The sequence below is a fragment of the Vulpes vulpes genome, chromosome 1 (genome assembly GCF_048418805.1).
Source record: "Vulpes vulpes isolate BD-2025 chromosome 1, VulVul3, whole genome shotgun sequence".
Lineage (NCBI taxonomy): Eukaryota > Metazoa > Chordata > Mammalia > Carnivora > Canidae > Vulpes > Vulpes vulpes.
In genome coordinates, this window is record NC_132780.1 from 53,336,423 (window position 1) to 54,489,855 (window position 1,153,433).

Sequence of the window (1,153,433 nt, forward strand, 5' to 3'; positions counted from 1 at the left end):
GGACAAGCTCGCTGGCAGGTGTCACCTGCAGGACAAGGGGGAGGGGCAGCTGCGCCCGCCTGGGCCCACCTTCCTGGAAGGTGACCTCCAAACCCCCGCGGAGGCCCATGGCGTTCTGGAGGTGCCCGAGGCTGGCCAGAGGGAAGGAGCTCCTCTTCTTGCGTGGGCTGGCAGCGGGCAGAGTGGGCCCCAGGGCCCTGGAACGGCTCCCCAAGTCGGCGCCCCCCGAGTCCCCTCGGCCACCGTGCATCCTTGAGCTGCGAGCTGCGCTTAGGGTTTCGCTCTGGGGGCTCCGCTCTCCAGCGTCAACCAGGATGCTCTGTACTTGTGACTTTTTTCTTTTTAATGTGTAAAAGTATATATTAAAAGGCCCACAGGTGGGCAGCCCGGGTGGCTCAGCGGTTTAGCACCGCCTTCAGCCCAGGGCGTGATCCTGAGGACCCGAGCCCCGCGGACCAGGCAGGAGTCCCGGGCATCCTGGCCCAGCACCCCATCCCCCCCAAGCTGCCCGCCCCGCACAACCCCTCGCATGCCGCGTCCCCCCTACATTGCCCCCCCGCACTCAGACCCCCAGCACGCCAACACCCCCCCACATCGCACCCCAGCACACCCCCCTCCCCCTGCATGCTGCCCCCCAGCACGCCATCCCCCCAGCACGCCGTCCTCCCTCCCCCCTGCACGCTGCCCCCAGCACGCCACACACACACACCCCCGCACGCACGTCCCCCCCGCTGCCCCCCAGCACGCTGTCCCCCCTCTCCCCTGCACGCTGCCCCCCCATGCCACCCCCAGCACCCACCTGCGGAGGGCGCAGGGCCACACCCGGGGCGCTGGAGGGTGGAACCCCACCCCACTAGCCGCGGCAGGGGGAGCGGGGGGCGGGGGTCAGGGGCGCCCCCCTCTCCTGGGCACCCTCGCCTCGCCCGCAGCCCCGGAGGCTTGGCCAGACCAGGAGGAGGAGGGCGGCGGCTCCGCCCAGGCGCAGGGACAGCCCAACGGCCCCGGGGGGGGGGGGGGACTGGGGGGCCCCCGTCCCGCACCGCGCCGGGGACCTTGGAGGGACCCTAACAGGACTGGGGGCGAAGCCGCGGCAGGGGGAACGGGGCGCGGGAAGGCGCCGCACCTGCGGGACACACCGCCCCCTACGGCAGCCGAGGGTCGCCCTGGGCAGGGTGCGTGCGCCCCGCGACTCCCCAGGCCCTCTCGCGGGCTCCAGGTGGTTCTAGGCAGACACGCTTGAGGCCGCTTAGGCCGCTTAGGGACGCAAGGGTGGGGAGGGCGGGGCCTGGAGGGGGCGGAGCCTGGGCGGAGCGAGAGGGGCGTGGCCCGGCCTGGAGGCGGGGCCGGGAGGGGGCGGAGCCTGGGGAGCAGAAGGCAGAGCGGGAGGGGGCGGGTCCGGGCCTGGAGGCGGGTCCGGGGGCGGGCGGGTCCGAGAGGGGCGGGGCCTGGGGAAGCCGGGGCGGAGCTGGGAGGCAGAGCGGGAGGGGGCGGGGTCAGGGGGCGGGGCCGGGAGGGCGCGGGCGGCGGTGAGCATCACCTTAGGGAGATCCTGGGCGGGTGGGCTGCCGCCCGGCGGGGGTCAACAGCCTGGCCTCCCTCGGGTCCGCGCTGGTCCCCGTGCCCCCGCTGACCCGACCCCCGGGGGCCGCCGGGCAGGGAGCGCCAGTTAGACGGCCCCCCGGGTCAGCTCCCAGACACCCAGACCCGGGGAGGGCGCCAGTGCATCCGGGTAGACCAGCGGGAATCCGCCCTCGTTACCTCGCTTGCCTCCTCCCCCCATCCTTTGGGGGTTCCCCTGCGGCCCTGCGGACAGCCCCGCCTCTCAGGGATTAGCCACTGCACCTTGTGGGGTCGGGCCCAGCCTGTCTGGGGCGCAGGGGGCCCCCGAGTGCCTCTGGGACCTCCAGGTGACTAGGTCCATGGGAAGCGACATCAGCCCAACAGAGGCAGGCCCGCGGATGGGCTAGACCCTTAGGAAGGAAGGTTAGAGTCGCCACCAGGGAAGGAACCATGAGATGCCCGCCGAGGGCAGGATGAGGCGGCTCCCCGTCGGGCTCGGCAGGGCCTCCAGCTGCACAAAGACGGGACTGGCATTAAGTACCTCTTTGCTTTAATGCCCCCCACCCCCTGCCAGTTCCATAGCATCTAAAATAAAATGCATTGGTGGTGATTAACTTGACAAGCATTAGATTACAAGGCTTCGAAGGAAGGGTGGGCCTCAGCGGGCGAGAAGAGGCATAAATGTCACCCAGAGACAGACAGAGGGCTTTGCACTAACTTCTGGGAAAGAGGCCAGGTATCTTGTTGCACAGGGAACACTTGCATCAGCTCAGGCCGAAGCACTGCCTCGTTACGGTCTACATGGGTAGGATGAATCTGGTCAAACGAGGAGTGTCTGAATGCCCCCTTGGCAAAGACTAGATCCTTGGTGGCTCTGTGCGCTTGACCTTAGTTAAGTTGGGACTACGTTTCTCAGAATTCTCTTTGCAGCCTGGTGCTGACTTACCCTTGTACCTTAGAGACACACGCATGAGCTCTGGTGGGCAGAGGTGAAGCTGTGGCCACCTGTGACACTCCGGAGGTCGGGGTGGCGTCCCGGCCACGGTGGCCATCCACACACACTGTCCCTGCTCTGCCAGGTAGTAGGTAAGGGACAAGCCCTAAGCCCGCTGCCCCTCCCGCTCCTGCCCACTGTCCCCCTCTGACTGCTCCAGGGCCCGTGCAGCTCGGTGGGGAAGGGGTGACCTCCTCTTGCAGGCCTCCCACCAGCCCGAGGATGGGGATGGGGAGAAGCGCACTCCTGTGCTGCTTTGTCTTTGCTGCATCCACATCCATTCTTTGCTGGCGGCTAGACTGGCTGACCTAAAGCAGCCTTGGGCCGGCCACTCCACCCAGAGAGCCTGGCCTGCGTAGACCACTCCATCAGCTAACAGAATTGCAGAAGACCAGCCCCCACGGTAAATCACTCATACTGGTCTGCTTCTCTGGTCAAGCCCAGAACTGGATACCCTATGTGCCGGGGCATTTTTTGAGAAACCCAGAAACAATCTAGGATCGTGCAATGTGCTGAGTGGTCACGAGTCTTGTCTCATTAAGGTGAAGGCAGTTCATTGTCCTCCTCCCCATCCTTCTGTCTTTCATGGCATTGATATTTTTGAATTCGACCTTTTGAAGATGCTGGGCCAATTGTTTTACAAATCCTCACCTTAGATAGGTTATTGTTTCCTTGAAATTAGATTTTGGTTAAAGTTTTTGGCGATACTGTGGGAGAGGTGATGTTTTCCCCCCCTCAGTGTTCACCTCAGAACACACCTGATTCAACATCTCATTATTGCTGGGGCCAAGTCTGATCTCTTCTTTAAGGTGATGTCTGCCAGATTTCACCTTTGAGAAGGTAACTTTTCCTTTGAAATTAATAAATAAACTGAATAACATTATTAAATTGTATGCATATCCTATTCCCCGGTAATTTTTCACCTAATGATTTTGGCATCTATTAATGATCAATTATTACTATGGAGGGTACAAAACAGTGACAGGAAATTCCATCACTTAAAAAAAATTAGGTGGCATTCTTTTATAAAGAAGAGCTTTCCATTCTTCTCACTCTTCTTTTCTAACATTTTCGCTATCAGCATTAACTTATAGATTCTGTTCCTAATGCCATCCATTATAGTCTATATGTCATTTTTCATTTTGTGCTCAAAATTGTTGAAACAGCAACCAGAAGGTGTTCCTTCCAACAAGCAACTGTGTTCAATAGTATTCTATAAATTTCCTGGAGAGAATGTATACATCTTTTAATATATTTACTTCTAACTTCCTACAGTTTTGTATTTAATTTATATCTTTTAATTTCATTTTATATGATTATTGCAGATATGTAGTTGTATAGCATACATTTTTTTAAATTATATTTTTTATTTATTTATTAGAGACAGAGAGAGAGACAGGCAGAGGGAGAAGCAGGCTCCATGCAGGGAGCCCGACGTGGGACTCAATCCAGGGACCCCAGGATCACGCCCTGGGCTGAAGGCGGCACTAAACCACTGAGCCACCCGGGCTGCCCCAATTTTGTATATTTAGATTATATTCATCACCCTTGTTACATTCTTATTAATTTTAATAAAGTATATCTAGATTATTTTAAACTTTCTGTTTAGTCAAGTGTGTTGTCTGAAAATAATGACAGTGGCATTAGTTCTTTTTAATATTTATAGATTATCTTCAATTTTTTGTCTACTTGCACTGGTTGATATCTCCACCAAAATGTTAAATACAAGTAGTGCTAGCAGGCATTCTCATCTCATTCCCAATTTTAAAGAGAAAGATATTAATATTTCATCATTAGAAATTTTTGCTGTAGGGTTTGGTAGATACCTTCCACTGGATTAATGAATTCCACTTTTACTACTAGTTTGTTGAGTGGTATTAAAAAAATATATATATATATATGAATGCTGAAAGTAATTAAACATTTTTAAATCTATTGAAATACTCATGTGATTATCCTTCAACCTGTTATTTCTGATAAATTATATTTACTTATTTTCTAGTGTTAGATAAATATAACTTTAGTGGCTTAAACTTCACTTATTTATGATTTATTATCTTTTTAAAGATTTTTCTCACTATGTTCATGAGTTGGATTGACCTTTAACTTTTCTTTCTGGCAGTATGCTGGTCAGGTTTTTCTATGAAGGTTATGTTAGTCTACTAAACTGATTTGGAGGATCTTTTTTATATGTTTTAAACTATGTGTAAGATGAAAATGATTTATTCTTTGAATATTTGATAGAATTTACAATAAAAGTCATACGGATCTGGATTTTTTTGTGTGTGAATGTGAAAAGGTCTTTACTGATTCATATTTCTTAGAACTGTATAGGAGAACTATTTAAGTTTTCTATTTCTTCCCTAGTCAATTTTAGTAAGATGTATTTTTTCCTAGTAGTTTTCTATTTGTCTAAAATGTTAAATATATTGGTATAATTTACAACATTTACTTGTTAACTTTTTAATATGTCTAGTAATGTCTCCCTCTTCATTCCTCCTAGTAATAATTTCTTAATTCTTTCTCTCTCTCTCTCTCTCTCTCTCTCTCACACACACACACACACACACATATGCTCACATTGACTGTTTCATTAAACTTTTTAAAGAACCAGCTATTGGTTAAGTTGATCCTCTTTATTGTATGTTTTATACTTAATTAATTTCTATTCCTATCTTTATTATTTTTGTTCTAATCCCTTTTATGAATTTATTTTGCTGCATTGTGCTAACATCTTATAAGAGATACTTAGGTCATTAAATTTTAGCTCCTGTTTTGCTAATATACACATTTAAGGTTATAAATTTTCTTCTAAGAACAAGTTTAATTACATTCTACAAGAGTTAGTTAGAAGTGACCTATGTGTTGGTATATTTCTTAATTTATAAGCATAGGAATGTTTTACATACACTTTTGAAGAAATAATGTTTAGTAGTGTGTGATCATAAAATATTAGAATAATATGCTTTCTATTATTTCAATCCTTTGAAATGTGATGAAATTTGTTCATGGCTCCATATATTATCAATTTTGAAAATGTTTCATTTGTGCTTTAAAAAACTGTGTGTTCAATAGTACTTGAATTTGTCCCTTAGGTCAATCTTACTAATCTTATTTTTCAAATCTTACATAATCTTACTTGTTTCTTTTATCCATTGTCAGGAAGTATATTAAAATCGTGCCCTATAATTATTGATTTTTCTTTTTATTTCATTTAATTATTGTTTTGAAAAATGGAGTCTGAGTTCAATTATTAGTTGAAGACAAATACAAAATTGTTGTATCATCCTGGCAAATGAAACCTCATGATAAATATGAAGTAGTCATCTTTTCTCTAATAATGCATTTTGCTTTAAACTTTGCAGTTTAAATACTTCTGTGGTATTTCTTTTTTTAATCTCCTCATTTTCAATCTTTTTTTATATATATTTCTGAATTATGTTTGTTGCAAATATCATGCAGTTGTATTTTATATTTTTCTGACAATCTTTGTCTTTTGGCTCATTTAGTACAGTTCTGTTTAATATAATTCCTGATGGTAAACCTGGTGTAAACTCAGCATCTTATTTTGTGCTTTCTACTTGTTTTACCTATTCTGTTTACTTTTTCTTTTTCGCTGTTTGCCTTGGGATTGACTGTGTGAGAGTGTGTATGTCTAAATCACTGTGCATTCTTTTTAATTACTTGTTTGGAATTTATTTACTCTTTTCTTCTTTTGGTGGTTGAGAAATTTTAAACTGTGTTCTTGAAATAAACAAACAAGGTAAGGACCACTTTTACCTTCTTTCAGATAATCCACGATCTTTAGAACATTTTAACTCAGTTTACCCCATCCTGATTCACATATTTTAGCTGTCATTTTTTTACTTTTATTTTTTTTAAATTCCACTATTATTACTATCATTATTATTTTACATTGTTAGTGTTCATATAGATTTACATATTTACCGTTATCTATATTCTTCATTCTTTTCAGTACCTAGGCCTGTTTTCCTTCTTCCTGGAGTATACCCTTTAGAATTTTCTTTAACAAAAGTCTACTGAAAAAAAAAAAAAAAAAAGTCTACTGATAGCAGACTTGCCCAGCTTTTTGTCTGAAAATGACTCTTTTGCTTTTGTTTTTAAAATATATTTTCACTGGGCTTAAGCTGAAAATTACTCTTTCAGCATACTGAAAATATAATTTCATATTTTTTAGCTTCCATTATTACTGTTGGAAATCAGTCTATTATTGCTCTTTTGAAGGTAACCTAACTGTATTGGGCTGAATGGTGGCCCCCCAAATCTCATGTCTATCGAGAACCTCAGAATGTGACCTTATTTGGAAATACAGTCTTTGCAGATGTAATAAGTTCAGAATCTCAAGACAAAATCATCCTGGATTTAGGATAGTTCCTAAATTGAATGACTTTAATCTTTAGAAAAAGAGGAGAGGACACATGGAGATACAGACAGGAGGATGTCATGCGAAGTAAGAGGCAAAGATGGAAATGATGCAGTTGTGAGCTAAGGAATGCCAGCAGCCCCCAAAAGCTAGGAGAGAGGCACAGAACAGATTCTCCCATGGGGCTCCCAAGAAGAATTAACCCTGCCAACACACGGATTTCAGACTTCTGGTCTTCAGAATATGAGAGAATAAATTTCTATTGTTTTAAGCCGCCCAGTTTATGGCAATTTGTTATGACAGCCCTAAGAAAACTAATATGCGTTTATTTGTCTGACTGCTTTAAGAATTGCTTTTCCTTGTTTTTGGTGTTCTGCGGTTTCACCATGATAAACTGAACTATGGGTTTCTTTTAATGTATCTTGCTTGGAATGCATTGGGTTCCTTGAACAGAGTTCCCATTTTTGGTTTTGGTCTGGAGGTTCTTTACTCATATATTGTCTTTTCAGTATTTTAAATAAACTTTTTTGGAGTAATTTTTCCAGAAGTTTTGATTGTTTTTAGTGGGGGAGTTGTACAATTAGCCCAGCTTGGCTTTTTACCAGGAAAAGATGTCTGCCAGAGTAATCTTCTAATAACCAAATCAGATCATGTCAATATTCTGCTTAATATTCTCTAATGGCTATTAATTATCCTTAGGATCAAGTCCCAAATCTCTTATCTGACCCTGGTGATCATGGGTGTATGCAGCTCTTTGTTCTTCTCTTAGAACATTCTCTCCCTACGATGTTGTTGCAGAGATTGTTCCCATTACAGTGATTTCTCTCCTCTCTGTTATATGATTTTCTCAGCTAAATCTTTGCCATATTTCATTTTTTAGTATTAGGATTCCAGGAGATGCAAAAAGCTTTATCAGAGGAATTAAAAATAACTGGTAGAGTTAATATTTCAGGGCAGAAGAGTTTTATCTGTATTTCTCACATCACACCATGCAAATATAATTATTTCTACCTCATTTGGTGCAGTTCTTTTCAATATGCATTTATTGAGAACCTCTATATAACAAGCACTGTGCAGGAATTGGGGTTCAAAGATGAATATGACATGATCCTTTCACCTCAGGGACTTCACAATTGGATGGGGAAAACAGATAAGAAGAAAATGATTTTAGTTTCTTGTTAGATAAAGATCTGCAAAGAGAATTACGGATGGATACCCAGAACAGGGGAACTTTGACAAGCCTGAGATTTCAAGGAAGGCTTTCTTAATACCTTTCCACCTGGTTCTGAGCAATTCAGTGTCCCTAGAATCTAGAGAAGAGTTTGCTCTGATTAAACAGCATAGCAGGAAAGGTAATTTTAGAACTAAAGATGGCTTTGTCCTTTGGCAAGACTGTGATCATTTATATGACTTAATTTAGCCAAGAGCTTTCTTTTTACGCACAATAACTAATGAGTTGTCCATTCTGTCTCAGAAGAGCAACTCGTAAAATAATGATATTAAGCCTATTGACTGGGAAGTAGACTTTGATAAACTTCTAACGCAAAGCCCTCTTCATCTATCTCAGGAAAGAACCCTCTCCTGACAATAGAGCAGTAATCTTCAAATTGGGGTTGTGTACACCTGGGAGCGCCTGGAAACTTTCCAAGACCTATATAAAATCCTGTGATTTTAAGGAAATCAACTTCCAGATCTTCAACTTTATACGTATGCTCCCATAACCTGTCAGAATTTCTTCTGTGCCTTCCCATTTGCCGGTTTCCTTTCGTAATCCCCCATGACGCACCTTTCCTGAACTGAATTGTACTGTATTATATTTTCCTTGGTTGAAAAAACTTGAACAATAAAAAAGAAAGAGGACAATTTCAAATATCGGTGATGGTGTTGAAAAGGTGAATAATTCAAATGATTGGGTAGCAAATCCTTCTAAAAGAAAGATTTCCTTTTAATTTTTTTTTAATCAGAATTCAATGAGAATCTGAGTTCTTAACCAATAGATCATTACAAACTAATTTTGGATGATAGATCACTATGGATTTGTTTTTATGTAACTCAAAAGGGGTTCAAAGAATTAAATAGCAGGGCCATAACAAATTCCTTTCAAGTTCCATCTACTTATTGAGGTGAACTGTGTTTCTCAGTGTTTACATCTCTAACAATGAAAACTGGAAATATTTTTTATTTTAATAAGTAATATTCATACATAGATATAGGCTCATTTATCTCATTAAAAGATGTATTTCCAAAATTTTGTTTGTGTTGAATGCATATTTATCAAAGTTAATAATAAATGCTGTTTGGATCAGTTATACACCCAAAATCATAATGATAACTCAATACAGGTGGAATTTTTAACAGGGCCTCTGTTTATAGAATTTTAAAATTCAAATTATATACATAAAGTGCTAAAGACTAATACAAGACCTTCAAGCATAAATATGCATCTTAAATATATGTGTTAAAATTCTCAAGAATTAGAAATACATTTTGAAAGAGAAAAGAGAAAGATTTAAAATGTCTTACATTTTAGGGGTGCCTGGCTGGCTCAGTCAGTGGAGCATGTGACTTTTTTTTTTTTTTTAGAACTGAATGATGTTTAAAATTTATGTATTTATTGTTTCAAGTTTTTATCTAAATTCCAGTTGGTTAACATAGAGTATAATATTTGTTTTGGGAATAGAATTTACTGATTCATCGCTTACATATAACACCGAGTGCTCATCCCAACAAGGGCCCTCCTTAATACCCATCACCCTGTGAGCCCATTCACCCCCCCACCTCCTTTCCAGCAACCCTGTTTGTTCCCTATAGTTAAGAGTCTGTTTTATGGTTTCCCTCTCTCTCCCCCCACCCTACATTCATCTGTTTCATTTCTTACATTCCACTTATGAGTGAAATCATATGGTGTTTGTCCTTCTCTGCCTAACTTAGTTCACTTAGCATAATACACTCTAGCTCTATCCCTCTTGTTGCAAATGGTAAGATTTCATTCTTTTTTATGGCTGAGCAATATTCTTTATATATATATGTAATTATATGTATATCATATATTATATATAATTCCACTTTACAATTATATAAATATATATTCATTTTACATATATACACATATACATATGTATGTATACACACACACACATCGTATCTTCCTTATCAATTCATCAGTTGATGGACATTTGGGCTTTTTCTATAATTTGGCTATTGTTGATAATGCTGCTATAAACGTCAGAGTGCATATGCCTTTGGGTAAATACCTAGTACTGCAATCGTTGAATTGTAGGGTAGTTCTATTTTTAACTTTTTGAGGAACCTCCACATTGTTCTCCAGAGTGGCAAGCACATGACTCTTGATCGCAGGGTTGTGAGTTTGAGTACCATGCTGGGTGTGGAGCCTACTTTAAAAAAATAATAATAAAATAAAATAAAATAAGACAATTTAAGAAAAATAAAATGTATTACCTCTTAAGAAAGAGTGTGTTTATATTTTTTTACATTTATATGGGTAGATGAAATTGCTTTGATAAAAAATTATATTGAATAGAATTGAAAGAATAAAGTAATTGTTTTATTTTAAAATGCCAATATTCTCAATATATGAATATTATACTCTGCATTTAAAAAAAACTTATAACATTTTTAAAATATTTGAGGAAAAAAAAATATTTGAGGGCAGCCCCGGTGGGTTAGCGGTTTAGCACCGCCTTCAGTCTGGGGCGTGATCCTGGAGACCTGGGATCGAGCCCAGGTCAGGCTCCCTACATGGAGCCTGCTTCTCCCTCTGCCTGTGTCTCTGCCTCTCTCTCCTTCTGTGTCTCTCATGAATAAATAAATAAAAAATCTTTTACATAAACAAAAATATTTGAAAAGATAATGTACAGTGTGATGATTAGAATTAATAATACTATATTACATATTTTAAAGTTACTAGAAAAGTGTATCTTAGAAGTTGTCATCACAAAGAAAAAAATTCTAACTGTATGGTGATGGATGTTAACTAGATTTATTGTGGTGATCATTTCATGATATATACAAATATCAAATCATTATGCCGTACGCATGAAACCAATATAATGCTATGTGTCTATTATATCTCAATTTAAATAAATGAAATAAGAATAAATGGAATAAAAAAATTTTTAAAAGACAGGAGAAAACATTTGAGAGTGGTCAATATGCTCAGTCTCTTTTTTATTTGGCCGTTGTTTTTTTTTTTATTAAGCTTTTATTTTAATACCAGTATGATTAACATAATATGCTCAGTCTCTTGATAGTGTTGCTGAATCTCAATGAAGAAAATACGGAACAGTTTCATTTTTGAAGTCACGTGATGAATCTTACATGGACTCACACTACATCAACTCAAAGATGCCTACTCATTGTGCACAGGAGGACCTGGTTATGACATTTGTATTTTCAGATTAGTTGTCAACTGCAATCCAGAAGTGTCAAATGAGAAAGTTTTTAATTTCAATAAAAAATAGCTTAACTTCAGCTATATCATAGTCCTGCCTTTATCTGCAAAGGAGAGGTTTCAAGACTCCCAGTAAATGCCTGAAACCATGGATAGTATTGAACCCTAAATATTGTATGCTTTTTCACATACATATATACCTATGATAAAACTAATTTGTAAAGTAGGCACAGTAAGAGATCAACAATAATAACTAATAATAAAACAGAACAATTGCAACAATATACTGTAATATAAGTTATGTGGCTGTGGTCTCTCTCAAAATACCATACTGGACTGTCCTCATCCTTCTTGTGATGATGCGATATGATAGCACGCCTAAGTGAGGACCAGAGTGGGGCGAATGACACAGATATAGTAAGGTAGTGTTCGGCACCTACGACCCTCCGGCGGTTCATCAGAATGATGTAGGCATTGTGACGCAGCATTAGGCTTCTGTTGACCTTCTGACGATTCGTCAGATGAAGATCATCTGCTCCAGGACAGTGGCTGATGGGGTGACTGAAACCCCTGGAAGTGAAACTGCAGATAAGGGGCAGAGGATCTACCATAACTCTACAGGATAAATTGTTGGATTTGGCTTCTGATGAAATATAAATTCTAAATACACTGCATCATTTGCTTCATTTTTGATTAAAGTTAGAAATAAATATCCTGAAATTGCCTTAATATCTCTTCTTCCATTCCCATCAACACAGGTCTGTGAGACTTGTGACTCTACTGAGTGTTATTAAAACAAAAGTAGATTCGATTAGCTAACAAATAAGGAGCAAGCTTATTTGTCATATTAGAAACTGTGTGTAGTTTAAAGTACCTTTATAGATGTTTATTTTGGGAAATTGCTTTCCATTCATAATTTTTGTTTAGTTACAACTATGAAATGGTAAAAAAAAAATCAGGAGTAAAATAGTAATTTTCCATTAGTCATAGATATGCATATTCTCACTGAGTAATGTGGCTAGTTTTTGAGATTTTAAAAATTATTGCTTGTTTTAATGATATTAATTAAAATGTAATTTTATATTTATTGAATCTTTTTTTTTATATTTATTGAATCTAATAATAAAATTGGAATTCTGTTTTGTATGTCTTTTTAAATTTTTTAATTTCATTGCATTTTTCTAATAGCTAATTTTTGTTGTATTTTCTAAAAGTATAAGTCTGTGACTAGAGGGGAAAAAACCACACCCCATAATTAGTCCTTAGCCACAAACAAATGGATAATCATTGAATTAAGAGGTCTTTCTGAGCCTCAGTTTCTTCTTCTATAAAATAAGAATGTCAATACTTTAGGGGCACCTGAGTGGCTCAGTCAGTTAAGTGTCTGAATCTTGGTTTTGGCTGAGGTCATGATCTCAGGATCATGAGATTGAGCCTCACATCAGGCTCTGCACTCAGCATAGCGTCTTCTTGTCCCTCTCCCTCTCTTTCTGCCCTACCCCCTCCGCCCCTATCTTCCCTACCCACCCCCTCTCACATGTGCGCTCTCTCTCTTTAAAATAAATAAAACCTTTTTTTAAAAAAGAATGTCAATACTTTAGAAAGGTATTATATAATTAAATAAAATCATGAGTAAAACATTCCTAGACTATAATAGTCATTCAATAAATGAAAGCTCTTATTGCATACACATTTAGACTATTTAAATAAAGATATGTATCCACTATGATGCAATTTATTATTCTATATTCTTATATGTGTTAGCTTATTCAATCCCCCAAGGCCAGTGAGATGAATAATATTATCAGCTCCATTTTATAGGTGAAGAAACTAACCCAAAGTCATTGTAATAGTTTTCACTAGGTTATGCTGTGATTAAAAATAAATAACCTCAAAATTCCAATAGCTTATAATAATGTATACTTATTTTAAGTCATGTTATATTTTGTACTTGCATGTCATTTTCCTTAGTTCTTATTTATGACTCTTCTCCCTCCAGACGTTAGGCTGAAGAAGTAGCCAACTCTTAGTAGGTACACCCCATTTTCTTGGTCTAGAGAGAGAGAGCTAGAGAGACGATGGGAACCTACAGCAACTCTTAAAACCACTTGCTGGATACGATATACGTTGTGTTTCCTCATCTACCACTGGTGAAAGCACACACACAGTCAAGCCTAGAGCAATAGGGTGAGGAACATACCATCCTCTTACAAGAAGGAAAAAGTATTATTTGAGAGGAATAAATACTACAATCTACCACAGTTACACAATTTGAGGTATTGTGCTAACATTCAAACATGGTAGTCTAGCACCAGAGTCTACATTCTTCACCATAACATCCTACTTTTCCCATTTCCAAGATGGTTGAATCAAATGGTGAGGGAAAAATCCCAACAGTACTTCTCTCCTTCTCCATCCAACATGATATCAAAACTGATAACTGTATAGAAACCAGACAAGAAGCCCTAGGACAAGTTCAAGGTCACTCAGGGCCATAGTGTTTCATCATCAATGTATCTTCAACCACAAAGAGATGTCTTACTTTGAGAGTAAAGATGAGATAAATGATAAAAGTCCATGTGCCCGTTCCACATTAAGGATAAATGTTAGATGTAAGGCTAAAGATGTGCTATTCTAATTCTCTTAAAAAACTGTTTTTTTTTCATTTAATTTTTTACAATATGTTTGTTACTCTTTGCACCATTATGCCTATGTTTCCGGTGGTGTTATGATTAACAATACATAGAAGATACTGTATTAACTATGTATTTTTTCACTGTCTAGTATAATATGCATATATGGTAGTGTATTTATAATTTTCTCTTTTGTATAATTCTATGTGTAGATTGTTTGCCACCTAGTGGCAGTTGTTTTCAACTCAAACATTAATATTCATGACCAATTTTAATTAGTTCGACAATGTGGTTTTTTTTTTTTTTAAGGAAAGATTCCAAAGTCATAAAGTGTTTAAAAGTGTTGACAATCACATTATTCTGCTCTAGCAAACTTAAAAAAAAATACCTTGCAAATTTGGTTCATATTTAATCCTTGACAATGACAGATGAGGCAGTATGTTCAGAAGTCATTTCCTGTTACAAAAAGAATGTAGAGAATGATAAAATGAACATTTCAATTTTTATCAAATAATACCAGGGTGTTCTTTGGATGTGGTGGTTTTCTGTTTTTCATTCAATATCGCTTAGCAAAATATACACACAGAGTTGCAACACTCATTGATTTATCATATGCACATTTTGGCCTGTGCTACTCAAAGAATTTCATAGTTGTTCCTTGACTGTTTCAGACAGTCGAAAAAAAAAATCTCGTAAAATCCTGGGCAGCGGAGTCGGAATAATTCTCACAAAACTGCGAATAAAAGTGAGGTATTAATTTATGTCAATGAGACTGGCAAAAATTAGAGTCTGACCAATGAAAAATTTTGGAAAGACTGTGGTATCAGGGGCGCCTGGCTGGCTCAGTCGGCAGAGCCTGTGACTCTTGATCTCTGGGCCATGAGTTAGAGCCCCACGTTAGGGGTAGAGATTATTAAAAAATAAATAAATAAATAAATACAAATTAAAGAAAAGAGAATGTGGTATCATAGAAAGGCTCCCCCGTGACTGTAGGAATGTGCGCTGGCACAGTCATCCAGGCCAGTGATACAACAACACGTAAGCATCTGCTTAATCTGTGACACAGGACATGCCTCCCCCTTGGTGGACACTCCAAAACCTCACAGGTCCACAGGGACGCACGAGATGACCGTCACTGTACTGTCTGTGTGGTAGGAGGCTGGAGGACTTGCAGGTGTCGATTCCTGGGGAGGCGCACAGACAAGGACGAATCAATTTTCACCAGGACCTGCACGCGGCAGTTACAGGTAGCAGCTACGTGCATTCAGCACCATGGGGAGTCTCCAAAACATAGGCAGAGGGGAAAAGTTTAGTCAGAAATTATGTGACATATGCCATTTTGTGAATTAAAATACTCAGTATAAAAGAACCCACTTTTTTTTTAAGATTTTATTTATTTATTCATGAGAAACAGAGAGAGAGGCAGAGACACAGGCAGAAGGGGAAGCAGGCTCCATGCAGGGAGCCCGATGCGGGACTCGATCCCAGGTCTCCAGGATCATCACCTGGGCCAAAGGCAGGTTCTAAACTGCTGAGCCACCCAGGCTGCCCAAGAACCCACATTTTACACAAACGTAAAATCCTCCAAATTTGTATTTCACGTAAATACATCAGAGTGGCTGTTGGACGAGGGAGCTGGAATTGGGGGATGGATATAAAAGGGAACAAGGGAAGGAATGAATGAATGAGCAACCTGATGAGAAAGGGCTCGTGGGGCCCCGGCCAGGAGGGCCCTGATGCCCAGGACTCCTGCTGATGGTCAGTTCCGTCTCTGAGGCCCAGTAGTAAGGACGATGGGGCCCAATCTAAGAATCAATTGTAAAAGTGATTAAAAAAAAAAACAAAAGAAAAGAAAAATTTGTCTCCTAAGCAAAGGAGCTGTTTCCCCCAGTGAGAGGGGAGGACTTGCCCTGGTGGGATGATTTTGTTCGGGGCCCCGCAGCTGCCTGTCGGGAGGGGATGGCTCAGGGCGCACACGGGGGGCGTGGAGGACGGAGAAAAACAGGGACACCTAAGGAGAGAAGTGGCCTAGTTCATCATTTCTCAAATTTCGGGGTTCCCTCTGTCACGTGGAGTCACCAGCTCTGCCCCACGAGACTCTGAGGAAGTGCTTAGGCACCTGCTGTTCTCCCACCGGCCACAGGCCCTCTGCTCGCTGGGTCACCAGGGTCTCGCGTGAGATTCCACCCATTTCTTTAAAAGGACACCCCCCGAGAGTCGGGGAGTCGGGGGTCGGGCCTCCTCGGGAGGTCTGAACAATAGGGAAGCAGGGGCCGGAGCCCGCGGGCCACCCTGCACCCCACTTGGTCCTCAGTAAAGCCACCTCGGCCAGGGGACACCCGCCCACTCACTTCTTTTTTAAAAAGCCACAGAGTGTTCGAGAGCAGGCTGCACGCGAGGCCCGAGGGGAAGGGCAAGGTGGCCCAGCGGGCAGGCCGGAGGGGCCACAGGGCTCCCAGGCCGGGGGTCCCGAGTCTGTGTCCGCCCAAGGTCGTGTTTACTCATCCATGAGGGATCCCGACACAGGCAGCGACGCGGGCTCAGGGAGGAGCAGGCTCCCGGGGCACCCGATGGGGACTCAATCCCACGACCCGGGTCATGCCCTGAACCCCTGGGCGCCCCGAGAGGCAGGTTTGAGCCCACGTAGGGTGGGGGGGGGCGCAGAAAGGGAAATAGAGTGAGAAGCATGGATATTAGGGAAAGACCACGAGGAAGGTGCTGTGTGGGGGGGCAGAACCCCGTTAAATACCGTTTTTGACCGTGTGTCACACGCCAGGCCGCAGTCTGAACGCCTGACGTGTAGTTTCCCTTTAACTTTCACCACGTGCACACCCTGTGAGGAGCATCGGCATCTCTACAGCTGTGTGAGAGGAGGACGAGGCAGCACAGCAGGTGGGCAGAGGCCCTGCCGGAGGAGGGCCAGGCAGGCCCACCCCCACGCCAGGGCCTGCGACCCGGCCAGCGATAGCGTCCTCGGCAGGCCCGGTGATCACATCATCGGCCCCGGTGATCAGGCCCCAGTGATCACGTCCTTGGCCCCGCGACCAGGCCCCGTGATCGCGTCCTCGGCCCCAGCGAGGCCAAGAGGACCGTGACCGCCCTTACCTGGGGCCTGGCTCTGAGGCCGGACAAGCTCTCTCCACGGGCACGGGCATCTTCAGCCGCGTGGCGGCCGGAGGATGTCAGCATCAAGACGGAAGGTGCCCCAGGCCCGGGCCTTTCTACCCGCAGGCGACGGCTGTTTTCTCGACACCGTCCTGCTAACCTTAGCTGCTGAGGAAACCACAGCGCCATGTGGCCTGAGATCCTTCTAGAACTTCCATTCTCCTGGTGTCTTCTCTACCCTTCCTTGGCAGCTTCCCTGCTTTCTCAAATCCTATCCACCGCCCCTCCCGCGACGCCGCCTTGGGGAAGGACCTGGCGGCCCTGTCCTTCCCAGAGGCCGCTCCTGGGCCGGGCCGCACCTCGCCCCACGCGGGTCCCATCTCATTCAAGGGGGAGGCCAGGCGTGCGCAGGCAGGGCTGCCCCTCGGGGCCGGGGCAGCTAGCGGCATGTGGGGGACTCAGCAGTGCTTGTGCAACGGGTGATGACAAAGCCGATCCCTTTCCAGGGTGGAGAGGGGCGGCTGGGCCAGGCGCACAGACTCAGTTTCCCCAGGGACCCACACACGCGGAGGCCAATCAGTGTGAATGGACAGAAGGCTGAGGTGGCCCTCCACGGAAGTCGCTGGAAGGTGCCCGGCTCGCTGTGCAAAGGCCCTAGCTCTCAGCAGGTCGGGTACAAAGTGAGAGTCCGACCACGTGCATGCATGTGCAGGCCCGAGCGTGTCACGTACACAGCACACTCACCGTCCTGCACATGTAGCATCCGTGGCAAACAGCGGCCTAACCTGCACCCGCGCCCCCCTGAGGAAGCTGTTTCTGGCGTCGGCAGGTACAGTCGTTGACAAATCACGGTTGTATTTTACCAAAGTCTCCATCATAAATTAGTCCTCCCCATGTGGAGGGAGCATTTCCAGAATGAAAAGTTCTCCCAATAGAGATGTGGGTGAGTCACCCCGTCTTGGTGACGCACGCTACTTTGGTTTTAGGAGCTTTTCAGTAATATGGTAACAGTGATGCTGAATCCGGGCGCATCTCCTCAGGCCTGCGGAGGCCACGCAGCCACGGATCCCAGCTGGGCTACCCTGGGGGGTGGGCGCTGCAGCAGCCCGGGAACCTGCCACCTTTCGGTGTGCAAGGCGTTTAACTGGAGCAGCTCTTTGGTGGGTGACGAAGGTGATCCACCCAGGAACCGAAGTCATATTAGGAAATTGCGGGCTACATGTTTCTGTCCGCACCTCTCTGTCCCCCGCCATGGGTGGGCCATAGGCACACTGGGTGTTGACATTTGGGAGGTCAGGCCATAAGCGTACACACCTCCTCCTCGGTGGCGCTGAGCAAAGTGGCCACGTTGCCCCCCAGGCGGTTGCATCGAAGGCAAGACCTGAAGATGTCGGGGGGCGAGTGTTGGATGCGCTGACGACCCTGACGTCCAAGCCTCCCCGCGGGTGACGGGGGGACAGGAAGAGCGCAGGAAGCCCAGGAGGGCACGCTGTGGGCAAGGACTTCGTGCCGCGTCTTTGTGGGTCGATCATTTCATGTGGATAAAAGTGAGGCCCAGAGATGCTGGGTTCACGTGCCCAGGGGGTCCAGGAGGCGGGAAGCCTGGGTGGACATGATGCAAGAATCGGTGTTTTCTATTCCAGAAGGCTCTGATGTTTCCTGTTGTCGCTGCGACTTGTTTGGCTTCCCACGGTCTGCCCCTGTTGTGAGGGGCAGCAAGGAGGGAAGACGTACTGGAGGCCCAGGACACTCGCCGAGTCCAAACTGCACGTGGCCACTGTGCCCGCCTCCCCGCCCCCCCCACTCTCCTCGCTGGTCACTGACGATCCACCACTGAGATGAAATCTCCCGACTAATGGTTTGTTCCTTGTCAAAAGGCAGAGTTGTGGGGTTTTCTTTTTTCCTATCAGTATCAGGGTTTTCCCCCCACCCTACTAGTAATTTTTGCTTTACAGTGAGTTACCTTGCCAGAGCCTTGCTGCATTTTTAAGATGACGGGGAAGGAACGTCACAGGACAGTAAAAAATGAAAAAAAGAAGGCTGCGCGGATCCATCGTGCAGGTCACAGGACTCCCCGACTTGATTCTCTGCTTCACAAGGCCCTTAAACCAGTCAGGAGAGGTTGTGGTACACACACATGGTAGGACATTGTACGGTTGTTAAAATCCTATTTTTTTTAAAGATTTTATTTATTTATTCATGAGACACACACAGAGAGAGAGGCAGAGCCACAGGCAGAGGGAGAAGCAGGCTCCATGCAGGGAGCCCAACGTGGGACTCGATCCCGAGACTCCAGGATCACGCCCTGGGCCGAAGGCGGTGCTAAACTGCTGAGCCACCCGGGCTGCCCCAAATCCTTTTTTTTTTTTTTTTTAATTTTTATTTACTTATGATAGTCACACACACACAGAGAGAGAGAGGCAGAGACACAGGCAGAGGGAGAAGCAGGCTCCATGCACCGGGAGCCCGACGTGGGATTCGATCCCGGGTCTCCAGGATCGCGCCCTGGGCCAAAGGCAGGCACCAAACCGCTGCGCCACCCAGGGATCCCCCAAATCCTATTTTTGGAGAAAATTTGATATCATTGATTAAAAACAAGAACAAAGATTGTACTTATTTCATCATCTCAGTTCCGTAACACATGTCCATGGGTGTGAGTGTATGTGAATGAGTGTGTGGAACAGGCAGAGGTAGTCTTTTGATCAAGTCTGTGCGTGTGTGCATGTGCACACGTGTGTGAGAGAGAGACGGAGACAGCGGCAGAGACGGAGAGACAGAGAGTATTTTAGCTGAGTGACGATGTGAGCGTGGTGAGGCATCCAGCCTGCCCCCCTGCAGACATCCTTTGTGAGCTCAGGGCAAAGCAGCCTTCGGCCTTTCCAAACCTTCCAGGAGCTGTTGCTGCTGTCTCTTTTATTTCCTGACAAAATAGAAATAGAAGCACTTCAAAGTGTACAGAGGTTGAAAATAAAAGGGCTCTGAGATCATCTACTTCCCGTCCGTGTCACAGGAGTAAACTCAACATTTCTTGCTGTGGTTTCCAGAAATGCCGCGTTCTCATGTGAACACGTAACCCACCTCCATCAGGTTTTTTTTTTTTTAGATGTATGGAATTATGTTGTCCTGGGTCATTTCACTTTTTACATCACGTACTTTAAATAACTTTCCATACCAGTATTTCTTTTAGTTAAAAAAAAAAATTATATAATGCTCTCTACTCCTCTCTACTCTCAAAGGGCGAAGCTGCCCTCCAAGCCCCTTTGCAAACACTGGCTTGTTTGATCCTCGTCACCATCATGAGTGTTGTTCTTGTGTCCACTTTGCAGATAAGCAGAGCGAGTCATACAGAGATCATGATACTTGCTCTTAGGACATCCCAGCTCTACGTGGTGAGGCCAGAATTCAAACCCAGGTAAGGCTCCAGAGTCTACACTACGGCTCCAGAAGCTGCTCCTCATCACTGAGCTACGCTGCTGCTTGGCGCGTGCAGTGCATGTAAATCTTGGTGTAGATATAGAGATGTCATCCTTCTCAACAACTGAGCAATATTTCATTGTATGAATGACCACAATCTATAAATCTGATCTCCTATGTATAAGTAGTGAGGTGGTTTTCAGATTTTTATTATAAAAATTGTTATGAAAATCATGTATCTTCTATCTCTGTGTAAATGTGCAATGTAGACGCAGCCTAAGTGCTTAGCAGTGCTGTTTCAAGATCAAAAGGCAAATCCTTTAAATATTTAATAAATTATGCCAAATTATTTCACAAATTTGCACCACTGTTTCTCTTGTTAACGGCATATGAGAATGCTTATTTCCCTTATACCCAAGTGCTTTTGCTCACCAATTTATCAATAGGAGAGGGAGGAAACTGAGATTGGTTTCTCACTTTTTATTTTATTTTTTTTCTCTCATTATTTTAAAAATCAAAAATGAGACTGGGCATATTTTTATATATTTATCGAACAGTAATATTTTCTAAAAACTAGCTTTTATTTTCTGCCTCTTTCTTGTCCTTTATCAATTTTTCTAGCGAGTCTTTTTTTTTCTTATTGATTACCAAGTGCTTTTTGTTTTTTAAGTTTATTAGTCCTTATCTTTCATATGCAGTGAATATGTATTCCTCAGACTGGAAGAAGTCAGCGTCAGCTAAGTGAGCATTATCGCATCAGGGGTCTGGAAACTCCTAGCAGCTGGACACCAGCATGAGCAGGAATACACAACAAGGGAGTACATCGTGGTGACCTTACGGTGTAGACGTATAGCCAACAGCAGGCGCTCAGTGTGCACCATGCATCATGCTGAATCTACCTAGAGGGACCCGCCATGAGGCTCATCTCGAAACAAACTGAGCCTCCAACTAATAAAGTGCATCAAAGGAGGCTCAGTACACTGGATTTGAAGGGCATATATTTTTTAATAGGCTCCTCACCCACCATGGAGCGGGACGCAGGGCCTAACTTTACAATCCTGAGATCCAAACCTGAGCTGAGATCAAGAGCTCAACATTTCCCTGACTGAGCCACCCAAGTGCCCCTGAACTCAGAAGGAGGTTTAATAAAAATTCCATTTGTTCTCAATGACAGCACAGAACAGTGGTGAGGCACAGATTTCCGGGTTAGTTGGCCTGCACCCAAACTGAATGTTAATGTAACGAACTCAGAGCCAATTATACAGTCTCCTTGTGTCTCAGTTTCTTCACTGATGGTTGGTGGCAAGAAGACAGTACCTGGCCACACTGTGACGATGATGGGGTGTCCTACATGAACGGCCTAGGCCAAGAGCTTGCACATAGTGAGTGCTCGTCAGAGGCAAATCCTGTGCGGAGACCAAATACCGAGGAGATCTATGCTGAAATGTCAACAGCGGATGTCTCTAGCAGGTGACGTTGTGGAAATTTTATTTTCCTCTTTAACTTGTCTGCATTTTCATTAACCAATGTATACTTTTACCATCTGCATAAAATATTACTTTTAATAACCATTCCTTCCTTGTTTATAAACCTCAGCCAACTAGGATTCCTCTCATGTTCCTCAGATCTATCAATCATGTCTAGCTAGCTATCCAGCCATGACCTTTTTCCTCAAAGAATTTAAAGCAGCATACAGAAAATATTTAGAGAAAATTAGGAATTATAAATACTAAGGTAAAAACAGGTCCAGAGGCTGCCAGAAAAACATGATGTGAAAAGACATGTAAGCATGTCCTAAGATCCAACAGAGCTGTTACATTTGGAGAACGGCTTTGGCCAAGAGCTTCCAGGAAGACACAGCAAAAAAAGAAATTTTAAAAAATCTCCTTTTCTTTAGAGGGGGAAAAAAGGTGCCCAAGGGAGAAGAGCTTTCCCCACCTGAAGAGGCAGTAGGAGATAAGGCCAGCAGCACTTTCAGAAACAGTCTTTCATACTAGCATTTCTTGAAATGACTCTCAGTGAAAAGCATGGTAATAATGTGGGTCAATAAAAGAGAATGGCCCGATCACCTGGCTTTAGGACAGATATGACCAGAATCAGACTATGTAGCGAAATGGAGACATTGCTTGGTCTTCAAAGGAACCCCTGTATTGCAGGAAATTCAGAAATGCTTTACTATCAAAAATCGGGATTGGAAGTTCCTTCAATTTATGGCTTCCAATCACTTTGCATATTTAGAAAACACTTCAAATTGATGAGGTGCTATCCTCATCAGACTGTTTGATGTTAAAATTTAGTTATTGCTCTGATTTCCCTACATTGTGTGTTTTAAATCTGAAATTTAAAATAACCCCCAAACTTACCTCGGTATGTTAAAACGGGAGCTAAAACACACAAAGTCACCCCCTTTTACATTTGGATTGAAGCAGATAATCATAAATTACAAGCACTTCAATAACTCATCTTAAAAAATGAGCATCACAATGCTTTGAAGAAAAATCTCTAACAAGTAAGGGCAAGGAGGATCGACTTTTTTCAAGAATGGTTTTGTGTCTTTATCTTGTTGATACAAACCCAAGAAGAACTGCAACTTCCTAAAATATCACAAGTTTGAGGTAGTGACAGATTTATCTTTGTATCTCTGGTATGATAAGTAGGAAGGTAGACAGACAGAGAGATAGGGAGAGAACGTAGATTTCTTTTGCATCTATTTTATTACTTGTCACCCTTTCATGAACTGAAATCATGGAGCCTTTTAATATCTTGTACGCTTTGCCATATTTCCTCCTGATGGAAGGCTCTCCCACCATCAGAACACTATAGCCTGTGCAAGGCCATAGCTGAATTTGTGTTGGTAGTTTATTTAATTTTGCTTTTATCACGTGAGAACTGAAGTAATTTAATATGTGGCATATTAAATTTTGGATACTAATAAAAATTCTTTTTACATTAATAAAAATTCTTTTTATGCCAAAGCCTTGCTTGTTAGTCAATTGGCCTCTGGGAACAGCTGAAGGGCCTCTTCAGGGTAAATCATGTTGTAATGAGGTTTTTCTGCTTCTCTACTCTAATAACGACCCTCCCTTAGAGGAGGACCCAAATGAAGACCCACAATGATGAATTTCGACACTGCGGTACATTGCCCCGTCTAAATTTTTATTCAACAGAATGATTGACGTGACCCAAAATAACTTTTAAAAGCCAAGGTACAAATATGAGGCTCTCCTGACATTGGCAGCATATTTTAAGAGCTTACTGAATATAATTAAATCATCAATACATACAACTCTTTCCGTGTTTTTCTGAAAGCAGGTCCAAAATGAGAAGATAAAGAGGAAATGAAGGCCTCTGTAAGTAGAAAAATGTTATTTAGAAAATGAAGGAGACCGAGCCGTGAGACGTGGAGACAGATCATTACGGCCAGAGAGACACCGAGCTGCATGAGGGCCGGAGTAGATGCAATAAAGAGATTGATCTGCAAGGATTCCTAAGCCAAGGGAGTGGAGGGTCTCCTGTAAGAAGTTTCTGCTGCGTTACGATGAGTACATGTTATTGGCAGCCCACGGTCCACAGGTGCTTAGCACAGGACAGACAGGAAGCGTATTATTGAATGCTCACGTGAACTGTCGGCCGTAGGTGCTATTACTACTCATGTTTTACAGATGAGGACACGGACACGCAGAGGGGTTCAGCAAATCTCCCAAAGTTATGTGGTTATTAAGTGGTACTCAGCCAGGATTTGAACCTGTAATCAGGCTTCATAGTCAAATACCTTAATCACCATATAGGCTAAGCTGGCTCCTACCTACACTCATTAGTGGTCTCTGCTTATTATACATATAAGTTACTACATGACAATTAAGGAACTGCGGACCAGAAAGGGTAAGGGAATGATCCCAAGTCTTTCGGTTAGTTAGTAGCAAAGCCAAGAATCTTGGCTCCCCTGCCCAGTGTGCAACTCAAAACTCTGCCGCCTCCCAGTTAGATGATATATGAAGAAAGCCAGAAAGTAAATTTAGAAAGATAATCTGTGGTGAACCAACCGCAGAATAATTAAGCATGACCAAATTGATTTAATCATTTCAACTTACATTGCCTGTGTGAGTGCTTCCGCCCTGCCACACCACCTCCCCCCACCGGGTTACTATTCATCAGGACATTTAAAAAAAGTCTCAAGATATTGACTTAAATTTCGTAGACACATATAATCCTGCCAACATCCTGAGTTATGGCCTTGGAGAGGACACAGTTTTAGCTCACTTGTGAATGATGCTATTAGACGCGTGCTATTGTTTGGATCATAGATTAAGAAGGTAGGAATCTTCTGAGCTATTCATCTGACATCTCTTATTAATTTTAAATTAACCTAGAAATTAAACTGAGTTACTTTTATTAGGAAAAAAATTGGTTTGATAATTATCTGAATAGTCACTAGTCTGTGGTTTATTCTTAGGTCATGTCTTGAGTTGCTTGTATAACCTTCAAAAAGTCTATAAATCTCTCCCAGTCTTAAGATAAAAATTACGAAGCTTAATTTTATCCTGCTTTTTGCCTCTTAGCACTGCCCAACGGTGCTTCTGTGTGTAATGTGTTCTCCTAAGACGAAAAGTTTTCTCACAGCAAGGGAAACATTCGACAAAACCAAAAGACAACCGACAGAATGGAAGGAGATATTTGGAAATGCCTTATCAGATAAGGGGTTAATATCCAAAACCTATAAAGAACTTATCAAACTCAACACCCAAAGAACAAATAATTCCATCAAGAAATGAGCAGAAGACATTTCTCCAAAGAAGACGTACAAATGGCCAACAGACACAGAAAAAATGGTCAACATTACTCGGCATCAGGGAAATACAAATCAAAACCACAATGAGAAACCACCTCACACTGGTCAGAAGGATTAAGACTAATAAGTCAGGAAATGACAGATGTTGGGGAGGGTGTGGAGAAAGGGGACCCCTCTTACACTGTTGGTAGGAATGCAAACTGGTACAGCTACTCTGGAAAACTGTGGAAGTTCCTCCAAAAGTTGAAAATAGAGCTACCCTCTGACCCAGCAATTGTACTACTAGGTCTTTACCCCAAAGATACAAGTGGTGAACCCAAAGGGGCACCTACACCCCAATATTTATATCAGAAATGTCCACAATAGGCAAACTATGGAAGGAGCCCAGAGGTCCATCAACAGATGAATGGATTGGATAAAGAAGATGTGGGATATACATACACACACAATGGAATACTACTCAGCCATCAAAAAATGGAATCTTGCCATTTGCAACGATGTGGATGGAATTAGAGGATCAAAATGAGTCAATCAGAAAGACAATTATCATATGATCTCACTCATATGTGGAATTTAAGAAACAAAACAGAGTCACAGGGGAAGGGAGAGAAAAATATAATAAGATGAAATCAGAAAGGGAGAGAAACCATAAAAATTCTTAATTCTAGGAGAGAAATTGAGGGTCGCTGGAAGGGAGAGTGGTGGTGGGGATGGGGTAACTGGGGGATGGGTATTGAGGAGGACACGTGATGCTATGGGCACTGGGTGCTCTATGGCTGATGAATCACTGGACACTGCCTCTGAAACTAATATAATGCACTACATGTTAATTGAATTTAAATTTTTAAAAAAGATGGCATGAAATAAGCAGAAAAAGCTGACAAAGCATGGTTGCACCCAAGTTTAACTGAGCTTTCCCCTCTCCCTCTCAAATTCTGGGTCCCAGGTACTGTCCCTGTAAAACCCACTGATGCACACTTGCAAGAATTGGGTCTGAAGACTTGAAAAGAGCCTCACCTTGCCTACACCATTAGTTATCAGTTTTATAATATTTCTAGAGGACCACTTGATACTCCACAGATGCCTGGAAAATGTCCAAACCCATAGGCCCAGAGGTTCCACTGTTAGCTATCTACCATATGCAAAGATTTATTCATAATCACAAAAGAATCCACAACACAGCATCATTTTAAATAGTACAAGAGCAGCGATTCCAACCGCAACCGTACATGGCCAATCCAGCAGCAAGGGATTTGTTGAGTAGAATGAGACTCCCCTACCGGGTGGTAATTCATAGCAATCTAAACACGGATTCGCTATTGGCACATGGAAACGTCAGGAAGTAGTTTACCGAACTTGAGTTCGTGTGTGAACTTCAGTCATAAAGTACATGACTCGTGGGGACGTGATATTCATTCGTGATATACGAATGTATATCGTATGTTAAGAGGATTGTATTGCAGCTCGGGAAGTTGCTGAGAGGGTGGATCTGAAAAGTCCTCATCGCAAGAAAAAATATTCGTTTGTAGCTGTGCGTGTGATGGATGTTGATTAGACGTATGGTAGTGGTCATTTCCCAATATGTACGATTATCAGCTCCCCGTGCAGTACACCCGAAACGACTGTGATATGTGTCAGTTACACCTTAATAAATGAAAGGTCACAAAATATGATCTCAATTCTTTTTAGAAAAAACAACAAAAGCCGTCCTATTAATACTGGGAAATTCAATCAAGATTATATCCGAGGCGTGACATTTTCTGTAGATTTTACATTCTTCTTTGTGAACTTCCAAATTCCCCCAATTTCCTAAATGGATTCGACACAATTCCTGGTCTTATTTATTTCTATGTACTGACTCTGGGTTACCATTCAGTTTGGCTTATGTCCCACCTGGATCCACATCCCAGCCGGGACCGCTGCCGCGGTACCTGCGGAGGCAATGGTGACTCATCCCTCTCTTTCCTGCTCTCAGTTTGATCTGTTTTGCTTGGGTTTAGTTTTGGTTTCTGTTGTTTCATCGTTTTTCTGTTGGTAAGGTCAAGGGGAAGTCCTGATAGAAGTTTTTTTTTTCTTTTCAGTAATCCTCGAGCATCTTATCACTGTGAGTTAAGTGATTAATGATTTATTCAAAGCAAAACTGTGGAGCAACTGAAAAATAGGAGAAATCTTTCTCAAGTCATTTGTACTAAGGCTCCGGAATGCCAGGGTACATCAAGTCACGGGGACGGCAGGTCTGTGAACGAACCTTTACATGAACACTAAGAGGCTGCTATGTCTCATAATAAGACTTTCCCCGAAATCTCTTTCTTACATAATAAATGTGCTCCTCCAAACGGACAGGCAGAAAGAACAAATTGTGACCTTGCCACTGAAAGAAGGACAAAAAGCTTCTTAAAAAGCAAGTATTTATTTTTAAATATTCTGCTGGGTAAGTTTAGATCCCATAGGTAGTCCTGAACATTCACTGTCTCAGAGAAGAGCCCTGGAGCGCTTCCTTGGAGGAAATTTTGTTTATCTGAACAGCTTCAGTTTTGCGTGGGTTCAGTTTCATGCAATCGGGTTTCACTTCCTGTAATCATTATTTTTTTACCCCATGATGAAGAAACTATGTGAATTTATATCAGAGCAATTCCTTCAAGCTAGCCTAATTTAATTAATTTATCAAGTGTTACCTCACCTGAGGTTTTTATGCAAAACTTCCTATTTTCCAGGAACGTCGCTGCTATCTTCAAACACGAATATCCCGCGTTGGCACAAAATGTTCTGTGTCAGTCTGTATGGGTTCAACTATGCTGTGCTGAGCTGTTGGATTCAAGAGCCAGTATGGTTGAGTTTGCAAGAACACTGGGCTAGAAATGTAAGCACAGAGCGTGTAGACTTATTTATGGGGCAGCTGTCTGCAGCGTGGCAGCCGCAAATGCTGCTATTCGGTGGTTCTGTTCATGGATTTTGAATATGCTCACCTCCGTAACGTACTGTGTGTTGTATATCCAGGCGTGCTTTGGGCTCATCTATTTCCAGGTAGCTTTCAAATGCCTTGGGTTTGGTAAACTCAAAAGAAACACCCTCGTCCTCCCACCTGTTTGGAGCTGTTCATCCGTCCTGGGGTAACTGAGGCCTTCTGTACCTGCACGCTGTCGTCACTCTCGGGTCATCAGGTGCTGCTTTGTCTTCACCGTTCAATTTCTAAGTTTGCAGAACTTATTTCAGGAACCGCTGCTGCTGTGTCTTCTCCTCCCCTCCTTCTTTTACTGGAAAGGCACCCTCCCTAGTGCTAGGCAGAGCAAAACCCAGAGAGATTTGGAAAACTTGGTTTATTTAAGCATGGATTCCATGGGGCTTTGAGTGGTTCTAAATTTGGTGAAACCTGTTCTGTCATTCTTACGGGCAGCTTTTTTTTGGAGTCATCTGGACTTGATTTGCAGAAGGAAGAACCTGAAGTTCAAAATTCAGCTGCACGACTTAATGTCAGGCCAACACTGTGGGGATGTGCCTGTACGGGGGGTGCATGTGTGTGTGGGCATGTGCACGTCTGTGTGCACATGCAAGTATGTGTCTTTAAATAAGAAACAAACTATACCTAAAACATAGTGATTATTCAAATCTTGTTTTATGGCTCCCACCCCACCTCCCCACATGGACTGTGGGTTTGCCCTGGAAGGAATAGTGGAAAACTATTAGGAAATGGATATAAATGTTCCAAAACTTTTTTTTGGAATTATTTTTTTAAGGCAGCAATCTATGCAGAGAATCATTCCTTTCTGTAATTTCTTGGTCAAAGCACCAATACCTCTGTTGGCCTAAGTTGCTTTAAAAAAAAAAAAAATCATTCTTGGGTACCTGGGTGGCTCAGTTGGTTCAGCGTCTGCCTTCGGCTCAGGCCATGATCTCAGGGTCCTGGGATCCAGCCCTACATTGGGCTCCCTCCTCAGTGGGGAGCCTGCTTCTCCCTCTGCCTCTGTCTCTGCCCCTCCTCACTGCTCAAGCTCTCTCTCTCTCTCTCAAATTAATAAATAACAAATCTTAAATATATATACGTATATAAATCATTCTTTCATTGCTGCTTCCATAGGACTATGTATATACCAGTTATTCAATAAACTTTAGTAAAATGAATGTTTGGATGAATGAATGAATGATGATGTTTGCCTCCAAAGATATCTGGAATTTTCTATGATTCGTACAATTTTGCATTCTCAAAGACAATTATGCATTTTAATTTTAAACTAAAATCCTATTTCAAATTTTTTATTTTAAATTTTAAAAATATACCAAATAGTTACAAATTTTATTACTAATTGCTACAATTAATTTTTTCTTAACTTTAGTCATAGAAACAATTCTCTTTTGGTCCTTGGGCATTCTGTAATCATATTATGCACCATACCCCATGTTAACATTTGCGGTATTCACATTCTGGTGTTGTCCCCTGCCGTAGTGAATCCCAGCTGACTGGTGTGGCCGTTAGAGCACAGAAGTGACAGTGGTGACAGTCAAAGTTGTGAAAGACATTGTACCTTCCACCTGGACCTCTTGGATTACTCACTCTGGAGGAAGCTAGTCACCACACACGGGGACACACAAGTGTACCCTCGGAGAGGCCCACCGGGAGAAGAGCTGGGCATCTGATTCTTTTGCCATACCCGTGAGGGAAATCCCCTTGGAAGTGGATTCTTAAACCCTTAAACCCTGGTCAAGCCTTCAGATGACTGCTGCCCCAACCAAAATCTGATGTAACTACAAGAGAGTCCTAAGGGAGAACTAACCAAGAAGGCCTTTCTTGAATTTTCAAGCACAATACTTTATTATTTTATGGCATGAATTCTTGGGAGTTCTTCATACACAGTCATGGTAAGCAAAGCAATATCTAACTGTTGATGTATTTGGCAAATTTATGGATTTAATTCTCACCTTTAAGGACACAGAAGTCCATAGTGAGTCTAAGATCAAGCACACACTCAGACCCTCCAACTGTCTTCTGTCAAGTTTATTTTCTTAGGAAAGTTTGTCTGGTGAGTGTTCTCAGTTCTGGGCCATTAAGTTCCTTGCCACCGTTGATATTACCTGATATTGAGAGCTGCAGCGCAGCCAGTTCTAGGCCCAACTTCTCTACCTTTCAACTGCTTTAATGGATTTACTTCTTCTCCGTCTCTGAAGACGTGTCCCTTTTACAATCAGTACCTGCTGGTGTGGTGAACTGCATCTAGTGAGTGAATGAATAAAGGGATTAGTGAATAATGGGTGAAAAGTATATGAACCAATGAACATTTGGTACCATGTTGAATGTTTCTGGGTTATGCCCCCTGTGTCCACTCCCATCCCTCCTTCTGTAAGTGCAGTGCACTTTACGTGCATCTAGTCTTCCCAATAACCCACTGCACTCAGGGAGGAAGTAATCTCATGGACAAAGGGAGTTTGTTGGCATTTAGAATCTTCCTGACATGATTTTCTTCTGGAATTACCTTCTGGTTTGTGGAAAGAAAATGTGAGCACTACCCATTAACCAGTAGCTTCAACTTCTCCAGGAGACATAGGCTCCTGTTCCCAAAGAGCTTCACTCTGGAGGGGAAACTGATAATCATCAAAAAAGAAAACAAAAGAAAGAAAATTACTACAGAGCAGTGACTTCTACACAGAGATGCAAAATAGGATCGGATGCCGGAGTCCTCAGGGCTGCTTTAAAGGACAGTTAGCGTGAGATCTGGGGGGAAAAAAAGGAACAAAAAAGGGCACAAATGAAAGAAAACCTGGGCAGAAGGAGCAGAGTATATAGGCCACAAGGTGGGAAAGAGCTTGGTGTATTGAAGATGAAATGAAGGCCGGTGGGCAGGGAAGAGTACACGGGGTGGCACGAGATGGGGTCAGAGAGATAGACCAGCCCAGCTGGAGAGGCTTTTGTGCACGAGAATAAGAAATCGGAAGCTTTTTCTAAAAGCCACGAGAAGCCAAGGAGGATTTTAAACCAGTGATTTGACTTCCATTTCTACAGGATCCTTCCTGCTGCTCTGTGAAAACTGGGGTACTGTCTGGGGCAAAAGTAATAGCAGGGAGTTGTTAGGAGACGGGTCGGGGGGTGGGGGGCCGCCGGCCGCGAGGTCCAGAGCCAGGGAAGTTGATATATGCGCGGCGAGCTCCTGCTGATGGATTGCAGGTGGGGGGCTCGCGCCTGCCAAGCCTCAGCTGTTCTGGCACCGACCCTCTTCGGGCCCGTCCAGCACTGTCTGAACAGCCATTTTAATCTGCACTGGCCTATCCCTTATTATTTTATCAAACAACAAAATCGGGAAAAGTGAAAATGTTGGTATTAGTGATAAACAGGATGGGTCTCTTGGATGTGCTACCTTAGGACGAAGCTGCCTATCCTTAGCATATGTCAAAAGTGGCGAGTTTTAGTGTCCACTGGTTTGTCAATGAAATCTAAGGGGTCGGGATCCCCGGGTGGCGAAGCGGTTTGGCACCTGCCTTTGGCCCAGGGCGCGATCCTGGAGACCCGGGATCGAATCCCACATCGGGCTCCCAGTGCATGGAGCCTGCTTTTCCCTCTGCCTGTGTCTCTGCCTCTCTCTCTGTGTGACTATCATAAATTTAAAAAAAAAAAATCTAAGGGGTCACGGGGTCTTTAATATTGGGGAACAGAAGGAAATTACATCGTGTAAAACAGGTTACTGTATTGATGAAAATTGTTTTTTTAAAGGAAATGGTACACTTTTAATTTAAAAAAATATATCTTTAGTCTGGAAACCTTTGTATCATGTTTAACTCTCTTGTTCAACTTTTGCACATTCTTGATATTATTCGTGTTTTCATGATTTCAAATGTACATAGACCTTCAGCAAATATCACATTTTATTGAAGGGCTGTACAAATTTGAATGTAACTCAGTAGGTATGACGGGCACATTGAGTTACTGCTATGTCCTGGGAGCTTGTCTGTGTGCTTTGGTGATGAAAACGAACAGACCAGGTCAGCCGTGGTACTTGCCTTCCCAGGCTCACAGCCGAGTGGGTATAAAAATAAGTCAACAAGTCATCACGTTGGAGAGTGGCAGGAGCTATCACGGCAATGGTCGGTGTACCACGGGAGCACACACAGGAGGACTAGGAGGCGGGGTGGCTGGCAGTAGGCCTTGGAACCCCCCGCAGGAGGTGGTCTCCAGGCTGAGGCCCCAGTTTGAGCTGCGGGTGCTCTGGAGCTCATCCGTAAGCGCTGGCCACTGGCTAAGGTGTCAGCCAGCCACTCATTCAGCGGCCGCACCTCCACGCAGCATCTTTTCTCGCTCTCACACGACACGTGCCAGAAGTCTGGCAGAAAGACAGGAACTCTGTCTGCGTCTTTAAAAATGCCCTGGGAAAAAAATTAAAAAATTAAAAAATTAAAAATTAAAAAATTAAAAAATAAAAAATAAAATAAAATAATTAAAAATAAAAATAAATAAAAAGGCCCTGGGGCAGGGGGACAGTGATCGTGAAGGCCAATGACGGAAATGAAAATGAAGCTGTTGTGAGAAATTAATGACTTTTAGCCAGAAAAATAGAAATCTCTGGTTTCTGTTGAACAGCGGCATATTGGGGTTCACAATGGCTCGGCTCTGTGGGGCCACCGAGTTTCCCGTGGGTCCTACGTGGAAACAAGTAAAAGCAAACTGTAGGGGTAATTCAGAAAGTGCCAGAAATAGTAAAAATGTGTTCATTGAGTAAGAAAGAGAAATCACGGGTCAGAAGAGGTTTTATTTGCGGTCTTGTTTTGTTCTGCGGGACAACAGTATCTCAGGGTGGGATTCACAAATCTGGACGTTCACGAAGGGGTTGGGACCTCTCCTCTGGGAACGTAAAGGTCCCTAACCCTCTGGAGGGCTAGGATATTGTCTGTGAAAATACAAACCCAGCATCTGCATCTTGGGGCTCTCTCGACATCTTCCGACTAATTGCACCCATTTTTTGCTTTGCTGCTGGCTCTTTCAAAGTTCCCCTTCCCTGCAGATGAGATTGCCCGAGTTGAGAAGCCAGAGGGATCGACTCTCACCTGTTTCGCCTTTTTTTTACACAACCAGTTCGGTTTGCTCAGGTAATCGTGGACACACCCAGCGAGCTCTGCCCGGGGAGTGACGCCCCAGTTCATCTTGGCTTTGGCTTCAAAACTGCCCCCGTCACTAGCTCATTTGCCAGAGAGCGGAGGGCTTATGGCAGGTCTTGTGATGGTAGAAACCTTCCTTCTAGGGAGCTGGAGCCCACCTGCCGAGTAAGGAGACGGTGACCCCCCCCCCCCCCGTCAGGTGCAAACCTGTGGCAAGTGCCCGCTGCTGACAGCCCTGCTCGCGTCCGGGGTCTCCGCTGGTGTTAGGGGATGGGATGCCTCAGGGATGCTGCGCTCCTGGTCTCGACCTCTACAAAAGCTCTCACTGTACACTGTGTTCCTCTCACTCTTTTCTCAACTGAACTGTGAATATTTGGAAAATGTCTGTATCTGCACGGCCACGGCCTAAGCTATTACACGAAAGAAGTTAACAAACTGGGTCTTATAGGAATGTTATGTTATTATTTGATCCACCAGAAAAAGACACTGGGCGGGGGGCAGGGGGGAATACAAACCTTACACTGAGAACTCTTCTAAGGCTGAAAAATATTTAGCACAATGAAGACAATAGAACTGAGGTTTTTTTTTTTAAACATATTTTTCTCATAAATCATTTGTAGATGACTTTGTTAATGCTTATAAAGCAACTTGAAGCTTATTTTGACTTGCTAAAGTGCCAAAGTTTGGATAAATCTGGCTGTCTTACCTGATATTAGATATACCAGAAGGCCTTTACAGCAGCCTCAACCCAAGAGTGTCAGCTCTTGACATGCTGTGGACACAAAGAAAAAAAAATCACCCAAAAAAGCTGCTAATGCATACAGATAAGCACTACCATGTGTTTTTCTTAAACTCGTACTTTATTTAATTTTCATTGTTGATTTTAATTTCGTGTAGGTGAGGGAGAAAAACGGCCAGCAAATAAAACATTCTCTCGCCAGCATCAGGTGTACTCCCCTCGCGTCTGGGGGCGTCGTGCATTTGTCGTCTGCGGAGCCCCTATCCCCCCGATTGATCGAGATTTGCTCTTGGAAAGCTCGCGCTTATCTGTAGAACTTGCTGCTTTACAAACACTACTCCATGTCTTCATTAAATTACAATTAGGTCATTTTTATTCCTTTTTTTATGGCAGTGCAGTTTATAAAAATGAAAGGATTTGGCACAGTTTTGCATCCACCAAAGCACCTCACAGTATTTCTCCAATGTTTTCGGTTGGGTAAAATCTCAAATGCATCTTGCCAAGTGCCCTTTTCTCCATGACTTCCAAATCCATGCAAATTCAGGGAAAATTTAATCCGTATGTTTCTGATTCATTCACTCTTAACTCATCATATTGTTGTTTTCAAAAAACAATTTTATATTCCAAGAAACCCTAGGGGCATTTTTTTAATATAATCTGTTTTTAGTCCAATTTTTCCCCAGTTGGAGGATGAAGTTGTGCATTTTCAAGTATTAAGCATTGAATTTGAACTTCCTCCCACCCCCATTCTAACTTCAAATTATTCCTGTAAGAGGTAAGTTCCAGGCAGAAGACGGAGCATGTGAAATGCCTGCACATTTCTGCCAGCAGCCGCCTTGCCAGGACCAGGGCTGAGTCAGCCTGCGCCTGCAGAACAAAGCCAAGCGCACCCCTTAATCGCCCTCAGCGCTCTCAGGTCTCAGATGAACTTCCCTCCTCTGAGTCACCGTGAAAAAAAAAAAAAAGTTGCGTTTGTGAATGTGAATCTGCCATTTTGCAAGCAGTGCAAGCTGGTGCACATCTGAAGTCTTCTGGAACAATGGAGCGTCACACTTTGTAATCATTACCTTTGAAAAGGGCCGGCGGGGGGTGTGGGGGGAGCATCTCTGTAGTTCCCTGCATCTACCCTAATATTAATTTTTTTAGACATCATCCTAGGGTCATCAGAGCACATCACAGAGGACTTCAGGTTCCTGCAAAGTGACCACAATACGTGAAGACGCCGAGCACATTAACCAGTAAATAACAAATACATGTTTATGCATTGGCTTCTAGTTGAAGCAATCTGGTTGGCATTTTCTCAAGGGAGTTATTTAAATTTTAAATGGAACAACATCTCATTTAGATTTCTGCAAATATGCTAGGGCGCAGAAGTAATTTATATGTACATGCAACTCTTCACTGAAGCACCTGGGTACTTGACAATAATTAAAATACAAAGTAGACTTATTAACTTTCCTTTCCAACTTTCTGCCGTTTTGCTTCCTCACGGAGAGTGAGGGGACGTTTCCGCAGCCGACTTCAGGCACCCAGAGGTCCCTTTTCCTCCCTCTCCAAAATGCCCCATAGCAATTTGCCCCGGAATCCCTTTCTGTCGCGTCCTTTAGTAGCGATGCTCGGATCTTCCCTTAGCGCTCCTTGTCGACTTTCAGGAGGAATGTTTTTATTTCTCTAACTTTGAGTCCCTTTTATTCCAGCTGCCAAAGACTGAACACTTGTTTCACTTTAATGCTAGCAATATAATTAAGGAAACAGATGATAGAGAGCATAAAAATGATGGAAGCTGCTGTAAATCAGAAATCCCCATCACATGACCGGGGTGCGGATGGTCCCCCCCAGCTAGGCCGCAGGCCACAGCCCTCTGTCCTCGCCTCCACCGCCATGTCTGGGAGCACACGATTTGTTTGTTGATTTTTAAAGATTTCTTTATTTTAGAGCCCAAGGGAGCACACAAAGGGGGTTGGGGAGCCAAGGGAGAGGGAGAGCAGCTCCAGCAGCCTGCGGCTGAGCGGCAGGGCCTGGAGCACCCCAGCACCCTGGGACCACGGCCGAGGCAGCATCAGGTGGGTGACTCCCAGACCAGGGTCCTGCAGGCACCCGGAGGGCAGGCCTGGGGCGACCCCAAACCCAACCCCGGGTAGGCGGCTCCCAGGCCCGGGTCCTGCAGGCACTCGGGGGTCCAGGGCTGGGTGCGACCCAGACCCCAGGTGGGTGGCTTGGAGGCAGGGCCCTGCAGGCACCCTGAGTGCAGACCTGACTGCGACCCCAACCCTGGGTGGGTGACTCCCAGGCTGGGATCCTGCAGGCACCCTGAGTGCAGGCCTGGGTGGGACCCCCGCCCACCTGTGCTCCTCCCACCTGCACCCCGGGCCCAGCCGGCAGCCTCCAGGCCCTCGGCCCTCCACTCCCTCCATCCCCCGCAGCCCCGCAGCTGGGACTCGGGACTCCAAGGTCCCATTCAGTAGTTATTTTAACTCTGTGGTCACGTCTAGAATTTGCCCCAAGTGGTAGGTGTCAGGTTGACCCAGGGTGTGCCCCTGCGGTCTTGCAGTGAGCTCCTACTGTCATGTCCCTCTAGGCCCAGCTCTGTGGTCAACAGGCTTAAAAGGAGGGAAGTAAGAGCCCCTGGGGGCTCAGGTGTGACCCTGGGTCCTGGAATCAAGTCCCGTCAGGCCCTGCAGGGAGCCTGCTTCTCCCTCTGCCTGGGTCTCTGCCTCTCTCCTTCTGTGTCTCTCATGAATAAATAAAATCTTTAAAAATAAGTAAATAAAAATAAAATAAAATTGTATTTGGAGTTCTATCATCAATAGCAGTCTTTGGATTTTTTTTTTCAAAAATTTTATTTTAGGTAATCTCCACACCCTGTAGGGAGCCTGAACTCATGACCCTGAGATCAAGAGTCACACCATCTATGGACTGAGCCACCCAGGCACCTATCAGACTTCAGATTCTTATGATTAAACTGGAACATGCCCACAATTTGTTATCTATGAACCTTAGACCTAAAAAGCTCTGAAAACTATTTTTGTAAGTCTTAGGGGGCCAGACTATTACCTGACCCGATCTAATTTGCTGTCAAAACCTGATGTAAACCGACCCAAAATTATTTACAGTTTTTGTTTATCCCACTTGGGGTGAATACTCATACATTTAGCTGCTCAAACAATGGGTTGGAACACAGAATGAAGTTCCAGACCCCTTGGGCATAGGATGTAATATATTATACAGATTTATTATCTACTTAGAATTTAAAATTTTCTGGGGCAGCCCTGGTGGCTCAGCAGTTTAGTGTTGCCTTCAGCCCAGGGTGTGATCCTGGAGACCTGGGATCGAATCCTGCGTAGGGCTCCCTGCAGGGAGCTTGCTTCTCCCTCTGCCTGTGTCTCTGCCTCTCTCTTTCTCTATGTCTCTCATGCATAAATAAATAAAATCTTTATTAAAAAAAAGAATTTAAAATTTTCTGAATTTGGAACCATATCTGGCCCGGAAGACTGTGGATCATGGACCTGAACACATTTCCTCCTCTGACTTTACCAGAAAGCGGTTCTCAATTAGGTACTATTGTCTCGAAAATATGTATTTAACACCTGGATGTTCCTGATCGTCTCTACTATGAAGGAAAACCGCGAAGTCAGCTTTCAGCCACAGACTCTGAATACAAGTTGCACAAAGGGACTGAAAATGGTTTAAAACATGATGAAATGCCAAGGGGCACACGTCTGACTGCAAGAATGTGAGGAGACTTCCGCGTTATTCCTTGATTTCCGTGTGGATATGCTGAGTGCAAAGGAAGCACACAGCATAGACTCTTAGTACATACACTTGTGTGTATTTTATCAATCTAATGGCAAACTTGGAAAACACAGTTAGCACTATTGCGTGTGTGCATGTCTCTGCGTCCTACTCTGTACTCACAATAGCACAGTAGAGGTTCAAGTAAGAGATCTTTGTCGTTGTAGAGGCAACTACACACACAGACACACAGTGTCTACACAAACACTTCACTGGCCACCATCTTTTCTAGTGTAATTATAGAAGATTTGTACTTTTCAATATTTTATGCAGTGGAGGGGGGACACTTTGGTAGCTCAGTGGTTGAGCACCTGCCTTCTGCCCAGGGCGTGACCCCAGGGTGCCGGGATCAAGTCCCACGTCGGGCTCCCTGCATGGAGCGTGCTTCCCCTTCTGCCTGTGTCTCTGCCTCTGTCTCTGTGTGTCTCTCATGAATAAATAAATACAATCTTTTTTTAAAAAGTTGCAATAATATGCAGTGGAGTGGTTATTTTGGCGTTAGGGTTGGCTCCCGATGTGTGATGCCAACCTAGTGAGAGGGAGGGTAGGTTTGATGTGATTGCTGCTGACCTGACGGTTCTGCTGGAATACGAGCTGTACACGGGACACCCTGAAGGAGTCAGGGGCACAGATCTTTGCTCTGCGCTGGGCCGTGGCTCCCAGGAAGCTCTCCGGGGGCCCTTTCGGGGTAAAGGCTGGCTCGCCACTGTCACCAACGGGGCAAAGCGCAGGACTGGACTGGCCAAGCGTTGCCTGGGGGCTCGCCACGTGCCAACCGCGGAAGCCAACTCTGGGAGTCACAGGCAGGCCAAAGGGCCCTGCCTCCGCAAGAACGCACGGCGCGAGCGGAGATGCAGGACGCCCACCAACTAACTGAGTGATCAGAGCTCTGTTAATGCACGAGCATCGACAATATTATCAATGTGCATGATGAAAGTCAAATCTAAAAACATTTCTCTAAGACAGATACCAAACCCTGGGCTTTCTGGGATAATCTTTTCCCTTTTACCAAGGCCACGCTCTTCGGTGGGAGGGCAGGTGCTGCGGCCTGGGATCCATAGGAAGTGGAAAAGGTGCTATGATTGGAAACGGACCAGAAAAGCAAGGGAATTCCCGTGTCCGCGTGGAAGCTGTGCCAGCTGCAAGACGTGGCCGTGAGACGGGTGCATGGAGCCCTGGATCTGGAGCCTGGGGGCCCAGAGAGACGCAGAGCACCAGCGCTGAGCGTGTCCTGCTGGTCCTTAGAGACGCGTCCTGACTGTGTACAGGCCTTTATCTTAGGACAGGAGAGCCTGTCTCTCCCAACCCCATACCAGGATTTTTGCATTGCTTTGGCCTGACGCGAAGGGGCTGCCGCTGTCCTTGCCCAGCAGGCTGGCCCGGGCAGCCTCGGACACCGGCCGGGACCTCCTAACCGTCACCCGTGTCTCTGACTTAAGTCCCAGGCAGTCATCAATCTTAGGGCCGGAGAGAATTTTGCGTCCCTGCCTATCCGCAGGGCTGTCTAAACACAATCAGCTCCCCTGTGGAGCCTGACCAAAGGACAAAGGGAAGGGGCACGCGGTCGCCTGCCCGGGTACTGTCCTGGCAGCCCGCAGCCTACATGTGGCCCGCAGCCGGCTCGGGGCTCCCATTGGCCTGCGCCTCCCGCTCCCACAGTAGTTGCAGAGCCTGCAGCAACACTGGTCTCCTCTTGCAGATGTCGCCGGGGTGGAGACAGCAGGCTGTCGGGGGTGCCACGACCAGGACAGTGTGGGGCTGCAGGCAGCTGCTGCCAGCCGCCTGGAGGCCGCCCTCTGGGAGCCAGGCCCTGCCGGCCGCGCAGGTGCTGAGGGCGGCCACGCAGAGGCACGGTGCCCGGGGTGGCCCGCCTGCCCCGCCGCTGCAGGACACACCTCCCCGCCCAGGCCTGGGCATTAGCACCCGCACCTCTGCTGTCAGGCCCCGATCCCCCCAGTTTGTCCTTAGTCACTTCGGGCAGGGGATCCTTTAATTCTTCCAACTTCTAAGGGATGTGCAAGATTTTTAAAGGGAAAGTATTGAAACATTTTTAAGCTGTAGGTTTGTTAGTTTCTTTTTCCCTTGAGACTGGTGTTAATAGTTGTGTTTTATTTCGGTATAAAAATACCCCTTTTAAAAAAAAAAATCAAAGCACCTAAAATAAGGAAATATGCAAAGCCTCAAAGCAGCTGTGTAAATTCACTCAGGCTTTGGGCCTATAAAGATCTAGCCTTGAGGGAATGACACGCTGCAAAGTTAGATTTTTACTTAAAAATTAAATTATGTTTTATGAATTAGTGCTACATTCGTGTTAGTGCAATCGCAGCACTGTGTGTGTTTCCCCAAGCTTTTTCTGCTCGCTGCCATCATCACAACATACATCATCAGTTAGAAATGTTAAGTATGGCAACAGCGAGGAAAAATTTTCTAGGTCAGTGAAAACATTAATATCAGGGAAAATATTTTTTAAAAACTTATTTTTAAGAGCATTTGAAATGATTCACAATTTATCTATAGTTTTGGGGACTGAACGAGCAATAATAACTCTTACTAGAGAGTAAAAAATTAAAAGATAATATCCTTTTCCTTAAGTAGCTTACATAAAGAATGGGGACTCTATATGCAGTTTGGGCTTACACACACACACACACACACACACACACACACACACACTCCTTCCAGGGTAAATATTCAGGTAATTGCTGCAGGTCTTCACATTTTTTTAGAACCTCAGAGCTTTCTGTGTAGAATCACAGCCATAGAACTTTAGACCAACAGTGAATGCATTCAGAATAGGTGAGTTGCTGAAAATCTGGTCTCATGATGCCTCCTCGGAAGTTCCTGAGTTAACTTTCCACAAGCCCTTGTTCACTGTCAATATCATCATCACAGGAACCATTCAGACGCTCGTAAATTAATAGTAATAGCAAAAGTGACCTTTATCCAAAGAGAATCCCAAGACTTAACAAACATTTATTGAGTGTATGCGATGTGCCAGGCATTGGGCTAATTAAATCCCCCCTGTCTCTGTACTTTAAACGAGAGAAAAGCTGACTCAAGGAAAAGAGCCATGGCCAAAGGCCATTTAATTAATTTGCTGTCTGGGGAAAGAGCGCAGGAACTGGGAAGAAAGCCCAGGTATGAGGACTGCTAAATTGTTGTTCGGAATACAATGTGTTGTCGTTCACAACTCCAGTAGGATACACAGTTCATAACTACGTGGAACTGATGCAAAGCTATGATTGTAAAACGAACGTTGCATTTAAAAATGGCAGAGACGCACTGCATTCATGTGGTTGCCGACATGAACTGGAGGATTTCATCCATCCAGACACCTGCAGAGGGGGCCGCCACCTGAAGCCGGGAGCGTGACTGTGGTCCTACAGGTGAGAGAGCCGCATTTCATGATTTCTCTGGAATCGCCCAAAGAACTAAGAAGTAAGCTTTCTCGTGGGGAGTAATAGGGCACGTTGAGCCCATACGGTACTTAATGCTAAGGAGTTTTATACCTGTTCTGAATACAAAACTCCTATGGGATTTTCCTATATTTTATAGGCAAGTGAAACAAAGCACAGAGTAACTGAGCCGCGTCATGGGCTTGCCAGTGAGAAGCTGGGGGGGAAACCCCAAAGTATCTGACCCGGAGTCTAACTGTCCTATGAATAGACTATGGTTCATAGTCCAATTTCACTATTATTTTTACTTCTCTTCACTCATCAGTATTCAAAATGTATTTCTTGCCCACTTACCAAGAACCAAGCAATAGTTTTGCAGCTGGAGAATTAAACATGATTGAATCCGTGTCTCTCTCTTTGAAAGTCTAGAGAGAAGGGAACCTCTATAAATACATGTGCTACAAGCAGTGTGATCAGACTCGTAAGAAATACGCACAGGGCTATGGATGCCGAGGAAATAAGAAAGGATTGAATGTGTCCTACGACAGGGATGGGGTGGTGATAATGATAGATGAACTAGACCTTGAAGAATATACATATACGTGCTCTGCAGTAAAGGGTAAAGCTCTTCTAGTTAATGGGGCCATTGTGCTCTGCAAAATCACATAAAGATTTCCAGTTTTCATAGAATAAATAAAGTTATTATAAAAGGACTAGACCCAGAATTCCCATAAGGGAATTCTATAACTCCAAAGATCATATACTCCTAATGCTCCTTAAATTATTTCTGAGTATAGAAAAAAAAGCCACAGATATTTTTATGAAACAAGCATTATGTTGTCATCTAAACCTTAAAAAGATAGTACAAAAAATAAACTACGGCTCCATCTTACTTATGAATATAAAACTAAAGATCTAAATAATATACATTACAAGCAAGCAATGTTTATTCCAAAAATGTAAGGCTGCTTCAAAACTAGGTAATCCGGTTTGTAGATCTAAGTAGAAAATTGTAGAATCATCTTCATAGATGCTGAAACGGCCGTTGGCCAAAGGTAACAACCATTCCTGATTAAACACTGATAAAATAGGAACTGATTATTTCATCTTTAGTGATAAAATATATCTATAACACATACACACAAACGCACACATTGTGGTCCTAAAACCAGTGTATTTCTCGACGCAGGGCGTGAGAAGCATTCACAGCAAGGCCAAGAATGAGGATACTCACTAACTCCACTACTATTTGAAAATAAACTAGAGGTGCCAGCCAATGCAATCTGATTACAATAAACAATGGAGCTATAAGAATTGGAGTAGAAGAAGTGAAACTATATTTACAAATGATATTGTAGCATATTTGGGGAATCCAGGGGGATCAATAAAAACACTAACATAATAAAAACGATTTTCTGTAAAGTGACGGAATGTTAGATTAAAAACAAACCCCAGAAGTCATTATGTACATAAACAATAGCTAGTTAGATGATACCACAAGATAAACCTTCAGTCACACGAGTAGCAAAACCAGGATTTAATTAAGAATAACCTGAACAGGAAGTGTGTAAAAGGTATATGAGGAAGAATTAAAATACTTTTGAAAGATATAAAAATAAATTTGAATAAACTTGGGGATTCTGTTTGTTTCTTGGATAGCAGGAGTAAACATTATAAAGGTATCATTTATCCCATCTCAATAGTACATTTAACATTATCCCAATTAAAATAACATAAAGTTGTTTTACGGAGCTATTCAAGTAGATTTTGAAGTTTATTTAGAAACAAACATAAACGTAAACCACAGCTATGGCGTCACTAACAAAGAACAATGAGGGGTGCCTCTATTAAAACATACTACAAAGCTTCTATAATTAAAACACTGTGATATTGATCTGTGAATAGATAGGAAGAGGAAGAGGATAGAATGGAAGATTGAATGGAAGAGGATAGAAAGCTCACAAACAGACAAAAATGCATCTAGAAATGTAGTAATTAAAAAGGCAGGATCTCATTGGAACGACAGGTTGTGAAACAGGACCTACAAAGGCAAGGGCGTACAAAGAAAATGATGGGGATTTGTAAAGGACATGGGAGGTATACTGTAGGTGCTCAGACTGCTCAAATTTGGGGCAATTCTAGCATCATCCCCAAGAATCATGACTTCAGTGTGTTATGACACATGGAAAATAAACACCACAAGTTGCCAAAAAAAAAAAAAAGATAAATCAATAATAAACATGGGTTCAAGGTAAGAAGGGAAATCCCTCTCTGAAAAAAAAATGTATATTAACACATAGAAGAAAAAATAAATTGAGAAACTGACCGCTTTCTAACACCGTTATAAATAATTGATTCAGACAAGGTATATCAATGGGTGCTAACGCCAGTAAGTAGGGAAGTTTTGGGGAAACAGGACATTCATGTCATGTCAAGTGTCACTGCACAGCTTACTTATTAATCACAGAGGATAAAGGCTACGATCAAAATAGATCCGTCCCCAGTAATGAGACAAAATGACATCATTATATGTCTCCTCATGAGATAAAATGGGGAATACACAAGATTACCCATTAGAGTCCTTCCCTGAGAGTCTAGTCCTGAGGAAACCATCGCGCAGATCGAGTACACCGTACTAAAGAGATGCAGCAATCAAAAGTAATGGGAAATTTAACAGATTCTGGATTTTGAGGATGATTGGAGACATTTGATGATGAACTCTGTATAAATGATATTGTGTACCTGTGTAAAATTTCTTGTTAATATTTTGAAGTTTATATAGGAAATATCCTTGCTCTTTTGAGAGATTGGGGAAGAAATACCTAAGGTCATTGAAAATTTTGTTTTTACTTTCTGCCCTTGAGAAATAAATGTGTTACAATTTCACATTACCTTTTCACAGTACACCTGCTCGTTGTTCTTAAAGATTTTTTATTTTTTCATGAGAGACACAGAGAGAGAGGCGGAGACACAGGCAGAGGGAGAAGCAGGCTCCATGCAGGGAGCTCGAAGTGGGACTCGATCTGGGGACCCCGGTACCCCGGGGTCATGCCCTGAGCTGAAGGCAGATGCTCAACCACTGAGCCACTCAGGTGTCCCTCATTTTTTTTCTTTTGCAAAGTCTGTAGTGAAATGTTAAGCCAGGCAAAATGGGGCAAACGTGGATATTAACATACAAAGATCTATTTTGAAAATACATATTTCATGTAAAATATTTTGGTAAAACAAGTGGGAGACGTGTGCAGAGGTGGCGCAGGTACATTCCAGGAGCTGGTGGCTGCGTCCGAAATCCCCCCCCACCAGGAAGGCACACGGCGGAGCTTCTCAGGTCGCTGCCCCGCGAGTTTGTCCATGAACACAGAAAGGAGGGGCCTCGTGCTGACGGAGTGAGCATCAATTCAAAATCTGCCAAACTGAATAGGCCTCGCACTGCTCGCGTGAGCCCCATCTCAGAATCGGGGAGCTCGGCTGCCGAAACCCCACCAGGGGAGCACCCCAGATCTAGAGCCCGCTCCCCCAACACACACACCCCAGGAGCAAATCTGTGGACCCATCTGGCCAACACGGCTGACCCGCCTTCAGGATCCAGTGGCAGCCACGGCCTCAGAGCAAACCTGCAGCACCGAGTGTTGGTCAGAGTGCTGAGGGACGCGGTGGGAAGGCCCTGCACACTCAGGAGCAGATTGTACAAATACCTTGGAGTTTAGCTTCCAATAAACTTTTGTATATTTGGCACAATTTTAGGAATGACTTGCTATGATTGTAACGTACAACCTGGAAACCTGGTCTTTTCTTTTTCTCATTAGAAATTTATAAAATACAGAAAAGGAAGAAGGAAATACCCATGATTTCAGCAGCTAAAGACAAACACTCCTAAGACATTAAGATTTCCTGGGGCATCCGGGGGGCTCAGCGGTTGAGCGTAGGCCTTCGGCTCAGGTCGTGACCCTGGGTCCTGGGATCGAGCCCCGGGTCGGGCTCCCTGCTCAGCAGACAGCCTGCTTCTCCTTGTCTTCCCTGCTCACGCTCCCTCGCTATCCCTGTCACAATCTCTGTCTCTCTCTGATAAGTAAATACAATCTTAAAAAAAAAAAAAAAGACATTTATATTTCCTATCAGATTTACAGTTTTTAGATACTGAATCGAGGATATGGGAGAGAGATGTAAAAGCCCCCACTTACTTCCAGTCTCTGGAAGCTAGAGAAAAAGAACCCAATGGCTCTGAACAGCAATTTAACTTAGATTTGTTTGAATAACGGATTAGGGTGATTTTCACTTTTTTTGGTACTTTCTATGTTTTCCAAAATTTCTGCAAGGACTATTAGGTTCAAAGTCATATATGTGTCTATCTTTAGCTTTAAAAAAAAAAAAAAGAACATTTTATTTACTTATTTCAGAGAGAGAAAGAAAGAGCACAAGCATGCATGGCGGGGGCGGGGGGGGGAGGTGTGGCAGAGGGAGAAGCCAGCTCCCTGCGGAGCAGGGACCCTAGGATCATGGCCTGAGCCCAAGACGATGCTTCGTCCACTGAGCCACCCAGGTGCCCCTGAATTATTATCTTCTTTGTACTAAATATTTGGGGACTGGACTAATGGACGTATATTACTTTAGTAATAGCTGGAATTTAGAAGATCAAGAAGGCAAAGGGGGCCGAGAGTCCTTTAGATCCCTCTGAACTTCAGAGACCAGAGAAGAAGTATCGAAGACCTGCAGTGACGCAGAAACTGACACCAGGCCCCAAGGACACTCTTCCCCCGGCCCCAGAACAACCCTAGCCTCGCAACGGGCCAACGCTGTCGCACTGGCTTGCTAGAGCTCTCTGGCTGGACAACCCTGCCGTCGGGGCCCGGAGGGTCTAACGCACAGCCAGGCCGCAGCCTGGTCTCAGGGGTGTCCTGACCTGGGCCTTCCCTGTGTCCCGCCTGCGCAGCACCTCCGGCCTAGGCCACCGTGCCTGGTGTGGGGTGACTTCTCCAGCTGCTGTCCCTGGGGCTTTGGAGAGCTCGCTTGACCCAAAGCCAGCACCCGGGAACCAGGCTGCCACCCAGGTGCCTGCCCCTGCTTTAGCTGGTCGGGTTCTCCTTCCCTAATCCCGCAGACAGCAAGGCTCACAGCATCTGCCATGGCCGCGGATATGGTGGCTGGATCCAGGGCCTCTAGTTCTTCTAATGGGGACGGGGGTGCTCCCTCCCCCACAGGATTTGAGGTGCACTTACCTGTAATTGGAATTATCCTTCAAGACTACAGATCCTTGACCTGGGACCTATGCGTGGCCTTCAGGGTCTCCACGAAAACACTGAAATTGCACACTTGTGCGCGTATCTACATGTTTTTACATAGTTTACAGTTTACATTAGACACCCTACAAAATGATGAGCCCTGAAGGGTTAAAAACACCTCTGCCTTATTGTACAGATAAAAACATTGCTCAGAATAACTTGCCTACAATCATACAAGTTGTGATGGCTAGAAACTAGGCCTCTTTCTTTAATTAAAAATTTATGGAATACAGAAAAAGGGGAGAAATCACCAATGATTTTCACCACGTAAAGGCAGCCACCTTTAAGACTTTTTCTATTTCCTACCAGAAATATGTACTTAGTTTTAGAATCAGACTTTGGAAAACTACAGATGGATATATTGCTTCCTATTAGACTTGTACTCCATTCTATTCACAGCAGCACAATCTAGAACAATGTCTATTATATTCACCAGAACAAGCAATTCTTTTAAAAAAAATATATCTTGCCTATAGGAGAACAATAGTGTCTTATTGTTTCAGGGCACATTTCTGTATTATCAGTGAAGTAAAAGATTATATTTGTTCATTCTCGTTGGAAATGTCTCATCCATCTTGCACATTTTGCTCAGGACTCCGTCCTCCCAGCTCTCTATCCAATTCTCATTTAGAAATTCTAGCTGAGGGGAACCTGGGTGGCTCAGCGGGTTAGGCGACTGCCTTCAGCTCAGATCATGATCCCGCGTCCTAGGATCGAGCCCCAAGTGGGGGTCCCTGCTCCTCCCTCCACCTGCTGCTCCCCATGCCTGTGCTCTCTCTCTCAAATAAATAAAAAAAATCTTAAAAAAAAAAAACTCTACCCACAGAGGAAACTGTAGGAGAAACCTATATTCTGGGCAGCTCTGGTGGCGCAGCAGTTTAGTGCTGCCTGCAACCTGGGGTGTGATCCTGGAGACCTGGGATCGAGTCCCACGTCGGGCTCCCTGCATGGAGCCTGCTTCTCCCTCTGCCTGTGTGTGTGTGTGTGTGTGTGTGTGTGTGTGTGTCTGTCTCTCATGAATAAATAAATAAAATCTTTAAAAAAAAAAAAAAAGGAGAAACCTATATTCTGTGAATCCCTGGACTTGTTCCTATGTCCTCAGTTGATCTTTGCATTGGAATCATCTGAGAGACTCATTAAAATGCAGATACCTGGGGTCTACCCAATGTCTATAGAATCCTAGTATCTAGATATAGGGTGTGAGGAATTTGCACGTTTCTCATGTAAACACTTGGTATTTCTTAAGATTAATACAATTTGAGAACCACTTACAGGTCACATGAGCTGGCTTGACTATGGAGAGTGTAGACCATTATGATTCTTACTAAGGTAAAACCCAGGTCATCTCCCTTCTTTGAGGTGGTTTTGCCTCATACCCAGAACCACAAGATTTGCTTTCTGACATGGAGTTAAGGAACTTGATATAAAATTGCAACTTTTCCATTGATCAGTTTTGTGAATATCACTTCATTTCTCCGAACCTCTGTTTCTTCACCTGAAAAGAAGTGATCATCATCCTGGCTCAATCTTAGTGTTTATTTTGAAGGGTAAGCTAATCCATACAGGCATACCTTAAACAGACATGTAAATATTGGTTATATTTATTTGTTCTAAGTGTTTACCGAGGGATCACTTCAGGCACAATGTCAACATGCGGTAACTATCTGGTGACTGATGACTATCTCATTGTTCAGCAAAGATTACTTTTATGTTGTGGTGTTGCATGCAGCCTGGGCTCTGATCTCCCATAACAGATACTCGTGTGCAGGCTGAAAACCAGCCATGCTCCTCTAATCCTAAAACTGTAATGAGTCAGCCGACTCCTAGTCACCAAGAACCTACTGTGTGCCAGGAAGCAGGCCAGACACGGTGAACACATCAGTGAGCATAGAGGACACATCCCATTCCTCCTCTAGATAAAAGGGGGTGAGAGTCACAGAAAAATTAGATCCCATATCTTTTTAGCCAATTGCTTGAAGAAATATCATAAAATATGTGGAAGACATTGCTCTGGAACATTATGAAATGATACAACAGGAAAAATTCAAAAGACAAATGAAGAGAAGGATGAAAGGTAGCTGATTGACTCCAGAAGAATGGAACGAATATGAGCTCTTCCTTTTTTGAATTATACCCAGAGTTAGAAGGTGGAGGAGGGACAGGGGAGTCTCTTGCAGACCAAGAAGTCACGTGGAGACTGACAAACAAAGCAAGCCTCTCTATACCACCTGCCCAGAGTTTTATTCAGGGTGACTTACAGGCGGTGGGGATCGGTGGATCACCATCCAGACGCCGCACTGCTGTTCTCTGCCGAGTCCGGACCTCAACCCACAGAGTCTATAGATCAAGGGTAGTGATCTAAAGTGGAGCCGTTTGTGCTCCCGAGGGGAGATTTGAATGAGCTTTCCCGCCCTCTGGTCAGACCACGCATGAGCCTCCATAGGGCCTGGAACACATCGCCCTGACGGGGGGGGGGGGGGGGGGTCATTGTGTGGGCCACGAGCAAGACGGAGAGCCAAAGACGGAGTCAGGATTGTCCACACTCCTACACCAGTCAAACCAGTTTGGAAACTTGTAGGAGAGTTGAATGACTTGTGCGGCTGGGGCACTCAAGCTCCACTTGGGCTCCGAAACCTGAGAGACACCACCTGAGTAAAGGAGTCCTGGTTTGGGGGATTCTGAGACCTCAAACTATAAGAATTTTGTTCTCTTTTTGGAGGTGTAGTTCTTCCTTAATTTCAACTCATTAAATAAATGCTTTGTTGTTTAGGGCCGTGGATGGAAAGCTGGCATCACAATAGCTTGCCTCAAAAATGATGACAGTGTAAGACCACTTTTAGCAGACAGTTTTTTTGAAAGCAACTTACACAGTATTTACCATATCCTAAATCTGCACATTTTGCAGACTTGTGCATATATATTCTATTCTCAAAATAGGTTTGCTATTATGCACAAATAAAACAACATGGGAGATTTTTTAATAAAGAAATTGCACTTATAATGATCTGCATTTGCATATGATAAATCTCCAATCATTAGAACATCCTAGAATATTAACCGTAATTCTTTAACATCGTGAAATATCCAGTCAAATTCAAATAGCGAAATGTCATAAATGCCATACTTTTTTTATACTTTCTTTGGTTCAGGACCCAAATATTTTTTTTAAGAAGTAATAAAAATTTTGGCAGTTGCTAAATATCTAGATGGCTACAAATTCTGATTCTTATATATCGTTTTTTCCTAAAGTACAATAATAATTGTATCATAATGAAGCTATATATTCAGCCATTTCAGTAGCATTATTAAGTGTCTTTCTTTTGGTAATTAAATATAATTTTTTTTCTGTCTCTGCCACTAAATTAAGGTATGACCTTGGGCCATTCACTCAACCTAGTCAAGAATCAGTTTTCATCATTTTCAAAAGAAAATGTTGAACTAGAATTGACTATTCAGCATTCTTCTATCGAGATCCTCCCAGGTGGGAGGCAGGACAGCACAACGGAAAGAAGAGCTTTGACATCCAGCAGCTCTGGACCGGAGCCCTGCCACACACAGGCCACTTGAGCTAAGTTTAACTTCTCTTTGCTTCAGTTTCCAAATCTATGAAATGCAGATGATAGTTACTCATACCCAGAAAGTTTTTCATGTGTGCACATAATGGTGGGGTATGGGGAAAGGGATAAAATGAGAAATTACAGTTATAGTACCTGACCCATAGTAATCCAGCAACAAATAGTAAATATAATTCAGGCCATCAACCGTTTGGGGCAGAACTGAGGGGATGGGGATGGAAGGAAAGGCAATGGCAGTGGTTAGAACTGCCTTGTCTTATAATGTGGCCATTGGCCACACAAGGCTACTGAGTACTTGAAAGGTGGCTAGTCCAAATTGAGATGTAAGTAAGTACTCTGGGTTTCTAAGATGTCGTATGAACAAAAACCATAAACTATCTCATTAATAATTTTTAATCTTTAATATGCATTGAAATTATAATATGTTGGGTGCATTGGGCTAAATATGTTATTAAAACAGCACTCCGTACACTCTTTAACCAGAGTTCTCTCTGTGTAGTGGCTGTTTACTCATCATTCTTGCCTCCAGATCAGTGGTCCTCAAAGTGTGGTCATAGAAAGAGAAGACCCAGCATCCCCTGGGAACTTGTCAGGAACACAAATTTCTGGGTCCCAACTCAGACCTACTGAATCAGAAATTCTGGGACTGGGGCCCAGAAATCTGTGTCTTAACAAGCCCTCAAGGTGAGTCTGATACTTATACACTTGAGAAACACTGCTAGACTGAGTTTCTGTGCTGGGGACCACATCCAATTCCCTCTGCATTGCCACTCAGCCCAGTGACTATTTGTCAAGTGAAAAAATGGATGAATGAATCCTGATGATTGTGGGGCCATCGGAGGATATCCAGCAGGGGAATGTCATGGTCTGATTGCCTTTTAGAAAGTTACTTTTGCAAGCTGTGCAGAGTATAAATTATAGGAAGAAGCTATAGAGGCAACTGTATTTGCTTATAGGAAAATTATTATTTGAAAACCTAAATATATATTATTCAGGTAGAAAAAATGGTAATTATTTTTAAAAATGATGCCTTGCTTTTCAAAAATATTTCTTTTTAAATGTATAATTCTATTTACATATTTATATATAGTGTTGTGTAGATTTGGGGAGAAAGTAGACATACACATGTAAAATTTGTCAATAAATATGTATCCCCATAAATTATGATTTCATTTTTAAAAAAGTAGTTCAAATGTCTTAGATTTATTAGTATTTGTGTGTTTTCTAAGGATGAATGACATCCCCTGTTGAAATTACAGAAGTAAAATTTGATAGGAAGTTAATATATTCAAAAATTATTTAAATTTTAATATTAACATAGAAATAAAAATAGTTTTATGTTTGAGTATATATTACTATAGGGACTATATATTGTATATCTTATTTTGGATTGAGTTGAAATAAAGCAATCATCTAGAAAATTTCAGCTAGGGCCTCTTAGTGCTCAAATTAAAGGAAAAACAGATATTAAAATATAGAAAAAAGAGTAAAGCAATTCCAAAGACACATGGCCCTGAAGAAAATTTTAAGTCTGCAGAAGCACCAATATTGTTCCCTATTACAGATCCATCTTCCATCAGCAGATTCTTAACACGACAGTTGGGAAGAAATTCAACCAACTTAAATGTGGGCATAGTAGTTGGACCTTCAACTCAGGCAGAGCATTCACATGTTCTCTTGACCTCTAAAGAATCTTCTCTACAAATTAGTTTTTCCATATTGATTCCACCACTTGGAAGACACTGTTAGTTGCCTACCTCGTAGCAGGCCCCACTCCCCTTTTTCCTTCCTTGCTAATAATTGCTAACAATTTTCATTTTATTACAGTAGTAGGTGCCCTTTTCTGGGAGCAAAGTCCCAATGTTCTTTCTAGACCTATCCTGATAGATCCCTTTACTCTCTGCAATTGTTCAGGAAGTGAGCACAGGACTCAAGTGGTGGTCAATGAGACATAATGGGACATCTGATGGCAGTTTCTAAGAAAGACTTTTATTCTCTCACAAAAGAAAGAGAGCCATGAGAAGGTCTCATCTTTTTGCTTTTTCCCTTAAAAAGGATTGTGTCAGCCATCATGACACGATAGAGCTATCCATGTCTTAAAGAAAGATTAAAGTGTGAAGGGTACAAACTTGCAGGGTGTAGTAAGTCCTAGAGATCGAATGCACGGGATAGAGAATATAGACAACAATATTATGTTATAATCATCAAACTTGCTGACAGACTAGATCTTAATTGTTCCAGCCACAAAAAAGAAATGATCATTATGAGACAGGCCAAAGCGCTAACTATCATTACCAGGGCACTCATATTACAGCATATGAATGTAGCAAATCAACATGTTGTGGCCCTTAAATTTATACAATATTATATGTCAAATATATTTCACCTGAAAATAAGGGTGGGGGATTAGGCAGCAAGGAGTGGGAGATACTGAAGGACAAAGGGGGGTTGAGAACGATGGGCAGAGGCAGAAGAGATTTGCCAATGGGGAGTCTACAGGCAAAGAGTAGGAGGGGCTAGGGATGGCATTGGTGTGGGCAGGGCAGGGGGACAGATCCTGAAGGTGCTAGAACCCTTTAGTCCTGATTTCCTATAGTTCTCTTATGCCAGACCGTTCACCTATTTTTAGATACTTGAAAGAAATAAGCTCTTGGTAGAGCTGTAAACTTGGCCCACTCAGCCAAACAGTGGTGATGTGCTCTCTGCTGACTCTATTCTCTTGTATCCAGTGGAGGCTCCTCTTCCCAGGCCAATTAAAAGATGTGTTAGATTTGGCGGATTGGTCATTTAGAGAAAATGAACATTGCTCAAGTGTTGAGGTGTTGACCAAACAAAAAGACTTTTAAAAAGATAAAAAGGGAAAAGAATAAACTGGAAAATTTCCATGTGAAATGCTGACATCTTTACTATATTCATAAGAATATATTTCAAAAGATTAATAGTGAGGTTCAGACATTTTCGATTGTTTATTGGCTTTTTAAATGTTTATTCATGTGAACTGCCTATTTATATACTTTGTCCATTTTTCTCTTGGTTTGTTTGTCTTTTTTTATTTGTATGTGTTTATGTATTGTGGATATCAATCCTCTGCTCATAATATATATTGCAAATATTTTCTCCCATTTTATTTCTTGGCATTTAAGCCCTTAATCCATTTCAAGTTTATTTTGGTGTCTGGTACAAGACTGGAATCTAATGGGATTTTTCTGTCTAGAAGTTAGACAATTTTCACAACACTGTTTATTGAGTAATCCATCTGGTCCCCATTAATCTGCAGTGCTTCCTTCAAGTCTCAAATGCAGTAGAGGCCATTTTAGGACTGTCTGTTGTGTTTTCACCAATTGCTCTGTAAATTCTTGCACACAGGTTTAATTATTACCGTGTTACTGTGTACTTTTGTGTTCATACTTCTCAAAATTTCTCAGCTGTTCTCATATTTTGACTATCATGATGGCTGAGATTGAAGATCATTTTGTCAAATTAAACTATAAGTGTTAGCATGTAGGACGTGTGTTGTAGGAGAAGGAAGGTAAGTGACATGGATTTTCATACTGCACCAATCCTGGTGCAGATGCGGACTACGCCAGCCTTTCCAGTCAGAAAAACTTGCACCGTGGACTTTGAAGTCCTTCCCGCCCCGTGGGTCTCCAAGAAAAACAAAGTTAGCCAACACTATCTAGGGGTCATCCATCGTCTTTTGTTTGTCAGACTCCTTACCAACAACCATGTGAAAAAGCCCAGGCTCTTGGAGCTCACGTCTGTGTTCTCTGCAGGTTGTTTTGCAGAATCTTCTTATATGTGTCATCCTCTTCCACACTGTGTACTACGAGGTCCTGGGCATGTGCTGCATGATGCTCAGGAAAGCTGCCTTCAAACAGAATTTAAAAGCTAAGATTGAATATGAAAGGAGTCTATATTTAGTAATTGGCATGCCTTTATGGAATAGGGGATACAATGTTTTAAAAATGATATATTTCTGCACCTTTTTAAAGGAAAAATAGCAAATGTGCCATCTTCAAAAATGATCAAAGCAACAATCATGAAATGATGTGGGTAGACAGGACCAGACAAGACTGTTACTCTTTCTTCTTTGGAAGATGGTGAAAGAAAGAAAGTGAACCTATTACTCCCTGGGCTGGTATTGAATCAGAGCAGATTTGAATTAGAAGGGAATGTAGAGATAATCTGCATCGGATTTAAATATTTTCTGATACATACTGGAAATCTCTCTTGGACTCAAGTCAGGAGACCTAAATTCTGGCCTAGGTTCTTACTAACTTTTTGGAAAATCTTAACTAAGCCATAGAGCTTCTCTTGTCTTCATTTGTCAAATGGAAGTAATTAATCAAAAGAGGGTTATTATGAGGACAAGGTAAAATGTGTATTTTCAGTGATATTGCTATGGCACTGTGAGGCTTTTTTTGGGGGGGGGGGTAATTTTTTTTTTTTGACTTGCCATGGGTGAATTTTGTCTCTACAAATCAAGGTTGCCAATATATTGATTGCTTTGAAATACCTGAATGTAGCTTTACAAATAATTTCTAAGAAGTAGAGTGTTTACATAATTTAATTTTATTGTGCAAGCAAGGAGTTAGGACCCTTTGATTTCAATATGCAAATTAGTAACCAAAAATAATTATACCAACTTTTGCAATGGGAATAATGTTATTCAGCATGCTTGCAGGCAAACCCACTGAGGAAGCATCTGCTGCTCACATACAGTCTCAGCTGTTCCTGGGACGAGAGATGGTGAGGCCATGCCTGGAGCAGGGAAGAGCTAAGAATCTTCAAGGCTCTCTGAGCCTGATTTCAGGGATTTGTAGTTAATGTGAGTCAGAGGAGAGGAATTTTAAGTTCTTGGGCCTTAAAGCTCCAGGAGGCAGCTAACTGATTGACCAGCTGCACACAACTACAACAGGCACAGTAGAGGGTGTATATTTATAGACTCCGATTTTACAACAGGAAGAGATCTCAGAGATTAACCTTTTCAATTTACAGAAGAGACACTAAAGTTCCACTCCAAATGGAACGGACTTACCCAAATTCACAGTTTCACAACACCATTGGGTTAGAGCCTGGGTCTTGTGGATTTCCATGCCTAGGCTCTTGCCACAGAATTAGGTTAAGTTCTCCTCCCATATTTAATAGAAAAGACTTTCAAGATTACAGCAGAGACCTAAAATACAATGAAACCCACTAGGTGGACTTAACTGGACAAATAAGACAATGTGGATAAAAAGATTATTTGGCTGCCATGCAAGTCAGCCAGCTCCTAAATGTGCCACAATGTGGGTAAAACTAATAACTTATGTGAAGAGCAATATTCAAAGCCTTGATATGCGAAGTTAGGAGGAACTGCGGCCCCCGGAGAAAACTATTTTCATTTGTAACATCTTCAGGGCATGTGAGTTGGATGTCCTGGCACCATTGGATTTCAAAACAAATCCCTTATGGCTCAACACAAATTTAAAGGTAATTGGTTTTAATTTCCAATCTTTGTCAATTAGTGAATTAAATGCGTCAAAAAACAAAATAGTTTTTGTTTTATAAAAATTTGTAAGATATCAGGCCTTCCACTCAGCCATCTGTATCTTATATCTGACTTCAAAAATTAATGTGGAAAAATGCCATCACAAATTTTAAAGTGGCTATTCCTAAAAGGTGGGATAGGATGGAATAGTGGAATAAACAAATAGAATTATTATAGGAATTTTTATTTGATGATCTTGTAGGCAAATATTTTGCACATTAAACATCTTTCAAGGAAGAGAAAGAAGACTGATTTAATATGTTGATGTAGAGAAATGCTCATGAGATATGGCATGGAAAATAAGGACGACAATAGTGTTTGTGTAGTGTAATTATTCATTTTTGTAGAACAGAGTAAAATACATGGTGTCAGTGGTAAGAAATCTGGAGAATTATGCAACAAACTGTTATCTCCCAGCTGGGATGACAGAGGACTTTCATTTTCTGCTTTGTACATTTCTGCTTAGTTTGATTTTTCTTTCCAAAATAGGGGTGGGGGGGAACACATTGCGAAGGAAAAGTGGTATGTGAGAGTATACTAAGGAAAAATGTATCTTTTTTAAATTCATTATTTCAGTTGAAAAAATAATTATTAATTGATATCTACTACATTCATAAGCCTCATATGTGTTAATAATAACAGCTACTTGCATTGAATACATGTCAAACATACTTGTTTTGGGGGGGATTCATGGTTTGTCCCATCTTTAGAAAAATGAGATTCTAATGTTATTTCCATTATAAAATAATACACATAAATTAATGAAAGCTTATAAAATACCTACAAGTAGAAAGGAGAAAAAGAAGAAATTCAATCATAAACTTACTTTCTAAATATAATTATTCATAACAGTCTGTTAAATTTCATCCTACTTTTTTTTTTTTAATGAATTGTGGATTTTTTAAGCATTACGATTCTTTAGAAAACCACTGGACATGTTTTTTTTGGAACAAATATGCAGATCTACAAAAATTGCCTGAAGACAAAGAAACCAGATTTTGAATATGACTTGTACAGGAGGCTTGGTCAGTTAGAATTACTGACTTCGAATTAAAAAGCTTTAGAACAACGTCCTCGAATGGGTGACCTTGTTTGGTGCTTTTATCGATTCAATTTTGAATAGACGAAGAATATGTTAGGAAAAAGACTCTCATTCTAATGAGACGCAAGAGGCCTAACACTCTACACTAACTTTCTCTTTATGTGCTTCCCTATTGAATGTAGAATTAACTTATTTTCTATCAAAACTGTCCACAATTGATAAGGAAATAGTCACAGTTAAGAGTTAAGTAAGGGCTGTGTATGTCGGGTTTTTTTTGGAAGGGGATTTAAAACTCAACTGTTAGTATTTAATTCTTGCCTTTGGGTTAGTCAATGAAAGATAGGAATGACACAGCTTATTGGAAAGGCTGTGTTTTTACATAGCAGAGATTAGTAAAGATCCCCAGGATGCCTGGCACAGTTTATATCATTCTCTCCTCTCACAAAACACTAACATTTATACAAAGATATCAATAAAACCTTAGCCTATTAGATCTTTAATTCTGGGCTTGGGGAGATAACTGCCCTAACTCCTCAAAGTTGTTACTTTGAGAATTTAGACTTTAATCTCAGAGATAAAGTGGGAGAGTAATCGCAGAGCCTGGGGCATGGAGTTAGGGTCAAGTTTCTCATCTGTTTCAATGATTTTGTCACCCAGGGGAGTAGGTTTAGCAAGGACACTGGAAAGTTTAAGTCTAGTTAAAACATTTTGATTACTAATATCTTTCCTTTGCATAGCAGAGAATAGGTTACAAATTGCTTTCATTTTAAATTAAAATCCTCCTAACAATTTTTTGAGGTGGAAAAGATAGCACTCCATTTCCTAATTAAAGAGAAACAGACTGACCCAGACGTTAAAATTGTACTCAAGGTTTTATACCTCCTAAGCTAAAAAGCAAGACTATCACATTGGTATCCTGATTTTAAATTTTGTATTACTTTTTAAAAATCATGCTTTCTTTCATATTATAAACAAAGCATAAGCCTTTTTTGTAAATCAATATATGCAAATACAGCTTGTTCAAGACTAAAATCAATGACTCCAAGTAGCTGCAAGTTAACCTATAAAATCTATAAATGCTGATAAAAGAGGTCTCTCCATTTCCCTCTAATAATCTGGAGGCTGCGTGAGCCACTGATAGAGGTAGAAGTGGAAACGTGCTGGGAAGAGGTGCTGTCAATATGATCCATCAATGTACTTCCTTCCTCAGATTTTAGGGAACAGGACATGCTGAACTAAAAAATTTATTCCCGTATAATAGAAAAGGAGTCGGTATGAATTCTCCCCTCAACTTTTTGAAACCTGTTAAGTGAAATTAAATATAATTGAGGAGAAATCAGTGTAAGGCCTTTCAAAAGGGTGGCACTTGGGACTTGCTCACTTGGCTAGTGCCTCGCTCACCACAAAACAATCGCTGGCTTGCTGGTTAATAAATTACTTCTGCACAAGGGATATAACGTGATTATTTTACCTTTTGCTTTGAAAAATGGAGAGTTTGCCCATCTAGATTCATTGATTCCTGAATTATTAGAACATCTCAATCATTTGCTGCATTTTTGTTTTAAAAAAAAGGTGATTTTTACTGAAAATGACATCATTATAAAGGGACCTTGATGGTAGGTCACATATATTTGTCACATATGTTTGATGGATCTCTCCTTCGAAAGCACTATAGTCTTAAATATCCATATCAAAGACAAGGCGCAAAAGGTTGACCCTTCACATGTTCAAGGCTCTTAGAGATTTGTGGTCCTGACCTGTAAATAACTAGCTCTTTATATGTGTTCAGGGAGACGACTCTGAGACAATCGGGTGGTTTAGAAGAGTGCCTCCATCCACACAAGTCATTCATGAGGCTTCCTTTCATCCAGGGTCCCTGGTTATGTGTCCCCGAGGACTATGGGAACTGCCACTTCATTACAAAGATGCGAAGGAACTCATTTCCAAGAAAGGCAGTGATTGGTACCAAAGGAATGTCATAAGTCAATGAACTCTTACATTTCTTTTTTTTCATTTTTGAAAACTCAGACCTGTATTTCTCATTAGTTTTTAATATATCTTAATTGGACAGCTGCAGTCGAACTATAGATCAACGTGTATTGATTACATGGTAAACCTTTCTTCATTGTATTTACCTTTAAAGTGATGAGCACAAAGAACGTGAAACAAATTATTTTCTAAAAGTCAAGGGATTATTAAGAGGCAGAATATGTTAAAAAGCTCTTACCCAAATTTGAGGACTGTTAAGAGATGGAATATTTTGAAAATTCTTACCAAAATTTCCTCGCAGAGTAAGTTGTAATGGTTCTGTTAACTAACCGTGTTTCAGAACTGTTAGTTTCTCTAGTTCCAAAAATTATAGTCTTCATTCTATTTGCAGTTCTTCTAGTCTCAACGCAGGTCACCTACTTTGCGGATTGCTTTTCGTTCTGGTTGTAGAAGAACGGGTCTGGGATTATGCTATTTCAGTAACTATTTTTCATGCTGTCATCACTTCGGCTGGTAAACAAAATAAACAAGAAAATATATTAGATCTGAATTTGTACCTAGATCGCTTCACAATAAATAAATAAATAAATAAATAAATAAATAAATAAATCGCTTCACAAGAGTAAAATTTTGCTATACGCATATTGTCCTCTGATGGCTTAATATTAAAAACTGATGGTGCCATGCTAGTTCTCCACCCCTCCCTTCCCTTCTCCTCCCCCACTAAGTCCTTCTAGCACTTCCTGGGAGAGGTTTCCATTGGCTGCATCTTCTGATTCAAAACTGCACTGAAATGTAGATGTTTCCTATTCTCCTCTCAAGTTTAACTTGTCATCGGCTTGTACAGGGTTTGCCTCCATTCGGAATACTCTTCTCCCAAAACCCTTCCTTGAGGAAGAAATTGACCAAAGCCTGGGAGTGGGGACCTAAGGAAACCCACACTGCCAGGCGTGCAAACTTCCCAATGATAGTTATTTTACCAAGAATACTACTTTCTGAAACTAAGGGGTTTTATTTCTACCTGTGATCTTTGGAGTCAAAAGAAAATGGATTCAAATTCCAATCCTACCTCTTTATGAGGTGTATAGTCCTTAAGGGAAGTCACAATACCGTTCACATTAGTTGCCTCCTCTATGGAGCGGGGACACCTAGGACATTTCAAGGAGGGTGAGAAATTGTCTGAAATAGTGTCTGAGCATATAATAATTACTCAGTAAATGAGTTCATCCATTTTTTTCATCCATCCATTCAAAATTTACTCTTCTTTTTTTTATTGAAATTCAATTAGCCAGCATATAGTACATTCTTAATTTCTGATGGACTGTTGAGTAATTCATCACTTGAGTGTAACACCCAGTGCTCACGACATCATGTGCTTCTATTGTAACTTCTCTCCCTTTCTATTTTCCATTAAAAAAAAAAAAAAAGGATACAAGTCAAAGGATGGGTGGTAATCAACCACAAGTTATAATTCAAAGTTATTATTATTTATTAGCAACTTAACTCACTCATTTTTTTTCAGTGCTGTGATCTATTAATGGCTTCATCATTCTCCAACTTAAGAGTACACAATTTCCAAATGAGTGGTTACGTCCTAGCATCACCATTATCAGAGAATGCTGGTATATCAATCCCCTTGACGCCAGACCCACACCTTCCCTTCGTAGCTTTCAGAACCACTAAGCCCCATTATCTCAAGTTCTTTATCTTACTTTAAGGCTTACGTTTACGTGGAAGACAGCCATGGGATATTTGCCAAAGGGTTCTGGGGCATAGGGTGGCTCAGTCTTCAAGGTTGAGATGGGCCATAGGTTCCAGACCCAGAAAAGTTACAAGGCAATTGTCTAACACATGGCACATCAAAAATACTTAAGAAACACAGTTGAATAGAATTGAGTGCAGAATGAAATGGCTTAGAACTCCAGAGAAAGTCAGGTATGGAGGCTCCAGGATGACCTTAGGACTACCTGTGGTACCTAGCACTCGATCCACTCTGTGAGCTGACCCAAGAACCTGACAATCCATATCGTCTTTTCTAGAAGAGGAGTTTCAGGTGTCTGATTTAATAAGTGACTTTTTAAACTATGATCTCAGGTACAGCTTAGGGGCTACTTGATTTCATGAATGTGAATAAAATTTCCCCTGTCATATGGATGTGATCTGACCAAACAGAAGTGTTTCTTCATGTGTAAAAAATAATGCATATTTGAAAAATGAACAACACCTTTTTTTTTCTTTTTCAGTTATGTTGGAATTCCCTTTGACATCACATTGGTGGGCTGCTTTAGGTATATACATGCGGTACCCATATATATTGTACACATAGGTGTAGGTATGGTATTCAATATAAATATTCATATATAAAGTGGAGGCATCAAAATATTTTTATGTAGGGCAGGTAATTGGACTAGAAGAGAGCTCAGTTTCATCATTCTCGAATTACATGGGAATAAACATCGAATATATATTTGTGACATACTCTTTCTGTTCTCTTTCAACATGAGTGGCATCCCTCCTTTTATAGTAGCACTGTGTCATTTCATTTATTTTTTCCTTCTCACAAATGGGAACAACCTAATTTGTCAATTATACATCTGGTAAGAAAATTGACGAAGTTCCAGTGGACCTTTCTAAAGCTTTTTCTCTAGCTTAAGCCAGGTGTGGACCACAAATATTTTTGCATTTCCCCTTTTCAGTAAATTTGGCAATGGTTTTTATCTAGGTACTGTCAGGCGTAATGATAAGAAATGGAAATGCAGCATTTTACCACACTATTGTCCCCAAAGCCAAGTTATCTGTTTATAGTATCAATATAATTTACATTACCCATTTGCTCCCTTCACTACAGTGTAATTTTCCACTCCCCCTACATATTTGTACGTCTTACTGTATACGCTTCTGTAATATTGTTTGGTTCCCACAGGAAACACATGCAGAAGGTACTGATGTTTTATTTCACATGAGGCTTTCAAAAATGCACATTTTTAAATGAATCAGAAAGAAGATACCGGAAAGACATGCTATCAGTATACGTAGAAATGATCTTTTCTCTCTATGAAAAACAAGAACTTATCTCCTGGATTTTCTTCACAAAACCACAAGATTTACTAAGCCCTAGGCAATTCCATCACATGCCACCTGGATGACAGGGAGAGTCGCTGTTGGCAAACTGGAATGGCTAGCCACAATTTGCTAAAATAGCTGGGTCGCGCTTTCAGTTTTAAGAACCGGGGTTGGGTTAACGCAGGGAACAATGGCCAAATGATGTCTGAGGTCAACTTCTGTGATTTTCTTTGAGTTAAAAATTAGAAATTAGAAGAACAGTGGATAATCATCTTGGAAACTCTACCTCAGGGTTTCCCCCTGGCTGCGTGTCTTGGGTGAAGACGTCGTGCAGTCCTGCCAAGCCTCTGGTCCACGGAGGGCTCTTACCTCAGGGACCTTCCAATGGGAGTTATACTGTTACTGCCGTACGAGGAGGAGCAGATTTATGAGAGCCCTGCTAGGCTGGATTAATATTTTAAAACAAACAAGAATCATTGGGCCAATGAAGTCAGAACTAGAGGCATCCTCAACTAACCAAATAGCTCAGGTAGGTAGACTTGTGTTTTCAAAGTCTTTTCTATACTAAAAAATAGTTTCCAAGGTAGAGGAGAGCCTATCTTCCTTTTATAATTCGAGAGAAAATACCTTAAATAGCAGCAACACAAACAAATGGCAGGTCTGAGGAGCTAACAGAATTGAGAATTGTAAAATCCTTGGCATGTGCTTTGACTTCATTGCCTTTGAATTTCTGAGTTTTAAGGGCTCCTTACTATTAATTTGACAGAACCACGCATCTATTCCCTGAAGGAAGTTTTGAATTTCAACAATTTATCAGCACAGAGTATATACCTACTGTCTCTTAGCTGAATCTATAAACTGCCCTATTTCAAATGCTATGTCAGTTTCAGGAACATTATTTTAGTCATGACAATTGTTCTTATTCATAATCTCATCAATGAATTATTCATTATTGGTAGTTAACCAAAACTTCCCTTTCATTACTTGCAGGATCCAGCTTAATTTCAAAGATATGTGGAGGCCAGGCTTTCACATGCTGTTTGTTCAAAGACCACTTTATCTATCCAGATCTGGATGGGTTTTAACGAAACAGCTGAATTAATTTGCCTCAGACTTCCTATATTTTATATACATTGTGTCAGAGCTAAATTGTATTTTTTTGTTCACACCTATATTCAAAGTTGAATTTATTCTAGATACTTTATAAAAAAGGAGAAAGAGATGTTAATGGAAAGCAGAAGGATCCAAGTAAGGTATTCATGAGCAAAATGTTGCCAACTCATAAAATGCATGTTTGCCAAAGTGTGTTCCACAGAACTCTAGTTCTGGAGTATTTTAATGGTACCACGCAAGGCAAGAAAGTTGCATGTTTAAGTATATTTGTGGATTCCTGGGTTTATGTAAAACAGACGCGACTTTTAGGACTTCTCAGAATCTTTCACGTGCTTTTGGGAACAAGGCATCTCTAAGCAGTGGTATAGATCATGCACCATTTCTCAGGTGTATTTGACCCAGAGACACAGTTTAGAAAATGCTGATGTGTCATGTGGAAAGTGTAGCATAGAAGAGAGTGGAGTTAAAACCATTACAAGTCTCTATAAGCGGAATTAGATTCTATTACTGTCTGCAGTATTTGTTTCTGAGGTAGCACATTTCTTATAAAATTATTGCCTTAAAAAAAAAAAGCTAGTGTCTGTTTCTTTGCTTAGACTATGTTCTTCGAACATAGTGCTTCTCAAAATTTAGTATGCGTTTGAATCACCTGGAAATCTTGTTGCAATGTAGATTTTGGTTTCCAAGGGCTGGGATGGAGCCTAAAATTCTGCATATCTTTTTTTCTTTTTTAAGATTTATTTATTTTAGAAAGAGAGCACAGGGCGAGGGGCAGAGGAAAAAGGAGAGAATCCTCAAGCCGACTCTACGCTAAGCATGGAGCCTGGTGCGGGGCTGGATCCCAGGATCCTGAGGTCATGACCTGAGCCCAAAGCAAGAGCTGGCGCTTAACCAGCTGAGCCACCCAGGTGCCCCTAAAATTCTGTATATCTAACAATTCCTAGAAAATGCCTGTGCTGCTTGTCCATGGACCACAGTTTGAGTAATAAGGTCTAAGGGGTTAGGACCAGATTTTTTTTAAGGTTACGTATCTCTCTACTGCCAGGCTTATGTTTATTCAATAAATGTTTGTTGAATTAGATTAAAACTGAGGCCAGTTACACTTACATAATTGTCTTAAATATTTACCACTTTTAAATATAGTTAAGATATCTTTTGATATAAAAAAAGTATATACCATGGTTACAACTAAAATCTAAATATAGGGAAAAAGACAGGAAAGTAACATACACCACTTCCCCTCCACCCATATAGTCCCACACACAAACATTTTGGGAAGCAATTAGACACTAAATTAAACCAGCTATAGAATTTCTTCCTGGATGACTCTTTTTTGCTCTAAAAATCTATTGCTTTTGGGGCGCCTGGCTGGCTCATTCGGTGGAGTATGCGACTCTTCATCTTGGGGTGGTGGGTTCGAGCCCCACGTTGGGTGTTGGGTGTAGGGGTTACTTAAAATAAAATCTTAAAAAAAAAATCTCTGTCTTCCATAATGACTTGCATCCAAGCACCAAGAAATGTCATGCTAATTATATGTATTCCAGGTAAACTTCCAAAAATATTTTATGTTGATCAATTACTGGTTAGGTAATTCAAACTCCTCATGCACTGGTAAATATGAAAATATGATACTTTCTTCCTGGCTTCTTTCTCACACTTACTTATTTCGACAAACTTCTGCCTTCCATATATCATTTTCCATCTTCCCATTACTTTCCTCCAAAATAGTCATGGAAGTAGCAAAATCAATAACTCATCTAAATCAGTCCAAGAATTGCAAATTCCAATTATTAATAAAGACTTCCTTTCATCTTTAAAGGAAGGCAGCATAGGATAGCTGTGAACAGGTCAGCATTATGATCTTTAATTCCCTAACTAAAATCTCACTGACAGCAGACAGAAGAGTGTCTTCTTAGATACATAACAAAACTCAATCCTGCTCTATGAAAAATACAAATATGAAACAAGCCGTGAATCACTGGTGAGAAAGTCTGCCCCTATAGAAGAAACACATGGAAGAAATTTACAGAAACATTAAAACTGCCTAAATAAGTTTGATAATTAAAAAAAGATTTGGTTGATTAAGTACTTTTTAATATATTGAGAATTAAGTTACATTAGTAAATTAGAATAACAATCTCTCCAGACTCAGAAGACCATAATATCTTGTCATTCTGTAGTGTAGCTTAATTAGCATGTTTATTTCTAGGATTAGGAATCCATCTGCTCAGGTAATTACTATTGTGTGAATCCTTCTCTTTATTTTTTTTTTTCTTGATCACAAATATAATCTGTGATTTTCTTCCCTTATTAAAATGATTATCGTTATTGATTTGATGATACCACTTGATGCAAAAATTAAAAATACAACTAGAGTGCATATTTTAGCTTAAATATATTATATATCAGACATATCAACTAAATATTCACTTTAGCTGTTATTGCCTTGAACTGTATATAAACTCAAAGACCAAGAGTCATGCCCACTTAACATGCTTCTCCAGTGTCCCTCACAGAATCATAAGAAGATGGAATCCTACCCAGTATTTTGATGCAGATTTTTCAAGCAGGACTGAAATTATTTACATAATTTTTAAAAAGGTAATACTTTTTTTTTACCGTAAATATCCTTTAAAGTTATCATATCATTGTGGTATAATGTAAATCAATTTGCATATTCCTTTAGTAACGTTTTACTTAAAATAATTATTTCCCAAATGAATAAACAATATCTTTACTTTTGCTGACAATGATTCCCCCCCCCCAAAAAATATATATGAACTATTTTCATAGCTCTAGTGTAAAGACTAGACTCCTATCTAAAATTTAATGGGCTTTGTTAAGCCAATGTAACCCAGTAGCTGAATTGATCGTTTCAAAAGCTGTTTGGATTATTCTATAGTAATGTAGGGATTATTCTATAGTAATACGAACAGGGCCACCTGAGTGTCTGTCTCAGTTGGTTAAGCATCTGAATCTTTCTTTTTTTTTTTTTTTAAGCATCTGAATCTTGATTTCAGTTCAGGCCATGATTTCAGGGTCATTATCTCAGGGTTGTGAGATCAAGTCCCATGTTGGGCTCTGCACTGGCGGAACCTGCTTAAGATTCTCTCCCTCCTTCTGCCCTTCCTCTTCTCTCCCCTTCTCCCTCCCTAAAAGTAAGTAAGTAAGCAAATAAAAATAAACAAACAAAGAAACAAACAAACAAATAAATAAGTTCATTTATTTATAAGAAATGCGAACATGTATACTATGGAACAGAGAATTTTGTGACAAACACCCTAAGGAAAAACAAAGGCATTTCCTAAAGTGGTTGCTCCATAAACGTCAGAAACTTGAATTGCTAGGTAAATAAATCTGTAACAAGAGCATCTACAGATATGGCTGTGGCAAAAATCTCAGAAAAGAGAGCAAATACAATTTGGTTCATGTGAAGATAATGTAATTCTTCTATAGAAATTTTCTACCGCAGGGAAAAGCTTCATAAAAGATGTAAAAACTTGAGAATGTTTCACATTTTTAATAGAGGACAATAAAGTTACAACTTTTCCAAGTATTAAGCTTTTCTTACCTTAGCAGTTTCTTTTAGATTTTCTTTTATTCTATATAAATGTTCTGGTAGTTCAGTAACAAGAGGACCAAAGCATCTTTAAAAACAGTCAATTACCAACTGACTCTCTTCTTGATGAAGAATATTCAACTCTCTCTCATATGACCAATAACTCAAACAGGAAGAAATTAAAAATATTACCCCAATAATTACTTTAAGCAAAACCTGCACAAAATATCAGTTTGTTGATCTAGGCGGTATCACACTTATTTAAAACTGAGCTCATATCTCTTACTATTCCTGTATATCTCTTATACATTAACGTTCCTAGAAGTTATCACAATAATATATTATTCATTGTTCAAAATAGAGTAATATAAAAGGTTTGAAGAAGAAAATAAAGATGATTCATAATCTTGATCCAACATTTGTGTTTGTGTGTGTGCAATATAAGTGAATAAAAGCTTACATAGCCACTTCTTTTTTTTAAATGTTATTTTTTTATTTGAGAGAGAGAGAGAGAGAGCACATGAGTGCGGCGGCATGCAGAGGGAGAGGGAGAAGCAGGCTCCCCCCTGAGCAGGGAGCCCGGTGCACCTTGATCCCAGGACCTCGGGGTCATGACCAGAGTTGAAGGCAGACACTTAACCCACTGAGCCACCCGGGTGTCCCGATAGCCATTTCTTTATTATTGATGCTTACATTCTTTATCATTCTTTCTCAGGTTAAGAAAATAGGTATCCCTTCAGTTGTATTCACAGGTATTTCTTTAAATTGGGTCACTAGAAATAAAATTATTAGGTCATATGTCATGAATGTCTTTGATTTACAGAAAAATATTTCCAGGTTGCCTTTCAGTAAGTTTGAACCTATTTATTCTCCTGCCAGAAGACAGAGACTCCCTATTTTATAATACTCCTCCAACACACAAAAAAATTATCATTTTTACACTATAAATGTGTGTCTATTAAAATGTTATTTTGGGGATCCGTGCATGGCTCGGCGGTCTAGGGCCTGCCTTCAGCCCAGGGCGTGATCCCGGAGACCCAGGATCGAGTCCCACGTCGGGCTCCCTGCATGGAGCCTGCTTCTCCATCTGCCTGTGTCTCTGCCTCTCTCTGTGTCTCTCATGAATAAATAAATAAAATATTTTTTAAAAATAAAACATAATAAAATGCTATTTTTACAATGCATATCAATGCTTCAGTTACAAAAATGATTTCTGTAATTGAGACCTAAATTAAGATGGTCAGAAAGCCAATTCTAACTTAAAGGAATTTAATTTCATTCTACTTCTGGAGGAGCCTTTAACAACAAATATAGATCAAATGCCTACTGTGTACAGGACACTGATTACCCAGCCATCTATCCTCTATCCTTTCATTTAACCAGCCAACAAATATTTTGCCAGGTTCTCAGACTCTCATGCTTGGCACTGGAAATGATCAAACGCAGCAGAGGCAAAGCAACATACTTAGTCCTTGTTAGATCTTTAACTGTTGTTGGGTAGATGACAGGACATAAAAGGAGAAGAGATTTAAGCTCGATGATGGCAGGGGTATGGTTTGCTCAATGTCCTACAGCCAGCTCCTGGAAGAGTGTTTGGGACGTATCAGACGTATCATGTGCCCATAAATGTTTGTAAATGAGGGGAAAAACCAAGTTCATTTTTCCTTGTTCAGTTGGCGACCATCCATCAATTTGTTGCATGTTGGAGGCCTCTGGGAACATGTCAAACACTGGCCCATCTGGGGCATGGGGCGGGGTTGGTCCTTGTGCTGATCCCGCCAACGGAAAAGACATGCACAGATTGCCCTCGGAGAAAGAGGATCCCCCGTAGCAAGGGGATAAAATGGTTAAGTTGAACATAATTGGACACATTACACCTTCCCCATACTCGTGTTAGAGCAGATGCAGAAAAACAACATTTTCAACTCCCAAGGTATCCATGAGTACTGTGTACTTTATAGGAGATTTTTCGGGGGGAGGAAATGGGGAAGAGTGCTGTATCACACCCACCACAGCACACCTACTGGGCTCCTCGTTGCACACCTCTGCTCTCCTCCTCTCTGTGACCAGTGACCAGGTCTCTCTTTTCTTCCTCTCCTCCCCCCCACTGGCCTCTAAAAATGCCTTCTACATTCTGAGCCGGCAAGTTCCAACCACAGCTCACGTGTATCAGTGTTCAAAGTAAAATCCTTATTGTTACTTGAAAAACAACCATTCCTTTGTTTTCCTGACATGTTCCTAAACGTTATCACCCTAAATGATCCCAAATGACTTTGCAAACTTGTCACCACATCAGAAGACATCTAATCTCTTCTCGGGGCCAAATTTCGCTGCTGGAAAGGACACACTCTATGTATGTTTTAGAGTAGACAACAACTTCCTGCAGTGACAAACGATTCCATTTTCATGTTCTATGAACGTTTCTAGATCGGTGTCGTCCTGTACTAGCCACTAGCTACCTGTGGCTCCTGAGCTCTCAAACATTCCTACCACGATTTAGGAACTGAATTTTTTATTCAATTTGAATTATTTATATTTAAACTAGTGGCTTCTGTACCAGACGATGTAGGTCTAGGGCTCTCCTTCCCATCTACAAGGTGGAAATAGTGTCATCTGCAGACATTATAAGTCCCGATCAGGCTGACCTTTTTTTTTGTTTTAAGATTTATTTATCTACTTGAGAGAGAGAACGTGTGCACAAGTGAGAGGAGGGACAGAGGGAGAGGGGAAGTAGGCTTCTCAATGAGTGTGGAGCCCACGTGGGGCTGATCTCAGGACGCGGAGACCCTGACCCGAGCCAGCCTCCAGAGTCATGCTTACCCGGCCGAGCCTCCCAGGGGCCCCAATCAAGTTGAGTTGTAAGTCTTAAGCTGTTGTGAAGGGTAGAAAGATCCATTCACTAAAGAAATAGTAGAGGTCAAGGACAAGGTTCCCTCCACAGTCATGGCTAGATCTGATGCCCCAGGTCTCCAATAATCGACTGTTCCATGGGACCGGGAAACCAAGAGGATCCCAAAAACCATCAGTTTGCTAGTAACAGACAGAGCTGTGCAATCCGGGCACCCTCTGCTGGGCTCTGGCCTGGCACCAGCACCCCAGCGCCTGGCGGTCCTGGAGCGGCTGGCGGGGAGTCCTTCTCCACCACACACCATACCCCTCAGAGGACTGTAAGAGGAGCAAAGCCTCGGTGCGGAGAGGAATGGAGCCCAGCGCGGTGGCTGGATCCCAGGATGAAGGAAAAGGTGGAGGGAGAACCCAGAGACGCATCCAGGCCAGCCTGCACGAGGCCTGGGTGGACATTGTTCGGGAATATACGATTTAGTGGTGTCTTTATTTTCTTTCGCATAAAAAAAATGTAACTTCTCTCTTGGGCCTATGACTGAAATTTAATTTTTTTTTCCTTTCATGAGTGTCTAGTATCAACAATTCTTAAATGTGGACCTCTGCGGGCCATGCATTAAAAAAAAAAAAAAATAGCAGAAATTTGTAATCTGAAAACTGAGCTCCTCCTTCCCTTCTTTGTAAAGGTGTCTGGATGCTCCCCCGGATACCTAATACCACGGTTTCAGACTGGGAGGAGCACGGTAGTAGTAGAGGACTAGGAACTATCAGCTTCCAGGGGGATTAATAGAACCACACAGGAATTGGAGGAGGGGTCGCCTACCATATTATGTGACTATTTTTATGGTCACAGTGGCTTTCACCGCCGTGTATCATTCTATATCGTGAATGGTTAGGATTTAAATTAGCTCTGAGAATGATTTAGGTTTTAACTGGTTGTTTCCAGAAGAGACTGTCGAAATGTATCTGATCCCATTGTAATAGCTGCCCTCTTTGTTTTCCCCCAAAATGTTTTATAACATTTTCTTCATTTGCTGCTCTTACAGTGTTTTTAGATGAGGTACTTTCAGTCCTTTATTTGACACTAAAACATAATTTTAGCAAATTAAGACTTATATAGGAGCTATCAAGTTGGACTTGCAGTTTCTTTTCTAGCAATCCCAAATAGTCAGCAAGTCTTCTAATGAGTGTGTCTGGGGTACCTGGCTGTAAATTATAGGCATTTCTTTCTAGGAAAGTACTATAATAAGATGACTCAGACGCTTACAGAATGAGGGCTGGCACAAGGCAGAAAAATTTGTATTTGGTGCCTTTTAAAACTTCTGGAAAACACTGAGGTTTTTCTGATTACTGCAGTATGGCACAGCGTGTTAAGCGCTGCATACAACATACCGTTGACAGGTGTACTGACTCAGGTACTCGTTTACAGACAGACCCAAGGAGCAAGGTGGGCTTGCTGACCCTTCGGTGAGCATCCTTCCACTGTGGAATTGTCATATTTATTTGATCAGTGAGATGACTGCTGCTCTCCCCTTCTTTATTCCATCCTTCTGTACTATGTTTTTGGGCAAGATTATTCTTTTGCAAGTAGATTAATGCCTGCTTCTGGTCATGGCAAATGCCAGGAAGCTTTGTGCCAGAGCCAGAAGCAGATCTCAGCCACTGTGGAAAATTCCAGTCATAAAGGAGGATTAACACCAAGAGCAGAGCTTTGAACATGCTGCCTCTGACAGTGTAGATTGGCAAAGTCAGGGCAAGATTTGACACAAATATAATGGCCTTCCATATCAACAGCCTCAGCTCACTTAGAACGGGCAGTCATTGTAGGTGTTTCTGTAGGCTCAGGACCTCCTAAAGTCCTTGGCTTGCCTCCCTGTCTCAGTCACATGAAAGGGAAAAATCTACCTCCTCCCATTCCAATCACCCTAGGTGTCATTTGGGATATCCTCAAGAACCTGAAGTGAGTGAAGAGATTTTCATTTTTAGCAGCCACAGAGTTCCATTAGAACCATTGAAAGAATATAGCAAAGTTGTAAGAAACAAGATAAACATAAAAAAAATCATAGTATCCCTCTGCAAGAGCCAATTAGGAAATATCTCAAATAAAGATCTTATTTAAACTAGCAACAAAATCAGGGTGTCTGGGCAGCTTAGTCGGTTAAGCGTCTGACCCTTGACTTCACTTAGCAGAATGCCCTCTAGTTCCATTCACATTGTTGCAAATGGCAAGACTTCATTCTTTTTTGGTGGTTGAGTAATAATCCATTGTGTATATATACTACATATTTATCCATTTACCAGTGGATGGACATTTGGGCTTTTTTCCTGTTTTGGTCATAGTGGACATTGTCGCTATGAACATTGGGGTGCAGTGCCCCTCCAAGTCACTATTTTTGTATCCTTTGGATAAATACCTAACAGTGTAATTACTGAGTCATAGGGTAGTTATATTTTTAACTTTTTGAGGAATATCCATACTGTTTTCTAGAGTGGCTGCACCAGTTTGCATTCCCACCAACGGTGTAAGAAGTTTCCCTGTTCTCCACATCCTCTGTTGTTTCCTGAATTTTTCATTGTAGCCATTCTGCCTAGCGTGAGTGATGAGAATTGACCACAATGAGAATTGTGGTTTTGATTTGAATTTCCCTAATGATGAGAGATATTGAGTATTTTTTCATGTGTCTGTTGGCTATTTGTATGTTTTCTTTGGAGAAATGTCTGCTCATGTCTTCTGCCCATTTCTTAACTGGATTTTTTATTTTGGGGGTTTTGAGTTTGATAAGTTCTTTATAGATCTTGGATATTAGCCTTTTATCAGATATGTCATCTGCAAATATCTTCTCCCATTCCATGGGTTGCCTTTTAGTTTTGTTGACTGTTCCCTATGCTGTGCAGAAGCTTTTTATCTTGATGAGGTCCCAATAGTTCATTTTTGCTTTTGTTTTCCTTACCTCTGGAGACATGTCTAGTGAGATAAATAATACAATGTGAAGTTTCTTGCAGTTTATATAAATACAAAAGAATACTATCCTGAATATAGAAAGCATTTGTACATTAAGTAAGAAAATACAAGTAACTCAGGGGCACGTGGGTAACCTTGGTTAAGCATCTGACTCATGAGCTCAGCTCAGGCCAAGTCGTGATCTCAGAATCGTGAGTTCAAGCCCCATACTGGGCTCCACACAGGACATGGAGCCTACTTAAAAAAAAAAGAAAAAGGAAAATACAAGTAATCCAACAACAAAAAAATGACGATATAAACTGGAAGTTAAGAAAAAGTAAAGAAAGTCAATATACCTGTGAAAAGATGGCCAATCATATTAGAAATCAAGAAAAATTAATTTTAGGTAGTTATAACACATAACTTCTTACTAAATGAGTAAACTCCTAAAATAAAACTTTGATGTAATCAAAGTCTATTTTCAATTTTACTTGATGTGGCCAAATGGCACATTAAAGTCAATTTGCACTTCCATTAGCAATACGTAAGAGTGACTGTGCCCCCACATCCTGGCCAACACTTACTCCTCTCCATATTCCTGTTAATCGTACTCCATGGAGAACGGTGTTGAGAGCCTGCACAAGACATTGCACATGCTTAATTGAAGTTCTTTAATGACTAAATTTATGAGGTTGATGAAAATAGGATTTTTAAATGGGAATACTTGGTGACTGGGCATATGAAGGTAAGTCTCAGATAGCCTATTTCAAAGAGCATTTCTAATGTTGCTTATGAATCTAAAGTTAATAGTGAATGATCAAACTATTATAATAAAAAAGACAATTTGCAGAGGTCTATCATAATTTGAAAACTTACTAATGTTATAAGCTCACTAAAGATTCTAACCCTTAGGAATTTCTGTTCCACATGTAGCTTCAAAATATCACAGCACAAACGAGATAGATTATATATCATACTGTTTAAAATAAACAGGTGAAATTCACCGTTGTCATGTGAAGCTCAGTCACCATGATGTGATTCCTTTTTGCTGTGAGGACAAATATGTTGTCTACTGATGTGCTTGGTCCAGTGAAGCCAGGCTTAAACATACTTCGACTTTTACAGGATGTATTTGTATAAATGAAATATAATGGTGTATAAAGACTTGGGTAATTTTCCTATCACTTATAAAATCCAAACTGAATCTGTTTTGATAATTTTATGAAAGTTTAAATTAAAATGTTCATTTTTCTTCTTTGTCCTCCTAATTATATAGTGAAAAGGATTGGAGAAGTGGTACAAAGTTTTGGCTTTGTCATTTGGACTAGTCATGTGCATTCATCTTCATGGTTATTAATTGATACTTTTCCTACAAATGAGTTCTCCCAATCACAAAGGAAATTGTCATTTATTGACTTATATGTTTGAAAAGTCTAGAACTGTGCTGTCTTCAGGTGAGGCTTATAATTGTAGCTCAATATTTGATCTATTGTTCTCTATTTTCTAATCTGCTTCCTCATAGGGGCTCCATTCTTGGCAGGTTTCATCTCATGTTTTCCACTGGGTTGTTCCTCTTCCTTGTTAGACACAGTGGGAAAGAGCAAGGATATTTCTTTCTCAGAAATTTCTGGTCTTATTGGCTCACATTGTGTCCTGAGCCAATGACTGTGGCCAGAGCAATGGGATATATTGTTTGGCATAAGACAATCTGAGCTCACCTATGGAGAATAGGGATATTGAAGAGAGTGTCAGCTTCCCTTGAAACCCATGGGTGACTTGACGGGAGTAAAGTACAAGAATGAAAACAGGGTTTTTGTAAATAAGAAGTTTAAACAGCAAATGTGTAGCCTACCTATTAAAGGGAGCTACAGTTTCATTGTAAATATAACATAAACATAAATGAAACAATGAATGGACAATATGATATTATAAAACAATACTACATATTGGTAATAATTGTTTAGTTATAAAATACACAGTAATAGAGGAACAGAGGGAAGTACAAAAAAAACCCAAATATTCTATTGTAGTTTTGTATTATCAGAAAATGCCCCCAAATATTTATCAAATACCCACTCTGTGCCAGGACCTGTGCTAGGTCCTGTCACTCATAAAGTCATTGCCCTCTGTGACCTTAAGATCGAGATAATACTCACCCTACCTCTCACTTAGAATCAAAGAAACTAATATATGTAAAAAGTGTCAGCTATTATATCACTACTGTATATCACAAACTTGGTGAATTTTAGTCATAAGCCTCAATGTCTTTACTTCTGCTCTTTCTTTTCTTTTAATTTTTATTTATTTATGATAGTCACAGAGAGAGAGAGAGGCAGAGACACAGGCAGAGGGAGAAGCAGGCTCCATGCACTGGGAGCCCGACGTGGGATTCGATCCCGGGTCTCCAGGATCGCGCCCTGGGCCAAAGGCAGGAGCCAAACCGCTGCGCCACCCAGGGATCTCCTCTGCTCTTTCTTTTACCTAAAATATTTACTTCTCAGCTCCACGAAATCCTATTCCTCATTCAAAACTGAACTAAGAGATAATTTCTATGAAACCTTCTTAAGTATCTACCTCTTTCCCAACTGAAGCAGATTCGATTGCCCATTCTACATTACACTTTGTTCTTACCCATGTTATAATAATTAACATATGGCTAGGGATGTGATATTTTGTAAAGCATTTCCAAGTTCATCAAAACAATTTATTTCATAACTCCCTGGAAGGAAATATTATAGCGGATCTCACTTAGTGCTAGAAAGCTCAAAGACACTACCGAACCTTCAGAGATCATGTAGTCTCATTGCTCCATAGTTACATGTTATAGAGCATTGGAAGTGAAGGAAAACATCCTAATTTTTGTTATGAAGCAAGTATAACATTAACACTTAACCCTGTACTGTCCAGTACAAAAAGAGAAAATTGCAACCCAATATGACTTATGAATATTGATGCACAACATTTTTGCTAGATATTAGCAGAGAGAATCCAAAGCCCTATTTAAAAAATACAACACAATCAAGTAAAATTTGTCTCAGGAATACAGAGTTGTTTCAAAAATAGAAAATTTATTAGTATAATATGCCATTCGAAATTTTTAAGAAAAGGCATAACTGGGTAGCTCAGCAGTTAAGCATCTGCCTTTGGCTCAGGTCGTGATCCCAGGATCCAAGATCAAATCCCACATGGGGCTCCCTGCATGGGGCCTGCTTCTCCCTCTGCCTGTGTCTCTGCCTCTCTCTATATCTCTCCTGAATAAATAAATAAAAATTTTTAAAAGTTTTAAGAAGAAAAATTGTATCATTATCTCCATACATGTAAAAAAAAAAAAAAAAAAGCTTTTGAAAAACATCAACACCTTTTCCTGATTAAAAAAAGTAAAAAAATAGGATTTGATAAATACCTTCTTAAGATGACAAAATATGCATTCCTTAGTCCCAAAGCCAGCATCTTACTTAATGGGAAACACCAAAGAAGAGGAACAACATGAAATTGGCTACTGTTCCCACTGTCATCAACATTGTGCCGGCAATGTTAGTCAAGCAATTAGATGAGAGAAATCAGAGGTATAGGAATTGGAAAAGAAATGAAATTATCTCTATTTGCAGATGTTACTATCTCATACCCAGAAAACCCTAGACAACTAATGATAAACTTAAACAATCAAAGAACTTAGTAATATAGCAGGCTATAAAATTAACACATAGAAATCAATAGCAATTATTTATAAAAATGATAATCGGGTAGAGAACACATTATTAGGAAAACCTCATTTACAATAGCAACAAAGAAGATAAAATACTCAGGAATATATTTAACAATACATGTTCAAAACCTATATGAGCAAAACTTTAAACACTCCTGAAAGACATAAATGTCGACTTGAACAAGTGGAAAAACATTCCTATTCTTGGATGGGAAGGCTCACCATCATGAAAATGTCAGTCCTGTAAGCAAATTTATAAATCAAACTCAATCTCAATAAAATAAAATAAAATATATCAACAAACCTCATGTGTAAAAATAAGTATGCAAGCTATTAGACTCTAAGTAGTGGCCAGAGTGGCTTCTTTTTCCCCCAGAAACACAGGTTAGTCATTCTGAAATTACTTTTTATATATTCTAGGATTGAACAAATACAGACATATATTTTTGATAGTCAAAGCCAGATTTCTCCCTGTTGTAGATGATAATAATAATTATAAAAGGGAAATGAGAAAATAAGCTCTGGTGTGTGGGACTGGAGCTATAGATATGAGCGTGGACTCATGGGGACAGGAATAGACAGATCTGAATGGATATAGCTATGCTCGGACCTGTGCATGCATACGTGCATGTAGAAGCGCACTGGGTGCATACATGGTATACAGACCCGAGCGTGCATGGCCATGCGTGATGTGTGTGTGTGTCTCCCAGTTCTGTCCTCTAAGAGAACTAGGAGCAATGAAACTACAATAGAAATAGCACCAGATCTTGTTTTCTAAATACTATTCTTCACTAAAAGAAAACAGTGTTTCCTGGGAAAGTAGTTGACTACAAGTTGGATCAGGGAAAGAATAAGGAAAGTCTAAAATGTGGTGCCAAAATGTCAGAAAGTAACCAAAAGAGGATGGGGACATCAAACAGACACAGGAGCCACCCTGAGGGGCTCCCAACGTCAAAATCCAGGACAATTTGAGTATCAAAATAAAGGCAGTAAATCTAAGGATTATACACTATTAATAAAATAAGATTCCATGAGTAAAATCGACAAACAAGCAAGCAAACTGGGGAAAAAGCTAAACTCTTCCTTATAGGAGAAAGCTAACTCATAAATCCAGAAGGATTGATGGAATTTTTAAATTGCCATTTGCCTGTCTCATAAAAATAATGGACTCATCTAGTTTAAGGAGAAATAGATATCCCCCCACAAGATCTTTCTTTAATTGCAAAGGGTGCAATAGAGTAGAGAATACTGGCAGATACCACCTTAGACAAATGACCCAAGTTAACAAGGCTAGAAATGGGACTAATTAATAGCATGTACCTCCTTCATGATGCACTAGAGAGAACCCAGCATCACTTCTGTGGCATTCGTGCCACAAGCAAACAATCTGAATCTGATTGTAAGGTTATAAGAGACAACCCCAAGGTTTAGGTACATCCTTCAAAATAACTGAGCCGTATTTTTCAAAAGTGCCAATTTCATAAAATTCAAAGAAATACCCACAAATGTTTCCAGAGTGAAGGAAATTTAAAAGACATGGTGTGTGGAGCACCTGGGTGGCTAAGTTGGTTGAGCGCCTGCCTTCAGCTGGGGTCATGGTCTCAGGATCCTGGGCCCAGCTCCTCATTGGGCTCTCTGCTCAGCAAGGAGTCTGCTTCTCCTTCTCCTTCTGTGCACATTCTCTCTCTCTCTCAAATAAGTAAAAATTAAATCTTAAAAAAAAAAAAAGGGCATCATGTGGGCGATTTGGCAGGGAAAAGAAACAAAAGGGATCTAAATAGAAAAGGAAGAAGTAAAGTTATCACTCTTTGTGGAGACATGATTTTAAATCTAGAAAACCCTAAGGACTTCACCAAAAAAATGGTTAGAACTAATTAATGAATTCAGTAAAGTTGTAGGGTACAAAATAAATATACAAAAATCGATTGTATTTCTATACCCTAACAATGAACCATCAGAAGGAGAACTTAAGAAAACAGTTCCCTTTATAATTGCATCAAAAAGAATAAAATACCCAGGAATAAATTTAACCAAGTTGGTGTAAGACCTGTACACTGAAAGACTGGTACCCTACAAGACCCTGGTGAGAGAATTTTAAAACACACATAAATGGAAAGATATGTCATTCTCATGAATTAATATTGCTAAAACATTGATATTGCCTAAAACGATCTACAGATTCAATGCAATTCCTATCAAAATTCCAATGGTATTTCTCACAGGAATGTAACAATCTAAAATTTGTATGGAACCACAGTATATCCAAGATGATGAAAGAAATCCTGAGGAAAAAACAAACAAAGCTCAAGGAATCATACTTGCTGGTTTAAAACTACACTAAAAAGCTGTGGTAATCTAAACAGTATGGTATTGGCATGAAAACAGAGACATAGATTAATGCAACAGAAAAGGAAGCCCAGAAATAAACCCATGCATTAATAAACCCATGCCAATTAATTTACAACAAAGGAGCGAAGAATATACAACAGGGAAAGGATGGTCTCTTTAATAAGTGGTTTTGAAAAAAATTGGACAGTCGCATGCAAAAGAATGACACTGGACCCTTGTCTAACACTTTACACAAAAATTAACTCAAAATGGATTAAAGATTTGAATGTAAGACCTGAAACCATACACCTCCTGGAAGAAAACATAGGGTAATCTCCTTGACATTGGTCTTAGGATATTTGGTTGAATCTGGCTCGAGAAAAAGCAGGAATAAACAAATGGGACTACATCAAACCAAAAAATTTCTTCGCAGAGGAGGAAACGATCAACAAAATAAAAAGGCAACCTACCAAATAGGAAAAGATACCTGCGAATCATATATCTAACAAGGGAGGGGTTAGTATTCAAAATACATAAAGAACTCATACAACTCGATATTTTTTTTAAAAAAGCAATTTAATTTAAAAATGGGCAGAGGATCTGAATAGACATTTTCCCAGAGAAGACATCCAGATGGTCGACAGACACATGAAAAAATGCTCAAGATCACTCATCATCAGGGAGATGCAGATCGAAACCACATGAGCTATGACCTCACACCTGGAATGGCTGTTAGCAAAAAGACAAGAAACAACAAGTGACAGTGAGGACACAGAGAGGGGAACATTCGCGTGTCGTTGATGGGAATATGAATTGATGTGGCCTCTCTGGAAAATAGGATGGAGTTTCCTCAAAATACTCAAAATAGAAATAACACATGGTCTAGCAATTCCACGTTTGGGCATTTATTTGAAGAAAACGAAAACGGTACTTTCAGATCCGCGCACTCCATGCTTCCTGCTGTACTGACACAAGAGCCGAGACATCGAAGCGATCCCGGGGTCCAGCAAGAGGCCAGGGGTTAGGAGGATGGGGTGCACATACACGAGGAAGTGTGGCTCAGCTGCACGAAGGATGAGATCTTTCCATTTGTGACCACATGGACGGGCTTGAGGTCACTCTGCCAAGGCAACTAAGTCAAAGAAAGACAAGGACCATGTGATTTAACTCCTAAGCAGAATCTAAAAAAACAGAACAAATGAGCCAACAAAACCAAAGCCAACGCCGCCACGCAGAGAACAGACTGCCTGTTGCCAGAGGGCAGGGGCGTTCAGGGGGCAGGAGGTCAGGACGTTCAGGCTTAGGAGTTAGGAGTTCCGTCAGCCATGGAGGCGTGATGAATGTACAACCTGCTAAGTACAGCCGATAATGTTGTATCATAAATGTGGAAGCTTCCATGAAAATAAATCTTAAAAGTTCTCATCACAAGAAAAAGATGCTGTAAACGTGTGGGGCGACAGATGGTAAATAGAGTTAATGTGGTGAATGTTCCACAACATACGCAAGTGTCGAGTCGTTATGTTGTACACCTGAAGCGACTCCCCTGATGTGTCTCAGTTATACCTCACTTTTAAAAAAATAAGTAAACGAGATGATCTGGGGACATTCCTGGGGTAATTGACAAAACCCCAATAAAGTCCGGAGACTACATCATACTAGTGGTTCGATGTTGACTTCCGGATTCTGATCGTTGTGCTCTAATTAAAGAATTCCTTGTTTGAAAACCAACAAAAGAATTCCTCGTTTGTAGAAAATATTCGCTAACGTACTCTTGCGAAGGAGTGCGTTGCATCTGCAACGTATTCTTGACTGTTTCAGAAAAAAATCGATGTGGATGGTGTGCGCACACACAAGTACACACAAAGATTGAGGAAAGGGGAAAGCACTGGAAATTGTTGACATTTAGAGAACCTGGATAAGGGGTATATGGAAACGCTTTGTACTATTTTTGCGACTTTTCTGTGAATCTGATATGTCAAAATAGAGAAAACTGTGGGGCACCTGTGTGGCTCAGTCAGTAGAGCGCGTGACTCTTGGTCTCAGGGTTGTGGGCTTGAGCCATGAGCCATGCTGGGTGTAGAGATTTAAAAATAAAACCTTTTTTAAAATAGAGGGAAATTTAAAAAGGAAAGCGAGAGAGAGAATCAGAGAATGTAAGTGACTTGTCCAAAATCACGTAAGAGAAACAAAGAAGCTGGCGGGGCTCAGGGATGCTCTTCCCCCCGGAGCTCCCCCTGACTCCCTGGGGAGACGTTTCTGGTCATAGTGATGCATCTGAGAAGGGCATGGTCTGGGCTGGCAGCCCGGGTGCTGGTTGCTGGAGAACTTGCCTGAACAGCCTGGGTCCACCTGGATTGCCAGGCAGCCAGCACGGCCGGAGGGCAGCCAGGCCTGGGGACGCCGTCTGGGGGCTCGTCTAGCTGCTCCGGGGACAAGGTGCTGTTGGGATGCTACATGCCCTGTAGGCCCCATGAGCTGCTGGCGTGATCCCCCCTCTCGTTGGGAGCAGCGGCCCCAATGGCCGAGACGGTGCAGCGCTTGGCTGGACAAGGGGCCCAGCCGCGGGTGTGGGACAGAAGGACACAGCTCCGCCGGACAGGTGGCCAAGAATGGCAGACGCAGGCAGGTTCTCAGGCGGACTTGGGATCGGGCGGGCCTCGGGCGCTGGTTGGATTGAGCCCTGGGCCTGCAGGTGCCCCCGTCTGTGCTCGCCGTGGCCAGGGTCCGCTTGCACTGCAGACTCAGCAACCTACAGCGCTGTCATCCGCTGAACAAATATTCATTGAGACTCTCGTTGCACCAGGTACTGTTTTACCTGCTGGAAATACACCGTGAACTGATTGCAGACAAAATCTGTGTCCTCCTGAGCGTGCGCTCACCATCATACGTTCAGCACCTGACGGTGCCTGGAGCGTGGCACCTGCTCTGCAGCAAATGGGAAGGCGCTCAGTTGTACCAGGCAGAGCTGGGGATTCGGGGGTGAGGCTGCAGTGTCACGGCCACCCGGGGACCAGACACGTCGGAGGCGGGGACCTGGTCTGCGATACTTGGACGCCGAGTCTACAGGGTGGAGTTGCTGCAGCTGGCCGGTGCTCGAGTGCAAAGGAATTGGGAGGCGACGCGCGGTACCTAGCAGGCCACTGCGGTCACGGAGTCGAAGGTCCGGGTAGAGGAGAATATTAGAACTATGTGCTTAATCCTTCTCCTCTCCCCTTACCCTCCATTTTATTCTTTACTCTTTCTCACAGCAGCTATTGTCTCCACTTCAATGACACAGGTGACCAAGAACTGACAATTTACTGACCGAAGCATTCCTTTTTGAGTGTCTACAATTATTGGCAAGCTCCTCCCTTGTTTCCTCACTCATCCTGTCTCCGTCCTAGGAGACAACCCAAGAGGTCTAACCGCTTTTTCTCATCACGCAGGTATCAGAAAATCATTCTCTAATATTTGAAGACATGCCTACATTTTCTCTTTATGAAAACACAAATGCATCCATCTTTTCTTCCTTTTTTTTTTTTTTTCGTTTGCAGTGGGACATGTTTTCTTCCTTCATCTGAGGTTCCTCCTCCTACCTGTGTTCACAATGTCATGTCTTCCTACCAGCGCCGAGTTCCCAGTCACTTTTCAGTCTATGGCAGTCACCACACCACTGAACTAGTCTAACGGAGCTCTAGACCTTCCTCCATAGTGTGATCAACAGACACTTTTAGCGACAATTTTGCTTGCGCCCCCACAGCATTGGGTTGGCTCAGCTGACCACCTCCTCACACCGGGTTACTTTTCCTTCTCCCTCCCTGGCAGCTCCTCTTCAGCCTCTTGCTGGACTTCTCTTCCTTCGTTCCTTGCTTAAGATCTGTTGTCCTCTGAGTCCTGTCCTAAACCTTCTTCCCATCTCATACCTTCTCCCTGGGAGATTTTATTAACTCCCTTCACTTTGCTTGACACTTAACAAGTATAAGCTAATAACTCATAAATCTCTCTCTTTCCCCCAAATTACCTTCTGGGGCTCCAGATCTATTGATGCACCTGTTTACTAGGCCTCTCCAAGAGGAAACCTTATTGGTCCTCAAATTCAGTACTAACAGGATGGCAGGCTCCTGGTTCCTCGTCAAGCCAGGAATCTGGGTAACTTTCTGCAATCCTCTCTCTTCTTGCCACATCTCTGACATATCCACCCATCACCAGGCCCTGTCGAGCCTGTGACCTAAATATCTCAGGTTGCTCTCCTAGGCCTATGCCCACCACCACCATGGCTCTGGCCCTGATGCCTGCCGTAGCTTCCAAAGTTGTGCCTTCTCTTCTGTCCCCCACATTCTGACCAGGGTAAGTCTTCTAAATTTGGATGGACCTCCACCCTAGACCTATTGAGATGGCTCTGCCAGGACAAGAGATTGATGTGGAAATACCTTTCTGGTAACAGCAAGGCCCCTCAAGAGCTTCATCCTCACTTCTGTCCATTTTTCCATGGCTTTCTGTGCTTCAGCCATGCTGAACTACCTGTCCTTTCCCAAATTTACCCTACGCTCTGACTTTTATATCTTTAGAGATGCTGTGCCTTCTACCAGAACAATTTTCCACATGCCATGTCTCTTATCCTTATCCCACCCCTTCCTCTGCAGCTACACAGGCTCATCCTTTGCCCAGGTAACTCTTCTTGGTCTTAGCTTCTTTGTCCCTTCCCCATATGCTAGAGCCCCCTTGTATCAGACTACTGACAGCACCTCTTCTGTACATCCACACAGCTCCCTAGTCTTTCCCCATCAAAAAATTTGTCACATTGCATTGAAGTTGGCTACCTTCATTACTGTGCGTAACCTGTGTGTAACTGTGCGTAACCTGTGTAGGTCTGTCTTGTTTAGAGCTGTGTCCTGTAGTCTAGCCCAGTACCTACTATAAAATACATGCCAATAAGTACTTACTAATTGAAAAATACATGTTTTTAAGATATGATTTATATAAACACTCTCAAATCATGGAGGAAAGCTTATTGAATCCTTTAAGGGAGTAGCTTTTAAGCTGTATCTTGGAACACTGGGTACTCCATGGAGATGCTTAGGGGCAATGCCATGGTAGGACAGGTGAAGTGGAGTAGCCAGCTCAAGTTTTTACTGCTTTGTGTACTAAAGGATTTCGTTTTCTAAAGCTATGCTCTCGTATATTCCAATACAGCAAGTTCACGTGTAGCTGGAGCTTTATCTGGGACATGTGTATGGTGTATTAGTTTCGAACTGCTGCTGTAACAACTGACCACGAACAGCAGCTTACCACAACACGAACTCAGTATCTTTGTCAGGCATGTCAAAAGTCTGAGATGCGTACCATTAGGCTAAAATCAAGGATAAGGATATGGTCAACTTCGGAGCTACTGTTCAGCCGACTGTAGATGGGCTTCCTCCAAACCTGCGCATGTGCACATCAGCAAGATGGGAGGCCATATGTTTCCAGAATTATCAAAAAGAGTCATGAACCCTCCTAAACCATGAACCGTATCCCCAGTACAGTTAGTTTTGAAAATCTATTTATTAAAAATCTATTTCAAACAATGTAGTTACAGACATGTTTCCAAGACCCTATCCAAATGCATAAAATACCAATAAAGTAAATTAGTGTTAAGATGCCAATAAAGCAAATCAGTGCAAACGTTTTGGGAGGGTAGTTCAGCAAAATACATGTAAGTAACAAACACACAGAGACTAATTCAGAAATTCTACTGCTGGGACTTTTCCTTACAAACATAATTGCAAAAACAGAAACTGCAAAAGAGATCCGTTATATGACTCACAGTACATTTACAGAACGGAACATGACACGGTGTTTATAAAGAACGAGGGGCATGTAGAGGTGTGCATGGAGAGAGGCATTCGAGATAAAATATCAAGTGACCAAAGTACAAGATAGGGTTTGAAGTCTGCTCTCTCTGTGCAGTTTTAGAAAGGACTGTGTGTATGCTGGTTCCCAGACTAATTTTTGGGCAGGACACATGAGAAACTCTGGGTGGAGTGGGGGATGGTGAAGGCAAGGGAAGAAGACAGTTTTAGGCTTCTCTACCACCTGCATTTTCTACTGTAGGAAGGTACTCCTTTATTTTATAAAAGAAGGTCAGATGCAGCTCGCAGAGTTCTCAGCACTTTACACAGATGATTTTACTTAATTCTCACATCTTTCTGAGATAGGAACATCATTATACCCACTTGGCGGGATGAGAAAATTCCGGCCTCTGAAGGTTAAGCCAACATTCAATGTCACACAAGTTGAGTTCTACTTGACCTAAACCAATGGTCTCCACAGATGCTGTTATTTTGTTTTCTTGCTTTTATCTTTTTTTATGTTGAAACAAAAGTCCTTATCGGTATTATCACACGTGTTTTAATACTGGTAAAAACTTCCTCAGATGTCAGAACTAAAAGCATCCTTTCCCCAAACATGTAAATCCAAACAGAAGTTACAATATCACAAGGACCCCAAATTTTTGAGGTTCTCATGTGTTCAAAATGTGAAGAATATTTTTAAATGTTTAATGAGAAGTATTATTCAAAATGACAGCATGGATAAACACTCACAAGAAGAACAATAAAAAGAAATAAAGAAGAGGGGAAATGTAAATAGGGAGAAGAACAGAAAAGGAACGAGAAGGAAATTTATGAGATTGTGCTAACGCTGGTGATTTACAGCTTTAAGGAAATGCTTTATAAAAGTGGTCTAGGCTATCATTTCTGACAGCTGTAATTTTTTTCCATTATAGGCACTAAAGAAATGCTCTATTTCCATTACAGATAGGACGAGGTTGGGGTATTTTTCAATGAGAAGATGATGCCACTAAGCCACATCTAGCATGCTCTACAGCAATCGCTTCCACATACTAGCGCCACTCCTTTCTTGTTTTCTGTAGGGAAAACAATAACAAAAATAAATAAGCAACTTACTGCCACAACAGATTTGCATATAATCTAAAAATAATTTGCCCAAACCTTTTGCAGGTAAAAATTGTAATGTGTCCTGTCAACTTAACTCAATGTTTCATGAAGGTTCTGATCTGAGCCAGTGATTGCGAGATCATCTTACCTGCATCCTTCCGTTCTGATTTCTTTTACTTTAGCCGAACCTCAGGGTAATTTGCTCGCGCTGGTGCTTTCCAGATGATCCCAGTGCGGTACGAAGGGCGGTTATCAGGTGGTTCTTCGGATTCCCTGGGTTAACTTAATGATGGTTAAATAAATATGGTTAAGTTAATGGATTGTGATTTAATTACTCTTGACCGGTCTCTAGTCCAAGGCTTACTATTCAACTATCTGTGGAAATAGTGCAAATGAAGACCCACATACGATGCAACTAAACATTTAGATATTAAAGTCAAGCTATCAAACTATTAAGCACAGTATTTATTCCCTATATTGACAAAAATACCTTAACAATAAAATTTTTAAGAATATGTAAAACATGACTCTTATATAAATAAAAGAGAGCATGCTTTCAAGGAAATGTAATTTTGTTATTATCGTACAAGATTGGGTGCTTTGTTGGTTGCAAGTGATATTTGAGTCACAATATATAGACACTACATTTTTCATAAATCATTGTTAAATATTCCATATAATTTATTTCTTGCCTTCATTTCAGGAAAAAAATGCTAGTTTGGTTATTAAAATCAGGATCTTCTCATAATTTGTGTTCTATTAACAATAATGCCATATCAGGTCACTGTAGATTTTAGACTATTTTTAATCAGAAACTGCTCAGCTTAGGAACAGCCAATAAAATTATTACTAAAATGTTCAATATATATGCTTGGTAATAAAACAAAAATCTTACAAAATTAAAGCATTATTAAAGAAAATGTTCTGATATATTTTATTTTCATTGTATAAGTATCCCTTACGTAGTGATTTTTCATTATCTCATAAAGTAATATTCTCATAAATCTATATAAAATTGAAGGGATTTCATTTGATTTGTTCAAGTTGTTTAATAAAAATAATTTTAGTTCATTTGCATTGTTTTGGTCAATAATTAAACCTAAATCTAATACAGAATTTATAATGTCCTGTTTGCAAATTTTAAATGGGTCATGATCAATATAAATTTCACTTTTGTGATTTCCAGTTTTTAAAAACATAAGCAAGGGACTGCCTGGGTGGCTCAGCGGTTAAGCAACTGCCCTTGGCTCAGGTCATGACCCCCGGAGTCCCGGGATCGAGTCCCACGTCGGGCTCCCCGCAGGAAGCCTGCTTCTCCCTCTGCCTGGGTCTCTGCCTCTCTCTCTCTCTCTCTCTCTCTCTGTGTCTCATGAATAAATAAATAAAATCTCTAAAAAAAAATTTGAGCAAGCTGTCTCTTTGAACATTTTCTATTTCTTTATGCTTTTCAGCTTTTTTCCCCTGAGCTCTACTTTGGTATTTTTTTATTTTTTTGGTATTTTCATGCTATGATCTCAGCATGAACTCATTCTCACTAACCTAAAGGATTAAGAAATAAAATGCAATTATGTTCAAAGTGAACTTAATTTTAATGTATTTTCGTTAAAGATGTAAAATAAAATTTTGTTTATCTGGGGGCCCCTGGGTGGCTCAGCTGGTTAAGCGCCCAGCTCTTGATTTCAGCCCACGTCAGGATCTCAGGGCACCAAGACTGGGCCCTATCTGGGGCTCCGAGCCCAGCGGGGAGCCTGCTTCTCTCTCTCCCCCTTCCTCTCTCTCCACCCCTGCTCACGGATGCGCGCACGCTCTCAAGTATCTCTCAAGTCTTTAAAGAATGTTATGTTCTAAAATCCCCAGAATGCTATACAAAAATTAAACTGCAGAACAAAATCGTAACAATACAGATTGTACTGTAAGTCACTTAAAGGAGCGTGCAATCATTTATTTGGGGGAAACTAATAAACTCTCATTAAATACTTTCACAGAAACAAAATATTGGCAATTCTAGCATTTAACGCCCACCTAGTCATCATTTAGGAAACGTAGGTTATGCTTTACTCGTGTCTAGACCGATGAATTTGTAGATGCAGGTATATGGGCTCATGACCGGAGAGTCCTATAAACTATCCAATGCTTACAAAGTATCACCTTGATGCCACTGCAACCATGACTTGCAGGCTGCCCGTGGACGTGGAGGCCAGGAGAGAGGATCTCGGATTTTTGATGCCCCTTCGTGTTCCGTCTGTGAGGAAGGATTGCACGAACTGGTTCATTTGTCTCTCCTGCTTCCTCAGGGCTCCCAGCTGGCCAACCTTCTCTGCACTGAGGAGCAGTGTCCGCGGCACCCTGCCCGGCCTCGGTGGCACCCAGCGGTGGCACATCCACCCAGAGGACGCACACACAGCCGTGCACAGGGCTCGGCCAGGGCTGGAGGGTGGCCGTCCCCAGAGCGGGTTTAGGACACTGTGTCGTGCGTGTCAGCTCTGAGTGCTGCTCAGACCCCAAGGGCTGAGGGGGGCAGGCCATGTCGCAGAAGCCTGTAGGTGCCAGGCCCAAGTGCCCCGTTCATGGCGGTGTCCCCAGAGCCTTGGCCAGGCACCTTCCCGAGGGGTCCCGGTGGGTCCTGGTGTTGGAGAGCCACCGTGGGGCAGGGGCCTCGGTCCTGGCTCACACAGGCCCCTGACACCAGACAGCTGCTTCCCCACTAGGGTGCTGTTTTCCTGCTGAGAGACTTTGGGCAAGCTTCTGATCCTCTCAGTCTTGATTTCTTCAGCCACAAATTGGGTTCAAGAAAACCACTTTCTAAAGAGTTGTGATAAAGATTAAACGAGTTGATGAATCATGAAATAATTGTACGTTGCCCGATAGATACCTATTTTCATTATTCCTGGCATAAAATTTACCCTTCTGGGGATCCCTGGGTGGCTCAGCAGTTTGGTGCCTGCCTTCAGCCCAGGCTGTGATCCTGGAGACCCTAGATCGAGTCCCGCGTCGGGCTCCCTGCACGGAGCCTGCTTCTCCCTCTGCCAGTGTCTCTGCCTCTCCCTCTCTCTGTGTCTCTCATGAATAAAAAAAAAAAAAAAGACCTTGAAGAGCTATCTTTCAGGTCTCATTTAAAAAAAAAAAAATTACCTTTCTGCTCTCTATCCCCCCTAGTCAAGCAATACACTCCATCAAGTCTCCCTGACATACCCCCGGGTTCAAAAACAAAAAGGCTAGGTAGGTTGTTTCCTAAAGAAATTCCCCGCCCAAGGAAGTCATTCTGCTTCCCCCTAACTGTAGGAAACCACGACTGCAATCTGTCAACTTTGGGCAACAGCTTTCCCCTTCCCCTTGCTGCCCCCTGTCCCCAAGGGAGCAACCTCTTCAACTCTGTGCGACCTACTTCTTGAAACTCATGGTGCAACCTCTCGAGGCCCAGTCCCACCCAACGATCCTGCCAATGGCCCCTGTTCCTTCAGTGGCTATCTGAGATCTTGTCTGCCGCAGTCAAATGCTCTAACCTGCCCGATTCTCTGCAGCTAACCCCACCTCACCTCGCGGAGAAAACCAATTCCTGCGATAGGAACCTTCTAAAGGAACTTCATCGTAGCCATCCATGCCTTGACCTTGTCACTTCTTATCCAAGCGCCCCCTTCTGCTTCTGCTTCTGATCGCACTTGTCCTCATGTCTCACGGATTTCTCATCATAAACTATTAGATCCCTTTACTTCAACTTCTCTCTTTTCATTCACTCTTTCCCACCAATATTTAATTATATTCCTGCCCCTCTCTTCTTGAAACAAAAAAAACAACAACAAAAAGAAACACTCCCTAGGCCCAGCACCTGCTAGCACCTAGGCTCTCTCTCTTCTACAAATCCACTTCTTGAGGGAGTTGCCTCTATTCATTGCCTCAATTTCTCCATCTCCCACACATTCCTCAAGCCATTTCCATCAGGTTCCACTTCACCAAAACGGCCCCACATCAACATCCTCAAGGGCAGCTCGTTGGTGCCCAAGTGCATTTTTCAAGGTGTTGATTTGACCTTGGGCAGCATTTAATACTGTTGATCCCTCTCTGCTTCTCAAACCACTGTCCTCTCTGGGGCACCTAGGTGGCTCGATCTAACTTCAGCTCAGGTCATGACTGCGGGATCCTGGGATTGAGGCCCAAGTCTGGCTCCACACTCAGCGGGGAGTCTGCTTGTCTGTCTCCCTCTCTCATGGCCCCCCTCCCTGTTTGTGCTCTCTCTCAAATAAATAAATAAATAAATAAATAAATAAATAAATAAATACATACATACATACATACATACATAAAATCATTTTTAAAAACCCAACACTGGGATGCCCGGGTGGCTCAGTGGTTGTCCATCTGCCTTTGGCTCAGGTCATGATCCCAGGGTCCTGGGGTCAAGTATTGCCTCAGGTTTCCTGCATGGAGCCTGCTTCTCCCTCTGCCTGTGTCTCTGCCTCTCTCTCTGTGTCTCCCATGAATAAAATCTTTTTAAAAAATTAAAAATAAGTAAAAATTTAAAAACCCAATACCATCTTCTCACGATTCTCATGGAATCACCTTACCTTTCTGTGTCTATCTACTCTGCAGTGACTCTTCAAACACCCCTGACAGCTCTTCCTCTACTCATTCCAAGGCTTTAGGGTGCTCTTCTAGATACTACTTCTACTCAACTACTTCTACTCAGCCCCCGCATTCTCACATGGCAACCTTGTCTACTCCCACCCCCAAGGCAAGACACTGCCAGGGGCAACCCAAACCATTGTAAAAAGGAAATTACCAGCTCACATGCACGGGGACGTCAAAGGATGCAAGTTAGCTCTACCCAGGAGGGTGACTAGTGATAATAAGAAGCAGTCCTGTTTTCTCTGTACTTGAGCCCTGCTTTCCAGTGTTGTCTTCATTCTCAGCCAGGTTTTCTCTCTTAATAGCCAAGAGTCGCTGGCAGCTCCAGACTTACATGGCCCACTGGCGTTCTAGAAGGCAAGAGACCAACATTCTTCTCATATCTATTCCCACTCTTTGTAAGAGGGTTCTGATGAAGTCACCTCGGTACATGTTCATCCTGCACCAGCACCGTGGCCAGAGTGACGGAGTACTTGGAGAAGCAGCCCGGGTCCCACCCCTGTGGCAGGACCAGCCAGGGCACCTGAGCATCCTCACCTCTGAGGAAGGGAAAGGGATACTAGTTCAGAAAACAAAATACACACCTACGGCCTTATTGGTCATTTTTCATCAGTAATTTTCCTGCCTCTATTTCTAGCTTAATTATGGGTCTTGAACTCTAGAACTTCAAATCCAACAAATTTCCAGCCCAACCTTTTTGTTGTTTTTTTTTTTGTTTGAAAACATATAGGCAAATTAAACAGTTCAAGAAACAAGCTTATTATTTTCTCCTCTAAAAATTGATTCCGCCCTTCAAACCTCTCCCTCAGCAAATGGCACCTCCAGCCACCCAGCGACTCAAGTCAGCTACCTCGTAGTCATCCTGGACGCTTCCTCCTCCACAGCTAGCTATCCATATTTAGCGGATTTTCAGGTGCTGTTACTTTTAAATAGTTATCTGTCGAAATCATATCAAGCATCTTTCCTGATCATATAGTATGAAATTTAGAAACCAATTGATAACCTCATCTCTCCATTTTAAAAAAAATTAATTATTTATTTGAGAGAGAGAGCATGTGAGCACAAGCAGGGGAGGGGCAGAGGAAGAGGGAGAAGCAGGCTACGGGTTGAGCTGGGAGCACAACGCCGGGCTCGATCCCGGGACCTTGGGGTAAGGAGCTGGGCCGAAGGCAGATGTTTCACTGACTGAACCACCCCAGCACCATTCATCTGTCCATATGTGAAATGTCCTCCAGCGTGATGTTAATTTAAGCCTACGTCATTTTTGCATAGACTTTTAAAAACATTTTCTTACTAATAAGTAACTTTTGGCTCTTATTTATTCTCTTTTCCCTCTATTTTTAATTTTTTAAAAATGTTGAAAAAATAAATAAATAAATGTTGAAGCCATACAGGTACATAAAGTGACAAAAAGGTCTCAACAAAGTTTGTTATGAAGACGAATACCAAAAAAAAAAAAAAGAAGAAGACGAATACCTGCCCTCTATTCACCATTCCATCATTTCCCTAAAGGCAGCTACCCTCACCAATGTTAGCTGATTATTTAGGTAGGTATCTCCTAAATAATATGCTGTATTGCTACTTTTTGATATTTTTCGATTTTAGGCATCTCTTATTGACTTCCCACCGCTGGAAGAGATGAGGACTTAATTTTCTTTCTCTGCTCCCTACTCAATATATATATATTTCACTTCTTTTACCCCAAAACAGTTGTATCATAATTTTGACTTGATAGTCAGTGTTGAACATTAAAACTACATAAAAGCTGTTCACAGCTGAAGATACTAGTGTTAGGTGTTTGTCTTCCTATTTAATATACGTGTCTCTTAAGTGACTTCAGTTTTTCTTTTTTCTTTCCTTTCTTACTTCCTTTGTCTGTATCTTTCATATCAGATTTCTTAACGCTTGTCTGTGTGCGTCAGCGAGAGAGGGGATGATCAGAGGCTCCGGGTCCATGTGTGAGTCTGGCGAATGGTGAGCTTTGTGGTCATGTGGTCTGACTGTGCCATTGAAGGATGGAGTCTACGACACGGGTGCTCTTAGGACTTTCCCCCGAGCCAGGCAGTTTTCCCGAAGGAGGCATCGCACCTCCTGCCTACAAACAAAGGCCTGGCCTTCCACACCCCAGGAGTGGAGGATCAAGTCACCAGCTCTTAGAATCCAGTCTCTTCTATCTTCTAGTTGGCCTGTTTTTAGCAGGTCACCCCTTCTTCTTTGCTGTGCTGAGATGTCTCCAGTCCAGAAACCTGGTCTCCAGAGACCAAGCCTCCAGTCTTTGTCTAGGACGGATGAGAGACAGCTGTGTAGCCATGCGGAATGGAGGAGCACATAGGACCGCTTCGTAAACAGATAGGAGACTGGTCCTCCAGTTTACTGAATGAGCAAAAATACAGCAAAGGGCTGGCCTGAGCTGGAAGGGTCATTGAGGAGAGCCTGTTATGACACCAGGATGTGAAGGTGTGCCAGCATTCGGAGTCAGGAGAGAGGAAACTGGCAGAAAAGCACAGGGACAAAGTTCCAGAACGAACAGCAAGTTGGTTATATGGTGGCAGGGAATGTAATAAGACTCGATGTAGAATGGATGAAGTGTTTGTATTCTGCTGCGGGAAGGTCATTTGTCTACTTTGTAGGGACGTTGTGATGGTTACAGGTTGTGTATGTAGCCTATTTTACATTTTAGGTTCCTAATAAATGGTAGTATTATATCATTTTTAGTTAAGATGTTACCCCATTCACATTTTTTTTTGAAATGGGCATATTTTAGATTATGACCAAGAGGAACCACCTGGAAAATATTTACGAAGGGAGATATATGCTTCTGCAAACAGATTCTGCAAACATTTTAGCAGGAACTCATGGTCATCAGCATCTGAAGTGACTCATTGTGCTTTCTTTCCTACCTGTTGTATCTCCGCCGCAGATTCAAACACCAACTAAGGGGAGTCTAGTTAGCTTGGATCTTCGTGCCCAACTGAAAAGGGTAGTTTCCCAAATGATGATGATGGTGAAGGTGATGACGATGATGATGATACAGTGATAATAATATGCAATGCAATGTTTCATATAAAGATTCACACCTAAGAAAGGTAACATCAATGAAAAGTACCCAAAAAATGTTACAATTACGGTTTTTTCTTAAATGGTAATTCTTTTAATTATTAGAAAATCTGAGTCATCTTAACCTAGTGGGTTTTTATGGTTTTGTTTTATGGTTTTTTTGTTTTGTTTTGTTTTGTTTTGTTTTTTTGTGGTATTAACCCAGTGTTTTGATGCTTTATTTACATGTCACATTCTAGATAATGGTTCTCAAGGAACTGAAGAGAATATGCCCCAAATGCCCTTGTGAAATTCACTCTCCTTCTCTGACGTAACATAAGACATGAGACAGAATAAAGACACCCTAAACTGTTGTGTAAGCTACCCACCCATAACCTCCATCTCTAGAAGTTGCAGCCTCAGTGCAGAAAAATTCTTGACTGAAGACCTTAGGTCACTCCTATTTTGAGGACAATAAAGCATAGGTTGTTATTTTTTTATGTTACTCTATTTCTCATGACAATCCAATGCCTTGTTTATATTTCAGTATATAACACTTTATTGAAATAATTATCTCATTTCACTAAGAGAATTTAAAAAAAAAACCACTGTTGATGAGTAATTAGAGAAATTTGCTTATTTTGTAAGTGTCCAAAAATCAGTTATAATATTTATGTTATCATTTCAGCCAAACAAAAAAAAGATGGAGAAGAAATCAGATTACATACTTAAAAAATAAAATAGCAGGTGATGGTGATGTTGAGGGCCAGTATATTATCTCCTGTCTTGATTTAGCTATCATCTATATTTAAGTTCTACTGATTTAAAAATTACATCAATTTTATTAACAAAAATAATTGTGTTCTACCAAATTCTATGAGCCCTTACTGTACTTAGTATATATTTCTGCTTTTTACACAAACACTATTGGACATTTTATGCCATGCGGAAGACTGCCAGTTTTATCCCAAAACATTCCATTTCATCCCCCAAATAAAAGGCATAACAGCGGTTTAAAATGAAGAATTTCTTGGTGTATATAAATGAAAAAAACAAAAAAAAATAAGTGACAGAATTATGTTCCATATAGAACGTGATAATTGATATAAGTGATAGTAAAATACTTATACCAGAAATGTCAAAGGAAGAAATTGATGCTCTTATTCTGCTTTGTTTTTAGTTTGTTAATGTGGTGACAAAGAGTTTTGAATGATAAACCAAACTTGCATTTTAGGGATGAACTCAACTTGGGTCGTGATGGCCTTCTTAAATATTGCTGGATTCTTTTTTAAGTATTCTGCTCATGTTCCTGAGGGATATTAAAATGTAGTCTTCCTTTTGCGTAATGTCTTTGTCTAATTTTAGTATCAGGATAATGATGGTATGACAAAATGAGTTAGGAAGCATTCCCTCTTCTTTTAACTTCTGGAAGTGTTTGTGTATAATCAAGATTTTTGTATGTCTTAAATGCTTGATGAAATTCACCAAGGAAACTTCTGAGACTGTAGTTTTCTTTGTGGGGACATTGTCGACTATGAATTTTATTCCTTCCACACCTGTAGAGCTTTTCATTGTAATCTATGTTTTCCTTAGTTTCCTTAGTTTCCTTAGTTTCCTTAGTTTCGTTAGCTTGTGTCTTTCAAGGAATAAATTTACTTCATCTTAGTTATCAAATTTATTGGTGTTACATTTTCCATAATATTTCCTTACTGCCTCTTTAATATTTGTAGCACATGTATTGGTGTCTCTCATTCTGAATATTGGCAATTTATGTTGTCTTTCTTTTCTTTTCCTAAACAATGAATCTAGAAGTTTCTCAACTCTATTGATCTTTTTACAAATCATAGTTTCATTGATTTTCTGTGTTGTCTTCATTTTTATTTTATTGACTTCTGTTTTTATCCGTATTGTTTCTTTACTTCTTTTTATTTTAGGTTTAATTTGCTCTTCCCTTTCTAGTTTTTTAAGGTGGAGTTTAGATAATTGACTTGAGATCTTTCTATTCTTCCACTGTAAACATGTAATATCCTGAGTTTTCTTCTAAGCACTACTTTTGCTACTTTCTATAAATTTTGTTGTTGATTGTAATTTTTAATCTTTTGGAAAATTTTTCTCATTTTCCTTGTGATTTTTGTTTCGTGTGTTATTAGAGGTTAAGAAATGTGTTTTTAAATTCTACTGGTGTCTTTTAGTTATTGATTTCCAGTTTAGTATCTTTGATTTTAGATACCATAATTTGTGCAATTTCAATCTTTTAAAATTTATTGAAACTTGTTATATGGCCCAATATACAGCCTATTTTGGTAACTGTCCCATTGAAAAGAAGGTGTATTCTTTTTTTAAAAAGGATTTTATTTATTTATTCATGACAGACACAAAGAGAGACAGAGGCAGAGACACAGGCAGAGGGAGAAGCAGGCTCCATGAAGGGAGCCCGGTGTGACACTCGATCCCGGGTCTCCAGGACCAGGCCCTGGGCTGACAGTGGTGCTAAACCGCTAAGCCCCCGGGGCTGCCCAAGAATGTGTATTCTATTTGTTGGTTGTAGTTGGGTGATAGCATTGTTCAACTATTCTGTGTCTTTTAGGTGTATCCAGTTAGGTGCAGTTGCCTGATAGCATTGTTCAAGTTTTCCATATCCTGATGACCATCTGTCTATGTACTCTCAGTTACGAGGAGAGAAATATAGTTGTGGTATTATCTATTTTTTCTTTGAGGTTTATCAATTTTTGTGTATTTCAAAGTTCTGTGTTTAGATGGATAAATCAAAAAATTTCATATATTCTTGATGAGCATATAAATGTTTATTTTTATCATTAGGAAATGTCCTTCTTTATTCTTGGTAATATTCCACGCTCTGAAATCTACCTAATAGAAAAAGATCTATTCTACCTTTTGAATAATGTCAGCATGATATATTTCTCTTCATCATTTCACTTTTCACCTTTTAGAAGTGTCATTTGTGGGGCCCCTAGGTAGCTCAGTCAATTAAGTGGTTGCCTTTGGTTCAGGTCATGATCTCAGGGTCCTGGGATCAAGCCCCAGGCCAGGCTGCTTGCTCAGCAGGGAGTATGCTTCTCCTTCTGCCCCTCTCCTCAATTTGTGCTCTCTCTCTCTCTCAAATAAGGAAATAAAATCTTAATTTTAAAAAAGAGCCATTTGTCTTTATATTTAAAGCAAACTTTTCTTGTACTTGGCATATAATGGTCCCTGTTTTATATTCAATCAAATAATATCTGTTTTTTAATGGAGTGTTAGGCCATTTACATTTATGAAATTGTCAACACCATTTTGCCATTTGTTTTCTATTTGTCTTATCTGATCTTTGTTTCTTTTTACCTCTTTTCCTACCTTATGAGATTAATTTAATTTTCAAGATTCCATTTAATCTTTTCTATTGTTTTATTAGCACTAATATATTTTAAGTATTTGTTCTAGAGTTTACAATGTATTAAATTAGTCCCAGTATACCTTCAAATAACACTTTACTATAACACACTTCCATCTTGCCTTTTTAGCCTTTGTCGGAAACTACTGGTACATACATTTTACTTCTACATATATTATTAATCTCACAATATGTTTTTTTTTTTTTTGCTCTAGATCACCAATTACTTTTTAGATTTTTTTAATGGGGAAATATGTTTTATATTTACCCAAATATTTACAATTTCTAGTGTTCTTCATTCCTTTGTATAAATCCAAATTTCTATCTGGTATTATTCTCCTTATACTTGAAAAACTTCCTGCAACATTTTTTTGTAATGAAAGTCTGCAGGCAATAAATTCTCTTAGCTTTTGTTCATCTAAAAAAAGACTTTACCTTGCCTTTATTTTTGAAAGATATTTTTGATGATATTTTGATGACATATCATTTTCTCCTCCTGCTCTTTAAGATGTCCCTCCATCATCTTCTGATTTACATTGTGTTTAGACAAGAAATCTGCAAAAATTCTCATCATCATTCGTTTGTATGTAACATACCTTTTTTCCTCTGGCTGCTTTTAAGATTTTCTCTTTATCATTCGTTCTTTGCAAGTTAATTATGTGACATGGTGTAATTTTCTTTGTTTTTTTCTACTTGGACTTTGTTGGATTTTTTAGATGTGTGGATTTAAAGTTTTCATCAAATCTGGAAATTTTTGTTAATTTTTTTGCTTCTCCTGCTCTTTCTAGGACTCAAATTGCATAGTCATTAGATTAACAGCTTTCTTCATACCATTGTGCTCTGTTTATTATTTTCTGTCTTATATCTTTCCATATTTCATTTCCTTGCCCTCCTCCCCACTCCAGTACTTCATTTTGGATAGATCCTGTCACTAGGTCCCTAAGCTTTCATTTTTGCAAAGTCAAATACGCTGTTCATTCCCTCTGTATTTTCAATTCAGAGATTGTGTTTTTCATCTTTAGGAATTTCATTGCTTTTTTACACTTTCAATTTCTCTCCTCATCATGATCCTACTTTCTTTTACATATTTGAGCGTTTGTATCACATTTGCAATAATGCTTCAATATCATTTTCTGCAAATTTTGTCATCTTTGCCATTTCTTTTCTATTTCTAGTGACTGATTTTTTCATGGATATGGATTACATTTTCCTTCTTCACATCTAGTGAATTTTGAGAGAATGCTGAATGCCATGAATTTTATATCATTGACTGCTGGACTTGTGTTTTTCAAAAAAATATTTGAGTAGTCTCTGAAAAGCAGTCAAATTTCAATTAGATTAGTCTATTCCTTGTGGGACTTGTTTTTAGGCTCCTAAGTGGGATCTAGAGCAACCTTTATTCTAGGAACAATTTTGCTCTCCTTGTAAGGTGTGCCCCTTCTAGTTTCATGGTTTCAATGAGATCTCTCTACTCAGTACTTCAACAATTCTATGTGGGCTCTGAAGATTGTTTGCCTTTGAAAATCTCAGTAATTGCTCCTTCCTTGAAAGCTTTTTTTGTCTGGCCTTATGGGGGATTCTCCCTATGTTATGAACACTTTGTTATTCAGATAAAGATTCAAGGGTTCCCTATTATAGGTTTTGGAGATTTTTCTCTGTGAACCTTCCTTCTTTAGGGTAATCTGTTCCATGAATTCTATTTGATTCATCTTCTTAGACCATCGACCTTGGTCTACCCAACTGAGAATGTTTGTCAGACTATTAAGTTTCCTCTACCTATGCTACAGAGAATTACCTCTGGGCAGAAAGTATAGGTGATGGTAGATTTAATATCAATTTTTTCACCTTGGAATTTACAGTCCTATGTTGGCAGTTTTCCAATGCTTAAAAATAGTTTTCCCCTATAATTTTCAACTATTTAGATATTTATGGCTGGAAGTTAATTTGACTTTATTACTCCCTCATGGAAGAAACAGAATTCCACATATTCATTATTCATGTTGTTATTGTATTTCTTTGCATTGATGTTGGAGGCGCTTCTACAGAAAAAAATTTTGCTGTTATAAATTACCAAGCTTTTAATATCTTTGTATATAATGCATCTCCATGGGGGCAGGGTATGAGTGTAAAGGTAGGAGATGAAATCTGTTAGATAATTAGGCCTGTAGTTTCTCAAGGGAAAGAATCATGTCTAGATTATCATTCTACTTACAGAATAATCATAATACTTTGCACATAATTGACTCCCTAAACACTATTGGCCAATGAACAAAGGAAGAAAGCAATGAATGGATGAAATGGAAGCTATATAATCAGAAGTAGCATTCTTTTGTCAAATAATATAAATATATTTTTAAGATCTTGTTACATATTGCCCTTTTGCTCTTTGAAAAAATGATACCCATTTATATTACCATCAGTCATAAAAGCATTTACTCATTTCCTTGCAGCCCTGCCAACAATTTAACTAAATCATTTTTATGTCTCTAAGAATGGATGCACAGCAAACATCCAGAACCATTAATTTGCACACTAGGCTTTAAATTTTTTATGCCAATTTTCTTACTAGAATTAGGATCTCTTAATAAAAAATTTTGCCTGAGAAGAATTCAATTTATTATACAACTATCCCTTCCTAATCATTTCTGTATTCACAGTTTTCTTTAAAAGAAATCAGCTGCAAAAATTTTAGATTACCATTTTGTTTATTAACCTAATGTCAGCATTTTAGTCTTTTAACATGAACCATTTATTGGTCATGTTGTATAATTTCATCCTGCTTTGAAGCTATTAAAAATATCTTCAAAATTAATGCCAAAATATTTTGAAGAGTTTGAAAGATATGAGCCAACTAATGTATTTTAACAAGTAAAAAAAAGGCCTCCTGAAAATTAGAGTAGCAAAGATAAACTGAAAATATGTCCTATAAATAAAATATAGTGAAAATGATAAATAAAAGATAGCAAACATTATTTTGATACATACAACTATACTCACAAGAAAGAGGAAAATCTCCAGAGGATAAAAATATGAAGGAAACTGAACACAAAAAGAATAAATTTAAGTTGATATTTAAGGTTTCTTAGAGGAGTATCCACATACCCTTTACACCCTTGATAAACTAGAGGCTTCAAAATTAACTGAGCATGAATTCATGCTGAAATAACATGTAGGGAATTGGTCCTACAGAAGGATAAGGAGTTAGAATGTATATCCATATGGGGAAGGATATACTAAAAATTGTTTATCCCCATCACAAGTAGGTGACCAGAAAAAAAAGACCCCAGTTGAAAAAAATGAGCATTCTCTTACAAAATTTTAATCATGAACTGATCACACAAGTTTGAGATTTGAATTACTACCCTCTCTGTAGTGTAGTAACTATATACTAATAAATCAACATAAGCTTTAGTTATAGGCTAGTTATAATCCTAAAATATGTCAAGTCACATCACAAAAGATTACTATACATAAAGTCCTGGCAAGATAAGCTCACAACCTAAAATTATAAAACATGCATGGAAACAATCTACTGTGAAAGAGATCAGCAGAGATAAAGATATGATTGGACCCTACCCCCAAGAATAGGATTATCAGGCACATAGTATAAAGTAAGTATGTTTAAATGATTATGATATTATAAGCTAAGCAAATAAGGACACGAGAAACCTGTAAGTCACTACGAAAATTGCCAGGTCAACTTTATAAAGAAAAAATCAGTTTGTAGAAAAGAAATAGTCACTGGGATTTAACAATTACCACATGTATGAAACATAAGATTTATGAATATAGAAAGAGACTTGGTGAATTGATAGATTCTGCTCAGAAAACTATTCCCAAGGCAACACAGTCAAAAAAGAGATGATGTAAAGAGCAGTGAATAGACATAGAGGAGAGAATGAGAAAGTTTAACATATATGTAGCTGGTATTCCAGGAGAAGACACTATAGGGAATAAGAGAGCCAAATTTTTAAATAATATATTTAAGGAAGCTTTCCAAATTTAGTACAGATAGGAATCCATGATTTGTAAGTCAAATAAGTAATCAGTAGGATAACAACACTACATACTTAGATAAACTACTAAATGTCAGAAACAAAAAGATGTTAAGCACTGAGGCACAAAAACAGCCTTATAAACAGCATCATTAGAAGCAAAAAGATAGTGGAATAATGTATTAAAAATGTTCAGAGAAAAATAATTGAGGAGCTAGATTTAATCTATTATTCAAATGTGAGGTCAAAATGAAGGGCTATTAAGATAAATAAAACCCAAGGGAATTTACCGTTAACAAAACTTGCTAAATGAATTATTAAGAGAAGTACTTAATAACTGCAGAAGGTAATGAGATGTGAGAAGCAAAAAATAACTTTTTTATATTTTGGTAAATCTTAAATAAAGGGGATTGAGTATATAAAACAATAAATATGATTTGTAACTAGAAAAACAAGGTGATATGAACATTCTGGATAATATTGTAAGATAGGTGGTGGATCATTAAAGTCAAACTATTTTTCAGGAAGAGAAAACAGAGCAATTTTTAAGAAATGTTTTTAATATTTATTTTTTAATTTACAAAATGTGAATTCACTCAATTTACTATACAGTTCTGCGCTTTGGCAAATGCATAGAATCCTATAGTCCCACCACTATCAAGACACAGACAATTTCTCAAAAAATTCCATTGTACCCCTCCTTTGTAGAGAATCCCTCCCCCTTACTCCTGACGACCACTGACAACCACTGATCTGTTCACCATCCCCATGGTTTTGCCCTTTCCAGACTTCCATATAAATGGGATCACTCATGGGACACCGGGGTGGCTCAGTGGTTGAGTGTCTGTCTTCAGCTCAGAGTGTGACCCCAGGGTCCTGTGATCAAGCTCCCCATTGGGCTCCCCTCATGGAGCCTGCTTCTCCCTCTGCCTGTGACTCTGCCTCTCTCTGTGTGTCTCAGGAATAAATAAATAAAAATTAAAAAATAAAAATAAATAATTGGGATCACACAGGTCCTGCTCTGTTGAATCTGGCTTATTTCATTTAACATATGCAATTGAGATTCCTCTACATTTCATACTTCACTATTCTTGTCTGTTTTATTCCTGAGTAGTAGCCTTTGTCCAATAATTCCTGTATCTCATTGTCCCAGGGTTGGCATCTGATGACTATCTTTTACGTATCTTTTCCTTTATGTATCCTTTACATATTATCCTTTATGTATCTTTTCCTGGTACATTTTATAAATTTGTTTTAGATCACGGGTATTTTGAATATTTCGCTGTGCGACTCCGGGTCCTCTAAAAATCCTGTGGACAACGTCAACTGGAATCGGTCAACATCAGACTGAAAGCTTCATTGCAAACGCAGGCTGTGGATCCATGCTCAGCTCAGGTTTCAAACCCACCCTATGCCATGTGGTCTGCTCTATGCACACACCACTCATGGCCGGGGCACTGTGTGGTATCAGAGGTCAGTTCTCCAGGATCTATGTTATCTGTTTTGTGACATAGATCAGGTGTGAGCTTGTGGGCAGGTTTGTGTCAGGTTAGACACGTCCTTAGGGAGGCCCATTTCCCAGCTGGGCCATTTCAGGGATTTCTCTGTATTCTCAGATGCCTACGGCCTTTCTCAGTCCTTTGGCCAGAAAAAAAACAAAAAACAAAAAACAGTCCCACTAAGCTTTTACTAAGATCATCATTCTTTTTATCATTTGACCTACTAATGGGATTAAACATATTTTCTGCTATTGTATTCACCCAAAGAACTCCACTTGGTTATATTTTACACCACTAGTGTTGTTAAAGTCTATATATTAATATTTTGTATAGGATTTTTGCATTAATATTTTCTGTCTCTCTCTCACCTCCCTCCACACCTGTTGCTATGACTGAATTGTATGCCCCCTCCCCCCCAAACCCTCAATATGGTGGTATTTGGAGATGGGGCTTCCCAGAAGTAATTGGGTTTATGTGAGGTCATGAGGATAGGGCCCTCATAATGAGATTAGTGGCCTTACAGGAAGGGACATCAAGGAGTTTGCTCTCTCCATCATCTCTTTCCATTGTAGGAGAACACAGCAAGGAGGTAGCAAGCTACCTGTGAGTCAGGGGGAGGGCTCTCACCAGCACCTGACCATGCTTGTACCCCTAGCTCTGATTTCCAGGCTCCAGTTGGCTAAATCATCCAGCCTATGGTATTTTGTCATAGCAGCCTGAGCCGACCAAGACACCTTGTTGATTCTATTTCTGTAGAGAACCCTGAATAATGCAGAGGACTTCCTTCTTTCTCTGTGCTCTGGGGCAGTTTAAATAACATTGAAGTTCTCTGCACACTGAAAATGTGAAGGATATTATACACGAGGCCATTTTTTGTTTGGAGTGTATCTGATTACTTTCTGAGTTTCTTATGTGGTTGTTCATCTATTAGGTTTTCTATATTTTCTGCAGTCAATTATTATTTTTTAACCTTTCTAGAAAATCATCTATTTCAAGTTCTCACATTTGTTTGCATAGCTCTGGAGACTACTGCCATATATTTTATGCTTCTTTTTCAATTGTGGTTATTCCTGTCATTATTTTTCCTTCAAACTTGAATGTATCAAAGTGAGATTTCAAAACAATTTCAGTTTGCACCTCTGTTCCTATTAGTTCTTGATATCTTTGGTTCACCCTCAGGTGACATCTTTCAAACATTAACGAATGATCTTATAGCCTACTCCTCCATATTGGTGTACTTTTTGCTGTTGTTAGATAATTTTTGTCTTTCAAGTTAAATTTTGTACCCCTGCTTCTAGTCAGCTATATATTTTAAAGAAATTTCTGATTTTTTTGACTTATTGTTTTAATGTGCTTGTTTATTTCTTGGTCCATTATTACCAATTTATTTTGTAAAAGTGAATGGGTTATATTTTTTTAGTGGCCTGTATATTAATTTAATGAAACAAGGCTGACGTCAATTCCCTAGCCATTTAACATATTCAGAATAGGAGGATCCCTGGGTGGCTCAGAGGTTTGGTGCCTGCCTTTGGCCCAGAGCGTGATCCTGGAGTCCCAGGATCAAGTCCCATGTCGGGCTCCTGGCATGGAGCCTGCTTCTCCCTCTGCCTGTGTCTCTGCCTCTCTCTCTCTCTCTCTCTCTCTCTCTGTGTGTGTGTCTATCATGAATAAATGAATAAATCTTTAAAAAAACAATATTCAGAATAGTTAACATTATTTTTCAGTTCATCAACTAATATTATAGAATTTAAGTATTCAGCGTGTTTCTAAAATGAGAAGTAGTTAAAACCAAGCAACAGTTTTAATATCAGAATAAAGATCTTTGTGTAGTGGAGGCTGCTAACTTTTTTTCCCCCTCCTGCCTTCCCTTTTAAAGCAAACCCCAATCCAGTTAGAGGCCACATTTCCCATCCTAACTTGCAGAGTTCAGACCACGTGACTATGTTCCAGCCCAAGGGAATTAAGTGAAAGTGCAGCATCAACATGTCCTTTCTCTCCAAGGGAATTACTTATCCTCTCTGTTCTTTCTTTCCTCTTTCATGTGGGCTAGAACCAAGAGCGGCTGCTCAAGACAATATGAGCACACAGGGTAACTTTGCTCAAATTTTTAAAAAGTGACCACTCTGGGAAAATAAAGCTGTCCTTGTTTTGCCGTCGAACCGAATAAAAATATTCACCTTGCAGAGATGATTCACAAACAGGCGCCTTTTTTTGGATGGACTGATGAAAACCAGCTGTGGGTTTTCCCACTTAGCCCTCAGCTGATATGATAGCAAAGCAGGGTCTTTTGCTACTGAGCCGCCTTCCACCCTGGGGGCAAGACCACACCCTAAGGAACGTTCAAGCAACAGGAAAGAGGGGATCTGAGTCCTGGAAGACTTTCTGGAGCAGAGCCTACTCCCAGTCTGTAACACGAGAAAGACCTTGATTCATACTTTTCCTGAGTCCTTGTATGTTGGGCTTCCATTACCGCGGCAGCCAAGCCTGTACCTCGGCTCTACCCTGATCCCTATTCTGTAGGAGGCACTGATTTATTTTTTTTCATTTGATTTTATTGAAGTTCGATTCACCAACATAGTATAACAGCCAGTGCTCATCCCATGAAGAGGAGGCACTGATTTAATACTTGATGCTGGGCAGCCCCGGTGGCTCAGCGGTTTAGCGCTGCCTTCAGCCCAGGGCGTGATCCCCGAGGTCCGGGGATGGAATCCCACATCGGGTTCCCTACAGGGAGCCTGCTGCTCCCTCTGCCTGTGTCTCTGCCTCTCTCTCTATGTCTCTCATGCATAAATAAATAAAATCTTTAAAAAAAATAATACTTGATGCCGGCTATATAAATTCATCTCTCAGTTCAACTCCCAGACATACTGAGTGCCGATGGTATCGCCAACACTAGATGAGATTACTCTTTCAGTGAGAACGACACCAAAAGAAGATCCTGTTTTTGTTTTTGTTTTTGTTTTTGTTTTTTAAGAAGATCCTGTTGGTGCATAGCTACGCGCAATGAGCTTCTCTTCTATATTTGAATCATTTTATTTTTATTTTTCCATATTCCTAGAGTCTATGCAAGGTGGACGTCATTCCGCTTACCAGTATGATCACTTTTCTCATTCTCTCCGTAAATTTCTGCCTTGGATAATCTGCCTCTAAAGAGGAGAGGCTCCTTTCTCTCTAGTGATTCACGGGGGATCTCCAGTCAGCCAGTCGCAACCGAAATTCCTAGGGACAACAGAAATCCCATTTGCAGAAAACGGTGACTTTAGGTACGCGGAGCCGTCAACCACTGCTATAGCAGATTCCCAAACGCTGCAGTAGTGTCTCCTGGGCGCCAACCTCGTTCTCGTCAGACCAGAGCAGGACGTGACATGGAAACACACCAACCGCAGTTTGACAAATGTTTATGCAACACCTGCTATGTCCCAGGCACTTTGCACCAAACATAAAGACCGTCCTGACCTCTGAGACACCTCGCCATCAGCCACTGGTGGGAGAGAGAAACGAATAAAGAGATCATCCCAACGTACAGTGGTGATCATCTGGCCCCGCTGGCCTCCGTCGGCTGAGGCTGCTGGCGGGCCTCCGGGCTCAGCCTCCCTGCCTCCTGTGGCCTCCTCCGGGCAGGCCCAGCAGCAGCCCCCCAGGCGGGTCCTCCGAACTCCTCCCAGCTCCAGGCCGCAGCCTCGGCTGACTTCTGCAGCCCCTCCAGCTGGCTTCGGGGCAACAAATTCTGCGGCACCCCGTGCCCCTGGGTTCAGGTGTGTCCTGCAGATGCCTAGGAGTTCGACAACACCTCTTACAGGTGACTTTTCTGGGGCAACCGCTTCAACACGGGCTCTGGAGGAGGCCTCCCAGCAGATCTCCTCAGCATCCCAGGGGCCAACTCCTGTTAGGGAGGCATTGCTGCAGGAAGCTTCCAGCCTGTGAGCCCCAGCCCCGACCCTCCCTGTCCACCAGCCTCAGCTCGCTGATTGTGGCCGAACCGGGCCTGGGAAAACCAGCAAACTTGCCCCCATCCAGTGGGCAACAACCACCCCCGAGGAGGCTGAGTCCCAGGCTTGGGCAGGGCCTCCTTCCTTGGGTAGCCCCTGGGCCTGGGGGTTGTCAGGAAGAAGACCGTCCTCTGCCCCATGGTCCTTCTAGCTGGATTTACTATCAAATTAACCTAAAACATATTAACAGGAAAAAATCAAATTTAAGAGGTGTACATACGGGGAAGCCACATGCGTGAAATTCCAGAGACAATGAGGCAACAGGAAGATCGGTGCGTAAAGAGTGGGGCAGGGCCCTGAGAACAGAGAGGGCAGAAAGCTCATTAGCAGGAAGGTGAAAGGGGATGTCTGGAAAGCAAGGTGATCCTATGATGCAGAGAAGTTTCTTAGATAAAGGAGAGTCTGGCAATAGCTTCTCCCCGGTACAGGCCCTACTTCCCTGTGTAAGTTTAGGCAGATGAGAGGGAGGCAGAGAGCTTTTCCTGCATCTGCAGGGTTTTGATTACTTTTATTTTTTTAAGGGTTCTATTTATTTATTTATTTGAGAGAGACTATGTGCACACAGGCACACAAAGCACGAGTTTGGGGGAGCACCCGAGGGAGGGGAGCGGCAGGCCCCTCGCTGAGCAGGGAGCCCAATGCCAGTGCCCCGGGGTCAGCTCGATCCCGGGCCCCGGGGGTCATGACCTGAGCCAAACGCAGAGGCTTTATTGACCGAGCCACCCAGGTGCCCCATTTTGATTATTTTTAACTCAAAATGGACTTTATGCCAAAGTGGCCCATCTTGGGGCCAGCTTGCCCTGGGCCTCTACAGGGTATTCTTTAAAGCTCTTTATTCCCTTTTAATAGTTTTCTTTGGAAATAATTATTTATATTCAGCTCTCTTTTTTCAAATTGCTGAGGTTTCTGTCTCCTTACTGGATCCTGATTAATAAGCATATTATTATTTTATTATTCTTATTTTATAATAAGCATATTATTATTTTATTATTCTATCTTAATCATAAACAAATTGGCTGACCCCACATGAGCGGTGGTATGTAGAATGCATTTCTTTTTTTTTTTTTTTTAACATAGAATGCATTTCTATGGCGAGCAATCCTATGCCGGCATACCTCTACTTACATGTGTTTCCTCTTTGCCTAATAATAATACTTAATTACCTTAAGTGATCACAGATTTTCCTAATCTCTTTTTCCCTCTTAGGGAATCACTTTTAACTGATTTTTATCCAGAAAATGTACCTGAAAGATCCATATTCATATCACCTAAAAAATAAATGCCAAGGAAATAGTACAAAACGTTAACATGCCAGAGAAATTTATTTTCCCAGTCAAGAACCCGAGTGTGTTATAAATCTAACCCAGAAGTTCAGGAATCCACTGGCCTTGGGAGTCTGTGAAAACTAGGGTGTAAACCAGCCAGTACTCAACTACACCGCCTCGTGGACCCTAAATATCAGAATAGAACTTGTGTGGGGACTCACTGACCTGTAGGAGTTTAGTAGCCAGGGAAGTGAGGCTGTTCGTTCTTTGTAAAGATATTAATCATGGAATAGTATTTGATATCTTCTGGAAGCAAGTTCTCATGGACTTTAGGGGGGCACTCTCCCTTCTACTTTTGCAAGGAGTTATTAATACAGAAGTTTGAGGTCACCTATTCTAGAACTCGGCTCAAGTAACAGAGTAACAATATGCTGGGATCCTACTCTACCAGGATGGGGACAAAGATGGGCCCAATGCCTGCCCTTAAGAAGCTTATAATCTAGTGAAAAAGAGACTCGTATATATGACATAGAATGTAGGACGAGATTGAATGAGTGATAAACGAGAGGCAGGGCAGCCGTGGGAACGTGCCTCCTACCCTTCCAGCTGCTGGGAGCATCGCTAAGGCCACAGCTCCCGTGCCCTTAACAATCGTATGCTTTTTGTGTCGAAGCCACACATCCCACAGGCTTCTCCTAGGCTACCACTGACAGTGGCAGAGAGATGAAAGTAGCTCATTTCTGGGAGAAGCTGGACCCCTCCAATGGAAGTCTTTGGTTTGGGGATTTATCAACAGCCTCACCCAACTGCACTCAGGGTCAGATTTGATTCTAGTCTGATGGCTCCCAGCCTCGCCCAGCTGCCTACCCATTTTTTTTTTTATTTAGAAATTTTCCTTGATAAGCTTGTTGTGCAGCTAATCTCATCTTGGCTCAGCTTCTTGGAGAGACCCAGACTTACACGCAGAGGTACAGGCAACACACATGGGAATAGAGAAGGTTGAAATATTGATTCTGAAACTCTACTTCAGAGAAAGTAGCTTTTAATCTGGACCTTGAAGGAAGAGTTGGATTTTGGGGGGAGAAAATGCAGGATGAAGACAGACTGGGTGATGGCATAGCGAATGACATGGTTAGAGCAAGTGGCCCGGCATGGCTAAAATGTAAGACGCCTCGCAGAATGTAATGGGAAACAAACGTGCAAACGCAAAGGGGCCTGGAGAATGTTCTCAAATGCTATGCTAAGGAATTTAGTTATTTCTTAATCATTTTAGCATTTTGAATAAGAAATTGAAAAAAAAAAAAAAAGCCTATCTCAGGTAGGAGGCTTTTGACTACAAGGAAAACCCAGGTTAACATGCCTCTAAACAGGCTTTATTGGCTCACGTTCCAAGAGGTAAGGTAGGCGTTTGGGTAAGTGGATCAATGTAATGATGTTCACCAAGGACCTGGAGTTTCCCTCTCTTTCTGCTGGTACAACGTTGGCTTCTTTACAAGGCTGATCTTTTTAAGGTAGAAAGATAGTTCCCAGTAGCATTAGGGGCTGCATGTTTAAAATGAGACATTAAAAAATAATAATAATAAAATTAATAAAATGAGACATTAGTGGTTTTCCATAATTCTCACTTATGAAAAAGAACCTTCCTGACATGTGATGCAAACTTTCTCAGCCTCTTTATGAGTTAAAATTGGGCCACATACCCATTCCTTAACCAATGAATGGCGAAGGTATGGAAAATTAGGCCAATCAGACCAGTCAAGGGATTATTAGGCAAATAGACTATTTGAAAATTGAATAAATAACCATAATTGGGGATCTACCAGGAGAAAGTTGGGAGGACTCTGCCAAGACAACCAACAGAGTTCACCTGTAACGATAATAGGATTTTAGGAAGAGACTTTTAGGGGAAGTATGGAAAAGGAATTGGAGAATAAGAGATTATAACAGAGTTGCCAGTTGGAAAGATTTTGAGAACCAGATTTGCTGCAATCTGATGAACAGCAAAAAGTAAAAAAATGTAGGAGGTTAATGAGGGAGATGATACAAGGAATCTTTGCCATGAAATAAAATGTGTGTGTCCCTAGGACCCACAGTAAGGGTAGATGTGCCTCCACCTCTACTTCTATTTGGGATAGAGAAGCAGGAATTAAAGACCAGACTGTTGTACCCTATTTATGAGTCTATACACATAGGCCTGCATCTTCCTTTCCAGCCATGAAATCTTTGATCGGATGGAAAAAATTAATAATCCTTCTGGAATCACTTCTAGGAAATATCCCTACATTAACTCCACCAATTTTGCAATTGATCTGTACAATTAGAAGGACTCCCTACTGTGCCTCAGTTAATCTGAAAACGTGGGAAGACCGGTAATTGTGGAAATGCATACAATTGTACCTATGCAGATATGCCAGCATTGTCTCGGGCCTTCAAAAATTCACAGCTGGTGACTGTGGTGGGTAAGACACGGTTTGGCTGAGGACTATCCAGGAAGTGTGGTTATGAAAGTATGCACTGAAGAGGCATGGAAGAAGGGGGTAGGGAAGGTTCTGGACTTCAGAAACACTCAGGAGGCACCTGAGACTTAGGTGGAGCATAGGAGGTGGTCAGAGGATGGAGGAAGAGGGAGTGGAACAGGAATTTTCCTGCCTAAAGGATTGGATCAATGGGCCGCGGCAACACCTGGTAAGGATTCCAGAACCACTTGACTCCCAGCTCGCAGATTGTTCTGTATGGATTCTCACAGGCCCAGCTTTCAGCCATGAACTCTCCCGGGCGCCCCCTCCACAGACTTGGAAGAAATGATGGCTTGAAGTTTTTCACAATGACATAATTCTGTTATCTGCAAACCATGGGGAGTCCATGTCCCTGGTTTCAACAGTAGCGAAGAGGACGCACTCTGGGTTTGGCTCGGCTCGCCAAGGAGTGTCTTAGAGGGCGGCAAACAGAAGAAAAGGGGACACACGCACAAAACCGCACGAAAATGAGAACCATATTTAAAGACGAATTTGCTGGACGCCTGGGGGGCTCAGCGGTTGAGCACCTGCCCCGGCTCAGGGTATGACCCCGAGGTCCCGGGATCGAGTCCCACATCAGGCTCTCCGCAGGGAGCCTGCTTCTCCCTCCGCCTGTGTCTCTGCCTCTCTCTGGGTCTGTCATGGATAAATAAATAAAATCTTACTTTAAAAATAATTTGTTTATGCATCGGACACTTATTCGACAAAAGTTAAGTGTATTCCTATAATCAGACACTTGGCCAGCCCCAAACACAAAGCTGAGAGGGTCCAGAGTTCATATCGAGCTCAAGAACTTCAGCCTTCCTGGGCCGCCTACAGGCAATGGCCAGTCACTGTCAAGCCCGCATCTCGGAGCCCTGGCCGCCTTCGGAGCGCTGGCCAAGGATTGGGATTTCCGTCCTGAGTAAGCAACATGCGGGCCGTGCGCCCCTTGCCATCTGACGGATTTAAACTTCAAGTGTAGTTACGATGAAATACATTAACAAATCTCAAAAATTGCACACTTTATACATTTGTTTTTGTCTTTAGGCAGATTTCATGGCGTAGATTGTCAGTCGACTCAGGACACGGTTCTTACTCGGACCTTCAAATATAGGCAGTTTCTACGGTCGCTGAGTGATGGGTTTTTCTAGGGTTAAAATCCTTTCGGTGCCTCCACTACAGCTGGACCCCAGAGACAACTTAATTGGGCAGAGAAAGACTACACACTGCGGGCCAGACAGCTCTGTCACCCTCGCCATCAACACCCGCTACCTACCACCCAGTAGGTCCTTTTTCTTCCGTTGTGGTTGGGGGGTGGGGGCTGGGGGAAGCCCACCTGCCAGCTGAGGACAGCCACTCCCCTGGGTCTCCCAGTCCGCACACCCCCCTTCCTGCTTCTCAATCCAGCCCTAGAAGGGAGGTCGGGAGCCGGGAGCTTGCAGCATGCTCAGGAGCAGGGGGCCACTGGCCGGGCTTGGGGGCTTGGGGTGGCGGGGGACTCAGGGTGGCAGGGGGCTCGGGGGGCTCAGGGCGCTCCAGGGACTCAGGGGCTTGGGGTGGCGGGGCCTCCAGGGGCTCGGAGTGGTGGGGGCTCGAGGGGTTCTGGGGGCTCGAGGGGCTCCAGGGGCTCAGGGGGCTCTGGGGACCATGTGGCAGCAGGGCCCTCGCTCTGGAACCCGCAGTTTTTGGATTGTCAGCTGCGGCCGCGCAGCCCTGGCCATGGATGGACTCCACCGGCTCGACCCCCAAGGTGCGCACCCTGCACTGTGTGCCTCCAGCACCTGCACCGTGTGCCTCCAGCACCTGCTCCTGGTGCACACCCTGCACCGTGTGCCTCCAGCACCTGCTCCTGATGCACACCCTGCACCGTGTGCCTCCAGCACCTGCACCATGTGTCTGCAGCACCTGCTCTAGGTGCACACCCTGCACCGTGTGCCTCCAGCACCTGCTCCTGGTGCACACCCTGCACTGTGTGCCTCCAGCACCTGCACCATGTGTCTGCAGCACCTGCTCTAGGTGCACACCCTGCACTGTGTGCCACCAGCACCTGCTCCGGGCCACAACTGGCGGGCCAGTGCTCAGCCCTGGGGGGTGAGGGGCAGCCGTCGGCTTTCTGAGCCGCAGAAAGGAGGTATATCCCGGGAAGATGCTCACAGCAGCTCCAACCTTGGCCCCCTCCTTCACCTCCTGTCGCCCCGGCATCTGGCTTGGCCTGGCTCTGAGGCGAGAAGAGCGTCTGGGTGGCGCCTGCACAGCAGGTAAGGACAGCTCGCGCCTGCTGCTCCCCTTTGCTGGGCCTCAAAGCCACAGCGAGGAAGCGAGCGGACCCCTGGGCCTGTTCTCGGGGCGCCAGGCGGCCTTCAGTGAAGGCTGAGTCACGAGACTCTCCATGTGGTTGGGACGTCCCTACAGGATACTGATGCGCGTGAGGGGTCTTTGCGGCGTCTCTTACCCTGCACCCCGGCCCCAACCTGCCCGACCTGCCGGGTATAAGTCGGGTCTCTGTTCAGGAGCTGAGGTTAAAAGCACTTGGGGGAAAAAAAAAAGAAATTCCCAGCATAATCCAGGGAAAGGTACTTTATGCCGTATAGGCAAATGTTTATCGTAATCGGCAGCCTTTTCAAAGATGATCATGATTTCACTTACAGCCAAGAGAGATTATTAAAACTCAACATCCACCCTGCACAGCATTGAACTTCAGCCGACCAGAAAGGAAATGTTCATTTGACAGTCACCTGGTTATTTGTAGAAGCAAAATATTCGGGGTTTTCCCCCTGAGAGATCAATAGGAGCCCACATATTTAAAGAAAAATAAAAAATTAGCCGCCCTCACATTCTCGGGGTCTTGAGCAGGATAGCTTATCCGCAGAGGCATCAGTTTAAAACTAAAGAACACGGGAATCCTCTCTGTCATTGCATATTAGTATTTCTGAGAAAGGTGGAGTCAACATCTTCAGATGGATCTTCGTGGAAAGAGAACAGAAAGAAAGGGGCTTTTCAGAACATAAACAGGGAGCGTTCCAATAAATGTAAACTCCGCAGTCCCGAAGAGACTGTCCAGAGTGTCCCCTAATAGTGGCTGCAGTTGTCATTACTGTTCATTCAGCTGGAGGTTTTGAGAGAAAGGATCACTTTTCCAGGGAAACCACCACCTAGTAAGCGAGCGGGGGTCTAGGAGCGTTCCCTCGCCTTGGGCCATTGCCACCAAATGGTGCAGAAAAGTGTGGGCCTTCCTAATCTACTATTAGATTTCTTCATTTCCCCGGTAATTTAAAGATAAATTTGTCAGTAACAAGTCACTTGAAACAGTACGTTGTTTCTCGAGAGGCGGGGACCAAAACTGAAACAAACAAAATGCAAAACTTGCGGCAATAGAGGAAGGAAAAAGATAAGGAAATATTTCGTGGAAAAACTCAACTGGACGGAAAAAAAAGAATTTCTGGACAGATTACTGCTTTTAAGACCTTTTTGTTTTAGTTAATGGGGGGGGTGGATGTTTAGTCGTTTAAGTTTTTACGTTCAAGTACGAGAAAGTTATATTAGTTTCAGGTGAACAATGTAATGACCCCACGATTCCCTGCGTTACCCCGTGCGCCTCACAGGAAGCGCGTCTTAACCTCCCGCCTGCGCCTCCCGCTCCTCCTCCCCCGAAGCCTTCTATAGTAGCCTGACAGGTGTTTGTGCCGCCTTCCCCTGTGGGCGCATGTACCATGTACAGGTGAAGAACCTCTAGTATGAAAGGCTGAGGGATCAGGTTTGCCCCGACCTAAGAATTCCTATTTCTAATTTATTTTGTAGGGATCAGACCCAGCTGCCTCGAGTGCCACAGGCTTTGTTCCACGGAGGGGATGCAGTGCTTTAAAGGTGCATTTCTGGGGATCCCTGGGTGGCACAGCGGTTTAGCGCCTGCCTTTGGCCCAGGGCACGATCCTGGAGACCTGGGATCGAATCCCACATCGGGCTCCCGGTGCATGGAGCCTGCTTCTCCCTCTGCCTGTGTCTCTGCCTCTCTCTCTCTCTCTCTCTCTCTCTCTCTGTGTGTGTGTGTGTGTGTGTGTGTGTGTGACTATCATAAATAAATAAATAAAATAAAAACAAAAAAAAAATAAAAGTGCATTTCTGGCCCAGGGCCTGGAGAAATCCCTTCCCCGCTTCCTGTCCTGGGGTGACTATCCTGGCGCCACCGTCCACACCCCAGTGTGCGTTCTCAGGCGGGGCCTCCGAGGCTGGTGGCCTGACCCCTGACCTCGGCCTGCTGATGGGGCACCCGCCTCGGGTGCCCGGAGCACAGGTGGGCTTGCAGTGGCCTGTCGGGAGGCTCGGGGGACCCGGGCTTCAGCCAGGAAAGCCGGCCCCCAGGCCTGCCTTCGCCCGCCGCGGCCTCCTGCAAGGGGTGCTGCTGCCTGTCCCCCCGCAGCGGGCGGGCACCTGCCCCGTCGGTTTGCTCTGACACTCAGCACTGCCGGTGGCCACCAGCGCCGTGTCCCAATGAGCCATTGGCAGAAGAAGAAAATGGGACAGGAAGTCGCTGTACTTCCGGCTCTCAGGTAGGCCAGTGGGTCCCCCCATCGCCCAGCTGTGTCCCGCGGGGAGGATTCGCGTGCAGGTCATTCTGTGTCCCCGAGAGGGGCTGCTGGTGGCCGAGGGGCCGTGCCACCCCTGTGCCCGCTCCCCACTGTCCCCGTCTCTCCCGCATCAGACAGAAAACAGGTGGGGGGGGCGGAATTTCACAAACTGCCTCAGGCTGTGAAGGAAACACTTGGCACAGAATGGATTTCTTTTTTCCTCTTAGCAATCAAAGCTTCCTAGTGCCTGGTCCTAGAGGCGTGTTTTCTGGTCTTTTCCTTCTTCATTCAATGAGAACTGACATCTGCTTCTCTACTTCTGCCACTGCTTTGCAGACAGGCTCAAGTAGTGTTTAGGATTCGAACTCAGTTCGGCTGCAATATGCTTATTCTCAAAACCCAGATCAGGATAAAGCCCACATACTTTCAGTAGAGGAACCGCATGATCAGAAATCTTCATTTTGGGGCCCCTGGGGGGCTCAGGAGTTGAGCGTCTGCCTTCAGCCCAGGGCGTGACCCTGGGGTCCTGAGATGGAGTTCCGCATCTGGCTCCCCACAGGGAGCCTGCTTCTCCCTCTGCCTGGGTCTCTGCCTCTCCTTGGGTCTCTCATGAATAACTAAATAAAATCCTAAAAGAAATGTTTTAATTTTAATAATTATATAGAACGTTCTCAGCTATCCCTTCCATCAGAAGCTGTCTAAAAAGAGCTAATCAACTCTCTTTGTATGGCATGAAAGGTGTTAATCAGTCACTGATTGCCTTTGATTTGATAAATGAGTTTTCCATTATTTAGGACAACTCTTAGCTTTGGTTGTGGCAATGTAGGGAAGGGATCGCTGTGCCCCTATGAACTAGAAATACTCAAGTAGTAGCTGGACTCTAGGCCAGAAGCCAGATCAAGCTGGTTCTGGAGTCGATGTATTTATGTCCACAGTCCCAGGGATCCTGGGTCATCTTCAAGGGCACAGTTAGCGTTTAGCCCCGCCAGCAACTTTCAGATTGTCACTGCTGGGGATTTAAGTGGGGACACAATCCCATCCTAAGGTCTGAGGATAAGCCTGGCGTCGTTTCCCCGACGTTGTTTGCTGCTGAAGAGCTCAGCAACGGGAGGCGGGAGGACAGATCCAGTTTGAATCTACCTGCCTTTTGGGCTACGTGGGCCTCTACGTTCTGTTCCCTCCTTCATCTTGCGGTGTCTCGTATTACCGTGGTTTAATGTCTTATATCACACGTAAAAAAAAAAAAAATCATAAGCCAAAAAATGTAAGCATGCAGAGGGAAGCCGGCGAATGGCTTAGCGGCATCCAGTTCCAAGTGGCCTTTGGTAAAGGCATCGAGAGCACCCCCCGAGCTAAAGCCTCTTCTCTGCTTCTGCCCCAGTACATCGGGCAGCCGGGCCGTGGCGATGTTGCGGCCTGACCAGAGGGAGAGGCCCGGTCTCACTTCCTCGAGCACAACGTACACCTGCAGCCAACGTGCAGGTAAGGTGTTGCCGGCTGATGACCCCCGGCCGGTGGGAGTCGCGGTGTGTCTGTGTGTGGCGGGCTCTGCTGTGATCTTCAGGACGGACGTGTGAGCGAGAGGAGTGTGGGCCCTGCTCTCGGGGGGCGAGGACAGTGTTTGAAACTGGGAAGGAGACCAAATACTGTGGGGCCCTCGTGAGTGCCGGGAGGCAGCCGGAACGCACCGTCGGGTGGGCCCTCGGGAGCCCTGCGTGATCCGGGACCAGCATGGGGGGAGGAGGAGGCCTGAGGCCCGGTGGCTGGTTTGTTCTTGGAGCCGATGAGAAGCAGCGTGGCTGGCTGCAGGGAGCCCTGGGCGGGGGAAGGGGGGACAGGGAATGTGTGTCGGGGTGGGGGGGCCAGGGCAGGTGGGGGAGCCCTAGGCCAGGCCCAGGAGGGCACCCTCGTCGAGGCTGGGTTCCGTAGGTCTCTCCGGGGAGCACTTGGCTGCACCACGTGGGGCAGAGAGAAAGCAGAGGACGTGCTGTGACAGGTGTTGTACCCTGGACCAAGGCCACGGAGGGGGCCGAAGGAGACCCCGTCGCTCCTCTGCCAACTCCGTTTTGTTTCTGATGACAGAACTAATGTATTTTTCTTCTAGAAAACCCATAAAAAGTACACAGACGTGTCCCTGGAGATTTTAAATCGTGATCCTACCCCCACGCTGACGCCCCGTAATAATATTTTTGGTAGCTGTCCTCTAGAAGACTTACAAAATACGCGGACCTGTTCCCAAAAGAAATGAAATATCCCCCAATCTTACCGCTCAGTTTTACATGTAATGAATATTCTTGGTCTCTAACCCCTGAATCCCTTTTGAAGCCAATGTATTATTTTTAGGAAACTAGTTTATTCTGGATATTCTGATAAGACCCCTTGTGGTTCAAATAAACTAGAAAATGTCTCCCCTGAGTCTGGATGAGAACATTCGTTCATGTGCCATAGAGTCCCTTCAGTTTTTGTTAAATCTTTTACTATGCGCCCCAGGTGCCAGGGCTCTGTGATCTGTGGCCAAGGCGGTCCCAATACACCATCCCCTCCCAGTGTGCAGGTGGCTCCGTCGGTAGTGGCTGACTCTTGGTTTCGGCTCAAGTCGCGACCTCAGGGTCATGAGGTCAAGCCCCGTGTCAGGCTCCGCGCTCAGTGGGGAGCGTACTGGACATTCTCTCTCTCTCTCTCTCTCTCAAATAAATAATCTTATAAACTAAAGTCACCCCCTCCCATGTCCCACATCAACAACACAACATCCCTTGGGGTTGGGAAGGCTGGATTTGACCCCAAATCCCTGCGGATTTGACCCTGTTGCCGTTGCCGGAATCTTTACACTAATGACGGCGGTGCGGGGAGTTTGGTCGGCCAGGCCGGCCGCAGCTGGAGCAAGGCTCATCTGGAGGCTGAGAGGACCAGATATTTATTTTTCTGGGTTTTTGTTGATAGGCCTTCACCTCCTGGGGGAGAAATCTGGCGGTAATCCTCAATGGCTCCCTAAAAACGTGACCACTTTACCTCCTGCTCCGGTTTCAACGTGCCTTACATGTCACAGTGTGTCATGTATTGGCCACTGTTAAGAATACTCGTAGTTTGCACTGTGTTTTCAAGCTTTCAGAGTGACTTCGTATGACTTACACTACTAGACATTTGGGGCTCCACTTTGTCCTCTCCCGAATATCTGAAGTTCAACGTCTCCACGACACATTAGGGTCTATCTCCGTTTTCCAGGTCGGCTTGCTTCTCCTGCTGTAGTTCCTGACTCCACTAAGAGTCTTGCCTGTTCTAAAGTCTCCCAAATGAGAACGGGCATAATCTTCCTTAGCTCCTTCTTCCTAATCTAATAGAAAAGGAGATCTTTGCAAATTCAGAAAAGCCTCTCCATCTCCGTCCCCCCCACCCCCCCATCCATTCTGCTGGTTACTACGTTGGTCATGAAGCTCTTTCGCTGGGTGCAGGTGCACTAAGCATGCTCCTCTCCTGCAGGACTACGGGCCTCTGCGCCACAGCCAGAGTGATTTATGGGGGCTTCTTATTTTTACGTGTTTGATCCAATTATATGGTACAATGTTTGGATAATCTCTGAACTTCTCAGATGTAAGGTACATTTCAGTTTGCCTTCATTTTTTTTTTTGTTTTTTGTAGATCTTCTTTTTCCTCACCATTGCACCCTATGGCCCAGCTATGTTGATTTTCTCTGTTTCCTAAATGTTTAGTCTTGAACTTTGTGCCTCTGCACCTGTTGTTTCCTCTACCTGCAATTTCTTTCTTTCTTTTTTTTTTTTTTCCTGCAATATCTTTCTCTTTGTTCTCCAAGTGGCATCATCCTGTTCATTCCTAGAGGTCCAGACCTAGTGGCTTCCTCAGGGGTTGCCAGTCTTCTATATTCCCAAAGCAATTTGATCAATTTTATTTTATTTTTTTTAAGATTTTTATTTATTTATTCATGGGAGACATAGAGAGAGGCAGAGACCTAGGCAGAAGGAGAAGCAGGCTCCATGCAGGGAGCCTGACACGGGACTTGATCCCGGGTCTCCAGGATCAGGCCCCGGGCTGAAGGCAGCGCTAAACCGCTGAGTTACCTGGGCTGCCCAATTTGATCAATTTTAAAGCATTTTTTTGTTTTTAGTGGCTGCTCGATACATGGCAATTTATTCATTTCATGTTATGATATGCTATTTATTGTGTGCCTTCCGTGTGCCTGATACTATATTAGTTCTTGCAGATAAAAGGATGAATACAATACGGGGTTGCCCTCTTTGAATGTACAGCCTAATAGCAAGACCCCAACCAAGGGGCCCTGATGGGAGAGAAGAAGAATGCTGTTTGGGGTCATTATTACTGTTATGACAGAGTTGGGCCCCCCTTGGGGCCAGGCCTCTTCCTTCAGCCTTGTGGGCTCCTAAAGCAATTAGTTCACTTACCCCTGAAACCATGAGCTGAGGGTCATGAATTAATGCATCAGGAGGTGTAACTTATTCGAATAAAACTGTCATGATTGGACCAAGAGTATCAGCCGTCTCACTGGCATTATTTTTCCACTCTAATATCCCTCTACTACTAGTCCTAGCAGATCTCTTCTTCACTCTGTGCTTTGGGAATATTGGTGTTTTAAAAGGATTTTATTTTCAGGGTACTTCTAAATTCAAAACATGATTGAGATCATCGGGGACATTTCCCATGTACTCCCTGCCCCCACACACACATAGGCTCTCCCATTATTAACATCCCTCACCAGGGTAGGACATTTGTCACAATGGCCGAACCTCCATGGACACATTGTCCTCACCTAGAGTCCATGGTTTACTTTCCGGTTCACTCTTCATTTCCTACATGCTATGGGTTTGGACAAATCTATAATGCACGGATCTCCCAGGATCGTATCATACACAGAAGTCTCACTGTCTAAAAGTCCTTTGTTGTCTGTTGACTCATCTCTCCCCTAATCCCTGGTAACACTGATGGTTTTACTGACCCCATCATTTTGGCTTTTCCAGAACATCCCATACGTAGAATCCCACAGTCTGCAGTCTTTCCAGATCGGCCTCATTTCATTTAGTAATATGCATTTGTTTTCCCGTTGCCTTTCCATGACATAATAGCTCATTCTTTGGAGTGCTGAATAATATTTCGTTGTCTGGCTGTGTCACAGAACATTGTTTTCAACTTTTATTTTTGTCTTCTGTTGGACTTGGGTTTATGGGGGTAGGACTTTGATGTTTGGTTCCAGGCACATAGAATGCACCTGATTAGTATTTCTGTGTGAATAAGTTATAAATGGATAAATGAGACACACGGCTTTTTCTCTTTCTCCTTATCTTTATCATGTGTTCTCCTTCACCTGGAAGCAGCTTCCAGACTGGGGAAGTCTGTGCTCCTGGGAGAATGTGCCTTCACGGGTCAGGGATGGGATTTCATTCCTCTCCACCCCCACCCCAACCAGTGGCCGTTATTTCTTAAACGCAGGACTCAGCAAACTACAGCTCTTGGGCCAAATCTGGCGCGACTGCTGTTTTTGTGAATAAAGTTTTATTGATTGGAACACAGCCACACCCATCATTTATGGTCCGTGAATGGCAGACTTGAGTGGCTGTGATAGAGACCACATGGCCTGCTGGGCTGAAAACACTTACTACCTGGGTCTTTATAGCAAAAGTTTGTTGACCTCTGTCCTAACCCAGGGAGGGACCTGGAGGCTGAGCTCAAGGAGGCCAGAGCGACTGCTTATAGAAACGTGTCCAAAGTAGCAGCTGTTAGGTCCTTTGAGGGAGAAATAAATTTCTGAGGTTTATTTTGATTTGTGTGTTGAATAAAGAAACTATAAGAGAAAATCTGGTGAGAGGTCTGGATGCTTCGTTTTACTAATTACAAGACAAAGGAATTTGGCCTAATTCGTTTTTGAATTAAACAGCTAGTCTCAGACTTTACCATGACCCAGAATCACGGCCCCTCCTCCAGGGGGTTCTAATCCAGGTCTGGGTGGTGATCCGGAAGTGCTGTCACCACCAGTTCCCAGATGCTGCCTATGCGGCTGGTCTGGAGGCCACACTTTGAGAACGATGCCTTTAGAACAGTGGTTCGAAGACTTAGCAATCTGAGTCTCAGAGCTGCCTGGTGAGTTTAAAAATATTTTATTTAAACAAACATGCATGGGTCTTGCCCCAATCTTACCAAGTCAAATTCCCCAGGCTTGCTGCCTTCGGCCCAGGGTGTGACCCCAGGGTCCCAGGATCGAGTCCTGCATCGGGCTCCCTGCAGGGAGCCTGCTTCTCCCTCTGCCTGTGTCTCTGCCGATCTCTCTCTATATTTTTTAAAATAAATAAAATCTTTTTTAAAAAAAGTAAAAAGAATGATGGTGAAGAAACCTTATTTAGTTGAAATGCTTTGGAAACTATCCTATGGGCTTTGCTGAGTAAGGCGCGTAGAAGATGTTTTGACTAGTAAGTTTGAAGTAACAGATACCAATTTTCTTACAGTCTGTTTTGTTTTTTTGTTTTGTTTTGTTTTGTTTTTTTACAGTCTCAGTTTTAAGAAAAACTCTACACTGGGATCTTGTTTAGTGGATGTACATTACATCTATCTATCAATAGACTTCAAAAAAAAAAAAAAAACAGTCCAAAAAGGACCCTGTGTTCAATTTGGCAGAAATATTTTTCTTTTCCTTAGAAAACTTGGTATGTTTGTAAATTTTCTTTCACTTACTATAAGTAATCTTAAATCTGTACATGTGATTCCCTTTTCCTTTTTTCTCAAAACTGAGGTTTTTACATAGGACAGGGGCATGAACAGGTCATGTTCCACCGCCTTTCCATGGTTTTCAGGGGAGCAAATTTAAATGCACAAGCGCCTGCTGGAAATGGCACCGGGATGTCTCCTTTCCTGGCTCTTCCTCCTCTGTGTGCAGGGAGGAAACATTCTTTAGCATCTGGGCAGGTGTTTTTAAAACACTACAGAGCCCTGGTGCCCCATATGTGCTTCTGCTCGGAGAACGCGCTTCCCTTCTACCACAATTTCGCACAGTGAAACTGTGTTCATTTTAATTTTGTTGATTGCTATCTGTGATGTTCTGAAGCTGAGTATTATGTCAGAATGCAAATAAGGCCAAGCAGCCATGAAATAGTAAATGTACCAAATGCACCCAAAAGAACCAAATCTTTGGCACTTTGGCAGCTAATGTCATGACCCCAACCATCACGAGCCACACGGAGAACTCGTAAGCACCGTGTTACCAAAGGACAAGCGTTCCGGTCATGCTTTGGGTCTGTGCTCTTTTCTCCTCCTCTTTGGCCCTAAAAGGATACAGATAAACACCAAGATTTGGGTTTACAGATCCCTCAAATCCATACGACTGAACAGTCATCCGTGTCTCAAATTACATATTATGAAGTCATGATGGTTACTAACGTGAAACGTCAGAATAGGAGTCTGACAAATGGCTTAACAAGAATAATGTTCTGAAGTACGGAAGAGCTCATTTATTTAGCACATTTGGATTAATTCAGGTTTCAAGCTGGCTGGCTTCAATGAAAATCTTCACACTTTTTTCCTCTTTTCTTTCTTCTTTCCTTTTTTTTTTTTTTTTTTTTCATTTCCTTAGAAGATTAGAAAGGATGTTAGGAAGGTATTGTGAGTAAAGTAGAAATGTAGACTTATTTTTCCCTTTTCATGAACTCGTAGATGTCACTTGCTTATGCCTGTGCCTATGCTTTTATTCCTGAGGATTAATTTTTATAGCTTCTAGAAAGCCGTAGCACCCAGGGAGATCCCCAAGTAATTGGAGAATGGTAATTCGTTGGTCTGTGGCGGTGGTGGTTTGAAGCTTCCTCACTGGAAGTGTTGGGACCAGTTACTTACCTAGAAGAACCGACTGCAACGGAGACTCTTGCTTAATGATAAGGGTCTCGGTTGCCTATTTGGACACCAGTTCTCAGTGGAAATGTTCTAGGCTCCGCTTGTACACACAGCAAGGCCAGTGTCATGGGCAGAGCTGCGAGTTCTCATTTCGAGAGCAAGATGAAGCCCTTCCCGCAGTGCTCTGGGGACGCCCTTTCTGTCCCCGGGTTCCCGCTGTGGACATGCCTGGCCCGGGTCCACAAGGGACCTGTGCCTGGTTTAATGCTCGGCCGTCATTGTCTCGAAATGCTTACTACTTTTGGAACAAGGGGCCCTGCCTTTTTATTTTGTCCTTGACCCCACAGCCACGTCGCTAGCCCTGCCCACGGACACTGTATCTCATTCATCTTTATTTTCCTGCAGATTTTTATCATCATGCCTGATGCACAAATGAGTGAGTGAATGAACGAGAGATTGAGAGAGAGAGAGAGAGAGAGCAAAATGACTTAGTTATTGTTGCTTTGGGAATTGCTCGTAGGAGTGTGGTTTAGTTTAGTCAGTGGATTCCCAAAACGAATGTTCTTCAGATGTCGTGGGGGCGGGTGTTTGAGGGGCTGGGTAGAAGTGCTGGTAGTGAATAACCTTTGAAAGAGCACGGGTTCTCTGGCTCCACGTCACTTTGCCTGAATCAAAATTTTCTGAGATGATGGATCAGGAATCTGTGATTTAAGAAGCCTCTTAAAAAAATAAAAAATAATAAATAATAAATAAAAAAAATAAGAAGCCTCTTAGGCACTCTCATCCCTGTGCGTGGAGTATGGACCCTCCCATAGATAGAGCTCCGGAAGTTCTGTAGGTCTCTTCTGCTGTGACCATGGGTTTCTGGTTTGTCTACGTTGACAAAATAAAAAAGGGCCTGATTCAAGTGACATCAAGTGCAATTTAGGAGACAACCGAGCATGGCCAGGCGACGAATGGGTACAACATGCCCAGGTCCCCAGTGATACTTCTGTGGTACCGACAAGGCTACAGTTTGCCTGACTGTATGTGCCTCCTTTGGAAGGGATCGCTTTCTTTGCGCAGCTTATGCTCACCAACTCCCAAAGCATGAGATGAGGGTTGGCCTTACGGTCCACACTAAAGCGTAAAGTACCTGTGGCCTGCTGCAGTCACTGCCCTCTCCTTAGACTTGGCACCGTGAGATCTACTTCCCAGTGGAGGTACCAGGAGGGCCGTGGAGTATGGAAAGGCCCGATGATGGGCCTGTTGCCCTCACATGTGGTTTGGATGTGAGCCTTGCCTGAACTCTGCAGATTGGGGAGGCCTAGGAGTGGAGTAGACCGCGTCCGAGGGTAGCTGTGCATTTAGGAAGCGGTGATTCGGTGCAGGCACATCCCTTTCCTAAGTCATGGGTCAGAATGGTGGACATTATATGCATCCCTTAATGAAAGATGATGCTTCTAAGATGCAAGTCTTTCAGTAGCAGAAGAACCTTGTAACTCTAGACATGGCGGGGAGCACAAAACTCACGTTCCCGAGTGAGAGCGTGTAGTCTACGACGAACACTGCAGAGTGTCACCAGGGGAGGTGGAGCCATCCTGAAGTACCTCTCACCCACAAGGAAAGTTGTGTCCTTCAAGTGTAGGGTGTAGGGGGTCCTCAGAGCCCACGAGCAGACTGCTGACGGCTCAACACTGAACAACCCCTGGCTGTCCTCGGCTCTGAAGAGTTTTCAGATTGAGGCCTAGGAGTTAACCAAGCAAGAGGAAATTGCCTATAATGGGTGGAGCCACAGACAGGACAGTAACTTAGAGCAAGGGGGTAGGTAGGGACTAAAAAAACAAAATACTTAGAAACAGAAGGTCATGGTTTACCCACTTGCTTGATTTCATTCATTACTCAGTAACGGTGTTCCGAGCATCTTTCCTGTGTTGGGCACTAGTATAGGTACTAGGCTACAGGAGTGAGAAGACAGGGTAATTCCTGAGGTCAGGACCCTGACTTTTGAGGGGAAAGAGACCCAATAAGTAAGCACGTCCGAGTTATGAGTGCCGTGAAGAGGATGCAAAGAGTATTTTGTGAAAGATCCTAGAGCTCGCAGTGGGAGGTCAGGGATGGGGGGAATCCTCCTCTTCTTCCTTCTACACCAGATATAATTATTATATCATGTTAACTTGTTGTAGGTGCAAGTCCCTTATCTTACCAGCTCTACCAATTTCACATGCTTGGCCCAGCCATTGAGTAGGCTCAGCTCTATAGGATGATTTATGGGGCCTTGGACTGGGTTTAGTGCTACTACGTCAGCACTATAATAGCAGGTAGGCCCTTTCCAATTATTTGATATGTATTAATTGAGTGTTAAAGAATACAAGGCTTTGGGGCATTTGGCTGGCTCAGTAGGTAAAGCATGTGAGTCTTTTTTTTTTTTTTTTTTAGATTTTATTTATTTATTCATGAGAGACACAGAGAGGGAGGCAGAGACACAGGCAGAGGGAGAAGCAGGTTCCCTGCAGGAAGCCCGATGCAGGTAAGACTCGATCCCACAACCCCAGGGCCACAACCTGAGCCAAAGGGAAATGCTCAACCACCGAGCCACCCAGGCACCCCAGCACGTGACTCTTGATCTCGGGGTCATGAGGTAAAGCTTCACATTGGGCATGGAGCTTACTTAAATTTTAAAAAATAGGGCAGCCCGGGTGGCTCAGTGATTTAGCACCGCCTTCAGCCCAGAGAGTAATCATGGAGGCCCAGGATCTAGTCCCACGTTGGGCTCCCTGCTTGGAGCCTGCTTCTCCTTCTGCCTGTGTCTCTGCCCCCCTCTCTCTCTGGGTCTCTCATGATTGGATGAATGAAATGTTTAAACAAAAAAAAAAAAGAAAGAAAGAAAGAAAGAAACATAGAAATTGAGAAAAAAAAACACTAGGAGAAAATGTTAAAAAATAATTAAAATAAATAAAAAATAAATGAAAAAAATGTAAAGTTTCACTAACATTTTTTATTGTTTCTATTATAAACGTTTGGCTGACTTGACAATAAAAACAAAATTCCAACAGGTAATGTTTTCTTTTGCTAATATTCAGGTTGATTTGTGCAGATTTCCCTATTGTTTTGCGTCTACCAAAATAAAGAAATTGAGACTGGCTGATGATTGATTAAACAACGTAAGAGGTGACATTTTTGCCATTAAATAAAGTGAGTGAGTATGTGGAATAAATCAATAAGTGAGTTTTATCATATAGATTTTTCTTAGACATTTAATACATTGTAGATTTTAACAAGTTAGACCATGTGGGTATTGGTGTTTTAAATATCTAGGCTTATAGAAAACTCGGGCATTATTAAAACGACCAAATACAGAGTTAATATGCTATCTGCACAAGAACAGATATTCTTATACTTTTTAAATTCTGAGTTAGATAATATCAAATATCAATTTTTGTTGGACCAATATTTGTAACTGATAACTTTTAGAACACCTATTAATTAGAGAATGCAATAGAGAAATCACGAGCAAAAAAAAAATCATGAGCAGGTGTATTTTTAAATATCAAGTAAATACATTTCTAGATTCACCAGCCAGGTTTATAAAGTGAAACACCGGAATTTAAAGCATGTATTTTTCAGCATTCTGGATTGCCTGACCCCATCACTGTCATTATCTATGTGAGGAAAACGGAGACTTAGAGAAGGGAAGCAATTTGCTTTAGGATCCGGGATTTTCACTTTGAAGTATCTAGAGAAACTGGCTTCCACCATTTATCGGCAGGAAGGCCGTGTTGCACAGTGGTTATACACGGGGCTGGACGGCGATTCGGGTTGGGTTTCTTTGCTTGTTTTGTTTTGTTGGTTTTCCATACACATCAGCTCTGTCCACTTGGGTAAGTCACTACATTTCTCTAAAGGATTTATTTCTTCATCAATCCAGTCTGGAGAACGGTCCCGCCCATCCCCCTGAAAGCACTGTCCCGGGGACTGAGCCACCCCATAACCACAGGCATTTGGTAGAACACACACATACAGAAAGAAATCAGGGGAAATCATTATTATTTAAAACAGAAATCCTTCAAAAAACAACAACAAAAAAAAACTCACCCGAAAACCCCAGAAATCCTTCTATCAAACAGATCTTTCAAAAAGATGACATTTTTCTAAACAATATAAAATATAGTAGTTCCTAGTTATTTCAGATGAAGGAAATCAACCCCTTTGTTAATTTTTTTCTTGAAAGTTGAGGTTTAAATATCAGTTCTACGACAGCGTTGTTAGCACTTGTACCAAGGTAAGTGACTGGTTTTGTGTCCATACAGGAACACGGTCCTCACCCCGAAAATTTGATAGCGGTTACCCTCCCCAGGTGACAGGTGCTAAGCTTCAGCACAGAGAGGTCAGATGCAAGGTTCCAGGTCCCTCGGCGGGTAGGGGAGGGAGGGTGGGGGTGGGTGAGGTGAGTGGGTGAGGGTGGAGGAGGGAGGGTGGGTGAGTGAGGGTGGGTGGCGGTGGGTTTGGACCTACCGAACACCCACGGGAGGAGGGGTGCTGGTGAAGAGCGGGTCCCCGGTTGCCGTACAGGCCCGGGATTTGCCTTGCGGGCCTGGGTGCGCGCCACCCCACGCGGCTGCCGAGGCCCGGGTTACGGGGCGCTCACACCCCTGAGGACGGCTGCCCCGGGGCGCCGGGGGGCTCAGCGGGTCCCCGGGGGACTCGGGGTCTGGGCTCAGCTTGTGAGGTCAGGGCTGTGGGATCGAGGCCCCCCGGGCTCTGTGGGCAGCACAGGGGCGGCTTGACCTCCTCCCCATCCTCCTCCCCATCCTCCTCCTCCTCCCCCTCCTCCCCCTCCTCCTTTCCCTCCTCATGCTCTCCCTCCTCCCCTCCTGCTCCCCCTCCTCCTTCCCCTCTCCTCCTCCCCCTCCTCCTCCCCATCCTCCCCCTCCTCCTCCTGTCTCCTCTTCCCCTCACCTCCCCCTCCTGCTCCCCCTCCTCCTGCTCCCCCTCCTCCCACTCCTCCTCCCCCCTCCTCCTCCTCTCTCTCTCTCTAATAAATACGTCTAAATAATAATAATTAAAAAACAAAAAAGGCGGCCACGATTTGAGTGCTCCGGCGAATCAAAGTGTCCTAGGACCTCAGCGCGCTCCTTCCTCCGCAGCAGCCCCCGCTCTGGGACGGGCGGCAGGACGGGGTGGGGGGGCCGGGTCGGGGCAGGGGGCGCCGCGGTCCCCTCCCCCCCCCCCCGGCCGCCGTGGCATCCAGCGTGTGCGCTGCGCCCACGGACCGGACCAGGAGGCGGGACGCGGGCCCGCGGGTGCGGCGGCAGGTGCCGGAAGCGGGGGTCGACCCCGGGCACAGGCGTCCTAGGCCCCCGCGCCCCGCGCCCCCCCGAAGCCGCGGCTCCGCGCCGCCGGCCTGGGCGCAGGTGCCCCCCGGGACGCTAGGTGGCGCCCGAGAGCCGGGCGGCCGCGGGTGGGGGGGCGGTCCCGAGGCTTCAGGTCCCGGAGCCGCGGCGGTGAGGACCTCGCGGCCCCACGTCCCGGGGGTGGGGGGGGGTGCAGGGGCTTCTCCTCCTCTTAGTCCTGTCTCGGGGCAGCAGGACGCGCGTGTGCAGCTGTGAGCCGCCTGCTCCCGGGACCCAGGGCCGATGGGGACGCGCCCCGGGACCCGCCCTCGGGTGGGAAAGTGCTCAGGGGCGGGGGGGCGGGGGTGCCGAGCGCTCCGAGGAGCCCCCCCCCGTCCCCCGCCCCGGGGCCGCCCGCCGAGGCCCGGCTCTGCTGCAGGATCCTGGTCCCGTCCTGCCCCGGGAGGCCCCGCTCTGCTGCAGGATCCTGGTCCCGTCCTGCCCCGACGCGCTCCGCACCCGCATCTCCGGCGCCTCCGCGTCGTGGTCCGTGTGGCCGCGGGTCTGCGGGGTCCTGGGGGGGGACCCCAGGCCGAGGACGCGGGGGGGCGGGGCGAGCCCGAGCCTGGCACCTGCGGACGGACGGCGGGACGGGCCACGCTGGCCTGGGGTGCGGGGCGGGCGCCGTCCTGGGGGCCGAGGGGGCTGGTTCACCGGCTGACTCTGGGGGGCTCAAAGCCTCCCCCGCGGGTGGGGGTGGGGGGGCTGGTTCACAGACTGACTCTGGGGGGGCTCAGAGCCTCCCCCGGGGGTTGGGGTGGGGGTGGGAGGCTGGTTCACAGACTGACTCTGGGGGGGCTCAGAGCCTCCCCTGGGGGTGGGGGTGGGGGGGGCTGGTTCACAGACTGACTCTGGGGGGGCTCAGAGCCTCCCCTGGGGGTGGGGGTGGGGCTGGTTCACCGGCTGACTCTGGGGGGCTCAAAGCCTCCCCTGGGGGTGGGGGTGGGGGGGCTGGTTCACAGACTGACTCTGGGGGGGCTCAAAGCCTCCCCCGGGGGTTGGGGTGGGGGTGGGGGGCTGGTTCACAGACTGACTCTGGGGGGGCTCAGAGCCTCCCCTGGGGGTGGGGGTGGGGCTGGTTCACAGACTGACTCTGGGGGGGCTCAGAGCCTCCCCTGGGGGTGGGGGTGGGGCTGGTTCACAGACTGACTCTGGGGGGACTCAGAGCCTCCCCTGGGGGTGGGGGGGGGCTGGTTCACAGACTGACTCTGGGGGGGCTCAGAGCCTCCCCTGGGGGTGGGGGTGGGGCTGGTTCACAGACTGACTCTGGGGGGGCTCAGAGCCTCCCCCGGGGGTTGGGGTGGGGGTGGGAGGCTGGTTCACAGACTGACTCTGGGGGGCTCAGAGCCTCCCCCGCGGGTGGGGGTGGGGGTGGGGGGCTGCTTCACAGACTGACTCTGGGGGGGCTCAGAGCCTCCCCCGCGGGTGGGGGTGGGGGTGGGGGGCTGGTTCACAGACTGACTCTGGGGGGCTCAGAGCCTCCCCCGGGGGTTGGGGTGGGGGTGGGGGGGCTGGTTCACTGACTCTGGGGGGGCTCAGAGCCTCCCCCGGGGGTGGGGCTGGGGGCACTGGTTCACCGACTGACTCTGGGGGGGCTCAGAGCCTCCCCGGGGGTGGGGGTGGGGGCCTCCCCTCGAGCCCCAGGCGGCTCCGCGCAGCACCAAGCCTGCGGGGGCTCCTCTCCTTCTCCCTCGCCCCCGCTCCCCTCGCCCCACTCTGTCTTCTTATCTTTCTCGTATAAATAAACAGAATCTTTAAAAAGAGAAGACGAGGAGTAGCCCTGGGGTGGGGGGGGGGGCTGTGCCCTGGGCCCAGGACGCAGGAGCCCAGGCCCGCGCTGCGGGGGGCCCAGGTGCTCCGCAGCAGGTGTACAGGTGTCGGGGCGCCCGAGGACTTCCTGCCGCTCGCCTGCCTCCGGCCCTTCTCTGGCCTTCTCTCCTCTCGCTCTCCGGTAGTTCTGTGGGATGTCCAGCCATCATCCCGCCCCGCAGGTGAGAAGGTGGAGGCTCGCCGAGACCGAGTGTCCCGGTCCTGCGGGCCCAGCTGGAGGAAGCGGCTCTCTGACCTAGTGTCCAGCTTGGGAGGCCTGTAGGGTGGCCGTGGAGATGAGTGTGCCACTTGAGCCTCAGACGTCATGGCACCTGGTGGATGGATGGGGACACACATAGATGTTGTAGAGTTGACCTCTTGGAGAGGGAGTGAGCAAGCGTGGCCGCGAGGGGAGCGGGAAGGACAAGCCGCCTCTGCTCTGGCCGCCGAGCTCAGTTTGGGGCAAGATCCCATCACCCTGAGATCATGAGCTGAGGCAAAATCCAGAGTTGGACGCCTCACCGACGGAGCCCCCCAGGCGCCCCGGTAACTGGAACACTTCTTGGGTGACTCTTTCAGGGTTGCCCTCGGTCTTTCTCAGTTATACTCCAGCATCCTCACGTCCACCCTGGGGGGCCCCTCTCTCCCAGAGAACCTTGGGCACCATAGATCGCTTTAGATAAAACCAAAACTGCGTCCCCAGTTATTGTGACCCCAACAGGTAACCTGATGCTCGAACCAGGTTCCAACGTTGCTAGCCAAAGTAGATCTTCTGACGTATGGAGGCCGCTGTCTTGGGCGTAAGCGCAGTCTGGCTCCTCCGACTCCCCAGGTGTGTGCCACTCATCACATGGAGACGACTCACCTGATGTTCACTGCCCTCGTCTTGAGAGGATAAGACAGATACCAAACCTCTCGGGAAGGAAAATCTGTCTCGTTGGAGCTCCCAGACCGTTGCCACCTGCCTGCTGGCCTGGGCCCTGAGAGTCCTCTATCAGTTCATCTCTTCCGTACTTTGGGTGGATAGGTAAAAGATTATTATGAAATATATTATTTTGGCACAAGTTTAAGTGAGGCCTTGGAGAACAGGATGTGGTCTACCGTGCGTGAAGCCGGCTTCGAGGCTAACTCGGGGAAACACGGCACGTCCCTTCACTTGGGGCTTGATGGGTGTTAACATGTGTCCAAGCTCTCACCTTCTTCTAATGATTCTTTTTTTTTTTTTTTGTAAGCTTCCCACCTGAAGAGAGCCACCAAATCTAGGGCATGTGATTTTAATCACAGCCCCAAATTATTTTAGGACAGTGTTGTTATAATTAATATTCAAAAGTTCTTAGAGATATTTAGATGAAAACTCAAAAGGAAAAATGATCATGGCTTAGAAAATTCAATGAGTAATTAATTGCAGATGACTGAGGCTCTTCCTCCTGCTTCAGGAATAGGACAAGCCATAAAAGCGGCTCACGCAGTCTTCCTGGCAGGCCTGAAAGAGCCGAAGGAAATTTCTGATGTGATTTCGCACGCTTAGTTTTCTACCCTTGTTAATTATTGTGAAACGGAATCTGTTTAATATCAAACAGTACTTCTAACCTCATTTGTAATTCTAAATAGTCTAATAACATCCTTTATCAACAGTATCAACTCACCACAAATTTCATTTCACGCAGAAGTCGGTCCTGCTCCATCGTTCCTCCCTCCTCGGTTCTGTTTCTTTATTGCACCTGTATGATTTCTCTTACACAAGAATCCTTTAAAAATAAATAAATAAATATAAAAGGAATTCATAGAAACAGAACAGGTGGTTTCTGGGGGTGGGGGACATGGGTGGAGGTAGTCAGAAGGTACAGACGTCCAGGTATAAGGTAGATTGGACTTGGAATTGAAGGTAGAGCATGGCGACCATCATTGGCAACACTGTACGGTCCATTGGGAGGTTGCTAAGAGAGTAAATCTTGTTAAGTTCCCATCACCAGAAAAAAAATAATCGTAACTGTGAGGTGATGCACGTTAACTAAATCTGTGGTAATGACCTCACAATACATGCATCTATCAAATCATTATATTGTGTGCCCTAAACTCCTATAATATTGCGTATTGATTACATCAGTAAAACAGGGAAAAACTAACTAGAGCAGATGTTTGATCAGTCTTGTAACAGAGTGGTCTTTCTTTTTTTTTTTTCCTAATCATGCTAGGCAGCGATAACAAAAATTCATACTTAGCCCAACTAAAGGTGTAAAATAGGAAAAAAAAAAAGCTGAAAGTAGGAAAGTGCTGTCCAGGGCTGGTCGGCGTGCTGGAATTGCGGGGGACTAGGCCGGAGGAGCTCTTGAGGTTCCTCGCTCCTCTTCTGGCCCTTTGCACAGGTGAGAGACCGAGGAGAGGAGAGCGGCCCCTGGCCCTGGCCATCTGGTGGGTCAGCAGCAGAGCCAGGACTGGAACCCAGCGCTCGGGGCCCAAGTCCAGAATCCCTCCCCCACATCACGTCTCCTGTGTTTGTGGTCATTTGACATGGGATGGGGGGAATGGGAAGTGGGTCGTTTGCGAGCAGGTAATCCTGGCACCTGGTCGACCTTTGGGTTTGACCTCTTCTGCTTTTGGCACCGCGGGTTCTGGCTGCCTGCGCTGCCCACTGCACAGCACCTGACTAATCCAGTTACTACTGCCCGGAGGAAAGGGTCGGGGAATTAACCATATTTTCTTCCCAGGGAGAAATGATTGCATTTTTTTGATGGGCTTGGGATGCATGCTCTTGGCATTCGTATCAAATACGGCAGCAAAACACACGGTCACACCTGTGGGGTGCGCGTGTGTGTGCGTGCCAGTGAGTCAAACAGGACAAGGGCCTGAGCCGGGGTGAGGAGGGCGGCGAGGCCGGGCCAGGCATGGAGGGTGGCTTCTGGCATAAGCCACAGGTGAGGAAAGTGGCTTTTTTTTTTTTTTTTTTTTTTTTTTTTTTTAGCACTTAAGTCTAAGGGTTGAGATTTACTGGAAAAGGGAAAATGTTAGCAAAAAGTATTCAAGAATGCATGAATGGTCACTTCCCGAGAACAGACCATAGAAGACCGGATTCCTCTCTCTGGTCCCCGACCTTGTTGGATTATTAGTCCGCATGGTAGCCAAGTTTTGATTTTTTGAATTCATTTAATTAACACAGTATTGCATTAGTTTCGGGTGTACAATATACGGATTCAACGACTCACTTTTACCTTTCTCGGCGCTCATCCAGATGAACGTGCCCTTGTTTATCCCCTTTATCTGTTTTCTCCTCAGCTCTCCCACTTCCCCTCTGGCAACCACCAGTTCTCTGTATTTAAACAAACTGATTTTTTTTTTTTGTCTCTTTTTCTCTCTTGGTTCATTTGATTCTACAATTTCACATAGGAGTGTAATCAGATGGTATTTGTCCTTCTCTACAAAGTTACAATTTTTCTTTTAGAATTTGTTCCCTATTACATTTTTTTTCTAAGTGAACTTTAAAAAAAAACAAGATTTGCTTAGGTGGCGGCACCTGGGTGGCTCAGTCAGTTAAGCGTCTGCATTCTGCGGGTCACGATGGTGGGATCAAGTCCCGCCTCGGGCCCCTTGCAAGGTGGGGGAGCCTGCTTCTCCCTCTCCTCCTGCCTCCTTTGCCCTCCTATGCTCTCTTCTTGCTCGCTCTCTTTCTCTCAAATAAATAAAATCTTTAAAAACAATTGTTTAAGCATTTTTTCTTTTCTGTACATGGGAACTGACATTGGAATTTAAAGTCCCCTAAACCCTTGCAGTTAACACCTTCCTACCTGACCTTCCCCATCTGTGGGCCGGGCTAATGCATCGCTCTTACAGACAAACTATAACACGTGACACACATTGCTCGGAGGAAATACTGGCTCGGAGTTAAACCCTGAAAATCCACCAGAAGGCAAGCTGACTTGGAAATCACAAGCAGACCTCGGAGAGATCTACACGCAGATATATATAGTCATTGTTAGAAAGTGTGGAGCTGAGCCCGAGTGTTGCCAACGGAGAATGTTACAGGTTTGAAACAACGGATCTTTTGGTTCCTTGAAGAACGGATTTTTGGTGATGGGAATTGGGTGATAGAGGGGATTTACTGCAATCCTTCCCTCTTGTGTAAGAGTAGGTCAGCAAGGACCAAAAGTAATTTTCATGCAATGTGTAGTTATTGATTTTTCTTTCCCCTTAAGTTAGTCTTATGGTCTCCTCTGTGGTGTGTGTGTGGGCTTTTTTTTTTTTTTTTTTTGTAGTAAAAAAATTTTTATTTACTACAAAAAAAAATCCAAAATGAGAAATTGCTTCATTTTTCTTGTGACTATGTAAAATGCTCATAAAATATTTAAACATAAATGCTTGAAAGCTAAAATTGTTCCAAGATAACTACTATTAATAACTTAAGGACCACCCTTTCATGACTTTTTCTCTGTTATGTTATTTATTGTGTAACTTTTTCTCGGTCTTTTTTTTTTTCCTCCACATGCTCCCATGACTGCATTCAAAAACACTAAGAAAACAGGAAATCCCTATTTACAACCTGGTGTCTAATCATACAGAAACATACGGTGTAATGTATTTTGAGGTGTGTCTTATAAAAATAAGAATCTTATAATACTAAGGCTTAAAACCTCTTCTGAGTGTAGAATTCTAGATCTCTGCCCATTTCCCTCTAAATTTTTTTTATAGCCGTCTCACTCTCCCCTAATCCGACGGCATGTGTCTTGGCATCCCACCTTCGTAAATAAAGGGTTCCCAAGGCACTCAACTTGGTTTTCATAGAAACCATACTTTCTGAACTTCTGTTTCATCAGTTTGAATAATATAGAATTAAATTCCTTAATTAAAATAATAGGTCAAATTAGCCTGAATAGCTCACTAACTTGGTAATCCTATATGACTTCAAAGGTAAGAGGAGGGCTTCACCGACCCAGACAGAAGCCTGCAGGTCTGCAGCATTCTACGTCTGCTGGGAGGTTGTAGAGGGGGTTGGAGAAGCATTGTATACGTGTTTGGTGTCTATTAAAATAGGGGAGACTGTTAAGTCTGCCTTCGGCTCAGGTCACGATCCCAGGGCCCTGGGATGGAGCCCCCACATTGGGTGCCCTGCTCAGCGGGGCGTCTGCTCCTCCCTCTGCTCATTCCCTCTCTCTCTCTCTCTCTCTCTCTCTCTCTCTCCCTTTCAAATAAATAAAATCTTTAAAAATAAATGAATGGCAGAGACTATCCATGCCACTCCGTGACCACCATCACCTCTGGATGTGTACTATCCAGAGATTATTTTAAATTTGTGATAAGGGATCCCTGGGTGGCGCAGCGGTTTGGCGCCTGCCTTTGGCCCAGGGCGCGATCCTGGAGACCCAGGATCGAATCCCACATCGGGCTCCCGGTGCATGGAGCCTGCTTCTCCCTCTGCCTGTGTCTCTGCCTCTCTCTCTCTCTCTGTGACTATCATAAATAAATAAAAATTAAAAAAAATAAATAAATAAATTTGTGATAAGAAGGAGAAAACAAAAAGCTTTGCTGAGGATGATCCAACTTGCACCCTATTCACCAGTTTTGTACGCCCTAAATAACGCACAGTGTTCTGATACCCGTGCCCAGTTTGTCTTCACCGATACTTTGATGATCAATCTTATTTGGTTTGTCTAACCCCAGAGTCTAGCCAACCTCCTGCACGGTTCACATTTTGCTAAGTGGGTGCAGGTTTTCCCTTGATATGGGTCACTTCTGGAATCAGGGTCCTTGTTAGGAAGGCCGCGTCTCCGGTTCCCTCTTCTCGCAGCTGCCCAGGTAGCTGGGAGCATCGCTGCCGCAGAGCTTCATGCTCGTCGTCTCATGGGGTGTCCAGTCTGGAAGTCGCACTGTGAGTGGCAGGCCAGGGGTGCCAGGCTCGTAACTGTCAGCTTAGAAGGCAGGCTGGCTGGCATCCCCAGTGTGGCTTGTCAGGAGTCAAAGCTCGGCCGGGTTGCCCCAGCGGTGAGGGGGCCAGGGGCGCGGTCCAGCGAGCACACTGTCCACTGCAGGCGATCCACGGGGAGGAGTCCAAGATTGCAGCCTAGAAGCCTGGGAAGAGGGAACCCTGGGGGGCTCAGCGGTTTAGCACCTACCTTCGGCCCAGGGCGTGACCCCAGGTCCCGGGATCGAGTCCCACTTCGGGATCCCTGCATGGAGCCTGCTTCTCCCTCTGACTGTGTCTCTGCCTCTCTGTGTGTGTGTGTGTCTCTCACGAATGGATGAATGAAATCTTTAAAAAGGAAAAAAAAAAAGAAGCCTGGGAAGGGAAGGGACGGGCAGCAGGCAGCGAGTTTCGCGGGGAGGAGGATGGGAGAGGCCCTAAGGAGGCCCCAGCCTGGCATCTGATGCCCTGGTGCCTGAGTCACTTGGGGAGAGGGGATGAGCAGGGATGCCCCATGCTTACCACTCCGGTGTCGCCTTACAAGGGGTCAGAAGCAAGAAACAGAAGTGAGAGGCGGGATGATGGGGCGGGTGGCTGTCCCTGGAGCTCCCCTGCGCCTGCACTGCTCGGTGGGGACGAGGGGAGCTGCCGGCCAGCCCTGCCCCTACCCCCCTCCTGAGCCGCCTCCTTCCAGGTCCCCAGGCTGGGTGGTGAATCCTCGGGTGACAAAGACCCCTCGCTGGCTGCGTGGGCCTGCAGGGCCCGGGGCGGGGGGGAGGGCACAGCTGCACCGCACAGGTCCTTGGCATGAGTGTCGATGACAATGAGGACACAGAATCATGGAAGTAAATGGAAAATACTTCCTTCTTTGTCTTTTCACATCTGATTGAGGAAAGGACAGCTACAAACTGTGAACGGAGGAAAAGGTGTTGATTGTTGGTGTTGTGCACCGTTGTCCCTCCCACGGTGGCCCGGCCGCGCTCACTGCTCCCGGGCTCGAGCCTGGCCGTGGAGGCCCAGATGACGGGCTGGCCCCTACCTCGTCACCCATCACCTTTCCTCATCCGTCACGACATGTCTCTTGTAAGCGAGACCAGGAAGGTCCCGGGGTGGCCAGTGCAAAAGCGCTCTCTTTCTGAGGAGAGCAGACGAGAATCGCCCAGAGCGAGTGTGATCCGTGTGTTTCTAAGTCTAGTGGGTAACGGATCAAAGTTTAAGTGCAGTTGATTTTTCTGCATCCCTTATAAACACTGGAGCTTTTGATAAAGGTTCTAGAATAAAGAAGCAGCTCACCCATAAAGTTACTATGGATTATTCTAAAACACACTAGAAGCGTTGTCCCCTTTGAAGAAATTTTATGAGAAAATGCCTTGGGGACCTGTTATTACGAGCATGTCATGGATCAAAGTACTCCAGCAACCCCTCGACTGGAATATCTTCTGGAATTGGCTTATGAGCCACATAAAAATCTCTCCATAGACAGTCCTTCTGCGGTGTTGGAATGCGTTTTTTTGTAAAACCAGCCGACTGACTTTATAGTCACTAAGGGCTGTAGGTCGCCCCCTGCAACACAAGCAGTACTAACGGGGTCGTCATCTGCACTCGTGCTTCTTCGTTGTCTCTAGTCAAGGGGCTCTTTGTGTTTTAATTACATAATGAAAACATGTATTTTCACTTGTATAATCTTTTCACTTCTGGTTTTGTTTGTTCTTACCCCAAGTGTCGTTTTCAATTTCAGTTCAGCACATTTTGAAGTTGCTGGTTCATCCAAAGAAGTCTTTTTTTTTTTTTAATGTGGTTACAGCATTATTCGACTGTGTTCCTCTCCTGACAATCAAAAAAAAAAAAAGCTAAATTGAACACCAATAAAAAATAAATTTATATTTAAAAAAAGCTTATAAATACTTGACATTTCGATGTACTTTTTAAGGATTGTGGCAAGTTATATAGGGTATAAAACTGATTGGGTTTTTTTAACCATTTTTAAGGATACAAGTTAGTAGCATTAAGACCATTTACATTCCCACCAGATAACACACAGAGGGATCTGGAGCCCTTCAGAAATATACTTTTGGTAGGAATTCTGCCTCCACCAATTAGTTGATGAAATAAGAATATGGATACCTTAATCTAACAGTTTTTTCATTTCGATTCCCCTCTGTGAGAAGAGCTGGTGTCATAACTTAGCTATTCAATGACCATTCATTTAACTGACATTTGTAAAGAAACTACGTGCCCGTCCCCCTTAATAAAAGAAAAGCTCTGGCATTGAGGGATCTCACTGAGATTTATAGGGAATCATAAGAAGACAGCCAGTTATAATCTATTGTGGAAAGGACTGTACTGATGCAAATCGCACTGAGGATGGGAATCTAGAAGGAGGATGGGAGTGTAGAGGGAGGATGGGAGTGTAGAGGGAGGATGAGAGTCTAGAAGGAGGATGGGAGTGTAGAGGGAGGATGAAAGTCTAGAAGGAGGATGGGAGCCTAGAGGCAGGATGGAAGTGTGGAAGCAGGTGTGCTCCTGCCCTCTAGCAGGCAGATTGCTGGGCAGCGTAGGTTTTCCTTCACGTGAAGGATGAGTGGACATTGAGCAGCTGGCGAGGCTGAAGGAGTTGTGTGTCCACGCTGTGGAAATGGCATGTCCCAAGGGGTGGCTTCTGTGAGGCCCCAGGGGGTCTACAGGGAGCCGCCCTGGCCTTGCTTTGGTGGGAGGCTGGTGTGCCTGGGACGATGTGGAGGAGAAGGTGGAAGGCCGATGGGACCGTTATGAGGAACCGACAATGCTGGTGTCCAAGGTGCCACCTTCCTCTGAGATGTGCTTAGTTCCTAGTTGTGGTGACAGGGGAGAAGGTGGCTTAGGGAGCCATGTAAGGTTGGGAAATGTTTAGTGCAAAAGACCTTCTGCTTCCCGCTGTAGGATTTCAGGGACAGTCACTCTACTGTGCAAATTTTCTTAGGGTGAGAAACGGCATAGCCTGTTTCCTAATTTTATTGATTGATTGATTGATTGATTGGGGGAAGGGGCAGAGAGGGGAGAGAGAGAATCTTCAGCAGGCTCCACACCCAGCACGGAGCCTGAGGCAGGACTCCATCTCAGAAGCCTGTGGTCATTACCTGAGCCTAAATCAAGAGTTGGACACTTAACCAACCACGCCCTCGACCCCCACCCCCCATCCCCCGGGTGGTCCTGCCCTGTTTCCTAAAGACACTGAGCACAGAATGCCTGACTCTGTCCCAGCCTGACTGGGAGCTGCGGCTGCCACAGGCCATGGGGACCCATGTAAACATTTTATTCTTAAAGCCAACTCTGTTTTTTCACCCCATTTTCTCTATAAGGTTGGATGTGGAACCTTTACATATTAAAAATTTCCTAAACCAGTGACTAAAATCTAGGATCTCCAAGCCAAAAAAAAAGTTTCATCCAACCTCATGTATTTTTTAATGTGATTGAAGTTTATTTTGTAAATATGGCACAGATCCTTGTGCCCTTTATTGTGGAAACTGTACATGAAACCTGTCCCAGTTGAGTTTCTTGTTTAGTCATTTGTTGTTTTTAATGAGAGATGAACTGATGAGAATGGAATATTTTCAGTGTTAAAGGGATCCTGTAATTTATGGTTAGAAGCTCCTCGTTAACTTGCACAGAGCCCATAGTAGAACAAATAATTAATTTAGTCATTATAAAAAAATAATCTCTGTGGCAGGATTATGGATAATTAATTTTCTTTATGCTTATTTGGAATTTCTTTTCTGCAATGAGCATTTACTAATCGCATATGAAGAAAATGTACTAATAAAGACATGAAGCTGTAATAAAAATAGGAAATCAACAAGGACTGCTTCTGAAAGGTGGGCATCCAAGTTACGTCATTAGCTGGGTATTTTGCTCTTGTCAAAAGAGTTTAAAATCATAATATATTATTAGTTTTTCTTTATCACACGGTTTTGGTTACTGCTCTCCAATGCATGGACTAGTGCCTAGCAGATTTTCTTACAAATGCTACAGATTTTTTCCTTTTAACTGTTGAGGTGTAACGTACCAATGGCAGGATGGAAGCACGGTAAGTATGCAGCTTCTGTAGAACCATCAGCCCAGATCAAGGTAAAGTTAAACACGTCATCCCAAAAGGTGCCCTATTCTCTTTCCAGTCAAATCCCACTGTTCTGATTTCAGTCACCATGGACTATTTTTGTCTTTTAATGAACTTCATTTAAAATGAAATACAAAAAAATAAAATAAAATGAAATGAAAATAATACGCCTTTGTGTCTATTTTTGGGGGGTATCTGGCTTTTTTTCTTAATATGATGCTTTGAAATTCAGCTGTATTGTCTCATGTATCAGAGAAATAATTTTAGGGATGCCTGGGTGGCTCAGCAGTTGAGCACCTGCCTTTGGCTCGGGACACGATCCTAAAGCCTGCAATCTTTAAAAATAATAATAATAGTTTTTAAAATGTTGATTATATGAAAATACCACAGTTTTTCCATTTTTCTGTAAATGGGCATTTGGATAGTTTCCAGGTTTGGATGATATAAATAAAATCAGGAGCATATCTAGATTTAGGTCAATCAAGAAAGAAATGGGACCACAAAAAGGCAATAATTGGAGGCAGTGTTTTTTTTTTTTTTTTTCATTTACTCAGTTGGTGTCTAAAGATGCAAAAATTTTTTAGAAGGTAAGGTTTTGTTTTTCTTTTTAAGATTTTATTCATTCATGAGAAACACAGAAAGAGAGGTAGAGACACAGGCAGAGAGAGAAGCAGACTCCCTGAGGTGAGCCCGATACAGAACTCAATCCCAGGACCCCAGGGTCACGCCCTGAACCAAAGGCAGACGGTCAACCACTGAGCCCCCCGGGTGCCCCCAGTAAAGCTTTTTTGGATACAAAGTATACAAACACTTATTGAGTGCCTATTCATATTGCATGAAATACAAAGATAAGTAAATCTCTATGCAAATTTATCATTTAGTAATGTAGGATTATGCATTTTTATTGTAAACTGAAGAATGAGAAAGCAAGAGCAAAGAAGGGGGGAAGAAAATAGAAAAACGAGAATTAAATAGGAGTTTATGCAACTCTTAGGTTGCTTCTATATTCTGGCTATTTTAAACTGCGATAAACAGAGGGGTGTTTATGGCTCTTTGATTTAGTGATTTTGCTTTCTTTGGGTAAATATGCAGTCATGGAATTAATGGATGGGATGATATTTCTATTTTTAATTTTTTTGAGAACCCTCCACACTGTCTTCCGCAGTGGTTGCACCAATTTACATTCCCACCAACAGTGCACAAGGCTTCCCCTTTTCTGCACATCCTCATCGACACTTGTTAACTTCTGTCTTTTTGGCACTGGCCTTCTGACCAGTAGGAGGTAATATTGTGGTTTGGATTTGCATTTCCCTGACTGTGTGTGATGCTGAGCATCTTTTCAGGCCTCCGTTAGCCATCTGGTTGTCCTCTCTGGAATAATGTCTGTTCAGATCCTCTGCTAATTTTTAAGTTAGATGACTTGGTTTTTTGGGTTTTGTTTTTTGTTTTTTGGGATTTTTTTTGATGTTGAGTTGTATAAGTTCTTTATATTAACACCCAGCAGGATATCCCATTTGCAAATGCCTTGTCCTATTCAGTAGGTTTGCCTTTTCATTTTGTTAGTTGTTTCCTTTGCTGTGCAAGTTTTTTATTTTGGTACAGTCCCAATAGTTTATTGTTGCTTTTGGGGTTTTTTTTGGCCTGAGGAGACCTACCCATAAAAATGTTGCTAGGACCGATGTCTATGAGGCTTCTGCCTATGCTTTTCAGAGTTTTACGGTTTCAGGTGTCATATTTAGATCTTTAATCCATGTTGAGGTAATTTCGGTGTATGATATAAGAAAGTGGTCCAGTTTCATTTTTTTTTTTTGCATGTAGCTGTCCAGTTTCCCCAACACCCTTTATTGGGGAGACTGTTTCTTCCCCATTATATATTCTGCCTCCTTTGTTGTAGGGTGACCATATAAACATGGGTTAATTTCTGGGATACCTACCCTGTTTCGGTGATCAATCTATTTTTGTACTAGCACTGTGGTATTTTAATTACTATAGCGTCATAATATATCTTAAAATCTGACACTGTGATACCTCCAACTTTATTCCTCCTTCTCAAGACTGCTTTGGCTATTTGGAGCCACCCGGGCTGCCCAGTATTTTATTCTTTTGAGTGTAATCGTAAATGAGATTGTTTCTCAATTCTCTTTCTAGTACTTTGTTATTAGTGTATGGAAACACAACAGATTTCTTTCTTTTAAAAATTTATTGCTATGGGGGATCCCCGGATGGCTCAGTGGTTTGGCGTGCCTTCAGCCCAGGGTATGATCCTGGAGCCCTGGGATCGAGTCCCACGTCAGGCTCCCTGCATGGAGCCTGCTTCTCCCTCTGCCTGGGTCTCTGCCTCTCTCTCTCTGTGTGTCTCTCATGAATAAATAAATAAAATCTTTTAAAAATTTTTTATTGCTATGTATTCATTTATTTTTAAATTTCCAGTATAATTGGCATTTGGTGTTATAGTAGTTTCAGGTGTACTATATGGTGATTCAGCAATTCTACACATTACTCAGTGCTCATCACAATAAATGTACTCCTAATCCCCTTCACCTGTTTCCCCCATCCCTCCCATTCACCTGCCCTCTCGTAATCATCTATTTGTTTTTTATATTTAATAATCTAGGTGTTTTTTGTCTCTTTTTTTTGTCTCTTAAATTCCACATATGAGTGAAGTCGTGGTGTTTGTCTTTCTCTGGATCATTTCACTTAGCATTATATCCTCTAGATCCATCCATGTTGTTGCAAATGACAAGGTTTCATCCTTTTTCTTTTTTCTTTCTTTTTTTTTTTTTTTTTTGTGGCTGGATAATATTCCGTTGTGCACATACCACATCTTCTTTACCCAGTCATCTATCAATGGACGCTTGGGTTGTTTCCATACTTTGGCTATTGTAACTAAGGCTGCAATAAGCATAGGGATGTATATACTTTTTTTGAATTAGTGCTTTCATATTCTTTAAGCAAATACCTAATAGTAGAATTACTGCATCATAGGGAGGGCAGCTCTATTTTTAATTTATTGAGGAACCTCCGTACTCTTTTCCATGGTGGCTGCACCAGTTTGCATCCCACCAACAGTCAATGAGTGTTTCTTTTTCTCCACATCCTTGCCAACACTGATTCTTGTGTTTTTTATTTTAACCATTCTGACAGGTGTGAGGTGATATCACCTTGAGGTTTTGATTTGCATTTCCCTGATGATTAATGGTGTCAAGCCTGTTTTCGTGTATGTTAGCCATCTGTATGTCTTTAGAGAAATGTCTATTCATGTCTTCTGCCCATTTTGAGTTGGATTATTTGTTTTGTTTTGGTGTTGAGTTGCAGAAGTTCTTTATATATTTTGTACACTGACCCTTTATCAAATATTTAAATATCTTTTCCCATTCAGGAGGTTGTCTTTTTTTTTATTGTTTCCTTTGCTGTGCAGAAGCTTTTAATTTTGATGTAGCACCAACTGTTTATTTTTGCTTTTGTTTCTCTTGCCTCAGGAGACCTACCTAGAGTTTAAAAATGTTGCTACAGGGATCCCTGGGTGGCGCAGTGGTTTAGCGCCTGCCTTTGGCCCAGGGTGAGATCCTGGAGACCAGGGATCGAGTCCCATGTTGTGCTCCCGGTGCATGGAGCCTGCTTCTCCCTCTGCCTATGTCTCTGCGCCTCTCTCTCTCTCTCTCTCTCTCTGTGTGACTATCATAAGTAAATTAAAAAAAAAAAAAACTTTAAAATAAAAATAAAAATGTTGCTACAGCCAATGTCAGAGAAATTTTTTCCTATGTTCTTTTCTAGGATTTTTATGGTCTCAGATCTCACAGTTAGGTCCGTAAACTATTTTGAGTTTATTTTTATGTAACGTGTAAGAAAGTGGTCCAGTTTTATTCTTTTGCATGTGACTGTCCAGTTTTCCCAGCACCATTTGTTGAAGAGACTTTTTCTCACTGCACATTCTTGCCTCCTTTATTGAAGACTAATTGACTATGAAGCATGGTTTTATTTCTGGACTTTCCATTCTGTTCCATTGATCAATGTATATATTTTTGTGCCAGTTCCATGCTGTTTTGATTACTACAGTTTTATAATATAATTTGAAGTCCTAAATTGTGATACCTCCGTTTTTGTGTGTATGTACTTAATTGTTTTGGCTATTTGGAGTCCTTCATGGTTTCATACAAATCTTAGGATAATATGTTCTAGTTCTGCAAAAACTGCACTTGGCATTTTGATAGGGATTGCTTTAATTTGTAGATTGATTTGAATAGTATGGACATTTAACATAGATTGCTCTCCCAATCTATGAGCAAAGATTATTTTTCCATTAGTTTATATCATCTTCAGTTTCTTTCTTCTGTGTTTTATTCTTTTGTATAATTTTCAAAGTACACGTCATTCACTTCCCTGGTTAAGTTTATTTCTAGGTATTTTATTATTTTTGGCGCAATTGTAAATGAAATTTTGTCTTAATGTCTCTGTTATTTCATTATTAGCATACAGGAATGCAACTGATTTCTGGATATTCATTTGTGGATCCTGTGACCTTACTGAATTCCTTTATCAGTTCTAGTAGGTTTTTTGGTAGAGTCTTTAGTTTTTCCTTTATATACTACCATGTCATCTGTAAGCAGTGAAAGTTTAACTACTCCCTTATCAATTTGAATGCCTTTTATTTATTTTTCTTATCTGATTGCTGTGGCTAGGATGTCCAGTATTGTGTTAAATAAAAGTGAGGGTGGACATCCTGGTCTTGTTCCTGATCTTAGTGGAAAAGCTTTTAGCTTTTCACCATTGGGTATGATGTTAGTTGTGGGTTTTTCATATACAGCCTTTATTATATTGAGTTATATTTCCTCTAAACCTGTTTGGTTGAGAGTTTTTATTATGATTGGATGTTGTACTTCTCAAATTTTTTTTTAACATCTGTTGAAATGATCACATGGCTTCTATCCTTTCTCTTATTGATGTGATATATCACATTGATTGATTGGCAAATATTGAACCAACTATTGAACCAGCATCCCAGGAATAAATTCTACTAGATTGGGTTACCAATTTTTTTAGTGTATTGTTGGATTTGGTTTGCTAATATTTTGTTGAGGATTTTTGCATCTATGTTCATGAGATATAGTGACATGTGCTTTTCTTTTTTGTAGTGTCAGGGCAATGCTGGCCTCATAGAATGAATTTGGAAGCTTTCCTTACTCTTCTGTTTTTGGAATAGTTTGAGAAGAATAGGTATTAACCCTTTAAATATTTGGCAGAATTCACCTATGGAGCCATCTGGTTTTGGACTTTTGTTTGTTGGGAGTTTTTTGATTACTAATTCAATTTCATTGCTGGTAATTAGTCTGTAGAAATTTTATTTTTTCCGCTTTCAGTTTTGGGAAGTTAGATATTTCTGGGGATTTAACCATTTTTTTTAGGTTGTCCAATTTTTTGGTGTATAATTTTTCATAATATTCTCTTTCAATTCTTTGTATTTCTATGGTGTCAGTTGTTATTTCTCTTTCATTTCTGATTTTGAATTCTTTCTCTCTCTCTCTCTCTTTTTGATGAGTCTGACCAATGGATTATCAATTTGTTCATCTTTTCAAATAACTAGCTCCTGGTTTCACTGATCTGTTTTACTGTTTGTTTTTTTAGTTTCTATTTTGAGTATTTCTGCTCTAATCTTTATTATTTCCTTCCTTCTACTAGCTTTGGTTTTGCTTATTCTTTTTCTAACCTCCTTTAGGTATAAGATTAGGTTGTTTATTTGAGGCTTTTTGTTTTTTTCTTCTTGAGACAGGCCTGTATTGCTATAAGCTTCCCTCTTAGAACCTCTTTTGCTGCATCTCAAAGATTTTGGACCATTGAGTTTTTATTTTTATTTGTCTCCGTGTATTTTTTGATTTCCTATTTGACTTCTTGATTGACCCATTCTTTGTTTAGTAACATGATAATTAGCCTTCATGTATTTGTGGTCTTTTTTAGATTTTTACTTGTTGATTTCTAAACTCATGGCATTGTGGCTGGAAAAGATGCATGGAAGGATTTCAATCTTGAATTTGTTGAGACTTGTTTTGTGGCCTAACATGTGATGTTCCATGTGTACTTGAAAAGAATGTATATCTCATGCATACTTGAAAAAAGATGGAATGTTTGGAATATATCTGTTAGATCCATCTGGCCCAATGTGTTATTCATAGCCACCGTTTCCTTGTTGATTTTCTGTGTGTATGATCTACCCATTGATGTAAGTAGGGTGTTAAAATTTGCTACTATCGTTGCAAAGTAATTATTCATAGTAATTATCGAATACTTCTTTTATGTTTGTTGTTAGCTGCTTTATGTATTGGGTGCTCCCATGTTGGGTATATAAATATTTACAGTTGTTATATGTTCTTGTATTTTCTTTATGAATATATGTGTTGTCCTTTGTCCCTCATTACAATCTTTATTTTACAGTCTATTTTATCTGATATAGGTATTGTTTCTTAGGCTTTCTTTTCAATGTCAGTTGTATAATAAATGCTTTTCTAAATAAATAAATAAATAAATAAATAAATAAATGCTTTCTATGTCTTTACTTTCAAACTGCATGTGTCTTTAGGTCTGAAATGAGTCCCCTGTAGGTAGCCTATACATAGGTCTTGCTTTTTTAAAAAACATATTTTATTTTTAAAGTAATCTCTCCGATGTGGAGCTCCAACTCATGACCCCGTGATCAAGAGTCATATGCTCTACCACCTGAGCCAAATAGGCACCCCAAGTGTACTTTTTTTTTTAATCCATTTCATCACCCTATGTCTTTTTATTGGAGTGTTTAGTCCATTTACATTCAAAGTGATTATTGGTAGGTATGTACTTATTGACATTTTGTGTTATGGTTGTTTTTGTAGTTCTCTGGTCCTTTCTTGCTCTTCTCTCACAGTTTACTGGTTTTCTTGAGTGATATATGTGGATTCCTTTCTCCTTATTTTTTGTATATCTATACTGGTGTTTGAATTGTTGTTACCATTAGATTTATATGTGATATCTTATGCATATAACAGACTATATTAAGTTGATGGTTACCTAAGTTTGAACCCATTCTAAAAGAATTAAATTTTTACTCCTCTCCCCACTCCTCTATGTTTTAGGTATATGTTGTTATATTTTACATCTGTGTGTCCGTGTGTGTGTGTGTGTGTGTGTGTATCCCTTGATCAATTTTCATAGATATACTTAATTTTCCTGCTTTTGTGCTTCCCACTTTTCTTCTATTTACGGTCTTTCCTTTCCACTCAAGGAGTCCCCTTTAACATTTCGTGTAAGGTTCATTTAGTGGTGATGAATTCCTTTAGCTTTTGTTTGCCTGAGAAACTCTATCTTTCCTTCTATTCTAAATGTTAGGCTTGCTGTATAAGGTATTCTTGGTTACAGGTTTTTTTCTCTCAGCACTTTGAATATACCCTGCCACTCTCTCCTACTCTGCAAAGTTTCTGGTGAAAAATCTGATAATAGCCTTATGTGCTTTCTCTTGTATGTAACTATTTTCTTTTCTCATACTGCTTTTAAAATTCTGTATCAGTAGTTTTTGCCATTTTAATTACCATGTATCTTGGTGTAGATCGCTTTGGGTTGATTGTGTTGGGAGCTGTCAATCTGGATTTCTGTTTCCTTCCCCAGATTTGGGATGTTTTTAGCTACTATTTCCTTAAATGTATTTTGTGACCCCTTTTCTCTCTCTTCTGAGATCTCTATACTGTGAATGTTATTATGTTTGATGTTGTTTGAGTTCTATTAATCTGTTCTTATTTTGTATTCTCTTTTCTTTCTCCTGTTTAGCTTGATTGCTTTCCACTACTCTCTTTCAGGTCTCTCTCCATTCTTCTGCTTCCTCTAGTCTGCTACTTATTCTATCTTGTGTATTTTTAATTTCAGTTGTTGAGTTCTTCATCTCTCATTGGTTGTTTTTTGTTTTCTATCTCTCTGTTGAGGGTCTCACTAAAGTCCTCTGCTCTTTTCTGAAATCCATTGAGTATCTTTATGGCCATTACTTTAAATTCTCTATCAGGCATGTTAGTTATCTCCATTTCATTTAGCTCTCTTGCTCTGATTTTGTCCTGTTCTTTCATTTTGGGATGTATTCCTCTGTCTCCTCATTTTGTTTCTCTGTGTCTGTTTCTATGTTAGGAAAGTCAGTTACATCTCCTGCTCTTGAAGGTAGTGGCCTTATGAAGGAGAAGTCCTGTAGTGCCCTGCAATGCAGTGTTCCCTGCTTCCCAGGTCCTGGAGCTTCACGGGTATCTCCTGTGGTGTGTTGTGTGCTCTACTATTGCAGTTCTGCCACTCTTGTCTTCAGTCTAGTTGTCTGGAATGGGTCTCTTTACCTGTTGTGAGCACATTTTGGTCCCTGTGTTGTGAGCACACCACTCTGGGGCCACCTTGGGCTTGAGTTGGGTCAGACTGGGTGTTTGCTAGAGATGCAGGACCGCCAAACTACAGGGCACTCTCCCTGCATTGTCACTGAGAAGCTTTTATTGGTGGGTAGGCCCTGTAGTCCGAACAAATGTAGCCCCAGCCCACTGGACTTTTCTCATTGACTAAATGGAAAGGTGTTTGAAAGATCCAACTGTAAGAGGAGTTTGTGAGGTCTGTTCTTAAATACACATTGTGCCTATGCTTCTCTACAGTCACTTGAGACAGAGCAGAGAGATTTCAGTAGTAACTGACTTTCCAGAGCATTCCTTGTTTCTTACCTTGAGAACATAGAATTCTTGATTCTCTGTTTTAGACAGTTGCTAAATTTTATAATTTCAGGCTCATAGGCTCACAGGGAAATTTTAAGCTTTATATTTTGTTCTAGTGTTGGGGGTCTTGGATATTTTGAATTTTAACTCCTCTGATGTATTACAGTAACCTCTTTTTTGAACTTCCTGTGCTTTAGTTCTCTGTCTCTGTCCAACAACCGGAATTTATGAGATGTGACTAATATAAATTATATGCAGTCTAACTAGTATATGTGGTTATCTTTCTATCTTCCTGGAGCAAGACTCAATTCAGGGTAGCGCTGACCCCCGTCAGGCCTACTTGCACCCTGCCACGCTTGTGGCACCACTTTGGATGGACTCTTGCCAACGTTGTTTTTGGGAGGGTGAGTCCACAGGAGAATGCGGGTGTAGGCTGCACAGTGTTAGCAAGCTTTGTGCCAGTCTGCTGTGGGAGGAGGCTGATTGGGAGGAACTGGTTCACAGGAGAAGGTGGGTTGGGGCACATGGCATTAGCAAGTTTTGCACAGGTCTGCCATAGGGGAAGGACTTGGAGCCGAGGCTGGTATGGAGGGAGCTGGTCTGGTGAATTGTGCAGGGGTTGGCAGGGGTTAGCATGCTGTTAGCAAGGGTCCTGGGGAGTGCTCACACTGTGCTTGTTCCCACAGATGTCGGACACAGAGGAGGGGAATGGCACTCACTAGCTCCTTTGTCCTTAAAGTCTCCCAAAGATCCCTACCCCTCCAGCATAGGCACTGAGATTAGCAAGCCAATCTCCCTCCTCTGTACCCCAAGGATCTTTTAAACTGCTGCTTCTGTACTGTGTCTCACTGATGCTGTTTATTGTGCTATCTCTTCAGGGGTAGAGACTCAGTTTCCCATTGTCCTCTGGATCTCCTAGAGCGAAGCTCATTGATTTTGAAAATTCCAGGTCCTGAGTCCCAAGAATTGTAGGAACTTGGGAAATTAAGCCCCTCTGGTTTTCATAGCCAAATGTCATAAGGATTTGTCTTCCCGTGCGGGTCCCCCATGTGTGCGGTGCCTCGTGTGGGATCCTCTCCCCTCCCAGCACCACAGCATCCCTCCCTCCTGTAGACAGTCCTGCAGTCAGTTTGGCTCCCAGCTTCATGTCTGTCCTCCCTACCCACTTTGATGTAGTCTCTTCTCGACATTTAGCTGAGAGGAGTCCATTCTGCTGTCTTCAGGTCATTTTCTGGGTTATTTACGCTGATGTGGGTGTCATCTCGGTATATCTGTGCAATGAGGTAAGCCCAGGATCTTCCTACTCCACCATCTTCCCTGTAAGTCCAGATTTCTGTATATTAATTATCCTGCAAATTTATTGAATTCATTTATTCAAAATTTTTCATGAAGTCTTTAGGGTTTCCATATATATTCAGTATGCCATCTGAAAGCAGTGAAAGTTTTACTTCTTCCTTACCAATTTTTAAAAAGATTTTATTTCAGAGAGAGAGAGTGTGTGTATGTGTGGGTGGGTGGGGGCGAGGAACACAAGGAGAGGGATAAGCACAACCCTGAGATCATGACATGAGCTGAAATCAAGCGTTGGGTGCTTAACCAACTGAGCCACCAGGTGCTCTTCTTCCTTACCAGTTTGAATGCCTCTTACGTCTTGTCTGATTGCTGTGGGTGGGAATTCCGGTATTATGTTGAATAAAAGTGGTGAGAGTGGACATCCTTGTCTTGTACCGATCTTAGAGGAAAAGCTCTCAGTTTTTCACCATTGAGTATGATGTTTGATTTGGGTTTTTCATATATGGCCTTCATTATGTTGAAGTATGTTCCCTCTAATCCTACTTTGCTAAGAATTTTTTTATTGTGAATGGATGTAGAATTTTATCATGTGTTTTCTGCATCTATTAGATGGTTATATGGTTCTTATCATTTGTTTAGTTAATGTGATATCTCATGTTGATTGATTTGTGTTTATTGATTTGCTGATCCTTGCACCCCTGGGACAAATTCCACTTGATTATGGTGAATGGTCCTCTAAATATATTTTTGTACTTCCATTTACTAATATTTTGTTGAGAAATTTTGAATCTCTTTCATCAGGAAAACCTATAGTTTTCTTCTTCCTTTTTTTTTCACAGTGTCTTTATCTGATTTTGGTAACATGGTAATACTGGCCTTGTAGGATGAATTTGAAAGTTTTCTTTCCTTTTCTGTTTTGGAATGATTTGAGAAGAATAGAGACCGACTCTTCTTTAAATGTTTGTAGATTTTGCCTATGAAGCTAACTAGTCTGTGTTTGTTGGTAGTCTCTTGATAACTGATCCAATTTCTTGCTAGTAATCGTATGCTTAAATGTTCTATTTCTTCCTAGTTTTGGTAGGTTATATGTTTTGAGGAATTTATCCACCTCCTCTATGTTGTCCATTTTGTTGGCATATAATTTTTTGTAATAGTAGCTTGTCCTTTATTTTTCTGTAGCGTTGGTTATTCTCCTCTTTCGTTTCTGATTTTATTTGAGTACTCTTTTTTTATGTTGATGAATCTGGCAAAAGCTTTCTGAATTTTATCTTCATAGAACCAGCTCTTGCTTTCATTGGTCTTTTTTAATGTTTTTGTTTTTTCATTTTTGTTTTTTTAGTCTCTATTTCTTCTCTGATCTTTATTATTTCCTTCCTCTACTAATATTGTTCCTTTTTTCTGTTCCTTTTTTCTGTTTTTTTTTTCCTAATTCCTTTATTGTGCTTGTTCCTTTTTTCTGTTTTTTTTTTTTTTCCTAATTCCTTTATTTGTAAGGTTATATTTTTGGTAACTTCTTGCTTCTTAAGATAGATCTACACTGCTGTAAACTTTTCTCTTAAAACTGCTTTTGCTATGTCCCCCAAATTTATTTTTTAACAGTTAACTAAGTGATAGATACATTTTAAAGTAATTTCATTTGTTTTCCTGTTTATTTAATACATTTAAAAACATTATTCTGAGACAATCCTCACAGATTTCACTAGACTGACATTAGGGTCCAGGGCACAATGGTTGAGAACCCTTGACTCTTATGGGTACTTGGGCCATTTAAGACCTTGAATCACTCTACCCAAATAACACTCATGGAAGGCTAAAGTAAAGATCAGAATGCCAGTTCATTAATTTGCAATAAGAAATAACTGCCACATAAAATTTACAGAACTACAATGAAAAATGCATAACCCACAACCATAGTGGTGATTTTAACATATCTCTCTGAGTCATAAAATAAGCAGGGAGATTAAAACACACACACACACACACACACACACACACAATAGTAAAGATGTAGAAAGTTTGAACAATATGATTAGCAAACCTGACTTAATAAGAATATATGGATCCCAACAGCTGCAGCATAGACCTTCTTTTCACTAAAGCAAAACATTAAAATTGGCTGTATATTGGATCAAGAACAGTTACCTAAAATTTCAGAGGATTAAAATCCTACTCATTATGTTCTCTGATTATAATATAAATAAGCTGGAAATCAACAACAACAAATACTAGCAAAATCCTTTATGGTTGGAAATAAATACACTTAGTAATTCTTGGATCTAATCTAAAATTAGATAATATTTTGCACTGGATGATAAAAATATAATACTGTATATTGTTTATTTGTAAAATACAGGTGAATGTAACTCTTATTTATAAGGAAATGTTTAGCTTGATATGCATATGTTAGAATAGAAGAATTCTGAAAATCAGTGAGGTAGGCTGGCAAATTTAGCCTAAAAACAGGAAAAAAAAGGTAATAATGTAAATTAATGACACACACAATAAAGTACAATCACATATCCTAAAATAGATCCTTTGAAAGGACAAATGAAATGTAATATCTTCTTTGCAATACTAATATTAAGAAAAGAGATGGCACAAAAACCAATATCAAGAAAAAAACCAACTGATAACCATAAATTGTAAAGACATTAGATAAAAGGATATCATGAATAACTTTATGTAAATATATTTGAAAATTTAGCCACAATAAATTTCTGCTAAATATAACTAAGAAAACTAGCCTAGAACATTGGAGTCTCCCTATAACTACTAAGTGTATTGAATTTGTGATTAAAACCTTTACACAATGGGTGTGGGGCTGGCTTAGTCAGTGGAACGTGCAAGTCTTGATCTTTGGGTCATGAGTTCAAACCCTATATTGGATGTAAAACTTACTTAAAAAACAAAGCAAAACAAACAAAACCTCCACATAAAGAACACCCTTGGCCCAGATAGCTTCACTGATGAATTTTATACAACACTTAAGAAAAAACGAGTATTTTTCAAACTCTTGGAGATAGGTGAAAAAGAGGGAATGTTTGCCATGTTGTATGAGATCACAAGAACCTTGATATCAAACACTGAGAAGGTTATTACAAGAAACTAATATGATAATATGATTATTTGCTTTTCTTTGTGGAATCCCACCTAAGCTCATGTAGTAGTTTTCTGTGGCAGCTTTAACAAATTACAATAAACTTTGTGTTTTAAAACAAATGAACTTATTACATTATAGTTTTTAGGTTAGAAACCCAATACTGATCTCACTGGGCTGAAATTGTGTGAGCAGGGCTGCCTTTCTTTTCTGAAGTTCTGAGGAGGACCTTGTGTTTTCTAGCATCCAGAGGTCTGCCAGCATTCTTGGCTCTTGGCCCCCTCCGCCATCTTGGGAGCCTACAATAGAAGTTGCATTCTTATCACATTGCATCATCCTGACCCCCTGTTAGGTCTCCTTCTTCCACTTTTAAGGACCTTTATCATTCCAGTGGGCCCACCTAGATAATTTGGGATATACTCCCTATTTTAAGGTCAGCTGACTAGCAACCGTAATTCCATCTATAACTTTAATTTCCCTTTGCTGTGTAAGGTAACATATTCACAGATGGCAAGGAATAGACTTTGGACATCTTTGGGAAGAGGGCATTATTCTGCCTACCACAGCATATACTGCTTTTTAAATTTTTGGCACTAGATGCAAAAGTCCTTAACAAAATGCCAGCACATCAAATTCAGCAATACATGAAAAGGATAATATGTAAAAACAAAGTTGGGCCTACTCAAGAATGGTAACATTGATTTAACATTAAAAAATTCAATTACTATAACAGAAAAAGGGGAATTATTTGTTTGATAAAATTCAACTCTTTTTATGATTACAAACATTTTTCTACCCAACAAATTGACCAAAATGCAAAAGGCACACCAAGGGTTGACAATGGTGTGAACAGTAGGAACTCTCCTATACTGCTGAGCCAGTGTGTGGGTGTGCACCCTTCGGAGAACTGTTTGGCATAATCTGCTAAGGTTGAAGATGTGCACTTAGCAGCTCTGCTCCTGGGTAAATACGTCAACTGAAATGTGTTCACATATGTAACAGGAGACATACAATTATTTTCACAGCATGTTGTTTGTATGGATAAAAACTAGAAGCAGCCTTACCTTCTAGTCATAGTAAAGTGGATAAAGTTTGATCTATCCATGCAGTGGAGTACTATATAGTAATGACAATCAGTAAGCTACAGTTATTTGAGCATTGTGAATGAATCGATGAGCATGAATTCTTATTATTTTTAAAGATTTTATTTATTTGAGAGAGAGCACATGCCCGCACAAGTTGGGGGAGGGAGGAGAAGGAGATGGAGAAGCAGACTCGGGACTTGATCCCATGGACCCCGAGATCATGAACTGATCCAAAGGCAGATGCTTAACTGACTGAGCCACCCAGGTGTCTCTGATGAACATAAATTATAGACAAAAAAAGCCAGGCAGTAAAGAATGCATCTTTATATTCATATACAGTTCAAAAAAAGAGGTAAAACTAAATCACATGGTTTTAGGATGTATGCTTAGGTGGCAATTTTCCAAAGGAAAAAAAAAAAGACAAGGAATTAATTATCATATAAGTTCGGATAGTAGGGGGTAGTGAGGGAAATAAAGGGCATGGAAGGAAGGGGCACATGGTTTCTGGGGGCTAGAAATACCCTATTTCTTTTTTTTAATACCCTATTTCTTAAATGGGGTAGTGGCTACTTGAGTGTTTGCATTGTGACAAGTCAAAAAGATATATTTGCATATTTTTCTTTATGTATATTTGTCTCATCACAAGGCTAGAGTATTTAGACATGGCCAATTCATACTCTATGTAAAGTCAAGTCAGTTAGAAGCCATGTTACTGACATGTTATTAGGGATCAGTGGCCATATAGAAACGGGAAATTCTTAAGAATTTGTTTGAGTAGCATAGTATCCCCTAGGCCGACCAAGACGTGAAGCCATGCCATTAAAAAAAGATTTTGTCAGTGAAAACAAGAGGTGTTAGATGCATTAGACTTGAGAGGTGTCTCTCTGTGACAAAGTCTAGCTGGTTTCCACATCCAGTTGGTAAGGCTCTTGGCCTCCTGGACATCATTTGCATAGGTGATGTCATTTCCTGCAATTCATTGCCATTTAGATGCATCTGTCCGCTTTACTTGCCTGACCCAAGTCTCTCCTCCCTCACCCTTTAGACCTTTGTTTATATATGTTCACACAATAAGATCATAAACTTGTTTCACTGGCATGGTCTTGCTATCTTTAGAGTTGATTGGTCTTTCACATTACTTGGATCAGTAGACTCAGGACTGCTCATTACAGTCATTTAAAAGATATATATTTTTTTTCTCTCTCTCTCTATCTATCTATCTATCTATCTATCATCTATCTATCATCAGATTTCATTCATTCACAAGAGACACAGAGAGAGGCAGAGACACAGGCAGAGGGAGAAACAGGCTCCCTGCAGGGAGCCCAATACAGGACTCAATCCCAGGACCCCGGGGTCACATCCTGAGCCAAAGGCAGTCACTCAACTGCTGAGCCACCCAGGCATCCTTAAAAAAGAGATTTACTTATTTATTTGAGAGAGAGAGAGAGCATGAGCAGGAGGGGCAGAGGGAGAGGGAGGACAGAATTTCAAGCAGACTCTGTGCTGAGTGTGGAGCCCTACCAGGGCTTGATCTCACAACCCTGAGATCATGACCTGAGCTGAAATCAAGAGTCAGTCACTTAAGTGACTCTGCGACCCAGGTGCCATTCTTCATTGCAGTCATTTTTAAAAGTTCTTTTGGGGAGAAGCAGGTGGCTGTCTCAGTCTGTAATGCGCTTGCGGCTCTTGATCTCAGGGTCATGCATTCAAGTTCTGCACTGAGCATGGAGCCTACTTAAAAAAAAAAAGTCTTTGGAGCATTTATCTATATTCTCCATAGACCAACAACGTGGGCATATATGAAGTTCAGATAGTGAAGGGACAATATCCAGCAGGTTGTGGAAGCCAAGACTCCAAGTAGAGAGTATGAGAATAGAAATCAAGAACACAAGTCATCTTCAGAGAAGTGATGATTTTTAGAGGAGAATGGCTGTATAACATGGATTTCTTATCAGTCTCAATTTTTTTTTACCATAACCTTAGTTTGATAGGAAAATAAATTTGTCACCTAAAATCTTTTAAGAATGGATTGTTCCAATAAATACTCAACATGAAGTTTTTTTTTTTTTATTTTTTTAAAGATTTATTTATTTATTTATTCATGAGAGACACAGAGAGAGGAGAGAGAGGCAGAGACACAGGCAGAGGGAGAAGCAGGCTCCATGCCGGGAGCCCGACGTGGAACCCGATTCCAGGACTCCAGGATCGCGCCCTGGGCCAAAGGCAGGCGTCAAACCGCTGAACCACCCAGGGATCCCCATTTTTGTTGTTGATTATGGATGTTTTAAAACATTTTTCGTCAGCACTATCAAATCATATATCTAAACTATTTCAAATTATGGAATATTTCAGCATTTAGGGGATTCAGAATTTGTCTAGGTTTTTTGAAAGACACTGCCTTGAGGGGGCTTGGGACACCTGGCTTGCTCAGTCATCGGAGCATGGGACAGTTGATGTTGGGGTTGTGAGTTCAAGCCCCACACTGGGTGTAAAAACTACTTAAAAAATAAAATCTTAAAAGGAAAAAGACACTGCCTTGAATAGAGTGAAAAAAAGATAACAGGTAAAAGGTACACAGAATATAATTTATAATTATTTTATAAATGATTTTAGATTTATAATGATTTGTAAATGATTTTAGAATTTTAGAATTTTATAATAGTTGAATTTCAGGTCTACTTTTAGTTCTACTTTACCATTGCTAGGAAATCAAAATACTGTACTGCCTAAATGTGAATGTACTCAACATTGAGTAAGTTTGAGATTTATATTTTCATTTACATATTTTCTCATTCGGAGTTTTTCCATTTTATTCATGAGTAGCGCCAGAAACACCCAGATACCTAGGCAGTCGCTGAGTCATCCCATTCATTCCACTTCTGCCATTTAGACCGACACAACATTTGCTCTCTGTTCAATGCACTTTCCAATATTTGGAGTTACGGAATTTGAGCTGTGAGACCTTAGCAATCATCCCAACTCTTGCAGATGACAGATCAGCCCTGTATTGAGGTGATGATTCACCTGGAGTCGTATCTCCCAGATGGTGGCAGCAGTGGTACCAGAACCACATCCTCTATGAAACCAGCTGGGTCATTGTCTCTTGCAGTGGTGTCATTATGGCAGATGGAATGGGTTGTTAGGTTTTAATGTGAGGCAGACCTACAGAGAGGGTTTACCTTCCCCATTTGTCAGCTTGTGATCTGGGGTGAGTATTTCCAATCCTGTTTCCTTGTAAAACATACCTAGTATGGTAGCTGTAGGGAATAAATGAGATGATGCACATAAGCAATTAGCGCAATGTCTGATCTATAACACACACATATTTAAAAATGTTTGCTATTATTATCTCTGATTATCTTTTCCTTTTGAGGACAAGCATCCCTACTTTCTTTTTCTCATATATTTTGGGATTTTTTAAAATACCATCCCAATCATCATCTCTAGTTACATATTTTTCATGAAATGTGGCAATAGTGCTTAAAACAAATACAGCTTATTTAGCTCAGGGCCAGAGCACGATGTATGTATCTTTAAGCTATTGGCAATGATTATAAAAAAATTTTAGAACAGTGAAAATTATTAACTCACTTGCAAAATTCTCCATGGAATCACCTACATATACCAGCATATGTTGTTCCTTCTCCACTTGCATTTTTCTTTTCCTTCCTCCTATAGCCCTCATAAAGGAAAACAGATCATTCTATGGTGGTGTGTGTGGGAAGAAAACATGGGGGGTGGGGAAGAAAACATGGAGCCATATACGCATTAATGCCTTGAGAAATTGGATAAAAAGAATCAAAGAAGAGGAGTGCCTGGCTGGCTCAGTTGGGCCTGGAGCCTACTTAAAAAGAAAGGAATCACAGAAGAAACATCCATCAAATTCCTTTAGGTCTCCTCATCAATGACCATTAGCCTTGACCTTGTCTTTCCAGTACTGTACAGATGACTTCCCAGATTTGTCTGTCTGTGTATCTCATTATACACATTCTTGCCTTCAGTGTCGATATTTTGGTGGGTGGTAAATACTGATTAAAACTGTATCTTCCAATTATAGCAGTATTGCGAGAAGTAGCTATTAAATAATGCCATTCCTTCCAAAACTCCTAAGTAAAATTTCATCCGAGAATAATGATTTTGTGTAGACGTTACTTCTGGAGTGATGTTTGGAGTAGACTGTAATTCTCATACTTTTCCAACTGACTCTAGCATGTAAAGCTACTCTTTAAATTTGCCCTCAAAGTTGGTGATCATTGCAATTCGATAACGTGGAAATGGGATGTCACATGTTCCTCAAAGCACAGGGTCTACCCGAGAGGTCTGGGTAATCATTTCTCCCCGTAGGATGTTACGCTGGGTCCGGCCCTTCCAGGCTTCCAAGGTAGAGGAGGAGTTCACGGCCTTGTGGGTCCTCAGTCGTGGCCTCCAAGCAGTCTTGCATGGATAGGCCCACCCCGTAGTCATCACTGCTGCAGGGTCCCTTCCCAGCACCTAACTGCTATAACTGCTAGGTGATGTGCAAGAACATTCTCCATCCTTGGAGGGTCGTTAGCCTTATTGTCAGGAGAACGTGATGGTGGTAGTTGAGAACGGGACCAGTGGTTGGAGAGCAAGTTCCACTTGTGACTGCCTAACTGTGCACCATCTGACGCATCCCCCAAATGTTACATTCCTGTTCTTGAACCCGGGATGATCCTACTTCTCCTGGGGGCTGCATATTCTAGTCTGTATAAACCATGGCGCCGAATGCCTGGGTTTGAACCCCGTTCTGTTACTTAAGAGATCTGTGTGATTGTGGGCCAATTGCTCCCTCACATCAGTAAAAGAGAGGTTCTCACACGATTCTATGAAGATTCAGTTGGTTAAGGTAGGTGAAGTTAGAGCAGTGCCTACAAGCAGCACTCGAACACCAGCCATTGCTGTCTTCAAAAACAAGGCCCGGGCCCTTCCTGGAGGAATGAGATGGGACCGAGGGACGGTCTTGGAAGGCAGACGCTCTCGGTATGTCAGTGTTTGGCCAACTGGTCGGTTCGTGGGCTCCTCGCGGCTGGGAGCTAGGCTGCGTGTGTGTCACATGGTACCCGGAACAGGCGGTCATGAGGAGATGGATGTGCAGGTCAGTGCTTCTTAAGAAGGTGAATGAAAAATAGCCAATCCTCCTTTTTTCCAATTTTTTTTGCTGAAGGATTGAATATTTGAAATTATAATTTAGAATTCATTATTTTCGGGGGCACCTGGCTGGCTCAGTCGGTAGAGCATGAGACTCTTGATCTCAGGGTTGAGTTCAAGCCCCACTTTGGGTGTAGAGATGACTTAAAAATGAAATCATTAAAAAAAAAATAAATAAATAATTTTTTTTTTTCCTTTCTGACTCCCTGAAATTGCTTTTATCGATGGCTCTCCCAGGATGGTCGCTCTACCTTTGACTAATCATGTTGGGTCTCCCTGGCAAATTCACAAAATGTGTATCTGGCTTATCTGTTCTCAACCTGTGAAACCGCATGAAGGTTTCACAACTCTAGCCGTGAGGTGTAGCTCCATCTCTAAGCCTCAACTCATCGGAATTTCCTTTAGCTTAGGATCACTTGGATGGACCACCGGACCACCGTGGAGGAGCATCACAGAGCAATGCGAGGAGCATGGGTGGGTGAAGAAAAGGTGATGTCTGAGGGAGACCTGGTTTTACCTTCATTAGCACTCCTTGGTCGTGCAACCTGAAGTCCTTTGTTCTCTGAAAATAGTGGCATTGGTACTGAGCTGAGCCACACAGCTGGGGCTGGCTGGTGGTATTTCCTAGCATCTCGAGCACCGTGGACACATGAGGATTAGCAGCCTTTCAGAAGACGGTCTGATGTCACCCGCACTCGCTTTGCTGACAACCGAGGACTCGTCTGCTTCCACCTGTCCTCAGTCACCACACTGGTTTTGCTGCAGAGGGAAGATTTCATCTTTTAGCCAGCAGGTGGCAACCAAATGAAAGCTAAAAGTTCATTTCGTTATGATAACTGGTGAAAATACTGTCTTTTCCTATATTAATGCGTGATGGAAATGACAGGTGGATGGGAGTAAAAGCATTTCACTCGGAAGCGGAGTCACCTCTGGCTACGGCATTTTTAACACTGAGCCCCAGATACAGATTAGTTTCTGTAAGGCCGCTTTGGATCTCAGAACCAGAGTCGCACAGCCGTGTAGCTTTTTAGGAGTTTGTCAGAGGAATCATCGAGATTTATGCAACCTTGTGTTTAAAACAATGAATCCATTCATTCGATTTGGCAGTTTGGAAAGCTGAGTGAAAAGTAAAGCCATCAACTGATAAAATAGAGTGGTTATAAGAACACTACTTCATTTTCTTTTCGGTCTGGTTGTATGTGATTTTGTGGTTTACCCTCTGAATTTGTGCATGATTTTTAAGCAAGTACACTTTTTAACTAAAAAAACTTTATTTATTTTTAAAGATTTGTATTTATTTATGCATGAGAGACACACACACAGAGAGAGGCAGAGACACAGGTAGAGGGAGAAGCAGGCTCCATCCATGCAGGGAGCCAACGTGGGACTCAGTCCCGGGTCTCCAGGATCACGCCCCAGGCTGAAGGTGGCGCTAAACCTCTGAGCTATCTGGGCTGCACCTAAAAAAGACTTTAAAAAGGTATTGGCAAGACAGGATCCTTGGTAAACTCTGAGTCTTAGTATTTTTTTTTTAATCTATAAGGTGGGGACAATATTATGTACTGTTGTAAAAGAAGAAGAAGAAAGAAGAAGAAGAGCAAGAAGAAGAAGGAAAAAGAAGAAAAAGAAGAAAAGAAGGAAGAAGAAGAACAAAAGGAAGAAGAAGAAAAGAAGGAAGACGAGGATGAAGAAAGAAGAAAGAAGGTGTTGGATGAAGAGCACTTCGGGTGGGGGTGCCTGGCACCCCAAGGGACATAACAAATGGGACTGTTAGAGGATTTATGTTATGGAGAATCGCTAGAGGTGGGAGGGGTCCAAGAGCCTCTGCTCCCTAACTAACCCCTTCCCTACACCAGGTGCCCTGAAGCCACTGCTCTCCTTAACACAGGTCCCCCTGGATTAATCCTTCGAGCAGGCTGGAGGTAGAGGGCAGAGAAGGCGGCTGCTGAGGGTTGGCTTCCCCTTTTCCAGGGACTGTGGGCGGTCCCCCTCGTGGGACTGGCAGGTACTGTGACAGCTGCATCTACCAGACACGTCAGGATCCAACCACAGCCACACGGTAGGCGCTGCTCCGCTTCGAGAAAATTCAACTCTAAACAGTAAGATGAACCCCTAATACTAGAGGACTTGGGTTTTCCACACTCCCTGCGACGATTTGTATCAAAAATCACTCCGTGACCACCAGGGATCAAGGTCAAGCAAAAGAAAATCTAAAACCCAAAGGGATGTTTTAGGCATACGTGGGACCGGCACCCGGCTGGTGTCCCAGGGTAAGCCTCCCAGAGGTGCTGCGTCCCCGCCAACAGTCGCTGCCCCTGACCCGTAAGGCCGAGGAGAGGATGCCAATTCCAGGCCTGGTTCTGGGCCTGGGATCCTTGCAGGCAGCGGAGGCAGTAGCGTCTCTGACGTCCGGGCTGTATAAAGCAAAGCGCGTCTGCAGTTAGATCCTTGTAATTTATAATCAGGCCTGATGATGGTTGTTGATGAGCAATGCTGCGGGAATCACAGGTTTGTGTTCTCCGTGCCTTCTTACCACGTTTCCTGAAGCTCAGTAAGACAAAGAGCCGGGGAGGCTACTGACGGGTTAGTCCCTTTGGGTGTGCTAGGGCTCTGGTCTCCCAAGGGAAGGGCAGGTTGAAGGACAGGGTGCGATGACCTTTCCTTCCCTTCCTACTTCACGATGCGTGCCGGGCCGGCCCGCGGGTGACACAGGGCTTACTGCCGGGAGCTGAGTCAACAGAAGCATCTGTTCCTACTGGAGACTCGGGGCGCTTACCCCCAAGAAACCGTCCTGGCGGGGACCCAGCCGTGCAGGGCTCTGGGGCCGCTTGCGGGTTCACCCTGACACGTGCACCCCATCTGTGGGGCAGCCGGACTCGCGGGGCCTGCGTCCTTGGCCAAGCGGTGGCCCTCACGCGGGGCCTTGGCATATGCAGGCAGCGAGGACCACGGAGTGACCGTGTCCAAATGTGGAGAGTCGCCCAGGAAGCCAGGATGGCACGGAGTGTGCAGGCGCACACGCACGTACAAAGGGGAGCCGTCGGGAAGGGAAAGAGCCTGAGTGGGATGGGCTGGGTGCAGACCAGAGGCCAGACCCCCCTGTGGGAGGAGCTTCGGGGTGCAGGGTGCAGTCCCCCCTCATGTGGCCTCCGGGGGGGCAGCCTCTGCCCCAGTGTCCAGGGCACATCTAAGTACCTCGTTCTTCCCCATCAAAATACGGGGCTTTTGCTTTTTTTAAAAAAAATGCTCGGCTGTGGGTATATCTCCGGTCCACATTTGACTCAAATGGAACACATGCCTGTGGACAATAAACACGTGGCCTGACGGTATTTATGCCGCGAGTGACTGTCTAGGGCCAGTCTAGTGACCCTCGCGTTAATCCGGGAAGTGGAGAAGAGAGAATTTCACAGACTCTCAAGAGATATTAGGAACTTTCCTCTTCTATTAACAAATTTAAAGTTTAATGGGACAGGTGAGTGGCTTTGGTGTTGAAAAATGAATGTTTATATCGGAAATCTATCGAGCTACCATAAGTTCACTGTGGCGTGAAACAGCAGCCCGAAAGGCAGTAAGGCCTGGCCTCTCCGCGTGACCCCAGGGCACCTCAGGCGGCGTGGGAGGCTCCCTGGCAGGCTCACGCTCACTCCTCGAGAACCCAGAATCTCATCCACTAGGTTGGCTCAGTAAAAATGTTGAAGTAGAAGTCAGCCTAAGGGGGACCCCCAGGGGGGCTGAGAGGTAGAGCATCTGCCTTGGGCTCAGGTCATGACCTCGGGGTCCTGGGATTGAGTCCCATGTCAGGCTCCCCACAGGGAGCCTGCTTCTCCCTCTGCCTGGGTCTCTGCCTCTCTCTCTCTCTCTCTCTCTCTCTCTGGGTCTCTCATGAATAAACAAATAAAATCTTTAAAAGGGGGGGAGGGGCGGTCAACCAAAGGGTGGGCCCAGAGACTTCCCAGGAGCCAAAACCCAAGCCAGGGAATGTGATGGGTATAGGTGGGGACATGTGAAGTCTGCAAGAATCCAGGCCTGGGCCGGTTCCCATGACACTGGTCCCCACTGCAAGGACTTCTGTGTCATTCTGGAAGGCCACAAGCCTTTCTAAAGATGAAGAAGGACAAAGAGATAACCAAATAAATCCAGAGAGGGGCTGTCTTATCACAGATGGGAACTTTGCCCCCAAAGCCAGCTGTTTTCAGACATGAGAAGGTAGCCACTTGCAAGCAGCTTAGCCCTTGTGTCCTCCGTGAAGAGACGGAGGACGCGTGTTATCCCCGGACAAGCTGACTAGGCCCGTGCTCCGTGTTCCCGTCTACCTTTGCCATCTTCCGCTCCCATACCCTGAACACGTACTTGGCGGCTATTGTAGGCGACATGGCTATTTCCTGATCACATTTGGCAGCTTGGTTGTGATTTGTTGGTAATGGGTCTTTGAGGGCTGAGACGGTGCTAAGCACAAGGTAGTTAAATACATGTATAAATGAATGACTATTCATTTATTCAAATGACTATCTCGGAATCGTTTATTAAAACTTTGAAATACCTGGCAAATCTTTAAAGAACCAGGTTTGTGACCTTTTGGTGAAATTTAAAAAATTGGTTCTACTTGATTATTCTATTTCTGTATTTCGTCGATTCTAAGATGTGTATTTATCTCAGACATTTAAACATCTCTGAAATTGGGATGCAGCTTACAATTGCTCATGTTTTTTTTTTTTAATTTTTTTTTTATTTATTTATGATAGTCACACACACAGAGAGAGAGAGAGGCAGAGACACAGGCAGAGGGAGAAGCAGGCTCCATGCACCGGGAGCCCGAAGTGGGACTCGATCCCGGGTCTCCAGGATCGCGCCCTGGGCCAAAGGCGGGCGCTAAACCGCTGCGCCACCCAGGGTTCCCCTGCTCGTGTTTATAATATTATCAGTAGCACTTTTTAACCAACAGTTTGCAAATTAATGAATGGTGAGTATAAAAAGGGATAGGTTTCTTAGATATGATAAACTATTTTATATATATACGCATCTCACCTTCGTACTGCATATGCTGCTTTTACAAGGATAGGATAATGGGGAAAGCATGGCTTTTTATATCAGAGGGATTTTATTGTGAATCCTGGCTCTGTGTTTTTTCTGTTGTTGTTTAAATCTGAGCAAAGAGCTTGCTCTGACATTATTCTGTAGGTTGCAGGGTTCTCATTTGTGTGATGGGAATAAAGCATTCCCTTTTTTTTTTTTTTTTTTTGGAATAAAGCATTCCTATTAAGGTTTTGCACTAAAGACCTTCAAATCTTCAAAGAAGAAATTTAGCCGAACTCCTTTCCTTTTTTTCTCTCTACCTTTTCCATCAGCCTAGTTGTATCTTAGAACAGCTCTATCAGTTAAGAATATGTAATTTCCATTTTACAGGTTTAGAAACAGAGGCTTCTCAGCATGAGTGAGTAAAGAGAAAGACCTTCCCACTATTCTTCTAGCTCTATTAGGCTTCTCACAGGTGACTGTTGACGTAGGTGAGAGTTTAGCTACTTTTTGGTTGATAAATTTCCGCAGGCAGCGTGTGTAACAGTCTTACACAATACCTTAATAATAATGTCACATACTACATCCTTTTTGGAAAGGAATTTACCTCTTGCCCTCATCCTGTAAACAAGGATGGGCTTCTATTTAAAGAAGAGGAAAAGGAAGAGGGAAGAGGATGTTATATCACCTGGCCTCGCATTTTTGGGAACAGATGTTTTCCTCATCTCATTGTTCACAGAAAATTGGTTCAAGACAGTAGAAACCAAATGTTCAAAACTACTGTAATCCATAAATCAATTCATGCTATTCTTTTGTTTGTCTAGAACAAAATTATGCACTGAAACTAAAGATCAATCCTAAACCTCAGGGCTTGGTGCAAAACCAAAAGCAAGTTATCATTTCTGTCCTGTGATGGACCAACAGGCAGTGGATGCGAGACCTGCAGGCTGAATCCAGGGGGGATTCGCAGAGGAGTGGTGGAAATCGCATTTATATTTTCTCAGTTTTGCCTGAAAATTTTTAATTATGGAATTTTCTTTTCTTCGCCTCGACATTTCTTTTTCCTGTTTGGCAATCACATTTGTAATTAGGTTGCAAATGGATCAGATAACGAGCAAGCGGTCTCATCTCAGGAATAAAATATCAAATTTAAGTGAAGAGGAGATGAGTGGATGCCTGTTGTTTGAAATTGCAGTTGGGTTTCTGATGGAGCCTGGGCTGCTTCCAGCCCCGGGGGCGCTGGCTAGTGGCGGCAGACAGTGCACCCCGCATCTGAAGAGCTGAGGGTCCCTGAATGGAAGATGTGCGATTGAGAGAGAGAAGCAAATTTAAAGAGTTTAGCCAGTGTCTGAGCTTTTTAGGTGCTCGATAAATTCACCTTTGGCATCGTTCGTTTCCTTTCCTTTTCAGTCCTTTACCCAGATTAAAACTATTTATTGTCTGAAACAGTTTTGAAGCTTCAGGGATCCCAGGGTGGACTTCGGGCGGGAGTTGAGCATCCCTGAGAAATGGGGGAGCGCCACACTCATCAAGGAGGCAAGCAGAGGAAGGCAGTCGCGGGGTGCTAGTACTCGGGGGAGGGCTGCCCGGGGCCCCATGCTTTAAGTATGGGAGGAGAGTTTCCCTCATTTTTTCTTTTCTTTTTTTTTATAATTTTTAAAAGATGTATTTATTTATTTATGTATTCATGATAGATAGATATATATATAGAGAGAGAGGCAGAGACACAGGAGGAGGGAGACGCAGGCTCCATGCTGGGAGCTCGCAGCAGGACTCAATCCCGGGTCTCTAGGATCGCCCTGGGCCAAAGGCAGGTGCCAAACCACTGAGCCACCCAGGGATCCCCTCCGTCATTTTTTTTCTTAACCAGCAGGCCGTCTCCGGGCGCTTTGTGGCCAAATCTGGCCCAACGTTTTCCCATTGTGAGAACACAGCCTAGCCTGTCCTTGAGTTGTTTTATTTTATTTCAATTAATTAATTTACAATGAATGAACGCATGAACCTATGGATGAGAGCGTGCAGGTGAGTGAGTGCATGGGGGAAGGGGGAAGGATGGGGGGAGGAGGGAGAGGGGGGAGGAGGGTGATCCAGAGGGAAGGAAGGGAGAGGGGGAGAGGGAGGAGCTGCCCTGCGGGAGCACAGGCCACCAGCCGGGCTCTCCCGTGACCCCCGTGACCCCCGTGCTCCTCGTCGTTTGTACCCATTTGTTGGCCCCTTCAACCACGCGGGCTAGACACAGGGTAGCTGTGGACCCCACCTGCCCGCACCTACCAGTTCTTACAGGTTCTGTAGTGCGGGCCTGTGTGCGTCCCCCCCCCACCCCGCGGCAGGCTGCATGGCCTCGATGTGGATGCCATGTGGGTGCGATGTGGGTGCGATGTGGGTGCGATGTGCCTGTGAGGTGGCTGTGATATGGCCGCGATGCCGTTGTGATGTGGCCGCGATGTGTCTGCGATGTGTCTGCGATGCGGCCCTGATGTAGATACAATGTGGCCGCGATGTGGATGCGATGTGGATGCGATGTGATACCATGTGGCCGCCATGCGGCCGCGATGTGGATGCCATGTGGATGCGATGTGGCCGCGATGTGGATGCGATGTGGCCGCGATGTGGATGCGATGTGGCCACGATGTGGATGCGATGCGGATGCGCGCCAGGCCGGCGGCTGCCCTGGGGAGGCCTGGGCCCTCTCCAGCTTTCCCCCCTTCCCGCTATTCCCAGCCACTGCAGTGTCCTTCCCCGTGGGGCCAGTCGTGTTAACATCCTGCTCAGCATCTGAGCATCCCTTGCTGTGTGGGGAACACACGTGCAAGGCCCTGGCCATCCTTCAACACCCGGCAGGCATCGCTGATTCTTTGTGCTGCTCCTCCCAGCCCATCCCCCCCACCCTTCGTGTCCCCCCACACCCTGGCCCAGTGCCAGCACCCCCCCCCCCCCCCCCGCCCGGCAAAGTCCTGCTCTTCCCACACTCGTTCAACACCTGCTGGGCTGTGTCGGTTGAGGTGTGCTGCCCCCAAACGGCCCCACCTGCACAACAGGCAGTGTTTACTGGAGAAAGCTTGGGGGAGAGTCACCCATGTGCGTTACCTTCATCCTGGCATCTTCCCTGAAATCCTAAAGGACCTTGGAGTTCTGTACCTCCTTTTAGTGCCTGTTCCCTTCACATTTGTGTGTGTGTGCGTGCATGTGTGGGTGTGTGCAGGTGCTCACTTTTGCATTTATCATACAATGCTTCCTGTTAGGATACGCATACATGTGTCTGTCCTGCCTGGAAGGCACCTGCTGGGGTTGGGCGGGCTCAGCTGCATGGCCCTCGGGTGTGTGCGAGGTGAGCCTGGGGCCCTGGGGCCTAACCCGGCAGGTGGCTTCAGTGCTGAATCCGTGGCTTGCTGGGGAACCTGCTCTTCCCAGGAGGACCCTCCCGTGTCCTTCGAGAACCCAGCACGCCCTCCCTTCCTGGTGCCTGGCTAGTGCCCGGCTGGTGCCCTTGGGACATTTGAGGAATCTCCAGGGGACCCCTCTCATGCCCGAAGATCGCCTCAAGGTGGTCGGGTGTTCACTCTGGACTGAAATCTTTGCAAGTATTTTTGTTATGTTTGATGGCGAGTGTCCAGGCTTCCCTTTCCGTCCCCCTGCCAGGGGCATGCCTGTGCACGCAGCCCACAGCCCACAGTATCTCCCCTGGGGAGGTCTTTCTCTGTTCGGGACTTCAGAAGTCTCTTCGAAGGAACCAAACCCTAGAGGGCTCTGCCCGTTTCACTTAGTTTTCTCTACGGGCTTTATCCATTTGTGCGCCACGGCTCTATTTTGATGATCTTTGCAGGTGAGACCAGCATTGTGTGTCACAGGGGCAGGCGCACAGTAAGGAATATTCTGATATATGTCTCGTTTTCAGGACCAGAAATGTGGATCCACTGCCTTGACTCAAATCCTCGATAATTTATGGTGATATAAATTTCCAGAACATCAGAGTGTGATTTAAACTCAAAAGCTCGGAAAGTCATAGTCACCTTCTGGAAACATTTTTAAAGACTAATTTTGTTTAAGACGAAGCGGCAATGTGATAGACCTTGTGTGTGGAAACTCTAAATGATCGACTCTTGTCACACCGAGGCACTTCTCTTCCTGCTCTTCTTCTCTCTCATGCCGATTTGTGATAAAAGCTTTTCCTTAGGAATATTTCTAGTCTGCACTGTTTGTATTTCATGTGGAAGAATGATGATGGGAAGAACTTTTATTATGCTCACTATTACTTATCCTTACCTGAATGAATGTGACATCTGAGAGTAAACATATAATTTTATTATTGGGAAAGGAAAACAGGTATCTTACATATCTTGAAAGAAAAAAACCAAACTATAGTTGGTGGGAAAATGGGTTAATAGAAAATAATATATTTTCTACTCTAGTGAAATTCAATTGTTTTTTCCACTAAAATTGAATTATAGAGAACCTTATGGTTTTTTTGGGGGGGGGGTGAGTGGGGAGGATAGATATTTTGAAGACATTATTTAGGAGTGATTCATAAGAGCTAGACACCAGTTCTTACAATAGACACTTTGAGCCAGTGACTGTGTGTTGAGGCTGTCTCTGAACTTGAGCAATTTGAACTGTAAGGAAGTATCCTTGTGCCAGGATACAGTGTTTTCCTCAAATCTTTGAGTCGTGGCTCTATTACCGTCTGCCTGGCCACCTTTTGCGTAACTTTTCTTTCCTTAGAGCAGCTGCTTCTACAAAAGAAGTCATTTGGATGAGATATAGATAACCTTTAGACAACATCAACCCTATAATCTTGAGTTTTAAAATTTCGGGAGGCCACAGTTCTCAGGTCTATAACTATGTTCTTTTGTAACAAACCGGCTAGCCAAATTTTTAAATAGAATGAAGACAAACAAACTCCTGGAAACTCTCAGAAAATATTTCAGGAGCACCTGCACTTTGGAGTTAGGATCTCCTATTGGGAGATCTTTCTCAGTTAGAGTGAGGTCTGGGGCATTGGGGTGAAAATGGTTCTTTGTTTTTTTCTGGACACATATTGAGAATCTGTTGAAACTTACTCTAGCTCAATAAAATCAGTATAAACAATTATACTCAAAATTTTGGAGTAAATTTACTTCTTTCACTAGAAATTTATTCTTTCCCAGAGAAATTTCCAATGAAATAAGTAAATTGTACCCAACCAATGAAGCAAATCCAATGAAGTAAGTATTTTGTACTTTTTTTTTTACAGAGTCTGAGTATTTTCATGATACTAGATTATAAAACAAGGTTAATAGAAGTTTTGGGAAATAAAAGTGTTGCCACCATGTCAAATAGATTGATTTCCAAAATGTTGAAGTCTGCGTCTTAGAATTGAGGGAATATGATATAATTTTTTTAAAAAACAGGACCTGTGACTCACTTGTTTGAAAAATATATTAATGATTATTTCCAAGAAACAAAACCCCAAATGTTAAAACAAGAAACAGAGTAAGTTCTTCCCAACATAATTTTAACAAAAGTCTGTTTTCCCACCAAGAAATATGCATAGTTTCTTAATGTGTATAGTTTATTTTTATTTCATTTTGAGATTCCTGAAAATGCTGATCCCCGGAGGTATGTAGTCGTAGTAGCAGAGAAAGTTAGAATTCGTATAATTTGCTAGATACTGGAGTATGTTAAGGCAGGCCTATCTAGAATCTTCTAAGGCCCCGAGTTGAAGTCTTGTCAGGAAGTCAAGGACTGTTCCTTTCCCATTCATCTGGGTAGAAGTAAACTTGAGAAAGGGTTCTGAGAATTTTGCATGCAGCAAAATTGAGAAGTAGTAGATCCTCTCTACATCAGAATTCATTTATGGCATTCAAAACTTAGTATTTCAATTTCTGACCTCTGCCAGCATGATGGCTGTTCGTCTAAAACAACTGCTTATTCTGCATCTTTAAAAATGAAAAGATTTACTCAGTCAACTGACCAGCTGTAATTATCACTAAATGAGCCAAACTCCCTGATTAAATGCCTCTTTGGAATTATTTTGAGGGTTATTCTTTTCTCTTAAAAACTAAAACTTCTCCAGAAAATAGGGTTAGACATATGTCAACATCCTCTGGAAAACTAGGGAAGCTCTGTGTAGTCAAAGGCATACTGATATTTTTCTATTATTGCTTCACATTCCTTTCTAAAAAGATAGTGCTTAAGGCCCAGACTCCTACCATGATAACTTGCATGCTTCTAGAGTAGTTGCTTTTTCCATCAGGTGTGCACTTGCAGAAAGAACGTAAATCTCATTTCTATCATTACATTTGAATCCAATTTCTTCACCAGAGAAGCAAAACCCAGGGGTGTTGCTGAACATTTTAGGGTGTCAGGGTTTTTGCTTTTTTTTCCCCTCAGTAAAATTATGCTTCATCATTCTTAAAGTCATTTCTAGCCTTAGCAATTTCCCAAAGGGCTCACAAAATAGAAATTCTTCTTTGATGGCATATCCCTGTGCAGTCATATCAAGTATTTTGGTCAAGAAGAATAATGTAACTACTCTAGGAACTCCTCTAAAACATTGGAAGAACCACCCTCATTCTGGAGTTGGATAACCGCCATTTTTTTTTTCAGTAGAACTACCACTTCTATTTCCTCATTTTTCTCCAAAGAGAAAACATTTCCTCATTTTTCTCCACAAATCAACTGAGCCCTTTCCTTAGATACTCAGCTTTATCAAGTCTTCCCCAGTCGCACTGGCTTCTTTTACTTTATGAGAAAATAATTGTTCTTCATTATCTGCTTCAGGAAGGCTTTCGTATTATGGCAAGTCTGGGTATGGATACAATTCCAGATGTTTCACACGAGCCTTTATTCTTAATAAAAAAAAATCCATTTCCAGAACACACCTCCCTCCAGAGAATACACTTCAATCTTCTCAACTTCATACTTCCAGTTGGAGGTGTATGCCGTGTGGGTCTTACTATATTCAGCGTTGATGAGAAAACCAAAGGAAAAGTTAGAGTCATTGTACTTTTCTTTCCTTGGTTAATTTCCAGGTCAGGCTAGTTTTGATACGAGGTGGATTTATCATGAAGCTCGGTGAAGTTAAACTCTGAGTACTGTTCTTGCAAGTCCCTCTCCACAACCCTGTATCTAACAGATTCTGTAAACCTCAGGTCTATAAACAAAAATCTGTCTTTGCCTAATAATGAAAAAAAAAGATGTTTATAATCCTAATGACCAGGGTACTCTTCTTTAATTTCTATCAGTAATAAATAACTTCAGGTAAGACGGTAGAGTGATGATGATGGCCTACAGTAGTACAAGTACTGAGTCATGTTTCCCCAGTAACTTGACGTAAGAAAGAGGTTTGAGTGCCCGGAAAGAAACTATTGTGTGCGCCTGCGGCGTGTGAATGTCGCAGCCCTGCTTCTACTCACTGCTTCATCTGGTTAAGCAAGTTTAGATTCACTGTGGCTTCTTTGGCCTCCTTAATTATTCATGTGCGTGTTTTCATAAGCAAAACAGAGTCAGTTCCAGGGCCACCGCAGCCTTTCCAGCGTCTAAGAGCCCAGGCCCCATGGTCACAGCAACCCAGACCTACATGTCCCGGTTCCGGGGCCTCCTGGCCTCATGACCTCACCTTGCTTATCTCTGAAGTGGGCGTGATTTCAATCTCTCAGTTTTCGAGATGATAAAATGAGACTGTGTACACCTTGTCTAGCAAAGAATAAGCACTCAAACATTCACTATTCTTACTTACTGGTGATAAACTCTTTAACTGTGAGCAAGGCCTTTTCTAGATATTTCCCAAGAAGCCTATACCAGCCTCTGGCAGCAGCAGTTATAGGTTCTCCCAGGCATGGCTAGTATTCTCTCCTCGGAGAAACAGTTAAGGAAAGAACTTGGAGGGAATCCCTGGGTGGCTCACTGGTTTGGCGCCTGCCTTCGGCCCAGGGCGTGATCCTGAGGTCCCAGGATTGAGTCCTGCATCAGGCTCCCAGCAGTGAGCCTGCTTCTCCCTCTGCCTGTGTCTCTGTCTGTCTGTCTGTCTCTCTCTGTGTCTCTCATGAATGAATAAATAAAATCTAAAAAAAAAAAAGAAAGAAAGAAAGAAAGAACTTGGAGAATACAGAAAGTTTTAGAGCTGCCTGGAAAGAGGCATAAGGCTTTTTTCCCCTTAATGCTCCAGAGGCAGAATTAGTAAAAATGAATGCAATTTCCAAGGAGGTAGGTTTAGATTCTGTACATGCAATAATTTTCAGTAACGACTCCCCAGTACAGAATTGGCTTGCTTGCAAGCTCGCAAGAACTATTCGTATGAAGGCTTGATAAAACTTCAGGCAGGGGAGACTGGAACACTCTCTTAGTCAGTGCTACTGTGTAAACCTAGCTTTTATCACTTATGTAAAACTTTAACTTCACAGTTGATTAATTTATTCAACTTCTTAGTATATTATTGTAAATTGAGTCTTACCTTGCCAATGAAAGGTCAGTTTTCACATGGCCTTGTGTCTGTTCACAAGGCTTTCAATAATTCTACAGGGGTTGAGTGTACACATCCTCCTTAGCTAATTCCATTTAAAGCAATAGAAACAGATTGAGAAAAATTTGATGAATATGTTGATTCTATTTCAATTTTAATTCCATACTCCTCAAAAGGCTCCTAAATTAAAATGTGAAAACGAGTTAGTAAAACTCTTTGATAATGCAAGCACTGAATGTATTATTTTTTTTTCATCATTTTTTAACATGATTGTCAAATTGTCCAAGGCTGCAGTACTGTCTCCATTCTATTTTTAACAACCTATTTGGGTACAAAAGTTACAGTTTCCTTTTTCCTCTCTAAGTTATCTAGTAGGTCCCATTTAAAGAGAATGAATGAAATGAATGTTTAAACTATCTTAATGTTATTAATTACTTGGTAAGATGTTTCATAACAGGAAAGTGTTTGGCATGCAATCAATAGCCTGGAATATTAACATCTTCAAGGACATTAGGTTCTCAGTGTTTGTTTAAAGTGATTGCAGAAAAAAAAAAAGTGATTGCAGAAGAGAGTTAAAATAATATTTTTTTTTCATAAAATATGCTCCTAGCAAGAAAGGTGATGGGGCATAAGGGAGGACTCTAGTTAAATCTTGGTAGGATTTAGAGTGTGAAATAAGAATAGCATTTCAGGGGAGCATATTGGTAGTGATATTTGTTTCTGTGATGGTCATTAAGAAAGTTCTGAAAATCATCTTTTATCTACTTGAGACTATATTTGAGGCAGCATGCACCAGGGCACGGTGCATGTGCAGAGTCCTACCACTTGCTGCCTGTGACAAGCAATATCCTCAGACCAGTAACAACAGGGCTTAGTGGGATGAAAAAGCAAAAGGATTTCCAAGTCCCTGGGAGTTAAATTAATAGGATTCAAGTTTTATGTACTAAGCTAGGTAAATCAACTTGTGCCATGTTTTCTGCCTCACGAAAATTTTAAAAAGCCATGGTTATTGTGAACCCAAATATTATTCTGAACTTATGGTTATATTTTAAAGCATATATATCGTGATTTATTTGTAATTAAACAAGTGAAGAGATTATAATTAGGCAAAGATACAACGTAATCATCATTTTGGTCAAAACCGGGCAAAGTTTCTATCATGATTTGTTTCATGAGAGAAGGCAGTGCCTGTGGCTGTCGGTGGGTATGTGTGACACTGGCAGCTTGAGGATATAGTAAAGGAAGAAGGAAAAATAGAAAAATAAGGAAAAATATAAAAGGAGGCCCAGGGAATTAAGGGCTGGAATGGAGTGGAATGGCAAGGAAAACAGTGAAGAAAAGCATATCCGAAAGATAGAATGTACGGCCTACCGTCAATGATGTTAGAAGGTAGTGATTCCCACGTCTTTGCATTTGAGAGCAGACACATAAAAAAAGTAAGGCTGACTCTGGAGGGTATGAGTCATCATTATACATTTTATGCTTTGTTTTATATACATAAAGGCATTAAATAGACAAAACTCACATATTCCAATTGACTTGCCTTTCCCCTCTCTTCCTGTAGTTTTCATTTTGCCTGAGCTCTTGCATATTTCATCACAGGTATGAAATACTGTTTAATATTACCATTATTACCATTACCAATCAACTGTTTAATGTTACCTTTTTTTTTTTTTTAAAGTAGGTTCCATACTCAGCTGGCTTGAACTCATGACTCTGAGATCAAGACCTGAGCTGAGATCAAGAGTTGGAGGCTTATCAGACTGAGCCACCCAGGTGTCCCAATATTACCAAATTTGGCTAAAAATTTAGTGATTTCTTTTTTAAAAAAAAATTATTTGAGAGAAATAGAGAGAGAGAAAGAATACCAAGCAGATTCCCTGCTGAGTGCAGTCTGATGCAGAGCTGCATCCCACAACCCTGAGACCACGACGTGAGCTGAAATCAATAACCAAATGCTCAACCAACTAAGCCACCCAAGTGCCCAGTAACCTTTTTAAGGACACATGAAGCTCATTCAGGTTTTTTTTTTTTTTTTTTTTTTTTAATTCAGTCAACATTCATTCAAGGCCCATTGTGTGGAAACAGTTAGATGTGAAAGGAAGAGAAAGGAATGACAGTGAGACCAGAGGGAATGGTGTCTGGCAAATGAGATGGGAAGGCGTGGGTGTGTGGATAAGGTAGCAAGAATGTTCAGTGGTTCTCTCAAAAAGTTTGAAACTGGTTCCATTAGCCATGGGGAGCCAGTGGAAGTTTTTAAGTAAGGAGAGACACCATTAGGGCAGTTGAGCCTTGAACAGCTAGGGGCGGCGGAGGTGGGGTGGTTAGGGGCACTGATCCAGCACTCTCCCCTATGCAGTCAGAAATTCATTTATAATTTTGACTTGTCTAAAACTTAACTACTACAGCCTACTGTTGACTGGAAGCCTTACCAATAACATAGTTGATTCACACATATTTTATGTTCTATGTATTATATACTATATTCTTATAATAAAGTAAGCCAGGAAAAATAAAATTAAGAAAAATCATAAGGAAGGGGCACCTGGGTGGCTGTCAGTTAAGCGACCTACTCTTGGTTTCAGTTTAGATCATGATCTCAGGGTGGTGAGAGCAAGTCCCTCTTGGGCTCTGTGCTGAGCATGGAGTCTGATTAAGATGATCTCTCTCCTTCTTCTATGCCTCACCTTCCTACACTCTTGGTTGCTCTCTCTCTCTCTCTAAAAAACAAAAACAAAAAACAAAAAACAAACAAAAAAAACTAGAAAAAAAATAAAGAAGAACCAACTATACTTCAATAGAAAAGACTAAAAAAGATCATAAGAGAAAATGCATTTACCATACTTATTTATTGAAAAGAATCCACTTGTAAGTAGACCTTTGCAGTTCAAACCTGTGTTGTTCAAGCGTCAACTGTAATATGCAAAATAATTAAAAAGAGAAGGCAAAGAAGGAGCTAAAAGGGCTATTGTAATATTGGAACTAAGACCTAACTAACTATACGGGGCCCAAAGGGACTCAGGCAAACAGATAGAAGGTAGCAGGTAGAGCCAATGGAGGTGGAAATGCAAAGGTTGAACAATTGTGGAAGGAGATGGAGGCAGATAAGATATCTTTTTTTTAAGAAAGACTTTTTTAAAAAAGATTTTGAGAGAAAGTGCATGCGCAAGAGCAGGGGGGAGGGGTAAAGGGAGAGGGAGAAGCAGGCTCCCTGCTGAGCAGGGAGCCCAGTGCAAGAAGGAGATGCCAGGCTTGATGGATCCCAGGGCCCCGGGATCATGACCTGAGCAAAAGGCAGATGCTTAACCTGCTGAGCCTCCCCCCCCCTCCGGCACCCTAAGAAGACTTCTGTAAGCGACAGTTCACTGTAGACAGGGAAGAGAAAACTTTAAAAAATTTAAAAAATATTTTAAGAGTATGTAAGGACAGATAAGGTACTTATTTCTCGTGATTATTTTAAATAACAAAGTGTAAACAGAATGTTTATGGAATGATGAAGGTGAGAACTTGCTTAGGAATTTTGCGATCATTGAGGTCAACCGCAGCAACAAAAACTCACTTCAGTTCAGACTTCTTAAGTATATAGAAGAGAGTAAAACTCTCTTGATGGGGGAGAAAGAACAGAAAGATCTCTTCTATTTGAGCTTGTTTCCTAATCTATCAGCATGCTGGTTAAAAAGAAAGGATTTTAGTCTAGAATTCTGTTCAAATGCAGCTTCTGGCATAGAACAAATGTGTTTTCTTAGCCAAGACAATTAAACCTGATTTCTCAGCTTTACTTAGGTGATAGTGATGCCTATCTTGTAGTGTGTGTGTGTGTGTAAGAGAGAAAGTATTTGAAATGAATTGAAGGGATAATACATGTGAAACACTTGTCACAGAGGGCCTGGCATATAGTAGGTGCTCAACAAATGGTAAGCACCTCTTGTGTTCCCAGCAGTAACAGAGTAGTGGTAGATGCTTCTAGTACTGAAGGGTGTTGTGACAAAAGCAAGAGGTTAAATTTGGCATTGGCTTTTATGTGAAAGAAGATGACATTGTAGGATGCACAATCATTTTATGGAGACATTTTAAGGCAAACACAGAGGTAAAGCCTTTCTTGTTACCCGTATTACACGCTTTTGCTCCACGTTCACTGGTTCTTGCTTTGGTTAATTTTAACGCTGAGCCTGCAGGGGTTAAGAAATGCCCTTACTCATGTTACATGAAGTAGCAGAAATTATCAGATGGAAACAGGAACTGGAAAGGGGAAAAAAAAAAAAAGCTCTGTAGTAACTCATTGTTTTCTGACTCAGACGGCTGGTACCTGTCCTTGCATCCATGAGGAGAGTCCACAACCTGGCAGTTTAATCAGAATCGTTCAGGGCTGGGGGTAATCCACCCACCCTCCCGCCTCCCGCGGTAGAGCGCCCCCCCCCCCACTTGTGCCCCGGGGTTGGAACAATGCTGAGCCCCGCCCTCCCCATTGGAGGCCCCGCCCCCCAGCGAGGCCCCGCCCTCCTGTACTTCCGCGGCTGCAACCCCGCCGTTCGCGTAGGGGGCCCCGCCCCCCGGAAGGCCCCGCCCCTCCTGTGCTTCCGCGGCCGCAACCCCGCCGTCCGCGTAGGAGGCCCCGCCCCCGCCGCGAGGCCCCGCCCCTTCTGTGCCTCCGCGTAGGAGGCCCCGCCCCCCATCGAGGCCCCGCCCCTCTTCTGCCTCCGCGCGGCCGCAGCCCCGCCGTCCGCGTAGGAGGCCCCGCCCCTGCCGCGAGGCCCCGCCCCTCCTGTGCCTCCGCGGCCCGGGGAGGAGGAGCCGGCCGCTGCCGGGGAGCCGAGTGCCGGGGCAGCTTCATTCCCTTCTCCGCGGCGGGCTCGCAGAAGTTATGCCCCTTCTGTCGCCATGAGCTGGCTGTCCAGTTCCCAGGGAGTGGTCCTAACGGCCTACCACCCCAGCGGCAAGGACCAGGCCGTGGGGGGGCCGCGCGGCAAGGGGCGGGAGGAGGCCACGTCCAGGTAAGCCCTGGCCCCGCAGCCCGAGCGCAAAGCCAAGCCTCCGACCTGCTGCGGGAGGAGCGGGGGCGGGGGAGCCGGTGCGGGGCACGCGGAGGGCACCGCGGCGGCCGGGGCTGCTCTGGCCCGGGTGGCGACCGCTGCAGGTGGCCGGGGGCCGCGGGGCTTGGGCTCGGCAGGTGCGTGTGCAGGTGCGTGTGCAGGTGCGTGTGCGAGGCCGGAAGGTCGGCTGGCTGTAGGGGAGACGCTCCCTCGGGGCCGGGCCGGCCGGCGGGGGACGTGCCCTTGGCCTCGCGGGGAGCAGGCTTCGGGGCAGCAAGCCCAGGACCCCGGCGGTGGACGCGCTCGCACGGCCCCGCGCCCCGGGTTCAAGCTCGCAGTCAGGCCGGAGCGCGGGGCGTTTGGCGCTCAACCCCCTTGCAGGCGGACGGGGCACGTGTGTTGCGGACCGCTCAGCCTGCAAGTCGGCCTGTTTCTGCGTGTACTGCTTGTTTTTTTTTTTTTTTTTTTCTCCTTTTTCACTTCTTAATGACCTTTTTTACTAAGCTGAACCTTCTTGCCTCCGGTGTTAGATATACATTGCAAATGTTGGCTTAGAAGCCTGCAAAAAGCCAGTGCTTGCCCTGCGACTCTGCATGACCTAAATTAGTTATCAGTAAGCATATTTCCTCCTTGATGTTTAATGGGATAATAAAACCTCCTTTGTTCTTATATGACTTATGCTTATGCCTAAAGCTGACATAATGCCTTCTTTCATTGGTTTTTAAGATCCTCCACCGTGGGGGAGGGGAGTTTAAAAATAAAAAAGAAAATCAGAGGAAGGGCTATAGCTCTCTGTGAGACTCTCAGGCTGACCAGAACTCTTCCGTAGCCACCGCTGTATGTAGTCCCTTGGATGAATTCATTTCCAGAGATAAAAGGGGAATTGCTACTTGTGCTTTAGACGTGTTGCTCTTTTAAGTATTTTCTGTGCGGAATCATGAAGCGTTTTTTGTTTTTCTTTTTTTTTTCTGTAGCTCACTAATGCGTTAGTGACGTTTGAGCAGTCAGCAGCCTGTTACACCAGCCTCACGTCATTCCCCATCGTGGAGTCCACATCAGAGTCAAAATTGCCAGAATTGTGCAAACCCAGTCCGTTCTTTATGCGACTTTCCTCTGGAGGGGCCTGGGGATCTGAGCTGAAAATTGGATCTTGCTTGTGAGCGTGGAGAGAACGTTAGGGACATAGAATCCAAACCTCTCCTTCTCCCCTTGAGTCCTCAAACCCTAGAAATTATTGGGGCGCTGCAAGGCCTGTGGTGATAGGCCTGTGCCAGGCGGCTGCATATTCAGTTCTGGACGCTTGATCCCTGTATTTGCAGATTTGCAGCCTGTTGCTGGTGGCCTGCACCTGAGAGGGTTGAGAGCACAAAAGAGGACAGATCACCCCCAGTCTATGCTAGAGTAGAATCAAGAGGTGCTAAGGCAGCAGGGCGGCAGCTGACCATGCGGCGGGTGCTCTCCCTGTGGCCACAGCACCAGGTCTGTTCCCGCCTGCTTTCCCTGCTGGCTGTCATGTTGCATGTCCACACTGGCCCCAAATTCCTACCACTGATTTAGAGTGCTAGGGACTTTCTTTTTTTTTTTCTTTTGTAGACTCCATGGCCAATGTAGGGCTCGAACTCATGACCCTGAAATCCAGAGTTGCTTGCTCTACTGACTGAGCCAGCCAGGCACCCTGGAGCAGTCCTTTGTATTGGCTGGAGAAGATGGGAATCTTGGTTTTGAGGGCTGGTCGAAAAGGCAGGAAACAGGGAGAAGGAACAGTCCCTAATGGTTTTGTTTGTTTGTTTGTTTTTTTAATTTTACTTATTTATTCAGGAGAGACACAGAGAGAGAGGCAGAGACACAGGCAGGGGGGAAGCAGGCTTCCTGCAGGGAGCCCGATGTGGGACTGGATCCCAGGTCTCCAGGATCACACCCTGGGCTGAAGGCAGGCACTAAACCACTGAGCCACCCCAGGGATCCCCCCTAATGGCTTTTTCACTTAGTGTTATTTTGGGAGGGACCCTCTTTTGCCTGGAAGGGTTGAGATACTATTACAAGGGGCTTAGGAGGGGGTTGGATGGAGGGAGGAGGGATTTGAGGGTGGAATGGGGTCTGGAGGGACCCCCTCAAGATGGGGGAACTGAGTGCACGGGGCCTTCACTCTGCTGGATTGGTTGCCTGGTGCTTTAAGCACAGGGAAGCTGCTCTGAGGTGCAAGGTTGACGGCTATTTTAAAAAGCTCTTCAAATGCAAACCAAACCAAAACAAACAAAGCTCAAAAAGAGGCAGAGTTAGACTGTTCTCTCCCACCCATTGAGCAGTTGGTGGAGGGAGCACAGAAGTCTAACCTTGCTTATTTCAAGATTATGTCTTTTCCAAATAATGTGCACTTTGAACTCTTTAGTCAAACGTTTGGTTCAATAAGATGAACTCCTACATGTCGTTTGAAAAGCATAAAGGGGTATGTATAGGATTTAGGGTATTTATGGATCCTGCTTGATTTTAGCTTTGCCCGAGTCCTCTTTTGCTTTTATTTTGGTCTTTGGAGAAGCTGGGGTAGTAGGGAATTAATATTTTCGCAAGTAATCTGTTGGTCTAGAATTCCTTCCATTCCATTCCATTATCCCTCTTTATCAGGACATTCACTGGATGACTGATTAAGGAATTCCTCCTCCTCCTTCTCCTCCTCCTCCTTCTCCTCCTCCTCCTTCTCCTTCCTCCTCCCTCCTCCTCCTCCTCCTCCTGGTTAGAGCCTCTCAAATATTTAGAGTCCTGTTTTCATTTTTTCGTCCTATTTCTTCCTTAAAACATTAAGATTTGAAGAAATATGCTAACATTAGTTGTTCTGACTTACCCACAGTCAGATATTTCCAAAGGAAACCACTTTTTATGACTAGCTATATTTATGAGTATTTACTTGTTAATTTTCAAGCAGGCTTCTTACTGTTTGCTTTTTAGCAAAGCAGCTTTTCAAAGAATACTGCAGTTTGTCCATTTTTACTCTTTTCCTTTGACTTTTTACGAAAAACTTATTTTTGCTTCATATCTGTTTTTGTCAATATTTGATAAATATGTATGTTTATCACGGTGACATAGGCTCTGAAATTCTCTGTTCAGGGGCCGAGGTGCCTGGGTCCACATCCCAGCTCTCCCGCTCATGAGCAGTGTGGCCCTGGAGGGTTTGTTTCACCCCCTGCTTGACGTGGAGCTTGATCCTACCTGCTTCACTGGGGGGATTAAGTGGGCTGTCCCCTGTGAATCCCACCGAGCAGTGTCTGCTTTGTAGCTGCTGCTACTCACTGTAACATGAGGTCAAGCACTTACTGAGCTTTGCAGCATAGGAAGTATTCTTTCTCATTTTAGAACATTTTCATAAATATCACTTCGTCATGTGTTAAAACATGGGTGCGATTTGTGGGCTTAACTCAAATTGGTGTAACTGAAAATTAACCATAATGTAAAAGTTCAGGCCTTTGACATTTGAAAAGACCTTGGAGTTGTCCTTTTGACCCACAGCAATATTTAGAATTTGAACCAGCGGCAGCTGCTTTTAGAGAACCTGCCTTGGGGCACCCAGGGGCCCCGGGGAGGTCTGTAAGCACTGCCTTTTATGGCAAGATGGGATGTGGGTGGATCTTCCTCGCAGCTGGACTCCTTGCTGTCCCAAATGTCCCTCTTCCTCCTTTAAGAACTACTTACTGCCAGCTGTGCCAAATGCAAGGGGGTAGCCATCTTCATAAGTTTTGTTTAATTCTAGACTTTTTCAAATCCTGTCCATTTTTCATGGTTCTGTACAATCCCGTCGTAAGCATAACCATTTGGTCACTCAGTCGTTCCTTGTGTATTCACTAAGCTCTTGATGTGTGTCTGGCAGTTGTCCAGGAGCTGGGGTTGTAATGGGGGAAAAAACCAGACAAACTGCATATGGGGGCAGTGGTTGCGGGGGGGGGGGGTGTCACAGAGTAGAAAGTGGAGGCCTGAGCAGGTGAGCTTGGCAGGTCTCTCGGGACAAGAGTTAGGGGAAGAGCTGTCAAGGCAGAGCTGGGTAGGGAGCATGGAAGCCCTCAGTTTAGAGTAAGCCCTAGAGCCAGCACCCCAGGGAGCCAGGGGCTCTGCTTGGTGGGGGTGGTTGCGAGTAAGTGGCTCTGAGGACGAGAAAACTAGACGGGATGGGTAGATAGATTGGATGGTTTTGTAGCCCACTCGAGGAATTTAAATTTTTTTAGAGATTTTATTTATTGATTCATGAGAGACCCAGAGAGAGAGGCAGAGACACAGGCAGAGGGAGAAGCAGGCTCCACGCAGGGAGCCCGGCGTGGGACTGGATCCCGCGACCCCAAGGCAGACGCTCAACCACTGAGTCCCCCGGGGCCCCTTGACAAATTTAATTTTTGCACGAAGTGAGATGGGAAGCCAGAGGCTAGGGAGGATCTTGAACGCTGGAGGAACAAGGCATGTTTTGGTTTCAAGGAGTGTCTCCGGCTATTGTGTAGGTTGTAGACTATAGTCCTCGCAAGGGTAGGGTGATGGTGGCTTTGGCACTTTGGCCAGAGTTTCAGTTGTTTGTGCGGGTGGTGGGTGCTGAAGTATTCTGAATACTGGATTTCCTGATGGTTTTAGTGTTTGAGCCAATGGGAATAAAGATAGTTGCAAGGTTTGGCCTATGCAGCTCCATTTTATTTCGCTGGAGAAGGCTTCCAGAGTGAAAGGAGGATGGGCTGGCTAAGATCTGAAGCTGAATTTTGTACCAACCACTCAGAAATATCTTTTTCAAAGAAACGTCAAGGGAAGGACGTGGTTATCTTTCCTGATGAGTTCAGAGTTTTTGCATGAATACACAGCTTAAAAAAAAAAAACTACCTACTATATTGTGAATAGAATTTTTTCCCTCTGAATTTGTGTATTATGTGAAATTGTGTATTTTTTGGTGACGAAAAGGATGGTCAAGTGTTTTTATAGTGTAGTTATGTAGTAAAGCAAAGTAACATTTCTTTATACTTTTCCCAACCCTTGCTTTTAAGGCATTCCAAATGCATTTTTAACCTGACCATATGGATAACTGCTTCTAGATCAATCAAGTTCTCCATTTCATGGCGTAAGAGCACTTGCTGAAAACTTCTTTACTGTGTAGTTTAGAAGCCTTATCCATAATTTTCTCTTGAATCGTTGGAAGACGCACCCATTATTCCAACTGGGCGGGTCTCACCTTTTTTTAGAGTAATGTGATATTTGTCTTTTAACTGCCCTCATCTGTGAAGTTTGTGATTTCTGTGGGTTGTTTATTTTATTTATTTTTTAAAGATTTTATTTATTTATTCATGAGTGACACCCACAGAGAGAGGCAGAGACACAGGCAGAGGGAGAAGCCTTGCAGGGAGCCCGATGCTGCTAGACTCGAACCCAGGACCCAAGGATCATGCCCTGGGCTGCAGGCAGATGCTAAATCGCTGGGCCACCCGGGCACCCCTCTGTGGCTGTTTAAAGTTCTCTTCATGGGACTTATACTAGGTTTATGCCTTTCTTTCTTTCTTTCTTTCTTTCTTTATTTATTTATTTATTTATTTATTTATTTATTTATGATAGTCACAGAGAGAGAGAGAGAGGCAGAGACACAGGCGGAGGGAGAAGCAGGCTCCATGCACCGGGAGCCTGATGTGGGATTCGATCCCGGGTCTCCAGGATCGCGCCCTGGGCCAAAGGCAGGCGCCAAACCGCTGCGCCACCCAGGGATCCCGGTTTATGCCTTTCTAATATGAGGATTTATAAATCTCAAGAACTGTTCCACCAACCACTTGCAAAACAAGAACAGCAACAACAACAAAAAAACAAAACAAAAACCCAAAACCCTGCCAAAAACCTTTGATTTTCCGTGGTCCATCTATTTCACTGTCACCAGCACCATCTACCTTATGTTCTTGGGGCACCCGGGGGGACTCAGTTAAGCGTCCAACTGTGTTTCAGCTCAGGTCATGATCTCAGGGTCCGGGGATTGAGCCCCTCCGAGGCTCTCGGCACAGAGTCTGCGTGTCCCTCTCCCTCTGCTCCCCCCTCGCTCCTTCTCTCTCTCTCTCTCCCCCAAATAAATCTTAAAAAAGAAATAAGAGCTCATGTTCTCTTTATGTGTTAAGTCCCTGGTCGCTGTCATGCTTTAGAAGTGTCGCCCCACAGTGAACTCACAAACAGGAAGCCTCTGTTGCACTTGGTGGCCACCTGCGTGCGTGCCAGGCTTCGGTGGCTTTTCTAGGTTGGACCCTGAAGGAGCTCTGGCCCTGTGTTTGAGAGGTGAGGCTGCGCGTGCCCTCGGGGGGTGCCCTGTGCCCCAGGGCATGAGCTTGTGCCATCTCACTTGGTCCCTGCCCCGCTGTTCCCCTCCCGCCTCTGCCCAGGGGTCCCGAGAGGCCCTTCCTCCGGGCGCCCTGGTGGGGCGGTGGGGGGCGGGGGTCACCAGCACCCTGGTCTTGGCGCCGGGCTGGTGGGACGGCAGGCGGCCCCCAGCTGTCCGGGGCTGCCCGTGGAGGTCTCTTGGGCACGGAGAGTACTGAGGTCTGCGGCCTTGCTCCTCCTGCCCGAGGGCGTGGGTCGCAGGGAGCGTGGGCTGCCGCGGGGGCGGGGGGGCTGCCTGGGGACCTGCCAGCTGGCCAGGGTGGGCCTGCTTGCCACACGTGGACAGGATCCGTGGGGCCCGCTGTGGCCGGAGCATCTGGAGGCCCCTCCAGGGACATTGGCGGACAGCGGGGCGCGGCCCCTCCTCTTCCCTCCAGGCGGCCAGCGTGACCCCGGCTGTGACCCCGGTGTCCCGGGGCTTTGTAGGCGCCTCCTGGTGCGGGCCCTGCCTTGCGGGACAAACGGGCCATGGGCCTGCGTGGACCCTGGAGCCTCTGAGCGGCTCCCTCCTGAGGCGGCCTGGCTCGGGCCACCAGGCAGATAAGCGTGTTACTATGAATCCCCCGAGGGATACTCCCCCCCCCCCATCTCCCCCATTAGAAGGGGCGCACGGGACTTTGTGGATTACTTTGCATTTTGCTTCTTTTACTGTGTAGTAGAGTGTGAGTTCCTTGGGGTTGGAGACCCTGGCGGGGTTTTTTTTGTTGTTGTTGTTTTGTCCCTGTACACCTGGGCGTGTGCAAGAGTGCCTCAGGCGGGTAATAACAGTTTTATTGAATGAGGGTGAGCGAATAAAGTCTAGTGATGACACACACAGACTTTGGAGCTACGGGGTCTGGGCACAATCCCCGTTCTCGTTTAATAGCTGAGAGACCTTGGGCAAGTTGCTAAATGTCATAGGGCCTCAGTTTTTTTTTCTTTCGGCAAACAGGAGGAAACAATAGCTAACTCAAGAGTTGTTAGGAGGATTGAATGAGTTAATATATGTGAGGTACTTAGAAGAGTACTTTTAATTGTGTAAAAACGCAACAGTTTTTCTATGATGATGCAGGGCAGTCAGAGGCGATGATTACCTATTGGTGAATTAATTGGGAAATACTCAGCATTTTGGACAATGATTTGTGAATGACTCAGGGAAAAGAATGTTTGCTTTCTTTCTTTTTTTTTTTAAGATTTTACTTATTTATTCATGAGAGACACACACACAGAGAGAGAGAGAGAGAGAGGCAGAGACACAGGCAGGGGGAGAAGCAGGCTCCATGCAGGGAGCCCGACATGGGGCTCAATCCCTGGACCCCGGGGTCACGGCCTGAGCTGAAGGCAGATACTCAACCACTGAGCCACCCAGGCACCCCAGAATATTTGCTTTGAGAGGCATGATAACTTCTTGATTTTAAAAATAATTGTGAAAAATAAAATAAAATGAATAAGTTATAAAAATAGCTCAGATTATATTTATTTTAATAACTGCTAAGACTACAAAAGTATCTTTTTTTTTTTTTTTTTTTTTACAAAACGCATCTTAAGGGTCTAAAGGTATTGAACCCTTGTGAGGCTCAGGTGACTGTTTTGAGTGGTTTTTTTTTATAGTTTGGGCAGATGTACATTTCCAAATCATTTGTTATTCTTAATGTATGAAATCGTCTGACACGGAACAAGGAAGAATTATTGGTTCATGTTCCTCAGAGAGCAAATTGAGCTCCCATTATTTGCATGCTTGCAGGTAAATGTACTGCCGTGTTACTATTAACTAAAGCAAAGTATTTGAGTGAAGAATACTTTTTACTTTGTTTCCCCTTAAAATGTATGTATGTGCTTTATGAACAACTGTTGATTCCGTAACTAAGAAATGGTGGAGCACCAAGTGGCCCAGTTGGTTATGCACCTGACTCTTGGTTTCGGCTCCGGTCATGAGGTCATGATCTCAGGGTGGTGACATCCAGCCCCGCGTGGGATTCCACACTGAGTGCGGAGTCTGCTTGAGTTTCTGTCTCCACCTCCCTCTGTCCCTCTATACCCTATGTGCGCGCTCTCTATCTGAACTAATAAACCTTAAAAAAAAGAAAAGAAAAGAAAAGAAAAGAAGTCCTTTTCCATGGAGCAGATCTCTCTCATGGTGTGATATTATCCATGGCACAGATCTGGGGATGTGATCCCTCCCCACCCCAGCCTCGTGCCCCATCGCTGCTTCCATTTAGCACGCACATTCACATTTGAAAGCTGTACTGCTGATTTTTCTCTTCATCTGTATGGCACATAATGCCTTTACTTTAAATGCCTCCTGGGCCCTGGGGCCTAGGCCAGAAACTCTGTCCCCATCCTCTAGGCAGGTCTCCACTCTCTCTCTGCACCTGCATTTCGAGTTGCCAAGGGCTCTGCAGCTCCTGCTTACAAAAGGCTCAGAAGAGCGGGCGGGTTTGCCTCCACCTCTAAGAGCCTGGGGCCTTTTTGGTGGAAGTAGAAGCAGTGGAGGAAGAAATGAGGTGGTGAGCTGGCGGGAGGGGAGGGTGGCTGCCCGTCAGAAGGGCAGAAGCTGTTCTCCGTGGAGAAGACCGTAGCCTAGATGATGTTTAAATTTCGCAGGGCTGCAGGTCCTCCAGTTGCGCCACGTGACGCTTCAGGAGACTACTCTTCGCCAGCCTCACAACTCAAACGCTGCTTATGTGTCGCCCCGTTGCCATGAGGGAGCGTGCTCTGAGCTCCCCGCAGCAGGTTCCTGGATGCGTGTTTCAAATTCAATGAAATCTTCAACCAAGTTGGAGGTTACCATTCAGTGTTTCCCTGTGGCCTCTCAGGACTGTCCTGCGTTGAGAAGCGAAGGCCGCTGCCTTTGCGGGTCTCTCTTTCTGCCTGTAGTTTCCCCTCCCCGGAGTGCAGGCTGCACAGCCCCCAGCAGGACTTCCCCCCACTAGGGATGTGCACGAGTTCACATCCCTCATTTATTTTGAGGAGTGAGGAAGGTGGAAACTGAACCATGCTCCTGTGATGGTGGTTGAATCACATGAGAAGAAAATGTGATTAAGGGGAAATGGTTCAGCATCATGCGGCTATGAAACCGGAACTGTCTGGAGGGATATTGGATCCCCGTTAACCAGTATGTTTTGGTTGGGGTGGTTTGGCTGTAGAGATCTGGATGGTTTCTGAGCGCTACTCTCTTATCAGATAGCATCCTCATTTTGAGGAAGATCATAGGAATGATATTGGTAGGCAGCATAAAATGGAAATCTTACCTAGAAAGATTCGGGTAACTTAGAAAGCCATTAGGATATGCTAATATGGAATACCTATCTGAAATTTTAAATTACTTAAAAAATTTTAATATGTATTTTAACTAAACCTGGAAGGTCCTTTTTGGGTGTAAATGATAAGCCTTGAATAGAATAGGTGTAAGAATTCCTGCTCTGAGGGAACTTAAAATGTAATTCAAGTGGATTCTGAAATAATTTTTTTTTTCAGTATCCTATTTAGACAGTCCTGGCACAAGGTATAAAACTTTAAAATAATGTATTGTTGAATAATTGAAATTTGGTTTGAGTAAGAAAAGGTAAGTTGGCATCTGAAAGTTGAAAGGAACTTTGGCTATTTATAGGTGGTCTAGAAACATGTAACTCGATCAACTTATTTTATAATTAATGTTTTTACTAGAGTTACTGAGTGTGTGTCTGTTATTTCCCTCTGATCCAAATAATACAGCCAAACGTGCAGTCTGTCATCTGATAGAAGTTGTTTGGGTCAATGTAGAAGTAAATTTATATGGTGTTTAATTTTTTGAAACCAATCACTGTTAGTTTTTTAAATTTATTATTGAAAAGGGATATATCTATCTATCTATCTATATATAAATGTATATTTTCATATTTGCAGACTAAAAATCTTTTGAATCCTAGCATTTTGGGTCATTATTATTATAGTATAATTGCACATATCATCACACTGGATGTATTTAGGTAATTCTGTAAATGTTAATCCTTTGCTCTGGATTATTTATTTATTTGCTCTGCACTTTTTAGATTAAGGTTTATATACTTAAGAATCAGTAGAGGGGGGGACCTGGGTGGCTCAGCTGGTTAAATGTCCGGCTCTTGATTTTGGCCCAGGTCATGATCTCAGGGTTGTAGGATTGAACCCCTAGTCAGGCTCTGTGCTCAGCTTGAAGTCCGCTTATCCCTCTCTCCCTGCCCAATCAATCCATCCATCAATCAATCAAATCTTATCTTAAAAAAAAAAAAGAACCAATAGAGGGATGGCAGGCTATATAACAACTGAAGGAAGTAGATGCCTGGAAAGCGCAGGCCTCAGAAAAATGTGGGTTTTGGTAGAAAATTTAACTAGAATTTAAAAAATTCTGAGCCCCCCCCCCCCCCCCCCCAAATCCTGCTACAGGTTGGCTCTGACTCCGGCACCACTGGTTTGTGACCTCTGTCCTAAAGATCCAAGTGGTTGCTTCAGTTGCCTGGTACTCTGTAGTAGACCACCCCAAAATTTAGTGGCTTAAAATAGTAGTTTTCTATCATGATTCTAGAGCACCAGAATCCAGTTCTTTCTTGGGGTCTGTCAAGCAGGATGGGCTGAGGGTGGGGTCACCAGAGGCTTCTTCACATACAGATCTGGCACCTGGGCCGCTGGGTCATCTCTTTTCGGGCAGCGTCTCCACGTGAGTAGCATGGGCTTCCTCTCCTGGCGTGGCAGTAGCAGGACGGTGGGACTTCCTACGCCCTGGCTGGCTCACCCAGAGTGAGCATGGCAAGAAGTGAAGGTGCAACCTGCCAGGCTTCTTGGGGTTTAGTCTCAGAAACTACCCAGTGCCACGTGGCCTCATTCTATTGACCAGTTAATCCCAGGCCAGTGCAGTTTCAAGAGTATGGAAGAGCAAGCTTCCCCTCTTAGACGGAGAATGGCTTGCGCCCAGGGAGCCATGACCACGCCGGTACCATTCCCTGCCTCTTCGGCTATAGAAATCTGTTCCCTGGAGCTTGACTTTAAAATTCTGCACTAGTATATACACATTCTGTGTGTATTTATACACCTGCCTTGCTTTGTTGGGTAAGCTTACTTTAGAGAATTTTTTATATTCATAGACTGTGAATGCCTTAAGTAGGGACTTAATTTTTTTTTTTTTTTGTGGGGACAATTTTTCTTCGTATTAGCACTAGATGGATTCCGTGCCCTGTGCATGATAGGACTTGACGGCTTTTGATATTTTGGAAGGGTTAGATTTTATTGTGTGCAGGACAGTTTATTATATAGCCTTTCCTTTCCTTCCATCAAAAAAAGAAAGAAAAGACTTGATTCTCGAAAATGATCTTCCAAAAAAGATTCAAATTTGATTTTAGGCACAAGGGAGTTTGAATTTGAGAAGTAGACTGCTGGGAAATGAGCTACTCCTCGCAGAAGACACTCGCCCGCCCTCCCGTGGCGCCAAAGTTGCCAAAGGCCGGTGTTTGTTTACACCCAGTGCTATTTTCCTCCAAGGGGCTGTTGGGCACAGACGTAGGGTTTTGGAGTCCGTAATATTTTTGAGATCACATAGTCCATATGGAAATCATCCCAGAGGCCACATAGAAATTAATTGCTAGCGTTAGAGCCACTGGTTTTTCCTACTCCCAGCACGTTAGATCCATTTAACCATCCAGCAGCTCCCGTTGCTGAGCCTTAACGTGACCGAAACAGCATCACTGCAGGATTTCCTTCCCTCTTTAGACACTTTTGCTTTACTGATGTATTACTAACCCCCCTTGGCCTCTTGCCACACTTTCTTCAAAGCAAGGCGGAAGGTAAAGTGGCTAGGACACCCTCTGAACTCAGGGGGTGGAGTGCATTTCTCTCAAGGAAAAAATTTTTTAAGCAGTACTTTCAGATTAGATTATGTTTGTATTTCTTTAAAAATACTTCATATCCCCAGCTTAGGGCGGCCATCGTTTCTGGGAGAACCTATTGTGTAAATTCAAATTATTTGTCTATAGAAATGATGGTAATGGCCCATGTGTCAGATCACGGAATTCCTAAGATCCTAGGGCCCTTTGGAGAAATTCACCCGATTTCCCGTCCCTATGCTGTGGATTGAAATGGTATCCTCTCCATTTCTCAGGCTAAAGAAAGAGACTAATCCCCTTTTAGCTTACTTTGCAGCTTGGGACTTGAAAGCAGAGTCCATGTTAGGTGTCCTTCAAACGAAAAGCCTGTTCTAATAGCTTTTTACACGTTTCACTGGAGACTAATACTTTGTTAATCTGCTTAAAGCAAAATTTCTTCAATAAATAAGCCAAAGCGTTAGGTCTCTGTTTTTGAAATTGCGTGCGGAATACTGACACTAGGTGTTCCGTGTAGAAAGGGTTTGCGGAGGGGCCCCGGGGTGGCTCAGCCAGTCGAGCATCTGGCTCTCGGTTCCATCTCAGGCTGGGATCCCGGGTTGTGGATTGAGCCCCAGGTCGGGCTGTGCCCTGGGTCGGGGTCGGGGTGGGGGGCTGCTAGGATTGTCTCTCTCCTCTTCCCTCTCCCTCTGCCCGGCTGCCCACTCATGCTCTCTCTCTAAATACGAAAATCTTAAAAATAAGGGTTTGTGGCAATAATATTTTGGCATAAGCAGAGTTTACCATAGGGTGTCTTGTAGCATATAATATCTAAGCATGCATTATGAATTCCTGAAAAGTTTTTAGCAAGAAGTATATTCCAAATTTATTCAACCTAGAAGCTCTTTTGCACAACACTTATTACCAGTGTTCAGGGATCATAATTTGTGAAGTTGCAAAATACTGCTACCACTTTATATGTAGAAAAGTGTTAAAAATTGTATATTTTGGAATTAGCAATATGAAATAATTTCTTTATTTTTCATTTTTTAAGTAGGCTCCACACCCAGCAAGGAACCCAGTGCAAGGGCTTAAACTCATGACCCTGAGATCAAGAATCTGACACTTAACCAATTGAACCCCTGGAACCAAGAATATATTTTGGGTTTTTTTGTAGGAGAAGTACGATTCTTTAAATCACCCTTCTTCTATGGCCACAGTTCATTTTACCAACACAGTTAATACCCTCTAGAATCTCTCCTTGGTGAAGATGTTTCCATAGTAAGAATGTTCCTTGTGTTTTTTTTTTTTAGGATTTTATTTATTCACTCATTCATTCATTTATTCATTCATTCATTCATTTATTTATGAGAGACAGAGAGACAGAGACAAAGACACAGGCAGAGGGAGGAGCAGGATCCATGCAGGAAGCCCGACGTGAGACTCCATCCCGGGTCTCCAGGATCACGCCCTGGGCCGAAGGGGCACTAAACCGCTGAGCCACCCGGGCTGCCCTGTTCCTTGTGTTTTACTTAATACCCAAGCTACACAGAACACAAGTGTTTTCATACACCACTTTTTAGTTTATGTGTGTATAGGTAAAGTGTATACCTCCAAACCCAGGATGGCATTTTAAACACAAATGTTGGGGGAGTATCTCTAGTTACATTTGTAGTATGATGTGGACATCTTGAGAAACATATCCAGCGTCACCCAAGATGATGGGTCCCGTGTCACTGCCTAGAAACGGCACTTAACCTTACTACTACTCCTTTGATCTTCGTTGCGCAGCGCTTTAAGCATTTTACGTTGAACACAATGGTTTGTTACTTATGTATTGGACTTTCACTGTGTGTTATGTTTTAGAAAACCAATTGAGGGTCTTGGATAGACCTCATATGTTGCTTTTTTCCATTCAGAATAGTGTGACAGTCGCGGTGTTTTCTTGCACAACATTGCATTTTCAGGTAAGGATGACTACCAGTGAGTTAGAGAGGCTGTCTTAATTCATGTGCTCCCCGCAGCATCCCAAGCAGTAGGTGGTATTAGCCCTCCCGTGTACATGTCGGAGATAAGGGCATGGAATGATAAAGGAGCTTTCTTGAGCTCCTACAGCCCGTAAGTGGTGGGTAAGTGGGATTTGGACCCAGGCAGGCCGCCGTCGGGGTCTTCACCACTAGGCCACTCGTAGGAATTCCTTGTCTCCAACTTCTGTAAACTGAATGTGGTTTCTAGAAGGATATAGAGAGTAAGTTAAATTCCAGTAGAACACTTGATGAGTAGTTTGTGTGCGTGTTTATGGTAAAGACTCGTTTCTTTTTTGTATTGAGACAAGGTGATGCCAATCGGGATTCGAAGCAATTACACTGGTGATAACATAGGTACTTTTTGGGGAGGTCATTTTCACTACTTTCAGGCCCTCAGATACCCCTTTACTGCAGCGGAGTAGTAAATAGTTCTACTAAATTCTTCCACTTAGTAAATAATTTTGTGTGGCCTTGAGGTGTCTCCTGGCATTTTGTGGTCAGCTATTCATGTAACTGGGGCAAATTAAATCACAGAGGAAAAGAAAAACAAATATTTATTGAGTCCTCTATGCGCACAGCCCTTTAAAATGGAATTTGTTAAATCCTCATAAGGTGAGAATTATTATCCTTTTCTTAAAAATAATAATAAAAAAAAAGAGACAGCTCTTGTACGTGGGATAACGAACGAGTGTCCGGCCGCACAGCTTGTGTCCAGGCCAGGTGGGATGTGGAGCTGGGCCAGGGTCTTTCTGCTGGCGGGCCCAGAATAAAGGCAGCTCTGCTTTTTCTCCCTTCAAGGCACGGGTGTCCGAATGACAGCAAGGCCTCCGTTCACGGGAAGGATGAGACATGGCAGGCCTCGGGCTGGGTCTTTGCGAGCCGCATGGGGCATGGCGTGGAAGTGGTGGGGCCACAGGAGCTTGTGGGGAAGACGTGGTTCCTGGAGATAGAGGACAGAGCCCCGGGAGGGGTGGGGGTTTCTTTTCTCTCTCTCCATCAGGAGGTGTTGACAAACTTGAGACCCTCTTCAGATGCATTGAGAATCTCCCGGAAACAGCAGGACACAGTGACAAGATAGGCCTTTAAAGCACCACCCCGCCCCTGCCACCACCACCACCACCACCACCACCACCACCACCACCGTCTTTGCCACTAGGTGGTTGTGTTCTTCTGTAAAGGCCGAGTGATCCGTCTTTCCTTAGCCTTGGAAATAGGACAGTAAGACAGCCGTGAGTCTGTGGCCTGTAGGTCTTGCCCAGCAATCTAGATGGCCTTGGGGCCCTTTCTGTAGCCTGGGACCTCGCCGCTGAAATCCAAACAAGCCTGCTCCTTAGCTGTGCAAGTGTGACATTCTCACAGCTGCTAAGAAACAACGCAAGGCCTTCAGATAATTAGGGGGCTGCAAGGACATTAAAGCCTTGACCTCCCACAGACTCAAAAGTCTCAAAATAAAATGTCCTGTTTGGTGTCTCAAAAGCACTTTTGATTCAATTACGGAGGATATTTAAGACGGTGGTGACTGAGGGCCGGCTGGCTGGGGAGCATTTACTTGTACCTGTCTTTCTGCCATGGATAGTTTTCATAGCAAATAGGTTTTCTTAGTTTATGACTGTTAACCAAGTGATCACCTCCCCACAGCCCTTTCTGGAGCTTCTCATTTGTAGGCAAAGTCATTTGAAAGTCGACAGAAAGCTGAAGGTTTGGGGCTGCCTTATTTTTGGTCTTAGACCTAGACCTGTTTTATAAATAGCTGATGTCCAGGCCAAGGTGTCCCCGCATGACATGTTCCCATAAATGTCCCGCTGCCACAAGTTGCTAATCTATTTTATTTTATTTTATTTTATTTTATTTTATTTTATTTTATTTTATTTTATTTTATTTTATTATTTTTATTTATTTTATTGTATTTTTATTTTATTTATTTTATTATTAAAAAAAATTTTTTTTTTACAAGTTGCTAATCTGAGCAAAAACAGAGTTCTGTGTGCACCCAGAGAACTCCCTGAGTGGGAGCCATCTAGGATGCCGTCCCTGTGTCACTTTACAGGAGAGTTCCTTGAAGGCTGTCTGCCGGCGATCCTCTTCGTCTACCCGTGTTCTGTGCCTTTTTACGCTCCGGGACATTGTATCCTTCCTTCTCTGCACCCAGGCAGGTGGTTCACACGGAGCAGTGTCCCCCACCTCCCGGCGGGCACAGCCAGTGCAGGGGCACTCGGAAGGGAAGGGGAGATGGGATCGTACGCTGCTGAGGAGCCCAGGCAGCTGAGTGGCCCCCAGAGGGGCCGCACCTTGGCTCCCGGGTCTCCTGCCTCCGGGAAGGGAGGAAGCAAGCACCCACTCTGTGGAGACTAGGACATTTCACGACATGAAAACCAAACCGACGAAACAGCCGAGGCAGCCCGGCCCTGCCGTGGGGCCAGCGGCCCCGGGGGGCTCAGTCCAGGGCGGGCGGCTGGGCCCCAGGCTCCGGGGTCACACACACAACCGTTGGCAGAGCCTGGAGGAGGGCGGCTGTGGAGGCCAGGGGCGTGGCGGGACAGCCTCCGAGGTGGCTCCCTGCCCAGGAGTTCCGGGGGCCTCGGCAGTGGGTGCAGGCCTTACCGAGCCCGTGGCTGCAGGGACGCGTGGCCCGAGCTGGGCCGCCGGCGGGGACCGGGGACCTGAGCACAGATTATGGGTGGAGAGTAGCCTCACCCCATGGATGAGCTGCTTGCTGCCGTTTGGGAGCCAGTTCACGCCCTTCCATTGGGCCTCCGGGGTACCTGGGCAGGGACGCATCTGAGCGCAGGCCCCTCTTCTTTTTTTTTTTAAGATTTTATTTATTCATGAGAGACACAGACAGAGGGGCAGAGACACAGGCAGAGGGAGAAGCAGGCTCCATGCAGGGAGCCCGACGCGGGACCTGATCCCAGATCCTAGGACCATGACCTGAGCTGAAGGCAGGCACCCAGCCGCTGAGCCAGACCCCTTTCATTCTTTAATTGGTAGCACCCACATGAAAGTGTCTCTTACTGGATTTTGTCCCGGGCCCCCGGCCGGTGGGTCGCAAGCCGGGAGGAAGCCAGTTTTCACGTTTCCAGGCTCCCCGGGGAGCTACTGGGAGAGCGGGTTCCTCAGGAAGCACCGGCTTGTGGGGCGGTGGTGGGGCCCCCAGACCTGCCTCGGCGCAGAGGCTCTGTAAGGGGGTCCCCGGGGTGCCCGGGCCTCGCGCTGGCAGGGCCTGGCCGCAGTCCGCGTAGCCCCTCGCCTGCTGGGGAGGGGGGTGCTGCTGCGTCTGTGCTGCAGGGGCCCCTGGGGCCGCCCCCCACCTTCCCCACCTCGTTTCCTCTAATGGAACTAGAGTGACGCTGGAGAGCCCATGGATGTGGGGCTTTGTGCGGGGTGATGCCCCCACCTCATGTCCCCCATCAAAGGACAGCTCTTGCGGAGGGAGGCCACGCACAGTGGGGAGGGCAGAGCGACAGTCACACTGTGCTGCTTGCACACCACAGGCGTCTTTTTTTTTTTTTTTTTCCTATAACTCCAAAGTGGTTGGAGTCGGATTAAATGATGACAGCACTGAAGGGAATTTACAGTTTCGGACATTTTAAGAGGATGCCCAGATGTGGTGAGGGCCTATAAGATTGATCGGACCCCTGATGAATCTTCCACATTGTGGCCTGTATGAAATCACAGTAGGGGGCAGCCGGTGGCTCAGGGGTTTAGCGCCGCCTGCAGCCTGGGGCGTGATCCTAGAGACCCGGGATCGAGTCTGGCGTTGGGCTCTCTGATGCCTGCTTCTCCCTCTGCCTGTGTCTCTGCCTCTCTCTCTGTGTCTCTCGTGAATAAAAATATATAAAATCTTTAAAAAAGATTTTTTAATCTTTTAAATGTTCCCCTCCCTTTCTGAGAGGACGGTAAATGCTGCACGTCCACCTGGTGCTGAATTGGAGATACGCATCCTTTTCTCCACGCATCTGGATTTTCTTTTCTTTTCTTTCTTTTTCTTTTTCTTTTTCTTTTTTTTTTAGATTTTATTTATTCGTGAGAGAGAGAGAGAGAGAGAGAGAGAGAGAGGCAGAGATGGGCAGAGGGAGAAGCAGGCTCCATGCAGGGAGCCTGATGTGGGACTCAATCTGGAGTCTCCAGGATCATGCCCTGGGCTAAAGGCGGCGTTAAACTGCTGAGCCACCTGGGCTGCCTGCATCTGGATTTTCAAAGCGAATTGACACGGTTTAATGTTTTATTCGCGTGACATCTCAGATAAAAAGTAAACAAGGACAATATTAATGATTTGTTTGGAAAAAAATGAACCTTATCTACAGGTTCTAAAATTAGACTTGGAAGCAAACAATCAGCTGTTTACTTTCTGATTTGTCATCATGTTTTATTATATTTGAAACATGGATCATTGTCTATTTGGGGAATTTATGTGTTGTACGTAGGGATAGATGACTTGAGAGCAGGGTAAAAACCTCCCATTTTGGCACAAGCGACATCAGATACTTAGGACTTCTCTGTTGTAAGAATGTATCACCTTTGTTAGGAATATATGTCATAAGCATGCACTTAGCTCAGCAGGGGTTTTATTCGTTTTAATGGCATGTGCCACGTAAGGCACTGTACATATGGGGGATTAACATTTGTACTTTATGAATAAGTCATTCCGTTTATTTTCACTTATAATCTCCATGCAAATCATGTTGTATACACACACTTACATATGGATTTACATGGGCAGGAAATTCGTCTTGACTTCTTGATGAATAAAATGTCACAAATGGATGGTTGAGCCAAAAGCAATCGTGTTTTCTGGTTATTAGCATTAGGTTCATAATTTAAATTTAGGTTTTTTTGTTTGTTTCTTTGTTCAAAGTAAGCTCTCGGCCCAACGTAGGGCTTGAATTCAGGACCTCGAGATCAAGAGTCCCATACTCTACCAATGGAGCCAGATGGGTGCCCCAATTTATGTAATTATTTTATTTTTTATTTTTTTATATTTTTAAGTTTTTATTTATGCATGAGAGAGACACACAGAGAGAGAGAGAGAGGAACAGACACAGGCAGAGGGGGAAGCAGGCTCCGTGCAGGGAGCCCGATGTAGGACTCGATCCCGGGTTTCCAGGATCTTGCCCTGGGCTGAAGGCAGCGCTAAACTGCCGAGCCCCCCACCCCCGGGCTGCCCTATTTATTTATTTATTTGTTTTTAAAGATTTTATTTATTTATGAGAGACACACAGAGAGAGAGAGAGAGAGAGAGGAACAGACCCAGGCAGAGGGAGAAGCAGGCTCTAGGCAGGGAGCCTGATGCAAGACTCGATTCCGGGTCTCCAGGATCACGCCCCGTGCTGAAGGCAGATGCTAAACCGCTGAGCCACCCAGGGATCCCCCAAAACAGAAATTAACTGGTCAAGTTTACTTAGATGGTCAAACCTCTGCTGGTTCCAGAATTCAGAATGGAAATTTGAAGGCTGGGATGTGGGGGGTGAGGGAGGTATGGCAAGAATCGTTTTTCTAGGGATTTTCTTTTCTCAAGTCCCCAGGAGAAGCAAGTGGAAAAATATCTGATTTTTCCGAGGGACGAAAGGCCCCGAAAGATGTCTGTGTGTGTGTGTGTGTGTGTGTGTGTGTGCTTTGCCCCCACACTTTCAGTGGTTTCTGAAGCTATTGCCAAAGGCACATCGTCTGCAAAATAATGTGCATGTGGATTATCCCTCCTGTATCTTTCCTCGAAGTCCTCTGGTGAAGTTTTAAAATACAAGAGCATCATCCTGCCCATTCCTGCTTCCTGGGGCAGCTCCCATCATTGGAGAGGAGAACCTTTGCCTTTCAGCTGCCAGATTTCTCCCTTTCAGGCCTGAGACGGATGAGTTCGTCCCCACGCTGCCGAAGAGGCCCGGCTGCGAGGTGGTTAGTAGTAGAAATTTAGCATCAGCCCCTCTGCTTCTGCTCGTTCAGTGAATTCCAGGCAAAGAAGAAAAGCAGAACATACATTTTTTGGATATTATACAATTACTTGGAATCTGCCTCTTTTTGGTCTTCTGACATTGAGCTCCTCAAGGAGGTGGAAAGAAAAGAGATTTTTAGGGACGCCCGGAGGGCTCAGCAGTTTAAGCGCTGCCTTTAGCTCAGGGCGTGACCCTGGGGTCCCAGGATAGAGTCCCGTGTCAGGCTCCCTGCAGGGAGTCTGCTTCTCCCTCTGCCTGTGTCTCTCCCTCTCTCTCTGGGTCTCATGGATAAATAAATAATATTTAAAAAAAAAAGAAAATAGAGATTTTTATATCAGAGTATTGAGATGTAGTGCACTTAGACGGAGCCTGCTGACTCCCCGCCCCCAGTAGTGGCTATGTTTGTGCTTGGTCCCCAGGGCCCCAGCGTGTATGGGGGCGTCTTAGACGACCAGACGAACGATGCCATCCTCCCTCCTTGAAGTGTGTTGAACCGGGGCTCCATGCTCTGCCCTGTTCAGAGGTGAACGCCGTACGGAGTTTTCAGATTTCTACCGAGGAGGATGTGCAGTGCCACGTCTCTGTGACGCAGGACACAAAGCCACAGTCGCTATGATGAGGTTAAAAAAAAAATAACCCTCAACCCCATTATGGGTATTTGCAGAGGAAGGACAGGTTACCTTCAACTAAGAGGATCAGAGCAAGTTTCAAGCGTCCTCTTGTTGGAGCGGTTTAGGGAGGGTTTGGTCTCGGGGGAGGAGGGTGATGCAGTCTGAGGAGAGGGAGATCCGTGAAGGCCATGGGCAGCCTGCCCCGAGATGGGACACGTGGGCCGGAAGAGGTAACCCAAGCCCTGCAGATGCTAGAAGAGCTCCCTGCCCCCCCGCGCACCTCAACTGCTCACATATACGTTGGAGAGAAGAGCCCGGACCAGGACGGACTCCCCGTCTCCCGGGGAGCTCATGTGCATCATGGGGCAGCCGTGCTTCCCGAACATCTCCTGCCGCCTTCCCGCTAAGGGCTTTCTCCCTTTGTATCCTCAGGCCCTAACCCTGTGCTTGCTCCTCTAAGCTTCCTGCCCTGCACTGTCCCCAGACCTTCAGGCCCCTGTGGGTTCCACGCGCATATGAATATCAAGTTTGATTTTCTCTTAATTTCTGTGTCCTGTGACTTGTGATTCTGAGTCCAGCTGGAAGGACCGTTGGGTAGAGGAAGACCTTGGGGAGGGGGGTGCGTTGCTGGAGGATGGTGATTTGGCTGGGGAGCAGGGTGTGGGCGGGAGGTGGGAGGGGAGGCCGGTTTGTGGCCGACCTTCAAGCTCAGTGTTGGCTGAAGGATGGGGATTTCTCTCCATCAGTGTTCGCTCGTGACCTTCCCGCCTCCAAGAATGCCCAGACTCCGTCATGATCCTGGGAGCTGCTGGCCGGGGCGGGGACCCTGGGGTTGAGAGAGGGAGCCCTGGGTTTTGAGACAGCAGGGTGTCAAATCCTGAACCCGTCGCTTCTCAGCTCTGTGACCTCGGACACGTTGCTGACCTCTCTGCCTCTGCCGTGGTACGAAGGTTAAACGAGGTAAAGCCCAGAGGTACTGCTGCTAGGGAAACACGTCTGGTCCCCGCCGGGCTCCTGGAGCTGAGCCCCCCACCCCCATGGGTCCTCGCAGGAGTGTGCCCGGGAGCATCTGTGAGCTGCAGCGAAGGGGATGAGCTAGGGTGGTCCACGGCAGGGGTGCCGTTCGCCAAGCTGGGTCCTCGGCGGCGCCCGCTGCCTTCCCCTTCCCGTGGGCCAGCCCAGGCGTCAGCGGTTCCCAGCGCAGGTGCACGGGTGCGCAGGTGGGCGGCCCTGCGGGACCCCGCTCAGCAGACAGGTGGGGGGGCCCAGGGGGCTGGGGCTGCAGGCCGGGGGCCCCGCTGATTCCCTCAGGCGCACACTGCTTAATAGTACGGCGAGTCAGCTTGCGTGGGATTTGAGAGGTTGTCCACACGCCGGATCTTTGGGTGGAGGCGGTGTGGTGGCGCCCGGGGCCGGGAGCCTGGGGACGGGGCCACCCGCACCTCTTGCTCTCGGGCTGCCATTCTGTTTGAGGGGCTCGGGGATCAGCTAGGGTGGCGATGGTTGGGCCCGGGGGGTGGGGGAGAGTCAGGAGGTGGAAGGAAAAAGGGCAACAGCATATCAAGTGCCCACCCGCGTGATTTGCAGTCTTGGGTGGCGCTCAGGTGCGACTTTGGGGGGCGCTGAGGGTTTTCCAACACCTCCCCTCAGGGGGACAGGAACTCTGGCTGGCGTGCGTCCCAAGCCCCGCAGATGCACACTGACTCCGGCGTGTTCCCGGTATCCTGGGGGTACGGGTGACCGCACTCTGCCTACAGTTGGGGAAACTGAGGCATGCAGAGTCAGAAACGCGCTCCAGGCAACACGCTCGGGAAACAGTAGCGCCGGGCTCTGAAGCCTGGCAGCCTGGCTCCCGGAGTCCGGGGCAGTGACGGCCGCTCCTGGTGGTCGTGCGTGGGACCTGCGTGGCGGGCCGTCCCCGTACCCGGTGCGCTTCACCGCCGCCCCGGGGGCCTTACTGCCGGGACACTAGGTGTCCATGTCTTGTGTAGGTCTACCAGGGATTTCTCCAGATGGCGACGACAACTCTGTGGCTTAGGTCCTGGCGGCGGGGGCCGCTGGGTGGGCTGCGGGCTCTCGGCCTGTGCCTTGACGGCAGCCGCGGGACGGCCACCCTGCGTCCTCAGGACAGCGACCAGACGGCTGGCTCCCAGCAGGGCTGCATGTCCGCGGCATGGGCCCCCCGCTGCCCTGAGCTTCACCCCCACCCCCACCCCAACCTCATGAGTCTCAGGCCCGCACTTGGGTTTCGGGCAGCCCCCGCCCTCCCCGGAGCCCAGCTGTCCCTGGCGCCCAGGTCTGCTGCCCGCGTTGCCCTCGGCCTCTAAACGCCCGCGCCCCCGCTGCGGCCTCGTGGGGACACGTGCCACCACCCAAAGCTGTCACACATGGAGTGCGTCTGGCGTCCCCAGCCCTGTGCTTCCCTGCATTTCTGGGCTGGGGCGCCCTCCTCTCCCATCTGTTACTTGGTGTCTACTTGCTCTATAGGTTACACTTTTTTCTTTTGTATTTTTTTTATTTTATTTTGTTTTGTTTTAAAGATTAGGTTGAGAGCGAGCGAGTGAGAAGGTGGGCGGGCAGGGGCGGGAGGGGGAATGTGGAGGCTGGAGGCGCGCCCCCCCCCCCCCCCCCCCCCGCGCCTGCGAGGGGCAGGCCCTGGTGGCTTAGGCCTAACCCAACATGGTCCCGCTTCTGGACGCGGTCGGGCGTCTTCACTGAGCGGGGACACTTGGTTTCTCAATAAAAAACCAAAATGTTGTTCTTTGGCAAAGAAGAAGTTTGCAGCTCTACGTTGATTCCCTCCACCCCAAGGCCTTTTTTTGGTTTTTCCTGGTGCAAGTAAGTGTGGGAATAGACACTTTAAACCACAGGAAAGGAGACAGAGATGTGGGGGAGGGGGGGAGGAATAGGAGCCAATAGGACACAGTAGTAGTGCCCGAACCATGTCCTTGGACAAAAGTGTGTTATGACGTCTGTGGTTTCCTTTGATAAAATGCTTCATGGGCACAAGTTTTTAAGAGCACATTCCCTGTGTGTTTGTGCCGTGCCCCATTCTGTCCAGCTGCCTATATGCACTTGTTCCTGGACGATCAGCCAGGAAGGTATTGGACATGCTGCGGTCTTTGTCCTTGAACCTCTGCAGCTCGTTAACGTGAGGCAGGCCCCGTACCCTCCGCATGTGACTGCTGCTCAGGTGACGGGTTGGCGGTATAGTCCTCCTCCTTTGCATCCCAAGGGTGTCAGCTTGATGTGTTACCCAAATACGCAAGAACTTGACCCCTTAACGGCAGCGTCCACCATCCGGGTGTCGACAGCCACCCACAGGTAGTGACCCCTGTCCAGGAGATTTCCTTCGCACCCTGTGTTGGCCGCGGATCTGGTTTGGTTCCTTTTGTGCTGCTGCTTGGTTCTGAGGCCTCGACTGAGGCTCTGGGGACTGAGCCAGCAAGGGAGGTAGCCCAAGGCCACATGGAAATGAGGCAAGTGTGCTCCAGTGGTCACGTCCGTATTCTGACTTGGCAAAGAGAAACGGCACAGGTTGTCCTGTGTTCCAAAGCTGGCGTTATCTCATCGGTGACCCTGGCCCGCCTTCATCCTTAGGCCAATGTCGTCCTTGCTTTGCCGCAACCAAAACTGGGGAGGGGACGGACACACAGGAGTTTAGTCTAGAAAGTATGACATGGACTGATGGCGTGTCTACTTTCCTATGCTCTCCAGTGACCCTGCCTTTTGAAAATTCTATGATTCAGGGAACACCTGGGGGCTCAACGGTTGAGCATCTGCCTTGGGCTCAAGGCGTGACCCCAGGGTCCTGGGATCGAGTCCCACATCAGGCTCCCTGCGTGGAGCCTGCTTCTCTGCCTCTCATGAATAAATAAATAAAATAAAAAAAATAAAAAAAAAATAAAAATTCTATGATTCTGTAGTATGAGCATGTTATATTGGCACAATCATTGCATTTTTATTTTATTTATTTATTTATTTATTTATTTATTTAGATTTAATTATTCACGAGAGAAAGAGAGGCAGAGACAGAAGCAGGCTCCATGCAGGGAGCCTGACGTGGGACTTGATCCTAGGTGTCCAGGATCACACCCTGGGCCGAAGGCAGGCTCCAAACTGCTGAGCCCCCCGGGCTGCCTGCATTTTTATTTTAATAAGTAATAGTTCTATAAGAGAATACAAGTTTTTCACTGCAGTGGAAAGACTCTGTGTGATGAGATAGCAGAGGGGACACGGTACGTGTACCAGGGACCTGCCAGTCACATCTGCTCCCTGAGGCAAGCCGATAAATGATCATGTATTATCATTTATAGATTACGTAACCCATGAGATTGCTCGTCATGCTCTTGGAAAACAAGAAGGTGAAATGCAGTTTTTTGTTTTTTAATTTTTTTTTTTATGTCTTTGGACTGTCCCATGGTGCTTGCCCTACATGAGATGGATGACCCTTGAGTAATACGTGGATTCTAGGTTATTATCCATGTTGCCTTTGCTTTCACGTTGCTGTATTTTAAGTCAATGCAACAATGACATGTGTTTTACTTATTCTGTTCATGAAGCAAAAAATGTCAATAGTTCAAATAAAATGGAAATATGCTTGTAATGACGTCGTTGGCGAGGAGGTGGTATCTTAATTCTTGCTTTAGAGGCTGAGAATTGAGTTTCTGTGCTGGTGCGGGTCTGGACTGGGAAGAGGGTGGGTGCAGCCTGTATACAGGCCGTTATCAATTCATGTCAAATACCGTATATCGGGGTGTGTTCATTGTTAGGGTCCAACCTTATGCATTAACGGTATTAAATACTTATGAGAGCTTTAGCGGGGTCCCCGGCATAGTGGGTTCTACAGTAGCAGAATTTCTCCAGATAATGAGGCAAAGCAGGATTAAGATGGTCTCTGTTAGGGTTCTAGTCAAGTGGCCTGGCCTGCAGGTGCTGAGGTACAAAAGGCATAATGGCCCTTACGTGATTTGACTGGAGAGATATCTGGACATATATCTCATGTAGGTGTTTTTTTTTTTTTTTTTTGGACTGTAAATCGGGAGGTTTCTCTCTGCCACTCTTCTTGTCCATACAATTTGGCCTTAGACTTTTTTTTTTTCTTTTTAACGTAATCTACGTGATCCTAACGTGATCCTAAGCTTGGATATCCAGCGTCTGGAATTACGAGAGAATGGATTGGAAGCCACCAGGCTGGTAGTTTGCTGCCGCTCGGAACTGCTGCAGCAGCGAGAAGCAGTAGCAGTGAGGTGGAAAGCGACTTGGTCGGGAGGACCGCACCCTTACGGATCTCCTCTTACCTCCTTGTGTACGCGCGGCACTTGAGGTGCAAGCCCACTCGGGTTTATTTGAGTTCTGATCATCGTAGGGGCTTCTCAAAACCACACTCTGATCCGTCACACGTGCTCGTCCACGTTCCCCACGTGACTGTACCTTTGGGATCCCGTCTGGCGTGTTCGCGATTGTGTCCACGCTGCGTGGTGCGTAGTGGGTTCTTAGCAGATACTGCCCAGTTGAGTACGTGCTTATGTGTGACTCAGATCGGGGCTCCACTCTGCTTTTCCAGCCATGTCTCTCACTATTGCTTTTTATGTTTCTGCCAGAAAAAAAAAATCAGGTCGGTAAGTTATAAATAATGAATAATGCCTACACTTTCCCTTCTGGCTAATAAGTGTTCAGATAATAGACGGCCCTGGAATATACTATTAATTGGGATATTTTGTGACATCTTTAGGAGAAAGAGGCAAAATAGGACAAATCAAATGTATATTAGAGATTTAAAAATGTACTTTATTATTTTTTTTAAAGATTTTATTTATTTATTCATGAAAGACACAGACAGAGAGAGGCAGAGACACAGGCAGAGGGAGAAGCAGGCTCCATGCAGGGAGCCCGATGTGGGACTCGATCCCGGGTCTCCAGGATCACGCCCTGGGCTGCAGGCAGCGCTAAACCACTGAGCCACCCAGGGATTCCCTAAAAATGTACTTTAAGCTGTGTTTTAGGATCAGTATGGCTAATATCCAGACGTATTCCACGCCTGCAGTATCGTGCAGAAGCAGTTGACACTCCGAGAACGTCGGTGACGGACTCTTCTTTCAAAGGTGGGATGGTCTTCAACTAACAGTTTTATTAAAGACATTTTAAAATAAGCAACCGAAACAAAAGGAGTTTACGGGAAAATGATTGTGGTAAGCTCAGATGAAGAAATCTGAAATCCAGAACGGCTCCCGTCCCCTGAAAGCAGTTTTCTGCTAGCGAGTCGCTGACTTTTGTCCTGAAGATGATAATCCTCCCCGAGACCATCTCGTGAACAAGATGATGGAGTCCTTCCCCTGACTTCTCTTGTGAAGAATTTAAGCCCTTCGAAGTGCTTTGAGCTGGGACGTGAATACCCATAAATCTTACATTTGCATCCAAAGTTTTAATTTAAAGAAGTTTGAGATTCGGACGCTCAGGCCACACGCCAGGCTCATCAAACCCCAACTCCCAGAGAGGTCAGTGGCTTCAGGGTTGACTGACGCTCTGATGGCTGGACGCTCACTGCGGTGGCAACCGTGCCACCAGCCCGCCAGAGACACGTGTGCCCTCAGGGTGCGACCTGCACCCGGGTTCGCCATGTTCCCCTGGGGACCTTGTCCAGCATGCGGGATCCCCGAGGTTGGTGGTTTCCGTCGTGCTCCCTGCTGCGTCCCCGCGGCCCGGACGAGGGACGAGTGCGCAGCCGGCCACCACGCCATAGCTCCCGCGTTTGCGGGACACCTGCGGAGTGGGGTGGCTGTGTCCGAACAGCACCCCTACCTCAACGGTTGCCTGCAGCGCAGGTGTGTCGCCCTGGACATAGAAGAAGGTAGATGGAGGACGGCGGCTTCTTGGACCCGATGCCTTGGGGTGCGGACGAGACCCGGCATCTGGCTGCGGGGTCCGTGGGGCGCCCTCCCCGTGGGGAGCCGGGTGCATGTGCACAGGTGGCTCCGTCCCTTGGGGACCCGAGAAGCGCGGCTGGTGTGCGGACCACCGACAGGCCTCGCCTTATTCCTGCGTTGCTGCCGCCCTGCCCTTGGCCACTACCCTCACGCGTTGGGTCCCTGCGGGTGCTGCCCCAGGGCCTTGGTCTCGGCCAAGCCCCCTCAGGGTGGCGCCTTTGCTCACAAGGCCCGGGCCTGGAGACCAACCTAACCGGAGGCTCTGGGGGCTGCGGTTCTTCTTCCTTCTCCCCTCCCTTTCCCAAGTGCTTTAAACCCATTGCGCCTTATTTCTGTTGGAGCTGGAATTTTTAAGTTGTTCTCTCTCTTTTTTTTTTTTTAAAGATTTTATTTATTTATTCATAAGAGACACAGAGAGAGAGAGAGAGAGAGAGAGAGAGAGGCAGAGACACAGGCAGAGAGAGAAGCAGGCTCCACGCAGGGAGCCCGATGGGGGACTTGATCCCAGGTCTCCAGGGTCACAGCCCAGGCCGAAGGTGGTGCTAAACCGCCGAGCCCCCCGGGCTGCCCTTAAGTTGTTCTGTTAATGAGAGTAAGAGTTGGCCAAAGCGGCTGAAACGAACTACTTATAACTGAGCACGATTTTTATGAGCAAAAAAAAAAAAAAAAAAAACCAAAAACAAAAACCGGTGAAGAATACATCAGCAATGAAAGTGCTTCCGCTTGACCTTCGGCCCCAGGGCTGTGACAATCTCCTAACTCACAGTTTCAAATCTGGCCTGTGAGTTGCTTATCTGGGTGCAGCGATAACAGAATCAGGGGTGCTGGGGTTGGGCAGGTGTCGGCCTGGGGCGGGCGTCGTGGTCCCGGGCCCTGGGATCCAGCCTTGCTCTGGCTCCGCTCAGCGTCGGGTCTGCTTCTCCCTCCCTGGCTCTTGCTCTCCCTCTCTGCCCGCACCCCCACTGCTGTTCTCTCCCTCTCCCAAATAAATAAATGAAATCTTTGAAAAATTCAATGGTTTGATTGTCCCTGAATATTCTAGTTTCCTTCTCTTTTTTTTTTTTTTTGGTAGGCTCTACACCCAGCGTGGAGCTCAACAGGGGCCTGAACTCACCATCCCAAGAGCGAGACTTGAGCTGAGATTGAGTGGGATACCCAACTGATGGAGCCCTCCCTGGGCCCCGCCCCCCCCGCTTTTTAACTGAAAACTGTACAAGTAGTTCTTCATCTCTTTTCAGATAAAATCAGTTTCTTTTTCTTTTCTTTTTTTTTAAAGTTCTTGACTTTCTTTTTAAGATTTTATTTATTTATTCATAGAGACACACAGAGAGAGAGAGAGGCAGAGACACAGGCAGAGGGAGAAGCAGGCTCCATGCAGGGAGCCTGATGCAGGACTCGATCCTGGGTTTCCAGGATCATGCCCTGGACTGAAGGTGGTGCTAAACTGCTGAGCCACCCCGGGATCCCCCCAAATCATTGTTTCTTAAGTAATTTTCATGGATAATACTTTTACGTGTGAGCACTGGGACTTCCAGTGTCATTTGGCTCAACTGCTTCTTTCGCGCGAGGAGGCAGGGTGGGACAGCTAACCCGGCGTGGAGGTGGCCTGCAGCCAGCTGGGGACAGAGCCCAGGAGAGTCTACGATGGCTGCGTAATGGCTGCTCGGGGTTAGTGCACAGCTGGTGATGGAAGGACCGGTACCCCCTCCCTGATGGATGTTGTCGCAGGAAGCACCTGCTGCGTGCCTCGTGTTTTCCAGGCAACAATCTAATATTGAAATTCTGCGAAGTGTGGTACTTTTTGAACCTCACAGACGAGTAGAGTGTTTCTACTCCGTCTTCATAAGAGATTGTAAGGGAAGGAATGTTTTCAGCGTGACCTCTAACTTTGGAGACGCTACGGGTGTGTGAGCTCACCGACAGGGCGTGGCGCGCAGGTTCCCGGCATGCACACTTTCTAGAGAGCCACCGGCTGATTTGGGGTAGTTTGGTGGTTCCACGCACCTGTGAAGATCCGAGGAGGAGGACCGCATGCCATGCTTGACGGATGGCCCAGTGATGTAGGTTCGAGGGCTGGAACTTGACCCGTTGGCCCCTTTGCAGCTCGTGGGGGGTCATTTAACCCTTACCGGTGGTCAGAAAGCAAACCTAACAGTACCCAGCACTGTCACATGTGATGAGAAGACATTGACCGCACTTGCCGCAGCTTCATGACGCTCCCACCTGCCACAGGAACGCTGCCCGGTGCTGTCAGACGTGGGGAAGCTTGGCCTCCTTGCCCCCCGCATCCTCTCCCCCATCCCTCAGCTTCAGCGGCCCCTTCTGGAGTATAGCCGGGAAAGGGTCAGGCCTGAGGTTTGAGAGGCCACATCCAGTGCCTGACGTCAGCGATGCTCACCAGGCTTTGTGGGGTGGATCTGTTTTATACTTTTAGCAGAAATCAGAGCTGCCATTTAAAATGATCTCTGGCGGGGCACCTGGGTGGCTCAACCTGTTAAGCATCCAACTAGTTTTCCGGCTCAGGCCATGACCCTCAGGGTTATGAGATCGAGCCCTGAGTTGGGCTCCGTGATGGATGTGGAGCCTGCCTCAGATTCTCTTTCTTCCCTCGCTTACCCACGTGCTTTCTCTCACACAAACCAATCAATCGACCAGTCAGTCTGTGGCCACTCACTGGTCAGACCTTAGATGGGATGCAGCGGCTTCTCCAGTGTTGGGCCAGCACGAGCAGGGTGGGCTGCAGTAGAGTGGTGTGGGGGGCCATGGTTGAGCCTGGACGGAGAGCTGCGCTGACCTTGAGAGCGCTTTGTTAGGCAGCCCGGGCACGTTAGCCCTAGGGACCTAGGGAGGGGGCTCGATTGCAGATACGTAAGGAACGAGAGGTGCGGAAAAACCAAGTTTCTGTTTCTTATTCCCCCCAAATACTCTTCATACGTCCCAGGGCTGGGAACCGAGGCTGTCTCCTGGGTTATAGACTCATTTATTCAAAGGGAGGCCAAGGGCAGCAGGTGGCTGTGCTGTAAGAGCTGCTCCTGAGAGAAATGCTCATCTCTTAGATGTCTGCGGTAAATACGTGCGTTTTGGGCAGCCCGGGTGGCTCAGTGGTTAGCGCCGCCTTCGGCCCAGGGCGTGACCCCGGGATCCTGGGATCGAGTCCCACATCGGGCTTCCTGCATGGGGCCTGCTTCTCTCTCTGCCTGTGTCTCTGCCTCTCTCTCTCTCATATGAATAAATAGATAAAATCTTAAAGAAAAACCCCGCCCACGTTTCCCAGGTCACCATCTGGGTAGTGGCAGGCTAGCGCTGCTCCAGCACCCGCCCTCCTTGTAGACGCCACGTAGACGCCGGGTAGACAGGGCCGCTCCGCCCCGCGGGTCAGAGGCTATAGGGTGATGGGGTTGGCCCCCCAGTGAGCACGGCGAGGGTGCCCTGCCCAATCCAGAGCCCCGCTTACGGCAGAGCCCTGTCGAGCTTCTTAATCCCTTTGGCCTCTGTTTCTCAGCTGGCAAATCGGAATATTAAGGTGGTTGTGAGGAGGAGGAAACGTTCACCCCAGTTCTGGGCCCAGGGCGGAAGCTCACCAGGGGCGAGCCGCTGGCACCTTGGTGATTGTTATTCCCTCTTGGCTATTTTGCTCTTTTACTAGCAATTTTGTCAGCATCTAAAAAAAACAAAAAGTAGAAGTGACACCTTATGAAAACAAAACTTGTGAATTATGTATAGATTCGGTTGGCCACACTTAATATGAAATGATGGGCTGATATAAGTAAGAGTCATAGTTTAGCTCTCACGAGAGGCCAACTGAGGATGTGTGTGCGACTGTGTACCTCTATATTTAAGAATGTATCTTCTTTTCTTTTCTTTTTTTTTTTTTTAAGATTTATTTATTTATTCATGAGAGAGAGAGAGAGGCAGAGACACAGGAGGAGGGAGAAGCAGGCTCCGTGCTGGGAGCCCGATGTGGGACTCGATCCCAGGACCCCAGGATTGCACCCTGGGCCAAAGGCAGGTGCTAAACCGCTGAGCCACCCAGGGATTCCCCAAGAACATATTTTCTTTATTTAGGTGTGTAATAGAAAAATGCAGATTTTTTTTTTGTGATTTCCTAGAACCATAGAGTTTTGAAGCTCAAGTAAAAATTATGTTCATATTCGCTACTCCCATGATTTATAAGGAAGGAAGTAGGCCCGAGAGGTAAGGAGCATACTCAAGACAACCTGGTTAATAGCGCGAGGTGAGCAGCCGGTGGCCTCGCTCCTTTGTGTCACGGACGCGTAGTACAGGTTTTCCTGAGTCGCACCTGCCTCGCTAGCATCTGACACTGGTTTGCTTCAATATCACATGGTTGTAATGAGAATTTCCCTGAATGCCTCTCATGCCGATAAAAATAGTTGATTGAAGTTTTTAGACAGTTTATAAAATACTTCAATAAGGTGTATTGCCTAATGATGGAGAGATTAAAAGCTTGCAGCAGAGTTGGGAAGAAGCTAAAAACAGATCAGTGACTCAAAACCTCCTTTTTTTTTTTTTTTTTTTTCCAAAACCTCCTTTCAAAGAGGAGTGAATATATGTGTGTGAATCACTCTGTGGGTCTAGAGATTGAGAAAATGAAAATGAAATTTGAGCCAGGATCTTTGAAGCCTTTTCCTATTTTGTCGTTCATTCGGGAGGCTTTGGGAGACCGTCACGTTCCCTTTCCACATTTTGATTGTGTTTACAATAGAGCAAAAAATAACTTCGAAGGATAGAAGTTCTTCAAAGGATAGAAACATCAGATTTTTTAAGGCTGATGAAGCAAAGTAATCTGTCTCTGCAGGTCTGAAATGAGTTGGTGTTCTGGGTTTTGGCTGTGGTTTTCTGATTCATTAATGAATCAGTTGATTCATTTTAACGGTAAAATGAATGAAGAATATCATTAAAATGAACCAACTGATTCATTAATGAACTGATTCGTTAATTTAACAAAAGCAAATGATGAACAGAACTTTTTGAAAAGAACGGAAATAATCTTACGGTTCAAGGGACTTACCACCTAGATGGCAGAGGGCTGAGAATTTGCAAGGAGGCAGCTATCCTGAGCTGAACGCCTGTGAATCGTTGCTGACTAATTTAAACAGCGGCTAAGGCACGCGAGCCATGCTGCAGAACTTGAAGACGTGATTTCGGATGAAATATTGTGATTTTCTTTATTTCATCCTTCCCATGTAGCTATGAAATAAAGAGGAAAAACAACTGTAAAATAAACCCGGTTTGAAACCAAAATGCTTTAAAACTAAAAAAATAAATAAATAAAAAAGAAAAGCTTCATTTGGGCTGGTTATTTGGTATCTCCATTTACAATTGTTTGGCATGGCTATATTACCCTCGAAGACAAACTGGAGGTGGTTTTTGACTTAAAAAAAAAATCAAAATGAACAAGGGAAATAGGAACTGGATGTTTGCATTAAATTTCCATGTAGTATGAAAATACGTAGCAAATAAAAACATTTCCATTTTAAGTACTTGAATGAACGACAGTACGAAGCAAAGTAGAATTATCTTAAGTTTTTCCCAAACCATGTTTTTAAACAAAACATTCTTTTCTGATGCAAACGTTACTCATTGGCCTACTTGAAAGAAAGTGGGCAGGAAGGCAGAGAAGGGAGCCTTGGCCTGTGTGAACACCACCAGCTCTGTGACCAGAGACGGTTTCCTCACCTCCCTGGGTCCCAGCTCCTTCATCTGAAAAATCAAATGATTTGACTAAGGTCACGTGAAGATGTCTTTCATCTCTGCAAATCTGTCAGTATGATCGTGGGAGAATTCGGACACCAACCCAGGCCACGGGCCTGAGAGCTTCACTCGGGATATTAAGGAGAACGAGATTCGGAAGGACGTCTGAAACTTGCTTTTTCAGAGGGAGGGTGTTTCTCTTGGACCCAGAGCAGGAGCCTGCACTGGCAGCGGGCGTCCTCGGAACTGTTGCCTGGGGATCGCGGGGGCAGCAGTAGCCGGGGTGTGGTGCGGAGTGAAGTGGGCCGGTCGAGAAGGACGGTCATCCCACGGTCTCACCCTACGGGGAGTGCAAGACGTAGTGACAGGGCTGATAGGGGAAGGGGGAGCTGAGTGGGGAAATCAGGTGGGGAGACAAACCCTGAGAGGCTCCGGACTCTGGGAAATGAACAAGGGGCGGTGGGAGGGGAGGTGGGCGGGGGACAGGGCGACTGGGTGACAGGCCCTGAGGGGGGCACTGGACAGGATGAGCACTGGGGGTTAGACTATGTTGGCAAACCAAACAATAAAAACAATAATAAAAACAAAGCAAAACAAAGAGAATAAATTGTAAAAAAAAAAAAAAAAAAGGAAAAAAGAGAGAGAGCAGTCATCCTGGACTCTGCAGGTGCATCTGGCCAGGGAGGACCCCCGCAGATTTGGGGTGGCCCTTGACAGGCATTTTCCAGCAGTCGGAGAGGGAACCCCTGCAAGCAGAGGCGCATTGGGGTGGAGGAGGGCGAAGGGTCACAGGTCTGCTTCCCTGTGGACTTCGACCTGCTTGACATTTGCACGAAGCAGGGAAACCCAGCGGCAGGCATCGCAGACTCCAGGTCTGTGCACAGTGGGGCCGGCGCAGGGGGGGGGGCCTCGGAGATCCTGGGGTTAGGCTGGCGGCCACGGGGGTGGGGGGCACCACCCGGGGAGCGTGTCCCAGACCGGCTGCTCCCTGTCCCCTGCGGTGCGCGTAAGCAGGTGACCTCAGGGCCGCCGGTCCTCGGGCACAGGCGGGCGGGGCGGGTGCGCCCTGTCCCCGCGTGGGGCAGCGCTGGGGCTTGGGGGCTGCCCGGTGCCCCCTCAACGGGGCAGCCTGCATTGGATGCCTGCCCTTTCGGGACATCCTGCCCACCAGTGTCTGTGGCCCTGGTGCCTGTACAGCGACCCAGGTGGCATTCCTAATGCCCCGTAAGAATGGTTCATTTCTGCTGTTTTTTTTTAAGACTATTCATTTGCGAGAGAGAGAGGGAGAGCGTGCATCTCGAGGGGGGCCGAGCAGAGCAACAGGACAGGGGGCCCCGCACTGCACAGAGCCCCTCGCCGGGCTCCAGCCACCACCCCAAGCTCACGACCAACTGGAGCTGAAAGTCGGGTTTGGATGCTCACCTGCCTGAGCCACGCAGGCACCCCTCCTTTCTGCTCAACTTCATTCAAGTGCTTAACTCCGCGTGCCGTCCATCCCTTTGATCTCTTATTTTCTTTTTTTTTTTAAAGGAATTTTTTTTCTGGTCTTGTTTTTTCCCTCCCAAATCTAAACTCACTCGTTATTAAGTAGATATAAGCACTTGACCACTTCCTTATTATGTCTTTTTAGTATCTAAACGTTCACTTAACTGACATACAGGATGTTTTAAATTTCATGATTTTTTCCTTAATCTCAGGATAAAAGGGCAGATGCACACACATATCTTATTCAAATTACATAGAGATGAGTGATCCGAATTTCACTCCACTTTGGTAAAGGCGGAGGTGATAAAATATGCATTCTCATAAGAGCCAGACTGTTAAGGTTGAGGGCCACTTAACTGGAGAGGCTTCAAGGTTTCTGGCTCCCGACACCTGTCAAATACACTGTGGCTCCCTGAAAGTGCTGATTTGAAGAGGAGGAAGGTTCTCGACCCTGGGAAAGGTTGAAAAGCGACAGCATCAGGATGGGCTTCGGATGGAAAGCAGCCAGGACCTGTGGATCCAGGAAGGCCCGAAGAGGTTGCGGCCTACCTGGAGGGGAGGTGTAGGTCCTGGGGGGAGGCAGACGGGGCGGGCAGGAGATCAGGGTGTTGGTTGGCAGCCCGCGGAGCAGGGAGCACGGGGGCACGAGGGCACGAGCATTAAAGAAGGTAGGAGTTATGACTTCACACCGTTTTATTATTATTTTCTAAGCTTCATCTAGATGGTTCTCCCTTTGATATGAAGTTAGGCGGTGTAAGAAGTTTTTCAGGTAATTTAGCTACCCACTAGTGTGTATATCCCTTTCTTCTGGAAGTTTGTTTTTTTACCCTGTGACATGGTACCTTCATGCATCCTTAGCATGCAGGTCCCCTCCTGGAATGCAGGAAGAAAGTTCCCCGTGGTATGCAGTCTTCCTTTCCATTTCAATAGGCCCACTATTGCCGCTTCACTTTTATTTTTTTATTTTATTTATTTATTTTTATTTATTTATTCATGAGAGACCCAGAGAGAGAGGCAGAGACACAGGCAGAGGGAGAAGCAGGCTCCATGCAGGGAGCCCGACGGGGGACTCGATCCCGGGACCCCGGGGTCACGCCCTGGGCTGAAGGCAGGTGCCAAACCGCTGAGCCACCCGGGGATCCCCTCCGCTTCACTTTTAAAGGGGAGAGTTTCTCTATCTTCTGCTTGGAAACTTCAATAATATATTAAAGAACATCTAAAATAAGAAAGCTGCACGTGACTATGGATACCCTGCCGTGAGAAAAATCATAAATGTCAAAGCAGTGAGACATCCTTTAAAATGCAGTGTGGGATTTCTCAGGTTTATTTCCTTTTCCTTAAAATTTATTTATTTTGTAAAGAGTTTTTATCGGTTTATTTGAGAGAGGGAGGGAGAGCATGAGACGGAGTGGGGAGGGGTCAGAGGGACCCTCCCTGCCAAGCAGGGAGCCCCATGCAGGGCTTCACCCGGGGACCCTGGGATCATGACCTGAGCTAAAGGCAGATGTTTGACTGCTGAGCCACTCTGGTGACCCTCAATTTATTTATTCTTTAAAAATTTATGTATTTAAGCGAGAGCATGAGGGAGGGGCAGAGGGAGAGAAGATCTCAAGCCGACTCCACAGTGAGCACGGGGCCCGATGTAGGGCTTGATCCCATGAGCGCGAGGTCATGACCTGAACTGAAATCAGCAGCTGGCCCCCTGACTGACTTGGCCACCCAGGCACCTCGTTAATGTATGTTTTTTATTTTAATTCCAGTATCAGTAAGACACAGTGTTCTCTTATTTTTGGGTGTACAATGCAGTGATGCAGGCACTCCACGGATAACCCGTGCTTGCCAAAACACACGGGTGCTCTCCCTCCCCTCACGTAGTCTGCCCATCTGTCCTAACCCACCTCCTCTCAGGTTGTTCTCTATAGTTAAGAGTCTGGGTTTTTGTTTTTTGTTTTTATTTTTTTATTTTTTTGTTGATTTGTGTCTCTTCTCTCCCCACCCACCCCCCTTTGTTCATTGGTTTAGTTTCTTAAATTCCTCAAATGAATGAAATCGTACGGTATTTGTGTTTTGGTGCCTGGCTTCCTTGGCTGAGGATTTTACTATCTTGATCTGTCCACAGTGTTGCAAGTGACAGGATTTTATCATTATTATTTTTGATGGCTGAGTAATATTCCATTGTATGGGTCAGCCATGTGTCTTTTACCTGCTGGCCGGTTGATGGGCCGCTGCCCTGGTTCAGCGGTCGAGATGATGCTGCCATAATACACTGTAGATGATGCTGCCATAATACACCGCGGTGCACGTATGCTCTGGAACCACGTTTTCCTTTTCTTTGGGTGAACGCCCAGTAGTGAGATTGCTAGACTGTACGGTTGTTCTTTTTGTATGTTTTTGAGGCCCCTCCGTCCTGTATGTCTGTGAGGCTGGCCCAGCGTGCGTTCCCACCGACAGCGCACGGGGGCTCGGGCACACGATACAGTGATTCGGCTCCTCCCGCGGCACCCAGTGCCCGTCACCAGGACCCTTCTCAACCCCCATCGCTCATCCCCGCCTGCCTCCCCTCTGATAACCATCGTTTTGTTCTCTATACAAGGGGTTTGTTTTTTGGTTTGTCTCTTTTTTTTCCTGTTTGTTTCTTTAATCCCACACCTAAGAGGAATCACGGCATTTGTCTCTCTCTGGCTGACTTCCCTCCTTTAGCATCATCTTAGCTTTGTACTCTCCGGAGCCACCCACGTTGTTGCAGATGGCAAGATTTCATCCCTTTTTGGCTAAGTAGTAGTCCGTGGTGTATGTATTCACACCGTATCTTTTTTTATCCATTCACTGATTGATAGACGATGGGCTTTCTTTTAAAAGTCAGTTTTAAACCAGAGGCAGTTTGAACTTGGTATCCAACATTAATGCTCACGATGGTTAGAAATGAAATTCCGAGGGGATATTTTAGGGTCAAACTTTTTTTTTTTTTAAGATTTTATTTATTTGAGAGAAAGAGGTATAGAGAGCACAAGTCGGTGAGGAGGGGGGCTGAGGGACCCTGAGATCGTGACCTGAGCCAAAGGCAGACACTTAACTGCCTGAGCCACCTGGGCACCCCTGGACTCAAATTTAAGGAGATTTTAATAACAACTGTTCCAATCCAGTTGTTTTATGTAAGCATAAGCGCTTGAGAAAAATTGGATGAAGTTTGAAAGGATGGCTAGCTTTAAAATGAAGTGAAAACGGAAACAGTTGTTGATATACCTTCTGTTTGCAAGGTCTAATTTAGGGATTGGGGCACCAAACTTAGGCTGCGATCCTGAACACACTGAGCATAGCTTTATATTTAGCAAACTGAGTTAATAAAGAAAAGCACAAATTAAAAAAAAATGCCCATAATGCTAGTGCCTGAAGATATGTTAGCGTTTTGGTGCATATTACTGCATCATCTTTTTCTGTTCCTTGTTAAATGTGAAGCACAGTGGATGGCACCCTGAGTTCACGGAGAGAAAGCCGCCGGCCCCACTCTCCAGGAGCCAATGGCTCCTACCAGGGCCTCTTGTGTGGCTTTATTTCGCTGCACTTAAGGCACTCCCAGTGTTGCTTCCTTTTTTTTTTTTTTTTTTAAAGATTTTTATTTATTTATTCATGATAGGCATAGAGAGATAGAGAGAGAGAGAGGCAGAGACACGGGCAGAGGGAGATGTTGCTTCCTTTTTGAATCATGACCTTGGTTTACTTTTTTTTTTTTAATTAAAGATTTATCTTTATTTTGGAGAGAGCGCAAGCATGAGCTGGGGGTGCTGAGGGGGAGGGAGACGGAGTCTCAAGCAGGCTCCCTGCTGAGCACAGAGCCCCATGCGGGGCTTGATCTCACAACCCTGAGGCCATGATCCAGCCCCAACCAGGAATCGGACACTTCACCGACTGCACCATCCAGGGACCCCTTGGGTCTCTTGTGTAATATTTGGCCTTTTGTATTTGTTAGTTCCTGTCTTCATGAGCCATGCAAGGGAGGTATTTGTATTTGATTTTACAAATAAGGAAAGGGATGCTCCCAGAGGGTAGACAGCTTGCCCACGGTGCTCCACGCAGAGAGCAATGGGGCTGTTGGGCTGAAGCCTGCCCTTGTCCAAGTGGCACTGGACTCTCTCGGGACAGCACTCCCGTCAGAATCTGGAGTTATACAAGGCACTCTTGGTGGAAGTCAGGGAGCGTAGGGAGAGCGTGGCACAGGATGGGGACTGTGTGGACGAGGTGCCGGGGAAGGAAAGGTGCCTGAGTCAGATGATGGCAGACCAAAGGGTCCCGAGACCCAACGAGCCCAACGGCTCCTGTCCAGACTGGTCTTAGGGTTTACAAAGAGCACTGGAAGAGAATTTGGAGATGATGAAACTTGTTGTATCTGTAAAATGTGTTTACATAGTATTGGTGAATATTTGGGTAAACCGATGGTTTGAGGCTGAGTGCTGGAGGATGCTACGTTGATCCCGCGCACGTCGTCCTCTATCCTGCAGTGATGACTTTGTTCAATAAGAAAAAGGTTGTTCTTAAATAAATGGCCAGAAGCAGTGGGTTGCTATCACGTCCTGGCCTGAGACGTGTGATTCCCTCTTCCTTTAGAAAAGGACTGTTTGGGGAAAAATGATTATAAGCAATCCCCGAGAAACTTGTATGATAATTCCAAAGGATAGTAGGTGGTGACTGGGGTACTTTGAACATCGGTGGTGTCTGTAAGTGGCAGCCTTGCTCAAATTCCAGGCGGGCGGCCTTTGAAAGACGGCAGGAGAAGGGAGATGGGGACGTTCTTGGCCTCTCGCCTCAGTCTCTGTTTCTATCTCTTTTGGATCGATATGCATGTCCTTTCTCCCCCCGGGTGAGAGGATGTCCATGATGCATCCTCCTCTTGCTTTGCCAACGTTCCATTGTCTCTCCACCCTCTGCTCCCTACTCTTTTCGGCTGTTTTGCACACACGTATTTCAGGATGCCCCGTGACCTTCCTCCTCTTGGCCGGGAGCCCAGGCAGACGTTATCAGCCTCCAGTCCTTGGCCGGGAGCCTGCTGGGAGCCACTGGGCTCCTGTCGGCTTCTCTTTGCCCTTCACAGAGATATATGGCCTTCTGCTTGGCAGACCCTGGCCTGAGGATAGTAGCCAGTTCTGTGAAGCCACTCTGGATCTCAGTAGACATTTCCTGAATGGGTTTATTACTCTCAGGAGAAGAGAATTCTCCGACGAGAAGAAGGCTTCCTCCTTGGGTAACTGTGGATCCCAATATCTATTTCTTTTTCCATAGACCCGGTTGATGTCTGACTCAGTATTGCAGGTTTTCAGTCATTTTAAATTCATAAGCGCTTGGTGCAGAAAGCATTTATTAAAGACATAGGGAACATCTGGCGTATGGACCACATAGGGGCTGTAGTTTAATTTTATTTACCCCTGAAAAGGATTGAGATGTTGCAGTTCTGAAGATCCCACCATGATTCTTGGAAACATTGAACAATTGTGCCCACAAGATGGGGATGTTAGTCCATGGGAAAAAAAAAATAAAAACAAAAACAAAAAACGAAAAAAAAAAACTGCTCTTTTTTCTTTTTCTCTCTTGGTAAAATTGGGGCAAGTGTGGGATTCCCCACTTTTCAGAGTGGGAAGATAGTGGTTTTCTAAGAATCTGAAAATAAGGAGCAAAAATGATCTCGTAAAATGATCATGATAATTTGTGTTTCAGTATTTTTGTGAAATTTATTGACACTGATAAATTTCTCCATTCTATATGGGAGCTTGAACCTATTTTTCTTTTTTTCTGATTTTGAATCTATTTTTCTTAACAAAAAGATTATTTGTATATAAAGTAGATATTTGACCCTCAGTATAAAAACTGTGTCTCATCTCAGATTTCAGGGAGGAGGTATTCAGCATGGCAAAGAACAGAAAATGGACTCCCAACAGGTACGGGAGAGAAGGATGGTGTCGGCAAGGAGTTACAGCCTCATTTGTGCATCGAGCTACACGCACACGGGATGACTAGTGAGCCAGCTAGCGTTATTTATAACTGCACGTGCGTTTGTTTTTCATCTCCACCCCGTGTATTCCCAAAAGGATTTGTGTCTGTTTGTATATGAGTATTTATAGTCCAGGTGTAGACCAGTTTTTAATGAGGTACCTTGTGAGAGGATGCGCTGGGGGGAGAGGGAGCAGGAAGCCGGTGGGAAGGCCTCCTGGAGCAGAGGGCCTCCAGGCCGGGGATGGGGGGCGGCCGGGGGGGAGCCAGTGCGTGCTCCTAAGGGGGCTCAGTGAGAACGGGGTTGGACACCTGTCGTTCTTGAGGCTGCTCAACGTGGGAGCATCCGTTCTGATTTGCGGTATTGCTCTCTGAGCTTTCCTGGGAGGCAGGGCTCTCCTTTCACTGCAAGCCGGGACAGTGTCGGGTGCGGTGGGTGTCGGTGGCCCTTGCTGGCATCACCCGCTGCCCCACGGCATCCTCGGGCCACTCCGGGGCCTGGTTTGGGGACATTCTTCCCGGGGGCTGGACCTCCCAGCAGGTTTCTTGTGAAATTCTCCTCTTGATCAGAATGGATATCTGTCACTTCACAATCTGAAGCTCCGATAGACGTGGCTACGCGTTGTGGAGCCCTGTTCTTTAAGTTCCGTGTGTTTCGTGGACATCAGCTCATCCACATCGCACTCTGACCCTGAAAGGCGGTGGTGGTTTTGGGACCCAATCTACAGGTGAAAGAACGTGAGATCCAGGGAGGCCGAGTCACATGACCGAGGCCATGAAGGTAGCAAACCGAGAGCTGGGATGTGACCCAGGCTTTTGTGACACAGAGACCGTGCTCTCAACCTCCACACGCTGCTGCCTGCCCTCCCGGGAGAGCCCAGCATACACATGCATCCCCGTTGGGGGGCGGGGGGGGATACACCTGATTATGAAAGAGTTTTCCTCCGAGCGCAGTTGAGGAATGATGTGGCTCTCCCGCGTGGCTGTCATCGATTACACAGAATCAGACATGAGGCGTCCCCACCTTGGCCTGCTTTGCTTTCGTAAGTTTGGCGCCGCTACAAAGGCCGACAGCAGCTCCCCATGACGTTGCGGCTCAGGAGGGGAAGGGACAGAGGAAGAAACGAGCTTATCGTTGCTCCGTTAGGAGCTCTGCTTGTCGCGTCACTGAATTTTAATAACCCCTGGGTGTGTTGTCTGGAGCGGTCTGTTCCAAGTCCCTCACGGCTACACCTACCCCTCTGTAGAGGCCTGTGCTCAGGGTCTCCCCAGGGAGTCTTGCCTCACTGTCTCCAACCCTGCACCCTCCCGCCGCCCCCACCCTCTTCATCTATTTGCATAGCGTCCCTCCCTCCCCCCCACCCCCACCGACAGGTTATAAATGTTTTGTCTTCTTTTCCGTCTCCTCAACACTAGAATGCGAACTTTGTGGGAGAGGAGACTCGGTTTTGTTCACTGCGGGATCCCCGGCATTTAGAAGGTGCCTCATGTGTAACTGATGCTCAGCAAATCGTTTTGAGTAAATGAGTGAACGGAAGGAAACAGCGGCTCTCGGAGTTTTAGGGAACCTGCCTCAGATCTCATGGAAGATGATGGCACCACGTATTGAGCTCTAGTCCATGCGGCCCCCTAAAGTCTCTCATGTTCCCCTTTTTGGTAATATCCCTCTGTCTGGGAAAATCCACATGTTTGTACACGGTCAGAGCAAGAGACCTCTCGCAGGACCTTTTGGGGTGGGGAGTGCGGGGAATCCTAGTAGGCGTCCCAACTTGCCTGCTCCTACAAATGAGGAAATAACCCGGATCCACTGAGGTCAGGTGATCAAAGTACCTGTGCGCCTCCTGATGGAGGAAGGACCAGAGTTACCAGCGCCCCTCCCTGAACCGCTGCTTTCCCTTCCTTCTCAACAGAAGGAGGGTTATTCTCACACGGTGGCCAGTGGTGGCTTTGAGGTCGGGGGTCATGCTAGTTCAGGGCCTTGACACCCATGCAGTCCGGTGGAGGCCGCCCCCCAGGGGCCCGCTACGGAGCGCGACACGCAGGGGCCTTGGCACCTGGGAGCGTGTCCGTGATCGCAGGGCCAGCCCGGAACACAGGTCTAGAGAGAAAGATGCGGACCTACAAGCGTGCGCGACACCCTGCTGGCCAAACACAACATTTTTGCCAGCCGGACGTGGCCCCGCGGGTGCCCGGCCAAGTTCTAGTCTCAACGGCTTTTCTTTTCTTTCTTCCTGTCCGGCGGTGGCCGCGCTGGAGGATGTGTGCCGGGCCGTCCTAGCTTGGTTGCCCTCTAGACCTGCCCGGATCGGTGGGTTGGGCTGTCAAAGTTCACGGAGGGAAAAAATAAGTATCGATAAAAGAGTATCTGTTGCCTATCTTTATTGCCCTGCTGATAAAGTGGAAGAGTAATGTGCGTTCAGTGTTCAGTGGAGGGTGCTCGGTTAGGCCGCCCGCCCGCCCCATGGCCCCGCCACCCGAGTTCCTGCCCTGCGCATGCCGGGCCCTGAGGCTGGGGGCAGGGCGGCGAGGTCTCTGTGGGGCTTGAACCCGCGTCTTTGTCTGCGTGCTACACGGGCGGTGGGTTGTGCGCCTCCTCGGCCTGTGAGCGTGGCGACCTTTAGCAGGCCTTGCTGCTGCTCCTCCTGTGTGGCTGGGCCCCGCGGCCAGCGTGGGACCCCGCCCCCCCCTCCCCCCCGACCTGGGGACCCCAGGGTCACCCCAGCTCTGATTCCGCTACTGTTCGCATCACACTTTCCCAGGACAGGTTTCAAAAGCTTCAGCACATGGAGACCAAGAGCCCAGGACGGGGGCTGCGGCCTGGCGTCACTTCGCCAGCCCGACGGTGGTGAGGACAGTGGGGAGCACCTCGTCTTACTGTGGAGGTTATTGTTCCTGGTGAACAAGCCGAGCTGCGTTTCTTCCCCCCACGGAGCGAGTGTGCGGCAGGACGGTGGAGGCTTCCCTGCCGTTTCCAGTCGGGGTGCAGCGGCGTCTCCCTGTCCGGCCACCATGGGCCCCTCGCTCTCTGTCGGACCCGGCTGGGCTGGCATTGAAGGCCGGCGCCAGGCACAGGCGGGTGAGTCCTGTCTCCAGGTGGATGCATGGCAGCATCCCGGTGTGTCCCAGTGACCTTCCCCGCAGGTCGCCACCCAATGTCCCCGGCGGGTCGGGGCTCGCCCTGGAGCGGAACACCCCGACACCCGGCTGGAGTCCCATGGAAGGGGGAAGCCCACGGACTCGCAGGGTGCCCACATCCTGGTGAGCAGAGTGTGTCTCGGGGAGCAGGCGCCATCCCCACGTCCCCCAGCGGCCTGTCCCCGTGGGCTGTGCATTCACCACCTGCCCGCTGGTGCTCATGGGCCCCGTCTCCCATGGAACAGCTCGGCTTGCTTCTGTGACCCGCGGGAAGACCACGTTTTGAAAAACAAACAAACATAATCTAAGGCTTTTACGTGGGATGGAAATGACACACGGTCCATATTGGTCATTTGGCATCTGCATGAAGCGTTTGGAGGGTCCCAGGCCTCAGGGAGCCCCAGCTCACACAGGTCTTTGGGGCAGGGTCTGGGCCTTCCAGGCGTGTGTGGGGCAAGGCCTGGGCCCTCTGGGCGAGTGTGGGGTGAGCCCTGGGCCCTCTGGGTGAGTGTGGGGTGACCCCCGGGAACTCTGGGCGAGTGTGGGGAAGGCCTAGGCCCTCTGGGCGAGTGTGGGGTGAGCCCTGGGCCCTCTGGGTGAGTGTGGGGTGACCCCCGGGCCCTCTGGGCGAGTGTAGGGAAGGCCTAGGCCCTCTGGGTGGGTGTGGGGTGAGCCCTGGGCCCTCTGGGTGAGTTTTGGGTGAGCCCTGGGCCCTCTGAGCCAGTGTGGGGAAGGCCTAGGCCCTCTGAGCATGTGTGGGGTGAGCCCCGGGCCCTCTGGGGGAGTTGTGGGGCAGCAGCGGCAGTGTCACCTGGGAAATAAGATACACAGGCGCACTTGGTGGCCTTGAAATCAGCTGTGCAGAGCTGTGGGGTCTTAGCAAACCTTCAGGAAAGTCCTTTGCGGGTGAGACAGGCTGAAGTACTGGGGATGGGCTGAGGGTGGGGAAGGAACATTCTTCATGCTCCTGTTCTGGGAGGGTTTGGAAGCAATAATCAGCCTGAGCTCACTCCCAATTTGAACCGTAGGCGGTGGCAGCCGGAAATCTCCTAAGGGGAGCAGGTCTGGTTCCCAAGCCCCCGTTACCCAGCGTGGACAGAGGCGTGTGGAGGTACAGTGGGATCTGGGGAGGCCAGCCTGGATCCCGGCCTTTGGGTTCTAGAACTCACTCCGTCCGGTCCCCTCTATCGCAGCAAATAGCGACCGTAACGTTGCCATTTAATTCTGTCTCCACTCACATCATATTTGCTTTTCCACAAATTCTTTCAGTATTTTAGAATATTAAGGGACATTAGTATGATTTTATTTTCTTAATTGTAAATAGAGATCTTCATAGCTTTCATGGGGCTTCACCATTGTGGTTCTTTATTTTTAAAGGTTTTGTTTCCTTTTTCTCTTCTTCCTCGTCTTCGTGCAGGTTCAGTTTTTATTAAATGGACTTAACAAGAGGGAACCATTGTTTGCTTTTATGTCGATTATTTTAATTCCAAACTTGTGACCACTTCCTCAGCACACGGCTTCTCTTACCCTATTTAAAGTTCTGTTTTCTGTACACGTCCACCCCCTTAGTTTTAAGTCACGTATATCCTGTGGACATCTAAATTCATCCTCCCTTGGTCAGTGGTCAGTACCTCTTTTTTTTTTTTTTTTTGGTCAGTACCTCTTTTGGGAGTTCCTGATCTCAATTTTTCTCTCTCTCTCTCTCTTTTTTTTTTTTTTTTTTTAGATTTTATTTATTTGAGAGAGGGTACATGCATAGGGGGAGGAGCAGAGGGAGGGGGACATGCAGGGTCCCTGCTGAGCATAGAGCATGTTGGGTTCCAAGTGGGGCTCCATCCCAGGACCGTGAGGTCATGACCTGTGCTGAAGTCAGACACTTCACCAGCCACCCGGGCGTCCTTCAATTTTCAAATATCCCAGCAGTTCTTCTCTAACTTGTTGTGCATGGAAGTTACCTGGGAATCGCAGTAAAATGCAGACTGGGGTTCAGCAGGCCTGGGGGCCGGAGACTCTGCCTTCCTGAGCTCGGTGCCACTGCTGCTGGCGCAGGGAGCATACTTTGTGACCAAGGACCTCTGAGTAGGGTATACAGGTGAAGCCAGAGAACGTCCTGTGAGCCGTGGGCAGCCTGATGTCGCACAGGGGTCTCTGATGGGTCAGACTCAGCAGGTGTTCCCCGCAAGCCTGCCCTTTGCCCTGTAATCTCTGTCTCAGGGACAGCGTCCGCCTGCCCGTTGAAGAACAAACTATGCAGTTATCTTGCTTTCTTCTGTTTCCTTCATCCACTTGGTGTAACTCGGAGTTTGCTTGGCAAAGGCTTCTCGACTTTGTCCTCTCACTTCTTTTCTACCCATGCCCTCGGGATTCAAACCCGAACCCGGGTCTCAGGGATCCCCTGGCTCCAGAGCGCTGTAGCCCTAGGCTATCTCCGTATTTCACTTCTCGAACTTCATTTCCTAGACACTGATTTGGTAGTGACATGTCCTTGTTGACGAACCTTCCATGGTTGCATTCCGAGCGTCTTGGTGGGACATGCAACATCCAGCACAATTGGCTGTGGGCTTTTTGCCCCCAGTGCCTAACACACCGCTCCCCCTGCTCCAACCCTTCCAACTGGTTGTTCCTCCCTTGAAGCCAGGGCAGTCTGTCTACATCAGTTTACTCAGTTTCCCTGGGCTCACTCTATAGGCTTCTGTTGCTCTGTTTTATGGTTTCCACTGCCCTGGACGCCTTTCTTGTCATATTTTACCAAATGAAGTACCAAAGTACCATTTGGCCTTTAAGATCCCGCCCCTGTGACTGTTGGGTGAAGCCTTTACCAAGTCCTCAGCCTCCAGCTTGCACCTTCCTCAGCCTGTGCTTCCACAGCAATTACCACTCGCGATTGGGAGTTCCTGTTGCATAAGTCTTTGTTGCCTACTAAATTCTAGGATCCACCGTGTCTCAACTACACCTGAATTCTATAGTTTTGTGGAGTGTGAAGTCGCTTTTTGCTAAATATTTTGAGTCAATGAAAAAAATGAACATTCTGTAGACAAACAGGCATGAGCTTTTGCATGTTGGAAGTAGGAGGAGTTACGTCATCTGCATATATGGGGCTATAGGAAGAGAACCTGCCTCCTGCCTCGTTCATTCTGCAGCTGCCCTGGTGATAAGGTAGCCACCCGCCACCTGTGACTAGTGGGCGCTTGAAATACGGCTAGTCCAGACTGAACGTGAACAGAAGTTACAGGAGTTTGAAGACTTAGAATGAGAAAAAGAATAAAAGATCTCAATAATTCTAATATGGATCACATGTTGTGATGATAGTATTTCGGGGTATATTCCGTTAAACCAAGTGTGCTATTACAATTACCTGGTTCTTTTTACTTTTGTTTTTAAAGGTTTTATTTATTTCAGAGAGAGAGCAGGAGAGGGAGCAGAGGGACAAGCAGACTCTGTGCTGAGCCCAGGACCTGTTGTGAGGCTCGACCCACGACCCTGAGATCATAACCTGAGCTGAAATCGAGTCTGGTGCTTAACCGACTAACCCACCCAGGCACCCCTTTTTCCTTCTTTAATAGGCCACCAAAAAATGTTTAAATTAAATTTGAGGCCTGCCTTTTCTTTCTTTCTTTCTCTTTCTTTCTTTCTTTCTTTCTTTCTTTCTTTCTTTCTTTCTTTCTTTTTATTTATTTATTCATGATAGAGAGAGGGAGGCAGAGACCCAGGCAGAGGGAGAAGCAGGCTTCATGCTGGGAGCCCGATGCAGGACTCGATCCCAGGACTCCAGGACCGCGCCCTGGGCCAAAGGCAGGCGCTAAACCGCTGAGCCACCCAGGGATTCCCCTGCCTTTTATTTCACATGGATAGCATGTGTCACATTCAAAGTAATACAAGGGAGGTTTCTTACCACGTTCCAATTGTGCTTTCTAAGATTTAGTCAATTATTTAATGTTTTCAGTCAAATTTTCAATCATTATGAGTTAGTTAGTTAAAAATAAGATGACTTGTGGGTACGTGATTGGCTTCGTTGGTAGAACACGTGACTCTTGATCTCAGGGATTTGAGTTTAAGCCCCATGTTGTGCCTAGAGCTTATGTCAAAAAAAAATCATTTGTTTGAAGATACCACCACCGAACTCAGTTTTCAGGTTATACTGTCTTTTGAGAGGGTTCTCTTTATTCTTTAGTGAACTGCCAAGCAAAATCTTAGGGACTTTACCAAATTTCATCTATATACGAATGTCACCTATCTATACAAACTCAATGCCTTTTTTTTTTTTTGACCGTTGTTTATGCAGTGATAATAAATGGAAAGTGAAAAATTTTATTATAAAATTTGCACTCCACATCCTCATCTCTACTGCCAGCGTAGTTTCTCACTACTTGTGCTGGGTCAAAACCCTATGTGTTGCGTACTGTCATTAATACCTTCTGCCTAATTAATTCTTCAGCATTTAACGCTTAAGGATTCTATAACTTTTTTTTTTTTTTAAACTTGAGATGCTTAAAGCAGTTGTTTTTCTGATTTTCTGCAGTCACAAAGTACTTTTTCCAGTGCGTTCTTAAGTGGATTTCAAGTCAAATCAAAGTGAAGCCTCTAAGGTTGAGGGGTGAGTGGGGGACGTCGAGAGGCCCTTCCTCACCGCCTCAGTTGGCCCTGCTTTGGAAAATGGAACACTACAGCAAAGTGGCAGGTTCAATTAAAGCTGTGTATGTGCAAAATCAGTGTGAACAGATTAGAGTTACATAATTCTTAAAATTGAAAGAAACTTGAGGTATTATTCTTCATGATGTAGAGTGACTTGTCTGTGACGCTCACACAAGAATGGCAGAGCTGGAGTTGGACCAACTTCTGTCTTCCAGTAGAATCTTCTTTCCTGAACTATCCTATGATAATAATCTAAGAAATATTCTTTCTTGGGACATTGCTATGGCCTAGGAGTGATGACATCCCTTCAGGGGGGCAGTAAGAGCCTCTGGGCGTAAGATGAAGTGTGTGTACACACTCACACACACGCTACGATTCGTGGGGCCGTGTCCCAAAGTGAGGGGTGAGTGAATGCTCAGGACGTAGCCAGGGAACGTGTTTCTCTTCTCCACTCTCTTCATAGCTTATTGCAAGTCACTGATTAGGGTTTAAAATGGCACGATGAATTATGCAGAAGCTGTTTCTGCAGGAGGGGCTGTCTTGCAGCCCTAATGTGGTGCAGATGGAAAGATCTTCTTTTAATCATTGTTCTCACGGTACTTGGAAGCTTTTTGAGGAATAAGCAGTCAGAAGTGGAAGTGAATGGCCTTCAACAGTGAATGAATTCCTTCTGCAGAGAGGAACTGAAACGTATTTATGATGCAGATGGTTGCTCTGTGTTTGAAGGCTCATCCTTGTCATCTGATATTCATGCTTAGAAGCAGAATGTATCCTGAAATACTTGGTTTTAGATGGTTCCACCTGAGAAATTACTTCTGCTCAGGCTGGCCCAACATGTATTATTATTTCTCTTCAAAAGTGGTTACGAGTATTTAAATGCTAGTTCGCTCCAATCATGAAAATATGCAAATTACCTTTCTCTCTCCCTCTCTCTCTCTTTCTGATCCTTAGTTACTACTAAAGAGACTGAATTAGTTAGCATTCCCTTACTTTTATTAGCATAATATTAATGCAAATGATCAGCAAAGGCTTTTTAAAAAAGAAAGCAGAGCCATGGAAAGCAATTAATAACAGTGCTCACTTGCCTCGGCCAGGAAGAGAAAACATTTATGATTAGGTTTCCAACTCTGGTATCTGTGCCAAGGACCACCCACATGGGCCTACAAGGGGTCTTGTTTCTAAAATCAACATCAGCTTGGGGGTTTCAGTTGCAGGGCAAGAAGCCAATCTGAAAAAGGCCGAAAGGGAAATTTTTAGGAGGATATGCAGTTACCTGTAGGTAGTTCTTCACAATTCAGATGCTCTTTAAGCGTGCGTGCTATAGGGTGTATTTCTAAGATGTTGATGTTTAAGCTATAGGCGGAGAAAGTAAAGGAATGGTATTCATGGGCCACCCCAATGTATGTAGATGTAGGAAGGACTAAAAACTGTTCCCAACAAAGGGGTTAATATAAAGAGGACACTGATTAATTCTTTATTTGCTCAGAGGAAATGGGCTTAAGTTGGAAGTAAATTTGAATCAAATAACAGGAAGACATGGTTGGCTCTGGGGAGAGCTTTATAGAATTAGAATGAGGTATAGCAAGAGACTGGAATCTCCCTGCCTACCTACTCTCACTGTGCTGCAGCAATTTCTTAACACTTTCTGGCATCTGTGTGTCTGTCTTTGTTTAACTAGAAGTGAGCCCTGCAAACACCTGCTGCTGCCCTCCTCAGAGCACGGGGCCGACGCTGCCTTGTATTGTTATTTTTCCACATGTTTTATCTGCACTGTTAGGACATGTGTACTCTCCAGGATCAGAGGTGAAGTCTTGTGTTTCTTTGGAAACCCACAGGTTTAGGACCTTACAGTTAATGTGGAGTCGGTATTTGTTGACCGAATGCGTGAATCACAGTGATGCGATCTGTTTATTATTAATAAACAAGAATCCAAGCTCTAGAGCATCATTCCACCAAAACACTGGGGTATTGACTTCATTCCAGTCGCACTGTTCTTTTTAGTATCTACTACTTGAAATGGAAAATATATTTCATTGTGTGGATTAATTTCATGATTAAATCATAATCACAGTTTTTAAGAAATAAAGCTTAAATACAGAATTCTGACTGAGATCCATAATGAAGGAAGACCAATGAATAAATGTACGCATTGTTGTTCAATGGAACTTTTTATTCATAAAGCTCTCTGGTTAAGAAATTAACATTCTTGTATTAGAGTGGTTGGCATATGCTTAGAGCTTCACAAGTACTTCTTATAAAAGCTACACATTTTACTTCATGGAACCTGCTTCAGCAAATAACTCAAGTCTATTATGAGGTGGGAAACACCCTTCCTTTTTTTAAAGATTTATATATTTTTAGAGAGAGAACGTGTGCACAAGTAGGAGGGGGGGAGGAGAGAGAATCTCGAGCATACTCCGTTCTGAGTGCAGAGCTCGACATGGGGCCAGGTCTCATGACCCTGATATCATGACTTGAGCCCAAACCAAGAGTCGGTTTCCCTGAAACTGTCACCCAGGCGCCCCAAGGTAGGACTCCTTAGTAGTTGGCCCTCAAACACCTGAGTGGGGGGAAAAAAAGGCAAAGGAAACAAAGAACCAGAAAACAATTCTGAGTCTTCAATCTTCCCTGTAAATTATGTGACAACTTGAGTCTCTGAAGACTAACCCTGGCAAGATAGTAAGGAAGCTCGTCTTGGATGCCATCGCTCATCCTCACTGTTTTGGTGAACACTGCACAGAAACTGCAGTCCCGGTGGGACCCACACCCTCTTAATCCTTTCATAGTCTCCCTTTAGAACCTACTCAGACTCCATCCTGGTCTCTAAAGGCTCTTTTCTCTGTTCTGTAGCCTGTCGGCCAATCTCGTCCACTCTTAGTCTCCTAAGAGACTATGGTTGGTTCTTCTACTCTCTTTTTTCTGGCAAGGAGGGTTGTCGGTACAAGACCTAGCTGGGATGTGAGGTCCTGAGAGCCTTGGCCAGTGCAGATTGCAGGGCTCATGAAGGTGATCCAGCAGCTGGCCTTTTGGAAAAAAAAGCAGAAATCAATCAACCTGGATGGTTTCTTTGTGGGGAATGTGTGCAGAAAGGAGAATCCAGGTGTCGAACGATGGGGACAGGAGAGGAGAGCAGGAGAGATGGCAACGGGGACCAGAGCTGGGAATCCTTGAGCTGAACGTTGATTTCGTACCAGTTCTCTACAGAGTGCCAGCAGCCCCGGCCAGGTCCAGGAAGGGAACTCTCAAGGGCATCAGCTTCTGGTGGACTTCCTGGCCTGTTCCAAACTCCAGTGTGAAATGACATTTTAGACCCAGATGCCATATTGCTTTTGGTCAAGTGGGCATTTTGCCACCCACGTGAGCAGCAAGTAAACAGTAGGCCAGCATGAGCCTGGTGACAGCGGGAGACTCTGAAGTGCCTTGTTCATATACTTCCAGTTTGGAGGATTTAATCCTCCGAGAATTTGATGTGCCTCTGGGGGGCATTTGTACCAGAGCTCAGCGTGCCCATAATTCTGCTGGAGGATGTGATAAGGCTAGGAATAGCTTTAGTCATGTTTTCTTATTGAATTATTTTTTTTTTCTTTGCCTTCTGCATTTCCTCTGCTCACCCTCCCAGGGTTCCCTTCATTTCTTCCCATAAAACCCTTAACCCATCCCTCATGGTCACATCAGGTCTCACTGCCCCCTGAGCCCTGTTCCTGAACTCCAAACAGAGCTCAGTGGCTTTTATTGAAAACACATATGGTGGTGGGATTTTTCTTTTGTTTTGTTTCCCTTCAAATGTTAGGCTTACGGTCCGTTGCCCCCCCCCCCCCCCCCCCCGAAAGTATTTTACAATTAGAAATGACCTTGAGTTCCCCGTGTTCTTATTTTTAGTGTATCATTCGGGTCTAACCTGCATTCACGTATCTTGTGTTGGGTCAGCTGAAATTCTAAAACATACTAGGGAAAAAAAGAGGTCTTAGATAATCTCATTTAAAGAGAAAGAAATTGCTCTCCAATAGTCACATATTCTACTTTGTAACTGAAGAGCGGAAGAGACATGCCGTGAAAACATAATGGATGAATTGTTTCTAAGCTTGGCTAAATTATTTGATTAGCTGAAAATTTTTTCTCCACCCCCTCTATCTCCTCGGCAGAGCTGACTTTCAGCACCTGGCTTATAAAAACACTTCCTGGCCTTCAGTACTTATGGGTGGAACGTTATGGTATTTGAAGGTCATTTGGAGCTCTCCATAAAATTACACTTTGCAGCCGAAGCGGAGCAGGTTTCTTCTTTCTTATCCCAGTAGTTGCCATGCTGCTGCTGCTGCTGCTGCTGTTTTCAGTTGTTTCATTACTATTCGTTAGTGTCCTTTTGAAATAATGTATGAATATCCTCTTCCTATTTATTGTATGGAGCATAAACACGGAGATCCTTCCACTTTGAACGTGTTCTTCCAGTGTCTGTGGCCTTTCTTCCGCTGGCTGGTGGAAGGTGGATGCATACTTCCGTGGCCCCCCTGACACATGAGGTGATCTCTCAACCTTATGTCAGCAAATAATCACAACGGGGCACCTGGGTGGCTGAATCCATGAAGTGTCCAACTCTTGATTTCTGCTCAGGTCATGATCTCAGGGTTATGAGAGCGCGCCCTGCCTCCGGCCCTGTGCCAGGCATGGAGCCGGCTTGATGTTCTCTCTCATCCTGTGCATCTGCCCCCACCTGGGCTCATGCTCCTGTTTTCTCTCTCTCTCTCTCAATAAATAAATAAATAAATAAATAAATAAATAAATAAATAAATAAACAGAAAGAGGCAAGAAGAGTTTAATAATAATGCCCACATTTCTTCCAGATTATGCCAATGTCTTTAATTATTATCAAAAGGGCTTTCTTTTTTTTCTTTTTTTTTAAATCCAACTATGCCTTGGGCCCCTGTTTTTATTAGCTTAGGAAAGTCCATGTGAATATGTATGTGAAAGCCTTACGGTGGGCAAGAGGTCTGCCCACGGGCAGTAAGTAAAACCAGTATCCTATCCAGTACTATTAAACTAAAAGATATTAGTGTTCACAGTCTGGCGTTGTATTAACAGAGATTTCGTTAGTACCTGTCCGAGGAGAGGCGTCGTGTATCAATAGCAGCCGCCTCCATGACATGGCCTGCCAGCCCCGGGGCCCCAGGGCTCAGTGCTCTGGGGCCCCAGGGCTCAGTGTTCCAGCGCCCGCACCACCCGGACCTGCAGGGGGGGGGGGTGCGGTGCGGGGGACACTGTCCCCAGGGGACAGAAGGGCCCAGGTGCCCTCTGCTGCTTCCGTTTGTTTTGTTGTTGTTTTGAGTCTTTAACTTTTTTTTAAACCAAGAGAACACAGAGGAGGGAGGAGCGGAGCGAGTTGACCTCCTGGGAGCTCCCCAACCTCTTCCAGCCGAGGTCCAAGGACAGGTGTCCCCGCTCTGCGCCTCCTGCGCTGGGATTGATGCGGCCTGATTGCCAATCGTGACTTTCCCTGCACAGTGTCGGATCACCTGGAATCGTGAATTATAGAACCCGTCGTCAACGCCACTCTTGGTTTCGCTACGTGCAATGCAAACTGAGGAAGATCGGGGTGTCTGAGGGAAAAAAAAAAGTAAATTCTACGCTTTCGAGTCTATTTGGTATAATAAAATGACTACTGAAGAAGAAGTGAGGACACTAATCTTGGTTCTACCAAGACTTTAGGAAAATTCAACCCTCGGGCCTCATTACCTCATCTAGAAAATGATGGGATAGCTTTGAGTCCCTGGGGTCCAAAACCCTTCTAAAGTGCCTGCTTCGGTAAATATGGCTTTATCTAAAATACACTTGGTCATTATGGTTGAGGGTGAGTTATGGCATAAGAACTTATTTGGGGATTTTTTTTTTTTTTTTTTGGTGCATTACAAACAGAACAAGAAAGAAAACAAAAATAGACCTTACTCTGTTTGTCTCCCAACCGACTGGGCTTCTTTCTATGCACTGGAAGTGAACTTTGGGATAAGGAGCATGCCAGAAAGTGTAGCTCTTTTAGAGAGAATCTTGTGAAAAAAATAGAGCAAGACCAAATCCCAGCATCCAAAGGACTTCAAAAAAGCAGACTTTAGTCCACACTGGTGCCTCTAGAAGGTGCAGAATGAGCGACACACTGATGCGTATAGCAGCAGGACTCTTGACAGGGTGAGGTCCAGAAGGTAGAGATTGGACCACATAGGTAAATTTGAGTTCAAAGATAAGGTCCTCATTCCAAGTAAATTTGCCTTAAGATGGTTGAAGAAGAGAGAGATGCATGAGAAAGGAGTGTTAAGGAAAATGCGCATTTTCAGATACCCTGGTCCACAGGGGGGCTCAGCCTCTTAAACATGATAAATAAAAGCAAATGATGAAAGACATTGGCAAGGCAGGGGTTTTAGAATGACGTTCTATCCTTTGTCATTGAAGGATAAATTAAATATGGTTATATCATTGGAACAAGTCCCAGTTTTGATGAAAGGCTGTAAAACTAAACTAAAATAAACAAAGAAGTAGGTCAAGAGTCACCGGGAAGGCATGGCTGTGTCTTTCAGTAAGGCTTTCTGGAGCGTTGCCCGTAGAATTGAGAAGGGCTTTTTGAGATCCATTAGGTGTTGTTTTTGAGAAATCCTAGAACAGTGGTTTTCAAAGTGTCGTCCTGGAACACCTGCGGGGGAGGGGGGGCTGTCTCAAGACCCTTTTAGGAGTCCAGGAGATCACAACTGTTTTCATAGGAACACAAAGACGTTATTGGCTTTTTCAGTCTCATTCTCTCATGAGAACACAGCAGAGTTTCCCAGAGACGACACGATGTGCAGTATCACAAAAGATTGAATGCAGAGGCAGATGTGAGAACCCACATGTCTTCTATTAGGCCAGGCTTTAAAGACAGTTTCAAAAAATGTAAAACAATGCTACTCATCTCACTACTTTTTTCTTTTTTTTTTTTGTATGGAAAATAGGTCCCCGCCCCCCCCAAAGTAACTCATATTAAGATGTTGATTATTCTTTTTAAATAATTAGTATTTTAATTTTTCTTTCCAATTATAATAGCTAATAGCGTACATATCAATAGATATAACCTACTTAAGCAAAAGCTCTTTGGGAGTCCTTGAAAATTCTTAAGCGCAGAACAGGTCTTGAGAGCAGCATGTTCAAGCATGGCTGTCCTACAGGTCAAGTATTTTTTCTGAACCTTAGAAGAGGCCAAAGGTGACCTTATTCCAGTGTGGGAGGGGCAGTTATTTATAGTTAGCAGTTTTACAGGTCACAGTGATACTAAGTGGTGTGCCCTCTTGGGGGTTACCCAGGAGGCATTCCTGGAGGCATTCCCGGTTGGTAACTCACAGCACACAAAGCAGTCGAGGCTATTGGTATTTTTCCCATTTTATAGGTAGGAAAAGTCAGAGAAGTCAAATGATTTCTCCAAAATCAAAGAGATAGTTCAGGAGATCCTGAATCCTTTGGTCCTTATGGCGCCCAGCCCCAGGTATCTGCATGTCATTTCTCTGCATTGGTCCTGGGATAAGTCACCTGTCAGCATGTTTCCTTCTAGCAGACCCGGCACCGTCCACCTCCCTGGGAAGAACCGATCGTGTCAGACCAATTTACCGTTCTCTAAGCCAGTATAACTAAGAGGCATGAATGATACCAGTGCATTTGAGATTCACTGACCAGGGGGAAAAAATACCAGTGAACGGGATAAAATATACCTGGGGAAAATAGGACAAAGCCCCGCTTTTTGTAAACACAGCATAAGAACCTGCTCGCTAGAAGAAGAAGAAGGGATGTTCCCTGAAGGCCCATAAGGGTCTGTGAAGTTACTATTTGCTGATGAGGTTGGCACCCAGGAGGGCAGGCCCAGCCATGACACGGGGGCACGTGGGCCGTATGGGGGCATGGGCCCACGGAAGCCACTTCTTTCGGAGGACAGGGTCCAGTTCTGTTGTCACAGAGCTGTACAAGGTGAGAAACGTGATGGTTCCCGCAGAGCGGCCCTGGGATGACTGGCATGTGGGATTCTGGGGGGCACATAAGAAAAACATAGAACAGTTGTTTGCCGGTGAGTCAGGTGGGATAATTGATAGTTGCCTGGGGGGACAGACCCTGGCGTTTCTTTGATTTCAGCACCGTGTGTTGGCTCGGTCTTCTGGAAATCTAAAATATTTCTGCCGCGTGCGTCATCGTTATGTCTAGCAGATGTTACTTTATGCTCCGAAACCCAATTTGCAGAACGAACGTGGTATCGGATAACACACCCCTGAGAACAGAAGAGAGGGACTGGTTAACTGGCCTCCTCCCGGGACAGTTGTAAGAGGGACCACACTTCCAGCCCTGCCTGCCCAGAGTTCACAAGTAGAGTGTATTCTAAGAAAAGAAGTGACAAAACACATTTATTGATGTAAACTGTAATCGAAAAATGTTCAGCTACATATTTAGAGAAAATGCAGCATCCACGGATCCACGATGCCGGGGAGGACAATCAACCACCGAATGGCTGCCTCCTCCCGCTTCCGTGCTCTGATGTTTAAAAAAAGAAAACCTTTCTTCGAACATTTACCGATAATCCAAAAAAAGAAAAAAAAAAAAAAAACAAAACCCTCCATTCCATGACTCCATATCATCAGGTCATTATAAGAAAAAAAAACAGACCTATTCAGCTTTGAATCTTATTAAAGTAAAAATATTGAGTCTATTCATTAGCACTAGGCGATTAGACTTTTGCTTTATGCCTATTTTGAAAGCAGGGCTTGATATAGAAGGTATTTACGTAACAATGCTGTTGCTCAATGCCCTTATGGTTTTTCTGCACCCGCTATCTTAATGGAAATTTACTGGAAAATTCTTGCCAGAATAAACACATTCCTTCAGAAGTGAAAAGCTTAACGTGCTTTAATTCAACTGCACCTCTTTTCTGCAAGCAGATAAGCCAAGGTATTGGGCACCGGTCGTGAGGCCTCCGCAGGACCCTGGCGTCTCCCAGCGCTGGGGGCGTGGGCAGCAGCTCAAGCTGCAGGGCATCCAGGGCACGAGCACGGCCCGGGGCGTCTGCGCTTTTGCTGAGGAACCCGCCTGAATCCTGGGTGTTCTGCAGAAGGCCTTGAAGACGTGAGCCCCTGGCGAGGACAGGCCGCGTGCGTGGGTTGGGCTGCTGGTCCAGGCTACAGCCACAGTTCAGGGTTTTGAGGAGAGCGCTTTCTGTTCACATTTTACTTTAAGCATCAGGAGTATGGACTCCAAAGCGAGAGGCCTGAAGGCAGGGCCAGGGCCAAGGGTAGGGGCCGATGGGCCACGGACGACGTGGGAACAGGATGGCTGGCTGCCTCCCCAGGGACGGGGGACAGCTCCTGGCCTTAGGGCGGGGAGGCGACCAGTGGACAGTGGAGGCCCGAGGAGGGGAATCACGCAAACCTGCCCGGCCTCCCCCTGCCAGCCCTGCCCCGCACGTGCAGCGGCGCTGTTGAAGGGCGAGCGTCCCTGATGGAGGGAAACTGGCCCAGCTTATGACGCCAAGGAGTCGGTCGTGCTGTGTTTACTTGTAGCAACAGGCAGCGAAGTGTTGTGACTTGGCACCTGTGTTGGAATTGGGGCCCCTTGGTGGCTCAGTGGCTAAGCGGGTGCCTTCGGCCCAGGGCGTGACCCCGGGGTCCCGGGATCCAGTCCCGCTTGAGCTCCCCGCAGGGGCCTGCTTCTCCCTCGGCCTGGGTCTGCCTCTCTCTTTGTGTCTCATGAATAAGTAAATACAATCTTTAAAAAAAAAACAAAAACCAAAACGGTTGGAATTAAACTGCTAGGTCAAATTGACCGGACTTTAGTGACCTTCTCCCTTATGTAGTATTACATCCTGCTGTTTGAATGATTACGGGAAAGGCCAGTTTAAATGTGAAAATGTTCACAAACCATTAAAGAATTTACGCTTATGGTATTTCTAAATTTTCTTATGTGTAGTGAGAAAACCAATGTAGCAAAAATATTACCTCCTAACATCCTCCTGGGAGATAAAAGAGCAATTTGAAATTAGAATAACAAAAGACTAGTTCCCCAACCATTGTCCCCACTCAAATTATGTTTTTTTTGTTTTTGTTTTTTAAAGATTTATTTATTTATTTATTTATTTATTTATTTATTTATTTATTTATTCATGAGAGAGAGAGAGAGAGAGAGGGGCAGAGACACAGGCAGAGGGAGAAGCAGGCTCCATGCAGGGAGCCCGATGTGGGACTTGATCCCAGGACCCCAGGATCACACCCTGGGCAGAAGGCAGATGCTCAACCACTGAGCCACCCAGGCGGAGCCCTCATCAAGATTTAATCTGTTGCTTTTTAGGAACAGTTTTAGGTTTAGAAGAAGTCTTGCAATAACTTACATGAAATGGAAAGGAAAAATGGTTTATCACACCCTATTTTTTTTTTTTTTTTACCGGTATTTGTTTTTTGACAGTGAAATTCCTACTCATCCTACAAACATATAATCACTGGTATGTCAAGTTAAATAGCTTCAAAACACACATCTCTTTGGTTCTTTTTTAAGAGGAACTTACAGAGTTTCCAAATTGTTCACTCAGTACTGTGTTGTTTTAGAAATTGTGCTACTTCCTCATGTATTAAAATGAATCATGTTTTCTTTTGACTTTATAGCCGTAAATATGGCCAGTGCACGATGAACCAGGAGATCACCAAAGTCACCGAAAAGCCTCCATTTGACCGATCAGGTTCTCAGGATTCTCTGGATGAACTCTCTATGGACGACTACTGGACAGAAGTAGAAAATATCAAGAAATCTAGTGAGAACAGACAAGATCAAGAGGTGGTGGTTGTCAATGAGCCTGATGGTAATAACTCACTGAATAAAACTTCTGTCTGTTTGTATCCGTGTTTGTGGGAGATGACTCCCTGGGAAGGAAGAGGACAGCCGCAACAATGAAAATTAAGGATAGGACAACCGAGATAGGATAATGCTCGTTGGCCTTTCAGGTTGAAAAGTACTTGTTGGCGGCGTATTCCTGGATGCAGCTGCCACATTTCGGTAGCATGAGTTAAGTTCACCGAGTCTGAGATGGGGTTAGAACCTTGTTGGCTAGGCTTAGTGTCATGGACTCCTAGGATGAGACGTGATCTTTGAAGTGATCTAACCTTCCTTCTGTGGTAGCCACATGGCTCTTGTGATCACTGCTTTGCAGTGATGCCATGTTTCCATGGGTCAGTCAGCTTGAGCTGTCTGGATGTTCTTCATTTTATTGATTTGAAATCTGCCGTCGTCTACCTTGGACATGGTTTTTGCCTTTTGGAAGAACACAGCAAGGCTACTCTACATTTACGGGTTAACCTTTCAGATGTTTGAAGATGCTTGTCTTGTTCCTCACCGTGTTCTTCTGGAAAGAAAAAATGATTTACCTAAGCCAGTCCTCGTGGTGGTTTTCAGACCTACCTCAGCCCTGGTCTTCTCCGTGCGAGTATACGAGGCTGGATAGCTGGCCTGGGGGTATGGATTTGGACAGTGTAGGATGGCATTAGTGTTTTCAGCCTCCATATTTGCTTCTTTCTTATATTTGGTCCATAATTTGTCTCCAGTTTCTTTCCAGCTATATATACTTCCCCACACTGTGTATTGTTATAGTTGATATTATAGAAGAAACATTTTTTTTTACCTTCAAATTAATACTGTCTCTTTCCATCTCATAAATTCAAGCAGTCACCAAGTTTTTGATGACCAATTCTGGCATCTATATATTAGCTTCTTTTCTTTCTTCTTCTTCTTCTTATTAAAAATTACATTTAAAAAATTCCAAGTAGGCTCCATGCCCAGAGTGGGCCTTGATCAAGAGTCACATGCTCTGCTGACTGAGCCAGCCAGGTTCCCCATTTTAACTCTCTCTGCCTTGTGCCATCCATAGATTTGTAAGTACGTTTTGGGGATGTCAAATGATCCGGATGCTGAAAGAATAATGACAGTCAGTGCCTCCTGACCCACTAATACTGATCTCCTTCCCAACAGAGGACTTCTTAAGGCAATGACTTGGCCCTGTGCTGTTAAACGGCAGAATCTACGTAGGTTTTTTTTCCCCCTTGCTATGACGTTTTTTGAAAAATCTACCAATAATACTTTAAAGAGAAAAACTGGAGATTTTTCTTAACGTTTCTTAGATTTGTAAGATTAACACGAACTCGTTCTTTTGTTTGTCCTCCTTTATTTTGCTCACGTTACCAGTAAATTTATTTTCTCACGTTACCAGTAAAATCGGGCTTGCTTGTGAAAATCAGTGTACGGCCCATATTTCCTGTCTCAGTGTTTCAAGATGGAAGCAGCAGACCAGTGGTCCTGCTGAATGAGAAGATACTTGTCAGAAAATAGCGTTCAAGCCTGATCCGTAGCCACGTGTCATTATCTATTTCATAATTTTCCAAGACTAAAATGAGTTCATAGATAGTCGCTCCTAATGTGATTATGGAGAAGAACTGAGAAGGTTCCTAACATGCCCACGTCTGTTCTTTGGCTTTAAGCGGTTTGAGGTTCACCCCCACTTTTTAGTGGATCGAGCGACTCTGTTTTCAGATATTGTTTACTTATCGTGTCAATATCTGCTTCTTTTCCCTGGGAAATTGGTTTTCTACACGTATGTGGAGTCCTACCTTAACAGCATTGATAGTAAGGGCAGACTTTTTATGTCAGTAAACAGGTTTTATGGCCCAACATGCAGAGTGCCTGGCACTACTTTATGTTTCTTAAAACTGAGGATATTAATACTAGATTTCTGCCGTCGAGGAGCTTATACAATGTGGAAGGATACGCAGGCTCTTCCCATGTGGCCTTCCCTCATGCAGAGCAGCCAGGACAGCTCTGCTCTACGTTATGGATGAGAAAACGGAGTAGGCTTGAGGCCAAGTGACTGGTCCAACGGGCGGGGGCTGTCAAGGAAGAGAAACGAAGTGTTGACCAAGGGTTTTTGGGTCTCAAGTCATCGGTCTTTCACTTTCCTCTATAAACTTACTGCTTGGAGGGAATCGATTCTTGTTATCTTTCTGTTTTTCTGTAATTTTCATAGAACTTACACAATATTTGCCTTACTGTTTACTTTGTACTTCTAGCATTTTGAATTGATATTATGCAATTAATTTCCTATAATAAATTTTTTTTAATTGTAGAAAACATGAAAGGGGGTTGAAAACTTAATTTGCAGTTGGTTAGTTCTTGATGCCTGGATGCTCTTTATCCTTTGCCATACTCCGTGGCAGCTATGGTGAACGGAGAAAACAAGCCTTTCCATCAGTTAGTGTTGGACTCTGGGGCACAGATGAAGTTAAGCCAAGAAACGGGTCTTTAGGTCCAGTGTTAACTTCCTTCTGTAACTTGATGGAAGTAAGTTATCTTTTCGTTGCTTGCTCATCTCGAGAAAGGGACCAGTACTATCTTCCCCTAGTTAACCTGCAGGGACGTTATCGAGGTTAATCACATGTGCAGTCATTTAAAGTTTTTAATTGCGTTTATATGAAATGGATCTAAAATTTGATATCTTTGTGGCTGGAGTTTATGGCAGTTGTCCAAGTTCCAGATAATGACTTAGCACAGCAGTTTGATTTCGGTAGAAGAATGTCAGTAAGCGTGTTTGAAATGCTGGAAAAAAAATGCAAAAGTTTTCGTATTTTGTGATCCTTCAACTCCATTTTTCTCTACTGTTTCAGAGGGAGAACTGGAAGAAGAATGGCTCAAGGAGGCTGGTTTGTCCAATCTCTTTGGAGAATCTGCTGGAGATCCCCAAGAAAGCATGGTGTTTTTGTCAACATTGACCCGGACCCAGGCAGCAGCTGTTCAGAAACGGGTAGAGACAGTCTCCCAGACCTTGAGGAAAAAAAACAAACAGTACCAGATTCCTGACGTCAGAGACATATTTGCTCAACAGAGAGAGTCCAAAGAAAAAGTAGGTTTTCTTCTTTTTTTGATGTTAAAGCAACGGAATGATTGCCTTGAATTGATTGGACCAATCTAGCTTATTAATTCAGATCATTAAAATCCCAACGAGCACTTGTATACCAGCCACTAAAGCCTGGTGCTGGCAGGGATCCAGACAGACCCAGTCCCTGTCCTTCTAGAACCTATACCGCAGGGGCAGAAAATAAAACAAGTTAGAATTCAGTGTGATAATCTCTGTGTTAGGTTTCCTTGCAGCGTTAGGCATGGCCCTGACCCTCAGAACATGTGACTCCCAGTTGTTACTTACAGAAAAGTGGGAGGTAAGAGATTCTTCTGCATTTATTAACTTCTGCAGGAATATTCGCTTTTCCTGAGGCTCATTTGGGGATGAATCGAAGTAGGGGGAGTGAGATGAGGGAGCTAGCCGCAGTATAATTAGAAACCAGGAACCCTGAAATATGAAATAACTTCCCCTTTGTGTCTAGTGCTTAACACAGTGCCTAGCACATAGAAGATTTGAGTAAATATTTGTCAAGATGATTAATTAATTATGAAAGCTGTTGGAATCTGGGAGAGACGGTGGGACTGGAGGATCAAGGGATAGCAGGGTAGGTGTGGTGAAAGTGAGAGACCTCTGCGGCCTCGAACACCCCCATGGTGGGCTGCTTGTTACTCATCCATGAGGACAGAAGGAGCTTGCGCGAAACGTAGATTAATATGGTCTCTTCCTCTATCAGGAAGATCTTGCTTCTGAAAAAAAAAAAGTTGGCTGAACTAAATGGCATTCTTAGGGTTAAAGTTGATTTACATTCTGGATTATTCTCAGGTGTACTGAGTAGTCCTGGCCTAGAAGGCCCAGGAGGGTTGTTGGGACGAGAACAAACCAACGGAATCCTGAACAGTGACGACGGTAGTGATAATCACTGCCACCACTGATGAACGCTTACTGTGCTAACTACTTTCCCTGCGTTATCTCATTTAATCCTTGCAGCTGTCCTATGAGTGAGGAGGTATTACCATTTCCATTCTATGGCTGAGGCTCATAGACTTTAAGTAACTTGCTCAATGTCCCGTAGACCGTAAACCCAAATTTGTGTGACTTCGAAGTATGTGCTTTTAACCACGATGTATTCCGCTATATTTGGGTTTCCATGTAAGATTCTGATGCTAAGTGATCCGAACATGAGATTCCGTATTGATCATGACTGAAGGGTAGCAAAAATCCTCTGATTCCAAAAAAAAAAAAAAAGAAAAAGAGAGCAAGAGAGAGAGAGATAGAGATAGATACCTTGTATTTAAGGTATCTTTCTATCATGTAGAGGTTTTTTTCTGTGTGTGTGTGTGTGTGTGTGTGTTATAGACATTTTATTCTTCCGAGAAATCCTTAATAGCTTCAGATTGCTACTCTATTTGCGTGGGCAACTGTGGATCAAATCCAGTCTATTTGATGGGAGTTTTAGGGTCACTGGATTGCTGCGGGCAGGTCTCTTGCTGCTGTGAGGCAGTTAAACCTTGCTTACCACCCAGTGGTTATTTGGGACAGCCACTGAAGTCGAAGGCCTGGACTAGGTTTCCAGATCAGATGTAGGAAAATGAATGGTGAGGAAATACAGTATTATGACATTTCCTTCCCAATTAAAGAACTCTCCCTGAGAGAGTTAAGAGGAAGTAAGATGGGGGAGGGGGAGGAACTGAGCCTAAGCAAAATATCTACTGTGGGACTCCTGCCAGGCTCCAAGAGGATGTTGCTGCTCAGTGCAAGCAGCAGCATTTTCCAGCGAATCCTTGGTAATATCTAAGCCACATGGTTTGATTCCAAGGTAATCGGTGGATTGTATCATCTGATGGCACCATTAACAGAGAACTAGCACAAGCAAATTAGAATAGCGTTAGCTTGCTTACACTGCATGCCTTTAATTGGAACCCCGCCACCCATTAGAAATACGTCCCCCGTACCTCAAGGGATCATGGAGCAGCAGCCACTTCACTTGCAGTTCTTTTGTCCTCAAACAAGTACAGATTCGGCTCTTGCATTTTAAATGCTTCCTGACGAAGCCCTCGCTGACTCTGGGCAACACGATACAGACACGAGTACCACCTGCATGGTTATCGTCACTTGCTAAGGAAAACAGTTCTGACCACGGGCCCCCAGATGTGTGTTTGTGTGGAAGATCAGCGCGGCTCAGTGTGCCCATGGTTCGGGGGAGGGCTAGCTCATGGGTGAGGAGACCCCCGTGCGCTTCCGTGATTGAGTAGTCACTCTGCACTGTCCTGAGCTGTCTGCCTCTAGGGGCTGCACCGGTGGCCTCTGTGTCTGCTCCAGGGCCTTCTGGACCCTTCCTAGCCTGCAGGTGAAGGGGAGAGCCCTTCTGGCTAAAGGCATGAGGTCAGAGGTGGGATTTGTCATCCTTTCAAACACTTTATTTGAATAGAGATGAAAAGCCAATAGAGTATGATTTAAAAAAAAAAAAGATTCTTTCAGACCCCTGTGTATGATTGATCGAGGCTCCCCTTCCTGATTCCTAAATTCCTTCCGAAGACTTCCTCGGAAGGAGGAAGTGTTACCTGGCCACTTACTGGGTTCTACTATGTTCTACTATGTCTATAAACCCGCGGAGGACTACAGGTTTTACAGTTTTCAGGTGTCCCTGCCCCCCACCCGCCTCCCCCAAACCTCTTGGAAAGAGAGTTCCTTTGAATATCTGAGCTCATAGTACCTGCTTGGTCATTTAGTTTTAATTTATCTCACATTTATTACTAAGGGCTTTTTTTTTTTTTAATTTGAGAATTTTGATTTTATTACCTACATGTCAGCTTGTAATTTTGTTTTATAACAGTGTTATCGAAATATAATTCACATCCCATCTCATTCACCCATTTAAAGTCTACAATTCAGTGATTTTTAGTATATTCACAGATTTATCACCATCACTGCAGTCAGTTTTGGCACATTTTCATTATCCCCCAAAGGAAGCCCATTAGCTCTCGTTCCTGTATTCCCCTCCTCTCCCCCAGCAACCACCAGTCCAGTTTGTGTCTGTCTAGGATTTGCCTATTCTGGACATTTCATAGTAAGGAAGGAATCCTATCCTGTGACTCGTTCCTTTGACTTAGTATAACGTGTTCAAGGTTCATGCACGTTGTAGTCTGTACCCAGGACTCAGTTCTTTTTATTGCTGAGTAATATTTCATTGTGTGGATAGACCACATTTCGTGTATCTACCCTGTTACTGGATAGTACCAGTTTTTTGTAAGTTTGTCTTTACCCCTCAACTAAATAGTGGTGTACTTGATGGCAAGGACCCCCCCCCCTTTTTTTAAGAATTATTTATAAAAAAAAAATGCATTTCTTAGAGAGAGAGTGGGGGGAAGGGCCGAGGGAGATGGTGAAAGTATCCTCAAGCAGACGCCCCGCTGAGCACAGGGCCGGACAGCCTGACCCAGGGGGCTCCGTGGACCCCAGGACCCTGAGGTCATGACCTGAGTGGAAATCCAGAGTCAGGCACTTAGCCAGCTAAGCCACCTAGGGTTGCCGGATGGCAACCCCACAGGGCTGAGTATTGTGTCTTACACGCCGGGCAGCAATCCGATATTTGTGGGATGATTACTTATTTGTTGATTATAGCTGCAGTACTTCTTTTCTGTGGTGGTTGTAATTCTGCGTGTGTTTCTTGTACTCTGAAGGTTAGTAATGGAATTATTTACAATATCATTTCTCCGGTTGTGAGTTGGAGATGACTCAATGGCCCACTTTCTATCTTTAGGCTCCAGATGGCACCGACTTACAGTCAGTCAGAACAGATGAAAACAAACATCAAGGAAAAGATGGTATGTTGGACCTGTTCTCTTGTGTTTCCCTGTATATTAGCACCGCAAACAGATACAACCTTTTAAAACATTCACCTTCAATTCTAGTAAGCCAATGATTAAGACGCCGATAGAAAGTGCCCAAGTAGATAATTACATAAGGCTGGGAATATCGTGGGTCTTTTTTTTGTCGTTGTTGTTAATGATTGTGTTTCTCTGTCCTAACATCTCTGTGCATGGTCCGTTTCCCCAAATGTTTACCTAATTTAATTTACTCAGGAACTGTACATAGGAGCTACTGTTTGGAACCCATTTTACAGATGAGAATACAGAGGTTTACAGAGAGGAAGTCACCTGCCCAGGGCCGTACAGCTGCTAAGTGGAGCCAGAGATTTTGGAACTTCATTCTGAAATCATAAGTTCTTAATTCAGAAATGGATTCTTTTTCAGAAAGCCTGTAAAGGCGTAAAAACTCGGGGTCTTGGGGGGAGCAATTCATTATAATTCTTTTCATCCTTTTTCTCCTCTATACCTGTTACTTCAGAAATGGATTAGAAATTCAGGGCACGGAATGAAAATAAGTATTAAGGCTTCATTAGCACTTAATCAAGAAAGAATTTATAGCTTTTTTTCCTTATTTACAAAAAGGAAAAAATACTCCAAATGAAGCTTAAAAATCTAATCCTTACTGTTGTTATTTAAAAACCGTAGCAGGGGTGGTCTGTGGCTGCCTGATTCCAGCTCAGAACTTGTCCCTTTGTTTTGTTTATGTTCTTAAGACCCGGCACCTGTGGGGCTCCTGCCATTAATAGTGTTGCATTAGGAATGGAAGCCCTGGGGGGAGTAAGAGGCCGCGAGTGGGGGGCTGGGGAGCATTTCCACCTTCTCATCACAGTCCTGCTAGTCCAAGGTTACCTGTGAGGTCTTGGAGTCTCGGGACATCGGTGCGTCTATTTTTCCTCCCATCCTTCTCTGGGAACCTTTGTCCTGCGCCCCTGCCTTTATAAATGCGTAAGTGGGTGCCTAGCGCGTATGGACACGCGCACGTCTGTAATTCCTACCCACGGAAGCACCTGCCTCTGTGTCGAGGCTTCTTGAGTTATATATGCAGTTTTCTATCAGAATGAAATGAGGGCTTGCGCCTCTGCGGACGGCGAGCACGGGGTGGCACATGGCAGGGCCCGCAGGGCTGTCACAGGGGACAGACGAGCCTTCTGAGCCCTGGCAGTGGCTCAGTGAAGACTGAGGAGCCCAGCGTCCCCCCTGCCGGTTCCCTCCCTCACCAGGGGGCTGCAGGCCCTGTAAAGGAATTCTGGAAGGCAGGGTCATTGAGGAGCCCTTTCCAGGCCCGGTGCCACCGCGCGGAACCGGAACCCAGCCTCCGGGCACCAGGCCTTACCTGGCCTTACCTCAGGCCTTACTGGCGCCCGTGGCGGGCAGCGCCGTAGCCCGATAGCGACTTAGCCGCTGCCACCTAAACACTGGTGGCTCGGGGGGCGCGGGAAAGCCTCGTCTGGGGTTCTGAGCTGAGCGCTGCCCAGTGGCACCCGAGGGTGCGGCTGCCTCGCCTCTTAGGTGTTTTCCTGCACTTGGGTTTTTATGTATGTTCAACGGAAGGTATTTATCCTAAATGAAAAAGTCACAAAAGTCCTAACATTGCAAGGGCTGTCGTATCTCACATTAATTAATCTGCCAGTTATTGCTCTTTTCATCAAATTATAAAACTATGGATGTCAATGACCCATCACTTTTTATGAAAACACTTAGAAACGTTAATAATGCCCACATAATTTTTAAGACTTTCATGTTAATATGCATATTTACTTAATTTTTCTTGATTTCTGTGGAAGAGGGATAATTCTTTTTAAAAATAATGGCACTTTGTGGGTATTTTGAACAGCTGAAAACCTTTAAGGAGTTGTGTAAAATATTTATGACGCAGTGCCGTTGTTCACCTCAAAACCAAAGGAGAATTATGCTATTTAGAACAAAGATATTATGCTCTTTACACTTCAGGATTTTAAGAGTCAAAAAGGGTTATTTCAGAATTCCCTGTTAGCTTTTTGCTATGAGGATAGATCATTGATTCATAGATATTTTCATGAGCCAATTAACCACCCATTTCTTGTAGCAGCGCCTCTCTATCTCCCCTGAAACTGTTTTTCCTACTATCTACCTTAATTGACTTACCATTTGAACTCTTAGGTTGTATGCTCCAGGTTTTTACAATTTTTGCCACATTTTGGAAGAATTTAATGTATTTTAAATATATTGTGACTTAATTATAATTCCTCAGCTTTGAAATCAGTACAGAACCTTTTTTTTTTTTTTTTTTTAATGTGGGATGGTTGTAAGAGAATGTTGGGGGGGGGGAAGAGTAGTTTTAAAATTCTTGTCCATAAACACTCTGCTTCTGTAAAGGTAGCATCTAATTTAAGAAAACAGCTAATCATTTTTCCCCCCCTCTCAGAATGGTTTCCTAGGAAACTAACATACACATTCACAGTAAAACATAACAGTGGAACCCAGTGGGAAAGGAAAACTAAAATTGTGCTTTGACATTTAAGTTAATACTTGAAAAGTTAATTGTAAAGCGGTTTAGTTATTCTAATGAAAAAAATGGTCATAGGCTGTTGGAGGAGCAACATAAATAACATAGAAATGTGCCATGGATGGCAGCAGATAAGCACCATCAAGGAGCTTCAAGTTTTTTCTTATTTTCGGAATTGGCATAGGTCAGTGTTTACTTACTTTTTTAACTGGGTGAGGCTACCAGGCCCACTGATGTAGTTTGCAGGGCCCGGTGCAAACTGAGAATGTGGGGCAATTTGTTGAGATGCCAGGGTGGCAACAGCAGAGCATTCAACCCATAGTGGGGGCCCTGCTGAATGCACAGGGCCCTGAGCGCGCAGGTCACACACCTGGAAGCCTGCCCAGCTTATCTGAAGGAAGTAATGAGGCCGGAGTTCTCTTTAGTCCTAATTTTCTATTGGGTGAAGCAAAAAATTATTTTTTAACTTAAATGACAATGGACTTTTTTTTTTTCTGAAGGCAGCAGTGTTCATAACATGTTTACATGTGGCATGCCTTTGTTAAATTTTTAAAGATATTATTTATTTGACAGAGGGGGGTGCACAAGCAGGGGGAGCAGGAGAGGGAGAAGCAGGCTCCCCGCTGAGCAGGGTGCTGATGCTGGGCTGGATCCCAGGACCCTGGGACCTTGGCCTGTGCCGACGATTAACCCATGGAGCCACCCAGGCACCCTAAGCTTTGTTAAATTTTGAAATTAACTGTCTCTCTTGTCACCTTGATGTGTTAGTATTTAAGCATATACATGCACTCTGTACATTTATTTTGTAATTCAGAGCTGCTCACCCTGAATTCTAAGTCTCCAATGGGGGAAAAAACAAACCAACCAACCAGTAATCCTGTCATCGGTTCCAGGTTTTTCTAATGTGAGTTGTGTTTAAAACAAAAACTTACCAAATCATCAATGCGAACTGTTTTCCCCAAAGCTCTAAAGCTAGTGTTTTCAACGAAGAGGTTTTCGAATGTTAATTCTTTCTAGAAGATTAACAACAGACAGACAAAAAAAAAATGTTAAACTTATTAGATACCCTTGAAATGTTGATGTAAGTATCCAGAATTTGACTGGGTTTGTAGTTGTCAGAACCTTAGTATATAATTGGGTGCAACCCCTGCTGGTTCCTGTAGCAGGTGCCTCCAGACCCGACTCCCACTGTGCTAAGTTTTTGGCATCAACTCTTGTTTTGAAATTCTTCCCATGATAGGTAGGTAACATTCTAGAAAGGAGGTGCAGGTGCAGGTGCGGAAGGGGTCTGCTCCAGGAGTCTATTTCACTGTGAGAAAATGAAATGGTAAATCACTAGTTCTAAAGTAAAACCAGCCTCTTTCAACTCCCCTCCCCCCACTTCTTGTTTATTCATTTTTTTAAAGATTTACTTATTTATTTATTCATGAGAGAGAGAGAGAGAGAGAGAGAGACAGAGACCCAGGCAGAGGGAGAAGCAGGCTCCTTGCAGGGAGCCCCATGTGGGACTTGATCCTGGATCCCAGGATCACGACCTGAGCCGATAGCAGGTGCCCAACTGCTGAGCCACGCAGGTGTCCCATTTATTCTTTTTTTTCTTTTTTTCTTTTTTTACTTTTGATCTCCCACTGTAAACTAAGCTTTTGTGAGGCTTCTCATTCAGAGTTTGAGATCATCCTCAGTGTTAGGCTGACCCAGTCGCAGTATTGTGACCTCAGAGAAGGATTCCACAACTGGGCTACGGGTTCTAGTCTCCACCTCCCCTCCTACACCCTCCATCCACCATTGGTAGGATTCGTGGAGTAAACTTTTTTCTTTTAAACTGTCCATTAATTATTGACTATAGTAAATAATCCTTGCCCCAAAGGGTTTTATGTAGTTGATGTAAAGAAGTAAAAAAATACTTAAAATATATTAATTGATTCCCCCCCCCCCCCCCCCCCCCGCAGACCAGGCATCGAGCCTAGTTGTTGGTGAAAAAGAGCTGATTCCACTGGTTCCTGAGGAGGCACCTGCCTCTGAAACAGATATCAATCTGGAGGTATCATTTGCAGAGCAAGCGGTCAATCAGGAGAACTCCAAGGAGAAGCCCCAGAAGAGCAAAGGCAATGATGCTTCGTTACCTGTACGTGGTACTATTCCGGTTTCACTAAAATAGAGGAGTCTATTTTTCATCAGCTTTTTATTTTGGAAATTTCAGATCCATAGAGAAGTTGGAAGAAAAGTATAGCAAACACCTCCATGGGGTTCATGTAGATCCATTTGACAGCATTTTACAACGTTTGCTTTTCCTCTTTTGATATCTGTCTCTTGATATGTTGTGTTACCAGCTGCACACTCGCTTTTTTTTTTTTTTAAGGTTGATTTATTTATTTAGTGGAGAAAGAGACCATGAGGAGGGGAGCAGAGGGAGAAGGAGAGAGAGAATCTCAAATTCCCTACTGAGTGCGGAGCTCTTGGCGCTCAGTCCCCTGACCCTGAGATCGTGACCTGAGCCAAAGTGAGAATCACACACTCAGCTGACTGAGCCACCCAGGCGCCCCTCACGGGTTTTTTGTGTTGTTTTGTTTGTTTGTTTTTTTGTTTTTTAAATAGGCTTGATGCACAATGTGGGGCTTGATCTCATGGCCCCAAGATCAAGAGTCACATGCTGTACCCCCTGAGCCAGCCAGGCGCCTGGCCCCAACTTTTTTTTTTTTAGCTTAACAAAGACATACAAACACAGGTATCATACTTAAGGAATTGCACACACTAAAAATAATAATTATACTTAACATATGGTTATATTAAAATGTTCCCAACTGTCACAATATTGTCCTTTCTAGCTTCCACCTTCCCCACCTCATATGGGTCATATGTTGCATTTGATGTCCTATCTTTTTGGTATCCTTGACTCTAAATCACCTCCCCTGCTTTTTAATATTTTTGAAGAGTTGAAATCAAATTTCTGACTTTGTCTGTTCTTCAAGACTAGATTCAAGTTAAACATTTTTGGCCTAACTATCGCATAGATGAAGGCTAGGCCTCTGGTGGCATCATGAGAAGAGGGGTGTGGCGTCATGTGGTCCCCTAATGGGTGATGGAAGTGTGACCCTTGGTTGGGGAGATGTTCACCAGGTCTCCCTGTTATGAAGATACTTTCCCCCGTGCGGTTAATACTAACGTGTGATCCTCGAAACTGGGTGACTGTCCTATTTGTCACAAACAACCTGTCACCTACCCGCTTCACCAGCCATTTGTGATCCTTGCTACTATACTACTATTTGAGAAATGGTGATTTTCTATTTTTTTTTCCCTCCCATTATGATTTCTTGGCAATCTTCTGTGATACTTGCTTGCCCTCCCTCTCCTTTTTTTGTTTCTGAATATCATCATGGACTGGTGACTTCCTTTTTTCAGTGTTTTATAAACCATTATTATTATTATTATTTTTTTCAAATTTACCCAGACTTAACTAGTGGAAACCCTTGACACTGGTTCCTGTGTCATTTTAATGTGCCCTATTCTTTTACTGCTTTGCTTTCTTTCTTTCTTTCTTTCTTTTTTTTTTTTTTGCTTTGCTTTCTTGTATAAGATGCCCTAGGCTTGCTTTGTACTTTTTTCCTCTCTGACTTGAAAGGATCCCCTCTTCAAGGATCCCTAGTTTCCTTTAGTAGCAGATAGTATTTAGAGACCAAGCTCCGTGTACTAAGTTGTTTGTTGCTCCTGAATGTCTTATATTTAAAAAATATATATATTATTTATTTTGTGGAAATTCACATCTGCGAAAGCTAAAAAGAATTGTATAATGAACTTCCCAGTACTTCCCCACTTGCCCATTAATCTGTGGCTAGTCCTCACCTATTCATACCCCCAACCAGTGCTCTGTTCTTTTTTTTTTTTTTTTTTAAGATTTTACTTATTTGACAGAGAGCACGAGCAGGGACAGATGCAGAGGCAGAGGGAGAAGCAGGCCCCCCACCCCCCCCGAAAAGGGAGCCCAATACTGGGCTCCATCCCAGGACACGAGATCATGACCTGAGCCAAAGGCAGGTGCTCAGCCGACTGAGCACCCCAGTGCTCCATTCTGTGTTCCTTTGCAACACATCTTTGAATATATCATCACCTATAAATATTTCAATATGTAGTTCTAAAAGAGGGGTTTTTAAAGACATGCCCAGATTCCCATTACTGTACCTAAGAAGTACTAACAATTAATTTCCCATAGCTGATCGGTGTTCAAATTTCAAATTGTATCTCAGATTTTGTTATTATTATTTTTTTCAGGTTTGTTTGAATCTGGATTTAAATAAGGTTTATGCATATGGCAGTTGGTTGCTGTGTCTTGAGACCTGTAATCTCTCCCTCCGTCTCCATTCCTCCTTTCCCCTCTTTGTCCTCCAGAATTTCTTTGTTGAAGGAACCTGGTTATTAAGTTGTAGAGAATATCCCCCTCTGTCTGACTAATTCCTCATGTTTTCCTATTTCTTATAAATTGACCATAGATTTATCCCATTCAGTGTGTGTTTCTGTCTTTTTTTGGGGGTGGGGGTCAAAATTACTTCATATATGATTATGTATCAAGAGACACAGAATAGCTGCTTGTCTTTCTCTTTTTGTGCCATTAGCAGCTAATCAGTCCTTGATCCATTAATTTATTAATGTTGACAAGATGATGTTTTCACTTCTTTTATCCATTTATTAACTTGAATGCTTTTAAGGAAAAGTTTCTCAAAATGGTTACTTTTCATGCTCCAGTTTTCACTGTTTTGGTCCCGTAGCGTCTTTCAGGAGGGACCAGTTAGTGTCATTGTATTTTAATTTTCTTGTAAAAATAGAATTTGACTCATAGGTGTAGACATATCTATGATCCTAGACAAAATTTCCTATGTATATCTGCCGTCATTTCTGCTCTAAATGTAGAATTCTCTGTTTCTGCCGGAAACCATGGCTCCATTTAGTAGAAGTAATAGTTCTGTAACTATGATCAGGACACCAGGACTGTTCCCTTCTAGGGGCTGGTCATGCCTAAAGTGCTTTCAGAGGCCAGAAGTACTTCTGTATCTTCTTTCTTCCCTGCCAAGAATAGTCATCTCAGGGCAATATAATTAGAACACATATAATTTACTTGTTTGTTGTGTCTTCAGTTAATGCCTGGCATTCTCAGAATAACAGTACTACCTCTGCTATCAACAATATGATTACTAGAAAACAATATAAACTTGTTTTTCTTTTCTTCAGTTTGTATCCCTGAGATATATCCTCAAAACACTATAATAATAAAATTACTGTGCTTTAGATTGTGTAGGATAGTTAGTTATTCTCCAGATGGTTAAGCCATCAACTGCATACCTGTTTGGGTTAATGGTTTCGTTTCATTTTCAATTTTTAGGGGTTGCTTCTTTTGGAATTTAATTTTTTTTTGTAAGCACGTAAAATATTTACATGATCCAGAAGTCAGATTTAAAGCCTACATGTGTTAAAAGTCTGTCGTCATTCTGTTTTCTTCCTCCTCTTGGATAAATTTACCTTCTGGGTAAATTCCTTTTCATTTTATCTTTATGGTTTATCCTTCCATTCTTAGATAATTGGTAGCCCACCACACACACTTTTCTCAATCTTGATTTTTTTTTTTTGACTTAGTATATTCTGGAGATCACCTCATAGTAATATATAGGATATTCAGAAATGGTTCTCATTCTTTTTTGTAGATACATCATATTCCATTGTGAAAATGCATCATAATTTACTCAATCATTTTCCTAATGGTGGACATCTAGGTAGTTTCCAGGTTTTATCATATATTTTTAAGAATCTGGAGTTTTAAGTGAAGGACGGTAGAGTCTAATTAAAAAAAAAATGACGTTGACTTTTAAGTTGTGAATTCAAAAGTGGAATAAAATATAAATTAGTATCTATTGCAGAGACTTAAAACTTCCTCTCTTATCTCATTCTCTGCTTAACATTTGTGCTCCTGTACCTTCTTCACTTTCTTCAGGTTGTACCCCAAGCTTGAAATGACCTTCCCATTTCTACCTTCCTGTTTTTCCCTGTTGACCAAGGAAGTGTTACCCTATCCTTTGGGGACTAGTTTAGTATCTAACTTTGTTATTAAGTCTTTCCTGATTGTGAATTATATTAGATAAAAATCTATAAAATCCTTTAAGCTATTAAGAGGCCATGCTTTTGATAATTACTGTCAATATATTCTTGTATTTATTTATTTATGCATATATGCATCTGTTCATCTATACAACCATTTATCCACATGTCTTCTGGAAGGCATGGGCGTGTAAGCTTTTCACAAGCCCTCAGCATGGTTGATGGAATGAATATTTATATTCATCACTCCGAGGCAGGTGTCTAAGCAGATAAACCTTAAACTCCATTTCTACTCCATGCTCCTCTGCTTCTGTAAATAAGCAGTAAGCTTTATGTAATACATTGTTCTCTGCTGACTTCATTTTTAAATTCGTTTCCTTTTTCTTACAGCATCGGGTAGTTTTTGTTAATTCTTTATGATCTCTCACAGCAGATTCGAATTTCTTCTCTTAAATTTGGAGATCAGGTTTCATAACCTTTAATGGGCTACAGTTTGAAAATGGAGCTACTACTTACTGTGTTTTGTGTACCCTCTGTATCTCAGAAAATATGCCCGGTAATTATTTATTTCTCAAATGATCTCTGTAAGGTAGATACTATGATTCCCGTTTCTCATACAAGGAACAGGTTAGATCATATATGGCATGCTAAGGCTTGGCTTCGGTGACTCAACTTTTGGAGCTGGACTTTTTTCTGGAAGACCACGTTGACTCCACGTAATGTGCCCTGAAGGTATACATGCATTTAATTTAGGTGTGCGTGTAAGTGGCTCTGTATTGGTGCTGCTGACAACTTGTTCAGGACAGCCTGAGATATTGTATAAATAAGATTCTGGCTTGTTGGGTCCATCATATACAATATAAATTTAATAATACTCCTTCATCCTGTTTTGGAGACTGAAACATTAAGGACATATGCAGAAATTTTTAAGATCATAGTTTTAAAATTATAACTGATAAAGCCTTTATCTTAGGTGCACACCTAAATTTAGTCCTTAGGTCTTTATTTAGTGCCCTTTGGATTCTTATTGACTTATGTTTCATTCAAGCAAATTCTTGTTTTGTAATGACTTTGGTTGTCTGGTAACATAGCTCTGTGGATACTAAAGGCTGAAAACTAGTCATGGAGGCCCCTATTGGCAGTTGGCTGGAGAACAGAACGCCTCTAGAGGAAGCTGAAGGATAGTGGAAGAAGTGTTTCAGGATTGAGTGAGAACACTGAAAATCTATAGCAGACACATACTTGTACACAATGCAGAAAGAGGTGTTTAGGGTTATGGTCCTAATTGTCTAGAAAAGGTTACATCATGGCTCTTTGCTCTCCATTTATTTATTTAATTTAATTTTTTTAAAGGATTTTATTCATTTATTCATGAGCAACACACAGAAAGAGGCAGAGACACAGGCAGAGGGAGAAGCAGGCTCCATGCAGGGAGCCCTATGTGGGACTTGATCCTAGGACCCTGGGGTCACGCCCTGGGCTGAGGGCAGATGCTCCACCACTGAGCTACCCATTAAAAAAAAAAAAATTAGGAAATATAGAAAAACTAAATTCAAAAGTTCATTTGTTTAGAAAAGTGTTCATTCTCTGGAAATGACAATGAATGAAATATTGTAATAAAATCACATTTCACACATAGAAAAACATTAGGTAAGAATTGCGTTTCCTAGCAGACCCGAAAAAAAGTCATCTGTGCAAATTGACCAGGTGAGGATAGATTCTCTTGCTTCCCAAGTTGAGGCTAGAGTGACTTAATGTACTAAAGTCAAGTCCATCAAAGTCCATCATCACTGGTGAAGTGCCTAAGGGGCCCTTTGTATTGTGAGGGCTGCAAAAAAGAGGGGTGCGGTCTGAGAGAGCTACCGGATTAATTCACGGTAACACACGGGAACCAATGACCTTATAGTCTTTGAAAAATTTTATTTCTCTTCATTCTTGAAGCATGTTTTTCAAAAGGCAAAGAGCTTTCTTTTGCTGAAATTGCATTGCCTTCTCTTATCCAACGAACTGAACCATCCAGTGTATTACTAAACAAAAATGACAGGAAACTTCATAAATATTTAAAGCTGCTGCCATGAATTAAACATTGGGATAAAGAACTAACTCCTTTCATTAAAGCACAATGTTAAATAAATAAATAAATAAAGCTCACGACATATTTTGCTAGGTAAATCAAATGTTTGAACTAATAATATTTCAGGTTTCTCTAAACATTTACCTTAGCTAATGCTTTGAATAATTGTGTTATATATGTTTGGCTTATTAGATCAATAACAACTGCTTTTAATGAAACATTTAGAACTTAAAAAAAAAAAAAAAAGGTTGATAAATAGGATTGGTTCAGCCCTGCAGGAAACAATGCGATTAGCAGAACTGTGGGGCCAGGCCAGAAGATAATGAAAAGTTTTGTGTGATTTTGAAAGTGGAGCTCAGTATGAATCACAGGACAATGAGGAAGCTTCCAGCCAGTGGCCCTGCACCTCCCGGAGCTTGATGCTCTGCTCGTCTCCCTGTAGCATGTGTGTCTTCATTCATCGACTAGACTGGAACAGGACACCTCCAGTGTGCCAGGCCTATGGTACGGTGGGAGAGACCGAGGGGCTCACAGTCCTATATCAGTACTGACCAACCTAGACTCCTCTATTCACGCTGTGCTGGGAAAATGGAACAGAGCAGAATGGGGTTATTCCTGAATTTAGGATCTAGAAGATCTAAATTTGCATCCTTACTTTGTCACTGGCTATGTGGCCATATTTACTCTTACTAGTAATAGTAAGCCTCATTTCCCTGCTATAATAATTCTTACCAAAGGGGACTTTTGCAGAATAGGATAAAAAACCATTTATCAAATAAGAGTATTAGCCTTACCATTTCCCCCCTTACCTTACAGTAATATTTAGGAGAAAGGGAAAGGCATGAAATCTTGAGATTATTGAAAAGGCTCCATGAGAGAAATGTAGTAATACCACTTAACATTTCCTGAGCAGGTTCTGCTCTTATTCCCATTTTACAGATGAAGTGGCTGAGGCAGTGCAGAGAGAATGTAATTTGCCGAAGGTCACATAGCTAGTAAGTGATGGAGACAAGACTGGCCACCTGCAGTCTGGCTGTCAGTTCTCAACCCCCATGTGCTGCACCGTTTAACACTTACCCTGGAAATTCACTTAGCATATTTAATGATATCTATTGCTGTTTCATTTTGTGTTCTCATAAGGAAAAAATGTATTGTGAAAAGTTAAGGACCTGTTTTGTCCTATAGTGGACTCTTCTTAAAACTATAGCAGATTCTATAGAGGAAGCTTCTGTGAAGAACTGTGGGATATTCTCCTTGAAGTTGAGTTTGCTTGAGAGGATTGAGCTGCTCAGTTGCCCGAAGTTGTAGTTTTGGGAAATGCTCTAAGACAATGATGCTTAAACAGTGTAGTCTCATAACGCCTTCAGGCTCTTAAAAAGCATTGAGGACTTCAAAAAGCCTTTGTTGAACCAGGCAAGAAGGATGTTGGGATTGAGAACAGTAACTACCATGGCTTTCAGCACTTTGAAAAAACCCCAGACACAAGGCTTTCTGGCCAAAAAATCTGTGATTTCCTGTTTTGGGGGCATTTGTTGTCTCCCTGGACTTTGCAGCTCTGTGGAAGTACGCTGTGGCTGAACCAAGAAAGAAGACCTACACATAGTTGTACAGAAATTATGATTTCACGAAAGATTTTGAGGAGATGAACAAGACCACTGTAGATGATTTTTGAAAGTGAAGAATTTCTTAATTTGAATTTCATGGAAGTTTGTCACTGGCCTATGTTCTTGAACTATGTAACATGAATATGGAGACTACAGAATAATTTATCTTGATAAGTAAACCACGAAGACTGTGGGAGTAGAGGTTTTGTTTATGTCAGTTATGCCTATGGATATGTACCATATTAGAAATTAAAAGCGAGAAATTTAAAAATTAAAGCACTTTAAGTAAAATATTATGATTAACATAAATATTAGTTTTCTGAGAAATAGCCATATTTTCTAAAAATTAGTAAGAAGTGTGTTATGATCTTTCATTTCAGCAACTCCAGTGTCTCACTTTAGTAGAAGTCAGTTGGATGCTCACACCTACATCTGTATTCAATCTGTTGCAAAAGCACCTATCTTATACTTTTGGAAAACTCCACTGTACTATCATGAGAGAATGGGAGTGAAAAAGGCAAATAATGTCTTAGGATTAATTATTAAACAGTTTTGACCTCATAGGCTCCTTGAAAGTGTGTTAGGTAACTTCGTGGTTCCCTGGGCCTTGCTTTGAGAACTGCTCTAAGACATGTCTTTTACACTGAATTTTACACCAGGAAGTGTTAACGATATGGTAAAAAAAAAAAAAAAAGAAAGAAAGAAAAAGAAAAAGCAGCAAAGTAAAGGGAAATAAAAGGGAACCAGCTGAACATCCTTGGCCATTAAATGAGGAAGTCAGGGGTAAACTCAAAAGATAAAACCTCTATAACCTTTTTTTTTTTTTTTTAATCAAACCATTGGAGAATGATCATAGTTTTAGTAGTCAGTAAATACAGTGGGACTATAATTTGTGTTCAATATATTAGAGAAATTCATGTTTTTGCTTTCTGGTTTGTTTTCTTATATTTAATGTATTTAATATTAAAAGTGGCTGAGTAGGTAGTAGATAATATTTGCAAAAGGCAGAAAACAACAAAATACCACTTACTTGCCTGTGATGGTAGGATCTTTAAGTCTTTTTATTCAATGGTGAAAGTGATAACAATAGCAACCATATATGGGTGCTTGGGAAGTGCCAGGCATTTACACCCCACAGCAGCCCTCTGAATTAGGTGGCCTTCCTCCCCGTCCTCTCCTCGTCACCCCCTCCCTGCTCCACCTGTTCCTCCTTCCTCCCGCCTCGAGCTATGCTGACCTCCTTCCTCTTTTCCCATCCTCCTTCCCTTCTCCTCCGCTCTTTCCGTCTGCCATTTACAGAACGAGTAGTTAAACAATTGCCCGATTATTACGAGATGCCTGGTAGGCCTTCAGGCTTCAGGCTGCTGGTACCCCATGCTCCCTGTCACCCCAGTGCTGTACTCACTCATGGCTATTAGTCTGCTTTCTCTTCCTCCTCTTCTTCCTCCTAGTTTCTCTTGACTTCTAATCTTCCTTTGTTCTGGAAGCTCAGTAACTAGAGTTCTCTTTCTCCTTCAGCTCTACTGTCCTCTTAGCTCCTGGGATCAGTGTGCCTACTACATAGTGTGGTCGCATTGTCTGTGGGACTCCACGTACTGACTCCCCGCAGGTGTGAGGGTCATCATCATGACAAGATGGCTCTTCATTCTGACTGGAGAAATTTTGTCACAGCTTTCACTGTTGCTACCCTGAGTACAGCTGCTTTCTATAGTTACGATTTTGTTGTCTTTCACTAAAAATGGGCATAGACACTCTAAACCTTTACTCTGTTAATGGTGTTTATTTTAGAATTTCAGATTGCCAAAAGACAAAACAGGCACCACCAGGATTGGTGACCTAGCACCCCAGGATATGAAGAAAGTTTGCCGCTTAGCCCTGATTGAGCTGACTGCCCTCTATGATGTATTGGGTGTTGAATTGAAGCAACAAAAAGCTGTGAAAATAAAAACAAAAGGTAATTTTGAAATTAAAAACAAAACAGTTGGATTTAGTTCAAAAGTAGCAAAGATGGATTTGGCTTCTTTGCAGTATTCTCAGAGGGGGAAACACAAACACTTGAATATATCTAAAATTCAGATTCTAAAATACTGCCTTCAAAATTTTGTAACTTAAAAACCGTGTGCTACTCTCCAGACTATAGAAAATAAGGAGATAATCAAATATTTAATTGCATTGGAAGGAAATTCTGAATTAAGGAATTTTTTTTTTTTTTGAATCGAGGAATCTTAAATGCTGTCTCCTTTGAAAACTACGTTTAAAAATACATTTGGGGGGCACCTGGGGAGCTCAGTGGTTGAGTCTGCTTTCAGCTCAGGTCATTATCCTAGGGTCCTGGGATCAAGTCCCACATCAGGCTCCCCACAGGGAGCCTGCTTCTCCCTCTGCCTGTGTCTCTGCCTCTCTTTGTATCTCTCATGAATAACTAAATAAAATCTTAAAAAAAAAAAAAAGTAAAAATACATTCGGTGGACAGCCTGGGTGGCTCAGCAGTTTAGCACCACCTTCAGCCCAGGGTGTGACCCCGGGGTCCCAGGATCAAGTCCCACGTTGGCCTCCCTGCATGGAGCCTACTTCTCCCTCTGCCTGTTTCTCTGCCTCTCTCTCTTTCTCTCTGTGTCTCTTATGAATAAATAAAATCTCTAAAAAAATAAAAATACATTTGGTACATAAACTTCTTTATTTCTAAAATCAGATCTTGAAAAATGACTTTAAGATTGTTGCTACTGATCAATGACTTTTTGCTTATTTATTTGATAGGAAATACATAGGATAGTTAGCGGCCTGTCCCTGTGCTCATTTTTATTCTACTTTTAACTGTTTTGCAAAAACAGTCTTTATGAAGAAAATCATGCCATGTGACCCATAATACCACTAAATTATACTCATTGTGGAGATATGCAGTTTTCCTTTTGTAAGCTTTGTGCTTTACCCATCATATAAGCGGACTTTATTTTTTATAATGTGATAGAGAACAGACACCTCCTTGGTTTTTATCTAAGATTTTATTGATCTGGAAATGCAGATAATTCTCTATTAACAAAGTTTAACTGTTTAGGAATCTCTGACCTCTTCTCTAACTTTTAAGTTCTCTCCTAAAGAGATACCAAGAATGAGGATTCTCAAGTTGCTATGGTAACATTAATAAAGACACGTCTTCACCTGATTTACGTTTTAGAGGCAATTTCTCTGTAGGACTGAAGTATACCTTCCCTCAAGGTCCTCTCTCCCATGCTGGGCCCCAGAAGAGCTCATTCTGTGCTGAGTTCCACTGAGTATTATAGCTTAAGGCTTGGGATGGTGAATTTCTGAGTTAAATGGTGCTTCTGATTTTTCGCAAGGCCATTATGGATAATGAAAGACTTTAGATGTTTTTTCAGAAGCTTGTCACAAAGCCTTTGCCAAATATAAAATAGAAATATAATTTAAATAGCTGTGACTCAGTGCTTAGGACTTTTAAAATGGCTTAGAGAGGCTTTTTTATGTTTTAGAATTGCTTCCTAGCAGAGAGAGAAATATTCAGCTATTCTCATTAAGAGTACAGCTATTAACAGAATAGATTTTCTTTCCGTTTCTTAAATATTTTTGCATCTCATCTAATAAATTCATCAACTGGACTCTTAACATTTTTGAAGGTTACTTTTTTTCATGATTCTTTTTAGGATTGAACGAGCACAAGTGGTGGGGGGACAGGGAGAGGGAGAAGCAGACTCCCCACTGAGCAGGGATCCCTGTGCAGGTGATCCTAGGACTCCAGGATCACGTTGAGCCAACGGCAGACATTTAACTGACTGAGCCACCCAGGCACCCTTTTTTCATAATTCTTAAGCTACAAGTTATAAGGTTACTGGTATTCTCTTGAATGGCATCTCTATTGAGTGTCAGTTTCCAGTGTCCTCACTCCCCAATACAATTCCCCCTTTTCTTTGTTCACAAATGATCTATATCTCCCCTGATGATGTGTATTGCACTTCATTTAGTGATGGGGGTGGGGTGGGAGGTGCTATGCAGGAACTATGCTCACACCAGACTGAAGGCCTGTGATTTTAACATAGAAAAATTATAAACTATTACCTTTCATTTTTTCTGGAGTTATCCCCAAATATATGCAACTATAAATTTCAATTTAAGACTACCGAGTGTCTCTATTTCCTAAAGATTTTAAAAAACATTTGTAGAACAAGATCATAATGTTGACTGAATTCTCAAAAAACAAACATTTATATTTTTCTGTATTGTAGAATGTTGAATGTTAATTAACTATGGAAGAGATGAGTAATATTTGCTTTAGCTAAAACTTTTAATTTGGTTACCTGTAATAAATTAATTGCATATTTCACAGACTCCATGGCACTATTTCTCTTATAGGACAGTTTAACTTTTCTAATTATTTTGGTGATCATTTGCCTTCATTTGCTTAGCTGTCTTTCCCTGCTAGATTGCTATATAAGACCAAGACTTTCCTATTAAAATGTGTATACCTAATGGCTGGACAATGGCGTCCACTTATTAGGGGCCCAATAAATAGTTGTTTGTTCGAATGACAATATCAAGAAATCTGATGCCTTTAATATTTTTGTATTAGTATTTTATAGATGGATGAAAGAAGAAATTTTATTTTTTGTTGCAGATTCTGGCCTTTTTTGTATTCCACTGACAGTGTTGTTGGAACACGATCAGAGGAAAGTACCAGGAACTCGAATACCCTTGATATTTCAAAAAGTAAGTAGGCCTAAGTGGGTCAGCCTGGAGAGAACATACTTAAACTAATAGAAGTTTTTTTTTCTCTTTAGGCATCTATAATATTTATAATACAGTTTTCCAATTGATGTGCTTTTTATTTTGTACTTTGATTTCCTATTCAGGAAACAAATTTGTTTCAAGGGCTTATAATTTTTATTTCATGGTGATGTTTTCTGTGGTATTACTCTAACTGTGATTACCTGGCATCGTTTTCCTGTCTTATATTAGTTAGCTTTGTATAATTGAGATTTCGCTTCTATAATACACAGGAGTGGGAACTGCTTATAAATTTCTAGGGAATTGCATCCTCATGAATATTTCATGCCTTTATGTATTTCCCAAGCTTTCCTATTTACAGTGAGGATGTCCAACTTAATTTACCAATGCCTACTTCCAAAGTAAGCAAAGAAACCATAAAGCAGAATCAGAAAGTGATTGCTAAACTATCAAGTCACTGGTGTCATCAACACTCAGTTATTCATAAGGGGATTATCTATGGCAATATAAAAATTTCAGTCTAATCTCTGAGCCATCATTGTTCAGAAACGTGATAAAAGGCAAGAATGCACAGGGAGGAAGGTAGGTAGGTCAGATCCATTACGGACTACCCAAGCCCCTGGTTACAGACTATGCGGCCCCAGCGCATCACAATTTCTGAACGTTCTGGGCATAGCAGAGAGTGGCAGTGGGAACGTTCATGACTGACTGGCTCAACAAACTCATTCAATACTGAATAAAGCTCTGTGTACTTGGCACTGATGCCTCCGTTATTCCAAACCGGTCATTAGCTATCATACCTACTAAACTCTGATTCCATTATTTCTCATGGTCCCCATCACATCCATCTATGTCTCTCATCGTTTCTCCTGAAGAACGTTGCTCTACTCTGCAGCCTCTGCCAGCCACTGCCTACAGAGCTTGTATCTGTGTGGAGAGTGCTCAACAGGGCCTGTGATTAGCTGGGAGGCGCTGACAAATGTGGGCCAGATATTCATATTAATTTGAGTAAAAGGTGCATGTTACCACCACAGATGACTGTGCAAGGCAAGGATCTCAGCGGTATCCTTTCCTGGTAGACATGGGTTCTCCAACAAAACAACCAATAACGTGTGCGTGCGAGCACACATATGCTCAGCCATGTTCGTATAGAGAGATTTCTTTTAGAGAATTGGCTTACGTGAGAGCGGGGGCTGGCAAGTGTGAAATAGAGCTGTCCAGAGGCTGGAAACTTCGGCAAGAGTTGATGTTACAATGTTGAGTCCAACATGTGTAGGTTGGAAACTCCTGTAGGCTTTCCATGTTGCAGTCTTGAGGCAGAAGTGCTGTTTCTTTGGGAAACCTCAGTCCTTGCTGTTAGGTCCCCCAACTGACTGGATGAAGACTGCTCACATTATGTAGAGTACTTCGCTGTACTCAAAATGTACTGCTTTAAATGTTCATTACATCTACAAAAATACCTTCACAGTAACGTCTAGATTGGTGTTTGACCAAAAAAAAAAAGAAAAAAAAACCAGTGATGTGTCCCTCTTGACTTTATCAAATTCATCATCACATTAGTGAAGAGTAAGTTTTGGTCTTCACAAAAATTTAGGGAGGTCTCCTAATCAGGCTGAGGTTTGCATGCAGTTCCGTATCATTTTCTCTGGAAATTGTTTTCTTATTTGTTTAGTCATTTTACATTTCTGGTCTCTTCGATATTCTGAAGACTCAGGTTTCCAACCAGTTTGAAGTTGTTAGGTAACAGCCTTAAAGATTTTTTTGTTCACATGAAAAATAAAAGAGAGTCTAAAGAGTTTACTGTTAGATAACACTCCTCTATTTGCATCCCCTCTGAATTATAAGCAAAAAAAATCACAGTGATCTATCATTGAAAGATATTTTTTTTGATTGATCAACTGTCACCTCAATTAGGTTTTTCCTCAATTTTGTACAAAGGAAATAATTGGAAATCACTAACTTGCAAAAAGGTTTATTACTAGATTTTAAAGGATTATACTTTCTTATTTATTAAGAGTTATACCCCCAAAAAGAGCTTTAACAAAGCTTATCTAGTACCTGTGAATTTTACCTATTTTCTTGTTTGTCTCGTTTTTGTTCAGAGGCACATTGTTTAAACCATATTCTCAGAATAAGTTAGGGAAATAAAATACTCTTAATTTTTACCTGTAGAGAAATTCTCGACAAATTAGCAAATTCTGTTCTCACTGTCAAACTATTGAGCCAAATCAAAGATAATTTGTGTCCAAAACTTCTGACTTCATTTTCAATTCATAAATTCATATAAGTATGGAATCTTAGGAAATGCTGTGAATATTACTGATAAATTATGCAATGTCCCTTGTGAGACAAATTACTAAAAAAGAGCATGATTAAAATATATAGATCAATATTTTCCATCTTTAAGTCTTGAAAATAAAAGGAGAGCTATAAAGTATTTATTATTTATATTTTAATAATGCAATATAACGTGGCTAAAAATGTTAAAATGAGAAATATGAAAAAACACATGACATCGTTTCAGGTAATATATATATATATATATATATATATATATATATATATATATATACATACATACATACACACACACGTATTTATGGAATGCTAGTATTCCAGATAAGAGAGTAATAAAAAGAAATATAAAAATTCAGAACTCACTCTTTTTCAGTTATTTAGAAGTCATCCATTTTCCCTGTATATTTAATGAAAATTTGAAAGTCATATACTATTGCTAAAAACTAATTTGCTCTAGCAGCTGGCATAGCATTTTATTTTTTGCTAATAGATCATTTTAAACATTTTATAAGATGAAATAAAAATGAAGATTGTTCAAACACTGAATAAGTTTGGTTTTAAATCCTTTATTGAATAATGCCTATCTAATCTAAAATAATTCGTGTAAAGTTTTTCTGCCTCGGTTTATTATCTAGAGTAACTTGAAAAATGTGGTCTTGGGAAACATTCTAGTTGAATTTTTAAAAATCATGCACTGCTTTGACTGGCCAGAGATGGTTCTTTCTTTAGCTAATAATAAATCCTTAGGGGAATTTTCGAAACTACTCTTTGCTTTATTCCTACCTGACTCCCTGAAGATCAGTGCATTCTTTGGCTGTAATCCAGGGATAGGAGAGATGAGGTCATTAAAGAAAAATTGCCTCCCTTCCAGTGTCTACATGCTACAATCTATCTGATTTCAGAGCATCTAGACAAAGGTCAAAAGACCTCAGTTTATGATACCTTGGTTTGCTCCTAATAGACACTTTTATAAGCAAGGGAGAAACGGTAAGCTTTATGTAGTTTATAGAGCCTTGGTAAATCATTAAAGGAAGTTTCCCTGGAAAAAAATAAAATTTTACATCCTTTGGCACTCTGGAAGATTTTATGCCTTTAAGGGTGTGTGGAGAGATCATAGCAAATTTGGGGATGAGTGAAGAGTAGGTCTGTCTTTTGTTCTGGGGCTGGGGTGCGTGGTGGGAGGAACAGCTATGTGAGGCTAGGTAATTGCCTTATATTTAACTTGAGGACAAGGAGATTGATTTCCCTAAAATAGCAGAGTTTCCCCTAAAGCCTTTGAGCCCCGCCCAGGGAATACATATTTCAGTTGGAAGATTACTCTGCCAAGAATTAACCATTTTTTAATCCTCTTCCTACCTTCCAACAGTGTCGTTGTCATTTCTCTGTTTGCCTTTTTTCTTGTGGGTTCCTGCAAAAATCTTTCTTTCTTTTTTTTAAATGGGGTTCTGGAGCTAGATCCGTGTGCACTTGCTGGGTATCAGGTGTGATTTAGAAGCCCTCTAAGGGAACTGATTTTTATCTTGGGTTACGACTAAAAGCTGAAAAGCTTAAAAATGAGTATTTGCAAATAGGGTGTTTTGTTTCGTTTTGTTCTTGTTTTTTCCTTCAGACCATAAATAATCCTTTCAAACAAACCAAAAAGGAGATGTAAGTGTGCAAATCCTGGAATTTCCTAAGAGTTATTTGACTGCAGGATGTATGTTTCTGGAAAAGCAGAAGCACGGGTGGTCGTGGTGGCTCTTAAACCATGGGCATCTCCAGTCTCGGCCCGGGGAGGGCAGTGGGGGGACCTAGGAGTCCTCCCGCTTTTCCAAGTTCCACCTGGAGCTTTGGGGCTGTGGCTGTGGTAGCGGCGGCTCCCAGGGCGGCCGTGCGGGTGTTTGTGTGGGACGAGCCCGTGTCAGGGTGGAAACAGGTGGAAACGGGTGGAAACGGGTGGAAACGAGTTGCCGAGTGAGAACGTTCTTCTGTTTATTCGCAGCTGATTGCTCGAATCGAGGAGGGAGGCTTGGAAACGGAAGGCCTGCTGAGGATCCCCGGGGCCGCCACGAGAATCCGGGTAAGCGCGGTCCTCCAGACCACGGCTGCCCCACGAGACACCGCCTGCGGGGAGGCCTCCAGGCCCAGGGCCGGGTACACTCCGGGAGCCCCTGCCGACCTCTGTGGGGAGTCAATGTCCTTCAGAGTGGCCGGGTAGCGGGAGTAAGGCTCTGGTGAGCAAAGAGGCCAAGGGGCCCAGCGGCCTTGCTGGGCTCCCCGAGGTGCCAATGCGGGACCTGCAGAGCCGCCGCTGCTCCCTCCTGACCAAGACAGAACAGGAGTCAACATGTGACGGGCTGAGGCTGGGCGTGGAGAGCCGGGGGGGCGGGGGCTGCGACGGAGGGACAAGCCGGAGGGACAGGCTGCCGGCCTCCTCAGGTGGGGAGCAGGTCCCGAGGGGCCTCCTCAGTGGGGAGCGGGGCCGAGGGGCCTCCTCAGGTGGGGAGTGGGGCCCGGGGGGCCTCCTCAGGTGAGGAGTGGGCCCGGGGGGGTGCCTCAGGTGGGGAGCGGGGCCGAGGGGCCTCCTCAGCCTCGGAACCGGAGGCTGGAACCGGAGGCCGCAGGGCTCCCACCACACAGTCGCGTCAGAGCCCCGGGTTTGAGCAGCCGACGGCCCCGCTCACACACTCACTGCTCTGGTGCCCGGGTTGGCCGCCTGCCCCTGCGAGGTCCCTGAGGCCGTGCTGCGGCCCGTGGAGCTTTGCTAAGGCGCCGCGTGTCAGCCCTCCGCGGACACCTAGGGCAGCGAGAGACTGTGGGTGAGCCCCGGTGAGGAGCGTGTTGTCCTGCAGAGAACCGGAGTCTGAGAGGGACGAGGCACGATCTGCGTCCCCACGGGCCGGAACCCTCGGGTCCTGCGGCTGCAGCACTGACTCCCGCAGCGTACCGCCCCCCTGGGCCTGCACCTGCCGCCCCGCGGTCTGAACACAGGCGCGCTAGTGGCGGGACACGGCCGCCGAGCTCAGCTCCCGGGACTCCTCAGAAGGTGGCTCAGTGGACTCGGCAGTGCCCATTGCCTCAGCCCCGTCAGGCCGCAGCGGCTCCTTATACATAATTTAAACCCTCCCCCAATTTTTTGTACTCTCCTCTCTTCTCCCCCCTCCCGTCCTCCTCCTTACGCTCTACATCCCTTCCTCCTTCCCTTCCGTCGCCGTCCCGCTATCCCCCTCTGGACTGTCCCTTCACCATCCCCCATCTGGGCTCACCTCTGTTGGTCGGGCTGTGCCGGGTGGAGGAGAGGATGGAGCTGCGTAGGGAAGAGCAGAGCGTAATAGGTTTCCACCTCACCAGAAAAACGAAGAACCTTCTTCGGGAGAACAGTTAAAATCATCAAGGACGTGACAGGAGCTTGGAAGGATTTCTAACCTAATAGGATTTATGCCACAGCCAAGAGGCCTGTGGGAAACAGTCACTGTGAAGCTAAAGTGACTGCTAATAGCTTGGCAGACCTGCATCCTCGGTAGAGCCACTGCCTCTCATTCCTCTGCGCCGAGGCAGGCACCCTGAGGGGTTTTCAGGCCTCACCTGCTGTGGAATCTGGCCTCTTCCATTTCCCAGGTGACCGGTCGGAAGCGGCCTCCTGCACTAGGCCCTGAGACTGAGGACCCATATTGTCACGGAATGTGCTCCTGAGCGATTTAAAACAGAGTTTTTAAAAGTGATTTTTAATGATTGAATGAAAAATTGGAGTATCTTAAGCCAAGCCCCCACATGCAGGGGCCGTCTTAAGGAATCTTCTAGTTAGACTTTGCTGCGTGAGGTCTGTCGTGCCCTCAGGAAAATGTCTACGGTCTCGGGTTTTGCGGCCTGGGGTGGAAGGTTTCGATGGTCAAGTACACCTGGCAGGGTCGTATTTTTCTGAGTGACAGGGAACTGTTGACCTCTTAGTTCTTCCAGGTTCTTCTCCGAAGAGTAGAATCTCTTGTAAAGCGGGAAGAGTAGCATCATGGGCTCAGCAGGAGGAAAGAAAAAACCCTGCACTTACTGGTAGCTTCTTCTTTTTTTTTTTTCCTTCTGCCTTTCAGAATCTTTGCCAAGAACTAGAAGCAAAGTTCTACGAAGGGACTTTTAATTGGGAAAGTGTCAAGCAGCACGACGCAGCCAGCCTGCTGAAGCTCTTCATCCGGGAGCTGCCCCAGCCGCTGCTCAGCGTAGAGTACCTCAGGGCCTTCCAGGCTGTCCAGGGTAAGCGCCCTCTCCCGCCGCCCACACCGACCACCCCGCAGCACAGAGAGCAGAACCTCGTCCACTGGTCCACCCTGGTGGGCAGCGACCTCAGCCTCCTCGAATGCGCATCTCCCCCTACAGGGATGACAGGCCGCTCCCCTCAGGGGCAGGTTGATTGCACGCCCAGTCAGCAATACAATGCATTTTCTTGTTAAGCCTGGAACTTCACATTTCTTGTGTAATAGGATGAGTCATGTCAGATCTGATACGTTTTTCTTGCCAAGTGTTAAAAGCAACACTTACTGGAGAAGCTGCGGATTAACAGTTATCATAAGAGCACAGGAGATGTGGCACAGGCAGTGATTATTTTCCTGAAAAATTAAGTTCTGAGATTGCCATGCAGAAACATGGAACAAACTACTTGGCTGCCTCCGCGGAGGGGGGCTGCAGACTTCGTACATTTTGCCATTTTGTGGTCCTGGGCAAGCTCCAAGTTAACGTCTCCATCGGTTCTTGATTCTTTTCCGGTGAACACAGAGATCTTAGGAGGTTTACATACTGCTGTCGTTATTCCCTTGAGTCCTGGAGGGCATCAAAAAAAGGAAAAATGCCATCAACATATTCTAATGACCATATTTTTAACTTCCAACCTGGGACACCATGAGAGGGAAAGGGCGTCACTGCTGATGATTACGGCGAGCGACAGTGTCCACCAGAACTGTTCCAGGCTGTTCCATTTTTTTTTTTAATGGAGATATAATTGACCTACATTGTTTTTTTTTTTTTAATTTATTTATTCATAGAGACAGAGAGAGACAGAGAGAGAGAGAGAGAGAGAGAGAGTCAGAGACACAGGCAGAGGGAGAAGCAGGCTCCATGCAGGGAGCCCGATGTGGGACTCGATCCCGGGTCCCCAGGATCACGCCCCAGGCTGCAGGCGGCGCCAAACCCCTGCGGCACTGGGGCTGCCCGACCTACATTCTTAATGTACAAATAATGGTTCAGTATTTGTGTATATCGTGAAAGGATCGTCACAGTACATCAAGTCAACACCCATCACCGCACGCTCTTGCAGAATTTTTTTTCTTGTGATGAGAACTTTTAAGATCAACTTTCTTAGCAACTTTCAAATGTGCAATATGTTGTTATCAACTGTAGTCACCGTGCTGTACATTGTGTCCCCATAACCTAGCTATTTTATAACTGAAAGGTGTACCTTTTGACCCCCTTCCCACCCCCCTCCCTGCAGCTTCCACCAATTGTTCTCTGTATCTATGATCTTAGTTTTTGTTGTTTGTTTTCTAAGATCCCACATAGAACTGAAATCATCTGTATTTGTCTTTGTCTTATTTTACTTAGTATAATGCCCTCAAGGTCCATTCATGTTGTTGCAAATGGCAAGATTTCATTCATTGTTTTTGTTTTTTTTTTAACAGCTGAATAATATTCTATTGTTTTCCAGGCTATTCTTAAGGCATGTATTGTTGAGATGATTCCCAGGTATCATCTCATATCATATTCCTTCAGAATTTCGAGGGGAGACATGACTGAAATCACATTGTGTTTAAAATATTTTTAATGGTTAAGTTATGCTATTTGGCATACACTCTTTGATTATTGGTTCAAGGACAAATTGATTCCTAAAGAGCAAAGTACCAGAATGACTCCAGATATCCAGGTGTATTACTTACAGGGGTTAAGGGCTACTAAAAATGATCAATATCCATGATAATAATGTACCTCTTGGACTCAGTCATTGTGAGTTGGTTTTCCGATTCATTCCACAGACATTTATTGAGCATTTACTGTGTTCCGGGCTCAGTGTTACATATTCCTCTTGGAATCGATGGGCCCTTACCATGGGATTTGTCCACTCACCAGTGAAGAAACAAACTTCACTGTTGCAGATGCCCCCTGACCCCATACCATGGGAGGTCCAACTTTCTGTGTCTCTTCATTGGGAAATAATTATCACACAGAAGTTGAAATGATTTCCAAAGCACTGTTGTGTGTCTGCAAACATAAGGCCGCTCATCATATGATCACAGTTGGAAGTGAGCATTCGGAGAGAGAGAAAGCTCTAACGCAGCAGCTGCTTGTCCTCATCTCTCTCGAACACACTCTCAAGAATGCTCGCTGCTCGGTTGTTATGTCTTACATTTCATAGTCATGTTTGTGCCAAATAACTTTTTTCTTACAAAATGAAAAAAGGATATTAAAAAAAAGGTTTGGTAAAGAGTTCAGATTTATTTAATCTGTCTGCAGATCTTCCAACCAGGAAGCAACAACTCCAGGCTTTGAACCTTCTTGTCATCCTCCTGCCTGATGCAAACAGAGACACACTTAAGGTCAGTGGATTCATTTACATTAAATATCCCTCAGAAAAGCAGAGGAATTTCTCATTATTTGTCGCAAAACAATGTGGTGTTTTCATGGACATGTTTGCAGTAGGCTACAAAGAAAAGACCAACTTTTAAAGATAGATGGTGGAAGTGTTTTAACTCTTTATTACCATATTTACTAGGCTAATCCTGTTAAAAGTATTATCAAGTATTTAATTTTTGCTGTAACACTTCTACCAAAACCAATGAACAAGGTTCATTTTTTTTTATTTGATGGAAACATGGGTGCTTTTGGTTTTTCCTTTTTATTTTCCTACATTTTCCAAATTTATTTAATGAACATGTAGTAAGTAAAAAAATGGATGTTTAAAAAGGAAGTAATAAGACTCGTCAGATATAACCTACTGTTCAGCCTAAAGATGTTGTATTTGTAGTTCTAGGCAGTATAGTTTGAAGTAAGTCGTAATGATGATTTTCAAGTGTTTGGTTAGCCAAAAGATAGACCGACTCAAATAAATTCTAATTATTTCTCTAAGGGCTTACCCTGAGGTTTTGATTTACATCATCATTTCAAAGTGACTTGGTCTATATGATTTAATACCATTTATAATAAGCATTGTCAGAGGCTTTTAGAATAACCAGTGGATTATTCCTACTGATTTATTTTCTTAACAGCAAAAGTTTATAGAGTAGTTGCGCAGGTTAATTATAAACTTATGAAAGAGAAAGGAAACTTCTAAAATATAGTTTAAAAACAGTATTGGCTTTAAGTTTTGCCATTGCCTTAATAAATTGTTTTTATATGGCTAACGGCAGAACCCTTGCCCTTTGGCTCCCCACATTTCTTTCTATTTAAAATGAAAAATCATGCCAAGAAATTTCATGTCAAGAAAACAAAACCAGTTGGTAAATCTTGAGAGTTTTTGCTGTACCTCATTAAGACTCCTTGAACTGAAGCTGGGTGGTAGTTCTTTCATGCCCATGGAATGAATGTTAATAGTCAACTTTTCTGGATGAAAGAGTTTACGAGGATTACTGGAGTAAAATCCCTGCTTCTCTACGGGAGAACTTCCAAAGACTTACTCCCTTTACTAATAAGTCAGGAGGAAAAAAAAAATCTCTTGCTTCACTGATGGTCACATGCTGAGAAGGCAGCATTAGATGTTGGTTTTTTTTGGGGACAGAGGCCAACTCCAGAAAGGGTCACATTTGAACATTGTGTGACCAGGGTTGCTGGGTAAGTGTAGATTGTGGTCGAAGTAGAAATGGCGTGGGGACTTATTTCCAGCCTACTTGTCAGCTATGCCCTGACACAGAGCCCTGAAAGAGAAATTTAATCCATCTTTTTCTCCTTCACATAGAGATACCTGTGTGCAAAGGCCCTGTGAATGACAGTATAAGGCGGGCATTGAAAGACACAGGATTTCCTTAAAACATGTCTGCATTCAACTGAGTTCAAATAATTGTGAGAGGAGACACTTATTCCAGTATGGTTACTGTTGGGAAAAGGTGGTCTACAATGCAATTTCAGAATTTGCCTTCAGAATTCCAGGCGGTGTACTGTTTTGAAAATTGTTTGAAAAAATAGTTTTTAAAATTTTAGAATAGTTTTAATTTTTGTTTATAAGGTTACTGGAAGTACAGTTTCATTTTTTTTAAATTTTATTTATTTATTCATGAGAGACACAGAGAAAGAGAGAGAGAGGCAGAGACACAGGCAGAGGGAGAAGCAGGCTCCATACAGGGAGCCCTACGTGGGACTCGATCCCGGGACTCCAGGATCATGCCCTGGGCTGAAGGCGGCACTAACCCGCTGAGCCACCCGGGCTGCCCGGGAGTACAGTTTTATAAATAAAGTGGGAAATACTTTTTTGGGATAACAAAATTGGAAAATGTCAAAAAAGTGTAAATTTAATAATTAACCTTTATTTAAAATCTTAATTTTAGCTAGTCTTGATGAATGTTTCAAACAAGAATTCTAATAATAGAAACATTGAACCAAGAATGCCATAGGCACGAGAAAATAAGCCATTTACATTTAGTTCAAAGTGAAGGAAAACTCTATCACAAGGTAATTTCAAGAAGCTTAATGCAAAATTCCCCAATTTTTACAAGCCTAGTAAAAAGTCAGTTCCTATCTGGAGGAACATGATCATGGGTGTGACCTTTGCAGACTATTACTAGAGCACATCGAAGGGTTAGGAGGCACTGCATTAAGCACCATGTCCTACTTTAAGCCTAAAGAGACAGGTGTTTGGGAAAACTGCTTGACCAGGATTTGTTGTTGTTGTTGTTTTTGACCTTGGATTATTGTATTTTTGGATCAGTGATCATAACTACTTTTAACTTGGAGGAAGAAAGGATTGATGTTAAGATATCAGTGGGGGATCTGTGTTAATATAATTATTGGTGTTTATTTACTCATTTATTTGTATTTATCTTTAGGAAGTTAGCTCTGTAACATTGTCCTGCTCAATCCTGGCAGGCTGGGAGATTAGTATTCCTGTTTTATGAATACGAAGACGTTAAAGGGCACATATGTTGGAAGTTTACCCTAAGATCTCACACAGCTAATAACTAATTGTGCTGGAACTCAAACTGGTTTTCAGGGAGTGAGACCAGTGAGGCTGTGTGACACCAGACTAGTGATGCTTTTCAAAATTTTTTTTAGAGTGAGGGGAGGGGCAGAGGGAGAGAGAGCATCTTAAGCAGGCTCCATGCCCCTCGAGGAACCTGACAGGGGAGCTGAGATCAACAGTGGGAGGCTTAACTGTCTGAGGCACCCAGCTGCCTCTGATACTTTTTTAGCAAGGTCACTTCTTCTGTGTCAGGTAAGAAAAAATATGTCTGGGGATCCCTGGGTGGCGCAGCGGTTTGGCGCCTGCCTTTGGCCCGGGGCGTGATCCTGGAGACCCGGGATTGAGTCCCACGTCAGGCTCCCGGTGCATGGAGCCTGCTTCTCCATCTGCCTGTGTCTCTGCCTCTCCCTCTCTCTCTCTCTGACTATCATAAATAAATAAAAATTAAAAATTAAAAAAAAAAATTAAAAAAAAAAGAAAAAATATGTCTGAAGATGAAGTGCTTTTGGCAAGGGCCAGGCTAACATTTTATTAATTTCATATCGGCACACATGCATATTCTAATATTCTGATAGTAATAGTTTGGATAGTCTTATTGCATATGCACACCACAATTAAAGTGGTTTATTACCTAATCTCTATCATTTACACTTTGTAAAGAAAGAGATACACTGGTCCCTGAATAATTATTCTGGTCTCTGGTGCAAAATAAAATTTTTTTCCCCTGGACCTCACCAATTAATCTTTTGTCCTCATTTGAGAAGGTATTGTTACTGTATAACCTTATGCTTAGATTACAATTTAACTTTCTGAGCACTGTACCAGAAATTAGATACATAAATCTTATTGTTAGATATTGAGGCTGTGCCTTTAGTTTGTTTCAATTTTTTGAAGTCTATATAGCAGCTAAACTTGATTTAAGATCCACCTGTTAACACAGGAATTCTTTTTCCCCCTAAATCTTCTGAGAAATGAACGCTGTTTCTTTTTTTTTCCCCCACTTCGATAGAGTTTATTTCACCTTTCAGGGATTTTAAGCTAAATATGAAAACACGGTTCTTTTTGTAGTTAAGTGTAGTTAAGAATTCCAAAACAAAAGCCAGGTAGACCCTGTCCTCCATCTGCCAGCTTGATGACCTGTGGTAGCATCACTTACATACCTCATTTCCTCATCCACAGAAACCAGCCTGTTCTGGTGAAAAGTTCCTTTTTATTTACTCAGTTTTTAAAGACTCTTTCCTTGGTCTCTTTTCACGCTCCCTTCCTCCACATGGCAGTCTCCATTCTTCTAGGTTTCTTGTCAACTGGCTGTCGAGTACCTGAGATTAAATGAGCCTAAGAGAGCTTTCCTTTCCTCTCCTCTCCTCTCCTCTCCTCTCCTCTCCTCTCCTCTCCTCTCCTCTCCTCTCCTCTCCTCTCCTCTCCTCTCTCCTCTCCTCTCCTCTCCTCTCCTCTCCTCTCCTCTCCTCCCCTCCCCTCCCCTCCCCTCCCCTCCCTTCCCCTCCCCTCCTCTCCTTTTTTTTCTTTTTCTTTTTCTTTTTCTTTTTCTTTTTCTTTTTCTTTTTTCTTTTTCTTCTTTTCTTTTTTCTTTTCTTTCTTTTTCTTCTCTTCTGTCTCTTCTCTTCTCTTTTCTTTCTTTTCTGTTTTTTTAATTACTAAAGATAAAAGTTAAGTACTTCGTGAAGCAAGTGAATATTTGTATGAAATATGAAATATGAATATTTGTATGAAAAGCAGCTTTTCAGTGCTGCGTGGCTCCCGTGGGCCCTATGTCTGAGCGCCTCCATCCATGCCTGGTTCCGACGGTGTCCTGTCTGTCCCAGGCCCAGTGCCACGTTGAGGTGCTAACCAGACAGAGAAGCTTTGATGGCAGGGCCCTTCGCATGCCCTTAGCCAACTGTGGTGATTATGCACAACTTATTTTTTAACTAAGTAAAAATCCCATACGTTAACAATGCTTTTAAATCTCTTTTATCTTCATGAAAACACAAATCTCAAAGAGTCATTTCTGTTTCAGGCCCTGCTTGAATTTCTCCAAAGAGTAATAGACAATAGAGAGAAAAATAAGATGACAACCATGAATGTAGCAATGGTCATGGCCCCGAATCTCTTCATGTGTCATGCGTTAGGCTTGAAGTCCAATGAACAGCGAGAATTCATAATGGCAGCTGGGACAGCGAACATCATGCATTTATTGATTAAGTATCAGCAACTTCTGTGGACAGTAAGTATATATCTTTAAGTTCTGTTAATGAGTAGTGATATCTAGATTCTAAAGTCTTTTTATGGTTATATTTTCTCTAAAAAGCAAACCAGTAGAAGTGATTCCAATGTGACTTTAAAAAAAAACTGATGTTCATACACCTGACACTAATATAACACTGGGTTAATTACACTGGAATTAAAATAAAAAAACCAATGTCCATTTATTAAATCTCAGTTTTTAAAATGCCAGCATTATTTCATTGTTTCAGTTTGGAAACTTCTAAAATATTTTATTTTTGCTCATGTAATTTCTGAGAATCGATTTTTCCTAGAAAAAAGGTATTATTGCTAGATACCTGTCAGCTTTTATTGATGAGTTTTTCTTTCTCTTTTGAGGCGAGGCTAGCTGGTTATTAGAAGGGACTGCAAGTTAGCTAAAGGCTGGGTTGTTCACAGGTGGCTGCGAAAGGGACCAACCTTCTACGTAGTGGTCCCTAAGGCCAGTCTCCTCAGGCAGTCTCTAATCCTGGCATGTAAGGCATAGAAGATGGACACTATGTCCTTGAACTTTACCAAGCCTCTTTTTGAACCCAACCTACACAATGGGGATAAATTACTTCTTATGCATGCTCTGTCCTCATGATGAATGAATAATACGATACATTTTTTTCATATTTAATGAATAGTGCATGTATAAAATAGCATGGTCTTATGGGTCTGATGAAATGGTCAAAACCTTTACTTGTCTCCACATTTAAAATATAAAGATAAAACCTTTTCTAGAGCTCAAAAGTCATGCCACTTCTTTTTCCTCCCCAAACTTAATTCTATTTCTCCATAGATTCCCAAGTTTATTGTCAACCAAGTGAGGAAGCAGAACACTGAAAATCATAAAAAAGATAAAAAAGCCATGAAGAAACTGCTGAAGAAAATGGCTTATGACCGAGAAAAATATGAAAAGCAGGATAAGAACACAAACGATGTAAGAGAAACTTGCCGATACGTGTTTATGCAGATGTCAGTATTGTTCTTACTTTCACACGCACCAGAAGGAGTTTCATATGTTTCTGTGTTAGCAGGACCTTCCACACACTTACTGGGCCCAGTTGCTATGGACGAGTTCAAGGCCCACTAAGGGCAACTGTGCTCCTAGTAATGATCATACTAGCAGTTGCTTGGGTGTTGGTGACTCAGCATATGAGCTGTTAGTGGGGAACAAAGGAAAATAAGAGGAATGTCTTGACACACACCCGCTCATCCCCCCCCACACACAGAGGACTCTGGAGACGCCATTGTCCACCGAATGTGTAATCTACTGAGTAAGGCGTCCCTGTGTGAACCACTGATCTTTTTTTTTTTTTTTTTTTTTTTTCCATTTTCTCATCTGTCAGATGGGGAAAAATAACGGAGTCAGATAAACAGACCAATGGTTGGTTATGCCTAGGATCCTTCTTGGGTTTCAGTAAGTTCTTCATTGGGTCACTCGCCGAATCCGGGGAGATGTATGCTGCAATAAAGAAAATTAAAATGTTTTAAAAAGAAATACCTAAATAGCATTTAGAAACTGCCGTAAGAATGTATTAAGAATCAGGTTTAAAATAGTAAAATATACATGAAGACACATTTATGAAGTGAGTTACCAAAGCTCTAAGTTAAGATCAGGAAACGGAAGGGTTTCTATTGTTCTGTTTATGGTGGAGACACCCCCACCACCAGCACCGCCACCTTTGAGGTTATTCAGTTACATGCTGACATCTTGTGGAATAATGTGGAAATGCAATTATCAGGCTGTGATCCCCCCCCCCCCCTTTTTTTTTTTGGCCTTGGCTTTGGCTTTGGCCTACTTAAGGATCTAGTAATTATAAAATATACGTATATATAAGCACACACACATATATATTCTATATTGTGCCTCTCGCCATCAAAAAAATAACATTGTTTGGCATGAAATATTTTTGGTCAATTTTTAAGTATTTTTAAGGACATAAAATGTAGTAAAAGGGAATTGTCGATACTGTTTTATTATTTTGAGAAAGGGCTTGCTCTTGTCACAGGTTAGAAAGGATTTTTGACATACCATTTTCATTTAACTTAGAACATTTCATTTCCCCTAAAATCATTACAAATACATGAATATCATTTTGTTCTGTAGCTCTGCTTATTCGTATTAACTTAGATGGTTTTATAGCCCTGCCTTTTTTATAAGGTAGTACAATGTGAGGTATGTCATACATCCAAGGAAACATTTATGCTGTACCTTTTAAATAATAAAACCCTGGACAAAAAATTTAAAAGTTAGGTTTTAGAGATGAAATGTTTACATCATGTTGTTATTTCTAGAGAATTTGTATTAAATTAGATTTCTTTAGTTCGTACTTTGGATTAACAAGGTGAGATGGTCTGAGAATGATCTCCGTACTACGTAGAAGCCATCTTGTCATTTTAAGCCTTGGGATTCAAACGTGGATTTAAGTCTCCGTTTTATCATGTATTAGCTGTTACTCAGTCTCTCTGAGTGTTGCTTTTCTCTTCTGAGAAACTCAGTTCTTTTACCAGAATGCTGCTAACTGTTGCTTGGTGCTGAGCCCCCACTCCCTGTTAGGTATTCAGAGGAAGATGGCAAGGCTGGTGCTCACCCTCAGGGAGCTGGAGGGGCTGCGGGTCCAGAAGGGTCGAGCTTACAGGTGCCACAGGTGTGGGACTGAAAGCCTGATCAGGGTTCCCGGGGCTGTGGAACAGGAAGTGGGCCTCTGAGAGGCTTCCTGGGAAGGAGAGCTGGGTGTGAAAAGCACGTAGGTGTTTAGGCAGCAAATTGCATAAAGAGCTCTCACTAGCAGAGGAAGCCTCTGGCAGAGGCGTGGCCCAGAGGTAGTCAGGACCCGAGGTGGAGGTTCATTGGGTCCGTCATCTTGACTAAAATTTTCAAGCAGTTGCCAGAGTTTTTTGTTCAAGGTGCTGCCATTTTATTAGCGAGAACGACAACACACAGAGAACGATGACAGAACAACACTCAAGTTACTGGATGGAACATGGGCCAGCTATTTTGTGGTTAGCTGCCCAGTCACATTCTTAGTAATTTGTGTTTCCTTACTTTTCCCCAAATCACTTGAATGTGTAGCATGAGATTACGGAGCCTAAAACTGGCCAGGGTATTTTATTCATCTGCTAAGCAGCTGTTTACTGTATGGCTGTCATGTGCCAGGCACTGTTCTAGGCACCTGAAATACGGGCAGAGACTGCTGTTGTGCAGCTTAAATTCTGTAACTAAGAATTAGTAAGTGAATTACATCGTATGTTACTACGTGAGAAGGGCTCTAAAAATAATAAAAATAGCACAGAAAAAGGGAGTCAAAGAAAGGAGGAAGGCCCTTGCGATACTAAGGTGGGTGGTCTAGGTATTGTTCATTTGTGTGAAGATGTGAAGGAGGGACGGGGTGCCAAGGTGCATGTCTCTCTCAGGAAGAACAGAAGGAATAGTCTGTCAAAAGCCTCTTGGTAGGAACTTGCTTGAGGGTATTTGAGGACCAGCAAGCAGTGCTTGTGACTGGAGTGGGCTGGCAAGGGGGACAGCAGTAGGAGATGGGATCACAGGGACCACAGGACCAGGAGATGACGTAGGGCCTTGTAGGCCATCTTCAGGAATTTGGACGTATCTTGAGTGAAGTGGGGTCGTTGCAGGGTTTGAGCTAAGGCTTGAACCTCTATGTCCTAAGATGTGCCCTTGGATTGTTGTGTTGAGGATAGACTGTGGGAGAGCCACATCGATGGGGAGACCACATCAGAGGGAGAAGTTCATGTCTCGGTGCAAGCAGGACACCAGGATACTAGTGCCTGAGGTGACACGGTCACATTCTGTGTCTTTTGATGTCAGAGTCCTTGGGATTTCTTCAAGTTGAAATGATACGAATTTTAAGAGAAAGAAATAACAAGTGACTCCAAGGTTTTTGGCCGGAGAAATTGGAAAGATGGAATTGCCCCTTCAGCAGGGAAGATCACGGTTTCCAGTCAGGGCGTGTTGAGGGTGAGACTCATGTTAGAAAAAGAAGTAGGGATGTTTGAGGGTGTTTGGTGGGAAAATTAGGTCCTAGGGGCCAGTGAGGCACGTGGAGGAGCAGGGGCAGAAGGAAGGCCAGGCGGGGTCTCTGGGAGGAGCCTGACCTCCACTCGGGCAAATCTTGACCCCAGGAGTCACAGGGTTACACTTGCATGTTCAAATCATTGCTGCGATGTCAGGTGAAGGAAAGTTTGGAGCAGTGAAACACAGGAGGTTGGGTAGGTGGTGCCCCTAATTTCATCGCCATTGGGGGCACATAATTTGGTGGACTCTCCCCGGAGAGTCATGAGCATATGGCAGAGGCCTGAAGACTGTACTTTTCATTGTGTTCAGAAATTCCTTCAAAGGGAGTAGTAAGACGAGCATGCAAAGACTTATGCTTAAGTTCCTTGCCGTATTCTTTATGCTGGCCAGAACCAGAAATAGCCCGAAAGGGTACGAGGAGTTCCATACCTTATGGCGCATTTACGTAGCGAAATATCACGGAAATACAAGGGTGTATATTGACGTTGGAAGATATTCATAATATGTTGGAGAAAACTTGCAAATTAGCGAAGGCAGCCATACTTGCAAGGGGTAATAAGTGTCATTATTTTGAGTGCTTGCCAGAGGTCAGGCATGCTGCTAAACATTTTCTGCAAACATCATCTCATTTAATATTTACAGGAGTTTAATTGAAGTGTACGGTATTATTGTCTCATTTCTTATAGATGAGGAAAGTGAGGGTCAGCAATCTCAAGTAACTTGCTTAAGGTTATCTGGATAGGAAGTGGTGGGGCTGGACTCTGAAACCAAATCTGTATGATCTTAAATCTGAGTCTCTTTACTCATATCCCCTATTTCCTTAGAGGTCACAGAAAAACTCTGAGAGAGTTGTGTTCCTGGGTCCCAGCTCGTGGGTAGTAATACAGTGAACACGTAGGACTGCCATTATTAACGTGTGTTCTATGTATAGCTTTTAACCACAGTCCTGGGCCGTGCCAAGACCCAGCGATGGGAATGGAAAGAAGTGTTAAGTGTGAGCTGGGGGGACCGACAAGATGTGGAAACTAACTGGATACGAGGAATGTAGAATGAGGAGGAATCTAGAATGACTCGCTGGTTTTGCCGTGGGTGATTTTATCATTGATAGAAAGCACTCAGCAAAAGGAACGGACTCTTAATTGAGGTAGTCAGTTCTTGACACGGATAGTTGACCCTCTGTGTGAAAGCACTTTGGCTCCACGGGGCTGTAGCTCAGAAGGCCCAGAGCTGGAGGTGTGCCTTTGGGATCAGCACAGAGATTGCCGTGGAAGCCAAAGATGCCAGTGTTTTAGTGGTGAGCCATGGGAGAGGAGCTGGTCAAAGAGGCCAAGAAATAGTAGGAAGTCAGAGGAAGTGGAAGATTACAGCACTTGGAGGCCCAGGGACGAAGATGGGTAGGGAAAGGAGCTTGGTTAGTGTACCACGTGCTAGAGAGAGGCTGGAGAAGGCTAACTTTGGGCAGAGGTCAGTGCATTCTGCATTGAAAGGTCACTCCTGACTTTCTCCAAAGTCAGTAACTACGGTTGGAAGAAGCCGGATTGCCAGGGATTGAGGAAGGAAAGACAAGAGACTGTAGATCATGAAAAGTCATCAGGGCAATATATATATATTTTTAAAGCATTCTGTATGCTATTAATGCTGACCATATGTACTCAGGGTTCATGTTATTGAGATTTGCTTGACTAGATAAATTAATAGTTTGAACCAGATTGTAAGGGACACAGTATCTACTTAATATGACAAATGTTTTTAAATGAGTACAGCACATAAGTTGTTTGATACAAATGTGACTTTCTTGAATACTAAGGACACATCATTTGCACCAGAAGGAAACACTTAGTGAAAAACAACAAAATGGTAGACCATTAAAAATAACCATTTTTTTGACAGCCTTCAAAGTGTGGTTGGGACTGATATCTCACACACACACACACACACGGGTATATACACTCTATATCACGTACTGGAAGTTGTGGCTTGAGGATATAGCTCTAGCTCTGCCATCACTGGGACATTAATAGCAAATCATTTTATCTCTCTGCGCCTTACTTTCCGCTATAAAATGAGGGGTAGGGCCAGATTGATGCTATCTTATCCAGAGTATGCAATAGGGTTGTCTGTAGTAGCATTCTTTATAAAACATGACTGGGCTGCTCCCTGGACCCACTGAGTCAGAACCTCTCAGAGCAGGACCTTGGCATGTGTACTGTATAAAAACTGTGAGTATGATTCTCCCCACTGGGTACGTATGTGTGTGTATTTATATTTAATTGTATTACGGATTTTTTCTTACCTAGATACAAAAAACAGAGTAGTATATGAACCCCATAAACCTATCACCAGTGATCACACCTATTTTTCTAATCTCATTCCATCCTGTCTCCCACACCTTGTTTCCTTCTAGTACTTATAAGGAAATCATAGATATCCTGTCATTTCACACATAATTTCTTCACATTGCATCTCTGCCTTATAAGGGCCTGGGGCCGCTTTGATGAGCATCTGGTTATGAATTGCTGAATCATGTGGGTCTCAAGTCCATTGAGGACTTTGATCTGTGATTTTTCTACTATCATTCAAGCTCACCTTTCAGCGTAAAGGGAGGCTGTACTTTTTGTTGTTGTTAAGATTCATTTATTAGAGAGGGAGCACGAGCAGGAGGGGCAAAGGGAGACAGGGAGAGGATCCCAAGCAGACTCCGCACTGAGCTCGGAGCCAGACTTGGGCCTCAGTCTCACCCACCATGCGATCAAGATCATGACCCGAGCCAAAAACAAGAGTTGGATGCTCAACGTACTGCACCACCCAGGCACCCTCGGAAGCTGTACATTTATGAGAAAGAGATTTTGCCAAATAAGCTGAGCTCCTCACATCTTCCCTCCTTGGTAGAGGGAATATTCCCTCTGTGGTTAACTTCAGTGTTAGCTCAGGATGATCTCATGTCACACCCTAAATTTATAATTGAGGAACCCATATTTAGAGAGCTTACCTGACTTGCTAAAAGGTCCAAGATGATCTTATAAGATTTAACATTTAGGGGCGGCCCGGGTGGCTCAGAGGTTTAGCGCCACCTTTAGCCCAGGGTATGATCCTGGGGTCCTGGGATCGAGTCCCAAGTCAGGCTCCCTGCATGGAGCCTCCTTCTCCCTCTGCCTGTGTCTCTGCCTCTCTCTCTCTCTCTCTTTCTCTCATGAATAAATAAATAAATAAAAATCTTAAAAATTTTTTTTTAACATTTAGGATTTTGGGCTTGGAAAAGAAATCTGTTGCTGCTACTTTCTGCCATTCTCTTCTAGAAAATCTTGGAGTTGGCAGCAGTGTGGTGTGGATTCTGGGTTGTTTATAGCCAGGGCTGCATGTCTGGTCACAACCCTGTTTAGAATTCCATTTCTGGTTTCATTTAACAGCTCTGACCCAGAGCATCATTGCAGATACTGTTTTAAGCATCTGCTTTAGGTCTGGAAACAGTGTCTGGATCTACCTGGGGACTTACGGGGAAAATCACAGTATAGTATCAAGCGCAGAATCTTGTTTTTTTTTTTTTTTTTTGAAGACGTTTGTGATTTTTATTATAGTGCATAAAGAATACCATATTAGAGGAGAAAAACTTAGTTTTGTTGTAAATTAAATGCATATTCCTATAGAAGCTATTTCAGGTTCTTTAAAAGTCTCTGAATCTGATTTAGATAAAAGTTTAAGCATTTGGATAATAGAGGGTCTATTATAGTCAGGACTTAGGCAGTTCAAGATGGCAGAGAATGCTTCCATGTCTCACTTCCAGTCGGACTAAGGTGATAAATATGCCATTTTAGTTTAAGGCACCTTGCTAAAATGTCCTTGTTTAATTTCCTAAAATATGTGTTATATTCTCTTTCTTAAGAAAGTTGTTTTTTCACTTTGCCCTGTTGAAGATAAAATATTTTTTTCTGTAGCATTAAAAATGTCAGCTTACATTTAACTTAGCTTTTAATGAAAAAAAGAAATTAATATTTTTTAAAGGTCTGACACTGAATTTCTAATCTAGAGTGCAAAAATATGAGCAATGCAGTGTTTATCTACATGTTATGAAGAAATGCTGAAGTCATTTTCTATTTAACCAAATAGGAAATAATAAGAAATGAAATATATTAAAAAAATTTTTATGTTTATTTATTCATGAGAGACACAGAGAGGCAGAGACACAGGCAGAGGGAGAAGCAGGCTCCCCGTAAGGAGCCTGACATGGGACTCGATCCCAGGACCCTGGGGTCACGCCCTGAGCCAAAGGCAGATGCTTAACCACTGAGCCACCCGGGCTGCCCTAAAATCTTGTTTTTAAAAATATTCTTTTGTTCAATATATAAAACATGTGAGGACCATATGAGATGATTTTCTCCATTGTAACAGTTTTTATATGCATAAGAAATTATTTTGTAAGTTGTAAAATCCTTTGTGACTAAATTTTAAGGTTGTGTTAGTGAAATACTGTTCTCCAGTCTTGCCGTACATCACATAACTTCAGCTCACCAGCACACCAAAAATAAACATTAAAAAAATAAGAGAGTCACAGCTGTTAAGACACACACACAAAAAATGTGAAAGTTACAAAGATTATACTATTCACAGGTTCAGTTATTACTGTGGTTCAAGTTAAAAACAGACTATTTGGCTTAATGATCATGCCTGTTGTATCTGTTCAAAGCTTGGCAGCTCAATGTAATTAGTGCACTAATAGCTTGAGTATTTGATGTAGCATGATTTTGGAGCTTAATAGAAGTTGTCATACACCATTTAAACTAGAGCCTTGGCATCATTTATTGTTTATAGTCTTTAGCAAATATCATTTGGCCACCCTTGTCAAGATATCTGGGGAAAAAAAGGTTTCCAGAACCAGCTTCTAAACTCTCCATCTTTAACCATTATGCCTGCCAGTTACATGCATTTTTTTCTCCAATAGTGAAGGGCATGGCAGCTTCAAAGTGAGTCAGACTCTTCTATGTACTTGTTATTGTGAGAATTTGGATGGAATGTATCACTACAGAGGGAAACACTTAAGAACTGTTCCTGTCTTAGACACTCATGTGCGCATGCACACACACAGCTTCCCTGCTAGAGCAGTCTTCTTAGTTGTCAAAGAACGTGACCAGTCGACCTAGGAAGGTACTGTGAGCCGTTGTCGGCCAAAAAAAGGTTTAGACAGGTGCTCATATCCCAGTCCTCCAGCCCTTCCTTCCTTCCTTCCTTCCTTCCTTCCTTCCTTCCTTCCTTCCTTCCTTCCTTCCTTCCTTCCTGGAGGAGGGTCAGAAGGAGAAGTAGACTCTCCACTGAGCAGGGAGCCTGACTCAGGGCTCGATTGTGAGACTTTGGGATCATGACCTGAGCTGAAGGTAGACGCTTAACCCACTGAGCCACCCAGGTGCCCCAGTTCTATGTGAAAGGAGTCAAAATAGTATGGTTAGTGGTTCGGGAAGGGCTAAAGCTGATCCAGAACTGGCCTAGCTCCACCCTCTGCTCACTAGGGGGAAGGTTCCATGAGGCACCTGGACCCATGCCACTCCCCATCTGCTCCAGAGCCAGGATACGGCGATTCCTTGACATTCCACATACACATGAGAACTCCTGAGTGTCCTCAGTAGCTTGGCCCTGAGTCTCTTCCTTCCAAACTCTATCAGAGAGACTCTGGATTCCCATGTGTGTCACATGTGCTGCTCTTGGGTGTGACCCCCAACACCACACTGACCTGACTGCTGTATTTTATAAGGGAGCAGGGTTATACTGTCTCTGGCACCGCCTCTGAACACACGTAGAAAGCGTAGGTCATGCCAACGTATTAGAGGAGTCTTGTAGGAAGAGTGGCCGCATCCACGAGCAGCTGCACGCCAACGTCGGTGACTCCCTGCAGAAGTAAATGACTGGAGGGTCTCTCGTAACACCTTGAATTCCTTCCTTCCTCTCTTTCCCTGCCTGTCTTTTCTCACTCATGGAGGAAATACCATGTGATAGATGGACGCAATTTGTTTCTTTTAGAAAATGTTCCTAAGACAGTCTTTTTGCTATTTAGGAAATACATGTCAGTGTACGTTATTTTATTCTCGAGAAATACAATAATGTTAGCATAGCATTCTTAGAGATGTTTTTGAGTGATTCATGCCATCAATAAGTATTCGATAGCTGGCTACAGATGTGACGCAGTCATGTGGCATGTAGCTAGAACACAGGTATCCTATAGTGGAACCCCATCATAAAAGAGTCTCTTGGACCCTGTGGATCAGGAAGGTTCCTTGGAGTTGGATATATTTGAGTTGGGCCTTGAAATATTGATAGCAGGAGATATTACAGAAGAGGAGGAGAACGAACTTCGACATAGGAAAGCCTGGGTGTTTGTAGCACATGTTGGTTGGCTTTTTTGGCCCAAACAATAGAATGTACCATGGGAATAGTGGAGAGAAAAGCCGGGAGCAGAGGAAGGTTGTCCTGTCCCTGAATTCTATGGCAGGAAATTATTTTTCTGGATCGTTTTGGTATTGTAACTCATTTTTTGGTGGATCTCCTATATGTAAAGGCTTATTGTCATCTTCACTTTAAAAGTCGGCATAGATTTGCCAGCCTTCTTGATATTTTACAGTTGGATGGGATATAATTATGGGAACAATTGTTGCCACTATTATTTTTGCCAAAGAAGAACCTGTACGTAAGGATATGTGGCACTGTGACTTGAGCAGATTTCCTGACTTTCTTGAATGGGCATAAAGTATTCGGGTGTCTGCAAACCCTAGCCCCCTATTCAGGGCCCTCCATACTAATAGTAGATGGACGGAGAATCCAAAATACCGATATTTATTGCTTAATTGAGTGGACAAGGTGGATTAGGATTTTATGAACACAGACTCTGTGCTTTGACTGTTGCTATTACGATTTTAATCCAACATTTGTGTTCTGTGCCAGCTTCTTGTTTTCCACCCCCTATAAGGAAGCAGGTGAGGCCGGGCCAGCAGGTAGAATGACCACGGTGGGACATAGGCTAGTGATGAAACCCAAGGGAAGAGTGTGTGCAGCACAATCCCTGAGTTAGAAGGTACCCCATTGATTTCATAGCTGCTGTGAAAGGAAAAAAAAATGCACATAACCAAATAAAAGGCCCTATCCATTGGAAGAAGCCACTCATTTTCCAAATGTTACAAATGAAAACAAATTGCCACAGAATCCAGGAAAAAGGTAACTTAGATTTGCATCCTAGGGGGAAGGCGGGGGTCAGAGACCAGACTACTTTGTCGGACCAAAATCTGCACCCTGAAAATTGAAAGTCAGCAAACCAAGCCAAGGGGCCAGGCCGACCGGATGGCAGCAGGAGTTGAGGGCTCTGGGAATGGGTTGGGATTGGGTGTCCTTCAGGGGTGGGGTTGAGCCTCTTCCCCAGGGACAGAAGTTAAAGGACCCTGGGAACACGGAGGCTCTTCCAGCTGGCCCGCGTTGTTTGGCTGGAGTGTTCTCCACGAGGTCAGGTGAGGGAGCAGGGTTCCCAGGTTGGCCTGGGGCCTCTGCAGTGTCCCCACAGCTGAAACATGTGCCTGCGGCCCTCTGGGGGAGAATGCCGTGGTCCTGCACAATCCCACACTTCCGTGTCCGGCCTCGCCCGAGCCTCTCCCCTTGGCGCTTCTCGCACAACAATTCGCAGGTTACTGAGAAGCACGTGCAAGTCTCATGCAGGCACCTGCACTGTGATGTAGCCTCATTCTCTAAAGCCATGTTATTTTGGTTGAAATTTGAAAGAAGTCACATTAATTCCATTCCTGGTGTATCCAATGCTTTACGTTGGTGTGGGGGAGGGGGAATGAAAGCAATCCAAGACCATGGTCATTACAAAAAGATGATATTGTGAGCACAAAAAAATACTAAAAGGCGTGTGTCTCATTACCTGCTAGGTGAGTAGACTTAGAACAGTGCCTGGTACGCAGTCCATGCTTAGTGAGTTTTAGCTTAATTAAACAGGGTTTTGTAGGAAGTCCTTTGTAAAGCCTTTGCGCGTGCTGCTTGTCCTAAGGACGTGACATATAGTTATAAATACTAAATTACTATTTATTGTGGTGGAACAACCAGGAATTAATTAAGCCAGATATTTTGAATGTCCTAGCTCATATTTTGCTGGTCCTCACAATCTTTGATAGTCCCCAACATAGAGACAGTTCTTAACACCTATCGGCAGAGCACTTAGAATCGGTCACCCGGGGTCAGAGCATGCGGGTCGCCATGTGAACCCACTCGCCAAGCGAGGAACGGGCATGATACAAACGTATAGAAATGTATGTTTCTTTTGTTTTGATTTTTTAAATGCTCTCAGGAGCAAGAATTTCTGTGAGATTTTGTCAATGTGCAGGAAGATTTTTAAAATGCATACATTGCGAGAGCACACAAAGTAACTTCTTTCTGATTCAATTTCATAAATTGCTACATGAAGAAGTGCTCTCTAGTAGATAATACTCAGAAATCAGCACTTAATATGGCAGTAATGGTTATTGCTGTCATTCTTTACATCTTTAAAAATAATTAAGCATTACTGCATCGGCATTATAAAGTTCCCCTATCACCATTAAGAGGATATTTGAGGTTTGATGTAATTTAGCAAATTACATTATACAGTAGTTAAGGTTTTTATGTAGTGAAGTAAAATGCGTCGTAGTTGAGCAGACTTACCATGTAATGCATTGTACAGAGTTCCACGTTGCAGCTGCTGCCAGCTTCGTTCCAATGTCATTATTGCTTTGCAGGCTGATGTTCCTCAGGGAGTGATTCGAGTGCAAGCTCCCCATCTCTCGAAAGTTTCCATGGCAATACAGCTAACTGAAGAACTAAAAGCCAGTGATGTGCTTGCCAGGTTTCTCAGCCAAGAAAGGTAGAGGCCTGTTTTGTTTTAATCATTCCGTGGCATAACTCACACACGTGCTCTCTCCCTCCCTCCCCCCACCTTCCTTAAAAAAAAAAAACAAGTACGGGTGATGTGAAGTGCTTCAAAATTTGGTCTTCCCAGCAGAAAAGAAGAGCCAACTTGACAACTAGACTGTGGGAATGAGTCTAGTGCATTGGAGGTTGTTTATGTGCGAGTCGAGGCTGTTTGGAGCAGGATGTGTGAACATTCCTTCACGGTGCCTGCAGCGGGCTCGGCCCCCGAGACCACTCAGTAGGCTTTCTAGAATATGTTGATCGGAGGTTAATCACCACATGTAGGCTGTTAGGAAAATGGCCAGATAAGATACAGTGGGATTAAAACAAACAATACAAAATACAACTTTTTCTATGAGCTATGACGAATAAAAAGAAATGCCGAAATTTAAAACCAGGAATTGAGGGAGGACATGCAGCGCCTGGAGCTCTGAGGTCTCCTACACACCCGGCACGCTGCCCTGGGGAGCCGCAGGGGGGCCGCAGCCCAGCAGTCTCCACTGCGCTGGGGCTGGTGGGCGTGGGAGGCGGCCTGTGGGAGCCCTTGGCATCCCTCTGATAATATCAGAGCATCTGCTTCTTGAGACATTGTATTTTTTTTTTTTCTGGAATTTTAGAGCTTTAACAGGTAGGTTGGGTTTTTAGTTCTTGACCTTTTAATTATTTTTAGCTAAAGTTATTATTTTAATGATTTCGCCCTCATTTCCACTCATTGAAAATTACTCTAAATGTCTTAAAAGGGAGATCCGGGGCCCGGGCGTCTTGGCTTAGGAATTCTGTGTGCTGGTCTTCCACGGAGCATCCTCTCCGCGTGGTGCTGTCCAAGGGCAGCCCCGGAGGTTTGTGCCAAAACCTCTCTGGAGTTAATACAGCACCTTGAATACTTGACAGGCCTCTGCTCTGGTTAAGGTTGTCACAGGTCAGAAGGGGATACAGATACACTGTAAAGTGTCTTCACTCCCGGTTCATAAACTGGGGAAAGAGCCAAGCCTGAGCAGTGAGGACGGCAGCGAGCGACGTAGACGACGGGCATGTGGGTAAGGCCCGGGCCCTTGGGGAGCCAGCCCCGCTCCCCTGGCAGCACCACGACACATGCATGGCTATTGCTTCTGTTTAACTGATGAGAAAATCAAGACTTTGCAGGGTCACACCTTGCATAGGTGGTGGTGGTGAACTCTGAATGCACGGTTTCCTCCTGCAAAGGCTGCCCTTTCCACACTGTCCATACAAGCCAGGTTCCAGAAGCCATCCTGGACCTGGGGCCAGCGGTGCAGAGCCCCGGAGCAGCTGGATGCATCGGTTCCCTGGAGGGTTTCTGCTTCATGAAATCAGCCCCCGTCCTCCCCACTCCCTGCTGTGGCCTGGGACATACCAGTCCTTGCCGCTGTGCGCACCGGGGACGAGTGCCCGCCTACCCGCTCCCAGGGGGGTGCCCGAAGGACATCTGGCCACACGTCAGATCTAAGCAGCCCTTTCGGGCCAGACACAGCTATTGACACAGCGTCTACGCCGAGGACCCAAGCATCCAGTTCAGTCTGTGCTGTGGTTGCTGTACTTGCAGGTGACAGAAGACGAGACTGTCAGGCCAACCGTGACTTTAGTATTTAGGGTACAGCATGCTAGTCCCGGGCATATCATTATAGAGAGCATGAGGTTTGTGACAATTATCCTCCGCATACTGGGATTTTCTGCTTGGGGTGCTTTTGTAAAACGAGCATTTGCTGCCCCCCTGCAGTGGGATCCGTTTTTGTTTTGTTTTTTTTCTTTTTAAAGATGTTATTTATTTACTCATGAGAGACACAGAGAGAGGCAGAGACACAGGCAGAGGGAGAAGCAGGCTCCATGCAGGGAGCCCGATGCGGGACTCGATCCCGGGACTCCGGGGTCATGACCTGAGCTGAAGGCAGATGCTCCACCGCTGAGCCCCGCCCAGGGGCCCCAAATCCATTTTTTTCCTGCCTCTTCCCTCATGCCCATCCTGCTCCACCTACGTGAAAGTCTGGTAAACATCTCTGCCCATTGCTTACCCCCGGCCCCAGCTATTCCTCAGCTCCCTTCTTTACGTCTGGGGGTGCTGAAGGCAGATGATCTGGATCCAAATGCCATCTTTTCCTATTTCATTTTAAGCTAGATTTGTAACCTCCTTAAGCCTCAAGCTTTTCGTTTATGAGTAGACCCTAATAGGACCGGCCTTGTCCTGCCATAATGAGCTGGGGAAGTGACTGTGAAGCACATAGCACTACTTGTTCGGACCATACAAGTGAAACCCTCAGTGTTTATAAATATGTTCTCTTCTGCCACATTCCCCTCCCCTCCCCTTTGCATTCCTCCTGTGTAGGGACCATTGGAAACCCTACCTCCCCCATCCTTTTCCTCCCGTACTTTCTCCACCAAAGACAAGAACACACACTTTATTTACATAAAGTAAATATACAATAAATTTCACATTGACTCACCAGCCTTGATAAAGGCCCTTGCCTTTTCCTTAATTTTGGATTTCTTGATGAGCATGACCCAAAGCTTGCATTTACCAGGAAGTCCAGTTGAGGTTTCTTTAAAGTAGAACAAGAACCCAGATCCTGGAGAAATGGTCTTATCAAGTCTCCCAAGACATTCAGCTTGGTTTTCATAGAAATAATGACTTCTTATGATGATAGTTTATTGCATCATAGTCTATATTATAAGTAAAGATAATTATTTAATTTTAAAAACAAGCATACACTGGTTTGGAATAAAACGAGCTGTCTCTTGGCTAGGGCATGAGTCAGCAGGTGGATCTTAAGTGTGGGTGTATGTAAAGCTCCGAGTGTCTGTCATGTTGCAGACAACAGAGTAGCTGGAGTTGGATAACCCGGACGAGTCACCGGACGACAGGTTGGGGACGCTGCTTCCCAACACGATGGTTCGAATGAAAGTCGGGTCTCCTCTTCCCTCTGCAGTTCCGGGGAGTGTGTCTTCAGGGCCTTACAGGAGTGGTCCGCAAAGCCTTCCAGGCTTTGGCTTGGCTTCACAATCCATTAGAGAGCTTCACAATCCATTAGAGAGCTTTTGAGAAACAAGTTCTTTGGTTTGATCCAGATGTGCGAGATCAGCTTCTAGAGCTCTGGGTCTGAATTTTTAGCAGGTTTCTTGTATACAGAGTTATGAAAAACTGCTGAATTTTATTTGAACCGAATACTCTGGAAGAGTTTATTCTTTGAAGAGCACAAATCTGCAAAGGCATCTTCTACTTCTGAGGCCGTCATAATGACTATTTGCTTCTGCTTCGAGCGTATGTAACTCCCGTACCTGAACAGTCAGCATGGGAAGGTTATGAACCGGGTCTTACGCTTGAAGTTCACCTTGTGTACTGTGAGCTGTCAGCACAGCAAACATGTGGTGGATACTTACTGACTAAATGCAGTGTAAGAACTAAGGTGGAAACATTTCTTCTTATAGTTTTAAGAGGACCTTCCTGGCCCCTTTGCCAATTGGCAAAGCAGTTGGTCATATTGATGATTTTATTGGCCACAAAGATGTTACTTTTCTTCTTAATTTTACAAATTTAGATGCTGATTTATTATTTTGCCTTCAGATGTATGAGTCCATTTGTTTATTTTAATTTACAGGTATGACATTTTTATTACCTATTTGGCACACTTAACAGATGGGAAAATACGAATGTTAGATAATTACAGTGTGTCAAGTTATGAATTTCCCATACAAGCCCGAATTCCCCAAGCACATTAAAGTGATTTACTTGCAAGCTGTTTGATGATACAACTAATCAGTTTGTTTTGTCCCTAATAGTGGGATTGCCCAGACTCTTAAGAAAGGGGAAGTTTTTTTGTATGAAATTGGAGGAAATATTGGTAAGCACATTTTGTTTCTCTCTGTGTTACATATGCTGATTTGACATTGCCGGTGGTTATTATTTGTATCTTTGGGGGGTGAAATCAGAAGTTACATGTAGAAGTTGATGATGAATATTGTGGATTTGTTCAGTGGTCTTTTTCTCTTCAGGCTCTATTTGAGCTCCTCCCTGCAAAGGCCCATCTGCGTTGAACCTCAGCAAGGACGAGTTCCCTTAAAATAGTAGCTGCTTCTAGGACGTTAATGAACTTTTTCAAAACAACTTTCTTTTTTATATGCTTACATCACATCTTAATAAAGGAAGTAGCCGAGCTAATTTAAGGCCAGGATTACGTTTTTTATTATGGCTCAGTACGGATATTTTTAGTGAAAGCAGAAGTTATTTTTGCCATTGTTGATTGCCTTCTAAATAAATAATGCGCACACACGCACGAAGGCAAACACAAAAATGCACAAGTACGCATACAAGCACATTGGTAACTTCAGAAATAGAAATAGAATGAATGGATTAATTTTGACTGTGCCTTATATTTTATATGCCCGTTTTTAGTTATCAGTGGGTTGTACTCATCCCTATTAAAAGTTAAAGTGACATTTTTCTCTTTATTTGACCCTCGAAAATGGCACAGGGTGAAATTATTAACAAATAAAGAGTGTTTAATTCAAAGTAATAATTGAAATATTTTAAGATAAGTTTTATGGAATTATTTTCCTGGGACACAAAAGGATTAGTAAATATTGAAAGTTTAACGTGGGAATATGAGGGCATGCTCTTAAAATTTGAATAAACTGCAACTGTTAGAAGCCTGGAATTGTTAACTTATTAGCAAGGCTTATTTAAATATTCATATATTTGGTCTTGCATTTTTACTCCTAGAAATTGGGAATGAAGTGGTGTTTCTTACTTGGGTAGACCCAAAGCTGTTGCCACTCATGATAAAGGTGAATGAGCCATTTCAGAGCCCTTCACGCAAAGTATCTTCAACTCCTTAAATTAATCTGAAACCCATTCCTTTGGAGAAAGCCTCCTAAATTGACTTCAGTATTTTGGCCAAGTCTTATAATGTTACGGGAGGTAAAGGATGGAGGGATATTTTGAAATTTTGTAAGAGTTCAGAGTTAAACCATGAGGAATAAGCTTAACATTACATCCCGGCCCCTGCACCATATTCAACTGACCCAGTGTCTCTTTGGTAGGAGAACGCTGCCTTGATGACGACGCGTACATGAAGGACTTGTTCCAGCTCAACCCCAGCGCCGAGTGGGTCATAAAGTCAAAGCCATCCTAGGAGGTGGAGGCTGCAGATCCACCACGACTTCCTGAGACTACTTGCTGGGGCGAGCGTGCAAATGGCAGGACTTTCCTATTGTTCAAATGTCCCCCACCATTGAATAGTGACACCATGAAGCCTTAAAAAGTTACAGATTTGTGCTGCTGCCAGAATTATGTTAATTGTTAACAATATGATGAGCAAACCAGCATCTCTGGAGCGAGAGGAAAGGGAGTTTGGTAGCTTGGTGGCCATCACCCTCTGGGAGAGGTGCCCAGAGGCAACAGTGAGTTTAATGTGAGAACATGCTCTCTCCCCTCTCCCTCTTTTTCTCTCCTAAAACCATATCCATAGAAATATGTGCTGCTGCTCTTTTTTCTCCCCCTCATGTCTGCCTTCCCCCAACTAGGTTTGCTTTTTAAAACCGAGAAGATCGCCAATACCAGGTATTTGGCGAGTCGTGAAGACAGTCCATCCGAAAACAGACCAAACTCAACAGTATTCCTGTCACTATCGAACGTTGATGTTCTTCCCTTTGAATCATTTGTTCCAACGGGAACATCCCACTGCTTCTTGCTGTATCACACGAAGTGATTTGCATTGTCTTCAGTTTGTCTGACACGTGCACAGAACCATATCCACTATCAAGAAAATAAAACTGTCAGAGACTGCCAATTATTACTCAACTATTAAATACGTCCATCCTAAGAATAGATAAAATATATCCATGTGGAATAACTGGATTACAGATAACAAGCGAGTGAAAGCCAAATCACTTCATGTATGCTATGTTCTTCTAAGTGAGATTTACGAAGTCTTAGCTGGCTTTGCCTATTGTCCTATTAGCATAAACACTAAACACGCGTGATGGTATTGATCCACTAATGGTTAAGAATGTATTGTACTGAAACAGGGAATTATTATTTTTTTTAAGCTCATAAATAAGGCTGCAGGAAGAATTATTTTTTTTCTGGGTATGACACAGTCCTGTGAACAAGCTTTTATTTCTGTACTTTAAATAATCAGAGTAAATTTATTAAAATGCTGCAGGAAGTACTATTCCCAGGGAGTTTAATGCACAAACCATATTGTGACAAGAGATGAGCCTCTGAACTGTAAATAAGAGGAATGAAGTGAGAAACTTTCAATATTTTATGAGCTTAGAGTGTAGTAAATAAAAGGTGATGTAAATGAATGTTGCACACACTGCGTTTATGATACTTTTAGTATTTTAGGGAAAATTACACATTCTCAGAAGCTCTTGATGTCACTCCAGTTAGGAGGGAAAATGCTGTTAATGAGAACAGTCATAAATTTTTAGCATGTAATTATAAGAGCAGCCTGTGGATATGATCATTTAAATAACATTGTGGTGATTTGTGCCATTGCTTTTTTATTTAAAAATTTTTTATAATTAAATGCATTTTTCTAAATTATCTTCTCTTGGAATTATTACTTTTAATCCTATGTGTTTATGAATGTACTATATTTTTGTTTTGTTTTTGTTTTGGTTAAAATCCACTTTTATTGCCCTGTTGCTCCTGTATAAATTGGGAAGACATGTAGAAGATAGAAAATTGTTTCCCACCTTAGTTTTTTCCTTATGCAAACTTCTGTTCTTAAGGATTTTTCAAAAACACATTGTATCCTGTTTCTAGTTTTGATGATATATATTAATTCTCCGAAATGTTTTAATAGTTTTAAGCTAATGGAAGCAGTTAATGATACAAACTCAAATTTTAGTGCTCAATACATTTTAGGAGTCCACAATTCCGAACAAAGACTGGAGTGAACGTAATAATTTAGATAAATGGCTTCATAAACATATATCAACTAGCTTTTTACCACATTTACTATTCCCCAGAATGTGTATTGGTGGGGGAAAGAGGGACACAAGAGGGTTTTGATAATGAGAAGAACGCCAGATCATGGTAAACGCATACGAAGATGCCATGGCATGTCGGGTCCTTGGAACTCATGACTCCTGTTCCTTGATATTTAACGATAGCACCTTTACATAATCAAGAAAGATGAAGATGTTTGTCTACTTCTGAAGAGGAAGAGCTTAGTAGTGTAGAGCCTCAAATATAAATGGCCTAGAATTAACCCAAATGTTTTTTCTATGATTTTTTTTTTCCCCGTAGTGAACTTTAAATCTTGTGGTAGGTGAGTTTTTGTTTGTACGTGAGGGGACATTGGAAACAACAAATATATTTGTTATGAATCTCAAACAGCTTAATCCTTAAGGGAGTTGCTGTTGAAAACTTAAGAGCTGGTTTTTAGAGAAGACTCGTTGTTGCCCTGTTAATATTTCAGAGATGTTTCCTCTCTTCTGAAGTGGGTTACTGTAATTATTTACAGTCTTTGCTTACGGCTGCTGTTGCATTCAGCATAAACTTCTTGCTGGTGCTCTTTGGGAAAAGCAGCTTATTTGACCGACTTCCTGAAATGTCTTATTATTGCCTTTTCCTGATTTTTGTTTGACTGGATTTCATGTTCTACTTCATCCTACTGATCTCTTGGCCTCTTGATCAGTAGGTGGCAGTATTGGTCAGGGATTCCAGAGTTCCCGAGTTCCCTTTTATTGGCTGACTTTTACCCTTAACCTGTTGAGTGGGGAGGGAGAGGGGTGAGAGGGTTTTTTTGAGCCAAGATGAGACATTTTGACAATGTCTATTTCAAGCAGAAGGATCAGGACAAGAGGAAAGACAGTGAACCAGGAAGGTGAAAAGAAGGATGCCTAAGGAGGCACTAAGGACATCCGTCTTTCGTGTCTATGTGGTTTCTTCGTTCCACAGATACTTACTGGGCATCTACTGACACGTGCCAAGCATGTCCTACCCTTGAGATACATCAGTGAGCAAAATAATAAGTTAAATAAAAATTAACAAGTAAAATCACCTCATATGTTGAAAAGCATGTTAAGTGCAGTGAACATAGAAAAGAGATGAGTAGGATAAGTGGGATGAAGGGTGGAGGGATAGGTTCCCTGCAGTAGCAAACAGTCTCTCATTGAATATCTAATAACAAAGACTTGAAGGAACTGAGAAAATTGCCAGGTGTGTGCATGGAATAATTAGAACACAGGCCCCAAAGCAGTAGTGTGCCTGGCTTCCCAAAGATTAGCAAGGGTAGCAGCAGAGCTGGGGGGGAGGGGAGTGTGTTAAATGGAGGGGGTCAGAGAGGTAACACTGGGATGGGGATGAGGACGGGGGAAAGAACATCGTGGTCTTGTTCTAGGACAACTATAATTCATTGTTTCAGACGTTTTTGAGAGCAAAACGGTGCTGTTGGCAAGGGCAGTAGCTATGGAGTGATACGAAGTGGTCAGAATCCGGATGTGAAGTCAGAGGTCTATAGGGTTCCCGCTATGAGGGAGAGAGAATGCATTTTTAATCAAGACTAATTACAAGATTTTTTGCTTGAGCAATGGGAAGACGGAGCTTCCAACAACGGAAATAGAGACGGCGAAGACAAATCAGGTATTGTGAGGGAGGAGGGATCGAGGTGCCCATTGGGCATCCAAGTGGCCATGGCGACTAGGCGGTTATCTGTGCCGATGGAAGGACCGAGGCCTGGGCCGGGGTCAGTGGCATGTGCGTGGGTTAACTGTGAGCTTGCCTGCGATCCCCAAGGGAGTGATGTGCATGTGGTAGAGAAAGTGCCCAGTGGTAGAGGTTGGGGAGGAGAGAAGGAACCAGCAAAGACCCTGAGAAGGAGCCGCCTTCGAGGTGACGAGGAGACTGTGATGTAGCCAAAGGCCGGACACTGCAGCCTCCCGTACCCTTGGAGGTCACTGCTGACAGCCGAGCAGCCGGCCGAGCGCGTGGGAGAAGGCTCCAAGCGTGAGTACCCGCAGCTTATGCAGTTCTCTGCAGCGGAGCCAGCCCCAGCCGTCAGCCAGCGGGAGCCCGGGACATCCTGCGGGCCTTGAACGCCCGACTGGGTCGCTTCTGGAGTGTGTGCCATCATGGTACCCTCGAGGCGACAGAGGTCCCGGAGCCGGGCGGCCTGGTTAATGAGGGCGACGGCTGTATTTTCTCCTTTGTGTAGCGGGGATGCCAGGAGCCCACGTGGTGGCTGCTGACGGCTCGTTCCTGGACAAGGCTCAGCGGCCCGCGGGGTCAGCCCACGGCAGCGCTGTCTCTCAGGCGCCGCCTTGGACCGAGAGCGCGGGCAGGCGTCCTTCGGAAGGGCGCAGGAAGGGTTCGGTGACAGCCCTCCCCTCCTCCGGGGTCAGTGTCATTTCCGATAGGACGCGTTGCCTTCCCGATGAAGCGGCAGAGGGGCCGGGAGCCCGGGGGAGGCGGTCGGCCCGAGGCGCCCGCAGGCCCATCCCCCATGCCAGGCCCAGAAGGGGGTGGGCGCGTCGCCAGTGGCCCCCTATACCCGACAAGCGCCTTCTCGAAGGCGGCTCCGCAGGCCCTCCCGCCCTGGCTCTCTGGGTTCTGGCTTCTCTGACTTCATCCCTAGCGGGCAGGTGACCGGATACCCCACCTCGCCTGGCCTCGCGGCCCAGCTGCACTGGCCCAGCTCCTCCCTCTCCCAGCACCCGAGTCGACTCTCACAGACGGATGATCCAACACAGGAGCCCCTGCCCCCGGGGGACTGTTTCCTAAACTCTTTAAGATTTCTATTTAAAAAAAAAAAATGATTTTATCTATTCATGAGAGACACAGAGGCAGGGACACAGGCCGAGGGAGAAGCAGGTTCCCCACAGGCCCGACGCGATCCCGGGACCCGGGGTCACGGCCTGGGCCCAAGGCAGACACTCCGCCCTGAGCCCCCCAGGGGGCCCTAAACTCGTTAGAGCTCTGAGGGTTTGCATGAGCTACTCTCCCTCGTCGACCCGCGCTGGGTGCCGAACAGCCGCGTTGCCAGCAGAGCTGCTGCTGGGGTTGCACAGCCAGAGCCAACGGCATGGCCTGGGTCGGGGGAGCTTCTCACCTCCAGATGCCACGTCGCGGTGCCTCCACCAGGGGACTTCCATCAGCCTCAGAGAGAGCTGTGCGCCCGTCTACACTGTCTACACCGTGGCCCGGCTTCTCCCTCGGCCTCCGGGGCCTGGGCTTCTGTGTGGCTGCAGCCACCGCCCCCCCAGGCCCCCTACCTGAGCTGCAGGCCCCCCACACCCCCGGGCGCAGCCTGAGCTGCAGCCCACCTCCCCAGGCCCTGGCCTGAGCTGCAGCCCACTCCCCCACCCCAGGCCGCGGTGAGCTGCGGGTCCCCAGCCATCAGCGCAGGTGGCCACGGCCTGAACAGTAGTTTTCCTGCACCTGACCGTGGTCCTCTACAGAAAGGAAGTGACTTAATCCTGTGTCTTCAAAACTCCCGCTTCGGTGTGAGAAGGCAGGGTGTCGTAGCTTTGGTTGTTTGTGTCACCCGGTTTGTATCAGGCCAGAGAAAATTCTGAGAAGAGGAAGGATTAACTAGTAAGTGACTACACATCACTTTTGTTCCAAAAATCTGGAAACACGTCGTAGGCCATGCCTCTTTCCTCCTCAAGCTTATCTTCATGTTAAAAATGGGGAAGGGATTAACATTCTTTATTCTTAAGAAATTACTAGGCATCACTAGAGAATGCCTTACGGTGCACTGTGAGTTCCTCGGAAAATATCACCAGGAGTACTTGAAAGGTCCAGAAGAAAACATGGTTCTCCGCTCGTTGTCCGGTTCCTCCTTTTCTTTCCAAACGTCTCAGTGCTTGATACGTGCTGCACTGTGCTGTATATTTTGGTGATGTGAAAATCGGTCACTTGCGCATCTCCACAGAACACCAGATTTAGATTTGGGGACACCGTTAATGTGGGCTGGCCATAGGGAATGTGTTCTCAGCAAATGGACTCTGATTGGAGGGAGGCGGAAATGGGTGCAGCTAATGATAGATTAAAGTTTAGTGGGAGTACAGGGAAAGGATGGTGTTGATTGGGTAATTGTTTTTTTTTTTAAATTTTTTATTTATTTATGATAGTCACACACACAGAGAGAGAGAAAGAGGCAGAGACACAGGCAGAGGGAGAAGCAGGCTCCATGCACCGGGAGCCCGACGTGGGATTCGATCCCGGGTCTCCAGGATTGTGCCCTGGGCCAAAGGCAGGCGCCAAACCGCTGCGCCACCCAGGGATCCCTGATTGGGTAATTGTTAAAAGAGGCTGTGGCATTTCAGCTGGAAGCCCTGTTAGGATGCCACAGACTAGACTGGGCCAGAAAGGACGACACTCAGAATAAAAATGAGTGTGAATGGCTCATCCTCATGTTCCGGAGTTGGGGTTAAAAAGACTTTATGATTCTACAGGATCGAGAGGACTGACGGAGATGCTCGGTGGGGAGTCTGCTTCTCCTTCTTGCTCAGCCCCTCCCCCTACTCATGCTCTTGTGCTCTGTCTCTCAAATAAATAAAGTCTTAAAAAAAGAAAGACTCCTGGGAAAAGATGATGGTGTTTTGCATTGCACTCTAGAATGGGATGATGGGATTGGGGCAAGAGAGAAGGGAGTATTACAAGTGTGGTCGGGAGAGACAATGAGATTGTCAAACTTGAGATGCATGAAGAACTTAAACAGAAATGAGATCTCTCAAGAAAGATTTCTTTGAAAGATGTATATTTGCAACGTATTTGCTTGGAGGTAATGGGTAAAGCCAACGGAGCCAAAAGAATCCTCTCGTGAGCACGTAGAGACGGGAGAGGGCCAGAAACAGCCTTGACGTACCCGACCATTCAGGGATGCCAAGAAGAGTTGGAACCAGTAAAGAGCAAAAATCGTACATGTCCAGGAAGACAGCAGATTTTGCAAGAAATGGTCAACCATGTCAAATAATTGAGAGCAGTGGACCAGACAGAGACCAAGTAGAAACCACTGAAGCTCAAGCTGACACGTTCAGCGCTGGCTGACCCTCTGGAGAGCGAGCGGCTTTGGAGTTTGGGGAACAGAGGCCTGCTGCGAGGGGGCCAAGACGTTCACAGGAGCTGGAAGCTGGGAATTTAGTTGGGGCTGTTGGGGGGGGGGGGCAAAAAAATAAGGTTTATTGCAGTTTTCTTTTTTTTTTCTTTAATTTGATATTTTGCTAAGGGAAGGAAGCTTGACCACAAAATAGTTTTCACCCATGATTCCTAATACCTGATATGCCTGTATTTATTTCTTTAGTGAATTCAAGAGCACCCTGGCTCCTGTTATCTAAAATATCACTCAAAATAACTGAGTAGCTTTTGAAGAAAATTAACCATGATGAAGGTGAAAAAATCCCTAAGAATGTTGTTTGTCCGTAAGAGATGATTTTTGTGATTTTTAAATTTAAACACTCTTTCCTAACTTTAAGGCCAATGACTTTATTTCACTTTGTTTTTCAGTACAGTTGATCCACACTGCTCCATTTGTTTCAGGTGTGCAACAGAGGGATTCAGCATCTCAGCACCTTACAGCTCTGCTCACCGTAACTCTGGCCAACACCTGTCACCTTGGGTGCTGTTGGAATACCCCTGCCTATTTTCTCTGTGCTGCATCTTTTGTTCCCAGGACTTCTTCATTTTGAACTTGGAAGCCGGTATCTCCCAGCCCCTCACCCATTTTGCCTGTCTTCTGCCTCCGCATCCCCTCTGGTAACCATGAGTTTGTTCTCTGTGTCAATCGATCTGATTATAAGCTCGTTTGGAAGCTGATGTTAAAGAGGCTGATAATTTATATAGAAGTCTGTTCCACATTAGCAGCTCTTCGAAAATACCCTGGATTGGGAGATAGCATTCTGTCTCTCACGGCTCTTCTGCATTGCTGTGCGTAGAGTCATTGCTCTGCCCACTATAATGTGTATGGCGAAGCCTGGGAAACATATAATAGGAAATTATATATATATATATATATATTATATATATATTATACATACACATATATAACAAAATCTGGGAAATATAGGAATTTGGAAAATACAATGCTATATGAAGCAAGATTAAGACACATGTTATAAACTTAATTTCCAAATCTTAATTTCAAAAGGTAAACAGTGCACTGAAGTGCTATGTGATTCTGTTCAAGTTTTTTTCTCACCCTCTAAAATGATTTTTACAAAGCACTGCCTGTTTTTAAGTGGAAATCTAACATTTTTATTATAAGCTTAACTAATTGCAAAGGGATTCTAATACTTTAACATTTTTCAGGTGAAATTTAATGCCGTAGTGATTTGCTACTATTATCTTTTTTTAAAAAAAATGCATGAAAGCTCTTTGTTCATAGCAAGAAATTTTATACTGTTGCTTTTTTCCTATTTCCATTGTACTTCCTCCTTAGAAATTTATCCTAATGTAATATATTCAGTGACACAGGTTGATTACATTTCTCTGCAGCACGATAAATATATATTGAAGTAATAGTTGATAAAACAAAATATATTATAAATCTTAATAAAGTTAATACACATTTTCAATTTTATTAAAAATGGAGTTCTTCCCTTCTATTCCCTTTCACAATTATTTATATTCCCCAAATGAATGAGACCATATAATGTTTGTCCTTCTCTGATTGACTTATTTCACTCAGCATCATACCCTCCAGGTCCATCCACGTTGAAGCAAATGGTAGGTATTTGTCATTTCTAATGGCGGACTAATATTCCATTGTATACATAGGAAATATAAGAAAGGGAGACAGAACATGAGAGACTCCTAACTCTGGGAAGGAGTGGTGGAAGGGGAGGAGGGCGGGGGGGTGGGGGTGAATGGGTGATGGGCACCGAGGGGGGCACTTGATGGGATGAGCACTGGGTGTTATTCTGTATGTTGGCAAATTGAACGCCAATAAAAAATAAATTTATTATTTAAAAAAATAAACACTAATAGACCACTAAAAAAAAATGGAGTTCTTAGTGAGATAGGGTTTTTTTTTTTTAAAATTTTTATTTATTTATTATAGTCACAGAGAGATAGAGAGAGGCAGAGACACAACACAGGCAGAGGGAGAAGCAGGCTCCATGCACCGGGAGCCCGACGTGGGATTCGATCTCGGGTCTCCAGGATCGCGCCCTGGGCCAAAGGCAGGCGCCAAACCGCTGCGCCACCCAGGGATCCCGAGATAGGGTTTTTAGTTTTTTCTAAACTACCAATGGATAGATATAACTTATTCCTAATAAATCTAGCCTCAATTCTACTTCTATTTTTTAATTTTATTTATGTGTGTATATATACACATGACATATATAAATATGTAGACACTGAAAAACTTGTAAACATATGCATGTAAATCAGAATTTCAAAACTTAGTTATAGCAGTGATACAGTTCTTTAAACTCCTTTAAAGTTCATCATATGCCAAAAATCACTGTGATCTATGACCAAAATTGTTTGTGATCTACCAGCTAATTGGTCCTTCTTCATGACTGTTGAAAGCAAACAATTTGAGACAATTTGACTCATATACAGACTTGTTAACTCAGCTGCTACAGTAATTCATTTTGTCATTTTCTGAGAAGTGTGCTGGAAAATGATTACTGACTCAAAGAGGAGTATAAAAATATTTGAAGTTCTTGTACAGATTGTCAAATAGCTTTTTAGGAAACTTGTACTTATTTATACTCCTATCAATGCAATTTTGTGATAATGTCTTCTCAGTGTCACCATTTTCTTTGACATTCATTGATTTCATGGGTGAAGAAATTATACTTTTCTGCTTTAATTTAAATTTTGTGGTTGATTATGATTCTAATTATGTTTCATATGTTGTGAATTCACAAAATCAGGAAAGGTAGCTCCATAGTCTTTGTTTATTACAAAGATAGTTGTGTGTATATTGATATTTAACCTACTTACTTAGGATATTTAGATATCATATTTCTGTATTGAATGAGTATAAATGTGTGGTAAATATTTAATATCAATGCCATAGAAGGGCACCGGGCCCATGGTAAGTAATATGAATGTCAATCGGCATTGGCATCATCATTATCACCAATGGAAGATGTTTTCCTTAGTTTGGCTTTAAATAATTTATTTTTTTATTATTTTTTTATTTTTTTATTTTTTAGCTTTTTTTAAAAAAATTTTTATTTATGATAGTCACACAAAGAGAGAGAGAGAGGCAGAGACACAGGCAGAGGGAGAAGCAGGCTTCATGCACTGGGAGCCTGACGTGGGACTCGATCCCAGGTCTCCAGGATCGTGCCCCGGGCCAAAGGCAGGCACTAAACCGCTGCACCACTCAGGGATCCCCAATAATTTGATTTTTTTAAACATAAAACTTCTTTTTTTCCATTTTGTTTTATCTAGGTGTTCTTGAGTTCTTCTGAATGGGCGGGTATTATTTAATAAAGAAGGCTTCCTTAGAAACATGGACCATCCATCCTTAGGAAGATAGTGTTTAGAATAATGTTATTCTCACCGTCTCATTTAACTTGTTGACTTGAATGTAGGAACTGCTAGAGATGAGAAATTCCCTTTCAGCCAATTTTCATTTAACTTGAGGTTTCCTATCTGTTGTTTTCTACAAAGTTAGACAATATTTAAAACTGAGGCATCCTATGTCAAAAATATATCCAAATAAACTTGTGGGCCGAGGAGTGATAGTCAGATTTTAACCACCGCTGTGGCATGGACCCTGACCTGGCCAAATGGAATTTCACTGCAGATCTGGTCTTGCCCTGGACCAGTGTGTATCCACAGAAAATTGCACCCAACAAGGATTAGGAGGCATTTGAGTATTTGGAAACTGGAATATATATTTGAGATGTAAAAGTGGTTTCTTCAATTTTTATACCAACATGTATTTAAGTACAAGGTTTATCTAAGTGCAATTTTTTATGGAGCTGTCAGTTATTTGGTTAGGGAACAGAGGCAGCCAGTAATAAGGAATAAGGAAAATGAACTTCTCTAGATAAATACAATCACTAAGATTCCAGAGATATAGGGTTAGCGAATAAAAAATTAGCAAAACACACAAACACCAAAAAAACCTTTCAGTTCCAGGACATCTGATCATTCTGGAACGAGGATCCTTTGGCATCTGACCTCAGACTGTAAGAAGAACTTGCACATCCCTGAAAGGACGCAGAGGTAGCCACTGACCTCCAAGGATGGTACGTACGACAATGAAGATTTGGGAGAAACATTAGTTCAAGTTTAAAATGTAAAATGTATCATCCTTGGCCTGAACCTGACGTAGGAACTTAGCAGATGCTACGTAGATTGTTCCGTGAAGACAAAGACCCAGTGATCTGTTGTGGCCAAAAGCAAACTGAGCAGTTGGGCTTATCCAGTACAAAAAACCCCGGTGGAGACTATAGACCATGGAGCTGTGGTAGGACCAACCCTACGTGGCGTCTGGGTGCAGAAAATGTGACCATTGGTACGACTGTGCTTTGCAAACTGTGCACACTATCTGGACTATTAGCTCTGCTGGTGGCTGTGGTGATGATGCTGTTGCAGTGTGACCAGCGCACGTCTACACTGGGGTTTGCGGTGATGGCATCCTCCATGGAAAAGGTCATGATTCTCCAGCTCAAGAATATGAAGACCAAGGGGTGCAAGCATCACGAATCATCAGGCGGTGTGAACTGTGTCCTGGTGCATGTGGAGTGAGCAGTGAGAGTTGGAGGACGTAACGCATCCAAGAAGGAGACTGTCAGCACGTTCGCGCAGAAGCTGCTGCTTGTCACCCGGTGTCTGCAGCGTTCAACGTGGTGACTGGCAAATGGAAGGCGACCCGTGAAGGTCTGTGACTCCTGGAGCCCTGGGGCTTACGCACACGAGATGTGGGGAGGATTCTGAAAAGGATTCACGGAAGGCAGGCGGGCTTGGCCGCAGCAGAGGCGTAATTCGCTTCAAGAAGCTGGCGTCTTGGGGGATCCCTGGGTGGCTCAGCGGTTTGGCGCCTGCCTTTGGCCCAGGGCGTGATTCTGGAGACCCGGGATCGAGTCCCACGTCGGGCCCCTGGCATGGAGCCTGCTTCTTCCTCCTCCTGTGTTTCTGCCTCTGTCTCTCTCTCTCTATGTCTACCATAAATCAATAAATAAATCTTAAAAAAAAAAAAAAAGAAGGTGGCGTCTTTGCCAGGTTTAAAGCTGCCATCGGGGAAGATGCCCGGATGGGCCCTTCAGGTGTCTGCAGGGCTCTGGGCCACGTAAGGGGAGGCGTTGTCCCGGGGTGGCCGTGTTCATGGTTTCGGTGCTCAGGGACAGGCAATGTGCTAAAGCATCAGCAAGATCCAGAGGATGTTAGTGGCGCCCCCTGGGTGCTGACTGCACCAGGCCATGCGCCGCGGGTTTTACACACATCGCTGTGTCAGCGCTGTGCCGCATCTGGGCGGTGGACACTTCTATCTCCTGTTTTCTCCGTGAGGAGCCTTCTCCCACCAGGTCAACTAAGGGGCTGCAGCAGGCTCACCGACCACAAAGCACACCCCGCTCCCCACAGGCCCGCACGTCCACAAACCAACCCAGGAGGTAAAGCCCAAGCGCCGAGGACTGCGTGGCTTTGGGGATGGAGGGGGCCGTCCCCAGGAGACGGTGCGTGGCAGGCCACGACCATGGGGCCCGGGGCTCCGAGGGCCTGAGTCACTGTCACCCTGTGACTCCACGTAGGGGTTGGTGCATCAGCCGCCACTAACGCAACGATGAAGCCCTGGTGATGTTTCTAAGGTAGTAGTGCTGGGACTTCAGGTGCCTGGCTGGGGTTCAGAGACTCACGCACCCAGGTCCGGGCCCGCGGCCTTCCTGCCCTGTCCACACGTTTCCTGGTGAGGAAGCGGCCTGTGCCAGAGAAGCCTCACCCTGGATGTCCCCAGCCCGGCATCACCTTGTAAACCTGCTAGGCTGCCACCCCTTAAGCTTACTGCCGCAGAGGACTTGCCATCTGGGAGTCTGACCATGCGGCCTGACCAGCTCCCACGCCGGGGCCTAGAGGGCCGTGTCTGGTTTCTTCGTCCAACAGGTAGACCGCAGAAAAAGGGCATCCCAGCCCGAGGAGATGGTGAGGAGGCCAGGAGTAGGGACATGGCAGGCAGGAGTGGTGTGGTGTGGGGAGCAGGGGGCAGGAGGGCAGAGGGCGCTGGGCACTCAGGGACCCTACTGAATCTCCAGTTTCCCGTCACCCAGGCTGTTGGTGGTGGGAGCCTTGCCACGCACATCTCAGGGGACCAAGAGGTGACACTTGAGATGGACTTGGATGGAGTTTATCCTTGGGTTTTGGAATTTAGACCAACTATCCTCTCGTTAGTCTCCACACCAGATTGGGGTTGTGTCTGGGACACCTTGATCCCGCCATGGGGACTGAGCAGAGAGAGGGAAGGATTTTCAAAACCAGAGCAGTCGATGGGGAGCTGCAATCTTTTCCGTAGAAGGATGACACCTAATCAACCCTGTCTAGTCTGCCCGAGACATGCCGTCCTTCTTCGTTGTCAAAGTTGCTAAATCCCTCTTCCGTCGGCCACTCCAGGGGCTGCTCCAAGGTCCTTGGCTGGGCTGAGGCCACAGGACTTCTTTCCCATGGGAGCCAAAGCCCTGGATCCAGCCAGGGGTCAGGGGCCTCAGAAGAGGAGAAGGACAGGCCAGTGACTCTTCCGTCCCCGACCTCCGATGCTGCCGGGTCTTGGGGACATCATGTTCTTTGTCTCATCCTTGACTGACACTTACCCCTTGGCTTCCAGGGACTTAGATTATCTTTTAATTCTGCGTTCCTGACCCCCGGCCACCTGAAAGCCGCCAGCCGGGCTCTCCGAGCCTGGGTAGCATCCGCCTGGCGTCCGCAGGATTCCGCCGCTGGACGATGGCAGGTGGGCTGCGTTCAGGTGCAGCTTGTCGCGCCCCACCGAAGCCCTGGAGGAGCTTCCTGGCGGGTCCCTGTAGGGGGTGAGCGCACCTGCGGCTCCACGGGGGGCGGGGGCTGCAGCCCCGTGGGCCCAGCCGCTGTGGCCTCCTACCCTCCCGCGCGTGTCGCGTGTCACATTCCCGGTGACCGCGGCTGACCCCCAGGAGCTGAGCTTCCCAGCGCAACGGCCGGGCCACTGACCCTAGGCTCCCCCCCAACCCCCACCCCCCGCACCTGCTTGCCCTTGGCTAACACACCTGGGCCGCACCGGCTCCGCCCTCCTTGCTGGCGCCGCAGGCCAGCCGGCTGGGTCTCGGGTGCAGACGACCCGGCCTGGCCCCCAGCCCTCGCGGCGCTGCCCTCGCTGCCGCCTCCCTAACCTTCCCGGATGCTCTGCGGTCCCTGGAAAGGTCCCGAACTGACAGACGCGAAAGGAAAGAGGTGACAGCCGCACCTGTGGGCGCTTCCCCCGGAACGTGCTGCAGGGCCCGGGGGTCTGCACCTTCGCTACGAGCCCCTCGGCTCCCCGACAGGTCCACCCGGAGCCCGCGAGCGACGGAGGCCCGACCGAAGCCCCGCGTGCCCCGCCCACGCTGCTGCATGCCACACGGCCGTCGCTCGTTGCGTGGGGACGTGACAAGAAACACCGGAGAACCCTTCACCTTGTTCGTTCTCGTAACATCTATTGTTCGCCAGCCAAGCGGCCCTGCGGCATCTGTGCCTCCTCGTGGTCTCCTTCCGCGGAGCTGTGCGCACGGCCCCGACGCACGACGACGCACGGATGCCCCCAACGCCCCTGTTGGCTGCGCCGTCCCGCGTGGTCTCCTTCCGGGGAGCTGTGTGCACGGCCCGACCCACGGGGATGCACAGACCCCCCCCCCACCCCCCCTTGGCCACGCCGTCCTGCGTGGTCTCCTTCCGTAGAGCTGCGCACACGGCCCCGACGCACGAGGACGCACAGAAGTTCCCCCCCGCCCCCCTCGGCTGCGCCGTCCCACATGGTCTCCTTCCGGGGAGCTGCGCGCACTGCCGACCCACGGGAACGCACGGATGCCCCCTCCGCCCCTGTCGGCCGCGACGTCCTGCATTGTCTCCTTCCGCGGAGCTGCGTGCACGGCCCGACCCACGGGGATGCACAGACCCCCCCCGCCCCCCCTTGGCCACGCCGTCCCACGTGGTCTCCTTCCGTGGAGCTGCGTGCATGGCCCGACCAACGGAGACACACAGAAGCCCCCCCCCTCGTCCCCCCTCGGCCGCGCCGTCCCGCGTGGTCTCCTTCCCGGGAGCTGTGCGTACGGTCCGATGCACGAGGACCCACGGATGCCAGCCCCCCCGCCCCCGGCCTGCGCCCCTGCTTTGCTGCTCTGTAGTCCCTCATGCCGGCTGCGACCGAGCGTATGTCCTGTTCAGGAGCGTCTTCACTCTCCGTGTCGGGGCCTCGGTGCTGATGTCGACGCAGCGTCACGACGCGAGGCGACAGGTGAGCCTAGCCCGGCCTTGTGCGGCCCGCGGTGGGTCCCTGCGGTCGGCAGCCGCTGCCCCCTGGGCCCTGCGCCTCTCCCCGCTGGTCGCCTCGCGTGCTCACGCCCTCCCCACATCATCACGGGAGTGAGGTGCTTTGAAGGGTAAATGTGATCATGCTACTTCCCGGGGGGGGGGTCCCCTCAGTGGGGTCCCCCCTCCCGTGGAACCCAGTCCGCGATCCCCGCTGCGGCCTTGGGACTCCCCAGGTGTCCGCCCTGACCCCTGGCCCAGTCCCCAGCTCCGGGGCGCCTCTCCCGCCTCCAGCGCGTGCGTCCCCGCAGGCAGCCCACCGTGCGCGTGTCGCGGTACCTGGACAAGCGCCTGGGCTCCTGCGTGGCCCCGGCCACCCCTCGTCCCCCCGCGATGCTCCCCACGCCAACCCGTCCTCGTGTTGAGGCTGAGCTACAGCTCCAAAGATGGACGCGAGAACGTTGCTTCAGACAACAGCAGCAACAACAAAGATTTGCAGAGGGATCCCTGGGTGGCGCAGCGGTTTAGCGCCTGCCTTTGGCCCAGGGCGCGATCCTGGAGACCGGGGATCGAATCCCACGTCGGGCTCCCGGTGCATGGAGCCTGCTTCTCCCTCTGCCTGTGTCTCTGCCTCTCTCTCTCTCACTGTGTGCCTATCATAAATAATAAATAAAATTAAAAAAAAAAGACTTTGCAGAGATGGTTAAGGATCTTGACGTGGGGAGATTCTCGGGGACCACCTGGCTTGGCCCTGATGCATCACAAGACTCTACGAGAGGAAGCCGGAGACGGAAGCAAGTGGTAGAAGATGTGACAAGACAAGCAAGAGGTTGCAGTGACAAGGAAGGGGCCAGGAACCAAAAATAGGCCCGGAGACTTCTCCCCGAACCTTCTAGAAGGAGCATCCATGCTGGCACCTTGACTTTAAACTTCTGAGCTCCGGTGCTGTAAGAGAATGAACTCGTGTTGTCCTGTGCTACGAAGCTTATGGAAGTTAGAGTAGCACACCACACGCACGACCTTCAAAGGCCTTCATAAGCCAGCCACACAAGCCATTCATTCCATGAATGATGGAGGACTCCTTAGGATGTTGCCCTTATGGCCTTTATATTAAAATAGAAGGAGACGGAATGTAAACAGTACATGTGAGAATTGTAAATGCTGTGTACTTAGAGGAAAACAGGAACAGGAGAGGAATTGTAATTTTGAATAAGGTGGTCAACGTGGGGACTCAGTGAGAAAATGAGTAACGGGAAGGGACTAGATGCATGGACACAGGGAAGGGCGTCTTCCAGGGAGGGAGACAGGCCAGTGCCAGAGCTGTGAAAAGAGAGATACCTGGTGTGTTTGTGGAACGCTGAGAAGCCAGTGTGGCTGAGACAAGGTGAGCCCGAGTGGGGAGTAGTAGGGTCGTGGGGTCAGAGAATAATAGCCGAGCCAATTATGTAAGCCATTTCCTGCATAAAGTGGGTTAGTCTTGAAGAGTTTTGAATAGAGCCGTAAGATGCACTGAAGGGGTACCTGGGTGGCCCAGCCTGTTGGGCGACGGACTCTTGATTTCAGCTTAGGGTCTCAGCTCAGATCTCGCAGTTGTGAGTTCAAGCTCTGCGTCAAGCTCCATGCTGGATGTGGAGACTACTTGTAAAAAAATGCACTGAGGGAGATTTTTGAAAGAATTCCTCTGTTGCTCTTTTGAAAATAAATCCGGAGTTGGGGTAGGGATGGCGATAAGGATGAAAGCAGAGATATGAGTGAGAAGGCTGTTGTAACAACCCAGGCAAGAGATACTGTTGGCTCAGACCCAAATGGTGCCTGTGGGGTCAGTGAGCAGAGAGAAGATTCTAGATACACTTTAAAAGGTGAGGCCAACAAGATTCCCTGCCAGAATGGATGTGGAAGTCTAACGCCAAAGTATTTTGTCTCGCGAAGGGGGAGTAGTAGGCTTAGCATGGATGGGGAAAGCTGAGTAATAGGACTGGGGCCAAAGATCAGGAGTTCAGCTTGGGGCTTGCTAAATTTGGGTCCAGTTAGACATCCGAGTGAGGAGCAGTTGGATATTAAAGTCTGTCCATCAAGAGTGTCTGGACGGTCATTGACAGTGTCGATGGCGTTTAAATGATCAAGCGAATGAGAGACATACAGATGGAAGCAAGCCAGGGGCTACCCCGTGCCGATGAGAGTACAAGAAATGAGGGGTGACTGGCAAGCCTAAGTCAGAAATACTGCAACATGTGTAGGAAAATAACAGTTTACCTTAGAAAATCAGGTGTCTAGGGCTTTGGGTGGTGCAATTGGTTAAGCCTCCAACTCTTGGTTTTGGCTCAGGTTGTGATCTCAGGGTCATGAGATCAAGCCCCACACAGTGCTCTGCACTCAGCTCAGAGTCTGCCTCAGATTCTCTCCCTTTCCCGTTGCCCCTCTCCCTCTCTAAAATAAAATAAATAAATCTTAAAAAAAGGAAAATTTTCTCTTTTTACATGGAGGAAAATATTAATTTTCTGTAAAAAAAATCCACATTTTTACCTCAAATTTTCCAGGTTTTCTTTTTTTCCCAGTTAACTCTAACAAAATGCAATATAATGAGTCTAAGTATCAGTATTTGCATTTGTTTTTCTTGTACTTAGAGCAGCAGTATCATTTTCCAGAGCCCCGTAAATCTCCACACATTGTCACTGAAGATATCTCTTCCTTAAGAAGTGAAGAATTGGGGGCACCTGGCTGGCTCAGTCAGTAGAGCATGTGGCTTTTGATCTGGGCTTGAGCCCTTTGGTTGTAGAGCTGACGTTTAAAAAAGGGGTGAAAAATCAATATGGTGACTAGAAACAATTTTTTGGGTTAGGAAATGGGATTCCCAAACGCATGTGTTGTAGTCTCCTCCCTCAGCTGACAGGTTGTCCTACTCTGCTCTTTTTGCTGGAATTGGATGACAGACTTAACAGGCATTTGCCCCGTTGTATTTTTTGAAATCCTTTCATATAGGATCTCATTTACTCCTTACAATAGTCTTAGGAAGCAGATAATGTTATTCTCATTTACAGATAAGGAAACTCAAGGAGGAAAAGCAATTTATTCATAGTCACTAGCAAATTTTGGACTTGACTCAAACTTAGAACCCCTACTCTTTTCCTAGTTAATTAGGATGCACAAGAACCTTTAAATTATTAAGTTTTTTTTTAAAAAATATCATTTCAGGGTTAGAAAGAAGGTAAAGAACATTTTCTGGGCTTATTAGAAATGGTTTACTAGCTATTAAGCTGTGTAAGGTTGTATAAAATCTAAAGAAAATGGAGGTATTATAAATTTCTCATAAGAAATTGCTCTTTCTTAGTTCTTGTGTGCTTCTTTCTTGCAAAGATTACTTAACCTATAGGGCCTAACTCTTTTTTGATTGTTCCAAAGCTGCCTTGAGATTGGTCCTAATCAGAAAGCACCATGTAATGGCCATCGAAGACTGGTTATGTGCCCTGGCTTACTAAAATGAGGCTGGCAATCATCCCCATTTTTCCATTTTATCTGAACGTTCCTGGCACTCTTCTCTCTCCTGTTTTCTGAAGTCAGTACCATGTGACTGTGAATTGAAAAGCAGTATCTTAGGAATTCTCGGATAGATTATACAAGTACTGTGAGAAGGAGAGTAAGCGTACTGGAAGTGGGTGATACCATTGTTGTTATAAACAAGTTAGCATGGGGGTTGATTATTTGCTGCCATTGATGAAAAGTTTGGCTTTAGGAGGATGAAGAGACTGCCTTAGAGTATTGAAAGAAAGGGGAGGCTCTGGGGAGTAAAAGGGACAGACAGATAAAGGAGGCCTAATGGCTGGGAACCCAATATATGGAAAGGTAAAGAGTGACTCCAGAAGGTGGTGGGGATATGGAAATTATGCTTATCAGTAAGATAAATACGTGAGTGGAGATGAACTACTATACCCCACGTGACAGCATCTAGGGATATTTAGTTAGATGCTTCCATGTGAAAGGAACAAGACGTCAGAGTTTGGTGACCGTGTGACTCAGGAATAACCATTAAAGAGAACAATTTGGTAGCAGTTAGCTGGTGGGGGGGGGGCACTTGGAAACTCAGAGGGCTAAGATGGAATGTTTTCTGACTCCTGTTCTGACGTCCACTGCCCAAATATATAGCGTTATATCCAGGGTATGTGTTTTCAGAGATACCATTGCTTTAGGATAATCAATGTGCCCAACCTAAATAAAATAGTATATTCTTGAAAGCACTAAATGGACACTTTAGGACACTTTCAGTCACCAAGGAGCCTATACCACTTTTATTGTTTTTCTTAGGTTTATCTATGACTGAAAATAATAGAAAACTGAGATTTGCTCAGGTTAGGCTGGAAGGTAGTGGAAGAACATAATAGTAGGCTATTCTAATTTCTATTAAAAGTGTACTCGAAGGGGCAGGGAACCAAACTTTTAAGAAGCTTTAAATCTAATATTTGGGAGAACACTGATTTAGGAATTAGAAGGCAGCTTACTACTGATCATTAGTTCGATGATGATGCTGAGCAAGTCATTGATTTTATTTTTTCCATCTGTAAAATGTGGCTAATAAGCCTAGGTCGACGAGTGCACGCATTCAACAGACGTTTCTTGGGCAGCTACCCGGTGCCGGGCCCACGCTCGCCTTTAGTCTCTGCCCACACTGACTTCAGGGCTGGCTGAAGGATGGCACTGTTGTCAAGAGTAAACAGGTTTACAAGAGGCCCGTTGGACGCCCCTGCACACGGTAGGGCACCAGGTGAGTGTGAGGTAGTAGTATTTCTGTCCGTGAGCACTCACCGGGCCCCGACTGTGGCGGGCCCTGCACACAGCAGAGTGTTAAGCCGTTGCGCACGATCTGTAGTTTTACTCTGCTTCTAATTTTTCTTTCTGTGAAGTGTTTGTGTTTCTAGGCATAACTTCCTTGAAAACAAAGACATGCTAACAAGCAATTAGAATTTCACACCCACACCGTGCCCTTTTATTCATTAGCTTTTCTTTCTTTTTCTATTATTTTGAAAATACTGGAGCTGAAGGAGAGGAACTGCCAGGAGGAAGTTCCAGGCAGGCACTGCAGCTGCCACGTGCAGAAGGGCAGAAGTGCACAAGCCACACGCAACTGTGGGTAGATTTTGAAGGTACAACAAATAGGGTTTTCTGATGGGCTGAATATGAAGTGGGGGAGAAACAGAAAGATTTAAGAACGGCTCCAGAGATTTTTGGCTTGGAATCTGGGAGGATGTGTTTGCTATCGTTTAACACAGGGAAGCCTTCAGGGAGAGAAGGTTGGGAATAGATTAGTAGAAATCCTATTTGAGTCTGGAATATGCTATGTTGGAGACGTCCGTGATCTTCCAGGTGGAGATAGTACTTAGGCAGTGAAGACCTGCGAATCTGAAATTCGGGAGAGAGGTCTGGGTTGAGGGTGAATGTGAGTCACCAGCATTTGTACAGCCAGGAGGCGGAGTGTGATCACCCAGGGGACAGGAAAGCATTGAGAAGACAGGAGAGCCAAAGACAGGCCCAGAGCGCTCCCGCTTTTAGGAAGCCAAGGAGAAAAGAAAGGGAGACAGGAAGGAAATCCAGGGGGAGGCTCCCTACAGCCAGACGGAGAAGTCTGTCTACTGTCTACCCTGTTATGTCACCTACCAAATGCTGTTGACAGGAGGGACTGACAGTTGATCATCGAACTTCAACTTATGGACAGGGAGCTCTTAGGTGATCCTGGTGCAGGGGATGCAGTGGGATGGCAGGGCGGGTGCAGCTCTACGGGTAAGCGGGGAAGCGCTGGAGGTGTGTGGAAACACTCCTGGGGCCCAGGGGCACCGCTGGGAGGAGAAGCCCTGGCCAGCAAAGTCTTTGGTTTTAGACACGCGAGAAGTAACAAAGGAAATGACCCAGGGGAGGGAAACGGAAGCCCCAGGTGGGGAGAATCATGGGCAGCGTATTCCTGGGCAACAACGGGAGAAGTGATGCGGGGGCCAGGGGAGGAGGCCGCGAGCTCCTGGGGAGGAGGAGGGGGAGGGGGGACCTGTGCACCTGCAGCTGCGCCAGTGGGACGCCTCCCCTTGGGCCCTTGAGCAGGAGAGAAAGGTGAAGAACCTCGTGGCCGGAGGTGAGGTGAATTGGGGGCCGACGGGAATCTAATGGGCAGGAAAGTGAAGCTTGTGTTTGTAGCACTGCCAAGGCCAAGGCCAGGGCTCAGTGCAGATCCTGTGGAGACTGGAGGAGCCAGGTGCTGTTCCATGCTCCCGAATGAATGAATTTCAAGTAGAGAAACACAGCTGCGCTCTGCACCTTTGGTGGCTGCTGGTGAAACCGAATCCCGGCAGGCATTTCTGCTCTTGGACAAAAGTCCACCGGTTGCTACATATTTTATGCTCAGATTTTAATTTTTCAGACAAATTACTCTTTCTTTTTAGCCGAGATTAAAGTTATTTGACACAACCATGAGGAGACCTATATGCACCTCCACGTTTATCGCAGGATGCTGTGCAATAGCCGAGATTCGGGAGGAACCGACATGCCCGTGAGTGGAAGGACAGATGAAGATGTGGTGTAGACACACCACGGACTATCACCCAGGCATAAAAAAAGAATGAAATCTTGCTATTTGTGACAACATAAATGGCCCTAAAGAAAGACAAATCCCGTATTAGTTCACATACATGTGAAATCTAAAACAAATGTGAAGACAAGACAGAAACAGACTCCAAAGATATAGGCAACAAACTGTTGGCCGCCCAAGTGGAGAAGAGTTGGGAGGCAGGCAAAGTAGGTGAAGCAGATGAAGAGGTACAAAGTTCCAGTTATAAAATCAATAAGTCGTAGGGATGTGATGTTAGAGCCAGGGGAATACAGTCAATAACACGGTAATAACTTTGTGTGGCGACAGATGGTAACTAGACTTACTGTGGGACTCCCTCTGTAATGTATACAAATATCAAGTCACGATGATGTACACCTGAGGCTAAACAAAAGTTACCCACGACTATGGGAATAATTAGAGCATCTTTTTATTTGGGCCAAGGAGATAAAGGCTGCGAGGGGAATCAGATCAGATACAATCGGGGTATTTCTTCAGAACCTCTAGCTGTAATGTCTTACTTACCTACGGGCTATTAGTCTAGAGTCTTACTGTGCATTTCTTTTATTTATAGTCATCACGGGAAGTCAATTTGTCACTCCTCCGGTCAGCCAGTGGAAGATTACATAAGGAGCGCCGGCTTGCTGTGTGCTGGCCAAGAGATGGATTATCGTGTCAAAATCAGGCTACCGCGGTTGTGATGCTGTCCAGTGCAATTCAGAAATTCCTGACTGACCTTCACATTACAAACAGATTTCTGCTGTTTCTCAGCATGACTTTCCAGGACTTTCACTAACTTGGCAATTTGCACTATTGATCAAGTCGGAGTTCTAGTCAAGTATGTGCTACAAAATACCAAGTTGTGGGTTTTTTTTTTTTAAAGGTCAACGAACAGGTTGTACCTTAGTACATTTCATATAGAAATTAAAGTGATTCTTCTTACTCACCTGCCTTAGGTGTGTCTAAGATAGGCAGGGATGTAGGGCAACTCGGGAGTGAGGAAGGTAGGAGTCGTCGGGGCCCAGCATTCAGTGGGTTTAAACCAGTGATCACCGTTTACTGAGAGCAGCTGATGGACGCGAGGATGTTGTTAGGAAGGAGGTTGGGCATGTGGGGCAGAAATGCCCCGGGTGAGGCAGCTCTTCTTTCCGTAAAGCACTGAGGTCCCTCTCTGCTCCCTCCCACAGAGGGATTGTATCAGTCAGTGTCCAACAGGAAACAGAAAATACCAACAAATTGAATAAAGTTCAACATAAAAAACTAACGGGATTTCAGTCATGGGGGATTGGCAAATGCAAGCCAAAAGAATTTAGACAAACACAAGACTAGCGATATAGGCGGAGCCATCAGCCCTGGCCCTGAAGTGGAGATGCGGACCCTCCAGGAGAGGGCACAGCAGAGTCTCACTGGATATGCGAGGTGCACAAGAAATATTCCCCTGGAGTGCTGGGAGACGCCATCCTCATGGAGGTGCCTCGGGACTCTGCAGATTGAAGTGGTCTGGGAAGGCTGGTTGAGGGGAGAAGCCATGTCCACCAGCCCTCTTCTCTGAAGTCTACCCAGGGGTGTGTGGAGGGGAACTGTTTATGGAGAGGTGCTAAGCAGTGGCTCCCCCTGGGACACTGCTCCAGGGGAGGGGGTTGCTGAGAGTCCAGTCCCAGTGAAACACACTATCATGGATGCTACTGAAAGGGGTGTGCGGGGCAAGCTGCCATAAATAGGGGTCACGTGCCGCTGGCCGAGAGGCGTTGCTGAGAAAATCGCACACTCTGCAGGGGCCCTACAAGCTCAGTACTGCAGGCCAGGCAGAGAGACCTCTCGCTCATCCGAGGTCCCTCTCTGGGCCATCAGATGTTGGGCCAACTGGCAATGGAGAGAGATTTGCAGAACTTAGCTCTGTTATTGCAGAGCATGGAAGGACACGTGGATTTGGAGCTGAGAGGTAATAAATCGATAACTCACATTGTGCTCTAGATGTCTCCCTATCACCTCTCATTCTCTGAATGAGGGAGACCCTGTGCTCCTTGCTTTCTGGAGAAAATCCTATTTAGACTAAAAACGTTTGCTGCATGGTGCCCTCTCTTGTGCTTTGAGCCTACTATGAGATTCAAAGTCTCTTAATGAAGAAAAAGACTTAGTGCACAGCCCACCATGCCCTGCACATAAAACAATTACAGCTCTGTGCCAGGTGTCATTACTTTGGACAAGCCCTCACAACAATGCCTGGAGACTGATCTGAGACTCTGGTAGAGAGCGGTGAGAAAGCAATTTAGAAAAGCAATAATAAAATGGATGGTGGCAGCCAAAGTCTATTCACAGGGAATTACCTTAAATATACTTGCCATTTTAGCTTTCTGGAGTGTTTCCTTTGTAATTACATGGAGGCCTCTCAGGGACTCTAGTTTCTTTATCAGCTCCTTCAAATTACATCTGAGAAGACGAGGCGGGTAGTTATTTAGGTCAGCACAGTTTTCTTATTTATTTGTCTTCTGCGTATATTTCTTAACAAACAACACAAAAGAAAAAGGCACTCAGCGTTGACACAGAAAACCTGAAATCTAGCCTTTTTAAGAGGACTCTCGTCAATTGGAATCAAACCAGAACCTGTACTTCTTCATCTACTTGAGGAAGAGACTACTTCTTTGGCAGATGTGGTGGATTTGCTGGGTCGTCATTTTCTGAGCTGAAGAGCCTCCTCTCTGTGCTCCTGCTCCAGTATATTCATATGCCCGCAGGACAGGGCACAACAGTAGTTACCACCCCGATAAGAAACCTGCATGGGCAGATGTTGGCTACAGCAGGAGGCCCCATGGCTCAGGCACCAGGTAACACCATGCCCTGGGAGGGCTCAGTAGGGGGCTGTCAGAACTGGAGCTGCTCGAGCCATGTGAATTGGGATCCTCTGGTCTGCACACGATGATTGACTTGTTCGGCCCCTTTGCTTGCACTACTTACTCCTGAAGAGGATGACGAAGATAACCCAGAACGACGGCAGAAGAAGTAATTTCCTTTTTGCTTAGAAGAGAACTTGACTGGCACCTTTCAAACATGAACGAGAACCCATAAGGGAGTCGTGCAAAAATAATCAGCACATAGCAATGGAAAAATGGTGGTCTTTAGCACTGAAAAGCATGATAAATTTTAATTTATATATAGATTCTATGAAAAAAGGCAATCAAAATGAAGAAAACAACAACGACAAAAAATGACCTTGTTGCCAGTTAATAGTAATTTTATTTTCTGATGTTTGTGGCTTTGTGAGCATTCTTTAAACCTGTAATGATTTCTTTTCTCATTCTGAAACAACAAATTTTCCTTATATGAATAAATGAATGTGAAATGAAAAGGAAATGAAAGGAAAGCGTGGAAGAGGGAAGGTTTTGGAGACATGGAAGGGACATCCACAGGAGTAAAGACAACAAAAAGAGGACTCTGGTAGGTTTTATAGCTATTTTTTTATTTAGAGCAATTATGTAATAGGAAGTATGACTAATTATAGAGTTTAAATGTACACACAGGAGACCTTAAAGTCTCGAGAAAAAAAAATCATTGCATAAAAAAAATGAAGTCTTTAGCACCTGTTCAGCTCATCTCTAGGGAGATAATTCATTTAACAGAAACTGTAATCTCAGATATCCAGCAGGATAACGCTAATCCTCAAGAGCTTTTGAGTGATGAGTAATCTGATACTGTATCCCTTATCACATTTTATTTTGCTACGAATTAGAATGTGCTGATTTTTAAAAAGCTTACTGTATGCAACACTCGAAATTATTATTATTACTACTATTATTATTTAGCAGGATGGGTTCAGGGACTAAGAATCAGCTGAGTTATTTTTAAAATTGCCTGGTACACATAGTCCCCGGCTGGTAGTGACCAAAGTCCATTACTATCGGACAGTCGTACAATAGACCATTGTATTTATGTTTCCCTAGACTCAAGGCTACACAGGAAGCGTTTTCTGCCTTAGGAGCCGCGTCTCTCCGATCCTTGACTTTTCCATAACTGTTTGCTCTCCCTAGCTACCTCTGATAGTTGTTTGTTCAAGTCCCGCTGTGATATCATTACATGTTCCATGAAACTCGATCCCTTAGCAGAGTTGGTTATAGCACACCCTGTACCAGGAGAGGACGCAGAATCAGAAATGGACTGGCTCAGCTTCTCCTGCTGCATGAGCTGCTCCCCCAAAGGGAGGTAGGCTCACTGGGAGCTTGTAATAATCCAGGCCCCCAGGCTACTACTTCATAAATTACTATTTCTTCATGGTAAGCTTTTCTCTTCAGTTGCAGTTTTCTCGGCTACTAGTGGTGACTACTTTTAATAACCAAAAAAAAAAAAAAAAGTAAATAAATAAATAAATAAAAGAGAGAGAGAGAGAAAGTGGGGCAATGACAGGGAAATAATAGAAGCAGGATCCAGAGCTTGAAATAATTTTAGGACAGCATTGCTGACTGTAAAACATGGTCTACTGAGTGGAGTAATGTTAGATGTTTTATCCATCCATCCATCTGTTCACCCAGATGGCAGAATGAATATTCTAAAAAAAAAAAAAACCTCCGTGGATATTATGTAGAGAAGGTTGTAAGATTAAATGTAAAAAGAATACATATAAACCTGAAATTTAGCTATGAAAGATGGATCCTACAAGTGCAGTATGGAGGGGCCGGCCTTTGAGTGCTATGTACCTGTGTAAAAACTGCACTAAGTGCTTAAAATGTCAACATCAGCTAAATAGCTGCTAAAAATCTCTGCAATCGTGTAAACGGAATTAGAATGTCTATCTCGGTGGTTGAGAATCCTGTTTTCCTTGATTATGTTTCCTCCTATCGGGCCATTTGGTTCTGCACACCATGATTAAGAGGAGCACTGGACATCGGAACTCTTGGGCTGAAAGTGGTCGGGGTGCTGGTGGAGTGGGGTCCTAGGGGCTGCCGATGACCACCTTTCCAGGCACTTTGCTGCAATTTGGAGACTACAGTCAATGCACGCAGAGAACCGATGTGGTTTGTCGGAATTTGAAGCACCTTCATCCAGAATCCATACTGTTCCAGGCGGGTGCTTAGCATTTCAAATATTATCAGAGTCTTCACCAGAAGGATTATTAGTTTAAGCGACGTTAGAGACAATTTCTTAATTGGCAAAATGAATCATGTTCCAGGTAGATGTGTTTGCTTAGGAACATTGTGCAGGGACAAAGTGCAAGACTCCGGGCGGCCCAGGAGACTTCTGCGGTCATCGCAGTGTTGGAAGCCAGTGACCCATCAGTCTTGGGGAAGCCCACCCACCGCCCTGCTCATGGGGGTCCAGTTGTCTCACGTGACTGAGTCTAGGTACTTCTGCCATGAAAATATTGTCTCTAAGTTGCAGCAAGCTTTTCGTGCAGGAGCCGTAGGCGGAGACCACAAGCACGTAACTACTTTTGTACTTGGTTGTTAGCAAACGTGTGCTGCCGCCTTTGTGGGGAGGCTGGGGAGCAGAATTTGGTTCAAGACTTGCTTTCTTGTGCTGGGCCGTCTGCCCTCGAGGTTACATGCATGAGGCGAGCACATGCTTGTGTCCACGTGTGGTGTCGGTGGCCACGTGTCCCAGCCCGCTGGAAGATGGCCACCTTCACCCCCCAACTGGCGATTTGCTAAAATGATCCAATTGTGCCGCATTCACCTGCAACAAGGTGGGGGGGGGGGTTCCAGTACCAGCGCAGAGGTGGCCCTTGAGGCTCTAGGCCCCGTAGGTGGTCGCGTGAGCCCTGAGCTCTGTTCGCAGACGTTAACAGAACCGCCTCCCAGGGAGGCCTCCACAAGCCAGGGCACAGGAGCCTATCATGTGAGAGTTTGACACACAGTCAAGAACCACAGAGCACACCAGGTGCCCCACTGTCCTGAGATTGTTCAGTGGCACAAAAATTGGGAGCATTCCCTCTCGAGGAATTAGAGATGATAGAGAAATTTAGAATAAATTAAGATGTAAGTATCTTTAAATGCTTAGAGATACAGAAGAAGAAATTAAATGCATAAGACAACCATAAGGTATTATTATTATTTTAAATTAGGAAAATGGGGCACTTGGGTGATTCAGTTAAGTGTCTGATTCGGTTTCAGCTCAGGTCATGATCTCAGGGTGGTGAGATCCAGCCCCATGTCAGGCTCCTGAGGTCAGCTTGGAGTCTACTTCAGATTCTCTCTAATTCCCTCTCTCTCCTCTCATGTTCTCTCTTCTCTCTCTTAAATAAATAAATAAATAAATAAATAAATAAATAAATAAATAAATAAATCTTTTAAAAAATAAAATTAGGGGGAGGCATAAAAACAAAATAGAAATTTTAGAAATGGAAGTAGTATCATTGAAATGAAAAAGTGGAGGGATGGGATAACTCCAATGAACAGATAACTGATGAAATGCAAAATAGAAGTGAAGAAATCAGAATACGGTGGGAGGAGATAAAGAAACAGGAAACACGTGGACTCTCAGATTTATACCGAAACAACGATGTGTAGGCCCTTTCCTTGCACAGAAGAACCAGGTCTCCTGTGAGTAATGTATTCATATTGTCATAAGTTTCTATAAAATTTGTAAAAGCAGGATTTTAAACTACCGTTGGTTGACCACTGTCTCCATTCCTCTGGGTCCCTGTCACATAGTCCTTGGGGTGGGGAGACTTGGGATGGCTGTGCATCTCCTTGGGAAAGTTGGCCTGGAGGTATTTCGGTTTGTGTCAAGTGGGATGTTGGGGGGCGTGTTCAGTAAGTCACCCGTGTAGCTCGGTTACCATGGGTGCCCTACGCTGGGAACAGCTCCCAGGAATACTTTCCTACCACTGACAAAATATCCAGCATCGCGTCACAGAAGGGCAAGGCCAGGGGTTGTTTCATGAGAGGAAAATACTCTATAGCCCTCGCTGTAGAGGGAGTAAAACACGCTTTCCCGTTTGCCTGTAGTTCTTATTCAAGCATCGCTAGCGCGCAGCGTTCTGGAAGCTTCCAGGGCACAGTATGATTTAACAATTCTACGCATTGCACAATGCTCTTCGTGGGAAGTATCCTCTCAACCCCCTTGACCTGCCTCACCCCCAGCTCCCCTCTGACAATCATTTCTCTGTATTTAAGAGTCTGGGATTTTGGGGTTTTCTTTCTTTCTTAAATATTCCCCATCTGAGGTGAAATCATCCGGGATCTCTGTCTCTGACCTGGTTACCGAAGCTCTGTGACATGCGGTGGAGCGATGCCTCCAGCTCTGTGCTTTGGCTACCGGGGTCTTCTGCGGTTTCATACAAATTTTAGAATTGTTTTAGATCTGTGAAAAATGCTGCTGGTATTTTGATAGGGATTGCATGAAATCTGTAGGTTGCGTTGGGAAGTATGGACATTTTAACAATATTTGTTTGCCTAATCCATGAGCATGGGACATCTTTGCATTTCTTCTTGTCATCTTCAGTTTCTTTCATCAATATTTTATAGTTTCTGGAGTCCAGGTCTTCTTCCTCCTGGGTGAAGTTATTCCTAGGCATTTTATTATTTTTGGTGCACTTGTAACTGGGCCTGTTTCTTACTTTCTCTTTTGGATACTTCAGTTTTAGTGGGTAGGAATGCAAGGGATTTCTGTACATTGATTTTTGTATCCTGCAGCCTTACTGGATTCCTTTATCAGCTCTAGTAGTTTTTTGTTGGTCTTTTGGGTTTGTTCATTTCCTTCCTTCCGATTTTCTGTATGAAATAACATGTCATCCACATGAAGTGAAAGTTTTACTTCTTCCTTATAAACTTGGATGTCTTTTATTCCTCTTTCTCGTCTGATTGTTGTGGTCTAAGACTTCCAGTACTATGTAGAGTAGAAGTGGTGAGAGTGGACATCCTGTCTTCCTCCTGACCTTAGTGGAAAAGTTATCAGCTTTTCACCATTGAGTTTATCATTAGATGTGGGTTTTTCTTTCTTTCTTTTTTTTTTTTTTTTAAAGATTTTTATTTTATTTGTTCATGAGAGAGAGAGACAGAGACAGAGAGAGAGGCAGAGACACAGGCAGAGTTCGGAGAAGCAGGCTCCACGCAGGGAGCCTGACATGGGACTTGATCTTGGGACCCCAGGATCACGCCCTGGGCCAAAGGTGGCGCTAAACCGCTGAGCCACCCAGGGATCCCAGATGTGGGTTTTTCATATACGGCCTTTATTCTGTTGAGGTATATTCCCTCTAAAACTTTGTTGAGAATTTTTATCATGAATGGAAGTTGTACTTCATCAAGTGCTTTTTCTGCATCTACTGAAATGATCATATGGTTTTTATCCTTTCTCTTTGATGTGATGTGTCATGTTGATTGATTTGTGAATATTGAACCACCCTACATCCCAAGAATAAATCCCTCTTAATTGCGGTGAGTGATTTTTTTTTTAATGTATTGTTGGTTTGGGTTGCTAATATTTGGTTGAGGATTTTTGTGTCTATGTTCATCAGAGAAACAGGCCTACAGTTCTCTTTTTTTGTGGTATCTTTATCTGGTTTTGGTATCAGGGTAATGTTGGCTTCATAGAATGAATTTGGAAGTTTTCATGAACTCTTCTTTAAATGGTTGGTAGAATTTACCTGTGAAGCCATCTGGTCCTGAACTTTTGTTTTGTTGGGATTTTTTGGATTAATAATTCAATTTCATTGCTGTTAGTCTATTTAAATTTCTATTTCTTTCTGATTTCAGTTTTGGTAGGATGTATGTTTTTAGGAATTTATCCATTTCTTCTAGGTTGTTCAATTTGTTGTCATATAATTTTCATAATATCCTTTTAAAATCATGTATATTTCTGTGGTGTCAGTTGTTATTTCTCTTCTTTCATTTCTGAGTTTATTTCAGTCCTCTCTCTCTCTCTCTCTCTCTCTCTCTTTGATGAATCTGGCTAGAGATTTATCAACTTTGTTGATCCTTTCGAAGAACCACCTCTTGGTTTCATTGATCTGTTCTATTATTTTTCAAGTTTCTATATGATTTATTTCTGCTCTAATCTTATTATTTTCTTCCTTTTTTATTTTTTTTATTTTCTTCCTTCTACTAGCTCTAGGTTTTGTTTATTCTTTTCCTAGCTCCTTTAGGTGTAAGGTTAGGTTGTTTATTTGAGATTTTTCTCATTTCTTGAAGTAGGCCTGATTGTTACAAAGTTCCCTCTTAGAACTACTTTTGCTGCATCCAAAGATTTTGGACTGTTGTGTTTTCATTTTCATTTGTCTTCATGTATTTTTTGATTTCATGTTTGATTTTTTTGGTTGACCCATTCATTGGTTAGTAGCATTTATTTAACCTCTGTGTATTTGTACTCTTCCCAGATTTTTTTCTTCTAATTGATTTCTAGTTCCATATCATTGTGGTTGGAAAAAGCGCATGCCATAATTTCAGTCTGTTTGAATTTGTTGAGAGTTGTTTTGTGGCCTAACCGATGATCTGTTTTGGAGACTGTTCCATGTGCACTTGAAAAGAATGTGTATTCATTCTAATGTGTTGGGATGAAATGTTCTGAATATATTTATTAGATCCATCTGGTCCAATGTGTCATTCAACGTCACTGTTTCCTTGTTGATCTTCTAGCTACATGACCTATCCATTGATGTAAGTGGGTTGTTAAATCCTCCAGTATTATTGTATTACTACTGATTTCTTCCTTTATGTCCATTAATACTTGCTTTATGTATTTGGGTGTTTGTATGTTGGGTGCATAAATATTTATAATTGTTATGTTTTCTTATTGGATTGTTCCCTTTATAATTGCGTGGTTTACTGCTTTGTCTCATTACAACCTGTGTTTTATAATCTATTTTTTCTGATGTAATTATTGCCATCTGGCTTTCTTTTCATTTCCATTTGCATGATAAATGTTTCTCCATTCCCTCACTTTCAATCTGCAGGTGTCTTTAGTTCTAAAATGAGTCTCTTGTAGGCAGCATATAAACGGGTCTTGGGGCACCTGAGTGGCTCAGTTGGTTAAGCGTCTGCCTTTGGCTTAGATCATGATCCCAGGATCCTGTGATCCAGTCCTGCATTGGGCTCCCTGCTCAGCAGGGGATTCACTACTCTCTCTCCCTCTGCCCCTCCCCTGGCTTGTACTCTCTTTCTCTCAAATAAATAAAATCTTTTAAAAAAATAAATGAGTCTTGCCTTTTAGCCATCAAGTCACCCTATGTCTTTTGATTAGAGAATTTAGTCCACTTACATTCAAAGTAATTACTGATAGGTATATAGTTACTACTATTTTGTTACTTATTAGTTGTTTTGTTTTTTGGGGGGGGTATTTTTTGTCAGTGACAATTGATACAGGAGGACAGTGAAATTTTATCTTCCATGTGCTAAGGAAAAATATTAATTTAGACTTCTAGCATTCCATACCAAGAGGGAAACAAATGCATTTCTAGACATTTAAAAGTGAAAAGGTTGATTCTCAGTATATGAGCTACTTAAATAATACTTCTTGGCAAGAAAAACAGAAGAATTCAGAAGGAAGAGATAGAATCCAGGAAGAAATGGTAAGCAAGAAAAGTTTTTAAGCTGAAAACAGGAATTAAAAAGAAAAAAATCAACCCGGGGGCACCTGAGTGTTTCAGTTGATTGAGTGTGGGACTCTTGGTTTCGGCTCAGGTTGTGATCTCTGGGTTGTGGGATCGAACCATGGGTTGGGCTTCGCACTCAGCAGGGATTCTGTTTGGGATTCCCTCTGTCCCTCTCCCAACTCGTGTGCACGTGTGCACACTCTCTCTTCTCTCAAAGAAATAAATATTTTAAAAAATAAAAAATTTTAAAAATCCCACAAAACAACGAAAAACCCAATTTGGGTGTGTTTGGAAGCAAAGTGGAACTTGAACACAATATAAAAATAACATATAAGAAGGAAAGGATAAGGGTGAAGCATTTTAAGTTTGTTGATACTTTTTAAAAAAAATCAAATCGAATTTAGAGTTTAAGCTGAATATCTTTAAGGTTAAGGAATTAATCTTTCTCAAGATCATGAGATCAAGCCGACATCGGGCTCTGCAGTGGGTGTGCAACCTGCTTAAAATTCTCTCTCTTCTCCCTCTGTCCCTCCCCAGCTCTGCTCACGTGGGCTCTCTCTCTCTGTAAAAAAATAAAAAATAAAAAATAAAAAATTAAAAAAGAATCTTAAATTAAAAAAAAATTAAGAGAATAAAAGTAGGAAGTATAACTGTAGAATCAGTGGGGAAAAAAGGGCAGAGTTACTTGTTCAATATAATGTAGGAAAAAAAAGGGAAAAGATGAAAAAAATCTAAGGCTATGGGTGGCACAGAAGAGGGGTATTATTATTATTATTATTATTAACGAATGAGGCAAAGGAGGCTCAAAGAGTTTACATGATTTACCTGAAATCAGACATCTAAGTGAAGGAAAGCAAACTCTGGTTTTCAGCCTTTTAGGTAGGTTATTTTTTCTATCTCAATAAGCTCTAGTGTCTCCTTCATTTCTAAAAGGAACCCTGAAATATCTTTGACACCTGGTTATATTTGAATAATTCCGAAATATTCCTGAAGCAGATACTTCCATCCAAATGTCTTGTTTCCACCCCCTCCTCTAATCTCAGGCTCCTGGGTCACGGTGGATGCGGCCCTCCTGATGCTGCACATCAGGTACAAATGGACTTTGTCCATTTCCCTGGCCCCTGATGCCCCAACACACACATCCACTCACGGCCTGCCCTTGGGTCAACACCCTGCCTTTGAAGTAAAACAAGGAGCTGAAATGATGGCAAAAAAGGCCTGTGCTTATACATTAAATTTTATTTATGGTTTCTGAGGTTAGCCAAGGAGATTTTTTGTTGGATTTTGAGGAAAACAGTTGGAGTTTCCTAAGAATGGAACCCCCTCCCCAGCCTCAACTGTCAGATGATTTTTCCAGGAGAAGCTCAACAGCCACTTTGTCTTAAAGGGCCTTGCTCACTGTGCGTGCTGTGGGGAGAGGCGGAAGGGGTGCTGCGGCTAGCAGGGCTGGTGCTTGCACTTCACTCACCTTTCTTTTTGTCTGCTAGGTTCTTGTGTGTGTGTGTGCTAGATTCTATTCGATTATCTATCTTTTTATGTTGTGTTTGATGTTTTATCTTGCTTATTTTCTCTACTAAGTGTATACGGTTTTAGTACTTACTGAATGAGAGGGATTCATTTTAACTGAATTATTTAAGCTCTAGAAATCTGGAAGCATTCTTCCTTAAAATCCCACGTCGGAATCTGGCTAAGAGTGCTTGGGTAGGAGGCCTTGGTAATCTGATTTGTTGGTGACCTCAGTTCCTGGAACTGCACCTCTCGGAGAACCAGGGCCTTTTATGGCGTGTTAGAAGCTTGGCCAGTGTGCCAGCGTCTTTTATCAGAGTTGTGTTGGCATACATATGCTCACATAACTTACTCTTCTTGTTTTATTTTACTCCTTTGGTGACTGGGACAAATTTGTATGCAAGACACTAGGTTGACACAAAATAATCCCTTTACAGAAAAATAGGAAAAATTTAATTCACTAGAATTCTCCCTTTAATTTCTGGTTTTCCATTCACTGTTCAAACCTGTTTTTCCTCCACCAATTTATAGAAGCAGCACTTGTCAAGGTCACCATGTTGTCAACACAGTTTGTATTTGAAAAACACATCAACACTACCTGTATCTTGAAATACTCTCCTCTCTTGTATTTCCTGATACCACGTTTTCCTGGAAATCCCATTTTCTGCTCCTTCTCCTTTGTTGACATCAGCTCCTTTATGTCCAACCTCTAAATATGCTGATTCTTCAGATCTGGTCCTGGGACCCCCCCCCCCCCGCCGCTTCCTCTCCCTAGATCTTCTGGATCTCCATGGATTCCTGAGTCCTTGCCTCCCAGCTTCATACATCTTGCCCATATCTTTCCTTTAATTGTCAGAGGTACACGTCCAACCGTCACTTAACATATTCATGTGATGCTTCACATCTCAAATTCAGTATGTTTGAAAAAGAACATGACTTCTTTTTTTTTTTTTTATTTATGATAGTCACACAGAGAGAGAGAGAGGCAGAGACACAGGCAGAGGGAGAAGCAGGCTCCATGCACTGGGAGCCCAATGTGGGATTCGATCCTGGGTCTCCAGGATCGCGCCCTGGGCCAAAGGCACGCGCCGAACCGCTGCGCCACCCAGGAATCCCTAGAACATGAGTTCTTTCCACCATCAATTGTAGACACTATTAGCCACTCGTACAACTCTCCTCATCTTATATTTGTTGCTGGCAAAACTCTGATTTTCTTTTGCTAGCCATTTTTTTCAAGTAGTTTTAGGGTTAGAGAAAGACTAAGTGGGAAGTACGGAGAGTTCCCATATCATCCCTCTCTAGTCCCCCACTTACCCACAGTTTTCCCTGGTATTAACATCTTGCATTAGTGTGGTATATTTACCAATATTGGACCAATGTTGATAAGTCATTATTAATTGAAATCCATAGTTGGCATCAATGTTTACATTTGTGTTGTACACAGTCAGCTTTAACCAGTGGATGACGTCATGTATCCACTGTAATACTATCAGATGAATAGTTTTGCTGCACCTCAATCCCCAGCATTCCACCCCCTGGCAACAACCACTGATCATTTTTTTAAGTATTTATCTAAATTCCAGTGAGTTAACATACAGTGTAATAGTTTCAGGTGAACGATATAGTGATCCAACGCTTCATTACAAGGCCTGGTGCTCCTCACAACTGCACTCCTTAATCCCCTTCGCCTATTTACCTTCCCCCTCCCCCTACCTTCCCTCTGGTAACCACCAGTTTATTCTCTATACTTAAGAGTTGCTTCTTAATTTGCTTCTCTCTCTCTCTTTTTTCTCCCCTTTGCTCATTTGTTTTGTTTCTTAAATTCCACATATAAGTAAAATCATATGGGGTTTGTCTTTCTCTGACTGACTTATTTTGTGTAGCATAATACTCTCCAGCAAGATTTCATTCTATTTTATGGATAAGTAGTGTGTGTGTGTGTATGTGTGTGTGTGCGTGCGTGGTCACCACATCTTCTTTAACCATTCATCAATCAATAGACACTTGGGCTGTTTCCATGTCTCGGCTATTGTAGATAGCGCTGCTATAAACATTGGAGTGCGTGTATGCCTTTGAATTAGTATTTTTGTATTCTTTGGTTAAATACCTGGTAGTGTAATAGCTGGATCCTAAAACTTGTATGGAACCCCCAAAAGACTCCATATAGCCAGAGTAACCTTGAAAAAGAAAAATCTGGAAGCATCACAGTCCAGATGTCAAGTTATATTACAAAACTGTAAAGTTATCATGACAGCATGGTATTGGCACAAAAATAGATACATAGATTGATAGAACAGAATAGAAAACCCAGAAATGAACCCACAATTATATGGTCAAATAATCTTTGACAAAACAAGAAATAATATCCAATGGGGAAAAAGACAGTCTCTTTGATAAAGGTGCTGGGGAAACTGGACAGCAACATGCAAAAAAGAAAAAAAGAAAGGAAAAAAGAAACTGGACCACTTTTTTGCACCATACACAAAAGTAAATTCAAAATGGATTAAAGACCTAAATGGGAGACCTGAAACCATAAAAATCCTAAAAGAGAAACAGGCAGTACCCTTTTTGACATCGGCCATAGCAACTAGCTATGTCTAGATATGTCTCTTTTGACAAGGGAAATGAAAGCAAAAATAACTATTGGGACTTCATCACAACAAAAAGTTTCTGCACAGTAAGGGAAATAATCAAGAAAACTAAAAGGCAACGTACAGAATGGGAGAAGGTATTTGCAAATGATGTATCTGATAAAAGATAGTTTCCAAACATATAAAGAGCCTACAAAACTCAACACCCCAACAACAAATAATCCAATTTAAAAAAGGGTAGAAGACACGAACAGACATTTCTCCAGAGAAGGGATACTGATGACCAACAGACACATGGAAAGTGCTCATCGTCACGGATCCTCAGGGAAATACGGGTCAAACCTACAGCGAGGTATTGCCTCACGCCTGTCAGAGTGGCGAACATCAACCACACAGGAAACAGTAGGGTACAGTGTGGGCGAGGGTGTGGAGAGAGGGGAGCCCTTTTGCCCTGTTGGTGGGGATGCAAACTGGTGCAGCCACTGTGGGAGACAGTGTGGAGGGTCCTCAAAGAGCTAAAAATAGAACCACTGATCTATTTAATGTCTATGCAGTTTTTTTCCAGGATGTCCCATTGTTACAATCATATACTCAGATTGGCTTCTTTCACCAAAAAATATTAAGCACGTAGGGTTCCTTCAGGTCTTTCCATAGCTTGAGCTCCCGTTTTCTTCATTGATGAATAAGGTTTCAGTGTGCGACTGTGCCACCGTTTATGACCCATTTATGTATCAAAAGATACCTTGATGGCTTCTAATTTTTGACAGTTATGAATAAAGCAGGTATGAACATTCTTATGTAGGTTTTTGGGTGAACATACATTTTTATTTGCACCTTCCTCACTTACTTTGGAGACAGGATTGTGTCTCCAGTATCAGGGAAATATCCTGATGGATACAGAACAATACAGAGGTCCCTTTCTCCTTGCATGCAGCTGGGTTAAGGTGGTCATTCTGCCGGTAACACCTGACTAGGGACTTCTGCGGGACTTCTAGAAAAATCTTTCTTCACTTCTAGGAAGGAGACAGTGGTTGGGATGGACACTCCCATCTCTAGACATGCTCATGCCTAAAACCGCTGCACCCTGTGGCCGAGGATAGTCCTATGTAAGGAACCGAGCGCTAAGAGGACTGCAGAGGAGCGAAGCCAGCGCTCGGGAGGGCAGCACCTGGACCCCTCCTGCTCACTTCTTGGTTGTATCAGCTAACACGTTGTCAAAAGATCTAATACAAATTAACTGGAGCAGTGGGAAGGAGAGGAGGCGAGAACGAGCCCCGGACCGGCCAAAGCCCGCGGGCCCCTGCATCCCCCCCATGGCCCCATGCCCAAGAGAAGGGCTGAAGGGGATGCTAAAGGAGATAAAGGCAAGGTGAAGGATGAGCCACAGAGAAGAGCTGCAAGGCTGTCTGCTAAACCTGCTCCTCCCAAGCCAGAGCCCAAGCCTAAAAAGGCCCCTGCAAAGAAGGGAGAGAAGGTACCCAAAAGGCAAAAGGGGAAAGCTGATGCTGGCAAGGATGGAAATAGCCCTGCAGAAAGGGGAGATGCCAAAATGGACCAGGCACAGAAGCTGAAGGTGCTGGAGATGCCAAGTGAAGTGTGTGCATTTTTGATAACTGTGTGCTTCTGGTGACTGTACAGTTTGAAATACTATTTTTTTTATCAAGTTTTATAAAAATGCAGAATTTTGTTTTACTTTTTTTTTTTTTTGAGCTATGTTGTTAGCACACGGAACACTTCATTTTTGTTTTGGGGGAAGGGCACATGTCACTAATAGAATATCTCCAAAGCTAGATGGATAACAAGAGGGAAAAACACCTTCCCCTTCTAGTTTTGAGAAACTTCCTCTTGGCTCCTAGGAGGAGGGATTCCTTGATGTTGACACACAGGAGCCACCTTGGTGGTGTGGAAAAACTAAAATTCATTTTTTTATGTCCTCTTCTTCCTCTCTGCCTTCAACATAGACTTGACACCCTTAAATCCAGAGACCTGTTGGAACCTGACCCCATGAAATGGTTCCCAGTATGTCAGGCAATCTGGACTTGACAGGGTTGCCACTGAGATGGCGTCCCTCAAAAGAGTTCCCTTTTTAAGCTTGTGGATCTTCAGATTGATAATTCTGCCATTTTCATTTCATTTCCTGAAAGTCAGGGTCAGCTTGTGAAAAGTTGTTAAACAACATGCTACAGGTGAACTGTCAACTCTAAACTTTCCCCATTCAGAGCATCACGTGAAGACTTCCTTGGGTTTCACAGTGGCTTCCTGATTTTGGTGGTCCGCTGAAGAAGGGAGTTTGAAGGTTGTTGTATACTGTGAGCAATCGTCCGCCCATGTCCTGCCTGAAATACCATGATTGTTTATGAAAAGTATCTTTAATAAAGCTGGATACAGTCTGGCTTGGGAAAAAAAAATAAAGCAAATGAGTTTTCTGTTAGCCAACAGCAATCTAATTGGCTCCCCCTCCCCCACCATCTATCTTCCTTATTTCAGTAAATGGCATCACGGTTGTCTACATGGTCATTCAAATCCGAAATTTATTTATTTATTTATTTTTTAAAGACTTGATTTATTTATTTTTGAGAGATAGAAGGAGAGACAGAGCCAGAGACACAGGCAGAGACAGAGCCAGAGACACAGGCAGAGGGAGAAGCAGGCTCCATGCACCGGGAGCCCGACGTGGGATTCGATCCCGGGTCTCCAGGATCGCGCCCTGGGCCAAAGGCAGGCGCCAAACCGCTGCGCCACCCAGGGATCCCCAAATCCGAAATTTAAAAGCTGTCTCTAGATGCCCCCTCCCTCCCTCTCCCTCAGGCACCTCCCGTGCACCCAATCCATCTGCAGGTCCAACTGCTTCTTCGAGACCTCCTACAGCTTATCCTCTTCGCTCTTTCTACAAACACACCTGAGTCCACGCCGTCATTATCTTTTTGCCAGAATTGCTGCGGATCCGCTTTCATCTACTCCAAGACCCCTCTGGCTGGGTCTCTAGTTGTGCAGCAACAGAAATGGAATCAGGCCCTTCGTCCAATGTCCTTCCATGGCTTCTCATGGTTCCTAGACCGGTAGCCAAATTCAGCCCCCGGCCTGTAGCACCCCGCTGATGTGGCTCTGTCACCGTCCAGACTCGGGGCTTGCTGTCCCCTGGTCACACTGGTTTGCTTCTCACCCCTGGCGGACATCCGTCCAGCGTCAGCGTCTTTGCACTGTCTAGTCCCTCTGCATGCACTGCCTTCCAGGATGATGCGGCCCCCCCTCCCCATGCACATCCAGTTCACCTAATTGTCTCTCCACATTTTTATGCGTCAGCATAAGGATCACCTGCTCAGGGAGCCTTCCCTGGACACCTATGTTGAGGCTGCGGCCCATCGTTTCTCTCTGGCGTGGTCTCTTGTTTGTCTCCTTTGAGGCACTTACTGCAAAAGGTTGGTCGGTCGGTTATTTCACTGCTCCCCCTACTTCTCTCTCCCACAATAATGGAAGAGATGAAGGATTCCCCTTGTCCTGCTAGCCGCGGGGTCCCCAGCACCCGGCCAACACCTGCGTATAAGGGGCACTCCATAGGAGGTGCCAGATGAAGAAGGAGCAACAAACTCCTCTTTTATGTAATTCCAGTGTGATTCACAGTTAAATTAGCTTCCGGCCTTCAGCATAGTGGTTCGCCAATCCTGTGTGTTACTCAGTGCTCATCACTGAAGTGTGCCCCAATCCTCTTCACCTCTCTTACCCATTCCGCCCACCTCCCAACTGGTAACCATCCGTTTGCTCTTTAGGAGTCTGTTTTCTCTCTTTTGTTGTGGTTGTTGTTGATTTGTTTCTTTTCTTATTTTTAATAACCATGTCTGTTGATCTTAATCTGGCATTCATCAAGTTTTTTTTTTTTTAAGATTTTATGTATTTATTCATGAGAGACACAGAGAGAGGCAGAGACACAGGCAGAGGGAGAAGATGCTCGACCACTGAGCCACCCAGGTGCCCCTGAATTTTTTTTTTTTAAACAAGAGAATGGCACAGTGGAAAGGCAGAGGAAAGGGAGAAGACAGTTAAAAATAAAAGGTAGAAGAGGCATTTTATAATTTATTAATCTATGAATATTAGTATCTCATTTTAGAATTTGAAAATTCTCACTTCCGAGACATCTGATTTAGAGAGCATAAAAAAAGTTCATTGTATAAATTTTACAATTTTTATTCCACTTGAGTGGGAAAACAATCTAGTTTAGTTCAGTAGAAATGACTGTGAATCCAGTGACCAAATTCCACTTATATGAGTTTATAAAGGGTTTGCAGATAATGAGAAAGAGGTCACTGGGATTACTGTTCACTCTTGAGAGATGTTTTTATTTAATGTCTGTCTTACTGCCATGAGGAAAAGTAGCTTTATTAATCTTTCAGAACTACATTAGATTGAGTCAATTATAGCCCTTCCATTAAGAAAATTAGATTTTTTTTTCATATTTGCACTATGTGGACTGCAATAAGCACAGAAACCAAACATTTTGAGTAGACACTAGGCCTTTAAATTATGGAGCAATTTAGATTGATTTATCAAGCAGATAAGGTTGTTTAGAAGCAGGGGAAGAAAGAAGAAGGATTTAAAAAACTCATTATCATTTAATCAATGACTAAATATTTTTTAGTTGTGGTGATAAAACTTTCATTTCAAAACCAGTACCTAGTTTAGAAATTCATTTATCAGCTGTCTTTTTGGAAGGATTCTAAGAGACACCGCATAATTCTTAAAAATCTCTCTGGGAATATCAGAAAAGCTCTAGTTTCAACATGTCAGTTCACTTCTTTTCAATGTGTGTTTCTGTTGATAAATATTTTATTAAAATATGATATAGGTTTCAGCTTTCCCTATTAGTATTACCTTCCCTTCTCCTTCCCAAATCCCTTATGGCCAAGTTCAAATCTGTGATATTGTGTTTTATAATAAGAAATATATATTTGGTGTTCTTCGGATTTCTGGCACAGAGCTCCTGAAACCACTGGAATTTCCTAAGTATTAGGGACAAGAAAGGTATCTTTATTATGTTAATGAAATGACTTTTGGAAAACACAGTAGGTAACTAACAACAGGGTTGTTTGTCTGGAGACACAACCCTGTGCTTAGAAGATCAGAACTTCAGTTCAGTCCCCTATCCCTGCCCCTGAATTCCCAGGAAGGAGGGAAGGGCTGGAGGTCGAATCAGTCACCAATGACTGGTGATTTAATCAATCGTGCCTCTGTAACGTCATCATGTTCAGAGAGCCCCCGGGTTGGTGATCACTTGGAGATTGGGGGAGGGAGGCCCACTTAGAGAAGACATAAGAGCTCTGCAACCTTTCCCCATACCTTGATCTCCGTATCTCATCCATCTGGATATTCCCGAGTTACATTTTTTCATAATAAACCAGTAATCTAGTAAGCAAAATGTTTCTCTGAGCAGCTCTAGTAAATTAAGCAAACTCAAGGAGAGGGTCATTGGAATCTTTGATCTATATCAGAAGCACAGGTGACACCCTGGACTTCCGATTACATGTGAAGTTGGAGGGGCGGGTCACTGTCTAAGGACCGAGCCCTTGGCCTGCGGGATCTCATGCTACCTCCAGGTAGACAAAGTCAAAGTTGCATTAAGTCATAGAGGAGCCAACTGGCGTCTGAGAATTGCTTGCTGAGGGCGGGAAACCCTCACACACTGGAATTGGGTGCGGAATCATAGCTGGTGATCAGAAACGGGATGAGGGTCAGGATCTTAAAGTCCTGCCAGGAACTCAAAGCCTCTCCAGATGGCCCCACAGAGTCCCTTCTCTCCTGAACTTCTATGCACCCTAGATTTAGCACCGACTTTTTCTGGTTTTGTCTTGCTTGTATGCTACCGTGGAACAGATTTTCGAGTTTCTGGTGTAATCCTACCCTCCAGATTGCTCCCACCTCTGGGCCACCAGGGAGGGGTGTTACTGTATAGGTGGGTTTGGACTACCCGATGTTTCCCGGCTGCCATATTGATTTGATCAATCAGGGAGGCTTAACTTGGAGAGTGTGTGTGTAAGGTAGCGTAGAGTTAGCATGTCTGTCAGTAAGAATTGAATGTTCCAAGGCAGAGAAAAACTCTAATATTGGCTTTAACAATAAAAAAAAATTATCCTGGTGCCCATAACTGACTAGGCCAGAGTTGTGACAGGCTTCAGCTGAAGTTAGCTCACCGGAGATGCGATTTCTCTCCTCTGCCTTTTGCAGTATCAGCTTCATCCTTGGGTTCCATCCTGAGGTCCCTTGGCAGATGTGGGCGCTCCCCACTTAGTGACAAGCTGGATGCAACCATCCCAGCTGTCACCTCCTTATGCACACTCTGCAGTAGCTTGGATGATGGCACGTCTTTTCACACAGGCCTTCCAGAAAACTCATCGGTTCTAATCGGATCCCTTAGTATGCGAGTCACTGCAGGTCAGAGGATGGGATGGGATTCACCGATTGAATTGTCAGCACCCATTTCTGGTGTAGGAATAGTGGGAGGGACAGGTCCCTGAAGGAAATGTAGGGAATTCTTCTCAGAAGCAAGAGGAACTAATTTGGAATATGTGTCTTTCATAGCTCAATCAGTTCAATAAATGTACCTTTTTCTTACCTTTGAAAGGATTTTAAAAAACCTACACAAGATAGAATATATTACTTTCCCCAATATTTTATTACATATGAGCTCTTACAACTGTTGCATAAACTGAGTTTATCTCAATGTGATTTTTAGAAATGGATGCTAAGAAATGATTTGTTCTTTTTTAAAAAAAACTTTTCTTTTTTTATAAAAGTGTAGTCAACATAGTGTCACGTTAGTTTCTGGTGTCCCACACAGTGATTGGACAACTCTGTATGTAATGCTTACCACGACTGCAGCTCCCATCCGTCACTGTACGAGGCTCTTACAACACCATTGGTTCTATTCTCTATGCTGGGCCTTTTATCCCTGTGACTTATCGTTCCATAACTGGAAGCCAGTATCTCCCACTCCCCTTCACCCATCCCTCCCCTGACAGCCATAGTTTGTTCTCTGTATTTATGGATCTGTTTCTGCCTTTTGTTTCATTTTTTTATCCATTTGTTTTGTTTTTTAGGTTCCACATATAAGTGAAATTATATAATATTATAATTATATAGTATTTGTCTTTCTCTGACTTATTCCATTCAACGTAATGCCCTCTAGGTCCATCCAAGTTGTCACAGATGAAGATCTCATATTTTTAATAGATGAGTAATATCCTATTATGTGTATATATATATATATATATACATATGTGTATAGATATATGTGTGTGTGTATATATGTGTATATATACATATGTGTATATATATTTATTATATATATAATAAATATATATTTATTTATTTATACTTATAAATACACACACACACACACACACCCCACCTTCCCCATCTTTTTTATCCATTCTTCTATTGATGGGCACTTGGGCTGCTTCCACACCTTGGCTATTGTAAATAATGCTGCAGTAAACATAGACGTGCATATATCTTTTCTAGTGTTTTCTTTTCCTTTGGGTAAATACTCAGTAGTGGAATTACTGGATCATACAGTATTTCTAACTTCTTGAGGAACCTCCATACTCTCCACAGTGGCCGCACCAATGTATGTTCCCACCAACAGTGCATAAGGATTCCTTTTTCTCCACATTCTTGCCAACACTTGTTATTTTTTGTCTTTTTTTTTTTTTTTTTGATTATAGCCATTCTTACAGGTGTAAGGTGATACCTCACTGTGACTTTGATTTGCATTTCCCTGGTGATTAGTGATGTTGAGCATATTTCCACGTGTCTGTTGGCTATGTGTGTGTCTTTTATTGGAAGTGTGTCTATTCAGGTTCTGTGCCCAATTTTTAATTGGGTTATTTGGGTTTTTATCTGCTGTCGAGTTGTAGAAGTTCTTTATATATTTAACCCTTTATTGGATATAAGCATTTGCAAAGATCTTCTCTGATTCAGTAGGTTGCCCTTTTTTTTTCTTGATGATTTCCTTCTCTGTGCAAGAGCGTTTTTATTTTGGCAGAATCCCAGGAGTTTTTTTTTTTTTTTCCTTTTGTTTCCCTTGCCTGAGGAAACATAACTAGAAAAATGTTGCTGATGTCAAATAAATTCCTGCCTATTTTTTCTTCTTGAGTTTTATGGTTTCAGGCCTTACTTTTAGGTCTTTATTCCATTTTGAGTTTTATTTTTGTGTATGGTGTGAGAAAGTGGTCCAGTTTCATTCTTTTGCATGTAGCTGCCCAGTTTTCCTGACACCATCTATTAAGAGACTGTATCTTCCCCACTGTGTATCCTTGCCTCCTTTGTCATAGATTAATGACTATATAGAATGGCTTTATTTTGGGGTTTTCTAGTCTCCTCCATTGATCTCTGTGTCTGTTTTTGTGCAGGTACCACACTGTTTTGATGATGATAGGTTTGTAGTAGATCTTGAAATCTGAGATTGTGAGACCTCCAGCCTTGCCCTTCCTTCTCAAGATAACTTTAGCTATTCGGAGTCTTTCGGGGTTCCATACAGTAAATTTTAGGATTGTTTGTTCTATTTCTGTGAAAAAATGCTTTTGGTAACTTCATAGGGATTGCTTAAAAATCTGTAGGTTGCTTTGGGTAGAATGGACATTTAAATAATATTACTTTTTCCAATCCATGAGCATGAAAATAATTCATTCTTAATTGAAAGGTTGATTTAAACAAATAGTTGTCTTTTTATTTATTTATTTTTCTTTTTATAAGGTTTTGACTTTTCATAGTCTTCTAAGGAAAAGGGATTTTGGCAATCTTTTAATTCAAAGAGTCTCCTTTGATTTCAATATCTGGTTTCTGATATCTTCAGTTCCTGTTGTATTTCTTTCCAGTTATCCCCTTAATTAAGAACTTTGTTCTCCCATGACTCTTATTACTACTGGACTTTTTCAGAGATGAAGCTCTGGACCCACTTGAACCCATTTGTACCTGGTAGATTCAGAACATTTGGGAAGCTATTTATTAACCTATACTTTTAAACATAATATTCTAGCATAGTTTATGAATTCAGTTTAATTATATATGTTGTATTGGTTCAAACCTATATTATTTGGATCATTACACAATTTTTTACAAACTTGCTATTTGTTATATCCCCCTGAAAAAATTCCGCATTAATCCCCTTTTAGTGTTTCTGATAATCCCTACCTCAAGTTTTCAGTTATTTAGTAGGTTTACCAGCCCATAGAGAGATGCTGAGATGCTGGGCACCTTGATGTTGTGACTATGATGGAGTTAATTTCTGCAAATTTTCCTCATCAGATTCCTAATTTATGCATCTGATAAAAAATTATATGCGATGTATCATAATTATCTCTAATACATTAGAAACTAATTTAAAAGAAAATAAGTTGTTAAATTATATTTAGTTAACTATTTATTCACTGGTATTAAATTATTTACAGTAATAATATGTTGTTTTTGAGAACTGCCTGCATGTGGTAGTGGAAAACTTTTTCTTTTAATTGTAATTGAGAAATAAAAAATGAAAAATGTTAAGCTAAACCAATTGATGTTTTATAGTACAAAAATATAAAAACTGCGAACATTAGATTATATAGCTTTGATCCATTTTTGATGCCACAACACACTGCTAAAATTTTAATCGAAATATTAATATGAATTCTTATATTAAATTGATATAAATTCTGTATATTTACTATATTACTATATATTTAAAGTGGGCATTGCCTTTAAAAAGAGAAAAGTCTCAATCTTTCTCTTTTTTTTCCTCCCTTTCTTCTTCCATCTCCATCTGTTTATACAGAAAGAGGTTGGCTGGCTTTATTTGATACCTCTTGGAAGACTCATGAACCATCATTTATTTAATTAAGTAAATCACGACAGTTTTAACCCTGGAATATGCCCTATAGAGTTTCTACTGCAAAATACATCTCAGTGAAACATTGTCACCTAAAATTTGTAGCATCTGTTTGGTGAGTGTTGATTTGGGGCTCATACTGGATATTATGTTTTTCTTGTTCATCCTGTCTTAGTCCATACGGCATGCCTTTCTCCATCTGCAGTGAGCAGTCTTTCATGTTGATATTTCAGTTTTTTAAAAAAGATTTATTTATTTATTCAAGAGAGAGCATGTGTGCGTGTGAGAGAGAGCATGCAAGCAGGGGGAAGGGCAGAGGCAGAGGCGAGGGAGAGAGAGAATCTTAAGCAAACCCCTTGCTGAGAATGGAGCCCAACACAGGGCTCACTCTCATGACATGAGCCAAAACCAAGAGCTGGACACTTAATTCATAAGTGAACAAAATGTGTGACTTGATTTTTGGTTTTTATTTAAGCTGGACTCCCCTTCTGCCCTGCTAAAGTATAATTTTCAAAAGGCTGAATATTTATGACTCTCAGGCAAATATACTATGAACACATGTCAAAGATTTTATTTACTCAATTAAGGAGGGAAGAAATAAGGTGATAAACTGGTCTAAAGAGCATTTGAGGGACGCCTGGGTGTCTCAGTGGTGGACCGTCTGCCTTTAGCTCAGGTCATGAACCCGGGGTCCTGGGATTGAGTCCCACATCAGGCTTCCTGCAGGGAGCCTGCTTCTCCCTTTGCCTGTGTCTCTGCCTCTCTCTCTGTGTCTCTCATGAATATATAAAATCTTTATTTATTTGTTTCTATTTATTTTATTTTATTTTTAAAGATTTTATTTATTTATTTATTTATTTATTTATTTATTCGCTGGACTCGATCCCCGGTCTCCAGGATCACACCCCAGGCTGAAGGCGGCACTAAACTGCTGCGCCACCTGGGCTGCCCTATATAAAATCTTAAAAAAAAAAAAAAAAGCATTTGAGAATCTATATACACACAGACATACACATAAAGGGATTTTAGGACAAGATTTCTCAGATAAAAAATTCTTACCTTCAACCAGAAAATTTGTTTACGTTTCTGAGACAGAAATCTACAAGATACCTTTGCCCCTATAGGGTTGTAAACTAGCCCAGTCGATAGAAAGTCAAGCCCAGTACTGCATTGAGAGAAAACCCTGGGGATCCCGGGTGGCTCAGCAGTTTAGTGCTGCCTTCAGCCCAGGGTGTGATCCTGGAGTCCTGGGATCGAGTCCCGTGTCGGGCTTCCTGCATGGAGCCTGCTTCTCCCTCTGCCTGTGTCTCTGCCTCTCTCTCTCTCTTTCTCTCTGTGTCTCTCATGAATAAATAAATAAAATCTTAAAAAAAAAAGAAAACCCTGCAATTTCTTTTTCCTGTTTTCAAGTTCTAATTTTTGTGATACCCATACTCTTAATGCTCTTCATTTTGGTGTGTCCATATTCCCCTGCCTACTCTCACTCCCTTGGTGATCTCGTTCTCCTATAGTGTGGCTATAAATATCATCAATATTCTGATAACTCCTGTATTTATATCTATAGCTTAGACCTGTTTTCTGAACTTTGACTCATTATCCACCTGCCTATGGTACTGTGTCCTTAGATACCTAATGGGTAGTTTATTTATTTTTTTAATATATTTTTAAATTTTTCTTTATTTATGATAGTCACACAGATAGAGAGAGAGAGAGGCAGAGACACAGGCAGAGGGAGAAGCAGGTTCCATGCACCGGGAGCCCAACGTGGGATTCGATCCGGGGTCTCCGGGATCGCGCCCTGGGCCAAAGGCAGGCGCCAAACCGCTGCGCCACCCAGGGATGCCCCCTAATGGGTAGTTTAAAACTAATACATCTAAAACAAATCATCTGGTTTTCCTTTTTGTAAAAAGCTCACTTCAAGTACAACCCCCATCTCTGAATAATGGCTGCTCTGTTCTTCCATATGATCAGAAGTTATCAGCACCTTATTTTCTCATACTCCACAGGCAATTCTGCAGGAAACACTAATCCATCTCCAAAATATATCAGAATCTAATTACATCTTACCACCTCCACTGCTACCACCTTTTATATTATTAGGTATGTCCCTGCAGAGGGCTGAGCTCCAGAGACACAACTTGCCCAAATAAAGCAGAGCTTTGATTTATCCAAGGGTAAATTAGTAGTTCTCTAAACCTGAATATACAAACCAGAAAAACTCTCCAGAGAATCCATTCTGCTGAAAAGTTCAATAAGTGGTGTTATTGAACATCATTTCTTTGATTTATAATTACTATGTAGCTATTCCTAATATCCCCAAGCACATATGAAAACAACTTCCTCTATTTAAGTATGTTGTGAATATTCTTTTTTTTTCAATTTTTTTCTATTCATTTATGTAAATTATAATGCTCACTGTTCAAAATAATTGATTTCTCTGATATACATGTCATTCTCAAGGAACCTGAAATATGCTGATGCTGTATATACGTATGTATGTATGTTGAAAGGCTCTGCATTTGTTTGCTGGGACTGCCATAGCCACGTACCACCAAGTAGGTAGCTTAAACAATGGAAACTTATTTTCTCACAATTCTGGAGGCTAGATATCTCAGTTTAAGGTGTTGGCAGGGTTGGTTTCTTCTAGAGGCCTCTCTCCTGGGCTTCGATGGCCATCTTCTCTCTGTGTCTTCACCTAGTCTTGTCCCTATGTCTGTCTGTGTCTTAATCTCTTCTTATAAGGACATCCATCATGTTGGATTAGGGCCTACCCACATGACTTCATTTTTATCATAACTAAATTGGGGCTCCTTAAAGCCCCATCTGCAAATTTTCAGGTACCGTGGGCTAGAACTTCAGCAGATGAATTTGTAGAGGGGAAAGCACAGTTCATGTCATAACACTCTTGCTTTGACAATGGGCACAAATTTCATGCTCACTTAGGTATCTGACACAAACGTCAGTGAGTTTGAATCACTAACCTGAATTATCAAGATTCTAAAATAAGAGAACTCAGGCCCAGCCTGAGGGTACCCTTCCCTTGGGGTACCCTTTGGGTCTGAGGCATGTGCTACTCTCAGTCAAGCAAATGAGTACAGTACATTGGTTTGTATCTTTCTCTTGATTCAAGAGAGATTAAAAGATATTGAAAAATAGAAATAAAATGGCATCAGCAAGAAGTCATCTCTCGCAAGTGGTGGTGAAGGACTACACCTTGCACTTGTGAAAACTATTGCATTTTGTTTCCATGATATATTGTAGATACCAATTTTATTCCCAAATAATTCAGCAAATAATTAACATAAAATTGAGATTTTCCATTTTATAGTCTTTTTCTGTTAAGCAGAAAATCTAGAAGAGTTCTGTAGTTAGAGATAATAGGCTAAATCAAAGAAGAAGAAAGTAGTTATGATTTTTGAAATCACTAATTGAAGCTTTAAGTGTCTGGCAGTGTTCTAGTGCTTTGGGGTTGAAATCTGCTCAGTTCCTTATTTTCCTTTGTCAGCTGTGTTCACCATGGTAACTTTAGTAAAACTCCCCTCCTAAATGTTTTCCCTCTGAGGTGCAAAGCACCTTCTTAAAGAAGGCTGACAACCTGGTAGGAGTGGGTGTTTGAAAAATAAATGGAAAGTATTCTGCTTTCTTCATAATTGCTGTGGGTGGAAGGAGGTGAGGAAATTATTGAGGGGATAAGGTTGGATGAAGGAAATGCTTTGTTTTGGGCTAAGAATCTGATTGTTGAGGTAGAAAATTAATTTAAAATATGTGAGGGAAACTTTTCCTATTCACAAAATTTCCTTATTTCTCATCTCAGAATTTGGACAAACTTTGTCCATACAAATTCATGATCCATTTTGGAATATGGATTTTGTATGGGACAAATTTAGCCAGTACCCGATGCAGTGAATCCTGCTTGGGTCCAGTTTCTCCATAAAATATGGGGGCAGTAGAAATGCAAGTTCTCAGCCTTAGTCATACATTGGAATCAGCTGGAGATGTTTAGAAAATGCCAATGCCAGAGCCCTATCTGGAGATTATTTAAGGTCTAGGCTGATATCCAGATATGATTCTTATGTACTCAAGGCAATTTCAATGTCTAGTAAGAATTGAGAATCACTGTATTTATGGATTTCAAAGGGCCCTTCCAACTCAAACACTTTTTTTTTTAATTAAAGAGAGAGCAAGTGAGTGGACAGGTTTATGCAGGGGTAGGGGCAGAGGAAGAGGGAGAGAAACCCCAGAAGACTCCATGATGAGCACAGATTGTAACACAGGGCCCAATCCCAAGATTCTGAGGCCACCACTCGAGCTGAAACCAACAGCAGGTCACCCAACCAACGGCCCCCCAGGTGCCCCTCCGACTCCACCATTCTAAGGCACTCACATACAAATTGACTTCAACAGGGCTTGACTCTGATAGGACTGTTAATTAGGTACCTTTGCTTTCAAATTGGTAATATTTCTTTCTGTTCAGGCTTCAGGAAAGAAAGGCCTTTTAATTTAGGAACTTAGCATCTTTATTTTTGTTTATCCACTTTTTTTCAGATAAGCCCAAGTCTTATCAGTGTTCAGTGCAGAAGTAACATCTTCACTTTTGAAACACATTGGTTTTCAAAGAGTTCTATTGCTTAAAGATGGCTCAAAAAGCATTAACTTGATTCAATATAATTTTTGTGTGTGAGGGGGTAGCCAAGACAAAGTCAACCACAGATTCTCAGATGACTCTAAACTTGCGGCATAGTGGATAATTTTCCTCTTTAGGAACAGTGGTTCTTGTTCCTGATGGCACTTTAGGATTGCCTGGGAAGCTTTTTAAAAACCCTCATGCCCAGACTGCATCCTAGACCAAGTCAATCTTCTCAGATAATTCCAAAGTGGAGCCCTGATTGAGAATCCCTTGCTCTGGAATGAGGCTGTGTAGGCAAATGGTAACAAGCAACCAACCAATGATAGAATGCTGAGCGTGTTACCATCTCCTTTATTAGCAACAGCACCTTCTTGTCCCTTGTGGGATGATTCTTCTTCTGCTAAAATCACCATGCGATCTCTTCTTTTAAATGTTCGGCATTATTAGATTTAACGATTTCTACTGAAGATGGCAATGGAAACACTCCCTTCCTAAGTTGATGAATAAAATCTAGGCCAGTCTTCTCACAGAGCCCTTTGAATAGGATTTAAATAGTGGATAAAAGAAAAATAAACACATTTTTTAGGAAATGAATTTGTTAGGTCAAATTACGACTCAAAAAGACTCAGCGATGTACTTTTATTAAGTTTTTGGTTTATTGTTTCCTGGTAAGTAAAAATGCATTTCAGCATTACTCCCCTGTGATTATGAATATTGTGATTTTCACTGCAAAATGAAGGAGCCCAGAGTGTCGATACTGTGGTATCAAATGTGTGCTTAATTGTCATTCTGGAACTTGGTTCTGGTGTCTCCCCAAAGCCTATAAATCATTATCAAACAGAAAAATCAAGTAATTAAGCTCTCTGGCCTGAATCTCATCTATACTCTCTAAATATATGCTCAGCATAAAAAAATATTCACTCATATGGCTATTTAAACCCCCTAATAATGAACTTGCATCAGGGAAATGATTTGCTAATGCTTTCTCAAACAGAGGGAGTAAAGGAGCTGATTTCTTCCCAATCAAACATGCCAAATCCACTGTTGTTTTCAGTGGCCTGAACAGAAAGCCAAGGCTGATGTATGTGGAAGAGGGTGATAAAAGTATTAGTAGGAGTTAGTAAAAACAAACAAGAAAGTTGCCTTCACAAATTACATCTGAGATCTTCTTGAGATGAGTCCAAGGCATGTTGCAAATTCATTAGTTTATCAGTTGTCTTTCATCTTTAAAATCACACAAAACAAGCAATTATTTAGAATGAAATAACTGGTTTAATATTCATGAACTTGAGAAAACTTGAATTTAAATTCAGGCTGGGATCTGAATTAGCACCAACCGAATACAGAAAGAAGTCAATATACATGCACAAATTAGTTTTAATAACATATATGGTTAAGATATATTTGTTTTACTTGATATACTTGAAGGACCACTCTTGGAGTTAAAACTTATTTGTATTAGTTGGCTGGGCATGATACAGGCTGGACGCCCCGTAGCTCCAGGGCCTTGGCAAAATTGACCTCCAGTGGCTTGCCCGTGCCTTTGGTGAGCCTCAGAGACCGGATGCAACCTCGAAACCTAACGTTGGTTGTCAGACCAAACTGGTTGAGGCCATCTGAAAAACAAAGCAAAAAGCGCTCAGCTTTGACATGCAGCTTCTGTGTTAAAGGAATTTAAAAAATTTTAATTGTAGTGTAGTACTTGACAGTCAGTGTTATATTATTTTCTGGTGTACAATACGGCGATTCAGGAATTCCGGTCTATAACTCAGTGCTCATCAAGGTAAGTGCGCTCCTCATCCTGTTCCTCTATTTCACCCATCCCACCCACCTCCTCTCTGATAACCATCCGTTTAATCTCTAGAGATAAGAGTCTGAATTTTTGGTTTTTGGTCCCCGCCCCTTCGTGCATTTGTTTTGTTGTTTCTTAAATTCCACATATGAGTGAAGTCATATGGTTGTCTTTCTCTGACTGGCTTATTTTGTTTAGCATTATACAATCTCCATCTATTTATGTTGCCACAAATGGCAGGATTTCATTCTTTTTTAATGGCGGAATAATATTCCATTGTATGTATAACCACATGTTTATCCATGCATCTATTTATGGACACAGGCTGCTGCCTATCTTGGCTACTGTAAATAATGCTGCAACAAACATAGGGATGCATGTATCCCTTCAAATTACTGTTTCATATCCTTTGTGTATATACCCAGGAGTGATTATTGGATGTAGGGTTCTATTTTTAATTTTTTGAAGAACTTCTCTACCCTCTCACAGCAGCTACAGCTACACCAGCTCGCATTCCCACCAAGAGTGCACGAGGGCTCCTTTTACTCTGCATCTTCACCAACACTTGTTGTTTCTTGTGTTTTTGGATTTTAGCCCTTTTGACAGGTGTGAGGTGATACCTCCTTTTAGTTTTGATTTGCATTTCCCTGATGATGAGTGATGTTGAGCATCTTTTCATGTGTCTGTTGGCCATCTGGATGTCTTCCTTGGAGGAATGTGTGTTATGTCTTCTGCCCATTTTTTATTGGATTGTTTGTTTCTGGGGTGTTGAGTTGTCCTACTTTTTTTAAAAATATATATTTCAGATACTAACCCTTTATTGGGTATGCCATTTGTAAATATCTTTTCCCATTCAGTAGGTTGTCTTTTAGTTTTGTTGGTTGTTTCCTTTGCTGTGCAGAGCTCTTTATTTTGATATAGTCTCAATAGTTTATTTTTGCTGTTGTTTACCTTGACTCAGGAGACACAGACTTTTAGAAAAATGTTGTTACGGCCAAAGTCAGAGAAATTACTGCCTGTGCTGTCTTCTGGGATTTAATGGTTTCAAACCTTACATTTAGGTCCTTAATCCATTTTGAAGGTTTTGTTGGTGTAAGAAAGTGGTCTGGTTTCATTCTTTTGCATGTTGTTGCCCAGTTTTCCCAACACCATTTGTTGAAGAGTCTGTCTTTTTCCCATTACATATTCTGGCCTCCTTTATTAAATAGTATTTGACCTTAAAGTGGGATTATTTTCTAAGCTTTCTATTCTGTTCCACTGATCAATGGGTCTATTTTTGTGCCAATAGCATATTGTTTGTACAAATCAACTTTGTAATTATGACTTGAAATTTGAAATTGTGATGCCTTCAGCTTTGTGTTTCTTTTTCAAGATTGCTTTGGCCATTTGAAATCTTATGTAGTTTTATACAAATTTTAGGACTGTTTGAGTTCTTTGAAAAATACAGTTGGAATTTTGATAGGGATTGCATTAAACCTGAAGTTTGATTTGGGTAGTATGGACATTTTAAAGCCTTCATGTTTGTTTGTGACATTTTCAATTTCCTTTGTTAATGTTTTATAGTTTTCAGACTATAGGTCTTTCATCTCTTTGGCTAAATTTATTTGAAGGTGTTTTATTTTTTATACAATTATAAATTGGGTTGTTTTCTTTCTCTTTTGGCCACTTCATCATGAGTGTATAGAAATGCAGTGGATTTCTGTACATTGGTTTTCTATTGTGACCTTACTGAATGCCTTATCAGTTCTAGTAGTTTTTTGGTGGAATTTAGGGTTTTCCATATATAGGTATCATGTCATCTGCAAATAGTGAAAATTGTGCTTCTTCCTTACCAATCTGGATGGTGTTCATTGCTTTTATCTTACCTGATGGCTATGGCCAGAACTTTTAGCACCATACTGAGTAAAAGTGGTAAGAGTGGACATTCTTGTATTGTTTTTGACCTTAGTGAAAAAGCTCTCAGTTTTTTACCATTGAGTGTGATGTTAGCTGTGGGTTTTTCTCATATGGCCTTTATTATGTTGAGGTATGTTCCCTCTAAACCTACTTAGTTGAGGTTTTTTTCATGAATGGATGTTGTACTTTGTCAACATTCTATGAAGCCAGGATTACCAAAACCAGAATAAGACTCTACAAAAAAAGAGAACTACAGGCCAATTTCTCTGATGATTCCATCAGAATGATTCTATCATGAATGGATGTTGTACTTTGTCAAATGCTTTTTCTGCATGTATTGAAATGATTCTATGATTTTTATCCTTTCTCTTGTGATGTGATGTAATATGCTGATTGGTTTGTGATTGGTTTGCGATTATTATACCACCCTTGCATCCAAGGATTAAATTCTACTTGATCATGGTGATTTTTTTGTTAATGTATTGTGGATTCAGTTTGCTAGTATTTTGTTGAGGATTTTTATACTTACTTACATCAGAGAAATTGGCCTGTGGTTCTCTTTTTTGGTAGAGTCTTATTCTAGTTTTGGTAATCCTGGCTTCATAGAATGAATTTGGAAGTTTTCCTTCCTCTTCTATTTTTTGAACAGCTTGAGGAGAATATGTATTGATTCTTCTTTAAATGTTTGGTAGAATTCACCTATGAAGCCATCTGGTCCTAGACTTTTGTTTGTTGTGGATCTTTTGATAACAGATTCAATTTCATTCTCAGTAATTGGTCTGTTCAAATTTTCTCTTTCTTCCTGATTCAGTTTTGTTATATTTGTTAGGTTACATGTTTCTAAGAATTTAGCACTGGGTGTTATGCTATATGTTGGCAAACTGAACTCCAATAAAAAAAATATACAAAAAAGGAAAAAGAAAGAAATAGAGAAAGAAAGAAAAAAAAGAATTTATTTATTCTACGTTGTCCAGTTTGTTGGCATATATTTTTCATAATATAATATAAGTTGTTTTTTCTCCTTTCATTTCTGATTTTTAGTTCTCTCTCTCTCCCTCTCTCTCTCTGTGTGTCTCTCTTTTAAATCTGACTGGAGGTTTATCAGTTTTGTTCATCTTTTCAAAGAATCAGTTCCTGGTTTCATTAATCTGTTCTATTGTTTTTTTAAATTTAAGCTTCTATTTCATTTATTTCAGTGTTAATCTTTATCACTTCTTCTGATGGTTTCAGGTTTGTTGTTCTTTTTCTAGTTCCTTTAGGTGTAAGATTTATGTTGTTTATTTAAAATTTTTCTTGATTCTTGAAGTAGACCTCTATTGCTCTCTACCTCCTCCTTAGGACCACTTTTGCTATATTGAAAAGATTCGGGAACATTGTGTTTTCATTTTCATTTATCCCAGTATTTTCTGATTTCCTTTTTGATCTCTTGGTTGACCCATTCATTGTTTATTAGCATGTTATTTAATCTCCATGTATTTATAGTCTTTCCAGACTTTTTCTTGTAGTTGATTTCCAGTTTCAGTGCATTTTGGTCAGAAAATATGCATGGCATGGCTGGGCTCTTTTTAAATTTGTTGAGGCTTGTTTGGTGGGCTAATATGTGATCTCTATTCTAGAGAATGATCCATGTGCTCTTGAAAAGAATGTGTATCCTGCTTTCTGGGGTGGAATGTTCTGAATGGATCTGTTTAATCCATCTTATCTAGTATGGCATATAAAGACACTCTTTCCTTGTTGATTTTCTGCTTAGATTATCCATCCATTGACGTAAGTGGGGTGTTGAAGTCCCCCACTGTTATTGCATTATTATTGATTAGTTCCTTTATATTTGTTACTAAATTTTAAATTTGGTGGAATTTAGGGTTTTCCATATATAGGTATCACATATAGGTATCTGGTTGCATAAATATTTACCATTGTTATATCTTCTTGTTGAATTGTCCCTTTAGTATCATATACTGTCCTTGTCTCCTGTTACAATCTTTTGTTTTAAAGTCTATTTTGTCTGATATAAGTATTGCTGCCCTGGCTTCCTTTTCCCATCTATTTGCATGACAAATGTTTCTCCATCCCCTCACTTTTGATCTGCAGGTGTCCTCACTTCTCAGATAAGTCTCTTGTAGGCAGCATTTGTCTGGGTCTTGTTTTGTTATCCATTCTGTCACCTGATGTCTTTTGATTGGAACATTTAGTCCATTTACATTCAAAGTAATAACTGATAGGTACGTATTTATTGACATTTTGTTATTTGCTTTGTGGTTATTTTAGAGATCTTCTCTGTTCATTTCTTCCCTTGCTCTCTTCTCTCACCATAAGTTGGCTTTCTTTAGTGATATACTTGGAATCCTTTCTTTTTATATTTTGCAGATCTATTATTGGTTTTTGTTCTGCAGTTACTTAGGTTTGTATATAACATCTTCTTCATACAGCAGCCTATGTTAAATTGATGGTCACTTAAATTTAAATCCATTTTTCACTCCTCTCCTCTCCACATTTTAGCTAGATGGTGTCATACTTTACATCCTCTCATTTTGTGAATCCCTTGACTAATTTTTACAGATACACTTATTTTTACTTTGTGCTTCCTACTTTTCTCACTCTTACTGATGGTCTTTCCTTTCCACCCAAAGAGTTCCACTTAACATTTCTTGGGGGGCTGGTTTTCTGGTCATAAACTCCTTTAACTTTTGTTTGTCTGGGAAACTCTTTATCTCTCCTATTCTGAATAATAGGAGAGATTTTTATTATTAATTATTAATAATAGAAGAGATGATCTTACCAGATAGAATATTCTTAGATGAAGATTTTTTTTCCCTTTTAGTGCTTTGAATATATTATTCTCTACCTTCTGGCTTGCCAAGTTCCTGCTGAAAAATTTGCTGAGAGCCTAAAGGGTTTCCCTTGTATGTAACTGTGTTCTTTTCTCACAGTGCTTTTAAATTTCTTTTTGTATCACTACTTTTTGCCATTTTGATTATTGTGTGTTTTGATGTGAACTCCTTTGGTTGATTTTGTTGGGGATCTTTGTGTCTCCTGGATCTGAATTTCTGTTTCCTTCCCCAATCTCGGGACGTTTTTAGCTAGTATTTCTTCAAATAAATGTTCTGCCTCATTTTCTCTCTATTCTTCTGGGATCCCTATAATGTGAATATCATTACACTTGATGGAGTCACTGAGTTCTCCAAGTCTGTTCTCCTTTTGCATAATTTTTTCCCTCTCCTCCGCTCAAGTTGATTACTTTCCATTACTCTGTACTCCAGGTTACTGATTTGTTCTTCTGCTTCCTCTACTCTGCTATTTATTTCATCTAGTTTATTTTTAGTTTCAATTGTTGTGTTCTTCATGTCTGATTGGTTCTTTTTTTTTTTTATCTTTTTGTTAAGAGTCTTATTGATGTTCTCTACTCTTTTCCACTCTTTTCTCAAGGCCAATGAGTATCTTTATGATCATTACTTTAAATTCTCTATCAGGCATATTTAGCTATGATTTGCTTAGTTCTCTTGCTATAATTTTGTCCTGTTCTTTTACTTGAGACGTTTTCCTCTGTTTCCTCATTTTGTCTAACTCTATGCATTTGGTTCTCTGTGTTAAAGTCTCTTGCTCTTAAAAGTAGTGAGTGGGTGTGCACTTTTTACAAGGTAGAGCTGGTCATCTGCCAGAAGGATTGTGCCACTGTCACTGAGACCAGGCCAATCTGCAAAATTCACATGAGCAGCATGCACAGTTTTAACAAGGTGCACATGCTGTCTGTGAGAGATGACCAGCTGCTGCTACTGGAATAGAGGCCCTCCAAAGCACAAGGTTGGGAGATGCAGTGTTGGCAAGGTTTGTGCTGGTCTTGTGCAGGACTAGAGTGGGCCAAGCTGGAAGGGGTGGGGCTTGGTGTAAGCAAGTCAGGTAATGAATGTTGGGACTGCACTGGTTCCTGCAGGTGACCGTGTGTTTGTGCTGGGAGGTAGAGGAGGGAAACAGTAGTTGCTGGCTTCTTTGCTCCTGGAGGAGTCTCCTAGGAATCTCTGTCTCTCTGGGACAGTAATTAACTCCCTCCTATATGCCCCAGGTATTTTTCAAATTGTGCTTCTCTGCTGTTTGTCCACAGGCTGTTTGTTGTGCTCTGTCTTTACAGATGGGGACACAGTTTCTTATCATCATTCTGGCTCTCTTAGAGCCAAGTCTGCTGATTTTTAATGTTCTAGGCTTTAAGTCCTGCTGGTTGTAAGAACTCCCAAATTTGGCCCCTCTGCTTTTCAAAGCCAAATGTTATAGAGACCTGTCTTCCGCATGCATTCTGATCCCATTATGATCGTCTATTTCTCTCCTCTTTCCACACCCCTGGCTGTTTCATTTCTGTCAATCGCCTGTGGTCCTTTAGCTCCTCACTGCATCTGAGCCCTTCCTACCCTCTCCTCTACATTTAGTTGTGGAGTTTTTTCTTCCTGTCTTCAGGTCATTTTCTGGGTTATTTACGCTGATGAGTGTGTTATCTAGTTGTGTCTTTGGGAGGAGGTAAGCTTAGAGTCCTCTCTGCCATCTTCCCTGAAAGTGTTCGAAGAGCATGTTTTCAAGTCAGCCGTTACCTTGAGGTTAAATCGGAAGGCTGTTTTAAGTAAAGTTCGTGATTTTGTTCTTAGCCTTGCTGACAATTAAACTTGTAGCATTTCTATTGTTATATATCCTGAAATTTGGAGTCATGTAGAATGATACATTTTAAGATAGGAATTTGGTTTGGAATGAACAAATTTACAGCTGTGTTATATTATGGAATTTAATGAAAGAATTCAATTGATCAAATACTTTACTGAATTAGGGCATGGATGTTTAATGGTGACTTTACTTTTTTACATTGTAAAAATACATCTTAAAAGATTAAGCTGGTTAAAAACTCATACAAAATTTTTGTTGTTGTTGTTAAGGAGACTCCATTCTTTCAGCAGGCCTAGGAGGTGCTAGCTATGATCTCATTTCATAGACTGTGAGTGGGGAAATAGGATATCTCCAGAGCATCTTGGGGGTTATCCTTATTGAAGCAGAAATAGGTCCTTTTCAAACTCAGAAGCAACTTTGGAAAGAGGAGCTGTGAATTGGTCCCCATTGCTCCTATATGTTTTCCTCCATTAACCACTGCTGAATATATATTTTGCTTGTTTTGTTAGGCAGAGGAGCTTTACATAAATGGGAATGACAGTTTCTCTTGCCAACATGCTGAAAGACCATTCCAAGTGTGTGTTATTACAGTATTTATAAAGAGGCAGTTGGGCTATTTCTCAAGTTGGGCACTCTTGTTTATGGGCACTTTAGGTAACTGTGGTTTACGTGCTACACTTAATGTGCTGGACAGGGATTCTGAATGCAGATTTATTGCTTGGGTTTCTTTGTAATATAAATATAAACTCCATAATAACCTAAGGGGGAAATTAGCTTGTTTAACCCAATGATTTCCAGAACTTGAGGAAATAAGTTCCATTACATTTTATGATTCCTCTGGTATATTAATTTTCAAAAAATCAGAAAGAACACCAATGCTGGCCTTCATTGCTGTTAAATGCCTCATATCTTTTATAAGCCAAATTCATTTCCTCTAGCCTCCATCTCCCCAGGAATGAAACTTTGGGGGCTACCCTGTAAAGTTCTGTCCCAGTTGGTTTATATAAGTAATATGCTCATTTTACACACTGGAAGTTTCAGGTAAGGTGTTATTTATGGGAGTAGATGTTAAAGCTAGGAAGTATACTTATGCACACATTCATGGACATAGTTATACAAATAAATTTAAATACACTAACAACAAAGAAATTCTTATGGAGTAGATAAGGCTCACCTGGGAAACCTCCAACAAACACAGGGTCATTTGTATCAGCCGATGTGGATGCTTGGTTTGGGCTCTGGGCTTCCACCTGCTTCCCATCTACTGTCAGCTCAATGCGGTGTTTGATCTTGTTGGCTGTGACTTTATGCCACTGTCCGTCACACAGATGCCCCGGGATCCCAGCATCATAGACAGCAGTGAATCGGCCAGCACCATTGTCCACATGAAACATAAGCTAGAAAGTAGGAAGTGGAACAGTCACAGATGGTTTCATTAGACAGGTATCATGATGGTTCACATAGCAAAAAATGTTATGTTTGTAGGAAGGGCATCAGCTGGAATGGTTTAGAAATGAACATATCTGGGGCATTTTAAAAATTAAAAAGAGTCTGCAGAAATTAAAATACAAATTTAATAACCAGGAGTCACAAAGTATGTTCTTTGCTTCTGGGCATTGTTGAGAGCATGAGACAAGGTGTGTGAAACTAGTAATAATTCCGTGTTCAGAAAATGCGATATATAATTTGAGGCTGGCTGACCAAAAAGGTACCTCATATACACCGGGACAAACCCTAGCATGGATCTTTATAGAGTGTGAGAGTCCTTAGTGAACCCTATAAAATTTCTTAAAAGATGTTTGGAGTGATTCATTAATTCGATTCACAAATTCATTTTAGAGGATTATTGTTTTTTTTTTAAATGTAAGCTTTTGATATTTTAATTGTACGTATTCTTTTTTTTTTTTCCTTCATGGATTCCATTTTATATGCAGGATGGAGAATAACATAAATTACTTTCTTGGGCAGGCTTGATGTGTCACAGGTGCCAAAGACTCTGAGCCAGAAGGCCAGTTAAATTCTTAACAATGAAGAACTTAGATTGGAAGTTCATGTCTAAATGAGAAAAATCTGTTTTCAGTAACATGGAACAGTCCCTGAAATTTGAGATGACAGAGTTCTTTTTGAAGCTGATGAAGGAAAGAAACATATTGAAACATTAAAAACAGTCAGTCTGGCAACACATTTGACAAGGGAATAGGAGAGACGTAGGGGTTTTGAAAAGAAGATGAAACACTGCAATAGGTAAAAAGTTTGTAAACTAAATGGTGATGTGAGTACTAAGATTTTACTATATTGGGTGGAGTTTGTAAGAGCAGGACTTGGGGAGAAATACAATGCATTGTAATGGAACTTGATCCTCAGCAAACTGATAGTAGTGGTTATTCGCAGGTGATGGGGCGAGGCTGACTCTGACGCTGTGTAGTGAACATGTCTGAAAACGCGGCAAAGCCATGAGCTGCTGCCGATCTGTTTCCCCCTTTTGCCTCCGTACTCCTGGAGCTTTTTGCTTCATTGCCTTTGGTGATGGTTTGAAGGCCAGAGGGAGAGACGAGACAACAGAAAGCATATTTGAGGTCACTACATGGTCTTCCCCCTTGGGAGGCCACAGCACCGTAGAGCGGACACAGGCCCAGAGATGGAGTGGGATTCCTACTGAAGAGCCAGAGGGAAAACCTCGGTAACTTCTTGCTTTGCCTGCCTCTTTCCCTGCTGCCTGTAGTTCATAGGCTATTCACGGGTCATCTCAGTGCAGGATGCTGCTCCTGGGCAGGCAGGGACTGGATGGGTGTTTATTTTTTTATTTTTATTTTTTTATTTTTTGGATGGGTGTTTAGAATTAGCTTGTCCATGGTAAGCCAACGGACACAATTTATTATACTAATATAAATTTATTATGAATCGGCACTTTTTTGGAAATGGTAGCAGGATGTTTTTAAATCAACATCTAGAACTGACACGTTAGCTAGCCACCTTGACTTCGGAGAAGTGCCTACTGTATGAGAAGAGGCAAAGGCTGAGTTTAGACAGTCCAGGCCCCCCTCCTCTTTTTCCATTGGGATCTATAGTTTTACATACAGCGTATTCACAAAGAGAGAATATCAGTGTACTTTTAGCAACACAGTGAGAGCTTGAGATCTAAAATCATTTGGCCCATCCTTTGTCAATACAATTGGCTGACTGTAGAATCAGCACATTTAAAGTTTACCCTGGTCTACAGAGTAATTGTGCTGAAAACACACAGTAGAGACAATCTAGAAGGATGAAAAGATGCAATCTAGTTTCTCCCAACACAGTATCGGCAGGGCTTCATAACAGCAGTTCTTACGTATGGACAACATAAGGCAATCTGAAGTATTTAGACTGCTGGCACTCACCTTTTCATCAATCATTTCAATACCCATTCCATCCATTTTCTGGCTGCTGATTCCCAGGAGAACTCCAGTGGTTCTAGTTGTACGAAATTCAAATTCTACAAGAAGGTCCAATCCCACCTTGAACCCACCAACTGTAAAATGAAGATTTTTTTTAAATCATAGATTAGAGCTGATGGATTGTGAATTCAAATTTGTACAGTATAATGGATTTAGATTTCAGCTCAGATATTAATCAATTATAATAAGTTCCAGACTCTCTTATGGCCTATACTTCCAACAGTGTATCATATAACACATTTCATAGTTTTTGCTTATTTTTTGGTAGCCTTCCCTCCTAGCATGTAAGTTCTGCGAGGAAAATTTTTATTCCAGCACCTACCAAAATATCTGGCACCCAGGGAGGTTTAATAAATAGTTTTTGAATAAATAAATGGATGAAAAAAAACACACACAGAGATTAACTCAAAGAATCTCACAGCAATGTATAGTTGTGTTGGAATTCTTACTGTTGGATTAAGTCAGGCATTTCAGTGATTATTCAGTAAGATTTTACGAGGCCACTCGAAGATTATTGTGCCACAGTGATCTGAAAGGGTTCAGAAGTTCCCATTTTATTAATAAAGAAAGGAATTGCAAGTGCAATTTCGAAGGAAAAGATCCTGGGACATAAACAGATTTTCCCAGTTCATCTAGGGAGGTTTCTTCTATAATTTCTTATATTGGGTACATTGATTTATTTAATCTTTTAGAGAGTATTTAAGATATGCCTCTCAGAAACAAAGCCATTTGTTAAGAGTGGGTTAGATCACGAATCAGTGGCATGGAGTATTAGGGAAGAACTCATGGAAATTTTCTGCATGTCTTCTATTTACTAGGCAAGAAATAAATGCTCTGTGTAACTGTGATTGTCTCCAATGAATGGTAGTATCTGTTATGTGAAAAACTTCTTGTTCTACAGAGAACCTTGGTGGGTTTGGATGTGCAAAGGTGGGTTTGGAACAGATTTTAAGAGAAAAAAAAAAGCTGAATTGTTCTGCAAAATAAAACAGAAAGTGTGTGTTTTTGTCTCTGAAAGGGAGAGGTAAGGAGGAGAAAGGAACAACATGGGGGCCCCCGGGGGGCTCAGGGTCTGAGCGTCTGCTTTCGGCCCAGGGTGTGATCCTGGGGTACTGGGATTGAGTTCCGTATCGGGCTACCCGTAGGGAGCCTGCTTCTCCCTTTGCCTGGTTCTCTGCCTCTCTCTGTGTGTCTCTCAGTAATAAATAAATACAATCATTAAAAAGAACAACACGAAGCAGTTCAGCTGAAGACAGAGGTGACCAGCAAAAGCCACAGTGATCTGATGGCTGAAAAGTTTTTAAGGACAAAGATGTAAAAGGTTTAAATGAAGCTGTGTGTTTCCAGTGATGTGACCTCCTGTAAGTGTCCACGTATTGTGTAGACTGTATTACAGGCTCCGGAGGGGCTGGCAGGACTTGTGGGCAGCTGGGGACGTGGCTAAGTTTCTGGTCCGGTTTGATCCAGAACCAGAGAGCCCGGGCAGAAAGGACTGAACAGTCCGTCTCAAGGTATGATAATGTCTATTCTTGTTATTATATAGAAGATACTTCATATTTTTCTTTCCAAATCATACATTTGGAAAGAAAATGTGATCCAGGCCTGCTCTGGAGATGTTCACTGGGAAGGTGCACATGCGTGAGGTCAGGGAACTGCTACTCTTTCATCGATGAGAAACGGGTGCCGGGACGTGTGCACTGGATGAATGTGTGGGAGGTCGTGGCATGAAGCCTTGCAAGGAATTGAAGAGGGGAAGAAAGAAAAATGGTACCTCATCTCCAGAAAGGTACACAAGGAAAACTGGAAAGTAGATCAATTATGTGCATAAACATATGGACTTTTTAAAAAAATATTTAATTAATTAATTTATTAGAGAGAGAGAGTGAGACCTCGAATGGGGGCAGGCAGAGAGAAGTAGACCCTCGGCTGAGCAGGGAGCCCGACGCAGGGCTTGGTCCCAGGACCCTGAGATCACGACCTGAGCTGAAGGAATGACTGAGCCCCCTGGGTGCCCCAACATACGGCCCTTCTTGTAGGATTAAATTCATTTTGCTGTTATTGATCTCTAGGGAAGGAGATGGAATAAGCTCTCCAAATAGCCTTTTACTTTATTTTCTCTATTCATTTGCCTCAGAATCAGGTACATTAATCTTTGAAGTTTGTGGTTTTACTTCTATACATTTTTATTTCTAGTTTAAACTAATTTAAGAAATCCAGGACTTTTATTTTCCAATAACAGCAAGAAGTTAATGTCTGTACCTGTTAATATTCAACAAGAAAAAAGTGGGAGTGCCTCACCTGCTTTGGCAAAACCTGTTCCATCAAAGTATGTTCCTCTCTGAGCACGAGCAAAACATGTTCCAACGTGGAAGCTGGAGGTTGGCTGTTCAAGATCGGCGGGGGCCTCCGCCATCTGAAAATTCCTGATGCAGCCTTCAATGCTGTAGGTCACCTACATATTCAGGGCAGAAAAAAAAAAAATCAAATATCAGGGTTTACCAGAATTTTGCCTTGATATGGAATTCATGATTTGTGGGGATGCTCTGTGCTTGTAATCATCACCCAGTCGTCTTAAGACAGCCCGCGACCTCCCGGGACCTCCTATCACACCAGGCTTCACACAGTGGGTGCAGAGCATCCTGCATGGGGCTTTTCAACAAGGATGCCTGTAGCCTGTACCTAGCCTGCTCTGATAGTGTGAATAGTGTACACTGTGTCTCGGGGGGTGGGGGGAACCACTGGTTTTGCAGAAACCACGTGCTCCAGATGAACATCATGACCTTTAATGAGTTCCTTAGGTATGTTCTGGTCCAAGATGGTGATGGAAGGAAGGTCCCGAACTCATCTCCATCGCACACCAAATCTATACCTGTTTATAAAGCAATTCCTCCTGAAGAAGAATCGAAGGCTGACTGAACACCACCAACAAAAGATAAAGAGAACGGCAAGAGACAAGGCAACAGTGGGAACCTCTGCCCCCAACACTATGAACAGCCATGTGCAGGGACAGTAGAGGCACCAAGGGCAGATGTGTCTGGTATAGAAAATATATGAAAGGTTCAGGCCCAGAACCCTGCTAAACGGCAGGGATGCTGCTGGAACTCTGTGAGTCAGATGGGCCGGTGGGAGCCATGACTTGATCCACCTTGATCGCATGGACCACAGCAGGGTCCAGGTGCCCTTGCTGGGCTATTGCCTCAGTAAGCCCAGGCCCCTAGCTCACATCAGCCCCAACTGTCCCACCAGGGTGACCCCAGGGTGGTACACACTGAGCCACCCTGGGTCATGCTCCCTATAGCTCCAGCCATCATACCAAGGTGACACATGAGCAAAGCATGCTGGAACACCCCAGGCCTGCATTCTTCAGCTCTAGATGGCATGCCAGGGTGATGCCGATGCAGAGCACTCCAAATCCTCCTGACTGATGAGTGACTGAGCACCACCAGGATGCTCCCTGCACTGAGTACCCCAGGAACCTCCAGGGCCCTGCCTCCATTCCAGTTGTCTCATGAGGGTACCCCCTATGGGGAGCACCGCAGAACTGTCCAGCCTGCATCCCAGTTTAGCTCTCAGAAGGGCATTGTCTACAAGAAGAGTCCTAGCTTCTACCCACTTCAGCTGTCCTGCCAGGGTGCCCTCTGTGTGGATAGCCCTTGGAACCCCTGAACTGTACATACCTGTGCTTCAGCTGTCCTATCAGAGTACCCTTTCTGCAGGGACCTTCAGGACCACTCAGCACATGCCCAGTTCATCTCCATCCATCTCACCAGAGCAGCCCCAGCACGGAGTGCCCTATGACCCCTAGCCCATGCCAGCCAGCAAGTGTCAGCAGGCACATGCAGTCTGCACAGGGGATGACCATACATAAGACCACTTCTTAAAGTTCAGAAGTAGCTGTTCCAAAATACAGAAAATCAAGCAAAATGGGGAGACTGAGAAATACATTCCAAACAAAAGAACAAGACAAAACTTCAGAAAAAGAACTAAATGAAACAGAGATAGGCGAAATGCCTAATAAAGATTTTTAAATCATGACTGTAAAGATACTCCTAGAGTGAAGAGTGAAAGAACTCAGTGAAAACTTCAACAAAGAGAAGATATAAAAAGGACCAAATCCGTTTTGAAGACTACAGTAACTGAAATGAAAAAATACACTAGAGGGCTCAACAGTAGATTAGCAGATGCAGAAGAACAGATCGGTAGCCGGGAAGATGGTAATGGAAAGCACCCAAGCTGAGCAGCAGAAAGGAAAAAGAATTCTTAAAAAATGAGGCTCTTGGACAACAGTAAGCAAATAAACACTTGTGTGATAGGAGATTGTAGAAAACTTTTCATGACTTAGGAAAGGAAACCAACTTCCAGGTTCTAGAAGCGCAGATAGTTCTAAACAAGATGAGCTCATGGAGGTCTACACAGTGACACATAATAATTAAAATGCCAAAGATTAAAGATAAAGGGAGGATTTTTAACAACAACAAGACAGAAGCCAAATTATGACTAGCAAAACCCCGTAAAGCTATCTATTGATTTTGTAGCAGAAACTTCATAAGCCAGCAGAAAGGGGCATGATATAGCCACAGTGTGGAAAGAAAAAGAAAACTTACAACCAATAATATCCAACACAGTAAGGTTATCATTCAGAATTGAAGGAGAGATAAAGGAGTTCATCATCACCGAAGTGGCTTTACAAGAAAGGTTAAAGGGACTTCTTTAAATGGGCAAGGCCATAATTAGATATAAGAAAACCATGAATAAAAAGATGTAAAATATGATAACATATACATAAAATGTGGAGGAGGGAGTACATACGTTCTTTTAGAAAGTATTTGAATTTAAATGGTGATCAACAGAGACTGCTATGTACTTAGATGTTACATGTGAACCTCATGGTAACCACAAACCCCAAACATATAATAGATACACGAGAGATGAAGAAAAAGCAAGCCAACTATGACACGACAAAGAGTTATCAACCACAAGGAGAGCCAAAGAACAGAACAGAGAAATACCAAAACAACCAGGAAGCAATTAACAAAATGGTATTAAGTACATACTTATCAATAATTACGTTAAACATAAATGGTCTAAATGCTCCAATCTAAAGACACTGAGTGGTAGAATGGTTACAAAAACAAGATCCATCTATATGCTACATCAAAAATACTCACTTCAGACCTAAAGACACTCACAGACTGAAAGTGAAGGGATGGAAAGGGCTATAGAGTGCAAATGGAAGAGAAGAAAAAGCTAGGGTAGCAGTATCTATATTAGACAAAATAGACTTTAAAACAAAGACTGTAACAGGAGACAAAGAAAGGCATTACACAATGATAAGGGATCAACCAACAAAAGGATATAACACTTGTAAATATCAACGTGCCCAACACCGCAGCACCTGAGTACATAAAGCAGATATTAGCAGACCTAAGAGGAGAAATTGACAGCAATACATGCCCCACTTACATCAATGAATACATCATCCAAGATGAAAATCAATAGGAAAATAGTTTCTTTGAATGACACACTAGGCCAGAAGGACATTGCACCTCAAAATAATAGAATACACATTCTTTTTAAGCACACATGGAATATACTCCAGTGTAGATCCCAAGTTAGGCCATGAAATATGACTGAATAAATTGAAGAAGACTGAGATCATATGCATCTCTTCTGGCTACCTGGAATAAAACTAAGAATCAGTCACAAGAAAAAAACTGGAAAAAATACAAATGTGGCTGCTAAACGGCATGCTACTAAACAACCAATGAGTCACTGAAGAAATTAAAAAATACATGGAGACAGATGAAAATGAAAACACAATGGGCACAGAGAAATTGGTGCAAAGGGGGAAATTTATAACAATTCGTAGGCCCACCTCAAGAAACAAGAAGAATCTTAAGTAAACAATCTAACTAGAAACATAAAGGAACTAGAAAAAGAACAAACAAGAACAAATGTGAATAGAGGAAAGGAAATAATAAAGATCTGAGCAGAAATAAATGAGACAATAGAAAAGAGCAATAAAACCAAGAGCTAGTTCTTTGAAAAGATAAGCAAAACTGATAAACCTTTAGCTGGACTCATCAAAAAAAGAAAAAGATAGGACCCAAATAAAATAAAAAATGAAAGAGAACAATTGACGTCACAGAAATACAAAGGATTATAAGAGAGTACTATGAAAAATTATATGCCAACAAGTTGGCATATAATCTAGAGAAATGGATAAATATCTAGAAATGTACAATATTCTGAAACTGAATTAAGAAGAAATAGAAAATCTGGAGAGACAAATTGCTAGTAAGAAAATTTAATGTGCAATCAGAAAACTACCAACAAACAAAAGTCTTAGACCAGATAGCTTCACAGGTGAATTCTACGAAACATTTAAAGAAGAGTGAATACCTATTCTCCTCAAAGTATTCTAAAAAAGTAGAAGAGGAAGGAAAGTTTTCAAATGCATTCTCTGAGGCCAGCATTACCTTGATACCCAAGCCAAAGATATCACACAAAAAGAGAACTATAGGCCAATATCTCTGATGAACACAAATGCAAAAATAATCCTTAACAAGATATTAACAAACCACATTCTGTAATATATGGAAAATACAGTCAAGTAGGACTTATTCTGGGGGTGCAAGAATGGCCCAATATTAAAAAATCGACAGTATACATCACATTTAACACAGTGGAAAATAGAAATAATATAATCCTCTCAACAGATGCAGAAAAAAAATTTGGTAAAATTCAACATCTGTCAATAAAAACTGTCAAAAAGGTGGGGTTTAGAGGGAACATAGTAAAGACCATATCTGAAAAGCCTGGAGCTAACAATATACATAATGGTGAAAAACTGAGAGCTTTCTTCTAAGATCAGGAATATGACAAGGATGTCCACTCTTGACACTTAAAAAAAGAAAAGGTTTTATTCACTTACTTGACAGAGAGAGAGAGAGAGAGAGAGAGAGAGAGAGAGAGAGAGAGCACAAGCAGAGCAGCAGGCAGAGGGAGAGGGAGAAACTGACTCCCTGCCAAGCAGAGAGTCTGACGTGGGGATCAATCCCAAGACCTTGGGATCATGACCTAAACTGAAGGCAGACACTTAACCGACTGAGCCACCCAGGCGCTCCCACTCTTGACACTTTTATTCGACATAGTACTGAAAATTCTAGCCACAGTAATCAGACAAGAAATAAAAGATGTCTCAATTGGTAAGGAAGAAGTTAAACTTTTAAACTGTCATTATTTGCAAATCATGTAGCATACATAGAAAAACCTTAAGGACTCCACCAGAAGAAATGAATTCAGTAAAATTGCAGGATACAAAATTAATACCCAGAGATCGATTGCATTTCTATGTACTGTTAACAAAGTAGCAGAAAGAGAATTTAGAAAACAATTCCACTTATGATTGCACCAAAAAGAATAAAATACCACGGAATAAACTTAATGGAGGGGGTGGAAGAGCTGTACTCTAAAAACTGTAATGCACTGATGAAAGAAACTGAAGATGGCACAAACGGAAAGATATTCCACGCTCATGGATGGAAGAATTAGTATTGTTAAATAAATATTGTTAAAGCAATCTACAGATTCAGTGCAACCCCTGTCAAAATACCAGGAGCATTTTTCACAAAACTATGACAAATAATACTAAAATGTACCACATGGGATCACAAAAGACCTTAAAGAGCCAGAGCATTCTTAAGAAGGAAGAACAAAGCTAGAGATATCACAGTTCTAGACTTCAAGGATGCTACAAAGCTTTAGTTAATCCAAACAGTATGAGACTGGCGCAAAAAGAGACATGTAGATCAATGGAACAGAATAGAGATCCCGGAAATAAACCCACACTTACATGATCATTTAATCTACAACAAACAACATAAGAATATACCATGGGGAAAAGACTGTCTCTTAAATGGTGCTGGGAAAGCTTGGCAGCTCCATGTAAAAGAATGAAACTAGACCACTTTCTTAGTACCACTCACATGAATAAACTCAAAATGGATTACAGACCTAAATATAAGACCAGAAACCATAGGACTCCTAGAAGAAAACAAAGGCAGTTATTTCTTTGACGTTGGCCTTAGCAACATTTTTCTAGATATGTCTCCTTAGCAAGGGAAACAAAAGCAAAATTAAACTATTGGGACTACACCAAAAACAAAACAAAACAAAACAAAACCCCAAAAAACAAAAAAAAACAACAACACATTTGCTCAGCAAAAGAAACCATTAAGAAAATGACAAGGCAACCTACTGGTTGGGAGAAGGTTCTGTAAATGACTGTCTAATAAGGGGGTTGTATCCAAAATGTATCATGAAGTTATGCAACTCAAACCAAAAATAGCCCAATTAAAAAAATGGACAGAGGATATGAATATTCTTCTATAGAGGATGTACAGATGGCAAATACAGACACGAAAGGATGCTGAACAGTATTAGTCAGTAGGGAAAATATAAATCAAAACGATGAGATATCCTCGTACAGTCTCAGAAAGGCTAGAATCAAGGAGACAAGAAGGAACAAGTTTCTGTGAGGATGTGGAGAAAAAGGAACCCTTGCGCACTACTGGCAGGAATGTAAATTGGTGCAACCCCTGTGGAAAATAGTATGGAAGTTCTCGAAAAAATTAAAAATAGAACTACCATGTGATCCAGTAATTCCACTCCTGGGTATTTTCCCAAAGAAAACGAAAACACTCATTTGAAAAGATACATGTTCCCCTGTGTTTATTGGAGAATTATTTACAGCTGCCAAGACAGGGAATAAAGGAAATACCTACTATAGATGAATGGGCAAAGAAGATGGTATGAATATTACTGAGCCACGAAAAAGAAGGAGATCTTGCCATTGGGGGGCAAGCATGGACCTAGAGGGTATTATGTTAAACGAAATAAAGTAGAGACGACAAATACTATATGATTTCACTTATAAATAAAATCTAAAAAAACCAACAAACAAATGGATGAATGATTGAACGAACAAACAAAAACCAGAAACAGACCCAAAATTACAGAGAACAAATTGATGGTTGCCAGAGGGCTGGGGGTGAGGGATGGGCAGAATGGATGAAGAGGACCAAGTACAGACTTGCAGGTATGGAATGAATAAAAGGGAATAAAAGGTAGAGCACAGGGAATCTAGTCAGTGATAGTGTGATAATACTGTACGGTGACCAGTGGTAGTAAACGTGCAGCGAGCGCAGCATAACGTATAAATTTGTCCAACTACACTACATAAATTTGTCCAACTACTTTCACTGGTTGAGTGAAACCAATGTAACGTGTCAACTCTATGATTAAACAGATATTTAATTAGTCCCTATGTTCGTTGTAAAAAACTTCATGTTTTTATCAATCGTGTAGTAACCTCATTATATACACATTCTGTCCTAATCTCATTCTATCTGAAGAGAATCAAGTCTGGCTTAGTGCTTCTTCCTCATGCAAACCTAAGGGAAGCGGTGGAGTCCTTCCTGGGAAAATGCACATACACCTAGACCTAGAAAGTTGGCACAGAGCATTTACAGTGTAGGGACCATAAAAATAAATCATTCTCTGCTCCGCTGTATTTCATCCGGTTTTAGGGGCACCCGTTACTCGCTCTTGTGATGAACTTCATACACTCTCATTTTGATCGGCCGAGGTAGCGTGTCCAAAAGCTACGAAAGGAACACAACACTGCCCCAACCACAAGGGGAGCCCAAAGCTGAAGATTGCAACTGTGCTGACCGGTCGTCTGTGACGAAGGACGGCTCTGCACCATCACATGCTCTGGGTCCAGAAATGCAATACGGTCCTTTGTAATACGCTCTCTAAAAACACTGATCCCTTCTGCTCCTTAAAGTCATGTTTTCCAAAGGAAACCAGGACACATGGTCTGATGAAGCATTATTTCGTGAATACTGGTTTATAAGTCCTCACGATTGAGGACTTTACATTTTGGATCCCGTACTGTCCCCTAAATGCCACAGTACAGTGTTGGACGACTGTAGTCTAAATACTGCCTCTCTCAGTATTTGCGAAATCTCTAGCCCTGAAACAATACCATTGACATCATCTTCCTTATATCCCCGTGCTTTCTATATGCTTAGTACTCGTCCAAGCTCCTTCGCTATATCACCTCACTTAATCTTTACAGTGACCTTGTTTCTGTTTGGTGCTCTGATCCTATTTTACAAAATAGGGGATTTTGTCAAACAAAGATTAAGCAGCCTGCTCCAGACCACACAGCTAGTTACCAGGTAGGTAGGTATTTAAGCCAAGGGCGTCCGCTCCAGGGTCCATACTCTGTTTGGTAATATTGCCTCTCCGGGTCAAATCTGCCTAGAAAACCTGTCACTTTTCAGAAAAGATGATCTCTTGGCCACACCTATAAGTGGCCGGGTCCCCATGTGAACTAGTAACTCAACGTACATACAGGACTGAGGCAATTATTTAAGCCACACACGTAAAAAGTAAATTGGATCCTTACCGGACCAATTCTTCGAGTGGTGTAGTTGATGGGTAGCCCGCCAACATACAGCATTCCCACGACATCCAGGATATCTGCTTTCTTGGGACTGGTGGTTCTGTTGGATGCATCATCTACATAAAGAATTCCTTCTTGCTTAATTCGCACAATCTTAATCTATGAAAAGAAGACGACTCATTAAAGCCAATCACGGATAAATTTCCAATAGGCCGAGCGTACGACATGAGAACTTTTTGGATCTTCGTCAGGGGAAAAAATGGAATAACTTATTTAGGGCCTAAGCGGGCCCAGAAGGGAAATTGAACCCATCTTTACAGTTTCCCTCACACCCTGCCTCTTCCATGACTCCAGCTTCTCCAAAAGGGTGCAAAATCATCCTGGGTGAGTTTTAGATTAAGGCCTTTTTTTTTTTTCCTATAGATTGGCAAGGGAGCGCATGGATCAAGAGGTCTGCTGTCGGCAGGATCCTCGCCAGTCGGGAGCCCCCGTCATGAATTAAGTGGGCTGCGGGATCCGTGCCCCACGATCTCAGATAGGCTGTGTTCCTCTGCTCAACAGGCACTTGTGGTGCAGAATGGAAGGAAGGGCAGCGTGCGAGGGCGCATGGCCGTTTCCACGGCTGCTGGTGGGTACACAGGGCGCGAGGAAGACAGACGGCCACCTGATGCTGAGATTTCGGCCGTGGGGAGGATTATCTTTCGGGGTGGAGCAAAATCAGGGGTGTCAAGACTGGCTTGGGCCTAAGAAACACCGGGAGCCTGCGTTTAGGAAAAGGAGTGGGTGACCCCACTTGGTTTAAAATGAGTCTACGTCAGGATTAGAATGATCAGGACCTTGTTTTACACTTGTCTGTTCTGGTTTGGGAGGCAGTGGGGATGCGTCTTCAAAACTAAACGCCTCCCTAACTTTGCTGCTTATAGCAAACTTTCTTTCTTAATCCCATCCGCATTGTGGACCCACAATAGGTCTGTTTTTCAAATGTCATGTTTATTCTGTTAGCCTGGAGAGGAGAATAGGCCTTAACGAGGGCTCCTGCTCCTTCGGGAAGATCGGTACTTGCTGCTCATGAGCTCTCAGGCAAGCACGGAGGTTCCGTTTCTTATATCCAGGATAACGAGTTGATTGACTTTGCATTTTTTTATGGTATTTTTTCAGGTTCTCTGGCTTCCTATAGGATATGCCAAGTCGACGTTTGTTAATAGAGGAAACCCACCACCTCGCGATACCAAATCCGCAAAATGAAACATTCTATTAGTCTAGCGAGGGAAGCTATGCTGAATAGGCGACCACAGGCGCAGAGACTGGTTCTGCGTGTGCACTTTAACCAGGCGATGCGGTAGCGACCTGCAGCCCGGCCAAGGAGGGCAGTAAGCTGGCAGGTGAGCCTTCGGTTCCCATCATGGGCCCAGTTTCTGGGTGGAAGGCCAGTGTTTCCAAAGTTGTTCCAAATGGCTATCGGTGGGGACGCTGCCCGAGAGCACGTTGCACATGATCTAGCAGCTTCCCAGACTCTTGGTTTCCACAGAGCAGGAAGGGGTTGATGGGGAGTGGGGGGGAGAGGAAGCCTCAGGGCCCGCGTTAGTTCCCTGTCTTTTAGTTTGTCAAATATGATTTCATAAACGAGAGGCTGTATGAGCACCTTAAGAGGAGGAAAAGGCCATCTCAGAACCCGTATTATTCCTCTACGTTGAATATGTAGAGTGTTAAGATGAATTCGCTCCCTTGCCCCACGTTCCTCACCGAGAATAGCACACACGCCCCTGGCCCTGGTTTGTACCCAGCCGTTGGGGGACCGCAGCTGTAGGGCAAGAATGGGGTCCACCCGGGTCTGATTACGCTTCCCAGGGGTGGGCGCTTGCAGGCGGCACTTGCTTTATTTGCACAACCCGCTGGCTGCAGAGTCAGGATGTACACTGGGAGCACAGCAGGTGCACTGGGAGCACAGCAGGTGCCCCGGGGACAGTGGCAATGCCGCCACCGGTTCCCCCTCGAGGACGCTGCCACCACCATCACCACCACCATCCCGGGGCCTTTTACCTTGTGCCACTGGCCATCGTTGATCTTGGTGGGGATCATGGTGTTGGTGTCACCGCTTCCCAGGTCGTAACTGAAGTAGGGCAACCCATGTCTCAGCTGAACGGTGGCGAAGTCTGCGTGGTTGATCCGAGCCATGTAGAAGAGCAGGCCCGATGCCGCTTCTGTCCGCACTTCGAACTCAATCGTGAGCCTGGGGAAGAGACGCGTGCAAAGCAGAGAACCACAGCGTGTTCTTACTCTCGGGCTCTGGGCGAGTGTCCCCGGGGGACAGCAGGAGGACCCCTGCGACCTGGCTCTCCAGGTGCGCCCGACCCCGGCTGAGCTCCATGCAGCTGCTTAGGCCGCAGGAGGAGCGACCGCTCAGGACCTCACGCGGCCCTCCTTCCCTGTGTCGCGGGGCACCACGTACCGGTTTTTGACTTTGGTGTCATCAAACGCAATTGCAACGTGGCTGTTTCTCGAAAGCCCGAACTGCTTGCTCCCGACCAAAAGAGCTGGCTCTGGATCTGCCGCGCAAGGACCCTGTAAAACACCCATGGGACAAAGAGGGGCTGAGGGCCTCTGCTCCCGAAGATGTGATCCTGCTCTCTAATGGTTCCTCCCCTGTCGCCTCATGTTCGCACGTGGTCCCGCTCGAGGTCCTTAGCAAGAGCCACGGAGTCTGCCTATCTGTGCCCTCAGCCACACGGCGCGTCTCCCGACTGAGCGAGCCGAAAGCGGGAATCCTGTACGTCGCGCCCTTGACTTGCCAAATCGATGTGCCCCCAAGTATTTATTGATCCGTTCCTGTTTTCATTACCCTCGATGGGAAAAAAAAATTGTGGATGTTTCTGAGAAAACTGGGATTTCCTTTCCATGTTTACTTCCCTGGGGAAGAGTTATCTTCCAAGAAGCCAGGCCAGGGACGGTGACAAGCTGGCCACTGGGCTACACAAGTAGAGGGTGTGTGTTCCCCCCGTGTCCCCCCCCCCATCTCCCGCTGCATCACTTTCTCTCCAGAACCATCGCCCCCGAGCAGGCTTCCACGAATTTCGACTTTCAGGAGGCTGTGTCTACACTTGTTGGACCACTCGGTCCCTGAGCTGGCTGCTGGGCAACGCGGCGCCTTTTCACTGGAACCAACCGTGTCCCAGGCCAGCTGTCACCGTGCGGGGACCCAGACCTGGTGCTGGGGCAGGAGAGCTTGCACAGGCCAGCCTGCGTGTCTCTGCGCTCTGCTGTCACCGTCCTGTCACCTTTTTGGAAAAAGGGGCCCCGTATTTCCATTTGGCTCCAGCCCTGCCAGTGACCGGGCCCGTATGTGGCAGCGTGACCCTCGGCTCTGTAGAGCACTTAGGCCCCGGAGGGGACCCAGGTCACGACCCAGCCTCTGGCCCCAAGCACAGGCTACAGAAGGTTCTTCCCAGGCAAGGGCAGCTGACTCCTCAGCACCAGGCTGTGGCCCCAGGACGAGGACGGCGTCGCAGTCCCTTGTCCACAGAGCGTGTGCCTTGGCAAGGGAGAGGTTGGGAGGGTGTGAGCCGCCAGGACGCTGCTCCGCGGGGGCAGATGGCGGCCCCTGTGCCCACGGAGGGCTCACCCCGGCGGGCAGAACAGGGACGCACTCTCTGTTCATGTGGCCCCAGGGTGCCCCCCATCTCGCAGGACAGGCCCCAGGGGCTTGGAGGCCTCGTGGCTCAGTAGCAACCCCCAGGCCGCAGTCGCTGCCCATAGACACCCCGAGGCCCGAGTCCGGTGGCGGCTGTGGGTCACGGGGCACCTGCCGAGGCCCACCTGCCGCCCCGAGCCGCTCTCCATGCTTTGCTCCGCACCCCCGGGCCTTCCAGAGGCCACAGAGCCCACCTCGGCATTGGAGGGGAGCCTCTGCCACAGGAGCGCAGGGGCTTCATGAGCAGTCTCATAAGAAGCTGTAGGGGGTAGCCCGGGGGGGCCCCCACGGTTTAGCACCACCTTCGGCCCAGGTAATGACCCCAGGGTCCCGGGATCGAGTCCCGTGTCGGACTCCCTGCATGCACCCTGCTTCTCCCTCTGCCTGGGTCTCTGCCTCTCTCTCTGGGTCTCTCATTAATAAATAAATAAAAAATATTTTTTTTTAAAAAAAAACCTTCCATCACCTTCCTTTCTAAAACTGGCAGCTGGAAGAGAACCGAGAAGTGCTGGCAGAGGAGAATTTTTATACGTATGTATTTTTGGATTTAAATGGGAAGCCAATTTGCCAGCCTGTGCTCTGCACTGATTCTGGGGCAAGTGTAGACCTGTCCTCTCCGTTGGCTAAAGGCACGTGGGACTGGATGTTTGCTGTGCCTCACCTCCCCCTGGGGAGTCCGCAAGCCGGCCTGGCGTGGGATGTGTGCAGGAGGGTGCAGACCCTGGAGGCTCGGCCCTACTCCCGGGGCCCCTCCGAGGGTCTAGCTGCTCCTCCTGCTGCCCAAGCGCTTTCCCCCTCTAACATTTTAAAGGGAATTTATGAGATGGAACAGAAAGTGCCTCATGGTCTGCACACAAATAAGGTCGTCTTATTTTTCAACCTGCTTCCTGTAGAAATCCAAGTTAAGGAAGAGGATTAAGAGAAAGGGTCTTCTCATGGGGTAATTCCAAGGATGCTTTAAACAATTTTTTTTGAAGATTTTATCTATTTGAGAGAGAACGCAAGCAGGGGGAGGAAGAGGGACAAGCAGACTAGGCCGAGCGAGCGAGCGAGGAGCATGAGTGTGGCAGATGGGGCGGGGACGGGGGCTCATGGCCCCGAGATCACAATCTGAGCCAAAATCAGGAACCTGATGCTGAAGCAGCTGAGCCACACAGGTGCCCCCTCCAAGGAAGCATCAAAAAAGAATGAGGGTTGCAAGACAGCTTCCTCCTCCAAGCCGACGTGAGCTTGAGAGGAGGCATCATCTTTATGGATGTGATACTTTACCTGTATTATTTTGGAAACACTTATCTTTGAAATGTGTTAAAACAACAATGATAAAAAGGAAAAAAAAATCCACAGACTCATCAATCTGAATGCGTTACAACCCTGCCACCTTGTGGGGACGCGCTGAAGTACTGAGGTGCGCGCAGGGGGCCGTGAGCTTGCTCCTTCTCCTCCTCCTCCCCCTCCTGTTCCCCCTCTTTCTCATCTCCTGCTCCCCCACTCCTCCTCATCTCCCCCTCCCCATCCTCCTCCTTCCCTCCTCCTCCTCCTCCTCCTCCTCCTCCTCCTCCTCTACGCTGGCAGGTGCAGGTGGCGGCGCCCTGCTGCCTGGCACGGTGGCACAGCTACAGAGGGTGGTGGCCGGAGCCCTGCTCCCCAGGCCGCGATAACGCATAACGCGGTTCAGGTTCAGATAACGCGCAGCAGGTTAGCAACGGGGAAAACTTTGTCACCTCAGCTCCTCCGTTTCAGGTCAGAATACAGCGGCGGCCGTGCCCACGGCTGGTCGTTGGCGGACACCTGGAAATGACTTATCGGACTCGGGGCAGCCCACGGTCGGTAGGCCAGCCTCCTGGAACTGAGATTGCTGCAGAGCAGACATTCAAATTGCATTTATCAAAACCGGCCTCTTTGTTCTTGAAAGCACCAAGTGATGAATGATCATGAAAACTGCATCGTTTTCCTCTTTCATGAGTCAGTAACCCCACTAACAAATGGGGGCTCAAATCGCATCTGAGAAGTTGCACGCTTCTTTGTGATGCTCTGTTTTACGGACGCATACTAAGTGGGAGATACTTTTCACAGCACTGACTTTAATGTTCCAAAATATAAAATCCCTACTCAAGCTGTTTATTGAGAAAGTGAATGATGTGACCACCCTGCCCACGAGCTCCTTTGGTAGGTCCTGGGCACCTGGTAATATTTACACGCTAACGCCTGGACAGAGGTTCCTTGTGCTATGGAAAATAGTTTTTTCCCCCCTTTAAACGCATATCGGGGTTGACCTGATTCGTCCTTTGGCATGGACCATACTTAGCTTTTAAAGTTGTAGCACTGAAGTTGCGAGAGAAATGGCTTTCTTTCGGCCTATTCTTTCCCTTTCCGCCCGCTTCTCTTCCCCAACTCCCCAAAGCCCTTAATGACATGCGGATTCTTCACGGCTATTTGTGTCACTCTTCTTAGCATTCACATTTCAAAGTTCAACTTTCCAATAAGCTTCAAGTAAAAAAAAAAATGCAGCCAGTTCATTGTATACAAAGGTGCACGGCCATGCTGGTTATAAAGACTCGGTACAAACCCCGTGTAGACCTGCCGGTGGTCATAGACATCTACAGTCTGACCCCCCCCACCCACCATCTTCATGAGGGATCTCTACAGATGAGACATGTAGAAATATTTAATCAGCTCAAAGTGGGCTGGAACACATGGAACAAGAGAAAAACGTAATGGGAAGCTGGGCTCTTACACTATCAAACGCGATAATACACGTAGAGTGACCTCTGCTGTGTGACGTCCCAGCAAGTCCGAATGATGGGACCGACACAGTCCTCAGGGCAGGGCTTTCCCAGGATCCTCTGAACCCGCGCTGGAGCCCGGTGAACAGCATCCTCATGGTGTGAGATGCTGGCGGGGAGGGGACCCACCATAGGGGACGGCCCCTTCGGGCTCTGCGAGAACAGAGGGCGGTTCCTCCACCAGGAATTAACCTACAGGCCTTAGCTCTTAATGACCTTCTTACAATCTAAATTCTGGTGTGAAAAGGGAAGGGGATGGTGAGAATGGAAAATGATGCGAGACTCGAGCTATGACCTCCATATCCTACTGGAGTTTGCAATTGTTGAACGTGGAATGCCTGCCACTCCCTTTCTTTCCTGGCACTCGCTCTCCCCCTGAAAGCGTGAAAGGCTAATGATTCCCACGGAAGAATTTTGGGGTGTTTCTGAGCGCCAGGCACCGTGCTGGGTGCTTTGCATACAGCATATAATTTACTTCCTCATGATAATCCTTGGCTGGGTAGATGGCACCGTCCTTATTTTTCAAAGGGTCATTTTACATTTAGGGAGGACAAGTCACTCGCCCGAGGCCACTGAGTGGAAGTAGGCGGGCAGGCCCGGGTCCCAGATCACTGGAAAAGGCCCAGTAGGCGTCCTCAGCGGCCCCCAACATGGAGGGGGGGGGCCCAGAGGAGAAACGAGCTCTTAATGTGATGTTGCAGAGGAATAAAGAGAGATTGAAAGCCACCGCTTTCAATGTATCTTTTAGAAAAAGTTATGAAAGCAAAACACACGTAAGAATATATATATATATATATATATATATATATATTAAATGATGAAAATCATCTCTAGTCCATAATACATCTGCTGTTAGCTTCTGATATATTTTTTTTGCAAGGATTTTTTTTTAATGTGTTTTTACCCATCTATTGATGTAGATGTGATTATGCAGTATGTATGCTTTTATGTCCTGTTTCATCCACTTCACATAATGTCCTAAGTATGTCATCATTTTGTATTGTTTCAACTGAAAGATTTTATGTACAAGAGTGTGATGATATATTAAAATTTGCATTTTATAGACTTGTTTTTACACTTTTAGATGCCACTAATCATTTGGTTTGGATGCAGTTTCAGGGACACCCTGCCATGTTTCCAGTTTTCAGTCTTGAAAGCCAGCGGGCTGTGTGTGTGGCCCACACTCCGCTCTTAGCCACACTGACCTCCACACATACTGGCTTTGTCATTTATATGAGCGTCTTATTCCTCAAATCTTCCACTCTCTGTCTCTCCCCCTCTCCCTTGCTAGCAATGATGATATTGTATTAATTTTTGCATGTAGTAGGCTCTCGACAAATATTCGTTATAAATTGTCGAACGTTTAACTTTTGGTCACCTTCTCTCCACTGAAGCAGAACTTCTCTCCACACAAAGAATGAAAATAAGAGAATTATTAAGAGAAATAAGGAAATTATTCTTATTTCTTAAACATAATATATGTATTTCTTAAATAATTTAAGAAAATAAGAGAATAATTAATTATTATTAAGATCAAATGGAAAGATGTGTATGGTCCCATGATCTGAAACTGTAAAAATATAACCCCATAGGGATGGAGGTTCTAAGAAATGTAATTATGCCCACATGGCATAAGGGGAGATAGCTGATGGAATTGAGATATCTGGGTTTTAGTGCCAACTGTCAGTAATGTGCGTGATGACAGGCCCTGAGCTAAGTTCTAGGGCTTTGTTAAGAGTCTATTGAGGGTCAGGATCTTTAAGGTCTCTTCTAGCTCTGGTGTTCTGTGAGTCTTTGTATACCAGTCCACAGGATTGCCACTCAACTTCTCTTTTGCTTTTGTCTTATCTCAGTGGAATGCTCTGTTTCTGAAAAGTTAAAACACATACTGCTGAGAGAAAATGGAAATTGGAACTAGAACAGAAGGTTACAAGAAAACTTAAATGAGTTAAAAAATCTCCAGTCCCAGATGGGAAAGTATCTTTATTTTCAGAAAAAAAAGGGGGGAAAAATGTGATCTCCAGAAACCATAGAGGGATATGCTGGAGACTCCCTATAAAATACAGTTTGTGCAGGCACTGAGCAAAGAGAGGTGATGACTGGGGACCAGCGGGCTTCTCCACCAGTGAACTGGACCAAGTCAAGACGGGCTGGCTGAGAGACCTGACCCAAGAGAAGGTTGAGTGGTAGACAGGCTCTCCAGATTGTGGTTGACTGAATATGGCACTGAGGATAAGCCAGCAGATTGACTCAGTTAAAATACCAAAGTATTCTCAGGTGTATACTTAATAAAATATGAGGACAGACCAATGGAAGGAGAGGTACTGCTGTCCCCTGACCTGGGCACTTTGAGTAATATTGTCTATTCCAGGGGCCACGTTTTGAAGGGGACATTTCAAACTTCAGAATATTGATCTATTGAAAAATAAATACATAAAAAATAAAAAAATAAAAAAAGAATATTGATCTGTTGAAGTAAAGGAATAAGAAATTAGGTCACATGGAGAATGCTTGAGGTTATAGACTATTTACCCTGGGAGAAAAGCTTTTGCTATATTTTCCTTTTTAATTGAAGTATCACCGACACACAATGTTACGTTAGTTCCAGGTGTACGACATAGCAATTCCACAAGTCTATTCGCTATGCTCACTGCAAGCATAAGGACTTTGCTCTTCCCAAATCCTGGAAGGGATGCTAGAAAGATGCAAACTCAAAAATATCTCTAGTGATTAGCAGCAGATCGCTCTACAGAACAACCCTTTCCATCGTGGAAACTAAGGAAGAAAATGAAATGAACAAGAGTTTTCAAAATCCGTGCTCAAGACAGCGTGTTGCGCCCATCAGTTGGCAAGCATTATAAATATGACGCGTACGCTGTAGAGTATAGTGAGATCCACCCTCTTGGATACATTGGTGGTGAGAATGGAAACTGATGAGACCTTTGGAAAAAGCAATTAATGGGTACGTTTTGAGAACCTTCGGGATAGTCTTCATTTAATCTGACATTTATCCATCTAAGAATCTGTCTTGAGACAATAAAGAAGAAAGTTTGGTAAAAAGAGGCGCTCATCAGAATATATTTCCTAACAGTGAAAAACTAGCAGCACTCTAAATGGCCTATGATGAGGAAAAAGTAGAATTACAAAGACAGAGCGTTGCAGTGATAAGGAGCCCGGCTGTGTAGTCGGGCCTCCTGGATGAAAATTCCTATTCTGCCATTTACTGGGCGACTGAGGCTAGACAATTCTTATTAACTCAAACCAAAAATGGGATGATGTATCGTTTACAGAGCCATGATGAAAATTACATATGAGGCTGAATGGCAATCATTTAGGCAGCGGCTGGCGCAGCGTCAGCACTCGGAGGCAGTCATTATGATCACGACGATAGAGCAGTTAGGCCATTTATTAAATGTTTAGTTTGCACTAGGCATTTAAGAAACGTTTTTTTTTTAAGTCCTCATGTTAACTCTTGGACTTACGTGCCATAAATACACTCACTGTACAGATGAGGAAACTGAGGCCTAGATTGGCTAAGTAGCTTTCCCAGATTCATACGCAAGGTAGACGGGAGTGTATGCATTGCAACCCTGGCTGTCTACTCGGGAAGCCATGCTCTAATCAATGGAATGATTACCCCCCACACAAGGGAACATTCTACGTGTCTCTGTGTGTCACACACACGCACACACGCACATACTCATCAAGACAGGGAAACAGAAGGACTCCACAAAAATCTGCGTTTTGGCTCCTCTGTTCTTGCCAGCATGGCACCCCACCCCCCTTCACTCACGCCTCAGAATGCAAAGAGTGTACGTCCTCCTTGTAAGGGCAAGGGGCTGATGAAGGCTTTAGCACAGGTGACATTTAAGGCAGGCCCAGGTGAGAATGACCGACAGAGCTAGCCTATGCGTGTTCCAGATCTCCAGCCTAGGCATCTTGCCACCCAGGTCCCCGGGCCCCAAACGATCACACGTGGGCCCTAGTCTCTGTTCTAATCAGTCCGAGGATCACGGTTCTCGATAAAAGCCCGAGGCCCAAGCAAAGACAAGACTCGTGCTCCTTTGCTTTGTGAGTCTCCCAGCGGCTCCGAATGTGTCTGCTCCACCCTCACCTCAAGCTGATTCACGTCTGATTTCCATCCTGTGCGAAGCCCCGACCTCTCGGCGGGGCCGTGAGCCTCCCTCTGGGCCCCGGACAGGGCCTGTGGGCCTCGTAGTCGGGCAGCCACGTCTGCGTGATGTTTAGTCGCGGATTACCGGTCTTAAAACGGAGGCCACCACATTATACACAGGATGCACCGTCTACTACTTGAAACACAACTAAAAGGGGCTGAAAACGGATACGGTTGCGTGTGTGTGGCGATGTTACAGGTGGGTCTTGTTTTTGGTTCTGTAGACGCATCTGTGCTATGCTGGCTGTTCACCGGAAAACACTGCTGTTTCACGAGAAAGAAGCTCAAAGCGGAACATAGAAGTAAAAGTAATCAGAGGAAGGCGTACGGGGAATGGGCTTCCGTAGACGCTGCCCTCCCTCGGATTCCAGGAGTAGGATGTACTAGATCTCCTGAATTATTTTCTCTCGGGAAACAGCTGAAAAGACAGGTTCCAATGGGAAAGCGCTAGGATGGAAACACTCACGTGGGCCCCAACGGGGGTGGGCGCGGGGAGGGCAGGCGTGGGCACGGGCCCTGGCTGGGTAACTGCTTCGGCTGGGACCGCTGCATCCTCGTCCTCGCGGGGTTTCTGGTGGGCACACCGACCGATGTCTGCGTTTTTGAAGGACACGGGCTGCGCAAAGTCCATGGGGCTGATGGATGGGATTGCAATTAAATACTCTGCATTAGCTGTCAAGGTGCTGCCTCCCAACAGTCCAGCCCCCCCTCCTCAGGCTAAGGGCTTGACCCTTCCAGTCGAGAGGGCAGCTCCTCCTGTTGCCTCTCCGCCCGCCGCCTGGGTCTGCGGTGGCCCCGCGTGGTCCCCTTAAGAGAGCAGAGTTGCCTACTTACACTGAGTTGATGACCACATTCCACACGCAGCCTTGGAAAGGAGGGATGTTCCTGAGGGGGGGCGGCTGGAACTCCGGCGGGGCGCCCCCCACGAAGAGCCTGTGGACCTGGATAGCCTGCTCCGCCGGCAGGGCCTGCGTGTGCCTTCCGTCTTCATCCACTTGCACAGTGAAGACGCTGGAGAAACAGCCGCAACCCAGGGCTCAGCGCCCGGCCCGCGGGTGGGCCTCAGGCCGGGGCACCCCTCGCCTCACAGGAGCCACAGGAGTCAGCGGGCCCCTGGGAGGCCACGGGCACCGCCCCCCGACAGGTGGCTCAGAGCAGTGGCGGCCCAGGGGGATGCGGGGACCGAGCCCGGGGCCTTGATCTCTCCAGGTGCCTCGTGTCCCTGCGGGGGACAGGTTGTGCACCTGGGCAGAGAGCCTTCCGGGCGCTCTGGGAAGAACCAGGCTGACGAGCCCGCGGGCGCCCTCGGCCTGTCCGTGGGGTCCCCTGCCAGTGGGGGCCCTGCTCCTTAGTCACAACAGCCCTGGGGCCCTGGGCAGGGACTCCAAGGGGGCGGAGTCCCAATGATGACGGTCACCAAAGGCATTGCCTCTCTTGTTCTAGAAGCAGGCTTTGAATTTCAGTTCAGATCAGGGGGTGGGAGGCTACTAGTCACTGGCCTGAGGACCATGAATGAATTCCTGGAAGCTTCCTATATATCCGGGGAGAAAACCAAAGCACTTAGGGGGGAAACTCAGTCCTAAAATGCCATCTGACTTGACTTTATAAAGAATAAGAACCAGGGAGGCCTGGGGGGCTCAGTGGAGCATCTGCCCTAGGCTCAGGTCGTGACCCCAGGCTCCTGGGATCGAGTCCCACGTTGGGCTCCCTGCAGGAAGCCTGCTTTTCCCTCTGCCTGCGTCTCTGCTTCTCTCCCTGTGTCTCTCATGAGTAAATAAATAAATATATATATTTTTAAAAAGAATAAAAACCACATGCGGAACTAGAAATAACAAACCAGGGCAAAGATGGTCTGAAATGGCCCTGAGCAATTGGTCGACGTTGAGACAGTTCAGATGTAAGAGAATGAAAGAAAAATGGATTTCATTGGTGCTCAAAATGTCAGTGTTCAAGGGGTGGAGAGGGAGCACATTGGATTTATTTTCAAAAGGAACATGAAGGGGAAATGACATATTGTTTTTTTTTTTCTTACCAAACTCTGGAAGAGCATGTTGGCAAAATTCAAGAAGTTCCACATTATTGCTAAGGATGCCGGTGGTTTTATGAGACTTTTAGGAAAACACTTCTGGGCATCTGTGACTCACTGAGCAGCCCCCCCGCCCCCATGCACACACCTTTTTTTTTTCTTGCTAAAAGCAAACTCTTCCTAACACAACATGGCGATGTTCTTAACAGTTTTAATGAGGGATTTAAACCGCTATTAAGGATTGTCTGAAGGGAGCAAATCTCTGCTCTCGAGCAGGGTTTTCAAAGAGCCAGAGGCCCTCATGCTTCCGATGTCGTGTCTGATCTGGTTCTGCCCCAAGGACCATTCCAGTGGTCCTGTCCTAGTAGACCCCAGGGTGGAGACACAGGATGAACGTGAGCTTTCGGGAAGAACCGACTGGAATGGAGTATTAGTGTAGAGGCTTACCGACAGTGTGACCAGGGCCAGGTACTTAATCTTGCTCAATCTCATTTCATTCACTTATAAAATGAGGATAAAAATACCTACGTTAAGCCATGGAAAACACTAATTAAGGGATTGTACTGAGGCTGTGTTACTTAATGAAGGCATTGCTCGAAGACGATAGCTAAATCTTGCTTGTGTTTTACATTCTAGGATCATCAGATCTAGATCATTTATTTCATTCTTTGGTAAAAGAGGAACATTACCAATATGCCCACTATGATTCTGCTGTATTTCCTCTTTTAAAAATATGTACTCAGTGCCCCTTCATGGAGGACCTGTTATAGGCAAAAAGCGCTATAATAGACATTATCAACAAGTCAGCTGTATTTGCCTACAAGTTGCTTCTTGGAGTTTCATAATAAAGCATTTCATTACTTATATACGATTACTTGTTTGTTGGGAATATTGGTCTAAGCTTTTGTTTTCGAATGACCACCAAATGGGTTGTATACGTGCAAGAAGAAATTAAGAGAAGTAGGTGCCCTGACATTTGCAATTTACATGAAGAACAAAGTCTGCCATTTTATTTATCATTTTTTAAAAGATTTACTTATTTATTTGAGGGAGGGAGGGAGAGAGAGAGCACAACACCTGCGCCCGTGCACGAAGGAGGCAGGAGTCAGGGAGAGAGGAAGGGAAGATTCCACGCGGACTCCCCACTGAGCATGGAGCCCTACACCCCAGGACCCTGACATCACGACCTGAGCCAAAATCAAGAGTCAGATGCTCAACCGACTGAGCCACCCAGGCGGCCCTGCAATTTTATTTTGATGGAACATATTTTGAATGGTAAGAAATATTTGGGTTGCAGGGTCCAAATCATGATTCCACTCTGGATACCGGAGATCCCAGATTATTCCTGAAAGAGCTGGTCTAACTTTGTGCCCTTCAGCCTAAATCTGTGCCTGTATGGAAAATGTTCTGACAGAGGAGGAAACTCCTCGCCTACGCATCTACTCCAGGCTCTTGGGGTTTCGCGCTTTTGTCCAGTTAGGGGTACTGGCCACTTACGCGGAGTCCGGGAGAAGGTTCAGAGGGCTAATGGAAGGTTATGGAGGGCAGGGAGCCCTGGAGTCCCCGGAATTAGACACCAAAGTGACTCAAGTGAGATTTTTGCAGAGGGAGGGGTAGAAAAAGAGAGAGGGTAAGGGAGGAAGGAGAAAGAGAGGCAGACGGGGAGAGGATAGGGCAAGAGCACCTTGGGAAGTTTGCCTCTCAGTTTGGTAAAAATCCAGTGATTCTGTGCGGTGGCATTACGATTATCATCTTATCCAGGGCTTCAGGAAAAGAAGTGACAACGGACATTGATGATCTGTATGGTGTTGGGGGAAGGCAAATACTCCCAAATTAGCAAGGGCATCATACTCGACGTGAAATGGCACAATCTTTGAGGTGACACAGAAGGGTAAGAGCAAATAGTTGGCGAGCACAGATGGAGGCATTAGAAGTGTCCAGCATTTGACACAGAGCATGCCGTGGAATAGGTATAAAGCATTGAAAGATGTTTCTGGGTGAAGTTCTTAGGGTCATTAGCCATCTCCGGTTAATCAGTTAATTGAGGCACTTGCTGAAAGGATAGGCGGTGATTGTGTTTGGCCCACAGAGGCCTGACTGAGGCATTACAGCAGCAAATGTGTTCTTGCTTCGCCGCAGAATTCACCGACTACCCACTAATACGGCCCATACATTATCTTCTAATTAACAGCGAATGGCGAAACTGTTTGTTTATATGGCCAATTAGCCGAATGACCAGTTTTCAGCGATGTACTATACACTGAACTTAATCAAATAAAGGCTGGATTAACGGCCGACAGCTGTGAAGTTGGCATAATAAAATGCCCTTCCTGAAGAGACACCTGTTAAAAGGACACCTGAGCGCAACGTCGTAACGCACCGGGGACCCTCAGAATCCTTTCTCGACCAAAATACATATTCGGGATGATTTTTTTGGTCAACTTGTCAAACCTGCATTTGTTTGTTGAGATTCTTTCAAGTTCAAAGACGTTAAAAAAGCCCTTCCCACCATGAGAAGGGTTAATGTTTGCCAAAGAACCTGAAGTCTTATCTGGAAGGTTGTAAACTAGTATTTTAGAGCAGTCGCTAAGATTCAAATGAGAAAATTCAGTTTTCACTCCGCCTCAGGGACAGGCCCACAACGTGTGGCTCTCAGGTTCGTGAAAGTTCTCAGTTTGTCCAAATACGGATCCCTCATTTGTCTTAATCATGGTTTCCAAACATCGCAGCGAGTAGATATCCTGCAAGAACGCTCAGTAGTAATTCGGCCCACAATCTAATGTTCTATATAACAATAAAAAAAATGAGCCAAGGAAAGCTTTGTCATTTACTTGGAAAACATTCTTATTACTTATCTACACTGTTATCCCCACAAGAGGATAATTAGAAAACGCAGGTCTGTACAGAGTAGCTCCTGCTCACCTGAACTAGTGCTACACCATCATCCTGCTGTATTTAAAAAATATGCTCTGTGCCCTGAGGGTTCCTCACAGTTGATTTCCAGGTCTTTTCTACGTCTCCAGTCTAATTAAATGGCCTGCTGGTTGGGGGTCTGAAGTCTCGGGGCTTCTGTCTTCCTTTTGTCTAATTGTCCTTCTAAACTAATTCCCCGCATTGTCAGACATCACTGTGAGGACAATGCAGACGACTTTCCCAGTGCAGGGAATACCCGGTGCCCAGCACTCTGGTGACAGACGTGTCAGCTCAGGGGACCGTGGCTGCCCTTCGGGAATCAGGGCTGGGAAGCAGTTCTTTTGGGTCGTCCCCGAGGCAGCCTTTCCCCCGTGTCCTTCACCTCTGTTCCCCCCTGTAGCCACTCTGCAGGGGCCTGGTCCAGCTCAGGTGGTGGGGTGCGGGGGTGGAGGTGCAGGGGCAGTGGGGGGCATGGGGGTGCCGGGCGGGGGTGCAGGGGCTGTAGGGGCGGTGGGGTGCAGGGCTGGAGGTGCAGTGGCGGGGGGTGAGGGGTGCAGGGTGGAGGGTGCAGAGGCTGTGGGGGGTGGTGGGTTGCAGGGCGGGGGTGCAGGGCTGGGGGTGCAGCGGGGGGACGAGAGGTGCAGGGCGGGGGTGCAGGGAACCTCCACGGCCCACACACAGGTTAGGGCCGCTCGCCAGCAGCTTCTGTTACCCTTTAGTTCTCTCCACGTGGACGGAATGTTCTCTCCCATCGTGGAACCCGCTCGGCCCCGGCCTGATGACAATTTTCCTCATGGTCCGTGTCCCCGTGGACAGGTGCACCTCCAGGCGGCCCTTGCTCAGGAAGACGGCGTAGTAGGCCTGCGGGGGCGAGAGGTCATGGAGGGTCACGGCGGCCCCTTGGCCCGAGCCCCCACCTGAGAACCAAGGACTCAACACGCCCGTGGGCCATGGACCAAGCGGGAATCGGCATCTGGGTCCCGGCCCAAGGCTCTGCTGTTGGGGGCCGTGCAGTCTGGGCGCAGCAGAAGCACCGGGCCCTAACCCACGGGCCAGGAAGCAAAGGTGTCCAGAAACTCCCTGTCCCCAGAGTCACGGGTGGACAGTGAGTTCCTGGAAATCAGGTCCGACTCCCAGCCTCATGGCCTTTGCGGTGTCGGGCTCCCCTGGGCCCCGTGGGCTGCTGGAGCAGACGCTACCGCCAGCACCCAACTGGTCTCCCACACGCAGAAAGAAGGCAGACAATTTTTCATCCACAAACATGACTGCTTTCTTCTGGCTACTGTTTCCATAGCAACCAGTGTGGTTTTGAGATGAGATTAGGAACCCCAGGGAGCCCGAATGCAGTCCTCGCCCCAAAGCTGAGGCCACGCGTGTTCCCCTGCCTGTGGAGCAGAGGGCACCTGCTGCTCCATCGTCACCCAGCCCTCCGTGAGTCACCTGGGGCGGTGACGGTTGCAATCACACATCGTGGAGTCTCCGATGATTTGCCAAATTGTCCAGGCAGCTGTGTGTCCAACACAGAACATCCAGAGGATCTGAACAAGTGCTCACCATCCGTCAAAGGGGCAACTGCAAACTACCCACTCAATTAAAACGTTCTCAGCTACATTGATTGTTTGGGGTAAGAAACTAACTTTAATAGAACAGAGTCAAAAACAACCCTATGGCTTCAAAATGTCAGCTTTGGAAAATCAAGTACGTCAGTTTAACCAGCCTTGGTTCTACACCAGATGTAAACTATTTAACATTGTTTCCTCTTTCAAAGAGGACTTTACTATGAGATTTTTAAAGATGAATATTATCATTAAAATGTTGAAACATTAACACGTTATTTCCAATTTACTCTGCATTGTAGTACTTAATATTTTCTCATTTTAATTGTTTTAATGGGCGCAGGTTCTAATTCTAAGAACGATCCTGAAAGCTGGTGATTTAAGTCCATTTATTTAGTCTTGATGAGGATAAAAGACAAGGAATTTAGGAGGAAATTTAAATATTAGATGTATCTAGCACTTATTATGTGCATTAAGAAATGAGAGGGAATGACACGTTTTCCTCCCTCTATTCTTTAAAGATTATTTCTATTACAACTATTTGATGCATTCCTCAACATTTAAGAGACATACATGTAAATAATGAAGCCACGTTCACAACTGTACAATTGAATGAATACCAATAAAACTACAATTAAATGAGTGCCACCCAGTTTAAGAATTCCTCCATTGGTATTATGCTGAGTGAAATAAGTCAATCGGAGAAGGACAAACATTATATGGTCTCATTCATTTGGGGAATATAAAAAATGAGTGGGAAGTATCAGGGAGGGAGACAGAACATGAGAGACTCCTAACTCTGGGAAACGAACAAGGGGTGGTGGAAGGGGAGGTGGGCCGGGGGTGGGGGTGACTGGGTGACGAACACTGAGGGGGGCACTTGACAGGATGAGCACTGGGTGTTATGCTACATGTTGGCAAATTTAACACCAATAAAAAAAAAATTTACAAAAAAAAAAAATAAAAGAATACCTCCATCGCCCAGCTTCACCATCTTAGAGGGGACCACTAACACGGATTGTAGTTTTATCAGTGCCTTGCTTTTTAAAAATTATTTTTGAAAATTCACACACACACACACACATATGTATATCTGTAAACAATATGTTTAGTGTTACTTAAATAAATAAATAAATAAATAAATAAATAAATACATACATACATACAATAAATTATTTTTAAGTAATCTCTGCACCCAGCATGGGGTTCAAACTTACAACCCTGAGATTAAGAGTCACCTGATCTACCAACTGAGCCAGCCAGTAGCTCCTGCTTCATGTTACTTGTATTAGAAATCTGTGAAAATGGCATCATACAGTATGTGGTGCATCTTTTTAAATTTCTTTTCAGTTTCTAATATCCATCCATATTGTTAGGTTGCATGGTTTGTTTTTAAAATCAGGAATGGGGATCCCCGGGTGGCGCAGCGGTTTAGCGCCTGCCTTTGGCCCAGGGCGTGATCCTGGAGACCCAGGATCTAATCCCAGTCGGGCTCCCGGTGCATGGAGCCTGCTTCTCCCTCTGCCTATGTCTCTGCCTCTCTCTCTCTCTCTGTGACTATCATAAATAAATAAAAATTAAAAAAAAATCAGGAATGGGTATTAAATTTTGCCAAATGGTTTCTCTGCATCTATTGAGATGATTATATAATTTTTAGGTTTTCTGATATTAAAATACTCTTGTATTCCTGAGATAACCCAAGTTACTCATGGTTTCATATCTTTGAATTTATATTGTTCGGTCTTTATTTTTCATCAGGAAGAGAATAAGATTTATTATATAATAACATCCATGGATAATAGGGATTTGAACCGTGTGGATCTACTTACATGTGGATTTTTTTTAAGATACTGTATTCTCTTCCTTATGATGTTGTTAATAACATTTTTTCTGTAGCTTACTTTCAGAATACAGCGAATAATATACATAACATACAAGTATGTGTTAATTGAGTGACTACATTATGGGTAAGGCTTCCAGTCAGTAGCACACTGTCTTTGGGAAGTGAAGAGTTATATGTGGAATTTTGACTGAGTGGGGGGGTTGGTGTCCCTCACTCCCATGTTGTTCAAGGGTCAACCGTATTACCGACTACTCAATTTTAAATTATAAATGTGACTTTAAAAACACCTAAAATCACAACCACCGCAATCTGGTTGATAAGGATGCATCCATATTTGAGGGCATATTTGTAAAGCGTTCCTTCCATTCTTTGGCAATGGTAGACTAGATAATTCCTATGACCTCTTTCACTAAGAAAAACAAGATTAAATGGAAAAATGTATATATTTAAAAACATAAGATGGAAAGTCCGGGAGGAATATCAAGGCAGGAAAGAGTTATGACACCTAAGAGATCGCTTTTAACAGAATCGTACGGGTGTAGGGTATGAAACTGAGGTTCACACCTGACAATGCAGCTACTCTGTGGGCTTTCTCTCCATGTCAAGAATGAACCTGGGCATAGGCCACTGCCCATGCATGGGTGCGTTAGGCTCTACTTGCTTTCTCCTATCCCATGCCCATTCCCTGCCTTCTCTGTGTCCAGAGAGGGTGGGGTGGTCAGACTTGAAGAGACTGCATCATGTAGGCTAGCAAAACTGGGAAATTGATCCGAGAAGGGATCTAAATTTGAATTTAAGAGACCCTAGTGGGATATCTACAGATGCGGTAAGTAATCAGACTTAGAGATAAGGGGATATTATTGTAATCTGAATACATTGTAAGCTTTCTCCCTTTAAACACACACATGCCGAGCCCATATGAAATACGGGTGCAAATACAAGGGCCCGTGCATCTAGAGCTGACCAACAAGGAAAATCCTTGTGGAGATAACTGTCTTAAAAAAATATGAGAGTGGAAATAAGTGATGCAAATCTAAAACCACAAAGGCAATGTATAAAGCCTAAATGTCTTGCCAGGCTCCTTATAAAATAACTGTCTTCTATAAGCGCAAAGGAAAATGCCCTGCCAACCAGGTAGGAGGGTACCTGTCCAGTTTGCCTTCGTTTCCTCCGGGGTTGGGCTGGCGTCCCTCCACTTCCCAAGAGGATGATCCCAGACTCATTCTTGGTGCTGAAGGACAGGTTGATTTCTGTCCCTACATCAATTGGCACAGGGGGCAGCTCCAGGAAACCAGGCTTGGGGAAGCTGACTGTGTAAACGTTCTGTGGGCAAAAGGGAAAAAAAGAGAAGAAAGCATCAGAAATGAAAATTTAGGGGCACCTGGGTGGCTCAGGTGGATGAGCATCTGCCTTTGGCTCAGGTCAGGATCCTGGGGTCAGGGACTGAGTCCCGCATCGGGCTCTCTGCCCAGCAGAGAGTCTGCTTCTCTCTGTGTGTGTGTTTCTCCCCCTGCTCGTGCCCACTGTCTCTCGAGTGCACTCTCAAATAAATAAAACCTTAAAACAAAAAGAAGTGAAAATGTCGAAATTTCTGTCTCACTCACCCTCCTCCGGGCACTCGGCATCACCATGAAATACATTGTTTTAGAAAGCATGAGACTCAGTTATGTGGAGAGCTTGCAGTAACTGAAGAAATACTATTTCCAGGCATGACTGAACTTTCTGAGCAGTTTGGGTTAAAATAAAAAAATCTGGCCTCTGTTTTTTTTTTTTAAAGGTTTATTTATTTTAGAGAGAGAGCAAGCAGGGGGAGGGGCAGAAGGAGAGGGAGAAAACCCCCCAGCAGACTCCCCACTGAGCATGGAGCCCAATGTGGTCCTGACCTGAGCTGAAACCAAGAGTTGGATGCTCAACCCACTGCGCCACCCAGGTGCCTCTGGCCTCTGCTTTTATTTGAGCACTTTTGATTTAAAATACACACAATTATGACCGACAGATGACATTTTCTTTTGGTGTAGATCTATCTTGCTAAATCGCCCTGGAAAACACTCTGATAATCCCTTGAATACCCTCTATCAACTAATTGTTTCTGTTTTACAGAGGAGTCTGACCATGGTCTATGTCTGCATTTTTCTCCATGATGAGCCCAAGGGAAGATGTCCATGGCTATCAAATGTATAAATACATTCTAGAAGAATAAAAAGTTAGGTGAAAGCTCAATCTGAAAAGTAAACAAACCAAACATTCCAAAGCCCAATTCTCAAAATGAAAATAGTACCATTGTCCCTAATAATAAATTTAAAGCAATAACATTTTAGACAGTAGCAAAGTACAAAAGAGAGAAAGCAAAAATCACCCCCATCTCAAAGCTGATAAAAGCATGGAGCTTTTATCATTCATCCATCTGTTTATCGTGCATGCATGCATTCATTTATTTATTTTTCACAACAAATTGCCCTCTTCCTCTCTCCTCCTCTCTGTATTTAAACGAAACCCCGGTAGGCACATTCTTCTGTAAATTCTTTTTTTCACCACATATGTGGGAGATACCTCTCTCAGAACACAGATCTTATCATCACTTTTAATGGCAGGAGGATTCCACTGCATGAAGGTGCTAGGAAGCAAACCCATGTAGTCGGGCATTTTGAGTGCTTAAAATGCTCATTTTACAAGTGCCGGATTTTGCTGGAGTAAAAGCAAGGCATCCTCTAACGCGGAATATTTTTTCCCCACTGTGTTTCGGGCCCAGTTAAGTGACATAAGTGTTGTAAAATGTATCATCTATTTTCTTTTCCAATTTTCAAATCATAGACTTTTGGATAGTTCAGATAAAAGTACTGCGCAGACTTTTCAATATTTATTTTCACATCATTTCTGCCTCGTATTTCAGTTGTAAAATAATTCCTGGTGACTGAAAAGTACCTTTACAGAATTAGCATTTTCACACATACAGGTTATTCATTTTCTGGACAGTTTTCCATCCTCATGTATATATCTTTTGGACATGGATGAGAGTTAGGCTTTGGAAGATTAAAACTCTCAGTAAAACTTTCTTAAAGAAGTCAGCATGGATCCTTCGAGTTTCCATGCTGTATTTCCCTTATTCCCAAGCATCTCATGATGGATATCTATGGCTAATTCCAAATTGGAGCCTCTAATGATGAAGACCCTAAAAGTTCTGTTCCAGTCTTTAAATCTCATGTCGCAGGGATGGATTCGCTTTTTCTTTCTCCTCCTCCTCCCTTCACTTCCCTGAATCCTACAACCATGCCTTAGAATTATTACAGTGGAGAAAACAGCTAAAATGAACAGTTGTATCATATCAGTGTAATCAAAATTTTATAAGCATGATGCATTTAGCATTGTTTTTTTTTTATAAACCCAAACTTATTGCTTTTAGGATGCCCGTAAACTTCTTGCTACTATTTCCTAATGACTGTTGACTCTTCCTTATAGACATTTTAAGAGAGCAGAGCTGGACCTGTGTTCTGTCTCCTATGAGTCAGCCCCTAGTGAAGAGTCGGGGCAGAGGGGTTCAATGGGACAAGGGGGCTGCTTCTGCAACAAAGAAAAGGTCTGAAGACGCCCAGTAGCAGGGGACTTCGCAGTCCTGCCAAAGATGGTCTTGGTGGACGGTTCCTAATCGGTGCCATTTTCAAAGACACGGAGGTTTGACTTTCAAACGATAGACAAGATGCTAAGCACTAATGTTTATGGTGTACGTGGTTGCTTGTTATTTGTGTAAATTCCTAGTATATTCTGGAAAAAAAAACTTAGGGCTGCTGCACAAAGCTATATGTAATACCTGAAGAGGACGTAAGTCTAAAATAGATGACAAGAACGAGGAAAGGGGAAAAGTAGTACTGGAAAGGAGGAGAGAACCAGAAAAGAGATTAATATTAAAAATACATGTTATGAAGTGTTACACACATGGGGAATTGGTTGACAATTTTGAGTGTTCAATCATACCGTTGCCTACGTTTATGTGACTATGGTGATTTATGGACGTGCTTCAACATCGCTTTGTTATTTAAGCATAGCTAAGACTAGGGTCCCTGGGAATCTAAAATAGGTTAACAAGAGCACCAAAACTACGTAAGTGAAATCAGGTATGGAAGCATTTAGGGAGCCATTAAAAAACCAAACTAACCTCTAGTGAACACCCCTTGGTAACACCAACATAATCAGGACTGCTGAGGATGTTATATGGAGTTCTGGAAATTTCGATATCCTTGAGGCAGCCGGAATATCTCTTCAAATTTACTTCTGGTCTGTTGAAAAGTTACATGGAAAACAAAAAAGTGTGACCTTCAGGGAAATGGCAGTACAGTGTTTGTGATTACAGGGTGCAAGCCACGTGGGGCAGGCTGACACACGGGCAGGCAGGTGTCCCTCAAACCGTCACAGGTGCACACACGTGCTCAACAGACTCTGCCTCCACTACCTCCTGGTTGGGTTACATGGATATTACCCTAATCCTGCAGAAAGAATCTTTATGCAGTTTTTCTTGCTCTCTTTTAAATTAATCTCACCACAGCCTTTAAATTCAAGGTCCAGGAATTAACTGATTTCTTAAGGGCTTCATATATGTAGTGGAATGTGGTTTTTTTTTTTTTTTTTTTGGTACCAAAGAGTAGACAAATGTGTAGGCAGCATGATAAAACTATATACCAAAAAAAGTAAAAAAAAAAAAAGTTGCTCAAAATTTAGGGGGAAGATATCTGTACTCATTTATTTTGAGAAGACAACATTTTTTTCATTGAGGCTTTTTTGCGGGGGGATTAAGGGTAGCCAAAGATTAAGAAAATATTGTATGCTCTTTAAAGCTTTTAACAGAAACAAAGCCAAAGAAACATTCTTTTGGATTACATAGTCATAAAAAAAAATACTGCAACGCTGGATTTACAGATTGACCCCAAAGTCCTTATTGTATTTTGGAGCAATAACAAAATAAAGCGGCCAAAGGTAAAAAACGTACATTTTTTCCAATAAGGTTGAAGATGGCTTCTATACCCTCAAAATAGCATTTGAATGTTTACTTTTTATTCATTACTTCTTAGAAAAATACGAAGATGCTAGCACTCAGTAGGTGCTCAATAAACAGAAGCTGGTAAAATGTCAGTGAGAGTAATTGTTTATTTAGTTGATAGCAGCGCCGTCCAATAGAACTTTCCACAGAGATGGAAATATTCTGTCCAAATCGATAGTTATGTGTCACATGTTGCTACTGACCCTTGAAATGAAGCTCAGGCCAATGAGAAGCTGAACATTGTCATTTTATGTAATTAAAAGTTAACTATTCACTGTGCCTAATGGCTACCATATGGAACAGTCCAGGTCTATTGGGTTAAAAAATCATAATACTTTTTTTGGTGTTAATAAGCATCGGTAATACCTGTCTAATCAACACCAAAATACTATTAGGATAGTGATTAATTCTCTCCTCCTGGTCCCATGATGCCCGGATTCCACTTTTTTGCCTCAATAAAACACATGGAAAGAGGAAAAAGAGGTGGGAACAGAAATCAGATCCTGGTATGTGTATCAGGTGATGTATGTCATGCCAAGTATTTATTCCTTTCTCTCTCTCTCTCTGGAGCCACTTCATTTCTTTGATCATTTCCCCTTATTCCCAATGTCTTCTTCTTCTCTTCAGTCAGTTGGTTATTACGAAGGATGTACCCAACTGGAGGGTGAGGATCTTGCTTATAATATTGTTTATAAAGTGAAGGGAACGGGTGGATTTCCTTCCGAGTATTCATCTTCCTTTAGAGGAGGATGGATTTAGCGCCATTTCTTCAGAGGTCTTATCAATGAAGTAAATCACCTCTAGAAGTCATGTACTTCACTGTTTCATGGACATACAGTGAACTATCTCAAAACACAATGCTGTAGCAGGCTCAACACGAGGAAGAGCATGGGCGATAAGCAATCACGTATGGTGATCAGACTCCTGATGGTAACCACAAGTCCCTGCTTCCTCTATTGGCCTCAAAGGCAGCATTACGAAGCCACACAGTGTCACTCCAGGGGTCTATACATTTCCACCAAAAGCCAGCCTTTGCCTTTGAGCCGTCTCAGCAAATAACACGACTCGGCTCATCACTCCATTGTGACAAAACAACTCGGATTTTGCTTTTTGTATATACTTTCATTTCCATATATTCCACTTTCTGCTATTAGGAGTCTGGCCTTTGCTTTAAAAATGCCTTGGATAAGTTCAGCCATAGTAGCTCCTTTCCAGAAAGACGGCCTAGCTAGGCTCTGCGATACCAAAGCACCAGGCTCTGGCCAGAGTGTGCCAGGCTGCGCACGTCTCTGGGGTATCATCAGCCGCGTACAGAGACCTGCTGCTCATAGCTCTCATGCTGATGCCTTTCTGCAAATGGCATTTAAAACGCTTCTGGGAAGCGAGGGAGGCTGTTCACAAGCTTCTTCACCATTAAGGCAAACACTTGTTTTTAAATATAGTATTTCCAGAGGTGTCTTTTATCTGGCTTCACAGATAATTCTATATCAACATAATGATAATAAGCAGCTTTGCAAAGAGGTGCAAGGGCCCTGTACACGCTTGCGTATCTGCAGGCTTGCAAAAAGCAGCAAGGCAGTGGTGAGCATTCGGGAGCACAGGGCGATGGTTCAGCAGACAGCATGGTGCTACGGAGATCGGAGTCCAGGGTTCAACCCTTCAGACTGTTTTGCTCTGTTCCCCAGACCTACAGGGGCCCCTGAGCCTGACCGGCTTCCCTTGGCGTGTGTGCTGCTGTGTATGTGCACCAGGGGCCACTGTGCGTGGGCAGCTGGAAAAATAAGCAGAGCCAATCTGTCCTCATGGCGGGTGAAATAAGGGAAATCGCAGCCCAGTTCCCGGTGGGTGAGCAGCAGCATCTTTGTAAGTAAGGGACAGCATGAGAACTCAGAATGCAGCCGTACTTGCTCATGAAATGTATGAATAAAGCCGCGTAGGTGCTGCTCTGCTTCTGCACCACCGCTTTATCTAAGAAGCCACGCTTACCCAACCCATGCACTCGAAGAAGACATGCATAATGCATAATTTAAATTTTACCTTGCTTTCATACTAGGTCAAAGGGAAGAGAAAAAACAAACACAATTTACTTATAATTGCATTTTCATTTAGTAAAACAATAAACTTTATTCCTAAGTCTTCTTAAAAAGTATCTCACAGGGATCTTAGGAGGAAGGGAATGTAGCAAAACCCACAGAACAGAAAACAGACATATGCCCTTGGCCACAGTGAAATTAGAATCCAAAGATGACCATTTTCCACACTGCTCTCTTGGGACATTTTTATTTTGATGTCTAAATTTAAAATACTAATTTTAATCTATCTTATGAATGGGAAAATGCACAAACATTACTATGCCATAGTATTCATGAGTAGCTGATAAATATTGCCTCTCAATGAGCTTGCATTTAACACATGTAAAAATACTTTACCTCATCGCTTGAACTTTATCATATTAAGATCCTGTCTGTGGGCAAAATAACAGCCAACTATGAATGCGTGGCTCCTTGCTTAGTCACAGATATGTGTCTAAAGATTATATTGGAATATGTGCCATAGAAATATTGTAGAATGCTGTACTGTGCAAGTAAAAGCATCTTAGCAATACAGACTCATTAGGTATGTAGTCTGAAAACTAATACATAAACCCGTCTCAACTTGGTTAACATACATACTTTTGCAGATAATTCCTAAAAATCACTTTATGATCATTAAAAGAGAGTCATCGCTAGAATAGATAAAGCCATGCCTCCATAGCCTTGCTTTGGCTATATTCAATTCACTTGTAGGGAATTTACTTAATGATCTTGCAAAACAAATCCTAGACTTAAGCAACCATTGGATCCTTAGTATTTCTATGGTGTCTGACACAGAGTAGGTGCTCAACAGACACTTGTTGACTGAATAAATAGATTTTTGAGTCATCACTACATTACTATTCAAATGCATTTGATCTGCAATGATTTTTCTGACCAGATACTTTAGGTTTACATTCCTGCCACAAGTCCATTATAACGTGGATGAATGCAGAGCTGGTTTATGTGCCCCATGAAACGTATTAACTTAAACCCTTGAAAGACTGGAAGTTAGTTGCCTGGTCTATGGGTTTAGGTACATGGAGAAGAGTAAAACCCAGTCTGTATGCTAGCTATCCTAAAATGAGGTATGTGCACTCCACTCATCTGGAAAATAGGAGAACAACTAACTACCATGCTTTTCAATTATTCTGAGATTACCTCCAATCGTGGTGTGTCTTTTTAGAGTAGAAACAACCGAGATAGGACATTTCTAACAACTAAAAACTAACTCAACGAAACTCTAAAACATAGTAGTCTGTATTTGTAGTAAACTCTCATGGTTTAACCAAATCGATTCATTCCATTCTAGTTAAATTCAATTAACATTTATTGAGCATCAAGTGCTTTATAACTTTTATTTCTTACGAGATGTTTTACAACAAGCAGTACATTAATTAAATACCATATGAAATATTTTCTGAGATTTTTTTGGTTGCTGGCATTTATTTTTTGAACTAAACTATGAGCTAATTATATCTCCCCATCCTGCTATCTAAAAAAACATATGTGAAATCTAAAAAAAATGTTGGCACAGGCACGAGAATTCCTAATATAGCTTTAGCATTAGGCATATGGAAAAGCTCCAACATACCATTAACACGCTAATGCTTAGCAATAAACTAGGTTATCCTCACAGTATCCTGGAACACTGACTGATTTTTAGAACACTAAGCAGTGTCAGCCTGCCATTATCTCCAGTTACTATGCAAGAAAAAGGCAATTACAAGATGCACATGCAACTCTAGTCTCTACCTTTAATTACTTTTATGATTCTTTTCATCAGGTGAATATGAGAGAAATAGTGATTTCCATCCATCCCTTCAACAGAGATATCAAATTAATCCTTGGGTTTCTAAATCCAGGTGTTGTTCTAACATGTAACATGATTTTTTTTTTAATTAAGCCTTTCTGCAACTAAAGGTTATGTGACATTCCTGTTGTAATTAAACTTCAGAACTCGAGTGAGCAGAGTGGCCATTTAATTAAAACTTAATCCTTAGCTCTAAATACACACTGAGTTACCTCAAGTTCCTCAGTGTTGGCAGACCACCAAAATATATTTTGTCATCTGCTTTCAAGTCAAGGCCAAAGTTGTTTCCAGAAGATGAAGTCGCTATGTTCTCCTCCTGGTTAGTATCTATATCTACGATTGATATGTTGGCTGTAAAGGAAAGAAAAGGCTTAGATGAGCAAGACCAGCCACATCCGTATCACTGCTGTTACTTCAATATAAACTTACTCTCATTCTCAAATTAACATTGACTTTCTCAAGCGTCTGTACTACACACGTCTATTTAATAACTGCAGAAGCAGCGACACTGATAAAATAAATTATTATCTACAAAAAGGGCATAAAAATAACAGCCAGACAAAGGAAAGGAGAGGCTCTTCTCTGTTTAAACTGTTTTGTACAGAAAGCCGACAGGAACCCCTTATCTCATTGATTTTCTCCCCTTCATTTTGAAGAGCCAGGCTGGGCTCTTTCTGAATTATGTGCTTCTCACCATTATTATTTGTTTAGGCCTAGCCTTCAACCGCTTCCCATATTTTGGACCCTCGATGCACATTGAGGCATCAGTTTATTATCATGAGAGATTTGGCCTCTGAATCTTTGCCTGATAGCGGATCTGAATTAGCAAGGATCTGAAAATGGCTAATTGAACTCATGGATTATACGGGTATTTCTAAAGGTTTATTCTTTGGAATGCTAGTTTCCTGGATATTCCTGGTTCAAATAAATATGACAAACATTGGGTTAAGCAAAATTAAACATATATTTTAATTTTATGACTGCCCAGATCTTTCAACATACTAATATTCAATGTAATGTTCCCACAGGGGGACATAGAGCAAAAAAAAGTATTTCCCAAATTTATTTAACCACGGAGCATTATTATTTTCCCTTAACACATCATCTTTTAGAATAGTGTTCTTTGAGAAACAAAGAAAAATATCAAACTCAAAAAAATTCCACCATAATCGGTAGAAAGTTTCTTAAACATAATTAGCTTATTAAAAAATGACCAAAATAAAATACCAAAGCAATGAATACCTCAAATCCTCAAAGTAGAGCTTTGTAAAAATAAAAAAGAAACACCTGTTAAATAATCATCCTATTAAAAATACTTAGCAAGTCAAGATTTAAAAAATTAATTACTTTCATACGGGCATTAATTTTACATGCACATATCTTATTGACTGGACTGGTGGCTAAAATTAAAAAAAAATTATAAAACCATTTTCAAGACTTTTTCATTCATATTCCTTTTTATCCAGATCAGCAAAGAAGTTTTCATAAGGAGCTGTTGACTGGAACATGGAAATAGCCTCTTTCTACCGATCCGGTACAGATTTTAATGGTGTCTGTGAAAATGAGATGTTGCTTTTCTCTTGCAGGCAAGCCAGCGACTGGAGGTAGTTTTCTCCCTTTTCCCTGAGCGAATATATGCATTTTTAGAAACCATTCTAAGAAAAACTTATTAAAGAGCAGAAATACGTTGAATTGAAACTCACTGGCCCAAGTGTTAACTCCAGTGGTGAGACACAGGGTGGCATATTTTTACTGAGTTAAAGGAAGGGCTTTTCTCTCCCCTTCCTGAGTGATAGCAGTGAAGTGGGTTCTGCTAGGAAATGCTAACACTTGCTTTTATTTCCTGCCCTATTTCTTTCCCTTCCAGAATAGCTATTCACATAAAATTTCAGAGTTGATGAGTTCAGACATCATTTATGGGTAAGCAGGGAAATAAGGGTCTTAGTAAATGCTAGACCAAGAGTAGGGGCTTGGGAAGTCTTTTATAATCAATGCTGAGTTCTTGTAAATGAATTGTTACTTGGTGATTCCTTTATTCTCTTGTTTGGTGAAAATCGAAATGACTGTTCTCCACCTTGTGTCTCTAGCGGTGCACTTGAGGGGAATGGCACATCTCTGGAGGTGGCTGTGGTTCTTCTAACTGAACTCACACAAAACAGCTAATCTGGTCACGGAAAGGAAGGCCTATTTGCATCTGTCTCCCGCTACTCCGTGGAGTCTCATCTTGCTCAAATCCACAGGGACCTCCCCGTGTCCAAACCCGGTGGGGGCTTTTGGTCCTTATCTTAATCCATGTCTATGCAGTATTTGAGGTTGTGAACATTCCCTTCTTTCTAGGAAATATCCTCTTTTGGCTTTCATAATGCCAGCCTCTCTGTCTTGTACCTTAAAGCAACCTCATCCTCAATCTCCTTCTCTGTGACTTATCTCTTTGAGCACTTCTGAAGTGTTATGTTCCCTAATGTGTCTTCATTTGGCTACTTCTTGGATTTTAGCTATCCAGGCAACCTCCCAGTTTATATCTACTTACTATATGTTGACAACTCAGAAATATATATGCCTGGACCTGATTGTTGCCTGGAAACCCACATCCAACAGGTGAGACACCATCATCGGTATATCTTCTCAGATAAAATTCAAACAAAATATATTCCAGATTGAAATGGTTATCTTTCTATACCCAAATCCACATTATTTATTTGGTGGCACCATGATCCCCCCACCCAATCTCCTAAATTAGAGACTCATCTTGACTGTCCTTTCACCGTTCCACATCTCATCAGTCAACAGCCCTGATAATTTTATCTCCTAAACAACACTAATATCTACCCTATCTTCTTAAAATGTTTTTTACCAAACTATAATTGACATAGTTTAAGTCGCCTATGTTGAAAGGATACAATTTAACGATTTTTTACATATGTGTACATCTGTGAAACCATCACCGCATTCAAAAAAACCAAACATATCCAGCACCCTAAAAGTTCCCCTATGCCTCTTCGATATCCCTCGTCCTTGTGCCTCCCTACACAACCTCATTCTCCATTGCCTCCGTCTGCTCTATCAGTTCATTTGTATTTTCTATATACTTGACATAAACGTATTCCTTTACATCTGCCTTCTTTCACTAAGAATATTTGATACTCATCCGTTTTGTGTGCATATTAATAGTCATTATTTTGTATTGCTACATAGTATTCCATTGTGAGCATACACAACAATCTGCATATCTGTCAACCTGTTAATAGATGTTCTAGTTTTGTTTTTTTTTTTGAGCGTCACCTATAAAGGTGCTGTGGACACTCTGGTACAAGGTCTTTGTATGGATATATGCTTCAGGTGTCTGGGGTGAATGCGTGGGAGTGGAAGGGCTGGTTCACATCATAGGCACATATTTAACCTGTTAAGAAACTGCGAGCCTGCTTTCCAGTGCGGCTGTACATTTTCCATCCTTATCGGCAGGTGTGTAAGAATTCCACTTGCTCCACATCCTTGCCAGCCCTGGGTATGCTCAGTCTTTTTAACTGCTGGTGTTCTGATAACTGTGTGGTGCTATCATGCTGTGGATTTCTTCTGCATTTCCCTAGCATCAAAGCCCACGGTAACTCTTATTTCAAGCCATCATTCATCTCCCGCCTGGACTATTCTTGAACCTAACTGGTCACTCTGCCTTCAGTTTGATCTTCTGAAAAATTTATCTTCCTCATTTCTCCTTTCTCCAAATATTTCTTTTCAGCCTCCTTTGTGGGCTTTGCCTCTACTATGCCCCCTTCAATACTGCTGTTTGCTCTAGGGCTTTGCATCATCTCACTTGAGAGATGACTGCTTGGTTTTTCTCATCTCTGTTCAGCTACAACTATTAATGGCATAATAATGATTCCAAGCTGTCCATCTCCCCTATGGCTCCGCTGAAGCTCAGGTACACATAACTGATTGCCTGCCAATTACACAACTTCCCTAGGCTGCTAAAGAGAGTAAGAGTGCCTTTTATACAATATGTCCAAAATAAAGCTCAGCATCTCTAGAAAACCTATTCTCTTTTTATATCCAATAGCTTGGTAAAAGGCACTAAAACGTTGTTGTTATTTAAGGAAAAAAAAAGAAATTATTCTTGATACCCCTCCCTTTTAAAACACTTATCCTTCACATTGAATATATCACAAAGCTCCTTGATTGTAAAATGCTTAATATCTTTCAATTCTACTCCTTCCTCTCCATTCTCATGATTTCCTTCTCCTCACTCTTCACTTGGTTTACTACAAACTTCAGCAGCCCCTGAAATGGTCATAAATCTACCCTCCAAAGTTATCTAAGGGAACTTTACTAAAGCATAAATCTGATGGTGTCACAGCCTTGGCTAAAACTCTTAGTAGTTCCCTACAGCTTTCAGGATAAAGTTGAAACTCATTAGCTTTGTTCACAAGGCCTTTCATGAACTGGCTCTGTTACCTCTCTAGCCTCATCGGATAATTTTTTGCCAACATTCATCTATGTTAGCAATGGATTTACTTGCAGTTACTGGGGGCTAAGGGCAGGCTACCCCCAGGTGGGCCACTCTGACAAGATGAGTTTGAATTAAAAAATAATCACAACCATTTGCAACAACGTGGATGGAGCTAGAGAGGATTGTGCTAAGTGAAATGAGTCAGAGAAAGATGAATAGCGTATGATTTCACTTATACCTGGAATTCAAGAAACAAAATGAACATGGGGTGGGGGGCAGGGGCAGGGAAAGAGGCAAACCAAGAAACAGATTTTTAACTATAGAGAATAATCTGATGGTTCCTGGAGAGGAGGTGTGTGTAGGGGTATGGATGGGTTAAAAAGGTGATGGGGATTAAGGTGGGCACTTGCTGTAACGAACCCCAGGTCTTGTAGGTAAGTGATGAATCACTGAGTCCTACCCCTGAAACTAATACGCACTACCTGTTAAATAGTTAGGTTTAAATAAAAACTTGGGGGGAAAAACGGGCAATAAAAAGGCCAGTAGATTCAGGAAGAGCCCTTTAACCTCCCCCCACAAATGCCTAAGAATTTAGAGAGAAGACCTGCTCAAGGAAGAGCGTGATCACGATATGGTGAACCAGGGGTGGCACATGGGAGGAACCTGGCAAGGCCTGTGTGATCAAAGTCCCCTTTGTCCATTGTTTCTGAGTGACTCGACACAAACTTATTTACCATTTACTTTTTTTGTTGTTTTTATCTTCCTATAAATTGCATTCTTCCCTTTGAAGTCTCAGACTACTCCCCTCTTCTGAGTTCAAAACAACCTGGATACCTCATTTTGCCTGACTGATTTTGGAATTCTCGTGTGTGTGTGTGTGTGTGTGTGTGTGTGTGTGTGTGTCTATTCCCTGCATGTACAAAATTTGATTTTGTCCTGTTTTTCTAGTCCTATGTCAACTTGATTCTTAATCAGGCTAGAAGCTAGAAGGATGAAGAAAGGGATGGGAAATTTCTTGCTCCTGGACATTAACTAAAGCATTTCCCAAAATGTGTTCAGCAGACTTTTAGCCTTATAGGAATGGAAAGATTTTGGTGATTGTAGAAGTTTGGGAAATGTTGGGTCAAACAGGGTTAAATGTTTTTCTTAAGTACTACACAAATGCACGTGCGCCTCCCTTACAAGGTGATGTGTAACACAGCACTGTGACTCACGTAGCACTAACCAGTGTTGGTTCAAACCGAAGGGTTTCTCAAGGCCTCCATGTTCAAGGAGGAGCAAGTGGAAAATGGTGTACAATGATGTGTGATGTATGATGCTCTCTGAGGCCTCCCGGCTTTCACACAACTTTCACCTCCTTGTCTATCTAGTGAAGTCCTCACCTTCTGCTGATGCCTCAGGCCCTTCCCTGGGAGCTGACCTCTCTGAGTGACTTCAGCATCTCTCTCCTGATGTTCCCAACCTACCATACCTATCTTGATGCAGCCACTAGCTTTCTATCCTCTCACCGTTGATTGATTTACTTGTCTATCTCCCCCACTAGACTGCACGTTCCTTGAAGGCAAGGACCTGCCCCAGGCCTCACTCAGATGTGGCGCAGCGCTTAGTGGGTGCTTGCTAGCTGTGTTCAAGGCAGGAAGTGAAGGGTGGTGCAAAGTTAAACCGAAATTCTCATCAATTGTCACACCGGCATGGTCAAAAGTAATTAGGTTTAATTTTACAAACGGGAGTATCAAATTTCATTTGCAGATACTGGTAATCCTATCGTGCACAGAACTAGGGGAACTTCACTGAAATGACAGTAGCAGCACTAAGACCCAACAGACTTGGATTTCTGCCATGGTCATGAGATCTTATGTATATTCCCTGTAGACCACAGGTAAGCTTGAGCCCACGTTTGAGCCCACATTTCCCTTTCGCTAACACCAGAACAAACACCTGCTTATCTCGGCAAATGAAATAGTGTTTGTGAGTATATTTTTCGAGAGCTCCTGGACTATAAAAATGTTACATGATTATTTTTCAATTCCTTACCTGCACACGTACATGTTTGGCATTTTTAAAAAGCAAAGACCTGGCTGCTGCGCTCTTCTGCCCCCACAAATTCCACGGTGGGTCACACTAACGGCCACATCTTGGTAAAACAAGAAGGAAAGAAAAGCAAAGCACCCAACCTTTTCAGACCTGGTACAGGATTTAATTTTTACAAGTTGGAAGACAGTGTTATGCTTTCAAATTAAGCTCTCAGTTTCCAAAGAAATGACAGAGAACCATTTGGCTCTTCAATCAGTCATGTGTAAACCAAGTCACCTATAATCTAAGCCAAAGAAATGACTATCTGCATTTTTCACAGAATTTGTGAGTACCTAAAATTACAGACGGTCCTCCACATGATTAGGGACACAGGAGTGCTGGATAGCATGATCAAGGCTCACAGTCCATTATTATGATAGAAACTCACCTTGTTTCTGAATTCTTGACAGGGTGAAGGATTTCCATTTCCCGTCATTATGGTTTTGATTGCTGACCACGGAAGCCATTCCTGAGCCCAGATCATAGCTGACTTTTACATGCCCATCAGTCAGCTCTACACTCATGAAATCTTTCTATCAATAGAGTAAAAATACACCAGTGATTCAGTACACAGAGAAATAGTGTATTTCTCTGTGTATTTACTTTTTTTGTGAGTGGGGGTTTATAACAGGGCCTATGGCTAAGTCACTGCGTGTGTTGATGTGTAAGTGACATCCACTTGGGAAATCGAACTGGTGTTACCACTTTGCGAATGTTTGTGGGTGTGATGTTATGGTACAAGTAGTCACAACCAAATTACTAGGACATCTCCTTGGACAGGAGAATAAAGGAGATTCCTTTGAAAGGATATTAATCCAACTAAAAGGTAGTTCCCTGGAAGAATTTACTGAGACATATTAACCTGGAAGAAACAATGAGGACATTTAGAGCCACTTTTCAACTTAGATCTTTAGAAGAAGACTAGGGACTAGTTTTGCTGCCACATGATTCCATCCTGGAGGAATCTTTACTGGATGCTTCTCTTAAGGGATTATATGGGGAGTGTATTGATAATAAATAATAATAAAATTGCATCTGTAATTGAATTTATCAATGAAAATATGTAAGTACTATCTGCATCATTTACTTCTGGCTATCACACTGCCATCCCAGAATCTTTTGAATAATAATTGATAATCTAACAATAACTGATAATTGTATTGGAATCCTATGGAAAAGAGGCAAACAAACTTTTAATCATGGAAGATCAGCGGGCACGTCTTTACCAGGTCTCGTGTAGCAAGGTACATCAGGAGAGCACTTGAAGAAAATGTCCTGAACTTGAACATGACCGTTGAGATGTTGGGGTACCAGCGAATGGGGCGGCTGACCAGGGCGTACCCTTCTCCGTCAAACTGAATAGTCCCTTCACTATCTTCTACCTGAGGACTGAAGAGAGACATTTCACAGGAATTAATGTCTGTTTTGTCCATCAGCATTCAGTACAGCAAATTATCTTCTGAGACTAGATGGTGAGCCATTATAGGACAGGAACCATCCCAAATAGATCTTTCATCCTTCCATTTTTCTCTATCTTTAGTGCCAAGTAGCAATCACTCATTAATTGGACTTTATTTGGAGTTCAATAACTGTCACTGATATTTTAAATGCTTTATGTTCTACTAAAATACTTGGTAGATTAAGTATGTCTTAGTGGTGTGAACAGGTGGGTTTTTTTTGGGGGGGGTTTGAATGGACTGAGATGAGAATGCGTTATTACATGTCTCACATAGCATAATAAGAGGGGCGTGGGTGCAATGAGTGAAGGTGGTCAAAAGATACAAATTTAGAGTTATAAGGAAAAAAAGCCATAAGGAGAAAAAAGGGCCCTACTATGTGAATGCTTGCTGTCCAATAGATTTTTCTGGGACAAATTAAATTAAGATGTCAAAGGATGGCTCTATCTATTTCGGTGGTTATCTGTGTTCTTCAAGTAGATTGCAAGCTCTGTGAGGCCAACCAGAGATTACGGGCCAGGCTCTATGCCAGGCCCAAACACAGCACCTAGCACAGTACATGGCTCATAGTAGAATACAGTATATGTAGAGTGAAGGAGATTTTAGTATAGAAAATTTTTCCACAGAGACCATATGGTCAATCAATGTTGGTTGAATAATTAAGAAATATCAAAGATAAATCTTGTTTACAAGATTATAACATTTAAAAGCATTTCTTTTTCAAATGAGGTTATCTATCATCTATCAATCAATTTATCTAATGATGTTGTTACAGAGTAAGTCTCAAGTTGTGGAGGCTTTTTAAAACTCTAAATATCTGCATATTAGCATATATTTAAATTGCTGAAATTGGAGTGTTGCATTAACTTGAGGGTAGAAAGGAGATATGGAGAAATACTACAGTAATATCATTGTAGAATAATAAGAGCCTAGAATATTATTTGCATGAAATCTTGGCTAAGTGAGGAAAGTAACAGCCTACAAACATTAACAAGTTCTTGAAGGAAGAACTGTTCCACGTTTTAGACAAGTTGGCCTTTTTTCTGACCCTGGACCAGAGAGAGATAAAACTGAAGACAAAAAGAAGAGAAGAGTCTTATTCTGTGTCTAGCATAGTCAGATCTTTGTAATTATAAGTTATATCTAATTTGGAATAAGATCAGATGATGTCATAATTTTTTTTTTTCTAATGTAGACTTAAAAGATGCTTTTCAATGTTCCTGCAAAGTGCTAACTGAAAGTCTGAGGAACTAAGTCAGACTATTAGCTGTATAACTGATAGTGAATAAATTGGCTATGACTTGGCCTTTCTTCATCATTACGACAAATCCATTAATTTCTGGATCACCGCCTTAGAGATAAGAGAATGTTGTGTAGAGTCTACCAAGAAGAAGTCCTTTCAAGTTCTCAAATACTAGGATTTGCATTATATGCTGTCACAGTATTATGGACAAACCCGGAAAGGCTTGTGGGAATTGCTGTTAACAGTTTCCTGGATGCTCTGACCCAATACATCTTGTTACTTGTGACCCCATGACCCAATGTTACTTATAATTTAAACAAACAAACACAAAAATCTCACTACACAAAATAAGTATTGGAATAAAAAAAGATATCACTTTTTTTTTTTAATGAGAACTCTGGGGTATTTATACCTGATGTTTTTTATGTTCTTAATCTATCAATTCTTTCAACATGAATAAAAGAAATAGCAGAGTAGACGTCAGGTATCCTGGAGTCTGATGTGAAATCTCACTGAAGCCCTGCTGCAAGTCAACTAACCCTTCGGGTGTCACCTTGAGATGAAAGGGTTTAGCTCAGTGAATGATTTCTAAGCCCTGTTCCTACTCCAGCCCTTTAGAAGGTTCTCCCATTCAAGCAAAAGGCAAATCTGCAGGGAAGGGTTTTGTGCTGAGAACAGTGAAACACACAGATGTAGATCAACCTACTTCCCTTAACTCATCGGCCGAACCCTGGTAAGTCCGACTTTAAACTGGTGACTTTGAGATTGGGGAAAAATGAATCCTTCCAGGGATACTCTATAATATTTCAACATCTAACAGTATACCAGAGTGTTCTCATTCATGTCTGAGTACCTTTACCAGGAATAGAAACTATTTTTTAAAAATAATTAACATTTGCTAAGCTTCTTAACTTGCTTTTTGTTTCTCTTTTGAATCTTGATGTCTGGTCAAGTTCTTCAGGATTCATTATGTGATCTGGAATAGCCACACTCGTCCACAAGTAACTTGTTCATTACAGAACTAGATGGATATTGGGGTTTACTTAGTACATTAACACTTCATCATTGTGTCTGTGTTGAGCTGAATACATTAAACTTCAGCAGTGTTTCTATTTTAGTTTTAATGTGATTTTTAGAAATTTAAGAAATTTAAGAAAAATAAGATACGCTTCTTTTCTGATAGCCTCGGCAGTAACTCTTTCTAAAGAATAACAACAATTATATCCTTTCTGCTGACTTCTGAATAAATGCACATTTCTAAAATGGACATTCTAGGATCTACAGCACATCCTTGGTCTATGTCTCACCACCTCATCTTTTACATCTCTTTATAAGATATTTTATAAACTTTTATAAAAGTTACATGCAACTTTATAAACAGAGCACTCACAAAAACAATAACAATCTTGATTGAAATATTAGCATAATTCAAAAAGGTATGCTATAGAATTTAAATAAGATTTTTTTCCCCCAGTAAATATAGAACTTTTACCTTAAAAGGGATAGGTGAAGGGAACTTGGTAGCAAGGAGCTTAAGGAAGGGGTGGCAGTGCTGAGTGACAGATGTGGTAAAAATGCACAGTGACTGTGGGAGAGCTGAGCAGTGAGCACTCGGATGCTTGGCCCAACGCAGGGCAAGCTCGCTGGCGGAGAGGCACCACGTGCAGACTGCGTTGTGAATCCAGGGGCCTCGAGCTTCATTCACTCAGCGATGCTGGTGGACTTTACACTCAGCTGCCTCTACTTAGTGGAGCAAGACCTTTATGCATTGAGAAGAACCGTGTAGGGATCTAAGTGACTTCCGCACCTTAACCACGTCGTTCTCCCCTTTGCCTCAGCGAATTCACACGTGTGAAGCAGGGCAGACTTTTTTGTCCCTTCCTAAAGACGCTTTGGCTTTCCAGCTTTCCTACCTTTGCTCTCACAGGTCCCTGAGACTAGAAAGCGCTTCACCTTCCACCTGCCAGCTCCTCCTCTGGAGTCTCACCCCATAGCAAGGCCGCCCTCAAGTGTCCCCTCCACCATGAAGCAGCTCTCACCCTATGTGAATAATCAGAGCACACTCCGAGTGTGTCTTTAAAGGGATTTCTTATTCTCCCTCACATTTTGACTATTTCAGGGTTTGTCTTTTCCTCCCTTCCTGCCTGTAAGTTGCTTGATGGCCAGCACTGGACTGCATACATCTCAGTATCAGGAAGTTCTGAGTGTGACTCTCTAACACCAGAAAAGCATCCTACAAATGTGTGTGTATGTGTTTGTATCTACACACCCACACGCACTATTGTAACCATATTAATTCATATAATACTTTATATACTAACGTGCAAGATCTTTGCAGGATTTATAATTAGCCTGTTGTAGTCTTAACACATTATAGGCACTGCTGCATGGATATTTAAATCTTGAGGTGTTTTGTTGATGACAGGCTTTTGAAAATCCTTTTTATAAATTTATCATATAGATATTGAGCGAAAAGTTGGTGTTAATCCATGAGTAGAAGAATTTTAATGTGAACCTCCTTGTTCCTGTTGTATTGAGAACATTTTACAGAAAATATTCCATATTAGATTTTGTTGAAGATTATTCACCAAACCATGCTAAACTATGAATGGGTTGGTCTTCTATTTTATTTTATTTTTTTAATTTAATTTTTTTTGGGGTTGGTCTTTTAAACGGTCCTCAATGCTGCACTGACAGGTCCATGATGACAGAAATGAATAAAGAGCTGGAGGTGACAACCGGAAGTCAAGTGCACTCTGCTACACTGATGGGGAATTTGGGTCCTGGCAATGTGCATGTGGCTCCTTAACCTGGAAATAAAAAATATGAACCACTTAGCACCTAATGATTTGGAGTTGTTATGTGTGTATATTAAGCTTCCATGTATTTAATTTAAATTTTTATAGTTTTAATAGGCTCAGTTAATTAGTTGAACTCAAGTTTCATATGCTGAGAAATCCTGCACTTCTAGCTAATTGTTTTATGTCCTCTATTCAGGTTTCTAGAAGCATATTGATTCTTTATCTATGCTCTGTCTGCTTGTTAGCTATTTCTAGAGTCCCACACTCTAAGCTCTATACAGTAATTGATGATGTGTATTACGGCACTTTCTCCTGGTCTATCACAGTCCCTTCTTACCCTTCTCCACGTAAGCAGAATCTTCAAGTCCAGTGTGTTTCCACTTGAAACACATGCGGTACCCTATGTGTCATTTGGAAAATCCTGTCAGAGATAAAACCTGCACTAGGGTTCTATATTTTGTTACAAACAGGTGGATTGAGTCTGGGCTCTGTGACACATGAAACTTAATCAACTCAGGGAGAACTCTCTTTAAGAAAACAAGAAATTAGGTTGACAGCAGAGTCACAGACATGAAAAACCTCCTGGTTCTGGACATGAAGGAGAGTGAGAGTGGGGAGAGAGAGCAATCTCACCTGGTTGAGGAGAAATACCTTTCCCTGCAGATTTTACCAAAATGTGTAAAGTGCCGCCAGGGCACCTCCTGGAGAGGTGCCTGTACAGATGGGTGAAAGGGTCTGACCTTTTATCAGCTTCATGGTAAATCACCTCCAGACGTAACCCCGTCCAACCAGCTCCATCTCATCCACATGATAATTGAATATTGTGCAAAAAAAAAAAAAAAAAAAAAAAAAAAGAAAGGTTTTTGTAACGCACAGGCCAGACCTTCGGGGAGTCCTCATCTCAGCTCACCTGACAGTACATCCTTTGCAGTCACCTTCTTTTTCTCGGAAATTCCACAACCCTATAGGTTTGCTGTCAAAGTATGTTTCTCCCATACACCCTGTGAATGTAATCACACGTACAGCATCGGCCTTCTGCAGAGAGAGGCATGGTATTTGTTAGAATTTGGAATTTCACAAGAAGTCTCAGCATACCCATGAGAGTTATTACCAGTAAAGTCTGGAGTAGTTATTATCCACTCTGATATTCTTGGTTTGCACATATACATCTTTTCACCATATCACATCCTTGCAGAGATCCTGGTTATTTTGTGCTACACTAGTTTATCACCATGAATAAAGAAGCCCTTCCTAATATCTGACTTTAGGTGAGTTGCTTATCCACTTTGAGATTCTATCTTCTTGTCTCTAGGTTGGGATTATTAGGATGAAATTGGGCAATTTATTTATGGTACCACATTCAGTGCCTGGCACAGAGGGGTACTGGGTTCATGTTAGTGCTCGTACACCACTAAGGAGACATCTCTCCAAAGCTCTTGAGAAGGGGCACACACTGTCCATAGAGAGGGGGACCCCTCACACATAGATTGCTTAATGATAGTGCTGTCTCCACTTTTTCATTTCCTTCTAGACCCAAGCAGGTTTCCAACATAGGAGACTGAAGGGAAGCAGCGAATTTGTACAAGAAGGGACCGTAGCATGATTGTCTGCTGGTGAACGCTGCACAGAGCCTATTGGGGCTCGATAAATATTTGTTGAATGGCAAACCCATGTTGTTTTCACGGGGAAAGGTCTTAAGCTTGATAGAGAACAGCGTCATGGAGGAGGGGAATGAGCTGAGAGACTTGCTGTAATTTAAACAACCATTTATTTTGGTTTTTGGCAGTGCCACATGACAGACAGCTTCTATATCCTGGTGCCCAGAACTTTGGAAATGCTATGCCAAAGGCTCACCCAATTATCTGAGTGATCTAGGGCTAAAAGTGACTTGATAGGTTTGGATTCTAGAACAAATGTAAGAAGAGGATCCCTGAGTGGCTAAACGTTTGTAGTTAGAGATTTCGGTCAGACTCCGGCGAACCTCTTTGTGTTGCCGTGGGGGGGCGGCCCGTGGCCACGTGGAGGGACCGCTTCTCGCAGCTACTCACGTCCACACCAGAAAGGCCCCTGGAATTCTCCATTACTACTTGGAGTCTCTTTTAATTTTCCGGCAGTTGATTACCCTACTTGTGAATTCTAACAGCCTTTTGCTTTTCCTTCTTGCGTCCTACAAGCTAGACTTGGGGTATTTTTCCTACCTCTTCGCATTTTCATGAGCATGTTGATTTAGTTACTTGTTTTCAGCTTTTAGTTCATATTCTGATAGAGCAGGAGCCTTAGAAACTCTTGGCCAAACTGATTAAGATTTTCTGTAGATTCCAGTCATTTGCTTTCTTTCACCCTGAGTCAGGCAGAAGAAAGTTTCTTTATGCTTGGTGACATCTGAGTAATAATGAGAATTATTTAAGATGCGATTTAACATGTGACTACCACGTCTTAGGCATTTGTTGTAAATTTTATGCGCCTAATCGCTCACTGTTCATGGTAGCGGTGAAATGGGCTGATGAAGAATGGGGGCTTTTGTGCCTGTTAACCTGGTTCCAATTCCAGCTCTGCCACTACCTGCTGTGAGACCTTGGCCAAGTAATTTAACCCTTCTCTGTCTCAGATTCCTTAACTATAAAATGAGGAGGATATTATCTCCTTTTGGGGTTGTAAACTGATACATGTAAATTACTTAGATTATTACTTAGCATATCAGAGGGGGCTATACTATGTTATAAAAGTTTATTATTGTATCCTTCACCATGCAAACAAGGTAGATTTTTAAAAAAGTTTTAAAATATTTTATTTATTTATTTGAGAGAAAGAGGGATAGAGAGTCCACCAGAAGGGGAAGGGGCAGAGGGACAAACAGACTCCCTGCTGACACAGAGCCTGCTGCTATGGGGCTCCATCTCAGGACCCTGAGATGGGGATCTGAGCTGATATCAAGAGTCGATGCTCAAGATGCTCAACCAACTGAGCCACCCAGGTGCCCCAAGCAAGGCTGACATTTTATCTCCCTTTTTCAGTTGAGAAAACTGAAGCCCAAGTGGCTAAGTGACTTGCCTAAGGTCATGTTTTAGTAAGTGAAGAGAACAGGGAATCTAACTTGAATTTGGTTTCAAAATTCAAGGTTTTTATACTACTCTGTGCTACCCCTATATTTATCTTCCTAGGGAGGAGAGAAGGTTGGCAATATGACTATATATTACTAGGTACCATGTACATTTATGTGCGGTTCTAAGAAATGAGGATGGTTTTAGTGTGTAGTTTTAGAATCAATTCCAATACTTTAGAGTCACATCTCATACACAAAGCAAATCAAACAACCTCACTCATAAATTTGGGGTCACCCTGGCTTTTCACTTTTTCTGACTAATCTCATCCCAGGATGATTCTGACAAGCCCAGGATTATCCATCGTATTTGGCTGCACTCTCGTATCTCACCTACAGGTCGTTTTCCAACACCTAATTTCATTTAATCAACATGAGCTTCTTTAAAATGCAGGCACTTTGCAATTTGAAATGCACAAGGACCTGTCATGAAGCAATTATGAATATTAAGTGCATTGCTCTAGAAGAATGAGGAGAAGAGCAACTTGAAAACTTTAAAAATCAGACCATGATTTGAAAGCTTATGGCTCCTGTGATATTTCCCCAGGTATTCATAAATCTTTTAATTAGATGTGAGTTTGAACTTTATAGCACTTCATATCAATAAATCATAAACTGATTCAGAAAATGGGGTATATTTAAAAAACACTTTGCTCTCGAGGCAACTAAAACAAGACTATAAAAAAAAATCGGTGCCACAGATAAGGGCAAAACAACTGTTTAAGTAAACACACACGGGCTTAAAAACATGGTGTTTCCAGATTGGATATTCAAAGGAGGAAAAATTCCTACTCAAAATAAATTTATGTTTTCATGAACAAATTAAGTAAAACATCATCGAGTTTTTGCAGAGCTTTATCATGCCTTCCTCCAGAGCAATCATGTCAGGAGTTATATATGGAGATGGAACGAACAGCATGGGAAAGAACATGCTACCTTTAGTTTCCCAGTCAGGCCACCGACGAACAGCATTGCGTTTGCATCCACATCAAGAATAGTATAACCTGGAGGAGATGCTGCATGGTAGGTACTGGGCATGATGCTTGCTTTGGGTCCATCCAGAGCTCTCACGGAAATAGTCCCATTCCTCCCAGTCCTTGAGGGAGGGGTACATATTGAGGTGAAGTGAAAGAAAATACAGAACATAAAATATGTAGCGCCTTGACAGGAACTTACATTTTAAAAGGTATGCCATGGAGGGACTTGTTTTGGAATATTTAAGGGATAACTGGGTGCTGAGCTTCGAAAGACCCAGATTCATTAAGCTGTAAATCAAGACCAAGTGTCTGATCTTTGCTGGACGTTGGCTGTCAGATTCGACCAGGACTGGTGAGCAATGTACCCTGATGGCCACGTGAGGGCTGATGCAAAAGGACACGGCTGCAATCAGCGGACGGAACTGCCACTGTGTAAGTGGAAAGCCTGCTTCCCGTTGCCTTATGAAACCATTTATTGTTGACCAGCCCCTACTATTTAAACAAGTGGATACTACATTTAGCATTTTGTCTAACTTAATTCAGCAAGTGAACCCAAATGAACCACCCTCCCGCACTATAAGCTGCATCATTTCTCCTAAAATCCCTTATTATATCTTGGATCCAAATTTGCTCATGTAGTCTTCCTGGAATCATGCACTTTTATTGTTTGGCGTGCCATCGTAACGTACATAGCATGATGTCTCGTCTTCAGAGCTGTGTATGCAAAGCGTATGGAAGACCTTTGCTTTTAAATCCAATGAATGGAATTTTGGAAGCTATTATTATTTCATTTCATTTTCTTAAGTGACTGATGTATATGAACTATTAAATATGAAAAGCTGGTCTCTCTTCTGAGACAAGCGGTCATAACAAAACTTGTGTGTCTCCGTCTATCCCCACTGCCTCCTTCAGGTAGGTAAGCTTTCTCTCTCTGATGACGCAGTATTAACTGAGGCCCATGGAGATGACCGAATGGATTTATCACATAAGGTACTTCCCCATCTTACTGGAAGCATCTCTTCTAATAGAAGAACTGAGTTTTGTGAATATAAATGTTCTTAAGGTCATGAAAGTACTTAGTCCCTCCCCCACTTGCATATATGCAAGCAGTGGGCTGCTGCTCTTTCTCTCTGTATACACACCCACACTCACACCCACACTCACACACTCACCTTCCTTTGCTGAAGATCTTAAAAAAGAATTAAAAGTATTGCTTCTCATTAAGTTTTCTTTTAAGCTTTTATTATGGAAAAATGTAAGCATCTACAAACACAGAGTGAAACTCTATGTACCCATCATCTGTATCCAACAATTGTTGTACCCATCTCTAGACCAGGCCCTTACCTATAGCTCTCAACCGTTACCTGCTTGGGGTTTCATGGGCATTAAGAATTAGGAATAGGAGAAGAGGAAATGAGGGGAAAGGACTGAGGACAGGAATGGGTTTTCTACGTTATCTATAGATGGCTAGAATTTAATTGAATGAAGGCTTCAGGGAGAATGAATCAATGTCCTGTTACTCACTATTTTAAGTAGCGTGGAGGTGACACGTTATACATTTGTACCAGCATTTAGCTACTGCACCTGCCTGTGGGCCGAGTTGGCAGGTAGACCAGAAGAGCTAAGCACGCTGAAGACAGGCACCAGTGGCAGCCCTCGCCCCCTGGCTTGTACGGAATTAGGGCCAATCTCAGTCTCCCTTCTTCGGGGGAGATTGTGTGACTAAAAGTGTGATAGCATGCTGATGAGACAACCAGATGAACTGTCCAAAATGTACTGACGCTGGTCAATACGTGGAAGGCGTATTGGTTCCAAACAGGTGCTACAGAGACACTCATGCACACACATTTGCACATGTACATATAATATATAAACTATATCTATGCATATATAGTTATCTCCTTGACATGGAAAGAGGAGTGTTCTTATACACTGGGAAACTACTTCCAAATTCTGTCATTTAATTGTTTTAATCTTCATTGAGTTAGTTACCTTGATGCCTCAATACGGTACCAGTAAGAATCATCAATGGTCAAATCTGGATACTCTACACGTCCAACTCCAGATCCAACATCCCAGAGAAAGCTTACTTTGCCTTTACGCATTTCTATAGCCAGAAAGTCAATCTGGGTCAGAGAGACACAAATACAGTAGATATCAGACACCAGCTCTCCTGAGGAGGCCAACAGAGTTCTTTTCAAAAGGTGAAATAATTAGAAGTCTCACAATAAAAATTCTCAAATGATGTGATCTATTGTTATGTATGATTAAATCACTATTTATTATTGTATCTTTAAGGCAACTCAAGTGTCCATACTGCTGAGGCATATGTGTTAATTTAGCCAATTCTACTTTTGAAACAAAAGTCCATTGTCATTCTGGTTTTGTGGAAGAGACAAAAGAAAATATTTTGGATGCAGAATTCACTATTGTTTTCACCAAAGACACTTGACATTTTTAAGGGGCCAGCTGTGATTTTTTTTTTTAACCCAAGGTGACCTAAAACTTCTCACCTGAATGACAAGTCTTGACTTAAGCAATGACTAACGTGTTGAAAACCGTTCATTTTGGAAGAGTCAAATGTTCAAATAAGAGGAATGAAAACTTTTGGGGTTAAGTTTTTGAAGATACAACTTCTGTATTTTTGGTTAGTGTCATAAATTTAACACGAGTCAAAAGAGTTTCCGTTGGTAGGAAAGAAGTACACAATTTGTCATTTTCATTTAACATGAGAGTTCATTGTAATTTCTTAGTTGAGACTTTTTAAAAAAAGCTTTATTCCTCTTAATCCTCCTTAAGTAGCCAGATGTGAAAACCTAATTCTAAATAAATGTTGATCTACTCACAAATTAAAGCAGATGTGCCTAAACACTGTAAAGAATTTTCTTCATTTCACTTTCCTTCTACTTTAATTTGACACTCCAGAACTCTGTGATGCAAGATTCGGAGGTTTTCAAGTCTGAAAGGCTACATCGCACAATTTGGGACCATGTTATTAGATTCTGTACATTTTCCTCGCTATGAGGATTAACCTCTGCATATTCACATATCCAGGAGACCGAAGAAGCTGAACATCAAACTTACAAATTTGGCACTTCCAAGATAAAAAAGGAGGTTGTCAGCAACAGCTGTCTTTACGTTGACAATGATATTATTGTAGCTTCCTTTCTTTATTTCCGGCTTGTATGTTCGAATGCAGTCACCTCCAGAAGACACAGATACTTTGATCTTCAAGGAAAACAAGGTACAAAGAACCAAGACTAAATCTCTCGGAAAGTTTGAAGTACCTTCCAAACAACCACAAAACCATCATCATCTCTTCTTTGAAGTTAGTTTTCTATCATCAAATAGAATCATTAAATGCCCATATGCAGACGCCATTATACTCATTAATGAGGGCACGGGAGAGCAGTTCCCCACCAGGATTTCGACAACGAGCTGTTCACAGCCTTGCATCCTGTTAGTTTGCTATTTTTCGAAGCATGCAACTAACAAATTCTTACCTTCATACCTTTCTGCTTGATGAATGTGGGGACGTTTCCAAAAGGTGATTTCATATGAAGCTGACGATAATGATCTTCATCAAGGTAGTTTAATGAAATTTCGCAATTCAAATTTCAATGATTTTGGTGTCACTTAAAGTAGGACACCATTTTTCTTTCGGTTTTCAAGAGGAAATTACCTACCCTCTCATGTTCTTACAGTTGGATGAGGCCAAATAGATTTTGTTCTAGATGTTCTAACAATACGAAGAATCTTAATCATGCCACTCAGGACATACATTTGAGAATAAATTATACCTTTTTTATTAGGTTGCCAGGAAATGAAATGGAAATAATTTTCAATGGCTGTCCCTACTAATGTATTTAACAGCTCCTTTTTCTTTTGACTAGTACTTTAAAAATTACCATGAATTGCTAAGAAAGGAATTCCTATGTGAATAGGACTGAAACTCTTCGTATCGATGCTTACTTAGATTTAGGGAGCCTTTCTCCAACCACAAATAACACGACTTGATTAGGTGATTTAATTTCCTTTGGTTCAGCTGTACTATCAAAGGGGCTTTCTCAGGATGGCAGTTGTGCGGGCTCAGGATGAAGCTCTGCTTTCCTGGTGAGAGTGCTCAGAGGAGGAAGCAGAGGCTGGGAAAGACTCAAGACCTTTCTGTGCCACTGATTTAAAAATTCAGATTCTGGAAGCCTCTAGGTTCTCGCTAGCAGTGAATTTTCTCAGTCTTCCTAGCACTTTGTGCTACTCAAATAGTTTTTTTTAATTAATTTTTTTTTCAAATAGTTTTTGCACTTGGAAGAAAACCAAGTAGCTTTATGGCTGCCCCCGTGGCCATGAAAGGGTAGTGCTCACTCCAAACATGACAGTGTGGGGCACCAAGCCTGTCTCCAAATCACAGCGACACAGGAAACATCGCAAAAAGGCTCATTTGGAAAGGGGTACAGGCAGCCCCAGGACTCCTCCCCAACAGTGACACAGACTACACTGAAGAGGAACTGGATGAAAAACTATTTTTTTCCATTTTAAATTCAATTAATTACCATATCGTGCATTAATAGTTTCAGAGGCAGTGTCCGGTGACTCATCAGTCGTTTGTAACACCCAGTGCTCATCACATGCCCTCCTTCATGCCCGTCACCCAGTGACCCCATCCCCCCACCCACGTCCCTCCCAATGACCCTCAGGTGGTTCCCCAGAGTTAAGAGTCTCTTATGGTTTGTGTCCCTCTCTGATTTCATCTTGTTTTATTTTTCCCTCCTTTCCCCTATGATCTTCTGTTTTGAGAAACTGGTTCAGTTTTACAAAGAAAGCTAAGTAGGGGCTTTTGGTTCTGATGAGTATGTAAATCCGTGTGTGTTTGAGAGCTTCTGGGGATACAGCAGACCTGTTGCATTTCCTATGGACTCTGCAGACATCGTGTGTTTGTATAGAATTGTTTCATCCCCTCAACTGCTAGCCAAATTGCATATTCTGCAGAAGAATTACGTGCTGGAAAGAAACAGGGGCTCAGCATAAGGGAGCCTTGGGTGGTGGCCCAGGGCTAGAAAAACCTGAGTCTACTGCTTAGAGTGTTTTCCTTGTCCTCGCCTTCCTCCTGAGGTTGGGGCCCAGGCTGCAACTCTGAAAGAAAGGCTCCCGAAATCGAAGTATGAGTGTTTGCTGTGTTCTGGGGGAGACACTCTTCCTGGTAAGTGTGGTTCTCCATCAAGAAGATAGTCTTTGCTCCACATATGATGGGATTTCCTTCTACATAAGGTGCTGCGAGTAGGCAAATCAAGAGGAGGTGCGGAAACACAGAACTAGGAGACGTGCAACTTTTACCTGGGATGTTAATACTACAGAGCAGATGTACAGTGAAGATTGGCACAGGGTGTTACATGATGGAGTAGCAGCTATACAAAGGTCATCCAAGGGCTTAGAGATAAAAGGGATAAAGCAAAGCAACGGAAAGATAATACGGTGGAGGGCAGGTTGGGGAAAGACAGCCTTCAGATGTTTTTAATGTTCAGGAAAAGGTGAGTTTTTAGGAATTTGCAGCATGTGACCTGAAACCGTCATCAGAGTAGACCCAGGCACTGAGCAGGTTCAGTATCCGAGGCAGGGTGTAAGTGTCACTGACATCATAGGAGGATCAAAAAGAAGGTAAGGTCTGACTGTCATTCATGAGTGGAGCTGGGCAGCAGATTGAGCTACAGGAATTCATACCCAAATTCCTCATGGGGCTGGGTTAGTAATCAAAAGGAACTCTGTGTGTGTGTGTGTGTGTGTGTGTGTGTGTGTGTTTGTGGTTTGTTTTGTCTTTTTTTCACACATGCATTATAGGCTTGGCCATCAAGCCATATTATGGCTAATTTAACCACAATTAACTTATTTTTGTTTAAAGAACACACTCCTTGGTGGCTGTTTAGAGAAGAAATGACTGGATGTGGGTGAAAGGTGGGTGCAATGTTTGGTCACAGGATTGGTTTCTGTCCTTGCCTGGTAGAAATGATGAGACCCACATGATGGTGTGCTGAGAAGGGGATTACCAAAGTGTAGATGACAGAGTGCCAGTCCTGAAGCCTCACTGAATTAAAAAAAACCCTATCCGAGAATTGCAAGTCTTCGTGAGTAGCCATTTTAAAATGAAGGGTATTTAATGTTTCTAGGAGTTACAATTAATCTACTTTATGGCATCCTTTACATATCTAAAAAATATGGTTCTCTGAACAAAATGACATTGTTATGCCCCAAATGCCAGCAATTGATCTTATAAAGTAGCCTATTGCTCAACTCTTACACATTTATATGAAAAACCCTCTGGATTTTCTGTTTTCTGGCTTATGGTTTTGAATATACCCTCAGTACTTGAAAAATAGCCCAAACTGATGGTCACCAGTCCATAGCTACTAATCTCTCTCTTTTTAAAAAATACCTTGCATTTTGATTTCCAGTTATAGAGACTTTTTTTCATCAAACTTAAAGCAGGGAAATAAAAATACAGTATTTATAAATTTCTCCAGAAGAAGTTGCTAGAACACATCCCTGTCATAAGAAGGGAGTAATTTCTGAAACACAAACATCTCTTAGACTGTTTGGCTCTATCAGTTTTTGTTATTTCTAATTTGAGCCCTTCACAAGACTTCTAAAGAAAAATCACTAAGCATTAGGTATGTCTAAGGCATTTCTCACACAACATTACCAATGAATCATTATGGACTCAATTAAACATTATTGAGGATCACATTATTATATCTATTGAATTCCTACTGCATTTCTTTCACCCAGTAACTAGGTCATTTGTTTAAAAAGAGTATCAGCTGCTCAATTTCAGAGTCAACAAACTTGAAGAAAGCTACTTTAAAATAAATGTCTTTAATTTCTTGGTCATATTGAATATGTGTCAGGGCTACATCCAGACACTCATGGCAAGTTACAAATGTATTTATAAATTAGGCAAATGTCATCTTAAATTAGTACAAAACTCACTTGAAAAAAAAAAAACTTGGCTAGTTCACATAATTCTAACATCTAAACATCTAATAAAAAATAAGACACTTTGTTGTAACTTCCATTTCCAAAAATGATTGAAAATTTCCCTGAAGGGCATAGACAATGGTCACTTTTTGTAGCATTTCTTTATACCTTTTTTTCATTTTATATTTTGAGACAGGTTTTATATACTTAACACACCAGAATTTTTTTCTTTTTCTGGGGGCAGGACAAGAGGTAGGTAGGAGTCAACAATCACAACTGATGAATATATGGCATATTTTTAGACTTCTTCACAAGAAATCATAAAAATGGCCGGATTTCCTCACATGATGACCAAGAAAATATGGCTAAGTGTGTGACTCACAGGAGAATATTTACCATTATTGTCTTTTTAAATCAACATTGCAAAATACAGGAGAGGTACCTCAAACTCTCCCTTTCTCTTGCTACTGCCACCTGACTCTTCTTAAAGTTGACTCCTTCCTAGTTTCCTCTCATTAACACCCCAAATGACTTCCAAATTCATATTCAAAAAGCACAGCTCTGATAATATTACATTCCATGTTCAAGAGCTTTCAGTTTCTCACCAATAAGATTCATCTCAGGTACAATCCTGGATAAACAAAATTGTGTACTTTACCATCCAAGGCCTAACAAGAGCTGGCCTGCATGATGTTTCCAGTCTCATGTTCCCTCGACCAATAATTCTGGCAAACTAAACCACTTTTTCCTGAAAAGAGCCTGAAACCTCCTTTCATTCCTCCTTTCTCCATTCTCAGAACGCTCTCTCCGCCCTCTGCCTAAGCCCCACTCAAGGCCTGGCTCCAATTCTTGTCTTTGGGAAATCTTCCCTCCCCAACTAGAGGGGATATTTGCTTTTGGAACTCCAGAGCACCTCCCCTTGCTCATGCAATGTGGCACCCCATTTGGCATTACCTTAGAGTCATATATGGACATGTCATCTTTCTTCTGCGGTGTTACCAACTATGTAAGTAGAAGTCACCTTGAACGTAGGGGATGCTTTTTCAACATGGGCTATATCTTGGCTAAAACCCCAAACTTTGAACTACCACCTGACTTCTTTCTGCTTCGTGCTTCACATGTATAATAATACTATTGTCATCATTCTGCCTCCATGGTTTTCATTTCGTGGCTCAATGTATGTGTTCTCAACCCTATCTGCTTCTTTCACTTTGAGCTTCTGTACATCATCTTGCCTAATTTTTTGTCATCTTCCTAATTGCTCTTTAGTGAGGCAGGAGCTCCTTTTTAAAGAGCACCTTAAACTTCATTGTCTTAACCTTGTAGAGAGATCCCATCTGTGTATAAGGAGGACAAATGATATACTACTACTTGGGCATCATATTCTTGGCCACTACTAAAAGTAGTATAAGTTGATGGATTAAGAAAGGATATTTCTGGTCATTCTAGCTTCAAATGTGTTCAGAAAATGGGACTTTTGAGGTGGAAGACTAGGATATCCAAAAAGATTTGCATTTAAACCTGACAACATGAACTATTTTATCCTTCTATTTCTAAAGTCATTGTGGGATGAATTTACTAGTCCAGATAAGGCTTCACATTGGCACTTAGAAATTCTACCCTGGTTCCCCAAGTGGCTATCTTCTAGAAAGTTCTGTGTTACTCCTAAGAGTTTTCTAATTGGATCAATAAAGACCCAAATTTTGATACAAGTGAGGTATTCTCCATTCTTATTCCAACAAGAAACAACCCTGCAGAAATTGTAATCAAAATAATTTTTGTTGTTGTAGGACTCAGACAAAAAAATATAGAAAACGATAGTTCTTCATTGCTATTATTCTATATAACCTTGTTCACTCATTCCTGATACAACCCCACTGGTTGAGCTTTTTTGTTTTCACCAGAAGCATCCATGCCTTTCAAACATACAATAGTAAGATTTCCATTCTTGCTATTTGTGCTACTCTATCCAAATAATGATAAAATACATCAAAATTCCCATTTCTAAAACAGTAAGTGGTGATTATTCTTCCTATGGGGTGTCTTTTGAAATTTATGGGAAAAAAATCTAACCGTTTATCCTCCCCTCACCCTAAAATAGCTTCAGGTTAAAGGAAAATAACCAGAGATTAGTCAACAGGATTCAGTGGGAGAAGGCTTTCCCTCTGAGAATAATTTCAAAAATTACAATCAATTACTGATACTGAAAATAAAAAGAGCTTACAGAATTAGCTTGTTTCCGGGCTTGGTTTATCAGTTCCTTTATCTCAGAGATGTTTTTCTTCAGGTTATCCTCAAGTTCCTTGATGGGTTTGAGTTTATCTATCAGACGATCAGCTTCTTGTTCTAGATTTTTCACAGTGTCATGTGCATCTGCAACTGCACAGAACAAGATTAGCACATATCACAGACACACACACACACACAGAAATTAAATGCTTCATTAAATAATTGAAAAGATTTCATCTTATCCACATGACAAAGCAGGGCCATGGCTGCTGAAGCACAGTGTGTGATGGCAGACGGCAATATCTCAGTGGGGACTCCAGCAGGCAAAGCAGGAAATGTTAGAGACAGAGGACCAACATTTTGGCTTTGCGGCAAGGTGGAAGTTAGCATTGAAGGTAGAGAATTTGCTAACTTAATTCAATGATTAATTTCTAGCTTCAGCCCCAAAGCTAACCTTAATAGAATTTTAGTCGCAGAGTCAAGGAAATGAAAGTGTTTTAAAATGTCACTTGGCCTGTCCAAGCCAGAACTGTATTTAAATCAGGGTTCTCACACAAAATTGGTTTTCTTTTTTGTTCTCACTGTCTTTCTTTGTACATCTTCAAGAGAGAAGCTATCGAAATGTCTTCTGAAAACATTTCAATGTTGAACGACCCTTAGACTGAAGGCCTATGGTGAACCTTAATTAAATCTTTCATGTGGCAGTTCATTTTCATTTTGAAGAATAATTAATTATCCTAATCTCTGTATTAGGTTGAACCATATTACACTGCCATTTTATAGGTTCGAAAAAGTTGAATATTGGCAATTTCAAAACGGGTTTGACCCTAAAGTAATTGAAGGTTATCACTGATCCATAGACTTTCAGCCTGTGCTCCTCATAGGAGGGCAAATGACACATGGAAACCAATTACTCTATCTCGAGGACGCTGGCGGTCTTACCCCAACCAGGCTGTTTATCATCTGATTGAGCATGTATTGCTCCACTGTCATCGTGACCCTGATGAAAAAGTGAAGCCACTTAAGGACCAAGGTTGTGTGCCCTCCTCGGCCCTGAATGATCTGCTCCCCCGTGGCCAATGGACCACTGAGAACTAATCCTCGGGATGGAATCAAATGTGCTCAAAAAGAAGGACATTATTATTTTTAAATGTTTTAAAAAGCACATTTATTTATTTATTCTTTATGTTTTGAGAGAGGGAGGGCACACACACCCACACTCACACACACACATGCGCGCACACATGCACGCACAGGCAACGGGAGAGGGGAAGAGGGAATCTCCAGCAGGCTCCTCGCCCACTGCAGAGCCCGAGGCAGGACTCAATCTCACCACCTGGAGATCATGACCTGAGCTGAAATCCAGAGCCAGTTGCTCAACCGACTGACCCGCCTGGGCACCCTGCAAATTATTATTTTTAAACTAGGTTTTGAATTAAGTATTTTGAACTCACACTCATAACTATGAATAATATTGTGAGTGAAGTTTAAAACGGACACAGGTCAGTTATTACGTTGAACAGAGTTGCTGGATCAAAGCTTGAAATGCAGGTTATGGGAGTCAAAACCCTTGTTATATAATTGTATATTCAACACAGACACAGTTACCCCTTTATTTTGTATAATAAACCACTTGTCCAGGTTTTCCTTCTCTTAATTCTCCAATATTACCCTGATACTCTACAAATTATTCTGGAATTGAGAAAAAATGATTTAGATTTGGATTCATGGGAAAAAGAAAAAGGGTAAAGCAAAGACTATTTCAGCTTCATCCAAGAATGCATTCTTTCCTTTGAAAGCTCTCAGATTCTTATCAAATGTTTCCAAATGAAATCCAAAGGTTGCCACCTCCCTCCCTGCCCCCCCTCCTCTATCTTCTGGAGCAGCTGAAACCTTTTGGAAATAATCTTCTCAACAGTTTTAAAAATAAAACGCCTGCAATATTGAGTCAGATACTTTCTTATATAGTACTTTTCAAACATTTCTGACTTTCTTCTATAATTATTTGAGTGTTAGATTTTAAAATCACTTTCAAAGATAGATTATGATAATTCAATGTTTTTCTAGAAAATTATCTGTATCTTTTAGGCTCTAAAACCCATTAGCACGGAGTTTTGACAAGTACTCTCTTATGTGTTAAGTGTCCCCCGTATCTAGTTAAAGCTCCTTTTTTCTTTTTTATAGACTTTATTTATTCATGAGAGACACACAGAGAGAGGCAGAGAAAGGCAGAGGGAGAAGCAGGCTCCCTGTGGGAAGCCCGATGTGGGACTCGATCCCAGGACCCCGGGGTCACGCCCTGGGCCGAGGGCAGATGCTCCACCACTGAGCCACCCAGGCGACCCGAGTTATACCTCCTTTAGAACTTTTGTCTATATGCACTTTATTGTTCCCAAGTAGCCTGCCAAGCATTTAAAATGTTTTGCCTTTATGCTCTTAAGGATTCATCTCTTGGATTTATCCAGTGTATTATTTGTCCATCTTCTAATTCACCTTTTTTTTTTTTTTCATCTTCTTTCCTTTAATTTTATTTTGTCTAACTTACAGGGTTGATTAACTAAATTTATTTCAGTGCTTGTTTGGTAATATAATCACAACCTCTTCTCCACTGAGACAGCCTTGGTCATATTTCTCAGGTTTCAATATGTTGGATTTTATTATTGTTATTTTCCATCCTGCAGTTTTACTTTTGACTTTGAATTTAAACTATGAGATGTTTAAGGGAGAATAGTATTATCTCCCAACAATTGCTCATTTGATAAGATCTAATTTTATTAGTTTTATTATGTGCTTCTCCAAGTGTAATTCTCTAGAAGTTGAAAATAATTATTTATAAAGTTTTTTAAGGGGGGGGGCAGTGAGCTTCAAGGGGGAAAAGCAATGACAACATACACTTAATCTGTGCTGATCCTACCGGCAAGAAGTCATTTGAACTTCAGGGGCGGAATCTGTGTTATCAGAAGAACCACAATTTAGCTCAATCTGTGGAAGAATTCTGTTTTCCACTGTTCTGTTGGTATTATATAGATATTTCACTAATTTCTATAACACAATTGAAAAGATTTTATGTCAAATACATCTGCATGCTAACTTTTTGTAAAGAAAGTTGTCTTTTTAAATATATCTAGTATTAATACTGTGACTCTGGAAAGAACAGCTATATAATGTTAAAGCCAGACCAAAACAGGGTAACATGCAAAGCTGAAGCATTTGCGGTAGGCAGTCAAGACCATATACATACTGATTTCTGCAGGTAATTTCATATATGGAAGCAAAACAAAAAGAAATAAAAAAAACTCATGAGGAAATATTTTTATAGATTGAATAAAACAGTGATTATCAAAAAATGGTACTTTTCACAACAAGTACTAATTACAAACGCACCCTATTTTGAGTCAAACAAGTGTGATCAAATAAAAATCCACAAATATATGTTAGTTAGCAGGCTATTGTTCATATTGGAAAAAACTTTATTCTGATGTTCTAATAAGATAGACCATAGGCCCAGTTTAATTAATATTACAGGTAATGAGCTCCAGATAGAGGGTAGGATCAAAAAGTTAGAGATAAACATTATAAACAGGCCACTATTAGTTGAGAATCAATCTGAAATTGAATGAAATAATATCTGCAATTATAAAATAAGGGAATGATATTTACTTTAAAACTCATTTTCATTTTTTGGGGGGTGGGTGGTGGCAGAGACATTGTGATCTCACTTGCATTGGAACCATTGATTCAGATGGAATCTTTGACTGACAGAAAGCAGCTATCTCTGGGCTTATGTAAGAAATGAAAAATGATTGAATGGACTCCTTTTATTTTTTGAAGAAATGGTGAAGTACAAATCCTCCCTAGTTTTGAAATGCATGATATATATGTTTGGACTTTTCCTTGCTCTTTAAGGAGTCATGTTAGTAGTGTTTATTATTTTGTAGCATCATTGGCATTTGATTTGAGGCAATGGTGCTGATAAACCAGCATTTGAATTATAGAACACCTGACGTCAATAACAGTGTTTTTGTTATTACACACTACAAACATTCGGTTAGCCAATGACAATGTGGTCATATAAACAGAGGACTAGTCTCTTGAGAGTGACAAGTACAAAAATCATGCATCCCCTTTGGTGAAATCACATACTGAGATAACATATCAACTTCACAGATGGAAAAAAGACTATAAAACACCATAATGTTTATTGACTACAGTTAATAATTTAAATTATCATTATATTAAGTCCTACCATATTTTCTCAGTGAATTCTGAAAAACTTGATGTAATTTCATGCAATATACAAAAGATGTAGATGAAAAAATATTCTTGATAAACTGGATACTTTAATTTTCTAAAAATATGAACCAGAATTCAAATAATAAAATATTAATATTTTTGAACTTGGATGCATTTCAGGTTGATAGCATTTTAATATCCTGTTCTAACAGGCCTGCTCGTGAGTGTACTCCTTGACCTCTATGTTCCATGGAACTTCACCAACTAAGAGGATGTAATTTCCCAAGTACAACTGTACTTTTAATTACACTGAAGGATTAAAAAAGTACTTGGCAAAAAAAAAAAAAAAAAAGTATTTGGCATCCCTACACCAAAAGTTACGCAGACTTCAGGAATTCCTAATTTCCTCTTGATTGAACAAAATGTGAATGAAGAAAGCACTAGCCCACTGGGGACTTGGATTCCAGCTGTGGAACCGAGGCCGCTCACTTTCTGGGCCCGGCCTGGGAGGAAAGCGGACGTGGTGTGGGCTCTCCTCCACCACCAGGAGGTGGGATCTAGGCTACTCCTACTGTGGAAAGAAACAAATGACACAATCAAAGTGAAAAAGCAGATCTTACTGTTCTTCGAAGGGTCTTTTACCACCGCATTTGTTTTGGCGACGCTGTCTGCTAGTTGATTGTAGTTTTTCTTCAGGCCATCCAGGTTCTGGTGCAGATCTTTAATCTGCGCCAATACGTCTTTTGCTGTGTCGTTGGCTTGTCTTGCTTTTTCCTTGACGGCCTGCAGCTTAGCGGCTGTGTCTGTTAGCAAGACAGGTACGAGCAGCAGAACAGAGAGCTGGAGTTAGTGGCTTATCCCATGCTGGTCAAAGAGAGGCTGGGGCTGGCCCACCTCAAAGACACACACACACACACACCAACGAACTTTGTATCATTCAGTTGTAGCAAATGAAGTATGTGTTTAGCTAAATTAAATTTTCTCAGGGACCTTTGCTATGAATACCTGATTAGCTCTCAAGACAGCAAAGTGATTATTCTAGATGTTCATTGTATAAAGGTATGTTGTGAATTTGCTGCTGACCGTATTACAGAGAGAAATTTAACCACAAATCAGTTTCATCAAAACTAGGTTCAAGATTTACTCTGCACATTCAGAAAGGGGAATGATGAATGTACTTCAACTTCAAGGTAGAGAGACTCTCTCAGGTACTTTAGACCATATGTCTATGTATTTACATTTGTTTTCAGCATTGGAAATTTTCTATGTACATCCTATGTATTGAAGGAGACGACAAGCAATCCTGGACAGTTATTTATTTTTTTAATGTTAAAAAAAGTAGAAATCACTGATACTTCCTGTTATATAAATGTATGCATTAGTTTTCTTGATTATAATTTGTATAAAAAACATATATTGAACATGCAGATGCCTACTCAGATATAGAACATATAATACCTACTAGTAGATTAGTGACTAAGACCATAGGCTTCAAAGTTAAACAGTAGGGTTCAAATCTCATACATGCCACTCTGAACAATGACCTTCAGTATCCTGTTTCATTTCTTAAATTCCGCATATGAGTGAATCATATGGCATTTGTCCTTCTCTGACTGACTTTCCTTAGCATAATGCCGCGTCTTAGTTTGTCTCCTCTAAAGTCCCGGTGTAAAGTCTTATCTAGAGAAAGATAACGCTATTCACTTGGCAGGATTAGTATGAAGATTATATACACCTAACAAGGACATTGAGTCAGCACTCCATAGATGTCTGCAAATGTTGTTGTTATCATACCATGTAATTAAAAATATAAAGGGTAGCGCTTTCAGGAGCTAATACCACACCATCTCTTCAAGTACTTGTAACATGTAGGAAGACATTACAGACGTGGTTCAACTGCCAATGTTTTCAAAGCTGAAACATTTAAGGAACTGAATTTTGCCAAGAAAGATGTGCGGATGACGGCCGGAGGGGAGGGCTATGTGGGCAGAGGCAGAAAGGGTGAAGGGGAGTGGAGGATACAGGCTTTGGGCTACAGAATGAATAAGTCATAGACATAAATACATGGTGGAAGGAATATAGTCAACGATCCCATAATAGCATTGTATTGGGACACATGGTAGCTACACTTGCACTGAGTATAGCATAACCTATAGACTTGTCGACTCACTATGTTGAATATTTGAAAATAATGTGACATTGTATGTCAATGAAACTCAAAAAAAATAAAGTGGCAAAGAATGATGTGAGGAAAGGCTCTCCTGTGTTATCACAGGTCCTATAATCACCTGTGACTTTGTAGAAGCACATTTTAAGAACAGCACCTGTGTGATGTTATACTTTCCCAATTAATACAGGATGACAAATAATATTATTTCTAATAATAAAAATCTTATTAGAAACAAGATTTTCTGGGTTGACACATGGAAGAACAACAGTACAGTAATAAGATGGCTATATTTTCCTTTTTGCAATATATGCACGTTATACATATGCTATAGATATATGTCAGCGAGGTTAACAAAGCATAAGAAATATCACAGGGTAAGTATGGTTTAGTTTCTCATTCTCACAAAGAAAGATTCATAAGTAAGAAAACCAGAATCTAATTTCCTGCCAACAGTCCAAATGTCCTGTCAGGAAAGATGGTAAACGCTAGAACATTGTTTAATCGTTCAGGTAAACTGACACATTCGCAGTGTCCCAAGTGCTTACCATTTGGAATGGCTGACAACTTTCCCAAAGTGTCATTCAAAGCTCTCAGGAGATCCCCATTTCTAGCATCTGCGTTTTCTAATCTGGTTGTTAAGCCATTCAGATAGTCATCGTTTTCTGTGAACGGAAAACAGAAAAGAATGAAATAATTTTAATCATCTCTGAGTTTACACATCTCTGATATGGACACGTAATTTCAGATATTTTAATATAGAGCTTATAAAAGCAGGAGAACTAATCTAATTCCTTTTAATTTATTGGCGATCTGTCAACAAATATATTTCAGACCATAATATAAAATATGTGTTTGCCAAATGACCATTTCTCTCTTCAACATGTTCAACAGCTGTGTTTTCTTCTTGGTATCTGATCCTTATCTGACTTAATTTGAGGGTTTTCTGTGGAGAAAAGAATCAATCTCTTATTGCATTTGCAATGATGCCCTCTTGGCATTATTCCCATTAGTGTTACTCATTTTAAAAATTTCATTACCAAAATGGATCACTGGATTAGCTTTGAAAAATCTCAAATAGATATGCTTGTTAAGGATAATCTCCCAACTTCAGTAAGTATCACATTAGTACATATTTGAAAAATGAATAAAAAAAAAAACAACTTCTAGTGCATTTCTGAAAAACTGGCATTTTTGTTAAATAGAGAAAATGATATTTTATAAATTGTTCTCAAATAGGTTTTTTATATGTTTTTTTCTTGCTACCTTAGCATGATCTCTTTAACATTAAAACAAATCACTTACTGGAGATAATTTAATATTACAAGTGTAAATTTTTCAGCTTCTTTCCACTAGTTTTTAACATCATCCAAACTTCAGGTTGGTCTGTGTTATAATAGTAACTAAGAGGTTCAGAGTCTGAGTGTGACAGTATAAGGATAAAAGTTATGAAATCTTTTAGGGGAAAGAAAACAAATATCCAATCAGCTGATAGAAGAAGAGAGGTTTAGAAATTTTGCTTAGATACATATCGAACTGCAAACCTAAGACTGAATCTGTCTCTTTCTCTTTTTTTAACATTATTTATTAATGAACAGTGGAATTAAATAAATGAAAGATATAAAAGTCTGTGCTTCCTATAATACTTTCTACCTTTCCTGACTGGATAAAGTAGATCATTTTTTTTTAAAAAATATTTTAAATAGTTTATTTGTGCCATAATATTTGTTTCCTGGGGAGATGTATGCTGACTGTTCAAATTAGCTCTACAAAAACACAAAATGTGAATAAAAGGCAGAGCCCTCCATTAAAAAGGAGCATTGCGGAAGGGCCAGGAAAGAGGGGGTACCCTCCTGGCCTCACTTGGCAGGCATTTAGTGATAGTAATGACCAGGGGTCTGTGGGTATGTGTAAGTTCTATGCTTAGTATTATAACCACAATAACATCAAGATGTATTATTATTATCATCTCCAATTTGCAAATGAGGAAACCAGCTTAGAGAATTTAAGTGAATTTCCCAAATTTGTACGGTCAGTAAATGGTGGAGTTGGGATTCAGGTCCATGCAGTCTCATTCCAGAAATTGTGCTCTTAACCCTGGATTCTGCTGGGATTGGTGGGCAAAACCAGGGATAAGCAGAGCATGTTGGGTAAAGGTGCTCTTACTCACCCAGACTTGCTTCCCATCCTCCCCCCCTACCCGGCCCCACTTCTTTCCTCCCTAGCTCTCCTTTCATTTTGCCCTTTGTCGCCTTAAAAACATGGCCACAGTTAAATAAAACTTACGAGCCTCACACAGGCACTGCACACATGATCAGACGGGAATATTTAGAGAAAATTAGCAATGCCTCCATGCAAAGTGACAGGCACACATTCTTAAGAATAATGAGCAAACTATAGAACGGGTCGGCTACAGTACAATAAATAGAAATAATGAGTCACTAAATTAAAATAAAGCACTTAAGGCTATCATACTTAAAAACTGTAAAGGAAGAGTCAGATATCATTTCTCATTTATCAGATTGGCAAAAGTTAAAGGCCCGATAATACCAGGTGTTCACAACAGCGTTGGTGGAAATGCAAGTCGATGCCATTTTCTGAAGAGCAACTGAATACCTTTATTAGAATTTTAAATAGACATGTATTTGTTCCAGCAATTGCACTGCCAGAATTTTAGCCTACAGATGTACTTGTGAAACTGTATCAACGTGTATCTTCCAGAATGTTCATAGATCTTCATTTGTAGGTGCAGAGATTAGAAAAAAAAAAAGAAAGATCCTTAAGATCTTTCTCATGAAAATGGGCAAGACACATAATACATACGCTGACACACATACAAAAATTTGTCGGGGTGGGACCCGGTGGTGGTAGGTGGAGAACACAGCAGAAAACCTTGCCGGTACTTAGAGCGGCAGAGAGGAACCAGGAACAGGCCAAGCAGGGGAGCCCACGGTGGTGTGGGCAGCTGTGTACCAGAACCTTTCATTTTGTACCTGGTTGTGCTGGTGAAATGGCTTCCTCTGTGCAGGTGTTTCTTCTCTTTTGTTTAAAAGAGTAAAAGCAAAACCAAACCAAACAACTAACGCGACCTGAACTGGACCAGCGTGTTATTGCCGACTCCAAGACTGCGGTTCCCATGGCTTTGCTGGCGCCCAGCATGGGCGGGCCAGGGGGCCCCGTGTGTCCACAGAAGAGCCACGGGGGTCGGGGCCGGCTTGCACACGGAGCCCATGTAGGGGCAGGGCCCTGGCTGCCCGGGGAGGCTGGGCGGGCCACGCCGACCACAGAACGAGCCCTGCCTCTCCTGGCCTTCCTCTGGGAAGAATAATAGCAAAGGGAAAGGGAGAAGGATGAAGGGTTCCTAACCATCAGCGCTCTGGATGTGAAAAAGAGGGCTGAACATACTAATTAATGATCCACTTCATTTCATGTAAGGATTTTATAGGCAGACAGACTCAAGCACTGTTACACAATAGTAACGCGAGCACGTGCCACCGTTTCACGCGTCTGCCTTCAAGTTCCAGGCCAAAGACCTGACATCACTGAAAAACAAAGCATAAAATATCCCAGCAAAGCATGGCTCGAAAACATCAATATGTCCATTTCAGTCACTAAGGTGTTATTATTTTCAATTCTAGTGCCTCCAAGTATACTTGCCAAGTAATTAGATTTTCTCCTCTGTCAATCATGATTCATCTTTCTTTTAGTACTTCTGTTATTTTCCCTGTTTCTACTAAAATAAAGTCTTTGGGTAGGTTATTGAAAGTGTGCTTTCAGAGGGAGAGCTGGCCTGAGTGTGACTGGGATCCCGCCATATAAATTCCTTGAGAATGAAGGGCTGCTCTTTTGATAGTAGCTTGGAAGTCTTCATCAATTAAGGAAATGGAATAGTACAAATTCTCTTTCTTAGCTTCTTGATTGGATTTGATTTTTTAAATAATGGGGCATTCAAAATGTTCTGGCAAGCACGATCTTCATGTACAGTAAAGAAACGTTAATTTAAAGGGCAGCACTTGGCTTATACTATTTTATGCATTCAAATAGCAAATACCAGCAGAACAATTAGGCTAATTATTCAGAAGAAAGATTGATCCGAAGGACATTGTTGTGCTGTGTCTCAAGTTCCAAAGCAGGGATTTTGATCCTCTGCCTTCTGTACTAGGAAGTCAGAAGGTCAATATTCTGATTGCACTCTGATTTCTGTTTCACCTATTTGATGTATCCTTTCTTACATTCTGATCATTTTTTTTTCTGAAGTTATTTCTGGAATTTCACAAAACCAAATCTAAACACCTTGTGGCTTTGTCTGTAGAATTAGGCCAGCAGAAGCTGTGTACAGAAAAGTACTGCAGATTTCAAAATGGAAAACTTGCCCAACTATAGCAATGGGAAGCTTGAAAAATAAACATCCAAGGTTGGCTTTAAATGGAAAGACACATGAGGCGGAGTGTATCTATAGCTGACATGTAAGGACGATTGCATTTGGCCCTGTTCGAACTGTAATTTGACCAAAGAAACAGAATTATTAATAGTTAAAGAACATTGAACCCAATTCTTTAGTTGTAACTTTTGGAGGACAAGAAGAGGATCCAATTTATAATTCATAGCGACATTTTATGGAATTTCCTCTTAGGTCTTCAGATCTTGTACTACTAGCTTTCGTGAAGACATTCTCTTTATCTTTTCTCTAGGCATCACACCTGCCAAGCCTCAAAGCCTACACACACACATACGTTTCCAGCTTTGGTTCTAACCTTTCAAGTCCCGTCCTCACACATTAGAAGACAAATGTCTAGAAATGGGTTTGGCAGAGACAGAGCTCATAAAGTGAGAGAAAGCAGCAGAGTAGAAAGGGTCAACTGTGGACATTCCTGATGCTGTAATTTCCCTTTGTTGCTTATCCACTGACATGATATAAGGTGGACACATTCAAAATGAAAATCACCAGATAGAGGAATAAGTCATTTCCACTCAGAGTATGCGTTTACTCATTTAACATGTTATTTTTCTTTAAAAGATTGCATTTATTTATTCATGAGAGACCGAGAGAGAGAGAGAGAGGCAGAGACCCAGGCAGAGGGAGAAGCAAGCTCTCTGCGGGGAGCCCAATGTGGGACTCGATCCCGGGACCCCGGGGTCAGGCCCTGAGCTGAAGACAGACGCTCAACTGCTGAGTCCCCTGGCCACCCCTCATAAACCATGGTCCTGATGCTGTGCTGAATATGAATTACAGTTTAGTTAAATGAGAACTGGTAACTCTGAAGGATGTTATCTAATATCTCAAAATAAAGCTGTGAGGTTATCACTTTCATCATCAATAATATCTTCTTTTACCAAATTCTCATCATTAAAAAGGTGGTGTGGTGCCATGAAATCATTGTAAGACTTAGCGGTGGGAGATGTGGGTTCATGTGCCTTTTATATCCCCTCTTACATGCATAAAATGAGGATAGCATCTTCCTTCATATGACTGATGTGAGAAATAAATCTGTGGATATAGGAGAAAGTACTGGATTTATGACAGGCAGTAAATGGTAACAAAATAATTCATATCAGCTTGATGATCGCCCTGGTACATTTACCAGCTTTTAATGACCTTGAAACAGTTTTCAACTAAATATAAGAATACTTTTTTAGGGACTCTTGGGTGGCTCAGTTGGTTAAGTGTCTGCCTTCAGCTCAGGTCATGCTCCCGGGGTCCTGGGATCAAGCTCCACATCCGGCTCCCTGCTCACTGGGGAGCCTGCTTCTGCCTTTTCCCCTCCTCCTGCTCATGAGTTCTCTCTCTCAAATAAGTAAAACCTTTTTTAAAAAAGAGTGTATTTTACAGATTTGAATGAAACGTTCTATTTGATCATTGAAACTCATCGAGGCAAGTTCTTCAAATGCAATTTTTATTTTTTATTTAGGCACAAACCAACACCTTGAGACAATCTCTCATTCACAAGGGTGAAAATCACAGAACAGCTATACATTTTGAAGGGGTCGGTAAAATGGACTCTACTGTCAAATTGCCATCCAGCTAATATTTTGCAATGAAGTTCTTGATTACTATGACATTTGCCTTATTATGAACTAATACTTTGATGGACTCATTACTACTTATGATTTGCTTCCTTACCAAAAAAATGAAGAAATATCCTCTCTTTAGGGTTTCTTTGTAAACGAAGAATTTAATCCATATACTTTTCATTTGCTATGAACATGCTTCATGTTTTGTTTTTGAGGCACCCTCTGAACTAGAGAACAGGTTAATCTTGCAGTGTTTTTGTGTAGTTCTGAAGCAGAAAGTTTGAAAGAAGCAAGGGATCACCATGAGGTCATATAAAATATCTTGCTTGTGACCTTCCTCGTAATGAGACATTTCTGCTACACTTGGGTGTTCATCCACTTATTCATTTTATCAAGCATTTGTTAGTATCATAAATGTCGCTGGGTCACCTTCTCAACTATGGCAGAAGCCCAGTGTTTTTGCCCAGCAATGGGTAAAAGCATCAGCCTCAGAGTCAGGCTAATGTGGGCTACAGGGTTGGTCCCACGATACAAATGTGGTCTATTCAGATTATTGGTGTTTCTTCAAATGAATTCAAATCTACATACTAGAGGCAGCCAATCTTACCAAATTACATAATATATGGTAGCTTTATACAATTTTAATCATATTACATTTTATATTATCATCTTTGGATATTTTAGGAACATACAAGGTATAGTTTCCCTCAAGTCACTTTATTATAATTTTTCATCCACCTTTACCGTCCTTTGACTTCTTAATATTTCCAAGTATTGAGATTTCCAAAGAGTCTGCCCCCTAAGTCAACCCCACGATCCAGGGCAGGAACCTGATGCTTTGCAGAAGGAAGGAAGCCGGGGGAAAGTGAGAACCCAATTCTTGTCCCTGGCCTCCTGTCAATTGACTTGATGAGGTTGCTATGCCCAGTCTTGCCATTTTTTTTTCCTATTTTTAAGCCCTCTTTCATGACTTTACTCCTATGCTTCCCTTTCTCTAGTTACTGTCACAGGTTTGGGACATGCCCTTTCTCTGACCGTCTCTTTTGCCTACTGGAGTGACTGTGCATGGGGACCTCTGAGATCATTCAGCTGGCAGGTTTATAGGGAAGCGTGTTACTGAGAAACCTTGTCCTGATCCCAAAGGGCCACATTTGGTCTTGTTCCTCATGAGCACAGCGCTTGACGGGCCCTCAGTAACTGTCAGCTGCCTCTGAATGTGTTCTTCCTCCCGCTAGACAGAGGGTCATAGTAAGAAGTCTGAGAACAGGAGGGAAGGGGGGCTTGTCTAGTGGCAGGATCTCCCAAAACTTAAGATTCTAGGATAGAGGCAAATCCTCTCTTCAGCCGGTGTAACCAGAAACTAAAATGACTAGACACTGAAACCAGCTTATGGTTCCACCCGGACAAGCTCTGAAGCCTGGCTGTGGGCCTGCAGGCTCATTTTGCTTTGGCCAGCAAGGTATTCTAAAATAGTTGTATTTGAATACCTTTAAGTAAGACTTGGACTGTCTGGTCCAATAGTTCCTACCATTCTATGTTTGCCACTACTTTGTCAGTTTTCATTTTAACTCCTAAACCTGCTCCAACCTGGTTTTATGATCTTGATTTTCTCTATTCACACGCCAAAGGAGGACTTCAGGTCTGTATGAGGAATCAGCAATATCTACGGGAAAAGGCTGTTTTGCTCTCCAGACTATGGTCGGCTAGGGGATCCAAGCTTGGTTTCATCCATTTAGCCCAAAATTGCTTTTTGTCAATGGAACAGATTTTTGTTTTTCACATGCCTATCTTTAGAAAGGCTGATTCTGGCAAATGGTAATATGTGAAGTCAAAAAGAGTAGATTTAATAATGAAAGAATGCTTTGGACAAAATTTAACTCCTGCATTATTCTTTGGTTTAACAGCATGCAGTATTCCTGTTTATTCTTTTTTTTTTCCTGATCTAAAATAATAACAGAATTTTACCAGGTTAGTCAATGCAACTATATCATATTAATGAAGGCAAAACCTTTCTGATAGGCTCTTCTGGACTGAATGCCTGAGTGTTTGGAGGATCATAGTATAGAAAAAAAGTATTGATTAATTTGATAAAAGATAATGTTTGGGATAATTCTGGTACTGTTCTTTGTGTTGGACTACACCACATGTCATACAATTCACCGAGTTGGTATTTTTGGGTTTGAGAATTGATCTTTTTATTTCATCTACGTGTCATCCAGGTTACAGAAATGTTATCTATTTGTTCCTAAGTGACTGGATGATTTCACTTATTTGGGCAAAGACAAAAATCAGAGACAAATTAAGAAGTAAATTGTATTGAGAATTTATCCTATATAAGATAAAGCATATAATTCTAAAATCTTAGCATTCTTAGGCTGCTTCTATACCATCCTCTGTTTCATTCCATGCCTTGTACACATTCCATGAGAACCTCAACAGGCTATTTGATTGACAAACTCTCTTGTCAATCTGCAAAGTAGCATTAATTCATCTGCTGGTATTAATTCATCTTTGAACTCTCCCGATCATCAATTTGTCCCAAGTTCCATATCCATCAAGGAAATGATTTTTTCCTCCATAGACGTTCAATCAGTGCAGTGCAGACTAGTTTTAAATTTCACGTGTGTACAAGGGCAAATTGACTTTTAACAAATGTATATTCAAAAATTAAAAAGCAAAACAAATTGCTCCTGGCAAGTTCAGACTCCCTCAAGGCAAGGACAGCATAAAAATGGCAGAGAGCAGCACTAAGTCATTTGTGTCTAAAGCATGAACTCACCGGATTGTACTGAAATGAACCAAGTAACAAATTAGAAATATGGAGGGTAGACTGGCCTCACCATTTTTATTCCTTCTAACTCCAGGCTCCAGAGAAAGGGAAATGACTAAATCTCTATTTTAATAGCTGCTGTCAAGAGTTTTGCTCTGTAGGGCCTATTTCAGCAGTTCCTGGTGGTAATATATGGCATTTCCCTGATTAACAGCCATTTTATAACTTGTGTAATTGGCCACAAATCAGGGGAATGTCATAATGTAGCAAGAAAACATTCCCATCTCCGTCAGAGCCTTGGCTTGGATTTTTGGAGAAATTATTACTTGAGTAGTTTGTGGGTTTTCATTACTTTAAATAATGTACTACCTGAGGTACAAAAAAAGACATTGAAACTAATGAACATTTTTGTCTCCTAACCCTTTCCACCAGGCCTGTCTTCAGATTTCCATTTTTTCTTGGAAAGAAAAATCTCTGAAAATGGAATTCTTTCCTCTTTTTTATAACGGCAGGATTTGGGGGAAATAGAGGCAAGGGAATGAGATGAGGTGACTCACACATTCACCATAGGTGTAAAATTTAAACAGGCACCAAAACAGTACTCAAAATATTTTAGTGCAGTATTTTAAAAAAACTATTTTTTAGTTTAATCCAAAATGGATTAAAAAAAGAGCAATGATACACAAAATATTAAACTTTTAAATAAAATCGGATCTGACCCTACACCGGCTTGACCTAACCTCACTCACTCCACCTTAATCCCTACTAGCTCTGGGCAAAGGTATTGGATGGGAAAGAGTGGCCATAAAGTAATGAGATCAACTCAACTTGCCCAAGAGGAAAATAAGTCTTGACTCTAGTTACTCTTCAGGTTAGAATAAGAGTAAGTTCCTGCACAGAATAATGTATACAGGGGTTTTTTTTTTTTTCACCTGTGACACTTAGTCCAAAGCATTTCACTCTCAAAGTACCATCCATACTGAGGACAGCAGTTGTAATGTCCTATCCCTGTCTATTGGAGACCATGGACAATTAGTTTAAAACATGACAAATATAAATGCTTAAAAAACTTTTCTAAGGTTAGGAAAGACCAATATCATTCCGTTATTTTCAAAAATATACTTATTTCCTGATTTGAGCTAGTCACTGTGATATTACACACTAGCAATACAAAGTTAAAAACAAGATCTTGTGTCTGTCCTCAAGACGATGGAATCTAAGTACATGGTTGCAGATTGACAAGTCTGTGAAAAAGGGAGGCAGTAAGAAGGGGCCTGGAGTTCAGACGGGGTGTCGAGTTTCCTGGAGAAGATGACATTTGAGCTTAATCTTGAAGGTCTGGTAAAAGGTAATTCTATGAAAAAGAATGAAAGATGGGGAGGCATTCCAAAGAGAAGGATTAACACTCTGAAATATGGAGGTTTGGAAGAGTAGTATGTTTTGGAAGGACCATGAATATTTCAGGAAGGTTGGGGAGATGGATGCAAGCCAGAAAATGGCAAGGAATGAGGCTGCAGAGAGAAACGGGAGATATTTGAATGAAATAATAAATATAACGGCTTACCTAGAGAGCAGCTATATTGAGCAATACATTTTTAATGCAAAACCCATAATGGATTGGAGTAGATATTTTATGGACGTTGATGGTTGAATTAGGAAGAAAATACAAGAAAAATGTCTTTAAAAAGCATGAGAACTTTTCAGGAAATGTGACCACTAACAAATTGAAAATTTCATAGGGACATTTATACTACATCTGCCTAATTCATTCCTTTGTGACTGCCATTTCTGAAGCCAGAACAAGTGGGGTTTGGTACTCTTAAGAACTTGTTATACTTTAATCTAGAAGTCACTATAATTTAATACATGTGAAATGATGCTATATACATTAGGTTTAAAAATTATGAAACATTACCTAATGCAAAATGAGATGTGATGACAAAACATCATAAAACTGCTGAGAGAGTTTACTTGCATTAAATCCAGATCATAAAAACCATCATAAAAATCCTAGTGAAACAATGCCACGATAAAATATCCTACCAATCAGAACTATGATTAACCTGAAAATAATAACAAAGGGAGGTCACACTAACCTTTTACAGCATTTGCTAACTTCTTGGCTTCGTTAAGAATCCCAAAGCTTTTCTGAAGAGAGCCTTTGGCACCTTCCTTTAATGAACCCTGAGGACCTGTTGCCTGTGGACAGAGAAAGGAGTGTCACATATCTAAAACCAGAGAATTATGGAGTTGATGTATCCGGCGGGCAGCTGGCATACAGGGTTTACTTTCAGGAAAGCATTCTGGGCTGTGGATGTAGAATTAGAAATTATCAGCACATACTGGTGATGAAAGTCAAGAGACTGTTTATTGGGAGAGGAGAAGAAGAGCTAGGACAGAACCTGGGACCTGGAAATCTTAACGTTTAAGGGGTAGATACAGAAAGAGGCAGTGGCAGGGAAACTGAGATTCTAGAGGGCACAGAGAAGCCAGGAGAGCGTGATACTACGGAAGCCAAGAGATGCAGAAGGTGCTGAAGGCAAGGCCATCACTGGTCAGTATTAAATGCTATGGAACAGTTGAACAAATTGAGACCGGGACAAATCTACTGACTGTATCCCTAAGCACATTTTACTTGAGTTGTGTAACAGGTGGAGGAGCAGTTCCTGTCCCCTTTAAATTAGGAAGATCAATGCTCCTTTTAAAAACACGTCTCCAAGGACTTCAGCAGAACAAACTCTTCTAAATAATAATCTCTGAGCTACAATCATCTCCTAGCAAAGATATATTTGTTGAGGCTTGGATTCAAAAAGATGACACAAAGATAGCAGAATGATATAGGGAAGGGAACATTTAACTTAAAGCACCCACTTTAATAGTGTTTGCTTCTCAGTAATCATCACGTAATACATTTATACCAAGAGATAAATCAAAGGGGATTTTATATGTAAAACTTAAATTGGAAAAGTATTTCAGGTACAAGAAGAGCTAGAGAATGCTAAATACTTCCTGTCGAAGTTATAAAGCTGAATTCAGGTTATTCCAGACCTAACACTCCAGAAGATCCCTACAGTGCCTCTGTCACAATTTTTTTTTTATCAGTCACATTAATTGAGCATTAAACTGGGAGAGATCACAGAACTTGTGAGTGTTCTGATAAAATTTATTTTCAGGTGTTATGCTAACAGCTCTACTGTTCACAGAACAGATTGATTATAGAACTAAGATCTCTACAAAAGGACATGTGCATCCTACATAAATAAAAAAGGACATTGTGCATCTATAGCGAGCACTTGCAAAAAGAGCTGTCTGACAACCTCAGACAATTATTCCATGGAAAAGGGACAGTTTCTTCAACTGAGGATACAGAAATCCCTAGTCCTACAGTTTTCCTTGGGAACTAGGTACACTAACATCACATGGTGTCATTTATCTAAAAAAAAGTAAGAGCATCAGTATATTGATGGCACAAATCCAGTGTAACTTACTAAAAAAAAAAAAGCCTTAGTTACCTACTCAGGTTCTATATCTGTCCCAGATTTAGGTGCCATTCTTACTCCTCTAGTTACAGGTTTTCTGGATCAAAAGAAGGAAATTACAAAGAAAGAAGGATGCAGATTCTCCAAATAGGCACATGACAACAGCAAAAGTGATAGTTGACAACCTATCTGACAATGAGGAAAGAGAAACTATCCAGTAGAGAAAAGATTTTGAAGCTCAGGAGTCCAAATCAATTTGGAAAGGGTAAAGTAGGTTTCAGTAGATGCCAGTATCAGTGTAGTAAAATAACTAATGTTGGTACTGACAATCCTGAATCACCCAGATGATGTGGGTCACTCAGAGTACTAGACGAAACTAGACAAAGACGGGAAAGAAAGAAAGAAAGAAACAAAGAAACAAAGAAAAAAGAAAGAAAGAAAAGGCAGGAAGAAAGAAAAATAGCTTTCTCCGCAGCCTTGAGATGTGAATGTCTTTCTACAAGAATATGTCTGGCAAGCATTTAACAACCAAAATTTTAAAGCTAATCTTGGATATGCAAAGTGAGTCATGGGGGTAAAGGAGGGAGAGAAAGTTGATTTGCTGCAAGGAAGAAAATAATGAAATGAAGTGAGAGAAAAGAGGGAGAAGGGTCAGACACCATGGAAAGAGGTGGAAGTCTGAGCTGGGAAAACGAAGCGACTACAGACAGTGGTGACCACTCTTCATATTTTTTTGTCTGCCTTTTTACACATTTCAACAGTTTTAGTGAAGCTTAAAGAAACATATTTAAAATTTACAACTTGGTAAGTTTTGACATATAGACACCCGTGAAACCATCACGACAATCAAGGTAGGGGGACAATCCATTTCTTTTAAATTTCTCCCTTCCATCCCCCTTGACTTCCTCGCATCTCTATACAAACACTGCTCCTCTTTCCATCACTATTAATTTGCATTTCATAAAATCTTATATAAATGGACTCGTCTAGTTTGCTCTCCTTTTTTGTCTGGCTTTTTTCACTCTGCATAATTATTTCAACATTTGTTCACGTTGTGTGTGTATCAATATGTGATCCTCTTTTAATTAAATGGCTATGCCCCACTCTATTCATTCACCTCTTGATTAAATGTCTTGATGGACACTTGGGTTATCTCCAGCGTTGGCCATTCTAAATCGGGTTGCTAGGAGCATTTGTGTATAAATCTTTATATAGACGTATCTTTCATTTCTCATGGAGTGAATAGATGTAGAGTGACTAGATGATATGTTTAAGTTTTCAAGAAACTACCAACTTGTCTTCCAAATTATTTGTGCTACTTCAAATTCCCACTAACAGTGTATGAGAGTTCCATTTGCCTACATCCTTGCTGGTACTTGATGTAGTCAGTCTTTTTAAATTTAGACATGCTAATAGGTGTGTATATCATTTTGGTTTTAATTTGCATTCTCCTTGTGACAAATAATTTTGAGCACCTTTTCATGTGCTTCTTTTCCATCTGTTTAAATCTTTTGCCCAATTTTTATTGAGTTGTTTGTTGTTACTGAATTTTGAAAGATATTTGTGCATAGCTTGGATACGAATTCTTTATCAGACATGTAATTTGCAAATATATTCCCTTAGCTTGTAGTTTATCTTAATAAATGGTTGGATTTGATTTGTAATAACTTTGTCAAGAATTTTTATATCTATGTTTATGAGGGATACTGATCTATAATTTTTTTTTTGGTAATGTCTATGGTTTGTATTGAGTGATACTGGCCTCATAGAATGAGGTGGGACATATTTTGTTCTCTTCAATTCTCTGAAGAATGTATTAGTTCTTTAAATGTGAAATCATCTGGGGCTGAATTTGTGTGTGGGATGTGGAGTGTGAGGTGTATGTGTGTTTGTGTGTACATGAAGGTTTTTAAGTACAAATTCAATTCTTTAATGGACATTCAAATTATTTATTTGTGAGTTTTGGTAGTTGGTAATTTTCAAAGAATCTTTCCATTTCATTCAGATTGTTGAATTTCTGATATAAAGTCATTAATAATTTCCCCTTTTTTGACCCTTTACTGTCTGACTTTACTCCTTTTATTCTTTTTTTAATTTTTTAAAATATTTTTTATTTATTCATAGAGACACACAAAGAGAGAGAGAGATAGAGAGAGAGAGAGAGAGAGAGAGGCAGAGACACAGGCAGAGGGAGAAGCAGGTTCCATACAGGAAGCCTGACATGGGACTCAATCCCAGGTCTTCAGGATCATACCCCAGGCTGCAGGCGGTGCTAAACTGCTGCGCCACCTGGGCTGCCCTACTCCTTTTATTCTTGATATTGGATACTGGATATTGATTTTTTTTTCTGACTCATCTGATTGATTATCAACTTCTTGATCTTCCATTGGACCTTGGCGCCTTTATCCAGCAAAATGACCTAGCCATAGCTGAAGTCCATCTGCTGATAGACTTCCGTGCTCCTAATTTCCTGTCTTCCTGCATTTATGAATTGAGGATATCACCTCTCTCTTTTGCTCCCAAGCATCCTGTCTTTCCTATTTTTCCGGAAGCCAATAATTTCTTCCTGAATTTCTAGTCAACCATTCCTTGCTCAGGTAAGGAAAGGAAAGGCAAGGAGGCAGGAGATTTTTCTAAAACAAAGATTTATTTATTTGAGAGAGAGAGTGAGCGAGCATGAGTAGGGGGAGGGGCAGAAGGAGAGGGAGAGAATCCTCAAGCAGACTCCCTGCCGAGTGCAGAGCCCAACAAGGGACTCGATCTCAGGACCCTGAGATCATGACCTGAGCTAACATCAAGAGTTGGACACTCAACTGACTGAGCCATGCAGCTGCTCGAAGGAGGCAGGAAATTTTGGTGTGTGGAGAGCAGAACAAGTATTTCAGTTGCAAAGGACTGTAGAGTTTAGAGTTTAGGGCAATATTAAGAACGAAGGCTATTGGGTAGACTAGAGTCAGTTTCTGGAAAGCTCGAGTGTCAGGCTGAAAACACTGGGCAATAAGGAACATGGAGCCATTGAAAGCTTCTGAACAAGAATGTATGGTCAGAGCCTTAGTCCGGGAAGATGAACCGGGCAGGTGTGTGGCAGGAAAAGGAGACGCCAGTTGGTGATTGTAATAGAAAAGGGAGCTGTCACTCAGGAAAGGGCAGTGGAGAGGAGAGGTCTGGGCCTCAAGGAACGTGGAGGAGTAAGAGGTTTCAATGTTTCAAGAAGCCCTCCAAAATATTCAAGGGCTGACGGCACACGAGTGTCAGTCATAAACAGTGCAGCCCCAACCCGGGTTTGGAAGACAAGGCTTTCATGTGATAACAGAATGAAAAACACTAACATGTAATGGATGAACGGAACTGTTTCAGCTCATTGGAATTTGGAGAGCTCCTTTTCCAACACTGCTTAGTAAGTCACCGAAGCACATCAACAATATCAGGACAGGTGATGAAGCAGCATTTTCCAAGCTAATTATGCTTCATACATATTCATAAGCATTGCATCTGAGTTTCTGAGCTGTGTCTACGGCATATGTGAAATATAAATGAGGTTCTCAGAGTTGCAAGATAGGTTGTTTCTTGCTTTTCAGAAACTGCATTTTTATAAATAATAAGTTCTTTCTGTGTGTATATGTATATATATATAAATTATATAAAAATGTTTATTAAAATATCTCATGCATAGTAAAATATTATATGTAGGCTGCTGTTTTTATTAGTTAATAATCAGTTGCAGAAAATATGAGATCGTTAAAGACATTATTAGAGAAGGAAAGATACAGAAAAAAATGAAATGTTAAAGTCTGTGAAGATTTTGCAGAGGGCTTGGGATTTAATTGGTTTTTAATACATGTTAGTGTTCTTATTCCTACTATTGGTTATATAGTCATAGTAACTCTTGTTAAAGTATCATGTCATTGACTAATAGATGAGGGAATTGATTGATTTACAGAACACAAGTTTTTAGCTGTCTCAAGCACCACAGTAAGCTCCAGAGATGGGGACAGTCTGCCTTTCCTACTAGAACTATAGTGGAGGACAAACAAAACAATCCCTTATAAAGAAATAATTACTACCATAACAGAGCATGGAAATATGGCAGTGTTTTGTTGTCAGACGAGGCCCTATTAGAGAAGAAGATGCAAATATGAGAACTGAAGTTAAGCTTAATAGGATGGTATACCTGTCTCCCGGTGATTTATTATTTTTTTAAAAAGCAAATTTAAAAGCTGTTGTTTATATTACCTTCTTTTTTTAAAAAAAGATTTTATTTATTTATTTGATAGAGAGAGAGAGCCATTTATATTACCTTCTATATTATACTTTTATTACTTTTCTAAGTGGTCCTCAAATAACTACTTTATTAGAGATAGAATTTCTGAATTCATTGAAAGAGTTGGCTCTAAGGACAGATGGAAGAGATTTCTTTTTGCTTTTGTTTTTATTTGTTAGAGAAGTGATTGAAAATTCATCAGCATGGTTTATGACTTATTCCATTGGTCCCTCTTTGTGAAATAATTTATTTTAGAAGTCTTGCATATCTCCAAAGGGGATAATATACAAAGATATTATGTAACTTAAATGATTTTAAGTTTAAAATTTTTTAAAAATAAAGAAGTGGTTCAGAATGTGCAGGGATATATGTAAAGGCTGGTGATTAGCTGCAATGTGTTTGTATGAAGTGTTAATCAGAAGAAATTTATATTCAGGTTTGTTAGACTGTTGTTAAAAATCAGGGAGAAATTTCTTACTAGAGTAAAATAAATTCTCAGAAGAAATGGTGGAATCTAATCCTATATACATTGTAAAAGATGCAATTTTTGAGAACATTGAAAAAATGTGCATGTGATGTTAATTAGATAATGATAATATATCAAGCTACAAAGCAGTTATGTAAAAGTTACCCATTTGCAAAAAAGCTGTTTTCATAGGAAAACGTATGTGCACATCAACAACATTATAAAAGTGATCATTTGTGTTCAGTGGGTTTATGAAAATTGCATATTGTTTCCCTTGCTTGTCTGTGTTTTCTACTTTTCTATAACAGATATGAACTGCTTTTGTAACAATTAAAAGAGATCATAGGCAATTTTGAAATAAGGAAATCACTATACATTGGTTTTAAAGGTGTTTTAATAGGACTGTATTTTTAAAAATACTACAGAATATGAAAATGAAAGCATAAATAAAAAGTGAGAAACAAACAATCCAGGAAGATGGCCTTGGTCGGAAATCTGTTGAAAGGCTATAGATCCGGGCCCTAAACACTATGCTCTAAGATAGGAGAGGTCTTAGAGGAGTCTCCGTGGAAGACTGGAAGCCAGTGAGTGGAGACAGGAGACTTGGATAAGATAGGAATCCTCAAAATTGCAAGTTTAGAATTTGTGACTGTGAACTTTCAGCTTGTTGAGAACACTGAGAAGGACAATCAAGAAGTGATTTAAAAATATATAACTAAATGAGAATAGATTTTCACTAATTACAGCATGGCAGCCCCTGTTCCAGCACCTATGGGTGCCTCTAGCTCACTGCAATGAGGCAGGAACTGGAGAATCGGATGGGGGCTAGAATGGGCAGGTATATGAGAAATCCTGATTTATTCATGGAGCTGGATGGAGAACACTCCCAGAGGCCATGATATATATATATTTTTTCCAGTTAACGTCCCAAGTCCAACGCAGCATGGGTGTCACCTACTGATGCCTGAACTTGGTAGAATTCCTAAATAGTGAGTCTGAGAGCACAGCTGCCTTTAATGAAATCGGCTCTTGCCTATGCCGCATTATAGCATCACCGCAAAAAGTTGCCATGTTGCTGAGTGATGACACAAACTTATGCCCTGAATCTTTAAATATGTTAATGCTGGATCATAAAATGGAAGTTTGCTTCTTTGTTTCCAATAGATTTTTAAGTATTATTGACTCCAGTGAACATATCATACACAGAGAAAATCACTAAAACCAGGGTGGCTTGGTGAACACTATTTTTACACATAGAGTCAATATTTTTTCTACGTGACTTAAGAGTCTCACTTTTTTCTTTCTTTCTTTCTTTTTTTTTTTTGGTCCCTGACTTTTTCTATTTGCTATTGTGTGAATTGCTCAGTTGTTAGATAAGTTGCTGAACTGCTGATGGAGAAAAAATGCTCACCAATCTTATTGGCAGATTCAACTGGCAATATCAATTATGGGTTTATGTCATTTTCCCATTAATACTACACGGGTGTAAAATTTAAATTCCAATGATTGTAGATATTAATGAGAAGTCAAAACTGCCGTTTGGATGACTTTTAAGCAGTGGTTGACAGAATAAAATACGAGGCATATGTGATTTAAAGTGTACAACTTGACCAACAGCATATTTTCTTGAGCCTTTTGAATGCAATATGTACTCTGCTAATATTTGCACAGTCCTTTTTGTAGGAAATAAAAACTGAACAATGACCTTGCAAGTGTTCTTTATGTATTTTGGTTCATCCAATTACACAGAGCAAATACGAAATAAGACAGACTGAAGAGAAGATATGCCATATTTCTAAACAAACACTCATTAGAAATGCCTTAATGTTTAATCATACTACTGCAAGATTCACCATGTTTACCCTTATGATTTATACACCAATAGCAATGATGTCAAAGAATCTTGCTATTATAAGGACTCGAAAACTAATAAATAAGAAGAAATTTTTAGGAATAATATTATTAAAGGAACGAATAATAATAGGAAAGAAAGGAAAACTTATAATAAAGGAAAAGAATAAATTATCTGGGTAAAAAAATATATTATTTTTATTAGTATGACAAATGAAAACACATGATTATTATGGGTTTGCGGACAGGTTAGAATTCTAATGATCTCTGATTACCCTGTGTGTTGTGTTTTGTAATTCTGTTTACACATTTAGTACATTAAACATATCATCAAAATTTTAAAAAAATTTAAAGAGAAAATTTTATTTTTATTTTTATTTTATTTTATTTTTTTAAAAAGAGAAAAATTTAAATGTGAACATGCTTAATACCTCGTACTTACCGATAAGTAGCTCCTGAGCACCTCTGGTAAGTACTGTAACCAGGCCAATGAAGACTAAGAAATGATCTTACATAGTTGTAGATTGAATGCTAAATCAGATAAAAAGATTTGGGCTCTAGGAACTATATTTACCATAAGAATCAAGTGAAGTGAGAGGTCAGATCACACAATTCACTCAGTTTGAAGGTAGACCTTCTAATTCCCAAATACTATCCTGCTGTCTTCTTTTCCCAGCTTGATTTAGAAATTCCAGCACAACACTAGACCTTGATTCTGACCAATTAAAAAAATTCCCACATGACATCTATATTCAAACAGGTATTTAGACATTGTCTCTATATAGGGGAAGTGATTATATTCTTCCTTTGAAATTGTCTTCTCTCTTCAACTTTCCTATATCTTGTGACAATATAAATATCTAGTCAATTCTGGAATTCCGACGCACCCTGGCCATTCTAGATTCCTGCCATTAGCATTTGGGGACAGGAGGTGGTAATTTACATTTAGTGAGCAGCTACCGTGTATCAGGTGTTAGCTATATGGAAATCATGGAATACTGTGTGAGAAATAGTGAAAAAGTCAAATACTCAGGGGGTCAGTTGTGGTGATCCAGGTTTCTGCCCATGAGGGGTCTATTATAAGCTTACATTTTTTAATTCTGGAGACACTGTTTTCTGGAAAAAGCAAGTAGGAAGAACACAAAACATCACAGTCCCCAAGCTGTGAAATAGCATGGGAGCCCATTGTGCCCCGCAGAGAGCCTGCAAGAAAGTGGGCATCTGCCAAAGCCCGGGGGTCCTGGCACGGTGCAGCCCGCATCTGACCCAAGGGTTTGTGCCAAAGGCCATCGCAACTGGCCAGCCAACTGCTCACCGCGCTGTGTGCCCTGGTGCATCTCACTCTGTGGAGATGCTTTTTGACTCATCCAGCCACCACACGGGGTAGTGGAGACCCTCGAATGTGCCCTTCCCATGAGGAAGTAAAATACAGGAAGAAAGGAAAAGATGCCTCAGAAATACGGATTACTTAAAATCTGAATTTTCGCTAAATTCTACCCCTGAAACTAAGACTACACTCTATGTGAACTACCTTGAATTTAAATAAAATTTTAAAAAAGAGAAGTTTTTTTTTTTTAATCCAAAGTTTGAGGAAAAGACACTGTTTTCAGGAAACAGTACCAAGAGACTAGACAAAGTGGGATAAGCGTGCAGGGGAGATGGTGGGAATTAAAAGTATGGTGGTGTAAGGAAAAGGGTCTGACTTCAGCAGAGGACTCTTCACTTCGGCAGGACAGACACCTTCCATCACCACATCAACATGGGTCTTTAGGCCTGTACACCCCCTCAATCTGCTGCAGCCCCTGTACCCTCACCTTGCTCAGTAGGGCCAGGAAGGAGGCATGCACCGTCTGCAGGTGGCCAGGCCTCAGGAACAACAGGTGAGATAGAGGATGAGTGAGTCAGGAGAACAGAAACAGAAAATGCCCTGCAAGAAAATGCCCTCCTTTTATGGAGCAGAGCGCTCTTTCCCCTTCCCTGCTGCCCGGAGCACTGGCCACAGACCCGAGTGCCCAGCGCCTGCCCCGCTGGGAACAACCGAGGGGGGCTTCAAAGGAAGAGCTCCCAGTCACAGCAGCAGCCGTAGCCGGATACAAATGTTATGGAAATGACATTGTGGAAGTTAAGGGGTAGAAATTGGGAGGAGGAAGGTGAGAAAGAGAACCACAGGCAGGATGAAGGCACAAAAGTCTGCATCTCACGGAGTGGGGAGTGCATCACTGACCGGACAGGAGATGAAGCTCCAAGCACGATCACTCATGTTTAAAAAAGACAACAGTGAAGGATCGAAGCATGGTAACCCACCTACATGGGGAAATGGGCGAGAGGGAGAGTGACAGGATACGATTAAGGGAACTCCGTGTCATGCGTCACCGCAGTAATGAAACAGACAACACCCTGCAGTCGTCGATCGCCCGATAGCATGATAGTGGGGTTACCAAGACAGAGAAGGAAAAGAGATCGTTGTAAGGTTTGGCGATGAGTGGCCCAGGGGGTGTGAGTTTCCAGGTGAGACAAGCTAGGTCAGGGGATTGTCGCTAGAAATTTCCCACTTCTCTTTTCAATTGAAAAGGAAATAAAATATGCGTGCATCATGAATCTTTAAATGAATGAATGAATGAATGAATGAATGAATAAATAAATAAATAAATAAAAATAAATAAATGTAGGGCCTCTTGTTGTGAAGGATGAGGGTTGCTCTTTCATTTCCAGGAGGCTTTCAGAACCACTTTATATTTTTTCAGGGCAGAGCTTCCTGCAGAACAGATTCTCAATTTCCTCTTACTTTCATTTTAGTTAAAACACTTAACTAGGAAATAATTTAAGTATATCAATAAGAACAGAAGTTAATATAGATACCTGTGTCCCCATCATCCGTATTTGACTAACTTTTTACTACATTTGTCTAGATCTTTAAAAAAAAAAACACTTGGATTTGCTTTGATAATATTTTATTTAAAGTTTTAGATCTCTATTTATGACTGACCTATAGTTTTTCTTTTTTGATCCTGTCTTTTTTTTTAAAGATTTTATTTATTTATTCATGAGAGACAGAGACACAGGCAGAGGGAGAAGCAGGCTCCATGCAGGGAGCCCGACATGGGACTCGATCCTAGGTCTCCAGGACTTTTTTGATCCTGTCTTATACAGCGCTCTGGCATCAAGGTTATACCAGATTCATAAAATAAGCCAGGGGATATTTCTTTTTCTCCTCTTTAAGATGTTTTGGATATCAAGTCCTTGAAATTCTGGTAGATGTTATTATTTTGTAATGTGTAGACTATTCACTACCGACTCCACTCATTTACTGGCTAGACTTCTACTCAGGTTTATTTTTCTTTATGAGTAAATTCAGATTTATTGTCCACTTCATCAAGCACTCACCTTTATTTGAAGAAAGTTGCTCATGTACTCACATAGATCGATATTTATGAAACCTACATTATCTCTATAGTTAAGTTCCCTTTCATCCCTAATCCCATCCGTATGTGTCAGCTCTGCTTACATAGTCTTATTTTGCCTGTTTATTGTAAAAATCAGCTTCCTAATATTTTTTCTAGGTCATTAATTTCTGCTGTTATTTGTATTCCTTCCTTTAAACATTATTTTTAACTTCTGGAGCAGAAACTTTAGATAATTAGGTTCAGTTCCCAGTTTTTCCTAATAACTGCACTTCAAATTTTACTTGCCATTTTGGTGCCACTTTATATGATATGTACAAGTTTTTTTTCCATTTTGTTATTCAATATTTTGTGGTTGTAATTTCGAATTATATTCTCCTTTGACCTATGAATTTCTTCGAAGTGTGATTTTTTTTTAATTTCAAACATTTTGGGGGGACACTGTTTGCATAGTTTTTAAATTTTATTGCACTGTGATCAGAGCATACAATGTAGATGGTATTGGAGCCCTGGGATTTACTTATATTTGCTTTTTGATCTAGTTCATGGTTAATCTCTCTCATTCTCTCTTTTTTTAAGTTTCACAAATGCTTTATCTAATGGGGCATATAGAATTAACTATTGATACAGAGTTCTAAAGACCATGAAACCAAGCTTGTTTATTGTACTTTTCAAATCTGCATCCTTACATCTCTCTGCTTGACCTGTCAACTTTTGAGAGAAATGATAAAGTCTCCCTTTATTATTATCATAGATAAGTTGACTTCCTCATTCCAACATTTGCCTTTATTCATTCTTTGGCTTTGTAGTTGTTACGACTTTGTGGGTTCAAAATTTTGTAGTCTTCCTGCTAACTTGATCCTTTTGTCATATTGTGATGCTTTTCTTTATCTCTCATATCTCTCTTTTTTAAAAAATATAAAGCCTACTTTGATTATTAGTGTTGGTACACCAGCTTTCTTCTGGTTAGCGTTACGCTGGTGAACCTTTGGTATGCCTTCTTTCTCAGTCCTGTGCTCTTACAGTTAGTGGTATTTTGTGTACACCCTGCACTGATGGCTGCATTTGTTAAACATTTTCAAACCGATGTAAATATTATTGTCATTTAACTAGTGATTATAATCTGTTTGCATTTATGGTGAAGACAACTTGAAACTCAGACTGTTACTGCTCATCAAAAATTCTACGTGCCTGTTTTTCCCAGCCTCTCCTAGAGTTAGATGGAGGTATGTGATGATTCCTGACCAATAGACCAGACGGGGTCCGGGCTAAGGCAGGGAAGGGTGGGCATGTCTCTCCTGTCTTTCTCTTGCCTTGCCAGGGCAACCTCGGAGACTACACGGTGTGGCGCAGCTACAAGGTGGAGTAGGGTTGTCTGACACACATGGGGTACGACATGAGACATAAATTTGGACTGTGGTAAGCAACTGATTTTTTAGGGGTTATTTCTTGAGGTAGCTAGTAATGATTACTCTGCTACCTAAAATAAAAAATACTCTGTATTTTGACTTGATTCTATCACATTTTGGGTTTTATATTTACCATATACTTTTTTGCTTCCATTTTTCTATTTTTTGCCTTTCAAAAAATTGATCAAAAATTCCACTCTCCACATTTTTTTTCTCTTCACTTATTTGGAAAGTATAGCTGTTTGTTATGGTTAAATTTATGTGTCAGTCTGGCTAGGCTATGGTAGCCAGATTTTCTTTCTTTCTTTCTTTCTTTCTTTCTTTCTTTCTTTCTTTCTTTCTTTCTTCTTCTTTCTTTTATTTATTTTTATTTTTATTTTATTTTATTTTTTTATTTTATTTTATTTTTTATTTTTTTTTATTTTTTATTTTTTTTTAAATTAATTTTTATTGGTGTTCAATTTACCAACATACAGAAAAACACCCAGTGCTCATCCCGTCAAGTGTCCACCTCAGTGCCCGTCACCCATTCCCCTCCAACACCCGCCCTCCTCCCCCCTTCCACCACCCCTAGTTCGTTTCCCCGAGTTAGGAGTCTTTATGTTCTGTCTCCCTTCCTGATATTTCCCAACATTTCTTCTCCCTTCCTTTATATTCCCTTTCACTATTATTTATATTCCCCAAATGAATGAGAACATACACTGCTTGTCCTTCTCCGATTGACTTATTTCACTCAGCATAATACCCTCCAGTTCCATCCACGTTGAAGCAAATGGTGGGTATTTGTCGTTTCTAATCGCTGAGTAATATTCCATTGTATACATAAACCACATCTTCTTTATCCATTCATCTTTCGATGGACACCGAGGCTCCTTCCACAGTTTGGCTATTGTGGCCATTGCTGATAGAAACATCGGGGTGCAGGTGTCCCGACGTTTCGTTGCATCTGAATCTTTGGGGTAAATCCCCAACAGTGCAATTGCTGGGTCGTAGGGCAGGTCTATTTTTAACTCTTTGAGGAACCTCCACACAGTTTTCCAGAGTGGCTGCACCAGTTCACATTCCCACCAACAGTGTAAGAGGGTTCCCTTTTCTCCGCATCCTCTCCAACATTTGTGGTTTCCTGCCTTGTTAATTTTCCCCATTCTCACTGGTGTGAGGTGGTATCTCATTGTGGTTTTGATTTGTATTTCCCTGATGGCAAGTGATGCAGAGCATTTTCTCATGTGCATGTTGGCCATGTCCATGTCTTCCTCTGTGAGATTTCTCTTCATGTCTTTTGCCCATTTCATGATTGGATTTTATTTTTATTTTTATTTTTATTTTTTTTGAGGTTTTAGTCAGAGTCTATACCTTGCTGGGAATGTGTCTCTTCAATGTAATTCCCGTTTAAATCAGCAGACTTTGAGTAAGTCATAGAACTCTCCACAAGGTTGGGGAACCTCAGCTAAGCAGTTGATGACCTTAGCAGAAAAGACTGAGCTCCTCCCAAAAAGAAAGAATTCCGTCTCCAGACTGTCTCTGAACTTGAGGCTGTATCAACTCTTGCTTGGTTCTCCATCCTGCTGGCTTGTCCTGCCCAATTCAGACTTGACAGGCCCACAGGGGTGTGAATCAATTCTTTAAACCAAATTTCAGAAAATCTCTGTACCCATCCATCCATCCATCCATCCATCCTATCAGTTATTTCTCTGTTGGAGCATGCTGGCTCACGTTGATATTTTTATTCTTCTATAATTATCCTCAATGTTTAATATATATACTTAACAAAGTTTAAATCTAAACAGTTTTTTACTCTTTTCCCAGAATTGTAAGGACTTTAAAAATTTCTACCTCTCACTATCTGCACATATTCAAGTGGCTGTTCTCTTATTCTTTTTGTTCTACTTTTTAAAACAATTCTATACATTTAGTAATTATTTTCACTAGGATTTTCACAATGCTTAGATTGTATACATTTACTATTTTTCTGTTCACATTGTGTCTTTAATCCCCAGTTTCTGGATTCTGTTGACTTTCCTTTAGAAGTGCATTTTATGGTAGCTCAGTGAGAGTCTGTGATTGGTAGACCCTGGGTTCTTCTCTGAAGATGCCATTATTTTGTCCTCACCTCTGCATGAGGCATAACAGGACATGGAACCCTGAGTTGGCAGGAATATTATATAATTAAATAATATACCATGAGGATATTAGTACATTGTCTTTCTACTTCTATTGTGACTTCAATGGGAAGGATGTTAACTGGCAAATCTTATTCCTTTGTAGATAATCTGCATTTTCTCTCTAGACTTTTTCTAAAGATTCATTTATTTATTCATGAGAGACACACAGAGAGAGAGACTGAGGCAGAGACACAGGCAGAGGGAGAAGCAGGCTCCTTGCAGGGAGCCCGACGTGGGACTCAATCCCGGGACCCCAGTGTCACGCCCTGAGCCGAAGGCAGTCACTCAACTGCTGAGCCACCCAGGCGTCTCTCTCTCTCTCTCTCTCTCTCTCTCTAGATTATTTTAAGATTTAGTTTTCTTTTTCACTTTGGCTTCTGTCAGTTTAACAGTGATCCTTCCAGGTGTGGACTTGTTTTTATTTATCATGATGGTTTTCCTTAATTTGAGAAATCATATCTTTCACCAGTACTTGAAAATTTTCAGTATCTCTTTGACCATTACTGCTCCTCATTTTCACTCTTTCAGTTTCTGGAGCTCGTCATGGACTCACATTTTTACCATCTGCATTCCTTGCCTCCTAAACTCCTTTTATATTTTATATTTATATTCCTTGCCTCTGTGTTTGTTACATTCTGGACAATGTCTTCAACTCTTTCTTTCTAATTAATTCTCTTTTCATCTGTTACTACTATACTGTTTGGCCCTCCCATTCAGTTTTTAATTTTAGTTACTATATTTTTCAGTTTTAGAAATTATGTTTGCTTCTTTTACAAATTTTCAGTCTTTAGTTCCTTTTCCATTACTCTTTTCTATTCATTCTTTTAACATTTTAACAACTAAACAATTTTATATTCCCTTTCAGATTTTTCAATACTCTCAGAATCATGTCAGACACCTTGCCTGCTTATCCTCATTCCTACTTGGTTATTTACAGTATATCTGAGCAGATATTCTATAAGATAGTGTATCTTTCTACACGCTCTAGAGGTTTCAGTAGCCAAGCCTAGTACACCTGCCATTAATTTCTCAGCTTGTAGAGCCTTTTATCATATGAAAGGTATAAATTTGGACATCAGTCCATAGGCTTGTGATTTTAGCATCTTATGAGACACATTTTTCACAACTGGGGGCATGAAAAGAAACAAGGATTCTAGGAATGTTCCTGAGCTGGAAGACATGAGTGTTCGATAATGGACAATTGCTCCAGAGTCTCATGTTTTTGCATGCCTTCAATCAGAGACTCCTCCTCTTGTAGGTTCAAGGTGATGTCTGTGATGTCTTCTCTCCCTGCCTTGTCTTTATAATCCCAGCCCCTAGACATTATGATGCATAATTATGTGCCAAATTCACTGAGCCACCAAAGTTCCAGCTCTAGAGTGTGCCACTCTGTTTTAACTGCCCTCTGTATTTTTAGATCTCCTTTTGTTTCTTCTTTCTAAAGTGAAGTATGGATTAAATTGGGGGAGTTATAATTTATTTAACATTTCTATGAATTTCTAACATCAAGATGGATCTGAATTAACTCAGGCTGTATGTTGTCAGAAATCTCTGGCTTTCCTTTCAGGTGTCCTTGCTTCCTATCAGAGTTTTTCTCCCCACTCATCTGCCACATAGGAGTAAATTTACAAAACTCTAGTTTGTTCCTTAGACTCTTGATCCTAAAGCAAGAGAAAACTCCTTCTGAGGTTTCTATGGATTTCTACTCTCCTGTTAAGGAATAAACACTAGAAGATCCCTTACAACAGCGGTTCATGTATTTATTAGAATCAAGGCTTTAAACTTACTTTTTAGGTATATTTCTTCCTATAAAATATATTTATTTTTAGACTTTCCTCTCATCGCTGTAGTTTATCTAAATCCTATATCTTGCTTATACAGCACTGTTCTTTACAACCTCCCTATTCTGGTTTCTATGAAAAAAAATACATTACTTACAAATTGCTTTCATTTTCTTCTGTATTTTATATTACTTTTTCTAGAAATGGCTGGAAAAGACCACGCTAAAGACTTTTAGAATGATGGCTCCCTCAAATGATGGGTAATTGTAGCAAGTAACAGAACTTGAATTTTGAGAATAAAGAGAAAGAACACAGTGTACTGGAGTTGAAGCCCAGCACAAATTTTTCTATTTCTAATGCTCATTCCAGTGAAGATCAGACTGAAGACTGACACTAATTGAGAAAGGGGACCTGGGCTAGACAGTATGAATGGATATTGTTGGTGTGTGTGTGTGTGTGTGTGTGTGTGTGTGAGAGAGAGAGAGACAGACAGAGACAGAGACAGGAGAGACAGAGACAGAGAGAAGAGAGACAGAGAAGAGAAGGAAGAGGAGAGAGAGAGGTGGAGAGGAGAAAAGTGAGAGGAGAGGGGGTGGAGAGAGAGAGAGAGAGAGAGAGAGAGAGAGAGAGAGAGTTGGAGACAATGACTCAAGGGTGAACAGGAGGGGACCCCAAAGAGAGGAAACCTCCATTTGCCAGAGGGAAGTGAAAGAATGATTTGTTTTTGTTTTGTTTTTGCTTTTAAATGCAAGTGATGACTGCCCAAATTTCCTACATGGAAGTATATGTGACAGCACATTCCATTGACTTCGAGAGAGGGAGAGAGAGAGGACAGGAAGGAAGATGATGCTGCAGAATAGGTGAGACTGTGATAACTGCCGTGTGATGCTTCCTCATGATCTTAGGGAACCAGAACTATGGAACTCATTCTATGTAGCCTTTCTTTTCATTGTTGTTGTTGCTGTTTGCTATTGGAAGGTACTAGATTCAAGTGCACAGCATCTGAGACATTTCCAGTGAAAAGGGCAGAGGGCCTCCTGTCCCAGGGCTGCTGGTGGTCATTCCAAGTGCCCAGCGGCATATGAAAGCTATTTGTCCACGTACTTCTAAAACCTGATCTAGCTGATAACATAGGTTCTAAGGTCGCCTATCATCTGGAAATGTTTGAAAAAGGTTTAATTTTCTGTTGTTCTAACAGAAAAATAGTGTTTGTTTCTTCATGTCTACATTTTCAAAATATTTCATTTTGATATTTAAATGAATGATGTATGCAGGACACATAGCTATTACTCTCTACATAGGGATGTTCCCCTATAATTGTTAATTGTATACAACCTCCACTGGCTTATTATTTAGTTGAATGATCAACTTTCTCATACTCACATTTTCCTTGATTTCCCTCTTGATTGTGTTTGTGTTTACAAATAGGTAGACCTAAGTAGATTTTTAAAAAGTGAAGTTGCTTTAAAAATGCTGTCAGTTATGCTTTGAGGTCATTTCTACCATTCATTTCTGTCCTTATGGTATTTTCAGTGCTTTTTATATTTCACATTATCTCACGTCCATTTTCTTGACAGTAGTAATTGGTTGTTTCATTGCTTGTCTAACAGGTCTTTTTTCTCCTTATGTGAATTCCTGCTTTGTTTCTTTGTCCTTTCTTTCTGATTCACTGAAAACATTTTTCCTTCTCTTTTGGGTGAGACTCAAATAAGTAAAGGACTCTTCTGTATTTTTGTCCTTGAATTCCTCCATACATAAATAATAATCTCACTCTTCTCCATTTATCCAGCAATAATACCAGGTCTTATACATTTACGGAACGCTAGCCCTATCTATGTAATTGCTTGACTTAACGGTCAGCAAATATATTTATTTTCTAGTAAAATAGAACTATATTATCATGACCTTAAAATTGAAACTCTATTTTTTTCTGTTCATAAAAATTTTTTTCTGGGACAAATCAATCTTCTTTGAGTTTGTGGATAGCCACTTGATAAATAAGTGATACACTTTAGCATTTATTTTGTCCTTTTTCAGACATTTAATTATTTTTATGAAGATATGGAAAGAGAGAAGGAATGATGAGAACAAGAGGACATGTAGCAATGCATTACGACTCATTCCAGCTCTATGTTAGAGGCTGGCTGGATTGTCACATGTAAGCATCAGTGCTGAGGAACGAGAACATTTTGTATCTGCATAAAAATGACAGCCTTCTACATATAAAGTCATAGTATTAAATTTGGGTGAATTAAACAGACCTGTAATAAAAATTATTAGAAGTCTATAAAGATGAAGCAATGGCAATAGTAAGATTTTGATTGGTACAAATGATTATAGATGCACTTGAAAGATATTAGTTAGAATGACATTCATTCACTCCCTCATGAATGTCTATTATTTGCCAGGCACAGGGCTAGATGTTAAAAATGCTCCTACAATAAAGCACTGGTTAGATGAAAATAGTGAATTTGGAAATTTGGGTCTTTAAAATAGAAGATTTATGAGAAGATAGATAAATAATTTAGATTTGAAAAACAGGTTCATTTTGAAAAAAATAACTAGGCATAGAGGAGTTTCTGCAATACTTGTATCACAATTTTGAGTATGAAATAAACAGAACATATGGTATTAGAGCTTAGTCCAGAGGGACTAAAACAGTAGTAACTGCTGATGGAATATGATGTTTTCAATATGACCATGAAATAAATAAACCTTCTAAGAATGTGGTAAATATCTTTACTATCCTTGGGATCCAAAAACACCTCTGTGCCCGATACCAAAGCAAAACAAATATCGATCTGTTTCTCTAATACTAATTATGTGTGTATATTTCATTCACAGTCTAAGGTCCAATCAAGGTTTTTTCCTCCTGAAATTCTGATGCGAAGACCACAGGAGTTCAAACATTTTAACTCCTCATATGTTTCTTATGAAATGTTTTTTTTTAGCCTAAAATAGTATTATGAAGGTGCATTGCATAACTTATTTACAAAGTGTTGCCCTACATGTAAAGAATGAAGATTTGTCAGTATTGAAGATACTCAGATAATGTGCTATACTTGGAGCCCTCAAATTCTGAAATATTATTTCCAAGTGTATTTTGAACAATGACAGCAGCCAAAGGTTGCTTTGAAGGTAAAGGTTTTAATTGATAAAAATAGTATAAATAGTTGAGAAGCATATGATTTCATGTGTCTTGTGAAATGTACACTTTCTAGGCAAACTTCACATATAACCAATTTGTGAGCGCATTTAAGCAGTGGTATTAATTTTCAGGGCACTTTCCCATTGATGATATTTGGAATAATAGCAACAGATTTCCCTGTCCAGAGCCCTATGTTTGACTGTTTTTCTTCTGTGAGTTGGTGGCATAAAACTGCTTGGCATCTGCAATAATTTCAAGACCCTTATCAGCAGTGGAAAGTAGTGAGAGACTGAGAAAGGAGTTCTATTATGATTATAGCACATTGAAAGTTTATTTTGGACACGATTTAAAAGGAGCCTTTGAAAGTAATTCAAAATAAATATTCTGGTTTACTGGGATTTTCCTGAGCTCATTTAATCTTGAGAAATTTCCTTTAGGTATTTGTTCCAAAAGACTGACCTGCATTCTTAGTACATAACACTATTTGGCTCTTACCAGTTTTGTAGCTTCGTGCGCAAGACCCTTGGCTTCTTGGGCAATTTTCTCAGCTTCATCAATAGAGTCCTTGATATGGCTGTAAGCATTGAAGGCTGCGGTGGCATTGAATGAGATGTTTTTAGCCTCATCAAGGATTCTGTTGGAATCACCCCCAAAAAAGAACATCAGAACAGTTGGTACTCAAACGAAGAACATTCTACTTATAACAAATATGGCTTCCAGATGATCACAGCCAAGATAATTATGATTCCAAGTCATAATGAGGTATCTACTTATTGTATTATATTGTAGTTTTCAATTTAAATTCATATTCCTAAGTAATTCAGCTATGAAATACTACCAACATATTTTTAAATACCCATAGTATCTTTCAAAAATTTCTGCAACCACAGACACCGTGCAACTGTGAGCAGCAAGATGATCCTTTATGTCATTTGTAAAGCACGCCATATGTCTCAGAACACTTGCACCATATTCCTGGAATGAATTTCACAAAGTCTCTTTAGGGGAGATGTACTGCCCAGATGAAGACAAGTGAATCCCAGAAGGTTAAATAGCTTGTTTCAGGTTATGTGACTGATACATCACTAATGAAGGACCCGGAGCCTGCATCTATGGACTTCCAGCTTACAGGCTAAGTGGGCAAAAGTTTACTATAACATAAATCATGCGTCAATTGTGCCTAGGGTCTTCAAGCATTAATATTTTTCCTTTGTATCAATGATATCAAGCCCTAAAATAGAACTCACACATGTTATATGTTAAATAACAGACTTGAGGCAATTATTCTTGGGGCTTATAGGACCGATATTTACTAGGATGATCCCAAAATTGTAGGGGAAACTTACCAGTTATACCTAGAAGGCTATTTCTAGGTCAAACACACCTTGCCACCCCTCCCTCCCTCCTCTGACTCATGTAAGAGTCCCAGCTATAGTGAGCTGTTATTTCACAGGGAACAATGTAGTGTCTCCCTGGAGTTTGAAATAGAAAAAAAAAAAAAAAAAAAAAAAAAGACTTGAAGGCTATATATGGGGCCATATTTTCAAAAGCCACTCTTCTAACAATAAAGAGTTTCGATTTCATTAAAAACATAAAAGTAGAATTTGAAACAGACTGTGTGTTTATACATTATTATTTAAAATGCTAATAAGGCAACTGCTGTGCTCACTAATAAAGAACAGAAAATATTTTTTTCTTAGTATAGCCTAAGGCTATGTTCACTCCCTACCAAGCCGTATTCGAATCCACTTTTAACTCAGACTTTTGATGCCGCTTCAGTGGAGCTTTGCCCAGACCCTCCTAATTAGGCTCTTCCACAGAAAGGCCATGTAGCTCGTATGTTCATAATTAGCGAAATCAAGATCTGAAAGAGATTTTCTACCATTTCTGCTCGTCACAACTCTTGGACAAGTGTCAAGATACATAGACGTTTCCAACAACAAATGACATACCCATCAAGGACAGCAGATGAGTCATTCAACTGAGCCGCGTGGCTCTCAGCCTGGGACACCTTCTCAGCAAGCTTCCTGTCCTTTATTTCCTGGGAGAGGTCATCAATTTTATCTTTAAGCTCCTCAGACATGGGCGGCAATTTAGTTCGAATGTCTTCAACGTACTGATACAGAGAGATGAGAGGGCATTTTAAGTAAGTGAATCCACACCTTCTCTCAGTCACTAATCTCTCTAGGAGATATAATTACACACACTTACCCTTTTTACGAAACCTCAACTTTACTAATAGAGCGAAAAGAGAATACAGAATAAAAGCTGTTATTTAATGACAAAGATTAGGAAATATATGGGGCAAATTTACACCGGGAGGAACCTAACTCGCTTTTTCTCAGAAAATGCTTCTTCGTAGGTATGAATGTATAAATGCTAGTCATCGGGATCTTTCAGGCTACATGTGCTCCTCTTGCTGTAGATCACATAGTCGACTGCCACACACACTATGTTGGAAGTCTGCTTACAGGTTTACATTTCTCTTTTAACTAATGTCATATAAATATTGAGGCAGGTTTTAAGAGCTATCCTGGGAACAAGAAATGGCCTTCATCACTGAGGAGGAAATGCAGGTGTACAGGGTGTTGTGTGTACTCTCCCGCAGGAGCTCACGTCTATTGGGAGAACAGTGAGGTTCTAACTGGCGCCAAGAGCGCAGCACAGTCACAACGGAGTCATGCAGAAGCGATGTGACACCCACAAGAAAAAAGAATACAACTAACATTTGGTTATGTCACCAAGATTTTTCAGTGTTTCCCACTTACGACAGCCTATGCCATTATTATTTGCTTTTAACGTCGGCTTTCATGAAATACCTCTATGACTGAGTCGATTGCCCCTGCAAGACGGTTGGCTTCGTCCAGTAGGTCGTTGCCTTCTTTCAGAGTGTTCTCCGCTTGTTGTTTGCCGCGCTCAATAGCCTCCTTCTTTCTCTGTGGTACAGGAGGAACAAAAGGTCAAGATGCCCTTGGGAGGAAACCCCGTCCAGCCCGGTTTCCTTCCTTCCTGACCTCCCTGAGCTGAGAACACAGGTTGTGCAAACCCAGCGCGTGTCATGCTGGATGAGAGGGGCTAGACTACACGCCAGTCTGACCAGGGTCACTGTATTTAAATGCCTCTATGGGGACTTTCTTCCTCGCAGTGTGAGAAAGTCACCCAGGAGAAGAAAAGTTATGTGCTGTTAGCAGAGGAGTCGAGAACTATTTCTGAAGCAAGATGGACACCCGTGTTTAAACTCGGTTGTGAGTGCTGGAGATGGGTGGCTGCAACGTGCTGGTGCCTTGAATCACACGGGACCTAGACTGACATCCCAGGACAGAGGGCCAACGGGGCATTTCGGGAGCACACACCTGAGCAGACTTCGTTTACGGGAATTCTGGAAAAATTGGAAGATGTGAGATTTTTAAGGGAACTTAGGGGAAGTGCTTTTCAAAAAAAAAAAAAAAAAAGAGAAACGAACACATGGAAGAAGAAACTTAATGGACGGTTCCATTAAAAACGAAGCAGGTTCTAATTTTTCCTTGGTGCTGACAGCTCGCCTCCGAACCCATGGAGCTCAGTCCTCGCCGAGGAGGGGAAAATCCAGGAGAGAAGGTATCGTTATTTTGATATTTGAAGGGTACCTTTGCCTAACATTTTTCCCCCTTAAATGTCTCACTCATTCTTCCAATCACTTGTGGTTGAACCGGGTCCACTTTACACCTCTGTCATTGATGGTTCCTTAGGGATGATAAAGCTGCTCTCACATGGCTTTCTGCGTCCACCTGAGCCAGGGAGCGGCATGGGCTTTCCTCATTTAACTCTACACTAACTGGCATGCTCCGGTGTTTATCACCTTTTAAAAGACCAGCAAGCTGAACAAATGATTTGCGGTCACACCGACCCCACTGATTTCCCACCGACTGATGGCCCAGGCGACAGGGCAGCCGCACCGACCCCACTGATCCCCACCGACCAACAGCCGGGAGACTGGGCAGCCTCACTGACCCCATTGATCCCCACCAACCGATGGCCCAGATGACAGGGCGGCCACACCGACTCCACTGATCCCCACCGATTGACGGCCCAGGTGACGCGGCAGCCACACTGACCCCACTGACCCTCACTGACCAATGGCCAGGAGACGGGGCTGCCACACCGACCCCACTGACCCCCCACCGACTGGTGGCCAGGTGACGGGGTTGGTCAGTGTTCCTCTGCTCCCCCAGCGCTGGTGGCCACCTGGAGCCCTCGCCCCAGGGCTGTGCTCAGGGCCTAGGTGATGCTCCGGGGCCAGCATTCTGGGCGCACATCTGCTCAGTGGCCGGAGGGAGCCTGGCTGCGCTGACGTCCTGGAAGATCACCTTGCCCTCCCGAGCCCTGTGCCTGGGCTCTCGCAACTGTCACTCCCCTCATCCCTGCTATCAGGCTGTCCTTTTGGGGTGTCTAGCTGACGCTCCCAGCCCACACTCACCTGCGACAGGTCAAACTGCCTCAACTGAGGCCTGCGAGGCCAGGAATCATTCCTGTGGGGCCCAGACACGTGGGTGGCCCACCACCCGGGGCTGTCACATTGAACACTCCCCGCTGTCCCCTCCCCTCCCAGGCCCCTGTGCTCCGTCCTAACACAGAATGAGTCCTCGAGCTCCTGAGAGCCGCTCACAGACCCCCCACAATGTGACTGTGATCCACGACTCCACTATTTCAACTGTTAAGGGTGGTTTTCGGGGTAAGGCCCGAAGTCCTCACCTGGATCTCAGGATGCACCAGGATGCACCACGCCTGTCTTCTGCCCCCACAACCCCTCGCCTTCCCTTCCCATGCGCTCTGCACTCCAATCCTACCAAACCGCTGCATTTCCCCTCAAATGCCTGGCATTGGCTTTTTTTCCACCTCCGTGTCTCTGCATGTGGTTTTCCCTATTTCTGGGATATTCTTTCTTTTCTACTTTGAGTGACTGGTTCTCATCACGCAGGACTCAGCACCCTTCTCATGTCCACTGGGAAGCCCTCCTCAACCCAGGGGTGATTTGGATGCCTCTCCTTTGGAGCTCCATGATGATTACCCTAGGACACAGAGTGACTTAGTTCTGTGTCCCTCCCACTAAGGACAAGTCACTTGAAGTCATAAGAGATGCTGTTTTCTTCTTTATGCCAGTGCTTCTCAAACTGAAGGCCACATCTGAATCACCGGAGGGATTTTTAAAACACACGTTACTGGGCTCCACTTCCAGTTTCTGAGTTGATAGGTTTGGGGCAGGCCTCAAGAGTTTGCATTTTTTTTTTTTAAACAAGTTCCTAGTCGGTGCTTGCGTTGCTGTTCCAAGGACCGCACCATGAGGACCAGGGTCTGAGACAATCAATTTTTTGTGTTTGTGCACATTTCTTGAACTTAGTAGGGGCTCGGTAAGTGTTTTTAATAAAAAATATATCTTCGTCTCCCTAAAATAAACGAGTGACACTTGACTCGGTCCTCAGGGTAGCACCTTCCTTGTGAGCACAGGCCAGTGCAGTCACCTATTTAAAATCCATCGGATCAAATAAATAAATAAATAAATAAGTAAAATCCATCGGATCCATCTGATTGAATAATGAGCCGTAGCCCTGGCTCTCGAACCAGCATGCACGTGGGAGCACCCTCAGGGGAGCTTTAGAATGTGGCCCCTGGGCTGCAGCTGGGATCAGCAGCCTGACACTCCGGGGAGGAGCTCAGGGAACCAGCCTTTGGCTGGGTTGGTGGGTGTAGCAGGATCCTGGGATCAGCCTAGGCAGCCCCGGCCACCAGGTGAGCTGTGCCTTGCTCCTGTTAGTTGCCTCGGTGCATCGATTTCTTGCAGTGAGCGTTGAACAAGCCTGTAGTTAGCGTGACACATAAAGCAAAAATGCCGAAGGGACCGCATAGAATGGCAATGTGACCACGTGAGCTCCAGGCCTGTCCGGGCTGCCCAGAGGATGGCTCCTGGATTTAGACATCACTGGAAGGAAGGAGCCACGAAAGGGCCACTTCCTGCGCCCCTAGAACTCTTCCTTAAATACTTCCCGAATGCTTATTATGCTGTCCTTCCACACAGGTGATTTTAATTTTTTAAACTGTTGCCATAAAACGGAGAGGCGCCCCCCAGGGAAGGCACGCCACAAGTGTCACCCAGAAGATGAATTATATGTGGGCGCTGGGGAGGTGACGGGTGGCACTTGCTGCAATCCTGCCAGCACATGCGTAGATGCCAAACTGGTTAAGACGAGATCCCTCAGTTGAGAGAAAAGGGGGCTCCTCAACCTCCCATCACAGCGACAGGGACAAATGCGGGGAGCCAGCAGCGGAGCCCAGCCGAGCCCCAGGCGCCCTGCGAAGCAAACGTGATCATCTCTGCTTCCCAAAGCCAACCCTGCCGTAGCCAACCTGATAGCTCTCGGGGTGCAAGCTGGAGAAGACGGAGCCTCGGGGTGGGGTCCCCAGATTACAATTCGGGGACACTCTTGAGTCTTTCTTCATGTTGTTGCCTCTGATTATCCTGGATCTGTGGCAGATAAATCCCAAGAGGGGGACCACAAGAAAAATACTTAAAGAAATTAATTCCTTGGGGCGCCTGGTGGCTCCGTGGTGGAGCGTCTGCCTTTAGCTCTGGTCATGACCCCGGGGTGCTGGGATCGAGTCCACATCGGGGGCCCCTGCTCAGCAGGCAGTCTTCTCCTCACTCTCCCTCTGCCCACCTGCTCCCCCCAAGCTCGTGCTCTCTCTCTCTCTTGCTCTATCTCAAATGAATAAATAAAATCTTTAAAAAATTTAACCCCTCCTGTTATTTTTTAATCTAAGGAAAATGGAAAGAAATGAACAGAGGAAAAGAAATCCAGATTTGTTGTCTTCAGCTGCCATTCCACACACATTTCCAGAGGCACAATACAGGCCAGAGGCTGTTCATCTACAGCCAAAGGTGACATTGTACAGCAGAAGCGACAGAGGGCGGCTTCCCTCTTCAGATCTGTTGGAGTCAAATACTCTGCAAACAGCAAAGGGAGGTGTGTTTCTGGGGAGAAACTGCTGCTGTTGTTTAAATACCAAATACAGGTTATACCGTCCTACGTGCTGAATTTACTCTTGGGGAAAGCGCTCAGTTTGTCCCGTTAAGTATTAAGGAAAGAAACGAAGGAAGGAAAGAAGAAAAAGGGAGGGATGGGGGAGGAGGGAAGGGAAAGAAGAATCCATGCTAGTGCTGGCTCGTCAGCTGTCTGCAAAAGGCAAAGGCTGCCCATCATTTCTGTAGGATAGAATTATCTCTTGTCTGTGAGGAGAAAGAGGGAAAAATGACTGAGACTTGATCCGTTCACGACAGTCTCTTTAAAATACCATTTGCACAGAACACACTGCAGAGGAAAAGAGAACCCAAATCTCCTCAAGCCCTGGACTCTCAAGGTGCCAGATTCCATTAGGAAATGCTCGGCCCTCTCGTGACCTGTGGCAGCTACGTGCCTAAACAATGGTGATGGGTTACAGGGTCGTAGGAGGTCAGGACTCAGAGGTGGCACGGAGGTGCTTGGCATAAAACTGCACTCATTCCGTAGTTTGAAGATTAAGGCTCAGAGACGTCCGTTGACTTGCTCAAGATGTGTTTCTAGAAGGTGACACAGTTGTCATTAAGATCAAGGTCCCTTGACTCCCATTGTGTCCCCTTAGAATCTTCGATATTGTGTAATCTAAAGTTTATCTGATTCTATGGCAATGGTCATTGATTTTTTTTTTTTTTTTTAAGGACCAAACGCCCTGTTCTACGTTTTAGAAGGCTCCTTTCAGAGTTGTTCTTGATTTGGACACACATCAACTCGACTCATGCAGCCATGTTCAACCCCTAACCCACCACCCTGTCCCTAGAGATTCAGACGAGAATCTCTACGACTCACTTCTAAAGCGGTCATGTTTTTCTGGTTTACTGCAGACAAGCGATTAGCCTCTCTGATTTTGTCCATGGCTTCTCTCAACAGGTCCCAAGCATCATCAACTTTGTCTTTGTAGTCGGCCAACGTTGCTTGGAGATTCTTCTCCATTTCCTCGTTCTTTCCTCGGGACTCTCCAAATAGCTTCTTCACCTTCTTCAGAAGGCCTTCCGCGGCTCTGCAAGTGATAGTAATAAGCCCTTGTCACTGCCTCATGGTTTATTGGTATTAAACTGTGTTACAAAGAGATGCTAGCATTACAAGAGCGGGAAAATAAGACAATATTTAAAGCAGACTATGTACTAAATCGGGATGAAAACGGATACCCGAAAACTGGCAAGGCCACTTATAATTAATATATTGAAGCACAAAAAATACGCCCATTTATAATGCGTTAGTAATATAGCATTTTCAATTTGGAAAGAGTCATGTTGTTCTCATAACCTGACAGATGAAATAAATTTTACGATTCACTTCACATACCAAAAAAGAAAAGCCCCCCGATTCACCATAGTGATACGTTTTCTCTGTTACTCTGAACATAAGGTATAAACATTGCTATATTCCGTTAGAAATCGTGAAAAGCACTATGTTACTGGCGTGCTAATATAATATCATGATACTGATATATTTTTCTTTCTTCTTTCAGCTGAGTGATCTGGGAGTTTCCTGGGTTTAATTTAGGGTTTTCCTACAGTAATAGTATTCTAAGCCTTTAAGAAAGACAAAACACTTGGAAAATGGTAGTTCTCAAACTAACAGGCATCATGATCCCCTAAACTGCTCGTCAAAACAGATCGCTGGGCCCCAGCCCCACATCTCTCGAGTCAGGAGGTCTGGGGTGGGTTTTAGCAATTTGTATATTTAACAAGATCTCAGGTGATGCTGATATTGTTGGTTTAGCATGTACTATTTAAGTATTAATAGCACCAACACTTTGAAGTTAACTGACTATAAATATAAATATGAGCATCTTTTTTTTTAATTGAGTGTGTAATCACAGAGGTCATTTGCATTAGTAAAATCACAATTGCTCTTCCCAGCCTCAAATTTTCAGCCCTAATTTCAAAGTATGAGGCATTTATTATTTGATGACTCTTCTATTCAGCATCTCCTAAAATGACAAAATGCGCAGAGTGGACTGCTGAATTCATAGCTTTATTCATCCAGAGATATTTTTATTAAAACAACAACAAAAAGCTATTGATGGTTTAGAGGTCCCTAACACAGGCAATTAATAAAGCAAGTCCATTAGCCCCATTATGGAAGGGATAGCACCGAAAAAGATAATTTATCTGATTACTTAAATATAGGCAAAAATATGCTTTTAATCCACTTTAGAGAAGGATAAATCATAACCAAGTGAAAAATATGTAACAAAGTATTTTCTATTCATAAGGGTGAGAAAAATTTTAGAAAAATACAAACAGCCATTTGGAAAGCTCATTTTATTAAATGAAAAAAATAATAAAGCACCGACTTACACCAGCTCATCTTCAGCAACTTCCTTCTGTTTATCTAGATTTCTCCTCCTCAGTTCTGTCATCATCTGGTCAATCTCTTTTTGAAGCGCTTGCAAATTTCTCTCAAAGGCCTTGTCTTGAGTTCCTAGAGTTTCATTTAGTCTTATGGCTTTTTCATTCACAGCTGCGGGGGTAGAACAATTTTTGTAAGTCAGTAGACGCAAGTGCCACATGCAAAAATGGCGCCAAGCATCTGCTCTTCTCCCACCACCTGCCATGGGCGTTCCACTGGGAACAGAGAGCCCGTCAATCTGTAACAAGCAGGGAAAGGTGACATATCCCTCCAACTATATTTCTTTTGGGGGTCACGGTAATTCAAGTATGACGTTTCTGCATTGCAAGGAAGAAAAATGCAAGTAAGGAAATGGCTCAGACCTTCTTCAGGTGAGAGGCAAACCGTGAGGCACATTGCGTAGCCCTCGGGAGATGAAAGCACAAGGTCGGCACTGCTGAGAGACACAATCACCTTCTGAGTCCAGAGCCCGTCGGTGATGAGATCTCTGCAAACAGACCTACCCTCCTACGTCCACGTGGCCTGTATTCATTTGTTTGAGGGAATGAGGCAGGAAGCACTGTCTTGGGATGCGGGTCATAGCTTAAGGCCCAAAGCCACCTTCTAGCAACAACACCCACTGGAAGGGCCTGTGTTTATTGCGCACTGAATAAAGTTTCGGACTGTGCCCTTCAGAATCTTAGGCCTCTCTAGGTGCTTCAGGCATTCACCAGTGATGTCAGTCCTGTCAAGCATCTATTTCATAGGTTAGTGTTCTGGTTTCATTTGGTAAAAGAATCCCATGTCAGATAAAAGTCTGAAAAACTGGGGGGGTTGAAACATTTATGTGGTTCTAGTTTTAGGCCGACTTGTCCCGGAGTGTGTTCTATGGCACATTAATGTAACAGGTTGAAGGGAGGTGTTTTCTCAGACTCTTGTGCACCAAACCCTGACTTCTGGACTATCACCTGGGAACATCCCCAGGATGAGGATTGGCTAAGAAGCATTTTCTACTATTCAACGCTAGATTCTTTTTTTTTTTTTTTTATTGGTGTTCAATTTGCCAACATATAGAATAACACCCAGTGCTCATCCCATTCAACGCTAGATTCTAAGACATCTTTAGGACATAAAGGATACTGAAAATTCACTTCTATTCTCGGAGAAACTGTCCCGATTGGCACTGGCTGGAGCTATTCCAAGGTTAGTAGTCAGGGTCCCTAGAACAGCTGGACAGAGTCTAAACAGAGCAGCCACGACAGGTGTGACATGGCGAGTTTGCACAGCAGTTCTGAGATGTGGTCTAAGCAAGCTGCACTGGTTTCACACCAGGAACTGACTAGAAACGGAGATTCTCAGGTCCTGACCCAGACCTATTGAGTTAAAAATTCTGGGCCCAAGGGGACCAGGAATCTGTGTTTTAACAGGCCCTTGGGGGCTTCATGCTGTATGCTAGAGTTTGAAAATCATGGCTTAGCAGAAGGAATCGGGTTTCAATCTTTAATTTTACACTTTCCAAAATATATCTTTTGAATTCTCTTTTCGTGATTAAGGTATTTAGTTAGAAAACTGCTGCTGTCAACACCTTATTCTAACAGCCATAGTTTAACCTGCAGAACAATTTGAATCAACTCTTTTAAAGAACTAATATGCCCATTCCTAGCCCTGTGGCAGAAATTATTGCTCAGGGGCCATATTCCTAGGAGTTAGTGAGGGTGGCTCTTTCTTGGCCAATACTTAGCCCTCCTACTTTGACATACACCAAAGAACCTTCTCAAAATTCCACCCCCACCGTTGCTAAGTTATCACCTAGGCTGTGGGGTGTTTGTCAAGGAACCACAGTGACCATGGCCTGATGAAGGAAAGCTCCTTGATCCAGCAGACTCTGCAAGAACTATGCCAGAACATGCCAACGATTAAATGTATGGTTTATACTTCTTAGATTTCAGGAAAGGCGGTAGATTTGGTTCCCCTTATGGCACCTCTCCTGCTTTGGCCTGGGTGCACATCTGTATGTTGACTTTGATTAACTGTATTATATAACTAATCCCTGACCTCCTTTGCATTCATAAATCCCACTTCTCAACTTGTCAAAGGTGTATGCTTTTCTTTCATTAAGTGAATATATATATGAGCTTTGACGAGAGATATTTTTTGAAATTTGATGGACGTTAGGTCCTGAGTCTAGGTGGTTGTAAGGGGGTAATGCTGAGAGATGCAGCCTCACTTGTGGTCTCTTCTCAAAACCAAACTTCTGCAGAGAAGAGCTTGCTGGAAAAAGAATGACGTAAGAGAGAGGAAAGGAAAAGAAAGGGATGCCTGGGCCTTTTGGAGCATATGTATCCTTTCTTTTAAATGAAAATAATTATGAAAACAACTAGAAGAAATTATTAAGGCACACACCAGCCGCTTTAGCAAAATGATACTGTGTTGAGAAAGCAAGGCATCATTTTAATAGAAGAGATGTGATTGCTCTTCTGCTTCTACACTGGAATTTGGAAATTATCTGAATATTTTAAAACTAAAGATGAATGTGTTGTTAAGTCTCTTATTCAAAGGTATCCACTGTGGGTTCAGTACATCTTCAATAGGATTGAGGATAATTGTAACATTAATATATCTCTTAAACTTACTTATATATTTCTACTTTATTTCAAAGGGAATTTTAAGTAGTTTTGAAATATCTTTAAAATAAGATAAAATTAACATAAAAGGAGATGGACTAAAGATAAAAAATAATATAAATCAGAAGACATATTAATAGGCGGTATCTCAGTAGCCAGAGCATAGCAGCAGATAAAAAAGGGATACCTAAGTGCACAGTATCTGTGACATATAAATACATTAATTCCTCAGGAGAAACAAAGTTGTTTTTCCTACTGAGCTTAAAAAAAAATATATTCTCTGATGGGTAAATTCATCATGAATGACAAATACTACTGTGACCTGAGAAATAGGAAAGAAGGTGTCTAGCATTTATTAAGTCCTAATATATGTTGGTACATATGCTAATACATCATATATATACATACACACATGTATATCTATATGGGTTGTTTTATATATATATACACACACACACATGTTTATATATATTCAGTCATTAATTCTAATAGTTCATGGAATAAAATATAGCATATTTGTGATCTAATCAGAAGTCACAGCCAAGTAGATTTTAAAACTTAATAGTGAGTTAAGAATGCCTTGGATTTACAAAAAAAAAAAAAAATGCCTTGGATTAAGAGACTTTGATTATGCAGGAAGAGACCACGACTTAGGATGGAAGATGGGGAGTAAGGTGCTGCATCTCCCTAAAAATAAAACTGAAATAGACAAATGCCGGGCTAACACATGTACTTTTCCCACAGCAATTTATTGTCACTAATAAAACTAAAAGTACTGATATTATCCCCAATTGGTGTAATTATAAGAGACAAAATGGGTGTGGATATATGACCTACTTAAGGCTTTTGGTGAATTTCCTTTACTTTAAAAAAAAGAAAAATCTCCTGAACCGCCAAGACTTGCAGTACCATATAAATGTCTCAGTCAGGATTCGGTTTACCTCTTGCATATTCCAATTTAAACATTCAGGAAATTTCGATAGTTGGACCAGTTTTGTCAAAGTTCTTTTCTAAAGGGCTGTGCTTATTGTGCTCGTGGTCATTTACATTAGTACGTGCTGGAAGAAGGGAGGAGGGTGCACATTTCTCCCACGTATGGGAGCACAGCTACCCCACGGGGTTCTTCATGTGAATCAGCAAAGCGCTGTCCCGTCTGGACAGACACAACCAGACTGCCTGCCTGATGCACAGCTTAGGGAATGGGCGACCCCTCAGATGGATGGACAGTGGGTGATGAGCAAACCTGGCCTAGATCTCATTTCCACCTGCCCCTGCTGGTGCCTTTGCACAGCCCGAGTGGTGGGCACAACGCAGAGGAAACAAATGAGCAGGGCTGATGTTGGAGCCTATTGAAACCATGTACGAGCATTTATTCTTATGCATGAATGTTTGATTGAAATGATTTCAAAATAAGCTTCCAGGATAGGCTGTAAGCATTGACAGGCCTTCATGGATCCAGGCAGAGGGAAACTGTCTCACTTGCAATGGGATTTGTTTTTTATATGTGTGGGGTGGAAGGACTGCGGGATGGAGAACACCTCAAGTTACATTAACGGAAAATAAAACCAGGGAAAGCGCAAAAACTCCAGTGAGCAGAGGATAAACCATAATGAGTTAATCACGAATTTTCTGGTAGGTGTAACTTCTGTTTCAGATCCTGACATGTTTTGCTTCAGATTAAAACTCTGTTGTTCCTTGCAGCGGGGAAATCTTTGGGAGTCTCTGTCTCTTCTTGGCCAGGGATTCCTAAGAATTCCCTGTTAGGATCTGCCTTGAACGTTATCTCATGTTCTGATTTATTTGGCTATATTTCTAAGTAAAATATCTAAAATACATAGCACTGTACAGCAATAAAAATATTTTATTTTCAAAAGAAAAAAACCCAAAGCATTTTTCTTACTTTCTAAACATGTGTGTATGTTTCTTGTATAATAATAGATACTTAAGATCTTGGGTTTTGTTGTTGTTGCTATTTTCCGTGTTTCCTATAAGAGTTCTTAACCTGTGGTTTAGCCCCCAAATGGCTTCCACTTTGATTCTCAGTCAGGATTGGTAGATGCCAAGAACTAATTCCTAGAGAATTAGGAACTAAATGCAGTGAAGCCTCTGGTAAGATAGCAAATCCAAACCGCAAGCAACAGATGTTCATTAAAAACAGCACCAAGTATTTTAAAAGCCATTTTGAGAAATTAAAGTGCTGCTTTAATGTACTGAGCAGAATGATAACATTAGCTTTAAAAAAATTAACAATTTTTGGAATAATTTTGAATACAAACAATGGCAAGGCATAAGTTGCCCATTAGTTTAATCATAATAGCCATTCCTCAAAAATGAAAGCATTCCTAAGGAACTGTACTCAATTTACTACGACTCTGCCCCCATAATTCCTAATTCATGGACTGTGGCCCCTAATTTAACACTGTAGACTGTAGATGCTCAGCAGAGAATGCCCTTGAATATCCCAACCAAAATACTTTTCAAAACCCGACCCTCAGGTTGAGAAATGTCATTTCTTACTAGAGAAATTCCAATCCTGTGTAATCCCTTTTTCTATTTTTCTGGTGGGAGACATAATGATTAAATTAAATGATTCTAATACCTTCTGCATCCTGGGCAAGCTCCTTAATGAATTCTCCTAAGGAGTCTGCTCTCCTGTTGGTCCTCTCAGCATCCTGTCCAGTTTGCTCGCCATCTGCTGTCACTTTGGTAGCCTAATGATCCAAACGCAGGAAAAGCATAATTAATTGAGATGATGAAGCTACAGCTAGATAAGCTCCCACTGGCTACATTTTCTTTCAAATATAACTCTGAGCCAAAGGCAATCGATGAATTATTGATCAGATATACTGGAAATGACACCCCGTGCTCAAGTATACAATTAAACTTTATTACTTCTTCCATTAAATGGAAATCAGAGAGCTGTATTTGGTCTTTTTAAAACCCTTGCTATATGCAATGACATAGAAGAAGTGATAAAACACAATTATTTTTGAAGTATCTTTAAGGCACAGTTGCCAAAAGTCTTTAATGGATTCTCCGGCTTCCACATGTTACAGTTTTGTCCATATTTTATTTACTGAAAAAGTGTGGAGCAGAGCAATGATCTCCTGAGGAGGCTCAGGCCGTCTGTCTCAATAAGCTTGATCCTATAGATGCAGTCTAGATCAATACGTTAATTAAAGAAACAAAGAGGGAGAAATGCTTAGCTACTCAGTAGTAAATGCTTGTTTTATAACACTCTAAAGATGCCAGTAAAACGTTAAAGAAGAAGAAATGCTAACTTTCCCCATATGTCATCACCAGAAAAGACGGCTGTTAATCATAGTACCATCCATCACCATCAGCAAAACAGAACGCCACAAATAGCCTCACCTCCCAAAGAATATCCCCGTACATGTGTACCTTCTTTCGCAGTGAAGGTGCCACGTGACACAAAGGGATCCACTTAATGTGTCCATAGGGAAGACATGCTGTATTTAGGCAAGTAAAAATGGCAGAGGAGACATTCAAAGTTTCCTAAAAGATACTCTAAGGTTTAGAGTACCTTGAAATAGGTTTATAGTTCATTTTTCTATGCATATGCATATGCTAATAAATATCACTTCTTTTTTTACTAAAAAGATAGGGCTAATCTAATTACAGATAATGAATCAAAGAATTGCAAACTGCCTTAAAATAATTTGAAAAAGGTCCAAATTGGCAGAGTATTAATGCTCTATAATCTTGTACCAGAGTGTTTGCATTGTAGACATGCCCAGAGATTCTATTTTTTTTTTCACATAAGTGGATTTTAAGTAGAAATTAAAATAGAACTAAATGTCTGGGCAATACAGAACATGGCAAGAGATGCTATAGAAATTATGCTGCATTTTGTGTTTCCCAGGGTGCAGTACAAGGGTTAAGTCATGACTGTTTTCAAGGGTTTACCTAAAAGGTAAGAATATAAGGTCCAACTATCATCGACTAATGTCTCAACTTGTGAGTGTTACATCAAAAACAGAAGGATGAAAGGATAAGATCCACTAGAAGTCAAAAAATCCCTCTTTGCAGTGTGTGGTAAATAGACATAATTATCCGGAGGGTGCCAATCAATAGGTCATGTGACCTTTTACACATACACACCACATGCATATACACATGCATGTAGCTTTTTTTTTATTTTTTCACATAGCTTTTTAAATGTTACTTTGGCATCACTAAAGTCAGCTGCTTAAGATGTTGGCCTTCGACTCTGCCACAGATGTTTGTCTGGCCTGGACTTGACTGGACTCTATAATCTCACTCCTATTTTCACCATCACAGACGATACTAAGGGACTTCATCCACGTTACGGTTAGTTTCAATATCTTAATGAGTCATGAATTAGCAGCACTGCATTACCACACAGAAGCTGCACGTTATGATTCAAACTTAAAATTTATTCTTTGCTTTATCAACCCTTATCTATATTACTAATTTATCAACACCTTATCAATTATATTCCTAAAAGATCGTATCTTACATATTCACGCCATGAAGGCTACCAATTCTGGTTCACAGCTGCAAGCATCTAATTTTTTAAAATAAATGTGTATTGATACCCCGTCTCCTTTAAATTCTGGATGGTCACAATCCCACCGGCTGCCTTTCATTCTTCTTCCTTAATTAATTTATACAACAATGTGTAAAGTGTCATCATCAACAAACTGGGTATGGATTATATGAGTACTTCAATGGTTGGATGCGAAGAATTCTCCATGACCCATGGTAAGAACCAAGCTGAAAGAATGATCACTAAGGCCCTACGCAGTCAGCCTCCCTGGAGTCCGTGTGGTGCGTGAACTAGGCCAACCTCTTTCCTCCTTAGGCCCTTCTCGGATCCTGCTGCCTTTGCCTGGAATGAACTTCTCCTCTGTCCTTTCAGATCCTCATCGTCTGTCATCTTTCAGCATCAGTGTCCCCTCTGGGTGTGGCCATTTCTAGGCCACTTTCCATGGAACATTTTCATCATAGTTACCATGCCTTTTAGAATTACTTATGGCTCCCCTACTTATTGGCTACCTTCCTGGAGGAAGGGTAAGCTGTCAGAGAGCAGGAACTGGGCCTGTTTTGCTCATCACTTAATAACCAGCTCCTGGTGTGATGCTAACTGATAGCAAGTATTGGATGAACAATCAATAAATGATTAAGCAATTACCTAACAAATCTTGCCAACTTTTTTTTTTTTTACCATTCTGTCTCTTTTTCTACAAACACTCTCAAAAAGAGCTTTTGTTTGTACTACTGCAACTCCTCTCCAATTATCCAAAATAAATGCAGCCTTAAACAGTCAGTACCCACTTGACCTTCTCTGTGAAGTCCTCCCTGACTATTTTGGCTTAGGCTCTTTTTTTTTTCTTCTCCTTTCCTTTTCTTTCTTTCTTATTCAAATTTTTCTTTTAATATACTGTGAGATACCTTGATTGTATCTTCTCCAAAATACTCTCCCCCCTGCATCTTCCAACTCTTCCAAAAGAGTTCTCTAGTTTTCCTAACGCAACAAGAGATTCTGGACTATACTTCTGTCCTCTTTTTGAAAGTAATATCCTCCCACTGACACCAATGGTCACACATTCTCATCTAATAAGGAAATGTATTTATAAACATCAGAAACCCAGTTCTGAAACATTTGCATTAATTCTGAACGGATTCAGCATTTTCTGGCTTGAAAGAAAAGCAGCAGTTTGAACTTGTGACTTGTTGATAAACCCATTTCTGCTGAGGGGAAAGGAAGGGAAGGAGAGCAGATGCTGCATTTCCCCGCCGCCCCAAGTGCTACACTTCACAAAGGGATGCATCCAAGCAGACATGCAATGGTGACTTTAAAACTGTTACCGCAATACAACGATGAAGTAGACAGTAACTGGACACTGACCAGTTTTTTTTTCCCCCAAACTAAAAAACATAACCAGGAAGATAACTGCCTGTTTTCGCGCAGTTCTTCCGATCATGTTGGATCAATCTCACATTCAATGATCAAAACATTTTCAAATAGGATTTTCATTTTAAGATGTTCCCCTTCCCCTGCCCCTCCCCCTCCCCCAGGTATTTAGCTTGAAAGAATGGGCTTTCTTATCCATTTTATACATATTTCAATCAGCAATAGTAACTGTCAATAATTTGGCATTTCTGTTTACGGTTGCTCCAATTGTTTTTCCAATTCCACAAAGCCATTATTCCGTGTTGCCATAGAACAGAGACGGTGGATTCCAGGTAACAGAGTTTTTTTTTTTTCCCCCTTTTTGATCTATTTTAGAAAGAGAAAGTGCAAGAGACAGAGAGCCCGTGGGGTGCGGAGCAGGCAGAGGGAGAGGCTCTCAGGGGTCCCTCCAAGGGCCTTGATCTCACAACCCATGAGATCATGATCTGAGCTGAAACCAAGACCTGGACCTTTAACCGAGCCACCTAGACACCTCACAAAGATTCCTTCTGAAATCAGTGTTGGGTTAGATGTGAAGCAGGTCATGACACTAAATGTTTGGATTCAATAGACTAAAAATATGTGAAAGCTAGGAAATGTTACTCGTGTTTCATAGGAGAAATAACGATCTGAACAATCCAATTTTTGGTTGTATAATATCGTACACACCGGGTGGACCTGCTGCAGCATCGCCGCCCCGTCCAGGTGCACACGCACCTGCACCTGCATCCCATGCTGACCTGCCCGGTGCGCGCAGCCCAGCCGAGCACCGCTCGATGCACGCGGGGGCCTAACCGTGGTGCCCGGGGGGAGGGGCTCTAACCTTGGTTCCGTGAGGGTACTAACTGTGGTGTGGGGAGGGCTAACTGTGGGGGGCGGTTGCTAACCTTGGTGCCATGGGGGGGGCTAACCATGGTGCCGGGTGGGGGGCTAACCTTGGTGCCATGGGGGGGCTAACCGTGGTGTGTGTGTGTGCTAACCGTGATGCCATGGCAGGATCTGATTGCCGGGTGTAGCTGCCGCTGTGCTGCGATGGCTTTAGGCTTTGCCACCACGAGGTTCCTCAACACTTACACATTGTTTTATAGCAAGATGGGCACTGAGGGCTTTTCTGAATGAATATATTTTTGACCCGCTACAGCAAGAACCTGTTTCCCCTTTCCTGATTCAACCTTGTCTTATGGAGCTTTCCCTGACCTGCAGGGGTCCACGTCAATCTTGAGGTCCTGATGCTGGAGGGTCTTCAGGGTGATCTGGATGGGACCTTTTCTTGGATTTTCAAAACCAACTGTCATTATTACCGCCATTTGTGACTATGTTGGGTAGTTACTTTGTGAGGTGTTTGGATATCTATCTAATCTCTGTCTGTGGGGCTGAGGCTCTAAGTCATTTCATTTCTGATTTTACTCCTCGGGGTGCCGGGCATGGGAGACATTGAGTGATTAGCTAACACAATAATAAGCCAACTACAAATCCCTTGAAGTTCCAAAGCCCGTTGGAGGAACCAAAAAGGATCTTTCTGTATGCCTTCCCAGCACCTTTCAAGCTGGCCTCGTGCCAGGTGCTGTGCTTGCCAGTGAATGTGGATGGCTGGGCAGTTCCTGGGCATTTTTCAGAGCCTAACTGGAAGCCCGCGCTCAAGAGCTGCCGCTGATGCTTAGGAGGGGAGCTGGGCAGAGGACCCCGCTGTCCCAACAACCACCATCCCAACCACGCTGCATTCTTGTCACTGGCCTCGGTAGTAGAAACCTGCCATTAGCGGGGGAGGGGCAAGATGGTGGAGGAGTAAGGTCCCCAAGTCACCTGTCCCTATCAACTTACCTAGATAACTTTCAAATCATCCTGAAAACTTACGAATTCGACCTGAGATTTAAAGAGAGAAGCTGGAATGCTACAGAGAGAAGAGTTTGCGCTTCTAACAAGTACAACTTATTTTTAGCCATTCTGCACTGAACAAAATGACTAGAAAGTAGAACTCACTACAAAGGAAAGAATCCAAAACAGTACTCTCTGCCACAGAGTTACAAAATTTGGATTACAATTCAATGTCTGAAAGCCAATTCAGAAGCACAACTATAAAGCTACTGGTGGCTCTGGAAAAGAGCATAAAGGACTCTAGAGACTTTGTTACTGCAGAATCTAGATCTAATAGGCCGAAATTAAAAATCAATTAAATGAGATGCAATCCAAACTGGAGGTCCTAACGACGAGGGTTAATGAGGTGGAAGAAAATGTGAGTGACATAGATGACAAGTTGATGGCAAGGAAGGAAGCTGAGGAAAAAAGAGAGAAACAATGAAAAGACCATGAGGAAAGGTTAAGGGAAATAAATGACACCCTCAGGAGGAAAAATCTACATTTAACTGGGGTTCCAGAGGGCGCCGAGAGGGACAGAGGACCAGAAAGTGTATTTGAACAAATCATAGCTGAGAACTTCCCTAATTTGGGGAGGCAAACAGGCATTCAGATCCAGGATATAGAGAGATCGCCCCCCCCAAAATCAATAAAAACCGTTCAACACCTCAACATTTAATAGTGAAACTTGCAAATTCCTAAGATAAAGAGAAAATCCCTAAAGCAGCAAGAGAAAAGAGATCCCTAACTTATATGGGGAGAAATATCAGATTAACAGCAGACCCATCCACAGAGACCTGGCAGGCCAGAAGGGGCAGCAGGATATATTCAGGGTCTGAAGTGAGAAGAACATGCAGCCAATAATACTTTATCCAGCAAGGCTCTCATTCAGAATAGAAGGAGAGATAAAGAGTTTCCAAGATAGGCAGAAACTGAAACAATATGTGACCACCAAACCAGCTCTGCAAGAAATATTAAGGGGGACCCTGTAAAAGAAAGAGGAAGCCCAAAGAAACAATTCACAAAGACAGGGACTGAATAGGTATTACGATGACACTAAACTCATATCTTTCAATACTTACTCTGAATGTGAATGGGCTTAATGATCCCATCAAAAGGCGCAGGGTTTCAGATTGGATGAAAAAGCAAGACTCATCTATTTGCTGTCTACAAGAGACTCATTTGAGACCTAAGGACACCTACAGCCTGAAAATGAAAGGTTGGAGAATGATTTATCCTTCAAATGGTCCTCAAAAGAAAGCAGGGGTGACAATCCTCAGATCAGATAAATTAAAGTTTATCCCAAAGACTGTAGTAAGAGATGAAGAGGGACACTATATATCATACTTAAAGGGTCTGTCCAATAAGAGGACCTAACAATCATGAATATTTATGCCCCGAATGTGGGAGCTGCCAAGTATATCAATCAATTAATAACCAAAGTAAAAAGATACTTGGATAATAATACACTAATACTGGGAGACTTCAACACAACATTTTCTGCAAATGACAGATTTTCTAAGCACAACATCTCCAAAGAGACAAGAACTTTAAATGATACACTGGACCAGATGGATTTCACAGATATTTACAGAACTTTACATCCAAATGCAACTGAATATACATTATTCTCAAGTGCATGTGGAACTTTCTCCAGAATAGACCAGGTACTGGGTCACAAATGAAGTCTCAACTGATACCAAAAGACTGGGATTGTCCCCTGCATATTTTCAGACCATAATGCTTTGAAACTTAAACTCAATCATAAGAAGAAATTTGGAAGAAACTCAAACATGTGGAGGTAAAAGAGCATCCTGCTAATTTCCTCAACCAGGAAATTAGAGAAGAATTATAAAGATTCATGGAAACTAATGAGAATGGAGATAAAACCATTCAAAATATTTGGGATACAGCAAAAGCAGTCCAAAGAGGGAAATACATCGCAATACAAGCATCCCTCAAAAAAATGGAAAAAGCTCAAATACACAAGTTAACCTTGCACCTAAAGGAACTGGAGAAAGAACAGCAAATAAAACCTACACCACACAGAAGAGAGTTAATAAAGATTCGAGCAGAACTCAATGAAATAGAGACCAGAAGAACTGTAGAACAGATCAACAAAACCAGGAGTTGGTTCTTTGAAAGAATTAATAAGATAGATAAACCATTAGCGAGCCTTATTAAAAACAAAAGAGAAAAGACTCCAATAAAATCATGAATGAAAAAGGACAGATCACAACTAATACCAAGAAAATACAAACACAATTTTTAAAACATATTATAAGCAGCTATACGCCAATAAATTAGGCAACCTAGAAGAAATTGATGCATTTTTGGAAAACCACAAACTACCAAAACTGGAGCAGGAAGAAATAGAAAACCTGAACAGGCCGATAACCAGGGAGGAAATTGAAGCAGTCATCAAAAATCTCCCAAGACACAAAAGTCCAGGGCCAGATGGCTTCCCAGGGAAATTATATCACACGTTTAAAGAAGAAACAATACCTATTCTACTAAAACTGTTCCAAAAGATAGAAAGGGATGGAATACTTCCAAACTCGTTCTATGAGGCCAGCATCACTTTAATTCCTAAAATGAGGCAAAGACCATACCAAAAAGGAGAATTATAGACCAATATCCCTGATGAACACAGATGCAAAAATTCTCACCAAGATACTAACCAACAGGATCCAACAATACATTAAAAAGATCATTCACCATGACCAAGTGGGATTTATTCCCGGGATGCAAGGCTGGTTCAACACTTTAAAAACAATCAACATGATAGATCATATCAACAAGAGAAAAAACAAGAACCATATGATCCTCTCAATAGATGCAGAGAAAGCATTTCACAAAATACAGCATCCATTCCTGATCAAAACTCTTCAGAGTGTAGGGATAGAGGGAACATCCCTCAGCATCTTAAAAGCCATCTACGAAAAGCCCACAGCAAATATCATTCTCAATGGGGAAGCACTGGGAGCCTTTCCCCTAAGATCAGGAACACGACAGGGATGTCCACTCTCACTACTGCTATTCAACATAGTACTGGAAGTCCTAGCCTCAGCAATCAGACAACAGAAAGAAATAAAAGGCATTCAAATTGGCAAAGAAGAAGTCAAACTCTCCCTCTTTGCAGATGACATGATACTCTACATAGAAAACCCAGAAGACTTCACCCCAAGATTGCTAGAACTCATACAGCATACGGCAGTGTGGAGGATGCAAAATCAATGCCCAGAAATCAGTGGCATTTCTCTACACTAACAATGAGACTGAAGAAAGAGAAATTAAGGAGTCAATCCCATTTACAATTGCACCCAAAAGCATAAGATGCCTAGGAATAAGCCTAACCAAAGAGGTAAAGGATCTATACCCTAAAAACTACAGAACACTTCTGAAAGAAATTGAGGAAGACACAAAGAGATGGAAAAATATTCCATGCTCATGGATTGGCTGAATTAATATTGTGAAAATGTCAATGCTACCCAGGGCCATTGACACATTCAGTGCAATCCCTATCAAAATACCATGGACTTTCTTCAGAGAGTTGGAACAAATCATCTTAAGATTTGTGTGGAATCAGAAAAGACCCCAAATAGCCACGGGAATATTGAAAAAGAAAACCATAGCTGGGGGCATCACAATGCCGGATTTCAAGTGTACTACAGAGCTGTGCTCATCAAGACAGTGTGGTACTGGCACAAAAACAGACACATAGATCAATGGAACAGAATAGAGAATCCAGAAATGGGCTCTCAACCCTATGGTCAACTAACCTTTAACAAAGCAGGAAAGACTATCCAATGGAAAAAAGACGGTGCTGGGAAAATTGGACAGCCACGTGCAGAAGAATGAAACTAGACCATTCTCTGACACCAGACACAAAGATAAACTCAAAATGGATGAAAGATCTAAATGTGAGACAAGAATCCATCAAAATCCTAGAGGAGAACACAGGCAACACCCTTCTTAAACTTGGCCACAGCAACTTCTTGCAAGACACATCCATGAAGGCAAGGGAAACAAAAGCAAAAACAAACTATTGGGACATAATAATCAAGATAAAAAGGTTCTGCACAGCAAAAGAAACATTCAACAAGACTAAAAGACAACGTACAGAATGGGAGAAGGTATTTGCAAATGACCTATCAGATGAAGGGCTAGTAGCCAAGATCTATAAATAACTTATTAAACTTAACAGCAAAGAAACAAACAATCCAATCATGAAATGGGCAAAAGACAGGAACAGAAGTCTCACAGAGGAAGACATAGACGTGGCCAACAAGCACATGAGAAAATGCTCCGCATCACTGGCCATCAGGGAAATACAAATCAAAACCACAATGAGATCCCACCTCACACCAGTGAGAATGGGGAAAATTAACAAGATAGGAAATAACACATGTTGGAGAGGATGTGGAGAAAGGGGAACCCTCTGCACTGTGGGTGGGAATGTGAACTGGTGCAGCCACTCTGGAAAACTGTGTGGAGGTTCCTCAAAGAGTTAAAAATAAACCTGCCCTACGCAATTGCAGTGCTGGGGATTTACCCCAAAGATACAGATGCAGTGAAACGCCGGGACACCTGCACCCCGATGCTTATAGCAGCAATGTCCACAATAGCCAATCTGTGGAAGGAGCCTCAGTGTCCACTGACAGATGATGGATAGAGAAGATGTGGTCTATGTATACAGTGGGATATTCCTCAGCCATTAGAAAGGACAAATACCCACCATGTGTTTCGACGTGGATGGAACTGGAGGGTATTATGCTGAGTGAAATAAGTCAGTTGGAGAAGGACAAACATTATATGGTCTCATTCATTTGGGGAATATAAAAAATAGTGAAAGGGGATAAAGAGGAAAGGAAAGAAAATGAGTGAAAATATCAGTGAAGATGACTGAACATGAGAGACTCCTAACTCTGGGAAATGAAAAAGGGCTGTGGAAGGGGAGGTGGGCGGGGGGTGGGGGTAACTGGGTGACGGGCACTGAGGGGGGCACTTGATGGGATGAGTACTGGGTGATATGCTGTATGTTGGCAAATCAAACTCCAATAAAAAATATACAAAAAAAATCACCTACCATTACACGCCAAGTGGCATGCTGGCACAGGAGGGCTGGGGCTGGGAGGAGGCAGTTGGCTTTGGGGCCAGCACAGTGCTTACTGAGGAAGACACCAGCCTTCCCCCGTGGAGACGAGAAGAGCTGCTGCTCCTCTGGACCATTTCCAGAAGAGGAGGAAATGTGAGGTTCCTGGCAAGAAAGGCACGGACTTGTGGTATTGGTGCTCTAAAAGATGGGCTAGTGAGTCAGGCTCAGCTCTACCCTGGGTTAATATGTGTGCTGAGAAGGGCTTCTAATACACCTGTGTCGCATTTACTCTTCCTGCCATAAAGATGCACAGAGGGCATAGTCCCTATTCTGACACTGATGAAAATGAAGGTGTGGGGGTGGTTAAGTGACTTATCTGAACTTACACACACACGGACTTGGGGGAAAAACACAAATTTTCTGTCTCACGGCTTTATATTTTGTCCATATCAAGCACTAATTTAGCTAACATCCGGGAAGACTAGGAAAATACATGGAAAAGCTGAGCATTCTGGGTGGGAGGAGGGACACTGCTTGAGCTCAGGGAGTACTTTAAGTGTATAAACTTTAGGTTTCAGTAAATTAACATATTTAAGAATCCATATCAGAACATCATAGGAACATATTTTTAGAAGTCATGTCTTATTGCACAATAATTAAGTTGAAGAGTCACCCTTGTCAAAACCACCCATGAGAGAGACTCGTGAGGGAAGCCTATGACAAATGCTCTATGAGCTATGGGGAGGGGTGACAGATAGTGGTCTCATGGTAGAAGCGAAATTCATGACACTCCGTTTCACCCGGACAGGCTATCCATAATGTCACAGATGGACGCTAAATACTCCGTGATAGGAGCGAGCTGTCTGATTCAGTTTGGGTCTTCTTGCATTTTATTAAATTACCATTCCATCCCTTAGTCATCTTCCTTCTTATTCACTGTTATCTTGTCCTTTGGGTCTTTGACAAATGTCTTCTCATTTATCCTACTATGTCGTACAATCTTCCTTTCATTCTCTGTCTTTGATTTTCTTATTTTTACATCCTCTAACCTCAGTTCCACAATCTTTCCAGCTTGCCTTTCTAAATGATGCCTTAAGCAGTACCTTGTGTTTCTCTCCTACTTTTATTACCTTTTTTTACATTCAAGTCCACAGAATGTGGTATTTTTTCCCTCTATTTTTCTTCTTCTTTTCTTTTTTTTTTAGAGTATTTATATTAGGCAGCATGCATTACCATTAGGCATGCATTAATTTACCTCTGAACAATGTAGCTGTTACTTTCTTGCTTTAGCTCAAGCAGTTCTCACTGTGCCTCTTGAAATCTGCACATAATTTTCTTGGTGGGATATTACTAGTGTCTTTCATTTTGTGCCTTCTTTATGTTAAAACTAGAATCTAATGGGGCAAATCTAACTAGTGAATAGACAACATTGCTTAGATGCCATCCACTTTTGCATCTGCAGACTTACGTGGTTTTTTGCTAAAATTAAATTTTAGATGGAATCATTTACATGATATTCTCAAGGGTTATCTTCAAAAGCTACCAATTTTGTATATCTAAGTATAAGTGAAATACTCCTCAGACAAACCATTAGACAACACACAAGGAAAGAGAGAGGGAGAAGCCAAGTGGCCCTCTGGTAACAGGTGAGTTCTATGCAATTTCTCCCTAAATATTTCAGGGGTCAGTTTTAAGAATTCCAAACAAAACAAGTATGATGTGTTATGCATTCTCTCTCTTTTAAAATATAATAGCAGAAATAAAAAATATTGGCAACTTAAACCTTTTCAAATTATAAATAGGGTAGACATATAATATTGTTGGCACGGAAATCATTTAAAAACTAGTTTCATAATTTTAGAAACAATTTTTGTTTATTTATTTTTAATATCTTATTTGATTGAGAGAGAGAGAGAGAATGGGGGAGGGGAAGAGAGAGAGGGAGAAGCAGATGCTGAATTGAGCAGGGAGCCCAACAGGGCTCGATCCCAAGACCCTGGGATCATGACTTGAGCCGAATGAAGGCAGACACTTAACTGACTGAACCACCCAGATGCTCCAGAAACAAGTTTTATTTAAGTTTGATTTTAAATAGGCAGTAAAAGACAATACAAATAAAGCTATATTTGATATTTTATATAGTTCAGTTTATTATATAGCTTTCTCAGATAAACATTTAAGAGATGCTTATCAAAGGAAGTAAAACATCCAACTGAATATAATTATAAATATATGCCTGATTTTAGTGTATTTTAGAGACATTAAATATCAATCCTTATTTTGAGTTTTTACACCTGTCATCTAGTTATTCAAATGCTATTATTTAAATTATTCATAGTTGATTAAACAAATATAACTGAAGTATTGTGTGCATGATATTGGTGATACTATGATGAGAAAAAAAAAATTAAGGACATACCCCCTGCCCTTTTGGAGCCTATAGTCTGTTAGAGTAGAGAGGTATTTGTTGAATGATCATGAAAATAAATTTATAATTACAAACTGAAGAATAAGCACAGTGGTATAAAATAGCTATAGGAGGAGTCTCATCACATCTAAAATATCTCTCATAAGGCAGGGTTCCATGAGCTGGGGTTTGAAAGGTGAACTGGGATTAATAGATGTTAACCAAATATAGGAGAATGTGATTTACTTCAAAGGCCAATGAAAATACATGGGCAAGCTCTGTGATGGGGTGAGGTAACTGAAAGGCAGTATGGCCAGAAGCTGTGATGGCAGGAGATGCGGCCAACAAGAGGATGTGAACCTTTAACCCAAGAGCAATGAGAAGTTGGGAGAAAGAGCTTAAGCACTAGGGGGACATCGTCAAATTTGCAATAGCTAAAGTGCTACACTGTAGAGGACAGAGTGGAAGGAAAACAAGAGTAAAAGCAGGGGGAGTAGCTAGAAAGCCAATGTGGTAATTTCAAACTAGTGATTACGGAGATTGAATGAGAGCTGAGGAGTGGAGAGGACATCTAGACAAGAAGCATCTGCTGATGGGTTGAATAAGTGGGAGTACAATGAGGAAGAAAATGGACCAAGGAAAATTTCTAGCTTTCTGGCTTATCTATTCAATGCATCAAGGTCCAGATAACCAGACCATGATGAGTTGAGGGAAAGATGAGACTGCATAGCTAAGCAAGAATCTGACCACAGTGGGAGAGCATCATATGCCATATTGAGTAAAATGGAGAGATGTCGTAGAATTTGAAGGAGAGTGGCATGATCATGTCTGTGATTTGGAGAGTTCACTCTGTCATATGCTTAATAATTGGCTGGAGTTGGATATGGTTTAGGAAGAGAGGTCATAGAAAGAAATGGAATTGGATTGGGTTGAAAATGAAGGTAAAGGGTAACTCATTCATTTTGCGGAAGAAGATTGGCTAAATATTGGAGGACAAATCCCTGAGATCCTCTAAATAGGAAAAAGTATGGGTTTTAAGAGGAAGATGATGAGTTTCATTTGAGATGTCCAATTGGTAGTAGTTAGGTTTCTAGGACTGAAGCAGGAGGATAAAGTCTGTCTTAAAAATATAGATTTTTGAATCATCAATATATGCATGGCAATTAAAGCCCAAAAAAGAACTTACATGTGAGAAGAGATGTAGATTGATGACTGTACCCCAAGGAAACCAACTTTTAATGGATGGGCAGAGTAAGAGGCTGAGAATCAAAGGACAGAGAATTAAGAGAAAAATAGAGGAGAATATATCAAGAAGGAAGGGAGGCTCAAAAATGGCAATTGCTGCTGGGGTTTCAAGTAAATTAAACTTTTCATTGGATTTAATGACCAACTTGTCATTGGTTATCTCCTAGAAATAGCTTTAGTAGCAAGCTGGGAGAGGAAATCTAAATTTCAGTGGAGTGAGAAGTGAATACAGACCTGTCTCCCAGGCTTTCAAAAACTTTGGCTATGAAACAGAAACAGAAGAGGGAGCTAAGAAGAGAGCAGCTATCGAGTAAATGGAGTTGTCATCTAAAAGCATCTCAGTCTTCACACATACTGTAGGACAGTTCAGACATTCTAAATATGATTCCTATGTTCAAGGCACTTATATTCCAAGAGGGAGATCAAATAGCAATAAATCAAAATACACTGAGAGAGATATATTATGTAATATTTTGCCTATGTAATATTTGCGAACTAAGTTACATAAAATACACGTTAAGTGTTAGTTTGGGGAGGAATTGGATTCTCTTTATAAAGGTTGTTAGAGAACTAGTTTGCTCCTGGAAAAAATGAGCATAAAATATATAAGCACTTGAAAGAAAAAGGGCAACACCTACCTCAGCACTGTAGGATGAGGCTCACCAAATGTTTTAAAAAATCTACAGAAGGTGTTAGAGAACAACTGGTCATCTAACAAACCAGAAAGAAAAAAAAAAAAGGAGGATCAAAAAGATTGGCTGTACCAGAGGAAGAACTTTCCAGTAAAAAGGGAGCTGGAACTATCAGGCAACTACAACTCTCAATAGTTTCAGCCATGGCTGACATCCGAATCATCCAAAGAGCTTTTGACAATGGCAGCGGGCTCACTGCACCTCAGGCCAGTTACATCACAGCCTTTGGGAGTGAGACTTGGCCCCAAGTTTAAGGCATGTGGGCTTATGTGGAGTTTAAGGCACTGTCCCTGTAATGCAGCCGTGGAAGTCATGGCTACCGGACTTCTCAGTCTCTGGTGGATTGATACTGGATCTTTCACGGTCCTCAGATAAAGGTGCTGGTGTATACTATTGGATATTTCAGCCATCTCGCCTTCTGGTGATGGCTCTCTCTATATATCAATTCATCTTTTGATTATCATATGGCTTGACCACAGAGGAAGAACTGATCATGTTGACTTGAGTATTGAGGGTCTCCATGGTAGTTATGTTTCTAATTATAAATGTGCTAGAGACAAGATTCATTTATACATGAGGATTTCCATTTCGCCCCCATTCTCACTTCAATGAGGAGATCTTTGCTTTCAGCAGCCTTACTCTCTAGGCTTTTTGTGTTATAAGATCTTTAGAATGCCCAGATAAAAATGGTCTTGGAAAAGGAGTAACTTTACAGTGAAGAATCTGGCAAACATTAACTTAGCCAGGTTATTAAGATAATATGATGTATTGATTGCACGGGTTCTTAATTTGAGGTAATAAAAATGATGAAATGATAAAAATGGTACTTTATCTCTTTGGTATTTCCCACAAAACCCCATAACTCCATATTGATCACAAAAACATGAGACAAACCCCAACTGAGGGATAATCCACAAAATATACGAGCTTGTCACAACTACCAACATCACCAGAAATAAGGACTGTCTAAATCTCAGTCCCTAGCCTAAGAAGACACGATGACGAAGTGTAACTCAGTATCCTGGAATAATATAAAGACCTTACATGAAAACTGAAGAAATCTGAATAAAGTACAGTTTTTGATTAATAATGATGAATCAATGCTGGTTCATTAGCTGTGACAGACATACCATACCAAGAAATTAACAGTAGGGGAAACTAGATATGGAGTATAGAGGAAATCTCTATCATCTTTTAACTTTTCTATAAATCTAAAACTATTCTAAAATAACAAGTTTATTTAAAAAGAGTATTGGAATGAACTGAGATTGGATAATAGACCTACATATAAAATACAAAACTATAAAACACCTAGAAAATAACATAGGAGAAAATCTAGATGACCTTGAATATGGGGACCACTTTTAGATACAACACCAAAGGCATAATCCATGAAAGAAATAATTGATAAGCTGGACTTCATTAAAATAAAAAACTTCTGCATTGTGAAAGACACTGGCAAGGGAAAGAGAAAGCAAGCTACAGATTGGGGAAAAATATTTGCAAAAGACTATCTGATAGAGAGCTATGATCCAAAACATACAAAGACCTCTTAAAGCTCAATAATAAGAGTAACAATGCAAACAAAAAAATGAAAAGACTTGTTCTAGGCCATCCAGGCTACCATAACCAAATACTACATATTAGGTAGCTTATAGCAACTAAAGTTTATTTCTCATAGTTCTGGAGACTGGGACGTGCAAGATCAAGTCCCCAGCAGATTAGGTGCCTGGTGAGGACTCATTGCCTAGTACCATTTTCCACTGTATCCTCATAAGGCAACGAGGGGGAAAAGAATCTCTCTTCTATAGGGGTTCCTTTTAAAGCGGCACTAATTCCATTCCCGAGGGCTCCACACTCATGACCTAATCACTGCTCAAAGTACTCACCTCCTATTATCACCACCCTGGTGGTTAGAATTTCAACATAGGAATTTTGGAGGAGACAAACACTTTGTCCACAGCAAGACCTGAACAGACAGCCCACCGAAGACGATACACGTACAGGTGGCAAATAAGCACAAGAAGATGCTCAGCATCACGTATCATTAGGGAACTATAAATTAAAACAAGGAGATACAACTCCACACACATGAGGGGGGCCAGAATTCAAAACACTGACAACACCAAATGCTCGTGAGGAGCTGGACAACTGGAACTCTTACGCATTGCTGATGAGATGCAAAATGGTACCACCACTTTGGAAGACGGTTTGGTGATTCGTCACAAAACCAAACATACTTTCCTCATATGATCCACCAGTTGAGCTCCTTGGTATTTACAAAAATGAACTGAAAACTTACATACTCAAATGTTTACAGTAGCTTTCTTCATGCTGCCCAAACTTGGAAGCAACCAGAATGTCCTTTAGTAGGTGAATGGATGAATAAACTGGTACAACCAGACACTGGAAAATATTAGTCAGTGCTAAAAAAGAAGTGAGCAATCAAGCCATGAAAAGACATGGGGAAGCTCAAATGTGTATTACAGAATGCAAGAAGGCCATGCAAAAAGGCTACCTACCGTGTGATTCCAACTATATGATACTCTGGAAAAGGCAAAGCAATAGAGACAGTACAAGGATCTGTTTGCCAGGAGTATGAGAGGAAATGAGAGGGGAGAGGGATTGAGTGGTGGAGCACAGAGGGTTTTTAGGACAGTGAAACTACTCTCTGATACGATCATGAGGAAGACGAATCACTAAACATTTCTGAAAATGTACAGAATGTATGACACCATGAGTCAACCACAAAGTACATGGCGAGCTCTGAATGATAGTCAATGCGGCCTCACTCACGGTAACAATTGTTCCACTCTGGGGGTGGGGGGTGTTAATAATGGGGAAACTATGTATTATAGGGTTGGGGGTATATGGGAACCGTCTGTACAGTCCAACCTTTGCTTTTAGCCTTAAACCTCTCTAACATATTAAGTCTATTTTTAAAGATGTATTCAGTACGGGAGAGCCTGCTGAAGAGAGGAAAACATGTAGGCTAAGACATCATAAAGGTCGGAGTGTCCTCGTAAAATATTTTTTGTGTTTCAAGGTGTGGCTCATTAGGCTGTAATCAGATCAATGAGAGCAAAGCTTGTGTCACTTTTGCTTATTCCTCTGTTCCCCGTGTCTGTCATTCTGCCAAAGTACCTAGAACACGGTAGATGCTCAATGAGTATCAATAAAATGAATGAGTAAATGAAATGTCCCCGTTCCATGGAATTTTCTCTACTTACCCTTGTAGAGATTATTCCACTTGTGTTTCTCAGGTACATTTCTTATTCCTATATTTTACTTCATGCTTTACTATATGTGTGCACGCAGTTGTCCCATATCTCCCTCCCCACGTCTAAACACATATGTACACACACACACACACACACACACACACAGAAACTAGACTGAAGTTCCTTGAAGACAAAGACTGGGCTTCATTTATATCTTTCATCTGCAAACACTCAGCGCAGGGGAACATTCGTAAGTGCTTGTTGAGTTCACTTTGTTTGCTATGATAAGTCTAAAATTTTTTTTAAGAGTTTATTTGAGAATGAGTGTGTGTGTGTGTGTGTGTGTGTGTGTGTGAGAGAGAGAGAGAGATAATGAGTGGGTGGAGCAGCAGAGGCAGAGGGAGAAGCAGACGCCCCGCCGAGCAAGGCCCTGGGAGTGGGGCTCGATCCCAGGACCCTGAGAACATGACCTGAATCAAAGGTAGATGCTTAACTGCCTGAACCACCCAGGCGCCCCTAAAATGTCATATTTAGCTGTATTTACGTAACACATACAAAATGACCAACTATTAAATTAACATGAGGTAATGTACTCCTTCCTCTAGTTGATGTCTAACTAGATCTGGCAAGGAATTCTGTATCTCGCCGGTGCAAGATTCTGAAAATGCCCAGCGCGCTGTGTGTGAGCTCAGGGCCGCTGCTGAGCATGGCCGGGAGGCCGGCGGGATGCCCGGGGCAGTGCGGAAGGGCTCGGTGCTCCGCGGGGCCTGGCTCTGGTGGATTGTGTGGCCGCTGGTGGCTCTTCTCATCCTCACGGCCTGAGGCGCCCGTTCTTAAGCAAACAAGCAAGCAAAACCGCACCAGCTCCTATGTAGGAACTTTCCAGCTCCACTGGTTGGCGGTGGAAGGCTCGCCGAGGCCCTGAGCCTCCGCCGTGCCTGCCTGCGGCCACACGATGGCGGGCTCTCTGCTGTTTTCAGCGGCGGCCTCCTCGCAGGAAGAAGCTTCAGCCTCTGGCCGTTTGCAAAGCCTGAACCCCAGACAGGACGACAGGCCTGCAGGGTGTGATGCGGAGTGAAGTCAGTCAGTCGGAGGATGTCAGTCGGAGGATGACAGACATTATAGGGTCTCATTCATTTGTGAATGAGAAATTAGTGAAAAGGAATAAAGGGAAAGGAGAGAAAATGAGTGGGAAATATCAGAAAGGGAGGCAGCATGAGAGACTCCTCTTAACCCTGGGGAACAAACTAGGGGGGGTGGAAGGGGAGGTGGGCGGGGGGTGGGGGTGACTGGGTGACGGGCACTGAGGGGGGCACCTGACAGGAGGAGCACCGGGTGTTGTGCTAGATGTTGGCAAATTGAACACCAGTAAAAAAAAACATAAATAAATAATAAATAATAATTAAATAAATAAAATAAATAAAACACCCTGACAAAGCCTAATAGATGGGCCACAGACCTTCCATTCTGACTTTTCCAAGGGCCCTGAATGCCTCGGGTCCCGGCGCCGCCCAGGCCAGGGGCACCGCTCGGCCTGCGTCCCTGTCCCCACGCAGACACCGGGCCGAGTCGCCAGCGTCCGGCGGCTGCTTTTCCTTTTCCAGGCTCCGCCAAAGGCAGGGCTCGGGCCTTCAAGACCCATGAACGCTCACCACATGCCCAGACAGCATTTTCAAAACGTAGCGGTCACCCGGCTCTGGCCAGCCGCCCCCCTGACAGCACCGGTGTCAAGGCCTCCTGTGATGCTGCAAGCCCTGGGCTTTGTCTGGGGAGGGAGCAAGGCAAGGGCGTCTGCCCCACGCGTGAAGCAGGGCACGAGAAACAACACGGTTGCCACCTCAGGAATCTGAGGAAATTGCCTCAGTGGGCCCGAACGTCGCGGTGAGAGGACCCACGACCCCCACCTACCCTGGTCAGAAGCTCACTCATCTCCGCCACGAGCGTGTCCAGGTCGCCCTCTGCCAGCTGGATGAGCCGCTCAGGCGCCCGCTGCGGGGAGAGCAGGTGCTGGAAGAGAGTGTGGCCGACACAGATGAGCCAAGGGTTCTGCAGCCGTCAGGGCCTGCGCGTCTAACACAGCGGCTTTCCTCGACCTACGGCGTGTTTCACCTTCTCGCCCTTCATGGGAAACATGAGACCACGGCGGCTGGGCACACGGGGACGAGGCCTCTGCGGGCCACCCCGGCCCACGGGCCAACGGTCACTTACAGAGACACTGCACCGGGCCGGGCTGGCTTTGCTGCGTTTCTCACTCAGTTCTCCCAACTGTGCTGTGAGGTAAATGTTATTTTGTTTTGTGTCTGAGGAGACTTCGGCTCAAAGGAAGGTAAGGCCTGCACAAGATCACGTGGCCAGTAGGGAGGCAGAGTCCAGAGGAACCCAGCCGGCTGCTCAAGGCCCCCGTCTCCACCGACAGGGATACAGCCTCCGGGAAAGAGCGAGCGCGGGAGCCTCTGACGGAGGGACCTGGCCGGGCGCTAACCAACCGGCCTGTCTTGACGCTTCAGGAGCCGGCTTGGCACTTACAGGGAGGCCATTTCCCTCCGTTGAACACAGTCAATGTCACAGAACAGTGATGCTACACGGGGTCGCCCTGTGACAGTGATGAATGAAAAAAAAGAGGCCACTCCATAATCTCGTCTACACGCACCCAAATCTGGACCAAATGTGGTCTCTGTGCAGACCACAAAGTTATCGGAAGTCCATCTGCTGTTGAATCTGGGTCATCACAGCTTTAGCTTCTCTGTTACTCCCCCCTTCTACATAATTTCTGTTAGAACAATCCAGTACCCCCACTTCCTAATAGCACCCAATCCAGCCCACGTCCCTGCTTCCTTACATCTGCCCCAGAACACCTCGCATGGACCCAAATATTCCAACTCATTTCTATTACCCTCTTTATGGAGACATGTCCAAAGGCTGTTCTGAGGGCTCTCCAGCTGGAACCAGAGAGAGCAGTGACAATGAACAAGGAGGTGAAATAACTTGCTTACCATTTTTAAGTGTCAAAATGGGGCCCCAAGTATCTAGGTGTTAAATAAATTATAGAAGAACAACACTAACATGCAGTCAAGAAAGACTGGAACTTAAGGAAAATCAAGGTTGTTCTGACCAACACTCGGCCAGCCCTCAGGAGACAGAGGACTGTATCTCTTGGCTTCAGTGGTGGCCACAGATTAAAACGCTCTTCCGCTAGGGCCTTTCACTACTTCGGCCAGTGTTTGTGTATAATTTTAAACACTGTTTATGTCCTGCTGGAGTATCTGCTTTTCTGGTTTAATCTCCTTTCTCTTCATTCTTTCCATGTATAGTAAGCCTCCCACGTGCACGGGGGATACCCCCGAGATGCCTGAAACTGCTGGTAGTATCGAAGCCTGTATATCTGTTTTTTTCCCCTATATATGAGCCTATGATAAAATTTATTTTTTAATTTTTTTATGATAAAGTTTAATTCATAAATTAGGCACATTAAAAGATTAATGACAATAATAAAATAGAACAGTTATAAAGACTATGCTGCAATAAAAGTTATGGGAATGTAGTCTCTCCCTCTCACAAAATATCTCACTGGATGGTACTCACCCATCTTGTGAGGAAGTGAGATGATAAAACGCCTCCAGTGCGAGGCCCTGTGACATAGCACTCGGCTACTACTGAGCTCCTGATGATAAGGAGGAGGAGGGTCCTCCGCTGGTGAACCACGGCTGACCCAGGGTAACTGAAACCGTGGACGAGCGGGGACTAAGGACAGTAACCGGTTAGCATCGTCCTTATTACAACTCACGTTTCTGAATATGAGGCCTACAAGGTACAGATTCCTCTGGCTAGCTTTTCAGGGTGTCGTCCACACTCGAGGTTCTAGCCTTGTCCTCCACTAGCATGCCTGCCCTTGAACCTGTGAAGGGCCCTGGAATTCACAGCTCCGCCTCTGCTCACATGCTCTCTTAGACTCAATGGCAAGGGTATGAGGCTAGGGCCAGGGAGGCCTCATCGCTGGCAGCCTGGGCCCTTCCAGGCAAGTTACTTTGTCTCTCTGAGCTTTACAAAGCTAGTTTCCTTCCCATCGGTCCCAAAGTCATAGAGCCTCTATTCAAATCCTGCCTCTGCCCTCTAGTAGCCATGTGATTTTGAGTCTCACGTTTAACTTTTCTGTGTTTTATTTCCCTACCTGAAAAAAAAAACATGGATAATATGCTACTTCTTTCCCTCCTCTTGCAGTTTCTGTAAGATTTGTGTACGATAATTCATGTTAGACGTTAGTCAGTTAATTGCTTTGCACAGAGATACTCATCCGTAAGTGTTTGTTATTTTTGCCGTCATCATGACTGGTTTCCTCTTCTGGAAACTAGGAATAATAATACCTTCCTTCAAGGCCATGGCCCAGATTACAGAACATACTCCCTACAGGAGCATCTGCCAGTGCCGACTGAATAAATCTTAGATTTTTTTTCCTCCACTCCTTGCCAACATTTCTCTGCCTATGAGAATTGTATCTATCCTTTAAGTTCCAACACAAATTACACTCTCATTAATAATGTGTTCCCTGGTTACTCCAAGTATTACCTGTTTCTCCAATCATCATACAACATTGTAAGTCAGATTTTGATAAAGCACATGGTGATTATTTTTATTGTTTAATTATTGCTTTAACCACATAGACTATAAGCTTCCCAAGGGTAGTGACCACAGTATAGGAGCCATGAAACTCCCAGGGAACCAAGTGCAATACCGAAGCGTCCTAGAATTTCTCAAAAAATCCCTGATCATTGACCGATAGCATACCGATAGTCACTTTCCATCTTTTTTTCATTAGATGAGATCTCAATTTCCTTAACATTTCCTCCTTTCCCACCAACTACCGAAAGTTTTAACAATATCTTAGATTAGTGTTTTTCAAATTTGTTCTTGTTGGACTATCTTCAAAGGTCTGCTAGCTCTCTAGTACAAAATTTTAATCTTGTGTTTTCATTTTGACACAAAGCTTAAATGTTAATGTAAGCATTTCTGGAACTCAGGCTGGGCACTGGAGAGATGGATCTGGCCACCTGATCTCAGCACCTACCTCTGCACGCATGTCTGATCATGTGGCAGATTGCGCACATAAATCATGTGAACTTGTCAAGTGATGCCAAATGTCACTTTTGCACTCCTTGCAAGGGGCTCCGTAGTTCATATCGTGGAAAGGTAGGAGTTACATGTAACAGACTGATGAATGAACCTGTGCGGAAGCAGTCAGGAGCAGATTCTTGTTGCAAGTAGCAATTTGCTTTCAGCAAAAATCATCTATTATTTTATATTAATGTTTTTAATTTTAATTTTATTGAGTTTCTTTGGCTTTTGTAAGGATTAAAGTGGTTTGATCTCATAGAGCTATAAGTATTAGGGAACTATACCTGATTTTATGTGTGTACATATTTTAGTAACATAATAAAGCTGATTTAGGCCAAGCACTGAGGGTATATAAGCCTCTTTCCCTTAATAGCAATCTGTATATTATGACATTAAATTTGAAAAACACTGGTTCAGAAAGTCTTTGAATTTCTCTACTGGCTGCTTGCCTTGATTTGGGGCAATGTGAAGCATATTTATCCACTCTGGCCACTGCCCCCTGGGAAACTTCTGTACTCTTTTCCCTGGCTCTTGCTGGACTGCTTCAACCTACCTTTAGTTCTTGAGTCACATTTTCGAGACCATACAGCATTTTATATGGGGCGGGCAGTGGGCCGGTGAGGTTGATACTCATGGCCATCTGCTCCAGGCGAGCCAAGTCATCAAGAAGGAGGCCTGTGCATTCATCTCCACAAACTGTAAGAGGGAAACGACATAGAATATTTACTTCTGTTAAGTATCCTGGGCAGATGTTCAAAGATTTCAGCTATGAAATATTTTATGGCCCAAGTATAATTCTGTGAGACACGATGCTACTCATCTTAGATAATTAATGCTTTCAAATGGATGACGGATGGAAAAAAGATGAAAAGAACAACAAAAGAGCAGACATGCCTGTTGGCCAGAAGCTGAATTATGGACAGGGACAGAAGCTGAGGAACCAAAGAGGAGGAGCAAGTGGATTTTGAGGGAAACAAGCATATTGTAGGAAGTACGAGAGGTAAGACACAGAATATGACATTATAAATGTTCCAGAAATTCCCACATAAGCAATCTAGAGGACATCTGTAGCTAGGGAATAAAACATGCTCTTGTGTCCAAAAATGTATGCAAATATACTGTGCTCCCCTGGAGCGCACTGTAGAGTATCTATAGCAATTGGGTCACCACATGTATGCTGCATATCCCCAAACTGTACAACTTTTCAGCTTGACATTTATTGAAAAGAAATGTTTTTCAAAAAAGTCAAAGAAAAGAACTTTTCTTTCTATAATTTGTGGGTTTTTTGCACATGATATGTATTTATTTACCTACGTATTTGCCAACTTTTCCTCTTTGGCCTTTCAACACATTATCACCTATCATTACATGCACTCCCACAAATTTCTACTTTGCTAATTAACCTCATCCGGTCTTGTGGATAAGTAATTGCTAAGGGCCAGGAAAATGCTATTCCTCAAGTAGCCAGAAGTGCTAATGCTCTATGTATAATTTTTTCAACAACTGGAAAGAGGGAGTATTCAAACTTGGTGTGGTGGAAGGGGGCTGGTGGTAGAGTTAGTAGACAGGAAGAAATGGATGGCTTTTTCATTGTTAATTGCATAAACAGAATTTCTAAAATTAAAATACCTTAATTCTTTTGTAGGATTTTAAATATATGCATATTCAGTTTGAAGTTTTTAGTTCCTTTTTTCCCCCTTTGCATCAGAGCAGTGAGGTGTAGCTTCTCCATGCCAAGAAGCACGTACTTCCATATTTATGATATGCACTCATGTATACAGTTATAATGTCTGGCATATATTCAGCAGAAGGAAGTATCAAAACTATGCCTATTAGAAGACTGGTAAATACAGAAACATGGCAAATCCCAAGATTTGGAATAGCTTTGGACCATGCCTCAAATTGGCAAGAATTCAATTAGTTCTCTAAATAGCACTCCCCTGAGCTGCCTAATGGAGAGAAAACCACTAACTAAAGCTTGCCAACAAAGAGAAGTAGTACAGAGGGTGATTTTTTGATAGGACAGCAGTTCGAGGTGAGTTCCGGTATCTCTTCACAGGGTTTAAACTGCCCTATCAGGGTTTCAATAAATCAGCTCCTTACAAGTGATTCCTGCAACCATAGAGCGTCACCTGCAGGAGCTTCGCCAGTTTAGTGAACAAAGAGGCTTTGGAGGCAGGAGCTGAAGTGTGCACCTAGAGCTGTGTTCTCTTCCTCTTCTGCTAACTGGAATGAAAGGGAATTTGCTCTGGAAACTCAGTGAAAAGAAGAGAGCATTGTGCCTTCCAGCTCAATGCAAGTGCTGGAGAAGCTTTAACACACCTGTCTACATGAAACAATTAGAGAAAACACAACCTGCCACATAATTAGGTGCCAAATTGACGATGTCTAAACATCAAGACACAGTCTGGTACTCAAATGTTAGTGGGTCTCAGGATCATCTGAAGAATTTCCTTAAATCGCAGAAGACAGGCATACCCTCCCAGTGCTTCCCAGGGGCAACTCAATTACCTGGCTTCTGATTCTCTAAGAATGTGCTTTCCTCTCAGGAGAACACTGATACTTCTGGTTTGCACACCACATGTTGGTGGTAACTAGATCAGCAGCACTGTCATCACCTGGGAGTTTATTAGACATGCAGGGTCTTGGGCCCACTCCAGATCTAGTGGCTCAGAATCTTCATTTTAGAAAGATCCCCATGTGATCTATGCATATTAATACTGGAAAGCACTGCTGCAGGTTGGCTGGTCTCAATTCTGGCTGCCCATTAAAATGATATGGGGATTTATAAAATACAGGTATCTAAGTACTTCCCATCCCCACCTTCAGCACATCTGATTTCCTGGGTCTGTGGTAAGGCCTAGGCATCAGGATTTTTTTTTTTAAGATAGTCACAGAGAGAGAACGAGAGAGAGAGAGAGAGAGGCAGAGACACAGGCAGAGGGAGAAGCAGGCTCCATGCACCGGGAGCCCGACGTGGGATTCAATCCCGGGTCTCCAGGATCGCGCCCTGGGCCAAAGGCAGGCGCTAAACCGCTGCACCACCCAGGGATCCCGGCATCAGGATTTTTTAAAGGCTACAGATGATCCTACCATACAGCTAGGGTTTAGAACCACTGTTCCAGATTATAAGCTTTAGGGATGCTCAGTCCTAAAAATGGAAGATGTCATTTTGCTTGTTTTCTCCTCTGCCTAGGGCACTTCTCCCTCCATTTTCCCCTATTGTGGTTCCTGGATGTTCCTTCCTCACAGGGAAGAGCCGTGGTGACTCAGAAATTAAAGTCTCCACCAATCACTACTACTCTCCCTTGGTCTTATGATGTTAACACTCCGGTGTGTATGAACTGTCTTATTACTTCATTTATATATTGTCTCTTTCACGTCAGGGAAGAGACTGTAACCAGCTTTGGTCACAGTGTTTAGGAGGGTGTCTTGTACACAGTCAATGTAGTAAAAAAAAAATATGTGCTGACTACTATCGTTGTGAAAGAAGAATGAAAAATATTTTGGAGAAGATCAGAGTGTTAGAAGAGAGGGAGAGATGGAAAGGGAGGGAGGGATGGAGAGAACAGTGGTCAAACAGGAAGTGTCTAAATGGGGGAACACTGACCCCCATTAAGGAACTGGAGACCACAGATAAGTGCGGAACAGAACAGAGTTGAAACAACGGTAAGAGAAAATTGTCTTGTGATTGGAGTGGCAGAGACTGAGTAATGTCAGGATATGGCTATTATGACACCCGTGTAAAGTAATTCAGGTTTTTGTTTGTTCGTTGGTTTGTTTGGAGGTAATTCAGTTTTGACCCAGGGAAGAGTTAAGGGAGTGGAGGAAGAGAGGGGAAGAAAAAAAAAAAGATACCAAATGTTATCAAGAAAGTAACAATACCCAAGGGTTACTGATCAGATAAAGGCAATGTTTAGTTCTGGGTGGATTAAAAGTGGTCACCACTTCCTTCCTGCTCTCCCATGAAGAGGTAAAGTCTAGAGTCTTTTTCCCACGGCTTAAATCTGGGTTAGATTTATGACACACTGTGAACCCAAGAGTGTGTCAGAGGAATACGGCATGGCTCTCGAGCCTCAGCGTCAAGGGGCTCAGTATTTTCTGCTTTCAGATTCTTGGAACCCCCTGCTGCCTTATGGATAATCCCAGAGGAGTCTTCTTGAGGAAGAGAGGCAGCTGGGAGCAAGAGAAAGGCAGGCCTGACCATTGTGGTAGAGGCCCGACCCCATCATCTGAGACTCCTAGGCCTGAAAACCAAGAACTATCCATCCCTGATCAGCCCAAACTGTCAACCTACAGAAACTTGAGGATATATCCAGTTGTTGTTTGAAGCTACTGAATTTTGGGGTGGCAGCAATACATAACCAACACATTTTCTCAAGTTTTGCAAGTGTGCTGTAGAGTGCAAATTCTTACTTATAGGTTGTAATTCCCAGGCTAAGAACAAGTATTAGTAACATCTTAATTTTATTAAAAGTTATGAAGAATACAAAGGTTCCTTTCCCCCTAAGGCCAAGTTTATGATCATTATAAAGTTCCATTCAACTTCTAGTGAAGGTGGATTTGAGGCAGATGTTCCCAGGATGTGTCAGCAAACAATATGCTCTTTTTACTCTTAAGACCTTGACTGATACTTCATGATAGGACACCTGAGCATGGTTTGTAGGGCAGTGTGTTCTTCAGGAATCCTTTGCTAGCCTTTCTCTAACGTATAATTTGCTACCTACCCATTTCTAGGAAGAAATCGAGTCAGCTCACTGATAATAGTGTGGCTAGAGGTTGCTCACTGATGGTTCCAGAAATGTCCAGGGAAAAGTTTTCTCAGTTTTCCCTTCATACGAGAATAAATCAAGCCCTGGAATGCAGAACTGGAATCTGATTTACTGTAATACACTGCAGAGTAAATTGGTGAGCTAGAAAGCCAAGAGGCATGATGAATACTGATTTTCTCTCATTTATTCTACCCCCTGCCCATCTGTTTTGGTTTCTCATCTTCAGTTGTTGAAATAAAAATGTATTTAATTGCTCTTTCAAGGACTCATACATCCCACTTCATGTCTCTGTGTCCAAAGGTCTGTTATTACCCCACGTCTTATGGTCTCTGTATTTGCTTCTTGAGGAACAAAGTACAAGCACATTTCCATAAGTGAAAGGTAAGTTTTATGGGATGCTCCAAGTAATATACTAACACCTGTCCAAACGGATCAGAAAGACTTATGGATATGACAGCCACGGGGATTTTTTCCAGAGCTTCTATATAAGTCTAGTTCATGCACTTATAAGATAAACACATGGGGAAATGTGCCTTCTACATAATGGTTTGCTGTTTTATTCTGACACAAAATATTTTACTTATACTACAAGCTACTTTTATTTGCCCTCAAAAAAGACTGAAATGCCTGGCAACAAACACAGGAAATGGGATGCAAATTAAAACCACATTTAATTCAGTAGGAGAGGGAAGATTTGAAGAGTGAATAGAGACATGGAATATTCACACTATGTAAACAATTGTTCTTTGATAAGGGTGCAGTAAGTGCTCAGTGTAAATTAACACCTATCTTATAATCAGGACCCCAAAAGAACCTCTTCAAACCATTCTATTCAGCAAGAGATAAGGTTATAAAGTGAGATCCTGCCTAAACTACATGGGAGCAAAAGCAAATACTTCAAGACTATGATTATATTTTACATGACTAAATGTTTCTGAGGCTTTGCCTATAAAAGTGTCAGGATAAATTTGTGCCTAATATTAACAAATGCAGTACTAAATTCAGATCGTTATAGCTGGGCACATGTAAGGGACAAATCATGCAGCTGATATTACAGATCTTTCTGTTAGCAATTAGTACAAAATACTGCATTTCTACCAGAGTCCCCCATGCATAATAACTACAGGCTTACTGTCACAAAAAATTCACACACTACATCCACACCAAAGAAGCTGAAGCTGAAACGAGTGCATTGAGTATTTTTGAAAAGGCCAAACCCATTAACCAATTTTAGGTAAAGATCCATAAATTGTCTGCTCTAATAAAATAGGGATAAATGAGTAAATACACATTTCTAGCAAAAGATAAAATCTGGGTACTTATATTCATGCTTTAATTTAACCCTTTTATATTAAGGCCATTGAGAGTGCCTAAAATATGGATTTTATATTTTTCTCCATTCCCTTACCCCTTCAAGAGGAAAATTTTAGATGGGATTATATTTAGGGCTTATTCTTTTGTAGAAATAATATCTTCCAAAGTAAAAATTTGGTTTTAAGTTCATTAAGTGGGCTTTTTCCACCTATTATTTCTCTGAATAAAGGGAAAGGTATTCTGTGGGCTTTAGATGAGACTGATGAATTTGTTCTTGCACCAAATTGCTTTATATATAATTTATATGCTTAACATATCATACAATATATGTTATATAATATACATATAATTATATATAACTATATAATTTGTAATAAACTAATAAATTTGTATTATGTTATATAATATAAATTTTATATTAATTTTAATGTTCGAATATGTAATGTATGCTTTATTAAACATATATGTCAAACAAAAATCTGTATATAAGTATATATATACATACGTATACAAGTATATATACATATATACATACATACATATGTATGTACATATATGTAAATGTATGTATGTGTATATATATATAAATATGTATATATATATATATTCACACACACATAACACAAGTTCATTATGGCTTAAGTATGGCATAACTGTTCCAAAAAAAAGAAACGTTATTTTGTAAGCATTATAATAATAATGGGATGGTAACTTTTACCTACACAATATTCACTACATAGCAGGCAATACATTCTTTCTTGCTTTCATTATCTCATGTAATGTTCACAGCAATTCTATAAGGTGCTTTTAATATCCTCATTTAAAGGATGAGAAAAGTAGTCACAATCATTGTATATATGAGTCTATAAATATTGCTGTGTGAAAACTTAAAAAGAGGAGAAAATACAAGGTGGTCATAAAGGGGATTTTCAGTGACTTGAAGAGCCTAGAATTAGAATTATAGAAAACCAGAAGTCAGCCTAACCTAAATATTTCATCAGAAACTAATGAGCTGTACAAAATATCATGTTTAATAAAGTGGTCAAATAATAACCATGATGCTAATAATGCCTAGAATTTATTGAGCATCTATTATGCTTAGGTACCTTGCATTAGTATTTTGTTTCCATTTTACAGATGGAAGTGATGTAAAGTGATGATTGATGACCATCTCTTCAGATGATGAAGTGAAGCTTTGAAGAGTTAACTAAATGGTGTCTCACAACTTGTATGCAGCCAGTCAAGGATTTGAACCTTCTAGAGACACATCCTGACAGCATGTTCCTCACATCAGAAGATGGTCAGTTTCAGGGACACCACAGAAAAGACAGACTACCTTATTTATAAGACCTCCTCTGACTTGAAGATCATATGATTCTATTGTTCTTTGAGGTCAGTGAACTCCTTGGATCTAGCAGAGTGACAACTGTCATCAAATGGAGTTGACTCTTAAAGTAAAGCTTGACAGAAAATAAAGGAAATAGAGATCAGCCTCCTGTATATGACAGTTCAACAGCACAACTCCTTCCATCAATGGAATGGCTCTCTCAATGTGATATATAAAACATGAGACTGAGTGCCAATAACTAGGAAAATTACCCAGAATCAGAGTGATAGTTGCTGTTCTACAGTCTTGTAATCCTGGACCTATCCCAAGGAGGTTGACAAAGGACTCAAAACATCTTTGACGAACAAAACATGCAGATCAGGTACAAACAGGGTGAACAGAAGTTGCTTTTATAGATTCCATGATGTCCGGATTTGAATAACATGCCACAGCTTGGGGTTGTAAAAAACTGCAGTAGATACACTAGCCTTTGGATAGGAAGTAGCACTTGGGGATTAAGTGGGAGCAGAAAGAGGATGGCATTTAAGGGGCAAGGATGGAGCGTGGTCACATGTCCCATAAGCAAAGCCACAACTCATTAAATAGCATCTGGAGGTCAACTGATACTCTCTCATTATCTTTTATTATGAAAGTCTCCTTTTCTTTACTGTGATCAGCCACATTGTACTGTTGTGTTCCTGCTCTCATTTACAAGGAGCAATAATTGCCATCAGCAATCATCGTTGATTTACAGAAGCACAGCAGCGTTCTAGTGATAACACAGAAGGGCCACTGTGTTATTGTGGTAAGATTCTTGCCAGCAATTGGATATTAAAAACAATAATCTTGGGACGCCTGGGTGGCTCCGTCTACCTTTGGCTCAGGGCATGACCCCGGGGTCCTGGGATCGAGTCCCGCATGTGGCTCCCTGCATGGAACCTGTTGCTCTGCCTAGGTCTCTGCCTCTCTCTGTGTGTCTCTCATGAATAAATAAATAAAATCTTAAAAAACCCCCAATAATCTTGACCATCTCTGCAGATCAGTGTCAAGGTAGGATAAAACCTCAGATCTTAGCTTTTACCAAGTGGCTGAAAAGTATATATATATATTTTATATAGTTAAGGGGCACTATCACATTTAGCTAGGTTGCAGGTAAAAAACACACTTCATGATTGCTTTTGCTACACCGGCAAGCAAAACCTCATCTTAAATGTTATATTTTAGATAAATTGTGACTATAAATAATAAAGCTCTTATATTCCTAATATCTCATATGCAATGAATAAAAATAGGAAGCATCAATTCGATATTTATAAAACGCTATTTCGGGCACTCTTTATGGAATAACATCTTGCCAACAGCTCCCAATTTTAATTTCTGTTCTCTATAAGAGTAATATATTTTACTATGCCACTCATAATCTATTTTAAACATTACATGAGTTGTTTTGTGTTAACTACTGATCTGTAGAAAATAGGACATGAACAAATCCAAGTTTTGTGATTCACCATACAGAACCTTACTATTAAATAAATGTCTTTCTTGCTCATTCTCAAATTTCAGAAAGGCAGGTGGTTCTTCTCATTTTATAAAATGGTATGTAAATTGTGAATTGAATGAGGGTTAGAAGAGGAGGTTGGCTTTGTATTAACCTAACATACTAAGGAGAAATCCATCCTGTTTTCTGAAAGTCCAACAAAATATCTCTTCAGAACTCACCAACATGTTAGAGTTATCCCAAATTATTCCTATCAGAAAAAAATGAAAATGTCTAGAAAGAAATCTGAGCACCCAGCTAGTGCTTTTTTCACTTCCATAGAAGGCAGGACTCTCTACCTCACAATCCCCGATGAATAAAAAATCTATCCTAACTAGCATATAACTATCATAACGTTTTAAATCTTAGAGGAGAGAGTCTCAACAGTTAGTAGGAAAAAAAAGTTTGTACCTATTAACATTATATATATTTAAAATTTTCAAAAAAAATATAATTTTTCATTGTTAGCCCATTTTATCTTTATTCTTTATTGAGGTAACATGGGCTTTAAGTCCAAGAAATAAAGAACTGAATTGATTAATGTTGAATATAGTGGGAAAACCACGTCTGCTTTCACTGTGTTGCATTGGCAGTCAGTGTAAAAGAAAGTAAGATTTGTAAGGCAGACCCAGGTTCAAATCATAGCTCTGTTGAAAAGTCACTGTGAGCTTTGAAAAATAAATTACCTAAATTCAGTTTTGTTACCACACAGTAGAGATGATAATGTATAGAGATGTTGCAATCATGAAAAGCATATAAGGTGCTTACTATAGTGTCTGGCAAGTGGTAAGCTCTCAACACAGGTGAAATTTTAAAGAATTACTATTATGATGAACCACGTGCAGTGAAAGTGGTTTTGGAGAATGCCTGGGGTCTGAAGACAGGGCATTGGTTAGACATGCCCCGGCACCGGCTTCGATTGGTGAGGTTGGTAACTTTGGTAGGTTGAATTTGGTTCACTATGAGGGACTCTGCTCTAAATATAACCTACCAAGGGCACAGATTATTTGTGTAAATTCCTCTTGACAACGATGGACCATGTATAAAAGGCCTGTGTACTATAAGAAATCCACCATTTTGGATTCCATAAAAACCTAGCTTGGTCATTGGCAATTGTTAGTGGCAGCTACAAGTCTCTAAGGGCAGCAGGGTCACGGTCAGTGGGGGTCATGGTCAGTGGGGGTCACCATCAGCGGGGGTCCTGGTCAGAGGGGGTCACGGTCACTGGGCTCGAGGTCAGCGGGGGTCACAGTCAGTGAGGGTCGCGGTCAGTGGGCTTGAGGTCAGCGGGGGTTGTGGTCAGCAGGGGTCCCGGTCACTGGGCTCGAGGCCAGTGGGGGTCATGGTCACCAGGTTCGAGGTCAGCGGGGGTTGTGGGCAGCGGGCTCAAAGTCAGCAGGAGTCACAGTCAGCGGGGGTCCCGGTCACTGGGCTCAAGGCCAGTGGGGGTCACGGCCAGGAGGGGTCACGGTCACCGGGCTTGAGGTCAGCAGGGGTCGCGGTCAGCGGGGGTCCCCGTCCCTGGGCCTGAGGTCAGCGTCCCTCTCCACTCCCCGCCCGCTCCCCATGCCCAGGTACGCACACACACACTCGGAGCCCTGGCGAGCGTGCCCGGGCTGGCAGCCGTCGCACTTCGGGCCAGTGGCCCCAGGCCGGCAGGTGCACAGCCCCGTGGCTGGGTCGCAGGGCAGGGGCAGCGAGCCGTGCGGGTCACACTCACATTCCTGGCAGGTGCCGCCGGGGCTGCTGGGGCTGCCGGTGTAGCCGGGGCTGCACCTGGAGGAAAGTGGAGGAAGCAGAGGTCAGCATAGGCCCCGTGGCCCCAGTGGGACAGGACCAGCGGGGAAACCCCTCCCGGAAAGGACCAGGGACTGCACACCTGAGGTCTGCACAGATCAAGATGCAAAACCAGAATCGTTCGGGGGACGAGGAAGACACGTGCAGAGGGCTTTTCTGGCTGATGGAATTCAAAACTTAATCATAAAAATGATGATTAATGATACGGAGTGCGGTAAGAATCTATTGATGATTCATTAATGGAAGATCAATCCACTAGTGAGAAGAAGGAAGTTCTTGCTAAGGTATCGAGCTTATTACTTCAATTTGGAGATATACACGTTTGAATATATATATTTTTTCATGTCTACTCGTGTGCTTTGGTATTCAGGGCTCCAACCTAGCACTTCCTCTCAGGACACTGACAGTAAACATTTGCCTGTAAGGACCATTCTTAGCTTCCAGTGCCCTACAGAATCAGGCAGTAGGCCGCATTTTGTGGGCCAACTTGCCCACCATTGCTCTAGATCATAAACATTGTTTTGAAGTCTTCTTTTTAAAAAAAATTATACATAAGTGAAATTAGAGATTGACACCTGGGCTTTCCTAGACTCATGCATCTTAAAGCTCAAAATGACCAAATAATTCAACCCACTAATTTTTTTTTTAAAGATTTATTTATTTATGATATACATAGAGAGAGAGAGAGGCAGAGATACAGGAGGAGAGAGAGGCAGGCTCCATGCCGGGAGCCCGATGTGGGACTTGATCCCGGGACTCCAGGATCGCGCCCCAGGCCAAAGCCAGGCGCTAAACCGCTGAGCCACCCAGGGATCCCCAACCCACTAATTTTACTGACAAGGAAAAAGAAGTAATTAAGCGGCAATAAACTACTACATTTTCATTTAATTTTACTGGTCTTTTTAGCACATCTTACTGAAGATGGATTTTTTATTATATACCCAAGGAAGGGGGCTAATGTTATGCAAATAAAATACATAACATTAATCTGAGAGATTAGAAAGAAAATCCAACTAGATGAACCGCAAATGAAATCAATTCATTGACTCTTCCACCTGTTCGCATATCCATTTGCCTAAGGACAGACCACAGGGGTTTATGTTACTGGAAGTCTGGTAACAACGAGATGCTAGCAGGACTTTGAATTACTCAGGATGGTCCCAAATTACCTGTTGTCCTGATTTAATTATTAAAACACTTCCTATCCTCACAGTATCCCAGTTTGGACAACAAATTATATGTTGTATATATGGTCAATTAAATATAATCAAAACCCAGAATTTTTGTTCCAGAGACAAGTGTGGGAGGAAGTTGAGACACAATAGGAGGTCAAAGCCAAAAATCACTAACATTAGGCCTATACTCCTGAACGATTTTTGTGGCCTGGGGTTGTGGAGATTTGTACAACTTGTGAAAGTTAATTTATCTTGTGCTGGTTAGAAAAGGCAAACCAAAAAAAAAAAAAGTTATCCATTACTAGGCTTTTATACATTTGGAGTTTTAATTGTTATCTTATTTCAATGTAAGATTATAAATGCTCAATAAAACTACCATTTAAACAAGTCCACTTAAATTATTTCTTAACAAAAAAAAAAAATTATTTCTTAACATTTGCAGGTGAAAGAATTCCATTCTAAGCAGGTTCAGGTTGATTAAATGCTCATAGTTTACTACAAAAGTAACAAAGAGAAAGCATGGTGAGAGGTTTCCTACATTACAGGGACACTCAAAACATGTAAGCAGTTTTAGACCTGAGCTGATGAGCTTAGGCAGGTCATAAGATGATTTAAATGATTCAAGAAAGTCTCAGAAGGGGAACAAATTTATTTGGAAAGTCACAATAAAAATTTAACCAAAACCTTTGGTTTAATTTAGCGGAATAAAAGCAATTTTTCAGGGAAATATAACTTGATCATTTATATGTTAGAGATGAGGAATGTAAAGCTGTAACAACATCTGAGAACTGCGAAAACAATTCAAGCCATTCACATTTGATAGTTGTATGATCCTGTTCATCTATATGCTATATGAACTGCCAACTCCTATTGATTAAACATTAATGGATATGAAAAAAAAATAAATTTTCTATAATCACTTTGCCTTAAGACAGTAACTGTCAATTTGGTGCACCCTTCCCGTCTTTTCTATATACATGCTTTCATAGATAGTGGGAACTCCAATTTATAAATGTAGTATACTGTCGAACATTTTTTTCATAAATTACTGCAGATAACACCCTTGGTGTCCAGGGACACTTTTAATCATCATTCTACTGGTATTTTCAAGGGCATGAAATGAATATTAGTCTAGCCATGAATACCAAAGCACATTGGTAGACATGAAAAATACATATATTCAAATGTATATATCTCCAAAACAAATGGAATTTTTTTTTTGGATTTTTGTATTACTTGTATTGGATATTCTGTTTAGAGTTTTCACATGCAGAATTGTTTGGAAATATAATTTGCAAACCTGTAGAAAATTCATTGGAATTCACAAAATTTAAGTTTAATTATTTAGTTATCTACTTACTTCCATTATTAACACAACCATTGCTGGTTATATCAAAAGAAGACTTTTAGATGGGTGAGTATACAATTAATATTGATTTATATTTGCAAAGAGATTGATAGTTTAAGGAGTGCTCCTAGAAGAACCCAGCAAAGGAGTGGAACCCCAGCAAAGGAGTGGGTAAAGCAGGGCATGGAAAGGAAAAAGTCCAAGCAATGTCCTGATTCCATGAAAAACTCTGCCTGATTCCATGAAAAACTCTGGAGCAAGAATAAGCATAAGCATCTGGATTTTGTACTTCCACACTAGTCAGTCATTGGCTAAGGGCCCCTGGAAGAAGGTGGGGTACATTCTCAGGCCTTAGGGAGAGGAAGCACATAGGCAGGGCACCAATGTATCCTCTACACATTCAATCTTCACAATGTTAGTGTAAAGGAAGTAGAGCATCAGCTATTGATACTCTAGATAAAAAAAAAAAAAAATTAGGACCTACCTAAGTTAGTGGAGCTAGACTATGTCCATGGATAAAAACTTAGAGAAAAAATTTTTATTACTATATTTTTTGAGTAGAAGACCATCACCTTCTTAAACATTTATTTAGGCATGATTGACAAATTATATGCTAAATGTATTTGAAATATACATATGTATTTATTTTACTATAAATATAAATATTTGTATTTTTAAAAACTTGTTATCAATTAATGCCAAAACTATCATGTATGTATACTGTAAACAGTTACTTTAGAGGTAATACCTAAAACATACTAAAAATGGTAGTGATAAGCTTCAATATCCAGGATACTGATCTTACAGAAAATATGGACCCAGAAGATATTAATTACGGCCTTCATAGACAGTCTGGAATTGTGTTTCTTAATTTATCATTTGTATTACAGTTTGTATTCAATTTAACAGCTACATAAACACATTATCAGATTTTGTAAAAAAAAAATACGGTGAAAAAGAGGGGAGGTGGTAAAGGGATGGGTTAAATAGGTGATGGGGATTAAGGGTTCACTTGTGATGAGCACTGAGTGTTGTATGGAAGTGCTGAATCACTAAACTGTACACCTGAAACTAATGTTACACGGAATGTTAACTGGAATTTAAATAAAAACTTAAAAAGAAACTTTAAAAAGTATGGTGAGAAGAAGCATTTAAGTAATATTGTTTGCTTATTGTTAAGGGGAACCCAATAACAAACACTTTATTGTTTCCATTGTTCTAAGAATGCTTAATATATTCACGCTCTGAATTATGTATACATTTGGTGCTATAGTGCCATAATGCTCAGAATAGTGACATGCACAGTGTTAGCCAATATTTTCCAGTGGATTAAGATGAGAATTATGTGTATCCAGCTTTTTATCGTTATTAACTACGATAATATACAGATATATAATGTGTATACACTACACATATGTGTGTAGACTAAATATAGATGTATAGATATGTGCCATATAGATATAGAGATACGTGTACTCTAAAACATAAATTAGATAATTGTAAAATAATTTGGAATCTTTGAGAAAGTCTACATACAAGATGGAAATAAACAACTGTCTTCAGAGAAAGTCTACCAAGATACAGAAATAAAAAATAGTTTGGCAAGCCTATGAACTGCTAGAGAAGATGAAAATAAATTATGAAAATAATGAGTTCTTTTTTACTTTGGTCCTTTATGATATGATCTCTACGTTTCATGAGTATTCATACCGTTCACAGTACTGGCCTTCATACCCCCGAGGGCAAGCGGTGCAGCGGTAATCATCGAGGCCTTCCATGACACAGGAAGGGCTAAAACTGACAAAAAGAAAAAAAATTGTAAAAAATATTTTAGCCTATTTATTATGTATATTTAAGTATTTCTGTCATTATCCAGGTGATTGGAACTTATTTTGAATTGGTTATAAATGACATATCCACAATTATTTATGTTTCTATTCAAAGGTAGGATATCACAACAAAATAATACCCATAATAGTCAACAAATATATGGTTGGTCTTTAGTGAATTTACAATGCCTCACACTGACTATGTAAACGTTTTGTAATTTTAATTATATGACAACCATAAAAGTATTAAACATCCAGCAAGTGTCCTGTTTTCCATGAATTGAAAGAAAAATATGGCTAGAATTCATGTGCATTTGCCTGATAGCAGAATAAGTATGACTGAATATTTTTCAAGTAAAAAAAAAAGGTCCTAAAAGCTATATAACTTTTTTCTGAAAATTCAGCCCAAATTGCCACTAGCACTTCAACACATGAAGTGTGAATAAATATTTCACTTAAAATAAGAATGCCTTTTCTAATTTACATACAGATTTCAAACTAAATTTATTTTAAACACAAAGTAATGTGATTTAGTGTGAGGAAAGGAGGGAAATTGCTCTACAAGAAAATGAATAAGATTTTCTGACAATTTTATGATCTTTTCTATTAAGCAGGTCTTCTAGAACTTGCCCTGTTCTTACTGCCGCACCAGTAGACCACAGCCAGTCAGGCTTTAACGGGATTTCTGATCATCCTACCTTACAAAAGAAACACTTAGGAAGACTTGAAAACTAACCTGTACTAACATGCAGTTTTAGGTTGCTACAAACTTCTTTCAAGAGGATTCCCACTAGATAAAACCACAGGATGCACTGGGAACTTAGAAAGAAAAAATAATAATATATTTGTTGCAAAATGGTTATGCTGCAAATATCATTTATCTTTTCGTTGGTCTGCTAAAGAAGTTGATGCCAACAAGGATGTGTTGTGTATAGACTAGGGCCCCGACTCCTCTTGGGCAGATGCCATGAGGAGCCTATTTTAACTGTCTTCTGGTGCGTTCAATCAATAGCACATGAATGAGTAATAAACTCTAACCTTTGCGAAATACATGAACAAATTGATCTACTACTCACACACTCATTATCCGACAAATTTATTTTTTGCCTTCGCAAAACAGATCCACAAATACATAATTGACACATTCTGGCAAGCTTTTAGCTCTCTCAGTTAAAGCTTGATGGTGAGTGCATCTGCACACACACACACACATACATGTGCATACACCACAAACTCATATATCACATTTCAAAGTCCTGTGTGTGTGTGTGTGTGTGTGTGTGTGTGTGTGTGTGTACGGCACTTGGAAACAAGTTTTTAGACTTTTCAAGTGAAACTCTAGAGAGCCAACATAATTAAACCATAATCCTCTACAGTAATATATCTGCCTCAATTACTATGCAAGAATGTTAGAATTCTCCTTGAATAGTTGATAGGAATGTTTTTGAGCTATGATATTATGGTGTTTTGAAACCTTTCCTTGAATCACATATAAGGGCTTACGAAGGAGGGTGTAGGGTTCACAGCTTACTTCAAGTTAGAGTAGATTCTTACTGCCTACAACTCCTTCATCCGCTCTTGGTTCTCATATTGTCTCCAGGGCAGCTCAGAAGTCCTTGTGCCATTCTCTCGGCAGCCGCCCTAGACGTTTCCTTATGTTTGCTAATTCCAAATTTGCCTCAAGAGAGTTTCTAAGATTTAGAGTTTGCTAGTCTGTCTTGTTCCCGTGGATATTATAGAGAGGAAATGGCTTCCTGGATCCCACTCCCTCCTCCTTTTTATCCTAATTCCCTGGTTGTCCTTTTTCAGTCTCCTTTGCTGACCACACATTGTGCCCTTGACCTCTTCATGTGCCTCCCACTTCAGTCTCCAGATTTCTCCCAGCTGTCCTGTCCTCTCCCCTAGATGGTCTCGTTCAGTCTTGAAACCTTTGCATCTACCTTAAAGGATCTAATACCGAGTTTCCGCCTCCAAAACACCAGCGACCTTTCTACGATTTTCCCCCTCTCATCGCCAGTCACTCTGTGCTTCCATTTGTTCTGCCGTGAACCACGGAGTCAACTCTGTCTCCCTTCCTCTCTCGTTCCACCTGCGCTCTACCTGAAACTGCTGCTCCTGCTGCCATCACCGGCATCACTGCCTGATGCTGTTCCAAGTTGCCTCCTGCCATCAGGAGACTTGGCAGCTAGGACATTTCACTGGCCACGGAAACTTCTCAGAATCATATGTTGATCACTCTTCCCGGACACCATTCACTCTTCTCGGCTGCCAAGCATGGGCCAGTCCCCTGGCCAGTGTACCCGCTGTCTCCTCTGGCAGGCCTCTCCCCCAGGTAGGTACGCGGCTCCCCCCCATCATTCCACTCGTCTCTATCCAAGCCTTTGTTTATGAAGATCTTCACTGGTGGCCCTGTCTAAAAGGGCACTGGCCGCTCTCGATTCCCTGGTAGCACTTTTGCTGCCTGACATTACGTTATACATCTGCTGGTGTTGTGTTCGGCTTTACTGACGTCTGACCGGCAAATAAAACCATAACATAATTAAATTGTGCATGTGATGACTTGATATACACATATGTACACATAAATGAACACATCTACACCTCACATAGCTGCCTATATATATATATTTTTTTTTTTGGTGAGAACATAGGTCCTATTTGCTTAGCAAGTTCCAATTACGCAATAAAGCATTATCAGCTACAGTTCCCATGTTATATATTAGTAGATCCTCAGATCTCCTTCGTCTTACACCTTAAGTTGTATCCTTTTACTAGCCTCTCCCGGTTTCCCCCACTCCCTACTCCCTGGCAACCGCCATTCCACATTTGGTTTCAGTGGGTTCCTGTTTGTAAAATTCCACACGTTAAGTGAAACCAGACAGTTTTTGTCTTTCTCTTTCTGGCAGAGATTGCTAGCGTGTTTGGGAAAGAACAAGGGACTCAGACGTGGCATCACTGGGGAAGAGGAGAGGGCACTGATTGGGAAAGGCGGTCAGATTGCAGAGGGTCAGGGTTTCTTCTACTTTGATGAAAAACTATCCGACCTTTCCTGGAGTAGGTGGTGGAAAACCCCGAGCAATGCTGCACAGTCACGGTGGTTGACGGTGTGTCATATTTGCTTTGGTAAGAAATACTGAAAAACTAACGTGTGGAAATGAGCGAGCATCATTCCCCATGCCTCACTCCTTTATTTTCCCTGGCTGCGCAGATCAGAGTCACCGAAAGGAGGTATCTCAGCCTCCTCCATCCGTGGTTCAGAATCTTTCTTTTCTTTTCTTTCCTTTTCTTTTCTTTTCTTTTCTTTTCTTCTTTTCTTTCTTTCTTTCTTTTTTTTTTTAGAATCTATCTTTCTCTCTTGGGAAGAAGAGTCTCTCCTCTTTACTCTGGCTGGCTTCCTTGCTTTGTATTTTATTTTATTTTATTTATTTATTAATTTAATTTATTTATTTATTCTTGCTTTGTATTTTAATTCTTCTCTTCGTACCACACACAGGTCTTTGGTTTGTTAATTAACATGTTAAGCTTTAGGTGGTGGTGATAGGAGTGCGTCCCGAAATCACTCTAGTAGGTTTGAACTAAAATTTCTTCTAATAATGCAAGGGAATAAAATCGAATAAAATTTTTAAAGGATATATTTATTTATAAAAATATGTATTATATGCATGTAAGTTTTTCACATACTGAGTTATGATATTAAAAAAAATGAATTCTTACAATGGTAGCAGTAAAGAAAGCTTGAAAGCCACTGAACTGGCCACCTTGATTTGGTATTTTGATTCTTACAGGGTTTTTTCCATTAAAATATACTTAAATTATAAAAATCACAGAAAACGAAAATGAAAACATACCCTTTTATCGATCCTGCTCACCGGTCACAGTAGCACTTTCTTTTCCTTGACATTTCTTAAAGCGATAAACTGATACCTGCTACCACGGTGCCTGTTTCCACTACTGACTGTCAAACTGCCCCACGACCCTCACCGGCAAGCGCTCCCATGTGTATTTGGTCTCCTCTGGGAGCAGCTGCCCTCTCCCTGGGGGTGTCCTTAGCTGGGGGGGAAGGGTCTCAGTTCCTTTCCTGACAGCTCCCGTCTTGGCTCCTCTTTCTCTTCTGGTTTCTCTAGTGGAGGCCATTCCGTCTTTCCTTCTTTCCACGTGGTCCCCTTGGGTAACACGCCCCTGGGAAATCTTACCCAATTTCAATTCATTTATTAACATATCTCTTCCTTCATCTGCCCTTCCAATTCTATTTTCATTTTCTGCAGCTATTTGCATATTTCCATCTGGACAGATCTTTCATTTTTCAATTTGAACCTATTTGGAGCATCGCTCTTCTGTCCTCTGCAGCAGCTCTCTCTTGAATTCCCGGTTCGGGTTAATCGCATTACTACCCTTCGTGAGGTCAACCCAGTTATCAACGCTTGGCTTCAACTCCTGCCTGGCCCCAACCCCTCATACCAAATTTGTTAGCACTTCTGGAGAGCTGCATTCACCCATGTTCTTACAACCGTCCCCTTGTCTTCCTTCCTGTGCCTACGGCCTACCTTCAGGTTCTCATAAAAATTGCATAATTAGCACAACAGCTTAAATTAATCACGCTCTTCACTTTGTTCCTGGGCCTGTTTGAATTCAACATTTTACTTACCTCTCCCATAACAGTCTTCCTAAAGTGTGGCTCTGATCACATTAACCTTTTTTGCTTGTTTGTTTTAACTAAAAACTTGCAGTGTGTCCTCATTACGGAGAAAATTAAAGAACAATTTCTTAGATGGGTATGCAAGGATTTCTATAGCTTGGCCTCCATCCTCCTACTCATCTTCACCTGCCGTTATGAGCTCTATCTGAACTCCATGCTGCAAGCTCTTGTTAGTTCGTAAACGTGAAGAACTGGTTCCTAAGCTTTTGTTCCTGTAATCTCCTGCTATCTCCACCAACAGAAACCTTCCCATCCACCGTTTATGATCTATTAGAAATGCTACTACTTCTTTCCATATGTTCTTAAAGCTTCCAAAATCGAGTGTGGTATTTTGTGCCTTTGAATTCCCTTGACATTTAAGTCGACTTCTCTTAAGACACGTTTTATTGTGAGCCTTTTCAACCGATGTTATGATTCATTGTTACCAAAGAAATGATCAGTTAATTGCTGAATCTTTCTAATCCAATGGCTCACATTTTAATAACAAAAAAAAAATAAATAGCATTCTCTTGTTTAAATCTGAGAGGGAGATTAGGGAGAGGAAAATAGACATAATATGACTTTTCATACACCTACCACTTGGTGGTTGGGTGAACAAATAGAAGAGTTTATCTAACAGTTTATATTTGACAAAAGATCTGTGATTCTCTTAAACAAAAAAAGACGAGCTTGCAGAAGAAAGGGAGACGATTTAGATGAAAATATTTTCAGGATGTATATAAAGCCAATGATGAAGAAAAAATCCCCAAAACAACTCAAGATAAGGTGTCCAGGATTCTAATTCTGAACAAACTGCTGTACAGTCTCCTCAAAAGCAAATTCTTAGAGAAAAAATTGCCCTACCAGGTAAAAATTGAAGTCTATAAATCACTTAGCTCAAAGTATAGACAGCCTTTGCAACAAGGGTTTTCATCAATATATAAACCAATGCAGAATGTGCAGACAGCACTGAAATAAAATATTCTGGCTTTTGTTTCCCCTTGTGGCTGTGTTTCCATGGTACCAAGCTCAGACCATCTTAACAGAAAAGGATTGTGATTCTGGAAAACATGGACTTATTTTGGAGCAGAAAAATAAGTCACCCTCCTTTAACTATTTTTTTTTCAATTATTTTCTTGATAATTCTTTACAAATTGTGAATTAAACACACAAGATGAATGGAAAGAGTTGCAAAAGTCATATAATATGCACTCAAATAATTCTTCATAGCTGACTTTATGTCAGAACTATATGCAAATACAAGATCCTTATAAAAGTGTATAAAATTATGCACGTGTATATATCATTTATTTCATAAACATAAATTATGTCAATATGAGCATTTACGTTTTAATTAGTATTATTTACTTGGGACAGGCTTTGAATGGAAAAATAAACCATAGAGCATCATGTGCTCACTTTTGTCATGTTTTTACATTGTTTAAAAAAATATCTTACATTGAGTTTTTATCTACATGGAAAAAATAGTTAAATCATAGAAAGCCTTGTGCTACACAGATGGTGCTACTGATTGGGAAATATGGTAATATTTCTTAATCTTACTTGTTGCTGGACGAAATTAGAGGGCAAGCACATTGCTGACAGTCATTTGGCAATCCCCTGACAATTCCATAATATCCCAGAGCACATCGTTCACAGAAGTCACCAGCAGTGTGATGTTGACAATTCTGTTAAAAAAAAAAGGGGGGGGTGGAGAAGTTTGTTTTTCACTTTACTGAGAGTTAGAATGTAATTTATCATACAGCTCCTGTGAACAGACACTGACACACACACATATCATTGAAAGATCTTGATATATATATATGTATATATATATATATACTTGATATATATATGTACACATATAATATATATATGTTTTGTTTTGTTTTGTTTTTAGAGAGAGAGAGAGGGTGAGTGGGGGGTGGGTTGGGGGAGAGGGAGAGGGAGAATCTTAAGCAGTCTCCATGCCCATCAGGGACACGACACCGCGAGGCTCCATCTCGTGACCCTGAGATCATGACCTGCACTGAAATCAAGAATTAGATGCTTTAGCAACTGAGCCACCTAGGCGCCCCTTGATATACATATTTTTAAAGAAATTCTTTCATAAGAGAAACTAATACTGGGCTGTTGTAGCTATACTGACAATAAGAATTTATTTTCTCTTTTTCCTGTATCAATCTCTGTATAAATTTTCTCTTATTCTAATCTGGGGAACATACTTCACAAATTTCTATATTTTATTATATCATCTGGACATTTATGTTTCTTCTCCACAAGGTGCTAAAAAAGTACTAAGAATGCTGGGACCTTAGTCCTAGCCTGTTAGAGGACGCTCGAAAACCAAACCAAGGTGGAAAGCATAAATGTTTTAAGAGGCAACGAGAGCAAAGAAAAAGGTCACCCAAGTTCCTACACTAAGAATGCTATTTATCTAATTCTTGTCATATGTTGATAACTCTTTATAAATAGAGAGGACCCAATTTGAAACCAGGAATCCCAGGTCAATATTTTCTTTCTCATGTTTGCATAATAAGAGGCACTCAGGTAATATGGTTTAAGATATTTCCATAAGGAAATGAGAATAGTTTCAGAATAGTGGGCAGTTTTGTAATTAAAATTCTCATAAAGTTGAATTATATTTAAAACACCGCAGTAATTCATATAATAAGGACATAGGGAGAGCTACGTGCCAGGTACTGAAAGGAATCAAGTGAAGGGGAAAAGGTAAAATGACATCCAACCCTACACTAATTTATTTCTACTTTGGGAAAGTAATTTTAAAATGGCAAATAAGAGGCATGGCAGCAGGAATGCAATATTGACTGTTTTCCAATGGAAATCTGATACTTGACTTTGGCAGTTGAGAAAAAGGAGGAAACGGGAGGAACATGGGGTTGTATTTTAGCTTGATTTTACAACACAGGGTTAAGAGTGATCAGAAGGATGACTTCTTATCAATGATATCAAAAGGAAAATTGAGAAGCCAAAAAGTCAGTAATATCACACGGTCTACCTTAGTGGGCTGATCTGAATAACTCAGTTGGAGCCACAGAGACACCCGTGGGCTCCATACTGAACTGGGCCCACATCCCTCATGCTGGGCTTCTGGCTGCATTCAATCAATCAAGAAACACATACTTAGTTTTCTGTGTGTCCTAATGGCCAGACAACGTCTGGTATGGGGTGTGTGCTTATTCACAACACACGGTAATTGAAGTCACTTCTCCAGACATTGCCATGGGATTGTAAATTTTTAGAACTTCTCTTGACTCTTTTTTTTTTTTTTTCTCAGAGTTTCTGCTATTGCATAAGGTGAAATCATGACATTACCATGATGGATTTTAGGCCATTGTTCTGTTTTCTCCATTTTGGAGGCTATATTTGAAAATATGCCACGTACAGATGCTTTTATAATAAAGTGGATCCAGTTTCCTATATAATAGGATACAAATCTCAAATACTCTCATTCTCCATCCCCCTATTTTCAGAGAAAAGGAAGCACTCATCTGAGTTCCCCCAGCTTCCTTTGAAAGACTCACCATCTGTTTTGCAGTACTTTCCATCCCTTAGCATTTATTTCTGTCCATAGGAAGTGGTGCTTGTGCTTTGTCTAAAGCTACTCTCTTCCTAAACTGGATTCCTTGCCTTTCTGCCTCCCCCTTTTCATCAGCAATTGCACTTTTCCCTTCTTTGCTCATTTTTCCCATTAGCGTTTGAAGTTGGTCCAGACTTCGGTAGCTCAAAAAGCATCTCTGGGGCCTCAAGTTTCTGGAAATTTCCATCCTATCCTTGATAAGCATTTTATTTTTATTTTTTTTTAAGATTTTATTTATTTATTCATGAGACACAGAGAGAGAGAGAGAGAGAGAGAGAGAGAGAGAGGCAGAGACACAGGCAGAGGGAGAAGCAGGGTCCATGCAGGGAGCCTGATGTGGGACTCAATCCTGGGACTCCAGGATCACTCCCTTGGCAGAAGGCAGGCTCTAAACCGCTGAGCCACCCTGAGCCACCCAGGGATCCCCCTGATAAGCATTTTATTTTATTTTATTTTTTTATTTCTTTTATTTTTTATTTTTTTATTTTTTTGTTTTCAAGAATGTTTTTTTTTAATAATAAATTTATTTTTTATTGGTGTTCAATTTGGCAACATCAGAATAACACCCAGTGCTCATTTTAAAAGCATTGTTTACATTCCTGATTTCTGTATCTCCCTTCAGCTCTCTCCACTTTAAGAAAGCTTCTGATGTCACCATAACTCCAGGCTCACTAATAAGATCTTCGTTGATATACCAAAATTTACTGACAATAATAAGTCCTCATGATACATGAATTTTCTGCAGCAGCTAATATTTCTGGCTACTCTTTGAAAATTTTCTTCCTATGGTTTCTTTAATGGTGGGGTCTGCTGATTTTTCTCTTAATTCTATGGCTACTCTTTCTTATGCTCCTTCGTGGACTCTTTCTTCCCTTTCTGTGTAGGAAGATTGGTGTTGTTGATTCTAACTGTGGCTCTCACTTGTTCCTCCTACTTTTCTCACTCTACCTGGGTGATTTCACCCATTATTATGACTTTAATTATCATCCATTTGCCAAAAACTCTAAATTTTATATAGTCAGGCCAGATAGCTCTAATGAGTTCTAGACTTACATTTCCAAATGTTTCCTGGACAGATCTTTTATATAACAAAAGCGCCTTGAATTTGAAATATCAAAACTTGAGCTCATCTCTCTTTAAACCTAATACTTCTATACTGTTCATTTCATCTGGAGTCACTCTCACCTGCTCAAATGCCAGGCCAGCAACCTAGAGGCCTCTCTCACCCCAGAGAGCCTGTTTGGTCAGTCCACTTAAGATGAAAAAAGGCCAAGTTTCAAGTCTAATGACTTTATAGAAATGTGGTTAACAGAGCAAGGTAATTTGTTGTATTTTAAATTAGGATTTATTGTATAAGTACCATGATCCTCTTTTATTCAGCTATCCAAGGCTAACCAGTATTTTAGCAATGAAATAGCCATCTCATATTTAAGAACAGCATAGCAAGAGATACTGGTTCCAAGATAAAATAATTACCTATGAACTCCAGTGTAAATCATTTGGAAAGGTGCCAAATGGTAAGAGTAAACTGGGGAGTATTTTAAGAACATATTTTACATTTATGTAAATAAACATGTGCCAAAAAAAAAAAAAAAAAAAGATCTTGAAAACTTACCAGCATTTTGCTTTGGTAAAAACAAACCCAGTGCATAATGAATTATTTTACATAACCTAATATAGCATTAATAATTGACTCAAAACACTTGATGTTGATCATTACCAGAAATAGATTCAAAAATACGATTTGCTGCTTTTATACCTACCACTCTATGTAATTTCTTCATAGATCAAGCAAATATTTTAACCTTCTCTGGACAATCTTTCACAGGGTTGCTGACTTACTAAACTTGGTTAACGAAACCAAATGTTCTGGTTAGGACCATAAACACAGCACATAAATCATGATGTTATTTTTGAAACTTTTTGACACAGACCCCTCATTCGACTTTCCTATTTGAGACATATTTGTCTTGAATAGAAATTAATCTTTAGGAAAAATTCCTATGCTTTATATGTGTAACGAGAAGTTAAATTATATTCTCAAGAGTGATATTGTATGTTCTAGTACCTTTCCAATAACAGATTAGAATATATGATATGCATGGTTTTTTGCACATGGGAAAACTGGTGCTATATATTCCTTCCACTAAACCAAATAATGTAATATTAGTACTATTTGGTTCCTTAGCTCTGAGGTGAAAAGTTGCTTAGCTTAGCCTTCTTTCCTTAAAGGGATGCCTCCACACTTCCTCTTCAATATGTTACTGAATGAATGGATCCTCATAAGGCAGCCCTTTTCATCTTATACAATGATAAGCTATGAAGCTTTCCTTATGTTGAATGAAAACATGTCTAATTCTAATTTTCAGTCAATGATCCAAGTTCTGCCTTCTGATGCTGTGAAGAGTAAGTCTTATTTCCATTTCCCAAGGCAGTCCTCAAATGTCTACAAAATAGTATTATTTCTACATATTTCTTCAAGTTAAACATTTGATAATCTTGACTACTCAGAATTTCTCTTAAAATACATATTAAAAGTCTCTACCTGAAATTTGCAAATAAAGTGACTGTACTCCCTTTCCTGATCTGGATCTTATATACATGACTCTGCAGTCAACTAAAAACTCCTATTTCACAGGAATTACTACCACATGCCATATCCTCTGCTCTCTCCCTATAAACACTAGACTATAAGCTCCTAGAGGGCAAGGCCCCTGCATTCCTTACCTTGGTATCTTCTCATCACTTACCACAATACCTGCCCATTGGAAATATGTATTAAATGCCACAAGAATGAATAAAACAAATGAGCCTGCCTTACTTCAGAACCTTTTATATTAACTTCATCTTGTTAATTGTGGCTCATCCTTCCACCTGTCAGGCTCTTTTAGCTTCTTGACCACCATCTCATACATTAGGTAACACTTCGGCTCTACATCCTCTATTTGGTAGATCTCATCCAGATCACTGATGATTTTGAACAAGATGCGGTGAAACACAAAGCCTAGGTCTCATCACTGGAGATCTGAACATGCTTCAGGTGTAGAGCAACTTCTACAATCATCAGACTTGTTAATTGGTTACTAAGTTCAGCAGCTTCTATACCTGTTAAACTTGTTAACTGATTACTATCTGGCCCGATTCTTCAAACTTGTTTGTGAAAATATCATGAAACATTCTGTCAAACTCTTATTTAAACAAACCAGAGTTTGGATCATAGATCTGACCTGTACTGGCTTATGACATAAGCAAATTATTTCATTTCTGTCAGCATTCGTTCATCAACTGTAAAAGAAGGAACGATTATAAACACTACGAGTTCACTGTAAGAATAAATGAGAAAATAAATCTGTCTGTAGTGATCAGCCTTGGTCCTGGCACACACGTAGACAGTGTTGGACATTTGGTAGCTGTTCCTATTTTTGCTGGATCTGAGATATGATGTGTTACACTTTCTGATGAATTTGATATTCTAATGGGATTCAAGAAGGGTCTCAGATATACATATAATAACCCTAGCAATTAGCCTGAAATGATTTATTTTGAGTGAACCTGTACTGATTTCTAATGAGCTGTATTTATTTTTCTACACTTGACAGATATTAGTTAAGTAAGCAATTCTCATGTTTTAGTGGAGATCAAAATCAATGTTTGCTACATTTTACTTTCGTTTGTAAATCCAGAGTGGCATTTCAGTGCTTTCCATCCTACGGAAAATTTCGTATTTTCATGATTTTTGCAAATATTTTTCATACATGACTCTTAATCATATTTGCAGATTCTATCAGTAGTCTCGGATAGAATTCACCTGGGTCTTCTAAATCAAATCATTTAATCAGATAACAGTGTGTGTGCTCTCTCACAGTCTGTAGGTAGCATTTTATAGTGGATTTGAAACCTGATTCTTAACATTTTAGCCAAGGATCTAATGGTTACTTAGATTTTCTAAGCATTAATGTTCAGAGTTGTAATGAAATGTCAACAATCTCTATTTGGTTAGGTTTTTAGATAAATTCAATAAGATAGGGTTTAACCTTAAACACGGTAGATTCTAGTTATAAGTCTGTTTACCAAATATAGGACTAATTGCTTAATCATAGATGCTAGTGGTTTCAGATAACAGAGCAGATCATAATAATTTATTTTTTCATTTTAAAATAAGAATTGTGATAGAGTGAAAATAATATTTTCACAAATTATTTGGTCTTCAAAAGCTATTTGAGCTAGCTGAGAATTCAATATTCTCTTCAAAAAAAAAAAGGAAAAAAATCGGAAAAATAATACTGACCATGGGGATGTAGTGACAGTATATACAGACAGTTGTAGATACAGATAGATAGAGGTGTTTGTGTTATATCAACTTGGAAAAACTATCTATTTACCTATCTATCTACCTAAGAGGGTCTGTAGGTGTATGTTTCTTACTGATTAATGTTTATTCCCTAGCTTCTGCTTCCACTTGGCTTGGGGTTCAATGTCACATAGGTTTTGCTCTTCCATTTTGAAGAAAATTTTCCTTAAGGGACAACAGTCACTGAGCTATTGGTAGTAACACGTCTATGTGTAGGATATATTAATATCTAGAGTGAAGCAACAGTTCTCTGATAAGTATCATCAGGAATTTGAAGAGAATAGTTACAAAGAGATGTGGATTTTATTTAAAAATTGAAATGCTTAGACTATGAAGTTTTCTATAGTGTTTTTCTTCCCCTCTCCATGTTTTTCAAGAAAGATCTAAAGAAAAAAGGTGAGGATGTTTGGCATGGTGCCAGAGATAATGATTTTTTCATGTTTTGATTATTATCTGATTGATTCTTAGACTATAAATGGCAGATAACATGTACGGTAATTACTATCTTCATAATCATCATCATCATCATCATCATTATTCTTTCTTCTCTGAAGCTTACCATGTACTAAGTAGTGTTCTGTGCCCTTTATATAGTATTTCATTAAATCCTTACAAAAACTATGGGTAGGTACTATTATTATCTTCATTTTATAAGTGAGGAAACTAAGACCCCATTGACTTGAGATAAACTGACTGGGCTCCCACAGCCCACAAGATATGAATCCAGGATTGGAACCAAGGCATCTGACCCCAGATTCATACTTATGACCACTCTGTCCAGAGTAGAGGGCATTGCTCTGTGTAATGGTGTTGATATTAAACACTACACATAGAAAAGAAATAAGTATGCTTCAAGTTTCCTCAGTTACAGCATCAGAGTAATAATAGCTATTTCCTATTTGCCTCCTGGGGCTATTTCAAAGATGAATAAAGTTGCCTAAATTCAAAAGTTATATGTTCCCTGAAGGAAAATATAAAAATTCAGAACACAGCTATTTATACTAGCTGTGCATGTTTGATGTGCACATGTATTTTTTTTTTCACTTCATTTGGGGATATCCCAAAACACAGACATGTAGCACAACAACAGCTATAATAGCCAATTGTTCTAAAGAGGACAATATAAAGACAATTTTTATTCTAAAAAATGAAATTAAACTTTATCCTTTATAGATGTCTTAAAATTAATCATATGGGGGTGTCTGGGTGTCTCAGTCAGCTGAGGATCCGACTCTTGATTACAGATTAGGTCACCATCTCAGGGTGTGAGGTCAAGCCCCGAGTAGGGCTTCATGCTCAGTGTGGAGTCTGCTTAAGATTCTTTCTCTCCCTCTCTTTCTGCCCCTCCCTCCACTCGTGCTTTCTCTCTATATATATAAAAGAAATAAATGTATCTTAAAAAAATAAAATAAATTAATCTTATGAATTAAACATAGCCCTGTTAAAAAATACCAGTGAAGATTACATAAGAAGGAAAAATGTACCTAATTCTCACTTAAAAATGTATAAATTAATCCCCTCTCTTGAAATTATTTATTGAATTTTACAAGCCAGCAGATTAGAGAGAGACTACCACACTGAACAAATAGTAATTATTTCAGGAATTCAAGGATGGTTAATATTATTCAGTTATTCATTCAGTTAATAATATCATTCATCACTCTGTTTAAGGTAAAAAGAAATATATGATTATATCTAAAATGTATATATTTAACACATCTTTACTTTTACTCTACTCCTCACAAATAAGCGCATAATCAATTTCAATATCCTAACCTGACTTGAAAGGAGATGTTTTTAAGAGACCAGGAATAAAAAGAAATTTCTCAACATGGTAAAGAATATTTATCTTAAGCTAAACACCAGCATCATACTTTGTGGTGAAAGACCTGAGGCATTCATATTAAAATTATGCATAAGATAGGAGGCTATCTTCCTATACAACCTTTTTAGAAGACTTAATGCAAAAACATAAAACTATTATAGTAGATACACCTTCTGGCAAGAAAAGTATTTGTAAATTATAACTATTTGCAAATAATATTATTATAAATATATAAATAACTGAAAGAATCAACTGAGAAACACCTAGAACTAAAAACAAAGTGGTTGGATATCAAACACATGTAAAAAAAATCTATTCTATTAATGTTTGTCAGTAGTGACAAGTTAGTAAAAAAACTGAAGTGGAAAAGAATGTAATGTTCACCATTGAAGTAAAAATGTAAGATACATAGAAATAAGCTTAATGTAAGAAATGCATAACCTATATAGGTGATGATAAAAAACAGTTCACTGTGAGACACAAAAAGGTTTTGAATAGAAAAGAGTATTATACTCCTGGGTTGAGGGAGGATAACTAAATAGTGTAAAGACATCAATTCTTTACCCATAGGTTTAAGGCCTTCCAATAAAAGTCCAGTAACATCTTTGGTAAAGAGATTGAAATTGTGAATCAGAATGTCCTCTAGAAGAATATATAATTACATCTAGTCAAGAAATTGGGAAAAGAAAAAGAAAGGGCCTTGGTTTGCCAGATTTTCATAAAATATTTATTTATTTATTTATTTATTTATTTATTTATTTTATTTATTTAAGATAGAAAAAGAGAAAGCATGAGCAAGGAGAGAGGCAGAGGGAGAAGCAGGCTCCCTACCGAGCAGGGAGCCTGATGTGGGGTTCAATTTCAGGACCCTGGGATCATGACCTGAGCTGAAGGCAGACACTTAACTGACTGAGAGTCACCCAGGGGCCCCTACATTGCCAGATATTATAATTTAGTATAAAATGAAGGTGGTCAGAATACTGTAACATGAACTAGAAGGTAAATAGCACAGAACAGATGACCTTTAACATATCTTAATATGGATAAACAAATTTGTATATATTCAGATACCATGATGTATCAAGGAGAAAAGGAAACATTAGTAAATAAATATTTCTTTAAAGTAATATATACTTGAAGAAAGATACCTCCTCATATCACAATAAATTCTAGTAGGATTAAAGATTTGGATCTAAGATTTAATCATAGAAACAAGGGTAAATACCATGGTCTCTCAGTGTAGGTACTGAAAGGCATGTGCTTAGGCAAGATCACCATGGGAGTGAGCATAGTTAGAGAAGCCAACTGTTCCAAGGATTGAATCCTGCGAACCCCAGTATGTGGATTTGAGGCATGGGGGGAAACACAGCAAAGGAGACACAAGGTGTAGTCACCTGGTTTAGCAATCCCTGGAACAGCATGTCCAGGGAACAAACCAAACAAAAACTTTCAAGAAGAATGGATGATTTAGAGTAGCAAATGCTGCTGATTGATTAAGAAAGATGAAGACTGGGGCACTTGGGTGGCTACGTTAAACATCTGCCTTTGGCTCAAGTCATGGTCCCAGGGTCCTGGATCAAGCCCTGTGTCAGTCCCCTGCTCAGCAGGGATTGTGCTTCTTCCTCTCCTCCTCACCTATGCTCTCTCACTATCTCTGTTACTATCTCTCTCTCTCTCTCTAAGATAAATAAATAAAATCTTTAAAAAAAAAGAAAAAGAAAGAAGACTGATGGCTGAATATTAATCACTGGCTTCTGGATAGTGGTAGAGGCAAAAGCTTGATTTAAATAATTGAAGAGAGAACGGAAGAGAGAAACTATATAGAAAAGGAAATGTTAATAAATAAATATTTATTTATTAATAATTTTTGCCTCTACCACTATCCTGAAAAACTATAGAGAGTATGAACAACTCTTCACTGTATATAGGGAGGGGAATGAAGTGAGAGAAGTCAAGAAGGAAAGTGAAGTCCAGAGAGTTCATTTTTATTTTTATTTTTATTTAATTAATTTTTTTTTAAAGATTCATCCATTTATGGGGCTCCTTGGGTGGCTCAGTCAGTTAAATGTCCAACTCCTGACTCTGGCTCAGCTCATGATCTCATATCCAACCCCATGTGGGGCTCCATGCTCATTGTGGAGTCTGCTAAAGGTTCTCCCTCTTCCTCTGCCCCCCCTCCTCCACGCACGCACACATGTTCTCACTCTCTCTCTAAAATGAATAAATAAAATCTTTTTTTAAAAGATTTTATTTATTTATTCATGACATACACAGAGAGAGAGAGAGGCAGAGACACAGGCAGAGGGAGAAGCAGGCTCCATGCAGGGAGTCCGATGTGGGATTCTATCCCAGGACTCCAGGATCATGCCCTGGGCCAAAGGCAGGTGTAAACTGCTGAGTCACCCAGGGATCCCCAAATAAGTAAAATCTTAAAAAAAGATTTATCCATTTGTTTCAGAATAGAGAGAGAGCACATGTACACACATACATGTGGGGGGAGGGGCAGAGGGAGAGAACCTTCAAACAGACTCCCCACTGAGCATGGAGCCAGTTGCATGGCTTGATCCCATGACCCATGAGATCATAATCCGAGCTGAAACCAAGAGCCTGTGGCTCAACCAACTGAGCCACTGAGGCGTCCCTGTTTTGTGTTTTGTTTTATTTTTATTATTATTACTTCTTAAGATAGTAAAGGAACCAAAAAGTGATGATGCGAGAAAGAGGTAAATAGGGATGGGCAGAATGATGCCCTTGAGCAGGAGAAAGGGCTGGGATCTAGAGCATAAGTGCAGACTTGATCTTTTCTAGAAGTAAGAAAAGCTTATCCAAAATGATAGGAGTCAGTGATTGCACACAGACGTAGAAAGGTGGGTACACGTGGTAATCGAAGGTCGTTTTAGTTCTATTCCAACTCCTTCTAATCAATAAAATAAGAAGCATGACCATCAGTTGAGAGTAAAGCTGGCAAAGGGCTGGGGGTGGGGTGTGGGGGCTTGAAGAGGAAGGGGAAGGTATGAAGTAATCATCCAGAAATGTGGAGGAGCAAGAGGCCTGAGGGACAGTGGTACGTTGCAGAGCTCACAAAGGGGCCATCGTGGGGAGTGAGGATGGATGTACAGGGGGACACAGCACAGTTGTGTTCCTCAACAGCGACATGGGCTTGGAAGGCACAGGTGTGGGGCCGTAGGACCGAACGAGGGCTAACTGGGCAGAAGCCCGTGAAGGGGTAGCAAGAGGAACGAACATTCCAAGGCAGCGATCCTAACGAAGGGTCGTGAATGTTAAACGGGTGGAGAGAGTGTGGGCACCAAGGAGCTAAGGAACCATGAAAAGGTGTGAGCATCGATGGTGAGACTAAAGAGGCTGGAGCTGACGCGCCAAGAAGTGAACTGGAGAGAAAAGGGATGGTTGTCAGAGTAGAGGAGAGCTGCCCCCGAGACTGTGGAGGCACTGCTATTTCTCATAATGACAAGTTCTAGGACAGCACCTTGGGGTGAGGACAAGGAACAGAGACAAGGGTAGGAAAGAAGTGATTTCATGAACATTAGAGTCCCCAAGAATTATGACAGGAAGAGTGCTGGAGAGAATGGCGATGATATGGAGGAAAGATCTCCAAGCAACGAGGTGGGTGATCTGGGGGTTGGTAGAGAGCGTCAACGAGTAGGTGTCAAGTCGATGGGGCACGAGACTCAGCGTATTGTCATGGGGGAGGAAGGAGGAGGAAGGAGGATGATACGAGAGAGGCGATGGGGGCAGGGCCACCTGCCTACTTTCGGGCGGGTAGAGTGTGAAAGCAAGAGCCACCCCTTGGGGGGTATGGGGGGCACTGGGTCGGGGACAGCGAAGCTCAGGGGACTTTAAACGAAGAGGGAGACTGGGTCTCCCCCTTGCTGAGTCTCCACCTTGAGTTCCAGAAGCCTCAGGGCAGGGGTTCAGGAGATGCGGGTTCAGGAGACGAGGAGGGGGGGGCTTAGCAATGTGGTGCCCGGAGCTGGTGAGGGTGAGCGTCCAGGGCGGCCCAGCTGGTGGCACAGCAGACCTGGACTTCTCGGGGGGCCGGAGGGGGCCAAGGGCATAGCGGGCCCTTAGTGGGGGTGTACCACCACCACCACCACCGAGAGGGCCTGGAACTCCAGGGCGAAGGGTAAATAGGAGATACCCAGTCAAAGACTAAAGATTCCCAAGAACATCCGGCAACATAACATGCTCGTAATCGGCACATTTGAAAAGCAAATGCCAAGACATGGTTTTATACGTTATTTATACCCACATGCACACAATTCCTAGGAAATACCTAAAATATTAAACGTTTATGTTGAATTTTGGATGACTTGTATTTTTTAAAAATATTTTTACATGATTTCCAAATTCTTTATAAGTTTCTTATGGTATATAATCAGAAAAAAAAAAAAAGCCGCCCTGTATGATTTTTAGATAACTAGTGGTGTCCTCGGGTGTTCTTCTAAAACGCTGTTAATATTTTATTTCTTGATATAGGCAGTGGTTTCTCCGAATGATCAATCTTCAATTACTTTTAAAAATGTGTAATATGGTCAGTGCCCTTCCCTGCACGTATCCTCTGGGACCCGCACGTGTTCAGGGCCCTGCCGTGTCCTTGCTGGCCTCTGTGCAAAGAGGAGGGTGGGCGGGGAGGGGCAGGTGCTTACCTGGCATTTGGAGGTCTCGGGGTCGCACAGGCTGCTGTGTCCGTGGCACTGACAGGGGACGCAGGGGCCAAGGGCTGGCCTTGCCGCCGCACTGCCCGGCTCTGACGGCAGCCGGTAGAACCCTGGCCCACACGCCTGGAGGAAGAGGCAAGAGGTCAGGGGGGGTCAGGGCTCAAGCTGCTTGGGCGCCCCTGGGTCCTGGTGGCACGAGGACACCCACCCGCCCGCGCAGGAGGCAATGCACCTTCAGGCACGAGGGCCAGGTCCCTGACGGCCCGGCACGTGGGGCTGTTCCCGCGCACACCCTCAGTCGGAGAAAGCTCCCAGTTGTCCTTCCCTCCACAAAAAGGTTTGTTTTAAGGCAAAATTGTCATTTGGACGAAGGAGAGAATTCCAGTGTCCCTGACAGCCTAAAATCTGCTCCCGCTACGCTGGCTGGACAACTTGCTAAGGTCCAATGAGACTCAGAGAAATATTAAATAAATAGAAAAGTGTCATGGTTGCATTTTTTCTTTATCGATATAATTTAAGGACGATAAAAGCAAGAAATTCAAAATTCTCATGTCTTGGGAATATTAGGCCACCAATAAAATTTATCCTGCCCTGATCTCTTTTTTTTATTTTTTTCATTTTGCAATAAAAATCTGAGAGCAAACAGAAAACTGCTAGCAAAGCTGACACATGCAGAATCAAGACTTCCATCTTCATTCGGGTTCATTATGCAAATGGATCAAAACACATCCCTGGCTTTCTGGAAGAGAGCCCACAGCCCCGAAGAGGGAATGAGAACGTCTTGGGTTCCAGGCTCAGGCCTCTTGGTGTGCGAAGCTAGTGCATTTATCAGGTGTCGTCTGATTTATGAGTGGGAGGTAAGAGTTGGCTGTTCAGGTCCCGGTGAAGATGACAAAGGGGCGGTCTTACCACTTGGGCTGTGTAGGATTTTTTCCCCACAGGATATCTTGCTCCTGTTGAAGGGACGACTGCTGATAAGCAGGACAAAAGCATATACATTAAGAACTTCCTAATACCTCTGTGTTCTTTTGGTTCTGGACTAGGTTATCCAGAGCAGTATATGCAAAAGGGTTCCTTGAGAAAAGAAAAAAGATCACTAGTCAGCACTCTCCTTGCTTATTTTGATCTGGATACTGTAACAGTATCTCCATTAAGCATTTAATTAGGAGTCTCTTTGCTTTTATCACAGCCTATAAGAAATTTTAATGAGATTAAGTAACGTCCCAACTTTGAGCAAGCTGATACAGAAAATCCGGGGCAGTAGTCACAATATTTTGAGTCTCATTTGTCTTATGGGGGACTTAATCATATATTTTAATAAGTCTATTCATGTTATTTAAAATCAAGGCTCATATTGCCATTGTTATCAAATACGGTGTAGAAATTATGACTGAGGAATTAATTTAAGAAACCAAACAAACGATTCAAAGTGTATTCAAAAATATTTCACCGAGTTGTTCCCATTCTTTAGTATGCTGACTATTGAATAAAACTGATTTTCTTTACATGGATTTCATCCTTGGATACCTATGTAATTATTGTTATTTTACTGGTGTATTTGTTTGGTGTGTGTGGGTGTGTGTTTGTGAATGTGAAAATTGCACAAGTAGAGTTCTTAACTTCCTTTTATATCTCTAACAAAAGTTGAAAACTTTAAAAGGTTTGGAGGAAGAATCAAGTTTAGAAACAGGACTTTTCCTACAATAGCCACACTGTGGAAAGAGCCTCAGTGTCCATTGACGGATGATGGATAGAGAAGCTGTGGTCTATGTATACGTGGAATATTCCTCAGCCATTAGAAACGACAAATACCATTTGCTTCGACGTGGATGGAACTGGAGGGTATGATGCTGAGTGAAGTAAGTCAATCGGAGAAGGACAAACATTATATGGTCTCATTCATTTGGGGAATATAAAAAATAGTGAAAGGGAATAAAGGGGAAAGGAGAAAAAATGAGTGGGAAATATCAGAAAGAGATACAGAACATGAGAGACTCCTAACTGGGAAACAAACAAGGGGTGGTAGAAAGGGAGGTGGTGGGGGGTTGGGGTGACTCAGTGACGGGCACTGAGCGGGACTCTTGGTGAGATGAGCACTGGGTGTTATGCTAGATGTTGGCAAATTGAACTCCAATAAAAAAATAAAAAATAAAAAATAAAAATTAGATTGTGTAACAACAATAACAACAACAAAAAAAGTGTATTTTCCAGACTGCCTTTAGTACAGTTGGAGAAGATGGCCCATGTGACATGCAAAGAGTCACCCAAGTGTCCCTTCCTGGCATTGTTAAAAAATAGAAAGAAAGAAAGAAAGAAAGAAAGAAAGAAAGAAAGAAAGACTTTTCATCGAGGAAGTACGTGAAATTCATGGTTATAAAATGAAATCCAAAGGTGAGCAGGGCAGGTGAAGTTTACTCTGACACTCACCCACATCCCCTACTACCATGGCTCTTCCCGGGGAAGACAGCAGCACGAAGCCCAAAAACACTTGTAATGGGAACGTGAGCCTCAGCGCCAAGTGAGCTCTGTGTCGAACCTTCGAGGCCTAGCTCTGTCGTTCCCGATGTTGGCTGTACATGGAATTATCTGAGGAGTTTTATATATAACCCTGGCTCCACCTCCAGAAATTCTTTTTTAATTAAAAGAATTTTTTTTTAGATTTTATTTTTTTCAGAGAGAGAGGGAGAGAGAGAGAGAGGAAGGAGAGGCAGAGGGAGAGAAAGAATCCTAAGCAGACTCCCTGTCCAGGGAGAAGCCTGTGTAGGGCTCCATCTCATGACCTTGAGATCATGACCTGAGCCAAAACCAAGAGTTGGACGCTCCACCAACTGAGCCACCCAGATGCCCCATCTTCAGAAATTCTTATCTAACTGGTGGAGAGCGGGGCCAGTGTTTGTTTTAAAACTACTAGATGAGTCTAATAAGCAGCCAGAATTGAGAATCCCGGGCATGCTGCTCATTCTCTTTTAAAAGGCATAGGGACTCTGATCCTGTGACACAAATGATTATGGAAGCCTTGATTTTACAAGCTAGTTTCTTCTAAGGGATACAGGCAAGTTGTGTGGCATTGAGACGTGGTTTCCCCATCCCACAAATGAGCAAACGTATTAACTCAGATGATTTCTGAAACTTCTTTTCCTTCTAACATCCTGATTAATTTTTATGTCCTGATTAAGTTACTATGAGTTAGCAAAACAAGAGACAGTGCTGGAGTTAGAACCTTAAAACACTTTTTAAAGGAACTGGATGTATTTATTCCATTTTAATCCCCTCCTTTCTTGGAAGCTCTTTGTTTTTATTCTTTCCACTTTTTGACATTTTTGAGAGTTTTTCAGTATCAGATGTTCTCAGTGAACTGGGGCAAAATTCGTGAGAAAGATTATGTTTGAGCCGGAATAAAAGAGGAAAGATAATAGCTACTTTTTGTAGCCCTCTCTAATGCTTTCTGAGACAAAATGGAGAATTTTAAAAAAGCAAATAAACACTGTCCTAATTGTATCCCTTTTTTTCTAACTCAAACTTTCCCAAAGTTCTTTCTTTGTGCTAAAGTTATGCATAGCTCAGTTGTCTTCTGCTGTCCTTCTATCTTTATTTTCATAATATGGCATCTCATCAAAATGTTCACATCTCATTTGCACAAAAATGTGGGAGGAAGGAGACAAAGAGAATACAGAACCCACAGCTCCAGGTGCAGAGTTACACAACACCCCCCACCTCCCTCTTCAGACTTTAACAAGAAAAACACTTGTGCTGTTGCCAGTGGAAAGACTATCATCTCTTGACATGGATTTTGCAACCAGGCAATCCTCAGTTTAATGCTGGTTCCCTGCTTACTGATACAATTTCACACAGGTTTCGAACACTGTGGGTTGCAGTTTCCTCACCTGGAACATGAGGATGTTGTTAAGTAGGTAAGTGTGCCTAGGTTTTCTGAAACAGAGTTACCCAGGCTCAGACTGCAGTCTTGCTGTTTTCTAGCTGGGTGATCATGGGCAAGTTTCATAACTTGCCTGGGCTTCCATTTCCTCATCCATAAAATGGGGATCATAATAGGTGCTCAGTGTTGGTGTAGGTACATTAGGGAAGTGCATTCGGTGTTGTGCAGGACATAGTGAGCGTTCAGTACATGGTCAGTTGTTTCTCTTTTATAAGGTTGTTGGGAGGATTAAATAAGGTGAAGTATGTTTAGTGCTTCACATACGATAAATCAACACAGTTGCCTGCACCTCAGATACGTTTTTTTAAATGTAGTCATTTAAGACTAAAAATAAAAATAAGAGTAATTGTCCTATATTGCATTGGGTGACAGAATATTGAGGTCTTCCTACTGAGCCATACCACATTCCTCCATATTTTTGTGCACATGAGAGCAGTCTTTGGGTCTTCCACATAGAAGAAAATTGGTAAAGAGTATCCCAAGAGATGTGCGTTTGGAAGAAGAAAAGTCTGTTTTCACTAGTTTGTCTTTTGTGATTTATGAGTTGATAATGGGTATCTATTTCGGGGGCATTAAAAAAATTAGCTTTAGTAGCCAAAGTAACAGCTTCTGAATGGTGACCCAGTAGACAGCAGCCGCTCAGCTGTGAGCCAGCAGCCCTATTATAACATGAGGGTGAAAACACAGAGGCTGAACTGCAGAACATATGCTCTAGGGATCAACTGCAACTCTTTGACCACCATGATCTTACAGCAGAGAACCGCATACTCAGTCCTGACGATCTTCCGTTTCTGCATACAACCTAACCCAAGTTTAGGTCAGTTTAGGTCAGTCAGGCAATCATGTGAACTCAGACGATGGTGAGAAACAGCAGAAACAAAGGATGGTAAACTCAATGCCACCCCCCCCCCCAACAAATGTAGTAAGGAAACTGGGTCCTTTATTCAGCTTCCAAAGGTAATCTGATCTTTACTTCAAATCACAAAGTGTAAGAAGTGGGTATTTCTAGAAACTAACATTTCCAATGACCAGGGCTGTAGCATCATGAGATGACAGGTAACAGGCCTAAGCGTCTTCACAATCGGCTATATTTTCAGCAGTAACTAACACTTAATTCTATTTATTTGCAACCACATTTTGGGTAAAACCAGGAAATGAATAGCTTGTAAATGCAAATGTCTCTAGAATACCATACATTTGGCAAAAATATTGTAGAGGAATTGCTTTGTGTATTCGTGACCCAAAGCATATGTTACTGGAATAGGAGGCATTATTTCAACACTGTCCTTAGCTCTTGCTTTGATGATTAGATTTTATGCTTGGGTAATTACACTTTAGAATCAAGATGAATTATAAATAAGATGTATAATGGATTAGAGGCAATGGGTTGTGGAGAACACCTTAGGCACCTTATTATGAGAGACAGCCCTTTATCCCCATAATCTCAACACTAGGATATTACTGTAATTATTGTCTGTAAATAGGAGCTTAAGTGAAATTCACAGGACATAGGTGAAGCCACCAATGCAGATGCTGGTCTGTATGTGTTCCTAGTTTTCTTAATCTCCTTCATTTATCAGTTTATTTGTGCTAATATGTATTTTCATATAATGATGAAAAATTACTAAGATTAATGGGAATGCATGTTTTAGAATATGCTGTTTAAAAAGCCTACCAATCACAGTAAAAAGAGGTTTTAACATTTAAAATCTGGAACAGAAGGTAGATTGCATTAAAATAATTTGCTTCTCTACCAACATTTTTATTTGTAAGTGAACAGGATTATTTTAAACACATGCAGACAAAATGTAGCCATGGAAAGCTTTCTCTTCAAGACGGCTACCGGTCAGTCTTGACTACTTACTCAATACCTTTAATAGCAAAATAATGTTGCAGAATTAGAGAATTTCAAAACTTCAAAACCCAACCTGTTATTTTATAGATTGGATGATTGTAGAGCAACTCAGGCCTTATCACAATTAAAGAATTGGCCAAGGTCACACAGTGAGTCAACAGTATAGCCAAACACTTCTTGGGATAAAATTCCACTTGTCCAGAAAAATCTCAAGTTCTTTATGTCTTTTGTTTCAAGTCTTTTATGCTCATTGGAAAGATGGTAGCTTTTACGTGTGCCACATTCACGGTCTCATCGTTCACATCTACTCCATGTATTTTGGTTGGTTGTGTCTGTAAGTGTTACATATACACTTACTAGTATGTGGACGAGTGCACATATGTATATGCGGGAGTTAGGATTCAATAAAAAGGTGGATTTTTTGATTATTTATTAGATCAGAATAGACACATTCATGGGAATATCACCTTTCGGAGGAGCCACAAAGCTATAAAATTATTCCAAGGACGTTTCACAGATATTTGCAGTTATTCTTACCATATTGCTCTCTGAACAACATGGAATTTATTTCAGTTAAAAATAGGGCTTTCACACACCTGTTTTCATTTAAATCAATTCTCATGATGATTCTACAGGTAAAAATCCTAAGGGCCAGCCACAAATAGAGCCAGTGCCCTCTCTCCGAGTGGCGGAGCCAGGGAGGATTCAGTGAAACCAAGCTGCTTCTCTCTTCATCACAGCATGCTACATCTCAAGAGGGTTTTATTCATTATTTTTAAGTTACTTTCGTTTTGAGCTGGTGCCATCACCTGCCTTATGAGCCGTACTTAGTAAAACTTCTCAAATCCTGTCTACAAAAGTTTCATGCCATTTTCTATAAAGGAAGTCAATGCATGGATATAGAATTAATTATTCCATAATAATACTATGATATCAACCAACATTGACAACTGTCAGGCACTGTAATAGTGCTTTCGAGTCACAAGTCACTTCATCTTCATGTGATTCTTCAGGAGAGGTATTAAAAATGTCTAACCAGTGTGCTGTGGGCCCGAACCAGTCTGCCTACTAGGAAGGAAACTGCACTGTGGAGCTGGAGCAGATCCTGGGCACCCCTCCTGTGGGGAGGACTCTGGGTCTGCAGGACAGTGGCGAGTGTGGTGGCAGTGAGCAAGGGACTTGGAGGTTTACCAGCTGAAGCTTAAAGAGGTTTAGTAAATGGTGCAAAGTCTCAATCCGAGTATACGATGAAGTGGAGATTCAAGCCCAGGCCAGTTTCCCATCCATTCCACTTTTTCCTTTATTACACTCTTCCTATTAATATTTAATATTCAGTATTTGCAAAAACGAAATCGACTTCCAGAGGATAAAGATCTGGAAAATATGCCAGTTCTAGAGGTAATCAGAGGAAAATCCCAGAGAGCAAAATAAACAATTTTAAAAATATAACCACTGGATGGTGGTGGTACTGTGGGGACAATATGTGTCCTTCCAGGAAGCCTACGTGCATGGGAAGATTCTGCTATTTAGTGCCAAAGTCTTGTCATGGTCCATATAAAAACAATCTTTCAAAGCCCAAAAGAACCACATCTTAGAACCACTGTGGCTTAAATGTCTTTAGCCATCCAGAAGAGGTGCCAAGAAAATAGATGGGCTATGATAAAGGTGCCTCACGGAAACATCTTATTTCCTGACTGCTCCGTACTTTTAATTCTCATCAAATATTTTCCTTCGGGTGTGATTCCCACCTGTAGGTCACACCACCACCACCCTTGTCTTACTGTGTCTCATGCTGTGAGCAGAGGGTGGAAAAAAACAAATCCATAGGTTAGGATGGGCACGAGGAAAGGAAAGCGGAGTGCAGCAAAGATGGTTCTGGACGTATTTCCATCGGGCTGGTGAGTGGGGAGAGCTCGTGCAGGTTGGCGGTGGCGGCTTACCTCACAGGACAGGCCAGAGTGGCCGGCAGGACACTCGCATCGTTCTATCAGGCGAGCTGGAGGTGCGGCGGCAGTTCCGCGGCCGGGCTGGCCCACCGCCAGGGAGACCTCGGAAATCCTGCGGACAGCAGCGAGCACTGCGTTAGCGCCGGGGCAGCCCTGCACACGCCCCTCGGGCTTTGGGCCAAGCACCTCTGGCTGGTCCGGTGGCCCCACAGCTGCCTGCCCTCCGCGGACTCGGCACCACATCCTGTGCCTGCATCTTTGTTTCCTCACAGGCTGAGCTCGCACATTAGCAAAATATTCACACGAGTCATAAGGACTTTAGTAGATTAGATGTCTGATATCCTGTTGAGAAGTTATTAGAAAGATTCCCCCCCGCACACACATTTCAAAATGTGAGCGGCTTCAGGTAGACACGGCCAATTAATTAGACATTTATATTCCTTCAAACAGACAAAGCAAGGTCATTTCCCATTAGAATATCTCCCGTAGTCACTAGTGAAATTGCTTTTAATTTACAACTAGCCCGACTTCCTCCTCCTGAGTCTCTGAATGTCCTTTCAAGAACTTTAGAAAATCATCTAGAAAACAACGATTGAGCATAATCTAGTAATACCGGTCTCTTTCTGAGGATAAAGGACCTTTCAAATCAGTGGTTTTGCTAATTTTATGAAATAAATCCTTCAACTAACTTAACTCACCTTTCCTATTGGTAGAAAGGTACTTATAATTGAAAAAAAAAATATGGTCCTAGTGAAAATGTTGATACCTTTTACATTAATTTGAAATTATGCATTAAAAAATATATGCAGTCCATAAACTCAGACTATTTCATGACTGACTAACCGGCAACATGAAATGTTCTGCAAGTAAACTTTTAAATGAGAAAATGGACAGTTTTGCTTCACCAAAAGTCACCTCCAATAGCTTGAGGAGCTTGAATCATAAACTTTATAACAAGCACAGGTAGGTTTTACTGACACTGGATTAGAAACACACACCCTGACGTCGCTAGATTGTCGTCTGTACGTGCAAGACCAGCCAGCCTGTACGAAACACGTGGTCCATTAAAAATTCAGATTTCACTCTCCCCTCCTTATAGTGCACAGAGCGGTCTGACCTATCAACACACCACTCCCGTCCTGTAAGAACGGCTCTACCCTTATGTTCCCCTGGATTCTCTATGGGAGTTCGTCCTTCCCAGGTCCTCTCTGTTGGCGTCGTATTGTATTTTATACCATGAGGGGTCGCTAGAATCTTCTTCCCTTCTCTCCCACATGATGCGTGCACACAACAGGCTAGTGAATACTTAAAAGAACCAAGTAAAACTTGCATTGCGTGTCAACAACAGATATTTCTGCAATACACCTGGTTTTTCTCAGGCGCTGAAAGAGCAACTGTTTTGCTTGAATCAGGGATTTGGCCAAACTCAAGCCTCTATTTAACTGAATACCGAAGTGCAAAGTTGTTACATCCTTCAAATCAATGCAAGAGAAGACAAAAGCAAAGAAAAAAAAAGGCAATGTCAGCATTGACATTATATACAAAGTCTACAAACTACATGTAAAATTTTTAAACTCTCTGCTTCTGAGACATTTTCAATTTGTAAGTGAACAAAGATGCATGATGCCTCACTGTTTGGGGGGAAGATTCAAATGTATTTTTCAATGTTGTCAAGTCTACTGTATTAGAAAATTAAGTGCTAATCCATTGCTTTACTTATTCTTATTGTGGATAGACAATGGTTTTAGCCTTTGATGAGTCTAGAATAAGTATTGTATTTATTTATTTATCCTTAAGTCTCACAAAGTGATCTCCTAAGCTAAAGAACTTTATTTAGGGAGGTATGTGAATAATACGAGAAGAGAAAGAGACTCACCGGGGAAAAAGACCAAAATAAAGGTAGTCTTTTTCCCCCATATGGGGAATCGGCGTCAGGAAAGCAAAGAAAGTACAATGAAAAATGCAGGACACGGTTTCTATCGGTTCTGCTAACAAAATGTTCTGTGGGCTACCAAACTCTGCGGTGTAGAACAGTTTGCAAAATAATCACTTATTTCCACACTCACAAAGTTACCTGCTGTCTTCCATGACATGCACACATGCTTTGGTTTCTGCCACTTAATTTACACTTTACAGTTAAAAATAATTAATGATAATTCCAACTGTATTTTTTTGGTACATGCCCTTTTTTTATTATTATTTCACATAAAGTAATCTTAGACATGAGAAAGAACACCAAAGGGATACAGATTTGAAGGTGAATTTTGGTCCTTGATTTATTGTTTTACCCAAAGTCCCTACCTATGGTATAATCAGAAGAACAATACAGATGTTCTGCAACAAAGAAAAAAAAATCTTCTGCTATGTTTAGCATAAACACCTGAAGTACAGGATTTATATATTCATTGCTTTGCCAATAAAAGACTTCATAAATTTTTTTCCTAAACTGATCTACTAATTTATTGCGTAAGACTGTTTTCAAACATCTATAGATCTCACATTCTTGCATGAAATAACTGACATTCCAGAGAAATTGAGACTATGTGTATGAACTCAACTTTCTGCTTCCATGACAGGAAACCTTGCACAGGTGTGCAATTCCTCCTTTTATCTCATTAGATAAATTGTCCCTTCCACTCTGGGAAATGATCATGGCTGCTCATGTTGAAATCTCCTGGCTTCTCCATTATTTATTTTCCATTATCCTATAATTTTTAATGTATATATTGCTACAAACTCTTTTCCATCAGGGTTTGTAAACATGTTTAGTTCTCTCTCAGAGTAAACAGTCATCCCTTGATCTTTGACACTATCTCATTCCTCCCTTTTACACTTATGTTAATGGAAAATAATAGTCTACGTCCATACTATTAGGGTCACTGTGTCCCATTCATAGCCTGAAACTTTGAGATTTGCCTCAGGATTCTAAAAAAAAAAAAATTGGTATTATGAATGGTACCAGTGCAATCCTAAGTGTCAAGTCTCGAAGGCCTCATTTGACTTGGCCTCTTTGGGTTACATGAAAACTCTATCCCCCCTTGTAGTATTCTCATTCTTTGGCTCGCATGACAAAATATTTATTACTATTATTCTTCTGTTTCTCTCTATTCTGTGTGATTCCCAATCTTTTCACATCATGATGCACAATGAAAGGGACAATATTGTAGGGCACACTGGGACACACATGAGAATGCTCATGGTTGCAAGAGTTGAGACCAGCATGTCCCTGCCTGTTCCATGAAGATTGAAGGAGGTCACCTTCTCAGCAATCTTGTAATCTATTTATAGCACAAGTTATCTATCTCTACCCAACAGGGCTTTTTCACCTAAATTTCTGACTGACATCTAAAACTCACCAGGTTGAAGGTCAATTTGACTTATCCTCTCCTCTTAAGCTTGCTTCTTGTCCTATTTTATCTTTGGAGGGAATGGTAGTATTTTCTTCTAGGTGACCTGGAAGGCATCCTTGACTTGTGTTCTATCCTCTCATTCCCAAACCAAACACTCCTAAATCTTTCTGGTCAAGTGTCTTACTGCTCTCATCTATAGACTCTAAAATCAGAATTTAACTTCTATTCCATTACAGTTTACCTGCTTTGTCTCATGATATTTCCATAAGTTGCCTTGATAAGAATATAATGAATGTCATATAAAACATCCAAGAAGTCTTCACGGGTCACAGTTCTACTGATTCGAGGATCATCACCATAATATTTCCATTCTTTCTGTTAAAAAAAAAAAAAGAAAAGAAACCACATTTGATGAAACTAAATGTAAAACCACTGGCATCCTTGCACCAAACTAATAAGCTTACCTCCGTCATTTCAATTTCATGCCTTGTCAGCTGGCCAATTAGAGGAGCAGCCATATGCCTGATGATAATTCTAGTGTGAGTAGGGGTCCCACCTCGAATGATAACTTGAGGATTGTAAGTAGAGAACCCTGTCTCTTCCCGAGCCTCAAAATAGATTGCATACTTGAGTTTGCCTCCATAGGCCATCAGCTGACAAAATAAAACGATGAGTGACATGTTAGATAAAGCCCCAAATGGCGTGATTTCAAAAACACATTTTAGTTATTCTCATACGGCTTTGAAGTTCTTGTCCTTACCTTCTTTCCTTCAAACTGTTCTGGAAGTTTCCAATAGAAAGGTTCCAAGCGGAGATCCTGTCTCACCAGGTCCATGTGCGCCACAATCTCTGGATGTTGAAAAACGATCCCTTTGGTGGTGGTGTGCTGCAGAGCCTCGTCCACCAGGGGCAGGATGGTCTGCTCAGGCTTCAGAGTCACCTGCGTGGGAATACAAACAGAGGGTGCTGACTTCAGATCTTTTGGTTGCGCCTTTAAAACCGAGTCACGGGCCACATGTCTCTGTGCAGTCTAATTCTCCTTCTGAGGAGGTGTTCTCATGGGAAACAAGCTTTGTGCAGAGCGAACCAGCAGGGCAGGGGATGAATCTTTCTGCCTTGTTTGCACGGTGACAACTAGGACCTCTGTGAAAATTGGCCTCTTACACTCATAAACAGTAGAACTTAAAAGCGGGAAGGGTCACAGGAAAATGGAAGTAAAAATGAACACCCTGGAGCTCTAAAAGCTGGGGGTTCTCTCTGGCTGGCTAGCGTGAATGGGCAGCAAGGCCTGGTTTCCACGTTGGCCTCAGTGCAGGCCTGAATTCAGGCCCTGGCCCTCGGCCTCCAGAATGCACCTCCCCCCCACACCCCACACACAGCACCTCCCTTCCACACTGGCATCTGTCTCCTTAGTGACAATAAATAAACTATTCCCCGGAAGAACAAAAGGCATTCACCCCAACCGTGTAGTGTCACATGGCCCCAGTTCTCAGTATGCACAGGGGAAGAGAGGACTTCCCTGCTTCCCCTTGCCTCTTCTCCCTCGGTGCCTGGCCGACACTCACCAGTGGGACACACCATGGCCTGGCTTGGCTGTCCCTCACTCACCCACGTCCGGATCAGTCCTTTTGCTTCAGAGCACTGGGTAGTTGCACCGAAGCAATAGCATTGGCTGCAGCCAAGTGGGTTTTTGGCATCAAGTCCAAAATTGCCCGGCCGACACCTGTCACAGTGGACACCTTCTACGTTCACCTGAGGGAAGAGGAGAGTTCCTCAGGGTCCATGGTGAAGTCATGAGAGAAACAGAGGTGAGAATGAGTAATGCTTCTTCTTCATTAACAACAAAAGAACGTTCACTGGGCATTAGACTCACATCTCAATGGCATACTTAGTTCATTTCATTGTTAGGATTTCAGGAGTCTAGGAATAGCTTTCCGTATACATAAATATATTGCAGAGGCTATTGTATATTGATTTTAAAATCTAAATGATTTTATTTATATATTAGATCTCCTAATATCCACTGTGAACAATAGGAAAGAATCATGAGAATTTCAAAAGCAAAACAGAAACAGTGATTCCCAGACAGTGGCGTGATACAAAGTTGTAAAAAACGGGCGGGATGCTAAGACACAGATTTATAGAATTATCATTATATGACATAGGCGCACACACACACATCCAATGGGTATTAAATACAGTATATAGAATATGTATTAAATATGTATTATGTATTAAATGTGTAATATATATGTATTAAGTATGTATTAAATACAATATATATACTGTATTTATATGTATTATATAAATTAAATATAAATTGTATAAAAAATAAATATAAATTGTATACGTACATATACAATTATATATGTGTATACACACACACACACACACACACACACACACACAGAGCTGCCATTTTCCTAAATTCTGAAGGCAACTGTAATAATCACTCCCTGGATTTCGTTTTCCTGTGTCCTCTGTCCCTCTTTGCATAGACTTTTTCTCAAAAGATACCCCTGACATAGTCTTAACTGCATTTATCCTGGGATTGACTTTTCAGAAATATCTAAGGGGGAAAAAATCCCTCTTATCCTTTTTAATTGGCTGTTTTTCTACATCATTTAACAATATTAATGAGAGCTGAATTTTACACGTAGTCGCTGTTTGTTATGTCAGTGTTTATACGTGAGGAGATTTTACTGAACTTCCACAGCAGTAAATATATTTTTCAGTGTACAGTGATTGTGGAGTAATGTGAAGAGAAATGGAATTTTAGAAGCCCTATTATCGAGCCGTGATTTCTCTCTGATGATGCTTAAGAGAAACGTCATTTTTTTCCCTTCCCAAATTATTCCTGTTTAAACACATATGTAAAGAAAAATCTAACTTTACCACTAAAAATATATCATCTCTATCAACTAGAAATGAAGTTGGATTTTGGTTGGAAATAAGTTCTTAAAGAGCAGTGCTTATCTGTAGGCCAACAAATAAAAACTGTGTCTGGCAATGAATTTTTGTCTATTTGTTTAACTTGGTGAAGCATGAATAACGACCACTGGATGAAGCCAGAAGTGAGCAATGGAGAGAGAATCCCTAGTGTATTTCAGCAGCACATACCTTACAGGTGCACTGCCCCGTCTGGTCAACGCAGGAGCACTTCTTAGTCTCTGGGTCACAGGTCCTGTCATCCGTCCCAGGCAGGAAGCACTCACAGGGGCTGCAGTGCGGGTAATTCCAGTGACCTTGGTTGCACTCTGTACATTTTGCACCAGAGAATTTGGGGTGACAGCTGCATTGGCCCGTGTTTATATTACACTGGAAATCCAAGGATCCCACTGTGCTGCAGTTACAAGCCTACGGAGGAGATAAAAACAGCAACCATTAAACACCATTTCGCGGGAAATCTCTTAAAATTTTAATTCGAATGTTTCTATGCTTCCATGAAACACATATTCATCACGTGTCTATTATATGCTTTGTACTGTTCTAGTTTAGCCGCCTGGGAAATATCAATGAACATAACATTAAAACTGCTTCCTGCATTTACTAAAATAGATGAGCATCCAAACAGATGAGCGTCCAGAAACCATAATCTTAATGAGAAAAGAAATGTGGGTTTTTTTTTTTTTTTTGTCTGTCTTGTGGCAAGGAGGAGGTGGGTATGGGTTTTCTTCAACCACTTTTGGTTTCAAAATTTGAACTTGACACAACCATTTCACCTTATCATCTCATTTTTAGAGAATTTAATTTGTAAAGAGACTTCTCTCACAGTCTAACAGAGGAAGATGAATACACACACACACACACACACACACACGGATGAAATAAGAATTATAGGATAGGAGACGTGCAGACGTCTCTGAGAACATACAGAGATCCCCGAACCAGATTTGGGGAAGCCAAGAGAACTCGGGAAAGTATACCTAGGATGTTGTTTTCTGGCATTTCATGTTGCGGACAAGCCTGATTTGAGGTGCTTTGCTGGTAGCCTATTTTCTACTTCCTAGGCATGCATAGGATTGTTCTCTTACATAATTAAAACATTTGCTAGAATTTTTAGTTTGAGTCTTTTTTATTATTAACTTACTAGAATCTCATGAGTTCTTTCAGTTTGAGAATAAAATTATTCTTTTTACTTAAGTTTAAATTAAATTTATTTTTGATTTAAATTTATTTTTGATTGTTACTTCTGTCCATATTTGCCAATCTTCTTCTTCGGAATCACCTACAATTCTTAAAATACACCGCTTCTGTCTGTCTGCCCAATCTGCGATGTCCTAATGTTCTCTGCAGCCCTTTTCCTATTTGCCACTCAGATTTGTTGACCATTTTATAGTGCCCGTTGAACACAGTGAAAATTCTATTGTATGTACATGGCACTAATGCATTTTTAATTACACTATTGCATTTTTGGCTGATTTTCAGTAATTTATGTCATCTGACTCATTTCCAATTTGTGCTCATCTCTGTGTCTTTTCCTCTTATATTCTTTTAAGTCTTTCTGCTCTTGATTTACAGAGCTCGTATCTCATTGCGATTTAATGAACATGCGAAGCAGGTCTCTAAAATGTCATTTAGGATCTTGGAATAAGTCATTCTCAGGGTTCAGCAATGGCAATGATCATTCTATGGTCTCTGAGCTCTAAATTCCCTCTTCCTTGTCCAGCTTTACGATATTGTGGTTGGACCCTGTTGGCATTTCTCTGTGATTAAGGAGCAGGATGTTAGGCTTAGTCAAGAGTGGGCCCTGGAGGGACCTGATAAGGCCCCAGGGGTGGGAAGACACTTCTGCCCTGGGTTCTGATTCTTCATTACTATTATCATGATTACTATTTTACTATTTAGCATAAGAGCTCAGGAGCCTATAAAGAATTCCAGCTCGGCCTCAGGCTACTCTCGCCCCAAGACAGCTGAGTAGTTGTGGTCTACACACATGCTCTGATGTGACAAGCACCCCCGTGTGCTCACAATGGTGGACAGCTTCTGCAGACTACGGCTTGTCTGCAAACTCTGTTCACCCCTGCTCAACCTAGAAATTGTAGCTACTCTTTTGTGACCGTTACTTCAGGTCTTCATATATCCTTTTTTTTAATGCTTTTTTTTAAAGTAACTGATCAGCTTTTGCCAGTTAACAGTTCTTTATCTGCTACTTTCCCTGTTATGTAACTGTTACGATTTCTGTCTCCCAAATGAGTCCTGACTCGGTACCCCCATCGGTACCATCTTTCTTTGTGTCTGAGTTTCCTACCACGTAATGTTTATATGTCATCAATGTCCAGATCCTTTTTGGTACTATTTTAGTATCTTTCTCACATTATCGCTCTATGGCAGACTTCTATGCATTACCACTTGCCAAATCCCTAGATCCATGTCTGGCTGGATACCCCTTTGCATTTCTCACACTTTTATTGCTCAGCTTAATTCTTATATCCACTACTACTGAGGATATTCCCGCCTCTGCTCTTGCCAACAGTAGTTTACTTATGAGACTACTCTCTGACAGAGATAGTCTCTCTCTGAGTCAGAGGTAGATAGACTCTCTCTGAGTCTCACAGATAGTTTCCATCTATCATCTCTTTCCTGTGCAAATGTTTGGTGAAATATTTTCCCAGATTCAGATATTAAAATAATCACCAGGTCTTATTATTTTTGATGTCTATGATTAAGTGTTTCTATCTTCAATGTTGTTCAGAAAAAAGAAATTGCTACTAGAAAGCTGTTTTAAGCCCAAACATCCAAAATGTGATTACTGATTATATTATATTATATGATAAAACTGATTATATTATAAATTACATTATAATATAAACTGATTATATTATAAATATAATAAATATATATATATAAAATATATATATTAAATTATATTAGGAAACAGTTTCCTAAGCATAGAATAACCCACTGCTGTCATCCCAAGTAACTCATCCTTATAGAACATCAGATAGAGAATGAGATATCAAAATAAGGATAATTAAGGGCACCCAGGTAGCTCAGTAAGGTAAGCATCCGACACTTGATTTTGGCTCAGGTCATGATCTTGGAGGTCATGGGATCGAGACCCGAGTCAGGCTTTGTGGTTGGTGCAGTCTGTTTGTCCCTCTTTCTCCCCTTGCTTTTTATCTCTCATAAATAAATAAATAAATAAATAAATAAATTAATTAATTAATTCTTTTAAAAAATAAGAATAATTAATTCTTTCACTTATTTTTCCTTAACTCAGTTAAATAAAATATGCCATAATTGGAAACAGAAAATTATGATACATTATGGAAACTACAGTCATGTAATAAATTTTAAAATGTTTTACAAGACATTCTTATCCTTTAACTCAAATAGGAAGTGTTTGCTACCCAATTTATCATATAATTCCAAAGTACTAATTCTTAAAGACTAGATGACAGTCCAAGTAGACATTAGGACCTTTCCAAATCAGGAAGCTTATTCAAGAAGTTATAGTGGAGAATAAAAGGGACCATTAACCATATGTTTAGATAGCACTATAGCCAACATCAAACTTAAATCATAATTAGATGTAATGTTTGTTTAGCAATAGAGGATTTGTGCACTACTCCCCTGCTAGTGCAAGATGACAGGCTTTGTATTCTACTCCAGTGAAAGCTCAAATGATATGTGTGCTCACACTTCATCACAAAGAAATTATCCATGACACAAAGAAAAGGAAACTATAAATCTCAAATCACTGTTCATTCAGATTATAATCATCCACATTTTTTTCAATAGTAGAATACATGTTCATAAATATTTGTGAGGACTCTATGAATTTTTTTGTAATTGTCATAATGATGAAATGTGTAGCTGTTCAGAAATTCAGATTTTTAAGTGGTTCAAGAGTAATAAAAAATTTTCAATCAACTTCAATCAACATAATGTTTATTCAATGATCAGTAAAAATAATGGTATCAAACACAGAACTACTTTTTTTTTTTAAGGAAACTTGGTCTTTATTCCATTTTGATTTATATCCAGATTAGGCATCAGCTTTCATTTCAGGAGGTTATTAGAGTTTGGCCACATCACAGGATTTTGTGGATAGAATGGAATCCTCTTACCTTGGGACTTGTTCATGAATCCATGGGATGGGGTAGATGCTTGGACTCAAAGTTGAAAATGCAAAAAAGTCAGTCATAGAAACTTATAGCACTGCTCATACTCACAAAAAGCTTTGGAACTCTTGAGGAATTTTTGTTTCATTTCCAAAAATGTATTTCAAATTTAGTGCCATTGGCACTAGAAAAATGAGTGTCCCATCTAGTTTTTATTTAACCATGTGACCAATTGAAATCATGTATCTGAACTTCCTTGATCAATAACCAATGCTCTTGTTTTCCTCCAGATTATGTATTCTGGACCAGTGTATTCAAATGCTTTATCATATATGTAAGGATGATTAGAGATTGCATGTGCACTGAGTCAGCGGAAAAAATGGTTTATATCTCTATAGGCTGTTACCATGAGTCAAAGAGGCCACACTTAGTCATCATGTTCTAATATTCCTCAACACAATGTGACTGATTGGAATGATTCTCGTTAATGTCAAAAATGCCCTTAATTATTGCTCTTAATGGAGAGATACAGGTCAGCCCTAATCCTATTTGACCTCTGTGTTGCATTTACACTAAAGAATGTTCCTTCTTTTTAAACAGTCTTTCAGTTTTAAAAGCACTTACATGGTTTATCTCCCTCTTTTAAGCTGTTAAACTACAAAACCAAAAACTAAAAAATGAAAACTACGAAATGACTATTCTCAGATGGTGGATGCCAGGACACACAGGACTGTGATTTCTGAGAGAAGGAAAGCAGATGAGGCAGTGCAAGAAGGAAGTTTCTAGGCTGCAACCCAAAAAGGGGGAGCCCAAATAAAGCCAGCACTGTAGCTGGATTGAAAAACAGAGTTTGGAGAAGCTGAGACAGAACTTATGGGGCCAATAGAATATGTATCTAAAAATGAGAAAGTCAAACACAGAAAGAATTCCAGAGATCTGCAGAAGGGTCCCCTTGAATCTTTGGCTGAGTACTGATCTGTGATTGCACGGGATACAATTCTATGTGGCTCAGAACTCAAAACAAAATAAAACATTGGAAAGCCATAGGCTGAAAAAATTCCTAGGGCTCACAGAAAGCTTGAGATAATTCATATTCCCAACAGCAAGAGTAGAAAGACACAGTAATGCACAATGCGTAGTGTTCTCAATGCACTCAGCCCCTTAGCAATGGAGCTAAATGATCTCTGGATTAGAGCCTGCTCTAGACCCTCCCTAAAATAAAACAAAACAAAACAAAACAAAACAAAACAAAACAAAACTAAACTAAACTAAACTAAACAACAACTTAAAAGCAAGGTTCAAAAACATCCAATTGATCAGTGAGTTACTAACCTGTTTGCCAAGATAAAGTTCAATACTCTTTAAAGGAATATAGTGAAAGCCAATATGCAACAATGAAAAATGTCCATCTGGCATCTAAATCAAAACTATCAGGCATGGAGAGAAGCAACAAAACATGATTTGTAACCAACAGAAAAATCAACCATTAAGAATATATTGAAATAAAAGAAATGGTGAAATTCAAAGACAATCATATAGCAAAAGCTAATATTTACATGTATTATAAATATTATTGAGAATAAATAGAAATTTGAATATAATGAGGAGAGAAATGAAAGCTATAAAAAGATCTAACTGGAAATTTTACAGATGAAAAATTTTAAATGAAAAATATATAATCTACTGGATTAAGAACAGATTAGACACTGCAGAAAAAATATATCAGTAGACTTGGACACAACAATAGAAACTATCAAAAATTAAGAATACAGAAGAAATGAGAATAAACAGAATTTCAGTCAGGTATGGAAGAGTATCAAGTGGACCAACATACACATAATGAGTTCCAGAAGGAGAAATGGGAGTAAAGAACATAAAAGGATTTGAAGAAGTAGTGTATGGAAACCAAGTTTTTAATAAAAAACTGTGATCCCACAGATACAACAGGTCCAACTCACCACATGAGAAATAAATAAGAAAACCACAAAAAGACAGCATAATCAAATTGCTGAAAACCAGAATTTAGGATTTTATACCTAGAAAAAGTATCTTTGAAAACTTAAGGAAAAAACAGTTAAAATACTGTTTTTGAACATACAAAATTGAAAAATCATTGTCAGCAGACCTGAAATACTAAAAATAATAATATCAATAATTAGGGATGTAGCTAATGGAAGAACAAACATGATATAGAACAGAAATTTGGCTATACACAAAGGAACGAGAGCACTGGCACTGGTACATGTGTGGAAAAACAGAAAAGCAGCATTTTTGCCTTTTAAAAAGATAAATGAGTGTTTAAATCAAAATCATAAGATTATATTTAGGATATATAATATGTAGGAGTAAAATGTATGGTCACGATTACAGGGGGATAAGAAAGGGAGCAACATAAAGGATAAAAAGGGGAATTAGAGATTTATTCTTGTAGGGTTTCTATGCTAAATATAAAGTGTGTACTGCTTTTTTAAGATACATATAAAAAAAAGATACATATAAAAAGTCAAGATGCAAATCCCCAAAGACAAAAAAATAGTGTATAGTTAATAAGTCAAATGTGAAGATAAAATATAATTATAAAAGTTAATCGATCCAAAATAAGACAAGAAAAGAAGAAAGTAAGAGCAGACAAGGCAAAGCAAGCAGCGAAATGTAGACTTAAGCCAGTCGTATTAATAATTACATTAAATGGAAATAATCCAGTTAAGATCAGATCAACAATAAAGATCTAAATATATTCTATCTAAAAGAAATATATTTAAATATTTAAAAAGAGATGGGATAAATTACAGTGTGGAAAAATGTATATCACACAAATACCAATCAAAAGAAAGATGGAACCATGGCTATATGATTATCAGAAAAAAATACTCTTCAGAAGAAGAAGAAACATTACCTGGGATAAAGAGAGACATTTCATATTAATAAAGGCATCAACTTTTCAAAAAGACATAATAACTCTAAATGAGTATACACCTAGTATTTTCACTCTAAAATACATGAATCAAAACCTGAGAGAACTAAATGAAAAAACAGATAAATCATAAATATAAATACCCTGTTATTGATAGAATAAGTACACATAAAAATCACTACGAATAATGGACTTTTATAGAAGATTTCATCCAATGATACCAGAATACATGTTGTTTGCTAGTACATTAATCAAAATGGACACTAGTATGAGAAATAAAACAAATCTCTATAAATTCAAAAGAACTGAAAGATACAAAATATGTTATGTGTGTTATAACACAAATATAACAGAAAGATATCTTGAAAACCCTCAAGTATTTGGAGATTATACAACATACTTCTACATAATCAATGACTCACAAATAAATAGTAAAATAAATAAGAAGAGTTTAACAATGAAAATTTAAACAACATATCAAAATGTGTGGGATGCAACTAAATTAGTGCCTGGAAGGAAATTTATAACATGAAATGCTTATGTTAGTAAAGAAGAGAGGTCTCAAGTCAATGATCTAAGGTTTCATCTTAAGAAACTTGGAACATAAGAGAAAATTAAACTCAAAGTAAACAAAAGGAAGGAACTTTTATTTTGTACAGTTATCAAATTTGTTGATTTAAGTTGCTCATATTATTCTTTTAACATATGCAGGATCCTCATGATGCCTCTTCCTTTATTTTTTATTTATGTATTTTTAAAAAGATTTTATTTATTTATTCATGAGACACACAGAGATAGAGGTAGAGACACAGGCAGAGGGAGGAAAAGTAGGCTCCCTGCTGGGAGCCCACTGGGGAACTTGATCCCAGGACCCCAGGATCACGACCTGAGCCAAAGGCAGACCCTCAATCACTGAGCCACCCAGATGTCCCGATGCTTCTTCCTTTATTCCTGATTTTTATTATTTCCTTCTTCTCTTTTTATTTTCTTGATCAATCTTCTTAGAGTATTACCAACTTCATTAAAAATTTCAAAAGAACCATTTTTTTTGGTCTCATTGACTTTTTTCTAAAGTATCTTTGTTTTCATTTATTTTTCATTGATTATGCAAACTCCTTCAGAAACTATGAGAATGGAATACTTTCTAATCTATTTAATAAAACTAGCAGTACCCCAATAATGAAACTAAACAATAAAACTACAAAAAACAATGACCCAATATTCCTTATGAACAGAGACCCAGAGATCATTAACAAAATGCTAGTGAAAAAATGTAAAATAATTTAAAGTAGATAATCCCTCATGATCAAGCAGGATTTATCTGAGGATTGTAAAGTTGGATCAATATTTGAAAATCAATTAATATGATTTATGATATTAACAGCTGAAAATGAAAAATCCTATGGCCATCTCAAAAGATGTAGAAAATGCATTTAATAAAACTGAACATATATTCTTGATAAAAGTTCTTAATAGACTAGGAACATGAGAAACATCCTCAAACTTTTAAATAGCATCTATAAACAAAACACAGCTAACAACATTCTGAATTGTAAAAGACTGAATGCCTTCTAGTTAACATAAGGAATAAGGCAGGGGTATTTGCTCTCAGCCCTGCAAGTCAACATTTTACTGTAATAGGTCAAGAAAATGAAATAAAAGTTACATGGGTTGGAAGGGAAGAAGTAAACTCAATTTGCAGATGGTATGATTGTCTACATAAAAAATCCTAATCAATCTACCAAAAGGTAATTAGAATAAGCTTAGCAAGATTGCAGTATAAAAAGTTAAATAAAAATAATTGTATTTTTCTATTCTGGCAACAATTAGGAATTGAGATGAAACAAATAATAACATTTGTATCAAAAATATGAAATACAGTGATAAATATAACAGAACATGTACAAGACTTGCACACCAAAAACTATAAAACATTGATGAGAAAAAAAGTATAGACAGCTAAATTAGAAATTAGGTCATATTCGTATATTGAAAGGTACAATAGTCTTGATTTTTCCCAAAATGACCTGTAGACTCAATGTAATGCCAATCAAATCCTAGAAAGCTTTTGGTAAAGAAACTGACAAACTCTTTAAAAGTGGGAATGCAAAAGATCTAATGTACCCAAAAGGTATTGGAAATAAAAAGGAGTTGGAGAATCTACACCACCTGATTTCACACATTACTAAAAAGCTACAGTGATGAGACAGTACTGTGTTAGCACAAGGACAGACACCGATCAACGAAACAGAATAGAGTTCAGAAATGCAAGAGTGGCACATGCAATTATTCTACTTTGACCAATGTAATTCAATGGGGAAGAAGAATAATCTTTTCAAAAATGATGCTGGAAAAATTAGATATCCATTAAAAACTGAGCTTTTTACACAGAAAAATTAATATTGAAAATGGAATGTGGACCTAAATGTAAAAGCCAAAATTATAAAACTTCTTGAAGAAAACACAGGAGAGGGGTCTTTAGATCTTGATGTAAGCACCTGTACATTTCTTAGAAAAGAAAAAGCATGAGCCATGAAAGAAAAGGATAACAAAAAACTGGTCTTTATAAAAATTAGATGAAGCTACTACAGAGAAAATAAAATGCAAGCTGTATAGTGGGAGAAAATAGTTACTGAACATATATATGTTAAAGGACTTGCATCTAGAATATATAAAGAACTTTTATTTCACATTATGAGGAAACTAACAACCTAAAATAGAAAAGATTTGTATAGAACCCTAAGTGTTGGGGGACACATGGGGGGCTCAGCGGTTGAGGATCTGCCCTCGGCTCAGGGCGTGACCCCGGCGTCCTAAGATAGAGTCCCGCATCGGGCTTGCCACAGGGAACCTGGTTATCCCTCTGTGTCTCTGTCTCTCTCTGTGTCTCTCATGAATAAATAAATAATCTTAAAAAAAAAAAAAAGCAATCCTAAGTGTTGGGAAGGATATGGAGTAGTCTTGTGATGGATGATAGGTGAAATCATACATCTACACCAATGCTTTTGACTTATACATTGGTATTCATGGCAAAATAGTTCATAATAGCCCCACACTGGAAATGACCCAAATGCCCATTAAATGGTAATAAGCAAATCATAGCATATCATCCAGTACAAATTAGTAAATAATTAAAAATAACAAACTACTGCTATATGCAACAGTGTGGATGAATCACAAAAGCATTATATTAAGTAAAGGAAGCCAGACCAAAACTATTGCCACCAAACAAGCAAACAAAATCCAAACAACATGGACGAGGGCTTGATTTACATGAATTTGGAGAGACAACATAACTACAGTGATAGAAGGAGAAACAGTAAATTCCTGATGCTGGTTGAGGGGTGAGGGGAAGTAGACTACAAGGGAGCATATAACTGTAATCCCTGGTCAAAACTCACGCCTTCAAGAGAGTGAATTGTATTTTATTTAATTAATACCTCTCAAAACACTGACAAAAATCCTGAACTCATCACCTTTCCTACCTGACCTCGAATCTCCTATAATCCCTGTAGCCATGGCTGGCTCAGCGGCTGAGTGTCTGCCTTCGGCTCAGGGCATGACCTTGGGGTCCCGGGGTCGAGTCCCACATCAGGTTCCCCGCAGGGAGCCTGCTTCGCCCTCTGCCCATGTCTCTGCCTCTCTGTGTCTCATAAATAAATAAATAAATAAATAAATAAATAAATAAATAAATTTTTTAAGGAAAAAAATCCTTGTAGCTATAAATAATACTCTCATCTAATCTGAAAAGCAAATCCAAGACCCGTCTTAAGACTCCTGTTTCTGAGCCTCCAAATCGAGAAGGTCACCAAGCCACAGCAGCAGTCACAGAGCCTACTTCCCGTATTCTGGGGAGGCGCACTGACCAGGCCCCAGCGTCTGTCATCTCTCACCGATGTACCTGCAGTTGCTGTCAGGCACATAACGTGACACTATGGAATCTGGTCATGCCACTTTCTGTGGAATTCCCATGGAAAAGAAACATGGAGTTTTTCAAGCTAGAGGTTGTTAATATGACTCCACAGAATCCTCTCAACTGCTTCTTGAAAAGTGAAGCCTAGTCATAATTTGGGGGCAATTACTATAGATTTTTGGCAAATTCCTTTAACGAGTCCTTCATTTGCTTGTACATTGCAGTTAGTATCTCACTCTGCTTAGGTATGAAGTTCTTGCTGTTTCTGATTTTATTATAATTTTTCCTCTTTTTTTTTTTTTTGGTAGGTCTCATGAACGAAGATACATAAACGTGGTGCTTGCTTTCATCTTATTTCCCCACAAGTAAAATGTTAAGATACTGATCAATATCTGCAATCACTCTATACTGATAGTTCTCTACTGTTTAATAATATTAGCTTTTGAAATGCCTGACTATAAAACTTTAACAAGATAAAAACAAATTTCTTAAAACATGATCAGATAAAATAGAGCAATTAACTCACCTTACAACCAGTGATGATGCTGTGACCCCAGGTATTAGGTGAACATTTAGAACATTTCTCTCCAACGGTATTGGGAGGGCAAATGCACTGACCAGTCTTTGGGTCACAATTGTTTCCCAGATGAGAACAGTCACAAGCTTCACAGGTGAAAGGGAAAAAAAGAGTAAAACAGTAAAAATGTGATAGAAAGTATGGAGTTTGTATTTGGACTTGTGTTGTTTCATTTTCCATATTATTGTTATAAGTGAAAGCTTACCTCGTTCGTCTTTTACATCACAGTGAAGTGTACTTCATAGAGAGGTTGATCAACAAAATTATATTGTAAAATTATATTGTATTTCTTTTAATAATTTCAAAAGGTAAAATATTTTTAGGTTTTCAACTAAGTTTAAAGGAAGAAATGGCACATCAGATTCGATGCTCAGTGTACTTAGATGCTATAAAGTTTAAAATTTTGATTCTATGTTTTTTTTTAAGTTTTACTTACTTATTCTATGCTGTATAGATTAATATTTCCTTCTTATTGATGACTCTGTTTTGCAATAAAAAAAAACTATAAGCTCAACAGGCTTCTTAAATTCAGTATATTGAATATAATTGTTATAATTGGCATACATCAGGATATTTCCAGTTTCACAAAAAATAAAAACAGCTGAATTTTGTAACTCTGTGTGAGCGTGTTGATTTTTGAATTTTATTTACCATCTGCCTTATTTTTTTCAATAGATTTTTCATTTTCTTAGCTATAATATGTAAAAAGTGCAAATTCTCAAATACTGCATAAATCAGATTTGAATAAAAGTGATTTCAGGGGAGTGTCAAAGTCATCTAAGATGAGCAATGAACACTATTTATTAGCTATAGTTGACTCAGCTAGTAAGTTTCAAACTGAAGTGAAAGCAAAGGGAGAAATACCATCAAATACTCAGATTCAGACAGAAGATTAATATTATAAAAAGCCTTTAAATTGGTCATATGATGATTAAATCTTTAAATGAAATACATTTAAACTATTTGACTTTTTACATTTAGACTATTTGACTAAGTTCAATTTTTAAGGAGTCACAATTATCATTGCTCACAGCATCCCATATGAGCTGTGAAAAATGTTCCGTATAATACTTGACACAAACACCAAAGAAATCTTAGCTGTTATTTTTGTTATTATTATTGTTGTTGATAGTTTTAAGTCAAAGGGTTTATTTTGTATGTACCATTTCTTAAGAAGAAAACTAGTTCACCTTACGTTCAAATTTATGTGCTAAAAAATGCCTTGGGACAGTTAGAATAGCAATTCGAGAAGTTACCTTGCAAATAGAAATTCTCTAAGCGGTTCTTCAAACGGAATCATAAAACTGAGTATGGAGAAGACTTGAATAATCAGCTGGCTTTTCCCCGCCCAAACACGATGTTTACCACAATTCAGAATACTAATAAACACTGATAATAATAATAACAATGATAAACACTGACCTGGTGCCTACATGCCAGGCATTATTCTAAATATTTTATAGCTATTAACTCAACTAATTCTTACAAAAACCCAGTGAGATAGAAATCATCATTTTCTTGATTTAACAGATGAACTTTGTAGAGAGACAGCAAGACCCAATCACTTAGGCAAGGTCACATAACTAGTCACCGGCGGAGCCATGAAACCCGTCCCAGCTATTTGGTGGAAGTCTATTCTCAACCATCATGTTATCCTGCTTGTTTGGGGCTGTTTTCTGTCCTGTGTCTCTGGATCTGAATGCTACTAAGTTTGCATTTCTAATGTCATCACCATTTCATAATTTAAAATAATGTTGTCTTACTAATAATTTCTAGTAGTGAAGATATTTGAATGCACAGTAGCATTTCATAATTCACACTAACTGAACATGTAAGGGTTGGGTTCAAAGGACTGTATATTTTAGGGGTGCCCGGGTGGCTCAGTTGGTGGGGCACCCAACTCTTGGCTTTGGCTGGGGTCATGGTCTCAGGTTCCACGCTCAGCTTGGAGGCTGCTTGAGATGATTTCCCCCTTCACTTTTCTAAGTTGAACTATACTAGCTTGAGAGTGAAGTTTAAACTATGAGAACACTGGCAAAAGAAAAATTGAACGTTTGCCTTCCAGGCTACAGGAGCCGTTGAGTGAGCGACTGGTAGTCACAGCCAGGAAGGGACACAGCAGAATTGAGACCTGCTGATGGTTTTTTTTTTTTTAATTGAGTACTTGCAAATAGTTATTTATTGAGCAATGTTTCACACTACAGTATATTTCATTTGCTAGTTTATTTAAAATAAATATACATTACTTATTCGGTTAAATATTTTGGATCCTATAATTGTTGTGAAGGTGCCTTTGCTTTAATCTCTAGGGATGTTGAAGAATGAACTGCTACGGTTGCCAAAATGCCCAAACCAGAGAATGAATGTGTAGGCCTGAGCCTTATTTACACACCTGTGCAGCCTCCTTCTTGGAAGTTGAAATAGCCATGGGCACAGCGGTCACATTTCTTTCCTGTCACTCCAGGCTGGCACCAACACTGACCACTCTCTTCACAGTCGAAAGATTTAGACCCAAAGGAATTGCAATTGCAGGGAACACACCCTCTTCCTGATTGTAGGCCAAAGGTTTCAGGCTGGCATAAAGAAGGAAAAGAGAAATTAAATTTAAATCAATGAATTCATTATGAAACAAGACGCACCACCACCAAAAGGTGAGGCAGGAGAGAGGAATCTACGGATGATCAAAGTTCTTCACGGATGTTATGACAATGAGGTTGTAATGGGATCTAATGGCCCCTTTCCTACAAAATCCAGAAAGAAGAGTACTGTAGCTTTAAAATTTTATCAAAGTTAACCGTAGAATTAGGTCACTATCCTTTATGTCTGCTTTATATTTTCACCAGTCTTTCTCTATACTTTCCAAGATTTTAACAGCAATGTGGATCTAAGCTATGGGGTGTTACTTACATTTTAACTTAAAAAATTTACTTGCTTCCTTCCTAATAATTTGAATTGATTGCTTTTAGATCTTATTAACGCCTTCTACTTGTTAAAAATGTTTTCAATATTATTGAGCAGAAACCTACAGTTATAAAATAAATGTTTTTTATCTAATATTTGATCTAATTTTTGTCATCTCTCTGTAGATACATCTAGTCATCATTCTAGGGCTCATGTTACAAATATAACTTACAGGTTTATGTCAATGCTGACAAAATAATTGGTTTACAAACACCTACTTTCTTGGGTTTCATTTTAACAAGTGAAATTGATTTGAGAGAATTCACATCAAAGGGCTGGATTAGGTAGATGAAAGGAACCTTTTACTCTCTGATGGGTAGTTCCTAAGTATATCTCTTATTTATGCATAGAAACTTTCTATGATCGGTTTTCATGACTAGCTTTGGCTTGAAATACATGCTATCTGACCTAAAGTGACTACGTTAGGGAGTGTGGATGGATTAAAAATTACCTCTACTAAAAAAAAAAAAAATTACCTCTACTAGAAAAATGAAAAGTGCATTTCCTACTTAAAGTACATCAGGGTCGTATTTTAAAATATGAAGTGGGTCACACTATTACGATATTTTAATCTGAAAAATTAGTCTTGGTAATTACTTCTATTTTTTTGTAAAAAATAATACCCATTTTTAAATATTAGACTCAATAGTTACTTCCTGGTAACAAAGACTCTTGCTATTTAATGGGAGCCACCCAAAGAGAAACAAATAACTGTCATTATATATTTTTGAAATTATTGTTAACAGTATGAAAACCAGTTCTAGAAAACAAAATTGCACTGAAAATTAGGCTCTTAAAATGACTATAGCTAACAATTTTGGTTTTTAAATATAAAATGGGTAGACTGAGTTTAACAGTCATTTAATCTTTGTATTTATTGTTGGCTTTATTTTTATTTCCAGTCCAAATTCAGATGTCATCATATGATTAAAGAAGGTGAAATCACTATATTGTATGCCTAATACAACTAATGCAGCACTGCACTGGTACTGAAATATATTTTAAAGAATAAATAAATAAATAAAGTATCAGTTCTAACAAATGACTTACCACACGATTTTGAAATTAAATTTCATTATGTAAGGGAAGATTAAGACGTGTAAGATTTTTATTCATAAAAAGCAATTACCTGCGAAATTCTAGATACCTGACCTAGAGAAATAATCAGAAATTAGGAAAATGGTTAAAGTATGAGCATGCCCAATACCGCATTACTTATGAGAGGGACTTCCCAATGTTAGAGAGGAAGTTGCGTAAGTTACATTATGATACATTCATGCTATGAAATACTAGGCAATCATTAAAATCCTGTTTTGAAGCAATTTTAATGATAGGAACAAGCTTAGGATATAGCATTATGTAAAATTTCAAAAAGTAGGATACAAAATTATATATACACTATGACTCCGATTATATACCTATGATGACACACACACCACTTCCACACACAAATAGAAACATATATACGTAGAAAAAAGACTAGAACATACGACATTAACATAGTTTTTAAAAAAACCTGAATCATAGATGTGTTTGCATTCCTTATGCAAAGCATTTTGCATTTATCTCCTAAATTTTCCTGACTTAGAAATCTGAATTGCAGAGGAAATACTTTAATTCATCTTTATCCCCTAATTTTTTCAATTGGCATACCTATATATCTTTAACAGATATATCTATGTAGGATTAAATGAACTTCCAAATCATAGTTATTAAGAAAATTTCAAAGTTTGTTATTTAAAAGATATGTAAGAAGAAATTTACCATCCATTTCAAATAATTAAATAATGTAGTTTTAAAGAGTTAAGTTGCACCAAAATACATAGTAACGAATTTCAGTAACAAAATTTTAATAAAGTTGATGTACAAAAATTTTACTCTGAGACTCGGGAAAACCTTCGTAGTAAACAGATTCAAAAAGTAGATGGTGAGCACTTACATACTGTGCCTGCTGCCTGCCAAGCACCGTCCTAAAGCCCTTTACAAAGATGAACTCATTTATTCCTCAAGACACTCCTGGGAGATAGTTATTACCATCACTTTTCTACAGAGGGAGGAAACTGAGGCACAGAAAGGTCAAGTGACTTGCCTAAGGTCACCAGCGAGCCAAGTGCAGAGTCAGGCTTCCACCCCAGCCGGCCTGGCTTCAGAGTTGGTGCCCTGAACTCTCACACATACGGTCTCACTTGGGAAAGCTGGGAAACTTGGGAAAGCTGCTCTCTCTCTGCTAGATTTCCCTTCACTTGTTCATTCATGGAAGGGGATTTGCTCCAAATGATGCCTGAAATTCCTTCCACTGCTAAAATCATAGGTTTGTACAAATAAACTTTAGTTTCTCCATATCCATGGTTAATGGAAACTTTCATGAACCTCTGAACTTGAACACATGCTTAACAATACACGGAAAGCTCCTTTCAAAAGGCAAGGCTTCAAGCAGGAATCGTGCAGCTTTGACATTTGCAGTCTGCACGCTGAGCAACAGTTATTTGGTAAAAACGCCACCGGGGGGGTCCGCGGCACGGGTGGCACACAGCATGCGGAGGCACGAGCCATGCAGTGCCTCTGGGATTACCGGAGCGGGGGCGCGATGGGCTCCCCGGGGGCACCCGCCCGAGCTGCTGCCGGCCCACCTCGGAGGAGGCCCCAGCACCCGCTGCGCTCTCTGCGGCTGCTCCTCCGGCCGCTGCACCTGCCTGCTGAGGCGACACTGTCTCCCTACGAAGCCAGAGTGACACGCACATCGTCCCGCCGCATCACATTGCGGTGTCACGGAGCCAACGGGGCTGCAGCCGCACAACACACAGAATTGCTTCTCTGGGTCCCACCACATATGGGGCTTTAAAAGCCAACAAAAAAATAAGACAAAACAAAGGGACGAAAGAGCAGATGATATTATTCAACAGACGGACGCGGATGATACCTTCCAGCTTACTACAAAAAGGCCAGTTTGCCATCTGAGAACTGCTGGTTCTGTTCAACAGTCTTTGCCACCAAGAATAAATACATATTTATAAAGAAGAGGTAACACGGACCCATCACTCCCATGGAGGGATCCAAGGCACTTGGCACACCGAAGGAAGGCCAACGCTCAGGAACAGGCAGCAACATATTTTGATTTTTTGTTTCATTTTAGAAAAGTGATGTTATCTAAAAAAATATGTTGAGGAATCCTGGGTGGCTCAGTAGTTGAGCATCTGCCTTCGGCCCAGGGCGTAATCCTGAAGTCCCGGGATCGAGTCCCACATTGGGCTCCCGGCATGGAGCCTGCCTATCCCTCTGCCTGTGTCTCTGCTTCTCTCTCTCTCTCTCTCTCTCTCTGTGTCTCTCATGAATAAATAAATAAAATGTTTTTAAAAATATATGTTGATTAGCTTCTCTGCTAACAACTCTGGAGAAGTAGTGTGCTCATGGAACTGACTCTTAAATGATAGAACTAGAGCAAAGCGCTTGCCCAAGACCAACGGTGTAGGGCATTCATGCTGCCAACATAAAAGCAAAGAGTATTTTACTCATGATAGACTGGGATTCAATTTATATGCCATTTGTTTCAAAAAACATCTGATTTTCAGTGAGTATTCCTGCCAGGGATCACAGGGTGAAGGGCAAGTGCTAGCGTACGGCACACTTCCTTCTATGTTGGAAAAACATTCCAACGATCACAGGGATTGTACGTGCAGATTTGGAGAATCCTGGGCTCCTCTCTCTACACTTCATATGTGTGTCACTGCAAGCTAATGAGCATTTTCCATTTCCAACGAGAGAGGAGCCGTTGGTCAGCCCCTGCTGCTTACCTTACACTCGTCACACCGCCGCCCCTGCACGTTCGGCTTGCACTCGCACTGGCCCGTCCTAGCATGGCAGCGCTCGGAGAGGGAGCTGTTGACACGACAGCCGCACGCTGCAAAGGAAGAGGGATCCATGATCGGCAAAACACTGCCAGTAGCATGAGTAGGCTGTTAAATAATAATAATATCCCCCAAACGGGGACACTGGCAACTGAGTTTTATTTTTTATTATTTTATTTTTATTTTTAATTTTTATTTTATGGCAACTGAGTTTTAGATTCGAATGCTTTCAGATCTGCTAGGTGTCCTGTTGGGCGTCATTATCATTCGATTCCTACAACGACTCTCCAAGCTGTAGAGGGGATTCCTGTAAAGCTCTATCACAGTGCCTGGCGCAGCATATGTTGTTAAAATATAACTGTGATCATTATTATTCCAATTTTGAGAGTGAATTATAAATAGTATATAATGAAAATATTATATACTATGTAAATACAATAAGTACAAATCTAATATAATGTGTAAATATTATGAGTATTATATATACACATACATGACCACATGCATCTTTCAGATTGGAAAAGTAATACAGAACTAATTAGACGTTTTTCCAAAGGGGACATTAAAATGGCCAACAGGCACGTGAAAAGATACATAACGTCACTAATCATCTAAGAGATTCAAATCAACACCACAATGAGACATCACCTTACACCTATTAGAATCTTATTTTCAAGAAGACAAGAGATAACAGATGTCGCCAAGAATGTGGTGTAAAGGGTGCTCTTATATCCTGCTGGTGGGAATGTAAATTGGTTCAAAACAAGGTGGCGGTTCCTCAAAAAATTAAAAATAGAACTACCATATACAATCTAGTAGTTCTGCTACTGGGTACATACTTAAAAGAAATGAAATCAGTATGTATGTCTACTGCAGCCCTATTTCCAATAGCCAAGGTCTGGAAGTAACTTAATGTTCATCAAAGATGAATGGATTAAAGAAAAAGATGTGGTATATATATATATACACAATGAAATATTCAGCTATGACAAACGACAATACCCTGCCATTTGCAACAATGTGGATGGACCTTGACCACGTTATCCTAAGTGAAATAAGTCAAAGAAAGCCAATTACTGCATGGCATCACCTGCATGTGGAATCTAAAAAAACCAGTGTTATAAAATACAGATAGTAAAATGGTGGTGTCACAAGGGATGGATGGTGGGGGTGGGGGGATAAAATTGCTATTATTTAAGAGTATATACTTGCAAGTAGTAAATAATGAGCAGTAAATAAGCGATAGTGCTCTAATTCCCGGTATGAAGAATACAGACAGTATTGTACTATATTGTGTAATAGACTAAATATTGCAATGATGGTGACCATCTTGCAGTATATACGGATACCAGGAGTACCACAATGTACACCTTAGGGCCACTGTGTCATTAGACATCAAATATATCCATTTAAAAAGTACACTGTGTCGAGTGTATTAGGAATATAGCATGCTTTATAAAGATCACTTTGTTTTATGACTTATATACTATTTCCCACACATTTGGTTTAAGCAATCTTTTGTCATTTCTGTGTTATGAAGTTGTTTGATGCTATTCTGAGATATATAATAAATCCATCTAAAAATTAAAGGGCCTTTTCACAAATAGAATATAATTAATATCTCAATCTATACTCTATATTTTTAATGGTACATATAATTACGTTGATACTAGAATAAAATAAAAATGTGAGGGGGAGGTGACATAGGAATTTAGAATATTCATAGATGGTTTTGGTAAATTTTATACAACACCTCGTGTCTCTGGATGCTTTAATGTGAGCACAACTTATCAATACATTATAAATAGTTACTCCATCAGCTTATGCTATTTTCCTGTTCATCTGACTCAAGGTTTGACTTAGTTTTACTGCTTTACTAAATAAAAAATGCTGGATTTTTCTCCCAGCAATTTGGCCTTTGGTGCCTGCTAACTTGATATGAGTTTGGTGGCCACTGAAGAACTGGTCTTAGCAGCAGCTGTGATTTTTCCCTGGGGAATAGCTGAAGCATACACAATATCAGGGGTGTGAGAAAAGGCTAAAAAATATTTTCTGTAAATATCTATTTCACTTGACACTAGAATTTTTATGAATACTTTTAATATCTTTTTAAAATTAATTAACTTCTATTAATTTTTTGAAATGAGAATGGTTGGCACACAATGTTACATTAGTTTCAGGTGGACACCATAATAGTTCAACAAGTATATACTATGTTCACCACAAGTGTAGCTGCCATCTGTCCCCTCATGTCCCTATTAAAATGTACTTTTAATTTCTTTATCATGTCTCATATATATTATACTTCTATTTTTAAGATCCCAAATAATTTAGAAGTCATTTTTTTCTTAGAATGAAGAATATAGGATTAAATTCACCATAAATTAGCATCATCTTAAAAATAAAAGCAGTTGCAAGATACAGAAATAACATACCGAGATCTGTTGGATTTCTGAACACCAATAATGAAATGGCAGAAAGAGAAATCAAGGAATCAATCCCATTTACAATTGTACCAACAATCAAGAGAAGTAGGAATAAATCTAACCAAAGATCTAAAAGATCTGTGCTCTGAAAATTACAGAACACTTAGGAAAGAAATTGAAGAGGACACAAAGAATGGGAAAACATTCCATGATCATGGATTGGAAGAGCAAATAGTGTTAAGATGTTTATACTGCCTAAAGCAACCTATACATTTAATGCAATCCCAATCAAAATATTGCCAGGATTTTTCACAGAACTGGAACAATCTTTAAATTTGTATGGAACACAAAAGACCCCAAATAGCTAAAGCAATCTTGAAAAAGAGATGCAAAGCTGGAAGCATCACAATTCTGGGCTTCAAGCTCTCTTACCAAGCTTTGATCATCAAGATAGTATGTAATTGGCACAAAAACAGACACATAGATCAATGGAACAGCAACTCTATGGTCTACCCATCTTTGACAAAGCAGGAAAGAATGTCCGATGGAAAAAAGACAGTCTCTTCAACAAATGGTGTTGGGAAAACTGGAGAGTCACGTGCAAAAGAATGAAACTGGACCACTTTCTTACACCACACACAAAAATAAATTCAAAATGGATGAAAGACCTAAATGTGAGACAGGAAATGATCAAAATCCTAGAGGAGAACACAGGGAGCAACGTCTTTGAGCTCAGCTGCTGCAGCTTCTTACTAGACACATCTCCAAAGGCAAGGGAAACAAAAGCAAAAATAAACTACTGGGTCTTTATCAGGATAAAAGGCTTCTGCACAACAAAGGAAACAGTCAACAAAACTAAAAGACAACCAACAGAATGGGAGAAGATAGTTGCAAATGACATATCAGATAAAGGGCTAGTATCCAAGATCTACAAAGACCTTATGAAAGTCAATACCCAAAAAACCAATAACCCAGTTAGAAATGGGCAGAAGACATGAATAGACACTTTTCCAAAGAAGACATCCAGATGGCCAACAGACACAGGAAAAGATGCTTAATATCACTCATAAGGGAAATACAAATCAAAAGTACAATGAGATCCCACTGCACACTAATCAGAATTGTAAAAATCAACAACAGGAAATAACAGATGTTGGAGAGGCTGTGGAGAAAGAGGAACCGTTCCTTTTACACTGTTGGTCAGAACCCAAACTGGTGCAGCCCCTCTGGAAAATATATGGAGATTCCTTAAAAAGTAAAAAATAGAGCTACCCTATAACCCAGCAATTGCACTACTAGGGATTTACCCAAAGGACACCAAAATATTGATTCAAAGGGACACATGCACCCCAATGTTTATAGAAGCATCATCAACAATAGCCAAATTATCGGAAGAGCCCAAATGCCCAACAACTGATGAACAAAGATGTGGTACATATACAAGGGAACATTATCCAGACATAAAAAAATAAAAACTTGCCCTTTGCAATGACACGGATGGAGCTAAAGCATATTATGCAAAGTAAAATAAGTCAAAGACAAATACCTATGATTTCACTCACTTGTGGAATTTAAGAAACAAAATAGATGAACTCAGGAGGAAAAACAGAAAGAGATACAAACTGTAAAACAGACTTTTAGCCATAGAGAATGAACTGAGGGCTGCTGGAGGGGAGGTGAGCTGGGGGGGATGGGTTGAAGGCCAAATGAAGATTAATAGGAGGGCACTTGTAACAGGCACTGGGTGTTACATGTAAGTGACGGATCGCTAAATTCTACTCCTATAAGTGACATTATACTAGACGTTAACTGACTGGAGTTAAAATAAAAACTTGAAAAAATAGCAAAAGCAATATAATTACACCTGAGTCTGTTGAAAGTTTTGCTTTAAAAAAAAACCAGTTGGGATGCCTGGGTGGCTCAGTGGTTGAGTGTCTGCCTTCGGCTCAGGCCGTGATCGGGATCGAGGGTCCCGGGATCGAGTCCCGCATCGGGCTCCCTGCATGGAGCCTGCTTCTCCCTCTCCCTGTGTCTCTGCCTCTCTTTCTCTCTCTCTCTGTGGCTCATGAATAAATACATTAAAAATCATTAAAAAATAAAATAAATCTAAAAATACCACTTTACAGGTGGTATTAATAAGTGCTTTTTGTTCTAGAGAATGATTTGTGGGTTTTCGTTTGTTTTGGTTTTGTTTTTGTTTTTTCACATCTTAGTAAAAGGTCAAAGATTTATTCGATCTGAAGAGAAACCAGAGTATGAGAGTGACTGGTTTTTAATTTAACAAACTGTCATTTTTAAATGACAAAAATCTGGCACACATCTTCCAAGCCCATGAGAAGAAAGACACATTTGCTATTGAAAGGGGGTGTCCTACCTGGTGTTTGGTGTTTACAGCAGAGACAGTGACAAGACACTACACGTCCAGCAGTTTCTGTAATTTTGCAGGCCCTAGGTCCCAAGTCAATGACTCGAAGCATCCCTTCTTACTTAATGAAGTCAACAGAAGTGAACTGTGGGCATCATAACTTGTCCTACCTCGAGATTATGGCAGCAGGTGAAGTTGAGGATGGCACGTACCATACTCAGGGGCTTGGGCTCACATGCCCCTGGACTCCACACAGTAAGATTCACCCTGCCTGGTATGTTACTGCTAATATCATCAGCAAATTCGATGCAACCCCGAGTAACGCAGCTAAGGAGGCGGAGGTGACCCGAGAAGTGCACTGATGAGCCGGGGTGACGCCCCACTTTAGCTAACTCTGTGCAAGGAAACACAGCTGCACCATTGCGTGAACAGTCCTAAGGTGAAGAAGGCCAATCGTTCAACAATTACGAACGCCAGTGTGTAAAACACGGGCAGAACTTTACACCTACTACAAGATGCAGGAATATAAAGTTCTCATAGGAAAGCGTAACAGATGGACACCTAGAGGTCGGTGCGAAAGAGGTCACACGGGCGGATCAGTTCATTTTAAGGAAGTGATCACCACTGAGGCAAGCACTAGGATGAACCCGGCTCACCTCATCTCTAAGCGCTTCTCGCCTACTGGGGGCACGTTTATTTTCAAAACGCGTGCATCGTTTGAGAAGCAACACCCCTTGGCCGTGCGGCAACTTGCACGGGCTTTAGTCTATTAGTGCAACAAGACACTTCAGGGCAAGCCCGGCGCACACCGTGCCCTGCGCTCCAGGCCGCGCTCCGCAGCTTGGCAGCTGCTCTAAGACGCGAGGCGTCACCTGGTAGGGGCGTCGGGGGCTCAGGACTTACGCTGACAGTTCTTCGCATCAACCGCATCTCCGAAATAGCCGTCAGCGCACAGCTCACAGTGCCGGCCGGCGGTCCCCGGCTTGCATATCCGACAGGAGCCAGACAGGCTGTCACAGCTGCCAGGGATGGAGAAGTCAAGGTTGTCATTGCACTGGCACGGCTGACACGATCCTCCAGGAACGGAAGGCTGTCCAAAATAGCCTTCTGCACACCTAGGGGGGAGAATGTCATCAGTGAGCATCTGGGAGCAACTCATGACACCCGTCGGGGCACCGTTTGTATGGTTTTCACGCTACCCTCTCCCAGGGTGATGTACGTTCCTTCCGAGTGCTCCTTTTCTCCAATGCAAGGTGATTAAAAAATGTTTTTCTAGAACTGCGGTGTAGGTACAAGATGAAATCCTGCCAGCCCGACTAGTAATTAGATTTCAGCCAGGAAAAGAAAAAAAAAAAGAAAAATCTTGTCACTGGCACCGAAGATGAGTCCAAAGCATAATAAGAAATCTGCTGCTGGCACTCTAGAGGCACGCGGGTCCGTGCTGGGAGGCCTTTGTAGTGCAACACATCACACGCATCTACTCCAATTGGTTGTTTTCTGTACAAATATGGAAGGTTCACATTTTTTGTTGTTGTTGTAACAAAAGCTTGTTATGAGGAAACAGACTCGTAAGGAAATTCAGCAGTGAGGATTCGGAATTTATTAAACGGAAAATTGTGACTCCAAAGATTCTCATTATTATTCAGGTGGGGGCCGCATTCATAGTGGGTTTGTATATATTTGCATTTCCAGACAGAGGCAGATCCTCTTCGAAGAGCCTTTACCAAGGAGCAGGTATGCCTGCCTCTTAGGGGAACACGCTGGAAGGTGAGGTTTAATTGTGCCCACAACTCACATCAGCGAACTCTAGGTATCTCTCTCTTTTTTTTTTTTAAAGGACGCACTACTAGTTTACATATTATTGGAAGAATGAGTTTGTTTATTTATGAGGCACAGCAGAGAAGATTTCTTAAATTATGGTATCAAATTTCCCTTTATCCATATGTTGTTTCAAAATGCTACTTAATGTCACAGATGCACAGACACAGGATTTTAAGAGGCAGCTATTTATACTCCGCTCCGACTTCTCTTCCAGTTCCATTTGTTCATGCTTCGTGTGAAGCCGCACTTGCCAAAGGAGAAACGAAACAGCATCTCGTACAGTCGTACAGTCAGGCTAGTCTGTCATCTGTGCCATCTTAAGCGAAATAAAAAGTCTTTTGCAGCAAAGATCAGAATCGGAGGGGAACAAAAGCAAGGCAGGAGACTATCATCGCAACAGTACGCTACATGTGTGCTCATCTGCTCACGGGCCCGTGTCACCGTGGATGGAGATGCTCTTTGCCCTTCCAAACAGAGAGGATTCGCATCACGGCAGCATGTGAGGATGCTTTAATGGCACCACAATCAGGGGGCAGAGTCATTAATTACTCTAACTTTTCTAGAACGTTTGTAAGTGCCATAATACTCAGTTTTTAAAGTGAATTAACCTATTATTATAATTTTAAAAGATGAGGTGACTAGTTTTAGTCATGCACTCACAAGATATGAAGGTCGTAGCATGCATATCGTTGGAGGGAAACCGTCACCCACAAATAGAACCGCTTATTGATGATCTACCGTAAAATAGGAACTAACATTTTGGTGCGTAAGGTTTGCCCGTCACCCCCTTCCAAGGTGGTTTTCCATAAAGATAACAGGAAGACTTTTTTGAATTTTAACCCAATTCTCCTCGCCTTACTTGACATTCAGAGCTTATGATCACATCCGCACACACTCACATCTCATTTTGTTTACCATTAAGACAGTAACTTTGCTCCACTGGAATAACGATATACAATGATCGTTATCACAGCCAACGAAAACCCATTATTTCCAGCTCGCTTTCCTCAAAATGACTTAGTGCCCTCAGGAGAGATGGCATTATATAACAAGATCGGGGAAATTTTCTTAACACAGATACCCAATTAATAAGGCCAATAGTCTTCCGCAATGAAAAGGAACCCTCAGCTCACGAGCGAATTATTACAGTTAAGTACAATAACCAAAGAGGCATCTTTTATTTTGTTGTGGTGGTGGAACGTGTAACAAAGTATCCTGAGCATACGTGATAGGAGTGTGCATTCAGGCTGCGTGGCTGGTGTGTGTGCACGGGGCTGTACACAGAGGCGTGTTTCACACACAGAAATGCGTCAGCACAGGTCTAACAGTAGCCCTGGGGTCAGTGAACGTAGCACCGCCAATCACATGACTGTTGTTGATGATCATAGCGTCTCAGAGTCCGCTCAAGCTGCATTCACTTCACTAGCACCCGCGTGAACCGCGGGCCTCCCGCACGCTCAGCTGCGCAAGGGGCTGGAATCCGAGATATCAGCCTCTGCCGTTTGCACACACAGGAGGGCGAGCACACTCACAGCCCCGTTTGTTGGCTTCCTTGCGACAGACGGACATCGTGACAAGGTCACTGCTCCCTCCACGCTTGCTCTGTTGTTGCTGTTTCTCATGCACAAGTGCAATATTTTATTTAGCAAGAGGTCACTGAACGTGGATGAGATCCTAGACACTACATGCCATCAGGTGACAGGTGCTTTCTACTGACGACTTAGGGACAATGAGAGAGAGAGAGAAAGAGAGAGAGAGAGAGAGAGAGAGAGGAGGGCGGGGAGGGGAGCGAAGCTGAAGACCAAGGGCAGGAGCAGCTCAGAGCCATGGCCACCCTTCCCCTCACTGTTGTGCGGGTGGTTGGTGACTCTTGGCTAAAACAGGGGGTGAGACTCCCATGATCTGCAGCCCGACCCGGGCTGCCACCTCCATCCACCTGCTTGGTGAGCCACCCCCCCGCACCGCCCTTGACCACCCCGTGGGCGCCATGGTCCCGCTGGGAAGGATTGGGGCTCCGTGTCCTGGGGGGGCACAGAGCAGGGGGGAGGTGGGGGGGAAGTGGGAGGGCAGGTGGGGGAGCACAGAGCAGGCAGAGGACAGGGGGGCAGGTGGGGGGCACAGAGCATGCGGGGGGAGGCGGGGGTCAGTGGGGATGGGGGAGCAGCGGGGGCAGGGGGCAGGTGGGGGCACAGAGCAGGAGGGAGGTGGGGGGGAAGGGGGGGCACAGAGCAGGTGGGGAGGCGGGGAGGGTGACAGGGGAAGGTGGGGGGGCAGGTGGGGGGGCATAGAGAAGGTGGGGGGGGGCGGGGGTAGGGGTCAGCCTCCCCCCAGGGTCCCGGGGTCACCAAGCAGAGACTCTCTAAACAGGGTTTTGGAACTGAAACCTAAAAAGCCAAGGGAAACGCCTCAGCCCTAGAACCTGAATCCTACAGATAAACGTGCAGGTGGATCTTCCATGTTCTGAGGCATGGGTTCCAGTCGCGGCGGCGGAGCGGCCTGAGGCTCACCCCCACCTGGGGAGGCCCGGCCGCAGGCCTTGTGTTCCTGCCGCCCTCCCGACCCCGCAGGATCAACTTGCCCAGGCTTCAAAAAAAAAAAAGGTTCCTTTCTTTATTTTGGGGGGCGCGGAGGAGCAGGGAGGGGCGCAGATGGCCTGCAGAGCCCCCCCTCCAGCCCGGGGCTCCAGGGCCGCCTCGCTGCCCAGCGTCCGTCCAGGTGCCGTGCACCTGCTGGGGCCCCAGGCTCGTGGTGAGTGCTGCCCGTGACCTGGGGCGGGTGTCACTCGGCCAGCCCACCTCCCATGTTCTCTCAGATTCCTCTGGAAGCCGGAGGCTCACCCCTTTCGGCCCTCCAAGATACTTTGCTTTTCTGGTGTTTTTTTTTTGGTCTTCCTCCTTGACTAGGACAGAGGCCCAGAGTCTCAGCAAGGTGCCACCATGAGTAGCTCATTCCCTCGCTCCCTGGCTCTTGTTTTTCTTTTCTTTAAAACATTCCCCAGAGGAAAGCAGGGATACCTGAAAGTACAGGTGCTCTGGCCCCAAGCAGGAGCTGCTGAGAAGGGGAGCTAGGGCGCTGCGTGTTACAGAGGGTCTTTGTTTTAAATGAATAAACAAGAGAGCAGAAGCAGACCTATAAATGCAGAGAACACACTGATGGTTGCCACGGGGTAGGGGGTGCTGCTGGGCAATGGGGGTGAAGGGGGGTAGAGGTAGATGAATGAGTCTGGGGAAGAAGGGCACAGCAAGGGGCATAGTCAGTGGTGCTGCGGAGGCAGAGACGGGGACAGGTGGGACCTAGGTCTGTGGTGAGCACGGCAGGACGTGCAGACTTACAGCCGGACACACACACACACACACACACACACAGACACACACACACACTTCTCACTCATTCCAGCATTCAGATCTCTTGGTACTAAGTAAGCCTCTTAGAAACTCTGGTTCAAGCCTGGGAGATGGGAGGAGATGAAAAAAAAAATCCCAGATTTTTAAAATCGAGATACAACTGACATGTACCATGGAGGGAATTTAAAGTGTACTTGACTGAGATTATGCTTCCCAGCTCCCACAGCTCCCACAGCTCCCACTACGGGGCCCGGGTCTCAAAATAGAAGTTAAATCGAGATAAAGAATATACAGTTCCAATTCCTGTCCACCTGAGCTGTCATCTGAGATGCATTCTTGCTAAAATATCTACTGATCTATCTACCTGTCTACTTGTCTATCTATCATCCACCTACCTACCTACCTACCTGTCTATCATCTACCTACCTACCTATCATATATCTATCATCTATCTGTCTACCTACCTATCTTCTGTCAGTCTATCAATCATCTACCTATCTATATCTGTCTTCTATCTATCTATCTATCTATCTATCTATCTATCTATCTATCTATCATCTATCTACCTACCTACCTATCATCTATCTATCTACCTACCTGTCTATCTACCTACCTATCATCTATCTATCTATCTATCTATCTATCTATCTATCTATCTACCTACCTGTCTATCTATCTATCTATCTATCTATCTATCTATCTATCTATCTATCTATCATCTATCTATCATCTACCTACCTACCTACCTATCATCTATCTATCTGTCTATCTACCTACCTATCATCTATCTAATCTATCTACCTACCTACCTATCAACTATCTATCTCCCTACTTACCTATCATCTATCTATCTATCTATCTATCTATCTATCTACCTGTCTATCTACCCACCTACCTGTCTATCATCTATCTATCTATCTATCTATCTATCTATCTATCTATCTATCATCTATCGAAAAGCAGGGCTCCATGGTCACCCAAGATTGGGAAGTGCTGAGTTACAGTGCAACGCCTAGAGTTGCCCACTGTACACCTGGAACCACATACCTGCGTGTCAGCTACACATCAAGAACAGAAAAGAAAATGCCGAGTTAAACAAACGCAACAGGTCTCTTCCGTCCAGGACATGTCAGAACTAACAAGCTACTAGACGCTTCTTAGGCGTATGTGGTCATGGAACTCGATCTCAAAAATGTGCGGTTTGGGAGAAGCGCTGCTCTGGTTTTCCAGGGCCGGTTTACGTCGATGGTGTGCACACACTGATTACACCAATCTCCTGCAGAACAGTCTTGATTACAAGATTGTCAGCATAGCCAGGATCTTCCTGCGATGCCCTTAGTCTCCCCAGCTGCACCCCCCAGCCTGCACCTCCCCTGAAATGCTACCCCTAATGTTCTGGGATCCATCTAACAAGATGCTTTTGAAATCACGTAAATCCAGACAAATGATAAACCCTAAATACTCCTAGAAATCGTGAATCCAAGTTCTGGCTAGCAAAACACGACATTCCATCCTCCGCAGAATAACAGTCGAAGATGACTTTTGGCCGAAAAGCTGCAATCGGAGGGAAGATAGGCCATTGGAGAAGCTGCATCGGTCCACCTCTATTTTCTTTTTAAGCAGATTAATAAAGATTTTAAACCGAACATGGTGCTTACTGTCAGGTAATTTTCCTCCCTCAGTCATTCTGACGGTCCACATTAGAGCTGTCTCCGGGACACACGGAGCCACTGTCACCCGCTTAGAGATGCGACCTGTTGAACGGGAGGATGGTGCATCGAGCCCTGCACCTGGCCCGGGTGGTGGCTGAATGGACGCTGGTTAAATCAAATGTGGGATTTTTAAACACTAGGTGGTTGGACGAGCATTGTGTGCCGTGTGTAGAGACACAGAGCATGAGGCAAGTTACGTGAGGACCTCAGAGTGCAGCTCAGCTGTGTGAGTGGGACTCAGTGGTCGCGAGGTGGAGCGACTGGCACGTCCGTCGCCCGTGGCAGGGCAGGGGCCCTGATGTGAGTGGGCCCGGGGGGCGACCTGGCCGGTGATCATGGTGGGGAGCAGACACATGCCCTCCTTTTTTTGGTTATTAACCCAAAGGCCCCCAGTTTCTTCTGAGTTGCCAGGGATCCAGCCTTCTGTCAGTTCTACCCCTGTTGCTCATCCACAGGTGTTGCCGTGCTTGCAGGTGGCCCTCGCTGCTGCGGGCACCGTCCTCGGCTGCAGCAGTCTGCGACCTTGCCTCCCGGTGCCTGGCCCCTGCGTCCTCCCCCAGCGTGCCCTGGCTGACAGCAGGGACGAAGGGACACGGGCAGGGGGACGGGGAAGGTCCTCGGGGTGGAGAGTGGGTCCCCGCCTCTGTCCCCCCAGGCCCGGGTGGCAGCCACACTCGTCAGTGATCCTCGGGGAGCTCTGGGCCATTTTTATCCTGAGACGGAAACACAGAAGGACCTTTGCTTCGCAGACATTTCAGGAGACAAATAATCCCATCGATTTCGTAAAATAGTACCTCTGGCTCCGCTGCAAAGCAGCCGCGTACAATCAGCGGGAATTCAAATGCTGGCCCAGGAGTAATTAGAAGAGGACAGAAATCACAGTAATAAATCACGTTTCATTTCTATTTTTGGGTGTATTTAAGGTAAATCATGGACCACTCCCCGAACTATGAACTACACGCTGGAGTCACGTTTTTAGGAACAAAAAACTAATTATGAAAAGCAAATGGTGCCCACGTAGGCAGTAAGATAAATCTTAAAGTGCATGACTTTCCACCTGAGCAACACCTCTAGAAAGATTGTAGGTTAATGCTTAACCTTTAAGACCAAAACATTAATCAAACCCTCTCTGAGTGAATGGAGATTTATGGGGCAATTTCGAGAGAATAAATAAACTATGAAAATAAAATGCATTTGTTTGACATGTTCCGGGAGGACCTTCGGGCTCACCGAGCGTAGCAGCGGCTCGGAGACGTGCGGGGGACCAAGGCTCGTGTCTCGGGGCGCCCGGGCGCGTGGCTGTGCTTACCTGTCGCAGCGGTGTCCCGTGTAGCCGGCGGGGCACGCGTCACACATCAGCCCGAGGCCTCGCTCTAAGTGGCACGTGGGGCTAAAGCTGCACGTGGGGCCACGGCAGGGACAAGAGGAGAAGCACATGACAAGGTCAGTAGCGGCTTGTTCTCGTGTGTCCCCGGGGCGGCAGCAGGTGCAGGCGGGCGGAGGCGGGGGCAAGGGACACGGTGGCTGCTGTGGTGTGAGCATGGCCCGCGGCCTGGTTCCCCGACTCATGCCTGTTCGGGGCCCGAGCCCGTCTCGCCGGGTGGCCCCACACTGCTGCTTCCCAGGGGCTCCCCGGGCCTGGCCATGCTGGGCATCATGCTTCCCTGCCAGCCGAGTCCTTCTGAACTGTCTGAGATTCTGGAAGACTCAGTATGTGATTGTGTGTGTGTGTGGGGGGTGCTGGGGGGATGCTGGGGGGGATACTCTGTGTACTGGGACCGTGTGCAGGGGGTGTGCACGCGTGTGCCACATGGCCCTGCTGTGTAGGCGGCTGACCCCCCCCCGAGAGGCGTTCAGGAGACACACAACCCACACGTGCTGCTCAAACATACAATAAACCAAACCACCCCACAGCCCTCGCGATTGTACTCCTGGTGGCCGCCGTGGCCTCAGCTCTTTCTGTGCGGATGTCGGGTCAGAACCGAGCGCCAGGCTGGGGTCCCGCGGGGTCATCAGAGACTTCCAGGCGGGCTTCCGAAGGTGCACCCCATGGGACACCCCGCGCGCTGGACCCCAACCCCGATACAGTCACCCCGAGGGCCGGCGGCCCCTCCGAGTTCTGGGAGCTCCGCTGCTCTAGCATCTTACAATAAAATGCCCCCAAGGAACCTCTGTCTCATTCTCTGCTCCCTAACTGGATTACTCCTGGGACAGGACAACTGAGCAGGGGCCTGCTCATGGCTCAGGGCCAGGCCACCGGGCCTGATCTGCTTCTGCTCCCGCCCCTGCGCCGCGCTGGAAGGCTCCCTATGCCACGGGCGGCCGAAGGTTCGCCTCCTGCCACTGCCCTTTGGCTGACCTCCGAGCCGCCCTGCAGACACGGAATGATGGTTTTTATTTTTTTTAATTTTTTAATTTTTTTTTTAAATATATAGCAGCAAGCATTAGAACCAAGTTTTTCTATCATTTAAAACATGTCAACTAGGGCAGCCCGGGTGGCTCAGTGGTTTAGCACCTGCCTTCAGCCCAGGGTGTGATCCTGGGGTCCCCAGATCGAGTCCCACGTCAGGCTCCCTGCATGGGGCCTGCTTCTCCCTCTGCCCGGGTCTCTGACTCTCTCTCATTCTGTGTCTCTCATGAATAAATAAATAAAATCTTTAAAAAAATAAAAAAATGAAAACAACTCAGTGGAAGGTCAAAATGAATCTGTTGAAGCCTGGCTTGGGGTACCCTGAGTCACAACTATTACCCAGATAAGCGACTCCAGGTTAAGGGGTTGTGGGGGCTGCATGGGCAGCGGAACCAAGCCACAGCCAGCCTGTGCTTTGTGACGAGAACCATTCATGAGACAGCAGATTGGTGCCGGCTCCCAAAAAGACCTCGTCAAAAATAAATAAATAAAAATAAAATAAAATAAAAATTCTTTTGAAATTTTAAAAATCAAAAAAATAAGACCTCACCATGAGCGATTTTCTTGGGTGGCAAATGACCGTGTTGGAGAAAACAAGGCATGTGTAAAAATAGAAAGAAACTGAATTTTTCTTTTCCCTCACTCACCTCGCGATTTGCTATTATTTTCAGACATAAGAGGGAGGACTGGATTTTGACATCTGCAGAATACACGGATGTCTTACTTTAAAATTGGCATTATATAACTGTCTCATCATTTTGGGGCAAAATGACTCTAACTAGAAGCCCTGGGTCTCCCACTCGTGTGAGACTACAGCGATGGAAAGAAGACCATACCAATTATTTTTTAAAATCCTGTATCAGTGTACCGTAAGTCATGTCAAAGGTGCTTAACAGGGTTTTTGACACTTAAAAACTGTAAAACAAATTCTTAAATGTACTCATGTGTCAGTTAAAAGCAACAGAAGTAAAGTAAAATGCACCATGCATTGGTGCATCCAATGCACCATGGACAAAAATCAATACTTTTCCCGGAAAAAAAAAATTAAAGAACAACAGGAGACTCAACTTGACTAGATCTTTACATTTTCAGAGGGCCTTTACAAATAATTTTATCATTTTTGCACAATATCTTATAAGCTGGTTGGGGTAGGCATCATTTGTCTTGCCCAAGGTCATAGCTAATATCCAGGAGACTTTAGAGCATGGAATCGAGGACTTATCATTTCTAATTCGATGTTTTCTTTTCCATGTAACCAGCATTCATTGTACTGGTAAGAATTAAATAAGTTTAAATTTTTGGTTATATATATGTAGATATATAACCAAGTATATATATATTGATATATATCTATATATTATTGAACAATAATTCAATGTGTGTGTGTATATATATATAAACTTTTGGATACACACACTTGACATTATGCATCTAAATGAAACATCCTCATAAATTATATCTGTAGCTGTGATTCAATATTCTTTAAACAATAAAAACTGAGGGTTTGCTCGCTTCCGGCTATGATTATAGTTACTGCCGTGGAGAAGAGGGCTTTCAACAAAAAAAATAAAATGAGAACAGGAAATAAACACGTGCCACCGAAAACGTCTACAGAATTTATTTTGGCAAACGCAGCAGAATGTGCAGCTCACTATTCTGTGCAGAGAAAGGGGACTGCCAGATGATCGCTGGCGTCCAGCGAGTCCCAGATCACGCCGGAGGACCCCGGCTGCCCAACTCTCCTGCAGCAGGAGATGCGCTCTGCGTCCTGACTCATCCCCTTCATGCCACAGAAGGTGCAGGGGATCGGGGGTCGGGGGGGCAGGAGAAGCGACTGGGGGACTACCTCGTAAGGATGCACACATGGAAATGCCCTTCTTGGTGGCTGAGCCCAGACTCGGGTCTTTACCGTGATCCGTCCCTAAGTGTGTAACATCTGCGTGGCATCTCGGGGCTGTGATGTGCTATGAAAGGCCCAGCATCATAACATCAGGGCACGTCCTAGGCCTGCGTATACAACTGGGGAGCAGAACCCCTGCGAGCTAACTACAACCTGGAACATTCTGGGGGGGGGAGGCACCAGAGGGACCAGATGCTACAGGGTCTGCGAGGGAGCCCCAGGGAGGGCGGTGAGAAGGCCCAGTGGTAACTGCCCAGGGAGCAGAGGACCCAGAGGGGAGGGAGAAACCAAGGGGAAACTCAGTTACTTGGTGGCTGTGGTTTGGGCCGTGTGAAGCTGTGAAGTGTTACTATAGGGTTTTCTCCTTACAGGTCAATGACTTCTGCCCGTAACCTCAGGAGAACCTTCAAGCAAACCCATATTTCCTTAATTACCTTTGGCTGATATAAAATCTGATTTAATGTCTGTCACTGGATTTTGTAATTAGAACCGGGCTGTTTTCTGTGTCTTTGGATGCTCTTTTTCCTCTAAATCTGAGTTTCTCATTGTGTGAGATGAGAGAATGTGTGCTGATAAAGCATGAAAGCAAGCACCGCACACGGTGCCACGATAAATTCTAGCTACCATTTAATAATGCTTCAGATTTTTTTTTCCAAAATATGTTGATCTCTTTTGACTTTAAGGTATTTAATTACTTGTTACTTAGACCTGTACTTTGTCATCGTGCTCTAATCCCGTACATTAGCATCAGCAGAACTGTTGCCAAGCCCTGGGGTCATTGCTTATAACGAACATTTACAGTTTGTCTATTATGAAGCTTTGTTAATTTTCTTTCTTTTCTTTTTGTTTCCTTGCTCCTCTTCAATGGTTCTGCAATTGTTTCTATTTCCATAGCCCCCATGGAAGAAGCACAGGGAGGTGAATCAGAATATATGGATTCTAATATTGGTTCTGCCACAAGCAAGTTGTAATGGTCATGATCAAGGCATCTGATTTTCTGGAGTTTAGTTCTCCCTTCTAATAAGAGGTTCTGGTGAAATACATCGTCATTGCTCACGTAGACATAAAACAACGTGTACAAAAGTGTTCTGAAACATCTAACACACTCCAGGGTTTCTAAAGAATGTTGCTAGATATTTTCTTAAATTTACCTTCTGTCTGGGAATAGTTCTACTTCTCTATTAAAACTACTAATCATATCAGCAATAATTCAATGTAGCCCCTCTGAGTGAGGCCAAAAGTCAGCTCTAGGAGTGTTACATTCTTTCAAAAATTTAAATTCTAAAAATAAGATAAAATAAAAATAAAAATAAAAATAAAAAATTCTAGCAGGCCTGATGCACACAAAGGAGTAGTATTCAAAATGATATTAGTGAATAGGACTTTATTGAGGGCCTACCCTCTGTCCAGTCTTGGACCAAGAATATCTTGAATTTTATTATACAAATTATTTCAATAATACTACTCTTTAAAAAAAAAACTACCCTTTCAAACACGGTCTAAGTGTTCAAGGGTGAATATTCACGTCTCTTGCATATTATATTTAATTTATAAGCTATGTGATGCCAGAAATTAATGAATATAAAACATTCAAAATATTTACATATTTATTTGCTTCTCTAGAGATAAATTTCACTACCTAGTTACAATCTATAGCTAGAATATATACATCACCACGATGAGAGGGCTAAGCAAACAGTGGACACTGTGAATAGTTGATGAAATTGATATATATGTATAATTTAAATATTATATGCTTGCCTGTATTCATATATCATAATAATTATACCAATCTATCTTTATCTCCCTGCATATTTGATTTATTTAGCAATATTATCTAAGAAATTTGGAGCCAAAATGCTTATGATCTAGAAGATTTATGATCAGGGATTAAACAGATAAATCACAAAAGCAGAACTATCACTAAGCTTTATACTTCTAGATGAAGGTTGCAGCAACCTTTAGCTGATTTTTTTTTCCCCTGTATAACCTGTGAAAATGTGAAAACCATATTCTGGATTATTTGTAAATATTCAATTTATTCCTCAGAGTTTTCATCTCAGATTATAATAGTAATGACTTATTGAAATTTTTATTTAAATGGGGAGTTTAAAAAAAATAAAAATAAATGGGGAGTTTCCCTAAACTGTCCCACTATTTAGTGATTTAAAAATAAAATATTTCAGGTCATTTTATTACAGTGGATTTTTCTAATCACAATCGCACAACTAAACAATGTTAGTGCTCCATGTTGTTTTAAATTTAAAAGTCTTTATAATTTAAAAAACAAAACTAGTATTTTTAAACCAACTGGATTATCATTGCCTCCTCTTTCCACTTAGAAAAATGCTATATTTGAACCTGGAATTAAATTTAGTTTAATTTAAGTAGTAGGAAAACAGCTGATCTTTGGGGAAGGGGAGCTACTGTACACTTTGCACACACACACATAGCCACACCATATATATGTATTATATTATACATATATTATAATATATTATATATATTATTTGCTTTACAGGGAATTTTTCAGGGTTTACAAGAGAATATGTGATTGGTAGCAAGAGACACAGAATATTTATGAAGAAACTGCATTTTCTTTTTTCTTCACATTTGAACTTCTTTATAGGTTAAATATATAGTCTTGAGATGGCACATTCCTACAACTGAAGAAGGGATCTTGAGACCTAAACTTGCATACTCAGTTTTTTGGATATTGTAATAAAAAAAAGTATTATGATAAAAAAAAACAGGTTGCTACTCTAATCTCAGTTCTACTTCTAAAGATAAAATTATTAATCATTCAATAATTATTTAATGTAAGTGAAACATCTCAAAAATTAAAGGATCTCTAAGTACTTGGTGTCACTGATGCTATAGAGTCATCTTAATTTACTTTTTTAAAATCAAGATCTGCATAATTATACAAACTGGAATACATATACTTAAGGGAATGCCATCCTTGGAATTGGGACCCAGTCACTTTGTCACTGATAGATGGTGATGCTCATGTTCTCTTTTCTTTCTGGAACACAATTAGAACTTATTATTAAAATTAAAGTAGAAGCACAGTAAACAGAGAAGGATGGGCCATGAATGATTGTAATTACCCAAGCAGAGTTCTCTCCCTAATGGCCTCTCTGCATTTCTAGTAATGTTGGTCAGACTTGAGGATAGATCCCTAAGATCTACATATCCAATTAATCACATAATTCTCAGATGTATTTGGCTAAAATTCACATTATACAATCAATGGCAGCTCTGCTGGATTGATAGCTCTGCTAGTGCCTAGGATATTTTGCCTAAGAAGGAGCGCAACAGAAATGAGTGGCCAGATGGAACCCTTCTGTTTTCCTCAGTGGAAAACACTGGGTTTTGAGTATATTGGATGGTCCTGGAGAATTTCATTCAGCCCTAGTGAATGAGCAGGTTCTCCATTGCGTTGGTCTAACCCTTCACAAGTACACCGGTGAGCAAGGGTCCTATCATATTTATGGCCAACATATGGCTGACTAACCATAGATTATGAAGGAATTCAACTTGCTCTCCTATATTTAATATTTTCCAGTAGATTTCCCTTTTGCCTTCTTTCTCGTCTCTGACACCCTTGGTTGCCAAAGGATCTTCAGCTTTGCATCCAACCAACCTCATCCCCTAAACTCTGGAAATGTTTTGATCACTAACATATGTTAACCCAATTTCCCATTTAGTTGCTTTTAACATCCCTTAAAATTCAGTGTGCTTTAAAAAAAAAAAGTCCTCAATGTAGATTGCAGAAGACTGGAAAGTACATTGATTTGAAACTTAAGATTCCCACCCTGATACTTTAATGACTCTGAGCAAGTTAATTAATAATAATCGTCCTTCATTAGACTCACCATGGATCCAGATATCCATCATATCCATCATATCCATATCCGCTTTTTTTAAAGTGCTTGGTATACTTTATTTTACATAATCCTCACAACGACCCTATAAGAAGGTCTTATTATCACAACTAATGATGAAAGAACTGAGACACAGAGAGTTTAAGTCAGTTTCTCAGAGTTACACAGCTAGAAAGTATAGAAGAACTCAACATTTAAATCAAGGATTTCTAGCTCTAGAATTGGTTCCATAATGCTATTTTCCCACTGGAGCCTTTTATCTTACTCTATAAAATGGGGTAATAATATCCACCTTATTGGACTGTATAGTGTCATACCTAGAATATAGTAGTCTGTTTTAATCAAATATTAGTTCTCTTTCTCCCCACACCCCCAACCCAATACTAAGGTGTAAAATTCCTAAGTAGGAGTTTTGTGGGTGAGGAAGATAAAGATTTCATGTGGGCTGAAAAGTAGAAACCATAATTTCCATGAGGACTTTTAAACTTAGTGACAATTATTCTCTAAATCTTTAGCTTAGAGTATTCATTGACTCTTACAAAAGACCATTTTCCATCATGGTGTCTTGGGGTAGACCTCACTCAAAACATGACCAATTTGAGAACATCTTTATATTAAAAGACTGTAGCTGATAGATTAAATTTTAAAAATCACTAAAAATGTAAGCTCTTCAAGCATTATCACAGCATTTAGAAAAAGATGGAAGGTGCCTAATATAATACAGATATTATTAAGCACTGAGTTTGCTGATTTTTTAAAAAGATTTTTAAGATTTGCTTATTTGAGTGGGAGAGAGAGAGGGAGAGGGCAGGCATGCATGACTGGGAGGTGGGCCAGAGGGAGAGAGTGAAGCAGACGCCCCATGGAGCAGGGAGCCTGAGGGGATCATGACCTCAGCAGAAGGCAGAGGAAGCACTAAAAACTTACCTTTAGAGAGTCTCCAAAAAGATCTCTTTTATTTAAATTACCATTATTTACAATTTTGTACTAATACAAAAAGGCTGGTTTTTGTTCAACATAGTATGCCCCATTAAAATAAGAACTCTTTATGATGCAAGGTTTTTGGCTTAGGTATTGGCCCCTGCACTCGGAGTGAATGTGAATTACAGCAGTTGGAAGGGAGTATTCCCTCAAAAGGTAAGGGGAAGAGGTCGACAAAATATATCTTAAAAGTCTTCTCGAAAACTCCAAGGTTATCGTTCTATGAATAATTGGAATTTTTTTTAAAATAAAGAATAAAAACAAGATAACTAAATTGTCTAAAGTTTCATTAAATGTTTTCAAAATTTAGTTTATGCAAAATAAAATATCACCCATATTTCAATATTCGTATAATTTAAATATAATTCTTATCAGTATAACTGCTTTAGTAGGATATATATATATATAATATATAATATATATGTATGACATCATATGATAATGTGATAAACCATATGATAACCAAGGGATAGGATAGGTACCTAAAGGTCAGCTAGATTGGTCTCATACTTTAATTTCTCTAGGAGTTTGTGACTTGTCCAAGGTTCATAAATAAAGTGTGAGACTGGGACCCAAATGAGCAGTATTCGTATTAGTGATCTTTTTAAAAAATTATTTTTTATTTTAAGTAAACTCTACACCCAATGTAGGGCTCTAACTCACATGCCCAAAATCAAGAGTCACATGCTCTACCACTGAGTCAGCCTGGTACGCCTGTGTCAGTGGTCTTTTTATTACTATACAAGTTTACGTGTGTATGTGTGCACATGTGGGGACTTACATACATCTCTATAAAATATGTCTGCCCTTTATAGCTGCTTTAGAAATTCTATTTGAGTTCTGTTGCTTAGATATTAAATCACCAACTAGAACTAAAATATTAAAAATTCTGTAGAATAAATAGCCATAATTTTAAATATTTTATATTTAGAAAAACTCATATTACCTTCCAGAGAAATTCATGCATATATTTATTATTTATTTATGTGTGACAAGAGAAAGAAGCATTCTGTATCAAAAATGCGCTTGCAGAGTGGGATGCCCAAGTCATTACAGAGGCAAGTTTGTTACTCACTTATTGGATGGGATACTGAGTGGACAGGCACAGGGCAGACAGTCTTCAGAGGTTCCTTTACTAGGGTCACCATAGAAACCAGGAAGACATTGATTGCAGTGTGGGCCACCTGTGTGATCCTTGCAGTTCTGAGGAAGAAATGCACATCAGAGTTTATTATTTTGGTCTCAAGCATCAACATTTACCAAAAACAGGTCTACAGGGTTATGAGTCTCTTCCCTGTTAGAAAGAATAATTTTCCCATTAAATTGTCAATTTTACAGCTGGGAAATAGCACTGAAAATTAATCTAATACGTAGCTTATAAACTACATGCCAGTTTCAGCATATGCATGCTTAAAAAGAAACAACTGAAATTCATTATAATTTTTTCCTTTCTTTCTTTTCTTCAAAGATTTTATTCATTCATTTGACACAGAGAGAGAGAAAAAGAGAGCGGGCGCACAAGCAGGGGGAGCAGGAGAGGGAGAAGCAGGCTCCCTGCTGAGCAGGGAGCCCGACTGGGACTCAGTCCCAGAACCCCAGGATCACGACCCCAGCCAAAGGCAGATGGCTCAACCACCAAGCCACCTGGGCATCCTTATAATTTTTTTCATTATACAAATCTTATTTTATTTTTCTGTTAGTTTTCCATTTTTTTTCAGTAAGGAAATACATCTAATTGTGCATGTGTGTACATGTGCATAGTCACAGAGTCCTAATAATGTATTTAGTGGAAATTGTAGCTTATTCTAGGTAAAAGTCAATTGTTCAGTTTAAAACTGCAGATTTAATGAGAACAGTAGCTACTCATACAAATCCTCTGGGACAGTGATGCTCTTACCTCAGAGATTAATTTGGACCTCAGTGGGCTCTGATGATTTGGACAATGCACTAGTGTATTATACCTGTGAGGGGCCTGCATGGCTCATAATTACACAGTAAGAATATGGAAAGATTTCTAAACATATACCAATATGTAATGAAACCACAAGGCCCATAACAATTTTTCTCCAATACTTTTTTTTTTACAATGAAACTGCATTTTTTTGCAGTTTCTTTTCAAAAATAAAAAAATCAAAATAAAATAATTTATATCTAGATTTCTTCGTATTAGTTATAGTATACTTATCAACTCAGGCTGTGTTCACAAGAGACTGGTAGAAAGGTGAACACTCCAGTTAACTAAACACTGGAGTTGTCTATAAAGCTTTCAATAGCACAACTTGATAAATTTTAATATTTTGGCATCATATAGACCTAACTTCTGTCTCCAATAGTACAATAAAATGGATCTAATTCCTTTTAAGAATCACCCAATATGGATTCATTCTCATTGAAATACATTTTTATTTTTATAACCATAGAAAAATATAATATTTTTCTCATGTTCAAAAGTGTTCATCAGGGGATCCCTGGGTGGCGCAGCGGTTTGGCGCCTGCCTTTGGCCCAGGGCGCGATCCTGGAGACCCAGGATCGAGTCCCACGTCGGGCTCTCGGTGCATGGAGCCTGCTTCTCCCCTCTGCCTGTGTCTCTGCCTCTCTATCTCTGTGCCTCTCGTGAATAAATAAATAAAAAATCTTTAAAAAAAAAAAAAAAAAACAAAAGTGTTCATCAGAGTTTAGGGGTAAATAAAAATTTTTATTTTTATGATCAGTAATTAATATGCAAAAGAAGCAGCTAAAACATAAATTCATTATAAGGATAAAGTAAATGTTTAATAATCTGGATGACCACGAGGGTGGCCAGCCTAATTCAATGAAAGGTCTGAAATAACATCAGTATATTTTTAAAGAAGCTAATTTCAATTACATTTAGTAAATGGATTTAATTAAAAACACACAAATACATGTTTTTTTTTTTTTTTTAAACAAAGCTTGTTAAATTCCTTGGGGAAAGGGACAGTTCTTTTATTGAGTAGAAGATACTAAATTAAAATCCAATCATTTAACGCTCTGAATCTCTCACATTCTATAAAATGAGAGAGTTAAAGCCTATGATTTATGAAATTTTCAAGCTCTGAAATCCCATGACAGTTTCATCAACTACAAGTAAATAGGTATTTCTTTAGTATCTGGTGATACTTGAAAATAGGTTTTTCTTTAAGGTACTTTACATTCTCTCTCAAATGCATTTAGCAAGCCTTTTTCAAAGAAAGCACAGAGGCTAACTTCACTATTAACAGTTGTCTAAATAACAGCATATTAAGATGGAGTGTATAAAACATGGATCAACGTGAAAAAGGCTTTCCTCTTTGATTTCATCTTCATATTAATTCCTTTCGGTCTTCAAGCTTAACTAAGGTGGCCTATTACTAAAAAATAGTGTATTTTCTGCAATATTCTTTGCATATTGACATGATCAAATTGTATCTTTCAAAGACTTAGGGGTTTAAAAAAATAAGATCATAAAATTGATGGTCTTAATCATGTTGCAAGTGGCATCTCTAAAATTCCACTGAAAATCTTGCATAACCCAGACACCCTACTTTTCTTTAACTACTGATCTAAAAGAAAAAGAACATGTAGAAGTCGCTTATATTTACTGATGTCACATCTCATTTAGTGGAAATCATAAAATTAATCTTAACATTCGAGTGTTTTTGCAACTGTGCCCAAAACAGCACTAGGCAACAATACAGTGGAAATCAGAACTAAAAAGATGAGAAGTGTACTCTGATGGGCTGGTTATTTTCACAGGTGTCCTGCCATAAAGATGTTCATTCAAAGCACATGTGACAATTACAACAGGAAAGGACAAGTAAGCAATCTTCCCATGTGGCTTTGAATGTTTCCTGGGTCACTTCAAGTGTACTTTGAGTTAAAATGACCTTTTCTCTATAGGTCCACACTGTAACAGAGGTCTGGTAGTTTGATCTGATATCAAAACTGTATTTCAGTCAATTTCTGATCATATTTATTTATTTATTTTCTGATCATATTTCAAACCAAGCTGATTAAAAAGCAGTTTATCTGTAAATTTCATAAATTCTCTGTTTAATGGTAGTGGAAAAAACATACATACTTTTAAAAAGGAGATAAAATGCAAGTTAAGCAAACCCTAAAACTCTCTTTAATGTGCAACATTCAAATATTTTTCCCTGTGGATCATATCAGAACCAATATGCTCAAAATGGGATATTAGCACTTAGTTATCAATATCATTTCAGATTAAAGGCATTGGAAAGTCTCCAGAAAATATCTTACACGATCACATATTAGCCAGCTATAATGGAAAACCCAGAAAACACCAGATTCTACTAGACAAGATTTCTATTGTTGCCCTAAGATTCCCACTGTTATTTGAAGGTGGCCTCCTATTTTTTTGTCCATGAAACAGAGTCAGTAAACAAGGTTCCATCAGTAGAAGATCTCAAATAATTGTTGCTCCCTCCCTTCTTCCTCCCCAAATTATGCTGAATGAAACTATTTTATTCAAAAAACACGCTTCCATTCTTAGAAATACCACATAACCAAATGGACCAACAGCATGATTTGATTTAATCCTAATCAATCCATCATGAAATATGACTATTGGAAACATTAGAAGTCTGGTATTGTTATCTATTTATTTTGTCTTTTTTTTAGGTTTAAATGAAGCACATCCATATCAGCTTTGGGTTGATAGTTCCCCTAGCAGGTTAGCAACATATTTAAAGGTAACTCAATATTTTTCCCAGGGTACATTTTAAAAGACTTATGGTATAATTAAAATGAAAATCGCTGTGTCTTTCTATTCATAAAAATGCCATTTGAAAAATCTACTGATTGACAAATTAAGGCTATCATGCTTTATAGTGCAAAGCAACTAAACAAAAGCTTATAGAGAGAAAATAGAAAGAGCATCAATAAACCTAAATGCCCAACTGTATTGAAACAAGAGCCCTGAATTTTCATTTTGGGTTTTTCCCAGAAGCTTTTAAGTGGACAAAAAAAGTGGGGGGGCGGGGAATCGCGCAAGAGGAAGAGAGAGAACATTTAGAAACAGAAATAACAGAGTCTGCCTTAAATTCTACAGGGAAATGAGAATATGATAGACTCCTAAACTGGCACTGTTTCAGATTGTGTTTCTGGAAAACTAATGAAACGAGAAGTGTTGTTTCAAGCTTCTTGCCACGTCAGACAATACGAAACCAACACGCTCTTGAGGTTCATCAGAACAGTCTATGAAGGGACGTCTGGGTGGCTCAGTGGTTGAGCGTTTGCCTTTGGCTCAGGGAGTGATCCTGGAGTCCCGGGATCGAGTCGCATGTCGGTCTCCTGCAGGGAGCCTGCTTCTCCCTCTGCCTGTGTCTCTGCCTCTCCCTCTCTCCATGTCTCTCATGAATGAATAAATAAAATCTTGAAAAAAAAAAAAAAGAACGGTCTATGCAGCATATATCCTCCAATCCGGAGGCTTCTTAGCAGGATGGAAAGTGCTGGCCTTTGCAGAGCTTAGGCCAAACTTACCTGTAGAAGGGATAAGCAGCTCTGGGGAATATGTATTGCACATAGGTATTATTTTTAAATCTACATATGATATTTTGTTTTTACTTAAGTGTTGAAATTTTAAAATAAAAAAATACGCAGCATGCCCTCATTTTTTTTCACTGTGGGAAAAAAACTGAATTATGTTTATTATAAAGATTATATTTTATGCTTTTCACATTAGGGGGATACAAATCACGTCCTGTTATAGAAATGTAATCTATTTCTCGTAGATTTATGGGAAGGATTGGGGCCATCTATATTCACAGTAGATATGTATCCCAGTCATTAGTTCTATTTTACTACTATGCTATATCTAATTCTAATTCAATTCTTGGGGTACTATGGGTAAACATGTCCTAATACTTGTTAGGAAGATCACATACGAAGGAGCGTTCTCAGCTTCCAACTCAGTTCAATATAAAGCTCTCCGTCAAATCATTTCTTAACTCCAGTGTTTGTCCCAAAGGTAGTAACCGAATAGCAGGGCCAACCGAGCTGATTTCAGCCTCGTCCATCAGCTTCCGCAGAGGAGGAGGCACTTACCAGGCATTCTCCGGTGAGGTCATCGCAAGATTCCGCATGACCGAAGCACTGACAGGGTTCACAGATGCCACCAAAGACAGTGCCGTTAACTCGCCTGTGCCGAGGCCAACAAGACTGAAAAAGATGAGGTTTCAAGTCTCAGGCTTTTTTTTTTTTTTTGAGTTTTTTTTTTGAGTTTTTTTTTTTTTTTTTTCAGATAAAGGAAAATGTTTAGGTAGCAAACTCAGCACACACGCCCATCAGGGTCGCCATTATGGAAACATGGCCACACAGTTTTCCTCCTGACATTTGGGACTTGGTACTGACCTTAGCGTTACTGGCAGGTATGAGATTAGAGGAAGCATTAGCTTGCTGTCTCTTCTGAAATGGTAAAATAAAGAAGAGATATAAAGAATTGAAACGTGATAGTCTCAAAGTACAAAGCGCAGACAGGAAAACAGAAGGAAAAGTACTGGAACAAGGCAGCAGACATAGAAGGACTTTCCGAGAACCTCAGCCTAGGAGGTCACCTACTGGCATCCCAAGCAATGTCGATGTTCTGGAATAGGTTCCCTTACCCTTAACTCCGTCACTTTGCAATCATTTGGAAGAAAGGCGGTGCCTCACTCTTACACGTGGTCACAGACACAGCCGACTTCTACACGTAAAGAACTCACGTCTTTCATTCTCAGTTGCCCACCGCCTATCAAGGTGTCTCCAATTTGCACAAAACAGTTCATGATTTATTCACCCTATATTCCCTTGATATTGTATTGCGTTATTCTGCTGGAACCTCTACTTATATTCACCCTTCCTTGGTAAGGTGCAGGACACTTTATTATACAAAAATGGAATTCTGATTAAAAAAATGTTCGGGTCTTAGAATAACGCTGTGTCGGTGCCAGCTCTGGGTCCACTGGCCCCCTTAAGGACGTTTCCCTTCCACGGCACTGACTACACCCTGTATGGGACACAAAATAAGGGGGGCTGCCCTCTAGGAGCTTGTGTTCCCTCTCAAGTTAGGAGAGCCTCTTGTGGATGATTTATCATATTTCTGGATGGTTAACCGTAACATGATATATCATGAAATGGCCCTTTTTTTTTTTCTCTCCAGTTCAAAATGGAAATGACAGAAACCACTGAAGTAATAAAGTATATAGAATTGTGTTGTGTACTGTTGGAAACATTCTTTCTGCCGCAGGGTATGAAGACTCTTAGATTTGAACATCAATAACAAACACATAAAAAGGATCTGCTGATACTTCACATGTGAAAGGAAAGCAAAAATGACTTTCTTCTTTATTTGGGCAGCACAAAAAAGTTGTTGACTTTTTATCCCTTTCTTATCATTTCTCCTCATTGAATTTTTTGCCACCCCAGATTGGTCATGGAAGAAATTCCCTTCTATGATATGTATTCCTAAAAATTGGTGAAGCAGCAGACCCAGAAGAGGGCAGAAATGAAATGTGTTGATAACAGGGAGAGGGCTGATTTACTGTTTTCAGGTCAAATATTCATAGAATTGTCCTGAGTAAGCTTTTCTTTATACTCTGCAGATGCACTACTCATACCACATCTTCATCAAGTCCAAAAGCATCTGCAATATCTCCATTTGTCACACTCCCTGGAATAGTGAGGTGGGAGCGCGGAATCCTTCCTCCTCTCAGGGAGCATCACCACACTCCTAATCTGCACTCCACTATCTGTTGTCCTTCCACTACTCTCTCTGGCCTGCATCAGTAATAGCTCTCTTTTCTACTAGATCACTACTATCAGCTCAAAAATATGATCTAGAAACCCGACCAAAGATTAACAAAAGTGACAAAATTACTTCCTTAATATCCCATAATTTTCCAGTTACCTACCTGTTTTTCTTTCCAGTACTAAAAAAGTCTTTTCTTCCTCCCTTCCCTCTCATGGTTCATTCCACCCTACTCTGTCTTGTGCTGTCACCACTCAATTAAAACTGACGTTGGCTATGTCACCACACTCCAGGTAGCCAAAGCCAGTAGACAATTCCATGACTGCACCTTACCTGACCTCTCATCAACACATGGATTAGTTGACTCCTCTCTCCCTCAAATTTCCTCTTCTTCAATTTCCATGATGTCACAGTCCCCACATTTCTGCCCTAGGTCTTTGCTTTCTCCCCTGCTTTGACCCAGCTTCTTATTGTCAGGAGCTCCTAGGAGCTTGATCATTTTTCTCTTTCTCATCACACTGTCTCCTAGGCAATTTTATTCAGCCCCATAGTCTATGATGCCTTCCAAATACATATCTCTAGACCACACAAATATTCTAAGTTCAAGACCTGCATATTCTGATTGTACATTGACACCTATAATTTACACTTTCCAAACCCAGTATTTCTAAAATGTAATATTGATTCCATCCTCTCCCCACAGCCATTCCTCCCCAGTCTTCCCCAGCTCAATAAGTGACATTACATCCAATTACTCAAGCTGGTAATCTATGACTCATTCTTAAACTTCTTAGTTCTTTAAACTCTCCCCTGGTAAGTAATCTATCAATAAATCCTATTGGTTCTACTACCAAAATACATAGAGAGTAAAGTCGTATCTTTCTACATCCCCTGCCATTAGCCTAAAACAAACCACAACAGCGTATCCTACCACTACCATAGCAGCATGCTCTACCGCAGTAGCCCATTAACTAGTCTTCCTCTCATTCTTGCCTTCCTATATTATGTTCTTCAGACTGTAGCCATAAAGACTTTTTCCAATAATAAAACTCAGGTCATGGCACTACCCACCTTCAAGTATTCTCACGATTGTCCATTGTACTTTGAATAAAATCCCAAATTATTATAATGTAGGCAAAGCTGTGAATGGCCCGGCTCTTCTAATTACATCTCATGCCACCCTCTCTGTTGCTTGCTAAGCTCTAGGCACCCTTGCCCTCTTTCAGGTCCTTGCAGACTCCAGCTCCTTTCTACTCCTTCCTCATCCACTTCCAGCTTCTTCTATGTAGCTGACTCTTCCCATTCTTCAACACTCAGATTACATGTTATCACTTCAGAAAGCAACTCCAGACAACCTTTCATAAAGTAGCCCCTCTTATCTACTCTTCCAACACACATTCTTAGTAGCTCTATCAAGATACCTTGTTAATCTTCTTCACGGCATTTATTACATTTATTTAAATTTGCTCTTTGGCATATTGTCTAGCCCACCACCAGATGTAATATCCTTGAGGGCAGGGACCATCTGTATTGTTCATTACCTTATCACCCATGTCAAGGGTCTCGATTGTGTCAATATACAGGATTATCGGTATCTATTAGCTAAAAACAAGTATATGAACACTTCCAGAAGATAATGTTATTCTCATCATATAGAAAAGAAAACTAAGATTTGAATTAAAATACTTCTTTTTTCAGGACTCCACTCTGTTTTCACTTCCTCACCTGACTCACCTGTGAAGTAAAATGAATTATAATGGTACTAGGAAAGTAAGAAAATATTTGAGAGATAAACCGTGGAGGGATTTATAAGAAGTTGAGTAGAAATGAGAAAAAAAGATTTCAAATCAACATTATGGGCTAAAAAAGTAAAAAAGAATGATATTATAATGAGTGGTTTTACCTGTTTTTTGGCAACTGAGAATTAACATTCTGGTCTTTGTAGTTTACTCAGCTTTAAAGTGGTTTGTGGATATTGGTGATAGCAAAGCTAGAAGGACTGGCCATATGAACTCAGTAAAAAACAAATGAAATCAGGAAAGGATAGGGATGCATAATAACAAGTCTAAAGAGACGACATTTTGACAAGGAAAAGCAGGAATTGTTGAAAAAAATGAAGAAATCACAGAGAAGTCCTGGAATTCCAGAATTCTTTGTCTCTTATTCAATTAAATTCTTTAATGGGCTTCAGGACACCTTTATTTATCAAATAATTATTGTGTGAGAGTCACAGGAAGTTTTTATTTTCCCTCCTGTTTCTTTGTTTTGACTCTCCCATGCTCTTCTCTTCCTACCTAATTGTCACCATGGTTTAGCATCCAGTTTGGGGTTTCTCTACTCCAGGATACTTCCAGTGATACTGGGCTCTACCAGAACTGCTCACCTCTTTGAATGATCATTGTACTTATGCTCTGTACCACTTACCAGTTCCTTAATTATATAGTGCTGTGATCCATTTTTTCAAAGATATTTGTTCTGTCTCCCTAAACAGACTGTTAGCTCTTTAAGGATAGGGATTATGATGAAATCTTCTAGATAATCCCCTCAGCAGTTAGTACAGAATTTACCAAAGATTCACAATAAATATTTTTGAAGAAAGGAAAGAAGAAACAAAAAATGTAGCCAATTGAACAATTCTAATATCCAATTTCATATCAATGGGCATTTGGAACTCATAAAGATTAAGAGAGTACAGGGAATAACGAATGGGGGGATAAGTATTAAAGCAAGAATAGAATCAAGGTATTAATTATTCCAATTGAAATAGGAACTGAAAGGTTCAAAGGGAGCTTTCTGGCTTGAATAAAACCTACTAGACTCTTAATAAAAGAATATGTTTCATCAAATACAGCATGTTTTATTTTATATGTAAAATCAAAGTTAGGTTAAGATAACAAAATTATTTCCACAATTATTTTTCTCTTCTTTAGATGAATTTTGGAAAAGCAAGTATCTCAATGAATTTCATTTGGTTTTATTTCTACATAATTGAATCTGTGCCTAGTTAAAGAAAACATATTTGTCATGAATATGACTCTAAATCCTGTGTATCCTCTAAAAGCATGCATTATTTTAAAGTACAAAATAACTGACAAAGCAATGCCTAGAGTATTTCTATAAATGGCATAATGGTATAGTGTGTTGAAGTGGAACGTCTCGGTACACTCAAATGATTCCTTAAAGGCACCATTTTTAAAGAATTTAAGCTCCTATTTATCTGCAAGCTATGTCCTCTATCAGGAAAATGGTGTTTATAATTTTTGACCCGGTTTCAACTCAAACCAATTTCAAACTACCTAAAAAAAAAAAATCTGTGAGTACATTAAAATTATTACCTTAAAATGACATGCTGCAGTATTAAGTAAGACATGTTAATCTCACTATGAATCTAGAATATTGGGGTAATAATAATTATCTCAAATCTTAGGTGCTAAGCAAATCAAAGACGTAGGAAATATTTCAGATCAAGGTATTTCTTCCTCATATATTCTTGACATTTTGGAGATTGTAACCTTCAGATGCTTGCAGTTTGGTATTCTTAGAAATGAAGCAGAGAAAGAGCATGATACACAAGATTAAAGACCAGAGGAAAGGGGGGAAAATATTGCTAGTTCCTCATAATTACAGAGATAGAAATGAAGGGAAATTATTTTGAAATACTAAATATTATTCTCTATCATTCATCTTATTTTATCAACCAACTACATAGGAAATAAACACATAAGAAAACATCAGATTTTCAGCTGGAGTAAGGTAAAATATCCAAAGCAGAAACATAATTTCAAGATGACATAATGTTAGTACTCTATTTGAAGGCCGTGATTTTTGGCAGACACTCAAGTTTCTTCTTTAAGGAAAACACTATTATTTATTCGTGCAATCATTGATGAAAGAGCTAAACTACTTTTAAAACAGTTTATTGAAAGCAATGTTGAAGGAACATGGACTGCACTGAGGATTAACTCTTGCAAACTTACTTCACAAGAGGAGCCAGTATATCCAGGTGGACACTGGCAAACCTCCACCGCTGCTGCAATGCTTCTGTCAGTAGGATAGGGGACCGCGGACTCCAGGCCAACAGAGCCTAACCTACAGTGGGAAGAAAAAGATGGTTAAGAGGCAAACTCTTTGGTATCACATAGCTTGAGGAATAGCAGAGTAATAGGGACATAAATATAGGTAAACTGTGTATGTGGAGAAAGAAGGCCAACAAATATCCATAACTTGATGCTCTCGTCATTCACTGTATTAGATAAAGTCTGTCCGTTAAAAGTGCTCACGACCACCATCATATCAAATGCTGCAAAGATACGAGAATAATCTTGCTCGGCTCTTGGGTTTTAGCTATGTGTTTTGATTTTCTTTTTGGGGGGAGATAGTTTAAAATAATGTAGTTGAAGGTATTTTTAAAAGAGAAAACATTCACATGACTGTTTGACTCACTTTAACATGTAAACTAGAAAATCAAAAGAAGACAATATTAATATCCAGCTCGAGCTTTTTAAACTGGAAGGGAAGGGAAGATAAAAGAAAAAAAAAGTTATTTTGATTTCTTTTTTCTCAGAAACAAATGTGCACATTGGTAGGTAAAAGTGAAACTTCAAATGCTCAGTTGAATTACTTAAAACGATTTTCTTAATTTGTTTTTGGCCTAAATTGAACACATTGTTCTCTGTATCTCCGGTTTTTATTTTATCAGCATTTCTGTATAATCTAGTGATTTTAACAGAGTGATTTGGTGTCATTCATTATTTTAGGGAAGAGCTGGTTTGGCCAAATTGAAAAATGCTGTTATATTTGCTTTCCATTTATATAAGAGGAGTATATGTACATTATATGTGTATTTCCCACATGTATTACCTTCTAAAAATATGCAAACTAATATGAATTAACAATTTAAATAAATGTTATTGGTATCTTATTGCTTTTTTCCCATTTTTTCTAATAAGAGAAATTTTAAAAGCTTCATTGTTATGAACACAGACTCAGGAGTGCAGACAGATCAAGATTTATATTCTGTCTCTGACATTTACCAGTCCTATAGCCTAGGAAAAATTACTTAATTTCTCTTGGTTTCAATAGTCTCACCTATGTAATGAAGATAATATGAGTCCATACATCATAAGCTTGATTAAATAATTAAAGGAAATAATGAATAGAAAGTTCTTGATATAATACATAACACATAGTAGGTGATTATTAAATACTAGGCATTTTATTAACATATACTTTTTTTAAAGATTTTATTTATTTATTTATTCATGAGAGACACAGAGAGAGAGGAGAGACACAGGGAGGGGCAGAAGCAGGCTCCCTGCAGGGAGTGGGATGTGGGACTCAATCCCAGGACCCCAGGATCATGCCCGGAGTCGAAGGCGGACGCTCAACCACTGAACTATTCAGGTGAACCTTTATTAACATATTCTCACTGACTGTTGAGACAGGATGGAAAATGTCTACATGAGTACTACAAGAAATACTACTTCTATCTCCGAATCTAGCTTTTTGACATTTTAACATACTAAAAATAAAACAAATTTAAAATAAACTCTAAGGGCACAAATTGATTGCTATTGATTAGTGATATATATATTTTTTGATTAGTGATATTTATTAAAATGATTGGTAACCTGCCATAACACACATTATGCACCATCCTTTAACCAAAAGAAAGATGTAACCAATTTTTGCATTTTTGCAAGAGTGGTGGTATATTTTTATTAATGGGTGATTCACATTTATCAAGGGGCACATTTATCAATTTCCCAAGATTTGGGAATCTGTGCTTAATCGATCCAGAAAACAAAACTAATGGGCTCATTTAATGTATCTTCAAGTGTAACAACCTTTAACCAAATCGTAAGCTTTTGAACTAATGCATTTCTAAAATATTTATTGTTTTGGAGCACCAGTCTGACTCAGTTGGTAGAGCATGAGACTCTTAATCTCAGGGTTGTGAGTTCAAGCCCCATGTTGGGCAGGGAGCCTACTTAAAATTTTAAAAAGTAATTAAAATCCTCATTGTTTTTACCTTCACTTTATTAGTCCTGGACACTTGACAGTAACTTGGAATGTGTATAACCTCAGACATACTCAAAAAATTGAAAAGAAAAACCAAAGCAATTGGATGCAATCATCTTAGGTTGTTGAATGCTAACTGGCATCTTCTAAAGACAAAGGATTTATCTTCAGGTACAGATTAATTCATTGAACACTATTTCTTGAATGCTTTCTTCTCTGGGGGTACAACCTGGACAACCTAGTAGAAGGTCCTAAACTGGGAAGTGTTAAAAAATCACTCATTCACAGTGTTCAGGTTACAAAGAAATTTTTAGGAAAATCTCTAATTTGTAATTTCTCCCCCACCAAATAAACTTGTACAAGAGGTATCATTGGCAACATTTTCCCCATTGGGGTGACATTCATTTAACATAACATTAACCATTTTAATGTGTTCATTTGGTACATCACAATGTTGTGCAACTACAACCTTTATTTGGTTGCAAGCATTTTCAACACCCCATGGGAAAAACCTATATCTATTAAGCAGTCACTTCCTATTTTAGCCTTTCTCCCAGCTCCTGGTAAGCCAGGAGTCTGCTTTCTATCTCCATGGATTTATCATGGATAATTTTGGATATTTCATATAAATGGAATCATACAATACATGACCTTTTGTGTCTGACTTTTCTCTGCTAGCATAATGTTTTCAAAGTTCATCCATGTTGTAGCATGTATCAGTGTTTATGGCTGAGTAATATTCCATTGTATGAATACACCACAACATAGGGTTTGAGTTACTAAAGTAAGGAGAGTACTTGCTTGTATCAACATGGGCTTATGAGCTCCTTCTCACAAACAAAGTTGGGTCATGTATATACCTAGCCAGATCATCTCAACACATGCTCAATATGCTTTTGTTGAATAAATGAATGGATCGATGGATAGCAGGTAGATGAACAGATGAACGTATGGATACAAGACTATCCACAAACATACATGCAAGAACAGATGAATGGATTGGTCAGTGAATGGGTGAATGGAATGTAGTTATCTAATAAACACTGACACACATACTCCCAGATAAATGATACATTAAAGCCTAGTATCCACATCCAGATGAATAAAGTCAGATAAGTAGAAGACAAATTACTTGTTTGATCTGGCAAAAAAATAAATAAATTGAAAAATGTTGGAGTTAGATCTTGGGGTCAGAGGTCAGAACTCATCTGAATGAACTGTGACATCTTATTGCCTGCAATTAATGGACTGTCACAAGATTCACTTAGATTTCTGATCACTTTAATTTCAGAATTAGATGACTTCATTATTGCTATACTAGTTTATTATCACATAAAAGATGGTCACAATTTACTAAACAGTAGACTGATCAATGGTGTATATAGTCCCAGGCTTTTCAACATAAAATTGGATATTGGAATGTTTCAAAATAGAAAAGTAAGTAATTGACTACTTTAAGGAACAATTTAAAACATAACAAAACAAAAACAAAAATATTTTCAATGAATTGCCAAATTTCATTTGTCTTTCAAACAACAGATGTGTTTCTCTTTAATCTATGTACCCATTCTGAGCTATGAGAAATTTCAACCAAACATCTTTCCCAGCAATATTCCACATTAGTATTCACCGGGCAGACCCAATGTTCATCAGGTTCTTCTGTTGGTAAATGGGATTTTAATGTGTTTAACAGTTTTAAGTGTTACTCATAAAGAAGGCTGCAGTGGTTTTTTTCTTTCCCCTTCAATATGGACACATTCTTTTCTTGATACCAGGCTGCATTCATTTAAATACATATTGCTGGGAGTAATAAAGTACTAAATTTTAGAAGTGCATGAACTATCAAAGATTTGTCAACTAAGTCTCCTGCTTTAGCTAGATATTTCCCCTTATTCTTATGACTTGGAAATACAGGTAAGATGATGAAGAGAAAAGACATAATTATGTAAGCTTTTACTGAAAATCAGAGTCACATCTGAAACATTGTCCTGGTACTGATTAAAGATTGTTCTCAATGTTTTTGTTTCACTATATTTCCACTAGAGTTAGATGGGTTAAACTTTACTAAAATAATAACAATAATATATAAAATAAATTATTTTTTAAACAATAAGAACTCTGTAAATCCTTTTAAATAATTTTTTCTTCTATTCATCTTTTTTTTTTTAATTGAAGGTATCCATTTAATTCTACTAAAACAAATGTTACTTTAAGGTTAACCACCAGAGATGAAAATTTTATTGCTGTTTCAGGTCCTTTGTACTATTTCATTTCTGTCAAAACATAAGATGATGACTCAGAACTTCCTGTAGTCTCTATCTTGCAGAAGTTCCATCAAGTATCACTCAGGGGGAACTGATAAATTTTACTCCACTCCTAAAAAGGCGAAGAATCATTTAGTAGCCCAGCAATGTCTGAGTGACCCATCTGAACATTATATTAAACATTATATAAACATTATATTCAAACACATTATATTCATAAACATATTTAATGCTAATATAATAATTCATCTCTTCCTTGGTAGCTCTACCAGTATGTACTGCGCACATTTCCAATGCACTATTTACTCTACTACCGTAAATGTACATGTCTGCCTTCCAACCTGGAGTATGCCTTTTTTCAACTCAGTGATCATTCATCCATCATTCATGTCCTTTTTGCCTAGCCTAACATGACCACATCATAATCATCACTGCTCACAAGCGTCTGCTATCTTCTGTGCACTATAATGGGGGTGGACAGATATCTCATTTAACTATGAGTGAAGGTAATGTGTAATTGTTATTGTCCACACTGACAAATGAAGAACCTGAGACTCAAAGAAGTGCTGTGTCCAATATAATGCAGTTAGCAGACAGTGCAGCACAGACTCAAACCCAAGCATGACTCCAAAACCAATAATCATCTTGTGACCCTACGTTTCCTCCCAATATATTGCTAGATAGCACAGCACAGCAGGTGTTGTTGGTACATCATTTTCTCATCGCCTTCAATCTTGAAAGTTAGGTTTTGTTTCTGCCACTTTACAGGAGAGGAAACTGAGACTTAGAAAGATATACGTAGAAGGCACACAGTAAATGTTGGCAGACTGAATGAATCCAGTATTTACATAATTGATTTGGCAAATAGTCGAAGACAATGGGGAGGAAACACCAAGAGCCCAAGGCCTAGTGAGTTCCATGTTTTGTTTTGTTTTTTAACTTTTAAGGGCCTAAAATGATAATTTCTTCAAAATATGGTTACCTGTATCATTAATTTCAAACGGTAGATGCATACTTTGCATCTATCAACCCTATTACCTAATCATCAAGAGACTCTCTTTATTTACAAGGGTTTTTCTAGATTATTTGTTACATAAGTTCTGTGCAATACTTTTGGTGCAAAGGCCCCAACACACCTTTACTCTAAAAAGTCATATGAATATATCTTGCCTTGAAACAATTCTGAATTCATTTTCAAGCAATAAAGAAGTCACATGGGGTGTATCATGATAAAGTCATGATGGGGGTTCAGTTATGCTGTGGTAACAAACAACTCCAAATTCTTAGTGGCTTAAAAGAAAAGCTTACTCATAAAATCCCCCACAGGTCTGGGTGACTGTTTAGGGCAGCTGACCTCTACTGTATGCTGTCAGTATTTCAGGTAATCTTTATCTTCTCATAAGTTGGATAAGCTCCAGAATCTCATACTGGCAATTTAGTGCTTTTCTTGTGCACGTGTCGGGGTGGAGTAGGGTGGAGAATCACTCTTGCTCACATATCATTGGCCGAACTAAGTCATATGACCACCCCTACCCTCAGAGGTTAGGGAAATGTAATACCACAAAAGGAGGAGTTTGGATCTGGGTATTTACCCAAAGAGAACAAAACACTACTTTAAAAAGATATGTGCACCCCTATGTTTATCATAACATTATTTACAACAGCCAATAGGTGCAAACAACCTACATGTCTGACAATATATGGATGGATAAAAAAGATGTGATATATACACCCAATGGAATATTACTCAGCCTTAACAAAGAATGAGATCTTGTCACTTGTGATGATATGGAAAGACCTAGAGGGTATTACACTAAGCGAAATAAATCAGACAGAGAAGGATAATTACCATATAATTTCACTTATATGTGGAATCTGCAACACAAAGCAAAGGGACAAGCAGACAAACAAATGCCAACCACAAAAACAGTAACCAGCTCATAAATGCAGAGAACAAAGAGGTGGTCGTCAGAGTGGAAGGAAGGTAGGGGATACGCAAAATAAGCGAGGGGAATGAAGAGGTACAGACTTTCTGTTATACAATAAATAAGTCACGGGGATGAAATGTATAGCACAGAGAATATAGTCAATAATATTCTAATAACTTTGTATGGTGATGGATGGTTAACCACACTTCTCAAGGTGAGAATTTTGAAATGTACATAATTGTTGAATCACTATGTTCTACACCTGACACTAACGATAATCTATGCCAACTGTACGTCAATGAAGATTTTTTAAATAAATAAACAAACGAATGAATGAATGAATGAATGAATGATAAAATTAAATTTAGAAGGAGGAGACTGGAAATTTGATGAGTTACACTAATGTCTGCCATACGGTAAAAGAAAAAAACCTGCAGAGTTAATACCTAATAGATATTAAGAAAAGCTGAACAGACTCCTTGCTTGAGTTAAATATCAAAGGTGCTACTAAATCCAAGGTTTAGAGAATTTAAAGGAGAAAGCTGCATGATTTGGTTAAGCTGATTTCTCTTACACTTCTAAAAGAAGGCTGCATTTTTCTGTTTTTATCTTCATCTCACCAATGAGAGCAATGAAAAAGAAACCAATTAATCTTATTGTCTGAGCCTCTCAGCATTCTGGAAAAGAATGACAGCAAAGACTGTCACAATCTTGGAACTAGCCCTGTGTGCTCTATCCTAGATGCCTCCAAGGTCTTAATGGTACTTGGAGACAATGTTATTGCTTGCAGTGACTAAGGTCGGCTGGAAATGCTTCCGATCTGTGTTCCTGTTTGCCATTAGCAAAATGTTTTCGCAGTCCTCTAATTCTATTCTCTTGGTGACCTTTTGAAGTTGGCAAGGCAATTGTCCTCCTCTGTATTTCACAGCCGAGGTGATTGAAATTCAAGGAGGTCAAAGCTACACTTATGTTTACAACTATTAAATAGCTGAATTGAAAACAGAAGTCAAAATCCTGACCTGCAGGCTAGTTCTCCTTCCACTCTTCATCTCCCTCTAACCACACAGCTGGAGGAAGCCAAGTCCGAGGGCTGAGAACTACAGTGGAAGTAAATCTTCCTTAAATACACCCAAACACGAAGTTGTGTTGGATAACTTCAATTCACTTGCACTTACATACAAACTGGATGCCAAGTCGGAAGCCTACTGTGCAAGGCAAGTCGAAATCAATTCAAGTGGTGTTTTACAAATATGACTCAATCCACTTGTAGATTGAGATAAATAAAATATAACAAGTTCACGGAATCGGGATTTATGCTGATTTTCTGCTTACCTGAAATGGGTTAAGAGTTTCATATCTGACATTGGCTCTTCCTTCTTGAAGGACAGTGCTTTTAGATGACGTGGGCTGCACTAAGCAGCCACCTAGCTCCCCTGCCCCCTGTCACTCGCATACCCTTGCTCTGTGAACACGTCACTCATCTATGGGGACACTTCCAAAGGTTTCGAATGAAACCGATGATTTTGATGGGTAGACACGGAAATTATCTGACATAAATCAGGAGGAAATGCCTTTGGATTAACTAGTCTGAGAAGCGATGCTGACAAAAATAAATAAGCCCCCTAGCCACCTTTCGTCAATTTGGTTGTCATTCATATTGAAAGCCAGAGGACTCATCCCTCTGTGCTGTTTAAACATGATGGCAATCTCTATTTACTAAATGGGAGAAAACATAATTAATTCCTAAGTGCTGCTTCACATCTTCATGGCATTTTAACCCAGCTTCTAGCAGAATTGCCTATGCAAAGGAGGTACACTGTCTGACAATAGTTCTGTTTATGAATCTGCAGTCCCCTCCTTTGGGAGATGGTAATGATGATCACACGTAGTTGAGACAGTACAAGTGAAAGACAAAGGAGGCCGCCTGAGCGAATGATGCGGGTGGGGGAGCAGCAACATAAAACAAAAACAAAAACAAAAACAAAACGAAAAACAAGTCTCCTGTAGGTAAGCCAGTATTGGAGACGTTGCTTTGACTCTGATTATGTCATGTTGTCAGTTTTGGTTCATGGGTCATCATCTAATTTAATCTCATTTAGGGGGAAGTTGCCATTCTATCATGTATTCTTAGAGCAGAAAAGGAGAAGGGGAAAATCCTCATTCTGATGTACTGAAGTTTACATTTCATTGGATAAATATATCAGTGTTTTTAAAATTAAAAGCATAGGGGCACCTGGGTGGCTCAATCAGTGAAGCATCTGCCTTTGGCTTCAGGTCATGACCCTGGGGTCCTGGGATGGAGTCCACTGGGCTCCCCACTCACGGAAAGTCTCTCCTGCTCCCTCTGCCCCTCCCCCACTCATAAACTCTCTCTCTCTTAAATAAATCTGAAAAAAAAAAAAAAAAAAGGAAAGCATAGCAGCCTATAGTCTGTTACAAGCATGTTCGGTTCCAGTCAAAAGTTCTCTCTTTAAAGAAAAAAAAAAAAACTGAAAAAAAGGAAAACAACTAATTCTACATAATGAGCACTTTCCATAAGTGTCACATATAATTTTCCCAACAGACCCTGAAAGGTAGACACTATAATCTCCACTTTACACTTGAAGGAACTAAGTTTCCACAAGGACCAATCATTTGCCAAAGGTCACACATAAAATAAGCAATTGAATCCACTCACTTCCTAGTCAGGCTGGCTCCAAAGCTCACACTCTTTTCTTTACATCACGCGGCCAATAGAGTCTTTTATAAAGAGGCTTGTGATTACTTAGATGAAAGCCCTTAGGTTTCTTATTGTAAACTCTATACTATTAAGTTAGAAACTAGTTAATTAATTAATTGGAAGAAAACACTTTACAAACCACTTTCCAAATATGACTATTCCAGAGTTATATTTAGTTTCCCACAATCTGAGTCATCATAATGGAGACTTTCTTTTCCAGTATAGAATTTCTCAGACTATGGATCATTTTTTTTTTTTTAAATCACATGCTCTGGCCAAACTATGAAGCAATCATCAATACTAGAAAAGAGCTAAGCCACACTCCTTCTGGGCATTTAAATTTCAAAGCTTTAATAAAAACATTTTTCACAAAACTAGTGCTCGATTCTTAGCTACTATTTGAAGGAAACCTACAGATCTTCAAAGTCACTCTTCTACCAAATGCATGTTTGCTCCAAAGACACGTGCCAACCCTGGGAGATGCAGTTCTTGAGTTTACCTGAAGATGGCTTCCACCCCAGGGCCGTAGGTGATTTGTATGAGGACTCTCTTCAGACTCGCAAGCACCGTCATAAACTCTCTTCTACTGACAGGGAAGTTTGTGCCATGTGTAGTAAACAACTCTTCCTTAAGTGACAATACGTGAATATGTTCTTCATATGGTTGTAGATACACCTCATCTTGGGCTGTGCTGATTCTCAAGTCATTTCCCTAAAGGTAAAAAAGAAAGTATAAAAAGGGTCAAACTGTGAAAAAGAAGGTATAAAGGGGTAAAGAGTGTGCATATTTGGATTGGCCAGTTGGCGAATGATCCTCAGTAGATTTTTAATTCCAGGTTGGCTTTCCTTTCATTCAGTATATTTCCGGGATATATGAGAATTGGCCTTAACCAGATGCATGATAAAGTAGAAGCTTTGTTATGCATGACTCTGCTTCCACCATTAACTAAAAGAATAGATATTGACAATTCATACATGCATGTGATTACACATACCTTGATTTTCAGGCAAGTGCACAATAGCTGCATATTTCGAATACATTATTTCATGGTGAATATGGGTTGTATAGAGAAACAGGGAAGAAAACTTAGCAACTTAGCACAGTGTAGTGTGTTCAGCTTTTGTTTTAAAGGACTCTTCTCTATGGGGAAACAAACAAAAACAAACCAGAAAAGCTCTGCAGGTCTAGTGTTCCCAGTAAGATAATGAATCCCCATAGGGAATGCACGGACTGACCTATGACATTTAGGTTCTCCTTCTTCTGAGTCCATTTATACTAATAATATAGAACTTCACAACATTTTACATTCAGAGAACCCCTTTTATCCTGAAGGAATTCCAAGACACACTTGTAGTTTCACTGACACATTATTACATACATACATATGTAATAATACATATAGCATCTAGATCACTTCACCTAACACTGAAAATACATATTTTAGGGCAAGAATTTTGTCATTGGTTCACATGCATGAAAGGTTCAAGGCAAAGAACAACAAAGCCCGGTGCTAAATCAACACCAACCTGTTTGGAATCACAAATGTGCATATGAAAGTGTGTGCCTTGAGACTGTGTGCAGTTTGGGGGAAAAGTATGAGAAAAGGGGAAGGGAGCCTCTAAGATATCTTTAGGCTTCCAGTACTTTGGAATTGCCCACAGCTCCCCAAATCCTGAAAGCAGTTTCTCCTATAACTTTCTTACCTAAATGAAGAGTTTTGAAGTCAAGATTCAACTATATCTAAAATAAACAAGTTTCCTTTTTCATTTACCTCTGCCTAATATAAAGACGTAGCCAATAAAACCTACTTGGAAGCAGGTAAAGATGGAAAAATTAAACTATGTAAATCAGCATTTGCCTAAACACCTCATCATACTTATATTCTTGGGAACATGGTCAGTATGTTTTTAATTTAAATTCCAAGTCTGGGGGGCCCCTGGGTGGCTCAGTGGTTGAGCGTCTGCCTTCGGCTCAGGTCATGACCTCAGGGTCCTGGGATCGAGCTCCACATGGCACCTGCTTCTCCCCCTGCCTGTGTCTCTGCCTCTCTCTCTATGTCTCTCATGAATAAACAAACAAAATGTTAAATAAAATCATAAATAAAACAAACAAACAAACAAACTCCAAGTCTGGTCTAGATGTCTCCTCTATCATTGAAACCTAACAAATATGCTCAGTCTTTTAGATATATCTCAGGGTGGAACAGAAGCCTGGCATAAAGGTATTTCCCAAGATACAATATCCCCCCCAGTCGTATTTTAGTTAACGTCAAGCCCATGAGGTAAGGTGTAGCCTCTGAGCATGAAAGAGCTGCATAACACGGATCTGCTCCATACTCTACCTCTAAGATAACCGTAACCTGGAGTACACTTTCGGCATCTTCTCCCTCTGCCTCGAAGTCATACGATATGGTAAACGTCAACTGTCCTCCAGCTGCTGCAAGCTACAAGAGAGGAGATATGTAATCATTACAAGACAGGAAGATGGGCTATTAAATCAGATTTTACTTACTATTTTAAAATCAATTTATTGTTCTAGAGGGTAGGATTTGGAAGAAGCAGAAATCACAGGAGTGCAGGGGGAGAATGATAGACATTTCTTCAGCAGTAACCTTTATACGAACCTTCCCCATCAACTGCCAGCCTGACATAAATATAAATTCAGGTATTATTTTCCCCAGTATTGCAGCCTTGCTGAGATAGGTTAAGTTCTGTGAAACCAAACACGGCCCCTCCTGTCATTTTCCTCATCTATAGCTTGAGCTTTACAATTCCCAAGCAGAGAAGGATCTTTGTCAAAACTAGGAGATTTCTTCCCATCCCTGAGGGTCACTTACTTTCTGTTGGTCTGGACACTTGCAACTAAGACATCACTCCACCTGACAGTGACTTTACATAGACTGCAAGCTAAGCTGGGAAAGGTTGTTGGTCAGGGCTAAAGAAAAGAATGGCGGCAAATTTTATATTATGATACAATTCAATCAAAACTCCCAAAGAAGATAAACTTTTCCCTGTGCAATCAAATATGCTTAGTTGGAATGAATGTCATTATCCCTTTTCATTAAATAAACTTCTTTTCTTCCAAGATGCACTCCAAGCCCCGTATAATGGATGCTTGAGGTTTACATCTTCCGACATTGACAGTAACCTTGTAGAATGGAAAAAAAACAAAAAACAAAAAACAAAAAACAGAAAAGCAAGCAAGATCATTTATAGGACAGGAATCAACATCGGAGCTTGAGTGACAGATGCAATGCAAATACTGCTGGCCTTTTTAAAGAATTCCACTCCAGCGCTGTAAATAAAGACATTCCTAAAACAAAGCTGATGATCTGTATTCCGCAGCCGTTTGCTCCGGGCTGACAGACAGAGCCCCAGCTTTGCGGCCCTGGGCTCTCTGTGGCCTCCTGCTGCAGACCCCGAGCACAGAGCGAATGGGGGCCTGCAGGGGATGGAGGAGGAGGAGGCACCGCTTCCCCCAGAGCTGTTCCGCGGGGATGCACGGAGCTTGCTCTGGCTGATTAGACAAGGCTTTCAAATTGCAGCTTTGCAATGTCTTCTAAGAGCTCATTACGTGGAGCTCTACGAGGAACTAGAATTCAGGAAACTTCTATTCCCCTGTTCCACTGAGAAATAGCCCTACTCTAATGTCTTTTCATATATAAAATAATAAATATCTGCCTGGACGATAGCACTTGGCATTATTGTGAGTAATGAAGGGTGAATCTGTGTAAAAGGTTTTCGGTTCTATTAAGATAAGCATCCTAAATATTACCTCGCGTACCCGTTCAAAATCAGCCAGACCATTTTCTCAATGAGAGGAGTCTAGACAGGCAGCAGGAAAAAAAAAAAAAAACATACTTTATATATATTTCAAAAAAGACTCAACTATTTAGAATTTTCCACATTAATAAAAATATTCAGTAGGATGTAGGGATGGAGCTTGGGAAAAACACTAGGATACAGACGTATAATGCTGAGAAGCTTTTGAGCTTCCAAATACATTTTGATCATATAAAATTTGGACTGCATGCTTTATTTATTTATTTAGGGAATATGTTTCCCTAAATAAAAGGGGAAAAGGTCAATTTTAATTCATAATTTCTTAATTTAAAAATCACACAAATGTGAGGAACTCAGAATTAAAGGTAAAGTCTATTTTGCTAATAAGAGCCAAAGGGAATATGACTTGAGTATCTAAATTTTTTGTTTTTTGTTTTCAAAGATCTATTTACTTATTTGAGGAGACACAGAGAGAGCCTGCCGGCATGTGTGCATGGGGAAGGGCAGAGGGCGAGGGAGAGACAGGCTCTCAGGCCCACTAGGGACTGGAGATGATGACCTAAGCCAAAATCAAGAGTCAGACACTCAACCGAGACACCCAGGTACCCCCGAATATCCAAGCTTTTTAGACTTTGCTTGAAACAGAAAAACGCTTCGTTACAACATTTCATTTTTTTGTGTTGTTGCCATACCTACTCATAATAAAGTCATATAAGCTGTAAAACGATATGAGAGAGGAATGAGGATGGAAGCAGGAAAAATAAACAAAAAACAAATCGAGGAAGAGAGGCCCTTCTGCAGGTCAAGCGTAACACAAAACATGAACTAAGGAGTGGAATTAATTCAGCTTCTTCTTCTGAGGGCTTATGGTAACGATAGTAACACAAATGAAAACTTGCCTTTTCACTCACACGTCGTACCACAATTTTCCCCCAACGCCCCTGTCCATCTTTGATACCTGTACTTCAGTATCAGAACCCATTTTGAATCATCTGTGTTCATGAATGAACTCATTTTCCTTCCACCTAAGTTATATGGAAACAGACCAATTTTACAAAGGCGTATAATGATGTCACCTGCTTTGTTTTTTTTCTTCCTACATCACAAATATCCATTTCCATAATATTAGAATCATAGACCCTTTTCAGTCGCTCTGAAGGTGTATATTTAGGGCCATTTCTATATTGCAGCTTAGTCAAGTAGTTATTTAAGTCATTTTGAGAAAGGATTGCTTACGATTCCTTCCTGCAGCTTACAGGGTGTCTTCCCAGCAAGGCATGCCGTCCCAGGGACGTCTAAATGGGGAGTTGGTTATAAGACAGCGTCCTCTTGGGACATTGCTTTTGGGGAAAGGCCTGTGGGAATATCCAGAGCACAGACTGTCCTTTCCCGCAGCCGTGGGTGAGGAAGTCTCTGCCTCTTCTCATAGCCCCACTCTCCATAGTCCTGCTGCCACAGTCACCTGCTCTTCCTCCATGTGTGCCACCACCCCCCATCATCCCTTCAGCACCCTGATCTTCAACGTCTCTGTCAAATCCCGTGTGCACAGGGCTGCCAATCATGGGCCGGCCTCACTGTCTCCTGTAGCGATTATCTGTGGCTCCGGACTAGTTTCACTGTCAACTGAGACATAAGGTGCAACGCAGAGTCTCTTCAGTCCTACTGTCCGCCCTTGGCCGTCTTCTCCCTGTCTTGTGCCTCCAGGGCCCAATTGAAAGCGTCCTCTCGATGCGTCTCATTGGCAGCTGTACCTCGCAACCACTCATGCGCCTTGGGTCGGTTGTTATTCCTAGCTGCATGTGGCACAGGACTGTTCCTATGGTTCTTGGCTCCTTTGTCGTCTGTTGCACCAAACTCCCACGACCCCCTCCTCTACCATGGCCACACCACTGCCGCCCTCTTCCTTTCCACGCTGTGCTCAGTGCATGGATGCCTCCAAGACTCTTATTCCCCTTTGGTGGCCCTTTCTTATTGACCCTTGAGTCCTCTCTGGTGGATTTAATTACGTTTATACCTGCTTCCTCAATCCATATCTTCTCTCCAGCGCTGTGTCCCTGTATTGGTTTGCTTGGGATGCCATAACAAAATACCACAGACCGGGTAGCTTAAACAACAGAAATCTGAGATTAAGGGGTCAGCAGAATTGGTTTCTTCCACAGCCTCTCCTCTTGGTCTGTAGATGTCCCCATCTGTGTCCTCACACGGTCTTCCTTCTGTGTTCACCCGTGTTCCGATGTCTTCTTCTTACAGGGACACCAGTCATATTAAATTGGACCCACCCTATCTCACTTCAAATTAATTACCTTTTTGAAAATCCTTTCTCCAAATAGTCACATCCTAAAATTCTGAGGGGTTAGGACTTCAACACATGAATTTTGGGGGGCAGGGATACAGTTCAGCCTCTAACAGTCCCATCCTGAGTGATTGCTTAATAACGTCTCAAACACTCAACCTACCCAGTTAATCTCATTACCTGGATCTTCCCAGGAAACAAACTTGATTTTTTTCCCAACTTCAATGAGTGGGTCAAGCCAATTGCTTTATTTCTATGATTCAAATTAGAACCCATAGGTGTAACATAATACTGTTTTCATGGCGTTATTTATATCAAATTAGTCTCAATCTTATTCTATTGAAATGCTTGTCCAACTTTCTATTTTCATTGCACATCACACTTCCTAGGTACTCACGGAGCGTTTGAATTTAATTCTCTGACTTCAGTCATTTCGGGGGTAGGGGGGAATTTTATCAACTATTACTTCTGCGGGTGCCTCCCTAATGAAGGGCCTCTCGTGGCCCTGGGAATCTAGAATATTCAAGTTTCTAAGCAGTGGCAATACTCTCTAGGGTCTACCTAGGCCCTCTTTACCAACTGTGCAGGGGTGCCCAGGGCCCGGCAGTTAACTCACATGGGCACTGTGGGGCATGTCCGTGTCTAAAGGAGACTCGAGCCGTATGGTGTTTGTTGGACACCACACAAACAATGAGCTTGAGGTACCTCACAGTTCTAACATGAGGAAGCTTTGTGTACCTTTCAGGCATATTCTCAAGCCATTGAGCTCCGTTTTTGCACTCTCAGCCTCGTCGTATCTTTGTTAAGGGAAGTCTTCAGTGAATGCTGTGATAAAAACCACAGATCACACAGAACTCAATGTGAAACAGAAATTAAAAGTAGTGGTGTCTGATCCATTTCTAGATTTAAGAAGTTTTGTATTACCCAGCGGGCACACAAATCACCTTTAGTAAGCCACTGTGATCATGAAAAAAAAAAAGAACTTATTAATTATTACATGTCTGGACTGATGTGCATTATCTTTTTAAATGGTTGCTAAGTTGGCAAAATGTAAATATTTTAGGTTGTTCAGTCCTCACTCCTGTGGCATATTTCAACTGGTCTAGGAGACCCTGTGGAAGAAAAAAAAAAAAAATACAGAGAACCTAAGACTTAGTACCACAAAATGAAGTAGTTTGGGAACTTCTGGCCTACCTCTTTTGATAGACTCTTCTGCTACTTTTATTTGTTTCAACCCATTTTCCTGCTGACATCCTTATTCCCTCAGTTCTCTGATTATCCGAACTCTGCCTTTCTGTCTTTCTTCGGCTAGTGTCCCACTGGTCAGAAGACGGCGATGTAGAGGGGATTTCTCAGCGACAGAGAATCTGCACAGCCACAGAGAGACTGCCAAAGGGCCTCGAGGACAGGAAGCACCATGTAAGCCGCGTCGCCCCTGGACGCTGGGGGAGGCACCCTGATGACACAGCCCAAGCTGTTGGTAAGCCACGCGTATTGTGCATGACTTTGGTGTTCCACAGTTTTGGACATCATAGACTTCATTTACTAATTTTATCTTTGAGAGGTTCAAATCCGTCCACTTTGGGGACAACACTGATTCCTCTAATTTTGCGGAGCGCTGTGCGTACTACCAATAGAACATTTCATCTTCCCCTACTATTGAAGAACAAAACGGTCACGATTCCATTGGCCAGAGAAATAGAGTTTTCCACAGGTAGAAGTGTCACTCCAGTTCACACTGAGGTGATTCTTACATTTACAGGATAGATGAGACTATATTTACCAGAGATGAAAGTTGTATTTATTTTCAATACAAAGAGAAAGTGAATTTAATGAGGATAGTTCATTTCATAAAGGTCTCCAAAGACTCAGGTGTTCAGTTGTTTGGTTTTCTTCTTCTTGTTTAACTTTATATCTATTAAGCAAAATTCTCTTCAGGTGGATTCAGATATCAAATTGAGAGGCACTGCAAGGAAAGGGAGCAGCACCCATTCATTCCTGGCCATGCTTCATCTCTAAGCCCTCCTCCACTCTCCTGATCCCCAAATCCACCCCATTAAGAAAAGAGCAACACAAGTAGCTGTTTCCCCACGAGTACCTGGTTTAATACTACCTTCAGGGGGAGAGAAACAGCTTGTTTGCAAGCAGAATCACAGTTACTATGCAACCTATAACCTGATGTCACACATAATAATGTAGCGTGCACGCGGCCCCTTGCATTAAAGACTTAATGAGACAGGCAAGGTCTCCCTCATGAGTGGAAAAGGCTAAAGGTAATTCGTAAAACTAAGCCTTACACCAGTGCGTAGTCTTAGGCTCCCTGTGTTGTAGCCTTCCCCACCCCCAATCTCAAGAACTAGGAACTGAAGAGTAAAGGAAGCATGAGGATCTACAGGGGACGACACACTTGGGCGGAAATTCTTTCATAAAATGAGACTGGAATATTCGGCTGTCTGATATCAGAATATCGTTGCTTTTATTCCACCACCTGAGGTGTAAAACCTAATACCTTTGCTCACCAGGGCAAGGATTTCAGGAGATATACTAAAATCAAATGAGGAAAAGTCTTGTAATATGGAGCAGGATTGACGATAGTATATGCTACCTTCAACGTAGTGCCCCAAACGTGGTCAGTGGTTCATCTTTCCACACTTGGAAGCTCCCGAGCCTGAAACTCTGAAAATGTGTCCCTCCCACCAAAGTGTTCACTGGCGCATCTATCCACCGAGCCCTCCTTCAGCCTGGAAACAGCTTCATGTTTTGTTGTGCTTTTCTGTACATTTGTAACACTGAGATAAGAGCGTGTTTCTCTTCTTTCAAAGTCTGATAATTAGAATAGAACGGACATAAGGGGACGTTGAAGAGAACAGGGATTTACATAGGAGACCTTTAAGTTAACATCAACTTAATGCACAGAAAAAGAAGTAGGTGTTGTGAGCCTCAAACGGAAACAATCTGGAAACTTTGGCTCGGAAGGCAAGAGACCATGTTATGTAGTGTAGGAGGTACAAAGAGGAAGATCTTGAGTATTTTCCCGCCTGCCTCCATTCCTCCCTTCCTTCTTCTCTTCCTATCCGCCTGCTTTTCCTGCCTCTTTCCTTCCTTTTACCCATCTCCTCCCTTTTTGCCTCCTCTTCTTCTCCTCCCCCTCTTCCTTCCCCCCTTCCCTGCCCCCACCAGCTCCATCTCCTCCTTTTTCTGATTGCTTTTTTTTTCCCTTTTAGATGTGGCCACATCCAATCTGATAATTTTGCATTCTTTTGTATTTTGTATCTGCTGAATTTCCTAAATATACAAAGTAGGGATGAAAATTACAAATGTGACTGCACCAACGACAGGTTTTTATGGCAATCCATCAGAGATCCTCTCTCAGTGTCACACCAACTGACCAGTGTCCTTGGAGCCCAGTTCTCTAACCGCTTCACTGAGATATCAGTATGAGCTTCTCATATGAATCTTTATAAAATTGATGATTTATTCACTTGAATAACGCCAACCTATCTTTAACATAAGCTTTCTGTCTCCCACCTAACATAAAGGTCCAGTTATACGTTCTCTAAACTCAGTTATGATTCAGAGCAAATGGAATGATAAGGGTTTGATCAGGTAAGAATGTTTCTGGTTACAGCTGAAAGCCAATTTAGTGGTTCCTATATAACAAGAGGTCCAGAACTAAACAGATCCAATTTTTAAAAGACGGCAAACATTATTTCTCCTAATTTCACGTATTTTCTACACATACTTAGATCCATCTGAAGATACTTAAAAATATAAAAACTCCATAAAGAGATTTGCTAAACATCATGTAGAAGATGATGAAGTACTTAAAAGTACGGCATCCCATACATAAAATCAAGAGTGTTTCCCCTAAGTTCTCCAAATGAGAAAACTACTTGTTATTTGTGACACACAGTGACCAAGTACTGAGTTGAAATAATACTGTCTCAACAGATGTAAGTAAATGGTAGCAGCCAAATTCTCCAAACTGTTTTTGGTTATCAGGCCCAGACTCAAAAACAGGATTTTTGCAACAGCTGCTTGTCTTCTGTTTACTTACTTATGTTTGGATGGAATGTTCCATTAGTTCTCTAGCTATGGGTGGGATTAATTTATGTGTAAATATTCAGTACAAAAAAATACTTGTAATACATAATTAAATACTGATCTAATCAAATAAACTGTAAATTATGGTTTTATATATCCATAACTTTCTTACTGACTAGGGCTTAATTTTTTTTTAAGTTCTCTGCCAAGAAAATAGAAAACTGCATTCTCATGATATACAACATGGATATTGATTAAAATAACAACATACATTTTAATCCAAGTTCTATTAAGTTAAAGAGAAACAGACTATTTTCACATAAATGACAAATGAATATATATGTTTTCATACATTTATTCACGCATAAATTATTGTGAAAAAAATTATGAGGACATTGTAAGAAGGAGATATCAATAATGCTATTTTCTATTTGAATACAAATTTTAGCTAAATTTTCTCTTAGTCCTTAAGCATTTTGTCCTATAAGGATATACAAGGATATTCTTTTTTTTAAAAAAATTTATTTATTCATGAGAGACACAGAGAGAGAGAGAGAGAGAGAGAGGCAGAGACATAGGCAGAGGTAGAAGCAGGCTCCCCACAGGAACCCAATGTGGGACTCGATCCCAGGACCCCGGGGTCATGACCTGAGCCGACAGCAGATGCTCAACAGTGGAGCCATCCAGGTGCCCTGAGGATATTCTCTATTCTAGATAGTATATGGCTACTGTATAGTCTTTCCCCTCTTATTGCAGAAGCAGGAACAAAAGTGTAATAAACAGAATTCTTATCATTCCCATAGGCAATTCTCAATGTTTATACCTTCAGCAACAGTGACTATGGCTGGAAGGGCTGTATGCTTAAATGAGCTCAATTAATTCCAGGTTACACTGTTTAAGTAGAGGATGTTTTGAAATAATAGTCAACTTATTTCCCACAAAGGCAGATGCTAAAATACTGGTCCTGGAATACTATTTTGATCGGATTCAAAATTGACCTACCACTCTTCCTTTTCTCTTTTCCCTTATTCATGAACTCGGCAGGTGATTCTTTATTCCAGCAGAAGCTGGTTATGAATTTTAGAAGAAAAGATTCCCAAAGATGCAATGGAAACTAAGTCATACCCCAGAGGAGAATCAACAGGCTAATAAAATATATTCAAGTGTCTTCTTCTAGAATGAACAGATAAAGATTTGTGTTACTTTCTGATGTGTCTGTTAACATGGAAATCGGATATAAATCACATAAAAGATCAAGCTCATTCCTGGAGATTTTTCAGACCTGGTTTGGGTTCTGGTTCTGCCTCTAAATGTTGTATGGCCCCTGGGAAAGTTATTTATGCTTTCAGAGTCTCCATTAATTTTCTCTGAAATGAGCTGAATTACACCTATCTCAGAGTTTGTTCTGAGGATGAAATGAGAAAATACACATAAAAGTCCTCACTTGGTACTAGACAGTATATATTCAATAAATGTTGTAAATCATAGTGTTTTAATAAGTACAATTCTCAGAATTAAAATATATACACACTTCACACTAAAAACCTCATCATAATGACATTTATTTCATTATTCTCAATGCACTTTGAAACCTCAGAGCTTCTGGAAGAGATCACAGTATTGGGAGGTTTCAGATCTTATTCATGTTTTAATGTTTCCCTGTGGTACTTTGCATAAGCATCTTAGAGAAAGCAGATATTGCATAAATATCTGCCGAATTTTAATCAAATTCAACACCATATATCATTTCAATGTATTATAGACGGAGAAGGCATAAAAAACCGGGACAAATTTGTACTACCCCCATGAGATCGCTTGCAGTTATTAGAATAGGCCTTTACTGACTTCTCTACTCTTGTCTTTGTCAGTTCTAAAAACAGACCAAAGGAAATATGTCTATTTGAGTTTTTTGGTGATTTGAGTTTACCACAGGAACTTACTGTGCTGCCGACTGGCAAACTCTAAGTGCTCTTATTTTAAATAAGGCCCCTTAGCATTTGGGAAGTTTGATCTGCAGTTGAAAGGAAAATAAATATTTAAGTCATTTAGACATTTACACATATAAAGCAACTATACATTATTACTTTTCACCAGATTCTATATGCTAGGATAATAGTGTAAATTCCAGCCCCCACTAATACATATTTTATGTTACAAATACATTTTCAATATATTCTGATATATTGGCAAACAATGTACTCTCTGTATTAAAAAGACACCCAGCATACAGATTACAGGAAGCAATGAGTCAACTGCCAACATAACGAGTCCGAGCACATTCTTGATGCCACCATTTAAGGGAGTAAGTTGACAAATTAGAGGTCAGCCAAAGAGGTGTGACCAGGATACTGATGGCTCTAAAAGCAGAACAAGAGGTTTAGAAAGGTAATGGGGACATTTAACCTTAAAAACAGAAGACATAGGGAAAACACGATTGTTTTCTTTGAATGTCTAAAGGCCTATCATGTATAATCAAAAGGACACTGGCTCTGTCACATAAAAATGGACTCTATACAAGGAAATGGGGGAGGGATATTTTTTGATCCTGCTTAAAAATTAACTTCTAATATCCAGAACTGTTGAAAATGGAATGAGCTCTGTAGGGTGTTCATATCCTTGTAGATATACGAATAGAAGTCCATCTGTCTTGGAAGATGGAGAAGGAATGCCTACATCTGCTAAGAGGTTGGACTAGATCTGATATCACCGGGAAATTTGAAGTCTACCATGATAAATTTTACAGCCAATTTACTAAGTAGTTGGTTAATTATATATCAGAATAACCCTTTTCAATTTCTATTGTAGACTACCACCAGGATGGTAATCAGCTTCACATACACCTGCTCCTTGTTCTGTGGTTTTAGAGATAAAGCATTTAAAGGACAGGACAACACATTTCATTAAGAGAACACTACTTGTATCGACAGTATCAGAGATTGGGAATGGCCTAGTGGGGAAAGAGTATAGGTTTTAGAGCTAGTCTTCTTGGGGAGCAGGGAATAGCTCTGCCGCTGTGTGTAAAATTAAAAGGACGCAACAGTAAATACCTCATAGGGTTGTGGTGAGAACTCAGTTGAACAATCTAGAATAGGGCTTGACACTTTATCAAAGTTTAATAAAGTTAGTTGCTACCATTTTTTTGTTGCCATTATGGAAAATAATCTCCAAAATTTTGTAACTATTCAGAGCAAGATTCTCTGATTACCACCATATACTACTGCAACACATTAGTATGATCTGGACTTTTTAAGCTTGAAGATAAAAACATCTGTAAATTTTTTTTTTTTTTTTTTAGCAAGACATAGGTAACATAAAATATGGTACATCTTAAAATTTAAGGGGATACAATTACTGAGCCATACATAATCAAGTTAATATTTATATGGAACTTTAGAATTTAAATAGCATTTTTTGCATCATTTTATTCAATCTCTAAAAATTTTATAGGGTGGGTTTGTGATTACATTATTATATTGTAGACATGAGGAAATTGAGGCTTTAAGAGGTTAAGTTGTACACAGTCACATTGTGACTTTAGCTATACTGAGATGCATTCCTGATTTATGTTTACTTTGTAAAATACTCCCCCTCAAGATTCTCTGTCTCTCAAACACACACACGCACACACACACACACACACACACGCACACACCCACTCTTAATATTCAAGGTGTCTACATGCAAAGATCATGTATTTCAGAATAAAACTGACCTATTAGAGAATCTGAGTCCATAGTTACTGTGTGACTTTGGGCAGATTTAATTCTGAAGTTTACTTTGTGTTATGTCTAAAAGAGAATGAAAATACCATCTTGAAGGGTTTTTATAAAGAATTCATGAGAGGAACTATGTAAAGCTACTCTGTTCTATACCAGGCATACAGAATTTCTTGAAACATTATTTCTTTTTTTTTTTGAAACATTATTTCATTTTCCCTCCTAACTATTTTGAGAATTCAGTAAATTCAAAGTAGGTTTGTTAATTCGAGTCTAAGCACTCGTGTAGAAAAAAAAAAACTATGGTTGCTGAAACATGAAATATCCTATCTTCATTAATAATAAGAAAAAAACAAAGTAAACTTTTCTAAAATACTGTATTTTCCTCACTGACTAGTAAAGATCTAAAAGTTTGATAGCATCGTCTATTAGTGAGGGGGTTAAGGAAACAAGCACTTTCATGCCTTTACGGTAATACGTACAGGATCTATGGGGTCAATCTGGCAATGCTTATTAAAATTACAAATGCAGGGATCCCTGGGTGGCGCAGCGGTTTGGCGCCTGCCTTTGGCCCAGGGCGCGATTCTGGAGACCCGGGATCGAATCCCACATCGGGCTCCCGGTGCATGGAGCCTGCTTCTCCCTCTGCCTGTGTCTTTGCCTCTCTCTCTCTCTCTCTGTGTGTGACTATCATAAATAAATAAAAATTAAAAATAAAATAAAATAAAATAAAATTACAAATGCATATACACTTTGAAATAACAATTTTGGTTCTAGTTAATTCAACAGCTATACTTGCACATATAGGATATAGCTAGATGCAACATTATTCACTGCAACAATGCTTGTAGAAAAATATCAAAAATAGACTAATGTCAGGGATCCCTAGGTGGCTCAGCGGTTGAGCGCCTGCCTTCAGCTCAGGTTGTGACCCCGGGTCCCAGGATCGAGTCCCACGTCGGGCTCCCTGCATAGAGCCTGCTTCTCCCTCTCCTGTGTCTCTGCCTCTCTCTCTCTCTCTCTGTCTGTCTCTCATTAATAAATAAATAAAATCTTAAAAAAAAAGAAAATAGACTAATGTCCATCAATAGTGATTGCTAATAGATTAATAAGGGTAATGATGGAAATGTCACTCTGCAAAGTGGTTTTATATACATTAACTCTTTTAACCCTCAAACAGCATTAGGTAACAGGTACATTCCTATCATTACATTCATTCTAAAGATGAGAAAACTGAAATGCTGGGTGATTCCATACTTTGCTTAAGGTTTACAGGTTTGCAGGTGGTGAAACCAGGATTTGAACCTCAAAGTCTAGCACCAGAGTCAATGTTTAATCTCTTTTATGACAGCTGAACAAACTTGGGTGCATCCATTCAGCAAGACAACCAACCAAATAAGCACACCACATACACACAGAAAGAAAATCTTTATGCATTAATATGGAATTATCTTGATTATATTAAGTAAAACAACTCTAGTGTGTTTTTATAATATGTGTGTCATACAACCATTTGTGTAGAATGAGGGGAAAATGATATATGTGTATGCAGTTACATGTGTGTATATATTCTATTAAAAGATAAATGTAAAAATAGAGAAAATAAGATTTAACCCAAATACATGATTAGTTACTATTCTGATATTATTCATTCTTTAATTAATTGTACCAGATGGAATGACTAATAGAATCAGCATTGCTATCTGGAAAATATGAATGAAGTAAAATATTTGTGATTTAAGCACCTGCAATATGTCTTTGGTAACCAATTAGAAAGTGTGTTTTATAAAGAATGCTTAAAAATGTATTTATTGGGGTTTCTGGATGAGTGGTATTGAGAAAACACAGTGAAAAGGCGATCAGACCTGAGTGCTAGCCAGCCTTACACAAACCAGATGTGTAATTTCAAAAGTATTCGTCTCTTAAGAATGAAGCCAAAACCACAGTATAAGGTATGGGAAGTAAAGAGAGCTGACATGATGTCTCAGTTCATGAGAATCTCATGGAGTATGACCTTGAACAAATATTTATCTCGGTGAGCTTTAAAAATCATCGTCTCCATTCTGCAAATTTCAACAATTTTCCTGCTTATTTTACTGTGTTATTTTGAGATGTATATGACGTACTATTTATTAACACATTTTGGAGACTACATATATTCACACTTTCATTATTTAATACCTTTAGTTCTAAGATCCCCTGACTTAAGTGACAATAAAAATCTGGTGCTTATCAGATTATATGATTTCCACTAGATGTTCAAAGCCTTCTTGCTTCAGTGGGGAAACCCTCTAATATGCAGAAATTACTGCACTCAAGTAAATGTATCACATGGCATTTTGGATTTTCTTCCCCTTCACTTTTTTCAGTAGATAAATCATTAGAATAAAATACTGTCCCCAAGTTCTACAAATTTCAGACATTTACTAAAAGTACGTCAGACTATGGCCTCCCTGACTAAAAACCAACAAAACAAAAAAGTCAAAAGAAAGAAAGAAAGAAAGAAAGAGAAAGAAAGAAAGAAAGAAAGAAAGAAAGAAAGAAAGAAAGAAAAGACAGAAAACTATAGTCAAGGAAAAACAATGACCAAAATTTCAAAATGAAGGTGAGCATTTCTCATAAGCTACATGAGAAAGTTTGCAATTTTTCTACTACGTTCCTCAATTCCCATAAACTATAGGTACCCTTTAATAACAAAGGGAGTACAGTGTTCTTTACTATTTTTTAAGAAAACAGAGTTCCTGCCATATAAAGGCAGACAGACCCTCAGGACACTCCAAAGTTCCTGCTAAGAGTTCAAAGACGGCCATAAAAGCAGTCCTATCAATCACAACATGAAACACTTTCTCACACTCTCATGGGGGTGCAATATTTATGCAGCTTTGGACACTTATTTTCTTACATCAACCCAACTGTATACTTCTTGGTGGGAGGGCAACATCTATGCATTCTGTGAACTTTAACATATCGCATTGAATTTTGTAGTATGTACTTCATTTTATATACTATTTCTGAAGATTTTTAAATTTCTGTTGTTTCTTTTCCTCCTCAATCATAACTGAACATCCCTCCCACGCAGGCCAGCTGTTTCTCCATTTAAAAGAAGGCAAGTAATTTAACATCATAAATACCAAACTGCATCTCAAGGTCAGAGTCAAAAGCTTTTATGTCTCATTAATTTTCAAGCTCTTCATCAGTTTTTCTCATTGAGCTACCATTTATATTTTGGTATGTGGAAAAGCATAAAACTTGTGTTATCAGTTAAAACAGAAGGCTATCTCCAGCTATTAAACTAATATAAAATATTTTCAATTAAACGGGGAGTAGTTCATATACTTTGTAAATGGCAACAGCAGAACTTCAGAAGCTTTTGGGTCCATTTACCAGCAACTTCAATCCCTCTCCCCACCCAATGAGGGAGATGAAACCCATCTCCTTGAGTCAATCCATGCTCTAGCTGCTGAGACATAAAAATATGGACCTTTATCTCCTAAATCAAATCATTTTTTAAGAGATTTTATTTACTTATTCATGAGACACACACACACACATACACACAGACACACACAGGCAGAGACACAGGCAGAGGGAGAAGCAGGCTCTTTGGAAGGAGCCTGATGCAGGACTCGATCCTGGGATCCCGGGGTCACGCCCTGAGCCAAAGGCAGACACTCAACTGCTGAGGCACCCGGGCATCCCTAAATCAAATCATTTAGACTACTCCTGTAATGCTAAGAAATGATACATTTTAAAATATTAGCTATTTCTTAGAGATCCACTAACCATGCACAATGAAAAAACTACATGCACGACCATTTGGTTTTAGGTAGTCACTTATTTGATAATAAGCAGTAGTTGGATAATATAAGCAACCTTGCATCACCTGAGATTCTAAGCAGTATTTCTGAAATGAATTATATATAAGGAAATTGAAAATCTTACTAATTTCATTTATTTCCTCACTAATTAGAAGACTTAATTTTTTTAGCCCCAAAGCACTTATTTTACCATTAAGAAAACATAGCCAGAGAATATATATGATTTTCCCAAGGCCAAATTGCAAAAAAAATAGCAGAGATTCTGGGTGTTGGCTTTCGCTTACACATCTCCACATAGGTCTGCAGGTACCGTTGCTTAGAACAACGTGTTTTCTGTTCTCTTTTATTTTGTTATAATGGTTTTAAAAAAGGTCACAAATTATTTGGCCCTCATCCCACAGAGTATCATTGGGGTCTTTATCTCCTCTCCTGAATCTAGGGAGGTTTCTGACTGCTTTAACTGGTGAAATAATTGTGTGTAACTTCTGAGGTAAGGTCATTAAAGACCATTGAGCTTTTGCCTCGTTAGCGGGGCACATTTTCTACTGGAGCCGCATGCCATCATGCAGGAAGTGCAACGACCCTGAGGTCATCATGCTTGGAGGAAGCCCCAACTACAGGTATTGTTCATGCTTGGGATGTCTGGTTGTCGTCTCAGGTGAGTCCAACCTTTGAGTTATTGTACTCCAAGCACTAGACCTGGAAGCCTCCAGCTTCATCAACTCGCCCACAACCATTTGAGTCTCTGCTGGACCCCAAGATATCATTGAGCAAAGAGTACCTATCCTTGCAATGCCTTGTCCAAACTCCCTACTGCAACATTTGTAGGCCTGTTAAAATAGTTAACAGACATTATTAAGCTTGAGGTAGTCCATCACTCAAAGAACTCTTAGATCTTAATTTTCTCCCATATAAGTTAAGTACATTGGCTAGTTTTAATAAGTTCAGCCACCTGCAGTCAAAAGCTTACTGTTCTATAGCTTTGCTTTTCTTAAGGGACCTTTCTTTGGAGCTGTATGGTGTCATCTTTTTATACAGTATTTATACAAACACAGAATAGAGTGGCTTTGCACTATTGCTTTTCTGAGTCAAATTTCTTTTTTAATTTCATTCATTCACTAAACATTTATTTAATACATAACCTATGTTTTAAAAATTGATAGATTTCAAAGATCTAGAGATGAATAAATATGAATAAAATAATTGTTCTCGGGTGGGGACTGAGGGGAGAGAGAGAATTGCTACTTATTTATTTCTCCTTTTCTTCTTCCAACCCTTCTCAATATAATGACAGCATGTAGGACGTGAGATTTACTCCTGAATACTGCTTTTGCTTCACCTCAGAGTTTTTGCTTTATGATACTTTATTATCAGAATTATAGTTGTAACTTTAATTTCTTGTGGCCAGAATAGTTATTTTATAACATGTTCTTAAGATTTGAAGTGGTCTTTTATTATTTTTAATTTATATTTGACTGCACTGTGGTCACAAAATGAAAGCAAAACATTTTCTGTTTTTAGAATTTTTAAAAAGTGCCTGAATGTATACATCTGGTCTCTCATGAGACTAATTTTTAAAAATATTCCTTTGGAATAGGTCTTGTTTATAAGATTAAGAAAGTACCATTATTTTTTTTTCTATTATTTATTTTTAAATGTTGAATACAATCTATTTGCTAAATGTTTACCTCTTCTTTTCTCATGTTTCAGAAACTGAGTAATGCATTAAAATCTATCGCTACTACAGTTGTTTGCTTGCACAGCAATAAAAAAGTATCCAGTAATATGAATATTCAAATGCAAGAAGAAATTTTCAATTATAACAAAGAACTGCTGGGGAACACTAATGGTATGAATAGTTTCATAGCTATAAGACAAAATTAGGAGCATTTCTAATTAGCAACCAATTCTAAGAAAATATACTAATAAGAAAAGACTGCCTTCCTGTGTAATCATGCTATTCATTTATGTAAAATAATAAGAATCAAATAATCTTTTAAAAAATAACCAAATAATTAAACAACCTAATACAGTCAAGGAATTTCACTATTTCTAAAAAAGTGATCAGATCAGACAGTATATTTTAAACACATTAAAAAGTTTAAAAATGAGAAAGAACATCCAAGCATTCTTATGCAAGATAATCTGCATAATAATTTTTAACAAATTAATGTCATAATAGACATTTTTAGAGTTACATTATATTTAGCTAATGAGAATTGAAGAAATGTTAATGTGTATCATAATCATCAGGCAAGCACATTCATCATTTTATTAACTTCTCCCAATATCTTACTTTTATACATCTGACATTCAAGAAAATGTGATCGTTTTCTTGACCAAATAAAATTCTGTTATAATTTTATTATTATTGGGTAATTTAAAAAGCATATTCTTACATATGGCTTGGTGTTAGGCTTGGCCCTATTAAACGGAAGTACAAACCTAAGGATATAGCAAAGAGAATTATGTATATCTATTTTGGTACAATTTACAAAAATATAAGCCTCTCTATTTTAAAATTAAAGATTAAACAAAAAAGTAAGGAAGCCTTGGCATAGATGAAAAAGGTGAGGGGAAGCAAAGTTTACTCCTTTGGAGAGGTGCTTACATACACAGCAAGTGAGGGAAGAAAGCAAGATGCCAAAGGATCTTTGACTCAACTTGTTGAAGCTCATTGGCTCTACATCATGGCTTGATGAAAGCAAAGCAACACAACCCAAAACTATGGATCCTCTAGTAGCATAATAATTCGAAAGAACCCATTTCTTTTGTCCACCAACTCAATACACTGCTGAAACACCTAATGTTTCTTTTATTCTAGTTCAGTTGGTCCTAAGCTTCTCAGTCCCCGGAATTCTCTTGAATTCACTAGTGAATGTAAAACAGTCTCAGATGAGTCAATAAGTTCTTGCAAAGGCTGAGATTATGAAATTATCTTTTTAGCCTTTCAGAGTCATGTTTATGATTTTACTTCCAGTTCTTTTTACATCATACATTTACGTCTAAAATAAACTAGAATAAGACTAACTTAATTTACTACATTTCATTCAAATACATAGGCCAAAATTTGTAGTAGGCTACAAATGATCCTCAGATGAATTCAGTTGAGTCCACTGACAATTTTTTTCCTATATATAGCTTCATGAGGACACAGAGTCAGTGATGAATTTTATGCTTCCTAATGTATGACCTATGTGCTTTAACGCTTGAATATTTAAAATACATTCCATGTAACTGAGTTTCCTAAAAGCATTAAAGTACATAAACAATTAACAATGAGCATATGAATTTTGACTTATTCACATGAATATGGCTTAATTTTAAAAATGCAATTTTGATTTACCAACTACTCATAAATGTACTCTCTTACATAAACAATTTGTTGCTTTAATAAAGTCTACTATCCAAATTAAACCACGTCCATGTCAATGGCATTCTTACTACAAAAAATAGCTCCAGTACAGATGGTCCCTGACTTAACGATGATTCGACCTAACAATTTTTGACTTTACGATAATGCAAAAGGGACATGTGTTCAGTAGGAACTGCACTTCACATTTTGAATTTTGATCTTTTTCTGGGCTAGTGTTATATGGTACAATACTCTTTCATGATGCTGGGCAGCGACAGGGAATCACAGATCCCAGTAAGCCACACAACTGCGATTAAACAACCGATAGAACTATTCTGTACTCATACAGCCATTCTGTTTTTCCCTTTCATTTTTATTCAATAAATTGCATCAGATATTCAACATTTCATTATAACATAGGCTTTATATTGGATGATTGTGTCCAGCCATAGGCTAATGTAAGAGCTTTAAACATGGTCAAGGTAGGGCAGGCTAAGCTATGACATTCTATAGGTTAGGAGCATTTAATGCATTTTTGACCAAGGCAGGCGCCAAACCGCTGCGCCACCCGGGGATCCCTTGACCGAATGATATTTTTAACTTATCATGAGTTTAATGGGATATAACCCCATCCTAAGTTGAGCAAGATCTATGTAACATGTGTATGGAGAAGAAGTACCACTACATATTTTTTTCAACTCATCTCCCATTTTTTTGTTATAGTTTCAACAACCTGACTCTGATACAAGTGAAAAACTCACAAAAGTCAGCAAGACAGGTGTCCTCTGAGGGCCTTCTACATAATAACAAATAGCTAGACTGGTAAAATTATTAGGATGGATGATTCACTTTTTTGGGTTTCCATTTATATGTATAGCATTATGTATACATCATTTAAAATGGCTGAATATTTGGACATTAATTACTTGAGGCTGTTCTAATGATCAACAGTCATAATGCTACTAACATAACGCACATACTCCCAGGCCTCACACATCTATGGATAGTCTCCCTGACACTGATGTCCAGTAAGAATAGTTCTTAGGCCCCTTTATGCCTCCAAAGCAAATCCATTTTAGTTCCCCGTCAAAACATCTCATTACTTGGCTGCCAGTACCCAGAGTGGGAACCCAGCTTCATGCAAAGCTGCCTTTGGCCTGGAGTCAGATGGGGGGAGAGTGGGCTTTCCTCCACCCTGTACCACAATCTGTCTCACAACATCCTCCACAAAAATAACTCCCTCACTTCCAGTCCTCTGCCTTGATCTCTATTGAAGTGGGGCTTCAAACCAGTTTCTCAATGCCCTACAAGGAGGAGATAGGAGAAAAGGGACAGACCCCATGACATCAACTCTACTGAATTTTTTTTCATCCCATTATGGTCTCCTGGTCTTATCAAAAATAACTCCCACTCTCTTCTATCCAAAGAGACAAGCATCCATCTACCCTGTATTAGTTTCTTACTGCTTTCACGATGAGCTTAGCAGCTAGCAGCAATCCAAAATTATCTCACAGTTCTGTGGGTGAGGATTCCAACCTGGGTCTCACTAGGGTACAATGGCTAGCATCGTGGTGGCAGCAGGGCCACATTTGTTTCTGGAGGCTCTAGGGGAGAATCCATTTTCTTGCTCATTCAGGGTTGGCAGATTCAATTCCTATGGTTGTAGAACTGACATTCCCATTTCTTTACTGGATATTGGCCAATGCCCATTCCTAGCTCCTGAGCTCAACCATATTTCTTGGCTTATGGGACCCTCTATCTTAAAAGACAATGATGATGGACAGAGTCCCTCTCAGGCTTTGAATCTCTCTCCTTCCTCTTCCCCCACTGTCACATCACTCTGACTCCCTTTTCTGCCCCCTTCTTCCACTTTTCAGGTCTATGTGATTAGATTGGGCCCACCTGGAAAATCCAGGAAAATCTCCCCATCTCCATGTCCTTAAACTTAATCACACTTGCAAAGTCCTTTTTTTGCTATGGAAAGTAACATATTTATAGGTTCAGGGGATCAGGACATGGACATATTTAGAGGGATCATTAAGCAGCCTACCACATAGATCAACATAAGGAAATTCCCGAGGGGTCACTACCCACTAGCTCCCCAAACAGACGCAGATTTGTAACCTGTAATCAGTTGCTGTGATAATAATTTTGAAACGATAAAAGCAAAATATTTCAGGGAGGGGAAGTAGGGAGAAAGAAAAAAGAAACTTGCATATATAGATTTTGTTCTAAGATATAGCACGGCTGCACAGTTTTTAGGGAGTAATGGAAGTTAGTAGATTAAATCATAACACCCAGAAAAGGAAGGCTTACATGGAAAACTTTGGCAGGTTTCTAACAAAAGGACTGTAGCCCTAGCAGACACAGCTATAATAAGAGCGTATACTTGGTCTCTGTATCCAATGTCATTTTGCTGAATTTCAAGCAGGAAGAAGCTGAGATCTCTTTGGAATATAAATCATGTCAAAAGTAAGAGTTAAAGTCTAAAATAAATTAAGTAAAACTTAAAGTGACTTTTCTAAGCCGAGCACAGATAGACACAAATCAAGACCATATTGTACATACGCTGCACGATCATATTATTCTGCCAAATAAGAAAATGTCTTCTTTAAATAGACAGCTAGATTCCTCAGGTTATTGAGCTGAAGGAGGCGAACACTGTATGATGCAGTTTCAACCAAGGGGACCTTAGTGACCACTGTTTCTTCCCTATTATTTTTGTGCAATGTGTTTGTAACTCCAGATATACTGTACCAACATAGCAATGGTAACTACCGAGAGGTAGATGGTATCTATTCCTGTATAAGTAAGTGTCGCTAATATTTAATACATGCCACTTCAGATCTGATACTCTTCTTGAAGCAACTGAGTCATTTTATGTTTAAGATGCACTCAACAATATTCTGGAGGGCATATCTTCCACTGGCTTGCTTTTATTGAAAAAAAAACGTCTAACCTCTCAGTTTTAATCATCAGTGTAAAAGAAAAGAGGAAGAAAGTGCATGAGCAGTTTCAGGAACTATAGGACAAGGGAATAAAGTGTTTATGCCTGGAAAAAACAAACAAACAAACGATGCATCCTACAGCTTTACCTTAGCAGCTCGAAACTACTCAGTGCCAAGATATAGAGATGAAGAGTGGACAGTCACACTGTGATACTGCAAAACACTCCTCCATTCTCCCAGAATTGAGCACATGTTTGTATTGTTCGCTATAGGAGGAATAATGATAATATGTACTTCAGAGCCCTGTTGAAGATTAAATCAGATAGTTCAGGTAAAGCAATCAGCACTGTGCCATGTATATACGTGAATATCTAATGCGTTCCGGATATACATATTAATACTCAATTAATACTCAATTTCAATTACTACTCTTATTTTACCACTTTATTAATTTTGTTTTTAAGTTCAATTAGCTAACATATAGTGCATTGTTAGTTTCAGTCATTTTATTTATTTTAGATTTTATTTAATTCCAGTCGAGTTAACATACAGTGTTCTATCAGTTTCAGGTATACAACATGGTAATTCAACAGTTCTATCCATTACTCGTTGCTCATCATGATAGATGTACCTGTAACCCTCTTGGCCTATTTCATCCATTTCCCTACCTCCCTCCCCTATAGTTAAAAGTCCACTTTTTGGTTTCTCCTCTCTCTCTCTCTCTCTCTCTCTCTCTCTCTGTCTTTTCTTAAATTCCACATTTGAGTGAAGTAATATGATATTTGTTTTATCTGACATACTTCACTTAGCATTATACTCTCTAGCTCTGTGTTGTTGTAAATGGCAAGATTTCGTTCTTTTTTTTACAGCTGAGTAATATTCCATTGTGTATATATCACATCTTGTTTACCCATTCATTTTTTGATGGACCCGTGAGCTGTTTCCATATCTCAGCTATTGTAAATAATGCTGCTATAAACATAGGGGTTCATATATTATTTTGAATTAGTATTTTATATTCTTTGGGTAAATAAATGTCTGTAGTAGAATTATTGAATCACATAATAATTTTATTTTTCATTTTTTGAGGAACCTCCACACTGTTTTCCACAGTGGCTACAATAGTTTACATTCCCACCAACAGTGCACAAGGAATCCTTTTTCTCCACATCCTTCCAACACTTGTCTCTTGGGTTTTTTATCTTAGCCATTCTGACAGGGGTGAGAGGATCTCACTGTAGTTTTCACTTGCATTTCCCTGATGATGAGTGATGTTGAGCATCTTTTTATGTGTCTGTTGGCCATCTGGATGTCTTCTTTGGAGAGATATCTGTTCATGTCTTTTGCCCATTTTTTTTTTCTTTTGCCCATTTTTAAAGTGGATTATATTTAGGGTGTTTTTTGGTATTGAGTTGTATAAGCTCTTTATATATTTTGGATACTAACCCTTTATTAGATGTGTCATTTGAAAGTATCTTTTGCACTCAGTAGGTTGACTTTCAGTTTTATTGATTGTTTCCTTTGTTGTGTAGAAGCTTTATGTTTTGATTTGGTTCCAATAAGTTTATTTTTGCTTTTGTTTCCCTTGCCTCAGGAGACCTATCTAGAAAAACGTTGCTATGGCCGATGTTAGAGAAATTACTCCTTGTGCTCTCTTCTAGAATTTTTATGGTTCCAGGTCTCACATTCAGGTTTTTAATCAATCTTCGGCTTATTTTTGTGTATAAGAAAGTGGTCCAGGTTCATTCTTTTCCACATAACTGTTCAGTTTCCCCAGCACTATTTATTGAAGACACTTTTTTCCATTGCACACTTTTGCCACCTTTGTCAAAGAATAATTGACCATATAAGCATGAATTTATTTCTGGGCTTTGTATTCTGTTCCATTGATCTATATGTCTATTTTTGTGTTAGTACCATCACTGTTTTGATTAATACAGTTTTGTAGTTTATCTTAAAATCTGGGATTGAGGTACTTCCAGTTTTGTTCTTTTTCAAGAATGTTTTGGCTATGTAGGGTCTTTTGTGGTTCTACACACATTTTGAGGTTATTTGTTCTATTTCTGTGAAAAATGCTGTTGGCATTTTGATAGGAATTGCATTAAGTTTGTGGATTGCTTTGGATGATATATACATTTTAACAATATCTGTTCTTCCAATCCATGAGCATGGAATGTCTTCCCATTCGTTTGTGTCATCTTCAATTTCTTTCATCAATGTTTATAGTTTTCAGTGTCCAGGTCTTTTACCTCCTTGGCTATGTTTATTCCTAGGTATTTTGCTATTTTTAGTGCAATTGTAAATGGGATTGTTTTCTTAATTTCTCTTTCTGCCACTTCATTATTACTGTATAGGAATGCGATGGATTTCTGTTTATTGATTTTGCATCCTGTGGCCTTACTGAATTCATTTATCATTTCTAGTAGTTTTTTTGGTGGAGTCTTTAGGGTTTTCTATATATGGTATCATATTATCTGCAAATGTAAAAGTTTTTCTTCTTCCTTACCAACTTGGATGCCTTTTATTTCTTTTACTTGACTGATGGTCATGGCTAGCTAGGACTTTTAGTAGTACATTGAATAGAAGTGGTGAGAGTGGACATTCCTGTCTTGTTTCTGACCTTAGGGGGAAAGCTCTTAGTTTTTCACCATTAAGTACATTGTTAGCTGTGGGTTTTCCATTTATTTTGTGGTATGTTCCCTCCAAAGCTACTTTGTAGAGAGTTTTCATCATGAATAGACGTAGTTTGTCAAATGCTTTTTCTGCACCTATTGAAATGATTACATGTTTTTTATCCTTTCTCTTACTGATGTGATGTATCACATTGGTTAGTTTGTGAATATTGAAGGAATAAATCCCATTTGAGCATGGTGAATGATTTTTTAAATGTATTGTTGGATTCAGTTTGCTAACATTTTGTTGAGGATTTTGCATCTATGTTTATCAGAGATACTGGCCTATAGTTCTCTTTTTTTGTAGTCTTTATCTGGTTTTGGTATCAGGGCAATAATGGCCTCATAGAATGAAATTGAAAGGTTTCCTTCCTCTTCTATTCCTTGCAATAGTTTGAATAGAAGAGGTATTAACTCTTTTTAAAATGCTTCATAGAAATAACCTGTGAAGCTATCTGGTCTTGGACTTTGGACTTTGTGTGAAGTTCTTTGATTATTAATTCAATTTCATTCTGGTCAGTTATTACTATTACTAATATACATATAAAAGAAATAACACAACTATTTAAATGACCGATAAAAATTCTTGTGTGTTCAATAAAGTACAATTTCAAAATGTTATCCTATATTTTCCTTGATGGAATATTTTGTGCTGAATATAGCAAATAATTAGATGATAGGTTTATTTTTTATGTTCATATAAGCATTTTAAAATTATAAAAACTATCTTTGCTTTTTGGAGCATATAGAAAAAAGTCTACTATTTCATGGGGTTAAAAAACTGTAAGGATTATATACTGTTCTTTTAATTTTGGTGAAGTGCTACCAATGTTTAGGGTCTGGAGCTGAAGGATAAATATTTTCTTTTTTTTTCTCTTTTTTTAGATTCATCTATTTATTTGAGAGAGAGAGAGAGAGTTGGGGGAGGGGTAGAAGGAGAAAGAGAATATCAAGCAGATTCTCTGCTAAGCACAGAGCCCTACATAGGGTCACATCCCATGACCATGAGATCATGACCTGAAATCAAGAGTCAGATGCTCAACCGATTAAACCACCCAGACACTCCCGATGCTAAATATTTTCCACTACTTTGTATAATCCCATAAAACAAATACTTAAAATGTTAATAGCATTAGAAGGAGGGAAAAATATGAAACTGTTATGGTCTGAGGTTTGTCCATCACCATACTGAAGTCCATGGTCAGTAATTTTAATCCCTCTTTTGTATAGTTTCAACTCCCTCACCCCTTTCTGGTTTCACCAGACTCTCTTGGCTAATGCACACTAGAGTTAAATCCATTTCTCTATCTTTTCTGTCCCTGTAACTGTTGAGATAGACACATCTGAAGAAATTCTGCATGGTCCATTTTCTCTCCCATGTTCCTGGATGCTATTTCACATTTTCTTTCTTCCTCTCTCAACTCCAAATCTCCTTCCAAAGCCTGATGCTCAACTCTCTTCTGTTTTTTAAGAATGTAAAGGCCAGCAAAAAACCTGCAGCACTTTCCAACACCACTTTAAATCCCATACAAGCACACGCATCTTTATTTTCTTCCTAGAAAAAGGCGTCTATGCTCGCTGCCTCTAAATCTTTCTTCTTATTCTTTCAGTAAGCCACACCAACCAACCTTTTGTCCCCACCACTCTACAGAAACTATACTGTTCATGTTCACCAGCTGCACTCATTGCAAGACCCAATGGTCAGTTCTCATTCCTTATTTGACCTATCTATAATGTTTGACAAAGTTGAGGCCTCTTGATTAATTGGCTTTCAATACATCACTATCCTGGTTTTCCTTCTGTCTTTTGGCTACACTTTCTTAGTCTCCTTTCTGGTTCCTCCTCACTTCCCTAACCTCTAAGTGTTGGAAAGCTGCAAGGCCTTAATCCTCAGATCTGTCTTATCTTCCTTTACTCATTTTCTTCCTTTACCTAGTCTCCTAGCTTTAATGACATCTGCACTGATAATTTCTTTTTAATCTTCAGTTCTGATCCCTCCCACCAGCTATTGAACTTCAGACTTGTATGGCATTATCATTTTAACATCTCCCCTTGGATGACTAAAAGGTATTTTTAACACAATAAGCTAGCAAGGCTGAGCTCTTGATCCTCACCTACAATTTACTCTCCTCAGTCTTCTCCATCAAAGTAAATGGAAACTTTATTCTTTTAGTTGTTTAGAACTCTATTCTATGACTTTGAAGCCATCCTTTGCTCTCCTCTTTCTTTTTTAATTTCATATTCCACAACTAAATTACTAACACATCTCTTGACTTTATATATGAATGCATCCACAATCAAACCATTCTTCATTACTTCCACTGCTACCACTCTAGGCTAAGTCATCTATCTACTAACCCAATGACTGCAAAGTCTCTAGTCTCCCTATCTCTGCACCTGTCCCCTTCTGGCCTATTATCAATGTAACAGTCATATTGACCCTGTTAAAATACAAGTCAAATAATTACACTTTTATGCTCAAAGCACTCCAATGGCTTCCTATTTCTTGTGAGAAAAATATAAAGAAATTACAAAGGCCTAAAGTTCTACAATATCTTCCTCTTCCTCTTCTTCTATTATCCTCCTCACTTATCCCATCCTGAATGTTGTTTGACATACTAAGCATCTTCATGTCTTGAGACATTTATAGTTGCTTTCCTATTGCCATAAGATCTTGCTGAAGATAACTATAAGCCTTTTTATATCATCTTCAATTCTTTGGGTAAATATTTTATCTAAAGTTATAGTACAATCCACCTGCTGTCACTCTTTCTATTCCTTCCCATGCTTTTTTTCTCCTTAGCATTTATAATCATCTAAAATACTATATTTTATGTACTTTCCTAATCAATTTTTTTCTCTTCTAACTAAAATGTAAGCTCCTGAAAGGCAGAATTTTTGTCTGTTGTATTAACTGCTGACAGGCTAGAATGTTCCTGACAAATAGTAGATGTCAATGAATTCATAAATCAATCATCAAATGATAATTTGCAATGGTACTTCCCTTGTCTATTTTGAGCCCTTAAGACTACATAATAGTATAATTAAGAGCAAGAGAAGAATCCTGGATAACCACCAGGAGAATAAGAGCCACAGTTGGAATGATGTTAATTATGCATGAAAAATAAACTTCATCTATTTTATAGATTTTTCTCAGGGCGGGATTACTACACTGCTCATTACCTAGAGCAGGGGTTACTAAACTGATTTTATAATTTTATCAATAAATTTGTGTATATGTGAGATTGCGAATATATACAACATATTGTATCTATACACTATGTATTTATATATTACATAATATGCTATGACAATATATATTTGTTAAAAGACAAAGATTTAAAAGTATGAGAAACAAATGATGCACTATTTTAAGATACTTAATTATTTATATAAAAATCTTTACTCAGCATAATTAAATATGCCTTTCTATTTCTGAAAATGTTGGCTTACTACTTAGAAATATTACTAAGTATTGAAATTTCAAGATCTATTTCTAGGTTCCATTTAATGCTTACTATTAATGGCTTTCAAAGCTTAAAAACTATATTATACACACACAAAATACACAGTTCCCATTGCAAGATTTACATGATTGGCTGAAAGATTATGATACTTATTTTCAATCCTCTCCACCAATTAACATAAATTCTTGTTAAAATGTGAATAATAACTTTTCTTATGATAATTGATTGTACTTGAAAATTATTTGGAATAATGTGGCATTTTAATATATTTAACAAAAAGTTTCAAAGCTTATGGACACCTTGGGTCAGACTTTAAAAATAGGTTAGATAATTCTATTCTCTAATTCCAAAATGCAGAGAAGAGTATTCATACTTGATAAATTAACTTAAGCCATAAAATGATAAAAGCTTTCTGCATAATTGCTTTCAAAATTGTTTCTGTATAATACAAGCTGATTTTGCAAGACAATTTCCCACTCATTGACCAACTTTTTGTCAGGTTTGATGTTGTCATTACTTGCTTTTCATTTTGTGAATGCAGGAACAGCTCTTACATAGAGTCATGGTAAGCCTGAGTATTTCCTTATTTTTTGTTTTTACATGTATGGCAATACTATCTTTACTGTAGTTTTTTTTTAAGTGATTCATATTAAATCTATGTGTTGGGGCACCTGGGTGGTAAGTTAACCATCCAACTCCTGATTTCAGCTCAGATCGTGACCTCAGGGTCGTGACATATAGCCCTATGTTGGGCTCCGTGCTGGACATGAAGCTTGCTTAAGATTCTTTCTCTCCCTCTCCTTCTGCCTTTTGTCCTCCAAAAACCAAAATAAAAATAAACAAACAAAAACCATGCATTTATTTGGTGAGTTTTCATCAGTTAAATGAAGGAAATATAGGAAATATAACTCATTATCTGGCTTAGCTAAGCAATAATGTAGTAAAATACATAATAACATCAGTTAATGAACAAGTGAGGTTACTACTATAAATCCTCTCACCTTATAAATGCTATTTTTTTCCCCAGAACATCTTCAGAAAGGTACGTCACCAAGTGAATGGGTTAGTGACAATCTATACTTTGAATATTTAAATGCTTTCTTCTTATTTTTTAGATTAAATAAAATATGTATATAGAAATTCTAATGTTCCTACTACATACACTTCCTTGGATTACATACTTCCTGGGTTCTTGAAGACTGCTAATTTATTTTTCCCCCATATACTTTGATACACATGATTGCAGACATTATTAGGGTGTCTTACTACAAACTCATGAAAATTAACAAATTACCAGAAATTCTTGAAGGAATATTTGGCAAATCACTACTCTACACAGGTGCTTTTATCACTTCCATTAAGATATATATATAAATTTGTGGCTTTACATATAAATATTTAACAATAAATAATAAGTGTTTAACAAAGATGATTACGGTTTTACACATATATCTAAATTTAAGCATCTGCAAATGAAAATATTTTTTCATATTACATTAACATAAAATATAGAAAATGAACACTAAGATGTTCTAGAAGTATAAATTCATCTTTTTTTCCAATTTAAATGCTTTCTGTATTTGAATCACCATAATTCTCTAATTTATTTTACCTATGCTAGATGACAATTTTACAATGGCCAGGATCTCTTTATTATAATTGATTTTCAGAAAGTATAGAATTACAATAGGCATTTAATAAATGTACTGAAAAATGTGAAAATCATTATTTTAACTTGGAGCCTAACACTATTTTATATTGTGGGGGTAATTCACATCTAATCACATTTTTGCCCTAGAATTTTAACAGCTAAATATGCTTTAGCCAGTTTTCAAGGAAGGCTTTATAATTTACACCAGCATGTGGTACGTATATCGAACATATCAAACTCAGGTTTATACAATTCAATTGAATACGGTAATTATGGTTGAACAGCTATTATGTCAAAGGCAGGCTTGAGAGGGAGGGTTACCAAAGATGAATGAAATACTGTCCCTCTCACCAAGAGGATTAAAGTTGGAAGGAAAAACACTGCACAAATAAATCTTTTTCATGATAAAATAAGACATTTCAAATGAATGTCATTGTTACATTACTTTTAAGAGTATGGTTGTGTTTTGATACATTGATTTAATTGCTATGCCATCTGTGGTAATAGCACGGCTGTTCTTAATGTCATCTGCAATAATGAATTTGGGGATATTATCCATCTTAATCTAGTTTATTTACACTTTACATTTCAAAGCTTTAAGCCTTGATTCATTACTCATAGTTTTTGCACTTACATTAGAGTATGTCATGACTCCTTGGCAATAAAAATTTGGTGTTTCTGACTTTAAAAATAACAAAGACTATAAATTCCGGTGATGTGAACCAAGAGCTTTTGGCTTTGGGATGGTGTTGGTTAGACCTACAAGTGACAATTATCTCCATCTTTGTATACTTTTAAGAAGCAAAGCAAGAACAATACTTCTTCCCTGTTTGTATGGCATCATCTAGATCTCAAACTGCTGGCTACTGGCCCAAGTTTATTTTTCTTAAGGGACATTGAGAAATATTTTGTGAAAATTCACAGGATGCATTTGCATCTGAGCTTCAGAACCCCCTCTTCAAGTTAGAGAGGCTGAACTACCTCAAGTTCATAAATAGGAAGCTGTCTCTATTCGTGAATGACAGTCTAGAATAGATTACACCCTGTAGTTTCTCAGAAATGACATTTATTTAAATTTGTCTTCATTTTTCTCTATGAAAAATATTCAAAAGGGCCCAGCTAGATCTGTTCACAATCTGGTTTCAAAGGAAACATCTCATGTTTTAATATGAACAGAAAATTTTAAAAGAAGAAAGGTTTGAATTTACTCACCACTCGGTAACAGATGATCTCCATGGAAAACACCATGGGCACATTTACAGAAGATTCTTGGGTAAAACGATGCAGAGCTTTCTGTATTACTGTGGTGAACTTACTGCAGATAGTTCCTTGACATTTATTTCTCTAATCTAAAGAAACACTGAATTTAACCCCGAGGAGAGTATATAATTGCCAAAAACACCCCGAAGATTGACCAAATGATTTGGTATTCATGTGCATTCACACAGCTGACATAATTATGAACCTAATAGATATGAACTGGTTATAGAAACCAGATGTTGGGACTTGGAAATGAAAAAAAGTAATATGGATTTAAGATTCTAAAAATATACATTTTCTATTCAAATTACACTCTTTGTATTTGCCTGTATTTTAAGAACACGTATTTTCTTGCTTCAACATCTAATTTCAAAATAAAGGCCTTTGTTCAGGTTTAGGTGTATTAAGTGTTTCTGATAATTACAACCTCTTCTAAGTATTCTCAATAACTGTAAAGTATTTTCTAATTGTTCAACAAAAAATCACACACTAAAAATAAAATATTAAGAATTGCATTTTATATTAGTATTATTCTATGATTAGGTTAATATTTATTGTATTAACAAAATAAAATAATAATTTCCATTAAGAATAAAAATGGATCTCATATATCCTTCCATTATTCAACACTGACTAGCATTTATCATGATAAATACCTCTAGTTGTAATGTAGATTATTACAAAATCCCCCCTAAAATATCTTTTGTATTTCAATCATTAATTAATACTTGTAACACAGCATTATTCATTACATATTCTAGAAAAGCAAAAATCTACTTATTGCAAAAGTAGCTCAAGGCTATTCAGGAACCATGTGTCTCCATCCTCATTCCAAGGAACATCATTTTAATTATAGGGATTACTTAACACTTATATAATGTGCCAGAATATGCTCTAGGCAACCCTGATGTATGAAAGGCATGTTTTGCCCTCAAGGATATTCTTCTATCCTCAAACTGACATGAAAACAAAGAAGAAGAGTTTTCATAAAATATCAACAGTAAAATTGCCATCTCTACAATGTGCTTATTCCATAGAATGGAAGTGCAGATTATAGTAGTTGTCTAACTAGAGATCGTTTCCTAGTTGTTTTGTGGTTATTTATTATTTGTGAAACAGACTTTGCTTTCTGATTCATGATTTGTCATATACTGAGCTCATTTTTGCCCTGCACAGCAGGGCATAGTTGACCATTATTATTCTTGTACAAACAAGATCGGGAGGCAGCAATTTGTTGGCAGTCAATGGTTCTATTTCTTCTATAGGTACTTTTGAAACCACAAAAAGGGAAGATAAAGTGATAAAACCTCTTTCTCCAGGTTTCGTCAGTTGGACTTCACTATATAATTTTGGATACTGAATCAAGTTATTTGTTTTTCTGAAAATAACAAAGGAAGAAAAGGGGGTAAATAATTTTCCAGCTTCTGTAACATACCAGATGTTTTATATTATTAAATAAAATCATCATGATAACTCTATGAAGTAGCATTTATGATTTTCATCTTATAGCAAAAGTGACAAAGAATATAAGGTGAAAGAATTTCTCTAAGATCTGTCAGCTAGCCAGTGTTAGGTTCTAAAATGTTAGGCTCTAAAAAGTTCACTTAGCATAATACTCTCTAGATCCATCCATGTCACTGCAAATGGCAAGAGTTCATTCTCTTTTATGGCTGGGTAATATTCCATTGGATCTATATACCACATCTTCTTTATCCATTCATCGGTTAGTAGACACTTGGGCTATTTCCATAATGTGGCTATTAGGACTTCATCAATATGAAAAGCTCTGCATAGCAAAGGAAACAATAAAACTAAAAGGTAATCTACAGAATAGGAGCAGATATTTGCAAGAAAGGGTTAGTATCCAAAATATATAAAGAACTTACTAAACCCAATACCCCAAAATGAATAATCCATATAAAAAATTGGCAGAAGACATGAATATGTATTTTTCCAAGGAGGCATGTATATGGCCAACAGATACATGAAAAGATGTTCAACATCACTGATCATCAGAGAAATACAAATCAAAACTACAATGAAATATCACCTCCCACCTGTCAGAAAGGTTAAAATCAACAACACAAGAAAAACAGGTGTCTGTGAGGGTATGGAGAAAGGGAAAGCCTCTCTAGCTGCTGGTGGGGATGCAAACTGGTGCAGCCATGGTGGAAAACAGTATGGAGGTTCCTCAAAAAGTTAAAAATAGAGCTACCCTATGATCCAACAATTGCACTACTAGGTATCTTCCCCCAAAATACAAAAATACTGATTCAAAGGGACATGTGCACCCCAATATTTATAGCAGCATTATCTACAAGGACTCCATCATATTTGTTATTACACTACACAGACTTCAGAAATATATTTGGGCTGGGATGAAGATATACCCTTCAGCATCCTAGTTACCCCAGGAAAACATTCATGAGTCATGGAATGGATAAACAGTATCTTTAGTTTCTTTTTGAGTTTAAAAACAAACACACAAACATTTCTAGATGTAGGGGAGTGTCTAAGTCTGAAGGTTTGATAGTAGGTTAGATTTATAGCTAACACACTATATATAAACCTTTATTCATTCTCTGGGAATTAAAAACTCTGACTTAAATAATCTCTTGAAACTCTACTCTGTCTTTTAGATGATAAGCCTTGCAAGGATTTTTGTATGCAGCATGTTACCCATACCTTGAGATGCACAGGTTTTGTTTCTCAGAAGGAAGTGGAGAATTTTCAAGGCACTCATTATAGCTAGAGCAACATATTCAATTTCTAAGTCATTTGATCCCATCTGTCTAAAGAAGAAAATGGTACAAAATTCAATTGTTTTCCTATATACTAGCAATGAAAATTTGAATTTGAAATTTAAAGCACCACATCATGTACATTAGCATCAAAAAATCCAAAATGCTTAGGGACAAATGTAACAAAATATGTATAAGATTTATGAGGAAAACCACACAACCTGATGAAAGAAATTAAAGAACTAAGTAAAAAGATATTCCATGTTCATGCATAGAAATATCAATATTGTTAAAATGTCAGTTTTCTGAACCTGATATATTGATTCAATGCAATCTCAAGTAAAAATCCTGGCAAGTTATTTTATGCATATCAACCTATTAATTTTAAAGTTGATATGGAGAGTCAAAGACCCAGAATATGCCAAGACTACACTGAAGGAGAACAAACATGAGGGGCTGACATCACCTATCTTCAAGACTTTTTATGAAGCTACAGTAATCTAGACAGTAAAATGCTGACAAAAGAATAGACAAATAGATCAATGGAAGAGAATAGAGAGCTCAGAAATAGACCCACACAAATATACTCTTCCACTTTTTAATGAAAAATCAAAGGCAGTTCAATGGGGAAAGGAAAGTCTTTTCAACAAATGGTGCTGGACCAACTGGACATCCACATGCAAAAAAAAGAGAAAGAATCCAGTTATGTATAGACCTTACATCCTTTACAAAAATTAACTAAAAAAAATGACAGACCTCAAAATAAATCATGTGAATGCAAAATTATAAAAATCCTAGAAAATAGTTATCAGAAAACTATCAAGATGACTTTAGGTTTGGTAATGACTTTTTAGATATAATACCAAAGGCATAATCCATGAAAGTAATTTAATTTGTTAGATTTTATTAAAGTTCAACATAATGTTCTCTAAAAAAGACGCTGTCAAGAGAATGACAAGATGAGCCATGGTTTGGGAAAAAATGTATGTAAAAAACACATCTGACAGAGAATTTGTAATCAAAATACACCGTGAACTCTTAAATCCCTACAATAAGAATGTTAACAACCTAGTTTTAAAAATATGAACAGACATTTCACCCAAGATTGTATACAGATGGCAAATAAGCATATGACTCTCAAAGTCATACATCATTAGAGAATCATAAATTAAAGCAAGGAGATACTGCTACACCCTTCTTAGAATCGTCAAAGTCCAAAACACTGACAACACCAAATACTGGTAAGCTGTGGAGGATTAGGAACTCTCATTCATTGTTAGTGAGAATGCAAAATGGTCCTACCACCATGGAAAGGCACTTCAGCCTTCAGTTTCTTACATAATTAAACAGTCCCTTCCCAAATGACCCAAAGGAGTTGAGAATTTAAGTCCCCACAAAACTCATGTCCACATAAAAACCTGCCTGTGAATATGTACAGCAGCTTTATGCCTCACTGTCCAAACTTGGAAGCAACCAAGATGTTGGATTTTCACCTTTCGTAGATGAAAAGATAAACCATGGTACATCCAGAAAATAAAATCGTATTCAATGCTAAAAAGAAGTGAGCTATCAAGTCATGAAAATCCATGATGGGACCTTCAATCCATCTTACGCAGTGAAAGAAGCCAATCTGAAAAGTCTCCATACTACGACTATCCTGTATTTGTCATGTCTTCTAAAAATTTTCAGATCATGGAAGGAACAAGTCTGTCGGAAACAATGTGCTGCCAAAGCAGAGTCCTATCTGCTCGGGGGACGCGGAGTGACAGGCGGCCAGACCTAGGGCCCCATAAGAAACACTTGATATGCTTTAAAATGCGTATACGCTTCCCTTGCAGAGAATATTTTGGAATCTAGCAGACTGAACTGTACTAAGTCAAACATTTAAATTGAAAGCCACAGCTGACCAAATATTATTGTAGGTGTTTATTTTACTATCTCAAAAGGCAGCTGCTTCCCTAGTGAAAGCAAATTAAACTTAGTTAACAAACTTCTTTAATTCGACGGCATGAACTTTAAACTGATGTTTGAAAACCAGAGTCAAGATTTTTAACGTACCCTGACCATAAAGCAAATCGCCTACTCTTTTTTTTCTTCTTCTTCTTCTGCCTTGCACAGAAAAAGTAGAAAAAGCTCTATTCCACGTGCAGTGGGAGTCAGGGGGTCCCGAACTCAAGGTCAGCCTGGCCTCTGGGAGCTCTAGGTCTTTTCTAAGTGACTTAATGTCTCAGGGTCTGTTTCCATATTCCATTCCAGGCACCCTCACCATGCCAGGAGGATAAAGGCGCCCTGGTTCAAGAGGAAAAGGGGCCCTTGACCTCTCTCCCATCTCTCGCTCCTGCACAGAAGGACCACACAGCACACGGTGTGAAAACTGCTTCACAGAATATTGCTTAAGTCCTTCCCAGTTTGGAAATTCTTTGTTTCTATGTAAATATTCCAAACATCTTCACTTCCTGACCCACAAAGAACAAGACTTCTACCCAAACAATGCTGCTCAGGCTCATAAAATTTGAGAGCTGTAAAAGAATTTGGCAGACAGACTCTTTGGCCCTTAGCCTGACTCAGAATGGACATGGCCTTACATGATCCCAGATTTTTTTAATGGTGAAGAAAATCCAGACAGGAAATTCTGGAAAAAAAAAAATCCAACTCTAAGGTTTCCTTTTTTTTTTTTTTTTTTTTTTTAATTTGGGCTATTTCTACCTATGTTTCCTCTGGTTCATCTTATAGAAACAAAAATAATTTCTATTTGCCCAGAGCATTCGCTTATGTACCCAACAGGGAATTTCTCAGCTCCTACGCTGTCCAGAGCAATGTGCTAGGTCCCACGGGTGCAAAAGGGAACCGAATCTCGTTGCACCCGGGGACTCACGACGTAGGGAGGGACAGTCCTCCTCTTGGGAGGTCAGAGGTCTTGGGGAGATTGAACGCAGCCAGTGCTAGGAGAAGCGGTCATCAGAGAAGTTTCTTACAGAAGTCAATGCTTGGGCTCCATTGTGGAGGATGAACAGCAGCGAGTCACTCAGCAAAACGGTAGAAGGGAATCTCCGACAATGATAACAAAATGAAAACTATGAAATAGGAAAGTACGAGAGAGTATGGGATACATGTAGGCATTTTATTAGCTGGACCCCAGATTTCTTCCTGAGGGTCCAGACGAGTCACAGAGCTTTCTCTGTATCCTTAAGACAGCAGGATTTTTAAACGGGGGATTGAGGCAATCAAATTTGTGTTTTATAAAGATCTTCCCTCTATCAGGCATGTGAGTAAAACATTAGTTAGATTGAGGAAGCTGGAGGTAGAATGAAAGTTCTATGGCTTTTTCTTTAATCTAGGTAAGAAATGATGTGGGCTGAGCACCGACTGCTCAGTGTCTTGAATAATTTTAGTTGCTCTGCTTTGACACATCTCACATTTTCTACGTCTGGGCTTATGTATCATCAATGCATCTGGGTATGGACAACAGCTCAGCCGAGAAACATTTGTTTCTTTTCAATTAATGTCATGCAGTCACTTTATTATGCTTTGTAGAGTTACTATGTCATGTTCGTAGTCAACTGATTACATGATTCCACTTGGTGTTGGAATCATAAACTTTTAAATCTGCAGGAAACCTTCTAATTCCCTGGTCTGTTTTTGTACTATGTTTCTTCAAATCCTAGGTTTCTCCAAGAGGAACTGCAGATGAGGTCATATGGATGTCGTTAACGTAGACGGAGCTCCTAGCTCTGTCACTCACTGTCACCAGAACCAGTCCTGCCAGCAGCACCACAGCCATGGGCACCATTCCCTTATCCTACTGCAGCCAGCACTGGCCTGTCACCGCCCCCCCGCCTCCTGAACCATTTTTTTTTCTTGTTTCTGCATATTCTAATTCAGATTTTGTTTGGAAAAGAGTCTCTGCCGCTGAGGTACAATAACCCTCGCTCCCCACCAAGCTCCACCAATGAAGAATTGAGGCCCAGGGAAGGTAAGGGTCTTGCCTGTGTTTGTACTTATCTAATGGGCTAGCAGAGCTCTAACGGCAAAGCTGTTAACCCATATTCAGGGAGAACCTGAATCTGAATCTGAAAAGCATCCCCGACCCCTGCATTATATTCTCATTCCTTACATGAATGTCCTTGTTCCTTACACGAATGGCTGTGCATCTTAGACTTCTTATTAAAGAAGGAAACAGCTTCTTCCTAAGATTCACTTTTTCCTATGTGAATACGTATATTTGTGTGTTTCTGTAATGAGATTGGTAAACAGATTCCAGTTCACATATTTTGTAGTGGCTAATAAGGGATTCTTGTAGGGTTTCCTTGTACAGGCAAGTACAAGGTTGAGCAAGAAAGTCAACCTCTGAATTCAGAGTAAGGCCTGGTGCATGATTCTTTTTTGTTGGTGTTTTTGTTCTAATGTTGGGAATTTAAGTCTCAGGAATCATCTAGAGATGCTTAATTGGTGACAAGTAATTTTCCAAAGGAATCATAAAAGAGTGGCTCTCAAAATTTTATGGGTGAAGAATCACTTGGAGAGATTATTAAAGGGTAGATTTCCACACATTTCTTTAGGATCTTCTGACTGAGTGAATCCAGAATGGAGGCCAATAACCCACTTTCCATATAGACCCCAGGTGACTCTGATGCAGAGGGGCCTGCACACCACACCCTGGAGACTGCTGTAGCCATAACTAGATTTTGGAAGAGGTTAGCTTCACCTGATGCATTTGCTTTAAGTCAAAAGACTGCACTACGCTAGTCAGGCTCAGGGACTCAAACCCATTCCTGCTAAGTCTTAGGGGATCAGCCTGGTGTGGGGTTCCTTCACAGTACAGCTTCCACTTTCCTTGGCCTAGACATCTTTCACCAAGCGTAAAGTTCACGTATTCAGCGCAATGGAAAATGGCTTCTTCTTTCAAACACTTATTCCACCTATCATCCTCCAAATATCTGCTAGAGAGTGAGCTACAGTAAATTCCTCTCTTGTTTCCAATTTAAAATTTCAAGAGAGTTTGTGATGAAGAGAAGAATCACGATTGGATATTAACATAATCAAATTTTATTTCTATACTTGTTTTGACAAAACAAAATAAGGCATTTTGACTTTTATATAAAACTGCATCTTAATTTAAAACTATTTGATGTAAGAACAATGCCCTACTTTTTCTGTGATGATGAGTAAAAATAAGCTTAAAGCAGTAAATGGCTTTGGAGACCTTCAATGGCCTATAAAGCTTTTTGCTTGTGGGCTATTTCCAGCACCATTTCATCATTAAGGACTCATTTCCAGAACACCAAGGCTGATGATCACTTCATGTCCAGCCTCAGATGAAAACTGGAGAAAAGGCATTTATCGAAGACCAGACCACTTCTTGATAAATTTGGACTAAAAGAGAGAGATCCCAATAGACAGTTTCTTTCTGAATTAAAATACACTAAAAATTAAATATATATGAACAGATTCTTTCTACCCTTTTCCCTTTCCTGCTTTCTTTCTTTTATTCTTTCTTTTTTCTTTCATTTCTCTTTCTTTCTCTTTCTTTCTTTCTTTCTTTCTTTCTTTCTTTCTTTCTTTCTTTCTTTCTTTCTTTCTTTCTTTCTTCTTTCTCCTTCCTTCCATCCTTCCTTCCTTCCTTCCTTCCTTCCTTCCTTCCTTCCTTCCTTCCTTCCTTCCTGTGTATTGTGTGTATAGCCTTCCTTAAATTTCAATGGAATAGTATCTGACCTCAAATTAGACCCAGCTGGAGTTAAGAATAATCACTAATACCGAGTGCTTATTATTTATCAGATACTTTAATAACTGACTTTAATAACTGATACATTAATAACTCTCTAATAACTCTGTGAAGGGGGCATTACTATCTCCACTTTACACACAAGAAACAATGACACAGAGAAACTAATCAACTACGTTACGATCACATAGCTACTGTCTGTGAGAACCAAAGCCAACAAATTCCCTATTCTTGTGTTAGTGCTGGTGTCAAGCATAATTCCCAACCCCTATTTTAAACCATTCCCCTCACAAGCTCCAAGAAAACCTGATTCATGGGCTGTGATCCATCTAAGCTGGCTCACTCTTAGACTAATCCAATGCTCTTCAACACTTGATTCAGGATTCTTATCTCACCCTCACTCACTTTGGACAAATCCAAGGCTATGGGATCATAAACTGCCCAATTGTCTTCAATGAAAAAACCACCTTGAAATTACCTAACCTTTCCCCTAAAACCAGTGACTGTCCTCCCCAGATTTTTATCCTTTGAGATACTAATGCTCTATCAAGGTGGGTGGTGTTCCTCTTACTGCAGTACCTTCATAAACTTAATTTTGCTCAGTCAACAGATTTTTTTTTCAAAAGGATATATTTGGGAAGTCGGCAATACTCATGAAGAATTAAAACACTGTATTTCGTTATAGATGCAATAAATAATACTTTCTCCTCTAATTCTTTGCAAACCAAAATTTCACTACAGCAGAATAAGAAAATTGCTATCAAGCTCCATGAACTACTTAAAGGACATTTGACACTTCCTGAAATTAAAAAAACAAAAATTAAAGTATTTACGGTTGTGTGATTCTTAAACCAACAACCTTTAAAAACTTTCTCTACAAATAAGAGAGTGTGAGTGATTCCTCTGGCCCACATGAAACATAATCTGTGGAATTTAAGAAGATTAAATTAATTAAAGATACATGCTGATAAGTTAAAAACATAGATGCTCATCTGTATATTACAAGCATCTCCAAAGTAAGAAAATATTTTTGTTCAAAAATTTTCTTCAGTCAGGAGACCAACAAGAATAAGGAATCCAAACACTGAAAACAGCAAATAGAAACTGGGGATTGGGAGCGTGGGTGAGCAGGGGGAGCAAAACTTGATTATCTCAGAATGATGAGTTAGCCAGGAAGTAGTTCTTCCTAATAAAGGGAACGTCCTATGGTAAATATTTCAGGTGTGAACACTCAACCTACAGGAGATCCCATTTCTTCGGAAATAGCTGTAAATATATTCATCTGAGTAAAACAATCATCTGTGTCCAGTCATGCATGCTCTCTGCTCCTGTGGCTGTCACTGCTGTCGATCTGAAGTTGAAAGGTAATGGCCTCATGATTCAAGGAAACTGCTGAAGTGTGTACTCAGGCTTCAGTTGGAGAGATGGGTTCATTTATCATCATAATAAGCTATTACCATCGGGAGGTCACAACTCATTGAAGAGACAGTCAGTCTAATTGGCTCAATCCCGTTAGCTTTCGACGTGCCTCAAGGAGATAAGCGCTCCTTCGCAGGTAATTTTCAATCACCCCACAAACTACTTGTTTAATAATTCATCACATTTCAGATTGGGGTCTTATCACATGGCTCCTTTCTCCATGTGGCAAATGTCAGATTTCAACTACTTGGGATCTCAGACCCAGGTAACACAAGAAGAGCTTAGGGAAAAGTGAAGTAAGACAGCACCTGCTTGCCTCAACTACCACTGCTGGAAGTGATGAGAAAACCTCAGCAATAAAAATGTGGACTTTATGCTTCTCTAGGAGGCACTGCTGACAATAACAGTATTCCCTGAAACTATCCGAAGAGATAACGGTGCTATTCCACCCCCTGTGATTAATTAAGCGTGCCAATTGATTTTTAGCCCATAGGACTGGGGCACTTAATACTTGGTTAAATGATCACATTCAAGAAGTAATTTTTACAACAAAGTCTAGAATAGAGAAGCAATAGTTTATAACAGATTAAATTAAAAATAACAGCTGTTCTAGTTAAAATATTTTATTTTACATCTTTGATGATATTCTGTTCACAGAGGGCACAATCTCTGGAGGCAAACTCACCCCAATTGAAATGCTAGTTGTGACTCAAAATAGCTGAGGAACCTTATAATTATCTTTTTCTCTACTATTTTATACACAAATGGTGGTCATATATATACCATTCTGCTTCCAGGTTTAATTGCTTGACCATGTATTTTGGATTATTCCATATTAGCATACAAAGAATTTCTGTCCTTATTTAAAGTTCTATGGTGTTTGGTAACATGTATGTGCCCAAACTCATTTAATTTGTCTTGCAATGACAAACATTTTTATGGACATCACGGACATTTTTGAATGAATGACTTTGCATTTCTCATGTTTATATGTACCTGTAGGATAAATTTTCAGAAGAGAAATATATTAACACTCGTGTATTTGTAACTTCGGTGAAGATTGCTAAATTGGTTTTTGTGGATTACATCAATGTATATCCTTACCACCGATATATAACGATCTTTGCCTTTTTAAAAAGATTTATTTATTTATTTGAGAGAAAAAGAGAGAGAGCGCATGAGGGGGAGGGGCGGAGAGAGAATTTCAAGCAGACTCTGTGCTGAGGGCAGAGGCCGACCTGGGGCTCGACCTCAGGATCCTGAGATCATGACCTGAGCTGAAACAGAGGGTTGGACACTTAACTGACCAGGATCTCTGTCTTTTTAAAGTCTCAGTAATTCCATGCTATGCATTTTATTCTCTTTCCTAAGATAGATGACAAATGATCCCCCAGGTATACTATAAGTCAGGTTGAACATTGTTTTATATTTTTTTCCAGCTTCACTAAGAAATAATTGGCACATGTTACTGTATAAGTTTAAGGCATTACAGTATGCATTTCCTTTTCTATGAACTGTTCATATCTGTTGCCCATTTTGGACTAATTGGCCTTTCTCACCAATTTTGATACTCTCTTTAGTATTAGATTAGCCTTCTGTTTGCTGTGTGTTATGGTAAGGAAATGTGGGATTTTAAGAAAGAATTGAGGGGAACCTGGGTGGCTCAGTAGGTTAAGCATCTGCCTTCGGCTCGGGTCATGATCCCGCAGTTCTGGGATGGAGCCCCACATTGGGCTCCTTGCTCAGTAGAGGGGTCTGCTTCTCCCTCTCTATCTGCTTTTCCTCCCACTTGTGCTCTTAAATAAATAAATATTTATTTACTTATAAATAAATATTTCTCTCTCTCTCTTAAATAAATAAAATCCTCAAAAAAATAAAATAAAAAAGAATTGATATCATTTGTATTAGTTTGCTAGGGCTGCCATATGAAAGTACAACAAACCAAGTGTCTTAAACAACAGAAATCCATCATCTCACAGTTCTGGAGGCCAGAAGTCCTAAATTATGGTGTTAGTCGGGTTGGTTCTCCCGAGGCTATGGGAGAGGCTGTGTTTCAGGTGTCCCTCTCTGGTTTGTAGCTGGCTGTCATCTTGTTCCCATCGGCATTCTCCCCATATGAGGGTCTGTCTCCAAATTTTCCCTTTTTATAAGGATACCAGTCTCATTGGATCTATCTTAATGACCACCTTACTGACATAGCTGTAGGGTGTTGACTGTGTTTATCACACTTAGAAAATTTACTTCTTTAATCAGTTACTGGTGGGCAGAAATTGCAAATTCTTTTACCTACTAGGCCTTCAGTGAAGTGGGAAGAGGGAGATACTCATCAGGTCATTTGTTTGGAAGACTGGAAGTGATGATTGTTAGCTTTATTTTGGTACCTTCAAGATAAAGTACAAAACATTCTGCAGGTTTCTCAAAAAGCTAGCTAACTGATCTAATTTTTTCACATCTGCAAAGCTTCTACTTAAGTCAATGATCTACTGACTTGCTAAAATTAACTCTCTGTGATTGTCCATTTTTATCTTTAATTATATCTTGTCCCTTACCACCACCAGATGCTCTATCAGACAGCAGTAAATAGGGGACAAAGCGTTCTTCAACAAATGTCTTTAACTGGTATAGGCTACCTCAATATAAATTCCTACAATGCACAACTCCAGAAAGTCATGCAGAAATTGGCATTTATTGAACAGCTTCTGAGCGCTCAGGGCATTTTAGAGGGCTTTGCACAATTCTGAGGCTGGAACTCTCATTTTGCAGATAATGAGACTCAACTAAATTATGGGATGTGTCCAAGATCATAAAACTAATAAGGTAGATATATCTGGAATTTGAATCAGATCTGTGAAAGGCATAAGGACCAGAACACTAAAAATAACGAACTGTGACTTCTCCTTACTTAATCAGACACTTTCAATCGATTCTCATGAAAATGAATAAAGAAAATAATGTAGGAGTTTGCTAGTCAATGATCAAGGTGTCAGCCTTGATCATTGGTCTCTTCCAAGGGCTGTGAAGGAAGAAGCTGTTCCAGATTTCTGCCCTTGGTGTATAGATGGTCATCTTCTCTCTGTCTTTATGGCATCTTCCCCTCACACGTATCTGTCTTCCTACAAACTTGCCTTTTCCCTACAAATTTGTCCTTTCCAATATGAACCAGCAACAGTAAACAAAAAAACCCACTATATAAAGAACATTCTGGATAAGAAAGGTTCCAAAATGGCCTAACACTGCCCTACAAAGAATATTGGGAATTTGTCCCACCAGTATCCGAATCAGCAATGGATCGGTTCCCCAAGGTTTTCCACAGAGCAGCACAGACCACACAGCATAAAGTGTTAACAAAGAAATAGAAAAAAATGTAGTTTTACATAAAGATTGGATTGAAACTCAAATTGGTGGTGATTTTGCTTTCTTTAGTTTTGAAATGAGGAATGGGGGTTGAAGAAAGAAGAACTTTCTCGTTCTTATTATGGCATAGTCTTTCCTTTATAATTTCAAAGAAAATTGTATACAAAGAGTACTTGAAATTCTATTTCAAGTCTGTGCGTCTTATTACTCAGTAGCCACTGTGTTAAGCCTACGGCTAAAGGGATGACTAGCCTGAGGTCCTGTGTTAGGTGGCAATCAAAACATTATTTTATACTGTTTTAGATACTCTTAATTTTGTTTTGTAGGGACAAATTCCCATCTGGCATCACATTCCTTTCACCAGAAGAACTTTCTACATTTCTCCCAGCGCAGATTTGTTTTTGAAAAAGTAGTTCAGCTTTTATTTCTCTGAAAAACTCTTTGTTTGCCTTCCTTTTTCAAGAATTTTTGGCCTGCTAAAGAATTTTGGACTAACTTTTCTTGTATGTTGTTGTTTCTTTTCCCTCGGATATTTTAAAATATCTGTGTACTATATTCTAGTTCACATCATGTCTGATAAGAATCTTCTTTCTTATCTCTGTTCTTCTGTACATCTTGTACCTTTTTTCCTCTGGCTGCTTTTAAGATTTTCTCTTGGTCTCCCTCTTTTTTTCTTTTCTTTTCTTTTCTTTTCTTTTCTTTTCTTCTTTTCTTTCTTTTCTTTTCTTTTTCTTTCTTTCTCTTTCTTTCTTCTTTTTTTTACAATTTAGATATACATTGGCATGATTTTCTTACCATTTTTCAGTCCGTTTTCACGAACTGATTTTTCTCCTGGTTACGGTTCATATGCCCAGGCTTGTTTATAGACCCAGTAATTTTTGATCTGATGCCAGACATGCTGAATTTTACATTTTTGGGTGTTGGATTTTGTTGTAATTAATCAGTTTTGGACTTTGTTCTGGCGTGCTGTTAATTCACTTGGAACAAGTTGATTTCTTTTAAAGTTTGCTTTTAAGATTCGTTAGGGTGAATTTAGAGCCTCCTGTGATCTCAGGCTAATTTAACCCCTCTACTGAGACAATACTCTCTGAGTACTTTATCTGAGGTCCTCCCTTTTATGAAGATGTTCCATGTTAGGTGGTGGGAAAATGAACTTTTACCAGCTCTGTGTTAGTTCCAGGAATTGTTTCTCTTGCTACATATTGGTTTTTCTTTCACCAGCCTTAGGTGGTCTTCTCCCATCCAACTCAATACTCAGCCAGGCTGGAGGTCTCCCTTATACCTTTACAGATCTCTGTCTCTGTCTCTCTCTTTCTCTCTCTCTGTCTCTCTTTCTCTCTCCCTCTCTTGCCCCATATCCCTCTTCTCTGATATCCTGTCCCACAATTTCTAGCTTCCTTGACCTTCAATCTCCATTTTTCAGACCTGATGTTTATCCTCCATCCACTTGGAACTGAACCCAGGCAATAATCCGGGACAGTCGTAAGCTTCACTTTATTTTGTTTCTCTTTTCTCAGGGATCAAGACCCTATACTATTTGTTGTCTAGTGTCTAAAAATTGTTTCGTACTTTTTCTCAAGTTTTCTTATTTGAAGCAGTTGGGTAAAAAAAAATAAAGCAGGTAGGTAAATTGAGATTCTATCATTCAATTATTATCAGAAGCAAAAATTCCAATGTATTAGTTTTTATAAGCTTTTTTAAGAATGGTTTTTGAAATTATAGTCTTTGCTTCAACCAGAATTTATTTTTATGTATAATGTGAGATAGGGATGCAGAGATTTTTTTTTCCTCTCTGTCTTTAGATAATCAATGTATGAGGAGCATTTACTACATGGTCTATCCTATTATTATTATTATCTGCAAAGTCTATTTTGTTAAAAATCCATAGGGTATTTCTGGGCTGTTTTCTCAGTTTGTTTTTTAAAAGATTTATTTATTTATTTGAGAGAGAGGGGGGGTGCAAGCAAAGGGAGAGGCAAATGGAGAAAGGGAGGGAGATTCCTCAAGAAGACTCCCCACTAGGCGCCAAGCCAAACACAGGGCTCAATCCCTCAACCCTGAGATCATGATTTGAACCAAAATTAAGTCCTATGCTTAACGGACTGAGGCACTCAGGCATCCCTCTCAGTTCCACTTTATGTATTTTGTATTTTTATCTTTTTCCACACCCATAGCCTTGTGTCTTAATTATTATATATTTTTAAAATAAGTTGTGTTTATATCAGAAAAGTTTTGATTAAAAACTCTCCAGTTTTTGTTTTAAATTTCCTCAGCTTATTCTTGGTCCTTTGCTTTTTCCATATAAGTTTAATCACTGGTATTTTTAATATTTATTGCTATTGTAAAGGACTAATTTTAAAAGTATTTTGGGGCCCCTGGGAGTCTCAGTCGGTTAAGTGTCTGCCTTCCACTCAGGTCATGAAGCCAGGGTCCTGGGATTGAGTCTTGCATTGGGCTCCCTGATTGGTGAGAAGTCTGCTTATCCCTCTCCCTCTGCCCCTTGGTTCGTGCTTTCTTTTACCCTCAGTCTATCTCAAATGTAATATTTTTTAAAAAATGAAATATTTTTTAAAAAGTATTTTTAACTGATCTTTGCTGATATAAAGAAATATATAATTGATTTTCATAAGTTAATTTTGTATACGGTTCCCCTTTTGATTCGCTTATTAATATTTCATCTTTTGAGTTTGTAAAGCAGATACTTCTACCATCTACAAGTGTGGGGGGTTTTCCTTACCTTCCAATCTCTCTATCTTTTATTTCCTATCATATTGCAATGTCTAGATCTTCTAGTACAATATTACATAAAAGTGATCACAGTGAAAACTGTCTCATAACCTTAAAGTAGTCTTTCAATGTTTTATATTAAGTATTTGCTATTCCTCTTTGTGGAGACACTCTTCATCAGCTAAAGAGGTACCTTTCCTATCTTAGTTTGCACATTTTTTAAAACATCATGAATCATTAATTTTGTCTATTTCTTTTTCTGCATCCATGGAGATCATTTTATTTTTCTCTCTTTTTTAGTCAGTCAATATGGCCAATTACTTAAGCTGATTTTCTGAATTAAACCAACCTGAACTCTAACGATAGGAGCAAGTTGGCCCATTTTGTTTTGCCATTTTTATATATTACAAATTCAGATTGTTTATGCTTTGTTTAGAATCTATTTGCATGAGTGACTTTAGGTAGGGATTTCCTTTTTATATCTCCCTCGAAGGTTTGATATCAAGCCCACCGAGTCACATTAAATTACTTATGGAGTAATCCCCATGATTCTGTTCTCTAGAAAAGATTCTTTAAGTTTGAATAGTGATTGAAATCACTTGTAAACAAAACAGACCTGATGGCATCTAACTGGGAAGATTTTCTTGACTACTGATTCTATTGTTTTAATGTTCATATGACTTTCAGGGGTTTTCCCTTGGAATCAGGGTTATTAATTTTTATTATTCTAGAAATATACTTATTTTATGAGTAATTAAATTTATTGTGTGCAAAGTTTTAATGATTTTTTTTTTCTATTCTTGCAGCTTCTTTCAGATTTTTTTTTTAAAGGATTTTATTTATTTACTCACGAGAGACATAGAGAGAGAGAGGCAGAGACACAGACAGAGGGGGAAGCAGGCTCCTCGAGGCAGCTGATGTGGGACTCGATCCTGCGCTCCTGTGCTCCGGGACGGCGCCCTGAGCCAAAGCAGATGTTCAATCGCTGAGGCCCCAGGCGTCCCAGCCTCTTTCAGATCTGATCAGTTTCCTAAAGGTGCCCTGGCCCCCCTAATGGGACAAGTGGCCAAGCATGTGCATAGACCACTTCTAACCATATGACTACAGGAAAATGGCTTCATCCCCTGGGTCCTGACTTCCCTCACCTTCAGCATGATTTTCTTTTTATAAAATTTTCTGAAGTAATTTTAGTTATGTCCATATTTACATTTCTATCATTTATGTGTCTCTTTACCCACTTTTTTTTCTATTAGTCTTTCTAGAGCTTTGCAATTCTTTTAAAAGTGGGGCGCCTGGGTGACTCAGTGGGTGAGCATCTGCCCTCGGCTCAGGTCAGATCCCGAGGTCCTGGGATCTAGTCCCACATCGGGCTTCCTGCATGGAGCCTGCTTCTCCCTCTGCCTGTGTCTCTGCCTCTCTCTCTGGGACTCTCATGAATAAATAAATACAATATTTTAAGTAAATTTTTTTGGCTTGTGGCCTCTCTATTAATATTTGTTTTCTATTTCATTAATTTGCATTTCTTAAATTTCATATCTGTATTGTTTCCTTTCTTATGCTTTCCTTTGGATAAGCTGCTCAAGCATTTCTATTCCAAAGCCAAATGCTTTACAAGTACTAATGAACATAACTGAATGGAAAAATAACTAGTAGAAAAGGGATAGACACATCTGGATCCCAGTCCTGGCTGTTTTACTAACTGGGATATCTTGGCTTATCAGCTGATAACCTTAGTCATGTATCTTAACATAACTGAAAACATAAATTCATAAGTTGAGTATTTAGGGGACATGTTTTGTGCAGAATTTATATAACTATTACGTCCCTGCACCTGATCAGTAAACTCCTACCAATGTAGCCATTGATTACTTTTGTTGGTAACCATAACCCAAAGTTAACTGAGATTGATATTACTGTTAAGTCAACTCCTTAATTGTTCCCACCAATTGCTATTAAACTGAATCCTCCCCTACTTGATTCATGTTTAGTTGCTCAACTGTAAAAAACTGATCTTTGTCCCCATTGTACTTCATTATAAGGTGCTGCAAACAGAATGATGCATATGAATATTAAAATGTTTTTTTAATGTAATAATTTGCAATGTTAGAATTAGTGCTCTATATATTTATTTAGGAAAAATATCAAGATACTATTATGATAAGGTTAGGTAAGTTTGAGAGATAAATATGTTCGATCTTGAGTCCTTGTAGGTGGGATAATTTTGCATAGTTGACTTTACCATCACCACAGGCAACAAGTAACTTCTCGACTTTTTTTGTTTTGGTTTTTTAATAAATATATTTTTTCATGTACCTCTAACAATGCATTTGGTTGGTTGTAGGCAGCAAGTCTTCTAGATACTACTCTATTACCAATTTATTCTTAATGAGATCTGATTTATGAAATAAAAATTCAATCACAGCCAATTTGTCCTATTTACCTTTTTGGCCATGCCATCTCCACTACACAATACCTTCTTAATTAATCCATTTAATCCAAGGCTTGAACTGGAGGAAGTTAAGGATGCAGGATCAGGTCTGACCTTTGCTTTTGAATAATTAGAAGTCACAAATACACATTACGCTTTTAAAGGAGATTAGATCCTGCTTATTCGTTTTTAATTTTTTTTAACCAGGTCTGAAGTCATTTCTCAACCTGATATAAGTCCTAAGTCAAGAGTCATTTCTGAACAAACTAAGCAAAACTACTTTTGTTGTTGTTAAGCATGTAGCATTAATCACAAAGTGTTCGTTGAGCTCCTTTTAAGTGACAAGAACGACCCTGTCCTCTGAATCTCAAGCAACAATCTCTTTCAAATCCACAGCTTCGATTTGAGATCTGAGAGACAGAACTGAAAGTCAAGCAAGCACAACAAAGAAGTACCAGAGCTTACTTTGGGAAGCCAGATGCTATTTTGTCAGCAGACTCATAATGTGCATCTTAAGCTAGGCTATAGGTATTCTTGGCACCCACATGAAGCAATTTAAAAGCTTCTCAAAAAAAAAAAAAAAAAAAAAAAAGCTTCTCTAAGCTGGAAACAAAAAGGCAACGTAGTAGAAAACAAGCATTTTTTTTTTTTGTAGAAAATAAGCATTGTTCTGTAAAGAACAAATCACATAAGATTAATTTAATAATGCTCAGAGACAGGATTGTAAACCTTAATGGTAATGTGGGAAGAGCAGACAGGCCAAGCCAGATTCTCAGGGAACTCTGCAGATGCGGAGAGAATGGTTTTTGGAAGCTGCACTAACTATTTCAGACCACTAGGGTAACTTTACGTAAATGACTATTTCCATGTTCCAATAGCACTTAGTTTACTAAAGCAGTAAATTATTCCAACTCTGAAATACCCAAACTGTTTCTGAATAGCTGTAGCCTGTAGCAAACCAGCAGGATGCAGTCCTTCTAGCTCTTTCCACCCCTGTCTAGTTCCAGGCTTAAACCAATGCCCTACAACCAAGCATTAACATTTGCCAAGCATTTTGAAAATGAAATGCTGCCTAGTACAACCCTGTGGGTGCCCGACTTAATCCTCTTTGACTCTCTAGAGCAAGGGGTGAGGGGGAATTAACACTTGATTGTGCCAATTGTGCTAAATATTCACTCACATGTGAGAAAAAATATTTTCAAGATTGTTATTGAGGAATTAACTCATAACTGAGATAGTGGAGATGTTCAGATGGGCCGTATAATAATGTGCTAAGTTTTTCCGGGCCTCATTGACTGCCTCCCGCACCCTGCCCAATACACATTCAGTTACATGTGCCTCATGACTCCAAAGGGGCTCTGCAGTCCATAAAAATGTTTCTTAGGATCAGAAATATTCAGCTAAATTGGCTAGTGTGCTTGAGTTTTATCACAATCGGGTGCACCTCTGTGTCGGCAAAGTGCCTCCTGTGTGGAAGCAGTTTCATTATTTGGAGTCAGGTTCCTAAAAAAAGAAAGAGTGGCATGTGGCATCTTCATTATCAAAGAATATGCACGGCACATCTTCCTTCTGTTGTAAGTAGCCTTACAACCAAGTGATTTGGAAAATGTTTGAAAATTGGTTATACAAATATTTAGCGAAGCTAATAGCATCCCATAAATATTTTTTTGACTTAGGAATTAACACTAAAAAAGCGGAGGAGGGATGATATACCCGCTGCCTCCTGGTCATGGATGTAAATGAAATTCAGTATCTAAGCAGATGCACTAGTTTCTTGATATACTATTTCTGTCAGATTCTGGCAATGGCTCTGATTTGAACAGCAATTACTGGTAAAGAATTTAGCCTCGACTATTTAGAAAAGTGGCTTTATTGAATTTACAAACAAGGCCCTACAATTTTCCATTTCCTTAGCAGGATATTAAATCAACCAAGCTAAGCATGTCATCATGACTATAATTTACGTGATGTGACATGGCAGTTAAGATGTACTGTGGTAATTTGTGAGAGCGTGCAGTATTATTGTAGTATCAAAAATTTATATGGTTCAGTTATTAAGGCAAATTGTTTCATTCATACTGAGATATCTGACAGTAAACCACCAAGGGCTTCCACATTACATTAAAAAATGTCTTCCATATTCAAACAATTTGCACACCCTGTTACCATTACTTTGTTCACGGAGTGTAAAGTGAAGCCCGGGCAAGCACAGCTTTTTGATGTGAAAATGATCTGTGGGGGAATATGAAGTGCTTCCTTGTGGGAGGTTATAAGAAACAATTCAGCCAGGATAAAGGAAGTTATCTTTGGGCACCAACAACTATGAACAGGATGTCCAAATTCTTTGCTCTGGTGCTATTTAATATCCCATTTGCTTGCTTTCCTTATGTCAGTTTGATTTTCAGCCAACAGAAAGAAAAAGCATATGACCAAAGAAAAAATATGGAAAAGGCGGTAAAGAATATTCTATTCTAAGCTCTTCTTAAATAAATTTCGCCACTGTAAGAAAAATCTGACCTCTGAAACTCATCCAATTTTGACCCAAGGCTCTTCTCTGAATTCCTCAGAGCAGAGGCAAACAATTTGAGAGTTTATATATTTATCTTTCGGGGGGGGGGGGGTAATTTTAAGCCGTAGGTATTCAGGTCTTATGTGCTATTTTATTCTTGTTGGGAATACAAGAGGTTCCAAAATAGAACAGGATAGAATGACTTCTTGTTGTAAAAAGGCCTCACAAATACAAGTTTAATTGGATTTTTATTACAGCTGTAGAATTTTATGCAAAATACACTGTCTCTTTTAAAGTACACGTTCACTGAAAACCGTGTTTTATTCATTAACACATTTTTCATAATAGATTTTAGAAGTCTGCTAAAAATAAGAAACTAGCCACTAGTTATATATATTTTTTTCTTAATCAGCTAAAACCACCAGTTCCCATTCACTGAATAAGATGTGAACTACTAAGTTTTTCTTGATACTCACATGCCACACAAGAGAACTACTAACAATAAATATATTTTGTTTGTTTAATCAGTGAACATTTCTTCAAAAGCAACACTACATTCTTATAGGTGAAAACTTAGAGGCTTACATAGCATCAATTTGTAAGGGATTTTTCTGTGACCATTGCACTTTCTGGTGTGATTAGGTAATTTAAGTATCAGCTGATAAGGTACTAACTTTCGCAGGACGAGCAGATCATTTAGAATTACTATATCAAATTTCATTTCCAAATTTTTCTGAATTCTTTTGAAATTCCAAAATAAGTTTTCCAAATTCTTAGGCAAAATAAGATAAAATGATAAAAGCCATGGCCCTCATCTAGATAGAGTTAATCCACAAAATAAAACAACAAAAACCACCTGCATTTCTGAGGCTGCTACATTTGTTTATCTGTGTATGTTTTTCTATATGTATGAGTGGACTTTAAAACAAATGTGCTTTCAATCTGGCATTTCTTCCAGGGTAAGTTTTCTTCTTGAGCTCCAGGACGTATGTTGTTTACATAAGCTTCATGGCAAGCAGTAAGTTAGTTATATAATAAATCTCATTTCCAATTAACATTCATACAAGGTAGAAAAACTAGCTGTCTTGAAGATCAGCTTTGAAATGAAATAGAAAAGGATGAGGAAAAATTCAGTAAGTATCCTACTGCAGACAACTCTAGAAAAACAGCTATTTCAAGAACAAATATTCTTGCAATATTCATAATTTGTTTCACAAAACTATCTTTGAGGTTTTACAATAATATCCCAGAACTTTCATTAGTTCATTCATTCATACAAAGAATTAGCATAAAAATGACTTGGAAATTGCCAAAAAAAAAAAAAAGTTAGCATAGAACACCAACTATACATGCGGGATGCTGGAGCACATTACTTTTGGTATACATACTCCCCCCACAGGACCTAGGAGAAATATCCAATGTAAGCGGACTCAGTTGCCTCTGGCAACTCACCGTGTCATGAATTTGTTCTGAGCTTTCTTTAAAAAAATATTTATCAAAACCCGTTCTCGTTATTGATTGGCTAAAGCAAAGTAGCAAGAAGCCAGCACCATATGGACTTACTTTGTTCCCCAGGTACGGGGCTGGGGCGCTCCAGTAGTAGCCCTGTGGCAGGGCACGGTGGGCCTCCAGGCTGCTAACGCTGATCTGCTGAGGTGGGTCCACCTCCTCCTGCTGCGGAGCCACTCGAATGCGGCCAGAGATGTCAGTCAGGTACCAGCCACGCATGTCTTGTATCTTCAAGAAAACACACAATCGTCTCACTTGGGAAAAACAAAACCAAAAACCACCTTGACTTCTTTCTCTTTCATAGGACATATGGTGTCCATTTTTTGGAAATTAAAAAAAAAAAAACAATAAAAGTTTAGAAAAATAGGAGAGCTATGGAGAATGTGAAATAAACGTACATCGTGTGTACTCATTATAGATTCTCATTGTTTTCTTGCTGAATCTAGGAGCTTGGATTGTAAAATGTGATAATCTGTTTTAATTGATGTAATGCTTTTTCAGACCCCAAATACTTCTTTCTTAAAAACAGAAATTTGTTCCAAGTTAAACAGTGATTATGATGTTACATAAATTATCAGATAGTTGAGCTCTATATTATGTATTTTTCATTCCACTACTAATTTCCTGTTACTTATGGGAAAAATAATCTCAAAAGGTTTTCCATATATGTTTGTAAAACAGAGAAAGAAAAGAAATAAGATATGCAACTGCCTGAAAGGTAGCTTTTCATTCAGTATTTCCACCCTTCTCATTTAATTAAATTTCAGGTTTGAGGCTTAGGGACATTTGAATCCACCAGACTGTTGCTATGGCCACAGCTCACAATGCTATACCTAGTCCTTCCCCTGGGGTCCGAAGTGCTGTCGGAATTCACTGCCTAGATCCTCTGCCCAGAAAAGGTAGGATCCTTAAAGGAAACATTAGGAAACGTGATTTGCTCTTTCATCTTTACTCTCTGGCCAGGGGAAGGCGGATAGCTACAATTCTAATTCAGACTGTCCTACCTAGTTGGGACAAAACACAATGTACTGAGGTTTGTGGCTACACGGGGCCCGCGTAGATGTGTGCGGGTGCCTTGGTGTTGTAGGTGATGGGGAGCAAAATAGTGACTGTGATAATATGTAGATGGCACACTTAAAAAAATTTTTTTTCATGTGGAGGTCATTTGATTCTCCAAGTCCCAAAGCTGGGACTGCCCTGGTCAAAAGAGAAATACCCGATAAACATATCGGCTAGCAAGACCCTAAGATACATGTTACTTCCTTCTCTCCTCTTCAGGTATTCCAAGGCAGCGCAGAGAGATTCAAAAGACGTTCTTTCCAGAAGGCTTACTGAAACGCAAATACCAAGGGACCAAACTGCTGAAAACCAAGGCTAAGTGCCCCTTCTGGTTACCAGGAAGCTCCCAGCGTGGGGTGAGACTCTACAGACAGAAGCTCCGGGTTCTTTGCAATCTGCTCCGGAAGCAATGCATTCGACAGCGTACAACTCAGACATGAGAGCATGGTCAGAAACTCCTCAGAGTATTTCAGACTTGACTTCAAAGCACTACAGGCAGGAGAGAATATCTGGTAGCTGTGGTAAGGGTTACTCACCTAATTAAAGTGGAAGGGGCATTTGGGAGGCAGTTTACTGAGGAAGTCATCTTTGCAAAGCACAACTAGGGTCACATCACTCCCCCGCTACCCCCCCACCGGCCATGGCTCTCCAGGTACAAGCATCCATCCAACTTGGCATTCCCGACCTCGCACAGGAGAGTTTCTCCTTCCCTTCTGAGCTTCTCTTTCTCCAGCTTGGATCCTGCCCCTCTGTAGTCCTAAGAGCTGCCATACAGGCTACTTGAAATTCCCCGAGGGGCCCATTTTCCTCTCACATCTCCTCAAAAGGACACCAACCACTGTCTGTGCAGAGTTGAAAAGGCAACGGGGAGCAATTTTTCTTAATTTGTATACCAACAATATTGGCGAATGGAATACATAATTCTTCATATCACAATCTGACGCTTTCTTGATTGAATTGTCTGCCCCTGGGGCGGTAACTACATTAATTCCTTTACTGCCTCACGCAGCAATCATGGACCCTGAAGAGACCCATATTTACTATTTCTAAGGGATTCCAGGGTCCACACCACTACAAGTAAAACCCGAAAGTCTTTGATCAGAGATACACAAATGGCACTTAAAGGAAAAATCTATCACTTCCTCATGACAACTGTGAAGTAAAAAATTACGACCAGAAAACAATTTAAAAAAAAAATTTCTTGCAAAAGGTACAACAGCAAGGAGGCCTGTGGAGCAGCGCCCAGAATGAAAAGGCTATTGCTTACCTGGCCATAGGTCCAGTAGGAGCTCTGACACCTGTCTGAAACCCCGGAACAGAAACACTCGTCACAACCTTTATGATTATCCTCTTGCAAATTGAAGAAGCCGGCTTTACAGCGACCGCAGTCCCCACCTTCCACATTCTCCTATAAATAGAAACACAGATGCCCTTCAAGATGAAGAACTGCCTCTGTCTAGTTCCGTTCAAGGAAAATGTAAACTGTTCATTCTTCAGTTACCCCCCAACCATATTGAAAGAATAATGATATCTTGAAAAATCTGCTCAAAAGCTCCTTGTTAAGCTATATCCTTCCTAACCACCCCGATGGGAGAGGTTACTGGACACGAATCTCCCAAGAGCTACAGTTTTGATCTTCACGGATGTCACGAGCATAAGTGCCAGGGTCAGTACAGCAGGGAGTGACACGGGGGGGAAACGGACACAGGTAGGGTCACCGTTCTCTGTTGTTGAACCACTTCCTCTCAGAATACATGTTATGATAAAATCAGAGACTGAACTCTCGGAAGCATAGCAGCATGTTGATATTATACCGATGGCAAAACACTCTCCACATTACATATTAAAAATACATACACTTGAGGCAAGAGTGAGGCCTGACAGGGCGAGAAACCGGAGCAAAGGCCCATAGATTTCCTCCGTGCAACTAAGCAGAAAAAAAGGAAAGTTTTTCTTGGTTAATTTTCACAGGGTTTTCTTTAGTACATCGGAGTAGCCAGTTAATCATACAGGAATAATATGGGAAAAATAAATCTCTTTCGGTGACGGCTCTCCAGATTGGTATCATTAATCCTGGCCCCAATACACTGAAAAATTATTTGTTTATAGATGGGCCTATATCGTGGACTCAGGCCAGAGAAAGCTGATTATCTGGTGAAAAACTGGGAAGGCCGCAGTCTCTCAATTTAAAGAACAGTTCATCTTAACTATTCACTTCTAAATGAAGGCTCTTGGCTTTCTAGGAAACAGATTCTCCGTATTCCCTAGACCCGCATTTGCTCCATATTCTTTCTCTCCCTTGGATTCCTTCATCACCTTAATTCTGAAGCTTTCCTTCTCCTTAAGGAACTTCTCTTTCAGCTGCATTCCCATAGGCTTTTGTACATTGTTTTATTAAAATCATCAAAAAGGCACAGCTATATCTTTTGAGATTGTTCTCTCCGGTTAAATACCATAATCCCTCCAGAGGTAGAAGTCGTGTCTTATTTCTCTAGAACCAGAAGATGGCGGGGTTCCTGGTACAACATTGAGCACCAGTCAAATAAAATTGTATTATTTTAAACGAATCTCTTGGTGGCTGTGTTTTTCCTCCACAGCAAACTGCTGTGCACATAGTAGATAATAAAATAGTCAATAAAATAGTTACAAAATAGTTTAATAAAACTATTTTTTGAATAAAACAAGATTGGGCAGAAGATAGGGTTGATAGGATCTGAGAACAGAGAAGAAAAAATAGAAAAAGAGTGTGACAAAAATCCCCATAATTGGTAAAAATAAACAAAGAGGTTCTCCTCTTGGCGAGAGAATAACTGATTTGAAATTAACTTTTTTAGTCTTAATTTGTATGACCCACTTAGGATCCCAATTACTTCTCTATGGCTGGGAACCTAAACAAAGGGGTGTCTCTGGGCCCGTTTCACATGTCAAGTTTTAGCATTCTAATATATACACAAATTGAATTATTGCCACAGACATTCTTGCCAAGTTTTATTTCTAAGGTAGATTTCAGATATTCAGAGATGATGACTGTCAACAAAACTAATCAAACTAATTTCAGACCTATGGCAACAAATAAATCTCAAAGCCCTGAAGTTGAGAGGACCTTCAGAAGAGTATACAGGCTGGAAAGATGAAACATCTCCATGATTATAACTTAGCTTACCCTGCTGAGGACACAACAGAGCTGTTCTGCAGAATGTGCTCTTATGGTCTTGGTCTAATTCATCTACTTTTCATTTAGTCTAATTTGAAAGGTTGTAATACCACTTTTCTGAGATTCAGACTGAGTATGACAATTTGCAATTTTTAGACATTAGTTACCTTCTCCTTATCTCTGTTTTAGCCTGGCAATATAACCTTGAGAAGATAGGATTAAATGATTTCAATAGTCAATTAATTAATAACCTGAACCAACACATTAGAGTAGGAATTCTAGGGACTCTCAAGATGGATAGGTCAAGGTCTCTGTCTTTAAAAGTCGAGATCTAAAGCTGGGTAAAATGATACATTTATAATCGACTCTAATGCAAGGTGGAGTTGGATCATGCATCTGAGAAATCAATCAAACTGTGGAACACAGAGGAGGAGGGATCGATCCTGCTACGAAGGCTTGAGGAGAGTTGGTGACAAAAGTGGGATCTGACCTAAGTTTTGAAGCATGGTGTAAAAATGCAACCTGTTGGAGGAGATAAAATGAGAGACCCATGCTAGCAGAGATCCCGGAAACAAGAAATAATCCAAAAAGTAGAAGATTCACTCAGCATTTATTCTTTTATAACAGACATACTGAATATTTGCTGTATGCAAGGGCCCGCACTTGGTACTTGGCTTCCGGCGTCTCTGCTCTCACGTAATGAACTTTTGAGGCTACTCTGAGATAGGGATCGTTTCTCTTAGGAGTCGGTAAATAATTGCCAGTTGTTCTACAGGCGGTAAATCAAAGAACTGTACTTGAGGCACTGAAGTTGGTGGGAACAGGTAAAATGTCTCAGAAATGGAAGACGCTGTTAGAAAGAACTCTTTCATCACCATTCGGTGGAGGAAAGGGTTAATTCTAAAGGCTTGGCGTGTTCCAACAACACACATTCTAAACAGAAAGGACCACCCCATGACCAGCTCCTAGGAGATCACCCATAAGCCCTTGTGCTTGATAAGAATTTTTGGATACCTGGGGCCGGGGGTCACAGCAGACAGTTTATGTTAACAACACCATCTACGGTAGATGTCTGGTTTTGTTCACCTACGACCCTAGGCCATATTTATCAGCTTACAATGCAATTTATGGTGAATGCCTACTTTTGTCTAGCTGGGGTCCAGTCAGGATGTATCAGTTCGATCTCTGGGGGAAAAGGAGACTGGTCAGTCATAAAAATGCTTCATACCTGCATGACTAACTTCCCAGTAAAAATCCTCACTCGCAAGACCTGGGTGAGTTTTCTTGGTTGGCAATATTTCACAAGGCATTGTCACACCTTGTTGCTGGGAGAAATAAATAGTTTTCTGTGTGATTCCACTGGGAGAGGGTAACTGGAAATCTGCACTTGGTCTCTTCTGGACTCGTTGGTCCCTATGCACCTTTGTCTTTGCTGATTTTAATCTATATTTTTTCACTGTGGTAAACCATTACTGTGAGTACAACAACTTTTCAGAGGTCTGTGAGTCCTTTAAGTGAATCACTGAAAATGAGTGTGGTCTCGGGAGGCCCCCAACACACCGTGGGAAAGATAATAGGATGTTCATAGCTATAAAAACAGGTTACCCAAAGTGATAGCTTTGCTTTGTTTGTTGTGATAAATCTTCAAGCCAAAATTTCTTAGGCCTTTTTACAAGTCCTCAAGCTAATCCTATGCTCCATCTCTAGGCTCACTTCAGGCCCCTTGATAAGTAGTGATCAATTTCTGTAAGATTTGCATAGCATGTCAGCTTCAGGCCACAACTTTAAGTTTCTAGACTCCTACTTATTTAGACTTGAATTTGCACCATATTTTTTCCTTTAGTGAGTGGTAGCTAGGTTCATTTGACTGAAAAAGTTCTTGTTTCTGATTGTTCTCAAGTTCTATGATGGACTAATACTAAGCCAAAACTAAGTAGCAAATATGGTGGATATAGTGCCAACTCCTATATCTGTCCTCATGGCCTAAGTAAAGGGCCTTTCAAGGCTGACAGAAAGATGAATTGTAGAGAAAATCTTTTTAGGTCACCATAGCTCTGCTTTCTGGGCATGTCTCATCTTGTATAGAATCAATTAGTTAGAACAGGTTTTACTCCCCTTTTTCCTTTTCCAATCTCCCCTGACAGAGTATATCTAAGTGATTTCTTCTTTAAGGATTGTGTTTCCAAAGTTTTCTTTCAAGTGAAAATAGCCTCAAAAACAGTGAAAACATCATGGTTGGATATTTAATATATTTCAGAGTGGCACAATTCAAACACAGAGGCATAGTGTTCCAGGACTTAGACTGAACCTTTATAGAGACGAGTTCCCCACCTTCCAGCGGTTTGCTAATATATCCAATCGTGACAGCTCGGTTCCCAATTCTTTTTATGGGTTCCAAGGTACATAACTGCTTTTTCAAAACTTCTTAGTGGTTCATCAACAAGGCCATCCATGAAGTGGCTGTGATTATAGTCCCAATTCATTTCTGGAAGATCCCTTTGATATGAATGGTTCAGGACTCAAATTTTTGATTCTCAGATTGAGAGTAAATAATCTGCTTTACAGGTAAATTCCTTGAGCAATTTAATTCACTATGCTGTCAGTATCAAATTATTAACAAAAGCTCTCTACATTATCTTTCACTATTCCCTTATTTGCTATTATTATTCACCCATTCATCAAATGATTGGTGGTCTACTACATATACAGCATTATACGAGATGCCAGAGGGAATATAAAAATGTTCTGGAGGATTATGGCAAAGGAGGTAAGAGTGTGGACAAATAAGTGTACCGCAAGGCAGTCCTATGCTATGAGTCATGAGGCCATGCTAGGGGTCAGACACCAGATTCACCTCCAGAGTCCTCCATCCCTCTGAAGAAAAAATAAAACAGAAAAGTAAGACAGGTGTGAAAGGAACTGATCCTAAATACCTAATAATAATGGTGAGTTTGCAACATCCAGCCCGAATGGTATTTTAGTCATTAGGAGATTCCTCTCTCCTTTACCTATCATTCTATTACTTCTTTGTACTGATCAACTTCAGAAAGGGTTAACATATAATTCAGTATAATTTTTAAAAGTTGTTCTGTTTATTTAAACAAAACGGGATTCTAATCTGTTCTCTCTCAGCATTCAAATGAACAGCTCTTGTTAATCCAGTAATTTTAAGATTTTATTTATTTAGAACCTAATAGAGTTCAATTTTTTTTTTTGTAATTCACAAATTTATAGATCATTTTTACACCTAAGCCCATGATATGAGCAATTTCTGGAATGCTCCCGGCTTCCACTCTAGAGATTAATATTCCCTTATCATATTTTCCAAAAACCAAATATTCCACTTTCTTGATTTCTAAACCATTATTCTAGTTGGTTATATTAAAATAACTAAATAGCAACTAATACTAGTCAATTATTTTTCTACTGGTAAATAATCCCTGTAATAAACATCTTTATTCTTACATATGCTGATGATAAACTGTGCCTCTTCACTTTGGACCAGCTCTTCTCAGACTAGTTTTTATTATCGAGCCCCTAAGGAGCCTAGTTCATTATTTTTTTTCATAATCACCCCACCATGAAATCTTCATTCCACAAATATACTCTATGTATGGATGCACTGTGTGAATATGTTTGCCAAATACATAAAACGAAAGTGGTATTTTCACCCCTCTTAGAACCAATTTTCATCCCCTTAGGGAGAAATGCGTGCTTTAGACACATATTTCTATTGAACATATTTAGCTGAGTAGATAAGTAGATATGTTGTGGCCCAACCTGCAAAATATGTATAATAACTGCCCCTTTTCCTTGGGAGTCTTTTCCTCTAAAAACAAAGCTGAATTAGAAAAGTCTTACTAGGCTATTTTTTCTTAAAGTCAGATACTGTTGGGTTGACACCAATTTTCTTTTTGCTAGAGTTTCCTGGGCACAGGCTCTCTCTAGAGAAATAGTCACAATCGTTTCCCTGTATCCATTCTCAGGAAGCCGCCTTCTTATAAATTAGGTACAACTTCGGTAATACATGTTTAACTGTGATTGTTAGTCAACTGGGAATTCTATTGACAAAGCTACCCGGAGAATCTCCTGTGACATTTAAGTTATTTTTCGTGATAATTGCTCCAGGAATGTTGCAGTCAGGCTTGTTTTTTGGGGCGTTTGTAGTCAATTACAGAGTTTCCTCTGTTCTGGCCTTCATTCTAATGCATCCAAGTATTAAAAGAATTTAACAAAAGAAGGATAATTAGCTAATTAGCAGTATTTGTTTAGCACTTACTCTTTAAATACACTGTTCCATGGCTAAGTAATAAGTAGTTGGTGGTTAGGAAGAGAGAGAGAGAAGAAAATTCGTTCTCACTTTGCACAGGTTTAGCTTTTAAGATGAAAAAATTGATTAATACAGTATTTTTCAACTGTAGCTATGGCAAGAGACAAATTCTGGTATGCGCTTTTCATGCTAAAAAAATTTACATCTGTAATTTAGATTCGGGATCAAATATATAAATTGAATGCCTTTTGTAGAAATGCCCAGAGTTTGAGCCTACCAAGTTAATGAGGTGATCGTTCCTGTATATAAATGGAAAAAAAGGAAATACAAAACCAATAAAAATCTTAGCACACATCATGAAAATCCTATTAGAGGAAAAGAATGGAAACTTACTTCTACTTGTAAAAAGGAATATAAATAAACAGAAAAGATAATTACAGGTATTTATGGTTATCCCTTATACTTATACAAGGCTTCAATGTTTTAAATTATACCCATTGAGAGTTAAGCAAGAAAGATGTAATATCGTCATTCTATAGATTAAGAAATATGAATCAGCCAATTCAAGTGACTTTCCAATCTTCAAAATTGTTTCATTTTCTTTCTTCCTTCTTTTTTTATGTATGAGTCACTGTCAGTTTCTTATTGATCGATGAAGAAAATAAATAACAGAAGCGAGATGGACATTAGATTGCAAGTTGTGAAAAGATCATAAAGAAAAAGACAAAAATGTTACAAGTGATTACAGCCAGGGAATTATTTCTATCAGGGGATCTAGGATCCCAGCTTTGCTAAGAAGGTGGAGATGAGCCTTGAAAACTGCCTGGCTAAGCAAAGGACCAGGGCCGAGTGAGGTTTTCCCACCCATCTAAACAGACTCTGAAATTCCAGAAAGAGCTTGGTGCCCCCAAGGAATGTAAGCCAGGCTGGAAGACGGGGACTGAAGCTCCAGAACATTCTGGGAAGATAACTCAAGGTCAGATCACAGAAGCTTGTGGGCCAGTAAGGACTTAATGGGAAGTGCAGTAAAAAACCCAAAGCAAAGCATGATGAAAATATACACTTTGATTTCTAATCTTTTACTTCACTATTTATCTTTCTATTATAAGACTCTGATAAAATAAAAGCACATGTTCCAACCTAGATCAAGGTCAGTTTATATTATGTATCAGAGTCTGCAATCCAGCGGACTTTGAATGGATAACATGACACCAAACTTCAAAAGAGCCAATGTCTAGCATGTGGTATTTAAAATAAATACCAAGAGTCCGAACAGCATTGACATTCAACTGACTTACATTCATCTGAGAATGCTTGCCTCTTGTAATTCACAAGAAGATAGAGGAACTTCAAAAATTTTAATAATGCATAAGAATTAGTATTTCCGTGTCTTGAGCTAGCCCTGTTTCCATATTTCAAAATATAATGAGGATGATGTGCATCAATATCATTGTCTAAACAAGGAAATCTATGTGTAAAATTGATAGTTGTTGATACATATTAATTTCATTTACCTCTTTTCAAATCAGGAAATCTTTTTTCCCCCTTTGATTAAAGAAATTTTAAATTAGGGATTCTTTTAAAGCACCAGAAAAGTACATATGACAATTATTCATTATCCGTAACCTAGAGGTTAAAAAACATTAACATTTTTCCATGTGTGCATCAGATATATTTTTAAAGGAATACTTAGGCACATTTGAATCTCATTTCACTTCTATGCTAGCCCCTTCTCCTTTTCTCTAGTCAACTACTCTTCTGAAATTAGTACATATCACATCAGTCCATGTATTTAAACATTTCTAATTTATATGCGTATCCACAAAATATAAAATTGTTTTATTATGTCTTACAACTTTACACAAATGATAGCATCATGATGTTGGTTTTCCTCACCTCGCCTGAAGTCTCTGAAATTTATCAATGTTTAGACATGTGGATCTATTTCAGTCACTAAACTGTTTCTTGTATCAGATTTTATGAATATATTACACTTCATTTTTCTTACTTATGGATATTTCGATGTTTTCTAATTTTTATCATAACAAGTAGGTACATGTTGAACATCTTTTATTGGCTTCTTTCTACAAATTGTGCAAGTTCCTTCAGCGTGAATGTCTAGACGTGCAGTTGCTGACTCACAGGACTCGGTTATCTTAATGATGCTAGATGCACTGTTGCCTTCTGAAGGGCCTACTTCTAATTTACCCAAATGACAGCAGTGGTAAGCATTGCCATTTCTCCAGATTTTCACCTGGATTTGATATTATGTGCTATCTTCCCATTTAAAATTTTATCTTATGTTCTTCAATAAGCTTCTTAAAAAGCATCTCCATTTAAAAACATCTGTTTCTATGTATTATACAGTTTTTGTTGCTATTCTGAATATTGTCCTTACATTTTCTAATTGGTGAGCACTGATATATAGGAATGCAATATATTGCTTTTTATAGGCTGATTCTTGCATTCTCTAAGCCAGAGAACTCTCATCTGCTTTCAATATTCTTCTCGCTCAAGTTTTCAATGCAGTTGGACTGAGAGTGGTAAGCTCACACAGTGATCGGATATTTGTCTCTAGAACCTATGATACATATTTGTCTCTAGAACATTTGATATGATATATACAATAAAAATATATCTAATACATTTAACATTTTTTTCTCTCAATCTGAACTAGCTCCAAGTTTTCTACTAGGAGCTTTGGTGGCGGGATTTCTTTTTTATCTTCTTCAAACTGAAAATATTTAATTTTCTTTAATTCTTGACAACTCTTCTCTCCATCATTTTTCGATATTCTTTCTCACCTATTTCACTTAGTCTCTTCTTTGGTGACTACTCTTACTTATGTTGAATTTTATCCTTCTATTAGGCATGCCACTTAGCATCTCATGTTGTCATTTCTTTACCTCCCTATGTCAATTTATAGGTAATTGTCTCAGGTCTGCCTTTCTAATTCTCTATTAAGCAGTTTCTAAACTTTTGCTCAGCCCACTCCCTGAATTTTAAATTTCAACTACATACAATTTTTATTTCTAGAAGTAAATGATATTGACTTCTTTTCCAAAGCTTCTTATTTTACTATAGTGCCCTATTTTGTACTGTTTTTTCCTATTCTTTTATCTTCAAATTAGATTTTTATGATTATACAGTTTTACATATTTTAATGGTTAATATGATAAAATACACTTATGTGCTTTTATGTTTATACAAATTCTTTCAGACTATCTTATTCTTCTAGTTTTTAGTGAACAAACATCCTGACTTCTGTGGCTTCTGATTTTGTTTTGTAGGTATCATCCTTTTGTGCAGTGTACTGCTTTGCAGTGAGCTCATCATCAGGTGAGGATACACTTTCTTTCCTGTGGGAATGCCACTTGCCTGACTTGTTGAAGAATTCTCACATAAAGGGAGGATAAAACTGACCCCGTTCCCATGTGGACACAGGACTGTGTATTTGCTTCCTCGCTACACACTAATTTTTTCCCCACCAAGAGCCCAAAAGGATAAATAAAGTTACTGTTGCCACTGCCAGCTTACAGATGGAATCTTCTAGTGCCTGTTTCACTGTCAGAGGACAATTCTAGAGTCCAAGCATAAGGGAATTCAGTTTTAATTTCCTTCTGTGAGTCTAAACCCTAATGTCAAGTCCTAAAGAGTCCATTAAATCTCCTAGCGTTTACCTACATTTTTGGGATAAGACCAGCCTCCCACTTCCCCCACCCCATGACCTTTGTTGTTCAGCTTTGCTTGGGCTTATAATTAACTTAGATTTCCCTCTTGGGTCTGACATCTAAAAATTTCCCTCTCTTCCCTGAATCAACATATTACACATTTATTTACTTCATTTCATCCAGCACACTTGCATTTGAACGTGACAGAGGGGTGTCCATTTTTCTCAGTATATTTTTACCAGAACGTCACCTATTTAAAATTTACGATAGAAATACATTTAGATCCAACACTTCATAACCAAGTGATTTCTTAAAGTGTCTACATACTTCAGTAAGGATGGTATTTCTTCCCAATGACAATTATTTAAAAAAATTAATAGTATAACCGAATAAATGTGCACGTGTTTACTGGTTAATATGCATTTTGGATATGAGCACTTATATCATTTTATTTGAAATTAAGTCTCCAGTATCTCAGCCACTCAATGAAGTATTGTTAAATACCATTTTGATAGATCCATATTGTTTCAAATAACCACCTGACACACCTATATCAAATTGTGCTCTTGTAAAATGGAACGACAGACCACATTTCTTCAACATTAATAAATGCCTGTTCAGTATTTAAATTGTATGCATATTTTGTTGGAACACTGGGTATTTATTATTCTTATAAACAAGAGGCTATTGGTACTTAATTATAGTAAGTTATGTGCATGCATATTGTGATACAGTTCATTTGCTATACGCATATAATTAGTGATTTTTTAAAATTATGTAGATGTCTATTGAAATCTATTTCTGCAAGTTTTTATCCACCACCCCCAAAAAAGTTTTAGTTTCTAAAGGCTTGTAGTCATCTATTTAAAACATCACACAATTGAAGGGGCAACTCTTTTAATGATGCTACTTAATTATTCTTTCATGATTTCTTAATTGCTGTTTATTGTGTTTTAATGGTCTGTGTAGAGCTTCAAGTGTCTTTATAGGAGGCATGTTTCTTAACTAGGAGGGCAATCACTCTGTACTAGACGGAGGCAGGTGGAGAGCCTGCAGAGGGCAGGCACTAGCTCACGTGCTTTCGCTTGCTCAGCGTTCTGCTAGTGGCTTAGCTCTCTCCTTCCAGCCTTTCTCTCTACATTTACCAAAGAAGGAAACAAAGTGAGGCCTGCATCCCTCACTCTCTTGTCACTCTTCCTTGCAAATACCAGACCTCTCCAGTGTATGAACGGTAGGTGTATATGAACACATTCCCTGTCTTTTTTCCAGTTTGCTTTCCTGTATTCTAGAGACTCGGAAGATTTCTCTTCCATTTTAAGCTCAGCTTTTCCTGTCCTTTACCTGAACAAGTGATGAAAGCTAAAGATTTCTGTGGAGTTTTGTTAAAGAAATAAAATCACACAAGCTACATTTTGGTAAATATTAGAAAAGATGAACAAAGCCCCGTAGGATTGTCCAAAAAGACACACAGGATGGATGAAGAGCCGAGGTTTCCTTACACAAGCAGTCACCCAGAGACTGTTGCACAGTCTTGGTCTACACTATGGCTATTTGTCATTTCAAATAATATTGGATTAAAGTGTACTACCACCTAGAAAGTTTACTATATTCCAGGACACGACAACTTTTACTGTAGATCATGGACTTTCTGCCACTTAACACAAACAGGAGTTGTATAGTTTCAGTAGTCAAAAAAAGCCCCTAAATTACACATGATGTAACATACACCTATTTTGCAACTATTATGATATTTAACTTATTATTTCAGAGTTTCCTGTCCCAACAAATATATACATCACATCTGCACTAATACTTGTGTTATACATTAATGTTTGTATGCACAGACACACATATAATAAATGTAAGCATGCAATTTATAGCTTCCTAGGTAAGACTAATGAATTAATAAAGGTTCTGAATAAGGTTCCAACCGTGACTGAGAACAAAGAAAAGAATAGGTAACATTAATTATATCAGTATGGCATTCTAACTTTTCCAATGGATTGATCATTCTCTCAACTAATATAGATGAAACGTTTAATCCCAATGTCATGGAACTGATTAATATAGCTAAAGGAAATCAGTTCTATCATTTTAGACTTGTTCATGCCTCTGTTTCCTCTACGTGCATAAGCTGTAGGTGTAATGCATCCCCTGGTATTAGCCGAGTATGCACAACAAATAAAGTCGTATTTCTGAAAGTACTCTTAGGAGGAAATAGTGAGGCTTTAATCAATTCCACTAGGGCTTCTTATATTTTTTGGTAATAAAACAAAAGAATGTGAATACAGTATTTTCAGACAATCAGGGTCTAAACTTCAGAAGATTATTTAAAAATCCAGAATGTAACCCCAGGTAGAATTATTTTCAGAGTTAGATACAAAGCTATGGTAGATTTGAGTGTATAGTAGCCTTAAAGGGTTGCTATTTGTAATGCTGTATATTTTTAAATTAACAGACTAGACAGGTAATGGGAGAAGAGGGGTTTTCACTCTAAAATGACACATATTCTTGGGGTGACCTGTCCTTCTTGAGTTTGTAGACTTTCACACAAATGGGAGACATTTTACAGCAGTGAACCTGGTTGTAGGAGTTATAGGAGTGGTCAATGTAGAAGAGATGGTGGATATTCACAGGAGAAGTTGCTACAATTTGCTTAATGCCAAAAGACAAAACAGAACAAAAAAGCAAAGGAAAATGTCTTGACAGTGGGCTTTACCGGTATATACGACATACCTTGCAGTTACAAGGTCCGAAACAAGGGTCCTCATTTGTGCTCCCGGCACCACTGCAGTTACAGGGTTTGCAGTCTGGGTAGCCAGTGTAGCCCCTGGCACATCGGTCACAGCTCACGCCTCTGAAGCCAGGTTTGCAATGACAAGACCCAGGCGCCAATCCTAAGAGAAGACAAGCCACATATCAACAATTTGAAAACAAATATAAACTGTAGCTCCTAAGGTTCTCATTACAGCAACGTTTAAAAGTCTATTTTGACACAAAAATTGATTCACGTATGTCAACAAAGAAAAGTTAAAACCACAGGGTACAGGTTTCATTAGAAGCTGGCTACCAGTTGCTAAGACAGCATCCTTTAGGTATCTCTAAAAATACTCGGAATGAAAAGAAGAAAGATAAAAATCTCGAAGCATCTACCAAAACCGAGGCTACAGAAAAACTGTCACAATGATCAAGGACTGATTTCCACAACTGACTGATGACACTCAAAGAATAAGCAGTGACCTGTGATAACCTGTTGCTTCGTAACTCGGACTATCACAAGACGGAAAAGTGCCCGGGGAGTAAAAATATACTCTTGACCCCAAAATTAAACAATCACTAAGTCTGACATCACTGATTACAACAACAGAAAGACTGAGAGTTCGTGAAAATAGACATTTTGGGGTAAGACATAGAGGAAAATGAAAGCAGTTTACATTTCTTTTTCTTCTTTAATAGAGAAATGCAAAAGACAATTTCTATTTGATTAGAAAAATGGAAACACAGATGAATAAATAAATACAGGTTATTGACTTTCAGAATTTGGAAAAATACAAGAGGAAATCAGCAAAATACAGTCCACTCAAAGAAAGAAAAGGAGGGGACAAACAAGCACAGAAACATTAGAAGAGGAAGGCCCACAGCAGAAGGAGAGGAAGGCTGTCAAACCCATATGCTAGTCACATGTAAATGAGCTCATGGTCTTACTGCTTCTGTTAAAACCATGGGCATGTAATGCTCAGAAGACAGAAGCAAAATGATAAGAAATATTTAAAAAAAAAAAGAATGTAAATCTACATCAGGAGAACAGAGTTGTAGTATTAGGAATGGCGAAAGTAGAATCCAATTAAAATAGATTCATGAGGGGGTGGCTTAGTCTGGGAAGCATCTGCCTTTGACTGGATCAAGATCCTGGGGTCTGGGGTTGAGCCCCCAGGGCAAGCTCCTTGCTGAGCAGGGAGTAGGCTTCTCAGCTCTCCCCTTGTACCTCCCCCTAGCTATCCCTCCCCTTCTTTGTCTCTCAAATAATATATAAAATCTTAAAAAAAAAAAAAAAGATTCACTAGGACAAGCCCTCATTTTACACTGATGACAATACAATAGAAAACATGATTTATTATGTCTGTACTTCACAAAAGCATTAATTTTAAGTACAAAAACATATAGACAACAAAAGATTTGGGGGCTCAAAGGGAAACTGGCCAAAAGTCAGTGGCTGAGAATGACATTAACATACCCACTTCAAATATTTGTAGACGAATTAGCAAAAAAAGACATAGAAAAATGTGAATCATCGACTATTGCTGAATTACACATTATATTGTATAATACTATCTATGGTAGCTCATCATTAATCTATAAAAATGTTCAATTTCTCAAAGCAGAAATGATTTGTCTTTTTTTCTTAACATAAATTGCTACTTCTATATTTGTAACAAATTCCATACTAAGTTAGGATTGAAGTAATTCTAAATATCAAACATGTTAATAGAATCATACAAAATTCCATCACCCTCAAAATTAATAAATAAGCAGTTCTTCTTATAACTCTTGGGTAAAAGAAAAAATCAAGATTTCAATTGTAATTAAATAGTTTTCTAAGTAGAACATAACAGCAGTGAGAAAGGAACTTAGCAATGTCTATGGGTTGTAGAAAAAAAACGTAGCCCAAAGTAGAATTTCAAGCTTAAATACATTTTTAAAAATGTAAATAAATTTTGGGAGCCTCTGCCTGGGTGGCTCAGCGGTTAAGCATCTGCCTTCAGCTCAGGTTGTGACCGCGGGGTCCTGGGATCCAGTCCGACATCGGGCTCCCCACAGGGAGCCTGTGTCCCCCTCTGCCTGTGTCTCTGCCTCTCTCTGTGTGTCTCTCATGAATAAATAAAATCTTAAAAAAAGAGAATAAATAAAATATTCACAAAATTTTAAAAAGATTTTTTAAGATTTTATTTATTTATCCTTGACACACAGAGAGAGACAGAGAGAGAGAGAGAGGCAGAGACGCAGGCAGAGGGAGAAGCAGGCTCCGTGCAGAGAGCCTGATGTGGGACTCAATCCCAGGTCTCCAGGATCAAGCCCTGGGCTGAAGGTGGCACTAAACTGCTAAGCCACCCGGGCTGCCCTAAAAAATTTAAATTTTAATTCATGTAATTATAAAAAAGAAAAGAAAAGAAAAGAAAAACCAAAACAAATACCACAGGTAAGAAGGAAGATTTCAATAATAAACAAAAAGAAAATAAGGTAAAGAGAATCTTAAAGATAATCAAAGATATCAAAAATGCACATATGATCAAAGATTACCACAAAAATGTCATAGTGTCAGTAGTTTCACAGTGTGTTCAAAACTTGAAACTCTTCCGGAGTGTCTAAAACATGGAGAGCTATGTAGTTTAGTGTATGAAGCTAGTAAAAACTTGGTATCAAAATCTAAGAAATATAACCCCTAATAAAAGTGATAATAGGGATCCCTGGGTGGTTCAGTGGTTGAGCATCTGCCTTTGGCTCAGGGCGTGATCCTGGAGTCCCGGGATCGGGATCGAGTCCCGCAGTGGGCTCCCCGCATGCAGCCTGCTTCTTCTCCCTTTGCCTGTGTCTCTGTGTCTCTCATGAGTAAATAAATGAAATCTTTAAAGAAGCTGTGATAACAGCTAACAAAATAACACTTATTTTATGCTAGGCATTATGCTTAGCACTATATACGACACATGGGTTAATTAGCTCAAAACCTCAACGTGAAGTAGACACTAGTATGTTTCCCTTTTTACAGATGAGGAAACTAAGCACAGAGACATTAATTTATTTGCCAAGACAGCACAGCTGGCAGATGTCCTAGCCAAAACCAATTTAGCGTATGAATTTAGATAAGAAGATTCTAAATATAATACACACCAAACTGAATCTTAAAGTACATTAAAAGGATCTTCCGTGATGACAAGAAGATTTTATTCTGATAATTTATTTTATTCTGATAATTTAAATATTGTTTAATATTAAGAAATTCACTTTTTATCATATTATATTCATAAGCCAAATGGAAAATAAATCTGAAAATTTCACTAAAGGTTGAAAAAGCAGTCCAAGAAATTAACATTTACTTCTCATGTTAAAATCCCCAGACATGGAGACTGGAAGTGTAGATGTATTACATACAACGGCCATGTCTGTCTTAACATTTATTAATGTTGTGTATAATGTTGTAATATTGTAAACTAGATGTCAAACGACCCCTCTTGGTCAGAACAATTGACAACACAGTATAAAGTTAGAGACAGACAGACAGACAGGATGGTTGTGCTGGTTTAAAATAAGGAAACTCCTTGAAGACCAGAAACCACAATTTTAAAAAAAGAGAGAAGAGATTCTAAAGAAATAAGCTAGCCCTTAACCGGTATCTTTCCTGGAGGTGATTGACTAACTAGACTAGAACACAGAGCACAGTTTTATGGATCAAAAGACAAATTTTAGGTATTACTCAAGCTAGGAGATCATACCAGAGATTATATATATTTAAGGATCCTGAAAGGATAAACTAGGAAATACACACGTACACGCACACACATACGCATGCATGCACACACACAAACATACACACACAATCATGGAACATACAAGCAAAGAAGAACCTAATGAGTTAGTTAGAAAAATCAAAACTCAAAATTAGGTTCATATTGGTAACAAAGGGTGCTACTAATAGATACAGAATATAAAATAAATATACTTAAGATCTTTAAAGAAAAAAATGTATTAAATATAGACCTATTTATTTATTTATTTAAGATTTTATTTATTTATTCATGAGAGACACAGAGAGAGAGGCAGAGACACAGGCAGAGGGAGAAGCAGGCTCCCTGTGGGGAGCCCGATGAGGGACTCCATCCCAGGACCCCGGGGTCACATCCTGAGCCAAAGGCAGATGCTCCACCACTGAGCCACCCAGGTGTCCCAATATAGATCGATTTAAAAGAGACTAGTGGAAAAACACAATACAGCTAGAAACTCCTTTTATAAAATATACCAAATAAATTCCACACTGATTGAAGAATTAAGTATCAAAAAATGAAATAATAAAAATTAAGAAAATGAACACATTTGTCTGATCTTGGGAAAGATAAGAGTTTTAGAATTCTAAAGGCATATAAGACATTCAACTAAAATATTCATATATAATAATCTTGGCATAATGTCTTTATTACAGCTAAAGAAGTTTTCTGAGTTGTATTGGCGATTACATAAAAATTTTTAAAGTTTCACATATAAAAACATCTGAACAATAGTGAGACACAAAATCTGGAAGGTTTATAACAAATATAAACATACGGTTGTTAAAAAAAAAACATACGGTTGTTGTTTTTGGTATTTAAAGAGCTCTTACAAATCTGTGAGGGGAAAACCCATCTTATACCAAAAGTAATCAGTTTTCTGATAATCACATTAATACCACAGAATACCGTTTCCCACTATCTGGTCACCCATACTTAGAAGTCTAAAGCATCGGACCATAACTTAGACTCTTCCCTAAGAAATCATCAAGCTAAACATGAAGATTAAAATGTATCATGGGAATGTGTCTGATTTTGTAACTCAGGTCTATACTGAGTAATATATATCTAATTATAATATTACAAATTTTGATCACTGCATTTCAATTTTAAAATTAGAAGAATTGGATCTCAAACTAAATATAACTGTACATTCTTTGAAAAGATAAAGATATAATTGATAGATATTGCCGAGTGGGTTGGAAGATCAGTGGAGAGTTTAGGGATGGTCTTTTTCCTAATTTGCATAAATTAGGATCTCAAAAGATGAGTCTGAATTTAATGGATAATGAAATAATGACTTAAAGGTTTTATTTAACATGATAAAGACACCACACATGAGAAAAATGTCTGAATAGAGAAGAAGGAGGAGGCGGTGTGAATGAAACATTTGTCTTTTAAGATGGAATCAGTTGGCAATATTTAATGGTGATGAAAGTACTAAAAATATTATTTAGATATTGTCTGGAAGATAAGTTTTTCCAGGACTTAACAGAAGAAATGGCTCAATGTGATTAAATTTGGAAATGAGATTGGGGGGAAGAATAAGTTGAAGAGGACACTATTGCTATTTATTTTATTCTCTTCGCTATTGTGAAAATTTTATTTTTATTATGTATGGTTTTCATAATGATTAAAAAACATTTATACATAAATGTCTTCACTAAAGCACTGCTTACAATAATCAAAATTAGAAACAATTTTAACAGCTATATAAAATTGAGTGGGTAAGGAAATTATGGTATATCCACATAATGATGTAAAATTCAGGTTGCTAAAACCAGATTTCAGAGAAACTCTCAATGGTTAGGGGAAAAACTCATTACGTGACGTTAACACAAACATGTTAATAAGAGTATTTATGACGGATTACTGCTGCATTGTATGCTTCTTTTTCTACTTTTCAATATTTTATCACTTTTTCAAAAGTAACATACTTCTTAAAAAAGTACAAAAAATAAAAAGTACAGAAAAACTTTAAAAGACATCACTGAAAAAAAAATGATTTAGCTGTTACTACAAAAAGATAACAGGCCATACAGTGAAAAACGACCTCAACAATTCACCATTTGAGATTTGAAATAATCGGAGTTTTAATCACTTAAGATTTAAGACTCTAGGGTTTGCGTTGATAATCTTAGAGTCTTATAAAGAAAGCAGGTAAACCGTGCCAAAGAAACACTGCCAGTGTCTCAACTGGAAAGGGACTGGAGGAAAAACCCTATCTTGTAGCCATGATTTATTTTAGACTTTCCTAAGAGAAGCAGCCTCTCTCAGCAATGTAAAGAAATGGTTTCAGATGTGTTCTAATGTTCTACTTAACTTTGGCAAGCAACTCTCCTGGAAGTCGCTCCTAACCATTTTACTTCAAGGAGTTATTTTGGCATTTGATTCTTCAATGTTTGGAGTTCATCGTGAATTTCCATCCTCAGAGAAAGTATTTGGCTCAAATAACTGTCAGTTTCTTTCCCTTCGTGAACTCATGACTAAGACCTATTTTTAGTCCTATATGTACACGTTTTGCTTTCTACACTATTGACTACATCTCCGTGTGTGTTATCTGTTCTCTCCTCCCACTGCAGCCCACACATCCCTCCGTGAATGCTGTCTTTTCATGCTAGAAACCATAGAAACTACGAAAAACAATTCAGAGACACCTGGGTGGTTCAGCGGTTGAGCATCTGCCTTTGGCTCAGGGCATGACCCCAGGTCCCAGGATCAAGTTCCACATAGGGTTCCCCGCAGGGAGCCTGCTTCTCCCTCCGCCTGTGTCTCTGCTCTCTCTGTGTGTCTCATGAATAAATACAATCTCAAAAAAATTTCAGTAGATAAGACATTAAAAATTATGTGCAGCATAGATTTCTGATTGACCAGAGACATATATGCATAGATACGTTAATATGCATATGTGAATATACATATATACGTATATAATGCACAATAAATTATTCAACTCTTTTTGCTTTTAAAGCATTATAATTAATTAATAGTAATTGATTTACAGGAAAATAACGATTGAGATGAATAAAACACTGTTTCCTGGAGGGAACATGGATAGATATAAGAATAAAATTATTAAGTGAATGGAATTTACTGCAAAATGTCACCCTAAAATAATCCTATCTGGCTTTTAGTTGTCCTTTCATCAAAACAACAGCTCCTGGCTATTGCTCTCACCTCGTCGAGCACGTTTTTCATCCTTCACACAGACTTCATTTAAGGAACCAACTGGATCACAATGGCATGGCTGGCATGGTCTTGGATAGCTTGGAGATACCTAACAAGCATATTAAAAGACTTTTAGTCAAATGTAATTAGAACATCAATATTTTTCAATTTGGCAAACTTGTAAGGACAAAATAAATTTAACAATGCATAGTAATAAATTATATTGAGAAAATATATAGGAAATTATCTTTAATACATATTCACAAATTCTAAAATCCTTTTCTTCTAAATAGATATGCAGATGTAAAGAAGGCCAACAAACTTCTATTTATTTGCTGCCTATATTCAGCAATTACCAGCATTTTGCCATAAAAGCTCCATCATTTTTCATTCTTTTTTGAAGTTTAAAGAAAATTGCAAAGTATTTTAATTCTTACACATTTCAGTATGCATCTTTTACAATCACAGTATCATTATAATGAACAAAAAATACTATTTACTTGATAGTCTCTAATATACATTCTCCAATAAAATCCTTTTGATTGTCTTTGTGTATTTGTGTGTTTCTTTACTTATAAGATCATTCAAAATTAGTGATTTCCCTCAAATTTATTTTTAGGAGGTTTTTTTCACGTTGATCCTGATGTGACTAATTAATTAGAAATTTATATTTGGTGCTGGGAAAAAAAGAATATATTAAGTATGTAAATTATTTTTTCTTTTTTTTGTATATTTTTTTTTATTGGAGTTTTATTTGCCAACACATAGTATAACACTCAATGCTCATACTGTCAAGGGCCCCCCTCTGTGCCCCTAAGTATGTAAATTAAACATTTGGCTTCCAGGAGAGGCAGCATCACCTGAGGGCAAACAATGTGGTCTCCACAATTAGGGAAATTAGCGAGTGCACATCTCTGGTGTGGCTGCTGACTGGCCATGTGGCCTCATGGAACTTACTTCCTCCTGATATGAGGATATCAATAACAACTATAGTGATGCTATTAAACTAGAATTAAAAGGAATAACATATAAGGGATCTCAGATATATTAAAAACAAACAACTAATTTTAATGTTAAAATATTTTAATTAACCAAACCTAGGCTGTGACAATATGCTGTGATCACAACAGTTGTTTTCCAGATGCAATAGGATAAGAAGAAAAAAAACCATTTGCTTAGGATATACCTAAATACTGTGCACAGGCTCTCCCTCTGGATATCTATCTCCCTCTACATATAAATAAATCTATTCATATAAATTACATATATTTCCCCCATAAAATACAGCCATATATATGTATATATGCTTAATTTATAAATGGAATCTTGTTTACTAATATAAAAGTGCTATAACTAGAGAGTTATTTACATGTCTGATAGACTATCAATCAACTATATTCACAGATGAGTTTTAAAATCATCGTTTAACATACATTTATTCATTCTCCATTATAAAGGAAGTACTGTGCACAGTACAGATGGGTAATGCCTGGTGTCTGCCTTAAAAAAGCTTACAGAAATAATAGGCTTGAAAGACATTGATTACATAGAATGTGCCAAGTGATAAAATAGACATAGAAACAGAGCATCAGGGCACAAAAGAGGAGGGAGTAATAACATAACACAATGAAATCAAGGTTTCACAGAAGAAGTGACATTTAGGCAGGAGCAGCAGCCTCTGAGCAGATATAGGAGCCGGGTTTGCCCTAGAAACAAACACCAAGACATGAAAACAAAAAAAACAAAAAAACAACAAAACAAAACAAAAAAACAAAAACAACCTTCTGTGGACCAAAGACAAAAAATTTCTTCTAAATAAGATCTTGGCTGTAATAAATATGATTTGTGATTCCAACGATGAGCTTGAGTAAATCAAAGCCAACTGATTCATTATCTCTCTTTGCAGTAATTGGGGAAATCTGCCCGACTGCTGACCAGGAATCCTTCTAACATGAGATCCTACAAATATATCAACTTTGCACAGGATTTTTAATTTTGTTAAAATAATTCAGATTCCTAATTAGTCCTCAGAATAAACACTGCATTATATATATATTTATGGATTCAGTAAATAAATCTCAAGTCAGATTTTAGGACGATAATTTTAAAGATATTGTAGAGATGTTATTTAGCTGAAAACTGAGCAAAGAAAATTTTCTTTCTATATCTTTATAAAAACGAAGTGGACTTCTGGGGCTCTTGGCTAGCTCTGTCGGTCAAGCGTCCAACTCTTAATTTCAGCTCAGGTCATGATCTCAGGGTCCTGCATAGGCTCCACGCTCAGCGGGGAGTCTGCTTCTCTCTCTCTCCCTCTGCTCCTTCCTCTGCTCATGTGCTCCCTCTCTCTCTCAAATAATCTTTAAAAGAAATGAAATGGACTGCTACTCAAATATTAGGCACTTGAGAGATCTGTTTTTTTACAGTTAGCATAATTATGTTTATAAATATTAAAACACCATAATCTAGGCTCTGAATCACTTAACTGATTTGTAATAAAAACATGAAGCTTCCAGGTTTGATAATGGCAGTGCCTTCTGTGGTCCAATGTACTCTCAGATAGCAATTATTAACTCTGGACAAAATACGAAAGTAAAATATTTAAGGGCTTGGGAAATTAATTAAAAGCAGATAGAACTTGGAAGAATCTTAAGTTTGAAAGAAAAAACTATACTAGCTGAGATCTATGTTCAGAGGTGGGGAGCATCAAATTCTACATGGCAAGACCTTTCAAATGCTTAACTGATCCCTTAATCATACGTCCAATCAGGAGACTCCGAGGAATCCAGTGGAGAGTAACAGCTGGAAAGTTCAACGACATGAGTAGAGTTTTCAGGTCTGCCTATCATAAGTACACAGACACTGGAGTCGTCAACCAAGTCAGCGAGATTAGACAACCACCTTGAGCTGTCTGTTAATCTCCCCTAACATGGCATAAAGCAAGCCTCTAAATAATCTAGTTTAACACTAATAAAACTAATAAAGGAACTTAGGTGTGGGATATAACATCAATATTTGAAAATTTTGATAATATTAAACCATTTTAAATTATTATTTTACTATGATACATAAAATACTGAGAATTAGCAAAAGACATGCAAGATCTCTGTACAGAAAACACTCCCGTGAATAAATAAGGAACATATAAATAAGTGGAGAGACAGAGTATATTCATTGATCACAACTCTCAATATTAGTTCTCTCCACATCTATATTTAGATTCTATACAACAGTCCCAACTAATATTTCTGTCGTTGACAAGGTCATTCTAAAATTTCTATGGGGATATAAAGAAACTATTATGTCCAAAACAATCTTCAAGAGGAAGAATAAAGTTAGTACACTTATATTTTTGAATTCTAGGCTTATTAAAGCTAAAGTGTGCTAAAGATAGTGTGCTCTTAATGCAAGGATGGACAAATAAATCCATGGGACAGATGGGGGCTCCAGAAATTCACCCACAGGAGTTGCCTTACATGATCAAGACCCATGATTTGCAACAAATGTCTCAAAGCAATTTAAAGGAGAAAAATAAGTACTTAAAAAAAAAGGTTCTGGAACAAGAAGTTAACCATGTAGATCTCAATCATTATTTTACGCCACACTCAAAGGTTTGCTTGAGATGGGTCATAGATCTAAAATCTAAAATCATAATGTTCCTAGAATTAAAAAAAAATACATTGGCTTGAAGGGAAACTTCACAAGACAATATACAGGAATAGACAATGAGCAGTTAAAATGAAAATTAAATCCAAAACGGGATCTGCTATAAATTTATAATAGAGGATCTGCAGTAACACCAAGCATTGATGGGAATGACTTAGCGATTGCCAAATACCCACTTGCCACACCTGCTGCACCCACTAGAATAGCTAATTTGAAAAGACAAATACAAATATTAGAAATGATATCAAAGAACCAGAACTCACATATTATTTGGTGAACATGTAAAATATTGTCACGAATTTGGCAAAATATTGGCAGTTGCTTATAAAGTCAGACATATAAATATCCCATAAAACAAGTACTCTATCCTTAGATATTTATGCAAGCAAGGTAAATAAAACATGGCCACACAAACACTTACATAAAATATAAGTCTTCCTGTGGTCATGTTTTATTTAATATAAGCAGTGTTTTGTAGGCGCTAACCACAAACTGAAAATGACACAAATATCCAGCAACAAAATGGATTAAAAACTGCAGTATGTTCATGTAAAGGAATAGTACTCAGTAATTTATTTTATTTCATTTATTTTATTTTATTTTATTTGAGAGAGAGAGAGAGAAAGAGAGAGAGTGCACAAGCAGAGAGAGCAGCAGAGGGAGAGGGAGAGGGAGAAGCAGACGCCCCGCTGAGCAGGTTGCCCAACACGGGGTTTGATCCCAGGACCCGGGATCCTGACCTGAGCTGAAGGCAGATGCTTGACTGACTGAGCCTCCCAGATGTCCCCTCAGTAATTTTTTTTTTTATTTTAAAGAACTATGGATGCACACACCATGGATAACTCTTTAAACGTTACACTGAGTGAAAGAAGGAAAAATGCATTTTATGATTTCGTTTTCATGAAATATACTAAGCGACAAAACGAATTTGAGTTTGCCACGGGGTGAGGACTGCCTGGAATGGCACAATGGAACTTTATAGAGAGACAGGAATGTTATACATCACATCCTCAAAGATTTATCCAGTTTCCATTTTGAAACATTCCTGGTCACCTCTTAGAATTTGCAAACTGTTTAGAGAATGTTTCAAAATTATTTTTCCATATCATACATCTCTGTAAGAAAAAGCCAAAAATAACGCTTCATGAAAGAAAAAGCATACTTTACCCCTTTGGGTCTGAAGAAACCATCAATGCATGTCTCACAGTTTATACCAGCAGTGTTTTGGGTGCAATTGATACACACACCCCCTCCAATGTACTTTCCATGTATATTTAAACTCAGATTTCTTCTGGCAACATTTTCATCATAATAGCATTCTTCAGCTTTCCCATGACAATTGCATGCTGCAGTAGGGAAAAATAAATTCATAAATATTAATTTTAGATTTCAGATATATTTAAAAATCATTTTCCGTTATATAATAGATTTCTTTATGAGAAATTATATTACATTAGTATATACACAAATAAAATCAGTACAAGAGTATCTAGTTGAAAAAATTAAAACCCATAAATTAAGCTATATCATATGAAATTGCCAATATTTGGCTGATTTTATCTTACAAAACTGAAATTTCCCTTGGTTCAACCTATAATTTCCTATTATGACAAACAATAAATTATTGAACTACGGCAGTGAATGCTTACTATCCAGGGAATCTGTGGTGGATAATCATCATATATGGGAATCTCAATGTTAGATCCTATGGGTAAAAAAAGGACACTTAGGACATAGTTCCTTTTTTGTGCTTTTGTGATAATAACTAAGACTTGGTTTTTTTTAATTGGCTATGTTTTCTGAGTGGTTTATATTTACTGCCACTGATTTTAATTCTCAAAATAGCTTTATGAGTTAGGGGCTCAGATTAACCGCTTTTCATCTCTCAGTGACCAAGACGAAGAGAAGTACAGTCATCACAGGAGGTAAGGGAATCAGTCTTGTCAACCCCACTCTGGGGCCAGGTCCTGAGACTCCAGGGCCAATCCCGGCCAGTCCCTCCAGGTTCCGTCCCATCAGAGACAGAAAGCCCATGAGAAGGGCCAAGGCTTCGGCCGGAATGAGAGCGGGTTGCTTAGAGGCTGAGCTCACAGCCTCGGCACCAGTGCTGGACACCCAGCAGCGGGCGGTGGGCGACATGGGGAACCTCTCAATTTCTCGAAGGCTCAGTTTCTGTAAACACGGAGAGGTCAATAGTACTCATCAGATGGGAACAGCTCAGAGCATTGAGAAAATGCAGGTGGAATCATTAGCATAACGCCTGGCAAAGGTGTTCTAACTGGGTTTTCCTCGCCCTCCTCCCTTGATCCTCCTGGTCCCCCTGCCCCCTTACCCACCCCCCCACTTCAACTCATGGCCCGTGGTGGGAGCTTGGAGCCGTGACAAAGTTGCTCCCCCAGGGAGAGTCAGGTAGGGCTTTGAAGAGATGGGTAGTCTTCTTCCAGGGGGGGCTAGGGAGCAGGGTGCACGGCATGGCGTCTCCGTCCAGAGACGCTGACTTTCCTAGATGTCGCGTGGAGAGGCAGGTGTGCGTGGACAGGGGCTCCGGTGTGGGGGGCGCAGCTGAGGCTCCCCCCAAAGGGAAACACATGCATGCTGTTCCGAACTCTCTCCAAGTTTTCCTAACAGTAGGCAGCACAGCTCTTCCCCCTCGGCATCTGTTCCCCTAAGGTACACGGGGACCTCTCCCATGGGGGTTCCTCAGCCCCCCAGTAACAGGCAGTTACGTGGTTTCCAGGTGTTTCTTGGGCTGACACTGAATGCGCAGTACCACGAGGTGGGCAGATGGTGGGTTCTAATGCCCAACCGCTTCCCATTTGCCACATGAGCGACTCTAGGGAGAACGTTTAAATCTCGGTGTCACTTCTGTGCCTCCCTCGTTGGGGGGGCATTGTGAGAATGCAAAATACGTGGGGCCATGAGACCAGTCGGCTGCGTGCACGGTAGCCACGCACTTGGTGGAGCTGCGCAACGGCCACTCCAGGCGCACCTGCCCCAAGGTTCTCCAGGCACCTGCTCCACCTTGAAGACGCTCCCTCTCAGGATGACAGGTCCCTCTCGCTCCGGGACACCTGCCCAACCTGTGGCCACAGCCTCACCACCATGGGGAGCATCAGCCTGGCTCGGGAGCACCAGGGGCTTGGTGGGTGAATGAACGATGAGCGTTGAGACACTGAAAAGAGTCCTTCCGTGGCTTTGAGTGGCTTTCCTTGATGAATGAAGCGTGATGACCTCTTGATAGGATTGTAAGTCTTTTCTTGAGAAACATGTGCATTCCTCTTGCCTCATTTTTAACCAGTTTATGGAATTCTTTCTTTCTGCTATGGAAGATACCTTGATATAGTGAGAATATTATCTCCTGATCACCTTTGTAGCCAATGCCCTCCCCAAACGGCTGACTTTGGTTGAGAATTGAGTATTCTCGCTATGCAGATGGAAAGTCTTCAAACTTTATCCCAGGGACCCTGCAGTCATAAATTTAAGTCACGGGCCTTACAAACAGTTTTATATCTTTAGGACAATAGACAGGAATTCTTTAAAATCCTGTTGTAAAAATATATTGTGAGAAACAGGCGAGATTTCTGCTTCCAGGGTCAAGTAGAGGGAAATAGAGAGGAATGCCAATTAATTCTCATGTTCTGCAGGTTTAGTATTAGAACCACGAGCTACTGTGGGTAAAACACCACCGCCTGGGCAGATCCGCTTTCGCACTGCATGCAGCGAGGGCCCTTGGCCTATAGCTCCTGCTGCTGGGTAAAGGCCCCCCCTCCCTCTAGCCTCAGAGGACACAGGCAGTCCCTACGCACAAGCAGAGGTTTTCACTCCACCATTGGCAGTTTGCTATTTCATGGAATGTCCCACACATGGGATGGCAACAGTCTTTAGTACAAGCTTAGCAAGGGAAGAAATATTCTTTGCTTTTTAAGAGTTATATCCTGCCTCAAGTAAGTCAGATTGATGAAAATCCAAATTAAACTCAAATGAATTAGTAGGTAATTGTTCATTTTCTAGAAGGATTTTTGTCATGTTACAGAAGGAGTAACATATTAAGGTGACTGGAACACAATTCAACTTGGAAAAGAACATTTTCAGGTAAGCTTTTAGGAATGCATACATTGCCAAAAGCATGATATTTATGCAAGGTTTTATGGTTTAAACTCCTATCTTTCATTTGTAGGTAAAAAAGAAAACATTTTTTTTTTCAATTTGGAAATAAACCCTCCCATCTGCCTCACGAGAAAAGATCATTGATTCAGAATTCCATTATTTAAAAAATGTACGTAATAACAACGGCAACCTCCTTTGGTGTTGCTTTGTCCAGCCCCCTCGCTCACAAATCTGATCTAGCCTTTTGGTTTCCTTGTGTAAACACAAATACACACGTGGAGAGTGGCAAAGGATATTGCAGATCCAGTAACGATAACCAAGTGATAGAAAGCAGAGGCAATAGGAAGCACGCCTGCCCTCGAATGCTACTCTCCCTTGTGAGCAGATCTTCCACCAAGGGAAGAGAAAGATAATCAAACATTAAAGAAGTGTGAGAACGGGATCCCTGGGTGGCGCAGTGGTTTGGCGCCTGCCTTTGGCCCAGGGCGCGATCCTGGAGACCTGGGATCGAATCCCACATCAGGCTCCCGGTGCATGGAGCCTGCTTCTCCCTCCGCCTGTGTCTCTGCCTCTCTCTCTCTCTCTGTGACTATCATTAAAAAAAAAAAAAAAAAAAAAAGAAGTGTGAGAACGTAAGTAGCATTTCACTTAAAGTCACTCTTAGGAACGAATGTCTACTCTCACTGGGAGAAGCTGTGCAGAACCTGAGGGATTGTGGGGAGGAGAGGGATGCGGGGACGTGAAGAAAACCAAAGGTGGGCCTCTGGATGCTCCTTCTCCCACAGTGGATGGTGGTAGCCCCTTCTGCAGCTATCACTCGGTGACAATGGGTGACTTCTAACAAAATATCCTCACAACCAGGCAGACACAAATCAAAAGGCAGAAGAAGGGGGCGCCTGGGTGGCTCACGGGGTTAAGTATCCGACTCTTGGTTTCGGCTCAGGTCATGAGGTCAGGCCCTGCATCAGGCTCCACACTCAACACAGAGTCTGCTTAGGATTCCCTCTCTCTCCCCATCTCCCTGCTCCTTTCCTTTCTCTAAAATAAATAAGTAGATCTTTTCTTGAAAAAAAAAAAAGGCAAAAGAGGTGAGTACAGAAAATGGAGAGACTCATGACATTGATAGTATATTCAGATTCTTAAATTCAAAAGAAAATATTTTGTGATTGGGAGATTTTATGATGAAAGTTTGCTATAATTCAATAGGTTTAAGGGCCTACTATGTCTGACATATGATACATAATCAAATCTTTTTAAATAAATATTTAAAAAGCCTGCTTTTTAAAGCCTGCTTTGGGGGCCATCTATACCGATGGGACTGAAAAAATGTAGCTAGGACTCTCTAAAATAGTGGCATTTGAATTCAACTGATTCGGGCTTCACGGCTAGTTTGAATTTACAGCTCAGCACAAGGCTTTGTATTTAGGTCTCGTGTTGGCCTGAGCAGATCTCCAGAAACATAGGTTTCTCTAGCATCCTTGTCACCATGTTGGGCCAGTTGACAGTAGAGAGCTACAAAGTCATCTGCTACACTTATTGGGTATTTCCTTCTGAAAAAAATGGACATATGGATTGTCTTCAACAGTGATAATATCCAAGTATTAAGAAGTGTTGGTTGACACATTTTTGCATAGCCAATTGTTTTACTATTTCTCATTACTGGCTTTTTTCTTGGTTGTAACTGTCCCATAATTCCTACAGCATAGATGCTAATGATTATCACTGGTGTCATCTCTTTTTATTTTTAAGATTTGTTTTAAATTTATTCATGAGAGACAGAGAGAGAGAGAGAGAGAGAGGCAGAGACGCAGGCAGTGAGAGAAACAGGCTCCATGCAGGGAGCGTGACGTGGGCCTCGATCCCGGGTCTCCAGGATCACACCCTGGGCTGAAGGCAGGCGCTCAACCACTGAGCCACCCAGGGATCCCCACTGGTGTCATTTTTAATATTAGTATCTTATACCGTGATTAATGAGAAACCATATTTTAAAATATTTATTATTACTATTAAAATATTCTTTTTCTACAAATTTGATTTCTTGCCTTCTCTGCTACCTTTTACTCTCATACTCTTCCCAGCTACAATGACCAAATACCTACCTTTAATAACTAATGAATCAGAGTATTTTTGTTTTGATTATTAGGTAACAATACTGCTCTAACTAGAAAGGTATAATCTCTCCTCTCTGTTTTTTTTTTTTTTTATTCATTTGCTAGATGATTGAGATACAAAAGCTGTTTACTGGGGGGATGGGGGAGCTACAAAGGGCAGAGGAATCTGGAGCTATACTGGTTTCAGAACCATTTTACAAACATATAAATGTATTTAGCACATTAGTCTCTCTACAGTGCAGGTTTTGCTGTGTGTTTGCATTTCTAGTAGAGTGTGCGTGTGTGCGCACATAGTGGACGCTTAAACAACATGGCCTAGAACTGCGCGGGTCTACTTACACACAGACTTTTTTCAATAAACATATTGGAGAGTTTTTTGGAGAATTTTGACAATTTAAACAACTTCCGGGTGAGCCACGCAGCCGAGGAATACCAAAGACATTAAGAAAAAGTTAGATATTATAAGACTACGGTCTATTGTACATTATATTTACATATATATAATGCATGTTAATTGTGCTATTGGTAAGGCTTCTGATCAATAGTAGACTACGAGTAATTAAGTTTCTGGAGAATCAGAAGTTGCACACAGAGTTCTGACTGTGTGTGGGGGGGTCGGCATCCCCAATCCGCACACCATTCGAGGTCAGCCGTGTGCATTTATATAATGCTACAAGCCTGAGATGTACTCTGATGACAGTAAGTGTACTTTTGTGAAAAGTACGATATTGGTGTGTTTTTATCTGTTTCTCATAATGTCCACAGAGTGGTAAAGTCTAGGTGTTTAGTAATATTTTCAAAGAATAATAATAAAAAACCTGAGTAAAACAGCAGGGGTCCAAGAGCCTAGCAGCTATTGCCTTGGATAAAATATACAAACTGGAACCTGCATGTACCTAAAATTACCACATGTTTACATTACCTGCACCCCAGAAAGGAAGAACCACACGTGTTGCTGAATTCTAAGGAACATACCTTCACATTCTGTTTTAGTCAGAAAAGTCCCAGCTCGCCAAGGTTTCTGATGGAATCCTGGACAGCACTGATCACAGCTATCACCACAGGTATTATGCTCACACTCACAGCGGGATTTCTAGTAAAAAGTTGGGGGCAAAGTAGAATTTTAGTATTTTTGGAACCCAGAAGATAAAAGGAAGAGAAGAGAAAACTTTGAGACCGTGTACCAAAATGGGATACTCCTGTCAATCCGGAAAGGAAGTACCAGCCTTGGGAATGAGTATATTTGATCAGCACAAGCTGTAAGGAGCTCCAGACTATGGGACGCCCGGGGGGCTCAGCATCGAGCTATCTGCCTTCGGCCCAGGGAGTGACCCTGGGGTCCTGGGATCGAGTTCCGCATCGGGCTCCCTGCATGGGGTCTGCTTCTCCCTCTGCCTGGGTCTCTCCCTCTCTCTGTGTCTCTCATAAATAAATGAAAATTAAAAAAAAAAAAAGGAGGTACAGACTGGTTCTGGAATCACTGGGCTCAGGTCTGGAAGAGAACATAGGCCCAGCTGAGAACAATCTTGAAGACTGAACTCTGGTCTCTGGTTCTTGAGATCTGCAGGTTTTCTGGTTTGGATGTGTCCACGTTAAGGCAAAGTACTGTTAAGATTTAGGGGTGTGGGAAGACGAAAATAGATTTGTAGACACTGAAGGCCAGAGGAAGAACAGGAATCTAATGTCCCAGGACTGACTCTCCTGTCTGGGTGAGCTCCAAGTGGAGTCCAATTTCACGGTGTGGAACTGGCCCTACAAGGCTGCCCCGGGGGCCCTCACAGCACGGGCACGCTGCCCATCAGTTCCCATGACAGACGACACCCACACCCTGCAGCACCACAGCCTTGAAAATATGCCAGGAAAATATGCCAGGGCTGCTGAACCTTCCGTAGGAAGTAACATTATGATGCATTCATCAGAAAACCAGCTTTGAGAGAAATACCATTTGTACTGCAGTTTTAGAAGAAAAAACATTTACACGTAAGTCACTATGCTCACTGATCTTGCTACTCAATGTTTCCTCCATATAATATACAACAGATGACTTCGTATTTTACCAGTTTGTTACTGAGAAAAATAGATATTCATTCATCCCCTTTTTAGGTTATGCTTTTTTAATACATTGGCATTAATGAAAAATTCAAGCCAAAAGCATTCTAGCATTTTCTGAGCTGGCGGTTTCGTCAGTCTCTAGAATGCTTTCTTCGGTCCCACTCTGCGTGGCCCCTGCCCTATCTCAGCGTCCTGTTCCACGGCCACTCATCTATCCCTCCACGGACAGTTTTCATTCGTTTGCATTAATTTTTTTGATGAAAACTTTTAAAAGAAATGGTCAGGTTGACTGATGGCAGGCATTCTCTTAAGCTAAATCATACAGCTGGCTGTCATCGCTAGAGAGGTTTCAAAATAGATAGACCAGTTTCGGAGCCTTTTTGGAAAAAAAAAAAAAACTAATCTGTTTTCTGATACTGTGATGGCTGACTTCAAAGTCTATCATCCTAACTGCCAGCTCTATTTCACCCTGGCACGGCTTCCTGTGACACCATCTAAGTGGGGACCTGACACCCATTCACAGCATCCCTATCGGCAAAGCGGCTCATGAGGCATTTGGCAGTTCAGAGTTTCATTTTGCTAAGCATCCTATAAATATACATACATTTGTCACTGGATCAAGTGGACAAGCCCTGGCATGACCATAGCAGATGCACATCCCTCCGACTGAAATATCCTTGACCGAGTAGTAATACTGCAAAAAGCAATCCAGAGAGAAATCCTGTTAAGATGACTGCAAGGTGTATGTAACAAAAGGAAACGTTCGCTTAAAAATGGTACTTTCTGCTTTTATCCTTAGTTTGAAGCACGAGGGAACAATTGAGGTCTCAAGGAAGCTATCAAGTAGCTCCCTGCACTGTGATCATTGCCCAGAGAGAGAATGTGGGGTTTTGAGAAATTTCCTTCCCATGGACATACGAAGTCTATGCTGGAGTATTTATTATCGAGAGCAAGTTGGTACAGCGGGGTGGGGGCGGTAGGGGAAATTAATTCTTCATAAAAGTTGTTTTGTATAGTTTTGTAAAAGACAACTTCCTTTATTGCCATTATAGGAAGCTCAGTGCTCATAAATCATATGCGGACTGTCTGATTTGATGGATTTGAAGAAGCTCAACATATTTAGAGGAAATCATGCTCATAACAAAGCATTTCTTAACCATTTCAAGAGGAAATAAAAAATAATGAACTGCAAGACTGATTTAACTTAATGTAAGGCTGAAACTACTACATACGTGGAACACTTGTTATTTTTTCATTATGCTAAAATGTCCATGTGATTACTTTCCTATTTGTAATTAATACAGGGCTATGTTTTTAATTATTTTAATATACCCAGCTATTTTTAAAGATAACTTGTGATTATAGCACTGGACTATTTAAAATGTTTAATTAATATGTATATAACATTTTGTAATTGTGAGAGTACATTATCTTATAGAATCCAAATAACCACCTCAGTGGTAGATCGTTCTATTATTGCAGTTATTCACATTAAAAAAAAAAAAACAGCAAGAGTAAGTAGGTGAATACAAATTTGCGTTCCCTAACTACAAATTCCCCTTCTCTATTTACTTCTTTTTCTGTTTTTGTTGTTTACATAGAGTACCTTTTACAATATTTTTTGTTACTTATCTTACTTGATATACCCAGACCTTGAACATGAAAAGAAACTTGCTAGAAGTTTACGTGATGTAAAAGTTTGCTTTTCACTAACTTCATCACTTAATAATATAGATATGAATAGGGATATTTGTTCAGAAAGCTGATGCAGTGCTTTTGTAGGTGCTTTTAAAACTAGGAAATTTGTTTAAATATAAACACATAATGCTTCACTTTTGAGTCATGAAGAGGAGCTGAAATTCAATATCCTATTTTTATATATTTAAATTTATATGTAATGCTTACCGAACTTGAGTACTTTCTAAAGGCTTATTTATATGTTGCATTTTACTCCACTATTTTAAAGGCTCATGTACAATGAAGTTATAAATAATAGATGTGTAACCCAACCCCCCTACTCTGCCTCCTGCAAAAGATGATAAAAGAAACATATTTATTTACATTGATTTTTTTTTCTCCATTATACTGTCGGAAAAGATTAAATTACACTTCAAAATTACTCAGCCTTCCTCAGAGTGTATTTTTAAGTCATGCCAAAGTCATAATTAAAAGTGATTTTTTAAACAAGTAACGAATCTAAACACTGCAGTAAAATAATGATTACTTCTGCATAAGATAACTTACAATATGCTGAAATGTAATGCAAGGTTAATTTATTTCAGGTTTGGAAAATGCAGGGCACTAAAACATCCAACATGTGTTGTATGAGGATAATCAAACTTTAAATGTTATTTTGGGGATGATGGAGTGCTTAGGTGCGGGTAAGTTAGGTAGTGAGAAGAAAATACATCCAAGGGGTATTCATGAACTGTGAAAAGTGCTGCCCTTTGATATTCAGCCTTCTGGTTCAGTCATTCGTAACTGGTGGCAGTAGTCAGGCCTTTTAGAGCTAAGTGCATCATTCTGGAACGAAGTGCTGTGTCTCACAATCCCACTTTCTCTCTACAATCCTATTTCCACCTTCACCTCTAGTCATAGAGTAGATAATCTATTAGCATGGATTTGTTTTATGGATTTATAGCTGAATTGGCAACAGTGTCTTGGTTGGGTAGCAGCCTATAAGGAGTGTGACACAAACCAATGACCCTGGTGAGTAATAAGTAGGAGGATAGGCAATTATCACTCATAGAAACCTGGACTGATCACATATATCATAATCCAAAAATTCTAGTTTAACACTGGAAAACAGTCCTTCTGTTAGCTCCTGTTTTCAAAAATCTATTAAAAAGGATGCCATCACCATTTTCCCCCATGATATTCTATTTATAAAGGACAATAAAACAGCATATACAGTTTTCCCCCACAGTAGCACTTTTTCAAACTATGCCTTGTGATTCATTAAATGAAACATACATTTATTTGAGTGGAAAAAATGGTCCACAGAACAGGAACCCTTACATCACCTAAATACTTGCTAGAATTATTGTTTTTCAACTCTGCCCTAGACCTACTGAGTCAGAATGTGCTTTTCCCCAATATCGCCAGCTAATTTTATTCACATTAAAGTGTAAGATATATTATACTGTGTATGTGTATGTGTGTACTGATTTATGATAGAAAATATATTTCTTAGTGTGGATGGTGGCCAAAAATGTTCCAAAGCCACTCCATTTCCTGTGGTAACTCCCCAGTGCCAATTATGATAGTAGTACAGCTCACTGAAAGTGACAAAAAATAATTCAGTCGCCAAAAGTAAGATTATGAATGAGGCATTATAATCTTGGTTTTACAAATGAGGAAATTAAAGTTTAGAAATGCTAAAAAAGTTTGATCAATGTTCCCCAATAAATGGCAGAGCTTGGCTTGGACAATAGGTTCCAGGTTTTGTTGAATTTTAGTCTGGTAACAATCTCTTCTACAAATCACCAAAAGATATCTTTAAAGGTGATTTAACAATAAATTATTTAACAATTACGAGTATCATTTACAGACTGCAGCATGACTCAGCATGACTTACCCTTCGTGTGACAATAGGATCAATTTCCCTTGGGTCTTTGTGAGCAAACATCATCAAGTCAGCATTCAAGGTACGGATTCTTTGAAATCTCAGGCGAATATAGCGAGCAGAGGTAAATTCTAGCAGTTCAGGAGAAGGATCATCTGCACTTGGTCTCCCGTTGATCAAAGAGATATGAATCTACACAATATGGGAAATAATTTAACAATAAAGGTTACCAAAAATAAAGTATATGGCTTTTTCTAAGTTTTCTTGAGAAAATAGTTAAGCTTCACTTCTCTCAATTAGGCAGATACAGGTTCATATTTACTCACTGGAAGATAGTGAAGTAATTGAGGAAGTTTACAGACCTTTTGATATATATATATATATATATATATATATATATATATATATATATATTCATTTGTTTATATTTTAGGCATTCTCTATATATCGCCATTCCCCGTATTCTTTTGTTCCAAGGCATTGCACCTACTTGATTTTGCTAGGATCTTCATAAAATCTTAAGTCAATCATTCTTTTTCTGAAAATTGTTATGCCCTAAAGTTATTTAAGAATCTGGTATATGGTGGGGAACTGGAAAACTTGGTCTAAAAAGAAGTTACAAATTTCAGATAATACAGGTACTTAAAGTACTCCTAAGATTGAAAGTCTCTAATTAAACAGCCTTAAAATATATATAAAGCAAAAATTGACATTTCAAGAAAACTAGACAAATCTACAATCACAGTGAGAGATTTCAATAGGTTGTTTTTTTGTAATTTGGTTTTCAGAAATTGATAGATCAAGAAGACAAAAAACTACCAAAGATTTAACATAATTCTATGAAAAACACAGTCTATGAAAATACATTGAAACCTGGATGGAATGGTGATTTTTTTAAGGAAATTAATTTAGCATAATTAATACCAGAAGAAATAAAATCAAATCATGTAAAAAATAGAGAAATTAGCAAGAACTACCCTCTAAAGGTGCACAAAGCCAGCATCCTCTCACAGAGACTCAAGGGAGCAGAGAATTTGAATGAGGGAAAACTGATAAAACCAAAAGTATTCCCATTACAGCTAAAAAAAGTATTTCCCTAATACTTGAAGGGTTCCTATAAATCAATAAGAAAAAAAAAAGACCAACAATTAACACCAAAACACAAAAAAATATAAAGGGACTATTTGAAGAAAAAGAAATATTAGGGGCCATTAAGCTTTTGATAAGACAGTGGACCTCACTCATAATAGCAGGACTGCTCATTTAAAATACAGTAATAAACTTTTTCCTGTTTTCATGCTGTCAACACCCCAAAATACTTCTAATACTCCCTGATGTCAAAACTAAGGAGATATAGGCATTCTCACAGGTGTGAGTATAAAATGGCGCAAACCACCAGGAAGGTGAATTCAGCAGTAACTATCAACATTAAAAATGCCTAGAATTTCAACCTAGAAGTTCCATTTCTGGGGAAGATCCTACATTTCTATTATATATATATATATATATATATATATATATATATATATATATATGATATATGTACATTCCTATGGGAAATATCCTACATATATATCACATATATATATAATATATGTATATTCCTATGGCATTTTATGGTAATAGCAAAAGATTGGAATCAGTCTAATATCCATCAATAATGTGTGACTGGTTAAGTAAGTTAGACATCTCTACAATGAATTATGTGCACGATAAAAAGGAGTGAGGAAATTCTCAATACACTCAAAGGAAGGGGAAGAAATCCAGTACTTTTACTTTTCCTTTACTTGATAGAGGCAGTATTCCCTATGTGATAAATTAAGCCAAAATTGTTAAAAACTTGAAACTGGTAGGTTTTAGATGGAAAACACACACATGGAGACAGACAGGCAGACAGACACACAGTCAGACACACACGCGAACACTCACAGGAGGCTAAAGAGACAGGGATGCAAGGAGAGAAGAATGTGTGCTGGGCTGAGGACCGTCCCAGGACACATCAATGCGTACATATGTGGAGAAACTGTCACTTGAGGTCACCCACAGGAATTCTCATCCACTCTTGCAAGATGGTAAATCATGTGTGTTAATTATGTTTCTTGACAGGGGAGGCAATGATATGTGTTTCCATTCCTAACATCCTGCATTTAGATAATCCCTGAGAGAGATTTTACAAACTGACTGCCAATAAACTACTGAATCACTAGAAAAATAAATATAGCAAACTCTGAGATGAGGAACTAATTCTGATGCCACAAAGAATAAACTCGAAATGGTTCAGGATAAAAATACAAAATGTCCCAGTTAATTGAGTCTACCTTGGATATTTCGTAGAGAATGAATTCACTTAACACATTTGAGGATGTCAAATCTACAACACGGAATCTCAATTGCCTGAAACACCTTCCCTTTAATGTAGGAGAATCTAGAAGACTTAAGCAGGTCTTGTCTATTCTACAGTTCTGGTTCCTCACAGGTGAGCCAGAAATACGTTCAAGATTAAGTTGTCTCTGTGGCTTAAGAAGGTATCAATTAAACGTAAAGAATGAACAAATAGATGCATGAAGCGATTAAAATTAGTTCCCCTTAGAGATTCTGGTGTCCAAGGAATCACCAGTGCCCTCGAGTTCATGCTTAGATGTGGGTCTCACCAGGCTCTCCCTTCATTGCTTCCAAAAGTGCTATTTGAAAGAAAGGAGGGCATCACCACGCGTCCAGGATGAAGGTTTCTGAAAATTACGAAGGTTTATTTGGTGTAAATGCTCCGGGAACCACATCTGGACTGTACACAGCATCAGTAAGCTCCTCACTTACACACGCAGGAACATTAAACAAAATGGCGCACACGCCCTCCTTTAGGTTAACAAACCCCATGATGGCGACAGAAAGGATTCGGCAAGAGGACGCTCCTCCTCACTGCTTTGGTATTTTCGTCAGGCCACTCTGCCAAGACGTATTGTGAGGAGGCCGGTCCCAAGCTGCTTCTGGGATGTAACTGCAGCAGCTGTTTGGCCAGGTTGTGCGGAGCCTCCTTCCATCAGTTCCACCCTCCTTCAAAAGCCCTCCTTAAGGCCGCGCAAAGGCCATCGTTTCCTGACCGGGAGCAAATGTTGTATTTTCTCCCCTTGACTTGGGTGCGTCCGCACCTGCCCTGCAGATGCTCCAAGCATCGGTTGCGGGGCACTCTCTACAACTGCCTTTGAAAATCTAAGCCCGTTCACGTCATTCTTTTCCTCAGAACCTCCCAATGCCTTTCTATCTCACGACCAATAAAAGCCAACGTTTTTACCACAAACTACAAAATCCTCACTTACCTCAGTGCCACTTTCGCCCTGCGACACTGTCACGGGGAGCATTCGTCCGACAGCTCTTTTCCTATTCTTTCCCCGTCACCTTCTCCGGCCAGACGGGATTTGACCTCAGGGACTCTGCACTCGGGGGTCCCTTGCCTGGGATGTTCTCTCAGGAGATTCTCACTTTCTCATCTCTTTCCAGCCTTGCTCTCAGGAGGTCCTGCTGGGGAGTCCTGGGGTGACCATCTAACCACAGTGCAAGCTTTATTCTGGCGTTTACTATTCCTTCGACCTGCCTCGGGGTTCTCCACGCTTCTATGCTTCTAACATACCACGAGCACACTGGCCTACTTGGGATAATGAGATTTCTCTCCACTCTTTGGATCCTAAGTCCTCAAAATTCAGGAATTTTTTTATCTGTTTTGTTAACGGATATAATCCCCAGCATAAAGGACGGGATGTAGCAAAAATTAAGTGCTACGTAAAAATTTCTGAATAAATGAGACTTATGTCAATCCTAAATATTTAGCAAATTCAGCTAGTTTTCTACCTAAAAATTAATTTCATAAAATAATCAATCAGATTTTTCCTCGTGTTAGTAGGTAAGTAAATCTGAGTATGCTATTTCCACAAATTGAAATTAAAGCCAGTAATCCTTTGGATCATGTTCTACCCAACTTTTGAGTTAAGCTGATTTAGAGAAAATTAGGCAATTAACAGCTTTGATCCATGATTTCCTTATACCTAAGTCTACTACATTTTTTTTAAATATTAGTTTAACATTAGTTAACTTTATTCTCTATTACACCAAAGTTTAATTTCGACAGGTCATTCTCAGCTGGGAAGACCACATCCGTGTGATTTTGTGATTTCCAAGTCATAAGACAATGTATTTAAACTAGGATCTACTCGAGTTAATTCTCTTAGAGCAAGATGGATCTTACCCACCGGTTACTTCCTTCTTTGTGCAAATCATGTCTGGCTATATCAGTGCCCAGCCTATAAATATGATGTACTATAATTCAGAAAGCAGTAGATGAGAAACAATAAACTATATTAAAATTATAAATTCCTTAAACAGCATCAAGGGGCAATAACAATAAGAATTAAAAATTACACAGCACCTTGTTTCTAGAAGAAAAAAGTTTTTAAATGTTTTTTTTTAATTTTTTTAATTTAAAAAAAATTTTAAAGTTAAAAAAAATTTTTTTAAGATTTTATTTATTTGAAAGATAAAAAGAGAGAGCATGAGCAGAAGGAGGGGGAAAGAGAGAGAGACAGGGAGAAGCAGACTCTCCACTGAGCAAGGATCCTAAAGTGGGACTCGATCCCAGGACCATGACCTGAGCTGAAGGCAGACCTTTAACTGACAGCCACCCAGGTGCCCCTAGAAGAACATCTCTTCCTAAGATGCATAATCATCTTTATGGATTGCTTAGTTTTATTATATGAAACCAAGTAGTTATTAAAAATAACCTTCCTTATATATATATTTTTTAATTTCAGGTTTTTATTTAGATTCTAGTTAGTCAACATATGGTAAAACTGGTTTCAGGTGTAGAATTTCATGATTCATCGCTTACACATAACCTTCCTTACCTTGTCAAAAAAGTTTCACTGCAAGTTTTTAAAGCCTTTTCAAGTCAACACATTATTTTTAAAGTCTTAAAAATACGAAAATATGATAATTAAGCCCTGGTAATAAAAATACACTGAGTAATAATGTGACATAATATATCATTTATAATACAAGTTAATAAAATATTTAAACATTTCAGACTAGAGATTTTCCTATCAAGAATCTTTAGGGCCTTGATGAGGAAATGGGGCATTATGAAATCAATGTTTTTCCAGTCCATTTTTTCTAGTTGTATCAGACACAGTTTATTGAAGTCCTCTTTCAATTTCCTTTACCCCTTATTTTGTTATTTGCTCCAACTGAGAGCTGGCACTTTTATGATTATTTTTATTAACGTAAACACCGCTCATTTGTGCATCCAGAAAATGAAGTCCTTTGACGGCTTCTAACACATGCTTACAAAGCTTTATCTCTGGTCCGCCCCTTTGCGCTTCAAGATTTCTCATTCATTCACTTAGTCATTTATTTAAAAATACTGGCTACTTACTATATTCCAAATCACTTCCCCTTTTGTGCTGTGGTCTTTCTCATCTCTGGCCTCCTTTTTCAAACTTCTTTTCTGTCTCCCCATTGCTCCCTGTTTGCACAGATGTAACTTTATACACCTTACAGGTCTCAGTTGAGATGCCAATTCTTTCCTTCCATGAACACCTCCATGTCCTGCCTAGGAGCTCCTGCTGTGATTTCTCCGAGCTCCCATGACTCTCCCCTATTATCCTTTTTTTCTTGTTTGTGTCTGTTACTAGACTGTAAGCTAAATGAGGATGCGAACTTGGGATGCCTGGGGGGCTCAGTGGTTGAGCATTTGCCTTCGGCTAAGGGGGTGATCCAGGGGTCCCAGGATCGAGTCCCACATCGGGCTCCCTACAGGGAGCCTGCTTCTCCCTCTGCCTGTGTCTCTGCCTCTCTCTCTCTGGGTCTCTCATGAATAAATAAATAAAATATTTTTAAAAAATGAGAATGGGAGCTTTTTCTTATTTCCAATATAGTCTCGGTGCTGAACATAGTAGTATACAGCAGATTCTCGATAATTACTTATCGAATGAATAAATCAGTATCAGAGCCCCAATATTAGAGTCTGTGAAAGAACATCCAGTGAGTTAACTCTTTCCTCAAACATTCACAAATTGTGTATTGTGTATGTAATTTAAAATTTGATTTTGAAATAAAACAAAAAAAATAAAGAATAAAATTTGATTTTGTATCCATTTTACGTATATTTTTAAATCCATTTACTGGATACCCATCCAGAACTACAGTGTGAATTTTGCTTACCATAATTGAATAAATCTCACAAGAGTAGCAATAGTTCAGGTACCTAAAAAGATATATGAGTATCTCTGTAGCCCTAATATTTGGATAAATCAACAAAAAATTATTTAAGATACTAGTCAAAGCCATTGCTAAGGAGACAAAAAATAGAGTATACTTTGTGTACATCCCTTCAGATGCCTCAATATTTTTTTTTAAGATTTTATTTCTTTATCCATGAGAGACACAGAGAGACGCAGAGGGAGAAGCAGGCTCCCTGCAGGACTTGATCCCAGGACCCCGGGGTCATGCCCTGAGCCCAAGGCAGATGCTCAACCACTGAGCCTCTCAGGTGTCCCAGTACTTCAATATTCTTACTTAGCAGAACTACAAAGACTTTTTCCATGCATAGTACAATGTACTGCCTTGGAAGCTTGGAAGGTCCTTAATAAGTACCCACTACGATTAGAAGTTTACAAGTTTTACAAACCTAAGCAAAACAACAACTCTTCCATGGTTGATGACCACTGAGCCATTTGAAAAATAGTATTCTAATATATAAAATGTCAAGGACTGTGTGTGACTTTAACTTCCATAACTAACCTATTTCAACACAGGAAAATGTCAGCTTAATGAACCGTTTAACCCATATGACTACTATCATTGACTACTCTACCCTTGACTAAGTCATAACAGGTCTTTCACTTTCCGGAAAAGACAATATTTTGCTTTTGACACCTACTGGGTTCCAAAAGCCCCTGAAACTTAGATTGCTTTTCTCCTGTTTGTTTGGGTTTTTTTTTCTTCTTCCTTCTTCTTTCTTCTCCTTCTCCACCTTCACCTTCTTGTTCTTCAAATTACATTTCTTACATCTGTCATTTCTGGATGCAAGTTTTACCTTCCATGAACTATTTAAATAAATTCTTCACTATTAAAACCATAGTCATTAATAAATTGCAGAGTAATAATAAAATCAGCTCTCTTCAAAGAGTATTTTTCATGTTTTTATTTTTCTTCTCTCCTAGTGAAACTAGTTAAACTATTGTATTCCAAAGATTTGCATAGCTTCTCTACTGGCCAAAGAAGATCTCTCTCTCTTCCCTCTCTCTCTCACTTTGTATCAGAGTTACTTTTATTCTTTCTACCAACAGCGCATTTCCTGTGGCAGCACTATCTAACTCCTATGAAACTACTCAACACATAGAAGGGTGAAGTTTTTTTTAGAAAAATCAAAAATAGAAGCAAAATCTCAGCTGCTTTAGGAGTTTTGATTTCCTCAAAGTCTCCAAACTCATATGGCCTTTTTCCCCCAAAAGTTTTCGGTGGTCTTTTTGCTTTGTACAGCTCAAAGCAATCCAGCAAAACATTTATTTCTAACCCACTTGTTCAAAAGAAGCTTAGGTTAGTTTCATCTGAAACATGCCCAGATGGGTGAGCTATAATCCATCATAACTGAAGGGAAGATCTTGGTATCATTCCACTGGTCATGATGTATAAAAAGAACAATAACAACCAGTCCCTAAAATTTTCAAAAAGGCAAAACTATTACTAAACACAACATAAATGTTTGCTCGAAAAGAGCTTTTTATGATGTTTGCTCTAAAAGAACCTTGACATGTAGCTGCTCATCATACATCTATTTTAAAATTTATAATTATTTTCAGATAATAATTTTTAAAACTACCCCAAGTTACATTTTTTTGTATTACTTGTGTTTGTCTTTTTCTGGTTAAAGTGTTTAATATTTCAAGGATAAAAGGAGAGCTGTCAAAATTAGGTTTTCTCGATCTCTTTTGGGAGCTTCTCATTTAAATTTTATCAAATGCACATGCCATCACTAAATCTTGGTGCTGTCAAACTCAGACTATATAGGGGCACAGACATCATCTGAAAGTCACAGTGGGGAAGAATCTAAGAGGGGTCACTTCAGAGCAGGCCATGAGCAAAAGTCACCAGAAGGAAAGTTCTCTCGCTTTTCACTTTGCTCCAAATTTTGTTTGGTGTGTGCCTCACCCAGAGAGAGACTAAGAGAATAGCTTCATTCGTCATGTATCCCAACTTCGTAGCTATTTCAGAAATTTCTTTGCAATACATACACGGTACCTTGCACATAAAAACAATAGTTATTAATGTGTCCTTACCGGATACCAGACACTCTTACATGATCTACGTACACTAACTCATAGAGCAGTGAGTCCTTGAAAGCTTACCACAACCCTTTTTCAGGCTGTTGCTATTATCTCTTTAAGAAGTGAGAGATTGACATTTTACCAAGTAGGGCTACGTTCATATAGCTGGGATCTGCTCCAGTTCTAGTCTGCCTCTGTTGGCTGAACTCCTCGGCTCAAACACAATACTACCTCATCAAGTAGAGGCTGGATAAGCATTTCGTTGAATAAATAAAAGCCAGTCATCTAGGCACTATCTGCACACTTCTAGCAACAAGAAGCTCACCACTGGGGAGAGGACTTTCCCCTGAACCCTCCTCCCTCCATTCTCTTATTTGCTTTACTTCCATTCCAGTCCTGTCTGTGACTGACTCCACTCTTTAAATTCCATTTTCTCTTTAGTGTCCTGCTCTCCGTCCCCTGGAATTTTCTATATTGTTTGATTTCCCCAGCTCTTGGCTTTTCTTCATAAATTCGAGTCAGATTTATCCTAGTAGGGTTATCCCGGCTGGACTTCCTGAGGTAGACTGCTTACTGAGCGCCAGGGCACCACTCAGGACCCACCGCCAGGTGGGTCGGTGCCTGGTCTCCTGAGTATATTAAAGGACAAAGGATCACTGAGGCAAGGACAGTCTTAGACCTGATTAACACCTCCTGGCTCTGATCCACGTAAATAGAGATCCTCCTGGTGAACAGAGGCAAAGCTCCAAACTGGAATCAGAACATGGCCAAGACTCGGAAGTCTAAAGCGTCCATTATCCAGGAAAGAACGAACAATCCCCAAGGTCTTACAAACATAATAAATTAAACCGGTTATGACAAGTTTGCACTGAAGTGTTTGATTAAAAAAAAAAAAACAACAACAAAACCATTCACCGGCATGCAAAAGAATTAATTTACAGTTTAGAGTAAAATCTACTAAGTAGAAAGGACTAAAAACCTCACATTATAGGAAGAAGGGGAAAATAGTATGTTTGTACCCACAACAATTATCTGTGAAACGAACAGGCTTCTCCTCACTGTGGACAGCTGTTAGAGAAAGCCCCAGACAGAGGAAAAGCAACCGAGAGCACGGTGACCCACACTGTAGGACAGAACAGTCGGTACCCTTGAAAGATCTAATAAGAGCACAAAGGAAAACTTAAGCAACATTTTCCTGTTTTGTTCTCAGTTCTTGTGTGGGAACACTTGTTTAAAATTAAAATAAAATCTTGGAGCAGGAGGTCTAACTACTGCGCCAGATCCTGTGTCATTAGATTGGAACAAAACCTAGATGTGTGCTTGAAAAAGAAATCCAGTCTCTCTTCCATTCTTACTCTCTGACTCGAGTTCCTCAGAGAGCAATTGTGTGTGTGTGTTGTGTGCGGTGTGTCGCAAGGATATCAAGGAAAAGCTGTATAAATACATTAGTTGGATTTTTTCCCCTCCCATTTCTAAAAAAGCAGCATTTTGGTGTGGCCATGGATGATCTCAACTAGTGTATTGTTCAGAAAGGTTCTACCGCAAACAACAAGATGTGAGAGACATTAGGTTACGGAGTCACACGGCGACTTAGAGAAGAGTTTGAGCACAGACACGCGGCGCTCGCAGTGAGCTTATCCCCCAGGCTCCCTGTATCTCTACCATCCCCAACACCTGTGCCTGCCCACGTGCCCCCCCTTCCCCCGGGTACGCGCCCACTCACACAGGGACGGGCTCCCTCTCTGCATGTTCCCACTCTGCCACCTTCCTCTCTCATCTTCCTTTTGCTTCCATGTTACTAATTTTGTGTTGTCTTCTTCCATCTTTACTTCTCTCTTGACTTCTCTCTCCCCTCCCTCTCTCTGTCCCCCAACCCCTTAAATTGTCATCCTGCTTCATTTCATCTTTACAGTGAAACTGTACATCCACGGTTGGTCAAGTTTCTATGCTTTCAAGTGAAATCATGTGTCCTATTATTTAATTATGGCCTCTGGCCAAGCTTTGTAAGAGGAAACTACAGGTTCCCCCTCTCCAATCTTAAGACTACACAATGAACAAATAAATTAAGACTTTTTTCTTTTTTGCAAAACAAAATTTTATCTTTCCATAACCGGATGATTTTTATTTCAGTAGGATTATAAATCGTGTAACAATGAGTCTGCGTGTAACAATGAGGATGTTTGCACATGTACGCTTCCCTAGATTGGCTAAGCCTGTGCCTGATGCTTTGTATAACTGGGTGTGTTTGTGTGTGTTTTCAGGTAGTTAATGACAGTTTAAGACCTTATATGTTGGGGACAGATGGCACGGGTTCAAATTCCACTTCTGCCACTGACCACTTGTCTGAATTCAGGCACCTTAATCTCTGTGTCTCCGCCTCCTATGTAAAAGGCAATTACAAGCTTCCCTTGCTGTTTCCTGAATTAAAAGAGATAATTCATCCAACCTGAGCAGAGAATGCCTAGCACACAGGAAAAACCATGAAGTGCTAGTAGTTGTTACTCTTGAGAAAGTCAGACAGATAATATAAATGGTTACATGTGTCTCTGCTTAGCAGGCTGTGCTGGGCCCTGTACAGAAGCTACCTGTTACCCCCCCACCTCCTATCCCTGGGCTGCCTCGGACAACACAAGCAGCAGGTCCCTCCTGTAATAGAAAGGTGATTCTGGCAATGCTAAGAAGGCAGAGTATCCATGGGAGACCATGCATTGAGAAGAGGACATGGGCCTGCATCTTGCCTTCTGACCCATACCCAGCTTCACAGAGGGACGAAGACAAAGAAAGATGGGAGGAGGACTTCCTGGCTCATCCCCTCCCCACCGCAGCTCCGCGCGGGGCTGGGCTCAGGGGTCAGCCGGTATTGCCACCTGCTGACCGGTGGTCGCTAGGCCAGACAACAGAGCGGGTGACCGAGCGCCAGCATGAGGCCTGCAGGACGGGGAGGCTGCAGAACTGCTGATCTCTGGGCAGGAGCTGGTGAGAAGACAAAGATGAAGGAGGAAAGGACGTGGGAAGGGACTCTGCAAACCTGACCTCACGCTGGAGGTTTCGTTGGACTCTCCGGGTGTGCAGCTCGCACTGTGATGTGCACAGAACATTCAAAAAACTACCAAGGTTTTTAAAAAGGGCCGCAACGAGGAGGCTGGGTGCCAACGTTACAGGCTTTGCTGAGCCACAGCAACACAGGCACGATCCACGGCCACAGCATCCTCAGTTCAGGTTCCTCCCCTCTTCTGTACAGAGTTGGATCGTAATCATTTATTTACTGGGTTTGTAGGATGCTGGCTCTGCACACCCCCTGACATCTGCACGGCACCAACAGATCTCCAGTCCCTTCAAAGAAACAGAGTGCACCAAGGGACCTCTCCTCCCACGCACCAGAGGATGAAGCTTTCTGTAGATTTACTGAGTACACAGTGTTCCTGTTCCTTTGCTGGACTCACAGTAATAACTGACCACAGGAAGCTGCAGGGCCGTGCCCTCCAAGCAGCTCAGATACAGCTCGTGATGTGGGTTAGCTGGCGGGGGGTGGGGACACGCTGAACCTCAGGGCCTCCTCTTCTGCAGGAATTCACGCCAACTCGTGAATATTAGAAACACTAAAGCTTGAGAAAAATGAATAAACAGTGATACAGAGGTCATTGATCATTATTGTAAGTTATTTGTCTAAAGTGGCTTTTGCTTCACAACATTCCCTTTTCTCTTTCCTCTTGACAAACACAGTGTGAATGAAAGGTAAAGGGAATAAAACATTTCATCAATCATCCAGGGGCCAGGGCTGAATTGCTTTCTGTTATACATTTGCTGCCAAGTTCACAGAATCAGGTTTGTTTTCAATTATTTGTAATATGCTTTCCCAGAAGAATTTATAATAGGCTGTTTAGGCACCGTTCCCTCTGCTATTAATGACAAAAATACAACTGTTCCTCCTTAGCAAAAAGAAAAGGAGTTAAATTAGGAAAATTGTTATAAATGTTGCTGCTGGGCTTAAGGGTGTTTGGGTTTGTTTTCATTCTAAACTGGCTCCAATGAGAAATGGCAGGAAGACGGTTTCATTTCTTCTTCCCTCTCACTGTGTTTATTTCCACAATAAGAAGCGAGCTAACAATCTCTTTTGGAGACAGTCTGTAATAACGACACCTCCGCAATGTGGACAACGAGCATATGTCATGCCCGTCTGTGTTGCCTTCGTGGTCGCTCGGAAAAAACGACGACAAAAAGCGTATAGTGTAATTCCAGCAAATATTCATGGGGAAGAATGCCGGGTTCCAACCTCTCCACTTCTAGAATGACCTTCTCTCACCGCCCTCAGGCCATGGTCAGTATCTCTAAGTCTGATAATCTGTGAAATAAAGCCACACACTCATTCATAGGAGACGTCATGCCTTACTGGAGGTCTAGGCAGGGCAGTCTTCCAAGAAACACAAGTAGGAAGCTCTGAAGTCTTACTTCTATGCACCCTCGAGGGGCTGATTACCTCGTGGACAGACGATTTTCCTAGCTCCAATCACCTCCCTCCACAGAGCAGGGCGGGAGACCACAACGGCCGTGTAGCGGAATATATCCTTCGAAAGCTAGTTCCGAAAAATCTTGGACCTGTGACTCGTGTTAGTATGGAACGGGTTTTTTTTTGTAGGTTTCTCTGAAAATCTGGTCAATATTCTATCCCTTCTTTAGCTTCATTTCTGATAATTCACCTTCTTTCCTATTTCTCACCCTTTCTTCTTTATCATGATTATATATAATGTAATAGATCTTATGACCTCCCTATCTTCTGGCAATGTGCTTTAACTGAAATAATCCTTCCCCTTACTGCTACATCTCTATCCCTGTTTCTTCAAAATTCCTTTAGGAGAAGCCAGTGGTGACATTCCAAGCCCATGATGGGCCGGTCTACAGCATGGTCTCCACGGATCGACATCTGCTCAGTGCTGGGGATGGGGAAGTGAAGGCCTGGCTTTGGGCAGAGATCCTCAAGAAGGGTTGTAAGGAGCTGTGGCGGTGTCAGCCCCCATACAGGACCAGCCTAGAAGTGCCTGAGACCAATGCTTTGCTTCTTGTCCCCAAGGAGAATTCTCTCATCCTGGCAGGGGGAGACTGTCAGTTGCATACGATGGACCTTGAGACCGGGACCTTCACACGGGCCCTCCGGGGCCACACAGACTATGTCCACTGCCTGGCACTGCGGGAGCGGAGTCCTGGGGTGCTGTCAGGTGGAGAGGATGGAGCCGTGCGACTTTGGGACCTCCGCACAGCCAAGGAAGTCCAGACCATCGAGGTATATAAGCATGAGGAGTGCTCGAGGCCACACAATGGGCGTTGGATCGGCTGTTTGGCCCCTGACTCAGACTGGATGGTCTGTGGAGGAGGCCCAGCACTCACCCTCTGGCACCTCCGATCCTCCACACCCACGACTATTTTCCCCATACGGGCGCCACAGAAACACGTCACCTTCTACCAGGACCTGATTCTTTCAGCTGGCCAGGGCCGTTGTGTCAACCAGTGGCAGCTAAGTGGGGAGCTCAAGGCGCAGGTGCCTGGCTCCTCCCCAGGGCTGCTTAGCCTCAGTCTCAACCAGCAGCCAGCAGCACCCAAGTGCAAGGTCCTGACAGACGCAGGTAACAGCTGCTGCGTGGATGTCTTCACCAATCTCGGCTACCACGCCTTCTCCCTGTCCTTCTGACCTCTGGCAACACCCCTTCCATCCATCCCAGGGATTTAGATTGCTTTTTTTTTTTTTTAATAACATAAGTGAATTTCAAAAAAAAAAAAAAAAAAAAAAAGAGCCCTCCACTGGGCTCCTTCTAAAGTATGTTCTTTAAAAAAAAAAAAATAAGTAAATTTTACTTATTCTCCATTTTAACTCACCACGTTGTGTATACCTAGCTCTCTTCTCTAACATTTCTATATTCCTATGTCCTTCTAGCAGTATATTTAACAAACAACATGATGGTACCACCAAGGAGAAAGGAAAACATTCTCTTAGGACATAAACATCATAACGAGATATACAATCTGTGGAGAAGCACACATATACCACCAACAATCTTGTCCCTTTTTCAGGTAAAAAATGCAAATGCAGATGGGATCAACAAGCTAGTGAGCAATTTAAAAATAAGCATCCCAGAATTTATACCTCTAAATGAGTGTTGTCCTTTTTCAGATTAATAATTTTGAGGTGTGCTACTTAACAACAATATTGCCTTTTCTCTAACCATTGTAATACTCCTTGTGCTTTTCATTATTCCCGAGCATGTCCTTGAAGCGGCAAGAGGAAGACCGCTTCAAAACCAAAGATCATTGCGGGAAAGGAAAAGAGGTCAAAACAAAACAAAAAAAAAATCAAAAGTGAGAATAGAAATAGAAAATGTGAGCCGGGACTAGGATAGGGTGCAGCTAGCGGAGCCTGGCCACAGACTTGCTCCACCAGCCAGAGCCCCAGAGCTCCCGTGAGCCTGGGGACCACCCAGGGGACTACTGGGAACACTAAAGAGCTGAGAAAGGAGCTGGGAGCCAGAGATTCTTGACTTGAGAAATCTCTCCACTCATCGGAAAATCAGATCCCTGCAGGCCACTGAAGACAAGTCCTCGTGCACAGTGGACAGGATTTTACTATGTCAATGTCACTCGTAAAAACAGATTTAGAGTCAAAACGCAAACAAACGAACCTGGTGAAAATAAGCAAGACGCTTGAATCCTGAGTCTGATGGATAATCCTGCCTGGCACTGCTTCCGGTCATTAGGAGCCTTAAAACACAACAGGTGAAATCAATTTCAGCACATTATCCGGTCGATGCAAAATCGCAAATTCATAAGGTGACACACCCCTTTACACACCATTGAAAGGATTATGATAACAGACTGTATTTCTCTTTAACTTTGAGAAGCAGAAGAACAATTATGGGTCATCTAAAATGTCCTTCCAGCCGGTGGGATAGGTTGCGTCTGTATTTCAATGAACATCTGCTTGACAAATTGAAATGCTAATTATGATTTATCATTTCCATGACATCAAATATCCAGATAGTAATAAACATTGATGACTGACCGTTTTTTTTTTTTCTCAGTTTCACGCAGATGTTTGGCATCTTATAAGACACCACCTTGGTTTTACATAAAAGTGAAGGATTTCTGAGCACTTCATTTTCTTCTCAACGTGTAAAATTCAACTGGCAAGGCCTTTACAATACCATGCACGAACCTGTACTTGAAAATAAATGTCTTTCGATGTTTTATAAATACAACCAAAAGCCAGAATCAAAACCTAACTCTATAATCAATATTGTAAACGGTCTTCAGAGAAAGTCCCTAAATCCAGAGTTTGTCCTTCAGATCATACATCCGGAATGTACCACTGTGATATATGCTTGAGTATATGATATTTAAGATCTGCTGTGACACTACGGAATACGGATCTCGTACACTCATCTGTTTGCGTTGGCGTGAGGCATGCCAGGGTTGGCCTTCTCTGCACCTGCCTAGAAAACCTATGGGTCTCAAGCCCCTTCTCCTGAAATCATTCGTTTTTTCCTCCCTCTCAGGAAGCCAGTGGAATTAGCAAATAGTTGCCTATTATATAAATCACACCAAGTCTGAGCGCACATCTCCCAAAGGATGATTTTCACATCCGGCAACAAAGAGAATATGTAACACTTGCAATGTTCTGGGAAGAAATCTCTGTCCAAAACTGTGTCTTGCTCTTTGATGTTACGGGTCTCACCTCCCCCTCTGACCTCACCGGGTGACGTGCCTCCGGGCTCAGTTCTAGGACTATTCCTCCTCTTGGTCTCTTTGTACTTCCTGGGTGATCTCATGCAGTCTCCCGGCTCTAAATTCCCAAATTCCTATCTTCAAGCAGTCTTTCTCATCTGAACTCTGGAATGCTATATATTGCCTATTCCATTTCACCGTAACATTGGACATTTTCAGCTTCACATAATTTAAGTGCAGCTCTTGGTCCTCAGAACTTGCTACATCCACAGTCGTTCCCGATTCACTTAATGGCAACTGCATCCTTCCAGCTACTGAGGCCAGAAATGGCCAACTCACCCGTTACTCATTCACTCGCACCTCACGGAAAATCCATCAGCAAATCCTTCTGGCAGATGCCATTGGTCAGGAAATCCTCTTGGCTCTACTTCTAAAATATATCTTCTCTTCAGACACCTCTCGCCTTCACTAAGTGCTACAGAGGCCTCTTGACTGTGTTCCTGCTTCCACGCCCCACCCCCCACCTGCTCTAACATCGGCTTAACAAGAGTTAAGAGAGGGAGGGAAGGACGGGGATGGGAAATGACTGTTGATGCATACAGGGCTCCTTTTGGGGGTGTTGAAAAAGTTCTAAAATTAGATCATGATGATGGTTGCACAACTCCGTGAAGATACTAAATGCTGCTGAACCGTATACTTTAGATTTCTGAATTTTGTGGCATGTGAAATCTATCTTAATAATGGCCTTAAAAAAAAAAAAAGACAATGAAGGGTCTGATGTTACCTTATTTGCAAGATAACAAGTTAGCCTGATGTCACTTCATGGATTCTGGTAAAACATATGAGACTCTACGAGAGGGCCGAGTGACTGTATTACTCACGGCACAGGGTGGTAACATGAGCCTGCTGGGTGCCAGTCTCTGAACCCCACTTCCTGCCGAGAGGCAAAAACGAGAACCCGTGGATGTGTGCACTGCAGTGGGTCACAGTAAAGGTGAGGAACCCCCAGCGTTGGATTTCTGGTGTTCTGCACAGTACAAAAACCATACCTTTTTCTTGGGGCAATGGCATGCTTGCCCCCTGCTCTGGAGGGAGACACCATCGACATCTCCCAAGGCGATAAGCAACCCTGTGCTTTGATTCACAGGGAGACACTGACTTTACTTCCCAAGGCTGTTCCCTAACTAGCCTTGGACAGATGGTCTAGAACAAAGACGATCAGCGCCTCTCAAAATTCACAACCACTTCCTGACTGACGTTGGTCATCTGACAATCAGATTTGTCACCTGGCCCTTGAGGCCTAAGCTTCTGGAGCTTGACTACTGACCACAATATAACTAGGAGTTCAAGAAACACCGCCTGACCCAGATGGCTCTCAGCTGTAGTAGTTTTTAAATAGGCACTAATGTGCTGATTTTACCATTGACGTTTATCTCATTGTATTGCACCATGAACGTATTGCTATTATTCTTCATGTTTGCAGATGAGGAAACAGGCTCAGAGAGCTTAGTGAGCTTGCCCAGGAGCAACGAGTAGAAAGTGATAGAGCCCAGGATTCAAGTGCAACGGTAAGTGCATGTGCTGGAGCTATGCCGACCGGGGCGGATGTACATTGCCACAGACGACGGCCCTGCACAACCAGCAAACCCGGGGATCATTCAATCCTCGTAAAAATACAAGTTACAAATGTTCACATAAGTGCCATTTGGAAAAAAATCTGGTGGTAAACATTGTATAGATCCTATTTCCCAATGTTCTCTCTAGTGCTATAGAGCCTCCCCCGGATTTCAAAAGGCATGAAGCAAATAATAGTACTAAGGCATTCTGGGTTCTATTTTCCTCAATTGACACTTTGGACCACAAGAGTTAATAAGGCTGTGTTTGTGATAATGAGCTTATTTATACCCTGAAGCTCCCCAGGATGAAATCCAGAAACTCAGAAGTCTACATCGGTGTCATTTCAGGCAGGAACATTTGACAAATGGAATAAATTCTGATACAAGATTTTTTTCAAAAATCATATTTTGAATGTTGATTGCACAAATGGGATTAAAAAATTGATTTCCTTCAATATTCTATTAGTAATGTATAAAGTATCAGTTGGTATGATGCAAGATTTACATAGAGTTAAGCCTAAAGTTTCTGTAGGGCATTTACCTACATATTCAGGTAGAGCTTAACTGGTTTAGAGAACTTGTAAGTTTTGCTAATTATAAGTTTTAAGGAAAGACTAAAACAACATTTAGTGATCTTTTTTCATATAATTTTGAGGGCTAACCGTATTCTGCAATAAACATCCTCATAATGAGTAATAATCACAAATTTGGTTTTCTCGTGCTGGTTTAAGCAGTGAAGCAGCAAATAAGATACCTTTCCTTTATGTCCACTGAAGCGATTACCTCACGAAAGATTCGAGATTTTAGGCAACTCATAAATCTTTAATAGCTCAATGCCTCAGAAAATTGACTCTGGTTAATTTTAATTATAATTTCAAAATATATTATTTACAATTTGCTACCACCTTATAATTTCTTTGATCTGCAGCCTTTTCCAAACTTTGCAAGGCTCCAATATAATTTTCTTAAAACCCATTTATGATGGTATTAGAGTTTCTAATCTAATCTAGAGATTCACTAACAGGATGGTTTTATATTTTTCTAAAGCATACAATTTCCAGATTTGGGGTTATTTGTTCACACTTCCTTCCAGAGCTTTCAGGTTTTAACTCCAGGATCAAGGTGCTCTGCTAGTTCTCCTGTGCAAGGTTCGGGGAAGTCTTTGGAACGGGAAGCATACTTTTGAAAACACAATGACTAGATATAACTAGAATAGAAAGTTGTTAACCCACAGGAGTGACTCATGCTAAATTAAACTATGCAAATTAAGTAAAAATGCATAATAAACAAGTGTCAAGGGGGATGGTAATAAAAATTGAAAGTGTATTTGCAAAAGATTTGGAGGTCTTCAAAGAAGTAGTAAATATTTTTCTTACTAAATTGGTAAATCTCTCAATTTAACAGCCTAGTAGACAAACTTCCCCAAATGGGAACAAACACGGTGAAGAGGATGATTCATGTGTTTTTATAAAGTGCTCTGTAAGTAATTATTTCTGAAAATACATCCCAGGCCCACCATCATGGGTGAGACACAATGGGGAAGGAGGTCTTTGTCTAGCACTCAGCGGGGGCCTCTATACTAATATGTATTCCCACCCACTATTGCCACACCACACACTTGGTGCAATTTTGCTCCAGATCTTGTTAATCATTTCAGCATTCAAGTCTTCCTGAAAAGTCCAGCTGAAGGAGCATACTGATTCATGTGGCTTAAAAAAATCCTTGCAATTTAGAAGCTATTTTTTATTGAAGGCAATAAGCGAGTGACATGAGAAGACATCAGGCACCTTTGTATGCTAGAGTGCGCACTTCCACATGTTCCTATTTTGCCTTTGTTCTATGTTGTGGCAAATGCAAGAGCAAAAACGGGGTAGACTCAGGAGGATAATAGTTTCCTTAAAGATTTCCCAACCCAGTTGGAAGAGACACACTGACAAGCTTTAGAAAGATAACGCAATGGGGGATAATTCAGCCTTTAAACAAAATAGCTCTGAAGACAAAAGTGGAGTCATCTGTAAAGAAGGATCTGACTTCTAAGCCTGTAAAAATCTTATCTAAAGTTCAGGTGCTTTAGGATACACTAATTATTATCTCTTAGTAAACATTGTAAAGCTATTTCACTTTCTATACTTTTTAATCTAGAATCCCATACACTTTTTTTTTTTAATTAATTTTTATTGGTGTTCAATTTACCAACATACAGAAAAACACCCAGTGCTCACAGAGGAAGACATGGACATGGCCAACATGCACATGAGAAAATGCTCTGCATCACTTGCCATCAGGGAAATACAAATCAAAACCACAATGAGATACCACCTCACACCAGTGAGAATGGGGAAAATTAACAAGGCAGGAAACAACAAATGTTGGAGAGGATGCGGAGAAAAGGGAACCCTCTTACACTGTTGGTGGGAATGTGAACTGGTGCAGCCACTCTGGAAAACTGTGTGGAGGTTCCATACACTTTTTATTTACAAAATAATTACACATTTTTACTCAGTTTGATTCTCCTAAAATCTTGCAAGTTCAAAAATGTGTTAGTCCAATTGTGTCAATTTTTATGTCTGGCAACGTTCCATGGAGAAAAGCTTATCTATTTTATTTCATTTGAATTTGACTTTTCCTTTTTTTAAATTTTTTTTGAGTAATAAACTTTTAGAACTTTACAAATGATTACATTATAGATCTTCACTGTGTTCAGAATTCCCCAAACATTTAAAAACTCAATTTTTCACCTAACCTTACTGTATCAATGATGACTCTTATATGGAGACTCTTGAGGATAGAGAGATAGAATGGAATTGTGGATATTTATATAATTTCTTTTGATTTTCTTTTTCCTTTAATGTGCCAAAATACGTATCTGAGGGACTGTGGCTGGAACATCCTGAAATCTGCTCTGACAACTTTAAAAATGTTCTCAACATATTTGTTTTTCTTATGAATGTGACAGTTTCTGGTCATAAATAGAAGTTCTTTATGACATTAGCATATAGACACTGGGAATTATGTTTCAAATGTGTATATGTCCTTTGACCTACTGATTCATCTTACCAGACTTAGTTACAGAAATATTCACAGGAGAACATAAACATATTTATACAAGATGTCCATGATAGAATTGCCTATAATCATGAAAAGCTAGAAATAGCTTAAGAAGCCATCAGTCAGGATGTGATTAAACAAATTATAAGATACCTACATTTCAATGACGTGTCACATCACAATTAAAATAAAAATAATGTAAATCTACCAATACTGAAATGAGAAGAAAAGGCCACAACATCATAAGTCAAAAAGCAAATCATAAACACTATGTAGGATAAATTCTATCGGTGCAAAAAATAAGATTACATAATACACATTTTCCTACATGCATTAAAAATAGTTGTTAGCAGTGGAAAGAACAGAGGAAGAAAAGGGGCTCTGTCTTCCATCTTGGCCTACACATCATGGCACAAGTCTCCTCTTGTAGTTATTTTACATAATTCTATACCATTTATTTCTTAAGTGGCATTTTAAAATATTAAAATAAAACCTTAAGTGTTCTATAAGAATTTCGTTCCCTTAAGGAACTTCACACTGGGTCACTCACTCTTATGCATCATCCATAAGGAGCAATGATCCATCAGCATTACTACTGGTCCTGGCTTCACTTCCATTCTTGAGGGAAGTGGTTAAAAACAATAAGGCAGTTCCCATGGCTTTCAAAGGTTTCTCCTTAGCTTTTGATTCTTAGAGAGATTCTGGCCCTGTATACTCTTGAATATATTCCAGCCTATTAAAGTGTCCTCAAAGACTGAATGAGAGTAGTTAAGAACAGATTTATAACAGATAAAATTCCAACTTGAAATGCCACGAAATTGGCCTATAGATAAACTACTTGTCTTTTTAATTGAACTAAAATAACTTGGTACAGCTTGTACATTAATTGGATGCATGTCTTTCACCCACGGCAAGTATGTGTGAACACTGGGCATCTGTAGATTGCTTTAGAATCTACAAGGCTATGCACTTGCAGTATTTTAGTTGGTATCGTAACAAAGCTGCTGGTGGGGGAGAGAGCGAGCAAGGAATTTAAACCAAGCTACAGGTTCAAAACTGAGCTGCAAAGAAGGCACATTGAAAGTAGAACCAAGGAGGTCGCAGAGAAGATGGTGGTGTTGGGAATTAAGGCCTGATTTTACCTCAAATCCAAGGCACTTTCCTGTAGACCACAGCCACTTCCATAAGATAAATACTATTTTTCAGCCTGATACTATGCAAAAGGTTAATCCATTCATTAGCTACTTCAGAGTATTTATTACCGTCTTCACTTTAGCCTACTGGTCACAATACAATTGCTCTATAATCAGATACTTGGCAGGAAATCACATTGATTTCAGGCAAGCAGATTTCAGTTACTATTTGTGTTATTGTTGTTCAGTCTAAGGTATCCAATCTGCGGAGTCCACGTGCTGATACACCTACATAGGCAAGTTGAGGGTAAATTCATGACCGTGGCTAAGCACTTGGGTGTATCGGCCTGGGTTAAAATTTTGGCTCTGCCATTTATTACTGTAGATGGTGTTCGGCAAAGTAATATTACTCATCAGTTTCCTCATTCATAAAACTAGAACACGGACAATGTCTCCTACATGTATTTATTGTGAACGTTTGATGGGTTAAGAGAATCAAAGCACTTAGAAACGTATCTGACAGGTGGCAAGTGATCAATAAATGTTAGCTATTATTATTTAAAATCCACTTTGGGGAAAATATATTGGTTCTAACCAGAGGCCACCCAACAAAGCACTTCTACTTGGCGGCGAGCTAGCTCTTCATTTGGTTGGAAATACATTCTCCACGTTAATCACCCAGAAGACTACCCAGAAACAAGGAATATTGATGCCTAAGTCCCTGTAAGTAATTAAATCCTGTGGATTTGCCTGTGCACTTGACATTTGAGAGGGACAAGCTACCCATCCATCCTCTCGGCTTCTTCCTGGACTGAGCTATACTATCACAAAATTATGGAATCAAATCATATTATCTTAGTTCCTCAGGGACTCATATACCATCACTGAGTGAAAATTTTGTTTATATCCTTTGCTTTCTTACGTGGTAGAAATAAATGGGTGGATACCATCCCCTGTACTTGGTATGCTTCAAAATCTTGTACTTTTTGCTATCTGAAGTCTTCACATATGGACTGCGTTAAAATTTTCTCTGAGAATTCACTGCCAAGAAAATATTTGTCCTGCAAATTTGGATGCTCTCTTTTGTTAGACAGGAAACTACATTTTCCTTTTTTTGCCCTAATTGTCTAAAAATTCCAAATTAAATTAAGATTTCAATTGCAATAACTTAGTCCAATGAGCAGTAAATATGCCTTTCTCTTTAATTTTTTGTTGTTCGGTTAAATTTTAATTTGTGTCAGTTGAGCGTGTTTTGTTATGTATGCCACCTTGATATTTTTCTTGGGACTAGGTGGAGGTAAAAGGGGATATCTCTTTAATAAATAATGGTAATAAATTCCTTTATCTTAACATCTCTTCATTCTTTCACTCATCTAGTATTATCTACTATTACTGAGTACCAACCCTGCTAAGTATTGGGTAAAGAACAAAAACTGAGACAATCTGCAAACTCTCAATTTCTTTAAGGTAACATAAGAACATACAAAAGTATATACTTAAGAAAATTATTGAATTTTCTGATCCAATATGTGAAATCCATGCTATTAGAATCATTTCTCTGAAACTGTTAACTCATATTCCCTTGAAAAATGCCTTTTAATCCTTGAAAGTAAAATGAAGCTAACTCTTAAACAAAGATATCAAGAGTTGTAAAACCAAGTAAATGAAAAACCCTTTACATTAATTGCATTGGTTCTACATATATCCCAGCGACACTCAAGAGATTATAGAACTGTTCAGAGCTGATACAGAATCTTCCACGCATTCCTCTAACTAAATATTACAAATTTTATCTTTGAAGGTGAATAATTGGGGGTGAGGGATAAAAACAAGACATCTAGCTCCCTTTGAGAGGAGTTTCACAACATTTGAAACAACATTTCACCGATGGTAATGAACGTTTTTATCCCAGCCACCACAAGAGCTGAAAGTCACAGATCTTATTTTAGTTCGTGAATTCCGAAGGATTGCTTCAACAGTCAAGTTTCTTCGCACACACACACTTCACAGTCTCTGCTACAGAAGCTCAGAAAGGAAGCCTTCTCTGGCTTCCTCTACAACGTCCTTGGCCAGCTCGAGCCCTTCATCTCCTTCCACTCAAAGAGCAAGTTTTTCAAAAGACAAAGTTCTGTTGCAGCTCTGGAAAACCTTGTACAAATCGCCCAACTGCCAGTCACCCACATAAAAGCCCGAGAAAGTCAGGAAAAGAAGGAATTCTAGGTTGCATTGTGTATGTAACACACAACGACAAATGCTAATAATAGTTGTCATTTGCTGAGGCCCTACCTTGAGCCAGATATTTTATACAAATCGTCTCATTTAATACGACCTCCGTTGGAAGGCATGTGTTTATACTTCTCCATTTTGAGATCAAGAAACTGAATTTCAAAGATTGGTTCCATGGTTACACAGCCACAGTCTGACAGCCCAATGGTCCCGAAGCAGGCCTGGTTCCCGAGGTCCACGCGCTCGACACCACCACCTGGTACCATTCAAAGGCCTGCCTTCTGTACAGATCTCCACCGCGCCTGCCATGGGAAAAGCTGGTACGAGACAAAATAGACTGGCAGGACTTTGTATTAAACATGCTTTGTGTTTCCTTAGGAATTTCAGAGGCTGTTACACTCACTTAACCATGTCTCTTTGAAATGAATAAACAGCAGCTGGGGAAAATGCATGTCTTACAGAAGTATTCTATATGCATCAGACAAATTTAAAAAAAAAACTCAATTCCAGATGTTAACATAAAAGTATCCAGCTGCTACTAAATGATCGGCTAGGACACTGGAGGCAAAAGAAAATCAAACTGGAAATTAATTTCAAAAGAGAAATCAACGTGGGGACACCAATTTGGTTTGCTGCGTTGTTCCAGGACACTGGATATCTCTCTGCTGTTTAGAAAGTACTCCCTTAAGTGAGGGAAGAGGGCTGCAAAATTGGTTCCTGATGTGAGTAATTAATGCATGGTCTTCAAGATAACACTCTGTGGCCTCTGTAGCATTTTGCTGATGTGTTAGTTTTGAACTAAAAAAACAAAAACAACAACAAAAAAACACATCTCTTAGGTAACCCCCAGAGACGAGGGCAGCAAAATAAGGATGACTGTTGTGTGTACAGAGTTTGCCCACTGATGTTCTTACATGGATATTTCAATCTGAATCCAAACTAACTGATGGCCTGTCTTTGATTTTCCTGGGACTCCGGTGTAACGCCCACACAAACCTGAATGACACGTGAAAATGCCTACCAGACTCAAGGTGGGAGCTTCCCGTCACCAACCTGAAAGCTAGCAGATTGGCTCATCGGGTCAGCCCGACGAGGGGAGTCAAGGCCCCGCTTTCCCCTCGCAGGCAAGAATGATCGGATTCGGCCGTGGGCACGGAAGGCTTTACACATCTGTTCACGTGGGGACTGAGCAGCAGGGAAATGCAGGAAGGCAGTCATGGTCCCCTCCCTCAAGGGACTCGATGGTTAGCTTTACTACAGCAACGCCAAGTAAACACGAGCATCCTTCAGCCACACGGCGATCTGCGGAAAGGCAGTAGGAAAGACTCTATGCTAAATGACTGCATATAGGATGCTTTTTATTTTGCTAAAAGATTGTATTTATTTGAAAGAGAGAGAGAGCATGAGCAGGGGGAGGGCCAGAGGGAGAAGCAGACTCCCCCCAACAGGGAGCCCAATGCGGGGCTCGATCCCAGGACCCTGAGGTCATGACCCTAGCCAAAGGCAGCCGCTTAACCAACTGAGCCACCCAGGGGCCCCTCGAAATGCTTTTTATAATTTTAAAAATATTATTTATTTATTCATGAGAGATCTGGAGAGAGAGGCAGAGACTCAGGCAGAGGGAGAAGCAGGGGAGCCCAACGAGACACTCGATCCCAGGACCCCGGGGTCACGGCCTGAGCCGAGGGCAGACGCTCACCGGCTGAGCCACCCAGGGGCCCCTCGAAATGCTTTTTAAAAGTAAATACAGAAAACCTCCCTTACCCAATCTTCATTCTTGATATCTGATCTTAAAACACACAGGCAAAGGGTATTTGTATTCGTTCTCTAGAAACATCCCTCTGTTGTTTCCCTTTAGGGAATTCTATGAGCTATAATCATGTCACTGGGCAGCAACAAGAATGTAACTGCGTTTTCCGTCTTTGCTGGTTCTTTAACCTTGCAGTCTTCCAACTGGGATGACTTGTTTACTTCTCTTTCTGCAGCTGGAAGTTCTGGACGGAGTCGTAGTGACGTGATTTTTCAAAATAACCCCATATCCTTGTTCCAGAACAGAGTATCAAAGTACTGTTTGGTTTGGCTTAGATTTTACTGATTGCTCTTGACCTAATTATTTTCTACCTTTACAATCTGGATATATAGATAGATGATAGATGATAGGTAGATAGATATGAATATCCTATTTGTCGTTATTTGATCTGCTTCCAGTTTTGGAGACTTAACTACCTGGAGATCCTGCTTCCTTTATTATTGTAAAAGAAATTTTAGTCTCATCAGAGGCACAGACACCAGCTCCTCTCCACAGTCTACCTTTGTTTCCTCGTTGAATAAAAATTTCATTGGGCTGAAAAATTATCTGTGCTATTTTCAGAAATGAGAGTTAGCCACCCACAGTGCTATTTCTCCGGCGTTAGGGATAAGATGCCCTGAACCACCTCTCCCCTCCGTCCTCATATAGGGCCCTGCCCAGGGCTGGGCTGAGGGTGACTGCTTTCCACCCCCGCCCCCCCGGGTGCCCGCAGGACCCCCTGAGCTCGGGCAAATGCCAGCTGAGTGGCTCCATGGGTGAGCCGGTGGGTGCACCCCATTATGTTGCCCGAGGACCTGGCTTCCAGGGAGCACTGTCTGCCACACGTCCAAGGCCAGACGCACCTGCTATGGCCTTGGAGCGCTGCGCTCACTTGGTGCTCGCCTAGTTTTAACAGCATCCCTGCAGGCGGTTTAGGCTCGCTGGCCAGCACCAGATCCATACCGACCGGGGCAACGACATCAGGGCACCAGGTCTTGGGTGTAATGGAGGCTGGCAACCAGGCCACGTCGCTTCTGGCCTTCCTCCCTACAGCCCAGACCCTCTCTGTAGCCTCTGTTCCCAGGGAGACGCGTGGCCTCTTCGGGACAGACCCCGTGCCCACCAGGTAGACTGGGGATGGCAGCCGAGAGGCAAATATCACTGCCCAAAGCTATGTCTCTGGAGAAAGACTGATCGAAGCACTGCGAACACACTGCACCTCGGCTGACGGGTCCCTCGCACAGAAGAGCGACCCCGACGTGACGTGAGCTTTGTTGAAAAAGAATCACAAAGCAGGATACATCTTACAAACCAAAGACAAAAACAAATGAAAAAAAAAAAAAAACTAAATGCTTTCATTCCTTATGCTGATAAATATTTTTATTTTATTTTATTTTATTTTATTTTATTTTATTTTATTTTATTTTATTTTATTTTATTTTATTTTATTTTATTTTATTTTATTTTATTTTAACCAGCACTTAGCCATAATTATTGCACAGGGAAGGAATTCTGCTCCCCTGACAGCTGTTGCTACGACCGGTTTCTGCAAGGCAGGTGTTTGGGTCTCTTCCCATGTGTAGTTTAAAACTGAATTTTCTCAGGACACATGGGTGGCTAAGTCGGTTCAGCGTTGGACTCTTGACTCTGGCTCAGGTCATGACCTCAAGGTCATGAGACTGTGCTCCGCGCTGGGCGTGGGGACTGCTGAAGATTTTCTCTCTCTCTCTCTCTATCCTCTTTCTTTGCCCCTCCCCTCCAAAATACATAAAACCACACTGAATTTTCTCATTCTGAAACTGCTTTCTAGCTCAGAACAAACAGCCTCGCTCGATTTATTCAGAGATGCAGTAACTGAAACAATCGTGGCAAGTCAAGCAATTGTTGTGAACACAGGAGCCTCCCACCGCTTCCCTCCACACTTTCTCTGTGACAGCCATGCCGTTCCCCAGCCAGACTCCTGCCATTCTCCTGCTCTCGGTCTCTCTCTGTGTCGGTCTCTTCCTCTCTCCCTCCCCCAACTCGACATCCAGTGGCCAAGGCTCTTCTGGGCTAGGCTGGCCTTTACAGGCCTGTCCAAGTCTTCAGGATGTTTCCCCTCATTTATCAATCTATCTTATCTCCCCAAAATATAATGTCCTCTGTCCCCTGTACCTAAGACAGAGTTTGCTGCACAGGTGGTGCTCAGTACTTGTTAATGAAAAAAGTAGCTAAATGCTGAGCTCTACTGACTGGCTATACAAACTCCTAACATTTCTTTGTAATACCAAATCATATAGTGGTTGAACCAAAACTGTATCCCAGCCATATTTGGATGTCCTATCTTTTTAGTAATGCATTTGCCCAGTTGTGATTAATGTGTGAGCTGCTGTATCGCAGCTAATTCAACACCAAAGTTTATCTTGTTTTAAGATAAATGGAACAAGCATAACAAATCATCAGAAGGAAGAACACAGTGTTTTTCATCCACTGATAAAAAGAACAAATGAAAAGATAAGAAATAGCAAAATTAAATCATTATTATGGGTTTTCCTCTTCAAAAAATAATAAGAGGGTGTTTTTTCCCCCCTTCACGTAATTTTCAGAAAGTTTCACCAGTAGTCTGGCAATAAGGTAATTTGTCCTGAAGAAAACAGAGGATAACTGCTATAAATTGGACATCAGGTTTAAAAATAGTTGAAATGCTTCTAAGAAAGTGGCAGCTGGCACTCCTGATAGAGCTAATATCTACCCATGTGATTATGCTGCACAAATAAGGGTACCGGAATGTGTTTATGTGAAAACACAGATGTATGCATACATGCTTTACATTCTGTGAGCCAAAACAACTCAGTTCCCAAACCAATTGCATGTAACTAATACACCTTCAACTTCCACGTGGTTCCCCATGACTCCTAAGGGATGCCTATTATTCATATGAAACATGCTATTTGCTATTCTCCACCCCCCTCCCAAATTAAGAAACAAATGCAGTGTGACTCATTTTCAGTTTCCTATTCACCGTATCACTAACAAAGTAAGGAAAAACCTTCACAAAAAAAACTAGTATAAATTATTATACTTAGCAACCATAGTTTCAGTGAAAAGACTTGATTTCCCTTTAATGCTTTTACTAAAATAACGCATACAGGTGAGGTTATGCTGAGGACAATTTAAATTTCTGCAAACATGTTTATTCATGCTTTGGCATATATTAGTTTAAAACATATGAAACTGCATATTTATTGACTACAAATAGTCAAATATTGGCAATTCCATATGGCTCGCCCTAATAGTAGGTTTGGTTTTAGAAGGCACTTATCTGTTGAATAAGAAAATAAATAATTCTTACGGAATGAAGCTGAAGAGCAAATTTACACAAGGGGAATATAATTTTCTAACTCGTCATCTTGCCAAGGTTGCCATTCTCCTTGCAAAATGAGTATCATAGGACTCTTGCTACCCATGATGGGAATTTAAATTGTGCATCTTATGTGATTTCCAGGTAGCAGAATTCAGCAAAGTTATTCATTTACATATTTCCAAGGAAAATACATATTTGGCTGTAGTCAGTCTGCCATGGTACAAAACAGTACACATCCTCAGGCTAGCATGCTCTGCAGTGGAGCTTTCTACTGTTTTTATTTCATAGCAGGGGACCTGGTAAAGCAGCTGCTGATATCTTTTTAAGTTTGCTTGTAAAGTGCAATCACAACCATTCCACTCCTGGGTTACTTATCTCAAGGACTTTGGATGATGGCTCTAGTGTAGAAATAGTTTCCCCTAGGGATCAGAAGCTTATTCTATTAGCTTCAAGATCCTTTGTTGTATTTTCAAGTATACTTCTGCAATAAAGATAATAGTACATTATCTTTCCCATGTGAGACTGGTTTTCTGATATATCCTCAGGTTCTTCCCAGTAAGGATGGTGGACGGTACTTAATTATTCACAGTGTCACACAGCCCTTCTGACCAATGGCAAATACATATTTAGAAGATGGCTTATTGGACCCAAGGGTTCAGTTTAGGAAATGAAATGATTATGAGATTTGCCATCAGAAGATTGGAGCTGGACCTGGACCCAGAGATTAATGTTGAACATTTACCCCTATGTTACCATGAACAAGTTATTTAACCTCCATCTGCAAAATGAGAATAAAGAATTGCTTTGGCTCCAAGTGTCCTCAAGACTTTGGTGAAGGTGAGATGGCAAAGTGTATGACATGTGCTTTGTAATCAATGAACACCACATAGAAGATCATTACTGCCAACATTGCTCATGACAATAACAATAGTTAACCCACGAATCCTTTTGTTCTCCATGGAGTTTTCGTTTTGACTGAAAGGCTTAGCTCCTACTTCAGTGATGTTAAAAAAAAAAAAAAAGTGATGAGACATCATCAAATGGAGCATGACCTACTATTCCATTAGGGAATGTTTGCTCAGGACTTCACTCTTGATTTTAAAAGCCACAGATGACTTTCAATAGTCTCAAATGCTTCCTATCAGGTCCAATATGCTTAAAGTTATTTTTCCCTCTTTCTGTGCACTGTAAATATTGTTCCTACTTCATAATTTTGTCATCTAAATATGCTTTAGAATTGACTCAAAAAACCAACAATTTATAATTCTCAGTTCAGAGAACTTTAACATAGGTGTTTTCTATGGCAAGTTGCAATTAATATAACAAGTGGAACTTGCTTTACCTAGCTTTTCTGAAATTCTTCCATACATGCCAGCATAATTAAATACTCATGCATTTATGTCTCTATAATATTTACACAGGAGAAAAGAATTAGTGGATATGTAAACTAAAAATTCTATATAATATTAAATCTTATTCTATCCTTGCACAAATTTCCTTACTTGACAGTGATTTCAGCACTGACCAAAAGTGGAATGTATGAAAATACTGTTTTTCATACAAAAAATACCACTTGCCTATAAAATAAAGTCTGAAATTTATTCATATCAAAACTGACAAAATTTTCAAATGTCCAAAAGACTAAGAGATTAGTAAATTTAGGGGTATAGGTAGCTGTTGTTTCTAACAATGAGATAGATAATGTCAATTCAGTCCAGACAGGATTTTACCTAATTGATAATAAAAGTAATAATTTTAAAGAATTAGCATGAGCCAATATAAAAGAAGAACACAAATTTTAAGTTTTGATGGCCCAAAAAATCATTCACCTGGTCTTTTACTTAATATTCTTAATATAATTACCTATAAGATGGGGAATTGCTGTATCTCTGCCAAATGTAATATTTGATATAATTATCTATACTTTCGAGAAATGAATCTCTTCGAAGTTATTTAAAACCTTGTTTTCTATTATCTCTTTTATAATGTGGATGAAATGAGTAGCTACTTTCAAGACATATGATTTTATTATTGATGTTAATAGTCAATTTGAAAGGCTTCAGAAAAGGATTACTGTATTAGAATATTTGAGAATTTTATTTTAAGAAGTAATGATGTTATTATGATGGGCCTCAAGTCTGTCTAACAGCATTGTGTACTTTCTTATGGAAATGGAAAAAGAAGTAACAGTTTCTCATATTCAGAGGGCTTTTGATGGGACAATAAAGCATGCCATTGAAAGCAAGCACCTACATGATGCTTGAAAAGTTCTGGACTTCTAAGTCTACCTACACAACAGAAGCTCTGTTGGTGTTAATGAGAGTGACCCACTGTTATGGACTGTATGTTGGTGTCCCACCCGAGTTCATATGTTAAAATCCTAATCCTGATGCTATGGCATTTGGAGATAGGGTCTTTGGAGGGTAGTTAGGCCATTAGAGGGGAGCTCTCATAATGGGAATAGGGCCCTTATAACAAGAGATACTACCAAGCTTCTTTCTCTGCCTTCTCCTGCATGTGAAGAAATCAGAAGAGAGTCCTCGGCATGACTCAACCATCCTGGCACCTTGATTTCGAACTTCTTATCCCCAGAACAGTGATAAAGGCACCTAGTCTATTGCATTTTTGTCACAGCAGCCTGAACTAACACACCCACATAGGATCTGTGAATTATGTCCCTAAGATGCTCTGGTGAGAAATCTTTTCTTACTTTATTTATCACTGACCTATTTAATATGGGATCGTCTCTGGGACACCCGCAGACTAGAACACTCAGTCTATAAGGGTGCCCGGAAGCAAGCTATATATACATGCACACACACACAATATATATATAAGACAATATAGAAGAAACTTAAATCATTTACTGGAATAAAGTTTAAAAAAGAAAAACAACATATGATAAATGTAAATATACCAAGATAAAACTGTTAAAACTAGAAATTAAAAAGCATTTAAAGTGTAAAAAATAACAAGATAAATAAAAAGGTTGCAAAAAAGAGAATGCAAATTTTTAAAAAATGCTACTCTATACTTTTAAAGTAAGTTGCTATCATAAAGAAAAAGAGGAGAGTGAAGAATTTTTCCACAACATAAAACATTAAAAGATTAAACCCCTGTAAGCTAAAAACTAGGCAGCAGCCCAATCTTGAGTCTGTGCACACTCATGCGGAGAGAAGCAGGGTCTGCTGGGAGGTGAGGTCTCTTGGGCTTGCAATGCCCAGCAGATTTTCCAAGAAAATCCCAGATGCAGGAGAAAATTTGTTCTTGTGCCTTTCTGGTGTCCAGAGGACACATTGGATTCAAATCATAGCTCCAAAAATTACTAGGTTGGAACTCTGGGCAAGTTATTTAACCTGTTTGCAACGCATTTCTCTCGGCTATAAAATGAGGCAAGTGTGAGTACACATGAGTTTCTCCTTGTAAACCCGTGGAGTAGCGCCTGCCATAAAACAAGCATGAGGTAAATGCCACCTATCATTACTGTGACCTGCCAGGCCCCAGACTAACCCATGTCAGCACCTGAGACCTTCATCAATCTCTTCTGTCTCTTTAAACTCCAGTAAGCTCTTGGGTTTTTTGTTTTGTTTTTTTTTTTTGCTTTGCTTATTCTTCCATTCCTGACTTGTCACCCCCGCCTCCCCTTGTGCTGACCACACACAGCAGCACGGCGTGGCTCTGCCATGATCGTGCACCCCACTCTCAATCCAGCCTACACCAGCTCAGTCACCCCGCAAATAGCTGTTGAACTAGAGAATTGGGGATCATATAATATAGACAAGGAGGCAATACCATAAAGGACCTACTTTGGTCTTCATTACAGTGGGATGAACTGGCCCAGACACACAGCGGACGGTGTACTCACCTGCCCAAGCCCCACGTTTAATCAATGGCAAAGCTATACCTGAAAGGAAGTTGTGCTTCTGTGCCTTCTACTTGGCCCTGTACTACCTTACCTTGCTTAATGGGAACGGAACTTTCTGTTTATTAATTTTAATAAATCCTGGTAAATCCTCTTCCATAACACTGAGATAACCAGCTCTTGAGGATCAGCGCTATCTCCTCGAGATTCCATTCTTGTTTGCTTTCTCTGGCCTTCGTGACTTTTCAATAATACTGTATTATTTTGACAAGGATTTACTGATATTTTCTAAGCACAATATTGCTGGAGGGGAGTGGGATCTATAAACTGATCAACAGAGAGGAAGAACACAATCCTCTTAATTTTATCTTAACCACAAAGGTCTATTTTTTAAATGAATTATTAATTTTATGTGTGTGTAATTCCAGAATATTTCAAGGGCTCTGTGTATTCTAACTAGAATGGAAACTTGCTTTTTAGAGGATGCCGGGTGACCCTCACTGTGACGACGTACTTTCATGCTGCTGCCCAGGGTACTAACTGGCACCATGTTGGTCAATACCACAGTTATTTTTCAGGAAAGGAAGTCTAAAACCCAAAATAAGCATTTCCCTAAGTCTCTATTCATAACTGATACAAATTAGTGATCCCTGGCTGCTGTTCCATAGAGGAACAACTCCAAGGAAAATTGTGAAAGTCTCGTTCCTCATTTCCACACAACTTCTGCGCCGTCATGCTATACCCTCAACAGTATTACATCAAAGAAAGATCTCCGAAACGATTTTAAATATAATGTTGGTTTCATTTCTTCATTCTCCAGTGTTTGCAGGTCTAAGAATCACCATAATGTCAGGTGATGAAAAGAGGAAGGAAAATATTCTGTCTGTGTATATAAAATTCTGTCACAGAGGAAATCAAAACTATATCAAAGCTCTACATATAGTTTACAGGGGGAAAAAAGAGTCTTCCAGAATTAATGATGGTTTCTCAGGGATTTTTATATAAGCCTGCCATGTTTCAAAAGCAGAATCAAAGTGAATCTAAGTTCCATTTGAGTTGCAGTCCAGAAGAGCAGTAAGGAGAAGAAATCATATGTAAATAACTCTTCCTCTGTATGAGGAAATTGAAGCAAAAATTACTATGGTAACCATGCATATTTAGTTAGCAGTCTAGTGACAACCCAAAGAAATTAAAAGGAATAATCCCAGCCAGGGAAAGGAGAGAGTCTCATAGAAAAGAAAAACATTGATGACGATTTTCATTCTAGGACCCCTAAAGTAGTCCCATCTCTACCTCCCCATCCTTGTCAATAATATTAATGTGACCCCCCCCTTTCAGCCACCTCTTCAACTGTCCATAACCTAGTTATAGCTCAAATTCTATTTACTCAACCTGAACCTACCCAGGGATTTAGTCTGCCAAAGCCAATCATGCTTCCTGACAGAAAAACATGTCTCTTTAGGTAGAAGTAGCATAGCAGAATGACTGATGCTCTTGCCTTAAATAGCTGATGATCAGCTCTTCTCCAGAGTTTGAGAAGGCTGGAAAATCTGAACAGAAGTTCAGAGGAGGGGCATCAAAATCATCAGGACACTTGTTAAAATATATAGAGAGCTTCCTAAATCCTTCCCAAATCTACTGAATTATAAGCCCTGAACCAAGAAACAGCTCTTTCAAATGTCCTCGATGAGGATGTCCAAGTAAAGCCAAGTTCGAGAGGCACTAGTGCAGCAGGCATGGTTGTCAATCGTGTCTCTAGGCGGCGGTTCTTGTTAGCAGTTCTCAATAGCATCTTGGGGCAAATGCTTCCTGCAGGGGCAGCACTTGAGCCAATAGTAGCTCTTGATAGAGCTGGTGCCCTGTAGTGCCGCTGGGGAGGTATACCTATGCAGCTGTTCCCACCAAAGCTTTTCTCTTTGGCCTCAAAGTAATGGAGGACCCCTGGAGTCTGTTGCTTCATACCCTACAGCTCCTACTAGGGAGCTCAGGATCATTCTCTCAAAGCAAGGCAAGGCATGTTGCCTGCTAAGCCCTCTCTTGGCATTGATGATACATAATTTTTCTAAAATGAAAATCCTTGAAGGCTTTTGTTCAAAGCCTCCTTCTGTTTACAGCTTGGATAACAACATACTGGGTCATATTATTATACCTCCACTGTCCTCCATTTTCTCTCCTTTGCCAGGGCCTGAGACTTGATCATCTCATAGCTCAGAGTGAACTCTTCTCCCTCTGGGTGCAAGCCCAGGATGCTAGACTGCAGGACTAATCTCTTTCTTGGAAGTAGTTGAATCTAGTTGTCTAGGGGACTGGATGTGTGCCCCAAAGTACCCTTCTGGTGAATCCACATGATCAACATTTGTTGATCTCTTTCAGGAAATGTGAAGTGGAGGGCAGAGAAGAGGCCAAGCCTGAGGATGGAGGGGAAAAGAGTGGGGGTGGCTGGAGCAAAAAATAAAGTAAAAGAAATAAGCAGAGATGATGTTGCTAAAATTCAAGAGAGCAGAAGAAAAAGCCACATGGCTTTTAATAATGACACAGGCAACAGGCAGTATTACAGTTTGGATACAGAAGAAGCTGAAGTTGAGGGCTATAATATTGAAGGGTATTGTTAAAGGGTTTTAATAGAGCAATGAGGAATTTACCTAAGGTAACTTTCAGGTCTAAAGTGAGGCACTTTTCATCTGAAGTATAATATTGTAAAATGTTCTAAATAGTTTGACATGTCCCCAAAATTCTCCAGGCGAGTAACAATGCAATAAACCTTAGACTTGATAGATTTGATATTAGTCACAGAAGATTATTTTCTATTAATATTCTATGCCTATAACATAATCATTATTGCTTAATTACTGTGTTAAAATTGAGACTTTTTTTTATCATATCTTGTTTCTTGGATGGGCCTTAAAATACTTTGTTCTTATTTTTCTTATTCTCTGACTTAAATTTATATTTAAACGGTATTGTGAAAGACTGGAAGCAAATGATCATCAACGCTTAGTCAAAAATGTATATTTCAAATCATAGTGAATATTTAGGCACTGCTGTCCAAAATAAAAATCTATCTAAAAACACACTGGGCAAGGAGCCTGCTTTGAGATTCTTTCTCTCTTTCTGCCCCTCCCCACCTTTCTTACTCTCTCTAAAAAGAAAAAAAAAAAAAAAGCACAGTAAGATTTATAAAACAATTAAAAGGAAATAGACAACAGATGTCCATATAAAAAGATAAAAAGAAATGGGAGTGATGCAGTGAGGAAGCTGTTTCACCTCCATGGTATCCTTCCCCAAAATCCAGAAGCCAGTTTAATCATGAGAAAACATCAAAGAATGCAAAATGAATAAACTAATATGCTACAAAGCACTTGACCAGTGCTTTGGGCTTTTAAAAGTGATGAAAACTAAAGTCACAAAAAATAAGAGAAGATTAGAAAATTTTCATAATTCGGAGGTGACTAAGAAGACACAATGATAATACAATTAGGTATCCCAAACTGGATCCCAGAAAACAAATAAGACACTGAAGAAATGAATGAAATCATGTATCAATGTAATATAATGCAATCAATGTTGATTTCTTAGTTTTGACCTATGCATAGTGGCTTTGAAGGTATTAACAGTGGAGCTGGGTCAAGAAGACATGGGGATTCTCTATATTCTTCTTACATTTATGTAAGTTTACGATTATTCCAAAATAAATTTTCTTTTTTTTCTTTTTTTTTTCAAAATAAATTTTAAAAATGCATATGGGACCACGCTCCTTTTTATGGTAGATTATATAATGAGTGTTAATACAGTCAATGATAACAACCAGACCAAGTGCAGAAAAATGTCAAAACATTTATTTTAAGCCAGTAGATAGTTATCAAAAGGGTAGAAAATCACCTTCTCGATATCAAGGAGAAGAAAGATGTCAAAAGAGGTAAAGGGCATTTTGTGACAGCTTTTGTCTGGTGGGCATTTCCCTGTCCAGAAGACATGGCTGAGACTAAGCAGTGCTTTGATGGCATTAATGTGCTAGGAAGCAATAAGACTTGTATGGGTGGGGCTTTGGTAAATCCCACATACTTCAGTCTAGACTCCAAAAACAGGAAGCCTAAAGTAAACTGGAATTAAAACAGCTGTTACAGCTTTGTGTTATCGAAGTCCCAGAAATTTTACTCCCTAAAACTGTATTTTTTAATTTTTAAAATTTATTTCAATTCAATTTAATTAACATATAGTGTTTATTAGTTTCAGAAGTATAATTTAGTGATTCATCAGTTGCATATAACACCCAGTCCTCATTACATCACATGCCTTCCTTCATGCCCATCACCTGGTTCCCCATCTCCCCACCCATCTCCCCTCAAGCGACCCTCAGTTTGTTTCCTAGAATTAAGAGTGTCTTACAGTCTGTCTCCCTTTCTGATTCTGTCTTATTTTGTTTTTCCTTCCCTTCCCCTATGTTCATCTGCTTTGTTTCTTAAATTTCATGTATGAGTGAAATCGTCTCATACTCAGTAAGATCAGCCATATTGCCACTGCCTGGTAGAAGCATCAGAAAATCCTCACAATACCATATCTTAGGCCTCAAATGATTTCTACATGCACATTTAAAAATATAACTTCTGTTTTGTAAAAGTGAGAAACATGAGCACATAAGACATCAGAAAAAAGAATCAGCAGATCAGATAATATACATCCACAGAAGCCAGATATTAGAATTATCAAACAAAAAGTATTAAATAATTGTTACTTTATGCTCAAGGAGATAAAGATAGAATATTAAAAATGTACATATAATCTTGTTAAACTTAGATATCTATAAATCCATGCAATTTCAATTTAAAATTAGATGCTAAACTATTCAAAAATGAAACAAAGATAAATTCTAGAACTGAAAAGTGTAATAAATGAAATCAAGAAGCCTATGAATAGTTTTTAGCAGATTTTTACGTAGGTAAAGAGAGAATCAGTAAACTGGAAGTGAACCAGAAACACATACCTAAAATCAAGAATAAAGGCCAAGAGGTTGGATGTATACAAAAGAGTATAAAATATACAGTGAGAAGTTCCAAATTATTTTTAATTGTATTTATAGAGGAGACAAATAGGAAGGAAGGAGACAGTATTTGGAGAGTTAATGATTGAATTATTTCCTGAACTGATGAAAGATGTGACTCTGCAAACATACCAACCAAATAAATCTCAATCCAGAAATTAAGAAGGTATCATCCACCGCAGTGCTGCTCAGAACTCTGTGCAATGACAGAAAGGTTCTATTCTGAATAATTCAACATGGTAGCTGCTAGCCACATGTGGCTATTTAACACCTGATTGTGGCTATGCAACTGAGCACCTGAATTTTCATTCTATTTGAGTTAATAAAATCTAAATTAAATAATACCATATGGTTAGTGACTACTGTATTGGGGAGTGCCAATCTGGAGCATCATAGTAAAGATTTTTATCTTTAAAGAAATCAAAGAAAACAGACAATAGGTAAATTATTCAATAACTAAACTTTTCTACATTAACAATGGAAACCAGAAGACAGCAACATGTGCCAAAAGAAAGAAAAACGCTGCAACTCTGCAATTCTATACTTAATACAATTATCCATCAACATTGGAAGTAAATTCTGTTATAGGCCTAGTTTAACTCATATTGGAGATAATTTTCCATATTGGTCTTGAAATTGTGTGATACCAAGAATTGTTTCTGGTTTCCCTCTATTCTGAGAAGAGATCTCAGTGTGATTCCTTTGGCTCAACTGAGGGAGTTGTTTACTCTCTGTAAACATTTCTTTTGTAGGGGGACGCCTGGGTGGCTCAGGGGTTGAACATCTCCCTTCAGCTCAGGGCGTGACCCTGGGGTCCTGGGATCATGTCCCACATCGGGCTCCCTGCCTGGAGCCTGCTTCTCCCTCTGCCTGTGTCTCTGCTTCTCTCTGTGTCTCTCATGAATAAATAAATAAAATCTTCAAAAAAAAGATTTCTGTTATAGGATTTCCTTTTTTCCTTTTCTTTCTTCTTCTTCTTTTTATATTTTCTGCATTTACTGGTTTATATGTTTATTTTTCTTACTTGAGTATTACTTCTCTGAGAAGTTTTGAACATAAGTACTAATAATTTTATTTCGGGTGGTATCCAAAAAGCATCATTTTATAACTAAAAGTTAGTAAGATTTGTTTCACAATCATTGGTCTGGGAAGTACTAGAGGTAAGCATCCAAAAATTTTAGAATATTCCCACATTATATGGCAGATGATACCCAAAATTGCATTATAAAGATATCCTAGGACAATTTATACATTAAACTAAGTCATGTATTCAAGAAATTCAATCTCTGAGCAATTAACTGACCAACCCAAGATCCCACAAAAACTAGAAGCAAGACGAGAACCCAGTCTTCCCATCTCCTATACTTTCTTCTATATTATGACACCTCAGAATTAGGACTCTTTCTTCTTGTACTGGATCCAGCATCTCTGTCTCCTCTAAATTCTTGAGTTTATCAACTACTAACTTTAAAAGAGGAGAAAAAAATCAACTTCCAGTGTTGGTCAGGGTATCTGGTTACCTGGATTCTTATCTCAGTTTTGTTACCAGTGAGGGGGAAATTTTGGAGAATATATATCACCTACCTTCCCTGGACCTGTTTATTCCAAAAAGCCAGATGTTTTACAGAGAAAGCTATATAAAATAAGACAGGAATTTCAGGAGAGGTCTGAATTTAATTCTAACTCTTAAATACTACTACTGTATTTCAAATATTTTGAATTACTTTCTTTTTCTAACACCCAGTTCCCTATGAAAAAGAAATAGGCTTAATTAAACACATGTCACAGAGAAATTTGAGTAAGTAGCTCCTAAGAGCCACTATCGATGAGTAGTTGTTAGTAAGTGTCTAGGAATGCAAATAATATAGCCAGCTGGGCAAACAAACATTTCTGTTTGCTCCATGTCAGTAGGCTGACCTGGTCTAAAGGATGGAGAACCATCCTTTGGGTGGGCATGCATTGGGGATATGCCTGTAAACCTGTAGGTTACATATCTATCTAAGCACATTTTAATATTGTTCAATCAATTTCTGAATTGGATCATTTTTTCAAGGTAAAAAATAGCTTTATAAATATTATATAATTACGAGTTCTGGTAAATACGAGATCCAGGGGGAAAAATAATAAAAATTCAACTCAAATATATTATCTCTGCGCTCCATCCCTACTCCCATATCCTCAGGCCAATCTGGCCAGGAATTGGATGCCTTTGGGCACAAAGCAAGTTGAACAGCTGTTTGACTCCCTGTATTTGACTCCTTGTCATTTGGCAGATTGAAATCTCTGCTGAGAGTACCATTTGGAATTTTTCTTCTCCAAAACTGATATTTTTGAACATGAAATCTGAGACACAGTGAGGCACTAGAATACATTCGTAGAATAATATGACAATAATTTGACAAAGGGAGAGTGATCGATTTATGTCAAGAATCTAACTTCTCTGAATAATGTTTAAAAAGATAATCCTCGACTGGCTGAGGTGGACCTCACATATTATGGATATGGGTTTACTGAAAATGTGAATATAAAAAATGATACTAGTTTCAGGTGTGTGGACGAGTGAGGAGCGACTGTCAGATTGGAGTGTAAATTGAGATGTATATTAGCAGGTAGGACAAAAGTAGCCAGGCCACAGCTCCTGAAGGGAGACAGATTAGGGAAATACTGGAGCATCCGAGAGAATCACTAAGTCAAGGTTAGGGTATCTGAGAGGAGACGACTACTACGACTGATAATGATGGTTATTATTATTACTATTCAAATATAAAAAGAATTAATGCTTACAGAACACCTAGTACCTGTCTGTCAGCACTGTTGTACTGTGTCAAATGGAATAATTCATTTAATTTTCTTAATGATCATATTAAATAAGAGCTATTATTATTTTTCCCAATTTATGGGAGATGAAACTGAAGCAGAGAAAATTTCAGTCACTGGCTCAAGATCACACAGATGGTAACAGGGGAAGCCATGGTTTGAATAAATATAAAATCTTGACCAAAGAGTAGGAGATGCTACAGAGAAGCTGAGCACTTCTGAATTAAGCATATGATAGGAAGCCTGACCCCAAACAAAAAAAAACAAATTTAGCCCTATGTGGCGAGCACAGGAAAACACCCAAAATCCAACAGAATGCCCTTCATATCAACTATATTTTTCCCTAAATTTCACCTCTTTTGTCTCCATCTGGAGACCAGAGTACACACACCCTCCGTGAAGGTCTTAATCTTTGTCCGATTATTTGCAATCCTGATGTCAGAAAAGTCTCTCTACCTGTGAAACTAATCACTGACTTGCTGACTTAAATCCATTTCCGCTTTTCTGATCTTTATTGGATGAGGGAGACACAGAGTAGATGAAGGTAGTTAAAATTCTAATCACCTTGGGTTTTTCCTTTTTATTTAATAACTCATTTAAATGTACTTCTGCTAAATCCTATTTTAAAATCTCCCTGACATTAATTACTGATATATTCACATCTTTCTGACAGGCCGATTTCAATGTACTTATGGTGAGTTTCCTCCTCTTACCTCTCCGTTTTCTAAGGGGTGTATCTTGGAATAAAAGGAAGTGCAGATGACTTCATCATCTTTGGCGTATGACGGGGGTCCGGTGCGGGGATAGATATTGTAGAGAGCTAGACACTCGGTGTCTGTCACCGCATGGTACTGCCAGGGCCTGTAGTCAACACCATCAAGCGAGCGTTCCAAAATCCAGTTTCCAGGACGAGGGGAGTTTGCTGCTTTCACAATCACATAGGCGATCTGGAACACCTGGGAACAGTGGCGACAACAGTGTGCAACTTTGAATTCCAAAGTATTCTCACCATTTTGTTTTTCACATATAAAGCTTAATGCTACAGTCGATTTTATTTCAGATTTTATTCCGTAACCCTATTACATTCCCTGAAATGATTTTACTGTTGCCTGTTCATGCTTAATGCCATTTGCTAAAACGAGATGTTTCATCTTCACAGCCATGGCTTTAAAGGAAAATGGGTTACGATGAGATTTTAGTTCTCTAACAAATCATTGACATCATCTCATCTGATTTTTAAAATTCCATTATAATCATGATCACCAAAAGCATTCATTATGCACCAATTTACTCACTGTACTATGTTAGAAAGTACAAGGTATGAGTTAGAAATTCCATGTGTGGGTAAGTGCCTGAGAGTTTGGAAAATATACACAAGAATATCACCTCATCCTCAGAGAAGTACACGAAAGTGGAATTAGTATGAAGAGCGAAAACAACAGAGCTTTAGAGGCACAGCCCTGTGTTCAAATTGCGGCCTTAGCATTTATGTGACCTTGGACAGACAATTTTACTTTTCTGAAATTAGTTTTCTTTTCTACAAATTAGGGTAAATAATAAGTACGGTACTGAGGGACAACTTGAATTAATGAGATAATACATACAAAGTATAGGACTTGTAAATAATAAATATCAATTACTTTCCAATTCTCAAAAAATAATGGAGAAGAAATTCTAGGACCTGCTGAAAACTGACTGAAACTGATTGTAGACAACTGATTAAACATATTAAGTGAAGGGTGATTACACTTTCTGTGTAAGAAGTAACCATGTATTTTTTTAAAGGAAAATAAAGAAAGACACGAAGTTACTATATGTCAACAGAGTGACCATTGAGTGGATTGTGGCAATCCTTTATTTTGAAATCTACATAAAATGTGAAGGCATAAAAAGTAAACATTCTAGATGTTTTGTGATAGTGCATAACGAATGTTACCCAAAGGAATAATGCACAAACATTATTGAGTGACATTTATATGCAATGCCCCGGGTAGAAAGATAGATATAAACTAGTTTAAAATACAGTCCTACCATCCATGGGTTGATAATACATTGTAATAAAGAGACACATCAAAAGTACTCTGATAATAAAGCAACATGATATGTTTTTTGTTTACTAAATGCTCTGAGATGGGGGGAGCCTGAAAACGCTAAGCTCTGAATAATTAGAATCACTGGAATGGTACAAGTGGGAGGATGGACTCATTAAAATGTGACCAAAGGACCCACTGGACAACAGAGAAAACACAGAGGGGATTGTGAAAGGAATGTTCTGGAAATAAACTTCATCTGCTGCCCAGTTTTGACATGAGGCCTTCATGAGTGCATGTACAGTGTCCATGGTCAACTCCAAGGGATCAAACTTAAAAATATATAAAGTTAGTATAGAAGGGGCAACCTTAAGAGCTCCGATGCTGGGCTTTTGTGGCCTTTAGGAGAAAGAACATGAGCACAAGTGTGCTACCAGAGGAACCATGCGCCATCAAATGATTGAAAGTAGGGCTGGAATAGGCCTTTCAGGCAACAGTTGTAGAAAAACTATTAGAATTCTGAAATAGGCTCCTGTACTTGTTGGTAAACCGCTGCTGCCCAAGCCTCCCACATGCTGCCTCCTGTCCCCTGAGACCTCTTTTCACCTCAGCATAGCAAGGAACAGCTGAGACATCTGCTCTGATTGGTCTGGGCTATCGGTTCTGTTTTACTATCAGTCCAGGTGGGAAATACTATGAATCTATATTTACAAGGGTATACAGGTAAGTATCAGTGCAAGCAGACACACGTATCTATGCATGTGTGTACGTGCTTGGACATTCTGGGGAAGAACCTGCACATACACGTTAAAGCTATTACCACTGACGTTTGAGAATAAGGAGTCGAGGAGGAGGAGAGTTTTGACTTTTCATCCAATCTCCTGCTATGATAATGTATTAACATAAATGTCTTAGTTTTTTTTAAAGATTTCATTTGTTTATTTGAGAGAAAAAGGGAGAGATAGTGACAGAGACAGTGAGCTAGAGCACAAGTGGGGAGGAGGAGTAGAAACAGGCTCCCTGCTGCAGAGGGAGCCCAACGTGGGGCTCGATCCCAGGACCCCAGGATCATGACCTGAGCTAGAGGCAGGCACTTAACCAGCTGAGCCACCCAGATGCACCAATGTCATAGTTTTTAAAAAAAAAATTTTTAAGTTTGTTTTTTAAATAAAGAACAGTTAAAGCAAAACAAATATCAGAGAAAGAACAAGATTAGGAGTAAAATGGAACATGATCAATCCTTATCCAAAATATTTGTTGTTTCTGCAATTTTGGGGTGTTTTTATAAGGAATTATCTCTATTAGACAATCCACATTCAACAATTCATGCATGTGGAATTTTTTTTTTATAATAAACTCACTGAGGAACATACGAATTGGTTAATCTGATACAACACAGAGAGGGTTCTTTCTACTATAAACATAAAGCTCTAATCTCAATTTCTGGTAATCTTAAACTTTCCGTGGCGGGGTTTATAAAATGACAAAAATACAAGTGACTAAATTGTGAGCTCCTCAAGGTCAGAGACTAGAGCTTTTATATCTTTAAAGATGTTACAATCCTTACTATAACTCTTTTGAAATAGTGGGCATCCAATATTAATTACTTTTATTTGCATAACCAGAGCTATAATAATGTACTATGATGTTACTTCTATGAGTTTAACACTTTTTTTCCCTGTTATATCTTGATTCCCAGTCAACAGCAGCATGCTTTTTCACTTGCAGGAACCAAGACAAGCATTGCTTAGGTGTTCATCATATTATGTGTCTATGTACCAAGAAAATTACTTAAACTCTTTTACCCTCTGTTTCACAATGTTTATTTTCCAAAGTCAAAATCATGAAAGAAGATATAATAAGGTGATGAAAACAAAACACTGCATGTTCTTTGGAAAAGAATCTATCTATATATTTTTTTACATTAACATGTTTCCGTTCAGAAAAAAATCGCACAAAAGTATTTTTAAATAGAAAACAAAAAGAAAAATAACAAAGCATAATTAGGGATCATAGGTACCCAACGTTAATAATAAAGGCACACTGAGGTAAGAGATAAAGAGCTTTGTTTAGAAAGCAGATCAGAAGGCAAATATAGGAAGAGGCCAAATTCTCTTAGAGCTACAATGTGGATTTATGACTTAGGAGCTTCTGTGTTGGCTCTGGAATAATAGATAAAATCCGTGAAACAAAGTTATACTAGAAACCCCACAGATTCTTTCTATAATTCAATATAGCAGCCAGCATTAAGTGACATGGAAAAGCAGTCATTGCCTTAGAGAATATTAGAAGAGCCCCATTTCAAAACAATATCCCTCTTTCATTTATTTTCTATGGATTCTTTCACATTTCATGCAAAATTAATTAAATTAGTTGGCATGTAGTATTTTGAATAAACTTTTAAGAATGTGGTAGACAGCATTATTGAAAAACACAATGAATAGAAGTATTCTTTGAAGGCATCAGAGAATGCTGTGTAAAATTTTTAACAGTGATGTTCTAAGTACAACAAAATTTTAATGACCCTCATAGAATAATTCCCTAATGTACCTATGCCCTTGTATTAATTATGTCTTGTGTTTTCAGTATAAAGACTCGTCAAAAATCTGTAATTATTAAACCTTTTATCCAGATGAACAAAACCCTAATCTGTGGTATGCAACAAGGAAAGCAAATTCCTCACTGTAAGAAGTATAAGAATGCTGTGACAGCTAGGCTTCAATGAACCTTAGATTGCAACACACAAGACCCCAACTTTTTTTTTTTTTCCTGTCGGGGCATTTTTTTTTTTACAAACTTCATACCTTAAAAATTCCAAATAACTTTTGAAAAACATCAAATGTCTAACATTCTACTGTAACAGAGATAACTTCCCATTTCAAACTCCATTCAGATGTCATCTAGCAAAATATCATGTAATTAACTTCACTGATGTAGCATTAAATTAGATGTTCCTTTTATCATGTGCATTATATTAAAAACTTGATCTCATATAGGGTGGAACTGGTGGTCAAAATCTTTCTGAAGAATTCTTCAGTACCACACTAACAAGTAACATATGACACCGTAGGCAGGGATGCTTTTTACCATCATGGCTGAGGTAAGATGATACTGGAATAGCACTAGGGTGAAAGAGGAGACCTCACGGCCTAGAGCGAGCAACCTAGTAACTGGCTATTCTAGATGCTGCCCTGGGCTGAACAGCTCAGCTCACCTAAAACCCATGCAGATAAGTCTAACACCTACAATCACAATCGATTTATAACACATGAATTGTTCAGTCTGGATTTTTTTTTTTTTAATATTCTCTGCAATGACTCTCAGAAATCCACTGTATCCCAGCTGCCTTATATTCAGAAGAATCACAGGTCTAGGAAAATGCTACCAAAGAGTACTGCATTCTGTGGATTTTACTGAGACTTTTGAATATCACTGGTGTGCAGTTCAGAGAGCTAGGTCAAAGTATGCATCCTTAATGATGTAACAAGGCCATAGAATCTCAGTTTCCTATAAGCCTGATCCCCATGAAAGCCATAGAAATATTAATAATGGACACTCTCTATGGAGGATGACATTTCACCTTTCTCATAGGACTTGATCTAAATTACTCTCTTTCATTTTTTCCTGCCTTAATCTCTCAAGGGAACCACATGTGGTCATCTAATATCTGTTCAGTGCTGAGCTTTGCCTCCCCCGCCCCCGACAGTGCTGTTAGTGAACTTCCTAAAGCAAACAGTTGCTCACATAACAAAGCTGCTTAATTTTGAGAAAACTCTGCTGTAGTCTAGCACCTGCTCTTGCGAGTTTAATGTTTCTATGTGCTGTGATGCCAAATCCACTATATTTAAAAACTCATCTGTATTCTCAGTTCTACTAGCAAGTTTGTCAAGTTCTCGGATTTATCCATATAGGTTCACTGGCTTTCAGGAAACAATGGGAGCTACATATTTTCAGAACCACAAAGGGTTCCATGAATCAGGTGTTTCCAGGCATGGTATCCATTGGAATAAGCTGGGAAGCTTCCAGAATTAGAACGCATAATCCTAAAATTTTCATGGAACCACAAAAGACCCAGAGCCAAAACAATCTTGAGAAAGAACAAAACTGGAGGTATGTACACAGCTCTGTGTTTGGGTTGATAGACGCAGTAGGTGTAATTATCCGCTTTGACCTGAGACCTCAAAAGAGGGAATAAAGAAATAAAATAGAAACCAGTAAGAAAAAAATAAGAAGGTAAGAACCATCCAGCTTTTTTCTGGAACATGCATGATAGTTAGCTGATGAGGGATAATAGAGGTCATGGCCACAAGCACTTGGGAGTTGCTGGAGCCCCCGAGAAGACCTACAGAAAGAACCTCACAGAGGCTGATCTGAAGAGAAATCAGGGGTAAAAGAGTGGGGCCAGATGCAGGGATATCACTGAAAGTCTGAGTCCAATATAGGATTCACTCAAAGACCCATTCTCATCACATCACAGGTTACCAAGTTCTTACTCCCTAGCAAAAATTTCTGTGCAATCACAGAGAAGTGGCTCATTACAATCTTAAAAATGCTCTGAAGAGATGAATCTACAGATTTCGAAAATACTATTACTAGACCCTGTATAAATCAAATTCCAACAATAAAAGCTTTGAAATGATGCGCCAAACTTAAAAAATATTAACCTAGAGATACCAGCAATTATTACTTTCTGGGCGAGTTTTATGTCTCTTATAAATTTGCACAAACTTCACTAAACCTAGAATAATGTGGTGAAGTCCAGGACAGCCCCCTTGTCTGCTTATAATTCCTTTCAGACAAATTCATTTACAATAATTTTACATACTAAAATGATTTGTAAGGATCACCCAGTTGCCCTGTACAGCCTATTTATTCCGCTCACCACCACCCTCTCCCTGCCAACTGTCAACTACAGTTGCTGAGTGTCAACTTAATGAGTTACAGGAAAGCAAATGTGTGATTTCAATTCGGAGTAAGTGCTTCCTGCATTATGAGAGACACAGAAACACTAGCCTCGACTGAAACAGGCTTTTTTTATATTAAACTCACATGAAATGTATACATTTGAAAATGAACTACACTACCACTCCACATTCCTAAGAAACAATAATCTAACTGAGTTTATCCTTTGAAGACAAAATGTTCAATTATATGTTGAAATTTATCTTTTACGGGTGTTTTAATCAATGCTTAATAACTTATGGGAAAGTACTTGAAGGATTCCTCTTGCTCTTTCTGCAAAAAAGGGAAATCTCAACTTATAGCTCTGGAAAATAACAAGACTTACTTTTTAGCTCTTATTAAGTGTATATATATATAAATGTAAAGAAATTTCTTTCTTTTTTTTTTTTTTTCACTAAAAACAGTAGTTTTTCTTTTCTTCCCAGAACTGGACAAGTTGATTACAAAGATTTGGAGGACTTGTCAAGCAAGAATAGCCAGGAAAAACTGAGGTGCAAGAGCACTAAATGGAGGGATATATTGTTAAATTAAAGAGCAACATGGAGAAAATTGCAGTTATATAGGATACTGCTATTTACTATGAAGGGATGACATAAACAAACGGAAAGACGTTCTATGCTCATGGACTAGAAGAACAAATATTGTTAAAATGCCCATAATACCCAAAGAAATCTACAGATTTAATGCAATCCCTATCAAAATACCAACAGCATTTTTCACAGAATTAGAACAAATAATCCTAAAATTTTCATGGAACCACAAAAGACCCAGAGCCAAAACAATCTTGGGAAAGAACAAAACTGGAGGTATCATAATCCCAGATTTCAAGATATACTGCAAAGCTGTAGTAATTGAAACAGTATGGTAATGGCACAAAAATAGACACAAAGATCAATAGAAAGAATAGAATAGAATAGAATAGAATAGAATAGAATAGAATAGAACAGAACAGAATAGAATAGAATAGAAAGCCCAACATAAACCCACAATTACATGGTCAGGACAAAGGAGGCAAGAATATACACTGGGGAAAAGTGTCTCTTCAGTAAATAGTGCTGGGAAAACCAGTCAGCTACACTCAAGAGAATGAAACTTTCTTATACTTTCTTATACTACACACAAAATAAACTCAAAATGGGTTAAGACCTACATCTGAGACCTGAAACCATAATACTCCTAGAAGAAAACACAGGTAGTAATTTCTGTGACATCAGCTGCAGAAACATTTCCCTAGCTATGTCTCCCCAACCAAGGAAAAGAAAAGCAAAATTAAACTTGTAATTAACAAAGCTTTAAATTAGCAGACTATGAACAAAACAAAAAAGCAATTACTGAATGGGAGAAGATATCTGTAAATGCCTTATCCATTAAGGGGTTATTATCCAAAATATATAAAGAACTTCTATAGCTCAACACCGATAATAATAATAATACAATTAAAAATGGGCTGAAGACCTGAATAGACATTTTTCCAAAAAGACATATAGATGGTCAACAGACACTTGAAAAGATACTCAACATCACTAATAATCAGGGAAATGTAAATCAAAACAATGAAATATCCCCCTCACACCTGCCATAATGGTTAAAGTCTGAAACATAGGAAATAATAAATGTTGGGAAGAATGTAGAGAAAAATGAACCCTCGTGAACTGGTAGTGAAAATGTCAATTAGTATAGTCATGGTGGAAAACAGGATGGAAGTTCCTCAAAAATTAAAAATAGAATTGTCATATGATCTAGTAATACCACTACTGGGTATTTACCCAAGGAAAATGAAATCACTCATACATAGAGATAATTTGAAAATGAAAACATTATATTTATGGAAGCTTTGTTTACAATAGCCAAGATATAGAAGCAACTCAAGTTTCCATCCACTGACGGATGAACGGATAAAGAAGATCTCACACACACACACACACACACACACACACACACACAGGAATAAAGTTCAAACATAAAAAGGAAGGAAATCTTGCCATTTCCAACAACTAGAGAGTATGATGCTAAGTGAAATAAGTCAGTTAAAGAAAAAGGAATGCCATATGATTTCACTCGTGTGGAAGTTAAGAAACAAAACAACGAAAATGAGACAAATAAAAGAAACAGACTCTTAAATACAGAGAACAAATGGGTAGTCGCTAGAGGGGAGGGAAGAGGGGGATGGATGAATCAAAGAAAGGTGATCATGAGTACACTTATCTTGATGAGCACTGAGTACTGTGCAGAATTGCTGAATCACTATATTGTACACCTGGAACTAACATAACACTGAATGGTAATTATACTTCAATTTAAAAAAGAAGAAAGAAAGAAACTGCAAGGCGATAAAAACTAAGGGGGTATAGGTTAAGAGAGGCTTTAGAGACGTATCGAATGCATCATGTGACTTCAGGTGTGCCCCGATTCAACGAAACAGCTGCTAAAACAAAGTTGGACATAACTGTGATGAACCTGAATACTGACTGGATATTTGTCAGCGTTAAAGTCATAGTAATAGTATTAATTTTTAGCTGTGATAATGGTTTTATTTACAGAAGAGCTGTATCCTTCAGAGATACATATTAAAATATTTATAGAGAGAGTGATATGAATGGAATTCGCTTCTAAATAATCTGGAAGGTGGGATAGGGTAGGATAAGTGGAGAGTTGACACAAGAAAGCCCGTGAGTCAATTCTTACAGGTGGGTGTCAGGTACACCTGGGTCTATGATCTTATTCCTTATATAATATTTTGGGGCTTTGTTGGGAAATTTTTATGATCTGAATTTAAAATGTCACTATCGCATCTTACTTTAATAAACAAATGATTGTCTTTTACACAGTGGTTTTATCACTACTGGTAATTTAGTGCTTGCTCTTACTGAGCAAATGTTTAATGCGCTTACTTTATTATCTTGATAAATGTTAACTCTGCTTCATACTGTGACTACACTGCATCCTGAGCTCGATAAATACATCTTAATTCTTCAAAATTAATTATCAACTCTAAAGGGCATTGGCAGACCCAGAAGGTATCAAAATTTTAGTTCAGTCCTAAGAAAAACTAGTAACACGAGTGAATGGAATCCAAATTGGAATGAATAAGGTCCTCTCCCAGCTTATTAATGCCGTTAGTACTTCATGCTTCATTAAGCTGCTATCATTTTTAACAATGTTAGCTGCAGGTAAAACTCAGACAAGCATTTTCTTTCTCTTTAGCACTGTCCTTGACATCTCTTCTCTCCTCACATATTTTTCTCTTATCTGAAACAATCTGTGGTTTCAAAGATTGACCTGCCTCCTGTGAACAAGCCATTGGCGCAGCATGGCTTTCACACCAGCTACGGTAAAAGAGCAGGTTGGCTGAGTCCCCCATAGAACATGACAGTCCTCTCAATGAAGCCATCACAGAGCACAATATTGGTGTGAATCACAGACAATCAGAAATGTGACAGTTTAAAGCTTGCCTTCTAAAAATTATTCACCCTTGAGAAATACCCAGCATTGTCTTTGTTTTTGGGCCTCTGCAGTTACCAGGGTAAGAAGAACCCACACGCTCTCCAATTTATGACATGAATGAATCACTCCAGTTCAAAGCATTTGGGGAATAATAGCAAAAGATTTGTGGTGATGAGAAGAGTTAGAAATATAACGTTAACTGTGTAGAATGACAAATCAAAGGCAGAGTAAAACTTTCTGATCTTGGTTCATGAATTCTTTCAACAGATCAGAGTCACTTAACACTTATTCAATTTTAGCTATTACAAATGAAATAGAAAAAAAAACTATTTTCATGTTTATATAGTGTCCCACTTTCTTGTTTTTCTCGAGGGGTTTTCTTAAGAGTAGTCTGTACCCTCTTGTTTACGACTTTACCACCCATTCTCTATTTAATCCCTGGGAACCCATCTACTTTAATCACTTTCAGAAGAGTTACCAGAAACCTGGTTAAAAATATTCATATTTTTTCCCCTCATCTTCATCTTCTTTGAAGTCTCTACAGCTTTGGACCGCTGTTCTCCCCTTTTTGGGAACTCTCTTTATTTTGGGGGAGAAAAAGGTATTGACACTATTTATAATTTAAGGACTTAAAAAAAAACACATATTTTCCTAATACAGCTTTTCATGGACAAAGGAAAGTAAAAATAGGAAAGGAGGGAGTAAAGACAGAAATGTGTTCAGAAGACAGCACGTCCCAAATTTCTCTCCAAACTCTGTATGGGTAGACGTGCTGTGGTTCTTTTTAATCCAAGTGTCCTTAACAAAGGGATGTCCCAATGTTCTACTGCTTAAAAATCTTTTCCTTCAGTAAAGTTACATATTACTTAAAGCCTAGTGTTTACCAGGCACTTCAACATACAGAAGTTTATTTCTGCAAACAAGAACCCTATGAGAAAAAAAAAAAAAGAACCCTATGAGATAGGTAGGAACTGATCAGAAAACTAAAATGAGAGGGGGTAAGTATGGTAGAAAGAATAATAACCCCTCCAAGATGTCCATATCTTAATCCTTGGTATGGAAAAAAAATACTGCAACTGTGATGTGAAGTCCTTGAAATGGCAATATAATCTAGATGATCCGAGTGGGCCAAATGCAATCACAAAGGTCCTTAAAAACAGAAGAGGAAAGCTAAAGAGGAGGTTAGAGTGACCGAACGTGAAAGGGACTCAACCCTTTCTGGCTCTGATGATGGAGGAAAGAACAAGAGCCAAGGAACATAGGTGGCCCGTGGAAGCTGGAAAAATCAAGGAGGTGGAATCTTCTCTAGAGCCTCCAGAAATGAATGCAACCCTGCCCACACCTAGATTCTAAGCCAGCAAGGGTCATCTCAGACCCCTAACTATGAAACTGGAAGATAATACATTTGCGTTGTTTTGAGGCACTACGTCTGTGGTCACCTGTGATGGCAGCTTTGGAAAACCAGCACACTAAGTAACTTGTTCCACTTCACATGATTAGTAATTATAAAGCAAGAGTATAAATCCAGTTTGCCCAATTTTGCTTTTTGCATAATACTTTCTATGTCCGAGAATATTCCAACTAAACTCATTTATGCAGATCTTCCCCACAGCTCAACTTCTAATCTAGCCACACTCTCAAGTCCCATTTCAAAATGTTTCAGAATAACAATTCAATATTTCTCATGACAACTTAATCTTGCTTCGTAAAGAAGCAATCTTGCCCCTGCTTAAAAGCTAAGCTATAAGTTGTCAATAGTAGAAACTACAGAGCAGTTTGTAAATGTCTCTCAGCGCATTACATGTAATAGACTCTCGATTATTTCTTTTCATCCAACTCAATAGGTGACCAAAAATAGAATATCTCCTCTGAAATGATCCCAGAGGGCTCCGAGGTGACTTCTATAAGCACCTATAGGGTGAACCTACGTAACCATTATACAAAAGGAGTATGTACAGATGACACACCCCTCACCATTGACACAGACGTGTGACAGGACAATAGTGACAATACAATCCTAAATATGCCTGAATCACATATTCTCCCTCTGAAATGACAATTTACAAAAGAGCATTCTGCCAAAGTTTGTCAAGCTGGCCTTTACCCCAAATTTTAAAGAAGTGACCTCACTTACCAGTGAAGTGTGAAGAGTGTAAATGAAATGAAAAATGAAAAGCTGCAAAGCCTGATGTCATTCTGGCTGCAACTGAAAACGAGGGGTAGGAGATGACACTTGTATAAGGATGTAGACATTTTCTAAAGACTGAGTGCCAAAAAGTTATGATAAATATGTCTGAAAGGCTACCATTCTAAGAGGACATATGATAAAATTCTTACAACAACCATCCTGCAAATTCTTCATTTTTTTTCTATGCTGCCTAGATTTTTCCTGATTCTTTTTCAGTTAGAAATGCACCCAAATCATGATATAACTTTGGTGATGTCAAGTCAAAAATGATTTATGAAGTGCTGAGAGCTGGATTTCTGAAGCACAGAAAGGATCCACAGCACACACAGACAGTGAGCGCATGGAGGATTTTACTGTCTTCTCGGTGCTGCCTTCACAAATAAGCATTTTGCCCTGTAGTCAAGTTTGACTGCTTATGGACTTTCCAAAGCTCTCCATGTAGGACTAATTAATTGGTTGGACCAAAATAAAAAGCTCTTTTAAAAAGTAAACAAAACCACCACCAGAGAAAATCAAGACTAATCAAATTAGGATTCATAGTACCAAAGGCGGGGGGGGGGGGGGGAGGCGAGCTTAAAAAGCAGCATAGGATAATTTTCTGACACTGAAATCCTTCCAACTAAGCAGGTTATGAACATCACAAAAAGTCATGGTTATAGTTGTCCAGAAAAAAAGGGCAAATAATTTTGGATAGCCTATAGAACCAATGTCTTGCTGTGAGCAGTGTAATAGCTCTTAACATGATTAACTTATGCGAAATCATTCACTAGAGAAAACCCACACGCATTTCCATTTAAACTATGACAAAGTGTTGTCATTCTATTCTGATTTCGAAATCACTATCCAATAGAACATTTAATCACAAGGTCTAGAAACAAGTCATAATAAAGAGCAATATGTCCGTGGGAAACACAGTATTTCACCAATATGGAATCAAGCTCTATCTCATGTGCAATACACAACATAACCCATAGAGCTTCTTGAGCAGTTTGACTGACTGTCATTACTCAACATCAATCGGTAAAGCTGCAAGGTCATCAGTCGTAAAATCTGACACTATAAACTTAACCCACCTACACAGCAGAAGATGATGACGGCAAAGCACCCATACAATTCTACCATAAACATATATGGAGGAATAACTGTAAAAAGAGACACTATAAACAACAGTTTGATGAAGTGTTTCATTATGAAACCAAGATTCTCTTAAACCTAAACATGCTGTAGATTGTCGCAAAGTAACTGCAGTTGTTAGCAAAGCATTTCAAGAGGTATGAGGAATGAAGGCTTCTTCCTTATTGCAGCAACGCTAAGAGTGGTATTGCCATTAGTGGCCATCAGCAGCAGGTGGTAAATATAGTCACTTTTTGGAAGCAGACTTCACACACATTTTGCATGGAGGAGACCCTTCATCCATTGTTTGCCTCCATCAGCACAAGACATTATCAAGTGTCATCACAGATGGAAGTGTAGAATAGTCCTATGACTATTAAAATTTCTTGAATCTAATTTTTTGTCTGTCCAGGTCACTTGAAAATCATAACGCAAACCAAAAGAAGGTCATAATTTGAATTGTAGATATTCTTGACGTGAACAACATTTTAGACACACATCAGATGCCTAAGGTACACAACTACTGGAAAAACTTCAGATACGTTTTTGCAGACTAAACATAATGCAATAATTTAAATATGAACAGAATACATTTAAATATCTATATTCTCAGTAATCTCTTTAGAAAGTTTGGAGAGAGAATATTCAAATGGGGATTGGGGTGACTCCTTGATGAAGAGGGATGGGAAGGACAGTGATACCTGCAGTCAAATCTGCTTTGGCTAGCATTACTCTCACCTTTTCCTCCAAGATTCCTATTATAGATTCCACAACTCTGCACTTTCATACATATTTTAAAGGCCCACAAAATGTTACATTAATTAGTTCACTGATTCATACATTGGACATATCTTACTGAGCAACATACTATTTATTGTGTCAGCCCTTTAAACCAAGTGTTGAAATATAGAGGTGAAGATAACAATGTTGCTCTCTCATGGGGATTATATTCTGAGAAACGGGCAATGCACCAGTGATGTGCTGAAGCCAGCTTGCTCTCATTTTCAAAAGCCAGTTGTTGGTGAGGATGTGGAGCAAAGGGAACACCTGTATACTACTGGTGGGGATGTAAACTGGTTCAGCTACCACAAAAAATGGTATGGAGGTTCCTCATAAAATTAAAATAGATCCACCATATAACCCAACACTTCCACTTCTGAGACTATACCCAAAGGAACTGAAAACAGAATATTCGAGAGATATCCAGACTCCTATGTTTATTGTAGCACTATTCACAATAACCAAGATGGGGAAGCAACGTAAGTGCCCACCAATGGATGAATGCATACATGTATACATATACACAACTGTATATCTTTCAGCCATGAGAAATAAGGATGTCCTGTCATTTGCAACAATATGGAAGACACTTGAGCAGATGATGCTAAGTGAGATAAATCATACAGAGAAAGATAACACAAGTTATGATGTCACTTATATGTGGAATCTTAAAAGGCCAACCTCCTAAAAACAGAGAATAAAATGATGGTTACCAGGGGTTGGGGTGGGTGCATAGGACAGATGTGTTAAGGTACAAACCTGCAATGAGTCGTAAATAAACCCTAGAGATCTAATGAACAGTATGGTAAATTCAGACAATATATTGTATTATAATTATCAAACTTACTAAGAGACTAGAATTTAATTATTCCAGCCACTAAAAAGAAATAATAATTACGTAATGTGATAGATGTGTTAATTATCACTACAGTGGCAATCATATTACAATATCTAAATGTGTCAAATTAACACGTTGTATACCTTAAATTTCACAGTGTTATATGACAACCATATTTCAAATTGGAAAAGCCAATTGTGTGGGTTTCTTCCCAATTCCTTGATCTATATGACATCATGTTGGTAGCCTGAAATTAGTCCTGATGGGTGTTTTTACAGCATGGAAATTGGCTGACACTATAAATCACGGCTTTTTACTTTTACCTTCTGGAGAGCCAGTTGTTAAATACTTGCCAGGACCCCATTGTACCAAACAAGGTAAGTGAATAAATAATATAATTTTAGGTAGTGGTTTCTACAATAGATGGTGATCCTTGAAAGGGTTTTCTGAGGAGGTGACCTTGCAGAGACCTTGATGACATGAGAGATGAAACTCTGTCAAGATACTGGAAAAAGGCATTTAAGGCAGAAGAAATACCAAGTATAGAGAGCCTGGAGCAAGGATGAACTTGGTTCATCTCAAGAAGGACAATGTGGCTAGGATAAAATAGGAGAAACAGATTGTGGTTAGCTACAATGCTGGAGCAGTACAAACGGGCCAAGTCAGGCAAGCTCAGCAGGGTGTGGCATGGAGTATGGACATTACTCTATGTGTGTCAGGAAGCCAGTGAAGGTATTTTGAGCAGAGGAATATAAAAATCCAATGTATATTTTTAAAAGATTACTGCAACTTCTGTTTGGTAACTAGGCTATGAAGACGGATGCGAAAACAACAAGACTCTTCAGGGGGCTAATCTAGTCCTAGTAAGAGATGACGGTGGCTTAGAATAGTGTGAGAGAGGTCCAGATAATAAGTGGTCAGATTCAAGATAGATCTTGTAGGTCACGTTTGCAGAACCTGAATAAGGAGCATGAAGGGAAAATTATCAAAGATAATTCCCAGAGCTTTTGTTTATTTTTATTTATTATAACAACTGGATAAAGCATGGTGCTTTTCTGAGAAGGTGCATGTTTGACTGCTGCTCTGAGTTATATGATACGGGATGCCTCATTAGATGTTCAAGTGGAGTTGCTGGTTGAGAGACAGACTCCGTATAGTGATAAATGGGCTCTTGCCAGTTGGGAAAGTTTCATAACCTTTCCATGCCTCATTTTTTTTCCATCTGAACAATGGAAATAATAATACACCCCATCACAAAGTTGTGAGGACTACAAAGCACAGCATCTGTGAAGTGCTGGAGCAGTGTCCAGCCAATGCTAATCACTCATTATATACTACTGGTATCACTAGCAATACTTTCATTTATTTCCTAGCTGATACGTAAGATCTAAGTTGTTAGTTTTTATATAATCTTGAAAGGAAAAGAATATTGCATATCAAGTACCAAGAGGATCTTTTTTGAAACTTTTAATTAAAAAGGAGAGACAGACCAAAAAATTAGACAGTAAATATCTTCTAATTAAGTTGGTAAAGTCTACGTGAGTCCTCACTCCAATCTATCCTTATAATTTACCAGCCAACAACTTATTTGATATTGGATTTTTTGGTTTGGTTTTATTATTGTAATGAATAGAGAATGAAGAAAAGGGATAGCAAATAATGCAATAGTAGAATATGTCTTTAAGTTTATTTAATTATTGATATATTCCTTGTTTTGGAGGGTCATATTACTTGCTCCCATGCTCAAGTACTATATTCAAGTACTATAAAGTTGGTGTTATTTCTTGAGATCCTGCTAGGTGTTCTGTCTCACTTACATTACCTTTGCATTTTAGGAAGTCCACAACCTTAAGGAGGTCTGGAAGCACGAACATGAGCTATGAGATTAATTTTTAAATAACTAAATTTCAAAGACTATATAATTACATGAAGAAGATGTTCATGATACAATATTCACTTAACAAAACACAGTTGAAAAGGACACACAGGGATCCCTGGGTGGCGCAGCGGTTTGGCACCTGCCTTTGGCCCAGGGCACGATCCTGGAGACCCGGAATCGAATCCCATGTCGGGCTCTCGGTGCATGGAGCCTGCTTCTCCCTCTGTCTATGTCTCTGCCTCTCTCTCTCTCTCTCTCTCTCTCTGTGACTATCATAAATAAATAAAAATTTTAAAAAACCTTAAAAAGATATTTAAAAAAAAAGAAAAGGACACATGACTTTATCTACAGTATGTTACCAATTTAAAATGCATGTGTAGTGTCCAGATTATACAAAGAACCTATTAAAACTCAACATCCCCAAAAAACAAATAATCCAATTACAAAATGGGCAGAAGACATGGACATTTCTCTGAAGGAGACATCCAGATGGCCAACAGACACAGGAAAAGATGTTCAGCATCACTCATCATCAGGGAAATGCAAATCACAACTACAATGAGATATTACCTCACACCTCTGTCAGAATGACTGAAATCAACAACACAAGAAAAAATAAGTGTTGGTGAGGATGTGGAGAAAGGGGAGCCCTCTTACACTGCTGGTGGGAATGTAAACTGGAGCAGCCACTCTGGAAAAAGTATACAGATTCCTCAAGAAGTTAAAAAAAGAACTACCCTACAATGCAGGAATTGTACTTCTAGGTATTTACCGAAAGAATAAAAAAATACTAATTCAAAGAGAATACATGCACCCCAATGTTTATAGCAACACTATCAACAACAGTCGAACTATGGAAAGACCCCAAATGTCCATTGACTGATGAATGGATAAAGATGTGATTATATATACATAGATTATATATACAAAGAAGATATGATTACATATATATGTATATATATTAGGATATAAGTCACAAAAAGAAGGAAATCTTGCCATTTATTTCTTTTTAAGATTTTATTTATTTATTCATGAGAGACAGAGAGAGAGGGAGAGAGAGAGAGAGAGGCAGAGACACAGGCAGAAGGAGAAGCAGGCTCCATGCAGGGAACCTGACGTGGGACTCAATCCTGGGACTCCAGGATCACACCCTGGGCTGAAGGCAGGTGCTAAACCGCTGAGCCACCCAGGCTGCCCACATCTTGACATTTATAACAACATGGAAAGAGCTAGACAGGAATTATGCTAAGTGAAATAAGTCAGTCAAAGAAAGACAAATACTATATGATTTTACCCATATGTGGAATTTAAGAAACAAAACAAATAAGCAAAAGGGGGAAAGAGAGAGACAGATAGAGAGGCAAACCAAAAAACAGACCCTTGGCTATAGAGAAAAACCGATGGTCACCAGAGGGGACGTGGGTGGGGGATGGGTGAGATAGGTGACAGGATTAAGGAGGGCCCTGGAGATGACACCGGGAGTTGTATGGAGGCGCTGAATCACTGTATTGTATGCCTGAAACTAATTTTACACTGTTAAGTAACTGGAATAGAAATAAAAACTTTCATAAATGCATGTCTATTTGTATGTGTGCCTAGGTGTTGGTGGGTGTGTTTGTGTGTGCAGAGAAATGAAAGGAAATAAGCCCAAATACTAAGGCCATTAGCAAATTTTTATAAGACAATAAAGTATAACTTCCATCAAAAAGTTAGTTCATAAGAAAAGATTAAATAAATAAATATAGTTATAAATAAATATAACTATACTTGCTATGAAATCCAGGTAAAAAAATCCCAAGATATGTATAAAAAAAAACATTAATAGGAAAGTTCCAAAGAAAAAACCAAATGCTTCAACAATTAAGTTAAAAAGTACTCATTTTAAATCATACTGGAAATAGTAAAATGTAATGATTTTAAAGAGATAAAGAAAAAGATGCTTGATGAATTGTGCTTTTATAGCAGGATGTCATTAACCACTTATTTTGGAACTGGAACTTTTAACAAAAATCAAGGGAATTAAAGCTAGCCAACATAGTCAGTATTCCGACAGGTACAAAGATTATTCTCAGGAAACTGACAATATAGCCAAATTTAGGACTTTACATAAGAGTCTTATTTTTACAATTAACAATATGATCTGCTGTAACTGCATGCTTAAAAAAGAATCCCTACATTATGTAATCAATACATACAAGGTTTTCTTTTGCTTTCTTTTTTTTAGTTCTAGTGGTAGAATTTAGTGACTTATTGGTCGCATATAACACCCAGTGCTCATCACATCACGTACCCTCCTGAACACCCATCATTCAATTCCCTCCACCACCCACCTCCCCTCCACTAACCCTCAGTGTGTTTTCTAGAGTTCAGCTTCTCTTATGGCAAGAGAAACCAAAGCAAAACCAAACTATTGGGACTTCATCGGGATAAAAAGCTTCTGTGTGGCAAAGGAAATAGTCAACAAAACTAAAATGCAACCTATAGAATGGGCGAATATACTTGCAAATGTCTTATCTCCCCGTAGGGAGACTGTTCTCCCTCTGCCTCGCTCTCTGTGTCTCTCATGAATAAATATAATTTTTTTTTAAAAGAAGTCTTATCAGATAAAGGGCTAGTATCCAAAATCCATGAAGAACTTCTCAAACTCAACACCCAAGATGTACATGCTGTTTGTTGAAACTGAACCTTTTTACAAAGTAGGCACCTACTGGAAAAGTGACATATTGCATTCTAATTTTATTGGATGTTTATAAAATTTAGATTACTGAAAAGTTAAGTCTAGGATTAGCCATTTATGCTATTCCTGAGTAATAACTGACATAATCCTATTATAGAGGAAGAAAATAATATAACTAAGAAAGTAATGTCATAGCAACACAAAGATTCAACAAAGGCAGATTCAGCAAAGCTGTCCATCAATTCAAAAGTTCTTTATTGGGCACCTATTGTATGCCAGTTACCACACAAATGCTCAAAAGTAATAAAAATGTGTAATGCTCATGTGTACCAAGAACTCAGATATTTCTACACTTAAGTATTATGTAATATGATCATCCAGTACAAATTTCATTTTAATTATAAAATATTATTTTGTTAAAGTTCTATGTTTTTAGGAACATTTTGATTGAAATATAAGACTTTGAAAAACCCCAGATATTTGACATATAAATAAACACATTTATAATAAATCACTTTTTTTTCCTGGAAAGTTGTTGTAGCACCTTAACTTTTATTTTCTACACTTGAGAACAACATAAAAAACATGTAACTTCTTGTGTTTAAAATGTTATATTTAGTATGGCATTCTATTTAATATCTATAAGTAATAGCACTTTAAAAGCTGTGTTGATTTGGACACACTGAGGAAGGCTTTTACTGTGATTATGAAAGAAAAGCTTAAAAAGCCCTTCCTTAGGAAAATCTATGAATCATACTAAAATGGCGAAATTAGAACTTAAGCTTCTGGAAGTCACTTTGACCAAGTTGGATCAATGATGATCTTTCTTAAATCTTCTAGTAGAATGCTTAGTCTATTGCAATTATAATTGGCCAAAGAATTTTCTTATCAAAGACCCATATATTCTCCATGATTCATTAAAAGTACTTAAATTGACCAATAAATAGCATTTAATAACGCAATAACTCTCTCCAAAAAATTCTGAAAAGACCAAAAACACAGACATTTAAATAGTCAACTCAATATTTCAAGTTATATCTACACATATATATACATCAGAGTTAGTAGTATTCTTGGTAAGTCCTAAGTTTAATTTTAAGGTAGGATTTTTAAAGTTAACACTCTTTTCTATTAATCTGTTCTTGTTTTTAGTGAGATTATCACAATTATTGGCATGTACACATTCCATTATATATGCCAATGTATACTGTGTACAGAAAAGTCCTGATGCTCTTAATTACCCTAAGGTTCAGGTAAGGAGTTAAGTTGCATGAGTGTCTATTTGGAGTATAGACAGCATGCTCTGAAATCAGGAAGAACTGAATTTGGACTTTGGCTCTATTACTTGTGAGATCAAGTTATTAAATCTCCTTGATGCAAAATGTTCTCATTCTATACAATGATTCACGTAAAACATTTTGTTCAATGCTCAGGACAAAATAGATTCTCAAGAAGTGCTGGTAGTTAACTCCCTGGGAACAAGAGTGCCTGTGTTGTATTTCTAGACAAAAGTGTTCTACATATTCTATTTATATTATATGATTTATATTATAAATGCCATAATTTATACAAATAATAATAAAACAGTAATTTTCTGACTCGTTATCACTGGCCTTTTGTTGATGAGACATTTTAGCAAGCTGAGCAAAATTGTTTGGAATTTTACTTCCTTTAATGTAATTCTTATGCCTATCATGTTTCTAGATTCTCATATTTTACATAGGTGCTCATTACCACTATTCTTTCCGACAGCGTATGGTCTAAGTCATTATAAAAAAAATCTGAACCATTACCACTTCATACCCATTACGATGTCAACTATCTAAAAAACAAAACAAAACAAAAGGTAGACAATAACAAGTCTTAGTGATGGTGCACAAAAATTGGAATCTTTATGCACTGCCAGTGGGAATGTAAAATGTTGTAGCTGCTATGGAAAACTTGAGCAGTTCTTCAAAATTTCACAAGTTGAATTAGTACATGATTTAGGAATTCCATTTCTGGGTATATACCCCAAAAGAAACAAAAACAGAGACTCAAATAGATTTACATATACCTACGTTCAAAGCAGCATTATTTGGAATACCCAGAATGCAGAGGCAACCCACGTGTCCATGGATGGATGGATGGATGGATGGATTAAAAAAATATGTGATATATACAAGGAAATATTATTCAGCCCTAAAAAGGAAGGGAAATTCTGACACATGCTACAAGATGAATGGACCTTGAGGATGTTACACTATGTGAAAAAGTCAGAGACAAAAAGACAAATATTATATGATTCCACTTATGTGATATATGTGGTAAAATTCATAGAGACAAAAGGTAGCATGGTGGTTGCCAAGGGCTGGGAGGAGGGGTGAATCAAAAGTTATTGTTTAATGTCAGAATTTCAGTTATGTACGATGAAAATAGTCCTGGAGCCGTATAATCGTGCTGGTAGGCCACTAAGTTGAATGTACTTATTGCCACTGAACTATAAACATAAAATGAGCAAGATGATAAATTTCATGTTCTGTGGATTTTATTGCAATTTAAAAAATTAAGAACCATAGCATACTTTGAGAAGTTGGCCATAAGTGAAAATACGGTCCAAAGTGTTAAATACTGCTGGAGTTTTTATTTTTTTAAAGGATAATCTTTAATGAAATGTAACTGAGGAACATAGACTCTTCTTAAAGAAAGTGAACAACATATGTTGATTAGCAGAGGTACAATGATGTCAATGAAAACCACAGCTTTCAGAAAGAGAATCTTTCTGTCGTATCAAAAAGCAATGTAAAAACATGGAAGCTTTTTCAGGGATGAATCAGAAAGCCTTAGCAGGTTCTCTTAAAAGAAGAATATATAGCATACTATGTATTACATAGGGTATTCTAGATCATGTAACCCAATGGAATAACACACTGCGGTCGTCTGTTTGTGTCCTACCCCGCCACTAAATCCACACGCTGAAATCCTAATTCCCAAGGTGATGGCATTAGGAAGTGGAGCTTCTGGATGTCAGTAGGTCATGAAGTCAGAGCCCGCATGATTGGGATTAGTGCCCTTGTAAAAGAGACCCCAAAGAGCTCCCTAGTTCTTTCATCCTTGTGAGGTTACAATAAAAGTCTCAGACTTCTAGCCACCAGAACTGTGGGATATAAATGTCTTTTACGAGCAACCCAGTCTGCAATATTTTGTTATAGCAGCCCAGATGGACTAAGATGCATACCTGCTCAATATCTTCTCCTCTGTTTCTGGAATATACCCATATTCATCCGGTTACATATATAACATGGTGGCAGGGCCACTTGAAATCCCCTAATGACAGATGGAGGCACGCTAATCATGAGGTCAGGATGTTATACAATTAATTTATGAAAAAAATTCTGTGAAGCTACAGTTCTGCATGCTACAATAAAATAAATGGTCATCCTAGGTTACGACCTATTTTGTGGCTAGTTTAATTACCTCGAGTATATTCTAAAATCAGTGGAAAATGTCTTTTACTTCCTTTCTCCATTTCTTGATTTTTTCCATTGCATTTTATAAACATTGCCATAGTTTCAGAAGCATTAATTAAACAAATGATTCTCAACACTGATGAATGGAAAAGTTTGTCCCTTGAAATGAATTCATTGAGGGTAGGTGGCAGTCAGGAGGAGGATGAAGCAAAACTGGAAACTGTATTTAAATAATATTACAGAGAAAAATCACATATTCCAGCCCACTACTACAAGATTTTAGGACAGAAAAAGTAATTCTATGAAGGCAGACAGCTAAATTAAGTATTTACTCTGTATTTTGAAGATTATTCATCTTTGCTTCCCAAACTGACTTATTAAATTAATATAATCATAATGACCCAATGCAGAGAGGCAACTTCTCATTAGTGTTTTGGACTGATTTTCTTGGTTGTAGTATATTATGAGGCCGATTTTTCTTTAGTTGAGTTTATTGTTTCAGCTAATTTGAGATTAATCTACCATAACCTTCTGACAGCACACTTGGCTGAAGAGCCACATTAAAACACTTGTAAAAACAAACAAAACTGAGGTATTTTGACAGGGAATATATTACTCTTAATATCTAGACACAACCTGGCTAATAAGTAAAGGATGCTACAATTTTTTTTCTGCACAGTTTTATTAGCTGTTCGAAAACTGCAATATCAATATTTGCATATTTAAATAAGTAGACTGAACACTAATAGGTGTTGTTATGGTGGGAGTTTCCAAATTAAATCTGTGTTTGGAGCCATTCACCTTCTATTAAGGATCTCTTAAAAGACTGTCATTCACTGAAATTTAATGCTTTTTTTCCTATATTCTGATATTTCCAATATCGAAGTTCTTTAGCTCATCCCTCTCAGTAGCTACACCACACAGCTGATCACTCCCTCTTTCTCGACAGATTTTATCCTGGCCTTTCAGATTTACCTTTGCGTCTCTCTATTCTAGTCACCTCTAAATCTCAAGTGCCCACAATTCAATTTTAGCACATCCTTTTTTTTAAACTCTACACTTTCTTTCTAGATGATCTTAAATAAGGCCTTCATGTTAAACATAATTTCTTTGCCAGTGATATCCAAATTCATGTCACAACTTCTGGTCTCTCCAGACTTATAAATCTAATTGTCTACTTAATGTTTCCACTTTGAGGGATAATGTGCATTTCAAGCAAAGTATGTTAAATGGAGCCTTTATTTACTACATAGCACCCCCATCCTGCTCCTCATTCCATCCATACAGTCTTGGTAAAATATATTCCTTCAGGCCAAACCCCTAGGCATCACCTCTGTAGAGAGTGGGCTCTCTACACCATCAACTCTGGCCCTATCAACCTTGACGATAAATTTTGACCTATGACTTCAGTCCATCTCTGCTACCACCACAAAGTCCAAGTCACCTGCATCATCTCTCAGCTAGAGTCCTCCAGTGCTTTCCTAACTGCTACCTAGGTTCCTCTTGTTTCACTGCAATCATTCTCTGTTTATTGGGCAGAATAATATTTTTATCAAAATAAGTGAAATCATGCTGCTTCAGACTTAAATCCCACTGTAGGTCTCCAATTATACTCAGAATTAAATCTAACTCATTATCAGGACTGACTACTCTCTACAGGAATGAATCAGATCCAGATCCCTTGGGGACATTATCACATAACTTTCGCTCTTGACCACTACGTTCCAGCCACACAGATCTTCTTTCCCTTCTTCACCATACCAAGTGCATTCCTGCCTGATACATACTTGGCTCAGCTTTTGTGACTGGCACAATTCTCAACTCAAATATCCTTTCTGAAAAATGCATAGACGGAACATACAAATAAAGTAGCTATTATTACCATTTTCTATTGTATTATCCTGTCCCGTTTTTTTCCATGACACTTTCACTATTGTATTTACCTAACTTTCCATGTCTCTCCTCTCACCTCAGGAAACCTCTATAGCCCCCGACAATCAGAACGTAAAATCCTGAAAAAAAGGCTATCTGTCTCCTGGCCAGATGTTCAGGCTAAAGATAGCGAGCATCAAGCAGTAGATGTTCAATTATACTTTTCAAATGCATCGTTAAATTATTTTATATATATGTTATTCAGGAAAGATACTACAAAGGGCACGGTGCTTCTTGCTTGAGATTATACCTACTTTGTTTAGGACTACTTTAATTGACAAATGTATGCATCCCAGGTTTTCCAGGATGACTCCAATCTTAAATATTCTTTCTTTTTTTTATAATCCATCAAAATATCCCAATAATTAATATATTTTAATGCTGAAGCAATAATTGAGACTACTCCTTAAATTTAAACACAAAAAATAATTCTTATCAGATAATACACTGATCTTTGTTTTTAAAACCATAAACAAGACAGAGACAAATCTTCTATTTTCTCTCAGAGAGAAGCACTATAAATACTGAGTAAAATACCAAATACTGTTTTTTCAAGGCATCAGAGAGCAGCAAAGTCAGTCAGACTTGACTAAAAGGATACATATCAGAATGAGCTGGCTTGTCCATCTTGCTCTCAGGGTATCCACTGATTTACTGAAAGGTGAAGAGTTCATACACAAAACTACATTCTAGGGTATTCATCAATCTCCCAGGCTGAGAAGATGAACACTGGAGTTCAGAGCTAGGAAGTCATGAGCTACAGAAAAGTGTGCAAGTAGGATGTGAAGGGTCATGAGCCATAGAAAAATGGTTCCTACTTTCTCCTCAGCTTTTGCCTTCAAGAAATCTACCAGGACACCCGGGTAGCTCAGCGGTTGAGCGTCTGCCTTGGGCTCAGGTAGTGATCCCGGGGTCCTGGGCTTGGGCCCTGCAACGGGCTCCATGCAGGGAGCCTGCTTCTTCCTCTGCCTGTGTCTCTGTCCCTCTCATGGATAAATAAATAAAATCTTTTTTAAAAAGAGGGGGGAAAAAGAGAGATATACCAAATTAGGTAGTGAAAGAGCCATGCAAAAATGAACTCCTAAGAAGTGAATTGCAGAACAGATGGACATCTCATAGAGCTGAGAAGACCAACTTTGGAGTTCAGAGTCAGCCAAGAAGGGAAGAAAAGACTGTCTATTGGGACCCCTGAAGGTCTACATGCAGAAAAGGTCAAACCAGAAACAGCCATCAGAATACTTGATCAAAGCACAAAACGTTACTAGCTGATTGAATCAAGGCGAGACAGCTGTAGTCTAACTCTTGCCAGAACAAAAATAAATCCATTGAAGAGAATTTTTACAGATTTTCAGACACAATGTGCATTATTTAATAATAATAAAAAAAACCTAGCAAGGTTTTCATGAATCAATAAACCAAGAAGGAAGAAAAAGACAATAGCAACAGACTCACAGATGTTTCACATGTAGTTATCAGGCATATAATTAAAAATAACTGTGATTAATGTCTTCCTGATGAATAAATAAAGAAGTAGTTTGAAGTCTATTTTTAAAATGTATCAAATGGAAATTCCAGAACTGAAAAACAGAATTAGTGAAATTAAGAATTTAGCAAATTTAGGGTTTAGGGTTTAATAGAAGATTAGATTCGACAGAAGAAAGGATGACTATACTGAAAAAGTTACCATAAAATGTATAAAGAAGCCTAAAGAGAGGAGGGGGGAAAGGGAAAATAAAACTGAAGCACAAAATACATAATAGACATGATGGAAAGCCTAACATATTTGTAATTAGAGTTTCAGAAATAGAAGAGGGAAAGTAGATAAGTATCAGCATTTGAAGAAATACCGGCTGGAATTTTCCCAAACCAGTGAAAGACATTAACCCATAGAATTCAAAAGTTTTAAAATCCCAACTAGTATTCATTTCCTAGACACTGTAGTAAATCCCTGAACACCAGAGTCAAAGAAATACAATTTTCAAAGGTGACAATGGAAAAAGGCACCTTTCTTTGAAAGGAGAAGCAATGAGAATTTAACTGACTTCACAACAAAAATTATGAAAGCCAGGAAATAATGGAATGAAATCTTTAAAATCCTAAAAGAAAGGGGCACCTGGGTGGCTCAGTTGGTTAAAGCATCTGCCTTCAGCGGGTCATGATCCCAAGGTCCTGGGATGGAGCCTCGCATCAAGCTCTGCATTGGGTTCCCAGCTCAGCAGGGAGTCGGCCCCTCCCTCTTCATCTGCCTCTCCCTTGGCTCATGTTCTCTCTCGCTCTCTCTCTCAAATAAAGTCCTTTTTAAAATGCCAAAAGAAAATAACTTTCAAATAAAAGTTGTATTCGTAACAAAGACTAGGAATCAAAAATAAAGGCTTCAGGTAAAAAGAACTGAGAGAATTTGTCACCAGCAAACTCTTTCATGAAGAAGGCGCAGGGTGGGGGGACATCACTACAGATCATCTATACATTGAAAAGGTAATAACAGTATGTCATTCACAACTCCATGCCAATAGATTTGAAAATGTAGGGAAAATGGATGAACTTATTGAAAAGCCCAATTCAACTAATCAGCGAAAAGAAGAAAACTCTCAAGAGGCTTCAATGTATTGCAGCTATAGATCTGTAACTGACACTCTATCCACAGGGAAAACTCCTGGGGTCAAAGGGCGCCACTGTTGTATAGAAGTTAGAACACTCAACATCTTTAGAAGGAGAGGGCAAGAGAAGGAAAGCAGGAGGGTAGTTTCTGAGTTGCTGGTGCCCAAAAATGGAAGGTGGTGGTAAAGTTGAAATTAACGGGAAGATTTCTATTTTTTTTTTAATAAAAAGACTTTTTTTAAATCCCATGAATGACAGACTGAAGTTGATATAACTAAAATAATACCAGACAGAAAAAAACAACCTTCAAGTAAAGAACATACTAGTAATAAGATCCCTTCTTTAATGATTAAAAGTCCAAGTAACCAAGAGGATATAATCACAACAATAAGTACAGAAAGTGCTGTATAAGAGTTTCAACATCCACGTGACATTTTTAGGCTTTCTCTATATAAATATTAATTTCCATAAATTACTGTTTTTAAATACAATGATTTTCTTAACTTATATGCAAGGGAAACATGTAGGTATCATGTAAATATCTCAGTAATTTAACTGTTTTTGAGCTTAAAGTAGCTTTTGTTTTGTTTTTTTACAACACTCCCATTAGTAACTCCAGCCTATTTGTTCTCTGCTCAGCATTACTTTGAGAAGGTGGCCAGGAACTGATATCTACTGAGTAGTAGGTAACATGCAGCAGTGTGCTAGACTGTTTGCCTACATCACATCACTTTATCCTCATAACAACCTTCTTCAGAAAGAAGTGGTACTGTTAGCTCCACTCTACATGTGACCTAATCAAGGAGCAAAAATATGGGGCAATTTACCAAAAGCAAACAAACTGATAAATGATAAGTCAGGATAAGGAACTTGAGCACAATTACATCGACTGCTTTCTCCTTAGCCTCATTCTCATCTTTCCTGCCATCTTTGTATTTTAGAGACTCGGGGTCATACTGAGAACTCAGTATTATCTATGAACTAAAACACACATGGTATCATGTAAGCTAAATATACAGTCAATCTCTTTTTAAAAAACACAATATATGTGTATGTGATATATAAACATGTATAGGTATAATCATATATATATAATTTATAACATATATATAAAGTAAAAACTTAGATCCCCAAAATAAAATAGAATACACAGCATGATGAAATGCAGTTGTGTTTTATGTGTGAAAGCCATCAGACAGCTGTGAAAAATTGCCCACATTTAGTCTATTTTAGGCAGTTCTATTCAGACTTTCCATAACAGAATTAGTATGATTTTAAAATTTTAGCACTTTGCATAAAGTGAAATAAGTTAATCGAAGAAAGACGATGATATGGTTTCACTCTTATGTGGAATATAAGAAATAGCGAAAGGGACCATAAGGGAAGTAGGGAAAACTGAATGGGGAAAAATCAGAGAGGAAGACCAACCATGAGAGACCCCTAACTCTGGGAAACAAACTGAGAGTTGCTGAAACGGAGGTGGGTGAGGGGATTCGGTGACTGGGTGACGAGCACTGAGTAGGGCACATGATGGGATGAGCACTGGGTGTTGTACTATGTGTTGTAAACAGAATTGAAATTAAAAAATAATAAAATAGGGATCCCTGGGTGGCACAGCGGTTCGGCGCCTGCCTTTGGCCCAGGGCGCGATCCTGGAGACCCGGGATCGAATCCCACATCGGGCTCCCGGTGCATGGAGCCTGCTTCTCCCTCTGCCTGTGTCTCTGTCTCTCTCTCTCTCTCTCTCTCTCTGGGACTATCATAAATAAATAATAAAAAAAAAATTTTTTTTAAATAATAAAAAAATAATAAAATAAAATAAAATTTTAACAGTTTCCTACTGATTCTTAACAGATTTCTTCCTTATGTATTATTATTTCTGTTTTTAAATAAATAATTTTCTTATTTCCTAGTTTCAAGAACCATTGTCTGGGGCAGCCATCTTCAGACTACTTGAAATAGGATATGTATCTCCAAAACGTTCCCATTATCATGATGTTGCTAGAATTAATTTTATCAGCATTTTATATCAAAATACATATAGCCTACATCTGTACTTTTCTTTACAACATGGTAGGTTTTTTCCCCTTTTTACATCTACTTTTTCTTTTTCACTAACAAATAATAAAATATCAATTTAAAAAGTTACAGTCTTAGACCTCTCTGTTACAAAAGAACGGTTAAATTGGTTAAAATCTGCTTTTGCTACATAAAACTATAAACATGGTAAAGTCATACAGGGTGACAAATATGACTGGAGTTTATGTTTAGAAAAAGGATCAGTGAGAAAATTTACTTGGTGTTATTCAGGCCGACACTTAAAGAAAACTTCACAAATTAAAAAATATATAGCATATCTTCTCATAACATCACAATGAGATTACTTCATCGTTTGTTTAATTCTCAGCTTTAATAAGATTCTTACCTCGTGGATTGATGTTTTGCACTGTTTTTTCATTTATTCATTTATTCATTTAACATAAATTTATTGAGTTCCTCATATATTGGGCATTATTCTAAGAGCTTACCACACAACAATTAAAAAAAAAAAAAAGACAAAGATATCCATTCCCATGAAAAATGTATTTAGAAAGGTGAGGTTAAACAACATTCAACAGAGAGGAGGGGCAAGACGGTGGAAGAGTAGGGTCCCCAAATCACCTGTCCCCACCAAATTACCTAGATAACCTTCAAATCATCCTGAAAATCTACGAATTCGGCCTGAGATTTAAAGAGAGACCAGCTGGAATGCTACAGTGAGAAGGGTTCCCGCTTCTATCAAGGGAGGAAGACGGGGAAAAAGAAATAAAGGAACAAAAGGCCTCCAAGGGGGAGGGGCCCCGCGAGGAGCCGGGCTGAGGCCGGGGTGAGTGTCCCCAGGACAGGAGAGCCCCGTCCCGGAGGAGCAGGAGCTGCACCAACCTTCCCGGGTGGAAAGGGGCTCGCAGGGACTTAGGGCAGGACCCAGGAGGGCGGGGATGCCCTCGGGCTCCCTGGGACACTAACAGGCACCTGCGCCCCCGGGAGATGCGCCGAGGTCCCTAAGGGCTGCAGCGCACGGCGGGACCCGGAGCAGCTCGGAGGGGCTCGGGCGGCGGCTCCGCGGAGGGGGCTGTGGGGCGGGAGCGCGAATCCAACAGCGCAGGCTCCGGAGCACAGGGCGCCGGGACACAGCCCAGGATCCGGCCTCCCCCGGGACAGGCAGAGGCCGGGAGGGCCCAGGACAGCAAGGACGCTCCTGCCCCGAACTGAGCAGATCAGCGGCCCGCCCCGGAGCCTCCAGGCCCTGCAGACGGAGAGCCCCGGAGCTACTGCCGGAGCTGAATCCGGCTCCAGAGCTACCTCCGCCACTGGGGCTGTTCCTCCTGGGGCCTCACGGGGTGAACAACCCCCACTGAGCCCTGCACCAGGCAGGGGCAGAGCAGGTCCCCCAAGTGCTAACACCTGAAAAGCAGCACAGCAGGCCCCTCCCCCAGAAGACCAGCTAGACAGGGAAAAACAAATTATTGACCAAGCAGCACTGGAAAGTTCCAGGTGAAGTCAATGGACTTACAGTATACAGAATCAGAAGATATTCCCCCGTGTTTTTTGTTCTTTTTGTTTTGTTTTGTGTTTTTTTTTTATTTCTGATTGCTTCCCCCACCCCCTTTTTTTCACCTTTCTTTTTCTTTCTCTTTTTCTTCTCTTTTTTCCCTTTTTTTCTTCTTTCTCTTTTTTCTTTTTGTCTTTTCCTTCCTTCTCTCTCTCTCTTTTTCTCCTTTTCCCAATACAACTTGTTTTGGCCACTCTGCACTGAGCAAAATGACTAGAAGGAAAACCTCACCTGAAAGGAAAGAATCAGAAACAGTCCTCTACCCACAGAGTTACAAAATTTGGATTACAATTCAATGTCAGAAAGCCAATTCAGAAGCACTATTATACAGCTACTGGTGGCTCTAGAAAAAAGCATAAAGGACTCAAGAGACTTCATGACTGCAGAATTTAGATCCAATCAGGCAAAAATTAAAAATCAATTAAATGAGATGATATCCAAACTAGAAGTCCTAAGGATGAGGGTTAACGAGGTGGAAGAACGAGTGAGTGACATAGAAGACAAGTTGATGGCAAAGAAGAATGAGGAAAAAAGAAACAGACAATTAAGAGACCATGAACACAGATTAAAGGAAATAAACGACAGCCTGAGGAAGAAAAACCTACGTTTAATTGGGGTTCCCGAGGGCGCCGAAAGGGCCAGAGGGCCAGAATATGTATTTGAACAAATCCTAGATGAAAACTTTCCTAATCTGGGAAGGGAACCAGGCATTCAGATCCAGGAAATAGTGAGATTCCCCCCCTAAAATCAATAAAAACCGTTCAACACCTCGACATTTAATAGTGAAGCTTGCAAATTCCAAAGATAAGGAGAGGATCCTTAAAGCAGCAAGAGAAAAAAAGTCCCTGACTTTTATGGGGAGGAATATTAGGGTAACAGCAGACCTCTCCACAGAGACCTGGCAGGCCAGAAAGGGCTGGCAGGATATATTCAGGGTCCTAAATGAGAAGAACATGCAACCAAGAATACTTTAATACTTTATCCAGCAAGGCTCTCATTCAAAATGGAAGGAGAGATAAAGAGCTTCCAAGACAGGCAGGAACTGAAAGAATATGTGACCTCCAAACCAGCTCTGCAAGAAATTTTAAGGGGGACTCTTAAAATTCCCCTTTAACACGAAGTCCAGTGGAACAATCCACAAAAACAAGGACTGCATAGATATCATGATGACACTAAACTCATATCTATCAATAGTAACTCTGAACGTGAACAGGCTTAATGACCCCATCAAAAGGCGCAGGGTTTCAGACGGGATAAAAAAGCAGGACCCATCTATTTGCTGTCTACAAGAGACTCATTTTAGACAGAAGGACACCTACAACGTGAAAATAAAAGGTTGGAGAACCATTTACCATTCAAATGGTCCTCAAAAGAAAGCAGGGGTAGCCATCCTCATATCAGATAAATTAAAATTTACCCCGAAGACTATAGTGAGAGATGAAGAGGAACACTATCTCATACTCAAAGGATCTATCCAACAAGAGGACTTAACAATCCTCAATATATATGCCCCTAATGTGGGAGCTGCCAAATATTTAAACCAATTAATAACCAAACTGAAGAAATATTTAGATAATAATACACTTATACTTGGTGACTTCAATCTAGCTCTTTCTACCCTCAATAGGTCTTCTAAGCACAACATCTCCAAAGAAACGAGAGCTTTAAATGATACACTAGACCAGATGGATTTCACAGATATCTACAGAACTTTACATCCAAACTCAACTGAATACACATTCTTCTCAAGTGCACATGGAACTTTCTCCAGAATAGACCACATATTGGGTCACAAATCGGGTCTGAACCGATACCAAAAGATCGGGATAGTCCCCTGTATATTCTCAGACCATAATGCCTTGAAATTAGAACTAAATCACAACAAGAAGTTTGGAAGGACCACAAACACGTGGAGGTTAAGGACCATCCTGCTAAAAGATGAAAAGGTCAACCAGGAAATTACGGAAGAATTAAAAAGATTCATGGAAACTAATGAGAATACAACCGTTCAAAATCTTTGGGATGCAGCAAAAGCAGTCCTGAGGGGGAAATACATCGCAATACAAGCATCCATTCAAAAACTGGAAAGAACTCAAATTCAAAAGCTCACCTTACACATAAAGGAGCTAGACAAAAAACAGCAAATGGACGCCACGTCCAGCAGAAGAAGAGAGTTAATTAAAATTCGAGCAGAACTAAATGAAATCAAGACGAAAAGAACTGTAGAACAGACCAACAGAACCAGGAGTTGGTTCTTTGAAAGAATTAATAAGATAGATAAACCATTAACCAACCTTATTAAAAAGAAGAGAGAGAAGACTCAAATTAATAAAATCATGAATGAGAAAGGAGAGATCACTACCAACACCAAGGAAATACAAACGATTTTAAAAACATATTATGAACAGCTATATGCCAATAAATTAGGCAATCTAGAAGAAATGGACACATTCCTGGAAAGCCACAAACTACCAAAACTGGAGCAGGAAGAAATAGAAAACCTGAACAGGCCAATAACCAGGGAGGAAATTGAAGCAGTCATCAAAAACCTCCCAAGACACAAGAGTCCAGGGCCAGATGGCTTCCCAGGGGAATTCTATCAAACGTTTAAAGAAGAAATCATACCTATTCTACTAAAGCTGTTTGGAAAGATAGAAAGAGATGGAGTACTTCCAAATTCGTTCTATGAGGCCAGCATCACCTTAATTCCGAAACCAGACAAAGACCCCACCAAAAAGGAGAATTACAGACCAATATCCCTGATGAACATGGATGCAAAAATTCTCAACAAGATACTAGCCAATAGGATCCAACAACACATTAAGAAAATTATTCACCATGACCAAGTAGGATTTATCCCCGGGACACAAGGCTGGTTCAACACTCATAAAACAATCAATGTATTCATCATGTCAGCAAGAGAAAAACCAAGAACCATATGATCCTCTTATTAGATGCAGAGAAAGCATTTGACAAAATACAGCATCCATTCCCGATCAAAACACTTCAGAGTATTGGGATAGAGGGAACTTTTCTCAACGTCTTAAAAGCCATCTACGAAAAGCCCACAGCAAATATCATTCTCAATGGGGAAGCACTGGGAGCCTTTCCCATAAGACCAGGAACAAGACAGGGATGTCCACTCTCACCACTGCTATTCAACATAGTTCTGGAAGTCCTCGCCTCAGCAATCAGACAACAAAAAGACATTAAAGGCATTCAAATTGGCAAAGAAGAAGTCAAACTCTCCCTCTTCGCCGATGACATGATACTCTACGTAGAAAACCCAAAAGCCTCCACCCCAAGATTGCTAGAACTCATAGAGCAATTTGGTAGCGTGGCAGGATACAAAATCAATGCCCAGAAATCAATGGCATTTCTATACATTAACAATGAGACCGAAGAAAGAGAAATTAAGGAGTCAATCCCATTTACAATTGCACCCAAAAGCATAAGATACCTAGGAATAAACCTAACCAAAGAGGTAAAGGATCTATACCCTAAAAACGATAGAACACTTCTGAAAGAAATTGAGGAAGACACAAAGAGATGGAAAAATATTCCATGCTCATGGATTGGCAAAATTAATATTGTGAAAATGTCAATGTTACCCAGGGCAATTTACATGTTTAATGCAATCCCTATCAAAATACCATGGACTTTCTTCAGAGAGTTAGAACAAATTATTTTAAGATTTGTATGGAATCAGAGAAGACCCCAAATAGCCAGGGGAATTTTAAAAAAGAAAACCATAGCTGGGGGCATCACAATGCCAGATTTCAGGTTGTACTACAAAGCTGTGGTCATCATGACAGTGTGGTACTGGCACAAAAACAGACACATAGATCAATGGAACAGAATAGAGAACCCAGAATTGGACCCTGAACTTTATGGTCAACTAATAGTCGATAAAGGAGGAAAGACTATCCACTGGAAGAAAGACAGTCTCTTCAATAAATGGTGTTGGGAAAACTGGACATCCACATGCAGAAGAATGAAACTGGACCACTCTCTTTCACCATACACAAAGATAAACTCAAAATGGATGAGAGATCTAAATGTGAGACTAGATTCCATCAAAATCCTAGAGGAGAACACAGGCAACACCCTTTTTGAACTTGGCCACAGTAACTTCTTGCAAGATACATCCAGAAAGGCAAAAGAAACAAAAGCAAAAATGAACTATTGGGACTTCTTCAAGATAAGAAGCTTTTGCACAGCAAAGGATACAGTCAACAAAACTAAAAGACAACCTACAGAATGGGAGAAGATATTTGCAAATGACATATCAGATAAAGGGCTAGTTTCCAAAATCTATAAAGAACTTATTAAACTCAACACCAAAGAAACAAACAATCCGATCATGAAATGGGCAAAAGACATGAAGAGAAATCTCACAGAGGAAGACATGGACATGGCCAACATGCACATGAGAAAATGCTCTGCATCACTTGCCATCAGGGAAATACAAATCAAAACCACAATGAGATCCCACCTCACTCTAGTGAGAATGGGGAAAATTAACAAGGAAGGAAACAACAAATGTTGGAGAGGATGCGGAGAAAAGGGAACCCTCTTACACTGTTGGTGGGAATGTGAACTGGTGCAGCCACTCTGGAAAACTGTGTGGAGGTTCCTCAAAGAGTTAAAAATAGACCTGCCCTACGACCCAGCAATTGCACTGCTGGGGATTTACCCCAAAGATTCAGATGCAATGGAACGCCGGGACACCTGCACTCCGATGTTTCTAGCAGCAATGTCCACAATAGCCAAACTGTGGAAGGAGCCTCGGTGTCCATCGAAAGATGAATGGATAAAGAAGATGTGGTCTATGTATACAATGGAATATTACCCAGCCATTAGAAACGACAAATACCCACCATTTGCTTCAATGTGGATGGAACTGGAGGGTATTATGCTGAGTGCAGTAAGTCAATCGGAGAAGGACAAACAGTGTATGTCCTCATTCATTTGGGGAATATAAATAATAGTGAAAGGGAATATAAAGGAAGGGAGAAGAAATGTGTGGGAAATATCAGGAAGGGAGACAGAACATAAAGACTCCTAACTCTGGGAAATGAACTAGGGGTGGTGGAAGAGGAGGAGGGCGGGGGGTGGGGGGTAATGGGTGACGGGCACTGAGGGGGACACTTGTCGGGATGAGCACTGGGTGTTATTCTGTATGTTGGTAAATTGAACAGCAATAAAAATTAATTTATTAAAAAAAATAAAAAAAAATAAACAACATTCAACATAAATAGTAAAATGGGGTGTCTTTGTGACTCAGTGGTTGAGCGTCTACCTTTGGCTCAGGACATTATCCTGGAGTCCCATGATCAAGTCCCTCATCGGGCTCCCTGCAGGGAGCCTGCTTCTCCCTCTGCCTGTGTCTCTGCCTCTCTATGTCTTACTCATGAGTAAATAAATAAAAATCTTAAAAAAAAAAAAACCATAAAGTATACATAGTAACTTAGGCTGCAATATATTTTATGAAGAAAAATATAACAAAAAAGGTTAGGAAGTGAAGATGAGTTTGCAGTTTTAAATGGTATTATCAGTGAGGTTCTTGCTGAGAAGATGGCAACTTGAAAAATAACCCAAAGGAAGTGAGGAAACAGGTGAAGTGTATACTGGGGAAAATAATTTCAGACAGAGGAACAGTAAGTGTAAAGGCCCTGAGGCCGGGACAGCAAGGACAGAGACCTTCAAGACCTGATCAGGACACCAGCAGGGCAACTTAAGAGGGCAGATGAGTCTAGAGATGAAATGGGGTGAAGTAAAGATCCAGTAAATCCTCATAAGTCATTGTGATTTTCCCACTGGATAGGATGGAAAGCCATTAGGGAGCTTTAATGGAAGGAGTACTATAATCTGATTTTGTACTAATAAGATCAATGTGACTACAGTGTTGAATGTAGACTGAAGGGGAGACAATCAGAACTAATATTGTGCACCATGTAGACACTACCGCTGGTTCTCACCTTCATTAATGATTAAAAGGTCAAGCATAAATTCATTTAGAGGAAGAATACATCTTCTAATTAGCCATAGATCCTGCTTGTGACATTGAATCAATGATCTTAAAAGAAAAAAAAAAAGAACAGTGATGTTAATTGTATTCTATTATACTAAATAAGATGCATCCATGTAGGGCATCCTGAATGTGCAGATTATAATCTCCTCTATGGTTAACTTTGTATTTATCAGTTTAGCAGTGACCCAAATACTACTAAGACAAAAAAAAAAACTCAGTGATTTGAAGAGCAGCTGGGACCATTCTTTCATCAAGTCTCCTGAGTTCTTGCTAAATGCCAAGCCCCCTGAGGGAATAAACCGAAACCACCACCTTCAAGGACTCCAACTGGAGTCCGACGGAAGGGAAAGGAGCCTCTGGTCCCGACCCCCAGGCTGCTGCCTGTGGAGATGCGTGTCCAGGAGGAAACCTTTACATCAAATAGACCGTGGAACAGAAGCAAATTCAACCAACACAGTTTGAACCTTCTAAGGCTTTTTAAGACATTACGTGTGTAGGTCTCCTTCACTTCTTCAGATTCTGAGATATTAGATGCATATCATTTCCACTCCTTTCAACCTTCTGAATAACGAATTATAAAAGTTGTACCTTACCTCACTTTTTATTTTTTGCACACTTTACTAAGCAGAGAGAACATACTCTAAGCCACAGAACAACAGATTCGTTTAACAGGAATGAGTAAGAGGAGGGTCAGGAAGGAACACGCGACGAAAGAATAACACTCTTCCTTTGAGACTGAAAATCGGATAACCTTTATTATGTTTCTTCTTTTAAAAAAATATTTATTTGTATTTGAGAGAAAGAGAGAGAGAGAGAAATACAGTGAGCAGGGGAGGGTCAGAATCCTTGAGTGGACTCCCTGCTGGGCGGGGAGCCGGATAAGGGGACTCAACCCCATGGCCCTGAGAGCACAACCCCAGCAAAGCCAAGAGCTGCCACTTAACCAGCTGAGCCACCCAGGTGCCCCCACACTTATTATGTTTAAACAACAAATATTGAATCTATGAAAAAATTGAACTTGAAAAAACACTTCAATATATTTTATGCTTTATTACTACAGAGTGTTCAATTATTTCATTAAAAGTCTAAAAAGTATTTAGGGAAAAGGTTTCTATGCCACTCACATAGTTTCTAAAAGTATAGTATTTGCACAGAAATACTAACTCAACCTCCTTCCAAACCTCATTAAACTCTGTTAACCTAACTTACTAAATATGTCTCTATAAGATAAATGAATAAAATATTTAGGTCAAGATCTCTGCAGCTGTAAGACAATCTTTCTTGACAACTGCATTTTTTAGTTTTGGGGGACACACAGGAAGAGACGTGAACTGTTTATGCAAGTGAAGAAGATTCCTGCACATGGGGCCTAACTAATTTCATGCCATCCCTGGATTACCCACGATGAAGATGACCTTACTTTATATTAACAGTCTATCAAAAAGGCACCCCTCTGTGTCTGATCCCACTTGGTGCCAATCAGCTTTCTTCCTAAATTAACCCAAGAGGGAGGAAATGGCCCATTTTTTTAAAGTCATAAATTGAGATCAGATACAACACATACCATGGTAAGAATCTGATTGGAAAGAAGCTAAAAGGAAATACTTATTTTAAATTGTTGTATATTTTTCTTTGCCATCATACTGGATTTTTGCTTACAAATCAGTGCAGTTAAGCTTCTCTTCAAGTTTATGCTGATACCAAGACCTTATAATACCCAAAACAGCTATTTTGCTATTATCATCACTTCAAATTTTTTGCCATGATATTGTATTATTTATTATGCTAATCTAGAAATTGGGGCACAGCATGATTAAATCATTTGCTCAAGATATGCTGTGAGTAGATAACAGAATTGGGAAAAATTACTAATCCCTCAGCAATAAAGATCCGAAAACAATCTGTAAAATAAGTAGCCACTCTCTTCTCAATAATATATTATTTTTTTTAGTTACTTATCTAGAATGCTAAAATGTAAAAGGAATTTCCCAGTGTAATCTATAAAGATTTAAACAAGGAAATTCAATATAGGCGGTTTATTTTTTTTAAATAGTTTATTATTTATTCATGAGACACACACAGAGAGAGGCAAAGACACAGGCAGAAGGAGAAGCAGGTTCCCTGTGGGGAGCCCCATGGGGGACTTGATCCCGGGACCTTGGGATGATGACCTGAGCCAAAAGCAAATGCTCAATCACTGAGCCACCCAGGTGCCCAAGGCTGTTTATTTTTAAAATAGTAATTTTACTAGGAATTGTTTATGGTCAGGTTAAGATGGCAGAGTAGTAGGGGGACCCTGGGTTTTGCTCATCCCTCAAACACAGCCAGATCAACATCCAATCATTTCGAACAACTAGGAAATCTTAATCTTAAGGATTAAGAACACAAGTGGGGGGAGAGAACCTGGCATATTCAAGGTTCAGGGATGTGAATTAGGGGAAAGTCTGTGGTGCTGCAGGGCTTGAGGAGGGAGCCATTTTCTTGGAGAGAAGTCAGGGATGGAGGAAGAAAGTGGGAGAGGGAGCAGCACATAGGGTTCCTATAAGACCCCATGGTGGGGGGATCCCCTGGATTACACTGGGACAGAAGGCTCCCCTTCCCGAGTACATTTGGAAGAGGGTATCTTGGCCTCTCCAAGGATAAAAGACCTGCTGGGCAGCATTGAGCAGCAGCTCTTCAGCAGGGGACAGGGGCAGAGCAAAGGGCAGACAACGTAGTCGCAGCTTTTCACATGCTCCACCATAGATCAGGCACCTGGGTGACCATGCAAATGCTCTTCTGGGACAGAGCAGTGCCTGGAGCAGGGCTGCGGGAGGGTAGCAGGTCCTCACTTTGCCAGGTCCTTTAAGATGTTGTTTTGAATCCCAGCCACAGCCCAGAGAGAAAACACAGGAGAACTCTGGTGTCGGGTGAATGGACAATCTGGGCAAAATTTGAGGGCAGGAATCGGACAAAAGCCTGGGACACTGGTGGGAAGATTGTTCACCTTTCTGTGAGGGCCTCCTGAAAGCTGGCAGCTGCAAGTTCCCCTCACTGGACATGAGTTTCTCTTTCTGGGAGGAGAGTGCAGGGTGATGCCATCGTCTGCCACCACCACGACCCTCATCCTGCAGGCATGGCTGGAATTCAGAGAGAAGCACAGCACCTCCAAGGAAGGCTGGAGTCGCTTATACCAAACTCCACCCCCCTGTGCCCACTGGGGGCATCTTTACCAGGGCAGGTCTGATTACAGGCCAGTGTAGAGTCCCCTTCCACGGAAGACCAACACACGCACCCCTGCATGTACCATGTCTATCGATCGCAGAGCGCTCCAAAGCTTCAGCTTCAGTTCTAGTGGAAATATGACCAGCTTTCTTCCTTTCTTTTTTTATTTATATTTTGTTTTCTATTATTTTTTACAATTTATTTTACTTTTTTCTTTTTTCTTAGGAATGAGCTTAGAGTTTTTTGCTCACTAATTGGTTTGTTTGCTTCATTTTCTCATTTTTTGGATTAGGCTTTTTTTTTTTCTTCTTTCTTTTTCTTTGGAATCATAGTTTTTTTGTCTGTTTGTGTTTTCATTCCTTTTCCTTTTCTCAGATCAAGCTTCTTCTTCTTTTTAATTAGGCTTATCTTAAATAAATCAAACTACACCTAGTTAAAGGTCTCTCAGCTCACTCATTGATTTAGCTAACAAAGAGTTATGCAATACTTTCTCCATGGGAGGCACTCTGCTAAGACCAGGGATGGATACAAAGACAAGTTGGCCACCATGCTTTCTTTCCAGAATTTTTTCTTGTATAAGTGGTAAGTAGGTCACTATAATATACAAGATCAGAGTAGATATTCTCCACTGCAAGCAAGGAGGAATTCTGCAGAGGACTGACCTGTGGGAAAGAGCAGCCAAAACACAACAGCAGAGTACACACAGAATATACCAGAAACACTTGCTGAAGTGTCAGGCTCCGAACAGTGTAGGACCCCTTCTTAATATAGTATTACTCTCAGAAGCAAGAAATGTAACAAGCTCTCATAACACACAAAAGGCAAAAACCTAGACATAATGATAAGATGGAGGAATTCTTTCCAAAAGAAAGATCAAGAAGAAATCACAGCCAGGGATTTGCTCAAAACAGATATAAGCAATATGCCTGAACAAGAATTTATAATAACAGTCATAAGAATACGAGCTGAGCTTGAAATAAGCATAGAAGACCCCAGAGAATGGGAGCCCTGGGTGGCGCAGCAGTTTGGCGCCTGCCTTTGGCCCAGGGCGCGATCCTGGAGACCCGGGATCGAATCCCACGTTGGGCTCCCAGCACATGGAGCCTGCTACTCCCTCTGCCTATGTCTCTTTCTGTGTGACTAGCATAAATTAAAAAAAAAAAAAAAAAGAAGAAGACCCCAGAGAAACCTTGGCTGCAGAGATAAAAGACCTAAAAATGGGTCAGGCTGAAATAAAAACGATGCTGTAACTGAGACAAAAATCAACTGGATGTTACTACAACAAGGATGAGAGAAGCAGATGAACAAATATATGATACAGAAAGTAAAATTGTGGAAAATAATGAAGCAGAAAAACAGAAGAAAAGGAAACTATTAGATCACAGATATAGACTAGGGAACTCAGCGATTCCACAAAGTACCATAATATCCACATAATAAAGGTCCCAGAAGAAGAAGAGCAGGAAAAAAGGGACAGAAGTTTTACCTGAACAAATTACAGCTGAGAACACCCCTAATCTCAGGAAGGAAACAGGCATTCAAGTCCAAGAGGCACAAAGAACTCCCCTCAAAAATCAAGAAAAAGAGGTCAACATTAAGACATATCATAGTGAAACTTGCAAAATACAAAGAGAATTCTGAAAGCAGCTAGTGACAAAAGGTCCTAAACATAAAAGGGTGATAAACATGAAAGGTAAGCAGCAGATCTGTCCACAGAAAATTAGCAGGTCAGAAGAGAGTGGCATGAAATATTCAACATTCTAAGTGGGTAAAACATGGAGCAAAGAATACTTTATCCAGCAAGGCTGTCATTCAGAATAGAAGGAGAGATAGAGTTTCCAAGACAAGCAAAACTAAAGGAGTTCATGAAAACTTAACCAGCTCTGCAAGAAACAATAAAGGGAACCCTTTGAGCAGGAAAGAGAGGCAAAAAACCCCATGAAGATTAGAAAGGAACAGAGAGGGCAGCCCAGGTGACTCAGCAGTTTAGCACCACCTTCAGCCCAGGGCGTGATCCTAGAGACCTGGGATGGAGTCCCACGTCAGGCTCCCTGCATGGAGCCTGCTTCTCCCTCTCCCTCTGCCTGTGTCTCTGCCTCTCTTTCTCTCTTCTCTGTGTATTCTCATGAATAAATAAATAAAATCTTTCTTTTTTAAAAAAAGAAAAGAAAAGAGATAATCTACAGGAAAAGTGACTTTACAGGTAATACAATGGCACTAGCTTCATATCTATCAATAATTTCTCTGAATGTGAATGGACTCAATGCTCCAATCAAAAGACATACAGTATCAGAATGGATTACAAAACAAGATTTATTGATATGGTACTTACAAGAGACTCATTTCAACACGAAGATACTTCTAAATCGAAGTGAGGGGCTGGAGAACTATCAATCATACTAATGGACATCAAAAGAAAGCTGGAGTAGCCATATTTATATCAGACGAACTAGATTTTAAAACAAAGTCTGTAATAAGAGATGAAGAAGGGCACTATATCATAATAAGGGGGTCTATTCAACAAGAAGACCTAACAATTATAAATATTTATGCCCCCAACTTCAGAGCAAACTTGTAAATCAATTAATAACAAACTTAAAGAAACTCATTGATAATAATACAGTAATAGCAAAGGACTTTATCACTCCATTCATAGCAATGGATAGATAATCAAAGCAAAAGATCAACAAAGAAATAATGGTATTGAATGTCACACTGACCCAGATAGACTTAACTGATACATTCAGAGCATTTCATTCTAAAGCAGCAAAATACACATTTTTTCTAGTGCACATGGAACATTCTCTAGGATAGATTACATACTGGGTCACAAATCAGGTCTTAGACAATATGAAAAGAGAGATTATACCATGCATATTTTCAGGTCACAACTCTATGAAACTTGAAGTCAACCACAAGAAAAAATTTAGAAAGACCACAAATAAATGGAGCTTAAAGAACATCCTACTAAAGAATGAATGGGTTAACCAGGTAATTAAAGAAGAAATAAAAAAAAATACATGGAAGCAAATGAAAGTGAAAAAGGATAGTCTAAAACCTTTGGGATACAGTAAAGGAGGTGATAAAAGGGATGTATATAGTAATATAGGTCTTCCTCGAGAAGCAAGAGAAGTCTCCAATATACAACCTAACCTTACACTTAAAGAACTGGAAAAAGAACAGCAAATGAAGCCCAAAACCAATAGCAAAAGGGAAATAATTAAGATTAGAGCAGAAATAAATGATATAAAAATAAAAACAGTAGAACAGATCAACAAAATTAGAAACTGGTTCTTTGAAAGGCTTAGGTAAATCCCAGATTTACCAAAAAGAAAAAAAAGTACCCAATAAATAAAAACACAAATGAAAGAGGAGAGAGCACAACCAACACCACAGAAACACAATTATAAGAGAATATCTTGAACAATAATATGCTGACAAACTAGGCAATGTGGGAGAAACGGATAAATTCCTAGAAAGATATAAACTAGTAAAGGTGAAACAGGAAGATATAGAAAATCTGAATAGACTCATAACCAGCAAAGAAACTGAATCACTAACCAAAAATCTCCCAACCAACAAGAGTCCAAGGCCATATGGCTTCCCAGGAGAATTCTACCAAACACTGAAAGAAAAATTAATACCTATTCTTCTGAAGTTGTTTCAAAAAAAAAGAAATGGAAGGAAAACTTCCAGACGCATTTTATGAGGCCAGCAATACCTTGATTCCAAAACTAGACAAAGATCTCATCAAAAAGGACCAATATCCCTGATGAACATGGATGCAAAAATCATCAACAAGACATAGCTGATCAAAACTAACAGTACATTAAAAGGATTATTCACCATGATCAAGTGGGATTTCTTCTTGGCCTCCAGGTGTGGTTCAATATCCACAAACCAATCAATGTGATACATAACATCAATAAAAAAAAAAAGAGATAAGAACCATATGATCCTCTCAATAGATGCCGAAAAATCATTTCACAAAATAAAGCATCCTTTCTTGATAAAAACCTTCATGAAAGCAGGGATAGAAGGAACATACCTCAACATCATAAAGACCATACTGAAAACACCTATAGAGAATATCTTCCTCAACGAGGAAAAATCGAGACCTTTTCCCTTAAGGTCAGGAACACGACAGGGATGCCCACTCTCATCACTGTTATTCAACATAGTATGAAATGGGGCTGGGAAAACTGGGCAGCCACATGCAGAAGAATGAAACTGGACCACTTTCTTACACCACACGCAAAAATAAATTCAAACCGGATGAATGACCTAAATATGAGACAGGAAACCATCAAAATCCTAGAGGAGAACACAGCCAGCAAGCTCTTTGACCTCGGCTGCAGCAACTTCTCACTAGACACATATCTGGGGGCAAGGGAAACAAAAGCAAAAATGAACTATTGGGACTTCATCAAGATAAAAATCTCTGCACATTGAAGGAAGCTATCAACAGAAGTAAAAAGCAACCCATGGGAGAAGATATTTGCAAATAATGTGTCAGATAAAGGGCTAGTAACCAGAATCTGTAAACAACTCAACAAAATTAATACCCCAAAGCTAAATAATCCAGTGAAGAAATGGGCAGATGACATGAACAGACATTTCCCCAAAGAAGACATACAAATGGCCAACAAACCCATGAGAAAATGCTCACCATCACTCATCATTGGGGAAATACAAATCAAAACTGCAATGAGATACCATCTCACACCTGTCAGAATGGCTAAAATTAACAACTCAGAAAACAACAGATGTTGGCGAGGATGTGGAGAAAGAGGAACTGCTGGTAGGGATGCAAAGTGGTATAGCCATTCTAGAAAACAGCATGGAAGTTCCTCAGGAAGTTAAAAATAGAGATACCCCACAACCCAGCAATTGTACTACCGGGTATACAGCCAAAGGATACAAAAATGTTGATTTGAAGGGGCACGTGAACCCCAATGTTTATAGAAGCACTATCAACAATAGCTAAATTATGGGAGAGCCCAAATGTCCATTGACTGATGAATGGATAAAGAAGATATGTTTTACATACACACAATGGAACATGGTCATCAAAAAGAATGAACTCGCCATTTGCAACAACGTGGTCGGAACTAGAGTGCATTGTACTAAAGGAAGTAAGTCAGAGAAAGACAAATTCATGACTTCCCTCATATGTGGAATTTAAGAAACAAAAGAGATGAACATAGGGGAGGAGAAGGAAAACTAAATGAGATAAAAACATTGAGAGGGAGGCAAATCATAAGACACTCTTAACTACAGAGAACAAACTGAGGGTTGTTGGAGGGAGGAGGGTGGGGGATGCCCTAAATGGATGACAGGCACTAAGGAGGGCGCTTGTGGGGATGAGCACTGGCTGTTCCACATGTGATGAATCACTAAATTTTACTCCTGAAACCAATACTATACTGTATGTTAACTGATTTGAATTTAAACATAAATAAGTAAATAAATAAACAAAAATAAAATAAAAGTATTTCATAGACAAGCCCAGAATGTATCAACAACAGCAAGTAAAACTGGCCCTGGCTGAAATTCAAAGAGCTCAAAACAAAAAAGAGAACAAACAATGGCCAAACCTCTCGATGGATCAACGGACAAACAAACACTTAGGGATATTTACCTATTCATTACAAAACTGCTGTCCTTGACTCCCAGTAGAGTAATAGCTCATTTTCTGCTGTATAACCTATTAATCCTTCATGCTGTAGGTGACAAAGGCAGAAGTTATGCCATTTTAGAGGCATATGAAAATGCACTAGAAAATGAGAGCTCTGGTCTCCTGTCTTACAACAAAACAGATACTGGTTGTACTCTCTCGTAGAAGCCAGGAGATCACAGTGTGGTATTTCTAGAATCCAAGCAACATATGGAGGCCTTAAAATTATTTACCAAAAATTCTCATGAGCTCCCTAAGCTGGTCTTCAGATCCCAGTTCAGGAAATACTGGTATAGTTCCGGGTCTGGATTCAGACTCCCTAGGTTGAAATCCCAACCCTACCCACAATAAGCTTGGTAAAGAAGGTCAAGTCACTTGACTTTTCTAAGTGTTCTTTAACTACTAAGTAAGGATGATAATTCCAGCTGCCCTTTTAAGATTTTTGTGAGAAGTAAGTAAATAAGGATGTCCACATTTTCTCTATTGCCAATGCATTGAAATATGCCTGCCTACAGCCTTGTCCTTCACTAAATAAGTTCTAGGAACACGTTCCACAGATTGTTACTCCAAAGCCTAAACACCAAATGAGAGGCTCAAAGCCCCTTCCTGCTGGAGTTGTACCACAGAAACATCACGGAACCTACCTTTTTATATCATCAAAACACTGGCTAAATTAAAAATCCTGAGTCAAGTAGAAATAAGGATTTATTGCATTTTGCAAACTGTGCCGCCTTTCTCTTGACCACACAATAGGTCCATCTGCCAGAAAGAAGCAAAGGGTAAAGTAAACAAGGACATAAGGGGGTGCCACCCTGGGATACAGGAGTAGATGTACCACTTTCACCAGGTGTGCTCCAGACTCGGAGTTAGGCAGTCTTGTCTCATAAAATAGAATCTTACAACTTGTTTATGAAGACTGAACTATAAAAGATGCCTGGAGTATTTCCTCCTCTTAAGGCCATTAAACTCGATAGGAAGAGGAGAGAACAGGAAAACAAACCCACATAACTCTTAAGATGTCATGTGGGAATGGATGAGGGGAGATACAAAGCAAACCCAGGAACATATAAATGGCTTCCCAGAAAAATGGGCTTTCAGGTGGATTCTGACCTGCTGAATTAATAATGATAGAAGTGAATTAACAGAAACTTGTAATGGTACCATCCAGTTTTAAATTAGAAGGTAAAAAGCCGCTATGTTAATACATATATACGGCTGTGTTGGGATCAAAGAGTAATGTAAGAGATTTGAGTGAACTGTATAAATAGCTGACTCTTATTCCACGTGCAATTTAAAGAATAAGCAGAGAGGGAACCAGATAAATTAACCATCACTGTTGATTAATTCCCTGTCCCAGAAGATGATGAGAGGTCCCAGACAGCCAACTCACTTCTGACTGGAAGGGCCCACTTTCCATGATCAAAGGAAGAGGGATAACCCCAGTGACTGATAAAGGACCAAGATGTCTTTATCAGAAGAGGGATGAAGTCCATTTTGAGGGCAGGATCCTCAGGGGAATCATGCCCAGGACTTCCCTGACCTAACGGGTGATTGATCAGCGTTGTACTTTGCTCTGTCATCCCCTGATGGTGCTCTGAGACCTCCTGAGAAATATCATTAACTCAAGGCTGACATTCAGCTGCTACTACGGGTAGACAGAAATCCATGCCAGCTGGCAACTTAGCCGCAGCCCCAAATCCTTGCTGTCACCCAGATGCTCAGGTCCTGAGTTGTCTGGATGGGTGAAAAGAGGATCTCCTATGAGACCTATCAGCCAGCAATTAGTAGTTCCTGAGTGTGTACACCCTGGCAAAAAATGGGCCCAAACTCTGAAGGTGGGGTTGGGGGGAGAGGTTGACTCCTGTTGATGACAAATAATGTCCACATGTGAAATGGCTGGTGCCTGTCTGGTCTCCTGAGAATGTGACTGACCCTCATGGGCTGGTGCTTCTGTCCACCATGACCACCTGTAGAAACATGCTGTCTACATCATGTAGGCATCAGCCACCAGCAGTCTTGGCCATTGTGCCCTCACCAACCTCCACAATGCCCTGGTGCTCTGACCCCACTGGGCACGGAGGAGTGGCTGAGAGCCCTTCCTGCATGATTCCAGGGAATGAGAGACAGGCTAAGTTACAGAAGTCATCTAAGTTAGACGCTCGCAGTCTCAGCCTTTGGTCCATTAAATGAGCTTTTCTATTTGGAACAACAGCCAGATAGGGGAACGTTTTACCAGATTCCATCCTACTTGCAAACCTAAAGAACTTGGGGGAGGGGATGGTAATTCTTGATTAATAACTTGAGCCTGACCTAAATATTGTGAACAGAAAGGAGAAAGAAATTGAGTGTAGAAGGCATCCAGGCCTCTGTCACACAAACTCTAACAACTTCAACATCAAATTTGTACAACTACAAGGCTTGTTACCTCATTCAGTGGCCCAAGTTTAATTTAAGAATCAACTGTCACAGCTTGTTCGACTCTCAGTAATGAGAGGCAATTTACTCGAGAGCCCTGTTATCCAAGAACCCTTCAAGGCACACACCACGAGCAGAGCAGGAGTCCTGTCTTATTTTAAAAGTCAAAAATGAAAATAAAAATAAAAGTCAAAAATGGCACCAACATATTTTCTTTATGTAAAATTTTGTTGATCTGTATTTTCGTCATTGACTCTCACTCGTCAAAACAGAATCAGCTCCTAGTTCAGTTCTCAACGCGTCATGGGCAATTCATTTCCGTGGTGCTTTAGAAGTAAATGCCAAACATTCCTAAGTAATATCCTAAAGGAAGAGGCCCCTTTGTTCCTCGTATTAAGAAAGTAATGAGGGGAGATAAGAAAAGCATCCTCTCACCCAAGAACTACTAACTAAACAAATGGTAAACCCAAGATATAATTTTAAAAGTAAATCCAGGATATCACGTTAACAGCAAAATGATTTAAAAAAAGAGGGGGGGGGGCACTATACCTGCTGCAAATCCAGTGTAATTGTCACATAATGGTATTCAATTCCGTTCTTAATACTGGGACTCTGCCACCAAGTGTTCTTTCCATCAATGGCATTTGTAATTGGGTGTCTCTCTATCGAATCAGCAGCGACATGTGAAAAGACAAAAAAAAAAAAAGTCATATAATGAATTTATAGCTGTTCCTCTAAAGAAAAAAGTAAAAACTAAGCTGAAAGCATCATCACGTCAATACCAAACATCAAAATAATATAAAGAGAGAGCAACTCATATCTGCAACAGCGGGAATTTAATGCTGACTCTGCCCCGGCAGCCGCAACCTCACGGGAGATGCCCTGACGCCCGGGCTACAGGCGCAACAGGTGCAGCGAGCAAGCTGTGTGGGGCCGTGGGGCTGCCCTGGGGGGGGGTCAGTGGGGGGCAAGGATGCCAAGCCCAGGGCCGCGCCGCCCAGGCACCTCTATTTTGCATCCGTTTTGGGAACAAAACCTGCAGTCCTGCATGGTGGTTGAAAGGTACTGGAAGTGGGGCACCCGGGAGCTCGGGTGGGGTGCCTGCCTTCGGCCCGGGGTGTGACCCCAGGTCACAGGATCAAGTCCGTATTGGGCTCCCCACAGGGACCCTGCTTCTCTGCATCTCTCTCTGGGTCAGGAAGGAAGGAAGGAAGGAAGGAAGGAAGGAAGGAAGGAAGGAAGGAAACCCGGCCTGGTCCTCCTAGTAGAGTAAGGCGGCCCGGGCTTGCCTTCCCTTCTCTGTCCACAGGCGCCCCAGGCCGGGTGCAGAGGGGCAGGGGCGGTGCTCCCGGTTCCAGGCCGAGGTCCCTCCCCTCCCGCTGGGCAGCTGCTGGCCCCGCCCGATGCCAGCGAGCTCAGGGCGCCGGCTCCTCTGCGCTGTAGGTCCCGGGCTTCACTGTAGCAGCCTTCGCAGCTTGTTTGTTTCAAGATTTTATTTATTTATCCATGAGAGAGAGAGAGAGAGACCTAGAGAGACCCAGAGAGAAAGAGACCCAGAGAGAGAGAGAGAGAGGGACCCAGAGAGACCCAGAGAGAGAGACCCAGAGAGACCCAGAGAGAGAGAGACCCAGAGAGAGAGAGAGAGAGAGGGACCCAGAGAGACCCAGAGACAGAGAGACCCAGAGAATAAGAGACCCAGAGAGAGAGAGAGAGAGAGAGACCCAGAGACAGAGAGAGACCCAGAGACAGAGAGAGAGAGACCCAGAGACAGAGACCCAGAGAGAAAGAGACCCAGAGAGAGAGAGAGAGGGACCCAGAGAGACCCAGAGAGAGAGAGAGAGAGAGAGACGCAGAGAGAGAGACCCAGAGACACAGAGAGAGACCCAGAGACAAAGAGGCAGGGACCCAGGCCAAGGGAGGAGCAGCCCCGGTGGGCGCCCGCCTTGGACTCGCCCGGCCCGGGGTCACGGCCTGGGCCACAGTCAGGTGCTGGGCCACTGAGCCCGGCACCCTCTGGGGACCCCCGCCTGTCTGCGGGCACCCCGTGAGCGGCCGGGCAAGGCCTGGGGATGCCCCAATGCGGCGTGGACCATCCTCCGGCCCGGGGCAGAGGAGCCGGGTAACCACCGCCGCTCGTCTAAACCGTGCGCGCAGTCCCTGGAATAGGGATTCCGCAGTCCCACGTCACAGCAGGGCTTCCCAGATTAACTTCCAGGAAAAGTGAATTAAAACAAACAAACAAAAAAAAGCGTTTCCGAGAGGCGTGCAGCCCTGAGCCGAGCTCCGCACCTGGCGCAGGTCCCCGGGCCCCGCAGGCCCCTGGCTCCCAGTCACCGACCCTGCGCTCTCATCCCAAAATGGACATCCGAGACCAGCTAAAGGTGTAAAGAACTGTAATTTCAAAAGGAAGACCAGTCCTGTAAAGTGTGTTCATTTTGTTGTCGTGAAAAACTCAGAAATTTCTCATTTTCTCCTTTTTCCGCTGGCCAGGAACCGTACCTTGGATGAGAACTCTAACATGCTTACTAGAGGAGCCTCACAGCTATTAATATTCCAGCCATCATTATGCACAGACATAAAATAAACCCTACATCTGTTCAAAATGTACACGGTTCTGAATCTTAATTGGAGCCAAATTGGATTTAATAAAAAATTTGAAAAGAACCAAAACCAAGCAAAATGAAGTCCTCAATGCAACAGGAATTTCATAATCAAGTGAAATCATTTTCAAAAGAAAAAAAAATTTAAAGATTGTATTCATTTATTCCTGAGAGATCCAGAGAGAGGCAGAGACCCTGGCAGAGGGAGTCGCAGGCTCCATGCAGGGAGCCCAACAGGGGACTCGATCCTGGGACCCCTGGGGTCACGCCCTGAGCTGAAGGCAGAGGCTCAACCGCTGAGCCAACCAAGCATCCCCAAAAGAAAAAATTTTACTCAAAACTGAAAATACACTAAATTTGCCATTTTTAAACTGTGAATACTTTCAGACTCTATTACTTCCGTGACAGCAGAACACTAGGACTTGTTCAATTAAAAACATACAGGCTTACGTCCTTGAGTTACTTATGGGAATACGACAGTGCAAGACAGGACAAAAATTTTCTATTTTTATTGACAAATTGTTTAATTCAGCTAAACAACTGGATGGATTTCACTTTGCATCTAGTCTTATCACCTTCGCAGTCCCCTGAGTCATCCTATCTCATCAATGAAAAGAGAAACTGCTGAACGTGTTTAATAATTAGCACTTGTCCTGTTGAAGCTCAGAGAGGTATCAGGTCCTTATAATGACAGCAAATACCATGAGCAAAACCAAATATCAGATAAATGCCCTCGTGGTGTCAGCGGGTGCTGAAGTTGGCACATTAAGGCGTCAGAACCATAAAGGAAATATTTCTGGCACTGCTTCTGAAGAAAAATAAATATCACAGCAAACATTCCCCAAACATCCTCCAGAATCTTCTTTACAGGCCGTGGGTTTAATATGCGACAGAAAAACACACACACAGCCACATTTCCAAATCAGATCTGTGGCTCTCCGGTAATTCTGCGAGAAGCTATCTAATTGGAAATTTTGCTACCTGCCACCTCCGGTCAAATTGATACGAGAATTAGTCACGAAAATGAGGACTGGGAGATGAATCAACAATTAACCATAATCCCCATTATGAAAGTTTAATCATAATTAATTTGCGAATACTGATTAGTTGTTGGCATACATCCCTTACTTAGAACGAGATGGAAACTTACACCACCCTCACCAGGGAGAGCTGCGCAAGTCAATCCGAGGGCCAGCGGCCTCAGGAAATTGGTGGGGGACTCACGGATGAGGTCAATCTTTCAAGCTGCTAGTTTTTAATTGGGAAGCACGATCTATTAACAGGAAGCCCAAGGTTCCTTCCCTTTGTACCGTAATTGAGTACGGACCCGCCAGATTTATTCGAGCCGGTCAATGCATCTGTAGAGTCTTATCATATGTTGCTCCAACTTTTCCTAAAATAAATTCCTACAGTTTATTGCCAGATTTTTATTCTCCTGGGGTGTTGTGTGTTCTAAATTCCTAGTTCCAAAACAGGACTTCAAGATGTAATGAAGTTGGTAGCTTAACATCCAGCACACAGAGTAAATCCAGACAAAGTCTAAAGAACGGTTCAGGTCAATAAAAGGGAGGAGATTGGAAACAGACGTCCTCTGCGTCTTGCCTGGTCACTAAAACAGTTCACTTCTGTCCCAATGTGAAGCAAAGGGGCGGGCCTGCCTCAGTGCGGCTGCGTCTTCCAGTGAGACACGGAGACTCTGCAGGGGGAAGTAACAGGTCCCTCCTGGACTCAGTTTGGCCAACGCATCTCATCCACGTTTCCAACCCAGAGCCTCCACTCAATCATCGTCCACCCCCGGCTTCGCATCTTCCTTCCATCCTGTCTCTGTGACTGTCCACAGTCCCTCGTGTTTCTCCTTTCCAGAACACCATTCCCTGTACTTCAGGCAATGAGGCTTTTGGATGCCCAACGACATCCAACCACTTTCTCGGAAGCTTCTGTTGATACCTCAGTTCCCACTAAGGTTTTCCTTCTCAGAAGTCCTACGTCACTTATAATATGTACTACGGGGCATACGAGCCCTGAGTTTACAGTTTTGAATATCTGATTGTTCTCTACATCCAACCCTTGTTTATCCTAACACTGACCTTGTAGGCGGGAACCATAAAGATGTGTATTCATATCTATATACAAACATATGCACATACACACGTGTACACACACATATGATTTTATATACTGTAACCCCCCACCCTCTGCGAGCCCATCCTAAGCACACGTCCACACCCTCCCAACCACCTGCCCCCATTCCCCACCCCATCCCCACCATGTCCATGCCTCCAGTCTTCCTCACATTCTCTATGAAATCATCCAGGCTCCAAGTCTAAACCAATGGCATTTCTCCCAATCAGGCTTCACTTTCTTCCCTAATGCACCTAAAGCTCATAGTCCATCCATTCATTTCTTCTCTGACCTTTGCTTCAGTCCTCTTGCCCCCTTATCCTTCCATTCTACTTTCTCCGTACAACGCCATGAGGCCCAGTACAAACACTTGATTCTTCCATTTTACCCCACATGGAATTCTCACTTTGTTCCGATTGTGGCTCAGAGACTCTCCCAGTCCCCGAAAGGGGCTAGTCGAAATTGTATGTCTTTCCTTAGCAGATGACTCAGACACACATCTTAATGAGAAAAATCAAGAGCATTAAATAAGAATTCCCTCCCAAATACTTCCTTCCATCTGCCTCTACTCATTCCGTCTTCCTTGATTTGATCAGTTAAAAGATAGGTGTGTCCCCATTTAAGGCTTTCCACCAGACTCATCTGGTTGTTACCTCTAGAGAACTACCACCCGCACCTTTACCCTCAACTATATCCTCAACTTTCCTGGCCTCACCTTTCGGCACTGAAATTTGCTCAAATGCCTCCAGTCTCTGTGAAAACCTTCAAAACACACATGTTCCTTCGTCTGCCAAAGTCCTCCGTTCTCTTTCACATTGAGGATATTTGAGGGAATATTCCCACGCTCCTTTCTTTCCTCTTTACCTCTCATTTGTCAACTCTGCACTGTGGCCTTTGCTACCATCAATCCACCGACTGCTTTAACATGGTGGATCCCGTGTTGTCAAAGTTGAGGAAACTCTATTGTAGGCTTCTCTTACTCCGTATCTTGGAAGCAGTTAATATTATGGATTAATCATTCTTCCTGAAAATTCTTTCCTTCCTCACGTGCATGGTATTCAAACCTTCTGGTTTCCTTCCTTGGATTTTGTTTCTCTTTACTGCCTTCTAGATTTCACCTAATCTGCCTCCCTTAGCTTTTGGTATTTCCACAGGGCTTTGATCTAGTCCTTTGCCCTTATTGTTCTATATAAAAATAAGCATATAGATGTGTCCCATCACTCCCCACTCCTATGTCCCTATTGTAATAATCTACGTCATAGAAATAACCAGATTCATGAAAAGGCAAGGGACATTTCTGATGGTCATCATATTTTTCTTAACTTTTATTTAATTCCATGACACACAAGACCATCAATCTTAATAACAAAAGTCCCAATTCTCCAAATAAAATAATGTTTTCAGCATCTCTAAATTACACAATAGAGAGGTGACTGTGCATTCTTCCCTTTAAGGAGTTCCAATAAAGAATGAACAATGCCCTCGAACTTCCTTTTGAGATTTAAAAAAATGTAGATTGTGTAAATTTTCCAACTTAAAAAGAGAAGGAAACTAAGCAAATTTTAAAATAATGTAATTATGTTTTATCCCCATTATAACTCATCTCATTGCCATTATTTCCATTATTAACCACCCCAATATATGTTTGATAATTTCCCAGAGTGTATCTCTAAATCTCTAAACCAACCTCCGTCTCTAGAATTCTTGCACCCCATCTTCCCCTTCTCCATATAAATTCTTTGCCTGTTAATACAAATCACTCATAATTAACTGAATGTATCATGCCATTCCATGCCTTCAAGACTATGTGCTTTTTCTTTTCTAATACTTTCCACCTTACTCTTATTTTTGCAGTCCATGGGCCACTTTCTCCCAAGGATAGTTAAATAACCTGTCTCATGTTCCCTCGACACTCAATTTACTTTTCTGCTTCCCCCCTTCCCCCTCTAAGTCTCTGAAGTCAAGGGCTACGTATGATTTACCATTATGCTTCAGTCCAATGCATTGCTAGTAGAGGTGCTCAAATGCTTGCTGAATAAATACATAAGTGAATGAGAGATAGTGTCGTTCATAGAAGCCAGCAAGAGGGGGTTGTGTAACACCTGTCCTTGAAACACTCCTCTTGTGGTAACTAAGAACCTCCATGATCGAGTTCCAGCTCCCGCATGAGACTTAGCTCTGCTTTCTTCGGCCTTTGGATGCTCTTAGTTCTAGCCATCCCTCCCTAACCGGTTCCCTGCTGAGCAAAGAAGTTTTTCTATCTCATTCTCCTCTCTCTTTCTGGCATTTCTTCTTCTCTTCTGACTCTCTTCTTTACCTGCTCAGCTAACACCAGTCCTTGGATCTCAGCTTAGATATCACTTCTTTGGACAAGCCTTCCCCAGCACCTACACAGATTCTTTATCTTGTACTTTTTGCCCATTCCTTCATTGATTGAAGTGAGGGACCGTCCCTTATTCCTGTTGGATCCTCACGGGAGTACCTGACACACACGTGACCCACAAATGACTAACGCCTGTATTCACAACTGTATCCGCCGATACTGTTCTGGATGTAGTAAACCTGGTGACTGACACAGGTCTTCAGCTGGAAAACTCCTCAAGCACTACACCTGGTACATATAAAGAACTCCAGTGAGGTTTGTCAGATGAGAGAGGAGGCCTCCAATGGAAGAGAAGTTCTAGGAGTCCGGGACACCACAAACTCTTGACTTCAATGCACATCAAGACCTCTCAATTACAGATCCTAGCCAGTGCCATGCGAATATGAATTAAATTACATACGGTATGGATTGCTGCTGTTTTGATTGCAGATTCGACATTGGGGGTTCCTCACCGGCTGCCCAGGGACATGCTCTACCAATTTGCAGTACATTTCGGGTCCTTTTTCTCCACATGTTGCATTCGTGGTGATAAGAGCATTAGAAGCAAGATTCAGGACAGCAGGGAATAAACCTGAAAAAGAAGGACAAAGGAAGATGTGTGGGCCAGAAACAACATGGTATGCTTTTGCTGCATTTTAAGATGAAATTAAGATATTTTTCAGAGCATTAACTTAATCAAAAATTAAATAATCAGCGATAATTGAATATCTGACTTAATTAAGTACTCTATATAAATAGCATGTGTTCTCAAACGAACACTTCTATCTGGGTCTTAAACATAAAATCTAAACCTATCTTCTTAATTTTTAACCTCTAATACTTAATTATCAAGAAAGTCCCATCTCTAACACACACTTTAAAAAAAAAAATCTGTTCATGTTCTGGGCAAAAGATCCATCTTCCATTTCAGCTATTTTATATATAGTAGGAAACTATAATCATAAAGATTTTGCACAAGTTTGCATTTATGTTTTTCATGGTCATCTTTATGGTGCAATTATTATTTAGCATTAAGTGGTTGTTATAATTCCTTTATATCCAAACTGGAGAAAATAGCAAATGATGGAAGATTTTGGAAAACCATTCTTTACTGCCTTCTGTGCCATAAGGCCATATTATATAGCAATATATTATCAGAAATAAGTAATTACAGTAGCCCATGATCATACCAGCGATTATTTCTTAGATACAATAGAAGTTTAAGTTTGCTCAGATAAACATCACAGAGACCTATCTCAGTGTATAGTTGAGAAGGCCCTTCATTCTAGATGAACCCGGGTCTTTACTTTCTACAACTTAATGTCAATATTGCTTCACACGTGGCTAGTATTTGCATTTTATGGACCTCCTTTCAACGACAATGCAGAAAGCCATTTTTTCAGAAGCCACTCTCACTGATAAAACTTGTCTTGGAGAAAGTATATTTGAGATTACAGATGACTTGACTCGTTGTATATAAGGAGCATGCTAACCATTTACGTGGTCTCTGCTCTAGTCATGTACCACAGAGGTTTACATTAACTCAACCTCTGGTAGAAAGTCCTTCATTAACTAAGTCTTATGTCCCAATGTTTTACTCAGATCTGCAGTTTTGAGTTCATAAGTGTTTTCTTATCTTCAAAACTTAGTACAGGCTAGGTATGGAGTAAGCACCTAACATATCTGTAAAATGAATGAATTATAAATACCAGCCACATAAATGTTCTGTGCATTATCTGCATCTTCATTCCCATCCTCACCACCAGCATTACTGAATGTTTATAATGTTCCAGGCACTGTTCTAGCACTCCGTCTTCCTGGACTAACTTGCTGCAAAGGACACCCTTATGAGCTACATGCTACGATTGCCTTTATGTTACTGTGATGTTCAGTAATTCGCCAGCTTTGCAGCTAGCAAATAGCAGAGCTGTGATTTGAGCCCAAGAAATCTCGCTCCAGAGTCTAACCTCTTAATCACTATCCTGTATGTTCTCTACGATGTCATATGAAACCTACATAAATCTAGTGCTAATTTCTGGTCTTGGTTGATCTTAGAATTGCACTGAAAGAAATAACAGTACAGCAAATAAAAAAAGATTTTTAAGTAATTTTTATCTATTTTGTATTCACTCTCAACAATTTCAGAGAGGTAAGCGAGTTCATAAGACCAGGCAAGACCACAATTACCATCTCAGTCACTCTCGGGGTCTCCCAAAAAGCTGCTTCCAAACAATCTTTCTCTTCCCTCCCTCACCACACTTTACTGGTCTCTAAAATCCTCTGGCTCTGCTGCTCCAATCATTTATTATTATTATTATTATTATTATTATTATTATTATTAGTTTTACTTCTATTTGCAGCTTTATTGGAAACTACCTCAATTTGGTGAGGTTTGCCACATTCCAAATTTTAAGATAATGTGATCCTTCCCAAAGCATTATCTCTTCACCTTCAGTATTGTATGCTCTAGACGGGTTAATGATATATGATTAAATACAGTCTGTCATTCATCACCATCTTGGATTTAACTGTGTAACTATTATTTCATCAAATATGCATCAAGCACACAAGAATGCCTGATAGCACAAAGATTTGAGAATGAAAAAAAAAACGATTAAGATAGGCTTATTGGGAGAAATGATCTGATCTGAATGTCAAAGGAGAAATAGAAGTTTATCTGGTAGTGAAAAGGAAGAAGGAAAAAGCCAACATAGCAGGCGGAGGGGAAGGCATAGGAGTATGGACTTTTTTCTGAAAGCTTATGTGGATGTTAAGTGACAAATGGAGTAGTTGGCTTTGCAATTGTCTCAACCTGTTAGATTAGGGGATTGTTTAGACGTGGATATGGATACAGAGACAGATATACAAACACAGATACGGATACAGGCCTAGATGCGTACAAAGTACACAGAGTATACGTAATGGTTCACATATACATCAAAGCAAACCCTGCCTACTTGTCCCAGTGAGTAATTTGTTTTAGTGGAATTTTTTTTCCAGATCCTTATAATTTTAGTGTAAATAGGGTAGAAAAAAATAGGTAATTAGAAGGGAGACATATGCCGAGCATCCTGTTTTCAGGAGGACAAGACTCTACTCCTCATCTTGCTGGTCCCGCGGAAGGAGTTCAGGTAGTTACACCCCTTGTAATCCCTGCAAACAAAGCCAGTTTACTTACACCAAAGGCATCCCAGGCCATGGCCACCCATCTCTCAAACTGCCCCGGGACACTGTCCGTTTTGTTCTGTGATCTTTGTCTCCTCGCTGGACTTTTACTAGTTCTAACTTTGATGCTGACCTTGAGTCTGTTTTGCAGGGATGGGTGAGACTCCCCATGTCCTGCCCTGGTGCAGCCCTGGGTGGGATCGGATTTCACTTTCTCAGCTCTGAGTAATCACGGGAGGGGCCGGAAAGCAAAGATGGCTGGAGAAAACTATTCTACTGCATAGTGTAAGGTCCGAAAATATAGAATTGCATTACATCCCAATTCCTCCACAGAATTAAATGAATTCCATGTGAGGGAAATGACATGGCTATAAAAAATCACAGGTAGAGAAGTAACACTGATCTCGAAGCTATTTCATTTTCATCAAGTGATAGGACTTAATTGCTCAGTCACCCCATTTGTAGATTGTATCAGTCTCATTTTATAAATGAAGAAAGCGCAGCTCAGAGAAGATAAACCATTCACACAAAATTATCAATTAGTAAGATTGATAACTATGATTTGAACTCAGCCCTTTAACCCCAAAGACTTATTCTTCTCAGGGCATGAAGAGGAGCCAAAACCTGGTCCTCAGCAAAGCTTATCAATTTACATATTTAACAGAATAAAGAACTCGCCTGGTCACCACCCCTTTGTTTCTCCATAGGGTTTTCTATTCATAAACGAAGATATTAATAAAATTTACATTTATTATCTTTCAGTTCTTTCCATTGATTTGTTTCTGTTATATGTATTGATCATGTGCTCAAAATTAACCTTTTAAATTTAATTGCCTCGCTTTGTGGTCAAGAACAGTTGCCTTTTGAATTTTATCAGCTATTTTGCTGTTTATTTTTTAAAAATCAGTAAAGTGTATTGGTCAGGGAAGGTCTCTAATTAGTCGCTAACAACCAATTTGAAGAGCCAGTCAATATCCGAGCTTTTATTGAATCTTCAGCAGGTTGTATTATAGATTGCAGCCCGATTTCATTATATGTTAAATCTATTAAGCTGTACCTATTTATTCCCATTCAAAAGCGGCAGAGCAATATTTATTGCCATATTCAATATGGGTTGCTCGGTGAAGATTATGTAAACACCGTGAGTGTAAATGAACTACAAATAGCTGGCGAACCTTTATAGAGCATTGGCTTACAGCCTCCTAATTCAATTTGAGGTCATGTAATGTTAATGACATAAAAGCCAGTCATCAACACCCATACAATTATGACTGACATTTTTTTCTGAATAGCATGTAGACTAAGTAAATTTGATTGGATTTGTGGCATAACAAAGTCTGAACAAGAAACAAATAATATTTATCCTCCTTATATTCTATATTTTATATGAGATATTAAAAAATGATTACAAAAAAAATGATCACAATACAGAAAATAATATATATTCTGTTAACTGATGTATACATTCAATAAACAGAGTAGACAAAGCTAAGTGACGGCATGTGAAAAATAGAAATTTTTTACAATATGGCAAACATTTAGAAAATTCACCAGATTTTCACTTGGATGGTTTTCTACTGTATTTGCTAGTCCAGATACTGTGATGTATTCATATACATTTGCATGATTGTGGTGATTGGTCGCCTCAAAATCCCCCACTCCGTTTCAAAGCATTTTTAAAACCTGCATATAAAAGTTCTACTTTTAATAATTATGGAGTAGATCCAAGGGAACCCCTCATAGATGACAGCTATGAACTCTGAACAAAATATATATTTTTTTAAATGCCAAATACCTAAAAAAATAAAAATAAGAATAAATGCCAAATACCTGAAAACAATGGGGAACAACCCAAAACAGGCAAGCTGGGAGGGATGTGTATGCTTAGAAAAAAGGCAGATAGGCGTGTGTTTCAGACTGCACTGGGCACAGTGGCAAAAACTCAAATAGAATTCCACAGTTTCTTTCATCTGTCTTTTTTTAAACTATCTTGAAAAAATAAATAAATAAACTATCTTGAAAAACCAGATAACAGAACTAAGAACAACCATCGCGGCTATAAAGTGAAGGGAAAATGCTGGAGAAAAGAAAACCACATAAAAGGAGCCTCAAAATACGTGTATAATCTTTTCCCAAATCCTTCACCGACGCCAGACCTGAATATGGCCCAGCCTGTACTCCGACTGGGGCTAAAGGCACAAAACGGAAACCTACAGTAGCTGCATTCCACCAGGAAGACTGCAGTGTGGTGTCTGACTCCACACAAGTCAACCAACGGGTATCACACAAAAAGTAAAAAAATGGAGGCTATTTTTCAGAAAAACAACAGAATCCTGGGTTTCTACCATATATCATTCACAAGGCTCAGAATGCATTTTTTTAAAATATTAAACATACAAAGAAACAATAAAATGCTACCCATACTTAAAGAAAAGCAATGAATAAAGACCAACACTGCCATTAACCAGATGTTGGAGTTCGCACACAAAGATTTTACAGCAGCTTTTATATCTACGACCAAGGACACACACACAAATGCTTAAATGAAAACACAAATAGGAAATCTCAGTGGAGGAATGGAAACTACACACACACACACACAAATACCAAACATAATTCCAGAATTGAAAAATGCAGTGTCTTAGAATTAAAAAAAAAAAAACACATCATGGGATTTATAGAAAATGGGAGATGAGAGCGGACAAAAAAGTGTAAGTAAACTTGAATATAAATCCATATAAGTCTCTAAGTACATTTTAAAGAAAAAATTGTAATGTTCCAGGGGGCAAGAGGGGTCACAATGTATGGTAATGTCATACATGTGACAATTACAAGAAGTGGCGGGTGGACAGGTCATGGTAATAGACCTGCATATTTCCAAGGTTCTTAGGCTTTACAGTAAGATTAGAAAGATTGATAAATCATTAAAAGGACTGATAGCATCAATCGTTGGAAAGCTTGTGAAGCAACCGAAACTCTACCCTGTTGCTGTTGGGACTGTAAATTAGTACAACGACTTTAGAGAAGATTTAGGCATTTTTTAATGAATTGAAACACAGACCTACTCCATGGCCCAACCCTTAGGTAAAATCCCAAGAGAAATAACAGTGCATGTCCATGAAGAGAGCTATACAGAAATGTTCATGGAAGCTCTTATAATAAACAAATCTGGAAACAGCTCAGGTTTTCACCAAAGGGAGAAGTGATACTACACAAACTCTGGTTTATTCACAGGATGGCACACTGTACAGTGCCACCATGGAACAGCAAGATGACTTCCATAAGCATTATACCACAGAAAAGCAGCTTCACCACAAACGGTACATATTCTGTTATTCATTTATTTGACTCTTTAGAACAGACAAGCCAAATCTGTTTGGAAAATAAAACTGAAAAAAAAAAAAAAAAAGGTTGATTGAGGGATAGAGAGATAGAGACTGACTAGAGAGTCCTGAGACCATTTCTTCCCAACAGGAGTCTGTGTTAGACAAGCGTGCACACCTGTTCAAACGTGTGGAGTGCCATGCTCCGAGCGCATGCTGCACCCAGCGAGGACTCGCGCATTTCAATGAAGGCAAATCTTACCTGAGGAAAGAAAGCACACCAATGCTGAATTCTAGTTAATGATACCTGTGATGAAGAGTTTAGGTGTGAAGTGTGCAAGGGAGCAAAATACAAGATGGGCAGTTATGTAGAGACGGGTAGATGTATATAATAAAGTAAATGCAGCAAGATACTTATTTTAGAATCAGGATGCTGAGCATGTGAGTGTTTAGTATAGGATTCTTCCAACTTTTCTGAAGGTGAGGACATTTTTATAAAATTTGGAAAGAACCTATAGAAATATTATACATGCTTGTGTATGTGTGTACATGTATCTACACAACCATCTACACATGCCCACAGATAGGTACAGGCACATAAGGTATATGACTTCTATCCCTTTTTGGCCTTTTATAAATTGTCAATATCAGGAACAATAAAATCTTAAATTGACATTTCTTAAATCAAATGCGGAAAAGTGTTTTGGATACTACAGAGGGACAGTGTCTTCTCAACCCCCTGCAGAGTCAGTGGAAACCAGCAAAAGCGAGCACGCTATCAGCAAAACAGCTGAAATTCTCTCCAAGACCCCAGCAGGCCAGCAGTCAGCAGGTGACTCTGTTTTCCTTGCACAAATTTCCCATCCTCCCAGCTTTTGTCTCATAAAATAAAAGAACTTTGACATCGAATCATATTTAATACATAAGTGTTGTCTTCTGAAGAAAGACAAGTGAATCGGAGGGAAATGCATTCAACATGCTAGTAAGTGATCTGCTGGGTGGCGTAGTTCAGACCTGTTTCTTAGGCTTCAGGTGATATCTCTCCAGGTGACAAACTAGAAGGTTGTTTTCTGGTGGCAAAAAAGAATTCAGCCCAAAGAAGCCTCGTAAGAATTTAAATTTTACGCATGAAGAAAACAATTCCCAGAACCCAGATGGCACTGCTAAATTTTCAAATCCAGTTATTGTAATCCCAAATGGATTAGAATTAATAAAACCCAGCAATCTCACTCCCCTCCCGGCTCTAAATGAAATTCCTTCCGCCTCCTACACCACTCCCCAGTTTTATGCCATCCAGTCATCCTCTCCTCTCCCACAGGCACACTCACGGGCCAACTTCCATCATGGTTCTATAAGGCCTGACATTTATTTCCAAGTTTCTCCATTTTAAGAAAACACTTCAACTTTCTTATTGTCACAGAAGCCCTGATTTCCTCTGATAGCGACAGTCTGCAGATCTCCCCAGTGGATCCCAAGAACCACGGGAGGAGGAAGAGGAGCCTCCCTCCGGCTTCTAACTGCTACTTACAAATCAGTTCCTCTGGTCCCTGATAACTTCTTTTTAAAAACTTTAACTCACCCACCCTTTCCCCCATCCTCTTTCCATTTCCACATGCTGAGGTCGTGAAGACCACCCTTAAAAATATGGCTGTCTCCATTATCTCATCACCCAGCTTTCTGCCATTCACACTCAATAGGGGACCATAAACCAGCCTTAGTGTTACTCCACAGAAACCAGAAAATGTTAACAGGTACTTTGGGAACAAACACGTTTTACTCCTCACCATGCTAAGATTTCTGCTTCCAATTTATTTGTGTCTCTAGCTTAACTTTCTCTTTCTCTCTCTTCATCTGTCTATACGTCTATACAAGAATACCAACTGCAGTGGCCCCCTAATTAGTCTTTCTGCATGACTCCGCTTCTGTTCATGTTCCATGGGGTCATGAAAATTATCTTCCTAAAAATTAAGTCTGATTGCATCACTTTTTTTTTTCTTCCAAGACCTCGATGTTGCCTATAGCAGAGCAGCCATTCCCTGGGCATTGATAACAGGCCCCTACCTACCTCTGAAAACTCCTCTGTACACGCCAAGCATCTTACTCTTACAACAATACCAGGTGCTTTGAAGCTCTTCGTCATGCGTCGTCTCATCCATGATCTCATCTCTTCTACAATATCTTTCTTCTTCCGTGCCATGGTCACCGACTCACCTTTCATGACCCAGCTCAAAGATCCCTGCTCTGCAAAAGTGTTTCCTGACCTTGCCACACAGAATCTGTTGTTTCCTTCTCGGTGTCTACATAGTAGTCCGCTGATACTTCATTCTGACCCTCATCACACTGACACTCTAGCGTCCTTCACAGTGGACTTCCCCTGTATGACATCAGTGAGCACAGAGACAACACCAGCCTGTAATAACACTCAGATTTAAATTTACCAAGTGAGAAGAAAAAGATGCGCTTGTGTCATCTTTCTAGAGAGACATCCGGCAAACCAAAGCCATCAAACTCATCACTGATGTGCCAGGAATGTCGGACTCTGTTTCGGCCCTCGAGCAATAGGAGAACAGGGCGCATCTTTATCACCTCTTGCCCGTCCAACACCAGGCCTGCATTTCTATGCTGGGGTAAGTGCCATTGTCTTTAGTACAAAGGGTGCCCTCCTGCTAAGGAAGCGGAAGTGGAAGAGAGCTTTCTTCTTCCTTCAGTAGTTTGGGCATGTGTGTGACCGTAGCCGAGGACTGTGCATCTTGAGCCTTTGAAGAACAGGGTTGAGGAGAAAGGAAATAAGACATCGGCAACAGAGACGAAAGCACCCGTGGTGGGGGGGAAGGAAGGGGCTACGGACAACGTCTCTAGAAACACCCTGACTCAGCTATGCAGGCACTGAAACCTGGAAATGGCCTTGATGAACACCATCTCCCGAATCTTGTGTTCAGAACTTTCTAACAACCCTAACAATCATCTCAGAACTTTCTAACAACCATCTCTGCTTAAGTTACACAGTATTGGTGATTTCTGTTGCTTCTGATCAAGAAGCCAGGTGGCCATAAGGAGCCTGTGTTACACACACACACACACACACACACACACATGCATACATGCACACACACTCGTACGCACACACGTGCACCTATACAAAGAGCTAGAGGGCAATTTTATCATAACAAAATAGATAAATAGATAGGCAGTTGCTTCATTTAAACATCTTTGGGACAAAACATGAAGGAACAAGAGGAGCGGCAATCGCGACCACCGTTTCCACACAGACCCGCTGCTTATACGATGATCACCATCTGAAGGGGCCACTTAAGAACTCTGTTTCACAGTGAAAGTTTCCTCTAGGTTTTTTTTTTTTCCTTCCTCTTCTTCCCCTTCCTCTTCTTCCTGTTTTTCTTCTTCACTGCGCTCTTTTTTGATCACATTGACCTGTGTGAAGTTTGGGAAGCTGTCATTATAAAATGATGATAACCTAACTCACGGCCCTTAAAGATCTTTCTAACGTAGTCTTGCAAAAATCATCTCTAAATACATATTTCTTGTTTTCATCAGCTTAAATATTAAACTAAGCGCATACCATTGAGTAGTTGTCTTCATTGTGCCTAGCAGTCACAGTTTGTCATTATGACTCAGGTGTGTGTGTGTATGTTTACATATTGGCACACACAATACATGTATTTTAACCTCACAAATCACGCTTCTTGTTAAGTTCTATGGTCCAGCTTTGCCGACATAATTGATAACAGATGGTGTGTAGACATTTGCTATGGAAAAGTCATCCAGTCAATGACTTCCCTTCAAAATAATGTAATAACTTTTAAAAGCCATCACATGTTGTTTACAACAATACATTACGTATTTCTCTCCCTCTCTCCGTTTTCATCATCCTAGTCTTGGTATGTGATATTTCCTCCTGCTTTTTCATGCCAGGCACCTATCACTTCTCAAAGAATAAGAGGAAACTGTTTGAATGTTTCTAACTTTGCATTTAAGTCTTTCAGTTCTGTGGAGCATTTTTAAAAAAAAAAAAATTATTCATGCAAGCAAACAGAGCTGTTTGCAAGTGGTTCAGTATTTGAAAGACAAAAGGGAACCTGCCAATTTAAAATGTTCTAAGACGCATCAAGGAAGAAAAGGAGATACTTGGCTGTTGAAATCCTGAGCTACGTGGGAGTGTGGGAACACACTGGTATAAAACAAAAATGGGATAAAACAAAATGTTGCCAAAGAGAATGATTTCCAGCTGTGCACTGCAGGAAGTAACTCAATGCTCTTGATACATGATGCAGATGAAGAGTTTTATAGAACTAGAAAATCAGTCCAATTTGAACTAATAGTCATCCAGACACAACAATGCTTGTAAGCTGGGAAAAAATAATGCTGAATCCAGTTGGTCAGAGGAGGAAAAAAAGAAAAAGAAACAAGGAGAGCATGTATTCTGGCCCTGACTTGCATTTATAGGCCTTTCAAATTTGTCTCTCCCTGTTGCTTAGTTCTGCTCTTCCCAACCTCCAGAATAAAAGGATATTTTGGCCTCCTTTCTTCTTTTTAAAATAAGAAAACATAGTGCATGTCCCTCTGTGGAATTAATTTTTAGAATTGTTTATTCCATTCCTTCTAAACAGATTAAGAAGAAAATGCATTTTCAGTATCATCAGAAAGAAAGTAAACCAAAGGTGACCATATGTCCTCCAACACCTCGTAAGTGTGTTTTGCTCATAGAATATCAGTGTCCCTCTACGTAGCAAGTATTATCACTAAAATAAGGATTATGGGGGCCATTATGATGAACTCACATGCCATCTAGTTACCTGGCCCACACAAGCACTAGAGGATTTTATTAAATTCCTCACAAAGGGTATCACCAATCTTACTAAAACAGGATTAGGTCATGAATCGGCTGTAACTTAGAATTTATGCATACAGGAGATAACACCTATAACACCTGCCCGGGGAGCCCAGCTCTCTGGGGAGAACAGCCACAGACGCCAAAAGGGACATAACCATGCATCTCAGTCTCTGGGGTGATGACTTCCTGTAGGGCATTTGCAAGCACACTTCTTCAAACTCCTCCAAATAGTTTTTTTCAAAACCAACTCTGTCTTATGCCTGGTGAACTGAAGTTGAACACACTACCTCTGATCAATAAAGACTCCTTGAAATGTACAACCAAAAAAGAAAAAAATCAAATTCAGCAAACCATCATCCTTGGGCTGGATTGAATAGATTCTTAATCTAACTTCAAATTCACCTCCCCAAAGTACAGGTCCCTGCTACTCCCACTCCCCTCAGTTCCTGACCATCCGGGGGAGCGTCCTGATCACAAAATCTCCAGTCCTTTCCCTTTGCGTGGAAATTTTATCCACTATCCATTGAGAATTAGAACCTATGAACTACTTTTTTTTTTTTTTAATGTTCTCCTTGTAGAACAATCCTGATTCATCCTAAAGGTTTTCAAATCATATGATGGAAAATAATTATTATGGCTGGGATTCTTATTTAGAACGTTCCACCATAAGGGTACCCAAAATATTCCTTGAGGGGGTGGCAGTTGGGGAGAAAGAGACTGCTTCCAACTTCTTCCAACCTCGCTCCATCAATATCAGCGGAACATATGTTCAGTATCTGCTCTCTGCTGCCTGGCTTACAAAACCCAGCCTATAAACTAGATGTCTCTTTGGCAGGTCTGCCTGCAAACTCAAAACGAGAAGTAAAAAAAAGGCAAGGCAAGGAACACCACACACTTTTAAGGCACTGGGGATGAAACGGAGAGCCTTACATGGGCAATCACCCTGTAGTCCATGTAGCGGAGGGCTCTGTAATACAGAAAACAAGTCGAAAACTTCTTGTCTGGCTGTGGTCAACAACCCAAAATCTAAAGATAAGAATATGATAAATCTCTAACCTACTTGCTAGGCAAGGAGCATGAGCTTGTATTTGCATCCCTCAAACAAAAATATCAGAAGGAGCTCGTAGAAGCTTTGATGCATCGGTGACAGCAGGAAAGATGCTGCTCCCCATGGACCCTGCTCTTTAAGGACGGCTAGACAATTTCTCATTTCTAATGATGAAACAGATTTATTAAAAAACACTGTTCTACATCGTGTTCCCCCTGGCGGAAAAGACTTAGGGGAAAAAAGAAAAGAGAAAAGAAAAGTTACATTCATTAGCTTTGTTTTTGTTGTTGTTGTTGTTGTTGTTGTTTTCATTTGTTTTTGTTAGTAATATAAGAGTTCCTCGGGCTTGATCCTATACCATTTTCTTGTTTCATTCTCACTCTGCTTTGAAGCCATTTACATACCATCTCTGTAGCCAACAACTCCCAAGTTCCATCTCCAGATGGGATAGCTCCGCGAAGCTCCAGGATCCCTTACCCAAGTACTGGGTTGACACCTCCACGTAGACGTCTCAGGAGCATCTCAAGCGTTGCCCAAAGCAGAGCTCATGGTTTCCTATGCTCCAGCACTGCCACCCCGCACCCCACGCACACCCTGAGTTGGCTTCTCCTAGATTCCCTCTAACTCAGCACACGCTACTTTACCTACTCCGTGTCGCATGCAGAGAGCTAGGAGTCGCTGCTGCTGCCATGGCACCTCTGACTGCCACTGTAGCTCCAAAATGAATTTCCGATGCATCTGCTCTCTAGTGCCACTCCTAACACCTGGGGCCAACTGACAGCATTGTTAACATCAGGACTCGTGCAAGAGCCTCTTAAATGGACTCCCATTTACGCTCTGCCTCTTTTTCACCCATTTTTAACAAGCCACAAATGTGATCAAGTCCTCTTCAAATCTTTTTTTTTGGGGGGGGGAGGGATTTTGTTTATTTATTTGAGAGTGAGAATGAGAGAGAGGCAGGCGGAGAAGGAGACAGAAGCAGACTCCCCGCTGAGCAGGGAGCCCAACGTGGGGCTCGATCCCAGGACCCAAGGATCATGACCTGAGCCCAAAGGAGACGGATGCCTAACCGACTGAGGCATCCAGGAGGCCCCTCCTCTTAAAATCTTTTAATGGATTCTAATTTAGGTCAAAATTCAAAATTATTATCCTGGTTTACAATATCCTCTCATTACAATCAATATTGCCTTTAGTGAGTTTCTAGAACAAGGCTCTGCGTTTTCCTACCTCGGGTCTTTCCCTACACATCCCTGCTCCTTAACTTCCCTCTGCTCCTCCTATCTCCTTATCTTTCATGAATGTTTCTTCCTGAAATCTTACTTCCTCTGAAATCTTTGCGAACCCTTTCCAAACAGTGCCCTATTACACTCCCTGATTATGCCTTAATGTTCCTCTGCAGCACTGATTACAATGTGTAATTTTATGTAATGCTTATTTATCCAAGGTCTGTCTCTCTTGCTGGAACAGAAGCTCCCTGATAGAAGCAGTTACGTTTGCTTTGTTTACTCTGTTGACCATCATGTTCTCAGAGCCCAACCAGGCCTGGACACAGAAAGATGCTCAAAATACTCCCCAAGGAAAAAATCCATCCTAGAATTTGGGGCAGGAATGATGTGCCTTTTCTGAGGAAGTGAAAAACTTCCTTTTGCCAAAATATGAAAAGAATAAATAATGAAAAAAGCAAACCGTAACAAACAACATCCAAACAAATCCACACAGACATAGTTACTTCATTGTTTTAGGGACATGACGGCACGGAGATAATGTTAACATCCAGGGCTAAAACTAGTATTCCTTTAAAGTTTATTTTGTTAATTGTTTCCCTAAACTCAAATATCTCTGGGTAGTTTCTCAGCTTCTGTCTTAAAAAATAAACCAAACTGTCTTCTGTGTTGCGTTGTAAGTCACTTTGAATTCTCACTGCGATTGGGTTGGTTCAGTTAGTAAGTTTTTTGGTTTATGTTAATTGGTGGAGTTATATTAATTGGCTGATGTATTCCCAAAACCCCAGTCCATCTCTCCTCCCCACCAACACTTTCGTACTAACTCAACAACAACCACACAACAAAAACTCCAAATTTTGGAAGATATAAATGTACTGTTCTAATAACACAATGTCAAAGTTATGCCCACCGCCGGATTGCTTCTGCAGGTTTTATACCGCATTATCACTTTCAAATTGCATCAGGTCTGAGCCTAATCCACAGGGTGAAGAATTAGAATGAGAGTTGCATGGAAAAAATATTTCACAGCTGACTCAAGCATCTAATTCTGTTTTATGCTTTAAAAGCAAATTCTATGCAGCTTCAGTATATCTATGGAAATACTTGTTTTATAGACAAATTTTTTTTGAAGTGAGATTTGACAGTGTTTATAGCAAAACACTTTGTTCTCTAGCAGCTGTTTGAACACACACATAAATATGCAGGAAAACTCACAAATATTCTGTTTGCTCTTGTAAATACTTGAAGTGAAAAAATCAGCATTTTATAGTCATTTAGCATAGCATTGCTAATAATACTTTTCATCTACCAAGCACATATAAACTCTTAAATATAATGAGATTTTTGTCAATTCTTTCTCTTTTGCTATTTTATCAACATTCAATGACCACTAAACTCTAAGTTCCTTGAAGGCAAAGATTTTATTAATCTTTTTATTCTCAAAGACAACTAGAATTATTGATATCAAATGGGTGCTCAGTTGAGATTCATAAAATTAACGCGTCTCACTAATGAATGAGATTCTGTGAATTGATTTAGTCATACCAATTCTAACTTCTTTTTAAAAATTCTGCATGGAGTTAGTATATTTGTTCTAGTTAATCTAATGTAAAACAAACAAAAAACAAAGCCATGAGTCTGTCTTTGTCGCAGGGCATGTACCACTAATGCAATTCATCGATCATAATAAATGTGTAGCACTGACCATTACAAAATATATTCACTTACCTCTTCATTCTCACAAAATTTTAAGGTATGGAATAGCCATGATTAGCTCAATTTTATGGATAAAATAATGGAAGATCAGTATTGATAGGTTATTACTTAGGTAGGGAACTTGTGTTTTTCAAACTCAATTCCAGTTCTTTTAACTATATGTAACACATATTCATCGAATGCCTCCAACTGCTGAGGCACCCAGTTATGCAGATAATTATACGAGAATAAACAACACAGGCACGACCCCTTTCTTCACAGAGCTTCAAATCGCTGCAAGAGATTTACAGGATAGAATTTCTGCACAAAGTTTATTAGAAACATTTCCATATTGGATATGGTAAATAAGAGACGAGAAGCAGGGGGTGACAGCAGGCGGCAAGAAGAAAACTTCAAAGATATCCAAAGTAAGTCTGGCCAGAAGTCAAGTCAAGACAGTAAACTAAACTAATGGTGGATGTAAATCCGTAGAAACCAGATTAAGATAATCTCTACCTTGCATACCTAGATAAGGACCTGGAATCTAGGTTTGGAGATGAAGAAATTAAAGATAAGGGTCTTAGAGAAAGGATCTGATTCCCAGTCAACAGCTTACAGAAAGAAAAACTCTGTATTCCAGACTAGAGTCAGAGGCAGTCCTTAGCATGAAGAGGATCTGAGTGGATGGGTGGAGGCCAGAAGAATCTACAATTGGTGAGACTAAGAATCTACTATTGGTTAGACCGTGCCATTCCTAAAAATCAACTTAAGATTCTCAAATATTCAGAAATATCTGAAAAACTGCTTTCAATATGTGACCAAAAATAGCTTACGACTGCTCACTAAAAAGATTTCCATAAATTTCCCTTGTGTTTTGGGGGGTCTTCCCCCCAGTTTTTCTCATAACTCATCTATTTGGGAGCATGTCTCTTTTCTCCAACTATTAATAGGTAGTAAGGAAACAGTTCGTCATCCTCAAATTTATGTTCTTTAATAACTTCAGTCACCCTTAAATTTTCTAATTTTCATTAGAGTTCCCCCAGAATAAATACCATTGCAACTATTTCCAGATCTCTAAAAAGTGTTTTGTCTTCATTGGACTCTGTGAGCTGGGGACACAAATAGAGAAGAGAGGTATTAATATGATTCTTTATAACTTGCAGTAGTTATCAGCTGTCTACACCAAAACTTACTCAATTCCCAATCCTGATTGGCAGTCAAATTGACAGAGGGAAGCTGATGGACTCTGGGATATAGATTATTAGGGTTGAAGGAGAATATCCCTATAGCATTGGGATAGACTGGTCTTTGGAGCATCAATCTTACTACAAGTATGATATCCAAAATGAGACATTCTTGCTTAAAAGATGTTACAGAAGGTGGCTGTGTAACTGTTTTCTAATTAAATATGCCTAATCAGTTTTCTTTTTCAAGAGTATCACTCTACCAAAATTCCATCCACTTCTGAGTTTTTATATGCCACCACACATGATACACTTATTTATACTCTAGTATTTTAATTGCATGGTAGTTAGAACTCTTCATGCTGATGCATAATGAGCTCTCCGATCACTACAGTATCACAAGCTATTTTTTCTCCACACTTGCACACAGCGTAATTTTTTCGTCATCTCATTTTAGTGTCATGAGATTTTTGCTTTCAAAGTAAATTGCTCTTCAGTTTTATTGAAGAAACTTCTGATTTATGTCTGCTCGTTTCTCCAACTTATTGTTCTCTCCTTCAATCTAACAATATTTAATCTATTTTTTTACTACTGGTAAATATAGCAGTATACTATATCATCTAAAACCATATCTAGATAATATACCCTGGATTATTTCAGAAGTAAAATATATATTTGGTGGATTCAGTCATGTCAAGACAGCCAAAGGTTGGTCACTCTTTGTTATTAATATTGAATCTCGAGATTGTTGCCAGATTGGGTGATGGCTAGAAGTGTCTGGGCAGAGTAGAATATTCCAAAAGATAATTTATTTATGCAAACTATGCCAGTAATAATAAAGAGTTAATACTAGGAGCGTAAACTTAGATACACACAGAAGATTAAATCCAAGGTCCATATTGTTTCCCTCAGACTCCTAAATTTATTTAAAATTCAAGAAGAACAACTTATTGAATGAAATATTTTCAGTATATAGATTTATTCACTCACAGAACTGTAAACATTAACTCGTCCCAAACATGTTGGAACAAGAAATTTAGACAACATTTTCAGAATGCTATATATTTGCTTAGTAACTGCAAGCATGCCCAGCAAAGTGTTATTCTTTAGAGATAGATATTTTCTCTATCCTGTCAGTAATGAAGCAGGCTTGTAAATCACGCTTATGAAACTGATAGATGGATTTGGGGCTTAGGATTTCTAGACACTCATAATAATATTTGTTTATCGTCTTTCTCTAAACTAAATTGAAAGCCTGTTTAATAATATATCTGCTTAATGTAATGATAGTGTTCACTAATGATAGTGAACACTTAATGATAGTGTTCACTAATGATAGTGAACACTTAAGATAGTGTTCAAGGAATATTTGACAAATAGATCAATTAATGCATGAGTACTACATAAAAGTCTGATTTTCAATATGAATCAGAAAAAATTACACTGCAAAGAGCAATAGAAATATTTTGTCCTTGAAAACTAGGAGTAAAATATGATATTCTGTATATGTGTGTGCGTTCCTATTGTTTTAGAGCTCGCTGAGATCAATCCTTCTCTTTTAACTTCTCATTATCAGGCTTAATCCTTGTTTTTCAAAACTATGCTCTAAATTCATATTAGCTTCAATTAGTACTGATGCAATTTAAAGCCTCATTTTTATTCAAAGCAGAAGTTACCATTATTTGTTAGATTTCTGTGCATTATTGTCAGATTAAGACCCACAGAAGTCCATTTTCTTTATATTTTTGCCCCACTCTAGATCCTCTGATAACTCTCACCTGACTCATTGATTAAATATGAATGTTTCACCTAGGTATTCCAATTATTCCAGAATTTGACTCTAACCCCCTTCCCTGCCTAAATCTATTCTAAATTTATCTCTTATTATTCTCAGCTAAAATTCCATGCTGGAGTCAAATGATTTCATTATATTAATCTGAAAACACTACCCCTCTAAGATTAGATTAGTACTAAGGGTGAGGACTATAGGTAAGATGGCTACATGGTGTATGTGAAAGCTGTTTACAGAGTAAATCCTCAGGGTTCTCATCATAAGAAAAAAAGCCATATTTTTTCTCTTTTTTTTGTATCTATTAAACTTATTGTGGTAATCATTTCACAATATGTGTACATCAAATCATCATACCGTACACCAGAAACATACAGTACCATATGTCAACTACATCTTAATAAAACTGGGGGGAAAACACTATCGCATTACCCACCTCACCCAAGTTACGTTAATTTCCCTATCTGATTTATTATCCATAGTTCTCAATTTAATATTTCCTTCAAAATCAGTTAAAAATCCATCCTCCTTTTTTTTTTAATCTTTATTTCTTATTTATTTACTTATGATAATCACAGAGAGAGATAGAGAGGCAGAGACATAGGCAGAGGGAGAAGCAGGCTCCATGCACCGGGAGCCCGACGTGGGATTCGATCCTGGGTCTCCAGGATCGCGCCCTGGGCCAAAGGCAGGCGCTAAACCACTGCGCCACCCAGGGATTCCAAAATCCATCCTCTTAATAAAAAAAAAAATCTCTGCACCTTTTCCTACTCCTTACCAGTTAATTTATACATACATCTATCATTTCAAAGAATATTCTTTATTTTCTTTGCTTGATGTCGATATACTCATAACATTAGAGCAAAATATTTTATACGAGTTTTGAATATCCAGAATGCCTAGCATGAGGGCTCAAAAGTACACAGTCAATGCTCAGAAGTTCCCATCAAACTCTTCCATTCACTTGCACTATATAAACATACATATCACATGCACACATGTGTATGTATGTACAACTCCACATAGTAAAACCTATCAGCTATTGGGCAAAACTTTCCACAAACCATCATATATGAATTCTAACATATTAATTTTTCTTTCATTCAGCAAATATTTACAGAGGCTTGTTATGCACAAGAGGAGGCCAGCCTTGGGCTAATCACTCTGGAGTTACTCATTTCTCTAACTTCGTCAATGTCTAGCTACAGCCTTGTACAGAATTAAAATAAACACAGCTAATAAGAATTAGGGCATCTGTTTCCAAAGTGCTTATTTATTTTGCACAGCTACAAGATGTTCTCCTTCAATACAGGAGTTATTACTAAACAAAAGCATTGCTTCTCATTTTTAACACCAAGTTCTAGTTTTTCTGTTCTCTAATTATCCAAACTACCTGGAATTTTCCTTTTTGAAAAAATGTTCAGTTTTAGCTATGGCTGAATAGAGAAAGGAAGGCCTAGGCAGATGGCTGTCAAAACACCAATGACTAGATACTAGGGCTGAGAAGTTGAACACGAAAATATGCGACGTGGTACAGAGTAGACTTCTTCCATGTAAATGCCAAGGGACATCTGGCTTGAAAACTCTGAAAAATCAATTTGATGCTATTCTATATTTGCTCTGTCTCCCACGAACATTAAATTATATCAGCATCTGCTAAAATCCCTGACAGGAAAGGCTGTGTCCCCAGAACCATTTCAAACCCTAGTGTTTCACTTTCCAACAACAGAAAACAGCTGGAAGCTAAAAACTGACTTAAAGTGTTGTCTACATGAATGGAGCTTTTTGGGAAATAGAATCCTTATGTCTGAAAGAGTTAATGCATCCCCACTCTCAATAAATTCTCCTTTCTCTAACAAAGCACACATATACTAATTGCTTGTAAACAACTCTATTCTTGGAGTTGGTTTCTAAATATGTGGCTGCTACACTCATCCTTGCTGCTAGACTCAACTTTAGAGCACATTTATGCAACTGTCTTAATGTGAAATACTTTACCACTGTACTACTTGCAACTTGATAATGTATTTGTGTTAAATGTTATATGATATAACAAGGAAATCAATATTCAACAAATTTAGTTAATACGACATGAATGCATTTAATTACCATAAATACGTCTTCTATCTGGTCAAGGTCCCTATTTCATTCTGCATCATTGAAAGATCACGGATATTATGATTTCAAGTTCACATAACCTATCATTCTACTACACAGCATAATAACATGAAATCCTGAACACATACATAGAAAGAATGAAGAGCATGTTGTTATTGAGGTAAATTAATATTCAAATTAAAGCACAGGTTCTAGTTGATGGGTAGCACACAAAGATGTACATAGGCGTCAGTAAAATTTTGCGTGTGTGTGTGTGTGTGTATGTGTGTGCAGGTGTGTGCACAGCAAATACATTTCTATGACTGAATCTGCACTGCCTGTTAAGTGTAGCAAGACTGGAAAATGATTTTGAGCCGAAAAAGAGCAAGTACTTCGTTTCACTAAGAAGAAATCACTGTAAAGTTTCTTGTGGCTCTATAAGGTAGTCAGAATGTTTTAAATGTAATTTCCTTAAATGAGCAAAAGCTGCCACAGGTATATTGTACCCTGCATCTACCCTGACCACAGAGCTCACATCACTGCTGTTCAGCGGCTATGAAATGTCCCATTTCCCATTTAAAATGCATGAATTTGCACATCATACCAAAAAGAAGAAAAAATGTCTTCCCTGATTTAAATTTTTTCAATTTAATTTCAATTCTGATATGGTTAGTCTCTTTTCTCCATGGACTCTTCTTGTTAGGTAGGATTTCTCCTTGACCTACTAACAAAGCTATTGATGGAAAAAGTAATCATAGCTATATTAGAGCAAATGTGGTATCTCCACCTTTATGAAAGAACAATAATGTTTTCAGGTCACTATTTTAAAAAAATCCTTAACAAAAACAAAATTCGTGATTTAAGCTTCTATATTTACAAGTAGTAGTAAGTTTGAATACGTACTCTTTTAAATGTAAAACAATGTATGTGAATATTTGTACTTTTCTCAGAAATTTACTCAATGCAGATAAACAAGCAATCCAGGAGTAAGAAAAAGATGACTTTTGTAAATGGAAAGGAAAAATCTATTTTATATAAAAATAGCAGAGGTGCACATTCCATTTATTTTTCACATTTTATAATACCTCAAGACTCTCTTTTTCCAATGATTCAAACCAGACTCCTCAACAGAATCACTCAGATACTGTGTATAATGGGGAGCTGCTGTCATTGCAATACTTATCTCTATATATTGTGAATTCCAAAACTATTCAGCACTAAATTAATTTTTAACCTTTCAGGAGAAACTATTCCCCATGGCCCTTGACTTTATTTTGATGGATTTTAAGCACGCTTCTCCTTAATTAAAAAATGGAAAGATATTTGGATATATCATTTCTATCAAGACATAATATGAATTTATTTAGACAAGTCTATAGCTATGCAATAATTTAGTAGAATGCCTTTGGCATTCTATATTTTCTCTAGAAATTGAGAAATAATTTATCATGCTTCCTAAATGTGTTTTTATGCATCATTTAACATATTTATCTCATGTGCTCACTATATAATATAGTTTGTTAGTAGATCCAACACTGAGGTTATATTTAATTTCTATATTAAATTTCTGAATTACCTTGCTTTTCAAACAGATTGACTTTATAAATGCAAAGAAGAGATGGAGAACTTCTCCCAGACTGGTGCTAAAGGGTCTGCTAAAAGACCCTTCCAAACTCAATGTGTAGGTCTCATCCATGCCCCCACCACTCATTTGGTCATTATCATTTAGCTTTGGAGCAGTCAGACTGTATTTGTTCATGTACTTGTTCACCGTGTGTGTGTGTGTGTGTGTGTGTGTGTGTGTGTGTGTGTTATAAAGCATTTATATCAAGTACTATGATAATAATGAATAATGATTAGAACAAAAATAATACTGATATGGAATGGGTATCTAATGAGCTAATAATAACAAAGTCCATGACTTGTAAGTGAACAAGTAAAATCGAATACATAGTACAAACTGACACAAATACAACAATATGATAAATGTTAAAGGAGAAGGAGATTAAAGGAGTGACTAAATGAGGTTGGCAAAACTAGGGACAAGAGAGCAAACCTAGCAACGCGAGCAAGATAGAACCATGGCTGAAGAGTTCTGCCCATAGGTATGGAGAAAAGATGAACAAATTAAGAAATATGAGAAGGTAAAATTAATGAGATCTGGGATTCATTATACATGGGAGTAAAAGAGAAAGAAGATCCAAGGATGATCTCGGGGGCTTTTTGCTGGCACTCAGTATGGAATGTGGAAAGAGCAACAGATCAGATTGAAGGTCTAGACCCGGGAATCTCCAACGTACGCGTGGAACAGATGCTAAGGAAGTGTTTGCAGGTGCACAGGGAAAGTCTATGAACTGAAAGGAAGCAAAAGTACAGAATTCAGAAGAACTTCAGTATGTAAGAACTACACAGGGGAACCTATGAAGGTTACCCACGAGGATCAACTGCAGAGGGCAGAAGAGAATTCAAAGTAAATGTCATCTCAGAAGCCAATGGGAAAGAGAGCTCAAAAAAAAGAGGGAGTGCTCAGACACGGTAAATGCTACAAAGAATTCAGGGAAGACAGAAAAAAAATCTTCACTGGATTCAGAAAATCACTCAATGAGGAGAGCTTTACAGAGACATAGAAACTAAAGGCAAATTGTCACCAGTTGAGGAGAGAATGGATACGAGGCAGCAGGAATGGTCATGGTTGTAAAAGAGGGTAGGGTATATATTTTTAGTTGTTTTATCTTTAAAAAGGGAAAGAATTAAGCAAAGGGTAATTATGAAAGGAAAGCTGATTGGGTGATGTGTTAAAAGTATAACTAGGAGAGAAGAAAGTGGATGGAAAAGGATCTAATTATGGGAGACATTCAGATCCAAAGCACCGATCTATACTGGCATGCAGATGCGGTGTTCCCACGTATCCAAACTAGAAGCACTAAATACTTTTAAGGACCCACATTACCTTTAAGTACAACAGAATTTTAAAGTTAGTGATCATATTTATTTTGTTATTATTTTGCCTCCCACAAAGAAGTCCTCATTGAATAGAGAGTTGGGTTGGTGCTTACTGGTTATCAAAACTGTTTTCTCTTATTATTCAAAGGAAAAGTCTACAGCTGTTAAGAAAAGCTTCTGAAGTATGATGATTTTACTCGGGAACTCCTCATGTATCTATCTATTGATTTTGCCCACATTTATCAAAATCTGAGAACATGCTGACAACGTATGTCAAAGTCCTATTTTTGCTCAACTCGGGCTAAGTGATTAAAGTTCAATTTCTTAGGCACCAAGAAAATTTTGCAACTGAGAATGAATTTATAACACGCATATCATTGAACACTTAATTTTAGAGTAAATGAGGGTTTAGCGTGGTGATGAATACACAATGAGAGCTTGTCAATGGACAGAATTTCTTCTGAGTTTCTTGAATAGGCAAACCGTAGAATAAGCAAAAAATGTGCTACACTATAACATTCCTTTTAAGTAAAACAAAATAGAATCTCGACTTTAAAAACCTCAAAAATGTATGATGTTATCTTATAGCCTCCTGAAAGCTTACTTTATTTTCTTTTGTCAGCCTCGCAAAATTTCGCTTACATACTAAAAATCAAGAAGAAAATACCCAGAACAAAGCATCCAGCCAACAAAACAACGGCAGCACTACTTAGGCTCTACTACCCAGTGATATCTTGGAGGAAAGATTTCCACTAGCATGGTTAACTTTTACTGCTGTTTCCTTTCTAAAACTGTTTAAAGCACCAAAGAACTCTACAATGGGTGAAATTTCCTAGAACCTTAAAGTTCATAAAGCTGCCTGGCATGCCTTATGGCCTATTTTTGGTCCATGGCCTACTTAAAACCACATTCTAGAAGAAAGTTTTTCTTTTGGAAACAGAGGTAAGAAGCATCCCAAATTAGTCCTCACCCCTTTGTAAAACCTGCAGTCCCTACAGAAATGACATATATTTAAGTGGAGGAACACAGCAAGCTTTTCTTTCTTCCCTTTGGCTATTTACTAGTCTCTTGTTTCCTTATCCACAAGTTCTTATCAGGGCAGGACACACTTCCAATTACAAAAAAGTCACTTAGTTTCCTCCTGGGATAATAACACCTGTTCTTGCCTGAGCTATTCAAAGGGATGCTCAGGGCATTCTTCCTCTTACCTTTTTTCTCCAAAGCTGCTGCTAATTCTTCTGGGTACAGAACGGACTACACTATATATACCTATATGTGTATTTGTAGCAAGTGGAAGAAAAAATAACAGAAGAGAGCTTCTCGGCACTTACACATTTTTATTTTCAGAATTCCGTGTACTCTCTGTATAATTTTAAGAAATAAGCTTTGTTACATAAAGCATATACCTAACTCTACCGACCTATAATCTACTTGGAATCAATGACAATGTGATTTCAGCATGTGAATAATTTGCCTTTCCAAAATCATTTTAACTTTTCTGTACAAAGAAGAGTTGACATAGAAGAGTAGTCAATTCAAAGATGAAACATTTTGGGGCCGCCTGGGTGGCTCAGCAGTTGAGTGTCTGCCTTCAGCTCAAGGTGTGATCCTGGGGACCTGGGATCGAGTCCCCCATCGGGCTCCCTGCATGGTGCCTGCTTCTCCCTCTGCCTGTGTCTCTGCCTCTCTCTGTGTGTCTATCATGAATAAATAAATAAAATCTTTAAAAAAGGATGAAATATTTTGGAATAAATAAGTAATATAAAGTGCCAAACAATTCAACATTTTGCCCAGTACATGAGATACTGCAGTTCAGCACCAGGCCTCTACATAATCAAATGGACTATGATTTTGAAAATGGATATTTCCCAAACCCTGGGATTTAAGTCTACTCTCCACTGAAATAAATACAAATCCAAAAAGGCAAAATTTCATAAAATTACTGGGGAACTAAAAATTGTGATGTTTTCTTCAATGGATCACTAATGTGAAATAAAAGTTTTTTTCATAAAATGTGATTCCATTAAGAGACATAATTCAACAAAAAGAATGAAAAATTTTCTACACAGGTGAATACTACTTCTTCCATCTGTGGTCAAGAACATCTGTGGCCCCAAATACTTGTAGCTTGTATTTACTTGTATCTCTCCCCAGGGAAAAGTATGGAGGTTACCTCTCTAAAGAAACAACATGACCCCAAAGGGGGAAAAAACTACACACTTTCATTTGACACTGCCCTAGCAAAACCAGCTGGCTCTCTACCCAATTCACCTGTTGTCTTGCCTCACATTCCCCTCCATCATCTCTATCAGCTCCTCAATCATTTCAATCAGCTCCTCAATCAGGTCATTTTAGGTCCACAGTAAAATATTAATAGAGCATAAAGATATTCAGGGGCACCTGCATGGCCCAGTCAGTTAAGTGCCAGCCTTGGGCTCAGATCATGATCCCAGGGTCCTAGGATGAGCCCTGGGTCAGGCTGCGTGTTCAAGGGGAGCCTGCTTCTCCCCCCCCTCTCTCTCTGGGCTCTCCCTGCTTGTGCTCTCTTGCTCGCTTTCTCCTCTCTCTCATATAAATAAATAAAATATTTTTTAAAGGGAAAAAAGAAATGCAGGGTTTTTTGTGAAAAATACCTCATAGAAAAGAAGAACGAAGATTAAAGAGAAAAATCTGGAAGACAACAGATTATACAAAGGACTGATGATAACATTTTTTAAAAAAGAAAGAAACCTCTATTTACTATTCTTGGAGAAATTCAAAAAGAAGAAGAATAGAGTAATGTAAAAAAAGGAATCTTATAAATATTTCTAAAATAAAGTTTTAATACAACTTTTGGAAGATATTGGTGAAGATATTGCCTCTAAAAAAGCAACAAAAGAAAAGTAGGTTAAAATTGGAAGAGGAAAGATGACATAAATCCATATAAGAAGGCCAAATTTATTAACAAGATTTTTAAAAAGATAAAATAGAGATAGAAGAATATATTGACAAACACACACAGAAAAATTATCCTAACTTGAAGGAATAAGCATATAGAGTAAAGGTGACTATCATTTTATATACTAATATAATTATTCAAACTTAAGAAAAAAGGCTCAGAAAGTTTCTTGCCCATGAAACATTTCTTAAGAAACTACTTGAGGATGTGCTCCAGTGACATGAAAAAATAAGCCAAAAAAAAAAAAAAAAGGCAGGTGTGAATAAATGTAGGAAAACACTACAGTAAGCCTAGGGAACAATTACTCCAAATTCAGGCAAAACACAGAGGACTTTGAGCAAAGAGATCTACAAAAGAAGTGTGGCTATTTAATAATATACTGAAATACACTGGAGGGGAGAAAACAATATGATGATGATGAATAGTACAAGGACAAGAAGAATCAGAAACTCAGGAAACATAAATGAAAAACAAGCTCTCAAGACATAGACAGCTCTCAAGACAAAAACAGGAGGTAATTTAACACTGAACATTACATGATAAGACATAAATACTGATGATGGGGTGAGTGGGCGGCTCAGTCAGTTAAGGGTCCGACTCTTGGTTTCAGCTCAGGTCATGATCTCAGGGTCCTGAAGTCAAGCCCCATGTTATGGAGACTGTTTGGGATTTTCTCTCTCCCTCCCCCTCCACCCCTCCCCTCAGTTGCACTTGCTCTCCCTCTCAAATAAATAAGTAAATAAAATCTTTAAAAAAATAAATGCATAAAAAGAAGTCGTGATGTAACTATATTAGAAGGATGGTCAAGGAATATTGTTTGTAAGAAAACTAAATTGTAATTTAGAAAAGCAGAATTTCAATTGATGGAATCTAAAATTAGCAAACGGAGAAATACGAATAGAATCCTATCATTAAAATACCAGAAGAAGTAGTTAAAAAATACTAACGTTAGACACCCTAAAGGAACTTGACTGGGAGCGAATTAGGGATAGGTGGAAAATTTGTTTTGTTTTATTTCAAGCTTAATACTATTCAACTTTTTTGTTTGACTGTATTTTAAGATTCATTTCCTGACATTTTCAACCCAAGTTACTGCATATGCTTCTTAAAGCAATGTAAAAAAAGCTCATGTCCTTATTTTTAATAAGTCCTTTTCTACAATACTTCATTTTTGTTCCCTTAAAGAAAAATCTCTCATTCAGACACTATTATTTCACAGTCAAATCTAATGTGAAGTAACAGAAACATCTTAAAAAGCCCAACACAGCTCCTCTCTTTCATTCTTGTTCCAAAGCAACTAGATTTGACAGAGAAATAGAAAGATTCTTGATCTTTGTTTTTCCATACTAAAGTAGACAGGAAAATCCCCTCAAAATTTTCAAATCGCATAATGGAAAGAGATGCCACCAGAAACAAAACTACTAGTTACAGAATATTAGGTATTTCTGTGGATTTATTTAGATCCAGGAGCCCTAAGGTAAGAACTGAATTTGCTTTTATCCTCCCCCCTGCCCCGATGCCAACTTTTTAAGAGAATCTTTAAATATCTCAGATGATAGCCATCAAAGGATAGAGCTTTTTAAATTGTTGATGTTCCCCCCTGGTTTCATCAATTTTAAGGTGGAAAAAAATTCTTGTTTATACAAATTCTTTCTAGAAATACAGGTAGCAAATGTATTATCAACCATGGCATATGTGCCTGGCATATGGCACACGTCTAGTAAATGGCAGCTCTTGAGCAAACCATTATCATCCTCCTAGATGATGCATCCCAAGGGATTAGGAAAAATAGATTTTAAAAAGCAATATACACTTAAACATTAATATTTTGCTAGGCTTTCTATTACCAAGTTCAGCTGTCAGGTGCCAGACATGTTTTTACCAGTCTTCTATCTTTTTTAATGCACTTTTTGAGTAATGGGTAATCTATGGATTTACACACGTACTCACTTGCTACAATCAATAGTACTCTTACGCGTGAAACTTTCTAAGTAGGAGGCCATGTTAGAAACATTTATTATATAAAAATCATAGTGTACCCCATAGAGGAAGAGCAAAATAAAATGGTCTAACTTAAAATTGAAATGAATTGTTGAACTTAATGAAAACCAAGAAAAATTCAACAGGCTTGAGTTATAGAATCCTTGAAATAATGTTAAACTTGCTTACAGTTAATATACTTGAAGACTGTTCAGGAAAAGAAAATAAGTTTCCTTTCTAATTCCTAAAGTGACTAAATAAAATGTAATTAAGCTCTGTTTTGTGATCCATAAGAAAGTCTAAATGGAGTGTAGTTTTAACAAAAACATAAATTCTCCATACATGACTTGCACATAATTGATTTATTTATCTCTAGTAAAGAGGAAACAGAGCATTTTTTTATTTCCTGAGATTTTTTCCTTCTTTTTAAAATATTTAAAAATGAGTATATGTTAAATACCAACATATTATATATGTATATAATATAGAAGTTAAATTACATACATTAAATATGCCACATATTTTGTATATATTAAAGACAGAAAAAAATAAAAAATATTAAAAAAGGAAAAAAATAAAGACAAAAAAGGCATCCATTTATTATTATATATTTTCACCTAGCATAAATAAAAGTATTAATATATTATCATACAATGTATTCTCATATCAACATACTATTATAAATAAAAACCATTATCCAGGTCTGGAGAGAGTATCTTCGATATCCAAAAATCCACCCTCTCAATTCCTATTTCTAAGCTCCCCAAAGGTAACTATTACCTTGACTTCTAACATGACGGTTAAATTGTATCTATTTTCGAGTTATATAAATAGAATCATGCAGTATGTACTCTTTTATGTCAAGTTTCTTTAGCTTGATAATATTTTTGAGGATCCACTCATGCTGTCAGGCATCATAGCTGCTTGTTCATTTTCACTGCTTTCCGGTATTCCTTCCAGAACTATCCCACAAACTATCTTACCATGCCAATACTGATGTCACTGGTCAGGTCCATGCTTTAGCTTTAATTTCCATGAGCATTCTTGGGTGTGCACGTGGCAGGCACACAGGTGTATACGCTTCTCTGGGGTACACGTCTATAGGCTGGACCGCAGCCTCAAAGCATGTACGTGCACATTAACTTCGGGAGATAAGGCCAAAGCATTTTCCAAAGCACTTTACATCATATACCTGTTTTTAAAATGCTTTTATGTATGATCTGAATCATAGACTTTTTTTTGGCTCTATTTGGTAGTCAGATAATGGTTCTGCACCTGTTATGCATAATAATTTAAAATCTTATTTAGTTTTACGGTTACCATTGTCATAGATGATACTTTCAACAGTTTTTCAGCTAGACAGAAGGTTTGAGGCCTTCAGCATTTAAGCTACAAAGGGCAAAAGAAAATTTTTCTGTCAAATATTGTATGCCATGCAGACGACAGGATCTGGTTCTTCTAAACAAACTAAAAGAAAACCTCCTGCTGACTGAAGCACAGACAAGAGCGGTGGTTTTTTTCTGCTGGGTGCAGGGTTGTACATTACACTTCCCATGGTCTCCCACCCAAATTTCCACTACCGTCAAAAGCTGGAATACGAAACACAAATGGTGATTTTTAAATGCACACGATCACAAAAATACGCAAGCCCAAGATGCATAAACCACCCTGCAAGTTAAAAAGCTGTATTTTTATGCATCATTTCCAATTCTTTGTGCGGACTACATAAAAAGAATTGTTTTATTTCGGGACCATAAAGAATACTACATTTATTAAAAGTAATAAAATCCTTCGACAACCATACTAGCAAATTTTTTAAAAGAACATTTCAAATTCTGGAGTGTAGGGAGTACTAAATTTCTGAATAAAATTAGAGTTGGCAAGAATATGGCGAATAAAAATAATTATCAAAGATGGTATATTTCACGTTACATATTTAAAACGTGTAATGCTGTTCCTGGTGAAATACTTATAGATACTATTACATTAAGCAATACATTTTTAAGAAGTACATTCACAGTCTGTAACACGGATAAACTATCGGAAGAAGCAAATACTGATTTAGGTGCTGTTTATTTCCTATTTCCTTTCCTTGGGGTGCGTAAGTGAGATCCCTTCTCTGGCTCTCTTGCAATGCTCCCATCTGTCCCCAGTGATTCTTAGACTGGACATAGGACTTTGATGATCTCAGAGCAGAGACACTGATGATTCTGAGAAGCCCAGACTTCTGTGTATGCTTTTAAGAGGGGGAGAGTGGGAACCCTGGAGACTTGATATGAACAAAATAACTTCTGCACATCCACGTTCTTGATTTTTACCTTCAGATAATATCACCTGTATTATTAACCTCTGAATTGTATCCTTTAGGTAATATGTTTACATTTTTATGGATAAATGATCTATATTGAGAGCTCAATATAGCTGTTCTCAGTTATTTTACAAAGCGTGACTTGGTTACACTGGAGTAAATTCTATTTACTTCTTTCTTTGGATATTTTCCTGAGTTATATTTCAATTATGGCTTCACAATTCTCCCCAACAGAATATAATACCTGATATCTGCTTGCATAGGGTCTAATGACAATATTGAATGCTTATTATTTCACGAGCCTTTTATCCTTCCTTTTTCCTAATTGTGTGACCCACTCTTGTCAGATTTTTGTAGTCCTTGTTTCAAAGATGGGAAGTCAAAGGACTCCTCCATGACCAGCCATCCAGTAAGTGAACAGGGCGAAGGGCACTTTTCTCTGCTTTACACTCAAGAAACAGGACTTCAGAGAATGCCCGCATCACTAATGGGCCGGCCGGCCAGCGTGGAGCACCGACACATGAACTTTTCCAATGTAACCGAAGGCCACACGATGCACAGGAGTGATGAGGTGCAGTGTCCACTGCTCGCGGGGTGAGCCCACGGGCATGACTACTGCAGCACGAAGGCGGCACCTGGGGGTGCACAGGGCCCCGCTGCTGCTTGGGCCCAGGCGGTGGGCGCAGCTCAGGGCCAGCCCTGGGCGACCCGAGAGGGCGAGGACGCGTGGACGGGACGTGCCCTCTCCCTGTCCTGCAAATGCAGACGCTGCTCCTCCGTCTCCCTCACGCTCCACTGCTGGACTTGCCTCGTATCCTTGGGAAAAGGAGCAGCGAGGCGGAAACCATGTGGTGTTCACAGCACCACAGACCCCACTGTGGGCACGTGTCCCTGACGCCACGTTCCCTCTGGGTGCCAGGCACGAAACCCGCGCTCTCGCTGCCAGAGAGCAATTCTCCGCCGTGCTGTCCGGGTCACGCCTAGAGGAGGCCCCAAGGTCAATATGGCTAAAGTGGAATTCTTTACTCCCTGGCCTTTCCTCCCCCCAAATCCTACTCGCCTCCCGATCTATCCTAGCACAGTCAGTGATACCCCAGCTACATAACTGTCCAAGACCCAAATCTAGGATCTGTCCTTAATTCTCCTTCTCCTTAATTACCTTAACCTCTCCTCTCTCCCTCATCTCCTCCATTCAACTCACACTGTGATTTCACCTGCCAAGATACCCCACGCATGCCTACTTTTTCCCATTTCCTTGAAACGCACCCTATGCGAGCCACCATCACACCCAGGGTCCCACAGCTTGTTCTCCCTACCTCAGACCTTGCATCCCAATAATACATGATCACACAGCAGCCAAAGAAGTTTTTCTGAAATAGAAGTCAGAAGCATGCCCCATCTCTACCAGAGCTCTATGTAGGACAGCATGCAAGTGTCCCTCCTGGCTTACAAGGCCTTCATGCTCTGGCGCCGGTCCACATTTCTGACAATTTGTTATCCAGAGTAAGGACATCCTGTTTCTCTAACCCATACCTACTATGTCCCACTCACACCAGCATTCTTCTGGCCCCTACAACATGCAATTCCAGATCCTTCATGGAGTCTTCCCCGACTACCTTCATAGTTACCTAGTCATCTGCTATCACATTTTGCTATTTATTAATTATTGTCTTTAATTAAATATCAATCATAGAGAGAAGCTGAAAGACCGGCAACGTTTGGCCATATTTGCTTCATCTTTAAAAACGAATGTCGTACCACAGCCTGATGGCCATAAATAATACTTCAGGAAGAAATGGGAATCAGACAGTCTTTAAAAAATGAGCGTGCTCTGCTTACATTGAAGAGGAGAGGGACATTACATCATTTTTCTATTTAAAGGAAGGATTAAAAAAAAATAAAAATAAAGGAAGGATTTTATATTGTATCATATAAATAGTATGTGCATCACTGATTTCAAATAAAGGCTCCAAAACCTATATTCCATAGGCAAAAACATAATTAGTGAGGGCCATGCACAGCAGATTTGAAAATGATTTTCTTTCACTGTCATTTAATTCATTTAATAAGCTAAAATACATTGTTAATGGAATATTTACTTATTCTTCATGAACCATCACCTTGATGAACCAAAAACAAACAAATCACAAAATAATAAAGTATATTCTTATCCTTCCATGAGCAAACATTATTTACATTGTGTCTTTCTGCTCAGACAAAACTCCATTATCTCTCATGAAAGTGTAGTAACTTAGAGACAAGTAAAAATGATAACTGGCTATTTCCAGTAAATAGTCAGGAAATAGGGAGTATTTCCCAATGTCTTCTTAAAGTCTAAAATAAATGTGTATTTTATCCACAGGAGGGTCCTTTTTTATTTCCACAAATAATCATATCAATTTTAATCATTTTAATTCCAAATTAAAGCAGTTCTGAAGAAAGAAATTAAGGGTGATAACAGTACAGGAGTTTGGGGTTATGTGCAGATAGAGGTAAGACATTCTAAATAAACAGTGCGCAGCAGGATCACTGTCTTCCAATCAGAACCATTATCATGAATGAGTCACAAAGATAGGTAAATGCATTATATATACACATATATACTGTGTTTAAGAATGCAAGAAAGTGCAAAATATAGCTAAACAAATTTTAAGGCTTCTTGCTGAAAAGTAATAAAAACATACTCCCTAAGGGCCGTGGAAGGCTGAGTCTTGAACTACAGAATCATCTCGGCTCTGCAGAATGACAAGGTACAGTACAGAACAGCACAAAATGGCTAAAATTAATGTTGAGCATTTACGAGCAGATTTTGGGTAAGAGGGAGTAAAAGGGTAAAGAGTAGAAGCAATAGCAGAGACATCTAGGGCCTCACGGGCCCCCTTTTAATAAATTTTCCATATTCAACCATGTTAAACCTATTCTTTTTTAAAACAAAAAAAAGTTTATTTATTTTAGAGAGAGAGTGCACACACTAGGGGGCAGAGGGAGAGAGAATCTCAGCAAACCCCCACCCCCACGAGCACCGAGCTGACGAGGGGCTCGATCTCATGACCCCAATATCATGACCGGAGCCAGAATCAAGAGCTGGATACTCAACCGACTGAGCCGCCCACGTGCCCCAACCTAATTTTGGTTTTTACGATTTTTGTTAAGCTATCAAATAAAATTTATGAAAAAGAAAACAAGAATGGTAAAACAGCCTCAACACACTTCGAAGTCTGTCTTCTCATCATCTTCCTTCCTTTACCACTTAAATTACCAGGCATGAGCAACAGGTACATCAAAGGTGTTTTTAAGGAGGAACCGGATTTGGTGGCTCAGGCAGTTAAGTGACTGACTCTTAATTTGGGCTCACGTGGCGATCTCAGGACCAGGATGGAGGGGCCCACCTGGGGTGGGGGTGTCCTCGCTCAGCGAGGAGGAGGCTTCTCTCCCTCCGTGCCCTTGCCCTGCTCGTGTTCTCGCTCTTTCAAATAAATAAATAAATCTTTTAAAAAGGAAAAAAGGAGCCAGATTTGTTGAAAAGCAGTCCTACGGACCCTAAGAGTCCTGGAGTAAGCAGCTCTAGAATAAACAGGTGACCATAATTTTTTTTTTTAAGATTTTATTTATTTATCCATGAGGGACACACAGAGAGGCAGAGACACAGGCAGAGGGAGAAGCAGGCTCCCTGCGGGGAGCCCAGTGTGGGATTCTATCCCAGGACCCCAGGGTCACGCCCTGGGATGAAGGCAGATGCTCCACAGCTGAGTTCCCCGGGCATCCCGACAAATAATCTTAGAATAGGAGATTTTAAGAATAATCTCTGTGGGGATCCCCGGGTGGCTCAGCACTTTAGCGCCTGCCTTTGGCCCAGGGCCGGATCCTGGAGTCCCGGAATCGAGTCCCGCGTCAGGCTCCCTGCACGGAGCCTGCTTCCCCCTCTTCCTGTGTCTCTGCCTCTCTCTCTATGTCTATCATAAATAAATAAATAAATAAATAAATAAATAAATAAATAAATAAACAAACAAACAAATAAATCTTTAAAGAAAAAAAGAATAATCTTTGTGACTGCGCTTAGTCTGGAGGTCAAGCACCATGGGGACACCCCCAATGCTCGGAGAGGCTCAACGATGGCCAAGCCCACTCGCAGCCCGCACCTCTTGGCTGGGGGGGGTGGGAAGGCTGCACCACCCGTGTGAACCGTCGAGCATGTACAGCACGACTCACACGAACTCCCTGAGCGTGCCAAGGGGATGGGAGTGTGGACCCAGGTAGAAAGCCCTCTCCTCACATGCAGTTTGGGTGGCATTTCTCGTTCCTGTCCCCAGACGAGCAGGGACTTGAGGTTGTGCGTGAGCAGTGCCTACCACGTTGCCTCCGAGATGCTGCACCTGGTTACTTCAGCAACTCTTCCAGAAGCCACCCTCAGGCATGAGTAGCTGAAGGCTCCCTCGGCGAGGCCGAAAGAGAGCAGGAGGGAGGCCAAGGAAGAGCAGGGAAGTTGGCGCAGTCAGTCAAGCGAGGTGGGCTACTCTCCAGGTAGATAGAGACAATTAAGAATAAAACTACTTTTCTCATATGTAAAATTTAAGTGGGGAAAATGAATGCTCGAATACAGAGGCCTGTGGATGGACACGTCTGTACAGGTAGGGATACGGGAACTAAATATATTAAGTAAAAAGTCATGGAGTGCTTGCTTGAACTCTAGATCGTTCACCTCCCCTGTGAACACAACCCCAAAACATCCTCGGAGTTTTTTACCTCAGGGAAAACACATATTTAGACAACCAGGAATGACGGATTGCATAAAGTATGTATTACCATGACAAATCATAAAGAAAAAAACTGACATTTCCCTCCTCCCTATTCACCTGTGAGTGTCTCCACCTTGCCTGCCTTAATGTGAAATATCATAATACGCTGGGAAGACAGGAATCAATCCCACGTTATGACCTCGGAGTCACTCGTCCCTATTCAAAACAGAAGAGAGACACGTTGAATATAAATGGATCATGAAAGTTTTTAAATCTCTTCTCTCTGGAGAAGAGAATTTTCTAGATTAGCAAAAATTGATTTCCTCAAATCCACTATGTATGTGAACACTGGCTCTATGAAATTCTAATTATCAGAGCTCTATTCCTCCGTTTTACCTGAACCAAAGAGGGGAAAAAGAAAAAAATAATGAAATCTTATTCCCTTCCTATCTTTTCAAGCCTGTTTGGTAGGGAGGCTTTCAATGTTTCTGGAAGAAAACTGTCCTGGCTTCGGCACATGTGTGATCACTCTCCAGATTTAGAAACTATAAGACGCTACCAAAGATGCATGCGGGTTCACTCCGGTTCACCACTGACAATTAACATCTTGGGCTAGAAAAAGACTTTTAAATCTTTTAAACTGGCCCGTTGGGTAACCGGTTGAAATCTGATTTATTATTGTCGCTACACTGTCTCTGACAAAGAAACCTGCCCCCATCCCAGCAGGTGGCGGCCACCAAGTGCCACAGAACGGGTCCCAGACACTGAGCCAGGAGCCACAACCAATTCCGTCTCCTCCCCTGTTCCGATCAGGTGTGGAACAACTGGAACGTGTTTAATCCTCCCTTTAACATCCCCCAAAAACCAGAGGTAGGAGACACGCCCCTGCCGCCTAAGCAGGAAGGCACGCTCCCTGTCAGGTGACTGTTCCCCAAGGCCGCACATTTTACGGGGCGCGTGTAACACTCCCGGGGAAGGCCGTGTTCCGCAATCGGGGCACGGGGGGGGGGGGCACAGCTGGGGCACGGGGGCTTGCCGTGCCCTGCGCCTGCCTATTATCAGTTTCAAGGCCTTGAATTTTAAGAAGTGCTCCCTTGCAAGCTACGAACGGCTACCAAGGCGACTTAAATTACTTTTCTCCTCCTGCCCTGAATCTACACTCAGATCTTTTCCTTCTCGCTGCTTCTCTCTTTTAGAGGACGGACATTCAAGAAGCCACAAAAGCTCAAATATTTAATTAATGACTTCACACTTTAAAAAAAAAATTCTTCCTTTTTCTGAAGACTCATCCTAATGTCTATTTTTGGCCCAGATTTTTTAATTGAGCACATTTCACCTTTTTCCAGTAACTATTTTAATTAGAAGAAAATGTGGAATGTTTTGTCAAAATTCTGAGGTTTTCGAAAGACTAATCACGATACTCAGCTGTTAAAGAATCTGAGCCTTCATTCCAAAGTGGTTGGAAGAATAAAAAGAGAGAGAATTCCTAAATACTTGAGAGACTGTGGTCTGGGTGGGAAGACAGTTAAACTATTTCTAGGTGCCTTAAGCATCCTGTAAACATTCTTATGTTCTGAGTCTTTATTGGACTAAACAGTTAACACCTAACCTGTCCAAAGACCCTCAAGGGAGATCGCTTCTCCATCACCACCAGGGGAGGTCCCAGTGGCTTGTTGTGGGTTTTTGTGGGTTTTTTTTGTGTTTTCTTCTTTTTTTAATTGTAGTTGGTAGAGACGCTATCTGTTCAATACGAATGAAGATATCCCCTTATAGGAATAGTGAAAGTGCTAAAATCAGCCTTTTTTTATTTATTTTTTTTTATTTATTTTTTTTTAATTTTTATTTATTTATGATAGTCACAGAGAGAGAGAGAGAGAGGCAGAGACACAGGCGGAGGGAGAAGCAGGCTCCATGCACCGGGAGCCCGATGTGGGATTCGATCCCGGGTCTCCAGGATCGCGCCCTGGGCCAAAGGCAGGCGCCAAACCGCTGCGCCACCCAGGGATCCCATCAGCCTTTTTTAAAAAAAAAATCTAGATCTTTGGATTTTGCACGCTAAAAGTAAAATCACAGACCACGCTGCAATACGCACACTACATGCTGGGTACAATATGTGTTTGTGGTCCCTAAAATGTTTTCCAGAAGATTAAGTTGATGCTGTGTGAATCATCTGGAAAATTCCTACGAGTGATTCTATCCAAAAAGTAATCTCCCATCCTGCCAAAGTTCCTGGCAAAACATAGATCCTGACTCTATCACCATTTCAGGGGTAAAGAGGTAGAAAAAAAAATGAAAGGATTTTATATCCCTCAACATATATTTTTGCCAACCTTTCTTTCCTTGTGGAAACAGGATGGGTTGTGTCTTTTTTTTGTTTTGTTTTTGTTTTGTTTGTTTTGCACCTAGGTTTAATAAAGGATAAAAATTTGGTAAAAGAAGTGCTTTGATAGCTCTTTAAAGTACTCACTGAGGATGTGTTTGGATTCTCGTAGACCTGGGCCAGGCGGAGCTCCCAGGCGCCAGGGCGTGAGAGCGCCGACCTCAGCTCCGCAGGGCCAGGGCCGCACCGGCGGGTGCAGGAAGCCGCCCGGCAGTGAGGACTGCGGTCTCCCGTGGGCTCCACACGCCGCTTTCAGTGCAGAAAGAAGAGCACATCTCTTACCTTCGCTAACCTGATTTTTTTTTTTTTTTACGTTCAGCAGCCTCCCGTCCCTTGTGTCCTAAGGTGTCATCCGAGGGCCCAACCGGTGGGCAGCAGCCCCCAGGGGTGACCCCGCGGGCCCGGGGCGCCGGCACAGGTGTGGGGGTGGCTGCCGGCGCGCAGGTGCACGTGGGCCTCGCTCTGTGACCGTGCTCCCGCTCTCCCACTCCCCCCGCAGGTGCTGAGCCCGCCGAGGAAGCTTCTCACGATGGACTTCACCTGGAGGCCGCCCACGGAGATCTGACAGCTCGGGGCAGGGCGGCTCCCCATGGCCTTCGAAGATCGTGCCACGGCAGGGGCTAGACACCGAGCAGCCTCACCAGCTGGAGACTCATGCGCCCCAGACCGCCCCAGACGCCCTGACCAGAGCACCTGCCGACCCCCGACAGGTGCAGAGACTCACGCACCCCGAGACGCCCTGACCTGCGCACCCGCTGACCCCCGACAGGTGTGGAGACCCACACACCCCGACATGCCCTGACCAGTGCACCTGCTGACCCCCGACAGGTGTGGAGACCCATGTGCCCCGACACGCCCTGACCAGAGCACCTGCTGACCCACCGACAGGTGCAGAGACCCACGGGCCCCAACACACACTGACCTGTGCACCTGCTGACCCCCGACAGGTGCGGAGACCCACGGCCCCGACACGCCCAGACCAGTGCACCTGCTGACCCCCGATAGGTGCGGAGACCCATGCGCCCTGACATGCGCTGACCTGCACACCTGCTGACCCCCGACAGGTGCGGAGACCAACGGGCCCTGACACGCGTTGACCAGCCCAAGACCCCCCCGCTGAGCACAGAGCTCCAGGTGGGGCTCCACCTCAGGACCCTGGGTCGTGACCTGAGCCAAAATCAAGTCGGTGCTTAACCGACTGAGCCACGCAGGCACACCACGATGTTATTTATTTAATTACAGATTTATTTGGTACTAATCTAACCCTTAGGATACATGCCTAACAGCAGGCTTTGCCATCAGAGACACCGATGGATGTTTTCCAACCTCAGAGTTCTTAATTTTTGATTACCAAAACCTAGAGATAATTACATCATACTTAACATATATTTTCTTTAAAAATACATGTCAAATAGTGATTTCTGAACAAGAAGTATAAAAGTAGGGAACATCTGAAAATATTATCATCCCAAAGAAAAGATAATACTAGAATTCATAGGTAGTTAAGTAAATATACAAAAGGATAGAGATACAAAAATTAGATATATTCTTGCCCTGAGCTGAGACTTCTCTGGCTCAATTTCTAGACGTTTAGAGTAAATAAAAAAACTTCTCCAGAATAAAAATATTGGAACTTATGCCTTCAAAAACAATTTGTAGGTCTCCCTGTGTTTAGCATAGGAGCTAGCATTAGATTAAAATTGTGTAATTACTACTAAATTACTAAAAATATTTGAAAGTAAGGAGAGGTCAAACATTTACCAATATCTATTGGTCCGGTAAAATGTTAGTATTAAAATTCTACAAGATAAACAAGTTTTCTTAATATCATCTTAATACACAAAATACAATAGACAATAAATCAGTTTTTTGAATTTAAGTTTTAGAGTAGTCTAATAATTACCCACCCCTCCTCTTATGAAATGTGTGATTTGTGTATGTAAAGAAAGAGAGAGAGAGGAAGGAGGGAGGGGGTAGGGAAGGAGGGATGGAGAGAAGAAGAAAGAGAACCTAAAATCACTGCTTTATAGAAATCTAACCTCACGGACCAATGTAAACATTAAGAATAAACTCTGGAGAAGAAACACCATTTTCACATCAAAAGAACAGTAAAATCATAACCCATAGAAATTTTATTCAAAATAATACAATTAAAGTAAAATTTTCTCTCCGGTATAGTTTATTCCTGTCCAAAAACAAACGTCTGAAAACTCAGCAGATGTTTTATGAAAATATTGAAAGTTTGTGAGGAATCTGATAATTCTATGAGGTTTTACTTGAAAATTTAGATAACATAAATTGAAACCATGATGAAATGGTGTCAGTAAGCACTGACTCTAAGTATTTCCTGAAATACATTTAGTGGGAAATGTGTTAAATGTCAATTAATAGAATATTATGAAATGTCAACAGGGTATTAATTAATAGTATTTATAACTTGGCAGTATTAGAAAGTGTTCAAAATATGAGCGTATCCTATAATAGCATGTAACTGAAAGAATTAGAAATAAGGCCACAAAAGGGAAAATTATATTGTTCCTAATTTGCAAATTAAAATCAAAACAAGAAAAACCAGAAACTGAGATTACAGTTAAGTCAATTTATTTAAGTCAACCTGTAGCCACTGAGACCATGAGTCCCCGGCGAGTCCACAGAACAAGCATGATCCCCGCTCGCGCAGACACACATTCTTGCCACATTGCCCAGAAACACAGATGCTTGTGAGTCAGTGAGGCAGAGACATGTTTTTATTTGAAAGGACACGGCCACGGTCATCATACCTCTGGTTTGGAAACTTCATTTCCTAAAAGCCTTGCAGATCTTAGCCATCGGTCACATCGGCCCTTGTGTGCTGCTGCTGTTGCTCCGTCATCTGTCGTTTGCTTGGCTGCCCCTCCCAGGCCAGTGTCCGCCCCCCAGGAAGCCGACCCGACCTGCCGCGCCGCTGTGCCTCCCCGGGTCACCGCATCCCCGGCAGCCCTGGCCCAGGGCGGCCCTGCCCGGCCTCCCCTCGCAGACCAGCAGGTCTGGCCCCAGACGGCCGCCTGCTCGGACTTCATCACCTGTCTCAGCCTGTCCCTCAACCCCAGGCTCGTGGCCCCTCCCTCGAGCCCACATCCCCGTCACCCACCCTCTCCACTGGGGGCTGAGTCCGGGCCCTTGGGGTCATCGTCCCCCTGGGCCTCTGCCACCCATCCTCCCTGCCTTACCGGCTCCGTGGTCCATCACCGAAAACCACTGCCCACGCACCCCCTCCTAGCCTTTCTCTACGAAAGCTGCCTCATCCACGTAGAACACACTGGACAATCTGAGCGTCCTGTCACAGGCCCGAACTGCTGAAGAGCCAGCTCGTGTCCTCAGTTCCAACCCTGAGCCCCACTCCTATCCCCGTCCCTCACCCTCCCCTGGCCACACCAGCCACTTCAGGAACTCCCCGGACCCGTTCTTACCGTCAGGCCCAGCCACCTGTCCACCATTCAGCCCAATGGCTCACTTCCCCGACTCCTGACATGCCACACTCTTTCTCACCCTTATCTCAGGAGTGTCACCTCCACGAACAACCTTCTCCCTTCTCCAGCCACTTCCTCTAAAGTGACCTGGCACAACTCCTTCTAGCGCACTGCGCTGTTTACTTCCTTCAGAGCACTGACCATATACGCTCTCTTAACTAATTACTGGCTCCCTACTTCATTAGGCTTACAAGCTACATAAAGATGAGGATCGTATCTGTTTCGTTCACTTTTATATTATTAGCTAAGAATGAATTCTTATACAAATTAATAGAATGAATAGATGGAAAGTAAGAGAAGAGTAAGATTTGGCTATATACCCGTCAAAAATCTAAAACCAGTAAAGAAAAAAGTTCAATATTTAGCCATCTATACAAAAAAAATTAGTATATACCAAGTCTACTAATTATGCTTTTATTTTGTTTGATATAGAGAAATTAAACTGTGTTTTTTATGTGAAAACTACTTATAATTGACATAAAGATTGACTAAAAAGAGAAGAATCAATAAAATAGGATGTTCGCATGTAACTTGGAAAATAGTATTTGAATTCAATTATAAAAGTAAACAAAGATAGAACCCAAAAACTCATCTAAAGGAGAATCAGTTTTAAATTATTAAATAACAAAAAATATGCTAAACCAGACTATTTACAATGAATCCTGGGATTCACAGATCATTAGGTAATTGCATATGTCACTGAAGATTCACAAATCTGAAAAATCAAGAGATTTGTCTCCTAAGTATCTAGCTCTTATTAACACCCCTCTCAACTTCATCCTACAGAAATCTTATGTACCCAAGTGTATAAAGTATTATGCTAAGTATAATAAAATTATGTTTAATAATATGTAATCTGACATATAATATCAATGAAAAGCTCCACCTATAAAATAACTTCTATTGACTATATATAATTTGATGTGATAAGTTTTTACATCTTCTTCATTCTCTCTGCTCAAAAAACTATACCCATGAAGATACTTTAAAATTATCCCTAAATTTCTAGAGTAGATTGTATTACATATTATGATTCCTATAATAATGCAATTTAAACAAATAATCTTAATATACAGAATTTACATTAAATTTAATCTTCAAAGATGAAACTATATTAAGTTCAATCAAATGAGAGTAATAAAAAGAAACAAAAAGCATGCAATTAAATATTGATCTAAAGTACTGCATGGAACCCAAAGTCTATCAGACTCTAAATGCATCAGATTCTATCTAACTAGCATTCCGTTAGCATGGAGAATATAAGCTCTGGCCTACTGTCCAAAATCGGTTCCATAATCGTGGTGTGATATACTAAAAATATCTTCTTTCCCAAATTTGGACCAAATTTGGACCATTCAGCTAGTTGGAAACTAAGCTAATAAAATGGTTTATATCCTAAATCCTTGGAGTCCTGCTTGAAATAAAAGTCCCTGGGATTCCTTGCTCCTCTTACCTGTCCTTCCCACAAAATACAGATGTGCAATCCCCCCACAAATATTCCTAATCCATCCTTTTGCTTTAGACCACCGATTCTTAGCACTTTTCGGCCATCACAATGCATCATGCATTAGTCCTCAAGGCCCTCTTGTTACAGATACGTAATTCTTGGTTTGTGGCATCGATGTAACATTAACTCTTAAAAATGCGGTTCTCAAAAGCACTCCAGTTTTCAAGTATAATACTCCCACACACTTGGAATTATGCCACCAGTTTCTTAAAACATCACACAGTATTTTTCAAAAAGCCCAAGCTGATGAGTCTTTGGTTCAAATATCCATAGTTTGGACCTTTAATAATTCACTGGATTTCAATATCCTATGAAGTTTTCTTCTGCACCTGTTAATTGTAGTTAATTAAACGAGAAGAATCAAGTGGAACTAAAAGACTATTCCTTTCTTTCACAGATTTGTTTTAGAAACACTGCTTCTCTCATTCTTTCACACACACACACACACACACACACGCTCTGTAAAGCGTATATTAAAAGAAAAACTGCTCCTCTGACATCAAAAACTACATATTTTCTTCCATGTAGCCACAACAGTCAACTATAATAATGCATATATTGGGGTTATGTTAATTTTCAAAAAAGGGAGAGCAAGGATTCAGGTGGAGTGTCTTTCGTGCATTTACTGAGGAGCCCACACAGAGGACAGAACAGACATGTACAACTAGCCTGTAATGATATGTGTAATACATTGTCAATATAATATGTAGAAAATCTAACATATACAGGTAAATTCGACTGTAAATTCCCCATCCCCCTTTGAGTTGCCTAGCAACACCGAGGCACCAGGAACCACTGTCAAGACAATGTTACTGAAATTTGTGAGAAATAACTGTTCATTGTTAAGTCAGAACCTATCTACATTACATCTAAATTCTTGATGGAGATTTTTCCACTTTCTGCTGGTCAGTGCTGTCTCCATAGGGGAAAAAAAAGGGCTTTTTTTATTTTCTTTTCAGCTTTCCAGTCAGAATGTTTGTAGCATGATCAATATATGTGCATAGAAATGTGGCTGCTGTGATTTAAAATAAGTAATCCATGGCGCTCACTGCTGGGGTTAAGTGATTTTATCCACAGAAAGATTTTGTGATGTATCTCAGGGATGGTTCGCATTGACAAGTAGAGAAATTAAATGGGACCCATGATATGTTTGGCAGATGATACTCAAAATATTTTTACTGAAAAAATTCAGCTATCCTAAATGAAATTTCCATTCTTCTTTCGGATGGCCCTGTACATAACTGAGAATTGGACCCAACCTCAGTTATAGCTTTTTCTCTTCATACTAGTATATTCAATGAGATGACATACGTGAAGTTTCCACAATAAAACCATCAATATGTGAAAACGGAAAGGACAAAGCCATATGGGAAAACTGAAATGTCATCCCACAAAATAAATACATAGTTGGTGCCTTCCTACTCTGACCTAGCTAATCAGGAATTCAAGTCTTCATTCTCTGCACTACACAGGAAGGTAATTGGATCCTACAGAACATGGACATTTTATCTAAAATTAAATATGAGAGCATGATGTGTGTGTGTGTGTGTGTGTGTGTAGTTCTCTTTAAATGCCAATTCTTGAGTCCCATACCCACATACGCAGAATTGCTACACACAAAAAAGGTTTTTATTCAAAAATGATAATTATCTGAATTCCTTGCCAGTTGCAAGCTCTTTCTAATATGCAACACTGCCATGTTGGTACGAGGGAGTCAGCTGGGCTCAATTACTGGCTGCTGATGACTGAAGTCGAGCACAAATTTCTTCTCCTACAAATTCTGAACTGCATTACACACCTTTGAGATTTCTCACGGATGTCTGAAACTGAAAGAAGCGTAACTGTAAATGCTAATCTATAAATGTCAAAGCTCCATCACTGCATCAGAATTTTTTAACAGCCAATCTTATCAATTATACTGTATGCTATAATATTTTTAAAAAGCTAAGAAATGCACAAATAAATGTGCTCTGGCCATAAAACACAGTGGCAAATCTATGCTCTGATTTAAAATAATGCGGACATAAAAGAAAATTACTAGACTATGAATGTGTTTCCCAAGGTAATATTCAAAGGAGCCTAATTCCAGGATTTCGAGTTCACTGGAAATTAAACACATGTATAGACATCAAAAACCCAGAGGAAATACTTATGAAAATTAAAAATTGAATGGTCAGTTTGCCCAAGTAGCTCATCATTTAATTAGATATGTAATTCCAATATCAATTTATTTTGTCCTATAATAGATTCTGTGGCCAACCATAAGTTTTACCTAAAGAATTTTTTAAGGAAGTTAGCGACTATCACAGGCTCTTATATCCTAACAAAACAGGCAGAATTTTTTTAAATCATGCTTTTCACTTGACTGTTTAATATAAGAAGCAGATTACTTTATCTTCTTCAATTTATTATGAGGAATTCTAAAATGAGCTCTTATGTGATGTTACAAACATGACTGGATTTTACTTTGAAAAATCTGTGAAGCAAATAGGAAAATGTTTTTGCTTCCATGATAGACTGTAGCAGTTTCATCCATTTACATTTTGGGGAGCACAAGTTTTACCCAAAAAATAGCAATAGCATTTCATATTTCAGGACTGCAGAACAGTTTTGAGATCAACAGTAGAAGGAAAAGGGAATGTGTTAGTTGATGCAAATTTCTATTTGTAAACCAGTCATCACTGTCAGGGGAAAAAAAAAAACAGAAGGAAGCAAATCTAGGAGAATAAAATAAGCTTCCCAGCAGGATGCTGTTCTCAGGGAAAAAACAATTAAAAAAATCACAAGAAGGTGATTTTTTTTTCCTTGTATGGGACAGATTGTGCAATACCCCAAATCCCAGGAATTTACTCTTTGAATCAAAATCCAACCTAAATGATCACCTCTATGTTTATTCTTGTTTAAATTGATTGCATCACAATCTTCTGTCCAACGCTAAAGCAGTAACAATGGAATTGTTCCCTTTACAATGATAAAAAAAAAAAAAAAAAAAAAAAAAACCTAATACCTACATTCTTAGCTCTGGGTGGTTTTTGCTACTTTCAAATGTAGGGATGCATGGTGACTGAAATATCCTCTTCCTATATATAAAAATATAACCCTGTGTGATTTATGGACGTACTGACAAGTTATCACTTGCAGCTCATTTTTAGCTCATTTGTTTTAGGTAATAAACATACACACAATGAAGGTCTTCAGCTTAAAGCTTTTCCACAAACAATGAACTCTCTGATTAAGGCAAGATAAATAAGAGTCGAAGCGGCCTCCTTGAAAACAAAACAAAAATACAAACTAGTCTTTGACTATGTGCTTGGGTTAAGGCAGACTGATAAATATTTAACCACTGCACCACAAAGAAATCCACTTCTTCCTAGACATGAAACTCTACGGGGTGCTATTACTTCTAGCTGTGGACCCAAAGCTTCCATTTGCAGGATCTACTATAATAGGAAGTTGAAGCACAGAACAACTTGCTAGGAGGTCTGGCAGCCAGCCAGGCTCTAAATGCATATTCATATCCGAAGACGTATGTTTTCTTTGTCAGACACATTTATGAGACGTTTCGCATGCGTCTCATTTGTTGTTGTTTTATTCCTATGAGTTAGAATAAAACGGTCCCCCATTAAACCATAAATAATCAATAATTAAAATAATTGCTGCCTTCAGGGAACCAATAGGAAATACCGAAGAGAATAATATTTTTTTCTAAAATAGCACAGGCCAAGGACCTGAAAAACAGGGAAAAAAAAAAAAACCCTCATTGCATATTGTATGCTGTAGAAGCCTGATAAATATAACACTGAGACAAAGTTATGTAAGACATCCTGGCTGGTGCTGGAGCTTTGTGTTCGGTTTTAATGGTAGCCGAAACAAAGAGAAAACATGTTTAAATAATATATACTTATAACTATTCTTAGTTTGATGCATTACATTAGCTAGAAAACTGGCTTTTGTAAATACCAACAAAGCCTAATATGAACTAAAAAACAGTAAGTCACAGTTTATAAGCACTTACTATGGTGCCAGCGGCCCCTTAGTATACATCTCCAAAGCTTCGGAGAGCTCCGCGAGGCAGTCTTAATAGAGCACCTTAACAGAGGTGTAGGAAGAAAATGTCTTGCTTTCTAGTAGCCCGGCCAGAAAATGTACATCAAGAACTTCCGGCAAATTCAAAGGCCTATGCTTACACAGCCCAGGCAAGCTATTTGAATGCTATTTTGTAAATTGATCTTTTATAAACTGAGCATAAATGGGCACCATGCCTGATTTCACTTTAAAAAAGCAAACAAACAAAAGCTTAAAGCTCACATGATTCTTCCCTACATTTCTCCATCCTCATACTTTATACTGATTTTTATGATTTTTAAAAGGTAAGAACAAATGCTTCGCATGTGTGTTCTTTTACCACTATTCAGTTGTTAGAACTTCGGAGGATGGAGCCCTATTTTCAGTCATTTGTTTTCATGTTTCAAATTGAAGAACCGATAAACATGTTCAACTACATATTACAGAATTCGAGAAGCCAGACTCAAACATAATCCAAACTTCTGGATAATCATGATTTTTAAGCAACCCAAATCCAAATACCACCATCATTGTCACACTCTATAGAATGTTTTCACGAAGACAGACAATCCTTTGCTGTTCTGGAACATATGCAACTTCATAAAATAAAAAATACTTCCTCTTTATCATTTAATTGCCTAAGAAAAAGATAATTTCATTTTTATTCGGTACCCTATTAATTTACGTTGAATCTAATAGACTTGTTTAAATGAACAATTTTAACCTGAAGTAATTCCTGAGTTTTCTACATCAAATGGTCTTAATTTATTTGACTCATCTCAGATGAAATTTAATCTCCATCAGCATAGAAAACAAATGTGAAGAACAAAATTCCTCCGTCTTATGATTTCAAAAAGAAAAACTAAAAAGCTCTTAATTCAGTCTAAGTTCTAAGAGAACCCCAACAACTGACTATTTAATTGTCCAGGTACTGCTAACATAGGATTGGGCTCCCTATCTTCTGAGCCCTTCTCCTGTCAATGGCAGCATTTGTGCTACACATTATTCCAATGCCTTAGACTCATACGGGTCTAGCAAGTTGTGCTTAAAAAGTAAAATTTCCTAGTGAAACATCCACCCAAACAAATGCTTTTTACCTCTGTGGGCTTTTGTTTTGTTTTGTTTTGTTTTTTTACTGAAAATATATTTTATAGAGAAAATTAAGTGTTATTTACCCAAGATCACCTATCCATAGCCTCTGTGTTCATTTGGCATTGCTAAGGCTATTTTATTAACATCAAGTGGACACTTTTATCTTCTCCATTAAGTTTGCACGGTTATGTCCACTCTTAAAAGTCCTTCACTTGTGCTTCCATGGTACACTGTAAATAGACTAAGATCTCAGGGGCTGCTTATCAGGTCAAATGCTCATCAAAAGCTCAAAATAACTCCACAAATAAAACCAAGCAGTGACTTACGTGGATAGACCCTTTACCCCAGGTCCCTGATTTAAACAAACTAACAAACAAATAAATAAAACAGATGGAAGGGGTGCCTGGGTGGCTCTGTAGTTAAGCAGCAACTCTTGATTTTGGCTCGGGTCAAGATCTCCAGGTTGTGGGATCAAGCCCGACATTAGACTCTGTGCTGGGTGTGGAGCCTGCGTAAGATTCTCTCTCTCTCCCTCTCCCTTTATTCCTTCCCTTTATCCTCTCTTTCTCTTAAAAAAAGAAAATGTAGGGATCCCTGGGTGGCTCAGCAGTTTGGTGCCTGCCTTTGGCCCAGGCCATGATCCTGGAGTCTCAGGATGGAGTCCCACATCGGAGTCCCTGCACAGAGCCTGCTTCTCCCTCTGGCTGTGCCTCTGCCTCTCTCTCTCCTCTCTGTGTATTCTCATGAATAAATAAATAAAATCTTAAAAAAAAAGAAAAGAAAATGTAGTGATATAATTTGAAAAAGTAGCTTCCAGCTGTAGTCAGTGCCATTTTTCTTTCTCCGAAACAAGAGAGTGAAATAATATGAAAGTACACGTTTAGGTGAGTACTCAACCAAGATGAATATTCTGGTTAAGCTACCTTTATTTGTTTTACAATGGCAAGAGACCAATTAAGGGTTGTTTGTTCAATCAAAAACATTAAGTGATCAGTTTGCGTCAGGCACAGATCTAAGCCTGGGAACACGTGGACTGTTAAAATGGAGGGAACCAGAGACCAGCGCTGAGAGCAGCCTGTTCTTTCTCTTCTCTACAACCCACTAGGGACTGCAGCTCTAAGGGGATGGTTTACTACAACTGCAGGTTGGATCAATTCCTAGCTACTCTAAGGAAGTCAGTAGACCACACACCAGGACGATGATGTTTTCAATGGTCTTTCATTAACTTAGGAAGGAAGATGCTCCCACTAAACACTTTGAGCCCCTGTAACATTAAACCACATTGTTACTCTAAAAAGACAGTTACAGCCTCTTTTTACCCAGCCAGGTGACATCTGAGAGAGAAAGTTGGTGCTACTAGCAATTGCATCAGAGTATCAAGTATCAACTGGCATAGTCCCAGGCAAATGAGGACATATAGCCACACTACCTATAAGGCACTGAATTGGTCTTTATTTATTGGGCTGAACATTTTCTTCCCTTAAACCCAAACACCCAAAATACACAGACACACACACACATACACGCAGACTGCCAATTTCCAATATTGACTAAACCATAATAGCTATATGGTCTTGGGCAGGTACTTAAGTCTTTCTTACCTCAGTGTCCTTATCTGACAAAATGAGGATAATTATAAGCCCTATCTTACAGTTTTGTGATAATTATATAATTATTAATATAGGTAAAGCGCTTGGCATGAAGTTTTAAATGCATTACATATTTACAACTACCACAATTACTATTCACACATGAATTTGTGGCCTTTGAAGGTGGCACCAGAGGTCATCATTGTATCTAAGTGGTTGCTTTCTTAACATCACTGGCCAGTAACATCCTCTCATCTGTTCTCACCAAAGGACTTTTGGAAATTTTCAAAAACACTTGATAAATAATACTGATAATTCTATAAATATTTTAAAAAGTTAAAAATGAAACTAATTTGCTTTGATTTTTTAAAAAAGAAAAATGTCCAAATATGTTAAAAATCTCTATTACTTTACATTTTTAAAACTACATGCTTAGTAACTAGTAACTAGGTCTTCGAAGTAACTAGGTCTTTGGTCACATATTCCATAAATGTCATCTTATTCAGTCCTCATCACAAATCTCTGGGGCAAATGAAAAAAAAGTTAATTAACTTGTCCAAGGTCAAATAAGTAGTCATTGACGGGCCAGGAATTGAACCTGGGTCTTTCATTTCAACCCAGGACTCTTCCCATCATACTAAGTTCCCCCTTTTCCTCTTGCCAACCAACTACCAGACATAACCTCAGAGAAGCTTTGGAATATAAAGGTCGGGCACATGATTTGCTGGAGAATCTAGAGGGGAGAAGCACTCTCATATAGTGAATTTATGACTAGAAACTACTCTTCCCCATAGAAGGGAATCGGACAATATTTAACTAATTTACATCCGTGCTTACCCATTTTCTGACTAATAACACTTTTAGGAATCTACCCTCAAGATACACTGACAAATATATGAAAGACACATGCATAGAACAATGACTGTAAGACTACTTATAGTGGCAAAAGACTGGGAAAAAAATCCTTGAGTGGATTGTTTGAATATATTATTTTTATATATTCCTAAAAACTGAAAAGGTAATACAATTATTTTTTTTTTTAATTTTTATTTACTTATGATAGTCACAGAGAGAGAGAGAGAGGCAGAGACACAGGCAGAGGGAGAAGCAGGCTCCATGCACCGGGAGCCCGATGTGGGATTCGATCCCAGGTCTCCAGGATCGTGCCCTGGGCCAAAGGCAGGCGCCAAACCGCTGCGCCACCCAGGGATCCCTACAATTATATTTTTAAAAAGGGGTACACATCAGGGAGAAAAAAGAAATGATGGAAATGGAGTCTAATCCTCTCTGAATATGCCTTATTTTTGAGATTTGACTTTGGAACTATGTAAAAGTTTGATAGCATTCTCCAACAAAACAAAATCTAAAAGTTTCTTAAAGCAAAAATCATATGAAATGAAGTTATAATTAGAGACTGTGATTTAACCACAGAATGACTTTTTCAAGTGAAAATTTTTAAAGGTGATTTGACTGTACATGGGGTGCCTGGCTGGCTCAGTCAGAAGAGCATGGGACTCTTGATCTCAGGGTCATGAGTTCAAGCCCCATGCTGCCTGTGGAGCCTAAATAGATGATAGATAGATAGATAGATAGATAGATAGATAGATAGATAGATAGATAAATAAATAAAATTTTACAAAGGTCATTTCTGGGGCATCTGGGTAGCATTGTTGGTTAAGTATTTGACTTTTGATTTGGGCTCAGATCATGGTCTCAGAGTTATGAGATCGAGTCATGAGCCAGACTCAGCACTGGGCATGGAGACTGCTTAAGATTCTCTCTCTCCCTCTCCCTTCTGCCCACTGCCCCCTGCCCTGCCCCCAGCTCACACACTCTAAAAAACAAAAAGAAAAGGTTAAAAAAAAAAAGGTCATGTAACTGTACGTGCCTAGTGGGATATTTCAGAAACACAAAATAATAACTAGGAAATGTTAAAAAATCATTTCAGTAACTATTATGTTATGTAGGATAACACTGATATTCTTCTGAAACTATACATAGAGATAGCATGATAGCAAATAAGTTATTAGGAATAAAAACTTTCAGTGGATAAGAAAAGAGATACAAATACAAAATTTAAAGAGGCTGCATAGAGGCCCTATCATTATAATGTACATGTCAACATGAGCTCATTAGGGATTTTCTCTATTAAAAATATACATTTCTCATATGCTCCCCTGAAAGACCTAGAAACTACATCAAAGCCTGGAGGGCCGTTTTGCTGTTAATGTGTTAGTAGTTTCTAGGTTAACAGCAAACTGCCCTCCAGGCCTTGATGTAGTTTCTAAGTATCATTTCCCGCTATAAGGAACCAGACTTCCTAGGTGAGACATGATTCTAAGACCAGGGTAGGAAATAGGAAAGACAATCCAGCAACATCTTAATGTACCAAAAAGCACAGAGAATATCAAAGAATATTGATTTGAAAAGACTGAGAAACCAAACTGAAGACACTCTTACCAGAAAAAGATGGGATAATTTGAGCACTGAAAAGAAGAGTCACTGCAATTGATTGAAACATGGACACTAAAAACCCATGATGAGTTAGTTCATTAGGATACAAAAAGCAAATTGATCACCAATTAAAGAATACTGGCGAACCAATTCATTGTTTCTAAAACCTGTGCAAGAAAGAGTAAGTACCAAGTATTTGATCTGCTTTCCTTTGTGAATGCTACATGAAGGCAAATAATGATGATGAAGGAAAGCTCCTCTTAATATAAGTATTTCAGCTAATATATTAAAAAGGAATCACATCTTTACCATGTGGTGATATGAAATAATTGTTCTTCATTTCTCAGTATACAAGCGTGTTGGAATTAGGTTCTTATAAAATATCCTCGTCTTTTAGAGATGCATACTCACATATTAGCAGATTAAAGATCACATGATATAATATTTGAGACTTGCTTCAAAGAATCCAATGGGGTTACAGATGAAAAAAAAAAAAACTATGTAATGAGTGTTAACTACTAATGTGAGTGATGCATACTTGAGGGATCCCTCATACTATACTCTCTATTTAAAATTTTTACAAATAACATTTAGTTTTAAATATTTGAGGTTTCATTTCAGATCCTTATGTGCATTCTGAAGTTTTGTTTCTTTTTTGTTTGCCACTTTGTTGAGATTTTTAGATCTTAAAGAGTAAAAAAAATTTATTAAAGTCTATCCCCTCCAAAAAAAATATTCCAATGTGTTTTTATCTATTTTTCCCTCACTTTCCAACAAAATGTCTATTCCTGTCCTGACATCAAAAGACCAGAATTTTGCCATAAGCACTGACTACTTGAAAATTGCATAGTGGTTTGAAGTGTTCAGGCTGGTAACAGCACTGTAAACCTTGACTAATCCGTATTTTAAAACAGCGTCCTTCAAAAGAGCCTAGGAAGCTATCAGTTTCTCCCCAATCTGCACAAGCAACCATCTGACCCACTTTTCTTCACAGGACCCATTCCACATTCAGGACCATGCACATCGTGGACATAAATCTAAAAAGAATGAGACAGGCTATGAACAAGAGTTTTTTTTTTTTTAAGTTATGCTTATAAGACACTGTATTATGATTTATATCAAAGGACTAAAAAGTAATACAGTCTCTGAATGCAGAATAAAAATCACATATCTCAGACCTACCAACTAATTAATTTGTCGATCTACCCAGAAGAGTAAGAAAGTGATAGTTTCTAGTAAACTTTGAAATATTCATGAACATTTATTTTCTGTCCTAATTCAATGCAGTCAAGTGATTCCAAGGTATACACAGGCAACTTACCTTGTTTTGCAACACAAACACAGCCACAGGTACTCTCCCTGGAAACCGGAGGGATGGGGTAAAATTTAACCAAACTAGATCTGTTGCCATCAAACGTGACTATCAGGGGCACCTGGGTGGTCCGGTGGTTAAGTGTCTCCCTTTGGCTCAGGTCATGATCCTGGATCCCAGGATCAAGTCCCACATCAGGTTCCCCTTAGGGAGCCTGCTTCTCCCTCTGCCTCTCTCTGTGTGTCTCTCGTGAATAAATAATTTTTTTAAGTGACTATCAAAATTAAATTAGAGAAGTTCAGATGGAAACCAGTAAGGCTAGTGAAAAATAGCTCCATCTCCCACTGCAAAAGATCCACTTAAATTCTCATCTCTACAAAAAAAATTTTGTGTCTTCCATAGAAAAATTGCCTTTTACTATGAGAAACTTGTAATTTGATCCCACAAAATTTCTAAGACACGGCTTTTTTTTTTTCTTCCTTTCGAAGTGTCCAGAAAGTTGACAGAGGACAATGTTTTAAACGGAAAAAAAAAAAAAAATGAGAAATGTAGAGAAAAGGAGAGTAGCAGAGGGAGCTCACATCTGAATGTTTTAATGATCTTCATGTATAAATGTGAATGGGTCCGGGAGGGGAGAGGTAAGTTTTCAAGCACCTGCTATGCAAGAGGAGGCATTTGTCAGAGTAGTTACACACAGTGACGGCACCACAGCAGGAACACGACTGCCTGACGAACACGAAAAGATCTCCTCAAACTAAACGTGAAAATTTGCCAGTAGCTCTGAAGTGCACCAGCGTCACAGCAGGAAACACAACACAAAGACTGGTGGCTGAACCACACTGGGGCCTGGGGAAATGAGGATGACCGAACGAATGATAAAAAGGGAAAGGGTAGGATTGCAAGAATAACCACACTCCAGAAGATGCAGGTAGTTGTGTATAGATGCCTATTAAACTTATTTTGTCACTGTTTGCTTTTTATGTGCCTGTGCTGAGTATACAATAGCGAATACAGGACAATGTTTAAGGGGGTCTGATTACCTTATTTTTTAGTTTAATGAAGGAAAATAGTATCGGTGGTATATCTTAAATACATACCTGAAATTCAATTTCCCAAATAAATGGCAAGCACAGCCACTTCACTCCATCTGCTCATTGCAGACCACTATCATTTCCTGTCTGGTCAACTGCAATCTTTTTCTCGGTTGTTTTCCTGCTCCAGATCTTCTCGTCCCTACTGCCCTGACCTCCAAAGCATCCTTCACAAGCTCAGTCTTTCAAACACAGCTCTGAAGCAATTGCTCCCCTAGGTATTGAAATACAATCGCAAGTAGTGGCTTAAAGAAGCTACTTTAAGCTTCTTTAGAGGAAATAAAATAGGAAAGATAAATAAAAATAGGAAAGATAAATAAAAGAGGGATAAAATAATTTTTAATTGGAAAAATAAGCAATATATACAATATTGGCTACCGGTACCTACTATGTATGTAAAAGCATTTTTAATGGAAAGGAAAATGGTAAGAAACCCAGGATGCTGTCTGCCTGTGAGAGGGGCAGAAGAGGATTGGGATTTAGGATCGAGATAGAGGTTGGTTGTATTTTATTTCTTTAGTGAGAAACAAATGGCATGCCAAAAGTTGTTATTTCTAGGAGATAGGAATGTGGGTATTTATTTTATCATTTCTTTTTTTCTGCATTTAAAAATGTTCTCAGTATAGAAAAATGAATAAACAAAGAAGACACAGTTGGTATCCTCAAGAAGCAATGCAATGAAGAAATAAAAGAGTGATTTTGATAATATGGGATTAATGCCATGTTAGCAGACCAGTCTGTGCTGAGAGCAGAGAGTTCAGCAGCCAAACTGACCAGGAGCTATCGAATGGCTCCTGAAAGAGGAGCTAGCAATGAAGAGATGAGTCGAAGTTGATGAACTGAGAGCTGGGAGTCATGTTTCTGTGTTGGCGGCAGTGAAACAGTATTTCCAAAGTATTCAGAGCCAACAAGAGAGAATATGATATTTGGGAGGAAAATGGAAGTCATTTTTAATGTCTCGGGTTCAAATAGTGTGCAGACAAGCAGCGGGAGTTGAGGCAAGAAGGGCAGGCTAGGGTGAGATCCTCAGAGGAATGAATGAGATCCAACTCTCAGGAGCCTCAACTCTATCCTGACTGGTGGTGGAGCCACTTCAGACTTTAACTCGAGGGATATTACCAGCTGCAGGTTATAGAAAGATCACCATGGGGAGATCTTCCCACCATGGAGCTGGATCTCACAAGAGGCTCACCACAGGCTGAATTAGTGAAGAAACAATAGGGCAGAGGGCAGGGGATCAGCAGGTATTTAGGGACCAAACACTACAGGACTAACTACGTGTGACTATGAGGGGCAAAAAGAACAAGAAGATGGCTCCACGTTTCTAACTTCGCCATCTGGATGATGAGAACACCCTTCATCCAGTCAGGAAATACGGAAAAAGGGTAGTATGGAGCTTGGTTTGGAGCAATGGCAATCACGACTATAATTGGAAAGATAAGTACCAAGTACTTTCTGAAGACTCTCTTGCACCAATTTAAATTAAAATTAAAATCCTACATTTGTCCAATGATTGGTTTCCCAGAGTGATGTTCATTTTATCAGTATTGGTTCAAAGATATCCTAAGACATACACGTTAAAATCCAATCTATTGTTGTTGTAAGTAGTTCTCAAGAAGACAATTAAAACACCTACCCCAATATCCTAAAACAGACACACAGTTGTTGAAGTATCTGTGGAGTATTAGAATACTCCGTGATATTTCAGCTGGTAGAAGTATTTTTATATGAATCTCATTATCTCTCTGGCACCATGGAAAAATAAGCTTATTTATTTAGAGATGTGAAATTCCTTTAACAGATATGTGGATGGCTTAACAAACAAAACTTTCTTCAGTGTAACCTAATATGACCCATTATTCCATGAGAAATGTCCCTCTTAAAAAAAAAAAACCAAAAAAACAAAAAAAACACAGGACTTTCTTTGCCACAAAGAAAATTAAATCCCGAAGATAACCCCTTTCGATCAGTATTAATGTCTAGAACCTGGCAAGTTATTATCAGGAACTGATTCATATGTATGGAGTATTGTTATTTCAAGTGACATACAATACAGAAAGTCAAGCAAAATATTTTAAAATATACATCAAGTGTTAGTGTCTAGGATACTAATCCAGAAAAGTAAAATAATTGTTTTCCCCTACACTACTACTTGATATCAGAAATTAATTTTTGACATCAATTCATTAAATATTTCTCCTAATAGCCAATAGTCCTTCATTGTTTTGTACCATAACAGAAGTGACAACCTATATTTATTGGGCCCAGACATGACCCTAAAACTGCAATCTGTTTCATCTTTGATAGTCTTTCTGTCATTTTGTCATCAAACCAGTCATACAGATAGTTTTTGAAAACCATGACTGAACTACTCTATCCCTGATGATCTCAACATTCCTTTTTTCTGGTGAGTTCCATATTCAGGATTAACCTCCCACAGTTGTAAAGGGCCTCTCTACACATCTACATATAAATATTTAGGCCTTTCAACTACCTCTGCCCAGATTATCTGTGTGGTGGAAAAAGTGGACCCCTCCCAACATCCCATCTGCTCTCCTCCATCACTCAGATACCTTGCATCAGATAAGGCCAGGTGAGAAGTTCTGGCCAGTGACCTTCACACATCACGTAGAAGTAGCATAGGCCATGTTAGCCAAAGCAGAGAAGAAATGCATGGGACCCTGCAGATGTCCCTACCTCAGAAAAGGTGACCAGCAACTTTCCATACAGTGGAGCAGCCATTTATTTCCATCCTCATGTGGCTGAATGGAGCACAGCCCCTTTCTCTACCTCCCTAGTAATCCAAATTGGACAAGTGGTGTGAGAAATACATAACCCCCAGCCCAGCCCCATTGTACTAAGCCACCAAGATGTGGGTGGTGGTTTATTCCAGCAGAATTACTTGGATCAGCATGAGCCCACAGAGGAAACCGCCAAGGTAAATATGCAGCATGAGAAGAGTCTCTCCTATTTTAACAGGAAAGAGCTGACGATTTAAAAAATTAGTCTTCGCTCCTTCCAAACTATATCTGCTTTATTTTTTTAAAGATTTATTTATTCGTGATAGACAGAGAGAGAGAGAGAGAGAGAGAGAGAGGCAGAGACCCAGGCAGAGGGAGAAGCAGGCTCCATGCAAGGAGCCCAACGTGGGACTCGATCCTGGGACTCCAGGATCGCGCCCTGGGCCAAAGGCAGGCTCCAAACCACTGAGCCACCCAGGGATCCCCCTATATCTGCTTTAAAAAGAGATTTGGGGGTTATTATTTCCAATCGTGATTTGTCTCTCCTTGGAGGGTAACGTCACACAGAACTCACGTTCCGGATGAGTTTGACAACAAGGAGGAGCACTTTGTCTTGCAAACTCTATCATCAAAGAACTAGATAGACTGCTTCATCCAAGGAAATATTTTTTGAGCCCCTCGTTGTGCCTGCCAGGCACTAGTCACTGGATAGAGGAAAATGAGCAAAAGCCATCATAGTCCCTACTCGTATGTAGTCCCCCCCCATTAAGTTGACAAAATAATCAACAATGAAATAACTAGACAGGCGAATATAAAAATCTTCGTGATAGTCTTTAATGCAGTTGCCGTATATCTCAGCTCTCTACTTTCTGGCACATGGATGGAAGCATGAATATCCTGGCCCATCTGGGGGGATGGTGGCTAGTTCTGACCAGTGCATTGTGAGAAAAACTAATATATAGCACTTCAGACCAAGCATTTAACTGCTCCAGAGCTATCGCTTTCCTTCCACCGCTGCCCCCCAGCACTGAGCTGGCTGCTCCATCAGTGACTGTGACGAGTGGAGCACCGGCCAGCTACATGAACATGTAACATGAGCAGGGAAAAATGTTCATGGACACAGAGATTTGGGGGTTGCTTGTTAATGCAGCATAACCTAGCCCATCCTGAGTGATCAATGCCTTCCCCAAATTGCGTCCAGCAGTAGAACTCCAAAATTTTTAAATACACTCTATGACTCGGATAACAATTTTATAAACTGGTCACCTCAGCATAAAAAGGTTCCCTGAAATTACTCAAATAAGTCACTCTCATGATTATAAGTTGGAGCCAAATCCACTTTCTTCTTCTTTTTTTCTTTTTTTCCAAATCCACTTTCTAAAAGTCTTTTTAGCTTTTCCAGATTCCATCTGAACACTTTTATGACGGTACATCATTCTCTACAGCATGAGCACCAAACTCCATCCTTTTCAAGTACAGAGCCTGTTGTCTACGGAGACCACGGGTGCTGTGTATCAGAGAAGCTGGAGCGGAGCCTTGTAATACAGTTTGTTCTTGCAAGAGGTGAGTTAATGCACGCTTTGAACAAGTTCACCTCCCAAGTGATCCTTGCTTTTCAAGAAACCTTTTTAACATTTTCTTAGCGCTCATTCCCTCCAGTAATCCAGTTTCTGGCATTTCATTTTGTCTTTTATGCTCTTTCTCTTGGCAGATGAACCAGCCTGCTGCTTTCTTCTTATGACATGACTTCAAAGGAAAATCAAAGGAGTCCAATTTTTTTTCTTAACCCAGTTTCCAATGTAGAAAGTACATTGATGCTTGCTGACTAGGCACTGTTAAAAGTCCCCAAAATATCCTTGCACCAGTTCAAATGGAGAAACTTGGAAATAAGGCAGTAACTTCAGGATCCATCTAATCAAGAAGGATGGAAGGTACTACTGCCCATGCTTGTTTTTTGAATAAAGCTTTATTGAAGCACAGCCACTCCCACTCACAGCCATGCTGTCCATGGCTGCTCCTTCCTTCCCGCCGCTGGGGTGAAGAGCTGCAGCATAGGTTTATGCTCTGGCCCTTCACAAACTACGTTGGTCAAACGCTGACCTTAATAGTCAGTACTACTCACTTTATATAATGCACCAGATCCTTAGTGTAATCCTTAAAGCCTTGCAGGATGTGACACCTTCCTCAATTCAAACTCTCTTTTTCTCACCTGTGCGTACCAGTCACGGTGACATTTTTAGATGTTTAAGGGCTCCACGCCCGCGCTGAGTACTTGAGGAGGAGACCCTGGTGTATGTGGATCTCTCTCTCTCTCTCTAAACATCTCCCCCAACCTCTGCCCACCCCACTTTGCCTGCCAAGCTCTTACTCTTTCTTGGAGTCACTTTCTTGGAGAAGTGTGTTCGGACTGCCGTTTGTCCCCAAGACAATGTTCTTTGGTGACACACTATCAAGAACCTTGTTTCTTAACTTACTTCATGTTAAATTATACTTATGTTAGTTTGTTTGATTCATTTCCCCCAGAGACTAAAAAGTGCCCTTAAAGAAAGGACAAGTATGTTTGTTTTTTTGTTGTTGTTGTTCAGTATCTGTGATGAAGGCACAGAGTAGGTGGTCAGAAAAAAATTGCTGAAAGAATAACTGGATTATTGGCATACACAGACTTAATATGTGAAGTTTCAAATACTTGCAAGCAACCCCAACCATTCATTACAAATATTCACTGGTAATTCTCCTCAGGCCCTGCTTTGAGAAACTGGTTAATGTGTGAGTCAGTTAGCGAGTAAGTGAATCTGGTGGGCACCTAGGATACTTATTTCATTGCTCGCTTGCTACTCCATACGCATCCCCTTTTACAGAATAACTTAGGAAATCATTTTTTTAATGGTTTATTTTTGAAATAGAAGTTCCCTTTAAAGGAAAGTCAACTGATACTGCTGAGGGTTTTTAACAAGAATATATACATTTGGATTCATTTAAAAGTAAAATGTTGATTTTGCAGTAGTTCCAATGTAGGCAGGGAATGAATCAACCATATTATCTGACAAACAAGAAAAAAATTTAAAAGTCTTGAAATTGTTTCAATACATTTTCCTCTGCTATAAAACTATCAAAACAGTGGTAAAATTAGAGAGAGGCTGAAAATAAATTAATTTTGTGAAATGAGGACATATTCAGAAAATACTTGTCTCAACAGAAACCTAATTCAAATGAAATGTAAAGTATATATAATCACTCGCTGAAGCAACAGAGGCTGACAACAGGGTTGAAGCTAATGAACCATGATTTATCATCTGTAAAATTTAGTTCATGTAGTTTAAAATTTTAAAAATCTGGCTTTCAAAAAAAAAATTAAGGCTGAAAGCTGACCATGTAAAGTTCTTTCTAACCAAAGGTTATCATAAAGAAAAAAGGATAGGCCAGAAAGATATTTATCACAGATATTGCCAAAATAAAATGCATCTGTGAATATACTAAAGAACAGAAAATAGCCAATCATGGATTATGTCTTCGATTTGGTAGCTCTATTATATGGGAACCCGAGTTTGGAGAACAAGAATAATAATCTATGGCAAAAAGGTACCGTATGGACCAGTTTAATAAGTGCTGTCTTTGGAGACTATCTTGCAACACAAACCGTGAAGCCAAGCTTTTCAGAATTTCTTGGGATTCATAGGCACTAAAATGATATTTACAGAATTGAAGGCCTAAACACACATTCTCCAAGGATGTCGAGAGTACTCACATGGTGCACCCGTCATCGGTTAAATACCACTGTAAGATTGCCTGCAACATGGGGAAACTGATCTCTCAAAGAGAAAAAACCACAGTGCTGAGCATACCCTCAAGGCAAGCAACTCTTCCTCTCCTGTTGATGTCTTTCACAGTGTTCCTACTCTACCTTCTTTTCACTCTACAAACTCGTCCTGGGCAGTATCACTCATTCCCTTGGGTTCCAATGACACTGAAGCGAAAATTTCCCAAATCATTATCACCAGCTAGAATTCTCCTTGAGCTTTGACTCCAAATATTCAATGGTGGCTTAGACGCCTGAATGTGGGTATCTATCAGGCACTGGTATGAAAAGAAAAAAAAAATCCAAGTAGAAACTCTTGTTTTTTTCTCAAAATCTATTTTTCTGTGTTTCTTTTAACCACCTTGAAAATTGGAGTTTCGTGCCTATCTCTTTCTTCCTGACATTCTGCATCTAATCTATTACCCAACTCCTACCAAAAAAGTCCACAGTCCATTCCTGCCCATCCATCTCCACTGCCATCCTCGTTCAGATCATTTACGTCAACCCCTTCAGTTACCTCCATAGCCTTTTAATGAATTCTCATGTCCCGACCCCTCTCATTCATTTTCCTCACTGTCTTCAGAGCCACGTCCTGACGCTCTGTAACACGGCTTACAAAGTGGTTCCTGGTCAGACTCATGCTCATCACCCAACCTTACCCCTTTCCATCCTTCACTCCTGATCCCAGCTTTTTCCTTCTCCTCCATCATCGTCTCCACATTTAAATTTCAAACGTTCCAAACTTCTTTTAGCTCCTGGAATAGTTTATACACTTTCTCACCTAGAGCCCCCAATAACCTAAAGCACTAAATTATTTGCGTGAAACACTGTCCCCTTGCTCCATTGCTAACCATAGTGCAAATTCTACTCTGCTTGTCCTTAAAAATCTCAAGAGTGGTTTGTGGCTTTCTCTGGAAAGTCTTCCCTAACTGTTCTAAGAATTTGTTGTTTTTCTGTCATATGCTCCTAAATCTTGTTTAATTTCTTGTTGTATGTAGCTCTCCATATGTTAATTACTTTTAAAATTGTTTTCAGGGCAGCCCTGGTGGCCCAGCGGTTTGGCACCACCTTCAGCCCAGGGTGTGATCCTGGAGACCCGGGATCGAGTCCCATGTTGGGCTCCCTGCATGGAGCCTGCTTCTCCCTCTGCCTGTGTCTCTGCCTCTCTCTCTGTCTCTCTCATGAATAAATAAATAAAATCTTTAAAAAATAGTAAGAATAAAATAAAATTGTTTTCAGTAGATTATAAGTATCACAAGGCAGTTATAATTCTTATTTGAGTAATTTTGACTTCCAAGTTAATAAAATATTTTAGTCCATAGGAGTGACTTGATAAACATTGCCTGGATGGATGGATGGATGGATGGATGGATCCGTGAATCTATGGGCTCATTTCACTGGATTTTCTAATTGATTTATTCTATAAATATTTCTCTCAAACTCAGTAACAGTCTAAAACAGCACTTCTCAAACTTTTCCCAGGCATCAATACTACTGACAAAAAAAAAAAAAAAGAATCAGTACCCTCTGCTCCAGGAAATATATTAACTTTTAGGGGTTCATCTGAAAACTGCATGTGAACTTTCAGTTCCATCTCATTATATGTTTGAATATGTTATAGTACAAATCAGTGTTTTCTTACCGCAAGTCCCATCAAAAACTTTAAGTAGAATTTATATTCCACAAGATGGTGTCATGTTTACCTTGCAGTTTGGGCTATTTCATGCCCCCCTGATACATACCCCAGTAGGTATGGATACTGGAGTTTAAGATACTATCTACAAGCAGAATTGACTTTTTCACAAGTTATAGAGACACGTCTGGTAGAAACTGAATGTTAGTAACTAATAGCAAATACTCCGTGATTTCAAGCAATCATTTTAGTAGGATGCAGGAATAGTTTTTGTCCCATTTTGATCTGTTTGACCGTCAAGTCTGTTTGATAAAGCAACTAGAAGGCCACCTGACTGACTGTGCATAAATGGAGTACCCTGCATTACAGGCCAGGCCAGCTGACGTACCGAGTACAGCATGCTGGTGTCTGACCACTTACCTTGATTGCGCTAGCCACTGCGGGATATATTTAGGCCTGTTAAATGGTACATGGGATCAGTGTTAACGTGCAAAGCTTTAAAGCAATGGAGGAGGAAAATGCACTTACTTTGAAATGTAAGTCTGCACTTGTGCTAGAAGGCACAAGGACTTCTGAGGACTTCTTATGGAAGGGACCGCCAACTATATGGTCCCACAGAATTGCCACCACAAAGCAAGGACTCCATCCATTCCCATGGTTGCTGGCCATATGTAGTGAGTACTCTTAGTTATTTAGAGCAACAGGTAAACAATAGGGTTAATGCTATACTGAAATGGTCCCTTGTCCCTGTGAAGTCCCTTCAGTAGATTAAAAAATCAGCTTATCTTCTTTATCTACCTACCTATCTTTTCTGTCTCCTTCAACCTCAAGTTCCCGTGAAAAAATCCAGCAAACTCCTACAATGAACATTGTCTAAGGGCAATTTTGAAGTCATTAAACATTAGGTCACAGAGCTAGAGAAGTACATAGTTACAAGACGTAATTTTTTAAAGATTGCATTTCTTTTAGAAAAAGAGGAGAGAGCGGGGAGGAGAAGGGGGGAGGGCGAGGGAGGGAGAAAGAATCTCAAGCAGGCTCCAAGCTGAGCACAGAGCTGGATACAGGGCTTGATCTCACAACCCTGAGCTCATGACCTGAGCCAAAAATCAAGAGTCAGATCCTTAACCAACTGAGCCACCCAGTTGGCTAAATACTACAAGAAGTATTTAAAAATTATACCATAAATACTGTTATAGTTTCACTATTTTAATCATCTGTGGAGTTTTTGAAGGCCTTTTGAAGAAAATAATGTAAAGAAAAAGGCAGAAAGTAACATGTTTCTGATCAAGCTTCTATTTTTAAAATAGCTTCCTTGTTCTTTTTGATTCAAGAATTATAAAGTAATACTGGTAGAGAAAAAATTATAAAAAATGTCAAACTCTGTCATCAGTGTCCTTCTTTGTATGTGGCTCCATCTTTGAGCCAAAGCCAGAGATAGGGGTACTGAGCAGTAAAGGAATCATGAATCCTGCTCTCAAATGAGCTCTAATGTCCTGAACTCATTAGCACCTGAGCCAGACTATTAAGAGGTCTGGAGCATCCTATGATGACTTTGATTTAGGATCGCCACACATAAAAATGACTTCAGCTATTACGGCAGTAATTGCTGAATTACAAGCTTCAGAAATTACTTTTTCCATTGTGTTATGGTAGTTTTTAGGAACTGCTTTAATACTAATAAACAAGTTAATTTGTGATTCGTTATTTTTTACGTATTTTTAACAATCACAATAGTTGCCATTCAGTTGAAACTCCACATCTCAAGAATAGAAGGATAAGAACACTAAATTGAAATACCAATAGCATAACTAAGACAATTGCCAATGCTTTTCAGAGAGTATTGAAAAGCCATTATAAGAGGCATAGACACAGATATCATTTGGGATTTGGGTTATTCCCGAGGTATTACCAAAATCATTTCATTATTAACATATCTTCCTTTGTAATGGGTTTTATGGATGCTCTAACGTATCTATACACCTTCATTTACGGTATCATTTTATTTTTCTATTAAAAGCAGAACGATGTGCTTTTCAATGATGTTGCAGGCAGGTACCCTGGGCCACAAAATTTAAGAACAGACTCACTCTCAGATCCTACAAACAAAGGTGTGCCCTGGGCATACCACATGCCTCACCCTGGTCCCATCCTTGCCAATCGTCCCCCAAAAGAATCAACACTAGCCTCAAATACCCTGCACGGAAAGAATAAAAATTTTACTCATTTGGAATGAAGTGGTAAATACCCCGCACTGAACCCTTCCTACGCACCAGGTGCCTGCCCGAAGCCTCACGTGCATCACGGCCCTGAATACAACAGTCCTGCAGCGCGGGGTCAGTTTGCACACGCAACCGGAGATTCACCACGATCCCGGACTCACACCGCTTACACGAGGAGGGCAAAGCCAGGGCCTGAGGCGGATCCCTGTGAGTCACGCCCACCCCGCCCCGGCCCCGCCCACCCCACGCCCCGCCCTCCCTGGTCCCGCCCCCACGACCACCCCTGGCCCCGCCCCCACGCCAACCCCGCCCACCCCCAAGCCCTGCCCACTGTCCCACACCCACCCACCCTCCCTGCCCACCGCCTACACTCACCCCATCCCCCCTCCACCCACCCACCCCTCCACACCCACCCTACCCCCCAACGCCTACCCAGGCCCCACCCCCCAAGCCCTGCCCACTGCCCCACCCCCACCCCCATTCCCACCACCCCCCTACACTCACCCATCCCTCCTCCACCCACCCCCCACATCCACCCTGCCCCCCCACGCCTACCCAGGGCCAACCCCCAAGACCTGCCCACTGCCCCACCCCCGCCCCATCCCCCCTACATCCACTCCCCCACACACCCACCCTGCCCCCACACACCAACCCCTGCCCCACCCTCCCACGCCCACCCACGCCCACCCCCCTGGCTCCCCTACACCAACCCCGCCCTGCCCACACCTGTACACCCACCCCCGCCCCTTCCCCCACACCCTGCCACATCCCTCCATGCCCTGCCCTCCCACATCCCTCCTCCCTCCCACACCCTCCTCCCGCCCCCCACCTCCCCCTCCCCTGCCCCACCCCCTATGCCCTCCCACATCCCTCCCACCCCGCCCCCACACCCTCCCCCCACCTGGCCCCACATGCCCACCCCCATCCCCACACCAATGCCCCCCACACACCCCCACCCCCCACATCCCCCACGGCCCCAGCCCTCCCATGCTCTGCCCCCACCGCCCTCCCCCGCAGGTCCCTCCCGGCCTGCCCAAAGCCGCGCCTCCTGCCCGGCCTCCCCGGCCCCCCATCCCCGCCGGGCGCCACTTCCAGCACGGGCTCTGCCCCACCCGCGGCAAGGATGCCCGCGCTCCTTACTCCCGCATCACCTCTCTGCCTGAGGCCTCTGTATTCCTATTCAGTCATTTTCCGGGGGCTCCCTGCGGGGTTTCAGCGGGGGAGCGCCTGCCTTCGGCCCAGGGGTGACCCCAGGGCTCCCCGCAGGGAGCCTGCCTCTCCCTCCGCCTGGGTCTCTGCCTCTCTCTGGGTCTCTCATGAATAAATAAATAAAATCTTTAAAAAATAAATCCTTTTTCTCCGTGACACATTCATTTGTCATCTCTCCAGGTATCAAGGGCATACCCTTCCCTGAGGGCAAGTGCCCTGCTGCAGTTACACCCAGGACAACACTATGCACGTGACACAATACTAATTTTACCTGCTAAAATGACATGTTCAGTATTAAGTTACCAATACAGCCATTATGCTAAATTATAAATATCGGCAACCAAATGCTTGAAAGGCTTCCTCTGTGGAAGAAAATGACCCTTCTTCCTCCAGTCTTCACGGTGCCTTTTCAATGCCAGGCGTACAGGGCAGAGGAGACGAGCTCCCCCAAGTGCCAAGGCCACGGTCGCACACACCCTCTGAGGTCAACTCAGAGGAAAAGAGGGTACCACATGCCAGGAACAGAAAGCAGTAGAGCCTGGGCTCCCATCCTGACCTGCCCACCCAGCCGCCCATAAGGCCAGCCCTACTGGGGATCCCTGGGTGGCTCACTGGTTTAGTGCCTGCCTTGCTTCAGAAGACACCCGGAAGGAGGCTGGCCCCCTTCACCACGCACACTTAACCATCCACGCTCACGGCCGTGGGCTACAGTCAGTCCAGATTAGAACTTCTTAATTCACGTCACCAGAACACAGTTCGTGTAGACAAACCAGTGGGGAAGGACCAACTTAGTGATGACAGTTCTCTCACTAATCATAAAACATGTTTTAAGTAAAAACATCCTAACAAGAGAAACAAATGAAAAGAATAAGAATAGGATTTCCAACAACCGAATTTTCTATTCTATAATGCAAGTTCATATGCTGGCATTTCAGGGATCAATTTTAGAGGGAGAAAAGCTGTTAGAGCAACTTTTAAAAATATATTATTTATTCTTAAACTGTTTCTACATCAGTTGAAACTTTGAACCCTATCCAATTTCAATTATAGAGACCCAAATCAGTCATCTTTTTAACTGTACCCACAAGGGGTTAGGAAAATGAAAGGCAGCTGAAAAAACTCTGATAGACTCTTAACATCGGTAGGTCAAGTAACAGAGAAGGGAGCTATTAAAAGTGACGGTATATTTGAAGGATCTTCAAAGACTTTAATTTCCACCTTTATGTCTTGGACTCCATAACATTTTACTCCAGGAGAAATTTTTAAAAATACCTTGTAGCATAATAAAAGTCTCTACCCTAAGTTTGCATTCTTCCAATAATTGATTACTAAGCAAAACAAAACAAAAAAGCTTGTGGGTAAAATAGGACTAGAGTTCAGAAGATTATTTCAATTTTCATAAGAAACTTGGTAATTTGTAATCATAATATTGCTAGTGATTTGAGGTTTAAAACTTACACACTTTAAAGAAAACAATATCCTATTTCTCCCACTAATAGCCAGGGAGATACTTTAATTCACTAAATTTATTTAGTCCTTAAATAAAATGATTTCCACCAATATCTACGCACAATCTGTTTTCTCGTACAGATGCTTGTTATATCTTCAGAGACTTCAAAATAACTATCAGCTACCATCGTATTTGGTATTGATCTTCCACCAGCAGAGATCTGAACCCACCTTCGTGGGAATCCCAAAGTTATCCCCAAAATATATGATGCCTTCCATGTGTAGAGCATTTTTAATTTTCCTTGTTCTATATAAATAGTAACCTTGTTATGGCTTCTGTATGTAGCATATTAATTTGCTTTAAAATAAAGAAGATATTAACCCAAGTCTAAAACTATAATGTATTTCGGCTGTAATATAACAGCTGAAATACATTATCAAGAAACTGGGAATTCATGTGAATTGCCTTTAGAAACTGAAATGTCAGTGGTAATCTAAGATTTCGAAATTTCTGCTAAATTTCATAAATGTGATTAGTACCAAGTGGTATTGTCATCCTGTGGAGACTAACGAAGTTAAGAAAAAAAAGAAAGGTTTCCCCTCTGTCATCTGCCCTATAGTTATATTAACCCTATTCAATTGGCCAAAGCGTCAACCAGAATTAACAGTAATTGACCCCAAATTGTATCTGCTGGGGAGTCCTGACCCATAACAGCAGAAGGAACTGAGGAAGAAGACCCAGTAGTCTCCCTCAGAGTTTAGGAACTATGGAAACTGAATTTGGCCAAGTCTCCTACGGAGTCTCTCACTAGAACAATCACCTGCTTCCAACCCTCCCTACAATCTGTTTTTCCAAGTAGCAGAGTAACAAAGTATTCAGAAAGTATTAGATTCAAAATCATCTAATAGTTTTCCCTGCACTTAGAACAAAATGCAAACAAAGCCCCACAATTTGCAAGATGCTGCAAAGTAGGGCCCCCGCATGTCTTCCAACTTTACCTCCTACCACCCTCACCCTGGCTCACAGTACCGGCCTTCGCGGCTTTGTGTCTGTCCTCTGTCCTCAAACACTAGAAGTTTATCCCCACATGAGACATTCACTCGCATCTGAGGACTCCTGAATTACTCTGTCCATTTGTACCCCCTGCATCTCAGATCGCTCATCTCTGGAAAGTCTTCCAGTTGGGCTCCAGGTAACCCATTACCTCTTTCAGCAAGGCCTTCCCTGACCCCAAGTGACTCCCACCCCACGAACGGTCAAAACACCTGCTTCATTTTCTCCCCCTCCTTATCACTATATGAAATGATTTTATTCATTTGTTTCCTTTTCAATGCTCCCCCACCACCCCCGCCGGTCCCCATCCCACCCAAGATGAAAACATCACAGGAACAGAGACTTGTCCACTCCCTTTTGTCCCTACTGGTTAGAACAGTGGCTAGCACATAAGAGAAGCTCAAAGATACTTGCATGAATGAGTGAATGAATGAATGACATGAATATGCTTTCGACCCTCGTACATTTCCTGTGCCATATTTGCCCAGAACAATCGCATCCAGGACACTAGCGTTGGTGTTAAGTTCATTTCAGTCCTTAGCGAGACCGGCCAGCACAGCAGCTGCTCCCACACCGGGTGGAAAGCCTCTCCCCTATTATGAGCTCTCCCCTATTATGTTCTTTTTGTTTGATTGAATAAACCCATTTCACCTTTCGAATGAAACGAGAATGAATGGTAGCTGTAATGCAAATCCTTAGGGAGCAAAATCGGTCCTCGCAGTGTAGGCTAACATACATACATACATACATAAATAAATAATGCGGGCCCCAGGTATGGGATCTCATCCCTGAGCCGTGATCAACCCGGGGCTACGACTATACGTCTTTAGAGACTGAGTAGCTTAGACGTTACCTGAGGTGCAAAGCTCAGGCCAAAATGTGCGTTGCCACTGAGGGGTGCTGCCCTAAGAAGAGAATGGGGTCTTCCTGGAAGCCCATGCCAACCTTGTGCTCATGATCGACAAAAATCCCCCTACACACTCTTGGGCAGGGATCAATTAAAAATGTCTTGCAAATACACTCCTCAAGCATTGTTCCAGCCAGATTCTAGTGGTCGCCTCAGTGCAGCATCACACGGAATAAGTGGCAGGAAAAGTGGTCAGGAGTGTGTCTCAGAACCTGACATGTAGTGAGCGGGCACTCGTGCAAAGTCCCTGAGGTCCATCTAACAGGGTCTGGGCTGATCGTTTACTCAATGACTATTCAAAGCAATAACTGATACTGACCTTTAGGCTTTTCTTCTGTACCTCTAAAAAAATTTTGTTTTCTTTTTCTTTCAAAATTGATTTAATTAATATTCCTTTTTTATCAGTGTCTGATTTTGTTAAATATTTGGGAATGGCAGAGAGCTGGCGTCTGTGTGTTAATCAGCAGCCAGTTAGGCAAACCCCTTTGGGCAGAGACAGTAACTAAACTTCCCTGACGCTGTTTTGGGTCTCCCTGCACAGCCCGGGCCTGAAAGCTCAGAGCCATAAAACATGGACCAGAATAAATCCCTGGGTACAGCTTTAGTCCGTATTCACAGCATCTTGTTATCTGCGCTTCTCTAACCATCTTTGCAAAGGCTGAGCGCATTTCCTCACCCACACCTGAGTTAGTCACTGAGACCTGGGCCTTCACTAGGGGTGTGATGAGAAGCAATGTTGCCCTTGAAGTGCGTTTTATGCAATACATCTACGATGAGGTTTAATTAATCAATTCTAGATTCAAAACAAAAGGGCAGTTTTCCTGGGTATAGTACTTTCCTAGCACAAGTACCTTATTTGCTGAGCTGATCTTTGCTCTTTTTAAAGAATACAGAATTAACCATTTGATAAAGAAAAGCTCATTTCTCAGCACGTCGACCTACTTTTCTCTCAATTTACCTCATTTTAAAATGTGAATGAATAGTTTTTTTTATGAATATTTAGCCTTGATGGAACAATTGATTCATTAATCAAAATAATAAGGATTTTTCTCTCTCTTCAGCTAAGTGTGGCCTTTATATACAATGCTTTTCTTTTAAAAAGCTGGCACATTCTCTAAGACCTTGCTCAGGAAAATCCCTTGAGTTCAAATTATTTTTCTTTTGTTTCCAGCCTTTGTCCTTATGTATTGTTTTAGCTTACTTTTTTTTTTTTTTTTTTTTTTTTTTTTTTTTAAGCGGAAGGGTCTCTTTCTGTTAACCAAGAACCACTGAGGAGACCTCATGAAGTTGTCCACACAAGACAAAAATTACAGAGGAAACGCGCATTTTCTAAAAATCATTTAACTTAGATATTCTATTGCTCTTAAACGAGTGTCTTACCTCTGAACTTCTACTAACACAGAACACAGTCACATTTTTAAATCTGTGGCCAATTACTTAGACCATTGCTTAGCCAAAAAGTAAATCAAAACACTTGAATCCCAGATACCACGTAGCACCCGATGTGAAGCCTAGGAATTGAAAAGTCTTTTCTTTTTTTAATCTAGGTCTGACCTCTACCATTTAATATCAGAAATTTACTAAAATGAATTTTCTATTCATCAGAAGTTTATCTGTGGATCTCAATGATCCTTACTGATGATTAATACCACTAAGAAGTGTTTTAGATTAGTCAGATTGTTCTAAGCATTTTTTTTAAAAAGTTTGGATTACATATCTAATCTTCTAAACAGCTACTTGTATTTCAACAGAAAAGAGGAACGATGGGACTAGAAGTATAAGACTACTTACATTATTTTTAATTTGTTACCTATACTTGAAGGGAAAATTAGAATAAAGAATGACTGTAGAAGGATTCACATATTGCTATCTAAAGGTAGAATAAGAGTGGGAGACATTTCAATGATTCATTTTTAAATATTTAAAAATAAATGTAGGGACGCCTGGGTGGCTCAGGGGTTGGGTATCTGCCTTTGGCTCAGGTCATGACCCCAGGGTCCTGGGATCGAGTCCTGCATAGGCTCCCTGCATGAAGCCTGCCTCTCCTTCTGCCTGTGTCTCTGCCTCTCTCTCTCAGTGTCTCTCATGAATAAATAAATAAATCTTTAACAAATAAAAATAAAATAAATAAAAATGTAATTCACCAGGAGATATTTTTGCTTAAATAAACATTTTTTAAATGCTATAATTAATTTAATGCCATTGATAGCTGCTTGTTTATTTACAGACACTCACACTCTGAAACCCATACACTCTAGATTTCCTCTCATTTCTCTAGCCCCTTAGAGCATAGCCTGCCTGAGCTGAGAGAAGAATAAAGTGAATGGATTCAAACAAACAAGAAACAATATGGGAGCATAATAAAAATCGACAAATCTCAATTTTCTTGCACAGTGTTACCTATTTTGAATAATTAAATAAACAGAATCATTCAGTTGATGACCATGTTACCCAATCTGATTCATAACCTCAGGCCAATTTTCTTCCAAACACAATATAATATAACAGAGTTTGTGTTTTCTAAAATGCAAATTAATATTTAAAGAGTTTTATCAAACTTGCACAAGAAAAAAATAAAATGATACCAGCACAGTCATCATTGCCCTCAAGCGTCCAACACCAAAATACTTCACTCAGAATGGAGATCACTCCCTCCTTTATCTGGTTTCCTAATATATGGTCAGCTCAGGACTGCTAAAAAATATAACATCTTCCTTCCTTCCAATTGTTATTTACAAATATATATTTGGAGTACGATTAATAAATCTTTGAAAGTATATTTTTTCATGATTTGAAGGAACTTAACACACCATTTACTGCAGTTGCTTGTGCTACTGCTGAACTTTATTTTTTGATCCTCTGATATAGATTGTTCATGAGAGGACACCTCTTATAGACTCTCGAAACAAGAATGTATCCTGTATATTTATGTTACAGATTTATTATGATAGATTGTTCTTGCTACAGAACTAGGAACTACCAAGCCAGTTTATGAAATCTGTTAATAAAAACAGTACTCACACTGATGGAGACTCATTTACTGAGCAACGCAAACCTACCCGACGTATATTCAATGTCCCAAATAAAATCAGAAACGTCTTGCTACATGAAAAGTTTAAGAGTACATGTTTCTGATGTTTATTTTTATGATTAAATTTAAATGAAGATGACTTTGAAGAAGTTGCATGTTTTGGGGGTTTCAGGTGATACATCGGTGAAGCACTTAAGATATTAATATAATTGAAAGAGACAGAAGATTTAGCCTATAATGTGTTGTTTGAATGCCAATATTCATCTCCTTAGCTTCAAGCCTATTCTTTCATATTTACTTCGGTGTACTGACATTTGAAACTAGAGATTCAAAACATGGTAGAAATTCTGTCCGTGATGAATGAAATTGGAGCCAAATCAAATGACAGCTGAGCACTCTGGAGTCCCCGTCCTATAAAATTATGCCAACGTCCACTAGGGGAGAGGTGAATTATATTTGACAACATATTCCCAGGCACTGTGTAATGAACCTTCAAACTTCAATTAGAACCTATCAGAAAGAAAAACAAACATAATTTCACTGAAACGCTTCCTTAGTAGGAAAAACAAGTCAGTTGGAAAATGCAGCGAGTTCAACATCATTGGCTACTCATCAAGCATTCCCTTCCCATGTCAGGTATCATACAACCTGCAGACTCTTTCAGTAAGAATAGAGATCGCTCCCGTTTTAGAAACACAGGACTCTCTTGATTCCCTTTCAATCAACAATTCCAGAATCTCTAGTCTTTAATGGCTTCTCCTTCCCACTACCGACTCCAAAGAAAAGGGTTATTTATTTATTTTTTAAGTGCGTTGAGTTTAATTGCTTATTAAAGGTGATCAGCATATTCAAAGCTCAAAAGGAAAACTACAACCATGTGGAATACCATGCAAGAAGCATACACGGCAAATGCATGTTGGTTTAGATTAATCTAGAAAATGCTGAAGGTACAGCCCCCCAAGTGGGTTACGTTCTTCGTGGATCTCAATTCATATTATTCAGAGGATGAATTTCCCAGGGCTCCCCACAGATAGCATTTCAGTAAATGTTTTGTCAGCTAAAATGCAATGGCTAGCCTGTTTTTAACCTTTCTCTTCATCAGTGTTCATCAGTGATTTGCAGAATTTGGACCATGGGAAAAGCATATGTAAAAGGGCCACGATGATGAGTCTAGTTTGTTCATAAGCTGGGATAACTGTGCTGCCTTTGCTGATGATTTAAACAGACCAGTGAAATGTTTGGTTGTTTTGAGGTTTTGCTGAGGTTCTTTTGATGAAAGTTTTCCTTTGATGTGACATTTTAAGATTTTATAACAGTAAACAAAGCACTCAGTGGAAAATACTCAGTGAATTTTACACAAGCCAGGGTCTAAAGATAACCAGATGTGAAGGATCTGTCACATGACACACTACACTATTTCCATGATTTGAAGTGATAAGTGCCTACTAGGTAAGAAATTAAATTGTTTTTAAAACAGTCCACATTACCTCAGCGTTTTCTACACACCTTTTTACAGCAGTAGCAATATGATCACATGATATTATTCATTTGTCAACAATGTGCAACCAACATTTTCACTCTAGAATGTGAGTCAGTTGAAAGCAACAGTTGATATCTTGATATCTTAGTGTCAGGAAGGGAAGGAAAGCAACAACATGGAAAGAGGGAGAGCAGGAAGACGGAGGCTTTACAAATTATCTAGTCCTACACTTAACTGTGATCATACTCCAAAGATGAAAACACCAGTTGGTGAAAGAACTGAACCAGAACAAGACCCATCTATTTCTCAGGTCGGTAATCTTCCCCCAACACAACCATGTGCTTTTTGTTTTCAAAAAAGTAATAACAATCTAATGACAACAAAAAGATACAAGACACATAATCTCTCATTATTGTTTGTTTTATTCAGAAGCAGGAGAAATGGAGGTATTTATGTCTTGCCCTTTCATTAACAAGAGAGGTAGATGACAAGCTTTTTCTTTGCCATTTCAGAAGATTCCAGTTTCAAATAAAGGGAAATGGAGCCACTGACCTTGAAAATTTTTTGAATTGGATTTTACCTCTGTCATCAGTTAAATAAATAGATAACGTTTTAGAAGTAATTCTGGGTATGATTTGGATATATAGGCCTCTTTAGGACCCAGAGGTCAATATCACATAACTCTGAAGGCTTGAGGTGCAGCAGGGGGCTCAAGACTTGAGCGTCTGCCTTCGCCGGGGCGTAACCCCGGGGTCCTGCGATCAAGTCCCGCATCGGGCTCCCTGCATGGAGCCTGTTTCTCCCTCTGCCTGTGTCTCTGCCTCTCTCTCTCTCTCTCTCTCTCTCTGTGTCTCTCATGAATAAATAAAATATTTTTTTAAAAAACTTTGAAAGTTTGAACTAAATCATTCAAGACTCTTTGCCTTTATAAACATATGCTAAGGTGAAATTTTACCTTATTGTTTAATGATTTTAAAAAACATGACTCAACTTGCAGCAAAACTCTTAATGTACTTGGACCAATTCTCATCATCTTTATCTCTGTGGAGATGAACAATAACTCATAAGCATTCTCCTCACAACAGTCATGCCACTGAAAAATCTGCGAAGTCACCATATACTTCTCGGTATTAATGTAATACACGTAGAATTAAGCAGTTTAACACTGTTTGCATGTAATTTGATTGAAAAAAATCGGGCTCAGATTCATAACCTCTTGAAAGTAATGGGATGGAGCTAATACATTCTGTTTGTACTTCACATTAAAGCATGAATACCTGGGGCTTTGATGAAAGATGGCCACAGACACACACGTTTAAATGCTACTTATGAAACCTTTTAAAGCAAGAGTAAAACTGCGTAGCCACTAGATAAGTAGCCAAAAGATGACAACAAAGACATGTGCCAATCCATTCATAGAGGATGGAAGCACAGTAGATGGAGTCAGTGGTACCACTCAGAGCAGAGAGACCTAAGGCAAGGATGTATTTGCAAGGGGGAGAAAGAAACCATAGCAAAAAGAATAGTTTGAGCTGCTGAGCCCCAAAAAGTATCTGAAACTGGAGGCATCAAATAATTTATAAGGCAAGTATAAGAATCAAAGCTGCAAAATCTGTTTAACAATGAGATAGATTGCCAGATGCCCTCACCCGCCCCATAAAATGTAGCTGCCACCCCACTGCTGACCTGGCAAGAGACAGCGGATTTATTCTTTAGAGAAACTGAATCAGAAAGTCTCCATTCTCCACTCAGTAAAAGACAAAGGTTAAAGCAGGGTTCCATACCGAAAACAGAGGAGCAAACACCTACACACTGAATAGTGTGGTTATAGTCATACTCTTAACCCTTACTCTGTTCTGAATAGGAATGCTAGCAGACAAGAGATTACAAAATGCACATGCATAAAAACAGTCTCCAGATGAGCTGTCTGAAAGTCTCTCATTTAAATGACAACTTGATCATATTCGAGTGAGTAAACCAGAGTTTCCGACACCCACAGATCTAACAATTTGTGTCTCAAATAAATATAATTGGACAGCCAAGCTTCCCCCAGACGTTTTACATCTACCATGAAAGACAGAAAACAAATAAGTGGAATGGAGCTCAGAAGAAACAAAGAAAAAGATAAGATAAAAACTTTAATAACTCTTCCATACCATCAGAGAACTGGGAAAATACGTGGTGTGCATGAAACAAGAACAGGATAATATTTCCATGTTCAAAAGGCTATTCAAAGCACAGATGAGTTACCAAAAATAAAATCATAGTGACAAAAATATTGTCGTAAGATAAAGGTGAGGATGTTGCCTAGGTAGAAAAAATAGACTAAAAAGAAAAAGGAAATCAAAACATTAGAGGAAAGATAGAAAGTTAGAGGATCAGCCCAATATCCAAATAAGAAAAGACCCACAGATTGATAATACTTTGTTAAATAATTAGCAATAAAAATTAAAATCCATGAGTAAAAGGTATGAGTTTCCAGAGTCAAAAAATTCATAGCACAAGGCATATCATCCAATTGCAAAAGACTGTGGATCAGTATGAAATTTTAAGAGCTTACAGAGGCAAAATTATGATCACAAATACAGGATGCGAAAAACTGGCAAGACTTCTCAATTTCAACATGGGAAATCAGAAAAGCATTCAATATAAATATATATATATTTAATATAAATATGTATATTTATTATATATATATATATTTTTAATTCCTGCCATGTGCCAGATACTTTTCCAGTGTTTGGGGAAACATCTGGTTGCTTTATATATGTCATTTTTTTGTTTTTAATGTAAGATAAAAATCTATACCCTCATGGTGTCTACGTTTCGCCAGAGGATGCGGAGCAGCAGGGAGTATATAGACGGAGACAGACAAGTGCACCCAATACCTTCAGTAGTAAATTATTATATTTGGAGATTATAAGAAAAAGAGAAGAAATACAAGAACTTATTTAGGGAGATAAAGAACGCCAGGAGGGAGGAACAGTGGTAAAATTAATTCAAAGGATAGAGGGAGGGGGCGCCTGGGTGGCTCAGGTGGTTAAGCCCCTGGACCCCCGACTTCTGCTCAGGTCATGATCTCAGGGTGGTGGGACTGAGCCCTGCGTCGGGCCCACGCCGAGCTCCCTGTGCCTGTCCCTCTGCTCCTCGCGACACCCCCAACTTGTGTGCTCTCTAATACATACATAAAATCTTTAAAAATAAATAAATGAAGGGATATGGGAGGGTCACTGAAAAGGGTGCATTTTTGCAGTTTTCAAAGAAGGGAAGGATGTTAGTCATGCAGATGAGCTGAGGAGAAGCGCATCAGGCACAGCACCCCTCAGCGACAAGGACCCACCCTGGAGATTCAGCAGAGCTGCCAGGGCTCCAGGGAGCGGGGAGCCTAGAAGAGCACCTGCAAAATTCTGGCGAGATGCCTCCCAACCTACAACCATAGCGCCCCATGATATTTAAAAGAGGGGAGAATTATGACATCTTCGGACATACGATTCAGCAAATATTCACTTTTTATTTGCTTTTCTAGGGAAGCTACTGGGGTGTGTGTTATCCACAAAAATGTGGGAGCAAAGAGCTCCAGGATGGTTTTTAAAAGGAAGGAAGGAAGGAAGGAAGGAAGGAAGGAAGGAAGGAAGGAAGGAAGGAAGGAGAGAGAAAGAAAGAAAGAAAGAAGAAAGAAAGAAAGAAAGAAAGAAAGAAAGAAAGAAAGAAAGAAAGAAAGAAAGAAATCAACTTATATATTGAGAGGAATGTGATTTAGTATATTGAGAGGAGTTTTACAATTCTGTCAAAGATCATGGTTTAGAATTATATATATATATATAATTATTTATATATATTCTTTTATATATTCTTTATATATATTATTATATATATTTTATATATATTCTTTATTATTTTACATATATTCTTTATATATATTCTTTTACATATATACAATTTTATATATAAATATAGAATTATATAAAATTATATATAATTATATATATATACAGCAGACTAAGAATTTTATTTTATTATTATTTTTTTTAGACTAAGAATTTTAAATGACATAAATACAAAAGCCAGAGTGTATTAAATACCAGCTGAGTACTTGAAATAACCCCTTAAAGCCTGGTGTGGTAAATTTAAGAACAAAAAGGAATTCCAAGTACGAACCTATAGGATGTAATGGTTTATCAGTGGACACAGAACAGAAACAAAGAATCTTACTCAAGAATGGAGTAGAGTCCAAATACCTTTTATATTCAACTAGTCGTTAGCCTTGTGCCTTGCATATAATAAATGCTCATAATAAACAGAATTTGAATGCATGTTTGGGAAAATATTCTAATTTATTAAGACTGACACCATAAAGGCGAATCAGCTCTTGGGGCCCCAATCAAAGAGAGGAGAGCGGCCTGAGGAATTGTGTGTCCATTGAAACATCACCCTTGGGTCACAGAGAGAATGGAAGTCTAACCTCTCCCCGTGGAAGCGCTGCCCTGCACTTAGTCCTATTCGGTATGTCTTACAGAGCATTTACTCTGTATGTCTCTTCCCCCCACATACGCACAGTCACACAAAATCCATCCCTGCCATTAGTGTTCCTTTATTTTTTTTTCATTTTATTTTTTTATAAATTTATTTTTTATTGGTGTTCAATTTGCCAGCATATAGAATAACACCCAGTGCTCATCCCATCAAGTGTCCATCTCAGTGCCCATCATCCAGTCAGGCCCACCCCCCGCCCACCTAAAAGAAAAAAGTTGTCTTCAGGGCCTTCTGAAACATTACTTGGGAACTGCACATGAATTTGGACAACATGACCAATAAAATAGAAACAAAGGGTGGTAATATTAGAATATGAAAAGACATAGCAGTTGTTTTAATGAGACAGAGAGCAATAAAAACCTATAAAGCAGTAATTGCCAAGATGAAAAACTTTAATAGATACTCATGTTTTTCAGTCCTATGCTGTGTACAACATCATGTAGCTTTAATTCGTGTTTATTATGTATTCACCGCTCTTTATTTTCTTTCATTAACCAGATTATTCGTCAATCTATCCCATTCGATTAACACAGACTAGTATATCAAAGGTACATAAAAATAACCAGCACTGTCACACGTGGGTTCAGATTAAGTGTCAAAAATTTACTACCAGTCTACAAATAGAATGACTACAGGAAGCTGCATTATCTCAGTGCTTCCCGAACTTTTTAATTTCTTTTCCAAACTTCCCTAAATTAGGTAGAAAAGAATAAATTGAACACACCTGGGGGGTCTGGGTGGCGTAAGCCCCAATTTATCAGCCACAACTCTGAAATTTCTTAAGAGTCAGACTGGATCTTTTAAAAAATTCAAATGAATTTTATTCTACTGCATAAAATGTTTATTTAATATAAATATAGTGTTTAAAATTGTCCTTGAGTACAACTGAGGTGCCACGTTCTCGTTGTGGCTTTATATACATCCCGCTATATCACCATGCATCCCTGACACTTATTGTTCCCCTCATTCCAAATTGTGTGAGCTTTTTTATAAGGCTGGTGGTAAAATTTATGATAATATATGATATATTGAATCATATGAATTCATATTTTGATCAGCTGAGACATTATTTTTACTTTCTGCCCAAAAAATTGTACTGAAACTTCTATACACTAGAATCTATTTAGATATACTCGTCAAGCACCCTACCTACATCGATCGCATCCTCATTATGTTGCTCTCATCCAAGAAACAGAGGCATTTTAAATGTTTCTGTAACACCAAAACTTTTCATTTCTTTAGTCTTTGATAAGCCGCTCTATTTTTGTTCCTCAAATTTGACAAAATTGCCAGAGAGAAATATAAGAGATGATAAATGTTTTTATTTTAATAAAAATCGTATTCAGAAATACAAACTGAATCCAAATGCCCATGACTGGAGAGGTAAAAGTAGCGTAAGGATGAAACTATCAAATTTTATTTTCTATTAATTTTACTCTATTGAAAAAGTATTCCCAGGGCCCCTGGGTGGCTCAGGGGTTGAGCATCTGCCCTCTGCTCAGGTCGTGACCCTGGGGTCCTGGGATGGAGTCCCACATCGGGCTCCCTGCATGGAGCCTGCTTCTCCCTCTGCCTGGGTCTCCCTCTTTCTCTGTGTGTGTGTGTCTTTCATGAATAAATAAATAAAATCTTAAAAAAAAAAAAGGAAAAAGTATTCCCAATTTTGAGAACTATAGATTTTGACCTTTTGAGTCTTAATGAAACTAGGACTTGTCTTCTCTCTATAATTTTCTGTAACTCACTTGCCGCAGCCACATAGGCCTGTGCTTAAGGACCCAGATTCTTTTTTTCTTTCTTTTTAAAATTGTATTTATTTATTCATGAGAGACAGAGAGAGAGACACACACACAGGCAGAGGGAGAAGCAGGTTCCATGCTGGGAGCCCGAAGGAGGCTCGATCCCGGGACCCTGGGGTCACGGCCTGAGCCAAAGGCAGACGCTCAACTGCTGAGCCCCCCAGGCGCCCTAAGGGCCCAGATTCTGAGGCCACCATATGTACCCAAGTCCTGGAGCTGCCACTTAGGAGCCGTGTGGGCTCAGGGTGTCCCGTAACCTCTGTCTCTGCCTCCTTGTGTGAACTGGGGATCACCCCAGTTCCTGTTTCCTAGCAGCCAGTGAGAAAATTAATTAATTATACGTAAGGAGTTCAGAATATTTCCCGGTACAGAGTAAATATTATGTAAGCCTCTGCTTTTAGGAGTCCTCAGTTCTTCTATAAAATGATACAAACAAGATTTATCACTACATTAAATAGAATGCTTCCAATAATTACTGCACTGAACCTCTTCTCTTTCAACACAGTTCTTATTACCATGGGGGGAAAAATGTGTGTGAAGCTTTTCAATAATAATTTTATAATTTAGTATTTCCTGGTGAAGTGATTCCTACTCTTAGTAATTTCCTGGCTCCCACTTGTGTCTTGTAGGTTTATCTAGCTCATAAATCATAATCTTCCTCTCCTGACACACTGAAGAATGTGCACTAATGCGGCTGAAATTTAAATTCACGTGGAGAGGACTTAGAATGATAAAGAAAATTAAGTCGGAACGCGCGCAGACTCCTCTCACGCAATCTAGTATTTGGTTTAAGGCAGAGATCTCTTCTACCACCAGAGGATTGTTTTAAAAGCTCTTAAATAAAAAAAAATAATAAAAATAAAAAAGAGTGGGAAATATCAGAAAGGGAGACAGAACATAAGGGACTCCTAACTCTGGGAAGTGAACTAGGGGTGGTGGAAGGGGAGGTGGGCGGGGGTGGGGGTGACTAGGTGACGGGCATTGAGGGGGGCACTTGACGGGATGAGCACTGGGTGTTATGCTATATGTTGGCAAATTGAACACCAATAAAAAATAAATGTATGAATTTAAAAAATAAAAAAATAAAAGCTCTTAAATAGATCCCATTCTATGGTTTTGTTAGCTCTGTCATTCAAATACAAGGGCAAATGCAAGCTTTGCTGTAGTATAGACTGATCCCATACGACAGGTCAGCCCTGGGAGTAAAAATTAAATCACAGAATCGGTCATGTCGGTGCCAAAAAACCCCTCCCTCATTAAAACAACTGCTATGTGTTTAAGAAATATCAAATAATCGCATATGATGACTGTTAGCAATCCTCTGCTGAGGCAGATATTCCTTTAAAGAGCTATAAAAACCAGAAACTTCTTCAACTGAGACACAAAGAATTTCCAGAGCTTGCAACTTCCTCCCGAAATAATAGAGTATAAAAACAAATCCTAATTTAAATATTCATGCCTTCATTTTATTTAATAGTATGCTGCTGTGACTATAGATATTATATTTTAATGCACCGTGATGTTTCTTCCTGTTGTATAACAGCTAAAATAAGAGCCACCTTTGAGAGTAATGTTATAGGGCATTGTTACGAGGCTCATATTTTCTGTCTTTGAAAGATGTGTTCTCCTACTGAAAACGACAAAACACACTGACACTCAGAATAAGTATCCTCCCCAATGCATATAACCACTTTTTTTTTTTAAGTTAGGAAATAATCCACTGGTCAAGAAGACCGACATCAAGATTCAATCCTATCTTCAAGCAGTCTTGATTTCACACCCCTATAAAACTGAAGCAGAAGAGACGAAACATGAAATCTAGAACAACAATAACACAAAAATCTGCAGGATTTAATTTGGTCACTGAACTTTCTGAAGATCAAGAAAAAAATCAGCTGAGATTCAACATTTAAAGGATACTGCCAATAAATATACCTAGGATAATGCCAACGTACTTCTCGGAGTTGTCATTTGGACTTCTCAGAAACCTCTGAGAAAGGAGGTCCTTCTATAATTGCCCTCAGAAAAGAAAAAAAATGGTCATCTCTTTTAAATAGTACATCCAAAAGATGTACATTTTATAAAATTACCATAGTATGTTAATAAACTAACATCATCTTCTTTCCTTCTTCTCCTTGCCTCTCGCACCCACACACACTGACACACATAAAACACACACATCATATGTGCAAACATACACGCTACAGCCACAGGTTTATTGTGGGTCTTTTTTTTTTTTTTTTTTTTTTTTTTTTCCAAGAGGCTATCTGAGACTGGGAAGTATTCTTGCAGAGGCCATCAATTTTGCTAGAATCCAGGAGGCATTAAATAATAAAGGATATCTTAATACTTTATACATGCACAAAAAAATACTTTATACACATTATGTTTTTCTTCCTAAAGATTAGATTCTACTAATGAAATCCACTCCATGGAAAAGCTAATTTCTTTGTGAGATAAAATGTTATAGGACCTTTTTTTTTTTTTTACTGCTTTTTCTTTAAAATGATGATAATGGGTTTTCACACAAAAACTTTTTTGGGGGGGATTTTTTTTTTCACACAAAATTATAGAAACCAACCAGGAAGCAGTTTCGATTGAAAGGTACTTCAAGGAGAGGGATGAGCATTTGGAAGGAGCACAGATTCCAAACCCGGGTGTCAGGTACTAGCTACGGAACCCTTATCAGGCAATTTTACCTATCTGATACCAAGGGAAACGTGACCTACTCTACCCAAAGTACGTTGGTCCCTGTTGAACAGGGTTGGGCACATGACCCATGCAGGGCCTTCAGGGATTAATGGCAACCTTAGAGGTAAGAGGTCTTACTCCTGAGATTTAAAGTCCTAAGAACCATCTACCCTGTACCTGTGAAAGACCCACTTAGGTACCTTGTGAAGAGATCCTCAATGGACCACCATTTATGACAAGGGAGGCAAGAATACAAAAGGGGGAAAAGGACAATCTCTTCAATAAATAGTGCTGGGGGAACTGGACAGTCACACGCAAAAGAAGGACACTGGGCCAGTTTCTTACATCACACACAAAAATAAACTCAAAATGGATTAAAGACCTAGATCTAAGGCCTGAAATCATAAAACCGCTTCAAGAGAACATAGGCAGTAATAATCCTGGACATCTGCCTTGGCAACATTTTTTGAATATGTCTTCTGAGGCAAGGGAAACAAAAGCAAACTGAGGCAACCTACTGAATGGAAGAAGATATTTGCGAATGAAGCATCTGATAAGAGGTTAATATCTAAACTATACAAAGAACTTATACAACTCAACACCAAAAAAAAAAATAACTCAAAAGAAAAAAAATAATAACTCCATTTAAAAATGGGCAGAACGCTTGAATAGACATTTCTCCAAGGACTTACAGGTGGCAAACAGATGCATGAAGAGACGCTCAACATTACTAATCATCAGGGAAATGCAAGTCAAAATCACAATGAGCTACCACTTTACATCCGTCATAACGGCTAGAATCAAAAAGACAAGAAATAACAAGCGTTGGTGTGAACGTGGAGAAAAGGGAACACTCGTATACGGTTGGTAGGAAGGCGAATTGGTGCAGCCATCGTGGAAAGCAGCATGGAGCTAATTTTCCCCCCAAAATTAAAAATAGGAATACCACATGATCCAGTAATGTCACTATTGGGTATTTATGCAAAGAAAAAAAAAACCACCACTTCAAGAAGATGTATGCACCCCTATGTTTACTGCAATATTATTTAAAATAGCCAAGAAACCCAAAGGTCCGTGTGGGGACAGCACATAGAAGGTATTCGACAAGGTTGATGATTATCACCAGTAATATCAAAGGGTGATGATGGTCTTTCTTTTATAAAGGGTATGAACTGTCTTCTGAATATTCAAAGTTTAATTTTGTTACATTCAGCAGCAGTTACTTGCAATGAAGCCTATTTATCTCGGTAAACTGAGATCCCAAGGGGCTGAAATGGTCTCTTCCCATACTTAGATCTTGAGCATCCAGGACAGGGCCTTAGTCACGGTAGATGCTCAAAGATCACTTGCTGTTGATACCGTGTGGAATTAATTCCTCTCTGTTCCTGTTAGCCCACAGCTCCATTACCACCACCACTACACCACTTGGGTGAACTGGTAAAACCCCAAGCACTATAAGGAAAGGATTTATTTTTCCATGTTATTTAAAGAACGTCTTTTATATTCCAATTCAGAGAATTATCATTGTTAGGAATTGAAGTGTTTTTTGTTTTCTTTTATAGTTTTGGGGCCCAGTATTGTCCCTAAGACATGGAAACGTAAGACAGAAAAGGACAGAGGATTTTTAGAACAGGAAAGTCAGAATGGACAAACCCCTTCTGTAGCATGCTGGGGTAAATTCAGTATCCGCGGCTTTGGGGACCACAGGAAGCCCCCCCACCCCCGGGAGGGGAGCTGTGAGCACACGAGACTGAGGGTATAGGCAGAACCCGAGCTCCGCCTGGGCCTGGGCCTGGGCTCGGGCTGTCGCCGCAGGCTGGTCTGCAGCTGGACTCCCCACTCAGGCTCGTCCCGACGCCTCGAGCAGGCCTCCCCCGTGGACCTGCATCTTGGCCTCCCCCGTGGGCCTGCACCTTGGCCTTGGGCCACGAGCCGCCTCTCATCCTCCCTCCTGGGATGTCTCGCCCGGCCGCAGGGTCCCCTCTCCACCACGGCCACCTCCCGGGCGCTCAGCTGGCCACGTACCCCTGTCACCCCACCCCAGGAAGACGCATTCAGCAAGAGGGGAGCTCTTCTAGGCCGGTGTCCCCTGGAGGGCCCGGACCCCTGAAAGCCCACCCACCTGGACACCAGGTGGGCCGGCGAGCCACGCCACAGTCCGCGTTCCCGCCTGGCTCCGGAAAGGGCTGGTGGCCAAGGGCTGCGGGCTGCTGGGGCCCCCTTCCCTTCCGGGCCACGCCAACCCAGGCCCCACAAACGTGTGCAGCTGAGGCTTCCTGTCACCTGCCCTGGGCGCCAGGCCCTGCTCAGCGCCCCCCACCCCCGTGTCTCTTACCTGCGTGCAGGTACGTGCAGGTGCGTGCAGGTGCGTGCAGGTGTATGCAGGCGGCTCTGGGCTCACCTGGTCACGGGCGGTGGCACCCCACAGGGCACCAGCTGGAAAACGCAGCTTTCCACCTAGAGGCAAGTGAACACAGGTCCGCAGGCCTGCAGGGCTCCTCGGGGGGCAGAGTCTGGCTGGAGAGGTGGAGGCCCCGCGGCCTCCAGGTCCTGCAGGCCTCTCTCCACAGCATCTCCCATCCTGCTCCCTTGATGAGCTGCTTCTGAAAGGACGGTCCTTCCCCAGAGCCTCGCTTCTCCAGGCCCACCGACACCTCTCCCCTCCTGCCTGCTGCTCTCTGACAGCCGGCCCCCGAGCTGTCCCCTCGGCTGCACCCAGGGGCACCCCTTTCTCTGTGCACCCCATGGTCACTGCAGGAATAAGCTCATCTTGGGTCATACTTTTATTCATTTCTCCATCTGTCTGAAAAACATGTTCCTTGGAGTCAGCACTCATTAGGTCTTGGAACTTCCAGCATCATGCACACGATTTAGTTCAAGCACATACAAAATTTTATTTTTTTAAATATTTTCTTTCTTTATTCATGAGAGACGCAGAGAGAAAGAGGCAGAGACACAGGCAGAAGGAGAAGCAGGCTCCCTGTGGGGAGCCCGATGCAGGACTCGATCCCAGACCCGGGGGTCACAACCTGAGCCAAAGACAGATGCTCAACCACTGAGCTACCCAGGTGCCCCTAAAAAATTTTTTTTGTTGTTAGAATTTTTAATTCCCTAAAAATTCTCCACATAGCATTCACATATAGTTGTTTGGGACCAAACTATTTCGGAAATAATCAGAAAAAAATAATAAAGACACACATTTTATCGTTTTGGCACTCTAAAACCCTCAAATACATCAAAACAATTTTTAATTTTCTCCAAACTGGCTCATCTTTGACACCAGGTGGTAAATGTTAGGTTGTCACATAAAATATATGCCCTTAAGCTTAAAGACATGACTATTTTAGTGAAAACTGAGCATTTTACCTATAGCTGCAAAAACTGTAGAACTCAAAGTTATAAGAGCATATAAAATGAAAGCAAAAATAACTGTCCTCCTTTTTAATTTAAATTCAATTTGCAAACGTGTAGTATAATACCCAGGACTCCTCTCATAGCTAATTGCCCTATTTTACATTACTGAAGGTGTCCGGTTGGTTGGATTTTGTCTTTTTTTTTTTTTTTTTTAAGTAAATGTATCTAAATATACAGACATTTAGTGGGGGGTGGGATCTTCACAAGCTCACCTTTCTCTATTCCCTCTTTATCTGTCCTTCCTCCTTTCCCACCCTTCTTCAATTTTTTTTTTTTTTTTCTGATTTTGATACTTGTGTGCTTGACCTCCCATGGGGTTAATTCATCAGGCAATTTCAAACACTCTTCCCTCTACTGCACTGTAGTTGAGAGAGCAACAGGTTTGCCCTAAGACCATGAACAAGAGGCGAGAAGAGGCCTCGGTCAAGTTTTGAGTCCCAGCTCTCACACTAGGAACTGTGTGACCTTGGGAAATTAAGTAATCCTCTCTTCATCTTTTTAATGATATTAAAATAAGACAGCCCTCCCTGTGGTTGTCATAAGAACTGAGTAAGATTATTACCTCTTAAAAACATTCAGTTATTCCTACTATATTTATCCCAGATTTGGAGCATGCCCTGGGAAATAGTGTCCTGGGAAATACCAACTACCTAATTTCCCTAATTTTGTAATTTCACACTAATGTTCAGAGAAAGGCACGTGATTTGGGAGGACTGAAGCACAGTGTGCACTGTGGGCATGGAAAGGGGGGGGTTGGAAGTGGTGGCCATGGGCCTTGCAACGAGAGCGGCTGGCCTGGACCAGGCGAAGGAATACACCAAATAAATCTGTGTTCTAGAAGGATAACCTGGAAGTGTGTACACTGGCAAGTGACGAAGGCATTTTACAGGACCAGTGTGCTCTCCACAGGAAAGGCAAGTCGGTAGCCCTAGAGCGGCCAAGATGAGTTCACGCCGACCTCAGCACCACTGCACCACCGAGACCCCAATCTCACCAGATTGACAGTAACCCCCTTCCTGTTCCGCACTTCGCACTTCACCAGCCTTCACCTCCCAAGACCATTCCCGTCTTGCTCTTCTCTACTTTAGCTAACGACCCAGCTCCCGAGTCCAAGGCAGGAATTTAGGCCACGTGCGTGGGCCCGTTTAACCTCCCCCCTCTCACCTCTGTTTTAGGGCTACATCAACTCTCCTGTCCTCTCCGAGTCTCAAAGGAGGTTTCTCTCCCCTCCCCAAGGTCAATCCTGTCATCTGTTCCTCGAATCTGCGTCATTTCGGCTTCCGGGAAAGTCCTACTGAGCTATTTATTTTCTCCCTTGCATTTCAGCCTCTTCCTGCCCCCAGTCTCTTCGTTCTGCCCAAACTGTAATGATACTCAAGCAGCCCGTTCAGTGCTCCTCAGGTCAGCAGCTCCCTCCACCTCCCAAAACCTCTCTCTGCTCCTTCACAACCAAGTGGCGCACACACAAGGCCCGGGGCCCCTGCATGGCTCCGGCGGTTGACCAGTCCACTCCTGCTTTCAGCTCAGGTTGTCATCTCAGGGTCAAGATATCCTAGAGTCGGCCTGACACTTTCCCTCCGCCCTCCCCTGCTTCCCCCCAAACCCCCAGCACAAGCTCGCTCTCTCGCTCTTCCTCAATAAATCCTCTATTTTTTTATTATTTTTTTAAAGATTTTATCTATTTATTCATGAGAGACAGAGAGAGGGAGAGAGAGGGAGAGGGAGAAGCAGGCTCCATGCAGGGAGCCCGACGGGGGACTTGATCCTGGGTCGCCCTGGACTGACGGTGGCACTAAACCGCTGAGCCACCCGGGCTGCCCTCAATAAATCCTTTAAAGAATATGTAGGAATTATGATCTCGTTTTAAATTCACTCATCTTTTTCGAAGAAAAAAATGTTTTTCTTATTACAACAGTAACACGTGCTTATTATATAGGAAAATAGGATTTTTTTAAATTACAACCTCATCAGGGAGAAAAGTCATTCACCACATGAGTAACTTGCTTCCAACTTCTTTTTTGTATGCCACGTTCACATATATGGACAACAGAAGTATAAAATAGAGGTTTTATTCTTCACTGAATACACAAGTTTAAAATACTGCTTTTTTTCACTCCACATTACATTGAAAGCACTATGTCATCAGATTCCACTGTTTATTTAATGCGTTTCTTAGAAACAGAAGGACACATAAGGAAGGAGCAATCAAATTTTTTTTTAAAGGAGCAATTAATTTAAATGAAAGAGTTAACTCGAGCTTCCACTGAAAACCCAGAAAATCCCAATGAAGCACAAGGAAAAAAATACACAAACCCCGTAGCTAAAATACTTCGTCACATTATTTCTTTAGGTTTTTGCCCCCAACACTACACTAAAACTTTCTATCAATCTGGAACCTTGTTCATCTTGTATTCCCACACCTAGCCTTCTATTTGGCACAGGATGAGACCTAATCAAAGTCGGTGAACAAAATGATAAACAAAACTCACGGGCTTGCATTTATGATATAACAGTTTACTTTCCAGTCATATGCCAAACGATTTAGGAAGCCACAGAAGGTACAGACCATTAAATTAATATTTAACACCCACAAATTAAGGAGAAAATACAAATCCTCATTCTATTTTCCTTTTTTATTCTTGGTTTAAAAGTATGTCTCTTGGGATGCCTGGGTGGCTCAGCATGGAGCATCTGCCTTCGGCCCAGGATGTGATCCCAGGGTCCCGGGATCAAGTCCCGCCTCGGGCTCCCTGCATGGAGCCTGCTTCTCCCTCTGCCTGTGTCTCTGCCTCTCTCTCTCTCTCTCTCTCTGTGACTATCATAAATAAATAAAATAACAAAAATTTAAAAAAAAAAACCATAAAACTGGGCAATGTCTAAACTGGGGGCTGATTTGGAGGAAAAGTTTAAAAAAAAAAAGAACTATAATCACCCAAACTTTTTAGCTCTGTTATTATCCGATCCTCTTTTAATTCAATAATTATAGGCCGTATAAGTAGAAGTTGCATGTATTTTGAGAGAAAATATCCAGTTTTTGAGGAATGTGTCTTTAATGTGTCATATTCACATACACTGAATGCGTACAGAAGTTTAAAACTGAGATCACACTGAATATACAAGTTCAAAAAAAAATCACCACCTACACGCAGTGACAGTTTTTAATCTTGATGTCTTTGGTTTCCACTGCTGCGTAACAAATTACCACAAACTCGGCGACTTGAAAGAACAGCACCCTTGTTATTGCACAGTTTCTGGCGGCCGTGAGGGTGACAGAGACGGTCCCCCGCTCGGGATGCTGATGGCGATGGCGATGGCAACACAGGTCCAGCACGTCGCTCTCAGTCCCGGAGGCATGCAGGTTCCTCGGCGTGGGTCCCACACAGCGTGATGCACCCCTGACCTCCCAGAGCTCCTCAGAGCTCCCCTGATTAGGTCGGGCCCACTCAGGACACTCTCCCTTTGAATTCAACATAACCTAACTGGGGACCTGAACTCTGTCTGAAGCCTCCCTGCTGCTCGGTCAGGAGCACGACCCAGCCAGGGCATGGCGCCAGCAGCACCCTCAAAGGCCCTCCTCCTCCTCGGGGCAAAGTGGTCACGGGGGCCCTCGAACTGGCAGGGTCCCTCACAGGCTTTCTTTCCTAAGAGCTGGCGGCAAAGGCCGTGAGGCCCATACTCACAACTCCTGCCCAGTCCCCGTGGACCAGACCCAAGGCTCCTAGCTAGAGGTCAGGCCTCTCCCTGAGTCCTGGGCCCACCGGGCAGCCACGGCCAACGGGATGGTCAGCCCAAGCCAGGGGTGAGGGCAGGAAGCTGGGCTCAAGGAGAAGAAGGTGCCCGGAGGAACAGCACGGGCCAGCGAGCCCCCTGTGTACATCCCCCCTCGGCCAGCTCCCGGCCACTGGCCCATGTGCCCAGCCCCAGGACTGGGCAAGGAGAGCCACGGCCTTGGGCCCATCCGTGGCCAGGCCTGCACCCCCTCCATGCTGCTGTCCTGGCCCCACGCTTCCCTCAGGCCAATGCACTCCCAGGTGGCCACAGCTGCCAACAGCCACAGGCCAGCTGCTCCCCTCCGGTAGACGGGGGCCGCTCTGCGCACCTCCAGCAGACCGTTCCCACTCCCAGGCTCCCCAGAAGCCACCACTACTGAACCAGGGCCACCAGATTGCAGAGCATGGCTACCCCAGGGCCAGGCCCCCACCACCAAGGCTGCTGTCCTTCCAGCTGCAGCACCCCTGCCCTGGCCAGGGGCCCATACACGTCGTTCCATAAATACGCATACAGTACTGTAAACGTATTTTCTCTTCCTTATGATGTTTTCTCCAGCTTACTTTATTAAAATATGTATCACATGTAATGTACAAACTATGTATTGACTGCTCATGTTATCCATAAGACTTCCGGTAAACAGCAGGCTATTAACGGTTAAAGATTTTTTAAAGCTTTTACTTATTTATTCATGAGACAGAGAGAGAGAGGGAGACAGAAGCAGAGGGAAAGGCAGGCTCCCCATGGAGCAGGGAGCCCCGTGCGGGGCTTGATCTCAGGGTCCTGGGATCATGACCTGAACTGAAGGAGACGTTTAACCAACTGAGCCACCCAGGCGCCTCAATAATTAAATTTTTGAGGAACCAAAAGTTTTATGCAGATTTTTGATGGCATCAGGGGAGGCTTCACTAACACCCCTCCTGCCCCCTTGTTGTTCTGTTAACTGTATACAGGACACGTCCCTGGCATTGGAGTCTTTGGGGGCCACCTCAGAACCTCCCTACCATACAGATAACCTGCTTGTCCCACAAATGACTGTGTATACAGAAAGCCCTCAGTAATCCAGATAAGTCACTTAAAAAAAAAAAAAAAACACACACAATTAAAAATTACCAACGCCAGAGGCACCTGGTAGCTCAGTCAGTTAAGCATCCAACCCCTGGTTTTGGTGCAGGTCGTGATCATAAGGCTGTGAGGTTGGGCTCCGCACCTAGCAGGGAGTCTGCTTGAGGTTCTCTCCTCTTCTCTCTCCCTCCCCTTATGCCCCTCTCCCCACGCCAGCTCTCTAAAATAAATGAAATCTTTAATTAAAAAAAAAAAAAAACCTTACCAACTCCCAACTTAATCCACGGGTCACTATTGAAATTGACACTCAATTTTAACTTCATTTCGTGGAAAATGAGTTGAGATCTAAGCTCAAGCTACTGTAACAACTGCTCCTGGTGAAATGCCTATGCCCAGTTATCAGGACCTGGCCGTCACGACAGGTGAAGGAGAACGAAGTAAGAACAGCAGCTGTTCTCCCACCAGCAGCTGCAGGAGTGTGACACGGATCAGATGGATTAGCAGGCGAGCTGGCTGGTCAGGCTAATAGCACTGATGCTCATTAAAAAGTCCAGAAGTGAGAAGCTTGCTGCAACAAATATATCTTATGGACATAAATTTTTCATAGGACTAGGTATTCAAAATTCTAACAGATGGGTCACTAGAGGAAAAGGCACAATTAAATCTACTAAAACGCATTTTTTAAATCAAATCTTTTAGGTAATAAATATACGTCATGCTAATCTTCTCCCAGGTGGGTTCAAGACCACTGCTAACATCTCTGTTCAGGCTGCCCGGATACGTGACAATACCTGCCGTCGTTCCAGCCGTCCCTCGGATGACAGGCTATGCACCTCCACCGCTACATCCACTCTTAAAAAGGTAACCTGCTGCTTTCCCCTTCCCTCTGAAGTACGTTATGTTAAGCTGATGTTTTCCATGTTTTAACTCAGCAAACAGAAGATGAATCAAGACCACGACCTTTCCTGTTTTAGATCAATGGTTTGCAGACTTTGGGGGTGCATCAAGGATTTTGGTAAATATGCCCACTTCTGTACTCCAACCCGCAGCCTGTGATTAATTCATTTAATCTGGGTAGAGGGGACCCCTGGGTGGCTCAGCGGTTTAGCTCCTGCCTTTGGTCCAGGGCATGATCCTGGAGTCTCAGGATCAAGTCCCACATCAGGCTCCCTGCATGGAGCTTGCTTCTCCCTCTGCCTGTGGCTCTGCCTCTCTCTCTCTCTCTCTCTCTCTCTCTCTCTCTTTCTCTAGGTGTCTCATAAATAAGTAAATAAAATCTTAAAAAAAATAATCTGGGTAGAGTCCCTTGAACGTGCATGTTCAGAACCCTTGATGGTTTGGACTCAGGTGAGCGACAGACCACTGTTTGGGAAACCATGTCTATTAAAGTCATTTGAAGTTCCATGGGCTGTTTTGTGATCCTACCACGAACTGACCCCTAGTGAACTTCCTGTTCACTGAGCCCCCCCCCCCAGATTATAGACACTGGTTCCTAGGAAGTATGGATGATCAATTTCTAGGGAACAAGTCACAAGAGCTTCAACCTAGCACTACTAAATTGCATCATAATAGACGTATCATGCTAACCTTTGAAGGGCTTTTGAGATCTTGACTTCATCACACAAATATGCACCTCATAAGCTTGCTATCATACGTATATAAGCGGTCTCTCTACGTCTTTGTGATTGCCAATTGCTTTCTTCACCAGATGCCTCCTACCTGGGCAGCTTTTCTTCTCATTTGCACAGTAGGTGCTCTCACAAGGTAGGCATGCTTCTCCTTCTCTGTCTCTGCCATATAGCTGCACACCTGGTTTTCTTCTACATTACTCATAAGTAGTATTTAGTGATTCCTTTTTAATATGATTTCCAATTGTAGTAGTTGTTGGTTTGTTTTTTTGTTTTGTTTTGTTTTTTTCAGATAAGCTAGTGACTACAAAAAACTTGTGAAACTCTGTCTCCTGGCCATTTGGAAAAAATGCATGGTATGCAAGCCCTCAAAGAAACTCATAATTACTTCCAAAAAGCAAAAGTTGCCAGAGACACATTCTCTGATCACACAGTAATAATAAAACCTACATGCCTTAAAAAGTAAACAGTTTTTTAAAAAGAAGATATATATATATATTAGAGTATGTAGAAATGCAGTGCAACGAGAGCCCTGTAGAGCGAGTCTGAGGAAAGGTTCCACAAAAGGCACTTTTCCTCATCAAGGGCAGTCTAGCCTGCACATTGCCCAAGGGTCTCCAGGACTTGCCCTCAGCTCCTACACCCTGCTACCCAAGTGAGTTCCCCGTTGGTAAGTACTTGGGCTCAACTACAACCAAGGCAGTGATAACAGAATCTTAAAAAACTGTAAGAGAACCAAAGAATTAGTGGAATAGAATTGCTCAATATGCTCTGTAATATACAGGTAAAAAATAGAAGTGATTTTTAAATGTCATCTGAAATAGGACTAAATATTAACAACCCCATTAAAACACATCTTATTTAACTAAAGCTTTTTATTATCATTATTCAAAACCATCATCTAGAGGACTTATTTTACAGAATTTTGCAGAAAGTAAATTGTTCATTCCAGAAAAGCATCAACTAAAGAAATCTGTCACTCCCAATATATACAACTAGGAAAAAAAAAGTTTTAATCTCATGACAACTGTGTTCAGACACTCGCAAAAAAACTTTAGAATCAATTTAAATGAGTCAATTCATAATTTTAAAAACTCAATTAAAAGGATAATAATGTATTCAATGTTTTTAACTGCTATCTATCTTCTTTTTTTTCCTTTGAAACTGAAGAAAAGGATTTCTCTAGTTCAATGAAGTTTCAGTAAAGCAGTAACTTAAATGACAACAGACTTTTAAACGCTCTTGGAGACATACGGTTATTTTAAAAGCACCTGAGTGAAAACCTTTGTTGATAAAAATTGTTTTTTAAGTTTCTCTAAAATAATTCAATAAAAATAGAAGGGGAAAAATAATAGATGGGATGGGTAAGTAACTACAAAAGTCATGGCTATGAACAAAGCTTAATGTGTAAAACAGATCTTGAATAAACAGAGCTGGGAAGGCCGAAGTCAAGAGAAGGTCACACTAGTTGCACTTCAGTTGTTTGGTTTGCTTTTAATCATATATCTTGGAATTGTTTGTTTTGATAAGATTGTGTTTTGCTGCTCTTGTGTGGTGGAACCCATGCAACATAACTAAAGTTGGAGTTTTCTCTAGAGATGCTCTTTTCAAGCTAAGATGAACAGAGACCACCATTGCCCCCCTTCACCTTCTACCTCTGAACTTCTCAGTGACAGAGGTGTGTGTGGATAGGGTGAAGACCCCTGGCCGCCTGGTGTTTTGAAAAATTACCATCAGGAGATGATAGCATGTCAGGCACACAGACAACTACCACCTACCACATAAGAATAAGTTTGCATTTAACGGTGTATCCTGTTAACGAAACATTATGTTTCTCACTTATATATTTACCATCTCCTTTTTTTGTTATTCTAAATTCACCTATTTGTTCAGCATGTCATTTTTTTGTTTCTGAATGTTGAAAACTATCTTTTAAAAATCTCTTTAAAAAGCATAAGAGAACCAAAGAATTAGTGAAATATAAAGTCAAATTTTGCAGTCAAAAGAACCAAACTAAATAAGAGTGCACAGAATATTCACAAAAAAGCATGGCTACTCTTTCATTCATTCATTCATTCATTTATTCATTCATTCAACAAATCTCCTATCTATTTTAGATCTATCTTTCAAAATCTTTCAGATTAATCTTCCTAACGCAAACTTCATGTATTGTGTATTTTGCTTTTCAAGAGCTTCCAGTAAATCTCTCTCACTTTATTAGCTCAATTTCCCTAGCCCCTAATATTATATGGTTGGTAACTAGAAGATATTAAGTCAGTATTTGTTGAAAGTTTGAGATAGATTCATTTTACTTGAATTGTTCTTTCTTACTCGGAAGGCTTTCTATTCCTTTGCTCCGTTCCTTGTTTTCCACTACTGTCCAAAGAAAACCAGGCAATTTATCATAAAAGCCTCTTGCTTATTCCATTCCATTGCTCTTGACTTCTTTCTTTATGGAATATGTGGTTCAGTACTCCTATAAATACTATATACATCTCATTAATACTTATAAATATGATATAAATATGTACATGTATATATTTACATATCTAACATACTCCCTATGATTCTACGGCAGCCAGGTCATATTTCAGGATATGGCAATCTTAGTTATAGCCATGGAGGTAAGTAAAATATTTATCACAAAAATGTGATATTCTTTATTCATTCATTAATGCATTGTCCATTTATTCCCTCGTTCAACACTCATTCATCCCAACAAATATTCTTCGGTGTCTGCTAGTGCCATACAGTGTGCTAAGGATTAGAAAGAGAGATGGTAAGGAAAACAGATATATGCTTGCCCTCTTAAAGCTTACAGTAGAGAGAGGGAACATTACCCAACTCATTCAAAAAGTAAACAGTTATAATATATGATAAGTGCTAAAAAGGAAGAGCATAGGAAGGAATAGTACCCTAACAAGGGAATGTGATTTAGTGAGGGGGTAGGTGGCAGTCTAATGAGCCTTCTCTAAGGAAGTTCGGTTTGAACTGAAGTTTGAAAAATGAGTAGGATTTTCTACTCATAGAAAATAGGTGGGTGATTTTCTAAAGCAGTAGGAAGCCTCACAGATAAGAGCTTTTTAAAGCAGTGGAGAGAACAGAACATACTCAAGAAATCAAATGAATCCAGTATGGACAAAGCATCACCCGAACGATAGCGGCACAACCCATCATGGGCCAGAATGATGGAGGCTGTTTTTGGTCTTTATTATAAGAACAATGGTAGACCATTATAAACTTTAAGATAAAGGAGTGACAACCGTCTCTGGCTGCTGTAAGGAGAACAGATTAGAATGGGCGAGGAAGGAGAAGAGAAGTCTTAGAAGGCCATGATGGGGCTTGCCCAGAGCAGTCAGGGAGAACCAGGAAGAGAAACTCAATCCGCACGGGAGAAACACGTGTTTCTCAGAGGAGGTGATGCTTGAGCTAATTATCTTGTGAGAAGTAGGTGTTGGTCAGTAAGATAGTGGAGAGATGGGCATTTCAGTGTCTACTCAACCTGCTTGATCATTCCTATCTTATTGACCCTCCTTTTCCTCTCTGCTTGGGATTATGTCCCTACACTTTGGACTCTGCTTACTTACCTAAAACCACAATATCTATTTGCTTTCTCCTCAATGGGTGGACTTTCTGGATACTGAAATCTTTCTTTCTGCCTCCCTCTAGAATATTTATGCATTTCATCTTTTGTTTATTCATACGTTTAAGTTTTGTACTGTGTATTAAATTCTCTGTTAATTTTCAAAAAAAAAGTAGATGAATTAGGAGCAACTGCAACCCTTAGAAAACTCAAAGACAATTGAAGAAGAGGATATTATAAAAAGATTCAAGTTTTCATTCAAGGCATATTCATTAAATAGCTATCATGGACTAAGCATAAGAATACAGCAGTGAAACAAAAAAAAAAGGCTGATCTCTTGGTACTCACCTCTAGTGAAGAAGATAAACTGTAACACACCATGATAAGGGCAATTACAGAGACCGGAACAAAAAAAAAAGAAAACTGTTAATATCAGAGGATAGAAGAGTGCCCATTTTCATGAAAAAAGTGGCATTTTTGTCGAGTTTTAACAGACAAAAGAGAGCCTGTCCAGCAAAATCATGGAGGAAAGCCTTTCTAGACTGTGTGATGAGAGTGTGGAGAATCTGAGTGAGAGTACAGAAATTAAAAGCTGCAGAACCTTTAGTTCTTTGAAAAATAATTCTGGACTTGGTATAGAGCAGAGGATTCCTAAAAAGAGGCTAAGCAGCAAGAAGACAAGTTAAAAGTCTGCAGTAAAAGTACGAATGGAAAATACTGACATCTGGACTTCTGAAGAGCTAACAAGCAGTACAGATGGAAAGCAAAGGGTGGGATCGTTCGCAGGCTTCTGCATCAGGTACCAGGGGTCTTCAGAGTAAGACTACCAGGCATGGAATGCGTTCGGGAGTCAAAATCACAGAATTCTCCTCTTTCAGCTTCTGTCTCTTACTCTTTTGCTCACCCTGCAGTGTTGGTACTCCCAGGATTTCCCTTGCTTTCTTTGGGATACACATAAAACCAAACGGTAATTTTTATAAACAAACAAAAACAAAACCCAAGTAGATAGGAAGAGGACTATCAAGGAGGACACGCTCTGACAAGCTGAGTTGTAAACTTCAACATCCACTGCCTTGATCTTTCCTTATTTCCATGGAACCCAGGCGCTGAATTTATGCACAGGTGGCGGGGGGAGCGGGCAGATATAGTGGTGAGGTGCTAAGTACAAGAACCTTTACTTTGCATACCAACTGCTCCATGTACTGACTGGTGACAACTCAACTTCTATAACCTAAGTGTTTCTTTATTTGAAACATGAGACAACAAAACTTTCTTCATAAGAGTGTGGTGAAGATTAAATAAAATGTGCCATGGAAACCATTCCTAGCACTGTAAGGACCTCATAAAACATTAGTTTAAAATAATCATAGGGGCGCCTGGGCAGCCCAGTCGGTTAAGCATCGGACTCTTGATTTGGGCTCAGGTCATGATCTCAGGGTCACGAGACTGAGCCTCACACTGCGCATGGATCCTGCTTAACCTTCTCTCTCTCTTTCTCCCTCTGTCCCTCCCCCTTCCTAAAAAATTAAGAAGAAAGTAATTACTTTCTTCCTATAATTTCATTTGATCCTATAATTCTTTCTTCCTACACGTTCATTTGATCCTCACAAAAACTCAACAGGACAGGTACTTGCATGATATTTATTATGACCATCATCCCCACCGTTACAGGTCAGGGAAATGAAGCACAGAGTTTTCGGGACTTGCCTGGAGTCATGTAGTTTGCAAATGCTAAAGCTGTAATTAAGAATATAGGCACAAAAAAAAAAAAAAAGAATATAGGCAGCCTTGGTTTTGAAGTTAGAAATCTTAACTCCTGCAGATACTGGCATTCCCACAAGGATCCAGGAAATCCTTGCCTGATCCCGTAACTGGTCACCACGTCCTCGCCCCCTGGTTCCAGCCTTGCCTAAGGGTCACTCTCCTCTACCATTCATGTTCCACACTGCTTTCTCCTTTTTCTCAATTGTCTCCACTCATAGGCTGTACAGTGAACCTTAGAGTTTAATCATTTGTTCTTACTTTTTTCTGTAATGGATGTAAAGTCTTGTTTTGAGTGCAAACCCTTGAGGCAGGGATTATATCCCAGTCTTGGTATTCTCTTCAGTAATGGCTCAAGGCCTGAGTATCAGTAAGCGCTCGGTAAATACTCATTGAGTGACTGATTCTCAGACTTCAAGGCATCACTACTGGAAAGAACAACCACTAGAGCTATTTGTATAAGGCCTGATTGCTCCTACTGAAGATTTCACAGTAGTAAAAAATGCAGAGAGCATCGATGACAGAGAGCTCCCACTTGTGAGAGTATCACTCAAGGGCCCACACAGAAGAGGCAAAGCTCTTATAATCTGTGATGAAGAATGATTTAATCTTGTTCTTTTAGCTACTGCTGCGAAGGTTACTTTTACAGTAAAAGACAGAGGCATATTTAAAGATAATTTTGTGAAATAAAAATGTTTAGTTTTTTTTCCTCTTAATAATTACAATTAGGACAATTAATTTTTTTCAAGGTTTATTTATTTTAAAGAGAGAGAGTGCAAGAGAGAGCACAGTGTGGGGTGGGGGAGAGGCAGAGAGAGGGAGAAAGAAACCCAAGCAGACTCTGAGATCATGACCTGAGCTGGAACCAAGAGTCAGACACTTAACCGACTGCACCACCCAAGCACTCCCAGTTAGGATACTTAAGAAGAATGAATATTAATTGACTTGAGTCCTTGTACAATCAGAAAAGAACCATTGGTGCGTTTAAAGCAGTTTGAGAAAAAAATATAATAAATAATTGCTATTTTTTAAAACAAAGTAATATATCTAGAATGACATGAATAAGGATAGAATTTGTAGTAACAGTCCAAGTGTACTATTTGGAAAGTAACAGTTTGAAAATAACAGTTCATTAAAGTAATTCATATTTGTTTGAAGTCCTTAAGAACTAGAGTCACAGGGATCCCTGGGTGGCGCAGCGGTTTGGCGCCTGCCTTTGGCCCAGGGCGCGATCCTGGAGACCCGGGATCGAATCCCACATCGGGCTCCCGGTGCATGGAGCCTGCTTCTCCCTCTGCCTGTGTCTCTGCCTCTCTCTCTCTCTCTCTCTGTATGACTATCATAAATAAATAAAAATTTAAAAAAAAAAAAAAGAACTAGAGTCACAAAGACAGGCTTGAAAGTCAAGTAAGTCAGATAAAAGAGTAAAAGTCAGAGTGGATTTTAGAAAAAAAAATTTAAGAAGATCATTTGAAAGAAAATGAGTACTATGACATTTACATTTTTTAACTTAAGAAATATTAATTGGTGTTATTTGTCTCATTTTTGTTGCCAATACCCACATGATTTCTAAAGAGCAGAGTGGCAATTTTAAAACCAAATGTAACCTTAATTTCATTCCTTTATTCAACTTGAAGATATCTATGAGGATTTGTGCAATTGAATTTGCAACAATATGGAAGTGAAAGAAAACCATGTTCTTCCTGAAAAGAACTGGAAACTCCCTCAGAATGAGGAATGTTGGGGAGAATGCTTAATTGTTAAGTGTAGACCATGTTAACTTATAAATCCTGGCAGGAAGATATGATTAAGGATATCCAAAGGACAGCTGAAAATTAGGAGCTCAAGTTCACAGAAGAGCTCAAATACAGGAATAAGGATTTTAGAGTCACTGATGGAGAAGTAATGTCTAAATCTATGGGCTTAGATAAGACTACAAATTTTGCATCATTAGATTGACTTTACCACATTCTTGGGTCAATAGGAGAGAATTTTGATCTTATTTTACTGGTTTCATATTCCTGGAAGTAAATAAATACTGACGATAATAATGCAGAAAAGAATTAGCAAAGCTGTTCAGGAAGCAGAAGCACCACTATTTGAATTATTAAAATTGGTGATAGTTGGGGCACCTGGGTGACTCAGTTTGTTAAGTGTCTGACTCTTGGTTCAGCTCAGGTCATGATCTCAGGGTCCTGAGATTGAGCTCCTCATTGGGCTCAGCACACAGTGAGGTGTTGGCGTGAGATTCTTTCCCCTGCTCCTTGCCCCACACTCTGTCTCTCTCAAATAAATGAATCTTTTTTAAAAATAATGATAGTCATGAATTATCAATCCTTCCGGAGTCTTTTGTTAATATAGTCTTAGAGCTTGTGTATCTTATTCCTAGAAGGTCATCATATAGATATAAATGAAGATGACTAATCCCCATGGGGATAATTAATAAGCACATACTCAAAAATGATCCTCTGCATGGCATTGTAACAATCCTGTGATTTTTAAAAAGACAGACTTTCTGGACAGCCTGGGTGGCTCAGTGGTTTAGTGTCACCTTCAGCCCAGGGTGTGATCCTGGGGTCCTGGGATCGAGTCCCACATCAGGCTCCCTGTATGGAGCCTGCTTCTCCCTCTGCCTGTGTCTCTGCCTCTCTCTCTCTCTGGGTCTCTCATGAATAAATAAATAAAATCTTTAAAAAAAAAAGACTTCCTTTCCCTTTGCATTAACATGTATAGACATGAACTTTTAGCAAATAAGTAATGAGGTGAATCTATTATGAAGGATTTCAAGCAAATCTCCTGAACAAAGATTCCAGTTCAAAGAAACATTTTACAAAAAAAAAAAGAAACATTTTACTTGTCTATGCGGGTAAATATGTAGTGATCCATTACTCAGTCAACACACATTCAATTATTCACATAATGAAGTCAAATATATGAAACGAAACACACTGGGGAGGATTTGTTAAATTGTTATGATCTGTGAGTGGATCTCGAAATCAATTTAGTAGGTTAAAAGCAGTATTAAAAATGAAGAACACAGAGTAGAAATATTGGAATGCACTGAATGTAATACATCTAAGTATTGCTTGAAGATATTTTATGACATTTTCAGTGTGTGTGTGTTAGACAAAAAGAACTGGTCACAATTTAAATGCATTTCTTACAAAAAAAAAAGGGTTTAAAAGCTGCTACTTATGAGAAGTCGAGGAGAGAGGAGGGACGTTGGTGTGTTGACTAAGGAATAAACATTCCCAGTCCGCCTCAAACATTCTAGGCTCTTACCCACCAGGTCTTTGCATTCAACTTCACCATGTTAAGCTTGGTTGATGATACACCTAAAACTATACCTTAGAGAATGAATGTATTCAAACTGGATGTCATCCTTAATCAGATTCAACATGAACATATTTAATTCTCCATTTCATCTTTGTTAGCAGACCTAAAGTGTACTGGGATTTGTCTCATAGTCTTACCAATACTACTGTGACATTATACCCGTTGAATACGAAAACACCTTATCAACTCTGAACTCTACTACTAAATATTTCTCATTGGCAAAGTGGTGTTTGTGAACTTCCAAAAAAAAAAAAAAAAAAACACCACCACCAACAACAACAACAAAAATGGAAGGACTCAGAAGAAAGTTCAGATTCCTGAAAGATTCCTGAATTTATCTCAGAAAAAGATAAATGATTTTTAAAAGAAGAATAAACATTCAAAATATGGCCTATAATATCTTTTATTAATTGATATACAATATTAGTATTAAATAATGGTTAGGCATGAGCATCTCACTGTTATTCTGGATTTCCCTATGTGGATCAAAGAAACAAGATCTGAGCTGTCAAATCTTGTCAAATCAAATTTGGGAGCCTGTTAAAGCATTTGAGTTTTGAGACTTTTCTTTCCAATTCCTCATCTTGGGTTTACTCTAAATACTGAGAACAAATCAGATTACTGTTAAAGTGTAACAAATATTTCAGTAACCTCTGGGGGTATAAATTTGGGGTATGATACATTCTGATCCTTGAAACTATAAACCGCTCATATCTACAGATTAGACCCCATTAAATAGAGCTAATATGTGTGTACTCTAATCCTACTCCCACCGCACCAAAAAGTTTTTTTAAAGAAACTCAGAAGAGACTCAAAGTTAAAACTTATGAAGAGATGTGAAAAGATTGGATTTTATCTTTGAAGTCCAACACTCCATCACAGCCATAGATGAGATAGATAGATGATGATAGATAGATAGATAGATAGATAGAAAGATAGATAGATAGATGATAGATGATACATAGGCAGATGATAATAGAAGATAGATGATAGATGATAGAAGATAGATAGAAGATAGAAGATAGATGATAGATACATAGATGATGGGAGATAGATGATAGATAGAAGATATAGATAAAGATAGAAGATAGATGATAGATAGATAGATATGCATAACCTTCAATATAAAAGGGAGTCGTAGGAGAAGTAATATGGAAATGGTACAATAGGTAGAAATTCTAGGTCTGTTGGACTCTGAACAAGTCCACCAGAATGGCTCTGTACTCAAGGATGGAGGCAGAGTCTCAGACCAAAAAAAAATTAAGACCATGAAGAGAGTAGAGAAGGAATGAGAGGCTTCTTCAGATTGGGCCCGGGGACATTTCCCTGCCCCGTCTCTCATAGTAGGAACTTGCCGGACATGTAGAACAAGATGCAAGACAGGATAGGATGGTATGAAAAATAAAACTAATTAAAAAAAACTATATACTGTTAAATGAGACTATATGGCTTTGTAAAGACATTTAAAAAAAAAAAAACCTTATAACTGAAGAAGACCACTGCTTTTGTCTGGGTAGAACACTAGGGATAAGAATGTTATGCTTGGATTTTTTTAAAATTGTAAAATACATACGACATAAAATTCCCTATCCTAATCATTTTGATTTTGTTGTTGTTGTTTTTGAGAGAGAAAAAGACAGAACAGGGGGAGTGCAGGGAAGAGGGGCAGAGGGGGAGGGAGAGAAAGAGCCTGACACAGGCTCCACAACTAGGGCAGAGCTCAACGTGCAGCTCGGTCCCAGGACCTTGAGATCATGACCCAAGCCAAGGCCAAGCATCGCATGCTTCCCTGACAGAGCCACCCAGGAGCCCCCACTATCCTGACCCTCCCGAAATGCACGTGAACGGCATCAAGGACCTTCATGCTGTGGTGCAACCACCGCCACAGTCTATCTCCACAATCTCTATCTCCAAAACCTGAAATTCTGTACCTGTCACCCGGTGCGGCCCCTCCCTCCTACTCCCCTCCCAGCAGCCCATTGTTTCCGGGCTCTACCTCAGGTACCACTGGCAGGTGGAATCCCACAGTGTCCCTCTTCTGTAATGATTTTATTCAGCATCATTTCAAGGTGCATGTGTGGTACAGCCTGTGTTTCAATGCCCTTCCTTTTTAAAATTCAGGAATATCCCATTGCATATATTAAGCCACACCTTGTTTATCCTTTCATCTGTCCTTGGACATTTGGGTTGTTATTTTTATTTTTGTTTTTATTTTTATTTTTTTTGGGGGGGTGATATTTTAAAAATCAAAATATATTCGTATATTGCTTTTGCAAACACATATAAATACCTTAAGAATATGTGTGGGACAGAAGCATGTTTGTGCTGTGAAAGGCTTTGTGATGCTATTTCTGGTGAAATTATTTTCTTCTCTAAAAAGAGAAAAAAAAAAGATGTGATAGAAGCAAATATAAAAATATATAAAGCAAATGAGCAAGTGAGGAGAGTCTTTCCCCACAAAGGCTAGTAGGCCACATATAAAGCAAATAAAATTCAATTTAGCTTTTGTAGCATGAAAAAGTAGTATAAGAGAAACTAAAATAAAAAATAAAATGACTTTTTAAATTGAGAACATAGAACAAATTCTTAAATATCTAAGAAAAATAAGGTAAAATAGTCTTATTTCCATGTAATAACAATTATTCAAATCACTCAATTTCTGGTGTAGAATGATGGAGATTTTTCTTTGTTTGCTTATATAGAGTTTCTAATTGTACAAGTAAGTAATAAACGCGTATTATTCTATTACCAGATTTTTTTAAGGGGAGACCTCATTTCATGTTTTATTTCTGGAAAGAAAAGGGCAAGGAGAAGAAATGAGATGCCGTGGAATACAGGAAATGAAATCCAAAGCAAGGAGAATGAAATAAAAGAAAGAACAAGAATTAGGTGGGCTGAGGTAAAGAAGGGATAATAGTAAACACAAACATAAAGACAACTGGGTTGAGGAGTGGTTGATACTCCTCACCTATCCTAAACTTAATGCATAAAAAATGATGAATCGGGCAGCCCCAGTGGCGTTAGCGGTTTAGCACCGCCTGCAGCCCAGGGCGTGATCCTGGAGACCCTGGATCGAGTCCCACATTGGGCTCTCTGCGTGGAGCCTGCTTCTCCCTCTGCCTGTGTCTCTGCCTCTCTCTCTCTCTGTGTCTCTATGAATAAATAAATAAAAATATAAAAAAAAAGAAATAAAAAATGATGAATCACTGACCTCTACCACTAAAAAAATAAAAATAAAACTAACATATGCATCAATGTATCAATCAATGCAAATCTTTAGAATAAAAAAAATTATATTTCCCAATACTCCATCCCATCAGATCTAATCTTGACATTTTTACTGTGGCTTACTGAAATCATTCTTATTAAAACCAAGAAAATATCCAGCTTGGGGACCAATGGGTTTCCATTTTTTTGCATATTTTTTTTAATTTTTATTTATTTATGATAGTCACAGAGAGAGAGAGAAAGAGAGAGAGAGAGGCAGAGACACAGGCAGAGGGAGAAGCAGGCTCCATGCACCGGGAGCCCGACGTGGGATTCGATCCCGGGTCTCCAGGATCGCGCCCTGGGCCAAAGGCAGGCGCTAAACCGCTGCGCCACCCAGGGATCCCCTTTTTTGCATATTTTTTATTGGAGTTCGATATGCCAACATATAGTATAACACCATGACATGATACTGTACATAGAAAACCCAAAAGCCTCCACCCCAAGATTGCTAGAACTCATACAGCAATTCAGCAGAGTGGTAGGATGCAAAATCAATGCTCAGAAATCAGTGGCATTTCTCTACACTAACAGTGAGACTGAAGAAAGAGAAATTAGGGAGTCCATCCCATTTACAATTGCACCCAAAAGCATACGATACCTAGGAATAAACCTAACCAAAGAGGTAAAGGGTCTATACCCTAAAAACTACAGAACACTTCTGAAAGAAACTGAGAAAGACACAAGGAGATGGAAAAACGTTCCATGCTCATGGATTGGAAGAATTAATATTGTGAAAATGTCAATGCTACCCAGGACAATTTACATGTTCAATGCAATCCCTATCAAAATACCATGGATTTTCTTCAGAGAGTTGGAACAAACCATCTTAAGATTTGTGTGGAATCAGAAAAGACCCCGAATAGTAGGGGAATATTGAAAAAGAAAACCAGAGCCGGGGGCATCACAATGCCGGATTTCAGGTTGTACTACAAAGATGTTGTCATCAAGACAGTGTGGTCTTGATGCAGCGTGGTCTTTTGTGCCTGGCACAAAAACAGGCACATAGATCAATGGAACAGAACAGAGAATCCAGAAGTGGACCCTCAACTAATGGTCAACTAATATTCAACAAAGCAGGAAATACTATCCATTGGAAAAAAGGACAGTCTCTTCAATAAATGGTGCTGGGGAAATTGGACAGCCACGTGCAGAAGAATGAACCTAGACCATTCTCTGACACCAAAGATAAACTCAAAATGGATGAAAGATCTAAATGTAAGATAAGAATCCATCAAAATCCTAGAGAAAAACATGGGCAACACCCTTTTTGAACTTGGCACAGCAACTTCTTGCAAGATACATCCACGAAGGCAAGGGAAACAAAAGCAAAAATGAACTATTGGGACTTCATCAAGATAAAAAGTTTCTGCGCAGCAAAGGAAACCGTCAACAAAACTAAAAGACAACCTACAGAATGGGAGAAGATATTTGCAAATGGCACATCAGATAAAGGGCTAGTATCCCAAGATCTATAAAGAACTTATCAAACTCAACACCCAAGAAACAAACAATCCGATCATGAAATGGGCAGAAGACATAAACAGGAATTTCACCAAAGACATACACATGGCCAACAAGCACAGGAGGAAATGCTCCACATCACTGGCCATCAGGAAAATACAAATTGTAACCATAATGGGTTTCCACTTTTACCTGACCATTCAGATGGAAAAGAAGGTGGGGGAGAAAGCTTCCAATCAGCTCTCTGACTAAGCCAGGGGCTGGCCTTTCACCCCGTGGGCTGGATGTAGCAGGAAGCCTCCTAGACCGAATGACCAAACAATTGAGGTAAAAGAAAAAAAAACACCCTATAAAGAAAGGATCTTGGGGTTGTATGCAACAAGATTCCAACTTAAAGGCAATCTTTGTAAAAAGAAGAAATCCCAAAGCTTTCCTGAAATACCAGGGCTTTTTTACTGAAGCACGATCAGAGTGGTGCGATTTTTCAGACTTCAGGACTCAATTGCCATAACCAGTTTCAAGAGCACTGCATATTCCATTTTACAAGCAGTCACATACCTAATGAAGCATTCACATATCAGAAACTCAATGATTCAAATACAAATTTTTTTAAGTTGCCAAAACTGTGATCTACCCTTAGTGTTCTCTCTGATTATGACATTTATTTTCAAGTGTCTAGAAACCAAATAAATGAGAATATGAATCAACAGAATTAAACTCTTTTGAAAATTTACCAAGGAGCCTGAAATAATTTGGCCTCCCTTCCCATATTCCCATTAGCCAAAAACGCTTTTGGTTTCCCGGCTATTATGCTGCCCAGCTAGGCCCGCAAGAACCCAACCCCCGCCCCCCGAAATCTGCCGTGAGAAGTAGGACGATCTTCGCCAGGGGAGTCGGAGAGCGACAAACCAGCAGCAAAGAAGGAATGGCACGGCAATTAGATAATAAATAACAGAAGCCAAAGGCAGATAATCAGGCATTAGGTACATACACAATTTCGATGAAAATTATATTTAGACATTTGAAAACAACAGTGACTTACTAATTATTTTATGCCTTTCATTTCAGAAATAAAGGGCAAGGAAGTTATCTCTCATCATACATATTTGATAGACTGTGGCCTAAGAATTGAGCTTACGTTATTTTCCCACAAGGAGCAATTACAGTTTTCACTACAAATATCTAAATAAAGACTTGGGTTTTATTATATTGTGGCCTCAGAGGTCCATTTTTTTTAAATTCCAAATAACTGGAAGACTATCCACTTGCATAAACATCATTCCAAATTGTAATACAATTCTTGTCAGACAATGTATTTCACACTGTTTAAGTAATACTCCCATTGAGTAGAGTCATATAAGACACTGCCAAGTTTACCTGCAGAGAAACACACTTCAATAGTTCTCACACAGCGTGAAGGCATTTATCATTATTCAAATATAGAAGAAAAGAAAAGGTTCCGATGTTTCTGACATTATAACTGGCTTGTGGTAAACTGCTGTTAAGCAGTGTTCAGTGGGCTGTACTTATCCTACACAATTGGAGGAGATCGCTCATGCTGTTCCGCAAAATACTAAGAGAATCAGAAATTCTCTGGGTTAGAATTTCTTCCTTAGCTCTTACCCTGCACGCCTATAAACTCTAAAAAGTCAACCACAGACAAATCTTAAAAAAAAAAAAAAAGAGCAATTAAGAAAGGAGAAATATATATATGTATGTATGTGTTTTTGTATGTTTTTTTAAGAAAGGAGGTATTTTTTTTTCCATTATCTTTTCTGTCTTGTTCATGTGAGTCTGAGTGGAATGTTTACAAAATGTTTTGACAAAGGCAAATAGATGTTGATTTTCAGCAGTTGGCCAAATCCTGAATACATAGCAATGGCATTCAGGCAAAGTTCCATGTGAAGCAGAGCATTTCAAATTAGACCAACTCCTCTCCCATCTCAGCCGTGTCCTTATCACAGGATCTAGCCTATTCATAAACGGGGCTAACTAAGAACAATGACAGTTCAGACGGTCATTTTAAAATCGGTAATTTATACAAGGTACAGAAACATTTGGGGGAAATGTTTTTGTTGTTTGTAGTAAAAAAAAATTGTTTTCAATTTGAAAAGAACCACATGTTATGAGTTTCCTAGTGGATTTAGAAATTAGTAAAATCCTACACAATATGAATATCCTACTTAATTTATGAACACCTTTTAGACACTATAAATGAAAACATATTTAGATTCAATAGTAACGAACTCAAAAATGACTAACCCATGTTCAATTCTGTTTAAGAGAATTTGCTATCGTCACCTTAATGTTCAACTGAAAGAATTATCTTAAGATTCATCTAAATGAGTACCGGGTGTTATACACAACTGATGAATTACTGAAAACTGTACCTGAAACTAATGATGTACTTTATGTTGGCTAATTGAATTTAAATTTTAAAAAATTCACCTAAATGGAAGTGTTCAGGAATGGTTTTTTGTCTACCTGGGTAGTACATCTTTGCAATTAAACCAAAAAAAAAATTAGAAATAAAGCAGATTCTTCTTTGAGGTGAGCACAGCTATTTCAAAACTCGGCAACCTTGAGACGGCGGGGACTGGAGCTAGAAGCTATGCTGAACTGAAGCAAGTATTATGCACATACATTAGGGAGAATTATACAGTTGAATTATATAGGTCAGCTCCTATCATGAGTAGGATTTCTATTTTGCTCCCTTCACATTTTATTCGCTAATTTCAGCTTTCATTTATCTAACAAACATGTTATATTTTCTAAAGCGCAAAAACAAATGCACCTGAATACTATTTATGCACCACTTATCTCCCTATTTACACTAGGAAGCCAATGAGCACAAACCAGTGATTTGAAATGTCAAATTACCTTAGCATCTCCAAACGCTGCGGCTCTTAGTAGTTATGGCAGTTAAACAACACAGTCACACCCAGAGCCATACAGGGCTAAGTTTTTAAATACAAATAAACTCCCTTCCTATTTTTCCACAACCACGACTATTAAAATCAGAAATTATTTTGGCTAACAACCTTGAGAAAAAAAAGCATGAGGAAGTTAGCTTTCCTCTTCTAATTTTTTTTCTCTTCATTTCCCCACAATCCTGCTTTTATTTCTCTAAACTTGGGGCTAAGTTTGCCACATATTGGCACTCATGGCAGAAGAGGACAGCTGCATTTACCGGCATCCACACTTATTCTCAGAAGATCTGTAAGACTTTGTGATATTAAAAACATAGATAGTCTGCATAACCGATCAATTTTCTCTTTTCTTACATGCGAACCTCAACTATAAACTCATTTAATATAGATTAACAATGTGCTGAGGTAATTCCATTACATAAAAATATGTTTATGCCTAGAATATTCTGACTATATTTTATTGCTAATAAGTACCTCTAATCTGCTCTAAGAGCTTAGCTCTGATTGCTTTAACACTACAGTTATAAAATATAGTGTAGACAATGCTCACAAATCAGATTCCAAAGGGAGTAGTAGCTTTAGTCACTATATTGCTATAAGCTACAAGTACACAAATTTTTTTAAGATTTTATGTATTTATTCATGACAGACAGAGAGGCAGAGACACAGGCAGAGGGAGAAACAGGCTCCATGCAGGGAGCCCGACGTGGGACTCGATCCCGGGTCTCCAGGGTCAGGTCCTGGGCTGAAAGCGGAGCTAAACTGCTGAGCCACCCGGGCTGCCCCCACAAATACACAATTTTAAAAAGAATTTTGTATTAGAATATATCATTAATAATAAGTAAAGCCAAATTATTAGTGTCATTTAAATAACAAGTAAAGAGATAGCTCAAGTTTATATGGATGTACAACCAATATAAAAATCTTAGGAATCCCAGGGATTAAAAGTATCCTTTTTTATTTTTTCACAGAAATGTGCCCTATTTGGAGAAAAAGCATAGCAGGGAAATAGATCATTTTATTTATTTTTTATTTTTTAAATTTTTTATTTAAATTTAATTTACCAACATATATTATAATACCCAGTGCTCATCACATCAAGTGCACTCTGAAATAAATCATTTTAATAATTGGTTAAATCAATGATAGGGTAGCTTGTTCCTTGGCTGAAGTAATCAAACTAGAAAAGTTACTGAAAATATGAAATTTGAAAGTTAATAAAGTCCCCAGCTATTGGGGCACATGGGTGGCTCCATTGGTTATGCATCTGATTGCAGCTCAGGTCATGATCTCAGAGTTGTGAAATCTAGCCCCATGGTGTTTAAATCTAGCCCCATGATGGCCATGGGTAGTCTGCTTCAGATTCCCTCTCCCTCTCTCTCTAGCTTCCTCTGCCCATCCCCCAATTCACATGCATGAAATAAATAAATTTTTAAAAAAGAAAAAAGAAAAAAGAAAGGTCTCCAGCTACTGAGAAATGCTAACATAGTAATGACCTTTCTCACAGCCTCCAAACTTCATCAAAGCCAATGTATACTCTCTGCATTTCCTTTCAATAACTCACTAGGAAACCCCACCTTAGTTTTCATAATCTCTCAGAAGAATAAATTTTCAAAATTTAATTTTGACCTTCCCTTCTCTCCTCATAAACTAACCTCTTGCCTCACTAATAGTAAGCATAAACTTAATCCTTTTCTTCTCCCAGTTCACCAACTCTGTTTTGACTTACCTGCTTCTTTAATCAGCCAAACCCACAGCCCACACTTTCCTCTCCTGAACTGCTCTTTTCCCATATCTGCCCATCAAAATTCTCTCTGACTCAACAAAGTGAGTTTAGAGGAAATATTCCTCAACATAATAAGGACCACGTATGACAAACCCGCAGCTAACATCTTACTTGATGGTGAAAAACAAAGCTTTTCCTCTATGATCGGAAACAAGATCAGAAATAAGTGATCTACTCTGGCCACTTATTCAACACAAGTACTCAAGGTCCCAGCTATAGTAATCAGACAGGAAAAAGAAATAGAAGGCATCCAAAACGATTTTTTTGAAAAAGTAAAACTGACACTTTTTGCAGATGACATAATACTATATATAGAAAACCCTAACAACTTTACCAAAAAATTACTAGAACTGATAAATCAATTCAGTAAAGTTACAGGATACAAATATAAATAAATCTGTTGTACTTCTATACATTAAAATGAAGTAACAGTAAAATTTTAAAAAGAATCCCATTTATAATTTCATCAAAAAAGAATTAAAAACCTACAGATAAATTTAACTAAGGTGAAAGACCTGTGCACTGAAAACTTCAAAAAAATGATGAAATAAATTGAAAATGACACAAATGAAAACATATATCATGTTCATGGATTAGAGGATTTAATACTGTGGGGCACCTGGGTGGCTCAGGTAGTTACCCATCTGCCTTTGGCTCAGGTCATGATCCTGGTGTCTTGGGATGGAGTCCCACATCTGGTTCCCTGATGAGTAAGGAGTTCTTTCGCCCCTCTTCCCCACTCCCTGCTTGTGCACTCTCCCTCTCTCTCTCACTCGCTCACTCTCTCTCTCTCAAATAAATAAAACCTTTTAAAGAAAGATTTAATATTTTTAGAACATCCATAATACCCAAAGCAATCTATAGACTCAATGCAATCTCTATTAAAATAACAACAGCACTTTTCACAGAAATAGAAAAAATAATCCAAAAATTTATAAAAACCACAAAACACCCCAAATGGCCAAAGTAATCTTGAGAAAGAAGAACAAAGCTGGAGGTAGTAATACAATCCCAGATTTTAAGTATACTACAAAACTAAGTTATCAAAATGGTATGGAACTGGATCAAAACAGACACTCTGATCAATAGAACAGAATAGAGAGCCCAGAAATAAAGTCATGCTTACATGGCCAATTAATGTAAGGAGACAAAGGAGACAGTGATCTACAATGGGGAAAAGACAGTCTCTTCAATAAATGGTACTGGAAAAACTGGACATCTACATGCAATAGAATGGAACTGGACCACTTTCTCATACACAAAAATAAACTCAAATGGATTAAAGATTAAATATAAGACCTGAAACCACAAAAACCCTAAAAGAAAAGTAATCTCTTAATGTTGGCCTTAGTAACATTGTTTTGGATATGTCTTTTCAGGCAAAAGAAACAAAAGCAAAAATAAACTATTGGGACTACATAAAAAGCTTTTTGCACAACAAATGAAGCCATCAACGATAACAAAAAGACAACCTACTAAACGGAAGAAGATATTCACAAATTATATACCCCGTAAGGGGTTAATATATAAAATACATAAAGAACTTATATGACTCAACACCAAAAAAAACCCCAACAAATCCATTAAAAATGGGTAAAGAATATGAATAGACATTTTATCCAAAGAAGACATACCAATGACACCCACTGACACATGAAAAGATGCACAACATAACTAATCATCAGGGAAATGCAAATCAAAACCACAACCACACTGAGATACTGCCTTATATCAGTCCAAAAAGCTAGTATCAAAAAGACAAAAAAATAACGTGTTGGTGTGGATGTGGAGAAAAGGGAACCCTAGTGCATTGTTGGTAGAATGCAAATTGGTCCAGCTTCTATGGATAAGTATTGTAATTCTTAAAAAAAATTTTTTAAACACACAATTCAATAACTCCACTGATGGCTATTTGCCCAGAAAAAGCAACCTAAGTGTCCACCGATAGATGAACAATAACGACAAGGTAGTGTGTGTATAGACACACACACACAAATATACATACAATGAACTATCACTCAGGCATACAACAGAAGACAATCTTGCCATTCTCAACAGTATGGATGGTGAAATAAGTCAGACAAAGCAAATACCATGATTTCAGCTATCAGTGAAACCTAAAAATAAATAAGTGAGCAAATAAGCAAACAAAAACCCAGAAAGCCCCATAAATACAGAGAATAAATTGATGGTTGCCAGAGGAACGGGATGGCAGGATGGCCAACATAGGTAAAGGGGGTTAAGAGGCACAAACTTCGAGGCATAAAATACATAAGTAATAGAGAGTAAAATAGAGCATAGAGAATATAGTCAGTAATAGTGTAATGACTATGCATGATGACAGATGGTAACTACACTTACCAGGGTGAGCACTGCACAATTTAGAGAATTGTTAAATCACTAATTTGTACACCTGAAACTAACATGCTGTATGTCAATTATGCTTTAATAAAAAATAAAATAAAATGAAATAAAATAAAAACATGATTAAAAAATATTCTTCCCTTCTGTTAGGTTCAGCCAAGTTCACCACTTCTGTGAAATTGTCTCTACTTTTACAAAATGGAAACCTTTCCACTTCCTTGAGAATCTAAAAAGCATCTTAAATAATTTATTAAAGCCTTTTCACCTATATACTGCCTTTATTAACCCCTTGTACATAAAAATCTATTTTTTCTACTTACACAATACTTATAGTAAAAATATTATATCTTGCTCATCTCTGTACAGTATAGAAATCCTTTTCGTACTCATAGTACACATTCAACACAGTCTTGTCTAATGAATAAATTGGGATTTTTCTTTTCACATTATTATTACTATTGCCTTACCCATGATCATAACACTGTAAAACAATTACCTAACAAGTAACTAAAACCCTGCTTTAAAAGTCAAAGTATATTTGTTGTCTCCTATAGCTACGTAAAATTTTTAGAGAAATCTTAAATCTGCCACAAAGCCCCTTAAAGAATAAAATCTTTTTTTACTGAGTAGAAAGAAAAAATGATCAATTATAGTATCATTCCTCATCCCAGAGTTAGCTTGCCCAACATTTATGTCTGGTTTGTTATCGCTAGATCAAAATCATGACTTTATTTTGAGAAAGTAAAATGATATGACCTCTTTGGAAAACAATTTTCCCATTCTTTATAAAATTAAATGTATATTCACCATGCGACTCGGGAGTTCCACTCCTAGATAAATATGAAAAATGAAAACGTATGTTCATAGAAAGACATGGACATAACTTGCACATAGCAAATTCACTCACAATATTAAAGAACTGGAAACTGTCTGAATGCTATCAACATCCCAGTTAAAAATTGAGATACATTCATACATTGGAAACTCTTGGCAATTAAAAAGAACAATACATATGAACAAAAACATGGATGATTTTTGTAGACATTAGGCCGAGAGAGAAAAAGCAGACACAACAAAGTACATAGCTGATGATTCACATGGAGGAATTTCTGGAACAGATGAAACTAATCCGATAACGGGTTGTAGGGTTAAGAGGAGATTGCCAAGGGAAAGGGGGGCCTTTCTGAGAAAGTGGAGATGTTCTATTTCTCGACTGGACTGGTAGATATGTGGGCATATACATTCGTCAAAGTTCGATCCCTATACTTACATGGGGGTTTTATTGCACGTAACTCATACCTTGAAAAATGTGTTTAAAAAAAAAGACATGGTGACTTTACATTATCATGTAAATACCCTACAATCCACACAGGCCTCATTTCCTCAGCTATAGACTGATATGTGCAATAATACCAATGCTCAGGGATCTCGGAAATTGTGAAAACAAAGCAAATAAAATGCCTGACACAAAATTAGTACTACCTTGATAGAAGAGAAAAGTGGTTAAAGCTGATGAAAGCTAAATGGAAATAAGAGGTTTAAACGGAAATGCAAACGATATTTTCCAATGTAATCTCACTAAGTACTTCTACAGAAATGTCTGTAAACCAGGTAATTATCAAAACACACATTTCAGAACTCGACAGTGCTTTAACTGAAATTAGGCCAGGGCTTTAAATAATAGTTACCATGAAGGTGGATCTTGGCAATAGAGTTGCTTTCTCTGGCTTAGTACTTTATACTATAGGAAACTACTACCCAGAGTATAAGGCATATGGCATAGAAGATTTTCAAAGTGGGACCCCCGGGTGGCTCAGCGGTTGAGCGCCTGCCTTCAGCTCAGGTCGTGACCCCGGGGTCCTGGGATCGAGTCCCACACTGGGGTCCCTGCATGAAGCCTGCTTCTCCCTCTGCCTGTGTCTCTGCCTCTCTCTCTGTGTCTCTCGTGAACAAATTAAACCTTAAAAAAAGAAAAGAAGATTTTCAAAGTTATCTGGTTACTGGAACTTTATATTGCCATTCAGATGAGCACCGGTCAACTAATTTCCAACTAAAATTATAGTACAGTTTATTATTTCATTTGGCTCCTTAATTCCTTCATCAATTAAAATTTGCATATAAGCAAAAGAAAAACACATCTTGAGAAAGAGACATTATTCTGTTAACTCCCACACATATACAAGAAGGCTAATCTTAAACAGCTGTCTTTTTCTTTAACTAAATTAACAATGCTTATTATATTCTGGCTTCCAGATGCAGAACAACATGTTTCATGTTAAAATGCCTAGTTTCTGACCCGGCAATAATGCTGAAGAACTCAGCAGGAAATTTGGCCTCCAGATACTCTTATCTTGGGAGATAGATATAAAGGAAAACAATTCTCTGAATTACTTTATTGCGGAATTAAAAATGCTCATTAAGACTGCTGTCAAGGGCATTTCTATTCCAAATCTGTTACTGTAAGTTACAAACAGGATGCCCCCAAACCAAGCTGAAAAATGAAAACTGTGGGTGGCATAATGCTGAAATACAAAGCTGTATCTGGAAGTAGTTACTAAGCTGTGACCCCTTTCTCCCCGAGCAGGAAAGGGGAGGTAGAGGGGAAGGATGGAAGGGTCAAGCACAGACCTCGTGGGTCATCTGGACCTGAATGAATTTAAAATGTTCCTCCTGCCAGAGTGGACAGTGTAGACGTGACCCAGGCATGGCTCATTCCTGGGCCTCAGACCCTCGAAATGCTTCTAGAACTGAAGGTTTTGACTATTGTAGGGCAACATTGTTCCCCTCTGGGCTGGTACACCGAGGGCCCCTCTGAGCCACACAAGGGATCATCTGCAGCTGGCTGCCTGCTTGGAGCCCAGGAGGAGAGGAGGAGACCCCAGCCTCACCCTCTGAGACCTACAGTCCCTTGTACTTGTCGCCTCCTTCAAGGAGACCCCTCCTTCCCCAGCAGCAGTTCTGCCATCAAATCCCCAAAACAAGTTTCCAGATAAAAGAGCTTATTCCCACTGGGTCCCCCCCCCCCTTGAGCTTGAGACAAAAGAAATATTTTAACTTCACTCTTTAAAAGAGAAAGATATTCTAAGCACTATGGAAAACACTTAATTGTCTACAAGAACTTTCGTAATAAAGTATGGGATAGAGGAAAGTTGCGAGAGAGAGAGAAAGCTACAGCTGAACATCCACAAAGGCTTCATAAAGGCTTCCTGCGAGAGAGACAGAGAGAGAGAGAGAGAGAGAGAGAGAACAGAGACAACTGGCACAAGCACATTTATAATCCCTAAATTTCCTCTCATTTTTATCCAGTAGTTGCAAACACACGAAAAAAATATTTTCAAATGATTTCAGGAAACAACAACAACAACAAAAAAAAAGCCACCGTGAAATCAAGCGATGGGGTTTCAGAGGACTCTTCCACACAACAGCAATGTAAATCAATAGTAGTCTCTTTGAAACAGGATTGAAAGCGCACATAATGCATTTTAATGCAGAGTATAAAAAGACACTAAGATCTGTAATTCTACTAAATGTCAACGATACTGTAACCCACTTATTGTGGAGTCAGATATAATGAAATTCCATTTTTAGTGAAGTAGAATGGAAGTTTAAAATTACGTCAATGGAATATAATGCACAAAATACAATTCCAGTAATGGTGAATGCCTTATTAGAGAGAAATCTTGGTGCAATGATGATTTCACTGTAAGCCTCCCATAGCCCTCAGAGCAATGTTCAAAATAACATTACATTTTAGCATCCATATTTTACTAAGCAAATTATAATAAATTCAATTTATAATCCCCTAATTCTAGGGAAACATACACAAAGCCACCATGAAAGACAGAAAATATGTGTGTGTTAATATAAAACAATACGATACGCATATTCTAATTTGTGTCTGGTCATATTTATGAATGGAATGTAAACTTGAACTAAACACGCCAATTAACTAGAGGAAGAAGTAAGTGTTATCCTAAACACATGAAATAAATTCACGTTTTCCTCCGGGGAACATGAGAAAACATCATTTCTGGACTAAATATTTTTTTTAAAAAATGACATGGCATAGATTATTCATAGAGTAAATTTTCAAAAATCATAAACCCTACCATCCGTAAATGTTATCGCAACGCTGTAATTTTTATATAAGCTTTCTCCTTTTAAAAAGTTGCTATGTTCCTTATTAGAACAGAATTTATATGGAACCGAAAGGCATGTCTGGGGTTTAGAAGACTTGGGAGTCTATGTCTCTCTCTTCTTACACTTATCAGGCCAAGTCACCCGTGTTAAGTATTGATTCTCCTTTCCTCCAACCCTGGGAGTATCTTCATTTATACACCACGATACTCAAAGGCTTTGTGTAGAGGCGCAGAAATGATGGTGAACAAGAAAACACCGTAGACGCCAGATGCTACAGAAATGTAAAGCATATGACAAGGCACGGAGCAAAGGAGGCTGTAATTAAGACCATCAGATAGGATTTGATTTTCTCTCTCCATGGAAATCATCATAACTGTGTTATCCAGTTATTTAAATTTAGACACTTTTTTTGCAGGATCTGCTCTATCTAAAAGTTGTATTAGCTGATCTCCGAACACAAAAAGTGTTTAATATTAATTACCAGGTTAGGTGGCATATTTAACTCGAAATAAATCTGCTGACATGCTATTAATTCTATAGTTGACTGTAGAGTTTCTTCATTAATTGATTCATATCATCTTTTCAATCACTTTACTGCTTCTTCATCCATGAGGAATGCACACCAAGACAACAAAAGTTAAAGAGTGGGCCACGTTCCTCGGCTCTTAAGTTCCCAACTGAAAATGTCACCGTGGCCTAGTGAGGTCACACAGTTTTTAATCCCAAGATGATGCGATTGTATTAAGAAGAAGAAAACACAGGATTTCAACACAAATTCCGCCTGTCCCGTACCCTCAGCACAGAAACACATAAATCAAGCAAGAGAAATAAGAACTCAAGTAAATGATATGATGACAACTTTTGGCACCATACACATAATGGGAGGAGACAGCAACAGGAGTGATCAGAAGTTAAGTGAATCCATCAGTGAGGACCTGGAGGAAATGAACTGCCAACTCCATTTTAAGAGGAGAAAGATAAAAGGCAGGGCATTCAAAAGTAGGATGTGCTGAGGAAAAAGGAAGGTTTCTTGATGGCTCAAACAGCTTAGGAGAAGGCACAGTGGGGGAGAATTATATTTTCTCCAAAATTAGTCCAAAAATTGGTCTCCAAAATTAGTCTCCAAAAATTGGATTAGTCCAAAAGATGGACTAATCTAGAAAAAGTCAAGAAGAGAATCCTTTCCAAGTAATGAGCTTGGAAAGCACAGAATTGTTACCAAAGAAACAGCTGGGGACCCCTGAATATTAGTTTTTATGATATATTCAAAATGGTAGCAGGTAAACTTCTAGAAGCATCATTTATATCTAAAGATTTATTCAAAAAAAAATAAAGATTTATTCAGAACATTTTGTTTTAGCATTCTATGATCCTACAACTTTCCTCCATGTCTCAGTAAGTTCTATCTTTGGTTCCCTTTTCTGAACTTGAGTAGAAATTTTAACTTCCTACTTCTAATGGCATCATATCTTAACTATCTCCATTTTTTTTACCCACATACGTGGGAATGTGTTCCTTCCTAGAAGTTAGCTCCTTTTCTATTATTCCACCACTTGATTCTTATTGTGACCCCTCTGCATGCCAGGCTGCGTCCTACGCAATAAGGATAAAGGACTAACACACAAAATCAGCCCTACCTTGCCTTGGAGTGCCATTCTTAAAATAAGAATACAGGTTACCAAGTTTCTTGGACTACAAATCTCTTTTATTGATTCTAAGTATGTCACCATTTTGATTGTTAATAACTCCAAGAAAGAAACCACATCTAGGAGCACAGGAATACATTATTTGACATATTGCGGGGGCCCGGGGAATAGTTTTTTAAAACCTCTTTTTTTCTCCCTAAAATATAAAAGACTTCTGTGTTATCTAAGAGGAAACAAAGGAAAATGGAAACAGATGCCAATCAAGTCTCCCTCTGTGAGTTATCTATATTCCCTCCCTAGAACTCACATCTTATTTTTAGGACATTATTTTTTTTATTAAGTTTTTATTCTAATTCCAGTATTGTTAACATACAGCTCTATATTAGTTCCAGGTGTGCTACATGGGGATTTAACAATTCCATGTATCACCCGGTGCTCATCACAAGTCCTTAATCCCTATCACCTACTTCACCCCACAGCCCACCCACCCACCTCCTTTCTGGTGACCGTCAGTTTGTTCTCTAGAGCTAAGGGTGTTTCTTGGTTTCTCTCTCTCTATCTCTCTCTCTCTTTTTAAAGCTTTTATCCATTTATTCATGAGAGAGGCAGAGACACAGGCAGAGGGAGAAGCAGGCTCCCTGTAGGGAGCCCGATGCGGGACTCGATCCCAGGACTCCAGGATCATGCCCTGAGCCAAGGGCAGAGGCTCAACCACTGAGCCACCCAGGTGCCTCATTTGTTTTATTTGTTTTGCTTTTTAAATTCCACATATGAGTGAAATCATAAAGAATTTACCTTTCTCTGACTCATACACGTGTATGTGCTGCTTCCATAACTTGGCCATACATAATGCTGCTATAAACACACCTTTAAAATTAGTGTTTTTATTTCCTGAGTAAATACTCAATAGTGTGATTACTGAATCATAGAGTAGTTCTATTTTAGACTCTCAGAGGAGCCCCCATACTGTTTTCCACAGTGGCTGCACCAGTTTGCATTCCCACCAGCCGTGTTGAGAGGGCTCCCCTTTCTCCACATCCTCCCCAACACTGTTTGTTTCTGTGTTTCTGATTTTAGCCATTCTGACAGGTGTGAGGTGATACCTCACTGTAGTTTTGATTTGCATTTCCCTGAGGCTAAGCGATGATGAGTATCTTTTCATGTGTCTGCTCACCATCTGGACGTCTTCTTTGGAAAAAATATCTGTTCCTGTCTTCTGCCCATTTTTACATTGAGTTGTTTTTTCGGGCACTGAGTTGTATAAGTTCTTTATATATTTTGGATACTAACCCTTAACTAGATAAGTCATTTGCAAATATCTTCTTCCATTCAATAGGTTGCCTTTGAATTTTCTTGATTACTTCCTTCACTGTGCAGAAGCTTTTTATTTTGATGCAGCCCAATGGTTTATTTTTTGCTATTTTCCTTGCCTCAGGAATCATATAGAGAAAAATTTTGCTACAGCTGATGTCAAAGAAGTTACTGCCTATATTCTCTTCTAGGATTTTCATGCTTTCAGGTCTCACATTTAGGTCTTTAACCCATTTTGAGTTTATTTCTGTGTATGGTATTAAGAAAGGCATCCAGTTTCATTCTTTTGCATGTCGCTGACCAGTTTTTCTAAGACCATTTGTAGAAGTAGAACTTACATCTTAATGGGCATCTTAATCTTATGCATTATAAGTCTTGTCCAAAAAGTCCTCATATCAGAAAAGTTCCGACTAAGCCAAGAAATAGTCATTCCTCATTCAAAGCTTAAAAATTGCTCAGCTCTTACTGGAATATCCTTAGGAAAAAAATAAATCTCAAAAGCAAGATTAAATATTCTAAAATACTCTAAAATAATTACATTTATCACTTAAATGGCATTGATAACAATACTCTTTGTGCCACTGTGTTTCCATATTTAGGGAAATTTATAACTTATAAAAATATATGACCAGGGATGCCTGGGTGGCTTAATGGTTGAGTGTCTGCCTTTGGCTCAGGGCATGACCCCAGGATCCTGGGATTGAGTCCCACATCAGGCTGCCTCAAGGAGCCTGCTTCTCCTTCTGCCTGTGTCTCTGCCTCTCTCTCTCTCTCTCTGTCTCTCATGAATAAATAAATAAAATCTTTAAAAAAATTAACACCATAAAAGCATTAAGAAAAATAGTACATGTAAAATTTTTAAAAAGGCATCCTTTGGGTCTATCCAAAGAGTGACTTCATTCACTTTACAATTGTCCAGTTATATGCCTACCATACCTCAGACTAGAGACTAGAGATAAAGGAGTAAATAAGAATAAAAGACAAACAGTCCTATCAGTATAAAACTTATTAATTTCTAATTATTAAATAGCTTAAAATATTAAAAAAGAAAACTATTTAAGTGCCCTTCTCACTATCTGCAATAGCAATAGCTCTTGAAGTTTGTCTGAATATGATTGGTCTTTCAACCTTGAAGATAATTGAAAATCATGAACAGGAGATTCATTATATACGTGAACCCAATTTTAATTAATCTATGGAATTATACTCAGAGTAGCCTAAATACAGTTATAGGTTAATTTTTAAAAAATGGACCTCCTATGATAGAGAAAATGGCCTCAGAGGACAAGGTTTTGTCCAAAAAAATCTAAAGATTTTAAACCCTGGTGGATAATAAGTGATAGGATAGCATTGCTTTCTCAGCATATCTTAGGTAGTACCATGTCAGGAACCCTATGAATAAAATCAGTTCTTAAAAACTGTCAAAAAATATTTTGTACAAGAATGAAAAAATATTTTGAAGACTTTTTAAATGTATCATTGTCTAGATATAAAGTGTATCTATGGCTTTGTGCAAAATCAAAGAAGATAGAATATGCATTTAAAAATATTTCCCTCCTTCCTAACTCTGGGAAATGAACTAGGGGTGGTGGAAGGGGAGGTGGGCGGGGGGTGGGGGTGACTGGGTGACGGGCACTGAGGTGGGCACTTGACAGGATGAGCACTGGGTGTTATTCTATATGTTGGCAAATTGAACACCAATAAAAAATAAATTTATAAAAAAATATTTCCCTTCCATACAAATTAACTTTTTCTGTTACTGGGAGGTATATAGCAAAAAAAAAAAAAAAAATAAGGAAGGGAGATATGTAATGATTCTCAATACATAAAGGCTAAATACATAAAGAGCCATTGGGAGAAAAAAAAATCAAAGAAAGAGAGTGAAGCAGAACTTCATGAAACCTCAATGTCTTTGGCCAAACCTATCATTTATTATAATAATTAATAGTATTATTAATATTATTTGTATTACACATTTTAATTAACCCTTATGACACATTCATGAGATAGATCCGAACATTATATTTTCTTTCTTTTTTTTTTTTTTTTGGATGGAGAATTGAACTTCAGAATCATTAAAAGACTTACTTGTCATTTAAGGTGACATCTCTCAGAAGAGCTGAAGGCAAAACTTGGATCCTACAGTTCTAATCATAAATCAAGTGATTTCTAATGTGCCAGAATGAGAAACTGAATGGTTGTATTACATACTAAGCATGACTGAAACTTTTTGAAGAGTAAAAGGGCCTATGGGAGATGTTTTTGTTGAAACTTTTTCAAAATCTGCTATTTCCAAGTCTAAAATAAAAAGTTTCTCTAGAGATCAGTTAAGGTTATGTGATTTCCTGAGGTAGTTTTTGGTTTCAATTTTGGTTTTTTAGAATTTCACCATTAGATTTAATATGCAGGAAGACACACTAAAAATGTTCCCAATCTAGGTTGGTAAATAATAACGTGTTCCAAAACAAATTTTTTTTTTTACCTTAGTGGACAGAAAAAGTTCAAATAAGAAGGGTCTATACTGAAAGCTTTTCTACAATCCAATTAGACTTCTCGCTGAAGACCATCCTGAGATTAACTTCCACTGTGCGTCAAACATGCTGAATTGTCCTCTCTACCCAGGCAGATATGAGAGAGGACATGCGTTTTGTGGGCTGAAGATAGTAACTAATCGTTATAGAGCACTTACTACGTGCCACACATTTTTCTTAGCTATCACCTATTAAAACCCTTCTTGAAAAAAATTGTTTATCAATCCCCAGTAAATGCATTTCCAAAAATGAGATTCCTAGGAAAAAAAATGTTTTATATCGTATTTGAAATATAAATAGCCACAAAGTATTGCTAAAATGTCCATCCTGCTACATGTCTAAATCACCTCTCACACTGAGCTACCAACGTAACTATTCGCTAATTATAGGACCTTGTGCTTCTTCCTATCTCTGTTACTGACTTGCTGTGTGACCTTGGTTGACCTCCAACTCTCTTCAATGACGTAACTGCCATCTATAGTCTTCTAGGCTCTCCTCCAAGAAACTTCTAGAACACTTCACTCTTCTCAAGCGAAAAGTGCTGTCGTACATACTACAAATATCGTTTCTGAGCTTTATGATCAAGCAATACAGAAAAAGAACATCTAATATCTACTGATTAGCTGCCAAGAATTTTCACAAGTATTATCTAATCTAATTCTACTTTAATTGGAAATTTAAACTCCATTGACTTGGGGTTTTGATCTTAATAAAAGGGTAAACCAGCTCTGACTCCTATTCTTGTCATCTCCCAAAGACCCTTTTTCTACTGTTCAGAGTCCTCTCCAAAGCAGAGGAACGTATATAGAAACTGATGGTATAAAGAGGTGTATCTTGATAGGTATTTTTTGCAAGCTAAGCTATAAAGTTCAGAGTAGCAAAGCACTACAACACAAATTCCAATTAAAACTGAATTCATACATTTGTGTTTTCAAGTATATAAGCAAATTCCTTGATACACGGCCTCAGCTGAGTTTGGTATACCACGGTGTTGGAGAAAAAGTGCTGCTTTAAGCCAGAATTTCTTGATACCAAGACAGTTTTTAAACTTAATTCAGTTTCCTTGAAGCATTTTGGAGACTCACATTTTTTCTGAAGCCCTAATAGACGCTCCATGTTTTATATTCATTGTTTTATATATTCCTCACAACAAACCAATGAGATAAAGTAGCTCCCTGAAATGACAACTGCTCTTCTTCATGTTCTGTTTCATACTTTCAGCCTTACTCAGTAATTGAAATGGGCATAGCAGGCAGTAAGACAGAAAAGTGTGGTAGCTATACAGGCTTTAGCAAAAATACACCTGATGTGCCCAACTCTACTAGGCTTATTTCTTCTTTAGGACAGAACTTCATATGTTGCAAGCAACTTAAAAGGTGTCACGCCTTAGAGTTTTAATGGTATAGCTACTGAACTAAAAAATACAATGACCCCATTTACCATGTATTATGTGGTTCATAGTCACTTATCAAGGCAACTAGGTTTTTATGCAAATTTAATTCTTAGATGCCCTTATCCTAGATTTTTTTTATAAAACTGAAAATCTGATTTAAGAAGACAGATCAAATAGCTAAGTATCTTGGTATATTAAATATACTAAATACATTAATTAGGTCCTGTGAGTTCTAAACTATAAATGGTACATACATACACACTTATTGGTACACACCCTCCCAAAACAGGAGGTTTGCAAAATTTTCCAACAGAAAAGTTCAATTTCAAATTGTACTCTAGGTCTTTTTACAAAAATGCCAATGTTCTACATTTTTTCCAAAAGGAATTTTGAAATTAACTCTTCTTTGAGTCAGGTATACATATTTGGTTCTTGGCCTTTTCATTCACTGATACATATACATCGCTCTCCATTTTTTTTAAGAATTAATTATGTAATAAATACCATTGTGTTTCTAGCTCACTGACGTTGTTTATGTAATGACTTCAGAAAAGCTAAAATCAATTAATCTTTCTTATAGTCCAGTGTCCAGTGATCCAAATTCTAAAAATTTAAAGACTAAAATTTGACAAATGTTTTTACATTTATGCAAAGTTTTAAGTAGCATGTATTTCTGCATAGTTTTGTGTGTTTTGTTTAAATGAAAAGACAAGATATTTTATTTCTTGTTCTTTCATGATACCTAGTAACTCTGTTTTCAGATTAGACTACTAACATAATTTTGAAGTGGAGATATGATTATTTCAAAGTATTTTACAAAAGATAAGGAAGGAGGCAAAAGTCCAAAAGAGATGACAATGTAGGATCCATAACATCAGGAGCAGGAACATAGCCTAATTTCTTTCTCTTTAATTTATTTAAGTAATCTCTACACCCAACATGGGGCTCAAGCCCACAACCTGAGGTCAAGGGCTGTAAGCTTTTCCAACTAAGTGAGCCAGGCACCCCATGCTAACTCCTAAATTCTAAAGCTTGCACTGGAATTTGTGTTTGTCCTTGACAAGCTGCAAGGCATCTATTTTCCTTCTATAAAATGAGGATAATTATATTACCTACTAAACAGCTCTGCTATGTAAATACATGTGTTAATGCCCACGATGCGGTAGATACTATTAAACCAATCTCAAAGCAACTGGAACTTGAGATGCAGGTATACAAAGAGCCTTACAGAAGAGCACAGCGTGGTGGTCGACTCAGAGGACTTTACATGGAAAGGGTTTGTTAACATTGCACAAAGTGCCTTTCCTAAGTGCCAGGCACTAAATAGTTCCCCCGTCTCCATCATTCCTTATTTGCATAGATTAACTCTCTATCTGAACTAGATTAAGGGATGCCTGGGTGGCTTAGCCATTAGTTAAGCGCCTGCCTTCCGCCCAGGGCGTGATCCTGGAGTCCCAGGATCGAGTCCCACATTGGGCTCCCTGCATGGAGCCTGCTTCTCCCTCTGTGTCTCTCATGAATAAATAAAATCTTTTTTAAAAAAGTAGATTAAGACTGTCACAGAGAGCCAGTGGTATGAATAATAACCCCTAACAGACTAGCTCTATGATCGTCTCCTAAAGGTCACGTGTCCTAATAAAAAACAAATAGCATCAGACATCCATGTTAAAACCCACATCCAAGAAGACTAGAAAAAAATTACTGTTTTTTACCCATATTACACATCTTTGACAATCAAATGTCTAGCTTTAACTCACCATGTAAATTTAGATTATGCCTCAAACCTATATTTAGATTATAATTATCTGGCGTTTGGTAAGATTTAAGAGAAGTTTTGCCTTACATAGCTTCCTAAAAGTTGTATTTGTTGGAATTATCTCTTTGAAAACCACATTTTATTCACAAGCAGGATACTAAAGGAGGAAGGAAAAAAGAAACGGAAGAAAGGAGGGAAAGAGAAAAGCTATAAAATTTTCTCCTTGCTCTAAATGATAGAATGTAGTAGGCCAAAATTGTATTACTTTACTCTGAAGGTTACTGCAAGGCTTATAGTGATCCTTAAAGAAGTTATAAAAATTGAAACAGAACATAGAATAAGTTTCTGATTGTAAAAATGGGTAACATTTCAAAGATCGTTTTATAAAAGAAGTCATCAGACCAATACATCATTGTGTCATTTTTAACAACAGTATCTAAACTTTAGCTCTGATACTAAAAGGAATAATTTAAAAAAAAGAGAGAAGTCCAAGGTATACATATTTTATGTGGGACTGTGGACAACTTATTTTTGTTTTTAACATGCACATTAGTTAAAATTACTCTAAGAAATCAATGGCATATTTCTAAGAACACTGGGCAAATAAAAGGATATGTAGCAGTTCCCTGCACTTCCATTGTTTTAAGGTACTGACATATTTTTTAACATTTATTTATTTATTTTATTTATTTATTTATTTATTTGAGAGAGTGCATGTAAGGGCGGGGGAGGGAAAGGGAAACAACCTCAAGCAGACTCTGAGGGGCTTGACTAGGTAGGACAGTGCTCAATCTCAGGACCCTAAGACCATGACCTCAGTCGAAACCAAGAATCAGATGCTTAACCCACTGAGCCACCCAGGCACCTGATAACTAAAATTCTTTTCATTCATAATAGGATGGAGAGGCCTATTAAAAGAAAAAGAAAAAAAGTTTTACAAAAATGCATCTGAGTTTTCCAGTGATAAGACCACTGAGGTGTAATACTCTGGAATGGAGTCCCTTAACTTAATTCGTAGAGCTCTACAAATGGGAAGTGGCAGGGAGAGAAGGGATTTCAATTAATGCTGCATTTGTATTATTGGCCTAGTCCATTGGATTAAAGCCTGTTTGGGAAAATATTAACTTATTATTTCATGCATTCATTTACCTCTGCTCAAAACTCTACAATACCATCAATCTCACTCAGACTAAAAGCCAATTATTTACAATGATCCAGCTCCCCAATATTTCCCTGACCCTTCTCACTGTGCTCCAGCTGAAGACCTTTATAAATCTGCTCTTTGTGCGAAGGGTATTATTAACTCTTCCACCTGATACCTGTATGAATCATTCCTACTTCACCTTCGTTTGCTCAGACGTGACCTTCTCAATGAGGTCAACCTTCATCACTCTCTTTTTTTTTTTTTAATTTTTATTTATTTATGATAGTCACAGAGAGAGAGAGAGAGAGAGAGAGAGAGAGGCAGAGACACAGGCAGAGGGAGAAGCAGGCTCCACGCACCGGGAGCCTGATGTGGGATTCGATCCCGAGTCTCCAGGATCGCGCCCTGAGCCAAAGGCAGGCGCCAAACCGCTGCGCCACCCAGGGATCCCCATCACTCTCTTTAAAATAACAACCAACCTCTCTCTTACTTCTAGACCTCCCAACTCCTCTTACCCTGGTGTATTTGTTTGTTCAGGAACCTCATCATTCACTACATTCTAAAAATATAGGTACTTTTAGTCTTTTATCAGTATATAATTATTATCTATAATTTATTATTATATAATTTATATATTCACTATTAACAAATATATAATTTATTAATTAAAGGTATATATTATTAATATATTACTTATTCACTATACATTCATATTTCTGTCCCCTATCTCCACTCCGACTAGAATACAAACTCCAGAAGAGCAGGGATTTTTTTCTTCTGTTTTACTTACTGAACACATTCATCATTAACCACATTCCAATAGGCACAGTCCCATGCCCACCAATTTCCTGCACAAATTCTGGCCTTTGAGCTCAGTCTTAGCACTTGGTACAGTCCAGCATCCATCCTCTTCCTGTCTGACTGGTATACACTGAGCCCAGCATGAGTCTGGACAGGCATGTGCCCATCTAGTTTTGTCAATTGCTAACATCTGCTTTGTTTTCTCCATCACCACAACTGGACTTCTGCCTAAATTCCTCCTGGCGACCCAGGTCAACGTCGTGACGCTACACAAATCCTAAACCCCCGCACTCTGGATTGGAAGCCTAAACAGTTTGTCTGATCATCGGCAATATTTTCTTCATGATCTTTTCCACCGTCTCCAACTGCTAAATAAGAAGAACCCACTACAACTTGCGCAGGTGACCCAGAGTCACCATTTACTCTTGCTGTTGACCTGCCTGGAAACTTCCAGTCATACTCCACTCGCACTGTAGAATTCTACTGACGAGCCATGCTGCTTTGCATCAAGTATGCATCTGGGCTCTCTCACCCAGGCAGCGAGCCACCCCACTAATCTTGCTCTGCAGAGGTTAGGCTGACATTAGCTGGCCTACTCTGCGAATTCCTCTTGCTTGTGGACCAGAATTCAGGCCCCTGCACTCTATAGCAGATTATGAAAGATGCGGAACAACAATAAAGTTTCAGTCCATTTTTGTTTATCGTTTAATGCTAAATCTGTCTGGATTACAGTAATTCGGTCTCCAAGGTCCAAGTTGAAAAGTCTAGCACAACAGTCTTTGTCAGTGAATAATCAATATTTATTACGTATGGGCAAAAAAAAAAAATAGTGACAATGGTCTGCTTTAAATAAATAGAGACCGAGAAAATACGGAGAGGTGAAATCAACCAAAGTAAACTTTTTTGAGTCATTGCTATCGCAATATCGTTGAATGGGGTAAAGAGTCCTACTCTTTAAGTCCTACTCTTAAGTCCTACTACTTCAGAAATTCTTCTAATTTAACTATATTGCTCCCAGAAAAATGCAGACTCCTGCTTTTCTTACGGAGTCATAGTCTATATAACTCTTTGGTTCTTCTTGGTAAGCCTCGATTAGCGTAGGGGACGGTTATTCCACATTTCAGAGTGAATTGAGAAACAATTGGCAGAGCAAGAGCCGTTCTTTTCATGATCGTTGGCAACACTTGATGGAGATCCAGTTCATTACTTTGCCTGAAATACTAGGATAGAAAACTTTTGGGAATAAGACTGAGGAGGTGTCTGTAAACGCTGATACATGAGATAAAATGTATAATATAAAGTGTATGTCTTTTAAGAAAATTATACCACATTTATAATGATTAACATTGAATACGTTCTTACTCTCAGCCCTACAGTTTATGTTATGAAATATTTCTACTAGACCATGAGGCCAGTCTTTAGGGACCAAACCACCATATGTACCTAAGTTCCATAAGTAGCAAAAATAATACCCAAAAAAATAATGCCAGGTTTATGATTACAATCTCAGGTATTGTATGAAGCATTCTCATTTTATATAGTACAGGATGTTTTAGAACCATCCCATTGATGTGATGTGAAAACTCCATACGAAAATTTTAAGTATTCTTGCCAAAAAAAGAGTGAGGATCATCTCAAACGTGTTTTTACTTTAAATCTCAGAAGGCATCTAAAAATACATTTATAAAAAAAAATAAAAATAAAAAATAAAAAAAAATAAAAATACATTTATATACATGTAGTATTTCCTTGACATCTTTAAGAATTCAGAAGTTCAAATGCAAGTATGCGCTCCAAAAACAATAGACTGTACTACTAGAGTCTTGGGCTTAGGAAAGCACCGGAGACTTGATGAGTTTTAACTATGTCTCTAAAGGCATCTCATCCTAAATCATCCCTGACACGTTGCACATCTAATAACGCATGGACGTTTCCAGAAGCTAAGTGTTCCACTACAACCTGGTAATTTCTGAACAGCTCAGAACGGGGAGGCGCAGGGACAAGGAGCAGGCTTCCTCTCATTTTATCTAATTCAAAGATTCCCCCTTGTCATTTACTTCTATGCATGTGAGTTCAGGGTTTAGATAAGATGTTTTATGTTCTCAACCATGAAATAGCCATCCCCAAATTCAAGGATAGTTCTGATGATTTCCCAAGTCTTTCTTTCTCCAAATGAAGTCTTCACTTGAAATAGCCCTCCTCTGGACATCTTTCTAGACTCCCAACTACTCTCTTCTTCCTCCTCTGAATTGACCTCCATTTGTCAATCAAGCACCCCAGTATGTTCTAACCCAACAGTTTTCTCTGTTTCTAGGAGTTTTTTTTTTTTTAAGTAAGAGTTAACTTTTCTGTCACCATGTAACACTATATTTTCATATTGAACTTGCTGCAATTCAGACTTTCCCATCCTGTCTTTGTACTCATCCCCATATTAATAGAAACAAAATATTTCTAGAAGAGGGCAAATGAAATTATTTAATGTCTGCATACAAATAATAAAACCAGCTCTGCATAGGTTCTGTTCATGGTCCAGGCTATACAGACCTTCAAAATTCCTGTTAACAGCTTAGCCACCTTTAACAATTTTGGACCTGCATTTCTGATAAGCTTGGATTTTATGTTTTCCGTCAAGCCATCACCAAGACAAATGAACATAAGGAAACCTCTATCACATTACCGGAGATTTCCTTCCGAATTGACTTTAAACAACTATGCAAGATTCTCTGGAAACTACTTCCAATCAGTTGCAATTGCCCTACCATTAGATTTCCATTTCCACAAATTATTCACAAGAATATCAGAAAAAGATTTCATCTACTGCCTTGCCGAAACACAAACCCACTTTGACTACATCATTTTAGTTTGTCAATCATATATAGTTAAAAAAATTTCCTTAGAATATTCTTACTGAATCAATACTATTCATACAACTCAGTGAGCTAGAGAATCTACACAAGATTTTAAGGAAAAAAATCAAAAACAAAAAATCTGGTTAAACTTCTAACTCAATTACGACATTTAAGAATGATTGCTTCCTGTCAATATTCTTAATAAATTGTCACCATACTATAAGGGAAAAAAGGAACTCTTTCTAAACAATCAGTGCTTGGCGAAGAAGGTCAATGTTAGTATAATCGAAAAGAGAAAAGTATGAAAGCCAAAAACTTCGTCAGTCACATTCCTAGCCAACGATCTTCACTGAGAGTGTGGCTGTAATAGAACAACATTAAACAGAAAACCTGGCCCCGCGATAAATGAAAAGAAATGTTGGTATCATTAAAAAAGGGAACTTTAGCACAAACAATACTAGAAGTGTTTTTAGTTGTTGAAAAATAAGTTATTATCAGTTGCATGAACTTAAGTCACAACTACTCCAAGTCTCCAGTTTTAAACTTTTCTAGTAAGAATAATAATAGCTGAGGGTGAAATAAGCTAATGTATACAAGGCATTTTTAAATTAAGAAACACTGTATAAATTTCAGGTATTATAAAATATATATATATATAATACTTTTCATTTTAGCCATTTATCCCTGAACCAATCTTTAAATACACTGCAAATGATCTATAATAATAAACAGATTCTAGAAAGCGGACGAGAGCAGTCTATAGTAGATTCTATGTTATAGCTACTTTGCACAGAATCCCTCACTGTGTATGGCTTTCAAGGGATCTCTGAACACAATGGCAATATAAACGCTCCCATCTGCATTGACCTCACCTTGTGTCTGGACCATAAAAATGAGTTAATTTTATCTCAGATAAAATAGAGACAGAAAGACTGAGAGACAGAGAAAGAAAGAGGAAAAGAAGGAGGGAGGAAGGGAGGGAGGGAGGAGGAAGAGAAGGAAAGGAGGAGAAAGAGGAAGAGGGCTAGGGAAGGGAGGGGTGGGAGAGAGAGAAGGAGGAGTGTGGGCAGCACCCCCAGGAAATTTCTCAGGGACCCAGTGGCTCCCCCTTCTGCATGCTGTGAGCTTCTGTGCCCCTCCAAGGGTTCAGAAGGATGGGTGCTCCTGGCCTCTCTTTCCTCCCAGCTGCTTAACAGTATGAAAACAACAGGTATTGTTAAAACATCATACAACCAGGTGCCCAGTGGATCAGTTGGTTAGGTGGCGGCCTTCTGCTCCGGTCACCATCCTGGGGTCCTGGGATGGACTCATGTGTTGGGCTACCTGTGCCCAAAGGGAGAAGCTGTCTGCTTCTCCCTTTGCCTCTGACCCTCCCTCCTGCTCTCCTCTCTCAAATAAAAAGTAAATATATAAATATTTTTTAAATATTTAATATATAAATATATAAATACAAAATACATAAATACAAAATATATAAATATTTTAAAATATATAAATATTTTAAATATATAAATATTATATAAAGTATATAAATATTTTTAAAATATGATTTAACCAAGCAAGGCTAATATTTTAAAGTAGTATTTTTAAAAATCAGCTGCCAGAGAAGTTCTCAAACTCACTCTCATAAATTCTATTAATGAAGCCCCACTGACCCCGTCTTACCTCGCAGAGAAGGAAAAGCAAAAATAGAAGGAAAAAAGTCCTATGGCGACCTTAAGGTCTTTTTATTCTAGGAATTTTAATCAGGGAGTTATTATTGTAGCAAGAAGATTAGAGCTTTCCTTTTTTTTTTTTTTTTTTTTTTTTACTCCTTTTAAGATAAAATAGGACTGTTACAAATGTTAGATCATAAGAAGAAAAACTCCCAGAACGGCTGGACACAGCTCTCTTCCGTTTAACTAAAAGAGGGATGGACAGATCTCAAAACTCTGACAGACTCAGTCCCATCAAAACTTTCAAAAGCTGCCGACCTGCAGATCTGGTGCTCCCCGCATGACTATCTCGGTATCTGAAGCCAAACTTAATTTTTTTTTTTTTTTTACTTTAATACATGTTTTTCGACTCCTAAACATGTGCGCTGAAATGATGATGTATCGTAAATTATGTCCTAAAACGGCGTCCACGTGCTTCTTTTGAAATTCACGATCCTAAGATAAGTCTGCGAAGGCTCCCAGGGGTGTCGGCGGCCCCAGGCGCACCCACACTGCGCGGCCCTGAAGAGCATCCCCGCGGCCGCCCCGCGCACACCTGCTGGCCCAGGTCGCGAGGGCGCACCTGGCCGGGCCAGTGTCGTCTGCGCTCCAGCCAAGGGGCCCTACCGGGGGTGGGATGTGGGCAGCAAAGGAGGGCTGCAGGTCCCGGGGCCCGGAGAGAAAAAGTCCATTCCCCGCACTTCACAAACTCCCTACAGAGACTCGGAAGCCAAGGCCTCAAGCCAGAAAACCAACAGCCCAGGGGTCAGGCGCCGTCCACGCGCTGGGAGACGCCGCCGCGCTCGCGCAAAGTTGCCAGCCGCGGAGAAGTCGGCCCGGGACGCGCGGCGGGCGCGGAGGTGCTGGCGGGACCCGCGGGCCACCCCCACGGCCCCGGGGACGCCCCACCCGCCCCGGCCCGCCCCGACCCGCCACCGTACCTCTCTGCGGCGGCTGCTGCGCCCCCGCGGCCCCCGCGACCCCGCCGAGCAGCAGGAGCAGGAGCGGGAGCCGGAGCGCAAGGGCGGCCCCGGGCATCGCGGCACAGGCGCTCGCTGGGAGCTCCGGGAGCGGCCGCCGGCGCCCGAGGACGAGGAGGACGAGGGGGAGAGGGGGGAGGGCCCGGCCCCCGCCCCGGGGAGGAGGAGGAGGAGGAGGGCCCGCCCCCTGCGTCCCGCCCCGGCCGGCCCCGCCCCCCAGGGTCCCCTGCGCCTCCTCCTCTGAGGGTCCCCGGCACTCCCGTCCCCAGGGTCCCGTCCCTGCACCCCCGCCCCCCAGGGTCCCGTCCCTGCGCCCCCTCCCCCCAGGGTCCCGTCCCTGCGCCCCTCCCCCCAGGGTCCCGTCCCTGCACCCCCGCCCCCCAGGATCCCGTCCCTGCACCCCCGCCCCCCAGGGTCCCGTCCCTGCGCCCCCGCCCCCAAGGTCCCGTCCCTGCGCCCCCTCCCCCCAGGATCCCGTCCCTGCACCCCCTCCCCCCAGGGTCCCGTCCCTGCACCCCCGCCCCCCAGGGTCCCGTCCCTGCACCCCCGCCCCCCAGGGTCCCGTCCCTGCGCCCCCGCCCCCAAGGTCCCGTCCCTGCACCCCCGCCCCCCAGGGTCCCGTCCCTGCGCCCCCGCCCCCAAGGTCCCGTCCCTGCGCCCCCGCCCCGACGGGGCTCCCTCCATAGCCCGCCCCGCGCCCCGCGACTGCGAAGTGGGGGAGCCGGCGGGGCGAGGCGTCGGTGCACGAGGAGAGCGTCCGGGCGGCCTGGCTGGCGCGGGGCGCGGGGCCGTCCCAGCCGCGGTGACCCCGGTGACCCCGGAGCCCCGATGGGCGGCCCCCAGACCTCCTCCGCCGGCCACCCCGGGGACCCGGGGGCCGCCCCACAGACGAAAGGACGGAAAACGCCCCTCGCCCCCCCGCGATGCGCGCGACAAGGTTAGGGCGCAGCGTTCCCCCCCAACCCCCACCCCCACCCCTGCCCCTGCTGCTTCCCGCGGCCTCCGCCAGCTCCTCCAACAGCTCCCGGGTTGGGCTGCGGGGCGCAGGGTCCCCACGGCCTGGCAGCCCTCGCCGCGTGGGGGCCCCGGGTCACCCGCGCAGTCCCATCCCGGGCGGGGGCGGGGGGCATCCACCCGCCAGCGCCTGCTGGGGCCGCGGCCTGCGCGCAGGGGAGCCACCCCGGATCCACCTGACCCGAATCCGAGTCGATGCGGCCCTTCAGCGCGCGGCTTTGTCCTCGGCTGCGTCTGCATGGACGTGAGCGGGTTGTGCCCACCATACCGCGGATCCCACCCTGAGGACCACCCCGTGGGGCGGGCCTCCTCTGCGTGGGGCGAACCCCTGAACCCCAGCCTCGCCCACGCGTTTACAACATGGGAACGCACCTTGTGTCCTATAAGTTACTGTTTCCCTTTTTTATTTCACATTTAAGCCATTATGTGGAGTTTTTAAAGACTGCATTGAAGGTAAATGATATTATCTATGAGTTTCCTTTCCATGAGATAAAGGAGGTGTTGTTCCCACCTGCACTGATGGGGAACAGCTGCTCAAGTGCTGCCCCTGTACACGGATATCCCTCAATATTTTCCATCTTCTAGAGTTCCAGTAATGTTAGTACTAACAAACTCTAGAATTGGTTTTTGTTTTTGTTTTGTTTTTTCTTTGTTGTGAAAATTGCAAAATGCAGTCTGGCCCAAGGTTGAGAATAAGACTGATCTCAGCTGTCAACTCTACTTGTGATTCAACAGGAAAAAAAAAAAAAAAACATAGTTCCTTAGCCAAAATTAAGATACAGAAGAATCACTAGTGTCAGAGCAATGTTTTTTCAACCAAGTTGAGGTACACAAAATAAATGAACCCATTTGATATTTTTAAAAAATGTAAACTCCCAGGGCAGGTGGGGGGCTCAATGAGTTAAGCTTTGGACTCTTGGTTTCAGTTCAGGTCATGACCTCTGTCTGGGTTGTGAGATCCAAGTGGGTGTTTGGCTCCCAGCTCAGCTTCCAGTTTGCTTGGGGTTCTCTCCCTCCCCTCCCTCTGCCTCTCTCCCCAACCCCATTCATGGTCTCTCTTTCTCTTTTTTTTTTTTTTCCTCTTTCTCAAATAAATAAATAAAATCATTAAAAAATAAAATCTTAATTTTTAAAAAAAATTTAATAATTTTTTAAGATTTTTTTTAAGATTTTATTTAGTTATTCATGAGAGACACACAGAGAGAGTGAGAGAGGCAGAGACACAGGCAGAGGAGGGAGCCCTCTCCATGCAGAGAGCCCAAGGTGGGACTCCATCCTGGTTCTCCTGAATCAGGCCCTGGGCCGAAGGCGGGACTAAACTGCTGAGACCCCCCGGGGCTGCCCATTCTTTTTTATTATTATTATTATTCATAAGAGACACGGAGAGGGAGGCAGAGACACAGGCAGAGGGAGAAGCAGGCTCCATGCGGGGAGCCCAATGCAGGACTCAGGACTCGATCTCAGGACCCCAGGGTCACAACCTGAGCCAAAGGCAGATGCTCAAACCCTGAGCCACCCAGGCACCCCTCCCCAAATTTTTTTAATGTGAACTCAACATTTGACAGTTACCCAGATTAACATACAGTCTGTTACTTGCCCGAAGTTTCTGCCGTTCTGCAGTAATTTTGCCAACCTCCCCGCCTTGACAGGTAGCCCGCCCTGCTATGACTGTAGATTATTTTAGCTTTTCCCAAATTTCATGTAAGTGGAATAAGAAAATAATGGTCTTTTCCTCTGTCAGCGCAGTATTTTGCAGGTCAGTAGTGCCTTCCTTGCCATTGCTCCAAACTGTCTATTACACGGACCGTCACAATTTGTTTGTACCTTCACCTGAAGTACAGTAGGATTGTTCCAGTCGGAGCTATTAAGAGTAAAGCTGCCATGAATATTTAAATACCGTGTTTAGAAGGACATGTGTTTACATTGCTTAATTCCTAAGAGTGACATTATTGGGCTGCTTGGTGGCTATGAAACTGATTACAATATGGTTCTACCGTTTTATTTCATCTCCTCTAGAGGTTGCACAGTGGTGTCTTACTGGCATTGCCATTTGCAGTTCTCTGATGACGCTGAAAATGCTTTGATGGCCTTATGGGGCATTTATATGATTTTTTTGTGTGAAATGTCTGCTCAGCTCTTCTGCTCATTTGTCATGTTATTGTTAAGTGGTAAGATTTAAGTTTATATTCTGGAGAAAAGTTCTTTGGGGGATCCCCGGGTGGCTCAGCGATTTAGCGCCTACCTTTTGCCCAGGGTGTGATCCTGGAGACCCGGGATCGAGTCCCACGTCGGGCTCCCTGCATGGAGCCTGATTCTCCCTCTGCCTGTGTCTCTGCCTCTCTCTCTGTCTGTGTTTGTCATGAATAAATAAATAAAATCTTAAAAAAAAAAAAAAGAAAAATTCTTTGTCCAATACACTTAATATGCTGCCTATTGTTCTCAGTCCTTGGTTTGAGTTTTCAATTTCTTGACTATTGTTGGAGGAGGTCATCAAGAGGACATGACTGCCAGGGGACCCGTGGGCTGGACTCAGGCAACCAGAGGCTCCTCACCTCCGGCCTTGTCTTTGGAATGTGGCTGCTCTCCCAGCACTAAGGCTGCCTCCAGGACACAGCCTTGAGATAGTGCTGTTGTTGAGAACACCTGGACAGTTTACGTGCCTGGACCTCAGAATGGCTGACCTCTAGACAAACTTTTATGATTCTGAGAGGTCGGTGTGGCGATATGCGGAAGGCCACCCAAGACTGGCCTCATATGTACCTTCCCTTGCTCATTAAACCTGACCACCTACCAGTCTTGGAGTCCTCTGCCTTTCTTCTCCCTTGACCTCTTTGTATGGGCAGCAGTTTGCAAACCAACAACTGCTTTCAAAGAACAGAATTGTTTAATTCGATGAAGTCCAATTTATGAGGATTTTTTTGCATTTATGCTTAATACTTTTTGCGTCCCATTTCAGAAATCTTGGCTCAGCCCCAAATTGTGAGCACTATTTCTTCTTTGAGATTCCATAATCTTAGTTACTACATTTGGGTTTACGATTTATTTCAGTAAATTTTGGTGTTTGCTATGAAGTAAAGCACTTTAGGTAAGAACTTTCTTTTTTTCATGCAGATACCCACCCATTCATTTCAGCACCACCTATGGAGAAAGACATTATTTCCCCATCTGATTACCTTGTCCCTTTTTTCAGAAGTTGACTATATGTGGGTCTATTTTAGACTCTAAATATACATATTTATCTCTTTAGTCTTTATTATTGTAACTTTATAGTAGCCTCAAACTTAGGTAGTGTAAACCCCGCAATTTTGTTTTGCAAAACAAAACTCTTGATTAATCTAGGTCCTTTACATTTCCATATACTTTTTTTTTGATCAGCTGATTAATTTCTACCCCCAAAAAATAGTGTAGTGGGGAGTTTTGGTTGAATCTATAGATTAATTTTGGGGGGACTGATATTTTAGCAATAATGAATCTTCCAATCCATTAATACAGCCTGTCTTCATTTATTTACATCTTTAATATTCTAAGCAGTTCTCTGTAGTGTTCACTGTATGTGTCTTCAACATACTTCCTAAAACTTGCCTCTGAGCGTTTTGTGTTTTGCTATTATAAACAGTATTATCCAATTTAATTTTTCATGCTAATAGTAAAACAAGTGATTTGGGTTATATACCTTGGATTCTGCAAAATTGTTAAAGTTACTTCACGTTGGGCAGCCCCAGTGGTGCAGTGGTTTGGCACAGCCTGGGGTGTGATCCTGGAGACCCGGGATCGAGTCCCACATCGGGCTCCCTGCATGGAGCCTGCTTCTCCCTCTGCCTGTATCTCTGCCTCTCTCTATTTATTCTCTATGAATAAATAAATAAAATCTTCAAAAAAATAAATAAATAAATAAAAATAAACTCTTTTTAAAAAAAATAAAGTTACTTCATGTAGCTGATAGGTAGATTCCTTAGTATAGTTCATGTATAGGATCATATTATCTACAAATATAGTGTCACTTCCTCAATTTCAATCTGTATGCTTCTTACATTTTTTTCTTGCCATATTGCATTGGATATGACTTCCAGGAAAAAGTTGAATAGCAGTGACAAAAACAGACATTTTTGCTTAGTGTCTGATCAGAGGGGAAATCAGTCATTCACTGACTATTATGATGATGTCTACATGTTTTCAATAGGTGCATATTTTCAAGTTTCAGGAAGTTCCCTCCTGTTGCTGAGAGTTTTCATAACAAAAGCATATTAAATTTGGGCAATGCTTTTTGTATATCTATTTAGATAAACTATTTCTTTAGTTAATATGGTGAATTATAGTGACTGATTTTTCAATGTTAATAAAACTAACAATCCTGGCATAAGCCCCAATTTGTCATGATATGGTATTCCTTTTATATATTTCTAGTTTATATTTGCTAATATTTAGTCAAGTGTCTTTACATCTATGAGGGATATTAGTCTATAGTAATTTTTCTCATCATATTTATATCTGGTTTTAGTACCAAAGTAATGCTGGCCTTATATAATTAGTTGGAATATGGTCCTTCTGAAAGAGTTTGCCTAGAATTTGTATAATTTGGGATCCCTGGGTGGCGCAGCAGTTTGGCGCCTGCCTTTGGCCCAGGGTGCCATCCTGGAGACCCCAGATCGAATCCCACATCAGGCTCCTGGTGCATGGAGCCTGCTTCTCCCTCTGCCTATGTCTCTGCCCCCCTCCCTCTCTGTGACTATCATAAATAAATTTAAAAAAATTTAGAATTTGTATAATTTTTCCCATAAATGTTTGACAGAACTCATTGTTGCAACCATCTGGGCCTATAGTTCTCTTTTGGGGGAAGATTTTTTTATTACAAAGTCAATGTTTTAAGTAGATATAGAATGATTCAGATTTTCTATCATATCGGCTTGGTAACTTGTAATTTTTAAGGAATTTATGTTATTTAAGTTGTCAAATTTGTTGGCATAAAGTTATTCATAATATTTCTTCATTATCCTTTTAATGTCTATACAATTGGCAGTGATGACACCTTTTTCCTGATATTGGTAATTTGTGTCTCCTTTATCTTTTTATATCAGGGTTTTTTATACATTTTTTTGTCTTCTATTTTTTCTTCTATTCATTCCATTCTATTCTTGTATTTATCTTTCTATATTTATTCATTTCCATTTGTCTATTTTTTGTTTTTATTGATTTATCCTTGTATCTTTAAATTTTTCTTCCTTGTTATTTTGAGTTTACTTCATTCTTATTTAAGTTTCTAATGGCAGAAACTTAAATCATTGATTATAGATATCTCTTTTCATACAATTTATGTAACTACTACAGCATCCCACAAATTTGGAGTTTAAAAAAATTAATGCAAAAATCCTTTTTTTGTGTCTGTCTTCTTATTTGACCTATGTGTTATTTTGAAGTGTGCTGTTGCTATGGTCTCAATGATTGTGTCTACCCAAGGTTCATGTTGAAATTCTAATGCCCAAAGTGATAGTATTAGAGGGTGGGGCCTTTGGGAGGCAATTAGGTCATGAGGATGAAGCATTATGAATGGGATTAGTACTCTGGTAAGAGATTCCAGAGAGCTCCCTTGCCCTCTTTGCTATGTAAGGGTAAAGCAAAAATAAAACCCCTATGAACCAGGAAGTGGGTTTTCATCAGGTGCTAAAAGTGCCAGCACTTGGATCTTGAATTTCTCAGTCTCAATAACTCTGAAAAATAAATTTCTATTCTTTATAAGCCACCTAGTCTATGGCATTTTGTTATAGCAGTTAAAATGGATTAAGACAGTTATTAATATCCAAATTTATCAGGTCTTACTAGGTGTCTTATTGTTATTATTTCTAATTTAATTCTTTTTTGGCCAGAGAATATACTTTGCAAGATTTTAAGATTTTTACATGTATTGAGACTTGCTTTTTATTCTAGCATATGATCTATCTTAATGAAAGTTCTATATTCAGTTGAAAATAATAGGGGATCCTTGGGTGGCTCAGCGGTTTAGCGCCTGCCTTTGGCCAAGGGCATGATCCTGGAGTCCCGGGATCAAGTCCCATGTCAGGCTCCCTACATGGAGCCTGCTTCTCCCTCTGCCTGTGTCTATTCTTCTCTCTCCCTCTCTCTGTGTATCTCATGAATAAATAAATATAATCTTAAAATAAAGAAAATAATGATATTCTGCTATTCTTAGATGGAATAGTCTGTAAAGGTTAATTAAGTGAAACTGGTTGCTAACATTGTTCTTTATACTTATTCATTAGGTGTTTATTTGTTCTGTCATTTACTAAGAGGTAAGTGTTGGAATCTCCAACTATAATTTTTGATATTTCTATTTTACCTTTCAGGTCTTATAATAGTTATCTATTACCTCATAACAATGTATCCCAACACTTAGAAGCTTAAAATACATTTAGTATTTTAAAGTTACTCTGAATCAGGAAATCATAACAATTTATTTGGATGGTTCTCTTCACTTGAGTGGGTCTCTTTTGAGGTTGTCAGCCAGACATTAGTTAGGACTATTGTTACCCACAGGGTATAAGGGGCTGGAAGACCCACTTCTAAAATGGCTGTCAGCTAGGACGCCTGGGTGGCTCAGTGATTGAGCATCTGTCTTCAGCTCAGGGTGTGACCCCGGGGTCCTGGGATTGAGTCCCACAATCGGCTCCCCACAGGAAGCATGCTTCTCCCTCACCTGTGTCTCTGCCTCTCTGTGTGTGTCTCTCATGAATAAATAAATAAAATCTTAAAAAAAAAAATGGTTGTCAACAAGATGCTTCAGCTCCTTGCCACATGTATTTCACCATAGGGCTGTTTACAATATGGCAGTTGGCTTACCCTAAAGCATGTTGTCTGAGAGAGACAGAGAGAGAGAGAGGAAGGAGGAATCTGTATTACCATTTATGACTTAGTTGCAGAAGTCACATACTATATCTTCTGACAAATTTTATTCATTAGAAGCTGGTTATTAAATATAGATCTTACCCAAGGGATGGACAATCACCTCTTCAAGGATAAAGTATCAAAAATGTGTGGGCATATTTTAAAACCACCCCTTTTAGAGTTCCTAGATCCAATTCCAATGTGAGTAGGGGTTCCCCCACGTACAACACCATGCAAAAATTCAGCTCAATTCAACTCAGTTCTGACACTATCAAAATGGAGATAGCATGAGATTCCAGGTTAAGGCTTTAGTCCTACAAGACTTCCTCCCAACCCCACTATCCCCCTTCAGATACCAGGTGCAAATGCCATGCTGTTACCTGTGCTTCTGATCTACTAGCCACAGATTGGAGGTTACAATGATCTGTTTAGATTACCTTCCTAGGGATCCCTGGGTGGCGCAGCGGTTTGGCGCCTGCCTTTGGCCCAGGGCGCAATCCGGGAGACCCTGGATCGAATCCCACGTCGGGCTCCCGGTGCATGGAGCCTGCTTCTTCCTCTGCCTGTGTCTCTGCCTCTCTCTCTCTCTGTGTGTGACTATCATAAATAAAAATTAAAAAAAAAAAAAAGATTACCTTCCTAAAGCAGGTCACAGAACTCAGGGAAACACATTTACCAGCTCATTAAAAGATATGATAAAGTATGTGAATCAACAGCCTGATAAAGAGATACATAGAGCAAGGTCCCAAACAAAAGAGCTTTTGTCTTCATGGAACTCAAAGCCTGGTTTAATGATGGCCTGTGGCATGTGTGAGTGCTCAGGTTCCCCAAGCATGTAAACTCTTCAAAAAAGTACCAAAAAGTTCTGCTATCAGTATATATGTATTAGTATTGTTAATGTCTTCTTTGAAATCTTATCTTCCATATTAAATGTCTATATCTATTAATATTTTTTCTTCTAAAATCATATTATTTTTCATATATCCATTCCATATTTCTGATAATTAAGATTTTCTTGACATGTTTTTTTTCCATTCTTTACATTTCAATCTGAGTCTTTATGTATAAAGGTTATATCTTATAGCCAACATATAACTGAATCTTGCTTCTTCATCTACACTGGTAGTTTCTGTCTTCTTTTTGAAATGTTTATAAATACACTGTCCAGTGCAGTAATCACTAGCCACATATAGCTGTTTAAATTTAAATAAATTAAAGTCAAATAAAATTAAAAATTCAGGTCTTCAGTCACTACATTTCAAGTATTCAAAAGCCACTATGGACAACATAGACTATATGTGGACAGGGGACACTTCTCTTGTAATTGAAAATTCTATCATTCAGTTCTGGTTTAGTCACTTTATACTTAGTAGGATTATTCATATAATTGGGTCAAATCTAGTTCTTTTCATATATCTTCTATTTCTTCCATCTGTTTTTTATTTTCTTCTTCTTTTTCGGCTTTATTTTTGAATAATCACTTTTTAGTATTGTATTTTTATCTGCACTAATATATATATATAACATATAATATTTATACATCTATGTACTGTATACATATACAGTGTTATAAATAGCATTATTATAAATCATCGCATGCATTATTATAAATAATATACACATATAAACATACATACATTGTACTCATATGCATATAATATGCAACTCTAATTTAGCATACCTTCACATTATATTACTTTATATGTAATGTTAGAATATTAAAATGGTATGGTTTCATTTTCTCCTTTTGCCCTTTTACTATTATTACATATTATTTTTCTATAGGTTATAATCCCCACGGTAGTTATTTTCTATAATAATAAATTATATTTTGGTGAGAAATTATCTTAGCTTTTGTTTGCTGAAGAATTTTTTACTTAGCCTTTATTCTTCATATAGAAATATAGCCTGACAGGTTGTTTTCCCCTGTAGCATCTTAAAGATGTTTCATTGTCTTCTGTATTGCATAATTCCTAATATGAAGTCTGTAGTTATTCTTATCTTTCTCCATTTCTATTCTGGCTGACTTTAAGAATATTACATACTGGGCAGCCCGGTGGCTCAGCGGTTTAGTGCCACCTTCAGCCTGGGTTGTGATCCTGCAGACCCAGGATCAAGTCCCACATCAGGCTCCCTACGGGGAGCCTGCTTCTCCCTCTGCCTGTATCTCTGCTTCTCTCTCTCATGCTCTGTGTCTCTCATGAATAAATAAATAAATAATATTTTTTAAAAAAGAATATTGCATACTGCTTACCATAACAGAATATGCAGAAGAGATTCTGATTTAAAAATCATTAAATGGTGGTGGCTGAAATCATTCCATAACCTACTGGATGGTCCACTGTGACATGAGACTTGCACACCCATATAGGTGATCATGCTTTCCAAATGCAACCAAAGCATGTGGAGTTTCAAGGCCATATATTACAGGGTTCTATTTTAGAAGCGTGTGTACTATATAAATGTATCCTTTTTAAAATAAAATCATCTCTTTTTAGTCATGACTTCTTATTAAATTATTTAACCCCCCCCTCCAAAAATATTATTGGGTAATCCCTCATTTCCATAAATTTTATTATATGCCTTCATAAAGATTTATTTGATATTTATTTTGCTGAAGGATCATTGAGCTTCCTGGACCTGTGAAATTAGAGTTTTCTTAAAATTGGGGAAAATTTAATTAATTTCTTCAACAGTCTTATGTCTCTCCTCTACTTTCGTCATATATATTTTTAAAAAATGATTTTTTCTCTCTTTGCTTCAGTCTGTTTCTTTTCTTAACTGTAACTGTGTGTCTTGTTCATTGGGCTACTTTAACAAATTACTATAGACTAGGTGACTTGTAAATAACAGAAATTTATTTCTCACAGTTCCGGAGTCTGGGAAGTCTAATACCAAGTTTCTGACAAGTTCAGTGTCTTGTGAGAGTCTAATTCCTGGTTCACAGGCTACTTGGCAGACAGGCAAAAAGAATAAAAGAAAAAAAACCTCTTTGGAGTCTCTTTTTTAAGGGCACTAATCTCATTGATGAGGACTCTACCCTTATGACCTAATCACCTCCCAAGGCACCACCTCCCAATACTACCACATTAAGGATCAGATTTCATCACACAAATTTGGGGGGAATATAAATTCAGCCTATAACACTATAAGTATTTTTTTTCTTCTGTAGCATCTAATCTGTTTTCAAACCCATCCGTCCATTTGTTATGTTTTATATTTAATTTTTTCAGGCTAGAAATTCTATTAGTTTTAATTTTATGGTTTCCTTTTCTCCTTGTGTCCAACTTTAACTCTTTGAAAATATTTACAATGGATGTTTTAAAGTTCATATCTGCTTATTCTGATATCTCTGTTGTTTCAATCTCTGTTGGTTTTTTTTCTGATAATGGGTCATATTTTTTCTGTTTGTGTTGTGTACTAATTATTGATCAATTATTAAAGTGATGAAGTCTTACAAATTTTATGCCGTTGAGTATCTGGACTTTGTTATCTTCCTTTGAAGAATAGTGTCTTTTGTTTTGTGGATAAATCACTTCTTGACATTTTGGCTAAGATCAAGTGTTTTGTAGATTAACATGATCTTTTCAGTGTTAGTTTTAAAGCTTTGCTAGGGTAACACTAAAGTAGACTTTACTCTAGGTTTAGTTTAGCTTTCCATGACTCCTCTTGGGTCTGTATTGAATTATAGAACTATTAAATAATATCTCTTCACTATGGCTGGTTAGAAATGATGTGTCTCCCAGTCTTGAAAGTTCAATTTCAACTCCTTCATAATTCTGTGCATGCTTTTCAACTTTTGCATGAGAAGTTTTCTAGTTAGTCAAAAACATAGGGGGACCCCCACATAGACTCCTGGAGCTTTATCTCTCAAAATTACCCTCCTTCAGTATTCTGCTTCACAAATTTAGGTTGCCTCCCCAAACACTGATCTCTATCTAGCAGTTCAGTAAAACTTCTGGGCTTAGCTTAGGTCTTCCTCTCCCTGTGCTATAGTCTGAGAGACAGTCTCCAGAGAGACAGCTGCATCAGTCACTGGAAACATCAAATGTGTTCTCCTTTCTCAGAGTGTATAGATATGTATCATCTATCATCTAATATCTTAAACCAATATTTTTATATGTTCTATATAATCAACATTCTAGTTGCTTCTATATAGTAAACTTAGTGCTTATTAGTCCCTCATGGCTATCAGTAAAAGTCTCAAAGTTATAATTTCAAATGATAAAAAAAGACTAGATACATATATAATGACAATTTGTCCTGATGATTTAATAAATGTAATGAGCTAGAACAATTTTGAGCATCATAGCCTGAGACTATTCTATTACACTTCATATTAATCATATGGCCTTTAAAATACATCACAGTTTTTACAGTTTTTAAATTTTTTCAAATTATATTTTAATAGCTCCTCACAAGCTGTACTTTAAGAAAATATGACAAAACCAAAAACAGAAAAAAAATAGTGTGGTTAACCAAATTAATCTCTTTATTAAACTATAAAATTAGATCTGATTATTTATATTATTGAACTTATAAGTAATGGGTAAGCTTAGCACTATTTATGGACAAACTAGGGACTTATTTACCAAAATGCATCCTCTAAGTTATTAATCACAAAGTACTGGATTAGCAATAAAAGTGGGAACATTTTATACTAGAAAGCAGCATTAAAGGTCACAAAATTAGAGTTGATTAGCACTGAAGGAAATTTTCTATTCCACCAAAGAAAGGGTATCTTGACTATCTGTTATAAAAAACTGACTTAAAAAGAAAATATATATCTTGATGAAGTCCCAATAGTTCATTTTTGCTTTTGTTTCCCTTGCCTTCATGGATGTATCTTGCAAGAAGTTACTGTGGCCAAGTTCAAAAAGGGTGTTGCCTGTGTTCTCCTCTAGGATTTTGATGGAATCTTGTCTCACATTTAGATCTTTCATCCATTCTGAGTTTATCTTTGTGTCTGGTGTAAGAGAATGGTCCAGTTTCATTCTTCTGCATGTGGATGTCCAATTTTCCCAGCACCATTTATTGAAGAGGCTGTCTTTTTTCCAGTGGATGGTCTTTCCTCCTTTGTCGAGTATTAGTTGACCATAAAGTTGAGGGTCCATTCTGGGTTCTCTATTCTGTTCCATTGATCTATGTGTCTGTTTTTGTGCCATACCACACTGTCTTGATGACCACAGCTTTGTAGTACAACCTGAAATCTGGCATTGTGATGCCCCCAGCTATGGTTTTCTTTTTTAATATTCCCCTGGCTATTTAGGGTCTTTTCTGATCCCACACAAATCTTAAGATGATTTGTTCCAACTCTCTGAATAAAGTCCATGGTATTTTGATAGGACAAATGTGTAAATTGCCCTGGGTAGCATTGACATTTTCACAATATTAATTCTTCCAATCCATGAGCATGGAATATTTTTCCATCTCTTTGTGTCTTCCTCAATTTCTTTCAGAAGTGTTCTGTAGTTTTTAGGGTATAGATCCTTTACCTCTTTGGTTAGGTTTATTCCTAGGTATCTTATGCTTTTGGGTGCAATTGTAAATGGGATTGGCTCCTTAATGTCTCTTTCTTCAGTCTCATTGTTAGTGTAAGAAACAGTCAACAAAACTAAAAGACAACCTACAGAATGGGAGAAGATATTTGCAAATGACGTATCAGATAAAGGACTAGTAGCCAAGATCTATAAAGAACTTATTAAACTCAACAGCAAAGAAACAAACAATCCAATCATGAAATGGGCAAAAGACATGAACAGAAATCTCACAGAGGAAGACATAGACATGGCCAACAAGCACTTGAGAAAATGCTCCGCATCACTTGCCATCAGGGAAATACATATCAAAACCACAATGAGATACCACCTCACCCCAGTGAGAATGGGGAAAATTAACAAGGAAGGAAACAACAAATGTTGGAGAGGATGTGGAGAAAGGGGAACCCTCTTGCACTGTTGGTCGGAATGTGAACTGGTGCAGCCACTCTGGAAAACTCTGTGGATGTTCCTCAAAGAGTTAAAAATAGATCTGCCCTATGACCCAGCAATTGCACTGCCGGGGATTTACCCCAAAGATACAGATGCAGTGAAACGGCAGGACACCTGCACCCCGATGTTTATAGCAGCAATGTCCACAGTAGCCAAACTGTGGAAGGAGCCTCGGTGTCCATCGAAAGATGAATGGATAAAGAAGATGTGGTCTCTGTATACAATGGAATATTCCTCAGCCATTAGAAACGACAAATACCCACCATTTGCTTCGACGTGGATGGAATTGGAGGGTATGATGCAGTGAAATAAGTCAATCAGAGAAGGACAAACATTATATGTTCTCATTCATTTGGGGAATATAAAAAATAGTGAAAGGGAATAAAGGGGAAAGGAGAGAAAATGAGTGGGAAATATCAGAAAGGGAGACAGAACATGAGGACTCCTAACTCTGGGAAACAAACAAGCAGTGGTGGAAAGGGAGATGGTTGGGGGCTGGGGGTGACTGGGTGACGGGCACTGAGGGGGGCACTTGATGGGATGAGCACTGGGTGTTATGCTATATGTTTGCAAATTGAACTCCAATTAAAAATATGTAAAAAAATAAATAAAAAATATAAAGAAAATATATAATTGAAAAGAGCATAGATCTATTAAGAACAAAGCATAATTCAAAATAACATCATTAAAACTTATTCTAAAGAAGAGGGCACCTGGGTGGTGCAGTCGGTTAAGCATGTGACTCCTGGTTTTGGAGTCAGCTTCACATATTCTCTCTCTCTCTCTCCCTCTGCCCCCTGCTCGTGCTCTCTCTCTCTCTCAAATAAATAAATACATCTTTTTAAAAAACTTATTCTAAAAAGAGAAAAAGTTAGGAATATTATTTTATGATTTTCCTTAGAAGGAATTAATTCATATCATTAAATGATATGGAAGTAAATTTCATAGTTTGTGTTTTTTTTTTTAAATTTATTTTAGAGATAGTGGGAGAGAGAGTGGAAGGGAGGGGCAGAGTGAGAGGGAAAGAAGGAATCTCAAACAGACATCCTGCTGGCTGCTGAGAACTCCGAGATCATGACCTGAGCCAAAACCAAGAACTGGATGCTTAACCAACTGAGTCACCTAGGCACCCTAAACATTATAATTTTTTAAAAATTCCCAATATATTATACAGCTAAAATAATATAGAAAGCTATTAAAAATGAATTACATGACTGATACATAAATTTAATGCAAACTATGTATGATTTTTAAATGATTTCTATTTAAAGATGAAAAGATATGAAAATTTAAGTTCCTGAATAACTGCCACACAAGCATGTAGTCTGTAGAAGAGAGAAAAGCATGAGAGAAACCAATCCCACAGGCTGTATGGACTTTCTACAGTCCTACCTAGAAAAGGATATTGTTTAACTGTTAAGATTCTAAAATATAGAAAAAGAATAACAACTGAAATTTAAAAATAGAAAAAAGAAATTAAAAATGGAAGAAAAGGGATATGGAAATTGAAAAGATAGAATTTAACATGGGAAAAAATTAAATCAAAAACATTTATGAAGAAAGGATAGTTATCTTCACAAATTTATGTTTTTTTTAAATTAAAACTCTACAGAGAATTGGATTTTTTAAATGATGAATATGAGACCAAATATGAATTTTGAGACTATGCCTTACTATTGGATATTCAGTTCTAGTCAAGATCTCATTTAAAATAGATTAAAAGTAAGTCTACCACTCTTTATAGGCTGAGAATTAATATCTATCTTGTACTTAAGAAGACACTGAAAATTTTCAAAAATTTTAAGTGGGGAAGTAACATGATCAGATCTCTGTTTTTAATAAAAAAAAAAAACCTTTATCAGTGCAGATGGTTGATTGGCAAGATGAGTAAAGGAAGCAAATGAACCTTATAACAGGAGGGCATCATGTCATTCATTCATTCTTACAATAAATCATTATCTCACGCCTGCTGCAAGCTGGAAACGAGACCCTCTGCTACTACCGAAAACAGGACCAGTTCCTGACACCATGGCACTTACATTCCAGTGAAGAAACAGACAATAATTAAGTCAAAAGTTCTAAATGAGTCATTATAGATCTCTATAACACTTAGGAAGAAAGCAAACAAGATGATCTAATGGCAGCTGTGAGGTGGAGTGTTCTCTGTATAGGGTGTCAGGAAAGCCTCTCCGAGAAGCTGACACTCAACCTGAAAAGCGACAGAGCACAGGACTGTGATGAATGCAGTGTCAGGAGGGAGGAGAGAAGATGTTTGGGAGATGTTTGAGAGGGTGAACTAGCAAAACTTGCAAACCAACCGGATGTGAGGATTTAAGGATTATTCTAGAGTTTCAGGTCAGAGCAGCTGCCTGTCTGGCGTATTAATAACTGAGAGAGGAAATACAGGAGGGCCGCCAGGTGCCAGTCAGCCCTGCTGAGCTAACTCCCTTGGAAATATCCACGTGGTTATTTTTAGTTCTTCCGAAGGCACTCTGGCATCCCATGTAGAGACCACTCGGTCAAGGGCATAGACTTCTCCGAGCACTTGAGGAGCCGGGACAAGGGAATGATAGGACATGACTAGCCTAAGGCAAGTGTGAGCATACGGAATAATTTAGCGAATGCTTGTTTGCCCCATAAGTTAATGAGAAGAAAAGGAATACGCAGCTATAAAGGTCCAGACGATGGGCTGAGCACTTGGAAAAAGTAACATTTAGTTAGATCTTCACTAAACCATGGAATCCCAAATACATTTAATGATTAACTGTAAAAACTGACAAATGATTTTAAAATGTAAAAGATGACAAACGATGATGGTGGAGCAAGGCTGATGTATACACAAGGACGGTGGAAGTAAGCACAGTTGTGGTAAATACCGAAGACAATCGATCAGAAGGTGTGAACCTACTCAAACTATTTTTGAAAAATTCTATCTGGAAATAAATGAAAAGGAGAAATGGGTGTGATGGTTACATGCAACAATATTTCTAAAAATCAAAATAGCCTAAAAAGGAGACCAAAATAGAGGGTGTTGGCATGCTCTTGGCAGGCGAGACGTCCACCCTAGAACCACCCAGGCAGCTCACATACCCCTGGAGAAGAAAATTCAACATTGTAGGGAATGACTCCAAATCAATGTATAAATGTAATGCAACTCTGTAATGAATGTTTGTCTTTTTTTTTTTTTTCTCTCGCTCTCTCTTTTTTGACTTGTCCTTTTGGGGACCCAGCCATTATTTGCTTCTTGGTAGGAAGGGCCTTGTTGCCCAACACAGAAGACAAAAGGTGTCTGGAAACTGATGAGGACAAGAGTGTTAAGCATGGCCCCCCAGGTGCTCCCACTACATCAGGCCTTTAACCTGCAACTTCTACTATAAAGAAGCAGAGACCAGGTCAAGTGCATTGCAATGGTGATGATGGTTACACGTGGTCCACAGCATGGATGCCACCACTCATTCTTTTGTTCATTCAACTGCTTCTGCCTGGGGGCCTTACCATGTGTGCCCACCTGTGCGTGAGTGCTGGGGTTCAGCTACCCACAAAGCACATTGCGATGTCATAGCCTTAGGATGTCATAGCCTTCAGGGGCGCCAGGGGCTCAGCCCTTGAGCGTCTGCCTTCAGCTCAGGGCGTGACCCCGGGGTCCCGGGATTGAGTCCTGCATTGGGCCCCCCCGCAGGGAGCCTGCTTCTCCCTCTATCTGGGTCTCTCATGAATAAATGAATAAAATCTTAAAAATAAATAAATAAATAAATAAATAAAATAATGCAGAAGCAGCTGGCACAGCCACTGCCGGGCTCAGGCCCACGGGCCAGCAAGCCTCTACTATCAGGAGAAAGCCCGTGGCATGGGAGCAAGAAGGTGGCACAGGTCACTGAAGCCAGTGCGCTCCTGAAGACAGGTAGAGCCTGAAGAGGAGGTGGGCAAGTGTTAGGAGATGCATTGGGAGGGATAGAGCCAGAGCATTTTATCCATTTTAAAGACAACGGTCGTACTGTAAGTTATAGAAGCAGCTATTGCTATATCACATTTTTATTTATTTATTTTTTAAGATTTTATTTATTTACTCATGAGAGATACACACAGAGAGAGAGGCAGAGACACAGGCAGAGGGAGAAGCAGGCTCCATGCAGGGAGCCCGATGCAGGACTTGATCCCGGGACCCCAAGGTCACGCCCTGAGCCGAAGGTAGATGCTCAACTGCTGAGCCACCCAGGGGGCTCTGTATTGCATTTTAAAAAGATGACTCTGGTTGTTGTGCTGAAAACAGGGTCAAGAGCAACTGTAGGCACAAGGTGACCAAACTGCAGAAATCCAGAACTCGTGATCCTGGCTTGAACCAGAGGAGTAGCAGAAGAGGAAAGAAGGAACAGGTTCCAGATATGTTTCAAAGGTGAGGCGCCCAGGGTTTCCTTGCTCCACACTCTTTACAAAATCAAATTTCCAGGGCATTAAGAAGCCAACTGTTAAAACTGTTCAAAATAAAATCAGAAACTATAGAAGAGATAGGAAAGCCTTCCGAACATCCCCAAATTCAAAAGCCATGAGCCATATCAACATTAAATAAATAAAACAAACAGGTGAGCAACAGAAAAGTAGAAAATATGTGTTAACGTCTAGATGAGAACAAAGTTTAGTACCTAGGATCTCAAAAATATTTATAAGTTAACAAGAGAGTATTGAACAATTCAACGGATAAAAGGGGCAAAGAATATGCTGAGGATGTTACCGAAGGAGGAAATGCGAATAGCAATACACATACTATCAGGCCTGCAAACTTGCCAGCTGGTGGGGGGGCCCAAATTAAAAAGATAATGAAATGCCAGTTTTCGTCCATTGGGTTGGCAAAAAAGAAGTTGGCACATTCAAGAGTCAGACTAAGCATGTTAGAGGGAGCTCATATACCATCCTCGAAAGTGTGTCATTGGCCAAGACATTGAAAAGTACAAACTGATGAAATATATTAAAGTGTAATATAGCTCTCCTCTCAACCCAGCAAATCCATTTGACACTTGTTTTAGAGAAATATTCTCATATCACAAAAAAAAAGGCTATGTACGATTTCCACTGTACTGTTGAAAAATCAGAGGTTTCCTAAATTCCCACCAACAGAAGACTAGAGAGAGCTATGAAGCATTACACACCAGGTAAAAGAATAAAATATATCCATAGGTCCTGATGTCAAAAGAGATCTAATATATAACTTACCAAAAAAGGAAGTTGACTGAAAATACATATGATAATAATATTTGCATGATAAAAGGGTATGTTGCGTATCTAAGTAGAAGGTTTCTGAGTCCCCACAGCTGTGAGATTAGGGAGAGAAAAATATAGTCATTATTAGGTAACTGTGACATGAAAATAGTGTATTTTAATAGCTCGATTTAAAATTAGCTCCTGGACTTAAGTGAAATATCTCTCCCTGCATGTCAAACTAATGTCAAATTATTTGTCAGTCAGTCTCCTCCTGATTATCAGCTATGACTTCAAATAACACAATAAAGATGCAATGTAAATCAACTGCAACATGAAAATGAAAATCATGCAAAATTTGTAACGCTGCATGAAGTCCATTAAAGTGATTTGGGGAGCAGCACAGTCACAGACCAGACTATTCAAAATTAGCAATTTAAAGAAGATAAAGAAACATAGTAACAACACAAAGGCTTTAAATAGGATGGGTTTTAAGATCAAAATGTTTGGCAAACAGAGTTCGCATGCATTAGTTAAAGGGTTCTGCGTTAGGACTCTGCTGTAAAAGTCAAATGTGAAATAACTGATACCATATCATGCTTTTATACAATTTTGGCAGAAAAACTTATAGGAAAACACTCTCAATTCACTCTTTAGTAGGCCCAAAATAACAGCAGTTAAACTAATACTTCTTTTTTGCATAAAATTAAATTTTATCCAAATTTTTATATAAAAATAGAATTATATTAAAAAGCTGATACTTCCTTTTTGTATAAAATTAATTTTTATCCAATTTTTATATAATTTTTAAAATTTTAGTCTTATATTCAAGATAAAATGACAATAAAAACTTTCCCATGTATCTACAATGGCATGTTGTCCTTTTTGTAAGGAATTTACATTAAATGACTTCTAGTATAAATTATACTAAATCCATAGACAAATGTTCAAATGTCTTAGTGCAGTTTTAAGCTTTGATAACTTCAGAAGTATAGATTCTACAAATCTACCCCATTAATTTGAAAATATTTACTAATGTTTCCAGTATATGCATTTAACTTTATGAATCATAATTTTTTTTTAAGGAACAACTATAAAACTTTTATTCTTTTTTTAAAGGAACAACTATAAAACTTCTATTCCTTTTTTTAAATAATAAATTTATTTTTTATTGGTGTTCAATTTGCCAACATACAGAATAACACCCAGTGCTCATCCCATCAAGTGCCCCCCTCAGTGCCCATCACCCATTCACCCCCACCCCCCGCCCTCCTCCCCTTCTACCACCCCTAGTTCGTTTCCCAGAGTTAGGAGTCTTTATGTTCTGTCTCCCTTTCTGATATTTCCTACCCATCTCTTCACCCTTCCCTTCTATTCCCTTTCACTATTATTTATATTCCCCAAATGAATGAGAACATATAATGTTTGTCCTTCTCCTACTGACTCATTTCACTCAGCATAACACCCTCCAGTTCCAACCATGTCGAAGCAAATGGTGGGTATTTGTCATTTCTAATGGCTGAGGAATATCCCACTGTATACATAGACCACAGCTTCTTTATCCATCATCTGTCGGTGGACACCGAGGTTCCTTCCACAGTTTGGCTATTGTGAACATTGCTGCTATAAAAATCAGGGTGCAGGTGTCCCAGCATTTCACTGCATCTGTATCTTTGGGGTAAATCCCCAGCGGTGCAATTGCTGGGTCATAGGGCAGGTCTATTTTTAACTCTTTGAGGAACCTCCACACAGTTTCCCAGAGTGGCTGCACCAGTTCACATTCCCACCAACAGTGCAGGAGGGTTCCCCTTTCTCCGCATCCTCTCCAACATTTGTTGTTTCCTGCCTTGTTAATTTTCCCCATTCTCACTGGGGTGAGGTGGTATCTCATTGTGGTTTTGATTTATATTTCCCTGATGGCAAGTGATGCGGAGCATTTTCTCATGTGCATGTTGGCCATGTCCATGTCTTTCTCTGTGAGATTTCTATTCATAAAATTTTTGACTTTTAATTTTGTTCTAGTCTTTCTCATTGAAGATGGGAAATGTTAACTAAAAGAATCTAAAAAGTATTATTCAAATTTTCAAAGTAATCATAAAGAAATTCAAGGGGCACCTGGGTGACTCAGTCAGTTAAGCATCAACTCTTGGTTTTGAATGGGATCATGATCTCTGGATCCTGAGATCAAACACTACGTGGGACTCCACACTCAGCCCAGGGTCTGCTTGTCCCTCTCTCTCATCCTCTGCCCCCTTCCCCACTCTCAAATAGATAAATAAATACCTATATAAATAAATAAAATCTTTTTTAAAAAAAGAATTCAAATAATTAAACTTTTGAACTATATGTTTTGTAAATTTGTATACTTCTGAGGTTTCTAGAGCTTAAAACTACTTACTGTGTGTGTGTGTGTGCGTGTAGGCATATATCCTAGACCTATAAAAGATAAAGTAAAGGACCTCTTTTTTTGTTTAAAGATTTTATTTTTAAGTAATCTCCACACTCAGTGTAGGACTCGAACTCATGACCCTGAGATCAAGAGTCATATGCTCTACCAACTGAGCCACCCAGGTACCCCAAAATAACGGACTTCTAGCAGGTGTTGAAAAAAAGAAAAAGCAACTCCTCAGAATCTACCGAAGTAGACATATAGACCATGTTTCTTGCAGAAAAATATCAAGTATTATATATATCAATTCTCAAAATTAATACCAGTTAAAATCCAAGAATTATTTATGAAATCTGACGCAGGTTAAAGATGGAAATTGTGACTTTATTCAAGGGATGCCTGGTAGGCTCAGTGGGCTAAACACCTGATTCTTGGTTTCAGCTCAGGTCATGATCTTGGGGTCACAAGATCAACCTGTGTCAGACTCAGCACTCAGTGCAGAGTCTGCTTAAGACTCATTCTCTCTCCCTCTGCCTCCAACCCTCATCCTACTCCATGTGTGCACACGTCCTCTCTCTCTCTAAAATAATTAAATAAATCATTTTTAAAATACTTTATTTAGGGATGCCTGGGTGCCTCAGTGGTTGAGCATCTGCCTTTGGCTCAGGGCATGATTCTGGGGTCCCGGGATCAAGTCCAACATCGGGCTCCCCTCAGGGAGTCTGTTTCTCCCTCTGCCTGTGTCTCCACCTCTCTCTCTGTATCTCTCATGAATAAATAAATAAAATCTTAAAAAAAAATAAAGACTATTTAAGAAGGATCACTGCAATGGGGGTTTTGCAACTAAGAGACTTCAGCCTCAACTCTGAATACCAGAACAAGTGGATTTACAGATGTGAGATGGTCAATGGATGGAAAATTATTAAGATGAGACATCAAGGGTTGGGTGATTCTGGCTAAACAGACTTAATCAGATTCTTGCTGAAGGCCAGGGTGATCATTTACTGAAGCTGGAGCATGGTGGGGGGTGAGGAATTTGATTAGATCCTAGGGGATCAGATATTAAGTGTAGGAGGTCTCTCTACACTGACTTAGCAGGAGTCTTGCTAAAGCCCAACTCTGCAGAGATGATGATGAGCACCTAAGGTCAAGGCCTGATCCAGAAGGGGGCACAGAAGAGCCTGACCAAAGGTTGGTCAAGGAAAGTGTCTCTGTCATTCTAACATGCTTTTAAGGGAAAAAAAGCTAACAAAGTAGCCAAAACAAAATTTGATTTGAGGGACACCTGGTGGCTCAGTGGTTGAGTGTCTGCCTTTGGCCCAGGGCATGATCCTGGGATCCAGGATCAATTCCCACGTTGGGCTCCTTGCAGGGAGCCTGCTTCTCCCTCTACCTGTCTGTCTGTCTGTCTGTCTCTCTCATGAATAAATAAATAAAATCTTTAAAAAAATAACAAAGTTTTGATTTGAAATTTAAAAAAAGATTCCACGGCTGCGCTCTGGCACAGCAGCACAGCTCTCATCCAGCTCCCACCAGCTTCTCACATCATAGCAAACACCCAATGCACCTTCATCACAATCAAGCCAGATCATTAAGGTCTTGATGCAAAAGGGATGGCATCTTGTGCCGTGATGTTCCTTTGAGGAACACCTGAAGCAGTACTACATTGACTCCCTTCTTCCTGGAGCTGGCTGGAACTAGGGGCTGGTGTGGCCATGGTGTTAGACAGCCTGGATGTCATGAAGTTGGATAACTAATCTAGCAGATTCTAAGCCAGCCTCCATTCTGGGGGACTTCTATATTCAAGTTGACAGGGATATCATTTGTGATAATGATTCAATAAAAAGTCCTGAAGAAGAAATCAGCCTATGGCTTAAGTCTTAATATTTAGTTGACTACATGTCTTGTCTTTAATGCTGAATGCGTAAATAAGAAGTAGACAAAGCAGCTGTCTCCTTGGAGACATACCGCTTGATGTGTCCCGGGACACAGCTCTTCATTCCACTAATTTGGAAGCAACAGGATCAATGATCCTTTCCTAAAGCATATCAAGTGGGACACCGGGGCGGCTCAGTGGTTGAGCATCTGCCTTCGGCTCAGGTCATGATCCCAGGATCCTGCGATTGAGTCCCACATCGGGCTCCTCACAGGGAGCCTGCTTCTCCCTGTACCTATGTCTCTGCCTCTCTGTGTGTCTCTCATGAACAAATAAATAAAATCTTAAAAAAAAAAATAAAGCATTTTTTACCAAAGAACTTTTGGAAACTGGGGGTGGCTACCTGGCTCAGTCAGTGGAGCATGTGATTCTTAATATCAGGGTTGGGAGCTCAAGGCCCCATGTTGGGTGTGGAGATTCCTTAAAAAATAAAATAAAATCTTAAAAAAAACCAACAACTTGGAAACTGGAGAAAAGAAGAAAAAGAAGGGAAGGGAGAGGAGAAGAAGAACCACTACCACCACTACCACCACCACCATCACCACCATGACCATCACAAGAACAAAGATTCAAATTTTTAAAATGATGTAAAATTTGTTCAACTAGTTATCTATAAATATAAATGAAAACAATAATGAAATCTGCTTCAATGTGGATGAGTAAAATAAGTTGATCAAAAAAATGTAAAGGTCAGTCATACCTACTGCTTATGAAAATACCAAAAATACAAGAAGCACTGACCTACTCATACTCTGTGACAGTAAATCATTATCGTCCTTTTGGGGAACAATTTGACAGAATCTGCACAAAACATGCATTGCCTTTGACCCAATTAGTCCACTTGTAGAAGCGTATGGTTCATAAACACAGTCTGTCTTACCTCAGCTCGTGTTTCTCAAATATGAATTACTCATACTTGATTCATAAATAAGGGAATGGATGCGAATATCACGCAGAAGTTGCGTAGGTTTATACATTACTTTTTCCAGGCAAAGAAAATAAGGAAAGCACGAGTAGAAATAACAATTTTTTTTTTTTTGAAAAATAACAACTTTAAGGAGAAAAAGAAAAAATCCGCAGCTGGGCTGATGTAGTAGTACCAAGACTCCTCCATTCAGCTTTTTTAATTTTTATTTTTTTAGAAATTCCAAATCAGTGCCTGTCCCAGGCTTCTCCTCTGATGGCTCAGCGCTGGTCCTATTTCACACCCTAGGGCAGGGCTGCTGCTCCCTGTGCTCACCGTCCTGGCCCTCGCCCGGCTCACAGCACTGCTTCATCTCTACCTGTAACGCTCCTGTCAGCATCTCCCTGTAGTGATCCTGGACGTCTCTGGTACCCATTGTGCCAGCCTGCAGGCATACAGAGCTCCCTTGGCTGGGGAGTCCATGCAACCTCCCCTGGGGAGTCCATGCAACCTCCCCAAGTACCAACTTGCTTTCGTCGGTCCTCTGCTTTCAAAGGTGCATACGTCTTAGGTGGTCTAGCCCAACCCTATTTTCTGTCCCTGTGAGATTAATTGCACCATCTTAAGGAACGTGAGGTTTTTCAGGAGTTCATAGACAGCATTAGGGAAGAAAGTTGGTACCTGCACAAGTTGGCAGCAGCGTAATGGGTATAAAGATGGTGGTTGCAGGAGTATCCACAATGGTCCATAATGGGAAACCTCAAGTCTGTCCATTGGGAAATGGTTGGATGAAATGTAATCAGTCCTCTCCATAGAATCCTAAGCCATTATCCAAAAGAGATAGATCTATAGGCATGGAACTTGCACCAAGATATACAAAGCTTAAAGAGTTACTAAGCAATATGTATTTTTAAAATTAAAATGAGGAATATAGATGTCTATCTACCTGCACCAAATTGTCCCCGATCATTCCATATAGGAATGCAAAGGTAACAATGGAGACTTCTCATGTTTCAGTAAATATGTCTCTGCGCAATTTAAGGCTTTTTAACACAGTACACAAATAGTCATCAATCATGTTTGTAGCGATTTTTACCTAGCGTGCTTTAAAATTCAAACACTAAAAATCAACAAGATAATTTTCAGCCCTTAGGATAGACGAGGATAAAAACGGGAAAGGATAAAAAAGATGAATAGCTTTTATTCGTAAATTGCAAATGTTTAGCTCAAAAGTCATAAATAAAACTATAAATGCAAATTTGAAGGATATATGCAATCAGCGTCACTGATGTGAGCTCATTTCTTCATTAACTTGGGATCACACCAAAAAAATACATGACATTTCTGAAAATACAGAGGCCCAGCCCCACCTCCAGAAACGTGGCTTCAATCCCAGGTGATGAGGAGAAGTTAGCCGGCAGCAGTGAGCAGTGTGGGGGTGGTTAGAAGGGGGACAGACGGTTAGGGTGCGAAGAAGAGCAGTGCTTCCCTTGCCTGAGTTCAGAATCCATTAAATGACAAAGAAGTCAGGCCCAGGAAATGCTGAAAATCAGTGTGCATGATAGCACCGCTGGGGGACCTTGCTTAACCATGTGACCATGAGAACCTAACACCAAACCCCAGAGTTAGCTGGTCATCCTACTGACCGTCAACTCTTGGGAACTACAAGCACCTGCCCCCCAAACCCTACAGAGCCCACCCAAACAAGATTTATTTACGAGGTGAAGAACCTGAACAGGAAGGCAAATACCCAAAATAGAAAGGCCTCAGTTTCACAGGCCAGTTCCTCCTCACCAGTTTATCAACCAGATAATCCAGGCCTCCTCCCACGGAAGAGAGAGACTGAGCAGGAGTGTTAATCCATGTCCCTCACATGGGAACCAGAAGGCCAGTGAAAGGGGGGCCCACCCCTTCGTACAGAGAGTCCAAGATAAGGTGGATGTTTAAATGTATAATTAAGGAAAGCTGACCACTGAAGAAATGGAAAATTTTCAAAGGATAATCAACTCACATTTATAAATATACCTATATGTATATACATACAATTAATATATAATATGAATTACAAAGCATACCTTAAATCCACATCTACCATTTTTTTAAAAAATGCGTTCCTTTCAGGATTTTTTTTAATATTACTTCTGCAGCAGATAAACTGAAATCCCTTCTATAAAACATAAAATGCATCATTAACCTTGACTTCCATTTTAAGAATATAGGATGTTCCCTGAGTCAGTACTTCTTGGAAGAAGGGAAACAGGGTTGAAATGTATATCTTCAGTGTCAAATAATATCCCTTAGAATGCACACTTCTCACCGACCCATTTTACTTTACATCCTATCATGATTTAATTGAGATCAAAATGTTTCCATGATCTACATGCAGGTGAAAGTCATAAAAGGGAATACATAAAGAACGGCCGAGCACTCACAGATTCATTATAACTAGCGGAGTACTACAGAAATTGTCAGCTGAAAGATCATTTCCATCTAAAGAGGTAATGAGAAACAAAACGAGTTGAGAGACCCTCTTAACTTTAAGTCACTAAGCGCAATCCCCTTACAAGGTCCAAGCACCCTGTTCCTAACAGGACATAAGTCCTCAAAATACCTGAAGTAGAATTACTTAGGGAATGGCTAGAGATGGTTCTGAGGATAAGCAACATCAGTTTTAACTTATTTACTTCTTACTCGATCCCTTCTTCCTCTTCCCACACTAGAGAAAGGGCCAGCTTCACACGACTGAAAACCCTTGCCCCAGCACATCTCAGGGCCAAGCCAGCAGGGATTTGACAAGGCTTCTGGTTACATCCATGGTAAGGACTGCAGAAGGCATTCGCTGGCCTGGCCAATGGGGTGGGTCTCCACCTCCTCACGATGTTAACTCAGGCTTGCCACGTGACACACTCTGGCGGGGGAACCAAGGAGAACAGCTCACCCTGTGGCTCCGCACTACTGCCCCACCCCCATCGTGAGGACTAGCCATGTTCCAAAGAAGCCGATCCCCCCACCTGGCTCTCAGGGTGCGATGCTAGTGGAAGTGAAGTATTAACATCTGCCGTGAGAAGGACCTCGAGAGTTTCAAGTTGTCACTGACTGTATTTAGAGCATCCCTATCCCTACAGACACCCAGAACCATCAAGGGAAAGGAAAGGAAATGCCTTTGATCTACTTCCCACTTCTGTATTAAAATCACTCTTCTTAAAATTTCATCCCTAAGTGCTGGAATTGATTGATTAACAGAGAAAAGTGATCATCGGCTCTGGTAATATGTGGACTTTACCCCTTACCATCTTTATTTCTGTCTAAACTGGTCTAAACTACTCACTAAATAGGGAAACTTTATTTTAGTCCTGCCTTTAGTCTTAAAAAAAAACAAAAAACTATCATCTGACATCTAATCTGGATCTATGTGAATGGCTGTTTATTAAAAGAAGACAATATAGTACCAACTTTTCTCCCATTAGGAGGAAAAAGAACCACATTATTTTTTAATTCCTGAATCAAATCATCTTCTGTTTATTTTTAGTGTGAACAAGCATACTTTAATAGGAGAATGAATACTGATAGCGCTTTTAGAAAAATATGTCATTTTCATACGAAAAATACTAATCTTGACACTTAGGCAAAGAAGGTTATGGCCTACCCCCAAAACAGGTTGATGCTTTTAATTAAAATAACATTGTTGGAAAGAATCTTACCACCTTTATTTGAATTGCACTTCTGTTGCTAGAGACAAGCTGCCAAATGTGTCTAGAATTGATTAATAGGGAGAATAATTGCCTCCTACTAATTTTAATCTTTTGTACAGCTTTGCCTCTCATGGGATAAACACGAGGACTATATGGCTTTATCATCAAATCTGAATCTAACCATCCCCTTGCCAGCAGCCAATGAGCTGCAAACATAAATTAAACTAGATTGAGGATTATATTGCTTGGCTGTTTGAAAATTTATATTACTGCAAAGCATGCAAGCAAAGAGTAGCAGATGGGCAATACTGAGCAAAATTTTCTTTCTGGATATTGCCCATCTGTTTTCCTTTTAGCGTTTCTACTTCAAACTATTCTGGATGTATTCATTTTTCCTTCTTTTCTCTTATGGTTTCATTAATTAGTTACTCAAACTTCCCATGGTCAAACAAATAATAGAGACTTGATAATTTCAATATAAGCAATGATAATAATTACTGATTTATACTGTGTGTTTATTAGATTCCAGTTACTCTCACAAAGCTCTGTGCAACAAAAGATGGCTTTTTTCTTATTTGTTTTAACATAGACAAAGAAATCTCTTAGTTACAGTCTTATTTACAGTGTCTTATTTACAGCCTTAAGCCAAGAATTTGAAAATTTGAGCAAACCATCCCTTTTTAAGAAGTCCATATATTTAGGAAAAAAAAAAACCCCAAATTCTCCTACTCATGGAACCTTCTCTTCATACTCTGCTGTAACAGTCTTTGGTCTCTCATGGCTTTGCTGTGAATTGTTATTTCATAGTAGATGACTCCAGGGGATGACTTAATTAGTGGCTCAGATACCACATGCCATTGGCTACTAAAGTTCTATCCTCTATTATTTGCTAGAATTCTTCTGCCTTTAGGCCAGTGAACCAATGTCTTCTTAACATGTATGTGTTCACGTGCTCCTCCCTGCCCTGACCATTCTCTTTGAGGCTCATTTATTGCAAATGTTTCTGATCCTAAATTTCTAATAGTCAGGGATTTTCATCGAAAGCAACAAAGAATGACACCTGTGGATTTAAGATAAAAGTGTTTCAGAAAATAGTCTAGGGTCTCCCACTGGAGAACCAGTTAGAGGCCACACAACCAGAGCAGCACCCAGATGGTACCCTACGAGCCACTTCCTTTGCTGCTCTTGCCACTACCAGGCAGCCAAAGGCATAGGAAGCGCCACTGACAATTCTGGGTGTCACAGTCAGGACTCCTGCTACTGCTGCCTCGAGAACGTGGTTACGACCTCTGTGGTTATCTCTGCCTTCCAGCAAATGCATTCACTTCTATGTCTATTTGTTTCCCTCATTATCCCATAATTCAAAGTACAGGCTACATGCATTTGGTTTCGGAGCCTACGTGCATGGAAAGGAGGCTGGACATGCGAGCATCATAAATACTTGCCATTCAACTTCTATAGAGGAGAGTCAAATCCATCCTCCCGAGGGTTTAGGTAGGGAATTCCCTGTTTATGAGACAATGGTCTGTAAAATGGATTGCTTAAACAAACCAACAAACAAACAGAAAGGCAAACATTCAATATAAATTCAATATAAACAACCCATTCTTGTCAATGCCAGGCAGTGTTTTATGAGCTTTCTATCTTTTAATTCATTGCATTCATACATTATTTCTCCCATTTTGGGAGAGGAAACTAAAATACAATGAGATTAAATAGATTCCCTGAGGTCACAGCTAATAAGTGACAGAAAAAAGATTATATTTCAGGCCTGTCAGATGCCAAATCCACCTTCTTACCTATTATGGGCATTGTTTATAATTGCATAATTAACTCTCTCACAAGGTCCAAAGTATATAGTAATTTTGACATATAATATTGCTTATCTTTTGGAGAAAACTGATAAAGTGCTAAGGAAATGTCATATGAAAGAAGAAGGTAACATTATGATTGAATTTTAAACCTGACTCATTAGATTAAGATTTTTGCCATAGGCCTAAAATTTCTTAGGATTGTGAAATTGGGTCAGAAGACTCTAGTTATAAAATTACACTTTACTTTAGAATATATTGTAAAGCTCAGAGTAGAAATCAGAAGACTTTTTTTTTTTTTTTTTTCTGCTTTGGGACAATGACTCAATATCCTGCTTTCTGGATAGCAGAGGTAATAAAGAAAGTGATATTGCCAGAGGCGCCTTTCTCTTCACTGGACAACAAAAGAGTAAAATAATAGTTTCTGACACTGATAGCAACTATATGGTATAAAGGGATGCTACTGTCAAGGCTTAAATAATTTATTTAACAAAAATTTTTAGTTGTTATGAGTATTTTCATATTTTAAGTTAATTAGTATTATTTCTATTCATTTTGAGTTCACTTGGTCAAAAAAAAAAAAGGAGAATGAAAAGATCAATTTAAGTTAATAACATTGCATTATTTGCCAGATGCGATGGTCTCAGTCTGCTTAGTATGGGACATGACACATAATAGATGCTCTATAATCGTCTGTAGATTAAAGAAATGCCAATGCTTTGATTCATCACTGGCTATCCATCTACTGTTCTCATCCGGTTTTAAAGGCTTCTGCATTCTACTCAGATCTACAGTTTCATGTCTCTTGATCTCAGCCATTAACTTTGTCTTCTGTCTTACTGAAAAGGGAAAGAGTATCTCACACAAACTTTAAACGCTCTTCTCCATTTCAATTTTTCCTGTCATTGTACATCCTGCTACCGTCCTCCTCGGTCTTCTCTCTCTGTCTTTCCCCTGCCTCACCTCTTATTTTGCTCCGTGCTTTTCTCCCCTTCTTTTACTCTTTGTCTCTCACTTCCTTTCTCTTTTCCTTCTTAATTCCTTTCTCTTTCTTTTTTTCTTTGGGAAAAACAAGCCAGGAAAGCAGAAACAGAAAAAAGAAAAAAACAAAACAAAACAAAACAGTGATCAATTAGAAGAAGGCCAAGCCCTGAGTTTGGGTTTTAGGGGTAAGATTTCAACCCCTGAAGGAGACACTTAAGATCAAGGCAGGGTCAAATCCTCCATAAGCCTAGAGGAACCAGAGGATGAAAAGAGTGATTAAGGGACTTTGATGTCACAGAGGATAATTCTGGTTCATTTCGGTAGTGAACAATTCACGGAAGGTCCATCCAGGGCCAAGTTCAGCCCAACTTCATGGAAATGCAAACATAAATGTGATATGACCCCTTGCTAGAACATCTCACAGTCCAGGGGAAGTGGTGGAACAGATAAAACTAAAAAATAATTGATAATAAAATCCTCCAAAGAACAGAAAGAGCAGGTATAAAGTGCTATGGAAAGTATAGGAAGGAGTGTGTTGCTGTGAGCTCCTCTAAGAATAGAGCCTGAGCTAAGAATTAGAAGGCAGACAGCTTTTTCTGCAGGAAGGAACACAGCCATTAAAGGTACATTATTAAGCTATCACTGTGAAAGAAACTCCAGGAAACACAGTAAAACACATACTTCAAGATGATTCCAGCAAAACATGTCCTCACGTCACATAGCATTGTGTGATACTTAGTAATTAGGGGCTGCTCCCAAAGGATGTTAATTCCCAGGTACTCCCTTACCTCATCTCTTCCCCCAGCTCTCATTTCGTAAAGCAGATTGACTAGCGGGATGACAAAGTGAGTACAACAGCCCAAAGGCTTCCATTAGACAAAAATGACCATTGGAAATCAGGCCATTGTATATGGACAGTAATGGCAGAGCCAAGGAGATGGGATGTCCGTTACAAAACACAAGGGTCAGAAAAATCTAGAAGCAGGGGAGAATTTGACGCTGGCCTTGAAATACAAATGGGGTGTTTTGAGGCAATAAGTAATGCAAGATTGAAAAAAAAAAGTAAATGTGAGATCATTCTAGGAAGAGAAAATGAAAAAACTGTGTGGTTGGAACATACTGTGTACATCTATAAAGCAGCCTACATTTCAGAGCAGATAGAGTATGTTTGTGTTCATAGACACAAGCCTAGAAAGGTAACCTGGAATCACTGTGGAAAGTCCCATATGCCGTGGGGTAGATTCACTCAGCAGGTTAAAGGGTCATCACAGGGCGCAGATCAGAACCATGTTTTAAGATCATCAGCATCATAGGATGCTGTCTTCTAAGTGCCTCATGTATATTTTCTCTCCTATTACTCACGAATAGGTACTACTGTCTCCGTAATGTAGACTAGGAAACCGAGGCACAGAACAGCTAGGCAACTCACCCAAGGTCAGGCTGACAATGTAGAGCTAGAATGGTAACGCAGGTAGCCTGACAGCTGGGTCATGATTCTTTGCAACTGCATGTATTAACTCTGGTGCTTCTAGGGGTGCTTTGAAAGATAAATTATAAATGGAAACCAACAGCGATGAAAACCCATTGGCCACAATACCAAATGACCAGACAAAAGAAAATGGAATTCCCAGAGTAGGAAAATAGTAGTTGGGTTAATCAGATGAGACCAGCTTTTGAGGTTAAAAGGATAGAATTTGATGAAAAGTTTTTACTACATGAAGAAGATGAAGTGAAGAGCAGAGTTGGGCAGCCCGGGTGGCTCACTGGTTTAGTTCCGCCTTCAGTCCAGGGTGTGATCCTGAAGACCTGGGATCGACTCCCACGAAGGGCTCCCTGGATGGAGCCTGCTTCTCCCTCTGCCTATGTCTCTGCCCCTCTCTCTCTCTCTTTGTCTCTCATGAGTAAATAAATAAAATCTTTAAAAAAAGGGCAGAGTTAAGGACAATAACAAACTTTCTTAATTGGAATTCCTAATGTTAATGGTATCACAAAGTAGGGAATTTGAAAGAACATGTTTGTACCCATAAAAATAATGAATTCATTTAATTTCCCATGCATCCTACCAACAGGAGCAAACCGGAATCCCAGTTTTCAGGAATAAGCAAGTGGGAGCTGGATTAGTGCTCATGGTGGTGATTCTGGGCCTCAAACTACTAAATAAGTGATCCTTGCTCTTCCTTCCCTTATGTTTAAATGAGTTTTAGAACAATGTTGATGGAGGGAATGATTGTGACAGAAGAAAAACTGCAGAACCTGATGAACCAGTTCAACCCCGACACCTTGCTCAGTATTCTGAAATAATATTTCTAAAGCCATATATGTTTTTTTTAGCAATTCCATAGGAAACATGATCCATTATCCTTCAATGTCCGTTGTTCAATGCAGGGCTCTTGGTTGAATACCTGAAACTAACATTTCTATTATAAGCAGAACAAGAGATCTATGGAAGGCAACAGTGCAGCTTACATGGTTGAAATTTACTTTACAAAAAATGTCTCTACTTAAAATCATCAAAAAACATCAGAATTAGGGCAATGGTAGAGAAGTCATTCGTGCCATCCATCAAAGGCATCCCATGTTTTTCTCATAAGTAAATATTTCTGAAACCTACTGACTCTAAGCAGTCTGAAGGATAACTCTCTAAAGGTTGCCGAATGCAATGCTAGCCTCTCACAATGTAAAAAGGGACCTCTGAGTCTTTATTCAATTAATTCTCCATATCCCAGGTGATCAAACTAACCTCTAAACTTGAAGTAAGAGATCTACTATCATTTTACATAACTGCAGTTAGAAGTAACTAAAATGAAAACAGTGTAGGGAAATAGCTCTGGAATTACATAGCATCAGTGGAATATACCATGCTTTGCCTTGAGATTCATGAATCATCTTTGCTTTGTTTTGGGGGGTTTTTGTTGTTGTTGTTGTTTGTTTAGTTTTTAAGATCATAAAGCTCAGAGATGGGCCTTTGTCTTCATCTCTTACCAATATGAAATAATCTTATTAACAACAATACTTCAAATATCTCAGGATTATGATTCTAGGGAAAATACTCCCCGCCTCCACCTAGCACCCCACCGTCTGTTGTCTCATAGATGCTCAAAAGCAATTTCCTGGTCTTAGTTCAACATTTTCCTGAAGTCTGCCATCTACCAAGGTACTCTGCGTGTGGCCCCTCACTCTGCTGCTGCTCTCTGTGCCCTCCATGAAAATATTATTTCAGGATAAAGATAGCTTCTCTTGTTGCTTACAAAGCTACAAACCCACCAGAGAACAAATGACACCGAATTTCCTTCAGTTTTCACTGTGTATGTGTCATGCTGTGTTGCGCAGATAAAATAAACAAGTAGAATGTGTCTCTCTCTGTGTCACATTTTAAACCAGATATTGAATCAACATTGCTGGAGCCCCCTTCTGCTCATGGAGTCCTTTATAGAAAGAGTCCACGAGTCTGTCTTTGCGTCCTGTCAGTTTCCCACCCCAACCACGTACAAACCACATCTAAGTCTCTTCTTCTTTGTGCAAATAAACTCATGAATGGTCTGACTAAGCAGTAACTCCTTGAACATACAGTATACGGTATCTCAACTATCGGATTGTGGGTTGAGCCTGCCCTTCTGGAGGATTTTTCTGGGGAATCTAAACATGGTTTGGCCTGAAGATACGTACACTGTCGAGATGTCCTTCCTAGAAATCTTTTCTAGGCTAAACAGTTTTTCCTCACCCTGAATCCTTATAATTCTTCCAAGACAGTCAGATACAAACCTGTCTTTATTTGCTCTGTGTAGTTGTTACATGTGGATAAAAATGTATTTAAAAAATGAAGAATTTGGGCTCTAAAACCTTAAAAGGTTTGGAGCGGGCTCTTGTATTTCATTTATTTGAACTGTTAACAAAATTGCCTCTTGCAGTCCCTAAAGAATTTAAAGGAACTCTCAACTTTTGTCACAAATCATCCTGAGCTTGTGTTGTAATACTGACTTAACGTTCTCAAGCTCCTTCTAATTGGAGTTTTGCCTCAGCTCATCCAGGGTGATTTGCTAAAACCAAAAAGACAGAAGAGAAAAGAGAATGTTAAATCTTCTTTGCTTCTTTACACACAGTTGTCAGTTCTGGAAATCTAACTGAAAGAAGGAGGCGCGGTTATTTGCTGACATCAGAGAAATGGGGGAGAGATAAAACCATGTACAATGTTGATAGATGTCAGTCATACTCAAATCGTTCATATGCAGCCAGATCTAGAAACACAATATCACTCATGCTTCTGGATGAACAGTTGTCTGAACTGAGCATAATGGAACCACATGACAAGTGTCCTCCACGTGTCACGAACAGCTAAGGTATCAGGAGCTGTATTTTCGAAACAAGTGTTCAATTCTCATTACTGAGGTTTGCCCTCATCAATACACACAATCACAGTTATTTAAGACTCTTAGATCTCCAGATCCATAAACTCTAAGAAAATCTTTAAGAAAAGTAGATAAAACCTCTGGGATTAGAGGTTCTAAGTGAGGAAAAATAGTCAAGTAATTACAGTAATATCTGTGGGTATGTTCCTTAGATGTGGTTTTCTTTATTTCTATATATAACTTAAGATGTACAGCTATATTTACAAAATCCTCAAGATTAGTTTCTGTGACTCTTTTAACTGATTTTGATAAAAGTGACTGTAGCACATTTGTTAGTCATCTATTCGGAACCTCCTGGCTCCTCTTTCCTAAAGATATTAATTTCAATTTGAGTATCTACTATTCCACGATGCAGGCCATGTGTTCTGTAGAAAGTTAAATTTGAGGACGTAGCATTCAGTTGACCTAAGCCAACAAGTATTTTTCCATTCTCTTGCATAATGTCTGGTTCAAATGGATGTTGGATGTGACCTTAGCCAATCCAGCCAAAAATTAATTTTTTTAAAAAAGATTTTATTTATTTAGTTGAGAGAAAGGAAGAGAGACAGAGAGGGAAAGGGAGGATGAGAGGGAGAGGGAGAAGCAAGCTCCCCTTCCAGTAGAGAGCCCAGTGTGGGGCTCGATCACAGGACCCTGAGATCATGACTTGAGCCTAAGGCAGATGCTTAACTAAGCCACCCAGGTGCACCCAGAAATTAAACTTTAAAAAGTAACTTTTAGGCCTTTTGCTTAAAACCTTGAGAGAAAAACACTTCCATTTCTGCATAATGTGTAGCTTCAAAGACTAGAACTGCTGCAGCTATTATATCAGTATGAGAAAAGCTCTAAAATCAACTTTTTACAATGGAAGGGAGAAATAAAAAAAAATGGGCCCTCAAGCCACTTTCACTGGAATCTTTTTGTTACATGTAGCATAAAGAATAAAAAATGCAGTATAGTGTGGTACACAAGCTAAGGCATATACCTATAGTTGTGGATTTCTGATCTCTAGAAATGTCTTCCCCTAGAGGTTCCACTTTTAAAATGTGGCAGTAGGCACAAATGGCTTTAATCCTCTGCTGTTTTATGTGATAAAAAATAAAATACCAATTACCTTAATAATTTATCTTCCATTTTTGAAATATTTCTATAAATAGAAATAGTAATAATTTCTTTTAAATTCATATTAGAGTCATTGAAAGGTCACATGACTTTGCCTTATTTTGGAGATTATGTGTACATATACCACGTGTTTCACAAATGATGGAAAGAATAAATGGGGATATTAATATGTTGGAATATCTTAGAATTCTATTAGTGGCAACTCCTTTAATATTTAGGGTTTTTTTCTCTCCAAAAATTCACTCAAATTATTGTTATCATATGTTTTAATACAGAGATAGACCACTTCACATTAAAACTTGAGCAAAAGTCATCAATAATAAATTACTTTAAAAGATCAATAATTGCAAAGGAGAAATAATAAGTCTTTAAGATATTTAATTTACTATTATTCTTAGGAATATTATGCACTGAGTTGTGTAACTATGTCACATTCTAACGTATGAGAATGTTGTATATTGTGATAATAATATTAAGTTATATAACATCAAGAAGTTTGATGCTTATAAACAACTAAATATTATCACTATCTTGCTATTTTCAATATCTATATTATGAGCTATATGTATTAATAAGAATAATTTAAATATTTAATTACTGACTAATCAGGAATCCATTTTCATGTATTCTTCATAGTAATTCTTGGAGGTGGATACCATTATTATTCCTTATTTTTCATATAAAGAAACTAAGGTTTATAGATATTCAATAACTTGGTCAAGGTAAACATCTAGCAGACAACTGAGGCTCAAATCCATGAAATCTAACGTCAAGCCTTTGAGGTTAATCACTACATGATTTTTCCCAGAATATCAGACCTTCCCCAATTTAAAATTTAGCAAAATAAAAATGTTTTAACTACTACAAATGTAAGAGACATATGATAAACAGTCAATTAATGAATAGAATTAAATCCAGCAATTAAGCAAGCTAATTGTTTCCTGTAGTGATGGATATTTTGTGCCACTGATAACTAAAGAAATAATGAGTTACAGAGTGTATATGTTCAGATAGACTGAACTTGGAAATATTTGTCTGAGGAGATAAAGTTTTAGAAACTATTTAAAAGATGAATTTTCTTGTCAGTCATACTACATTGCCTTTTATAAAACAAAGAAACTACACAGAGATGGGGATAAGTCGATCGGATGGTAGATTTTTCTTATAATTATTCTGATTATTTTGATAAATGATATAAAATATTTTATAAAACTTTATAGTTTTTGCAGTTTAATGCATATAAATACTTGGTAATTTCCTATCATTCTTCCAGGATTCATCACCTTATCATTTCATATATTTATGCTCACACAATATCTTAAAAATACTATCCAATCACACTGAATCCAAGTACCACTCAGCTACATTAACAGTTTCAGAAATTGTACAACTCTTTCCAAAGATAGAAAGACTTTGTCTCCAAAGACTTTGTCATTTGGGAATACTGCCAAGACCTTGCTGTCAAAGCCTTCTCAAAGAAACAGATTCCAGGAGGGCATATCTGCTGTATGGATTGAAAAAAAAAAACTTCACATCAGCCATGGGCTTACGATGACCCTGAGCACAAGGTCAGAAAAACAAACAAACAAACAAACAAGTCACCATTAAATAAACTGGTCAGTTGATTAAAATTGATTTTTTTGATAAAATATATATTTGTGACAACCCCCCACCCTGTGATCTCTCTCTCTGCCTGAATCTCCACTCTCGGTAAACTACCCAGTTCATATTTGTTTCCTATTCTTTACGGCTCTGTTATTTTTTGCATGTCACTTAGTCTTCCCTGTGATTTCATATCAGAGGCACAATATAAACTTTATTTCATAATAACAGTGCTTAACATGTATTCTTGCCTGTAAATAATGTAACCGAAGACTGTTGTAACAACAATCTCAGCTCCACTGCAGCCTCTGTATTGATAATTGGTTATTATCAATTATTAACAACCCACACCCACCTTCACCACATCTATTCTCCTTCTCTCCTAATCCCAGTGGATCACATACTGAAGTTCCCAAGATACCGTGTTTATACCTTGTTTATTTCCTCAGCATTGCTCATACCAGTACATCTAGTTCCTTCATACAAGAACTTTCCTTTGAGTCATCTAGGGTGAATTGTTTCCTGACAAGACCATTTAGTCACCAAAACTGTTCTCCACATTATTGCTATGGATAGCTTGATTTCCTTCTGCTGTTGGGCCTTTGCTTCCCTAATACCTCCTACACCATTCAAGCATTATGCCCCATTAGAGCAAAGATTTTTCTTTCTTAAACAGTGCCGTATTGTAAGCCCTCAGATGGAACCCTGAACATAAAGCAAGCATCCAGGAAATGACTACTGATGAATGGATGGAAGTTACTGCTAAAGATGAAGAGTAAAATGTTCACTGCTATGATTAAAACTGTCCCCATTTTACTTACCACTTGCATTAGAAAGTCTGAAATATATTTGGTCCAATTAGAATTGCATTAGTTTTTTTTAAGATTAATTTATTTATTCATGAGAGAGAGAGGCAGAGGGGAGAAGCAGGCTCCCCATGGGGAGCCGGATGTGGGACTCAATCCAGGACCCTGGGATCATGACCTGATCAAAGGCAGATGCTCAAACGCTGAGCCACACAGGCATCCTGGAAATGTAGCCTCTTAATATATGGTTATAGAAAGACTTATTATGGGGAAAAGGAAAAGATGATGTTTTAGGTACAAGTCAGGGAACAATTTTAAAGTTATATCCCCAAAGGTATGTTTTCTCACATCTGTGAATATCTGTTATGGGTTGAAATGTGTTCACCCAAAATCCATATGTTGAAATCCCAAATCCCAGTACCTCAGAATGTAACCAATTTGGAGAGGGAACCTTTAAAAAGATAATTAAGGGGGCACCTGGGTGGCTCAGTCAGTCAATTGTCCAGTTAATTGACTTTGACTCAGGTCATGATCTCAGGATCATGAGATTGAGCCCCATGTTGGGCTCTGCCCTCAGAACAAAGTCTGCTTGTGATTCTCTCTCTCCCTCTGCCTCTGCCCACCCCCCTGCTTTCTCTGTCTCTCTAAAATAAGTAAATATATCTATCAAAAAATAAAATAAAAATTTAATTCGGGTTAAATGTGGTCAGATGGGTGGGCCTTAATCTGTAGGACTGTATTTGTAGATAGGGCCTTAAAAGAGGTGATTTAGTTAAAATAAGGCTGATAGCATGAGGCTTTAATCTAATATGACTGGTGTCCTTATAAGAGAAAGACACCAGGAATGTCCAGACACTGAGAAAAGGCCATGTAAGGACACAGTGAGAAGATGGCCATCTACAAACCAAGAGGAATAGCCTTATCAGAAACCAACCCTGCCAGCACTTGGATCGTCTATTTCCAACCTCCAGAATTGTGAGAAACGTTTTTGTGTAAGCTACCCATCATGGTATTTTATTATGACAGCTCTAGAAAGCTAATATAATATCTCAATCTGTTTATAAATATAAGATCTTCAGACCTACTTGCTTTTCAAATTTCATGAGGTACCTTTACACCGAGTCTGTTAAATTTTAAGTCTAATTGTCTTAATTTGATAAACAAAATACTGATTCGTTTCCTATGGGGAAAAATGAGTGATGTAAAATTGATGTAGACACATGAAATTGCAAGTAGAAGCTGAAAACTGTCAATTATTTTGTGATATAAAGTTAACTTAGACACTTATTTAGAATAATTCCCTCTAGTGAAGAAAATGTAGCTTCTCCAAACACAGAAATAAACCCATGCTTATATGGCCAATTAATCTATCATAAAGGAGGCAAGAATACACAATGGGGAAAAGATAATCTCTTCAATAAATGGTTCTGGGAAAACTGAATAGTTATATGCAATAGAATGAAACTGGCACACTTCTTACACTATACACAAAAATAACTCAAAATGGATTAAAGACCTAAACGTAGGGGAGCCTGGGTAGCCCAGTGGGTTAAACATCAGCCTTCTGCTCAAGTCACGATCCCAGGGTCCTGAGATCAAGTCCCATATTGGGCTCTCTGCTCAGTGGGGAGCCTGTGTCTCCCTCTCTCCCTGCCTGTTGTCCCCTCTACTTGTGTGCATGCTCTCTCCCTCTCTGTCAAATAAATAAATAAAATTGTAAAAAAAAAAAAAAAAAAGACAAATGTAGAACCTGAAACCATGAAACTCCTAAAAGAAAACATAGACAATAATCCTCTGAACATCAATCTTGGCAATATTTTTCAGGATAGGTCTCCCTAAGCAAGGGAAACAAAGCAAAAATAAATAATTGCGACTATATCAAACCAAAAAGCTTTTGCACAGTAAAGGAAACAATCAATAGAACAAAAAGGCAACCAGATGAAGATATTTGCAAATTATATGTCTGATAAGTCATGGATATTATGAATGTCATGATATCCAAAGTATATAAAGAACTCAGACAACTCAACACCAAAAAAAAAAAAAAAAAAAAAAACCCAAACAAACAAACAAAAAACCCCCAATAATCTGATTTTAAAAAATAAGCAGGACACCTAAATAGACATTTTCCCAAAGAGGCAACCATGAGACACTTGAAAAGGTGCTTAACATCACTGATCAATAGGGAAATGCAAATCAAAACCACAATGAGATATCACCTAATTCAGTCAAGATGGTTAATATCAAGAAAGCAAGAAATAGTAAGTACTGGCAAGGACATGGAGAAAAAGGAACCCTCCTGCATGCACTGTTGGTGGAAATTTAAAGAAATGCAGCTACTATGGAAAATAAAGGTTTTCCTCAAAATTTTTGAAAAACGAAGTTCCTCAAAAAACTAAAAATAGTTTTAGTACGATTTTAGTCAAAATTGTACTGTACAAACCAGTAGTTCTCTGGGTAATTACCTGAAGAAAATGAAAACACTAATCCAAAAAGATATATGGGCCCCTATTTTAAATACAGTATTGTTTACAGTAGCCAACATATGGAAGCAATCTAAGTGTCCATCAATAGATGATGAGTGGATAAAGAAGATGGGGTATTTACACACAAAGGAAAGTTACTCAGCTTCCAAAAAAGAATACGAAGGGGATATTATGCAAAGTAAAATCAATCGGGCAGAGAAAGACAAACACTATATGGTTTCACTTATATATGGAATCTAAAAAATGAAACAAATGAACAAACAAGCAATAAAGAAACAGACTCATAAATATGGAGAACAAACCAGGGGTCCTGAGAGTGGAAGAGGGGTGGAACACAGGTAAAATAGACAAAGGGGATTAAGAGGTACAAACTTCTAGTAATAAAATAAATAAGTCATGGAGATAGAAAGTACAGCATCAGGAGCACAGTCAATAATATCATAGTCAGTTTGCACAGTGACCGATGGTAGCTATGTTTATCACATGAGCATTTCATAATGTAATTGTTGAATCACTGTGTTGTACACCTGAAGCTAATCTAATGGTATATGTTAATTATACTTTAATTAAAAGCCTCAAACAAAGGACAAGGTAGCTTCTCTACCTTTTTACCCCCAAATTTTGGCACACAGTAGAAACTCAAATTTGTGCTGAATGGCTGAATTAACGATCTCATAAATTCATGTATCTTATAGTAGTAGTTTTTAAAATGTGGTTCTTGGGATATTAGCATCAGCATCATCTATGAATTTCTTAATTTCTTAGAAAGGGTACATTTCTGAATCCAACTCCAGACTTACTGAATCAGAAACTCTGGGGCCCTGGCAGTCTGAATTTTAAAGGTCTATCGGGTGATGCTGATATAGGCTAAAATTCAAGAACCACTACTTTACAAGGCTACAAATCCTAGCACCTCAGCATGAAATGAATAACTCTGATAGTGTATGGGGAGAAAGAGTTCCTTATCTCATAAACAGATTAAACTATTTCCTTGGGAAGCCTGGGTGGCTCAGTGGTTAAGCATCTGCCTTAGGCTCAGGGTGTGATCCTAGCATCACAGGATCAAGTCCCACATCAGGCTCCCTGCATGGAGCCTGCTTCTCCCTCTGCCTATGTCTCTGCCTCTCTCTCTATCTATGTCTTTCATAAATAAATAAATAAATTCCTTTTAAAAAAATAAAAAAACTATTTCCTCTAAACATTCTTGTAATAACAATTGATATGTTTTTAAATGGAAAATGTTTCATTAATTTTCTGGATTCTAAATTTTGTGATATTGCAAATAGGAACTCATTAACTCACCGACATTAACATTGATAATATACTAATAAATTATAACTTTTTAAAAACCTAATTCTTAGTAACATTTATTTAGGGTGATCTTTCAAGAAATATGTCAGGCAATATGATGTAATTATATGGTATACCATTAGTAGCATTTGTTAAAAATTAGCTGTAGTCCTATTTCATCCAACATTACTCACCTAGTAATTACATGAAAAGACTTAACCACAATGTGAATCTCTAATGTTAACTTGCCATTTACATTTGATGAATCATTCTCAACAGCTTAAGAACTTCAAATACAGTAGTAAAAAAGGAATTAATCGCTAATGGACAATACTTTTCCATTGTCCTTTATTTTCTTCAACTCGTAATAAAAAAGGAATTAATCTCTAAGGGACCATACTTTTCCATTGCCCTTTATTTTCATCAACTCCAGTGTCAGAGCCCGGAGCCATGATCTGCAACTGATTTAGACTCGTCAAAGACAGACATCAGGTTCACTTCAACACAAAAAACTTCTAAGAATTCTTTCACATATGTAAACAGCCTCCCTGAAATCAAGTTCTAACTACATTTTTTCAGTATGTGAATATCTTTATTTCGTAACATAGATGATGTTCAAAGGGAAGTAGGGAAAAAAACCTTCTTACTTGTAGAACTTAGAACCAATGAATAATCCACTATACAATCTGCTTATACTCATTTTAAACTACATTAAATAGCAAATTCTGTATTTACCACAATGGTAAGATGTTTTCAACTTGTTTAGTCTACAATCATGGCATGTGCTTTCATTTGGTTATAAAAGGCTACACACTTCTTATAACACAAACTGAGAGTTTGGAACACACTTATGGCCTGTCCAGACCTCATGAAGTCACTGTGCAGCCCCTGAATAATTATGAGGTCCAGGTTTGTCCCTGAGTAGTCCAGCCAGATGTGTGGACAAGCCAATTGTGATTACTTGGAATTGAATGGAGTATCTCATAACCACAATAAAATTTTAAAATTACAATGAAGAAAAATAATATATCAAGGTCTCTGTAACAAGTGTAATATAATATAGACATAAAAACTTGTTTATGACCATAGAAATAAAAATCTATAGGGTAGTGCTAAGGCTTCTGTGGTTTGTGGCATACATTCAACATGAAGGGAAAGCTGTTTCTGTTAGAGGCATTAAGAAATATAAAGATATCTTCCCCCCCACCTCTAGTCCATATTCATAGACTTCCTGCATTCTAGGGATCTGGGACACCCAGTTAAGAACCCTAGTGTGGAAAAGTGTCATACAATACCATGAAATTATTATCAGTCAAAAGAAGAGTCTGGGGAATTCCACAGGCCCTATGATATATATTTTTTACTTCAAAAAACATACAATATGTAACAAAATTTTTAAAAACTTAGGAGACATTCAACCAAATGCCATGTCAAGATCCCAATTCAAATAAAGCAACTATCAAACATATTTGGAAAATATGCCAAAAATGGGCATGGATGGGGTCTTAAGTTTATTTTGTTAAGTATAACAGTGATGACATGATGAGGCTTAAAAATTCTTTTCTAGCAGAGATCTACTACTGAAGTTACTGTGGATGAACCCTGATATGTTACCTTGGGTTTACTTTAAAATACCCCAGGATAAAAAGTGAGGGAAAGGATTGATGAAATAAGAGGAGCAGAATATTGGTGAGCTCTTAAAGCTGGGCGCATGGGGTTCTATTATATCATCCCTAATAATTGTATTAATTTCAGAACTTCCCCCAATAAATAGGTACTTAAAGATGAGAAATTGCCAGAAGGCTTTCAGATGGGAGAAATGTCACCTGACTTAGTTGGCAAGGAAGCTCCCAGAAGGGTGTGCTGGCATCTCTTTGCTACACCTCACAGCCACCCACCCCACCCTTTGCTGCAGTCACAACTGCAGTTGTGCACCCTTTTGCTGTAGTCACAACTGCAGTTACCAGCTGTGCAGAGGTGCAAATGGCCTCATCCTGCCTCAGGTGCTTCTCATGTCTCCCACTTCCTACAAGGGGTTGATTGTCTCCTACCCCAATCTCCTGTCTCCTACCCCAATGGATTGCCAGCAGGAATGCATTCAGCAATTCTGTTACACAGGCAAGCCTGGCCATAGGTTAACACCACCCAAGGGCAAACTCTGACCCATGGGGGTGGGGCTGATGAAAATTATTCCTCTCTTCCCTTCCTCCAGGAGACAGTTCTGCAGGGTTCGAACAGCCTCACCAGGTTTTTAGTGGAATTTAGCCTGAGTAGCTTACGGTGATCATAGCAACGACCCTTAGATGATCTGTTTCACCGTGTCTGCTGCTCCACTGTTGGAATGGCCTAGCAAAATAAGCTGGCTGGACAGAAGCCCTTGTCTCAAGGTCTGCTTCTGGGGAACTAATCAAGAAAGTAAAAGGAAAATTAGACTATGAATTATGGCATTTTTTTCAAGCATTAAACAAACCACTTAAAATACTATGTTAGTTGGATGCTCTAAAAAGCAGCCTCTGAGATGAAAAGTTGATTGAACAGCAATGCCTATAAAAGATAAAAGTTGAGTGAAGCAGAAGGTCACACAGGAAAACTTGAGATCACAATAAAAGGAAAAGGGAGGTAGGAGAAATATGAGGCAGGACACCTTCTAACAGTGACACAGACCTGACAAAGTGTTAGCCCATCAGCAGAGAGCTCTGGAGCAAAGATGGGGAGATATGCCAGGACCAGGACCCATACTGCACTCGGGCATGGCTCTAAGCTGGCTGAGAATGCTGTGGGGTGGGACCAAAGGCTGTGAGAGACTGACACTTAGATTATATACGTGGATATGCCAGTTATATAGCTTATCAGTCATATGGGTTATCAGCTATTTGGATTATCAGCCATAAGGATTTTAGCCATATGGATTATCAGCCATATGGATTATTAGCTATTTGGATTATCAACTATTTGGATTATCAGCCATATGGATTATCAGCCATATGGATTATCAACTATTTGGATTTTCAGCCATATGGATTATCAGCTATTTGGATTATCAGCCATTGGATTATCAGATATTTGGATTATCAGCCACATGGATTATCAGCTATTTGGATTATCAGCCATATGGATTATCAGCCATATGGATTATCAGCCACATGGATCATCAGCTATTTGGATTATCAGCCATATGGATTATCGGCCATATGGATTATCGGCTATTTGGATTATCAGCCCTATGGATTATCAGCCACATGGATTATCAGCCATATGGATTATCAGCTATTTGGATTATCAACCACATGGATTATCAGCTACTGTGCTAACTGTAGTTGAGTAAATTCTCTCTCTCTCTTTTAAGATGTACTATTTACTTGAGAGCATGTGCATGTGCGCACAGAGGGAGGGGTAAAGGAGAGGGAGAAGGAAAGACTCCCGAGCAGCCTCTGCACTGAGCGTGGGCTGGATGCAGAACCCCTCTCATGACCCTGAGATCCTGACCTGAGCCCAGACCAACTGAGCCACCCAGGGCCCTGAACGAATCCTCTCTCAAAGAGAGATTCAAACACCCGCCTCCATGACTGCCTAAGGTGCATGTTGGAGGAAAAAATTTTGTTGATTCATATATTTGATTACCCCTCTTCTTTGTAACCTCAGTGAAAAGGTCTATAAAGATGAAAATGAAATCAGTAATTGCTGACAACTACAGTTACACATGGTTGGTCACTCTTGCTGAGGAAACCTCTGGCAACTCTGTGAACCCCTGAAGTTCTCCATGGTAGTATTTGGAGATGAGGGAAAAAGTGAGTGCTGGTGACACAAATGAGTTACTGCCATCAAGGCCCATGTGGTGGTCGTGCACTCACAGGAGATTCAGAGGCCCAGCAAGGCCTGTAGGGCCTCCCGGAGAACAGTCATGAGACGGCCTGCCAACTGGGTGGGGGCTCAGAGACAGATGGCTCTGGAACTCTCCTTATGGGCCCCACTTGGCCTCAGGGCTGGGGTGATCCAATTCCTGAGGACACACTAAGAAAGGCAAAGGAATTAACAATAAATTACTCGCATCGACATGTCTCTCACAGACTGTGCTCCTCACTCCCAGAAGACTCTTTCCTGACTTTTCTTAAAATACAGCCACAAATGTGAGCCAAGCAGCCATTAGAGACCATGTGATTGTAGTTCTTCAAGAAAAAAAAAAGGATCAGTTTATAACTAATGGAACAGTTACAAAGCTTCTAAGTGCACCACACAGGACAGTCCCCGTCCAGGCCTCACTTCATCACCTGCGCCACAGTAAGGATCCAGCCATCAGAACCAGGAGCACTGCGCCCCTGAGTGGGTCGGCTGGTTAAGGGTCAGATCTCGATTTCAGCTGAGGTCATGATCTCAGGGTCATGAGATCCATCGAGCCCCAGTCAGCCTCCACGCTCAGCTCAGAATCGGCTTGGGACTCGCTCACTCCCTCTCCCTTTACCCCTCCCCCTGGTCTAAATAAATAAATAAATAACATTTTTTTAAAAAGCAGCATACATGTCTGTATATGTCACATGGAATCCTTTTCCTTTTACAATTCTTCCTTTCTTTATCATGTTTCACACAATTTAAATAGCATTCTGAAAGCATGTGGCTGCATGCACACTCGTCACTCTTAAGTTGATCTCATCAAGTGATTTCCAAGTAGTCTTTCTAGCATTATCAATTTTTTACTCTATTCACTTTCAAGACAAAAATCAGTTGAAAGGTATTGAGGGGGTGTAGACCCGGGGCACCCAGCCGAGCCCCAAGGGAAAGGCTTATTTGCTCACAGCTCTCTGGCTTTTGAGAGCCTGTCTTGTTGTTGTTGTTGCTGTTGTTGTTTTGTTTTGTTTTGTCTTTGAGAAACCATGTAATAGAGAAGAGGGCCTTTAGGCAATTTCCCTGGGGAATAACAATACAGATATTCCTAAAGAAAAATGAGTGTCTTCCCTTTCTGTGTCACAGCTCAGAAAAAAATCTTTTGTTATAGTCATTAGAAGTAAAAACAGAGCTCTGTCTGCAGAACAAATACAAAAAATACATCATCTTGCCTTTCTAATATTCTAAGTTACTCATTAGAAAGAAAGATCCTACCATAATTCAGTTAATTACATTGCCAATTGTGTACATGATTCTTCTTTGCTGTTTAGAATAAGTTAGAAAATCATGCATTCGAAAAGCTGTGTAATAAGGATGTTGAGACGGATAACAATTCTATAGCAAGAGTTCAATATATTATGTGGATTTTTGGTGTAACATTGATATCATTAATAAATGTTCGAGTGTTCTTTCTTATTTTTTCTACCTCTATAGAGCCTAAAAGGAAAGTTCAACTAAGCACTACTCCATTTGTATTTATAGAACAACCAAGATCCTTAGATATCTGATAACCAGTTGACTGACCAAGACACTGGAGAGAAGTCTATACTTAGTTAATATATTTATATATAACAGAGCAAAATACAAGCCGCTATTTGTAGTTACTGCTTCACCGAATCTGGGGATAGATTTGTAAAGTCATGTGTGCATGGTGTAACCGTTCCATTTTTGTTGTGTTCAGTAACGTACCCAGAACATTCCCGTGATTAAGAGCTTGCCATATCACATTACCTAGTGATGAGCAACATCTCTTATTCAGTGATAAGCAACGAATTCTTTCCATGCTTACCTCATGTCGCTTTCTAATCATAAAGACCCCGTAGATGCAGAACCAACAAATCTCTGATGGCAGGAGGAAAATAGTAGAATGACGTAAAGAAGGTCAAAAAGATGTATGACGGCAAATGAAGTGGAAGGGGCACCATCCGGCACCGAACAATCAGCTTACCACTCCGTGTTCAGAAAGGCCCAGGTACGACTATTATCCAGAGTCAAGAGTCCTCCACACATGTGGCCTTAAGTCACCAACCACAGGCTCTCAGTTAACAGCTATCATCTGCCTGGTCTTGAATTTAGCGCTAGATGAGATACAAATAGACACAAAAGCCTAATGGTCAAGGAGTTTATAATCTATCCACAACTGCACACCAACCATGCTAGTACCAGGTGTTAGGACCTACTGAGTGGCACTGATCTAACGGTGACAGCAGCTTGACAGATGGTAGGGCTGAAGTGATCCCTGTGGTGACGTGGAACGTGTGGTGGGCCGTAAGGGCTGGCCATGAGTTTGTGAGATGAAAGGAAAAACAACTTCAGGCAAAGGAAATAAACACACAAGGTTAGGTTGACATTAGGGATCTTGCTAGAGAGAATCCTCAGGTTTTTCATAAGATTGATAAATATGGCGTAGTGGACAGAATGTGGATAATCATTTCTGGATAGGGGAAGGGAGGAATAAACGTTTCCTACAGAGCAAAAGAAGAAGATAAACAGTAAGTGAGAGGCTCACTGATACAAACCAGTGAGAGAAAAATGGTTACTCAGCATAGGGCAGAAGAAATAAAGTCAACACACGCATGACTTGAGGGTGTGAGCAATGTGCTACACGGCTTATTTAGTCCAACTGCTTTGGGCACCAACGGCTTTATTGCAGTGCCCTGCAAATATCCATGGTGGTAACCCACGGGATTGCCTTAAGGTTCTAGCCAACCAGGGCCAGACTATAACTTTGACATGGTTCCTTCTCAAGGTTGCATGATACTGGGAGGGAACTCATGAGCAGTGTGTGACCTATCCTGGGACATAGAGTAGCCTGCACCCCAGGAGCTAGTTAGCCTGGGTTCTTCCTCATGTCCCCGGCAACCTAGACCCCACCCAGGAAACTCTCCTGGCATCTCCGGGTGTCAGAAATTTCTCTGCCCTGATTGAGGTTCCCAATCAAAGAATTTTTTAGAGTTTTAGAAGGGTTGAAACTCACTTCCTCCAGGAAGCAAATTTCAGGCAAGTGATTCTCTTCCACCATCTCAGCAAACTTCCATATCAAATCTGCACATTTGTGATCCATCGGAAGCTATGACTCCTGCCCATCCCTCCAGGCTCTTGAGCCTTCAGAGAATTCATCTCTTCCAACAAGTCTGGCAGCCACTACTGGCCATCGACCAGGCAATCAAGCCGCGTTATCCTCCTGTGCCGTGGGGCACACTGGTGTGCTGTTTCCCTGTCTTTTCTAAAGAATCAATTTAGGCATCACCTCCACTTTCAAATTTAGCTTACCACTGCAAAGTAGACCTTTTTTTTCCATTCTTTTAAAAAGTTTTAATATTATTCTGTGCCAGTCTCTATCTAAGGTCTCTCTGCCCTCCAAATTGAACATCCATTCTGAGAATTTGAGACATAAGAGCTCTTTCATCAATAATTCATGCGTGTACCTTGCACACATCTTCAAAAACACATGGTTGCATATTTTTTGTTTCTGTATCTTTTTCTCACTATATCATAAGCCCTTAAGGGCAAAGACTGCTGCTGGGGAATCTTGAGAGTCTCTAGCCCCCAGCAAACTGTTGGGACACATTTCTGCTCTCCGACACCCAAGGGCAGTGCTGTCATCAGACAGTGATGGTGGAATTATGTTTAACAAATTGAGTTTTTCACATATCAAAGGGCTTTTAAACACTATTGTTCTTATTATTTACAATGGCATATTTTAGGACAACAGCTCTTGTTTTATAAATTCAACTGATAAGGAAGTTTGATTGATAAAACAATTGATCCCCAAAACCCAACACCAAAAGAGTCTATTATTTTTCTTCTCAGGACACAGTCCCTTAAAAAATACTTCATGGTATTTTTGTGTATATGTCATAAATCTTTTCCTAAATGATTTCTCAATTTGTATTTATTAGCTTCAATTCTTCTCTCCCTCTCAAGTATTTTTCTTCCTAAATATTCATCCTGAGATTTGAGGGGAAGGGTGCTGGCGGTGGGTTTTCACTTGTTGCTGTTGTTTTGCTTATTTTCTAACACAATCTGTGGTTCACCTCCAAAAACTGGGCAATGACCCAGAGAACAAAGAACATCAATAATCCTATGATGTGTTCCTTCTTTATCTTTTTATTTTATTTTATTTTTCACTCTAACTCAAGAGTTTGTGTTCACCTCTCCTCTACGGTTTGGATCTGTAGGCTTTGCAAACTTCTATTTCTTAGTTTATACACCCTAACTTCTGAAAGAAAGAAGGACTTTTATTTATCCGATTGTATCTCCACCAATTTTCTATAAGCTGTCACTTTCAACTGCCGAGTTAAAAATGTTCTGTGGGGATGATGGCAGCTACTTCTGCTCATCCCCTTTTCTCTTGCACAGGTGGGAGCCAGAAGCACCGTGCAAAAAAATGGATAAAGACTTTCAGACGTTATTTTTCTGGGACAACATGACTGATGTCACTTTGTATTCTTTCCAGTCAACTTACAGTCTTTATATTACAATCTATGTTTATTATCTCTTTATATTCCAATATATGTATATGACATAAATCCTTAACTAAAAATAAGTACTTCTGTCTACCACTCCTTTTTAACTTTTAAAAATCTCAATAATGAGCCTGTATCTCCTTGTCAGATATCACCCCCTCATTGTCGAGACATTTCACTGCACCTTCTAGCTTCCCGGAATTGCTCCTCGTGTATTCAATCCAAACCACCATACATTTACTACTTGAGCCATCTTTTTCTCAGTCAAAATGCAATCAAAATGAAGCTGTCTTAGGTTTTTATTTTAAAATAATAAAGAGATGCCAATCCTCTCAACAACCGTATTAAGGAATTATGGGGATAGTAATTGTCTCATACTTTAAATAGGAAGAAGCTGGGCTATAGATAAAAGTGTGCACTTTGTATACAAATAAGTCAGTGGCTGGTCTGGGAAGGAAGCCCAGGGAATTTGTGTGCTATGTTGGCATATCAGTCCGTAGACTAATTTTTATTTTCACTTAAGATAAAATCATAGTACTGGAAGGGCCTAGTTTCAGTTACGTCCTACGCAGAATTCTATTAGCACTATGCCAAAGGAAAGGTTAATTTCACAAATGCTTATAGAAGAATTCTTTGTAATAGGATTCCAAGATTTTTTTTTTTAATGTGAGAGTCATCAAACCATAGCTCTATTTCACAAATTAGAATTTAGACTAACCAGGAGAAATGGCTTGGAGGTCTTCTGGTAGAGAACAATGATCGGTGGCATTGTGATAGTCATAAAAGCTTTCTTTGATTATGCCATCCAGGTCCAAAGCTATCTTGGTCCTAAGTTGTCATTTATTTACTAGTTCATTCAATAATTATTTACTCAGCAGATATTATGCGCCTGTCCTCAATAAAAAATGTAGACGTAATTCCCTTCGGACAGCTTACCATCTTTTAGAGGAGACAGAAGCAATTATTTACAATGTGTTAATTCCTCTGTTAGAAAATGTACAGAGCTCAAGAGGAGGATTTGGTCAGGGCAACTGTGTAAGATTTCAGAACTCAGTGAGCTTTGAGCTTTTCTACAGGAAGCGGTATCTTAAAGTGGGGCTTGGAGGATGGAAAAAAAAAAAGAGATAAGCCGGCCAAATAGGAGGTATGGTAGTTAAAGAATATTGCAGGTACAACGTGTACAGGGCCACAAATGAAAGACAGTGTGGGACATTACATGGTCTGTAAGAAGTTCATCATGAGTGGAGTGCAAAAATGGAAAGTGACAGAGATGAGACCAAAAAAAAAAAAAAAAAAAAAAAAAAAACAGATCTAGGGCCATCTATTTTAGAAAAGAAAATAGAGCAGAGATTGTTATTGTTAAAGAGTCAGGGAGTAAATATTTTAGGCTTTTGGGGCATGCAGGCTCTTACCTTAACTATTGCAGAGCTAAAGGAACCTGAAACAATATATAAATGAATATAACTCATCGGATATACAGATCCATTTGTAGAGAACTGACACTTTAAAAATAGTTTCTGATCCATGAACACAAGTGTATCTCTTCATTTATTTTATTCTCTCATTTCACTCAATAGCGTCTTCTAGTTTCTCCCTTTTTTGGTCTTATTCTTGTTTGCCAAATTTATCCCTATTTCACATTTTAGGTGCCACTGTAAATAATATTATTTCATTTAATATTCTTATTTTGCATCGTTTGTATATAGAAACATCATCTATTTTTGGATATGGATCTTGTATCCTGCAACATTGCTAAACTCACTTATTATAGTAACTTGATTATGGGCTCCATAAAATATTCTATGAAGATGATTATATTTTTTGTAAATAAAATTACTTTCTTTTTAATCTGAATTTATTTCTTTCACTTGCCATATTGTACTGGCTAAAACCTAAAATACAATGCTGATTAATAGTGATGGGATTGAATATCCTTATCATTTTTTTCCCATTTTAGGAGGCTAGCATTTAGTCTTAAACCATCAAGTGTGAGAGGGTCACTGTAGGTTTTTGATAGAAGACTTTTATCAAGTTAAGGATTTTCCCTTCTGTGCATTAATTTGACATGAGGCTATGGTGCCAGTATTTTGGTCAAACACCAGCCTAGAAGTTATTATGAAGATATTTTGTAGACGTGAATCACATTTAAATCAGAAGCTATCAAAATAAATAAATAAATAACAATAAATAAATCAGTAGCTGCCCTCTTTAATGTGGGCGGGTCTCATCGGGTCACTTAGAGGCCTTAAGAAAAAAGATGCAACTCCTCCAGAAAAGCAGGAATTCTGGCTCCAGACTGACTTCAGACTCAAGACTGAAACATCAACTCTTCCCCAGGTGTCTGGCCTGCCAAACTGCCTGAAGATTTCGAACTTGCCAGCCCCCACAAACACAGGAGTTAATTTTAAAAAAATAAGTTGTCTTATTTTCTCCTCCCTGCCCCCTCCTTCTTTGCCTCCTCTTCATTTCTCTCTTCTTCTGTAGATAGATAGATAGATAGATAGATAGATAGATAGAGACAGATAGATGATATATACATAGATAAATGATAGATACATGATAGATAGATATAGATAGATGATATATAGGTAGATGATAGATACATAGATGATAGACACAAAGATAGATGATAGATACATCATAGATGATAGATGATAGATAGATATAGATAGATAGGTAGATAGATAATAGATGATAGATACATAGATGAGAGATAGATGATAGATACATGATAGATAGATAGATAATCTTATTGGTTCTGTTTTTCTGGAGACTACTAATACACCTCCCATTCCTAGTTTGCTAAGTGTTTCTAAAAGGAACGGGTTTAATCAAAAGTTTTATCAAACATTTTTTCTGCATGTATTGAGATGATTACATGGCTTTTCGACTTAGTTGGTTCATGTAGTGAGTCATATTTTTTATTTTTAAATGTTAAATCAGATTTGTATCACTGGAACAAACTCCATTTGGGCATAGAATTTATCATTTCTATGTATTATATTTGATTGGCTAAAATTTTGTCAATAATTTTTACATCTGTGTTCAGAAAGAGTATTAGTCTACAATTTTCTTTCCTTGTAGTGCATTAGTCTGGTTTTGGTGTCAGACAAAATGCTGGCTTCAAAGAATAAATTGGAAAATATTCCTTCCTCTTCAATATTCTGGAAGAGTTTGTGTAACCATGCTAAATTTACTCATTAGTTCTAGTAGGCTTTGCTTTTGTTTTCTTTTGTAAAACGCATAGAATTTTTGAAGTATACAATGTGTCATCCTCAAATCTAAGTTTTATTTCTTCCTTTCTAATCTTACTGCTTTTTTGTTCCTTCTAGCTTTATTTTGCAGCTAGGACTCTCATTTCAATGGTGGGAAAAAAAAAAAAAAGCAGTGAGCGGCATCAGTCTCTCCTTCCCCATTTTAGACAGACTTTTCAGTCTTTTACCATTACATGTGATGTGAATCATAGGATTTTCATAGATTCCCTCAATCAGGTTGGGGACATCTTTTGTATTCTTAGTTTTCTGAAAGTTTTGTTTGCTTGTTTGTTTAAATCATGAATTGGTGTTTAGGTTTGTTACATAATTTCACACATCTTGAGGTGATCCTATTTTTTTCTGATTTTTTTTCTGTTAAAATATGTTGAAATTACATTGATTTCAAAGTTGCTTTAAAATCTTTACAACCTTACATTATGAAATGATCTGCACTTGGTTGAGATTTAATATTTTGGTTATATATTGCCATGTATGAGTTGCTCACTGCTGGGACTTCCATAACAAAAGACACGAATGAGTGGCTTATACAACAGAAATGCATTGTCTCAGAGTTCTGGAAGCTAGAATTTAGCAATATTTAAATGGCAAATTCTATTTCCTGGGCAAAAGACAGCTGTCAAAATCTCTTCTCATTTCTTAGACCTCCAGCTTCTGCTTTCCTCTCCGTTCTTCAGTGATTTGCTTATCATATGCATATTTTAGGAAACATCTAAAGAGTCAAAAATAATACGTATGCAGAACTGTACATGCCGAATTTGGGGGTGGGCATCCCTATTCTGAGGCTTCTTCCTAAGAATGTTCCCTTCAATACCTACCTACTCCCATCTTTTTCAACCTTTGTCTTTTCAGTCCATAAGATTGTACTATGGTATTGAATTCCACTACTCTGTATATCTCAGGTAACTGGGAAGCATCCTCTGGGGGGAAACCAATAAATAAGAGTATCATTTTGTTCACTTCTTTTAACAATTATGTCTTATGCAGTTTCTGATACTTGTAATTGCTTTTAGTATCTTCAAAACTATTTTCAAAAGTCTGGATTTAGAACAGTTATCAACAGGAGGATCACTTTGATAAGTTACTATTACTGGAACAGGAACTCTAATCAATGTTCTTTTAGTTAAAAAACTTTTCAAGTGTAATCTTCCATAATTCCTATGTATTAATTTATTTATTATAATGAATATAATATTTTTATTGTTTAATTTAAACTTTGCTTTTATGAAACTCATAATTTTATAGATATAATAAATCAAAAGGAGTTTTTTTGTTTTGTTTTGTTTTCAAACAGAGTTTTAAAATAATATTCAATACTAGTAAATAGCTAAAATACATATGCCTTATTTTTATCATAATCCCATTATTTTAACATAACAGAATTTAATAAACTTTAACATAATGCTTTAACACAAATATTTCATTATTAATATAATTTAAAACCTAATTAGAGAAACAGGAACATAGGAACATAAGAAAAAATAAAATAAGACCAAGGGAGAGGGAGCAAGCAAACCATAAGAGACTCAACTACAAGAAACAAACTGAGGGGGGATCCCTGGATGGCTCAGTGGTTTGGCATCTGCCTTTGGCCCAGGGCATGGCTCTGGAGTCTCGGGGTCGAGTCCCACGTCGGGCTCCCTGCATGGAGCCTGCTTCTCCCTCTGCCTGTGTCTCTGCCTCTCTCTCTGTGTGTGTCTCTCATGAATAAATAAATAAAATATTAAAAAAAAAGGAAACAAACTGAGGGCTGCTGGAGGGGAGGTGAGGAGGATGGGGTAACTGGGTGATGGGCGATAAGGTGGGCACCTGATGCAATGATTAATAGGTGTTATATGCAACTGATAAATCACTAAATTCTACCCCTGAAACTAATAATACAGTATATGTTACCTAAATTGAATCTAAATAAAAATATTTTTAAAAAATATAATTAGGGGCGCTGGAGTGGCTGTCAGTGAAGCATCCAACTCCTGATTTCAGCTCAGGCCATGATCTCCGGAGTGTTTGAGCCCTGCATCCGGCTCCACAGGCCAAACGGAGTCTGCTTGAGATTCTCTCTCCCTTTCCCTCTGCCCCTCCCCCTGCTCACATACATGCATACATAAATAAATAAAACCTTTAAAAAACAAGAAAAACCATAATTAGAAATATTACCTGCAAGGAATTTCCCACCCTGCCCATGTTTTCATTATCATTAGCATCACTGTTTCTCTTCTCTATTTTGTGCAGACAATACAGGAACACCTTTACATTACCCATAACTTGGTGTAACTAAAAGAGGTCCAAAAATCATTCTTAACACAGAAACTTTAAAGATCAGAACCCAAACCAGAGAGTAGGTGGAGGTAATAAGGCATTGTTGAACTGCTATTGAGCTAGATACTATCTCCCTCAAAATAAAGAATCAGTAACTAATCATCCTCTTTCTTCTCTCAATTTTCTTCTTTTCATCTATTAATTAAACTTCTCGGGCAGCCCGGTGGCTCAGCGGTTTAGCACCTGCCTTCGGCCCAGGGTGTGACCCTGGAGTCCTGGGATCGAGTCCCAAGTCCGGCTCCCTGCATGGAGCCTGCTTCTCCCTCTGCCTGTTTCTCTGCCTGTGTCTCTGCCTCTCTCTTTCTCTCTCGCTCTTGCTCTCTCTCTCTGTGTCTCTCATGAATAAATAAATAAAATCTTTAAAAAAAACTTTTCTCAGACTCACTGTAAGTAGGAGATAACTGACCACTAACTTAAGAAAAATGGCTAAAAAATAAGTTTCTCTTTAATATATAAGATCAAGTCTACAGATAATTAATTGCATATTATTACTTTTTTCACCATTTACTTTTACTCTAGTGAAGGGAGCACAACATTACAGAATGTTATGTTGACTGGCATAATAGTAGGATTAAGTTTCAGCTTTGCATTCCCATAGAATTTTTTTTCCATCTCCTGTTTGTTTTTTTTAATTCTAGTTAGTTAACATATAGTGTATTATTGATTTCAGGAGTAGAATTTAGTGATTTATCACTTACATACAATACCTAGTGCTCATCATGACTAGTGCCTTCCTTAATGCCCATCACCCACCTAACCCGGCCCCCACCCACCTCCCCTCCAACAACCCTCAGTTTGTTCTCTAACCACAGAGTCTCTTGCATTTGCCTCTCACTGTTTTTATCTTATTTTTCCTTCCCTTCACTGATGTTCATGTTTTATTTCTTAAATTCCACATGAGAAAGTCATATGATATTTCTTTCTCTGACTGACTTATTCCACTTAGCACAATATACTCTACTTCCATTCAAGTTATTGCAAATGGCAATACTTCGTTCTTTTTGACAGCTGAGTACTATTCCATTATGTCTATAATATCCATTATGCATGTGCGTGTGTGTGTGTATGTATGTATATATATATATATTCCACATTTTATTTATCCATTCATCTGTTGACTGACATCTGGGTTCCTTCCATAGTTTGGCTGTTGTGGACATTGCTGCTATAAATACTGGGGTGCCCCTTTGAATCCATTATGTTTGTATCCCTTGGATTAATAGTTGTGCAATTGTGGGTCCTAGGGCAGCTCTATTTTTAACTTCTTGAGGACCCTCCACACTGTTTTCCAGAGTGGCTGCACCAGCTTGCATTCCCACCAACAGGGCAAGAGGCTTCCCCTTTCTTTGAATCCTTGTCAACATCTGTTCTTTCTAATTTTAGCCATTCTGACATGTGTGAGGTGATATCTCATTATGGTTTTGATTTGTGTTTCCGTGATGATGACTGATGTGTCTGTTGGCCATTTGTGTGTCTTCTTTGGAGAAATGTCTGCTCATGTCTTCTGCTTATTTCTCGACAAGATTATTTGTTTTTTGGGTGTAGATTTTGTGAGTTCTTTACAGATTAGGGATACTAGCCTTTTATCAGATATGTCATTGGCAAATATCTTCTCCCATTCTGCCAGTTGACTTTTAATTTGTTCATTGTTTCCTTTGCTGTGCAGAAGCTTTTTATCTTGAATAAATCCCAATAATTCATTTTTACTTTTGTTTTCCTTGCCTTCAGAGACATGTCTAGTAAGAAGCTGCTGCAGCGGAGGTCAGAGGTTGCTGCCTGTGTTCTCCTCTAGGGTTTTGATAGTTTCCCATATTACATTTTGCTGGTTTCCTATATTTCATCCATTGAATTTATTTTTGTGTCTGGTGTAAGAGAGTTGTACAGTTTCATTCTTCTGCACGTCACTGTCCAGTTTTCCCAACATAATTTGTTGAAGAGATGTTTCTCCATTGGATATTATTTCCTGCTTTGATGAAGATGAGTTGGCCATATAGTGGTGGGTCCATTTCTGGGTTCTCTGTTCTGTTCTATTCATCTATGTGTGTCTGCTTTTGTGCCAGTACCATATTGTCTTAATGACTACTGCTTTGTAATGCAGTGTGAAGTCTGGGAATGTGATGCCTCTCACTTTGCTTTTCTTTTTCAACATTACTTTGGCTATTTGTCTTTTCTGGTTTCACACAAACTTTAGGATTGTTTGTTCTAGCTTTTTGTAAAATGCTGGTGCTGTTTTGATTGAGATTGTATGGAATGTGTATATAGATTTGGGTAGTGTAGACATTTTAAGAATATTTGTTCTAATCCATAAGCATGGAATATTCTTATTTCCTTGTATCTTCTTCAATTTCTTTCCTAGTGTTCTATAGTTCTCAGAGTACAGCTCTTTCACCTCTTCGGTTAGGTTATTCCTAGGTATCTTATGGTTTTAAGTATAATTGTAAATGGGATCAATACTTTGATTTCTCTTTCTGATGCTTCATTACTGTTATATAGAAATAGAACAGACTTCTGTACGCTGATTTTTGATGAATTCATGAATTCATTCTAGCAATTTTTTGGTAGAGTCTTTCAGGTTTTCTACATAGGGTATTATCTGTACTATCTGTGAAGAGTGAAAATTCAACATCTGCCTTGCTGATTTGGATGCTTTTATTTCCTTTTGTTGTCTGATTACTGAGGCTAGGACCTAGTACTGTTGAACAATAGTGGTGGGAGTGGACATCCCTGTTGTGTTCCTTCAGGGAAATGCTCTTTTTCCCCAGTGAGGATGATATTAGCTATGGGTCTTCCACATATGGCCTTTATAAAGTTGAGGTTATGTTCCTTCTATCCCTATTTTCTTGAGGGTTTTTATCAAGAAAGGATGCTGTATTTGGTGAAATGATTTTTCTGCACTTATTGAGAGGATCATATATATGGTTCTTATCCTTTCTTTTATTAATGTGATGTATCACATTGGTTGGTCTGTGGATATTGAACCACACCTGAAACTCGAGAAGAAAACCCACTTCATCATGGTGAATAATCCTTCTAATGTACTGTTAGTTTTGATCAGCTATATCTTGTTGAGAATTTTTGCATCCATGTTCATTCAGGGATATTGTCCTGTAATTCTCCTTTTTAGTGTGGTCTTTGTCTGATTTGGGGATCAAGGTACTGCTGGCCTCATATGATGAGTTTTTAAGTTTTCCTTCCATGCCTATTTCTTGGAACAGTTTCAAAACAATAGGTATTAATTCTTCTTTAAAATTTTGGTAGAGGGATCCCTGGGTGGCGCAGCGGTTTGGCGCCTGCCTTTGGCCCAGGGCGCGATCCTGGAGACCCGGGATCGAATCCCACGTCGGGCTCCCGGTGCATGGAGCCTGCTTCTCCCTCTGCCTGTGTCTCTGCCTCTCTCTCTATCTCTCTGTGACTATCATAAATAAATAAAAAAAAAAAATAAAAATAAAAAATAAAATTTTGGTAGAAAAAAAATGTTTGATAGAATTCCCCTGGGATGCCACCCAGCCCTGGACTCTATTTGTTGGGAGATTTTTGATTACTGATTCAATTTTGTTGTTGCAGGTTATGAGTTGGTTCAGATTTTCTGTGCCTTCTTGTTTCAGTTTGATATATTTATATGTATATGTTTCTAGGAATTTATCCATTTCTTTTAGGTTGACTAATTTATTGGTATATAATTGCTCATAATATTCTCTTAAAATTGTTTCTTTTTTTTTTTTTTTGCAGTGTTGTGATCTCTTTCTTTCGCGATTTTATTTATTTAGGTCCTTTCTCTTTTCTTTTTGATGAGTCTGGCTTGAGATTTATCACTTTTGTTAATTTTTTCAAAAAACCAACTCCTAGTTTTGTTGATCTGTTCTACTGGTTTGTATTTGTATGTCATTTATTTCTGCTCCAATCTTAATCATTTCCCTTCTTCTGTTGATTTTAGGCTTTGTGTGCTGTTCTTTTTCCAGCTCCGTTAGGTATAAGGTTAAGTTTGTATTTGAGACTTTTCTTGCTTTTTGAGAAAGGCCTGTATTGCAATGTACATCCCTATTAGGACTGCCTTTTATGCATCCCAAAAGTCTTGGACTGTACTGTTTTCTTTTTCATTTACTTCCATGTATTTTTAAAATTTCTTCTTTAATTTCCAGTTAATCCATTCTTTCTTTAGTATGACGTTCTTTAACCTCTTGTATTAGTGGTCTTTCCAAATTTTTTCTTCTGGATGACTTCAACTTTCATAGCATTGTGGTCTGAAAATATGCATGGTATGATCTCAATCTTTTTGTACTGATTGAGGCCTGATTTGTGACTCAGTGTGTGATTTATTCTGGAGAATGTTCCATGTGCACTAGAAAAGAATGTATTCCACTGCTTTAGGGTGAAATGCTCTGAATATATCTGTTAAGTCCATCTGATTCAGCGAGACATTTAAAGTCCTTAGTTCCTTGTTAATCTGCTTAGATGATCCGTCTGTCGCTGTGAGTCGGGTGTTATGTTACTGTATTATGACCAATTTTTTTTTTAAGTCTTTTAGTTGATTTATATATTTGGCTGCTCCCAAGTTGGGGACATAAATATTTATAATTGTTAAATCTTCTTGTTAGATATACCCCTTTATTATGATATAGTGCCTTTCTTCATCTCTTATTACAGTCTTTGTTTAAGATCTAGTTTGATATAAGTATGTCCAGCTTTCTTTAGATGTCCGTTAGCATAATTGATGTTCTCTGTCCCCTCACTTTCAATCTGGAGGTGTCTTTTGGTCTGAAAAAAGTCTCATATAAGCAGCATATCAATGGATCTTTTTAAAAATCCATTCTGATTCTCTATACCTTTTGACTGGAACATTTAGCCCATTTACATTCAGAGTGATTATTGATAGATATGAATTTAGTAAGCATACCCTTTTGGCCTGTCATTTTTCTGTGGACAAGTCTGCTGCTAACTTTACATGTCTACCTTGGTATGTTTAGGACCTTTTATCTCCAGCTGCTTTCAGAATTCTTGCTTCATATCTGTATTCTGCAAATTTTACTATGATATGTCTTGGTGTTGAACTGTTTTTGTTGATTTTTGAGGGGATTTTTAAGTGCCTCCTGGACTTGAATGCCTGTTTCTCTCCCCAGATCAGGGATGTTCTCAGATATATTTGTGCAAATAGACCTTCTGTTTCTTTTTCCTTCTCTTCTTCTGGAACTCCTATAATACAGGTATTATGTACTTTGTAGAATCGCTAAGTTCTCTAAGTCTATATTCATGATCTAATGGTTTTCTTTCCCTCTTCTTTTCAGCTTCATTATTTTCCATAATATCTTCTGTATCACTGATTTGTTTTTCTCCTCCTTCCATCCTCATTGTGATTACATGCAGTTGACTTTGCATCTCAGTTATAGCATTTTTTATTTCAGGCTGACTCATTTTTAGGTCTTTATCTCTGCAGTCAGGGTTTTTCTGGGGTCTTCTATGCTTCTTTTAAGTCCAGCTCATATTCTTATGACTGTTGTTCTAAATTCGTGTTCAGATATATTGGTTATATCTGTTTTCAGCAAACCACTGGCTGTGATTTCTTCTTTTGGGGAGAATTCCTCCATCTTGTCATTATATCTAGGTTTCTGTCTTTTATGTGTAATAAAACCTTGTTATCCTTCCTGCTCCTGTAGTAATACTATATTAAGAAGGGGTCCTACACTGTTCAGGGCCTGGAGCTTCAAGAGGTGTTTCTAGTGTATGCTGTGTGTACTCTGCTGCTATGTTTTGGATGCTGTTTCCCACAGGTCAGTCCTCTGCAGAGTTCTTCCTTGGTTGCAGTGGGGAGTGTTTGGACCTTTAACTAATTGTGCTTTGATTTGTTTGTTAAGATAAGCCTGACCTAAAAAAAAAAGAAGGAAAGAAAGAAAGAATGACAAAAAGAAAAAGGCCTGATCCAAGAAAAGAGAAAAGGAAAAAAGGAAAGGAACAAGAAAGTATAAGCCTAATACCAAAGAAAAAGAAAGAAGGAAAATAAATAAAAGGGGGGAAAGAATCTAATCCAAAATGCGAGAAAAGGAAACAAACAAGCAAGACAATAAATGAACAAAAAACTGTTAAGTCCTATGCCGAAAAAATTAAAAATGAATTTAAAATGTTTAAAAATAAATTAAATTAAAAAGTTTTTTTTTTTTTTTTTTAAGTTTGGTCCTATTTTCACCAGAATGAAGCTGATGACTTGGAGCACTCTAGAATCAACAGTCTTGATGCATGTGAAGGGCCTGTGTATTGAGGAAGAGCCCTACGGTATTGGCTCACAGTCATACCTGCCCTAGTAAAGAAGCCCCTGCCCAGTGAAGAGATGCAGGATTTGGTGTGACTCCAGCCTCTGCTGGAGACATGTTTCTCTCTGAAGTCCTACCATGCTGGTGGGCAAGGGGACAGGGGAGGAGGTGGGAGATGGCATTACTCCACCCTCTCCTCACTGGAGGGGAACTTGTGGCTGTCACTGTTCAGGAGGACCTCACAGAAAAGTGAACAATGTCCTCTTCTGTGTCCCAGACTTCTCCCAGATGAGACCCTCATACCACTGACTTCTCTGTGTGAAAAGTGCTCCATTCCTTCCATAGTACCTGGGCTTTTCTCTCCCAATTCACATCTCTCAACCTCGTGTCTGCCACATTCTCTCCCTCCAAATGTGCAGATTGTTTTCTTAATCCTCAGATCGATTTCCTAGTTGTTTGAAATGATTTGATGTTGATCTTGCTGTATTCAAGGGATGAGACAAGCCAAGGGTCCCCCTACTACTCGGCCATCTTAACTTCTCCCATTGCATTCCCTTAGAAATTTAAAAAGAGGCCAATATGCTAATATACTGTGCTGAACACAGGAGATAGAAAAATGACTAGATGTAATCCTCAACCTCAAAAAGTATATGATTATTCCCTAACTCATCCCCCTTCCCCAGATTTTTCATGCTGATCCTTTCCTCTACCTTCTCATTGTCAAGTCTCTAATATATATCTTATTACACTTCTAAAGCATAGTGGCCTCTTGTGAGGCACAGCATGATAATGGAGAAAACATGAACTTTGAAGTCAGAGAGACCTGAAGTCACATCTTAACTTTAACATTTATGAAATATATGTTCTTAAGGAAATTACTTCAACTCTCTGGGCTTAATTTTTTTCATTTGTAATATATGAGCATTAGCAAATACATTAAAGTGTTTTTGCAGAGAGTAGATGAAGTAACATTTGTGCAAACCTCCTTCAAAATTATCAAAGCTAAATAAGTCTTCATTTTTTTCCTTCCATCAGCATTGAGAAAATGTAAATATAGTTTATAAACTAAAAGTAATCTACAATTTTCACCTTATTTTGAATCCATCAAGCATATTGCAATATGCTTGATAGATTAATCTTAAATTTGCTGGAACACAAAATATATCTTAAAAGTCTTAATCAGCTTTCACTTTCTTTTCTCAGGTGGTCTAGCACTTCCTCTGCCCAACTTTCAGGTTACCAAGAGTTGTTTACATCATCACTTTCCAATTATTTCTCAATTACTTCCCGAAGTCTACTATAATTTGTCAGCCTTCCCTGGGCAATTTGGACAGACATACACATTCTCTCACTTCTAACCCTCTGATTTTATTTCCAGGAGTTCCAGCCTCCAGAACTCTACCACTCAGTCTGTGATACATTGTTATGGCAGCTTGGCAAACCAATACATGTAGTTTTTGAATCTTTGTTAATGTTCCCATAAAAACAGATGGGCACTCAGAGCAGCAAAATCAAAAACTATGGAAAGCCTCTACATCAGTACTGGGTGAAAATTATCCTCATGAACCTTAAAATGTTAACAAGTAAAAATGCATACCTCAAGAACAAAACCCAAACAGCCCTGCTACATGACTGTGCAGGAAGAAGCAAAGGACAAGCACAGTGACTTCCAAGCACAGCTAGAGAACCCTCAAATCACCAAGCTCTGGAAGGCTTGGAAAGCAAATATGGGAATAGTAACTAATTTGGCAAAGGATTTGACAGGGTCCAGTTTGTGAGTACAATGTAGGAAGAAATGGTAAGGTCATATGGTATTGGAGTAGTCTAAGTCCTTGAACTCTTTTAAAAACCAAACAGATAAAATAGTCAAAGCCGCTTCCAAAACTTCTTGGGGACAGAATCCAAATTGAGCAGGGCATGGGAAAGAAGAGGGAGGCATATAGAAAAAAAAAGGTCATCTAATATTAGAGAGGGAAAAGCCATATCTCAGAGAGCATCAACACATTTTTTTCAACACTTCACTAAACCAACAGAAGAGGGAGGTCTAGAACCATAATGCCAGGAAATGTAATATTATCCATTCTTCTTTCCTAATAATACAAGAAAAGTAATCTCAAGCATGAGCAATGAAAATGATTGCAGTAAATTCACAGATGAAATTATTATAATAGGGATCCCTGGGTGGCGCAGTGGTTTGGCGCCTGCCTTTGGCCCAGGGCGCGATCCTGGAGACCCGGGATCGAATCCCATGTCGGGCTCCCTGCATGGAGCCTGTGTCTCTGCCTGTCTCTCTCTCTCTTTCTCTCTGTGACTATCATGAATAAATAAATAAAATCTTTAAAAAAAAAAAAAAAAGAAATTATTATAATAAAAATGAGATTAAAGGGAAAGTTTATGTATCTACAGACAATGGAGGTGCACTAGAAATACATTTCCACAAACACCCAACCATTAAAAATTAGTCCGAAGAAATTAAGAAATTGCTATAAGCTATGAATTAACAACTTAAATAATACTTACACAAAGTTATAAATGTGATTACTGGACAAAAATATTATTTGAAAGATTGCTGACAAAAATTAGCATTATAAACAAAAGAAAAAAATCACTTTGGAAATAAAGGCAAAACTAGAAGGGACACGTACACCAACATGAATAATGACTTAAGAAGATGCAGAGGAACTGATGTTTAAAAATCAAACTAGAATGAAGACAAAAAGTGATTCAAAATAAAACGAAAGCTATCACCAGAAGATACTAAAGATCCAATATATGAAAATCAACACTGTAAAACAGAACAAATACTAAAAACACAATTCAAAACAATTTAATGAAAAAAGAGAAGTTGAAAGTATATACTGTAAGGCACACTGTATATGTGGATAAATGATCTAAAACAGGAAACTCACAGATACTTTCAGGTAAACTATTACATTTTAGGAAAAATGAGGAAAAAGTGGTGGGGGAGAGACGGGTTAAGCATTTAGATAAAAACATCAAAACACCTAAAGGAAAAGGAAATTAGGTTTTTGTTAGACTAGTCAACATTTTATGCAAGAAGACATTGAAGAAACATATTTCAGAAACAAAGTAAAAGAAAATATAAGCTAATGAGTTTTATATTCAGGCAAACTACCATACATATATACACATACAGCATATATAAGCCAAATGAAATTATCCAACTATTAGGAACATTAAAAACCCAGAGAATATTGCTTACAGAAGCACTTCTGAAAGAATCCATTAAAGAAAATTTTCAGGCAACCTAAAAAAAAATTGGAAGTCATCAGCATGATGTCTGGAAGATGACTTAAGTAAATATTTACCTATAGAACTAAAATTAACAGATGGTTAAAAAGAAAAGAGTATAGTCACTATCTTGTAAGAGGATAAATACACTATAGTTATTTTATACTGTATATGGAAAGGGAGAAGAGATACTAACTTAGGTAGTCCAAAAATGACACCTGAAAACAATTTGAACCTAATTATAAACTTCTACATTTAAATTCCAGTTGATAGAAAATACTGGAGAGAGAGAAAGAAGCTAAATGACACCACAGGAAGAAATGTACAAATTCTAGAACTCCTCAGGACATCTGACCTGGTTTCTTCAATAAGTTAATTGTGTAAAAAAACTAAAGGAGTAAAGACCATTTTACAACACAAATAATCTAAAAAGCATAATAACCAAATACAGTGAAAGTTCCTTTCTTGGATTCTATTTCAAAGTAACCACAAAAAGATACTTTTAGATGACTGATGAAATCTGAATACGTACTAGGGATTAGATCATAATAAAATTATTTATAATTATACCGACGTGATGATGATACTATGGTTATGTAAGAAAATGTCTCCACCTTTTTTGAGATACATATTGACACTTAGGAGTTGAAATGACATGACTGTGATTCACTTTAAAACAGTTTAGTAAACATAGAGAATGGTCAAGTAAGTCAGAATGTTGCAGGTTGTTAGATGATTGAATAATTTTTCATAATAAAAATTATAAAAGGGAAAAATGGCACTCAAAAGATCCATATCACATACCTGGATCCTGTAAATATTATATCTTATTTAGAAAAAAAGGGCTATGCAGATGTAATTAAATTAAGGACCTTGGGATAAGATTGTCTTGAATTATCTGAACATGCACTAAATCCAATGACAAAAACTTTGTAAGAGACACATAAAGAGCAGACTGAAGAGTTGTAGGTAATTGGCCCTGGAGGCCAACATTGGTGCTACGTAACAAAGGAATGCCAAATGCCATCAAAGGCTGGAGAAAGGAAGGAATGAGATCTTAGAGTTCTCTGGAGGGAGTGTGGTCCTTCTGAGTGTGGATATTTGGCCAATAAACTTTGACAGAATAAATTTCTGTTGTTTTAAATTAACAAATTTGTGATAGTTTGTTACAGTAGTCCTAGGAAACAAATACACTAAATTCGTTAATATTCATATTAAAACCCAAAGGGCAATGATTTAAAAATAAATGAAATAATAAAAACTAACATCGTAAAAATGAAGATAATCATATTAATTGCGCTGATAAAAGTAAGTGGGCTTACTTTTCCTATTTAAAGAGTAAAATTCAAATTGCTAACAAAGCAAAATCTAACATTATGCTTCATTCTGAAGTCATATTTTGAAAAAAGAGTTTCAGGGGCACCTGGGTGGCTCAATGGTTGAGCATCTGCCTTTGGCTCAGGGCATGATCCCAGGGTCCTGGGATCGAGTCCCACATCGGGTTGCTTGCAGGGTGCCTGCCTCTCCCTCTGCCTATGTCTCTGCTTCTGTGTGTCTCTCATGAATAAATAAATAGAATCTTAAAAATAAACAAAAAAACAAAATTAAATTAAAAAAAAGAGTTTCAGAGAGGTTAAAAAATGGGGTTAGACAATGCTACATCAGGAAAGTAGAAAAAATGAGAAAGTAATTGGAAAAAAGAAAGTAAGAAAGCAAGTGATCTCAATCTTTATTTTTACAAGGTAGAATTCAAACCCAAAATATTTAAGAAAACAAAGCAAAATACTTTATAAAGTTTGCAATTCACAATGAAGATGTACAAATTATTAATATTTATGTTAATAAATATAAATAACACAACAAAATCTTTCATGATGTAGTATCCACAGATTTAAGGAGAAACGGAAATAAACTACCAGTGAGAAATTTTAACATACCTCTAACAATTCAAGACAAATAATATGGAAAAAATAAGTAAGGACATAGAACAATATAGGCCACTAAAAACCTCAACATATTTGAAAAAGTAGAAATAATACAATCACTATTATTTGATCATACTTCAAAAAATTAAACTAAATGAATTTTCTAAATTGAGAGTTTTATCCAACTGAAAATTCAAAACACATTATTAAGCAAAGAGAAATGTAAAACAAGTTTTAAAATATAATAATAGTTTTGTTTAAAAAAATATAATAATAGTAAACACAGGAAATATCAGAATAAAAATATATGAAATATAGTTAAGACAAGTATCATAGGCTAATTAATAGTATTATGTACTTAAATCAATAAAAACTACCATTAAAAATAACTGAACTTTTAAAATCCAACTAAAAATTAAGGGAAAGAACCACAAAATAAACTAAAAGTAACCAGAAGAAAGGAATAAAAATAAAGAAAAAATAAACAGTAACACAGAAAAATAGAACTAGTACATTCAAAGCCCAGATCTTTGAAATTGTTAACAAAATAGATACATTAACTGAAATAGCCACAGAAAGAAAATAGAAGAAATGACATATAGGTAAGACAGGAAATATGTCAAAATGTCAAAGAATACTTTACACATCTCTATGCCAATGTTATTTGATCTAGATGAAAAGGATAATTTTATCCCAAAAGTTCAACTTAACAAAATTGACCCCGATGGAAATAGAAAGCTTAAACATACCATTCATCAAAAATAAAAAGAAAAAATGGTTAGAGTTCACCTGGGACCCATTAAAGAACAAACAAACAAATTAAAAAACAAACAGAGAATTATACTAATTCTTTAAAATTAGATTCTTCCAACACAGCTACTCCAGAGGATAGAAAAAGAAAGACATAATTACATTATGAAAAAAGTATAACATTGATTCCCAAACCAGGCAATGATACAAGCAAACAAAAAATACTACAATTCAAACTCACCCACAAATACTTAAAGCAAAAAAACATCCAAAATATTAACAAAATTTTTAAAAAATTTGATGTATGACATATTAAAAGATAATATAGCACAAGTAAATGAGGTTTGTATCATTTTATATAATACCCATATCTTCTGAACTAAGAAGAAAAACAAAGGTCATTTCCATACATAAAGAAACAATATATTACAAGTTTGACAGCTTCTCTTTTTTAAAAAAATAGAATTAATTGGTACTTCCTTATCTTCATAAAATATATCCATCTCAGTCCAAAGCCAATCTTACCTAATGGGAAAATATTAGAACTGTTCTGTACATTTAAAAATGTGACAAAACTACACATTACATTCATTACTACTTAACATTTTTATTGGAGATTTTAGCCAAATAAACTAAACACAAGGAAGCAATTAAAGTCATAATACTTGGAAAGATGGAAGTAAATTCTATTTACAAATCAAAAATTCTATCTTTGGGTATAACAAAAAAAATAATAGAGAAACTATCAAACAATAGCTTCATATATACAAACAAACCTGGCTAAACCCCATCTATGACAGCAAGTGTGCATATTTAGATTAACAAATTATATATGTAGATGAATTAATATACTATACAGTGCATATACATATAAATTAAGAAGTAAACTTACTAAGAAATATACAAAACCTACACACTGAAATCACCAAAGACACCAAAGTATTTGTGGACAAAAAGACTTAGTGCCGTGAAGACATTAGTACTCTCTAAGTTAATTTATAAATTTAATGTAAGCTCAATAGAAATATCATCAAGGATTTTTTTCTTGAACTAGATAACATTATTATAAAGTTCATATGGAAGAATAAATAAATAAGAATTGACATGAAATCCCTGAAAAAAGATTAATGTCTAGAGGGGGTGACTAGCCCTCCTATACATTTTTATTAATATAGAATATACAGTTTCTGGGCAGCCCCGGTGGCTCAGCGGTTAAGCGCCGCCTGCAGCCCAGGGCGTGATCCTGGAGATCCCGGATCGAGTTCCACGTCAGGCTCTCTGTATGGTGCCTGCTTCTCCCTCTGCCTGTGCCTCTGCCTTTCTCTCTCTCTGTCTCTGTCTCTATGAATAAATAAATAAATAAATAAAATCTTAAAAAAAATAAAGTGATTTAAAAAAAAAGAATATACAGTTTCTTTTTTTTTTAAGATTTTATTTATTTATTCATGATAGACATAGAGAGAGAGAGAGAGGCAAAGACATAGGCAGAGGCAGAAGCAGGCTCCATGCCAGGAGCCTGACATGGGACTCGATCCTGGGACTCTAGGATGATGCCCTGGGCCAAAGGCAGGTGCTAAACCGCTCAGCCACCCAGGGATCCCCAGTTTCTATAATTAAGGTGTTAATGTGCAAATAGGCAGACAGACCAATAGCCCAGAATTTTAACATATATACACATATATTCATTCATTCATAATTCATTCATTCATATATTTTTAGTACATGTTTGTATATTTAATTACATACGGAAAACTATTGCTCAGTAAAACTTTTTAATAATCAGTATTAGGAGAACTGGATAGAGGAAAAATATCATTGTTTCCATTGCTCATACCATACATGGTGGCAAATTCCAAATGGATCAAATTCCAGTAGCAATCAATTAACAAAACCATGGGTGAGTTGTGATGTAACCTAGGTGTGAGGAGACTTTCCTGCTATGACTTAGATACTGAAAGCTACAAGGACAAAATATTGATATTTTTATTACATAAATACGCATGATCAAAAAAAGCCATAAGAAAAAAATCAAATGACAAAGTAGGAAAAATATCTCAAACATTTATCACAAAAATAGTTAATATCACAAATGTATAAAGTTCTTCTAAAATTGTGAAGGAAAAAAGTTCACAAACCCTATAAAAATTTCCTGGGATTAAGAACAGAGTTCATAGTAAAAGAACTGCAAATAGCACTTAACCATATGAAAGAATATTCAGTCTTCCTCATGATAAGAAAATGCAAACTAGAATCACACTGAAATATTTTTCACCTATAATATTAGCAAAACTCCCAAATTTAGCTCACATACTTCTGGTGAAACTATAGGGAAATAGGTGTTCTCAAATATTGCTGTGGGAAAGGAAAGTAATACAACCCTTACAGAAGGAAATTTGAAACTACCTAGCAAATCATATACTTACCATTCAACCCAGAAATTTGTGCTAGGAATCAATACCAAAATATATGAAAAGACACAAGTGAATTCCCCAGGAGTTAGGGACCTGCAATACCATGGGAAATATATATGGTAATGACTTCTTCAGTCATTGTTCAGAGGGATCTAAGACTATTTTCTCAAGCCTAAAGTCTCTGCATGCTAAAGAATAACCAAACATGGTGAGGACTATTAGACACAGAATCTATTAGACATTGATCTCTAGAGACACACGGAATCATTATGGCCTCCTTTAGAGGCAGGGGCAAATGAGGTAATAAATGACATTCTGGCTAAAATCTAGTTTAAATAGTGGGTTCACTAGACACACAGACCCAGTGACCCCTGAATGTATAATTGGGATAGGTATTCTTGGCAGATGGAGTAACCCTTGCATTGGTTCCTTGGTTTGGGGGGCAAGAGCTATCATAGTCGGGCTATTCTCCACCCCTCTCCCCTCCCAGACAAAATAGAACATCAGAGAAAATATTACATCCTGGAGGTGAGATGTGGTAGAGGAGGGTGGACGATGGAGTAGAGAGTGGCCTCTATCGTATTATATCCATTTATAATACTAGGTGGCTCCTACAAAAACCATGGATCCTGGAGAATGACTATATAGTGCTGCAAACTCAACCAAGTAGTAGCCCAATTGCCAAACATGATATTTTTATTCAAGCACATTAATAAAACCTCAAGGACATGGTACGTTGTAGATTGAGAGGATGAGTGAGTTACAGTGCATGTGTGTTTCTATCCCAATCAGGAAAAATAAACAGAAAAGGTTTGCAGTCATATGGAATATCCAGAAAAATACCGTCACAGTTTGCCTCAAATTTAAGTTTACTTTCTAGCTCCATGTCACTATTCAGTCTGAAGAGACCTGAACCATATGTGCATGCCCCAGAGCATCACATGGTCCATCACATCAATGATATCATGCAATCAGGCAGGGTAAGCAAAAGGTGGTTGGCCTACTGGAAGCATTGGTAAGACACATGAGCTCCAGATGAAAGGAAGAAAATGCCTATGAAGATTTAGGAATCTGACATATCAGCAAAATTTTAAGAGATCCAGTGGTCAGGATCTCCTGCACAGCAGGACATTTTCTGATTAAGTGACAAATGACTGTATTTTGTATCCCGAACTACAAAGTAGGAAACACAGTGCCTCTTCAACTTCTTAAGTTTCTGAAGTCAGGGGCTCAGCAGTCAAGCATCTGTCTTTGGCTCAGGGCATGATCCTGGGGTCTTAGGACTGAGTCCCACATCAGGCTCCCCAAGGGAGCCTGCTTTTCCCTCTACCTGTGTCTCTGCCTCTCTCTGTGTGTCTCTCATGAATAAGTAAATAAAATCTTTAAAAGTCTCTGAAGGCAACTCATTCCTCACATAAGAACACTGATCTGGTCTGTATCCTGAATACCATAAAATTCTGCTATATTGGACTAGAGCTGGAGCAGAGAGGGATATGAAACAGGTTAAGCCTATGACATAATAAACCTGCTGCTTAGGTTATACAAGTTTGTAGACCTATAATCAAATTAAAGTCTCAGCGATAGAAACAGTTAGTAAGGAATTTACAGCAAGCCCTAATGGTTGAATCACAAAACAACTGAACCACAGGCAGCTGGGGTGATGGAACAAGGTAGTGTCATTTGCAGTGAAGAATTATGAACTTTTTGAAAAATAGCTCCTGGTGAGCTACCAGACTCCGGTAATGCCAAAACTTGATAATAGAAAACCAAGTGACTACACATATGGACCTGCTTACCCTGAGCTGTGTTTGATTAGGTCCCCTAAGTCATAAAGTCAGGCAGGCCCAGCAGCAATCCATGGAGATGGTACATCTGGGATCGACCTCAAACAAAACTAAAGCACACTGTATAATAAGACACATTAGGAGACATCCCAGAATCCCTTATCACCCACCATGCTTACACCATGCTCATAGCAATGGTCATAAGGGAGAAGGAAAGTCAAATACAAACAACTGAAGAAGTAGGAAAAAGCCTACACTTGATTTATAAATGGATTAGATAGCTTTATCGTTACATTTACAGATGACAGGATGCAATGTTGGAATTTCCTTGAAAATAATCAGCAGTGGATAGCACATAGCAATGAAGATTTGTCATGACAAATCTGTATGACAGGGACACCTGACTGGCTCAGTCAGTTAAGCCTCTGATTCTTGGTTTCAGCTCAGGTTGTGATCCCAGGGTATGGGATTGAGTCCTCGGTCAGACTTTGCACTCAGTGTGGAGAGTCTGCTCAAGATTCTCTCTCTCCATCTTCTTCTGCCCCTTCCCCATGCTCTCTCTTTCTCTCTCTCTAAAATAAATAAATCTTTTTAAAAACCTGTATGATAATGATAAAAACTTAGTGAAGTAGGTTTACAGGGAACATATCTCAACACAATAAAGGACATACATGAAAAACCCACAGCTAACATCATACTTAATGGTGAAAAACTGAGATTTCCCTCTAAGATCAGGAATAAGACAAGGATGTCCACTCTCACCACTTTTATTCAAAAAAGTCCTTGAAGACTCAACCACAGCAATCAAACAAGAAAAAGAAATAAAAGGCATCCATGTTGGAAAGAAAGTAGTTAAATTGTAACTATTTGCAGGTGACATGATACTATACATAGAAAGACTCCACCAATACAGATAGATGATAGGTAGATAGATGATAAATAGATCTATATATTAGACAAACATATATGAAGTAATAAATGAATTCAGTAAACTTGCAGAATACAAAAATAATACCCAGAAATTGGCAGTGTTTCTTTTTTTTTAAAGATTTTATTTGTTTATTCATGAGAGACATAGAGAGAGGCAGAGACACAGGCAGAGGGAGAAGCAGGCACCATGCAGGGAGCCCGATGTGGGACTCGATCCTGGGACTCTAGGATCACAACCTCGGTGGAAGGCAGGCACTAAACCGCTGAGCTACCCAGGGATCCCAAGGTAGTGTTTCTATATACTAAAAATGAAGTAGCAGAAAGATATATTAAGAAAATAATTCCATTTAAAATTCTACCAAAAAAACTAAAATAAATAAAATAAAATTCTACCAAAAATAATGAAATACTTAGCAATAAATTTAATGAAGGTGAAAGATGTTTACTCTGAAAACCATAAAACATGATGAAATAAATTGAAGATGACACAAAAAATGAAAAGATATCCCACACTCATGGAACGGAAGAATTAATATTGCTAAAATGCCCATACTACCCAGAGAATCTACAGATTCAATGTGATCCCTGTCAAAATATCAACAGCATTTTTCACAAAACTGAAACAAAGTATCCTATAATTTGTATGGAACCACAAAAGACCTCAAATAGACAAAGCACTCAAGAAAGAACAAAAACTGGAGGTGTCACAATTCCAGATTTTAAGATCTACTTCAAAGCTATAGTCATCAAAACAGTATGGTACTGGTACAAAAACAAACACACTGATCAATAAAACAGAATAGAGAGCCTAGAAATAAACCCGATTTATATGGTCAGTTAATCTGTGGCAAAGGAGGCAAGACTATACAATGGGGATAAGAGAGTCTTTTTAATAAATTGAACAACTACATGTGAAAGAGTGAAATTGGGGCAGCCCAGGTGGCTCAGCGGTTTAGTGTCACCTTCAGCTCAGGGCGTGATCCTGGAGACCTGGGATTGAGTCCCACATTGGGCTCCCTGCACGGAGCCTGCTTCTCCCTCTGCCTGTGTCTCTGCCTCCATCTCTCTTTGTGTGTCTCTCATGAATAAATAAATTTTTAAAAAATCCTACAATGAAATGGAGTGCTTGTTTGTTTAAAAAAAAAAAAAGGAAAGAGTGAAACTGGACCACTTTCTTATATTGTACATAAAAACAAACTCGGATTAAAGACCCAAATGTGAGACCTGAAAACATAAAAATCCTAAAAGAAAACACAGGTAGCAATTTCTTTGACATCAGCCATAGTAATATTTTCTTAGATAGGTCTTCCAAGGCAAAGGAAACAAAAGCAAAAACAAATTACTAGGATTACATCACAATAAAAAGCTTTGCACAGCTTTGCACAAACCATCAACAATACCAAAGGGAAACCTACTGAATGGGAGAAGATATTTACAAAGTATATAACCAATAACAGGTTCATATTCAAAATATAGAATTTATAAAACCTTAATGTAAAAAAATGATATAATTGAAAAATGGGCAGAGGAACTGAATAGACATTTTTCCAAAGAAGACATCCAGATGGCCAACAGACACATGGAAGATATTCAACATCACTCATCATCAGGGAAATATAAATTAAAACTACAATGAGGTATCACTTCTCATCTGTTAGAATGGGTTGAATCAAAAACACAAGAAAAACAAGTGCTGGTGAGGATGTGGAGAAGCAGGAACCCTTGTGCACTGTTGGTGGGAATGCACATTGGTGCAGCCACTGTGGAAAACAGTATAGGGGCTCCTCGAAACGTAAAAACAGAAATACCATATGATCCAGTAATTCCACCCTTGAGTATTTTACCCAAAGAAAGCATAAACATCAGTTCAAAAAGATACATGCACCTCTAGGTTTATTACAGCATTATTTACTATAGCCAAGATTTGGGAGCAGCCCAACTCTCCCTTGACAGATGAATGGATAAAGAAGGTATGATACACACACACACACACACACAATGGAGTATTACTCAGACTTAAAAATGACAAGATCTCGCCATTTGCAACAACATGGATGGGTCCAAAGGGAGATAACTCATGAAAATACCATATGATTTCACTTATATGTGAAATCTAAAAAAAAATAAAACAAATAAACAAACAAAAAGCTGATCTATGAGTGGGAGTGGGACATACAGGTTTCAAGTTATAAAATGAATAAGCCACGGGGATAAAAGGTGTAGCCTAGAGAATATAATCAATGGTATTTTAATAGCAGTGTTTGGTGACAGATGGGAGCTCCACTTGTGGTGGGCACAGCACACGCTGTAGAGTTGTCCAATCACTAAGCTGTAGACCTGAAACTAATGTAACATTGTACGTCAATTATACTAAAACAAAAACAAAAACAAAAACAAAAACAAAAAAACACCAAACTGTGATGAATACATGAGACTGTATTATAACATTTATCTTTTATATGTCTGATAGTTTCCCTAAGAAACAAGCAATTTTATTTTTTATTTTTATTTTTTGAAATAATTTTAAATGCAAATTAAAGGTGATGATACATATGACAGGAAATAAGGAAGTCCTCAGTAAAATCTCACAATGTTAAATCTTCAATATAAAATATTTCTTGGAATGATTTTCCATATTTTCAATTATCAAGCCAATTAGCTTACTAAGAAACTTACAGTGATGAATGGCAGTAAACTGGAATGTTGTATTCAAAGGATTATTTTGTGTGTAGGGGTCGTTTTGTGCCTATCACACTGGCAAGGTCCCTACTGCTCAACTACACTGTAAAAATGAATAATGTCTTTATGTTCAAAATCAAAAGTCCACAATATATTTATTGTCTGGATACTATAAAACGTTCAGTTTGTAATACAGTTTCTTTTGCATGTTGGTAGGACAAATCTCTTAATTATGCAGTCACACAAGTAGAATCACAGCATGTTAAAGTTCAGAGAAAATGGAAATATCGTTTACTCTAACTATTGTATTTTACAAATGAGGAAACTAGATCTTTTGCCAAAGTATTATTTATTGAGTGAGCAGAGACTAAAACCCAGAGTTGCCTCCCAAATCAGGGCTACTTCTACTACCCACTCTAGAAACATGATCTTGGGACCCCTGGGTGGCTCAGCGGTTGAGCATCTGCCTTCAGCCCAGGTCATGACCCTGGGGTCCTGGGATCGAGTCCCGCATTGGGCTCCCCGCATGGAGCCTGCTTCTCCCTCTGCCTGTGTCTCTGCCTCTCTCTCTCTCTGTGTCTCTCATGAATAAATAAATAAAACCTTAAATAAAAAAAATAAATAAATAAAAGCATGATCTAAGACAGTGTTCCTTTCAAGTAAATTCTTTCCGATTGTTGTTAATGTAAACTCTCCAATGAATACTGAAAAAAAGATTTGACCCTTCGCACTGCTTTCTAATAAGTCCATCTCCACTGCTTTTCTAATAGACAGTGAATGGCTTAAAGAAGCTTTTTAATCTGCTATTGTTGTTATTAACCTCGATTCCCCAAGGAATTAGGCAGCTAATAAATGCTCACTGGAGATGAAAGGACGTGACGTGGTCAATCTATATGTTAACAGTGGCAAAGCTGTATCTAAAAGCAAAATGATTGCATTTTTTGTCAATGATATGACAAAGGTGATGTGATGTGCTTTTAATACATAGACATAATTAGGTGGGGGGCACTATTTTCCTTCTTTCCTTGCTTTTCTTGTGAAACGAAACAACCCACTCCAACAGTTCAGGTTGGTATATGCAGTATGCAAAGTCCCTTTTGGTTTGCGGAAGGCTCATAAAAACTCAATATACAATTTTATTTAATCTAAGTAATGAAGAAAAATTGGTACGATTCTAACATAATATATGAAACTTTTACAGTTCATAATTAGAATATATACTAAAATCCTATCACTATTTCTCCCAAGTAATTAAAACGTTTTTTAGAGAGGAAAACTATTTTTTAAGTGCCAAAGAAATAAAAAAAATCCCTGACTAAATTAATTTTCATGCCTCAATTTATGAAACAGTTTTTTTATGAAACAGTTTTAAAGACAATAATAAATCATAATAAAGAAATTCTTAAAAAAAAGAAATTCTTATCTATTGGTATTTTCTTTGTGAAGAGGATTCATCTTTTGCTCCTCCACACAGTATCTCTAACAACGTAGGAAAGTTCTCTGAGTCTGAACAGCTCCAAGTGAATCCAGTAGAAACATTTCACTGTTCTGGATAAATGAGTTATAGCAAATGAAAGAGCTGATTCTTGGATTTATGAGGGCTGCTTAGTGCTCCCTTGTGGTAAAGTAATAAGTTACAAATGCAAACTTAAAAATCTCAGAGCATGAAGTCAGCCCTAAAAGGAACCACTGTGAATCATCTGTTACTTTCAGGAAGCACTGGCCATTGTCCCACCTGGTTGTGGAAAAAAGTTTAGTGCAGTTTTGTTTTTGTAAAAGGGAGATACGAGATAAATGATTTGAGTAAGAAGGCTTAGGACAAAGAAATAACCTCATTTTTTCAGGCCATTGAGAGTGATGTTGAAGGGTATCAGCATTGAACAGGTATTAGTGGGTGTGTTTATTCCAAATTGCTTGTGGAAACTTCTGTGCTCTAGAATAGGAGAAAATGATATTTGGACAATGCTTCCTAGTTTTTCCCAGTTTGTCCAATCTAGTCACAACTCCTACCTTACTTTTTTGAGCTGAACATAAGAAATCTTGTGCCATGCAGAAATGGATGTTGTGTTCCCGTGAACCAATATACAAGTGAGACACAAAAGAGTACTGAGCTCTTTTTTTTTTTTAAACAGGAAAAGAGTATATATCTTTTAAATAAGACAACAAAGAAAAATGTTTGCAGGTTGAATTTCATCCTTGCACAGCAAATTTGAAATTCCCAACAAAATTAACTTTCAAAAAAAGTTGATATTTTAAAATATGTATATATAATACTTTCATTACATTTCTATACACATGTATATCACAATATACAGAATTTGGGATATGTAAGTTCATATAATAACACAATTCAATCTGACAATGTCATATTTTTTTTTCTCATGACTTCTAGGGAACTTACAGTTAACTCAGATAATTTTATATCAAAGAGAATCTCTTCCAAAAGTAAACCAGATTTATATGCAGAATGTTTATATCAGTAATGTTTGTAATAGCAAAAATTCTGCCGGTAAGTGGATGACTAAATTATATGTTTATAAAATGTAATAGGGTCAAATAATGAATAAATATTACATACAGCAATACTAATGAAGGTAAGCAATCTAAATTCAAGTGGGAAAAGTAAGTCCAAAAGGTAAAAATACTGCATCATATACTTTTATAAAGCTAAAAATGTAAAACAATGTAAATGTAAACAAATGTAAAACAAAACAATCTGCTTGGTAAAGATACTTCGCTATGACTAAGACATATTTTTAAAAGTGAGATAATACCCACATATGATCCAAAATAATAGTAACTAGATGGTGGTGACAGGTAGGGGGCAGGAATGACAAGAACCAAATGGTTAGATGCTCTAGTCTAGGTATTAGGTTGACTAGTATCTATTACATCAGTGCCCACAAAGGAAAAAAAAAAAACTAAATAAGGTATGCCAGAGTCACTGATGAGATTGGTGATAAAGATAAATATTAATCCAGCTCTGTGCCTCTGGGATGCACACAAAGAAACAATAGGATAAAGAGAAAGCCACATCTTAATTTATATACCAGTTCTGCAAAGTACAAAAAAGCACAATAGTTATGTAATGCTGCCAGGCGTTGTAGATGCTCTAAAATTTTGTAGTTCAGCTACTGAACCAATAACTTGTCTTTTAGTGATCTATTCACACATAGGTACATGAAGGGAGAAACCACATGTGCACTGTTGTTGATATTTGTCCCCAAAATCAAACATTGTGCTTTGCACCACCTGTACTTAATATGATGCAAATATTAACCCAGTCTCTATTCAAGAAGTTCTCAAAAATTAAAAGCAGAGAAAAATAATCATTTTTCCAAAAAACATCATTCATGTCCATAGACTTTAAAGTAATTCAAATAAAAAAAAAAATACATTTGAAACATGTTCCAAAGAACTGTTTGATATGTCAATAATTAGCAGTGTAGTTTTGTATGAGAATATTCTTTTGTGGATCTTTATCTAAAGTATAGAAAAAAGATTTTGTTCTTTATTTTCATCCTTTGATCATTTTTTAAAAAATTTAAATGCCATCTTTTCTTTCTAGTTAAATAATTTCTGCTTGGTGACTTGTAATAGGACTAGGAATCCTGCCCACCACCAGTCAAGACAAATAGCCTTTGCCTCATTAGAGAATCTGGTGTGTTATGAGGAAAAGCCAAGGCAAGAGGAACCTGGAACGTGAGATAGGCCACGAATATTGGAAAGGATTTTAAGAAGATGCCAGCTGGCCTGGGGAAAGAGTAGAAGGGCCTTTCCTGGAATAAAATTGAATGATTATGCCAACCTTGAATTGGGTAAAATCTGGCACTAAATAGAGAGCCCTGGAGAAAGGCCAAAGGACTCAGTAGGAGCGATGGGAAAAGGCAGCAGGTGGACAAACTCCATCGCAAACTTGCTGTTGAAAACAGTCATACTCATAACTATTCAGTAGAAATAGAAAGATGTTGAGAATATAAGCATTGGCGACATTATTTTATTTAGAATTCATTTAATTCTTTTTTAAAGTCACAAGTATCCCAGATCAGTTTCTGTTTTCAACTCTGTCCTCCCCACACCAACCCTAAATAACAATACGCTAAAGGGAGTTTTTGGTGTGCACCTGGTACATGCCAGGTACTGAGTTAAAACCTAGAGACAGTATTTTGTAAATGAAAATGATGATCAGCCAGGAGCAAAGTGCAAGGATGTATGACTATCTAAAGACCCAGGACTAAATAAAAAATTAAAAAGTAAATAAAAAATAAAATAAAATAAAGACCCAGGACTATTCACACATCTGAAGAGCTCCAAGCTGAGCGTGGCTGGAGTATAGGCTATGAAAGGAAGTCCTAAAGACGTTGGATTAGAAGGCATAAGGCCAGATTTGAACAGAAGCCCTGTAAACTTTATTGAGCTTTTATTAGATTTTATTCTTCATGTCAAATGCTGTGAGAAGCCATGAAGTTTTTCAGTATTTGACCAACTGTGCATTTTAAAAGAATGACTTTGGTTGTAGCAAAAGGAAGTTACTAGATTGGAAGAAGGGAGAGAAGTCAGGAGATTTAAATCATCGGAATACAACAGAACTAAAATAGAATGGTGGGATTTTTCACATCTGGTCAAGAAGGAGCAACAGTACTGAATTTACCCACCTGTTTGAAATAATTCAAAAAAGCAAATAAAATATATAAAACAATATTTTTCAATACATGAGATGAAGGATAGTCATCCCTGCGATATGGGACACAAATGAGGTGAGTTCTGTAATGCCTCAGCTTACTGACTTGAAGGGATGTCCAGGCTTCTGTGCAAGAAAGGGTCACACAGAAAGAGCCTAGCAGACTCCCTGGGCAGAGAAACCAGGACTGGAAATCCAGAAAGACCAAGGTGACCAGAGTCAAAGGAAAGAGCACTAGTGAGAAGATAGCTTCCCAGAGAGTAAACTCCCTAGAACTGTTGAGGGTTTGCCTCCAGGGCACAGACAATTACTCATTGGTGCATGGATGTGAGGCGACCACCCATAGCTGAGGGAAACAACAGCAAGAACAAAAAAAAACACCTGAAATACATAGATAAAGCAGTCCCTGGAGCTCACCCGGGACCAGAAACACGGACTGCTCCCACCAGCCAGAGTGGGAAACCTCATAGCCCAAGGCCCATTGGATAGAGTACTCAGAAGGGTCTTGACTTAGTAATGGAGTAAGATCAGTTCTAGATTAAGCGCTGCTCTTGTTCTGAAAAACAGATTGTAAAAACAAGACCAGTGTGAATCAAATTTTTCTCAAGCAACTTAACTGCACTGAGAATAAAGGCCAAGAATAGTCCTAGAAATGCAAAAGTATATAGCATCCAACCAAGTAAGATTTATATTTCCTGTCATTTAATTTTAAAAAAATCAACAAACATCCAAAGAAGCAGGAAATTGTGTTTGGAGAAAAAGCAATCAATTGTAACTGACCCAGAACCGAAACAGATGTTAGAATTAGCAGACAGAACATGAAAACACATTCATCATTATAATTGTTTTTTTATATATTCAAAAGCTAGAAAGATTGAGCATGTTAAGTAGAGCCAGAGGAAAAAAAATATATAAAACTGTATATTAAGATTGGGTAGTGTGATTCCTCTAGCTTTATTCTTTTTTTCCAAAATTCCTTGAACTATTCTATTCTTTTGCCATCTCATATTTATTTTAAGATATATTTGTCTACATTTACAAGAAAAAAATCTTGCTGAAAATGTGATAGGAATTGTGTTTCACCTATCGATCAGTTTCTGCAGAACTGACATCTTTATTATGTGGAGCGTTCCAATCCATGAACATAGTTTCCCTATCCATCTATTTAGATCTTTATTTCTTTCATCATGGTTTTGCAATTTTTAGCATATAGATACATTAATAGATATCTAGGTGTTGAACTAGCCTTGCATAATTGGAATAAATCTCTTGGGTCATTTTGCATATTTTTTTCAATATAATGCTGGATTCAATTTACTAATAGTTTGTTGAAAATTTTTGTGTCTATGTTCATGAGAAATTAACTTGTTTTTTTCTGCAATCTTCATCTGGTTTTGGTACTAGGGTAATGTTAGACCCCTAAAAATGTTGGGAAGTGTTGCTTCCTTTTCTGTTTTCTTGAAGAGACTGTATAGGACTGATATTACTTCTTCTTTAAGTACTTAGTAAAATTCTCCAGTAAAACCACTTATAAATTCATCTTCCAGAGCTTTCAACTTACACATCAATTTCTCTAATACAAGTATTCAAATTATTTATTTCATCTTGGGTAAGTTTTTATGGTTTATGGTAGTTGAAGTAATTGGTCTAGTTAATTATATTTTGCCACTATCAACTTCCTGGTTTGGATAATATACTGTGTAAGATGCCACCATTGACAGAAGCTGGATGATGGGTACATGGACCTTCTCTGTGCTATTTTTGCAATTTCTGCTGAGTCTATAATTCTCTTTAAGATTTTTTTTTTTTATTCTTAAGTGATCTCTACACACAACATTGGGGTCAAACTCACAATCCTGAGATCAAGAGTCACACACTCCACCCACTGAGCCACCCAGGAATCTCCCAACTCTATCGTGTTTTATTCCAAAATAAAAACTTGAATAAAAAGAAGCATAGAGGTACCTGGGTGGCTCAGTGGGTTAAGCACCTGACTCTGACTCAAGTCCTGATCTCCTGGTCGTGGGATCAAGCCCCCTATTGTGCTCTGTGCTCAGTGAGGGGTTTGCTTCAGACTCTCTCTCTCTCTCTCTCTCTCTCTCTGGAACATACATACATACATACATAAATCTGTCTATCTTTTAAAAAGGAAATACATACATTTTTAATAGTAATTGTTAATAATTTGTTAAGTTGTACTAAGTTCAACTATTTATTTCTAGGAGAGAATCATGTGATTCTTTGTTATTTACTTCTTTGATTTCAACCCTTTCTGGTTTGAATTAAGAAAAAATAAAAATAACAAAATAACTGTATTTTCCATCCTCAAATTAATAGAAAATAATCCTTGCTACTGCTGTCTGTAGTCACTTTTTGTAGGTAGTATACCATATAATTGTGTGTGTTAAGCTCTCTCAGATTGGAAGGGATCTTTTAGGATATGCTGATATTATCTCAGTTGATGGGGATTTACTTTAATTATAACCAGTATTCCCAAGTCTTAACAGACTGTGATTTTTAAAAATGGAGAGGTATTTAATTATGAGTCATCATCTTCTCTCCTTTCTGCTTAAGCATGAAATAAGCTCCCCTCAACCTGTTCTCCAACTTTTTAAATTTTTTTTCTGGAAGTACTCAAAGGATGTTTCAATTATACTTAGAAACCAGTCTGTCAGCTGCAGTCATCATGTCACATTTATACTCCTCTTCAGCTCTCCTTCAGCTCACAAAAGTTCTTCCTCTTTGACTGCAGAAGCCCTTGAAAAAGTCACTGCTTCTAGTCATGAAAACTCCAGTGCCCCAAGCTGGAGGTCTCTGAAGGACTAGAAGGATGCTGTGTTCCACGCAGATGTGGGAATAACCTTTTCACTAACTTTGGGCTATACTTTGTCTGTGGGCAAAGACCATACTCTGCAGAATCCCTGGACTCATGGCACCTACACAAACAACTCATCAAATTTGGTCACAATCTCTTGTCCTGGATAATACACAGTTCTTTTAAAGGGATGGAGGAAATCATATCTCTTTATAACCTCTTTTGCTGAGTTTAATTCCCTGTTAAAGGGTAATGAGCTCAAAAGTAATAGAATCATTTTCTCTATCTTCTTTCAAAAAATTCCTATCCATAACGAAAATGCATCCTCTTTCTCTAATTAGGAAAAAGGATACTTTGCATATGTGAATACTGACATTTGTGTTAGGTAGGAATGAGAAAGTGCCAACAGCATTTTTGTACCTTTTTGGCTAGTCAAAATTTTCCTGTTCAAGAAGGGATACAGGGAATAAAGAAAAATATGAATAGCCACAAGCCAGACTTCACAGACACTATAGTATAGCATCAGCTCTAGTAGAAAATCAGATGCATTGGACTCTTACTGTTCTACCAGCAAGGACTTAACCATTATGGTGAGTTAGCAATGTTCCATCTCTCCATCCTGTATTAATAAGATTTAAAACTCCCTCCTAGTTTGTCCGATATTCAAATGCCCTAAGAGAAATTCTGGAATTGTCCATTTAATCAGCATTATCCCTGTTTGGTAGAACTCATTATGCAACTGACCATCCATTCCTGGGTCAGGCACTACCCATGATGCAGTCAGTCATGAAAAACCATCCCTAGGAGCACTCATATGTGCAAACTTGCAACATTATAGATTCTTCTGCAGTTGAGATTTTGCTAACAGTCATATTCAACTTCTCCAGCGTCTTAAATAAATACAAGACAGTCAAGTCCATTCATTGCTGGCACAAGTCAGAACAAGGTTTATAATCTGTGTGTGCCTCTTATCTACAGATATAGGTCTGATACTTACATTTTGCTAAGGGAATATTTGTTGATTGATTAAAGTGATTATTGTCTCAGTCTATCTTTAAGATAAAAATAAATATTGGTAGTACTGCTGTTATAGACAATGTTTGGTCATCCCCCTCTAAAACTCACATGTTGAAATCCTAAACTTTAATGTGATGATATTATGAGATGGGGGCCTTGGGAGAATAGTTAGGCTCTTGTAAGAAGGGATACAGAAGTTTGTGTTCTCATTCTCTGCTCTCTTATATCATGAAGATATAAGCAGATAACAGTCTATAAGCCATGAAATAGGCTCTCACCTCATTACATGGAATCTGCTAGTACCTTATCTTGGATTTTCTAGTATTCATAACGGTGCAAAATAAATGTTGGCTGTTTAAGCCACTCTAGTATTTTGTGATAGCAGTCCAAGCTGACTGAGACAACACTTAATAACATAACTAGTGTTTGGGAATTAGTCAATGAATGATAAATGCATTATTAGCCACAAGCTATTAGTAGGTACTGCATGAAAAAAGGATACCAATGTCAAATTAAAATCATTGATCTCTCTTTTTTTTTTTTAAGATTTCATTCATTTATTCATGAGAGACACAAAGAGAGAGAGAGAGAGAGAGAGAGAGAGAGAGAGGCAGAGACACAGGCAGAGGGAGAAGCAGGCTCCCTGTGGGGAGCCTGATATGAAACTCGATCCTGGGTCTCCAGGATCACACCCTGGGCCAAAGGCAGCACTAAACCACTGAGCCACCCAGGTTGCCCCATTGATCTTTTTAGAGCACTTATATCAAGTATTACTCAAAGCGCCTAATATATACTAATTCATTCAATCCTCACAAGAAACCTACAAGGCACGTATTATTAGTAACCCCACCTTGTACATGATGAAATTGAGGAAAAGAAAGATTAAATAACTGGCCCAAGGTCTCCAGCTGGCAAATGCAGTCAGGATATGATCTTGAGTCACTGGACTGTAGACCTTGAGTTCTTAACCAATGCACTAAGCCATCTTTCAAATAAACCTGGGAACTATTTTGCCAAGCAAATTTCTTCAATAGGAAATATAAGAGAGACTATCATGTTTAAGTGCATTAAGTCTACAACATAAGATATGATTTATATTTACTACACTGAATTTTTTTAGGCCATAAAACCCTTCATATTTTTGTGAATCATCTCACAGATTATTCTGGGGGCTTGCTTTGGAAAATGCTGCTCAAGATATGAAATTAATTCCATAAAAATCAGTCTCCTTATTCCATTATAATCAGTTTCCATTTATTAAATCCCTAAAGTCTGAAAGTGGGGAAATTTTATGTATGAACCAGCACTGTGCCTTTAGCACGTCCTTCACATGAAGAATATATATGTGAGTTGACACAGAAACCAGTAAGAGGCAAAACTCTAGAAAGCTATCATTAGGAGCTTGCTTGTTTATTCATATATTTGTTTGTTTCAGAGACATAAAAGATTCTGTGGTTTGATACAAAGAGTATCCAATATCACTAGAACTGGAATGAGTTCCAACAGCATCAAAAAGAACACAGGAAACATGATAGCATGTGCCAGAAACTGGAGATAATAATGCTGGGGTTTGAGAGGGAGAAGGAAAGAGTCACTTCCTTCAGAGTGATACATTTAAATATGAGAGTAAGTTAGATATTTTCCAGGAAATAAATAGCTCAAGTACTAGACCAGCAGTGACTGCCTAATCTAAAATAGTAGTATATCTACTTGTTTTTTTTTCTGCTAATGCTTATGAGTTCATGAAAACAATACAAACCTACTGAAGATGATGATTTAGAATATATATATGTATATATATATATATATATACACACACACACACTCACACACACATATATATGTAAATTTTATATTTGGTTCATTTAATCCTCAATTATAATTTTTTATATAGAATTAGTCAGAGTTTCTTCTAGCTACCTTCAAGGTGTGCACTAGAGAACCAGTGGGTTTAGTGTTACTGTGTTCTCAAACGCTCTGGAATGGAACGCCTTAGTCCCATTTTCACTAGAGAGAGAACACGACATTATATGAGAGCACAGAAAGGCATCAATAATTAAGGAGGGCAAGATAAAGGAAATGGGGCCAGGAGGGTAATATGCAGGGGAAATCAATAGTATTGGTTGGAACTCACGAGTTACACAGAAGGCACAATTTCAGCACAAAAACTTTGCATCTGACTCTCTTTAGTCTCCTATTCATGATCTCTCTTGCTCCCCCAGGAACTGCTTTCTTTTAAGCTCTTAACTAGATAAAGTTTTGTTTTCTCAGGTTAAGGTGAAGCCCAAGAGAAAGGACAAATTCAGAGGGACAACCTATGTTCTGTTTTCTCACTGGTTGATACCATAGCAACCTTCATCACAGTCTTTTTCTGTTGTTAGAACTGCTAGGTTGTTTGCTTGATATAAAATATACAAATACAATAAAGCATTATTTTTAAAGCTAGAAAATATTGAGATCAGGCTAATATAATTTATAATATTAGCATAGTTATTAGTAATGTAAAATTTATAGATCACATATATATCATTAAGAGTACATGTGTTATATATCTATATTACTACCTTTAACATTGTATCAAAATATGACCTTTATGAACATGCAACTTCATTGAAATCAGGTCTTATATAATTTATATCATCAACACATAGCAATGAGTTATACTGTAGTTGCTAAGCTTGATAAATGTTTGTATGTTGAATAAATTAATGAGTGATCAAAATTAAACAAATTCTTCTAGAGTCAAATAACAATTTCTTTTTTCCAAGTGTGTCTCCTACACTTACTTACATAAGGTTTTTAATATTTATATTTCTTTTTACAAATAATTCAACTATAGCTTTAACACGTGAATTTTTCATATCTCTATGTAATATTACATTCAGTTTCAAAACTTGATACTTTTATTAGAATTCATTTACTTAGTTCAGCTCAATATTATACATAAGTTACTCAATCTTTAAAAATATATTTTTATTGCTATAACAGTGAATCAAGTCATGTTCCCAATTCTTTATATAAGTTACTTTTCTTAAACCCTTAGATTATATCTAACATTTATAAGTTTAAAGTTATTAATATTACTTTGAATTTGTACAAGTTTTCTTACGAATAGCTGAGATATATAGTCCATCCATTCACCTACAACATAGCATAGAGAAAACAGAACTGTTTTAATAAGGAATGATTTATTCAGACTAATGTTTTTTGTTAGTCATCAAATGTAAACACTACTAAACAACTTAATTCATAATAATACATAGTTTACCAAAGTAGAGCTAAATTACATTTTTAAGTGAAAGAGGAAAAACCTTGTGTGTTAATACCTATTAAAAACAAATATGTACAATTTTAAATTCTTATATTTTCATCATAACATATCAAACATAATCACAAGAAAATAAAGATAACACAAGATTCTTAAATATATTGTCAACTTGCTATTTTTAAATTATTAGGTAGTTTCTTTAGTATAAGCAAACATGAATGGAAGACAATAGCAAGTCCAGAAAGAGATATAAGTACACTTAAGAATTAACTTTGTGATAAAGTTGTTATTTCAAATCAATCAATAGAGATTTTGGGGACTCGTGGGTGGCTTATTTGGTTAAGTGTTCAACTCTTGATTACAGCTCAGGTCATGATACCAGGATTCTGAGACAGAGCCCCCACATGGGGCTCTGCACTGAGTGTGGAGCCTTCTTAAGACTCTCTCCTTCTACCTCTTCCTCTGCCCTTCTCCTCTCTCTCTCTCTCTCTCTCTAATAAATAAAGTATTTAAAAAAATAAAAAATAAAGATTTTAAACAATACTTTGAGAATTCATTTATAACTTAGGAATTAAAGAAGTTAAATCTTTATTTTATATCATAATCTGATATGATTTTTTGAGTTCTGCTTCTGACCAAGGTAGAGTAACAAACATTCAACTAGCTTTTTCACCAGAAACATTAGAAAACTAGGGGAAAAAAACATATGAAACAACTGAAGGGAAAAAAACAAAAGAACAGTGAACCTTATTTTGCCTTAGATTTCTGTCTTGAAGCACAGTCCAAACCTCAGTTCATGGAAAAAATCTCAAAGGGAACATAGTGAATAAAGGAGTAAAAGTTTGGATTCGGGGAGGTTTAGACGACTGGAAATTGCAGAGGAGTATTCTACAGACAAAAGATCTACAGAGGAAAAAAAGCTTCACAAATATGTACAGTGATACTCTTGATTCTTTTACCAAATAGTAGGAAACTTATATATTAACAACTTTAAAACATTGTTGTGTAAAATTTTAAAACATCTAAAGGACTGGAAAGATATATCATGTTCATGAATTCATAGACTCCATATTGTTAAGATAATTGTCCATAATTGATTTACAACTTCGATACATTCCAATAAAACAAGTAGACTTTTTGTGATAATTACTAAGTGGATTCTAAAATTATATGAAGTGGCAAAAGACCAAGAATAACCAAATTTTTTTGTATGTTTTTGTTTTGGGGGGATTTTTTTTTGCCAAAACAGTTTTTAAAAAGAACAAAGTTGAGGAATATTTATTCCTTGATTTCAAAGCTTAGTATAAAGTGACAGAAATTAAGACAATTTGTCATTGGTCTAAGGATCAAGTTATAGAAAAAGAAACAAAATACAGAATGCTGAGCAGATCTACACATGTGCAACTCCTTGATTTTTTGACAGAGAGGACAAGATAATTTAATGGGGGAAAAATAGTCTTTTGAATACACAGTACCAGAACAACTGGAAATAAATATGGAAAAACATAAACATTGACCCTTGCATTATAGCATAAAAAACATTTAGTTCAGTGTGGACTATAGGCATAACCTTTTATAGAAGATAAAGGTTATGTTTTCTTTCTACTAAGAAAACAGAATAAAAATCTTTGTGATTATGGAGTAGGCAAAGATAGAAGGAGAAAAAAAGGATCATCCATTTAAATAAATATATTGGGAAACTGGCCTTCATTAAAATTCAAAACTTCTGCTCTTCAAAAGGTATTATTAAGAAAATGGAAAGACAATATGCAGACTGAGAGAAAATGTTCTCAGTAAAAATATCTGGAAACTGACTTGTATCCACAAGATATAAAGAACTTTTACAATTCAATATTTAAAAGACAAAACACCTCTTCACCAAAACAGGCAAAAGACCTAATGAAGTGCCCTACAAAAGGATACATATTAATGACCAATAACTACATGGAAAAAGGCTCAATGTGATTAAGAATCAGCTAAATGGAAATGAAAACCATAATAAGTTACTACTATACTATAGACTGGATGTTTATATCCCTCAAAATTTGTATGCTAAAACCTAATCTCTAATCAGATGGTATTTGGAAGTGGGGACTTTGAGAGATAATTGGTTGGTGATGATGAAGCCCTTGTGAATGGGATTAGTGCCCTTATAAAAGACCCAGAGAGTTCTCTTGCCCTCACTCTGTCACGAGAGGGTACAATAAAACACGGCCATCTATAAACCAGATCCTAACCAGACACTAAATCTGCTAGCACTTTGATCTTGGACTTGCTATCCTCTAGAATTATGAGAAATACCTATTTGTTGTTTAACCCAAATGGCCCATGGTATTTGTCTTCCAGCAGCCTGAACTAAGACATACTATGTATCCATTATTATGGCTAAAATAAGATTGTCAACACCAAGTGTTGTAAGGACGGGGAGCCCCTGAAACTCTAATATAATACTGGTAGGAACATAAAATGAGTTAACCACTTTGAATTTCTTTTGAAGTTTTTATAAAGTTGTGCACATACCACACAATTTATTGATTCCATTCAAAGTTACCTACCCTGTTGGAATAACAATGTATGTTCACATAAAGAATTGCATTTGAAAATCCTTAGTGGCCTCACTCAAAGTACCTATAAACTGGAAGAACACAAGAAGTCCATCAGTAGATAAATGGATGAAGAAATTTTGTTCAACAACAGAATACAAACAGAATACAACTCAACAACAACAAAAATTATGAACTTCTGACAAATACTGAGAAAATATTTAGCCCAACAATTTTATACTAAGCAAAATATCCAGACATAAAAAGTACATTGTATATGACTATATGACTCCATGCAGGAGAAATCTTTTTTTTTTTTTTTTAAATACTGACAGAAAGCATCAGTCACTGACCATGGCCTGGGGTGAGAGGAATTTGCGTACAAAAGGAAAAAACTGTTAAGAAAACAAAAATCCAAAACTTGGAAATAAGCATTTTGATGAGTGCATGTCCTTTCAATGTCACACTAGAGCTTTATGTGTAGCAGGTTTATCTAACTAGGATTATCTAACCCCTACGGACATGTAGGTTTGATTATAGTATTTTACAATTCTGTAAGGGTACCAGTTGGTGAGGAAGACGCTCATAGTGATACAGATGATTCTGTTTCTATAGCAATGAAGATTAATTTTTCCCTATAGAAATGCAAATGATTTTTTATGCCATAGGAAGCCTTACATATCTGTAGGGCATTAAAATTTTTATGTAATTTGCAAATCTTAATCTAGCATTTTTTTCTTTCCACAGCTATATATAATTCTATCTACCCTATAATTTTTTTAAATTAGCTTTAGCATACTGTTGGTTGCATCAATAATGAGTTAAATACAACTTTGATAGATATCATTTTTTAAAAATAGCTTTCTTCAAAGATTCTTGTGGTTCAAAATATTCAGAATACCACCTCATCCCTACTGCCCATTGCTGTAAAAATACATACTTTGTCCCTAATCCTGTTTACGTTCAGATGCCTAGCTTCTGTCCCTCTGGATCCCATCATTTCTAATAAAATCAGGGAGCCTAACTCACTGGTAGCATCTCCAGTGGTCATCCCTAGCCAGCGACAGTCACCACAGGGCTTTTCAAGGACAAGGGATTATTTTATTATTATTATTATTATTATTATTATTATTATTATGCTTAATGCCTTAGTTAATCGATAATCCTTTGGTCTCTTTAGAATATATAATGGATAGGCAATGAACTGTCATGCATGATCAATATCTCAACATTCCTATTTCCTTATACTTTTAGATTCCTTCCTTTACATAATGCTAGGGAAGTTCTGGATATCAGCTTCTTTCAATCAAAGTTTCCATCAACAACAAAACAAATTATTAAAGCTATTACCTGCTGCTCAAGTTAACATATAAAATCTAGAATATCTAGTAGGTTATCCATTTCAAAAAAAATTGGTCTAATATATTGTTACATTTTGTCTTCCTTGGCTTAATACTATAGTGCATTCCCAAATCTATTCCTTACATAGCTAATATATTAGAAAAATCTTGCAATTTCCTTTCTTTCCCTCCCTCCCTCCCTCCCTCCCTCCCTTCCTTCCTTCCTTCCTTCCTTCCTTCCTTCCTTCCTTTCTTCCTTCCTTCTTTTCTTCCTTTCCTTCCTTCCTTCCCTTCCTTCCCTTCCTTCCTTTTCTTTCTTTCTCTTTCTTTCTTTCTTTCTTTCTTTCTTTCTTTCTTTCTTCTTCTTTCTCTTTCTTTTTCTTTCTTCTTTCTCTTTTTCTTTTTTCTTTCTTTCTTTCTTTTTGTAAATGAGCTGTTTCCTCCCTGTTCTTTATATGTGCCACTCTGAAGCATGCTGATAAATAACCATAGTTATGAGTCCAGTGGCAATAGCAGTTGAGTATTTGAGGTGTGTGGTAGTCAGGATAATGGCGACCAATGATGCCCATGCCCTAATCCCCAGAACCCTATGCATATGTTACTTTAAATGGCAACAGATTTTTCAGATACAATTAAGTAATGGATCTTGATATGATTATCTTCAATTATTCCAGTAAATCCAATGTAATCACAAGGTTCTTTAAAAGTGGAAGAGAGAGGAAGAAGAGGAGGTCAATGTGGTGGGATGTGAGAAGGATTTGACCCCCATTGCTCATTTTAAAGTTGGAGGAAACAGACTATGAACCAAGAAATGCAGGTAGCCTCTAGAAGCTTTGGCAAGGCAAAGAAACAGATGCTCTCCTAGGGCCTCCAGAAAGGAATACAGCCCTGCTAAAACTTTTATTTTAACTTAGTAAGACCCAGGTTGAATTTCCAACCTAGAAAAATGTAAAACAATACAAATATATTGCCTTAAGCCTCTAAATTTGAAGTAATTTGTTATGATAGCAACAGAAAATCAATACAGGGTGAAGAATCTAGGTATTCCATTTCCAGCAACTGACTTAGATGAGAATATTATAAGGGATTCAAGAAAGAGGAGGCTGGTCTTCTCGGAAAAAGAAAAAAGGAGCTCTTCTGGCAAGGGAGTATCTGAAAGACTCCATCTGAGTCAACCAAGTCTCAGGTCCTATTCCTTCCTTATTAATAGCCAAGTCATATCAGGTTACTTGGGAAGTCTGTATATTTAGTTACCTTATAATTCTGCAAACTGTTCAATTTTTCATCTGATTCCAGCAAAATTGTTCCAGAAATAATACTTCACTAAGGGCAAAAGGCCTGACCCCTGGAACCTCTAAACCTACTTTAACATATAAAAATTCCTTTGGAAACTTCCTTTATCTCTAAACACTCCCCAAGATACATGTTGGCAATCATGCTCCAAGCATGTGACCCACCAATATACATCTGAAGGGTCTCATGACTCAGGTTTTATTAGACAGTAATAAATCACATTTTCACCACAATAACTAGCCCCCTGAAGGTCCTAGAAACCTTACTTCCAAAATCCCTTAGAGACTTATCCTTAACGCCCTCCCAACTTGAAAATACATACTGAACCACTCTTCCTGACCCCAGTATAACTCTTCCTGCCCATGGGTCATGTCCCCGTGCTTTAATAAAGCCACCTTTTTTGCATCAAAGACATCTCAGGAATTCTTTCTTGGTCATTGGTTTCGAACCCTGACATCTTTCCTACCTCACAGGGGAGCCTTCACAAGAGACTGAAGATCTGAAGAAATTAACAGAGAGGGAAGCATTTACACCTTTTAAATATAAGAACAATACATTTGTGAAGAATTGACAGGACAAAAGCGATTGGCCTAAGGGTAATAAATGGCAAAGAAGTAACAAGGAAGATAAGACTTAGTTTAACAAGGTTTGTTTATACAGACTTCTCAGCCCTAAATTCACTCTGGTGATAAAAATGTCTCCCTTCTAGTACAGGGAGGGTACCTTTTCCATGTAAAATGTATCTCCTGCTTTCAGGAAAGAAAGGCAAAGAGGGAAGTTTCAGAAGGAACTCCCTGCTTCTTAACACTCCTTCAGGTTAAGATATTCAATATGCCAACTTGCATATTTGGGGAGATAGCATATCCTGAACCCCATTAGCATCCTAACCAGATGTCCCTATAACCTCATTTCAGAGCCTCCACCAATGCCTGCCCATCTTCTGTGCCCTGTTCTCCTATCTTCCCACCAATGTGTAAGCTGTTCCATATCCTTCCAATAAATTATTGTCTGCTATATTGACCCAGTGACCCAGAAGTTCCTGTTTCATATAACCAGGATTCCTGATGCATACCTCTCATCAGTTTGCCCAGCAGAGAGGATGGAAGAAGAATCTGATATGATATTAAAGGCATTCAAAAGATCGTGAATAATATATGAAGATATCTGCACTAAGAATGCACTTGAAGGCAGAGAAGCAACATTAGAAGGTCCAAATATTGAAGATTCCAGTGAAGGCAAAGAAAAGGTATGCTGGGAGGGACTCAATGAGAAGAGATTGTGGGCAGAAATTGGAATTTGGGATTGAATATTAAGAGTGGAATAAGTCCTGGGTGGTATAAATGTCTAAGATATTTGACTGAAGGAATGAAGGAAAGTAGAGATGAGACTATAAGAAACTGACATGTTAGAATGTTAAAAAAAATCACCTACATTCCCTGCAGTCACCAAGAATGATACAGGAATATGGCATAAAATGAAAAACTGTCATCCACTCAGTGAATGGGAGGGAAAGACTGAAAAGCCTGATCATGAAAGCAATGAGAAAGTGTCTAGGAGTCATGGTAAAGGTTTCAAAAGCAGCGGGGCATTCTACATGTAGCTAAAGGAATAATGGTTTGTAGCTGAAAGAGGACAGTTCTGCTTCCTATTAACAGTGTGAACAGAATAAATGATGAATTCCAGTGAAAAATGGCAAATTTCACAAATGAGTTTAAAATAATACCTTTAAAAATGTTTTGGAGATATTCCTACTTTTAGGAAACAGGAAATTTTTGGTTTGTGGCTTATTTTCTTAAATAAGTGGTAAATTTTCTTTTCCATATCTGATAACATAACACCATTCTTTCAGAGAAATAAAACAGATTGCTATTGGAGCCCCTCATGTAGGATATTCACATAGAACACAAAATATTGTGTCAAAACTGGGAATATTTGCATTTTGGTACACTATTGTATTTTTAAAATTACTATATCCATTTGAAAACCATTGTTTCCCCTAGCAATAAAATATCCTGGATTTTATGAAATGCAGAGATACAAATCAAAAAGCTTACATCCAGAGGGGAAAAAATCAGTCTATTTTACAAATCTGAAGAATGATTTTCATATGTTATTCTTAATTTTCTGTTAAGTATCTTTTCTAGTTCTAGCTGTTTGCCTAACAGTTATTTTTCTGTCAGTCTGAGAATTATCAGGATACCTAATATTCCTAGATTTCTCCTTTCTGCTCTCAGGACTGAATGAACAGCAATAAATATTTTCCTGCTAATTAAAAAGGAAAAATTAAGTTGATTTAATTTTTAGCATTTAAATATTTAGTACTGATTTAAAATCCAACTAAGTGGGGATGGGAACCTCCCCAATTTCTTTTATATTCGTAAATTGATAATGAAGTAAAGAATTCTGTGGTTAAGACTGACATTCCTTCTTCTTCTTCTTTTTTTTTTAGGTCACTCCCATCCTCTAAAGCCACGTAAGTAGTCATTGTTTCTGCCTGTCAAGATAGTTGTTAGCCTCTGTGAATATTTCCCTAATAGCTCCACCAATCATTTTTATCTTGGCTGCCAACCTGAGCTTTCATTAGCAAGGGTGAAAAATGCTCAGGAAGTAACATAAAGAGGTACTGTACCAATTCAGTCTTTTGGAGGCATTTTTACTTACATCCAGCGGGAATTGTTACACTACTAGGAAAGGTTCTGGAAATCACTACTTATCTAATATTTTTTCACTTCTCAATAAAATGGCAATGGCCATTCTTCCAGATTTTCAGGCTAAAATCATGGAGTCATCTTAGCTTTTCTTCCCCTTGGATTTCATATCCAAAATGTCGGCAAAGCCTGTTGGTTCTACCTTTGAAATATATTGAAAATCTGACTCCTTTACTGATCCCATAACAGTCCAATTACCATCATTTTTTTGCCTGTATTATTTTGACAGCCTCCCAACATGTCTGCCTGATTCTATACTAATTTCATTATAGGTCAATTCTTTATACCACATACATTATATTTTTTTAAGCATAAATAGATTATGTCCTTCCTCAATTCAAAACCTGCTAATATATGCCTACTGAATAAGAATGAAAGGCATTATTAAGGCCCACAAAGCTCCAAATGACCTGGCTTCTCACATCTCAGACTTCATCTCTTCTTACTCTACAATCACACTGCTCCAGCCACACCCCTTCTTTCTAAACCTACATTCATACAAAGCAAGCTCCTCTCCTGGCCTGAAATACTCTTCCTTCAAATATTGCCCTTGCTCACTACTTCACTTAATCTGTATCTCTCTGAACTGTTACTTCATCAGAGAGGCTTCCTCTGACCAGCTAAAATAGTATCTCTATGAGTTTCTCTTTCCCTTTACTCACTTTATTTTTATTAGCATGTATCACCAAACACGCAGACATATATATGTGTATGAAGACATATATATTGACACATATGTGCATGTGTGTGTATGTGTACCTATAATCTTTACCAACTACATCATGAAATTCTAAGCACCAACCAGACTATAAGTTCCATGAGAACAAAGATTTTGTCTTATTGACTGTTCTGTGCCCAGACCTAGGATAATGTTTGGCACATAGTAGGCACTCAGTGATTATTTATTTTAATAATTGAATGAATGTCTACTAAAAGAATGCAATCCTGATAAGCATTTATATGCATACACATTTAAGAGATAAAAATGAAGTTTAAGAATAACAAAAAATAAGAATATTGTTCTAAGCTCAGACATTAAATTGACGGACATGAAAGAATTCACAAGGTGAGTCTGTAAATGAAAGGAAGAATAGTTTTCATCCAACTCAACTGCCTCTGAATTGAAGGTCCTCAAGATTCACTCAAGAAGTATGTACCTGGAGCAGGGACTGACAGATTGCAGATGCATAACAATGCCTCTTGTCATCTCCCTGTGCCTAGCATCAGAAAAGGAATGTAATCTTCACTGTCTGCTGTCCCCTAAAATTATCCTTTTAGGTATAGTACTGTATGAATTTTTGAAATTAGTGAAACCATAGTATGGAAACACAAACCAGACTGGTTGGATGAGTTAATCAAAATTAGCCATTAGGGCAAGAGCTCTGACATCTTTCACCCTTGATTAAACTTTCTAACAATATGTTCCAAAACCTAAAATGATAAAAGAAGACAAAATCTGCTTAAAGACTGGTAAAACTGTATTGATACGTCCAAGTTTGTCAGGAAGCATCAAACTCAGAATAACTCAGGGAATTCCTATTTGAGTATCTCTGCCAGAGATCCTCTGTTTGACGGTAGTCAAGGGAAATCAGGGTTTTATTTTGTTTTTTTTTTAAGAGGTCAAAGAATCCATAGGCATTTATGAATTGAAGTGATAAATCATTACTGACACTAAAATAATTTTAAGAGGGGTACATTAAATCATAGTGCATTAGTAAGAGCACTACATCTGAAAATGGGAGACAAGAGTCCAATTTTAACTTCTTGCCTAATTTTCTGGACATTGGCCAATAATTCACTTGCTATATATATATATATATATATATATATATATATATATATATATATATATAAACAAGATCCTTAAGACAGGAAAAAGCTATCAGAATTTTGGGAGGACTTTATCAGTTATCAGACTACCCATGCCTCTCTGTAGTCTCCCAGTCCTTCACCAAGATGTTGAACTTGCCCTCAACAAAGTAGAGATAGAACATATTGCAACATCATAAAGGCCATTAAAAAAGACCCACAGCTAATGTCATCCTCAATGTGAAAAACTGAGAGCTTTTCCCCTATGATCGTGAATAAGACAAGGATCTTCACGCTCACCATTACTATTTAATATAGTACTGGAAGTCATAGTCTCAGCAGACAACAAAAAGAAATAAAAGGCATCTAAACTGGCAAGGAAGAACTCAAATTTTCACTATTTGCAGATGACATAATACTCTATGTAGAAAATCTGAAAGACTCCATGAAAAAATTGCTAGAACTGATCCCTGAATTCAGCAGTCCCAGGATATAAAAACAATGTGAAAAATTCTGTTGCATTTCTATACACCAATAGCAAAGCAGCAGAAAAAAAGAAATCAAGGATTCCATTTGCAATTGCACCAAAAACGGTGAGATAGCTAGAATAAATCTAACTAAACAAGTAAAAGATCTATACTCTGTAAACTACAGAACACTTATGAAAGAAATTGAAGAGGATACCAAAAAATGGGAAAGAATTACACACTCATGGATTGGAAGAACAAACATTGTTAAAATGTCCATACCACCCAAAGCAATCTACACATTCCATACTATCCCCATCAAAATACCACCAGCATTTTTCACAGAGCTAGAACAAACTACCCTAAAATTTGTATGGAACCACAAAAGACCCCAAATAGCCAAAGCAATTCAGAAAAAGAAAAAACTGGAAACATCACCATCCACATCTCAAGCTATATTCAAAGCTATAGTTATCAAGGTGGTGTGGTACTGGCACAAAAACAGACAGACATAGATCAATGGAACAAATAGAGAACCCAGAAATGGACCCTCAACTATATGGTTAACTAATTTCTGGCAAAGCAGGAAAGAATATCCAATGGAAAAAAGTCTCTTCAACAAATGGTGTTGGGAAATGTAGACAGCCACATACAGAAGAATGAAACTGGACAACTTTTTTACACCACACACGAAAATAAATTCAAAATGGACAAAAGACCTTAATGTAAGACAGGAAACCATCAAAATCCTAGAGGAGAACACACCTTGCCCATAGCAACTTCTTACTAGACACATCTCCAAAGGCAAGGGAAACAAAAGCAAAAATAAACTACTGGGACTTCATCATGACGAAAAGCTTCTAAAAAAAAAAAAAGGACAAAAAGCGTCTGCACAGCAAAGGAAACAACAAAACTAAAAGGCAGCCTAGAGAATGGGAGAAGATGGTTGCAGATGGCATATCTGATAAAGGGTTAGTATCTAAAATTTATAAAGAACTTATCCAACTCAATTCCCCCAAAACAAATAACCCCGTTAAGAAATGAACAGAAGATATGAATAGGCACTTTTTCCAAAAAAGACACCTAGATGGTTAAGAGACACATGAAAAGATGCTGACCATCACTCATCAGGGAAATACAAATCAAAACCACAATGAGATGCAATCTCACATCTGTCAAGGCGGCTAAAATGAACAATACAAGAAACAACAGCTGTTGGCGAGGATGCAGAGAGAGGGAAAACTCTTTCATTGTTGGTGGAAACGCAAACTGGTGCAGCTACTCTGCAGAACCGTATGGAGGTTCCTCAAAGAGTTAAAAACAGAAGTACCCTAAGATCCAGCAATTGTATTACTAGGTATTAATCCGAAGGATACAAAAATACAGATTTGAAGGGGCACATGGTCCCTGATGTTTATAGTGCATTTCAACAATAGCCAAATTATGGAGAGAGACCAAATGCCCATCAACTGATGAATGGTTAAAGAAGATGTGGTCTCTACATGCAATGGAATATTACTCAACCATCAAAAAGAATAGAACCTTGTCATTTGCAACAACATGGCTGGAGCTAGAATGTATTATGCTAAGTGAAATAAGTCAGTCAGGGAAAGACAAATACCATATGATCTCACTCATATGTGGAATTTAAGAAAGAAAACAGATGAACACATGGGAGGGGAAAAAGAAAAAAATGGAGAGAGGGATATGAGCTATAAAAGACTCTTAATGGTAGAGAACAAACTGAGGGCTGATGGAAGGGACGGGCTAGATGGATGATGGGTATTAAAGAGGACAATTGTTATGATGAGCAATGGGTGTTGTATGTAAATGATGAATCACTGAATTCTACTCCAGAAAAAAAAAATTGGCAGTTTCTAATAAACATATGCTCCCCCCCCCCCCCAAAAAAAAGCCAAACTTGTAACCTTTGGCCACATTCAGTTTCTTTCAATTGTGTTGATAAGGAATATGTGGTTGAGGACCACAAGAAAAATAGTCCCTTTGAAGTCTAAAATTGGATTTGTTGCACAGAAATAAACCACTGATGAGTCTTTCAGAAGGTATAAAATCCTCAAAAAGATATCCATCCCAGAGTGATGATGATTTTTACTGTTCTTCTAAAAATGTGTCCATAGCTATCTTTTCTGGTTTTTACACTCCAAATACGAATATTTCCTTATATTCAATATAACAATAGTTTTTCCTATAATTTAAAATCTCTACTAGTCCATAAAAATAAAGTTTGTTCTTAAAACACCCACAAAATTCCTCTTATTTTACTTGGAAATATTTCATAATTTCTTTTTTTCATCCCCTCTTATAATAATAATAATACTTTCTGAGAGGATCAACCTAAATTTAAATTACTAAATGAAAGAGTTCTCATTAGGTCCAAATGCAAAATTTCATCTAGTTAGATGAATACATTAGATAGCAGTTTATTTCTTCTTGATTCCAATTATATCTTATTTTCTGATATTCTGCTTCATTTAATAATTGGGAAATTTTGGTATTCTGTAAGTAGATACGATCTGGAGAGAAAAAATGCTGGTCACATGAGTAATTTTGTAGGCTTAATAACTGGTTTCAATTAAGTTTTTATAATAATTTTCACTAAATTTTTAAAACCTGGACTGCAAGGGATCATTTGAAATTTTAAGTATTCCAGGAAAATTCTTTAAAATATTTTTAAATAACAGCATTTTTAATTATAATTAGGATCAGGTAGCCAATAATCACAAAGTCTATATGCTACTGAACCCAAAAGAAAGTGCTCCTTCTAACACAGATGTCATCAGAAGCCCTGTTATCAGGCTATTTTGAAGACAATGAATTCCTTTGCTTTTTGAAAATATCTGTCTCTGGTTTGAAATTTCCTTTAACAGAGTCACGTATTTTGGATGACATTGACTGCAAAACACCACTATTACCTTGGGCAGGTGTGAGAGTTGAACATTCCAAAATTAACTCATAACTATTCACTTATAACACAGCTTAGTTCTGTCAATTTGCTATTTGTCATCTTGAGAAACAGGAAGAAGAATACAAAGGAAACTGTCCTCATAAAGGAAGTGGGATTTGAGGGGAGATCTTAGTTACAGTCCAAGGAAGCTAAACCTAGGAAGTGTTCAACAGTGGGGCTCTGGATATCTAGTTGTAATGTGAATAGAATTGCCAAATAAAATAGGGACACCTATTAAATCTGAGCAAATATTGCAATTTGAGACATAATTATATTAAAACATTATTCTTTGTTATTTGAAATTCAAATTTAACTGCATTATTATTACTATTATTTAGTAAATTTGGCAAACATGGTATAAAAACATGATCTTGGAGTAAGTGGTTTGAGAAAAGGACCACCGTCCATTGTCTTCTTGCCTTGTGATTTATTCTTAGGAGCAGCTACAACTGAAGGGGGAAAAAAAAGCCTTCAGTATTTTAGCTTGCTGACAGAAATGTTTTTGCTTTCTCTTTGTGGAAATTATCCACATCATTACACTCTCCATATATCAGTTCCTCCATTGAGTGAGAGTTTGCAATGTATCGCACCAGGTCTGCACTCTGATATAAAGAATGTAAGAAAAACCTCTCCTTCATTGAACTTTCACTCTTATAGTACAGGTGGGACAAGCATGCAAACTAGCAGTGATATAGAATGATACAGCCCAGAATATGTTAGATGTCATAAAAGGAGAACTGAAAAGTCCTGGAGGGTTTCAGAGAGAGAAAAATAGTATTTCCAGATTGTGTGAGTTAAAGGTTAAAAGCTACCAAAGGCCTAAGAAGTGACTTATGTTTTCCATCAACATGGCACATTCAGTATTGTCCAACCAGAGAGCACATGGATAACATATAGAAAACAAGCTTTTAGGGCAACCTGGGTGGCTCAGCAGTTTGGTGCTGCCTTCAGCCCAGGGCATGACCCCGGGGTCCCAGGATCTAGTCCCACATCGGGCTCCCTGCAGGGAGCCTGCTTCTCCCTCTGCCTGGGTCTCTGCCTCTCTCTCTCTCTGTCTCTCATGAATAAATAAATAAATAAATAAATAAATAAATAAATAAATAAGATCTTAAAAATAAAAAAAGAAAAGAAAATAAGCTTTTAAGCTTTTATAAGCAGAGTTTAGCTCACTTGAGGATAAGGCAATTCCCAATGGTTCCTAAAAGAGTGAGTGAGAGAAGAAAGAAAGGAAAAGAGAAAGCTCCAACAACCTGCATTGTATGTTAAAAGCTAATGGTGATTCTTCATGAAATATTTCTTGATTTTTAATGAATGAAATGCTTGGATTTTAAGGCACAGATGAAAGTAAGAGACAAGATTTTGGATGTAACAATAAGCAGGACTGAACTTTTAGTAAAAAGGTTTGGTAGGAAAAAAAAAAAAACACTGGTCAGCAAACACAGGCAAGAATAATTTATCTTTACAAACAGAAAGCACAATGTAAGATAGTTGAAAGAATTTCTGCTTCTGAGTAGGCTGTAGAAGGATGTCAAACAATATATACTTTTCATGGTAGCCACAAGAAAACATGAAAGATAACAAACCTATACCTAATATTTCATGAGACTATCAAAGGTTGATAGATTCATGGAAGATTTGAGAAGCAGAATCCCAGCAAGAAATGAACTGTACGTACATGGAGAAGTAGCAAGCCAAGACAGCTTCCATGCCTGAAGGCACATGTCTTGTTTGGGTACAAATGGGCATTAAGTTGGCCTGTCATAGATGGAAAGGCTACAGAAATGAGGAGAAACCAGCTTAGCTTTTAAAAACAGTTTATGCTGGCTGAGAGGACTGAAATCTGGAAGTACCCGGGATGCAAAAAGTTAGTTCATGTGCAGACAATTTCTCCCACAAATCCCTGAATTTTGTTGAAAAGTGGTAGTGAATGAGGAGTGTGAAACAGAATTCATGCAGTCTTATATCTTCTGGGGTGCAGGATTTCCAAAGCCCTGCTGGAACATGCACATTAAAAGCAAAGAAAATTATAGAACAATATCTTTCATAAAACATAGATGCAAAAATCCTTAAAAAATACTAACAAACCTAATCCAGGAATATAGACAAAGATAATATATCCTGACTAACTGGAGTTTAGCATAAGAATGCAAAGTTGGTTTAATATTTGAACATTTATCAATGTAATTCCACATTAATAAATTAAGCAATACAATCATAGATACAGAAAATCATATAGATGCAGGAAAAAACATTTGACAGAATTTAACACCCCTTCATAATAAAAATCCACAGCAGGGGATCCCTAGGTGGCTCAGTGGTTTAGCACCTGCCTTTGGCCCAGGGTGCGATCCTGGAGTCCCAGGATCGAGTCCCACATCGGGCTCCCGGCATGGAGCCTGCTTCTCCCTCCTCCTGTGTCTCTGCCTCTCTCTCTCTCTTTCTCTCTCTGTATATCATAAATAAATAAATAAATCTTTAAAAAAAATCCACAGCAACTAGAAATAGAAGACAATACCTTCAATCTGATGAAGGATGCATACAATAGACCATAGCTGCTTTTTGTAAAATATCAAATGCTTTCCCTTAATATGTGAAATAAGGCAAAGATGCTCACTCTTGATATTTCTACCCAAACTTTTACTTGCACTCTTAGGAGGTGTAACAAGGCAAGAAAAAAATTAAATAAAGATATAAAAGCAAGAGGCAAAACTGTGTTTATTCACAGATTACATCACAATATATAGAAATTTAAATAATCTAAGAAAATAAAGTACTACAACGAATAAATGAATTTAACAAAGTCATAGAACACAAAGTCAATATAAAAAAATCAGTTCCATTTTTCTAAATTAACAACCCAAAAATTGTAAAAGGAAACTTTTAAAAATATATTTATGCACTGGGTGTTATACATAAGTGATGAATCACTAAATTCTACTCCTAAAACTGATATGACACTATACCTTAGCCAAGTAGAATTTAAATAAAAACTGAAAGAAAGAAAGAAAGAAAGAAAAAAAGAAAGAGAGAAGGAAAGAGGGAGGCATTTATATAGGCATTAAAGAACACAAATACTTGGGAAGAAATTCAAAATGAAATATGCCAGTCCTACAAACTGAAAAGTAATCTGAGAGAAATGAGGGTAAACAAACATAAAGATAGTCTATGTTCATGGAGGAGATTGATTTCGTGACAGGCTGCTACAAGGCCTCTCTCATTTGTCTCCCTCTTTCTGGTGATAAACGAGATTTCACTTCCCTCTCCCTGCTTTCTCCCTCATTTCCTTCAGTAAAGCTGGAGGCCATGGAACTAGTTAGTGGTAGTCTAGATATTAAAAAAAATATCTAAGATATAGTCATCACCCTCAAGTAATGCATAGTTTTTACAGAAGACCAAACTTTTTTTTTATTCTGGCAATGGAATGTATACATTATTTTTCACTATTGTCCCTGAGGACAAAATTAGTATCTCAAATAATATGTATATCCATATATATGTGTATACATGTGTGTGTGTATGGAAGAGCTAATTGTTATTGATCTTGGCAGTGATTTTTGAACTTGATGCCAAAAGCACATATAAGCAAAAACTCAACACTGGATTTGTCAAACTCAAAAGCTTTCACAAAGCAAAAGAAACAATTAACAAACACATACCTTGCCGTCTGCATCTCTTCCATCTAGCTGTTCCTGAATTATATCCTTTAATATTGAACCAGAGATCTAATTTTTAAAAAATTAACAAAATGAAAAGATGACCTACAGAATGAGAGAAAAGTTTTGCAAACCACTTATCAGATAAAGAGTTAACATCCAGAATTATTTAAAAACTCATTTAACATAGTAAACCAAAAAATCTGATGAAAAAAATGGGCAGAAGAACTAAACAGACATTTTAGGGTGAAACACTTTATTAACTGTGAATTCAGCAAGTCTTAAAATTTTCTGTACATTTTTTGAAAATTGTAGTATGGCCCTAGGCGTTTTTAAAATTTTATTTAAATTCAAGTACCTAACATATAGTATATTATTAGTTTCAGAAGTAGAATTTAGTGATTTATCAATTGCATATAACACTCAGTGCTCATTACATCACATGCCCTCCTTAATGCCCATCTGCTCACCCACTTTCCCTCCAGCAATCTTAAGTTTGTTTCCTATAATTATGAGTCTCTTAAGGTTTATCTCCCTTTCTGATTTCATCTTATTTTATTTTTCCCTTCCTTCCCCTATGGCCCTCTGTTTTGTTTCTTAAATTCCATACATGAGTGAAATAATGTGGTTAAATAGACATTTTTCCAAAGAGGTCATCAAAATGACCAACAGGCACATGAAAAGATGTGCCTTCATTGATCATCAAAGAAATGTGAATCAAAACTAATGAGATACCACCTCACACCTGTTAAATGGCTATCATCAAAAAGACAAGAGACAACAGACACTAGCAAGGATGTGGGGAAAAGGCAACTGTTATACACTGTTGGTGGGAAGGTTAACTGGTCTAACAGCGATGGAAAACAATATGGTCTTTCCTCAAAAAATTAAAAATAGATCTACAGTAGGATCCAGCAGTACACTTCTGGGTATGAACCCAAAGGAAATGAAAATAGGATTTTAACAAGGTATATGCACTCCCAAATGTATTGCATTATTCACAATAGTCAAAATATGAAAACAACCCAAACCATAAACAGACAAGTGGATACAAAATATATAGTGTATATACACAATGGGATATTATTCAACCATAGGGAAGAAGGATATCCTGCTATGTATGACAACATGATGACCTTGAGCACATTATGCTGAGCAAGATAAGTCAGAGAAAACAAATACTATATGATATCATTATATGTAAAATCTTAAGAAAAAAAAGCAAAACTTAAAAAACGAAGAGTAAAATTGTGTTTATAGGCAATGGCAGTTAAGGAGATAAGATTGATAGGGATTAAGGAAACAAACTTGTAATGGATAGTAAATAAACCATAAACATCTAATGCACAGAATAATGAATAGAGACAACGATATTGTACTATAATTATGTAATGTGATAAATATTTCTATAATCATATTACAGTATATAAATGTGTCAATAGGCTATCCAACTTAAATTTATACAGTGTTGCATGTCAAATTTATTCATAAATAAATATACACATAAATACACAATTACATACCTCACAGGTAGGTCTTCTTCCACTGTGTCCATTCAAAAAACTCCATTGTGAACTCCAAATTAAAACCCTGTGTCAAGCAAAAGAAAAATCAACAGGTAGATTTCAGTCTTAATGATTATTACAAAGTGTAGATCAATTCATTTGCTACCAAGTATAAAAAAATGCAACTACTATATTCAATAATAAATCAAGGACAAAATGAGCCACAATAAAAATCTAGTATGTATTTGATCAGATCTAATTAGCATTTAATATGATGTTTAAAACTTTTTAATGGTGTCTTTATTATGTCATACTGGAAGGTGCCTTTTGAACAAGAACTCAACTTGAGTGAATGAACCCACTGCCTTATAGATACAATTTTTCAGCACTAATTTAATAAGGATATTGAAAACGGATAACTGGTGAGAGGTTTTCATTAAATCTAAATGGGTTGAGCAAATTAATAGGAGGCATAAGCTCAGTATATAAGATTGAGCAGTTTCTAAACAGCCATCTCATCTGATTCTGAGCTGCAAATAAATATATCCATGGATGAATATAATTGTTTTAAATGTTGCTATTTGTAAATTAAAATCTAAAAAGTAGTGCTTCCATATTAAATGGTTAGTATGAATAACCAAGAGTTGATGTTTAATTTAGATTTAATGCTATAAGACCACATTTTTATGTGCTATATTGTTATTGCATTTCACAAAATATGTTCTCCAATTAATTGGGCTTGATACTGCAGCATGTATCTAATATATGCAAATAGCCTATGAGTTTGAATTTATATTGTCAAAATAGTCATCTCTCTCTCCTCTGGAGGTATGGGCTTAGGTCACAGATGAGGGGACCGTAAGTATCATTTGTTTCTTCCAGTGTTAAAGTATGAGTGATTCTGAGGAATCAAGCATTTCAGCACAATCTCCTTAATTATGTACATTTTTATTTGTTGTATACCCTTCCATGTTTAAGAGGAGCAAGCTTTGAAAGGCTAACTTAAATCTTAAAAGTCTGTATAACCAGGATTCTTTTGCTATTGCAGCCAGAATTCAAGGAGGACTCACTCATACAAGAACCACATATAAAACACTCTCACCAGGACTTTCTTTTTATTTCTAGTGTCTTTAACTCATTAAATTGAACAAATTGTAGGTGGGTTAAAAGGCATAAATATCTCTTTCAGTAAAATGTATGCATTTTCAACAGATATGTAATAGATTGAATTATTGTGTTCAACATATGGTTATCATTTTAGTGATAGATACTCCTAGACAAGTGATTTAACTGAAAATGTTCCCATAATGGCACAAAATATATGGCACTTCCATCCCCATACTAAAGATACCTCATCAAGGCTTTTTAATTATGAAGGTGGTATAAAGTTATTATCGCAGGTGAGCTTTATTTATAAATTCATAAACGCTTTGTTAGTTATATTCAAAAGCCTTCTGTGATACAACTGGTTAACTGTCCAAGAAAAATTTATCATCTGGGGCAGCTCGGGTGGCTCAGCGGTTGAGCGTCTGCCTTCAGCCCAGGGCGTGATCCTGGAGACTGGGATGGAGTCCCACATCGGGCTCCTGGTGTGGAGCCTGCTTCTCCCTCTGCCTGTGTCTCTGCCTCTCTCTCTCTGTGTCTCTCATGAATAAATAAATAAAATCTTAAAAAATTATCATCTGTCTTTACTATGGGAAACCTATTGTCTATCCAAAGTCCTCAATTCCATTTCTTTGCCACCTTTTAGGCAATGACACCAATGTGTCAAAGTGATGTCACCTCCAGCTGAGAAACAGCTCTGATTTATGCATACCCTTTTTTTCCTATTTGCCAACTACATTCAGAGGATTTTGAGGTTCTAAAGGATGCTAGAAACATAAGATGAAAGGAGCCTGAGGTCCTGAATCACTTGATACAAGATGAATTATCAACTGAAAGTACTTGTATTAGATAGTACCTGAGCAAAAAAGAACTTTCAGTTACATAAATCCAACAAAGTTTTGTTTTGCTTGTGTTTTATTAATTGTATAGTATCTGCAGCATATTTATATATGATGGAATACTACTCAGCCTTCAGAAAAGGAAATCTTGCCATTTGCAATGACATGGATGGAACTAGAAGGTATTATGCTGAGCAAAATAAGTCAATCAGAGAAAGAATTATCATGTGATCTCACTCATAGGCGGAATTTAAGAAACAAAACAGAGATTCATGAGGGAAGGAAGGAAAAAAATAAAATGAGACAAAATCAAAGAGAGAAACAAACCATAAGAAACTCTTAACTCTAGGAAACAAACTGGGGTTGCTAGTGGGGGTATGGGGTTAAGGAGGGCACATGATGTAATCAGCACTGGATATTATATAAGACTGATGAATCACTGACCTCTACTTCTGAAATTAATAATACATTGTATGTTAATTGAATTTAAATTTAAGACTTAATAAAATAGTTGTATAGTATCTCATGTTATCTTAACATAGACATTAGTAATCTGAAGTGGGACTCTTCTAAGAAGTACCTTGTATGTGTAGTATAAGGCCCTAAAAAAGGCTGCCCAATGTGGGTCACTTTGGCTTAAACATTATTTTGAGTTAAAAGGAATCAAAGTCCAGCAGATGCAGGAAAAGCTCTTCAACAAACCTCAGTTGTTGCACCAGGAAAAGAGCTATTAATAGATTCCTCTTTACCTGAGAAACTTACCTGCGCAATAGGACAACCTTTGTTTTCCAAACATCTCCTTTCATCTTACTCTGATAGTCCTTCTCCCCTTTGCATCCTTAGGCCCCTCCACTCCCCTTAGCTTATAGAAGCACCATTTTGCTTCACTGTCTTTGGAATTTCCATGCCTGTGTGGGTTCCACATGTGTATGCTACTAAATTTTACCTTCTCCTGTCAATCTGTCTCATGCCAATTTGATTCTTAGTCCAGTTAGAAGGTCCTTTGAGGAAACAGAGATTCTTGCTCCCCAACAGTGGCACTGGCTTAGGGACCAGGCAGTAGATAGTGGGGAAGCTGATAAGAGACATGAAAAAGATGGAGGGCTATTTACCCAATGGTAAAATATTTGTTAAAACTGTCAATATCAATTTGTTGGAAGTCATCTGGCTTGTAGCTCTAGAGAAAGAGATTAGAACAACTAGACTGCTAACTATGTAACTCAACTATTACCTCCTCTTACATTTTGTATTATTATATATTTTAATTCTTTACATTTTTCTAAGCATCATTCATTGATCATTACTGTTATTTTGTATGAACAGGATATGTTGAGATTTCCCCACCTATTTATCTCCTGAGTTTCCATATTTCTATCAGGAATTCTTTTACTTCTTCTCTAAATATTTCTGTTCATTAAGATCAGCTGGTGCTGACTTTCCACTATCTGTTGGTCTGAAAATGTTATTGACTTATCTACCTTTTTGGAGGATTATTTTGCCTGATATAAAATTCACATAGGCATTTTCCCTACTGTCTGGCATTTTTAAGATACCATTCTATTGATTTCTGGCTCCATCATTTCCACTGAACAATTAGCTGTAAGTCTTTGAAGATGAAGTGTCTTTTTTACTTTTGTTGCTTTTAAGATTCCTCATTTTTCTTTAGCTCTCAAAGTTTTGCTATGATATGCCTGGGCATGATTTTTTTTTTTTTTTACACAGTCTGCTAGGGATTTTCAGTAGACTCTTTGAGTCTTTAAGTCTTTCATCAGTTTTAGAAAACTCATTATCTAGTCAAATATTGTCTCTGCCACATATTTCCTCTGCTTCTAAAACTCCAGATTGTTTCCATGTATTCTATAAAGCTCTGTTGGTCTTTCTCTTTCAAGGATTCACATCAAATACTTTCCATTGAATCCTATCTTAATCTTAGCCCAAAATGCCATTTTTCCCATTTCTAATTCTATAGAAATATTCTCTAAATTTTCATCTTTTCACACACATTATCCTCTATTTTATTGAACATATTATTTATAGTTACATTAGTGTCCTATCTGCTAACTTTAAAGCTAGATCAACTATGCATCTGCTTTTATTGACTATTTTTTTCTCTTATGGTCATATGATCCTATCTTATCACATGCCTCGTGCTAATGAAATGGCACAAATTGTGTGTAAAAAAAAAAAAAGAAAAAACTGTAGTGACTTCAGATAACACAGAGTTCCTCCAAAGAGTTTTGTCTATTCTCTCTGCCTACCAAATAGAATTTAATGGGATAGCTATCATCATAATTTTTAAAAAAGATTTTATTTATTTATTCATGAGAGACACACAGAGAGAGAGAGAGGCAGAAACACAGGCAGAGGGAGAAGCAGGCTCCATGCAGGGAGCCCGATGTGGGACTCAATCCCGGGTCTCCAGGATCACGCCCTGGGCCAAAGGCAGCGCTAAACCACTGAGCCACCTGGGCTGCCCCTATCATCATAATCTAATCAGACACTGAGCTAAGTAGAGTCTAAATTACATTTTGTCAAGACTCCCCGATTTTTACTCACTCCTAGGGTGAGCCACTCAGGATTTCCATCTGAGATCTAGATTTACCAGTGCTCCTTCTCCTGGTAGACCTTGAACGCTATTGCTGTATAAGAGACATAAGAGTAGCCCAGATCATGTAGGTATTTAGGGGCCATTGTAAGAACTCTGGCTTTTAGTCCAAAGTGGTGAATCAATGGAGTTTTCCACAAAGAAATAATATGAAAATTATGTTTTAAATGGATCACTTGGTTGTTGTAATAGGAATAAAATGTGAAAAAGCAAGACGAAGTAGGAAGTCCATTAAGAAGTCTGTTGACATCTAATCTATAGACAAGTCTAGCTGCAATCTAGTCTTAAGCAGAAAAGTGATTAGATACTTTGAAATTATTGCAAACAGAATTTCCTGGTAACTGGATGTGGAATAAAGGAGAGGAGAATGAGGGATAAATTCAAATTTGAGGGCAAGAGAAATGGGAAGGATTAAGTGCTATCAATTAAGACATATATGACTTTAATGGAGTTTAGGTAGAGTAAGGTTGGGGAAGGAGGCCAGATTGGGAGTTCAGTTTGAAATTCATTAATTGTAGGCAGATAGATATACAGACTGATATTCAGGGGAAAGATCTGGCTGGAGAGAGAAATTTGTGAGTGGTGTCTGATAACAAAGTTGATCTAAATACGGCACCAAGAATATCTAAGTGCATGGAATCAAATTGAGAATATTTACTGAAAGACTTTTTTTTTCTTTGTTTCTGTCATCATTTTAAGGCTTTATTGTCCATGAAGAGCTAACTGCCTAAATTCTAATAAAGAGAATAATGGTTTTGCTAGAAGAAGCAAGCTCATCAGTACTCAAACTGAAGAAATTTTGAAATCCTGAACTCACATTTTTTAACTGTCGGTAAGACCCAGGCTGTCAAACTCAAGCTGATGTAAAAGATGTTCAGGATGGTCAGATTTCTACCAGGAAGATGACTAGATTGTATCACTATGGTGCATTTGCTCCCTATTCTTATGTTCACTTTAATCATTTCCATTTCTGTTTTCCCATTATCACATCAACTTCTTACAACCTCAAAAAATTTTCAATATGTCTTTATGTCAGTAGAAGGCAATAAGCTAGTTACAACATAATTTTCAATTTTTTAGAAAGAAAATAAGCTGCTAAAACAGATATTAGTGTAAAAAATGAAAAAGAAAACACTAGATACTTTCTCATAATTGGGAGTCAAAGATCTAGAGAGCAGCTATATGTGAAGCTGAATGATTTTGACAACAATGTTAAATAGGTTGGTGATACTTGATTTGTTTTTCAATATCTGACCAGAACTGGCACTTAGAGAAAAGGGGGAAAATGTAAGGTCATCTGCAGACACTTCAGAATGTCAGCCTCCTCATTTCAAATAAGTTGGTGATAAAAGAGAAAAAAATAGAGTTATTATTTGTTTTGGGAATTTTTTAAAGTAAATATAAGTGTGATATATGCATATGTATATCATTTTTATCTATGATGTTTATTTTGAAAATAAATATTAAGTTAAAATTTGAAATGAATTATGGTATTTCTATAATTAGTAGATGTTTATGCTTAGGATGCTGAGAAATGATACACCCTGAGAGAGCCCAGCTTGCCTTAAAAACTAATCTATGTGCAATCTGTGAAATATATCTCTAATCATTTATCACTCCCATTTACAAAACGACATTTCTGTGTGTGAGCATAAGCCAGATAAACTTTCAAGTTTTTCTCATGTTAAGAGTAATAAATTGTGTCTAGAAAGACTACTAAGCATTAATAGAATCTTTTCAATATATGATTTCCATCCTATGCAAAGAAAGAGAATATTTTTTAATTGAAGTAAAAGTGACATACACTATCTTATTAGTTTTTTTTTATAAGAAGTTGGTATTTTTACACAATACAAAATGTTCCCCATGTTAGCCCAGTTACCGTCTGTCATCATATGAAGCTATTACAATATTATTGACTATATTCCCTATGCTGTACGTTACATCCCCATGACTTAGTTATTTTATACCTGGAATTCAGTAGAGTTGCAGGATACAAAGTTAACAATCAGAAAACAAAACACAATACTTCTAAAAAACAATGGTACCAACTTTACAGGCTCTGCCTTTAAAATACAATTAGAATCTTACCACGCAAAAACCTAGGGCCTGGATCACCCTCATTTCTCATCTGTTTTATTTCTCACAGCTTCCCAACTGTTTTTTCCATGTCATTCTTTGGCCACACACACTTTATTCTCAGCACAGCAACAAGAGAGATCCTTTTGAAATGTTGAGATCATAGGACTCTACTGCTCTGACTTCTCTCTTTCTAATGCTCCAACTCTGCCTCCTGGTTCCTTTGTTATCCTCCATCATCCCAGGTGAACTTTTACTCAGAAACTCCAGCAGTTCCCTCTCTACACCATCCCTATAAACTTACCCCCTGCCCCTTTCAGAGTTTTGCCCAAACAGCACCTTGCAGATGGGACTTACCCTGACTCTAGCATTGCCCAAACTCCCTATCCTTCTTACTCTCCTCTTCTTCCTTCTCCATAGTGCCTGTCTTCTAATACACGATAGTTTACTCATTTCATATGTTTATTTTTTTAATCACTTATCTTTCCTCCTAGAAGGTAAACTTTGAGAGGGCAAGAATCTTGGTTGTGTTACTCACTGCGGTATCCTGAATGCTTAGACTCTTGTCTGTCTCTTAGTGTTTAGTGAACAGTTAAGGACTTGAATAAAAAGTTTAGCTTCAACTTGAAAACACTATCAAAACTATTTTCTGAAAACCAGGAAAATTAAAACTGCCCCAAATCAGTCTCCAACCCTTTCAAAAAAATTGATGACCTCACTCGGCATGTTATATCTGTTTCTTTTGGATTCTAAACTCTCTCCATCACTTAATTCCCATACATACAATTGATTCTGCTTTGCCTAAAATTGCTCCATAACAAAACACAATAGCAACAAAAGGAAAAACTACAATTAGGCTGAGTTTGTTTTGGTAAAAAAACAAAACAACAGGAAGAGGCAAAGGTGAAAAACAGTTTTATTTATTGACACAGGGGAAGTATTCTAATGGATACATTATCACATTATATATATGTTTAACATTAGTGTTTATTTGAAAAGAGCCTTAGTTCTCCCATTTCTTTTTTTTTACAAGGTAAAATAAGCCAAACATATTTTTTTATATATTTCTTTATAACTTATTTCTGAAGTACTATGACATAATATGCGATAAAAGGGAAGTACTGAAAAGACGTAACTTGAAACAAGTCATTGAAAATAAAGTTTGGGAAAGGTGGTTTGTGGCACTGACAAAAATAGTTATAAGTAAATATATTCTTTATTTTTAACATATTGCTTTTTGAGGGGCACCTGGGTGGCTCAGTTGGTTGAGCATCCAACTCTTGATTTCTGCTCAGATCATAATCTCAGGGTTGTAAGATCAAATTCCACCTTGGGCTCTGTGCTGAGCATGGAGCCTGCTTTGGATTTTGTCTCTGCCTTTCCCTCTGCCCTACCTCCCCACTTAAGCATATTTTTTGATACACTAAATATATAGCTTTTTGATAAAATAATACTGATATATCAAAAGAGGGTAAAAGCAGCATTTATATTTCCTGGAATAAAACAGTTTCAGTGTACTAGTTAGAAAAAAATGATAGCCTACTGGACTGCATTCCTGGGCCCCTAAATCATGATGTAATAACAAGTACATGAGGAAGATTCAGTCTACTTGACAAGAGTAAAGTACTCTGTCCAGTCCTACTATGATAATACTGACTAATGCCCACCGCATCTTGAATGCTATCAACTACTCTGTAAGCAGCCTTACACTTCTGCTCAAAGAGCTCACGCTGGAGAAAAGCATCAGCCAAGTTCTACCTACCTTGCCCAAAGTTTGAAAAAAAAAAAAAAAAGAGGTCATGGTGGATGGAGAAGGTGAGTGAAAAGACTGGTCACATATTCAGTCAGATCGTCTTTTCCAACTTCGGAAAGTTAATACTGGAGAAGAGCCCTTTGACTACATTGACTGGGTGAAGGGCCACAGTAATAGCTTTCAACTTCCATGTCAGGGACACCAGGCAGGGAAAAGGATTATGGGCATGTGGTGAATATGGGGAGGTATTCAGGCAGAGAACTTGGTGGTTTGTCATGAAAGAGGCTATAGTTATTTACTAAACTGTGTATTTGTATACTTACTAATCTATCTCTTCACACTGGCAGGGATTCTTATCCGTTTTATTCCCTCTTGTATCACCAGGACAAAGCACAGAGCTTGGTACACCTAAGGGTTGAAGGGATTCAGAACATGCCACCTCAGAACATGCCACTCTGGCATGTTGACTTTTTTGAGTTAAAGCCCTGGAGAAACAGCACGTGAAGGAAGGGCGCTCTAACCTCCTTCTTTCTACGTAAAAGCAGGTCATAATGTTTCCCATGGGAAAGGTAACCTCCCTGCAACAGGAAGAGAAAAAACAGTCCTATCACCAGAGACTAGGAGTTGACACCAAAAAAATGACCTGCATAGGAGCGCCTGGGTGGCTCAGTGGGTTAAGCACCCGACTCTTGATTCTAGCTCAGGTCATAATCTCAGGGCGATGAGATCAAGCTCCGAGACTGGCTTCCAGTCCAACAGGGAGTCTGCTTGAGATTCTCTCCCTTTTCCTCTGCCCCTCCCCCTACTCGCTCTCTCATAAATAAATAAATAAATAAATAAATAAATAAATAACTCTTTTATAAAAATGGACCCACATAAGAACCTACTAGAAAATGTTTTTCTTCCATTAATTTCCCCCACATATTTCCTAGGTCATACCATTGTCCCACTTGCCCCTAGCCACAAGCCCCATTGTCTTGTCATGTCCCTCAAATTACTTTCTTGTTTAAAAAGTTTTGTAAGTTTTTGGGCCTAACAGCTTGTTGAAGCCTTCATTTTTCTTTTGAAAACTTCCACATACATGTAAAGGTATTAAATAAAATGTGTATGTTTTTCTACTGTTAATCTGTGTCAGTTTAATTCTTAGGTGCAGGCTCAGAATATAAGAGGGTATAAAAGTTTTCCCCCCTGTAGTAATCAGTAAATTTCTGAAGTGCATATGCTCTTACCAGTAGAGTTGTGTGCTTACCAAGATTAACTTGAATTTCCTAAATTGTTTATGTCAGTTGTACTTGTTACTACAATTATGTAATTAAACTTTATGCAAATTGATGAAATATGATTGATGACGGGTTTGCCATGTAAACTAAGTTAAATACTTTGAAAGATTTCATAATTGTGAGTCACTAACACATATTCTGTGCTATATGAAGTATAGACAAGAAAACTGCAAAAAGTTGACAGACTTGAAAAAAATCTAGAAGCCATTTATACTCAAATTTTTTGCAAGTACATGAGCTTTCATTCTAAGTGTAAGGAAACCAAAATTGGAAATTATAGAGTATATTATGGATATATTTATTTAAAAAAGAAAAAGTAAAACTTCTCTCAGCACACGCATCAAAAGTAAAGGTTTTGGTCTCCATCAACAGATCTGTAAACAAATACAAATTCACTTTACTTATTTATTTATTTGAGAGATAACACAAGCAGGAATGGCAGAGAGTGGGATGATTTTAAGCAAACTTTACACACAAAGTATGGAATCCAACATAGGGCTCGATCCCACAACCCTGAGATTGTAAGCTGAGCCAAAACCAAAACCAAGAGTCAGATACTTAGCCAACTATGGCACCTAGGTGCTTCACTTGTTTTTTTTTTTTTTCACTTGTTTTAATTTAAAGTGAAATGTTAAAATATGTATCTATTTTTTTCCTATATCCATATTTAAACTAAAGAAGAATTTCAATTAACTTTCACTCACCAGTCCTGGAAAGAGTAGGAGGGTATCACTATATAAGGTAGAAAACATGTAACCTAATATTCACTTCGGAAAGTTATTTTTTCTTAAACTATTTTATGTTGTTGATGAAGGCTACCAAGTTCTGCTAATCATAATGAACCTCAGCATAAAATATTTTAATTTTAATTCATGCTTTAACTGGGACAAACTATTAATATTTCCCTTCCTTTGGAAACATTAACTTTGATGAAAACATTGTTTATGTAAATAACTGTTCCGGACAAGGAAGTTTCCAAGGAAACATGCTTCAAATTCTTCAACAGAATATGCAAATGAAAGCCTCTTTTCTGTAAAAATTGCCTCTGAGTGAGGGACAAAGCCTAAAACAATAAGCCAATTCAAAGAGATAAAAAGAAACAAGAACTGACAAAGTAACTACAGTCATTTTTTTTCAAAGGCCATGAAAATTATCTCCTGCCTTACAGATTTTAGTGGCCAGTATCAATATTTGCCTATTGCCAACTGGGGAAACATTAAAAGTCATTTGGGTTTATATGCTTGTGAATTTGCATGGTGATGTCTTTGCCTTTGAAGAATATCCATTCAACTAGCGGATTATTGAGATTACATTGCCTTGCCCTGTAGTTTGTGACAGTATCTTGCCCTCTTTCTATAGCAGAAATCAATGTGACTTCCCTGACAAAAAAGATAGAAACAACAGAGACCCCCCCCCCCCAAAAAAAACAGAGGAAACTAAACAGTTCCTACCACTTGTAGGCATTATAAAATTATATCTACAGAACACATTCACAAAGATTTATCATTTTACCCATTAAGCAATTATTTTATCACTCTATGAGAGGAGGAAGAGGAAAAGGAGAAAGATAAATAGTAGTCCTGTAAGACATCACTGCCTCTGACCCCCATAAACCCAGCATTCGGTTATAGCATCCACCACTCTACTCTTAAATTCTCAAATCAAGCAGGTCTAGTCTTCTATCCCCTAAACATATCATTAAATTACACCTTTGCTGGTACAAAATGTACCAACTCATAGAATCCATTTTGGAAGAGAATGTTATAGGCTTGGCTATACCTGCTCCAAACTGCAACTTTGGTTGTAAAGACAAAACTGTGAATTTAGTTTTTTTTTGTTGTTGTTGTTATTGTTTTAGGAGCTTTTTAATATTTTGAAGGAAAAATAAGGAAGACCAAAATGAAGACCCTTTCAAAGAATTTCAAAGAGAAACAAAGCTAGTCAGCAATTAAAGTAGTAGAAAAAGCCATTATTCAGGACTAACACAATAAAGAGAAAAAGACTACAGTATAGAACTGGGCTCAATTCTAAATACGACAAAGAAAAATAAAAATTTATAGCTAAGGAGTAAGGGTGGAGTGAGGGGAGGGAGATCCTCTGGATAGAAATTTACTAAGAGGGAACATGAGGCTTACCTAAGGGGGGATTCTAGCTAAGCTGACCAAACAGAATTTTTATTGAAGGCAGGCCAGGGTGATCAAGACTTTACCTGGGGGGTGGTGAGGATGAAGATCCTGATCAGAGAGCAAAGGTAGAGGATTTTGGCTAATTGAACTTAGTAAAGTTCTTGCTAACATTGGGCAAGGCCAAGATCACAGAAGTCCAAAGTGAAGGCCTATTTGGGAAAAGGATTCAAAGGAAACTGACTAAACTTTGATCAAAGAGTGACTCTTCCTCAGTGGCTTTTTGTGGCAGCGAGACCCACAAATAAAGGGGAACACCAGGGCTGCGGCAGGGGGAGGAGTGTGGGGCCCAGGCTAGGGCGGTCTGGCAGCCTGGGCAGCCAGTGGGCAGTGGGCTCTGTCTGGAAAGGATTCAAAATGACCAGGGAACGAAGAAGCTCTTCCCAAAAAGGTCTGACTCAGTCAAACAGACTTCAAAGTTATGGCACTAGGGGAGTTAATTCTCAGGTGGAAACAGTATGAAGCATATGTCCAAGCTTTGTAGGGCAAGTACTTAGATCTTAATTCTAATGATGTAACTGGGTTAAGAGAGTCTGAAGGAAAACGAAAGCAACAAGGGCCTGCTCCTAGAGAAGATATCCTTGTAACCCGACTAGCAACCAGGGAGCAAGAGATGCAATAGTGTACTGCTCAAATCCAGTTCCTCAAGTGAGTCCAGCAGGCTAGTGCTGCCCAGCTGAGATCAACAAGACTAGGCCCAGAGATCAACCTGTTTTTCCTAAAAGTGAAAGGTGAACTGGAAGAGACTAAAGACAAACTGGAACAAGCCCAAAACAAACTGAGTGCCTGGTAGGTAGACAAATCATACTCCCCAGTAAACTTTCCTTAAAAAAAAAAAAAAAAAAAAAAAAAAAGACTTTCCTGAGTGCCCCACTATGAGAAAGCTGTGGTGGTACAGCCAAGTACTCGTTCCACACAAAGACTCAGACTTTTTAAGCCAAAACCAGCTACATCCTTATACTATCCAGCTTGTAATGGTTCATGTAAAACTTATGAAATGAACCTTCTGTTTCAGCTTTCTTCTCCCCCCTCCCCCCTTGCTTCAGAGGTCTGGTGGCCTCGGACTCTTCCAAGAAGTGACCCCCTCCAAAATATTCCCCTTTTGGAACATGTAGACACTTGAGCAATGTTTCTGTTTGAAGAAAATAGAGGGAGAAACAGAAGTCTTAAGTCTGTGGCACACAGTTTGGAGGAATGAAAATCTAGAGACTCAAAATCATGAATTGAACATGTGAAATTCCAGTAAAATGTAAAAATGGAATATGCATGGCTCTTAACCATGAGCATAGTGACTTAGAGACACTGTATTATCAGTTTTGCCAATAAGACTGTGAACTTGGGGATTATTGTTGAACTTCTGGGTCAAAACTCAAAAGAGGTGAATTTTGCCTTTAAAGAGTTTATTAAAAAAAATTAGAGTTTATTTGCTAAAAACCAGCTTAATAGTCATGAGAGAATTAAATAATAGATGTCAGTACAAGTAGTTCATATATTTAACCATTTAGTTTTGGGGCTCTATATTACTTGATTGTGGTTTTAATCAATGGTTATTCTTTGAATGGTTGCTAACGCTGTAGATAATCTTACTGAGGACTATACAAACAAACATAAAAGTGTGGTATCAAACTTCAGGTTGAAATTGTTTGAAGCATTATAAACATTCATTTCACTATTAGATTGTATAAGGATATTGGCTATGATGAGACTTACTGTGTTATTTTTTTCCGTAGTGAAATTAAATCCCCATTCCATTCAACAGGCGCATGTTGAAAGAGCATTATCATTAGTGTTAACAGGGGAATGTATTTCCTTCACTGTATTTGTGCCTTTTGTATTGCACTCTTGATATTAAATTAAATGTGCCTTGAAAAAAAATAAAAAAGAGAGAAACTCTTCATCAGGCCCTAGGGGTCAGTAGGGGTAATTTTACTAAATGTTACTGCTAGGATCTTGCACATTTTGCAAAAATAAGAGGATTTCTCTTAGGGAATGGGTAAATAGTTCAGTACACAGAGAAAGCAGACACTTGTATAAAGAGAAAACTAAAACATTCAGAAGAGATAGTCAAAATGTGCTGCCAACATCTGCTATGAGATAAAAGAGGAATGGAGAAACACTAGGTAAATAGAGTATATAGACAAGATGGTTGATATCTGAGTTAGAATTATCCCTGAAGCAAACGCAGACAGAAGTGTTTGTAATAGTGTTTGTAAAGTGATTTGTCTGGGAAGTGATCCAGGTTAACACTTACAAGAAGAGTGGAGAGAAAAGAAAGCCAATAAAAGATGCAATATGAATAAATGACCACTGTGGGCAACTGAAACCAAATCCTACTAAGGAACTGTGGGAGAGGTAGAGAACATGCTTCAGGGTTATCCCAAACGAGAAGCAAGGAAACTGGGAAAGTTCCACATCACCTCATCCAGTATCTTTGAGAACTGTTTCTGGAGACATTAACATTCCAGCACTTTAGGTGTGTACTGAATTGGAGCCAAGCAAACTACTCTGACACACAAAATGCCTGCAAGGAGAGAGTCATGTGTGTTTGCAAAGAACAAGCCTCAGCATTAGAATGAATACCAAGAGGGTATGGATGAGCCTAAGTTAGAATAACCCCAAGAGGATATGGATGAGCCAAAGTTAGAATAACCGACACATGATCCAGTCACACTTAATGTAACACATCCCATAAAATCGAGGACCCTATTGTCAGGTGGCTAAAACCGAGAGCCCTTAAACTAAGTTCTATATGGTGATTAATAGAAAAAGAAAGAAAATGCTACATTCAGAGAATATGCAGAACATAGCAAAAGAGCACAGGAGAAGAATGGAACACAGTACCAACTAAAGTGCAGAGGGCCAAGAAGAGGCGCAGTGTAGCAGTCCCAACTCTAATAGAAGGACTCTGAAGAGGGTGGTAGTGGCGCATAATTCAAGAGCCAGATGCTAAACAAATTTAAAAGAAGCTTGGGAAACCTGTAGCCACGTTCAAAATTATCACAATATCAATAAGACAAAATATGGGTCAGGAAAATAAAAAATGATGAGAAAAATGAACATTAGGTTGAAAAAACAAATGCCCAGGTCAAAAAAAGTACAAAGGATCCACCTTTCATAAACTTCCCTGATACATCGTAATGACAAATAAAATATAGAGAACCAAAATGGGATGGCCACTTTCAAACTCAAAATAAATATTTCCATTGACCAGAAATGGAATATGAATGCAAAAGAGTGTGAGAGGCTGAAGTTTTGGAACTAGAAAAATCAACAAAAAGATATACAACCTTGCTACAGGAGGCTGAACCAAACTAATCACAGGCTTTTTTTTTTTTTTTTTTTTTTTTTAATCACAGGCTTTGTAAATAGATCTGATATTTTCAATATTTCCGTCTGCCATGAACTGCTAATTGTTATCATTTGACTTGGTTCTGAAATGGAGAACCCGCTAGAAGTAAATGAAAAATTTACTGGATCACAGAATGGATCACAGAACCGGCTAGAAGTAAATGAAAAATGCTTGGCAGGGTGTGTAACAAAGTGGAAAAAGAGGAGAGAGGGGCAGCCCGGGTGGCTCAGCAGTTTCGCACCACCTTTAGCCCAGGGTGTGATCCTGGAGTCCGGGGATCAAGTCCCATGTCGGGCTCCCTGCATGGAGCCTGCTTCTCCCTCTGCCTTTGTCTCTGCCTCTCTCTCTGTGTGTGTCTCTCACGAATAAATAAATAAAATCTTAAAAAAAAAAAAGAGGAAAAAAAAAAAGAGGAGAGGAGAAGTGAGGGATGGGGAGAGAGAGAGAGTGGAAGTTCTAAAATGCGTGAAGAAATATAGCATTAAAAGACATCCAAGGACATCAATAATTAGAATGTAAATTCATTCCAATTAATTTCAGTCTGTATTTAAAAATTGGGGAAAGAGTTTAAAATAAACTTGTTGAATATTTGCAATGGAAAAAGTAAGCATTGTTCTCTTTAAACTTAACAAATTGCAAAACTTATAAATCCTTAAGAAATTAAATTGTGAATATAAAAAGATCATTTAAATATACCAAAAATGAAAAATAATGTCATTAAAATAAAATGCAAGGGTAGCCCGGGTGGCTCAGTGGTTTAGCACCGCCTTCAGCCCAGGGTGTGATCCTGGAGACCCGGGATCGAGTCCCACATTGGGCTACCTGCATGGAACCTGCTTCTCCCTCTGCCTGTGTCTCTGCCTCTCTCTCTCTCTCTCTCTCTCTCTCTCTCTCTGTGTGTGTCTCTCATGAGTGAATAAATAAAATCTTTAAAAATATATATAAAATAAAATGCAATATGTGTGATTAACATAGAAATGGAAACAACTATGAAGTGATCAGGAAAATAAACATAAAGGAAGGAACTCATCAAGAATACAGTTCAGAAAAGCATAAAAATGACAAAGCAGTGAAGAATATAGGAGACTGAAAGGCTAAAACACTTGTCCAATTGGGGAAGCTGACAGACGTGTGATATTTGAAGAGATAAGTGATTCAGAATTTCCCAGAACTGAAAAAAATGCATGTGCCTTCAGACTAAAAAGTGCCCTCTGATTTGTTGGCACCTTCCATACATAGACACGACATACTGATGCTGTAAAGCATCGGGGATAAAGTGACATTCGTGGAACCTACCAGAGCAAAAAGGAAAAATTACTTACAAATGACACTCAGAAAGAAGACACACTTCTCATCTGCAACAATGCATTTCAAAATTCGGTGGAATAATTGTATCTGAGGACAGAAAGAAGAGAAAAAATAGAAAACTGTCAACAAAATTTATACTTAACCAAACTATTATTCAAGAGTGAGGGCAAAATAAAGGTGTTTTCAAACACAGTAGGTTCATTTACCTACTAGCCATTCTTTAATTTTCTTAAGAAAATTAAACTATGTATTTTATCAGAAAAAAAGTGAACAAGGAGATAAATAAATTAGAGAAAATAGAAAAAATAGTCAGCATTAAAATTGATAAAATACTGTCTGAATTCAATTAACTACATTTGAAAAATACTAACTTTGTGTTTTAAAGTGGGGGATTAAAAGTCTGCTAAAGTAACAAGATAAGGAATTTCAGGGGTTGTTCAATGAGCAAATCATGCTAAGATCTTTTCTCCCTTTTAAAGATTTTATTTATTTATTCATGAGAGACACAGAGAGAGAGGCAGAGACACAGAGAGAGGGAGACACAGGCTCCCTATGGGGAGCCGGATGCGGGACTTGATGCCAGGACCCCGGGGTCACGCCCTGAGCCAAAGGTAGAAGCTCAACCACTAAGCCACCCAGGCGTCCCTAAGATCTTTATTATTGTGTGGTGGGAAAATAGAAATATTAAAAACAAGATAGGTTTGAATAAAAAATTGTACTTATTTTGATTTAGGATTAAACAAAAAAAATTAACTGCCAAATCCATACAAGAGAAACTTAAACAAATATACATATTTGAATATGTAGGTATTAATCTGTATTCTACATATCTCAACAAAACAACACAGATAGTTGGAAATAAAGGACTTAAAAAAGATACAGCATGCAAATACAAAGATATTGAAGCAATATTGATATTGATATCAGGAAAAACAGAATTTTAAGCAAAAAACATTCATTGGAATAAAAAAGGTTGGCAAACAATCATAAAAGAAATAATCTTCCAAGAAGGAAAAATAATCATGAAATTGTATGCACATAACTATACAGGCCTGAAATATAAAATGCAAAATCTGCTTGAATTACCAATAGAAACCTTAAAAAGCCAGAAACATTATATAATTTTTAATGACAACTGATCAGAAATAAATAGAACAAGCATAAAACATATAAGAAGGGCTATAAAAGTTTTTGATATAATTGTTTAGAATATTTATTAAATATATGGAAGCATTCCCAACTTATTTTCCTCAATTTTTCTCTTTTCCCTTTAAAAGTCATCACTTTTATCTGAACACAGGAATTAATTGTTTTTGCTGCAATAACTCAATAAAGAGTAGAAAAATGGAAGAAACCAGTAACAGTTAAAGAACTTTATTTTGTAAATATATATATGTATATGTATATATGTAAATATATACACACATACATTATTTACTCATTTTCCACTCAAAAAGGTGATTTCCATTAATAATTCAAGGAACAAATCTGAATCTTATATAAAACATTTCTAAGATAGGATACCATCCAACTAACTTAAGAGTGTAGCCTTGATGCTAAGACTGGTTAGGACACTTAGAAAAAAGGAAAACTGAATATCAATATCTTTTATAAGCATATTTGCAAAAATGCCTTTTTCCCCCCAAACTCTGATTTAAGTAAGTCATAGTCAGCAGTATCTTAAACACACATATACATTTTTGTCTAGTTTGGTTTTACCATAAGGAGAATTGAATATTAATGTAAGATACCATTGTCTCAAATCGAAGGAGTAAACATATATGACAATCACAATAAAGAAGTACCCTGACCAAATTCAACATTAATGGTTTAAAAAAAAATAGAATTTAAAAAGAATTATTATATCCTGGAAAAGGCAGTCTTATAAAAATCAAATATTAATGTAGGATACAATAGACTCAAATTTAAAGAAAACCCATATGACAACCTCAATAGAGAAATACATTTGGCCAAATTCGACATTGATGGTTTTTAAAACATACACACACAAAAACAGAATTAGGAGAGAAGCACTACATCCAGGTAAAGGAAGCCTTACAAAAATTCTTAGGAAACATAATAAATATTGACATTGAAGTCAGGAGAACAAGGAAGCCTGCTATTACTATTCTATTGAACATCAGATTGGTGGTATCAGCCATTTCAATAAGACAAAGAATCAGAAAGTTATAAGAATATTAATGAGAAGATAAAACTGACCATATTTTCAGAAAACATGCTTGTTTAATTAGAAAATCAAAAGCAATCTAGAGTCACAGTGTTAGAAATAATAAAAGGCATTACAAAAAAAAGCACCAGTAATCATCTACTACAACATATAATAGAAAATGAGATTTGATTTTCAGTAGCAATAAAGTAATTTATAGTTTCAATACAATTCCAAACAAAATCCTCATCATGGAACATGATTTTTCTATTCCTATTTTTTTCCGGGTTTTTTTTTTCCTCTCATGAATTTCTAGCCTCTTTTGGATTAGAATCTTGGACTGTCATTACATTCTCCTGTTAGTTTGGAAATTATATGCTTAGAGTTTAACAAATTTATATTTATTGTGATTACTGCTATGTTTGGATTCATTTATACTAATTTTCTATGTGCTGCTATGGACTTGATTTTTTAAAATTTAAATTTAATGAATTAACATAGTTTATTATTAGTTTCAGAGATAGAGTTCAGTTAGTTATTCATCAGTCATAGAACACCCAGTGCCCATCACATCCTATGCCCTCCTTAATGCCCATCACCTAGTTACCCCACCCCCACCCTACTCCCCTCAGTTTGTTTCCTAGAGTAAAGAGTCTTATGGTTTCTCTCCCTCTCTGATTTCATCTTATTTTATTTTTCTCTCCCTTCCCCTATAATCCTGTTTTGTTTCTTAAATTCCACATATGAGTGAGATCATATGATAATTGTCTTTCTCTGATTGACTTATTTCACTTAACCCTGTAGTTCCATTCATATCATTGCAAATGGCAAGATTTCATTTTTTGGACGCCTGAGTAATATTGTTATACAAACACACACACACACACCCCACATCTTCCTTATCCATTCATCTGTTGATGGACATAGTCTGGTTCTCTATGGGCTCTCCCCATAGTTTGGTTACTGTGGACATTGCTGCTATAAACATCAGGGTGCAGGTGTCCCTTCGGATCACTACATCTGTACCTTTGGGGTAAATACCTAGTAATGCAATCCTGGGTCATAGGGTAGCTCTACTTTCAACTCTTGAGGAAGCTCCATACCATTTTCCAGAGTGGCTGCACCAGCTTGCATTCCCACCAACAGTGTGAGAGAGCCTAGAATTTTTTTCCTGTTTTCTTTTTTTGCTTTCACTGATTTTTTATGTTCTTTGAGATTAGAGTTTGATTTTTTTTCATCACATTTTTCCTTCTCCTGTCAGTATACATTTTCCAGTTACCCTTACTATTTTAAGATGTATATCTAGCAAAGTCTAAAGTGTTGAATCTGATGGTAAAGTCTATTGTTTCAGGGATCCCTGGGGGGCTCAGCGGTTGAGCGTCTGCCTTCCACTCAGGTCATGATCCCCGGCCAGGATCGAGTCCCACATCAGGCTCCCTGCAGGGAGCCTGCTTCTCCGTCTGCCTGTGTCTCTGCCTCTCTTTCTCTGTTTGTGTCTCTCATGAATAAATAAATAAAATATTAAAAAAAAAAGTGTTGTTTCATCTGGCTCTCTCCTATGGTCTCTTGTGTGTGTGTGTGTGTGTGTGTGTGTGTGTGTGTGTGTGTGTGAGAGAGAGAGAGAGAGAGACAGAGAGAGAGAGAGATTGAGATTTTTCAACTTTGCACTCATATTTCTGTACATTTGATATGAGAAAATTATTTGAGGACCTGCTTGAAGTTTTATTTCTCTAGAGAGAAATTGTATTTGTGTTTGGAAATTGCCTGGAGGCACCACCAATCCTAGACAATTTAAAACGATATTCTCCATTTAAATGTTTTAGATCAACACGATATGAATTGGCACGTTAAATCGGCTTGATGGATAGTTTTTGGATATAATTTCTCATATTACTTTTTTCCCTTTTTCCCAGAACAAAGGTTGAGACGAGAAACAGGAAAATGCCCTCATTGTTCCCTTCAGCATTGCAGGTTCCTTTCTCTTTACCCTAGACCCTTACACGAGGGTCTCGGCCATGTGCAAGTGTCTCTCTCTAAAGAGACTGTGCATCCTGATGGGTTCTAGGCTTTATAGTCTATTGCCTGCAATCTGTTTACCCTTCCAAGGGTATGCTTTGGATCTTTCAGTGTGAAAGCAAGTTTGGCTCTTCTGTACTTCCGGTGTTTCCACCTTCATTTTATTATTTGTCCTTTTTATTAAAATTTTAAAAGATTATTTATTTATTTATTTATTCATGAGAGACAGAGAGAGAGAGAGAGAGAGAGAGAGAGAAGCAGAGACACAGGCAGAGGGAGAAGCAGGCTCCCTCTGGGGAGCCCATTGCAGGACTTGATCCCAGAACCTCAGGATCACGACCTGAGCCAGAGGCAGATGCTCAACCACTGAGCCACCCAGGCATCCCTATATTTGTTCTTTTAAAATTCCTTTCCTATTGCTATTTATTGCAGCTATGCAATGCATTTCAAGATATCTAAATATTTATAAAAGTATAATAATTATTTTTTTGGAGAATCTTTTAGGGTATCTTACCCACCATATTTTTAGAACTAGTAGCAAATTTGTGTAATATGATTGAGATCAATTAGTTATTATTATTTTTTTTAATCTTAGGTTCCCAGTAAAAGTTTGCTTTACATTTTGGAAATCAAAACCTGAAATAAGCTAGACCAAGTGAAATCTCTAGAGATAATTATATGAGTTCCAGTTCCAATTATATGAGTTTCAATAAGTATACATTAAAAAAAATCAGTAAACTAATGTTAACACACGTTTTCAGAATAAGGACTAGCTCTGCTTGGATAGTCCAGTAACCTTGAAGTTCACAAGCCAGCACTCTATTTCCTTGTGCTTTTTGATTTGTAAAAGTTGCTAGATCAGAAATCATGAAAGGCAAAGGTCCTGAGTTCTAAGTAAAACTGATTTAAATTGAGCTTGCTACTTTTTTTTTGACACTTCAAATATTGTTTATTTTTAAAATTCTAGCCCCATAAACATAATAATAGGAAAAGGCCATTGGATGATTATTTCTTGTTGATAAATAATTCATAGGCTGAAAAGTTGTTCATTCTAATTCCCATGACAAACTATTCAAAATTAGTAATTTATTCCATTGAAATTAGGTGTTTCTACCTGTGGTTTAATAGGCTTGTAATTATATAGAGGTATGTGTTTTGCATTTGAATAAATGCATTTAACTTTGCACATCTGTACTATTGTAACAAGTCTGGCTTGCCCAGTCAAGAGTTTTCACTGACTGAGAAGAATGCAGAAAACAAGTACAAAGATTACCCTTCATTGTGAAGATTAAGCTCAATTCACTCATTCAAAAACAATACTAAGATAAAACAAAACAAAAAAACAAAAACTGAATGACTTTAAAGATCCTTTTTATTTTCTCCTAATTTCGGTTTAGTAAGATGTCATTAAAAAATAGGTAGGAGCCTTACCATTGTATTTATTTAGAAATATTGCAATGTTCAAATAACATAGGATTATTAGCAGTTAAAACTCATCCTTTCTCCAAATTTCCTAGACATCTGTGTGGATATGAGGAACTTTTACTGTGAATATGAAGTACTCTGTGCCTTTTGCATTTGCTCACCTCTTCCTTAATTTATCTGTCCCCCCCCCCTGTTATGCGCTCTGTGAATCTGAGTAGAATATAGAGCCACTCAGAAGCGCTTTCTACTTTGTTTATTTACTCAATTGATGAATTTGAGGAAAGTTTTTTAGGTCAAGAAGCTCATTAAAGAACAAAAATCAACAGATCTTAGAATATTTTGCCTAAAAGATGCTACTTTCCTTCAACTACTGACTAAAATGAAGTCAACTTGGAGAGCCAAACAGAACTTAATAGCATTGTATCCATATGGATTTGGGTAACAGTTTTGTTTTATCTGATGAGAAAAGAAAGATGGGGAATAATAATCATTAAATGATGGACACTGTGCACCAGTATCTACCCAACTACTTGGAGGTATGCTAAGAATATAACTCTGCAAGTCTCTGCACACATACCAGGGCTAAATGCTGAAACCAAAACAATAAAATAATAAAATAAAATAATTTTTTAAAAAAAGCTGAAACCAGCAGAAGAGACAATAATATAAAAGACACAATATTAGAATATCATGTAGAATATAGGACATCGTGTCTATTATATTACTGTTTCTTGCGGCTGATGACATGATAGGTAATAATTCCAAAGTACTTACTATGAGCTAGGCCTTTTCCATAAATCAATTCCATTTACTTCTCGAAGAACCAACAGGATACACAGGGGCATTAGTTCCATTTTATCGAGAAGAATACTTCCCCAACCTACACGTGCCACTCTTCTTAGTTAAAAAAATAAAACTAAAAATTTTTTTTAATTAATTTTTATTTGTGTTCAATTTACCAACATACAGAAAAACACCCAGTGCTCATCCCGTCAAGTGTCCACCTCAGTGCCCGTCACCCATTCCCCTCCAACACCCGCCCTCCTCCCCTTCCACCACCCCTAGTTCGTTTCCCCGAGTTAGGAGTCTTTATGTTCTGTCTCCCTTCCTGATATTTCCCAACATTTCTTTCCCCTTCCTTTATATTCCCTTTCACTATTATTCATATTCCCCAAATGAATGAGAACATACACTGTTTGTCCTTCTCCGATTGACTTATTTCACTCAGCATAATACCCTCCAGTTCCATCCACGTTGAAGCAAATGGTGGGTATTTGTTGTTTCTAATTGCTGAGTAATATTCCATTGTATACATAAACCACATATTCTTTATCCATTCATCTTTCGATGGACACCGAGGCTCCTTCCACAGTTTGGCTATTGTGGCCATTGCTGATAGAAACATCGGCGTGCAGGTGTCCCGACGTTTCATTGCATCTGAATCTTTGGGGTAAATCCCCAACAGTGCAATTGCTGGGTCGTAGGGCAGGTCTATTTTTCACTCTTTGAGGAACCTCCACACAGTTTTCCAGAGTGGCTGCACCACATTCCCACCAACAGTGTAAGAGGGTTCCTTTTTCTCCGCATCCTCTCCAACATTTGTGGTTTCCTGCCTTGTTAATTTTCCCCATTCTCACTGGTGTGAGGTGGTATCTCATTGTGGTTTTGATTTGTATTTCCCTGATGGCAAGTGATGCAGAGCATTTTCTCATGTGCATGTTGGCCATGTCCATGTCTTCCTCTGTGAGATTTCTCTTCATGTCTTTTGCCCATTTCATGATTGGGTTGTTTGTTTCTTTGGTGTTGATTTTAATAAGTTCTTTATAGATTTTGGAAACTAGCCCTTTATCTGATAGGTCATTTGCAAATATCTTCTCCCAATCTGTAGGTTGTCTTTTAGTTTTGTTGACTGTATCCTTTGCTGTGCAAAAGCTTCTTATCTTGATGAAGTCCCAACAGTTCATTTTTGCTTTTGTTTCTTTTGCCTTCGTGGATGTATCTTGCAAGAAGTTACTGTGGCCGAGTTCAAAAAGGGTGTTGCCTGTGTTCTCTTCTATGATTTTGATGGACTCTTGTCTCACATTTAGATCTCTCATCCATTTTGAGTTTATCTTTGTGTATGGTGAAAGAGAGCGGTCCAGTTTCATTCTTCTGCATGTGGATGTCCAATTTTCCCAGCACCATTTATTGAAGAGACTGTCTTTCCTCCAGTGAATAGTCTTTCCTCCTTTATCGAATATTAGATGACCATACATTTCAGGGTCCACGTCTGGGTTCTCTATTCTGTTCCATTGATCTATGTGTCTGTTTTTGTGCCAGTACCACACTGTCTTGATGACCACAGCTCTGTAGTACAACCTGAAATCTGGCATTGTGATGCCCCCAGATATGGTTTTCTTTTATAAAATTCCCCTGGCTATTCGGGGTCTTTTCTGATTCCACACAAATCTTAAAATAATTTGTTCTAACTCTCTGAAGAAAGTCCATGGTATTTTGATAGGGATTGCATTAAACGTGTAAATTGCCCTGGGAAACATTGACATTTTCACAATATTAATTCTGCCAATCCATGAGCATGGAATATTTTTCCATCTCTTTGTGTCTTCCTCAATTTCTTTCAGAAGTGTTCTATAGTTTTTAGGGTATAGATCTTTTACTTCTTTGGTTAGGTTTATTCCTAGGTATCTTATGCTTTTGGGTGCAATTGTAAATGGGATTGACTCCTTAATTTCTCTTTCTTCAGTCTCATTGTTAGTGTATAGAAATGCCATTGATTTCTGGGCATTGATATTGTATCCTGCCACGCTACCAAATTGCTGTATGAGTTCTAGCAATCTTGGGGTAGAGGCTTTTGGGTTTTCTATGTAGAGTATCATGTCCTCGGCGAAGAGGGAGAGTTTGACTTCTTCTTTGCCAATTTGAATGCCTTTAATGTCTTTTTGTTGTCTGATTGCTGAGGCGAGGACTTCCAGAACTATGTTGAACAGCAGTGGTGACAGTGGACATCCCTGTCTTGTTCCTGATCTTAGGGGAAAAGCTCCCAGTGCTTCCCCATTGACAATGATATTTGCTGTGGGCTTTTCGTAAATGGCTTTTAAGATGTCGAGGAAAGTTCCCTCTATCCCAACACTCTGAAGGGTTTTCATCAGGAATGGATGCTGTATTTTGTCAAATGCTTTCTCTGCATCTAATGAGAGGATCATATGGTTCTTGGTTTTTCTCTTGCTGATATGATGAATCACATTGATGGTTTTACGAGTGTTGAACCAGCCTTGTGTCCCGGGGATAAATCCTACTTGGTCATGGTGAATAATTTTCTTAATGTGTTGTTGGATCCTATTGGCTAGTATCTTGTTGAGAATTTTTGCATCCATGTTCATCAGGGATATTGGTCTGTAATTCTCCTTTTTGGTGGGGTCTTTGTCTGGTTTCAGAATTAAGGTGATGCTGGCCTCATAGAACGAATTTGGAAGTACTCCATCTCTTTCTATCTTTCCAAACAGCTTTAGTAGAATAGGTATGATTTCTTCTTTAAACGTTTGATAGAATTCCCCTGGGAAGCCATCTGGTCCTGGACTCTTGTGTCTTGGGAGGTTTTTGATGACTGCTTCAATTTCCTCCCTGGTTATTGGCCTGTTCAGGTTTTCTATTTCTTCCTGCTCCAGTTTTGGTAGTTTGTGGGTTTCCAGGAATGCGTCCATTTCTTCTAGATTTCCTAATTTATTGGCGTACAGCTGTTCATAATATGTTTTTAAAATCGTTTGTATTTCCTTGGTGTTGGTAGTGATCTCTCCTTTCTCATTCATGTTTTTATTAATTTGAGTCTTCTCTCTCTTCTTTTTAATAAGGTTGGCTAATGGCTTATCTATTTTATTAATTCTTTCAAAGAACCAACTCCTGGTTCTGTTGATCTGTTCCACAGTTCTTTTGGTCTTGATTTTATTAGTTCTGCTCGAATTTTAATTAACTGTCTTCTTATGCTGGGGGTGGGGTCTATTTGTTGCTTTTTCTCTAGTTCCTTTATGTGTAAGGTGAGCTTTTGAATTTGAGTTCTTTCCTGTTTTTGAATGGATGCTTGTATTGCGATGTATTTCCCCTCAGGACTGCTTTTGCTGCATCCCAAAGATTTTGAATGGTTGTATCTTCATTCTCATTAGTTTCCATGAATCTTTTTAATTCTTCCTTAATTTCCTAGTTGACCTTTTCATCTTTTAGCAGGATGGTCCTTAACCTCCACGTGTTTGAGGTCTTTCCAAACTTCTTGTTGCAATTTAGTTCTAATTTCAAGGCATTATGGTCTGAGAATATGCAGGGGACAATCCCAATCTTTTGGTATCGGTTCAGACCCGATTTGTGACCCAGTATGTGGTCTATTCTGGAGAAAGTTCCATGTGCACTTGAGAAGAATGTGTATTCAGTTGAGTTTGGATGTAAAGTTCTGTAGATATCTATGAAATCCATCTTGTCCAGTGTATCATTTAAAGCTCTCGTTTCTTTGGATATGTTGTGCTTAGAAGACCTATCTAGTATAGAGAGAGCTAGATTGAAGTCACCAAGTATAAGTGTATTATTATCAAAGTATTTCTTCAGTTTGGTTATTAATTGGTTTAAATATTTGGCAGCTCCCACATTCGGGGCATATATATTGAGGATTGTTAAGTCCTCTTGTTGGATAGATCCTTTGAGTATAAGATAGTGTCCCTCTTCATCTCTCACTATAGTCTTCGGGGTAAATTTTAATTTATCTGATATAAGGATGGCAACCCCTGCTTTCTTTTGAGGACCATTTGAATGGTAAATGGTTCTCCAACCTTTTATTTTCAGGTTGTAGGTGTCCTTCTGTCTAAAATGAGTCTCTTGTAGACAGCAAATAGATGGGTCCTGCTTTTTTATCCAGTCTGAAACCCTGCGCCTTTTGATGGGGTCATTAAGCCCGTTCACGTTCAGAGTTACTATTGACAGATATGAGTTTAGTGTCATCATATCTATTCAGTCCTTGTTTTTGTGGATTGTTCCACTGAACTTCTTCTTTAAGGGGAATTTTAAGAGTCCCCTTTAAAATTTCTTGCAGAGCTGGTTTGAAGGTTACATATTCTTTCAGTTCCTGCTTGTCTTGGAAGCTCTTTATCTCTCCTTCCATTTTGAATGAAAGCCTTGCTGGATAAAGTATTCTTGGTTGCATGTTCTTTTCATTTAGGACCCTGAATATATCCTGCCAGCCCTTTCTGGCCTGCCAGGTCTCTGTGGAGAGGTCTGCTGTTACCCTAATATTCCTCCCCATAAAAGTCAGGGACTTTTTTTCTCTTGCTGCTTCAAGGATCTTCTCCTTATCTTTGGAATTTGCAAGCTTCACTATTAAATGTTGAGGTGTTGAACTGTTTTTGTTGATTTTAGGGGGTGATCTCTCTATTTCCTGGATCTGAATGCCTGTTTCCCTTCCCAGATTCGGAAAGTTTTCAGCTAGGATTTGTTCAAATACATATTCTGGCCCTCTGTCCCTTTCGGCGCCCTCGGGAACCCCAATTAAACGTAGGTTTTTCTTCCTCAGGCTGTCATTTATTTCCCTTAATCTATCCTAATGGTCTTATAATTGCCTGTCTCTTTTTTCCTCAGTTTCCCTCTTTGCCATCAACTTGTCTTCTATGTCACTCACTCGTTCTTCGACCTCGTTAACCCTTGTTGTTAGGACTTCTAGCTTGGATTGCATCTCATTTAATTGATTTTTAATTTCTGCCTGATTGGATCTAAATTCTGCAGTCATGAAGTCTCTTGAGTCCTTTATGTTTTTTTCTAGAGCCACCAGTAGCTGTATAATAGTGCTTCTGAATTGGCTTTCTGACATTGAATTGTAATCCAGATTTTGTAACTCTGTGGGAGAGAGGGCTGTTTCTGATTCTTTTTTTTGGTGAGGTGAGGTTTTCCTTCTAGTCATTTTGCTCAGTGCAGAGTGGCCAAAAACAAGTTGTATTGGGAAAAGGAGAAAAAGAGAGAGAAGGAAAGAAAAGAGAAAAAGAAAAAAGAGAAAGAAGAAAAAAAAGGGGGAAAAGAGAAGAAAAAGAGAAAGAAAAAGAAAGAAAGGAGAAAAAAGAAAAAAAAGGGGTGGGGTGGGGGAAGCAATCAGAAATCAAGAAGAAAGACAGAAAAAAAAGCACAAAACAAAACAAAACAAAAACAAAAACAAACAAAAAAACACGGGGGAGTATCTTCCGATTCTGTATACTTTAAGTCCCTTGACTTCCCCTGGAACTGGTCCGTGTCGCTGGTCTTCTGGGGGAGGGGCCTGCTGTGCTGAGTCTCAGGTGTTAGCACTTGGGGGAGCTGCTCTGCCCCTGCCTGGTGCAGGGCTCAGTGGGGGTTGTTCACCCCGTGAGGCCCCGGGAGGAAGCCACAGTGGCGGGGGCAGCTCTAGGACCCTGGAGTCAGCTCCCGCAGTAACTCCGGGGCTCTCCGTCTGCAGGGCCTGGGGGCTCCCGGGCCGGGCCGCTGATCTGCTCATTTCGGGGCAGGAGCGTCCTCGCTGTCCTGGGCCCTCCCGGCCTCTGCCTGTCCCGGGGGGAGGCCGGATCCTGGGCTGTGTCCCGGCGCCCTGTGCTCCGGGGCCTGCGCTGTTGGATTCGTGCTCCCGCCCCGCAGCCCCGTTCCCGGAGCCGCCGCCCGAGCTGTTCCCGGAGCCGCGCCGCCCCCTCCGCGCGGAGCTTCTTCCTCCGCCCGAGCCGCCGCCGCCGAGCTGTTCCCGGAGCCGCGCAGCCCCCTCCGCGGAGCCGCTCCCGAGCCCCTCCGAGCTGCTCCGGGTCCCGCCGTGCGCTGCAGCCCTTAGGGAGCTCGGTGCACTCTCCCGGGGGGCGCAGGTGCCTGTTAGTGTCCCAGGGAGCCCGAGGGCATCTCCGCCTTTCTGGGGATCCTGCTCCAACTCCCTGCGGGCCCTTTTCCCCCGGGAAGGTCGGTGCAGCTCCTGCTCCTCCGGGACGGGGCTCTCCTGTCCTGGGGACACTCGCCCCGGCCTCTGCCCGGCTTCTCGCGGGGCCCCTCCCCCTTGGAGGCCTTTTGTTTCTTTATTTCTTTTTCCCCGTCTTCCTACCTTGATAGAAGCGCGAACTCTTCTCACTGTAGCGTTCCAGCTGGTCTCTTTAAATCTCAGGCCGAATTCGTAGATTTTCAGGATGTTTGGAAGGTTTTCTAGGTAATTTGTTGAGGACAGGTGACTTGGAGACCCTACTCTTCCACCATCTTGCCCCTCCCCAAAACTAAAAATTTTTAAAAATCATATGATGCATGTCATTTCATTCTTTCTGATTAAACAATAAGGATATAATCTCAAAGACTACCAGGCTCTAAAATCACTGACTTTTAAACTATACTGGTAAAAAACTATTAGGAAGACAACTGCATAAAAGAAAGAATATGAATCGTACCTACATCAATACTTCTCCGGATTCAATATTTTCTAAGAATAAAGGTAATATATGTTTACTTTAACAATTTGGAAATGTGCAAAAGTATAAGGAAGAAATTATCAGGCATTTAAAAATCCCACCTTTCCAGGATAACCATTGTTAACATTTTGGTACATAGACAGTATCCTCTCAATTATAGGAATATACACATTTCATATTCCTTATGAAGCTGGTTGTCTATTACTTTGCTAGATGATTATTTTACTTAATAAAAATATTTTAGTATTTTGCTTTGACAGTAAGTATTCTTTAAGGTGATTGTGAAGGCTACCCAATATCCAATCACATGATAAAGGCATAAATACAGTTCAGCAATCCCTGAGCATGGGACTTCAGACAGTTTCTGTTATTTGTAACAATCATGTGGGAATGCCAAGTACTTTTCGTTAGGATGAATTCCTGAAAGTAGAAGTTTTAGGTAAATAGATGGCTCTTTAGGCAAATCAAGGCTTTTTGGCTTTTGATGTGTGGCTCTTTCACACTGGCCTTTTGGTAAATATAAGTGTGTCTAATATGGTGTGATGACACAAATTAGGAGGGAGTTTTACTCTTTTAACTATTCCTCCTACCATTGCTGGGCTAGAGGAGTGGAGGGAGCTATGGCCGGGTACCCCAGTAGTCGCCTCCAGTCTTCCAGTCCCCCTTCTCTTTCCCGCAGCCCCTCTGCTGCCCACACCCTGCCTATTTCTGGATCTCTGAATACTGGTGCTTTTTTCCACTTAGCCAACAAGAAAACTCTCTCCTTCTGAAGACCTTGCTCTTTCATGTTGGGTGCCTGACAACATCGTTCTCTCCTCTCATATCACTGGCCTTTTTCTCAGATAACAAAGGCAGGATGGGGGGCACAGCCTGGTGGCTTAGTGGATGGTCAAGCATGTCCCAGGCGTGGACTGTCCGCCTGGATTCCTAGGTAAGCGTCTACTACTGCCCAGTGCCTTGGAGCTCAGGAGGCTTGCCCAAGCAGACAATGGTGACCGCTAGGGGACAGTGTTGCCTAAAGCCACAGCTGGCCTGACGGTCCTAAGTGACCGCGCCTAAGTACTGCTCCCTAGAAAACGTGGTGTCAATAGAACATCTGTGCACTAAGGTGTCTATTTCCTCACATCTTTGTCAACACCACGATTTCTTCTTTTCCTTTTTAAAACCGATTTGAAAGACAACAATGGTATTTCATGTTGCTTAAATTGAAGTTTTAAAATCACTAATAAGGTTGCATCTTTCTAAAACTCTGATGATACAAACAAAATATACCCTTTAGAAAACATATTGGCATGTCACGGAAGTATGCAAAGCAAGGACAGGCCATCATAATTTCACTTCCAGAGGAAACCATTTTTATATGTATGCTGCTAGAATTTCTCTTATGCAGATGAGTCTATCCATTGATAAATCATCTTTTATGCCTAAACATACAGACTCAAACCTATATTGTTATTTTTAATAGCGACAGGAGCCTTTTGCACAAAGAATGCCATAACTTATACAACCAGTTCTACATTGATGAACTTTTAGCTTGTTTCTGATTTTTCACAGAACTAATACTACTACACGGAACATCATTTTACAGAAACCTTGGTGCACTTGTTCAAACTTTCCTATGGGATACATTTCTAGAAGTATAATTGTTGAGTCAAAGCATTTGCACAAGAAGTTTGATAGAATGAAATTCTGGGAGGTCACATGTTTCTGTCTCTCACACTCATTATGAGAGTGCCTACAACAGTATTGGCACTCAATAAATATTTTTGAATGAATGCAGATCTTGAATAGAACTTAAAAGTGAAATATTTATACAAGAAAATCCATTACACATAGAGGAGATGCTCGAGTATAAGAGAAGGATTGGGGAAAGAAGAAGAGGTATTTGAAGAGCCTCCTGAACCTCTCATGAAGCCTAAAGTGCCATAAACACAGAACAAAAATCTCCAAAGTCACAGAATATGCACACACCCTGGGAAAAGAAAGACCTTGATCTGAAGTATATTCAATGCACAGCAATGTGAAAATACTTAATGCCACTGAATTTTACATCTAAAAATGGTTAGAATGATAAATTTTATTTTATACATATTTTACCACAATAAGTAGATTGTTCCATTTGCTGGATAGTAACACTGGGAAAGCATTTCAATCATGCGGAGGTTTAGGTCCTTTTCAACATATTAGCACAAGCCTTAACTTGATTAACAGGATGTTAATTGAACTGTTTTAATCTCTATTTTTTGCCAAAGCCCTGAAACCACCTAACCAAGTCAGGTGCAAGACTACCTCCCCAAAGTGAGATTTGCAGAAAATGCTGAGAGGAACTGGTTCTAGGGGTCTTCAATTCCTCACCCGTACTGAGTGTATAAAAGGACTGGAGAAACTTAGTAGCGGATTTTTAGAGAGTTGGTTTGCTGAGCTGTTCCCCAACCCAAGAGAAAGAAAATTGGGGATTCTTTTGTCTTCATATCAAGACCAGAGCATGCCTTTAAAGAAACCATTTACAGAGTGATGCCTGTCTGAATATAAAGGTGAGCAAGAAACTCTCCCTCACAAGGAAACTGTAAGTGTGAGATCCTCACAAAAAGGAGAAAGAGGGGCATCTGTGAGGAACCCCAAAAGTGCTTCATAAGAAAAAGGTAGTTTGAAACCACGTCAAGTCCCAGGGAGTTCAGTGGCAGCTCATGGAAGCATTTGCCAAGTAAGATCGTCCCAGTTCATTTTTTGTCTTAGCTCCATCTGCTGGTGCCAAGTCCATATTAATGGAGACAGGGCTTTCGACAGAGAAAAGAGGAGAGAGGGGAATGGGTTTGAGCCAATATAGAGAGGGGGCGTGACCGTTCTAGATGTCCTCATCAGTCTAAAGAGAGTTTCTAAACTGAAAAATACTGATTGTGAAGGGAAATTTTGTGGCAAACATGGGAAACTAGCTGATTTCATGGGTAGATGGGCACAGAAGAACAGACGCAGCATGTGTGAATGCTGTGACCGAGATCCCTCAACTGGCATCATATTGCAAAGCAATGCTTCCTCAGCCCCAAAGTGAGTTTCAGTCAACTCTGAAAATGAAGTGAGAAATTTAATCATTTATATCAGACTCAATTTGGCAAAAAATGATTCTAACCTTTCAAGTACAACATGGAGACGGCCATCTAGAAATTAACACAGGGCAGCTACCTTGGTCCAGGAGTAGAGCGAGCCTCACTACTTCCCTCCCCTCTCTGAAATCTTAATTTGGGCTTGTTCTCTCTCCTGTCTCTCTTCCAATTATGTTTAGCCTGCTGCACTTGTACCCTCCCAGGCACCCCAGCCCCAAGTCACTCCTCTAGTGCTCAGCAATGTTTTGGTCTCGTGTTGCAAAACATAGCAGAATCCTTGGAAAATGGAGCGTTCACATTGCTTCCCTCCCATTGTTGTGAGTTTCTCATACGTCTGACATGATGATACACATCAGGAATTTATAAAGAGCAAGGCATAGTCTCAGCTTCAGTGAGCTAGACTAGGTGCAGAACTAGGAAACTAAAGGCATAATTATGAAGCAATGAGAAAAATTATAATAAATATATATATACACACAAATTGCTATAGAAGCGCAGAGGAAGGAGAAATTTGTTCTTCTTCTAGATTTGGGAAAACCTACACAGAGGGGAAAAATAGCTAAAGATTCAACAAAGTATCATTAAATCTCCATTTAACCACTCCATTCTTCCTGTGCAATGTACAGGACCATCGCTGCAAACCATCAGCAGAACGTTTTGCCCGGTTTTGCCATGGACGCTATTGGCCTTGCCAACACCGAACCACACTCTGTCTTCTAAGCTGATGGGGAAGAAACTTAGGGTATTGTGTGATCCCAACTGTTCTCAATGGCGAGCTGCCCCTCTCGTCCCACCACTAAATCCAAAATGCCCGGAATTATTCCTTTGAAATGACATCACTGTCTTCCGAGGGTCACTGGTTATCTCATATTTGCCTCCTAATGTGTCAACATGGGCTCTTTGGATGTTTCTACATGTGTGACCGGTAACAGTTGTGTGGTCAGCTGGCAAACTTGGCATAGTCTAGAGCCCAGGGGTGTGCTCTGTGTCTTGGTGCAGAGCCCACCACCAGCACTCTTAAACCACGGAGCCTCCACTTCACCAACAACATCACCATGTGAAGACTTAATGCCTAGCACATAGTATGCATTTAATAATGGAGAGTATTGTCTTTGTTACTTAGCTGTCTTACATGAAAGATCACTGGGAGCTGCTCACAACCAGGGAGAAGTAGGCAGAGGTAACCATATATATTTTTTTCACTCAAAATCCATTGTTTATTAGATTTCAATACAGAAAAAAAACTTCATGGGAGGGTTTAGCCTTTTTGGCTAATTGGATGAAATAATCACCACGTGTTAGGGAGGATGATCTGCTTTACCCAATCTATTTAAATGGTAATCACCTTCAAAAATACGTCATGGAAATACCGAGAATACTATTATGACCAAATATCTGGGCACCGCATAGCCCAGTTCAGTCGACAAAAAATAAACCATCACTGATAGATGAAACCAATGGAGACATTTAGGATCACATCTGCACATACAAAGATACTTGACTTATGACAAAGGTAGCACTATACATCAGTGAGGAAAGAACATTTCAGCAGTGGTGCTGGGACAATGAGTGTCCATGTGGAAGCAAAGTGAAAGTGGATGCCTACTTAGATCACACACACAAAAAAAACCAATAACACAGACCTTAAATGGGAAAGGCATATCAGTATACTTTTAGGTTTTCATGACCTTGCAGTGGCAAATATAACAGTCGAAAAGGAAAGAAAAAAAGAATTTAAGGCTGTGAAATAAAATTCTGAGAAGCAGCAGCACTCTCCCTGATTCTAAGTCTTTCCTAGAGTCACGTTATGTTTGAAATATTCCAACTGAGAAGAGACAGGTACTGAGAGATATGAGCTTCCTAATAAAACTATGAGATCTTTGCATCATTACAGATGGAAATATTCTTTCAGTTGGACACGCACAGGAACCGATCAAAGGAAGTGTGGACAAGCAACATGATATGGTTCAGCATATACTTCTATCTACAATGTCATTCTTTGGTAATCTTTAGAAACCTATAGTTGGGAGATGCATAATCATTACTTACCTAGTGCCTCTCATTTTCCATTAAGGTGTACAAAGATAATTTATTAAGCAAAATTATGGTCATAGTTTTAAGTAAATTATTAAATTCAGAACTCATTTTTAAATGTAATGGTTCCAAGTAAAACCTCATGTATATTAGACCTAAATTGCTTATCGTCTATAGGGTCCTACTTCAAAATCAACTGAGTTAATTCTTATTTTCAAAATATTTTTGGCTGAAGAACACCTCAATGGCACTCTCCCGTTCATAAAACTCCGTTCCAGGTCTGGACTCCATGCAGAGCAAGGACACAAAGCAAAATTCCTAAGCCTCTTTGAGCCAGAAGACCTTTGCTTTCCTTGAGGAAAGTGCTTCCTTTTTTTCAGAGATACAGCCGTCGGCGGGTTCCAGGCAGTAACGAAAACCTTAAAATAAGGAAGGGCGGCCCCCTAGTGTTGGCCTGGAGGAACCAAATTCATGTAAAACCAGAAAGCTCCAAAAATGTGGGGAAGAATGCAGCAGCAAGTCAAAATACCCAAGTCGCTTACCATCAGCGTCTTTAGTCTCATCAAATTACTATTCTACTAACATCCTATAGGAAGATTTTTCTCATGGCCATACAGCACTCCCATCACTCAGGGTGGGCCTGGGGATCAGGAAGGGATACATAGGAAAGGCTGACCCTTTGCTTGAAGGAGCAAAGAGAGAACCGACCACAGGGGAAGTAAAACACTTGCCTGGACACGGAGCCCGCGCTGTCCCGAGGACGATGCACCCACGGAAGCACCACCCCAGAGCCCAGAGCCCAGGGTCCAGGAGGGAAAGCCCGAGACCCCTTCCATCTGCCCTGGGGTGTGCTACAGAAGGTCACCTTCAGCAGCCTCAAGGTCAGCAGGCCTGCAGAAGAGGGGGGACAGTCTGCCTCAGGCACCTGTCACTGGTGGCCAAGTGGAATGACCTGAGAGGTCACAGGTGACCTGCCTCATGTGAAGCCAGGCCACCGGACCAGAGGATCCCTTGGCGGATAGAAGGGCACCTGGTGGAAGGGGCACCTGGCAGCCGGGAGACCTTCTTTGTGAAGAGACACTGTGGGAGGAAAGATCCAGCCGGTGAGGAAGCCCTGCACTGCTCGGCCCACACATGGCTCTGTAAACTCCACACGTGCGCCCTCCACCCTGGGGCAGGGGCCACGGTGACACAGGGACTCAGGCAACTATGGGCACGAGGACCGGGAAGGAGGCTCAAAGTGGGGATGAGGTGGCCAGTTTGATTCAGGTGGCTGCACCTCGAAGGACAAGAGGAGTGCAGGCGGCACCAGGGACTCTGGCCCTGTTGCCATCACCGTCGCTGTCACTGTCACCATCACTGTCACCATCATCGGCACTGTCACCATCACCATCATCGGCACCATCAACACTGTCGCCATCACCATCATCAGCACCATCACCGTCACATCACTGTCACCATCACCATCACTAGCACCATCACTGGCACTGTCACTACCACTGTTACCATCACCATCACCATCATCGGCACCATCATCATCATCACTGCCACCATCGCCATCACTGTCACCATTGCCATCACTGATACCGCACCATCACCATCATTGGCACCATCATCGGCACCATCACCATCACCTTCATTGTCACCATCACCATCATCGGCAAAATCATTGCCACCATCACCATCACGGTTACCATCACCATCATCAGCACCATCACCATCACCATCGTCATCATTGTCACCATTGCCATCACTGATACCAGCACCATCACCGTCATTGGCCCATCATTGGCACCATCACTGTTACCTTCATCGTCACCATCATCAGCACCATCACCATTACTGACACCATCACCATCACTGGCACCAGCACTGGCACCATTACCATCACCATCATCGGCACCATCATCATCATCACTGGCACCATCACTATCACCCTCATTGTCACCATCACCATCATCAGCACCATCACCGTCACTGTCACATCACATCATCATCATCATTACCGTCACCATCACTGCCACCATCACTATCACAGTCACCATCACCGCTGCAGCCCAGCTGACGTCTTGGGGTGATGCCTATGGCCCCATCCCTTTCTTGCTTCGCCCTCATGTTTCCCTGAAAACTCAACCTCCTGCCCTGTGACACCCTTGTGGCCAGCACCACAAGCTCCCCATGCACCAGTTCAGCAGTGAAATATTTCTGTTCGAGCCTCATCCAAGGCCCTCGGTTTTGTTCAAAGTGGATTTTCCTTCTGATTTCCTCTTACATCCTCTGACTTCGCCCCCGCGGTGGGGCCCATCACCTTTATCAAGAAAGCTATCCCTGTTGTGCGTCACACACACGGCTCCCCAGTAAACATCTGTTATCGAACTCGTACCTGTAAATTATTTAGGTCCGGCACGCTGAATTATTTAAAAGAATGCTTTGAAAGAATTGTATTTATATTAACCAAAACATGACCATCCTCTCTAAGATGATGTAGTGCTAAAAGATTTATCTTATCCCTTTTATCTCTGTGACTTTCCACATTTGGAAGAGAGTAAAATACCCTTTCTTACTCTGTGTGTTCAATGTTTTTATGGAAAGAATTCACTCAAACAGGTCTCCTCAAGTTTCTGCTGTCATTAAATGCCCCCGCAATCAAGGACTTTCAATTACAAGCAATATGTCTATCATAAAAGTTTTCATTTATTTAGCAAGAAGGTGATCTTTAATAGGTGCAAACATAATTTCATTTTGTATGACTGATTTCCCTGCCTGCTGATGCTCATTCTAGCAGAGCATTAGCACTCTCTGGGAACTTCCATTTCTTTTAAAACCTGCATCAATTCCTTCCAGTGGCTAATTTCCTATGACACCAAAATGTCCTCTTTGAAATTCAGCTTTGAAAAGTGCACAGAATCCTAGGAAGGAGCTTATGCACACATTTTGCTTTTTTTTACATATAACTGCTACACGCGAGCATTGCAGGCTCCTCAGAAACATTGGGAAGGTGATCTTTCCTTGCCAAATAATAATACAAAATAATATCCTCCTTACACACACACACACACACACACACACAAACATGAATGCACATGAAAGTGAAGTGTAAATAGGGTGCTTTGGGGAGGCGGTGTGCAAGGAAGCATGAGAAGTGATGGCATTAACAGAACACATCTTAGAGATGGAGAATCAGCTTTATTAAAGATTCTGTGGAGTAAACGATTCATTTTATTTGAAGCTATAATTTTGTATTAAAATAAACATCTGATGAAGTAGAACTCAGCAATGCTTAAATTATTGAGATACACCACGGGGCTTCAGAGAAATTCAGTATTTGCTGGAGTGCTTTCAGCTATTTTCCCAAGTCCTTTGGTTTACAGAGATCTTTTTTTTTTTTTTTTTAATTTGGAATATTTCTATGGAAAGGTTTGCAGTTAAATTCTCTGTTCAAAAAAAGAAACTTCTCTGTTCAAATTTAGACCTCCTGGGAAAGATAATATGTAAAGCTGTTAAAAGAAACGTGTTTATCACATCCATGTGAAAACTGTATGGATTAAAAAAAAAGGTGCTAGATCGATGAGAGATGAGAGAGCGAGCCATTTGACAGAAGGTGAGTCCACATCTGCAGCTGTGTTGGGAAGCAGGAATAGTTAGGGGGGGAAAATTGGGGAACAATGGGGAGGACAATGCTTCTGGGTGGGAACGGAGCATTTCATGCTAGGACTGGAAGGCAGAGCAACAAAGGGAATGACGAAGGTGGGAATATCCCAAGGATAAATGGCTGACATCACAGTTTTGCACAAGTGTGACTTTAACAAATATTCTTGAAACAAGGAGACTGTTTTTCTTACTAGATGAGTATAGTTGACACACAATGTTACATTGACTTCAGGTGTGCAACACGGTGATTTGACAAGTGTATTCGTGACCCTGCGCTCACCACGAGTGTGGCCGCACCTGTCACCATACGAAGGCTCTCGCTGACTATATTCCTCATGTTGCACCTTTTATTTCCGTGACTGATTCATCCCATAACTGGAAGCCCGTACCTCCCACTCCCCTTCACCCATTTTCTCTCTCCCCCACCACCCTCTCCGCTGGCAACAATCAGTATATTCTCTGTATTTATCTCTGATTCTGCTTTCTGCTTGCTTCTTTACTCATTTGGCTTTTTTGATTCCACATGTGAGCAAAATTATACGCTATTTCTCTTTCTCCATCTGACTTATGGGTGGGAATGTTAATCGGTATAGCCGTTGTGGGAAACAGGCTGGGAATTCCTCAAAAAAATGGAAAATGCAATTACCATACAATCCCACGACTAGGTACTTAACCAAAGAAACGAGGAGAATTTTAATACTTAAACTCAGAGTATACTCTGTCCTTAGTTCTACACAATGAAACCATTTCAGCAGTAAGTTAGATAGATATGTAATTTGTCATAAGCCAGAAAGAGAAAAAAAATAGAGCTAATGTTACAGAATTGTATGCAATAAGTAGTAGAGTTCCCAACGCCTCATGAGTTAACATTTAGATATGTATTTTTTGAGATATTTTCATTTGTATATCCAAATACTTCTAAATATATAAAATATGGATCTTTAGCAAAGTGAGATGACATTAAACATGGTTTTCAACTTGCTTGCTTCCCTTACTAATATGCACACCAATCAATTAATATCTACCTTACTGCTCAAAGACTAAGCATATTATTCATCTAGATACATAATCCCATGTTAGCCCCCTCAAAATATTGTAGCAAACGGCACACCCAAGAGTGTCTGAATATGCTCATTTCTTTGCACACATTGATTAAGTTAATTCAGATAAAATTTGAAAGCATGATTTTATTTAAATTTTATTTGAATTACACTCTATTTAGGATTAACTTAAGGAAAACAGATATCTGTACATATTGAGCTTTCCTATCCAGGAATATCCTATATATCACTATTTGTCACAACAGCAATTCTCAATATAAGTATTTGGTGTTCTTTTTTTTCTCAGTCCAATGAGAGCAATAGTTTCTCTAATATGTCAGTATGGTTGTATTCCTAGAGTAAACCTTGATTTTTAAATAATATTTTATAAGTGGGATTTGTTGTGTTTGTGTGCATGTGTATGTGAGTGCTTTGTGTGACAGGTTTTGCTGTCAGTATCATGCTGGTATCAATAAGGTAATTTCCACTTTGTCCTGTTTTTATTTTTCTTTTCTAGATCTTTTTAAATTTTATTTTTAAGTGATCTCCATATCCAGGGTGGGGCTCAAATTCACAACCCCAAGATCAAGAGTTATCGTTCCACCAAATGAACCACTAGCCCCTCTTTGTCCTGTTTTTAGAGCAAGTTTTTAAAAGCCTAGATATCTTATACAAGTTAGAAGAATTTGTTCATCAAATTATCAAATCCCAACACCTTCTTAGGTAGCCGTTTCTTCTATAATTGTTGATCTGTTCAGGCTTCCTACTTTCGCTAAGTAGACATTAGCAATTTATATTTTCTTAAAGACAAATCCAATTCAGTTTTTCACAATTACTTTGTCAATCACTTGTTTAAAATATTCTAATAGTCTTTTCTATATCTTTAATTAGAGCCCACTTCTTCATTATACTAACAACTGATATTTCAGATTCTTAACTGTCTTAATTCCTACAACTTTTGAGACAGGCACCATATTTTTCTCACTTGTCAGTAAAGAAATTGAGGAATAAATAAGTATATTACTTGTCCAATATCTTACAGAAAGTAGCCTCCTGAGGGTTCAAACTCAATGACTACTGGTCCTTACCTGCACAGTATAAAAACCTGGCATTTGTTAAGGCTCGTTTCATTCACATGTAACTCACTTTGTGAGAGTCAGAGGCTTTCCCCAAATCTCTGTAGCACAGCTTCCAGAAGCAGGTCTTCTCTCTGAAATAGAGGTCATCAAACATTTCATTTGCATAGCTCTGTAGGAACTTTCTTATGAGATAGAGTTGACATATAACATTAGTTTCAGGTGTAAACATTGATTTTTGTGAGAAATTTTTAAATTGAAAATTAAGATTTCGCATTGTAAACTCAAGTCATTGCAAGAAGATAATTGTAGATATATACCGTAAAGAACTTTAAAAATGAAATTGTTCTATCAATTTAAAATGTATCCAGTGGAATCTAAATACCATCATGATTTGACACTGCCACAATCCATTTTTTAAAGCTTTTATAAGTAAAAAATTTTACATTATTCCCTTTTTTGTTCTTTTGCTGTTTCACTAAACCCCATAAAACTTTATACCAAGGTGATATATATTTTTATGCTTGAGAGTCTTTTATTAGCCTTTAATATTTTTTACAAGAAAACTATGCTTATAAGTTTAATGTTTAATTTCCTTTGGCTATAAGTTTCTAAGTGTTTAATGTTTTTTTTCTTTTGGACTTAATTGCAGAATTAATTAGTTGCTCTCAATTGATTTAAATAACAAATTCACAAGTTTTTGACAATTATCAATCATAAAATGCAAATTTCAACTGAAAATGGATTTCTTAGAGAAATGGATGAGACTGAAGGTTTTCTGTTTTTTAAAATTTCTTATTAATTCATAAATTCAGTGATGTTATTATTACCCAAATGAGATAGGGCTCAACATTCATATAACCCCTTTTTCATTTTCATAGATAGAAGTGCTGAGAAAGCTTATTCATATACATTAATAACTGGTCCTAGAAGGAGTTTTGTTTGATATATGAAGTTAATTCTTTGAACTCATTATTGGTTATATGACAAAAATTACTTAGTGATATTTCTTTAAATATTATTTTTAATGATTTATCAATGGGCATTCTATTAGTTTCTCCTTAAATTTTGTTTAATTCAATAAAAAGTAATCCTCTGATTTGCAAGAGGATTTGTTACCCAATTATTAGGCATGCACTTTCTCAACACCAACAATAATTGCTGACAGCTCTTTGCTTGGCACCTTGATGGTTTTTACACATTGACACACTTCACTCTGAGGGTAGTGTATGCCTTTTTTGTAAAAGAAAAGGGCTATGAAGACACCTGGGTAGCTCAGTGGTTGACTGCCATTGGCTCGGGGTGTGATCCCAGGGTCATGGGATTGAGTCCCAAGTCGGGCTCCCCTCAGGGAGCCTGCTTCTCCCTTGGCCTCTCTCTGGGTCTCTAGAAAAGAAAGATGGAAGGAAGGAAGGAAGGAAGGAAGGAAGGAAGGAAGGAAGGAAGGAAAGAAGGAAGGAAAGAAGGAAGGAAAGAAGGAAGGAAAGAAGGAAGGAAAGAAGGAAGGAAGGGGCTATTGTGAAAATAAAAATGAGGAAAGCATAATGTTCAGGCTCTCCCAAAATTTTATTTTTTTAAAGATTTTGTAATTTTTTAAAAAATAAACTCTACGCCCAATATGGGGCTCAAACTCACAACCCCAAGATGGAGAGTTCCATGCTCCGCAAACTGAGCCAGGTGCCCCATCCCTCTTGTATTTTTAAGTGCTAAATTTCCAGAGGGGAAAAACCATAATTGGCCCAGCTCAGGTGAGTTCTCTGGTCCTTGCTCAATAAAAGGCAGCCACTGGGAGAGGCCCATAAACCATTGATGAGGCTACCAAGAATCAATCACTGTATGTTGGAGGCCAATCCTAGAAAAGGTAGAATTGTGAGTTGTCCAACACAAAAATTACCTGTAACAGGAATTAATGTGTCTTCTTCTTCTTCAAGCTTTCCAATTTTCTCCTCACTTGTCTTTTCGAAGAACCAGTTTTTAGTCTTCTTTATGCTTAATTCCTGCTTATTGCTTTCTCTGTCCTTCCCACCTACATTATTTTACCCAACTTTATCCAGCTCTTGCTTAGCTAAATGTTCAGCTCACTCTCAACATTCTAAACAGATGCTTTTATTATTATGAATGTCTCCCCAAGTTCCACTTTGCCTGTATCTCTTAGGTTTCAATATATAGTAATGTCTATATATGTCTTAATTTCTAAGCCTTCTGGAATTTCAGTTGATTTACCATATCAAAACCCATTTAAGAAAGTGTTTTTACAGCTTCCTTTCAGCTGAAACCACTATCTTCCCTGGTTGTTCTGAACTTGTCTGTTGTCAAGTCTCCATAGACTACCCCATAATGGTCATTTGAATAGTTCATAGCATGCTCTGTTCAAAATCCTGCAGTGCATTTTTCAATAAGTTGAGAATAAATTCTGAACTCCTTACCCTGGCTTATATCACTCTCCTTGGTTTAGCCCTATACCTCCCCTTCCCCATGCCCTGTGACCTCATCCGCACTCTCCTTAGCAGACCACCCTGGCCACCCTGTTGCTCCTGGAGCCAACAAGCTTGCTGTCATGTGAAGGACTTCACTTTTGTGCTTTGCTTTACCTGGGATATTTCTTCCCCAGATCTTCACCCGACGTGCTCAATCACTTCATTCCCATTTCTGGCGGAATATGACCTCTTTAGGGACAGCTTCAACACTCCCTGTTGTTTTTACTCGAAAGGAGGGTGGAGAAGAGATGAGGGAGGCCATATATAATCTTGGTTTATACATATAACATCTCTGGGAGCCAGGAAATGGGTAGTCACTGAGGGAGGGAGGCTTTATATGTCCTATGGTACCTTCTGAATCACATACCATGTGACCAAATCATCCAGTTCAGACTATTTTAAAAGACTATGTAATGATATTAAGAAAGGGGGAAGATTAATAGAGGAGTAAAAAAAAACCATCTGTTGGCTCATAGAGTTTAGGTAGATTTATGTAAGTGATGGGAGAGAAGAAGGCATTCCAGGAGACTTAAATGGCATCCATAGAAGCATAGAAGGTAAGAGAAAAATAAGGAACATGCTACTGAATATTTTATGCAAATTTTTATCTTCAGGGCCTAGTTTACTAGAGACAAAAAAATATACCTGTCTCGGTAGGGCAGTGGAAGCTTGTTAAGGAATAATGGAAAATAATATTGCCTAGGAAGAGCAGAAACAGATGGAGGATTTTAAAATTCAGGGGAGAAGTTTAGCTTTGTTCTGCTAGGAAAAAAACAAGCCATTGAAGGTTCTTCAACAAGGGAATGGTATGGCCAAATGAGTGTTTAAGGAGGATTTTTCTACATCCTTGTAATGAATGGATTAATAGAGCTAAAGCCTGGAGGCAAGGCAGCCAAGTAGGCGGTGCTCACAGTTATTCTCAAAGGAGACCCGGGCCTGATTAGGAAAGTGGCTTTGGGTTATAGGGGAAAATAATAAAGATAAGGGTTTTTTTTCCTTTATCAACAGAATCTGGAAAGTGTCTGTATTTGAGTTAATTCGATCAACAAACAACCAAAGACTTTTTATATATAAGTCACTCCATTATTCATGTTTGTTTATGTAATTAATGTTTGCTCATCTAATGAACAAAATGCAAAGATGTACAAAACCTGATTCCTCTGTTCAAGTGATCATTTTGGTCATTATTTATATTTTACCAGTAATCTTCATTTATGAATATCTTAACAGAAAAATTACTCATCTTATCCCACAAATATTTATTTGTACTATAATCCATCCCACTTTGTAGCCCAGGTAATAAAAGTACTACGAGTTTAGTTACCATGGCCAGGTCACAGCACTATAAAGTCAAAGGGCACAAAACTGGGAACTGGATTTTCAAATTCCACATTGGGCATACTTTCCCAATATTATGCTTTAGGAGGTGAGTTAGCTAGTAACGTTTTAAGCAATTACAATGTTCCAGCTCTGTGCATTATTTTTATTTATTTATTTATTTATTTATTTATTTATTTATTTATTTAAAAGATTTTATTTTTTCACGAAAGACACACACACACACACAGAGGCAGAGACACAGGCAGAGGGAGAAGCAGGTTCCATGCAGGGAGCCCGACGTGGGACTCGATCCCAGGACTCCAGGATCACCCTGGTGCAAAGGCAGGCGCTAAACCGCTGAGCCACCCAGGGATCCCCCAGTATTATCTCATTTAATCCTGCTTAAGCATCACACAAATTGGGCATTATTGGCATTGTTTACCACTATGGTACAACGAAGCTTCAGAAAGTTAAGTGACTTGCACCAAGTCATCCAGCTTGTAAGCGGCACCACAAGGATTAGAGCACAGACCTGGCTGACCCAAGGTCCTGATTTCTGACAGCCACATTATTCAGCCATATCAGGAATGGGGGGTGACCAAGTGCCACAGAACAGAGTTACGAGCCCTTCCTGGAAATGTTGGGATCACGTGAAGGAACGAATGTTTGAATGGGCTTTTAAAGGATGAATTGATAGGTAATGGAGAAGGACACTGTGATAACGTGAGGCAGTGAGAAATATATCTTTAGTCTTCATCCCTGGTTCTTGACACAGAGCTTCTAAAAAAAAAAAAAAAAACCCTTGGAATTTCCTGAATGCTAGGGTGAGAGCGGTATCTCGTTATTTATAATTAGCCATCCCCAGTGATATCTGTACTCATGTGTAGAAGGCCTCTTGGTGACTCCTGATGGACCCCTAAATAGCTTCAGAACAGGGGGCTGGTTTCCAGAGGAACCCAACCATATGATTAGAGGGTTGGAATCTTCAGCCCTACTCCCTGACCCTCCTCTTCAGAAAGATGAGGGACTGTATGATGATTCAATCACCAAAGGCCAATGCTTTAATCAATAATACCTATGTAATGGAGTCTCCATAAAAACTCTAAGTGGAAGAGTTTGGAGAGCTTCCAGGTTAGTGCATGTATACACATGCCAGGACGGCGGTGCACCCCCAAACTCATGGAGACCCTACCCTGTGTGCCTCTTTATCTAGCTATTCATTTATATTCTTTTTAATATCCTTTATATTCCAGGAATATACAGCATTATATACTGGGATATCCATCTTCCTCCTTAATCGCACCTTACTGCTTTGGTTTTGGGAGTCTGAGAGTGACAGTGGAGGAGGAAGGGTAAACATCTTTTTACCTAACAACCAGCAGCTTGTGTCTTCTGCTGCTTTTCCTGCCAGTTGTGTGTGTACATCCTTCATAATAAACTGGTAATAGTGAGTAAAGTGTTTCCTTGAATTCTGTGACCATTATGGCAACCTGAGGAGAGATTTGTGGGAACCTCTGATCTGTAGCCACATTGGACAAAAGTGTGGGTAACCTGGGGACCCATTACATATGCTTGCCATCTGCAGTGGAGGGGACAGTCTTGTGGGGTCTGAGTGAACTCCAGGGAGTTAGCATTAGAATTGAATTAGATCATAAGGCACCCAGTTGAGTCCACAGAGAATGGGAGAACTGCTTGCTGTGGAAAACCCACACACTTAATTCAGGAGTCCTCTGGGCAGAAACAAATCATAGCTGTGACCAATAGATGATGATCCAGGTTAATCCCACTGGAAGCCCCTACTATTTGAAACCGAACTCAGGTCAAGATTTTGAACTAAATGGCTTGGCTAGTAGTTGTATTATTAACTCCAATAGGAATATCAGGGAGGACGGACACTGGGCTGGAAAAAGCTTATAAATTTAATCCTGAATATGTTACTGCTTTATATTGAATGCCTAAGTGCAATATCTAGCTAGTTAACTTTTGGAAAGTGGCCAGATAGTTGGAAGCTGAAAAAGATAAACTTTATAGTCTATAAAATAAGATCTACCCCATAGGTTTGTACAGGAGATTAAGTATAATTATGCAGGCAAAAACCCTTTGAAAGCAGAAAACAATTGTTATTTCAAGATTATTTCACACAGAAGGGAGAGTTGCAGTCCTGGGGGACGTGAGATCCCCAAAGTGTAGTATTCAATTGTGAGAACAGAGGAATGAATATTTGGAAAAGACGGCATTTAAAAGATAGAAAGAGAAGAAGAATTGGAGCACTGCAAAGCAGTGTAGTATGCTTGCCCAGAAGTTGAGAAAGAGCCACTTTAAGAGGTGGAATGCAAAAAAAAAAAAAAAAAAGAGGTGGAATGCGTTAAATAATTGAGTAGATTGAGGGGATCCCTGGGTGGCTAAGTGGTTTAGTGCTGCCTTCAGCCCAAGGTTGTTGGGAGTCCCGGGTTCGAGTCCCACGTCAGGCTCCCTGCATGGAGCCTGCTTCTCCCTCTGCCTGTGTCTCTGTCTTTCTCTGTCTCTGTTTCTGTCTCTCTCTCTGTGTCTCTCATGAATAAATAAAATCTTAAAAAAAATTGAGTAGATCGAGAGTGAATAAACGCCAGTTAGAGTTGACAATGAATAGGTCTCCCAGTAGAATGGGGAGGAGAGAAAACAATTACATGAATTTAAAAGGTCACATGGATAGAGATGAAAGCGACATTGAAGATGTTTTTCAATAAAGGGAAAGAAGGAAAGAAGACAGCAGCCAGATAGGGACCTGGGAATAAATATGTATGCTAAGCAGGGTGTGAGATTCTGGACTGGAAAAGAATATCTGTAAGAATAATATCCCCCATGAAATAGAAAGAGCTAGGTCAAGGACACAGAGTCAGGCTGGCTTTATAATAGAATCATCTTTTTCTCTAAAACTGAAGCAAATCACAAACTGACAAGCTGGGGGGTGGGGGTGGAGGAGGGAAGTGCCTTGAATCTGAATGTTTTCAAATAAGTCAGAAGAATAATCATTTGATGAGGAATAGGATGAAACCTGAGGAAAAGGAGAATATGGAATTAGAATGATGGGAGGAAAGATAAAACACCCATGGCAGCTTCTCTTCTGAATATTTTGTTAGAGAACCAGTAAGAGATAAATTTAAAAGGAAGAGCAGTGTTATGGGCTTGGTTAAAATTAGCCTGAAATTGCGGTGAACCAGATCTGAGCAATTCCTGGTTTTCTCCGGATGGAGTTGTGCAGCCAGGGATAAGAATCAGATTACATAGAGCAGAACCCTGGTAAAGCAGAAAATCAAAAGTGTTCAACCCATTTTTTTTCCTTGCAAACAATACATGGAAGTTTGAGTCCAGGTTTCTACACTTCAGCTTCATTATGAGAAAGATCAACCAGTTTGAGGATCACTCTTGGACCAAGTCCCATTATTTTAATATTATTGCAGTGGGAAAATGATTTCCAAGATATCTAAACAATGATCTTATAAGTGAAATTTTAAAAGTCTTATTCCCAAGGCAATAACTCCCTATGCTAAAGAAGATCTTTGAAGAATATGTTTAATAACTACTTGAAGAAATTAATTATGATATTTTCACATTGGCAGTTAGTTCCATGGATGGAACCTTCAAAAAAGTATTATAGGGAGGCCCACTTGTGACTATATTTCAAGTTAAAGTAAGTCAATAGAGGGATTTCTAGTACGAAATTTTAAGGAAAGATTATGATCACGAAGATTCTGAACTATTTACTGCAGCTTTGTCTTTAAAACTATGAATAATTTATATAAAATGTTAGGCAAAGAGAAAGATAATAAATTTAAATTTATATTTACAATTTTCTTAGAATAAAAACTTGTCTAATACACACACATACACACACACACACACGCACCTTGAGCCTGTAAAACCAAATGGATGATCACTGACATTCTAAAATCCTTCCCAAAGTGGAAACATGTCTTGTTTGTAGCAAAAAATAATTTTGGTAGGATAGAAAAAGAAAAGAAGCAAAGAAATGAGAAGAAGAAGAAGAATTTAAAAAGGAAAATAAAAAAAAAACACATATTAAAAATTACAATCTAAAAACCTTATAACACTTGCCAAATACAAGTGTTGGTGATGGCATTTCTCTCATCTCTGTATTTTTTATCAATTTTAATTTGCTAGAGAGTAGTTTGTGAATGTTCTCACATTTCCCTACACTATACCTATGTGCCCATTAGAGCCAGAAGGAAAAATGCTTAGAGTATAACAAATTATCTTTCAGATAGGTTTTGGCAATTTACTACCTGCTAGTAAAAACCAATGAATTTATACAGCCCAAATATTAACCGTGAAATTCTTTAAATCAGACATAGTTCTAAAGTTTGAAGCCTTGTAAAACATCAGCTAAGAATATTATCCAACGTCAGTTGTCACACTTATTTTATTTTACCTACAAATAGAGAAACATTTCCTAAAGTAAAACAAACAAACAAACCCTAAAACACAGAAGAAACAAGCCATGACATTGGATTTTAAAAAGTCACAGAATGTAACGGAAGTTTTCTGTACAAAATATTATGAGTCCAATATTTCTTTTTAATCTCAGCAAAATCAAATATTCTAATTTAATAGCTTCCAGATAGCTAGCTTATTAGCAAATGATATAAAAGTAAAAAGCTCCAGGCGTACCCACAAGCCTTCTCAAATGATACTTTACTTTTAGAAGGCTATTAACTCTGACCCAGATGTAGTTTTCCATCCAAATAAATGAATCACCTCCTACCATTTTCGGCTTTTAAAAAAATAAGAATAAATTAAATCTGCACCCAGAAACGACAATGAAGCTTGTTTTTATTATAACAAGCCTACTCCTTGATTATGAAGTCTGATAGCCTTTAAGCTGTTGATATATGTTTTTAATCACATCAGCATTAAATTTTAAATAGGAAATTTCTTTGTTTCATTTTATTTTTACATCTTTTCATGCATATAAGTTTTAGGGGATTGGCTGTCGGTATTTAATAACTTTACACTTGTGGTTAAATAGTCGTGATTTACTAAGACTACAAAATGCACACACACACTTGCAAAAGCCACAGCTAAAGGAAAGCATGTTTATAAATACAAAATTCTTGCCTTAAGTATGTTTGCTTCTTCTTACTCCTTCTTTCCCTCTTCCTTTTTTTTCTTTTTCTTCTTCTATATGGACAATTTGCATTTCTCCTGGCCTAACACAGGTTCTTCTCCATATTCGCGTTACTAGATTGTTTCTCCCCCTGACATAGAACTTGGTTGTTAAATGGCAAAATTCCACTTGCATGTCTATAAGCTAAAGTAAAGAAGGGTGAGCAGAAGAAAGAGGACCTCAGAAGATGTTGTTGTTGGGCCCCCATGTATGGAGTAATTGCTCACTGTGTCCAGATCTTCAAGTTATACATTTATACCCTGCTTTATTTCAAAGACCACTTCAAATAGGGATTATATTTATTTTTTGTTTAGAGAGCAAGAGAGAGTATGCATGCACGAGTGGAAGTGGTGGGGGGGGGCAGAGGGAGACAGAGGAGAGACTCTCAAGCAGAGTCCGTGCTGAGTGTGGAGCCCCACATGGGTCTCCATCCCATGACCCTGAAACCATGACCCGAGCCAAATTCAAGACTCAGAGGCTTAACTGACTGGGCCCCCCAGGGCCTCACAGGGATTATACTTTGAATGCTGGTTCCCTGTGTATATCCAAATTTTCAAATTTATAACTAAGTTTAGTTTGTTCACATTTTTCATCCAATTCATTTTTTGTTTTCATGGTGAAAACTTGTTATTTGATTGAAATATATTAGGAGTCCTAAAAGAAATTCATATTGTCCAGTGAGTTTGCAAATTGAGATAATTCTCATTTATACCTCTCATAGTCTTCCTTTCCTCAAAGGGAGGTCAAGTATGTGTTGAGCCACACATTCCTTTTGTCCAGCTACTTAACGTGACTTTCATACTACATCCATCCCCAAGGAAAGGCACCCATTAGCACCTGTCACCCTTCTTTCAAATACCAGGGACCCTGAACTCATCATGAGGACTCTGCTGTCTTGTCCATTTCCTTCAGTTACTCATGAGTGAATACTTAGTACTTTGACATTGTAGTGCCAGCTGGTTTCCTCTCCAAGCTTCATTTGTTCTTAAGTGCTCTTCCACGTAAGCTAGGGCTATACTACCTGTGCCACTCTCAGAATGGCGAATGGGCCAGATGGGCCAGAGCAGCAACATCAATGGGGAAACATGAATTTTACTCTTTCCCTTATATGTTCAACTGAAGATAAGGAAGTGGGGAGTGGAGGTGGTTGTTTTTGTTGAAGTGTAAAAATATTTATGTTCTTTTAATTTATAGCCTGAAAGAAATAATATATACAAGGAAAGGATTATGAAAAAATTGAAAGATGACTGCTCAAATGCTAAAACTTTTTATTCTTCTTAAAAACACTTAAATACATTAGAAAATTATATAAATCCATGAAAGTTTACTTTTTTCTTCATATTATATCTTTCTAAGAAACACAACAAATAATTTACTTCCTGAACTTAATTTCCAATCAATACATCCTATTGTTTTATAAGCTGTGTTCTGGGTGAAATATTAAAAATATTTGTGGATTAAAATCTACAAAGTTTGATAGTCACAGACTCCAGAATAATAAAAGAAAAGTCAAATGAGTTTTTCTATGTCATGTTCACCAAAAATTGATTAACTAATGTTTCGTTAATAATAGAACTTATTATAGACACACACACACACACTCTTAAGGTATTCATTTTAATAAACCACTGAAAGCATAATTGATAATATATAAAAATTATTAAAATAATATAAATACTAATGATAATCGCTTAAGTAGGCAAAGGATCTTAACTGATGTTTTTCCTAGAAAATATACAAATATCCAATAAGCCCCTGAAAATTCATTCAACATCATCAGGGGATGCACATCAAAGCCACAATGAGATACCCTTTACCTCCACTAGGATGGCCCCAACCAAAAAGACAGATAATAACAAGTATTGACAAGGTGGCATAGAAATCAGAACTTCCACCCAGGAGCCACTGCTCTTCCTCTTCCCCTAAGCAGCCTGAGGTGACCCCTGAAAATGGTTCACTATTTACTGGCCCAGAAAACCCTACAAAATCATGCAAATCAAGAGGTTTAAATCATCATGTTCACTTGAAGAACACACATGAAACTGCCCGGGCGATCAAGGGTATGCCTATCCAAAAAGCCACCAAGTATCTGAAAGATGTCACTTTGCAGAAACAGTGTGTGCCATTCCATCTCTACAACGGTGGAGTTTGTAGGTGTGCCCGGGCCAAACAGTGGGGCTGGACACATCATTGGTGGCCCAAGGAGAATGCTGAATTTTTACTACACGTGCTTAAAAATGAAGAGAGTAATGCTGAATGTAAGGGTTTAGGTATAGATTCTCTGGTCATTGAGCACATCCAGGTGAACAAACCCCCCAAGATGTGATGTAGAACTTCCAGGGCTCACCATTGGATTAACCCATACTTGAGCTCTCCCTGCCACACTGAGATGATCCTTACTGAAAAAGAGCAGATTGTCCCTAAACCAGAAGAGGCAGTTGCACAGAAGAAAAAGATATCCCAGAAGAAACTGAAGAAACAAAAACTTATGTCCCAAAGTAAATTCTGCACAGAATAAATCAAATAAAAATTAAAAGAATGTTGGTTGTCTTTTATGTCTTTTATTATTAAACATATTTCAAGTATCCTCACAAAAAGAAAGAAGGAAGGAAGGAAGGAAGGAAGGAAGGAAGGAAGGAAGGAAGGAAGGAAGGAGAAAGAAAGAAAGAAAGAAAGAAAGAAAGAAAGAAAGAAAGAAAGAAAGAAAAAGAAAAAAGAAGAAGAAACAAAGAAGTCAGAAATCCCATACACCATTAGTAGGAATGTAAAATGGCACAACCTCTTTGGAAAACAGCCTGGCAAATCTTCAAATGATTATTCATATCAGGGAAATGGTTTTTCTCTGTCACTATGCTTCTGCACCAGTAGGTTGGCTCAGTGCTAAATATGTAAGAACTTTAATTTGAAAAAAAAATTTAAATAATTTTTAAAGATAGCAATACAGCACTGATAATACAACATAGTTGACCTTGAATATAGTACGCTAAGAGAAAGAAACCAGTCACAAAGGGGTTGGTTTTGATTGTCTGTCATTCTGAAATGTCCAGAATAGATAAATTTTTAAAGATGGAATGGAAATTAGTGGCTGCCTGAAGTTGGGACAGTAGGAGGGGAACTGGGAAGAAATGGGGAGTGACTGTAAATGGGTTTGGGATTTCTTTTGGGGGTTGATGAAAATATTCTAAAATTGATTATGGCAATGGTTACATAACTCTGAATATATAAAAAACATTGAACTGTACACTTTAAGTGGGTTAATTGTATGGTATGTAAATTATATCTCAATTAAGCTATTACATATATATACATATATATTAGAATAATCACCGCTGAAAATAACACATCACTTTTAATATTTTCCAAAGGGACCTGGTACATTGTCACACCACTTAAGTAACACTTTCACCCCAGCACTATTACCACCAATGCAGTGAACAATCCCTCTCCTTCTAAAAGAAAACCAAAAGCTGACTTTTAAAACAACTAAACCCAGTCTTAAGGTTGTTTTCTTGCTCTCCTTAATAAATATGAATTTTGGAAAATGCTTTAACTGGGTTTCCCTTGTTCCAATAAAATCTGATAGGCAAGTTAGGCTTTAACCCAGAGAGTATTTGCAGTAGCAGAAATCCGGAAATGATGGTGATATTTCTGCCCTCTGATTGTAAGTGTACCTTCCAACCAGTGCTACCCAGCTCAGATGCAGCATTGTGTGGTATGGAGTAAGACCAGATGCAAGCACTTACTTAATGAACATATATTTAAGAATGTAAAATTTTAAAATCAATTGCTGCAAAATTCCTCCAGCCTCTTTCCTGAGATTTATGTCTGTTTATTACTATTAAGGTTAGTTTTTTATCTGAAATATTTAATATATGGTTCTTGCCTTTCTTGTACACTATATGCAATATATTCTGATAGGCGTCAACTCATAAAGGACTCGATTAAATATATATTGTTTTACATTAAAGCTATGAGTTAAGTAAGACAACTTAAAAGAAAAAATTTAAATGCTCACCTTGAAGAGTGTCAACCTCATTGAATTATTTTGAATTCACTCATCCACATAAGCTTGAACATAGTATCTGTTCTTTAGTAGCATACAATTTATTTACCAATGATATTTTATGCAAGTCAGACTTTGAAACAGCTTAAGAAGAATTTGGCAAAAAAATAAAAAAAATCCAATTCCTTATCATTGTGATCTAAGCAACTAAAACTCGTTTTAAGTCATATTTTTGAGATGTGAAATAGCAGAGATCTGAAGTATAATGCGAGAATTGAAAGAATATTAAAATTAAATTCTTGTAGAAAGTTACAAGTATCTATAGAAATTTTAGTACATATTAACAAGGAACTATAGTTTTCAGATGTCTGTGAATTTATTTAAATAACAATCTTTCTCCCTAAGAAATAATATAGCCTTTTTATTTTTATGCATTATGTACAATGAAAGAAAGAAGCACTGTGCGGTGATGTGGTTGAAAGGTTATTATTACTCCAATGATAGAAACAAAAGTATATTATCACTTGGATGATGTCAATGAAAGGGTATCATTACTTTTTCTGAGGAGAACATTCTGGTAAGTAAACACACAAGTGGAGTATTTATTACATTTCATTCCACGTGTGTCTCCAAGGAAATCAGAAAGAAATGCAATTAGTTTGTGATACTGGGGGAAAAAATCTTTGGTTTCACTTGTTCGACAAAAAATCTCTGAATCGGTTATACTTTCATCAAATTTCTTTTCATGTCACAACATTCTATTTTGCTATCCACCCTTTAGTTTTCACACATATCTCAAGGTTAACTTGCTACAGAGAATGAAAATAAAAATCCCAATTCTGAAAGAAAGTACTTAAAACTTCCAATGTTAACCCTATCCATAGTTATATATATTAAACAGACTCGTGTAGATTGCATCCTTATAAGCCTCTGAAAACAAGCATGTTTTCCTAAGAAATGTCATTGTGATATCCAAATAAGTGAATTTTCCCAAAATGTTAGATCATTGTAAACTAAAATTAAGCAAATTTGTTATTTAAATTACTGACTAGCTTCTTAGAAACCAATGCTCATTGTTCTCTGCATCAGTCCAAGTGAATGGTCAGGCTTAGAGACATTTAAATACCACCACGATGCTATAAGACACAACAGATCGCACTTGAAGGAATATAACTCAAAATTGAAGAATTATTTTTACATATAAAAGTTAGCAGCTGAATCTTAATATACGTCCACACTAATGTTTTTCCCACCAAACTTCTGCTCTCCAAATCTACAAAGTACCAACCACAGAAAAATTAGATCGGAAACTCCACACTCCAAAGAAGATGCATGTCTTACCTTTATCACCAGTCTGGTAGTCTCTCCACGGACAAAGCTTTCATCATGAACATCAAGGAAGATCCAGCTGGGCATGCTGGCTAATTGGTATTTTCCAGTTGCCTATTGTTCTCATTAAATAGAGAAACGTCTATGTAAAAATAATGGTCAGAAAAATATACATACTTCAATTTGCAGTCATAGATGTTATTCAATTAGCCTATTGCTGGGTGGATCAATTCAGAATAATCACCTTTTTATTTCTTTTATTCCTTTTTTGGAGGTTTGTTCTTTTGAGCTCCCTCTCCTACACACATAACTGATAATTTACTTCTTCTCTTTCTTTCCTTCGTCACAGAAATCTGTCCTTGATATTTTGATTTATTTTTGATGGCGTGTAGTTCCACTTATTTACAGTTCCACAGGATAAAGATGATGACTGCTGCCTGTTTTTATTTTAGAATAAGTCTACCCTCAGCTTTCTTCACAAATGGACCATCATTCACTGTAATTATGGCAAGAATGAATTCCCAGATTTCCCAACTAATTCTTTATCTACTTAGCAAATAAGTGTGTGTAACAGGTGCTAAATTTTTGAGGATTATATGGCATTTACTACAGTAAGCAATGCACATGCCTTAGGCTCATTTAATCTTTCCAACTACTCTATAAGGTACACACTATTGCTATTCTTATTTTTACATATAAGGAAACTGAGATCTAGAGATTAAGTAAATTTAACCTGTTCTCACAGTTGCTGTAAGGCAGGGATGGGACTTAAAATCAAGCTCTTATGCAACTGCTTCTAAAACCACCATATCGCTACCATTTATCAGTCTTTCAAGGTCTCACGAAGCTAAAAAATCATGTCATGCCTGTAGAATATGGACTTTAAAGTAAATTATGATATCTTTTATTACCTAGGGTTGTAAAGCATGAGGAGAAGAAAATCATTTCTGTTGAACGTGACTTAAGTTAGCATTGGACCGAAGGGCCTGAACTAAACAATTCTGTAGTCAAATTAAAATGCAAATAAACAGCACAATTCTGGGCTTCCATTGGCTGCTATCACACGTCCTTAAAGTACATCATGTCTACACATTACTAAGTGTTGGAGATTGTGGTGTGGGCACCAAGTCAAATTTTCTCTCTCTCTTCAAGTGCTAACCAATTCAGAAAGAGAAGCAGGGATCAAAGAGATGGATATTAAACTACCAGCATTGTTGTTAACATTGCTGGATTGGGGAAGTCATTTTAAACCTATGACTCTACCGGCTCCCTGGTTCTCCCACCTAAGTGCCGACTTTGAGACACTCCTCCAAAGGGTGGCGTAAGTCTATGGTACAGACCACCCGACCCAAATAGCTGCAAGCACAATGCTTCAAAGGCTTGGTGTGTTATGAAGATAGAACTCAAGGGTAAGTGACTTTAACACCCAGCAGCACGGAGCAATGGTGTTCCACGCTCACCATTCACCACCAGGTCGCTCTTCTTGCCAAAGGAAAGATAGAATAAGAAGTAGAGAGAGTTACTCAAGATAATGTGCATTATTTTTGTATGTCCTTGAAATTCTTGCAATGCATATTGAGTACAAAATGGCAAAGACTATTTTAACAAATTCAAGTACAATTTTCAGACCATGTTCTTTTATAATAATGTGATATATATTACATAGTATATACTCATACAAAAATATACTGTATGTGCATATATGTGCATATATATGGTGTGTATATATTTGTAAACATACACACACATAGACACACATGTTCAAGAAGCATTTTAAAATAAGTTATGTTTGCAGACTACCAAAGAAATCTTTATTTAGTTGACTGTAATCTAATGGTAGGAAACGGTTGACCTACCTGACTTCCACCTGGACATATCTGTTAGAATCATGCATTTGAAATGGTGTACACCATAGTGCCATTGAAATAATATAAGAGTATCGGGATGGCCCACATTTGTAATTCTCTCTTCTATGTATGTTTTAATTATTTTGTTGGTAACAAAGACAGTATTTTCTTGTTGAGCACCAGGTGGCAGAATGAGGACCGGTAGGTAACACGTAAGAGATTTTTCACTCAATATGAAGACTTTTTCAGCGATTACAACCCATATTTTTGTAAAAACTACGTTTAAAACATTTCAGCTCACATATCCTCATAAGGACATGCTTCTACTATCACAACTGAAAAAAACTAATAATTTCAATGTCATCTCATTCAGTTGTTATTCAGATTTCTCCAATTATACTCAAAATATATTTCATAGTTTTTTTTTAAATTCCAGTATCCAGTTAAACAGTCATATATTGCAAGAAAGATTCTCATGCCTCTGAGATCACTTTTAATCCAGAGGATCCTCCTACTGTTTTAGAGAGTATTTTTTTTCTTTTCTCTTGACTTTGACTTGCTTACAAAGTTCAGACTGATTGGCTTTGAGAATGTCTCAAATTATGGCTTTGTCTAATTGTTTCAAAATGATATCATTTGACTTGTTTCTCTAATTCAAGTATCTGTAAGCTACAGGTACATGCTTTATTCAGAAGAAACATTTTTGTCAAGTCTACTTTGTTGGTAATGATTTATATGCTTTGTATTGCATAGCAAGAGATCCAAATGTCAGGTGGTCCTGTTATTAGCAAAAGCTAAGATTGTCTACTTGGATGGGGTAGTGACACTCAGATCTTTCCATAGTAAAGGTACCTTTTCCCCTTCACGATGAATAAGAAGCCTATGGAGTGACACTATATCGCTGCAAAACCATCGTCCTCCCCAACAGTCTATGGGCCACAGAGTTTAGCTCCCCTTGAGGTTCCTGCCTAAGCCAGATACTATATTGGTGCTTTTTTAATCTACCTTTCCTCCCCCTACATTTATCAGTTTCTCTCTGTGTCTCTTCTTTCTTTCTGGAATATGTCTATTGACTCATGGAAATTTCTTTTTTATTCAAGTGTTTTATAAGCATTTAATATCATTGCCATTTGTTCTCTATTTTTTAATGTTCAGGTTTTTTTTGAAATTAGATCAGTGGGAGACCCTCCAATGGGATTTCTGTCTTTTGATATAAGCCCATTAGTCTCTGAACAACTTCTTGCTTTATTGCACCACATGGTAATCTGTACTTGATTGTATTTTCCCGGCCGCAATCTACAATCAGCCATTTCTCCAAGGACCTTTGGTTCCCTCCAGAAGTCAGTGGTTTTCAGAAACCAAAATCTATGCTCTAAGTATCTGCTAGTGGGATATCACTACTTGCATGTTACTACTTTATTTAAGAAGAAATGTACAAATAAAGGAACTTAGTACCGACCTTAAAATATTAGAAAAGGATTTTAAAATATATTTTAAAAAACAAGTATTTTAAGAGGTTACATGCATCTAGAGATGAAGATTTTCTTAAGACCCAGAATTATAAAACTAAAAAATTTTTACACTAAGGAATACCAAAAGCAAAACCAATAGTCAAACAATATGGCTAGAAGAGATATTTGTAATTCAAATGGTAAAAGATAGCATGTGTAATATCCAAATACACTTAAATTCTGAAAAGAAAATGGCAAACAACCAATGGAAATATGTATGAAGGTTTAAATGGAAGTTAATAGTGAGCAAATCCAGTCAAGCAGCAAACATGAAAAATGCTCAAATTTCATAGTCATCATAGGAATTCAAATGTCCAGGCACATTTTACTTTTCTCACTGGAAAACATTTTTAAATGGACATCTTGGGACATCTGGGTGGCTCAGTGGTTGAGCATCTGCCTTCGGCTCAGGGCATGACCCCGGGGTCCTGGGATCGAGTCCCACATCAGGTTCCCCACAGTGAGCCTGCTTCTCCCTCTGCCTGGGTCTCTGCCTCTCATGAATAAATAAATAAAATCTTAAAAAAATAAATGGACATCTTTCTGATAACTTGCGTCACCAAGGGAGAAAGAATGCTCACACATTTAGTAGAAAAAATGAGTTATCATATCCATTTCAGAAATCAATCCAGCAGTATCTATCAAAATAAAAATTATCTATAGTCTTTGAGCCAAATTTCAAACTCCTGCACTCCTAGCTATGGAAAGAAAGGTGCCAATTCTTAAAATATACATATATGGGTATGGGTATGGTTGTTGTTTCACTGGCTATTGTGGTGGGGAAAAATAAACCTATTATGGAGAAAAAGATAAATTGAAAACTCATCAACAGAGGAATGCATATCATGGAATACTATACAGTCATGAAAACCAATGAATTAGAAACAGCAGAAGAGTTTCTGTAAGATAATGTTAAGTGAGATAATCCAGATGCTAAAATGCATGTAGCCTCAGATTCTACTTTAATAAAACCAAAAAGATCAGATAATTCATCTCTCAATATGCTTATGGATACATATGTTTATATAACCATGGCTTAAAAAAGCATTCTAAAGAAAAGAAAAAAAAAAAAAAAAGAAGTCACAGGCTGCCTGTTTTCTTCTAGGAGTCTTATGGCTTCAGGTCTTACTTTGAAGCTTTAATCCATTTTGAGTGTGTTTTTGCACAGGGTGTAAGAAAGAGGGCCAGTTTCATTCTTTAGCATGGAGGCACCCAGTTCTCCCAACAGTCTTTTTCTCATCATATATTCTTGCCTCCTTTGCCATTCATCGACCATAAACACCCAGATTTATTTCTGGATTTTATTCTGTTCTTTTTTTTTAAATATATATATTTTTAAATTTTTAAAAATTTAAAAGTCACACAGAGAGAGAGAGAGGCAGAGACATAGGCAGAGGGAGAAGCAGGCTCCATGCACCGGGAGCCCGACGTGGGATTCGATCCCGGGTCTCCAGGATCACGCCCTGGGCCAAAGGCAGGCACCAAACCGCTGTGCCACCCAGAGATCCCTGATTTTATTCTGTTCTATTGATGTGTGCATCTGTATACTTGTGCCAGGATCACACTGTTTTGATTACTGCAGCTTTGTGGTATATCTTGAAATCTGAAATTGCAATACCATCAGCTTTGTTCTTCTTTTTCAAGATTGCTTTGGGTGTTTGGGGTCTTTTGTGGTTCCATACACATTTTAGGATTCTTTGTTCTACCATTGTGAAAAATGTTGGTATTTTGATGGTATTTGCATTAAATCTGTAGATTGCTATAGGCAATATGAACATTTTAATGGACACGTCTTGTCCATTAGCAGAATTTCTTTTCATTTGTGGGGGTCATCTTCAATTTCTTTCACCAGAATTTTACAGTTTTGGAATAAAGGTCATTCACCTCCCTGGTTAGGTTTATTCCTAGGCATTTTATTCTTTTTGGTGCGATTGTAAATGGGATCGCTTTCTTAATTTTTCTTTCTGCTATTTCATTATTAGTGAATATAAATACAACAGATTTCTGTATACTAATTTTGTATTCTGCAACTCTATGGAATTCATTTACAGTTCTAGTAGTTTTTTGGTGGAATCTTTAGTGTTTTCCAGGTATAATACCATGGCATCCGCATATAGTAAAAGTTTTGCTTTTTCCTTACAAATTTAGATGCCTTTTATTTCCTTTTCTTGTCTGACTGCTGTGACTAGGACATCCCATACCATATGATTAAAAATGGTGAGAGTGAACATCCTTATCTTGTTCTAGATCTTAAACGTTTTCAGTTTTTCACCACTGAGCATGATGTTAGCTGTGTGTTTTTCATATAGAGCCTTTATTATATTGAGGTATGTTCCCTCTAATCCTATCTTGTTGAGAGTTGTTACCATAAATGGATGTTGTACTTTGTCAAATGCTTTTTCTGCATCAGTTGAGATGATATCATCTTTATCATTTCTCTTATTAGTGTCATATATCACATGAATTGGTTTGCATATATTAAACCACTCTTGTGTCCAATGAATAAATCCTACTTGATCGTGGTGAATGATTTTTTTAATGTACTGTTGGATTTTATTTGCTAATACTTTGTTGACGATTTCTGCATCTTTGTTCATCAGAAGTGTTAGCCTGTAGTTATATTTTTCTGTTCTATTTTTATCTGGTTTTGGTACCAGAGTAATGCTGGCCTCATCTAAAGAATTTGGAAGGTTTCCCTCCTCTCTATTTTTTTAATAGTTTGAGAAGACTATGTATTAACTCTTCCTCAGTAGAATTCACCTGTGAAGACCTCCTGGACTTTTTGTTTGTTGGGAGTTTTTTCATAACTAATTCAATGTAATTGCTAGTAATTAGTCTGTTCAAATTTTCTATTTCTTCCTGCTTCCATTTTTTTTAAAAGATTTATTTATTTTTTCATGAGAGACACAGACTGAGAGAGAGAGGCAGAGACATAGGCAGAGGGAGAAGAAGGCTCCTCGCAGGGAGCCTGATGTTGGACTCGATTCTGGGATCACAACCTGAGCCGAAGTCAGGGTCCCAACTGCTAAGCCACCCAGGCGTCCCTCTTCCTGCTTTAGTTTTGAAAAGTTACATGTTTCTAGAAACTTATCCATTTCTTCTAGGTTGTCCAATTTGTTGGCATATAGTTTATCATAATATTCTCTTATAATCTTTGTGTTTCTGTGGCATAAATTGTTATTTCTCCTCCAACATTTCTGATTTGAGTCCTCTTTTTATGATGGGTCTGGTTAAAGACTTATCAATTTTGTTTATCTTTGAAAAAAATAGTTCCTGGTTTCATTGGTCTGTTCTACTTAGTTTCTATTCAATTTCTTTCTGTTCTAATCTTTATTATCTGCTTCCGTCTACTGGTTTTAAACTTTGTTTTGTTTTTTTTTTCTAGCTCCTTTAAATATAAGGGTAGGTTATTTGAGGGTTTTCTTCTTTTTTTTTTAAGATTTTATTTACTTATTCATGAAAGACACAGAGAGAGAGGCAGAGACACAGGCAGAGGGAGAATCAGGCTCCTTGCTGGGAGCCCAGTGTGGGACTTGATCTCAGGACCCTGGGATCATGACTGGAGCCAAAGGCAGACACTCAACCAGAGTCACCCAGGTGCCCCAAGATTTTCTTCCTCCTTGAGGTAGGCCTGCGTTACTATAATCTTCCCTTTCAGAATAGACTTTGCTGCATTCCAAAGATTTTGAACCATGGGTTTTCATTGCTATTTGTCTCCATATATTTTTTAAATTTCTTCTTTGATTTCTTAGTTGACTCATTCATTGTTTAATAGTATGCTATTTAGCCTCAGGAGTTTAGCTTAGCATGTGTTCATGTTCTATCCAAATTTTTTCTTGTGACTGATTTCTAGTTTCATACTATCATGGGCAGAGAAGATAAATGATATGACTTCTGTGTTTTTCAATTTATTGAGATTTGTTCTGTGGCCTAGCATGTGATCTATCTGGAGAATGTTTTATGTGCACTTGGAAAGAATTTGTATGCCACTGATTTTGGAATGTTCCAAATATATGTTAGATCTATCTAGTCCAATGTGTCACTTAAAGCCACTGGGGCAGCCCACGTGGCTCAGCGGTTTAGCACCACCTTCCGCTCAGGGCGTGATCCTGGAGTCCCAGGATTGAGTCCCACATCGGGCTCCCTGTATGGAGCCTGCTTCTCCCTCTGTCCGTGTCTCTGCTTCTCTCTCTGTCTCTCATGAATAAATAAATAAAATCTTTAAAAATAAATAAATAAAGCCACTGTTTCAGGGCACCTGAGTGGCTCAGTCAGTTGGGCCTCCAACTCTTGGTTTTAGCTCAGGTTGTGATCTTGGGGTCATGGGATTGGGCCCTACGTTGGACTCCATGCTCAAGGCAGAGTCTGCTCTCTCTCTTTCACCCTCTCTCAAACAAATGAATGAACAAAATCTTAAAAAATAAATAAAGCCACCATTTCCCTGTTAACTTTCTTTCTGGATTATCTATCCATTGTTGTAAGTGTTATGTTAAAGTCCTCTACTATCATTATATTACTGTCAACTTTTCTTTATGTCTGTTAATATTTGCTTTATGTATTTAGGTGACCCATGTTGCATGCATATTTACAACTGTTGTATTCTCTTATTGGATTATTCCCTTTATCATTATGTAGTGCTCTTTTTCTCTTATTGCAGGCTTTGTTATAAAGTCTATTTTGTTCAATATAAGTATTTTTACTCCAACTTTCTTTTTGCTTCTATTTTTGTGTGTTTTTCCATTCCTTCACTTTCAATCTGCATGTGTCTTTAAGTCTGAAGCAAGTCTCTTATAGACAAAATACAGATGCATCTTGCTATTTTACCCATTTAGTCACCCTATGTCTTGTGATTGGAACATTTAAACCATTTACATTCAAAGTAATTATTGACAGAGATGTACTTATTGCCATTTTCTTACTTGATTTATGGTTGTTTTTGCAGTTCTGTATTTCTTTCTTCTTTTGCTCTCTTCCCTTGTGGCTTACTGGCTTTCTTTAGTGATGTTTTGGATTCCTTTTTATTTTTTTTGCATTTTTATTACTAGTTTTTCATTTATGGTTACCATTATGCTTGCATATAATATCTTATGCATCTGGCAGTCTATATTAAATTGATGATCACTTATGTTTGGACCCATTCTAAAAGCACTAAAACTTTTCCCCACCCATTCACATTTTATGTATATACCATATTTCACATTCTTTGTGAATTCTTTGACTGATTTTTACAAATATATTTGGTTTTACTGCTTTTGTGCTTTAACCTCTCTACTGGTTTTATAAGTGATTAATCTAGTATTTTTATTATGTTTGTATTTACCCATGACATTTTTTTCCTTTCCTAATTTTCTTAATCTTGAAAATTTCCTTCCACTCAAAGAATTTCCCTTAATGTTTTTTTGTAAGGCTAGTTTAGTGGTAATGAACTCTTTTAATTTTTGTTAGTCTTGGAAACTATTCCTCCTTATATTCTGAATAACACTCTTGCTGGGTAGAGCATTCTTGATTTCAGATTTTTCTTTTCCTTTCACCACTTTGAGTATATCATGCCACTTTCTTCTGTCTAGCAAAGTTTCTGCTGAAAAATCAGCTGATAGCTCTGTAGGATTTCCCCTATTTGCAACTATTTTCTCTTGCTGATTTTAAAATTCTCAATTACTATCTTTTTTTTGCCATTTTGATTATTATTTGTCTTAGTGTAGTCCTCCCAAGGTTGATTTTGTTGGGGATTCTCTGCGCCTCCTGGATCTGGATGTCTGTTTCCTTCCTCAGATTAGGAAAGTTTTCAGCCATGATTTCTTCAAATAAATTTTCTGTTCCCTTTTCTCTTTCTTCTCCTTCTAGAATTCCAATAATGCAAATGTTATTACTCTTGGCAATATTGCTGAGTTTCCTTAATCTGTTCTTATTTTTTATGATTCTTTTCTGGGTGGTTTTTGTTGTTGTTGTTGTTGTTGTTGCTTTTGTTTTGTTGCTCAGCTTGGTTGCTTTCCAATGCTCTGTCTTCTAGCCCACTGACCAGTTTTCCTGCCTCCTCTAGTCTAGTACTGATTCTTTCTAATGTATTTTTAATGTCAGTTATTTAATTCTTCATCTCAATCGGTTCTTTTTTATATTTTCTATCTCTATCTCTTTGTTGAAGGTCCCTCTGAGATCCTCCACTCTTCTCTCAGGTCTGGTGAGTGTCTTTATGACTGTTACTTCAAATTCTTTGATTTGGGACATATTTATCTGTGTCCCCATCTTGTCTAAGCCTCTGTGTTTGTATGTATTAGTAATATCAGTTACATCTTCTAATCTTGAAAGTAGTGGCCATATGAAGAAGAGGTCCTATGGTATCCTTTAGTGGAATGTCCTCTATTCATCAGAACCAAGTAGCTCTTATGTGGGTTGTGTGGGCCCTACTACCATGGCTAAGCCTTGTTTGCCTTCAGTCCATAGAGCTGCAATGGCCCACTATGCCTGTTTGCAGGGTTTGGTCCCCATGCTGTTAAGGGACCAGTTTGGGGCCACTGAGGGGTTTTAGTTGTGTGGTGTCTGCAGTCAGACCAAAAGCCTGCCTTCAGCACATTTTCCAGGGCTGCGGTCACACTGTACTGCAAAGCACTGCCCCTGTGTTATCCCCTGAAAGGCTGTTGGTGGTGGGTGGGGCCAGCACTCAGGCCAGATTCCTGGCAGGGCTGCAGAGACACTGATTGGCAGGGCGCTGTCTCTAGTCTAGGAGTTATAATGTTTAACTGCTGGAACTACAAGTGTACTGGTGTGTGTGGTTATCTTTCCCTCTCCCCAGGGCAAGAGCCACTTTGGAGTAGCACAGTCCCTGCCAGAGATGTTTGCAGGATGCAAGGCTTTGGAGGATCTCCTGCTCAGTATTATCCAGTTAGGTGGAGGGTGTTTGCAATGTTTCCTTCAGGTGCTCAGCTATCTAAGCTGGGGGTAGAGTGTATAGGGGAGAGAAATGGCACCTGTCAACTTGTTCTTTCTCGGAGAAGTCTCCTAACAATTCCAGCTCCTCCAGCATGCATTCTAAGTTTAGCAAATAAATCTCCTTCAAGTGTATCCCAGATATTTTTCAAACTGCTGTTTCTAGGCGGTGTTTTTTTTTTTTTTTTTTTTTGGTTTGTTTTTGTTACACTGTCTCTTCAAGGGCAAGGACTTCATCTCCTATTACCCTGTTTCTACCAGAGCTAAGCCCATTGATTTTTAAAGTACCTGGAGATAAGCCGGTTATAAATGTTTTTGAAGTTAAGCCCCATGGGTTTCAAAGCCGAATTTTATGGGGACCCATCTTCCTAGTGCAGGTCCCCCATGTCTAGAGTGCCTGGTGTGGGATCTACTCCTCTTCCTTCTCAATGGTTATCTCCCATTTCTGGTTAATCTCTCCTATTGTTTGGTTCATGGCCATATCTCCAGCCCTCTTAACTTTTTCTATGTGTCCTCACTCTCTTATATTAACTATGGCAAGTCTCTTCTGCCAATCTTCTCATTGTTTTTTGAGTTCCATGTACTGACGTAACTGTTATCTAGGTATATCCATGGCATAACGTCAGTATCCTCCCACTCTACCATCTTTTCAGAAGTTGAAAATAAATCATTTTAAAGATGAGCAAAAGATGTGTACAGATACGTTAAAAAAAAAAAAAGATATACTAATGTCCAGTAAGCATATGAAAAAAAAAGTTCAATACGAGTAGTCATTAGGAAAATACATGTTATAATACAATGTGGGGGTGCCTGGGTTTCTAAGTCAGTTAAGCATCCAACTTTGGCTCAGGTCATGATCTCAGGGTCCTGGAATTGCGTCTTGCCACCTTAGGTCCCCATTCAACAGAGTTTATTTCTCCCTCTCCCTCCCCCACTGCCCCTCCTTCCCATTTGTCTTCTTTTTCTCAAATAAATAAATAAATAAATAAAATCTTTATAAAGATAAGATAAAATAAAATACAGTGTGAGGGGCACCTGAATGGCCCAGTTGATTAAGCAACCAATTCTTCATTTTGGCTCAGGTCATGATATCAGGATTGTGAGATTAAGTGCTTAGTCAGGCTCACTCTGGGCATAGAGCCTACTTAAGATTCTCTATTCCTCACCCTCTGCCTCTCCCTCCTCTCTCTCTAGAAAATAATAATAAAATAAAACAAAATGGATAAAATATAATGTGATATAAAAGACAATGTGGTACTACTGCATATCCACTGGAGTAGTTAAAACAACTGTCAATATTGAGAATTGGTAAGCATATGGAGAAACATCGTTGGTGAGAATACACAGTGGTACAGTTACTTTGAAAGAAATACTAGTTTTGTAGTTTTTCAAAAAGTTGAACACATATTTACCATATTGCCCAGAAATTCCAGTCCAGGTTATCTACCCAAGAAAATTAAAAACATCTATCTATAAAATGCTTGTATATAAATAAGCATTATTCATAAACATTCATTTAGAGTAATTCATAATGGGCAAAAACTAAACAATCTAAATATCCATCAACTAACTGGTCGATGGATAAGCAAAATATGGTATCTCCAGACATGGAATACTACCAAGCAATTAAAGGAACAAAATATTAATACATGCAGCAGTATGGAAGAGTCCCAAAAACACTGCCTGAAGAAACTAGACACCAAAGATTACACAATACATGATTCCATGTACACAAAATTTCTAGAAAGGCAAAATGACAGAGATAAAAAAATCAGTGTTTGTCGGGGGCTAGGTGGGAACAGAAGGTAACTGCAAAGGGACACGTGGATTTTTTTGGTAAGTGAAATCTTATTAAACTAGATTGTGGTGATGGTTGCATAGTGATATATATTCACTAAGCTTAATTGAATTATACACTTAAATGGTGAATTTTGTGGTATGTAAATTATACTCCAATGAGGTTGTTGACATATGATGGGATACATACATCACTGGGAAAGGGAGATGGTGTTTGGTGGTAGACTAAATGCATATCCTCAAAAATAAATTATAATTCCAGTTTCTCAAATACAGTTGACACTTTGACAACACAGGTGTGAACTGCACAGTTCCACTTACATACAGATCTTTTACGATAAATACAGTACTATAAATGCATTTTCTCTTATGATTTTTTTAAAAGATTTTATTTATTTATTCATGAGAGACACAGAGAGAGAGAGAGAGAGAGAGAGAGAGAGAGAGGCAGACACACAGGCAGAGGAGAAGCAGGATCCATGCAGGGAGCCTGACGTGGGACTCGATCCCGGGTCTCCAGGATCACGCCTTGGGCTGAAGGCAGTGCTAAACCGCTGAGCCACCCAGGCTACCCACTCTTATGATTTTTAATATTTTATTTACTCTAGTTTATTTTGTTGTATGAATACAATACATAATAATACAGCATACAAAATACATGTTAATTGTTATGTTATCAATTGGGCTTCTAGTCAACACTAAGCTATTAATAAAGAATTTGGGGAATCAAGTTATATGTGGATTTCTGACTGAGCTCCTAACACAGCATTGTTCAATGGTCAATTGTATTTTTTCATAAAAAAATTATTGTTTTCAATTTAAAAAAAAAAATATGTGACTAACAGACATCTTAATCAGAAATATATCAGCCTAAAAATGTTAATATTTTTTAAAGTTCTGTAACTAAAATAGACAGTGGCTTGATAGGAACTTTGTTATACAGCCATTATTATAATCCCTCAGGGAGGAAATTTCAGCATTAACTAAGAGGAAATAACTCCCTCTTTAATAGTAAAAAAAAAAAGGGGGGTGGTGGTGGGGGAGACACTTCAAGATTGGCCCTCAGAGAGTACCCTCTGATGAGGAAGGATCATTATATGACACCAACCACCCTCACTTTGTTCTGAGATTCATACTGGTCTTTGGTGTTTTTTTGTTTTTTTTTTTAAGATTTTATGTATTTATTCATGAGAGACAGAGACAGAGGAAGAAGCAGGCTCTCCACATGAGCCTGATGTGGGACTTGATCCCAGGACCCCAGGATCACATTCTGAGTCAAATGCAGATGCTCAACCATTGAGCCATCCAGGCGTCCCTGGTCTTTGGTTTTCTTACAGCTTAGTGCTGCTACCGCCATGCTAATCAAGGAGGATTCTTTCTTTTATCAAGTTGGATAGATAACCTATTTGGTTCCCCAGAGTAGAGTTGACACATAGTTGGAAAGAAGATTATTAACAGCCCCTCGGGAGCAGAGACCATATTCTTATTCATTTCTACATTGATGACAGTGATTCACAAGTATGTTGTCCAGTGAGTGTAAATAAACTCAGCTGAGCGAAAAAGAAAATACAAAGAATATCTTTGTTTTAGCTAAACTGCATTGCAATAAATATATTTCTCCTACCCCTAGGGAGTATATACTTATTTTATCCAAGTGGGACTCTTGGACAATGATGATACTTTACCTAAGTCTCTTTGTGGCCCCTCTCCATGTGATCCATACAAACTGCCATAGGTCCTTCTTGATGGGTAATTTAAAGATCAAAAGAGGGAGACAGAGTCCCTGCTTCTGCTTCAAAAGCAGATCCTAAATAGACTCTTAGGACCTGCCTTTGAAGTTCCAGTTTCCCGTAAAAAAAAAAAATCACTTTTTCTCCAGTTAATTCACACCAGAAATCACTTTCCCCATTAATTGAGTCTACTTACCTAATCATTGTGAAGACCAGAGTTCTAACCTCATCTCACTAAAATTCTAACCTCAGGGCACCTGGGTGGCTTAGTTGATTAAGCTTCTGACTCTTGACTTCACCTCAGGTCATGATCTCAGGGTCTAGATCAAGCCCCATGTCAGGCTCCCCACTCAGAGGGGAATCTCCTTGTCTCCCTCTCCCTCTGCTCATTCTCTCTCTCTCTCTTTCTCTCTTTCAACTAAATAAATAAATCTTTTAAAAACGTTTTAAATAAAATTCTAACCTCAATATTCATATGAGATAGATACAATTGGTAGCTAAAAAGTAGGGGGTGGAGTTTGTTTCTTTGCATCACGTTCCACATTTTCATTACCACCTTTTCATACAGAAGTATGCACTATCCCATCCAGCAAGCTTACAGGCATTGCAAACTATACTAACATACCCATTTGTTCGTTCTTGCTTTTCCCTATCGATGCTAACATGGAGTCCCTATCTTGAGTTTTTAAAGTACTGTCTTTATTTCTTGAGAATTAAAAAAAGGGAAAGGAAACTGGAAGAATGAAATATTAATTTCTCAGTACTATGTATCTTAGTTGCTCTCCTTGCTTCATCAACTCATTCCCTCCTTGGCAATCCACCCACCAGAATAAAGCACGGCTTTTTGGAGCCTGTGTCACTTTTCAAAACCTTAAATTTGCTCTAAACCCAAATATACCAAAAATAGAATTACATAGAGAATATCAAAATGGTTCTGTGGAACAGCCAAACTTCCAAGCTCTGCCACACTTAAAAAGTGAGCCAACAAATAAACAGAGAAATTCTTCAATAGCTTCTTATGAGTCATAATGTGACATTTAAACTTTGCTGGACTCCTCGCTATGCAGAACGTTTATCAGCGGCTACCACGTGAACATTTCCCAAGTCATGTGTTCCATACATAACAATGAGGTCCTCGATGGGTAATTTGAGGAGGGCTTAATAAAAGGCCTTTTATCAATATGTAGACAGATTCGTAAAGAAGGATAGTATAGAATCGTAAGGCTTATAGTTGGTGAGGAGTATTGCCAGCTCTAGGTCTGAAGGGGTAAGGAGACAGGAACCCAGAGACAGTGGCTGTATGAGTAGGGCCATCTGGTAAGAGTTAAAGGATGCAGCAAATCTATGGTGACCTGGTTTCTTGGAAGAGGAAGCCAAGAAAGACCATCCTCACTGCTCTTTCCTCTCACTCTCCTCTCCTGAGGTTGCAAATGTCCCAGTTGAACCAAACACGGGAGCCCCCAGGCATGAAATCCAGAGGGTTCAGCATCCTGAGCACAGAACAAAGTGAGGAAGAGTGGAGACTGAATTCGGAAGGGCCAACAGCGGAAGCTGTCGGACACATCATAGGTTCCTAATAGTCATTATGGAAAAAGAAAGAAGATATGTTGGCCAAATAACTGCTGGCTGAAAGAGAGCCAAATGGATAGAGAGAGAGAGAGAGAGAGAGAGAAATATACACATTTTATGTCGTCCCATGGTACGAGGAAGGATATAGAACATACTATCTTCAAAACGTTCTTTTTAATGGAACTCTTTTAAAACCCACTTAGCAGAATAGGTGTTTCACAGAAATCACCAGGCAAAGATTCACTGAACGTGCAATGGCTGGTTTCCCTGAGTCTCTTCAGCTATGCTGCAAACTCCAGAGCAGGAACTCTAACACCTCCCCTTGTCCACATTGCCTGAGATATAAATATTTATTGAATGACTGAGTGAAAAGAATAAATTAATTAAAATTAGTTTTCCTTGTCAATACCAGTTACCTCTATTTCTCTAGTCCTGATACGTATCCCAGACTTCTCCATCTGGTACCTTCGATAGTTCTTTATTCTCTATTACAAACCAAATTTTTCAAGTTTGGCCCTATTGACATTAAGGTCACATTATTGTTTGTCACAGAGGGTTGTCCTCTGCATTGTAGGATGTTTAGCAGCATTCCATTACATAGAAGTCGCACTTCCCCAGCTGTGTCAACTACAAATGTCTCCAAACATTGCCAAATATCCCAGGGGAGTTGGGAGAGGGGAGACAGGAGGAAACAGGTTCCTTGTTAAGAACCACTGTTCTAAAATACTCCTCCTCTTCCTCTCACTAAATATAAAGGCATCTCTAAGATGTTACCCTTACCGAAATTTTGTTTTCCTGAAACCATATATGGTGTCTTCCCTTTTCTCAGCCATTGTAATACTGACTTTTAACCTTCTATAAGAGCACCCATCACTTTCCATCTTAAATTTAATTGCTTGTATTCTTTCAGTAGATGAAAATGCCATGAAAATGAAAATGCCATGAAAATGAAAACATGTCTCTATTTCCCAATGTACCTGGTGATGTATCTTTTGTAGGCTATAGTAAACGCTCAATAAATATTTTTAAATGAATGTTTTTTCACATACAAAACTGTGATCATATGGTCACTTTGCTTTTGCATTAAGTGAAGGGCTTTATCGAAGATGAATCTTAGAAGCTCTCACATAACAAATCTCTTTGTGATAGGGAACTGGGAATAATAATACTTGCTCACTTGCTGGAATACAAGAGAGGCTTATGACCATGAGATAAACAAAATTCATAAAAGCAAGTTACCCGTGATTTCACAGTCTAAACATCGAGATTCAAAGCAAGATTTCACATCCTTTTCTTAAGTGTTGTTTTTTAAGGTCCTAATTAACATAGAGTTCCAAATGAAGCATTAAAAAATAAATTGAGGAGACCAAATGCATGACTTTGGTTAGTTAATACTTACCATAAAAATTTACCTTTAATAATGAGGCCTATAAAATTTTTTTCAACTTCAAAGTACTCTAAAACATTAATTAATTATTGCAAGACTTCTGTGCAATAAATAATGAAGTATTATTATCACTCTCTTTATTGATGGGAAAATGGAACAAAACTGTTTAAGAACTTTCTCCAACTAGTTTAGGTCAGCTACAGTGTTAGACTTCTAATTTCTTTCAGTGAATCTTTTTTCTCCCCCTCTCTAAAACCTGATTTAGAAATCATTTTTATGAAATACATTTTATGAAGTCTGGTAACAGAAGCCTCAAATAATATCTATTGTCAGAGATATAAATAATAAACTCTCCTCTTTCCACTAAATATTAAATCGAACTTCAATCTTCAGTATCCCATTTTCATGAACTATAAAACTTTAAAAAGTGGTCATTTCTAGATATTACATTTCCATTCCTTCAGCATCATTATTAGCAACTGGATGAACATTTTCTTCAAGAAAATATGTAATCTTTTAAAATTCTAGCTCAAAAAGAAATGAAGTTCAAAACACGGTTTGATGATATTCTAGGATTTACAAACCTAGCACTTCCCTTAGTAAATAAAATGACATGAAATTTACTATGTTCTGTCATACATTGTAATATATTCAGAAGTGAACTGCTGGAAAAATTTTACATATCTCTGTCAATTTTGTGTTTGTAAATTTGCTATTTCTGATGAGTTATAGGGACTGTTCACAGATTTAAAAAAACAGATTGCTTGTCCTCTTAATTCCATACAGACTGTGGATATGTCTTTGTATTCACACCACTTACTCATAATACAGATATTCAAAATGATGTCTGAAGCCACACACTCAATATAAATGGTTGTACATTTCCTTGGGGTTGTCAACCACTCCTGTGCCTCTTTTCCAAAATGGTCAGTTAAAGAGAAACTTTTCACTAAACACCCAATTTCTATAATCATAACTTGCCTTCTTTGGAGGAATCTTTATTTCTATATAACAGATCAACCTGTAACAGTTTTACTTCTTCATAAAATATGAACTAATTCATCAGTTTTAAAATTAGATGCGTCAAGGGGTGCCTGGCCAGCTCAGTTGGTAGACAGCATGTGACCCTCGGTCTCAGGGCTGTGAGTTCAAGCTGCATGTTGGGTGTAGAGTTTACTTTTAAAAAGCGCTTTTAAAAAATTGTATCCAAGGATGCCTGGGTGGCTCAGCAGTTGAGCGTCTGCCTTTGGCTCAGGGCATGATCCCGGAGTTCCGGAATCAAGTCCCTCATCAGGCTTACTGCAGGGAGCCTGCTTCTCCCTCTGCCTATGTCTTTGCCTCTCTCTGTGTGTCTCTCACGAATAAATAGAATCTTTTTAAAAAATTGTATCCATCAGTTATATAATAGTTTAGTGTCCCAATGTGCTTCTTCAGAAAGGAAGGAAGCCAACAGACAGGATAGTGAGAGGGACACTGAGTCACTGCTTAACATTTCAAATTAAAGTTGTCCACTCAGTGTAAAGGAAGGTGAGGGAAGGGAAAAGACACTATGGGGAAGGACTAGGAGTTTCTACAGTAGCAGGGAAGAGGGCTTTAGGAGCAATCACTGTCAACGATGTTATTTCTTCACTAGTGGGATGGCTCATGACTCTGACCTATCACGGAAGTCTTGAACTCTGTCCAGGAAGATATAGTTAACTCCCACAAAAAGAGCCACTTCAAGAGCCTGCCTTGAAACAACCTCTTTCTTACTATTTTTACAGTTTTAGGCATCTACATGCTTGCCACCACTGTGACGTTAATCAGGATGTGTAGGCGAGTGAAATCAAGAGTGGAATGAGAAAATCCTCTTGAGATGATACAGAAAGAGCAAATGCTAACATTTCCCCTAAGTTCACACTGAACATGCCAGTATAAAAATACCCATAGTCAGAAATATTTTGTTTGCTCCTTTGTTTTTGTACAGAAGTCATCTGAGTCTCCAGTGTGATTTGAATAAAAATTTGGCCAAGTGTGAATTAAAAGGCGTACTTACGTTAAATCTTAGATTAGGATACTGTTGTCTGTTAAAGTACAAATGTTATTTTCAAGAAATGAAGGGGAAGCAGGAGGCTGGAAGGGCAGGCAAATATAAGGAAGAAGCATGGAAAGAAAAACCATGTAGGGTCTATAAGTTGTCTCCATTGACCATTTTTTATTTTGTTTTTACACTTTTAAAATGCTAATTGAAGTATAGTTAACGTGCAACATTAATATTAGTTTCAAGTGTAAACATAGTAATTCAACAATCGTGTACATCACAAAATGCTCACCACAATCGATGTAGTTACCATCTGTGTCACCATACAAAATTATTACAGTATTATTGACTATATTCCCTATGTTGTACTTTACATCCCTAGGTCTTACTTATTTTAAAACTGGAAGTTTGTACCTTCACCTACTTTCATTAACTATTTTTATGTATGTCATATCATGTCATTCCCACAGCATGCCTGTAACAGAGATATTTATATACCAATATTTATTAAAAAATGCTTGAAACTGTTAGATAAACCTCCCAAGATTACTAATTAATGAGTGATTTTTAAACCAGATCTAGTATAAAAATCTAGAACTTGAATCTAGAAAACCAAACTTTTGTACTTCACAATTCTAATATGTTATCACTCATTTACACTAATAAACACTTAAAAATCTAATATATTCGTGTTAGTATTAAAGCCAAAGAAAAAAATATCAAGGGATAAACAGTGGGGTAGGTGAAAGAGACCATTCAAGAAAAAGGGGCAAGAAAGAACTTCTTGAAGTAAGCTGTATCCTCTCTAAAAATTTTTTAAAATAAAAAAAATAGATCAGGACTTTATAAAAGAACCTTGCAACCACCACATTTATAAAATGCAGCTTCATATAAAGGAAAGGCATTAAAATAAAACAAAACAACCAAATTATGATCAACTTATCAGTTAATAATAATTAACCAAAATTCTTGGTCACTACAACAGTCCAACATGCAATATAGATTTAATAATTGGTTAGAACATGATATGATACTATCCTTTCAGAAGACTAATAAAAATACACTGAGAGAGAGGGACAGAGAGAAAATCATAGTCCTGCCTTGTTTCTAGCCAAAATTCTAATCTTACATGCATTTATCATCCATGAGACAGTTTTCAATTCATTCAATGCCAATCATTTCTCAGCCAAAATGACAGTGGAAATTCAAATTAATTTTTCAAAATTTTCCTCAGGTACTTCTAATGTTTATTAAATTCCAGGAACTACATATTGAATCTACTGTCTTTCCTCTATTCTCAAAGTTTGTAATTCTACATGAACTATCAATTTCAGCATGATTTATGCTTTATAAAACCATGTTATTTACTGCCCATTGATTCCATTGCCCTCTAAATTTTCCAAGATGTTCTAGCGTATAGGAAGAACAGGTTTATCACAATTGATTAAGATTTTTTATGGTCTCATACTCTTTTTATTTCACCTTTCATGGAACTTCTATATCTCATGTAGAGATAAAAACCCAAAAATAGAACCTAGGAAAAGTCTTCTTGGACAATGATTTTCCAAAGATATTGGTTCCTTAAACACCTAGAAAGTCAGAGAGGTTGTTTCTCTTACAGAAAGAAAGATAACAGGAAGCTCTAGATGTTTTTTATTTTCTTGCTAAAATGGATTATAAATTTGAGCAGATTGAGAGTGACAAAAAAAAAACACAACAGAAGCTACATCTTTTATGTTTTTTTTGTGCTTTTGCTATCATGGAACTTTAATGTTAATCTAGAAAAATCAGAAATATGAAGTATCAAATCCAATTTCAGTATGCCATGGCGTTTTTTTGTGTGTGTTAAATGCTGGTACCCCTTGACCGGCTGCATGAGACAGAAAACAAAAATTAATAGTGGCTTGAATAAAATAGTGGTATAATTTTCTCTTCTGTAAAAAGATTCTGAAAGAAGGCAGATCTTTCAGAGACTGAGACTTCTTTCTTCTTACTCTACCATCCCTGCATATGCTTCCCATCCCAAAGGTCTGCTCATGATTCAAAAAAGAAGAAAGATGAAGAGCATAATTCCTTTTTTAAAGGAGACTTTGCAGAAATATCACATAACATTTCCATGTATGTATCAATGGAAAAAAATTAGTCACATGATCATACCCAATTATAAGGAAAAGTACAAAATAGTCATTTACCTGGGCAATAAATCAGTTTTGTTACAAAAAAGGAACAAATGGACGATAAGAGGCAATTAAAAGTCTATGCTGCAGGAGAGTCCCTTTTTCCCATTTTTAAAAGCATTCTTTAAATCCTTTTATTTTATTTATTTATTTATTTATTTATTTATTTATTTATTTATTTATTTTTATTATTTTTTTTTTATGATAGTCACACACAGAGAGAGAGAGACAGGCAGAGAGGCAGAGAGAGAAGCAGGCTCCATGCACCGGGAGCCCGACGTGGGACTCGATCCCAGGCCTCCAGGATTGCGCCCTGGGCCAAAGGCAGGCGCTAAACCACTGCACCACCCAAGGATCCCTCCTTTTATTTTTTTTAAGTAGGATCCTCACCCAGTGTGGGCTCAAATTCATGAACCTGATGTCAAGAGTTGCATGCTCTACCAATTGAGCCAGCCAGGCACTCTTTAAGTCCCTTTTTAATCATTTGCTATGTTGATCTTTCTTTGGACAATGGCTTTCATTGACCAACATCAAATTAATCAACCCTATATCATTGTCACTGTCTTCTGAAGCTGTATTTATCATTCTGTCCTCTCTCCTAAGTTCCTAATTTCCAAATGCCTATTGTCATTTTGTTAGATATTCTGCAGCGTCACAGAGACAGTGCTATGGATTCACCAAACCCATTCTCTCCTTTGGAGGCCCCACAAGAAGACACTTCTTAGCCCCCTCTTACTATAAAGTTGAGGTCACTCTACTAAATTCAGACCAATAGAACACAGACAGAAGTGACATATTCTTTAAAAAATCCCATCTGATAGTTCACTCTTTCTCCTTTACTTGAGGCAGGAAGTGATAGACTCCAAGACGGCGGAGCTACATAATTAAAGGAAACTATATCCCTAAGTCACTGCTTAGAGGTGTGATCCAGGAATGACCTCTACCCAAATCCCCATCAGACCTCAGGTTAAAAATCTGAGATTTTCAGGTACATGGCTGGCTCAGTTAGTAGAGCATGCACGTCTCAATCGTAGGGCTCAAGCCCCATGCTGGGCATGGAGCCTACTTTAAAAAAAGAGAAGAAAAAGGAGAATGAGATTTGTAAGATTACTTGTTACAATGATAAGCATTAATTACATTCATTCAAACAAACAGGTATCAATAATTTGAGGAATCACCATATTCTCTGGAGAGTCAAATATAGTTCATACCAGAGTAGTTTTGTAAAGAGAACAAATCATGTTTGGAATTACAAGTTTAAAAAAAAAAAGGAATTACAAGTTTTCTTCATATGAACCAGATTGATTAACATCCAATGTCAATCAACTTATGAAAGATAGATGAATTTTATATAATAGTGTAAAGGAGAAAATCACAATCAGGGCAAATTCTCAGCACTCTTCCAGAAAGTCTAATGATTTTTATTAGCATTTCTTCGTTGCTCTATATATGTACTGTCTCTACTCCGGGATCATTGCATTTTTGTGAGCAGAGTTGTTGTCTAACCTCTGGTCACAGCACAAACACAGTGCATCTTATTCCATATGGAGTGGGTTCTCAATGATAATGATAACAATGCTGATGAAAATGATAATATTGGTAGAGTTGGGGTAATATATACATTGGCATCATTTTATCAAGATTAGTAAATACGTCATCAACAGTACTTTCAAATGAGGGACTCAGAGTTGGAATTATTTCCTTTTGATTCCCTTTTCCCATTTCCCATTCCCAGTATAGAATTCATAGTGCTAACTTCAACTTTCATTCTTTCTTTGCTCCCTGCCTTCTTGGGGCAGGGGCTGCCTCACCTCTTATATAGATACCAAGTTTTATCATCTGATCACTCTAAAACCTTCATTTGGGTCTTTCCTCTAAATTCATATTTGTGAAATGAATCAAAACATGTAAAATCCTATTTGGCACCATCATCTTTTCATAAAAATAAAGTGCCTTCTCCAGAATTCCAAATGTCAACAGTTGCTACCTCACTTTTTCCCAACTGACACCTAAATCATTAGTCTTTTAATGTCTCCACACCCTGAAAGAAGTCACAAGAAGGATTCCCTACTCAAATAAAGAAGAATTAGAATAAATAAGTGTTACTGCTAAGATAAGACTCGATGCACACTTTTTAGGCACTTACAGGTGAATTATAATATGGATAATTGTTTTCAGACGGGAAAAACAAGGACAGTCTTTTTCATGCTATGCAATGTGTGGAGAAATAATAGTGATATTTATTCTAGTCATTTGAGCAGAGGTCACATTAAAGTCTTATAGAAGATGGGACGATGGGGGGAATGAGAAGAAATTTGATACAAACATAATAAGACTCCTTTGAAAAATAGCTTTAGAAAAATTGAGAAGGCTTTTACTGTTGACTAAGATAAGGACAAAGGGGAATAAAGAAAAAGGACAAAAAAAGGTATTCAGAAGAGAAGGAAAGGCATGGACAAAGGATTTTTGTTTTAAGTAGTGTAGAAAAGAGACTAAAAAAAATTATGAGATATTACAAAGAGCACAAAAGAATACAGGGTTATCCTGTTCTACTTTCTTCCAATTTTCCCTGAAAAGAAAAAATGGTCATGAACACAGAAAAGAGAGGGTTATCCCAGGCGTGAAACCACTAGGAAGCAGGCGTGCGAAGTGCAGTAACAATATCAACTACAGAAGGAGATTGTTGCAAGTACAAAAGAGAAAATAACCCACCCTATTTGGTGACAGACCACACCCCACAAAAGAAGATTTGAGAAAAAAAAATTCTTCACAGTTCAATGGAAATACAGCCAACTGATACAGAATGTAGAGGGCTGAAAGCACCCTCTGTGTGTGGGCCGGCACCTGTGCTCCCTTCCACCTGCCACCCCGCATCTCCTGCCTGACTGTCCTCTTACAGAGAGCACCGGGCATAAAGTACACTGTTGCTCAGTGCTTGAGGAAATGTTCATGAATTTGAAGTGCTGTTTTAGAAAGGGGTACACACAAAGCTTTCCTTACATCGAATGATGCTTTATATTTGGAAACTGCACTGATGTCACATTTATAAAATTGATTTTCATAACTCTGATGAAAATCCCTCTTTTTCTTATTAAAATGTCCAGGATTTTTAACCTGGTAATAAACAGAAATGGGACAGTAGAGGAGAAAAGGGATCATCAGAAAACAAACAAATTTGGATCATCAGCCAAACCTCCCTTAGTGATTAGTGGTGTGAGAGATGTCAGGGCCAAATCACCCTTATATACAAGGAACTAGAGTGTTGCTTTTCAGAGATTGCTGCTGATATAAAAACATTAAAGAACCAAATTAGATGTTCATAATACAATCATTTTTGACCTGCTGAGTGTATGTATAAAATAAAAATCACAGTTGGCAATTCTATCGAAAAAAAAAACTCTATCAATTCTACGTGATACGTGCCTTATATAAACCTAGACTGTCAAAGCTTGCTTATCTGACATAAAGGAAGATAACAGGGAGCTTCATGAATTTTTTTTTCTTCCTGAAATAGATCATGATTTTTAGTGGCTTGAGAATGACAGAAAGCCATAGGCTACCCCTTCTATTGATTTGTTATGCTTTTGATATTAGGCACTTGTAACAACTACCCAGGTGTCAGAAATATGCAAAATCAAATCTGGTCACAGAATGCCAGGGAGTTAAGTTAAAGGAAGCACAAGATCTACAGAATCTAATACTCTGTAAAAATTTATCTTTAGGAGAACAATGCTGGGATAGTATAAATCAGAAAAGTATGAAGAAAAACATAACGGAATAGGCACCAATGTAGAGTACTCTGTTAAAAAAAAAAAAAAAAAAAGGAAGGAGCAAAACCTAAACATACCAGGAGCCCAGACATAGGTATTTAGGGGCTCTTCCACCGAGTTAGCTCACAGAGAAGTCATAATTACCCACTGTAGACACCATTGCTGGCCAAAAAGCAGGAAGGAACTGAGGAAGAGTTGAGAGGGAAAAATTTCTCCCCAAGGAAACAGATCAGAACTCAAAAGAAGGCTCTTTCCACTGACTTGGGCTTCTACAAAAGGAATTGAATAAGGACTTGCATGTCTAGCCCCACATTGTATCTCTTCCCTACTGATTTTTTTTTCTGAAACCACTACACCTGTTCCTATCTCTAGTGTTCTATGACTGTTCTCAAAGGTCAACTACCTACTGTAAAACGTTTTGTGAAATACTTGCAACAACAACAAAAAGTTGCATCTGTCGACCTTGCATAATTCATTTGGTATAACAATCTTGTTCTGCAAAACATGCTCTTGGCCTTAGTTAGTACTTTTAACTATTATTCCGTACAAGATACAACTTCAGTCTCTATGACGTTTTTAATTTCTCAAGGCTGCTTCACTTATGTTAATCTGCTCTGTGAGATAAGATAAATGTAACTTCTCCAGGTTTTGAAGAAGTTGAAGAGGGGCACTTGGGTGGCTCAGTGGTTGAGCAGCTGCCTTTGGCTCAGGGCGTGATCCTGGGGCCCTGGGATCAAGTCCCACATGGGGCTCCCTGCATGGAGCCTGCTTCTCCCTCTGCCTGTGTCTCCGCCTCTCTCTCTCTCATGAATAAATAAAATTTTTAAAAAAGAAGAAGTTGAAGAAAATGAAGCACCAAAGGGTCACATGGCTAAATGTTAAAACACATTTCATGATTCCCAGCTCATTAAACAATATAGAAGTTAAATTCTCTGCCCTGTATATAACCCAACCTCTACCCAGCAGTACATTTCAACCATGATACTTAACCTAGTTTGTAATTAAATGTTAGTGGGATGTTTTAATTAATCTCTCACCAAAAATAATCTCCATATGTCTGTTTTGTTTACATCCTTACTCTTCACAAAGCACTGTCCCAGGCATAATAGATACTTGTTGCATGAACGGATGATTTTATTTTCATCAAATGATATCTAATCATTGTACCTTCATCTGGTTATACTTCAGCCGTATCACCTGCAGTTCTTTCTTACACTTAGATATGGCTGAATGTATACTTCTAGTTCTTTCTAATTGTATGTTTTTAGTATCTGTAGCCATCAAGAACCCGGTACGAGCCTCTCTCCTGTGGTGGTAGCCAAAATTGTTGAGAAAGTGAAACTTTTCTTCATGTAGTCTAGGAAGCAGTTAGAACAATTTTTAAAGTGCTGTGATCACTTATTAGGCAGGCCAATCACACAGTAAACATTTGATGAACTTCAGGACATCAAATCCAATACTTAAAACATTTTCCAAGTGAGTGAATAATTTTCTCTTAATCTAGAGCCATGATACATATTATAGGAGCCATGACTGCTGGCTGTCAGTCCACATGAGGTCACAATCTTCCTTTAAAAAGGACCCTTCTTAAGCCAGTATCACAGAGCAAGTAAAGTAAAAAGTGAACAGAGTGGCCATTTGAACTCTGACATTTCTTGCCAATATGTTAAATATTGCCAGTAATTGCTCTCGTTTGGGTACTGAATTCCCTAAAATAGGTGGAGATTTGTATGTGTGTGAGTTCTACTTCTTGCTTTCACATGGACATCAAGTCCTTACACTTGAATATGAAAAATGCCAATAAATACAAAAGTTTGACCTAACATTCTCTACAAGTGGAAGCTGGACTTGGTGGGACTAGAAAACTGAACATTTCTAAAAGATTTCCTCCACACCTCATACCTCAAAGGGGAGAAGTGACATTTTCAGTTCTTGCTTCTCAATCAGGAATAAAGTTCTCCCAATTTAAGAAGGGAAAACAGAAGTAATTCAGAGACATTTTAAAGGTCAGTAATATATGACATAGAACTGAAGTCTGTGAAGAAAATCACTACTTTGAAAGGATAAAACTCACCACTCAACCTTCAAATACACTAATTAAAATGATATCTTCCTAAAGAAAAAATGCTAAGTCAGATACTTCATAAAATAACAGTCTAGTTTCACCGAAATTCAATTTCATATAACCAAGAGGTTCTTAAATGTCACTCAAACTCCTACACAAATGTATCAATGGTGATATAAAAAGAGACATTTTATTGATCATATGATTCCAATCTGAATTTCTTTATATCTAGACTGTATTTATAAAGGGTCAAACTTTGTTTCATGTATATTTCTGTTTTAAGAGTCAGTCGGGGGTCATCGACTTCCTTTAATTTCTCTACAGACTACATTTATTTTCATACCCGAACAATAGCTGTCTTCCTCACCCATCTCTAGTTCTTGATCACTTTTCACTCTTAGTAGTCATAAAAATAAGAAAAACGCCTTTGTAGTAAACCATTGAAGACTTACTTTAAAACCTGTCTATAAATTGTTTCAATTGTTTTATTTCTCATTTATCACCTCCAGCTTCACTATGACAATTAAAATTTGGTTTGAAAAAAAATTAAAAAATAAAATTTGGTTTGACTACACACAGAAAAATTATTATGAATATGTCTAACATGAAAACTCACCCCCCTCCATTCTGCTTTAGCTCTGAAGGAAGTACAAAATGTACCTACCTACTAGCCTAAACAAGAGGGTCAAGCTCAACCTCTGGGAAAACAAGAGTGGATGTCTTACTTCAGGCTGCTATACCAAAATACCATAAGTTTATAAATCTATTTCTCACAATTCTGGACACTGGAAGTCCAAGAAGAGGGTGCGGACAGGGTTGGGTTCTGGTAAGAGCCCTCTCCTGGGTTACAGACTTGTTATTGTATCCTCACAAGGTGGAAAGTAGAGAGACAAATGGGCCCTCCTCTGACTATTTTAAGGGCACTAATCTCCACTTTCATGACCTCTTCTAATTCTAATGACCTCCCAAGTCCACACCCCCTAATACATCACTTTGAGGGGTAGGGTTTCAGCATATGAGAGTTGGGGAGACACAATATTCAGTCATAACATGAAAAACTTACTGGATCAGATAGGACATTGAAAGGGACCAGAATATACCCCCCAACATAGTTCCTCGGCATAGGGATTATGCTGAACCATAGGCAATTGAGAAGCAGCACAGACAAGGTCACTCTGTCCTCCCCTTTTTGCCTAAAGGCAGAGCCTAATTTCCCTTTGGTAAGGGTGTCATAAATTCCTATTTGTAGATGTACCCCCTTTTCAGGAAGAGGAAAACATCTCTTACCTGCATATGAAACCATACTCAACAATCCTAATCTCCTAGACATTTCCTAGCCATCTTCCTACAATTTTTTGCTCCTGGTAGCCCCAAATCTCTTTTCCTTTGTCTAGTCACTTCTCCATAATTGACCATTCCTTGTTAAAATGGCCCAAATCTAACTGCCTCTTTGTGTTTTCACTATTTTTCTGTGGGGCTTCATATACAGAAAATATTACTATCACGAAAGAAACGTGTGCCTTTTCTCCTGTTACTCTGCTTTTTCTCATTTTAATTCACAGGCCCCGCAAACTCTGATCCTAAAGGGACAGAGGAAAAGTTGTCCCATCCCAGGAATGCTTTCAGCTGCAAGAGCGGGGGGGAAAAGCCACTAAAACAATTGACCTCAGTAAAGACGTTTGTTATGTCATATAGGAGATCATAGTTGTGGGAGGGCAATGGTTAGTTGATTAACTCAAGAATCCATTACACCACAACAACCTTGGGTTCTATGTCCCCCACGCTGCCACTGGAACGTAGATATATGTCCTCACGCTTGTCCTTTCAGCATAGCAAGATGTCCGCAGTAGCTTCGAACATCTCATCCTCACACAACAATATCCAAAAAGAAGGAGTGAAGAGGAGATACATTCTCTTCCTTATATCCTTCAATAAGAAGGGCTAAAGCCATCCCAGAAGCTGTCCAACTGATTTCCTTTCACGTCTCACTTGCCAAAATTCTGTCGCATGCCCATGCCAGAATGAATCACTTGGCAGGGGTCTGGAATTTCCATAATTGGCTTGGACTAATCAAGCTTCACCCCTGGAGTTGGGGAGGAAGCCAAATTCTCCTGATGCTCAACCTCCCTGGACAGAGCAAGAACAAAACCAGTGCGGGTCTGCATGTAGACCACCAACCAACACTGTCATGGTCATGGTTTCTAATACTTCCTTTTTTGTTCTGCTCATGCATTCTTTTCTCTCTTACTTTCATCATATACTTAAGCATGGACTTACTTATTTTTCACAACCCCAAGTTTATAGCACCAGCTTAAAGAGTTCCCACTAGACCACTTTGTGGCATGTCTTATAAATAGGCTAACATTCAGTTCACAAAAGAAGCACTTACCAGCACATTAAGAAATGCAATTGTCCATTAACCTTCCTAATCTTTGAAGATCAGCAACATAATTCACTCAAGGTACCCGGGGGGCAGGAAGTGGCCTACAACATCACTCAGTAGATTCTATTACTTTAGTTCTTCAGACTCAAAGCTCGTGATGTTTGTGGTACCTTATAAACTCCTCAAGAGGAAAACCCTCATCTCCCACAGTGATATTTCATGAACAGCTAATAAATATTTACTTAATAAATTAATAAATTAGTGTTATTTATTTTTTTGTGCTCCTCTTTTATATTCTGACTAGGTGAAGATTGCCCTCTGGAAGCTCAGTAAATGTCCTTTGTCTGTTTATGGTCTGACTCTCCTTCAACCTAATTCATCCTACAAGTACGACCACTGGCTGTACATTCGACTACACTGCCCTACTTCACAATAGTTCACAGATTTGTGTTATCGCTTGACATGTTATGTTTGCCGATTATGACGAGAGCATTGTTTCTTCGAATATCGCAGGGTTCAAAGGACTCTGCTTCAGGACACTCTCTAACTAAAGTGCTGGTGCGCAAGGTCTCTCGTGAGCTGGCCTTTGCCACACCCAGGGTCATGTCACAGCTGTTGACGGTTCGGCCAGCACTCTGTCATTTAGTGTGCAATTTCCTTAGCATTCTCTATGTTACATTGCTTTGATTCATTGGTCTCTACAGTTTTCTCTACCTGAAATGGTCTTTTCTACTTTGGGACTTATCTGGAGATCCCGAGATGTTTAATATAAATACTCTTGAGTGAATCTATTCTTTAGTTCGAATGGAATATTAATGGCAAATAATATGTCTCTTTCAAACTTCAACAAATTTCCTGCCTACTGTTTTAGGAAACAAAATTTTGAAATTGCTCCCCTATTGTGTAACAGTTTCCCCTTTCACAGCTAGTATTTTGTGCCACCACCATGTTTCATTCACCAAGGATCTCTTATTGTTCCCTAGGATGGAAACACCCCTTCCTCTGTCCACTGATGTATTTCAAGTTCCTAAAACAGTGTCTGGCTTATAACACATGCACTCTACCATGTTGTTGCTGCTGCTGTTGTTGTTGTTAGGGTGACTAAGTGTATTTATAGCTTCTATATCCATGCACATCTAGTTGAAAAGTCCTTGTAGTAGTTCTTTTTTATCATTTTCTCTCATCCTTATTTCTTATATTTCTTCTTCATATTAAATCTTTTATGCATTGATATATGCTGTATTTTAAAAAAATATGCCAACTTCATCTCTTTTCACTTCCCATTCTGTTTTATACCCCACAAGTTCTACTTTCAAAAATATTTAAAGTTCCCATTCTACCAACATGATTTAATTGGAAACCAAAGCCTTCTATAATTTGGCCCAATTTAATGCAGCTCTAATTCAACTTGCTACCTACACATCATTTCTGAACAAATTTACTTTACATCATTTCTGAACAAATTTACTTTACCCTTTCCTGCCTTATATCGTCCATTCATACTCTTGACATCTCATAGAATGCTCCCCCTTTCCTCTGAATGTGTCCCTACCCATGAGCATCTTACACAACTTTTAAGTCCCACATTTATCTTACTTCCTCTAGGAGGCCATCCCTGATTATTTCAACACTCCCCTAAGCAATGAGAACAATTATGATTTTAAAGCTGAGGAGAAACTAAAGGAATGTAGGAATCCTTTCTACAGAGAACTATGCATATATACATCTGCCCAATATCCTAAGGAATCAAAAATCCCTTTGGTCTTCTGTGCCATTCACAAACTAGCTCATGTCTTCATGGTATCAACTGTTTTTCTCCTCAACCAAATTATAAATCCTTAGAGGGTATAGATCATGTTGTGAACATGTGTACATTTCTATATAAGTGCCATAATGTCTTGGTTATAGCTTAAATTTTTTTGAAAAATCAAAAACCTGTAGCTTATTGAAGTCCTTCTTATAAAAAATTTTCAATTAGATTATTAACAAATAAGCTTGTACATATTTTCTACTCATGCTACTTACTGCAAAAGTACTTATATATGTGTTTACAAATACACTTTTAAGAATCTCCAAATGATATTTAATTCCATTTCAATTTGGGAAATTCCAAAAGCTTAGATATAATTTTTTATAACAGTTTGATTATAAAGGAAGGGGGAAAAATGAAGCAGTCTTCTGGAGAATTCTGTGCCAAGTTGTCCCAAATCTTCACTTTGCCTTATTCTTTCTTCTTCAAAATCAGCCATATGTGTGTGTCTGTGTGCATGTGTGTGTGCACATCTTCAGTATGAAAACAAATGAATACATCTCTGAAGTCAAAATTGTAGTCAAATGCTTATGTGCCAAAGTACAAAAATGTGATGGGGGCTAGAGAAGAAAATCGGAAAGAGAAAGGATCACCAGAAAAGAGAAAAATAATTTCATGTCTTTAAAAGTTTTATAGTAACATGAAAAGAAAATATATTTTTAAATCCTTAAATGGATTTTTTTATGTTACAAAATACTCCTGTCTAAAAGAAACTAAAATCCTTTCTCTATTATAATCTGTTTCTACAATCTTGTCTTTGCTATTAGAAATATGAAATACTGTAACTTTTAATATACAGCATCCAACTTGTAGAGAATTTGTAGAATCAAAGATAAAGCGAATTTCAAAGGAATAGGTAACCATATTAGGTTTCTTCTGCAAGAATATACTTGTTTCACTCAGATTCTTCAGTGGAAATAAACACATTTAGAATATATAAAGAACCATTCATCATTTTGTTAAAAGTATAAATAATCCACTAGGGGGAAATGCGTGGAGAAAAACCCAAGAGCAATATGTGACTCTGGAATACAAAATTAGTTTCGACAAATTATTTGAAAACTTACTGTAAAAAATAATCCTTTGCTCTCCATAGATTGAACAAAGTGACATAGAGAGAAATTCACATTTTTTGTCATCCAATAGAACTCTCCCCCTAGAATTACAGAATATATGAACTAACCTTTCAATAGGACAATTAATCATTTCTTAATCTGCATCAGTCTCCAGCTTCTCCAAAATGTCTTCATATTTTTAGGACTCTCCAAATGGATATCTCATGGACTCAAAGATAGAATGAGACTTTCAAATGTCAAAAAGTCCCAGGTGCTACTCACAAAAACCATACAAATCACAAGAGTCAGCTATTCATTAATGAGCCAAACATGTGCACCAGCCACTGAAACAGCTTTAAACAGCGTTTAGCTGTTGTGTTTGGCCTGTTTGTCTAGTCTATGGACCCATGTGAACTGTGTGGTATAGTATTTTTATAGTCATAAGTTTATATATATAAGTTTCTATGCCTGAAGATTGCTAAGTGTCCTGGAAAGAGAAGTTCAGTCCAAATTTTGCTAACTCAAGAGTGGATTGGGGGTCACAAAAATTCCTATGCCTCTAAATAAGAATTTGAAATCTTAGATTCTTTTAATACTTATATGCCAGAGTTTAAAATATATCCAGGCCAATTTGGCATGCCTGGGCAAGAACTTGGTTTGCCTCATAAAACTAGAGGAAATAAACTCTAGATCCACTCCTTCCCTTACACACCACAAACCACACTTATCCAAACCCCAGTGATGTAGCATTTGCTTTTGTTTATAATGGTAGTACTTATAGTTTCTGCTATGAACTATTTATGCACATAGCATAATTTTTAAAATATATTTAACAACCATTTACTATTGTCTAGGCATTATTCTAAGCACTTTATAAATATTATTTCAGTTGATCCTTATAATTCTATGAGGTGTGTACCATTATTTTCTTCAGGCCAAAGATAAGAATACTGGGACACAAAGAAGTTGAATTTGCCCAAAGTCACATAATTTATAAGCAGTAAAGCTGGGGTTTGAATCCAGACAGTCTGACTTCAAAGTCCATCACAGCCAATCAATTGATATTTTATGTCTGTCTGTCTGTCTGTCTACCTACCTACCTACCTACCTACCTATCAAATAGAACACAAGCAGAAGGAGCAAAGGGAAAGGGAAAAATCTCAAGCAGACATGCTCCCTGAGCATGGAGCCCCACACACGGCACCATCTCACAACCCTGAGATCATGACCTGAACCAAAACCAAAAGTAGGATGCTTAACCAACTATACCACTTAGTGACCTCTAGTCAATCAATTTAATGTTCTTGACAAGGGTCCCCCCATTTGGCCAACTCCACCATGGTCCAGCTAAGGCACACTGATGAAGACAAAGAGTTTGTATTCTTATGAATTTGTCTTCTTTGAAGACCCAAATCACTAATTGTGCCTTCCTTCTTTTGACCATTCATGCTCTTTTTTTGTGCCATGCACTTTCTCTCACAAAGATCTGCGAAAAAGGCCATGTAAAACTGTGATTTGTTTGTAATTTCCTCACCTGAGCCTTAGTCTAATAGATCCTCCCTCTGCTAGCTGGAACATGACCTCTTGCCTTCTAGACCTACAGAGCCTGCAAGACTCCTCTACCTAACTGGGCTTTTGGACTTGGTCTTAAAGAATCAGTTTTGCTGATTCAATCACTGTGCACTTATACTGTCCCTCCAAAAGTATGGCTCTTTCCTTCTTCAAATATTGCTCAATACTAATCTTAACAGCACTTTTAATCTAAGAAATATTTGCATTTGTTTGCTTGGCAATATATTTGTCATGACATTAATACATTTTATACTCAGTAAGCTCAATAAGTACGTGTAGGTGGAAAAGAAGGAAGGTGGAAGTGACAGATATGAGGAGAGGCAGAGGGTAAGAAAGGAAAAAAGACACAGAAAGAGTTACCCAGTTAAGGTATTATCTAACAGGAAATCTTACAGTGAATGTCTACTGCTTTTATACTTTTAACCTAAATTTTGACTCCCCCCAAAAGACAATTTATAGCAATTAAGTCTTTAATTATATCTATGGCCTCACAGACAAAATAATATAAACTAGGATAATACATGCACCACCACTACCATCCATGAAAACTTTTATCTAATAACTTTGAGTTCCTTTTTAAAGCTCAATCTCTTAAGTAATGATTTATTTTTTATCATTTCTAGAAATGTTACTCCAGGGGGAAAATGAGACCCAAAAAGATAAATGTTAGCAATTAAACTAGAATCTTCTATCTTATGCTAGATGGTGCATTTATAAAGCCACATAGAAAAATATGAATCATCTTTATGACAATTGTTACAAGAATCATTAGTACTAGTCTCGCATTAAGTAAGGAAATAAATTGCTTTGCTAAAAATTTAATCCAGCTATTCCTTTACATATTTGCTTAAAGTGAACAACACTTTACATGCTGGAAGGGCAGCTAAGGATCCTAAACTTCTTGCAGCAAACAATTAATATGCTTTACTATTACAAAACATCTATGTGTTGACAGTATAATTAGACTAGATATAGCGTAGAGGCTTGTTTCATTGTTTTGATTGATCTGACCTGTCAAATCAAGTCAAAACCATCAAATAATACTTGACATGGACAAACTTTCACAGGCTTGTGAATCCTGTTTCATAACCCATGATAGCAGGGATTTTGAACAGTGTAAATAAGAGAAGACTAAGAAATAAAGGCATTGTATATAGTAATAATACTAATTATAACAGGACTCCCTACATTCCAACCCCCATGACGTCTTGTCTTTTCAACTTTCAATTATAGAAGAATTAAATTATCTTTTGGTATGTTCCTTATTCATCTACTTTTTCCTTTTTTCTACATCCAGCTGCTTGCTGGATATTTATCTACCAACTTATATTATGTCTAACTTTTGAAGAACAGTCAAGTAAAAGGGACAAAACACAAACCAATCGGTTGTGCCCTTGGGTAGATACAAAATATTGATAAAGGAAACACATATTTACTTTAAAACATTGTTTTTTGTGTTATAATGGAGTTAATTCATCAACCTGATGGACCTCTCTAGCAACATGTAAAATAGTAACTTGGATGAAAAAGTTCCTAAAACTTGCATTAAAAAAAAGTGTAAAGATGCACAAAAATTCATCAAAGGATGATAAACTTTAAAAAATAAGGTGTATACAGTAATCTTTAATTTTCATATATTTTATTTAATCTATATAAGAACTAATGTTAGTATAGAGCACATATAAGAGAGAAATAGCAACTTTCTTCCTAGAAAAACCCATGGTTTTAGTTTCTGCTGGAAAAAATCTCACATCCCTACCATTTCTGTATAATTGGCTCTTCGACCATTCTGTTCCTGTTTAGCAGAACCTCTACATTATCACTTCATAATCTATTTACAAAAATCTATAAATTCATGTCAGTCTTCTGCTTTAAAATATTGGCTAGCTCTCCATACCTACAGAATAATTCCTTATCATGGCAATAATATCTTTAATTTGACCTCAGATGAAGTCTAAGCCCCTTATTCTACTTCTCTACTGTCTTGTTCCCTTATCTAATTCCATGGGCTTCAATTTCCCATCCTTCTCTCAATTTGCTATATTATTTCATACTATTTTTTTTCTGTTGGAATGTTCTTCATTGCCTGGAAAGTCTTATGCATCCCACAAGACCCAGTATAAATGTTACTTTTTCCTTGAAATCGTTAGCTACCATTCAAAGAAGAGTGAGCTGTTTCCTTCTCTGCTTTCAAAACAGACGTTTATTCATAATTACTGTGCCATGCAAGTTGGGCCGTGGATGTTTGTTTACTGGAGAGGCCCTGTGGTATACTGACAACAGCCAGCCATGTAGAGTCACCCTCAGTTAGTTCGCATGCTTTTCACACCAGCTGATGCAGGTTAAGTACCCAGCCCATTGTATGTGTTTTGTTAAATGGATAAATGATTAAAAAAAACTTTTCACCTCTATTTTTGAGGTGATAGCCTAAGGAGATACTTCAATATTAAAAATATTTTACTTTTAAATGAAATGGAAAAAGGAATGCTCAGGAGTGGTTATATGAGGCTTGGTTTATTTACATGTTCAAAGTTAATCTCTGTGAAGTAGTGACTCTATATCCCATATGTTGACTATAATGTCAGAACTTAAAAGTAAAACATGTCATTGCTAATGACCTTTAAATAGTTTTTTTTTTTTTTTCGGCGCTAATCATGAGTCTTCCGTTGGCAACCCCAAGTCATTTTTAAAAAATACTTTTGTTCAGATTTCACATTTTTAATTTTCTATCTCATCTTTTTCAAGGCCTATGATTTTGAATAAAAGGCAGGATAAGCCATAAAGCTAATAAAATATGTTCATAGCTGGAGGAAGACTAGTTATTTCAAGGAGAAACCCCCACAGGTGGCATGTTAAAATGAGTAATAAAAGGAGTATAAAAAGAGGGATAAAACAGAGGATATGAAAACCAGTCCCCACCTTCCCCTCGACTAGTGATGAATATAAATCACTAAACCTAAAATAAGCCTAAGATAAGAAAATCTAAAAAAAAAAAGTCCCCAAAATAAGTGGATTGAGGGGTTACATGCAGACATTACTACTAATTTAAATATTCAATATCTTTGGTTTTACAGATCCAGACTGTAATATAATCTTTATGCAAATTCTTTGAATGTGTCTTTCTTAAATAATTTAGGAAGTTTCTACTATAGAGAAAGGGAGTTGAGGGTGCAAGTTTAACTTGCATATTCAGGACAAATACAATTTTTTTCCTGTAAACTATATTTGGATTGAGGCCACATTAGTAAAACAACATCACTTGAAATCAATACTAGAAAGCAGATTTTGTGTTTTGCAATAGTCTTACACCAACTGAAGAGCTACAGAGATTGGATCATAATCACTGAGACCTTGGTAGAGCAGATGGATTCATTATCTAAGCACACAAGCTAGACCAGCAGAACCCAAGAATCTTTCTGCCCATGGCTGTTTACAGGTCCTTGTTAAGTAGGTAAATTTTTTGTATTATTCCCAATAAGACAGCACTGTAAACAGGGACAAAGTGGATATATACTTCTTTGTATATATTCTCTATATACAACATTTCAAATTTATGCCTTGCAAATCATTTAGAAAAAAAAAAACCTATATTGTAATTCCAGATGGTTGCTTAATTTTATCATGAAATTCATTTCAAAATCTTCAAACATTTTCTCACTGATAAACTATATTGGCAAAGATATATGTGATTGATTAAAATTGATGTTTATAGCAGGTGGCCAAATTACACAAATCTGCTTTGCTGTGAAGCTGTATTAAAAACACCACTAGTAAAACTAATCTGCCATTTTAAGGAAACCGTTCAAGGCAATCCAGTAGCAGTTGCTTTTTAAAAAATTTTGACCATGCCCTACCAATATGCTAATACCCATCTGGGACACAATCCATTAAAATAATCCAAAGACGCCAAATGCAATGATGATCAGATTCTTTCATTTGTTGCTCCCCTCCCCCCACCAAAAGGCTAAAAACATTCTGAAAGCTTTATTTTCCTTACCTATTTTTAGTTCTGTGTTATACTGGAAACTTGTGAGCAAAACGTCATGCCGATCTCAGAAATTTCCAAGTCCTCTTAATACTAGTATCTGTTACATACTTGCATAATTCTGGTGAATGTGCATATGCTATTTGCTACTCTAGTTTTCAGAACCCATCACTATTTACAAAGATTGTATCTAGAAGGTAACCCAATTATGTAGATGATAATGGTCAGAAAATAATTGACTCACATCTCATGTTTACTAACAATGTTGATGGAGATAGGACCAGAGACCAAGATATGTCATCTGTATCTGGCTAGTAATATGTTGACATCAGCTTTGTAGGAGCGCAAACAAGTGGACCATTTTATTAGAACCCATTACTGAAAATAAAATCATAATAAAACAAACAAAACAAAATATATCAGTTTATATTTTAAAAGTCATAGATCTAACTTCAAGGAAATATTTATAAAATTTGAATTTCTATCAGAAACTCGAATGAACTAATATTTTTGAAGTTTTCAAAATTTCATCTCATGGAATTTTTAAAAACCTAATTAACAGGCATGTATACATGTATAACATTAAAATGTATTTTAGTGTATATATATATGTTAGTGTGTATATACATATATGTACATATATATGGCATTTCGGTTTTATAATTCTAACAGTACTTGATATTGTCACAACTCTTGCTGGGATAATTTAAAGGCTTTTAATGTCACTGGAAAAAAAGGTGCTGTTGAGCCTGAGAAAGATGGATTGGTTATAGTTCATAGGATACTGAAGCACCAAATTTATATCCAAGAACAAGATGTTTCGAAGTTTCTTTATCATTTGACTAACTCCCTCCAAAGCCTGTGGACAAACTTCACATAAATTTAAATATGTACAAAGCTGAAAAGTTGTGCCAGTTCCCATCCATCTTACTCGTAACTTTGCTCGGTCTATCAAAAGAACTCTAACATTTCTGGTCACAAAGAGGGAAATACTTTATAGTCATGAGATCTCCTCAGCATCTGCAGGATGAAGACTCAAATCCTCCAGTAGGCATTCAAGGCTCTTTTCATTCACTCATTCAACATCTATTGAGTATAATTGTGTCTGTTGCTATGCAAGACTATAATAGGTTCGGTTTTCTTACTCCAACTTTATTTTACACTCTGTTCATAAACACATATACACATAGCATTCAGATGGACTGACCTGTCCACTCCACTTTCAAATACACTCTATTCACTCCCATTACTGTTGTTTTCCACATGCTATTTCAGGCAACAATGACACTGAGCCAAAGCACAGACTCAGAGTCCTCATCTTCAAGAAGACTACAAGCTTCTTAGGTTAGAGATGGTCTTTGTTAAATGCAAAATCATCCTCTCAACAGTTCTCATTATTTCTCAATGATTACTTCCTGCAGGAATATGGATAATATGCAGGATCATAAAAAATTAATACGATACATTGCATGTGTGTCTTTAAATGGGTCCTACATAATAAACCATGGCACTATGACATAAAAATGTTTTGATGGTCTTATATAGAATATCCCTTTTATTTTTTATTTTTTATTTTTTATTTATTTATTTTTTTTTTAGAATATCCCTTTTAAACCTAATTAAAATAACTGTTCTGAAAATTGCCAAATCCATAGATTCTCACTATCAATGTTATCAAAATTATTGTTTGATGAAAAGATAAAATATCATTGCAGGCATGTTATTTTTTTTTTTTAAGATTTTATTTATTTATTCATGAGAGACACAGAGACAGACAGAGAGAGGCAGAGAGAAGCAGGCTCCATGCAGGGAGCCCAACGTGGGACTTGGTCCTGGGTCTCTAGGATCACGCCCTGGGCCGAAGGCGGCGCTAAACAGCTGAGCCACCCGGGCTGCCCAGGCACATTCTTTTAATTCTGAATTTGCTTAATGCTATGAGTAACTGTGTAATCCAGCATCTCTAGTTTTAAACCAAATCATGTTCTATGCTTCTAAAAGTCAAATTGCTCTGATATCCCAGTGTGATGAGTAACATCTAATAGTTTGGGGAGAGTAAACCTGCATTTGTACTAGTTCTGTTAAACATTCAGTAGTCTCATTGGAAAATGAGCAAGAGATCAGTTTAGCTGAATATAGAATACCGCACTCTGAAATTCAGGACCGCCAGCAGGATGTTGGGATGACCATTATTCTTCCAAAGCAACTCACGTTCTCATGTCACTTAGCCCAGCCTTACACGGCACACACTGGCCAGCACTCAGGGACTGTTTCTCAACCTGTTTTTTTTTTTTTAAAGATTTTATTTATTTATTCATGAAAGACACACAGAGAGAGGTAGAGACACAGGGAGAGAGAGAAGCAGGCTCTATGCAGGAAGCCCGATGTAGGACTCGATCCTGAGACTCCAAGATCATGCCCCAGGCCAAAGGCAGACGCTCAACCACTGAGCCACCCAGGCGTCCCTCTCAACCTGTTAACTTGTGTCCAACCTTTTAAATTTGGAGAATCAGAGGAAAGCAGAATGAGCCAAGAGATTTGTACTCCTTAAAGTAGAAACCAGGAGAGATTAAGTGGATTGTAGGAATGAAGCAAAAGATTTAAGCTGAAAGTCTTTAAATGACACTTTGATTTCGTTTCCTTTTTCTTAAAGACAAAGCCATGATAGTTACGGAGCAGAGCAAGATGAAGGAAAAAAAGGACAGGGCTGCCTCTTCCTTGGCCCTTTTTCCCAACAACAATTACAGGTACTTTTTTTTTTAAATTAATTTTTATTGGTGTTCAATTTACCAACATACAGAGAAATACCCAGTGCTCATCCCGTCAAGTGTCCGCCTCAGTGCCCATCACCCATTCCCTTCCAACCCCCGCCCTCCTCCCCTTCCACCACCCCTAGTTCGTTTCCCAGAGTTAGGAGTCTTTTTTTTTTTTTTAACATTTCCTCTAGTTTATTTTAAGAATATAGTATATAGTACATATAACATACAAATATGTGTTAATACACTGTTTATGTTATCAGTAAGATTTCTGGTCAATAGTAGGCTATTAAGTTTGGGGACAAAGTTACACAGGGATTTTCAACTATGTGGGGGGTCGGTACCCCTAACCCCCACACTTTTCAAGGGTCAACTGGATTTCATACTACTGAACCATATTTACTCAGGAAAACCTGAACCTTTGAAAAATACAACTTAATACATAAGCTTTGATCTTCTAGAATTATAGGGGCTTTTCTTTATTTATATACCATGCTCTAAGACCTTATTTTAAATGAATAGCTATAATAGATTACTAAGAATAAAGCAACCAAAAGTAAGAGACAGTGAACATCAATACTAAATCTAATGAACTTTCTACCAAATGTGTACATTATCTGAGATGCCAATGAGTGAAAAGAACAAAAACTTTATACAAACTCAGTGAAGGCTTCTGAAACCCTACTTTAGCTGCGACAAAGAACAGTCACTACTTTAAATGTAAACTGCTCTACATTTACCAGTAGAAAATGAAAACATCTCCTTTTAGCCCCATCTTCCTTTGCCAATGTCCTCATACAAATGTTTAGTTACGGATTTTCGCACTTTCTGAAAATCAAATTCTTAGGGTTGTTCGACACAACCATTTATGCAAATATCACAGATATTTGGCAACTCAGTTCTGTTATTGATAACTGAGAATCATACATGATTCTGGACAGATACAGATATATAGATATATATATACACACACAATTATATATATATTTTCATACATGCTTATTTACAGGAACTTATATTAGCTTGCATATTATATGCTAGTAGACAGATGCACATATAATGAAGTTAACTTTATTCACTTTAAGAACAAATATTTTTAATAAAAGTACATATAGAAGAAAATGATAGCTAAGAGCTATTTCCTTTAAATTTAAGACAAAATTGATTCTCAACAGCCTTTTAAAATAATCTATCCTGAAAAATTAAATTCTGTAATTTAAATAATTTACCATCATTACTGAAATTAAAATACATTAAGGAGATTCTTACTCTCCAGTGACTGCTTTAGAACCATGAAAGGCATCATAGAGGAGGAACAGAGATGGGTTCCATAGTCCAAAAATAATTTGTTGAGTTTATCAATCTAATATTTCTTTCTAAAATTAACTATATTCCTTTGAAGTAACTGAGTTGAATTAAAAAAAAAAAGCTGCAAATAGGAGGTAACCTCCCATACAGAACATTTTGGTAGACTTACAGGAGATTTATGAATATCTATCTCCACAACTAAGTAGGCAATAAATCAGAAAGATATTTGATATAAACATTAAAAAAAAAAACCTGAAAGGTCAGAAGGCACATTCTAAAGAATATAATCAAGTAAATAAAAGAGAATGAAAGTTTACCAATAAAGTAAAATTCTCAAGAAACCACTGAGACTTAGAAAACTACTTTAAAAATTAAACATTTAAATTTTATGCAAAAACAAAAAATACTTCATATAAGGGCTTTTTATCACTTAGCTGTAAAAAATGTTTTAAAAATTCACTAACAGAAATAAGAAGAAATGAAATTTTCTTTCAATTAGAATATTCTATGAAGCACCTCATTTTCTCCTAAGTTTTCCTTAAACTAAAAAAACAAAAACTAAAATACAAAACAAAAAACAACAAATGACATTAGTGTGGTATTGAGTTCACTGTAGTTTCACTGCTATTTTCTTTATCCTGCTTTTCTTCTTCGTGGGGTGACTCTAGTTCATTTCTGCTATTGTCCTCCTCACTGGAATCACTGTCCAACCCATCTTCAATCCTGGCAGATTTCAGATCATGTGAAGAACTTTCACAGGCTTTGTCTGTGGGTACAGCTCCTTTCCGTTGGGGTAAGATAGTAAAAAATGCTTCTTGCCAGTCTCTGGTTTCCAGATATTCCAGAATAATCTCAAACACATGATTAATTGCCAAAACTTTTCTACTATTCATCTTCACAAAATTTGCAAGGGGGAGCTGTGCATGATCAATTCCATGATCTGATGCTTGTTTATATGTGAGTCCCTTGTGATGGTTGTGATCCACTAATCCTCCGATCACATAGGCCTTTGATTCACCTAATTCCTTCAGTACATTAGGTGAGTCTGATGTTAGATAAATCAGGTCTTCTTTCTTTATGAATTCACTATAGTGCTCTGGTTTGATGTGGATATCCTTCCAGTTGACCCATCCTTTGTCATTTTCATCCATGTTCTTTTTCAACTGGCCTCCATGACTTGTCAAGTAAAACTGCACAGGATGCAGTGCCCGTCGATTTTCTGCATAACATCGCTGAATCTGCTTATGAAGTTTCTTAATGTCCTTTAATACCATTAGGCTGTCAAAACTGCAGTCAATGATAAGGGGGAGTGTGCTGTGAACAACATCTCTTTGGATACGTTTTCTGTCATTTCCATCTAAGTTTGATTCCAGTTGACACTGTCACTCTAATTGTTTTCTTTTGCGTTTTTCCTTTCGCTTTTGTTTGCGGAGTTCTCGTTGTTCTTCCCACTGTTTCTGTTTAATTAGCTTCTTCATCTGCCGTTTAGATATTGGTTCAAACCGTTCACCTAATCTTGGCTTCTGGCTCTTTTCTTGATCTTCACTTAAACTTTGCTTTCTTTCAACATTAGAAGACTCAGTAAATGCTGGCAACATTTCAGAGGACATTATTTGATGCCTCAAGCTGAGGAGTTGTCAGGGAACTGAGAGCACCAACACAGAGCCTTCTCCTAGTGGTCTTGCTACAGCTCACGAATCTTCCCTAGGAAACTTCAACTCCCCGAGATAGGAGTCTTTATGTTCTGTCTCCCTTCCTGATATTTCCCAACATTTCTTTTCCCTTCCTTTATATTCCCTTTCACTATTTTTTATATTCCCCAAATGAATGAGAACATACACTGTTTGTCCTTCTCCGATTGACTTATTTCACTCAGCATAATACCCTCCAGTTCCATCCACGTTGAAGCAAATGGTGGGTATTTGTCGTTTCTAATTGCTGAGTAATATTCCATTGTATACATAAACCACATCTTCTTTATCCATTCATCTTTCGATGGACACCGAGGCTCCTTCCACAGTTTGGCTATTGTGGCCATTGCTGATAGAAACATCGGGGTGCAGGTGTCCCGACGTTTCATTGCATCTGAATCTTTGGGGTAAATCCCCAACAGTGCAATTGCTGGGTCGTAGGGCAGGTCTATTTTTAACTCTTTGAGGAACCTCCACACAGTTTTCCAGAGTGGCTGCACCAGTTCACATTCCCACCAACAGTGTAAGAGGGTTCCCTTTTCTCTGCATCCTCTCCAACATTTGTTGTTTCCTGCCTTGTTAATTTTCCCCATTCTCATTGGTGTGAGGTGGTATCTCATTGTGGTTTTGATTTGATTTTCCCTGATGGCAAGTGGCATTTTCTCATGTGCATGTTGGCCATGTCCATGTCTTCCTCTGTGAGATTTCTCTTCATGTCTTTTGCCCATTGCATGATTGGACTGTTTGTTTCTTTGCTGTTGAGTTTAATAAGTTCTTTATAGATTTTGGAAACTAGCCCTTTATCTGATACGTCATTTGCAAATATCTCCTCCCATTCTGTAGGTTGTCTTTTAGTTTTGTTGACTGTATCCTTTGTTGTGCAAAAGCTTCTTATCTTGATGAAGTCCCAATAGTTCATTTTTGCTTTTGTTTCTTATGCCTTTGTGGATGTATCTTGCAAGAAGTTACTGTGGCCAAGTTCAAAAAGTGTGTTGCCTGTGTTCTCTTCTATGATTTTGATGGACTCTTGTCTCACATTTAGATCTCTCATCCATTTTGAGTTTATCTTTGTGTATAGTGAAAGAGAGTGGTCCAGTTTCATTCTTCTGTACATGGATGTCCAATTTTCCCAGCACCATTTATTGAAGAGACTGTCTTTCCTCCAGTGGATAGTCTTTCCTCCTTTATCGAATATTAGTTGACCATAAAGTTGAGGGTCCACTTCTGGATTCTCTATTCTGTTCCATTGATCTATGTGTCTGTTTCTGTGCCAGTACCACACTGTCTTGATGACCACAGCTTTGTAGTACAACCTGAAATCTGGCATTGTGATGCCCCCAGATATGGTTTTCTTTTATAAAATTCCCCTGACTATTCGGGGTCTTTTCTGATTCCACACAAATCTTAAAATAATTTGTTCTAACTCTCTGAAGAAAGTCCATGGTATTTTGATAGGGATTGCATTAAACGTGTAAATTGCCCTGGGTAACATTGACATTTTCACAATATTAATTCTGCCAATCCATGAGCATGGAATATTTATCCATCTCTTTGTGTCTTCCTCAATTTCTTTCAGAAGTGTTCTATAGTTTTTAGGGTATAGATCTTTTACCTCTTTGGTTAGGTTTATTCCTAGGTATCTTATGCTTTTGGGTGCAATTGTAAATGGGATTGACTCCTTAATTTCTCTTTCTTCAGTCTCATTGTTAGTGTATAGAAATGCCATGATTTCTGGGCATTGATTTTGTATCCTGCCACGCTACCAAATTGCTGTATGAGTTCTAGCAATCTTGGGGTGGAGGCTTTTGGGTTTTCTATGTAGAGTATCATGTCATCGGTGAAGAGGGAGAGTTTGACTTCTTCTTTGCCAATTTGAATGCCTTTAATGTCTTTTTGTTGTCTGATTACTGAGGCGAGGACTTCCAGAACTATGTTGAACAGCAGTGGTGAGAGCGGACATCCCTGTCTTGTTCCTGATCTTAGGGGAAAGGCTCCCAGTGCTTCCCCATTGAGAATGATATTTGCTGTGGGCTTTTCGTAAATGGCTTTTAAGATGTCGAGGAAAGTTCCCTCTATCCCAACACTCTGAAGGGTTTTGATCAGGAATGGATGCTGTATTTTGTCAAATGCTTTCTCTGCATCTAATGAGAGGATCATATGGTTCTTGGTTTTTCTCTTGCTGATATGATGAATCACATTGATGGTTTTACGAGTGTTGAACTAGTCTTGTGTCCCGGGGATAAATCCTACTTGGTCATGGTGAATAATTTTCTTAATGTGTTGTTGGATTCTATTGGCTAGTATCTTGTTGAGAATTTTTGCATCCATGTTCATCAGGGATATTGGTCTGTAATTCTCCTTTTTGGTGGGGTCTTTGTCTGGTTTTGGAATTAAGGTGATGCTGGCCTCATAGAACGAATTTGGAAGTACTCCATCTCTTTCTATCTTTCTAAACAGCTTTAGTAGAATAGGTATGATTTCTTCTTTAAACGTTTGATAGAATTCCCCTGGGAAGCCATCTGGCCCTGGACTCTTGTGTCTTGGGAGGTTTTTGATGACTGCTTCAATTTCCTCCCTGGTTCTTGGCCTGTTCAGGTTTTCTATTTCTTCCTGTTCCAGTTTTGGTAGTTTGTGGCTTTCCAGGAATGCGTCCATTTCTTCTAGATTTCCTAATTTATTGGCGTACAGCTGTTCATAATATGTTTTTAAAATCGTTTGTATTTCCTTGGTGTTGGTAGTGATCTCTCCTTTCTCATTCATGATTTTATTAATTTGAGTCTTCTCTCTCTTCTTTTTAATAAGGTTGGCTAATGGTTTATCTATCTTATTAATTCTTTCAAAGAACCAACTCCTGGTTCTGTTGATCTGCTCCACAGTTCTTTTGGTCTCGATTTCATTTAGTTCTGCTCGAATTTTAATTAGCTGTCTTCTTCTGCTGGGGGTGGGGTCCATTTGTTGCTTTTTCTCTAGTTCCTTTATGTGTAAGGTGAGCTTTTGAATTTAAGTTCTTTCCAGTTTTTGAATGGATGCTTGTATTGCGATGTATTTCCCCCTCAGGACTGCTTTTGCTGCATCCCAAAGATTTTGAACAGTTGTATCTTCATTCTCATTAGTTTCCATGAATCTTTTTAATTCTTCCTTAATTTCCTGGTTGTCCTTTTCATCTTTTAGCAGGATGGTCCTTAACCTCCACGTGTTTGTGGTCCTTCCAAACTTCTTGTTGTGATTAAGTTCTAATTTCAAGGCATTATGGTCTGAGAATATACAGGGGACTATCCCGATCTTTTGGTATCGGTTCAGACCCGATTTGTGACCCAGTATGTGGTCTATTCTGGAGAAAGTTCCATGTGCACTTGAGAAGAATGTGTATTCAGTTGAGTTTGGATGTAAAGTTCTGTAGATATCTGTGAAATCCATCTGGTCCAGTGTATCATTTAAAGCTCTCGTTTCTTTGGAGATGTTGTGCTTAGAAGACCTATCTAGTATAGAAAGAGGTAGATTGAAGTCACCAAGCATAAGTGTATTATTATCAAAGTATTTCTTGAGTTTGGTTATTAATTGGTTTAAATATTTGGCAGCTCCCACATTCGGGGCATATATATTGAGGATTGTTAAGTCCTCTTGTTGGATAGATCCTTTGAGTATGAGATAGTGTCCCTCTTCATCTCTCACTATAGTCTTCGGGGTAAATTTTAGTTTATCTGATATAAGGATGGCTACCCCTGCTTTCTTTTGAGGACCATTCGAATGGTAAATGGTTCTCCAACCTTTTATTTTCAGGTTGTAGGTGTCCTTCTGTCTAAAATGAGTCTCTTGTAGACAGCAAATAGATGGGTCCTGCTTTTTTATCCAGTCTGAAACCCTGCACCTTTTGATGGGGTCATTAAGCCCGTTCACGTTCAGAGTTACTATTGATAAATATGAGTTTAGTGTCAACATATCTATTCAGTCCTTGTTTTTGTGGATTGTTCCACTGAACTTCTTCTTAAAGGGGAATTTTAAGAGTCCCCCTTAAAATTTCTTGCAGAGCTGGTTTGGAGGTTACATATTCTTTCAGTTCCTGCCTGTCTTGGAAGCTCTTTATCTCTCCTTCCATTTTGAATGAAAGCCTTGCTGGATAAAGTATTCTTGGTTGCATGTTCTTTTCATTTAGGACCCTGAATATATCCTGCCAGCCCTTTCTGGCCTGCCAGGTCTCTGTGGAGAGGTCTGCTGTTACCCTAATATTCCTCCCCATAAAAGTCAGGGACTTTTTTTCTCTTGCTGCTTTAAGGATCTTCTCCTTATCTTTGGAATTTGCAAGCTTCACTATTAAATGTCGAGGTGTTGAACGGTTTTTGTTGATTTTAGGGGGGGATCTCTCTATTTCCTGGATCTGAATGCCTGTTTCCCTTCCCAGAGTCGGAAAGTTTTCAGCTAGGATTTGTTCAAATACATATTCTGGCCCTCTGTCCCTTTCGGCGCCCTCGGGAACCCCAATTAAACGTAGGTTTTTCTTCCTCAGGCTGTCATTTATTTCCCTTAATCTATCCTCATGGTCTTTTAATTGCCTGTCTCTTTTTTCCTCAGTTTCCCTCTTTGCCATCAACTTGTCTTCTATGTCACTCACTCGTTCTTCGACCTCGTTAAACCTTGTCATTAGGACTTCTAGCTTGGATTGCATCTCATTTAATTGATTTTTAATTTCTGCCTGATTGGATCTAAATTCTGCAGTCATGAAGTCTCTTGAGTCCTTTATGGTTTTTTCTAGAGCCACCAGTAGCTGTATAATAGTGCTTCTGAATTGGCTTTCTGACATTGAATTGTAATCCAGATTTTGTAACTCTGTGGGAGAGAGGGCTATTTCTGATTCTTTTTTTTGAGGTGAGGTTTTTCTTCTAGTCATTTTGCTCAGTACAGAGTGGCCAAAAACAAGCTGTATTGGGAAAAGGAGAAAAAGAGAGAGAAGGAAAGAAAAGAGAAAAAGAAAAAAGAGAAAGAAGAAAAAAAAGGGGGCAAAAGAATAAAAAGAGAAAGAAAAAGAAAGGAGAGAGAAAAAGGGGTGGGGTGGGGTGGGGGAAGCAATCAGAAATCAAGTAGAAAGAAAAAAAAAACACAAACCAAAACAAAAACAAAAAAACAAAAACAAAAAAACATGGGGGAGTATCTTCTGATTCTGTATACTTTAAGTTCCTTGACTTCCCCTGGAACTGGTCCGTCTCGCTGGTCTTCTGGGGGAGGGGCCTGCTGTGCTGATTCTCAGGTGTTAGCACTTGGGGGAGCTGCTCTGCCCCTGCCTGGTGCAGGGCTCAGTGGGGGTTGTTTACCCCGGGAGGCCCCGGGAGGAAGCCACAGAGGCGGGGGCAGCTCTGCGACCCTGGAGTCAGCTCCCGCAGTAGCTCCGGGGCTCTCCGTCTGCAGGGCCTGGGGGCTCCCGGGCGGGGCCGCTGATCTGCTCAGTTCCAGGCAGGAGCGTCCTTGCTGTCCTGTGCCCTCCTGGCTTCTGCCTGTCCCGGGGGGAGGCCGGATCCTGGGCTGTGTCCCGGCGCCCTGTGCTCCGGGGCCTGCGCTGTTGGATTCCCGCTCCCGCCCCGCAGCCCCCTCCACGGAGCCGCCGCCCGAGCCCCTCCGAGCTGCTCCGGGCCCCGCCGTGCGCGCTGCAGCCCTTAGGGAGCTCGGGGCGCTCTCCCCGGGGCGCAGCTGCCTGTTAGTGTCCCAGGGAGCCCGAGGGCATCCCCGCCCTCCTGGGCCCTGCTCTAACTCCCTGCGAGCCCCTTTCCGCCCGGGAAGGTTGGTGCAGCTCCTGCCTCTCCGGGACGGGGCTCTCCTGTCCTGGGGACACTCGCCCCGGCCTCAGCCCGGCTCCTCGCGGGGCCCCTCCCCCTTTTGTTTCTTTATTTCTTTTTCCCCGTCTTCCTACCTTGATAGAAGCGCGAACTCTTCTCACTGTAGCGTTCCAGCTGGTCTCTCTTTAAATCTCAGGCCGAATTCGTAGATTTTCAGGATGATCTGAAGGTTATCTAGGTAATTTGGTGGGGACAGGTGATTTGGGGACCCTACTCTTCCACCGTCTTGCCCCTCCTCCCAATTACAGGTACTTAAGGCAGAGAGGGCCCCTATGGCAATCGTATCCAATGTTATATAGCTCTTTATGACAGAGCCTCCCACATCAGTCAAAGACTTAAAATTTGATATCAAGTATGCCCCAGAGGAAATGTGGAGTAAGTACAACTAAGTTCCTATGTGGGCTGGAGGAAAATAGGTACTGTTGTTAAAAATATTCAGGGGCACCTGGGTGGCTCAGTGGTTCAGCGTCTGCCTTCGGCTCAGGTCGTGATCCCGGGGTCCTGGAATCGAGTCCTGCATTGGGCGCCCCGCAGGGAGGCTGCCTCTCTCTCTGTGTCTCTCATGAATGAATAAATAAAATATTAAAAAAATATACATTCATCCAGTTTCAGGTTTAAACCATCAGTGTAACTTTCCTCACATTTCAGTAGGACATTCTGTCTTTCCAAATCTCTGCCAAAAACTAATTTACAGTGTTAGATGCCATGGTGATAGAGAAGAGGGTAGACAGTGACTGGAGAAGGGGTTATGGGGGGCTGGTCTTGTTGCTTATCTTGATTTAGGTATTTGTTACACTGGCATATTCACTTTGTGCAATTTCGGCAAGCTCTCCACTTAAAATACGTGCAATTTTCTGTTTACATTTTATATACATACATACATATTTAAATATATATATATATATATATATATATATATATATATATATATATATATATATATATAAAGTGTGTGTGTGTGTGTGTGTATATATATATACACTTTCCCTACCATCAACACTGGTAGGAAAACTTTCCCTACCAATCACTTTCCCTACCATCACATGACTCCTCAGAACTGTCTTAACTTGTCATTTTATCTGCCAGTATGGAAATGGCCATCAATCTCAAGAAGAAGAAAAAAAAGATGATTCAAAAACTTAAAGATTATATGGGTTTTCCTATCCTGGCATTACAAATGAAACTTATCTTCTAAATATAATTAATATGTAGTGTTTCAAATCTCTTTTTCTTTAAACCACCAGAAGAGAATTATTATATTCCAATATCTAACACTCTTCTCCAAGGAAAGCACTCAGTTACAGATATTTTAGACCATCTCAATGGGAGCGATTCCATTCTCTCATCCATGTCCTTGAAAGTTAGCAAGAATGAGTGATTAGTGTCCGTGATCCCCGGTGACACTGGCCTTACTGGATAGGAAGAAGTGAATTAGATGGCAACAATTTCAAAAGCAGGATTCCAGATGAGCAGATTAGAGAAGTGTCGTATTGTTCACATATTCTTGCCGCCTCCTGGGCTCTACCAAAGGGTATTGATAGTGATCGCTCTTTAAAAATATCGGCTTTCACTGCTATTTGCTACAGAAAAAAAAAATCTAGTTGAAGATAAATCTACCTTGTTTACGAGCAAGGGAGGGAAATATGTATTATTATGCTACCAGCATAAGAGAAATGACCCAAGGCAGCTATTTGAAGAGCGCACCTGGCTGGCTGACTACTCCTGCTGCCTTCACTGTCCTCTCTTCAGATGGTAAAGCAAGACAGAAGAGAAGCAGATTCTGTATAGAGTTCTCAGCATTTGAAGTATAGAGGCATACAAGGTGCTTTATGGATGTAGAAACAAAACACATTTTATTACCTAGGACTGTTCTAGCTATGAGCAACATAAACATGCAAGTCATGGTGTTTTGTGAAGATAAAGAGTGGTAATCTACAGGCTCAAGAGACTGAACTTTCAGAAGATACCAGATCCAGTGGCTCAGGTTATATCAATAAGGACTTGGTCTCTCTTTTTCTCTCAGGTCTGCTTTTCTCTGTATGGGCTTTGTGCAATCAACACTATCCTAAGAACAGCAAGAAGGCTGCTAGCAGCTCCAGCCTGTTTTCCACCTTTAGCAACCACAGTGGAAAGAGTGCCTCCTTTTCAAGAATTGACTAGCTCTGAAAAATGCAAAACCCTCTTTCCCTCCCCAACCATGGTTGGCCATGCTCTGTAGGCACAGAGATTGAAAAATCGTCTATGCCTGAATCACAGCCACATCTGCATTTGGGTTAGTGATCAAGCCTTTCAAAATATAAGCCCTAAAAGCAAGAGCATGATAGTTTTCCAAAGGTGGGGGGCGGGTAAAAACAATGTGATAGAGAAAAGGTAATGGGTTCTAGGTAAGCAAAGGAAGTAGATGTCCAGTAGCAGACATATTCAGATAAGTATTTTTAAATATAATGTCAACTTTCTAAGGTCAGTGGAAAAAGCCCAGTTATGTCAATTTATAAATCAGGTAATCACAGCTATGTTCAGAGTCCTATACCAGTCTGAATTGATGCCCTCAGTTCACCTGGTCCAGAATTTTCTCTGACAAAGACACTAATCTGCCTTTCCAAGATAACTCCTCTGAAGACAAAATCCCATTCTTCCTCTTATTTGAGTAGCTACTTACTCAAGACCCTTCAACTCATCTCCAAATCTCTCATTCAACTTTAATTCTACTACCATTTTAAATATCCTTTTCCACTATTTTTTCTAAACCTTGTCTAAAGCCAAAGAGCATGTTGCATAGGCTACAAAAGAAAAGATATGATCGGGGGTTATAAGTTTATACTCTAGATAAAACTAAGAAAGTAAATCTATGTATATAATTTCCAAGGGATAAAGTCATTTTCCTCCTCTCAGAGGTTCTATTCGTTAAAGGGCTAGAATGACATGATACTAGCAATGAGCTGTTTGCGTCCTCTACTAGTACTATATTAAGAAAAGCCTTGGAAAAAGCATAATCTTTGAAAATGTGTCTTAAAATAGCCTACCAATTAGATGCTTTCCACAGAGCCTATAAAGGAGAGACTGCGGTCTCTCTTTCACAAAAGAGCCAAGAGTGATGTTTTTAGGTTAGAATGCTATTGGGCCTGGAGTCAGGAAAATAGACTCTACAAGCCATCCCAGCCTATGATTCAGGAACAAACGACTCAATGATGGGATAATCTACAAACCAATTGTTATATGAGACATTCAGGAACAGGCTAAGTAAAAAACTTAAAGACAAATTACAGGGTAAAGTCCTGGACTGCTAGAAGATGGAGTCTTTTATCCAATTTTACCTGTTGTTCTTGCTGTTTTACTAGTTGTTATATGGTAGACTCTCTTTGGGGAAAAAAAATAACATTCAGTACCAACTATTGTGAAAATAAAATGCCTCATAAAATCTGTATGATGGTATCCCTATTTCTTTAGAGATCTGAACATTCTAAGCTTTCAGGTTTTTGTGTGATTTTCTAACATTAACTTTTCCCCTTAAAGGCTTGGTTTCATGAAAATCTAGGCTTCTTTTTTCTCTTAAAGGTTACAATTTTTATATTTGTCTTTCCGCTAAACTTCTGCTGATTTCTACCTTTCTACTTCTACTTATCAATGTTAGAAGGTAATTTGTAGCCTTATTCTTCACTGATTTATTTCTTAGATTGCTGTTAGATTTCATTTCCCTTTTCTTAGAGAACAAAACCTAAATTACATTTATTTTTCTCTCCTCGCATTCAAAAAGATGTGTCAAAATCTCCATCCCAGAAAATGTCATTAGAAAATTTAAACTATTTAATTCTTTTACTATTAGCTTTTACTGTTTTTTAATTTCTTACCTTAGCAATGTGGGTCACTTTGGGCATTTTGTTCAAATTACATTATCCCTAAATTTTACAGTATAAAAACTATATTTATGCATCATTGCTCCCAAAAGACCCTATTACTTCCTGTGCTCTCTCCTACCAGCAGTATTAGGATTATTATTCACTTGATTTCCCAACTGTTCTGTAAACACTTTGAGATACGGTGTTCAACTTGTTCACTGTGGAATAGTAAGCTTTTAACATAATTCCCATTGCTATACATTTTAACATATATAGTAATACATGCTCAATAAACGCAGTATGTTTTAAGGGAATAAATTAGTGCATTAACAAATGACTTTAGTGCTTGGCATACAGTGGAATCGCAATCATTTGTTTAGCAAATGAATGTAGAATGGTGTTTTCCATATATGGAACCCATATTCAGTTACCAGCATATATATAATTGTGGGTGATATAATATATTATGGGTGATACATAGGAATACTAATGATGTACTCCATCAAGACATCAGATATAAGAAGAAAAAACTCCACCTGAGAATAACTATAAACCAACACATAACTGATTAAAGCAAAGTGATGAAAGTTAACTAAAAGAAGAGAAACTCCAAAATTGACCAGCTTTGATAGTCACTTTTTTGAAGGTATTATTACAAAAATGAGGGGTGCATCTGAGGTGAGGATGGTGAGGACTATAATCCTAGAAAAGTAAGTGTCTCAGAGATAAATAATGGAAATGCTCATCTAGACATTGTTTAGGAAGGGATTTATGGCTCAAAGATGTGACCTATCCAATTCCAGTAACAGGTATACCTCTACTACTGTGCAGGCGGGTATATCAGGTTCTGTTTGCCCGATGCCATTAAACACCACATTACATAACTAACTCTCCTCTCCAGTCGAGTACGTTCCTTAGTCTCTGGTTGTGTACTAGGTTGTAGTATCCAAAGAGCCCAAAATAGGTACAGGGGTTGAACTGCAGTGTTTGAAAACAAAAATTAGTCACTTGAGGCAACATCCACAGGAAAAGTCGATAAGAATGCCCAATCAGCCATCTGACTGAAACATCGATACAAAGAGATTCACCAGAAAGGGGGACCTGGGAAGAGGCATAAGATGGGAAGAGTAGAATCAGATGGGAGAAAACAGGTTCAAAGAGGAATACAGAAAGCGAGTTGGAAGCAAGAGGTTCAAGAGGAAACAGGTTCAAGAGGAATCAGGTTCAAGAGGAATACAGGAAGAGAGTATCTGGAAGACCGTCCGTAGCTGGAGAGTATAGCAGCTTTCCAATATGCAGCCCATATATTGAGGTAGTAAAGCAGTTCGGAGGTAGCCCTTCCATGCTTTCCAGAGCCTTCAATAATGAATAATGAACACTCTGCAAAATGTGGCCTTAACGAATCTAATTTTATACACAGTTTCTGTGTGTTTGGTCAAAATGAGTTCACAGCTTGCGACTGAGCTGGTTTTGATGTGTGATGGGTCAGGAATCCCTGCCTGAAAGGCTGCAGGACAGACTTGATAATGGTGATGAACGCGCAAAGGGAAAAGCTGCCCTCTGGGTCAATAGCTGGCTGAACATCGTTCTCCATGCTCAAGTATCGGGGCCATCTTCTTTTTACCATAAAAATGTGGTCTCATTTTTGAGGCTGGTAATGACATTTGTATTAACATGCCAAATATTTATTGCACACAGACTGCAATCAACTTTCTCAATATTCTTTTTTCATCATCTCTACTTCTTTCTTCTCTCCTCCACCTTAAAATTATCAGCGGTTTGCCTAAAACACAGAAAGTGTTGACTGAAGCAAATATAAATACAGTTTGAGGGACTGATGGCTGCATGTGCTATTGCTTTGTTCCTCTTCTGCACTAGTTTCTCCTCCTGTTAAAACTTCTGTTCCTGGGGCACCTGGGTGCCTCTGTTGGTTAAGCATCTCCCTTCAGCTCCAGTCATGATCCCAGGGTCCTGGGATCGAGCCCTGTATCCAGCTCCCTGCTCAGTGGGGAGTCTGCTTCCCCCTCTCCCTATCCCCTGCTTGTGCTCTCTCTCCCTCTCTGTCAAATAAATAACATCTTTAATTTTTTTTTTTAAAGTAAAACTTCTTTCAGTGCAAGCTGCACATGTCATCATGCTTCCACATAGAAGGCACTGTAAAAACCATTGGATGTATTATAATGTCCTCACTTTAAATTTCTAACACAAAGGGCTGACATGAACACATTGAGAGAACTGAGGTTTATATGACTAAAAAGAATTTGTTTAAAAAAAAAAGAAGAAGAAGAAGAAATTCAGTTGCTATACCTGTATGCCCGAGGAATACCCCACTGTGAAACAAAATCTAGATCAGGAGTATTTTCTGCCAGTGTAGAGAATATTTCTTAAACTTTGGTTACGTGATACAGCCTTGAAGTTCCAGTTGATAAATGAGTTAGGCTATAAGGGGGAATTTTCCTCTTTGGTTTTTCTCACCTTGGAAAATAGAAGCTAAAAATACACTAAATTGCTGTATTCAAAGAGTAACTATGTTGTGGTTCTAAATTAGGATGATTCAAAGATAAATTTGGTAAATAGAACTCAGCAGAATGTTCTGACTTCCTAATCTTGCTTCCCAAAGAAAGATAAAGTAGATAAACAAATAGAACATGGGACGGCTGGGTGGATCAGTGGTTTAGCACCACCTTCAGCCCAGGGCGTGATCCTGGAGTCCCAGGATCGAGTCCCACTTTGGGCTCCCTGAGTGGAGCCTGCTTCTCCTTCTGCCTGTGTCTCTGCCTCTCTGTGTGTCTCTCATGAATAAATAAATAAAATCTTAAAAAAAATAGAACAATGCCACCATATATGGACTTGGACTAATTTGTGAGAAAATAAGACAAGAAGAATTATGACTGCACATTAAACTCACTCAAATTTCAAATTCCTCCATGCTCTTCTTTGATGTACAGTATTAGAGAAGTGGAGTCAGCAGGAGAGGCCACATCAAGAAGCTGTGTTGGAGGAAGTTCCTTTTAAAAGAGCTGAGCTCTAATCATATAACTGGACAACCAGAGGTGGTTGCGTATCTACATCTTCTCTTCCAAGACACATTGAAACCTACCCCCCTTCCTCCCTAGTCAGGAAATATGGTGACTTACAAGATTGAACATGGTCCCAAAGGAGACTTTATGCACCAAAATAAAGTAGTTTATCAAGAAGCCAATGTTTGTCTGAACTAGGAGGGTATTTCTGAGAAAGATAAGAATGCGTAAATAAGCATTCAGTAGACACTCTTTTTCCATTTTTAATAATTTGTATAAGGAATATTTAATTGGGTTGACGCTTGCAATTGGGCCAGGAACATTCAATTAAGTTTTTACAAATAGCAGCCTAAGAAGTTGTTCTGCAAGAAAAAGTCATTCTGTCAATTATATTTCAATAACCTGCTCAGGTCCAATTCAACCAGGCCAAAGGAGAAAAACATCAAAGTGTTATTTCCTACACTTGAAGTATTTGTAAGTACTTTTGATGGAAAGAAAAAAAAACAAGATCAATATAAAATATTCAGTAACTAAGCTTCTTGCTTTAGAATCTTGAACTCTTCAAAATATGCTAAAAAATAGTGTTTCAAATAATTAACAAAAGATAAATAGAAATTCATATTTGTACAAATGATATGCAAGAAAGAAAGCATAAAGCTAAGATAAAACAGGCAGCTTATCTTTCCTCCAGAAGAACACATTTTTTTTTAATTCCCCTGTTTAATAAGAAAGATGCTTCAGAGGAGACTTCGTGTTCATGTAGATGAATATCGTTTAAATGTTCTTCACGCAATACAGGTTTCTTATGTAAATATTTTTTTAGAAATGTGCTAAAAATTTTCTTATAATTTAGGTTGCATTTCTAAAAATACTATCTCAAAGTAGAATATAATCTTGGAATTATAGAAAATTACTTGTTATTGATTTGATAGAGAAAAAAATCCTCAATTTAATGCAACAATACATTCATAAACTCTTGAAACATGAGATTATAATATATAGGAATCTCAGTACAATCTTTTAATTTCAGGGGCACCTGGGTGGCTCAGAGGTTGAGCATCTGCTTTCGGCTCAGGGCGTGACCCTGGGGTCCTGGGATCGAGTCCCGCATCAGGCTCCGGGTAGGGAGGCTGCTTCTCCCTCTGCCTGGGTCTCTGCCTGTGTGTCTCTCATGAATAAATAAAATCTTTAAAAACAAACAAACAAAAAACCAGCATTTAATTTCAGATTGTTCACACAATAGGGCAGCTTTAAAAAATTCCATCTCTTCCATCAATCTCCTTAGTTTATTTCTTCTGTTGTATTAATGCCTACTAACAGAGATATACATTTAATCAGAATTGTGGACTTCAGTCAAAACCTTTAAAATAATTGAAGCAAGTTAAAACACATGTGCCTTTCTGCTTGGTGATTTCAGTCCATTGTATTTACAGCTAGTCTTTTTTATTACATTTACTGTTTATTTCAATCTACTTCAATATCAATATGAGTCTTGGTTGTTTCTATTATGTTTTAAAATATAAAATTTCATAGGCACTTTTCCAGTTTCTTTACTAGGTTAAAAGCCATTCAATTTTTTTTAAATATTTTTTATTATTATTATTTATTTATGATAGTCACAGAGAGAGAGAGAGAGAGGCAGAGACACAGGCAGAGGGAGAAGCAGGCTCCATGCACCGGGAGCCCGATGCGGGATTCGATCCTGGGTCTCCAGGATCACGCCCTGGGCCAAAGGCAGGCGCCAAACCGCTGCGCCACCCAGGGATCCCAAAAGCCATTCAATTAACTCAGGTTAATATTTATCGCCATTTTACAGATGATATAACTGAAACTAATAAACTTAAGTATTTTCCCCAACATAGAGCTCCATCTCTGATTTCAAAGTATCGCGACTGTGCTTGAGATTCTCAGGCAAAAAGCTAAAAATTTGATTGCTTTTAAAATGTGAAAGGCATGATTAATCATTTTAAGGTAAAATGACTGTTAAAGTTTCTCTTGTCTAAAAACTGTGTTCCCTTTTAGGTGTCATCTCAACTTGCTATGTATTTCTTTTTTACCACTCCTCCTCACTTTTCACATCTTTGTGTACCTTTCTTTTCATAATGATTTATACTTTACTTCACCTTCTGTAATGCTATATTTTTAACAACTCATCTTTATCTATTCCGATCTGTCCTTTTTACATGAACATCCTTCATCCCACACGCCAAATTTCTTCCCACTCTAATTTATAGACATCATCTCTTGGTTAGACTTGACCCTATCTGTCACACTGCTTTTAAATGCTTTTTTTTTTTTTTAAAGAGGGAACAGACAATATTCATGTTATAGTTCTCTGTCACCAAGATAAAACAGTTACAGTGCAGAACTTCTTTAAGTCTGGTGTTTGCAGTTTATGTTCGTGCAGCGCTGTGTACACATAACCGAAAATCAATAGGAAGTTAATGGAAAGCAAATACCATAGGGAGAATCAGACACTACACATAACGTACTTATAGAGTGAGAGAGAAAACATTTCAAGCAAATGGATGAAAACAAGTTTGGAAAGTCGAAGAAAAAATGGATCGGTTGTTTTATATGATGCTTACCTTTAGGGAATCTATAACATGGCCTTAGGTTCGATATGCTTTCACTTTCTCATACTATAAAAAATGTCTGTTTGGAACACCTTGAGGGAAACACCCAGATTAAGATGATTCACCAGGGTGTGCTTAGGAGACTCATACATCTTCTTATTCTCAAAATTATAAGAAATGAGCTCTCAAAGGTTTGAGTATCTCTCAAATGATTGATGCAATGAATGGCTAAAATAGAAATAGCCAAGCTCAAAGTTGCTCCAGCCACCGACACCTCTGTCCAAGGTAGAATTTCAGCCTCCTGAATATTCTATTGACCAAAGTACTTCACTTTAGAACATTAAGGATTGGATTCTAATAGAAAATTCAATTTATAATTATAATATGAATTATTCACAAGCATTTTCTGAGCACTTCATATGTGCTCCGTATATACGCGAGGTGGCGTGTCATAGCTCAGTCATTCTTTTGGTGATTTATAAAAAGAAGATTATATAGCAAAGCAGTTAAGATCATAGTCTCTGAAGTCAGAGCTTGATACAAAACTTACTTTGGCCCTCTGCTGTAAAAGTCTAATATATAAGGTTGTGTGAGAACTTAAAAAAAAGTATGTATTTAACCAATTATTCTATGCATAGTATATAGACAATAACATAATCTATTATTATCCCTACCAGATCGTGTGTATTAAGGCTCCTGTTCTTACTGTAGCAAATTATCACCAATTTCATAGCTTAAAACTATGCAACTTTATTTACTATCTTAGAGTTCTGGAGGCTGAAGTTCAAAATGGGTTTCACTGGGCTAAAATCAAGGTGTCAGTAGGGCTGCATTCCATCTGGAGGCTCTAGGGAAGGGTCCATTTTCATGCCTTTGCCAACTTTTAGGGGCCACGTGCATTTCTTGGCTCATGGCCCCCCTCCATCTTCATGGCCCATCATAGACTAGTGTGTTTCTTACATCTCGTCACTCTGACTCCTATCTTTCTCCTTTTGTGGCACATTTAAGGGCCTTTGTGATGACACTGCACCCACCTTGAAAATATTGAATAATTTCCTTTTTTTCCCTTCTTTTTAAGATTTCTTTATTTATTTTAGAGAAAGTGTGTGCAGGTGCAAGCAGGGGGAGGGGCAAAGAAAGAGGGGGAGAAGTAGACTCCCTGCGGAGCAGGGAGTCTAATGCCAGCTCCATTCCAGGACTCTGAGATCATGACCTGAGCTGAAATCAAGAGTGGGTCACTTAACCAACTGAGCCACCCAGGTGCCCTGAATAATTTCCTTATTCTAAAGTTACTTGATTATTAAGCTTAATCCTGTCTGCAATCTCTTTCTCCCTTGCTGTGAAACTAGTCCAACATAATTTATTCACAGATTTGAGGATTATCAGATAAGTATCACTGGGATGCTACTATCCTGCTTTCCATATACTGAGTAAACAATATTACTTGATTTACTAACTATGCCATTTTTTAAAGTTAGGCATAAAAGGAAAAGATTGACATTTATAAGATCTCTTTTCAAAATAACCCAATGATATTAGGTAGTAACAAAGTCAACTAGCTGTATGTGTATTTTTCATTAAATCAAACATTAAATTAAATCATTAAATTAAACACATTTTTATCGATATTATTACAAATAAAAATATCCCTGCAAATGACCACTGAATCCAATTGTAAATTACAGAAATGTAGAAATATATGATGGTAGATAAATTATCTCTAAAGAGTTCAATATTTTCTATAGAGCAAGGATTTATGTTACCTGTTTAAAAGAATTTTTAATTACTCTTTAAGACTAAGTCCCTGTGCTAGAAGCTAAGGAAGTAATGAAATATATAAAAGAACTACATCTCTAGGAACTTTCCCTCTGATCTTGAGAAGACATTCATTTCTCAAGCCAGTAAGTGGCAAGAGCATCAGTTTATGTTTAAGCACATTACATCTTTCAGAACTGCTTCCAGAATGAGATCAATGTGGGATAGAGTTTTCAGAGAAGAGCAAGGATTTTTGGGCATGGCTGCCTAACAATTCCGACTCACTGCTTTCTCTTAAAACTGGTAATTATTATGGATCAGTCTTCCTGCCCAATCCCCACTCCAAAAATACACTTGCAATTATGCATACAATTTCTAAGGTTTCATTGACTCCTTAAAGCCTAAAAACAAACTCCAAGGGTCTATGGCCTTGGCAAAAATAGTTCTGTTTTACTGGAGAATTAGATATGACTAGATATGATTCAATAGGACTAGACTGATAAATAAAAGAATGGATTTCTAAGGATAAGGAAACAGCCAAAAATGGCCAAGCACTCCTCTACAATATGGCACATAATTCATACTTAAAATCTGGTGAGTTCTCCTACTTTCTCTTTCGAGCTTCTGATATTTTGGAGAGATGTCTGAGCAATGTCAGTTGTGTAGCAGAAAAAATAAACCTTACTACCGTGTAAGGAAATATATATAACCAGCATTGTATTTATTTGATAGTCAAAGCCTTTCCACTCACAATGGTAGATTTCTAAGATAAGTCTTTGCATTTGCTACTTGCTTCTGACAAAACTAGATAAAATGTATTATTCTCTGCATTTTAAGTCACAAGACTAACACTTATTTCAAGAAGAAAATTAATGTTAAAGGCATAAAAAAAGAATTCAGAAATTTATACTCGTACACTTTTACATTTCCACCACGTTTTGTTACAAGTAATTATAAAGTGATTTTTTTTTTTAAAATCCACAAGCCTATTGGAACAAGTCTGACACTTTAGTATCTGGCTTAGAAAATATATACAAAACACTTTATTTTAGTTCCTCAAAAAATCATTTCACATCATGCAGACCTAGCCAAATTCCTTCTTTTCATGGTTCTCTGAATAGCACTCATCACAATAACAATGAAGTAAATCATTGAGTAATTAATTATTTAAGATTTTCCTTTTCCATCCCCATAAGAATATGAGCTCCGCAGGGAAAGAGTGGTATCTGCCTTGGTTTGTGCTATATATCCAATGCTTTATGCATTCATAGCTGCTCAGTGAAAAGAGAAATTAGTGGTTAACTAAACTCTGTATCCTTGAGATTTACTCTAGATTGAGTTGCTTCTCGGCCTTTTGGCTAAGGTCAAGTGGAGATTCATTTTAGATTGAGACTGCATGGATTATCTCATTTTTCTAAATGCTACTTCCAATGTTCTCTTATTTCCCTTGCATTTTGCTTCTTCCCCTTCTCCAGCTCTAGGGTACTGGCACTTAAAGTATCTACATAGAAGTTTGGGGGCTTTTTGTATTTTTGCTTTTTTAACTTGGCTCAAGTATAATCTTCTTTTTCCTAGAAATTATAGAATCTGATAGATTTCTTCATAACCAGGCTCTGACTTGACCCTAGCTTCCTTCTTCTGCAAACTACCCTCATAGGCTACTCAGAGATGGAATATAGTTTACACAGCTTCTACTCTTAGGGTGTATGTTGGATGACACAACTGACAGCTTCTACCAATATTATTACTGAAAAAATGTTGAATACTTTATTAGCTGGAACTCCTGTGTTATCTGTATCAACTCAATTTAGCTAGACAAAACAAGAAAAAGAGAATTTATTAGCTACATTTCATTAATGCCAAGGACAGAAATGTAGGTTGGCTTTGGAGAAAAACTGAAATAAAAAAATGGAAGACATCAAGAAGCCAGAAAATTCCCTCTCTTATCTTTTCCCTTCTGCTTCTCATTAAGCACTAACTTCATCCATTAATTTTTTCACTAAGTCCTCAGTGTTATACTGAAGAAAGATGTCCAATCTATAGCATCCTAGGAATGCATTATATTCATTCAAGTGGTTCCCTTTTTTTCAATTTGAATTTTAGAACCCATATTTAAAATCCCAGGAAAATAATGTCAATTAGATTATCTTGAATCAGATGGCCACCATGTTGTAATAAACCATCATAAAAAAAATAGAATCATATTGTGCCAACATGGCTCTCATGGACCCTCCCAAAAATGTTACAGATTAGTCAAATGGTGGGGTGGGGGCAGCCAGGAAGGAACTGGCTTCATTATAAAAATGGAAATGTATGAGGTGAGACAGCACTCTAAAATGTCCGCAAACATAAATATTAATCAATCTAGCAGAAAATAGAGTCTAATTATTATCAGGTCTCTGGATTAGAGATTGATTCATGTGCATTGAAGTGAGAGAAGAAAAAATAAATGTAAAGATTAATAACTTTTACTATACAAGAATTTAAGTTTTGTAAATCCATGAAATATAACTGAAATAAAAAGGGAAACTGCAAACCAGGAAATACTAATAAATAAATGATACCCCCCAAAAAAAATCTAGATCATGAAGGAATTCATACAAATTAGAAAGATTTAGATTAGAAAGATTTTTTTTAATCGGGAATAGGTCCCCAAATTCTTTTTTTAAAAAAGATTTTATTTATTTATTTGATTGGGAGGTTGGAGACAGAGGGAGAGGGAGAAGCAGATTCCCAGCTGAGAAGGGAGCCTGATATGGAGCTTGATCCCAGGACCCTGAGATCAAGCCGTGAGCCAAAGGCAGACACTTAACTCACTGAGCCACTCAGGTGCCCCAAGAATACGTTTCAAGATTCTTAATTTACAATAGAGTCACAGTTTTTATAATGGAATTGATATTTGAAAGTAAAACTGTTAAAGATCAACACATAATTACTGAATTACTCATTCATGGGAAAGACTCATGTGACAATCAGCATATGTGAGTAAAGAGTTCTGGAAACTCCAAGTCAGATGACTCCTTAGCAAGACTGCAAATGTGACTAAGACAAAGAGAGCTATAAAACGATCCCTAAAGAAAGAGGGCTCATCAAGCAAAGTATGCCAGCATGCAGCAAAGACAAAGGAGACTGAGGATATGAATCACAAGGAAGTCTCCAGTGCTGTCCAGGGGAGAAGATTTCTAGGAAGCTGTTATGAACATTCGCCCCTGCAGAAGAAATGGGGCCCTAAACCTGCCATAGCCACGATAGCATTTCATCTCCCCAGCAGTTAACGTCATTTCAGAGCAGGTGTACGCTAATACTGGGCAAACTCCTCAGGTCTCTTTGGAGAAGGCTACATTTCTGTCAGAGTGTCAGAGTGGAGAGAGTTGCACCCAAAGAGACATTCTGTAAAGAGATTCAGAGGATCTCCCTTCCCTCAAGTCCTCCGCAGAGTCCTGGTGAGTACGTATCTGTGAGGAAGAGGGTTTGAGGGGAAAAGTCACTAGGTTCTCTCTTCTGGCTTCTCTCACAAGCCAGAATGGAAAATAGGGCATTGCATTCTTACACATAACGCTTTTTCCTTAGTATTGTGGCAAAATCAGCTGTTCTGATCTAAAGATTACACTCAAGACCTAAAAGAACCAATTTGTTTCCATGTAACTTAATATGTCCTAGAACAAAGCTCAAAAACATGGTAGGACTAAAATGTCCAGCACTCAACAGAGCAAAATTCACAAAATCTGTTCTCCAAAAATAAAAAGAACAGAAAAATAAGACTTATAATAGGAGAAAAAATATCAAAATGGACTCAAAATTATAAAGATGACAGAATTTATAAACAAGGACATTAAGACAGTTATTACAACTATGTGTTGAATATGTCCCATATGTTCAAGAAACGATAAGATTGAGCATTTTATTTATTTATTTATTTTTAAAGGTTTATTTATTTATTTATGATAGACATAGAGAGAGAGAGAGAGAGAGAGAGGCAGAGACACAGGCAGAGGGAGAAGCAGGCTCCATGCACCAGGAGCCTGACGTGGGATTCGATCCCGGGTCTCCAGGATCGCGCCCTGGGCCAAAGGCAGGCGCCAAACCGCTGCACCACCCAGGGATCCCAGATTGAGCATTTTAAACAGAGACATGGGTAATATGAAAAATACCTACACTAAACTGGAGATGAAGACTACAATGTACAAATAAGCTTCAACCCTTACCTCAAATCTTACATAAAAATTAACTTGAAATAGATCATAGCCCTAAATGTCAAAGCTAAGACTGTAAACTCTGGACAGTACATGAGGAAGTCTTTCAGGAAGTGAACTTGGAGTACTATTTTTACCACTTCCGCGTACTACTCTAAGGTAGTACATAAAAAACTAGATCATAAAAAAGTTGATATTTGTACTTTATCAAGATTAAAAATGGCTACCCTTTGGGAGACCTTTATAAAAATAAAAAGGAAAGCCACAGACTAGGAGAAAACATTCAGAAAACACATATCTGACAAATGACTTGCTTCCAGAATATATGAAGATGTCTTACAACTCAATAGGAAAAATAACATTATAAATGGGCAAAATGTGTGAATTGATGCTTTATAAAACAAGATATATAGGTTGTCAATAAGCATTTGAAAAATCACTAATCAGAGGCACCTGGGTGCTCAGGGAGTTAAGCATCCGGCTCTTGATTTCCGTGCAGGTCATGATCTCTGGGTTGTGGGATCAAGCCTCGTGTCAGGCTTCCTGTTCAGCATGGAGTCTGCTTCTCTGTCTCCCTCTGCTCCTCCCCAAGCTCACACACTATCTCTAAATAAGTAAAAATATTTTTAAAAAATCACTAATCAACAGAAAATGCAACTTAAAACCAATCAACACCCAATAGAAACTTCTAAAATTAAAAAGTCAGACAATACATAGTATTGGCAAGAATACGTAGCAATAGTCACTCTCATATGCTGCTGGTAGGAATGGAAATTCTACAACCAAAAAAAAAAAAAAAAAAGGAAATTCTACAACCATTTGGAAAATATTTTGGGAATTTCTTATAAGGTGAAATATGCACTTAACATTTGAATCGTCAATTCCATCATAAGTACTTACCCATGAGAATGAGTAACAAATGTTTATAAAACTCATCATGGTGATGGGTAAACAATTCAAAGTATATTCATAGAGTAGAATATTACTCAACAGTGAAACAGAACCAACTACTGATTCATGCAGTAACACACATGGATTTCAGAAATACTACAGAGTGAAATGAAATCAGACACTAAAGATTACATACTGCTTGATTCCACTGATATGAAATTCTAGAATAGTCAAAAGTAATATGTAGTGATGTAAAGCAAATCAGCGATTGCTTGGGATAAGGGATAAGCAGAGTTATGGATTGTAAAGAGGCACAAGGTTACCTTAAGAATGAAAGAAATGTTCTGCGTCTTGGGTTTTGCGGAAGGTAGAGTATATGCATTTGCTGAAATTCATCAAACGATATGCCAAATTATCCCAAAGTGGATACATTTGTATATATAAATTAGTGCATTCAATTTTTTACTTTGTCTTGAGATGACAGATCTATACTATGGGAAATGGACAACAGTTTTCCCACTCGTATATACTTTGAAAGAAATGAAATAATGGATTGATAGCAATATCAGAATAAAAAGTGATAAACTTCTGGAAATGGCTGAGTGAAATTATTTGTATACCAAGGAAGTGTTCACAAAAGAGACAACAATTATGAAGAATTTTCTCAATAAAATTAAAGCAAAGAAGATAACGCTTTCTGAAGATACTAGCCACCCTCTTTCCTCAGCCACTCTGGTTTGTCAGTGGGCTCATGAACAGAGGAGGAAGCGCCAGGGATTGAGGCTATGCATGAGTTTAAAAACATGGCCTTACCCTCAACAAGACCATTCTGGCTATCATTATTGATAAACATCTAGCATGCCATAAGCCGAGTCTGATGCTGATTTTCTTTTGTGACACCATACCCAAAGAGATCAACTAGCCAGGATGACCACCCCACCTCCTCGTGGAAGAGGAAGCAAGATGTTTCATAGGAATACATGCAATAGCTATGAATATGCCTTGTTGTCTGTGCAGCTCTCTAAGCACCACCACTCAAAAGCTAATGGAATTTATGATTCTCTATCATGAATCCACAAAACTTTGCTTCTAACCAGAGAATGCATTTACCAGCAAGGAATGGGAAAAGTTCGACCCATGGAATTTGTTGATCTTATTATATGCCACTTCACTTCAAGTTTCTTTGCCTGATACAGGCAAGTTTCTTTGCCTGATACAACAGTGGAATACTCCATTAAAGACCCAGTTAGGGTGCTAGCTAATAATACCTTGACCAGCTAAGTGCTGTCCTACAAGATTTTGTGTATGTTTTGAACTAGCAACCTATATCGTGCTATTTTCCTCATAACTAAGAGACATGGATTGAGGAACAAAGAAGTGGGAATGGGAATCATTCCTCTTACTGTTATCTTTAGGGACCCAATCACAAAATCTTTTCTTCCCATTTACCATTATTGTCTCTAGGGGACCTAATGATTCTGCTGAACTTGAAGTTTAAACTATTCTCTGTCACTTTTAACTCTTCACGCCACTAAGTCACAATAGGCAAAGAAGGGTTTGCTATGCCAACTGGCGTGACTTATCCTGATTATCAAGGATAAATAGAGTTGTTGCTATATACTGAAGACAAAAAGGATGCAAGGAATCCTTTGGGTTGCATCTTAGTACTCACAGATCCAGTGGAAATGGCTAAGAATGGGGCGATCCAAATAAGCAGGGCCACTCATTACTTCAGCCCTTTGAAAATGAAATTTTGCATCCCTCTTTTTCTAATATAAAGTGCAGTAGTAGAGATTAACCTTACAGTTCAGAATGTAAATTATAAGAGATCAAAGGAAAATTCAAACCAGGTTTGAAAAAGAATGGACATCACCCAGAAGTACAGTGATTCATGGAATTTTGGGTCTACCCTTTTGAGGAAAGAGTGAGTTGCATATGACCATATATATGTATATGTGGCTATGTAGTGCAGACTTACTTCATATAATTTGGAAGCCTGAAGTTGGGTGGCACTTGTTTTTGAAGGTAAAATATGGATGGAAGAGTGTAAGCAAATGCAGAGGTGACAAAGGATGAACTAAGCTAGATATGTGTTCAACTTTGTATCACTCCTGGGCCTTTTTGCTCTGGACTGAACATTTGTATCCACCTGAAATGTGTATGTTGAAATCCTGATTTGTAATATGATAGTATTTGAAGATACAACCTTTGGGAAAGAATTAGGATTGGATTAGGTCATGAGAGTGGGGCCCTTATAAAAAGAGTCAGACACATAGGGTCTGTCTCCTTGTCATGTAGGGACACAGTATGAAAACAACCATCTGCAAACCAGGAAAAGCTCACTCATCAAACACTGGCTCTGCCAGTACCTTATTCTTGGACCTCCCAGCCGCCAAAACTGTGAGAAATCAATGTTTGCAGTTGGAGTCACCAAGTCTACGGTAGTTTTGTTATAGCAGCCCCATCTAAGACAGCATTTCACCTTCCAGGCTGCTTCAAAGGAAGAGAACCTGAAACTCTATTTCCCAGACAGCCCTCCCCCCTTAGCTGGATGGTTCCAGGTTAGTCCACAAA

At 40.2% G+C, this 1,153,433-nt stretch overlaps 2 protein-coding genes and 5 pseudogenes across 5 annotated transcripts; 5 read left to right on the top strand and 2 right to left on the bottom strand.

Annotated features, from left to right (window-relative positions):
* Positions 1-176,567: 176,567 nt before the first annotated feature.
* On the top strand, positions 176,568-293,408 carry ARHGAP18 (Rho GTPase activating protein 18). Of its 3 annotated transcripts, none has more exons than XM_026013392.2 (15): positions 176,568-176,826; positions 236,101-236,294; positions 239,143-239,378; positions 243,136-243,199; positions 247,679-247,854; positions 257,277-257,442; positions 260,116-260,207; positions 264,505-264,582; positions 266,588-266,747; positions 268,995-269,077; positions 273,668-273,874; positions 274,697-274,837; positions 286,678-286,802; positions 290,639-290,700; positions 291,899-293,408. In XM_026013392.2, the coding sequence occupies exons 1-15, from the start codon at positions 176,714-176,716 to the stop codon at positions 291,988-291,990; spliced, it is 1,989 nt and encodes a 662-aa protein (XP_025869177.1). In that variant the 5' UTR covers positions 176,568-176,713; the 3' UTR covers positions 291,991-293,408. The 3 variants fall into 3 exon arrangements, with proteins under 3 accessions (XP_025869177.1, XP_072620647.1, XP_072620644.1); XM_072764546.1 differs by lacking the exon at positions 176,568-176,826 and adding an exon at positions 198,286-198,548; XM_072764543.1 differs by lacking the exon at positions 176,568-176,826 and adding an exon at positions 217,587-217,638.
* Positions 293,409-329,767: 36,359 nt separating this feature from the next.
* LOC140595493 (non-histone chromosomal protein HMG-17 pseudogene) lies at positions 329,768-330,075 on the top strand (annotated as a pseudogene).
* Positions 330,076-344,181: 14,106 nt separating this feature from the next.
* Positions 344,182-924,347, bottom strand: LAMA2 (laminin subunit alpha 2). 2 transcript variants are annotated; one of them, XR_012002712.1, is made up of 64 exons: positions 924,179-924,347; positions 791,212-791,382; positions 784,257-784,369; positions 735,609-735,851; positions 694,014-694,193; positions 691,041-691,130; positions 689,360-689,477; positions 683,334-683,512; positions 678,513-678,612; positions 671,536-671,696; positions 658,972-659,112; positions 656,700-656,873; positions 603,572-603,673; positions 601,730-601,941; positions 592,276-592,387; positions 586,924-586,977; positions 586,618-586,731; positions 581,626-581,753; positions 572,682-572,768; positions 565,399-565,610; positions 559,651-559,757; positions 555,291-555,471; positions 552,848-552,984; positions 541,548-541,784; positions 540,036-540,179; positions 539,188-539,367; positions 538,892-539,080; positions 538,669-538,802; positions 535,072-535,189; positions 527,328-527,462; positions 514,447-514,571; positions 508,090-508,176; positions 503,642-503,835; positions 493,663-493,805; positions 489,909-490,007; positions 470,145-470,256; positions 464,891-465,053; positions 463,374-463,584; positions 458,316-458,432; positions 457,449-457,612; positions 455,992-456,130; positions 435,635-435,737; positions 425,305-425,421; positions 423,210-423,392; positions 418,352-418,506; positions 412,246-412,389; positions 411,154-411,287; positions 409,121-409,280; positions 405,995-406,119; positions 400,810-400,972; positions 399,972-400,116; positions 393,269-393,417; positions 388,303-388,423; positions 385,299-385,475; positions 381,466-381,614; positions 376,649-376,825; positions 376,281-376,449; positions 367,619-367,731; positions 367,210-367,399; positions 365,173-365,328; positions 356,994-357,147; positions 354,639-354,769; positions 352,436-352,658; positions 344,182-344,545 (listed from the first exon to the last, which is right to left on the bottom strand). XR_012002712.1 is itself a non-coding variant. In XM_072764558.1 (63 exons), the coding sequence occupies exons 1-63, from the start codon at positions 924,273-924,275 to the stop codon at positions 344,388-344,390; spliced, it is 9,336 nt and encodes a 3,111-aa protein (XP_072620659.1). In that variant the 5' UTR covers positions 924,276-924,347; the 3' UTR covers positions 344,182-344,387. The 2 variants fall into 2 exon arrangements, 1 of the variants encoding a protein (XP_072620659.1); XM_072764558.1 differs by lacking the exon at positions 586,924-586,977 and having other exon boundaries at positions 393,279-393,417.
* LOC112930915 (THO complex subunit 6 pseudogene) lies at positions 706,572-707,996 on the top strand (annotated as a pseudogene).
* Positions 924,348-988,467: 64,120 nt separating the features above from the next.
* On the top strand, positions 988,468-1,043,309 carry LOC112930943 (pre-mRNA-splicing regulator WTAP-like; annotated as a pseudogene).
* Positions 1,043,310-1,082,124: 38,815 nt separating this feature from the next.
* On the top strand, positions 1,082,125-1,082,595 carry LOC112930942 (large ribosomal subunit protein uL22 pseudogene; annotated as a pseudogene).
* A 44,899-nt stretch (positions 1,082,596-1,127,494) lies between these two features.
* LOC112930916 (tRNA methyltransferase 10 homolog A pseudogene) lies at positions 1,127,495-1,128,808 on the bottom strand (annotated as a pseudogene).
* Positions 1,128,809-1,153,433: the final 24,625 nt, after the last annotated feature.

Coding starts and splice junctions, on each gene's coding strand:
- ARHGAP18 (XM_026013392.2), top strand. CDS start 176,714: ATGAGCTGGCTGTCCAGTTCCCAGGGAGTGGTCCTAACGGCCTACCAC. Junction 257,443..260,115: donor TGTGAAAATAAAAACAAAAG/GTAATTTTGAAA, acceptor TTTTTGTTGCAG/ATTCTGGCCTTTTTTGTATT. Junction 273,875..274,696: donor ATCAGCAACTTCTGTGGACA/GTAAGTATATAT, acceptor ATTTCTCCATAG/ATTCCCAAGTTTATTGTCAA.
- LAMA2 (XM_072764558.1), bottom strand. CDS start 924,275: ATGCCCGGGGCCGCCCTTGCGCTCCGGCTCCCGCTCCTGCTCCTGCTG. Junction 659,113..671,535: donor TCGGACCTTGTAACTGCAAG/GTATGTCGTATA, acceptor TTCTATTTATAG/GAGAATGTGGAAGGTGGGGA. Junction 539,368..540,035: donor AAGGACTGATCCGGACGTGG/GTGAGTGAGGGA, acceptor ATTCCCACGCAG/GTGACTCTGAAGCCTGAGCA.